This window comes from Falco cherrug, chromosome 9 (genome assembly GCF_023634085.1).
Source record: "Falco cherrug isolate bFalChe1 chromosome 9, bFalChe1.pri, whole genome shotgun sequence".
NCBI classification, from domain to species: domain Eukaryota; kingdom Metazoa; phylum Chordata; class Aves; order Falconiformes; family Falconidae; genus Falco; species Falco cherrug.
The window spans coordinates 34735131-35567681 of NC_073705.1; the positions used below are offsets into that span (position 1 = coordinate 34735131).

At 41.7% G+C, this 832551-nt stretch overlaps 5 protein-coding genes and 1 long non-coding RNA gene across 16 annotated transcripts; 4 read left to right on the forward strand and 2 right to left on the reverse strand.

Annotated features, from left to right (window-relative positions):
• Positions 1-10676: 10676 nt before the first annotated feature.
• Positions 10677-108996, forward strand: SGMS1 (sphingomyelin synthase 1). 7 transcript variants are annotated; one of them, XM_055720214.1, is made up of 7 exons: positions 10677-10814; positions 40131-40247; positions 94796-95638; positions 100765-100882; positions 103142-103295; positions 104030-104196; positions 106454-108996. In XM_055720214.1, exons 3-7 carry the CDS (start codon positions 95016-95018, stop codon positions 106631-106633), a joined length of 1242 nt encoding a protein of 413 aa, XP_055576189.1. In that variant the 5' UTR covers positions 10677-10814; positions 40131-40247; positions 94796-95015; the 3' UTR covers positions 106634-108996. The 7 variants fall into 7 exon arrangements, with proteins under 7 accessions (XP_055576189.1, XP_055576192.1, XP_027671123.1 ...); XM_055720217.1 differs by lacking the exon at positions 40131-40247 and having other exon boundaries at positions 10792-10814; XM_027815322.2 differs by lacking the exons at positions 10677-10814; positions 40131-40247 and adding an exon at positions 51995-52086.
• A 7879-nt stretch (positions 108997-116875) lies between these two features.
• Positions 116876-136700, forward strand: LOC102054876 (putative neutral ceramidase C). Of its 2 annotated transcripts, none has more exons than XM_027815344.2 (20): positions 116876-117044; positions 118119-118204; positions 118599-118748; positions 119323-119499; positions 119875-120002; positions 120649-120726; positions 121739-121859; positions 123267-123392; positions 123774-123860; positions 125290-125394; positions 125528-125609; positions 126117-126232; positions 128403-128497; positions 129163-129202; positions 129990-130085; positions 130963-131058; positions 131692-131841; positions 132614-132673; positions 133172-133260; positions 136024-136700. In XM_027815344.2, the coding sequence occupies exons 1-20, from the start codon at positions 116876-116878 to the stop codon at positions 136211-136213; spliced, it is 2241 nt and encodes a 746-aa protein (XP_027671145.1). In that variant the 3' UTR covers positions 136214-136700. The 2 variants fall into 2 exon arrangements, with proteins under 2 accessions (XP_027671145.1, XP_027671147.1); XM_027815346.2 differs by having other exon boundaries at positions 116876-117028; positions 118145-118204.
• Positions 136701-142048: 5348 nt separating this feature from the next.
• A1CF (APOBEC1 complementation factor) lies at positions 142049-172669 on the reverse strand. 3 transcript variants are annotated; one of them, XM_005446261.4, is made up of 12 exons: positions 172562-172669; positions 165982-166125; positions 161853-161987; positions 161535-161665; positions 159828-160066; positions 156432-156596; positions 152908-153005; positions 151724-151994; positions 150049-150233; positions 147600-147736; positions 146837-146970; positions 142049-144512 (listed from the first exon to the last, which is right to left on the reverse strand). In XM_005446261.4, the coding sequence occupies exons 2-12, from the start codon at positions 166078-166080 to the stop codon at positions 144361-144363; spliced, it is 1746 nt and encodes a 581-aa protein (XP_005446318.1). In that variant the 5' UTR covers positions 166081-166125; positions 172562-172669; the 3' UTR covers positions 142049-144360. The 3 variants fall into 3 exon arrangements, with proteins under 3 accessions (XP_005446318.1, XP_005446317.1, XP_027671120.1); XM_005446260.3 differs by having other exon boundaries at positions 150049-150257; XM_027815319.2 differs by lacking the exon at positions 165982-166125 and having other exon boundaries at positions 150049-150257; positions 172562-172668.
• Positions 172670-194925: 22256 nt separating this feature from the next.
• PRKG1 (protein kinase cGMP-dependent 1) lies at positions 194926-703860 on the forward strand. Of its 2 annotated transcripts, none has more exons than XM_055721117.1 (18): positions 194926-195293; positions 263665-263831; positions 396006-396119; positions 508676-508781; positions 543913-543976; positions 576175-576252; positions 580465-580559; positions 622898-622963; positions 633642-633716; positions 670238-670334; positions 683969-684108; positions 688179-688268; positions 690666-690807; positions 693007-693170; positions 694122-694244; positions 694339-694401; positions 695425-695491; positions 699691-703860. In XM_055721117.1, the coding sequence occupies exons 1-18, from the start codon at positions 195028-195030 to the stop codon at positions 699787-699789; spliced, it is 2016 nt and encodes a 671-aa protein (XP_055577092.1). In that variant the 5' UTR covers positions 194926-195027; the 3' UTR covers positions 699790-703860. The 2 variants fall into 2 exon arrangements, with proteins under 2 accessions (XP_055577092.1, XP_005446319.1); XM_005446262.4 differs by lacking the exon at positions 194926-195293 and adding an exon at positions 230686-231311.
• A 2376-nt stretch (positions 703861-706236) lies between these two features.
• DKK1 (dickkopf WNT signaling pathway inhibitor 1) lies at positions 706237-708113 on the forward strand. The gene is made up of 4 exons (XM_055720671.1): positions 706237-706485; positions 706583-706739; positions 706845-706955; positions 707082-708113. The coding sequence occupies exons 1-4, from the start codon at positions 706294-706296 to the stop codon at positions 707330-707332; spliced, it is 711 nt and encodes a 236-aa protein (XP_055576646.1). The 5' UTR covers positions 706237-706293; the 3' UTR covers positions 707333-708113.
• A 60192-nt stretch (positions 708114-768305) lies between these two features.
• LOC114017822 (uncharacterized) lies at positions 768306-811992 on the reverse strand. The gene is made up of 5 exons (XR_008733984.1): positions 811889-811992; positions 801021-801169; positions 771919-772033; positions 770477-770568; positions 768306-770368 (listed from the first exon to the last, which is right to left on the reverse strand). It is a non-coding gene; the product is annotated as an uncharacterized LOC114017822 (long non-coding RNA).
• Positions 811993-832551: the final 20559 nt, after the last annotated feature.

The following is an 832551-nucleotide window of genomic DNA, read 5'->3' on the forward strand; positions in this document are numbered from 1 at the left end:
CCAGCCAGGCTTCCTATCCAGGGCAAGGAAGAAACACAATTTTATTTGTACCTAGTTCAGAAAGAAATTTTTGCAGTGGTGAATTTGGTGCTCTGAATTACAGCCCTTTGCTGCTCTCAGCTAGATTTCTTGCAGAACAGCCTCCAGGGCATGGAGATAATAAAGCTTTTATCATCTCAGGATCAGTGGGTTTTTAAATAAGCCTTTATAAGGGAACAAATGCCGTGCACCATGTATAAGAGGAAAGACACAGTGTTTTACAATAGAAAGGGATGTGTTCATACCTTCACTTGCCTGTGCCAAGCAGGTCAGGCCCTGGAGCATCCAACCCACAAGGAGACAGAAGGTAACTCCTGCTGCATGTGGGAGGTGGAGTAGGGACCCTAAGAGGTCCAGCACCATGGTGACACCATGATCCTATGAAAGAGACCACTTAATGCATGATTGTGGTCCAAATCTTGTATAATCTAGAATGAACTGTTTGATCCTTGGATATTTTGCAGGGATATATATAAGCAATACTGCCCTGACTGCAGCATGTGGCCCAAAGCAATGTAACTTTGCAAAGGATAAACACCAATGATACTTTTGGAAATGCCATATCAAGAATAGACTGTGGTAACAGCTGCTCAAGAAGAACTTGCTGCAAATTTAAGCTTGTGACATTGTGGATTTGGGATGGAGAAGGTTAGCAGGGACAGCAGTGTCCCTGGTCTTAGTTACAACCCTAGGACTGCTCCCTCCCTTGCCCTTGTGGCTGGTTGCAGTTGCCCTACAAGATGTCACTATTTCTACAGGTTGGTAAAAGAAGATGTGCAGGTGTTAATCTAGGCTGTCCCTGTGGTTGGTCTTAACCCTGTAAGAGCAGGGCCAAGCCCTCCTATTTCCTCCACCCAGAGTTTTGTCACATCAGCCTGAAAAGCCGTGCATTTCCATCTGGGCCTTTAGCCTCTGGTCTCAGTGTAGGGATTGCTTGCACTTCATCAAGCTCCATTGATAGGAGCAGGAAGCTGGGCAAGTGCAAAGGGCAGCCTGTGTTCCTCCTCCTGTGAGGCAGAGGCAAAGATACACAGCTTGGGGCCAGCCTTACAGGAACCAAACCCACCTTTTCTCTCCTTGACATTGGGAGAAGGAGAAGGGTTTAGCAAACCAGAGGCAGCATTTGGCCCACTGATGTTTTTGCATATAGTAGGTAGCAGGTCTTAGGTGGAGAAAAATGTTCTTTAATCAGCATCTTTTACTTTATTGCAATTAACTCTGTTATGCTAATACAGTCTTACTGATTGAAGACCCTAAGCTTCACTCTAATAGTCCTGAATTACTGCTAGGATAATGAGATTTCCATTTCTAAGTGCCCTGTGCATGCCATCCAAATCACATCTGTATTCATGTACATAACCAACAGGAATTATTCTCGCAACATTTACATCAAACATACTTCCTGTATCAAAAATACTATGCCACACTCAGTTAAAAACAGCTTTCCCATGTTTTAGTGCTCAGCTTAATACTATTATTATTAGCCCTGGGTTATTACTGCTGCGTATTTAAGTGAGCGTCGAAGGACATTTGCAACACTTAAGTGTACAAGGCTGAGCTCTGAGGGACATGGACAGTGGGTGATGCTGGACGAGCTATTCGCTGGCACTTACTCATCGTGCCTAATATACCCTTATTGCACCAAGAGTGGATGTACAACAATGATATCACTCCCAGTGATGGTAAAGCCTGGAAATCAAATTAGTGCTGTGGAGATAATTGCTTCTAGCCCGTGACAGAGGCATGACTGGAGTGCGTCATGACAGCAGTGTCACCATAAAAGCAATTTCCAGGAGGTCTGACAGTGAAGCCACCTCACTGGTAGTGGTGTTTGGTACTGCCGGCTGACAGTCTCCAGCTACAAATCTGTCCCTCAGCCAGTGGTGCAGCACTGATGTGCACAGCCCATCTAACAAAAAACATTTAAGCCACTCACAGCTTGTTTTAGGATGAGGCTGATGTGTTGACTTGAGCTTGAAATGACCTCTCACAATGCCATCTCCATGATATGCATTTTTATCCAAAAATTCTGCACAGCCTCTCACTTTGCCAACTGCTGGATTACTGCATATTGCAGCACCTTCCAGGAGCAAGCCCATACCTTGGTCAACTCAAGGAGCTTCAGATATAATTTTGTTCCAGCTGTCTCATTCCAAATCAAAAGCAAAAATTTTTTTGCTATGATTTATGATGTATTAACTGCTAAAAAGAGTATGCCCATTATTAATGGAATTGAAGTCTTTCCTAGCTATAAGTTACCATAAAATTGGATCTGAGCTAATGTAATTTCAAGAAAACATGACATGCTGTGATCTTAGATACCATCAAGAGGCCAGACAGGTTACATATCCTCTTTTATGGCCTTCACAATATTAGTCCAACTTGCAGAACAAACACATTCAACCCTCAGCCCTTGTGCCATGACCCGTGAATAATACTGCTAATAGGATTGACAAGTCTGACCGGCTGTCTGGGACAAAACCCCTGTTGAATTTGATGGGAGCTGCTCCACTTCCCGCATTGTCCTGCAAAACGTCTGCCATCATCTCCTCTGAAAGGCACTCACAGCCCACGTGAAGGAGGTCCAAGCCACAATAATATTTGAGCCACCTATAGGACAAATGTGCTTTGAGGTTGCTGTTTCTTTCTTTAGCAGAGGTGTAAACAACATTTTTTACACTGATAAATTCTGTAGTCACCCCACAGGGGTTAGGCTCTCTCTCACACTAGGCAGTAGTGAGGAGAGTATACGATTCTGAGTGTTACGTGGTTTATACTATTTTCCAGTCCCACTCAAGTAAGGTACACTAGCTTCATTTGGATTTTGGTTTTAAATCAAAATGAGAATCTTAGCATTAGCTTCTGTCCTCACTTCCTTGTTTCTCCCTTGACTAAAGGCAGCATCAGATTATCATATCCAGAGGCTTTTACAGTGAAAACTGTATTAGCACCAAGGCTGGAATAATGTTTCATGCTTGTCCGCACGTGGAAGACCTGGCACCCTACAGATTTCTCTGATTTCATACATTTATCAAGTTGGTAAGAGGATCATCCATCTGTTTTATGAGAGGATCTGGTGTTTCCCTGAGAGGGTGAGGGGATCTGGACAGAGATTTATTCTGTTTTAAACATGTCCTTAATTTCCCAGCCTGCTGCGTAAGAACAGTGGTGCTGGGAAGGGAGCTCTGGAGTTCTCTAGTCAAGGGCAAGACTATTGCCTACTCGATCAGGACAATCATATTATTATTATTATTATTATTATTATTATTGTTGTTGTTGTTGTTGTTGTTGTTGTTATTATTATTATTACTGTTATTATTAATACTGTTATTATTATTATTATTATTGGCTTGATTTAGAGACCTTATTCTAATTTGACGAATAGAGCTCACATGGTGACAAGGACACAAATCACTAAGAGGCTTTAGGCAGTCAGTTGAACATTAAAAAGAAGTGATAACTATTAAATGCACTTAGTACAGGCTCATACTGACATTAGTCCTGTTATCAGAACTGCATTTACTAGGACAGGAATTGGTTTTTAAAGTACAGATCTTTTTGTTCTTTTAGACTGGCTTGAAAGGCAAGTGTTGCCCCTACAGGGAAAACATAAAATCCAGTTTGAGAAAGAAACTTGTGCTCTTCCTGAGTGCCAGCACCACAGGAGGACAAAATCCCCAAACCATTTGGAAATGGGAATTCCTAAAATCATGTGAGGCAAAGGATAAATACAGGGCATGACTAGAAAAGGCCTCCAGGACTGGATTCTGGGACTGAGCAGGACAGAGAGTTGTCACTATGTGACCACACCTCTGGGCTCAGCAGAAAACCACACAAGAGCTTGACTAGGAGCCTCCAGGTATCATTTTTCTCCTGCTTGCCAGATGCTGTGGAGGTGACATGGTCCAGACCTCAGCTGCCCAGCACAGGGGGACAGCCCTGTACCTGTACACAGTTTCACTCCACACAGGTTATTCTGGGTCTCCAAATGAGGTGACTTGAAGACAATTTAGAGGCATCATCCCATTTTTCAAATTGACAAAGGCTGGACAGCAGGTTAAGGCAGGGAGCATGCCCTTCTGCTCCACACTGGGGAGGCCACATCTGGGTAATGGGACCAGTTTGGGGATCTAAGGGATCTCCAAAGTAGAGTGAGCCTGGGGACACCCTGGCTGTGGTGGGTGGGGTCCAGGACGTATGAGGAGAGGCTGGAGGATCTGGGTTTGCTCAGCTGGAGACAAGGAGGCAAGGGGGGGTCCAACAGCATCTCCTCCTGCCCAAAGGGGTCCCAGAGACGCCAGGGCTGGACTCGGCTCAGAAAGGCACAGCAAGACCTCCAGCGGCACCAGCACAAGCTGTAACATGGGAAACCCCGGCCAGCCCCAAGGAAACAGACAGTTCCCTGTGCAAGATGTGGGGGATCCCCATCCCTGGGGATGCCCTCGACTCACTTGGACACAGACACCAGTGACCTGCTGCAGCTGCAGCATTGGCCCTGCTGGGAGCAGGGTTGGGCTGGAGACTGCCACCTCAGGGTACCTCCAGTTTGTGATGGCACATCTGACCCCAGGGTGGGACATTAGTGTTGAGATGACCATCTCCAGGACTTGCTGGAGAGTGTAGAGCTTTGTGCTGTCTGGGAACTACTCCTAGCAGACGGATCCAGGGAATTACTGAATGACTGTGGTAGCATGGAGCAGGGACTTCACCATTTTTGCATCTGTGAAGCACCCAGACGCTGTACATCTTCCTTCAATGTAACTGTTACACTGCTTTGCCCCAAGAAATCTGCTTCTTCTCAGCCTCTGCCATGCTGCAAATTCAGCCTTGAGCATTTGCAAAGCCATTTCCTCCTGTTCTCCCACCATTTTAGCATGCTGCTCTGAGAATAAACCTGCTGGCAAAGTGAATACAAGGAGCAGCCACAAGGTAATCCTCTCTTTTGAAAACTAATTGGGCCTCCCAAAGTCACTGCAAAGCTGTGCGACTGCCCCCGTGAAATCCTACTACTGCTGATTTTGCAGGGCAAGGGTTTCTCCTTGCGCACAGCCTGGTTGAGGTAACTGAGTGTTAACCATTCTGTAATTAACATCTCTTAGGCTGCTGTAGACCCCTGCCTTGCTGGACCTGCCCAAGCAAGCAGGCAGGCACTGTCTGCAGGGAGGAGGAGACGGTAGTGGCAGCCTGGAGCACGTTGGCTCTGGTTCTGTCTCAGCTGAGCCCTGTGTGTGTGTATGGAAAAACATAACTTACCCATTTGGAGATAAGCACTGGTTTTACAAGAAAATGGACAAGCAGAGACATGCAGCACAGCAATGATTCAAATCCACTTTTACGTTGATTTATTTACAGTTAATGTTAAGAGGAGTCCCCGGAAAAAAACCCTTTTTGAATGAGCAGCACTAGCATCGTGGGAAAAATCAAGGGCTGCAGCATGTGAGGTACACTTTTGATAAGAGTTTCAAAGCAAATCAGATCAAAACTCCCACCACAACCTGCAAGAGCACAGAGATAATGGCCCTGTCAAGCTCTTGTAATGCTGCCATATCTGTCTCCTTGTATTGCTTGCTACCCTCTGACATGGAGAGGGTAGTATGGTGCCCTCCATCAGCCACACTCCTCCTTTTCAACTCAACAAGAAGGACGAAAAGCACATGCCAGCACCGGCATTAAAATCCTCCTGGGAAAAGCACAGCTAACACAATCTGCTCCATAAACTGGTGCTGGGGACCATTCTGGTGAGGAGGGATACACAATGTGGGAAAGTCTTGCAAGTTTCAACAAGCCTTGTTGGGAGCAGGCACTTGCTCCTTGAAAGAGGAGGAAGCACAGAGCATCAGAGCCAAAGATGATAGAGAAAAGGGGATGAGAGAGATGAAAAGGCTAGGAGCTGCCATTCTCAAGAAACAACACTGCTGCCTGAAAAGAAAACATCTTTCTTCCCAAAAAGCAGCAAACCCCATTAGCAGTGACAGAAATAGGGAGGAGAATAACCTCCTGTGGTTGTTGTGTGCTGTGGCATGGGAGTCCCCTCGGGATGCCAGTGAGAAGGATATCACTGGCTGAAGGGGCTGGGAGTGGTGATATCTGCAGTGGGAGGCAAGACACCATTGGCTTTGTCCTGCTCCCACCCCAGAGCTACTAATCTCTCCTGCCTGCTTCTGCGTGGCGTCAAGTCTGAGCTGTAGCTTTTATTCCCCAGCCATTTGTACAGGATCCCCTATCACCTTTTTCTTCATCCAATGGAAAATGCCTAGCATGGCACTAAAGGAAATGTACAGATCTATGAAGGGATGAAATGGTGGTGCCATGGGCTCTCCTGTTTCTTGTCCTGAAGCCCACGGACACATCCAGTCACCAGGACCCCAGGGAGAGCTGTGGCCCAGTCCAGTTGGGACACCTTGCTTGCATTGGGATGTCGGGGCAAGTCCTGCTCCAAGCACAGCTGGCCTCTGGAAAACCCCGTGGATCCTCTCTTGATAACTGTTAGTTTGTTATCTCCTTTAAATTGTCTTTTCTTCCTTCTTTTACTGTCTTTCACGCCTTTTTTTAATTTTTCTTTCTTCTTCTATTTAAATGGGGAAATAGTTGCTATTGCCCGGCCTCTGTAAAGCATTTCTCCTTTTATTTCAACTTTTGATGTATTTCCCCCCAAAGACACATGCTGTTTTAATCAGCCATTAAAACCAGATTAATTAAAGCAATGGTTTACATATTTTTCTAAAGATCTGAAACAAACAGGAGGAAAATTCTACAATCTTGCATTTACAATGCTGTTTATCTGCAACAACAGGAATCTACTGCATCCTTTGGAAAGAGATATTTTGGTCTCTTTTACCATTTATATTGCAGTTAAGAGCCCTGCTCTGCAGTTTCTTAAAACCATGGCATGTGAATATAATGTGCCCTTTGCTTGACACCATTTGCAATGTATTTAATTCTTATTTTTCGCTCTGCTGCTGCTACTGTTGTCCTTAACACCACTTGCCACCACAAGAGGACAAGGACAAAGCCCTGTGAGACCGTGATGCACTGTAGAAATTTGAAGCAACAACCACTCCTGCTGTTTCCATTTCTAAGGCTTTTAAAAATGTCATGGTCAGTGCAACCCCATCTAACTTGAGGGTTAGTGTAAAGTCACTGAATAAATGTCATATGGTGTCAAAATGATATCATGAAGGCACTGAGTTGATGATACCATTTAATGTTAAATGGTATCATGGATAAAGCCACTAAATAAATTATGCAACTTATGTAAATCATGCAACCTGCATGAATGATGCCACCCAATATGTTGTCATAAATACCATCAGTGAGTAAATGACATCATATGGTATCAAATGATGTCATACATGAAGTGACTGGGTAAACGGTCATTGTTGTACTGAATATGTACCTATAGTGAGTGTGGTAAGATGAAGAAGGTTATTGAAATTTTATTTAAGTTAAATATTAGTTCATTAACAAAGTATTAGTGTGCTAATAGTAAATGTATTACATCTAAATAAAAATATCTCTTCAAATTGAATATAATTAATTTATTATTGATCAATGCCTAATGATTATTAATGATTGTGATCTATTAGCATTTTACTATTGATTCATCCATATGTACATTGATTTTGATTAATCAATTTAATCAAAGCACCAGCAGGAGAAACTCCCAGCTGAGCAGAGCCAAGGGTTGTCTGCTCATGCTCCCGCAAGGGCACCTACATCCTGCAGGGAGCCCCCCAAAATGATAACATCCAGTGCCAGTACACTCGGTGTCTTCCCCGCCCTCGGTACTTAGGGTCTGTTTGTAGCCTGGCAGGAAGGTTGTTTTCAGGAACACAAGTGGCTCAGCAGGATTAAGCCCAGGCAGCAGCCCAGGACAGCTATTTCTAAGCCTCTTGGACGGCCCTTTGTCATTCCCAACAGGGAGGTCAGGCTCCCTAGGAATCAATTTGCACAGCCTTCAGGTTCATATTATTTGTTGGGAAATGCCCACACTGGGGAACAACCCCAGAAAGGGGGAATTTATTATACAATTACCCTAGGGGAATTGTCAGCGACATTAATCCTATTATAGCATTAGTAGGACGTGGTCGCAAGAAATGACAATCAGGGAGAAAATGTGCCCTGCTGAAAAGCAGGAACACCCATTAGGAACACTCCTGTCTTGGTAGCATTGCACAAAGGGAGAAAATAGAAGATGTAATGTGACAGGGATTGCCAAATCCCCCATAGGCTCTGCTGCCCCAGGGTGGATGCACCAGCACTCCCGAAAAGCCTTTTTGTTCATGGCTGTGGCTGGGTGGGTGCTTGGCACTTGCAGTGATGGTGAAGCCTTGCATTGCTTCTAGCCAGTCCCCTCCACCTTTGCCATCAGCTTTCCTGTTTTCCAAGGAGAAATGAGGCAGGGAGCGGTGAGCTGGCTCAGTTCCCTCTTCCTAAATCCTTCCTGGCACAATCACGCTCATGCAAGCCAGCCTTGCAGAGCTTTGGTAAGAATCACATTTTAAGCCTGGTCAACTTGGGAAACACAGAACCACGAAGACAGTATTAAATGTACTCATAAATCCCTCCCTCCTCAGAGATGAGACAATTGAAGCCTTTGACACCTGGGTTGTCTTCAGTGACAAACCCCAAAAAAGATAAAGTAACTGAATTAAAAACAAGGTTGTTGCAGCAAGAGCAAAGAGGGGGAAAGGATCTGCCTGGAAGGAAGCAGGAGGGGAGAGTAATTTGAAAGCTTCATGGGTGATATACGTGGGATTTGTCCTCTCTGAAAACTCCTTGTTTAGGCAGAATTTTGTTAACTCAGAGGGTTTACAAGGTGCTTTCTTGCTCTATGGGATAAAAGCAAGGAGTTCTGGCTCAGCTTTGGAGGACTCTGGTCCTGTCCATTCACCTGGAGAAAATCTCCTTTGCCTACATGATTGGTCAGCACTGCCAAAAAGTTGGATGGCCCAAAATGGCACCTGCATTTCTCGCTTGTTTACATGATGACTTCCAGGAGATGTCAAGAACAGTAAAATTGTGGCCAATACTCAATGCTCAGACTCTGTTTTCCTCTTCAGATGAAAAAGCTGGATTTATATTTGGCCCATGAGTGGTGCATATAAACAGGTAAAAAAATGGATTGCAAATTACCTGCCTGGGAGAAAAGTCAAGTGAAATATTGCGCTGGATTTCCCCAGCACCTTCTCCCAAGCCATACTTTTCCATCTAAGTGGTTTGCACAGGGTGAAAGCTGTTCCCTGGATCCTGAGGTCAAAAAAACCCATTCCTTCTTCATCAGCACTGATAAAAAAGCGTTAAGAGCTGCAAGTCATAGCAGATCTCAAAATGTGACTTTCATGCTGGCTGGCTCTAAATTTGAGTTTTAAAGAATTTGGTAGTTCTTTACAAAGGACAAGGACACCATTGTGTTTCATGTGTCCCACTCCATAAATTACTATATATCCAAGCAAAATTTTGATTTTGCTTAGGTAAAGGCTGCATTTGTTGATTAGAATAAGTCATGAGAGGTTTGGTTTTTTAATTTCCATGTGTTTACATGTCAAGATCAGCAAAAACTCGCTTGCTTGATGTTACTGTGACATACTGGCACATCTAGTGCCTCCCATGTGTGTTTTCATCCTTCTGCTGCCTGGGAGAGGTGCAGCTGGTTGTGGTGTGGCTCTGTTAACTCCACGATGTGCTGGCTAGCAACCACCTTGCAGAGATAACAAATGCCTGAAATACAGGAAAAGTTTTAATCAGACCTTGCACATCTTCCCACACTGGGGAACAGACCTGCAGAAAACCAGACTCAGTGTATGTGGGTATCCCCACTGCCTCTGCACGCACCACAAAATGCTTTTGACTTTTTTGGATAGAGCCTACCTCCCCCCTCCCCCACCCCCCAGCTTTTTTGTATTAACGAGGCACAATTTGTGAAGTGCAAGGTTTGAAATAGGATGTGAGGCATTACTGTTTATGAAACTAAATTTTACCCGCTTTCTGCCTGGAGAAGATGGCATCCAGTGGTCTCTCCTAAGCTAAATGGTCCTGTGACTTTATTTTAACTAAGAATTTATTAAAAACAGCTGACTTCTTGTGTGTCCATAGATCTTCATGTTATAAAAAAGGTGACCAGAAGCCCAACAGCTAGGAACAGCCTTTGGAAATAAAATAAAAGCAGATGTCAAGAGTTTGCTCCAGTCACACACCCTCTGTTCTTGCGGCTCAGGGACACCCTTGCCTCAGCCCTGGATAGCGTTTTCCTGGTGGAAAGGGAATGGTTCCCCATGCTGGCAGAGTGCAGCCTCACCTCCTGAGGGACAAGGCCACATCTGCCCCAGCTCTGTCAGGATGCCAACCAGATTTAGCGTGAGAACTTCACCTCAGCTGCTCGGAGTAAATCATACTGATGCCGGATTTTTTTTTTTTTTTGGCTACATGTGCTCAGAAAGCTCAAAGGTGGCTTGTTTACAGGCGAAATAGTGGTTTTCGCAACGAGGAGTGGCCTGCTCCGCAGTTCCAGGGCTTAACGAGCAACGTGGGGGATAAATCCCCCTGGAAATAGGGTTTTTGACAGCAGCGTCCCCTGACAGCGAGCCGGCCCCAACCCGCCGCGCACAAGATGGCGGCGCGGCATGACACGGCGGTCACGTGACGCGCGGAGCCGCCCGCCCCGCCCGCCGCCGTCGCCGCACGGGATACGGGGCCGCCGCCGCCGCCCAGGGGATCCGCCCGCCCGGCGGCCGCTCCGACCCGACCCGACCTGCCGCGGGGCTCCGCGCCGTACGGTGAGCAGCGAGCCGTGCCGCCTGTGCCGCCTCATCGCGGGGCCGGGCGGTGGGGCCGGACGCAGGCCCGGGGGTGGTGGTGGCGGGACGGGGCAGCGGGTGACAGCGGTGACGGGGCCGCCTCCGCCGCCCGCGGCGGGGCCGTGTAGCGGCGGGGCCAGTCCGGGCCGCGGCGCGGGGGTCTCGGCCCTTCAGCTCGGTGGCGGACCCCGCAGCCCCGGGGGATCCGCGGGGGGTGTCCAGGCCCCCTCAGCCCTGGGGAGGGCTCGGTTCCCCTCAGCCCTGGGGGTTCTGGGGGGCTCCTCAACTCTGGAGACCTGAGGGAGCTCTGGGCCCAGCAGATCGGGGGCATGTGGGCCCCTCGGCCCCAGGGGGAATGGGGAAGCAGCAGTCCCCTCAACCTTGGGGAGCTCTGGTCCTGTCAGCTCGGGGGGCTGCAGTCCCCTTAGCCCTGGGACCCAGGAGTGGCTCAGGTCCCCTCAGCCATGGTGCCTGGTTGGATCTGTACCCCTCCTCCCCAGGGTGTCTGAGTAGGGGATCCAGACCCCCGTGACCCACAGGGCCTGGGGAGCATGTGGTCTCCTCATTTCAGGTGGGACCGTGGGAGTGAGGCCAGGGGCTGCGGTCGCCTTAGCCTGGGTGGGGCCTTAGGTCCCCCCTCAGGCCAGGCCTGGGCTCCATGCAGCCCAGGGGTTGCCTCATCCCCTCAGCTTGCTGGGGTGCGAAGGCAGACTGCGTCCCACTCCAAAAGAAGCTGGAGGTATCTGCTGCCAGCAGGGAGGAGATTCATCCTGTCCCAATGACTTAAGAGGGCTGTAGTGGTGGCCTTAGGGCTGTGCCACCTTCCTGGGTCTGAGGTTTGCTGGATAACAATGGCCTGAGGGACTTGGGGGTGAAGAGGCTGGAAAGCAGAAGAGGGGTGTGGAGAGGTCTCACCACCATCAGCACCCTGGCACGTGGGTGTGCTCCCTGTTTGCTTGTGAAATACCTTGCTGATTGATGGGCTGCAGTATTTGGATTTTTTTGGGTGTATAACGCATGTGGCTGTGTTTTTGCTGTGTTCCTCCTGGAGGCTCTGTTTTGATCAGGGTTTCTGTTTTTTTATGTCCTGTGTGAAAACCTCATTAAAGAAGAAGGCCTTGGTGCCTTCAGGCACCATAAATATGCAAGACAAGGATGGAAAGCAAAAGAGTGTTATTTGTAAAAAATGGGAGCTGTGCCATATTGACATGGTGGTGATGAAGCTTGCTGATGCAGGCAGCCTCTCTTAGCGGAACTGGAAATGAGATGTTGATGAATGTCCTCGTGTCGCTTTGGTTGATGGCAGCATCAACGGATCATGTTGTGATGACAGGTTTTGTAGCGATTCCTTCAGATGCTGTTCTGTCGCTTCAGGTCTCCGTGGATGAAAATGGTTTCTTTTGGCTTTCATGCCCGTTTGCCAACCGGTATAAAATACAGATGTGATGCCTGACAGCTAAAGTCAGTGGAAGCTCTGCTGTTGATCTTGGTGGGTTTGGGCTTGGCTACATTTATTTGTTTGGGGAGTGGATGTTGCATTGGAGTCATGTGCACTTCTGTCTTAATTCATACAGTATTTTGGTGGGCATTGGAATTGCTTCAGCTTTGTGAAGTTGTTTAGAGTTTGGAAAGACAATACAATCAACCCAACTCTGGTTGGTGGCAGACAAAAGATAAAGGCTACTTTTACAGTAAAGGTAGTAAACCCCCTTTAAATCCAGAGAGATTTCCTTGATTTTCCAGGTTTGTGCATGTGGAGCAAAATTAAATTTAGCTCAGACGCCTTTAAACTATGCTTGTGATCTGTGCAACAAACTGATTCCCAAATCATTTATCATTCTTCTTTTGTCTTTCAGTTGCCAACCTAGAGACAACATGGCTCCACATTTAGTTAGCTTTTAATGAAAACTTGCAACACTTAATTTAATAAATTGAAGTACGTGGATCATTTTCAGGATTTGGAGGTATTAATGAATACTATTTGACTATGCAGAGTTAATGGTATCCTTAAAAGGCAGTGACTTGTTAATAGCACCTGCTGTATACCTGTTCTCCATTGCTTTTCTCAACACTCAAGCTTGAATAGGTGCTGCTTTTAATTAAATAATTGTTGAGTTCTCTTCAACTGAACATGTGGAAGAATGCCGTGTGTGCTGTAGGTGATGGCAACTTAAAAATTCTTCCAGTCTTTTGGTTGCTGCCACTCTGCATTGTTCAGTGTTGGTTAATTGATGCACTAAAAATGGATGGCCTGGGACTTATTCAGATTTAATAGCAATTTCAGCCTGACTGTAAGGAATGGTTGCTGAATTAAAGGTTTTTTTAATTGGGGCAACAGGACATCCTGTAAAAAATGCTTAGACAAAAATAATCCAGACCCTTGTTCTCCAGTATGTCAGGAAGGGCCTGTTTGAAGTAAAATAAAATAAAATAAAAAAAATCTGTATAGCTCCATCAAAAAATAAACTAGGAAACTTGTATGTGGCCACAAACGCTAGTTTTGTTGAATGTGACATGAGATCCTTGTCTCATGGTGTGGTTCACAGAGAACTGTGTTATGCAGGAAGAATTTTTAAGGCTTCACAGTGAGGTAGGTCCAAATTGTTCTTTGCTGAAATAGAGCAGAGCACCTAAATGCTATTTCAGTCGTAATTCAAGTGCAACACATCAAAAACTATGTGGAAAAAAATGCTCTGAAGTAAAGGTAGGCTTAAAATGAGCTCAAAAACCTAAGTTTTGAGAGATGGGTTGGGTTTTTTTTTTTTTTTTAGAATCTGAGGGTCATGAAGTGAGCTCCTGTGTACTTTAAGTGGTTTCTGAAGGATTTTGGTGACATTGGAGGCTTTTTGCACCCAGGAGACCAACAGGTAGATAGGGGCAGGCAGCCCTCCAAAGGCTGATGTTCTGCGTGACTCCTGTGCTGTGGATTGGAAACTCCAGCTTTTAATACAGCTTGAATTCCTGAAGTGTGTGGCATCATTCAAGTTAATAATAGAGTCCTGTTGTGTGTCATCTGCCCCCCCAACCCCCACCCCTGCAAAAAGCTAAGGGAAATGCAGACCACTGAAGAAAGTATGAAACCTAACCTACTGGCTTTTTGTGATGCTTTCATCCCAAATACATTTTATGCTTTTGAAGAGCTACTTAGCAGAGGCAGTGGTTGGTGCAGGTAACTTGGGCTTGGCTTTTGTTGATAAAAAGATCATCCTAATAAGCTATTAAGTGTAGCTGGCTTCCCTGTGCTGTGTATAGTTCATTAACGTAACTGAATGTTTAAACATCTTTAAAATATTGGTCTATATCGTTTCTGGTCTTATCAAATGCATTAATGTAGTTGCAGGGGTGGGGTGGGTGTGAAATCCTTGAAAGTACTCCCCACGCTCTGTTCTGATGGCTCTTGACCAAGAGCTGTTAAGGTAAAAGAAAGTCTAATTTAGGAAACTATTAACGTGTCTCTTAAAGAAATGCAGTTTTTAAAATGTAGTTATTGCTGTTACTGGTCTTTACAGTTCACTCATCCAAATCAGAGCAGCAAGACTTGTGTGGAGCAGAACATATCCTATTGATGTTTCCTTCATGGGCTTGTGCGGTGCTGCTCTATAGATACCCATCTGCAAATCTTTATTGTGAAAGTATCTTCACTAACCATAGGTTTTGCTTGTGCTAATTTGATTAGATTTAAACAACAACAAAAAAATAGCTCCCTCTGCTTAACTGTGACTCTAAAGCTTTTTTCTCTCTCAGGTTTCCCAGTGTGGTCTGCCTTCTGTCTCCCTGATTTTGAAGCTCTTTGGAAGTAGCTGGCTTTGCTGATTATATGGAGTTAAGGCAAAGCATATTGCAACTTGGAAAACAGACTTAAAGGAGTCCATGAAGTTCAGTAGCTTTGGGTTTTTTGAATGCAAGAAGCATAGCTGTGTGAAAACTGGCAGCTTTCTTATCAGGTTGTGTGAGGTGCAGGTGTGTAGTGGGGAGGCAGAGTAGCAGAATTCCTCAGGTGTGCTCACTGGGCTGGCTTCTTGGGGATGCAGTGTTGCTTCCTTATTAGCCAGCTGGGACAGGGCTTGGAAAATTTAGTGGTCCTGTGGGTATCAGTTGGTGTGGGTCTGGGAAATGGTGGTGAGTGGGGCTGTGTAGCCTAAGCCTTTGTCAGAAAAAGAGATAGCAGGAAACAGAAGTAAAAACTGCAGAAGAGGTTGTTAATTCCTGTCTTAAGAACTGAAAGAGCCTTACATTAGGTATATTGCCCCCAAAACCCAGCAGTTTAGAAGGAGATCTTGCTGAATAGAGCAGCTGCTTTTCTCCTTTGCTCTCAATGGTATGTGCAGCCATAGCTGTCTGGTGTATCTGGAAAGGAGAGCTTGTGAGCCTTGGTTTAAGAAGGATTTTGAATAATTGCAATCTCTTCCTGTCCAGCGCAGCCTGTACCTTTAATTTCCTTGACTAAAAAAGAGCTTAGTGTTTTGGAGTGCCTTAAATTTTCCTTGCTGGTCCATTAGTGTGTTAGCTTAGCTTTGTGTGTGTGTTGAATGCCATTAAATGTCACTTGCAAATTTAATGTTGGGAGCGCTGAGATTTGTGCTAATTGAATTTAAAGTCTTATGCTTGAATTTGTTAAAATGGCAGATTCAGACAGTTGAAATGCTTTACTTGGGAGAGCATATAAACGTTTGCAAATTTGCTATTGTAGGCGAATCTAATAATGCATTTGTGTAGATGCAAGGGGAGACCTGAGCAGACAGATCAGGTTTCGATGGGGCTTTTTCTTTTTTTTATTATTATTATTATTACAGTGTGGTGACAACTGGCAAAATCCAGTATGTTGAAAGTCTTCACGCTTGACATCTGTTCAGGGTCATTGTTGACACTACCTTAATCTTATATTCTCCTATAAAAATGGTAGAAATTATAGAGTCTTTCTTTCAGTTCAAATTAAATTTCTCCTTCTCCTGCAGCCATAGTTTTATAGTTCTAGGTACTAATGGAGGCAGGGTAATCATCTAGGCTGTTGATCTTTAAACTCTGTTGCACTTTCATGAGTTGTCCATGGGTCTGACTTTTGTGTTTTTTGTATGTTTGTTTTCTGGTTTTGGGGGATTTTTTTTTTTATTTTTTTTTTTTAGAGGACAGTGCACAAAAACTGTGGCATTTAATGCTTCTTTATTAACTTCAGAAAAATAATGAAGAATTAAATAGACACAAAAACAGCTCTCACTGCCTACATGAGACCCTAGTGCTGTGCTTTTCACAAGGTAGAATGTTAAAGGTAGTACTTTTGATTGGAAAGGAGTCATAAAGATTGTTGCTAGACTTTCCTAGCAGTATAAATCTGTGCCTCCCTAGATAGCACAATGCTTTTAAGAAGTTTGTCTTGAAACACTTCCATAAAATCTCTTGATACCTCGCTTTGACCTTCTGCCACTGAGCTGGCACTCCATATGGGCTTCTGGCATGAGCTCTCCTGCCACTTTCCAAGTAAAAATTTACCAGGCATTGAAAAGTTTGACTCCGCAGTTGAGCACTGTGCCAAGCTATAAAAGCCCTATTTGTACACAGAATGGATTTGTGCTTGCTAGGAAGGCTTGGGTAGCGCTTCAATAACTGCATAGGAATGGCTTTGAATCTACATACTAATGAAACAGCTCCATCTAAATGAGCTATAGTGTCTCTTCCGCTCTGAAGTCTGTACTTTGTCTTCCTTGTGTCCCTGCTCTTCTGCATAGAGTTTTATATAGTCAGATCATATTGCTCTTCAAAACTTTGTCAGGGAAGTTAATTTAAAACTATTTGAAAGGCTTAAAAATTACTCCTGCTGTTATGGTGATGAAAAAGACCTTGAAAATGCCTTGAGGGCAATTGCTGCAAAAATACCTGCTTGGCTATGCGAATGGCATACAGTTCCCAGAGCAAGCTCACCATTCACTGATGAAGTAACTCCAAGGTAGCCACCTTCATTGCAAGTGCTCTTAGCCAGCTTGGCTAGTGATGGCGCATGAGGGCTCAAGGTCCGCTTGCTTTAAGTGGGAGTGAAAATCCAGCACCAGCTGGTGAGTCAGGCAGCAGGGAGCTTGGGCTGAGCTTTGCTGCTTACAGAGGGTGTGTGAAAAATACAAAGTGCCAGTGGCCTGTGGATTTTGAGTGTCTGGGGAATACATTTTTAGTCTAGTATTTAAGTGAACAAGACTTAGAGGAAGGAAGAGAAACATACATGTTTTCAATGTTGAAGTTGGGCATTTGGGGGGCAGGGTGCTGAGCAGAGGCAGTGTGGGAATAAGTGATGTCAAAGCATCACTATGAACAAAGCAAGAACAGACAGAAAAGGGTGAATGCTTGCATGTGAAGGTCCTTACTAAATGTCTTGACAGAACATGTTGTTCTGTTTCCACCAGTACTTTCGGGGTGCCAGGATATTATGCGTTTAATGGAAACATGATTTTATGGAGACTTGCTGTGCTAGGAGAAGCTTGCGTTTGCCAAAAGTGATAGTAATGCGCTAGGGTTTCTTACCTCTTCTTCATGAAACAGTGCAAAAGCCTTATTTCGCAGTGATGAGCAATTATCTGTAAATTAACAAAATGACTTGTCAGATACTGCCTTTGGTTTTGTGCATGTGCAATTTCCTATTTCAGCTTTTCCTCCTTTCAAAATGCAAATAGGTGCTTTATGAAAGGACATTTTAAGAGCAAAAAGAGTCCTAAGCACGTTTATCAGAAGTGGATTATTTGCTTTCTGATACTTTGTTCAGAATTTCTTTGGGAATACTTGCAAGAAAACTATCTATGCTGAGAAGACGCAAACCCCTATAGCTAGCTGTGTGTTGTCTTTAAGCATCTATACTGTTTTTGAGAAGGAATGCCGTGCTTCAGCTGAGGGTTCAGTAAGTGTAAGTGGCTATGGGAACATCTGTAGAGATGACAATCACAGAGAAATCTGTGTTGCCTCCTGCTCAGAGCAAGACTAACCTCAAAGGTATGTCAGGTTTTTCAGGGTCCAGTTGAGTTTTGAAAGTCCCCAAGGAAGGAGATATGTTGCTATAAGAACTTAATGTGGGCTTTAGGGAGAGGAGTTCCCACCCTGTGTGTAGAGAGTCTGTCCTGCAGGCTTCATTCACTGTTTCATAGTGCCAAAGTGAGATGGGAGTGAAGTACCTGAGATACAGATGATAAACTTAAGACAGAGGTGCACCAGATTTATGCAATAGAAAAGGCTGTTAGCTGTTTTCTTCTCTGTGCCTGTCAAGCTGAGCTGATGTTCTCAATGAACTGCCAGTTACTCCTTAAAGATCCTAACTTCTGAATGGCACTGCTTAACTCACAGTTCATCACGGCATGAGTGAATTGACCGGAATAATTTTATAATTGCCTATAGGGAACTTGGCCATTTTATTGAGTGGCTGCCAATCTTTAAAATCCTTTTATGATTCTTCCCATTAGACTACTTCTTTGCAAATATTGCATAAACTACTTAGTACAAACAATCTGCTTGTAACCTAACTTTGTAATCCCTCTCACACTCGTGAGAGTGCTTTAATAGTGTCCGTTTGGATATGAGCAAATATTTAAAATAATTGTCCACTCCTCAAAAATTATTGTTGGCTTCATAGACTTTGTGTTTTATTTGTTAATGATCTAAGAATCTTGTTTCTATGTTCAGGACTTCCTTTTTGGTCTTCTCATGGTTGTAGCCTGAAAGCAGACTATGTATTAGAAATCATAGGGAATTGCTCTATTCCTTCAAGTGGTTCTAGTGCAGTAGCTATGTGTTGAAATTCATCCAGCAAAATGCGATGCCATGCTACTGAATTATTTGTGTTCATTTGCAGATTGGGTAATAACCCAGTCAGTGTTTGGCCCTTCTACTATAAACTTTGCAAAAATTGTGAAGTGGGTAATGCTTTTCCTGCCTCCATCTAGCTGCATTGTTACTGTGTATGATCTTTGTATTCATGTAAAGCTATCCTGACACCATTGAGAATGGGATTCTGTTTGTGTTCCTGTTACATGCAGCTATGTGGACACTGAAGCTCCAGCCTTGTCATGGTGAAGGTGTCAGAGTCTGATCTCACTGCATGTCCAAAACTCATAATAGCAAATTAAAAAGCCAAACCAGCTTGATAATTAACCAAATCCAAGTTTCATTTGAGTTTGTTTACCTGATTTCAAGATAAATGTGTTTATAGTTTGTCTAGACTGCTTAATAAATACAATTAATAAACTATATCTGAACACTTTAAAGCACAAATAGGTTTGGAAAGACAATTTTTACACTGTGTGAGGACGATTCATTTTTCTTGTGACCTGTGTCAAGGTGAAGCCTTTATCTTTCATAGGTAAGGCACTACTGCTTGTAATTGCCTTGTGTTTCCAGCTGTGTTGTGCATAGTTGGACCTTACAGGGTGAAGGGATTTCAAAGTAGCTGGATATACAAATGTACAATCCAAGAAATACACCTTACCTCTTTTTGAACATCAGAAAAAGTAACTCCACCTCATAGTCTTGGTTACTCATAAGTAGTTGGGGCACATGGTTCAGTCCCATCTCCTGTGTAAGTTCATGCATAAATGTTATCATTAAGACTTTGACTAATTGCGTGGCATTTAATGTGTATGCAAATAGTAATAGAGATGGCATGCTTCTTTCTAAAGGCTCCTAACTGATTCATTATGAGTTTTAGTTTAAGTAGCAGTGGAAGTCTTTTTGATGTGTTGAGTGTGTAGACCAACTGGAGATGAACTGCTTGCATTTCCTAGAGTGAGGGAGACTGGTTTTCACTGGTGTATTGCTCTCTGAGCTGGTGGTTGTGGTGGTAGGGTGGCTTGTGGCAGGCAGGGTTCCCATCCTGGGACTCAGGTGAGGTGTGCATGCCTTGGAGCTGTAAATTCTGATCCCTATCACTAAATCCCTGCTTTTAGGTTGAGAGGCTGCAGATTCAATTCCCAGAGAAACCAAAAGGTTCAGTTACATCTGTTCAAAGTGAACTTTGTGGGCTGAAGTAATTCATGGCTGTCATAGAGCTGATTCCCCACCCCTGGCCCTGCCCCCAGCTTAGTCTCCCTAGTTTCCAGTGTTAAAGGGTGTCCCAGGAGGTTTTGGAGAAATGCTTGTGGTTTACCTAGAGGATTAGGACATTATCCAGAGGCAAATAGCAACACAATGAACGTCAGCAGGTGGGATTGTGCCCGCATTTTCTGCCCTGGCTAGTGCTGTAGAACTTCAGTTTAGTAGTTTCTTCAGGTGTGTGTCACAAAATATTAGTGGCAATCTCTGTGCCACTCAAGTGCACTAACTTCTGTGGTGACTCTGTCAACTGTGCCTAAAACCTTCATTTGTGACTGATTTGGTGTTGATTTTTTTTTTTTTAAACACACCATGAGAGGTAATTGTGGGTCTGTAGTAAACTGAAGTGAGTATTGTTTTTGTAAGAGGTGGCAACTAAAGCGGTTGCTGACAGTGAATAGCCAGTGTAGTGACAGGACCTGTGAAGACAGCTGGAAATGCTCACATTTGCTTGTTTCCCAGTACTTTCCTGAATTAGGATGGTTGGGATAGCACCCAATGCAGCCTTAAATGCTTGCAGGTTGTATTTGAATGTAACTCTTGTATAATAGACTATGCCATGTTAATTTAGTCCTTCTCACTGCTATCAGAAAGAAGTACTCAAGTGCCATTGTGTCTCCTTGTCTGGGCTTGGTCAGTTTTGGGGTGCTGGAGCAATGCTTTATTACAGTATAGCGTGGGACTCTGAGATCTTCTCCCTCTGGGATGAGAGTCCCTTTGCCCAGTGCAGTCCTGTTCCTTGCTACCCCAGCAGATACCCAGTGATTTCTCTGAGATGAGGCACAGCCCTGGTGTTCTGGCACTGGAGAAGGTGAGGGGCTGGCAGAACACCATGTTCTTCCTCCAGCAGAAGGGGTTGAAGTGAGCAGAGATGTCACAAATGGGAAGTCTCTGGGAGAGGATCTGATGGCAGGGGAAGAAGCAGAGGAGCAATGGCAGAGAGCACAGGCAGGATTGTAGAATCATAGAATGGTTTGAGTTGGAAGGGACCTTAAAGATAATCTCATTTCAACCCCCTGCCATGGGCAGGAACACTTTCCAGTAGCAGGCTGCTCAAAGCCCCATCCAACCTGCAGGGCCTTAAACACTTCCAGGGATGGGGCATCCACAACTTCTTTTGGACAACCTGTTCTGTGTCTCACCACTTTCATGGTGAAAAGTTTCTTCCTAATATCTAATTTAAATCTATCCTCTTTCAGGTTAAAGCCATAACCCCTTGTCCTACCACTACATGCCCTTGTAAGAAGGTAAAAAGATGCCACTGGGGTATTTATGGTGCTCGATCTTAGTAAGATACAGTTAAGATACTGATGCTGCTGCACTGGTGCTGTAGCAGCCTTGACTAGTCCATCCTCTAGGAAGGGATGTCAGAATTTATAAAGCCATTTCTCAGTATTCTAGGTAAATGTGTGTGTGAATGTATGCTTGTCTTTGGTGTTTATCCTAGACAGACATATTAAATTGTAAGTAGGATTTTAGGATAAAAGCTCACAGGCACAAAGAGTTCAGTTGTGCAGCTGTATAGAGTTCTTTCATCCTCTTGTCTTTGCTCTTAATGTTGCCAATAGTCACTAAAAGAGGCAACACAAACTTCAGCTAGAATGAAAGAAAAGTCCATTTATTTCCACAGGCACTGCAAAGTGAAATGTACGAAATATTTGAAGAGCTGAACATGCTGATTTTTCTGTATTTATAGCTTTAAAAATGGGGGAAGAATTAAAATAAATAAACAGAGAAACAGTCACCATGTTGGCTTCTCTGGATGCAGTATTAGCCTCTTCTGAATTTAAGGATTTGTTTCCTTTCAAGGACTGCTTCAAAAACTTCACTTTTCTGCAAAGCAGACGTGAATTACTCTATGGTCATTTATGTGAAGTGACTTGCTGTATCCTTAATAATAACCTACATATTTTATTTGTATGTACTTTTTTTATTTTAAATGAAGTTCTCAAGTCAGTTCTTAGAAGACGGATTGTCTTGTACAGGGCATGTTAGATTGTCTTGAACAAAGTGCCTTTTTTTTTAATTGGTATTTTTATTGCTATGATTTGCATTCACAGGGTGAGGGCAGCACTGTTCCTCCAGTGACTTAGATGAGTGTTAACTTGCAGGGTGGAGGAGAGCTATTCCCTTACCTGGAGACTTTCTTAGGTACTTACAAAGCTGCATAGTTAACTTATTCCTCAGATGTAAGAATTGATATGCAGTATATCTACAGTAAAGCGACACGTTTGTAAGCACAGCATTTAATAGAAGTATTCTCAGCATGACTTTGCAAGTATTCCCAAATTAAACTTACCAGTTGTGGTATTTCTTGTCTTAAAAGCGAGCACTGGTTTGTACAGGGCTCAGGAATGCAGCTAAAATAATACACTCTCAAATCACCTTTTAGAGCGGTCCTCCTGGCCTTCCTGGACTGATCTTCTGACCCTTCTTCTGTGTCTTCCAGCATCTTGTGTCCATTCCCACTTTCTCAAGACCCTGTCATGTCCTGTGAGACCTCTGTTGTTAACACCTTCCCCCTGGGTTCATAGAGGTGGCTGTTAACTGAAGGGTAGAAGGAAGGAAACAGAAACCAGATCTGTCCAGCTGCATGTCGTTAGAAAGAGCAGGGACAGAAGTAGGATGTGAGGGAGCCCCAGATGAGTGCATGGGGGAAATGGCACCCCACCATCGAGTCTGCTGTTGTGGAAGGAGAGTGCCTTGGCTCCTCCTTGGAAAGCGTGAGTCTTGGCCCCAGCTGGAGCACATGGTGTAGGTAACAGAGTCCTGCCTTGCTGCCAGGGTCCCTGTGGAGCTTCTGATAAGGTAGGAGGGGAGCTCGAGACTTAAACAACAGCCTTTGCTAGATCAGGCACTAGGTTTCTATGTGTTGATTATATACTCAAAATGTAGGAATATTGTTCTGGCAAGTGTTGTCAAACTTGGATTCCCTTTTCATGTTCAAATGCAATTTCCTAAAAATTTCAGGGAGGGGATGAAAATACTGTTGTAGATTGTAGCAGCTGGTAGTATGTGCAGCTGATCAAGCATAAACTGAGGGCCGTTTTTTGAATGTGCTAAAGCAGCATACAGCCTGACTTGTTAAGGCCCTCATCACAAATGTAGGGTCTGTGTTGATTTTTCTTTTGTATTATAGCTTATAGAGAATGTTTATTTCCTTAATGAAACTGCATTTGCAACATGTGTCAATCCATCTTTAATCTTACGTAGAAAGATTCATGGCTGTACCTGATGCAAACAGAATCTGCTTGGGCTTTCGGGACTTCAGATACTTGTTTTGCAGCTACCAGCTCAGCCGTTAAGCCTATTAGAGTAAACCCCTTAGCTGTGCCATCCAGGTTGTTTCTCATCCTTCCCCCAGTCTGGCTGTTTGCTAAACACCCCTTCAAGTGCAGGGTTGTGGGGGACATGGGAGGATGCTTTGCCACAGTTACTGCCCCTTCCTTTAACAACCAAAAAACAGTGTGCAGAGCTGTGAGGAGGTGGGATCCTCATCCTGCTTGTTGCAAGGGTGCACGTTTGGATTTTCACCAAGCTGTCTGCGATTAGCCAGAATAAAACTAATAGGTGGAGGTATCCCAGTTATGCTCCCACCCAGGTCATATGTGCCACTGTATCATGCTTGCTCTGCAAAAGATCAGCCTGCATGTTTACATCCAGAAGTGCAACCAGGATCACAATTTATGGGTTTCAAGTAGATCTGCTGCTTTTCCCAGCAAATGGATGTGTGAGGCAGGAGTCAGGGATAAGTATCCCTCGAGGGCAGGGCAGGAGAGGGAGAGCTGGCTGCAATTTCTGGCTGTGCAGGGCTGCCTCCCCTCCCTCCCTGTGGAAGGGATGGTCCGGTTCCAGTAATTAAAGGGAATTAGCAGTTGCTTGGCGAGCCTCAAGTCTTTGCAGATGGCTTTTAGAGGGGTGGAACAGATTACTGCTCCTGACCCTGAAGTGCTGTTTAGTTTTGGGGCTTGTGGCTGGGGGGAGGTGGATCCAAAACCCATGCTTTTGCTAGATCCAAGGCCAATCAGCTTGCCAAGTCTACAGTATCACGGTTTCCTTTGCTGAAAAGTGGAGTATGTTGTACTAATATTTCTAAGGACCTGGGTACTGATGGCACATAAATGACTTGCTTGCTTTGGGAACTGAAAATAGGCAATTGCAAAACTAAATCCTGTACAGCAGGAATGGTGGGTTAATGTCGTGTTGGGCTACTCAACAGAAATGGGGAGAAATAGCCATTTACAAGTGGGTTTGTTTAATGTGGTTTCCATGTTTTTATGATACCAGTGCTCCTTTTGGTGTTATCTCTGTTTTTATTGTTATTCCTGTTGAACAAGGCATTGTGGAGTCTTTTGTGCATATAGGGGAATGTCCTTTCTACTGACAGTGATTCCTTGCTCCCAAGCACAAGATTTCTCTGTTGCTCCAGCAGCACCTTTGAGGAAGATGTAGTTCAAGTTTCCTCCCTCTTTTCCATTAGGTTTTAGAGAAAATGTTTTGTTCAGGTCAAATTTGCAAACACATTGCTGGAGCTTGTTTTTTCTCTTTCTTGCCAATTTAGTGTTCTTGCACCTTTAATAAATAATTTGATTAACTGTTAAAACTGGAAGAGGCTGTTTGGAGTTTATAAAGCTAATGGAAAACTTGAGTAACAGATGCATTATAGGAGATGGCCTCTCAAGAAGAGAAGTAGTGCAAACGTCAGTAATGTTTTCCTTATTGACAGATTTGTTTGGGAGACATCATTAATCCTGCACATCTGTGCAGATGCAGCTTTCAGACTTCTGGCAATCGGTATTTTAAACAGGAGCAGACCACAGCAGGGAATTCTTTCCTCCCTCTCCAATCCAGTCCTTTGGTTTCTTCAGGGAACTTGCTTGTCTTTCAGAAACCATGGTTTGGTGGATATTACTGAATGTGATATCCAGGGTTACCACAGAAAATGTCAGAAGGAGAAAGGAATGCAGCTTTTGCTGAAGTGCTAAACCCACAGCAAAACTCTTCAAAGCAAAGTGTAAAAACATTGAGGTTGCATAGGGAAAATGGGAAGATGATGAGGACTAACTGATGAGCAACTCACTCTCCCTAGTGTCTCATGCGGGTCAAAATTAGGCTGGTCGTACTTCTGGCTTTGGGGCCTGAGGGTTTTCAAATAGTGTTGGTGATGGTGAGACACTGATACTGCAGTCTCTCCATCCAGAAGAGCTGTGCCTGTCAGCCCCACCTGTGCCTTGGTTTGTGCAGTAGAAGGATTGTTGGATCTCTTATTGTGTGGCTCTGACATCAAATTATTAAGGGATTGATTAATAAAATCAAGTATATTGTTAGGGGTTTGACTTTAAGACAATTAGAACAAATGTGTTGTTAATGGTTAATTTAAGGTATAAGCATTTTTATATGTCCTACCAAGTCCTTCGTTAAGCACCAACAAGTTCTTTGTTTAAGCGAGGAAGGTACCACCACAAGATGTATTAGCTGACTGGAAGTCTACCACAAGAAGCACTAACTAGGGGAAAGGTAATTCTGGCAGGGGGCGATCACAACTACCTACTCAAGAAAGCCCCCGGCCCCAAGAATTAGTTGAGACCGAGCATTCTAACTAATTAACATGAGAAGCGAGTTATTTGACAAATAGGAAACTGAGTAATTAAGTAATGGATGAATTATGTAACTTGTAACCAATGAAGGCTGCTGTTAAGTTTTGACAATCGGAGAGTGAGGCATTTGTGGGTGACCACCTAGCTCCCTACTGTGCACAGACTAGAATAAAGGAATAGAAATATCTCGACTTGATGTGACGGTGCTGGGTGACGAACCTGCCTATGGAACAACAGCTCCTCTTTGGAAGTGGTCAAAGTTAAACCAGGATCTTTATAGATTTAAATTCAAAGTGTATTTGTTAGTTGTATTGGTGGCAATTCTCAGTATTGAACTGTTGCTTTTGGGAAAGACAGCCTGCTGCAGTATAGCCGACTTTGCGAGGTGATGTAGCCTACTTAGGAGTCTAAGAGTCATAAAAGCACGTTATCTCGCAGTTGCTTTTGTAGTGCCCGACCAGGTTTGCTTGTCCTAAAGGGCTTTGCTCTGCCTTGAAGGCAGAGGCTTAGCAAACAGCGTTCTCAAAAGCAAACTCTGAAAGTGTCTTTTTTAATAAGGAATTTCTAAATGAATACCGATCGTCTTTTCCCTGAAGCCTGGGAGGTAACCACCTCTTACTATTTATTTGATTGCATCGGAGGGATGTTGCAGCAATGCACAAAGGTTTTTCAATGCCCAGAAGAGACAAGATTAAAACCCAATTACTGTAGCCTGGCGGGGGCGTGGTCCAGAAAAGCTATCAACTTCGAAAAGGAATTTTAGGTCAAGACAGAAGGCAGAAAACTGAACTATGTGAAACAAATTTCTACTGCGAACTATGGGAACCTTTGAAACTTGTATAGTGGCTGGAAGTTTCAAAACTTTTTTTTTTTTTGTTAGGGCTCAGCTGTACTTCATTGCAGGCGAACTTTTATTACTTTATGGACACATTGGTCTGCCCTCCAACAGAGATGACCCCCCCAACTCCCCCCTGCCCCCTAGCAAGTCTTTGTTAATGTGCGTTAAGACCACTTCAAAAGCACTCTTGCTGAGACTTGGGTATCATTTGCATCAGACTAGGGATGCATTGATTTTTAACACAGGGTAATTGTTGCCCATCGGCCACTCCTATACACGGCGTTGTAGACTAATTAAAGCACCCCTGTCATTCTCCCAAGTATCATCTTGTAACTTTGCTTTTTACTTGCAGTGAATTAGTCAAGTGTAAATCCAGCTTGAATTCATTGCTCTCTGCATAGGTGTGCAGGTGTCTCTGCTGGCCCCTGCAACAAAGAATAAATGAATCTCTCTTCCTAGGAGACTCAAGTCAGTGTCACAGGAGAAAAAAGTTCTTCTGATTTTGGTGTATGTGGCAGATGACAGCAAAGCCTCACTGGGAGTTTAAGATCGGTGGCTCCTATGAGCACAGCACATAGTCAGAAGGGTTGCTGCTGAGCTGCTGTGTTTTAAAACTGTGAGGGAATAAACCACTTCCAGCACACTGATAGCAGAACCTCAGCTTGCTTGACCTCTGGAGACCCGAGGAACAGGATGGTTTGTGAAACTTGGGAGCAGGCTGCACCTCAGCTGGGTCACTGAGCTCCTCTGCAGACCTAGCTGTGGAATTTAATACTACCAGAGGGCAAATAAGTATTAACTTACTGTGCCATTACCTGTATCATGCTGCTTTGGTGAAATCTGCCTTCCAGCTTCTTCCTACTTCCTGTTGATCATAAAATCATTTAGGTTGGAAAAGGCCTGTGAGAACATCAAGTCCAACCATTAACCCAGCTCTGCCAAGTCCATCATTAAACCATGTCCCTGAGCACCACATGTACTTGTGTTTTTAAACACCTCCAGGGATGGTGATTCCACCAAGTCCCTGGACAGCCTGTTACAATGCTTTACCACTCTTTCAATGAACAAATTTTTCCTAATATCTAATCTAAACCTTCCTTGGTGCAAATTGAGGCTGTTTCCTCTTGTCCTGTCTCGTTATCTGGGAGATGGACCCCCACCTGCCTACAGCCTCCTGTGAGGCAGCTGTAGAGAGCAATAATGTCCCCACCAAGTCTCCTCTCCAGGCTAAACAGCCCCAGTTCCCTCAGCTGCTTCTCATCAGACTTGTGTCCCAGACCCTTCACCAGCTTTGCTGCCCTTCTCTGGACACGCTCCAGCACCCCTACATCCCTCCTGAAGTGAGGGGCCCAAACCTGAACACAGTATTAAAGGTGCAGCCTCACCAGTGTGGGAAGGGAGCAGGCCACTGCTGAAGGATCACTTCTGTCCATGTATCTAAACATTTTGTGAGCTTAGAATGGAGATCTGTTCTGTGTTGCATGTGTCTGTACCTTTCTTTCTGATTTTGGATTCTCCTCAGAACTAAGTTTTGTTACTGCTTTTGGCTCATATAACTTGTAGTTACAAAAGAGATTCACTAACTTTGAAATTCTCATACCGGAGATATCCTTGCTGAACTACCACTCAAGAGTCACCTGCCTGATATCCTGTGTCTTGCTTTTCCATACCTGACCCAGCTCGTTCAACTGTATTGTTTCCCTATTAAGCAAGAGGCAAAAAAGCAGCATTTGATATAGTTTGTGAGGATGGTGACAGGCTCTTTGTAAGCAGCTTGTGACTGCAGGGAAACCACATGTGAAGGTGACATCGGTGTGACAGTATAAATCTTGCCACTGTGACTCTAGAAATGCTGATTGTGAGTTGAAGGTGTAGCTAATGTAACTAAACGTGAAATGGAAATGGCTTATTCTTGGTGTTTCCAAGTTTGTTTTCAGCTGTTGTGCCTGTGCGTATCCTTTCTTTCCCTCCTGCATCAGATGTTATAAAAATGAAATACATTGTGCAGAGGAATGGGAAATGAGATAGCATGACAGATTGCAGCTTCAGTACCGTTGCAGTGGTGTTTGCACTGTGCTGAGAGGCTTTCTTCTTTCTGGTCACTGAAATCCGTCTAGGTCAGAGTGATGCAGACTGTTCATCCCACAACTGAGACTGAGCCTAATGCTCATCTGCTCTCTGGCCTGTAATTAATTCAGTCTCCAAATAAATAAAAAAAGGTGATTGGAGAAGGCAAAAGGTTGTTTTCTCTGAGATGAGCATAACCCTTGTAAATCTCTGAAAGTCAACAGATTTATTTTCTATGCTGCCATCTTCTGCAGGGACTTGAAAAGGTGTCTGGGTGAGGCGGTCATGAACTGTTAATGGCACTAATTTAAACCACTGGTAGGGGCTATGGCAATGTTTGTTTAGTCTGTCTGTGGTAGACCCATGACTTAACTGGACTAGCTGGGATAGCTGTGCCATTTTATGTGTTTGGATAAGAATTTGAGTGGACTGGGAGGCTGCAGGTCACTTATAATCCAGCATCTTTGTCTACTTTAGTATTGACATGTAAATTCAACGAGACAACTGTGTCTATTGCTCTTTGTACTGACAGGCAGCAAAGACTAAAACCTCCATGGCTTTTAGTTTGACATACTTGAAAGTTGCTACAGCACAGGTGCCATTCACATGCCTACGTACATGTGTTTCAGAATTAGGCTTTCTCTCCCAGCGGGTTCTTAAAGCATGTGTCTTTGGAGAAAGGAAAAGAGAGATCTAATTTTTAGAGATGCAGGGGTCTTGTGAAACCTAGAGGTGCTGTGTGATCCTTTCAGTGTACGAGAAGCCACCTTTCTGCCTTCCTGTGCTTTCAAAGGTGAAGTACACTTCTTTTCCTTTTTTTACCCCCCCCCTCCCCCTTAAACTAAGGCTTGAAAATCTTGTGTGACTTGCTGCTTCTGTTGTTCATACGTCAGGAAGTTCTGCAGATGGTTTTGTATGTTGCATTTAAGCAAACCAGTTAATTTTGGCACTTAATATGCCTGGTGTTAATTACTTTTCCCCCTGATGTAAGAAAAAACTGGAAAATGAAGTCTGTTTGGTTTTACTGTTACATGGCGGTTGTGATGTGTTCTTGGTCTTGCAACTTGTTCAATATTAAGCGATAACACTCTTTGGCTTATTAGAGCAAGACTGAAATTATCTGTGTTCTCACATAAAAGCTGTGATTATTTCTGCAGGCTAGTGCCAAGGGTCTCTTCAGGAAGCTGTAATAAACTCACTAGCTTTTGCTTAAACTCTTGAGCCTCATCTAGTATTCTTATATATGTTTTGCACAAGACTAGTCTTGAAAAACAATCTTACAGAGCTGAAGTTAACCTCATGGAGGGTAAGCACCAAGTTGACCCAAGTTTATTTCAACTTGCCTTCTTTGGGTTTGTTTTTTTTTTTTTGGTGTATTGGATTGTCTGGGTTTCACTACTTGCAGTTCCTGCTTGTCTGAGGTCTCTGACCACACCAGGCAAAGTCCAACTTGTAAGGCAGTATGACTAAGACCTATATGTAAGGCAGTATGAATAAGGAGTATGAAGCTCCATGCAGTTTTTAGTACCTTACAAGTAAACGGCTTATCAAACTGAAGGGTTTATTTTTCTGCGCATACATGTTTAGTAATGTCAAAACTTGCTGTTCCATTGCCCTAGTGCTATATAGGATCTCCTAGTATTTTTTAACATTAATATAAAAAGTATGTAGTATGACCTTGCTGTAAACCTGCATATAGTGACGTTAACAGAGCAGGAAAAATTTCCTTACCTGCCAGATAACTGTTTTAAAAGGTTTACTTTTTTTTTCCTGTTTATATTTTGTTAATTCTACATTTGTAATGTAACTTGAGATAAGTCCATTGATGGATTAGGCAGTTTATGGAAGTGAGGAACTGGTGCAGAACCAGCTTGTGGTTGAGAATTTCCTGGCAAGGGCAAACAATGAAACCACAACCCAATAAAAGTATGTGCCGAGAGCTCTGGGATGGGGAGCCTGCACAGCTAAGAAAGGAGACTGTACAGAAAAATGCACTAATCAGTAACTACCTCAGAACCAGTATAGCGGGGCTGGAGGTAACTGTGTGTCATAGCCTGCTCCTTGCTAGGCTAGGTATCCTGGCCTTATTAAGAGGGTACAGCACATCTGCTTTAGCCTTTGCTGCTCTACTAAAACAGGGATCAGGAATCAAATGGTGTTGAGAGCGTGTCTTTAAATGAGAAGAGCTTTGAGCTGGAAAAGGAGATGATTCTTTGCTGCTTTTGAACAGTAACATTCTTAATACTCTGGTCTTCCAGTTCTGTACCCCTGGGTTAATTGAGTTGTTCTGAATTGTGATTTTTGTTTGAAAATCTCCTGTCAACTGTCATGCTTTTGTCTCTTGTGACTGATACGTTAAATTTGTATTGTCTTAAGTAACAGCCTAACTAAGGTGCTTTGGACAAAGTTGTATTTTTAAGGTGGGTATGATGTAAGACTTAAGTGTACTAGATAATCTGCTGGCTAGCTGAATTTCCCTACTGCAAGTGAAATTGCAGACAAGGCTGCAGGGGAACCCTCTTTACTTCTATAGGGGTTTTCCAGATCCCATTCACTGGGGAAGACCCTTAAGTTTTGGTTTACCCTGCTGGACTCTCAAGTTTTTCCTACTGATTTATACAATTATCTACTCTGAAAAAAGTGAGCTATAGTGAAATGGCACCCTTGCTTTGTCCTCTGCTTGTTCTCAATCTTGCTATAACAACCCTTTTTAGCATATTATTAAGAGCATTACACTGCTTTTTGTTTGTAGTTCTGCTTTAGCAAAATATTCTTTTATAGCTGTAAAGCCTTAAGGAAGAAAGTTTCTGGCAATATCTGTAGGAGTTGCAGTTCTTTACTGTGCAAATGCTGAAATCTATGTCTTGGTTTAATGTTACTGGGAGTTAAAATATTTTTGGATATACAAAGCATTTCACATGCTATATAAACTGCTAACGTGCAGCCTTTACCCTCAGAGTGGAATGTAGCCATCTTGAACATTGCAGTGTGAACAAGGACCTCTAATGTAGTTGAGGGCCAGGAGTGGGATGTAGTGGGGCAATGTGTCATATCTAAATGTGAATTTTGATTGTCACATCACATTCCAAGCCATTTTTTGTATGAAAAATTACTGGCATTCATAACCAGATTATTTTTTATTTATGGAAGAGTTTAAAGTATTTTTTTCCCCAAAAAATGCCACTGAATATTGCTGTGTAGTGAGCAGGAGCAGCTAGACGTGTACTTGAGGAGTGCTGATTTACACCAGCCCAATCAGGTTCCACTGTAGAAAACAAGACCACAGATGATGGCAGAAATGCATTGGTAAGTGCATCTGGTAGGTGTGGTTTAGCACTGACACTAGCAGATGTGCATTCTCCTGCTGTTTGCCAGCGGCATTGTCACTTAGGCAGTGCCATGCTCAGCTGTCATCTGTTGAGGTGGTTGCTGCTCAGTCCTTTTATTCTGTAGGCTGTTTAAATCCTAAAGGAAACATGAAGTATGTTGTTGACATTTGTTGAATGTTGCTAGCAGCATTAGAGGCCAAAGTGATCTGGTTTTTGGGATATTGAGATACTGCTGCCTTGTCAGAGGTGATGCCTCATGAAAGAATGTAAATAATCAGTTGTTCTGCCCCTTTTAGTGCTTGAAAATCTTAGTATGGCATCTTAGGAATCATGGAGGAACCTAGTAGGATAAAGTCTATTTCTGTGTAATTTTTCTTGCAGAAGAAAAGCATATTTTCTGGTGTTTGTTATTTTACAGTAAAGGTTTTCTACAGTATCTCCCACATGTTATTACAGAGGGGAAGAGGGTTCTCAACTTGTGGGTTGTAACCTCACTGCTGTTTACAAGAGAGAGCTGAGGAAGGAAACCTGACAGCTTGTGACATCTTAAAAGTTAGGTAGTAATGTAAACGTACCTGCTTGAACCTGTACGTAGCCTGGAAGCCAGAAACAAGGATTTCTTTCCACCCCATTTGTGTGGGAGATAGGATGCAGAAGTAACTGGAAGCCCAAGGAGTGGGCAGCAGCACGAAGACTGCTGTCTCTGAACGGCAAAGGATGTGTTGGACTCCTTGCCAGTTAATGTTATGGACACAAAGAGTTTAAATGGGATCAAGTTGCGGCTGGGGCGGGGGTGGGGGAGTGGAACGCTGAATAAGTATTTGGATGAGAGATTCCCTGAGGGTTACTAAATACAGGCTCAGGAAACTCCTGGAGCTGAAAGTCGTCAAAGCCCCAGACAGAGCCTTGTCTGATACAAGGAACGCTGTTTAGCTGCTGTTACGTGTTGGTTCAACTGATGCAGCAGAACAGCTTTGAGGTGTTCTTTTTGGTTTGTTTGTTTTGTGGGTTTTTTTGTGTTGTTTTTGTTGCACGGGGATATCATAAAAATAAGAGCACTGAAGCTTGGGGTGGCTGAATTTGAGGGTTGTAATAGTGGAGTCAAATGCCAAACTTACATGGCAGCACCGAAGGGAATCTCTGCAAAAAGTAATTACTGATCTTGGGTGTGCTGGCTTCAGCCCAGAGGTGCTGCAGAAACAGCACCTTCCGTTTTTCCACATAACAGACTTTCTTTGATTAAGTTTTCCTGGGCAGTAATGTGAATTAAGAAGGAGGTTAAAATGGGATAGCTGCCCAAGCATTGTGTATATGGCAGTTTGGTGTTCTGAGATCAATATAATTATCTTGTAGAGCTTTTGTTTAGAAGAGACCCGCATACAAAGTATTGAATGATATTTTAGAGCTTAAAGAGGCTTAAAGAAGCCTCCTTTATAAATTTCAGTGTTGCTAACATCACATTTTTGTATACTCAAAAGATCTTTAACTGCTGCAGCAACACAGGGAAAGCTGCTTGGGCACATTTTAAGTGTATTTTGACAGATGAGCATGGAATATGTTTAGTTGGTTGGGGTTTTTTTGTTGTTTTTTTTTTTTTTTTTTCTACTTCAGTGGAGGTCTTGGTGTGCTTCATGAAGGAGGTTGTTTTTAGCTTACTTGTGAAGGTTGAGCAGTGACCACAAAACTTGTCAGCACATCCCTCCAGCTGTCCTGCTAAGTATCCTCTGACCTCCCTGCCCAGTAGAGCCTTCGACGTCCACTGGTACTTCTGGAATTTGATGCACTCTAAGCAATGCACTGAGAAGCAGCAAGGGCAGTGAGCTGCTGTGTGCCTGTGATGCAGGGTGGCTGACAAAGGAGACATTCAGTCACCAGTAGAGGATCCTGTTCTAGAAGTGAATCTAAACTAATGCTCCTAAACCTGCTGGAGCTGAAAAAAAGACACAACGTATCTGGATTTGTGCCCTGATTATTTGTCTTAATCCCTCCAGACTGCAGAGTCTGTAAATGACTCTTTCTGTTCTGCCTGTCCTCCCTTTGAGATCTGCATGTAAACGTGCCAGCATCTGTCCTGGTCTCCTCTTCTTCCCATGCCATCATCAACACTACTCTGCAGGAACCATATTCCAACTGGTAAAGTCTCATACTTGTAGTAATTGTTCTTATGTTAAAAGCGGAAAAACCCTTAAGTATGAGAAATAAAATTTCTCAACTCTCTGGTCAATGAAGGATGCGCTTCCTTTTGCCAAACCAGTTACTGTGACTTCTGTCTTTGTAATAGCTTTGTATCAGTTATTACTTCTTCAAGATGCTTGCAAAGGTGGAATATATCTAAGGATTGTTTCAAAGGACATGCAAAATGGGAAGAGCTAAGTTTAAACTGCTGTGGTTTGTTTCCAAGTCAGTAGATAACTTGACATGAAGGCTTTTGGGTGAGAAGTCATGCATTTAAATACAGTGTGAATTCTGACACGTGATGTTGCTTGCAGGTTGAGGTGAACTATTTCTGTCTCCATCCTCTTAGTAGATGCATGTAGACTGTGCTTGTTATGGAGTCCTCGGCTTTCATCCCATTCTTCTCCAGTTCCTTTAAAGCTGCTATAGGTACCAATTGATGGAAAATGATCCATGAGATTTCAAACACCCATTTGATTGGTAAAAATAAGCAGTATAATAAGCAATTTGAAGTAGTCCTATTGGTGGCAGAAGATGGGAAACTTCAGTCATGTTACTCTCTGTTCAAAGAGCAGTAGTGAGATCTGTAACTCTCCTTATCACTAACATGTTTGCTTAACGAACTCACAAGATATGTTGTACGAAAGGTCACAGGCGGAAGGGAAGGCTTGTTTCCTTGTCGCTTTTTGGGAAGAGGCATGTGTGACCTTTTATGAGTAGGTTTACTGATCGCAAGTTAAGGGAGCCCTTGGTGGGTTTGCCAGTAAGCAAGGACCATGTGTTTTGGAAGCGAGTGTTGCAGCAGACAGCTTTGCATTCAAGCAGTTGTTGTAACAGTAGGCCTCAAGATGATCAGCAAAGCTGGGGCTTTCAAGAAAGTCCTTCTAATAGATACACATGAGTATGTAAGTGTGCACCAAGTGGACTGCTAGTGGGAGTTATATATATAGTGGAAACTTCCTTCCAAAGAACAGTCCAGAAAATAGCTGTTTAGATAATCAGAGCTTGGGTTTTTATAACCTGGGGAAATTATCTAGGTAGGTCTGACTGAGAATATTCTGAAAATGACCTAACTATGAGTTAGTTGCAGTGTGTTTCATTTTATTAATATTTTCTAACCAAGTAATAACTTGATTTTTTAGAATTAACTAATCTGAGCTTTTTATTGTCAAAGTATTTTCAGGTAAATCTGGGAAATCTTGAGCATCTCACCTTACAGGGACAGTTGAAAATATCAGCATGTACCAAGTCACTTCTCAGTGTCCTGACATCCATCTCATGTAAAGATTGCCAAGTGTCCCTGGGGCAGTTGGCACCCTACGGAGACACATGGCAACATTGGGGCCAGATTTGTGGAGAGGAGTGTGTCCTTTAAGGTGTTTTTTGGAAGGCTGAACAACAAGAAGGTGGGAAGGTCTGGGAAGGGAAATGATCATTGTGGAAACAGGGAAAGAGACCACCTGCTGTTAATGGGTTTGCTAGTTGTTGTGTAGTTGTGTGTTAGACCTGCTGTAACATGACCTTGAAATGAATCCAGGCAACAGGCAAAGGGAGTTTTGGAGCTGGTTGTTTCTTACTGGAGGTGGATTCCCCTGTTGTTATATCTGCTCCTCTCTCTGGAATAGTTATTTAGTAAGAGACCTCAAAGATTTGTCATCTTAACTAGTGCTCATGCAGTCTTTTTTTCCCCCCACACTTGCAAAGATTCTACCTCACCTGATTTACAGCATAAAATGGAAATCGAGATTTGGTGGTGTATCAACTGGCTTTGTACAGGCTAGTGCAGAAAGTACGTACACATCTTAGATATGAGACTGGGCACAGTAGTGTATTTATGTGCTAAAAGTGCAAATTTTAATAATGAAGAAAGCATTCTTTCTGCAAACAGTATCTTTCATTTGGCACCAAAGTCTTTTGAGCTTCCTCTTCTCAGTTTTGTTCCCAGTCCGATGTCACTGGGACACTGGAAGAACTAAAGAAGGTAATTCCATGAACAATTCAAGCTAATTTACATCCTTATGTTGCCATTGGTCATGATAACAACAGTTTTGTCCAGGCTTTGGGACACTAGGAATGAGTTTGCAGTATGCTAGCTATTTTGCTACCATCTTTCTATGCAAGAAAGATGAAGGGGATGTTTCTGGGCTGCCTCCTCTAGTGCTTCACCAAGCACTGATTAAAAATATGGTGTGTCTGACAGGCAAATTATTTCTAAATTGTCCTAAAATGGAAATGGGACCTAAAAATATTCTGCCTTTTTTTATAGTTAAAGACAAAAATATAAAATGGAAGTTACCCTAAAATATAACAGCAAAAGCTTGGGGGGAAGGGGGGGGGGGGGAAGTGGTATTTAGGTAATTCCCTAGGTTTTTTTTTCTTACATACCCTTTCATTGGGAGTGAGTGCTACATTCCAATTAGCTGTATGATTTTATTGTCTCTGCAATAAGAGTGCAGAGGCAAACAACTGTAGATTAGGAGCAATTTGCAAAATAGTTCAGTGATCAGCATGCCCTTGGAGATGTTTTCTGTGTAAGAACTGCATCAGAAATTTACTGGCTTCCTATGTTCAAAGGATTAACTATGAGGAGGATTAAAATGACACCTTAGACATCAGCCAAGAATTCTCTCAAAATCCCTTATGTTGTCTTTAAATCAATTAATTTGCCTTCTTTAATCTGCAAGCATACTGGGCTGGCGAACTTGTGCAATTGATCTATTTAGGCTGAATTTCTCCAGTGTATTTGAAGGAATACTTTAGTGCATCTGGCAAATGAGAAGCAAACATGCCTGTGAAATGTGGAAGTATAGCTGCCTTCCTGTGCTAGGGTGTAAAATGAAAATGCTGCTGTAATCATTGAGGTGCCTTTTGTAAGCAGCAGCCTGTAACCAGTTAATCCAGCCTTTGCAGATGTTCCTGATCCTTGTGTTTATGTTTGATAAGAAAGTAAGACAACAGCCCACTCTTGCTCCTTTTGTAACAGTGCTGCTTGCATGTATGTGTTAAGTGGGAAGGAAAAGAGGAAGAGGAGAATTCTCAACTCCAAAGCTTCATGACTGTGCTTTGCAGGCACAGCTGATGTGCAGCACAAGGAGACGTTTTTACTTCTGAGAAGTCTTGAAAAGCAGCCCTCAGTACTTAAATGTGGACACTTAGTCTCCTAAATCACGTGTGGTTGGTTCGCTTACAATTCTGCATTCAGGTGGTAGCATTCATCTGAATAACACTTGAATATTAGTAAAAGAAATTATGTGCTCTTTCTGGAAATCCTACAGGTTTCCGCAAGCTGTAATCTATTTAAATGCATTAGTCAGAGGCACAGCTTCAACTCTAAGGCTGTCCTAAGCTTGAGGCTGTGCTGGTTACAATTTATTAGATCAGGTGTTGTCAAACGAATAAGCTAGCAATGCTCCTAGGGAGTGTTTGGGTGCTATTGACAATGACTGACAATTCTTAGCCATCTTGTGATACGGAGAGCAAGACTGGCAACTAACTTCAGACATTAATCTTCATAGCATCAAAACCATCAGAATTGCTTCCTAGAGTTCTTCTGCGTTAAAGAAATGCTGCGGATGTTGGAGCAAGTGGTATTGCAGACAGAGCTGAACGTTGTCACATTGTATGCTAAAATGGACACAGGCTTCTCTCATGCCGTTATGGCTAGCTATCACTTAGCAACTCCAGAAACTGAACTAATTCCATAAAGATATTAACATACAGTTTAAGGAAACTGGGCTCTGAACTTAGCAGCCGGTACCCTGCACCTAGCAGGGCAAAAGCCACCGCTGTGCAAACAGGAGGGTCTTCCTCTGGGGGAAGGAGTAGAGGGTGGAAGAGTTTGGCATACAGGCTAATTGGTTTAGGTAAGATAGACCTTTTATTTTCTGGAAAGTATACAACAAATGTTAGAGTTTTTAAAAAAATACAGTGAAGTGCCATGTGTGCCTCAAGAAAGACAGGAATGAACTCTAATCAAACCTTGCCATACTGTTCCGCTGTATGCAGTGTAACTTTGGTAGTAAACAAGCTAACATTCAGTGGGAATTGCTTCTACTTTCTTCTAACTGGCTCAGAAATAACTCTGTGTGGCAGAAAACACATTCTTACAGGGTCTGTATGGCTTAATATCAGAGAGTAAGAGGCTACAACTGACATCGAACATCTTGGGAGTGCTTGTGGTGCTCAACAACACATCCAGATTCATGACTTGCTCATAGAAAATGTGTGTTTATGTTTGAGCACCAGTTTATGCTCCATTGTCTCTTGGATCAGGGAGGGAACTGTCCTTCCTAGAAGAGTAGGAAGAGTTTGGAGCTTTCCCTCCAGGTGCAGGGAGGGGTATGACAGGTTGGTTTTCTCGTGGTTCGCAGTGATGCTACTCTCAGCAGATGGGTGGCTTTTGGGGCTTCAAAAAACTTGGTAGATGAGTGAGTGCCTGTGAGCAGAGAGTATGATATGTTTGGGAGGGTGGCTGTTGTTACAAGATAAGAGTGTGGTTACTCATGGAAACAGGGCCTTCCTCCTTACTGAAGATGGGCTGGTGGGTGTTGATGGGGTGGATAACTCCTCTTACGTTTTGTAAACATTATCTCTTATTACTACAATCCTACAGCAAACAGGCAGGATAGCATGGCTTTTACTGAGCAGCTCTGCTGCTGGCAGTGCACCACGGCTCTGTCTAGATGGACAAAACCTATTTAACTTCCAGCTTGTTGCAGAAAGGAGTCTTCTGGCTGCTGGAAGCTGGACCAGTGTGTGCTCAGGGTGGGTGTTTGGAGGGGAGGGGTGCCTGATGGCACTCTCCCTGAAGCACTTTGATAGGTTAATCTTGAAGATAAGGCAAGAATGCAATGTAAACCCAAAAGCAAATTTCCAAGTAATCCTAAACAGCTAAAAAGGAGTCCAAGAAAGCAGAATTGCCATGCCGCAGGCTGCTTGCTTCACAGCAGTCTGTTATTTGGATTTGGTTCTGCTTCAGCAAGCAGAATTTATTTCCAGCCTCCCTAACTAGTATTTCAATGGAAATGTATGGATTGCAGTTTCCTACTAAATGTGAATGGAACAGGGAGACCATCTGTTTTTCCCTTATCTGAAAGTTCAATTGAAATAGCCCTGCAGAGCCCCATGCAAAAGGGGGCTGGTTCTCTTCCGAGTCTCCCCCCTGGTTTTGTCTTCCTTGAAAGTGGGTGTGTGTGTGGTGGGGTGAGTGTTGGATGAAGGGTATATTTGCTTCCCAGCCACAGGGCTGAGTGGTTTGTCTACTGCTGCTGGCTCTAACCTTTGGCTGTGCAAAATGTGGGTAACAGGGATGGAGAGAAGCCTGTTACCTGGGTGCTGCCACTGGAGGATTTTAGTCCCATGCATTTCAATTTTTACATTTTGGGTTTGCTTTGGTGCAAGTTCTTCCTCTCTTTTGTAAATGATCTTGGTTATCTTGAAGACTAGCAGAAAAGACTTGCAGCTTTCATCCTTTGCACCCCTGCATGAGTTTATTTGTCAGCAAAGCCTGTTATCTTGTGTGATGCCTGGTTCAGAGCCTGGGTAACTTTACCAGCTCCCTTCAAAGAACATTTTGAGACTTATTTCTTTAGTTTGTGCTCCAAGTGGCAATGTGTATCCCAAGAGTTGTTCTGCCTGATTACTCTTTCAGTTAAATAAAAGGTGCTCTGGGTATTGCTTTAACTGGGTATGGCTTTCAAGAGCGAAACTGTGAGATTCCCGTGACATTAGGAGTAGACAGCTTCTGGTCTATGGTGCCCCAAGATCAAATCCAGTGGTCAGTGGCCCATTTCTGGCAGCTCCATTCTCCATGTTGTTCGGAGGGTGGCAGTCTCATCCAAACCACTTGTTCCTAGTGCAGGCTCGGAGGAAGATGAACCTATGTCCAAGGTAAACACCTGCAGGAAGGCTGATGCATGTGGGGAGTAGCAGACCTGCTCTCTGTGGGATGCCACAAAGCAGATGAAGAAGCATTCCAGGCCTTCTTCAGATCCAATGAAAGCTGCGTATGGGCCTTATTTGGACACAGGAATCCTCTCTTTTCTGTGTTCTTTAGGAATTACTATTTTTAAAATGCAGCTGTCCATGTTAGCATGGTCTTTCCTGTATATCCCAGGTGCTGGTAGACCTTGAGGCCATCTTCACATTGTAATAACTCCTAATATTTTAATAGAAGGCTTGCTGTATAGCTTTGCTGCTTAATATGTAAATTTTTATTATTTTTTTTTAATAGTGACTCATGACTATGTGAGAAGCAGCTAGCAGCAGGTCTTCTGAATTTTGACTCTCATGTTCATCAAGAACTTCTAACCCAATGAGTCGAGTGCTCTGGGTAGAAAAGCAATTTCAGGTAAGTAAATGATTTTTGCGTTTTCAAGCCCGTGTGTTTTGGAGTGTTGTGTTTTTTCAATACTTTGTTTAGTGTAAACTGATACTAAATGTGACTTGAATTTGGGTAAGTTTTAGTTTGGACTTGCACAGGCAGATACCCATTTTGCTTTGGATTAATCACTTCTTATGTTTGTGCCAATGGCAGCTGTTCAGCACCCACAACAATCAATATTCCTCACTTGTGTATTTCCATTGTCTGACTTACTGTCCTACAGCTGTATGGCAGTGTTTCTTTTGGCACCTGTACTGGCTAGTTTCTTTAACTGAGCATGGCTTAGTAGGGAATATGATGATTCCCTCTATTTTCTGTAGCTTAGGCATTGCTTGTGCCTGCCTGGTGCTCTTTTTGTTCAGCAAAAAAAAATTTACATAGTCTAACTCCAGTACTAAATTGTATGATCTTGGGAAAAGACAACTGAAAGATCACGTAGATCAGCTCTTTTTTCCTGCTTCCAGGTAAGGATAACTAAGAGCAAAACTTGTGAAGATGTAGGCTGCATATAAATGCTCCAAACTCCCTACTTGTAAGGCAATCTGCGCCCTTCTGGCTGTTGAAACTGGAGTGATAATTGGGTAGACAGCTAGACTGGTGGCTGGAATACCTGGTTTCTGTTCCCAGTTCTGGCTTTGACATAGATGAATGACCCACAAAGAGAAAATAAATGGGTCATACGCTCTTTCTTGCTGCTTGTAGTTATGTTTTTGTCTTTTAATAATCCTTTGAAGCTCATCAGGATTTGCTGAAAGGCATCTTTTAAGGTTTTCATGGGTTTCATGGGTTTGATCTGTGCTGGAAAGCTCCATGACTGATTTAAGAGCTAGAGGGGGAGGTGTTGTAAGAATCGGAAAATAAAAGTTGAGCTATTGGGCACAGAGATTTTGAGAAAGAGTGTGTTTTTAAAACTGTTATTTGTGTGTAACCTGAGTGACTAGCACATTGAATGAACCAAGTCTTTTGTACCTTCCATTCTTAGCTGGGAAAGCTGCTGCCTTTTTCTCAAAATGTTCTTGGATATTGGTGAAGACTGAACTGTCTGATTCTGAGAGGCTGTGATGAGGGACAGCAGAAAAGCAGCTTTCAGTTGTGATTCTGTGATGATCTTAATGCAGTTGTAATTCTTCCTGTGGGTGCCCTGAGCAAAATTGGTTTTGGGACAGTTGGTTTTAGTCCCTCTCCTACAGATGTCACAGTACTGCATGCCTTCAAATCTTGACTGTTGTGCAATTAAGATGTTTAGTAGGACTTCCACAGATACTGTAAGAAAGACTATTAGTAATAGAAATAATGAGAAAAATGCTGTGACTAAACACCAATGCTGCTGAAATTGAGGGAACTGATTTTTTTTGTGTTTGTGTTGCACATCAGGTGAATTGTTATGAGCAGTTTTTTGCAGTTGCTGCTTTCTGAATGGTGGCATCTATGTCATAGTTGTACTGGACAAACTGTAATACCTAGTCTTGTTTTCATCAGTCACAAAAAATTCCTACTCCCCACCCTCCTTCAACTATATAAATATTAAGAGTGGAAAATGCTTTTACCAGAAGCTCATGTCACTCTGTTGATTCAACTTGTGTTTCCCCTGGGTCTAATACACAGACTTTATGAATAATGTAGTAATCTATTACTTAAAGTTTAATGTGGATTTAATAGGGGTTGAACGTCAACAGGCACAGTGCAAGAAGTGCAAGCTAAATGAAACCGGTTCAAATCAAATACTGTTGGGTATGTGGCATACCTTATAATTTATGTGAAGATATTTGTTGCAGGTGCTTTGGTATCTGGGACCTCTGGATTTTTTGTGTATTTGTCTCAGTATATAGCAACAGATGTTCCAAATCTGTGGGATCACAAAGCACACGGATGACTTGTTGCTGAAATCTAGGAATCTAATACCGTGAAATGTTAAGATACTGCTGTCTCTTCAATGGCACTCTTTTTCTTCTTTTTTTTTTTTTTTTCTTTCTTCTTGGTACGAGTATTACTTTTTTAAACAAAGGGAAAACATCCCTTTCTTCAGTTGTTAGGTTTGCAGAACTTGAGCCTTAAAATAATCCAGGAAGCCTTTTGTTATATAAATATACTCATCCTCCAGCTTGGCACTGTATGTGCTTTATATAGCTGCTATATAAAAGAATTCTCTTTTAAATTTAAACTTCAGTGGCTTTGAAGGAGAAATGTGATGTTACTTTTATATAGCACTTAATGGTTCTGACCATGGCAGCTCTTCAGATGCAGAGAGCAAAGCAAACACATTGCTGTACAATGTCAGTGTAACAGTGACTATTTAAAGCAGACAATGCAGTGTAAAGCAGTGGTTTATGGCTGGAACTCAATTTCTTTATCTCTTAATTACTTTTTATTTAAGCTTGTTATTGTCAGGTGTGCTTATACCTACCAAATTTAACTCCATGGGATCAGAGCCTCAGTATACGTGATACCTTTTGAATGTATTTTTGCATAAGTTGCTTGTTTAGAAATAAAAATATGTATGAATACAGCAAGGGCTTGGAATGGTTAAAATTAAATTACAGTGCAAACTACTCAGTAGTTCAGCGGGCACTGAGATTTTCAGCCATGAGATGTGCCAATTAAGTGGGCAGCAGTTGGCTAGAGCAGATGTTTAAAAAAAACCCAAAACCAACCAACAAAAAGTCACCACCCTGTGAAATGCCAAAAACGTGGGAGATAATCTCCATTAAAAGCAGTGACTGGTTTATGGGTCTTGTACATGTAAAAAAATACCTTAATAGTATATGTAACTGAATGTGAATTTAGGGTTTTTCTGTATCCTCTGTAAGACTTGAGTTCATAGTGACACTGACTTTTTAAGTAATACCTTTGCTGCTAGCAATGCCTGAGCTTGTAGGTGCTGATGACTGAAGAGGTGAGGTGGCAGGCTAAAGCCTGGCATCTGCTGTATAAGCACTGCCTTTATTCACTTTCTGCACACAATAGGCAGGACTTTTTACAGAACCACTCGGCTGACCTGCTGCTGGTTTTACCCTTACTCTCTGAAAAAGCATGGGTATCCTCCTCAGTTCCTGTTTGACTCCGCTACTAACCTTTCTTGCAACTTTTTCAAAATGCATGTGTCTGCACGCATCAAAACTATCTCACGGAAGTGACAATGGCAAGTGGATGTTGCAGGATCTGCCTAGGTGGTTTTGATACAAACACTAAGTCCACAGGTTGTGTTTTAAAAGTGAGGAGGGTGAAGAGTGCCAGAATCCAGTCTGTGGTCTGATGTGCTGCTGCTGCCTCCTCCCGTGTTAATGGAGCAGTGATATGTCGAGAGAGGAGTGAGGAGTCCAAGGAGAGAAGTGATGGCTTTAACATCTTGGGCACTTATCCAAAAGTGAAGATTTAATTGAAATTTGTAGCAGATTTTATGTTCCCTATGCTCAGTTTGTTCATATCCATCAGATTTGACTTTGGTAGATTTCCTAGCCGTTGCTGCTTACTAAATAGCTTGGCTAGTTCTTGGTAAGCTAGTAGCATAAAGCAAGTTGCCGTTGATAGTTTCACTCTTGTCTCCTAATTCATTTGCCCTCAGACACGTAGCTGCTCCCCTGTTTCTTGGAAAAGGCAAAGGGTGTGCTGGCAGGAAATGACTGCAGTTAATGAAAATAGGCCATACCTGCTGATGATTAATCCTTAATATGAGGAAGGATTCCTCCTTCTCCAGATTTGTTTGTCAGCTGAATTAGCAAATGGCTGTTCCTTTGTCCTGAGGCTGTTCTGACTTACTGAGATTGATTCACAGTTTATGGGCTCAAGTGATCGGATTTCCTGTAAGGGTGTGCTCACCAGTTCTCTCGTGTTCAAAGGGAAAATGCGTTTTCCATCTTACTTTGCATCCTCTTTGCTTGCGCACCTTTTTGCTTTGACTTAATTTTTACTACTTGGGTCTCGTGTACATAAGGTTTCAGTTGGGTCTTGATGGGTAATGCTGTCACTACTCACTTCAAGTGTCACATCATCTGTCTGAGGCACTGGGGGTGGGACAGGGCACCTAGCAAATTCTGAAACAACCGGTGTGCTCTACTTGGGTTCAGGTGCTTGAGGAGTGAGTGTAAATAAATTTAGTCTTTATCTGAAAGGCAGTTGCTGCTTTGAAGTACAGCACGACTCTTTTGCAACTCTTTTTGCTTCCTCTGAAGGCTGAGCAGCTGATGTTAAACTTGGGACTCCTGTGTGTGTGTGTGACTGTTCCCATAGCTGTTAGCATGCAGTTAAAACATCAACTATTATGTTGAAGTGCAAATGTTATTTTGTGCTGAAGTCATGCTGGAAATAGTTCAGAATGTCTTGTTTATTTGGATTCATGAGGGGAATGCCATCTTGCTGATCTCTAATCTTGTTTTGCTCTCTGGTTTCTTAGCATTCAGCAAACCTGTATTCAAATGGTGCTGAAGTGTTTAATGAATCTCAGCATCCTCTTAATCTGCAACCCAGGAGACACATACTCTGATGGTGATACTTCTGGGTTTTGTGCCTTTTGGGAAGCTGTATTATTAATTGGTTGGTTTCCCCCAACTTCAGTCATTGGGCAGATCCAACAGGCTATGTTCCCATGTTGAATTAGACCCTGTTAAATAGCACTTTCTTATTGGATAATTATTGACTAGTTTATTCATTATTCTAATGACAGATAGAGTTTAGAATTACTCCATGGTTTTGCAGTTTTATTATTCCACAAATGATAATGATTATTTGGGTTCTTGCACAAGATGCTTTGTTTCAGTTCATTCATTAAATATTTTTCTCTCTTCTCATAGTTTTATTTTCAAGATGCATTAAAACATTTTTTTTTCCTGGCCTGTGTTCCCCCTTCCTCTGCTGTCCCCATTTCCTACTAAGGAAGACAAAATGTTATATCTAACATATTTTGTTCCATGGTGATAAATTCCTAGCAAAGAATGGGAAGAATATTTGTTATTAAAATGCTGAGGGATTTTGTAGTTCCAATGGAGGATGTTTGCTCTGTCGTCAGAGTCCTCTGTGACTGTCCCAAATTGTGTGTGTGTCCAAGCTACATCTAGGCAGACTTAAATATCATCTTGTCTAGAGCATGCTCTTACCTTTAGGTTCCTCCCTGCCCTCTTCTGCATCGTTGAACTTCATTGCAGCCATCTCCAGACTGATGCATTGCTAAGTTCCCCAAGCTTTACTGGTGCTTTCTTGGAAAGCTTGTGTAAATACAGTGTTGGTAGCTCCCTGAACTATACAGCACATCTTGAAAGGCAAGTGGCAGCAAAGGTAGGAACATTCTTTTCACAAATGCTGGTTTTGTTATTAGGATATGTTAACTGTGCTTACAAGGTTGCTTTGGATGTTTCACAAATGCTGTTGCCTACCTAAATTTACTGATACCCTCTTCAGCATGAAGCTGTTACTTTTGTCTGCCCCCTGCCAAAAGTATAGATGGGCTACATCTGACAGCATAACCATCCTGCCATAGTACTGGTTCATCAAACTCCTATCTGCTCCAAAACTAATAATCATGCATGAAAAACATTTAAATGAAGCCAGCAGGAGATGCAAAGTCAAGCACCGTAGATAAAGCAGACTGACAGGTCTGGGCATAGCAGTCAACACAGACAACATGCAACTTTCCTGAAATGAGTTGTAGCACTCAGCTTGCTCTTCCTCTTGATGTTTTGTTCTCCCCTCCCGGCTTGTGTTTTAGTCTTTTGTGAAGTTTCTCAGGGAAGGCAGCTGAATACCAAGAATGCAAAGGCACTGACTCCAGTTTTGCAATGCTCTACAGTTTTTGCTGACCCTATTTGAAATCCCCAGGCAGTTGATTTGGCAAACCAGCGGCTAAATGGATGATCTAACTCCCGGTGAATGCTGTGATCGTTAACATTACTGTACATCACAGAAATCATTTGAAAACTGGTATGTGTTCACTAAGCAGTCAGTTGTCTTTCAGCATCCTTGTTGTGCTCTTTCATCTTCAAATGCTTGTGCTGAAGCTCAAATAAACTTACCTGTCAGCAGTTACTAGGATGTCTCTTCTAATCTCGAGCTGCTCCTTAATCATAGCTGTACCTGGCAGTTTAAAAGCTGTTTACAAAGGAGATAAGACAACTAGCTATGTTGTAGCTGCCATTTCTCTAAATGATCTTTCTCATACTCCAGTAATACTCAGCACGAGGTTCTGTTTGTGCTTTGTGAGGGTGTCATCTTGCTCAAAGCCAACATGTGAGCTCTGCTTATAACCCCTAAGGACTAATGCTATGGGTGAGTCTGTTGGAGCATGTCAGCTCTGTTCTTAAATCACTGCTAGCTCTGAAGCATCACCTACCAGTTAGATTTCAGATTTGTTATCAAGATGGTAATGTTACGGAGCTGAGGATGGGTTCTTTTAAGTGCATTGACTTGCTCTCGTTTTAGAGAAATAGTTGAACAGGTAAATTGCATGCAGTAGCCTAAGATACTTAATCACAAATATTGTAATCACAAAATTGCAGGTGATGCATGAAAAATACACTTGATTTCATGCCCAACCCCCATCAAGATTTTCCTAAAGCATTCTGTTGAGAAAGGTTTTATAATTAATAGACTACTTCCTTGTCAAATATTAATAATGTTATCTACAGTGAATGCTATGCTAATACTATGATATAAAGGAGTATAGTACAAGGATAAAGAGTTTAAAAATTTTGTGACTCTTACTTGGCTACATTCTGTAGGATTTAGTTTTACAGAATATATATAAAGCAGTACTTTAGCCCCTATTTACACAGCTGAAGCAGCTGGTATGAAAGTGAGCTAGTTTCTGTGTGTAGGAAATATGTTGTGTACTCAGCTTCACAACTCCAATGCACCCTTGTTTGCACACACTGCCTAGCCAAAAGGCAGGGGGGGCAGCAGCAGATAGTCATTATTTGTACTCCTCCACTGTAAAGCAGTACCTTAGTGAGGAAACTTTATTCTGAACCTCTTTCCCCTGTGCAGTGAGCATTACTAGCTACTAGTCCAGACCCAAATCAAAACTTGATCTCTTAAATTGATGATTTCTGGGGTTGTCATCTTAATACTTTCAAACACAGATCATTTGGCTTGCTGTTGTTAATTCAAGAGCTCTGGTGTTGATCGTCTTATGATATGATAGCTGCAGCACTGTGCATTGAGTCTTTTGAAACTGTGTCTTAAATTGGTGTAGTTTGGGTGCCGTGTAGTTTGGCATGCTGTATGCTCATCATAAAAATGGTGTTTCATGGGGAGTGCCTCTGCCTGAGCATGGTGTAAGGTACCACTGCTGGCCTGTGACCGAAGCCATCAGCTTGTTGCTCTTGTAACATTATGGACTGCATGTGTTGCAGTTAAGTAAGGAAAGAGAACTCCTCTCTACAATTTCTAGCACAGTGGTCAGTTTTCTGCAAATTTGTCTCCTCTGGAGGGGAAATACAAGCATGGTATAGTTTTACTGAATTTTCAGTTGTTGTCTTGAGTCTCTGCAGTGGCAGTAGGGAGGCCCAGAGGATGAGATGAAAGTGTGAATTGAGCTGAGCTTGGAGAAGAAAGAGTGCACAGGAGGGATTCAGGATAAGGGAGAGTTTCAAGGGGGAGGGTGATGGTGCAGTAACACACTGCTGTCCACAGCTTTTTTGTCTGTTGCTTTGGGGAACCATTGCACATCATTAATACCTGCCTTGGTAAACTGTCTTAATACTCTTTTCCTGTCCCTCACCCTCATTTGGCTTGATTTGACCTGGATGAGAAGCAAGCATTGGAGAAGGATGACGCTGACAGCCAAAATCTTACTGTTTGGAAAGAAGCAGCACAAACACTTGCACTGAAAGATACATGTTAGGTATCAGTGAAACAGCTGAGACCTTCCAGGATGGCGAGCTACTTGGTGAACAGTTGGACAAGGTTACTCAGGTATTGCAGCAATTGATACCTTCTTGTAAAGAGATCTATGTGTCAAAATCTCATGTCAGTGAGCATGTGTGTCTCTGTTCAGGAGGGCATATTGGGTGGGCAGGAGGGTGTCCCTGTACGTTGTGAAAACTGGATAGAGTAATGCTCTAGAAAGGAGTGGCTCGCTGGAGAAAGAAGGGAACTGAGCATCTAGAAAGATGAATGCCTGAGAGTAGTAGCCTCCAGCAAAGGAGTGCTGTTTCACAGGCTACATTAGTTTAATTTGTTTTTTACAAGCGAGAACTCTTTTGAAACCTTAAATTCCAGGTGGAGTATCCAAGAAAGTCTGTTCCTGGACCTGTTGATGCTCTTTCTTCTCAAGGTGGAGTGCTAGACGCTCACTTGAGTTAAAGCACAGTTATCCCAAGCAAAATTAATCCATCCTTCCTGTCTATTCCAGCCAGCATCCTAAACTGTGCAGTAGGTGTACCTGGCAGGTTGTCCCCAGGAAGAGCTGTATTTTTACCCCACAGCCTTGCAAGGGTTAAGTTTAAAGACTTAGCAGGTGTTTCTTTAAGTTAACTTACATGAACAGCATCCTGCTGCTTCCTGCTTGTGCAAGATATGTGTTGTCCCTGCAAAAGTCAGGTTAAATCTGAAGTTCTTTCTCTGTGCATTTATAATCCCATTGTTTGTCAGTAAAATGCCCATTTTAGGATTATTTTTTAAGAAATGTTTCTGTACTGATTCTTTTGTTTTAGCTGGAAAATTCTTATATTCAATCAGTATCTACTTCTCTGTGGCAATTTGGGGTGGAGTGAAAATGAACACTTTGAAGCAAATCTATATTGTCAACCTGTGTGGGGAAGAGGGTGAGGTGCTGAAAACTGAAAAAAAACCCTGCATACCAGGGAGGAGTTTCAGAATACAGCTCTGGCCCTTGGTTTACTGGGATTATTACTGACACAAAAAGTGCTGGATACTCTGTTTCCACATGAAAAGAGGAAATGGGCATGTGTTGAGCGTAGGTGAGGTAAGTAATCTGGTATGTGGTACAAGGTCAATGAAGCTGTAAAGCGGCAATTGGTTACTATTAAAAAAGCATATTTTTCTTTGTGTGCCTCACAGAGGTCACTTTGCTCGTCTGTATCAGGAAATAATAAATAACAGGCGACCAATACATGTGGGGGTTTTTGTTTGTTTTTCTAAGAAAGCACAAGCAGCTTGAGGTGCATGTTCTGCTTGTTTTATATAGAGCCTGTGGGTCTGAATTCAGGCTTGCCAGCTCTGAACATGAGATCCATGCTCCCTTCTGCTTCCTGCCACCTTCCTCCTTGCTCTTTTGGCTTCTGCACTTGCAAAGCACTGATGTTTTTGCTCCTTCTCCTGGGCTTGCTTGAGCTCCCAGCAGACCTGTTGCAGGCCTGCAAGCTTGAGTAGCGGTACATAGGAGGGGTCAACAATATGTGTGAGGCAGGGGGAATGCTAGTATGATTCTCTGAGCAGGTAAGAGGGGCTGGGGTGCCCATTGGGCTGGGGCACTTTGCAAAAACTTGGAGGACCCTAGGTTGGGACATGTAAAAAATCAGTGGTTCCAGACCTGTACCTGAGTGGCAGAGGATGAGTACTTTAGCAGAGGGAAGTGAGAGGATGGAGGAAGGCTTCTTCATGCAGACAGGGATGTGATTAATGCCTTGCTCTGCTACTCTGGTTGAAATGAAGTTTTGGAAACGGCCATTGTGAGAGATTAAGAGATTACTGCACTTTCCAGGTCCTTCCCTGTCTCTAAAACATGATGTTAGTTTTGGGGTTTGTACTACTCTTGGGAGGCTTTTTTTCTGAATTTGGAGATCCGTGCGCTGAAAATAGCTGTAAAGTCAAAGTAGTAAATGAATTAATGTTATTAGTGAAGGGGTAGAGAATAAAATAACAAGCTACTGGTAAAAAAAATAAAAAAATAAAAATCTCCTTGATTCCCTGTGTCTTGAATGCCATCTGGTCCTCCATGTCCAAAAAGAAAAAGGTTCAGCAAAGGATGATGAAGGTAATCAAGGGCACAGAGCAGCTGTTGTGTAAAAGGATAAAAGGAGGTAAATACACTTTGGCTGTTCAGCCTGGAGAAGAAAAACGATTGTGAGTGGAGGAAGTGAGACGACAAAGTGTGAGCAGAGGATGACTGTACCCAGGCCGCCCTCATTCAAAAAAATAGTGTCAAATTAAACAGGGAAGCAACAAGATTATAACAAGGGAAGGTTTTTCTTTTGGTAATGTTTTTCTTTTGGTGGTGCAAAGTTATGCCATGGCAATCCCTGCTGCAGGACATTGCTGAAAGATTAGAAGTTCAAATGAGGCTGAATAAAACCTAACCATGGCTATTAGAGACATTGTCTACTGGCTTAGGGAACAGTTATTAAAGCGATGTTTTGAAGAAGGTAACACCATCTGTGTTAATCTGGCTACAGAAATGTGAAACTTCATTTTTTAAGTAGGTAGTAAGTAATGCTTAGCCGTTCTCAAATGTCATGTTATATAGATGTGTGCAAACGCAAGGGCTACCAGTTAGAGTAATAAATTAAATGTGGGGTGTCTTGACTTCGGTATTATGTCATGGTTTTGGTAGTTAATGGGAAACTAGCATAGCACCAAGTGATTTGGGTGATAAAAAGGTGTTTAAGAGCAGGTTATTACAGCAGCAGTCTTGGATAATTTACTGTGTTACTTTACCAAAGTTTTGCAATCTGGAGCTAATAGGAGAATGCTAATAGTTGGGTAGGTTGGAGTGGCAGATTGCCAGCTGGTGCCTGAAGTAACAAACAGGTTACTGTGATGCATTGGAGACAAATGAGCTTCACTGTTTCCCTGTAAGCTCTATTTTCAGCATGTCGTAATGTTTGGGTAGAGCTGAAACTCAGGGATTGCACCATGAAAGTCACCAAGATGCCTTGGAAGGTGAAGGGTATGCTACGTTGCTTTTTACTACAGAGAGGTGGTTTGCTTGTCTGGCCTATGAAAGGACCAAATTGCCCTGGAGGTTTTGGTGCAGCAGTGTGTGGGTGTTAGGAGGCTTTGGGAGGTGGAGGAGGATGGAGGTGGAATAATGTCGTTTGAATCAGAGCTGTTTTGACATGCTAGAAAGAAATTGGCAGCTGTAAAAGGAGGAGGAAGAAATCAAACATTGAAGCACTCTACAGTTTTGTGTAGAGAAGGAGGACTCGGAGCAAGAGATGTTTAAAAATTTATACTGGACTGAGTGGGGTGAAAATGAAAGTATAAGTGAGCATGTGGTAGGGTCAGCTTGCACACTGCACATGCACACGGCAGCTTTGCAGTGGCACGCTGCTGAACAGTGATACCTTGAAAATTAAGAGTCTTGGTTCAGTGGACTCCCATCTCAAGGCATGGATTTGGTGACCTGTGTGATAACTTTGAGAGTAAATTGGAAGTGATTCATTCTTCTTCTGATCTTTCTTGAACTCTGCTCGTGTCTCTTGTTGTGACGTGCCTGCTTCTGTATTTACGAGCAAGGTGGAAACTAATGACCTGCTTTGCTTCCTTTGAAAGGCAAGGGATAGTTCTTACTGAAGATGGCAAGAGCAGTATTTCTGAACGTGCTTGGACTAAATTTACTGTATTTAAATGAACTGAAAAGTGTATATGATGACTATTGGAAGGGAAAGCATGTATTTATTGCACAGTGGCAATATATTTATAGACAGATAGTTCGGTTTATAGATAAATATTGTTTGCCTGTACTTCTGTAGCTATAAGAAGTTAGCAAATTTGATGTAAAAGCCTAAACTTTGCTATAATCTAGAGACCTTTTTAATTTTTTTTTCTATCCCATCTGCTGAGTTCTTCACTCACGGCTGAGATGTCACGTGGTGCCAAGAGAGCCAAGAGAAGTGACGCATCTTGGTATCCCATGGTAACTCTCCCTTTCCTTCTTTTTTAGCTCATTTGCTTTGCTACCAGATAGAACAACCTGACTGTGGGATTAGATTAGCTTTGCTCATAAATAGGTGAAGGTTAGGTTGTAGTGTTTTCAGTCTCTAAAATTATATGCACGTGGTAATCCAAACTGTCTTTTTAAAAACACCAAGCACACACCACAACAAAACACAAGCAAAAAGCAAACAACTCCCACTGGAAAACAAAACCAACACCCCCACTGAACCCAAAAACCTGGAAGTTCCCCACCCTAACTTCTCCACATGCAGGGAGAGGGAGTGTTGGTTGGGACTTTTATTCTTTGTTTGTCATTCAGAATATTAAAGCTCATCTGAGAAGTTTTTGCAAACCACAAGTAGATACCCTGCAAGCATCTGCTGGGCTCAGAGGTAAAGTTCTCACGAAAGCTAAATTTGCAATTCAGGTCTTACAGTTCACACAAGCTTTGCTGCTGGAAACTTGTTAGGTGCTGCTTTTTTCCTTGCTTCTCTCCCTCTGCACCCCCCCCCCCCCCCCTTGTTTTTTAACCTCCAGTTGGTTACATGCAGTTACTGGCTGTATCTTAGAAATATGACATATCTCCCAAGAAAAGCCCTTGGTGTTGCATTCAGATATGCTAATATTCTTCAGATTTCTGATTATTTTTAAAAAATGTGTTAATTAAACCCATTTTTTCCCTTCTGTGCCTAAACATCCACTGCTAAATTTGTTGCATTAAAACAGCAGTGGTATGATTTGGTCAGCCTGAAACTCAAGGCTGCAAATACAGTAGCTGCTCAGCTAATTTAAACAGTGAGTGTAGTCTTTGCAGTTGTACATGAGAAATCTTGAACCTCTTCTTGCACAGTTTCCAAACTCTTCTGAGCCCATTTCTAAGTGCCTTAAAGCACAGCTAGTACAAATCCTGCTAAAGCAATGTAAGCCTGGCTAAACTTTGCCCAGCCTATTTGATTTTTGCTTTAGGAGAGGGAGCAGCTTTCAGAAACCCAATTTATTCTTGGTGTGGGGGGGTGGTTTTGCTGGCATGTAGTTCACATGTGCTGGAGGAGACTGTGGTGAAGTTTTGCAGTGTGGCAGGATTTGCATTTGCTGTTGCCACAGCTACGAGTGAGCTTATGGCATTTCAGTTCCCTTAGCAGAGGAACAGAGCAGGAGTTTTCAGAGTTAAGGCAGCAGTGCACAGAGATGACTCATTTTAGTGTGTCCAACCGGTTTTGAATCAGTTTTTGAATGAGAGAAGATGCAGCCATGGTGTTTCTGTGCAGGGAGGCATAGAGGTGTAGTCTTGAGCAATTTTTGGTTTCCTGGATTTGGGGTAGTTGATCTGCATGATGTTTGATAGTAACAGGCTGCTAAGCTATCATCTGATATACAACATTCATACAGGCACCTGTGTATTTGGAAGTATTGCAAGATTTCTCTGGTATGCACCAGCACTGTCATCTCTAGCTGATCCAGAGCAGGGTACGTATCTCTTGTTTGCTCCAAACAGGTATTTAGCACAAAGCACTGTTATTGTAATGGGACTGAATTGCCTTCTGTTCGATTTTTAGTTACGTGCAGTCTGTTGTGCTAACATGAGCTGTGGGTTTGCATCAGGAGTGCTGCATGGCTAAATCCAAACAATAGGCTGCTTGTGACAACTGAAAGTGGTGGGGGGAAAAATCCCTCTTCTGTAATTGCAGGAAAAAAGCAAGCCTGTTTGCAACAGGAATCAGTGAGAGTTTATCAAGTCATACTTTACTACACCACCCCCCCCCCCCCCCATTTTCTTTATAGATTATGATGATTTAAGCATGAATTGCTTAGACAGAAAAAGCACTTGGCCTGTCTTTCAGTTACTGATCGCAGAAGCTTTGACTTAGTGGTATAAAGAAATGCTGTACCTTTCTGAGTGTGACAGTGTGTGCAAGAACTATTTTGAGAGTGTTATTTGTGCATGTCGAGCATATCTCCTAGCAAACTCTTGCATTGACAAAGGGCATAACAAAAAAGGTAAAATTAAGGATTCATTCAGCAGAACCTGGTGGTAGGTTTTTAGCCCAGTCTACCAAAAAATAGTCTGTATGCTTTTTGGTGTGTTTTTTTGTACTCTCATTTGAATAACAGTGTTGACCTTGCAAATGCTAGTTGGAAGCAGAGAGAGTTTAGGAGCCCTTCCCAAACAGGCCAGGCTTTCATAGAGGTAGCAGAGAAGGAGTCATGCTAAAGAAAAAGATGTGAACTTGCTGAAGAAATAAAGAGCAGTGTAATAAAAGTATGATGTGGCAAGCTGCTGTAATGCAAATATTAATTAAACATATGCAACTGGTGATTGTGCTGGAAACAAAAACAAGTGTCAGAAGAAAGGTGAGGAGTTTGAAGTCACAACTAAAGATTATTAAAATTAGTAGTAGCAAGTTTGCCTTTGAGGCAGAAAATTGCACCTATGTTCAGAGGCAGGTGGGTTTACATCCTTTGAAGATGGGAATATTCGTATGGACATCGGTTCAGTGTTAGAGGATGGCTACCCTGTAATCAGATTTTTGCTATTTTAATAATTTTAAATGTGGAATATTTAATAGGTAGATACCTGGATTATACCTCCGTTTAGATAAGAATAAAAACTGTCAGCTACCTTGCAGGTCAAAGCTGCTGCTTTTTCCCAACAAAAGCCTGACTTGTCTGTGCCTTTCACCTCCAGTATTTCCTGCTGCTCACGCTTGTCAACAGTGTTTCCTGCAGCTTGTCAGCTGTGTGACCTAAGTTGCCTGTGACTGCTTTTACATGCTAAACTGCTGACTCTTAGTCTTGAAATGGTTAACAATAAGCTATTTCCTCTGTATTATCTTATGCAAAATACTGCTACTGCCACTGCTAAAGAGTCTTTGACCTGTTATACAGAAACAGGGTGTTCACCTGAGGAAACTGGAGATTGCAGTGATAGTTAGAAAAGTTGGAATTGGAGAGAGGACAACTGTGGTATGTGGGAAATTCAGTTAATACAGGGATCTTAAATTTTAAGACAGGAACTAAATCTGAAATATTGTGAGCAGGTGGTACTTTTTCCCTCCCAAATAGCTGTAACTTGTCATGTAGGTAATTTTAAACTGGTGTTGCATCTAACAACCTAGGCTCATGTAAAGATTTTATTATTGCTCTTCATTGGTACTGTTGAGGTTTTTAATTACTATGTGAGAAAGTGCTTTTGAATTGATGTACTTAAGATTTTGCCATGTCGTGAAGGTCTTTGTCTACTGTAGCTTTTTATTTTTGGAGCTATGGTTTTTAAAAAAAGCAAGGGAGGGGGAGAACCCTCAAACCAAACCAAACCTTGTCCTCGGTAACCAAACGACAGCTCTGATACAGAGGGAAGACCAGGTCTTACACCAGTACAGATGAGAAATTAAGTCTGTTAGGTGCTGTGCTCAGCTTGTGCTAACATCCTCTCTCTGGAAAGAATTGCCATGGTCTCTTCCCTTGTTTAGGGATTCCTGTGTCAGAGGGAAACCCCCAGAGCAGAGGGGTCAGCTCTGTCAGCCCAAACATTAGCATCTTGTTAGGTGGTTTGCTATCGTAGTGTCACTGTGGGTGCTGGGAGCGGTTGTGAAATTGGGAATAGTGCATGGTGCCTTTGGGTTTTGAGATGTCCCAGGTCATGGTACCACTGTATCCTATTGTCTGGTGCTGTAGAACTGCCTCTGTGTCTGTGCTGTTGCTGTAGTTGAGTCCAGCTACAAAATGGCTGTGTAGAGATCCCATAAGGATCTGTTGGTTCCCATACTACTTATACTGTCCCTGTGCTCGGTTCAAGGCCTTGAAAGTATCCAGGGAAGAGATGATGTAGGATGCCTTGATTAGAAAAGCAGAGGGCTGCTGGTCACCTCTTGTATTGAGGTGAGAAGAGGACTTCTTTGGACCCAGGCAGGGAGGGATGATTTCCCCAGAGAGCAGTGCCTTTTCTGAGCTGTAGGTCAAGGGGAAAGGCATCATCTGCTATGGTTTTGCCTTCAGACTTACAGACTTGCAATAGGGGAATTTAGCTTTTATTTTACAAGGGAATGCTTGTTCACGTCACAGGTAGAACAAAACAAGTAGCAGCTAGTATAACAGGCAGCATATCTGGCTCAAATTGAAGAGTCTGTTGAATTCAGAAAGTATAGAAAGACGACTCATTCAGCTCGTGGGACTCCCATCAATCTCTGATGAGCTTGTAGGGTGGAGAGGGAAGCTAAATCAAGAATTGACAATAATTTGGAAGAACAGAAGACTGTAGGCTACAGTACAGACAAGAGTGCCGGAGTACTGAGACCCAGGAATGCTGCTTCTCACTGGTTTTTTTTGACACAGTTGGCCAAGGAATAAAGGTAGGTGCTGACATGCTAAGAATTACTGGGGGAAGCCTTTTGGCAACAGCACAGTACTACCTGCAAGTGAAGTTTATCCTCGCAGGCAACTATTTGCCCCAGGGACTAACCAATTTGTTGGGCTTTTTTTTTTTTTTTTTTTTTGCCTTGTAACTATCCAAAACACAACTCTGGAGCATCTGGGTTGCACCTAAGGCATTAACTTTATGGGAAGGAAAAGAAGAAAATATCTACTGTCCAACAGATCTGCATCTGTGCTTCTGATTGGAGATCTTGGACTAGTTCTGGTCCATGGTGTGACCTCTTGTGTCAGTATGATGAGCGTCTGCAGGTAATAAGTAGCTGCACAGAGTCTGTGCAGAAGCTGCTGCTATGAACATTGGACAGTCTGGTGTGCACAGGGTAGGGCTTGAGCAGTTACCTCTGTTAAGGTTTTTATGGTCTTTTGTGCTGGAGGAAGGAGTGGGCCTGGGCAGGAAAGTTATGTTGAACCGCAGTAGTGGTTTTGATGCACAAAGATGCAATTAAGGCTTGAGGAGAAGTTTTTTGAATAGTTCTGGAGAGTTCAGTTGCATGAAACAGCTCTGCAGGGACTGATAGAACCCTTATCAGCCAGGAGAAAAGCTTATACAGAGTGTATTGGCATGGCATTCTGTATTCCTAGAGTCCCACACCCTTCAACATGGGAAGGGAAAGAAATAGGGTTTTCTGCTCCCAGCATGGATTATAACACTGGTGAAGTATTTGAAACTGTTATTTCCCATAAGAATCCATGTCTCCTTCCTTTCTAAGAGGCTTGCTTTTTGTAATTGGCTCTAAGAATGTCCAGAGGTTAAAATTAGAATGGCAACTGCTAATAAACATTTACCAGTGCATTTTCTGCAGTCAGCTTTCATTTAGCCCTGAAAACCCTGGTCCATTTTTGGCTGCTGGAGGCAAGCCAAGTAAGCACAGCTCCTCAGCACAGCGCTGGGGAGCACAGCAGAACTTGTTAAGTTTTTGCTCTTTTTTGTTTGTTTGTTCGTTTGAGAGATGCATGATGGCTGTGGAAACTTGAATTTTCCTTTACTTAGTGGTGTAGCAAATATGGTCTTCCACTGTATTAACAAATAGTCACAAGGTGCTCTTAACAAGAGCACCTAAGCAGCACAGTGACTTACAGAGGCTTATGGTGAACATCTTGATATTTGCAAGCAATTAATAAATAATGTAGGTCTTTTCTGAGTTTACATAAATATTAATACACATAAATATTAATGAGTGTACAACATTACTGACCACAGAAAGTCCTGTAGCCTTTCATACCAGGAGAAAAAGTTACTGTGTCCATCTTAGTCATGCTGTCCTGTTGCATGGTGTATTTAAGGAAGTAACACAGTTATTTTGTCACCTAGGCAAACAATCCAAAACTATAGCAAGGTTCCTGTTGGGGGAGTCTATAATGAAAAGGCTGGCAGTGCTATATTGGTTTTATGTTGTTCATCATTCATGCACTCAGTATTGGTATAAGGGTGTTCTCTGGGCATGAGTTTATGCTTTTCTGGTTCAGGATCACTCATAAAATATATTGGGGGCAGGGGGCAGGCAGGGGAGCAGGTTGTAGCTGCTTCAGCTGGAGCCTGGGTATCTTGTACCTGCTGCTTTGGGGCAAGGTGGTGTCCTGGCTCCCTCTTGACTGCTACACTGTTTCCGTATATACCTCTGTCTACCTGCGTGTGCCTATGGTTTTGGGTTTTTTTTTTTTTCTCCAATACCCCTGAAACTTCAGCAAAATGTTCATTTTCTGCTAGCAGCAGCAGTACAGACTGCTCTGATGGGCGGATCTAACAAATCGGTATGTACTGGACATCCTTGTATTCCTGTTTGTTTTTCAGAGCAGCTGCTGTGTCTGAATGCCTGATGCAGTTTGCTGGCGTCTTATGGCTTGAATGTGACTCTTGTAGAGGAGCTGCTCCATTACTATGGAAGGCAATTGGCTTTGCAAGCAGGTTAGCATGTACAAAACCTTTCTGTCTGGATCCAAGTGTCTGCTTTAATAAGTAAATAGTCCTGAAACCTGCTGCACGATACTCCTTTAGAAATAATCTGAGCTACTCTTCACCTAAATGGAGTGGCAAGAATATCAAAAAGATGAAACACAAATGTAGCGGCTCAGTGTTATTAGCCTTCAGGCAAGAAAATCTGCTTCTGCTCTTTAAAGCAGTTCATGGCAGTATTACATATAAATAGCAGTCCCTCTCTGAGGCTTCTCCCATTGCCTGCAGCCTAAATTGGATGACTTCCTAGTGGTGGTGGCCGCTAATGGTGAGATTAAGTGGCAGATTAATTGACTGGGAGTTACTGAGAGCGGTGTGGTTATGGAGAGCAACCTATCTTCACTCTTTTGCAGGGGAAATGGAGTTTGGGGGTGCTGCCAGTCGAGCTTCTTTCATGAGAACCAAAATGCCCAATTTAACAAAACGCCAGTGCCGGTGCGCATTATAAAGACAGAGTTGCATGTCTTTTATGGCAGTGAGGAGATGAGTTAGGCTGTAATTGGTGGCCTCTCTTTTCCCTTGCAAGTCCAGAGAGGATTTTGTAGTTATTCCTGTGTTTAGTTGTTCTGCTTTATTGGTTTTAATTCAGTATGGAACAGGTATTTTATACCGCCTAAGAGAAAAGTACCATATAAACGGGGTTTCTTGTATGCTAAGAGTGCTGCAAATGTAAAGAAACGTAACTCCTTAGCCTCACTAGGACGACTTGCTTTGATGTTTTGAGATGCTGGTCTAATTTTCAAGTTCAGAGCTGCAGGATTTTTAAAGACAAAACTGTAGGTAAGCGGAGCATTTGAGCTACCGTTAAGACCAGGAGATCTGTGCAGTGAATTTATATTGTTTCAGGACTGTCTCTTTCTGAATCTATTGTATTATGCTAAACTCTAGCTTGGCAGCTACAAATGGAATAGTCCCTTAAACCTTCCATAGCTCCAGTATGAAGCATGCTTAGAGCTCTAGACCCTACCAGAAAATGAACGTTTGACCTAGCTTCAGACCTGGCCCAGCTTGCAGCAGAGGCCAGGCTAGCTGACCCCCAGAAGTCCCTTGCATCTTGGGGCTCTCTGTGGGTCTTGACACTGGACTTGATGACACAAGACAAATGTTGAAAAACACCTATGGTTAGAAGCCATAGTTGTGGATGGCCTTTAAATCCCTGTGAATAAACACATGCAGCAAGTGAGTTTAAAATTGTAGTGTTGTCTGTTTTTTGCTAGGTGAAGAGACTGCCAGTGCTCTGGCCAAAAATGTGACAGCTGTCATGGTAGGTCTCAGCTGTGCTCTCCTTCTCCCTGTTCAGCCCCCAGCATGCTCAATGTATTTGCAACGAGAGGAAAAGGAGGAGGAGGTGTGCTAAACTGAGAACCAGTCAAGACAAATGCGCTAACAGTTGGATAGAAACATGTTTTATCTTGAGCTTTTGTACAAAACCCTGAATTCCACACAGAAACTTCCCTGGTCCTGAACTTCTTTTTAGGGTGAAATCTTAGTAGATACGGTCAGTTTTGTACTTCTGTCCATTACTGATGACCCCCACTGTCCTCTTTTTGCCAGACCACCTCCAGCTGTGGGAACAAGAAGTGTGGGAGATTTAAAGAAATTACAACTTTAATTTAATTCTTGGCCTTAAAATCAAAATCTTTAGGACTTCTGTTCTCTTACAGCAGCAAGAAGTAGTTACTGCCAAGTAAATGAAATCTTTTTTTCTAGTAAACTTAGAAGGTATCTTATGTCTGACTCTTCTTGCTTTGTTATAAAAGAGGAGAATCATTCTCTGTTTTTTAGAGGTGATACAGAGCATTTGTGGAGCTGAGGGTTTTTTGAAGCATTCATTCAAAAAGGTGATGTTAAAGAAAGGGGGGGGGGGGGGGCAAAACTTGAGGGAGGTGGAGACTGTAAGAGATATTAGAGTCTGATTATACCAGACAATCTGACGAAACACCTCCTGACTGGTCTGTTACCATTCCCAGTCTCTGATCCCAGTGTCGCATTGAGAAAGCAGAATTTGAGCCAAACCATAGCAAAGGCAAGCTAGCAAGTACTGGAAACTGAATCCTAGTCTCTAGTGAGATACAGCACGTGTTCGTTGTCTCCTGCTGAGCTGATGTGTGATATGTCAACATGGTGACATTGTGGGTTTCTGCTGTGGATGGTATCTTAGACAGGACAGAGATGCTTCTTCTGAATGCTTGTGGTTATCACAAATGATACCTTGAATGTGCAAATGAACTGGAAAAATGATCACAGAATCACAGGCTGGTTGAGTGTGGCAGGGGACCTTTGGATGTCATCTTGTCCAGCCTGCCCTTGTCAAGCAGGGCTACCTAGATCTGATTGCCCGGGACCGTGCCCAGCTGGGTTTTAAGTATCTCCAAGGATGGAGGCTCCAAAACTTCTCTGGGCAGCCTAGTGCTGTGTTCAACCACCCTCACAGTAAAACAGTTTTTCTTACGGTCTGATGTGTTTCAGTTTGTGCCATCTTGTCCTGTCACTGGGCACCACTGAGGAGAGCCTGGCTTCTTCCTCTTTGTACTCTCTCTTCAGGCATCTGTATACACTGATCGAAATCCCCCCTGAGCCTTCTCTTCTACCAGTTGAATAGTCCCAGCTCTCTCAGCCGTTTCTCATAAGAGACGCTCCAGTCCCCTTGTCATCTTGGTGGCCCTTTGCTGGACTCTCTCCAGTATAGGCATGTCTCTTTTGCACTGAGCACAGAACTGGACCCACCTAACTAACACTGTATTAGGAAAATGTCATTGTCAGTGCGCTGCAGAAACCTCCTCAATTGCTTCTACCATGCTGTGTTGTCCTTCCAGCAGGTATCAAGGTGGTGAAAATCCCCCATGAACACCTGTCCTGTCCTTCCTAAAAAGCCTGTGTGCATCCAGATGCTCATCCAGTTGTATAATTTATCTGACCATATCTCTGTGATCACAGACAGAGGTTGTAGCCCTGGCAAGTGCAGGCAGACCACCTGCCCGTTCCCTGTGCTGCATGCAGTGGTGTAAGGGCACTAAAGAGAGGCACCCAAGGGTGCATAGTTCCCAGAAATGGTATGAGAGCTTTCCCAGTAATGCCCTGCAGGTACCTCCATATCTGCATACACGCCTTCAGGTCTGTGAGTGAAGGTGGCTTTTCTGAAGTTGCATTGGACGTGCAAAAATGTGTGTGAGCTGCCAGGATGGCAGTGTTTGCCGAGCAGAATCAGCACATCTTCTGGCAAAAGCAAGCAATATGTGAGAAACTCCCTATTACTGGTTGGATGCAATATTTATCTTCAGCCTGGCTTTAGTGTCTGAGTCAACGTTGTGCACGTAGCTTTAGAAAAATAAAGACTTTATTTCTGTCTCATATTCTCCTCTACTTAGATTTTTCCTAACGTAACTGAATATCTACAGAAGGGCTGTATTTCTGCTCTGGTGTGTATCTATATATATACCCTGTGACGTTGCAAGAGTGTTTGCTTTGGAAGAAATCTCTTCATCTGAGCCAAATGGAAACATGCAACATAAAGCCTTCTTTTCTTCTCTGAGTAAGAAGAGGGGCCTGAAGAGAAAGTAAGTTATCACTTGGGAAGGACAGGAAGCCTGTGAAGTTAAATGGCCTTATTCTGTTTTAACTAATCCAGTAACAAACACTCCACAAACCTGAACTTTTAATTATGAGGTAGAATTGGAGGGTGGAGGTGTTAAACACTGGGGCAGTATTTTGGAAAGGACCTGTGAAACAAATTGATGAAAGCCTTTAAGTTTGTCTCCTGGACTGCTTGCATGCACAGCATCAGTGTGCAGGGATTGCTTGTGTGCCCTCGCACTCATTTGAGAAGTCCTGCAGCAAACTTAAAATTGCAGCGATTTGCATAGGTGATGCAGAAAGTCTTTTTCTTCTCCCCAAATATTGTTATTACACTATGGTGGTAGTGACTGACTTCTTTATAGCACAACTGACTTTCAACTCATTTTTGGCTTTCTAAGCAATTCAGACCTCTGGCTTCTCAAAAACTTCCCAAGACTTTACATTTTTATTGTGCTTAGTCTAAATCTAAAGCAATGAATTTGGATGAAATTTTTATAAAGGTGTAGGCCAAATAGTCTGTATTTAGCTTGTAGGACAGTTTGCAAAGTAAGACACTTTACTTTGGTTTAAGTGCGGTTTGCAGAGGTCTGAAACTGCATTTGCTACTTTTTGCTACTTGTGAGCTGTAGAAGACACAGAAAGTAGCACTTCTTGGCTTGAGGTTTTTCTAAATGCACAGTGTGAAGCTGAGCATGTTTGAACACTATTTTTGCAGAAATGCTAGTCATCAAACAAATCTAACATTACTGCATAAACAGGGCAAGGAAGCAAGTCCACCTCTTTAGAAAGCTCAAGTATGTATGTACCTTTACCCTTTTGTACTCCCTATTAGATATCTTAAACTTGTTACATCATTGCATTTTTGTGAACTGTAATTGAAGGGGCAAAACCTCTGACAGTGGTTTTTACTGATACAATGTTTACCAGTCAACAGAAGGTCTGCAGAAATACTGTTCTTGATTAGTGCTTTTTGTTGTGGATGGGGAAGAAACTAATCTCTCCTTTCTCTAGGAAATGATGGCACACAACACAATAATACCCAAGTAATATCACTCTTTGGGAGTACTTAAGAAAGGTCTTTAAAAAGAAATGGTCAGTTTCTTTGCCTCAAGATTCTGAGAGCATGGGAACAATGGTGGTGTCCACAGTTTGATACACCCGTCTACCCCACCCAGTTTGCACAGTATCAACTTCAGTTATTTCTGAGTTTGGATAATCCACTGGGAATAACGAAGAAGCATTGGGGTATCGTATCAAGCAGAATTATTCCCCTCGTCTGTGCTTAGACCATACAGGGACTTGCAGGATCAATAATGAGTTCAGAGTGGTGCGATGGTCTCCTGTGTGGGTTTTGAAAAGATGTACATAGTCTTTCTGTTTTGTGACTAGTGTCAGGAACAGAAATGCAAGTGTGAACACGGTAAATGCCAACAAAAACATATTTCATGAATGCCAGGGGAAGAGTATTTGGCTGTGGCTTGATTTAGAAATTGCTGCTCTGTGTGTGCTATCGCATAGTATATGTACGGTGTAAATATACTTTTAGGGTTTTTTAGTATTCGGAGAACTCCTAGTAGTTTCTCTGCTAAGGATATGTATAGGCTGTGGACACATCCTTGGTCATTAAAACTAACCATATTGGTAGGAATTGAGTTGAAATGAAATATGCTACTTACTTGCAAACCAAATCTATGTGCGTTCATCCTTCTAAAGTATCCTGAAGAGATTTAGAAATTGATATACATCAAGCCTCATCTGATGTGAATGCATGCTGCACTGAAGTAGAACTCAAAATGTGCCAGAAAATACAGACTTCAGCTTCTGCCCGAGGTGCACAATGCCTTTTGTGGTCAAAGCTGCTGATACTTGGCTTCACTGTTGCTTAGGTTGCTGTTCAAGTTAGTGCTTGGTATTGTAGTCAAAGACACAAATTCACATGCCTGTAGGAAAGTGTACATGTAAGAAATGTCATGAATTGGGATTTCAGTAAATGCTGAATTTGGGGGGGGGGGGGGGGAGGATGATGTGTGTGGTAGGAAGCAGATTTTTAATGGTCCTGGTGGAAGGACCAGGCTGTCACTTTTAATGTTTATACAGAACTGATGGTTGTGCTTCCTATAGGAATAAATTGGACTAGAGGAAACAATTGCCCCATCTGTAAATGTGTTAATCAGAGGGAAAACCCATAAATTAATTAAAGGCCCCATCTTTAAATAAGCAGATGGATGTAGAAGGTAGTACTGGCGTTTTATAATTTTGATGTAACAGAATCTAATGCTTTCTGTATTTGTACTTTGCTGTATTTTGTGTCCTGTGATCATAACCTTTGCTTCAGCGGCACAAGTGATGCTTCCCGTAGGAAGTGTTACACACTTGCCTTGTGGGACAGCCAAGCCTCCTGGGCCTGGAGCACAAAGCCTGTGCTAAAAGCAGCGAGCACTTTGGTCTTCTTCCTTTCTTGTTTCTCATACACATCACAGAGGTCAAGGTTATGAAAACAAGGTCGAACAGGCCACCACCTGAAAATAGGATCTGGGAACATTTTTATCACACTTAGATCATTGGTAGAGATACAACTACAATTAGATTTTGAGTTACACCAAAACCAGCCTGTCCCTGTGGTGACATTGCTGTATTTACCCTCTTTTTTGGGAGGAGCATAAGGGAGCATATAAACACACTTCCTTAATAAGCCGTTTGAACCTCTGGTGATTAATGGCTCAGGCTTCCTGAGCATCTTTTGCTTTCCTTTACTGCTCTGAACTCATCTAGTTATCCTTTGAACCCAGATAAACTCGTGGCACTTGCTGTGTGCTGAGGGTGGAAGTTGCAAGAAGAGGATATGTGTTATGATAATGGGATCGTGCAGCTCACCCATGTATAAAGTGGCGATAATGCTGGCTGCACCAACACAGGATATTGGAAATACAACACGCTGTGGTCCTCACAAATAGTCCTTACTGCTTCTGTTGTGTTGTTCCCTTTCCCTTGGGATGGAGGAAGTGGATGTTTGAAGCCCTAATTTGCAGTATTAATCCACATAATGCTTATTACTGAGTAAGGTGTTGAATAGGTGGGTATGTCAGAGTCAGTGCTGTTTAACCTGTGAATATTTACTTTCAGTTACATAAGAAAAAAAGGGGAGCTGGAGGCAGTGATTAATTGATAACTGGCTTGTGTTTCATCTTTAGAGTCTTAAGAGTGGGGTATACGTTGCTCTGGGTCTGCTACTTGAATATGAGAGAGAAGATGCTCATTGCATGAACAGCAGGTGTAGGTCTTGTGTTTGGGATAACCATCCTGCTGAGGTGCTGCAAAAATGCATTGCAAAATTAATAGTTGGATTTCTCTCTGGTTTCTATTCTGTGTGACTCCTGTGTGTGCAAAAAAATACTCAGGATGTGGAGAATAGGTTAGTTTATTTTTAACAGGAAAAAGCCCCCTCCACACCCAGGAGCCCTGTTGTTGACCTCTAGCATGAAACATGATCATATCTTAATGCTTGCTTTGGTTTTGGCTGGGTTGGTTTGGGGTTTGGTTTTGTTTTGGGTTTTGTTTGTGGTTTTTTTAAGATGCTAATTTTGCTTTTATTGGAAAGCTTGGCTCCTTTTAGGTCTCTTGGGTTAATAAGAAACTCCTTTGAAGAGCAAGATAGAGCGTCAGCAGAGCATGAAGTTGGTATTTGCAGAAGAGTGCAGTGCCGCTGCTGCGGAACAGAGGAAACTGGAGGAAACAGCCAAGTCTCTCATGTGTCTGCCCCTCCTTAGTGCAAAGATCATCATTAGTACAATTTCAAACATCACTTTTAACATAGGGATTGCTGGGCAGGCCTACAAGAAGGCAGTACTGTGTGTTAATGTGCATTCAGTATGAACTTTCTTTTCTGAAAGGAGAAGCATTTGCTTAGTAGTGCTCTGCACAAGCCCAAGTATGAACATTTTGGCTCCATTTATGCGTAACAAATTAGTGACTTGCTATATGCAGCCAGCCATACTTAAAACAAGCAAAGGTATTTTCCTGAAAGATTCTTGACTGCTCCTTGGATAATGGCAGCAGCTGGCATCCATCATTACATGCCATGTTTCTGGATAAGGCCAACTTGATTTGTCAAAAGCTTTAAAGAAGCCAGAGCACCGGATATGTGCCAAATTACTGGTATAGGAAACCAGGAGCATTGTAGCAAGATGTGGGGCAAATAACAAAGGAATTAGCACACAGATCTCTCCATCAAAGAGTTACCAGTCTGTGTCCCATTACAGCATTTAGTGAGGAAACAGTCTGTTGCCTGCCTGTAAACCAAAGGACTTTGGATTGAAATTTTGGGTTTGGAACAAGTACAGTAAAATTAATGTTCTGAGGCGATGTCTTCTTTAGCCAGTAGATTTTGACACACCTGGGTAATGAGACTTCTCAGAGTTAAAAATAAGTGGATCAGAGCACAGGAGTGGCACTTCACAAGCTGGAGTGCTGTAGCTGGATGTGGGATGCAGTCACATGTGAACAACGCCCTGCCATGTGAAAAATGTCCTTCTGGTTGAGACTGTGCATTTGTAAAGGCTGTCTTGTTTCTGTTTTTCTATTTTATGGAAAGCTTCATTCTTCTAGGTTAAAATGTGACTGCAGTGATATTAAACACTTGCTTTGAACTGGATATCTGATTGCACATCTGCTGTATGAAAGTGAATTGCAGTAACACAGTGTGCCACCTTGTTTTTCTCTACTCTTGCCTCTGGAGAGGTGCTGGGGGTTCAATTTCACAGAGCAACCTCAGCTTCTAATGGTAGAGCCACCACTGAGAAAATCTGGGTTTCTCTGATGATCTGAAGGGCAACTGTGGCATTTAATCAAGAACAGCAGAAGGATGTACACACCCTACAGCCCAGGGAAGCACACATGATAAGCGAAATGACTGATTTTGTCCATTTACAAAGATGATGCCAGTTAGATGAGAACCTCAGAGGTTTAAGCTGCTTACATGGCTTGGACGGTGCGAGTGGCATGGAGGCTCACTTCATCAGCAGCAAAAGGTCCAATGTCCTGGCAGACGTCCAGGGAGTGTGGGGATCAGACTGGTGTCTCTGCCATCCTTTTACAGGTTTCAGTCACAGGAGGGATGCATGTGTGTGTGTGCATGTGTCTGTGTGATCCCTCAGAGCTGTTGCTACGTGGTAGAGTCCTATGACTGTGCACGGGGTCACATGCAGAAGGAGAATGAACTGGGAGCTGCCCAGGAACAAGATCAGCCAGCCAAAGCATCAGGAGGTTGCAAAACTGATGTGAGGTCAAAGTACAAACACGTGTTCAAATACAACACCACAGTGTATTTCTTAATTAGCTTTTGAAGGAAGAGCAGGGGCTATTTTCAGCTGAGTTTCCAGAATACACTGGTTTTCTACCAGCTTGTGTGAGCATCCTCTTTGCAAGTGATTTTAAATACACCTTTGTTCTTGAAGGCACACATGCTTAAGCAAGTAGTTTTGAAATTAGCTGCTTTGTTGGAGGAAAGATTTTTGTTGGTAACTTAATTCAGCTTAAAAGCAGGTTGACCTTTTTATAGGCAAAGAGAAGTGTGGTTTCCTCTGGACATTACTTGGTGAGTCACACATTACATGACACAGCATTCCTCTATGGAAACTTAATTGCTGGAGCTGATGAGTACATCAGTACTCTGGAACCACCTTTTGTGTTTGATACACCTAAACAACCTCGCATTTCTGGAAATTATTTTAATAAATACTTAATAGATTTTAAACTCAACCTTTAGGTGGTTTCTGGTATATCTCGGAGCCCCATTAAAGTAAATATATTTTTTTCACATTCAAAAGCAACTGTCTGTTCTTAACAGCCTTGCACATAAGTTGTAATGGCTTAGTGCTGTAATCAGATGTAAAAGTAATAAATACTATTATTGTATTATATATGTAAGAATAAAGTTTCAGGTTATTTCTTAATAGGAAAGATGATAGACTGGGGGTGCTGTCCACTGCAGGGTTTTTTTTCAGTTTGTTTTTTTAAACGTACTGGCCTGTTCAAAATCATGTGTTATATCAAACAGGAACATACACATTTGCTAGTTGAAAACCCTCAGAAGACCGGGTGAAGCAGTGGTGGCCAGAACAGGCTTGTTTTAGCGATGAGCATTTTTGCATGTTTAATAAAAAGTACTTCATCTTTGGATCATAAAGCAGATGTGCTGAAAGGTCTCTGCCACAGCTGTTCAAAACTTAACAATGTCCTCAATTTTGTGTTTTCTTTACAAGGATATTTCAGCTTAAGAGAAGTGGTTAAAAAAAACCAGCATGGAGCTGGAAGAAAATATAAGCTTGATATAAATAATAAGCAACAGGGTTTGTTGCATTCACAGCATCTCTGGAGAGATCTGCATTACAGATTGCACAATGAGTTTGCTATAAACTAGGTCACTTGTTTGGGGGGGTTGAAAGTGCTGAAAGACTAATAAGCAGCAATTTTAGAGTGGTATGGGTTGTTCAGCATGTTCTGATACTAAATGCGAAGTAGAGGGTTTGATGCTTATAGCAAACAGTCATACACTGCAATAGCTAATGCTTCCTTTCAAATGAGCAGGTAGTCACGTTGTAGTTAAGACCCCAGATAGCTTTCCTCTGAAGAGAATGAGCTGTATATTCCAAATAGTGTATTTCAAATAACTTTTAAAAATTTGTCCTTGAGCTGTTGTTGAATGCGGTGTTTTAAAGTGTTTTGAGGCAAATGAAGATCAGAGTAACTTAACGCTCCTGTAGCACATTGGTCACTGATATATCACAAAAAAAGAATCAGGTTACTTGAAGTAAAACGATAAAAAAAAGTGCTTGAAAGGTTTTGGGGCATTTGTGGTGGATGTGTGGATTTATATCGCACATGTGAAGCGACATGAACATAACCACTCTGGTAGGTGTTGATCCTAGAAATCAGTAATCAGTCTTTGAACTTGTACCCCCTTTTGTGTTGGTAATGGTTCTTGGTAGCCAGTAAGCCATGTGCCTCCCTGCTGGATCCTGTAAAAATGCTTCCTTTACATCTTTATGCTTTTTGTTTCTCAGCCATGCCCACAGCTCTGTTGGAGGTAGCATCACTGCTGTTTTCCTTCAGCTCTGTTGCAGTGCTTGGGACTTGGGGTTGAGTTTGTTTGGTGGTGTGAATGAGTATGGTTTTTTTTCACTTGCACGAAGACTTTACTTTTCACCTTCACTGTTGGATTTCATCTGCTGATGTACAGTTTCTTTACCAATGGGCAAGGAAAAAGGTGACTCAATATAGCCTGGTTACTCTGATTTTTTTTTTTTATATTTAAGCTGTCAAGGCAAGGAAGACCTTTCACCAGCAAGGCTTTTAGGAGGTGCTTCCTCTCTTGTCATGTATGTATGGTGCTTGAATTACCAAGAAACATTAGTGCTGAAGCGCAGTAGTGGCTATTTCTTTTACGTGCTAGCAATCAACCTGAAATCTACTCTTGGGTCACATAACTCATGTCCTGATCAGGAAAGAAGCAAACAGGTCAACGCTCAGTGTCTGTCTCTCTTCTTCAGGCATTGTTACAGTCATCCTCATATTGAAGCGCGATGTGAGAAGGTGGAGTTGAAGCAGACTAACAGCCACTTAACTGAGAGCAGTACTCCCAGATGTTCAGTCCTATAGGAAGAAAATGATGTAATCACTTCAAGTATCCTCTGTTTTAGCCCTTAGGCTAAATACGCCCTGGCTGAATTATGTAGGAGAAAAAAAAAAAACAACCACCAAACCACTTTTGCACATACTTTGGCAGAATTCATTATGTTTATTTGTTCAGGACTTTATAGGGTATTAAGTTGTATCTGTCTGTACCCATGAAATATTTAAATACACAATGATTAAATATGTTGAAAAGGTGTTCCCAAAGCTCACTTCTAATTACCTGTAATACTCGTCAAATTGTTGTCTCTTCTCCATTCTGGCCCCACCTCACTTGTGGGAAAACAGGGCTGGTTTTGTTATGTGCCTTGAGGTCACTGAACCCAAACAGTCGTGGATCACTGGGGAAAAAAATGCAAAGATAATATCTACTGGAGTAATAGAAGAGCATTTTTGTAAAATATGAATGCATTTATTGTCAGAAGCGAGTTATTAAGTTGGCCTATATCCCCACCAGGTGACTTCTGCTGTCCCATGAGTTGTGTAATGGCCCAAAGTAGACAGGAGCATCATCTACATGACAAGGAATCCATGTCCTGTAGTGTGCCTTCTAATTATTCCTTTGATTTCTCATATATGTGCTCAATAGGAGGAATTTACAGAATTGGTACCGATTGAAGTGCATCTAAAAAATATTTGGATAATGAGTAAATACCAGTTCTACCCCAGAATCCCTCCTAGGAAGCAGGATGAGGTTGGGCAGATGGATTTATTGAGTGTTAGGAGCTCAGTTACTAAAAGACTACTGGGAAAAAGGCACAAGGAGCTCACTAGTGGCTCATCCACACTCTCTGTCTCTTCCCAGATTTTTAAAAAATAAATTTAAATTTGAAATTTAATATTAACTCTATTTGAAATTTAATTTTAATTGTAAATAAAATGGGCTGAGTTGGACATGACTCTCTGGCCTGCTGGAGGTGCAACTTAATTTACCTGTTAAAATCCTTCCTAAAAGAGCTATGAAAAAGGAAATCTAATGGCTAGTTCACTTGAGCTGGAGTGTGCCAGCTCCCATGTTAATGATGATCTGCAGAAAAAGAAGAATGAGCCTATGTGGTTTTTAATTCATAAATTAGGGGAAAAGCTGTTTGAGAAAGGGACAAGTTGGACCATTGAAGCAAAGTGATTTTTTTTTTTTGTGTTGACATTTAAAACAAAAGACTTCTAAATTAATTAAAGGCAGGGGAATTGGCTGGGCTCACCAGCAAAACACAGTGCTTGCTGTGTTCTCCTTGAATTGGTGCTTGAAGACATACAATTTGATGTTCAGTGTCCTTCATCAAAACCTCCTCCCCACCCCTCTCCACACCAGTATTTGAAGGTTACTGACAGACCTGTGGTCTTTGGCTTCTCAGCTTTGTGGAGGAGCTGGTCATGAACGTGTCATTGCATTTGATACCTGGCTGTCTACGTGTGTTAGGAGTAAAGGACTGGTGGGCTGTGCTCAGGGGCATGTATCTATTAAAAAACCCAAACCAGCTACTCCTTAAAAATACTTCTTTTATGCATGACAAGATTAATATGGAAGGATTTCTGTGTGCGGCTTCTGGAAAAACTTTTTCCACCCTGTATTTCTTCGATGTGGCTCTGCAGATTCCTTGGTATTACTGGCAACAGGCTCCCTCTCTTGGGATGGGGTTCAGAAAACCTGATGATGCTATTTGTTAATGCTGGTGTCGTCTTTTTTCCCTACATTATTTCATCTGTGGAGTGGAAGCAGGTGACTTCATACGCCTCTGACTTCACTCCTGGACAGTATCTCTCTTGTGTACAGCAGCCAGTGGACTGTGTAGAGTCCTTGCTCTTGTATAAACTGTTGGAACACACTCTGCTGGCACTGATCATGACATCGGTCTTTGCAACATGTGGCTTCCGGCCGCTTTGTACTGTGGTTTTGTACTCAATTACACAGACCTCCCGTTGTCCGGAGGCGAGTGACCAGTAGACATCCTCCACTCCCTCTCGTGCTTACCAGGAATGCTTCACGCCTTCCTTTCGTGCTCATCTGTGCCACCCTCTGTATTTGTGTGTAGGAGGTGCAAGCTTCCTTGATCCTGTATGTTTCCAGTCCTTGGTGTGTCTTTTGGGATAAAGGCTGGATGCGTGCCCTTCGTGGCTGGCGATGCTGCCTACCTGGGGACTCTGCTGCTGGTGGCAGCAGTGGGATGTAGCCAAAAACTTCATTGAAAGGTTGGGGAATTTGTTGTTTTGCTTTTAGTGTTGTGAAATAAGACTTTTTTGTCGTGGGTTTTGGTTTTGTGGGGTTTTTTGTTGTTGGTGTGGGTTTTTTTGTTGTTTTTTTCCCCAGAGTGGGCCTCAACATCTGGTATTTATATACATTGGAAAAATGAATCCTTCTTCCTAGCACTGACTCTTTCTGCTTCACAGTGTCATCTTGAGTCTCTCAAAAGTAATACTAATGCAAGGTCAACAGATCCGAATGTCGTGTTAACTGTTACTTGGCTGGTAACGCCCGGAGCTGCGGCGAGGCGTTACAGCGGCTGCTGTAGGAAGCTGCAGCCCTCGGGCCGGGCCGCGCTGCCCGGCCGCCGCCGCCGCCGCCTCCTCTCGGCCGTTGCTGACGCACCCGGCGGGGTGAGACGGCGTGGCCGGGCGCAGCGGGGGCGGTCGGTGGCCGCCGGTGGCCGGCTCACCTCTCGCGCGGTCCCTTCCAGCCGCCTCCGGGCCGGGGCGGGGAGCGGCGCTGCGAAGTTGAAAGGCAACTTTTAATTTGAAGGAAGTTCGGCTCGCGGGGGGGACGCCGGCGAGATCCTCGGCCCCGGCAGCCGCTCCGCCGGAGCGGGGGAGGAGGGATCCTGAAAGGCTTCGGCTTGCGGGGCCTTGCCGCTCTGCCTTCCCGCTTGCGGTAAGCACCGCGTTTGCCTGGCAGCAGGGACGAGGAGCTGGCTGCTGTTACCTGCCACCTGATTTCCGTGAGTGAGTAGCTCTCTGGCTCTGGCTGATCCTGTTTTAGTTAGAAGGCGTGTTCGACTGCTGTGAAGGGCTAGGGGCTGTGATTTGGAAGCAAGCAGAGGACTTGGATACGTTAAGATCTAAAATGCAGCTTTGGGGGATATTTTTTTTTTTTTAAGGTGGCACTCAAGCTTATGGTTAGTCTTGTGTTTGTTGGTTGGTTTTTTTTCTGTGTGTGTTTGTTTGTTTTTGGCTTGTTTTCCTAAATGAAAGCCAGCCAGGCTTCCAGCAACTGGGGGAGCAGCTATCCGGCCGTCAGGTACTCCAGTCTTGTCCCCCCAGATTGTGTCCTGGGTCTGGCATGTTTCCATCAAACGGGTTCCTCTCTCACCGCAGCCAGACATTAAGGCACAGTGGAGTTTCTCCGTGGTTTCTACGTTTGGAGGTTTTGTTTGCAGCACACTGGTACCAGGTGATTGGAGTTACAAGGTGTGGCAGTGACGCTTGCATAAACTGAAGTCAGGGACAAGCTGCTGTCCCTTTTGCCATCTTGGGCACCTCTCCCCACCCTAAATCCTCTCCTTAATTGCTGCCAGATATCCCCAGGGCAGTTACAGTGAGTGTTTATGTGAAACGGCAAGTATTTTAGACTTTTTAGATTTTTTAGCAGCTGTCCGTAGGAAGAGTCAGTACCATGCAACTGTGCTGCTCTGCGTGTGTCACGGTGTCACACGCCACCCAAAAACGTGAATGCTTCTGTTGTAGAAGAGGGTGGCCCTGGGTGTGTAGAGGAATACAGTGAGTCACGAGGAAACCGTGGAAATCTTCTTGGTGAGCTGAACGTGTTTCAGAAAGAGGAATATAACTTTATCCATAAGCTCTGTTTTAGATAGATGTGTAGCTCCATGGTATGTGTTCCTATTTGTGCATTTCTGGCGTAGCTGCCTTTTCTTCTCATTATAAACCTCCTTTGAACTGAATACTTTAATCTGGAAGCTCTCTAATGGATCTATAGTGAGGAGTTGAACAATTTTTTTTTACTTGACCACTGTAGCTCATCTGTGTGTGTGTGTATTTTAATAAATAAGTTTGTATACATACACAGGAGAGCATCTCCAGGCATTGGTTTTTAGTCTGTGTGTGTGTGTATGTGCATAGCTATAAAAATATTTTTTTTAAATCAGCATGGAGTAAGCAAGCTTAGAGGAGCATTAATTTCTTCCTGTTCTGTCAAGTATTACCATGCCCACTTCATTTTTGAGTTGATTTGGTTATGCAGATGAAAGCAGGAAAGCAGACTATAGCAAAACACAACCTTATCATACCTGCTTACAGACTGTCAGGTAAATCATTAACGTATGCTCCCAATGCTTGTAAAAGCTGCTAAAGACGTTTCTCACCCCTGGAACTCCCTTTTTCCAGGAGGTGAGAAGTGAAGTTACTTGCAGACCCTGGTTTTGCGAGTGAGTGTTTGCTGCTGTTGTGGTTTCTGTACTGGTTAATAAAGTGATACAGTCTAGTGGATTAAGGATTGCAGAGACCTCCTCCCCATGCGCAAAGAATAAATCGTTTTCGTAAGAGAGCAGTTCCAAGTTTCTCCAAGGCAGAGGGGAAAAACACAGCATGCCAGGCTGTGGGATCACCTCATGCATTGCTGTTGTGCTGGAGGAACCGTAGGCCGATGATGCTTTTATTTCATGTGAGCAAGAAACTTGAAATCTGAAGCAGTTGGGTGGTGGTGGTAGATAATAAGTGTTCAACTCTTCATGGAAGTAACTTGAGACCAGAAGAGTTTTGCAGAAGCTGGTGATTAAGACACATAGTTATCCACAAACCAACAAGAGCAGTGTGCTCTCAAGTGCTGTATTGAATGGTAATGCTGCCTTACAGGAGTGGTCCCTCCATCTCTGTCCTGGGAGAGCCGGCCTGGGCAGCTAAGTGCAGATGCAGGTAAGCTTCTCGCCTTTGAGGTTTTAGGGTTGAGAGGTGCTGATTAGGATCTGGGCCAGTTTACATGAGCCAGGAGGCCAGGAGAGCAGCAGTCCTTTGGACAACCAGGTTGCCATGATCTGTGTTTGGTAAGAGCTGTTGTGGTAGTGGGGAACAGGTTCTCAGGTCTACCTGCCTCCTGTGCTGCCTGTGGATATGGGCCTGTTATGTTCATGGTGAGTTTTTTTTCTTCCTTTGCCACAGCAGCAGCATGACAATTGCTGAATCACATCAGTTTCTGCTGCTTGCCTATCTGTAAATACTGTAACTTATTAATGAAGCTTAATTTTAAATGGGTTCGTGGTGATGGGCTGTTTTCCTCAGCAGCTTTGTTTCCTAGGATCCTGTGATTCAAATTTGTTTGAGCTGGGAAGATTTGCTGTGGGTCTTGCTGTGCTTAATTTCACACCAGATGTCTGTTTTGCCTTTTGTTTCTGTAGGCATGTAAGAAATGGATTTGTCTGAGGCATTTGGTACTTATAATCTGTACAATCCTGTCTGCATTTGCTTTAAGTTTTAATTGATTGCATTTGCAGTAAGCTTACTTTGTGCAAGAAACTTGGAAGTATAGAAAATTTATAGCACATGAAAACATGTTATATGAGAACAGCAAAAGTAGCCTCATTTGCAATGTTTCCAGCCGTTGCTTGAGGAAAAGAAAAAGGGCTTAGCTTAAGCAGGACTTAAGCTATTCTAGTTGCCACATCCAAGAGCATGACTCAAAACTTCCAGCTAAACTCATAAGCTCCCTGAATGGACACTGGAGTTGTACCTTGGCCTACCCAGGCTGTGTTCCTTTTAGGTGCCAGGCTCTCAGCCCAGCTGTCTTATCCCAGAGGTCTGCCTCGTCCTACAAGGACACTCTCAGTTTTCTTCCTGGAGATGCCTGGGCCTAACAAGACCTTTGAGGGTATAGCTCAGATACCTGGACCTCACTCCAAAAGAAACCTCCAAACCCAAAAGCCTGCTTTGTGCTGTTTCGTGTGGCTCAGTGCCTTGCACAGCCTTCGCTCTTCAACCCTGAGTTTCTATCTGCCTGTGAAAGCTCAAAACTGCTCTTGCTGCTCAGGAAAGTGCCCTTTTTGCTTGGCTAACTTTACAGGGCGTCTGCACGTTATCTTTTTAAAGCTGAGCTTTGTAAAGCTGTTCTACCACAGGAGGAGAGAATTCAGGGTTTGCTGTGTGTCTTACACCTAATACCAAGTGCCTGAAGGAGGAGATACCCAAGCCTGGAGAGCACGAATCAAAACCATTCCCCAAGACCTGAGGTCTCTGTACTGGGGACATCCTAGCCAGTGCTCTCAAGTGCTGTATTGAATGGTAATGCTGCCTTACAGGAGTGGTCCCTCCATCTCTGTCCTGGGAGAGCCGGCCTGGGCAGCTAAGTGCAGATGCAGGTAAGCTTCTCGCCTTTGAGGTTTTAGGGTTGAGAGGTGCTGATTAGGATCTTGGCCAGTTTACATGAGCCAGGAGGCCAGGAGAGCAGCAGTCCTTTGGACAACCAGGTTGCCATGATCTGTGTTCGGTAAGAGCTGTTGTGGCCACGGGGGACACGGAAAAATAAGACTGCTCTGTTCCCTCTTGCCTACCTTGAGCTGTGGGCTCAAGGTTAATGTTTGAGTGTCTCTGCTGCCCCTTGTGCACTTGCCACTGGCCTGTGGATGATTTTTTGCCAGGGAAACTTGCCTGATGGAACACTCTGTTGTCTCCAGCTGCTTTCTGCAGCTGTCTACATGGCAAAGAAGGTGGGGAAAATGGTTAAAAATAGAAGGGCATATTAGGAAACTTGAGGTATGGTTTTAACATACGAGTTGCTCTGACAACTCACTGCTGCCACCAAAAGGGGAAGGACTTGCTTGTGTTTGTGTGACTGTGCAACCAGCGGGTTCAACTGCCCAGCCCAGCTGAAAAACAGAAAAAGAGCAGTTTTGCCGCCATGCAGTCACCGAAGCACAAGAGTGGAGGGTGGTAACACAAGGCAGGAGGGAGGGGTTGCCCCTGAGAAAAGGCTTGTTGAACTCTGTTGGCACAGGTAACCTGAGTTCAGGAGCGCAGCAACTGGAGCTGAATTCAGATGAGTGGCTCGAATGCTTCATGTCGGTAACATCGGCTCTCCTGCACGCTCAGTTCAGGTTTAAAATCAGAACTACAGTATGCGTGCTGCTGTTTCTAGAAGGGCTGAGCTAATTCAGGTTAGTCTACTCAAGAGCAAAGCCTTAAGAAGACTGACGCTGTTTCAATCGTTTATGTTCTGATAGTTTATGGGGATAGTTTGAGTAGTTGGAAAAAACCACAGAAAATACTGGGGCCATAATTTTGCTACTAAATGTAAATTTTCTTGCTTGGTTGTATTACTGCACTCTTACAAGGCATTTTATTTTGCAATAAGCATGTGGAGTATCAGGAGAAAAGTAGTCGACAGCCAAGCAAAGGGGAAATACATTGCATGCTTTGTAAGCAGCAGGCTTTTTAAGCATTGCTTTTAGGAAGCGGCCATTATGCAGTGTTTTGTCAGCAACTCTTCACCCAGTGTTTATCGCTGTTCCTTGTGGTTATCACTGGTCCTTGTAACTTTGTCTGGATATGTTTTCTGCTGCCTTTCCTAAAATAAGGGCAAAAGCCAGTTAAAGGAAACCATATTTTCTTTGCTGAAAAGTTTGTTTCCTGAAGCTTTTTTTGTCTTTGGTTTTAGGGGGATGGGTTTATTTCTGTTTGCTTTCTTTTTTTAACTCTTTGTCAGTCTTGAAAACAGTGTGATTTCTCTAGCTGCCCTTTGGTTCAGACGAGCTCCTGTTGTAGCACCCCCAGCCACACATCAATAACCAGTGAACCATCCTTTTCAGTGCTAAATGAAGAAGGAAATATCCAGGGGTATTTCAGATAGCCTGGATATCCATCCTAGATGGATCCTGAAAACCAGCAAGCATGCTGTGCCAAGTAGTCTGTGCTCAGGACATGGTGGAGGGAAAATAGCAGTTAGGTCAACAGAGTGAAATAATGTTTAGGTATATAATATTTAGTTCAGAAAAACTTGTAACGTTAACACCTTCCCAGGGCAAATGACTTGAAGGCAGTCAGCTTGATTCTTTGCAAGGGGCTGTAGATAAAAGCATATCCAGAGCTTGGTGGAATTCAATGTCAAGTTAAATTTTACCTCCTGATTTGTGAATCTGGAAATTCTCTCTTTTAAAAATGAATTTAAGTTACTCTTTCAGCCTCTGGACAAGAATCCTGAAGACAAGCAGCTAGTTTTACTCAGTTAAGTTTCAAAATGCTTCAGTATTCTTTATCCCTTGTTACTGGGCTGCTTTTCATAACTAGGTGTAAAAGTTCATTGCTCCCAGTGACAGAAAAAGATCAGTGTAGCAGTCAAGCGGATTTTTCATCAGTAAGAAAGCTAACACTGTTATACTTTATTAATTTTTAAAAATTGTGAAGTTGTACCCAGTTACATTCAACTTATATTGGGGAATCTGATGCTTTGGGATTGCTGAGTATTAAGCATCAAGAATGAGGAGGATTTAGAAGGAGGACCACTGGCTAGTTAGTTTTGGTGCGCCTTTGATTTCAGTTTCTTCATCTTCCCAGCTCTCTGGCTTGCTTCTTTATTATTTCTAACTCCTTTTGTGTTTTGAAATTTTCTCTTCTAATCTCAGCCACGTGCTTTTCTTTGGGGACATTGGTTTGTCTGTTCTAAACTAGTCACACCCTACCCAAATCCGCAGTGAAATCCTGGCATTGTTCAGCACTCAGAATTGTGTTTGCATGTTGTACTTAAGTTAGAACAGCAAAGATACGGCCTGGGCAAGCCTCAAGAAACTATTTTGTGTTAGTACAGTTGCAGAGAGAGAATGGAGAGACACTTCAGGTGGCAAGCATATCTGTAGTCCTGTTAAACTTGAAGCAATGAAAAGCAAATAATATATTGCAAAAGCAAAATGAGAAATGAGAGTAACTTTCTGCTGTGTTGGAGTTTGTTTGTCTTCATGGTTCTCCTTGCAGTTTCAGAAAAAGTTGTGCAACTGTTTGCTAGGGACTGAATTTTAGAGAAATGAAGAAGTTCTTGTAGGGAGGTTCATAACCTAGTAGAACAGTTTGCCCTTGATTTGATTTCTGAGCTACTAAATCTACATAAACAACCCTCTTCCAGACCCTGTATATTTTTAAAGGATAAAAATATCTTCCCCGTATATTAAAAATGTAACTGTCTAGCAAAGGGCTATCTGCAAACATTTTCCCTGTATGTGGTGGCCTGGCTTTTGCAACTTGTGAGAGAAAGGTGACAAAAAAAAATTGATCCAATGATTCAGGGTTACTTAAGCTAAAAGCACTCAGTTACTGAATTAGGTTTATCTGGGAGAAAAGTAACGCAGCCTCAGACTTTTGTTAATGTTTAATGTTCTGTAACGGTCTTCCCAGGCATAATTGAGCCATCAGCACAGGAGCGATCCTGTCAGAGGAGTTTATTTTGAGTGATTACAGAGCCTGCTGTAGCTTTCATTTCAGTGCAGCCTGAGCTAATTGATGAACAGGCCCATAATTTATTTACAGTCCTCGGGCATTACAGTTCTCTTTTTGAGACTGATTCTCCTTCTTTTAAAATCCTTTGGAAGGGGAGGAGGAGGCTGCCAGGGCTCATTGGGCTGCCGGCGCTGCTGCCCGTCTGTCGCAAAGTTACCTGAAATATTCTGCGCTCTGTTTTGGGTGATGGTTTCGCACTGCCCTGGTGTTAGCAGCCTATCCATTTTCCCCTAAGCCTGTTGACCTTTAATCTGGAGCGTGTGCTGCTCGGCTGGGGAGGGTCTGATGCATGGGGCTGACACAAGCTGCAGAGCACAGGGGAAAGGAGGGAGGAAAGGGCAGATGCTACTGCGATGAAAAGAAAAATAAGGAAGAAAAAAGCTTGAGGGCATGAACACTCACAGTTTTTTGTCTAGGTTTCGGTTTGAGATGAATGCTCCCGATTCCCCTCCCCGCCCCCCCCCCCCCCCCCCCCCGATGTTGCTAGATTCCAGCATAATACAGTTTGTCTCCTACAGCCTGCTCTACTGATGAATCATAGGTCTGCATCGATAAATCCAGCTTTATGCAGAGCTTTGAAATAGGGAGGAACTTCTGTCTGTAATTTCCTCTCAAAATAGGTAAGCAGAAGTGATTTTATACTCAGAAATCACTTTGGGTATGAAGATGACTTCCAGTTCTGTCGAACCTCTGAATAATCGGGGGAGGAGGCAGCCATGAGCTGATGTATGGCTTCAGATTTTCCCCGTGTTTGGGGCAGACCTGCTATTTCTGGATCTTCAGTGGGTTCTTACAACCTTTATAGTCCTGTGTGGTGGGAAAGAGTAGTGTGTGGTCCTTTCAAGACCTGAGCACAACTGTCTTGGAACTTTGTAGGTTCTGTCCTATGCTAGAGAAGTTGCTTGTACAGCTAAGCACAGTGTGAGTCCTGAACTTGGTCAGCTCAAGTCCACTTCGTAAATACAGAGTAGTAAAAAGATAGTCTGAAAATATCTTAGACCACATACCTGATTTTCAAGGGGAAATGTCGTTTTCAGCTGGATTCACAGTTAGTTTTCTTGACTGAACTTTGAGGTGCCAGCTGCCAGTTATTTGGAAGCTGCTGTGCCTTTTGAATCAGGTTTTGCAAATATGAGAAAGGAAACATGCACTGTCAACATGGGCACTGTAACAATATTATTTGTCAGTCAACTGCCTGAAATAATAAAAACAGTAAGAAAAAGGAGATGGCAGTGATAAGGGGCAAGTCTTCCATGGGTAGCTATTATTCTTTCCCAGGGGAATTTGCCAAAGCAATACTTCTGACTGCTAACGCTTGACATTGTAAAGACATTGTGTTTGCACTCAGGTGTGTGTCCAAGTGCTTGGATTGTTTCAGCCATTCTGGCTTAACTACTGAACTGGTGAGTGTCCTGCCCATCTCATTGCAAGTGTTGTATTTGGTGGAGATCCACACCAAAATCATCTGATGTTTGTCTTGAGGTTTGATTTTTGCCTTTCACCTCTGGCCTGACTAAATAATACAGGAACCAAAGCAGTTTCTGCTATTTCTAGGCAGCGTGGATCACAAAGGTGAATATAAATACAGCATTTGTTAATGTAAAACTTCCTTGCCTACTACTTGACCCTGAATTCTGTGCCCTCCATTATGGGACATAAATCACTGAGAACAACAGGATATGTGCAGCATCTACCATAACAGGGCCTGTTGCTTATGGAAGCGTATGCATTTATATTTTACGTCACTGCCTGTCCTTCATATTTTATTTAATGAAGAACGTAGGGAAATTGGTTACTTGGCAAAAACTGGCTTTTTGTGAACTAAGGAAATAGAAGTTTCCTGATTTTTGTGTGTGTGATGTTCCCCTCCCTGCTGGGTGTACCGTTTTTTCTCAGGGTCTTTCTAAATACTGATTCTTCCTCATTACTCCTCAGAAAGTGAGGAAAGTTTTCAGCCCTGCTGTCAACAACCCATATCCTGGAGATCACGTTGTGCCTTCCATCGAGGGCAAGAAATCCCCATAATGTAAAGGAGCGCAGTATCCTTGTGCTGTCTCCACTGTTTTTTCTAGTCTGAGTTCATTGTTTTTCTCCTTAAATGTTAAATCACATGGTACTGTGCATGGCATGTCTTGCATTTCAGCAGGGATGAGGCGGGCTGTGTTAATTGCATGCGTGTGCTGCGGCTGGACTGGGCTGGTTCATGTGCCAGTCATTGCATTTGCCGTTTGCCTGTGCTTGATGGGAGATGCTGTTTTATTCCTGGGCTGTTGCTGTGAGGTCAGGCTTTAGTAATCTGGCTGCCGAAGACTGATTCAAACCAGCACAAGTCTCAGGATCAAATTAAGTCAAGTCCCTACATTGTTTCACTAATGATGTGAGATAAAACCTGTAAGTCACTTTTTTTTTCAGTGCTGTTGTGGTGTCACATAGGGTGAGCTGCTGAAATCATCAGTATTTTTGCCACAGTACTTTTAGCCCCTCACCCACATTAAATATTTGTGAATTTAGGTATTTTCAGACCCAGTGAAAAAGCTTTGGAGTGCCTGAGGACAGATAAGAATATATTTGCTGTTAAAAGCAAGTTTCATGTGTATTTATGTTCTGTGCAATCTCTGATAATGCAGCCCCACCCTCACCCCCCCAAAAAGCACCCAAACAACAAAAAAAACCCCCTGTAAACCCCACATGCAAATTACTGTGACTGTTTAATAACTTGGTGTGAATACGTTACAGTAGTTGATTTTGTAATTTCCAAAATAGTGCAGTTTTTTTTCCCCCATCAGTAGTCATTTCAACAGCTCTGTATTGCTTGGAGGAGAAGCACTAGCATTGCTGGAGGACTGATGGTGAATTTTCCTGATCTTTCTATACAGAATTTTTCTTTTATAAGCTTTTATTGAAATGCCATGTTTTATCAAGTTTGGAAGATCTTGGAGTTGTTCTTAGGATTTACCTAAGGTTTGCCTTTCACCTGTTTGGCCTGACTAAATAATACATGAACCAATGCATGTCAGAGCACAGTTCAAGTATAGTCCTGTAGAGCAAGTCTGACCATGGGATGCGTAGGTAAAGCAACAGCTATGTCAGGTTGGCCCTATTTTTTTTTTCTCTTAAAATATTCTGTTTACTAATGTATTAAGGAGGCATATATACATTTCCCAGGCCTTGAGGGAGTGCTGGGTAGTCATGGAGCCTGTCATGAGGTGGTGGAAGGGGGTTTTACTGGTGTCTCACTTTCAAGGGCTCCTCTTCAGGTGAGTTTCTGTAGTATCATAACATCCTAACCCCTCCACTGCTCAGATGAGCCCCTGCACGTTAGAAACATCAGTGTAATTGTTACTCCCTTGTTTTGTTTGCTTACTTGGGTATGCATCAGGGATATTGCATCCTGTTGGACATCTCTAGAGGGTGTGACTTCTGAGTGTTTGCGTACGGGAAGGGCTTATTCCCAGTGAGCCTTTTGCACCTTGCTGTTGAAGGTTGATTGAAAGGAGTATTACACTCTCCTGAGTGGCTGCTGCTTTGTTATCTACTTTGCCGTTCATCTTTTAGCTGCAGCCTCAGCAGCTTTTTCCAACCATGCTCTGCTTCTCTTGTGATCTCCCATCCTTCCCCACCAGTCAGCAGAGCTTTGACTTCATGGTCGACACTAATGTGTCTGGGAGAGGAGGACTTTGCTCTGCTCGGTGAGGCAGGTCAGAGTTCAGCTATTTTTGAGCTGCACTTCATCAGCATTACTGACTTGCTTTCATTAATACCTTGCTAATCTGGGCTTCGCCCATCTGCTTGCAGGCAGCTATGGCATCTGCATGACCACAGATTTAAATCCTCCCTCCTCTCCCTCCCTCTCATCTCCTTCCTTGTAATTTATTTTGGTTCCTGGAGAATAGTGCCACTGGGTTTCTGTAGTTCTCTTGCTGCTTATTGTCTTCCTTATTGTATGTTAACCTATGTGTGTAGCAGAAAAGTCCTCTTTTCTCAGGCAAGCAGCTCAGTGATCCTTTTGGGGTGACAGGCATCCTTCAATTGATTATTAAATGGTTAACTCACATGCCTATTTTCTGGGAAGGAATGCTGATTTTTATTTCCATATACACTTCCCCCCCCCCCCCCCCGGGGTGGACGTGACTCTTCAGTTTCTAAACCAAATGAAATTAACTGAGCAATTTGATTTTTTTGCTGTGAGTAGCATGTGGATGGATCATCTACAGTTGTTACTTGCTTGATAAAACGTGTATGCTGTGATGTAGTCCATGGAGCTTATGTTGGGGTGGATCGTAGAAATGACATTATGTCTAGCACTGTGCTACAAGTCATTAACTCCTCCCACCTAATGTGCCGTTCAATGGAAGAAAATACAGATTTTGAGGAGCGCATCATATAGTTCATAGTGTACAGCTCCGCTTGCCTTGTTTTAGTTGAAAGAAAATGTTTAGACTAGTAAGCAAAGTTTGCAAGGGGCTGTGCACTCATGCTAGCAGCTGGACAATCATGTGCTGATGGTAGCAGGCTGGGTCTGATCCCTCCATCCCTTCTGTGGCAGAAGAGGTATTGTGTGAGCAGCCATCTCCAGAGGCATCTGATTTAAGTATTTTTAACTATTTCTGGTTGTGAAGTATGAATGAACTGCTGACTGAGCTTTGCACTCTTGTTTTGAGTTGCTTTGCAGCAGTTTTACAGGCTGTGGGTAGGCAGTGGAAGTTCGCTTTCCTCGGGTGGGGAAGTTTGCAAGCTGAAATACTGTTTTTGTTAAATACTATTTATAAATGTAGCTTAATTTCCATGACATGAATGCAAGCTAGTTGTACTTACCCAGTACCTCAAGCTGAGATGCTCTTGTTTGGCTGGAATTATGGGTTACTTTTGAACCGATATCACTGACCTGTTCAAAACCTACCAGTTCAGCATGTGAATCTGTTACACAGTCATCCAGTCTCTCATGTTTGGTGTGCCAGAGGGTGGAGTCACTACTTGAAGAAGAAAGGATGGCCAAGAGCCACCCTGCCTGATATACTCCCTGGGATCAGAACTGGAATTGCCAGGTGGCTAATGGACGTCTCCATAACAATGTTAGGACAACATGACACAGGTACATCTCCTATGCCTCAAGTGTGTCACTAGAAAAAAGATTTAGAGGTCATTGGATGTCTGTAGGAGGAACTTTTGAGCTTTCAGTTGGTTATTGAAATATTCATGATTTCCAGAACAGTTAGATAGCAAGATACAAGCTTCTTATGTTTCCTTAGCTCTCCTTATTTGTAAACATAGTTGATCATAACCTTGAGCTGAGAAGAATGTTTAAACCAAAGTATTTTGCAGACTTTGAACACACTGTCATGATTTTAAGTGACTCTGCTTGTCGTCTTGGAAATTGTTTGACTGATACCTGGTAGTACACACAGTTGCCATCACTGTCGGTGTGGAAGCAAGCATGTTTTCAATGCTGTTTTGTGCTCTTAAGGTATCTGGCAATTTAAAATGTTAGGAATACTTAATGTTTTTGGGTGGACATTTGTGCATACCTGTTCTTTGGGTTCAGTGCCAGATTGTTGTCAGAAGCAAGATTTAAGTAGGGTTTGGTGGTGTCACAGGATAATGGGGGGTGGGTGTGTGTGTGTAATGGGGGATGGGATGTCTGATGTAGACTGGGAGCAGCTGAGTATGATTATGGCATTAAGATCTGGAGTCTGATACAGAGATAAAACTACTGTTCAGCACTGGGGGAGGAGTATCTTGGGTTTCTGAAGTCCAAACTCTGAAATTTGGAACTTGTTGCAGCATCAAAATGTCACATTCAGTGGCAGCAGCAGCAGTCCTGAAACGCCAAGCAACAATCATGAAATTATCTATAAAAGGCAAAAAAATAGGGACCCTTAGAGCAGGGAACAGAGCTGGTCTGAATTGCCATCCCTTTCTGGCACTCTTGCTTTCAAAGAAGGAGATGCTGGATAGCTGGACTGGGAGGGGAGAGGATTGGTCCCTCCAGCCTCACTGGATTTTGCTGAATGAATGCAAGTGTGGTTTTACCATCAAGCTGAATGCCGACAGTGGCAGATCTCCACTGTAAACAGCGAGGTTTGGCATCCATGTATTTGGTGGCAAAGAGTGGAGAAGGTGACTGAAATTTGGCAAGCGAACTGAGAGATAGTTTTCTTGCTTGTAGCGTTAACTGCTAAAGAAAGATGCTGGGGCAGTTAATCTGAATTTTCAGTAGATCTGGCTTGTGTAAGACAAGTTCCTGTTGTGCAGATGTACACCTGTAACTCACTGGCGATCAAAAATGCTTTTTTTCCTTCTTTCTTTCTTTAGCCTTTCCTGGGTTTCTGGTTGTTCTAGACCAACTATGCAATAAGAGTCTTCCTCTCCTTCGTAAAGATAATTGTTTTCCAGATCTAAAAGCTTGATTTATGGTACAACTCTGCACAGGTATTGCTCGAAAGAGGAGGAATATGTGTTCCAAAACTGGATTAGAACTATTTATACCAGAAATAATCTTGACTAATTGTGTGTTCTGTCTTTCAGACCAGGTATCAGTATGTGTTATGTAAAACTAAACTAATAAGGACAAATCCAGGAATTGTTTTGCTTTACAAGGGTAATAGCATTGAAGAGTAATAATGTTAGTGTGCCTTTTGGGTGGGTTTATGAATAGTAACAGCTGAAATGTAGAGAGCAGCGTCTTGCATGAAAGACATATAGGTATTTATATTTCAGCTCTCAAGGCTTGGAGTGTTTTTGATATGGGTCTGATGTGCTGGACTTAAAAAGAAGGGTATTTGAAATAAAATCCTTAAAATGAAATATGGAAACATTATTCTAGGCTGGATTCTGAGCATGTAAAGTTAGTTTTCTTTTGCTTCAGTTGTAGCTCTGGGAAAGGCTGTTTGGAGGAGGCAACTGTTGTGGTCTGGATGCTAATACATGCTCACTAAAAAACCCAAATACCAAAAAAATATGATAATTAATTGATTTAAGCCTTGAGTGAGGCTCTGTTTTCACTGCAGTTTCTGCCAGCTTTCTTTTTCCTAATCTGCATGGCTGATTTGGCAGAATACACAGGAGCATGCATTTTAGAGCTGCATTGCCATCAGTCACAAAACTGTCCTCAGTTTCCTTAGGCAAAACATCTTTTTGTGTTTTGGTATTTTTTTTTATTATTTTTTTTTTTTTTAAGTCTTGCTACTACTTAGGTTCCCAGAGGCTCACAAATCTGACTTTATAACAATAAATGACTTTTAGGTATTCAGTGTAGGTAAAAAAAACAAACCCACCCCAAACCCCTAAAGCACCTGCATGTGATTAACAGAGTTAAAATATGGAACCTCCTGCAAACATTTAGTCTCTCTTTATTTTCTTGTTTCCATCCTCCTGCTCTACCCCATCCTTTCCCCATTTCTATGCCTTATAGGGGAAACCCCCCCACTTTTTCTGCTTTTTTCAGTGTTTCATCTGTTTTCCTTTGGAAATCTTCTGGTGTGTGCATATAAATATAAGGAGGTTTGGATAGTTTCAAGAGGAAGGCAAGTATCATTTTGTGCTCTTTAGTAACAGAGTTAGCTCAGAGGTTGCATGAGGACACAAGGCTCTATTTCCAGTTCTGCCCTATCTCTGGGTGACCCAGATCCTGAGGTGTAACACAGACGTGTGTTTAGCTGTGTTAGAGACGATGGCCAGAACTTGCTGCCACCCAAGCACAGAGTCTGGAAACACTTAGGGTTGCCTCCATCCAGAAACCACATGTGCAGAGTTTGAGTGCAGCGCGTGTGTCATGGTGTCCATGGTGATTTTTGTTTGTATATAGCAAAGAAGTGACTGATGTGGTGGATGCATTGAGTCTTGCTGTAGAATTCTGCTGAAGAATTAAAGATCCTGGTGTCAAAGCAGATTACCCACGTATAAGGATTTGTGATGCTCCATTAGTATTTTCATGCACCCCTTTGTGGGTGAAGGGGTGAAAGAGTACAAACCCACTTTCTCTCAAAGGTATTATTCTTAGGAGATTAATATAGCTGTGGATTGTTGTTCTCCCTCTGCCCCTTTGCAAATTAACTTTGTGGTGTTATTTGTGTCTTCCTTGCACAGAACTAAAAACATTTGCAGCAAGGAGTTGGAAGCTGAGTTTCCTATTACAGCCGTTCAGAAATAAGCTAATACTCATTCCACTTCTGCTGCAGGCATTGCATGTTACTTTAGGATTTAGACATCAGGATTGTGGTATGCACTACAAAATGAGAAGTGTGCTTGTGTTGTCTCCGCCGTAGGCGGAAAGTCCATAGTTGTTCCTGCAGGTGCCAGCTGGGGCTCTGGTCCTGGCTTCTGGCTCTCTTGTTTGTGTTTGAGGAGACTTTCCAGTCTGAAATAGTTGTTTGTAACTGAAACCAAAGGCAGGACCTGCCCTCCCCACCCTGTCCTTTCCAACCCCGGATCACTCGAAGCAGGATTTCCATAGTGTCAAAACAAAACCCCTACTTAACAACTGCTTCTGTCATGAGATTGCTGGTCAGGTGAAGTCTTCTCGTGAGTGTTTGCTGGTTTCCATAACTACTTCCAAGGCCAAGGAAGAAGCAGGGGGAGGAAGAAAGTTGAGTAAAGAGGTGTAGGGCTATGAAGAAGCAGAGGGGTGAGCCTTCATCAGGTTTGGAGGGAAAAGGTATCTATCACCTAGCCCAGAGCATCTGCATGTATATACCTATACACATACACACACACAGTATAGGTGATGCATTTTTGTAGCAGAGATATTCACTAGCAGTTTTCCTATCTGAAGGTGGGCTGCTTGGTTATTCAGATTTGATAAAGTACTTCCATTTTGAAATCCTTGCCACTGAACTGTCGGCTTGGGTTCAGAGATGTTATACTGAGATGTCTGCCTGCGAGTGGATTTTCATTTCTGATTTTTGTGTTGATTTAGGATAGGAAATATGCAGTGGGGTGGTTTTTTCTTCTTCCTATAGAGTAATTTGTAAAAAATGAGCTGCTCGTGGATTTATGTAGTAGTATGCCGGCATCTTTTTTTCTCTCTCTGAAGCTGCATAAGGAGCTGTTCAGGGTACGTGGGCGTTGCTTCGCATATTGATCCCAGCCTCTTTTTTCGTAGTAGTAATTCTGCTTGCTCTGACTTTGTGTCCACAGGATGTTTTCCATCTGGGACTGACCTTGGAAACCTATCTTGGAGCTCCTTGAAACTTGTGAGCCCACTTGTGCCTCAATTTTATATTTACAGATATTTTGTATTTGCACATATTCATAGTTGCAACACAAAAATGGCTTTTTTTGTTATGTTTTAAAATGCCAACAGTCTCTTGCTTGCTAGTGGTGGAGCCTCTTGCAAGGGGCAGACTCTGGTTTGGAGGCATGGCTATCCTGAAGGGAGGGAAGCAATTTGGTATGTTGCTTGAGAACTCATTAGTGATAACCCAGCACATAATTTGTGACAGGAATTGCCCTTTTGTTGCAAATTGGCATGCAGAGGTGCTTTGCAAGTACAGGACATCCAGTTATTGAGGTGTCAGAGCGTTATTGTTAGTGGTGATATAATGCCTGTAGAGGAGGTGACTGTAACAGTGACTCAGATCTTGCTGTTACAAACTGTTTGTTTCGTGGTGTAAAAATGAAGAATAAGAGCTCCCAGCTTTTATCCAGAGTATTTGGTCTCCATGTAACTTATGGTAACCAGTGGGGTTGGGGAATTCACTTGTGGGTTGGTTTCTAAAGCATTAAAACTTCCTTCCTTAACAGCAGTTGATTTTTTTCCTGCTTATGTGTGCACACATTATCAGTCTGCATATCAGCATTTGTTTTCCAAGGAAGAAAATGTCACTCTTTTATCTTGAAACTGTTCTTATCCCCTTAACCCTGTTTTTTACTAATGGTTTTATCTCTACTTTTCTGGGGTGGTTGGGAAGGATGCTCAGTGTTGCAGCTGAAACACACCCACTGTCTCTGAAAATCTTGGCTCCTGATGAGGAGCTCATTGCAGTTACTGAAATGGCTGGTTATTTTACTGATTTCTATAGTGACTGTTGCCTTGGCAGCAAAGGTCCTCCCTTAGAGAATAAAAGCACTGTACAAACGTGAGGAAAGTATGATTTGATTTGGGAAGACTTAGTCACATTTCATAGTGTTATAGGAGGAGATTGGAGATGAACAAACTGGTTTTGGGGGTCATCTTTTGCTATTGTAGGTGGATGTGGTTTGTTTCAGTGTTAGTTGCGAGATGTAATGCTTTCAGCTTGTAAGTTTAGAGGTAATAGTGAACAGCATGTTAACCTGTAAGCCAGCTGTGGGGTTGTGAAGGGAGGTTACTCCTCTGTGGACCCTGCAGCCATCCCAGACAAAGTCTGCTGCCACCTGGCCAGGGGATGTCACTTGTTCAGCAGTGAGTCCACAAACTTTGAAACAAAATCTGCAAGAGTGACATCCAACATGAATGCTTAGTTACCCTCCAAGCAGACTTATAGGACAGAAAAGTGCAGTTTTCTGCACCTTGGCCACCAAGTCAAGTGTGGAGGTGTAGCCAGCTGATGATTTTATTGCTGATTATCTTGTCCTTTAACTGAAGAGATGGATGCTCCCACATTTGGTCCTTATGCCCAACTGCATCTCCGCAAAGCGATGCAAAAGAGAACAAATTTTGATATGCAAGGTTGTGTAGTGTGCTCTCAAATACTTGTTTAACCTACTGGGGTGCCTGTGGTCATGGTATTACAACCCTCATATGGGCAGATTGAAGTGGTGGTGGGAAATACTTTGTTGGGCAAGTGGAAAATGATCTGAAAGTTTGGAGTTAACACTTTAATGTTTGCTGAGCACAGGGGAAGAGGGTTGTGTAAACATGAGGAGGTGGGGACTGCAGCCCTTGGTGACGTTACTTCATCCTGCTCAGTCTTGTGATTTGGGTGTTTTGAGATACTGGTTTTACACAGCATTATTATCATAGTGCAGTTGGTATTATTGTAATAATGGCATTGATACTTATAATTCATTGTCACATACAGGCTCCTTAATGAAGCAGATCTGCTGCGGATGGAGGGAGTGTTTCTAGTTCCCTGACCCAGGCTAACAAGCTGTATCGGAGCCAGGGAGGCTTGGGTGTGCGCCTGTCCCTGTGCCTTGCTGGGGCAGTAGGCTAAGCTGGTGGATGTGGCCCAACAGCAGCCGGTGCCTATCCCCACCTTCTGTTTTCAGTTTTTGTGGACAGAAGACCTTTTGTGGAAGCAAGGGGGCCTGCAAGGGCTGTCAGTCCCGTATTGTTTCTCTGAACCTCTCCCAGTCAAGCTTTCACAAATGCACAATAGAAAACAAAGTACTTTTTAATGTGACAAGCTGGAAGGTGTCAGTGTTTTGCTGATTGACTGGATGTCAAGCAAAAATGAATTCCAAATCAAGTATAAGAACAAATTCAATTTATTATATTACACTACAAAGGAAAAAATAGCATGCAATATGATAAAAGGAAAAATAGTTATTATGCACAATATGATAAAAAAGCAATAGGAGTGAAGCTTTGGATCATTACTGCAAAGCGTTATAGAGACTAAGAAAAGGATATATCACCAATTACCAACTTAGCATCATCCAGGCCCACACTTTGCCTGGGAAGCCCTGCTGCAGCCAGCACCAGGAGTCGCCCAGTCACTGGGAAAATTCCTGTGTGTTGCGTCCACGCGTAGGTGAGGCTTCTGGCCCAGTCCCGGAGCTTGCCCACCTTTATGCTCAGTGAAAAACAAAAATAGTTTACACACCTAGTTTATGCAAACTATTAAGTTTAGGCTAAGTGCAGATGTGCACTTCTCATGATTTGTAAGGTTCATACACGCCAGGGACGTTGGCCAGATGCCCGAGTGTGGTGGAGTTACTGTCATGCCATAGCTGCACACGACACTTACAGTCTGGATGTTCCTGCTCACATCTTGCCTGTTCAGGGGGGCTCTAGACAAACACCACCTGCTCATTAAGGTTGTCCTTGAGCTCCCAAAGCGATCTCGTTAATAGTGATTGCTATTAAGTGATCTCTAAATAAAGACAAAGGCTTTTTCATAGGCAGTAATCAATTTGATAAACTTTTACCACAGTTAGTAAAGAAGATTTTTTGCCTATTCCTCTCCCACTAGACAGCCTATGAAATGGAGGTTTAAATGATAGGTGCTCATTTGACATTTCAGATGTTTTTCCTCATTTAAGCTTTCAAGGAAAATGACTCCATGGCCTGTGTCCTTGGCAGAGTATTATCTTTCCTCCTGTGAGTATCAGTTACTCTGCTTTTACAAAAGGTGCTTGGTAGTGATTTACATGCTGGTGGTGTGATAGCAGTGGGCTGGGATTGCACCTGGCCAGTGCTGTCCTCGTGCTCCCAGAAACTGCATCCATGAGGACTGAAGCTGTCTGCTCAGTAGCTTGTTCCTTGGTGAACCCCATGCTATCGTTGTCCATCCATGCGCAGAGGACAAGATGGGGTAAAAGTGTATGCCTTTGTGTAAGATGGGATTTCTCATTTTAAAAACCAACAAAGACTCTTAGCAAATATATTTTATATGGCATAAAGACACAAAAATTGAAGTCAAGCAATCTTTATTCTTCTGTATGGTACCTTTAATAGCATTACTGATGGTTAGTTTAAAGCCTGAGCAAGTTTCTGAATTGATTGTAGTTTTTAGCAATATTGCCAAACCCTGCAAGACGCACGTCTTCTGTTTCTTGTAACACTGCAGGGCCAGGTGTCATGGGGTTACACCAGCATATTATGGCGCTTGTAACCAGTATCAGAGTAATATTCACAGCTGGCAACAGATTTTTGTTCTTTTAGGCTCCACACAGAGCTCATCTTAAAACCGACTAGCTTAGCCATGGCTGGAGGAGATGTATGTGGATGGTAGGTGAGGAGATGTAATTTGAAGGTTGGCTACAGGCTCCTGAAGAGTGATGAATGCAGCCCTTTTGTCTTTGGGATCTGGAATCCTTAAGCATGCTGGAGGCTTGCAGTATGTTGTCAGGGGCTGGACAGAAAGACTGGTATGTTGGGAGGATAATAGTTAAAGGTCCACTTTTCTCCTGAGTGGTTTTGGGAAACTGTGATTCAGTCGCCCCAGTGTCTAAAATTGAAAAAGTCTAATATTGTCCCACCTCGTGGTGTACACAGAGTGCTCCGACAACCCCAATTCCTAGCTGAATCTGTAAAGCAAAACTTGGAGAGGCAGCCAGCGTAGCTGTTAAATGGCATGGGAAAATGAGGTCCTGCTGCAGACTAAGAGCCCAAGTAGTGTAACCAGGTTAAAAAATACATAATTTATGCTTTATCAGGATTGTAAGGCACTACCCTTGGAAACAGCAAGCCCATAGAGGGGTCTATTAGTATTCGTTGTGAATTTGATGCTGTGCAGCTTCTGGTGCTACACCTCATGGATTTCAGCCCAAGTTTCAACCCTAGGACAAGTATGTGTGTTGTGTTTTCCTTCACATAGACACTGTTTCCTTGAGTTGTGAATTACTGGTGCATCCCTTGAGTCTGAAACATTGTGGATATCAAAAAGGTGATGGTGTTTCAATCTCCTTTGCCTGCAGTGAGTGAGTCAAGCCGCAGGCATTAGTAAGTGCGTAGCTCAAAGCTGAAATTGCTCTTAGTGCAAACACTGAGGCCAAACAGGGAGCTGGAGGCAAAATACCTTCCCCTAAGTGCTGGTGACACCAACTCTCCCTGGCATGGAGTATGGATGCAGGGGTTGTGCTTGGAGCTTTGTGCTGCAGCTGGTGCCAGACCAGGATTTCAGGTGTCCTGTGATAATGTGACTGCATTGAGTACAGTGGAGGCCAGTGTGGTGGAGAGCCAAGCTGCTCTCCTTTGGTCGAAGTCTTGTAGGAGTTTCTAATGTGTATTAACGTGCATAATTCGATCCATCCTTCTTTTTTTCCATGTTCAGAGCTGTGTAACTAAATACTGATTTGCTAAACACAACTTGAATAATGAAGCAGTCTGTGGCTAAAAGCCTTCTTCAGTACATACACTGGAAAAAAAAAAAAAGTAAATAGAGCTGTATCCTCTCTTCTGCTGTTTTAAAACAGCACAGATATTTTCAAGGGGGAGTATTCACACCTGTTTGCTCCATGGATTTAAGTACGTGTGTGTGAATGGTGTGCCCAGCAAGTGAGAGGTGGCATACACAAAGTACTTTGTGCGCAAGTCCTTTGTCCAAAACTTTGTTTTCTCAGTCATCAGACCTGGTTCATTCCATGGAGAAGCAGACTGAAACCTGCACCTTGTGTTTCTTGTCAGTTTGGAGGTAACAGGACAAAAAAATAGATTTATGTGCAACATGGTCTCGTTTTGCATAGGAATATAACTCTGTATGTGTTTTGTACCACTTCTACCCAAATCTTGCCAGTAGTGTAGATTATTTTCCTCAGTGGCAACATTGCTCCCTGTGAGGAAACACAAATATCTGGCAGCTTGTAAGAGGCTGAAAATATTCTTTAAGCTGATAAAGGCATGATAGGACTTTTGAAAATATGAAGTGTTTTTTCCCCCATACTGTTACTTTCCTTAGGTCACTTTGTGTTTACAATGCTGCAGCCTTCTGCAAAAAGAACTTGGTCCATGGGATGGCAGGCTGGAGACAGAGGTTCTCACTGTTTTCCTCTCCTTGCTCTGTGGAGGGCCATTGTTTGTTTGTTCATTGAACAAACCTCTCAAACCTGGGAATTTGGTGGTTGCGTTCGCTGCCCCATGATCACTGCTTCTTGCTAAGGATTTTGCCACTTGTGTCTCAAAAATGCACAGAGGTTCCAGCAAGTAACATCTGTTTTCCTGTAACTTTTGTATTGGAAGTGATCAGCTTTTCTAAGCTTTCAAAGTTATTTTTGTAACTAATTAGGTGTAGAAGTTGGCTACCTAGTTCCTTTTTTGTTGTTGTTTACATTTTCTACTGGTTCCTTTTTTAGCTGATGACAAACATTTATTTGAATTGTAGCATTTTACCACGGAAATGATAAAATTTACTTTGAAGAGCTGCTAAACATCTGCTAGTCCTGCGTATCTAAATGCTTTGGTTTATTTTCAGGGTAACCTGTTCGGGCATTGATTGTCCTGCAGGTGCTTTGGCCCAGAAAGTACAAACTTGCTTATCTGTGTTGTTTTCTTTGTGTTGCTGACCTGTAGAAAAGCATTCTTTGTAGTACAGTGGATATTTTTGCCTTGCAGACCCAAAATCAGGCTTCCTATTCAATAACTAGGTGTAACACATAGCATTAATGCACTAGTCTGTAAGGGGGAGAAAAGGTTTCTGACATGAATAATGCTAAACATTTGCATTGTAGATACTTAAATCCATTAGTGCAATGATTTTAAGAGGAGTTTGGGTACTGGTTATGGACCAGAGCTGCACAGTAATAGAAAATTTAACAAATACAGAGCAGAACCTAATCCTTCCCACAGTTTCAAAGTTGTGTTTATAGTACAAAACTATTAAAGCTCTTGAGAAATCAATAGCAAGCTCAGAAAGGACAGTGCTTGGTCTTTTCCATGCCAGAGTCTAACGATCTTATTTATATTTAAACATGAATTGCAAACAATGGGTAAATGCTGTCCTAATGACTGATTTGGGGTTTTTCTTCTCCTCAGGAAGAAGAATGACAACATGAATATGAAGTGAACCATTTCCTATGCTTGCCACAGCGCCTGGATGCTCATATTGCATGGTTAGAGACAGGGACTTGCCTCTCACCAAACTGCTTCCTCGGACAAGATGAAGCCAAGGAGGAGCTTTCCGACGCACTGGAGTTGCAGTGACTGCTGCCCCATTTAAAATTGATGTTAGACTGTGCCCTGGCTGCCTGGCGAGATGAAAGAAGTGGTGTTGTGGTCACCTGAAGAGGTGACAAATTGGTTAACAGAAAATGCTGTGCCGGAGTATTGTGAGCCATTGAAGAGCTTCACTGGGCAGGATTTGATCAACCTCACAGAGGAGGATTTTAAGAAGACACCTCTCTGCCGGGTGTCTTCTGACAGCGGACAGCGGCTATTGCACATGATTGAAACTTTAAAAATGTCTCACCACATCGAGGCTCACAAAAATGGGCATATCAATGGGCACATCCGTGTCAGTGTGAGCAACACCACGCGTGAGAATGGCTTCGGCAGTAAAATGAAGCTGAACGGGATGCCAAATGGCTATAAGAAGGAGATGATAAAGATCCCCATGCCAGAGCCAGAGCGCTCACAGTATCCTATGGAATGGGGCAAGACTTTCCTGGCTTTTATTTATGCACTTTCTTGTTTCATCTTTACCACAGTGACTATCTCAGTTGTTCATGAACGAGTGCCTCCCAAGGAGGTGCAGCCTCCCCTACCAGATGCATTTTTTGATCGCTTTGATCGGGTGCAATGGGCTTTTTCTATTTGTGAAATCAATGGCATGATCCTTGTAGGACTGTGGCTTGTTCAGTGGCTGCTCTTAAAATACAAGTAAGTAAAACCTTTTGAAAAGCAAGTGCGAGGGGATACTTCTGACAGCTCTTGGAGGTCAGATACTGGTTTACATCCAAATAAAATGAAGCTTCTTGTTGTCTTTCTGGTTTTGGTCTCCCAAACTGAAACAGAGATCATGCCATAGGCAAACTGCCGTTTGTGTGGGCTGCCTGTGCAAAAGGGAGAAGTTCAGTCCAACTGCTACCTAAGAAACTAAGAAACAGCCCTGATCTTTTTTGCCTGCATGATTAACTTCAACCCTTCTCATGTGTGAAAAGCCGTGAATTGGTTGTAATGACGTTCTTTACTCAGTTGACTGTTCTGTCTATTTAGAGGAAGCACAGCTCACAACTGTTGTGAACACAGCTGCAAACCAAGTTGAGATGGATGTAGTGTCTCTGTGGTTTGCCAAATATAAAGACCTACGCTAAGATTATCATAACTCTTTGTCAAAACCAACAGGCAGTGGTTTAGTCCATGCACTTAAACAGTGCTGTGTGGAAAATTGTTGAAGTATGTTTCCTGCTTAACATTAGATGGAACAGGTAATGTCAAACACAAAGTATGTCAAAAGGTAATCATAAAATACGCAAAAGCATAGATATGCAATGAATTTGCAAGGTCTTAGTGGTTGTCTGCTTCTTTGCTCATACTGGTCAGAATTGCAAGGGTGAATTTGCCTGCCAGTGGGAGTAACCTACTGTTTGCCCTCTACAGAGTCTGTGTGGATCTTAATTTAGGGTATTTATACTGCCATAAATCTACACCTTAGGCAGTTGTGGTAAGGCAGCTTGATATAAACCCTTGTGCTGCCATAGCTGTGAATGAAGTATTCAAAGGCAAGTGGCATTAAGCAGTGTGAGGTGGCATATCACCATTCCTTTCAAAAACCAGGCACAAGCAAGTCCCCAGAGCTGCCCAGCCCAAAGAGAAACTCCTCTGCTCTACTAGTAAAACAGCTTGTTCTCTACCTGTTCACTGAACTTTTTTTTTTTTTAACTCCTATGTAGGAAATTGAGGAAGGAATGTAATTTGGGCCCCACCATGGGAAATACAGGATTCTTCAGTTCACGAGACTTTGTAATAACCTTAGAATTACAGATTTTCCTTTTTAAAAGAAAGAAAACCAGAGGCCAATGGATCACTTGCCCTTATAATGGAGAAAAACATTAAAACTTAAACATAAGCTTGTGGTTCACCAGCTTCTTAAGGTACAGGCAGCTTGGAATGAGAGAATTGCTAAACTGGGGCAGCTTAGCAACCTTGTGCAACACAGTTGTGGATTTCTGTTGGAATGTGACAAATGTTTATGTAATCCACAAGACTGAGATAATGGTTTGTTCATCTTTTCTTCTGCTTTATACTACTTAATGTGTTTTATCAGGTGAAATTTTAAAACTGTTGTACAGTTTTACAGAGGTGATGTTCCTTAAAGGAAAGTTTCTAGAAAGGTTAATTTATTGTTATTATAGGATTGCTAAAAAAAAAAACTGTGGAATTGCTTTTTTCCTTTCTTTTTTCCTTTTATTTTTTTTTAAATATGCATGTATGTACAGGAGGAAGGATTTAGCCTGGCTTGGCCTCTTGTTTTGTTTATGGCTGTAAGCTTCAGTATCACTCTTAAGTTGGTAGCTGCAGCACTAGCAACTGCATTCCAGCTCCTCTCCCCACTGCTCTAGCTGCCTGTGGTGAACATGGGGGATCATTAACTTTTTGGGGGTCTCTGAGCATAAATGTTGTTCAAAACCAAGGGAAGCACTTGGAGAACATGACACAAGATTCCTCTCAAGAATGGGGTGTCAGGTTAACAGGGCAATATGAGGGATCAAACACCCTGTGATGGAGCTGAGCAGAGGCTTTAGATTAAGAATAGCAGTACCCATAAGGTCCTTGGAGATTTTGAAGGAGTGAGACATAGGTTAACTTATGACAAGCTATGTTGGTAGTGTTGGCAGATGCAAAGATTCCCCCTCATTCTGTCTCCCCCCGCAACCATCCCCATTTGCTTTGATTGTTGGTTTTTCCTTGCTTTAGAAAGGCTCTTTCTGGTATTAGGGGAAGATATCAGGGAAGCACAGAGCTTTCCATTACCAGTATCAGCCCTGGAATAGGTCCTGGTCAGTGTGGGTACTAGTCATATAATGGAGACCAAAAGTCATCTTCTGTGCCAATGAGTAGAGGTATTGAGGTCTGAGAGGCCCAAGCAGTCAGTAAGCAGCAAAATGGAAGAACAGGAGAGGAGCTTACAGGAACAGGAGCCCAGTGAGGCGTCAGGGATAGCCATTCTCACATTACATTTGAGGTCTGAAGATAAGATGTGAAGCCAGGTAATTGCTGGGCAGGATGAGACCTGGTTCCTCGCCTGCTCAGATGATAGAGATACCGTGTCTCCAGGTGCAAGCTCAGGATCACCGGTGAACCAGCAGGATTGTTACCCATGAGCCAGTGGCTGGGTTGAACATTTGACTGAAGGAGGCAACTTCATACTTTCAGAATTTCTGAAACATTTTTCTTTGCCAAGCAGTGGAATTCCTATTGCTTATCCTACCAGATCCATTATTTGCCAATAACCTGATTTCATTCAAGCTGAGCTGGCTTCTTGCGAGCAATGGAGGATGACAGAGATGTATCATTCATGACACCGATCACTCAGGTCTTCCTTGTTCAGTCCAGGGATGGCATGGTGATGTTGAATAGAATACATGTGTCATCTTTGTTGCACTGCAAAGTTGAGGCCAAAGTGGAAGAGAATGTTGGGTGTGTCTGTCCAGCTAACCACAGTGCAGGGTTTCACTTGGCCCTGTTACTGCTTTCTTGCCTGAAAAATAATTTTACCTTCAGGTAGAAATTGAAGGTTTTGGCTGACTTGGGGCAAGGCACTAGTTTTGGTGCAAGGAAGTCAGTGACAACTTCCTTCGAACATCCATAAGGCATTGGGTTGGTTGGTTTCTCACCAGAAAGCAGGAACAGGGTGGGTGTGCAGGTCTTGGCGGAGGATTCCAGGCTGTCCAAGACACTGCAGGGAGCTTGAAGAGTCCAGGCAAGCGGATGAGGCAGAATTAACTTCTTTGGGAAGCATTCCCAGATGTTTTGGAAGAAGTACAATGCTGGTTTTTGGCCATGCTTGACATTTGATTCAGGCTGCATGCTCATGGGATTGAAAAACCCATTCACTAGCTGTGTTAGGTGAGGTCTGGATAGTTGTAATAAAAGTTGTCTTGGCCAGTAATAAGCTTAGAAGTTGTACTTACTAGCTGACTCGTAGTCATACATGCAAACACAGACAAATCCTTCTGAGAAAGGAAAATACAAGGCTTTTTATGTATTTTTTTAATACTACAGTACAGAGCACTTTCAGACTTTCCTTAGCAAAAACATGCTAAATCCAGCTAAACCAAGTGAGTTTGTGGGTAATTTTAATTTTTTAAAAAAAGTTCACTGCTCAATAAAACACAGCTGCTTCTTTGGTCTCTCAAAATACAGTACTGCTCAGTCTTTAATCCCCAACCCCCCTGTTTGTCTTTATACCGGGTTATAAAGAAAAGCAAGTTTGTGTCTGATTATAAAAGCCAGACACAAGAGTGAGATCTTTATTGGATCATCCTTCCAAGAGAAAAATTCCCCATAATGAGACCCAGAGGAAGATCCTAAATTTCAGTCTGTGGAGCTACATTAATAAAGTATATCAGATTCTTAACTCCCAGTTTTGCCTGTGTTTACACCAGGAGAGGGAAGAAGAAACATGAAATACTGTGTTTCAATAGCAGTGAGCACTCAAGTGCAAAATGCGTGTGCACTGTAATAGTTGAGGCTTTTCTGATAAATTGACACTTAAGCTGTTATTGATCTGGCACTGCAAATTCATACTCCTCAGAGTGGAGCACTACAGTTTAATAACTGCCAAAAGCTATTAAAAACAAAAAAGATGGCCAATTTTGATCTTTGAAAGAGCTCAGCTTGATAGAAATACTGTTTTTTAAAAAGTGAATGCTTCAAAATAGCAGGAAACGAATGCTAGAACTTGCAGCTTGTATTGTAACCCTTGTATTTCCCAAATGATCATAATGGTAAATAATAACAATTTAAAATCAACTTAAACCAACAGGGTCTGTAACTGGCAGGATGCAAAGGGTTGATGTGGTTGAGGTCACGAACTGCTGTAACTGGATTTGCTCGTGATTTTTGTAACACCAACAGCATTTTCTTTTTGCTGAACTCTATGCAAGCTCAGATGGAGATTACTCCTGTCCTGATGTATGTGCCAGAAGGGGTTTAATTGGCATAGCTCTTTCCTTATGATGTTATTAGCTGGTACATAGCACTGAAACTTCACAGGCCCATTATAGGGCTGTCACTCCTGAGTCGAAGCTGCAGCTCTTTACCCCGTGTGCTCTTAATGGTTTTGCAGAACTGCATCACGGTACCCCAAAATTGCATCTGCCCTCTCTGTGTATGTTGGTGACTCACTGGCAGCCCTTAATGAATATATCTCTTCACAGCTACGGCTGCTTGCCTTGATAGGTGGCTTCCTGTGAAAACACCGTCCTGTCGCCAATGTAACTCTAAATTTGGGTTTCAGAGGTTTTGTTGCTGGTGTGAATTGCTTCCTGTTTAACACTGCTCAGGAAAGATGTGTTCTCACTTGTTTGGGGTCATACAAGCTATTTCTTCTCAGGCAGCCCTTTGTAATTACTAAATGTGTATGTCACCTGAAATAAACCTAGAGCATTTTATCCTTTAATGAAAATACTGTAACTATCCCCTGCCTTGAGCAGAAAATTAGTGACCGCTCAATGCTAATGGAGAGGTATGGGGCATGAAATCCCTTTTAATGTCTTCAACACTATATCTGCCTAGGCTTTTGTATTCTAATCCTTGTATTTCCTGTAATCACCTTCATGGACTACAGTAGTTGAGTTGCTTTTGTGTTTCTGACCTGTAAAGCACGGGAGTATTTGTAAAGTAATTCAATGTTCTGAGGTGTAAGCTGATACTGTCGCAAGTTTCAGAAGCACAGAGAAAAGAACAGTTGGTAGTTTATTTACCTTCGTATATCTTGTTTACATTGAATGACCTCCTTATTTTTTCCCTTTTTTTTCTTTTTTTTTTTTCTTTTCTCTTAGGTCTATAATTAGCAGAAGATTTTTCTGTATAGTTGGCACACTATACCTGTATCGGTGTATTACAATGTATGTGACTACACTCCCAGTACCTGGCATGCATTTCAAGTGTTCTCCAAAGGTAAACTTCTGGCTGCCTTTCCATATTTTGATCTGTATGTTTTCCCCTTGTCCTGCTGTTACCAAAACTGAGCAGTACTTACTCAATAATTGTTACTAGTTTGAAAATAACAGTTTGGCATGATGGGAACGTTCTTCTGCAGATCATCCGCTTCCCTCTCAGCGAAGGTGTTGACGGTTGCTTTGAGGCAGTGCAGGCATTCCCACCCTTTTCAAAGTGCTAACCTATGCAATTTCTGTAGCATTTTCAACTAATTTGCATGATCAGCATTTTCCTGTCCCTGCAGGACAATGCAGTTAAAGGTGTGCAACCTGAGGAGTTTCCTCGTGTGACTCATTTATTTCTAGATGCTTCAGCGTGTTAAATACGAATCCAAGTATGATTTATATTTGAAAATGGCCCAAAGAGACTTTTCCAAGGCTGGTGAAACTCTTCTCCCCTTTGCAGCTGTTTGTCCCTGCATATATTTTTGCAGTTGTGTTAGCACAAGGACTTGCCACCTCCTCCCCCATCTAGCACTGACTCCTGACGGTTGTGTCAAGGAATAAAATGGGCTTGCAAAAGCTGTGGCTGAAGCCAAGCTGCTGAGAGAGACAGGTGCTTAGGCAAGCCCCGTGTAGTCAGGGGGGACACATCATGGGACAGGTGCTGTGCATACATCTCATACCACACAAGCGCTGGTGTAAGTGTGGCCCTTACTGCAGCGTGCTATTTGTGGTAGAAATGCAGTTAAATACAGACTGGACTGCTGCAGTAGGGAACAAGGTGGATGAATTAGACACAAGTGCTCTTTCTCCATAGCGGTTCATCTCCATGCCCCTCCTGGGGTTGTTTGTGCTATAGCTTGATTTAAGCTGGAGAAAAGGGAAAAAAAAGTAATTTCTGTGAAATATCTACTGTTCATGCAGTACAATGGCTTTGTGTGCACAGCCGTGTTAGGTGACGGCAGTAAAATCACTGATTATAGGTAGTAAAATCCTGAGCTGACTAGGTGCATATGCTGTTACATACAAAACCATTATGTTTTGGTGAGGATTGCTGGTATGTACAAACAAAGCTGAAATGCTTTGGTTCCTCAGGGAGATAAAGCCAATGAATGTCCTATGCTCCTTGTTTGACAAGGCACATCGTTTGCCAAAACACGTGTGGCTTTTTGAGGGACCAAGGTCTTTTGTAAAGAGAAGCAAGTGGGAGGGGAGTCAACATTGTATTTGATCAGTCAGCTGTTATGAAATTAAAAAAGAAAGAACATAGGTATTTATGGGCTGAAGTGAGTAAATCTGCCATTTTGGGAAATTTACAGTGTTGGCAAGCCTGTTTCTTTACTCAAGTGAAAACAAACCTACGTTGTGCTCTTCTGTTGCCCCAATAAGACTAAGGATTACCTTTCTTGAAAGCTATAAATATACCGATGGGGAAAGAATAACCTCTCAACACCTTACTGAGTTGTAGAGGATTGTGAAGAGTGGGCTTTGGGGAGCATTTCAATGTTTTATAACGAACTGTTAGCAGGAAATGTTTAATTGCTGCAAAGACCCTGTTTAAATCTGTCAGCAATTAATAATTATTTCCAATTCTTAAAGCAAGCCTAGGCTCTAAAATAAAAGAAAAGCATGCAGGTAATGGCCAGCCAGAGGGATCTGTGTTTCCTTCTGAGTGTTACATGGTTACTACGGATTTAAAAACTTCATAAAATGAGGTAAGGATGCAGCACATGTGTAGTTGCGTGCACTGATCTGTTAGTCCTGCTCCTTTGAGTTCCTGCTTCCCGTTGGATCTGGAGGTGCTCAGTATGTCCTGGTTTTGCTTCTTCCATGGCATACATTTTCTTTCTGGGTTTTTTTTAACATTTGAGCTTGTTTTAGACCTGGGAGCAGCAAAAGCAAAGTCCTGGGACAGTACCAGCTGCCCTTTAGTCACCTGGCAGGAGGGAGAGGGGCATTCTCTCCAGCAGGACTTGGTTTGCTTCAGGTTTGGCTTTCCTAAGGTAGATAGAAGTTTTTTTCAGAAATACCCTCTGAGCCAGCATCATGGATTGGAGGTGGTTCCAAAATAAACTCGTGTCTCATTTCCAGTCTTTTTCCCTCTAGAAACGTGCTGCTAGCTTTTGGGGGAAGCTGTGGATTTACTGATTGATCTTGTGTATCAAAGCACAAAGAATAACTGAAAGGCAAAGTTGCTGGCTAACGCCATTGCCTTAGTCTCTGAAAGGTTAGCACTGATATTCTGCTGTGCTTTTGTGTTTTGCTCTTCCGCCAGCTTTTTGGAGACTGGGAATCTCACCTGCGAAGGATAATGAAACTGATTGCTGGCGGAGGATTGTCCATCACAGGATCCCACAACATGTGCGGCGACTATCTGTACAGCGGTCACACAGTCATATTAACTCTTACATACTTATTTATCAAAGAGTGTAAGTTTGTTACTGTTCATGTGGCATTTCCTGTTGTATAAATCCTTGATAATTGAAGAATTATAGTTGTGCTGATCAGTAAATAAAATTAAAGTAAAAATGCATGCTTTTCCAATTAAATAAAAATAATAGGACTTCAAAGAAATAGGGCTTACTGAAAAAGAAAATTGAGGAGACAAAATAAACACTTTACCATCTAGATATCTGAATTAAGCATTTTATTAATTAAAAAAAATTGTTTAGAATGTAATTGAAACCTTCATTGCACCCTGCCTGGTGCAACTATGTGTCTCCTAGTTTAGAGAGAGATGAATGCCGTGCTAAATGCAAGGTTGCTCATTTTTCAAGAATCGGGCTTTAATGTATGCATTTATCTTTTATGAAAGGCAAGAGGGATCAATTGCCATCTGTTGAGAATCAATATTGGAAAAACAAATCCGTTAATTTTACTGACCAGGTTATAATATATTGTTATGTATTGGGCCTCTTTCTCAAAGGTTTCATAACCTTTCTGTTTTCCAAGGGTCTTACTACCCCAGAGTACAATTTTAAGTTACACCTTAAGAGAATGATACTTATTTTGTGATCTCAGCATTCCTGCTCTTAATCTTAATGCAGGCGTTGCACTACCCGCTTAGGATTGCAGTCCGCGTCCTCTGCTAATGACAGCAATAGTCTTGCATATGCTGATAACACTATGCATTGAGATAATCACTACTTTTGCTTCTTTCCAGATTCCCCACGGCGACTCTGGTGGTATCACTGGCTTTGCTGGGCACTCAGTATGGTTGGGATGTTCTGCATCCTCCTTGCTCATGACCACTACACTGTGGACGTGGTGGTGGCTTACTACATCACTACAAGACTTTTCTGGTGGTATCACACAATGGCCAACCAGCAAGTGAGTTTCTCCCGGTCTTTGGATCTGTGTGGTTCTGCTTGCTGTAACGTGGTGGTGGGTGAATATCCACACTTGGCCTTGAGCCTTTCTGCAGGAGTAGGAGTGGACTCGCCTGTGTCTTGTGGAACATCCGTCTCTTCCCCCCGACACTGTTTACGGAATGGAAAGAGGCGTCATCAGCTGGGTTCATTTTGCATCTGGACTGCAAAAATGTTTGAAGTTGTTCTGAATTTTGGCCAGTTGGCCATTTTTGTCATAGCAGAGCGAACCATTTGGATGTGGTGGTGGTTTTTGCCTTGGGTTTTTTCTTTGTTGAAGCCAGCTGCATTTTCCTTGTATTCTGTGTAGTTAGATGACAGGTCTGTTGAAGAATAGTATTGAGACCTCACTAAAAATGAACCATTTTTTCAGAGTGTTTCCAAGTGGTGCTAAGTTCCCCTGACCAAGGGAAGTAGTTTCTGTTTGGAGGATAGCGCAGCAGAGAACAGGCTGCTCCTGTCCTGAGGCCTGTGTCTGGGAAGGCATGAAAAATAGGGCCGTGAGGGAAATGCTGAGAACGAGGAGCTGCTTAGCTGGGGGCACAGTACTTGGTGGAAGAGAGCAAAGGTTTGTAATACTCAACCAGGGAGCAGTCGTAAATGATTCAAAGGTTGAATGAAGCAGTCTAAATGAGGTCTCATGTCATTCTTGTTCTAACTTTCCTGCCAGTGAACTAGATCAATAAGTGATGAGCTTACAGTGCTGAGAAATGAGAGAGAAAACGCACAAGACTGTTGTTATCCATGGGAAAGACCTAATGAGTTAGGAGAAACTAACTCTTAGGTCTGTAACGGCAAATTGGTGTCCACATATTTTCTGTGCAACATGGAGAAAGATATTGTGCTTATCAGCATATGACTTCAGTTAATTACATTTAAGAAAAGACCTAGGATGATGATAGGACATCAGTTAATATTCTGATGGTACAGATTTTTAGATTATATCAAGGTCTTACAGCTACTGTGCCATATTATTGCAGTGGTTTTGCTGCTGCTTGAAGCAATACACCACAGTCCAGCCCTGTGGTATGTTCTTACTACCAAATGCCTAATTGCAAAGAATGCACTTTGATGTTCAGTCTGTTTCGAACCACTGTGATAGCAATCTGTGCCCAGACTTAGTAACTCTTGTCATACAGCACCAGACCAACTTCCACACTTTGAATTTGCTCCTGGGCTCTGTCAGAACGGTGGTGCTGAGTGGCCATGCTTCCAGGCTGGAAGCTGCTGAAGTCAGGGTTGCCTTGAGTACTAATGAGGACTTGCTTCAGAAAAGCCCTTTGCCTTACTGTGTGGAAATGTCCCTGCCCCGCTGAATGATGTGACTCAGAAGATGGTACAATATTGCTTCCCTAAACTGCTGAGGTGTTGGGAAATGCTGGTCCCTGGATCCTTACCTGAGCGCACATTTGTGTGCTAGTTCCTCTTTCCTCCTGCTGCTCTATGTGCCGAGGGCTGTGGCTTGTGTCTGCCTTAAAATGAAAAGCAAAAGCCCACTTAGGGCTATAGTGGATTTATTTTACGTGTGAGTTTACCACATGGAAAGAAAGGTTAGCATACAAGCCCCGTTGCTTGCACTTTCTGGTGGGCTGATACAATGCTTCCCTGCTCTGGTGTCTAAAATGTGCGACAGGGTAGTTCAGTAACTTCCTTGGTGCCTGCCCACTCCTTGTGTCTCAGCTGTGGCTTGCTCATGGCTAGGAGAAGCAAACGGGCGGATGGGGGCAGGTTAAGAGCATGTGGAGGACAGGGCAGGGTTCATTACCTCCTCCGGATGGGTTGAGGCATGCCTTGCTCATTGCTCTGTAAGCATGCAGCGAGGCTCCAAAGTGATTCTTGAGCTACATATAATTCCAGAGCTACTTACATGCTTTGGGTTGGTTGTGTTTCATTCCCAAAGGAGAGGAGAGACTATCTCTTGGGCCATTCATTCTTCTCCTATGGGACCATAGAACAGCAGAGGTCTTAGAAACTAGGGTGAACCTCATTTGGGAGCAGCATTTGGTGTGTGCAGGTAGACTGTGGAAAAATAGCTTGGCTCTTTTTGACTCTGTCCATGCAGATCTGTTTGGCGGTTGTTTCTAGATATTGAGAGATTTTTGGAAGCAACTGTAGGCAAGATGCCACTGCTGAACGGTAGCAAGCGACGTGTGATGAAGTCATGCGAGTAAGTGCTGTGCTCTTTTGTAATGCTCTTTCTTCTGATTATCTTTGTGCAGGTGCTAAAAGAAGCTTCCCAAACTAACCTCCTTGCAAGGGTCTGGTGGTACAAGCCCTTCCAGTACTTTGAAAAGAATGTCCAAGGAATTGTACCTCGCTCCTACCACTGGCCCTGCCCCTGGCCAGTGCTGCACCGGGGCAGGCAGGTGAAATACAGCCGCCTGGTGAATGACACATAACAGCGTGTCGACGGACAAAACGGGGGGGAAAGGACCTGTCCCAAGTGCTAAGAACTCTGTACGAGAAGATGCCATAAAAAAATCAACCGCTCCCTAACCCTTTCTTTAAACAGTTCCCTTGACTTAATCTATTCAGTTACCTGGTAAGCACTGTGATCTTTTTTTCTCTCCAAAGGATCTGCGTTGGACAACAATAAAGAAAATCTAACTTATCATGCACTGTTATACATTTCTTGTTAATAGATTTGGGATTTACATTTACCCATCACCATGTTCCTTTGTATATGATGCGACAGCATAAATGAAAGCTTTTATATCATAAGTTCTGGTCTTTCCAGTCACGTCTGGGAATAAAGCATATTATTTTCTTGGGAAAACATACTTTTCATATCTCTTGCCCCAAAGATTGGGCTGTAAGCCATTTTCTAGCAAATTACTATATGAAGGTTTCTAAATACCTGCCTTGGGTAAAATCGAGAAATCTTTCTACCTGTTGCGTCACGCTACGAATAAGATGATAGACACAGGAAGGTTTGGTAATCTTGATTTTTGTAGAATCTGCGGTGACTGTGTCAAAAAGTGCAAAAAAAAAAAAAAGGAAAAAAGAAGAAAGTTGTAAAGTGATTTTCTAAGTATTTCCTAACTTTATTTTTCAAAATGTGTATGAAAATTAAATTTAAAAAGATTTTTACATGTCAGAGAATAGAGAGTTAAAATTTAAAGAAAATGCTTCTTGGGAGAGAGAGATTTGTCTATGTTTCTAGTGCCTTTCTTGTCTTGATTGTATGGTCAGTAGGCAGTCTTAAATGTTTTTATTTAAAATAAAGTATTCCATGAAAGCAGAATTATATATACTGTATAATTACTAATTTTTGCATTTATAGCTAAATTAAACTGGAAATTTGCTTATAATGTTGAAATTGCCATGTGTAGGGGGAAAAGAACACAAATATAAAGGGTCCGATCTTGCTCACACATTGTGGGCAGGTCAAACTAAAAGGTATCACTTTATTGTCTACTTGGTAGCTGTATTTTAAAAATAAAAACAGCCATGAAATCCTGTTTTTTAAGAATTTTACAAATGATCACTGAGTGAACTACGAATGGTTTCTCCATCCCGTATTGAAATGTTGTTGAAAAACAACAAAAATAATCTATTTCTTTAAAATATTTGTGCAGAAACTGCATGTAATTAATTATAAGTTTCACTCCTACCATACATACTGTATGTTTGGGGAAGTACTCTATCCTAAACTTGCCAATGTGCAGAACAAAATAGTTTTTTTAAAGAATGAAGAAGAGAAAATATATATATAAATATATATATATCCATTCTGTATTTTACGTGAAGCAGAGTTATCTTCTGTAGGGTTTTTGTGTATTCACAAGGTGATATTTGTATTGTAAAACAACAATGGTGAAGGAAAATAAAAAGGCTTTTGAAAAATGTAGTTTCCTTTATCTTTTTAATATTAAGTTTAAATTTAAAGCTGGGTTTATTCTTCCAAACCTTGCCTTTAATTTTATGTGTTATTGCACTGTAGGCCATCAAATTTGGACTGTATGGAAACTGCATTGATTTCGAATTGCTGTTCACGTTGGGCAAAACAGTGCCTTATCTGAAATAAATGCTATGCAATAGATTCTGATAGTGTGGGAGACAGGGGTGGATGGGAGAAGCCTTCCTGGGAGCCATCACCAGGGCTTGAAAAATCTACCCCCAAACTGCTGGGACGGAGCTCGTTGCAGGGTGCCCATCTGTGACCCGGGGCTGTATCAGTCCTGTCACTTAAACAACAACAAAAAACAAACAAAAAAAACCAAACAAAAGAGTGAAATTTCTATGAGTACATGGTGGTGAAAGTAATTTATTTCTTCTTTTTTCTGGGTGGTGTGGTTTATCTCTACTTCTCTGCCCTGTTCCTCAGCCTTGGCCAAAAACTTCCTTGAAGAATTGCTGGTTGTTACTTCTGCTGCTTTGCCTTGCTGTTGCTTGGGATGCTAGACAAGACTAAGCCATCTCTTACCAGTTCTTTTTCTCCCTGGGAGGGATGGCATCTCTTCACGCCCCATGCTTTTTGGCAAAATCCTTTGCAACAGCACTTGCAGAGCTGTCTGAGAATTTTAGGGTCAGCTCTGCGTGCTTTGCCTTCAATCCATGTATTATCTTTGCAACTGTGTGGTTGAGAGCTGATGTTTAAAAAAAAGCAAATCCACCCCAAGATGATTGTTCGAGAGAATTCACGCTCCCAGATGTAAATGAATGAGTAGATTTTTCAAGACCTGGCATCACGCACATCAAAACCATTGACATAAGTAAATGTATGGATATATGCACATGACATTAAATGGAATCTGCTGAATTCTGCATTGTAGTGTTTGACTTACTGCATGGATCTTGCTAAAATGGTTTCGTTTTCTTCACAGCAGAGCTGTGCTTTGGTAAAGCGTGCTGTCTTGAGAATTAAGTCTGGGCAAGCAGGGACATGGAGCTCAGCAGTGTGGCGTTGCTCTGGGTGCTGCCTAGTCTGGAGGAGGGGCCCCAGGGAATGTGTGCGGGACAAAATTGTGCATCAGTGTTAACTCCAGACTGTGGCGCTTGTGCTGCCTTGTTCTCCTTCCCTGTGAGTATCTGCTCGGCAGCACCAGCTTTTTAAGATGGGTAATGGCTTGTGATGATGCTAACGCTGCTAGGCTCAGTGCGTGGAGTGCAGCCACTCATTGTTTAGCATATGCTAAGGATTTGGGATCCCAAATTTCCCACCGTCGAGCACTTCAGCTGCATATACCCCGAACCACTTGGGTATGGTACATCTACAGCAACTCTTGGCCCTTGCTCTCTGGAGAAGTGTAGCCAGGGGATGATGGTGGTCTTCTGGAGACTTTGTACATGGCGTGCTTGCCTTTTGAACTTTGTATTTCTGGGGTGAGGTCCTTGGGGAAACTTCCTGGGGCAGTCTTGGTCCCAATTAGAGGCTGAACCACCAAGTGCACTGTCCCCTTGCCCTGGGGCGCTGGTGCATGGGTGCATTGTGCGTGTGCATTTGGGAAGCTTGGGTAGGGAAGCTGATGCTGCTTGGGTGCACGTGGACCTTTACCATTGATGTCCGTCAGGCTTGGGCCAGTGTGGAGCAAGAAGCCAGTAAAGGAGCTGAAATCCAGAGGTGTGCTGCCTTTATCAAAGCAAGCAGAGCTAATGGCTCTTCCCACATTGTGCCAGTAAAACCATCTTCTCTTGGCTTGTAATTGGACATGGAGTTGTTTGGTTTGAGGCCATCTGTAGGAGGGTAGACTGGAGCCTGGTTTGTGTGCGGTGGGGTAAGCCTTACCATGTTGTCCAGTGCAGATTACAGGAGGCTGAAATTTGAAAGGGGTGTCCACCAGAAAAGGCTGGAGAAATACAGCGTAAGGTGGAGAAGAACCTGGCAATTGTCTTGAGTCCTGGACAAACAGAAACAGAATTCTCTGCCAGGAGGCTGGACTTTGGTGTTGCTGAGATCCATCTCGATGAGGCTTTTAGTCCTTCCAGGTGGGGGAAGTTTTAAGACCTTAAAATACAGGAATGGGAGGGTTTTTGAGGAGCACAAGCTGAGCAAGGGCAATGATCCCTTTGGTTTTCTGTATGCTGAAAAGAGCAATTAACCCCCATCAGCCTCCCCCCCCACCCCCACCCCCCCGCCTGCTTTTATTCAGAGGGCAGCTCAGTGTACTGCCTGATGGCTTTATCCTTCTGGTGCCAGGGTGTCTGTGTTCCCCAAAGACAAGCCACCATGAGTTCCTGTTTTGCCAACTTTTCCCATCCAATCCAGTAGATGCTGGCAGCGAATACTTGCAGGAAGGATTTATGGCTTCTTTTTGACCATTTGATAAGGACTCCTTCCACAGCCAGGCGACCAAAATAGGGGTTAACCCTTTGTGTTATGCAGCATGCTGTCACCATGCATCTTCTCTGTAACCTGGCAGGAATACACATCTTGTAGAAAATTAATACTGGTTTTCCAGCGCATTATCTCAATGTCATTTCTGCCACTGGTTGTCTGCGGCTTGGCAGGGAATGCTGGTGAGCAGCAGGGTTTGGGTGTGACACCTTCTGCACGTCCATTCTGCAACCTTTCTTAAATAAATAACCACATCTCTAGCGAGGTTTGGGAGCAGGCCAGTATCCCCCAGCTTGACTGCAGATGGTTTTCAGCAGCGGCATGTTGGCCCTGGACGTTACTTTTGCCGGCACAGTTTGCATGTAGGCATGGGTGGGCACAGAGCAGCCTACCTTGTTCATTTTCTGCCCGATTTTTGCCCAGAAGAAGCCAGCGGGAGGTAGCTTGGGAAGAATTTGCCCAGTTCTGCATTGCTGTTTTTCAGTCTCCAGGCCCAGGGGGTAAGAGGGTTTTCCCAGCCTTGTGCCGGAGCTCTCCTGCTTTGCATGTGCTGCTTGGCTCTTCCCCGAGAGCGATGCTTGCCCCCTGCTCCCCCCGCATCACAGGTAAGTGCTGTGCCCTTGGGGCTGCTGCTGTGTGTTTGAGCAAGACATCGATCCAGAGCCCGGGAACAGCTCCGATAAATGCTGTTTTGTGTGCAAATGAAGGTGATGTCACCGAAGTGTTCCTTTTGCAACCAGTGCTTCCAAAGGCATCCAGCCGCCTTGTGGTCTCGTTGCAGGTTGGTAAAGGGGGAAAGGGGGAGTGGGTTAGCCTGGGGGAATGTGCTTCAGCCAGGAGATGATAGGCTGAAGCCAAAGTTGGCTGCTGAAGGGTTTCTTGTGATGTCTCCTACACTCCTAAGCACTCAAAGTGCAGCCAGCTTAGACTTAGAAATCTCTTAACCGATTTTGCTCTCAGAAGACCTCTGTCAAAATAAGGATTTCTCCTTTGATCACCCCTCTCTGATGACTGGGACAATCCCCTAGGTAGTGCCATGGGGTCCAGCCACTTTGGAGTTGGTCCCATCCCCTTTAACACAATGGGGACAACTTGCTGCAAGAGCTTTCGCGCAGAGTACCTTCACCCCTTGGGAAGGTCAAAGCAATTCATCCAAGCCCCACTCTTGCCCATGTAATGCTTTAATGCATCTCCCTCCTTGGGCTTTGCAAAGCAGCCACGGAGGTGAAGGGTTCTCTTCTTTGGACCTATTTATGACGTTCTGGGTGACCTTTAGCCGACGTACTCCCTACCTTGGCTAATAATCGCTTCTGCTTGGGCTTCACTGCTGGTTGCCTGTGGCCACAACACACCCCAGTCACAGCATGATGTTGCCATAACCACAGATTTTCATTTTTCCTGTCAAAAAGATATAAGTTATTTGAGCAATCCTTTGTTCTGGGTTAATTTTGGTTCATCTCAGCTTCTTGCAGGCAGAGCAGATTGGGCGCATGAGTCTGCGCTGCAAAGCTGGGTGCAGAACAGGGGGGTTTATTGCTGCCCAGCAGGGTGCCTTGGCTCGGGCAGCCTGCTGCTGGGTGAGCGAGCCTTGGCTCTCTTTCCAAGGTGATTTTTTTTTTCTCTTTTCCACTTAATATTTTATAGGCTTAAAGGAAAGTGGAGTGGGCAAGGAGCTCAGGATGTTATCTGTTTCTCTGCACTGATGTCTCCCTCTTGGCTAGAAGATGCAGCTCTACCTTCCAGCAGCGAGGGATACTCGCATTTATTATTTTTTAGCCCTTCAGTGTACTGCCATGCATTGCTTGTGTTTTGGCACAGTGGTTGAAACATACATTTCCATTTCATCTGGCACCCAGGTTACTTTTTTGTTGTTAAATCCACAATTACCTTTTTGGCAGAGGTTTTGATACTTGCTCCAATGCCCTCTGTGTCGTTCAGTTTGTGCTGCTGTTCAGGGAAGTGAAAATGGCACTTTTCCATGGCTGTTCGCTTCTACCCCTGTCCATCCCATGGAAGGGGCGACCTGTCCATGCCTTGTCACACGACCTCTGCATGATGCCATTCTGCATTTTAACTCGTAGGAAACCTCAGCCGGGCTATGGGGGCAGTAAGGGGGATGCTTCAGCTTTGAAAGCAGTAACTTTATGTACGAGACAGGGAATGCATGTCTGGCCTTTTGCTGCTGCTTCTAATGATTGACACCAAAACATTTTCCATTTGTGGTGAAGCTTTAATCCATTTGCATTTAATTTGTGAATAGATTTAAGGCACATGATCTGGGGAATTTTTGAGTGTTCCCATGTCCGAACATCAATGGAGTATTAGCAGAAAAAAAACGCCCGGACTTGGTTGTCCAGAAGGGCAGGAGGGTCCTTGCTCATACCGCATCGCGGGATGACATTTCAATAATGGTCGGTAAATATGCCTTCAGTTCAGCTATCGCTCAGTGATCTGCGCATGACCCTCAAGTTCAGAAACTGGAATCATTCCAGTTCAACCTGCCCTTCTAAACTTTCCATGCCTGCTCCTAGCCAAGTTGTCCAGTAGGAATGTCACCATTTACCACCACAAAGAGGTCTGGTCCTATGACCAGGCGCAGCTCTGAGCTACACTATGGACGCATGGCATTTCCACACCACAGCGTGCTGTCTCCCCATAAGCTGCAAGTACCCAAATGCTGCATCCCACAGAGCTGTTGGTGTCTGTCCTGGAAAATATCTCCGCCAACCGGCTATTTAGCACATGTGCAAGGACAGGTGCTTGAGGCCCCCAAGGGATGCCGAGTAGCCCAGTGCTGGCACTGCAGCAGGTTTTTGTTGTGCAGCTCTTTATGGGCCTCCTCTTCTGGATTTACGTCCATTTGGCATCACTTTTGTCCTCCTCTTGCTTCCCCATTGCAATTTTAGGTTTCACCTGTACCCACAGAAAGGGGTCCTGAGCTTAAGTGATATATTTAGAGCTGGCTTTAGCTGTGTTTCCTTGTGTCACTCTAGCCCAAGCTCCGACAGCTCCTGTGAGCAGGCAAGAGGCATGTCCATGACCAAAGCTCCTGTTGAACCCAACGGGATGAACTCTCCTAGATTGGAGGTGGCAGCTTTAACTTTACCAGAAGAACCAGAGGTTTCATGAAGCAATTTGCCCTGCTTTCAGCTGGCATAGAGTTGATTTTCTTCTTACTAGCTGGTGCAGTGCTGTGTTTTGGATTTGGTGTGAGTGGTGTTGATGGCACAGGGATGGGTTTGGTTGTTGCTGGGTAATGTTTGTACCAAGTCAAGGACTTTTCCGTTTCTCAGGCCCTGCCAGCGAGAAGGGTGGAGGGGCACAAGGAATGGGGAGGGGACACAGCCAGGACAGCTGGCCTGAACCGGCCAAAGGGATATTCCATACCATGGGACATCACGCTCGGCATATAAAGCTGGGGGAAGAAGGAGGGGGACACACATTCGGTGTTATGGTGCTTGTCTTCCCAAGTAACGGTTACGTGTGATGGAGCCCGGCTTTCCTGGGGATGACTGAGCACCTGCCTGCCCATGGGAAGTGCTGGATGAATTCCTTGTTTTGCTTCGCTTGCATGTGTGGCTTTTGCTTTATCTGTTAAAGTGTCCTTAGTCAAACCACAAGTTTTCTCACTTTTACTCTGCTGATACTCTCCCCTATCCCACTGTGGGGGGAGTGAGCAAGCGGCCGCATGGTGCTTGGTTGCTGGCCGGGGTTAAACCATGACGCAACTGAAGGCAGCTGCACTAATACCCACCTCGTCTGGCAACCTGTTCACCATCCTCAAGATTTCCAAAGAAATATTTGAGGAGCCTTAAGCCCAGCTCAGATCGTGGTGAAACACCTCAGTTGCTGCATTGGCCAGTGGAGGCAGAAGGTGTTCCAGAAGGAAATCACTGCACATCCCAGGTGTTGGGCAACCAACTGAAGAGCTCAAGAGATCTTGTGCTACTGCTTGGTGCTTCTGGGTCAGTCTGTGTGGCAGGCCGGGCATGGGGCTGTACTCAAGCATGGCCATCACGTCCTTGACTTCAACCTTTCACCCAGTGGAGCTACCTGTTGCTGCTTGGAGTAGACACGTGAGCATTTTGACCAGGAAAGGTGGGGAAGAAAATCTACATGGTGCTGCTTGGATCACTCTCCGGTATGTCCCTGCCAACACCTGAGCAGCTGTTTGCTGACAGCTCCATGCAGAAACATTATCTCATGCCATCAGGATCCTTCTGCGTCCACGTAAAAAAGGACTTTGGCCATTCTTTATTAAATAAACAACATTATCTAAGAGGCCTCATAATTGCTTTCCCCTCCTCACATCTGGGACTCAAAAAGGAAAACAGATGCAAAAAGCTGGTTTTCAATCAATAACATTTTTAACAAATGAAAATACACTTAAAATATAATCCTGTGTTCAAATTCTTCTTCTAGTAGAGTTTGGAAACCCTGGGGACTGTTCTTCCATGAGGATTAGGAGTCATAGCCAGATGGGAAGCAGCAGCCATTGCTGGTTTTATAGATTGATTGCTTCTTATCTTGCGCGTGCTTGACTCACAGGGCTATAAAAGCAATAACTTTCAAGCTGAACTTTTCAGCTTGAAACAGGTCTCAAACTGGGAGACATTCCTCTAGACATAGGGACACGCGAGGGATCTTAGGTAAGTTTGCATGAGATTTCACTGGGATTTCATAGGACTGATGTTTGCTTCTTTTAGCATTACTTTTGCAGTTTAATCAGTTGGAAAAAGAAAAGTGTAATTGTGTATTGTGCAGATGTGTTCGTGGCTGGTGATGTGATACTGGTTATCGGGACAGGTTGCGGTGCTGTGCAGCTGGCTGCCACTGCCGCACTTGGAGAAAGAACGGGGAGGAAGGAAGCCTGTAATATTAGATTTGTTGTCACTAGAAAATTTGCTGGGTGAAATTCAGCAATGATCATGACTGCTGTAGCTTGCCATAGCAAAAGAAGCTAGTAAGTAAGGTCACCTATAGCAAATCTGGATGACGACTTGGCTCTCTGCTAACAATGTTTCTTGTTACAACCTTTCCAAGACCACGTTCATGTCAGCAATTATTTTCTGCAGGTTCATTGTTTCCAGGAATATCACCTCCCGGGCATATCCTGCAGGCATGAGCTTTACCAAGCTCCATGCCAGACCCACCATAAGACAGCTGTTACCTCCAGGAAAATTAGAGGCTTTTTCTCACTCTTCCTTTTCTAAATCACATGTCCATCCTACCCCATCTCCACCCCTGCGACAGCTGGGCCGCAGCAGGGCCAACACTGCAGCTGCAGCAGGCTGCCTGGGGCCGTGTCCAGGCGGGTCAGGGCCATCCCCGAGGATGGAGACCGCCCACTGCTCTGAACAAGGAACCAGTCCTTTGGGGTAGATATGTGGTTTGGTCACCGGCAGAGAAATGGGATCTGCAGTAGGTTTTATTTACTAACACATCTAAGGACACATGGAAATGTCCAAATCTATTTTAAAGGCTTATTTCTGCCTTATGCAGATGCTTACAGGAAGGGTAAAAGGCCTTTTGCTACAGGTGCCAGTTCCCACTGGGCAAGACTGAAGCCCTTGATGTGAATCTCAGGTGCCAGAGCAGGATGAATCAGAGGTCATCAGAGGTTGTATCGGAAGTGGAAATAGAATATTTTCCCATAGCTGTATTTTGAATAATTTTTCTTGTTAATCTTTAATCCAAAATAAACCTCTGTCCAAAGAGGAAGAACAGTATTTAAAAAGCAAACGCAAAGAGCTCCGCAAATGATGAAGAAAGCCAGCATCTATACAGAGTCTTATCTTGGAAAACTGTCACAACCATTTTTTCTAGTCAGGAGAGATCAGCACTTGGACATGCAATGGGGTGCACTTTCCTCTCACTGAGTTTCCGAAATTGACCTTCATTATGATGATGATACTGTTTTCTGACGTGCTTTGAAGCATGAGCAGCAGAAAAGCTGCAAGGTTCCAGGCTGCAGCATTTCTCTTAGCCACTCAGTGAACATAGGATCTGGTGGAAGATTGTGGGGTTTATTTAAAAGACTTTGTCAAAAAAGCAAGCAAAGTGTCCTGGGAAATGTAGGATCGGTATGTTCAGCCATTCACCCTGTCCTATCAGCCTCATGATGGGGAGTGATTGCTGCTCACAGGAGATGTATTTTTTCTGCTTTTAAGCAAATTGAAAAATAAATCTTCACTTCCCATCCTTATTGCTGCCACTGCCTGCTCTGACACTGGGACAGGGGCCACAAACCATCACCAGCTCTTTGGGGGTATGATGTGCTGCTCTGGGTGGGATGTGCCTGACACTGGGGCTGTCCCGTTTGCCTTCCCCACAGGCTCCTTTCTGCTTTCACAGTGCCCCCACCATGTGTGGGAAGAGGTCCAAGTGCTCCTTCTCCCGCCTGGAGGTGATCCTCATCGTTTGCCTGACGTTGATGATCGTTGTGACTGTGGTGCTCCTCACCCTCCACTTTCTCACCAAAGAGAGCAACGGCAAGTTGAGCTATTTCAGTCCTGCCATCACATCTTGCTTGAGTGTCTGTCCAGTGCAGTAATTTAAATTAAAGGGATACAGGTAGAAGGTCACTGGGCCACTGATGAGCTTTCATAATCTTCTCTGTATATGGTCGTCCCACCCAGCCATGGCACGGGGCTGTTACTGGCCTCTGCGGCAGGAGCACGGTGGCCAAAGCCAGCATGAGCATCTCTCAGGGCTCGGACGCACAGCCTTGGGGTGGGAGGTGAGGCTGGCTGCAGGGATCCAGACAATCTCCATTCCCTCTGTCTGCCATTTCTCTTCTTTCATTTTTAAAATCATTTTTCTTCATCTCTTCTTTCAGTTTTAAAAAACTTAATAGCATGCGGTAGCTTTTCTTCCATGAGTTTGCCCAAGCACTTTGTACATTCTGTACAGGGAATTCTGCACCTTCGTGGTGGCTGGGAGGAGACATGATCTCCTTCAGGAGTCCTTTTCCTCACTGCTTGCCTGGACGTCATGCCCAGAGCTGCTTTTCCCCTCTCTGAGCTTCGGCTGGCTCTGCTGTGATTTTTTTGAGACCAGGGCACCAGCACTGGACACAGGACATGTTGGAGGCACCAGGGTGATATATGGATGTGCCCTCTTCCTTCTCTAGTGCCTTTCCAGTAGATCTGACATGCCATCCCCTTCTTCTCACTGCTGCTGAGCTGAAGTTTTTGTGTGAAAACAGCTCTTACACCCTCAGCTCTGTTTCCTGCACAGTAGTGATGGGCTTGGAGAGCTTAACTGGCAAAGCTAGGCTGCTTCCCCTTGCTGTGAATCATGACACGTTTTACACAGTCTGGTGATCCCATCTTGTGAGCTTCCTCTGCAGTTCTTCATGCCTGGTTCACCCTTTACCTCCCCAAATGCCTTGACAGCCCCAGCACACTTTGGCCACACTGACAGCCCATCAGAAACCCAAGCAGACAGTACCAGCTGGATCCCCTTGTCCATAGGTCTGCTGAGTCCTCTGGGGATCTTGAGCAGGTTTCAGGCCTGCAATCTTTTTAAAAAGGCTGGGTTGCATCCTCCGTCCCCGATTCTGCTTGCTCATGTCTCCACTAATCTACTATTTATTCTTATTACAGAATCCAGTGAACCACCAGCAGCGAACCAATACTTACTGGGTGTAGGTCGAGCTGACTGCACGGGACCTGTGGCAGAAATTCCTCTGGCAAGTTGAGGGGACTGAACACGGGGTTGACAAAATACTGATTTTCATCTTATCTGAGTATTTTTTGCAGGACTTCTGGTTTAGAGGCTCTGCCTTGCCAAATGGTTGTTGTCTTCAAATAGGTGAAATTTCTTTGAGGCTTTGAGCAACCTGACCTAGTAGAAGGTGTCCCTGCCCATGGCAGGGGGCTGGAACTAGTTCATCTTTAAGGTCCCTTCAAACCCAAACCATTCTGTGATTCTTACAATCACAGGGCAAGATAGTTGCAGCTGAGTGTTCATACATTGAATGAGTCCTCTGACCCTCTGGCAAATCTACTTAGAAAAATACATGCAAATGAATACATCACTCAATATTTTGGCCGTGTGGGCTTGATGGAGCTCTTCTCTTCCAGATGGGATATGCCAACCCAGACCAGGTGGGTGGCGGGCTACTCTCGCGCCTCTACAGCCGAGCCTTCATCGTGGCAGACCTTGATGACTCCAGGAGAGTCGTGTTTGTTAGCGCTGACATAGGAATGGTGTCTCAGAGACTGAGGCTGGAGGTACATGGCTGGAATTGGATGGTTGGCACAATCTGGGTTGTTGCTGGTATTAGCATTAAGGTTGTGGTCATGACTAAATAATACTGAGCATCCCAGAACATTGGCTGTTTGCTTTGAGATTTCCTTACAGCACAATCTTGGAGAGACATTGTTTCTGTCCTGAAGAAGAACTTTTGATTCCTCAGCAAATGAGGCTGGACTTTGACAATGTTTTTCTTAGAGGAAAAACTATCACAAATACTTGCAGGTCCTGAATACATTATCATGGTGACTGTGCAGTGCTGGGTCTCCAGCACCACAGAGGAGAGAGGGAGATGCCAGAGAGCTGGGGAGTCCTTGGGTGATCTGGGCTTCACTGCAAGTTGGCCGTAGAGGTCTGCACTTATCAGATTTTACTATTTTAAGGCTGTTGCCAAGTCAACAGCTATAATCTGTCGTGACACCATTATGGGGGTATAAGGCAGAAAGAGAAGACTGAGGAGAAAGATGAATGGCTGGGGTTTTGGTGAGGGCTGATACAAGCCTCCATAGCCTTTGGGTGTGAAAAAGGGCTTTTAGGGCCACCTCCTCTTAGGTGCTGAAGGAACTGAAGAGTAAGTACGGCGAGCTGTACCGACAGGACAACGTCATCCTCAGTGGCACCCACACACACTCGGGTCCTGGTGGCTACTTCCAGTACACACTCTTCAGGATCACTAGCAAAGGGCTAATCAGACCATCCCTCAACGCGATCGTGAATGGCATCGTAAAGGTCAGTGGCATACAGCCTGTTGACATGAAAGCCCATAAACGCAGGACATTTGTAACTAATGGAGATATTGCTGTGATGTTCGTGGTAGCACCTCCAAATGTCACAGTCTATAAACACACTTGGAGGTGGGTTTATGCTTACCAGTGAAATCAGATTAAAAAAAAAGTAGCCTTGAAGTCATTCTTTAGAAAGAGGCAGATGTGGGTGGTTTCAAAGTATTATCATAATTTTCTATGATTTTAGACCACTTAAGAAAAAAGCCCCCAAATTCCCAAGAAGGGCTGGGGACAGGCAGGGAGGAAAAGAGTTTTTCTAGATAATCTCACGTACACCTTACATGCATGGACTGATATTCCCTGTCCTCCTGCTTTTCAGAGCATTGATATAGCGCATCAGAACATGAAGAGAGGAAAGCTTTTTGTAAACAGAGGCACTGTAGAAAACAGCCAGATCAACCGAAGCCCTTTCTCCTATCTTAAGAATCCAGCATCCGAACGAAGGAGGTAAAAGCTCCTTGAGCAGGAGAGAAACAGAGCCCTGAAGAGGATCCTTCAGTTGGGACCATGGCCTAGCCTTCTTGCAGCTGGTGTTTCTAGTCATTCATGGGATGGTTGAAACCCAGGAGCTAAGACGATGGCAGAATGACACTGTTGCCATCCTGGGTGATTGGATGTGTGCATCCCCAAAAACTAGTTGCAAGAGTAGGCTTCAAAGCTGTGGTTGCCCACTCCAAGCATGCGAGGCATTGTCAAGGATGTGACCTTATACTTTGTGTAAAACAAAACAAAACAAAACCTCAAAAAAAAAAAAGAAAAGAAAAAGAAAAAAAGAAAGTCTTTAGTAGAAGTTGGCATTTGAGTCAGGTGACATTGAAGTGCCATCGTTGGTGCATGAATTTGTGCTTGCAGAGAGCTCTTCTCACCATCCCCTGGAGAAGTAGCGCCTGAGGTCAGCAACAACCATAACTCTTCCCTTACCTTCACAGCCACTTCCAGATACTTCTTTAAGGTCTCACTGTGCTCTGGTAATATCTGTAACAACCTCTTCATTTCCTTGCTCAACCTAGTGGAGATTTAGTGTGTCTGAGAAATGCAGAGCGTGACTACAGCTCTGGCACTAATAGCATTTCCCGGCTTTGTTTTCATCCAGGTATTCATCTGACACAGATAAAGAAATGGTGTTGCTGAAGATGGTAGACGAGGGTGGACAGGACATAGGCCTTATCAGGTACTGACCACTGAAGTAACATGTTTTTCTCGAAATCCTCATAAACCACAGTTCCGTAGCAGTTCTCTTTCTGCACAAGCTGTCCTTCCCAACGCTGCTCCTGGCCCACCAGGCGCTGCTCCCAGCTAGTCACCAGAGGGGCTCTGAGGGAAGAGCCAGTGAGAGTCCATGAGTGCATAAGCCAGGTCAGTGCCCCTCATCTGCTCTGGGAGATGTAGTAGTACCTGGCCCACCTACAGCTGGGCACATCTCCTGCCATGGCCCAAAGGCATCTGGGAAAGATGGCCATAGCTGGTCTTCCATTGTAGGGGCACAGAAGAGTCCCCTCTGGGGCTCTCTCCATGCCCCCAAAACAGATCCCAGCTCCAGCATCCCTAGGACCCTTTGAGTTCCTCTTCTCTTGGTTATTTCCTTTAACACCCCCTGTTCTGTGGGAAGTGTGCCATTCCTACAGGCAGCATTTATGATGCCCGTCCCATCAACTGATCTGTGGGGCAGGGTTCAGCCACGTGAAGTTCAGAACTCAAGGCCAGGGAAATGAAGTGACGTGCAGTAACAAAGCCATACTTGCGTTTTCCTCATTTAGAAGTCCAAGCGAGAGTCTGACTCTGTTAAGAGGAAGAGAAGGATTTTCCTTTTTGTAAGAATGAAAGTGTTCCCTTTTTGACATTATTGACTCCTCCTTGTTTCTTTGAAGCAAGAAAATAAAAATCCCTCCAAAATATAATTCTTTGGACTCAGAAAAAGCTCTCGGTGGCCCTGATAATTATGGTGCCAAATTCTTATGGCCTCAAGACCTGGACCGTCACAGCCACGAGCCCTCCTGGTCAGGAAGGGAGAAGATGGGAATAACTCTGCCCTTGTTAATACATCCCTAGGTACCAACAGTCTCCATTTATATTCTCCCAAAGAAAATTCCCATAAGTCAATTGCAAATACGTAGATTGAACAAATCAGTTGCCAATATGTAGAATGAATGATGCATTTCCTATGTCTTCTGACTCCTCTTCAGCTGGTTTGCCGTGCACCCGGTCAGCATGAACAACACAAACCATCTTGTGAACAGCGACAACGTGGGCTATGCTTCTTACTTGTTTGAACAGGAGAAGAACAAGGGGATGCTTCCCGGAGAGGTGGGAGTGGTTTCAAATTACTGAAAATGATGGGAGGAAAGTGTTGCAACAGGGAGGGGATGACTGGTGCTTTCTATGGGCCAAAGCAGGTTTTTTCAAACAGTGAAATAGGACAATAGAGTAAACACAGAAAGAGGAAAAAGATGAACATTTTGATTTATTTACTTTCTTCCTCTAAAGAAGAGAAATTGCAAGGTGTATTCTTGACTTTCCAAACTAGTAATAAGTGGTATTTATTTAGACTTTAGGAATCAATCAAATATATTTTGATTCAACTATTGGAAATGCCTAGAAAGGCATGTGTGGGATACTCAATCCAAAGGGATCAATATAGTGCATCTGTGGTGTGACATGAAGTCTGTGGTCAGCTCCAGTTCCTTCTTATGGCTTCCAGCCAGCTCTGCCTGTTCTGCTTGTGAGAGAGCCAGTTCATTTATCCAGAAGTTTTGCCATCCACAGAGGGCAAACACAGCTCCTTTAAAAACCATTATTTCCCCAGAAATGTAAATATGGTCATGAACCCATCTCACAGATGCTTTGAGTCATGAGTTGATTAAGAGGGTGTCCTGTGTGTATCTCCAGCATGTACCTTGAAGCAGTTGCCCAATTCCTATTTAATACTCTGGGCAGAGGAACACCTGTAGTTCATACCAAAGATGGAAACTAAAGGAAGTCTGCCTAATTCCTGCTCTAGTGCATAGCTATGGGTGCAAGCTGGTGCAAGGTGACATGCATGCAAGGGTACAAAGTGTTTGCAGGATTCAGTATTTAGCTGTATGTTTTGCTGGGCACGTTGTGTCTAGCAGTCTTACAAGAAAATGGCTCACTGATCAAAATATCCGGTGTTGACGCATCCCAGCTCTAAAAGAGGGGAAAAAAATGAGAGTGTCTGTGCGAGCTGAATTCAGCTGACGTTGAGTGTGTAACCAGTCAAGTACTGCTTGATGTTAACTCCTGCAGTCAAACCCAATAGCTCTAACCCTGTAAATCAGTCATGGTGAAAGCGTGGCAGGAAAAAAATCCTGTGCAAGGTACTACCATGACCCACTAACATCAGATCAGTAACATGAGGAACTGGGGATGTGGGGGGAAGAACTGCTGCTGAGATGGAAGAGGTAGATGAAGAAATGCTGTCTGGATACCAAAGCAGGTATGCAGTGTGGAGGTCCCCCTGAAATGGCAGTTGAAACATGTGCACCCCATTCTCCCTTGCTCTTCCTGTCCCTAAGCCCTGGGACACTCCTAAATCCCCGTTCCGGTCATCTCGGTCATTTCAGAAATGTTTACCAGCATCACACGTGTATCAGCTAGCTGTAAAGCCAGCTGTGACCGCAGGGAAAGCTGCAGGTGATGTTTGCAATCACTGCAAGGCACTAAAATCCATCTGACCGCACCTGGTTTTGGCAGGGCTCTTTTGTGGCTGCCTTCGCATCCTCCAACTTGGGAGATGTGTCGCCCAACACTAAAGGCCCGTTCTGCGTAAACACAGGGGAGTCGTGCAACAACCCACAGAGCACCTGTCCCGTGGGGGGGGTAAGTAACTCGTACCTGATCTACATTAACTGCCGAGGAGGAGAAAACTCGGGGTGGAGCAGCAAATACAGAGCCATGTGCTGGACCATTGTGCATGAAGAGGACATTAAACAAAAATCACCTCTTTTTGGATATTCTGGAGAGCTCTTTCAGGCACTTACTGTGTCTTGTCCTCATACACACTTTCCAGTCATTCAGCTCAAACTTGCATCTACCTTGCTGCAAAGGTTAGTGCAGTAACCTGGTGCCCAAATTTGAGATGGCTGGCAAGAAGCAATTAGTTCTCACAGTATGACAACAGCTTGGGAACTCATCCACTTTGCAGTGCCACACATTCTCCATATTAAGTGATCAGTAGCATTTAAACAAATTTCTTAACAGGCAACGATGTGCATGGCCATGGGTCCCGGTAAAGACATGTTTGACAGTACGAGAATTATAGGACAGAATATCTACTTGAAAGCAAGGGTAAGTGATACTTTGTTTTACAACTGTGCATGAATGCTGTTATTACAGGAGTGCATGTTTGTTTAAGGAACTTTCTTGCACTACTTTTTGTGAATGTAGATTTAAATTACTCAAAAGTCCGTATCTATACACTTAAGGAAAAGTTCCCCGATTTTTCAGAAGGCATGCACTTTTATTTAGGTACGTCATTGTAGGTGTCACAATTTGAAATGTTGGTTTGGGCTTTTAATATCAATATTCCTTATTGGTATATAATGTGGATATTGCCCCTTATGATCTTCCCCTCCCTCCCAAGCATGCATCTCAGAGGTGTCATAATGGGAAAAACCGCTGGTGTTGAAGACTCCCAGAAGAGCTCAGAGACACCACCACATACCACTTGTTGGCCAGCTTTGGCACCACTCTGCCAAACTAACCCAAATGTGAGTTAAAATGTGCCAGCTTAAACATCCACGAAAGATACTTATCTTGCCCTGCTTGACTTTGCATTTACAGTGTCTTCCACCCGACTGGGTTCCCTTATGTTGCCTGTGTCCTTGGGCTCAAAAGTCACCTGAATTTACTGGTTCCCCTTCTGCGGGTTCGTGTAATGTGAGAGTGGTCAGTAAGAGGGACAGCACCTCGTAGGAGCTGGAAGGGGCCCAGCAGAGGAGTAGGAGCAGAAGGCTTGATGGTGGCGGTTTCCCTTTAATTGCCATTTCAGATGCTTGCCCTCAAGTCACTCGAGGCTGATCGTGACTTGCAAGTGAAAGGTTGTCCCAGTCGGCGTGGCCCGGCATGTGTATCAAATGGCAAGGGAAAACATCGCTGTCAATTTTACCACTGCAGACTCTTGGCCTTCGAAGGCTGTCCCCTCTATTCTTTCCTGCAGTTACAGGATTGTTACTAAATCTGTGTAACTTCTGGCAACACTTTCTACGAACCGAGTTGAGGCATGTGTGCCAGAAAATCATTCACTGAAGAGCTGAACGGCTTATCCATCAGCTGTATAGTAAATGCATGGTAATGTCCATGTGTTTTGAACCAATGAATGCAATGAAGTGAACCTTTCTCATAGAAAATATTTCTCCAGGTTGGCCTAAGATGTGAGAAATGCCAGAAGGTTGTAACTAGGAAGAAGAAGTTGCCATCTTCATGGAATAGGTGCCCATTTCAGCTGTAAAAAAAAGGCGTGCACAAAACTGACCACAGAGCATCCTCCCCGTGTTACTTGAGCCAGGGGGAGCCTGCAGGACTTGGGGCATGCAGGATGTGGGGGCCAGGTGATAGAAACAAAGGAGTTTGGGAAATACACTCTTGCTTTAACGCCTGGAAGAGGCCACTGGAAAGGGTCAACAGAATGAAGAAATAATTCATATAGTTGAATCTCAGAAAAGTTACGTTCCTGATTTCTTCTTCCTCAAGAATTTCCACCTTTTGTGTCCCCTAGGATCTGTATGAAAAAGCTTCCCAAGAGGTCACAGGACCCCTCAGCTCAGCCCACCAGTGGGTGAACATGAGTGATGTCTCGGTGGAGCTCAATGCTACACACATGGTAAGAGCAGTCGCTCCCAGGACACAGGCATAAGGAAGGAAGAAATGTTGTATTCTCACAGCAGGACATGGCATGCTGAGGGGAACCGGTTTTAAAATATTTCTTTTTCATTCTTTTCTCCCTTCTGATTCAGGTTAAAACATGTAAACCAGCCTTAGGACACAGCTTTGCTGCGGGGACTATTGATGGAGTGGGGGCTTTCAACTTCACACAAGGTAATTTAGGGAGCAGATGTCAGTACAGCTTCGTACAAATGGGGAGGACATGGGGCATCTCCCAAATAAATTCAAACCACCAGGGTCATTTAAGAACATCAACAGCTGGTTGAACCACAGTCTTGAAAGGGATATTTTTAAGGAAGGTGTGATCTTACAGCCACAGCCCGCTTGCAAGTTTGTCTGCATTCATTGGAAAGCTTCTGGAGAAGGATACAATCATGCTCTGAAGGAAGGAGAGCGCTGGGTGGGCAGTGGGGAGAAGAAAAAGCTGGCTTTGGGGCAATCTTTTTAATTTGTTCTCATTAACCTGAAGGCTGCCAAGATGAAGCTCAGCTGGGCTAAAGCTTGGCTTTTCAAACCACCCCAGAAAAGGGACATAGTCAGAATCCACTGAGAAATTATCCTACCCCACTCAAGCAGGGAGCGGGTAATAAGTGAGTTTTCGGTCCACTAGCTGCTGGAGCAGCTGAAGGAACAGCATCTAAAAGATCTTTCCCTCTCAAGGCTCAGTAGAAGGGAATCCATTTTGGGATGAAATCCGGGACCAGCTGCTGGGGGAGCCATCCAATGAAACGAAAGCCTGCCACAAACCCAAGCCGATCCTCTTCAGCACCGGAGAGGTAAGGATACACCAGTGCGTGGCCTGGGAAGCACAGAGGTTGCTGATCTGGGCTAGGTTTTGGTAGGGTGCTACAGATGATGTCTGTGCCAGCCCATATGGGGAAGAACAAGGAGGGAGAGCAAGCTGCATGGGCTTTGAAGACATGAATATAGAAAGCAAGAATGAGTGTTGCCATTAGTTTGCACCAGAATGAGAGAGATGGAAGTTTTCCTCTTGCAGAGCATCTTTTCCATACATCCCAGGAGGAGGGACCAGACCTGCTGCTCTCATTAGGGTCAAAAAGCCCAACTGAAGATCCACCCTGGCCTAATTCTCTGTCTGTGGAACAGTCCTGAGCAGGATGCACAGGAAAAATACGCAAGGTCAGGGAAAGCCAACAGCATGTGGAGCTCAGCGTTGCCCCCCAGCAGTCTCTGGTTTCAGGACTTCGTCTGCCGGTGCTCATATCTGGGTGGATTTTTCTTCCATCCTACCATTGGCTTCCTCTTTAATCCGTGAGAAGACCTTTCTTTTTTGTCATGTGACAGACTGGTCCATGCAAAATTAAGTAGCTTGTCACGGTGCCTTGTGGAAACTCTGGGGACTGTATCAACTTACCCACCCTCTCGGTGTCATCTTCAAAGGTTTCTACCAGGCTTTGACTTCCTCTGGAAATGTTCTGTTGACTTCTCTGATTTTCTGTCATGTTTATGCAAGTGTCTGATAGTTCTGAGAGCTATAACATCGATGCCAGACTTACTCTTACAGACTTACATGGGTAGAATCGTACCAGGCTCTGGCTGGAGGTACCCTGGGGAGGGATTCTCCAGCACAACCCCAATCCCAGCAGGACCAACACTGCAGCTACTCCACATTGCTCAGGGCCCTGTCCAGAAGAGGCAGGGTATTCAGCAAGGAATGAGATGCCCCATTGCTTGAGTCTCCATCCCAGGGATGCCCCACTTACACAAGGAAGGGCTATTTCTTAGGGTTGGCCTCTGCAGAGCTGTTGCCCTGTGGGTCCCAGCCCATCTCCATGCTTGGGGCTGCTCTGTTCTAGGCAGGACTTGGTGATAGTTCTTGCTGAACTTTGCCAAAATTGTACTTAAAACTTTAAAAACATTTGATGGCCCATTTTCCACCTGCTGTTTCCTTGGCATTAAAGCAAATGCACTGTAGTGGAGTGGGATTGTGTCCAAGATCCTTTAGAGCACTTAGATGATGCCATCTGGATGAGGTGATTCATTGTTATTCCTTTCATCAGCCTCTTGAAGACCTTTCCTTGTGTTGCTTTGTGTTCAATCAGCTCCTCACGTCATCTCCCATAAAAAGAGGTCCCAGCACGGAGCCTCCTCCCACCCCACCTCCTCAGTCCAGGGTGGTACTACTAAGAGTAAATGACACTTTGTTCTTATGACTTTAACACATTTTGAGTATCCTTTTATGGATGCTTTGGCAGGCCTCTTGCTTCTGATGTGCTTCACAAGGTATTGTCATTCATGTTTTGCCCTCAGTAAATTGCTTTTCAAAAATCTTTTTGGCTTGCTGAAGCATTTCATTCCCTGGAGCCATGCCACCCTTGAATTCTTGTTGTTCTTAATTTCCTTTTAACAGGCTTCTTCATTTTTATCTAGCTATTTAGGACAAAATGCTGCTGTGGCGTTTGTTCTCGCTGCTGCCAAATGGTGCGGAGTCTGAGTATGGTGTGGTCCCTGCTAGGGAGCAGTTTGAATTCAGGGCTAGGCTGAGGGTCCCTCTGGGTGAAATTCTGCTTCACAACAGACTGTGCATTTGCTCAGCTAAGGAAGAGGTAACTCATTTCCCACCACCACCAGGCTCTCTGATTTCACTCATTCACTTTTGCTTTCCTGGTTGGATGATCACCCTTATTGATCCTAACACTATCCTTTTCCCAAGCAGGTGAGGAATTTCTAGGTGCTGCCCTGACCTTATTTACACACTTTGGTTTAAGCTGCCCCTCTGGCAACACTCTTTTTTTGCCTTACCCATAGTATTTACATGTGCCTTATCTGTCTGTTAGAGTCAGACAACTTGCTGTACATGTGGAGGTAGAATGCCTACAAAGTAAATTTATTTGCCTAATTTATGACTGTAGGAAGGAAAACACTTCAGCTATCTTTTTTTTGCTGCTATCCTACGATAGTCATATCTACTTTTTTTCACCTCAGATGACTCGGCCTCACCCATGGCACCCAGACATTGTGGATGTTCAGATTGTTGCCATTGGATCACTGGCAATCATTGCTGTTCCTGGAGAATTCACGTATGTATTTCTTTGGTCTGGCTCTATGTAACGCAGCTGGCAGCGTGTCATTCAAACTATCTGTGATACTTCTGCATGCAAGTGGAAAGGGGGCGTAAGCTCAAAATTGTGCCAAGTATATGAGAGCTGTGCAGGCACTGCACATATATGTCCACTGCGTGTACTTACTCGTGTACTGTCTCCTCTGATTATCTGGGGTTTCCCGTTTTCTTCTCTGTTTCATAAACTAGCCATGGGAATGAATGGTATGCAAACAAGCTTCCTAAATAATTTTAACTGTTCATTACAAAATGCAGTTTCAATGAAATGAAAGGAAGTTGTTAACTTTGATTTTTTTTCATGTCACAAACACTGTAATGATGAAGTGCACCGACTGTTGATAATACATGGTGAAAATCTTAATAGGATAATGATTTATTTCTAGCACCTTATCTTCTACCCCACCCTGTCCTGGGGTGCCTCCAGCCTCACCCTGGCTGTGATGATGTATGTGAAAAGTTTTGAGGTGTTTTGGTTGAGCTCATCGAAGAGAAGCCTTAAGGGATGCTGAACAGCTCTGCAAGTACTGTGTGTATTTCTGGTGGTGTGCTGCATGTCCAGCCAGTGATTCCTGCTTTAGCCCTCTGCATTTCTGGAGACTGACGTTGTTCCCTTAATGCCCCTAGGACCATGTCTGGACGCAGGCTACGGGAAGCTGTCAAAAGAGTAAGTTGCTGAGGAAGAGGTTTCTCCAGAGCACAGCGTATCTGGAACTTCATATTTCTTGATCCTTCTGTTTTTTCCCTTGTATCCCCCCAGCTTGGGTAATGGGTCTCGTGTCATAGATGTTTCCTCCTCACAGTTGCTTCAGACACATTTTGCATGTGCTTATTGACATGCAGGGTAAATTAATATCCTCCCCAAAAGTAGCAAACCGATCGAGTTTCAATCTATTAAGCTAACAAAAGCTAATTCAGCTGGGATCCAGGCATAACTGATGCTAGCAGGAGTTTTGTCTCTGGGATGCAGGGTTTTAGCTCCTTAATCCTCACTGGGATTTTGCAATACAAGAACAATTGTTAAAAATGGCAAATGTATTTTTCTTGTTTCCCTGATTGATATGTCCTGCCTGCAGCTTCAGACCATCTTAATCTCAAATGCTGTCTCCACAACTCACTGAGCCTGTCTCACATAGTTATATCACCAGTTTTTCTAGGAGTATAGAGACATCAGCTTCAAAAAACCCCCTAAATTTACTGAATTTATTGGAATATGAGGTAATTTCTCCTCTTTTTCTTTGGGAAGTGAATATGAGACATTAATAAAGGCAAATTGCACTTTTAGGGTTGCATTCCTGATCATCCGGCCCCCTTCCCAACATGACTTTGTGATAAAGAAAAACCATGAACAAACAAACAAAAACCAAACCCAAACCAATAACAATTACAACAACAACAATATAATTGTGCATTAAGCAGCTGTTAGAAGATAAGTGATTTATTTCCTTTCTTAGGAATTTGATTCTCATGGTGGACCAAGAATGGATGTCGTAATTGCAGGTCTGTGCAATGTCTACACCCATTACATTACCACCTATGAAGAATACCAGGTAAATGGTAAAACTGTAGATTGAACATGTTTAATTGAATTCAGTTTTTGTCCATATGGGATGATAATTCATGTGAAATTATGTATGTTTAGAGTACTTATTATTTGCCACAAAGATCAGAAGAATCTGTGGCAGAAGGAGACGACCTTGTTTATTCTGGTCTAGACAACAGGGTCCAAGGGCCAATGTGGTTTCCTGACCATAGCTAGAGAGTACATATGGATGCTTTAATGTGGAAATTGTCAGATGTAGGGAAGACATCTATCTGAAGGGAGAGGCTGTGAATTCAGATCTGTTTTAGTAATCTCCTGATGACTTGGATGAATTAGAATTTACCTTCATAAGGTGGCAAAATTGCCAGAAGAAAGATTTGGAACTGCAGGGTTGTAAGGTGAACATGAATTGCAGTGCCATGTTGCTGTGGGAAAGACCACAATACGGCTTGCAGGACCCTGTTTTAAGGTTCCCCAGAGGGCCTGGTAGATGCTGTGCTTTGAGATGTGGACCACTGGATGGACTCCCTGGTTTTAGAAACCCTAAACTTGGAGGGAAAGTTGGAAGAACTGGGGTTGTCCAACCCAAAAAGTTGGAGAGGAGACAACCTATACCATAAGCCTTTAAAAGAGTAAAAGAGCTGTGATAATTAGAAGAGTGACAACCAGTCCTCCCTGTTTGTGGTGGATTGGAGAATGAACAGTAACCTGAAATTCCAGCAGAAATACTTAGGCAGGTTGCTGGTCTCTCTCCCTAGCAATAAGGGAGTAAACAAATCCCTGCACGTATTATGTTAATCTTGTCTTGGCACAGTAAGATGAGCTGTATAAACTGCTCAAAAGAGTCCTTCAAACCCTCCTTTTCCAAATTTGTCCTTTGCTAGGTTCAACGATATGAGGCTGCATCGACTATTTATGGACCACACACCCTTGCTGCTTATATTCAGCTGTACAGAGGACTTGCAAAGGCTATTGCTACGGTACTCAAAATTTTCTATATACCACATGCAGATATTTCAGTCCTGTAAATGGTGATGGTTATATTTGTTCCTCAATGAGGTTGCATGATTGCTACCCTCTCTTTTCTTATAAGAAACACCTTTGAGAAATTCTCATGTGATATGAAAATAATTCCTGTAATGGGGGTCTCATACCACTTGAGAAATTCTGGGTTTTCTTTGTTCAAAGTTTAGAAAATAGGTACCTCCAACCTTTCAGCACAGCTTGAAGTTGCTACTTTTCTACCCAGAGGAAAAAAAAATCTGCTGCATTTCTGCTGTACATGGCAATGTTCATTACCTTTGTATCTCCGGGCAATGTAAATGTGCAGGACCAGTGGGAGGGCTCTGCCTCCTGAAGTTATGGGATATTCTGGCAGGTGGATTTGAAGGACCTCAGCAACAGGGCAGCAGGTGTCCTGCAGGGATTGCTCCTGCATACAGAGTACAGATGAATTGCCTGTTGTTTGTTTTTATGCTTAATTTATTGCCCTTCTTTTTAAAAATCTATCTAAGCAATGGACTTAGACAAAGAGTCAAGGCATTGATATGATTCATCAGGCAGATACTGGTCTTCTATACGTATGTATAACGAGCACCTCTTCCCTCTCCCAGAATACAGTTCAGGATTTGCCACATGGTCCAGAGCCCCCATTTTTCAATATAGGTAATGTGACCTTGGTGCCTCCTCTCATGGTCGATCGCGTGCCAGTGAATAAGACATTTGGGGATGTGCTACAAGAAGTGATACAACAGTATCGAGCGGTGAGAGTTTCAAGGATTTGCTAAAACCTGTTTAGGAAATAATCTTTAACTTCTTATCCCTTATCTGAAAAAAATCTATGTTTTCTAAATGATTGTGGTGCTCTCAGACCAAAAAGGTCTCGTTGCTTTTATTGGGCTTGGTTGAAAAGACAGAGACAGAGCATTTTCATGCCAATGTAATTGCACTGAATGGGATTAAAATGGGTGAATGAAGGGGAAAATAAAAGCTCTTTGTTCAACATGAAGATTTCCCCTTCTGCTTGAATATAAAATAACATTTGATGATTAAATAGGCAAATATTGTACAGCAATTTCTTTACAAGCAGAAATCAGGTCACCTTTGATGTCTCTGGTATGTAAATGAAATAAAAGTGTCAGAAAGGGTTCTATTTTCATTGCTCAAAATTTAGATAAGGTGTTCAGTTTTACTGTCTCCAGCAGTAAGGTAGGAAGAAGGCAGGGAGGCATTCTTAAATATCTCACCACTTAAATATCACTCCATCTTTCACACAGAAATCTTACATGCTATGGTGGAATTCACCCAGCAAGCAGGACAAGTGGAATGGCAAGGCACAATACACCAGTGCACAGTATAAATTGCCCATTGCTATTGCAACAAGTGAAATTATAAAGAATTTAAACCAAAAGAAAACAAAACCCCCCACAAAAATCCAACGAAACCACTGGAAAACTTGTATGGTAGCTTCAAAGAATGTTCTTAGTGTGCAATATGCTGCTCGGTCTTTAATACAAATCTCAATTTTCCCCACAGACAGAAGTTGCTGAAGTAACTTTTGTAGGCGCAAACCCCAGGAACAGTGCAGAGAACGCGGTAAATATGGTGCAATGACACTGGAATTGGGGATGTTCAGGATCAGTGAATATTTAGTTACTGCCTCTCCCTGATACATGGAACCCACGCCATGTGTTAGGCCACGCATTTTTTTCTCAGCCAGTATCCAGTGCCATCCAGTTGTAGCAAGCATGGTCTCTAGTCTCCATCCTATCAGCCCGGTGCATTATTTTAATAAAACAAAGAAAATTAGAGAAGTACTTAATTCATCTCATCACTCATCTTGCATAGGCATTGATAGCAAATACCTCACCTGTCCATTCTCTTTTTAATGATCAATTTATTTACTTGTTCTTTGCATCATTTATTAGCTTAAATTTGTGCTTTGGCAATGAAAAGAAAGCATTTTTCCCAGTAATTACCACCTTTGCCAGTAAAGGACACAGAAGCAGAGGCCATTCTCCAGTTTAAAGTGAGACAGATTAGTAGGGATGCCTGTACCTTCAGCATCTGGCTAACTCTGTTATTTTATTCCAGACGAAACACAACTTCCTGACGGTAGAGAGATACACTAATACTTCAGACAGCTGGCACGTAGTACAGAATGATGCCTCCTGGGACACCAGGTGGGTGCTCTGACCAGATTTCAGTGTTCCACAGATTCCATAGAGTAATTAGAGTTTAACATGAAGGGTTTTATTTCAAAGCTCCCAAATGTAGGTTGGTCTTGTCCCTGCAGATTATGCTCTCTGGGGACAGATTGGTCCATATTTAGGTGGCTGACTTGTCAAGACCACAACGTTTGGTCTTCCCCTTGGGTCTAGCTTCTGCAATGAAGGCTTGTAAGTTTGGGAAAGGTAGAAGGAAGAGCAAGGTTCATGGTCCAACTTGTTCATAGACCACATCCATCCAGCCGCCGTACTGTGCTGATAAATAGGGTACCAAACAGAAAATATGAGAGGTTCACCAGAGCAGGGTTTTCGTAGGGTCACCTTTGCTGTGATTCATAAAGTAAAAACAGTCACCTGCCTGCACTCATAGCTCTGCATTTCTTAGCACTTACCCTCTGTTTACCTTGTTGCTCTCAGTGATGTCACCTTTTCCTGTCAAGTTCCCTACTTGAGTATGGGAAATGATGGCATTTTATCACCCATATATGTAGCCCTGCCTTCTACCCTCCTCTTCCAAAAACCCAACAGATTTCCCAAAATCTTGGCCAGGAACACTGAAAATGTTTAATAACATGTCACTCAAGAATATGAAAAACATAAAAGTGCAAAACTTCAAGAATGTGCTGCCATAATGCTGGAGAGATGGGAATCTAGGCATCCTATTTCCCTTATTGAGAAAGGTCAGACTTCAGATCTCTGGATGATGCTTAAATACTTCTGCTGATAAGGGAGAGGAGCTGTTTGGCCTCCTCCTGCCTAAAGGGGTGTCCAGAAGGCAAAGGCAGACAGTAATGCCTCCCTTCCTGGTGCCCCAGGCAAGTCCCAAACAGCGCAAGAAATGGGAAACGGTTCTGTTAAGATGAAAACAAGTCACTTTTTACAATGTCAGTGTGTTACATGTCAGTAATTAATGCGATGGGGACAAGAAGCATCAAACTTTCTTACTAGATATTAGCAAAGTCAGATGCTGTTTAGTGCAGGAAAAGCTAGCATTTAATGCCATTTAATGTGATGACATTGCAATAGGAGAGTAGCACAAGTGAACACATTATGTGTTAGCTTAGAGTTGCAAAGTGTTAAATAGCTTATAACTGAATTTGTAAAATGCATATTTTTAGGAATCAAAATATATGAAGGTTTACTCAAAGGAGGTGCAGCTTTCAGGGAAGGGGATAGATGTTATCTGCGCTTTGTCCTGCACTCACCGTTGCAGGAGGGACAAACAGTGCAGACTTGCCCTTTTGCTGGGTGCTGTCTTGGTGTTTGCAGTAGAGAAGTGTTTGGCCCCACCTGCATTTGCCGTGGGGGAAGTAATTGCTTTCCTGGGACTGTTTAGGAGGAGGGGCTGAGTTACAGGCAGGAATTTGCCTGGCCCTGCCTTTAGCAAACAGCCAACAGAGATAAGTCATGGTTAAATCCCCATGAGCTCATCTGGGAGAAGCCTCTTCCCTGGAGGGATATGAGCTATGTTCCAGTTCTGGAGTCCCAGACTTGGTGGTCCTGGTTCACTGAGCCTGGAGGGCAGGATGGGGAGGAGGCTGGATGGTGGGACAGATCTATCACAGCAGCATTTTTAGGTCACAGCGTTACAGCCAGGCTCAGGCTGCAGGTCTCTGTTTCAACCCAGCTCCCACCAGGACCAATGTTGCAGCTATAGCAGGTTGCTTGGGGCCATGTGCATGTGAGTCGAGGTGGTCCCCAAGGATGGAGATCCCCCACCACTTTAGCCTTGTGCTGTCACCTCACTGTCATCTCCAAAGACAACATTGTCTTTGTCCCAAGACAGGCCAGTGCAATCCACAGCTAAGACCTTGGACAAGAGCAACCAGGTGGAAACATGGGCCCTGTGACAGCCTGTGGCCCCTGTGTACCAAACCAAATTTCCCCCACCATTCACTGCTTTTCACCGGTCATGTCTGTAAATATTTGTTTCAGTCTTTTCAGTAAGACTGGTATGGGAAAACTTTTTATTACCATTGCTGATGAATCAACATATTTTGTTCATCTGCTTCTGATCTGCCCTGAAATGGGGGTGCTGCCTCAGTAGGACTCGACAACTCTCATGTCTGGCATGGATACAATTAGGGGGATATTCAGAAGTGCCTCTCACTGGCAGTAGCAAAAGAAGAGCAGGTTAATCTTCTTCACCTGCCCAAGAAGTTCTCCACCGTGGCCAGCTGAAAAATCCCTCACCCCTAGGTGTTTAGAGTTTTGAGGTTGAGCAGAAGCGGTTTTACACAAGGAGTCTGCAAAAGGCAATGAGAGTCTGTTATGAAAATGGGTGCCAGAAGCCCTGAGCTTGATTGTGATAGATTTTGCTTGTGACCTTCAATAAATACTCATCCTCTTGGTCAGCATTCCTCCTGCACAGGGAAGACTTAGGCTGATGAATATTTCTCACAGAGGTCATGTTGTATGAGGTTATGATATGGAGTTGGGAATGTAAGAACATGAGGGTAGAAATATTCTTTATCTGCAAAAAGGACCACTGACTTGTTTTTCCACGTTTCCAGATGTTTTTCAGCCCTGCCAGGTTTTGGAATGGTTTTTTTTGTTGCTGCTCTGATAACTTAAATATATGAGGAAAGGTTAAAAGAAGGTCTTAAAATACGCTTTACTGGAGTGCCTTCGTCTCATTCTACTTAGTGACTCTTGGGATATTAAAACAAATGAAAAGTGGATTTTCTTACTGACTGCAGTTTTTGGTTTGCCTGCTAGGTTTTACTGGACCAAAGGATTTCTTGGTCGGAGCACCGTGTCTATTGAATGGCACATCCCTCTTGGCACAGAGCCAGGCATCTACAGGATACGGTACTTTGGGCACTACAGGAAAAAACTGTCTCAAAGTCATAGTGTCTCTATTCCATTTGAAGGCACATCTTCAGCATTTGAAATCACAGCTCTGTAGGTGATCTTATTCCTTGAAGGGATTGTTTCCTTTGAGCTGTAGATTTAATATCTGTGATGTTCACAATGCATGCCTGGGAGGTTTTTTGTGGCATACGTGACTCTATACATCATCGCTGTCCCTCAAGCGCTGCTGGTCGTCCTTTGCCGTGCAAAGCTCAACTTCCTGCAAAGTTTTGACTTTTACCTGCAGTTCAGTCTCACCAGCCCAATGTATTCTCATTTAGGCAGTTCCCATCCTGTCCAGATCTCGTTGCAGTTGATTCTTATTGTAGTAAAAGATGTAACCGTTTTTCTTTAGTCATTAAACAAGTGCTTATTGATTGTGAATAGGCTCCCTCTGAGAGAATCAGTGCATATTGGGAGCTAATCCAGACCATAAATCAGTCCATAAATTTGAGCCCAGTCCATAAAACTTGAAAGAGCTGGTGAATTCACAAGGCATCAGAAGAGAAGACTCCTCAATAGTGCTTGAAGTGCAAAGCTGACCTCTTACCATGGTAAAGGGATAAATAATATAGATACTCCTCTGAAAGTTCTGAATATTATTTCATTTTATCATTCAGGTTTAGGGTGTTTAGGGGATTCATGCTTTGAATTAAAAGACACCATGGACTATGGGTGGCGGTGGGACAACAGTGTCATTTGAAGTGAATTGCACATAGTTCTCCATAAATCAGTGGTCTTGGTTCACAGGTGCCTGATGAGAGTGGCTGTGTAGGGTCCTACCTCAGAGGATAAGGAAAGGAAGGTCAGTCACTCACACAATGAAATATTGAAACAATTAGCAGGTTTTTTCCTGCTAGATTGCATTGCTCTTCTTCACAAATGTCTCTTTTGAACTGACCCAGTGTGCCAGGTGGGCTCAGTGCTGCCTACCACCTGTAAGTTTGTGTCATTTCAAGGGGGTGCTGGGCAAGTTTTTGGAAGAGAAGCCCTCTGAAAGCTCTCAGGTAATTACAAGTGACCCAGCTGGGTTGAAGACCGCCAGGTCCCTGTAATGACTACATATGTTTGCTCTGATTGTATGAACTGAAGACATCATGCATCTGTGGCATGGTCCAGACGCAGGATGCTGGATGAGAAAGACTTTGGGGCTGACTGTACACTCTTCTTGTCCTTGTGTTAAGCTCCTGACCAGCACTCCTACCACAACAAAGGGCAGCAGATGGCAATTTGTCCTCTAAATATCACTTTGGAACACATCAAAAAGATCAAAAATAAAGATGCTTACATGTGCCAGATGTTGTTTCAATAGGAGGGTGTCATGGGAGGGCACTGGGGTTACACTAGGGGCCATATGCAGGATGGGGGTTTTGGGAGGGACCTGTTAGTGAGGGAGAACCTGCAGCTGCTGGCAAAAGGTGACTGATGTCCAGCCAGAGCAGGGTTGGAATTTATTGCAGTAAGTTTGTATTTCAGGAATTGTAGATGGAAATCAGTAAGAACTGAACTTACGAATTGAAGCCATGGGTGAGGCAGCTCTGAGCAGACCTCAGCCTGCTTCATTTTAGCATCAGGAAGGACACAAGGTAAGCAGGCTCTGGCTGGATGAAGGGCTGCCCAGAGCCAATGGCCAAAGCCTGAATCACCTACAGATACATCCCCAGAAAAGCTTGTGGTGCCCCTCCAATCCATGTGAAAGATCAATGGAAGGTTTCATCAAAGCACAGAATGAAGACACCATTGAATGGGCAGGACCGTCTCAGAACCTGTTGGCTGAAAGGGTTTCAACACAGAAAGGTCCCCAGGAAGGTAGAGATCTTCTCCTGGGGGTTTCAGGAGCTGGCTGGACAAAGCTATGACCACCTTGACCCAGCGCTGGTGGCAAATCACTTCTGAGGTGCCTCCCACCAGTGCTGCAATGGGGTGCTGTAAACAGGAATGGCTCTGCAGTCCCCAAGTCTCTTCTGGCCTCTGTGAGTGGTTGATCTGGGGGCCATAGGGAGAAGAAAATGTGCCTTTCAGATCTGGATTTAGGATTCATGTAGTATCTTACAGCTAAACAGTTGTAAATGTTTAATAAGCTCCAACAATGTGTAAGGAATTTGTATGCAATCTCTTTAATTCTTCAGAGAATCATCAATCAGATAATTTTGCCACTCTTTAAAAACAGTCAGAGAGAATGAATTATTCATTTGAAATCAGCTGCAATCAGTCTCAGAGATCCCCATCTGGAGGAGCTCAAAGCAATCGCAATATTGAGTCAGTAAAGAGAGCGCTTTGGAAGAACGACATTGGGAATCAAATCACTGAAGATGCTTTTAATGTCGTTTCCTAATAACTCACCCAGCCAGCCCGTCCACCTTGCTCTCATCAGCAAAATCGCTGTGATGCCACAGTGGCATCTGTGGGATACAGGCAGCAGCAGAGGATGCTCCTCCAGCATCCCACTGTGCCGTGGGACAGGCTAGGTCAGTGCAGCAATGCTCAAGTTGCCAAATGATCCAGAAATTTTTTTGCAAAGTTTTTTCCACTTTGCTCATGTTTTCATGCAAGACCGTGCATAGTGAAACACATCACAGCCCTTTAAAACAGAGACAGGTCATCTTTATGAAACACAGCAGCTGCTTTCATGTCTGGAAATGGTGCTGTCTAATGAATCCCAGTGTAATAATCACTGTCTCTCTACTTGCCGTTTTTCTTACACTGTGTAAACTAGAATAAATTGCAGGGATTGCTCCTGTTTTTCTTAAATAAATACATTAGGGAAAGAATTTTTTTCTCAGGCAACACCAAGATGTTTCATCTGATTATTTTTAGTAGTGCTCATATTGAACATGTTTATGCAAGCAAAATTGAACTGCACAGTTAAAATGCTTATGGATAAAATTTATCCTCTAAAATGTGAGTATCTGACCCCAAAAGAGTTTTTAGGAAGCTGGTGTTTCTCATGGGAGAAGAGGTATTGAGAGCCAGAATCAGGTTATCTGGAGAGTCCCAGCAGTGCCCCAGAGCAGGTCTCCTTGTGAAACACCTCATAGCAGGCTTATTTATTTTTTTGTCACCAGTGGGCACAAGCTTCTTGAAGTTTTGGGGGAGTTTTTTGGGAACTTTGCATGATTTTTTGCATCTAGAAAATCCAGCAGTTCGAAGCACCACAGTGTGAGAAAGGCTATTGAGAGAAGTCCTTCGTTTTATTTGTTCTTTAATAGCATTGGGATGTCATCTACAGTTAGCTTACGGTGACAAACAGCCCTTGCCTCCTACCTGCAGTTTCAGGGTGCTGTGCTTGAATCCAGCAGCCACTAGGTGCCAGTGCCGTTTTACATGAGAACAACATCACTGCTGAACAGAGCCAAAGCCTAGAAAAAATTTTCAGGAATTTGGGCAACTTGCCAAGTTGTTAAATATAGCCTTACTCATCACAGTTGCTCTTCCCTCTCTCGGGCTGCCCTCCTTCAGTGTATAGCTATTTGTGTCTTGCATACGTGCTCAAAAGGCAAGCAAAACACCACTTTTTTTTTTTCTTTTTTTTTTTTTTTTTTATGTGGGACACAGACTAGTATGAACTTGAGAAATTTGCTTGTGTCCACAGGCTGAGCTGCCTTGCAGAGCTCCTTTGCAAAACTCGACTTTGCTGCAGCTTTCCTCCTGCACATCTTATCCCTCCCAAATTTACTTTTTGAAGCTGCAGAAGAGATGCTAAATTAAGATCTGACCTAAGGTGCTGTGGGGAAAGGGAAAAATCCCTCTGCTGCCTCTGGGCTTTGATGAAGGCTTTTAGGATCTGTCTGATTGTGGTTATCTGGTGCTGTTTACATGCATCCCACAGAGGTTATTTATGTGCAACTTATCTACAGGTCCACCAGCAGCTATCTGCCTTTTAACGTCTTCACAACTGGGGCTGCATATGCATGAGGTTGGTCTGGGGACCAAGGAACATCACTCTTCCAGTGTTTCCCTTAACCAGCGCCAAATCTGTACATGCACAGTTCCCATCCCCTGCAGCAGCTGGAGCCAGACCAGGACAAGTCTCTGGGCATGGAGAGGAGTTCAGGGTGGAAGGGCATCTCCAGGGAGAGAGCGGCCCATCCCAAGCACCCCTGAAGGAGAGGGGTTGGTGGGTAAGGGCTAACTAAGTCCCGTACCAGCACTTAACAAAGGGCAGCTGAGAACGGCAACCTCAGCTGAGGCCGAAGTTTTTTTGGGAAACAATAGTTTCCAGCCCTTGAAAGAAAGAAGCATCCCATGAGAGTATCATGAGCAGCACCCAGGGTGAGGCTGACCCCCAGTCAGCTAGTGAACAACAGTGATTTGTGGTCCCTGATGGGAAAGTCACCCTTCGTTCTCCTCCCCCACCCCCCAAAAAAGGGAAATCCAGGTAGGTATGTGATGGGGAAATGAGATGGTCTGTGGGAGATTTAGCTGGACTAGTGGGAAAAGGGAGCCATGCAATCTCAAAGATAAAGCAATTCCCCTTGGAAGTCACTGAAGAGCTTGTGCCATGGACTTCTAGAGGGGGTTTCAGTGTGACATGGGAGAGTTTCCAGGTGGGATGTGTCAGGTGCATCCATCTCCAAAGGCAGAGCTGTGTAATCCTCAGTCACGTTTTATTCTTGCTTTGCACCTCAAATGTGATGCCCTGGGCTATAGAGACTTCCAGAAAAGGGCTGGCTGGAAGAAGGGAGAATAAAAATGCAGGTTTCTTCCCTGCAAGCAGCCAAATGTGTGGCCATCTGCTGATTTTTCTGGGCCATTGATCTTCTCATCACTTACAGCTCAAACGTGTCTTAGACTTTTTTGTGGAGGATGGATATGGGTTTTGGCTTTGTCTTGCTATCCCCTGGGAACTCACGTCTTTACAGATGGGAAATAACTTTTTAAGTTGGGTTGTGGGTTTGAGATTTCTTGAAAAATCATTCTTGCACTACAAAAATCAATCAGCCAGCTGCTGCTGAGTGAAGAGAGAATCTCAGTTCTCTGAGAGGGGAAACATTAAACACAAAAGCAAATTCTGCCATTGCCCTGATTTCAAAGAAAATGAAAGCAGGACATGAGGAAAAGCTAATGAGGTAAAATAATAGAGCTGGCAGAGCTGCTGTTTTTACTAAAGCCCAGAATACAGCTGACCTCTTTGTGAGTCTGTAAGAACAATGTCAAGCTATTTTGGCAAAATCTCTTCTGGGTTGGTAGGGAGCCCTTTGGTTGCGTGCTGTGTGCTATCAGTAGTAAGGTACTAGATCTTCCTCCCATTGCTTGGGCCCAGGATCTCTCTAGAAAGGTGCAAAACCAGAAACCCTTGTACTGAGTACGGAAGCAGGCATTGCTATTGATCAGTCATTTAACTATGATGGTCTTTCAAGTAGCAGGCCCTCATCTTCTTAAAATGAGCAGGGCTGTAGCCAATTTACTTATTGGTGACCAGGCAACAGGCTCTTCCCAAGGTGGGACCAATCCCTCACAGCCCTGATCATTTATAACCTCATGTAACCCTTCTTTTTGTATGTTGCTGCCTTGCTATCAATATCACTCCTGAGGCATCTCTATTGGGATCGGGTAAGGAGCAAAGGTATTACCATTATAATAGGTCTGTAGCATGGACAGATAGATATTGGCTAAAGAGGTTGTGGGGGAAAAAAAAAAAAAAAAAAAAAGTCCTTGATTTTTTACTTAAAAGTGCAGAAGTATAACACTGCTGATTTTCTGCTGTGTGTGCACGCCAAGTGGCTCCAAAGCGCATGTTGAAAACACTCTCAGCATTGCCAAGCAGCTTGTGACCTTGCCTGTCTGACCTTAAATCGATCCCTGCAGAGCAAAGTATGCTCTTATTTACTATGTACAGGATGACCCTTTCAGATGACACTTGCAGTATAAAAAGACTGAGGCATGAATGTTGGTTTAAAAAGTTTTAATGATATTTCAAAGTCCAGTTAATATCCTTGGATTACTCTAGAATTACAGACTTGCTTCACAGAATTCAATCCCGGTTATAATTTCCTTGTAACGGATGATTGACATGCCATTTTCACTTCATTCTGTTTTAACATACGTGATTGTTCTCCAGTAAATGGATAGTGTGATTTTTCACTACACTTCATAGTGTTAAAACTCTATACAAATATTGTACTATGTGTACAAAAATAAGTGCTTCATGCACACACTTTTTAATACTGCTTCTTGCCCTTTTATTTGACGTCTTTCTGAACTTATATAAATAAGCTGAAAAAGCAGACTAAAGTTACTGAACACGAAAAAGTGAGAAACTCTGCCAATGGTAGTCTTTCAGAGAGAGATAGAGATGTATGGATTTGTTACTCATTGGCAGTCAAACACAACTTAAAAGACATAGACATAAGAGAAAATAAAGCCACAATACCAATAACACTCTTGGTTATTTCGCCCTCTGTGTACATGTTTGTTGTTTTCTACAAATCCAAACGTGCTGAACAGCAACCACAGAGAGCTTGTAATACCTTTAGGATCACCCTAATGAGCTACTTTATAAATAAAAAGGGTCTAATAGGACCGCAGACTATGTAGCTTATGTGTTTTTGTTCCATTCGTAGTGAAATCAAGTGAGCCAAAGCATGAGGATGGCGAACAATTAACTCCTGGTAGTCAATATCCTTGTCACAGACCATCATGCTCTGTACAGCTTTGGGGATGCACGGGAAAAGCTCCACTTGAAATGGCTTGTACAGTGCCATGTTACATCATCTAGACCACATGAAAAATCTGGGGCCAATTCTGTTGGAATCGATAGGCATCATTGACCTAGTTGTAAATTCTCCCCTAAAAAGGTGTTGGTTTTTTTTTTTTTGTCCTAGACTAAGCAGATTCAAGTTTTCTAAGTGTACATTACTGTATAAGATATGTTATATAGGATTAACATGTCTGCTGTAGTTATCTAACACTGGGTTTCTCCTGTATCTCTGGAGCGTCATTACTTCTGCCTCAATCCAATGGCAAAAATGAATGGATAATGCCCTCCTGCTGTAAACCAAGGGACGCTCTCAGCATCCCCAAAGTATTCAAACACAAACACCCACACCAGTGCTCTCCAAAACAAGAGGCGCCTTTACTGTTGATGTGAATCCTCTTCCACTAAACTAATTTTTGCGAGAATCACAGCAGCCAGCAGCCTTGCTTTAACGTGTAAAGCAATGCTGATAGCCAGGCAGCGTTCTTTCCATCCTATTGAAAATATTCCTTGGATATAATTGTATTCCTGTAGATGTGCCTGTTATTACTAGGCCATGGCTGTGAGTTCTTGTGCTCTAATTAAGTAGAGAATTGGCCCTAATGAATAGCACTTTTCTGGTTATCAATCTTAATAGTCCTAAAAGTTCACCTATCTTTCACTGAATGTGTCCTTTGATGGGAGGTGGAAAAAATGCACCATTGTTTTCTGGTTTGTTACTTGTAGGTATGGCTGGGAAGCAGCAAAGTAAGAGGGAAAACTCTGCTGAATGCTTGCTACCTGCTTTAAAAATCAAACTAGCATTCAAGAGTGTGAAAACTAGCTTGTTATGTGGGGCAGACAAATTTATGATAAAATGTCTGTTTTCCATGGCTGTGCCAAAATGAATGTAAAAGATGCTCGAGGTGCCTGAGCACGTCCTCACTGCGCTGGTAGCACAGGATGCTTGGAGGCATTAAGAGGCAAACTGGACGCCTCTGCATGGCCAGAGGGCAGCCTTTTGTGTCACCCCATGCTCTGCCTGGCTTGAGAAATTTTGGGGGGAATGATGGGCAACCCCTGATACGCAGAGGGGCTTGCTGTAGACACCCCATCCTTCCCTGCTCCCACATCACAGTGTCCATGGGACCAACCGTTTTCAGCACAGGTTGTTGCTTGTAAACACACACCCACCATGGTCTGTATGTATATACACACAGATATGTATGTATGTATACACACACAGATATGTATGTATGTATATACACATGCCTCAGAACCACTCATTTTCTGGGCTGAGATTTTTCTAGTGTGAAAATCTGATTTTGAGCAATTTTTTTTTCAATTTCTCCTTTTCCCCTCCTAATATCCTGTTATGAAACTAAAGAACTACAAAAATGAAACTCTGACTAAAATCTAACTTTAGGTGACAGATTAGTTTAAAATCATGAGGGATGTAAGAGTTACTAGACTGGATTTTTTTTTCTGCCTGTGCTTGATTAAAGGGAACTCAATTAAAGAAAGAATTAAAATGCTCCGTAGCCATCACTGCGTGCAGCAACTGCAAAGGCGGGGTAGGCTTCGTAGGCTGTGTAGGTCGCTAAATCTTGTCCCATAGTTACCGCTTGTTTGAGCTGAGTGGCTGTGACTGTGGCAGCTGCATTAGCAATAGTATATCCTGCAGGGGAAAGGAGGGGAAAAATGCAGATTGTAAAAAGATGTTCAAAACTCACCATTGCCTGACAGTTTTTTATGGGAAGATTTTGGTGTTGACGGGAATGACCTAGGGAGCAATGAGTTTGTTAATGGGAATAACCTAATTAAATGATATAGTCGTTTCTGGCATGTTTTTTCTCCACTTCAAGGTAATTTAAAAAAGCTGGGAAAGTAATGCATTTTCTCACCCATTATTTGTTAAACATGCTGCTTGAAAAATGCCCTTCTGTTGAATATTTTTTCCTTAGACTTCAGCTGTTTCTGAGCTAGAGGATGTTAATGGTGCTCTGTGTGCATCCTCCCATGCATGGCATGAGAAGGGCAAGAAAATGAAGTAATACAGGTGAAATTTGGGCAGGTTTCATTCAGAAAATGTGGCTGTGATACCCCTCACAGTCAAAATACTTGCAATTCAGAATAGCCATGTTAGAGAGGAGGGAAACTCCCTCTGTGCAATATCAGGGAAAAAATATTTAGTAAACTGGATTTTTTTCCCATCAGTTTCTAATGGAAAATGTGGTTTCAACACTTCAAAATTTTCCATGGGAAAATGTTAGCTTTGCCGATTTAAAATGAATCACTGGGAAAAGAAACATCATTTGGGTCTGGTTTGCCTGAATGCAGGGTATAGCAGTTTGTTGACCAGACCGCAATATTTCGTTATGAAAGAATCAAGAATTAAGACAAAGCCCAAATTTGGGAAGAGCAGCTGGGGTACCCATCGTCTCTGCTGGACCAGGCTCTGTGGCCAAACTACATCTCCCAGGGTCCAAAATCTCTGACCGGCCAGCTGGGCAATGGATCAACTCAAGGTCAGTCACAGTTGGAGTCAGTGGGGGGAACGGAGGTATTGGGCAACACTGAGAGCACGTTGCCTCATTGAAGGTGCTACCTTAGAGGAAAACATCCAAAATTCACTGTAATTTGAGTATTGTGGCCGCTCAAAGTTTCTTCTTTGCATCAGCAAAGCGAGGTGCAAGAGTTTGACTAGAAGTTGAGAAATCTGTCATTTAAAGTGTATCTGCCACCACCATAAGAGAAATGAGCTGCTACCTGGGCATGGACTGAGCTGGGCTGGGCTTCAGCCACTATTGTGTATTGCAAGGAGAAACTTCGATGTGTGTCAGCTTGTTGAGTTTCCAAGACAAATAAATGAGGGTGGATGAAAGAAAAAGGAGAGATTATAATTAACCAGTAAGTGGAGACTGGATTCAATAAAGAGCCCATTTGGTTTCCATACTGCGGAAGCCTGCACAAACCCAGACAAATTGATTTTTCTGTGGCTTTTGTGGACTCCTGTGGCAGGAAGCCGGATAGATTTTTTTCTTTTCTTTTTTTTTTTTTTTTTTAAACCCATCCTTGAGAGACTCCAAATAACTCAGTAGTACTGACTAATGCATTCCTCATGTGCAGTTTGGCATGCATTGCTCCCACTACATTAGAATAACCGTCATGCTGGAAAGCACAGCAAATGTAATGCCTGTGAGCTGGATTCCTGCTCCCAGCCTGTGTTTTCCATGACTTCCCAAGCTGTTTTGGGTAGTCACAAGAGCTGTTGTGTATGAATTCCCAAACTGGAAAAAACCCCCTTCCAGTAGGGTTTGAGAGCTGGGATCAAATCATGGTTGCATCAATTCTTTGGCAGATGAAATTAAAAGTGTTAGTCCAAAAGGAGCTGGGGGTGCTGGGGCAGGATGGATGGACTGTGAATTAATCAGCTGTGCGCTTTTATAGTGAGGAAGGTCTACTCCGTCCTGGGTGGTGCTGGCCACACTGCAGCCAGAAGGTCTAGGGAGGGGACTCATCCCAGATGTGGCACTGGAGACACCAGTTCTGGATCCTGCATCCTGTCTGGGGCTCCTCATTGAAGGGAGGCATCCACAAACTGGAAAGAGTGGAGGGGAGGTGTGTACCTGGGATGGGGCCCTGAGCAGTGTGGGATCCCCATCCTTGGTCACTGCCCCAGTTCACCTGGACACAGCTCCAAGCAGCCTGCTATATCTGCAGCACTGATATGCAGGGTCAAGGTTGGACCAGAGACCTCCCACTGCAGTGCCTGCAGCCTGAGTTGCTCTATGGTACGTGCGCCATAATTTGGGTAGTTCCGATATGGAGGTAAATTACTATATAGGCAACAAAGATGTCAAAAATATAGGTAATATGAGTCAAAGTAGAGGTGTGTGTAGGAGCACAACCAGTTCTGTCCTCAATGGCCAGGGTTCATTCCTGACATCTGCAATGAAACAGCAAGAAAAATAGTTCTTTGCTGTACAGATCTTCCCATACCTGGAAAAGCTGGTGCTGCAGGAGGCACTTCTGCTCCCTCTGTGGGAATCCCCAGCGTCTGAAGGGTGTATTCCGCTGCATAGGTTTTGGCTTCATCAATATAGGCACTGAGCTTGGGTGGTGTGAAGGGATGTCTGTGAGTACAGCAAAATGTTAGCTTGTTTGGTTTTTTTTTCTCTAGGATGTTCCTGCAAGATGTTTTGATCCACTCATAGATGGCATCATCCCACATATCAAATGGAAACATTATTTTACTGTGCTGATGCATTAACAAAAGCACTCTCCCGTAGCAGTCCAGTTTCTTTGCTGAGTTTATTAGCCCTGTGTCTTGTTTTGGACACAATATCCTTTCAGAGGATGTTGTGCATTTTCAGTCCAAAAGAAAGCCTACTGCAGTCTGGGGTTTTCTTTAAAATACACAGCAAACAATGGTTTAGGTCAGAAATGTTTAGAATCATACTCGGAGCTGAATTATCAGTGTGTTCCTTTAGGCTGTTTTCTTTTTCCCACAAGAGCTATCATCTGCTTTGGTTTTGTACTAAGAAGCACCCTTTTGCCTGATTTTTTCTGACTGTCTGTAATCTTTGCGCCACCAGAGAGAGAGAGCACCAAGCATGGCAGACATCGCTGTCAGTCTGTTTTAGTTTGTGGATTTTTTTCTCACTAATATATGTATTAAAAAAAGCCATAGAGACCTATGCAATTGTCTTTTAAGGACAGATGCTAGGGAAAAAAACCCAGAAAACCTCAGATAGTTACATACATGGTGGGGTTCTGGCTGGCAAGGGCAGGGATAGTGATTTTGTAGAGGAAGAGCTGTCTTTGGTCTTGGCCAATTGCAGAGTGGAGCTGGTAAACAGGCTGTCCCCAGTTGTTTTTCTGGCAGATTTCTTCTAAGATCTAGAAGGGATAAAAGGGATTTTTACTTGGGTTAATTGCTGCACAGTAGCCTTCTTATCCAGATCCAGCCCCTGCACTGGTCAGCTTCCTTCCCTCCAAAGGGCTTTCAGGGGTGTTGTGGCAGCTTTCCCAAGGCTTAGCAAAAAACCAAACCAAAACAAAACAAAAAACCCCAAGGCAGACAGGATACTACATTCACCTTGCAGTATAAGAATCATCTAAATGTTTTATACTTTGAAAATCTGTCTGATTCCTGAACTTAATTATCATTAAATTGAATGTCTTTGTCCTTTTGCTGATTAGCTGTTTTATTCTGTTATCGGTGTGGTTTTCTTTGCATTCTCCCCAGAAACTCTGTTTAACAGTGCTAAAACACTAGGGTTGCATTCATCTCCACTACTCTGTTACCTCCCTGGCTTAGTGGGTTATAGTGCATGAAAAGTCCAAATAGCAGTCTTTTAAAAAAGAAAGAAAAGAAAAATTAAAAAGAAAAAAGGCTGTGTTTCCATCCAATTAATTATACAGGGTTCAATAGGCGATTTCTGCTTCTAGTTTGAAAGAGAAATGCTGAACCATGTTGCTCCCAGCCTTAGCACAGCTTATTCCATGGTAATTGGGAATTGCTGCCTGGAAACACTCTTGCTTTGGCTTGGTATTTCTTTTTTTTAACCTGCTGGGTATGTGCTGTCCCGAATGGGTTTGAACACAGCATGGTTCCCCTGCCTTCCCATGAGTCGTGTTTGGACCAGTTATTTTTTTCAGGTAGCTCCACCAGACCTGACGCTTAGCTGAGAAGATGCTGGGTCTTGGGACTTTGCGACATTGGCCATGCTGCCAGCTGGCCAGACTGGAGACCCCAGGTGCCTCCAACCTGTGTCTTTCTGTGGTCTACCTTATTTAAAATTTACACTTAGTGTTATTTAAAATTACAATCTAAAATTTGAATGTCAGTGCTACTTTTAATTTTGTAATCATAGCTCCAGCTGAAGTTTAGCACTTTGTAGTGTAAATAAACCAGTTTATTGCATTTCTTGACTGTGTCAACACTTGTTCCCTGCTGTCCCAACACCTTTATACAGATGTCAGTTTTATAATGTTACATCGACACTTAAATCCTTGATAAGGCAGATCTACTTATTAACACCGAGCATCCCAGCTAGGTAGTGGGAACAAAATCCATCATTCAAAGATGCTGTTAAAACAGTCTTAGGGTAGTGATTGGGAGAGGCTGACCAAGTTGACAGGTATTAATGAGGCTGTCTTATTAATGAAGCTGTTGTGAAGCAAGTTGCAGCTGTTTAAGACCTGCTGTTGTGAAATAGTAGCAGTGGGGGCATTAGAGAGCTCAGCTGCTTGGAAAATGTGCCCCAAACCCCTGATGTTGCAAGTGCCCCATGTCATTACTGCACCATATGAAATATGTGCAGTGGGGGGCTGACATAGCTGGGAAGAGGGAAAAATGAATTTCACCTGTTCTAAGGCAGTGCAGCACCACTCAGGCTATTTCAGCCATCTTACATGCTGATAAAACAGAGTGAGAGAACTGTGAAATTTTGCAGGGAGGGTGGAAAAAAACCACTTTCCAGTTTTCTAAGAGAGAAAAGGATGTTTTCATAGACTTTGGCAAACCAGATGTTAATTAACAGAAGTGTTAATAGGCAACAAGGTGCTTCAAAAGTCAGGGTGAAGTTAGTTTCTCATGTTGCTTTGGATGATGTAAGGGGAAAGGAGTTGCTGTAAGAGCCAGACCCTCAGAAACTCAGGGAATTTGTTCTGGGTTTGTTCTCCTCAGTCCTCATCCACCTGTCTGCATCCCAGTCCCTCACGCACAACCACATCAAAAGCCTCCTTGAGCAATCAGAGTTTCTGTGCTGGGCTGAGTTGGGCAGTCAGTCAACACCTCTTCCCCCATAAATTATTTAAAATATACATTGTTTTTCTATATATGTGCATTCATTCTTTGGTGAAGCCCCAAACTTTCCTTCTTGTTTATCATATCTATTTTGGGTGAGAATTTCTTTACTCTCAGTGCTCTTATGGAGCGGCAGCCATAGGTGGATTTCATTTTACACCCATGGGTGTTTATGAAAATTCTCTTCTGAGGGAGAGCAGATGCTGTTCTCCAGGGAGGCAGGTGGGTATTGCAAGATGCAACTAGTGGTGTTTGATTTTTCTAATGTCTTTTGAGATGCAAGAACAGATTTAGTCATCAGTCCCCAGTGCAGTTTCAAGCAGGGAACTGTTTTATCAAAAACATTTTGGGCAGCGACAGCCTCTGGCCAGGATATTTACTCTCTTTTTTGCACACCTACCTGAGGAGCGAGTTTGATCCCCTGGGGCTTTAGTGTGATGTGGTTCATCGGTGTGAGCTCCATTCCTGGCAAGAGGTCGTAGAGTTTATCCTCTCCCCTCTTTTCTCCTTTGGGCTGGTATCCACGCCCCAGGCCCGTGTACGCCAGGTAGCCGCGACCTCCCAGTCCTCTAACTCCCGCAGCCCCTACAGGTACATTCATGTAAATTTCTAGGAATGTAAGAAGGCATTAAACTGAATCAAATCGCCGGAAAAATTACCCTGATTCTTGCTGAAATGGAAAAGTTAGCCCCACTCACCAAGTTTGGGAAGAAGATGGGCAGGAGCTCCCCCCTAGCCTGCTGCTGGGATAACCCAGGCTCAGCATTGACACCCTCTGGGTTTGGGCTCATATGCTTGGACAGGTGAGGGGGTTTGGGCAGCTCCCTGCTTCTTTCTGACAGTTTCCATCTTGTCTAGTCGGTTTTGATTTCATGACATTGTTCTACCCAGATTTGTAGTCGAAAGGCAGACAAGGGACAACTGATGCCACTTGCTACCCACCAGTGTAATTTCACTTATATTAAGAATTCAGTTTATACAATCCCTTGCTTGTGTGAATCAAAATCCTTTTTTGTTTTCCCCCATTACACTTCCATTTTTCCTCAGGGAGCCCTATTTGGGAGTCTGGGGGGACTTTAAGGCAGGAGAGGGCTGGTGGGTTATCACACCTGCACCTTTCCCAATGCAACCTTCACAGAATCTGGCTTCACCCATGTGGGCAAAAACATGGGGGGCAGCAAGGGAAATTCCTACCTCCTTGTCATCTTCCTTGGGAAGGAGGAAAAACTGGCACAGTCCTTGCCAGCCCTGCTGGGGTGCTACGTGGGATCCTAGTCTGCTGTGGGACCTGCCCGTAGGCTTGGGGACACAAGCTGACTGGCACAGGCATCTTCTTTGGAGGGAAGATCAAATGGGCAGATTTTTTTTTTTGCTAGCCCCCAAGCTTACTTCTGCACTTACCAAATGACACCTGCAATGATATTTAATTTGGGGGAACCTGAGCATGGGGATTTGATTTGGTCCCCAGTGTAGTCACCTGAGATCAAAGGCAGAGCCCCAGCAGCTTTCAGAAATACCCTCTGTTCTCGTAGACTGCTTATTATTAGGTTAATTTTTCCCCCCCAAAAAAGGAGTCTCTCTCCCATAGCACACAATTAATGGCTTTCTTGATTTCAGCACTGGTTCCCTACCCTGCATCAGCAATGTGACCTCCTTGGGAAACTGTGGCTTTGGGTCAGAAAACACCAGGACTGGCAAAACTTTCTCTGTGACCTTCAAAGCAAAGAGGAAACACAGCAGACAGCTGTGCTGGTGGCTGGTTGAGGGACTTGCTCTGAAGGGGGGAAAGCCAGGAGGATTCATGGTTTATTTACACTGGAGCGAGGGCAATTTGGAAACTTTTCCAGGCTTGCTCCAGGAAAATGATCATTTTTTTCATGCCCTGCTTAGTCTGCTGTAAGATTGCTACACCTTTGTGAAGGACAGAGCCTAAACCTTGTGTTCTCCATCCCTCTTTGAAAGGGGTCCAGCTCACAGGACAAAGTCAACACCATCAACACAAGCCTAGGGAGCAGCCCCCCAAGCCTCAGAGGAGGTATTTTGCTAGAGCAGAGCATTGGTGTGATGGGAGTTACCTCGGATGGATGGAGGCCGGATGATGCTCCTGTTGCTGAGCCCCTTGGTGGCAGGGAAGTGGAGGTTGGGGATAGCTGTGTAAGCCTGGGGTGCATAGAATACCGGGGCACCCAGATAGGCAGTGGCAGGGTCATACACGTGTCCAAAGGCGTAGGTGTATTCTCCTTGCAGCATGGTACCTCTGCCGCCTGTGCCCCGGGTGTATCTGACGTAGCTGTCTTTGTCAACAGGTTTGGCTAATGTCACCTCGATCGGGGACCCATCCAGCACCTTCACACCAAGGTGGTGGGGAGAGAGCACGGGAGAACCATAAGTGTAAGTCTTCAAAATACATGGAGATTATCCTGCCTAGGGAGGTGTTTTACCCCCATGGTTTGCTAACAGGGTAGGAACATGGAGAAAACTACCCAAAACCCCCGAAATTTCCCTCCCATGGGTGAAAGAAAGCACTGGCTGTGTGAAGGCTTAATGCATTGAGAGCACCCAGCCCTGACCACAGCCAGGAGAGGCTCCTTAACCAAATCAGTACATTTGTGAAGCCTTCCTAAGGTTTTGCTTCCCTGCAAAGTAGCATGTAAATCAGTGAGGTTATATGTACTCCTATGGAGAATACCAGTAGCGCTAAAAATAGGAGCGAGGTTAACACCTCTTTGGGAACAGCTCTTGCATTACAGTGCCGTGAATTACATGCAGTGCAAGAAATACTAAACACAGCAACCTCCTTGCAAATCCACATCTAAATTTGAAGCAGATGTTTTGGGTTGACCTTGTTTGTCCCAGTTTGCCATTCACACGCTGCCCTGCGAGTGTTTTTGTTGGCAGACATGGAACAAGGATATGAGTGTGAGCCAAGGGAATTTGTAACCCCTCATTTCTTAGTCCTTGTTTCAGCTTTGCTCTGCCTTTTTTTTTTTTTTTTTTTCCTTTTTCTGGGCGGTGAAATACAGTCTGAGCTGGGCAAACATTTAGCACAACTGCAAGGAGCAAGAAGCCAAAATGAACAGTTTGTGTACATCAGAGGTGCTGAAAAATGAATCCAGGAGTATAAAAGTAGCCTGCAAAGAGAAATAGGGCTAACACCTTCAGGATGTTTTTGTAGCTAATAAACTAGGCAGCCTTGTTTCATCTGTGTAACGATTTACTGCTCATAAGCCCCACAAACTAGCATTTATAGCAGCTTTACCTTTCCATTCAAGGCTTTCATAGCTTCCACTGCATATTCTCTTTTATTAAAGTGCACAAAGGCGTAGTCTCTAATTTTCTTTACTCTCTCTACCGCACCTGCAGAAAACATTTGAATATTAGTTGGAAATGGGTATTAGTTGGAAAATGCAGACTTGAAAGAGCAGCTATGTTAGGTTATGAGCTCTTGGAGAGCAAAGGCTGACCAAGGGTATAAGAACAAGGGGACAGTGTCTTCTTACCTCTTAGGATATATATGCCATGTTAAAGTAAATATATAATGGCTGCAGTATTTCAAGGCAAGCTAGAGGTATTTGGGGTCAGACACCAGTAAATTTCCCATTAAACTGGAATGGTTTTCTCCTGCCCAAAATGCTCTGTTGGATGCTACTTTTGGTGTTGTCTCCCTTCTGTGACCACCCAAGGCCAGATGGCTGAGCAGAAAGTGCAACAGCCCAGGATTTGGTTACACTCCTTGGTAATGTCACCATGTGATTGCCACCTCCATGGTTTCGTATGTGCGTTGTACATGTTACTCAGAAGCAGCTTCAGGAAAGCTGGTGCTTCTGCCATAAAACAAGGAGGCTCTTCTCTTAGCCATCGACTCAGGATGTTCAGCAAGAACGAGCACCCAGCCCTGCCTGGGACACAGCAGCCCTGAGCATGGCGATGGGCTGAGACTGATGGGGCAGCAGGTCTGGCCCTAAGAAACAGGCTTTCCTGTGCAAGTGGGGCATCTCTTGGATGGGGCCCCACTTGGTGAAGGATCCCCATTGCCAGGGATGCTTCGATTCGCCTGGACGCAGCCCCGATCAGCCTGCTGTAGCTGCAGTGTTGGCCCTGCCAGGCGTGGAGTTGGGCTGGAGACCCCCACCCTGGTACCTGCTGCCTGAATCTTTCTTATGCCTCTGTGATTACCCAAAATAATTCGAATGTAAATGGTTTATTGTTCTTCTCTTCTGCATCTACCCTCTACAGCTTTCACTTTCCCTTGTCAGCTGCTCTGCTGCTGGGAACTTCTCAGCACTGAGATACTCGGCACTAACAAGTTTTTCTCTAAAATAACCACACTAAGCCTATTCCCTGTGGTTACAAAATTTAGACATCTGCCTTTTCTTCTTTAATTGTTCATCTTCCCTGCTTCTGTGGCTTGGGAAGCACATTGTCAACCGGCCCAGCTACCGTAACACCCCCAAACACATCCTTTAGAAATACAGCTAAGGGATGCTGAACTACTCTTCTGTTGGCTTCATACCCTTTAAAGCTGAACAGGTGCACAGGGAAATGTCATATTGCCACAAAAAGCACTTATTTAAATAACTGCAAGAGAAAATATATTTCTTTGGGGTTTATGGGGAGTCATTAGGAGCTCCAGTGGACTAAATGAAGTTTCTCCCAGCCTAAAACCTGAGCAGCCTGCACGTCTGCAAAATGACACCGGAATGGTAAGTGGCACTTCATGTCCTTCTGGGATCGAAAGATGATTTTCTAAGCCTGAAGTTATGGGTGTTATATGCTGATGCCTTGTTTACAAGTCAAGGCTTTAATGAACTCTCTGTGTTTTGAAAATCCCCCTTCTGCCTCCTTGAGAGCGCTCTGTGTTACTGATCCTAAAACTCTTGTTCTTCCCTGCTTCTGCCTCTGCTGGGGCAAAGCAACGCAATACCCAACCTCAGGTCATCTCCACAGAGAGACTGTCTATGTAATGGTACAGGGGGAATATTGTCCCCTTTGGTACACTTGGAGAGAATGACCTTCCTGCTGGAAACTTTGCCAGGGATGAGGATTTTTGCCAAAATCTCTAGCGAGCAAAGGCAGGGCTTTTCAGTGAGACGAGAGGTGCATACCTCTATAGAAGTCATCAGGCAATGATTGTGGCACAGATTTAAGGGGTGATACTTGTATTATGTTATAACTTGAGATGTGTCTACAGAGCCTGTAGTAATTGCTCTGTCATGGGGACCACTGAATTGCAACTCCTTTTGCTAGGATCATTTTTTATTGCATGACTTGGTTTTGTCAAAACAGCTTCTTAATTCCCTGGATCAAATGTACACTTCAGGCCAGCGGTACTGAAATACAGCACGATGAATAAGGCGGATAACCAAGGGTGGGAAGTGAATAATTTCAGATCCTTGTTGACTTTTTTGATTGTAATCTCACTATAACTTAAACTGCATTTGCTCTCCCCAGAGCTCAGGTTTTACTACTCTGGTGCACATGTCTCTTTAAAGCATGGCACAGCTTTAGAAGAGGCATTCCTGATTTATCCACAATAAATAAAGCTGTCCATTTAAAAAATAAAAAGAATTTCCATCATGAGAAGTAAAATAGTAAAGTGAAAATTAAAGATGATACAGATCTTCTGTTGTTGTACCAGAAAACTTGTCTCAGGAGCAAAGCAGACGACAGTCACCAAAGTGTCAAAGGTGCATAAATGTGTTTCTGGGGAGTGCAAGCAGTTCAGTGTTCAGGAGCAAAACCGGGTAAGTAAAAGAAGGAAAGAGTTGAATGGGATGATACATATTTAACTTGGGTAAAATGGAATGTCTAACAGCTTGATGGTGGCTAAAAGTGTCAGCCAGAAACATTAGAAGGACAGAAAGGGCTCATAAGGAAACCTTTTAAAGACCTTTGCATTGCGGCCTAGTGCAGAAAAAGAAAGGTATGGAGCAGATAAAAAGTTAGTGAAGGAAAAATGAAGCTCTGTAGTGTATTTTTAAAAATCAATGGAAGGAAGTTAACAGGAATGAGATGAAAGGCTATTTCACATTGACAAGCTTAAGTTACTAATGCCTAGCGGACTGTGTGGCTTGGAGAGCTGCAGAAATGGGTTATTTTTACTTTGTTGTTTTTGGGAGGAATTCCCTAAATCTAGAGCAACTCAGAAGTAAAATCTCCTTTGAAAGTGAGCAGGATTTTTATTCCCAATGAATCTACTTGCATTTTGAAAAATCTCACCTTAAGTGCATGTAATGTATGCCGTGAAAGAATACCGTCATATTCTGTGTTAAATGATAATCACTGATTATTCACAAATTTACAGGAGAATGTGGGGATTTCTGTATGAAAATGATAGCATTCAGAATTTAGATAGACTGGATAAAAGCATTTGTATTAAATCACTCTATTTCTATCACCATCCCTTGCCACAGAAGAATGCTGAGACCACCCAGCTGTTTCACCGAGTCTCTCTTTTTAAGAAAGACTGAAATTATTCAAAATCATTGTTAAGGCACAGGCATCCCCATGCAGCATTTTGGATCTCTTCCAGTTGCCAATCACTCTAAAAAGGTTAGTAGTGTTGTTAGCTGGAAATTAAGCAGCTCTTAACAGTATGTCATGATGTGCATGTTGGGTGGGAGCCTTCAGCCTTATAATAATTTTTGTGGCATTACACATGAACGTTTTACAGTGGAAAACTGGTCATTTTTATATCTTTCTTTGGCATTTTATGAATGGAGACATATTTCCGTTTGCAGTGGCAGTACTTATTGAGGAGCTACCATGTCAATGAGTTCATACCTGGTTTGATGCTGTTGAACTCCTTTTCTATGGTCTCTTCAGTGGTTGAGAGCATGAGGTTCCTCACGTAGAGAATTTTTACTGATGACATGGTGTCTTCATCCACCTCCACTTCTGGTTCTGCCCAGTCAACGGCGATAGGGTGTCCCCACAACTGGATCCTTCCTTTAAAGGAATTGGCACTGTCAGTGTCAGACAGGCTTTTATTCCTCTCACTTCTGCTCAGAGACTATTTCACGTGCAGTATGAGCAGCAGAGTAGGTCAGCTCTGCAAATGTGACCAAAATAAGCCTTTCTAGATCAAAGCATGTCTGTTTCGCTAACTCATTTCTAAAAGCAGATGGTCACACTTAGAGCATGCTCCCACTAATACCTTACGTGCCTGCAGAAATGCAGTGTCCAGAACCAAATTCACCAATGTCCACTTTCCCTGGAGTGCTCTCTAAATGGAAATATTTTAATGAACTTAAAAAAATCCCTCTTGGCTGCAAAAGTTTAATTCCCTAGATAATAAGAAAGGGATCTAGAAGTCCCAGATGGATGAAATTAAATAGTAAAAGCAAGGATGTATCTATGTGCAAGTATTTGAAGTTGTATGGTTCCCACTGGGTGAAGTTGCAGCAGAAATAGTAGAAAGGAGGCAGAAATAGTGGAAAGGAGGGACATGAAAAGTTATCGAGGCATAATACAGGGTGTGGGTGCGGAGAAGCCCGTGGGCTCTGCACATACTAGATCAAGCTGCTGAGGGGCAGGGAATAAAAACAGCAAATAAAGAGGCAAAGACAATGTCACCATGTGATTATGCTGGGGTCCACAATCATTTACATTGAGTCACCAAACCTGTTAAGTAATTGATTAGTCAATTAGTGATGTTTAATATGTAATGAAAACTGACTGCCACAGCCTTGTCTCAAAGCTGTGGGAATCGCAGTGATGAGCAGCAGGACACGAAGTAAAGCAGAAGGACCTCTACACTGTGATGGTTTCTTCATCTCCTGTCTTCTATAGATGGCAATGATACCTCTTTCCTCCCTTCCCTGCCCCTTCTGCATATCTTGCAGGGAGATCTTTTCTGTTCAGGAGTGATTGAGATCTGGCCACCCACTAAGAACCAGAGCCCCACATTTCTTGTGCTCTGTCTGTGGCTCACTTTTTCTTCAGCAGCTTTATTTGGCCCAACAGCTGGTTCTTTGGTTGTACAGTACAAAATTTCTGTGGGATAATTTTCCACCTTAGCACACAGAAGTAGTGCTAGATAGTTCTTCCAAATAATGAAATAAAATGTCTGCCTTTTCTGCAAATGTCCCCCAAAGTGTAAATGGGTCTTTCTGTGTTTTTTCTTTCTTTCTTTCTCTCTGATCTTTATGACATGAAGTTGAAGTCCTCTGAGGCCTTAATTATGCTAAAACCTGAAAGAAACCCAGGGATGCTTATGCCAGCAGAGGGAAAATGAGAATCCTGCAAAACATTTTTTGAGAGATCTGAAAAAGGCATCCTGTCTTGTATCTCTGCTTGGATAACCCATCTAAGATTGAATTTGAGCTTAAAACCAGAGAAAATCAGAGGGCAAATGTAGAAACTGGAGACCTGTTTTTCTATATTGGAAGTGAAAATTAGCAAACTAAATGGAAAGAGGCTGCTCTCTGCTAGGAAAGCTCATGAATGAGCTGGGATTTGTGGAGCAAGGTTGGGCTGATGTTCAGCTTTCAGCACTGTCCAGTCTGACTCAGGCTGTTAGCGACCAGAAGTAAAGAGATGGCTGCTAATGGCAGCCAGCTGAAATAAGAGGCTGTGTGCCCCTTTCTGAATTGCCATTTTCTGTTCAATAGCAGAAATAATGACCTGGTTGACTTGTGGCAAGGAGCTAAGCTTTGTGACTGCACTAGCCTTTTGCTAAAACCCAGTCTTCCTCCACCCTCTTGTTTAACCAGGAGACAGGACAAAGTTTTCATAAAAAGCATCTTCTGTTTTGAGCATTTCTGTCTCTTCTACAAAGCTCCCACAAAGAGCAGCAAGGTTCAGAGAAAAGGAAGTGTCTTGGTAATGATATTCAATCTCACATTCATCCAGTGCATCAGCTGGAGACACGTTCATTTCTGGCTTGAAACTTTTTTCAAGTTCGTCCAGTATGTTTCAACATCAGAAGACTCTGGCTCCTGCTCAGGCCTTTGAAATTCCCCAAACTGTTTACCAAGATGTTCCTAAATTGGAAATCACTAGTGCATTGCACATGCCTGTTCTGAGCTACGTGCTTGTTCCATCTGTCTCACTGTCTTTGCTCAGGATTTCAAGTGCTCTGCTCCCTCAAGGCTGCCATCGGCAGCTGTGGCTGTTGCCTACTCCTTCCTTAGTTCTTGATATAGAAATCATGGAGAAGTTTTGCTGAAGCACAGACCAGCTGAACATGCTCCCACAATCAGAGAGATGCTAAACTGATGCAGAAAGTGTAGAACAGAGGGAAGAATAGTCAGTGTGAGATATCCCACGATAGCTAAGCATATTCTGCGCTTGAAATCGTGCCCGTGTTTTTACAACAAGAAAAAAAGATTGAAATTACTTGGGATGTTTCGTGAACTTTCATGCCATATAAGAAGGGGTGAAAGAAGGCTTGTGGGTTATGAACAAGTCTCAAAACAGAAGGTTTATTGGATTCTTCCACCAGCAAGTGAGCTGGGTTTGACAAAGCAATACAGGAGCTGCTGAGCATAAGAAAGCATGAAAAATTTGTTGAAATCACTGGAAATGCACTTAATGTTAAGTGACTTCTTCATCTAACACCTGCCAAACCTCTCTCTGCTTCACAATGGTCTTTGAATATCCCCCAGCACTAAATTGCATAACTTGTTCTTCATATTGTTTAAATCCTAAAGCAATTCCTCATTTCAAGTTTTCCTCCCATATGGAAAATATCCATTTTCAGGAACATCCTCAATACATTCTGAAGACTGGACATGTTCTTGGATGCTTTCCTGACTGATTTTCTCTGAGAGGCCATAATTGAGGCTATATTTTATACATAACCCAAGATAATCACAGGATAATACATATGCTACAACAGAGCTGTATAGATACACACAGCTAAATCAACCTAGCTGTATTTTTAGTAAATTCAAGCTCCTAAATGAAGACCATGGATAACGAGCATGGTCCTACATTGGGATCTGTAGTGAATTGTTCACTCTGCACCCCAGAGCCAGGGTGACTTCATCAGCCAGCCATGGTGCATTGGGGTCCCTCCTTGCTCTGAGTGTTTCTAGCAGCTGAGAGGAGAAAACCCAGCAGCTTTTGCTTCCATGGGTACTTGGTTCCTCTGGAGACTTTGGTCTCACCGCAGCACATGTACATAGGTGACCCTTGAGACTTAGCCACCCCTACCCACTCCCCATCTGTACTAACCTGGGAGCAATTTTCTCCTGGCCATAGCTGCTGCCCGATGGCTTTCATATTCCACAAAAGCAAAACCCCGGTTTTTTGTTTTATCAGCTGCACTAGGGTAGACAATGACGTCCACGACTCCATCTGTGACTTTCTTCATCTCTGCTAAAATTTCCTCCCTCTTCTTTGTTTTGGGAATCCCTCCCACAAACAGGCGGCAGTTGTCCACACTGGCACAGACTCCGAGGAGACGCCCATTCCTGAATATAGACAACATTGCTAGTTTGTTAGAAGTCAGTTCTCAAAGAGAAAAAAATTCAAATAAACCCCTCTCTTGTCCCAAAACAGAAGGTCAAACACAAGGTCTCCTGCTTCGGTGGCGTATGTTTTTGGGGATATCCAAGTGGTCTTGCTCAATGAAAAGCTAAAGTAAAGGCTGCCACTGTACTACATTTGACATCAAAGTAAGGCAGCACAGTGGATATCAAGGATTTGAGATCAGGGAGAAACTGAAGACAAATTTTTCTTCCTGGGATTCTCCCTTTTGCTATGGGCAAAAATGGCTGCCACCAGGCAACTGTACCTACCACCCATGGTCACAGCATTGACTCTTGTGTTGCCACCAGTATAAGCCAGGATTTGTTGTTTTCACCAGTGACTTCTAGCTTCCCAGTCATCATCTGGCCTCATGGCTGAGGGTTTAGGGAAAGAAAACCCCTTGTCATGGAGAGACACCATTTGGGGCTTTCTGATGCCAACTGTTGTGCAGACCTCAAAGTAAAAATTCCCTTACATGCACCTTGCTCATCTTTTCATGGTCCAAGTATCTCTTGCAGGTCTTGAGAAGTTAAAAACTTCTTTAGAGCAGTCTTTGGATCAAGGGAAGTAAGCAGAGGAGGAGGTGGAGGTGGATGAAGCCTGATCTTTAAGACCTTCTAACCTCTGATACAAATGATGTTTCCAAGCCCTCTGTGTGCCTTGTGACCTGCTCATCCTTAGGGTTGCTAGTAAAGCAATTCACAACTCCTATTTTTTTTACAAGAAATGAAAGCAAAAGCCATAAAATTGTCAAAATGTCTTATCTCTAAATGCTTTTAAGCAAAGGCATCTACTCATCCCACTTTGAACTGGAAAAACCCATTAAAAGTAGTTGAAATCAAAGCAAAGCATATTGCCTCTATGTTGTTGATTTCTGGGTGTGGTGTTCCCCGTTTTTAGTCACAAACATGAGGGCTTTTTCTGTTTCTATCTATTAGGAATTGTCACTGTTTTCCCAATTGTTTTCCATCTTATTTCACCATTTTTTGCAATCGCTCTGTCTCCCAGAACATATCTGCAGTATAGGTCATGAGAGTGACTGTGAGTAGGAATAAATTAATAAAAAACAGCCCAGAGGGGAACATGAAATAAACAGCGATAGTCAGGTGAAAGTTAATTTGATCCAAGGCAAGTTATGTTTTCCGATGTTCTGATAGATTTTTTAATATTTTTTTTTGTAAGGAAGAAATTTCCTGCAAAAAAATTTGACTCTGATGAGTCCTACATACTGCTTTTGTAGTACAGCATAAAACAGTGACTGCACAGGGATACAAGAGGTGACCTTTTAAAGTTTATCTAGTGTATCTAAATATCCTTCCCCTGAGCTGCAAATAAAAATATGCTTTACATAAAAAAACCAGATTAATATATATAATTTAAAGTTGATGTGAAGATGTTTGCCACACTCACCTGATTTCATAATTATTGAGTTGTTTTATTGCATTCTTTGCCTCCTGTTTATTTGAGAAGGTCACAAAGGCATAGCCCCTGTTGTTGCCATTAAAGTCCATCATCATTCTCATTTCGTAGATTTTGCCAATCTACAAATAGGGAGAAAAAGTTTTGTCAGCAAGAGGGAGGTACTTAGGTAAGACTGGGTGCTTCCTTGACTATATCATGTCAGACCTCCGCCAGTAGTCTGGGCCAAATCATCTCCAGTTCAGTCTTGACATGCAGCTTTCATCATCGCTAACCTCTGCAATACAGCTACCCACCATAAAGTCTTACTTTTTCACACAGTGGTATAAGTTCATCTTCAAAGAGGTCTCGGGGCAGCTTCCCAACAAAGATCTCACACCCCCTCTCCGGCGGAGGGCCATCCCAGCCAGGTGGTGGGCCTCCATATTTCCTCTGCCCATTTTCCTGCCATGGAGGAAAGTAAAAGAACGGTTTAGATACAGATTTTAAATGTGGATGTAACCAACCCTTTCTCAGGGAATGATGCTTTAGACATGCTCTGTTACCAGTGGGCTGGAGGCAGACACCCTCATTCCCTTCAAGGAGCAACTCTTTACAGGCTCATCAGAGATAACACAGTATGCATTGGCTGCCCCACTGCCAGATCTGTACGGAAAGGCTTTGCTAACCCAGTTAGTATGCTGGTGAAGTGCTGGTGAAGTACTGGAGAAGGGTCTGGTTTGTACTAGCTGAGTTTTGTAAGAAGCATACACTGGTCTACAACTGAATCTGCAACTCAACTGCTACTTCAGATGTCCAAGATGAAGACAATCCAATACCTCCTTGGAAAACGTAGGTCTTCTTGGCTATGGGAGCTGAATCTCTGTGGACGGTGTGTTAGTTGTGGACTGCGTAATATAACACTGAAAACTTTATAAATTGTCATGATTGTTCATCCAATCATAAACATTTATAAGCAGTGACATTGCTTTTTATTTTAGTAACTGATGGAGAGCTTCCTGCTCTACAGACCAAAGGAAAAATGTGGGAAGTATCATGTCTCAAAGCAGAAGGACTTTCAAAATCAGAAGGCATTTGGACCTCAGAAAGTGCTAATATAGGGAGACAACTGAGGATGAAGGTAGAAATTTGGAGACATCCGGACAGAGTGGTGAGGTGAGGGAAGCCCAAATCATCATTGGCAGTAGGTGATGCTGGAGCTGCTCAACGCCCTTGAAAAAAGAAGTTTGTGTCAGCAGTTGGGCTTAGGGAAGAGGTAGTGATACTTGGCGCAAGGTGTGGTAAGGACCTGGGCCTGGAGAAACGGTGCATCCCAACACCCACCCCTTCCTGCACCCAGGAGCTGTGAGACCCTTTCTACAGCTGTGCCCCTAGCCCTCAATAACAGTCAAAGGTGTGAAGACCTGCCAATATTTTCTCTTTTTGCTATGTTTTTGCTAGGCTCCTCTCCTATTTTTAATCAACTTTCCTGTAGTTCTTGTTTTCCTTCTTTCCTTAATTCTCATCCTTTCCTTCCTTTCTTTCTTTCTTTCTTTCTTTTTCTTTTTCTTTCTTTTTCTTTTTCTTTTTTCTTTTTCTTTCTTTCTTTTTCTTTCTTTCTTTTTCTTTCTTTCTTTCTTTCTTTTTCTTTCTTTCTTTCTTTTTCTTCCTTTCTTTCTTTTTCTTCCTTTCTTTCTTTTTCTTCCTTTCTTTCTTTTTCTTCCTTTCTTTCTTTTTCTTCCTTTCTTTCTTTTTCTTCCTTTCTTTCTTTTTCTTCCTTTCTTTCTTTTTCTTCCTTTCTTTCTTTCTTTTTCTTCCTTTCTTTCTTTTTCTTTCTTTCTTTCTTTCTTTTTCTTTCTTTCTTTTCCTTCCTTCGTTCCGTCCTTCCTTCCTTCCACCTCCTTCCCTCTTCTCCTTCTCCTGTCCTGTAGCAATATCCTGCTCCGCTGGAATTCTGGTCATTCTTCTATTTTTGGATCCCTGATCATTTCTGTAGTCATTTCCCACTCTGGGATTATTCCAGGCAAGTGAATGCCTGTACAACTAGCTGAAGAGGAAGGCCTAAAGCACATAAGCAAACAGGGATCCTTGCAGGAAAATAAGAATATAGCACAAGCTCCTTCAGTTTTCCTAAGCCTGTAACAGGTCCTGAATTATCTATGCTCATTCCTGTTTTGCACATGTTTTCAGCATAGTGATGGAGTCACAGAGACATTTGAATTTATGAACGAATTTTTACAGCAGATCTAACAGGAAGACCATGATGTTTCAGGCTATTTTTTTGCTCCCAGTTTGGCTGAACAGAGCATGTTGCTGGCATGGGATTTTTCTGTCTCTCAAGCCATTAGTTAGGTGAAGACAAAAAGTGATGTTTGTGTTTTGTGTTGTTGCAGTGATCTGCAATCTTCACTGGCGTGTCAGCTGAAGGAATGCTGAGCTCATCAGTAATGGTCTGAAAACTGCCAAGGAAGTCTTACTGTCCCACTTTAAGCCAAGTGAGAGACAATCATAGAATCATTTAGGTTGGAAAAGACCTTTGAGATCATCAAGTCCAACCATTAACCCAGCTCTGCCAAGGCCATCACTAAACAATGTCCCTGAGCACCGCATCTACCCATTATTTAAACACCTCCAGGGATGGTCATTCCACCACCTCCCCGGGCAGCCTGGTCCAATGCTTCACCACCCTTCCAGTGAAGAAAGTTTTCCTAATATCCAATCTAAACATCCCCCGGCACAACTTGAGACCATTTCCTTTCATCCTGTCTCTTGTTACCTGGGAGAAGAGACTGACCACACCTGCCTACAGCCCCTTTCAACAAGGTCCCCCCTGAGCCTCCTCCTCTCCAGGCTAAAAAGCCCCAGTTCCCTCAGCTGCTCCTCATAAGACTTGTGTCCCAGACCCTTCACCAGCTTTGCTGCCCTTCTCTGGACACGCTCCAGGACCTCTGTGTCCTTCTCGAAGTGAGGGGCCCAAACCTGAGCACAGTATTCGAGGTGCAGCCTCAGCAGTGCTGAGTACAGGGGGACAGTCACTGCCCTTGTCCTGCTGGCCACACTGTTTCAGACACAAGCCAGGATGCTCTTGGCCTTCTTGGCTACCTAAGCACACAATCAAACTATTCTTGTTTTTTTATTTTGTCAGTGTCTGTGTGAGCTGATATGCAAGGAGGTACAGCAAGAAATAAAGTCTTCCCTGTCTGCAGTGGCTTGCTTTGGGCTTGAATGCAGCATCTCAACAAACTCATCTGGACAAAGTGTCTGGAGGGAAGGAGGACTTCATCATTCACTTCACAAAGATGAGTGATCCTGATGTGCACGGTGGAAGAAGTTGTTTGGCTGGACAAAGAGGTAGGTTGGAAGAAAAGCCCAAAGAGACATGGGAAAGGAATTTAGGAGAGGGGGAAAAAAGTAAGCTTGGAATGGAAAAGGTAGGGAGATAGAAGATGTTGCGGGGCGTGTGGGAGCTGAGGGCTGAAATCTGTGGTTTAGGAATAAGCTATAGCCAGATGTGGTAATAGGAAACACTTAGGACCAGGATAAAGAAAGCCACAGTAAATATAAGGGAGAGAAACTATTTATCTTCTGGGTCAGGTACAGCAGGAAACTCCCGCAAGGGCAACAAACGCAGCTGCTGGCCTGGTCCTGGGGCACACAGATTAAGTGCTATAGGAAAATGCTTTCCCAGGAGTCTCAGTTTTTGCTTTGGGCTGTTGTGCCCTCTAGTGCTGCACAAAGCAAGGCAAAGTTCAAGGCAGCCACCTGCCTCAATTTCAGTGCTTTCAGTTACTTCTTCCAGGATGCAAGGTCAGTCTTGTTAGTGTTCAATGGTTTTGAAAAATTAGCTTGTTTTGGTCATGCTAACTTAGAAAGACTTCTTCGGACAGCATTTGAAGGACATGCCGAGTCTCCACCTGCCCAAAACAGAGGAAGCTTTGCCCTTGGAGACCTTGCTCCTAAACTGGGAGCAAATTTTTGGTGTTTGAGCAGGTGAGGCGCCTGCCTCACATGCACTTGCATGTGTGCAAGGACCTGTACAAAAGGCAGATCTGGTGATGACATGTTGGACTTCCTATAGCCAAATCTGGACCTATGCTCTTCTGAAACTTTGTTTAGTCGGTTTTCTTTGCTATACTAACAACCACCACAGTCATGGCTTTCAGGCAGCAGTCCCAAACTTTCCCAACATTTATCAGTGCTCAAGGGTTTTTTTCTACCTTTACCATACTTTGGCATAGGGCAAATAATTTCTGGATAAATAATATCCTGCTATATAAGAGACAGCATCTATTACATGTAGTTATATGCAGCATATATGTTAGAGAAAAGCAGAGAGGAGAAGAAGAATGAGCAAGGAGTGCTTCATGCGTACAGATTCGCTGCTCAAGCCCCCAGTGCAATACATCGCCTCAGGATGAAGCCAGACACTGCACAAAAGGACGTGACCATGAGTTCCTACCTGGATCAAATTATATCCCGTTCGCTGAATTAATGCACGGAGGGCGGCTTCTTTCTGTATGCCGGTCAATCCATCCCCGGATTTGTGATTTGATTCCATTGTGAGTGATTATCAGCAAAAAAGCAGGTTAATTAAGGGTGCTCACTGCAATCAAATTTAAGATAAATTAAATAAATTAATATGGCTAGGAGGAGAAAGTCCACCCTCCTGAGAAAGTTAACAGGATTGTTCTTCCTAAATCAGTTATTTTGAAATAAAAACAAACCAAAACACCACAGACTGTGGAAAAGCAAAAGTATCCCCCTCATTGCATGAAAATAAATAGCATATAAACCCACAGTCAGATTTTGGACAGTACTCCAGTGAGATGCAGAGGGGTATTGTAACGTATTGGTGCACATGTCTTAGGTGGGATACACATTGCCTAATCCTGCACTGAAGACATGATGATGAGTCCTTCATGCCATTGCATTCCATTCATGCTGGGAAGATAACCTTGTACAAGCCATGACTATAGCACTTTATGAGAAACAATGCCTAGGTCCAGATTTGGCCAATTTTTAAAAATCAAGGAAGTGGGAGAACTTATTTAGGTTCAGGACTAGAACAACCTTTGGTTCAGATGTTTTGATTCAGAGCTGTAATTTTATTTAACAATATCTAATTAAAGATTTTTTAAAGTATTGTTTTTGGGTTGAAAACACCATAAAGCTGAAACGTGAATAGGGCTACACACTGGCAAATGGATATTTATAAGATGGACTTGCTACGTATAATTTCCAGCTGTCCTGTTTTTCCTGTGTGCAGAGCTTTGAGCTTGTGCAAAAACCATTTGACAGAGCCAGGCACAGAAACAGGGCATGCAGGTGCAATGTTGAGCTTGAGGACTCGTGATGATGGGTTGATGCTGAACACCAGCAAGAGCAAACCAATTGCCTCCTTGGGTCCTCATAGGCAGGATATGTGCTGTTGGCTGGTAGGACCAAGAACTTCATATTAGAAATCACTAAACTGTGTAATCCAAAATGATTGTTACAGCCTTAAATTGCTTTCAGTTGTACAAAGGTGGAGGCAATGAAAGGTGATGATAACTCCCAGATTTTCTTGGAAAGCAAACAGTGCCAAAAGGGGCCAGGGTGGGTATAATGGGGCTGAGGGGGACAGGGGGTCCCATGGCAGAGGGGTGGGGAAGGGCATGGGATGGTGGTGGGGATGCTGAGTAGGGGAGAAGGGAAATCTGGAGGAGCAGAGGTGGGGTGACAGAAACATGCAAGAAGGATGGATTGGTGTGGCTACACCCTGAGCTAATTCCAAATTTTGGGGAGAGGACCCTAAACAATTCCCCTGTACCGCAGGTCTCTTGGCACATGAGGATTGCAAGTAAAGAAATGCAGATAAAGAAGTGCAACCTATCCAGCTACAGCAGACTTTCTGGGTATGATATGATGCTCTGGAAATAACTGACTGTTTAGCACCAAAACCTTTTATTAGCACTTGTCATTTTGGGGGTTTATTGATGGAAGAGCTAAGGTTTGAGGCTGGCCATTCTGTCTGTGGGCATTACTTGCTCTATGCTCCTACATCTTTGTATCCTGGAAGACATAAACAGGTGCTTCTAATTTAAATAGATGGGTTATTCTCAGTGCCAAAAATGGGGCATGAGCCCAGGTGTTTGGAGGATCTCAGCTTTGTGTCACTCAGGCTCTCCCACACTGAGCTCCAGAGACCACAGCTTACATACTTGAGAATAGAGACATCCCTGTAATGCCGCATTTTGCAGCTATTTATTGTTGAGGTTTGTGAGACTTTTCTGATTTTGACGGTTGTTTGTTTTTTCTCCTGAGCTCCCTGGTTCTCCAGGGTTTTAATTACTACCAACGTACAGGGGCTGGGAGATGGACTGTCCAATATGATAGCTCTCTTCTGTCTCTTAATTCCAAAATTAATGTTTTCTGCCCAATTATTGTTTTGTTTTGCCCTTGCTAGAGGGTGGCAGCAAATCCTTATTGATGCTTGTGGTTCCTGTGCTCACCAACTCTTCCGGAGCTGGGGTTCAGCACGGCATGGGGCAGGATTAGCACACTACTTTGCAAATATGAGGTGGATGCTTAACAAGGAAAAAACAGTCATTCAAAAAACCCAATTAAAATCCAAATTGGTTTTGCATCCTCACCTTCCTGGGCAGAGACAGCCTATACACACCCTATAAAGGAAAGCTCTGCCGTACTGCAAATTTGGCCCCTTGTATTTTGCTTTTGCTGCATCCTGGTTTCATCAGGGGTTTGAGCAATCAAATTGGAATACTTAGCACACATCTGCACAGTGCTCCATGAGTCTCTGTTAGCCCTTATATCTGGACTTGAGCCCATCCTTATGTGCCTGAAGGCTGGGGCAAGTGTGGGTACAAAAAGGGATGGCTGTACTATGCAGATATCTCTAATATTCACTGCCTTGGATTTCGTAATTTTTTTTCTTCTCTATCAGGTATCTCAGTGCTGCAGTGACCTGCTTCCCAACAGGGAGACTGCCCTGGGTGTTGGAGCACAGAGACAGGCAACAGGCTGCCTGCAGCCAGCAGACACGTCGTCCTGTGCCAGCAGCGTCTCCTCTCCATGCCGGGAAAGCAGCTGGACTGCAGCCAGACAAACCTCGGCAGATTTCCATAGTGACTGAGGTTTCCAGTCTGTCCCCAGCCACAACCTAGACAGATGAGTAGTGTAAGAACCTTATTTTATACTACCCCTGCCCCAAGTAGTACTATTTCATTCTGTACCTCTCTACGGCCTGGGTGTCTCAGTGACTGCTGCTTGGAATGCATTTGCACACAAAGCTTTAAATGCCATATGTCTCTGTACCTCTTAGCCAGGGAGGAGTAATTTCCAGTAACATCTCGCTCCAGGTGATGGTTTCACACTGAGCAGCAAGCACAAGCTGCAGGGCTGGGGCTGGATGGGAATAGAACATCTCCCTGGCTGAGATGCATTTACAGGAGGAGCAATATCCCTCTTTGGCTTCTGCCTTATTAGATAAGGCAAGCTCTTCTGTGCTCTTCTTGTGAAGAATTCTGCAAATTTTTTAGGCTCTAGACCAGTATGTCTAGGTATTGGTGTACTCCACGATATGCTCAAGCAATCCGCTAGGAATGAGGGAGCAAGAGCATTCAGAGCCACGCAAGGTATTAATCACAGGGCACTACAAAATCTGGCACTGGGAACTTCCATAAGCTTTTTGAAAATGCCAGAAAAATTGGTTGCTGTGCTTTTGGAGTGTGTTAATGATGATCTGGCCTTAATCTGCACCCAGAACTTCCACACTACCACCTTCAAAGAAAGCTCAGCCAGCCCCAAGGGAACAGCCCTCCCCCATGTGAGCAGAAGAGAATCCCCATTCCCAGGGGTGCCCTGACATGCCTGGAGCATGGCCCTCAGCAGCCTGCTGCAGCAGTGGTGTTGGTCCTGCTGGAAGCAAGTTCCAGCTGGAGACCCCCACCTAGGGTACCTCCAGCCTGAGTACTCCACAAGTCTCCACTCCTGATTCAGGAGGAGCATTGGAGGCTGGGGCTGGACAATGCTGCACACTTCAGGCTTGGATGCACACGTGGGTGACCCAATGCACCACCTGGGTCTAGTTTTGTAGCACGACCCTTAGAAATTAGGTTCCTCCTACTAATTACCAGCCCAAAGTCATTCACAGCTACTGATTTATAAGCCTTGTTGCTAGAGAGCTTTCCTCCATCAGTCGGGTTTCCCTGGGATGAAAACAGAAATCATACCTCTCTTTTTAAAGAGGTATAAATCACAACACAACAAATCCTAAAAACAGTAAAACAAGCTTTCTAGCCCTCAATTTTCCAAGTACGTCTTCTCTACTCACTTCTCCCCTACCTTCCTTGGCCTGAGGACTTCTATACACCTTTTTGGACAGAATACTTCTCACCCCTGCTACCCAGGAGTCCATATCCATCAGTGCATCCAGACTATTTCCAGGATAAGATTCAAGGTAGGATGTTTTGTTTCTGAAACCGGTGGGATTTCACCACTTTCCTCTCATTCCAGGCATCAGCCTCAGTCCTTGTAGCAGTGCCTGTGTGCTGGGCTATATTATTTTATCATTAAGTGTAGGGGAGGAGAGCTGCTGCCACAGGACCTGGCAAAACTTGATTACTTTCTCTCTTTCTTTGTTGCCTGGGCCATTAGTCAATTAGCAAATCCACCCTCACAGGGGGAAAACTCCCCTTCCATCGCTGCTGTTTGAAAGTGTGAATGACTACAGCAAATTAAGGCAGCATTTTTAGTATTAAAAAAAAAGAAACAACCACACTTAATAGAAATAATTGTTCTGGATTTTAATCCTTTTTAGGGTTTTGACCCTCAGATGACTTGCTGTTAATAATGACCGTTAGGCTAAAAAGAAAAAGCAGAGGGGGAGCTGCATTTTATGCAGATACTTATAGTGAAATTAGGACTTACAGAGGTGCAAACTGCCCAGGTACATTTCCTATTTCATCCTTATCTTTGATCAATTTTTAAATAATACTACGAAGTTATCATGGTCACAGAATCAAGAACCTTGCACCATTAGAAAAGGTAGGTACTGCTTTTATCTTAAATAAGAGCATTTCTTCATTTGATCTTCCTCTCTCCATTGAATACTCTCATTTATTTTTGGTTTCTATTAAAGCTCTAAACCGTCAAGGCAAGAAAAGGTACTTTTATGCCTAGCAAACCCCATATCAACAAAGCAACAAACTTCTTATAAGACTGCTTAACCTCTCCATAACTACTTCTACATGTGGTTTCCTTGCCAGCTACTGCAGGCAGATCTTATGGTTTTGCTCCATCCAGCCAAGAGCAAGATGAATCCAGATGCTTTTAACCAAAACACATGGATTTTACTTTGCTTTTGGGTTAACTGCTTGGAAAAGGGAGAATTGGTTTCCTTATTCAAGGGATGTCTACTGTGCTGGGATTTTGTTGAGAGAAGGAAAGGTGGTATTTGTGGCCAGACCCTGTTCTTTTCCCCCACTGCTTTTGCACCCTAAGCCTGCCCCTTTCCAGCCCTTTAGGGGAAACCTGGTTACTGTTTCCATGAATGAGATAACGAAACCATGTTTATCCTGCACGGATCAATACACCTTCACGTTTGAATGTGTTGAGCCACTTGGACATATTTAATGAGGCTGTTTTGCACCGGTAGCCCCCCAGTGCAACCGCTCCTTCAGAAGAATAACAGCTTTTGAAAAGACTGGATAAGTATACTCACTCTCTACCCTTACTAACCCAAATAGGTGGTTCCTAGAGAAATTCTTATCTTTCAGTTACCAGCTTGCTTTTCAAGATTTTGGGGTTTTTTTTCTCCCTCCAGGCTCCAAGCAATGTATATTAGTCTCTCTCTCTCACACACACACACAAAGCATTCTTCATATTCTTCCTAAAAACAGACACTTTAAGCTTCATGAGCTGCCACCAGCTCTTTGCTGGGGTGGGACACACTGCAGGACAGAGTCCGATTGAGCAACGCAGCATGAGGTTTTAGTCACTTTGCTTTCCAGAACATAGGGTGTTTTTCCAGCTCAGGTAGTCCCACAAAAAGTAGGAACTCATAGGCATTTGCAGGAAAGTGGGATAAATCTGAAGTAATGGAAAAGCGCTGCACATTTTGTAGCACATGAGCCTTGGGAAAATATTTCATGTATAAAGCGTCAAATTTTTTGCTCAGCCTCTTTTGCTCAGGAAGTGGCTCCCCTCTTTGAAATACCTTTCCTCTCACGTGACTTTTGCAGCTGTGTTACTAAATGCACACAACACGCCCCCAAAAGCCCTTTCTTCAGGGGCACCTGATGCTGAGCCCAGCCTCCTTCCCCCTGTTCTTTTGCAGCATCATGTGCCAGATGCTTTGAAGCCAGCCTTCCTCCCATGCCCGCTCCCACCTGAGCCTCCTATTTCACCCAGAGAAAATAGCTTAAGGGAAGCATTATGTCTTGGGCAGAAAGCCTGCTAGTTTGAAGAGATTAGGGGAAATTGAGACTTTTTTAGGAGCAGCAATTGCCTTGGATATGGAGACCAACCTTTTGCAAAGAGAAGGAGGAATAAGAAGGTGGCTGGAAAGGTCTCTAATGATTAGCCCTAGAAAGTTGTGCTTTAACAAATTGAGACCGAATTATCACAGGGAAAAGCCCTCCTCCTCCCTCCACCTTGTCTGTCTTCACTATTCTGGCAACCACCGGCAATCAGTGGTGGGAAAGCAGTAGAAAAGGCTTCTTGCCACTGCACAGAAACTATGCTGAGGCCCCCTAGGAGCCCTTCTCTCCTACTTTGCTCTTCAAAAAACCAAGACAAGCAGAGCAGGGCTGTGCCTGTGCATGGGTCCAGCCGCAAGGTGTTCCCAGCCCCACCGTCTGGCCCCACTGATGTCAGGCAGAACCCAAAGCATGAACCTGATGGTAGGGCACGGGGGGGGGGGGGGGGGGGGGGAAGGCATGTGATGGAGCTGCTCCTTCCCCATCCCGGCCAAAACCCCATTTTGCAGGGGACCTTGTCCCCGCACCCCAAACCTCGGGGTAGGATGAGTGGGCACATACCTGAGCAATTTTGGAGATCACCGCCTGGGAAAAAGGTCTCCTTGATTATGGAGAGTTTGCGACGTGTCACTCCGGTTATTCCCTAATCATCATATCAAACTCCAAAGGTTCAGCAGCCCCGGGGCTAGTTTACAGTCCCTGTGGGTTAAACGTTAACTTGCTCTATCTCCCGGCTCCCTGCAGGCCTTTGACCAGATAGCTGGGTCACCACCACTCCAACGGCACCTACTCAGGCCCATTTTTTTGTAAATAAATGCAGAGGACTGAAGTCAGATTGCAGTTTAAGGGCTGGCCCTGTGCTACCATTTTGATGTCAGTGCATTTGCTCTGCACAGAAGGCAAAGCCTTTCCCAGCTGATCCACCCCTGTTGCTGCTGCTGCCCCCAGCAGAGATGCTGGTAGAAGGGACACAGCTTTGTGCCAGTCCTGGCTTCAACAGGAGCTTTGGTTTGCTGCAGGGAGATGGCAGGAGTGAGAAATCCCTCTTGCAGCCAGCCTAAGTCCACGTAGCCTGAAAACTGTGGGTTTGCAGGAATTGCTATGAAAACATTATCTGAGCAAAGACTAAATTTACTTGCAGTGATGAAAACCAATGCAAGTTTTGGGAAGGGTTTGTTGCACCCAAGAAAGGCTGCAAATAAGTTCAGCAGCCAGGAATCTCTGCAATGGGTGACTTCCAGGTGTGGCAACCCCTGAGCATCCAGATATTGTAGTCCTCGGGGTATCACACCGTGTCTGTTGATGCAACAACCGAATTGATTGTTTGTCTCTGCTAAAATCCTTCTGGACACTACCAGTAATGAAATGGGTACCGCGGTGGTTTGGCAGGGTAATTTCTCATATGATGTGCAAGTTTAGTATCCCAGCATAAGGATCCATCCCTGCAATTGCATCCTGCTGTGTCTCTCACCTCAATGCTGAATCATGACCATACTACAGCCTGCAGGTTTGCCAATCCTAAAGCTGACCCCCACTAGCAGCCTTCACCTACACTGATGCTGAACTGCATTTAAGGCAGTCTCAGGCTTCATTTTCAGGCATGTTGAATGAAATGTTTACCATTAGGTGTTGCTGACACTTCAGGTTTGGAAGTGTGCCATACCGGTGTTTGCTCAGCTTTAGAAGCATTAGATACTCCTGCGCGGTGGCTAGATAACGGGGGCCTTGCTCCCTCAGTGTGAGCAGCATCTCACACTCCTCGCTCAGCTCAACCGCTGCCTCACCAAGGCGCTGCGGCGTTCACTCATTTCTTGGCCAAAACCTGTGATTGCTCACGAGGGAGCGTCTGCCCTCCAGTATCCACCTTTCTGCTGAATTCAGAGGTTTAAATGCAGATTTTGGAACATATTTAAAAAACAAACAAACAAACCCCAGCTGCGACCGCCTACCTCTGAGCACAGCACCCAAAGAGAATTTAGGGTCTGCTGCTTCTCCTGAACGTCTGGTTAGAGCTTGGGAGTGCCAGGCAGATATAACATTGGATTTTTTCCCTATCAAAGAGATTTTTTTCTCTCTTTAGTGTGCCATCCTATCTCATCTATCATAAAGAATTGACAATATTTGATCATTGGTGACATTAGATTTCAGACTGAACACCAGCATCCCACCAATCACCTTAGACTCCACACAGAAATGATGTGAAATAATTCAGCAATCAGATAAATGCTGCTGCCCTGAAATTGTAAGAGTGGGAGGAGAAAATTGGCTCCAAAAAGTGAAGTGTATTGCATCTTCATGTGATCATTGCTAAAAAGGAATAATGAAAAAGTGGAAATTAGAGCAACATGAGATATTACCTGAGTGCCAGTAACAGAGGAATCTGGTGATAATGTGAGCAAGACTGGGAAGTCTTGCTGTGGAGGAAAAGCCATTTGCTCCTTCAATCAAATGCAGGTGGCCAGTGGGGTTAGATGTGTAAATAGAAGTTTGGGATAGAAAGCCAGTCTCCAAGCTCGAGTCTGAGGTAGAAACTAGCTATGCTTCCACTGGATTGACCCATGGGCATGAGGGAAGCATGACAACACACATGGGCATGGGGGACCCACAGAAAACCATTCAGATGCCAAAGGAGTTGGCATCTGTTGGGTTGTGCAGGAATGGCAGCTGTGATGCTTTTCTTCTCTGTCTTCCACTCTGCGGGGCAGATTTTGCTCAGAAAAGTGATCAAAAGAGGAGAAGTGATCTGTGTTTATGTTTCCTTGAAAGCTCTTGAGAGGCATAGTCAAGAAGCCCCAAGAGCAGTAAGACATAATTGTTTCCTTTTCTATAATCACACCAGCAGTGGGTTGCTTGTTCAAGGTTGCCCTTAGCTTGCCAGGTGGGATTAGGGAAAAACACTTCCAGCTCAAGTAAAATGATACTTGAGAGCACGTCACCGCTTCACGTTGATTACTTACTGCCACAAAAAACCTACAGTGGGCCCAATCCTCCGGCTTCCCCTGGAAGTGCTACAAGAAATTTCCCAGGATGACCAGTGAAGCATTAATGGCAAATCTCCATCTCAGTTATGAAAAGTCCTGTTGGCTGTGGACAGGGATCAGTAGCTGTCCATTAGCATAGTAATGAAGCTATTAAAAACACCTTTGATTTCAGAAGGAGCAGGGTGCCCTGCCCAGGATCTCTTGGGGGGGAGGGGGTGTCATTTCTCAGTCTCCGCTCACTCAGGTTTTGAAGTAGGGAAGATTTTAATTTAACATTGGGCTGTCCTTGAGCATTGCTGGGGAGGCTAAGGGGAGAGGGGGTAGGAACTCAGGAGGACGTGGTTTTGGAAACCACCAATGCTAGGGGCATTGTCCACATCCATTAGAAATGGCTTAACATGCCACGGTGGGCAGATGTTTTTAGGCTCTATGTTGGCCCAAAGTCACGTGAGTTTCAGTGGGTTACTTGTCTTGGGCAGCTTATATAGTACACAAAGAGACTTTGCAAGAAGGACAAACCAGCTTAAAAAGTATAAAACAGGTGTTTAATGGTCAATACACATACTGATTAGCTGAGACTTGGGAGCTTCTAGGTCAGGCAGTAGGGTGTTCACCACCTGCAGCTGGATACCTGAGGGGAGTCTCTGGCTGGTCACTGGCCAGATGGGGAAGGTTTACCTCCACCTCGTATACCTATGATATAAAATCTGCCTTGTCGAGCCTTGCAAAAGCATTAAAATGATGATGAGGTTGAGTGTTAATAACTCAGCTCTAATGTAGATGTGTCTGTGATGTCAACTTCCTTGCCGAGTAGTGTTGAAAGCATCTCCTGAGTCCTCTGTCTGCTCTGCGTGGTGGGGACACCCGGGTTAGGCTGACTGTCCTGTGCTCCAGGTGTGCAGGCATCTGGGGGCAGGGGCCCTCTGGTTAGTGGCATGCCCACTGCAGGGGGATGGTTGGCTGGAAAGGGAGGAAGAAATGGGCTACTGCTAAAAGGACTTTGAATTTTCCCAAGTGGGCTATAGATTCAGTAGGGCATGTATACGTTACTAAGGAGGGTTATGTATGTGTGTGTGTACTAAAAGCCATGAGTTGCAGATTGTGTTAAACACTGTTAAAACTCATTATAGCTATACAAACCTCATTATGCTCCCTTTCCCGAGAATAAATCTGCATACTGTAATGCTATTGTGGTCTATAATTACGAAAAATTCAATTCAAGTCTTAATGGTTTCAAAAAACAATCCCATGTTTCAGCAGCCTGCAGCATATCTACATAAGATATGTAAGCTACAGAATTGCTTTTAGGCTGCAAAGGAATTTATATTGGAGCAAATAGCCTGTGTATATGTATATTTATATACACACACACACATATATAAAAACCATTTGGTCCCAATTCCAACACTGAGATCAGGTGAAAACTGAACTATTTCTAGAAATTGGCATGAGTCGGGTTTCTGCATCCCCATCCCTTGGGCTGGGAAGTCTTTAACCTCTTTGCATTGCCACTTCTCTCTTGTTGTGGCTGAGACATTTAGAGTTTAATCTTGCCACGGAGAAGTGGCAGTGGTTTGCCACCAGTACGTGCTGTGCCTGGAGGGCATTGGATCCTGCTGCTGGCAAAGAAAACAGAATAAATTATAAAAGTTGTATTTGTCTGTGGCTTCAAGATAAATCTGTGGTCATAAGTATTCCTTTCATTTACAATATTTTGGGTACGACCTGTGTTTGTGTAAGGCTAATGTTTGGATATTGATCAAATATTAACACTATGCTGGTCCATAAATGTTCTCCTATTCCTCTGCTTGCAAGCCCCAGTGTGTGAGCCTGCTGTGATTACGACTTCCACAGACTCTGAGGTTTTTAGCAAGTGCTACTGATGGGGATCACAAGGGGAAAAGTATAAATAGTAGTTTTGTAATTCCATCCTTGTTCCCTTGTGTAATGTCAGCCTGAATAATCGTAACGTAGAAGCTGAATCCTGTGCGGGAGTGAGGTAACTGTGTACCACCAAGCACATGAAACATGCTCATTCCTAATTTGTCTGCTCAATAGTGGTTTCTAAAATCCATGACAAAAAGTAATTGCAAGAAAGTGATTTAAAACAGAAGCTGGTGGCAATGCTGGTTATGAAAATGTTTTTTGCCTCCATGTTATGAGAAGTGCGTTTTAACCCCGTACCTGCTGGCATGTCTTTCCCTTTGGTAAATCATTCTTCAGACACTGTCATTAGACCCAAATGCTTGGGAAGTTAATGGAAAGTTACGTTCAGCTATTCTTGTTATACTGGAAATTTCCCAACCTGCTTCCTGATCCTTCCCCCCTCCCCTTTCTGTTCATGCAGTTTCTTGATACCAATAGTATGACCTCTACTCGGTCTTGGAAAAAGATAGGTTTGTCATGGGCCTAATACCATATACTTTATAAGTAAGTGATAAAAAGCAATGATTTTTTTTTTAAATAAAGCAAAGCCTTCCTCCGTAAGTAGGAGGATATGAAGGCAAACCTTGAAGTCATAGGTTTCAAAGTTTATACAATGTAGGTTAAAAAATTAAATTCCTTTCTGCAAAATGTAAGTTGTTAGTTGTCCATAAAAAAATAAAGAAGGTGGCTAGCTCATCATTTTCAGTGGTCATGGCTCTCCCAAAAGCAATATTTATTTGAAAAGAGAACTTCCGAATATATGCTTCACAGGCAAAAGAGAAGAGCTGGGACAATGAAAGTGAAGGTCTGGGCAAATATTTCCACATCATAGGAGCATAAATAGAGTTAAAACCTGGTTTATACTTTTTGGTTATTTCCCCCCTGTTCTTCCCGCAGTAAGGTGACATTAAATTATTTGATGTGGAAATGGCTTTCTCTAAGCTTCGACTTCCCAATCAGCTTTTGTTTCACCTTTAGGTACATTATATAGTAATAGGATGTTCTAATAGTAATGGTTTATGTTAAACATAAGTGAAAAGTAATAATTGGATTTACTGTATATATCACTGACAGTAAGTCCTCTAATGCTGTCAGGACTTGATAAAATAATATACTTAAAACTCTCTCCCATCTGAAACCAAAGCTCACAGAACAAATAATTAAACTCAAAGGCCAGATGCTGTTATTTTGCAGCAACTTTTTGTGGCTTATGTGTGTGCAGGAGAAAAGTCCTTTTTTTGTTTGGTTTTTTTTGGTTTGTTTTGGGACAAATAAGAAATGAGATGGAAAAGTCAGGATTTGCACAGTTACTTGTCTATTTGTTTTGGAAGAACACCCTGCACAAGGTTGCATGAACTCCATGTGCCGCAGCCTACTGGGTACCTACAGCCTATAACCTATTTTTAATCCGGAAGAGGTTTTTTTGCAACTGTGGAGAGATCCTGAAGCATGGGTGGAGATAAAGCTGTTCAACAGCACGTGGACCTCGGTGCTCAGGCTCTAATACAGGTGCAACTTCAGGATCCTGGTATTCTTTGAACAGGAGTGCTGTGTTTCTTGGGGTGGATGCTTGGTACACATTACCTATAAGACTGCTCAAGTAACTCTTTAACCAGATTGTGGGTGGAAATGTAAAACGTGTGCGGTGATGCTCTGTTCAACAGTAAAATTTTTTAACCTGAAACTATCAACAGTAACTGATGCATAGTCATACACGTGAGTATTAGCTTGAAGTTTAGGAATACCCATTTGTAAGAGAGATTTTGGAGAAGAAACTTTATTCTATGAAACAAAAGAAAAATATAAAGTGCTGGGAGAATAAGAATTTTTCTTTCTAGAAAAAGAGGAGGGGTAGTCCAAGACTTCAAATCCCCCAAATACATAGGGAGTAGCAAAATGTCCTATACCTGGTTGATGATGATGATGGGGAAAATAAGTCTTTTGTTGTCTTATCTCAACCTCTTTACTGTAGATTACCCTATTTCTCCTGCATAGATGATTAAGTGCTGGGATGGATTGCTGAAAACAGTTGTGGAGTCTCAGTCACTGCCATGTCCCTTGGACACCTACTGACATCAGACAGGGTAGACCAGGGATAAATCGTTCCCACTTTCCACTGAGGCAGTGAGTGTGGCTGTGGGGATCAGCCTTGAGACCCTGCAAGAAAGAGGGTACCTGGACCACCTCTGTCAAGGTCTGAGCTCTACTGAGGCTCTTCATGAATAGACAGAGTGAAATCTAGGCCTTTCACAAGGTTGGGAAGGCCTGGAGACCACTTCTGGACCTACACTTTGATTTCCAACAGAGTTACCAAAAAGCTAGTTAATCTAAACAGACCTAGACTAGCCCATAAATTGTTCGACCCTTTCTGGGTCAGCAGTCAGAAATATTCACTCTAACACTGAATAATTTCCAGTACAATTCTGCTTCAAAGCAGTTGCCAAACAGGGTCTTGAGCACTCGTGCTACAGCCCCTTGCTGCAATAAGCAGAATAACTTTACATTTAAAGTATGGTTGGGGCTAACTCCACTGATTTCATCCCAAAGTGTACTAGGATTTGCTGCTGCTCTGGGTGACTCAAGCAGGTATTTATAAGGTGTTAGCGTGGAGTTAAGGCAGCCAGCAGCATGCTAGCCACTCGTCTGCTTTACTCATCATCAAAAGAATTCAGCTCGCTTCCACTTGCAAAATCTTGCCCTTGAGGACAGAGCTGGGTGGAAAACTGCTTTCTGGTTCAGCCAGCAAAAAAAAAAATGTGTGCTTTTGGTCAACTGGAATAATTGTATGTGGGGGTTTTGTTGGTAGTTGTTTTATTTTTTTCTTTCCACCTCCGCTTGTGGAATGAAGAAACCTGAAATTCCTTCTGAGTTGACTCAACTGTTGGGACTGTTTCAAGATAAAACATTGAATTTTTAAAAATATATTTTTGAAAAAAGGTTGATCAATTTTAGTCAATACTAGATGATTATATTTTTCTCTTTTTCCCTTTTTCCCCCTTCTTGCCAAGAAGGTCTTCATGGCATGTTGTGGTGAACTAATTTAATTTTTTTTGATGGAATGTTTCTGTATGTCAAGCAGGAAACCTTACTAAGGTTTTTTTGAAGGGGGGGGGAAACCTGATTTCTAACAAATTAATACTATCTTTAAAGATTTCACCGCTCAGTAAGTGTACCACCACACATCCGGGAAGAACCACAAACTGACTTGTGGATCTTGAAGGAGACCATGAACTCTCAGCTGAAAGTGGCCATGAAGTCAGAGTGCAGGTGCTGTGGTTTCATTTTTGTCAAGTTCTTGGAATCAAATGAGTTTGGTTTTGTTGGTTCTCTGTCTTTTCTTGTTAGCATCACTCACCTCTCGCAGGTGAGAAATGACACAAGTCACTGTAACAGGGTAAACATCTTCTGCTGTGCTCCTTGTGATGGACAGGTGGCCTGACCCGAATGTATGCTCTGTGAATAAATTCACCGGCATTTTCCTATGGATTAACCTCTTAGCAGTATGAATTAGCTTGTCTAGGTGTTACCACCAGCAGTAACAGGCAGGGGTGGGCAGCACACTTTCTATCCAGGAGAGAACTGAAGACTCTCTGTTGTTTACCATTAACTTTTCTACAGGCCATCATGCACTGACCTTGTAACTACCCCACTATTACTGAAACCTTCTAGAAAAAGAAGCTGGCAGAAAAATCCTACTAGAATATTAAAAATCAATGCTATTAGAAAACTACATTTAACACAGTTGCGAGAACAAGTTTCAATATTTTTATTCATCTAGTAGTTGTAAAAGTCATGGGGAAGGATAAGATCTTCCTTTTTTCATAGCATACATGATAACTTTTGAAGACTTTCCCAGTGTAAATGGAAGTATAGTGTGTACATTTATTGTAACCTTAGATCAATGTAATGTGTCAAAAATGTCAATGTTTTAATTTTTTTTAGAAGTACCAATCTTGTAAGAATTTAGTGGAGTCCTTGGGATGTGGCTCCTTGCAAGTCCTCAAACTGCCAGTTATCTGGGGTGCAGCACTGCCTCACATTAGACCACTATTTTTTCCACTAGTGTTTTTTTTCCTCTGGGCATTTTGGGCTTTGCAGACCTAGCTCCCCTTGCAAAGGGAAGGTATTTCCCTTGGGGTTTGGCTCTCCACTTCTCTTGCTGAACAAACCCTTTTTTTATTACTTCTTCTGGAATCAACAAGTAATTATATTCCAGAAATAGCTCAGATTTGTTAAAATATGTAAGCAGGCTCATTCAGTTTATATCAGATAAAACTTTTATGCTGTTGAATATGAAGTGTATATATAAGACAGAGCACAGAAAATAAATGTGTTTATCTTGAAATTGCAGAATGTTCCCTGGGTTTCTAAAAGTGGTCTTGTAGGAATGTCCTAAATAATAAACCAGAAAAAACATTCAAGGCATTAAGTAACTCTACCTGTTATTTACCAGTATTGAAACTGCTTCAGTTCTCAGTCTTGACTGAATAGTTGGGCCACGCTCCATTTACCAAAGGTTGGCTCCTCTCAGGTCTTACGGAGATGCAACCAGACTTTCATCCAGGGGAAGAAAGTCATTGCATTGATTATGGAAATAGGAAATGCACACAGCAAAGCATCGCTGGTTACCAGTGGGCTATGCTAGGTAAGGCTACTGCTCACTCTTCTGAAATGATCCACTTACAGCTGCCTATACACTCACCAGACTTCAGCTGCCTGTTTTCCAGTTAGCCTTAGATGGAGTTATTCTCTGGAAGGATTTGATTTGAGAGGGGCTGGAAAAAAGCTGGAGAGAAGCAATCTTGTCCGCCATGCTTATCACACTTCGATCCAGGAACTGTGCAGCATCTCTTGGCTTTGAAACAAGCTGGACATGGCTCACTCTTTAAAGCTTAAGGCTGCACCACCAAATCTCCCAGGATGCTGTGATCTGACTGACTTCTTAATGTCTGATGTATTCAGCAATTTGTGTACCTCACTCTCTTGTCCCCTAGGCACCTCTCAAGTTTTATAAGTTTTGCTGGGTCAGAGATATAAGACATGCTCAGTGTCCTACTGTTGGATGAGGATGAACAAGCTGGTTTTAAGATGCTGCTGTAGATAGTGGAAGAATATGAACCTGTCTGGAAAGAGTGAAGCTTTGTGATGTTTCTCATTTGCAGAGAAACCAAGAAGGCAGGAAAGCTCCTGGGAAAGACACAAAGGCTTTGAGTTTGTTTCTTTTTTTTTTTTAAGACGGTTTGGTGGTGTCTTCTGATTAAGTACTCCAAACCAAAGCTGAGAATGCTGAAATATGGAAGAAGCTGTAAAAATTTGCCAAATTGAAGGACTAGGTGGGGATATTTGAATATTTCAGCCTGCCTTCTGCACAGAAAATTGCAATTCCCTTCTCAGAGTGAATCTGGGAGAAACAGGCCCCTAGTAACTTGCAAGGGCAGAACAAAAGCAAAACCTACAAGGGTCTGGCTGCAAGGCACAGAGGTGTGTTTGCAGGAGGCAGAACCAGTGGTGCATCGAGCAGGAGCAAGCTGAGATAGAAGCAATGTCTGACTTTAGGTGGAGTTGCCACATCTGCAAGGATCTAAAGCCAGAGTGCACATGCAGGACAGTGTATCTCCGTAAAGAAACCAGGACTATATACTGTGCATATAGTAGAATAATTAGTAGCCTGCCACGGAGAGGATACATAGCAATAGTTGATCCTCTTGAGACTTGCTCTAGGGCAGCATCCTGGCAGGACACACCTGCACAGTGAATAGGACCTTCATGACTTGGACATAGGGTGCTGATGGTCACGTTCTTCTCAAATCCGAAGTTACAGTAATGGGTTTAGAGTAGGAGTGCATGAGTTGAATGCATTATATGCATCGCATAGTGCAAGTCAGCTGTGATACAAAATCCTGCAAAGATCATGTTTTTTCAGAGATACAGCAAAGAGCATGTTGGACACTACATCTCATTAAAATGTGAGTGCAGAGGTGCTGGTAAGACTGATTGCATTAACTGTTTGGCACTATGCAAATGCACTTTGATTTTTCACTAAAACTAGGGCATCTTAGATGGAAGATTTTCAGCTGCATGTCAATTACTTCTGAAAAGCATGAGGCTGTACTAGACGTCTAAAATGCAGCACTTCAGGTGATTCAGATCTGGAAATTCTTCTGCAGAAAGATATTATACGCATCAATACAAAAATCCTGACTAAGCTGAGGACCTCTCAGACTTTAATGCAGGTACCATTTAGAGTAGCAGACCCCTTCCTTGTGTGACCACAGTGTAAGTAGAATTAATGTAGTGGAGATCTTGTATGTGGGCGACAAGTCCCTTCTGCCAAACACGGCTAGTGGGAAAGCGAATTTCATAGTGTAGATGCAGAATATAGCACAGCACATGCATCATCAAGTATGGGTTCACTCAGTATTGTTTCCCATGCTTCAAACTGATATAAGATAGAACCTGTTATGATGTAAGGAAAAAAAATATGCTTTAAGTGGCAAGAGTTACAATAGGAAAAATGTCTGCCAGAGACCTGCAGTTGGTTTGAAGTCTGCTTTGTGGATCTCGGAAATCATTTCTAATGTGTTCTGACTTCAGTGGAGAGGGGGATGAAGAGGATTTATACACAGCCTTGAGCAGTCATTGAAGGCTGGCTGTAAAACGCCTTCCCAGGTGAGTTGTCACAAGCTTTTCTGGTGAGTGCAGGGCTGGTTTCAGCTGGGTGCACCAAGCTTTGGTACCAGCAAGAGTCTGTTTTGCTTGTGGGACTGAGACTTGAAAGAAGGGAAGATAAGATTTCTAAAATACAGCTGGTTCCATCACCTTGGTATTTTTTTCTTAATTTATGCATAAACACAACTTTATCTGGCTGGTAAACAGTGACTCTGAATAGCAATTCTCCCCTGTCCTTTTACTTTGAAAAATGGACAGCATTGTCTCTTTACCTGATGAATAAGGTGGTTCATGGGAGCAAAGCGTGCTTATCTAGCTGTTTTCAGGCTCTAATATGGGAAGCAGGTGATGCATAAAATGCTCAAATGAAGAACAAATTGACCAGAGGAAAAATATTAATTTATACTTTAAAAAAGGCATCTGGTTTTGTTGGTTTTGCTCACTGCACTGAGCTGGTCTGTACTACAGATGCTCCCTTGGTATTAGATATCATTTGCTGAACTTGTGTTTTCATCTTTAACAGAAAGTATGAAAAAGGTCATAAATATAACTTTGGACTTCAGGTTAAAAAAAAAACAAAAGAAGCAAACAAACAATAAGCCACCACCCCACCCCACCCTGAAAAGCACCAGACAGCATCCCTTCTAAAGACAGTTTGTGATGATATACTCTCACCATATGCAAGATGTTTTAGTAGCATCAGTAACTCTTCTCATTTTTCACTGCAAAAATTTGCTAGATTTAAAAAAATAAAAAAATATCAGTTCCCAACTGTAGTGTATCTCTGATCCATTTGTACCTCATGGATGAACCTTCATTAACTTGTTTGACCTGCTCTACCTGAAATACATAAGATTTAGCTGTTAAAGTCAGCATTGACTGGACTTCTAGGTTGTACACTTCATAGTGCCTTTGCAAGTTTGTGGGGGTTTAAATTATTTCCCCCCCCCCCCCAAGACAGTAGGAACATTTGTGGGAGGTGGTGCATGGTGTTATTTATTAGTAGAAAAAATATTTAATCATAAAAAAGCCTGTTTCTAAGGAAGATTTGGTGAAAACTTGTGCTGGGAGAGTTTGCAGGCAGGTAAGGATCTTTCTTCTTTGAATGTTTTCTCTGGTCAGTAGCTTCCAAAAGCAAAGGGCATAGAAGCTGGATGTACAGTTGCTTGGGACTTTAAAACGACATTGTATTTAGAAAGCACAGAGTCCTTAAGGGAAACAAGGTAAAGATTGCTGCAAAGCACGGCAAAACTGAAGTGGGAAGGAACATTGATATTCAGTATATTAATTTCTTACAGTCAGAGATTGACGTTAACAGCTCTGCTGGGAAATTACATGATGATTGTTAATATGCTGTGGAAATCCAAATAAAGACTAGGAAGCGACAGGATGTTCTCTGAGAATGCAAGCCTTGCTGAAAGAAAATAAAATAAACAGTTAATCTCAGACCCCTAAATATTGATATAAAGATGTAAAAGTTAAAATGCTTCACAAAACAGCATGTGATGGGGATGTCACAGGGTGCTAGCCAGTCTCAACGTCAAATGTTCTCAGTGTGTCTGTAAAGTAGTTGAAACTCACATGGTGTCCTAGAAAAGCAAGTTGCAAGCCAAGTAATAAAATAATAACAACAATAATAAATAATGGAGTTAATGACTGCACTGTCCAGGAGCTGGGCTATAGTAGTGAAGTGAGGGCTGCTTCTGCAGTCTAAAAATAGGATGATGGATGAAGAGTCCCCTGGAAGAACATCCCTGGGATAGGTCCCAAGCAGTGGGGGATCCCCATCCTTGGGGACTGCCCTGATGCACCCAGACACTGCCCTGAGCAACCTGCTGTAGCTGTGGCAGTGGCCCTGCTGGGAGCAGGGTCAGGCTGGAAACCCCCACCCCAGCGCCTCCAGCTGGAGTTGGTGGGATTGCTTGGTGATGTGGGTGATGCCAAGCCAGAGCGGCTGCACATGTTGCCACTTCATGAAAGCAACTCTTGATGTTTCTTCAAGTCAGAATAGCACAACATAAGTAATTTGTGGGAAAATAAACACGGACTTCAAGGCTATGTTTGGAGGTCATTGCTTCCCCTACAGTCATCACTTGACATTTATATACAGATCCCACAGACCCATTTTTGGCACAGGATCAGCTCACATTTGGTGTTATTGCTACTGAATGCTCCCTTTATAGCAAAACAGGCAATGGTCATTTTCCAGCTGCTTTGTCACCTTCCTAATTTTAAAAAGCCATTTCTGACACCTCAAGTGAGTTTCTTCTTGCTGTTTACATTTGAGTAGTCATCTCTAGTGCTATGTTCAAAGACAAGAGATTAGCAGACCTCAGGAAGGAAAAGATGGATTATACCACAAAGCAGACATCCACAAATACCCCCAGCCATAGCACAGCCTGTTTTCAGAGCTGATCAAATATAAACCTGGAGGGTGCTCAGGAAGAGCAGCCCCTTGCTGTCAGGCCTGGTGTCATCTTCCCAAGATAACTGTCAGTTGTCAAGCTAAGCACACTGGTTTTATTTTGGCACTTGAACGTGATTCTAAGGAGCAGAAAGCTTTTTAGATTTGTCATGGATGAGATGCTGAGCATTTTACAGAAATGTCTTTTGTCTCCAAATAGACCGTCTGTGGCTGAATGTATTTGTGGCTGGCCATGTGGCTGTCAGCAGCTGTGTTGTGCTGCTGGACGTTGCCCTCTGACACTGATGTTATTAGGCATGATACAGCATGCGGAGCAGAAGGGATGAAGGTGCTTTGTTCCATGACTGCTGATGGTCTGCAGCATATTGGGACATGTTAAACCTGGGCTTAGTGCTTTGGAAAATGAAGCTGTTGATGTGAGGGCTATGAAGCACCTTGCCAACCCTCAGGAATAACAGGTGACTTGGGAGCAGAGCTCTGCTCTATGTCCTGTGGGCTCGAGTTGGGAAACCTCTTCTGTGCTTCTTGCATTGCAGCCCGCGGCATGACCACCTCATGCTAAAAGGCACTGAAAATATTTAGTTAATTCATTGAGCTGCTTCTCTTGCTGTTTATCAAATGTAGGCAACATTAGCAGTATCAGCACTGCCATTAGGTAGTGACAAATTTGGCCATGTGAGGAGACATTCTTGCATCCTCTTCCAGATCTCCAATCACTTTCCCCACTTCAGGGTAGTTGTTCTTAGGTCCTGATCTGATTTCTCCCAGTCCAATGTGGCAATAAATATGATAATTTTTTCTCCCCACAAAAAAGCAATGAGCTGTATCCATTCTTGAGACGGAGGTGTCCTGACTTGCCAGGACACAACCATGTGCAACCTGCTGTAGCTGCAACATTGACCCTCCTGGGAGTGGGGTTGGGCAGGGGCCAGCAACCTTGGTGCCTCCAGCCCAAGTCTGCTGTGGTTGTGAGACTGAGCGCCTGTACCAATTTCCTTGAAAAGACCCTAAAACTTTCAGGGGAGTCCATGTCTCTTGGGTGACATATTAGTGGAAACAACAAAATGTTCTAGAAACGATAGGTAGACCCTCAGGCAATCTTTGGTCATCTGCATGGTGGCAAACAAAGAAGCCTCTGACTGCTGTAATTTATGACCTGTTTTCTTGACCTCATAGATTTTGCTTTTAAGAGTCCCAAGCACATTGAACTGGAATATATTTCTAGCCTGTATCAACAGTACTTCAGAAAGGGCACAAAATAAAAATTAGTGAATCTTTCCATGGCAATGGTTGGGCAGTGAAGGGATCTTACCTGAAAGCACATACAAGTATTTTGCTTATCTTGGGAGCAAACAAAAAAGGAGCAACAAAAGGAGATGGAAAGATTTAAGATCTGGAACTGTATTTTTGTTCTGCAAAAGCATGGCACATGGCTTAGCGTGCTCGTCTGGGAACCACCTGGTTGGTTCAGGAGAAATGAAGGACGTAGTCATTGTTCAACATGGTAACATGTTGCAGGAAGTCAGAAGACTTGGGTCATCTGTGTCGTTTCCCATCAGAAGCCTTGGAACAGCCATTTTATCAATGTTCTTATTAATCAGTAAGAACTTAACTCTTCCTATTGTGTGTCTTTTCCTCAGTGTCTCAGAAGAAAGAGGCATTGGGATTTAGTATTTGGGATTAAATATTTTCCACGTGTCAGAACCCCATTTCACAGCAATAATGCCATTTGCAGGCTGTGTTGCTCATGCTGGGAAAATGTAATTACCAATTATGGCAGCTCATTTTTTGAGAGGATTACAGGGTTTTTTTTCCTTGTGGACAGAGAAGCAAGTGATTGTGAATGCCCTTTCATTCCTGTGGTTTTGAAAGAACGAGAAAGTGCTGTGATGTGTCTCATAGCAGAAAAATGTATATTCTTATGCTTGAAATCCTACAACTCCTGAAGCTGTTCTTCAGTCCCTACGTGGTAACCCCCCTTGTGTGTGCTGGCTCTGGATTTGGCAAGATTTGAGTTATAAATGTGCTGTTTTGCATGTGTCTTGGACAACATTCCTCAACAAGCTTTGTTCTTCCTCCTATGCATGGCCTCTTAGTGTTTTTCTGAGACGTACTGGTCCAATTCCTTCCTCCTGCCTTTGAAGGAATTGGGAGATGTTTCAGATATATCTACTGCCGTTCCAGGAGAGGGCTGCAGAAGAGCTGAAATGCTCTGGAGGATGAATTTACTTGAAAGGTGACAGGATTTTTATTATCAACTGACAACTCTTTTTTAACTTTTGAATTATATCTTTTTAAAAATCTTTACAGAAAAGACAGTTCAGAAAAGCCTGTGCCTAAATTTGTAATACGATCAAGCTATGAAAGATGATAATAAAGGAAGTTATTACATGGCAGTCTTCTATTTAAAATGCAGGGGAAGAACACCAGTCTGGCAGAAAGTGATTTTTTTTTTTATTGAGTTATGACAAAGCTCTCAATTTTTCTGCGTGTTCAACATTTTACAAAAATCACCACATGCAAAATGAGAGTGGGGATACAGCCTTGAGAACCACATATTCAGAGAGGGAAACTCTCCTGGGATAATATAGAGGGAGAAAAACCCACAAAAAACCAGCAGGAATTCAGGCATAGATATTCAGGGCATCTAAATTTGGATGCCAGATTTTTGTAGCTCCAACAGGTCTCGCTTGTGCAGTTTAATTTTTTTTCCCTCTCAATATTAAGGAGAAAAGTGCTCCTTGCATCTATATGCTTGCAAAAATGTACTGGGTTGCAGTGGGATGGTGAAGGAGGGGGAAATGAGACAGCCGTAGGTCACGGCTGCCTGCAGAATGAAAAGGAGTGTGTCTGAGAGCATGTGCAGTTGTGCAAATGCCTACAGAGGGGAGAGTTAATATTATTTACATAATAACATGCCAAAACCCGCACAGGGCCTGGGGGATCGGACTGGATAAAACTAGAATGAAATCCCCGCTATCCTTGGAGTTGCTGGAGATATTTTTTCCCACTAGCCTCTAATGCTGTTCGGCAGTTGTGGTGAGAGCTCAGCAGTAAAAGCACATATGTTATGATACTGATGTATCCAAAGTTAAGGAAAATGACATCCTGCTTGTGACATACTGATGATGATTTTGATTTATATTTACACGAGAAGAAATTAAACTTTTGGGACTGTATAGAAAGCAATAACTCACAAGCAACAGTGAGAAAATGTCCCAAAAAGCAAGAGGAAAAGAATACAAGGCAATATTGCCAGCTTATAACTGCAAGAAAAATATTTAATGTGGGACATCACTATATTTCTGTGAGCTAATGAAATTTTGTAAGCCAAAAAAATCCTAGATATCAATGATCAGAATAGTTTTCCCCAGCTCATGGTGCGTGTAACGTCATTTTGCTGGAAGTTTTGATGGGTTATAATTAACAGCAGGGGGGTAAATTTAATCCAGTTCTGTGGAAATGCTTGAGCAGTATTGCTGGATGCTTTCTGTGATCCAAAAGAGCCATGTATTTCTTGCATGCTTTCATAGCTGCAGGGCTTATCGCTGTGAGACATGCAGCAAATGCATCCTTACACACTGCTCTCTGCCCAAAGCCAACTCAAAGGTGCTTTCTGAAGGTGTCAGGCAGCAAGAAAGACTGTAAGGAGCTCAGCACACAGGCTGCTCTATAGCCTTAGCTGCTAGGGGATTGGGAAGGATGATTTTTTTAATATAAACCTCTTTGGCATTTCCCCATGCAAAGAAAACTATGCTTGGATGCTTTCTACTTCCCATTTGGGGAGTTAGGAGTTATTGTGTGGTGAAAAAGGCCTCATATCTGTTAGTAAATTAGACGCTGAGGAGGTGACACAGTTTATTAAATTACCTGGTGAAATAGGGACCAAAATCATGTTCACTGAAGATGGAACCAGCACAAAATTAATCCTTCCTCTTTGTAATCTTAAAGTGCCCTCCCATAACATATTATCTTGCATATAATAAGAAAAATGATTAAAAAGAAACACCTGGAAGAAGAAAAAGAGTGCCTGGGCTCCATCCAAATTTAATTAGCAGTTGATCTGGTACCACCCTGCTTTTGGCATCCCACCTGTTCCCAAGGAGTGATTTACCAAATAAAGCTGAAAGGTGAAGGGGGGAGAATAGGGCTGCATGAACAAGCTGGAGCTGGGAGATGCTGTGATAATGTGACCAGTGGCTAGTGAGGGCCCACCAGCACCACACCTGGGACTTGGGACACTGTGACCCCTAGGACATGTGGCCACATCTTCTCTTGCATACACCCATGTGTTTGAAGAGAGACGCACTTGACAGACGTACGTGAAATAGCTGCTGCCTTTAAATAAAAAATACCTTTGATGGATTCTTTAACTGCAACCTTTATTAATACTCTCTGCGAGTGTAAAGCTCTCTTGATGTCGTAAAGTCCTACCTAGTGCTCCACCTGTGTCATCCAGCCAGAAGACAGCTGCATCCCTTAGGAAGCTGACACAAAACTTTAGCTGATGCTAGGGAGTGGGGGATATGATTAGATTCTTTTCTCTATTGAAATAGATCATAAATACTGATTTTTAATTTTTAATTTTTTTTAGATGGGGTTGATACTGACTTTATATAGCTCCTCCAAAACACACAGTGCTGTGACCTCAAGTCCACTCTGTTGCTGCAGAGACTCTTTGCTTGCAAAAGTGAGTTTAAAAGAAAAATGGTGGGGGCTGTACAGGCAGAATAAAAGCAAGGGTATTGATTTTATAAAAATCCAGCATCACCTTTGATACTCTGTTAAAGTTACACTAAGGGATAGCTGGCATGGCTTCCAGCGGGATAATTACAGCCCCGGTCTGAGTAATGTCTGCATGCTTCAGGCTTGCAAAGTGATCTGCCTTTATTAGAAGGAGCTTGAATGAGAAATGAAGGCACTGATCCTTCCTGGGTTCGATAGCTGGCATATTTTACATATCTACTTTCTGTAAACTGCCTTCTATAGTGCTTCATAACAGAAAAGCCACTGAGAGACAAGAAAATAAGCTCTGGCAGTGCTGGCCAAAGCCAACAGGGTTACTTTCAGCAGCATATTGCATTTTGCCTCCTTCGTACATGAAAAGTTGTCGCTGTGGGTGGGAGTTAGTCTTGGGAATGAAAGGACTCACTCCTTTTGGAATGCTCTGGGACTGGCATATCTGGCAAAACATTGCCCTTTCCTATAGATGGTATCATGCTCTTTCCTTGGAAAAACTATAATCCCTCAGGCTATCACTGTGCAGACTTAAAAGCTGCATTTTAAGAAAGTGCTAATAAAAGGCACCAATAATTAGGCCACTGAAAAACTCTTTGCCAGCTCTTGTAGGAGTTACCTGGGTTACAACCAGTTTCCCCCCCGTCCTTACCACTAGCAATAGCTGCAACTGTCACTATCTTAAAAGCAAAATATTAATATCGGGGGCTATCCAGGATAAATGGGATTGGCTGTGTTATTTTCTGCAGCTGCCTGGTGAATTTGCAGGAAATGTGGGGCAGGTACGTAATCTTTTTCCCCCAGGAAGAAGATGGGATAATGCTGAATCCTCTTGCTGCTGCAAGGTCACTGGCTGTGTTGCTTCAAAGCCCCTTGCCCTGAAGGGTTTCCAGTTAGGAGCTGCCTTGCTCCCTGCCTGGTTTTTCATATATATCGGATGTCTGGAGGACTTAAAAGGGTTGAAGCCAATTAAGATGTCTGGCCCTACTCAGCGCCTTAATTCTTCTTGCTGTTGCTTCATTGTAGGCTGTGTTTTATCTCTGCACTTTTTGAAAGATGCTCATCTTTAGATAAAGCCACAATTGCTTTAGGCTAAATCCAGACGTGGCACCAGGTGTGTTCTTGGAAGGGCTGATGGATGCTGGGGATGACTTTGGCTTGATGTAGAAACCAAGGGGAGACTGCAATTTTACAGGCTTCGTGTACCACTTGCTCTGCACGTAACTCTTCTTTGGGCTTCCCCAGGACTTGACCTTGAAGCTGCAGCAGTTGCTGGTTGTAAAATTGGTAACACTCCTTAGTGACTTGCTGTGGCTGCCACTAAGCTCACAGGTTCAATTCAATGTCTGTTCTTAGTGGCATGTACATATTATATATATATAAATTTATATATATATCCCTTAATCTAGATCCAAAGTAGTTGACTGTGTTTTCCCACCTGTGACTCCCAAGCAACCAAAGCCAGATTGGGATATTAATAATGATGACATGCTGGACTGCCCATATACTTAAAACTGAGTTTGTATGGGTGAGAAGGCAGGTAAGGACCTGCTTCTGCTGTCCGACTGTCCTCTGCTCCAGAGATTTTATCCCTTTTAAGTAAAAAGTCTCTCAAAAGAGAAAGAGAGTCATAGGCAGTGTTTGTTCTTGGGGTCCAGTAACGTAGTGGTGAAGACTGGAGGGCCTGTCAGTGCATGGTGGCAATGACAAGATCTTAGCTGTTGTTTTAATTCACAGCAAATATATAATTATACTTAATTCATAGTGTGCTTGGAGTTTTTCTCTTTGCACTGCTGGTCCCTAGGACTGTGAAACGACTCAAACTTGAGCCAAGTATACTTGGGGTTTGTTTTTTTTACATGTATTCTGCTGGTTTTCTGGTGGGGCTTCCAGGTTGCTCTTGGCAATTATCGGAGTGAGAAGTTACTTTTGAAATTTGTGGATGCTGAAATTCTCCAGGACTCGTGTACCTTGGGGAATGGGGCTTTCAGCAACACTGGGGAGCCCCAGGGCCATGGGAGGGACCACCCCCCTCCTCCCACAGGCAGAGGAGCATTCCGCACCCTGTGTCCTGCTGTTGGTGTTCCCAGGGACTGAAGACTACCCCCCACCTCAAACTAAAACAATATCATGACTGTACACTAATCTGGTATGGAGTACTTGTGTGTTCCTTGGTCAGCATCTCTCTTTAAATTGTGTTTATTTCAGTATTTATCCTGTTTTTCGTGTGGAGGCCAAAGCTTATAGGCAGTCCTTGAATATGAATAAGCAGTGAGTTTAAAACATAACCCTGAAAAGCCTGGTTCGATATTGGTGAAATCTGGCTGCTTGATTATGTGTTTTATGAGGAAATTATGTATTTTCTAGTACGTTTCTTTCTCTAGTTCCCTGGAAGCAATTACTTTGACAAAGGCATTGAGGAGTGCAGGGAGGGTGCTCCTGTTTTCCTAAATGAAGCTTTATTTTAAGAAACAAGATTTTAACAGGGAAATATATCGTGAAGATGCTGAGCCATCAGTGTGTGGCCAGACTCTGGGCTGCACCATCCCCAGCGTCGCTTCTTCCCTTCTGGAGCAGGGTGTGGAGGGTTGGTCTGGCTGCGAATCTTTGCCCCGAGCTACACGGTCGTTTCCTACACGAGATGGCGCTCTTTGCCTTTTAATAAAGCAAAATGTAGTTATTAATATTTTTTTAATTATCCCTCCCCAGCTCTTGCTCCCCCCTCAACTCTGCCTGACCCCTTGGCCCTAGAGATGCTTCTGGGCTGAGGATGGGAACCAGAAGCAGCTCTGACCCTGGAGGTTTCCAGCTACACATGAAAGGCTGGAGGAACAGATACAAGTGTGCAAAAACACCCCACCACCTCTAACTCATTAAAAGAGAGGCTGCTAAGTGATTTTTCTACCTTAATTTAAGACTGCATTGAAACTGCCTTGACCTCCAAGCCCAGCTCAGGTGCTTTGCCCTGTCCCTGCCCTGCCGCAGCAGGCTTGTAAGCCCCAGACTCAGACTACAAGAGCTCACGGCTGCCCCAGGTAGGGGTGTTGACCCGGCGAGGGGTGTGGGGTGTTCCTGGGCTCCTTTGGGGTCCAAGGCTTGGCTGTGGGGCTGGCCCAGGCCCCACTTTTTGCCTGCAGTAAGGGGCTGCTGCCCTCCTTCCTGGAAGCAAGGGTGCTTTGGGAGGGAAATGTGATAGGGGAGCCGTCAGTGCCCTTGGCCAGCCGATATTAAAAATTCATGTGCATGATGGGCTTTTCCAAATAAGTCCAGGAAGGGTGAGCTCCTGCCTCCTCAGAGCTGCTGGCAAACGCTCAGGCTGCCTGCCCTCCCCAGCCCCCAGTCAGCATCCCCCCAGGGGACCAGGTGCCACCAGGGCCCCAGTGTCTGTGTGCCTGGTGATGGGCTCTGCTTCCTCATGGCACGGGGTGCAGACTGCCCATGCAGGCTGGAGTCAGGGATACCTGAAGTGTGGGAAGTTGGGTGCCCCACAGGATGATGGGGGTGGCTGGCATGTGGGATGTGGAGCACCTGGGGGAGGGTGGGGAACAGGGAGTCCTGGTTGGGAGGGATGCAGGTGCCCAAGAGGGATGGGAGAATGGGAAGGATGCTGGCTCCCAGCGGGGAGGTTCATGGGGTGTCCTAGCAGGGAAGGATTTAGGGTGGCATGTAGAGTGCCCCGGCAAGGACAGAGGTCTGGTACTCCAGGGATGAAGGATGGGATACTGAGGAGGGCATGATGAGGGGTAAGGCAGCAGCATGGGATGCGGGGTGACCCGAGGGGTGGGATGCTGAGCTCCCGGGAGGGAGGGCAGGGGCGGGGCGGGGGACGGCTCCACGTAGCTCATTAGCAGCAGGCAATTTAATATTTATGAACTGCTCTTGTTTGAATCCCAAGTCTTCGGCTCCAGTTACAAGGAGCTGCGTCACCCTCCGATCACATGGTAATTGTTGCTATTTCCAGGATCCCAGCCTCGCAGAGTGCCACAAAAGCTCTTTCCCTTTTTCTTGTCTTTTTTTTTTTTTTCTTCCCCCTTTTCTTTTCTTTCTCTATTTTGTATTCCCCCCCGCCTTCTCCCAGTTTCCCGGCTGGCCGGCCGCTGGCGGAGCGCAGGGCAGCGTCGGGGATGCCGGGGCCGCTGCCCTGACCCGAGGCGGGCAGGAGCCGCCCCCCCCCCCCTCCCCCCCCCCGCCCCTCTCCCGGGGAGCGGATCCGGCCGCCGCTCTCCATGAGAGCTGCCCGCCCCGACCCGGGACCGGCTCGGCGCTAGCGCCGGGGGGGCACCCCCAAAATGACGGAGCTGGAAGGGGACTTCACTAAGCTGCTGCTGCTGAAGGAGGAGCGGATCAAGGAGCTGGAGCGGCGCCTGGGGGAGAAGGACGAGGAGATCCAGGAGCTGCGCCGGCGGCTGCACAAATGCCAGTCGGTGCTGCCGGCCCCCAGCCCGCACATCGGGCCCCGCACCACCCGGGCGCAGGGCATCTCGGCCGAGCCGCAGACCTACCGCTCCTTCCACGACCTCCGCCAGGCTTTCCGCAAGTTCACCAAGGCCGAGAGGTAGGCACGGGCACCCCCCACGCAAAAGCCCTTCCCGAGTGGGGTGGCCGGAAGGGAGGGAGGGAGGGGGGTCAATCGCACGCCCCCCCCAGCATCGGGTCCCCGGAGAAGTGGCATCGATCGCGCCCGGGGGGGCTGGCGGAAGCGCCGGGCGCATTAGGGGCTTTCAGCCGCCGGGAAGGAGCCCTGCGGGGGATCGGATAACCCATTACCGGCGGCCCGGCCCCCTTCCCCGCCGCGGCTCCGCTCCGGCTCCCCGGGGGGATGCTCGGCCGGCGGGGGCTGGGAGGACCCTGCGGGGCGGGCGCTGGCGGTGCTGCTCCGGCGCCGGGAAAAGTTTGCAGCGGGGCCGGGAAGTTGTTCGCCCGCTGCCCGAGAGCCAGCCCGCCCGCCCCATCCCCGGGGCAGGTGCTGCCCACCCTTCCGACCCCCCTTTCCTGACCCTGTCCTCCCAAAATGCAAAGCCCACGCCTCTCCACTCGTGCGCTTTGCACCAGCGCTTTGTCTCCAGTTATCCCCCTGCGCCGGTGCGGGCACCCACGGAGGAGTTATTCGGGGAGGGAGGGGGCGTGGGGTCCGCTTCACTCAGCCTGGGATCTCGGGGGATTTCAGGTGCGTGACTCCCTTGCCTTAATACACCGTGTGAAAACGGGGGAGCGCGGTGCTGCTCCGCTCCCGGGGGGGCTGAGTGTGAGTGACGGGGAACTCGCCGTGCGAGCGCGGAAGTTCTGTGCGACTGCATCGCACGGGACCGGCCGTCACCCTCCCTCCAGCAGGAGCTGGCGCTGGCCAAGTAAGAGACCGTCTCGCTTCTTCTGTGCGTAGCGATTTATTCCAGCGAAATCACTCCTGACAATATTTCTTGCAGCCGAGTGTATTTGGGTGCGGATCCACATTGCTCCGGTCAGTTCAGTCTTCTCGTAACATGTATCTTGCCATCACCTGGACCAAAGCCCTGCCCTTTGTTAACGAGGCCATTACTCATTTAAAGATAAACGAGAAGCACTTGGCTTTAGGCACTTTTTAAAAATTATTCTTTTTCCTGGCTGTATGGGGTGATATAATAAAACAAACCACTGTGCCCAGGTATGTGTGCAACTGCCAGCCGCGCAAGCAGAGGGTGTCAGTTCGTCCCTTGCCGAGTTAGTGCATCACTTCCCAACCCCTGCCTGAAGCAGAGGCCACGTATTATGGCCAGAGAAGAAATCCAGGTCCAACTTTTTCCTATGCTGTTATTTTCTTTTGAAGGCTGGGATTGTCCTGAGCCTTGATTATCACAGGGGGAGGTGACAGCAACCAGGCACCTGTGGTAATGGCAGGGACCCCATGTGTAATAACTCATTTAGAAGTTATTAAACCTGCTCATGGCTCTAGCAAGGTTTAGTCCTCACCTGAGACTTTCCCTGCTGTTCCCAGCTTGGGCTGGCAGGCCAGCACCAGAAAATGCTACGTCCATGTGATGTTGTGAAGGTTGCCCCATCCTGCATCATTCCCATCACCTAGAGATGTTGTTCCAGTGTGCAGGAAAAACTCTCAGTGCGGTCTGTGGGCATTTCCCATCACCCTCTGGGCTGGCACTTCGTCCATACCTCGGCCTCGCTCATGGTAGCCATGACAATGGTAACCAAGCCTGTTTGGGATTGCTTTCAAGTTTTAATTACGGTCCACTTAATTCTTATCCCGTCTTGTTGCTGGAAGAGTGATGGGCAGCTGCACGGTGTACCGAACATCCTGCACCCGCAACCTGCCTTTTTTTTCCCCCCTTTTTTCCCCCAAATTAGTACCCACCGGTGGGTTAAATAAATGTGTATTTTCATGGCGGTGTCTCACGCGTTGATCCGTTCCAGGTTGCTGCTACAGTGTCCTGGGTGCTGGGGTTAAAGGGCTTCGCTGTAGTCAGCCTCTGCCAAGAGGATGACGATGTTTCCCAGTTTTCCATGCCAACCAGAGGCATAAGTGGGTCTGTCTGGTGCCAACTCCCTTTAGTGTCTCTGTTGGTTTCTCTGGCTTTTGCATCTAAAAACTGCTGACAGCATTTTGGCTAATTAATTTATGGGCTTAACTTTATATGTATGACAGTGTCCTGCCTGTGTTTTAGTGACAGCAGCTGATAGCATTGTCTAAACTGTTCATCCTACAAGACTTCAGGTCCCCGAGAGGTTGGAGAGGTACTAACCTCTTTTCTAAAATCCAGAGATAACTTGCATATCATGAAAACCCCTAAATGATGTTTAGATCTGTCTCTTTTGTGCGTTGATTTCAAATTAATGCCGATAGAAACCTTTTTATCCAGGTCTGGGATCAACCTTCAAGTGTTCTCATCTCTGGAGATAAACATATAGCTATTGACAATGTAATTAATTGTATTTAGGGCAAGCTTGTCTGTAATATATACTGACATTTAAAATCCTCAAGAAGTTGAAACTAATAAACAGGATGATAGAAACTCAAAAAGGGGTTAAATCCGTTCTGAAAGCAGAAAATAGTTTGTCTCTGGCAAAGTGTTGTGCCTCTTGTAATCCATCCCTGCAATGTGTAGCAGGGTCAAAGTTGTTAACACTTGCAAAGATCCAAAGGAAGGAGCTGTGAAAACAGAAAGGTATGGAAAGATGTGTTATCTTTTGTCTGGAAGTACATTTTTATGCTGTATTCCTTCTGATAAATTAATTGTATAGATTTTAATGGACGAAAGCATTGCTGTGTAGACACTCAGGTGTATAGAGTTATTCTGATATAAATCAGATTTTTTCTTTCAAAATAGTCAGGATGCTGCCACTTTCTGTCTGTTTTTCAAAATGTAATTCTTGTTTGTTGTTTCCTTGAGCTGTTCTTGCTAGTGGAGATTTGTGCTGAGGAAAGTGACATGCTTCTTGTAAATGATTCCTTAATTTATGTTTGTTCAGTGTTTTTAGTCACTTGTACCTAAACCTGATAAGTGTTTTGGATCATACACAGATTCAGTGCTGTCTGATACAGCATCTGGCAGTTGCTTATTGCAATTTAAAGAAGGAAAAAAAATTGGTTTTTTTCTAGTGCGGTAAGAGCTGTCCGCAGCGTGACTGGATGATACAGCAAGTGAGGCACTTTGCTAATGCCTCGGAAAGCAGTTCCTAGGAAGTGATCCCCAGTTGCTAAGCAAAGGCTCTACCATGGCATGAGCACTGTAAATGATAAATGATGCAAAAAGTAAATGCCGAGGTGTACTCTAAGCACTTGGCTAGGACTAACCGTCAGATAAGGACCAGGGAGATTTTTAAAACTGACCCATTCCTGTGGCAAGGTTCTTTTTGAAAAACTGAGGAGTGCTAATCTGTGGGTTTTCAGCATCCAAAGATGCTTCGTGCCACATGAATGATAGACATGAGCAATAATCTCCATCTTTTAAATCATCCTCTTGGTAAATTCCAGCAACTGTGCTCTTTAATTCAGAGGTGCAATATCTAATTCCAGCTTAATCCTGCTTATTGGGGCGCTGACAAGCTTTATTCAAAACAGGGTGTTGCTAAATTACTTTGAAAGCTGTTAAATGTTTTGAAGTAGCGACTAAGTCCTTGCTGGTATTAATGTGCCAGAGCCGCAACTAGAAGGCAATCACAGCCATACAATCAATTATGCTTTATATGTGTGATTATATCCTCAACTTTGCAAATCTGGTTTGGACCATCCTGTCCTTGTGTTTTTCCACATCAGCTTGTATCTGGCACAGTGCTATAGAGTCAGTATCAGCATCATTTCAGAGAAGTGTTTAAGTTTCCCCACCCGGTTCCCAATAACGTACCCATCCTTCCTCACTGCACCAGCTAACTTTGCCTGCAACTTTTTAATGGGTTTTCCCCAATTCTTACTTTATTTTGGGAAGTGTTTGCCACAAGATGGCAGTGGGGTCTAACATTTAAGATGAGGTATTGGGGTGTATTGTGGTTTCAGCTTCACAGCCATAGTCTAGTCCTCCTGCAGGAGGTTTTGCAATGAAATCCTGATGTGGATCTACCATTTTCCCCCCTTCCACCTTCTCTGAGGTGTTGGGGGATGCTTTGCTGAGATCGTGTGTTCATCCATAGTGTTTAAACTCAGTGTAAAGGGCTTTGGGTGGTCTATGTGGTACTGTGGATGGAGGATTAGAGCAGATACTCTCAACTTTCTATGGGTCCTGGCTCCAATGCTTGCAATAAGCTGGTGTTTGATGATGCCTGTGGCAGAATCAACCTGTCTTGTGACTGCTGAAGTTATGTTTCAGGTACCACTCAGGCCGACACAGACCACACAAGTAGTGAAACCTGGGCAATCTGGGAGGTCTGTAGTCCAAAACTGAAGGCAAGGTCATCTTCAAAGCTAGACTGGGCTGTTTGGGTTGCTCCAGCCTAAAGCAAAGGGATGTCCTTGCACAACTCTGTGTTTCTCCATCACTTCTCCCGCCCCCCCAACACAGTTTTGGCTTACAGCTTGCCCATTGTGGCCATCTCTACCAACCCTGGAGCTAGTCTGTTGATGGCTTCGCCCATCCTCCAGCCACCCTGAGCACGGCAAGAGAGAGTTTCTCCCTCTCTGGGGTGGCTGGGGCTATGTTCTTCCTCCTCCAGCCCTCTTTCTGGGAACTCTGCTCCCAGCCGGGCAGCTGAGTTGTGTTAATTTAGACATGATCTCATCATCTGCCAGCCGCTAAAGCAATATCGATCCTGCATTCAGCCTCCATGTGAAAAACAACCCAACTGCTTCCCCAGTACCTGTAACCACCATCCCTTGAGGCCCTCAGAGGCTGGAAAATGCTCATTTGCCTTACTTTTTGACTACTGGGGAGCAAATGTGTAACCTGCTGCAAATGTGTAACGCTTCAGTTCTGTTAAGGACAGTCTTTAAGCTAAGGATAGGACAGTTTGGGACCACAGCTTATATTTGATATCACTAAGCAGCTATGGCTTAAATAGTTTAAACAGGCAGATTTTGCTGTCTCTTGAGTCTTCCGTGTGTCTGCTATTTCTCTTTAGCAGTATCTTTGTAAGAATTGGCATCACTTTTTCCAAAACTCAGAGGAAGGGTGTGGGGGACAGCAGTAATTTTAATGTTAATTACTAACATAAAAAATGCCTTTCTTCCCTCATTTAGCCATCACCAATCCACTCCCATCTGCTCCCAGCATGCTGTGACAGTGCATTCCTTGGATGCTTCATCCCTGGGTGATTGACACTGAAGATCACAAGGATTTTATTAGATTCAGTTATATCAGCATAGGAAGAATTAATTCTGCTCTCGTTGCTGGTAGTGTCGGTAGTGTGTCACTGGCCCAGAGAGGAAAACATGAAGGAGGGGAGATTGACCGGGTGTTATTTAACTTCGGGGAGAGCTGGAAAATCTTGCAAAGGGAGCAATTGAAATGGGAGCCAGACTTTTTGCTTGGTCAATCTCTTCTCTAATTATTTGGATGGTGCAACTTGTCTGTGGCATGGAGCAGTGAAGGATATTGAGCGAAGTCTGGAGACAAGCAGATTGTTGCACACCGTAGGAAGAGGTATGGCAAAGGTCATCGGGTCCCTCGGGAGTTCTGAGGTCAGTAAAATAAGTGGAAGGATTTTAGAGAGAGAGAGAGAGAAACAAATGTTTATGGTTAATCAATTGAAACCATTTCCCTTCTTTTAATTTTTAATGGGTTGTAGTTACTGCTCCCCCCCTCCCTGGGCATTGCTTGCTTTTCGCTCACGGGAAACTTGAAAAGTGAGATGCAATGCAGGGAAATCACATTCCCAAAGGGCATCAGATGGCACCTCTCTGCTGGGTATGGCTGGGCGTCCGTCTGTCCGTCACCGGCAGCCCTGGTGACTGATACCACCTTTTCTATTATATCCGTTCGGCACTTCCTCATGGGTAGAATGGCACCATCGCTACAGCGGCACATCAAAAGCAGTTAAATTCCACCTCCTGCAAAAAGAATATGAAACATATTTATTTATACATAAATACATGAAATTTTAAAAACTTAGATTATTTGATATGGTCCCTGGCCCTTATGAAAAGGGATGAGCAAGAAGGCAGAACTAAAAATTTTCCAGGTGGTTTTTAATGAAAACTTGAAATATTTGGCTTCACTATTTATTGCTTGGTTTTGCACTGTGGAAAGCCTACACCCCTGTGACACAACATCCCAAACCTGACTGTCACCATCATGGCTGGCAGCTCGTGCATCACCTGCAGGGTCTCAGCACCCTCATATTGACACTGCGCTGTGCTGGGGGTGACTACGTTATCTCCAGGGGCAGGATCAGGCTCAGGATGGGCAGGGGATGAGCTGCTGCTGGCCATCCCTGCCTGACGCAGAGTTGTTCCCAGTGGCGTCATTGCAAATTCTTCCTTCTGCCTATTTTTAAATGCCTCAAGTCATGAGGCTTTTGGTGCCTCCCTTGGGGGACTAAACCACAGGCAGACAGATTTTCAGGCAGCTGCCAGATTACTGTATAACCCACCTTCCGCTTGCCCAGAGCTTGCCTGCTTTGGTTATGAATCCCTGACAGTGTGATTACATATAAGCTTTAAACTTATAGCTGCACTCCCAGGCAACATCATGATAAACTGCTTTTTTCTCTCAGATCTTTTATATGAGTTCATTTTAAAAACGTACAAAAGGGGGACGGGATCTAGCAAACACATTGTGTTATTTTTCTGTGGCAGCTTGTCGACGTCACTTGGTTTGGAAAAGAAGAAGGGTCCTGTGTCTCACTTGCTGTTGCATTTTTAACAGCAGCACATAGATATAGGCATATAAGGTATTATAAGCTGCTTGGCCACAGTTGCTCTTTATTTGGCATTTTTTTAGTCACACAAGTGTCATTTCTGTCAGAACTGTACCAGGGAAAAGGTAATTCTCTAGCAAAAATCCCCCAGATGGTGAAGTGTATCAAAGTAAAATGAGATAGAAAGGACTAAAATAAGACTGCGAGTCCCTCTTTGCAACTTTACTAATGAGAAACTTCAGAGGAAAAAGCCTTCCCAAGATATCCACTTGGTTGCCTGCAGATTTGATGCAGGTCCTGGAAAACATCTAACAGAGCTTGGCAAGGGGCTTGTTAAAGAGCTTTACCCTCTGCCGTGACCTCCTGGCTGGAAAAGATGAGGACTGCTTTTTTTTATAGGGTTTTTCTACATTTTGCCAGGGATGTTCTTTGAGCATATTTGTTCCATTGGTAATAAAACCCTGTAGTCACAAATGAAGCATGTGTGCATGAAGGAGAGGCTAAAAAAGCTGGAGGGAGGGAGGCTGACCTCAGGACTATGAGTGTGGTAGTAGGAACTAGGATGCTCCGGACCGAACCGTGGGGATCTGCAAACACAAATGGTGATGCTTATCTATTCCGATCAAATTTGCATTTCGGGCAAAGCCCAAGCTTTGAGCAAATCGCTACAAGTGAGGGGGAACAACCTCTACAGTAGCGAAATCAAGTATCTTGGCTGTGTCCAGTGGGGTCTTGAGAGGTGGAAGGGTCAGGTGGTGATCATGTACCTGAGTGAGAAAGGGACTTTCTGAGTCAGCACCCAACTCTGTCCTGCCAATGCCATGGCTTGTGGGCGCTCTGTCCTCAGGGACTGCCCAGCTCACCTGGACATGGCGGCCCTGAGCAACCAGCTGTAGCTGCAATGCTGGCTGTGCTGGGAACAGGCCAGAGACCCTCCACACTAAATCTTCCAGGGCTTTCTGAGATGCCGGTGGCTTAGTGCTCCCAAGTGACGAGCTCTTTGAAGTCAAATCTGCCAGCAAGGTGGCTGTGGTTGTACCCAGACCTCATGGCAAGAAGATCAACCAAAGCTCTGGTAGTTTAGGAGAGCAGAGATGCCATGAAGCGAGGGAGGGACAATCCTGGATTCGGTGCAGGTTCAAGTGACAACCTGGCAAGTCTATGACCAGAGCTACATCTGCTCTCCCCCAGTAACCTCCCACTCTGCTGCCTCCACCAGCTTCAGTTTTGATTGCTGCTTGATGCTTAGATTAATGAGATCTGCTTTGTTATCAAATGGCTTCCTCTCAGGTAGAAATTTGAATAAAAACCCTAAAAACTTGTGTCAATGGAAAATGTTTCACTGTAGCATGAAGAAACTGATTTAAGCAATGTCAGGCTAAATAAAACTGCTCATTTGAATCCTCTCTGCTGTTGAGCCTAGCTGATACCCATTTGTTTGGGGGTGGGGGGGAACTTTTGCAATGCATTCCAGTGCATTTGATTGCAGTGTAATGGAGCAGGTATAGCTTTTCATTTAGCTTAAATGTCAATTAGAACAGGAAATTACATGTAGTCCTAAAATACAGCTGATGGCTTTCCTGAAAGACTATGAGCTGTGAAGGACACACTGAAGCAGCTTCATGTTGTGTTTCTCCTCCCAAGAGATGCTGCTGTATCTCTGAAGAGTGAGGGTCCATTAAAATTGTCCATTAAAGATGTGAGGAGCATTGTATACTGTTACATACGCTGGAGAAGGACTGCCTGCTCTCTCTAGGGCTTGGAAGCCTTTCTGTGTTTTACAGGGAGAATATATCAGGTGGAGCTTTATAGAGGCATGTTATGGATAGCACATACAGGTACAGCAGCAGGTGCATGTGATGTTAAAGTCTTCCTGACCTGCAGTGATGTTCAATTTGGGTTAAAGATGGTAGAAAAATAAAAGGTGAAGATATAACTAAGCATAAAGAAAGTCTTGTCTCCTGTTTGACTTGAATTGGTTTCATTTTGTGCTCCTTTGACTTTCTTGGTGCATTCGTGATTTGGAGATTTTTTGTTATGTAGAATGGGGTAAAAACATAAACCTGTGATGTCCTTATAGCAGTAAATTAATTACAAGCTGATTGTGTGACTTTAAGATTCAAACAGCATACAGACCCATTGGTAGAAAACAAAGTATTAATTAACATAAAAGGCCCAGAAGGCAACTATACAAGTGGGAAACAGGTTCAGGACATCAGTATCTTAATATTTGGGTTTTCTGGCATATGGTTTGCAGGAATGGAGTACGGGGTGAGGCTGTGATTGATTCCAGTGAGTGCAACAGGATGGGAATTTTGAGTTATTTTTATTTTCATTTTGCTTTTTGTTGGAAGTTTCTATAAAATCCTCCAAGATAAAAATCACCACCAGGATTTTTAATACCAGTCAATGTATAAAATCTGTTTAAATAAAATAAAATTCTGTTGAGTTTTTTGTAATAAGGAATCAGGTCCTGAATCTTGTAATGCTACTTTATACATTTGCATGCAATATTGTCAGTGTTTAATTTCTTTAAACTCTTTGAATGCTTCATATGCTGAGGATTGGCCCAAGAGCCATGCTTTGTATTATTTATCCTGTGATGTATGAAAGTGGAAAGGATAACTGGGGATAATTTCTTGAGAAGCTAATGTGCTGAGATCCCAAAATATTCCCAAATTCTCTGAGTGGCTTAACACATGTGCCAAAATTTGGGTGTATGGTGGATGTCTTTGGTGTAATCGTTATGCCAAAACATGACCTTAAGAACTGGAATAGGTGGGTGCAGCAGGAAGGATCCCTTAAGAAATGCATCCTGAAGGGTGGCTGCCAGCTGGGCTGCTTTTAATGGTTTGAAGGAGTGTCAGAAGTGACAGTGGTGCAGAGAAAGATGTGAGGAGAGATAATTGCTTTGAGTAAGGCTGGTGGGGAGCTGCTAGACTTACTTAAACATTTATCTAAAAAAACCCCAAAACCTAGAAGGTAAACACATCAAATGTCCCCTCTTTCAAAAGTCCATGGTTTTCTTGAAAGTCAAAAGAAAATAAATCTGTGTGCTGGAAAGGCTCTTGTGGAAATACAGCAAGCACAGAAAAGTTAGATTTGAAGTAGTTTGGAAAGGTGGCACTGTGAAAAGCTGTGATGGAGCAAACAGCTCTTGAGAGGCTTGGGTGGGTAACTGCTTTATAAAATTGCTCTGCAATTACTAGGGGGCAGTTTTTTCCAATGTCTATAGGAACATGCCCAGGACTTTGGGGCTGTGATGGACTTGGTGGTAAGAAAACCTTTTATTTTTTCATTCGGAGGGAAGCAGCTCCCAGCTGGGCTGGGATCCTTACTGCAGTCGCCAGCAGAAGGAAATGCAGGCTGCAGTGTGGAAAAGAGTAGTTTTGGTAAAATAACTGGAAAGTTGCTTTAGTCTGGCAGACACGGGGGAAATGCGGGCAGTAACAAGGCTGTGTCTCCAACAGTACTCCAAGGCATTTTCGCTTTTATCTCCCAGCACTTATCACTGGAGGGCAGTGGTGTCTGAGAAGATGACTGAAAGAAGAAAACTGCAGATAAAGAATAGAATATGGCATAGCTCCTGGGTGACACTGAGCATCTAATTGAGAATTAGAGTGAGAATTTTTCCTTGTCTTGCATTACCTTAAAGTCACGTCTCATAGCTGGGTGATGTTGTGTATGTTGTTCCTGTCCCTGTCACAACAGCACCATGCAACGCAGTGCTGACCGCATCAACGATGCCATGAAGGATGGGTAGCAGCACACCCCTCTGCCTCTGTTTCCCTGCCTGCACACCCAAGAGGGCTCATGTGGCCCATCCACGTGAAAATAAGAGCAAATGATTTGTTAAACATGTGTAACTTGGGTGGAAAGCGGTAAGTGTGGGCAAGTGGGATGAGCTCACCTTGAACCATATTTTGGCATCCAGAAATGAGGGATGTCTCCAACTCACCTACATCCGTTTACTGAAAGTTTCTGGGTGCAGCCTTGAAGTTGTCCAGACCAGGGGCCATCCAGGTATGAAGAAAGTAGAGACAACCGGGATATTGCAGTTCAGCAGCTTCATCTCTGTATGTAAAATCTGGGCTTGTTCACTGCAATCAAGGGAGAAGATGCTATTTTGGGGTAATTTGGGGTGCATTCAGCATGGATTCTATTTACAGGCTTCATCTCTCCAGTGTGCAGCAGGCACTGGGATGCTTTGTGTTGCTGCAGGCTCTTTTAAACCTTACAGTGCAGGTGAAATAAGCTGGGATAACTGCAACCTTGACATTCAGAAATGCAGGGGCAGAGGGAGCATGGAAATCATGTGCTGCACAGCCCTGGCTTGTTTCCGTTGTCTCCCTGCACAACGGTTTCCCCCCTTCTTTCTGCAAATCCTCTCCTATTCTGCTCACATGGAGGTGGTCCCTGGAGAGCTACAAGATGATGGAGTCTCCACCACTGACAGCTCCACCAGTGTCATAGAGAAGGTCCCATAAGATGCATGAAGAGCAGTATTCGTGTGCTGTCGCAGACAACAGCTTGACCATTTTTAGATGAGCATCAGAGGGCAATGAGTGGGGTTTTTTTATTAACAGAGAACAGAATTAGAGCTGAGGCAAGAGTGATGGTTTGGCTTTCGCTGTAGGGGGCTGAGCTCTGGACAGCTGAGCACAGCAAACTTGATACACCTGTACTTTGGGCATGCTGCTTGCTGGGTGTGGCTTAGCCTCTGCTTGGAAAAATAATGAGCTATCTCAGCAAGGCAGAACGAAAATCAGTCTCACTTTTGGCTAGAGTCAAAACTCAAAAGGCTTGCTTTGCTGATTCAAGTGAAATCTATGGGGAGACAAGCATCACGATACTTGAACAAGAACTTATGTGCAGATGGCTGTTCTTAAAATGTGTATTTGAAAACAACTTAACGGTAGTGTATTTTCCTCCCCTCCCCCCTTTTGTTATTCTCCCATTGTCTTTTATTAAGAAAGTAGAAATCATCTTATAATTATCCAAAGACAATTTTAGATTTGCCTTAAAAAAAAAAAAAAGACTGTTTTCATATTCTTCAAACGTCACATTACTTTGGAAGACCAAGAAAAAAAATCTTGGACTTTCAGGGGAAAAAAAAAAGAAAAAGTTGACTTTAATTTGATTTTTCTGTAAAAATAATACTGGGCAAGATTTAACTAGAGGAGCGCATTCTGTAGACACAAGCAGTTTCCAGCATGCTTGTCTCAATTCATGTACCTTTCAAGACCAGAACTGGGCATCAAGTAGTAGTGTGAGATCTTTCCTTTGCCAATGTGTATTGGTTTCTTTTGCAATTTGATCACTGACAGAATTAAGTTGTTTAAAGATAACTGGATAGTTATCACCTCAAAATAAGTATCTCCTGTTTTAAGTGTCTTACCTGGGTCTTAGTATTTACCTGGCAGAAATGCCTTTTCCTCTGCTGTGGCATTCAGCTACTAGCGAGGAGCCGCAGCTGTGCAGAGCAGGAGAGCCCTTCTTTGCAACGTGATATTTGATCCCAGCTGCTGTAACCTACAATTAAGGAATTTTATTCCCAAGTCCGTACTGGAGCTCCTGAAAAAGCCCACAGGAATAATGAGCTTTCTGCTGGGTTTGACTTGCCCACTTACTTACCTGTTACCTTTCATGCAGCTTGAATAGCCCTTAAGTTGTCAAAATCAATTCTCCAGCAATGGGTTTTCTCTGCGTAGGTTGTGTATTTACTGTGTAGCTGGGGGCAAATGGTGTAAAAAATATCTTTTTTTTTTTTTTAATTCAGCGTAACAGTATTAATATTGTGATGCTAAATGCAGGCAGTCTTGGTGGTGATACACATTTTGTTCTATTGGAGACAAGGGACAAACCTTGAGCTTGAAGAAATGAGAAGTCTGAGCATGGCAGATAGCAACTAACCAGGACTCAATGTGGTGTAGAAAAGAAGACTTAAGCTCAGTGAAAGTGGGGAAAAAACACACTTTATGATGCTGGGGTAATTATGTTTGCTTAACCAGGTATGATTTATGTGAATGTTTCCACCGCAATGAGGAACAGGATGAAAGATGCTACAGTCCTGGAGAAAATTGCTTATTCTTTTTTGCTGCAACTACTTTTAGACCATTTAATTTAGCTTTGCAAACAGCAAAAACTCTGGTAAGTGCAATAGTACCAGATTACAGCAGATCTCCAAATCCATAAAAAGGACTTCCCAAGAGGATGGGTGTAAAGACAGAGCTGTAGAGCTTGTTCAGAGGGAAAGCAGCAGCGCTAGTGGAGCACAGCAGCAATGCACGTGGGTAATGGAAGAGAATGGGGAATAAATGCATGTAGAGTGATTGGATTCATTATGGTGAGTATAAATAATGGTATATTCATATGGGGAGGGGCTTGATGACAGTAAATAGGTAAGATTACTTGTTTCTTTTAGTGAATGGGAAAGCATCAGCTTATTAAAAAATAACTTGTTAGTGTCAGCAAAGGAATTGAAACAAGGATGAGGCCCAGGGCGTAAATATGGACAAATAGTGGCTGTTGATGCAGCACAAGACGACACCATTTCCATTTCAGATGAAATCTTCCATTTCACTTGGTGATATGATGGATGGATGGGTAAGCGGCACTCAGCTGGAGGCTGGTATTTAGCTGGGGGCACAGTGAGGTTTAGATTTACCCTTTTCACAAAGTCTTGTCGGGGGTTCTGATGCCATTTCAGCCTGAATGAAGGGGAAAAAAAATCCCAAGATCAGCTCGTATAGGGAAAATTTTCATAGAACAATGCTAAAGGTTTGAGGGTGTTTTTTTATCAGTAGGTTTGAAAGTGCTTTCCTTTGGCAGCGAGACTCTTTGCCCCCATTTTGCAGATGGGGAACATGAATAACTTACTCAGGGTGAGTGTACTGGCTAGTAGCAGGGTCAGGAGAAGACCTAAGGTATCAACCACATTTATGGCCATTGCTTAAAAATGGAGCATTCCCCCCATCTGGGAAAGTGGCATTTGCTGCATCTTGCCTCTTTTTTGTGTTTCCTTCTGCTAGTGACAGTGCAGTGAGTGGGCTTGCACAGTAACCTTAAAATCACCATCTGTTTCAGATCTTTCAAAGTAATTTCTGATGCTCTGTTCTTCTTGGGTTTGGGCACCCATGAAGCAACATCTATTCATGTATAAGCCCAGGAGAAAGGCTCCAGCTTGCTGTCTGGGCTCTGCGGAGGCGAGATGCATAGCCTGTCACAGCTTACACCCCGGCACAGCAAGGAGTCGCTGCTTCGGGGAGCAGGTTGTGTGAACACTTGGGTAGACGATACACTGTCCGCCTTCTCAGCAACTTTATTTCTGTCTTAAGCTGCCTCTGTACTCAAATAAGGACTATTGGAAAAAAAAATATCAAAGCAGCATAAAAGTTTTGTTTCCCGCTTCCCTCCCACAACTGATTTTTCATGCTACTTTACGAAATCTGTGTCAAGGTAAAGGGTAAAATCTGTATGTTCCCTTTCATTGCATAATATATGGCTGAGGCTTTAACATGGTGATTTGGCACTCAGGCTCTCCTTGCCAATAGCATGTTTCTTGCTTTGATTGCAGTTTTATTATCAGATGCCTGATTGAGGGAAAGGACTGGATTGCCTTTTTGGAAACACAGACCAGAGCAATCGGTCTCCCTTGCAGAAACCCTGACATTTTGCATATTCCCTTCACTGCATAACTCAGCACTGCTGGAGCAGAGAGAGCTGAAGCAAAATTGAAATTTACCACTCCCCTCCATGGCATTAAAATAATCATTAAAAAAAAATGAATTCAAAGGGAATGTTTTATCTTTTGATGGGAGATTGCTCATGGCAACTTCAACCAGAAGCTCATTCCTCTGGGGGAACATGCTGCAAAAAAAGAGTTGAGCTGGTGTGGGTATTATGGATGTGACATTTCTTCAGAAATCCATATGTTTGGGGCCAGAGAAGCAAAAATATGTAGGAAAGGGAAATGGAATTGGTGTTGTGGAGCAACTGAAGGCCAGCTTTACAGAAATTTTGGTGCCTGATTAATCTTTTCTGAATCTGTTGAGCTAAATCTGTGTACTGATCCTAAAGCATCAGTGAAGATAATCAGCTCATTGCAGAGACTGTTTGCATCCAGATGTTGAAACACTTGTGTCTTGCCCATTCAGTTCCTTCTGCTGCATCTTATTATCAGCTCTTGCACCTTTTTGACTGGGTTGACCTGTAACTTGTAGTTCCTACTCTGATACCAGAGAGCAGGTACAACTGATTTCCATCTTTCATGATGGGCTGGTCACATTCTGTATCAGTGAGGGTTTTTTTTCCTTCTTTTTCATTCTGTTGCTAAATATTAAGTAGCTAAAAATCAACTCTCTTTCAAAAGGCTTTAAATAAAATGTGAAGATATGGGGAAAAATTCACATGAATATATTGGTTAGTTGTCCGCTAAAATTATGCCATGTATGTCCCCAGCTAGTGTTTGATTGCTCTTGCCTCAGCAAGCATGTGAAACAGTCCATCTGAGCTGCTGGTTTTTTTTTCCCACAATGACTATTCTTCTGACCCCGTTCTGGTCTGTGATTCATTAGGAACTGGAAGCAGCAGTTATTTGTGTGGGTGTTGGATTTACTCGTCATGCAATCGTTTTCGCATTGTGAGGCATAATACGGAGCTGATAAAGTCTGTACATCTGTATTCTGTACGCATTTCCGGACTGAACTCTGCAGGATGTTGGGCTGACAGCATCTGTAAATTCAGTGTATAACCTTGGTTTAGAGAAAAAGACTTTACAATTACATTTATATCCACTTCTGAGCCCTTTTAGAATGCCCAAAAGATGTTGGATGGCAGAAAAATGAATGAAAATTACTTTAGTTTTCATAAGTGGGTATCTTATAAGGTCAGCAAGGCTGGCTGTGCTCATCTAGCCTGATTTGCAGGAGATGGGCCATTAGCCTTTTCAGAGGTTTTGTTTTCACTAGTGTATTGCTGTCTTAAAAAAACGAAAGAAAAAAAAAAAAAGATCTTCTGGTCATGGTTTAAAAATTTGCTGGTGACTGAGAAAGTACCACAGTCCCTTGTAAACTATTGAAAAGATTAATTGCCCTAATTGCTCTGCCTTAAATATTTGTTCCACTTTTCAAGCCTGAATTATCTGACTTCACGGTCCTGCTGTTAAATCCTGCCCTCGCTGTTTGCTGGATTAGCTGTCCGTTCTCACGCTTCTCCTGAGCACTTTTCTGACAGTAGCTTGTTGCTTTGAACCTCCACTCCGCTGCGATAAAAACCCCTGGAGCTGGAGACATGCTCAACGAGCTCAGGTTCGTAAGTCAGTCAGTTTACAGCAGCCTAATTACCTTACATCGCTGCGAATGCTTTTTCAACCCAATTTGCAGGCGGTTTAATAAAACTTGCTAAGATCATTTCATGAGATCTGTTTTCCATAGAGCCATATAGATTGACATTCATTATATTGCCTTAATTTCTTCAGCAATTAAATTGAGAATCGCACATTGGAAAGGATGTCCAGGATCGATGTCAAGCTGACACAATTATCTGTGCAATTCCATTACCTGCCAAAAATCTTCACGGAGCACTTCTTTCTTCTGGCTCTCCAAAATGTTTCTCTTGGTATTTCAAAACTCACTGAAGGTCACCAGCAGAGAAAACTTAATGACCCTTTGACCCACGTTTTCTTAAAAATTTGAAAAGCCAGTGTATAAAGACCTGATCCACTCTGTTTTCCAATATTTTGGCTGCCCATAAGACGTATCCCACTTGCTGTTTTATCTGTTAAGATGCTGCCCCATAAGATCATTTTTTTCACTCCAGGGACGTGCCTGATAATGGTATTTTGCCTTCCTAAGGACTATGACCATTGAGTTTACTGTCCCAATCATGCGACTCTTCCTGCCCCCTTCAATTAATGTGAATTAAGTGGAATTTTGGCAATTTTAGTGTTTATAGCTAGGCTGTGCCATTGATGGGCAGGAGACTTTTCTGTCCAGCCCACAGTGTCTTGGCAAAGCTGTGCTCCATTTTTATCATCGAGGCCCTTCCTTCTTTCTCCTTTTATTTTAACACGTTTCTTCATAGTCTAAGGTGCCTGGTCCCAAAACAGAGGTGGTCTTTCACCTGGAGACCATCAGGATTGCTACAGCTGTCTTGCAATATATGGACTTGTGTTGGCTGAAGGCATCTTTATTGCTCTAGAGATGGGGCTACTGCTGGTATATCCTATATAGCTCCTGACATGCTAATCCATATATGTGTGTATACATAGCTCATATATATATATATATATATATATATATATATATACACTAGCACATGCTGTTTAGGTATGTTATTTACAGCTGCCATGCTGACAACGTAACAATGGCTTTGAGTTTGTGTTATTTCTTCTGCTCCTTTTCTCTCTGGTAGTCCCATCACAAGTGTTTCTCTCCCCAGCCTGTATTCTAAGAGGCAGTTTTAAGTAAAAGGATTTGAGGCAACAGCTGAGATGCTGTTTCTGATGCCTGAGTGTGTGTTCACAGCAGAAGCTGCTTGAGCCTAATATTCTACTAATGAAACTATTGAAGCAATGATTTCCCAGTGTGGAGCAAACATTTTCCTCTGACATGATCTTGATCTAGCCTTCAGACCCACGCAACGATAATGGGATAATTATGACCCAGTTTTATGTGCTTAGACATTGCTTTCATTATGGACAAATGTTTCTAAAGAAGTGAGATGTCATCCTATTAATGGCTGATCTTTAAAAGCTTTAGGTGGTCTTTTATTTTTGCCTTTGCCTTTATATAGATAGTTTCCACTTGTATACATTCAAGGATGTATTCAGCATAAAGTAATTACTGTGTTTATCAGCATGATAAAGCAGGCCTAGCATGCTAAAATAAATGCTAGTTTACTGATCTTTAACCAACAGAAGTGTCCAGGAGGTTAAACAGATTTTGCTTTTTGAGTGTCCTTCTCCTTCAAGAGCACTGAAGGAAAATTCAGGTTCGAAATGAGAAATGATGCAGGTTCATTTGGGACTTGCATCATTGACACCTCTGAAATAAGATCAAGTGCTGTACCACTTGATCAAGTGGTACAGCAATATGATCAGTGAAATAAGAAATATATACAGTGAAATAAGATCAAGAGGATGTACCACTGGTTCCAGCTCAGGGGCTTTGGTGGATTTGCCTTTTGAGGAGCAGCAAGACGAGAAGAAGAAATTCAGGACAGCTTATATGACATGCTATTTGATGGAGGTGAATGCTGGCCATGTTTCCTATGGACCTGTCTTGCCTTCCCCAGCAGAGAGGAGGTTTAGCTGGAGAACAATGGTGTATGGAACTGCAGGAAAGGACCCAGCAGCCCAGAACTGATGGGAGATGTTAAATGAAAGGGGCATGTTTGCAGACTGCAAAGTATATGTCCTTTATAACAGGTAATTAAATGGCATGTGTTCTCATGGATGTTATTTATAGGCTTGGAGATGCGCAGCTACTGGCCTCATGAAATTGTAACACCCCTTTCAAGTCACTGCCTGGCCACAGTTGACAGGAAGTGGAGAGCCAGACCCGTAAGTTAAAAAATCCTGGTGACCAGAACTGTATGTGGAAAAAGGACAGTATTTCAGATTGTGAAGAGCTTCAGAAGCATACCTCTAGTTGTAATAATACCAAGTCTGAGCTGAAACAAGTAGCTAAGCAGGAGCTTTCATATTTGAACTGCAATATGCCCCAGTATAATAAGGATCTGGCTTTGAAAGCAAATGAGAATGCTGATTTTGTGTTTGACTAGTGGTACTGTTTAGTGCCAGGAGATGGATGGGAGAGCCTTAAATGATGGGGCAGTGGGAAGGAAATGGTTACTGTGTGCTTCTCCATATTGATGGCTTTCCTGGGTGCACAGGAATGCACCTTGAAATAGGTCTGAGCCGTGAAATCCCTGGCCTGACAGTGAAAAGAATCATTGAATCATAGAATCATTTAGGTTGGGAAAGACCTTTGAGATCATCAAGTCCAACCATTAACCCAGCTCTGCCAAGTCCATCACTAAACAATGTCCCTGAGCACCACATCTCTGCATTTTTTAAACACCTCCAGGGATGGTGATTCTACCACATCCATGGGCAGCCTGGTCCAATGCTTCACCACCTTTTCAGTGAAGAAAGTTTTCCTTATATCCAATCTAAACCTCCCCCGGCACAACTTGAGGCCATTTCCTTTCGTCCTGTCTCTTGTTATCTGGGAGAAGAGACCGACCCCCACCTGCCTACAGCCCCTTTCAGGTAGTTGTACAGAGCAATTAGGTCGCCCCTGAGCCCCCTCCTCTCCAGGCTAAACAGCCCCAGGTCCCTCAGCTGCTCCTCATCAGACTTGTGCTCCAGACCCTTCACCAGCTTTGTTGCCCTTCTCTGGACATGCTCCAGCACCTCTATGTCCCCTTTTGAGGTGAGGGGCCCAAACCTGAGCACAGTATTCGAGGTGAGGCCTCACCAGTGCCGAGTACAGGGGGACAGTCACTGCCCTGGTCCTGCTGGCCACACTGTTTTGGATACAAGCCAGGATGCTCTTGGCCTCCTTGGCCACCTGGGCACGCTGCTGGCCCATGCCCAGCCGGCCGTCAGCCAGCACCCCCAGGGCCTTCCCCGCCAGGCAGCTTCCCAGCCGCTCTGCCCCAGCCTGTGGGGCTGTGTGGGGTTGCTGTGACCCACGGGCAGGACCCGGCACTGAGCCTGGTTGAACCTCATACAGCTGGCCTGGGCCCATCGGCCCAGCCTGTCCAGACCCCTCTGCAGAGCCTGCCTGCCCTCCAGCACATCAACACTCCCCCCCAGATTGGTGTTGTCTGCAAACTTACTGAGGGTGCGCTCAATCTCCTTGTTCAGATCGTCAATAAAGACATTAAATAGAACCGGCCCCAGTACGGAGCCCTGGGGGACACCACGTGTGTGACCGGCCGCCAGCTGGATGTAACTCCAATCGCCACCACTCTTTGGGCTCAGCTGTTCAACCAGCTTTTTACCCAGTGCAGAGCACACCCGTCCACACCATGAGCAGCCAGTTTCTCCAGGAGAATGCTGTGGGAGATGGTGTCAAAGGCTTTACAAAGGTCCAGGTAGACAGCATCCACAGCCTTTCCCTCATCCACTAGGCAGGACATCTTGTTGTGGAAGGAGATCAGGTTCATCAAGCAGGACCTGCCTTTCACAAACCCATGCTGGCAGGGCCTGATCCTCTGGTGGTGCTGCGTGTGCCATGTGATGATGCTCAGAACAATCTGCTCCATCACCTTCCCTAGCACCGAGGTCAGGCTGACAGGCCTGTAGTTCCCTGGATCCTCCTTCCTGCCCTTTCTGTAGATGGGTGTCACATTGGCTAATGTCCAGTCTTCTGGGACCTCCCCAGTTAGCCAGGACTGTTGATAAATGATAGAGAGTGGCTTGGAGAGCTCCTCCATCAGCTTCCCCATTGCCCTTGGGTGGATCCCATCTGGCCCTACAGACCTGTGTGTGTCTAAGTGGAGCAGCAGGTCACTGACCGTTTCCTCCTGGACTGTGGGGACTTCATTGTGCTCGTCCTCATCCCCATCTTCCAGCTCAGGGGCCTGAGTACCCTGAGGGTTATTTGCCTTACTATTAACGTCTGAGGCAAAGAAAGCATTTTCCCTCACCCTCATCCTTTGTGGCACTGTTCCCTGCTGCATACAATAAAAGGTGCAGATTCCCCTTGGCCCTTCTTTTGTTTCTAATGTGTTTGTAAAAATTTTTTTTTTGTTATCTGTTATGGCAGTGGCCGGCCTGAGTTCTAGCTGGGCTTTCGCCTCTCTAGTCTGTGCCCTGCATAAACTTGTGACATCCTTGTAGTCCTCCAGATTTGCCAGGACTGGTAAAGTCCAGTAAAAAAGACTGGTGAACCTGGGCTATTTGTCCTGGTTTTTTGCACAGCCAATCTCCCTAATTTTTTACTGCTTTTTATCTCAGATGAACTTGGCTGAGTAGTTGGTAGTGCAAGGAAAAAAGGGCTTGTTACACTGTGTGGGAGAACCAGGGATGGATTTGGTCTGGACAGAGCACTAATTTAAATCAGGTTTAAGGCTGGATTGAATAGATGGATACTATGCCATCTCCTTCCTGGTCACAAAATCTTACAGGAGGGAAAGGAGACATGGGAGAAAAGAGCAGGTACAAGCATATGATATATAGCAATACTCATAAGCACGAGGCATGAAGTATAGCAGCATTATCCACGGTCTTTGGTCGCTGTGGAGGATGAAGGCATTGCGTACATTGGGCTGCCAGACTGGATTGTATTCTTAGCACTGGCTTAACACCTTCGATAAGGGATGTAACACTGCTGAACAGGATCAACCTAGGGTAACACAGAATATTAAAACCATAATGTGTTATCTCCCTTTAGTCATAAACCACATCACAAGGTTGATGGCGGTCCTGAAACTCCTGGTTTTCCAGCATGTCCGCTGCTGCTGTGCTTATTTAATCCAGTGGAGAGGGAGTGACGCTTGTACTGTGGTGGAGAGGGGCGGTGGGATGCAAGTGCTGTGACTGACCCCACTCTCCATGCGTATGCAGAAGGGATGACCACTGGGGAGAGGCTGCACCAGGCTCTTGAGTACTCACCATGCAGCGGTACTGGAGGATGGGAGGATTTTGAAACACCAGCTGAGGTTATCAGGCAGTCCTTTATTGCTGGAGATTTGACACGTGGATTATTTAAGCGTTATCTTCTACATGAAGGGAAATGTTTGATGATTGAGGCAATGACAGACCCATGTCCTGTAGCTTTGACTTCAGGTTACACATCCCTCGAGACCCTGGTGAAGGAGGTGAAATGCAGAGGACAACCCTTAGCTTAATGCCGGGAAGTGGTTAAAAATGATGAAAAAATATGATGCTTCAGGTGCTGGGGAACGGAGGAAGGTTATTGCAGAGGGAAAAGCTGGAGGGCTGCACAGACCCCAAGCATTCCTGGGAATGAAAAAATGCTTTCAGGTCTGCCTCCCCACCCTCTGCGCTCATAAAAGGACTCATAGACCAGAAATCTTTAAACAGATGGTTTGAATAAGGTAAAGTACATAGCCAGTGGTGCCCTCAGATACATTTGGGTAACCACACCACCCTCTGAGGAGCTCCGCAATGCAACCAGAGGTTGCACTGGCCCGGCGGGACCAGGGGAGGTTGAAAGGCTGCACTGTTTGGACACTGGTATTTTTATCTATTAACCCCTGGGGAAGGATTCCTGGGCGAAAGTTGTCAAACCCCCAAAAACAACTGTTAGGTGGGCAGAGGCGTCTCCTGTATGCTGGCACACATGGCTTGGCAGTGCAAAATATTTTTTCTGTCGGCATGGGTCTTTGCAGCAGCTGTAAATGGAGGGGATGCTGGATGGCTGCAGTGTCCTCCACACCAGTAATGGCAGCGAGCAGCCATTACAAAGAGTGGAAGGGAAGATTTGTGAATAGATATGTTTGGGCAGGAAAAAGCTGGCTCGTTTTGGGATTTTACAACATAAATCTGCTCAGCTGGGGTAGTGATAGGCACCTCAGACCTAACTGGTGGAGTAGGGGAGGTGGCGGCTGAGGTGGCACTGCTAACCTTGAGTTGCAGGTGGAGATGTATGTGATCTACAGCTTTGCTAGGGAGTTTGTTCTCGTGGTTGTTTGCCCTTCATGTACAAAATAGGTGCCTCATTTTTCATTTGAATTTACCTGTCTTCCAGTTCTTATAAAGCCTTTTCCTGCTACTCCAAAAATGGAATTTAATGCTGAACACTTCATCTACATTATAGTGTCCATATAACATAATTAAGTTTTCTCTTAATCTTTTTATTTTCCATAAGCTAAAAAATGTCAAGCCCTTTCTGTGCTTGATGAAGATTTTTTTTTCAGCTCTCTGGTATTTGCTTGCCTTCTTCAACACCATCTCCAGCTGCTCTGTGTCCTTTTCTGCAGTGGGGATCATAGTGCTTTTTTTGCAGCTTGCAGAGGGCAGTCAGTGGGATGGGTGCAGATAAAGCTGTGGGTGGGTGATGTTCAATGTACCCCCCTTTTTTGGGTGTTCTGATGACCATTCTGTGGCTGTATGGTCTTTCCCTAGCTAGAAACCAGTGCTGTGATTACTGGAAGAGAGAATTATTGCAAAGATTATGGGGGAAGAATGTCTGCTGACTTACAGTCTTGCCCTTTTAAATGCATTATATTGACTAGCCAAAAGAAAAAGGTGCTTAGCAGGGAGATGTGTTTTTTCAGTTTCCTTTGAACTCTCTGGCATCATCTATAAATCAAGTGCTGGACATAGGGAGATTTAATGCATGATGCTTTTTGGTGGCTAAATGCAACCCTTCCTAGTTCCCTCCTGTAATCCCCAGGATAAAGCAGACATGACAGTGGAGCTGGCCCTCATGGGGCAGAACTTGGCTTTGTCTGCCAAGTCTAATAACTGGCATTGACTCTGAACAACTCCTCTGGAAGAGCTATAGGGTATACATAATTAATACCTGGTAAATTATTCAGGCTGGAAATACAGTACATGAATTCAGCAAGCTGACCAGGATACGAATGAGTAATTATGTTAATTAACCCATGCAGCTAGCAGAGGCTGCAATTAGTTCTCATTTTAGGCTACTCTATGTGTTTTAGGAACAGAAATGAGCTAAACATAAATAGAAATAAACTAAAGCCACAATTAAAAAATATGGGTTAAATGATGTGGTTTGAGTGACCAACAGACAAATGTATTCAAATTCAATTTGCTTTATGATCAAATGGCCCTTCTTTCCTTCGGGGGGAAACAGGTACAGTTTTTAAACCTTGAATCACTGCTCTTTGCAAGAACTTGAAGATGTTCAAAACTGTTAGTAGCACAATGCAAGAAGTTACTCTCCAGACGAAATGCTCCAGTCTCTGCACATTTCTGCTGTTTCTTCCCTATGTGTTGTTGAAGAGGTAGAGGGATGGGGGGAAATATCAATTAAAGTCTATATATATTTAAAACCCATTAGCCTAATGGAAGAAGTCCTAATAATGATGTACAAATTAAAGGTGTAGTTTTATAAACACGTAACTTACCATTCAGAAGGCAGTAAAACCTGAACATATGGTAAAAGTTTTTTCTAACAAAAAGAAAAAAGCATTTAGTAGTTACAAAGGAAAAATACTGCATTAATTCAAAGCTTTGAGTTCAACTAATCAGCACTAACTCTGAGATTTTAGGACTGCAAATGGTCATTGTCCAAATGCTCTGTCTGAATTACTCTCTTGTGTGGATGAATAACACCTAGACTCAAGAAAATAGGACTTTTTGCCAAAAAGTTGGAACTGGTTGCATTGTAGACATATAATTGATTTGCACTATAGGCCTTCATATGGAAATACACATTCTCTGATTTTTTCCTACTTATTTATGTAAGTGTTTATATTCAGATTTGGTTATCTTTTTTTTGTGGTTTTTATTTTCCCTAAAGACTTTATGCTGAAAATGTGTATAAGACTCCTTATTTGAATGAGGAAGCATCTGCCATCCTGATTCCTCGAAGGACGTTTCAATAAGTCTGTTGTGGTCTAAAGGAAAATCTCTCGGAGGATTCCTGTTTTCCTTTTGCCCTTGTTTTGTTAATAAGCATTGCTTTTTGCTGTAAAGGTAATTCTTAGTATTGAACTTAAACAGATGCACTATGTTATAGAATTGGAAGAACCCTGTTAAAATGGGTTAATGAGAGAGAAACTTAAGAAATACTTGGGATTTTCCAAGATGAAATGGAAAGGCTTGGCATTTGCCTCTGCTCTGAGCTTTCCCTCTCATCAAGGAATTACTCAGGTGAAGTGAATTCTCCACTGAAAATCTCAAAACCTGCTTCAGCTCTAACGGTTTTGGTGAAACTTTTGAATAGGTTGCATCTATATGCAGATGTTAGTTGCATATTTGGAGGAATTGCATATAGTGCCTCTTTATAAAAAAGCAAGAGAAGAAGCCACAGGTGAGAAATTACTCGTTTCCATTGATGAATGTGTAAGAACATTATTCAAGAACAGGGTTGTGTTGCAAATCGGAGATGTTTGATGCAGTTCTTGTCCACGCAGGTTGATAGAGATGCTTTAATACTCCCTAAGATTTCAAATCCAGCTCAGGCTTTTTAGCAGCCTGTGAACAAGAAATGATTATGGCATATGATTATCAGTTGTTACTTATGCATTCAAAAGAGCACAGATTGAAGAATTTGCTAGGCTGGATATCAGATTCAGGGTTCGCATCTCCAGTTTCATCTCCTGGTTGATATTGTGTTGCTCATTTCATATAGATATCACTGTGGCTTAGCTTCAAAAAAATACCTCTTTCTTCCAGCATCATTACCTGGGCTAATAAAAGGTTTTACCTCTCTCCACAGTGTAAGCTGGGACATGTTTTAACTTATTCTCAGCCAGACTCTGGGCTGACCTTGTTTTGCCACCAAAGAATTGGGTACTGCAGCATTTCAGCCTGAGAATAAATTTATTTCCCTGAATCTCCTAATCTGTTTAGGTTTGATTTGCCTTTTAAAAACATTATTTACCCCGTCTACTGAGTAACTCCTACAAAAATATATAGAAGCTTGAGGGGAAAAAAAACATCTATTTAAATCTTCCATTCTAGTGGGGCTCCTGTATTGATTCTTTCCCCACAATGTAGACCTCTGTGCTCAGCATTTGCTGTTCTGCTGTCCAATCAATACCAATTCCATCTGAAAATCACATTAATGTTTTTTAAATAAGAGTCTGCTTGCAAACTTGAACTTTATCTGTACATCTGAAGAGTTTGGGAAGCCTTTTTTTTTTTTTTTTTTTTTAGGTGATGGTTTAATTGCAATTACAGTGATATATGTGTGTATGTATGGTGGTATTAGCATAAATTATTTTATTTTAATTTAATTGACTTTTCTGAGAATTTATGGAGGAGTATAAATGGAAAATGAAAAGATCCAGACTCCTGAGAATGGAATCATTTAAAATCTAAAGAAATGAGACTAAATACAGAATTGTGGTATATAGTGAAAATGAAATGTCTTCCTTTTCCAGATTGGCCATTCAATTGTTCATAATACTAAAAGACAGGATTTTTAGGTTTATGTGTCCTGACTTTTATGTGCATGCTGAGTTGTTGCATGTTATTGTAGTGGCAGCATTTTCCATGTGTTGAGCCAAGAGCCAGGAACTGGTGCTAATCAATGATTTAATGTCTATTACTGAATTGAATCATTGATTCAAACTTCCAGCAAATCATTCTATCTGTTGCATCTCTTCAGGGGAAACACATAGAGGTGTGGTAAAAAAAACCAAACCCACCTAAAATGTGATGTCTGGTCTGCTGGGATTTGCAGGTAGAATTATTACACCTCTGAAATATTTTGCTTGTCAAGTAAACTGGTTATTAAGAAGAGAGAATGCTGTGAGATTTGACTACTGTATGGGACATACAGGGAGACAGTCCTGTGGTTTTATAAATGCCCACTTTTATATAAATATGCTCCTTAATATGCCACGTACTCACTTCTTTAGAGTTGTAGTAGCTAACTCGAGAAAAACTTGTGATATGAATCCTACCTCCTACCCTCTTGCTGAGAAATAGAATATATTAATAGATCAGTGGGAACTTAAAGCTGTGCTTGAGCAGTATGCTGGGCACCCATGGGCTCTTTGATTTTAAATGAACGCGTATTTTTTTTTTCATATTACATTTTGATTGAGTGTTTTTTTGTTGGTTTTTTTTTCTTTTCTGTTTTTTTTTTTTTTAATGTTTTCTTGGGTTTGTTTTTTTTTTTGTGGTGGTGACGATTCAACAAGTGCACCTTAAGCTAGGAGAGCAGGGCAGTAGAGGGCGGCATTACTCCTTGGGTTTCCTGTTTTCTCCTCCCGAAAGAAATGGAATTAAAAAACGGGGGGAAAGGAAGAATGTGGAGAATGCTACGGCTGCCAGAGCTGCAGGCCATGTAAGGGAACGGAGCGGGGCCAAACACCCACCATGCAGGGAGGTGGCACACATGCTATGCAACGTCATGCCCAAATCATGAGCTGAAAACCGTTGTTTTGCTGATAGTCATGGCTTTTAAGCAAAAAAAGAAAAAGAGCAGGTTTAAAAAAAAAATCCACCACAAATTGATGTTTGTGTATCTGTAAAGGAGCAGGGGGATTTTTTAAGCAGGTTGTGAATCTGCACTCTTTTTCTAGGGAGCAGAAATATAAAATGTGTTGCTTTTTTGTCTGCCACAATGCAGATTTTCATGCTGCATACCAGTATCGATCCTTCCTATTCTAACAACACAAGACCCTTTCACAGCATGTCAGATGCTTTGAAGGTGAGTTTGTACACTGAGCTTTGTGTATACAGATAGCATAAATAAGGGTATGAAGAAATTGCCCTGTTGGTTGGCCCAAGCCGTTCAAGTAAAATATAGACAATAAAGCTTCCACAGAAAGGGTTCTTGCAGAGAAGTAGCCTGTAGCAGGTTGATACCAACCTAGAAATCTTTCTTTCTAGAGCACAGAGAAGTAGACCCAAAGTGCATGTTGCCTTTGCAGCATCATCACTTCCAAAGGATTTTTCCTTCCAGGTTTGAGGAAGCTCCAATGAGTTTGTTTCATAATTCCCCAGCAGTGAAGTGTGCTGTTCTCCACCCAGATCAAAGATTAGGAGGTGGTGGGGAAGATGTGCCTGTTTTATGGTGGAGAAGAGTTGTACAGGTGAACTTTCCCAGCATGTTTCAATGCACGTTTTAATACTATGCAATGGAGAGGAGTCAGAGTCAGAGCAAAACCATCTGAGATGGAGCTGGAGCAGAAAAGGCACTGCAGCCCCAGGCTCACACAGCCTGACTTGCCTGTGGCTGGTGAGAAGAGGTGGTTGCACGTCTTCCTCCAGGATGGGGTAGTGGCCATGCAGTGAGCCAGGAGGGAGCCGTGCACCCCAGGGGTGTAGCTCCTGACTCGAGGCAGAAATCGCGCAAAGGTGAGAATGAAAGTGCTGCTCATCTCCTGATTCACCAGCGCAGCAGGGCAGTCAAAAGCTGTTGGCAATGCTTAGGAAATCAGATGAACACCGGCCTCTGATACTCTTGTGAGTAGAACAATCAGTTCAAGCAACCACTGACAAAGAGAACTGTGAGCATAAACATTTTTACACACACAGAGAGCCCAACGATGATGTCTCCTCAAGCATAAATAAGAAATAGCTGTAGAACTTAGTGGAGTGTGGTAAAACCTTTGTGAAACCCAATGTGAGTCCCTGTTTGCAGGCTGTGCCTCGATGATTCATGGAGATTTCTTGGTACCTTAATGAGCCGGGTCCTCTGTGGGATGCAGCCGTTTATTCTGACCCTTAAATGATCACAGGGATCAAGTCTTGAGTACAAACCTTTTCTGGAAATGCTTTCTGCAAGGAAGTGCTTAGTGTTGCTAGAATTGTGGACATTAACACTTCTAGATACTTAAATGAAAGTTTGGTACTTCAGTAAAGTATCTGTAGTTGCTTAGGGCATGTAGATGTCAGACAAAGACTTCTGAATAAATTCTAGCACAAATATTTTTCTAAAAAGGGGGGCAACTTTCAGTGTGTGCAACTTAAAATTTATCTTTAAAAAACACCAGTCTGTTGTCCAGGCATGTAAAACAGAGATTTAAAATCCATGGTTCGTGCTTATTGTTATAAATACCTGAAACATTCAAATAATAATTTTTAATAAGCAGGGGAATTAATTTGATTACATAAAGAGACAGTGCACTTGTTCTCAATGCATTCATCATAAAATAATGGTAACGCACTGGTTATTTTCATATCAGGGGTAACGGAATACGTGTTTATTTCTAATCCGATTTCAAATATAAATGAATTGTTTTGAAGGTTGGATAAATCAGCCCAACAGACCAAGGCAATTATGGTAGGTGAGTGGTGCATTACTGGCAAGGAGAGATAAGAAACACTATGGGGTCCAAAAGGGCGATGCAAGGGAGCACGTGGAATTGCAAACACTTGGAGCTGGCAAGTGTTTTGCCACCGTTAAACCCAGGAAGTTAAGAAATGGCATCAAGCAGCTTCAAAATGAAGCTGCAGAGATGAGCTGCTATCAATTAAAATAACTTGAGGGGAAAACAAGTCTCTTGCTGTTCATACCTTCCTTGAGTATTTTGCCTTCTACCTCTTGCAACCACAGAACCATGACTAAAAATACCAGCACGCTGCAGAAGGCAACAGAGGTTGGAGAAAGAAAAAGTAACTGCGTGGTAACAGCTTATGAATTTACCTGTGTTTGTGTAGTGTTTTAAAAGTATACCATGAAGAACTGCAGGCTAGCTCACAAAACAAACATCACTTCTGATCAGTGCAAGTTTTTACCAGCATAATGCTGAATACTGATGCAAGAATTGCTATTCCAAAATGTGCCCCTAGAAGCTGTTGTTGCAAGTCCAACACAAAGACAAATGAAGAGATGATCTCACACGGAAAAGGTTAGTGTCAGTGGCTTTGTAAGGGTCTTGCCTCTGAAAAGTGAGGTTCAGGAAAATTCTAGTAGCCTGTGCATGTTGATCGTTCAATGGTGAATGACATTGCAGAGCTCTGTCAGCATTAGGATGTTGTCCCTGTTGTGTGTTTTCGTCCTCGGGCAGTAACCCCACACTGTTTGGTGCGTGGGCTGGATGACAGATGAGCTGCCAAGCTCTCCCACCCCTTCACCATGACACTGAGATATCATACAGCAGGAGGAGGAATGTATGTTGAATAATGAAGATAAAAGGGTCACTGAGCATGGGCTGTTCTGAGTGGTTAAACTCTGGTTGATGAGAAGTGCAAAGAAGCTGGTCTGGCTATCCCAGCCATCTCTCTGTGAAAATCAGATCCAACATGTGGCTTCCACCTTCCTTCAAACATTTCAGCTTTCCCCAGTCTCACAGATATGTGCGTGAGAGCACGAATGAATCTGTTTTTCCAACTACGTCAACTGAATTGATGTTTTCTACAAACTTCACGTCCATTATATCCTGTATCTCAGGGCTGCAAGACTAGATCTGCTTCCTTACATTTAGTTTAATTGGTCCCTGGGTTCATTTGCCAGTAGCTTAAGGCTGAAAGCAAAAGAAAACTGCATTTCCAGGGCTCTCGTCGTCTAAATGCTACTTTTGCTCTACATAGTCAGTGCCCTGGGACTGCTGAGAAAAGAAGAGGCATAGTCAATGTCTCATTGTAGTAGCTGCAAAATAGCACTACGTATTTATGCTGGCAGTTTTCAGAATAAGTTGCTGCTTAACATGAGCCTAAAGAAAATTCTTAAGGTAGCTGAATAATTCTGAAGCTGCTTCTGCCTTGATCCAGCCCATGGGAAAATATGTCTAAGCTCTATTTATGTCTGACCTTGCTGGGCAGTCCAGCCCTTTCTGGCAGGTGGGAAAAAATCAACCAGTCACTTGAGGTGTGCATGGACAGGCGGGATCGGGATCAGGGATGGTGGTTCCCACGCCTGATCTGCCTGGAGATCTGCTGGTATTTGCAGCTCCTATCTAGGGGTGCACAGAAAATGTTTTTACTCTTTCCTGGAGAAATCCCAGCCCCAAAGATTTAATTTGGGCTGAGGATATGAGAAGGTGCTACCAGGAAGCCTGTAGCATCCCTTCCTACCCTGTAGGGGCTCCTGAGCAGCTGAACCAGCCCTGAAGCAAAGGGATGCAGAGACCCACTGCCACTGCATGCAACCATCTGATGGGGTGAGCTGTTGAAAATCCAACTTTCCATGCGATCACGGGGGAAAAGTCCTGGCTTAGGAAGACATCTGTCAGCTGAAGTGTCAGATGCTTTTTGAAGGGCAGAGGATCTGTGGTTTCTATAGACACATACGCAGGGCTAGTGTGAACAGAGTCTTGTTAGTGGGGCAAAGAAGTCAGAGGAACTGTTTTGGTTGCTCTAATGGAAGGAAAAAGCTTTGAAGGGCTTGTTGAATGTGTATTCAGCTTTTGGATATTAAGAATAATCTGTTGTGCAATTTTTATGTAAAACTTATGTTCCTCCCATAAAGATGGCTGATACTCTTCTACTGTTTCAGCTGCGCAGCCCATCTGGCAGGAACCACAGGTACAGGCATTCCTCCAGCCTGGAAAAACAATGAGGGGAGGGTTATCTCTTACCTTGTCAGTGCGATAGGTCCTTCATGCCATCTATTTTTTTCTGGGAAAAAGGCCCATGAAGGAGAACAGTAAACCTGAATCTTAAATCTGAGTCTGGCACATGTGTCTGTGCACATGAGGGGAGAAGGGCTTGAAACCACCATGTTACATGGATAATACACCCATAATGTCTCATCGTTTTGCCCTCATGACACAAACATCAATTTTTGTGTTATGATGCCCCTAATGTGATATTAAAAAGCTAAGCATATTACCAATTGCAGTACAGCACACATTTATTTTTCTCTTCTGCAGTGAGCATTTGTTTGTACTGTTAATTCATCTTGGGGTATTTTTTTTTCTCTTCTTGTGCACTATTACTCCAAGTGATCCTTGTCCTGGGAGGATTTTGTAGGGCAGGCTGGAGGGGTTCCGTGCTTGGCTACTTCTCAATGTTTCTTGCTGCTAATGGAAAGAATCTACCTACTAAAGGAAAATCGAGATAATCCAGTTGAGATGTTGATGACTTCCAGCACTCAGGAATCAATGGGGTTTAAAAGACAGCGCTCACTGCAAGAATGCCCAGCACTGGGTATCTCCATCCCTTTGGTGGGGAGGAACAAATGGGTTTCAGGTCTCATTTTTAGAGGCTCTGAAAAGGACAAAAATAAGGAGGAATGCCCAATGTAACAAGAAAATAGGGCTTATTTTCAGAGAGAAATGGGGCTGAAGCACTCCACAAATACTGCCAGTTCCTGCTCCTTGTTCTTGGTGAGGCTGCTTTGGCACAGTAGTTCCAGCCTCATCCCTGTCCTTGGGGACTGAATTATTTTCCAGCTGCCCCATGCAAATCTGTAGGGCATCATGGCCCCAGAAGGAGCTACCAGAGGCACTCTGGGGCAAAAGGCAAAAAGAACGGCTAAATGTGCCCTAGGGAGGAGTTAAATGGGCTCATGTTTCAGTAGGTGGCACTCCTTCCTCTGCCTCAGGTACTGGCATGCATTTCATGTGCATGGTGGAATAGCAGGTAGGGTCTCACAGATGAGATGAGGTGACTCTCAGGGGTGAACTGCAACTTGAGTTGGTTATAGCATGCTTTTGCAAGAGTTCAGCTCATGTACATGCTGTTTTCCTTCTAGATCCCTGTATTTTTAGTCTTTCCTTCGTCATATCATAAAGGTGTTGCTGTGAGTATATATGTAGGGAACACATTCTGCTTTGCAAGTGGCTGTGTCCCAGCAGCAGGTAGAGTCCCATAGGTCACGCACCTTCCCAAATCTACACAAAGCCACAGTCAGCAGAGAAATACATGGCAAAATCCAAGCGGTTCAACTTTCTACCACAGGCTGATCTCCCGTAGGTATTTTGGGAAAAGAGTAACAAGTGGATTTGAGTGGATTAGGCAGAGGGAACAAAAAAATCCTTCCAGGAGGAAGAAAATGTTTATGTATGTACTCAGTGATGCATCTCCAGCTTCTCCATCCCTGCTATCCTGGCTGGCTGTAGCAGGGTGACATTTACTTGTCAGTGATCCCACTTGCTACCTGAGCTTTGACTGGCGAGCCCAGGGAGATGTCTGCAGAATAGAGAACTTTCAAATATGTTTTTAGCTTGGAAGATGGCAGCTGAGTGGGTGCATTTGGTGACAGATGATCCTTGAAAGGTTTAGAAGCAAAGCTATTAAAACCTCAGAGCTGTGCAGAAAGGAAATATTGTGAGTACCTCAGAGCCTGTTCGAACAAACATCCCTGTTTCATGTGATTCCCATCGGCAAGCCCTGGCACACAGTGTTTTGGGGCAGAGAGGACACTGTCTGCAGATGCTCTTTTTTTGCTTCCTGCTTACTTGACATCCAGACACAGAATCCCAGTGGCCAGATCAGAAAAAGGCTTTGGGGCAACCATAGCCAAAGGCTCCCTTAACAAAATGCAAGCAGCTTTGCCCTGTCCTCCTGAAACCAAGCCAGTTGGTGCATTCCTGCCATTCTTCTCCCTAAAGCTGTTTCTTTCCATTCACTGGATCGGGAAGACAAAGCAGCTGCTCTCGAGTCTTGAGATTTTTTTATTGGGAACTTTAAGTTGAAGGGAATGGGATCAGAGGTTTTATTTTTATTGGAGTGGGGCAGTACCCTGCGATCCCTGAGATTACACACCAGTCAGTAACAGGAAAGCCTGAAGTATGAACCACAGAGAGAAGATCTGCACTCTCCCAATGATTTCTTTGGGAGAGCAGTAAGCAGCCAAAAATAGGCAACTACCCGCTGCCTTCCTGCGGCAGAACTTGGCTGTCAGGTTGTGAAGCCCTTTAGGCTGCTTTGGCCTCATGCTTAAATCATGCTTGGACTTGACAGCTGCTGGTTATAGTCCCAAATCAAAAACTGAGCCATGAAAATCTCTCTTTAGACCTCATAGGTCCTATGAAAATCTGCTTCCCACCTGTAAATAAGTTATTTTCTTTAGATATACTCAGCTAAATTCCTTGCCAGTTTTATTTCCCAGAATTTCTCATGGTTTCTTCTGGATCCTTTCAGGTCTAGGTACTGTTGTCTCAGTTTCAAGCTGTGTACCTCTACTAGAAACCAGGTAATGTGACTTCACCACTTGCCATTGAGAAATTATGCACAAATTTCCTCTCAGGGCTGTTACTCTTTAGAAGCCTGGCAGGCTTCAGTTAATTGTATCACCATCTTCCTTGCCCAGAAGTTGGTATCACTTCTCTAGGGACAAAAGCAATAAAACTTTAAGTATGTCAGCTAAATGCTATTAAAATATTTTATTTATTATTGATGTCTAGTTTGTAGGCAGCAGGAATGCATCTATTTAATGCCAGTCTTCTTTAAAATGGAAATGTTCAGAAGATATTTGGTACTTTTGTTCCTAGTGAGTTATACAAGATTGAAATGGAGGGAATATGTAGTAAAAAATGCTGTCTGAACTTAAAGCATGTTGGTAACCCATGAAAACAACCAGGGTACTTTGCTTTTGTGCCTGGCACATATGTATCAAGGGGAAGGAAAACTGAAGCGTTTTGCATAACCCATTTTTTTTTTAACATGCATCTCAAAAATACATTGAAGAACCTGCAAAGCCTCATGTTTATGCACAAAGGCCAGGCCCTTTCAAACAAGTGATGAGCAGGGAGCAGTTGTAATTTCTCATCCGTTCTTTTTTTTATATATATAATTGATTTTAGAAAGACCATCTGCAGGTTGAAAGCTGGAACTTTGGATTCAGCCAAGCACTAGTATGTAACAATTAAAAAAAAAAAACAAACCCACAAACAAAAAACAACCGAAAAAGCTCAATCTCATAAACAGTCTCTGTCTGGATGCTTCATTTCCAGCTAATGCCGGAATGGGAGGTCTGGACACACTGCTAACGGCAGCTACAAACGCAGAGGTACCACCCACCTCCAAAAAATGTATCCATGGCTGCATCCTACCTCTCTCCTCCCAAAATCAAACTCCCAAAGAGCGAACTGAAGCAGCTGCTTCTGCTGCCCTGAAAACATGAGCATGAAACTGTGCCCGTGCCCCAGCGCTGTGGAAGCTTGCACAGGGCACCTGGGCCTAACTAGTCGTGGGGTTTTTTTTACCCCTGACTCCTCCAGACTGTGCAGTCTTATTGGGAAAGCCCCAAACCAGCTATTTTCTTGCCTACAAATCCCTCTTTCTGCCCTGGAGGGCCAAGCCCAGGAGCTGGGTGTCACGGCATACATTGCTGTCCTTTCTACGCTTGGCAAGCACAGGGAAGACAAAGGAAAACAGCCATTTGGCATTGAGGGCTCAGCCGATACGGCTCATTTAGTTTATTTTTGGGTTTTTTGAGCTGCAGACCTGTAGACTGTATCACATAGGTACCCGCGTGTGTAGCTGTTTGTTGGCATGCAGAAAATCCTAGTGCATGAGCCGTTGTGCTCACACCCTGGGAAAATCCTATTGTGTTTGGTATTGCAGAAACTAGCTTATGCATTCTCGTGGGTATTGGGGCTACACAGAAAGTCTATTTCCCATTTTTAATTGAGGGTTTTTTTTAGTGCTCTGAAACCCATATGCCCTACCTCCAGGCTTTTCCAGTGCAGAGCTACTTGACTGACACTCATGTTAAAATCTGGGTTTTTGGAGCCCAAACGTTGCTGAGACTGAGGAGGGGCCATGCCAGGCACTGGCTTTACCTTCAGTCAGAGAAGACAACAAAAATCGGCGCTTTTTTTTACAAGAAAAAAACTAAACGGGAGATAAACGGGGAAAGTTGCATAGGAGGAAAGTAGCACCCTTGATGGGAGCGGAGGATGGGAAGGGAGAGGACCAGGGGACACCCTGAAAGCGGGACGGGGAGGGCAGGTTTGTGCAGCCATCTCCCAGGGTTCGGACCTGTTTGATGGCCTCCTCCTCCCTCCTCGCTCCCGCCGCCCCGGAGGGAGCCGCCGGCCGCCCCCTCCCTGCATCCCCCGCCGGGCGACCCCGCGGGCCGGCGGCGGGGGGCGTGGGCGGCGCGGGGAGCCGGCGGGGCCGGGAAGGAGGTAGCGGGGAGTGCATGTGCATCCTCGCAAGCGCCCCTGCCTCCCTCCCTGCCGCCTTCCCTCCTTCCCTCCCCCTCCGCGTGTGTGTGTGTCTCCCGCTCCCTCTCCAGCCTCGCCTGACGCAGGCGGATTGAAATCGCCCCTAACAACCCGGCTCCGGAGCGCGGTGCCGGCGGCGGGGGTCCGGCTGCGGCGGGGCCCCGGCGGGCAGCGGGGCCGCGCCGGGCCGGGCCGGAGGGGGCGGCGGAGGCGAAGTTGGCCCAAGTGCGGGGAGGCGGCGGGCGGCCCGGGTGGGAAAGTTGCCGGGAGAGGCGAGGGGCGAGCGAGGCGCCAGGACCATGGGCACTTTGCGGGATTTACAGTACGCGCTGCAGGAGAAGATCGAGGAGCTGCGGCAGCGGGATGCGCTCATCGACGAGCTGGAGCTGGAGTTGGACCAGAAGGACGAACTGATCCAGAAGCTGCAGAACGAGCTGGACAAGTACCGCTCCGTGATCCGGCCCGCCACCCAGCAGGCGCAGCAGCAGAGTGCCGGCACCTTGCAGGGAGAGCAGAGGACCAAGCGGCAGGCGATCTCGGCCGAGCCCACCGCCTTTGACATCCAGGATCTCAGCCACGTCACCCTCCCCTTCTACCCCAAGAGCCCACAGTAAGCAGGGGGTTCACCCCGGGTATCCACCGCCCGCGGGGAGCGGAACGTTCAGTGCCTCGCCTCTCCCCTCGCCTCGCCCCCTTCTCCCTTCGCTGCTGTGGGGCAGCCGGCGGACGCCGCTCCCCCTGCATCCCCCGTCCTCGCTGCTGCCGCCCGCCGGGGGGAGCCGGGGGAGGCGCGGAGCGGAGCCCCGAAGCGCGGCTGCCCCGGGTGCCGCCCGCCCCCGTAGCCTCCCGGGTGGCCTCGCGGTCCGCGGGGTGGGAAAGTTGCGAGCTGCGGGCTCGGGGGGGAACGTGCGCCAGGAGTGAGCCCCCCGGTATGGGGAGAGCCGCTCCCCCGGCCCGGCCGCGCCCCCAGCCCGCCGGGGGGGCACGGGGGCGAGCCCAGGCAGGGGCGGGCGGTCACCGGGGGAGTTTCTGCCACCGGCGGGTTGAGCCGGAGCGCACCGCGGTCTCGGGGGCTTTACTGCAGCGGGAGGGGACGGGAGGAACTCGGGGGTCTCTCCCCTCCGGGGAGGAGCGGCGTCCTGCAGGGAGCGACTCGCAGCGGGGCGGGCGGGGAACTTAGGTGCCCGGCGGGGTGCGGTGCCCGGGTCTCCAGCAGCCTCCTCGCCGCCCTGCCTGGCCTCCTTCGCCCGCTGGGTGCTGGTGTGTTGCGGGGGAGGAAGGCTGTGGCAGGGACTCGTTGCAGCATCCTGGTGCGGAGCAGCGTGTGCGGGGGGCGGCGGGAAAGTTGTGGGGAACCTTGGCTCCCAGCTCCCTGCACGCCTGGGAGATGCGCTGCCCTGGTTTCACACTTGCGGGAGACGAGGTAAATCATAGCGAATTAATGGAGAAAATGAAGACCTCCCAGGAACGGGATCACCTCCCCCCACTCAGTATCTTTTCCTAGCCAATAAATCGCAATGCATTTGGTTCAGCACTCCTTAAGGGGGGGGTGGGGAAGAGGAAAAACCGAGATTATTTGCTGCTGAAGCGCCTGGCTTCATGTGCAAGCACAGCGGAGAGGGCTGCCCGGGGCTCGCCTCCCCCTGCCCGCTGCTGCCGTGCCGTGCCGTGCCATCCGCTGGCAGCAGCCGGGGCTCGACCTCCCCGTCGCCGCTGCCGGTCGGTGGCCAAATCCGCCTCTCCCTTGAGGTCGGCATCTTCCTTGATGAATTAAACGGGGCGCTGGGGTCGTGGAGGATCATTTGAGGCATTCTGATAGTTGAGGTTGTTCTTGTTTTGGGTGGGCTTTGGGATGCAGGCCCCCTCAGCCGCTCGTTAAGGCATATGGCGGATGGGGCCCTCGGCCTCTCAACGCTGTATTGCTCCAGCGAGGCCCCTCCGGAGCCCCAGGCGGGACATCACCAGCTCCACCTGGGTGCGGGCTCGCTCCCGGGCCGAGGCGATGGCGGGGCGGGCGGCGCAGGTGCTGCAGGCGGGGCGGGGCAGGGCAGCTGCGCGGGACGATGCCCAGGTGCTCCCCATTGCCCCAGCGGGGGATGCTGGGGCAGGGGTTGCACTGCCTGTCTGCCTGCTGCTGCTGGGACTCGGTCCTTTCCCCCGGTAGGTTACGGGTCGGGGGTCCTGCCCGCGCCGCCTGGGCCCTTCCCGCTGTCATGGCGGGGCCCCACCGTATCCTGGCAACCGCCGCGCCGGGGCCGCCCGCCCAGGGAGGGCGGCCGCCATGGGCCGGCCCTGCCGCCGCCCCGGGACCCTCCGGTGGGCCCGGCCGCCGTGTGGCAGGGCGGCGGCTGCCGGCTGTCCGTCCTGCCCGCCCACTCCCCCCCCATTCCTGCCGCCGTTTCTCCACAGATATTTTGCCCTTTTAAGGCGAACGGCCGCGGCTCCGGATTCAGAAGGGCGGCTGCAGTGGAGCGAAAAACCCCAACAACCGACACCAGCCCCCCAAAGCGAACAAAATCCCCCCGTTGGGCGGGGGCCGGGCCCTGTCAGGCGAGGGACGCCTTCCCCCGCGATCGGGTGGCGGCTGAGGTGTGGGCGGGCAGGTGGGTCTGTGCAGGCCCTGGTGTAGCTGGTAAACCTTTGAGGTGGGATAAGGCAGCCCAGAGGCATTAATTTCCTTGGTTAAGCTGTAGGACAGCATATTGTATCCAAAAACGCTTATTTTTCTGTCAGGGACATGTGTGCTTTTGCCCCTTGGCGCCCTCAAAGTGTGAACCGAGCTTTCCGGAGCTTGGGGAAGCGCTTCAGGTTTCAGCAGAACAAGCCTGGAGCCTCTGCCGTGTACGGTGAAATATGTAGGATGCCTGACAAAGCCTTGAATTAATGTTTTCCACTTGAATTTTAATTGCTTGTTGCGTAAATGCCTTGCTGTAGCGTCATGTGGAGTGTAATGCACGGCACCCACCTGAGGGAGTATTTCATATTGACCTTCTGTGGTCAATGCTCTAATACTATTTATAATATTTAAGTCAGCTTGCAGCTTCAGACCTTATCGCTGAGGTGGAAGAGATGTTAATGGCTTCAGGAGTACACGTTACTCTGGGAAGCGTTCACTGTTCTGCTTCAGCTGTCATGTTGAGTTGGCGGGAAGCCCTCAAAGCCTGACACCCAGGGACGGGCACCTGCTGAGGTGGTGTGATGTCTTCTGGATTTAGATGGTCATCTCAGGTGCTTACCTAAATATGTAGCTGCACTGATGAGCACTTCTAATCTGAGCATCCCAATGGAAAGGTGGATACGGGTACATAAAAGAAAACGTGAGCTGTACGTTTTGCTTACCTGTGGTTCTCGTGATTAAAATACAATCCATATGACCTGCTCTGCTCATGGTAGATATACCCGGGAGACTGAGTGAGAAAGTGCGAGCAGTCTAGTTTATTTGGGATCATTCTAAATTTTGATATTTTTTCTTATACTTTTCTACATATGACCACAAACATGGCTTACATAGTGCTCATAAGTGGTTGAGGAAGATTGTTGTCTTGATTAAATGAATGTGACATGATCTTGAATGAAGTTCTGATGTTCAAGATAATTATTTGTGGTGGTACTGGGGGTTAAGGTGGAGAGGACCTGAAAGCAGAGCAGGAACTACCAAACCATGCAGACAAGGGTTGACTTTTTTTGTCCCGTTCATGCCAAACCTCAGTGACTCTTGGAGTAGTGGCATCCAACCTTTGGTTTTGACAAGCCATCAAAGTATCAGCCTGTTTTCCAGCATTATAGAACAGTAGGAGCACCAAGAAGACACACAGGAAATCTGCAGTTGCTTGGTAGCCTGTGTTTATTTTTGCCAAAAAAAAAAAAAAAGTGGTGCTGGGTCTGCTCTCCTGATGAGCACGTAAGGCAGCTGGAGATTGGTAGGAGCAGAAGTAGTAGAAAGTCAGTTAGATGTGAGGAGGGGTGATCACCAAGGCTGTGGTAGACTTGGGATACCTGTGGGTCTGACTCTGTGGTGAAGCATCTATGTAAGCTACTGTGATGTCACGTAGAAGATTCTGGGTTATAAAAATAAACTCTGAATTCCTTTCAAGTGTGGAAGTAAATTGTCTCATTCAGAAAAATGCCTTAAATTTCCTGCAAGGTCTTCCTTTGCACACAAAGGCCACCATTTTAGATGCCTATAGTTTGTTTTTTTTTTTTTTTTAAAGTAAACACAAACCTGTCTTTTTTTAAGAGGATTAAGAGTTTTAGTTGCTGTTGCAGGGTTGGGCTTATTTTGCCTCTAAAGTTTTTTAAATATGTGAAATGTGACTTTGTGGGTTCACATAAGGGGTTTATAGCTAAAATCCATAGAGGGATGCATCCTGCCATTTTCTTCCAAGTTACGAGACCAGTGAGAGAAGTCAGGCATTGGCATCGTTATCAGTTTTCCTATTCAAGTAACTGGAAGCCAGTTGTCTAAAATAAGTGTCTCTTTCTTTCTCCCACCAAAGGAAATAACTTGCAAGAAATGACTGGAGTAAGTGGGCACAGACTGTGGAGAAAGCTGGGTGGTTTTCCATGGTAGAAAAATGCCATGACAAATCCTTATCTCCTCTTCATCTTCTAAAATTGCTGCTCTGTTTGTTTTTGCACACCTTTGACCTCTCGCAGGATATATCCTGGCTGCTAACAGCCTGTCAGCATGAAAAGAATAGTGTGAGACAGAGTTTGTACCAACTGTTACTCCAATTATGATTTTACAGAGTTGCAAACCAAAGAATAGCCTTTTTAACTAGGAAGCTTTAACTCTTGTCTCTTCTCTTTTGTTGTTTTGTACTTGCCATGGGAAAACACCCAGGACTTTAATGTTAAAATGCTGTTTCATTTGGTGATTGGCAACAGCTGTATGCTTTTTTTGAAGTGTATAATCAGTGTATTTTGTTTTCCAGAAGGGAAAAAAAAAATTGTAGAAGCAGAGTATAAAACAAAGTGGAGATTCGTGAGTGTAAAGAAATGTATAGGGCCTGATCTTCTTTTGTCAGAGGTGGTGTATGCCCTGTCGTAAACTGAGATACTGGCAAAGTGCTATGTCATTTATAGAAAATGTTGAGTAAGATGAAAAATTACTTGATTTTGTGAGTTAACAGACTTAGGAATGCTTTGAATTTAAAGATGGAGAATCTGCCAAAATCCCGGCGATTTGTTTTTTGGGGGAGGAGCAGCCTGTGAGTTGTATTTAAGAGTTCTGGTTTAAATAAAATACAATACTTGGTTGCATAGCCTTAGGGAAAGTACAACATACATACAAGAGATTTAACAAAATCCCTTCAACAGCCAGATTGGTTCTTTGAAGGTGAATGTGCACATCTTCTGTGGACTAGAGGCATATTTTAAAGTGATCATAAAAGTAATAAACCCCTCAGAAATATTTGAAAAACACTTCATATTTAGAGTGTTTGCATAAAATTATCTGCTGGAATTTATGAACGGTATGTGTGCTGCCAGGAGCTGTTCATTAATTAATGCTCTCAAACTATAGTTATAAAAAAAAAACCCCAAATCAACCAAAATTCAAACCTTTGTTCTTAAACCCTGTGTCTTTCTGTTTCTAAAATAATTTGGAGGATGGTTGCAACGTAATTTAACCACTAAAACTGATGGTGGAGATGATTGGAGGGACCTGTGATCAGGAACCGAGACATGCTCCTGCAGTGATTGCTTCCTGAAATATGGGACAGGAGTTGTGAAATCAGATGAGGGGTGGTGGCCTGTTTTAGTCCTGTTACTTTCTGGTTTTAGTGTCATGCTGCAGAAAACATCCTATCAAAAGCAGTCAGTAGCGGTGGATGTAGTGGTGCATGCAATGTTATTTTTTTTTCCACTATCAAGATGTAATTCAGTATGATGTGTCCAGTGGTCAATTTTAAATGCATTTATCATTTGTTTGAGAGTAATTGACCACTGTGGTTGTTTTTCTGTGCCATGTGATAGAACGGTGAATCCATCTGAATGAAGTTTAACAATGTTCTGAGAGAGAATTTATGTGCCTGGAAAGATCTGCTAATTCTTGATTAAATGCTGACATCCATTAATGTCAGTAGGTTTTTTTTTCGGTATGCAGGATTTAAGGGGTTAGGTTGTTAGGGTTAGGACTTTACTGATATATGTTGAGTGGTGATGGGGCAGCATCTCTCCTCGGATAGGAGGTCTGTGAGAAAGGATGGTGTGCCCACCAACAATATATGTGGCCAAGAGCATTGCCTTGGGGAATGCTTTCCCTTAGGCCCCTGCTTACTAGATTTCCATTCATCTTGGCAGCTGTCAAGGGGACGTATCAACTCTTCTCTTGCTGCTCCATCAGTGTGGTGCCATTCAAACCTTACTGCAGTTTTTGTGTTTGGCTTCAGCTGGCTGATTTGCATGGACAAGCTCTCAGATACTGTGGATGGCTTCTCCTGTAGCAAGTGCTGCAGAGTCTGGGTACTTGGGACTTGTTGCCTACTGAGCAGTCCAGTCCTAAACTTATCTGTATGGCTGGCCAAGGCAGCTTGACAGAGTTGCCTTGTGAGCTGTCTCCTCTCTTGGCTCCCCAAACACCCAACTTGCTCCACATCTGTTCACACAGCAGGACTGAGAGCAGAGCCTCTGTGCTTGGCAAGGATGATGTTTTATTGTAAAGGATGATATGCTTCCTGATGGAAGTTTTAACTTGCAGTGTGTCAAGTATGGTGGTGAATGCAAGTCAGTCAAATGTTACTTTACTCTGTTTTGACAGGTCTGGCTTGACGATGATGGTAGTGGATGGGGCTTTCCTCTACAAAAGAGGCACACGTGTGACTCACCTTGGAGTTGGTGCTGCTTAATGCCCTGTGAAGTGGCAAGTGTGAGATTGCTGATAGTATGGCTTTTTGGATGATTTAGCCTTCTGAGGTTTTGGTTACTAGTGTTGATAAGGAATAACTATATTGTAGTTGGTTATTATGCAGAGGACAAAGAATTTTCTCTATTGGCAAGTAGTGTTTTGGCTCATCTCTGAACTACACTTGTTGAGTCAGGTAATGTTTGTGCTGAATGTAAACTCTAAGGTCCAGAGGTGTTCTATTCAAAAGAAGGTAAAAAAACAATTCACCAGACAAAGCTATTAAAGTCATCTATTTGTTTTGTTATTTGTTGTCTTATTCTTGCGTTGATGAGGGATGGCAAGATTAAATGTTGCTGCAATTTCAGTTATTTTTAGTTTTGCTAAGTAGCAGTAAGCAAGACATACTTCTCTGAATTTCTGCTGCTTTGGGATATTAATTTTAGCAGTGTAGTGTAAATACACTGTTTTAAAGAAAATTGGTTCTGTTCAGAAACTATATTGAAGTCTCTATGGTGGTTATATGCAAAACAAAACTATTCAACAAGTACGTTAGATTTAAGGAAGCTAATAGGACTTAAATGAAGGGGGTTACTGACATAGAAACTATTTTAAAAATTGTAGTACATCTCCATAAATTCTACAGAATTAACTTCGTTTCTCTTATCTGTATTACTGGGTGAATGCTGTAGTTAGTTTTTTAAATTATAGTTTTTAAAATACATCAACAGAAAATGTGGTCCCAGACCATGGACATGAACACAGCATGCATCTTACATGTTTGAAATGAATTGAAAAACCCCACAATGCATATCAGAATGCTAATACTGAGCAAAAATGTACGTAGCAGCACAAAATTTAGACTAGCCAGCTTTCTCTCAGCAACCTGTTTTGCAGACTTGGTGGGAAGGCAGGTGTACCCTGTGCCTTACTAAGCACTGTCTCACTGGTCGCCAGGTGCAAAATATGAGTGAAGGGGAAAAAATTGCTCCTTTAGAGTTAAAAAGGACACAGTGACTTAATATGTACCTGCTTCTTTGGTAATCCTGCTTGGGATAGATACTGTGGGATGCTAAGATTTCAGAAGAATATGAACTTTATCTTAATGGAAGGGGTCCTGGAAAGCCATGCGTTTTGAACTGGAGATGGCAGTGGTTTAAATGCCACTTACTGTCATAAATGATACTTACTCCTGCCTGTGCTGCTGGTATTTTTTCTCTTTTGGCTTTTCATAGTGCCAAAATGCTTGCATTTGTAGCAGGCTAAAGGATAAATATTTGTCTAAATGTTTTTCATCTGCTGTTTGCAGTTTCTAGGGGGTATGTGTAGGCAGAGAAGTCCCTGACATTCATGTTTTGTGTAGCTTGTCTTTGTGTTGAAGGGCTGATAGAACAGGAAAAAACAAAGTATTTGTTATTTGGAGCCTAAACCAAAACAAATAATTCCTTTCTTCTACTCTCAGCATCTACTGAAAGTGGTTTGGTTGCAAGTGTGCACGTTGCTTGGATATGTGCTGTACATACTGACATCCTAAATCTCTGAAATTGTATTAAGGCCTTTCAGAAACAGGGGTAAAGCACCTACCTGGAAGGGTTTGTCATGGAGATAGCTACAGTGTACTTGCAAAACAGTGAGGACAGGACTTGCATTTTGCAATGCTCATGCAGTCACTGGTTTCCTTGGAAACTAGTGCCTGAGCACGTATAGCCAAACTTGAGCACTGGTGCTTCGTTTCAAAGTAGAAAATGGGCTCCCAGACTTCAAGAAGTAGGATTGGGATAGTTGGACTGTACTTGGTGCTTGTTTGTTAGGAGCAGTCTTGAAGTAGGATGTCACTGAAAAAAAGCCCCTCATCATACTGCAACACTTTTCCTGCCCAGAGCTGTGTGTGTCTCTCCAAAATTCCCTTTTTGGTTTGGTTTGTAAGCATATTTATTGAAGGTGTTTCCTGTTAAACACACAAACTGTGTCAGGACAGGAAAGCTGTGGACTGGCTCTGCGACGTGGGCTTGAAGTGGATTTGGAGACTACCTGGTCAGGCCAGCTCATTTTGTTCACTTACTTAATAGTGTGTGAGGGGTGATCGTAGATGATCTGAACAAATAGAAGAAATTGTAGTGTAGCTGTCTGGGATGACTGAAAATGAAGCTGGGGGCTTGTAAATGTATGCATAGTTTGTGTTAAATGTGATATCCTAGGCTCAAAAGAAATACATAAAATGGCAATTGCTTATGTGCACAGATGTATGTACACAGATGTACTTATCCACATGTATGGGTGTATTGCATTAACAGAAATATACTACAAGACAGACTTTTATTAGGCTGGAAAACAATCATGCTTTAGAATTGGTGGAGTTATGGAATGTTTTCCAGTATCAGTTGAGCTCTTGATATGTCGAAATGCTGTTGGCTTTGTGGCTTAGCAGCCACAGAGTATCACTCGGATTCAGGAGCAAAAGAGTAAATAACTGGTGATATGGATGTGATGAAAATCTAAAGCCATTCCTCCCTGTCCCCAGTGTAAGTAGGTCCCTGGGATCTGTCAGTGCTTGTTACTATTTAAACTGCCTATTTGATGTCAATTGTGTGCAAAGATCCACTGGGTGAGGAGAATTCATTAGTGCTCTTGTAGTCCACAGGCTAAATGAGGAAAATTACTTTCTTGGTGGGTAAGGTTTCTGATGAATAGAAGAAATCAATTGCCTTATGACTCAGGCAACAGCACATCAAAGCAATACCCGAGCACTTAATGGAGGTGTAGATAAACCAAATGTGATGCAAATAATGCCATTCAGCTATACATTTGTGCTTGCTGGGAACAACAGCTATCTTAGTAGCTATAGGGATGCTTTGTAAATCAACCAGAGAAATTCCTTTAGGTAGAATGAAAGATCAGGCAGCCACCTTTCTAAGTTGGAAATACATACGCAGTGGAGTTGGTGTCTACCTCTTTGCCTTGGAAGTTTTAGTATTGCTTAAATTGGTGAAAGTCTATAAGAGGTTACGTGTGAGTTTTAATGGTGGCTGAACTTGGTCACATGAAGGAGATACACATCTTTTGGCAACTACTATGTTTTGCACTTTGATATATATATATTTAGTGAACAAACCAAATGATTTTGACACTTGATAGTTGACACATAGTCTTCAGCAGGGCTGTTTGACATAGCTGTCATTGAGACCACAGCTGTGGTAACAGCAGCTCCCTTCTACTGTCTTTGGCTAGGCAGCTGGATCCTTGCTCCTGAGGCTGCAGAGAGGTGTGGACCAAACAGCAGCAAGGACTCAGGGAAGAGGCTGGAAGAAGTAAACGAGGCACTAGGGTTTCTCCTCTCACCCTGCTTTAAGAAGTGAGGGGGGAAAACTGAGCCTTCAGGTGTTGTGGAAGAGGGGGCTATGGAGGGGAAAGGAAGTGATACTTCCTTTCTAGTTTTCTGCAGTGACCTGCCGCTGGACATGAGTCTGCAGGTTGGGATTCTACAATGTGGGAATATTGCAATTTGCAGTTTGTATGAGCTGAATTCATTGCATCTGTTCCCTTTGTCTCTTCCAGGTTCCCACCTGCATCCCCCATGGGTCTTCTGTGTCCCTTTCATGGCATGTGCTCTGTCATTGTGTTCCCTCTGCTTTCAGGCCACTGTCCTTCCTGCCCACCATGGCAGGGCAGACTGCTCCTCCCAGGAAGGGCGTCATCATCTGCTTCTCCCTTCTCTTCTGAGCCCTCAGTTACTTCCCTGGTTCTTGTTTTGCTCCTCCTTCTTGTGCCCGACATTTTTGTTTCTTCCTATAAATGCTTGTCCTTCTTTTCCCTCTCAACCCCAAAGCTCTTCCTTCTACAAAGCTGTCCCATCTGATAGGGTCCAGACTTCACATCTCCATAAAAAAACTGCCTTGCTTCCTCTATACATCAGGAGGCAGAGAGCCTCCAGTGGCTGTAGCACAAGATACCGCAGGAGGCTTGATTTTCCTGACAATCCAGCTTTTCTAGTGTGCCAGTTTGTACAAAATCAGTTGACTTGTGGCTGATCAGATGTGTCGTCCAGTGGGGCCTCCTGTTACGGGCAAACAGCAATACTGTCACATTGGCTGCCTGCACCTTGCTTGGCTCAGCCAAAAGGCAGATAATGAACATCCCCTGCCCTAAAGAATTGGCACCAAAAAGGACACAAAGCAAGAGAGCACCTGGCTTGCTCTGCACTGGGGCATTGTGCTGCTTTTGGCTGGTGTAGAGTTAATTTTCTTCATAGTAGTTACTATGGGGCTGTGTTTTGGATTTGTGCTGGAAACAGTGTTGATAACACAGGGATGTTTTTATTGCTGCTGAGCAGTGCTTACACAGAGTCAAGACCTTTTCTGCCTCTTGCACCACCCCACCAGCTGAGGTGTAGGTAGAGTAGGCTGGGGGTGCACAAGAAGTTGGGAGCCTGACAAAAGGGATATTCTGTACCGTGTGATGTCATGTTCAGCATATAAAGCTGGCGTAAGAAGGAGGAAGGGAGAACGCACATTCAGAGGGATGGTGTTTGTCTTCCCAAGTAACCATTATGTGTGATGGAGCCCTGCTTTCCTGGAGATGGCTGAATACCTGCCTGCTGATGGGAAGTGGTGAATAAATTCCTTTGCTTGTGTGTGTGGCTTTTGCTTTACCTATTAAACAGTTGTCTTTATCTCAACATACAAGTTTTCTCTCTCTTCCGATTCTCTCCCCCATCCCACTGGAGGGGGAGTGAGTGAACAGCTGTGTGGCGCTGGGGCTAAAGCAGTTGCTGGCTGGGGTTGAACCATGACAGAACTTTTTGGTGCCCAATGTGGTGCTCAAAGGGGTTGAGATAATGACAGATTTAATTGGAATGTGCTAGATTGAATTTATAGCTGTTATTGCTGTTTAGCTATTAATTGGCAGGCTTCTGTGTTTGCTGTGGGGCTTGCTTGCCTCACTGTGTGTTGAGTCTAGTGCTTGTTATGACTGCTTTTCGCTTTAGCTACTTGCTGTACTGCTTATGATCTTACTGTGCTGTGCCCAGAAATGTTTTGATAACAGGAATGGTGATGTGCCTGGGCTGGCAGATGGCCAGAGCACTGCTGCTGTTCCTGTACTGGACAGTCAGGCTGGAACAGACAGTGTGAACTTGAGTCAAAGGGAGTGTGACCTGCGGATGACTCCACATGGGAGCAAGACACCCCAAGGCATCTGTGGCTTTGGATAAGTTCATGTCAGAGCAGGTATATCTCAAAGCATCTGTGGCTGTGTCCATGCCGCAGCAGGTATATTCTGAATGGATTGTGGCCCAAGGATGAAGCATCAGTGATTGTGCACAGGGTCATGATGGAGCAGCTCAAAGCATGTGGCCATGGATAAGCCCATGACAGAGCAGGTACACCCCTGGAGGGACTGCAGCCATGGGTAAGGCCATGTTGGAGCAGGTTTACTCCTGAAGGGACTGTGGCTGTGGGTAAGGCCACACTGAAGCAGGCCTGTCTCTCAAGGCATTGTGGCCTGTGGATAAGGCCAGGTTGGAACAGGTGTACCACAAAGTGACTGTGGCAATAGAGAAGTCTGTGCTGCAGCAGTTATACCCCTGGAGAGACTGTGGCACACAGGTAAGGCTCCACTTGGAGCAGATACAACCCTAAGGGACTGCAGTTTGTGGATGTCCAAGGCGGAGCAGAGGCAAGAGGAGTTCACTGCAATGTTAAACCCTATGGTCTGGTCCAGAGGGACCAGGGGTGAAGATTGTAATGGATATACCTTTAAATTGTTGTAACCTGTGATTCGAGTTGCATATTATGGTAATTACTACAGCAGGAACCCCTTGTTGCTAGCCAGGCTAGGAGCAAGGGGAGGAGTTCGTTGCAATGTTAAACTTTTGTGGTAATGACTTTGAGTTGTATTGACAAAACATCATGATGCATGCTGCGCGATGGCTGGATGTCACCCTGCACTGACTTGATATGTCCTTGTGCACTGCTTGAGAAAGTGCTGCTCCAGCTTTGAGAGGCTGCATTTTAGCATTTATCGCTACTTGTCCGTATTACAGACCTGCCTATGGGTTAAATAACAGCAGCGTCTTGCTGGTGGGGAGCGTACAGACAACAGAGTGGGCTAAATCTCTGTTAGAAATGTGTGTGTATACCTTTGTGCATAACTGGTGTCTGAGTGCTGAAATGGTGCTATTTATCTAAACTCGCTAGATATTTAAAAAAGTAGTTAGAGTGTGTGTATATATATAAAAATGTAAGGGTTTTTTCCTGACACATCTTTGGATGTTTAAATCCTGCTAACAGAGCAGTTGCATAATGGGGAGAACACATCTCCTACTCATCAGATACTTAATTGCTTTGTTTTCCCAGTAGAAGCCTAGCTCTGTGAGGCACACGAGAGAAGTGTGGAGAGGCGATGGCTTTTCTCTGTTAGCAGTATACCCAAATACAGATGTACTCAGATACCGTGGTAATGACTACGTTGGGAGAGCTTAAGTCAGGCAGATGCTCTGGTTTTTACTCGATATTACCTTGTCTCAGGGTATTGCTGAAAGGAAGACATAGCTTTTGATTTGCCACTTGAAGTTAGACTTGTTGCTGCAGGAAGATAATTGAAGTTTTGTGACACTTCTGCTTGGAGAAGGGACTCAGGTGGTGCAACTCTCCTGTTTTGCTGCTTCTTAACTGACTCTGACAGGGTATCTCGGAGTTGGAGCTTGCCTTGGCGGGAGGAGCTCCTGGCCTTTTTTTGGCAGTGGTGCAGTGAGTGATCTGTTGTGGGGTGGATATTGTATTGCAGCCCAGCAGTCTTTCATTAGAGAAGCCCCAAGGGAATGCTAACTACCCATCTTTATTTCCCTCCATTCATTTGCTATATTTATTGATGTGCCTGCAGGAGGGCATGCACTATCAAGGAGTGCTTTCTGCAAGCATGGCAAGCCTGAATACCAGAGCACGTTAGCCAGTAATTGTGAATGCAGGTATGTTGTGTGTACAACCTTAGGGATTAGGCACTGGGGAAAATGGTATTTGGCTCTGTATGGTGGCAGACCAGACCTCTCCTCCTGTCATGCAGGAAGCAGCTGCTCTCCCTTCTGCTTTGCAAGTGGTGTTATTTCCTCATCAGCTATTGTTGCAGGTACTACAAGATCGTGTATTGGCCATGACTAGGAACAAATTATCACTTCCCTCTTAAATCCCCAACTTTTTTTTCCCCTTCAAACTTTGTACAAGGATGACTGTTACCATTATTTAGGTAGGCAAAGCAAGTCCAAAAGGGACATCGTCAAGCAAATCTCAGCTTTAGGATTTTTGTGCCATTACTCTTGCTCAGACACAACAGGTGGGGTTTTTATTTATTTATTTATTTATTTGAAAGCTGGAAAGAGCTCAAATAGGAAACCAGTAGCCTGATATTTAGAGCATCACTTGGGATGTGTAAACCCTGATTAAGGCATTATCCCAGTATTTGCAGGTACAAATGGAAAAGCTTCCATAAAGAGTGAGGCTGCCCCATCAGCATAGTGAGGACAACTGCATGGGAGACCTGATCAAAACTGGGTGGAGCTAGGGGCATGAATCCATGTCACTCAGATTTTGCCTCCAGAGCACAGTGGCTCTTTTATCTTTCCTTGTTTTGACTGGAAATTCCATCTGTGAGCTATAGAGGACTCTTTCAATTGCAAGTTTAATCAAAATGAATTCTACTTGGTTTTTTCAACTGTTTCCACCACAAAAGATTCTTGATGTAGTCTGTGATGGGCAAATTTTATAAATTGGAGCCTCATTACTTGATTAAGCTCACTGAATTTAGTGGCCACAAAAATTTTGGCTGCAGGGCTAGTGCTGAAGAAGGCTACTGTTTAAGTACAGCCAAACGATCTTCTAGAGCATTGTGGCAGAGGTGTTAAAACAATATAAAAATTTATGCATATGTAGCAAACAAAATGAAAAGGTTCATGAACTTGTACCCTGTTTGCATGGTATAGGATCTGGAAGTGTAAGTTAGGACAACCTGACTTAGGCACGGAAGTAAAACAGATGTCTTTAGGATGGTCAAGACAACTATGTAAAATGTGGATGCTTATGTAATATGCCAAGAAGGTAGAATCTTTACAGGTATTTGAAGTTTTAAGGTATGCTGGAGGAGCCTTATGAGGCTTAGATGCTAGTTCCTGAATAGGGCCTGAAATTTAAGAAAATTACATGTTGTGCTTGCATAGTTGGAAGCCTTCAGCTCCATTACCTATTCTGATTTCATTGGTTAGCAGCTGAAATATTATTTGACTTTGTACTGAAGAAATTTTATATCATGGGGAGATAATACTCCCTGCTTTTTCCAAACTTCTTAATGGAAATTTTGTCAATTCAAGTGAATAATATGATGCACAAAAAAGCTAACTATGTCAGGTTGTTTGCTCTGTAGTTGTTTCAGAGTTTCCTTAGCTCTCCATTTGACTTCCTGGTACAAAATGTGAGAGGCACCATCACAGCCTAAATCACAAGTTGTCTGCAGCCTGACACCAAATCACTCAGGTCGCCAAGAGACAGGCAAGGCAGAACTAAAGGCTACCAGGTCCTGAGCATGGACCCTGAACATCACGCATTGATGCTTTAGATCCATCCCTGGGAGAAGAGCAGTGCTACACCTATCTCTCTTACAGTTTTTCTTCCTTCCACTAACATCTGCTTGTTTTAAATCTTTCTTGTGCTCTGCACATTTTCAGAAGGCTTAGAAGTCTGGGGGTTTTATCTGCTTGTGTTGGCAATCTTGAGATTGCTCAGACACAACCAGTCAGTGCCTTGATACCGTTTTCTCTGGATTGCTTTGTAGACTCAAGTGCACTTTCCTGTAGTACATACCTCAAGAGTAAAAGACAGCTACCTCAGCAAATTAGCGTGAAAGCATTGGAGAAAATTGTAGAATATGTTTGGGTTTTTTTTTTTTTTTTTGAGTTAAAAGCTATCCTTTTGTTGCCCATGGACTATGCTTTTAAAAAAGTGCCTTTCGCAGGGAGGGATTTTGAGAAGTTAAATCAGTTGCCTATTTGTGCACTCATCTAAAGAGGCAAATCAGATGCCACTTTGACAGATCTGTATGATAAAACTTCAGCAAGCAAAGTTTGATTTTTAAGTGATTATGGAAAAAGAAAATAATTTTATGTAGCTTTAATCCTAACGTGCTACAGTTGTCTACGTATGCAATCCTATTACAAAAAAAAGAAAAGGCAAAAATACTCTGGAGGGTAAGAATGAGTTTTAAACAAGAATCTCAAAATGCCGAAACTAATTTTTGTTTACTATCCAGAAAGGTTTTTCTTAGAAGCAGCCTCCATTCTGAATGCAGTTGGTTGAAACCTGTCTTTTACTGGCACTGTGTCCTGTTGAATGCAATAACTAATCAACCTGTGGCTGATCTTGAATAGCAGCCTCTGGATATGTGCTCTTTGCTTATTAGAGGCTTGGATCACAGCTAGCCATAGCTGAGCAAAGCTCCTTCATGTAAAGCTAAGGTTAAGAGCTCATCCTTACTGCTGCTGCTTCAGCTGAAAACTTAATTTTTATACCCAAGACTCAGGTGAGTGGTCATGGTCACCTAACAACAGAGATTTGTTCTGGGAACAAAAGCAAATTCCCAATCAGAGAATGTAATAAAATGGTGATGCTACAGCTGGTTCCTTTCACCCTCTAAATATAGACAAAATAGCATGTAGTAGAGAAAAAATGTTTGCTGAGTTAACTGGGCTATATTTAGGTGCCAAATAAACAGATTTCTGCTTTTGACCCTCCCCCTCACACCCTCAAAACCACTTTTTATACCGTCTGCAAATGTCTTAGCTGTTCGTGGCTTCTGTTCTTCGCAAAAAGAGTAATTCTGAGTAGGGAAAAGACATCTGTCACAGCTGAAAATAAAAAAAGGCAAGCTCTTAGGCACACAGTCACTGTGTCCAGACTTGTTCTCTCTCCTTGGCCTGTTGTTAGTACTACATCCACAGACTGTTTTAGGTACAAAACAGATAGTGCTTTAAAAAGCCAAACCCCTAATCCCTCCAAAAATCTTCTCTGTGACCAAAGCTTTATTGATCCATATAAGCAGTATGAGCTAAAAAATAAGCATCTTCCCTTATATGATACTTTTTACATCACATCTTTATCTTGCAGCAGGCTCTTTTCCTGGCACTACTGTTGGTACTGATTGTATGGTTAGCCCTTTATTCATGTATGCTTTTTTTTTTTTTTTTTTTTTTAAGGAAGCAAATAGTGTGGTCATCTTGCTAGAACAGATTAGGAGAGGGAGCCTGCAGGTCTGGAACGATCCTCTTCAGCTTTTGATGAGGAGGATTTCATCAGCCCCCATAAAGTGCTTCTTACAACCTCAGGGGTGGCCAGAGTGCAGTATAAAGTTAGTTTATTCCTTTATTTTTGCCTTTTCAGACATACTTGTGCTGTTGATATGTTTTTGCTTCCTAATTTACAAGAAGTTGGGCAGCTTGGGGCATCTGGTCAGCACAAGCTTTGGTTTGCTCCCAACATTGCAGGCTTTGATCTATCTGGCTTTTGATGCTGATTATCCAGCATTTGTGAAGTCTTAATTTTTATGTGCCAGAGAATATGTTAACTATGACTCCTTCATGAGCACTCCGTGATGATAAATTAGGTGTCATTCCTAATTAAATAGCAAACTACAAGGCATAGTCTTTAACAAAAACAGGACACTTAAAATTCCAGTGCTGTCATTTAAGGGGCATTGATTTTCACAGGCAGAGAAGCTTTCCCTGTGTTTCCACCTAAATAACACAACTTAATACAGGTACAGGTTAATGAAAAATTTATTTAAGGTTTTCTTTTCCTGTTAACCTGAGAGTAAATCACACAACCATCTTTAAAATTTGGTTTATGTCTATTAGAGATACGCCAAGAGTGTGATGAACTGACAGTTTTGAAGAGTTAAATTTCAGACTAGAAACTTTCTGTATGGTGTGTGTGTGGTTCCCCCCCCGGCCCCCCCCCCCCCCCCCGCCTTCCCTGTCTGAAAGCTACATGGAGCCCAGCTCGTGCTGGGCATTTCTGTTAAAAAAAAAATAAAATTAGAGCACCTGCAAGTAGTAATTCTGCTTGGCACTTCTTTGTTCTCCTTGACCTCTCTTGCCTCTACAGGCTTCTCTGAACTGCCTGGGGGACAAATATGACAACTGTAAAACTGAAATTTGGGGAGATATCTTGCTCAGCTGCATTTTTTGAGTGCACACATGTACTTTGTTGTTGGCTTGATGGCACAGGACAGCCCTCAGCTATCAGGCATTCACTGGACCTTAGAGGCTGTGGTAGGAAAGTATCAAAGAGGAGATGTCATCAGGAATTCAATTTCCTAACCAGATTCAGTTGAGGACTTTCTTATGTAATGTGGTTTCAATGCAAGTCACAGCATTTAATTGTAAATGCTGTAATTTGGATTGCTTTAGATGGGATTTCTATGTTTGCTCATTCATTTGCTGCCTTCCTCAGAGCCCTGGATGGGCTTTTTGCAGTGCTAGCATCTCCATAGGTACTATCAGTCATGTAATTTAAGCAGTCTTACACACAGGCCTGTCTGCATTTTACTGTGGCATAATCATCAGTATGATCGTAAAACCTGTTTATTTTGAAATTGTTGTTCACTGGATAAAGATTAAAAAGCGTCTAGCTGGTTCTAACAGAACTAAGGAAGATTTGAGCATTGTCAGCATCCCATGTTGTTGAATCCTTGTCTGACCTCCTCAATAATTTGTGTGAAAGTATCAATCATTCCAATACAGGAAGATGGCAAAGGTATGGCTGAAGGCAATGATTTTGTTCTGGGCACCCAGGTTAAGTGTGTTAAACACTGTTTAACCCCCTTCTCACTCCTACCCCCCTTTGCTGCTGTTGACAGTTTATTTCCACAAGATAATGCAAAGCTTTCCCCTTGCTTGACAGAGCAGCAGGATTTATAGCTGTGTCTTATCCAAACAACCTGTAAAAATGTTAAGAGTATTTAAAAAGTAATGTAAAAAAATAGTTTAAGTGAAGAACAAGTCAACATTTGCATTCCTGTTCTCCTTAGTGTACACAAAATTGTGTACATACCTTAACTTAAATTGGAAAGAGGAATACAGTATTCTGAGATTTTTTTTTTTTAGACTCTGAAAGGGGCTGTCTACTGTTTTAATAATACAGTGATGTTAGGGCTTTGCAGATGTCATACAATATACTTGACCTTTATAAATAAAACTGCATTGCATCTGTATTGCAAAAAATATCCTGACAGTAGCATGCAGATTTATTAACCACCATATATAGGAATTGTTAGATTTTATTCCTTGAGCAGAAAGGCAGATTGCCCAAGTAGGATTTGGACAGAATAGCACCATATATACTGGGGCTCTTTGATCACAGCCAAAAAAAATGCAGGTACATATACATAAAACTGGCAGATGAAAACTGACTGTTGTGTTCCTAAGGAAAGTCTCTTGCATTGAATTTGGGCAAGAGTATTCATACGAGTTACGGTATGGGAGGAAAGAAATGCTGTGGTTTGTTGGGCACCTTGTGACATTAATGCTACCAACTACTGAAATTCTAGGCTGTAGAGAACAATATGGGAAGCCAAATCTTAATGTTGCATTTAGCATCTGTTTAGGAACATTACACCTAATATTCTGGAGAGCTTTTGTCCTAAGGGACACCAGGTTAAAGATTATTAAATTGATGATAGTTTTATTTTAATAGAAGGGGAAAATTGACACAGGTAGGCAAAACTAAATAGTTACTTTAGCTGGAAGAGATGAATACCTGTTTTCAGTGTTTCATAATGGAGAAACTTCTAAGTTTTCATGTTCAGAGTGAATCTCTTTCATAGAGACAGAGGTAAAATTAAAGTGCATTTCCAAAGATCTGTGTGTGTATCATAGATAGCTAAAAACACTTTGTTAGATGAGCAGCAGTATTTCACTTGAGAGGTGAATCTTGCATGACCCAGTGGGTGTGTGTGTGAGGGTAAATAAACTGAAGTCCATTGAAAATAAAGCATGTTTCAGACTTGCTGTAAAGGCAGATGTGAAAGTTCAGGTCCCTACACGAACAGTGAAGTGCGCGGAGGTCGTCTGCTGTTTCTTGGTGTAGTCACAGAGTTTTCTTTTAGCTCTGGCTGCTGTTGTTAGCTTGCCAAGAGGAGATAATAGGCTGAATTTAGATATTTTTTTTTAAAACAAACTGAAAGTTCTGCTCTGTGTTCACTGACTTCAAAGGTTTGTATGTTTTTGTTCCATAAACTCACTGAATGGAGGTGTTTTTTCAGGAGCTTCAGTGCTAGTTAGTTTCATTGCACACTCATTTATCACACACCTGGGCTGATTTTTCTAACCATGTTCTACTCGTGAATATACAATATATTAACATATGTGCAAAGAACTTGCATCTGCTTTTGACTTTGAAGCAATGAAGTGTCTGATCATCATTAAAATGCACTTAAATGTCTTTCAAGTAACTCTCTTTAGGTCTGTTGTGGTTAAACTGGATCTGAATTTGTTCGAGCTCACTTCAGTAGTTCCTGTTTCCTGTACCAAAATAACTCTGCTCCTTGGCATGTATGTTTTCTCCATCTCTTGTTAGCTCTTTCTATGTATCCCTTCAAGTAAATATTTCCTAAACGCAACTTGTGGAACATGGAACAAACTCAAAGTGTGGAAGAGTTGCAGTGGTATTTTTCAGAAAGTGAAAAAACTTGCATTCCTAGTTCCTGTAAAATATATGGGACAGAGGAAACAAACTGTTTCCCTAGAGAGCCATGTATGCTGTATCGAAAGGACCACTGCTTCCACCTTGTTGGGATGCGCTGATTTACTGTTCTGCTTTTGTGTGTGTGTTTTTTCCCCGCCTTTCCACCAAATCTGATGCAAGTACCTATGCTGCTTCCTTCTTCCTTTCCTGTTCTTCCATATTAAACCCTCAGGGTCCTTCTGGCTCCTTGCAGCCTTATTTCCAAGCCAGCTGTGTCTTCCTTCAGACCTTTGCCTCTGGGCCTGGGGCTCAGCTTTCTGCTCCTCTCCTGTTGCAGGCTGCACTTTCTGCTTTGCTTTGGCTGCTGTTTGCTTGCTTGACTGCCTGGTTGAAGCAGCAAAATACTAAGGGGTAGGAACTTGCAGAGGGAGCAGGAGGGGAGAAATGATTTGTGGAGATGGTGGAAGGAAAGAGAAAAGGAAATGATTGTGCGATGCAGTAGGAATTTCAAGTAAGGCAGTCAGATGAAAGAGGAAGATGATCCTTAGTTGTAATGGGAACAAGCATTTCTGAGTTTGAAGATGGTGTGGGAAGGTGATGAGACATAAGGGTGGTGTGAAATTGGAGAGTAAGTACAGGGTAGTAATGCAAGGAAAAGAAAATAATCATAAAAGTACATCAGGTATTTGAGAAAACTTATTTTTGTGCTTATATGATGCAGATAAAGGTAACTTAATTCTTTGCTGACTCCTGGCTTGTCTTTTCTGTCACAGTTCTCAACCTCAAGACCTATTTCTTCTCTCCAATGCCCCCATTTAGAGCCTTCCTATGAACAAAAAGTTTTCTGTTAAGGACCTGGGCAGCATGTTTTTATTCTGATTTATGGGAAGCAGGGGCATTGATAACTGCCCATAAGCTATAGCTTATGTTGTAGTAGTTACTCTTAAATTGGTACACAGCAGTTTTATCTGCCACACATTACACATTAAAAGTATTTTGGGAGAAACATCTATGACCGAGTTCCTGTTAGCACTCTTGCAGCAGTGTTGAAGTGTGGGATACCAATGGCCAAGTGGTGTCTTCATTTGGATTTCAGGTGACACAACAAATCCTAGATCTAGGGTATCATCTGCAATATTGGGTTTATTTTCCAGGCCCTGCCATTTGAAGTTGTGTAAGATGACCATCCCAGAGGCTTGAGGATTAAGGATACAGTCCTTCCTAAAGCTTTTAAAGCTGACTTGCATTTCTGTCAGTAGAATTTGAGCAATCTTGATCTTTTCTCCAACATGTAATTCCTTGCGCTTTCAAATCCTCATTGCTGTGTGCATTCATGGATTTACGTACTGGCAAATCAGTATGTGTCTGTCTCCTTTTCCATTATGCTTGTATAATCCCATCCCATGTTCACCCATAGTCTTTGCTCTTGTCATGGTTGAAAGGGAATTCCCTCCCATGCCCTGATGCAGCAGCAACAAGCTACAGGTACATTTCATGCACCCTGTCTCTGAGAGTGGAGCCTTGTTTGCTGTCTGCAGAGCCCATCCTGTGATGGTGAATATGTATGCTTCCCATCACTTGTGTCTCAGCAGAATGAATCTTGAGTATTCCTGTCTTATTAAAGGAATGGCTTTCTTGGCTTGCTAAAGGAAGTAGAACAGCAATATCCTTAATGCACATTGCTGTCTATCCTCAAGAAACAAGCAGTGCTCTTGTTTCTCATTGTCCTGTTTGTAAAGTGGAGAGTTTTCCCTTGGGAATACCTCAGCATCTCCCACACTGGGATTATGGCTTGCTAGGCCATGACACCAGTAGGTTACAACTGCTCGTAGGGGCAGGTTGCCTGACTGAGCGATCTCCAAAACTTGCTCAACGGGATCATTTCCCCAGTAAGCATGCCATTCCTTAGCTTCACCTGAGCAGGACACGTTTGTGTTGCTGCATCCTTCTTTTACCATCTTATGTCCATTCCTGTTAGTATTCCCTGAAGAAGACAAGTGATGCCATGAAATGTGAGGTTACTGGTATGCAGCTTGTGCAAAATATCCTCCCATTTGCAAGAAATATGATGTTTCCCTTTCAATATCCTTTCAGGCTGAAATTCCTGGGGAGCATTCAGCTCCTCTGGAGGCCACTTATTTTAATCGAAGAAGGGCAGTTTCCTGAAGTCCTTAAAAGCTCTTCATCTTTTCCTTGACTTCCATCTGAATTTGGTGCCCTTCTTTCTGAATGTCATATTTGTCACTGTTATTCTTCAAAACAGTTCTTTCTGACTTGTGTTTATACGTGGCTGGATGGGATGGAATAGGTTGCGTATGTCCATAGAGTGTGTCTCATATATTCATGGCAATTAGGGAAATTTCTCTGAATCCCCTGCACATCTCTCGCCTCCTGTAGATTGACTAGGTAGTCTGAGACTTTATGAACATTTTGTCCTGAGACTGCAACTTTCCAAGCTTGGGATCGTGTTGGCTTTTTTTGTGAGAAGTCTGCTTCTCTGGAGGTGCTCACCTCATGCTGCTCTCACACCTGCTTTGTAGCTGAGTATCCTTGCTGTGGCCCTTGGACTGCAGTCCCACCTGCAGCGTCTCTACATGGGGACAGTGCCGAAGTCTGCATCCTTCTGCTTCAGGGTTTCAGTACCTTTTTTTTGATTCAGCCAAAGGCAGCATCACAAGCCTGAATTCTTAGTAGGCTTCCTAAAGCAAGATTAGCAAGAGCATTTCTGATCAAAAAAGCATCTTACATGAGGCAGTTGCTGTTGGGATGTTCTTAAAAATTCAGCCGATAGTGACAGTCAATGCTTATGCAGTAGAAATACAAGCTAGAAGATAATATTTTGAAAGTGGCAATCTCGCCCCAATCTGACTTTTTAAAGGGAAAGAAGCTGTCAGTGGTACTGCTCTGCTAAGAGTCCCAGCCTCCCCACTTTTCCACAGATACCTTATGAGCTTCCTGCTGCTGTTCGTTCTCCATTTAAACGTTATCAGGTTGTATGGTTGTTTAGTGTTCATATGGTCCACTAAATAGTTCTTGCCTGTTGTGATCTACTGTATTAGCAGCCTAGACAGAGCCTGCGTGGTGGTGCTCCCACAGCTCTGCTCAGTATTGCTGTATCCCAAAGTGAGCTTTCTGTAAAGTAGGAACATTGGCATTACTTACCTTCAAATCCCTGTGCATTGCTCCTTGGCGCTGGATGGAGTGTGTCTTATTTAGATAACGTACACATCTTTCAAATATTTATGTCTCAAAGCATGGCTGCTAACATCAGTCCTTTTACTGACTCTTAAAGAAGGAAGAAATACTTCTTCCTAAAATCGCTAAGAATGTTTATTGAAAGACTAAGGCTTCAAGGGCTTGTCTGCATTCTGCTGTTGTACACCTATGGCATTTAAACTGGGGACTTCTCCAGGTGACTGAAAAGCAAGAGCTGAAGCAGCTTTCCTAGTGACAGTAACATCTGTCAAAAGTGTTAAGTGAATCAGAGTATATGCCGTTAAATCTCTGTCACTTTCCTCCCCCTCCCCCATACATCCCATTTTCTGTGAAACCCCTTCCTAAATTTACACTGGAATCAGCTATATATTTATGCTGTCATGACAATGTTCATTTTTGATTTTCTTATGCTGAGGAGGAGCAAAGTGCTTTTGCAGAGCACAATCATTTCACCTGGACAACACTGCATTTAGAAAAGTTTGCAATGTGTTAGTAGCCTCTAATACAAGAGACAAGAATGAGCTGTGTTTGCTCAGAGGATCTCTTAATTGGATTTCTGCATCTATTTAAATTAGGTTATCATCCACTTGGCAGATTTCCTGCTTATTCCACCAAGGTGAAGGCCATCTCCATAGTGGCTATCGGTCACTTTCTTCTCCAGGGCATCTGAATGTAGTTCTCTGTCTGCATGCTCATTTATCACTATGAAGCCAGGCAGACCTCAAAATATGCTAATAAACTTTGGGGAACTTTTTCTAGTTGCCATTTAGCTAGACTCCTCATACCAGTTTCCAGTCAGAGTTCACTGTGTGGAGCTGCCAAGAGTGGAAGCATACATGGATAATTGTTTGGTTGATGGAGCCACTCTTGCCTTTTAGAGTAGGTGGTTCTCTTCAAGATACATTGTCGTGACCTTCAGGATGTGTTGTCTGGATCTCTGTGACTCAATTTTGGTAACTGAAATGTTCCTGGAGGGGTTAGATTGTTTCTGGATCCCTTGATGTTGTGACATATGGGTACATATGTTTTCTTTGCTATTTTTGTTGGTGCAAAAAGTCCAGCTCAGTTGCACTGGATGTGAACACCAAAACTGTGATATGCATTGGGATAACACCCTTCAAAAAACCACTTTTTTGGCCAGGCATCTCTGAGAGACAGCCCATTCCTCCATCATGACTTTGCGATGTGTTTTCACCTATAATTAGCTGCCGAAATCTTCTACTGTTTGCTTCAGGTAATAAGTAGCTGCTTGATCCTGTTTGGAGGAATTGATAGTGGCTTCTCAAAATGAAGCTCGTGTGGGAGTTCCTTGGGGGTGTCAGATATTTCAGAAGTAGGCAAATTGTGTTGGCAAGAGCTGACTTTTTTTTTTTTTTTTTTTTACTGAGCTTGCCAACGTTTCCAGTATCTAAACCTGGGGTTTTGTAGGATGCAAAATACTAGCCTAGAAAAGGGTGGTAAGATCTGTGGGGTGAGACATATTAAAATGCAAGAGTTAACCAACTCTTGCCTACAGTATTTTTATACTAACAACAGTTTTCAGCATAGTTGAAAGGAGACGTTAGGTTTTTTTTTTTTTCTTAAATTATTTTGCTTTTTAAATGTCAAATGCCAAAATATGACATAATGAACAGCAGTGTAAATTTTTTACTGATATATTTAGAAATCCTAAGTGGAGCATTTGATCAACACGGTCTCTACAGAGCAACTCGATTCTGCAACTGGAAGTTGTAGTTAAGTACAAGAAATATGAAAATGAGGAGGTGGTTTTTCTTTTTCACAGGTTTAGATCAGGGCATAGTTACTTTCCCTGTTGCTTGTCTCTTTAATCAAAGTCTCAGTTTAAAAGAATTTTAGTGTACTCTTCTGAAGAACATTCTTCTATCCAACTATGTACTAACAGTCTTGGCTGAAGATTCTTACTCGGAAATTTCCTTTTGCAACTTGAAGTTGATGCTGTGGGTTGTATGTTGTGGAAAGGCAAGCAACGTAAAGAAAATCCACAAGTACATTTAAGGGCCTTCATGTTATTCAGTCCCGGACTTGAATCTTACTCTTATTCCCAGTTAATGAGACAAGAATAGCTCACTGGAGTTATATTTAAAATTCCCTTTAAGAAACATTCAAGGCAGTCATTATCCATAGCCAAAACAAACAGCTAATGTAGAGTTATCAACTATTAATGGCATTACAGTCCAAACAAGACCCAGATTTTACTGAAAGGTCTGTGCTATTCTGTACTGTCCTGCTTCTGGTTGTAAGTTGCAAAAGAAGATCCATTTGTGTGCTTGCAGTCTTTAGTATTGAAAGACATTATCCAGTATTACGCACTTCAGAAAACAACAGTTCCTACTGCATTGCTGTCATGCAAAAAGTATATACTGCCTTACGCTGCAGGTGTTTCTTACTGCCTTTAATTCAAAACCTTCTAGAGCAGTTGGGGGGGACCTCCACCTTTCTGTGATGGACTTGGCACAAATAATTTATCTAACAACATAAACACTTTGGTTGCAAAACCAGCTTTCCTGAGGACTGTGGACTTCAAATTGGTGGTTGAGGGATAATCATCTTGGAAGGTTCTACTTTCTCCCTCTATTTCTCACATAGGAACCTAAGCGATAACTACAATATGTAATACAACCTGTTGAGAAGGGATGAGTGCAACGAAGAGATTTCAACTGTTGTCTCTTGTTGACAGTCATTTTGATATCACTGAGGCTTTATGACTTTTGGTGGTTGTTTTTGAACCTCTGTATGTTTGGCCATGCCACAGTATTCATAAACAGCCAAGAAAGTTAAGTATGCAGATGAATAAACGTTGGATCTGTGGCCCCTTGGTGCGTTGAGTATTTCTATAGGAAGCAATAGCAATTTTTAGTAAGGTTTCTGTATCTATATATTCACTACTTTTTAGAAGGTGGGGCCTATTCTTTGTGGAAGGGAGCATCTCTGTGGAGATTTTAAAAAATATTTTAAAATTATTTAACTTGTCCATTCTCGATGTCACTGTCCTCAGTGATTAAACATAACAGCCTTCCATCAGAGATGTACTTTAGTTTTGTTGGTTAAAGTGACAAAAAGGTTCATAATTGGTAACTCCAGTGTTTTGTTGTTAACTAGACTGGGAACACAAACACTGAGGTCCTATTCTGGAGCAGCATGCAAGTGTATGTTCTCATCTTACATACTCTTTTAAGTACACAAGGACTTAAAAACATCACTGAAAGCTCTGTGAATGTGGACTTGGAGTGGAGAGCTTCCCCAGACCTGCTAGAAACTTGCAGCCTTTGCTTTTTGTGTTACTTGGATACTAGATAACACCTTATGAAATGGAGGTATGTCTTGATATAACTTAAAAAACCCTCTGTTTAGCACTTTTTGCAGTGTATTCCTATCCTGGTGAGTAGTTTCTGGAAATCAGGAGCAGTTGTAATACTTGGCCATGTTTTCTCTTTGTAAAGAAGTACTTACCACCCCCCCACCCCCCCACCCCCATTTTGCAGAAGTAAACACTTCTAAACATTTCACGGTATGGATTTTGAAACAGATGGTTGTTGTAAGGATTGTCTTGACTCTTGCATTGCTGCTCATTCTGGGTCAGAGGCTGCAGATTTTTTTCCCTGTTTCTTATCTACTGAAATCAGCTTAATTAATTGTGGAGGGTTATGGATATGGAAGCTCCCAAAAAAGCAGTGCTTGGGTATGAATTTCTACAAATATGCTTGATAGGTGTAGTTGGTGGATAGATCTAAAGGATGTACCCATATACTCTAATTGGATTTTTACAGCACTGATGAAACATCACAAAAAAGATGCCATGGGTTGTAGTAATTTTGAGCAAGGTTTATCATATGAATAAATTGTGTTGGACTTGATACTGTTAATCTTTTCAAACCTAAATGATTCTATGATTCTAAATAAGGAGTTCTAATCTCCCAGGAAGCTGCACTTTTACTGCTTTAAACTTCAGTTCTGGCAGTGAGCTCTGTGTCTCTGCTTGGTCAAATTCCTGTAGATATTTCCTTCCTAAATATGGGGGTTTAGGTCTTTAGTAGTAGTTGGCAGACTCTTGATGGGGGAGGCTGTAGAAAAAACATTCTTCCTCCCCCCCATTAGCTTTGGCATAAAAGTTCATATTGAAAAGTTTTATTTAAAGTTGGGAGAGAGGAGCAGCTAAAGAAAAGGTCTTGCGTATTTTTTTCTTCTTGACTATTAATACAAAATGTACTTTTTCTTTCCCTTTTTTGAGACCTCTTCCAGCCTGTCTGCCCAGTACCTTGCTTTTCATTTTTCTTGCTGGCAGTTTAGAATTGTTTTTGTACATAGCTGTGGTGGTATACTTGTGAACACCATAAATTTCAGATCTGCTTCCAGCTGTTCTGTGTCAGTGTTGTCCAAATTGAACGTTTATTGTCTCCTATTCTTGATCCACCTCTTTTTAGTTAACTCTTTTCAGCAGTAGATTACATGGAGAATGATACCTGTGTTGCTACCACTGTGCCCTTTGAACTGCAGGTTCCTGCAGACTCCATTACAAACTGGTGCTGTACCAGCACCCTACGTGCCAAGGAGGGCTTTGTGTTTCTGTAAGCATCTCTAGGTGTATATGGCAGTAGTCTTTCCACCTATAATTAAATTATTCCTTTCCTTAAACTCAGCAAGCAGCTTTTCCAATATTGAAATAAGACCTTTTGGGATAAGATTAACTTTTTGTTCTAATATTTATTGTATGTGCTGGAAGATATGGATGTAGCATTGAGGAATTTTTTTTTTTTTCCTTGCTGTGGATGAAGAGCCTGAAATGCCTGTTCATCCTGCTCTTTGTAAAATGTAAATTACTGTCAGGATAACAACAGGCTGTAATACAGGCTTTGGTATTTTATTATGTACACTGCAAACATTAACTTTGCTTCTTATCCAGGGCTGCATAACATCTCAGGCTTTTTTTCGCATCTGTTAGAAACCCAGATTTTTATCTTCTGCCTTCATGCTTGATGAGTAGCCAATGGATGTTAGTAGCAGGAATCTGGGCGAAACACTTATCCAAATCCTGCATTTTATGGCCACTGCAATACAGCACACTTTTAATATGAGCCTTTTCCAGCACAGCTGAAACACGGCTTCTGTGCAGAGCCCCTGCCTGCCGAGACAGAAAATGTGGCTGATTATTTTCCCAGGCATCTTGCTGCTCCTGAGCTGTCATGTTGGTGGGATTGGTGGCTGGATCTGATCTGGCTGGTGGACTGAAGCAGCCCCCAGTACAGGACTGGGTGGTCTGTGAATTAATGCACGTTTATATGCTTTTTTTCTGAGAGGCATTCATAACCAGACATACAGGTTTTTAAGTGTGTTGTATGAAACTTCTTAAGGTGCTTTTCACATGACTTCTGCAAATTAGAATGAAATTAGCTTGTTCCTACTGTTGCCTTATTAATTACCGTGATGGACTTAAACTGATTTGGGAAAGGATGTGTTGCAGAGGACTGTGCCCACATGTTTTCTGTGTGGTGTTTTTTTTTTTTTTAAATTGTTCCTCAAGTCTCCATCCCATTTGATCATTAATTTTTTTTTTTTTAAAAATATATATATATAGTGATGGCTTTGTGTCAGGTTCCTACCTCTGCAGAGATGACAACTACTTTCTACTCTAAATGACCCTCTGCATTAGGAGCTGTTCGACAGTGCTAGAGTAAATAGTCTTGAAAATGCCCCTTCTTAAAAGAGGATCATCTGGGAATAGACCCAGTCCCTTATAAATACTGTAGTTGATTTTGTTTGCAGATAGTTTCTATTAGAATCTTGACTCAGAAAATACAGAATAAACACTATTTTAAAATAAAAGGTAATGAAACAGCTGTATCTTGTGTAAACCACTTGCAGTGGCAGGAGTGTGTTTATGACCATTTTAAATAGCTTTTAGTATCGATTCAGATATAGATATATTAAGTGGATATGTGGTACATTTGTGTATTCAACATCTGGGGCATATGCTGTTTTAAAATAATAACAATGATTAAGAAATGGTGTAGTTTAGAAAAGCATTTGTTATGGCATAGTTGTGAACTGTGAGTTAATTTATATGCTTTGAGTTTCATTTCATATAAAAAAATACAAAAGAAAAAAATATTGTCTACCTGATATTTCACTTGTGAATTATATTGAAAGAAAATGGCTTAATAAAATAATGTAGAAGTCGCTGAAAGCCTGGCATGTGCAAATATGTGAGAATGGCAATTTTACATTGCATGAATAATTTTTTTGGAATTATTGGAGTGACGAATATTTTCTTGCAGGGGACAATAGAGTAACTCTTATTTGTAGCTATGACAATGTATTTTTAGAATCAACTAATTTTTAAATATGTCAAACTGAGCTTTTAGAATCAACTAATTTTCAAATATGTCAAACTGAGCTTTTTATTTATTTTTAAAGATGGATGGAATATTTCCTGATGAGGTTTGTAGCTTACAAACTGTGAAGTGTGGTTTAGTCTCATGCGAATACACTCATAAATACGCAGTTAGAGCGCAAAGTGCTTGCTCCTACAGTCGGTACTGCTTACGGGCAGCTGGAGGTGCTTTTTTGTTATACTGTGTTCTTTGTATTTGAAGTCTCATTTTAACTAATTATCCTTAACTAATAATATCTATTTTGATTAGTCAAGCGTGACTGAGTTATTATCCAGACCATTCTATGGAGATACTTAATTTTAAGATGCTAGGATGTGGCAGAGATGAAACTCTGTTATTAATGTCCTAGCCAGTGTGTTTTTCTTCTTAATAGATTTATTTTTTATTGTTGTTAAAAGGGTTTGAATGACTTGGTGGGTCTTTGAGCTTTAATTTCTGTGATATTTCCATGTGGAAGAGCAGAAGCTGTGAGTCAGTTGGTTCAGATGTAGTCTTAGACTGCGACAATAGCTCATGAATTTCCTAAGTTTGTTCATGTTGTGTATGTTTTGGGGCTTTTCCCCAAAATAGACTTCTAATGGATTTTCCTAGCTGTGTGCGGTTCCTTCACTGTTGTTTAGACCGAATTTCCTAGATCCCTTTCAAATCCTTCTACTTGATTCCAACAAGAGCAGCATTGTTTTTTGCTGAGGGCCTCTAAATTAACAGGAGAGGTCTGACTTGAACCGTATCTGAATTCCCTTCAGTCTCTTGAGGATATTCTTGCAAACACTCCATTTGAAAGGCTGACTTTATCAAGGAGAAAAGCCTCATTTTGAGCCTTGGAATGAAATAAATGGCTGAAATTGTAATGCTAGTTGATATGACTAATGTGAAAGCTTTTATTATGCTTTCTTCTTCAGCAGGCAGTTTGAGTAATGCTAATAATTAGTGCCTTTGTTAGAAGGATTTGGGGGATCTGTGGGGGTGGCTAAGACCAAAAGAACAGTACTGAGTCAGGGCAGAGCATAGGAGGCATAGTCTTGCCCTAGCACAGGAGGAGGGAATAAGGAAATAGGTTTATCTGTCATCTGGTCAACCTCACAAATTACCAGCTTCTTGCATTACTGAAAGCAAGGAGTAATATAGATGTAGGTTTTTCTGGTGTTTTTTATTTTCATGCATAAGGAATTGGAGTGACAGTATGTGATGTCAAATTAAATTTCTCAAGAGCCAAACAGTTGTAGCAGTCTGAGTCTGTGTTGTCTTGCAGACAGGACTTGAAAAGTCTGGTCTGCTTTCCATCCTGTGCTTTGCCTGGGTCAGTGATGATGGACTCTGATGTAAAGTAGCATGGTTTTTTGAAATAACCTCAAAACTACTGAAAGCATAAAAAACTTCTCTAAACGTTAATGAATTGAATCTGTGCTACATATAACCTTGAGGTATACTTTAAAAGGACTGTAGCATAGGCATAGTATCTCCAAGGCTGTCTGGCTGGTTTTGGGCTTCTGAAGTCTCAATTTGGCTCTTTTCCAAGAAGACATGATCTATTAATCTATTTTTCTTTGAAAACCTTGTTTCATATTCATATTTTAAAAGGATAAAACTTCTGAATGTGTAAGCTCTGCTCTGCAGGTAGCTGTCATCTGCCTGGGCTATGTTCACATTAGCAAATAGTTCAGCCCACAGAATTGGAGTTTCGGAGTGAGAAATAAAGGGCTGAGGACCTGGTGTCATAGATCTAGATTTAGCATTCTCATTTGTTCATTTGTGCAAGTTGCTTTACGAATTTTTTGCAAAATGTCATAACATGGTGGTTATGCTGCATTAGCAGGTGGGTAAGTTGAACTTGACAGTCTGAAGGGAAGATTGGAGAGCTCACCTGAGCATGACTCACCACGTTGCGAGTACTTTAGTTGTAGACATTGAAAGAATCTCAGGAAAATCAGGAAAAAGTGGTGGTGTTGCACGTTTTCTGTCATAACATGATGCTGGCAGAGACACTTCTAGAGGTAACGGGTTGTATTACATACCCATTTGGGTAGTCTCCCAGAGAATGTGTGAACTTTGAATTCTGAAGTTGGTATGCTCACAAACAACTCCTTCCCTACTCAACTTTGTGAAGTGGCTACTAAGAACTCCAAACTTCCAACCTGACCACATACCAAACTAAAACTGCAGGCATAATTCTGTGCACACAGAATATACAATGTAACTTCAGAATTTTCCTTTTAGTCACAAAGAAATGATTTAATGGTGGTGTTACTCCTGTAGCAGTGGTGCCTCCTCTGGTGAATATAATGGCCTTTGCTGTTCGAGTAATACTGAAAGACAGTGCGGTATCATGCTTTTGTGTGCTTCAGTTTGTATAATTTAATAGAAAATATAATAAACTAAGTCATAAGTTCTTTAACTTCTTGTTTGTATTTCCTTTCAGTTTTGTATATGGAAGATACTTCAAGTAGCCATGTTATTCTTTGGTGTTATTATAGATGAGAAACTTGTAGCTAAAAGAGGATCTTGCAATCACATGAAATCTATTTTTATTTCAATTGTCGATGTATCTAAACCTTATTTACAAAAAATAATTTCAAGTTAACATTTCTGTAATTATTTTTTTACTACTTTGCACATAGACTTCATCATTTTTTTAGGAAAATACTGAAATTCTGGATTTTTTTTTCCAAGAAAATACTCATTGGAGCACCATGTGGTTGTGCTGAAGTTCCCATGCTATTAATCAGCTCAGCTGTTGGCCACGTGGATAAATCTTGTCTTTTTTTGCCACAGGTCCAAGGAGCTAATAAAGGAAGCGATCCTTGACAATGACTTCATGAAGAATCTGGAATTGTCTCAGATCCAGGAGATTGTGGATTGTATGTATCCCGTGGAGTATGGCAAAGACAGCTGCATCATCAAGGAAGGAGATGTGGGTTCCCTGGTGTATGTCATGGAAGGTATGATTTTAAAAGCTGATACTTATTTCCTTTTTTCAACACATATAGAGACAAAAATGTTATCTAAATATGGTTGTTGAAAAATTGTGTGGACTAATTTTACCTGGAAAATTTTTTACTAGATTTGTGTGCCTCCCTATATAAAGAAATAGGTTAACCTTGCACTGAGATCTGTTGGAATAAACTACTAAATCCACTGAATATAGTTCTTTGGCTTTGAGGCAATATCAATGGTTTGTTATATAAATTAGGGACTTAACAGAAATAATGGTGTTATGGAAGAGGAAATGACTGTAAAACAAGGAGAATGTGGTCATGGCTTGCTGCCTTATTGTGGGGACAAACTTAGAAATGTTGATAAAGCACATGGGGCACTCTGCAGAAGCAATGCATTGTGTAATAGAAAGTGTTATTTTTCTGTCTTGTGCACAAAGTAAGTGTAGCATCTGCAGTTTGGCACATCTGATTTGTCACAGTATGTGTTGTAGCAGAGTTTTGTTTTCTTGGTGGAACATGAGAGCAATGGATATTCTGCTGTTCTTGGCAGCCATCAGGTTTCTGAAAATCTTATAATGGAATTGGTGTTGCCAGTGACCTGCTTCTCCAAAATGTCAGCTATTTGCATGTTATATCTTATTCTTTCCAAGTTCTCTAACTCTTCACGTGTCAAATTGAGCATATTTTATATGGTTTTTTTTTTTAAAGGAAGTGCATGTTCATCTGTAGGAGTTACTAAGCTTGATCAAACCTCGTGTCCGTCTACTACAGCATCCCTCTTCTGAGAGTAACTGATAAGGAGTTTTGAGTCAAATGTCACTGTTTGAATTAAGAAAATGCAGTGAGCAAATTCTGTTTGATTTGGTACAATGCAAATGGATAAATGCTTATAAAATTCTTCTTGCTGCTTACCAGAGCCATCTCATAGGCTTGCAAGCATTTTGGCCAGATAAGACCTGAGGGGAATGGAGGTTTCTTGCTTGCCTGTATCTTTTGAGCAAATACATGAAAACTACAGGTTATGTATAACTTGCGTGTTTGTATGTATGTGTACATGTGTAAATTCATTTCTTAAATTGTTCTTTTAAACAAAAATATTTTCAAGGCAGTAAGCCACCTTTTAAATACGGTTTTTTTGCCAAACTCTTAATGTTGTATAGTTGCAAATGCTTTTTGCTAGTTTCCCAAAACAGCTTTAATGTTCTGTCCTTTTAAGGTGAAGTTCTTTCTCAAGTCACAGGTTTAATTCCTTTGGCTTCTCATATTTTCCAATTTTGCACATTCAGATGGCATTTTGCATTATGAAGTAGGCTATGGGGGATGCCAAAGCAAATTATGTATTTCCACCCCCAGCATTACATGGAAAGATTTAGGTTTTTCAGGCCTCCATTTAAATACAGAGACGACTTGGATGAGGTGCAGAATCTGTTCTATCAACAACTGCTTTAAAATTATATTTGAATAATATTGTTTTTATAGTAAAAATGTGGAGGTTTTTCACTGCACAGCTCTATGCTTGCTTCCCAAACAATGCCACATCAGAGGCATGCTTACAGTATATTTGCTTCATGACTGGTTTTGGGTGTTTCCTTTAATGTTGTCCCTTGAAAAAGCCCGTAACAACAGCACACTGTCAAAAGTGTATACTCATCTCCTGCTCAGCCTCTTCATATTCTATGGAGAGGATTTTGGAGGGGAGTTCTGGGCAGAGCGGTTTCCACCATGGTTGGGAGTATTGAACACTGTTTGGTACTCCGATGACCCTTTGTTTGACAATCTGATGATGATGTACTAGTAGTGTCAATTCCTTGAATTTACCAGATGTTTCTAATTGTTGGTCCAAACTCTGTGACTGAATTCTTGATTCTTGTTTTCTAAATGAAATGTGTGTCAAAGACAACTTTTGTGTCTTTTGGGCACTTCAGCTTATTCTTGCTTTTCTGGCAATCCAGCCCTCTATGTATGAGGGCATGACTTGGCTCTCCCCCAGCTTTCGGTTGGTCTTGTAACTTAATTTAAGATTATTTAGATAGCTCCGTAAATATGCATAATGCTTTACAAACAAAATTATGAAGAGTTTATAGTCTATGTTTAGACATAATGCAATGAGTGATGATGAAGTAATGGAAATGGAAGAAGATGTTATCAAATGGGTTGGATTATAATTATGAGAACAGGCTCACTCATCATTTTGGCTCATCATTCTGTGTCCTGTCGGTTATTAACATGCCCCACCGCCCCCCAACTACACTACAAGCATTATTCTTTACAAAACTATACTGAAGATACCCATACTTGTGAGTATGAGAGGTATATTCTTTTCTAAAAAATCTAAATGCTGCGTTTCCTCCATTAATTACTCTCTTTCCTTACTTGTACTTATAGCCATGTTTAATATAAATAAAAATTGCTCATGTAGAGCATTTGATAACCAATACTCTTATGCTTGTTCATAATTTATGATTCACTGTTTAAATAGAGCCTCTTACCAGAAGATTTATATATAGTCTGTTATATATTGGTGATGCTTCCTTAGACATATTTTAAATAATAATTTTAAGTAAGATAGATTTGAAAACATCTATCATTTTCACTGTTACTTTCTGCATTCTCTTTTATTGTGGTGAATCTGCAGTAGCGTCTTAGTTTTCCCCTCTAGACATGAGGACTCTGCTAGTCCTGGTGAGACCTTTGTAACTACAATCCTTGAGTATTTTGGTTCTTTACCATGGATGTTAAAATTCATACATATGTGACACTCACTGAGCTTGGTGAACCTTAAAAGGCTGGATAATAGTAAGTGTTGACCTCCAGGCTCTTTCTTCTTCATTGTGGCTTGATGATGCTTTCTGAATGTAATCGCAGGTTTGCTACATTCCTTGGGTGGGAATGGCTGTAGCATTGTACCTCAGCAAAGAGTCAGGAAAAGGCTTGATTCCACTTGTCCATGTTGTCTTTGGTTCTAGCAGCAAGGTAATTTCATGCTGTCCAGTACTGGCTCTATGTATGCAGTCATTTTTTATTTGTGTATTTGCCCAACACTACCCATGCTAGTGGGCTTGACTTTTTCCCCTCCAGTCACATGCTCCCATGCATGTGATGACAGGGTTAAAACTTTGTATTCTTTGTCCTATTATTCCATATCATACCTCACATTTCCTGCCCTCCCTGTTGTGGTTTTTTTTGTTGTTTGTTTGTTTTTGTTATCAGGAGTGAGAACAGTACCGGTACAAACAGGCTGGACTCTAGAAATGAAAATTTGGCTAATACAGTGAAGCTTGAGAAAAGATAGGTTATCAAAAACACAAGAACATCTTTCATACATCCTATTATTCAACCTATTATGTGTCAAACTGTAGAGCTGGGCAGGGAGAGGTGCATCACAGTACAGGATGATAGGAGGGTGCTGTAAATTGTGATTTAGATGGGGAGAGGAGGAAGCTGAAGGAAATGTTCTTGGGAGTAGAAATGGTGAGGTGGTATTAGTGGGAAGTCAGAATGAGGCACTGACTTCTCTGCAGCATGCTGGATAGAGACAAGTGTTGAGTTTGACAGGTAGGAGTGTGCCTTTGACATGTGCCATGCTTCAGCTGGTTTGGATTTTGTTCATTGGTCCCAAAAGGAGGGAAACACCCATCGAACTGAGGAGCTGTCAATCTAAACACCCTCTGGCCTGGACATGTGCTAATCTGGGAGCTTGTTTTTAAGGGTGTTTGTGTAGAATAGCTCCTAAATTGTGCAAGGCTAAGGGAGATGTGTGGTTAGTCTAATCCTCTAAACCCAGTAACTGCTAATACACTCAATCACCTCTAAAAGAGGAGACTGCCTCAGTCCTGGTAGACTTCGCTCTCCTGGGTGTGCATCTGTACTTTCTGGACTGCCTCTGCATTTCTTGAATCTGAGAAGTTTGATGCAAGGAATTTAGTTGGGTTTTTTGTGATCATCGTCATCCCTGTCCCCGTCCCCCAACCCTATTTTTTTTTATGGTTTGGATTTTTTTTTTTTAAGTCATTGGAATACAGGTAAGATTTAACTGGAAACTTGCCTAGTTTTCTCGTGGGCTCCTGCCTGGGCTTTTATAAGATACAGCCTTGAGGAACTATAGAATGAGAGTTGTGCTTGTTGGAGAGTCATTCTGGGTCCTTCTGTCCAAGACAGCCTGGCAGCACTGAGGCAGATAGGATCCTAGGTATGAAAGCCCAAGGACTGCTGTTTTTACCAGGTCTGAAGCCTTGGAAATACTGGTTTGTCCTGAATTTGGGCTCTTGTTTAGCTTTGGGTTGGTAGCAAGAAAAGAAAGTTGTAGGTCAGGAGCTGAAACTGAAATTTCTCAGCAAGCAGAATCCCAAATTTAGGGTTACTTCGCTTTTAGTAAGTTTAATAAGCTTTTTTTGTTGTTGTTCTGGGCTGACTCTAGCCATAGTCTGTGTCTTGCTGGTCAGGTTTCCACCTCTAGGAAAATAAAGGCCCCCAGTTCACCTGCTTTAGACTTTCAGGACTACTGTTGGCTCCACTGTATCCCAGTCTTTGAAACACTTTATTTCTCTAGCTTCATCCTGCGTGCACTGTTACTTAGTTTAGTCCTTTGGGGTAAGTGGGTCTGAGGGACTTGCGGCACACACCACTTTAGAGACGCCTTACGTATTAAATGCAGATAGCCAGGGATACATTTGTCCAGTTAACAGAATTCTTTAGGTTGATGCCAACATATTTCTTCCATAGAGGAGGGAAACTTTCAGGAGGTACCTACAGTGAGGCACAGCAACCTGAGGGGCTCCGTAAAAGGCACTATTAGATAGGTGCCAGGGTGGAGAGAAGGTATCATCGCAATCGGAGCCCCGTGAAAAGAGATCTCCTTATGGCTTTATACCTTACCTGACCTCAGGCAGGGTTTTTGCTGTTTACAGACTGTTCTTTGCATTTTAAGTATTTCTGTTCCTTAGCAGCAGTGCTGTCATCAGGTATCTGCATGATCATTAAATAGTAACACAAACTAGGTCCTGTGGCTGTGAAAGACTTCTTAGAACAGAGACCTTGATTAAGATGTGCAGAGCTTTTGCATTTGGGTGGTCGTAGCAACGTGTGTTTCCTGAGTAGTGTTTTGTACAAGTTGAGTATTTCTCTTCCCCTCCAAAGTTTTCCCTATAGCTGTACAGGAAGGAAGCTGTATATTGGACATTTGAGGCAAATGGCACATGTCTGTTTGTCTTGGGTGGATCTTATGAACTACGAAAGAAGGATCTATATGAAGTAGTAAGGTAGGAACTGGTATTTCATCAGGTTCTGAAATGATCTGGGGCAGGGAACACCCCTGAATTCTCCTATGTTCACTAAGCAGCAAGAAAACCCTGTCGCGACGGAGGGAAGACACAGTCACTCAATATGAGTGATCAGCAGACTTCCTTTATTGTACCTTACAGTCACCTTTTATGCTTTGTTACAATCAGCTCATACATATTACAAAAGTTAAGCTCATTATTGGTTAGTTGCCTAAATATCAAGCCCGCCCCTAGTTTCTCTTCTGTAGTTATCTGTTCCCACCTGTAACATTCTTTTCCCACCGCGATCTTCCTGTTATTGTGTAACAAGAACTGCCAAGGATAGTGTATTTTTGCTTTACTTCAGATAAGCTGAGAGCGATGTGCATTTTTGTCCAGCCAGCTGGACTATGTCTATGTGAACTTTTTCAGCTAGCCAGTTATCCACAAACCCCCACAACTTCTGTGTATTAAATTAATTGGGTGAAGAGATGCCCTTATTCTCTAGCAACACCAAAAAAATTCCCTTGTAGCTGTGCTCTGATGGTGGAATTTAACTTATTTGTTATATAAGCAAGTATTCCTTAGGGGCTGGAATTGCTGTGAGCGTTAAACATACGTGCTTTGACCGCCTACAGCAACAGTTTTCCTCCAGGCTGATAAGACTGGTAGTGAAAAGGGGGACGAGTCTTGTACGTTTGAACTGGTCTATACTGGCTCTCTTCAGTCTGCAAATAAAACAATTTTGAGAATAAAATAAACTTATTAGAAATATTACCTTATGAGAATGTATATTGCTGTAAGAGTGGTTCAACACATTGTTTGCGTGAAAACCAAAGTTTCTTTTTGAGCCAAAAAAGGTTCTTACTGGTTTAACATATTCTGCCTCTAAAATTAATCCACCATCTCTAGTTTTCTTTAAGCAAAAAAACCCGAACATTTTCCAAGTTCCAGTTTTGCAGTTTTGCACTTGTTGGCTTCTTTGTTGTTATGCTTTCTTTGGGCATGATATTTCTAAAATTTTCTGAAAGCACTTAAAAATATGAAAACCTGGAAAGGTCTCTTTCAGAGACATACATCTAGATCTGTACTGTGTTGACAGGTTTGAGTTATGTGTGGGTGTTACCTCACACTAATGAGGATAAATGTGATATCCCACATCTGAAACCAAATGTTTCCTCTTGTGCTCCCTCTCTGTCTGAACCTGTCAACTGCAGTATGTCAAATTTGATGGTTGCATTATGAAAGGAAAATACATCAGCAGAGCTGTTGATAAATCAGGTGGCAAGATACAAGTTTTAGGCTCTCATGTGAATAACAGTCATGCTGTTATAAACAGATGTCTTAATTTTTTTAGAAACTATATTAATAGGTGTGAAGAGTCCTCTTTTTATATTTGTTGCTATTCCCATAAAGTGTGGAAGACATAATACAGTGAGCCGGGGGAAAAAGGAAGGTTAAAATACTTGGATTAACTGTTTCGTTGCTTGTGATTTTTGTATTGGCACTGGGTGCTGTAACATCCTCTTTGACTGACTGTCCTGCAAATTACTATTGAGGTTGCACCTCTGTACCACAGCTTGAGAACTTGAGCAAAGAGAAATAGCTCCACCAGTACCCTGTGGGCTCCTACTTCTGTAGGCATGAAAAGGGAAGAACCATTTTTTTTAAGAACCCATGTTGAAAAACAGCCTGCACTTCCCCCAGTCCTTGTTTTAGTAGTTTTCCTCTATTAAATTTAGTTTTCTTTTTGTTTTCAGTTATGGAGATTTGCCTTTAAAAGAATACTTTGTTTCTTGCTTCATTCTTGGTGGCTTCTCCAAAGCAACGTATTGTCTAATTGTGACCTTCCATGGGAAGGTGTTTTTTTGGGAAGTCAGAGATGTCTTGGGAAGGAACATTCCTAGAAACTGCAGGATTTGCCAGGATGGTAAGCTTGGTGTTGATAAGGGGAGACAAAGTCTCATTAGCCATTTGACCTACAGAGAAGAATGCGAGAGCCTGTAGAAGACCTCCTATCAGAGGCTGCAGAACTCTCTGGTCTCAGATGGGTGAAATATTCAATGCAACTCTTCAGTCTCTGGGGATTTTTGCTGTTGAATCAAAACCAAAACAGGCATCTAGATACTGTGTTTCTCCATCTCCTTGCTGCCTCCTGCGTGTTATCATTACAGGCTTTGCCAAGGTCTTGTGGTGCTATAATTAATATTTTATGACCAATCTGTTGGCCAGTGCACTTATATTTGTTCTCACTTCTGAAGGTATGCTGGAGTGCATCACCTTTTTTGCTCCTGTTTCTTGCTCCGAACTGTGCAGTTACATTTCCCCCTCCCCCCCCCCCAACTGGACAATGAGCACTGCAGACTCTTGGATGCTACCTGCAGTCATCCACAAACGCGGCATTCAATCTGTCTTTGTGTCATTCTCCCTCTGACCCCTCTTTTGTCTCTTTTTATGGACTGCTCTCATAAGGATCTGATTTAATAGGATGTAATTGCTCTTTTAGCCCTGGGGTCTTCTGAGTCAGTTTCTTCTCAGAAAAAGGATTTGGTAGTATTGATTCTTCTAAATGAAGGAAAAACAGAGAACGGAGACCCAGTTTGGATTTAAGTAGGCTAAATTACTTTGTTCCCAAGTGTAAGTCCAGAATAGCAAAATGGGGGCAGTAGTATTGCTGCCTCAGTGGAGAGTGTGCATCATGTCTCTTGGCCTGTACCACATTAATTTTTATATTGCTGTACACTGTACTAGCAAGAGGTCCCTTACTTTATTATGGCCTGCTGTTATTGCCATTGTAAAGTCCAGATGCATGAGCTGCTTCTTGTTGGTATTCACCAACACTGATGGTGGTCATCATTCCTCTCAAAGAACCATACTGAGGGGTTTGTTGTTTCCCCCCTCCCCCCAGCTCTGGCAAAAGGACTTCCTGGAACAAACTTTATAAACTCTTCAGTCTGTTTTTAATTTATTTAGTCTCTGGGGCTAAGAGTGAATATGCAGTTTCCAGTTCAGTCAATTAAATCTAGAGACGCTGGCTGAACTCTGTGTCTGTTGGGGCATTTCAGGTCAATCTCATGCTCTGAGATCATACCTGGAGAGATGGAGTTGAGCTGGTGCAGGCAGGGAATTGCCTGGCTGCATAGTGTGTTTTGTCATGTATGCCCAAAGAGTATCCTTGCTAGACTTCCTTCGGATTGGTGGTCCTTCAGACCACCCTGAAGTTCCAAACTTTTTGGTGTAGGACCAGTTGGTTTTGAGTACTCTTTTGAAATATATTCCTGATAATGTAGCTAGGTCCTCTGATGTATGTTCCCACCTTTCTGCATCTCCTAAGGACACTCAGAAAGGTTGTAATAGCAGCATCCATTGCAATTAGGGCTCTTCTAACACAATTGAGGCAGATCTGCTTCTAAGACTTATGCTGCCTTTCAGTACAAGTGTTTTGGGCCCTACCTGAGTCTCCAAACCTCTCCTTGAGGGGTTTGGATCTGCCTTCCCAAGCAAATGTCAAAAAATAACATCTCATTGCACAGGTGTTAGATAGCTCTTGAGATTGGAGAGCTTTTACTCAGTGTCCACAAGGAGCACCATGTAGGAAGGAATCAATTAGGCATTTATGGCAAAGTGGGATTTTCTGCACAGCATGCCAACAAATCACTATCCTCTGAAGAAGCTGCCTTTCACAGGACTTTCCATTAGTTTTGTGAAAATGTACTGTGGCAGCAATTTCTTCTTTGCACTCCTGTGTTTAATGTTTAATGTTGTCAGCTGTTTTTTTGCCTTTTTTTTTTTTTTTTTCCCCTTCTCCTTCTTCATCCTGCTAATGTAGTTGGGCAGGAGTCTGATCAGGGTTTTTCCTGTGGTCAGAGATACTGCTCTTTGCTGGAATCCTGAAGCCTTCCTGGGTTTCCCATTTGATTTTGTTTTCTGGTGGATAACTGGTTTAGTGGTCATTGTTCCTCTGGGAAATTTTCGATCACTTATCAATAATCCCTCCCCCTATGTCTAGTGCTGAGACCGTTACACACCAGGGCAAGAGTATTTTCTCAGGCTCTGGGTTTAAGAGATTCTTTAGGATTGATGTCTTCATTCCAAAGTTTACCCTACTGCAGAGCAGACTTTATGAGGAAGTGCTGGAGAAGGCAAGGGCAGAACTATTGGGTGTCATTCCAGTTGTGCAAGACGTGTCAGTTGGAAATGGGCCTCTCCTGGAGCAAGTGTTTTTGTAGGGCTTGAAGACCATCCCTTGGCCAGTGCACTGGCACTAAAGGAGTATTCCTGGAGCACCTTCTGCTACAAGCGTGCATGTGGGCCAAAGGAGCAAGGGAGGTTATCAACCATGTTCCTTAAAATGTTTTGTGTTTTCATATCAGCACTGCAATCCCTCCATCTCACAAGTCCTGGGGAAGAGTGCATAAACAGAGGGGTGAAGGGTTGAGATGTTCAAAATATTTCTGGTTGTTTCTCTTTTGGTTGGTATATTTCTTGAAGATTTCAGTGAAGTTTAGCCCACTTCCTTTGGAGAAGATCAGGTTTGCTTCTAACCCTTAGTTGATGTTTTCAGACTGTTTTATGTCTAGCCTGAATATTTGCAAGAAACCTGGTAATGTTACTTTGAGACCTGCTTATCTTTAAGGTAAAAGTTTTTATTATTTTAGGCATTGTTTAGTAACTACTTTTGTATCATTTGCTCATAATTCCAGTCATGCCCCTGTCTAGTCAGGTGATGAAAAAGACAATGTAATTGCATATGTTTATATCAACTGTGTCTTGATCTAATTGGAAATACTTAGAGCATCTCACTGTAATTTCTTAAGTGGTGTTAATATCCTGAGAGTGTACCTAGGAACTGACAGCAAAAGAACAATAAAAAGGCTTCCATGACTTGACAGTCGCATGCTTTTTATGGATGCAGCATGAAAACTTGGAGTGCTTGAAAAATCACCACAACTTACGCACTGGATCAAAGAAGCAACTGTACATTTGCTGCATCAGTCTTGGCTTCCATCTAAATATCCTTCAGCATTTAACCCAAGGTTTCGTTGAACTCTAATGGTTTTTTGTGAACTGTCGAAGTTACAGAAATCTGTTAGTAGAAAGTTGGAGCAGAAACCTGTTTGTTAATCTTTGGGGATTTCTTAACTACCACAGAAATTGGGCACTACTCCATCTGCTTCCTTTTGGAGTTACAACAATTCATGCTAAAATTTGCTTCCCCCACCCATTTTTTTTTTTTTTTTTTTTTTACCTTTGGGAAGTAAAAACTGTGATTATTTATTGGTTATAAAAGTCCATAAATATTTCTTGCTAATATTTTTACATAAATAGGTAAAGTGTGGACTTCTTTGTGTGGCTGCAGTATTGAGGAAGGCTTGGGTTTGTGACACTGGGGCCCAGCCTGTGTGAGCGCTGTTACAAGTGTTTGTTTCTATATTTTTACAGACTTCAAACCAGTTTATAGCAGCCTTCCAGCATATGATATGTTCAGGTACTGTGTTCATTTACTGTATTGGTGTTAGAGAACCTTGTGTATGTCTTGTCTCTTAGAGAAATTGAGTTGCACGCTGTTGTTTTCATATACAGGACAACAGAATGTGAATCTGTCACTGTTACCTTAATTTTTAATCTAATTATTTTTATTTTATAGTGTCTTAATAATTAACTTTTCTAAGAGTAGTTATTTACTCATACTACTGATGGAGATGTAAATATTCCTTGGACTTATTTCATGAAATGTTCAATGAAATGTCACTGCTTTATAGGCAGTGATTATGCTCTTGATGGATATAGTTGATATTTCTTCTGTATTAATTAGGTATTTTTAAAGCTGTAGAACTAAGTCTTAGCACTTTAAATGCAGTAAGAGCACTAGAGGTATATAAACATAGTACAGCAGTACAATAATACTGCTGCAACATGTTGAGGGAGATATTTTTACTTACCCTTTCTCCTAAGAATAACTCCAGCCAAACTGCAAATTGGTATATATTTTTTGTAATAACTCATATGAACCTAACAGACTTTATTAGCAAGATTTCTGAATACAAGCAAAACGGAGTTTACAGAAGGAAAGATTATAGTGTTTTGCACAAGCAGTGGGAACACTCATTGTCACCTGAGCTGGAGATTTAATAAAACTAGCTTGTATAAATCTCACAGGTATTAGAATAGGAGCTTGCAAAGCAGAAATCCAGTCAAGCAGTGTTCCAAAAGGAGTGATGTGATGCTGTTTGTGACCACTGTTCTGTGACCTGCCCCTCTCCTGGGCTGAGGTGCTGTGTAGGGTGAGCATTACCTGTAGCCTACCTGTACTGATCTTACACACTGATCTCTTCCCAAAAAACAAACAAAGACCCAAGTCCCATATAATTTATGTTAAGGAATAGCAAGATGATGTATGTATATTCTAAGGATATTCTTTGATTAAATAATTCCTTTTCAGTAATGAAGATTTAACCTCTGGTTAGTCTAAGCCAGTATTTGGTAGGTGGAGCGGAGAAAATGCAATCAAAGCTGTGAGCTAATGACTTCAGACCTAAAAAATACATTTTTTTTTTTTTTGTAGCTATCTAAATCATCATCAACCAATGTAAAGTTTCTCAAGGTATTGCCAAACTCTGATGAGCAGAGAGGAGAGGACTATACATTATATAATGCCTTTATACAAATGCTGCTGAGCACCTGAATAGCAGAGTCTCCTATCTCTGTCCTCATTCAAGTTCCTCTGTCAGCAAAACCTTGCCTGTCGCATGTGGATGAGAGGGGACTGCTGGCAAGTTCTTAAGCAATGCTGTACAAGTTTTAGTGTCAAGATGACCTCAATATATTTTCATTTTCAAAATGAATGTCCAGCTTCCTTTGGGATCTGCTAATATTCACAGTGATTTACTACTCTTGCCATTTCATTCATCATTATCTTAGCTTCTCTGAATCTAAACTTCCTGGTAGCTTTGCAGTGTAGTATTGAACAACCCCGAAGCAGATTTAGCAAAAGCTCTAGTCTTCATTGCTAGGGAGGAGTATTCAGAGTTTATCAAGTAGATACATTGTTCTGTAAATGCATTCATGCAACCTGGCTCATCTGCAGGCAGCCAAATACTCATCTTCGTCTCTTCAGGGAAGAAAATGCATAGGTGTAACCTCTTCAAAATGATTCCCACTGTATGTGAAACATAATGAATGCGTATTTTTTTCCTCCCGCATAAGCTCATAGTTGATGTGCTATTTAAGTTTGTATTTCTCAGCAGTTATGCAAAGACTGCTTTGTTGTTACGGGTATTTTATTTACAAAATAAATTGGTGAGATAAAGCCTCATTCATTTTATTAATAGCAGCTGAAAAGGGAAATACAAATGTCTGTTGTCTCCCCTGCCGTTCTATGACTCCCTTTTATTGAAACTCCCACAACTGAAATGAAAAATAAAAGAACTTTTCATTATAATAGCATACATGAAAGTGCCTGGATTTTGACCTTTGTTTCTGCCTATTAAAATACATGGCTATATAATTTAGTCTGTGTATGCAGATAGAAAGATGTTAGTGTTATCAATCCAAACTATTATTAAAGGAACATTAGAGGCGGTGCGTTCCCTTTTGTTAGGCTTGGTTCGCTTTGGATTGCTTGTTTACTTTGAAAGCTGATCTACAAAAAAAATAATCAAACCATGGGAGCCCTATGCCCTTTCTTACTGCTCTAGTTGTACAGAGAGCTCAAAATAAACAGTTTGAGGAAAGGAAAGGAGAGAAATGCTTCCTACTTCTTGTTTAAACTGAAAAGTCAGGTCATTTCTACCTTGTGAGATTTTTTTTTTTTCTTATCTGTAGTGGAAAATGAGAGGGTGAAAACAGGAAGATTGAGAAAGGAAGGGACTTCTAGGCCATAGACATCCAAGGTCTGTAGTACTCCAATTGGAAAGTGCACCATACAAATCAGTTGAAAAGGAGATGGAGTTGTTTTAAGCAGTCTTGGTGACCCTCCGCATGATGGGGTGCCGACTCAGCCTCTCAAACCCAATCTCCATTTTATATTCAGCATGTACAATATGATCCAGGAGCGCTCAAAACCACTTCTTGGAAGGGTAAAGCATTGCAAACACCACCACTTTTAGCTTTCTGGTGATGCCAGTTGTTCTGGGTTTGATTCAAGTGGTGACTTAGTCATGGCTATTTCATGCAGGAATGGGTGAAGGGGGAAATCCAGTAGCAGTTCCTCTGGGTAAGACACATAGGCAACATTTCTGTATATATCCGTGTTCCTTAAACACTTCATCTTGGTTGAACGTCTCTTTGCTCCAGGGAAAATTCAGGTGAGATTTCATCTCACTCCTCTTATCAGTGGGGAAAAACTCCCATGGTTTTGTGGACCAGAAGTTTGATGGGGAAAAATCTGAAAATAAATTTAAAAGAAGGGAATAAAGCCTGGGAGGTCAGAAGATTTTTTTGGTTGTATTCGTTGGCAAAGTTTTCTTATTTTTCTTTCAGTTTAATATGTTGGTCCTGATATCAAACTTCTGTGTAGCCCTGGCTGATAAGTTTTGGGGAAAAAGGAGAATCTTGCTCTTAGGAAAAAAATCTTTAAGATATCAAAATGTCAGATCAATGTTTCCACTATATTCTTCTAAAATAATGGAAATTACAACATATCCCAGCAGCTGCTATTCCTAGCACATCCAGGCACAGATAATTAAATGCAATCTGAATGCATATGAATTTAAGATTGAAAAACTGATAAAAGTAAGATGTTTGCCATCCTTGTGCTAAATATTTTTATAACCTCTCAGTTCTGCCTGGAAACAGCTATTTTGTGAAACAACTAGAACATGAAATAACACTGGGTAGTCTTTCTCATATTACAAATGAAAGCAGCAGCTGAGGTCTGAGATGATGCAGATCTCAAAAAGCAATAATCCCGTTGTAGTTATGCAGTTGCATCCTTCCAGTAGAGACTGTTTATTGCTGCTGAAACAATATTAACTCTTATCTTGAATTAGGAGTAAACTTGAAGTTATTTTCTGGCTGGATTGTGGATTTTTTTTTTTTTTCTGGTAATGATGTGTAACTTCACAGGTTTCTTAATTAATCGAATTTTGTGTTGCCTGTTGTTCTTCATCTGCTTCCACCTCTTTTCTGTCATTGCTTTTGGGGGAGGATGGAGAGGTCTGGGAGCCTGTAAAAGAACTTTGTTCATAACTAGGTGAAATCTTACTGAAATTAAATTTTTCAGGGTTTTCAGCCCAAAACATTTTGTTCTTTTGCTATGTCCTCTTGTGGTAGTTGTTTCCATTGGAAAAGTAAAGTCAAGTTACATTACTGATAAAAGACCTTCAGTGGGAAGTAAAGATCTCTCTGTGGCAAAGCTCTCCTAATTTCACTAGTTTGAAATGGTGAGTAACATGAATTTTAGTGCAGACATCCCTGGAGAAATACTCCTAAGGATTATAGGGTGAATTTTGCCCCTAAACCTGGTAGTTTTCCAATGATCCGTTGAGTTTTTTAGTATTCCATGAGGTAGGTGCTCCACAGTGGCTGAGAAACTGTTAGGTCCCAATTTAGACTTTTATTACAGCCAAGTGGTCAACATGCCCTAAAATGACAACGATCTCCAGAGATCTTCTTTAAACAATGGTTTCCTGTGTTAACGATCGGGCTGAACCAAATCCACGGAAGATCATTTAAGCAAGGAATGTGTTTGTTCTCAGTCGGTACAAGAGAAGAAGAGAAGTTGGTGTCCTTGGTAATGTTCATCTGGAGGGAACAACTGGACCTCATGCATGATGAATGAAAAGAAAGGAAGTTTATTTTCTGCTTTTCATCAGCAGCTCCTGCTTGTTATAATTTGTCAGCTCTCTCCAGTATGTTGTTCTCCTTCTTGGAAAAAACAAGCCTTTTTCATAGACCCTATTTAGTTGAAAATATTTAACACTGCAGAACTAACCTTGGTTGTACCTGCTGTTTGGATGATAAATTATTTCCTAGTCTTGTGCATTGTTGGCTGATTAGATCATGATTGACAGGGAATTGAAGCATTTGGGTTTCCTTAGGTGCTTTTGGTGGTGGTTGACAAGACCAAATTGCTGGGGAGCACTGAGGTGCCCCAGAAGCTTCCTGTGCTGCTTTGCCCCTTTAAATTTTAATGGTAAGTTCAGTTTTCCATCTTACTTTTGCAAAATAAATGTGTCTTACTTAACTGTCAAAATAAGCAGGGCTGTGTTTTCTTGGTGGAGGCATGCTGGGGAGAAGGTTGGGGGAATCCAAGAGCAAAGTATGTATCCTCCGTCACTTCTGGTTGTTTTTTTTCCAGATGTCTGGAGAATTTGAGACCTCAAAACACATACTTGGCAGTGTTTATTCCTGATATTGGGGACACTTGTAGCATCTGTCTTTTCTGGTTTGTAATTGTGTGTGCCAGACCAGTGGGATCAGGACAGATGATGGGTCAGAGCCCAAGCTTGGTGCAAGGTAAATAAGGCTTCTGCCATGGTGGCAGGGTTTGGGGGGATTTTCCCTAGGGCTGTCTTTCCTCTGCAGGTGGTGACAGTTGTCACCAGAAGGTTTTTTTGCTAGATCTTTTTGGAAGTTTGCCACTGATCTTCTTGGAGTCTGATTCTTAACAGTCTCTGTCAGTGGATCATCTGTGAGAAAAACCTGAAAAAACCTGTCTTGCTTCACATTACCTTCAGAAAGATTAGCTACTTAACACTCTTGCTTCTCACTAGATTTGTTTCTCAGTACTGTAGTCAAGCGATTATTGTGTGTTGGCATTCAGAGCCAGGTCCTCGGGTGACATAAACCAGCACAGTCCCATCTGTCAGTGAGCTGCCATCTCCATGCTCTAGGAATCTGGTCCCATTCTTTTCATCTTGTTATTTACCATAATAAGATGATCAGTAAGTTCAACCTTTCTTTAATTTTTGTCCTCAAATAATGCAGCTTAAAAAGAGAGTGAAAGAATATGCAAAAGAAAAAAACCAAACCATGCTCATAGTAAATGAAAGCTAATGGGAGTACATGTACTGTAGAATAGTATATTTATATGTGGACTTTCACAGATGATTTTTTGGTACTAATCAGGCTAAATCAGTAAGAAGTAGAAAAGGTTTATTGAGTTAAGCAACAAGATAAATGACATTCCTTAGGGTGACCAATGTTTAGACAGGTTAAGGGTTAAAAAGTCTTGCTGGGCTTTTGTTGGCACTAACTGACAAGAATCATGTTTTATAATGTAGTTTTAATTTTCCAGTACCTACAGGTTAGAATTGGCACTCAGCAGGCATTTTCCATAAGTCTTGCATTGTATTGCAGTGCACAGAAAAGACATGTACTGAAGGATTATTTCACTGTCTTGAGATTTGTTATATGCTGTATTTGCAATGTTATGCAGATCAGCTGTCAACTGTGGGATACTGGAGTTAAAGGTTGCTCTTATCTGAGAATAGAAATCAGCAAATACTCTAATATTACAAGTTAGTGATTTTTAAAAGCTCTATAAGAGTAGAAAGAATCACCATTAGAAAAGCTTACATAAACAATTCTGTTTCAGTGCCGTGGTTGTCATTAACATCAATGCTGGGCTTTCTTATAGTCGCGTCAGAGACTTATTTAGATTGTCCTGTGTTTATTCAGGATATTATTCCTCATAACCTCATTTTACAGAGCTATTAGTGTGAGGAGACCCCACTGGTGACCAGCAAGAAGCCTTGCAAATTTGGTCTTTGTTAAGTGTAATGTGCTTTAGCCTCAAGGCTTTCCCATAAACCTCAAATAGTTTCCTTAACCTGAAGAAATCCGCCTTCAAAGCACATAGAAAAGTTCCGCTTCCATCCTTAGGTAGGGGACTTTTTTCCCCGCTGACCCATTTGTGTAGCTTGCAGGTGGGGTAACTGGGATGTTCAAAATGTGTGTCCATCTGTACCTGTAAGGAAGGGCAGGAAATCTTTCTTGAGAATAAATTCCTGGAGTTGTTTATAAAGATTGAAAGACTTGGTTATGCAGAAAGCAAAAAAAAAAATAAAATGTGAATGTGCCATTGTAAATCCATCAAAATAATCCCATCAGTACAATGTGTATCTGATTAAAAAAAAAGTATATAGAATTTGTATTTCTCATATGAATTCACCTCTAGGAAAAATTAGCAAATAAATTTAATCTGGCAGTCTAAGGACAGAACTGTTCCAAGGTGCACTGCAGCAAATTGAATTAAACCCATACTATTATTCAATTAGCAAATGACTATTCCTAAATTACCACCCTCCCTTCCCTCTTGGAAGCAGCAACATCTACAGCAGTGAATGTTGGTGGGCAGAGAGGTGTTATCTGCTCTGAATGGCAGTGGAGATAGTGGCAGTGTTGGCTCTTTAGTTTGTAGTTTCTTCTCGGATATGTTGCCAGGGGGTGGGGGGGGGGAACTTGCAGTTGGGTTTCAGTAGTGGGTTATTATGCTTCTAATTTTGCTGTTAAAAATTGGTAAATGGATTATATTTCAGTTCTGCTGTCAATTGATGAAGAGCTATGTAGATAAAGATCAATGATTTCTTACAAGAAATCCCTCACTTCTGCAAAGAGAATCAAGAAGGGAAAGAAAACAACTATGCAAAGCTGTGATAGTGACTTAAAAATGAAGAGAAAAATTAATTACATAAACCAGGGCAGGCTGAAAAAGGCACAGTAGTAGTTCACTTGTCACTGCTTCTGAAATTTGTTGCTAATACAAGTGAATGCTGAATGTGTTGACTTTGTACCTCCCATACTGATGGAAGAGTTCTGTGCTAGCTGGCTAATAGTAGTGAGCGCTGGGATACAATAGCAGTTTTTACTAAGTTTTCTGGGGCAACTGTTTGCTTTACCAACAAAAATAAGCTTTGTTTGCTCAGCAGTTTTGTGAACAAAGAAGCAGCTTGGTTCCACCCTGTCTTACGCAGCGCAGCAAGTCATCAGCTGGTGTCCACTGAAAGCTGAGTATTACCAGTGATGATCTCAAAGCTGGAGAAAATGCAGTAGGTTTTGGTGTGGTTTTTTTGTTTTGTTTTGTTTTTAAGATCCTGGATAAAGTTTTACTGAATTTGGCATTAAAGAAGATAGTTTTCGGATGTGTCAGCTGAACACGTTTTCTATATAATGTGACCAGCAGCCTGAGGGAGGTGATTCTGCCCCTCTGCTCTGGTGAGACCACACTTGGAGTACTGTGTCCAGCTGTGTGACCCCCAACATAAGGAGGGCATGGACCTGTTGGAGCGAGTCCAGAGGAGGCCACAAGGATAATCAGAGGACTGGAGCACCTCTTTTATGAAGACAGGCTGAGAGAGTTGGGGTGGTTCAGCTTGGAGAAGCTAGGCTCTGGAAAGACTTTATAGCAGCCTTCCAGTACCTAAGTGGGCCTACAGGAAAGCTGGAGAGGGACTTTGTACAAGGGCAGGTAGTGACAGGACAAGGGGCAATGGCTTTGTACTGAAAGAAGATAGATTTAGATTAGATATAAGGGGGGTGGTGAGACCACTACCCATGAGGCTGGTAAGGCACTGGAACAGGTTGCCCAGAGAAGCTGTGGATGCCCCATCCCTGGAAGCGTTCAAGGCCAGGCTGGATGGGGCTTTGAGCACCTTGGTCTAATGGAAGGTGTCCCTGCCTGTGGCAGGGGGTTTGGAATTAGATGAGCTTTTAAGGTCCCTTCCAACCCAAACCATTCTATGATTCTGTGACATATGAGTTCTCAGGAATAAATCTGGGAAAGCTTGTGCTTCACGATATAACACTTAAAACAGTGCCCTAGGCAAAATGGGATGTTTGTTTTTCTGAGCACCTGTTTGTATAAATTATGCTTTTATATGTACAAGGAATGTCCTACACAAAATACATATGTAGGAAGTGATTGGATGATTGAAAAGGTCAAGCTTGATGTCAGTAAAGGCAAAGCAGCAGCTCTAGTGGATACACACAGTGATGTGATTTAAATTAGCTGCTGCACTCAGGAAAGAAAGTTTGGAGTTTTCATTCCTGTGTGTCCTGGCTGTGCCTCCTGCCTCCTTGTGTCCAGCGATGAGCAACCACACAGCCGCCCCCCCGCGCGCCCCCCCCCCCCCCCCCCCCCAGTAAACAGTGTATTGGGTTTTACTGAGGAAGGAGTTGAAAGCAGACTGAAAAGCATCAGCACAGAATGCTGTAAGATCTTGGTTTGTTCGCACATTAAGGGCTCTGTGCAATACTGATCACATATCAAAAAAGCACAGTGAAGGCTCAAAATGTAGAGAACGGGATGCTTGGAGATATAGAATAGTTTCATAAAATGCTTGGAAAGAGGCAGTGAAAGAACAAGGAAATTATAAAGATTAAAAATATTATGGAGAAGGTGAATAGGGAATGAAAATATGCTGGGGTGAGGGAGGTTTCCACCATCCAAGAATTAGGAGGCACCAACAGACCTGAACAGGCAACAAGCTTCAACAGCAAAAATGCATTTTTTGGTGGTGAAAGTCATGCTAACAGGATATATAAAGCCAGAAACATAAACTGGCTACAAAGGGGATTAGGTATATCTAAGCAGAGCACTTCCACTCTTCTGTTGCAAGCCATTGTCTTTGTTCCGTAGCAGAACAGAATCCCTTAGGGAGCCAGATGCCTTCACTGAAAGGAGGCAGTGCAGTAACAAAACAGCTGACAGGAACTGGGGTGCGATTCAGGTAGAAAGTATTTGGTGCTAGGTGTGCAATGGAAACATTTAACACTACCTGCTGTTCAAACCTAATAATAAGAGAGAAATGAAAGTTTGCTCTAGAAGTTGTAGCAGTTCTGGGTGTTTTATGCTTAAGAAAGCATCAGTCAAACTCCGTACACAAATTTCACATAAGTAATTCTTTACCAAGTGTAGAAACACTTTCAAATTTCAAGTATGAATATATTCCTAAGGGAATACGCATTCTGGACAGTTGTAATTTTATTAATTTGACTTAGCTATTTCCTTCTATGACATTTGTTTTGCTGTCTTTGCTGTGTGCAGACTGTCATTGAATGGCTTCTGAGAATATATCATTGATGGCTTCTGAGACTGCGTTGTTGCTTCTCAATGGATGTCCTTCTTGATCCCTTGAAAATTTTCAAGTGTAGGCTTCTGAAATAAGGCAACACTTTTAAGAACCAGAAGGGCAATACATTTGATCTGCTCTTGGTGTGGATTAATAGCTACTATGTTTCTTTTGAAATGAGCGTTTTGCCAACATTTCCCCTGACTCTGGTTAAGTCTAGTGACATAAACTTGACCAGAACAGGTTGGGATCAGGTGTGAACTTAACTGTTCAACATCATAGCTTCATATCAGACTGTAATGAGAAAAAAATTAGCTTTCCCAATGGCAGATGATTGCTAATGTGCTAAAATACTACTGATGATCTCTCCAGACTGCTTTGAATTCTAACATCATTCTGTCATACAGTCAGGACTGAAAACTATGAAAAAGCCTTGGTTTTCCTAGTAGTGATGAAGTTCTTGATGTCATGAAAGTCAAACAGACCAGAGTGAAGAGGACTGAACCAATTTTTCTGAAATTACTCATTGCTACTATGTGTCACAGCTTCAGTAGTTTAATTGGCAGTTGTCTCACCCTGGTAAAGGGAATGCTGCTTGCCAGAAGACCATGACTTTGATCTTCTTTACAGGTCAACCTAAATTAAATTCATTCGGTGCTTAACATGCATCAGCTCTGTGAATTGCACCTTCCCTGTTTCCAGATGGTGAGTTTTGCATAAAGTTTTGCTGGGATGCTGACTTCACGCAGCATATCTTGGTGCTACCTGGAGGAATGGACGCAACCCAGCTGCTATTCAGGGCTTTCTTTACATCTCAAAAATAGTGTGGAGAAAACCACTCCTAAACTTACAATCTGGTGAAGAACTTAAACTTTGTCTGCTGGGTTGTTAGTGAAAGAGCATGATGGTTTAAGTAACATGCCTCAGCTTTCTTGTTGCTTATTCTGCAGTGGGAAAGGACATACAGGTGAGGCATCTATGAAAGCGTTAAGTCGTCTAACATTTCCTGGTGTGATGGAGATTTCTGGCAGGAGCTTGTAAAGGACTTTTCTATACAATAACCAAAGTATTGCATGTAGAAATGAATTTTTTTTTTAGCTGATAAAATTATTTTCTGAAAGATACTGATTTATATGCCAAGCAATACCAGTGTTCAACCTGATGTTCCACTGGGTGTTTTATTAGTGTTCTTCATATTAAAGGGTGTGCTAGCAGCACTGTAAGGGCCAGACCCTCCAGGCTTCTTCCGTCAGTGCCTGTGCTGCAGGTGTTAAACTCAACAGGTATCTTGAGGAGCAGTTTGCAGAACCCACAAATCCCCCAAAGCTGCATTTGTTGTGGGCTAAAAATTCTGCTCTGTAGCCTTGCTCTGCCCATGCTTTCTCTGCAAAAAATAACCCAGGCTTTTAGGCAGGGTACTCTGCCTATGAATTGGACCCACTGCATTGAATTGCACTTTCTGTGAGCGGTATTTGTACTACTGGTGCAGATATAAGGTTTCTTTCACCCCAGAAGATGTAGGTATTTTGTAGTAATAATACTTTTTTAGTTTACTTTATGTATAAACTTTGGGCCATAGTTTTCAAACCTCAATGCCTGAACTGAAGTGCTTGAATGTCTGCATAAGCATTTTAGAGTTCCTGATGCTTCTTTATAGCCTTACTCCCCACCACTATCCCTGCTACCCAGCTTAGAGCAAGGACTTCCTGCGTCACCCCTTCTTGTAATCTTGGCAATACACATCTTCCTCTGTACCCAGAGCCTCAAAAACACAATGTGTCCTAAACTACTGTTATTTTGAAGCCAGCTGGAGAGAGAGGAAAAGGGACTTCAGGATCCATGACACAGCACTAAAACAGCATCTTGAACTTCTGAGTCCTACCCAATTTTCCTGCCATTGCCCAGTAGTATTTACCAAATTTAAACCAAGTTCTTTCAGCGCAAGAGCAGCCAGATAATGTTGTTGACAAGTTTTAACAAAGATCTCACAGGAGATTTTTTTAAATCCTTTCTATTTTTTTTCCTTCTGTAGTTTTAATAGTTCCCCCCTTAGCTGTTGTTGCTAAGCTGCCCTAAGAATTTGCATTTCAAGGCAATCTGAAACTGTCTTAATTCAAAGAACAACTTCAGCAAAAGCAATTCCATAACCTATAACAGGAACAGAGCTGAAAGAATCACCAGTACGTTCAGTGTATTAATCCTGCCAATGAACAACTATTTAGGCTGCTATGTGAACCAGAGGAATCCATTTTATAAGATGTGCAAAATTCTCCCATCAGCTATCCAGTGCAGGTTATTAACCTCAAAAATGATTTTGTTTTGCAGCCAACACAGCTAAGGCATGCAGGGAGGGGAGGGGAAGGTAATGCTGGCTTCAGAAAAAGGCAATTTAAGTGTGTCTTTCAAAAGATATTGATTCTTGCACTGTGGGAACCTGGAGAATGGTGTAATACCATGTAGGACATGTCTTCTCAATGAATGGGGAAAAACAAGATCAGTAAACAGATAAAGCAATTGATGAAAAAATGGCAAAGACGTACAGAAAGGGTCTTATTGAATAGTGTAATTGAATGGCAGAATGGTATTGGTAATAAAGTAATTTTACCTGCTTTAGTCTAAAGGGAAGGCAAGGCTTGTAGGAGAATAAATTCCTTGTTAGCTCTGCTGATACAGTTTGAAAGAGGAGCTTGGGGTGTGGTGTCTCTGGACAATGTAGATGCCCAGCCTTGGGATGAACAGAAAATAAAATAAATATGCACAAAACCATGCAAGTGAGTAAAAAGTAAGCAGCGTGAAGGAGGTAGGACTAAGTGGCATGAGCAAGCCAACACTGCCTTGTTGTAAGTTGCAAGCAAGTTGAAACTAAGTCTCCAAGGCCAAATCCAACATGATTCAGCAGAATGACTAGGGTGCTGTAAATCAGAGGTTTATGTGCTGTAAATCTGGGGTCTCACCAGCACCCACAGACTGGTGTGCCCAGAAAGCACAGCACTTTCCTCAAGAGCCAAGGGGTTTATATTTAATCTTAAAAGGAACAAACCAAAACCCAATTGTCATGGTTGAAAAAAGGTGTTTATTTTTAGAAGCAAACAGGTTTCATGCAGTCAGTTGACTTAATATGCTTAGGTTGTAAGTATTTAAAGCATCTGTTCCGAGTGATCTACAGACCAAGAATTAGTCAATGGCACCTTTTGTGAAGAATCCTGAGTGAATGCATATTTGGCAATTTCACAATCTTTTTGATCAGTAAACCAGGTAAAAATCACCCATTTTGTTTTGGTATGTATTATTGACTGAACCCTACAGAAGGACTGTGTGGATGAAGATTTTATTGTACTTTCAAGTTTCTTCTGCTCGAGAAGAAATCACATTTTTTTCTTGCGGACTTGCACTCTATTATCTTGGCTTCCATTTATGTGTGACAGACCATATGCCAAGTCTTGTTTATAGTACATTTGTGTGCTGGTACACCCATCTGACAGTGTAATCAGCTCTTCTCTAGAATGGGTGTTGCAGGGAATGTCTGCCTTGAAACAGCAAGGTCTGTATCAGTGTGCCTGCACACTCTGCAGGAGTGACATAAAAGCCATATACAGAAATAAGCCTCAGACTTGTTATTCACCTCTATTCACCTCTTTTTATTCCTTAGCCTAATCTGCTGTGGCTGTAGGGTTGTGGTAGCTCTCAGTGCTCGATTTGCAGGTGAATGGCACCAAAGATGATGAGGCTGGCAGGACCTTGTGGTACTGAGAAGCCTTTCATATCCCATTCCTTCGACCATCCCTTTATATGAGACGTCTTGTCTTCTTCAGTTTAGCCTGAGGTGTGGGAAGGTGCTCCCAGCTTGGTGACCCTTTCACGCCTCGCACCTGCCCTGCTGTGCAGTGTGATGATGCTCTACCACCTTGGGTTGTGCAGTGCTGCTAAGGGGACCCTCAAGGGTACCTCTTGTGCATCTGTAACTTGGAAATTTGGCTGAAAGGTGGCTGTGATCAGCATGCTCCTCTCCTCCCATGTAAAGCACAGTGTGTGTGCTTGCATGCAAGGAAACTAAGGCAGCTTCCTAGTTTAATGTATTTCTCCTTCATTGTTCCTTCCTGTTTCGCTCCTGCCTTGTGGGTTTCCACCTGCTGGGTCTCAGTGGCAGAGTAACTCCAGAGGAGACGCAGATCCCAGTTTTTGATGGCAACCAAGCCGATGACAACATCTACTTCCCTTTTTGGATATACTAATATATCTCATAACTGCAGTTTCAAGAACGGGTGGGATCATTTACCACCCCATTTATTTGTGATCCAGTCTTCCATACCCAAATCAGATGTATTACATTCGCCCATGGGTCTGAAAACACTTTTGTTTCTGTCCTTCGTTATCTGATTCATACTTTTCAGTGGGTCAGGAAACAACCACTTCATTTAGAGGGAGAAAAAAAGCAGATACAGAAAGGCATTTTCTTTTCATCCAGCTATTTGACTGTGATACAGGAGACTGGCTTTGAAAATATTGGTAGGCTTAAAAATGCCTCCATCTTTCATGTGTAAGAAAGAAAACCTCTCTCTGACCTTTTAAGTACTTCTGTTTACTTTTTGGAGCGTACTTTACAGAAAAAGATACCATGATTTAAGAGGCATTTGCTACTTAATGGGTAGATAAAGTAGCTGATGGGATGAGAATGTTGCTTTCTCAGCCAAAAATAAATTGCATTACACAACAGCCTTACACCTGAAAAGCTCTAAAAGAATATGTATTGGTGGGTGGTTGTTCTGGGACCTCTGATAATGTCACCTAATCATGACTGTGTCTTTTCAACCACAACAGCAACGTCAGTGCTGTGATTCATCCCACATTCTCTAACGTTTCTGGCTAGCTTGGGAGGGTTTGTTTTCTTCAGACATCAAGGTAATTTGTAGCGGTGTATAATAGCTGATTCAGATTTGAGTTGGCAGCAATTTCATCCTTTCAGAAGATGTTCAAAATTGCTTGGTTTGTGCCCTTTCCGAAAAAAAACCCAAACAAGAACAACCCCCCAAAACTTGTACAAGTTGTAGCCATATGTTTATGAGTTGATGTTTTGAAGTGGATTTGTGTATTGAACATGATCTAGCAGAAGATCTGTGCTTTGCTTATGTGTGATGGAGATAAAGTATGCGGGCATTATTAGGCTGTTTGTTATGATTTTGTTTTTCTGGAAGGTGCTCACTTTCAGTTTTTCAGAAAGCATGGGCTTCTGTCTTGCATATTAAGAAGTATATTGTTTTTTTCCTGCAAAGAGACTTGCTGCTGCGCTGTCTGCAGTCTGGGGGTAGTGATAGCAAATGGCTGTACAGCATCCTGAAGATCACTTTCACTTGTAGGTCCTTCATGAAGGACAGAGGAAGCTGAGATAATGTTGGCATAGTGAAACATGCCCCCTCTGTTCTGAATTGCTCTTAAATAGTTGTGACTTTCAAAATGTCATTTTTGATAAATACCTGGCTGCTGAATATGACATGAGGAAACAAGGTCAACATGCCTGCCAAACAGAGCTTCCCAGAATCCCCCAAAAGGGAAGGGGATCAGATTTCCTAAATCACTTTAATATGTGTCCTCTATGGGGTACTTCCTGCCTGGTGTGCTAACAGCATCACTGAGCATCTCTGACCTCAAAGGAAGGTCTCTGTGTAAGCACAATCAGACTTGTAAAACTCGCACTGTCTCCTGGTTGTGCTTTGTGATGTGTATATTATGATGGCTTGTATAATTTTTTACTGTACTGATAGGGGATTCATGGAATTTGGAAGGAGGGGCGGCAGGATTGTATTTGGGGAAAACAGACTACAGTCTGAAGTCATCAGAGAGGATATACTGGGTTCATCAGCAGTTGTTGGTCAGCTGAAAAACATCTGCTTTGCCAGGAATGAAATTCAAGTCTTTGTGCGAGAGTGAAGCAAGGATCTCTGTCATCTTTCTGATTATGCCAACTTTTATTTTAACCTCTCTCCTACTTCTCTGAGTTATCAGAAGTCTTGAAGGAGCCTGGCATTACTTTGTCACCTGAAATTGTTCTGGGACACTTTCGCCAAGTGTTTTTGATGAACTGAAGGACAAGTGTGGATTTTGGATCATCTTCACACTCCTCTGAATATCACCTTCTGTGTTAAAGTCATCTTATATTTCATGCTGTATTTGTGAAACCTGGAAGTTTCCAAACTTTGAGGACAAGAGGTATGAGGGGAGCTATCTATCCTTCCTTCCTCCAATCCCCACCAGCTCTTTTGGACGCAAGCTAATGCAGCTGCTAAACTAGTCAGCCATTGGCTGATGTTAGTATACAAGTGCAGCAGTCATGGCTGGAAATTGATATGTTCTTCACTTGGAGCACTCAAGACAATGACCTCGTCAAGCTTTGGGGGATGAACAAGGCATCGTGAAGAGAGATGGGAGCTGCTAGTCCAAAGTTGCATCTTTGCTCCTGAAGCACGCTCAGCAATGGTACGGATAACCCTGAAACAGGGAAGAACAGAAAACCAACCAGATGGAGAACTCCTGCAATGTAGAGGCATTATGGTAATGCAGATCTCACCAATTCAGACTTACTTTGTTTGAGAAAAATGATAGCTCGCCTTGCTAATTGTCTGAAATGTTTACAGTGAGACTGGGTTTGTGCAGAGGTGCACAGAAAATCTCTGTATAGTGCACAGAAAGAGTTTTCTAACTCATAAACTTCAAGAGAGTGAATGCATGACCTGTCTTACATTTCACCTTCATGCCATGTTTCTGATGAAGCTTTATATTAAATGTTCAGTTGCTGATTATTTTGTAAAGCAAACTTACTGAAATTTCTGACATCAAGTTTTGGACCAGGTTGTTCAGTTATTTGTCTGTTTTGACACCTCTTTCAATGATTTTTTTTGTTGTTGTAATTTGGTGTCCATGTGTTGAATTTCATTGTCTTTGCACCAAGCTGCTGGTATTTGCATTTGAATTGCTTTCCTGGGTCTGTCCACACTTTAATTTTCACTTTCACAATTCTTTTGCAGTTAGAGATAGTCAAATGAATAAAAGATGAAAAATTTGCTGGCTATGTTTTTACCCTTAGAAATACTGCATTTCTAAAAACTTTCAGAAGAAAGGTTAGTTGTGTTTGTGCACCTTTATTCGTGCTCTTCAAATAATTCGAGTCCAGAAATGACAGTACAAGGCAGAAAGTAATGGCCACTACTGAGGACAGCTGGGAGTACGTAAGATAGATGATGAATTTCAGGGCAAAGATCATTTTTCTGTCTGCATATCGCCTGTTGTGCTGAAGCTGGAGTATTGTGTTGCATAAAGGTCTGAGTCAAACAGTCTGTGTTTCTCTAGGATGTTTTAGAGGGTTTGAATGACAAACCTTTTTTTTCATTCAATAATGATGCTGTCAAACTTGGAGGAAGAAAGCAAAGGGAAGATTTTGGTAGTGCTGAGTACTAGCACACGCTGCAGACTGCTCCGGTCCTTAGAGCTTCATTCAGTCACTGAATGCACAAAGTAGATATTTTAGTAATCTATAGGAGACCTGTTTGTTTAATTAGAGGAAATGGGATTACTGGACATCAGGTAAGAAAGCCGCAGTGAAAAAAAGAGGCTGTCTATTGCCATCTGTATGTATTGCGTTTGTGCCCAGGCTTTGCCAGCTGCACAGCACTGGGAATTTACGGGAAACCAAGTTCAATGCATCAGTGAAAATTCAGCACATGAGTCAGTAATTCAGGCTGGTTAAGTAATGGTAATACAGTCTCAAGTGACCAGAGTGGCTGTTTGGTGAGTTAGCTTTATTGATATGTCTCACTGAATGCTCCCCTTACTACTTGCATTTTTTTCCTTCATTCAAAATAACTTGCCATTTGACTTCCTTAAGTAAATGTGTGCACTGATTAAATAACCTCCTACTTAAGCACATCTTTTGCAGAAACTGGGGTTACCAATGTACCTGTTACAGTCTTACTCTTTTAAGTTAAGCTTTTTAGAGGCTGCATCTTCTCCCACCCTTTCATTCTGCTGAGGCAATACTTGGCAATTCACAGCAGCCCCTGCTACTTTAACAGGGGGGCATGACTAAATATCTAATAGCAACAGCTTCTGACAGAGTGACACTGGAGATAATACTGTCTCTTCTCTTTTCTCTTGGTGTCTCAGTTTACATAGGATGGATCTGTTGACCAGCAGAAGGCACAGCAAGGAACAGAGAGAGACTGTGTGTCCTGACTTGGATTTTTAAAAAAGTTTTTAGATCCTCAGGTTCTGGTTTTCCCATTGCTATATGGTTTTGCATTTTTTTTTTTCATTGGTTTCATATTTTTTGTTTATTTTCCCAAAGGATTAACTTTTTATAGGCTCTGGACTTTTTGAAAGGTGTGCTTGTGTGCAGTATAGATGGAATGTATTCTTTTCACATGGTATTTATCCACAGCACGTGCTGCTGGTTCATCTACCAGGCACCAGCATCACCCCAGGCCCCTTCCTTCAGGGTGGCTTCCCAGCCTGGGTTATTGCTCTGAGGGAGCACGTAATTTAAAAGCACAGATTTCTTCCCTTTTTACCTCTCCATTTACCTTGTCCTCAAGAATTGGAGAGAACTTTGATCCACATCGAATGGCAGTTGCACTTTTGGTTTTCATCTTCAAGGTTTTTATTTTGCTCAGAAATAAAATGAATGCCCTTTGCACTGCAAATAGTTTTCTGTCTGAAATGAAAGCAGGCTCATTTTCCACAGGACCTAAAATCATTTCCCCACTAGTTCTAATTAAGCAGTGTTTGCACTTGAAATCAGGACTGTTTATACAAAATTAATGCTTTCAAATATGATTAAAAAGCAAATAGTTGAATATAATCTCTGCAAACTACCGAAAAAGAATAAAGTGGAACAGTTTAAACCAGCTTTGTTTACACTCCAGAGTTACTGTGTATGCATATTCACTGCTGGCTACACTTTTCCAAATCTAATTGCTCCTTTTCTGCTGAAGTAGCTGATAATCAGATTTACATGTTTGGTTTAAAGAAACAAAATGTTTATAAAAAAAAAAAGTGCTCACCCCAACCCTGTTTTTTACTTTCTGTCCTTCCAAGTTGGAGCCTGAGCCAAGGGGGTGAGGGTTGTGTTAGTAGTAACAGTTTGCAAAACCCTGCTTTCTCATCATGATACTGTCTTGCTGTCTGTTTTAAGGACAGCTAAATGATTCCAGCTTTTACTGAAATGCAGCCAGCTCCATGTGTCTCCAGCCCGAGAGAAGGCAAAGTGTGGTAGTTGTTTTACTGGGGTTAATATTACTAGACTTTGCAAAGAAACTGTGCTAATTCACTGACATCTTTTTTTTTTTTTTTCCTTCCTGGAAAAGAAAGAGCAACAGTTTGGCCTCTTGAAGGGTAAAAACCAGAGACATGCTGCTGTCCTGCAGTGTATGTTTTTTTTTGGCTAGGGAGCAGCAGAGAAGGGTTCACAGACCCTGAGTGTTTGTTGCATTCCTTTTGCCTTTGGTTTTTCAGCTCAGAAGAGCCTTTTGGCAGAGCACCGCCAGCATCCCAAGCCCCAAATATGTGAATGGGTTTTCAGTGTTTTCTCAGAGGTAGATGAGCTCAATGGTTATGTTAGATTTGGGGTGGGATACTGAGGCACATAATTACACATATATTATCTTAGATTTATTTATTAGTGTGTGCACTGTGCTCTGTCCTTGGGAATGAGGGTCATTGTTAGTGGAGGAGACAAGGACAATCAGTTTGCTGATACTTGAACTACTTGAGTGATATTGGTTATACCAGGGTTTTCTTGCTGAGAGTTCATTTTCATGGTAATCTGCATGAAAAGGGCTGCTTAATTCTCTCTGTGAAATCAGTCTGCACTTGATGCTTTTATTGCAAAAAGGAGAGCAGCCAGTAGTGGGAAGAGGGGTATTGTTGCAGTGATAATATGAAGAGGATGGACTTTTTGGGGAATTAGCAGATACTTGTATTTTCTTCTTGAATTGAATAAAACAGAAGAGGACCCTGCAAGATGCTGCAGGTTCCCTGGCAATTACAACAACAGTGACCATCTGGGAACCGTAATGTTTCATAACAATAAATGATTAACTCCAGCAAATTAACTTAAAGTCTCATTCATCAGAACAACAGGGAAGAAAAGTGTTATTGAATAATCCTGAAATCAAAATTTTCAGCATCATTCCTCCAGGGGCACTTCCTGAATTTATTCCCTGCTTTGTTAAGCACAGAGAGTCCTTAGTTTCCAGGCACTAAAGGAAAAATTGTTTTCTTCTCTTGCTCACCTGTTATATGTGCCAGTGCCTGAGGTCATCAGTCACTCCTCTTCTTGTCATGCCGTTGAGACAAGCCTTTTTAAAAAAGATTTCCTTGCACTGAATTTTGACTGGACTGATTTGCTCCTCCTCAGGATGTCTCATGCCATCCCTTCTGACTGCTGAGCAAAATAAATTGCATGCGAGTGACTATAGTTTACTGTGATACGCAGGCAGCAACTAGAGACCTCAAAATCCTGTGAGCCTGTGTGGGAAGTACAGATACAGCAGGGAGGTGCCTGGTTTTTTTTATGTCCTTGTGAAAGGTCTACCAACCACCAATGGTACAGTTCTGCTTCTTTTTTAAAATAACTACTTGGGATTTACAAGTGGGGTGGCTTTATTTATTCTAATATTACATTATGTCTAGAAGTAATGTAGAAGTAAGGAAGCATTAGTCTTGCAATGGTGGTATTGTCATGTGGAAAGTGCTGGCACCCTGATCCGGAGAGGCATCCAAAGCGCAAGAGAAATTAAATTGTTACTTAAGCCCTATCCTTTTCAGAAGCAAAACTAGGGAGAAGGGGAGGAAAATACCATTAAACTTCGGAGTTTTATGGGTGATATATATGTATGGGTTATATATTATAACTTTAGGGTTATATGTGCTAACATGATCACTGTCAGCACGCAAACACCAATACAAAAAAGATGACACAGCACTTGGGTTGCAAGTATCAGTTTATCTTAACTGACAGAAGAACCTGTTTACACAAATACATCTATAGACCTGTAGCCAGCAGTACTTTTGTAATTACTTGCTTTTGCCTTTCAGTTTTCTATGAACCTTTGGCTTCCTATTATATTTTCTCTCCATTTTTATTGTCTGCCCTCATCTTCTCCTTGCCTTGGTCCCCCTCAGTAGATGGCTGCTAGGAAAGCCCCTTTTTGTCAGCAGCTGTCCTACAGAAGACATTTGATATGGGAGAAGGGCATATGTCAAACCCTAAACTTGCCATCAGTTGCATGGCACCCCAGGTAGCAGCAGAAATAGTGGTTTTTACAATCTCTATGGCATTTTTGTGTTTTTTAGGGTTGGTCTGTTTGTTTTAGCAGTCAGGATTGTTACTCATGCGTGTTCATCACTCAGCTGTAACCTGGGAGTGTTGGGGCGTTGCCTTGGCTAAGGCAACTTCTGAATGAAGCCCACATGGTTAGGAAGCCTCAAATTGCAGGTGAAAAAAAGAAAAAGATAAAAAAAAGTGTACATCTTCATAGAGCCACTTTCTTCCAAATTTATGGAAGGGTTGTGATGTGGACTGCAGGCAAAAGAGCAACAGGCAGGATCAGGTTGGGGCAGGAGGGCAAAGAAGACTTGAAAAGGCAGTGTGCGGGAAAGATTACTGCTGCCCACAAAGGAGAGGGCAGCGATGGGGAGGTGTCTTTCGGGCAGGCAATTCTGAACTTGGGCAGCTGCTCTGCAATTACTGTGACCTCCTGGACTAAAGCAGCTGAAGTGCCTGCCAAACTGCTCTTTCTCAGAGCCTTGAAATTTGTTTGAGCAGGGAAGAAGTATTTATTATGGGATTGATCTGGGAGTGCTCAGGTGGGAAAGGGTCTGCACTGGTTGCAGATTTGCAATCTATTTATTAGTTTATATGAGAAAAATGAGGAAATGGACCTGGTGAAAAGGAGACTGCTCTCGTACTTCTTCTGTACGTTGCAATTCCATTCCATAGCCCAGGCATCATTTTTGCAGCATGGCTTCTTATTACCCTCCTATTAATCTGGATAATAAATTGCTAACAGGTAGAATAATACTGGGAAAAATGAGTCAGCTCTTCTATTAAAAGAATCACAGGGTTTGAGCTACTTATTGCTTTAAGAAATGTTAGAGGAATTTGAAACACACTAAAAAATTGTGGCAGTTAAGGTTATGATTATGGCTGGATTGTACCAAATGGAGGTTTTAATTTTATTTGATTTCTACTTACCTCTGAGTATTAAATTGCACAAGAATTATGAGATTTGCAAGTGGTGTTTTACTTTGCAATTTTTTTTAATGTGTGGGGTTGTTTTTTTTCCTGTTTTGGAGGTCTGTTAATCCTTTTTTAAATTTTTTTTTTTGGGGGTGGGGAGGGCAAAGCTTTGAATGCAAGGCCTGGAAATTGTGTGTGCTTTCTGCAGGGAGCAAGACAGCTGCAGAAAAGAGGGTGTCAGCTTTGTACAGTGCCTTCCTCCCACCTCCTTCTGCATAAGGAGTGTTATGTGTGCTGTCAGAATAAAAGATCACTTTTATAGTTGGTGGAGTTGTTTACTCTTGGTTTGTTGTACTTCTAGGAATAAACATTAAAATTCCACCCCCCATGCTCAGTACTAGGAAATCCATGAACTGTATGTTTCTGAGTGTCATCTTCTGGAGAAAACTAATCTGCAGCTGTAAAATAATAAAAGGCTGCTAAGATGTTGCTTTTGGGGAAAAAATGGATCCTGCCCTGGGCTTTATGCTTGTATCTTCCTGTGGGACGGTGACTTCTTTTTACAGCTGCATACATTTGCAGCCTGTGTTAGCACAAGAGTGATTATAAAGGGCACTTGAGTCGGTCTGTAATGATTTTGAAAATCAGAATTGATTTTGTATTACAAAAAAAAGGGATGTGTGTGCTGCTGATATCATAAATGAAGAAACCATCACAGTATTTGTATTAGCTCTGAATTGCACTGTGAGAAAAACACTGATGTTTTAAGTGATGATCATCTTTTCCAAATTAAGCTGTGGGACCTCTTTCCTAGCAATGTATATGGCAGTCGCAGAAGTTACTTTACCACGATGTACGGTTTCCAAACTGTAGGGGATGGATGTGACTCCTCTAGATGAGAGATGCTCAGGCTGTGACCACAGAGGTTAAGAAAGCAAAGGGTAAAAGGAGAGAGTATCTCTGTTCCCTTCCTCTCCCCCTCGGCCCTCTATGGAGGGCTTTGCAGTGACAAGTCTGGCTAGTTCATTCAATAAGTATGTATTGCTGTTATGATAAATTTTAGCCTTCATTACTGCTTGGCTCGGGGAACTTGCCTGTTTGTGGTGAGCTAGAGGGTTACACAAAATGTTTGAAACACGGTAGGAAATGCTTAATAGTCTCAAAAGCAGAAGTTTTTGTTCTTCCTTGCCCTCTTCAACCACAAAGCAAGGTTTTGTCATCTCAAGGTCTGCAAAAGAGCAGCCACCAATAAACTGGTGAGCTGCAGGTAGTCTGGAGGTCTGTAGACCTTGAACTTGAGGATATACAAGAGGGAGAGGACCACCTGCAAGATGTCTCACTGCTTCCAAGATAAGCTGGGACAAGTTTGGTTGCTCAGCAGTGTTTTCACCTGTCTGTAGAGGGCAGACTTAAAAGCTGTGATTTGTATTCTGTAACGGTGTTGCATATGTGTGGTGGTGGTGCCAGGGTTAAGTATTGCACCTCGCTTCAATCATATGGCACGTGTTCACACATCAGTGAGGGTAAGCTTGGGCTTTTCTAGCTATAAACAATTCATCTCACTTCCCATGCATGAGTTGGTGCAGCTCTTTTAGTTCTCAGTACATTTGAAGTGCTGATGTTGTCTGGTTTGGTTTTTTTCTGGTTTGGGTTTAGCATGGGCACTCTACTTCTAGTTTTAGCCCCATTATTAATCTCATCTTTCTAATTGTTTAAATTGCTGAGTTATTACTAGACTTTGGGACCTGGACTTCATTTTATTGACCTGACTTAGGATAAGCCAGGCCTGAATCCCCAGAGGATACATTAAATATCAAACTTGGGGTCGTTCAGGAGCAAGCCTGTCTTTGCCTTCTGTTTGGATGGTCTGGCACAGCCTGTCCTAAATCTGTTCCAGTTTGTATAAATATTTGTTATTGCTGTGGAGGAGCGAGATAGACGTCCCCTTCCACCCACTAAAATCCTCTGCCTTGCTAATACGTGTCACCTTCGACTCATTACTGTTGCTGTTGAACCCTCTTGTTTTTTCTGCTATTTAAAAGCTAAGCCTGTGCAGAGTGACCTTCAGCCAGCAGCATGCTGTGGCCCAGTCCTGCCCCTGCACACTCAGTATCACTGATGTATGACTTTCCTTATACTTTGCTTTCTACTTGCATTGAAAATAAGTCTGTAATTTTAATTTTATTTTTCAAGTGATCCTTTCCAGGAAGAATTCTGCAAATTACAATTATAAAAATTAGATGATCAGTTTTTTTAACATCAAAGAATTACCTTTAAATCTGTAAGCTGATAAAATGTATGGCCTCTGCTATGGCCCTCATTTTCAGTAGGAAACACACATATCCACTGCTTTGCAGCGCTTGTGCAAGTGGTATATTTGCAGTACCTCTGCTTTGGGTTGTCCCAGGCTTGTTTAAAGGATTGTAAAGAAACGTTTCATAGTTTTGTGTTGCTAAACATCATGCTTTCAGTGAGAAACTACTGGTTAAGGAAAAAACCCAATCTTTATCATTATTGTGAAATATTTTGAAAATGGTGGAAAAAGCTTAACTCAAGATCAATGCATGTATGTTTTTCTTAGTGCAGTTGACATTTTTAGCACTAAGTGATGTTAAAAATGACTTTTGGAAATAAGGAGCAGTGTTCCTATTGGGTCAGACAACAATGCTCATTAAACATGATGAAGCTGTGATGCTGTACTTTACATGCTGAATTATAAGAAGGTCAAAGAAAACGTCAACACCAAAATTCTCTTTTTTTATGCCTGATGTTCTCTTATCTAAAGAAAAGATACTGTAAGTACAGTGTGCTAAAGCACATAGCCAGTTCTTTTGTATGTTGTTCTTGTTTAGGTCTCATTTCCAGCTAAATGTTTATTCCAAGATGCTAAGTCAGAGGTCCTCAAACTTTTTAAACAGGGGGCCGGCGCACAGATGAAGTGGCAGGCAGTCATCTGCGGCTGCTTGGTTTCCCCACCCCCAACCCCTGGTGGGTAGGTGGGGGGCAGCGGCGGGGGGGGTTCTGTAAATACCGGGGGCCGGATTGAGGACCCTGGGGGGCCGTATTTTGAGGACCCCTGCGCGCTAAGTATTCCCCAAGTGACTCTCATTCTTAAAATACACTAAAGGTCAGTTTAGCCCCTCATAGCACCATTTTAAAGGATAACATGACCATGCATTTTTCAGTTTGTCTTCTAAAATAAATTTGGAAGCCTCTCCAAGCAGATCATCAGCTTAACATGTGAAAATATGTCCCAAGGTTCCCTGAGGATTTTGACTAATGCGTTTTCACTGAAACGGAGAGAAATTTTTGGCTGGGGCCACAGCTGATATAAATCAGCATAACTTCATTGGCTCCGGTGGAGTCTCTTGAATTTATACTACTTGAGGAACCAGGCTATATGGAAAAAATTGTTTCACTGAATTGACTACTTTGTCAAAAAGATTAACCTGAAACATTTCTGCCATTTCAGAGCGAATATATGTTTATGGCAATGAAAAGGGTTTCATTCTTCAGGACATGATTAATGAGGGTTGGCAGCTTTTGACAGGAACCAGTATTTTTTTGTTATACATCTGATAGAATTTTAAGTTTTGCTGTGGTATTTTATACACACATTTTGGTAGCTGAAAACACTTAGAGTAACTAATTCCTTCAATTGTAGATTTCCTCTTTGAATTTATGAACAGGGAGATTTAACTTCGACATTTTTATTTATCGCGCTGCAGAATAAATAAAAACAAGGTAATAAATTTAAAAAGCAGTGGAGCTACAGAACTGGTGAGGGAGCACTGTGAATACAAGTAACCTGGTGATGTTTGCATAGGTGTGTAGTGCAGATTTAGGTGCCCTTTTAAAACATTGTTTTAAATAAATGCCATGCTGCACAATTTAACAGCGGTGCTGTTGTGCTAAGTCTTCCAGAAGATGCATAGCCCCGAGTCTAAAGTCTTTGAACCAAATACAATATTGGTATGTCCATGTAAAAGAGTATATGTTAAGAGAATGTGAATATCATTGAAATAAAAAACATTACAGTACAAGAAATACATAATTTGAGTTAAACGAGCAAATCTCCTTTTTAGTTTTTAGGGGCATTTTTCCCCCCTGTAACGCTTAATGCTTTTGGATGGTTTTCGTTCAATAGTAAGTGGAGGGTCATTTGATTTCACCTTCATTTATGTACCAGTAGCTATTCATATGATTATTTCATGTGTTTCTGGCATACCGTATGTATTGGTGGAAGTCAACAATAAATGTACTTAGCAGTGTAAAAAAACTTTGAAGAAATCTCAGCTATATCTCAGCCCATATAAAGGAGTCATTTAAATTTACCTTGAATGTACATGTTAGAAATGTGTATTTTCTTCTGTAATTGAATTTCTCTCAACTACCTGTATTTACTAGCTGAAGTACGGCATTTTTATTCCTGTTAGCATGGGTCAGTCTAGGGCTGATGCTGTCTTTGTCAAGCAGTAAGTGGGAGGGTAACGGACACTTAGTTTGTAAAATGTCACCCTAGTGTAAACACATTGTTCTGATCCTTATGCAGAACAGCTGACATATGTGTTTTCTTTATGCAAGGGGAGGCTGTCATATACTTCTAAGAGTCAAAATTAGTCAAGGGGAGTTTTCAGTCCAGAGGAGTCCAAAACATACAACAATATTTTCTCTGATTTCTAGGTAGTTCTTGTTTCTCTTGAACAGTTGGCCAAAAATTGACCAACGAGTCCTTCTGAATGTGATGCTATTGATTTCTGACCCATCGCTGAACGCTTAATAGTCAATTGTTTCTTTTGTTGGCTTCTTAAATCTTGGCCTGTTTTACTTCTTTCCTTACTCCTATTTTAAACTTCTGAAACCGCCAGGCCACTTAAGATTGGTTGCAAGCTCAGAGTATGCCATTGTGTTAAATGAGGCTGCTCTGGTTGGTTTATGAAGATACATTATGAAGGGAAGAGCCTCTGGATATTTGTTTTTCCTATAGGCAAACAAAATGCAGGTGAAATCCTTAGTGGTCTTAGTGCTGACAGCTGTAAACTACTCAGCATTTTACAAGCAAAGACCTTCATCGAGGAGCTGATCTGATCTAGTTTCACTGTATAATAAACTTGGAAAGCACAGAGGGTGAAGCATCGGAAGTTTGAGATTCATGTCCCAAAAAAGGCACCAAACAAATTTCAGCACTAGAGTTTTGATTTGTTAAAGATTGTGTGAGGCTCTGGGCATTGTCCCTGCTTTGAACATTTAATATTCCTCTCAGTATCATGGCAATGAAATCGGTAAAGTGCCTGTGTCAAGGCTACTTTTCTTCAGAAGGTCTAAACAAAAGTCACCATCTGCTACTAAATTACTGAAGAAAACCAAGCCTCTCTCTAATCTTGATTCCTCTCTAAGCCTTGAGGTCATTCTCGTAATTGCTGACATTTCCTGAGCTTGTGTGTAAATTTTATATGACCATAATTTCAGCAGAAGTTGTCCAAAATCCCTTGTCATTGGGAATTTGGAAGGTGGCTGAGGGGGAGTTTTTGGAGCTTCATCTTCCAGTGCGCTTAACAGTGAAGTCACAAAGTCTTTTTAAAGAAGGAATTCAGTTAAAAAACTTAAGTAGGGAATAAACTGTCCGCCTGGGAACATGACTACTCAGGCAGTTGTACAGCTGGGCCATCGTCTGTGTCCAGGTGTTGGTGATGAATTTTATTGTCATTTCTGTGAAGTTCCTCTGCAGTGCCTGGACAAGGACACTTTATTTAGAACTTGGTGATGTTAATCTGCTCAGCCACTGCTTCTGCTTGTGAATATGGGCCTCCCAGCATGTTCAAACCCATATTGGCGTGGATATTTACATTATTTTTCAATATTTCTTTTTTCCTGCTGACCTTTTCAGGGCTGCTTTGAATGAAAAGTCAATCATCTCCCTCTCTGCAAGAAAATTAAATGATTGTTTGCCTTAACTGGCAGAGGTTCATAGCTGACATTGAAAGCCTGCCCAACTCTGTTACCCACTGCATGCGTATTATTTTTGCTGCTTCTGTGCTGGAAAGCAACTGTGTAGCTGTCATCTAGTTACGCATTTATGTGCTTTTGTGAACTGCTGTGCCAACTGCCAAACCCTGACTAGTAATTTTGATTGAATACTCTTTATTTGGCATCTGAATTGATACAGAAATAGGGCAGCAACTGAAGCCTGTAAAGCACAGGAACGATTTCCAAGGAGAGTTGTATGTAGAAGCCAGATGCATGAAAGGAAAGCTTTGTCCAGTGAGCAGACTGCAGAAGGTAAAATCAGCAGGGTTTACTATACAAAAAATTTTTTTGAGTCTTTAAACTGTTTTATGAGCGAAACCCAGTGCATGCTTCTGTAAGTCATCATAGTTGCATATTCATAGAAAACACAGCAGAGCAAATGTGATAAATCTCCGGTTGTAAGGGAGAAAAAGAAATAACTGTATATGAGACAGCTGTATACTACATGTGTTATGTCACTGTCTGAAAAACTGTGCGATGAATGCAGGTGGTGTGCTAGGTGTGATGAATGTGACACATGGTTTGCTCTTTCATAATGATGTTTATTAGTGCTGGAGAAAGGGTAGAGACAATCCATAGGAATCTTTGAGCAGTCTGTGTCTTGGGTGCAAATGCTCTGTTTCACCAGATATAGGAGAGGAAATAAACAGCCATTTGGAGTAATGATAAATTGCCTGCTAAGCTCTGCTCACAGAAGAAAATCCACAGTAATGTAGAGGTTTTCCTTTTTAAAAAAAAATTTAGATTCTGCATGCTTATTTCCTGTCTTGAGTTTTCTTTTCTTATGTGTCACTTGACAGAACTCAGAGCGATTCAAAATAACTGGCGAGTTTAGACTGAATTAAGCTTTAGATAGACAGCAGTGATGGATTTTTTTTTTTTCCCCCACTATGAGATGTCTGTTGTACAAAACTACTGGGATAGCCTGAGAAAAGGCTATGACTTCTAATATCTCCAGGCTCTGACTGGCTGTGACTTCTAATATGACCATCATCTACTCATTCTGGACAAGGGAAAAAGAAAAATGTCTTCTCCTTTATTCCTGTTCCCTAGCGCTTTTCTGGTCACCATGAATACACTAATTAGTTGAAAGCAAAATGAGGATTAGCCAAGTAGAAACAAGGTAAACTTCTGCAACACACTTCCAGCTCCCTGGGTTCTTGCTCCGGGCACAGCCAAAGCACTGATGATTGTAGAGGCTGTGGACTCTCCATGCTAGTTTTCCAGGATGAGGCTGCTCAAAGCCAACCAAAGAGAGGTTGGACCAGGGACCAGTTGAAGTCTATGAACATGCTGATGGTACTGCGATGGTGGTCATTTCCATAGTGCATCTGGTATCAGTGCCCTGTGGAGAGCGCAACTCCTTCCAGTGAGACTTCATGTTTTTTTATGTATATGGTCCATCCAGAAACCTGTGTCTATAGCTTCTTTTTAGCTTTTAATTCTCAAAAGCTTTAAAAAGTATTACATGTTATTTCATATTTCTCCTTAGAGGCCCCAGACAAAAATGGTCTTGCAGAGAAATTGTTTTTACTAAATTATCCTGGGAGACACTCTTAAGAGGCTTTTCCCAAGAGACCCACCAACCAACCATCTCCATTTTTACGTTAATGTCAGTTCAGATTCAGAACATGGTTGGTGTTCATTCTGCGCACAGTGACGTGTTTGTAGTAAAGTTCTGTGCTATCTTGGTCAGAGAGGGACAGGAAAATGTCTGGCTTCCAAACCCACTACTTTTATAGAATCAGCAGTATGCTTCGCAAAGCTGTTCTCAAGAGAAACGATATTCATCCTTGAGAAGAGCAAGCCCTTGTCAAGTATCACCTTGTGTGAACAGGAGGAGAGTTTTGGAGATATGAACAATTTTTTGGGGTTGGAAAAACCCCTGGACTACTGTCTTGGGAAACACCTGGGAGACGAAGGTCTGCATTTTCTGCTTCCTGCCCAAAATATTGCAGATAAGGTCTCCTTTACAAGCCAAGTACAGTGATCCAGGCAAGGACTGGGATAAAGCATGATACCCATCTCTGGTAAGGTATCACGTATGGATCTATTATATTTCAAGGTTTCTTGGGAACGTATTATGTGATATAGGAAAAAATTATGTTTAGCAGGGTAGAAGTTTTTTCCATGTCTCATCTGTTGATATTTCTTCCAAAGTTTGGGTACTGTTAATATCGGCTGTTTCCTATGGGAAAAAATAGAAACAAAAAACGTCTATTACATAAGAAAGAAAAATAAAGCACCCCTCAGAACAACCTTTTTTTTTTTTAACTGAATGTCTATGAAAATGATTAGTGAGTACAAATCTCCAGAAAATAAGTTTTCTGAAGCCTCAAAAACATAATTTACTGCAAAATGATTTACTAATTCAACATAGTAGTTTTTATGCCAGAAATAAAATATTCTACAGAAGTCTTGTCCCTGAATTGGATTTACTGAGCACAATGTATTAAAAAGCTCTAGTCCAAGCATTATCTCACCCTTGGAGAAAAAAGCCGCCTATTCTGACTCCATGCCTCCAAGGACCCCTTGCTTCAGTTCATTTTTAAGGTCACTGATATTGTTTCATTTGCATTCACAGTCAGAAATGCCATAAATTGTTTGATCAAAACTTTTCTTTTTCAGTCTTTCCACTTACTTAATATAATCTTATTTTGGTATTTTTGAAAAGCATGCCTGGCCTGCTGTGTCTTGCACTAAAAGCGTCTCACTATGGAAGTCTACAGAGATTCTGCGTCTCAAAAACCTGAACAGATACACCCAGTGCCTCTAGAGAAACAAGTAGAGTTTTGTGTATGGCATGTGCCTTTTTACCCAAAGGTTATGAATTTTGATGCTAATTTTGTGTTGGTGTTTGAGAAAGGCATTTATGAATGTTTCTTGTTGATCTTCCTGTAAGCATTAATTTCACAGAAAAATGTATGCTTTTGGGCAAACCTCGGAGACTAGGATTTAAAAATAATTATTCAAATAAATTGCTTTGCTGAACACTGTCTGAAATAATTATTTTTAAAAAATTGTTAGGAAGAAACTTCTCAGAGATAGGTACTTTGAACATAATTGCTAATCGAAAAGATTCCCTTTCTTCACTTTGTTTTGTAGCCAAAAAGCCTCATCCTGAGACAAATCAATCACCAGGAACTCCAGTCTAGAAAAGAACAGAAATGCAATTTGCATAGCACTGCAACCAGCCAACAGAAACAAAAAATAATAGGAATCACAAAAGAAAATCAAACCCCTCCTTTCCAGAAAGCTGTCATTGGCAGAAATACGGAACTGAACTCAGGTTTCTTGCTTGTGCAGGAATGGAATGGCTGTAGAGCTGGATTACAAACCCATGGATTGCAATACGTTTAGGTACTTCTGGTGTTGCTTTTCTCCACGTATATCTGAAAAGTGTGTCTTTGATGTTGCAGTTGGGAAGCAATGGTTCATTTTCTCGTTTTTGATGATTGAAGACTTTTCCTCAGTGGGAGGTGATAGAGAATGGGCATTGCTTTTCCCCTGTCATCTCTCTCTGTTTGCTGTGTTCTTTCATTAGCTGTTACTCCTAGCAGAGTGAAAAATCACAATGGCTTTTTCACTGACAATAAAGGCTTGTCTGTGTATTCCAGAAGTGACAGCAATGGAAAAGATCCATAACAAAAGCTTACACCCAAACTTAAAATCCTGTTAAGGAATGACTTTGAGCCAATGATTTCTGGAAGCACTCACAACTTTTACATTCAAAATATCAGGGTTGTTCCACAACTTGTATGTGGTGCTTGGTTACCTTAGGCCATCCTTTCACCATGTGGTGTCACAGGAAATAGGACTGATCTGATAGTTAGAATTGAAACACCTCTTGTTTTTTCTAGATTTAATACTAGTGTTATTTAAACTGGATTTCAGGATGGGTGTCTCAGGTTTCCATCCCTCTGATTTTATGTAGAAATTTTTTCTGCTTGTCAAGGGGGAGAATACTTTGTCTGCAGTGTGAATCAAGAAAAATTTTGGAAGACAAATCCACAAAAAGGGTTTTTTAAAATCTGATTTAGTGGAAGTCTTTAAGTATGCAGCTGCTTAAAGTGATAGAATAGGTTGAATAAAAACTTCTATTTGCAAATTTCTTGGCTTAAAAAAAATACAGCTTTTGTAGGCTGCTTTGTAGACAATATTTCATTCTTGATTTAATTTTTTTTAAAGGGTAGATTTTATTGTGTGGTGCTTTTATTGTTTTATTGTGAAAGTGCTTGTGCCTTCACATTTATATTGTCGAATACTTTTGTTCTTAGTTCTTAAAGCTGTTTGGTAGGCTGCATATTTCTAAATCTTGCCTTCCTTCTTATATTACATATGCAAGGATTCTCAGTTTAGGAGGAGGACTATATATGGAATATACTTACCAAAAGGAAAATAAACCCAAACTGAAAATCCTTGTATCGCGTCTGGCTCCCAATCATACTTTTAAACTATGTTAGAAAATTTTAAGGTCTGGATCCAAGTTAAACACAGCAGTTACTCTGCGAAATGACTTCTATACTGTGAATAATATACACATCCTGGGGTCACCTGGAGGACTATCCTTTGGTTTGCTGCTGTGGAGGAAAATTAATGACAGACAGATGTTTTTCCCAAAATACTTTTATATCTGGTTCAAAAGCTAAATTTCCATTGTTGCTTCTAGTTCCTTGGACCAACAAAAATGTGTTTATTGGTGCCAAACTGGTTTCAAAGGCGCCAGGCAGCTCAACTCTCAGAAATCAGATCACATATTGTTCATTGCCTTTGGCAATAACCTATAGACTTGCCACAATATTTTTGATTACAATGAAAGGATTTTCAGCATTTTTTATATAATCCACTTATAGCCATCCCTTTATGGGTGTATGTAATGGTATTTTTTAAATAAATGTACTGTGTGGGTTTTTTTGTTCACCAGAGGTACAAATGATGTCAGGGTTTTTCAGACTTGAGCTAAGGGCATGAAGAGAGAGAACTTGCTTGTTTGTAAAGTCCATGTGTCTTACACTGTTGAAACAAATGTAGAAAAAAAATGTGATGACTAAAATCCTAGTCCAGCACCTAACGTAGCACCATCAGTGGTAAGTCTTTGACCTGGGATTAACTTGCTGGGGGAAGAAAATACAAAAGATATAAACTAGCTGTTTTTGTAGCAGTGATTTTGAGGCTGCTAATGCAATCTTAAAACTTCAGTACAAAATCAATTATGAAGAAATGAAACAGGCACTGAGCAAGCAAAACATTATTACGTTAAACTTACTTCATTATGTATTGATTGTGCAGAGTCTCTACTGTCATGATTTTCTTCCTGTTACCTGTTCAGATAAGTATGGAGAAATCCAGGAAGATTTCTTCTGCCTAATTACTCTGATCCTGTAGACAAGGTGAAATTTGCTGGATTAAACGAAGTATCATATTTAGTACTGCAATGTAATTAAAGTACGTGATTTTCAGTTGAGTATTGTTATATATTGTAGTATTTCCTCTTGTTTGGTTAAATAACCAAAGTACCATTACACCTTTATGTAGCTCTTCCTATGTTTTTGGCTAAACAATTGTCTCATTTGCAAACAATACTGAATTTTGGGCTGTGATGAGCTGGGCAGTATGTTACATTACCCTCACTCAGCATAGCAGCAGCTCCTTTTCATGCCCTGTGATGCGAAAAGTGCAACCACATGTTTATACCGATGGTGATGGGGCTATGTTCTTTGTGGCACAAATCTTAAGAAGACCAAGGCCAGTTTTTTGATGGCCCTTGAGGAGAGCTCAACAGAAGAGTTTTGTGTCCCACATCTGCATGTCTTATGTTAATTTGCTTTAATTTTCCTGAATGTCCCCATGACTGTAATGTTTTTTTGACAGTGAGAGGAAGATCTAAGCAAGTATAACTGTATTTCCATCAAAGCATATCTGAGGATAGGGGAATTGATATCATTCACTTAGGAGGTTGTATAGACTACCTGTTGCCTGGAAGTCTCCAAGTACAGGACAAGTATTTCGGCATGTTATGTTCAGAGTTTGGCTTTGAGATAGCCTGCTCGCATTTGGATTTGGCTTTTATTTCATTGGGAATCTCTAAAAAACAAGGATTTTACTAAGAAGCTTAAAGCTGTGTGACACAGGCTCAGTTTTCGGAAATGTCTGTTGATCTTTTAGATGTCTGAAAAGGGAATTGATTATCAAAGGCTCCATAGCAATCCTTTGAATATTGTTTGGTTTTATGAAGTCTCCTCCTGGCGTTTTCTGAAGGTGACTTACTGAAGATCAGATGTTAATTTGGAGAGTCTTGGCTAGGTCCTGGCAGAAGCGGAGCATGGCTAACCCAGTCTAGTGGGATAGCAGAGTACTTTGGGGCTTGCATGTTTTTTTCTGATGCTTGATGGTTTTGAAGGCTTTTGGTATTTTATTCTGAATTCTAATACAATCACTCTCTTCTAGCTTGCTTTTTTTTTTTTTTTTTTTTCAATTTCATGCCATGCTGAAATGTCTTGTTGGTTTACTAAATTGCCTAAATGCAAAAGAAAGCCCTGTTTGGATATTTATGTTATCATTTATCTATGCTTGAGCAAACACTTGCTTCAGTCCAAAAATATGTGGTAATTGGCAAATACACTGAGGAATGTTATAGAAAAACAGTGCATGTTTATTTGTGTGATAGATATGAATGTTTTCTACAGTTTGCTGGTTCCTCATCATGTGCTTGTGTTGGTAGGAAATTATATCCTCTCATCTTATTAAAATAATTAAATACGGTTTGCAAAAGGAACTGCTGGTTGAGTCTATACTGTGTACCGATTTATATTTTTAATGTGCTTTGCTGGTCCTAAGAATGATGCGTTGAAAGTTAACAGGTAGAAATATCATCTCTTTAGTGTCCTTTGTATTACATATAGGTCATTTAAAGCATTTGAAAACTCTGGGTTTCATTAGAAGGAGAAGAAATTACAATTTATTGAATCATTTTTTGTTTGCATGTTATGAAATAGCTTATTTGTTCAACCAAGTACCAAAAGACATCTACAGTCCTGGTAACCCAAGATGTTAACTCTGCTTAGATGTTATTTTTGCTTACAGTCAGGAGAATAGAAGTTTGACAGGGAAATAATGTGCTTTAATGAAGTATTCATCACGTCTCCCCATTTTTCATCATTAAAACATCCATTTCAATTTAGAAATGGACCTGAAAAGTCATGAAATCTGCCATGCAGAACAGATGGTTTTCACTGCAGATGGAAAAAATTCAAGCTATTCCTCAACAGCAGTCTACATATTTTAAGCAATTAACTGCTTTTCTGGAGGTGTAATAGGTCAATTTCTTATTTTTTTAGATGGCAGAGGTTAGTTGCCCATAGAGATTAACTTCAAAGTCTGTTTTTAAACCAGCTAAATGAAGTTCATATTTAAAATACTACATTTGATTAAACACAAGGCATACCTTTTCAGTAGAGCTTGGGGTAGGTAAGACGACTGACTGTCTTCATATTTTGTGGTTTTACCCAGATACTTTCTGCTTTCTAAACGAAGAAAAGACACTTTTTAAAATTAAAAAATAGATCCTTTTCTTCCAACTAACTGGATTTCAATAGGGGATTTGTAGTCTCTAATGTTCTTGGCTGCTTGCAGCCATTTTTTTTGAGCCGGCTGGGGTGTGAATGTGCATGATGCCTTCAACGTGTAATGCAGATTCTCTGGGATATGGTCCATTGCTGGTTCCTTCCTGATGCCTGACCTGTCGATCTGAAAAGATCTTTGGCAGCTCTGGCAACAGGCAGTTTTGTTTGGTCTTTCTCACCTTTTTGGATAAAATGTTGGTTGTTTTGTCATCTGAAGGTTTCTCCGAACTAAGGAGGGCTTCTTGAGACTCCTGTTCTCTTGTTGGTCGCAGTCATTGTTGAGTTTTCTGTCCCAAGTCCCGTTTGTCTGGATGAGATTCTCCTGATAGTTTCCTACTGCTTCTTTCGGAGGTGGGAGGACTGGTTGTGATTACTCAGTGTTTCTGTAAGACAAGCTTTAATTAGTATGTCATTACTTGTTGTGATGCTCATTGCGGTTGCACCTACCATATGGTTGTATTTATCAGGAGCATGACCTGTAGGAGATGGTATCTATATTGCTTTTCTTTTTATCTATCTCTTCTGACAAAGCATTTGAGGATCATTGCTGAGATTTCAGAACATCAAATTCAGCAAGACAGATTGTAGAAAATGGTTGGGCTGATCTGAACTGATGAATGGGTCTGAGCGGTGGAGGCACGAAGGGAACCTATTACTCATGCTTGGGGTCTGTTCCTTTGGTAAGGTTTGTTCAGGCAGGACTGATCCATACTACACGATGTAGGAAGTCTGAAGTTTGCAATGTCAACATCTGCATAGCTCTCAGAGCAAGGACTGCTTACACAAAGTTTATTTTTCCTTGAATTGTAGAGTTTTGGTAGAAACATAGCCAGTGTCAGCCGTTTGCTTTGCTGCAGATGGGAGCTTTTGGAAGTGGAGATTCCCTGTTCTGTTTGTGTGCTTGCTGTGACACAACGCGCATGACAGGAAACACTTTGCATTGCATTTTATTCTCCAAGATAATCCTCGCAGGAGAGTTCCCAAACTTTTCTGTGAGACTTTAGAGCTTCCTAATAACACGCCTGGGATCTGTTGTGGATCTTCTAAATTTGTGAGATCTGGGGGCATACTCTTGTCACGCTGCAACATTAGTTAACTGGATGTGTCAGTGAGACTGCATCACCACAACCAACATGTGGTTTGCCCCAAGATGGTTTTATGCAAGACAAAATCCTTTGTTTTGTGAGAGCTACAGATCAGCATCTAGCTCAGAAAGATTTAAGCTGTGGATGCTGCGGCCAGAGTGATTTAAAAGGTTCCAACTCTTGGGGTTTTTTTAATTGAAAATCTACAGAGGCACTTTATATTCCATGTTCATCAGCTCCCAGAAGATTAAATATGCTTTTGTAGCGTTCCAGACAGCGTGACCCCACTGGATTGTTAAATCCAGCTAGGGTGTGGTATTTAACACAGCGATGCCTTCATTGTGGGCCAAGCACATTTTTTGATTCATAAATACTGGTGTTCTGTTCTCCCATTGTTTCTGCAGTATCAGCCGTGCTCCAGCCACATTTGGGGAGCAGACACACAGCAGTAGCTAGTAAAGAAGGTTGACTTGACATCTAACTCTTTTCAATACAGCTGAAGCAGCTCTCTGTGAAATCTGAGACACGTTTCATTTCCATTTTTAGGCAAGTTTGGCATCTATTTAACCTATTAAAGCCAGCTTTTCAAATGGTTTATCAGACTTCTGTTTTTTTCCAGCAGCACTCCTGTCTTATAGGCTACAAATCCAAGAGACTTCAAAGGAGTTTTGCACAGCTCTGCCACCTCCTCCTGTAGCAGTGCCTCCCTGGCACAGTTACACTCATGAAAGCCCATGGTGGGGTGAGGATGAGGGGCTTCACAGGAGGCTGCTCTCTGTGCTGCCCTTCTTGCTCCTGAAGACCCAAAACATTTCCATTGCTGCTTTTAGGATGGAGGTTTTAGGGGCAGAAGGAAGGATATGGTAATGTTGTTCGGAGGAGGTCTGTGAAGGCTGTTTGGGACAAAAGCGCTGGTTTGCCTTGGACCTCATACTTGGTGCACATCTACCATTTGACTAATGAAACTACAGACAGAGAAAAGTGAGATTTGAGCATCCATGCTCAGAGTCGGATAAGCCAGTGCTACCACTGCGGTCTTCTGCCCTCACCACGTGCTTGCAGAGACAGGAAAAGTTAATCTGATCTGTAAAGGAGAAATGATTTTTTTTGTCGAGCATAGAACTTTTCCATTCAAAACATGCAATTTAATTCCAGTAGAATTCCTACTAAAAATATAAGAATAAACAGTTTAATAGGATAGTAAATCTGAAAGTGCAGATTAGATGAGGTTTTGGGTGTGGTCCAGAGCTCTGGTAGCTGTACTGAATTAAAGTTAAAACCAGTAAGGTGCTCTAACTATTACGGAGTGTCTTATGGCGGTATTTGGTATCCCAGAGAACAAAACTGCAATCTAGATTTTTTTTTCCTATTGTACACAGAGAAATGCGAGTATCAGGTATTCCCATTTTGCTGTCAGTAGTAAGGAGCCCTTGAATTACTACAGACTTCACTTCTGATAGAAACAGTAGATCAGTAGCCAGTAAAAACCTGTGAAAATGAAATTCAGCTTCCCCTTGCATTTCCAACTTCCTGAATGCTAGTGAGGCTTATAAGCAAGAAAATGATAGATCAGTTCTCCAGTCTGTGTTGCTGCGATTATTTCAGGTGATTTGCTTGGAAGGTGACATTTCTTTGTTGTGCTTTGAGCATTTTGCTGCGTTCCTGGACTGCAAATTGCAGCCTATACAAGAAGAGCTACAGTTGTGTCATGGTTTAACTCCAGCTGGCAACCAAGCACCATGGAGCTGCTCACTCACTACCCCCACAGTGGGATGTGGGAGAGGATTGCAAGAGTAAAAGTGAGAAAACTTGTGGGTTGAGATAAAGACAATTTAATAGGTTAAGCAAAAGCTGCACATGCAAGCAAAGCAAAACAAGGAATGCGTTTGCTGCTTCCCATGGGCAGGTGGGTGATCAGCCATCCCCCGGAAAGCCGTGCTCCATCAAGTGTAACAGTTATTTGGGAAGACGAATGCCATAATGCTGAAAGTCATCCCCCTTGCCCCCTCCTCCTTCCCCCAGCTTATATTCAGCATGACATTATATGGTATGGAATATCCCTTTGGCCAGTTCAGGCCAGCTCTCCTGGCTGTGTCCCCTCCCAATTTCTTGTGCCCTTCCAGCCTCCTCTCTGGCAGGGCCTGAGAAACTGAAAAGTCCTTCACTTAGTGTGAAACATTCCCCAGCAACAACCAAAAACATCAGTGTGCTATCAACATTGTTCTCACTCCAGATCCAAAACACAGCACTGCACCAGCTACTGAGGAGAAAATTAACTCTATCCCAGCTGAAACCAGGACAAGTTGTAGGAAGAGTTGAAAATATATCCCTTTTATCGAGGGACAAAAAATACCATGCTTGCCTAATGCTGGAAAGCTTTAGACTTTCCAAGTTTTTCTCTTCACTTTTGGGAGGTGCGTGTCAGTGTGAGGTGGATGCTGTTCCTGAGACACGTCTCTACAGACAGTTCTAGAGAGTGTTGTCAGACTGCGGTGGGTAAATATATTACTTTTGTGCAGGGAGTTTCCATTTCTGCATTTTCCCACAGGCTCTTCTATAGTACTAGTTGCTGTGTCCACAAACATTTAACTTTTTTTGTCTATCAACTTAAAGTGATAATAAACTGCATGCAGCTCCTGCAACATGGTGCTGTGGAGTGACCAAGTATGTGAGTTTTCCTCCTTACTGTACACACAAATTGGACATGCTGGCATAACATTTTATCAATTATTCACAACTCAGAATGAAACAAATACCAAATCCAAAACACCTATAAAGGGGCACCAGGTAAATGCTACATTCAAATTAAGTTTATGTTTTTAAAATTCTTACGAGAGGATTAACAAAATCCTGTGAACATGAGACATAATGGCCATAATGAGGCAGGAATCTCACATAATTTCTGGATTTTTCTTCTTACACTAATAAGGCAATAGCCTTCATAACTGAAATATTATTCTGGTATGTCAAATATCCATTGTCAAGCTAATGAAACAAAATTCATCTGCACCTCTTGACTGCTGTAACCTTGCAAGTTCTGATAAACAGATGTAGAATAAATGCCACTGAACAAAGCACATGTACTAAACGTCCTTCTCAACTTAATACACTCACTCAGAATTTCCTAATTTATTGCAGTTACATAAACAATATTAAATAAATCAATTAGGTGGGTATATTTATTCTCCTAGTAGCTTCTTTGCGGTTTTCAATATTTTCACCCGTAAACCTAAAGCGTTTCCACATTTTTATTGCAAACTTACAAAAACTAACCAGGAATTCAGAAATCGCTGCACTTGCAAAAAACAGTTACTTTTTTTAAGTTTAAAGCTTACTCAATTTTTCCCATAAGTGCATTTTGTGAGCATAGGGCCCATATTTAATACAGAGGCAGTGAGCCTTGCTGGAGGCAGAGCAGTCCTCCATCTCTTCTCCACAAGTTTCTGGGTTGTAACTCAAGGGGTTGGATGTTTCTCCAAGGACTGGATTTTGCACTGCCCCTCTTTACCTCAAGATCTTAATGCCAAACTGCATTGTTTAATGACAGACATGAGCGTTAAATCTCAAAACATCAAAAACAGTCACAGAACAGTTTGTTTTGCTGCTGCAATGGAGGACACAAACCCCTTTAGGTGGGAGAAGGTCCATCCTGGTCAGTGTCACGGTTTTGTGGGCTCCTGGAGGTTATTGCCATAGCTTTCTGCTCCTTTCTGATTAACGTTCTGGCTGGCCAAAAATATTTCTAGACCCGCTGAAGTGTGTCAAGCTTAAGGGAACTTGGGACAACAGGAGCTTTCATCTGTGAATAAGATTTGAAATAAGAGCTTGAAATTTAGGGAGAAAATGGTTCTCTGCTTCTCTGAGTACCAATGCCAGTGAGCAGCCTCAGACATACCAACACTGACAGAAAATATGATGAATTAGGTTTTTTGTTTGGTTGGTGTTTTTTTTTTTTTTCTTCCAGCCTGAACCTGGGACACAGTTCAGAGTTCAACAAAGATGAGGTAAAAATCCAGCCTTCCCTGTGGAATGAAAAGGCTATTTCAAAGCAATCAGGGGTTTACTAAATCACTGACCTTCTGAAGGAACAGTGTTCATACATCCGCTATGAAATAATTCTGTCTAAATAATTATTAGAAAACCCCTTCGGGCCTCTGCAGGAGGCCTCCCAAATGCTCACTTTAGAGCTTAGTGCCGCCTGCCCTACCCTGCTCCCAGCCCCCTGGCCGCCATCTTGTGGGGTGGGCGGCCATTAGCCCCTGAGGAGCTGGTCACATACCAGCTCCTTCTTTAAAGGGGCTGTCCCCGGGCGGGTGAATGCCTCGGCCACCTGCTGTCTCCTCAGAGGGCCGGGTGCGTTTTGCGAGTGCACATTGAGCTGGAGTTAGGGTTAGTGTGTTGGAATGAAAGGGCTGCTCAATGAGAGACACCAAAATGAACATTTCGGGTTGTAGGAGGTCACTGCTAAGAATGCAGGTTTTTTTCTCACAACCATACATTGGTTCAGTGTTTCCTTGAACTGTGCGTTTCTATGATTTGAAACAGAGAGTGGCGTTTGCTGGGTAGCACCACAGTGCAAAGTTGAAGAGTCATTACTTGAGATGCATCTAAGTGTCCTTGCCATAAACATCTTCCTAATTAAAACATAGTCCTGGGAAGCCTAAAAGAAGGGCAGTGCTCTTCCACTGTAGAAAACCAACAGTGATAGTAGTTTATTGGCAAGAAGGTTGGGTGCCTGACTTGGTGAGGAAGCAGTTTTCCCAGGTAGGCTCACCCTGGAGTCCCCTTTGCTGGAGGGCACTAAGTAGCACCCACCACCTGAGGCTTCTTCCATTTCCCATGCGTGAACCCACAGTGAGTGTGTAATAATAGAAAAGTAGAAAATGATATCAAGTGTGTTTTATATATACCTGAAATTAGTTCTTTCCTCTATGTTGTCATTTTATATTCCTCCAAGACAGCACTTAGCCTGAGAAAGGTTCTTTTCTTTTCTGGCAGGGTCAGGTTTTGGTTTTCTCATTCAAGATACACCTGATGATTATTCCATCTTCTGTGTGCAAATGAAAGTCAAAAGCAGGGCCCAAGTCCCACACCCTCCCTTCCCTGTTGCTAATAACTGAAGTGAAAGAACATTGTTTGAGCTGTGTGGGGTGTACCTGAGCATGCAAATGAAGCAGGGCCCAAGTTTGGCTAGTGTCTGATATCCTCAGCTGTCCAGATACGCTGATTGCTCATACAAAGCTCATCCTCCTGTCTGGAGAGATAATTGGATTGCTTTCCCTCTCCCTTCCCAGAGAACAGAAGTTGTGATACAAATTTCCTCCATGCTTTGCACCAGTTTGGAGCTTTTCCATTGTTAAAAAAAACCTGCAGAAGTTACTGGTGCAGTATTGCAGACAGTCCTTGCAACTCAAAGCATGTTTCTGGCCTTCTGAGACCATAGCTGATGTTAATAAAACACATCTTGGCATTTAGGTCCCTGTTTTCCCCTATCATTCGTTTCAGTGGCTTGGCTGCTGCAGTGTTTCGCTGGAGAATCAATGGGTCATTTTGCACTCTTGCTCGTTACTGTGAGCCCTTCATTAAGGTTGTGCATGTTGGGATGGGGTGATGGAAGCCTGGCAGTAGACCTTGTGCTTCAAAGAGAGCATCAGAGAAGATTTCTCTGATTTTCAATCACTTTTCTGCAAGGTATATAGGAAAACAGACTGACACAAAATCTTGGCTTAACCCACTGTGGCAGTAGGCTCCTAGGCTTTAGCATCCAGGGTTGAATGATCGGAGGTTGCTTTGAGCTTGATATAAAATATTTGGTTATCACTCCTGTTTGATCTGCAGATGTGAGCATCTGCAAGATCACAGTCTTCTGTTTGGGCTGAGAAAATCTGTGTGCTGTTGGATCCTTTAACTTGGGAGGCTAATCTGTATATTTTGCCAGCTTTCCCTGTAAGATAGAACACTCCAATGCAAAGAATAGCCATGTTGTTCAATGCCCACCACCTCAAATTTTTAATGAGCCAATACCTCTTTTTAACTCGGAGAAGCTCTCGTAAGTTTCAGTCCTCCCAAGAGATTTTTCTTCGTACTCACGTATGTGCAAACTGATCTCTTTGTTGGATTGCTTCCTTTAAATTGTTCATGTCTCTTGTTTGCAGCTAAGCTGGAAATAAAAACATTGAACTGCTTTGAAAAAGGAATAAGCTTTTTCTACCTTTGCAGATTTAGGGATACAGGAAATCTTGCAAGAAACCTTTTTCTCCTAGGATTTCCAGTCTGATGTGTAGATCAAAGGAGCCTTGATACACACTTGAACTCTTGGATTTGTACAACCTCTAAATATGTTGAGATTTTCAGAGCACTCTTTCACAGGAAATACTTATTGTTGTAAGGGGGTAAAAAAATCCCCTAGAGTTTACCTATGACTGTTTTTCAGTTGTGGAACACTTCTTTTCCAAAAGTGGGCCATGAAAATGACTTCCACAGTAGTGCATGATTTTCTTGGCTTTTCCCATTTTCTTTTTAACACCACAGAGACCTTACAAGCCAATTACATGCATATTTTTCCTTTAAAAGCTTTATTAAAACCCAGAATAAGGTAGAGCTGGGTAAGAGAACTGCATGTGGAGTTGGCTACTGATTGTGAAAATGTGGCCACTTTTACTTGTTACCTTTGAAAATGCACCAATAGCAGCAAATAGTAAGTTGACTCTTGCCCTCCTGTGTTCCATGTAAGTGCATGATAGTCATAAACATCACCGTGCAGTGGCTGACTTTAGGGTTAGGGGACACAACATATTTATATGTTCTTACGCATATATGCTCTTGGAAGCATCATGAGTTCTAGATACTAACTGACATAGCAGAGTAGATACAGTACAGGTTTCAGATGTCCTTCGGTCTGTACTCCCAGGATTACAGCGCAAATTCTTGTGGACTTCTCAGTATTGACTGGGGAGCTGCAATATGATCGCTGTACTCAGCTGTGGTCTGAAACGCTGAATAAGCTATAAACTTGTGGAGGCAGGAAACTTAAAGGTGTTTAGATCTGATTTAGATTTCCCCTCGTGAATTCTCTGCCCCTATGGGAAATCTGGTAGCCTTTATGTGGCATCGTTCAAGAGAAGTGGCTGTCTCCTCATGTACATCTGCAGAGCAGTGTTTGCTGCCCAGCTACCACCTTTGATCCAAGCCATCCGTAGGAACTGTGCACATGAAATAATTCATTTCCCTTCTGCTCTCCAAAAAACAAGAACCAGCAGCAAAGACCAGGTCTCAGACTGCTTAGGCATTAAATGGGATATGGATTTCATGCAGGCAGTTTGCTGGAAGCTAGTCGAAAGTGAAACAACAGTATTAAATACTGTAGCTCAGCCCCTTCTCTGTTTGGTGAACTCTGCTTCATATTTAAAGTTAGTCCCTGTTTGTGTATGTATGTAGGAGTATATATATACACGTTTGTATTTGTATATAGGAGGTGAAGACTTGATGTCAATGTTTTAAAAATGTACAAATGGTTTGGGACCGCAAGAAACTTTCTAAAAGTGATTGTGTGTGCCAGTTCATCTTCCAAGGGTGTTTAGGTTGTGCTGTGGTTTAACCCCAGGTGGCAACTAAATAGCATGCAGCTGCTCGCTCACTCCCCCTGCTCTGGTGGGATGGGGAAGAGAATCAGAAAAAGGTAAAACCTGTGGGTTTAGGTAAGAACAGTTTAACGATTGAAATAAAGTAAAATGTAATAATAATAATAACAACAGTAATGATAATAAAACATTATTAAATAATATCTAATTGTCAATTATAGAATAACATACAAATAGACAAAATAATAAACTATTATATCAATTAATAAATTAATATGTTGATAAGATATAATAGTATTAATAAAACAAGTGATGCAGTACAGTTGCTCACCACCTGCTAACTGATGCCTAGCCACTCCCCGAGCAGCAATTGGTGGCTCCCAGCCAACTCCCCCTAGCTTGTATACTGAGCATGACGTTCTATGGTATGGAATATCTTTTGGCTAGTTTGGGTCAGCTGCCCTGGCTCTGATCTCTCCCAGCTTCTTGTGCACCTCCTTACCAGCAGAGCATGGGAAACTGAGAAGTCCTTGGTTTAGTGTAAACACTACTTAGCAACAACTACATCGGTGTATTATCAACATTATTCTTATACTAAATCCAAAACACAGACCTTTACCAGCTACTAGGAAGAAAACTAGTTACATCCCGGTTGAAACCAGGACAAGTTGGTGAGTGACAGCCGCTTCCAGGGTTTGTTTCATCTGTTAATGCCCACAAAACATGCAGACCTTTTATTGTTAGAGGATGGTGGTTTGCTTTTACTGGTAGTGCTGGCTCACTGTTTTTTTTTTTTTAATGTGATCAAGACTTCTCGACAGCCAGCAAAATACAAGCTGATTTGTTTTGAAATGTTTGAAGTTGGCTGCCTTGTGACCTTGCGGGATCTTGGATTACAGTCCTGGGATGACTGAAGTCTTGAAGGCTTTTTGGTACCCTGACCTAACGCGTATGATTAGGTTGTGTTTCTCTTTCAAGATAGGGCTAGCAGGACTGGATACTATGAGTTATTGGTGAAACTTGTTCAGGCTCAAACCAGCTGTTGGACTAACCTCACTATTGACATGAGCAGTAAGTCCATCCAAAATTTTGGCCTTAGAGCATAGTATGTTTTATGATTATTGATCCTTCTGCTGCTTAAAAGCTGTGTGAGGTAATGCTAAGCAGAGAACTAGTGTAGTTTTTTTATAGTAGAGCAATAGGATTTTAATCCGGCTTAGCTGCATGGATGTGTGTGGTCTGTTTTAAAGAAGGGTGCTTTAGGTTGACCTAGACAGCTCTGACTCCTATTTGTTTGTAGAGAAACAACAGAGATGATCTCAAATAAGCATATATAAGAAATATCTGGAAACGTTGCAAGAATGATAGGGCATGAAACGAGCAAAGACTGTTGAAGCAACCTTTCTTTTGAATAAGCTTTAACCCAAAGCTAATGGCAAATAGCTTAAACATAAGCATGTGTAATTGAATAAATATGTGAAAGCTACATAGGGAGGATCCCTTGGAACAGATCTGGCTTTCTTGTGATAAACTTTTGAAGATTTATTAATGCACACTGGGTTCAGGCGTCCCAGGAGGAGCCTGTTTATGCAGATTCAGCTTTCTGTTGCCATGAATATGTATTGTCATGAAGTCAGCTCTGTCGTGAGGTCTGCCTTTAGGCAGCTCCCCAGAGATCATGGTTGATTGGTCTGCTTGAATTATGCCTTTCTGTCTGTGCTCCATGGTGCTGCCGAGTAGAGGAGTACTTCCTTGCCCAGGTCTTGGTGTGAGAAAGAAAATGGAGTAGGTAGCTGTTGAAAGGGTAAAGAGTTTTTCTGTGCCATTGTGTTTCCATTGTTAATTTTTGCCATGACTTTACTGTGGTGTTGCCACTGGGCTAGTTTGTAGGAGTGAAATCTAGACATAGTATTCCTTTGCACATCAGGAGTTTGGCTGGTTTGAAGTAAAGGTTTGCTGTGCTATAACTGCCTAGATTCAGTTCACTTGTCCAAAATATGCGTGAAGATGTGCACCGCAAATTGCATGACAGCTTCCTAATTTGCCACGTCATCACTTCCCAAGCTCGTTAAAGCAATTTTCTTAACTTAGCTTGAAATCTACCCAAATATATAATTTTGGGTAGTATCAAAAATACTAGCAACTGGTAACCGCAATAACAACCTGTGCAGGTGTGGCTGGCTGCCACACAGCGATGGCAGCTCTAGAGGTGCTCCAGCTCGGCACTGGACACAGTCTCATCATTGCCAGGTTACAGGTTTCCTGGAAAGGTGTACTGACTTTTTAGTTTTATGTGCCTTTATTTTTTTATTATAAAAAGTAGAGCCAAATGTCTCTTGACATCTAAATACTTGAAAGAACTGTAGCAAGGCGGGGCAGTTTTCTCTCTCTGATGTATGACCATACATCAGTGGCTGCTGAGACTCCGCCAGCCAGTTGCAAGAGAACGATTGGTGCGGGTATAGTTTCCAGTTATGTGGATGTGTTATTTCTGAGTTCAGCAAAGTAGAATCATAATTATATCTGTAGCTGTTACGCATCTCTGAAGAAGCCAGGTCACCAGCAGTGCTCTCTAAGCATCAGATAGTAGCATTGTATCAACTGACTTGTGTTGCTGTCGATCAGAGCAAAATACTCCTGCAATACAACCCTTGCTATGCATAGGAGATGACAACATGAATTTTAATCATGCTTCTGTTATCATCTATGTGGAAATGCATGTATGTGCACAGATAGGCTCTGTAATAGTGATAGCCGGGAATTGTATTTCATATTTCTCCGAGCTGTTCTCTTTCTCCACAGGAAATAGTTTATTGCAATGCAAATTGTCTTTCAATTGATTCTCAGCCAAATCAATTTCTGAAGGGAATTTTGTTATTCTAACAGTCTGAAATACATATTCAGTATTACAAGTTAAGAACTTGAGAAGAACCTACCAAAATTGAGACCAGAGCCCCATTACCAGCGTGTGCACCTTCTTACTGTGCATTAAAAGTGCAAGTCCTGATGGCTTTCGTTAAGGAGCTGTTTATGTGCATTTGTGATTTCCAGTAGATTGGATTGCAATTAGATCAGTTTTCTATTAATGTGTTTTAAGTGTTAAGAAAAGTTAATTAGTAAGCTTTTTTCATGTGTCAGACAATGTAGTTACCTCCCTTTTGGTATACAAACCTGTATCACTGAGCATTCAAGGTTTACTATAGATGATGATGTTATAATTAGCATGTAATCCAGCTTTAAGATGTATTAAAGTATTCATTTTGGAAAAAAGAACAAACAACAAAACCCTGAAAAACATTTTCCAGTGTTTAAAACAATATTTTTTCCCAGAGAGGGAAGCATTTGTGTCTGGAGGAAAAGGACTTATGCAGAAAAAAAGCCAAAAAACAAACACAAGAACCCCCACATAACCTGTTTGAATATAAGGAATTGTATGTCTTATCTTTCATTTCCAATTCAGATAACCTATCGAGAGGCTTCACTTCCATTACAAGAAGTGTAGGATGTGCCAAACACCATTCTTAATTTTTTTCTGCCAGTGAGGGCAGGAATGAGTAAAGCCAAAACAGCTTTGGTACAGAAAACAGGGCATCTCTCCCTCTGAAGGCTGATAAAGCAAGGTAGTTCAAGATACTATGAAACCTTTCCTTAGCGTGCGTTTTGCTTTCTGACAGAATTTTTGAAGATGCCTCAATTTTGGGGCACTGTATAGAGAGATGTTGTCAACTGTAAGAAGTATTTAAGTGAGCTCCCCAGCCATGTTTCTAATGTGAGACCTGCCAAAGTTTATCCGCCCAAACGAGGCTCATGATAATTTTTGGCTAATGGCAAGACCATGTGTGACTGGCTGTATCAGTGAGGCTCCTCAAGAGTGTGATGTGGGACTCTTGAGCTGTACACTGGGATTTAAAAACAGTCATTTCTGAAATACTACCTTTCTTTAAAGTGTTGGTGTATAGAAATTTTGCATGAAAAGGTATTTGTGTTACAAAACACAGATGTACATGCTTGGGTGCTGTTCTCCTTGCATTATGCGTTAATCCAGTTGCTGGATTTTCACACATGGGACTGAAGAATTTGGGTCAGATAAAGTATTGCAGAACAGTGGCATTTAAGAATGAACACAAGATGGATTTCCAGGGATGTATTGTCCTCCTTTTATTTTTTCTTCTCTTCTAGTCGTGATTTTTCTGTGTTCTTCAGTACAGCTCTGAATTCAGAGAGTTTTCTTGGTAGTGGTTGATTTTAGAGTGTTACGTGTGTTGGTTTGCTCTGGGTTTTTGGACTAAAGCTGATTTTAAAAAATGTTAAACATCCAGTCTCAAAGAAATTTAAGAGAAGAGATATATGCGAAGTTCATGTGAACCTAGAATTGTAAAGCAGTAGAATTGTAAAAATAAATACTTAGCATTTGATTTTGGCCTAGTTTAGTAGATTTTGGTAATGTTCAGATATAAATCTGCAGGTTGAAAGTAGCCAGTGCCTGGCTGAGGAGTGGGTTGAGCTGCAGCGGGAGCTTTGGGGCAGGAGGACAGGGAGGATGGAGCTCTTTCTCTGGAAAAGCTAGGGGAGATAAGCCACACATGAAACGAGGAAGAGGAATCAGATGGGGCTGCTGAAATGGTGATGAGGGTGGAGCACTGCCCAGGGAGGCCAGGGCTCTCGGCTAGCAAAGCAGCGATGCATTCAAGGTTTATGAAACGTAAATTAAAGCTGTGGATAAGGTGGAGCATATCAGCGCAGGAAGATTGCCAGCAACAGGTAAATGGGGATTTTAGGCAGAGTTTTGGTCAGGCTGTGGAAGGAGGATCCTCAGCTGATTAAAATTAGAGGTAACAAACCAGGAGATCATCTTTTCATCTCTTCTTCCTCACAAAGTGCTCTCCACTGTTGGAATTTATTCGGGAGTTTCAAATTAGAAAAGGGGCAGATGAACTGTTAGTGCATATTCATTAGAAATGAAGTCACTAAGAACTCTTTATTCAGGGAAAAAAAAAAAAGGATGGGATAGGGCAGAAGTTAATAAATTTCAAATAAGGAAATGCAAAAGAGCAATTTCAACAAGTACAGTCTCATTTAAGCAGGGCAGCCAGGCAGCCAAGGGAGAATCAAAGCTCAATGTGTCTCTGCAGATCTGCCAGAAACCCAAAGAATAAGGCAGTTGAACAGACGTGCCTGGTTTTCACTGAGGACCTTGATGTATAAAAGGCCTCTCCAAGCCTGGTGACAGGTTTGGGCTAATAGGAGAGCTGGTGTTACACAGGACTGATGGAGTTCATTGCGTTGGGGCAGAGTGGCACAATAAAGGTACATGAATTCCCTGTATCAGCAACTCTTACTGACTCGTAGATTTAAAAAAAAAAAAAAAAGTATTGGGACTCTCCAGTGAACCATTCAACCATTGCATGTTACAGTGGCTGTGATATGCTGAGTCAGACAGGAACGGTCATTAAGGGCAGAGAACAAAATAATAGCAGGAGGTTTTAATTATTCTCTGTGTACTCTGGGTAAATGTCGCATTAGTGACTAATCACAGTGGAATAGAATAATATAGGTTGAAAAGGGACCTTTGGAGCTCTCTAGGCTGGAGACTGCTGCTCAAAGCAGGGACAATGTCTGTATGAGGTCAGGTTAGTCCTGGCTGTGTTGAATTTTGTTCCCTGAGGGATGGACCTTCCCTACTGTCTCCGTGTGGTCAGTGATGCCCTTCATGAGATTTCTGCTCAACCATGTGCTCTTCAGTGTGTTTGTAAATGAACTAGAAAAAAAGGTGGGCAGGAGGCTAAGTTTGGTCAGATGGTGTAGCATAAATGGAAGTCTGCAAGAGTCATGGTAGGATACTTAGGAATTTGGCAACTGGAATTTGATGTCAATCATCACCAAATAGTATACATGGAGCAAGCAAACGTAACTGTAGATGTACAATAGGCTCTATATTAGCTTTGCTCAAAGAAGGTTTTTGGCATCACTGTGGATGAATTTGCAGAAAACCATTTAGTGTCCTCTTCCCTCCATATCAAAGCTAGACACAGTTTGTGGTAGAGGAGAGGATGCTGCAGGATGCCTGCCTTGCCTGCGTGCAGGATGTGCCACTGCTGCAGCCTTTGGGCTTCGTGTATGCTCTGAAAGGCCAAGGCGCCAAGAGGGGAGAAGGTGGCACGGTGCAAGCTGCGAAGCATTGGGTCAGGGCATGCCGAGAGCTCAGTGGTGCAGCTGAAGCGATGTAAATGTGATTTATGACAGCATTGCTGAAGCACCCAGGGCTTTGAATACCAAACCTGGAACTGCATGAACGTTTGCAACAGCCTAGCGGTTGTGATCACAAGTCCCTGCAGGCATTAAGCATTCAAAGAAATGGCTTTTCTCAGGCAGTGTGCTCTCTCTTCGATGTTTTGTATTTACTAATAAGGGGCAAATTTTATACGTGCTTACTGAAGCTTTTGCAATGGATTTCCTTGTTTTCTATTTTACTGAAAACCTGCTATTTTATAACAGAATCTGTAGGACCATTTTTTTTAAACTACTAAATGAGGACTAATGTAAACCTAGTTGTTTTTCCTTCAAATTAATGCATTGTGTGAGTTTTATGTGGTATGAAAGTGAACAACCTTTTGCAGCCTGAAAAATGGTAACCTGTCACCCAAACAATGTGTTTTGGAATTTCCTTTTTTAAAAACAGACACTTTGTGGGACCTAAAACATCAGTATGTCCTTTTATATGCCCTGCTGTAGTTCTGTAGGCTGTTCTGACTTTCAAAGCCCAGCTCTGAAACGTGTGTAGGGTAGATGGGAGTGCAGTTTGGGTTTTTTTGGACTTGAAAAGTAGTTTTTCTTGCAGTTTTGAGGGCTGGGCTTTATAACACAAGTTGTGCCTGCTGGTCTTCAGTCTATATAGGAATAGTGATTTTAGAGAGTGCTTTTTTCTCCTTGTTGGAGGTACCTGAGCTCAGTTCCCAAGTTTGCCAATCAAGGCAGTTGCAGCAGTTTTTCAGTTCATTAAATTAAATTCATTTTGCTGCTGCTGACTCAGGTCCTGTATTTCCACAGACTGCACTGCAGGAATCCAACTCTGCAACCACCAATTAAGAGGGACAGTGGAAAGCACAGTAATTACATGAATACTGTAAAAAATGTTTGGCTTGGCTATTTCCAACTTGCAGGCTTGTTGCTGTCTCCTGTACCCTGCAGACAAATACTGCATGGTGGCTATTTAGAAGTCAGCAAGCAGAAGTGCAACAGGTGTTTTGTGTTAACAGCTCATTAAAATGGAGAATAGTTTACCTGTTCCATGTACTCCTGTTTTGCCATCTGCAGGCTCCATTTCCCCTTCACCTTCCCCTGCAGCAGCCCTCACCTCTCTGTTCTTCTGTGCTTTCCTGTGAAGGCTCACTTTAAAAAACAAACACACACACACTCCCTAGTACAGGATTTTTGCACTGTAACTAACATTTTTGCCCAGAGTCTAGCAGCTTCATTTTTACTTTATCCCCATGACTCAGGGTTTGCAGAATCAGGATGTGTTTGACTGGGCTTGTTAGGGATTTGGCTCAGTGCTATAGTCTCCTGACTCTTAATTTCCAGCACTGCAGAGTTGAGGAGCAAAGATCAGCAGCTTTGGATTTCTTTTTCAGGAGTATTTGAGATCTGTGGACATCCTTTGCCCCATCTTTCTTGTCATTAACAGCAGAAGTTGTAATGAGTCTTATCTGTATGTTAGGTATACAAACATATTTGAAATGCTGCTGAGTATCCTCCTGAGATACTCTGGTGAAAGAGATCTTAAAGCACAGCTTTATCTGCTGCTGAACCGCAAAGGCTTGTTGATTTGGGAACATTTTGTGTGACTACGTTCAGTAAGAACTATTTTTAGCATTGAAATAATAATGACAGTTACATTAAATAACACTTAAAATCTTCCAAATTCACAAAACTTACAAGTTTAATTATATATTCTGATGATGTTCAGTAATTTTCATGGAGTTGGTGGTCAAATACTCTTGTCAGAAGGATGCAACCTGAACTCTTTCCGGTGCTGCATGAAAAACTTCATTCTGAAAAGCTGCTGTTGTGGCTGCCATAGAGCACTTCCTGAGTGCTTTGTTTGCATGCAGTTAGCACCTACAGACAACTATTAAAGCAATAAAAAGTACTTGCTAGTATTTAATACTTATAATATTAAAAGAGATACAGAAGAAAAGGCTACCATGATCTGTAGAGCTCTCAGTCTTTTTCGGTGTGGTTTCAAAGTCTCATATTGTATCTTAAATAAGATGCAAGGTAGAACCATCACCAACGTATTGTGGAGACATGTATAGGCCTTTTTTCATTCAGGTAGCTTAAAAGAAAGGATACTGCGAATAAAATGTCAGGTTAATTGCCATGCATAATTGTATTATAGTAGAGAAAAGAATTGTAACAAGCCCATGAATTAAAGCTAACCATTTAACTGGAGGAAGGTCTGATTTCTGTGATTTGTTGAATTAATTTAATTTAGTGTAAAATTTTTTTCAGCTTGTAAGAGTTCTCATATTCAGAAAACGTTCTTTGGTGGGGAATGTAAGAAAGACAGATATTTCCAGCTTAAACAATGGAGATGGTGGTTTGTGTGCTGTTCAAGGAGAGCAGTTTGACAGCTTTTTAGCTGCAATGAAAGTAGATAAGATCCAGCTGCTACAGCTAATAATAGCAATATTTTTTTTTAAGGAAGCCAACTCTATCTCTTTGTTTCGCTAATGATCTATGCTACTTAAATACAGCGTGGGGAACGACCAAAAGGGCACGTGCTGCGTATCTTTCCCATCTGTAGTCTTAGGCTGCGGTTCCCCAGCTGCTGAAGCTGGTCTGCTGGCTGCTGCACCACTACACTCCTTGATTACCCACAAGTGGTCCTGTTTTCCTTCTTATGCCACCTCTTCGTTCCTGAGATCCTTTATGGGATCGTAGGAAAACTGAGACATAACAGGAAAAAAACCCTGAAACAACCAAACCAGAATATATATTGACAAAACCAGAAATTATTCCAGACTCGAAATAAAAGAAGTGTTTCAGGTCAAGTAAAGTTGTACTTTTTCTGATGGTTTTCACATGCACAAATGTTTTGGTTATTGTACCAAACGCCATAATATGTTATGACATGGTTCTATATAATGTTTCTTCTCCCCCTGCTCTCCCCGCCCTGCCCCACCATGATTAGGGCTATGTTGTGTAAAAAGGAGTAATGGGGGTGGGAAAGGAGTGCCGTGCAGGGCTCATGGGCTTGTCCAGCTATGTTGGTTCCTGTCAGTGGTAGGAGCTGCTGTGGATCATGAGCTTTCTTGTTGTTTTTCCTGAGCTCTGGCTCTTGCAAGGTTTTACAGGTGCTGCTGGCCCAGATGAGGAGGAGCAGCTGTTAAACAGAAAAGCTGATTTTCATGTAGAAGAGCACAGGAATACTTTACAGTAACCAAAACTGAAGAGTAAGGCATAGAAAACAGTACCTTTTTATGGTGTTACCAGAACGATCATATCCTCTGGGATTCTCAAGTAGTTGGGAGAGTTTTATTTTCCAGGATTATGGGTTTCAGATGACAGTTGTCGCTTCCTTAACTCGCTTGAAGTTATCTTGCAGAGAGCTTTCCAAAAAGCCCCTAATTGTGTTGCTCTCTGTCTATCCCATGCTGTCAATGCTGTTCATAGAAGACACGGCTCTCTGTCACACACTGCCATTTCCATATGCCCTGTCGTGTTGAGACTGATGTCTCTTTACTCTGTAAGGCCTTTCTAAAGGTTTCTCTTGGGTATTCTCTGTTCCTGGTTGCCTGACAGGGTGGTGCGTGTATTGACATGAAGGGCATGTGCTCTGACTGTGTCCTGCAGGCACCAACAATGACCAGATTCTAGAAAATCTCAAGTGGTGGTGAAGTCTTTCCATTTGACATCCCATATCTTTGGCAAATGTGCAGTCAGCATACCTAAGGCCATAGCAGAGCTCTCTTAAAGCCAGGTGGCTGGCAGCAAAGCTGGATTTGTTTTGGAAATGCTTTTGTTCCACTCCAAATTTGGATACTCTTTGATTTAGGAAATGCAGAGGCAGCGCCTTCTCTTCTTGCTGTGACTTCCCACCTTGCCACTGCTTCAGGGTTGCATGGCTTGGGACAGGAGCCCGTCTGCTTTCTTGATGTGATCGTACCACTTGACAGCCAGGTTTCAGAGACAGTCATTTTGCTACAGTGGACTTGGAAGGCTACTGAGCTTTTATTATTTTGGGGACAGTCTGGCAGAGGAGATGGGGAGTGGGGCCTCTCTCTCCTTGTCATGGAGATGGGTTTAGCTCAGCTATGAAGTTCATCTTCCCTCTCTTTGGCATGGTATAATCAGCCCAAACAAAGCCTTTATGACTTTGCTATCTGTTTATGCTAGGACAAGATTTATGCTAGCCGTAAACTTCATCAGACCACAGCAGAACTAAACAGTGGAGAGAATCAGCTCTGTTTCATACCAGCAATCATCACGAAACACTGTTTTGTTGTGAGGAGATCCCATAATACCTACACTTGAAATTGCTTCTGCCTTGTGCCTTATACTTTTCCCCTCTCAAATAGCTTTGGTATGTTTGCATTTTATGTGGTTTTGAATATGTTAGAGTAACAGAAGCATCATTCACTTCCTGATCTGTTTCTCTCCTTGTCCCTGTGAAATGACGAAGGAAGTATTTTATATTTGCAGTAACATTTGCTCCCTGTTGCTGCATTTGTGACAGTATCTTTCAAGGACCTGGTATTTTCACTTGATGAATTCCTTCTTTCTTGGTTTCAGTTCTTCTACTGTGTAATCTCTTTCTCCTTTTTCTGATGTCCTGTAGAAGTCACATCTCTCTTTAATCATTCATTATCTTTGCTTAAAAGCAACAACATAATGTCTTCCAACTTGTTTTTTTATTACATTTCCCTTTTTCCTTCTTAGTTAAACAACCTTTTTCCTTGGTTCTTTTCTGTTTGTCCTTGACATTTGATTTCCTTTTGGTACTTTGCTTGTTTGTACTTGGTGGTGGTCAGCAACTCTTGGAACAGTACTGGAATATTTTGGGATAGTAAACAGATTTTTGCACCATGGCCATGAAAGTTATACATCTTCTCTGTGTCCTGAGACTGTAAGAAATATGGTTCAAGTTTGTTTTCAACCCCACTGACTCCTTAAGTGTGAAGTTGTAGCGCAGTATGCTGCCCCTTGTATTTAGTGTACATGATCCCAGATAATGTGTTGCTGTTTCAAGACAAATACATGTAGGTGCATCTACCATATAATTTCACTTCCAAATGTCTTTGGTTGCATGTGTCTGATACACGGGAAGCCTTGCTGTCCTTTGCTATGTTTTAATTTTAATGTTGAACACCTTGTTCATCAGCTTGGCTGGGTAAAACTCACCAGGCTGTGATGGCCTGCATTTTGTGTTTGAAAGCATGATGAGGATACTTTGACATCTGAGCGAATTATATTGCTGTGTTGGTTCTGCAGTTTAGTTAAAGCACATCGTGATCAGTATCTCTGTAGACTATTTTAATTTTTTTCATAATGAAAATAATGGAGCAGTTCTGCTAGTCTGGGACCAGAGCACGGGGGGATGAATCTGTTGGTATTTTGGCCTTGGCTATGCAAAAGTTTGACTAAAGAACATTGCACTGTTAAAAATGTCATCATGTTTATATGGACTTGAATGCTAATGAGGAAACAGTAAATGACAAGATGTTAAAAGATAATGTTACTGCCTAGTAACACTAATTTGCTTTAGGGAAGAAGACAAACAGCATAGAAAATTGCACACTGCCTTTCAGCAGTGAAGGTTCCATGTGTTGAGAATTCTTCACACTGTGCTTGACACATGCTGAACACTTATTTTATGAGTGTTACATGCCTTTAGCCTCGATTTTGATGTAGAAACAAACCTTGCTTTGGAAATAACCATTAAAAGGCATTTCCCCCCTGCTGTTTTGTTTTACAGAAGGACCTAACTATTTTCAGAATAGTAAGGAAAAATAATAATTCTGAAAGGAGATCATGCAAGAAAGGGCAAACAGAAAATTACAGGACTTGTGAAGGAGAGCTGTTCCCTTTTTACAGTGGCAATACCCAGTTTCCCCATTGGTCAGCAAAAGCAATGTGTTTGAACAAGTTTTATAGGTAGGGCTACCTGTGTCTTGGTACACCTATTTCAAGTTTACTTAACTGAAGACTAAACAAATGAGTTTGAATAAGATTTACCCATGCTGGTATGTTTATTCCCTTCGTATTTAATGTGTATTGTCTAAAGGCAAAGTCCTTCTTCTGGCCTTGTTCTGCTCTTCTGCCCTCCCTTTGGTGAAGGAATAGGTGCCTGGCACTAACTTTTGCTCCTTGCCCTCTCTTTTTCCCAAATGCAAGGGGAGGACAGTGCTGACTTAACCCTACTAAAACTGTAGTGGCTGGGGTAAAAATCCCTTTTTCCTTGCATTCCATCCATAATAACATTTCTGCCCTTACCACTTTGCTGAGACAGAGCTGACGGGATGATTTTAAGTCCAGAGTGGAAAACTTCTAGCTAAGCTATCACATGACACTTGGTGAGGACAAAATACAGAAGCTGATATAATTTTAAATTTCACAAGTGTTGTTTCAGATGACGTGATCAAATGACACTCTAAATGTTATGCGACACTGGGCACAGAGTCCCAAGCTGCACATGTGCTATGTGAGAGTATCCAAGAGGGCTAATCCCTGCAGAAAGGGAGCGAATGATGAGTTACACCCCTGCAGGGGTATTCTTCTCTGGATTTAAAGTCTCCCTGGCTCAGTTTAGTGTGACTCACCTGCAGTGAAGCAAACCACATGAAAGCCATGCTGTTCTAATGGAAGTGGATGAGGAGATGCTTGAGGATAAATAACTATTCAATAGTAATCTGGATTAATTTTTCTGTGCGTACTCCTGTAGGAAACTTTAGCTGGGGGTTGAGGCAAAGCATTTAAATCCCTGAAGTCTGTGTACTTCTGTAGTGTGATTCTTGAGATAAGAGGATACTAGGAAAAAACCCAAAACTCTTCAGCTGCATCAGTGATGTGATTTTTTTTTTTTTTGCCCTTTAACTTGTCTGTCTCATTCAACCAGAACTTGCTTTACTTTATCAAGCAAAGTATTTCAGGCTGTAATAGCTGTGTAGGGATCAGAAGCAGGGGAGATTTTTCTGGAGTCAGGGCAGCTGAAATGAGTGGAGGAGCTTTTATATTCCTAGGGAGGCTGTGGCTTCTGAGCTCATCAGACTTCAGCTGTGGACTAGTATCAGCAGGCTTTATACTATGCTGCAGGTTGTATTTTCTGAACGGCTCTTCGTGCATCAAAGCCGATGCCGTGGGATGTGAGGGGTGTGTGTGTTGACCATGGTCCTTCAAAAGCGGGCAGATGTTTTTTGCTTCTTGGGTATGCTGTTTCATGTAAGTCCTCCATAGCAGTATTCTGGCACAGATGTTACATGAATTGTAGCGACATTGCATTGTATTTAATCTGGAGCTGTACTGAAAACTACTGTATGGTATATAGAGATGAACCAGTGAAGAAAAGTTTTGACCTTGGCCTCAGATCTTCTGAATGATTAGCGCAAATATATATATATATATATATATAGTGTGTGTGTGTGTATGAATGTATGTATGTACGCACACACACACAAATATGTACACACCCACACCCAAAAGAAATTCTTCAATGCTTTTACCTGGGCAGAAATGAGTTTGCTCTGTTTTCAGTTCGCTGCTCAAGGGGTGTGTTTTGGCTGCTCCATCAGGTGGATGGGCTGATGGCATGGCTCAAAGCTGTGCTGTTATTTTTGGGTGGCACTTGCAAATGAGAGCATGCTGCTTTCACTGGAAATTGTAACAGCAGTATTTTTCCCTGTGATGCTACTGTTGGTAGTGTGACATATTTTTTATTCCAGTCTGGGTCTAGCTAGATGCCTCTTGCTCCAACTGTTAAGATGCCATCTGTTAGTATGTTCTTCAGCACCCTTTTCTCTGCGTGTTCTTGGCCCCTCCATGGCATGATGAAGATGTTATCATCTGTCATCGTGCCAGCTACCCTGTCACTCATCATGTTGCTTTGCTGGTGGAGGAAACAGCTTGCCTATATCATGGGAAATCCACTTTCAGCTATAGGAGGAAGGAAAAGCTCATCTAAAAGATGTGCTCTACTATTGCCTGGTTTTGTGTTTGTTTTTTGGTTGTGGTTTTTTTTTTTCTCCCATGGGATGGCAAAATAAAAAAAATGTAGCAGTAACGATAGTGACTGCTGTTATAAAGCTTATTTTCATCTTTTGCTTCATGTGGCTTCATCTTCAAAGAGAAACAAGCTAGATTCCTCTTGTCCCTTTGTCATTATGTTACGGTGTGGCTTTCTCTTTCAGACTATCTGGCTGCTCATCTGCTCTTCATATACCAAATGTGTTAGCTCAGGCACTTAAATTTTGGGAAGATTTACAGCAATTCAGACTAGCTGTTGGATGCAAAGTCCATACACAGTAATTGCAAACAGTCAAGTGTTTAACTTGTAACCATAAAGCATTAAGCATTGTGTGGGTATGTGGAGGGAACATAACTTGTCATCTTGTGTAACTTTGCACCCACCCACCCACTTCAAAGCAGAGAAGATGAGGGATGTCAGGTCTCTTGTCTAGAGTCTCTCTCACTTTTTCCAAAAATACTTCTTGCTTTGGCCTCTGCATGGTGCAGTTCCATCTTCTCTGGTGGCTAATTTATGTACATACACAAGCTATATACTACAGTGATTGTGTGCACCCATATGCTAATTTAGCTTAAAATCTCCTTGTCTGTTCCTTCTTGCAGAAATTGTGTTGTTTATAAATCTTGTTGATTGATATTATTTGGTGTAACTCATGGGGGTATGATATGTGGGAGGTGAGTATTAGCCCCCCCTGCAATCCTTACATCACACTGAACATAGGATATATGCTGAAAGTCTCCTTTTTCCTGAAGAACTACTGCTCTTTTCCAGTATTTATACAATGATGCAGGTGAAAAATACCATATGACACTACCATGTAAAAATTCAGAGATGTTCCAAGGAAAACATGCTTTAATCTGCCATTTTAGTGCTGCAAATCCACACACAGGTGGTATGTTTTTTCTTTTTCTGTGAGCTGCTTGTCCACCATAAAGTAGCGTTGTTGTGCTGTGTGAATATGTCTGGGGACAGACCTTTATCAGGGAAGTCTGTCAATAAATTGGACTATACCAGTAGGTTTGGTAATGAGGATAGTCCTAGTTTGGTATTTGGCTGTAGTCTGTGTATAGGTTTAGATGTGTATGTGCATTGGCATACATCTGTTCCTCCAGAAACCCAGAGGAGGCTCCTATAGCTCTTGCCCTCTCCCCTTGCTCTGCGAGGCCCTGGGGAAGGGCAAGAAGCTTCACCTGCCTGGGCTTTGCTCTAATGAGGGGTATATATAACACAGTTGTTGATATAAGGGGGTTTGTTTCCTCCTTCTAGGACCAAAGCCTCCTAACAATGTCCCCATGCGGTGGCCTGTCAGTGCCCACTGCCAGGCTTCTCCTTATCCATGCAAATGCCTTTCTTCAACCTTCTCTTCTGGAAGCACCTATTGGGCAGGCTCTGGCATGAAATATTAATACTGTAATGCATTTTTATTAGCTCTGCTGCTGTGGAGTTGCCTGAAAACTGCTTTAGAGAAATGAAGAAACTGTGTAAAACATATTCTGGATCCTGGATAGTGTTGTTTACATGAAATGTCAGTTTTGGAGGCCGCCTGCTTGATTTTTCAATAAGTAAAAATGACTTAATGAAGTTTACCTTTGCTGATACTTTCCCATTCATTTTCTAGCAGAGATTCATGTAGTCCTCCATCCTTTTCCACGTTTCCCAAGGGAAGTCTGTGGGCGAGTACCCCTGTGCATGTATATCCACATTGGGCAGATAACACCAGGGCTCTGGGTTTGTGATGTTTACTTCCACCTGTATTAAATACATTTATTCACCAAGAAAATTAAATAAGCCAATCCTTAGCCATAGAAAGGTATCTAAATATACAGTGCATCCTCAGGGAGAAAGTAATCACATCTCCTGCCTGTACAATAATCAAGAGTTTGCACAGAAATATATCACTTTAGCAAGTCTGTTTGTTTGCGTTGTGCCAAGCAGTAGCACAGTAATGTACATTTGAGGCAGATTAAAAAAGAAAAAAAAATAATCTCTTTATGTGAACCAGATGAAGTGCTTATTCCATGGAAATCTAGAGAAAGCCTTCAGAAATGTTGATCTTAACTTTGGCACCAATTTTTCTGGTTTTGAATAGAAACAATAGCTTTTCTGTTACTTAAGAAAACAAAACAAACCCCTTCAGTAAAAAGTTTGTTCGTTTTTTTTTGTTTTTAATAATAGAAACTACTAATCATTTCTGCAGCTTTGTATGAGCTGTCATGTGATGCTTTTTTTTGGTAAAAATGAAAACTAAGGTAATGTCTTCATGACTTTGTTGGCTTACCAGGCAAAGACCCTTCTGTGGTTCATGTATGATTAGCTACACTTGTATTCACACCAGCTCCTTGTGGAAGGGCAAAGTTTGTGTCCTTTGGTCCATTGAAATGACTGATTAAATGACATGAGAAGCATGAGTTTTTCAAAAGCACGTAGAAAACAGAGCTTGCAAAACTAGTTGCTGAAGGAACAGCTGAGGCAAGAGTTTAGGTGCTCTATTTGCCATTGGTGAGTATTGCTGGGTCTGCAGAGTGAGCACTGTGCCTTCAGGTTCTCCTAACATCACATTTTCAGAGGTGTTAAGTGGTTTATGGTAGTAGACGGCTTCTAGTTGCCCATCTCAGAGGACCTAGGAGCCTTTTTCCCACTAGGGTTTTTTTAATCATTTGGATTTCTAGTTCAGGATTGTTTTGCAGCTCAAAGCATCTCAGCTTCTAGTATACTTGAGGAAGGTGCCTACAAGGGATTAGACATGAAGGTCAAATATATATTAATTTTCCCCAAGTTCTGGAGATAAAAGAATATTTTGCTTCCCTTTTCTCTCTGGAGGCAGGTGGTAACTAAATTGCATCATGCAGAAGCTGGTTGCTTTTCTCTGTCACTCAAAGGGTGAAGGGACAGTGTTTTTCTTGTCTATGAGCTGTTGGGTTGAGGCTGTAGGGAGACTGTGGTCTCCTCCTGTCGAGGCTTCCATCCAATGTGTCCCTACAATGCACAGTCACTCAGTCTTCATTTTCCTCCTCCAAAAGTGGTCCAGGCTAGCGGGGGGTGGGGGGGCGCAGAAAACTTGCTATTTCAAGTGAAATACATGATATTTCCTAGTACTCCTCATAACATCTACATGTGTCTGTCTTCTTCCTTCTGGTTTTTGCAGTATTTAGTGACTGACCTCTGATTTCCTCCCCAGACTTGCCATCCCCTTTTAGATCTGTCAACTTGATCTTTTTTAATTCAGGGCAATTGAAGGCATCAGGCTTTGCTCCATCCTTACTGTCAAAAAGAGGCTATCAGAGAGATTTCCTCGTCATGTTTAATCTGCATGAGTACACTTACATTTAATTAATCTGTTTTATTTTCACTAATGTCTTTATGCTACTGTGCCTACACTTGAGGAAGCTGCTGTCATCTCAGTGTGTCTGTCCTACCAGTGTCAACAATGCTCCTGTTGGTTTGCATGCAGGATATTTTTGCAGTCATCCTGGTCCTTGAACATAAGGCAATGAGCTAGCTAGAATGACACACTTCATTAGCAGCTGGTATTTGTTAATCCCTCTGAAACTGTTACCTAAAGAGTCTTTTCACTGTTTTGTTGTTATCGGCAAAAAAGCACAAGGAGAAAAATCTTTTACTTTGCTAGTTCCCACTGGTTTGTCTCTGTTCTGTTTAATTAGTTGAGCAAGTGTGCAGGTTTTGGAAAATGACCTTTAAAGCAGAATATGGTTCATTTTTGGCCAGTCTGAGCCCCCTGAGAAGATGTACTGTCAACCTGAGGCAGGGTTTGCATTGGATGTGTAAGAGTCCTTCAGATGATTTGAACATCATCTTTACTTGATAGGATCTCACAATATGTTACGGAGGACTAGGGATGTCCTCCTGGCTGTAAACTTTTCTGTATGTATCTTGCCTCTCTTGACGTCTCCCCCTTCCCTTAGAAGACTGAGTGTTGTCGAAAGAGGGTGACCAAAATGTCCAGTGTTTTCCCCTTGCCTCTCTCCAGCCCCTGTGGTTACAGGGACATACTGAGAGGGTGCCTGCTTTCAGGTGTGTGAATTCAGCATAAAACAAGCTACAAAAAGGACAAATTTCTGTTGCATAGTTGTATAAAGTGCAGTTTCTGTATCAAGAATTACAGCTTTTACTTTAACTGCCTTCCTTTTCAAGTAGTCCTGAGCACATGGGTAGCAAGAGTGGCAGAAATCTGTTGTTCCATCACTCCTTCTGATCACCTAGATTCAGTATAAAAAAATATTTTCCCATTCATTTTAAATTTCCAATTTCCATTGCTTTTATTTTTAAATATTTTATATGGCAATATAGCACCCTTAACCTCTGTCTGAAGGGAAGAAAAATAACACTGAAGAGGGGTGGGAGGACAATACAGTTTTTATGCTGTAAAATATTTTCATAGTTCTGCCATGGCCTTTTTGAGAACTGAATAGGTGACACATCTAGGGCTGATACAGGCAATTAAGACAAAGCCTGCGGCTGAAGCAGGAGAAATCATTGCTTTTGTCCAGGGGATGCAGGAGCCAAGCATCTGCTGAAGGTGTGCAAGATCCTGAGCCAGTTCCTGAGAGCAGTCATTTGCCACAGATCCCCTGAAATCTGAGGAATTGTCCCCATTTATATCAGGCACAGACAATGCCAACATCGCTGTGAACTAGCAGAAAGGAAAGGCTGCCTGCTTTTTGAGTGTTGCTGTTTCACATACCTAAGACTGATGTTTTTCAAAGCAAACAAAATCAGGTGAGATGTAGGAGAGCTGAGCTTGAAGTATCCTGAATAAGTAGTCTTGAAGTTAAGGGTTGCATGCTATTTTTCTTGCTACCTCTATTCACATTTAGTTTGATAGATTATTTCTGTACTCGATGTTCAGATTTCTTTATTTAAAATATACTCCTGTTTTAAACTTCAAATGTACATATATACAAATTTGCCAGACAGGTGTTGGCATGTGTTTTTACAAGAAGTAGGCTATAGATTAATTCAAATTTAATATGCTTAAAAAGAAATGACAGGCTGGGTTAAAAATGAATCAGGAATCTATAATATATTAATGAGCTGAATCAGCAATGCCTGTATGCAATATACTCTTTTAAGTAGTATTTTGGCTATGGATTTGTGTAAAACCATATATAGTTTTGTAATATACCCAGGGAAAGCATTCGCAATGTGAAATTATTGTAGTTGTTTATACATTAACTACGTAATGTAGCCATACAGTTATTTGACAAAGGAAAATATTATTTGTGAAATCATCTGGAGATGGAAACATGTCATTTTCTATTTGAGATAAATGGATCATACTTTTATTTCTACATGAGCTTTTGTCATATGTGCTATGTAGCCTGGAAAAAACCAAACCAAGTCGGCTCAGATCCTTTCATTGTATGCAGCTGATTTCCTGAAGTGTCAGTGCAAAAGCTTTTTTGTTTTCTTCTTTTCATCTGTTCACTTGAAAAACTGTGGTAGCTAAACCTTTGTTGTCTTTCCTGTTTGCAAATGAGAGTAACACTGTTTATCTGAAACTGTCTGAATTTATTTTCCTGCACTTGTACATAAAGAGCCAAGGAAAGGCCAGAACTCTGCAAGAATTCAATCCAAAAAATATGTACAATACATGAATTGTTCCAAGATCAAAACCTCCCCATATCTATAAATAATAAACAACCAGAAAAGAAAGCAATGTTTCTGTAGGATCCTTAAGTATCTCTAGGAGAGTTCCTGTAATATATTGCATTTTTTTTCTAGTTTGTTTTTGGTTTGTTGTGGGTTTTTTTAAATTAAAATCTTAATTAAAAAACAAAGTAATTTTAATTAATTGCTTGCATATTAGCAAATTCTGTGTGTGAAAACTTTATAAAAATGTGAAGAGAAACATGATCACAGCTTTCAGTTTGTTGTAGGTTCTTAATTCACATGACGTGAAGTGACAGATTCCATTGAATGCGTGTCACTAGTAAAGACTTCAAAAGTAACTCCTGGTTTTGATTCAATTAATATACAGTAAAGGCTGTTAAAAGCTTTTCTAATTACATATATTGCTAAAAATACACAAATACCCACCTTACCTTTGACTGTGTAATTGTAACATAACTAGGCGAAGTTGAAAAATTTGAGATGTTTTCAGTGTTTACTCTCAAATTAAGAGTGAAACATCTCTTTTCCATGAGCATGAGCTGCATGAAATAGTAACAACCAGAGGGACAGAAATATTATCCAGATGCCTTGGGAAGGAAGCTGATCCAATTTGTATCCAGAGGAAGAAGACACTAGACAGATGGTAGTTGGCTATCGATAGCTAGAGGTGCTGCTCATGTGGCTGCTTTTGTCAGACTTCCCAGATGTTCTCCAGGTGAACATTTTCACTGTGTAATATTTTCATCCTAATAAATTTTGTGGCCTTATTCCAAGGTTGGTCCATGTTCTGCAGAGGAGGGTGTGCAGATAAATACTTCTTGAACCCTGAAACCATGTCTGGGTTGTATGGGTTCAAATAACTGGTGGCCATCCGGTTTTTCTGCCAAAGCTTTCAAATCCTTATGGCTCTGGTGCAGAAGTGGGTTGGCATTTAACAAGAGTACTTGACACGGATCACCGTGGGATTTTAAGCCTTTCACTGTATGTGGGCTCTCCCAGAGATTGCAGTGATGACTGAGTGATGTGCATGCCTTGAGAACCATCAGCCCAACAGTATCATTTTACTGTTTTTTGCAGGTTTATTTGGGTTGGCTTTGGTTTTTTTTATTCTGACATTTATAGTGACTACTAGAAAAATGTCCAATTAATACAAAAAATAGCTTCTGCTGAATATTCTGTATAAGCCAGATATGTCCTGATATAGCTAGCTGTGTCCAGATCACATAGATCCCATTTACCCTTTGGTGATACTGGAGAGAAAGAGTCACTGGAGTGAATTTGCTGCCCACAGAAACCAGCTTTCAATATTGTGGGTTTTGTCAGCTTGATTAGTTGTCTTAAAATTATGCTATTTAATAGAGTTGTGTTATTTTGGTCTTAATAAACAAATGACATAATTTCCCAGTCAAGGCACAAGGATGATTTTGCAAGTGCCTTCAGTCTTGCAAAGACCTCAAACCTATTCTTCCCACATGTGGCTGTGGTGTCTTCATCATTAAGGGTTTGCATACAAGTCAAGCACCCCAAATGCATTTAAAGGCACCACAAATCTTTTAATATTCCTATATTTTTTTAAAATTACTTTTTAAATGCCTTGGTACAAATATGTGCATACACGTGCATCCCTGTTAGCACCTCTAGCATTTGAAGTTGTTGTTGAGTCATTTCTGTCCACTGATGCAAGAAGCTACTTGGTGCATCCAGTGGGCAGTTAAATGTGATCAGAAAATGTGGCTTCTGTATGGTTTTCAGAGACTTTTTGTTGGTTTTTTGTGTGTCTTGTTTTGTTTGCTTTATTCCCTCTGTTTTCACTCAGGATAATATGAAAACTTCACTAGAAAGTGCATTGGCACTTGTGATAAACGTGGTGTAGAAATTTGTGGTGGATTGCTATGGCCCTTGGAAAATTCTCCATTTTTCATAAATCAATGGTGTTTTGTGAGTTAAAAAAGAAATAAAATTAGTTTTAAAAGAAATTAAATCCTAACATGCCAACAAATCAATCTGTTTCTAACAGAAAGGATCAATTTTGGTGAAATCTCATTTCCCATACTCTCTCTGAGAGGGTACCGAGTATGTACTTCCCAAAAGTTTCCTTCCTGCCACAGCAGAGTTAGGGAGCTTTATTTTTGGTGGTGCTTGAAGTGTCTTTCCTCAGACAGCTTTGCGTTTCCTCTCTTCCGTAGGGTGTAGTATTTAATGTGGTGTTTTGGTAAATTATTTGAAACTGCTCCTACTAGCAAGAACATCTCCTATCAGTATCTGATGGGTTTTACCAGGTAGCCAGTGGATGCGGGAAGTCACTGCTGCACTTAGTTGTAGACCTGAGTCCCAGGCAAAGCAAGGTGATGCAATCTTGTTGGGACACTGAGCATTTGTAGACTGTAAGAAGCTTAATCCCCACCCCCCCCACCCCCCGTGATATTTACTAGACACAGATGGAAAATTGTCTTATTACATGAGTTATTGCTGCATTCATTTCAAAACCATCAACCCTGGATATAATAAATACTTTGGAGTAATCAGTAGTTTTCACTGGAAGAAGATAGTTGGGATACGTATTTTAATGAATTTTGGAATGGGAAGATTCCAAGTGATTTGAAATAACTTGTTGTTGACTTGCTATTGGTTTTGCAAGGTAAACAGCATTAACATTTGGATTCTTCGTTTTGACTCTCTTTGCTTCAATGGTATAGTATATTCAAAAGCAAATCCCAAACTTTTATGATAGAATACTAGTTTGCTATTAAAGATGAATTAAAATTATCAAATTAAAGCACTTCTTGAAAGGAAGCATACTGACTTTATTATTAAAGTAAAAGCTCTAATGTATTTTCCTGACAGAAAATGTGAAGCTTTCACGTCTTTCTTTTGATCTGGAATTAATTTTCTCTCAAAATTTTTCCAGCTAATTACCTTTCTTTCTCCCCACATAACTGTTCATGAAAACCCAAGTCTGCCTTACTGTCCTGGGGGAGAAATCTTGAAGTTTGGAAATAAGCTTTCCATTTTACCTGGGAAAGATGTAATCTTCTGGTGGCTGTGGGGAGGGTGGAAGCAGAAGGCCCCAAGAAGGGTCTTGCCTGTTGCTGGAAATGTCTAAGAGTTTTTAAGGTCAGGGAGATGTCAGCGTCATTGCAAGAAGATTTTGGTTTAGTAGAATGAAGTGAAGATGTAGGTGAGCTGGCTGCATGCAGGCTTTTTTTTTTGGTTGAATTGTGTGTTTTCTGCAAGTTTCAGGGAGCGATGCTATATTTTGAATAGCTCTTCACGTGTTTGCTAGGAATTAAACAGATACTAATGGTAGTATGTTTCAAAACAGAAGTCATCCACACCTTACTCAGATCGTGAGGAGCCTAATTCTTCTATCAGTTGCTTTTTTATTATTAATTTTTTTACAGCATTCATTAAACTGTCATTTTTTTGAAAGTGGCATAGTGGTATAAACTGAATGATCTAAATATGTGTATGAAATGGTGCCTATAGTGAAAGGTTTGTGGAAGCACAGAAGCTAGAATTTGATAGGAAATACTATGTTTGGTAGAGTTTTTGCTATGTATTTTAGAATTTAATGTAGAAGTTTCTGAAGGAAACTCATTTTAACTTTCAGATCAACCCTGACAGTGTGAATAACCAGTTTTTCAAGGAGAAAATGAGAGCATTATTTTGGAACAATTGGTACACATGACCATGAAAAAGTATTTTTCTTTCCAGTTTTGTAAATAATAGGTACCAAAACTCGAGTTTCCTTAGTTTTTTGTGGCTGTATCTTGGCAATCAATACTCTCTAGATGCTTTTTAGCTGGACCGTTTGAAGATCAATATATCTGAGTATTCTGTGAAATGAGAGAGAAATAAAATGAATTTTCAATGGTGCTTTGTAACCGTTACCAAAACTTCCATCACTCTTGAATGCTGTTTGTATTATTCTGGGTGATCTATTGCAATTAGATGTTTTATTTCAGCATAAAGCGCTATACTTGAGTTGCTGTTCATAATTAGCAGATAATCCAGGTGTTAAAAGAGAAAGGTGCTGTAAACTGTCAGGAGGGGATTGGCATCTCCCCTTCCTGCCTCCTCCTGTGGTTAAGTAGAGCATAGTTTCACATTATGTTGAATCCAAAGTATGTCAAACCTGCGGTGAGTCCAAGCATGCCAGATTATCACAACATCATTTCTTAATAAAACATAGCATCAGAGCAAGAACCGCAATTAATACTTCTTTTTAAACAAAACTGTTCTGTATCTCCCATGTTCTTCAAAGCTGGCATTTTTGGAATGTTATGGGAAGTTGTCTGTTGCCAGTGTATATCATTTGCCATCTGCACAAACAAAAAGAAAACCCATATTTGCCTCTCTGCATGAGAGGTGAAATCTTGTTGCAAGCAACAGATTCTGCGGTTTCACTTGTTCTTTTTTTTTTTTTCTTTCTTTTTTCCTTTGCTGAAAGAGGACATTTAGGAATTAATTGGAAGTCAACATTTTTGCTGAGAGCTAAAAGATGATTGGGTTCTTAATTATGATTTTTTTTCTACCCTTTGTTTTGTTGTTTAACAGCCCTCACTGCTTTTACCCATTACTGTTAAGTGGGTTTGAAAGACATCTTTTCCACCTTCATTTGCAGGTGAATGAAGATCATTTTGCTTGACTCATAAGGTGTCTGTGATTTGTTTTTAACAGCCTGTAATTTTGTGGGTATGAATTGGGTTACCACTGTGTTTTTCTAACATAATTCTTGCTGGTTATTTTGTCGTCATTATGTGATGGAAACCAGGCATAAAATAGAAATATTCTCCTCTATTCATTTTCTTAAATCATTTGAGGGTTTTGCAGAGAGCAGGGGGCAGATCTGCCTTGGAAGTGAAATATTACTTTTAGCTGGCTAGTGGTGTATCAAAGCAGAAACTATGGTCTCAACTTCTGTCTCTGCTTTTTTTGTTTATTGTAGCCCTGTAAGAGTATAGTCTCTGACAACTCAGATTTGTTCTGTTTGCGCTGAACATATTAGCAGGAGGGCTAATACAGTGAAGCAAGAGTCGCAGGTGAGTGGAGGTGGTGTGCTAATGGAGGGAAGAAAGCTCAAATGTTCTGCTGCTTCTGGGGTTCATTTTCACTATCCAGTGAAAATGCATGTCCAGCCTTTCCTGCCCTTGGCAAAAGCCAAGTCAGTAGCATGCTCAACCCAAAATCTGATTCTTAACCATAATTTTGAAGCATTTCGTGTTTCACTGGGCTTTCCAAACCTTTCACTTATGCTTAGATATTGTTTCCTGCCCTACTCCTTCTCATTTTCTTTTATCTCAGTCTTAATGCTAGCACTTGATATAAGAGAAAGGATTACAGCTTTGTAAGTAGTAACACATAGCAACTGTTTCCAGATTGTTTTGATTCCACCAAAGCACTGCTGTTAATTTTAGTCCAAGTATGTTCTTTGTTAAACACCTCCTTTCTTCCACTGAAGAGCATAGAAATAGTTAGTTTATTGCAAAATAAGAATTTTACATTGCTTCTCAAAGGTAATGCGAGGGAACAAAATCACATCCTACTTTTGCATACTGGGGTTATTCTGATTTACACTGCGGTGATTGAAATGGTTTCCAACATTCTAAGTTCAAACATTTTAAGTTCAGGGAGTGGAGCTGAAAATTTGATGTCAGCTCCTACTGTAGCATTTTTTCAGTTGGTCAAATGCAGGGGGAAGTTATTAATCCCACCGAGTCCTGAAAATACACTAAAATACTCACATGCTTTTGGGCTATGTATTCACAGGAGTGTGATAGCCCATAAGAATATTTCTGATTTTTACCTTTAAAATGTCCCTTGTACATCCAATACTGTGGTGTTCCACTAAATAAAACTGATATAGAGGTTTGCATTAACACCTCAGAGCTTTGCACTGTGACAAGCTGTTCTCATTACAACAAAGTTTCAATCCAGATGCCACTGCAAGCTTGAAATTTGGTTGCAGTTTGCTTTGCAGAATTAAGTATTAATGAAGACACATTATTCCTTTTAAAACCAGGTAAATTCAGCTCTTTGAGGTGACCATTTAATTACTATCCAAGTCTTGAATCCTCTGAGTGCTAGTGTGCTCAGTCCTGCTGGTTGGCCACAGCTTTGCCTTGTTTGTACAAGAGCACTGAAGGCTTTTGCTGCCAGTTCCTGTTAATATATTTCTTTATCAACACACATAAGGAAAATAAATCAGATAGTTTTCTCTTCCTGCTTTCTTGGCAACTGTTGAGGCAAGCCGTGTATCCCTTCTGTGGTCAGGAATTGCTGGAGCAACTATTTTGCTTCCTTTGCCGTGGGAATACTTATTTTTCCCAAAGATGACTGGTGTGTTTTGGGCTTATGCCACATGGATGTCCATCTGTAGGAGGTCCTGCTCATTTTCACTTTATGCAATAGCTACAGCACCCAGGGACGTGAAAGGGGTTTTGATTGCAAAGTACTACAAGAACTGCAGTGTTAAAATATGTTTTTGGCTGCTGAATTGGTTGGCCCAACCCTTGCTTAGGAAAGGTTGCAGCAGCCTTCTGGAGAACCTGAATAAAAGCCTTATTGATTTCCTGTAAAATAAACAAAGCAAATTTCAGAAATGCCCTTTAGTCCTATTTATTTTTATTATAAAGCTTATTTAGGTATATACATAGCAGAGCTTTATGCAATTCATTTGCTAAAAAAACCCACAACACAAACCTCTTGGAAAGCTTTAATGTTTATGTGACTGTCTCAGTGTAGGTGGGAGAAAGTCTGAACTTAAATATGTAATTAGTTAAAGAAGAATAAATTATTATTTCTGGCAAAAGGTGTACAGTGGGCTTGTTATTTCAAGGTATTTTTCTTTGAGAAAGCAACAATGCTATTTTTAGTTGCTTTGGAGTAAATGCAATGGTGAATTTTGTTGGAAATATTTGTGGTTTTTTTTTTTTTTTTCCAGTTGCTCTTTCAAAGACAGCAGGCATAGACTGAGGCAGAGACATTTCAGCATTAGTGGTGGGGTTGGTTTGTAACAGCCACTTCTAATCTTAGCATTTTTCCTGGGTTTGTTGTAGCATAAATGTCTTGTAGAAAATGGGGATGTTAGGTAGATGCTTCTTTATTTCCCTTTCTGTGAGAGGCCGCATGATGCTTGAAAGCACTTTGCCTTTGCTGTGAAGAAAGCTAATGGTTTATGACTGTGTGTGTGTCTCACCAAGAAAGGCTTGGAAGCCATGCTGCTGGTAGAAGTGAGTGTTAGGCGTCTGTTTCCCAAAAGTGTGAGCTTAGTTTGCTTGGAGTCTCCTTTTTTCCACCTCCTATAACTTCTTTCTGTTATAGTTGGTACTGGAAATCATTGCTATCTCTGTGCAATATAACCTCTCGGAGGTATTATATAATACAGTGGTTTTGCTTTTCTCTGTATGTATGTATTTTATGTCTATGCATACGCTTAAAGACACCATTTTGATGTGGCTGAGAGTTCTGCTGTGAATTTTTTGCAGACCATACCTGATTAAAATCCAGTTTAGACTTACTAATCAGGATGATAGGGTGAATAGTCCTGAGAGCAGGATATCCCTTTTCCTTCTTTTCTGCAGGCAGTAGTATGTGGTTTCTGCATTTTTCCAGTATGTGGAAATCTGTGGGACACTGCAAGTTTCTTGGGCGTCTCTTGGGATTGATTAATCTGTGTGGGTGCTATTGATGCTCCTGGGAGCCATGGAGCTAAATCATACACAGCTCTACAAAAGGAGAACCCCCCCCCCCCCCCCCCCCACCTGTTAAGTCTTCTCAGCTGCACAGAGAGTTTTTTCTTTTCTGTTTTAGAAATAAAAAGGTGGTAACACAGTAGCGAGAAAAGGGCTTTGATCTTCCTTTCCCCTCTCCCTGTTTGTACCGGCAGGATGCAATTGTTGCAGAGCAATGGCGACTCCACAGCTCTTGCGCTACTTCAGTTTCACAGGTGCACTTCTGAACCATGGGCTTCACAACTGTCAACTTAAATTCAGCTGAAACTTGTGATGCTCACTGCCTCTTGTGGACCTCCTTGACCTTAGAGAAGACCAACTCCCAAAGATTAAATTTAGGAATCTGCTTCCAAGTTCTTGGGCATGAGCCATGTAGCAGTAATGTAGTAAACATGTCTGAGACACCTGAGCTGAACAGGGCTGGCTTTAAAACGCGTGAGAGATGCACAGATCGAAACCCAAGAATTTGCAGGTTTTGACCCCAGTTTGGGCTCTATAGAGCTACAGACATTATAGACCTGTAAGACTGTTAGTTTGGCGGTTTTTTTGTAAGCTGTAGTAGGTTAGCATGTGGTGTAGGAGAATAAAGACACATAATGACATCTCAAGGCAATGTCTTTACTTCATGGTCTGAAATATGATATCCTGGGAAGGCAAGACAGTATTTTGAGACAGTTTTTAAAATGTTCATTATCAGAAAGATAACAGTATGTTTGTTTCTATGAGAAGAGGGATAACTGTAGCAAGTAAAAAGCATTTGATGGCAAATAGTCAGCTTGAAGCACAGGAGAATAGTCCATAAAAACAATTGACAGGATAGACATTTTTAGACTATTTTGTTTTCTTTGTTCTAAAACCCATTGGACAGTGAAACTTCCCTTTCCAAAAGATTCCCCTTTCCTTCTCTTTCAGCTTGTTAGGACCCTAGTGAGGACAAACGCACATCGCTTTTCCTGGTTTGAACATATGTGGCACATTGCTGGTTAAGCATACAATAACACTAGTAGCAGATGCAATTTACCCCATGGCTGGGATGGTGGACTTCTTTGCAGTGTTGAAGGCTTTTGGTGCAGTGTGCTCTGGCAGGTCCATCATTAAAATTACCAAATAAATAGGTCTTCTTTACAAGCCAGTGTTTTGGGGAAATTCAGTTGTTCCAGCGTTCCTGGCTATGGAGAAGTGCAATATTCCTGTGCATGGATGTCTAGGAGTCGAGGTAAATAGCTGTCTGCAATCTGCAACTTCAGTTACACAAGCTTTAATTAGCACTGCTGCTCCCGGAGGTCTTTGTTTCCTGTGTAGATCTTCTGAAGAAAACTGAGAGTTTTAATTTCTGTACAAAACTTCATCCCACTTTCTTGGGCATCTGTGGCCAAACAGGACAATTCTACAGACAATAACTGCTGCTGGGGACAGTATTTAGTCCCTAACAGCCACTAGCAGAAATGGAATAGGAAATGCTGAACAGCTTTAGCAATTACCAGTTCTGTATCGGTCAAGAAATGAGAGTTAACACCATCTATTTTTCAAAAAATACCAAGGGACCTTTAATGAGACATTAGACTCTTCTCTAATCCTGCAAACAGCTCTTCCCAGCAGTGCTGCTGGTTCCCAGCTGCTGCTGGGGCAAATTCAAAGGGAGAAATCCAATTTGCTGATTTACAAATACCATGCCCTGCGAAACACAAGATGTTTGGACAGCACCATCTCCTTAGCTTGTGTGATGAATTATATTTGTCAGATCTTCGGTTCACAGAAGCTAGTATACATAATAGATAAATCAGCAGTGAGAAATACCAGTAGTTCCTCCACAAAAAGCATAATATTGGGCTGTCTGCATTATTTGTTGTGTTACCAGAACATTTTGTAGGTAACCCATTTCAGCATAAAAAGCTGTGCTATTGAGCCTGATGGGTTTCAGGTGCAGAATAAGTTTTGCAGCAGCCTGAAGTTTCTATATACCTCTCCGCCTCTCATTCTTTCAAGCAGTGCTTGATGTGAAAGTTAGGCAGGCTTGTTTGTTCTTGCAGGCATTAGTATTAGCTGAAGGCTTTTAAAGTAATGTCCAGCCTTCTCACTGTCTGTTTATCTAAAAGCTGGTCTAAAATCGCAAGGGAGAGAGTTCCTGTTTCTTACGCATGGGAGTGGATTCAGATATCTTCAGTTCCCAAGCCTCCAGTATGGCTGATTTAATGTCTTTCCAGCACTGCTGTGGGATGTCAGGAGAGATACAAGGGAAGAATGAATTTTTAATGGTACTTATGCTCTGGGAGATACATTGCAGGTGCCATCATTCTTTTCTCCTTTTCTGTCACTCTTTGCCTTCATAATAATTTTCTTTGTTGGTGAATGGGGCATAACAGATGAGATATTTTCCCTCTGACCTGTACAGCTGAGGAGTTTGTCACAGACCAAGTGCAATCTTTGGTGTGCTTGGCACATGCTGCAGGATTAAAGTATCATGGAGGAAATCCAGGATTTGATAGCACAACTTCTAAAAGAATAAAAATATAAAAGATGATAAGCTTCTGTTGTTTGTGTGATATCTGTCAGTCGATATCTTTCTTTCTTTGTGGAGGTACTTTGTCACTGAGTGCAGGGCATAGAAAAGCCCAGGACTGACTTGATAACCAAACCCAAAGGTATTATAGGCAGGTTTTCCCCCTTAATGTGATTTTTAATTTTTTTACCGCCTTTTCGAAGAGCAAATAGCTTCAGGCATAATCAATTTCATTTTAGATCAGAATTAAAGTAGAACAATACAAAGGTTTCTGATGAAGCCTGGAGCATTTGCTTCCTCTGGCTGCCTGAGAGTTAGACATTACAATAAAATAGAGGCTGAAAACTGGTAAAAACTCCCAGATGCAATAGAAAAAACCATGATACCTAGTCTTTTGATCTACCTTCTCTTGTATACCTGTGTTACAAGTCAAAGTCCTTTGTGTTTGCAGTCAATTCCAACAGTGATACAGAAATTTTGGAAGAAACCTGGCTAATTATAAGTGTTTTGAAGAAAATTTGACTGCAGTATGGTTCTCACAGGATTAATTTGGGTGAATTCTCAAGCCTTTAAATTTAGTGGACTGTCCAGGATTATTATATGGTTTGCATGAACCAGTCTCTCTAGTTTGTTTCTTCATTGAATCAAAATCCACCGACAGATGTTCTTGCAAAAAGTGAAGGAGCAAGAAAGCATGAAGGAAGCATCATTTTGATCCTGTGAACATGAGACATTTGGATAGGCAGTGGGGTTTGGGGGGGTGTAAATTGTTGTGTCTAGGCTGTTGTGTTTTGGGGAGGGGGGATCAAGAGGGCTTGTCCTACATGAGGTAGGGGAGGAAGGAGGCAGGGGGAGAGCTGCCTGTGGCTTGAGCACCCAAATGCAAGACAAGGCTGAAGTTTCCTTTTAAGGATATCACTGCACGAGTAATGGCTGAAAATTTATGGGGATGCTGTACCCTTAAAATATATCAAATACATAAGGATAATTGCCTGGCACCTCTTAAAAAAAAAAAAAAAGGGGTAGTTGAAGGCTCCTTCAAGAGCCCCTCGAAAAAGCACTGAACAAAATAATTATCTCTGTGTTGTAGGCGTTACTGTGTAAAATTGAAGGAAGAAGCTTTTTTCCAAGTACTGAATAGTCTACATAGCTTGTGAAGGCTGTATATATCCATGGGGAGGACAGGTAAAAGTTCTGTTTAATGATCTGACAGCGTAAATTAAAGGGAAGGTGCTAGAAGAGATCTGAAAAGGAGAGACGTGGCTTGGGCGATGCTGAACTTCTATGCAGGTATCTAGAGCATTGGAAAAGTAGATAACTAGTATTAAAATAATCACATGAAGAGCTATTTTTTCAACAAACTTGATGATAGTTTTTCCTTTTAACTTCTGAAAGCTTTTCCATGGAGGTTATCTGCAGCAGAATGACAGCTCCTGTTGTGATTTACTGTTTAGTCCATGCTTAAATTAATAATAGCCCATTGACACAAGTTAATTAGGTTTTAAATGGCTATTAACATCCGCTAAAGAGAAACCTCTCTTCTGCATTAAAGTTGCCTTAAATTCCTGCTGCTAGGCTACTGGGTGCTTGGTAGAGATGAGCTCCTTCATGAAGTCTAGATATGGTTTCGTTATACTTCAAAATGTGAAAATATGTGTGCTTGTTATTTTGTTGTTTCCTGTTGTTTTTCTTATATTTTTATATATATATATGTATATGTAGTACACATATGTAATATTAACATACAGTAGGTGTTCTAATCACTTCGGTTTCAGCAGTTGAGTAATTTTTGCCATAACCTGCTGGGACACTGTTTTGTTCAAATTTTAATCACTACATTTCTTTTTAAAAACAGTTTGTTACCACCATGTGATAAATAACATAAGGAAGAATCTGACAGGTTTTAGTATCTTCTCCATTTTCTGCTCAGAGGTGACTGATAGACTTTCCTTATTTTTCCCCTTTTCTCCACTTTCCCTTGGTAAATTAACTATAATCCAATTTTTGGCTTTATTGAATCATAGCCTTTTAAGGAACTAGGTAAGCCAGATGTGGAGAGGTATACATTGAGTTGCACTATAAAGCTTATAAATATCTGGGGAAAAAAGATTGCTGAGTTTCAGTGAATAATGTTTTTGATTGCTTTAACAGAGTAAAATTGCATGGAAAATCTTTTGGACACAAGGGAATGCATGGTTCTTAGGTAAAGATCCTGTCTAGAGTTCTTCCTCATCTGTTTTGATTGCAGTATAAAACAGGATTCCTTGGTCCTCATGAAACATCTCAAACTTCTCTGCTCTCTGGAGTGTAATGGCTCTAACAGATGAATCTCATGAATTTCGTTGCTGATGCAGTGTGTTCTTCACCTCTGGGTTTTAATATCTGCCATCTGTCCCTATGTTTTGCTTCGATTTATCTTAAAAAAGAAAAAGGCAAAAAAAAAAAAAAAAAGTGGCATTTGTTATTTATCACATATATTAAGTCAAAAACAACAGAGAAGATGCCCTATTGTTTACCAGCAGGCAGTCCTACACTGAGCACCTTGCAGCAAGAGAGCAGTCAGGCGAGAGAGTGAATATAGGACTTGTTTGCTCTGTTAAGTTTTGGCATAAAATGCTACCTAAAGACTACAGATTTTATTATTGCTGGCCAGACCTACTCTGTTGGAAGGAGAATAGCACAAATAGGGGCAATGTATGGAGTCAACCCAACTCTTAACGGCAATGGGCAATGTTGTTTACATCATCTTACATGTGTGCACGCATACAATGGTGTCTTAATATTCTGGCACATTAAGTAGGGTGAGGATAGGATATTTTGCTCCATTGCAAACTCCAGCCAATGTAGCTGATGTAATTCCCCCCTCTGCCATTTCCCAGGCAACCAGCACATGGCTACAGTGATAAATGGCTAAATACCTGCACGCTGTCCCTCCTTTAAATGCTAAAAATACTCTAAGACACAAATGTATGTGAGAAATACTATCACATAAATGGTTTATTAAGCAGATGGTTTCCTCTGACTTGTCCAGCAGGGAGGAATTGCAACTCTTGTGCAGCCAACGTCCCTCTGCCACTTGTATGAGTGGAATGTCAGCCCTGCAAGTGATAGTGCACTGATCTTTGTCATTGTCTGTATGTTTGTGTTTTGCTGACTTGTTTTTCACCAGGAAAGGAGAGAGTGTTTGTGTGTGTTCATATATATTTCAGGTAAAGAAAAAAAAAAAGCCTTAAACAGTGTTGAAGTTGGAGGTACAACAGACAGCAGTATCTTCCTTTTTAGGTCTTATTTCATGGCTCTTGCAAAATGACTAATATAAACCCTTGTCAGCAGCTTATACTGAGAGGATTTTCATGTAAGAGTGGTGTTGCCATGCCCACAACTCAGAAGGAGACGCTTCTCCTTAGTCTTCTTCCTCTGGCACTCATTGCCAAGCTGGCTGCGTGAGTTTGGGATGTCAAGTGTGGGCCCAATGGTGGCATCTCTAGCTTTGGTCCATCAGGGTCTTATTACTATTACGGGTAAGAAAGACAGCTCTTGTATTCATGCTCGCTTTTGTATTTTATTTCTGTGATAGCCGTGGATGTTGGAAATAACCTCCTTCTTTTGAAGGTAACATTTCCTCCATAAGCAAATTAAGCCTCATCTCATGGGCTCTTTATCTTTGTCACAAGGCAAGGTCCTGTCTTGATGACCTGCTCAGTAAGGCTGATGAATGATTTCAGTTCAAGCAGCATCAAAGGGATGTTAGTGCATGTCCGCTGAACCCCACTGCTTCTGCTCTACTGAATATAAGTAATTTATCTGCAGCCTCTGACAGCTGGAAACCTGTGTGCCCCCCTACTCCTGCGTGGTTTTTGCAGGCCACCATGTAGCTAATGAAGTGACAAGAAAGGAGGACAGCGTGGCGGTAGCAGAAAATGTACTGCAGGTCAGATTGATTACAGCATGGGGAATTTATATGTGCCAGACCTGCGTGTGTGACAGAGACAAAACCCAGCATTTCTTCTTGTGCTGTGGCTCAGGAGAAGACACCACCAGTAGAAGAGTTTGGGGTGATGGGTATCTGATGAAATCCAGCCTCTCAGGACTGTTGGCTTTTCTCATTGCCAACTTTTTTGTTTCCCTGGAGAAAAGGCTTGGTCACATCCACCTGGGAGGAGAAATACTCTAGAAGAGGTCTCAGAGGAGGTGGCTCATGTGAGGGCTTGTACCAAGAATGATTTTTAGCAGGATTTCCTCATGGAGAGAATCAACAATATCTGCTGAGGATAATGCTTACCCAAAGCATTAGTGAAGGCAATCAGTGAGACTCTGGGCTTTGTAACTGCTACTTTTTTTGTATTTCCGAGCTTTCTGCTTGGCAGCAGGGGGTGGATTGCCTTTAAACAGATGATCAGTCAACTTAAGTAGCCTCCATTATTATCAGCTTAAGTACCTTCATTATTTTTTGCCAGTCAAATCATATTCTGTTATTAAAAAGAAGAGTAGCAAGTTTTTTTGGGAAACCTTTACTCATAACTCCTGTTTTTAAGAACTTCTTGTACATTTTCTGCTTTAAACAGCAAATAATAATGATTCCTATAGTTTGTTGGTTGATGGTGGTTTAATACCTGTATTAGCTCTGTGATACTTATTAGCCTGCTCTCCTATTTTAATGAATAGTTAGTTTTCCCCAGATTTCCTATTAGCACACTTAAGAGGGTCATAAAGTTATTGCCTATAGCTATGTGCTTATGGGTTTGTCAGTGTGGGTGAGAAGGAGGAGGAGGATGGAAATTCCTGCCTATGAGGTGCTGTCCGTCTGGGAAGAGGGCAGGGATAAATGCAGTTGGAAGTGTTACCGAAAATTATAACCAGGAAGATTCTCCAAATGATGAGTTTAGGAAGCCGATGTTGGTTTATTGCAGTGCTGGGTGCATGGGGAATTTTTCTTTCTAACCAAGCTACTTGAGGGTATACATTATATACAGTAGAGTATTTGCATATTCACAGTACATTACATAGTCATTTTCATTCTTGTATAGGATTGGTTACAAGTTTTTCGCTTCTAATGCAAGTTAGTACCCATCCTCTCTGATAGCGTTGTTAAAGCTTCTTAGTAACTGTGCATGCTCCACAAGCAGGGTTTTGCCCTGTTTGGGGGGGGGCATTTGAGTTGGAGGTTGAGATCTCCCACTGCTACAGTTACCTTTCCCCTAGCTTTTGCTGAGCTCATTCCTCATGGTGAACTTCCAGTCAGCTCATTTATCTTGTGGGGTGCTTCCTTTTGAAGTTAGTCTTTTGGACAAAGGATTTATTGATGCTTGAAGAAGCTCTTAGCAGGTTATACAAAATACTTGTATCTTGAATTAACTGTTAAACAACTAATTTCTTAAACATTTAACAATACATTTGATTTTCTTAATCATTCCCTTAATAATTTGATGTTATTTCCCCTCTTTGAGGCTATGTGATTTGGCAATTCGGGAGTTTAGACAACAGGAGGGCTGTGGACATCAGAGCTCCTTTCCTTCAGACAGTGTCCTGTCAAGAGTGGAAGAATTTGGTTTATTTTCAGGGAAGGATGTGGATTGGAGGGCAAGACTCAATTTTGATTCCTGCCCCTGCGCCGCACCCCCCCACCCCCCCCGGACTGCGGAGTAATGTGTACCTATTTGCTGTAGATATTGATATAAAACTTCAGAGGCTGTTCTCCCCAAGTGTGAATGTCTGCATTAGGTCATATCTATAGTCTTGTGTTTCTTGTCCCCAGCAGGGAAGATGCCATCTTAGAGTGATGGTATTCTGAGGTGAAGCTTATTGCTGTTCAGGTGTCTCCATCCATCTCTGTGGTTTCCCCAAATGCAGGAGGAGGATCCTGCAGCCTTCTTGCAGTGGGGGAGCTGTGCGCGCAACCTCCCTGGCAAACAGAGGCCAGGGATGTGGGGGAGGATTAGTCATGCAGGGACGCTCTATAGAAATTTGCCATTTCATTGAGCCTCACCCAGTGGTAAATTAGCCTTAGGACAGGTTTAAGTAGTAGGTATGTGATTTGGGGGACAGAATCAGGAAGAAAAATACTGGAAGAACTCAAGAACCAAAATTAAAGTGCTCTTCTATTGAAGCAAGGAGGGGAATGCAGGCACCAGCATTTTTGTTTTCTAAGTGTAACTTTTTAATTTCTAATTTCACTTTACAGATTTATTGGCATTTTTCTCAAGCTTTGCTGGCCTTCGGTTTCAGTTGCACAAATCTCTGGCTGGTTTTTGCCATCTTTTCCTGCACTGTGGCAGGTGGTTGGACAGGCTTTCCTTTGGAAAGCTGAAGTCAGTGTCCTGCCAAACCCTGTGCCTACCTCGAAGCATGAGGTTTTTTCTTCCTTACATCCTTGAAAGCTTGGTTTGGCTTAATGGCAAGGATTGGCATGTTTATTTTCTTGAAGCTGAAGGGTAGCTATTGTGTTTTAAGAATGCTTTTTATAAATGCAGAGGGCCCTGGTGCCAGCTAAAGAACACAAACGTCAGTTTCTAGGTAAATTATTTCTGCTCCCTAAGTCCTCACAGTGGCCATTTGGCAGGTAATTAACCTTACAGTAGAATATATGAGATAACTGGCATAGTGAGTGAGAATTGAAAATTGTAAAGATTTTTAAATTGCTTTTTGAATGAACGTCATCTGTACCTTCCCTGTTACTGCCTTCTGCAATGGCTCCTCAGCTGTTGTCATACAGTGGCCGGTAAATGGGATGACACCCCCACCCCCCCAAAAAAAGACTTTGAGGTATGTGTCTCCTTTTTAAGCCCCACACATCCAGGTAAAGAGGATCTTGCACTGTATCAAAGCGTGTAATGTGCCAGCTGTCACAGCTCAGCTGAAGAGACCTTTCTGCTGCAAGCAATGCTGGGGATTTTGGATTTCTTCCAATTTGAGAGTGAGAAATGGTTGGTTTGAAACAGTGGGTAATTTTTCACGTACTTACCTACTGTTATTACATGCTGCAGAATACTTTTGGAGCAATTAGCTCCATTATCATTTGTAGAGATGAGTCATTCATGTAAAACACTGCTAGGAAAGAGCATGGGCTTTGTACGCTGGAACACGCTCTGTTTGTTGCTGTACCAGCGATCACCAGAGATCAGGATAAGAGTCAGGTAGCACTATGTAGATCTGATCTCTTCATTTTTGTCCCAATTATTCCAAGTTTTGAGTTTGTCCTCTTCGCTCTATAGCATCCTTGTAAATTAGTGGGATTAGAAGAGAGGGATTTGTGTGCGCCACATGCTCATAGCATCTTCAGTTGCTGCTGCCTTGATTAGATATTGTGGTGGGGTGTTGTGTTATTTTGTTTTGTTGTTTTTAAATTGAGAAGCTGACGTAGGCAGATTTGGGACTGGAAAGCCTCTAATCTTGTTCTTGCATCCAGTCAAAAACTGGAGAGGCAACTTAACCGTAGGGATTTGGTTTGAGTTTGAATTCTTTCATTCTGAGCCTTGCAAAAATCAAAGGTTTTAGAAAAGAGAGTCTGGTTCAAGCCCAATTAAAGTTCAAAGCAATGGGTGGGAGCTGTGCATACTGTACAGTCCTGTGAATGTAGGATGCATGCATTTCATGAGGGAGTGCTTTGACAACTTATTCCATATGTTCTAAAGGAATGTCACCTGACTCGGACTAACCTTTCTTGCCTAGGTTGTAAGTCTGTGGAGTGCAACACCTGTAGTATATATGACACTAGAAGAAAGTGTTGTAATACCAAATTAGACACTTAGGTATTAAAGATACAAATGGCTTATTGATGTGGTGACTTGAGAGACCTTGTCAAAAGGGCAAGAAACTTTCTAACATAGGGTTGGGTAAAGCTTAGGATTTGGAAGAGAAGATGGTCAATATATTGCATTTCCATTGCTCTTGCTGCTGCTTCTCTAGTTTAACCTGTCTGCTGCTGCTGGCCCATGGCCCCGTGTAACTCCTGGGTACACTCTGTGTCCATTAAAAGCCGGCATTAGGTCTAGCCACAGAGTAAATGCATCGTGCTGGAGTGCTCTGGGTTTGCTTTCATTAGGGGTCCCTGCAGGACAGTGTTTTAGTGTTCAGTTCTTGTTGATCTAAATGTCATATTTTCCCAAAGAGGTATTAAACAGAAGATGAGTAAGTCATGAAAACAATAATGGAAGAGCAGTGCACTGAATGAAAAGGTTTTCCCCAGCTACCTTGGAGGTTCAAAAGTGATTGGCACCGGATTACTGAACTGATGAAGCCCAAGACATGAGAGAAGCTGCTGGTCTACTGCTAGGCTTAAGGTTGGATGAAGCTTTGCTGAAGTTGGCAGTGGTGACACCAGCTGGCATTGGGATGGGATGGGGGTTGTCTGCAGCAAGATACCTGGAGTAGTAGCATCCAAACCAGATTTGTTGGGAGTCATGTCTGAGGGGGTTTCACTGGGGTCTGGATCACAGTGCAAGGGGTGAGATTTTAAATTAGAGCTGGGAATTGTGAAAGGCAGCAAAAAAAATGGGGTGACCTGGAGATAAAAAGGGAAGAGAACCGAGCCTGTCCAAGGAAAATGCTGTGAGAGCTTTTAGTTAAAATTGTGGTGGAAGGGGCTTTTAAAAACATGAGTGAAGCAACCTTCCAGTGCAAGAGAACAGGCATTGCTCCCATGCCATTCTGCCTGTATCCCTGGAAACAGCAGATTATTCTTTGTGAACAAGCAGGATAATCAAAAGACCACCTGATCGTTTATTATCAATATTTGAATGATATGCAGAAAGGCAATGATTCAAAAATACAGGCTAACAACGACTGATAGTTATTGATTACTGGAAGAGGACTTCCCAAACAGAAGTAAAACTGTCATCTGAACAGACAGCAACACTAACCAGGAGCCCGAGTCATAAATAAGGGGCTAATTTTTATATGGTATTTTGCCTTTTCAAAACATTGAACCAATGAACACATTTGGGGAAGGGAGCTAACATCAGCTTTTTGTAAACTAGTTGGCATGGCTGCTGGAAAGAGGGCATATTGTTCTTTATTTGCAGAGTTGTGTGGCAGTGTTACATGGTGTGGTATCTGTTTTTACGGTATTAGTGACGGTAAAATTCAGTTTTGAAGTCAAGAGTTTGTTTTCTGGCTCCATTTCCCTAAGTTCTAGTACAGAAAATATAATTTTATCTTTTTCTTCTAAATGTGTAGTCTCTCTTTAGTCCATGACCTCGTTCAACTGTGTGAAGCCTATCTGTGTTTTGAGTAAAGCTAGTCTTTCTAATGTGGCCTGTTTGAAATCCAAAGGTCATTAAGACATACTGAACATCACTTAAAACATTTTCTTTGATGTTTTGCTGTAGTCAGGCTTTAGTTCTACAGGGGAAAAAAAAAAGTGAAAGATGTTGCTCCTTACAGCTTTGGCTGAATCTGTTGGTTTTAAGGACATTGGGTCATAAGTATTGTTGTGTAGTAATGGGAACGTGTGAAATAGCCAGTGTTTGCTCTACAATAATAGAAGAAGCTGGGGAGGAATCACTCCAGTCAGAGAGAGAATGAATAATTTCCAGGAAATTTGAAGACTTCAGTTTTCTTTTTCCGTTACTTTGTGTTTTGAGGTTGGAGTACCCATCCATTCCTGTTCATGTTCAGAGTGCTAGGTATCACGAACACAGCTTTGATGTGAAGTGTCAGGCAGCCACTGTCCATTCTAAAATGCAGGAGTAATGTGATGGTGGGATGATTTATCAGTAACAAACAAACAACAACAAAAAAGTTGCTTTTGGCTCATTGTGCCTGTTGCTTTCTAAGGCACATGTCTTCACAGGCACTGCAGTGTTAATACTGGTTTTAAGCACAGAATAGAAGATTGGTAGTTAAAAGTCTTCAAATATGAATGTTTTAAATCTAAAGACCCACCAAAGCATCATCTTGTCATTGGAACCGTGTGTTACATGTCATAAAGCACAAAGTGGTTGTATGAGCTCATTATTGTGGAATTCCCTTTTAGCCTTGTTTGAAGTGTGTTGAGGTGGCAGTGTTTTCATAACCTTGATGGTCCACGGAATGCACAAGTGAAAGATTCTATAAAGAAAGACGGAACAGTGTGAGATCAGAGGATATGTCTTGAAAAATCCAGTGACCTTCTGTTAATGTGGTGGATGTAACTTTTCGGTGCAGAGGAGTTCATGCCATCTCTAGCAGGGAGCCACTGCAGTTTGCTTACCATGTTTCAGATATCTGTACTGAGGCCATTATTGTCAAATATATTTATTCATCTGTTTAGATTGCTCCTGATTTTACTTTGAAAATTACTCCCTTTTGTCTTCTGTTTGAGTCTTCTGGAAAGATATCAGTCATCACCACCAGCAGCAGTAAGAATCTTTGTTGAAGATGAAGAAAGTAAATCAAGGAATTGCTAATGATGTGCTGAGTTAAAGCAGCTTTTATTACAAAAAGAGCTTATCCTGTTTGATCAGCACATCAGTATATCCATCAAATTAAATCCATTTGAAAGTTTAACATTTTTATTTTCCACTTCTCTTCAAAGAACAAGGAAAGGAGGTAGGGTTGCTCTGAATGAAGCCCTTGCTGTATAGCAGGTTGCTCCAAGTTGGCTTTACTGCTTATTTTAATAAAACCCCAATATGGCTGCTTAAAAAATAGACCATTGTAACAATGCAAGCACAGTGCAAAAAGATAAGTTTGAGAAATGCATTTAAAAGGATATTCTAAGAAATAAACCCCTTTGTTACTCTTTTCAGCATCCGGGTTAGCTTCTGCCACTTAACTGAAGCTGGGCTTTCCTTTTATGTCATTTAGTCTAGAGAGAGTGTCACTGACCAAAAATGGATCTTTCCTATTCTGGGCTCCTTCAGTCCGCACTCACCTGCTCTTCCTTACTCTGTGAAAAAAGTTCTGTGTGGTATGACTGTTTTTTCTGACAGCAAGCCCAGGCAAGTCAGGAGTGACCAATTTTCTTTCTTTTTTTTTTTTTTTTTTTTCCTGTTCCCTCTCTTCTTTAAGGTTTGTTAGAATTTATTCTGTGCTTCTGTGTGTGCACTCTTACATTCAGCCTGTGCATCTCCTCTGTAGTCCTCTTAAAAGTGCATTGCTAGGACCTTACACATCTCATCAAGAGAAGTATTATGTGGGCTTCTTCCTTCTAGCTTCATAACCAGTCTAATTTTGTGAGTTTTGTCCAAGTATCAAGCAAGTTACTGCGGCTGAAGTTCAGACCAAGCTATTGAATTTGACTGATGCCACCTCCATCCCCTGGACAGAGCTGTGATTTTCCAGACTCCTTCCTCTGGGCTCTGTGTGCCCTTGCCTTTACACGAATGCCTCACAAGGTACCAGCAAATATGAATTTCATGACATGAAAACTTGCAGATTTTGGCAGGCACATGCACAGCAGACCTGGAGCTAGGCTATCCACAGTTGCTGCTTTACAGCTTTTTTTGATGTGCAGACACCTAAGCATTTTCTCTTAGGGTTACAGACCTTTTTATTCTGACCTTAGCCTGCTGACAGCAGGCTTGCTTTTCTTGGTCACCTTCCAGAGAGTGATTTCCTGAGGAGCAGTGAACTGTGGAGCTACAAAATTGTGTTCATTTCTGTGCTGTTCTACTGTCACAGTAAACTTTTATCTGTCCCTTTATTTATGGCACCTGCCTCATACACTGAGCTTTCTCTCTTTAGAAGTCTCATCAATCTTTGGAAGTATGATCATCCATTTTATCTCAGAGGACATAACCTCCCTCTTTAAAATTTTAAAATTATTTATTTTCCTCAGGAAGGGATATAGGGCATCGGTATGTTTTTGACACAAATGACCATGTTTGTTTCCCACCCACTTCCACGGGGTCCTTCACCATAGCCATTAAGTCTGGGTAGTTGTACGGAGACCAATGACAAACTGTATAAGAGACAGTATGGAAACAACTCACTGTAGAGAGAGCCTAGTGTGGCAAAGACGCGGTGGTTAGTAGAAAAACTTGTTTCAACAAGAAAAACTTTTTATCACCTGTGATCCTGTCTTCTTCCTTGCCGTCTGAGGGAGAGGTGTCTCCCACTGACTTCTCTGCAAAACTGCAAATTAGGGGCAGGAAACACCAACCTCGAACAAATTTCTCAGACTTCTTAGATGGTAAATCTGCCTTTTCTCATATCGTACTTCTAGTGTCTGGCAGGTGTTGTGGTTTAATCCCAGCTGGCAACTAATCCCCACACAGCTACTTGCTCACTCTTCTCGGTGGCATGAGGGAGAGAATTGAAAGAGTAAAAGTGAGAAAACTCATGGGTTGAGATAAAGACAGTTTAACAGGTAAAGCAAAAGCTGCACGTGCAAACAAAGCAAACCAAGGAGTTCATTCACCACTTCCCGTTGGCAGGCAGGTGTTCTGCCATTTCCAGGAAAGCAGCACAGCCGTTACTTCGGAAGATAAACACCATCGCTCCAGATTTCCCCCCCCACCTTCCTTCTTCCTCCCCCAGCTGAGCATGATGTAATATGGTACGTAATAACCCTTTGGTCAGTTGGGCTCAGCTGTCATGGCTGTGTCCCCTCCCAGCTTCTTGTTGGGGTGGAGTGAGAGGCAGAAAAGGTCTTGACTCTGTGTAACCCCTGCTCAGCAATAACAAAAACATCCCTGTGTTCTCAGTACTGTTTCCAGCATAAATCTAAAACATAGCCCCATACTAGCTACTATGAAGAAAATTAACTCTACCCTAGTCAAAACCAGCACAACAGGGCAGTGCATGGCAGGCTGGTGGGAACACTGGTCTTCAGCAGAAGGAGCTGTGCTCTACCGGCACCTGTCTGCTGAAACCATTAAAAAAATAGGGAGCTGCAATTTAAGATACTTCCTCTTATACTGGTTCTGTTTAAGAGGGGAAAAGAGAAAGACTTCTCAGGTTTGCATTTGCAAGTGCTGTATGCTTGTAGTGGAGTATGCTTGGATCAACCAAATTAGCCATTTTTATCATGTAACTTGAGCTTACTAATAAGTTTCGTGAATGTGCTAAAAAGTGACAAAATAACCTTACAAAAAGAAAAGCTGGCTAGGTTTTCTTGACAGATACTTTGTGGGGCTGTTTGTCCCCAGCCAGAAGAAGAAATGTTAGGATTTGGTTTGTGGGCATGTCCTTACCTGAATTCCCACTGGTTTCATTACCACAGAAAAGTGAGAGAGTGGGGAGGCATGTGAAAATATTGTATGGTGCCGTGATCATCTAACTTAGCAAGCCTGAGGCAATTATAATGCTCATATATTTCTCCAGGAAGATGAAAGAATTACTGCTCATGCCCAGAGTCCTGGCTTGGGGTCTGAGAAAGAACAACATGGAAATTTTCTGCTAGTCTCTCACCTATGTTGCGTGAATTGATGTTAAAATTTAGCAAACACAATCTGTGCCCCATCCAGTTTAGTCATTTGAAGACAAAAGCAAAATGATGAACTGGATGGGTCCAGCTGGGGAAAACCACAAGCATGGCTATGCTGGGATCCTACGTAGCCTCTGAAATTCTGGTTCCAGGTGTGTCTGTTACTGAAATCTGGGCTTTCCCCTTAGCATGTGGCTGCCATGCCAGTACCATCTACCCTTTAGTAGGTAATGTTGCTTTATTTTGTCATGGTGTTTTTAAAAAGGACTAGTGAGAACTTTCCTCTGAAACCAAAACAGTCACAAGACTGATCCTGGTGGTGTGATTGAGAGACCTCAGATCAGTTCTCCCTCATGCTGTTTCATCATAAGCTTTATTTTTGCTCGCAGTCAGTGTGGCTTCTCAATAAGACTTGGAAAATCTTTGCCATGATGTTAGTGGTGAACAGTGAGGTGCTTGGGAGGATTTTTGAGTTCCTTCTTTCTAATGGGATTAGAAGTAATAGAGAACAGTTCAGAGGAGGTTTTCTCTGCGAGCACAGATACCAAACCGAGGACCACATTGTTCCAGTATCTTGATTTTAAATTTTTTTTCCCCTCCCATTGAGAACATGCCTGTCAATAATATGCCAAGTAGGATGCTGGAGTTTTGTTCATATCTGTTCTTTTCTCTTGTGCTGGCAGATAAGTCAGCTTTTGAAGTACCTTAGAAGTGGGCCTCCAAGTGCCACTGCAGTGAGAGTTGGTGTTAACTTAGGAATAAAGACAAGAACTCAGTGAAAAGAGGGAGAGAAAGAAGTAAGGCTCAAATTCAGAGCAGGCTCAAAACAGGTATCTTTCTGTTGTTTCTCACAAATGCCCATCATGATTTTATTTAGGAGAAACCAACGCAGGGGCGGTTTGCCTTGGCAAGTAATACTGTTTAACAAGTCAGTGCAAGAACATAAGCCATTCCTACTTTACGAGTATGCAGTTTGTGTGTGAGATTTTTAAACATCACAAATGCTTCCATCTGAGCCACTTTGGGAGGTTTGGTCAAGGTTTAGGTCTGGTGCTGTGTGCAGTTCCTTCCTGCTCTTGGTAGGAGATCTGTGTGAGGATTTTCAGAATATTTTAATACACCGTTTTTAAAACTGCAGTTATTTCTGTGAATTACAGGGAACAGTCAGTCTTATCACATAGGGTAATTAATTGGAGAATTGGGATGTGTAAATTATTGTGTAAAACATAGTCTGCTTTACAAAACTAAGCACAAATGTGGATACTAAGGTTATTTTATCAAAACTTCTTTCTTGTAATCATATTTTGCCAGACTTACGCAAAATATCCATACTTGGTTAGGAAACCAGCTGGGGTGCTCTGGAGTGGTATCTATTGCACCCTTCTGCACTCTAAAATGGCACCCAAAACCTTTGACCACTGGAGAAGTTTTGACATTACAGTAGATGAGATACCACTTCAGGCAGCAAAATAACCAGCTATTAATGTCAGCTCTTCTTTAAAGTTTATTTTGTTTTTTATCTATTGCAACATATGCTCTGAACATGAAATATTTACGTAACTGGCAGTTTCTCCAAATTGGTCTGTGGAAAATTCTCCAAATGAGAAAACAACAAAAATGAAAAATACCTTTTAGCTTTTGTGTTGACTAAAATACACTTGATTGGCAAGTAGAAGTAGTATTTGCCAGGGAAAAACATCCCAATCTATAAAGGTTATTGCTTTCTGCCAGTGTAAGTGCTCGGTTTTGTACAGCATGCAGTTTAATTTTAGTAACACAAACTTCTCAGGGGGAAAATCTCTCTTAATTTTCAGAAAGAGTTTAAATTAATCTCAGCAAGTGATAGGAGACCTGTTGCCTTGTCACACCTGACACTGGTGTATACCCAGAGTAATTCAGTGTGTATGTATCCACTGTGGCAGTAGCTTTGGCTGTTAACCAGCTCATCCCCTTAATTATTGTTCCTCTCTGGGTCTTGGTTTACTTCACTAAAAAGCATAGTGAGACTTGTACCCGAAAGATCTGGTGACGTATATGGAGTATTACATTGTTGGTGAAACCTCTAATTGGAGTAGGCTGCAAACTGGAGAGGCTAGCCCTGGGTCCTCATCCACATAGGCTCTCACTGCAAAGTGGTAACTTACTCAGTCCAGTAATTACTCTGCTTCACACTGGCATACCCAACAAGAATTTTAGCAATGGAAAAATACAGTAAAATAACTAAAATGTGAGGCTTTAGAATTCTTTTGTATATAATGGTGCACCACCACCTCCTACCCCCCACCCACCAAAGTTAAGGGCTGCATGAACGGTACTTCTTAATTTTGCTTCTATGAAGATTGTTGCCGTGCAGCTTGAGCTGTGATTTTTAAGAATCTGGACTTGCAAACTGGAAAAGATGAACTAGTAATTGTGGTTGTTTAATGTGGCATCTAGATGTTGAGCAATCGCATAATTCCTGTGTCCCTGTCCTGTCTGCCCCCATCCACGCTCCCCGCCCCCCCCCCTTTTTTTTGTGTGTGTGTGTTGTCAACAAGAGCTGATAGAGGCTTCAGGTCTGTTATGGACACACATTTTCCATCTTTGTGTTTCAGTAGTAAGAATTATGTATATATAAACCTGGCTCTTTCTTTCTAAAGCAGAGGAAAACCTGGGCACCTCTAACACTTGTAGTTCATGCCTATTCCTCTTGGAAAATTGAGAGCTGATGTTTGCCACTGGCAGCTACTTATGAGTAGCAGTGGAAGGTAAAAGGAAACAAGATCTCAGATGCAGTCATAGCCCTTTGTCTATTAATTAATTGATTATTAATAGCCCTTTGTCAATTAATTGATTATTAATATTAATCAATTTGTCTATTGATTAAGCGTTGCCCATGGGCAGAGTTCAAACATGGGAGAAAGGTCTGAATCTTTCCAATACCTTAGTGCTACAGTGAACGTAGCTGCCATGTCAATGAATTGTGGTTCCAGTTCTGCTGGTGTCAGCCACAGTGGTGACATAGCCTCCTTCAGTGTGTAATCTGCTTTCAAAAGTCTTATGCGGTAAAGTATGAAGGTCCAAACCGATAAGGTTTCACAGTGATCATCTGTCATCTGCAAGGATTACAGGCTGCCTGGGCTCCGAATCACAGCTCCTCTGGATCCTTGAGTGGCAGTCGGTGCTCTGTCACAGGTTGTGCTGCAGAGCCGTCACCTGCAGCTCTTCTGACAGCTCAGCCATTCTGCTTCTCCTACCTCATCAGGTGCCCATGTCTCAGCAGCCCATTTGTTACAAATGCTTTCAGACAGGAGAATGTTTGCAAAGAGATCAATCTGCAAGCTAAACTTCATTTTCCCCCCGGTGTTTCCTAAATAAGGAAATGCAAAGTCTGTAGGAATCCTTTTCTAAAGAACAGCTTTTAACCAGAAAACCCCCAAACTATGCATGAATTACACTTCGATTTTCACACCACCACTAACAACTGCTAAAAGCAGTGTTGGTCTTGCAGGTCTGTAGCAAGCGTTAGCATTGGGGATCAGTTAACTTTATGTCAGCTAAATCATGTCAAATTAGAGTATGTGCCTTAACAGCTACATGATATCAACACTAATAAGGGGCTACCTCAGAGCAGGCTATTATAAAGTGCTGCATTAACCTGCTGCCTTGTGAGTGATTTATAGTAGTCCATGAAAGTACGTACCTATATAGCCACATGCTCTTTTCTGGTTTCCTTAATTCCCCTTTACCTCTTCTGGTTTCCTTAATTCCCCTTTACCTCACATTGATTCTGAGAGTTCCGAACAGATCTCGGGATAAACAAGGAAATAGAGAGCTTGTCTTTGAATGGGAGTTTAATAGTTTGGCACTTGGAACCTTAAAAAAATGAGAGGTTATGTGATTAGGCCCATCATGTTAAGAGTAAGATGCAAAAGAAACTAAATAAGCAAAAGGGTGATACTGACTCAGGAATCGCCATCAGTTTGAAGTGGATACTCAAACAGATGTCTCATTACCAGAACATGGTGGCTCTGGAAGAGTTGCCAATAAGATGCAGAAGAAAAAAAATTCAGTCTCAGAATGGCACTTGGTCAGGGCATAGGCAGGACGAGATGCAATGTGATAGCACAGTGTGGACTCTGTGTGCCTGAGCGACTCTGTCCTGGGCCTGGGGCAGCATGGCTGCTGACTCTGAAGCTGTAGATTGGATCTGGAGCTCCAAAATGCATGCTGCTGGCTGTATTTCTCCCAAACTTTGTCTTCAGTTAGAAAGATGGCATTGCTGGTCTCAGTTTTTGCTGTTGCCTTGTCCAGGCGTGCTATTGAAGATTCCTATGGAGATGATTTAAGATATAATGCTACTTTAGGATGAGCCAAAGGGTTTACTCACAATATTGGATTGTATGAGAAATTATAGCTGTGTAACATGCTATGGGGGCTGTCCAGTGTTCTCTTGTACACTTTTGAGCAAGGAGACTGCCTGTACTTTCTGGATGGTGGAATAGCAGTGTATGATTTGTAGTTGTTCCCGTTAAACCATGGTTGGCTGGTTGGTTGTACTTGTATCTTCTGAGTTTGTGTGAATATAGGACAGAGTTTTACTTTCTGAATTGCCTGTGAACAGTATTAAGTCCTTGTGCTCAATTAAATTAGCGTAGCAGATAGCTAAAAAAGCACTACTGAAATTGTAAAGTCAAGCATACGAATACAAATATTAGTGGCTCTTAGTTCTGGGTATCCTGACCTTCAGCACAAACGTCCTCTACCATGTTGCTGCCTCTGGCCAGTGCTGAGTTCCAGAATCACTGTGTCTGATTTTGACGCAAAAGGTACAGGTTTCAAGTTGGGTTATGGGTTAGGATGCAAGTCTCATGGCTTCTCAACAGGACCGTTCCCCACCACACCACCAACCAGGGTGGGGGATACATGGCCTGAGACAGATCTGGCAAGTCTGTCTAACTCCCAGCTTTATGTTTCAAATCTCCCTGTTGATTGCTGCCTACCCAGTCCCAGTCCACTGGGGCTTATTGCTTACATCTACAACTTTCCACCCTGTCCCATGGCAGGAAGGAGAGATATTTTCAGCAGGGCTGAACAGTGCTTAACTCCTACCTGTCTCTGACAAGATCCATCACCCCGCTTTCCTTGTGGATCTGACCTTCCTGAACATGGAACTCAGTTTCTAGTGGTTCCTCAGCTTCTGTGAACTGTATTGTTCTGGTCCTTCCTAGGCCTTTCTTGTAGGAGCTGTGCCCAAAACCACAATGTCCTTGATACTGAGATAATACATACTTATGGGTTATATGTCCGATCTGTGAGTTATACATCTTAGATGAACTGTCTAGCTACTGAGAAGTGAACTAAAAAAACTTGTTCTGAGTCTCAGGAGAAAAAGCAGGTATGTTTTCCAAGGCAACTATTCCAATAAGAAATGGGTTAAGTAAAAAAAACCAATTGTAGGTTAAAATTGTGCAGCATGTTGTTCCAGCAAATTCAGGTGAATATTATATTAGCTGAGTAGCTACTTTTAGAGAATATATACAGGGACAAACTGTAAATAGTATGCAAATACAGCTCCTACATTAATTTGCTATCCTGTCAGCAGCTTTGTGGCAATCCCCAGAAATTATTCTTAATAAATTGCTCATAATTGGTTCCTAAATGTAAGGAAATCATCAGCCCTCACTTGATGAATATTTTAAGTCATAAATTAGGAGTGCAGTGGTGATACAGATCTTGATTCTGTAACCCATACGTGCCCATGGAGTTACATGTTCAACACCAGTAAAAGGTAGAAAAATTAGTGATTAAATTGAGCTCATTTAAATGCACTGATATTAAAAAATATTGGCTGAGCAACTCTATGATCAAGAGCTAAGCTTTCAAGAGAAATAAACTGTACTGCAAACTGTGCCTACTTGTCTGAAAATATTTGCAGTTTTTCACCATCAATGAAGTACATGCTCCTGATGGTGAACATGAGTTTGTAGGTCTTGTTTTGTCATAAAGTTTTAATTATCTTCTGAATTGTCATGCTGCACTTTTTCTGTGTGTGTGTGTGTAAGATAAGATTTGATGAAGTAAGAGTGGTAATTCTTCCATGACTTTCTTTCGCTACCAGATTGGTCTGAAAAAGTGGAAATAGGAGGACTTGTAACAAAATCTTCCAGTGTTTGGTAAGCAAACCAAAACAAAACCAAACAAAACAAACCAAAACCAAAAAAAAAAATGTTTAAAATTTTAATGCAAACTTACTTTTATTATTAAACCTTTTGGACAACTTCTTGCTTTGCCTTTTGCTTGCTTATTTTTGTCTATTCTTCCTGTAAATGGAATTGGATATAAACATGTGTGGCCATTTGGATGTAATTACATGAAGTAAACAGCAGTTGATTGTGGGAACAATGGAGCCTGTACCATTGAAATCCTTTTAGCAGTGCAGCATGGGGGAGGCCTTTCCTCTTTTCTCCTCTGTGAGAAGCAGGTATGAAACAGGTGCATGAAAGTAAGCATATACCATATGCCTTTATAACCCAACTTGCTGATAAACACGATTATCCAAGTAAGGAAAATGTAAATAATGATAATACAATTTAATTTAGGTAAGCATATAATGACTGCTTAAAGGTTTTGCCTTTCATTATCATGCTCTAAGCCCGTAAAGGAAAACCTGAAATTCAATATGTGGAATGAGGAAATGATTTTTCAGGTAAAAAGAGGTGATTTTAGTGTGAAGTAACTGTAGTTGTTCCAAGTTAGTTATCTGCAAACCAGTGACGTTTATCATCAGAATATGCCTAAGATTGAGTGTTGGATTTCAATTTCCACATTTCCTGAGACCAGCTGTACTTCACTGTGTATCCCTGCTTTTTTCCAGTTTCACCTGTCCAATGCTTTAGGTACATCAAACACTTAAAATGCAAAACAGAGAACAGAGAAAATTACAGAGCCTCAGATCTCCTGAGGGAGTAAAGATCCTTCAGCTCACAGTGAAGTTTCTCCCATTACTTTTGCCTCCTAAATTGTGCCTCTAAAGAGAGGGAAAAGGAGGTTAGAGACAGAAAGATGAATTTCTTTGCTACCCAAACTTAACCAAATAAGGAAGATATAAAGGAATAATTCTGTTTCTTTTCCCCCTCTGAACTGCAGGGATCCATTTATCATCTTATTTGGGTTAATTGGACATTTGAGCAGTGGTTTGCATCTTACTTTCTGTTAATGTATCCAATACAGTTTGCCAGGACCTGGGGTTAACTGGACACCAGCTTGGGATACAAGCATGAGTGCACTGGTATTACTGTCATTTGTCTTGACGAAAGAAGCCAGGAGTTAATGAATTAATTGATGACAATGCTAACTCACTACTGTCTGCCGTCCAAGGTTTGCTTTTAGAGCTGCAGGGTTGCATGGGCGAGAGACCTGAACACAGCCTTCCTTGGCTAGACTGGCTGTACATACGACAGCAGGAATAAATTAATGGCTCTCCATATATAGCAGCTCTTGCAGGCGGTTATCTTTCTGATGAAATGTCTTCTGGATCCCTTGGGATTTAATGAATCCCTTTCTCCCATTGTAAAGTCCCCAAAATAAACCGCCTTGCAGGAACAGGCAGAGATTGAAGGAGAAGGGTCACATCTTACCACCCAATTTCTGAGGGGTGCAGGGAAGGAAAATCTTCCGTATTTCATTGCGAAGAGCCTCGTTCCCTGCAAACACCTGAAAAGCAGGCAGCAGGAGCAGCTGGCAGCTGTGTAAAGCCATGTGGGTCCTCTGGTCTTTCCTCCCACAGGAAGCCTAAGGCCAGGCCTGCCTGCTGCTTTCAGGAATTTGGCTGCTTGCCTTTTTTTTTTTTTTTTTTTTTTTGGTGTGTGAGTGTGGAAGGGGTTATTTACTGGTTGGAGGGCTCTGGCTGCAGAGGTGACTTGCAGAAGCAACAATATTGCCAGGCATGACTTCTTGGAATGTGTATTTGGTGCAAGTTGTTTCAAACGGTGCTATGTGTGGTTCTGGAGCTAGGTTGGGTGGTGAGATGGCAGAAGGGTGCAACACATCGTGTTTGATGTTAAAAATTAGTAACTGCGCTGGTTTGATCTTGGGCAGTGAAATTCAGAATTGTCACTAGCTATTGTTTGCTCTGTTTTCCAATCTTAAGAACATTTCTTCCCCTGTTGCTTCTCTGTCTCAGCCTACTCCAGAAATTGCTCTGATGACAAAGCAAAGCTGTGCCACCTTCTCCTCCATGCTTTTCCTCTACTTCTAAACTGGCACACAAACCCAGTTCATAAAGCACAGCAAACATGTCTCTGCTACTGAAAAAGGGAGCAGGCACTGAAAAATACATTTAAGATTGTGTCCATGTAAATTGTTAGATGGTATTTAATGTGCCAGCATACGTAGACTGGTATTTCTGTGAGTGTGTTTGACGTTTGTATACCCCTTCCTCCTGAGACATATGTTAGGTGGACCATTTATATATATTTATTTTATCTTTTTTCCTGGTGTTTTTATGTCATTTTTTAATCCTGCCGTCTCAAGGTACCCAGAGTAATGTTTCCTCTCATATTAGTGTGCTTCAGTATCATCCAGTCACAAATGTGGAAAAGCATTCTGCTGAAAATGTTAATTTGGGATTTAAAGTGTGCTAACTCTTTGCTTCTGGTTTGTATAGGAAATCCTTATTTCCTTGTGTTTGCAGAGATTCATTAAAAAAAAAAAGCAGCAATGCCACAGATAAATATAAAACTAGAAGGCAAACTGGCAAGCAAAGTGCTGGCAGAAAGGACAAGTATCTTCCCATTCTTAAATGTGTAGTCCTCAAATATGTAAGGCTCTGCCTAACTTTTGAATTCCCAAAGATGCCTTGAAGTGTCTGATGGATGAAATGCTGTCTCCAGAACATCAGCTCTCCCTCCCTCAAAAGGGGGTCTGGCTTGCAAGGCAAGATCCTGAAGCTGCACACAGTGTTACTGGGATGGGAAGCATATCCCAGACTTGGCCCTGAGCTGGGTACCTCCAGATGATGGTATTTATTTTTTTTTTCCTGTCCGCCAATGAAAGCCAGGCTGCTGCTGCCCTTGCATTCCTAACATGCAGCAAGTGAGCAGCCCTATGCCCCCACACTGTCCATCTGTGCTCTGTGGAGAGAGAGCCAGGACCGGCAGCAAAAATGCTTGCAAATTTCAAGGTTATATCCGCTATATCCACATTCTCCAACAGCATTGCAAAAACTAAGTGTGCTTTGGTATCTCTTGCTTTTAAAAGACCAGGATGAAGGCTTGAACAGTATGGAGGGAAAAAGAAGGGGGAAGGGGATCAGGAATGCTAGAAAATAGTTTGCCTTCTGGATAGGCCAAGATTTGGACCTAAACTTTTGACATTTAATCCCAGACCTTTGGTACATTCATGGGGCATTATATGTCTGTTACCATAGCCATCATTCCCAGGCTTTTGGTAAGGGATGAGGGAGGAGAATCCTAGTGCTTTCTACTGTTGCCAAAGTGGCTGTTGAACAACATAATTAATGCGTTCTCCCTGCCCTGCACCACGGGCGCTCAGATTGACAGGCTGTGCGAGCTGCATGTTGTGAGAGGGTTCTCCAGATGACTTTTGCGTTAATCCTAATCACTAAGATGGATGACATAGTGAGGAATAATTAACCAGCCTTCAACCTAGGTGGTATTAGAGTTTCTTCAGTAGGAGGTGGGCATCCAGAATCCTTCAAAGTAATGTTTTAGGCTCAGGTAGTTGGTGGACCTTCAGGTAGTTACCAGCATATTTAGGTCATCTGAAAAGTGGCAGTCTTGCAGGTGGGATTAAATAGTTTATTTAAAATGTATAAATCCCTCCTAAATCTCTGAACTGCTTGTGTCTTGTATTTCCCAGTCATGGCTGTGTTGCTCTTGGCAGTAGGGAAGACAGAGGGGCTGTCTTTAAGAGTAGCTGTAAGTGGTTTTGCTTTTGTCAAACAGCTTTCCTTATTAATGGCTCAGCATGACATCGCTTACTCGGTTTCAGACCTCACGTTTCAGCTGGCAGCACAAAGAATTACCTCCCTGCAATTCAGCTGGCGGTGATCCTGTCCTTGTTGACAGCCGGGAAGTGTGAGTAAGAGCCATTTAGGCTCATACGCTGCACTGGGTGCAGAATCATTCTTGTCGTTTCCCTGTAGAAAACTTCAAAAAGATATGTAATACACCCCTTCACCTCTCCTGCACAGGGACGGGAACATTTCAGGATGGTTTGGCAGAGAAGACAAATGTCAACATGGTCTGCTGGTGTGCAGCCTTGTGGTCATCAGTGAGCATCAGCTTCAGCTTGGTGCTGCCATTTGGCTTTGCTCTGCTTTTCGTACTCTGGTGTGTCATCGTCCGCACATTTTTGGCAATGGGCTACCTTACCAGTTGTGTGTAACTTCACATGCTCACTGAAGATTTCACATCTTATTTCTCCATCTTGTTGCCCACTTCGAGGGCTTCTCCTGTGGTTGGAATTCTAATGTCTGTGGCCATGTTTTCTGAAGAGGCACATCAGTATAAACTGGTGTGATTTGATTGGGTCTTCTGGATACTAAGTGTCATTCAGAGTTTGCAGCAGGTGGCTTTGGTACTGTACTGCCTACATCAGTGTCCTCTCCTCCCTTTAGCCTGTCCTTTCTGGACTTCGATAGCCGCCAGTGGTGTGGTGGTGTGGATGGTTAATACTGCCGTGTCAAGCGATATGCTCTTCTTGGAGGATGTGGAGCAGGGGAGAATTTCTTGGTTTTAGGAGGCAGTGGCCTCTGCATTAGAAATGAATCCTTTGCTAATCAAAAAGGATTCTACCTTCAGTAGAAGGTGAGTAGGGTTTCTAATTACTGTTCGTTACAAGTTGTTTTACCCAGCAGAAGTTCTCAGCTGTAGTTGCTTTGAGGCAGTTTTATATGCTTTATTTTATACAATCAAATTTGCAAAAGCTGAAGCTCAGAGATGGGTCAACAATTTATCAAGAATGGTACAGTTTTCTATTTCCAAAGAGTAAATCATGTTAGCAGAGGTGATGTTCAGTCATGAGATCATAAATTAGAAAGGGCTTGCCCATCCAGAGCTTAATAAATACATTTTTAGGAAACGCAGCTTCCTTCCACGTGTGAGCTGGGAGTATCCTCACTGTTTCTCTATGAGATAGTTTGCACTACTTTGATGACAAATACAGTGCACTAGAGAAATCCATAATCGTCATCTGTATTGATGGCTCTGAAGTGTTGTGCAGGGTACACTTTTCTGTTCACTAGTGTTCAATAAAACATTATATACTTGTTATTAAAAACCTGAAGATGTGTCAGGGCAATTATAGGTTGTAGGAGGAAGTCAGCCACTTGGAAAGGTAGAAAACGGCGTTATTCAAACTGCTCAGTAGAAAAGAAATAAATATATCTTCCTGGGAAATAGATGGGAGTTAGTTCCTGAAAACACCATGATAAATAGGAGTAAATAACCTCCCTCAGAGGAAAAAAATCTATGTAAAAGTTCAGCATTGCGATCCTCTTCGGCTTTTTCTCCTCCTTCTCTCATCTCCCTCTGCACTCAGTGAAATAAATCAAATGAGATTTGTGGGTGGTTCTGTTTCTTTTGCTTTTTTTGAGAAGCTCTTGTGCATAACCTTTCCAGCTATTTTGTGTATGTTCTTCCTTAAATAATGTGCCCTTCTGCAATTTTAATCTCCAGCTACAGACTTCAGTCTAGTGTGAACTTTCCCTGATTTATACAATCATGTGTGTTCACTGAGAGCTCTTGGCACTGGTTTGTCTGCTATATATGAGTTAGGGCTTGATTCTTCCAGGTCTTCTGAATTTCATACCCAAAGCGTTCTCTGAGCTCTTTTCATTATGTCCTTGTTCTTCGCCAGGAAGAGATCTGGGGAACAAATAGCCCTTGCAGCACGAGGGGCTGAGAGGCACTTAAACTCTTCAGCAAACTGATGTGCACAAGCAAATGTGCTGCTTCGTGGTGAAACCTGGGCTGATAAAAGCTGCTGCTTTGCTTGCACCAGACAGAAGCAGTTTTGGAAGTAAGTAGAAGGCGTTCCATCAGCTGCTGTCTGAGTGTAGATGCTTTAAGGTGCCATTTCACATGGCTATATGGGAAAACAACTCTCCTTTTCAGGTAATGCCTTCTAACAAATGCATCACCTGACTTGGCTGAGATTTGTGAGAAGTTTTGAATGGGGAGTGGAAAAAAAGCCTAGGTAAGAGTATGTGCATCTATGCTGGGGAGAAAAGTCTGCAGCCTTTTAGCCTGCACAAATGGGAACAAAAATACTTGCTGCTGGTGATTACCCTGCAGAGTTCCTGGGTTTTGCTCGAGGAGCAACCCAGGAGAAGGGGCTTTTGTCCATGCAGAGGGCATCATGGGGAAATAAATGGTGCATCATTTTGCATTTTAGTGAGATAGAGGACAACTCTTTAGTATATGTTCTTAGAGTAAATGCTGCAGCATTCCTAACAAGCATACAGCTTCTTGATGTGACATGGGTAAGCATTGAATGTAGATATGTAGGAGTTAGGAAATTTCCAGGCAGGAAGAAGTGTGAGACCAAGCAGAGTGAAAGGATTAAAATTGCCATCCCAGTGGCGGTACTGAAAGAAAAGTGAATTGCCAATGTTTAGCATCAGGTGTTCAGACTTGGGGCTTCTGCATATTGAAATACCTGTTGGCATCTGCAGGCTGTTGCCCTGGGGTGTGGCCATGATAGCAAGCATTTGCCGTGTGAAAAGAATTTTAAATATGTTAAGCTTGTTTCCTATCCAAAATCAAAACTCCTAGTCAGATTTTGTTGGCCTGTGTGCTAGTACTTGATAAATTCAGCTTTAATGTTTGGCCTTTATGCTTTCCATGTAGTATTCATTTGAGTAGCAATACTAAAACTTTCTTCTGGTTTGCTGAGGAAAACTTGCTTCGTCGCACTGTGTAGCTCAAAGCTGCTGACTGTGAGCTGAAAAATTTTTGTAGGCAGATGATCAGATCTGTCTGCTTTGTTTTCTGAAATTGGTTGTCCAGAGAGAGCAATATCAGTTATCCCCCTGCCTCTTCCACAGTCAAGAGACTGGCAACATTAATGCAGAAGCAAAATGGGACTTGCCAGTCTATATTACCTCCATCAGTTAATGTCAGTGTGCTGATTCTTGCTTCTCTCTGATGTCTACAGCCAGTAATAAATCACATTTGACCGAGCCGAGTCAACATGCTGATTTGCAAACATGAAGTAGCATCTAATAAAAGTATGCATTTCAGATTTTTAAAGAGTAGACATTGGATTAACCTGGAGTAGTGTAAATTGCAGCTGCAGTGAGTGAACTGAAGCTTTGCTACTTGAAAGTTCAGCATATACTTTAGGTATGCAAAACTAATTAAAACTGAATTTTCTCATGTTTTCAGAAGAGACTTCAAATACATTTTACTGAGAAATCACATCCCTTTATATTACAAAGTATTTCCAATCTTATAATTTTCCCATTTGTCAACTTTGATTGTAAACAAGAGCTCATACCACAAGCAATCTTTTTCTCTAGCAGTGATCACCCAGCAAGCCTTGTAAGAATAAATAATTATTCTTACTTTATTTCACGTGTATGGTGCCCAATACTGTATAAAATGTCTCCAAACATCTTCACAGCCCTTTTAGGTTGTGTTGTCTATGGAGGAGGGGGAATGTTACCATGTTTGTACAACATGGGCAGCCCCTATTAGTCTGATCTCCAGCCCCAAGGATATCTATATCCAGAAATGATACTAACCCTTACCCTAAGCTTTCTTTTCCAAAGTTTGGTGTAGTTTTTATGTATACACATTTCATCCCATTCCTTGGTGTGGTTCAGAAATCCTCAGGCACTCCGTGAGCTGATACGTCTTCGATAACTGCAGAGGGGCATTCTACAGGGCAGGCTTTTCTGGTGCATGTTTTCCATAGTGGTGTGGGTCAAGATTGTTGCATTTTCTACAGAAAGACAAAAGTATGACTGGTAAAAATAAGATTGAAAGAAGGGTTTCTAAGTGCTTACAACTGGCCCAGTGTGTCTGCTGAAAAAAGGTCCACTCTGTTGGACCTTCCCATGACAACAGACAAGCAGGCTGGCCCTTCTTTTAAGAAAAGAATGAGTTTGAGTTAGTTCTAGTCTTATTCTAGGAAGAAGAGGCTACGCTGCACAAAAGCTAAGCTAGACATGCTTGTGCTCTAGTTTCTGTGTATGGAAAGTGTCTTTTTGGACGGACACACATGCTGCTCTCACCTGAGCCTACCAAACACCTAACTGCAATTTTACAACTTTCTTGACACCCTTTAGCAGTGTGTCTGTCTTTGCTGCTGTAGGAACAAATGCTATATAATGTAGAAATGCAAGTCCGCAAGAGGAGGGAAGAAGAATGAAACATTTAGTTTAGATTAAGCCCTGGTTTCTTGCCTCAGACCTGTCACCTTGATTCTTAGGTGATGACATTTGATCATCTAAACAATTAGCTCCTGGATGATAAATTCTTCTTTGTCGCGGAATAATTACTGTTCCTATATATTTAGTTGCTCTCTCTTTCTTCATGCTTTTTAATCTTTGAACCAAATGACCTCCAAGGGTTCGTAGTGCATGCATTTTTTCCAAATTGTTAACTTCTTCATGTTCTCCAAAACAACTCCCTTGTTCCTTTTTTCAGGTGTTAGCTGCAATCTGGGGCAAGTTGTCCATACGTGGCCTTCAGAGAATCACAGCCCCCATACTCTAGCTGATATTTTTAGGTTCATAGTCCTTGTACTGGCAGTGAGACTTCCTGATCTGCAGCAAGGAAATGCAGTTGGTCCTTTCTGGTTGGCAGAGGATACATTCAGCTCAACCTTCGTTTTAGTTCGAGTTGTATGCAAACTATTTCTGCTTGTTGCTCTCTCTTTTGATTTTCCTGTAGTAATTTCATATCCTCTCGGAGAAATCAGGGACAGGATCAAATTTATTTGAGAATGGAAGAAAGTATAGCCTAAACCATCAATACTTTCCCAAAGCATCTGTGTTTTGCTTGCTACCATGTCTTTTGAGGCACAGGCAAGGCAGAATGACTTTGTTTAATCCAACCTTGCATGTGTTCCCTGTTTCTCAGTGAACTCTTGATTTTTATAGCTGTGCTTGTATACTGCAGAAGGAAACAGCCTGTGTCAGCTGAAATGCTCTGGACAGCCATGGAGATTTGAGAGCTGCGCTTACTTGCAGTATGGAGAGTGGATTTGTGAAGTGGTGCTGGGCAATACAAGAGCAAAATCTGTTAAACAAATGGAAGTCATTATTAGGTACGTGCCCTCCACAAGTTTATTTTGAAACCTGAATCCTTGAGGCATGTGAGGGTTTCTGAGGAGTCACCGGTTTGGTTGCTGCTAACAGGTTTTTTTTTGTATTACTGCTTCTCTTGATTGTTCTGGATGGTTTATGACACACTTGCCATTTTTTTAATAAAAATTGTGCTGAGGCAGTGATGCTATTTCCCCCTCTCTTCCTAGCAGAATAAAGCTATAAACTGTCCTGTCTTCACCCATAGGGTGCTTTTGACATGTTAAATCAGAGTTGGGAGTCTTCTAGGTGCAAAGTAGACTAAACAACAGGCTAAAGTAACTAAATGATAGGCATTCATCTCCCTGTGAGGCTGCAGTATAGAACCTGGAAGGAGGGCAGCTCCCAAGTCCCCTTGCTGCACATCCCTTGCTGCACATTTCTTTCCCTGCTTACAGAGCTGTGAGGTGTCCAGGCTTATAGCAAAAAACCCCTCTGCCATCTCGATTTGCTCTGACAGTGTATTTCCCTGTGTTGCATTACCAGTGATAGACTTTTCTTGGATGTGTGACTGGCTGCATCGCTTTCCTCCTGCTAACCTTGCTCTGTTCAGTGAATCAGATGGGTTTGTTTTCAGCAGATGTTTCTGCCTCAGATCAGTGGAGAGTCTCTAGATGATTTCATTCCTTTCTATAAAGTGATTGAATACCAACTGGAGGTGTAGCAGGAATATTCTTACCTGCCAAGATCTAAAACAGCTCCATTCATTACCGTATTCACTCATAGTCCTGGTAGAGAAGCTTTATGCATAAAGCTTGAAGAGAACAGCATTACTGCTGTACGTGCCTCTCCCAGAGGCTGACGCTGATGTGGCATAGGGAGAAGTCACATTGTGGTACCTGAAAGGATCTCTTCGGTTTGACAGGAGGCCACCATGATGCCAGCATGGTGTGCCCTGGCAGATTAAAACAGATAAGTCTGTGCTATTAACCACCTGATCTCCTTGTCTCAAGGGTCCTGCTGCAGAGCATGACTTGGGGGAAAGCTGAGCATGTATCCGATAATTGGGAAGGGCTGGCAACTGAGTAAAAAGAGGAATGACTGCGGTGTGTTGGTTAGCTGATTTTTTCCCCAGTTTAGAAGCCTAAAGAAGCTGATGACAGTTCTTCAGTTTGTTTTGAAGGTGGCTGGGAATCTAGCAGTGTCCGTCTTGGTGGAGAGTTTAGTTAAATGGAAAAGGATTTGTTTTCAGAATAAATTGTTCACGTTTTGCAGCACTGCTAAGTTTTATTGACCAACTATTCAAAACCTTTTGTGTCTGGACAAGAAATGAAAACACAAACATGCTACTGGTTCTCTGTAACTCGGAAACCTGGGCTCATTGCAGATGTCAGCTGAAAACATTGATTTACTCAAGACCTTCTCTTACTTCTTCAAAGTCACTCGACTGAGAACTTTGCCTGTTGGCTCAGGCTGTGGTCCAAGCTTTTCTTCCAGCTGCCAGGTCCATGAAGGGGACCATAGTTCAATCTCATCCCAGGTATTTATTTACCAGTAATATATGGAAAATAGGGAAAGAGAGCAGCTGCACTTTTTGAACATGAGATGTGTAGTCGTATATGTAGACTTGCTGTTACTTGGCACCCAGAGCACAGTGTGGTAAGGTGCCACATTTCCAAAGACAGTAGCAATGGCAAGAGTACTTTTTTCCCTTCAAATGTGCATTTTATAATGGTAATACAATTGTACAGCCCTTTTAGCCCCTCTTCTTTTTATAGATAGAGGAAGAAGATAGGATTGTAGGATGCCACAGGTCAGAAGGGACCTCAGGAGCTCTCAAGTGCAGCTTCCTGCTCAAGCAAGCTCTGTGTCAGACCAGGCTGCTTGGGGCTTTAATCAGTCTGGTTGTAAAAACCTCCAGAGATGGAACCTGCACAAACATCACATGTTCAGGCTGGAGTCCTTTACGTTATTTGCCACCAGTGACCATCAGAGAGCCGCAGAAGTGAAGACAGAGGGCCCAGCCTGTCTCCTTTGCCAAGCAGTATGAGTTCGAAGGAGCAAATAAGTCTTCATCTCCAGCTGCCCCCCAGGTGGATTATCCATACAGTTCTCTTTGCATTATTTAACATCCATAGTAAGGTGTTAGGAGAGGTAGCGAAGCAGCACGTACCACATCACTGTTGATGCAATGCCCTTTAAAAGCATTATAGCATCATAGTACTTGAATGAATCCAGCTAAAATTGAGCTTTTCTGGTACTGCATGAAAGAGGTAAAGACTTCTCTGGTTATTGCAAGATCTCTACCTTGAAACTTGGCTCAGTTTTTAAGTATTTTTGAACTTGTTCATGCTTAGTCTTCCGCTAGCTGTAGGTGAAGAGTACACACATCAGCTGTCTGGCACAGACCTCAGTCCTCTGATCTGCATCTTTATATGGGGCTCAGAGGTTTGGATGCTTCCCAGCCTTTAACTACCTCTTTGTTAGGCCAGAAAACTTATAATCTGGGGACACTTTTTGTTTACCTAACCCTGTGATCAGAATTGACCAGGACACTTACATTGTCTGGCTGATGAGCCCAATGGGCCTTTTAACTTACTGCATGGGTTTTAGTCCCATAAAGTGTCTTTAAAGGATGTGACCAGTATCAGAAGCTGGAAGAGCTATTCAGTATTTCCCTTGAACCATTTTTGTCTTTGCAAAGTGTCATTTCCATTCAGAGCTATAGGTGTTTGTCAGTCAACTGAATTATATGTTCTAAACAGTATTCAGAGTGTATTTATATGTGGGTGTACACATGTATAATAGAGTGCAAAATATTATCCGTATGTAAATTTTTATCGATTTTAGTCTTTCATTTTTGTGGATTTGCAGTTTCCATATGAAGTAGCTGTCTCAGGTTTTCGAAAATGTGTCTTTTTTTTATTGTTGCCTTTCAAGCACATGATTACCGTGAGTAAAAAGGGAGAGAAGGGAATGATGCTTTTGCTGTTCAAAGGGGATCTCAACCTCTGGTTTTGTTCTGTTGTGTTTAATAAGAGATTGCAAGGACTGCATGTCCCGATATCACTTATCACATTTCATACCAAGTCTGGTTTTCATTTTAATTCGAATAAAAAATTAAAATTGACTGGTCAGTTCCACTGTTTTAAATGTTTATAGCTTCAACCTTTTTTATTTGGGTTTTTTTGCTAACATTTTGAAATACTTCCAAAATATTTTGAAAAGCCAGGAAATGAAAGCCAGAGCTCTAAAGGGGGGGTGGGGACGGGGACGGACTGCAACTAGAAAATAAGTTTGGGTAGCGTCATTTAACAGCTCTTCAGAGCAGGTGACAAAAAAGGCGTTTTCTCAGTGTATTCACCAGAAAGCATCTCAGTATTTTAAGAGAGATGAAGTTAACCAAGTGTCTTAGAAGGCCTGAGAAAAACCCAAAAAATCAGGGTTTCTCAGCATTTGAAATACATCAGTAACAAAAATGTTGTTATGGAAACCCTGAAGACGAGCGTAACATTTCTTGTCTGTTGCTTTGTTTTTTGAAGAACTAAGTCTGTGCAGTTTGGAGACCATCAAAAACCAGAGATGCTTGTACCACTGGGAGCAGAGCTGACCTTCGGGTCAGCAGTCTCCATCTGTCTCCTTCATCCAACTTCCAGCCTAGGTGCCATGGTACAGACCTGCCTCTTCATTCCTCTTCTCTTTATAAATCATAAAACTAGTTTCTTCCTATTTTGAATGGTAATGTGTCATTTTTCAGAGTTCCAAAATACAGCTGGAGCCTGTTCACACTTCCCACCCTAACACCAGGTTGCCTGAGGGGCTGCTGTGGCCCATTTTACTAAAGACTGAAACAAGATATCATATAGAAATATTCAAGTGTGGATTTATCCAAAGGAATCTCTGAATACCCTGATGTGAAAGCACCCATACCCGAGGCAAGCTGGCTTGCAATGTGTTCTGTCATTGTATGGGTTTGCTGTGAGCCAGGGTAATGAGTTGTTCATGGGGTAAATTTATTTTTAAAGCGCAGTCTAGTTCCTGCAGCCTCCCATCGCAGCAGTCCTGGCCGTTATATCCATCAGTGTACAGATACATTGGTGGGTGGTGTTCACGAGAGGCTTTGAGTACCAAAAAGGGGCAGGTTGCACTTGTGGCATTGCAGTTGCAATTCCAGGTTAAGAGCTGCTCAGCCAAAATGGGAATTTGAGTCAAACATTGCAGCTTGGCTGGGTGGACTGACTGCATTCTTCTACAGAATCATTTGCTTGTGGGAAAAGCAATTTGTATTTGAGGTTGCTGAGTTTGTTTGTTTTTGAGATTCTTTATCAAGGTAAGACTGAGTCGAATTAGAGAAGCAAACACAATTTCCCTGAAAAGTGTTCAGGCTTTTCAACATTTTATGTAGGATAAATATGAAACTCACTTAGATCACTTTTTTTTCTTATATAGGTCTCAGAAGCAGTGGGGTAACTGTGTATGAGGACGAACCGACATGACCTGTGTGCATCTCCCACTGGCCGCAGGAAAGCGTGTTCTCTTGAATTTCACCTTAACTGTTTTAGTTCCCCAAAAATCAAATTCTAACTGAGCACCCCCCCAACATGTAAATCACAGTTGGGATTTTTTTTTTGGCATGCTGTGCTATCTACTTGAAAATTGAGAAAGTGTGGAATTAGCAGCTACAAACCCTCTTATGCTGGAGTTGTTTCTGTGTGGGTGCCCCACAGCAGGTACAGTGGGGGATGGTGAACAATTTTTTAGTGTTTAAGGGAGGACTACTATGTTATATTTATGTGTGTGTGTATACCTTAAATATGCCTCTTTGCACCCAACTCCTCTCCCTGCCTCCCTTTGTGCTGTTCAGCTGTGCCTTGGCCCTTGCCTTGCAGCTCCATGGCTGCTCTTATTCCTGAAACCTGCCTGGCTGGGGCTTGTGCTGGGGCTGCTGCTCTGCAACTGAAGCAATGGGTCTCACTGCATCCCATGCCATACCTTGTGTATCAGCCTAAACAGTCATGGGCTTTGACAGCAGGGATAAAGAGTTGTGCAAACCAAATTTAACGTTGTTTTCCTGAATTATCTGAGACTGAATCAAGTGGTTTTTTTTTGTAATCCTTCAGCTGATCCGCTGGGTAGTAAGGTTTGTGTAGTCATGCAATGAATGTGGTCTGCTCTTGCCATTGTTACATGAGTAAAAGCATAGTCTGCCATGTTGAATCCTACTCAGGAGCCTGCCTATCTCTCCATCTGCACACTAGTCCATCATTTTTTGAGCATCTTCAGTGAATCAGGCAGACTTGTTAATTTTTTGGGAGGCTCTCTAGTTGAAGGGGAGAAACTAAAATCAGTGCAGTGCAGACAAATTCACGCTGATCTTAAACAGTGCTGTAACAAGCAAGATGTATCTGGTAAGGAATTGCAGTCAAGGGAAGAGGTTTATGGCCTTGCAAGGCACCTGTGTGACTCCATTAGTACTCACTTGCACTGCCTGTAACAAATCTGTCCCAGACAAACATCATTTCCTGTCTGTACTGACGGGCTTTTTGTTTTTTCCTTGTGGGATATATTGCATTTTGTTTTTCTTCTTGGTTGGTTGGTTTCGTTTGGTTTGGTTTTGTGTTTGTTTTTTTTTTTTTTTTAATTATTTTTTTTTAAAGACCTGAATAATCTTCAGGAATGTTGTACTTAAGACAAAATGTGATTTGACTTTAATTGCTTTTTTTTTTTTTTTTTGGTATTCTCTGTCTGCTCAATAGCTAATGATCTCCTTGAGTCCTTGTTACTTTTGTTTGCCAACTTACACCCTATTTTAAGAGGTTCTCTAGCAGCTTTTTTCACCATCTTACAGATTTTAACATGGTCTTACAGCCTCATTGCAAACAAACTAATTATATGGTGCTTGTCAATGCAAGTTGCACAATCCTACATGTACATCTTTAGGCTGAAACAAACCTTATATCAGAAGCAATTTATAGAGTCACAAAATAACAGATGTTGGAAGGGAGTTCTGAACGTCACGTATCCATAACCCTGAACACATATATTACAGTTGTAAATATATTGGAATTTAAGCATGGAAAGAGGATATGTGTATGTGTCTGTATTTGAATGTTTTATATGGTGTTTGAGGATGTGCACCTCCACTTGGGACTGGTTCCTCTAGGTTCCACCATTAGCAAAATCCTTATAATAATAAAAATCATACTAACAACGCGCGCCCCCCCCCCAAGTTTTAGATCCTCCCAGCCGTAAGCCACCTGGCTGGAAGTGGAAGATACCCATTTAATATACTTTAGCATCAGAGTTTACTTGTGAAGTTCACAAGAGAAGATAGTTGAGAATTAACATCTCTGCAGAGGCAGAGTATTTCTTTTGGGATCATTAGCACGCCAGACAGTATCTATTTGCTTCTCACTTCAAGAGTGATGTTAGCAGAGTGCTTTGCAAGAGGTTTGTTTCAGACGGGGAGGTTTGACCATAACCTGTAGAGGCCTTTGAACTAAATCTGAGCTGTTAAAACAGCATCAGTCCATCCCTTCTACTTCTCTGAGGGTGAAATCTTGCTTTGAGTTGGTTTGGGCAGATCTTTCGTTCTGTTAGGTATGACTTTTTCAGCATGACTTTTCTGTCCAACAGTCTTGTTTGCCACTTTATTTGTGCATGCCCACAGGCTATATTGCCATGTGGTGTTGTCCAAGATGTGCTGACATTTGGGACAGCTTTCATTGTTCCCTTCCACCAGCCAACCCAATATGTGTTTACCTGGGTTATTTTCTCTCTGTGCTGCCACATTTTTTACGTCCCATTGCTCTTCATGCTTATTCCCTGCTCTGCTGGGTACGTCTTGTGTTCTTTATGCTTTAGTTAACATTCCTGCCTTCCTCTTATCTAGATTTTAGTTCCTACCTTGAAAGCCCAGAGGAAGTTTCTTTATCCTTTTTTCAGATGATCTCAATCCTCCGAGCTTCTCTCTGCCTCTAGGCTGCTGTTACAGATTTTGACGATCACCTTCTTTGTTTCCATTCCCTATTTTTTAAAATGTTTCTGCAGACAGGGTAGAAATTTGGATGCAGATCTGCTCCTATCTCCAGTAATCATTTCTTTAGAGTTAAGTCTTGACATGAAATCTGAAAAGTGTTACTGTTAGTGCTTTGGGCTGCCAAGATTGTACATGCTGATTCATGGTTTCAAGCCCAGTTGCAAAACCATTTCTTAAAAGCAAGCGTTAAAAATAGTTATATCATTTTTGAAAAGGCACAACAAAACGCCTCCTATGTTGCTACCAGGTCCCAACCAGTGAGGAGAGGTGGGGCAACATTGGTTGGTAGATACTTACTGGTTTGTAGACACCTCAGCATGGGTTTCCGCTGATGTCAGAGAGGCTGGTGCACGTCCTATCTGCTTAAGTCTCCTAAATAAACTTTGGCACTGGAAAATCCCCCCCAGCAAGGTTATTGGGTCAGGGAGCCCACCGACTCCCTCTTCCCCACTGCTCCAGGGTAATTGGCAGTGTGCAGTCTTAGGGGAGACTGTCCCAATGGTCAATCAAATTCAGACTGTCTCTCCAAGAGTGTTTTATAGGGGGTAAAATAAGTTTGTTCAGCTAAAAAAAGGGTATACTGGAGCATATAAACAGACTTCTCATAGTTTCACCAGTTATGCCAGCAGGTTGTAGAGTTGTAAACTCTTCAGGTCTTGCTTGATTTACTGGTATTCCTCTCATCAGATTTTATCAAATAAGCAAAAAGCTTACTCTAGAGCTTTTTATAAGTATGTTAGAGATGAGACTCTGCAGTATTATTGATCTCAAGACTGACCAGGTGCTGAGCATTGTCAAGCCCCACTTTTAGTTCCCTGTCATTTGCAAAACTTTAAAAGGTTGAGTTTTACACTTCTGCTGCAGATGACAGCTTAAAATGAAATCATTCTGGAAAATGTTGTCAGAAGTTCTTTAGTATTTTCCAGGGAGTCGTCTAAGGAAAGATGCTATTTTTCACCATATTCAAAATACTCTTGCAGCAATTCGCATTGTTGCCATATTTTGGAACATGACAAAAATTAACACAATGCATTATTTATTTGTTTCCTCCTTCTTACTACAGTTGGTCTGCCAAAAGTTACCCAAATTTGGGTAATGGATAAACATGTCAGGGCTTACAGTTTCCATATGCGCATGGTCTGAGAAGCAGCATGCGCTCAGTGTGAGTTCTGGCTTGGCGAAGGCAGGGGATGCTGGGGAAATAATGCTGAGGTGGGGTGAGACAAGGGCCAAAGGGTCTAAAACTGTCAGTGCAGTCTGCTGGGAAAGTGATGGAACCTGGGACAGGGAAAGGAAGTAGCCTGCTTCTGGTAAGAGCCACTGGGTTAGCTCAGCTGGCAAGGTTTGGATATAAAAAGCCTACTGTTTCTCATGACTAGCTCTAATGCTGCATTGCCTTTTTGTAACTTGAGGACTATTGACCTGGTGGTATGTTATGGATTAACCGTAGCTGGCAACTAAGCCCCACACAGCTGCTTGCTCACTCCCTCACAGTGGGATGTGGGAGAGAATCAGTAAAGTGAGAAAACTTGTGGGTTGAGATAAAGACAATTTTAATAGTTAAAGCAAAAGCCACGTGTGCAAGCAAAGCAAAACAAGGAATTCATTCGCTGCTTCCCATGGGCAGGCAAGTGCTCAGCCATCTCCAGGAAAGCCGGGCTCCATCAAGTGTAACGGTTATTTGGGAAGACAAATGCCATAATGCTGAAAGCCCCTCCCCTTCCTTCTTCCCCCACTTTACATACTCAACATGATGTCTTATGGTATGGAATATCCCTTTGATTAGTTCAGGTCATCTGTCCTGGCTGTGTCCCCTCCCAATTTCTTGTGCCACTCCAGCCTCCTCGCTGGCAGGGCCTGAGAAACTGAGAAGTCCTTCACATAGTATAGACATTACCTAGCAACAACCAAAAACATCAGTGTGCTATCAACACTGTTCTCACTCCAGATCCAAAACACAGCACTGCACCAGCTACTAAGGAGAAAATTAACTCTATCCCAGCTGAAACCAGGGCATGGTATTAATGACATCCCATTAAAGCAGATTACAGGTGGCATCTCCTGACTTCAAAACAGCAGACAGGAAATCCCCTAGATAGCCCCAGAGCAAGCAGGGAGTGTAAGAGTATCGCTTCATGTTTAACCCTGAGTTATCTTATTTCTTCTCTTTCCCCAACCTGAAAATGTATTACTTTGTTTGCATGTCCTGTGTTTGTGAGTAATTCATGGAGCTGTGAATAAAGAGGCACTCTGTTATCGCTAAAACCCTGGAAAAAATAAGTTTTCCAGAGAAGGAGACGTTGGATAACAGGGAAAGCCAAAGCAAGACACTGCTTAAATCTGCTGGCTGATTTCTGGGACAACCCATTTCCATTTTGCATGTGCCATAGGTGAACACCAGTAAGGATGAGACCCACTGGTTGTAAAAGGTTGGGTAATAAAGTTCCCCATTTTCTGAGCTAAAACTTGCCAACATGCTGACTATTTGAAAGCTATATTTGAAATTGGTGGAGTTGAGCTTTCAGAATACAACATATATGTAATAACTATAGTTAAAATAAATTAAATTAAACTCAAAAAGGAGTCTTTTGTCTTGCACAGTCCTAAGTAGGTTCTTCTGACCTAAATGTCCTTGTTGCTGTGTGGTGGAGTAACTCATGCTTCATCCCAGGTGCAACTTTTGAAAGACATTTAAAGTTGTTCAGGAAAATCTCCAGGTCCTTAGTGATACTTCCTAAAGAAAACTAATTACAAAAAATTATTATTCTGTTTTCAGAGCAGAGCTTGAATAGCATCCAATAAATAAGGCTGCAATCCAAGTGTGGAACAGCATGGACGAAATAAAATATTGAATAGTCATTCATGAATTCTGCACTGAATTGTGGGAATCCTCCCATCCCTCCTGTCATTTTGGAGTTGCATGATGAAATCTATATCCTAATGAATGTATGAGCTCATGCTGAACCCTACTTTGTTATTTTCCTAACTTCTGCAATGTAAAGTGTTTTTATGTTTAAACCTTACATGGAAGTGTAATGAATAATTAGTGTCCTGAACATGTAAGCTCACACTGAACCCCACTTCGTTATTTTTCTTATTTCTGCAATGTAAGATGTTTTTATTTTTAAACATTGCATGGAGTTGCAATGAATAATTACTGTCCTCCCAGGAGAACCTGTTACACACCCCCCCACCCCAAGGTCTAGGATGTGAAAAGGGACCAATAATATAAAACCGATTACTGTTATCCATATCTCAAAGGCATTGCTAGAACATACAATTGAAAACAAACAATTAGGGCTTCCAGATGTCTCTTGTTTATACACAGGAGCAGAAATAGAGGAATATGAGGTAGAAATGTCACTGCCCCATTCCTGATGTTAAAGGCTTTACTGAATGGCAGAAGAAGGTGTATTATACTGAAACTTCATGCTGTATAGAAACACATTTTTGATTCTTAGGTATCATCTCAGATATTCTTATATCTTTAAAATTAAAAAACTAAGGGGCTGGTTTGGGCTTGTTCGTTATGGAAGACTTTGACTTGAAATAGAAAGTGGCTTTCCACCCATGCCTCTAAGCTGGTAGGAGAAAGGGAGAGCTAGTAGAATTTTTCCCATTGTATAAATTACATGCAGGCTGACAAATTCCTGAAGCCAACCTAATCTGTTTTCTTCTGCATCTGGGAAAAGAAATTAACCATTTAATTATTGGGAGAAAAAATTATCCTACTGAGTCACATCACTGCAATTTATTGTTCAGTTTAGTTGAGGAACATGGATGCAGTTTAGCCAAAGATGTTATTTAATGTGTAATTGGATGGACTCAAAGTGACAAAGCACCAAATGGCCATATCAAAACAAAAATGGCTTCTGTGCTTTGCTGGTGTTGTTATACAGGACAAAATTGATCCTGCTTTGTTTGTATGTCCTTCAATCATTTGTATTTTTACTTTTCTATGCTTAGAACGACCCATATTTAACTTTGCATCCTGGGGAAGGTATACAGTAACTTGTAAGAGCAATGAACTTGTAAGAGCAAATGCCTATAAGAGTGTTTTCCATGTAGAGAACATTTCCCTGAACTATTTCCATTATTCCTGAAATGCAGCCTCAAGGTGTGAACCATGACCACTGACACCTATGGTCTTATTTTCACTGTTCCCTGAGCACAGGTTAATGATGCTGCAGTCTGGGCTGCCACCACAAATGTGGGCCTAGGGAAGGAGACGACCTGGGAGAAATTCAGTGCCAGCTTATTTTAATCGTAGAATTATAGAATCATAGAATCATTTAGATTAGAAAAGATTTTTGAGATTATAAGAGTCCAACTGTTAACTTAGGACTGCCAAGTCCACCACTAAACCATGTCCCTTAGCGCCACATCTCTGTATTTTTTAAACACCTCCAGGGATAGTGATACCACCGCCTCCCTGGGCAGCCTGGTCCAATGCTTCACCACCCTTCCAGTGAAGAAAGTTTTCCTAATATCCAATCTAAACCTTCCCCGGCACAACTTGAGTATGTTTCCTCTCATCCTGTCTTTTGTTATCTGGGAGAAGACACCAACTCCCACCTGCCTACAGCCCCTTTTCAGGCAGCTGTAGAGAGCAATGAAGTCCCCCCGAGTCTCCTCCAGACTAAGCAACCCCAATTCCCTCAGCTGCTCCTCATAAGACTTGTAAAGGCCTGTAAAAGACTTTAAGATGGGCTTTAAGAAAAAAACCCATTAATTTATTTTTAATATTGTTAATATTCATCTCTATGAAATGCAGCACTCTACAGCCACCACAGTTAAGACATACAGGGGCTTAGGCACAACCCCATGAATAATGCAGACCATTATTAGTCTGTGTTTTGAAACAAACAAAAATGCTAACAAATCTTAATTGGACTGGCTTTGATGTCAACTAGCCGCTTAGTAATTAAAGTTTTAATTGCTAGACAATTAAATTTGCAACTACAATGTAGTTAGCATGCAAAGTTTAATTTGGAAAAGCATAGCTCTGGCTGAGAGTCCCAGGACTTGGGGAATTAGTGGTGGGGACCAAGGCAGCAAGGGAAGCCATCGACTCTTGGATTTCATAGGAAAAATTTCATTTCCCTAAGTCTTGGTGTATGTCCCTGAAATCTTGAAAACTGACTTTGGTTTTCAACCTGTCTTGAGTTACAACCAAAAGCTGTATGTGTAAAACTGCAAAGCTGTCTGTTTCAGAGCTTTTATGGAGCTGCCCTCAGTGGTGGGGTGCAAGTTGGTGATTTGAGGCTGCTATTTTTTAAACACTTTTTACAAAGCAGTGCTTTACTGGTAGCAGCCTGGACTTTACTTCCAGCTGCCTGAGGAACGCTTGCTTACTGCTACACTTCTGTTCATTGTTCGGAGGAGTTGCATGTGTTGGAGTTGAACAGTGCATTTAAACACGAGTACTAGTGTAATAGTGCAGACAGCATTCCACAAATGTATTAGGAGGCAGCAAGCATGGGTGATTTTATATTTAGCTGCACCTACCACAAATAATTTCCCATTTCCTTAGCTAGTTTACAAGCTACTAAGAAAGGTTGTGAGTGCTGGTTGACAGGTAAAAAGGTGGGTGGGAAAGAGGGCAAAGTGTTTGGCAATGCAGAAATTTTATGCCTAGGAGAATGGCATTTACATAAAAATCTGCATGAAGGAATCGAGAATAAGGCTTTAGCTTTTATCATGCAGGAGGATCACAGGGGAAAAAATAAACAAGGATAAAAGAGGGAGGTTACTGGTGTTTGAATCCAAAGAATGAGGGTAGAAAATTTCCAACATAAAGATTTATTTTGCCAAAGATGGGATGTGATTTAAGTAAGAGAGCCTGGAAAAAGAACAAAAGTCTCCCATATAAATGAGGCTTCTGAGCATCTGTGAAACTCAAAATATTTTGAGTTATGCATAGTTAAACTGATTTCTGACAGCTGTTTCTGTTGGGAGCAGGCTGGTGGCTTCTGGAGGTATCGTTCTCCTTTGTATCCTCAACTCTGGTCACCTTCTGATGTTTGTTGTGAGAAAGCCAAATGGATGGCACCGTTTGAGCTAGAAAATTGATTTATAAAACCTGCCTTGCTGAAAGCGTGTGTCAAAAACACAAATGTGATATAGCAAAGGCCCATTTCACTGTGTGCAGGACCATTAATGAAGTGACTTACTGGTCAGATGATACTGGGGCATATTTTGGCCATGTGAGAATTGAGAGGAATAGGGACTTGAGGGGAATCCAAAGTACAGCCACCAAAATACAGCTGCCAGCAGTCAGTTTTGGTAAGTCCTCCATGCTAGTGAAGACACAGAAATTTTTATATGCGGTGTCTATATGAAAAATAATTTGCATTGTCCTCCATCTATATGTGAGAGTTTCTTCGAGCTGACATAAAAAAGCATACTTTGAATGTAAGCTAAAGCTCCACAAAATCAGCTCGGCTGTAAATTCAGTATCGAAGTTAAATTCAATAATGATCAATATTTTGACAGAAACACAGCATTTTCCAATTTTTTCTTCTTGCCTCAAGTAAAGCATCACTTGTATTATTTAATATTTGTCTGCTGGAGATGTCTACAGAAGTTGGAAATTTATCGCCATTAATTGATCAATGTTGTATTGCATTTCTTTTGGCGTCTTTATGTGGATGATACATCAAAAAGTGCAAGGTATTTCCTACACAGAAAACTGCACTGCATGGGCTGCCAGTGAGGAGAAGAAAATGGGTAAAATTCCCTCTGTTTATAGCTGTGGTAGACCCTTTATTTCCACGAGAGGTGAATTTAGCTCACGGTCTGGGGAATTTATTGTTAGATGTTTAATGTTCCAGATAGCTTAATTACACAACAGGAGAATGGGAGACTTTCTTCAGTACATTAAATTGTAAGTAAACAATACATTTATTACTAAACCATACTGGAAGTAGCAGCCTGCCTGTATCTCTTACTGTCGTGTCAAAGATCGAATACGTTTGCCTTTCAATTCCAGCCTTCCTCAGGCTACTGTCCCGTTCAACCTTTCTCTTTTGTACTTGGAAAAAAATAGGTCTATTTTCTCTTGCGGCAGCAGAGTTTGTCTAATAAAGTCTCTTGCAGACTGTTTTGTGGCTTGGTAGAAGAATACAGCTGTCTGAGGAGGACTGGGGAGCTGCTTTGCTCTGGCATCAGAAGCATCACAGAGGAAAAGGAGAGAAGGAGCAGCAGAGGTGGGCTTGGAGCCATAAAACACTGTCAGCCTTTAGCTGGGAGGGCGGACCAGGGCAAAGGTTGCTCAAATGTCATCTTGTGCTCTGACCACCTCTTGAACTGGTCCATTTGTTCTCTTAGAGACTGTGTTCAGCTGTATCCAGAGGTTACAAAGCTTGAAAGCAAGGAACAGGTTGTCCTTGCAGGTAACACCATGAGGACAACCTTATGGCACCCTGTTAAAAATCAGGAGGGGTGGTGAGGACAGGCAGGATACTTTAACCTGGTTACTTTAACTGGCATTATTTGTGGTGCTGCAGAGGTGGACCAGGCTGTGGTGTGTTTTGTACCCTGGACTTAGTGTGGGGTAGAAATGGTGTCATTGTGAGCTGTTGTTTACAATACTAATGCATCTCCAGTGCCGAGGCACTGCCTTTCGGTAGCGAGGAGGCCACTTGGGACTAACAGAGAGCTGGTTTGCAACCTGAGCAGAGAGCTGCCACTCGGTTGTGAGGTGGGAATATAAAATACAGCCCTGCTAAGGCATTGCTTGTGTTCTTATGAGTGAAACCTTTCCTTTGGAGAATGCCATGGGTCTAGAGGAGGATGCAGGAACAGAAGTTGCCTTCATGTTCAGACTGATTTAGGGAGGCTTTTCTGGACGAATGTAATTTCCATCATCATCACATTCTTGCGTTCCTTCTGATTGTTTCAGGTAGAAACAGGAGACATTTTATATAGCCATTTCATCTGTGTGTAGCACTTTATACTCAAATTTGCAGAGGAAGAAACAGGCACTGGAATCAAACCACCACTTAATTAGTCGAATTAGTAGAAAATGGTTTTAAATGACTGCATATGAAATTTATTAGCTTTCAAAAAAGCATGGTTTTGTTTGGTTTTGACAAACGAGGCCTGTGCATCATGTCGTGTTACATACTTCTGAAAGAATCAAGTTTTGTAGCAATGAAATGCACCCACAGTCTTGTGTGTCTTCTCCGCAATCTATGCTTCAATCAACTTTATTAGGAATAAAACTAGTTTGAATGCAAATGTTGAATGAGCATTTCAGTCATGCTTGTTTTTTTATAAACAAAGCACTTTTAAATTGCTAAGCAGTTAAGAGTAGTTATTGGTAACCACCACCAAATTTGAGCAGTTCTTATATAGAAAATCCTTATTGAATTAAAAAAAAAATGCTTGTTGTCTTTTTTCCTGACTAATATCCAAACCCTACATCATTTGGGTCATGAGAAATTTTAACTATAATCTTTTTCTTAACAGGTATGGCTCTTTGGGTTCGTATTAAACAGAAACTATACTGAATTTGAGCAATTTGTGCTTGGCCAAGGGTTTCCTGTAACTTAGTTTTCTGCTCAACTCCATAGCTGCTGTTTGAAATTCAAGGGTGGTGATGGCTGGGATAACTGTACAAATCTAAATAACTTTTGCCTCTTGGAAGTCGACCACCTCTTCCGTAACTGAAATTAGTTTGCTTTCATTTTGTTTTTGTAGAAAGTTTTCTTACATATTCTTGCCTGTATCCAAATACTGTGCTGGGAAACTTTCTCTGTATTTTTAAATTAGTATTTTAATTTCATCACCAATATGCTTTTTGTGTACTGGGGGAAATGGTTGATGCAGTAAAACTGTCATGAAGACTGTGGTAAAAATAATTTGTGTAATATTGTGCTTTTCATTTTGAATCTCAAAGTCCTTTGCCATAATCAGGCAGGAATTTGTCGTCGAGGTATGGCAGTGAGAGCTCAATTTTCTACATGTGAAAAATAGGCTATAAATTGATGGGAACTGAACTAGTGTATTACTCCAGTGAGCTCTTACCAACCCCAAAGTGGTCATTCTCAGCATCGTTACTCCCTTGTGGCGATTTTCATCTCCTCTTCCTCTCAACCTTTGAAGAACATCTGTGGATGATGAAGCATTGACTTGTAATCATGCATTATCACGAGTGAACCGCTTAATTTTTTAACACAGTGAGAAATGCTCCCTCCAAAAAAAATCCCTACTGAGCTGTAAGAATCGGAACCCAGCTTCTTATTTTTAAGTCCTTATAAGAAAATAAATGGGATATGGGAATATATGTAGCTTTATTACAAAGGTGAATGAACACTATGGATTAGTTTGGGAAGCAACAGATGACATCCAAGCAGTGGGACAGATTGCAAAATGCTTGTGAATAATGTGATCTGTTTGTGCATTACTGCTCATATTTGGCTGTCTTTTCTCTGGAACCAGTTATGACTCGATGAGCTAAAAGTGAGGCAAACTCATTCCCTTTGCGAATATTTGTTGTAGAGCTTTCTGCAGAAATACCACCATTTCAGCTCTGCTGAAACTCATTTCTATTAAAAAAAAATAAATGTCTTTTTCAAAATAATTTAGGAGTCTCTGAAGTGTGTGAGGCACCATTACAGGTTGATTTTGCTCATTCTTGAGACAAATATCTATTTTTGTGCTTCATAATAGATCAATATTTAATATGAAGAAATGAATCAAACATTTATAAAAATAATGATAAAAATAAATTTACTTTTAAAGGGAAGTTAGCCTACACAAGAAATGAATTTGAACACTATTTGAAGCTAACAATAAATCAGCAACCTCAGAATTTAGTTTTCAAGGTTATTTATAGCCCTGAAGTATTACTGTTGTGTATTTTAGTATTTCTGTGATTGCTTTACTGTGTGAATATAGGTGAGTGCATTCTTTGCAGACTTTTAATAGGTGCTAACGGTGCAGCGTCAATGGCTTGTGTTAATACTCAACAGATTCCATGTCTTTATACTTTGCCTGTACACATTGCCATCCTATGTATTTCTCTCTGCCATGATGGGAGCTGCAGAACTGTGCACACCATGACTGCCAGCCCACTGGATGCTGGCCAGCATCTCCCAAAGGAAATGGCATTTTTTCCTCCTTATGTGTTAGTGTGAATGTGTGTATAGAGGTAGATATAGGTATGATATGTGTAAGTATACACACACACACACAAATTTATGTAAGTAATCAGTTGTTGTGTTGTTTTGGTAGAGTAGTATGGCTAGGCTGGAGTCGTTGCTGTGAGGGATGTTGTGGGTATAGCGGTGCAGATTTACGCACAGATAATGTAGGGCTGACAGGGCTGTATTTTACAGCATATATATATCATGTAGGAGAAGTTTCTTTTTGTGAGGGTGGTCTTTCTTTGTGGTGAGTACCTCTGGATTCCCTCTGCAGGAGGTAGCGTTGTATAATCTCTTATCAAATTAACTGGAGTTATCTAGTTTTGCAAGGATTTAAGGCTCAGTTTGATATTTGTGTATCAAATTTCAAATATCAAACTATCATTTTTCAAATTGTTATATTAATATATTGGTATTCAAATCAATATATCAAAAATATATCAAATATCAGTTTGATATACAAATGCAAATACTGTAAGGTGAGTAAGAGCCAGTAAAATGATGACCTGCAGTCTTGCCACATATAGACTCACAGAGGGCAAGTCAGTGATGTACTGGGGGCTGGTATAGCAGGATCCCTCAACAATCTGCTTCCTAATTTGGGGTAAGAGGAGGCTATGTAGTGACTGATAACATTTGAAATTCTCACTTTTCTGTCTTTCACTGTGTTACAACCTAAGTGGTGGTCATAGGCACAATAACCCAATGTTTCCTCCATGCGTATACTCTGCTTCTCATCATGGCATTACTTGTGTGTGCATAAGGTGGTGGGACCATCTTCAGTTCCTTCTCTCTTCCTGGCTCTTGTTCCTCAGATGTCCTTTCAAACCCCCAGACTGGCCCTCGGTTGCTTTCTTTCCATTCAACCTTTGCTTTTAAATTGCCTTCAAATGTCTCCTCTTGGCGTGGTATTGGTAAGCAGATAAAGCAGACTTGCTCTTGTAAGATGAAATATTTAGAAAGGAAAGGTACGGTGAGATGGGAGTTAAGTAGTGGCCACGGGTCAAAGTAATTTTCCTTTTGACAATAGCTGTGTTATTCATGGATGAGTGTTCTCGTGAATTGGTTTCTCAGTGAAAATTAGCAGATTTACTCCATGGTTTTCATGTGTGCTGTTAAAGACCTAAATATTTTCTTTTTTTAACATGAAAGTTGGAGAAAATTTCACCTTGAAGTATAATATGTGAAACAAATTTCATATTGAGCTTAGTATGTAAACATAGAATGTACAGATAGTCCACTAAAGAAACTCAAGTGTTAAAAGCTTATATATGTGGCAGTTGTTTTTAATGTTTTTCTGAGTTTATGTACTCTCATTCATAATGCATTTAATTGGTTTTCAAGTTGTGGGGCTCTGGTGTTTTTATTTACAGTATAATGAGATACATTTTAAAACTTCTGTGTGAAGGAATTTAATTTCAGTTTTAATTTTTTTTTCTCCCCCCCCCCCCCCCCCTTCCAGATGGGAAGGTTGAAGTGACAAAAGAAGGCGTGAAGCTGTGCACCATGGGACCTGGCAAAGTTTTTGGGGAGTTAGCCATCCTCTACAATTGCACCCGAACAGCAACTGTCAAAAGTAAGATCATTTTTAAACTTTGATGTTGAATGACTTGGGATTTCATTAGGAAGGAGGGTTCTTCTCATCTGTTCTTTGGAGTTGCAGCCTCTGTTAGATGTTTTCCACTTTCTTAATTAAACTCTTTAGGGTATGGATTATAGTGTTGAATTTAGCCACTGTGAGTGGGAAGAAGATGCAAAAGTTCTTCACTGGATTCTTTTGCTCAGATTTGTTCACGTACGGAACCTCCTACGTTAATACAGCGTGGTTGATGCTACCTTATGCAGAGGAGCCTCTAGCTAATACCACAGCTTTCCTTATGATTCCTGCAGAATCTCATGGTATATACAGCTCTTACTTAGAAGAACATGTCTGACCCTCTGTACTTGACACTGATGAGGCTGCACCTCAAATACTGTATTCAGTTTTGGGACCCTCACTTCAAGAAGGACGTAGAGGTACTGGAGCATGTCCAGAGAAGGGCAACAGAGCTGGGGAAGGGTCTGGAGCACAAGTCCTGTGAGGAGCAGCTGAGGGAACTGGGACGGTTTAGTCTGGAGAAGAGAAGACTCAGGGATGACCTTGTTGTTCTCTACTGCTACCTGAAAGGGAGCTGTAGGCAAGTGGGGTCGGTCTCTTCTCCCAGATAACAAGCAACAGGACGAAAGAAAATGGCCTCAAGTTGTGCTGGGGGAGGTTTAGATTGGATATTAGGAAAACTTTCTTCACTGGAAGGGTGGTGAAGCATTGGACCAGGCTGCCCAGGGAGGCGGTGGTATCACTAACCCAGGAGGTGTTTAAAAAATACAGAGATGTGGTGCTCAGGGACATTGTTTAGTGATGGACTTGGCAGTGCTGGGTTAATGGTTGGACTTGATGATCTCAAAGGTCTTTTCCAACCTAAATGATTCTATGATTCTGTTCTGTGACCTTTGTAAGTGTAAGTCTTCAAGGGAAACTCCGTAAATTAAGCTTATGTAATTTTCCAGGACAACTCATTTTTTTTCCCCCTAAACTGACTGAACAAAATGAGGAAAAAAACCTGGATGGCATAGATCCTCCGCTCTGTCTTCAGTGCTTCTCCTATAATCTGATTTCTTTTATGAACGTTCTGGGCGAAAGCCTGCATTGCATAATAAGTAGAGGGAAAATCACATTGCTATGTGCAACATAAATATGTTTTAATTTTAATCCAGCTTAATAATTGAGATAGGTGATATTGCAGTCCTTGATCTTAAGGATAAGACTTAATGGTGACACCTTAAGCAGGGAAGTTTTATAGGAGATGATCAATAGTTCTGTGGTTTAAAAATGCCGTAGGGCAGAAGTTGGGATACAGATGGGATAGAGTAATACAAAGTAATGAGGCAAGTAATGAACTTGGCCTTGTTGAACTTCATGGGGTTCACATGGGCCCACCTCTCAAGCCTGGCAAGGTCCCTCTGGACAGCATCCATTCCCTCCAGCACGTCAACTGCACCACACAGCTTGGTGTCATCGGCAAACTTGCTGAGGGTGCACTCGATCCCACTGTCCATATCACCAACAAAGACGTTAAACAGCGCCGGTCCCTATACCGGCCCCTGAGGAGCACCATTTGTCTGATCTCCACTTGGACATTGAGCCCTTGACCGCAACTTTTTGAGTGCAGCCATCCAGGCAATTCCTTATCCGCTGAGTGATCCATCCATCAAATCCATATGTCTCTGGTTTAGAGACAAGGATGTCGTGTGGGGCAGTGTCGAATGCTTTGCACAAGTCCATGTAGATGACGTCAGTTGCTCTTCCCATATCTGCCAGTGCTGTAATGCCATCGTAGAAGGCCACCAGATTTCTCCGGTACAATTTGCCCGTAGTGAAGACATGTTGGCTGCCACCATTCACCTCCTTATTTTCCATGTGCCATAGCATAGTTTCCAGGAAGATCTGCTGCACGATCTTGCTGGTCACCAAGGCAAGAGTTGCCAGCCTGTAGTTTCCCAGGTCTTCCTTTTTTCCCTTTTTAAAAACTGGTGTTTATGTTTCCCCTTTCCCAGTCAGTGGGAACTTCACTGGACTGCCATGACTTCTCAAGTGTGATGGATAGTGGCTTAGCCACTTCTTCATCAGCCAGTTCCTTTAGGGCCTGTGGATGCATCTCATCAGGTCCCATGGACTCGTGCACCTTCAGGTTCCTTGGACGGTCTCAAACCTGATCTTCTCCTACAGGGGGTGGTTCATTCTCCTAGTCCCTGCTTTTGCCTTCTGTGACTTGGACAGTATGGCTGGAGCACTTGCTGGTGAAACTAAGGCAAAAAAGTAATTGAATACCTCAGCCTTTTGCATTTGCTGAGTAACAAGATCTCCTCTTTCCATCTAGAGAGGGACCGCATTTTCCCTAGTCTTCCTTTTATCACTAATGTACTTATAGAAGTTTTCTTTGTTGCACTTGATGCCCCTGGATGGTTTTAATTCTATCAGGGCTTTAGCTTTCCTCAGCTGATCCATGGCTGCTCGGACAATTTATCTGTATTCCTCCCAGGCTACTTGTCAAGGACCTGTCAGAGGCTTCCATCCTCTGCAGGCTTTCTTTCTGTGTTTGAGTTTGTCCAGGAGCTCCTTGTTCATCTGTGCGGGTCTCCTGGTATTTCTGCCCAATTTCCTCTTTGTTGGAACACATCACTCCTGAATTTGGGATGTGTGATACTTCAGTATCCTTGAATATCAACCAGCTTTCTTGTGCGCCTCTTCCCTCCAGGGCTTTATCCCATGGTACTTTATCAAGTAGGTTCCTGAAGAGGCCAAAATCTGCTCTCCTGAAGTCAAGGGTAGTGAGCTTACTGTGCGCCCTCCTCAAATAAGGATCTTGAACTCCACCGTTTCATGGTCACTGCAACCAGGGCTTTCCTTGAGCTTCACATTCCCCACCAGCCCCTCCTTGTTGGTGAGAACAAGGTGAGCGTAGCACCTCTCCTGTCACTTGGAGAAGGAAGTTGTAAATTAGTTCCAGGAACCTCCTGGATTGCTTATGTCCAGCTGTGTTTACCCTCCAACATATACAGAGGTGGTTGAAGTCCTCCTTGAGGACTGGGGCTTGTGAACATGAGGCAGCTCCTATCTGTCTGTAGAGGGCCTCATCTGCTCTGTCTTCCTGGTCAGTTGGCCTGTAGCAGACCCCCACTATGATGTTGCCTGTCCCTACCCACCCTTTGATCCTGATCTATAAGCTCATCCATCCCTAGACAAAGCTCCATGCATTCCAGCTGGCCATTGACATAGAGGGTGCCTCCTCTTTTCCCTTGGCTGTCCTTCCTAAAGCGCCTGTATCTTTCAGTTTCAACACTCCAGTCATAGGAGCCATCCCATGATGTCTCAGTGATGCCAATAAAATCATAAGCCCTGCAGGCACGTGCACATCTCTTAACTCCTATTGTTTATTCCCCATGCTATGTGTCTTTGCATAGAGGCATTTAAGTTGGGCCCCTGATGAAGATGGCTTAGTGGCTGGAGTGCCTGGAATTCCTTTGTGCTGCTCTTCAGGTGCTCTCCTGGTGACCTGTGATCCCTCTCCAGGCTGTAAGCATCTCTTGCTGGCACTGGCATCAAACTGGTAGGAGTGGGATGGATTGAAGTTCCCTTTCCCTGCCAACTCTCAAATTGTTATTGTTGTCTTTTTAAGGCTGCTAGTTGAGTGTCTTAAAATAGTGAAGACGATAAGCTGTGTTTTCACATTGCTCAGAAATAACGTTGACTCAGCGTGCAATCTGAATAATAAAAATAATGCTGGGTCTTGATGTTTTTGTTCACTTCTGCTCTGCTGGCTACTTTCTCCCTGTAACTCACCCTCACCTTCACCTTACATAGGTTAATAACAGGCTGAATCCTGGCGTGCCTGCAATATCTGCCTTGGTCACCTGTTAGCACCCAGGCAAACGTTAGCATGCATTAGGAGCCTGCTGTCCTTCTCTTCCCATCCATGGGTACAGCATTGGTGCGGGAGTCCAGCGATGGTAAAGGAGGCTGGACAAGAGATGTGCAGATGCACCTTGGCTCTACCCAAGCCACCCATTAATAAGGAATCTTTCCTGTACACCAAGAAAGGGTTTTGCCTTGCTCATTGCCAATCAAACAGGATTTCCAAGTGTGTTACCTCAAGAGTCTGAAAGAATGAAAAGTGTATTAAAATTCAGATGTGATTTTGTTTATTAGTAACATGGCTGGTAGAAGGAAATATGAGATGTCAGACCCCCTGCCCCCCCAAAAAAACCCAACCAAACACGACCAAACAGCTGAATTCAGGTTGCATATAAAACTTTGTAATTCTTCATTTGATAACACAGATCATCTTAGTAAGAGGAAATTTATGTGCTGTTAATATTGTGCAGTAGTTCTTATTCCTCTTAAACAACAATCTAATGAGCAGACTTTAGTGGTATTTTTACAGGCAGTTTTGGGGAGCACTGATTTTGTGAAAGTGGATTCTTCATGTGCTAAGGATATTATATTTATTTGAGAGGTGGCCTTAGCATCTGTAATTTTATTCTCTTGGAGTAGAATTTGAATAAAACTTCCTACAAAAACTTCTTGATGCAAAGGCTTCCAGTTTCAGTGGAGTTATACTCAACACCAGTCCATGCTTTTAGGAAAACAAGAGTAGTGGAAAAAAAGAAAGTGCAAGGTGAAGCTGTTAAACTGTAAATAATGTATATCTTTTTTCTGGTGAAATTAGGGTGTCTCCCTAAAAGCCAGCACAGGAGTTTTTCAAGGTTTTCTGCTTAGCAGCAGTGCTAGTTGTACAAAACTCAGTGCTGCACTGTGTGATTAAAGCACATTTTACCAGTTTGTTGCCAAGCTTAGATTAATTGTATTTTTCGCTGCTGTTCTTTTTAATGGAGTCCCATGGAAATACTTCCTCAAATTGCTAGCCCTGGAAAGTACCCTAACTTTACAAGAAACTTGGTAACATAGATAATTTGCAAGGAAAAATAATGCAACAGTCAGTTGCCAATTAAAATTGTAGAGACTCATTAAAAGCCTTTGAGAAGGGTGTTGCCTTCATATGTTCTCTTCTAACAATTACGGAGCTAGTGTAAAATTTGCTCAGATTTTCTTAAAGCAATCATGTATGTTGGAAAGAAGTTGACTTTAGATACTCAGTCATTTGATTTCTGATATGCTAAATATGAAACCCAGATTGGCCAAGCCAGAGATGATCAGATCACAGATCAGTCTGGTGTGCCTGGTGGGAGATAATGGATGTATCCTTGGAGAAAGTAATTTAAACCCTCCCTTGCCACTGCCTGTATTTTTCTCTGACCTTTACGGTTTTTGCCAGGTAATGTGACAGTGGAATTGGATTATTCCTCTAGGGGAAAGACAAGAGAAAATGATGTTGAAGACAACAGACAAGATATAGCAGAACTTGTTTCCCCCTCTTCTTGTTCAGTACTCATGAACATTTTCAGTATGGCATCTCCATGGCTCAGGAGATGCAAACGTAGGGATGGATGGTTCTGAGCACTCAGCGCAGGGCAGTGAAATTTTAACCAAGAGACAGTGTAATCGAAGAAAGAATAGTCTGAGATAGGAGGAGCAAACCAGAAAATTTATACAATACCTGGGTTTGTTGTGTACCTGAAACATGACAGGCTTGTTGAAGTCAGAGGTAAAAATAAGAGCTGGTTAAGGAAGCAGGACAAAAAACAGGAGGTATGGAGTGATTGATCTTGGGGATGTCTTGATACTTACTGGATTATTAGTTACGTTTAAATAGTAAAGAGAACAGTGGCGTGGTGTTGGCAGGAATGACCAGCCATGAGAATTTCCAGTCCAAGGTGGGGCATGCTGCTGTTCCCTGCCTGGTGGCATGCAGCTATCATCCACCTGATACAACCCTGTCATGATACAGTATATTGTCATTCTCCTCTGACTGTGCACCTTTTCTGAATGAAAATAAGAAGGTCCAGAAGCCAGGCTATGTACTTGATGGAAAAATTCTGGTACAGTTCCAGGGCATTTCAGGTGCTGTAGAAACTAGCTAAAGCAGCTTGTTCCTTTAACTGTGCTTTTATATTGGAAACGGAAATAAAATGATGGAGCAAAAGACAATTAATTTGGATTTGGTTGTGGTTAAGTATCAAGTCAGTGCTTTTTTTTAAAAAAAATAAAAAATAAAAAAAAATTGATGCAGTTCTAGTGCCTCAAGATTCAAGTCATCACATCAATTATGAGAGCTGTGGCAGCGCTGACATTTCCAAAGTGTAGCAGCTGAGAGTGTATGAAAGCTTTAGGGTTATTGCTTATCCTGACCTTTGTTTTGACTTACTGTTTTCAGTCATGAACTTCAGCCGCTTTCTAGCAGTGCAGCAAAGCTGCAAAATACTGCGAGCAAGGTACCATCAAAAATAATTGGCAGGGGAAACAGCCATGTTTCTAATGATGAGTGAGAATGATGCTGATGGTCTTTTATGGAGAAAGCCAATTCAGGGAGTGATGAGTCTGTGGAGGAGCAGTTACTACAGGGATACTTGTTGATGGTCTGTTTGTAAGCAGCACTTTGCTGCTTTGCATTTTCAGGAGGCTATGAGCTTGCTGAACTGTGTTGCATATACTTTGTTCCTCCCGTTTCTGCATGTGACCATTTTCTTCCCCTGAACTGTGTGCATACTGACTTTTGGTTATTATTTCAGAATTCTTTGGACAGGAGGGTTTGATCCTTACTGCTTCAGGAGTTTGAGGAACAGTGTCCATTGAAATGTCTCTTTGACTGAGGCTTTCGCCACTGAAAAGTCTTCAGTATAGAAAGCTTCCAATCCTGTCTGGGAAATAGATGCTCTCTGCTATACATTTTCTACCCCAGGTAACACAGAAGGAAAGGTAGTGTCTTATTCTGACTTAAACACTATGACCCAGAGCATTCTTTGTTCTTTTTTTTTTCAACCCGACTTCCAGTGTTTCTAACGTAAAAGGTCTGAAAGTAAACGAAGTTCCATATATCCAGTTCCTAAGAATCATGAGACAAATAAAAAAATGACTTATAAATAAGGAAGGTGCAAGCTCTGGCAAGATTTTGTTTGGTTCTTTCAAGAAATGCTTTATCTTCCCTGTTTTATTCGATCAACCTATTAATTTGAAGGCTGCTGTGTCTCAGTTTCTGGTTTAGGAGTGACAGCAGTTGGAGCTGAACAAGAATGAAAGATGGGTGCTGCTGCTACGTGACTTTGCTGGGTTATAAAGCACCAGCCCTGCCTTCAGGAATTGTCAGTGTGGATTTTCCTTTCTTTGATTTAAGCTGTTATTAAAAAAAAAAATAATCTGTAGTGCTTGCTTGCTGCTGCTTTAAGTGCTCTTGTAGTTGGGTATTTGTGTTGGCTTTGTTCTTGAGAAAATCTGCCTTTTCTCTCAGAGTCTTTAATTAAACATTTTTCTTTTTTCTTTTCTTTGGGTTTTGTTTGTTTTGTTATTAACAATATGATTTGTTTTGCTTGCCTGCCTTTAGCATCTTCAGTATTTTGCTAGTCTTTTCAGGATGGAAAGTGTTGCAGTTTAGGGGCTCAGTTTTCTGTGACTCATTTGACTGGAATTGTTTTTTTTTTAAACCGAATGTTTATCTCCCCTCCCCTATTAAACTTATTCTAGATTAGCTTTGTGACAGTGATTACCCAGTACCCAGAGTTTTCCCCTTGATCGTTGTAGTTGGTTTAATATTGCTGTTATCTTTATTGGCTTACCTGCAGATGCTTCAGAGGAGAGGAATTGATGTCAGTTGTCTTTTCTAGCAGTGCTCATTAAATCAGAGAGACAGAAAGCACTAATGACTGTTGGAGCCACTTGAGTGGTTTTGCTCCATGAAGACACTACAAGCTGTGTTGGAGGCAGGAATGGAAGAAAGATGCTGAAGTGTGTTTGATGGCTTATGACACTATTGGGGTCTATGAAATGTAACATTTCTGCAAAATCAAGGAGACACTTACTCAGTACTGTATATTGGTGTGCATGCCAGTGTGTTGGAAAGAGGGCAACAAACAAATGCAGCGGCGTTCCATGAATATCTTAATCTAAATAAGGAGCGGGAAACTGTTTCCTAGTTAATTGTAGAATAGCTCAAAGGTTTTAATCTTGGATTACTCATTTTCTGTAAGTCTTCCTTTAGCACCTACTTCAAGGATTTAGAAAAGGTAAAACTTGTGAATAATTTTGAGACACCCTTAGGAATGCGACTTGAAAACTTGTTGCAGCTAAATTTGCAAATGGAGCATGCAGAAATCTTGAATGCTAGTTTTATTTTGTGATAAGGCTGAACACCTAGAGAAATAAAAGTCTGTAAAACTCTTTAGCCCACTAACATTGTTGAAGAGTGTTCATAAAACGCACTGGCAAGAGCAGCTCCCGTAACACGTGGAGGTTTAGGCATCACATGGAATTTGAAGACTGACCTGCTACGTGGTAAAGCTGGAGCAGAGAGCGATTTAGCCCAAGCATGGGTGTGTGCTGCCAGGTACCCTGGCTGCCCTCTGCCAAGCTGTGTAGATCCTGCTCATGCCCGGATGATGTCTGCTTTCATGTTCCTGTTGCAGAGAATAATTTCCTTCTGCTTCAGCTACATGATGTTATTTACAACTCAATATTATGAAATCATGGTATTATAGGCAAAAGCTTTCAGTGTAAGTCCGGTGTTTGCCAGAGTTTGGGATAAAACATTTGTTGTGTCTGATACAAAGTATGATCATTATGCAAGGGAAATGAAGCACTTGAGTTGTTTTTAAATTACTCCAGAAAATAATTTTGTTCATATTTTTCATGTTGCTTTAATTGCAGAGCTGGATAATCTGCAAAACCATCACAGTTAAACACTTTTATAAGTAGATTATGACTTTCTCCATGCAACCCTTGAAGAAGTCGTTAATATTAACATCAGCTGTAAAATAAGTTTCCCATATATCCCCTTTTATTCATGTCTCAGAAAATGTTACTAATGCATGAAATATGGCTAGAACAATTTCGATAAATGAGATGACTGAACTTTGCTAACAGTAGTAAACCTTCACTTTGAGCAGAGTTCACAAAACAAGCGAATGCAGTATTTGCCATTTATATTAATTTTTGGGCTCAACAATACATGGCCTTTTCTCAGGTTAAAATGCAACAGACTGCACAGGGTCTTGTTTTGACTCACCAATATGTAAAAGTTTCTTTTTCTAGACTATTTCCTGGTACTAATTGGGGAACAAAAAGCTGTCTGATACTAAGACAGATGCAGAACTGATCAATTATATTTCAGAACCCAAGCAACCATCCTTTTTGTTCTCTAAAGCCACATTAGAAGGTGCTTGATGAAATGAAATCACTGCATGGTGCCTTTCCTGATGCCCGTAAAAACATAGTTTTAAAAGATATTCTTACCCTTCATAAATTAAGGTTTTATTCTGAGTTACAATGGATTGATTTTAAAGATTTGATTATACCTTTCAGTATGGGAGGAGCTGTGCTTCCCTATATTTGAAGTTCATCACTTTCAATAAACTTCCATTAAGCTAATCTTAAAACAAAATCTCCCAATGATAAACTCAAATATGTAACTAGTCAGTAAATGTTACTGCAATTTATGTTGCTTTCAGCCAAGCTTTAGCATCATCATCTCCACTGACTGATGTGTTCAATCCCTTTGGATTGTACTAGTCCTGCTGCCTTTGCCATCTCTGGTAGCAATGGGCTTCAGATCTTCCCAGCCCACAGGGAAGAGTAGCATCTTTTTTTCAATGTTAAACTACAGGTTTCATTGTTTATTTAAATTATTATGCCTCTCCCCCCCCCACCCATTTGTAATATTGTGGGGTTTGGTGGAAACAATTCTGCATTCATTTTATTCGCTGCCTTGATGACACCAAGCCTTAGCCTTATCAGCCTTCTCCTCTCCAGACTGCAGACTGCCAACCTGCTCAGTCTCTCCTTGCAAGGCAGCTGCTTCACCCCAGTAAAATGTTGTAACCTTCTGTGGACTTTCTGAAGCCTCACTGGGTCCTCATTGAGTCAGATTGGCTCATGGCAGGGGGGAACTGGGAGTGCCAAGTGGTTATTTAGCAGCAGATGATATCCTCCATCTTGTTTGTGTACGATGTTAAATTTTTGCATCAGATTTTGGTGTGTTATTAAAAGCCTAGCTGTGGAAATAAATGGGGAGGTTTTCCTTTCTAGACTGTTGAAGGACTGGATGAAAACTGTGCTGTGGGCTGTGTCAGTGGGAGCTGTGCAGCAGGGAGGGGACGGGGACAGGGATGAACCTGGTGGTGGGGCACACGCCAGGGGACTGTGCTTCTATGGTGTCAACAGCTGACAAGGCTACAGCCCCTGGTTCCAGCGGAGGATTTGTGCCCTGAGTGCAGCGTATCTGTTCCTACCAGCATGCTTTTTTGTTGGGATGGGACTATATGTACAAGTCAGACTTCCAGCATCTAACGAACATATATATATAGTGCCATCATTTATAAGCTTGCCCTTACAAACAGGGATTCCAAAATTTATTAGCATATAACACTTTATAAAAATTTTACATTGTAGTTCTGTGAACTTGTGTTCAGACTTACTAGCTGTTAGTTCCTCTAAAAAAAAAAATAATTAATCTCACTATTCCCATTTTGCCTCCCAAATATTAGCAAGAAAAAAGGAAGGCTTGGAAGGATTTTTTGTTTTTTCTTACAACAGAAGACTTTCTTTCTTTCTTGACAAGTAAGAGATCAACAAAGAGTAATTGTATCTGCTGTGTTTTGATGTCTTTTAAATTATGAACTTTTTCCCCCTTAGTCTTTAAAATTTGCCCCTGAAAGGTTTATGATAAATTCTTCAGATTCTATAGGATTTCTTATTCTTTAATTAAAGTAACTGTAAAAGCGTACACAGTTTCCTATATTTTGCCCATGTTAAAAGATAAGGAAATATTTCAGTGTCAGGCTGCCTCAGGGTGGGCTATCTATTTGTATAGCTTATACCAGAAAAATTGCAAATAAAAATATGGAAGGTTCTAGGGCCTTTATAAAGGTGAGCAATGCCTCGTGTACAGCGTTTGCTCCTTGGGTAATGATGCCCTCAAGCTTCTGGATGCGAACAGTCCTATTTACCTGGGTGTTTGCAGGAAAGCAGTTTGTCTCCATAGAAAATTAGCTTGAAATTAGCTTGAAACCTACTTTCATGCTTCTCTGGAAAGCTATTTAGCAGTAAGTTTTTCTTCTTCCTTCCCCTTGCTCATCATACTCTCTCACTAGCTCTGCTTTTGAATCTCAGACTGAGGTACTCCATGCCTTTGCAAAGGATACTCTCCTTCCTGGGACACTGCAGAATTAGCATGCAGCACAACATAAGCAGTAAGATTTATTCTCTGCATGGTTAAAGGTCATCAGTAGATCTCCACAGATGTTTAAAGAGTGTGTAAGGGATGCCCAAAGTGCTTTTGTTGACAGGCCGGCCCTATTTATTGTCCTATGTTGTTTTACAGTGAACAAAATAGAGACCGTGAGCGTTCAGTCTGGAGATCCAGAGCAGCACTCCTGCTTTTAGTGCCTGTGCAGTGAAGAAATATCTGTGCGAACACTGAAACCTAAAGTATTGTTCTCTTCAATACTCCCCAAGTATAATGCTAATTATTGTTTCCGTACCTTATATGCTTTTTTAGCTATTGCATGGCTCAAAAAAAGGCAGGGCACCCGTATAACAGTGTTGGATCAGTGGAGGGCATCTTCCTGTTGTATTTGTGGGCATCTCTGGAGGAACGGAGCTCTTTGTAGCAGGAGAGGGAGCAGTGGGGAAATGGGTGAGAAGAGCAGACAGCATGTGTGGGATTACACAGGAGGGGTGGAGAGTGGCATTTGTGGGAAATTAGGGGGGACTGGAGTTTGTTGTGACTGACAAAGCTGCTGGAAGTTGCTGATGGGAAGTAGGTGGCTCTTTCTGAACGCGGTCTTCACTCTCATTTTTGTGGCATGGGTATTTTCAGAGTAAGAGGTGTTGGTGTAGCAGATGGATATGCCATGTGCTGTATTACACAGTGTTTGAGGTTATATTTAATATATGGAAAAACAAAACAGAGATGGAAGAAAACATGTCTGTCTACTACACTGCTGACTTTGCTAGTAGTTCTTTCCTCACTTTGCACTATCTGTGATCGCTGATCTACCTTTAGGAATTTTGAATTCCTTTGAGCAGAGTTTGTGTCCTCCTGTACATTACCATGCTTGTTTTGGAGGCTGACACCATAGCCCAGCTTCTCGGCATTTGCCAAAATAATCAGCTGAGCCAGCAACATGCAAATTATTTGTCACCTCCTATTCAGGGAGTATAAACCCCTCAAAATTGAATTCTTTGAGGTAGCATGAAGGAACAGGTATGAACAGCTGCAACATTTTTCTCTTTTTCCTTTCAAGCTTTGATAAATTCTCAGCTGGCTCATAGTAGTGGGGCAGTAGTTTATCAGAGAGGACTAAGAGGAAAGTGTTATGGAGAAGGCACCTGATGGTGCATTGGAAAAAATGACAACCCCTGGGTATTTCTCCTGGGATCTTGTGATCAGCTCAGTCAGGGGTCTGATACCAGAGTCTTCAGGTTTCCTCTTGGCTCACGTGGGCTGTATTCTCTGTATCCTTTTAATGCCTGTGATTAAACATGCAGTTAAAAAAGCTGTTCAATGAGAAGAGACAATACGGCTCTGTATCATTGTGGGTCCTTTTGCCAGGAAGCAGTCTCTAAAACAAACGTGTAGCTGTCATGGAGGGTGGTTCTCCAAGCAGACCTTCCTCTAATTGCCCTGGTGATGTATTCTGCAGGCACGTAAGTCTCTCTAAGTTTTTTAAGGGCACAGATGTGATTGAGCATGTGAGGGCTTCATCTCCCCCATCTGTTGTCAGGGATGAAACTCAAGTCTAAGGGAGCAAGCAGCAGCCCTTCAGTTGTGGGTGTTTTGCAGACAATTTGTGCACTGGTAAAAGGAAATATGTTCATTATTTAGTGTTCAGTGCACCATATTTATTCTTGATACATTTGCATTGCTTTGCACTTTCATAGCAGAGCTGTTTAGTGTCTTGATTTCATGGACGTTGTTTGAAGTGGGATTTTTTTACATAGGCCAAGCATTGTGGGAAAATGTTTAAAGTTAAGAAATTGCTGTGTAGGGCAGCCAGAGCTGTGTATTAGCAAGCCTTTGTTTGTCATAGCTTTGCATTACTGCTGTGATATGTCGATTTAAAGTAGAGATTAATGCTACACATCAATTATAGTTCCTAAAAGAAGCAAAATTCTCAAAAGGAGCTGAAAAATGCTACTGTATTTTTGGATTGTATACTGTCTCATCAAACTTACTGGCCTTTTTCATCTGCAGATAATCAGTGACAAAACAACTCACATCTTCTCTGTTATGTAAATCTTCTAACCATACATTCACTAGTGGCAACTCAGTTAAGCGAGGGAAAAAATTATAAGCTTGGAGTGTGTTGTGATACCTTAGATGCAGTCTATAATGACCAATATTTACTCAAGTTTGTGATGCTGTAAAGGCTGTAATTTACTTGCACTTATTTGCTCTAAAGATTTCTGGCAAAGATGGATTTTGTATTATTTACGTCCCAGTGTTTAAAAGTACTTGGGTACCAAATAAATCAACAAAATGGCAAATAGGCTTTTTAATTAAAATAAAGAAACCAAACAAGTTCTCTCAGTATTGCAGCTCTGAAGAACTCATTACATTTCATGAATAGCATCTTCTCTCTGAACGTACTCAGAATGGGAGCACTTTTATTTGTATTTAGACTGCAATAAAACCCATCCACATGACAGACTCTTAACAACAGGATTCACTCTTCCTAAGTTATTTGCAAAAACCTTTACTTCTGAATTCAAAAGTAATCAGTGTTTGAAATGGGTTTGGTGAAGGTTACTCTTTTCAGCTTCTGCCTAATGCCCACTACGAGGAAATGCGGTTTAAATAGTGTATGGTTTTTAATTAACCAGGGGAAAAAGGAGTATATGAAGAGACTCAGCTGTATTTTGTTAGTTCTTTGTTTTTTCAGGCTAGTCTGCAGCCACTCTCAATAATATAAGGTGCAGATGCCACTCTAAAGCTGTCTTGTACTTTCCTATGACATTTCCTGGACACCCTAAATTGTTGTTTTGATGGGAACTGAGTTGAACTCAAGACATTTGAAGCCAGCTGAGCAGCTCAGATTGCATTGAAAACTAAATGCAGAGAACTGAATAAGGAAAAATCCTTGCTAGCTTTGAAGAAGTAGAATTGTCTTTACTTCTTGTGTTTGTTTTTCAGCTCTTAGGTTACTTTGCCTTCCTTACCTGTAGTAGAGGGCAGGAGTAATGGTTGATAAAATTCACACACAGCTCAGAGCCTGTCTTTTTAAACTTAGATTTTCTTTCTTGAACAGGGCAAAGGGAAGAATTTATTTTTGCAGAGTATCAGTGTTGAAGGCGGCAGCATTTGGGAATTTACCAAAATTTGAGGTTAAGTGGTTATGGCATGCCAGGTCATCAAGCTGCTTAGTAACACTGTCAGGCATGGAGCCACTTCAACCGAAACATTATTTCCTTGAAGAGTTCTCCTAGGCAAAGCTCTCTAGAAATCACAATCCCAGTGTGTAAGCATGAGGATAACACTTGTGAAACCACGTGCTCTGTCAGGAGTAGTTTCGGCACTGCCAAAAAAGTCATGTGGAGTTACTAGGGGGCTTTGTGTAAATGTGTCTATGACAGTTGCCAGGAGAGGACCATGTTTCTAACAGCTTATACCTGAAGATGAAAAGAAAATGTAGTGAGGTCAGAGCAAATGGCAGTGAGTTCTCAAAGGACTCAATGCTGGGAACTCAGTAGGATGCCCAAAGCTTTGTGGTTGGGCTCATCCTTAGAGGAGACGGAAGCAAGCTGGAGGGAGGAGCACTTGTGGGATGGGGAGTCAGAGCTGGGATAGGAGCTACCTAGGAAGTAGCTAAATTGGCTGAGTTCATCATCCTCGGATGTGCGCCAATGTTACTGCCCCTGTTTCAGAAAGGCTAGGCACTTGCCCAGATAAACCTCCGAGTGTTGGCAGCAGAGACTGTGATGGGATGTGGCTCTCCTGCCTTCCTGGCCCATTGCCTCCTTGGTAAGATACATTGTCCACTTAAAAACTGTTAAATATCTGTGATTAGATCCCATATTCTCTGTTTGATGAGTCTCCTGAACCACTTCAGAGTCCTTTTTTTTTTTTTTTTCCCTCCCTTTGAATTTCTTCTCTGCATTTTCCTTTGTGCTTTTATGGTCCTTCATTATTTTCACACACTTCTGTGATTCTTTTCACAGTGATTGCATGAGATCCCAAATACAGATTTATTGTTGTTAGATGCACTCAGCAAAAAAGCAAAGTTTGCTTTGTTCTGTATTTTTATAACATCCCTGCTCACAGATACCAAACACGAGTTGTTATCAAAGCCTGTCACGTCTCTTCATGCCCTGGCAGAAATATAAACATTGATAGTTTTATACGTGTTGAGCGGGAGCTGCAGTGGTTCAGTTTGGTGCTGCTGGAGCTGCTGGTGATTGCGCTGCCTGAGGATATGTAGCTTCGCTCACAGACCATACACCATGCTCCCTGCACCATAACCTGACATGGTAATTAGGGTCCACTTGGAACTGCATAAAGACACTTCTTGGTGGAAGGGAATAATGGCCCCACTTCTTTCTCTGCTTTGCTTCAGAGTGGTTTGTTGCTCACTAAATCATATGTTTCTTACTTCTGTGATGACAGCGGAGCTGTGTGATCTGTCTCCATCCCTGTGCCCACAGCCACCTTCCAGCATGTGTGTTTGTGTGTAGGTATTTAGAACATGTTCAGAGTAGCCAGTGTTCAGCAGTTTGTAGGAGGGACTGTCCTTGGTTGTGAAGCCAAGATGGGAGTATCAAACTGCTGGAGCAGAGATTCAGATCTGGAAAGGAATACGAATAGTGGGAAACTCCATGCCTTGGAGGTAACCTGTTTTCAGGTTTTCTTTCTAGTTACTTCTTTTTACGGCTAACTGTGCTGATCTTTATTTGGCTATTCAGGTGAGGGATGAGTATTGTTTTGCCTTTTGCTGCCTCTCCAACCACTGATCTGAATTCAGAATATTGTTACCTCTCTCATTTATGCCTCTGTGCCCACTCAGGCATTTTAAAGCCTCCATCTATTTTCTCAGCCCTCCTAAGTGGAAAGAAAATTTTGCCTAAAATGTATTGATCTTATGTTGTATGTATGTGCACACGTGTATATACATAGAGATATATATATAAAACAGATGCGCACACAAATGCTGACCATTTTAGCCAGGAGTCTCAGACAGCACCATAATGCAAAATAAGAAAATCCATGTCATGCTCAAAAGAGGGAGCTGATTATCCTCCCTTTGTTGAGAGAGGAGATAAACAAGTGGGACATTTTATAACCTCGGTGTCTATGTGACATATTTGGTCCATAGGCTCATAAAACGCTACCAACTGCTCAAAAACATCAAACGATCTGGCAACGTCCATAGACAGGGTGACTCACAGGCATCCAGAAAAGTGCATAGCACTAAGAAAGAGGATAATAAATCAGAACATAAAGGTGTTTTAAAAGGATAAAGATATTCAAGTGATAGTTCTAAAAAAGTTTGTTATAATCCCTTGCTCTAAGCAGCTTGCACAGCAAACATTTAGTGCCCTGTTTTCATTGCATCTTTGCAATGAAATTTTGAGGCCTCATTTGATGCGCAGAGATCAATGCGCCATTACAAGCCATTAACTCAGCCTTTATGCTATCCTAAAGCGAACTTTATTTCTGCTTCCCCCCCCGCCCCCATCACACAGACACATGTCATTTTGACTACAGTCACTAATGTTTCTGATGCTGCCTGTGGCACATGCTGAGGTTGATGCTCTGTTGGCTAAAATAGGAAGTATTCACGTGGGGACGTTGCCTTCTGCTTTGCCCTTTGTGATGGGCAGTTCTAACTTTCCACTTTTAAAAGCGCAATGCAGGAAATGATTGCATAGTTTTATCTGTTCCTGGCAGGAGTGAGTTTACTTGTATGCTAGATACTGAAACATACTGAAAGTGATGCATGCTTTTAACATGTACTATGTGTAAGGCCACCTTTTTTTTTTATACTGTAGGTAATGAATCCCATTTCCTTTCCTGTGTCCAATGAATTGTATTGGGAAGTAATTGGGGTTAAATATTAACTCTCCCCAGCATGCAAAAAATACAACACTTATTATAAAAGGTTATTTTTAAGCTAAATGTGCACTTTCACTGCAGCTGGATAAACAGATTGCTGGGTGGAGGAAGGGGACGTTGGTGGGAATGGGGAGTGTGGGAGAGGAGTGGTGCAGTTGGGACTGCTTCATATAGCAGTGAAAAAAAAGTTAAAATTGCATAAATCCTCTTTGTTCTGTGTTATGTTTGGGTAAGATTTAACAGGCTTTAAAGTGCTCTCTTGCTTCAGACTATGAGCTGTTTGAACATATCCTGAGCCCACCCAGTTTATATGGGGAAAAGGTGAGGTCATGGGGGGACCTACAGAGCTTATACACAGTTGTATCATGTTTCATGTAGGATTGTGTTTTATTTGAGAGTAAATAAGTATACCTGGGCTGAAGCACAGAGTCTGAGAATGAGTTGAGATTTCTGCTTTATCCCAGAAACATAATGTGATTTTGGATGAGCCCTCCTGTCCTTCAGTGTGGGTGTACCTAAGACTGGGATAATATGACTTGCAGGGATCTGCCTCGTTACCTGAGATTGTAAGCTTTCTGGGACAGGGCTGGTTTCTACAATATAGCCAGCACTAATCTTGTATGGAGTTTCTAGGCTGTATTCTTATGCAAGTAATAATTATTTGTATGGTACTGCTGATGACAGCATATTATTGAACAAAAATTTTACATAGCCTTGTGTTGTGACATAGAATCTCATTAGTATATTCTTTTTGTACACAGGACAATTATAATTGCATTATATAATTTAGTTACTGACAAATTTAGATCTTTCATTAGCTATTGTCATCTTAATTTACTAAGAGATGGGTTTTTTAACCTGCCATTAACTTTCCCTGGAAACTGTGGATGCTGAAACATTTACAAATTTTACTGGCAGTAATATGTAATCTGATTAGAATGTAATTACGTAGTTATACCTGTCCAATAGTGTTTGCACTTCCACATAATTCATTATAAGGAAATGTATACAGCCCATTAAATGGAGTTTATAAAATACATTTACAAAATGGAGCATTTTGACTCTTTAGAGGAACAAATAACATGCAAAATTGATTTGGGATATTTTTGCTGCTGTTCTGCACCGTGCAAATATTCAACTGCTTCAAGTTAATTACAAAAGGCTTATGATACTTGCTTAAGCATTGTTACATTTTTAATTGTTGCTTGACAAACATCATAACATCAAAAAAGACCTGCTAATACTCGAGCATTATGAAGCAGTGGGAAACAAACAAATCTAGTTGGATGCTGCTACTCTAAACTTTTTTGTGGTTTAAAAGAAATTCTTCCTTCCCTTCCAAGTAGAGGAATATGATGGTGGTTGCATTCAACAGCTAGTATTCAGCTTCTGCTTTGGTGTTACAATAATCTCCCCTCAATTACAGGCAAATAAAAGGCTACATCAGTACATCAGCTACAGTAAGTGATGTTATCAAGAAACTGGGAGACTCCCAGTCTTTGCTGTACTCTTGTAGCTTTCTGGCTATCAACAGAAGGATGGAAAGATGTCAGTGAAAGCATATTTTTCTCTAATTTGCCCTATATGAATGTATTTGTTTCCAGGATTCCCATAAATATTAGTTTGGAATTAGCTTGCAGGCAGGTCTGGGGTGAGATACGCTACTCAGAGTGCATTACTATCACCACTTCTCCCAGGTAATGAGAATCTGTACACCCAGGAGCAACTGCAGCCATGCTTGTGGGTCAGGCTGTGCTTCACCTGCTTTTGGAGCATAGTGTTTTGGCTGGAGAAAAGCATGGATGTGCTGCACCGTCTCCATAATGGGAGTATGTAAAAATACGTGTAAAACTAAGCATCAAATCAAGAAGACACATTACCACATTGCCCCTTGTTGTTTTAGTACTTCTTTTAAAGACTTTGACATTAGCATCTAGAAGATAGTTGTTCCATCCTTGCTGGGTTAGTGGTGGGTGCTACTGAACCCCATACCTCTGTCCCATTCTCCTTTCCAAAATCCCAAATACATTGATTTATTTTTGTCATGGTGATGTGTATGTCATGGTGATGCTGTTGTGTCAGCATATTGGCCAGTAGTATACTACGCTTCAGTTGGTTTTGCGATGGCTGTGGCTTTTTTTTCCTTTTTGAAGTCTGTGAAACGGTTGAAAGGTTTTCAGACTCTCTTTGACTTGCTGTAGTGATACAGAGTGTGAAGGCAGTAAGGACAATCCTGAATTTAAGGGTGAGAATTACAGATCTGCTTCAATGCCGGACCAGAGCTGAGTATATAAATCGATTAAAAGATTAAGGCTCCAAATCTGTTAAACACTGCAAGATTTTCTTTCACTTCATAGGACTTAAGAGTTACCTTGAGTAATTTTTTGGCCATATTTACTCATCTTTTTAAATAAATTTGTAGAGATTTTGTAAGGAACATTATAATGAAAATCAGCGTGCCAAGAATCTTTGTTAATTCTACTGGGCTTGAAAGAAAAGTCCTGAAAACAGATCAGTTTTGCAGTGCTGGCAGCCCCGCTCATAACAACAACTAGATAGGATTCATAAGACTTTTTTCTGTCTCAAAGCATTCTTAGGTTTTATTAATAAAATAGAGCAAAAGCAGCCAAAAGTGCTGATTCCTTTTCAGTAAATCAAAATACAAATAGCAACATATTTATAGTTATAGATGTGCAAACAAGTATTGCTGTGTGTGAGCATGGCTCTTGATTTGACTGTTGCCCTGGGTTTACACAGCGCATTAGCATTAACCTCAGTTTCCAGGGGAACTGCAGCATCATAAACATTGGGCAAGATTCGCCTCCAACCTTGTGCCATCGGTATATAATGCTCATTGCAGATTACAGTCTCACGGCAGAGCATTTGACAAGCTAAGTGGTTTTCCTGAACTACCCTAACTGCTAAAGCAGACCATTTCCATTCGTAGTAATTTGCAGCTTTATGTAGAATTATTTTGTGAATGAAGTGGGTATGATTTAATTTTAAACTCCACTCTGTGGTTTCTGTAGGGTTGGATAAAGATTTAACAAATTTATGGTGTTTGGAATTCTTTGTCATCACATCTTCTGTTATCCTACCCTGTTTCAATAGAAATCAGTAGGCTCAAGTCTCTCCGTCTCTGAGATTGCATTTTAAAGTCTGTTGGGTTTTAAGGTGAGAAGGCATTTTCATCCAGTTGTTGTATGACTCTCTATGAGAGCTACATCTTCCCTCTATAGAGAAAAGGGATTATATTCAAAACAGTCCTCAGCTGGGAAAGGGCTGGCCCCAGTCCTCTGTCACAAGCCACCATGTGCCTACATGTCCTATGCTCCAGCACTGGAAATGACTGATCCTTCTGTGCTGGGCAATTTGCCCCAAAATCCCTGAAAAACCTCCCTGAAGGAAGCTCCCTTGGCTGCAGCTGACCTGACAGCATCATGGCTTTATTGAGAGGACGATCAGGACCATCCAGCAGTGATCTGAAGGTCCTGCCCAAAAGTGTCTTCCTGGTCAGAAACCAGAGAGGTGGTAGAGATGTAGAAAATGTGCACTTTTAAATTCCTGTGTTGTCAGATTTTGTAACCAGACAATCTGGACATGGTTTTGTTTAACAGTCTGCACGTAGTCTTGAAGAAGCAGAATGTACACATTATTTCAACCTAGGGTGTCCCACGCAAAGAACTATCAAGGATGATTAACTTAAGTAATTGCTGCTTTAGGACAAGGCAACTTTGAAGAACAATTACATCCTGGAAAGGTGGCAACACAAGACTCTTGCGATCAAGATATATCTGATACTTGTTGGCCTTAAGCGAACTACCTTCTCATTATAATACTAAAAATCACACCCCTTACACCAGATACCCTGGACCACAAAGAGACCCTTCCTCAATGAGCATGTGTAGTTAACCAGTAAGATTGTGTAACCATTATGTAGATTACTATCCAGTCAGTGTTAGAAGGTTGGAAGTTAACAAATTAGTATTCATGTAATCATTTATAAATCTGATTGTGGAAACTACCGAGGTGTGCTAGTCCGCCTAGCACCCAAACTTGCACAACTTTGTATTAAAGGCAATCTCATATTCTTACTTTTTTTTTTTTAAATTTTATTTTGCATACTAGGTAATGAACTCATTTTTGAGATGACACCTGTAGAGAAGGTTTATGGCTGAGATCATCTAGAAAGATGATGAGCAGTTTCCCAAACATTGAGATTTTTTTTGAGAGTAAGAAGTTTGGAGGAATTTATCTTACTTTTCCAACTTATTTAGCAAATTAAATCTTTTCTCAATGCATTTGTTACAAATGCTGTTCTGTTAAAGAAATATTATGAAACCGTGTTTTAAAAGTCATCATTTGGTTTTAGTCAGACAAAGGGAAAGTATTACCAGCTTTGTCCTCTAATACCAGTTTATCCTTGACCAGTAGGTGCAGAACCTGTTAAAGAAATGATTCTTCATGGAAATAAATACTTACTTCCATGTTGCTTCTTTTTTACATTATAGTCCTAGTTAATTAACTGCAATGGATTTGTATGGATGATTAACACACGGAGTCTGAATTCACCATGTGTCTGATCTCATCCATCACATTAGAAGTGGAACAACATAAATGTCTTTTAATGACTATTGTAATTTTTACAGCAATGGAGTGTTACAGCTCTCTGGTGTGTTTGAACTGAAAATCTGGTCCAGAGTAGTGCGAAGCATTCCAAACCAAAATGTTCGAGGCTGTTTGAGGAGATGTGACTTTCCACAAACCACCTTTTGCAAACAATGTTTTCTGGCTTCGATGAACATGAGCCAAATACAAACCAGCTGTTATTTTTACTTACAAAGGAAGCGACGCAAATACTACACATCCACATACGTATCCTTTACCTCGTGTCCAGCTTTAGTATGACTTCAGGCAGAGCACATTGCAGAGTAGAGAAGGTCACTGCCTTTCCACAAGGCTTTTTTGGAGCTCACTGTTAGGCACAAATAATACTCTGGTAAAATTTCCTTCTTTCTCTAATTCTTGAGTCCCCCAGTGCTTTAAAGCTGGGACAGAAGCAGATGATGTTTGTAGCTCAGGTAGTTTGTATTTTTATTGCCAACCTGGGAGTGCTGTGAGGTCCTCTGTTGGAAACGCTTCTGAGTTTCCCCTCCATCTAAAAAGAGAAGGGAAGAAAAACACCCAAAAAAGGCCCATCTGTGGTTATCTACGAGATTCTGAGCCTGGGGACAATGGCCCAGTATTGGTCTTTTAATCTTATGCCTGCTTTTGTTGCCTATAGTTTACTCTCTCCACTCCTGACAGCCTCCTTTGGTGAAGGTCTGTCCTCTTGCAGGGAGTAATGCTGAATGGTTCATGCTCTGTTGGCAGGGTACAATGCATGTGATCCTTCTTTCTCTATAGCTCTTACATGACTGACCAACTCATTGTAAGCCTGTCATTGTAAGGTTTCAGGGAGAGCTCCCAACAACTCACTGTGAGTGTGCTATTTGTTACTCAAACACCATCAGTCCACTTGCAAATTATACGCTGGCTTTAAAGAGCTTCTTCATCCACTCAGAAAATTGCTGCAATCCGAGGTAGTACCGAAGACACCTGATGGAGAAGGGAAGTAAGTCCTTTCCCTGCACTGTAAAATCCAGATGTACTTGTGTGCATCAACTGATGTAGCAGAACTGCATGAAGACTATTTGAACTGTTTCTTGGCTATGCAGTACCGGTAATGGTGCAGCCAGAGCTGTCCGAGACTACAGGTATATTCCTGTCTGGTAAGTCTTCCTTCAGGTTTGAAATCAAGCAGCAAATCTTGAAACTAAGTCAGGGTTGAAAAAGAAAAAATGCCTTTAGTGTGATTGGTTATATATATTACACTGCTGAGTCCAATAAAAGATTCTGTATGTATGTACAAACCTGGTCCACATGGAATTTAATTCTTTATAAAACCTTAATTTTTCTCTGCAAGCTGCTTAGGTTTGAGGCTGAGATTGTATCCACAGTATGTGCAGCCTGCCTTAGGTGAACCTGATTTAGCAGAGGGTTGGACTAGATGTTCTGTAGAGGTCCCCTCCAACCCTGACCATTCTGTGGTATGTCCAAGGGATGTTGGCATGTTGCAGGAGGCAGTGAGGGACTAGCATGGATGCACGTTTCCATGCCAGCGAGGGCAATGGCAGGTGCAAGAGCAGCCACTTCTGCCTGCAGTGAAAGTTCAGGAGATGCTGCCGCCACCTTCTTGGCTTACCAGAGATGCCTGTATCATTGGGACTTCTGTCTTCGCAAGGTTTACTTAACACTCTGTAAAGAGGGGGAAATATTTCTAATCCTGAATGGTTCTGCCGTGGTTTTAAGAGTTAAAGAACGTGCTGGCCACATTATAAACTCACTTCAGCTGCCTAATGCCGTTTAGCAGTTCCAGATTCTTCTTACGCATTATATATTCCACAGTCTGTTAGAAACACTGCAGAAAACCTGAAGACTCGGGCTGGGGCTGAAGTTAGAATTTGCTTCACTGAGTATTTTCTAAAATTTTGAATATTATAACAAAAAGGTTAACAACGTGAAAAGTCAGCCACTCTGAGCCCTCATGAGGAAAATGGCCTGTCTAGAAGACCTTTTTGCTGGATTAATTTTGTTACAATGTGGAGTTGTTTCTCAGCTCTTCTAACTTACTTTCCACCAAATATTTGTCAAGTTGCATATAATATTTCTCCAATAGTAGAGGCATTAACCTTTATTAACCACTGCAGAGACTGTAACTGCTTAAAGACTAAAGTGATAATTAAGACCACATCCTGGGTTAAATTCACACCTACTCAAAGTCCATTAATTTTTATCACAATGATGAATTTCAATGAAGTAGTAATTAGGTTTTCTCACTGTATGGAAAAACATTATTATGTGAAACACTGCTGTAAATTCAATCTTTCTGAGTCCAAAGGGCTAGAAGACATCCATACTCATGAATAATAGTGCAGTTGGTTTAGCAGAAGTATCATAGTCTGACTATGGCTTTCTAACAACGCTATTATTTTCATGTTGTAAGATACACATTTAGTGGAAAAACACAAGACACCACAAGCTGGGAAAAGGAGCACAACTGGATATACTAACAACTATAGTTACACCAACATTGTAATTCTGAATTGCAGCACTGAGCAAAGTGGCTTGGGATAGATCATTCTTCCCTTTTTGTGTTTATATGCTGCTGAAGTTAATCTTGGCCACTTAAATATTTGTGCCTTGAATAACAGGGGTGCAGTTTCCAGGTGAAGCTGTAGGAAAAGACTCATTGGGAAAGGCTTGTTCAGGTTCTGTTTGCTCTCTTTGTGAAGCCTATTCTGAGTGGCATTAAAAGCTGGATCAAAATGTGCACGCAATATAATCATCTCAGAGTGATGGATAATTGCTGAATACCATTTGGTTTTGCATCTGGTTTCAAGCAACACTTCTTACCATTTCTTTCTACTACACTTTACAAGCCTGTGTAAAGTTTACATTGTAAAAAGAAGTGATGCATGATGGGGGAAAAAAGTATTTTGAAATATCTGGTAAGATACACTCTGTGGGCAGGCCATGGAAGAGCCTCAAGGCTTGCCACAGGCTTTAGCTCACACCAACAAACATTTTTTGCCTGAACAGATACGATTTACATGGTCACCTCCTCTTCTGATTTGTGCATCCTGCTGGCATGGGAATATTTCCTCTCCTCTGAAGTCAATTCATATTGATGTGAGATGCTGAGGATGGCAGACAGCTGTCTGATCTTCTTCTGCAGCTCACCAAAGAGATTTTTGGCCAGGACTTGCCAGGGGTGACTTTTTTTTCTCCCTAGTTGTTGCATTTCCTATCACCTGCCTACAGCCTCATCCTTGTGTAACAGCTGGGGTGTGCTCTGCAGACTGGGGAACTTGGAAATGTAACTAGAGTGTATAGATTGGAGAGTTATCCCGTATTCTTTAATAGTACTTCCTGATCGCTGAGGTGTGGAGAGCTCTGTGTTTATCAGGTCATGGGGAGTGAGCTTCATGGGCAACATTCAATGTTAAAAGAGTATGTTTCTGCAAAGACTTTGTTCAGACAGAGGTTGAACCAGGTAGATGTGAAATAATGAAATAAGATTGTCACTGTAAGGTGGTACAATGCAATTTCAGATTATACTGATCAGGGGAAATAATCCTTTCCACTTTGAATGTCTCAAGCATCTCACTGTGCTATCTCCACCCCAGGCCAGCTGGTGAATCCTTTCCTGCTGTTGTGAGGGGGAAGCAGCCGTTCCCTTCCACATCTGCTTTGCAGGAAGGGAGAAATGAGAGGGGAAACAAGGCAAACAGCTCTGTGCATTGCCGTCAAGCCCCCCATCAGCTGGCGTCCCGTGGTTTCTGGTTTGCATAGAAGAGTTGTCCCACCGTTGAGAGAAAGAGATGGGATTCCGAGCCACTGCATGGTATAGCAGAAATCCTTGTCTTTGCCCATAGAGAAGTCTGGATTAATTTGCACACTGTTGCCTTCTTAACCTGCCATGCTCCAATATGGAAGAATGCAGATAAAATCTTATAGATTGTATATCTTGGCAAATGATGAGCTGATGGTCCCTTTGTACAACTTGTGCATTAATCTTACTGTACAAAGAGTCTGCTTTCTATCAAGTAAAAGGCAAAGCTGTAGGAATAAGGAGCTTAAATTAGTGTCTGCCCATAGCTGTGGTGGTGCTAGGTCCCTCCTGGAGACTCCGTCACAGAGCATCTTCTCCCAGTGCCTGTTTTGTGTTTTCCTGGTTATCTTGGCCTTACGCTGGGGTCAGAGCATGCTCAATTAGGAGAGAGAATCTAAATATGCATCCAGGTATGACTGTTTTGTTTTGATGAGTCTATATTTTATGCAATTTTATCGTTTTTGTTGATACGTATGCATGTACATGTATGTATATACATAGATTTATACAGGCTATAATGTAAGACTATACCTTTTTTTGCCAATGCAGATCATCTTCTTTATTTTTTCTGTTCCATTCTCAATTGTTTTTCCTAACTTTCTGAGAATACTGTGTTGATAAAATCGATACTTCAATGGTCTGAAAATTCTCTGATCACAAAGTCAACACTCAGTTCCCACGGAAATATTTTCTTCTCTAAAGTGTTACTTACACACACTGGTCTGTGAATGTTTATACGTAATAGAAATGCACTGTAATACTGAGAAAAGAATTGTAATCTGAGGTTTTGCATACAACAGCATGGTGGAGATTTTACAGTAGATTTGGTTAAAACCATTTTTTCCATTCAGTTTGTTACTAAACACTCCTTTCACTAATTACTTTCTTGTTTTGAATAGCTGCTTGAAACTGCTCTACAAAAGCAAATTTGTTGTGTTCATAACACAAAATATACCACGACCAATTACACTGCATGAGTGTCATACATTTAAATATAATCAATCATCAGAATACAGATCAGAATTTGTTTATATGACTGCACATAGTAATTAATGCACAATTTTCTTTAGATTATTTTACAGGTATGCCAACTTCCTGTGCTATAGCAGCATTTACTGGGGATTAGTACACAAATTTATAATGAGTAACATATAATAAATAATAAATAATTTCAATTATGGTATAGTTAGTATATAATAAGTTTTTATCAAGGAAGCGTGCTGAAATATAGACCTCATTGAAGTCTGGTAATAACATTTCCCAGTTAGAGTTACTTTGTTGTAGGGTCTAAATGCATGGTGAACAGTAATAACCGATTGAAGCTTGAAATGAAGAGTTAGAAATGGCAAATGGCACCATCAGATATGAGAGCGGGATCAGATAAAGCGAAGGAAGAGTATTACAGTAACAGAAACTGTATAGAAAGCAAATGAAATAGCACTGACGGAAGATTAAATGTGTTAAGTGTTTTGGTATGCTACCACACAAAAACGTTTTGCATATCCCTTACAGTGAATGAAGTGCTTTTCAGGGTGAAGATGATTTTATCCTACTTAACTACACAAGCAGAGTTAAACAGCCAGAAAAACTGTATTTTGCACCTTTCAAAGTTTTTCAGTCTTTCTAGATTTTTGACTAATTTTTGCTGCAGTTTATCTGACTCAAGCGGTAATGGATTTTGGCTTGAATTCACTGAAACCTTATGGACTTTTGAAGACAAAACATTCTTTGGATTTATGTTACTGTGCCTTTATCCTTCCACCTTCTCTTGCTAGTGACTATGTTAGATGTGTGTGTATATGATAAAGAGCGGTGCTTTGCTTGCACAGGGCTCGGAGAGGTGGTGGGATCTCCATCATTGGAGACAGTAAAAACTGGACTGGCCAAAGCCCTGAGCAACATGGACTTGCTTTGGAGGGTGCTTGCCCAGGGACCACCAGAGGTCCATTCCAGACTACATGGATTAAATAAATTGAAAACATCTTTTAGTTTGTTTTCCATGTGCATATGCATTGGCAAACTTGTTTTCTCATTCTGAAATGTAGGTGAATTAATTCAAAAGAAAATACGTTGAAGTACAAGCACAGTTGGTTACTATTTTGTAAATGCTTTTGTGCCATACATTTGCAGCAGTAGAAATGGTATACTGTGAGAAAACTAAGAGAATTGAAGATGTGCGACCAAAAAAAGGAATGGAGATGGTCATGTAAATTATTCCATTAGTGTGAGAATTAATTTTCTCCATGCTTTATATTAAGGTTGAAAATGTGCTTTCTTAATAGGTCAGCTTTCTCTGCATACATGCAAACTTGTGTGCTTGCCTAAATTTTTAGTGTTTTGTTTAGTATCTTTAAATATTATTGAAGTGATTCATTTTTGGGATGACAAACTAGATATTTTTAGCAACTGCTGGAATAACTGCTGTGAGCCGAATAGACTGCAGACAATGAGCAAGAATCCAGCCTGACTTTCAAGCCCCAGAGTGATTTTGATGATTTTATGTTGCTGACAGATAAGCTGTAAAATGAGACCAGTGAAACAGGGCTAACTTGGGACCTCATGATACTAGTACAACAGATACTCTAGGGTTTGAGAGCTTCCCTGCCTTTATTTACTTATATCTTTCACAGTTCGTTTTAGCATACTCTTTATTTGCCAGAGCATCTGGAGGCCTATGGCTGATCTTTCACATGGTGGACGAGCTGGTTATTTTCTTGACTTTTATTACTAGTTTTATCTGTCCTCCTTTTAGAGATATATGTATGTGAATGAAGGAATGATAACTGGACTACCTAGACCTGTAGTCACATAACGTGGCTCCTTCCTAAGAGACCAAGGAATTAGGATAAGAAGCAGTTACTTCTGAAGCAGTCCTGAAGCATGTGCCTTTTTGGAACTTATCAGAAAAGAAACTCAAATCCTGAATAGGAGTGTGGCTCTAAAACCCCTTGGGAGATGGGCATTCCCCCAGTGAATTCTTGCAGTGGGACATGTGGACTCAGAGGGTCCACCACTGCCTGTTGCGGTCCCCAGTGCACTTACTGGCGTGTATGGAAATGCCATTTGTCAGCCACAGATAAGTATTTCCAGTGGGATGTTACAGTAAAATTACCATAAACAGAAGATGGAATGGAGCAGAATTCTTGTTTGGAGTTCCTGTTGTCCTTGTGTCCCATCTGAACGTTGCAGCTCTTCGCTCCCTGATGATCCATGAGTTTTGACTCAGCTGCTACCTTGTGTTCTGCAGTTTCAGCTCTGTGCAGCAATTTCAGCTTCATGTCTCATGAAGTTTACTTAGCCAAAGACAGTGGTGCGTGCTTGGGTCTCTGTCGTAGTTTAACCCTAGCTGGTAATTAACTACCATGCAGCCGCTCGCTCACTCCGCCCTCACCCAGAGGGATGGGGAGGAGAATTGGAAAGGAATGTAAAACTCGAGGGCTGAGATAAGAACAATTTAGTAATTGAAAAAAATAATAATGAAAGAACAGTAATAATAATGATTACAATAACAGTTATAATTAAAAGGAGGAAAGAAAGAATAAAATCCAGAGGGAAAGGAAGAAAGAAACACGTGGTGCACAATGCAATGGCTTATCACCCGCCCAGCCAGTCAGTCCCTGAGCAACAATCTGCACACCCTGGCCAACCTCCCAGGTATATGTACCAGGCGTGATGTCCCTTGGTATGGAATACCTCTTTGGCTAGTTTGTGTCAGCTGTCCTGGCTGTGTCCCCTCGCTATTCCTTGTGCCCCTCCAGCCCTCTCACTGGCAGCTGTAAAGAAACTGTAAAGTCTTTGACTTAGCATAAACATTACCTGGCAGCAACTAAAACATCAGTGTGTTGTCAACGTTGTTCTCACATCAAAGCTAAAAAACAGCACGTGCTAGCTCTTAAGAAGATAATTAACTCCATCTTAGCTGAAACCAAGAAAGTCTTGCACTCAGCTCCAGTGATGATGTGGCCATGTTATGGTCCTGGGCATCAGGACTGAAGATCCACCATGGGGCACACTGGACTTGCAGTGGAGAATCAGCCACTTGGTGAGTCATTGGGCTATATCCTGCTCATGCTCTGGTGAAACCTGTTAATGTCAATGATCCATGCCAGTTCAAACCATGGTGGGCTTTGGAAACCTTGATCTTCCCGTCAAAGGTATGTAGCAGGGGAATGAGATTTTTGGGAGACCTACCAGTAGATCTGGCATCTCACCTGTTGAAAAAGCCCAGCACACTCTGTCCACCTACACATGGTCACTTCAGTCCACGAATGAAAAGCCACTGGGAAGATAAGCCAAAATTTATATTCTTGTTCAGTACATCTCCAGTGGCCTTAGTTCACCTGACTTTTGCTTTTAATGGAATCTGTCATTTTGTACCTCAGCGTTCTTAAATCCTGCTTGTTAAGTAGTTCATTAGATGCACAGATGCCTTGGTTAATGTGCTACTAAAAAAAAAGTTAGTGAATTTAACTTAACTTCACAACCCACCTATAGATAGCTAAAACTCCATGGTAATGTCTTGTTTTGGTCTGTTATTTTTAAATATTTTTTTAATAATTAGACTAAGAATGTTCTTCCATTTAAATGAGATTTAATATATTACTAACCCAAGCAAAATATTTTCAAATAGTGCAAATACAGACAGTGGTAGAAAACAGAACGTTTTTAAAATAAGATGCTTTTGTTTTGTTTGGGTGTCTGCAGGCAACTTGGGAAGATAAAGTGTATATGGAATGTTGATGTTCCATCCTTATTTTGCTGAGAAATACACTTGTATTTAGAGCTGTTCAAAACTTGGAAGGTATATGCAGGGGTTGTTAAACAGAACAAAACAAACAAAAAACATCCAAACAAGTTTCACTTGGAAAATACTTTCAAATTTTCATCTTACTAATGAGGTTTTCTCAATTTTAAAGATCTGTATACTCTTTTTGTTCTGTATGATGAAAATAAAATCCAAACAGATTCTTACAGCCAACCATCACTGTAACATATTACAGTGTATAATCTGCAGCCATGGGAGATGGAAGTTAAAGAAAAATCTTCATAACAAGAAGAGAATTCAGAAAAAAATTGTTTCCAGCAATAATAGGCTTTGGAAATGCAATAAGCCTTTGGTCAGGAGACTTCGTATTGCTGAAACTATTTTCACTGCAGACAGATAACGAGTATGTGAATTTCTGATGTGTTACTGTGTGTTAGAAGATGCTGATAAATGAATGGATGTACTAAGAGTTAATGAACAGCTTTAACTTCTTATTTATCTTCTAATTGGGGAGCCATTTTATTTGGGGGCAGAAGGCAAGAGAGGAGGAGAGCTTTCTGCCATGGCATGTTTTAGGATACTGCTGCTTTGATTTTATTGTGTTGTGCAAAGTTGTTTCACTAAGAACAACTATTAAAGTCACCTTCAAGCTGAATATTTGCAAATAATTGCAGGTTTAATAGCAGCTGGCTATTCAAATGCCTTATGAAACTTCAGAAATCTCATTTAGAATTTTTAGCGTGTTATCACATAAAATCATAGTGGAGTTTCACATAGTAGAAAATGAAATGTTGTATAATCTCCTTCTACTGTGATGAGTACCAAAACCTAAAGCCTAAAACAGTCAAAATACAGATATGTATTCCTTTTGCTATCTGACATCAAATAACAGAAGTAATCTGTGTTTAATTTTGTAAAGGAGATGTATGAGAGGGTGGAAAGCCCCATAAAGCTTTTGTTACTTAATACAGGTTTCAAAAACTGCTCTCAACTCGCTTTCCTTCTTCCACGGTTTTCATATTGCAGGTATATCCTCCTGGGACCAGCTTTCATTTATGTGCAGTACTCCAGGGAACAGAAACCACTTGCAGTCCTGAAGTTGGTGGTTCTGCTTCATCTGCATATAAAGAGAACTGATGATTTCTGCAGAAAAACCATAGTGTGGGGATTTCCCAGCTTTTCTGAATTTGACTCTCAAGTTCACTGTTCTGAAAGAAAGTCTTGGGAAAGACTTACAATCATGATACTTATATTTAGGGAAAAATGCCTTGTATCCTGTTGAAAGGTAGAGGTGAGGATGGCTCTTTGATTTCTTATTTTCAATGAAGCAGTTGGGTAAGATATTTCCTATACATGAAAGATAAACATTTTTTAAACCAAAGAAGTACAATAGGAAAACTGATGCATACATTTTTGAGCAAATGTCTCCTGGGTGGCATTCACTCAGATCCTGCGGACAGATGTGGATGAGTCAATCCCTTATGTCAAAGATGAGCTTTAAAATGGAAAGGCAACTTTTCCACAGGAATATTACCCTCAAAGGAAACATTAGTTTTTTTCCTGAAAGGAAATAATTCCAAAAGAAAAAATGCATTAATGCAGTCAGCAAACTAAACGTACCACTGATTTACTATCGTTATGTCATTCTAGTAGTTATTTTGAAGAGCAGTATTATTGATAAATCAAGATTTGCAGCAGGAAATAACAAGCAGTTTTATTTTTTATTTGCAGTCATGTGTTTGTTCCAGAGAAGTAGTATTTGTAAAGAATTTGGACTCTTGTCATTGAACTGGCACATCACATTTCATTTGTGGTGCTGGCAATATTAGACTCTACTGGCAACAAGTGGCACCTTTTCTCCCCTTTTTTACAGTATGAGCAGCAAGTGGTGGTCTTTTGCTGAGTGATATTATTATGACCATAACATTAAATAAAAACATAAATTATGGAAATTGTGGGATGGAAGAATTAGAGTGAGAAAAGCCTGATGGGAAGGTTTTTTAGTGGTGCTTTCATGAAGGCAGCTCTTGTCCATTTCAGTCTGTTTCAGTTACTGCTTGTGGTGAATGTAATAACTGTGCTTTTCCCAATGAAAATGGAAGTAATGCATGGGGTGGTCTGGAGACTATTTTATTAGAGAGTGTGTGAATAGGGCAATGGGGAGTGGAAGGACATCTCTATTTATATTATTCACTGTTTTCTTTGATCATTAAATGCTTTGTAACTCCATTTCCAAACTTCTCAACTGGTGTAAAAATTAATTGGTTGCCTCTCTGAAAAAAGTCAGTGTTCATACTTCAGGGGTTTGACAGCTGTGATCACAAATGCAAAGTGAATGCAAAAGTAATTTTGTTTTACATCATGAGGCAGTCTCTGAAAGCATAAGATAGATGATGGATGTCAGAAATATCAGCAGTATCTGATTGCTATTAGGTTACATTTTTCTAAATATAACTGTCATTTAGCAACTTCTACAGTGACACGTCCTGTGTCTTCACATCAGCCTTTCCCATTCCTGGCTGATTGCTGTTGTCGAATAAAACCTGCGACTGGCTGACATGCATTTCCCTTTAGCCCACAAATTATTTCTACATCAGAGGAGAGCGGGTGGCTCATGACATGGCATCCCCGTGGTTCTTCTCTCCCTTCTGCAGCAGGTGGTTGGCAGTAGGTATCTTTGCTTTTCCCCCATGTGTTTCTATACCTGCAATCCCTGCAAGCTCGTTTTTGTGTATGGATAAAGAGCAGTTAGGGTGGTGGGTATGTTACTCCTTAATGCAGAGCCACCTTTCTTGTCAGCCTGGAGCCTGTAAACTGTAGTTGTTCTGCCTTTGACTTGATTTAATTAGCTCTTGGATTGTTTTCAGTGTGATTTTGTTGAGTAGTCAAAGCTGTAGTATAACATATCTCAGAAATGCATTGCTGCTGGGAGAGGTAAACCTGCTAATCTGGGTTTTCACACCCTTGGGTTGGTTTATCAAGGAAGGAAGGTGCTGGTTGGTTGATGAGCCTGATCCACAACTGAGTGTTGTGTTGAGAGCGATTGCTAGAGGAAAAAGAAATTAAGGTATCTGTGTGTTAAGCAGCATGACAAAACAACTGTTGTTTTTCCCCCCCTTAGTGCTGGAACAGGGTGCATTACAGCAAATAAACAGCATGTCTGTGCAGAGGGTGAGGTTTGGAGTTGGGTACCACTTTTCTGGTGGCAAATTGCTTTGATTAGGTGACCTACACTGCAGTGAATATGGCATCAGCCTTCTTGGTATTGAAGTCGTACTGCATTTTAGATAGCCTAAGATCAATGGGAGCCAGGGGGAAAGGGATAGAGTAGCTTTTACCAAACTCAAGGGTTTTCACATGTCTTTAATATGAAATAGAAGGTGAAAGATGTGAATGCTTGGTAGGGGAAATTAATGGTAAGTGATATGTCTGGACTGTAAAAAGGGGAAATTAAAACCCGCTGAGATTATTTGCATAAAGTTAACATCAGTATACTGTTAACAGACAACACTTAGAACACATTGATTAATTGTATTGAATGCCATGGGGCAAGGGAGATTATTCACAATGAAGTTTCTTGGAGAAGGCTCTGCAGAACAAACCAGCAATGGACGGGGACCATCACAAGCAAACTAGAGATTAAAAAGCTAATAGACCAGGTCATGAAGTCCTTAAAGATGGTGCCTATTTGCTTAAAGCACTTGGAAGTCATACAAATGGTGATTTGCTAACAGTGAAAAATGTCCCAGTAACAGGACCTTCTCCCAGTAGGCTAAAAACTGATGCAGGGCCCTACATCTCCAATTGCATTGCTTGTAAGAGCATTTATGCCACATTGTGAAATACCCAGCATTGCTTGTGAAAAGTTTGTCCTCTGGTGATAGCTTTCGCTATAAATTGCAGCTGTTTTTACTGCTACACAGTGAGTTTCTCAGAGTCACGTGGCAGCAGCTGTGGCAGTGTGTCTGGGGACACATGGCAGGCATGCATGGAGGTGGCTTCTGCTGTGCCTTCTCAAGTGGTGGCTTTGCATCACAGCTCTGTCTTTGTCTTCATTGACTGTGGCCTATACTGATATTCAAGGAGTGGGTGTGAGGAGCACACCATTACTTCCAGCCCAACCAGGGATGTGGGACTTTCACCCTCCAAAATCTCTTCTGCCTGGTTTTCAGAGCATCACCAGGGAAAATGTGTGTGATTTCCAGTTTGTCATAGCAGTCAAATAATTTTTGGCAGTGCTGTGGAGGTATTTGGCCTATCTTTCTCCACCGGAGCTTGCTGAGATGTCTAAGTTTGCTGCAGTTATGTTCCCACCAACTCTATAGGAGGATTAACATCCTCGGCCACCCCAGTCTTGGCCTCACGGACAAGAGCCAATGTCGAACCTTCAAAATAGCAAAAAAAATCTTTTATCTTCAGGTTTTGAAGGTGCTTAAGTGTTGGCTGGGCTGTAGATCATGTTGTTAGTAACCCAACCTGCAGGTGACAACACCTGGTGACCAGGGAGCCTGGGGAAACACTGACCGTTTCCATTTTCCACTCCCTCACCCCTCTGTGGAGCAAGGGTGAGCCCTGGGCTGGCCTGAGGGCAGGCACACTACAGTGTGCTTTTTGTCCTTCCGCCATGAGCTGAGAGGCAAAGTCTGGCCTGTACCCTGTAATTAATACCTTTTGAAGAGGAGAGGATACGCTGCTGAGAGATGGCTCTCAAAGAAGTTGTAAAAATAGGTAGTACACAAATGATAATTACTGTTAATGCAGGTCAAAAGGAAGAACTGCATCAGGTCTCCGTTAGCTTTGGCTCCAGAGTAATATTTCACAGTTGCTGTGGCTCATTGAGAATGGCCAAGTGCCATGAAAATGGGCTTTTTACATTATCACATGCCTCTGGGACATGTTTGGAGGGTCCTGGTGCACACTCAGGTCAAAGCTTGGGTGTCATTTGGGGGGATGGAAATAGATTCTCTCCCGGCTCGTTCTGGCCAAGGATGCAAAATGCTACCACTAGGAGAGAGAAAGGGGATCTAAGTAAGGAGTTAAACAAAACTAAGGGAAGTAAACCAGAGAATCATGTCTGTAGACATCTACTCTCAATTACCAGTGCCTTTCCCTCCAAGTGATTCATAAGGATCTCACACTGAATTTATTAAAAGAATACAGCCTTGATCTAAATATGCAATTTCCAGAGATTAACTAACACCTAGGAAATTATTTGCTGGGTGGTTCTTAAGTTGAATGAGTATGTTATTATTAAATCAAACCACTTAATTAACTGATCAGATACAATGTGTTACTCTTTCCAGTAATGCCACGGAAGTAGGTGGTAGGTCTGTTGCCCAAAAAAGAGTAAAGAACCCTCTTGTTGACTATGGAAAACCTGTCAGTAAACTATTCCTGAATGTTTTGGGTTTTTTCTTAAAAAAATAAAAAAAACCCCTCTCATTATTATCTGGCAGTGCCTCTTGTTTTCTAGGGGTGATTCCTCTTGTGCTTACATTAACAAATTAATTAGAGAGGAGAACTGTAAGACCCAGTGATGCAGCTTGTCGTAATCATGCTGAGGAACTTAAAACATGCAAACCTCCCCAAATTAATTGCAAAGCTATTTCATATATGAGTAGCCAGAATTAATCATTAGCGTAATCATTCCCTTTCCAACATTATTTCTTTGTTAAAAATGAGTAATTTTAATTGGATAATGAGGTGCCAATACGACTCATGAATTGTACATTACCCAAGCTAATGGAAAAAAAGGGAGCTTATGCAAGTAGCATTACAGATGCCGTTACAAATGCCTCCACAGCGAACATTTTATTCTGATAAATTCTTAATTTATTTCCAGATGGCTTTTGAATTTCTAGAACATTTACTGTATGCTGTCATTTTCCCGTTTGATATGCTTGTTATCTAATTCTTGTGAGCTGTATGGGTGAGGCTCAAACCCTTGGTCAATACCCAGTCTCTGATTCCAGGTTTTGCAGGCCTCCTCTGGCAGCAAAAGAATATGAGCAGTGGGTGCATGGGAGATTACTGGATTAGCAGATTAGCACCAAATACTGAGGTTATGCGAGGAGAGGAATAATTTATTTTTTCCAGAAGAAAGGAGAGCTCTAGCCACAGAAACCTAGAAGATATTATTAGGATAGTCCAAAAAAGTACATGAGATTATTCTTTAAATAGAGTTTTCAGATATTTCATTTTTTAAAAGCCTACTTTTTCCAGAAAAAAAAAAAAAATGTTTTCTTTTTCTTTAAAGAAATGATTGCAATATGAAAAATACTGAGTATATGTCCTGCTCTGAAGGAGAGTAATTCATAGAATTAGTGTAACATATTGAAAATACATTTTATTTGCAATTGGAACTGTACTGTACTGCCTGAAATGAGCACTTTCTTACCCTTCTGTCATTGCTAAGGGATTGCTGGATAACATACAGCAGACCTACAGTGATGCGTTGCCATTTGAACAGCTTTCTCTGAGCTACAGTATGATGAAGGCAAAATAATAGGGTAGGTAGGTCTCCTCCTTATCAGAGAGGGGGAGTGGAGGCTTTGTGTATGAGCTGACCCTGAAGTCCCTCTCCTGTGCTGCTTTTCCCCAGCCCTCCATGCTCAACAGAGCTCCCCTTTCCGTCCAGCTTTCCTGAAAGCAAATCTTTCAGTGCAACATCTGAGATCAGTGAAGTCCGGGGCTACTGCTCTTGCCCAGACCTAACCCAAAATCTTCTCATGCACTGACAACAGCCACCGTGGTTCCTCCTCTGCTGCCCTGTGCTAGTGTCGCTTCATCTGAGTACCTGCTCCTGCACCAGCCCTTACCATGTCTCCTGTGCAGCTGCTCTCATCCACTGTTCCTGGCCTTGCCTCCTCTCCTAACTCATGATTACAGTAATTGTCCTCTTTGAAGCTAGTTAGAAATGGGTAAGTTAAGTGGATAATTATTTTCCTGCATCACAGTGCATGTAGCTTAAATGGGTGAGTGCACTCTGCAAGGAAATTCCTTGCATACTGATAATTGAAGAGGGGTGTCGATTCGTAATACATTTCTGAATTGCTTTGTATGATTTCTTTTTTCAGTATGAATTAATTTTTATACAAGAACAGCTACAATCCATAGGATATCAGAAGAGTTTGTGAGATTTAGGAGCAGGAATCTCATGGACTTTATTAGGAATTGAAGGGTTAAATGCATCCATAGGACTTCAAAACCAAACAGTATGATATTGTAGTTAATACCTGGTTTGGATACTCTCACTAAGCATAGTAAATAGATGCTTTTATAACTGTAGTTCTTAACACACTGTTCTTGCTTTTAAGGAAGGAAAGGAATATAGGCGGGAAACCTAGCTTGTCGCTTCATCTGCTAAAAATCATGGCTAATGAAATTGGTTTTTAACTGAAGGGGCTGTATCACTGACGTATTTGTGGGATTTGCTATAAAAATTTTGGCGTGATTAATCTGAAAATATTATATTTTTTTTTTAGTTGAAAAAGATTTTCCAGGGCTGCTTTTGGGTTTCTTAGATGTTGTGGCTATGCAATCATTCACACTCCTATTAACTGGAGCAGCAATGGTGATTGTGCATAATTTTTGTGCATTTAAAGATGAAATTTTCTTTGTGTGTTTTTATTTTTTTCTCTCACACCCTCAGTGGTGTAGGCCTCACAGTCATGTGCGCTTTGTAAGAGCCTCACATGCATTATGTTTTATGCCCTGTGACATCGGGGTTCAGATGTGTGGCACTGTGGCAGACACTGGTATGTGATATTGCGTCATTGACCACCTTCAGTGGGCAGAACAAATCAACTAAACGGTGACCCCTGTTTTGTGTAAAATAGACATAACTAATGTGTCATGTGTTTTGTTATTTTATTTGCTTAATTTGATGTGATATCAAAACAGCTCTAAACCCAAAAGTTGTATGTGATCTGCTAGCACTGCATTGGGGCTCTGCCCTGGTGCCAAGGCTATTGATTCACCACTTCTGTAGCAGGAAGTTTGGTGACTTTTCACTTGGACTATTGACTGCCTTCGTGTCATCTTCAGTCCTAATTAGAAACAGAGTCTGTTAATTAAACATTTCCTCAGTGTTTTAATTAAATATTTGTCTGCTGCCTCTGAGCAAACTGTGAACCTGCTATGAGATAACACCCTTTTTTTCACCCAGTAAGACAGTGGTTGCATCTCAATGGGAAACCTTTCGGTATTTGGAACCTCCTGTTTTATTTCTACATATAAAATGTCTGTATTTTGCACAAGCATATAAACATGGTTGGTAAGTGCAGACCAATACTATCTCTTGACTAAGGTCCGCTGATTACGCTGGAAGGAAACCAGATAGGAGGGGAGCCTGTATCCTTTCTGACAGTGGTAGGCACAGTGACAGTATCTATGAGACCTCTCACTCCTAGAATAATACTGCTTATTTTCAGTTTGAAGATTAATAGATAAAAGCAAGTGGGAATGGTGAAGTCTGATGTTGACTCAGTGTCATCTCTTGCATATGTTTGTCTCCATCTTTGGTATACCCTGCAATTCCCTCCAGTGTTACTGCTTTGCAGTTCTCAGGAGCTTTGGGTTTGTTTTTTTGGGGATCAGGTCTCCCAGAGGAAACAGGGACTTACAAATCCAGGCATTTCTTTCCCCAAGTGACAAGCTGACTGCTAGGTAGGCTGGTGCTCCCCCAAAACCCCAAACCCTACACATTTACTGTTTCAAACCCCTACATATTTACTGCTTTCATATTGTGCAACTTGGCTTTCCAGGTTTTCCTGTCTTAGTGAAATTATTGAATTATAACCACTACTTTGCACACTTGTGTTGTAATACCAGATGGCTTATTTTTTGATTAATTTCAGTAATTTTGCTCTTGTTGCTCCTCACTGCTCTATTGCTACTGTTTGAAGCTTTTCTGTTGTTATTAGTTTTGCAGAAAGAACAGTGGGGAGTTAATCTACAGCTTAGGAAGTTCAAAATAAAACAAAAAAAACCAATAAAAGCGAAAAAATTAAGTCACTGAAACTCTATGATAGAATCTTTTCTTTTTCATTAAAGGTCCATTTTCTAAATGTAGTGCAGAAAATGCTTCCTTTTCTGTTTCCACTCTGTCACTTATTACTTGCTGTACAACTGATTTGTGATTTGTGTGCTTTTAAAAGGAACACGAGAAATAATAGATCATATAAATTGTGAGAGATGGAATGAAGGTAAACTAACTTAATTTGTATGTTAATTCTTTAGGATGAGGGGACAGTGTAAGGCAGCATAACCTCCAAGCTCAGCTGGTTTTATTTATGAATATGCATGGAGAAAGCTGTAGTTGACGTTTCCATGTATTTTGCACCCATTTTACTACCTTCCAGCTCAGCTGAGGTTTTAATTGAGAAGTCATGACAGGCACTGAAAGGCAGCACATGTCTGGATGGAGAGGCATCGCTGTATGAACTCACAGATGTCCACTCTTAGCTGGGGGGGGTATGTGGGGGGGTATTTTTGAGTGTGGGAGAAGACTCCTTGACCCCGATTGCTCTTTTTTGGTTTGTTTGTTTGTTTGTTTTGGGGGTGGCTCACAGGACTTGGGAGTAGAGGCAGCTGGGAGTTTTGTCTGGGTTCATTTCATGCTACATCAGGCTGAAGTTTCCAAGTGTTGAGGTGCAACATCCTTCAACATGAATGTGGCAATAATGTTTTTTCAGGTAGGAAAAAGCTTGCGCTTCATGGTGCAGGGTTTTGAAAGGGATCTTTGTGTTTTGCACATACTATTCCACTTTCTAATTATAAAGGCTAATTGATTCTGTAGGGGCCAGGTCCCTGATATCATTGCTGATCACTGAAGTGTTTGAAAAAGAAGGTCAAGATGTAAAAGACCAACGGCATCTCCACTTGTTTGCCTGCAGTGGTCTTTGCAGGCAGTCATGGCAAGTGTGTTGCTTTGTGTACCAGCTCAGCACCAGTCTGGAAATCACTTTTGAAGTCCCTAGACAACAACACCAGAAAGACTGAGAGATCAGTCATTCTCAGTGGTATATAGTTCTTCCAAGCTTTGTGAAAACAGATTGGCAAAGGGAAGGCAGAAACCCCCTAAGCCCCACACCAGAGAGAGAAGTAGTAATGTACATTGCCATGTATTAAGCACTTGAGAATCCACATCTAGAGGTGGTAGGAATGACCCAGAGGTGAGGAAAGCTTGGGAGGGGATCATGTGCTTTACCACACATCACAGATGTCACCAGATCAAGCTTTCTGTTGGCTGGGAAGGCAGCCTCAGTGCAATGCAGACAAACAGCCCATCACTCACAGCTCACAGGATAGAGAGTTGGGAAGCCAACCTTCATTATTATGAAGCTGAACTTAATTTGCTTCTAAGATGTATGGGTTTAAGCTTCTCAGTATCATGCAGAGTAAATGGAATAGAAATGAATTATTGTGGGTTTATTATTCCAAAATAGAACAGGAGAACACAATTTCAACAGAAACTCTAGGAGCTACTCTAAGGAAAAAAAGAGAGAATTTTTTTAAGTGAAAGATGCACCAGGTAAGCAATCTTACTCTTTGTGTGATGGACTGAGCTATCTCACATTGTAGGTGGGGTTTATGATGGGCATACTGCACGAACGAAAGGGCCTTTGCTTGTACATGGTAAATTTTCTAGCAAGACACAGAGACCAGCTCTTTTCTCCTGCATTGCTAAATTAATTCCCTAACTATTCCTGTTTTCTCTCTCAAATTTTAACTGCTTATCACTTTAGGAAAAAAAAATGCCCTATTTCTGAACATTTCCAAACAGCTCAAGGGTGTAGTGACAACAAGCTGTTGCTTCCCATCTTGCTGAAGTTAGCTGTTGGTGAGAAAATACAGAGCCAAATCTAGAAAAATTGTTTGCGTTATAAGAAACACTTGAAAATAGATGGAGAGAACCTAGATACCGAAAGTCTTAGGAAATTTATTTTCATTACATCATTTCCTAATGGATTTTTCTAAAGAAAGGCTAAACATCCTGAAGTGGATAGAAGTTTTCAGATGAATTTGTGATGTGAAATGCAGTCCTGAAATGTGTTAAAAGGTGGATAATTTTTTAAAGCTCATCTACTGATTTCTTTATGATAGTATGATTAGCATTTTTATTTCCCAGATCTAATAAAAAGTACTGCTAAAAGCCACAGTACATCCTGTCAGTTAGAAATTAATGTTCATTTAATATTTGCCTTTTGGAATAGCACGCTGAAACCTCATCTATTTGCAAGGTAAGTTGGTTACGCAAAACAAATGGCCTGCAATAGAAAGAACATTATCCTAGATATAAAAACAAAAATCCATGTTAATCAGCTACTGCTTTAATGTCTTTTGGAGCTGCTTCGTTTTTCATAAAATGCCTGGAGAGTACGTGGAAGGTTTCCTACTGTTACTGAGGGTAAGGGCCAATTTTGTCTACCATGGTTTAAGAAAAATGCAAACTAATTTTGGAGATTGACTCGCTATCCTTGATTTTATATGATTTTAATGTGATATTTTAAGCTTTATCATTTTCTTACCAAATTTCCTAAGTCACAGAATTAAAATTAGTTAGGGTTTTACATCTTTAAATCAGAATGGCTTAGATAACCCCCATATGACAACAGCTGGCTTTGAGGCAATACGGACCAGAACAAAATGATCTTGGAAGAGCCAGGCATTGGTCAGTGGCAGCCACTGACTCGTTTCTTCAGGTGTAAGATTTTTTTACACCTGAAGTCCGTGTGGACCCCTGTTTTCATGGGTGGTTTTGCCATCTTTTTATTAGCCAGCCAAGTGAGATGCCAGGTAGTTGGCATCAGCTGCTGCTTCTGTAAATGCTGACTGCTGTTAGAGTGGGACCATGTTTTGTAGTATTACTTTTGCTGAAGGAGTCAGGGGGTCATGACTTGGTGCCTAACATTTACACAGATCAAAAATCCTGATGAGCTTGGATAATTTCAGTGTTTTTTATTCATCTCAAGAGGAGCTATTTCAAAAGGTGATTTATGATTTATCCAAATGTGAACATATCATCAGCGGCATATTACTCCTCTATTTATATATATTGTAAGAGAACAATGTGCTTAATGTTACTCTTGCAGTAGCACAGCTGCAAGAAATTGTTTCTGCAGACTCCCTGGTGTGGTCTTCTGGTGAAATTTGCAGTGGTTTTTGTTTATGTGTTGACCTGAAAATAGTATCCTTGGCTTTGACTTGGCCTCTCTCCTCTCCTCTTGTCTCTGTTGCAGTAGTGGGAGGTCGTAAATAAGAGGGTAGGTGTCATCAAGAGCATTCCTGTTCCTTGGAACAATGTTTTCTCCAAATTACTTCTCACTGCTCTCATTTTTTTCCCATTCTGATAGGCACAGCTGGAATCAAGTAGCAGGTTTTGGTCTTTAGCTTTGCAGTATTTTCAGTGCCATCACCATTTTTTTTTTTTTTTTTTTGATCACCAGCCATTGATCAAATTTATTATTTCCTTTGTACCTCAGTAAGAGCTATTTTGGTATCTCCAAAGTTTTTTGTGTAGGGGATTGTTCGCTGGTAAAAGGAATAGACACACTGCGTGATTGCCACCATGCTACCTCTTCATGTAGCTTTCCATATTACAGCAATACTTTATCTCTGACAGCAATTAAGTGATACAATGTATGTGTAGACATGATAGAGGATATCATTCAACTTCAGCCTCCCTGTACAGTCACTGGAGAGGTGGAGGTGGCTAAAAAGGATGCATAAATCACCTCCTGGAGAAGCCTACCTCTGTACTTCTGGATAAGTTATCCTAATGAGATGTCTTCAGCACCTATGGTCCAGAATTGAATAGGTCTGATAGTGCCCTAGCTGCTGAGCAGGCTTCAGAGGTTGAGCTCAAAATGTCTGTTACTTTAACTGGAAACCAACACAGTATAGCACAGACTCCTTACATGCTAGCTCTGTGTCCAGCTACCACAATGGTGATGAGCAATGCTAGAATCTGTCGTTGTGAAGAGATCTCAGAGTAGTTCCTGTGGCTGTGTGCGAGTTCATCCTCTAAGTTTAGCTTTAGAAATTCAGAATATCAGGCTCTACCATTACTCCTTTGTTCTCTATGAATTTTGGTATCAAACTGCAGACTTGGATGTATTTGTACTGAGCACATTGCAGGTTTTAACCAGAAATGTAGTAGCCTTTATTAGATCTCTTCATTTATGTATGTGGGTTTGTAAAGACTGCTGGCAGGAAGATTTTGCATGATTTTGTTTTAGTTGGGAACAGCTTTCCAAGCAGTGATTCCTTGCAGAGTGATAAAGGATGATCTTCTAGACTGAATATGAATCTCTTAAGCTCTTCTCCTGGCTCTGTGCTCACGGTTGGTTTTGGCCAGCCCCCTCTTTCTGTGTTGTTTGGTTTTGATAAAGATGAGATAATTTGTTAGTGTTTGTACAGTACTTTAGTGACTTTAATTTTCATGCTTCCTAACTTCAGTAAAATGTGGGTTTATGTTAGTAGTATTAAACTAAATCTGTCTCATTGAGTCCAGCTTTTCTCTTGTTTTCCGAAAAAATGATGCTGGTAACTGTAGCTTTACTTAATCACTGACAATGGACAATAATTGCTTCTGAAATTATACTTTTCCTCTTTTCAGTACCATTTTCTTCATGGTTTCTGGAAAAAATCCTTCCACTTCTCCATGTAATACCCTTCTCTGATTTGTTTTGGGTATGTTGTTTTTTTGTTTGTTTGTTTTGTTTTAATTTGGAGGGACCTGAAAATAACTTTCACCTGAGCGCACACACAGACAAATACTCAATAGCCAGGATATAACATAGTTTAAAAAATTTCTGTATTGCAAATAAAAATTGGGAGTACAAAAATGCAATTGGAATTGTAAAACCAGAGACCTCAAGAAGTTTGAGAATACCTATTTATTGTACCTTTGGCACTTGCTTTTGATTTAGTGTTTACTTAAATTGTTACATGTACTGGTTTTGTTGAGACCTCTGGAGTAAGGTGGGAGATGCGGGAGAGGTCTTATGCACTCTTAAGTGTAGTACTGTGGTATGTATTCACCAAGGAGTTAATGATGCGTGTACATTTTTCCTTAAAGTAGCCCTCTGATTTTGCAGTACTGTGTTTCTTACTGTAGGTTTTCTCTCACTACCCAAGTTTTGTAGCAAGTCAAATCAGAATCAAAGCAGAAATGCCATCATATGGCATCAAATGAGCTTCAGGAGCAGGTGGTCCATCAGACTGGCTTTTGAATGGGTAGTGAATAATGTTTGGTGTTATCCCAGTAGCAAAAAGAGAAGATACATTTACAGGGCCTCTTGTAATACTTCCTGAGAGCAAAAAGGTGAGGGACTTGGAAACTTTCTGATGGAGTGTAGGTTCTAGTGCATACAGATAATCCCATTCTACCCACTTTTGGGCCAGTCCACACATCTTTCCCGACTGCTTTTGTCATGGAGAATCCTTCTTTCTTCCAGCCAAAGCAGATGAAATAGTTGTATTTTTTAGATGTCAAATTTCTAAGCCTCTACAAGAGGGTATCCCTGTTTTTCAAAGCTTACTACTATAATTTGGGCAGACTTTTGATGACAGAGGTATCTCAGAGAGAAAGCCTGCCTCTTGAAGATACCACATCCTTGTGATACGAGTGTGAGCATACCAAAACATTTTAAATAATCCATCTCTAGAATATGAGATGACAAATTAACTTCCCTTTAATGATGGGAGTCCCATTGGCTGAAACCTTCCTAAAAAAGATGACAGTGACCTGACATGAGGGAAAGCAAAGGAATTTTAACACAGGGAAAAGCTGCGAAGTCCACAGCTCTTTTTTGCTCATCTTGACATATTCACTCTAGCCACCCCCACATTTAGAGAGGAAATACTGTTGTCTTTGTATAATACTATTCACCCACGTTTCTCCTGGCAAGGGCATGAGCTGTGTTGCAGAGCTCTCTTGTTCCTTGTCTTGATGTAGATGGCACAGTGAGCATTACTTAGGTCTCTGGCTGCCTCTTTGAAAAACTCTGTGTTGATAGTGACAAAGTGATAGCTCTGGAGCACAGATTGCATGGGGAAGAAATGGGACAAGTGTCTTTCTGGGAGATTTTTTTTTATTAAATGCCCATTAAAGTCAAAGGCAAAGTTTCCTATTGACTTTTATGAGCCCTGGTTCAGTCACTGTAGTCAGGATTGAGAGACATTATCAGAAGAGCTCTGCTGTTAAGACACGGTGTTGAGGTTGTGCAGGAGATAATAAAAAATGTTCCTTGCGATTAGAGAGAAGCAGGGAGAATTGAGTCCCCCAACAAAGTAATCATCTTTATGGAGTGGGAATGGTTTGTGCAGCTCCTGGGATCTTTACACGCTGCTGAACAAGGAAGAGCATCCCTATGTTGCTGTATTCCATTTGTTCCACGCCACCTGAGAAGTAATTTGTTTGCCATGGGCAAAGTTTGAAAAGGCATTTTTTACTGTTCACAGCAGTTTTTTCCAGTGATACCACTTTGCCTGTGCTACTGTGGAAGGGCATGATGGCTGCACACCCCCAAAGCTGATGGCTCTTCTGCTTTAGCAGAGGTGCACTGTCTTCACCCCTTGCTTTTCTGTTGTAGATGCAGCTGCTGACTGAAAAGGTGCTTGAGGCTGGCCAGCTGTAATAAAGCAATTTCCAGTATCACCTCTTCTCATTCTTCATGTTCCGGTGGACACAGAAAAAAGGCTGCAAAATCAGTCTGGTCCGATACGCTCCCAGACTGGTTTTGTTTTTCAAGGCCTGCTCCTGGAAGCCACAAAATTTGTAGAGCACTGTTTTCATGTGTGCATCAGGCAGTAGCATGTAGCTCTAGTGGGAGAAAGGTGGTTTTTCATAAATGGGGCAAAATGTACCTTTAAAGTGTGATGGTTTTTTGTTTGTTTGTTTGTTTGTTGTGGTTGGTTGGTTGGTTTGGTTTTTTTGTTTGTTTGCTTTTAAATCCATTAACTGTTTTTCAAAATTTGAGCCAAATTATCTATTATAAATAGTTTTAAAGCACCTACCTTTGTTTTGTTCCCAGTTGCTCCTATTTTGAAATGCTTGTGGCCATACATAAATGGCCCATGAGGATAATAAAAGGGACTACCTATAAGAAAAGTGGTTATTTTAAGTATTAACAATTATGGTATCATCACAGCCTTTTCACACTTGAGCAAACGTTAAGAGAAGGTATATGCACAAAGCTTGTTAGTTTTCCAGTCATGTTCTGTATTGGTTGTTATTATTTCTCTTACAGCAGGTATCTCAGCCCTCATCTCTGATTCTTCTATTATCACCGTCTACAATAAAGTTATAATCTTGCAACTCTGCAGTTGAAGTCTGTGGTTGAGCATAGGAAAATGGTGTTGCTAGCTCTGTACACGTACAGAATTAGAGGCAAAAAGGTATAGATTTATGGGGCTAAGGAGCATCTTAAATCATTCCCATTTGTGACTGTGGACAAAAAGGATGATGCATGCATTTCTGCAAGGTGAGGAGGGAATATTGGAGTCTGATCTGTTACTTTTGGTGTTTGGAGGCATATTTAAAGGGTTTAGAGCTTTTCAGAAGAGTTTGTGTGATTATTTTTTTTGGAAGGGATTGGGCAGTAGACTCAATCTAGAAATACATCGGTCTGATAGCTGCTATTATCACAGACTCCCCATTTAATTAAGTGCATAGTTCAGCTTTCCTGTTTCTTAGATCTCTGTATAAAACTGACACAAAGATCTCCCATCTCAGTCATGTAAAAGCAGCAGATGTGGTGTGAACACAGAGCAGGGCTCTGTCTGGTAGTAACGTGTCAGAGCCTGGCACATAGCTACATGGATGCCATTGGGGGTTATTGTTTTGGGGGGCTGCCAAAGCCTGGGGACACATGGAAGCAAAATAAAGAGTGATGTTTTTCTGAGGAGGTGTCAAGGTGAGGGCACTTCTCTGATCTCAGCATCTCCCCTGATGTATGTCTTCTTCAAAGGCTTGAAGAAAATACTGGGAACATTATGGTTCCTTAAAAACATACCGCAATAAGATTTTTTCTTCAGTGAATTTATATACTTTGATCACAGTTGCCCATATAATCACTTAGAGAACAGAGTAGGTAAGAAATCTTTATTAAATTTATAGAGGAGTGAGGTGATTTTCAGCTCCCCAGTTTTCAGTTCCCGGGGATTCTGCTAAGTGCCTCTATGCTTCATTCTAACATAAAAATTTGTAGGTTTTAGCATTTAGCACTGCAGTACAGGCTCTTTTGTAACAACATGATTTTTACTTCCTCCTAAATGAAAGTAGCAATTTATTCTTCATGATAAGGGGAAAAAGCAAACAAACCAGAAACAAAATAACAGAGTAAAGACTGAAAATAGTCTCTTTATGAATAACAAACAGCCTTAAGTAGATGGACTTACCATGACCAGGTATAATGCTTCACAGGCATTTTTTTCCTGCAACTTTAGCGGTATCAGTTTGGACAGCAGTTGATTCAGCATCTGAAAGCCAAACTGGAAGGCTTCTCAAAGGAAAAAGAAAAGGGGGGTGGGGATGTGGAGAAGAAGCTTAACACAATTATTTTATTATTATCAATCCTTCAAACCCCTGTTTTAAAGTTCAGCCATATGGTTAGATTTGAAAGGCAGAAATAACTATACCATCCTCTCTAAGTAACAAGAAATCCTCACTTTACGTTCATTCCAACATCCTTCCGTAAATGTGTATTTTTTTATGTCACCCATACAGATGGTTATTTAAGCAGATGTAGTTTCATGCTGCCTTCATTTGAAACCTATGCTAAGTATTAGGTTTGGGGAACATTAGATTATGGTGGCCCTCCTGGGTCTCTTCCAACAGCAATAGCTGTTGGAAAGCAGAAGGTCAGAAATTAAAGTCCTGGTGATATCACAGTGCTACGCTTCAGTAATCCACTGCATTTCATGGACCCAAGCTTGAGCACATGAGAAAGTCCAGAACTGATTTCTCAGCAGTCATTTTTAGACATTGATTGTTGATGGTCAAGTTAGCGTATGTGATTATTGTTGCTATTTATTTTTCCATCTTTAAAATCAAACCAGGATGTAAGATGTCAGGGCAGCTTCCACCCACCGAATAGGGAAAAGGAAGAGAAAATCCCTGCCAAGAAGAGTATTCATCACATTGCTGTTACATGTAATATCAGGTGAAGTCTGTCCCAGATTATTTCTACCTAGAACAAGGATTTCATCCAATTCTTACTCAAATGATAGGTCTTGTTACAAGGTAAATGATTTCTCTCAGGCATGGTAGGCAACCACAGCTGATTCCTTGCAGTTAGGTACCTAAGAGATTTGGTTACTGTTCTGTTACGAAAAAAGTAAGTGTCATATGAGTGTATTATTAGCAGTTTTCAAAATCTGTGAATAATGGGATTTTGTTTAAGAAATTATGTCTGAAAATACGTTGCATCTAAAGCAGTAAATTTCTAACCCGCACACTTGCCATAAACCTTAAAAGCCACCATTTCCTCTATGGTGTAAGCAAGTGGGTTTGTATATCATTAGAGAAGACTGCGTTAGCATTACCATTGATTGCTGATGTGGTCCATGAAAATGTCCTTCTGGTTTCCCCAGTGGAGAAACCTAATTATCCCTATTCTCTGATTATATCAACACAATTTCACATATCCTCGGGAACCAGTGTTACAAATTCATAGCATCAACAAGTCTATTAGTTCTTTTGAGTCTTTTACTCTCCTGATGGTAAAGTTAATTCCAGGAGATTTTTCACCGTGGACAACTGGAGGTGCTTAGACAAGCTAGCCAACATAAAAAACAAATACATAGAAAAATCAGCTGCCACGTTTATTTATCCTAGTTAAGCAGGTTGTGATGTCTGTGCTTGAGAGTCATGTCTGGCCATAAGAGCTCATAAACCTTCCTGCAAAATGGAAATGCCTGAAATGCTAGTGTACCAGCAAACACTGGCCATCTTTATCTCCATATCCTCAAAGTCATACCTTCTAAAAAATAATAAAAAATGACTAGGCAAGCAGTTAGCTTATGATGCTCTTCTACTGATTTTTATTTTGATTCTTTAAAAATTTTTAGGTGTTGTCCTTAAGGATTGGTTTCCTTCAAGTACTGAACCAGGAGTTTGATTTACATTTGAAAGTCTCTGATTCCTTGTATTTATGTGGTGTGGTGTTTTGTTTAGTTTTGGGTTGGGTTTTTTTGTTGTTGTTGTTGTTTGTTTGTTTGTTTTGTTGTTAAGTAAGTTTCAAAGTCAATCCAATATTCCTACTGCTGCAAAGGGAGCGAAAGAAGGTGAGGTGTATGGGGTACTTACTTCAGACAGGGTCTTCTTGCAAAATGACAAGGCATAGTCGAAAACTCATCAAACTTAACAGGTCTCCTAATGTATCTTACCTGTTAGAGAGCTTGTCACTTTGCTGAGAATATCCATAGGAATTTTTCAAATTGGCGTATCCTACCTCACACCATGGTACTGTGGGACACTAACCTGTGTAAGAGAAGATGTTGGCACGAACAAGTCTCTGTTTTCGTCTGACACCAGAAATGTTGATATACAAGAGGAGCCAGTTCACACAGAATTTTTCCTTCTGCTTTCTCTCATCTCCTAAATTCCCACCTTTCATTCCTCCCCTGTTCCCACCACACAGAAGGATCAAGGTGGTGCCTTGTGTCAAGCTGGGGGCAGGTATCTCTCTGAGGGTTTTTTTGTGTGTGTTCATCTTGATCAACTGCATCCTCAAAACAGCTTTTACCAGATGAACACCATTTGGCCAACTAGAAAGGTGTGTCATTTGGAGTTGTCTGGCAATTAGGGATTTGCAGACAGCTCCTCTGGGGCTATGGACTGCCCTGGGGAAAGGAGCAAATGCAACAGCAGTTGCGTAGCAGCTGTAGCAGCCATGTGGATACATTTGGTCCTGTATCATTTCATGCTCAAAGCACCTTTGTGGTAGTATATGAACAATATTAATGTATATTCATGTGAAGCTTTAAGAAGACATAACTTTACACGGAGACATGTACTTTTGCCTGCTTTGTCAGGGCAGTAGGACTCTGAAACCACTTGAGAAAGATTGTTTTCATGAGTGTCGCCTAGAATAAATCACCTATCTTTAGAAAACCATCTATAACTGTTATCAGTGTCAAACCTTCTTTTTAATAAAAACCCCAACAGTCATTGATTTGATGATTTTCCAAGCTAGTAAAGGATTTTGCTTTCTTTCACTGTAAATTAAAAGCACCCATTGGTGATTACGTCTCTGCTGCTGGCTAACCCTGTTTTAAAATCTCACCTCACTTTGATGTGTGTGTCAAAATATAACAAAGAACAGAGGGAATGCACCAGGCATGAAAATTGATTTCTGAAATGGAAATGAGGTGTCAGGTGAAGTCACCATGGTCTGGTAATATTATCCAGCACACAGTTAACGATCTGTCAGCATTTTCTTAATGATTTTGTAATTTTAGGGAATTAACTGGTTTGCAAAGTGAAGAACGGCTTCAGGTGAAAGTAGCTGTTTGAAATTCAGACGAATATGGAACAAATATGCAAATAAGTTGCAACAGCTGGCAAGACCTTTGTGGGGACAGTTTAATGATGCTCAGAAATTCTTAAGCGTCAGGAAGAGGAGGCTTGGCAGATGGTATTGTATAAGGCTTTGGGAAGTAGACCTCTAAAATAGTGATTTTTAATTTTTTTTTTCCAACTGAACCTAGTGTGAAACATTATGTCTGATTAACAGACCATAGTAAATTAACAAAAGGATTCTGGAATGAAGAAATACTGAATCCAGTTAGTCTAGGAAGTGAATATTGTATCCAAATAGGGAGTGTAAGAAGAGTTTTAAATTTGAGCCACAGTACTTGGTTAAATTCCTGCAAAGCAAGCCCTTGTCTTAGGGAGGTACCATATTTGAAGTTTAACAATCAGATTTAGTTAGAAATTCCAGTTTTCGTGGTCTATTGTTTAACACTTGCTGATCATGTAACACTGATCCTGGTGATGTGATGGTGAGGAATTTAAGTACATAGCCAAAGAAAAAATGGTATTATGGAGTCACCAAATTTTCTTGTATCACCTGCACCCCCAAAGACCTTCCATTTCCATATTAATTCATCTGATTCTGATTAAGCATGAGCTCTGAGAGCATTAGAAAACAAGGTGATGAACTATTTTAATTTATAAATGAGTACTCTGTTAAGTCGTTAACATTATTTCACCATTTTAATTCCTGGAAAATGGTATTTCAAAGTTACCCTGCTTCTTAGAGCTAGTAACAATAAAACAGCATTCACTCTGAAATACTGAAGATTACTTGCCATTTATAGGGAAAAAAGTATGTTCCAGTTTTCCTGTGTTGTTACCAAACTTCATCTCTTATTTGCTGGTTTTGGATTTCCCAGGGTTTTGGTAAAATGTACCATTTCTGAGAACTGGGTGCAGTTTTTTAACTGAGCACCGTGTGAGTTTTAATGATCCATTTATTAAAGGAGTGTAATGCACGTGAATGCATATTTGAAAATTTATGACCCTTTTGTGATAGAATTACAAATAATACGGTCCAGCCTTGTAGCTCCCAGTTATATGAGAGACTAAAGGATATTAATTTTAAAAATAGGTAAAAGAGTATCTTCTTCCTGTAAATACCTTATTCTTATAAAAGAAGAATATCTTCACCCGATTCAGTGGTAGTACTTATAACTTAACTAGTAGTGGAGTATAATATAAAAATAATTTGAAATAAATGCTAAAATTGTAAATACACATGTTTATGGTAATATTGCTGTTACATTTCAGATTGTCCGTCTTTTCTCCCTGTGGCACAGTTTTTCCCCATTATTCTTTCCTTTCTCTTTTTGGAAAATACAGGTGGTTTTAACCTTCTGGTTTTTTAATATAAAGCTTCCTCTTTGAGTGCCTTATCAGGCCATACCATCCCTGCTTTCCAGAGATGGGTCCAGCTACTCTAAATCCTGTGTAACAGTCTGGGCTACGTTTCAGGTCAGTATTTTTATTTTTCAGAGAAGAAAGCAAGGATTAAATGAAAGAAAAGTGTGTGAATCCTTTTAACTGTGGGAAAATGCGTGGGTTTAGGACAGAAGTGAAATAACCAAGCAATGAGTTTTTCCCATTATCTCTGCAATAGCCTGTAGCTAAACAGTAGGATCCTTTCTCCTGCTATCTCTTCCTCACCACTCAGGAGACAACAGCCATGGACAAAAAAAACACATTGCAGACAGACCTCTGCCAGGGTCTGGAGCTCCTGTTTATATCCTTAAGGGTCCTGTGCTTTGGTCCTGGAAAGTATATTTTAAGACTGACTTAGAAAAAAGCAGATAAATAATAGCCTTAATGCAATTTCTTCTCACCTGTGCAAGTTGGGAATGGGAGCTGGTGGAAATACTGCTTCTGTTGGCCAGCTGTAAATCTTTTTTCTCATCCCCACTCCCTAGTGTTTTAACAAAAATTACTGACAGTCCTCTTCAAATACTGCTGTGAATGGGCAGTCACTGCACATGAGCTGCCTTGCTGCAATTTTTTGTGATGTTGGAGTATGAACGGGCTAAAACTTAAATTTTCAACCTTGATGTATCTGTGCATGCCCCCATCACTACTAGGCTGTGTTGCTCGTCTGCTTTCTGATTTCCAGCACTGGAGTGCTTCTGCTCTGGCTTTGCTTTTCCCTCACCCTCACCAGAAGTTCAAGCACCACTAGAGCTCGGTGTCAGGAATGAAGCTGCCTTAATCCTGAAGAGGATTAAGTTACAGTGTGCCTAAAGCAATTTAACTCCTGGGTAAGAGCTGCCACAGATGGATGTAGCAGTGCTTTAATTTATGTCCCTTGGCATAGCTGATGGATGAGTCTCAATGTGCCTGAGTGCTTGGAGTACCCCCCTGCTCCTTGCAGTCTTTGCACATAGACCCTTCTTATCTGATTTTTGACATCTTGGTTTGGTACAAGTTTCTCTGACAAAGAGGCGTTCTCCCTAGGGCTGTCTGCATAGAGGTTTCCCCTCTCTCAAATCCACCAATTAAGCCCTAAACTTTGAAGTGCGATTTTCAGGTGGCAGATACAAGCAACGGAAAGATGAGAGAGCACTTGGTCTGCTTGGAGAAAGACCCTTACAGTAAGCCTTAGGGACAGAGGTGGCCTTTCATGCCATGGACTGTGCCACAGTCATTTTGCTGTATTGGGAGCGTGAAATTTGAGATCAGAGGGTGCAGTCCCAGATGTGATCAAATCAGAGCTTGAACAGTTAGGAAAGAAAAACCCACCTCTTCTTTATAAATCAGATAGATTTGGATATATATTTTTTTTTAATCATTGGACAATACTATTTTATTTTCTTGAACAGCATTTGAAACTGCAAAGAAACCCACACCAAACCACTACTTTGAGATAATTTTGCTAAGAAGGAACAACCACTCATGTCAACATAAACTTAATGTAGACCTCAAGAAATTACAGGATTAATTTCTTAAATTTAATTTGTCAAAAGCTGAATTGATTGTAACATTGGAAATGGTCACCTTAAATCCATACACCAAACCTCAGTGTATGTTACTTACAGTTGGGAGTTAGTAGATATGTTGTGTCGCATGCGGGTGGGCTTTCATCACCTTCCCCAGTTCATGCAACTGCCTTCTGGACACCACGCTCGAGCACTGTGCACAAATCAATCCAGCTTTTTACCTTTTCCCAATTTAAACTTTTCATAGAGAAAACAAATTAGCAGCAGGAAATATTTGTCATTGCAGGATGACGCAAAGATGAGATGATCTGTCAAGTCAGTTGACTTAATACATGAGCACCGTCAACCTGCTCTGAGTGACGGAGCATTTACAAACAATGCTGCCAAGGGAACATCATAACTATCTAGTTTTGCATTAGGACATCATTTACATTCAAAATGACACTGAATGCTGCTGTGGTCCGAGGGGCCAGGGAGAGCAAATGGGATGATGTGAATTCATTAAAAAAGAGGCTCTAGCTAGAGCTGCAAGTGATTGATGAGCAATTAAGTGGCAGGGCTCCTGCGGTAGCCCACAGCCTGCCGTGAATACTCAAGAGGACATCTATTTTGGGTTTCTCTGCTTGTGGTGATAGAAATAGGTTATTTATCCTTCTGATGGTGTTTATCCAGAAGTAGTGATAAATAAGGATTGCTTCTTTCAAGAAGCTGGTTAGGATGAGTTTGAGCAAGAAAATCTGTTGTTGCTGTTGAAGTCATCGTAGCAATTATTAATGCATTTCAGTCTGGATATAAGCTTTATCCCCGTTTCTTCTTGGCGCTCTTTAGTGCTGCAAGTAACTGTTTAAAGTGGCATTGCATAACTTCTGTGTCACTTGAATCTGCTGCTTTTTGTCCATTGAAACAGCTGAGTGCACTTGAACGCAGTGGGAAGACTGCACCAGGGGAAACCAGTGCCTTTCCCTGCAGTTTGAATTGGGAGGGACTGACACCGAAGTTAAATGTTCCTTATGGCTGTGCCGCAGGCAGCAGCATGCTGCTACTTGGAGAAGATCGATAGCATGAATGTGGCACTTGTGAACATGCAAGAGAATAAATTTGAGAGCTAAATCCTCGGTTAATCCATCCCAATGACTGACCCACCTGCATGCTTCCTCCAACTGTTGTGCCAAAATTATTTATCTGTCATCCTTCACGTGAATAGTTCTTAGTGCACTTCTGTCTTTTGGGACTGCTGACAGTGATGAAAATAAGCATTGTGCAGGAGAGTTAATAGTAGTCAAAGCTCCCTGAACTTGAATCCAGGAGCCGACCAAATTTGTGTAACCCACTAAACTAGTATCACTAGTTACAAGTAGCAAATTGGGCTAGCTGAGATTCCACATCCTAAAGCTCAGGCTGGAATGATGGCAACATGCTGTCTTGCATTGTTTCCTGTATTTTTTTTACAGTTTTAGAATGTTTTGACAATAGTTGCAGTAAACTGGAGCTTTAAATTATTTGGACCATGAGGCAAATTTAAGTTCGGGGTCTTTTTCCGAGTTGCTTTAACAAGTTTTTCTAGCAGTACATTAATAATGTTTTTCATTTACATGATGCTTTTCTGTTTCACCAAGTGCATTACTACCACTCTGATAATGGCTGCACCTCTCCTTGTGTTTGATATGTGCTAGTATTTCTGTTTTAATCGAAGTTATGATAAGCAGAGAAACAAAGTGACTTCTGTAGGACACAGATTAAGGCAGCAGCAAAGCTGTATGTATGGCACTGGTACCTACTGGCATGCTAAAAGATTTGGGACCACCTGAATATGCTCTATGCTCTCATGTACATGTGTTGATTTTGACCCCCTATTCCTGGAGGTTCCTGTGCCTTTTTAGTTCACATCTGTCCCAAAATTGTTCTCAAAAGTAATTGTATAAATACCCTGCTCAGCTCAAGCTCATTGCGAAGCCAGCAATAAGCCAGGATAATGATTTGATACTTGGTGTAGTGTAATGGTTAAATAGCTGATCCTTTGATGTGTATGAAAAACTCAGCATGCAGCTTCCCAGAAGAAAATTTGCCATTCTAATTAATTATGGAAAAATCCTTTCCCTTGCCTAAAGTGAACCCACTGGCATGGATGGGTTCCCGTTTGCCCTGTAACTCAGATGGATATTTTCTACAGGCATGTATGAAAGTTCCGCAGATTTCCCCCCAAATATACATTTGTTTTATCAGCTTTGTAATGTTTTCAGGAAAATAGCAGGAGCACTTCATTTTTTTACCTATTAAATGTACTTCAAAATAGCAGCTATGGAGGATGGTCTTTTGTGATGCTGAGGGAGAACCTGGAGTTAAAGGGCAGCGATGATGGCTTAGCTCTCTGGATTGCAAAAAAGATGGAGAAGAGAGTGGTTTATGTTTATTTTAGGCAGAGTGTGAGTGGGCAGCCTCTGCTGGACATGCATGCACAAAGCTTCACAAACTTCAAGAAGACTATGGGATGGGGAGGATAGGATGGGCTGACACAAGGCATATGGGTTATGTGGGACATATAACAGCTCCTACTGCTGGCACAACCTCCTCCCTTCCCTCCCATCTCTCTTTAGATCCACCCAGCAAAACACAAACCTCTCCCAGCCCCTTGTTAGCTAATCTATTAAAAATAATTAGTGGGGTAATGGTCATGTAGAAATAAAAAATGTGGCTTCATAGGAGAGGCAGGTATGGAAAGCCCCTGCGTCCCTCTCCATTACATCTTACAAATAATGAGCCACCAAGAGCTGGTCAGTGGTGGGGTAAGTGGCTTGAGTGCATTCGGAAATAGCACTTAGTGCCCTATTCTAACATCCAGATCTGTCCAGCGCAGCTTGGCAGCACCAGTTGATCCAGTTGTTTGATGGGATACAACAGGCAGACTCGTCCTTCTCTTGGCTTCTACAATAGCTGCTTTGTGTCATGAGTGCTATCTATAGCAAAATCCTTTTGTGGAATCTAAATGGATTTTAAAATAGAGATTGAAATGCAAGATTTACTTTTTGGCTTGCACAAAATGCAAAGGAAAGCATTTTGATAAATGATCCCCAGTAATTTCTATGGCATCCTAATTTTCACTTCAGGTTCACTGTGTTGAAAGAAAACCAGAATGTGGACTAAAAAGAGGCTGGGAATCCGTAATCTACAGGGAACATTTTTCTTAAACAGCAAAGAAATTTTCTAAATGATTGAGATTTCCTTCAGAGTTCAGGATAAAACATCACAAGATAAAACGAGCAGAAATTTTCTTGAACCCAAATCAGTTTTGTCTTTTTATTTCTCAAGTAGTCACTAGGTCATTTCAAAGCAAAATTTCCCCCTAATTATTTCTTAGCTGTCCTGTTGTACATGGGACCACCTCCTTTGAGAATATTTTTTTGGACATCTAATGCTTCATACTTTTTTTTGAAATCCTTTTGTGTAACACAGTCTTCTGTTGAACTGCTCTTCTAGCAAATCACCATGAGTATTGCCAGCATTTTATTTGATGTTCTTGTTCACCTTGTGCTCCTGAATGTTTAATTCATTCACAAGTATTTCAGAAACGTTGATCCTGGCACAAAAAAGCAACTAAACTGTTCTTCCATCTTTCTGTAGTTCAGACCTAACAGATTTCTGTTCTCAGACTGGTAAAGCACCTCTTCAGTTTTTGTTTGTCTCCCAGCTCCAGATCTTCTAGCAAGGTGCACAAGAACGGGCTTTTGCTTTGTCTCACCGGTCCCTCGGTATTTCTTCTGGCTTCATTTTACCCTGTTTCTCTTAGGCTCTTCCTTGCTTTGGACATCTCTTAAATCCACAAAACTCAACTTCTACCTGTTAGCATTTTATTTTTATTTTGCATAGCTCAAATGCTCTTTATTGAACCAGCAGCCTGTTGAGTTTGTTTTTTGATTTACTGTAGCAGGTCTACTTCTCTTTTCTTTCCAAAACAGGGATCAGCATCATCAGAGTGGTTCCCTAAAGTGTCCTACTCTCCTGCTTTATTCCCTTTTTCTCTGGAATCGGTAAATACATGATTCACTTGTTGTTATCCAGCTCTAGCACTCTCCTGCGCTTATGAGTTTTCTGGTGATGTTTAGTGCTATTCATGATCATATTGTTAAATGTGGAAGGTTTTCCTGATTTCATCACTTATGTGCCTTCCTTCAAGCAATTTTGAGACTTATTTAAGAAGTAACTGGTCTTTCAGTGGGCTGTAGAAGCCAGCCTGCGTCCTTCCCACTGTATGGCAGGCTAGTGCATTGCTCTTTGCACTTTCTTCCCTCATCCTTTTGACTTCCTGGCCACAAAGTCTTTATTACTGGTAAAATTATTGCTGTGACAAACCTAGCATCATGAGAGTACTACATTCAGCTTTCTTTATACCAAGGGCATTCAGCCCCTCTTGAGTGGGAGGCAACCAAATTATGCAATGAGCTACTTCCTAATGATGATTGCTGTTCTTACAATATAGAGTGATCAAGGTGGTAGGTAATATTTATAGACATTTCTGTAGGGTACTTTGAAGCAGAATTTATTTTTTTCAAGGGGTGAAGAGCCTTTTCAAAAACAACAAAGAGGAAGGCCTTTCAATAGAATATGTCTTTTCTCTATCTGCTATTCCTAGCATTTCTTTAATGTTGGGAAAGAAAGTTCATTTCTTTACACCAAGATTATCTTGGTATCAGCCTGATGGCTTGGATGCAGTTTGCGACCTCTCAGACCCAAGTGCTACTTGTGACCTTTTTTTCTTATTGTTAATTCTGACAATACATACCCACATTCCTTAATAAGTTTCCACAAAGCTCCTTGAGGTTTATCATTTAGTAAAAGGATTTAGAATTTTCTTGCATTTTCCTTAATGGCATAATGATTGTTTCTGTAGTTGCTCATTTTACTGTTCTATAAGCATGATGCCTCTGACAGCTTAATATCTATAATACCAAAATGCAGTGGAGGCAAAGGCAGCTTTTTAACGCCTCAGTATCATCAGAAGAATTGTCGCTATTCACTATTTTAAATCAACATTTAAGCATATTCCCTTACAGAGCAACAGCTTGCTAAGCATGTTTTATGGTATAAATGGATGTCATTGTTGTTAATGATCAGCAGCATTGGTTGCATCCGTGTAATTAAAAATACCATTGACTATAGCAATACGTGCAGTTGCTTGAACGTTTGCATCATTGTTGTTCAACCTTGAAGGTCTGAGCAGCCAATTAGTCATTGAGGAGATGTGGAGAAAACAGAAAATAATCACAGCAACATCCTGACATTGCATCAATTAACTTGTCAGCGTAACTCAAAGCAGCAATACAAATATTGCAGAACAGTGTCAAGACAGTGATTATTTTGTGTTCATCTGCAGTAGCAAATGACATCCAGTTTTCCTGCATTATCCAAAAATGTACTTTTCATAGCATTCCTTGGGAAAACTGGAGGAGATGGAGAGCTCTGGTTATTCTTCATGGTATATTCTGATCACCTTTATAGGTATTATGTCATATAAATTTAGACAGTGCTTTTGAGCTGGATTTATAGTGTCTATTTTTCTGTAGTGATGAAAACTGTAGATTCACCACATCGCCAAACAGAGTCACGGAGCGTAAGGTGAGGCTGGGCAGCTCCTGATCTCATTTAGATTTCTTGAAATCACAGCAAATTAGGCCAGTCCTAATCATGTTTCTTCTACTACATAAAAGAAAAAATAGATTTGTGAATGGGATAAGGGGACAGCATCTGAAGGACAAGAAAGTCCAGTAGAGTAGGCGGTTTTGCCTTTGGACAAGGAGGGTGTCCACTTTTGAAGTGTATTAGTAAATCAGTATAAGTATAGCATGGACTGTATTCAGATATGGTATATATTTATTTGGGGGGGGAAAAAAAAAGTGGATTTGGGGTTTTAATTTTGTTTTTAAGGATGAAGTCATGTCCTTGATAAATGCTAAACCCTGTGTCATTCTCCCTGCTTCTCTGAAAACTATATGACTGTAGTGGTGAAAGGAGCACAGAGAGTTTGGTGTTTGTTTTATTCAATGAATTATTTTAGTGTTTATAAGATATTAGGCAGCACCAAATGTCTGTAGAAAATATTTTAGAGGAGGAAGGTCTGCGTCCTCCTCCTTCAGTGATCAGTCTTGCAAGTTAGTGTCAGTGAGGTAAGGATAGAGGGAATTGTGTTATGGAATCATATCAGGTTATTTCACCATTTCCTTCTCCATCAAGTCAAAAGTTGGTTCTCCTTTGTGTAAAATAAACCTGCTACCAGGGGATTGCAGTATGTTGCCAAGGGTATCCTACATGCACCTCTCCAACATGCTTTTGTCCTGGACTTCTTTCAGGTAACCAGATGAGGTGATGGTCAATAAGGCTAGAGACCTGCTTCCACCTGATTCACCCAAGACATACTGAGCACCCAGGGATGCTTTTGGTTGCTGTGTCATTAAGCCAGCTGAGCTAATTCTGTTTACTCAGTTTACTAGGATCTGCCAAAAGTAATTTAGTACAAAATGTGATCATATATACTCCACTTGATCTTTACCTGTAAGTAGGATCATGGAGTTGGTTTCTGAAATAAGTTTAAAAAAAACAGTGTGATGTATCTTTTACCCATATGTAATACTAATTTCATAGCAAATGACAGAAAACTCATTTCTTACAGTATTTAGGCTCTGCTTCTATAAGCATTTCAGTAAACTACTGTGATTTTACTCAGTGTAAAGCGCCGTCTTTGGGTACTCTTGAACAGCATCCAGCGCGGCTTAGACTTGGCCATTGGGTTACAATCTGCTATAAGGACCTATAGCCACATTTCCCCACTCTGGCACACTAAGGTCCTTGTTTTCCCTTTCCCATCCAGCAATACTTTCTAGTATTTTCTAGTGTACCTGAAGTGTTTGAAAATCCTCTGCTTTCTACAGCAGCCGAGAATACACAAATCTTCCAGGAGATGGCCCAGTCCAAAATTGAACATAGTAAATAATAATTCAACCCCAATAAAATCTCTTACTGCTGTAGCTTTCAAGTTAAGCCTCAGGAAGAGCTTCCCTTCTGCCACTTCATTTGATGATCTAATGCAAGTGTTCTTCATTTCTTTAAAATATTTGTTAAGTGCTTTTAATGTGAATGGCCTCCTTTTTTGTATGTGGTGAATTTTTTTACTTTGGAGGAGTAAAGAGAAAATTATATGCCTAAATAGTAAAATCAACATGGATTTGCCTCTGAGCCTTTTATGAACACTTTTGATATTGCAAAATAACCTTACATTTTTAAAAAGGTCCCACATCAAGGAGTTCTTGAAATTTTGGGGCTTAAACTTGTGTGGGGTAATTTTGCTGGAAGGAATGCCTTAGCAGTAAGTCATCAGGAGGGCAGTACTGATCTCCTGGATTTTCTCAAACCTTTAAAATTAAAGGCCAGTGAATGCTGCAGCACTTGTAACCTGTAAAAGCAGATTCAGTGATGCTTTTTGAGGTGAGTAACAGTTTGCTTTGTTGGTTGTGTTAGTTTTTAATGTAGTTTCATAATGAAGAAGCAAATCTGTCAGTAGCAGTTCACATCAGCTGAACGTAACCAGCTGCAATAGAAATGGGGTGGCTCTTGTGGATAGTTCATGGGGCACGTGGAGAGATGTGATGGAGAAGAGGGGATCCTCTGCTGATATAAAAATAATCCTTATTAGCTTTGCATCGATGTGTTCAGCATGTGTCAGATGGAGTTGGCTGGGAATGGGTAGAAAAGCAAGAGAGATGCATGTGAAAGACTTCAGGGTCATCATCTCTAAGTCTTCTCTCTTAGGAGGGGTTTTTTGATGTGTAGTAAATGCCTGTTAACATGCCCCCAAGGCAGAGCAAGCCAGCTGAAGTGTGTGTAATTACAAAGATGTTTGTAGTTGCCTGTTCAATGCTACTTCCTGGTTGGTGTCCAGGCCAGTGCCTCCTGCCCTCCCATTCAGCATCCAAATGAGTGCAGGTAGCCATGTGCAGTGACAAAACAGCTTTCTCCAACAGACATCTCCACTTAAAGCCAAGGTCCCCGTCCACTGGAGGACCATACAGACCTCTCTGCAGTTTCAGTGTCTGCTTTGGCAGAGGCTTCATGCTCAGGGCTAGCTCCAGTATGAATACCACAGGTTTGTTCATTAGGTAGTATTGCACAATCCCCAGTTTATTGCTTGGAAGAGACAACGCAGTTGCTAGGAAAACTGGGTAGAAAATCAAATATCGTTTAATTCATATTTAGGATGAAAGTGCTTGCCTGATCATCAGGATTAATATCTGTCCTGTAACTTTTCCCCAACGTGGGTATTCTTGTTTTACACTTAGGGGAAGCAAAGTCCATGTGGCTTTTGTCCCTGCTGCCACTTAACAGAGTAGCTTTTCTTTAGAGCATCACAAAAGTTAGTATGATATTTTTGCAAGCCCAATGCCATGCTGCCTGATTTTCCTCTGATTGTACTAGGAAAACATACGTCTGGGAAAACATATATTTAGACTGAAGTTTTTCTCCTATTTGGGGCATTTAGGGGCTTTCACAGAGTCTCTAATAAAGTTAGAGCTATTTTCAGGCGCTCACAATATCATGCGAACTCTTCAAACTCAGTCACCTATTGGCAGAAGGCTTGTGTGATTAATTTCTTTTAATTGCTTAATTATACCCCCTTCATATCTGAACAAAATGGGCTAAAAGGTCATCTGGGTATTGGGGGGGGGGGGCGGGATGGAGGCAGGCCATGTGCCTGCATGGCTGGGATTCCTTTGAAAAAGAGACCAAAAAGAGAATTTACATTTCAAATGGCTAGAGGCAGTTGTGCTAATTTTAAAATATCCATCAGTTCATGAAATTAAATGGCCTTTTTTTGCTCTCACATAGAGTCAGTCACACTGGCAGTTTTTTGGAGTATGCTGATGCTTAGATACATGAAGACATGAAAATGCATTAGAAGAAATATATTGGGGACGGATGGGACTATATCTGAAACCTACCTTATTTCAGAACCATCCATACATTAAAACCACAAAGCAAGCAGCATGCCGAGATCCACATCCTGGAAACTTTTTTAGTTAAGACTAAACGTTTAATATTGATTGAGGTGAATTTTGGGGAAGGAAAAAGTGATGTTACAAAGATATTAGAAGTGTTGGGGGCTGGTCCTCAGCAGGCATCATTAGCAGTGTGCTCTCATTTGGGATAGTAAATGCTTCATTTGTACGAATTACCCAGTTCCAGTGATAAATCTCTTTTTTCTTACTCATTTGTATCATTTGGACTGCCATGTTCATTTGTATTTCTGATTATTCTATAACCTTGGATTAAAAAGTAATTGTTATTTGACAGGATTATGCTGCCAAATGAGGAAAGGTTATTTTCTGCACTTTTAAAAACTGGAATATGTAGGACTTTGGGGATACTATTATATTCTTCATGATGCAGTATTTCAGTGGTTTGGAGACTATCTTTTAGGGCTCTGTGTTTTTACAAAATGACTACATTTTAATGTTATCTTCACATACAAAACAGACAAAATGTATTTGCTGGCCTAATTTTACCATAAATAAATGTTGTGTGTTATCAGTCTGTACAACACACCACTGCTATGTGCTGGCATAAAGTTTTCTGCTTCCAGTACTGAATTATATTTATGCAGTATGCTGTGTCAAGATTTAATTGTGATTGAGAAGTACCTTTGTCATCAGCAGTTAAAGCTCAACAAATCTTTTCAATACCTAGAGAAAGTATGTTGCTTCATCCATTACCTCTGGCTCTTAAAAATATTTGTCATTTACTTCTTTCCTGATTGTAAAAACCTGGCAAAACCTGCTATTTCTAAACACTGCATGAAAATTAATGATATTATACAAATTGCATGGTGCATCTTGGATTAAGGCTGTATTTTCTAAAGCAAAATACTTATTATGACTAATTGTTCATCAAAAATGTTGCTCCTGGCATCAAACGTTTTAGTCTCAGTACCGTAATTAGTTATGAGTCTTACAGCAGTGGTTTGGAGATGACACAACAAACATCCTTGTGATCCACAGTTAACAGTCTAGCCCACAAATAAGTACCAAAAGTAATTGCTTCATTAAATAACTATGAATCTTGCTTGTTTTGCAAAAAGGCAAAATATTCCATCCTTTTAATAAGAGCATATTATTATATTGGGGTGTTTATAAAAATGCAAAGGAAAGAGAAAAATCTTTAAAGACAATTACTTTGAACATTTTTGTTGCTATAACAATGAGATGCATCTCTTGATGAGCTATCATTTCCATAATGTTAAAAAGTTTCATTGCCGTAACAACAGAATATAGTTTTATTTTCAATAACTGATACTTGTGCTTTTTACCCTGTGCTTGTAGATGCAACCTGTATTGCTTTCTTTGCGTATGAAATATTTAACATATATAAATATGCAACAGGAAACTGTTAGTGTTGTGCTACTGCACTGGAGTACATAGGAATACACCCGTTTGTATCTTCCTTTATATGTTAAATTTGGCTTTTAGTAACTACTAGGAACACAGAAACTTCTTGGGGTCTTGGAGAAGAAAGTTTTATTCTTACAGATACTCAGTGTTACCTGATTGAACCTGTATGTGCAGGGCTGGCAGTGCTGTGGAACACGAGTGGAGATGTAAGGCTGGAGGGCAACAGAGCAGGTGTGGTTATTGCACTTGAGCATTTTGTTCTTAGTGCTTTCCTGTTCTCACAAAATGAGGACTGCTGGCACCGTGGCGTTGTATCAGAGATTGCTAAATGGTCATTGTTGAGCTTTTATAGAAAATAAACCAGTTTTCAGCTCAGTTTCCTGAATGTGTATATACTATCTTTCAGATGATTTCCACCTAAAGAATTTGGTTGCTATTCAAGATGTAGAATTGTAAATTGTAGAATATTAATATATTTTCAAACCTACTTCTATTATTAGGTGTGTTAGCTCTGTGTTTTATATACAGAAGAGGACACGTTTTGATACCACTCTTTTTTCCATACTAAATTGATTCTGGCTATAAGGCCATCTTTTTGCTGAGTTTTCCTATTCTGAAGTGATATCAATAGATGCTACATTTGCAAGAAATTATTTGCAAGGGGTAAAACACCAGGTTGGTAAATACTGCACTTTAAAGGCCCATGTTTTCCTTTGGGGATTTACTTGCATGTAGGCTAAGTGCTGAAAAGAGTTAGATCAATCACAGGCTAGTTCAGAATGAGAAAAGGGAAAAAGCAGATCCTGGGGAAGCTCTCAGTGCTGCAGAAAAACTGTGTCCATGTCAATGTGTGACAGCTCTTTCCAGGCTATCCAGAGAAACTTGCAGCAAATAAATAAGACCAAGTAAATTATCTTTTCTAATTGCTTTTGTGTAACTCCCTGATACGATGCTGCAGCATCCTTGGCTTGGCTGGATTTTATCATCAGGTTTGCACCCCCTCCCCTCTCTCTGTCATTTCTCGTTTTCAGGACATCGGATCAATCCAGGCTTCAGGATTGCTGTAGCACACAGGGAAGGATACTCAGGCTTTCAGATTTATGTGTGGTCGTATTTCATTCCTGTTAGCTAGGAAGTAGAAGAAGAGTATGGGACGGGTGTTGGGACTGAGAGTTTTTTCCCAGTGAGTGGTTAGTGTAGGTGTCTTCACTCACCCTGGAATTTCAGCCATTTCTTGAAACCTCATGTTGAGTGGAAACCCAGCTGGAATTTGGAATGAATTACTGAGAAAATGAGAGTCATCCCCAAAAATTGTTTAAAGATATATATATATATATATATATATAAAAAAATATATATATAAAAATATAAATTTATATGGATGTATATGGATAGTCCTGCTGTAAAAATTGAAGCTAATGCAGAGCACAGATAAGTGAGATATGTTGCATGGACATTGTGGGATTAAGCCTCTGTGGGAGAGCCTGGGAGGAAATTTGGGCTGAACAGGGTGGAAATACCCTGTGTGTTTTCCCATGGACATAGTACCTTTTCTGTTGCATTTTTTTTCCCTTCAGAATAGTAGAGGGAGGAGAATGACATAATCACCAAAGGTCCTGGCTTTATTCCTTTCTATTCCTCCTTATCCATTTTCATCTTGGACTAGAAGGATAAGTTTGATTGCATCTGTGCATGCCTAAAGAAGAAGAAGAAGAAAAAAAGTGAAGGTCTAAACACATCCCTTCAGCACCCAGGACTTACAGAAACCCTTTGGAAGTCAGATAATGCAGTTTGGTTATCAATAAACCCCCTAAAAATCTTTCAAAAATGCCTCTCTCCTCAAATTGAGATGCACGATGGTACTGCGTGCAATCTAAACATGCTGCCCAGAGCTTTCACTGGGGATTAGGAGGTAAAGATTGGTTAGGTCTGCCCTCATAATTTTAGTTAAAGAACAAAAATCCTTTAATGTAGATCTCTCTTTGTGGCAGAATGGGGCAAACCTCCATAGCCTGCAGTTGTGTTTAGGAAGTGCATGTTCGGGAGAGTTGGTACTGTTTTATTAAGTTTTCAGATTAAAGGAGAGGCAGGTACAGGATTGAGGAGGTAGATTTAGTTTTGCTGCCCAGGGTCATATGTATAAAGTCTAGTTTTTGGGAGTGACAGCAAAAAATAACTGTCCTTATGCTCTGGTTTTAAAGAAGGTGTTTATACCAATAATCTAGTATTAGATTTCAGTCCTGATTTACCTTCCTAAAGTGAGTGTGCACATCTGCAAAATGTTGTGCTTTTGGAATAAAGGCATGTAATTAGTTGAGAGAGATTAGGGAATTACCCTTTCCCCAGTGTCTGTGTTAAAAAAAAAAAACAAAACACCACCCTGTACTGTTGGTGATGTTACTAATTGTCACTAATTTGCAGAGAGCCCCTGTCTCTGCTTGTCTGTGCTTCCCCCTGCCAGGCTTCCTCCCCCAGCAAAAGCAAACGTCAAATGGCATAACACAGAAGCAAAAAAGAGAATATTTTGGATCTGCATATATGACCAAGAGCAACAGGGGGTTAAAAACAGCTTTCTGCAGCAAGGATGCAGGGGTCTCACCAAGTCCAGCCCTATTTTTACCTAGTGGGGAGCATTTTAAAGAGAGATTTCAAGGAAGACAAGGAGGTGGCATCTTTATTCTGTATAAGTCTGGGTAGCCTGGAAGAGAGAGCCTGCAGGATTTAGATAACGTGGTCTTTGATATTTCCGTGCATTTCCAGCACGTGTAGAAATGTCTGGTTATTGAGCATGAAGAATATCGCTATCTCTTATTACAAGCATGATTATTTTTGATACATTCAGGGAGAGCGAGGTGTGTCAAACCCTCCAAGGGTATAGTGATAGATGCCAGGAGGAGTAGTCCATACCCCTCTTCATTCTCTCCTACAGCATAGAAGTATGAAAAGCTGGGAAATGAGACATGATGTAAGCATTTTTAAATAAGCATCTTTAATTATAAGGTGCAATTTAATAACAGTGTGCTCATTAGCTTAGTGTTTATGATTAGTGCTTATTACCTACACTTAATTTCCTCAACCTCCTCCATCTTTTTTCCTCTTTCCGTTTTATTTCCTGGTAGCTTAGTGTATTGTTATGTTTTATTAAAGCAGTGATGGGATCTGAGAGAAAGAGAAGGCAGGGCAAGTTATCCAAAACCAAACCAGAATTTATCCTGAAACTGAATCCCAAAATCCCAGCCCAATCTTTACCAAAATGTAACACTACCTCTTTAGAGCAATGAGGAGTGAGGTGTGCAAGCACTTTCATTGTATCTCTTCTCCCTCTCAGGTACGAGTTTTTAGATAGTGTTTTCTGCTATAAATGATACGTAAAACAGCAGAGCTCTCTCTATAGCTGGATGTGTTATGGGCTTCAGAAATTTTTATTTGGCTCCATAAAGTTATCTTTAGCTGTATTGCAATTATGTTGCAGAGCCTGTTTTGGAGATTTACTGCATATCACAAATTTTTTTAGGCTTTCCTTTTTTTGGTATGTGCTCTCCAGCTAACTGTAAGAGCTGTTTACAAAACAGTATTCCCCATGTAAATACTGCTACATTTTCTTGACGGTAACATATTTTACCAATATAAGGGGATTTTGTTGAATTGCAACCTGGCTGGTTCCCTGGTTTAAAGAACATTTCCTGGAGGAAGGAAGTTCATTTGCAACAACTTTTTGCTGTAATTTCTTTTAATCAGTGACATAAAGAATTATTATGAAGGACATAAACCTGTTGGAGCAAGTCCAGAGGAGGCCACCAAGATGATCAAGAGGGCTGGAGCACCTCTCCTTTGGAGACTGGCTGAGAGAGCTGGGGTTGTTCAGCCTGGAGAAGAGAAGGCTCCAGGGACACCTTACGGCAATCTTCTAGTACCTAAAGGGGGCTACAGGAAAGCTGGGGAAGGACTCTGTGCAAGGGCATGTAGTGATAGGACAAGGGGCAATAGCTTTAAACTGAAAGAGGATGCATTAGATATAAGTAATTCATTTTTCACTTCAAGGGTGATGAGGCACTGGCACAGGTTGCCCAGAGAAGCTGTGGATGCCCCATCCGTGAAAGTGTTCAAGGCCAGGTTGGATGGGGCTCTGAGCAACCTGGTCTAGTGGAAGGTGTCCCTGCCCATGACAAGGGGATGTAATGTCCCTTCCAACCCAAACCATTATTTGATTCTCTTATTATTTTCATCCAGCTCCCAACCAACAAGCCCCCTGTCCTTGCTCTGTTTTCATTGTATCAGTTCACAATATAGGCATAACCAAGTCATCCCATACTTACAATTGTCATTTTCTCTCCCCTTTGTCATGATCCTAAAAGCAGTTGTATTCATTGCTAATGTCTTTCATAGGAGTAGAGCCACATAAGATAGTCACACTTGGTTGGGATATTATAGCATTTTTAATGGGAGAATGTTAAAGATCTGGAATAAATGGCACAGATATATAATTGAAGTCTTCAGGATCTAGAGTTTCAGCAAGAAAAGTGAGCCAAGCACTGTTTCCCTGCAGTTGTTGCATTCTGGCCCACAGGGCATTGCAGATGAGTAATGAGAAATTATTCATGTTGTGGGTTTGAATAAATACAGAGTTATTTAGCACAGGTGTTTCTGCAGTTGTGATGTATTGATGAAACATGCTGCTCAGCACACCCGAACGTTGCATTTCTACTTGTCTGGAGCAAGGCTGGGGTACAACGCAGGGAACCTTAATGCCAGCCAGGACTGCATAATCAGTGTTCACAAGGGTGGGTGGGTTACTCTGGCCATGTTGAATACAAGGTCGTCTTTAAGTCTGTATTAGTTCCATACATTTATAGGAATATAGCACATTTCCACTTGAAATTTTACATGGAACAAATGAATGCATAGCTATCTCTACCGTTTTGGTGCAAGCACAGATGGGAATATTGTTTTTGGAGAGCAGATTGGTTTGATTCCTGGCCTGAAAGTATGTTTTCCTGGAAAAATGTTTAGATCTCTTTCACCAGGTATCGCAGGATTCTCTGCATAGATACAAATGCATTACTAATAAAGAGGGCTTGTTTTTCTGAGTTAGAGTTTTGGGTACTTTTACCATTTTCTAGGTATTTGTATTGGATGTGTGCGTGTTGGAACAAGAAATTCCTTCTTAGCCCTAGCTATTCAGAAAACAACTTTTCTCACTGAAATATGTTTTCTAATAAAATACCTGTGCTCTGTCATGGATAACTAATGTAAAAAATTGTATATATCTAAAACAGGATACTATCTATGATTTGCAAGGGGATTAGAGGAGGAGGAAGACGTTGCAGTGTGACATGCTGTAAAAGTGCTGCTAGTGAGGATATGGGGAACATCTTACAAAGTCTGCTCTGATTTCCCAGGTAACTTTGTCCAGGATTCAGGTACCAAAGCTTTTAAGGTTGCCTGAGGGGAAGGGTTGACGGATCTCATTACCTAGCCCACATGTAACCCGCTTCAGTCCCTGAACTGCTTTACTCTCTCCTTTCCCATCTGCCACATTGACTTTTCCCTGCACATCCAGTGCAGTCCTCCCATGGTAAAGATTAAACAGGCAGTAACCTTGCAATTTATTTTGAATTAAAAAAAAATAAATTCATCCAAATGAAATGGCAAAGATGATCACCCATAACAATACAGGTCATAAGGGACTTCAGGAGGTCTCTGGTCCAAGCTGTTAAAAGCAGGGCAGCTCTGGGGTCAGACCAGGATACTCAGGGCTTCATGCAGCCCTGGGTCCTGGGAACCTCTGAGGATGGAATACAGCTTCTCTGGCAACCTGCTGCACTTTTATCCACCCAGAAAGGCTTTATTTCCTCACATAGAAGATAGTCTGGCTGTACCTCTGTAAACTCTTTTTGGGTTGTTGATAGAACTGGGACATTATAGGAGAGACAGTGGATCTGAGGGGACTGACCAGCAGCTTTCTTATAAGGGCAGCTTTAAAAAGTGCCGTGGGAATCTCTCAACACACTCTACATGCTTATATAATTGTCTTGCTGCACTTCAGTACTCAAATTCAGATCTAAAAGCAAACACCATGTCAGCACATGAGTATTTATGACCACTTAAGGAGATGGAGAATAGGGATGCAGAAAAGGAGGGTGTGATGGACAGAGTTGGGTTTATGTTTTTCTTTTTGACAGCAGCAGTTTTGTCCTGAGATATAGTTCATTCCTCCTGCAGATGAGAAGATATGCTTTTTTATATGCGTAAAGGTCAGTCCTCCAAGGAACGGTTTTCCATGATACATGGTTGCTAACCTTTTGCTGCTGTTGATTGTAGATCTGTACCAAAAATTGAAATAGTACTGATGTGTGTAAACCTCTGGACCTGCAGTTGCTCTTTAATGTAGGGAAGTTTTAACTTTCTGAACAGAAAGAGGTCAGTCTGAATGAAATGCCTTCTCCATTGGGTTGTTTCATTAAGTTTGTGTGGTGCTTCCTATGGAATGGGTGGAAGTGCAAAATAGTAAATTTTCTTTGCAGTATGAAAAACTTACATGGACATTTACCAATGCATTGAAATGCTGAACAGATAGTTTTGTAATTGATATCACAGAAGCTATTTCTACTTTGTTTCATTCATTTCAGGCAAAGATACTTAAAACGTGCTGCTGTTCTGCATGTTCAAGATACTTTACAACTCTTTTAAAGCTCCAGGTGGAGCTTGAGACGTCTTTCTATTTTAAACCAAACTGCATTTAATATGAGTGTGTTGGCATGAATGTAAATAAGGGACAAGAAAAACATAACCTGTTTCTCGCCTTCTGGCAGTACAGCTGTGTATTCCTCTTACAAGCTCTCAAGCTTGAGGCTGAAGCTGTGTGGCTTTACATTACTCTGCATCTTCCATGGTTGAAGAAAGCAAAGGGAAGGTGTTCTCAGAAGCGAGTAATGTGCCCAGACCACAAAGTAAAAAATAAATGAATCCATGCAGAATTTAGGGCAATTAAGATAAAATGCATATAAGCTGATTTTTTCCCTGCCAGAGCAGATGAGATCATGTTGCTGTTGACCAGAAATTACTACTTTTCATGGAAATATTAGCAATGAAACTTTAAGCTTAGGCTTTACTGTTTCATTACATACCTTTTTAATTATTATTTTTTTTATATTCAGCTAGAAGTCATGAACAGCATGGTGAATATATTCTGTAAGATGTTATTTAAAATGTATCATAAAGCATTGCTTTACTGGTAACCTCAGGGTAATAAAGTCCAGAGTGTTGAGGTGGTGCAGAGCTCTTGCTGCTGGTTGGCCACAGGTGAGATTAGTTCCTGTGCTAATACATAAAAGTGATAATTTGTGGTGTTCAAAGGGAGTCTGAATAGCTTTGGCCTCAGATCTTAGATAAAACAGTATCCAGACACTTGGAAACATCTTATGTTATGAAGTTTATTTTTATATTTGTGTCATTTAAAGACTTCTTGATCAGCCATCTTCAGAAGCGACTTCTGAATCATCTTACAAAAATACAGTGTGAGGAAAGAGAGTGGCAGTAAGGTTATAACAGATAATATTGCTTCCTGTAGCAAGGACGCAGGCAGGCATAGGTAAAGAAGTGAACCAGCATCTGCTAATGGTGTCATTACAAGGAATGTACTGGAACACTTAATTTCAAAAAAAACCCCAAACTTCCCTCTATGTCACGGGAGGCAATGAGCTGCAGAGGGGTGGAACGAAGGAGCATCAACATGTTCATTTATTTTCCACCGTAAGGAACAGTAATGCTAAACTGCACTTCAGTGGGGATGTTTGCAGATGTTCTACCTGGATATTCTTTTTTTCCCCAAAAATAATTATTTTGAAGTGGGAAGTAAAAATAAACTTTTATTTAATGGAGGTTGAGGATGTACACCTCCAGGATGCATATGAATATTCTACGTAACTGCTACTTACTGCAAGCTGGTCCAGACGCAATACTGAGTGTATATGAGTCCCTGATGTATTTATTCTGTTATGGGTAATTACTGGGAAATTACTGGTCAAGGGCCTCCTAGAGAATTGAACATACCAAACATGAGGTTTATTCTTTGCAGAATTATAAACCAGTGGAACAAGAATAGCAAGAAGAGGGTCAGTAGAAGTTTTCTAGTGTAGAGGGATGTGTATGATAAAATAATGTTTTTGATGCCTTCATATAAGAAGGGATATCTCTGTGACAGGGGTCTTGGAGAACTGATACTTGAAATGTTAAACATGGCTCTCCCTCATCAAAGATTGCACCCTGTAATCAAAGAACAGCAAACATAGTATCTTGAATTAAGGAAGATTTACCCCAAAAATGATGTAGTAGTCTGAGATCAAAGGCATGCAAAGCTTTAGAAGAAATTTTAGTGGAAATACTTCTTGAAGACAGAGTTAAATACAGCTGAGCAGCATGGCAGCTGCCTTGGAGAAGGTTTCCCATTGTGCCATTGAAGGGAGGTGGTAAATCTCACCTGCCTCATCTGTAAGGTGTGGATCATTTGTAACTATGAATTTCTTATAGAAAACCAAAAGCCCTTCCCAGGCTGATGGAAACAGATGCTTGTCAACAGCTGTGCTTTCTGCTAGTGGGTTGTCAGCAGATGTTAATTTTCCTCCCCCAATGATTAATTTTAAACAATATAAAAACTCAAATGTAAAGCATAGCTAGGTACCATTAATTATTTAAAATAATTTCAGATGTCAGATTTCCAGTTACTGTTAGTTGCAACTCCCTGGTGATTCTGGAGTCATCATTCTTGAAAAATAACCCATATTACATTTAATAATTCAAAACTCTCTCCTTTGGTACTTTTATATCAACTGTTAGAGTGACATTTAACACTCATTAGAAGGTTATTTGGTTTCTTTAATGCTATAGTATGTCAAGACTGCTGTGCAGGAACATGTTGATTTTAATTGCATTTAGCTTTGGTTACCAAAAAAAGCAAATAAATCTCTAAGAAAGGGTCAGATTGTTCCATTTGGCCTCAAGCTGGTTTTCTTTTAACAACAGGTATTTTATTTGAAAACTGCATCCTATGTATTAGTTATAAAACGGAAATAATATAAGTTCAGAAATGAAGGCAAATTTGAACAGTCTTTGATGGATAAAATATATTTTCAGAGCAAATTTCAGTATTAAACTTTTTTAGGCGGGGTTTTTTTTTTTTTCCCCCCTAGTATTAGAATTTACTGTGAAGAAATGAAAGCAAGTCTTCCCCATCTGTATTGCAGTGGTATTATGGTGTTATTGTATATTCCTTGAGTGAATGAAACCCTGGTGAAGGAAGATTCCTTAAATATTCCAGAAATAGTGACAGCACCTTATATTTCTGATCTCATGTTAAAATAGCTGGGTTTTTCTTTAATGACATAACAAGAATCTTACAGAGCTCTATTCTGGTGCCAAAAAGCTAAAAAAATCCCATACAGTATGTACAGAAAATAATTCCTGTGGTCTTCTGTATGACTTTCTTCCATTCCCCTTCTCCCCCTCTCTGTTTGAAAGAGCAGTTTGGATTTGGCCATGTTGTTCCCATGCTAATTAATCTCCTGGCCACCATAGAAGTCTTGAAAGCCTGTTGACAACTCTTCCTAAATTAAAAAGTGAAGAGACTGCCCTGATCCACTTGAGGGTTGAGAAGCTGTAAAAGGGGAATCCTTTGTCCGTCGCTTTCAGATATGCCAGAGCATTACTTGAACCCCAAAGACAGCTGTTATTAATCTGAGCACTCAGCTGGGGAGCTCCTTGCCAGCCACCCCTATTAGGTTTTTTCCTTATCAATCAATTGATTCCAGTTCTGTCAAGTGTTTTGTTTCCAAAATACAAAAATCTCTGGTGAGAGCAGTTTTTTGTGAGGTCTCCTAAATGAGCAAGCTGCTCCCTGATGCTTAATGTTGTGGTTGTATATAACAAATGTATGGAAGAGTTGGGCATATCCCAGGCTTAATCTGCTTTAAATTGATTGTGCTTGCAATCCTTTTATTCATTAGGGACTTGTTAACATGTAACACTTCATATTTCTGTTAATTTGAGCTAGAATCTCAAATTCTCCGTATTTTTTGTGGAAGATGATGACCTCTAGAGAACCTAAATTACCCTGTTGTTAGTGAGTGGGATAAATCTGCCACCTTTATGAAGTCCCTTTTTTACCTGAGTGGCTTGCGGTGAAGATGCAGAGTACACTGAAGTCCGCGGACTTGTGAGTTAGGTGGTTTTGGACCAGATTAGTTCATTCTTGTTCCAACCTTGCTATTCTGGCCACGTTGGAGTATTGCTGTGGTGTCAGCTGTGCAGTGACCACATGGCCATCTCAGGTGTTTGGAAATGAACAGCCAAGAAGCGTTTGAAGGGTCTTTCCCAAGCACAAAAGCCCCATCTTAGAAGTCTTGTAGTACCACTGCCTTTCCTGACAGAGGTGTAAAGCTTCCACATCATGGCCTTTTCCCTAAATCCAAGGCAAAGATTCCCTGAGAACTCTGAATGTATTAACATCAAATGAAGTATCTTGAAATTTTATTTCTCAGTATATTAATAGTGTTAGGACACAGATTAGCAATGTGGGAATGGCATAATTCCATAAATTATTTTACCTCCAGCGGAATTGTTTCTACTTCAGAATTTATTGCATAAAATGTTTTCCTTTAGATTCTTCAACTAAGAGAATCACTGTTTGCAATAAACGTATTTCCAGGTAGCAAACACCAGTGTCAGAGGAGGGTAGTGTAACTGGGAAATGCTCTTTAGAATTGAGAATACTGACTCCCAGCCACCCTCTGCAAACTCAGTCCTTCTGCAGAGGGAGATCCAGGAGGGGTCTCTGATCTGGTAGCTGCTGGGAATCTGCCTAGAAAAAGCGAAGATGGTTAAACAACAGTAAAGACTTGGCTGAAGGTTTACAGAGGAGAGATAAGGGGAGAATTATAGTTTTGTAAGCAGAATGGATTAATATTTTCCGAAGGGAATAAAAGAAATAAAGTACATTTTCCACTGCCTGCCGCAGTTTCCCACTCCTAGGGTGTGCACTGAGCTGGATGCTCGTGGTGTGTTTTCATAGTGCAGCATAAATAAGGGATCCCTTTGCACCCCTTCTTCCAGCACCCCTTTGAGCTAGACCATGACACAGGACATCATCTGCTTCCTAACCCCAGCTACAGGGCTCTATGAATCTCTTGGATCTGCCAAAAAGCCACCAAACATGAGGCTTCAGTTCCTGTAAATACACCCCAGCAAATGGTAGATATGCTGGGGCAGCACTGGCTCCTCTGGGACTGGGAAGAAACTTCAAATAAATATAACTTAGGCTGTGCAGCAGTTGTACATCTGATTTATTTCTGGTTTTAGGTATGTTGTTAGCAGACAGGCAGAAGTGCTGTGCAAAAATTAAGAAGTCAGAATGGTTTTATTCTTTTACTTTCCTTAGAAAAGATTGTGTGTACTTCTGTATATCGGTATATGCATACCCTGTTTGGGGTTTAATGAATTATTTCATCCCATATGGTCTTGAAATTCCATATTAGTTTAAATGCTTTTGGATAGGAAGATGCTTACTTGACCGAAAACTGAAAATAAGGAAGTAAGACAACAGAGTAACGGATTGAAATTGGTGTAGTACAAATACAGCCAAATTATATTTACCGTTAGTCTTTCCATGGCTTAATGTATGTTTTACAAGAAAGATTTTGACTAAACTTGAATCTTTAGAATTTTTGGTTTTCTCAGTGCAGGTTTTTAATGAGTCAGGTTTGTGCAGAAAGTTTCTAAAGCCTTAATAACTGCAGCCTTGCCAACCAGTTAATACTTGTTTAATATTTTCCATGTTTCTATGCTTTTTTTTGGTGGTTCGTGCCACCTCCAGACGACCTGATGCTGTTCTGTCCAGAGGGATGCTGCTCTGCAGAGCCTGCACTGTGGAACAAAAGCCAGGACAGGGATTACAGACCGAAGTGGAGGTTACACACAGTATATGCCTTTTGCATTACTGTTGCATTAGCATAATCACTTCAATCTCTTTTACCTCCACATCTAACTGAGCATTAGTAATGCAGAATCTCTGCTTCACTGCTTCCCCCCTTGCTGCTCTGCAAGTAAAGCAGTGCTGTTGTCTTTTAGAGGATGATAATGGAGCTCATTAGATGGCAAATAGAAGTAATTTGAGCAGATACTGTCCTAGGGCTGCATATGAAAATGTGCAAAATAAAAATCTCTTTTTCTGATTCCTGCTATTGTGGGTTTACTCTTCTGTAGTCCATGTTATTTTCATTCGACATTTGTTAAAATGATAGAATAAGCCTGGGCTGTATTTTCTTATCTTGATTCTTATGCAGTCTTCTGTCTCTCTGTATAAATACACACTTTAAAAAATTCCAGCGTATAAACATTTTTACATCAGTAACTATATCCAGACCATTTTCTCTCAGGAACAAAAAAAAAAATAGAGTGAATATTTGTTTTCTCAAACTCCCATGTTTTCAGATGTTGGCACCAGGGAATTCTATTATTTTCACAGAGCTGCTATCTTCACATAAGAAAATCATCAGATATACTTCATAATCAAAGTTGATTAATGCATTTTTGTCTTAAAACAATGTTATAATGAAACTGTGCTAGATACAGCCTCAGCCTTGTAATTACTTCTAAATTATTGATCTAAAATGGGGTTTCAGTAAGATAATGCAGACTAAAATTATAAACTTTGCACATTTGAAAGTAGAAGCTGTCAGGATTATTGCCAGGCAATTTCCCTTTAGCAAATCATGCTTCCAGGTGTGTTGAGCCCAGTAGTACAGTTTTGTCCTCTGTGTGGGAATGGTTGCTACTGCAGCCTAAACAGTGTATTCAGCTCAACAGGGTGAGATGCTTTAATGCTGAAAGAAGTAGAACGTCTCAGCAACTCTACAATAAATCAGACCTCTAGGGAAGGGAATCCAGTCCCCACTGGGGAATCCAATGGCCACACATCTGAGGTGTTTTTAGAAGACAGCAAATCCTTCAGGCTCCTGTTGAAGATCAAAATACCATCATTCCCTGAAATAGTTTCCTATAAAAGGCTGAATAGTGATATCTTTATTTCAGATATTCTCGCCATTAATTAATTAGTTACATTGGTTTGGTATAAAACTTCTATTCAAACAACATTTCATAGATCTTACTATTGATTTTTTGAAACCCTGTAACCCAGCTTTTGAGCATCCCGCTGGCTTTATGCTTCTGGCCCCCCAAATACTCTTAAGATGGGGAGCAGATATTTTGCATGGATTGTAAGACTTTTAATGCGTGTATACATTTTGGAGAAATGCCTGGGTTTATTAGTTATTTTTCTCTGTGGCTCTTGCAGATTTGCATAGTTTCCTGGACAACTTTGTCACGCCTTGAATAATAGGAGAATTCATTAAAGAAAAGCAGTATACGCTGAAGTCATCCTTTAGAAATGCTTATCTGAAAAACAGAGTAATAAAAGGTATCTTGAGGAGCAGAAAGGGAAACTTAAGATTCACTTACATAGTGCTGCTCTCCAGTAATAAATTTCACTGTGATTTTTCCTGAAAGAAGCTATCTAAAACTGCAGAACAGATATATCTGATGTTTGTTTAATAAGGTGATGATCAGAGCTGCTCTGCTTAAAAAAGATTGAATGGAGTCCTCAACTGCTGCCCTTTGCTGATGGGACTAGTATCTTTATAATAAAAATTAAGCTATTGATCTTGTGGGGAGAGGTGCCAAATAGTATGCAAAGGCATCAGGCTGCAGCCTATAACAAGTAACATTTCCTGCCAGCATTCAGGATTTTGTTCTGCTCTGTTAAGAAGACTTCTTATTTCAATTAGTGTTGTCTTTTGATTTAGAAAGAAAAATATGCTTTTGGCTAAACCTGAAATATAAAACTAAATTCTCAAATTCTGCTTCTAGATCATGTTGATTTTCTTCTCGAAAGACCCAAAGTCTGTGAAGTCAGTGATTGTGGTTGGATTTGTGGTTTGGGTATGCTGCTGTTCTCAGCAATTCCCCTCCAAAATAGGCTAAGCCAACCCACCAGTTTAGCAGTGCACTGCTGGATTCTGCAGGAAAGGGTGGAAAATCTATTTCTTCTAAACTTAGGGGGATAACATATATGTATTTTAAAAAGAGGGAAGGTATGGCAAAGAAGCAGCAAATTTATATGCAAAAACTATGTGTGTCGTCAAATAACAGAGTAATAGAACAGTCCAGTGTGGAAAGGACCTCGAAAGATTATCTGGTCCAACCTTTTGTGGGATAAGAAGCCTGAATGAGGTTATGTCATACCCTGTCCAGTTGCGTCTTGAAAATTTCCAGTGTTGGGGACTCCACCACATCCCTGGGGAGCTTGTTCCAGTGAATGGTTGTTCTCTCAGTAAAAAATACCATTCTTAGGTCTCCATGAAACCTCTTTTGGTGCAACTTGTACCATTGTTCCTTGTGTTCTCCATGTGACTCCTTGGGAAGAGAGAGCCTCTGTTGTTTTTATAGGCACCATTTAAGTCCTCTAATACTGAGGTCCCCTTGAGCCTTCTCCAGGGAGAAGAGACCTAACTCCTTCAGTCTTTCCTCACAGGGAAGACTCCAACCTTCTGATCACCTTTGTGGTCCTGCTTTGGACCTTCTCCAGTCTGTCCATGTCTTTCTTGAATTGTGGGCACCAGAACTGGACACAGTACCCCAGGGGTGGCCTGACAAGCACTAAATAGAACGGTATGATCCCATCTTGTGTCTCTGCTAGTAATGTCCCTGGAGATGCAGCCCAGGATCCCATTTGCCTTTCATTGCTGCAGCAGCACACTGCCAACTCGTGTTCAGCCCTCTGTCCACCAGGCCCCCTCTGTCCCTCTCAGCAGGGCTGCCCCCCAGCCACACAGATCCCAGCCTGTACTGGGCCCGTGTTATGTTGTCCCAGGTGCAGGACTTTGCACTTTGTTAAACTTGATACAGTTCTTGCTGCCCCATATTCCTAGCCTGTGTGGGTCTCTCTGTAAGGTGGCCTGCCTTCTGATGTATCCACCTCACCACCCAGTTCAGTATCATCAACAAACTCGGTGAGGTGCTTTCAGTCCCATCATCCAGGTCATTTATGAAGATATTGAACAGAGTGGGGCTCAGTATCGATCCCTGGGGGACCGTGAAGATGACTAAAGGCCAAATGCCACTGTAACGAGCTTCTCATGGCCGTGGATTGACTCTTACTGCTGCAGGTTTGGTGTTGGGCTGCCATGTTTCCATGGCTTGTTTTTGCCTACTTTGGGAAAAGTCCACAAAAGAGCCAGTAAAGTATGGACCTTCATCAAGTTTTCCTCAAATGCATTTTTTGGAAGAAAGAAATGCCCTAAAGACAAGGTTTTGGATTCCGTGGGGCAGGGAAACATGAGCACAGTGTTAAATGAATGGCAGAATTGAGCTTAAGTGAGACAGAGTCCTCTGCATTGCCTCAGGGTGGGGAAATGCCTCTCCGATAACTTCTGTGCCCTAAATATTATGCCTCTTCTGCTACCCGTGAGGCAGATCTGGTTGCTTTCTATTTCACATCAGGAGGAGATACGGATTTGATGTGTCAAACTGCATTTGACTTCCATCAGAGGATCCCTGTGAAAGTCTCAAGGCAACTTGGTGCACGCTGTTAGCAGTGTTTTCTTTTAAAACACTTTGGGAACTGTGAACTCAAAAGACACACAGAGAAACACCAGTGAGCAAAACACTAATGTTGGACAGCTAAGCCAAAGCTTTGAGAAATTGAATTGTTGACCTGGAAAACAGGCTCAGATCACGAATGACAAGTTGGTATGTTGTCCTAAAAGCAAAGGGATAAGAAAATTGAGATACCCGGTGGTATCACAAACAGAATAGAAATGGATTAGTTTAGACTCCTTTTGATGTGTGCTGTCGGTGCAATATCGGGAGATACGGGACAGGCGTTGCTCGGATGGGATGCAGGGTGAAGCGCAGACATTTTTTGAGTTCATAGATGGCTACAGACAAAGCATTCCCCTTATACAGCCTCTCAACCCTGAATTGATACACAGAAGGGTGCTCAAAAGTCCTTTAATGATCTTACAAGTCACAGGAAGGGGTCAGCGATGGACAAAATCATGTATTATCTTGAGTCAGGAAAATAGGAGTCATGAAATTTTGTATGGATGAAGTTTTTAGTTACTCCTGCAGGATTATACAGCTCAGTGTAACATTCTTTTACACTGTGGCGAATGAGACATTCAATATTAATCAGGTCATTGGAAATGGAGGAGGGAAACAATTTTGCATACTCTGTATGCATTCATTTTAAAAATTCTTAAACAGAATTGAAATATATACACAGGACTAGAGAAAAGGATGATACAAAATGAGAAATAAAATCTATTTAACAAGGTGTAAAAATTCATTCATACAGTTTGTTCATACCTTCAAATGCATAATAAGGGGAAATGTAAAATATTTAATTACATTGTATTTTCCAATTTATTTGGCTATTAAACACATATCTTCTTTAAAAAGAAGACAAAGAATCTTATCTATTTTATTTTAATTATTATTTTGATATTATTATTCTATAATATTTTTTTCTGGTGATATGATGTTATCTACAGTTTTTAATTAATCCCTGTGCATATTATATAATATTACATTATGTTACATTTTATTATATCATATTATATCATATCATATTATATCATATCATATTATATCATATCATATTATATCATATCATATTATATCATATTATATCATATCATATTATATCATATCATATTATATCATATCATATTATATCATATTATATCATATCACATCATATCATATATCATATTATATCATATCACATCATATCATATTATATCATATTATATCATATCATGTCATGTCATATCATATCATATTCAGAAATTATCCCTTGGATAGTTCGCAATCAAGGACTTAGTACATTATGGGCCAATTTCAGAAAGAAGACACAAAGTTTAATAGTCATAGCTCTTCTTTTCTTCTTTTTTTTTCAATACTGGTAATGTAGCCTTGCCCAGAGATTAGAGGCTTCTTGGTCGTGGCTAAAAAAGTCATTTTTCACCAACAGGAGGTAATATCTTGGCTGGATTTGCTCTAGATGCCAAAGCACAAAGCTGGACCTGGACCTGCCTTCAGTCTTTAATTTTTTTATAAGCCACAAAGTGATGATTTGACAGAGCCTGTATTTGTTTCAGTCTTTGCAGTTGCCTTTTATTTGGAAAATATGCCAGGACTGGGTAGACAGTTTTGAGGTTTGAATGGGCTGATTTGAGTGAGTGGGTACAACATGAAGTTGTCATGTGTGTTTTAGGCTATAGGCAGAGAGTGTGGTCTGCTCAAAAGAGCCTGTGATACAATTGGATTACCAGTCCCATTTAAGCTAGTAAGATCAGAAAAATACAGAATTAAGGTGATTATTGAAATTGGTGGGTTTGCTACCGGGAAAAGCAGAATTTAGAGGAGGATATTAGCCCTGAGCTGCTTTACTTTGGGGAGTTTGTCAAAATCCCAATATTGCAGCGCACACACACACGGGCGCACACACACACACACGCTCTGAATATATTTTAGACTTACATATAAATATATACATGTTTATATTTATATAAATATATGTGTATAGATACATAGACTACATCTACATATCCATCTATATAAAATGTATTTTAATAGATATACTATATATATTTTTATATAGCATATATATTTCAGCATACATATATAAAACATATATTTAATTCTGTTGAGTGATGCTTGTGAAAATCTGCTGGTTCTGCCAGTTTTGTAATAGTATGAAGACATCTGTCTAGCCTGGAGTACAGCTCCTAGTACTGCAAACATTGGCAAATACTTGAGTAAAATGAACCTCAAAAGGTAACTGAAATTCTTAGTTGGAAAGGTACTCTCAATGTGTCAAGAAGTGTCTTTCTGACATAACTGCAATCCCTTCAGACATGCATCAGTTTATCTCACCTGTTGATAACAAAAGTAAGTTCCTTTTTTTCTTACTCTTTTTTCCCCCAAAAATAGACATTTTAATACAGAATCTACCCTCTCACTTAGCAAGTGTTAATTGAGAGTAAGTCTACTGCAGGAAAGTTTGAGCTGTAAGAAACTATAAACCAGTGAAATTAAGTCAGATGAACTGCTCCACAAATACCATAGAATTTAATTCTGTTTCTATACATGTGAAATGAGAATTTCTCTAGATATGAATGGAGAGAAAATGCGTTGTACCAATTATTAATAAAAATTGGGATATCATGGATATTTTATGACTGAAAACAAAGTAGTTATGTGGATACCAAAGGAGAATATTGTTAGAATAAGGTACTTGTATTGTGGTGCTGATCACCAGCTTAAGCTTATGCGTTCTTTAGTATGCCAATGATACATTCTTAGCCATTCTCCAGTCTTTGCTGGTTTTAATTTCCTAATAAGGCACGTTTTGGCATTGATTGCCTTTTATGTAAGTTGTAATATTCTCAATTTATCTTGCATCATAGCAGATGAAACCTAAGATACTACTCCTGGAAATACACTGAAATCTAAAATACTGTTTGTGTAACCAGCCACCTCTCCTCATTGATTAATGATTTTTTCAAGACCTAAATCTTTATTAAAACAAAAAAACCCACCCAAAGTCCAGTGTAATCAAGAACGGTCAGCATCAGTTTTGTAATAGTCTACAGTTTTAACTCCCATCATGAGAACCATGATTATCTTTAACACCATCCATCTGAGAATAGAAAAATTGTTCTGGTTTAAATGGAAGTAGATCTTTGTCCAGCATTTTGGGAATCCCTCACTTCATAGATGAGGGTGGATGGTTTTGCTTGCTTTTCACCACTGCATAGTCCCAGTGGTATGTTGTATTTCCTAGACGTGCTGCATCCTCATGGCCTGTTAACCTGATCTCACGGTTCAGTGAAAATACACTCAAGCAGAAAAAGAACTGGATCTATACATCAAAAATGTGAAGGGGAATTCCTTTAATACTTCATAAATCAAGGATGCTGGAATTCAATACTTCTTATGAGGTTGCAAATGTCAGGTATCTATCCCCATGATTAAAATGGATGCATGTTACATATGAGACACCAGGAAATAGTATCATTAAAAATCATACGTTACATAAGACCCGAATGGGGCCTTACATCCAGAAGGGAAGAGATTATTTACTTTGTTCAATGCTTCCACCTTAATCCTGTACCACGCAAACAAAATTCTGAGCTCTTGCAAACAATTTAAATGGAAGCTAATTTAAAGCCTCTAAAATGAAGCAATATAGTGTCTTGATAGGCAAACATGGCTAATTACTTTGCAATAAATACAAGCACAATCATCATCTCCAGTGCAGAGATAATTTTAGTCACAGCATGTTGACAGCATCCTTGAAACCCCATTAACATTGATAGTGAAGGCTTCTGCAATGTCGCGTCCTTTCCTACCTGGGAGACCTCCTGCCCACACTCAGGGGACTTATTGCAAGGCAGGGCAAAGAGAAAGCAGGACTAAATGTAAATTAATTTCCTGATTATTACCTTAATTTCATGTAATGAAGTATGAATATATGTTTTTGGAAGGAGAGGTGAGCTTTTGAAGGTTGATCTACAGTGTAAAACATGTGCTATGCTGAGCGAACTTAGAATTTTTTTGAAGTTTTTATTAAGTTTGTTAAGTATTACCTAATTCCAACCACTGAAATATTTTACCTAAATTACTTGCCATTTTAAACGTCAGGTTCTTTGGAGTTTCTCTATCTGAAATTATCTAGAGCTGAAAATCAAGAACTGATACCGAATGATAAGTTTAGGGTTCCCTCATGAGACCTGGAACTTTTGCCTTTAAAAAAGAGCTGAACACTAGCATATTTCATCATAAAATAAATCCTGTGCATGTGCCCAACAAATGATATTGATAATATTAACCATTCATATTACAACGTATTAAAACCTTCTGTATTAGTTTGAAGTTTTGTTTGTTTTTGCTCCAGGTAGCATTTCTGTCATGAAAAATTGCATCAGCCTGTTGGATAGACTCTAGATCTTGGTAATCCAGGAATGCTTGTGATTTTGTGTGTGTGTGTGTGTACACATATACCATCCATGGATACATATATACACATACACAGTCATAGTAAGACTTCTAATAACTTATCATCACATCAAGAGCTCCATATAGTGGCTGAGATCATTGGGGTTGAGGCTGGTCATCCTTTACCTTAGCTGTCTTCAGAAAGTGTTAAGAGATGTTCAGAACACCACCGATTTTACCTTTGAACCTTTTAAAATCTTATGTGGTTTTTTGGGGGTGGTTTTTTATTTGTTTGTTTGTTATTTCTATTCAAACATATTATAGTTTGGTGGTTGGGTTGTTTTTTTTTTTACTTTTTAGACCACCATTGCAGAATTTCTTCAGCTGTAAGGCAAGTGCAGGATAAGTTGGGTTTTGATGAATAGTGAATAGTCATCAGTGCTTTCTGCAAATGTACAGACCGACATGCTTCTTTTTCAGTTTAGAACTACTTCAGATGTGCCTGTATTTTGCCTTGAAATAAGAATAACCTCAAAAAGTTGCTAGGCAGTAATTGAGTATCTTGGATATTTGTATGCTAATAATGAATAAACAAGATACTGGAAGGCTGAGTGTGTAATCAACTTTATGACTTGATATCTCAGGCTGGCTGAGATAATTTACATTCCTGGAAAACTGATAGAGAAGGATGCAGCTTGTTGAGGACAGACAGCTGAGGAAGAGCTGCCTTGTGAATTACAGAGGTGCAGACTTCCCAAATATGAGAGCACATGATATCTGGATAATGATAAAAAGATGCTGTCTGCCACAGACTATTCAGAAAAGCAAGAGAAGGGAGTTTTCTTGCTAGTAGTCAGTAAAGGTCACAGAATTTGTGGGTCACGTCTCAAGAAATCAAAGCAAGGTAGAGACATGAAAAAACCCTGACTTGGTCTTTCCCAAATTTACTTCACTTACAAAGAGGAAGACCACACTGAGAAAGAGCCCAAGAGGATGAGATTACGGAGTCTCTAGTATCCTGTACTTTAGCAAGAAGTCATATCAAATGCAGAAACAACCTTTTAAGTTTTACTGATGAAGATGAGCACCTTGGAATAAATTATGAGACTTTCTGATGGTATCCTGGAGGTTTTGGAGAAGAAACCTGTGCCAGAACCCTCAGTAATTGGTCTAGTTGTAGCTGAGTTGTCTCTAAAAAGCAGTCATGTCCCATGGCTGTTTTCCTATGATTTCAGGGTTTTGCAAATTCTTTTCCTTTGTTGAGGGAAGGCAGAAAGTAACAGTAATGCAGTTTGCACCATCCATTAAACGCTTAAGATGTGGGATTGACTGAAGTGCTGGGCTCCCATTTTCAGAAGCACCAGACATTTAGGAACCAAAGCACCATTTAAAAAAATCAATACGACTTTGGCTTCTTCTTTTGTAATGAGCACTGGAAAATGAGTCTTTGGTGTCTAAGTCAATTAGATGGATTTTAACATTTTCTTACACGCTTTCAGAAATACTCAGCAAAGTTTTGAAAATTGATTTAAATGCTTTAGGCAGAGCTTACCAGTTTGATGATTGCTTCTGCTTGTAATCAGTGTCATTCAGTAGGTAGGAGTCCTGTTTCGAATACAAACCACTATTGCTGAGTAGCTTTTGGAGTGCAGGAGAAGGTGTTTTCATGTAAACCTGGCAACAAATCAGAAGAAAGCTAAAGAAGCCCCACAGCTCTATCTTCTCCTTCCATTCCGCTGCTCCCTTGGGTACTGGCATGTCTGAAAGAAGTGTTTTAAATGCTTTCCAAAGAAAGGAATGACAAAAAAATGCAAATCGTATGTTTTAAGCTAAAATCCAGGTTGCAGTTGCCTTCAAACTTTGTCATCTCCAGTGGTTCATAAATGCTATGTGAATATTACTCATATTCAACACATCATTTTTACCTTGCTCTTTTGATGGAAGCATAAATTAATAAGTTTAACTTGGATCAATGAGTAATAAAACAGAGTCTTACAAGTAGCAAAGCAGTTCTACTCTGACATTTCCATCATTGTTATCATCTTAAGAGTCGTATTTGTTGTCAACATTCATGAAAGACCTTTTAGCCTGTGCTGAGCCTTGGGGTCTTGGTACTAACCATGCAAATGAAGGATTTCTGTGGGAGAAACTGCCAGGATATATTTGTTATTCTGGGATTAAGTACTGTAGGCCTTTGGGATTTCAGGCTAGATTACAGCTGACAGTTTGATGTCACTCAAAACATATAATCAGTTCCTGGTGAAAAATAAGAAATTTAAGGCCTTGCAGTAACTGAATGATTTTTTTTATTGATTCCCAGATTAGATCATGAAAGTAATGCTATGGTCTCAGGGTCCGTGTCCTATGTACTTTTAATAAGACTTGCATATTTGGCTGAATGAAAATTAGCTCAGGAAGAAATAGTTCAACTGCTAACAACAGGGCCTACAGGTAAATTTCTACAGAGTTTTTTGTTTTAGATAATGTACCACTTGTAGTATCTTCATGACCCACAGCCTGTATAACTGCATTTTTTTTTAATCTCCTTTGCACTGACAAAGGGAGATGAGACATGCTGATGTTTGACAGCTTTTGAGTGTGAAGGTGCTTGTTATTCTTACGTGACACTGCAACTATCGGCTATCAAAATCCCTTTCCTTACACATCCATCAGTGTTGGATCTTGCTTTGATTTTTCATGGAAATTTTGACATCCTGCTTAGCTGAATGAATAATAATTCAGAAAACAACCTCTAGCTTTACAGACATGTTTTTTTACATTTTAAATGTGTGCATGTATGTATATACCTATATATATACACACACAGAGAGACATTACATTCATAGATACCTAGGTAAGTCTATATGTAGATATGTGTATCTCTATAGAATGAGTGTTTATGTCCATATGTGATATGTCTATATATTGATGTAGTTGTATCTGAAGCAATACATGGACTTGTGTCCTTTCTATCCACATTGACTTTAGGAGTTAATAGATTGAAATATTTCTCATCTCTGCATGGAAATAATGCTTCAAAAGACATAAATGTTTCATTGTACCATTGTTTTGGGTTTTCCATGCAGTATTTGAAGGAAATGTGATGAAGCCATCATTCACACAATTTATGTTACTTAAATTTAAGAAGAATATTAAATGTCAGCAGTAAAGTTTTTATCTATTTTTAGTATGCCACTGAAGTATGTAAAAAGCCTTAGCATGCCACTGAAGTATGTAAAAAGCCTTGAATTTTTCAAAACTTCAAAGTTGTAGTTTATTTTTATCTAAATTATTGCTGAACATGAACCAACTTTCACTTTGATTGTTATTTTATAAAATCAGATAAGATCAAATACAAAACATTTTTAGTAACTCTCAGAAAAAAAGCAAAACACAAGAAACCACGAAAGCTGCCCTAAGAAGGTGGCTGTTTCCTTCTCAGGGCCAATGTCTGGTGTTGCAGCCAAAAACCTATTGCTGGGTTAAGGCTCGTTTTACCTTTACACTTGATTGCAACCGGGCCCCAGAAAAACCAAAACAAAAACCCCAACCCAACAAACTAACAGCAAAGCAACACACACAAAAGGTAATTATGAATTGCAGCAGCACTGAGGGCTGAAGTGGGTTTCTAGTAGAAAGTGTTTGGGTCTAGAGCTGGTTTTTAGGTAGACCTTGATCAGCTGGGGGAATGGTTTGATAGCACATAACTGCACGGGGCTGGTTTGGGACTGGAGAGGTTCCCTATGTTTGCACTCAAACCTCTGCTCTATTAAATTGTGAACCTGTGGTTAGTTAAAATTGAGCTCAACTCCTCCAATCCATAAAAATTGTTTCCGTTGGTTGGTCAAGATGCTGTATTTCATCAGTAAGGTTGGGGTGGCTTTTCAGTTGTTCTCTGATGAGATGGTTTCCCAGGGTTCAGGATTAATGCTCTTTTCTTTTTCTCATGGTATAAATGGCAGTTTCTTTATGGTTGCCCAGAATTTCTCATCAACATTCAAAGGTTAATTGGCAAACCCTCAGGGCATTCAGCTCCCTCAGAGTTGGGGAAAAAATCAGCTGAGCGGCTTGGGTTTGCTAGCCATAGCTCATCTGCACAGCAATTACCATACCAGAAAGAGAAAATAAAGGTACGGAAATACATACCACAGAGGGTGCTGCTGTATTTTGGGTATCAGGCAGACCCTGGTTTGCTCTGCAGTCCAAGTGCAGTTGGGAAAAACTATACAAAACTGCCTCAAGCTTGTGCTTTACCCAGGAGTCTGGACTACACTACAGAAGGAGCAGGTCAGTGAGCCAGGGAACGAGATGCCACTGAGTCTGGGTGCCCTTCCAGCAAAGAAACACAGCGTTCTAGCTCTGGGTCTCACTGTTAACTACCTGTAATAGTCTTACTGGGAATAGCTGAAAAGAAATATTAGCGAGTTAGCAGCTTTTATTTATTTATTCCTTGGTACCTCTTCTGATCCTTTTTTTTTTTTTTTTAAGTAGTTCCTTGATGTTAGAGTAGCACACAGGGAAGAATAAATGCTTTAATTGGCATTTGTGATGGTCTTGATGTTCCTTCTGTCAAGAAGAAAGCTGCAGTTTCTTGTAGTTTAGGAAAGGAAATAGCAGAATGACTCTATTTTTCTGTTCTAGGTAAATTCCAGTGAGTCGAGATCTCTAGTGAAGATATATTTGTGTCACCTACCTTGACAAAAATGGCTCATTTTCAAGGAAGGACTCATTTCCTTCTGTACAAGAACTAGGGGTTAAAAATCTGAATGCATTTAGCTGGCACAGACAGATTTCTACAGTTGACAGTGTCGTGGCTATTCTGGCCTGAGCTGAATATAATTGAAATTATATAAAAATAATGTTCATTTACTGCACTTGTAACTGGCTGGAATATGACAAGCACTAAAAAAGGTTTTTTAAAAATACTTTTTCTTGATACTCATAATGTCTTTATGCTGTATTATGAAGTAGAGACACCTTGAAAGGTTGAATGGAGACACTAAACTCCCATGGCAAGGAAGAGGAGCAGCAGCACATGCCAAACACAATGGGACCCAGTTTGCAAAAGGTAGATCCCATAGAGTATTCCTCTGGCATTTTTTTCCAAAGCTATATAAACAGTTAAAATGTGGAAATTTGAGGATTGCAGAAGAGCGAGACCGTTAACACCAACAAGAACCAGTATTTGAGCAGCTGGTACGTTGACCTTTATGTTGGGTGGGGCCATTGGTGCATCCTGGACGTGACTTTGCCTAGTAATGGAGGTTGTGGTGAAAACAGTGTTGTTCTTTTTATAGAATGAAGGAGCCACAACGATTTCAAATATGACCATTGAATTTTTTTCAGTGGTCTCCCAAAACTGAATTTTAGGGAGTAGGGTCAGTGCTGTGTAACATGAACACCCACAGGAACCTGTCCACTGCCCCATGTCACCCACACATGCAGGACTGGTTTTCATGGACTTTTTTATGTACAGCAGCTCAGCCATTCCAGTGGACATGTCCATCATGTGGCATTTCTGACCTGCTCTGAAATGTTCAGAAAGCAGAAATATTTAACTGCATGCAAGTTTTGTTACTCTTTGCTTGTATTTTGAATTTGGAGAGGTTCCAAGGAAAATATGTATCTTTTATAGAGTTTCTAAACTTTGTTCCATGTCTCCTGTTTGCATAGCCTGGTTAAAGAAATGTAGGGTAGAGAATAAATATGATAACTAAATATCTAAAGTGTGATTGAGGTTGATGAATTTAATACTAAGGCTCTGGCCTGTGGCCAGTGTACAGGCAAAAATGTTTCCAAAAGCAGCATTGTCAGGGAATAGGTGGTAAAAGCAAAGCCCAGTTGATTTTTGGGGGGGCTTCTGGTTTTAGTGTTGAATCCATCACTAAAAGTCTTGTTTGCATTTCTATGAATGGCAGTTTATATCCACATAAAAATTACGGAAAAGGGAGAATAAGAATAGTATGTCCTTATGCTGAAGGAAAAACAAGTGTGTCACAGTTCATCTCCCCATCTTCCATAAAAATTTCCAGTTATTCTAATCAGGTTTGGTTTTTTTTTTCTAAATTTTTTTTTTTAATCAGCTCAGAAATGACTGAAGAAGCTGACATATTCCCCTGCAAAATTTTGGAGGATAATTTTAGATAAATTTAGAGGAAAAGTCTTCAAAAGTCCAGCTATCTTAATCTGCTTAACATGAGCTAATGCCCTGTGTACTGTTTGCATGCTCAAAATCAGTCATTCCCTCATCAGCAAAATTGCTTATCCATATTTTTTAAGCTGTTTTCCCTATTTGTGAAATCTTTTGATAAGCATTTCATATCAACTAAAACTTTACATCTGTATTGTGTGAATTAGCTTCTTCATATGCTGCCCTTAATAAGTGCAATGGCATTTTGGACTCCTGTTGATCTCCATGAGAACTTTCTTGCTGCTGAACTTAATAACAGTAACTCCAGAGCTCTGCACTTCTCCTTCAAGCTTCAGGAAAAAAAAAGATGAAAAACAACTAAAAAAATCCACAAGAAACAGAGGCTTGATACTGTAGATCCTTGATGAGTTGCCTAAAGGTGAGAATCCCCACTGTCTGTCTGAGCAAAGGCAATTGGTCTGCAGAGGGGATGCATCGTTCAGCAAATAGATGTTTGGAACATGGTTTCTTGCTTTGATAGCAGGCAGGGGGAACTATTTCTGGTCATTGATAAAAGAGCTTAGAAGAGAGGATCTATTAACTCCAGATAGATCCAGTGCAATATAAAGTGCACTTTTGGGGCTAAAAGAGCCTGGAATGAAGACTTAATGAATATATTTTTTTTTCCTTGCATTGTGTGAAAGTCTTCCATCAGTAGAGATTTTGTAGGGTGTGAAAGCTCTACATGTCCTGTCTGTTGTGAGCTGGTGGATAGCACAGCTGAAGGTGGAGTGGTAAGAAGTGTGACAATTTTCTCCTTTTTTGTTGCCATATAAGGCAACATATAAGAGGTTTCCTGGAAGTTTTAAATACTTGAAATGGGATGCTTTTTATAGCTTCCCTTAAATCTGAGCTAGGAGCAATGTGGCAGGCTTCACCTGGATCTGCTTATTAGTCATGAGTAAAAAGGGAAGCTTTCCTCAGGTACTTTACATGTCTTCATTCATTCTCAGAGTCGCATTCGAGTACACGTGAATTGAGTAATCTATTTTGACTGCAAGCAAACATTTTTCTGCCTTTTTCAAGAAAAACACTAGCCCATGTAATTCCATGCAGCAAACCAGAAGAAAATGAGCAGTACCTTTGGCGTCTTCGACTCTGTTAGAGTTTAGTGTGTCCTTCATCTTGGTTTTTGCAACCAAAAATCAGGGTTTTTTTAGTTGAGGGATGCTGCTCTGGTGTCACAGCATCAAGAGGCACTGGCTGTTTTTGGGAGACCTCCACTAGCTCTTTCACCTACACTGTTCATCCCTTTGTTATTTCTTGTCCATGATGTGGGCAATATTAATTTAATTTGACAGAATTACCTGTTGTCCATGGCACAAGGTTGCATACGTTTTAAATCTAGTGCAGGGGAAGACTGCATGAGTGCATCTCAAATGAAATTATTTTCCCCCAAAGACACTGATTTTCAAAGCTTGGATATTTTATGCAATTAAGCCACTCATGCCTAGGGAATGTGTGGTTCGAAATGAATATTTTTTTCACTCCTGGAAGCTGTCTTTTATCTTTGTTGTAGAAAACTTTCCAATGAAATCTTACTTTTTGGGGCACTGTGGACACTCTTTCTGGGAAGGAGACCTGATCTGCCAGTTAAAAGTCCACAGAGAGAAATGGCTAGAGTAGGAGCACAGGTGCAGTCTATCTTCTTGAGGGTTACTTTTTATAGCTTTTGGTCAGCATAATTGCAGCAAATTGGCAAGCTGAGAGGCTTGAGGAAAATATTTGGCTTTTTTCTTGGCAGAGGAATGACTGAGGGTGCGTTGGGTATATGTTGCCATTATCTGCTTTGTTTCCTGTCAGTCAAATAATGCTTTAAGCCATTTTTTTCAGAAGGATCACGGAAGACAAAGTGGGGGAGAAAAATTCAAGATCCAAATTTAAAAGCAACTGCCTTCCACTCTGCTATTAAAGCTCTGTTTCTGTTAAAAACAGCCCTTTCTAAATCCCCATTTGAACATGTATTGAAGAACCATGTTTAATAAACCTGCAAGTTCATCTCTGAACAACACAAAAATACATGTCTTGCAAAGATTCAAAGTGATAAAAATAAGCTTAAGGATTAAACTCTCCCTGGCCAAAATCAAAGGCCAGTAATGTGTGTACCTTATTTTGTCAACAGAAGCATGGTAAGGAATAACTGTGGAAAAAACGTCGGAATTGCAGTTATTGTTGCAGCTTTCGCTGTGTCTCATCTCAGTCTGATTTCTTTCTTCATTTCAGAGCTTGCAGATTTACAGATAACAATTTCTTTCTCATTAAAGGCCTAATTTAGTCAATTATTGGTGCTTTTGATAGTTGGATCTGCCTTACAGGCCAGATGAATTGAATATGTGGAATCACAGGGAGCTGTAAGCACGTAAATAATGCTGCTGAAGTCTAGTTACTTTCTCTCTTAATGTATATATGCATGTATGTGCTGTTTTGGATCCTGTTTATCATGTTCCATGTCTTGTAGAGTTAGAATCTTAGGGCTTAAATATATTGCAGTTCGCTGAATCAGAAGTATGTGCTGCAAAGTTATTTGAAACATGGCTATTGTGTGTGAGAGGTTGAACGTGTAACAGTAGGCATCATTTAATGTTAGTATAGAAAAACATACAGTAACAAATTTCAGGGTACAGGCAGAAGAAATTACTGTTTCAATAAGGTTTGGCCGTTTGTTGGATCTGGTTCTTGGAGCACTTAAAGGAGCTGTAATGCCCTCTCTCTGTTTAATAAGAAGTTCACGCTCCTGTATATAAGGAGAGAAACGGATACCTGGAATTGCTGTAGTGTACTTGGCTGTATAGGCTGAAATGCTTGAACTGTTGGAAATGAGCTGTAAAATGCTTAATACTTCCCCTGTGGATCAGGAGAGTAGGTTCTTCAGTGTCCACCTCCTCCTGCTTTTGTCTTTCATCTCAAAATATGGGCAGATGCAGAAGCATCACTGCTGTGCACTGAGGCTCGCAGGCTTATCTGCATCATGTTTGCAGCAGTCTCTCCTAACTCTACCTGTCTCAAGGTTGATCTTAGGATAACATCTGGTTTCCCCTGTGATGGCCACTTTCTTTTTTGCCCTTACTCCTTTGTACCCTGTCCTTACCAACTGCAAAGAACCAAGTCCATGTTTTATACCTCTGCGCTTGTTAGCTAAGTCTTTTATATCTTTTCCTAACAGCTGAACTCACTGCTGGCTTTCAAAACTAAAAAATAAAAGGAATCCTGAACAGCAGCAATGACATTTAGTTAGCTGCAAAGTAGATGAACAAACTTTTCAGGGTAGGCAGCCTTCAGTGCATTTTAACCTCATTTACTGCTTGCCTTTGGGATGCAACGTCAAGTGTTATGTGAATTATGAAAAATTGCAGCTAGCTGGGGACTGAGGAAATTTTTAAAAATTAATAAATATTATTATAGGAAGAAAAAAGGCTCTTTAATGTTCAGTTTTAAACATGATTTCTGATCAATAAAGTGCTTCAGTACAGCTAAGATGCCTGCTACCACAGTTAGTTTTAAGTTAGCAACATTTTTCATCAAAGTCTAAATGATCTGTAATGAGGGAATGATGCTTCTGCCTATCAGCAAGGGGGTTTTATTTGATGTATGTATTAATCAACAGCCATTGTAGCTGTATGCCCCTTTATGACTTTGATAAATGCATTCAAAACTTTTTTATTCCAAACTGTCCCTTGCAGCATGTATTGAAAACCCACAAGTTTATCTAATAAAATACACAGTGTTATTTTCTTTCTGTATTATGTATTTAACAGCTTGGAAAATAGCTTCTCATGAATCACATTAAAAATGCTGTCATCCAAAGAAAGCAAACGTCTACCTCTGCTCAAGCAAAATGTTCTTGCCACCTAGATCGGTTAGAGGAGCAATATTTGAAGGCTCAGGACAAGTGTTAATAATTTTTCCATACACTGATGTGCTGCTACCTTTGAGTGAAGAATTGGGGTCCTCTCTTCCAGACAGGCTGTGGGTTTCCCAAGGGTTCAGGGTGGAAAGGGAGCCATCAGCATAGTGAGATGACAGTAGTGCCTTTTGATGTATTGCAGAAATAAAGCTGCAAAAGTCCATGTGCTGCTGCAGAAAGGGGAGTTAGCCTGCCCTGTCATTTTTGGGGGGTTAAACTTCCAGAGGAAACAAATTAAGCAAAGAGAGAAATTGCAGCTTCTTTACACGTGCACCTTTGGCCATGCACTCGGAGGCTGGTCCTTTTTTCCCGGCCTTGTGTGCAGGTGACTAGTGCAAGGCAGAAAAACCACTGCAACAGTTGTTGCCTTAGTTTCTTTATATTCCTCTTATTTTCTGCATAAAAATAAAAAAAAAAGCTTTTTTTGTTCTTTCTGCCAATAACCAGCTGTACTTAAGCAGGTTTTATATCCTTTATGTTGCCAGTGTCCCTGTCTACCTCCAAGTTTGGTTCAGAGCAGTACTCTGGTATTGGAGGGAGTCCCCTGCTTGTCGCCACTGGCTGTGTGTTGCTTTGGTATGCAAAGCAGTTTTGGCACATGCCAGCTGGCTTTGTTTTGGTGGAGACTAACCTCCCAGAGCTCCCACCCATGTGTGATCCAAGTGCTGGTGACTCCAGACCTGCTCCTCCAACTCTACAAGGTACTCCCATGTTGACTTACAAAGTAGACATCCCAGGAAGGCTCTCAAGTGATGGGGGGTGTCTGGACCACCCTGAAGTGACTCTTGTGCTATCAGAAAGGTGCCCTACTTGCTTTCTGCTCCTCCTTCCCATGTTTTTCTCCTGGTGTGACATCCATTCCCTTCCTCCACTCATATTCACCTCCCCAGCCCTTCCTGTAAACCTTCTTTTGTCTGTTACCCGTTTTTTGTTTTTCGTACCGTTCTCTCCTGCTGTGCCACCATCTACCTTTCAGCCCTTGGGCGGGCAGGTGAAGGGTTTGGCCTCTCAGGGCAGCAAGGGGGATGGAGGTGAACTGGCTGTGGACCATGGGCTCTGGAGGGACCACACATAGCTCTCAGCTGTCTCACACCAAGTTTTCTACTGTTTGACTTGAGTGTTTGAACCACTGCCGTGGTGCAGAGCAGGAGGAGGGTTTCTCCCCAGAAAGGAAGGTGGGGACAGGCTAGATGCTGTCGTGTCACTTGGGGAAGATTTCTCTCTGGTCTCATGTTAAATACTATATGGAGAGGCCAGCCATTGCTGTCTGTGCTTAGGAAAGTATCAAGACTGTAATGTTTTTGGAAGTTCTCAGGGTGCTTTAAGATGATGTTATATCCTCTGCCTCCTGCTTTCTCATCAGATGATTAACAAAACCTTGTTTTCAAAAGGCATAATGCTCAGTCCTTTGTTTTTTAAGTGATATTTTGAAATAGCTCCTTTCCATTTCCCTGCCAATGCTCTTCAGTATCTGATGTTATTGCTGCTGTTTGACTGTTGCTTTATTCAGACTGTGGTTGTCCACTGATTTCTAAACAGAGAAGCAAGAAAAGACCTTTCCCAGAGATCAGGTCATTTCAGGAAGACGTAGACACAGAGACTGGAAAAACAAAGCAAACTGCCTAAATCATGACCAAATTTCAAATCTTACACAACATTAAGTCTATGTAGGAGACGAAATATCATTAAATTATATATGATGTGTGGCAAAGGCTGGGGAGGGAAGGGTGGCAGGCAGGAGAAGCTTTTGACAAGTCTCAGAGCCAGTTTACTCATCACATGGATAGCAAAAACCCTTCCCCTGGAGGATCCATCAGTTGTACAGGCTATTTTTGATGATTTGATCTATGGGCTTTTTTTGCTATGATCAGCATACTGTGGAAAGGGATAAAAGATTTATTGGAGAGGAAGCTGCCTGCTAATTGCTTGCATAGTTATCTTCATGCAGCTGGACATGAAGCTACCATCTCTTTTTACTTGAGCCAGCAAACAGCCAGCACATGGTGCTAATTTTTGATCCCCTTTGACCTATTTGGATTTCAAGCTGTGCACCAAGGGGAAAAAGCTTTACAGTCTGTTCCTGATTTCTCCACCAGTGCATTGGGTTGCACTCCCAGCACTGCTTTACTTAGAAGAGATGCTGGAAATGCCTCCCTACCATCCCCTCAGTCTCAGAGGCAGCTGGTCACATTGGGGGAGCATAGGGTAATCTGGGTTGTATAAACGGCATTAGATGAAGAAAGATCAGCAGTAGGACCTGATCGCAGTTACCTGCACACTGACTGGGAACTCTGTGTATGGGGAGGAAATAATCCCCCAGAAAGTCATTTTAAATCTGATTAATAGGTATCGGGTGCTATTTTCTTGTTTTAATAGGCTATGTTTTGGGTAATAAAAGTGTGGATACTCGAGGCTGGACTATAATTTCTTCCAAACCCATTATTTCTCAAGGAAGGATGAGCCTGCGATACCTGCCTTGGCTAGAATTACGTGTTTATCAAGGAGGCAATGATTTCTTCAATAATTATATTCCAAAATATTAACTCTGGTACTGAATAAAATTTAATATAGACTCCTGAATGTGATTGCTTGTTAAAGTAAATGTGCTGTCAAAACAGACAAATGGTGAAGCAGCTCAAGCAAGGCAATTTTCTGACTCTTGCTAGAAACAACAGAGCATTTCAACAGACGTACCCAGCTTGCAGCAAAAATGTCCAGTGTTTTGGTTTAGATGTTTTTTAAGTGACTGGTTCTATGTTTTACTTTGCCAGCTATTCCACTCTGTAGAGGTAAACTTGGTCAAGAACTAAGCAGAAATGTGACTTTCTTTTTGCCAGCAGAAGCAAAGCTGCATCTTATATTTCTCCTTCTCGTAAGCATTGCACTAGCAAGTGCCAGTGTTTGCTATTGAATTAATGGAGCTATTAGCAGCTTACCAATATTTTAGGCTATGCAACGATGTGTGAGCCAAGAGAAAAAGCTTTAGCATCCCAGGATTTTCTCCCTGATATTAGGGTTGATCACAGCTTTTACCAATGATGCTCTGCTGTTGGCACAAATGAGAATGGCCAGCCCAGGTGCCCTACATTATCCAGGTATCACCAGCAGCAGATCCCTAATGTAAAGATGATGACCAGGGCAAACATACAACCCCTCTGTAATAATCTAATAATTAAAATTTAGGGGGGAAAATGTAGGAGCAGACTGAATTACCTGGTTTGCACATCTCTGAAGGCACAGTCCCTTCTCTTTGAAAGCAGAAGCATTCTCACACAGCCCTTGTTGAGTGTTTTATGGGTCTATGGATATGGAGGCTATCGGTAGCTACTTTGCATTAGCTCGTAGTGTTGCTCTATTTTTTTTCCCTCAGTCAAATACTGTAGTCGGTGTATTCTTCCCATGGCTCAGCACTCAACAGCTTGAAGGAGTCAGAATTAATGAGGGGGAGAAAGAAGTTGCAGCAACTGGAAGGATGGCAAAGAAGATGTAAGAAAAGAGAAGATGAGCTTTTGAGTCATAGCTTGAACCTCAGGTGAAGTGTTAGAACAATATTACCTTGTTACATACTTTAATAACTTTACAGCATGACCAGACCCTTCTTTATCTCTAAATGTTACCTGCATTATGTATGTGTCTGTTTTTGGGTCTTCTGCACTTTTCATGGAGGTATCTCAGATATATCTTTTTACCTCAGATACCCACATCTGGAGAGATGGGGTCTTGCTTGTGTTTTGATTTTGTTCAATAGATGAAGTCCCCCAAAATGCAACTTTTCCTGAGGGCAGAGACACATAACCCTGGGGAGTGGATGTGTCACACAGGGGCGTTGATCCAGCCTGCTCTGTGCTATTTAAGCGTAGCTAAACCATTAGGACAGATCATTTAATACTTCATGTGTAACATGACAGGTTTATATATGGCTTAGATTCTCTAAAAGCAATATTGAGAGGGCAAAAAAAAGTGTCATAACAAAAACAGTTGTTTTTCCAGGTAGGTCTGCAGCTTGCCCCGTGGAGCTGGAGGTGGTTTTTAGGCAGGAGTATCTCCAAACTGGGGAAGCTCCTGGGTCATGGGGAAGAGTGTGCAGATGTGGACACCCTCTCTGCTAACATGGGAATTTACAAGGAAGTGGAAAGAATTATGGCTGGGATTACTTTTATAGATAATGAGAGGCAATAGAACAGCAGGAACAGACAGCTCTAAGCCTGTCAGTGCTCTCATGGCATCCATAAGATACCCTTTAAAAAGTGAATACAATTCACTCTTTTTTTCTTAATTCAGTACATAGAAGTGATCATGATGGGGCAAATTTGTATAAAGGGTGCTTGCTGCAAATTGTTAATGCTCAAGAGAGCAAAATCTTGAGCTTTTGCACAGTGGAGTTCAAGTTTGTGTGAGATCCAGGAACTCACATACTTTGACGTAGCAAAGCAAAAGCATTTAATCCTCATTACCTGAGCTGAGATGGTAGGGGGCAGGTTGCGGATTGGTTATTTGACTGTTGTGTTGGAAGTGCTGCTGTTGGGAAATAAGGAAATAGTTTAAAAATGTGGAATTATTGTGAAGTTCAGTTAGCAAACTATGTCTTTTTAATCACAGAGAGGGAAGCTTTTGTAGTGTTGAGGTTTCTAGTTGCTTAATGTGCCTAGTGCACCACCAAGATGCAGTTTTAACTTTTCTGGATTTCTCAAAATAGTGTTATTCAAGCTCACATCTGAAAGTTTAGCATTATTTGCAGATAGCAGCAATGGAGTAATTTTGTACTACATTAAATTTCAGAATCTGTACCGTATTTTGCAGAAAATACGTAGCTGAATATGGTGCAAGGTAACACAATCTTCACTTCTGCTGCTGTACTTGGTTGGGTTTGTGCTGACTAGGGGTTAGAAACTCAGGTGGATTTTAATTTAAATGAGGAAAACACAGGGTTTTTTCTGCTAACAACATCACAGAGTAATTAAAGGTGTGGTACAAAATAACATTTCAGGCCTGTAGTGAAAACAGAGAGAGAAGGTCAAGGAGAAGGTGGCAAGGAGAATTCAAATAGGTTCAAAACATGTCATGGCTTTGTCGTGAGGATGGTATTTTCCTTACAGCCTCTGAAAGGTCAATATCGTGTCCCTCCACCCCTTCTTCTCGGTGTCTTTTTCACGATGAAACAAATATTCCAGCTGGAGCAGGGGAGCACCAGCCCTGGAGCCATGCACTTCTTGGGCAAGGGTTGTGTCATGGCTCTGCCTTTCTCTTAGTTAGGAATGTACAAATACATCAGTAATGCGATTATTTCCATTTTATAGTGTCCCACCAGAGTCATTGCTGCAGTGGATTATAGGCTCAGCCACAATCAGTTTTACACTATTCACAGAATAATGTATTCCATTGCTTTGCTTAATATTATACAGTTTAAAAAGCCTTCATTTATGTACATGTCCTTTTGCTTAGCAGAAGTTTGCTACTAATTCTACTAATAACATCAGGTAAAAAATAAAATCTTTTACATTGGTGTACATATGGACAGCTGCATTTTTGCTTTTCTTTTGTATTTATATTTTTTGTGCCATCATTTCAGAGTACATTTTAAGTTCTCATATCAAAAGCCTCAGTGAGCAGCTACGAACTTCAGTAGCAAAATAAATTCATGAGACACACTTGAACTGACTTGTATGTAAAAGAAGTAAAAATGTATGACAAAGCCCCTTCCGTAAAAAGCTCCAAAACAGCTCTAAAACCCAGTGGTGTCATCCTCCTTTCAGAAGCTCCGGAGCCAAGCATACGGAGTTGCTGCTCTACTGATCTGACCCTGTGATGTGGCCCAGGGGCAGCTGCATTAGAAGGGAAGATCCAGGAAAAGTGAATGGGACCCTGGGGATCCCATTAGCTCCTCCAGCAAACTCTGTCCTCTGGAGTTGTTATGACTTTTCATGCATAGTAGGGCTGAGAAAGTTAGCACAGGGATATTTTGGTACTAGTTACATGAAAGAAAAACACTCATCTATTCTATACTATGTGCTGCTTTAATTGGGCTTTTCAATCAATAAAAAGCATCTTGCCAGAAAGGTGTCCCTGGTCAGTTAGATACACATAGCACAGGCATATATGGCACTTTTATCATTCTTATAGTTGTTATTCATGAAGTAAAGCACCTCACGGTGCAGAACTGTGAGAGTGTCTGTCTATGGAAGTAGATTTCTACATGGCTTCGTGCTGATCTATCTGGTCGAATATGCTTTATGGGTAGTTGGCTGTAGGTGCTACTTTTGTAGCTAAATAGTTAAGTAGCACCTAAAGCTGGGGAGAAAAAAAAGGCAGTAAAATAATGGTTTGATACTTTTTAGAAAGTATCATTAATTTTGCTATATGTAAACAGTTCTCTGAAAAAATGGTCTTCCTCACAAAACCATTCTTGATAACTCAGAGTAGAAAGCAGATTTCTTGGACCTGTGTGGTGTCCTTTAGAAAAAAAATCAGTCAAAGAAGCTGAACCTCCTGCTCATTTTAGGTCTTTTAATATCAAGATCTGTTGCAGAGCTCAGTAAGAGACCCTGGAGTAAGGATGGGGGAAAGAACCCTTCTCACTTGGTGGCTTGCTGGGAAGATACATATTTAAACCATCCTTTTCCCCTTTTTCCATGACTGCTGGAGGTCTGGTGATGACTTTGCAGCAGGGAGAGGATAACTTCCACCTGGCTTTAGGTATTAGCACTACCTTGGGTGGTAATGGAGCAATGAAGGAGCCAATGCTTATTTTTGAGGTGAAAAGATGGGCATGTCTACCAGAGAACTGGTGAATTCAGGAGAACTGAAGTCATAGCAAAGCTTTCTAGCAGCAACGGAGAGACACTTTAGTCTCTTCTTTTCCAGTGGTACCAGTAATATATATAGTGCTTTATAGCTTTCACAAATGTTGTGAGGCATAGTTAGTGCTTATAAAGTGCTTCAGCTTTCCTTTTAGAAGAGGCGTTATATGTGTGCATCTTTTTATTATTTTAACAAGTAGACATCATCTGGTAGCCCTGTATCCTTAAAGAAATATTTTCTTTCAAATAGATTATAAAATATCTTTTGCATTTTCCAGTCATTCCTAAAATACTCAGCCCCATTACAGTTTTCAAGCATAGGATGTCTCTTTAGGATACCGATCGCTGGCTTTAATCATTCATTTAAATCTTTACCCTTTATGAATAATCAAACTAGTTCTAAACTTGTGCAGATCATCTTAAAACCTAACCACAAGTTCTGTCCTGTAGGTTTGTGTTTTCTTGCCTGCTCGCTGTATTTATTTGTTTTTTTACTGACTAGCCAAGCCGCTGTACTTCCCAAGATCATTTTTTAATGTGAACACGAAAACATGTGTATTTTTCAAATGAGAAGTATGAAGGAGGCTCTTTCATCAGAAGGACCATCAAAGAGATGCTTTTCCAGCCTTAATGGCTTCAAGAAATGGAACAACTTGTGGGATGTATTTATACTGTCCTTATAGATTCTTCCATAAGGCTCTTGGCAGTGCTCCTGGTCAGACCCCAGGAGCCACAGATATTGCTGCCTGGCGTTTTCCTCTGCTTTTAGGACCTTTTCGCTTTTTGCCTTCATACTACAAAGTCCCATGCAATTCTTCTGGCCTATTTTTATTTGCTAGCAGCAGAGCAGTTCCTCCCTTCCCAAAATACAGACTGCTGGTGCTGCTCCACCTGTGTTGCAGGAGACTGGTTTCCACACTGGGGAGACTCTCTGAGATGCCGCATATCTATATTATTATTATTTTTCCATTGCTTTTTTAATACTCCCCCACACTGGCTTCTTCATTTATCAATGTCTTCCCTTCTAAATTAGGGCAGTATTAAGATACCGCCTTTAATTGGGTATATTCAATTTCCTCACTTTGCTCTTGGGGCTCCTTTAGGCAGCGAGCTGGAACTGATTCGTTGGTCTCTCTAAAATGTGAATATGTTACTTTGCTCATTACTCTTAGACACAAGGTTTCATGGTAATGCTTTTATGATCTTGGCATGCCAATGAGGTAATGCATCCCAAGCTAATGCTCACACCCCCATGAGAGATTTGGGTTGTTTTCTCCTTTTCCTTTTGCAGATAATTGGAGACATTTTACTTCAACGCCTCTTGTGTTTGTTGCATTGAATTAGTTCTTTGAGCAACTAAATTTTAGGCTTCTGACCTGCATTAGGTTGGTTTTCCATTAATCTCACCTAACACACATCGCTCTCCATCAAACTCAAAATAGTGCCTCAAAATACAAAAAGTATTTTTTGTGGCTTTCAAATTACTCTGAATACATTCTTCCTAAACTACTTTAAAGAACTATTTCAGCTTTCATCTTTTATATGGACATTGAATACTATAATTAATACAATTTCTTCAGTAGTTTGTGAACTCTTTCTTATACAAAGTAAGTTTAATTAAAAACCTGGAAAAACTTCTGTATCGTAGGAATGTAAGAAGAGTAGAAGTACACGTGTACAGAAAGGATGAATACGAGATGACATAGTAAAGGTTATGTAAAATAGCAGTTAGCTTGAAAATAGCGTATTAGGACATCTAATTAGCAGGTGTTATAGTACAGATGATGTGGATGTTTTGAAATTCCAAGGAAAAATACCTGATACAATTAAAGACTTTCATAATGCTTAATTAGTCCTTGTCGTGACTTCTCATTCAGGCCAAAAAATTACGACTCCTCAGAAGAGGACTGAGATATTTTTGAGAGGCAATAGGAAGATTGGGAATTAGGTTAGATAAAAAAAAAATTACAACATATACCCTCAGCCAAATATTATGGGCCTTAAATTAATAAATACACCCAGGCTGGGGTTATTCCTGAGTAATTCATTAGGAGAAAGTAGTTTTCTTTGATTTGCTGGATGAAGGTGGTTGTTAGGGCAGAAGATGGGATTACTCAGCTCACTCTTCTGGGAAGAAGAGTCCTGGGACCCTATGTAGTATCTGATGTAGATTATTGTACATAGCACTGGCTGATAGATGTCAGATCTTAATTGTAAGGGTATTTTAGGTTGTAAGCCGTACGATGGAGGAGGAGGGATGAAATCCTCTTCATTGAAGTCAACCAACATTTGGCTTGAAACTTTAAAAGGGCCTCAGGGGTTGCACGAGTTGGCTAAACTCCCAGCTGCCATTTCTTTATACATATTCATTACTCTCCTGCTGCGATACAGATTTTCACAAGGGGGATCGCCCACAGCAAAAAAAAAATCAAAGAGACAAGGCCTCCCTGGGGTAGACATGCAGGGAGCTTCTGTTAGGACCAGCTCATCCTCTGAATTGTGCATGTGAATGACAGGGACAGCCAGACCACAGCACAAATGGGAAAGGTCTCCCCTCGCTGTCCTTCAGCCACCAAGTGCATCCCTTCCTTCAAAGAATAATAACAACATAACATGGGCAATGGGATTAATTGATCCTTTTTACATTTTTGTTTTAAATAGACCATTTTGTTGGCCCCACAGAGCCCAGTCACTTCAGTGAAAGGAGGAGTCTGCCCATGTTCTCCAGCACAACATACCAAACCCACAGTAGAACCAACCGTGCATTATGTTAATTATAAGTAAATACTAATGGTGTTATTCTGTTTACTAGTTTCTTACTAAAGATGAACAGAAAGTGTGGTCGTAATTTCCACTGAGTCATTTCTACAGTACACTTGCAGCGTTTCATTTTGTTTGCCCCAGTTTTTCTCAGCTGTCTTCATCACTAATGTTATTTCCCGTAAAATTCTATTCACTGACATTTTAATACTAGAGGTGATTTTGTTCTGGTGGAAAAGAGCAGTTTGTTAATTTCCATCAGTTTATTTTCTTAGTCATATCTGATCTTATCCAGGCATGCTTCATTCCTGTGCAAAGTGTATACAGTTCCTTCGGATGTCCGGGGTCTTCATAGTTTATTGTAGTGAAAGCAAAGCTATCTGGAGAACTTTCACTGAGTCATGTCCTTCCTGCTTTGTTTCTTCCTCACATAACCTTAATATGTTATTAGTCACCGCTGAGACCAGTGCTTAAACAGCAGCCAAAACCAGTCATTTAGAAAGTAATATAATTCACAGACTTGCCCATTAATCTGTTTTTACATGGTTCATCCTTTTAGTATGAAATAATGCCCATTTTTTTAAAGTCTGCAGTGGTCTTGATTCCAAAATGTGATTCAGGATGGGCTTGTACTTTAGGTACTATGAAAGTGCAAACAGTGTGTGTGGTTTTCAAAAGAAAAAGTACTTGTCTCTTGTGCAAAATGGAAGTTACTTTATGTGTATCTACACCGCATGTAGGTGAGTATCAAGCAGCACCTGCCAGGAGGCTTGGGACATGAATTAGAGGTAACATGCATGGGTACAGCATCCTCCTGTGAGGTGTCTCATGATTGCTAGCTCATTCTAATGACAGATAGTCCCAGCTACACATGCAAGAGCATCTCTTGCTGTAAACGTGGGTGTAGTCGCGCTGAAGTGTTGAGGATTTCCTTGCCTTCGTTCCTCAGCGATAGGCACTGAGGTGGGGTCTGGTGCCAAGGGGGAGAGGCTGGGATACGTTGTGCACGGTGCTAAGTGCACCTTTCCATGGTAAAGCAGAGGCTTTTTTTTTTTTTTTTTTTATTGAAAGGTCAGGCAAATCCAAATTAAAAAAAAATATTGATGGCCTGAAAAGAGCTCAACTATTCAAGCAGTTGTTGCCTTTGAAACAGCAGTTACCGTCTGTCCTCTACATGAGCAATACAGCTCAGGAACTTCTGCACAATGGGGTTTTGTAATGCATATAATAGAGATGTTTTTGTCATCAAAATTCAAGTTAATCTCAGGGAGGGATACAGGAATAAAAAATTTAAAAGATCACAGTAAAGATGAAATCTGCCTCTACGTAATTCAGGACATAGCAGTATGATCGTTGTTTCAGGCACTCATAGAAGTGCATTTTTGACCTCTGCTTTGAAGACCATTACCAAATGGGCACTCCACAAAGAGGCAGATGGAAATGATACAGGCTCATCCTGCACCTATGCTGCAGTGCAGAATTGCCACTGTGCAGGCAAAAAAACCCCATTTTTAGCCCAGCACCATGAGGAGGACTGTGGTTGTAGTGCCCTGCTGCCATTCTGACACTGCACCCTAAAAATTCACTACGTGGTATGAAACACTGCTGTAACGCCAGCATTGAGCATCCTTCTGCACTAAGCCCTGGGCAACCAAAATCATCCCGATCCTGTTCTCCACCATTAGAATTAGGTTTAGGCCCACAGGAAGCCTTTTGCCATTTTTTTTCTTTTCTTTTTTTTTTCCTTTTTTTTTTTTTTTTTTTTCTTCTTCTTAGTTCTCCTCAGTTATGGTTCCATGCTCTGTGTGCCAGGAGCAGCCACAGCTCTGGCCTGGGAATGCAATAAAATTCTAGTATTTTCTCCTGCTTCTCTAGGAATGTTTTCATTTTTTATTATGAAACACTGTTTTTAACAAACTGTCCCAGTTTAGGAGCACACGGATAAAATCCATGCTGGGAGAAAAAGTATATTTAAATGTTTATCTTTCTCTGCTTGAATGATGCATCTTTTCTTTACCAAATTTAAAATTGTCCCTTGGTTTGCACGGTATGAGGTGACAAAATCCCCTGGAGAGTTACAGAAAAGGACCTATTGGGAAAACGGATAGCATCGGGATAAAGTTGTCATTGTACCAGTGCCATAGTTGTGAGAAACTTCAAACAGAAACATCTGAGAATAGAAAAATTTACTGTTGCTCCAGCTGTTAAATACATCCCCTGTGCGTCGCACCATGCTGTATCCTGAAATGGAGTCTGCTGGGGTCTTTTTCGTGATCCACAGTGTGTTTGGTGGGGTGAAATAATTCAGTGTGCTCCTTCTGTTTAGTTAAATGTGCTTTTCGTCATCATTTGATATGATACACATGATGAAACACAAGTAACTGGAAATGACTCTCTTCTCCCCAACAGTAATTTGCGCAATAATCCCTGCAAAGTCAAACCTGGGGGGAGGATGCTTAAGTTTGAGTGGAAATTTCCTGTACCATGGCTACTGGAAAGGCCTTAAGGACATGAAGATGCTGCTGTTTCTTGGCCTGAGGCTTTCCTGGGTGGAGAAACGAACAAGTTATTTGAATAAAATAGCCTAAAAGCAAAAGTGAGGTGATGAATTCTGGCTTACAGTACAAGGCATTAAAAAGTTTGGGGTCTGATAACGCCATGAGCGAGCACCTGAGCTGAGGATGGTTCACTCAGTGATCCTTGAAAAACTTGCGAAGGCTTCACTGAGCATGTAGAAACTTGGGAAGGGAATGCTAAAGGATTGCAGGGCCATATTAGTATTGTGTTCCGCTTTGAAATAATACACCTGCCTGGGCACTGCTCTCACGTTTGTTCTGATTTTAAGGATTTAAAGCACATTTTAATGTTTTACTGATGAATCTTTGCTGCACTGCTGTGGTTAAAAGGACATTTTGTGATTAACCTGGCTTTGCAGGAAAGCGACCTGTGCTTAAAATCCATATTGGGGAGATAGTTTTCCGATAATGCTGTGCAAATTTATGCTTTGTTTTGCAGGTGCATCTTAGCAAATGCACCTGAAGGACTTCCCCAGCTATATTAGCATGTAATATATAATATTATATAACAAATACAACATAAGTAATGCTCATGTTGCTCTTTTGTAAATTCTTTTTTCACATAAAACTTCGCAGTTGTTTCCCCCCCCCCCCCCCTTTCACTGCCTTTGTGTGTGGTGCAGAGAAAAGGAGTAGCTCGGATCTGAGCCTGAAGTTCATGATTTTCAGCTGCTGGGTCCACAAGAAGAAAAGAAGCAAAAGAGCAAAAACTTTGTCCTTCAGCAGGCCTGGGGCATGACAGCGGTATTAAAAATCAAGAGAATTAAGCCTCGGAGAGGATCAATAATGAATAGACCCTATTATTTAGTGCAATAGATGGAGAAAATCTGAATATTTTCTCTAATTTTTTTGGAAGTATGTATTATTATGCCACTATTGACACCAATATATATATATATACTGTATATACAGTAAAGACCAGATAAAAATTGCAGTGTAAAACACAGTGCTGTGGTTTCAGAAGGAGGCATATCAAAGCCAAAATATTGCAAACATCTTTTAAGAGTGCAAAGCCAAGCAGGAGAAAGGCGACCTTCTGGCTTTCCTTGGTGCCATGTCCTGTGCCTGTCTGCCCTCCCCAGCGTCCCTCCATCTCTGACCCAGCAGTGCCAGGCGCTGGGGTGGCCCTGCGGGGACTGTGGCTGTGTATGGGCCGGTGGTGAAATCCCACTGGGAGGTGGGAAGATGTGCAGGTTCAGCTTGAGACTGGCTGCAACCTAATCTGCTTTTAGTTTTCCTCATTTGCATCACCCTGAAACTGTGCCCTGCCTTGGGCCCTGAGAAAACACTCAGAGAGGGTCTGAGCTGCTGAATCCATCGGGTTTGTGCTGCATCATGAAAGATACGCACATGTGATCCTTCAAAACCAGGGAAAATACCTTTATCTTGCCTTGGTTTATGTTCAAAGGCCTCCCAGCACACAAACAAGCCAGTGGACACAACCAGCCAGAATGAAGCCCAAGGTTTGGGTTGTGTTGGGGACTCTGTATCCCTGGGGGTGTATTTTCACCTGTTTAAAACAGGATATATTTTCATAGGTTTCCCAGGTAAATGAATAGGAAGAAAACTTAGAAGTTTGAAATTGTTTATTGAAATTTTTTATTTGTTTAGATCAGCGATTTTGGCATAGAGAGGGGTGCAGCTCATACACTGAAATTATTATTTCAAATAATTTCAGTCAATTTCTTATCACAAATTAAATATTGACCACAATGAACACTTCAAATTTAAACTTTAGTGATAGAATCTCCACCCCTGTCCCTTTTTGACCCATGAAATCTTGATTATTTTGCTTCAGCTCTCACTGCTCTTTGCTGTTTATCTAGGGGCATTTTGTTTTGATTTCAGCCCTTGCACTGCATCACTTTCACCTGGAGTTTTAGATTCAGATGCATCTGTTTCTCAAAGGAAATCTTTCTGGAAAGCAGAAGTAGTTGTGCCTTTGATGAGGTTAATTTAGCTACTCAGTGCTTTAACTGTGTTTTTCTAATTATCTAGTGCCTTTGTTAGGAGCTCACGCCAAATCCTTGATTTGATGGGATTGCTCACCTCTGACACAGAATTAAAATATTCTGCATTGACTGCAGACTGCCCAGCATCATCTGATACCCTCACCTGGGGAGCTGTAGCTCCTAAAAATGCAATGGTGGTACTATATAAACAATCATTTAGAGGTCCCAATCGTGAGCATCCCTGTTTTTATCTGTGCCTCCAAGTGAAGGAGGTGTGTTTATGAAAAATGCATATTTTATAATATACCTTAGTTTGTGAGCATGCATATTGCTGCCTTACAATGTTGCTGCTTTTTTTGTGTGCCAGCCAAAATCTTGGTGGCTTCTTGGATCATCAATGATCATGTTATGCTTTGTTACAAAGGTAAAACGAAACCCCAGCTATAACTATCATATGAAAAAGTGTAGAAGAGGCAAAAAACTTTGATTTTAGTATAATTCCAGTTTAGCTGCTTTGATTGAGGTATTGTGGTTTATATTATTGACTAGTCTCAGGAAAGTCCCATTACAGATAAATGGGCACACATCTATTTTCATGTTGTCATATTCCTTTACGATTGTAGTTCTTGCAATCAGAGAATAAGATATTCTCCTGAAATCATGCTTCATAGATAATTTTACCTTTACATCCATCACGTTCTTTGCAGAGGGACAGAAAAGAAAATCTCTGCATCGCCTGTGTGTGTATCTGTTACAACTCAGTTATTCAGGGCAGAATTGACTTTGTGGTATACGTCCCATATACATATTTTGCATTTCAGGGCACTCATAAATATATCTCTTTGAAGTTGTTAATATCGTCAAATCTTACAGAATTCATACTGTTCCTTCAATAACCCTCTAACATGTTTACAGAGGATTTTAAGCATAACAGGAGATTATGCTCATACCTGATTAGAAGGGTCTTATTGACATTTAAAGCTCTGCTGTGATTATCCATTATTAAAACATCTGTTTATCATTAGGCAGGATAAATGTGAATATAAAGTATGAGTAGTAATTATAATTAGCAGTACAGAAGTGCATTGTCTGCACTTAACTTTTCCTGAGCTGCGTGGTCTTTGTGAGTGGGCTGGTACACTGCTGTATGTATAATGAGGAGATATACATATGGATACATTGAAATCTACATTTTATAGTATATAATAATGTACAATTATAAAATATCACATACATTTTATATATAAATGTGTGTATGTAGTTTTGTATATATAGTCTTATATAAATATGGTTGTATCTATATCTATAACTTGGGTTACTAGAGGGTACTTTCAGGGGAATGTGACTCGTAAGCCTCTGGTCCTGTGCTTCCATGAAGATTGCCAGCTACAGAGATTTGTTTTAACAGAACAATTTCTAGCAGGAATAAATGGATCTTCATTTTACTCGAGAGGTGCTAAATTATATTTGCCATTTACCTAAGTGCATTAAGAGACCATGTGAGAACATACTGGGCACGGGCCATGTAGCAGTGACTGGTTCTGGTCTTTGGGGATTGATATCAAATAGGATGCTGTGCTTTGTAAAGCATGTGGGAATCAGAGGAGAGTAAGTGTCCACCGCTTATCTGGCTTAGTGGTACCCCTGTGGACCTCAGAGACAGGTGGTATCTTTGCAGCTATATCTGAACCCACTGCAGGAAGGAAGATCCACTGAGTACCTTCGCTATCCACTGTGCACATGAAAAATAAGAGTTAGCTGGTTGCCATCTGTCACAGATTTAAGGCATAATGACATACAGCCTATAAATGCATCTGACAAGCCAAGGATGGGGACTCTGCCCTTTGGAGGCCATGCTCTTAAACACTCTGATGGACTCCGACACAAGTCTGGTCCCAGGTGCCAATCGGATGTGTCTGTTATGGACCAGCTGGCCTGGATTGAGACCGGGATGAAACCTTTTCATTTTTCAGAGCTACTTGTTTACCTAAGATGATGAATCTATTAAAACACATTGGGAAGCAGCAGCAGACAGAATTATTTAAAGGAAGGTCTTTCATAATTACATGACACAATAGAAAAAAAGAAGGTGAATTTATGTATTTGCTATCTTCCAAGCTTACTCAGCTAATGGTGTCAGCTTAGCAGTCATGCCTTCGCTATAAAGACTGTATGAAAGAAATATAGGTGAAAACTTTCATTGTACTCTAGAAGTTGGCTGTACTTTGGAGAAAGTGCTTTTAAGGAACAAGTAAGATGTGTTTATGGTACATGTTCATGATAGGACACTGCAATGCTGTTGGATATTTTGCTCCAAACAAAAGGATGTATAAACTCTTTATTTGTTTGTTATTTGTACATTCACTACATCTTTTTTTAAAAATACTTACTTATCAGTGTTTTTGCCAGTCATGACCAAGTTGCCTTTTCGCTTTGTGTGGTAATCATACATTACACTGAATGCAAACCATCCCGAAACAGCCAGGCAGGCTGAAATCCCCTACATTTTTTCACCTAGATAGAAGGCACCTACTTTACAAGGTATCTTTTCCTTCTTTCAGTTAATTTACTGGGATTTTGCTGAGATTTAGTGACTTCATATCAACCCTCATCATCCTTAGCCAGTACAGCAAGAGACCATCCTTTTCAGTGAATCCCCCAACATACCCTGTACAATGATACTAATTTTTTCTTAAGATAGAGCTCATCTAATAATCAATTAAACCCCCTATTTTGCAGAAGACAGTAAAACTCCAGAAAAATAGGAATGCCATTCATGTTAATTGTCTCTTCCACTTTGAAGAGAGTGAAAGACTAATTTTTTTTACAGAAATCCCTCATACTATAGTCATGTCTTTTTTTCCCATCAGTTTTATTATAATGCTAAAAATGCTTCTCAAAAATGAGTTTCTGTCTTGAAAATGAGAACAGGTTTTAAATTTTGTGGTGCATTCACTTAACTCTGCAGTGCAATTTGAGAAGAAAAATTTGAATTTGCACTTTGAGGGTTTTTCATCCTGCAGATGCAGTTAGGGATAAATACTTATTGAATGGGGTGTTTGTGAAGTAAAGGACCAGGAAATAAAAGCAAAGTAATTTCTTGGATTTTTATTGGTGGGAATATTGGTAAATATTTTGCTGAAAGTCATTTTGCTCATTTCTGTTTCCTGTAGTGAAATGGGATATGGGGTTGAAATATATTGCCATTACTCCATGAAAAAAATATCAGTACAAGTGCAGAGGTCTTTAGAGTAGTTTTGTTTAATTAAACTGTTTCTCTAAGGAGAAGCTCTATTATAAACTCCAAGCCACATCTGAGATGAAAACATGGACCACTTGGGGTTCTGCGCATCCAACTCACATGATCCTGGTTTCTTTGAGTATCTGTACTTTATGCAATGGTAATCTGTTATACCTGTCTTTACAATGGGACTTCACTTCTGAAGTATATGATGTAGCATATGGTGTGTAACATTGAAGTCTTGGAATATATCAGAGACCTGAAAACTAAAATTGGAAAAAAAAATTACTCAGACTTTCCAGAATTGGGAGTTGTTCAATTGTTAGGATATAACAGGAATTGGTTCTGGCAAATCTCTCAAGGTCAAGGAGAAATTTGTTATCTGCTTTGGGAGTTGGATGAAACCTTAATGAATTTTGCTGTCTCAGAAACAGGATAATGCACTAAAAAATCTCCCCAGATCACTCAGTGTCACAGGCAATCATATGTCCCAGGTTTCGATGAACTGACCCCCTATTTTTTGCTTGCTTTCAGCCTGCATTGATTTCTTCTCATCTCGCAGTTGCTTTTAGGTGATCTTTCCAAAAGCCCATGCACTACAGCTAAACCTGAGGATATTTCAGATCATTTCAGTGCATGCTTAGTCCATTTCCGGTGAATGAGTTTTATGTTACTATTTTGCAGTGTGTACCCATTTTCGTGCTTTCTCATGAATGAATTCATTCCTCTGCAGTTCACAAAAGGTTTTTCAAATTTTGACATTTTGCTAATTACATTTTCCCCTTGTCTTGTTTTTTCCAGCTCTCGTAAATGTGAAACTTTGGGCTATTGATCGGCAATGTTTTCAAACAATAATGATGAGGACAGGCCTCATCAAGCATACTGAGTATATGGAATTTTTAAAAAGGTATGACACTTGTTTACTTTATGAAAAAATACAGTGAAACTGCCGTCCTCATCTTTTGACTTTTTTTGTGAGTGCAGTATTTGATTTGTTTCCTTCTCATATCTTTTTTTTTTTTTTTTTTTTTTTTTTAATTTGCTGTTTAACCATCCGTAAGCTGTATCCTCCACTTGAAAGGAAGGCGAGCCCCAGGGGGAGTCCTGCTGCAGCTTAGTTTCATTGCCGCTGTGAGTTACTCATTGGCAAAGAGTAACAAAGCCAGGTGTAAGAGAAGAAGCTTTAATATGAGTCATACTAAGTGTACCTTATTTAAAAAAACCCTACACCCTCCCCTGGGAAAAATCTGGTTTGTAAATTGTTGTAGAAAGAAGCAAGTCCATTCAAAGTGTGTTCTTGTGCTTCTAGAAGTAAAAGGCAAGTTTCTAGACAAGCAAAAACTTTAGGCTGCTGTAAAATGAAGGTTAAATGAGTAACAAGAAAGGCATAAAGCCAAGTCTCTTCACTCCTTAAATTTGACTCTCTCAAACTTTCCTTCAGTTTGCGCTGCCAGATGCCATCTCAAACTTGAACATACCCTCCATTACCAAACCAGTGTCTAATTTCTCAGTGTGCCATAGCAGTGAGGACTGCGCTGTGTTTCATGTCAGCAAAATAATCCCAAATAGAAGCATAATGTCATGGAATTCCAGAGAAAAAAAATCACCCAGGTCAATGTGATGCTGTAAGTAATCCCATCGTTACTAAAATGTTACTACACCAGGCTTGTCCCAGATCAAAACATTCCCCGCTGCATCATTCCCCCCCGGGAACTGACAATGTTTTGCTGTGCAGAAGCAGTGCGAGGGGTAAAATCATATCCAAGAGAAGATTTCTTTTGATAGTGAGTGGGGATGTGATCAAAATCCTTCAGATTTGGCCTCCTTTTCACCTTTCTCTAGGGAAAAGCTTTACTCATTTTCTTTTTTATTTAGGGTGCAGCTGATTTTCAACATAGGGGAATGTTTTAGCAATTAATTGCTTAATTTCCAGAAGCTGCATCTTTTTTTCCAGAGAGAGGTTTTGGGGGAAAAGTGCTGTTGTCAGATCTAGAAGGTCTTAGTTTGCAAACTAATGACTTGAGTAATGATATACCTTCTTAAAAGCATGTTTTGGATGAAAAACTAATCCCATACAGCCATATCAGATGACAGGTGACGAGTCTCCCTAAAGCAGGCATACTAACTTTAGCCCTGCCATGTCATGTGCTTGATCTGCTTTTGTTTCTGACTTGCTTTTTTATGTGTTTTCAAACATAAGATTTCTGAAATTGGAAAAACATGTGCAGTACATTCACTTGGACATGTAGTAACATAAAATCAAGAAGTAGCTTGTATTCCTTCAACTTTAAATTAGTTTTTCTCCAGTTAGTATTGGAAGAGAAAAGGACTTAGAAAAACAATAAAAATTAATAATTATAATAATTACCATCATAATATAACTATTCTTTAATATATAATATATAAAAATATCTAGAGAAAGAATACAAGTCACAGAATCATAGAATTGTTTAGATTGGAAAAACATTTAAGATCATTGAGTCCAACCATTAACCCAGCACTGCCAAGTCCACCACTAAACCATGTCCCTAAGTGCCACATCTACACATCTTTTAAAAACGTCCAGGGATGGTGATTCCATCGCCTCCCTGGGCAGCCTGTTCCAGTGCTTGAAAACTTTTTTGGTGAAGAAATGTTTCCTAATACCCAACCTAAACCTCTCTGGCGCAACTTGAGGCTGTTTTCTCTTGTCCTGTCGCTTGTTAGCTGGGAGGAGAGACTGACCCCCACCTCGCTACAACCTCCTTTTTGTGTGTGTATATATGTAAACACACATGTATATATGTAAACACACACACACAAACTAAATCTCGGTGATGATGTTGGGGAGTCACAAAATTGGGCTGTCTCACAGGGTGTCCAGGCAAGGCTTTAGGGATAGGGCAGGGCACATGGAGCCAGGAAGGTGATCCCGTAGGACCGATACCCAGGGCACAAGTGCAGCTGTACCACAGCTCAGCCAGGATGACAGGTGAGGAATGAATCGAAGCTGGGGCACCATTAGCCACTTAGATCAGAGAGCAGAGACCTGCCCAACTCACTACACTTGTTCTTGACTGGGTTGACATCCCTCCTCCTCACTTCTCCTTGTGGCCTGGAGTTTCACCTGTGATGGTTTTCAGTCATGAATAAAAATAAAATAATGAAACAAATAATTGGCCAGGAAGCATGGCCTCTGATGTGACAAGATGTTTCTCTAGAGAGGACCAGGAGCTCCATGGAGATGTTCTGCTACTCAGAGATGACATGAAAGTGTAGGCATCAAAGTCTAGCTTTTTCCAGGTGTCTTAGTTTATGGTTATTAACAAGCAAACTCAGAAGAGGAAACAAAACCTGTTTCCATACTGAAAGGGTTTAAAAAATCATAAATTCACATGCTAACAAGCACTGGCCTTTCTTGTATGCTAGTGAATGAAACAAAAAAATAAAAGATCAGTTCTGGAGGCTGGAGCTTCTGGCTCTCTTTCAAAGCGGAAACTGTGCACACATTAAGCTCTTAAGCTGTGAGCTTTAATAGAGATTCTGTAGAAGATTGTCAAGATTAATATGGATGCAGGTTTCACAGAGCCTGCCCACCTTTAATTTTAAAGCAAAGTGTGAGGAAGAAACAGAGAAGTGTTTTCTCACACTGTGTCTGAGCTTCTTGGACACAGCCTATTACAGTGTATCGAGCCACATATTAATGCTCATTACAAAGGTCTAAGGCAAGCAAATGTTTTTCTTCTTTGAATCTTACAGTTTGAATTTAGGAAGAGATTTTTTTCCTATGCAGTGATTGTAGCATGGGGCAGAATAGCTATAGGAAGGTCATTACAAAATGGTATCTGCCCCATTGTGTCTCCCAGTTAGCTGGACTCTGTTCATGAATAGCTAGCTCAAGCTCAAATAAATTCGATTTATTACATTAAATGTTCATTTTTAAGGATGTTTTCATTCTAAATCTTTTTAAGGAAAAAAAGTTAAATCTTGAAAACAAGGAGTATATAAATTGTTAACCTTATTCTTTGGGTTTTTTTTCCCATTTTCTTTCATACATTAAGAAGTTAATAAAAATGATCTTGTTAAGAAATCAAATGGAATAGAATAAAAAAAGGTTTAAACAGTACTTGTTCAAAGAAAAGTCAGTGGGATTGGACAGCATTACCTTCTGCTGAAATTGGTCTAAAACCCTTTCTGTTCTTGTCATTAGTCACAATAACAAAATGGTCATCATCTTCAGTAACATATTTTCATGTATGAGCAAAATACAGTAGACATTAAGGTTTTGGGGGTGAAATAAGACTATTCATGTATTCTTGTTTATCTTGCTGAAAATAAGTGCAGTCTCATCACTGGTATTATTAGGGGGGCTCTTGCAGTCATTGTATGAAATACTACCCCACAACCAGTGTTGTGTTTTGTTGTTTTTCCACAGAAGGAACATACACACGTCAGCTACTTTCTCTTAGTTTCACCCATTTATGTCCAGAGTATGTATAGTCCAGTGCTTTCTTCTGAATGCCGTAAGGAAACCCTAAAAAGTACGTCCTGGTTAAGAAATCCAGGTCTGCCATCCCAATGGGTCCTGGGCCAGAAGGCTGTCTCCTGGTTTTCTCTAAGGAATAGTAGTGCATAGTTTTCTTGGGTTACAAAACTTGAGATAACTCTTTGGATTTACAGAAATCAACTGCAATAGACTGGAGCAGGGGTCCTCAAACTACAGCCCATGGGCTGGGTACGGCCTCCCAGGGTCCTCAATCCGGCCCCCAGTATTTACAGAACCCCCGCGCCAGGGGTTGGGGGGGAAACCAAGCAGCCGCAGATGACTGCCTGCCACTTCATCCGCGCGCCCGACCCCTGGTTAAAGAGTGTGAGGACCCCTGGACTGGGGTAAGGAGCAAGTGAACATCCTCTTTTTCATAGTATTTAGGAGGAACTGGTATGTATATCCCTTTCTGCTGCTTGTAAAGTCAGCAGCTGATCCTTGAAGTGATCAAAAGATGGCCTAATTCCCTAGCAGCACTTGCTTCAAGTAAGGGATCGAAAATCCAGACTATTTTTTGATCCCTGTGTATATACTGAATGAAAAATCATAGCAATGATTCCCTTTGAAACGCAGATTTTCAGTAGCTCGTTATGGGTTTAAATCAGTGCTCGATCAAGCTAGATTGTAGTGTAGCTAACAGTAAAACGTTAAAATATAACATTGTGCCGTACATTCAGTAACTCTTAATGGTATAGGGGTTTTTTTAGCATTTAGTTTTTACACAGCATTGTGCTTTCTGTATATCATGGAATATATTTGCCCTTATGCAAGCAAGAAAGAGCAACAGTGGAGGTTACAGCTATGCCAGAATCAACTGTACATCTCACTGTAATTTTCACTGTAACAACATTAGAATGATTTCCTTCTCAAGCCTGTACTAAAATAATTCCATTTAAGCAAGTCAGAATATTTCAGTTAAGGAAACAGCTATTTATAAAATAAATTTGTCCAGGAAATAAAAGATGGAAAAAAGCCTTTGGCAAGTATTATAATTACCTGCTAAATCCTAAAAGTTTAAAGACAAGAATGCCTTGGAAAAGTAAATATTGTATTTATTTACACCATCTTCCTAGATGTTCCAAAAGGAGAGACCTCATATTCTGGTCCACCATATAATCTCTGCTTCATCCAAGACCCTGGAACAGATCAGGATAACAAAAGATGAATACTTTGTGTCACCTCAGAGGCAGGATCTAGCTTTAGAAGTGGAAACTTAAAGGAAGTTCGCACATACACACAATCTTGAATCTTATAAATATTCAGTGGTGCTAATAGAAACAAAATTAAAGGATCTTGTTAGCCCAAGCTTTTGACTTAATGTTAATGTCAAAAACTTTCATCTGGCTGAGGAAATGCCCTACCGTTTTGTCATAGTGCTTTGGCTTGATCTTGAGTCTCATTGACAGGTTTATCCTACTCCAAATTGGCTTAACTGGGAAGTTGTGATCTGGGCAGACATGGCAGAAGTGAGCTGGTTACGTCTAAGAAATGGGAGTTTATGCACTCTCTGCTTTTCTGCATAGGGAACTAGGCTGGTAAAGTTTTTTGTCTGTAGCCGTGTATTTAATTGTGCCAAAAGGTACTGAAACTGGTCACTGTGAGTACCATGATGATTTTAGAGAGAAGGTTTTGCGTTTTCTGCAAGTTGTTTGTCAGTGAGAGGAAAGCAGATACAAAAATGTGTGAAACTTCATTAAATGACTGTGTCTTTGAAAGATTGCTTGCGTTTCTGCATTAAAACTTTCCCAAAGTGCATCTTAGGGTGAAATTGTACTGGATAGAAGTGGGAGAGAAATAAGGAGAGTGAGGCAAAGGGAGGAGGGACTTTGGAAAAAAGAGTTAGAGATGGATGATGAGTTGGTGAAGTATGTATGTTAAGATTGTTTCAGCTGACTAAATCTGCAAAACAGGTTTTGGCTTAAAACAACTTTTGTGGAGCACTGGAATGTAGACAAAGTGAACAGAGGGGATAGCAGAGTAAGAGGAAAAGGGAAATTAGGAGGCAAATAAATGCATCCATTCTTAATACAAAGCTAAATATAAGAACAGATCTACTAGTTCAGACCAGGAGCCCATCTAAACTGACATCCTTTTCATCCCAAGATGTTCCTCAAAGCCAAAACAGAGAGGTCCATCCCCACTAGGATGAGTGTCCAGTCCAACACTTTGAAAGCCAAGAGCATCATCTTGAAGGGTGTTCACAGCCACAAGATCTGGTCATTACTCACCTTTTAGGCTGTCCGAAGTTTTAAAGGCAGTCCAAGGAGTGTCCCCGGGGGTGAGCAAGCTGGGCTGTTATGTCCTGATCAGGTTCTGTCTTACCTCAGAGGCACCCAAGAATTTTGCCAAGTTACCCTGCTTTTGCGTTCACTGTTGCTGTCCAAGCTGAGGAGCACCAGACCAAGCATGCAGTCCACAAACCCTGCGATTGATACGGTGACAAAAAGGCTTATGTCCAGATTATGATCTTCTGTATGGAGCCAGGAAGGCTGGAAACATTGAAATAGCATCTCCCAAGAGCTGTAGATGAGATAAGGCTATAAAGAAATCAGGAGTTAAGCCCAGGAAGAAGGGAGGGGTACGGAGAAGGTGTTTTTTTCTGATTTGAACGGTAATAGATTAATTTCCCCAAGTCAAGTCTGTTTTGTCTGTGATGGTAGTTGCTGAGTGATCTCCCTGTCCTTGTCTCAACCCACAAGCCTTTCGTTGTATTTTCTCTCCTCTGTCCAGTTGAGGAGGGGAGTGATAGAGCAGCTTTGGTTGGGCATCTAGCAGTCAGCCAGGATCAAACAACCACACCTGGAAACAATGGGGACTCTTTCAGGGCAGATGTCCACCTAGTTCAGGGGTCCTCAAACTTTTTAAACAGGGGGCTGGTGTGCGGATGCAGTGGCAGGCAGCCATCTGCGGCTGCTTGGTTTCCCCCCCAACCCCTGGCGGGGGGTTCTGTAAATACCAGGGGCCGGATTGAGGACCCTGGGAGGCCGTACCCGGCCCGCGGGCCGTAGTTTGAGGACCCCTGACCTAGTTCATTCTTAGCTGAGGTCTACAGCTACCTTGAGTCCACATCGAGGATTAAAATTATCCTTTTTTCATAATAGTGAACAAAAGGATAGGCAAGACGCACTATGAAGCAGGCAGAAAATCAGCTCAATTAGTGTAGGAGGGTTTGATGGTGTTGCAGGACTCCTCTCTGATCCTCAAAATGAAGAATGAATTCATAATTATATGCAATAAATAAATTTAAAAAAATCCATATGCTGTCCCTTTCAATTGTTCTGTTGGGTTTTCTTAAGATGTGGTGGAAGTACAGCTTAGCCCATGAATCTCTGAAGGTCATGTTAAACTCACTGTGCCGTGAGGGGCTACACCGAGTTACACCTGGAGCTTTAGTGGGGAAGGCTGAGGTGATTTGAGAGGGTTTGCAAGACTGAAAGTTTAGTCTTCTAAAGTCTGGTTAGATAAATCATGTGTCAATTCTTCTACATTTTGCTTAGATAACGTGTTACAACTAGCGTTGGGGAAAAATGACATTTTAGAAAGCCATTCATTACAGCTACTAGTTTTGTGTTTCTCACCTTGGATTTCTCACTGTTAATGACAAACAGGAGTGCACAGAGAGCTATGTCCTGGTCTGTAATTCATGCAAACTGGTGCAAATTTGTGCGTGTGTCAACAGGGTGCAGCTAATGGGCTGCTAAGGATCACCGAGCTCCCCCAGGTAAAAGCAAGAGGGAGCAACAGCAGGTTGGAGATGGGCTGTCAGCTGAGGTGGATGCACTGGGAAAGAGTGTTAGTGAGTTACCACAGCAGGGGAGGTTGGCAGCAGCCTCTGGGATGTAAACTGGAGAGTAAATAAGATGTCAGGAAGCAAACTAGGAGTAGCCTAAAGGTAGAAAGAAGGGAAATGCTGTTTGTGTTTCCTTGGGCAGGTGTGGGAATGTTTCAGGGGTGGCTTTATGTGAGAAGCTGAGCCTGAGGCTGCAGACGGTGAAGATACCCAGGGCGCCCACAGGAGCTCTCAGGAGGTCCTTGCACCTCCCAGGTTCATGCATAAAGTATGAAGACAGCCTGCAATGCAGGTTGTGTGGTATTTGAGTAATTTTAGTAGCTCTGCGTGGAAAAAAAACTGTTTCAGCTTTGGAAATTGCACAAAATCTTGTCTGTCTGGTCTGTTTGGGTTTTACCACGTTGTTTTAAATTCAGTTTGTGCTGGGGACACTGGAGGATATCTGGAAGGAAGTTTCTGTTTGCAGGCGGCTGAGCGTGAGGAGGTGTTTTCACCGTGCCATGGAGCACAGGCAGGCACTGAAGCAGAACTGAGATGATGCACTATGGTATCAAACTGTCAATTTTCTTCTGTCATGTAACAAGAAAAATAGTCTTTCTCATCTTCCAGTGGAGAGAAGGCCGGGTTAAGAATTTTTTTGAAGTACGTTTTGTAATGAATTGTTTCAGTAGCCACTATCTGGCCTCTGTAATCCCTTGTGAATGCTATTAATGCATAAGAAGGGGCTGGGGCAGATATTTTTTAAGTAATAGAGGTTTACTATTGACCAAGCTTATTTTAATCTGAGAAGAATCTTTATTGGAGGCAGTGCACCACAAGGAAAAAGGAGAAGTGAAAAGCAGGCAAAAGGCTCATGTTCCTGTTGATTCAGACCATGAGGAAGGGAGAAGAATAATTGCTTTTTGTTTGGTTGAGTTTTTGGTGGTTTTTTGGTTTTTTCACACGGGAGCATTTCAATCAAGACAGTTGCAGTAACCCGATTAAGTGCATCAAGGGAGTTGAAGACAGCAGCCCCCTGGACTGCCTTGAAGATAGCATTGGTCTTGGTGTCAGCTGTATTTGAAATGCGGATTAATACAAATGGGAATAAGTCTGTATCTCATTTTAATGTCATTGAATCTTGGACTCGTAAAATGGTTTGGGTTGGAAGGGACCTTAAAGATCGTTTAGTTCAATGGGCAGGGACACCTTCCACTAAACCAGGTTGCTCAGAGCCCCATCCAGCCTGGCCTTGAACGCTTCCAGGGATGGGGCATCCACAGCTTCTCTGGGCAACCTGTGCCAGTGTCACATCACCCTCACAGTGAAGAAATTCTTCTGCCTAATTCTACCCTCTTTGCACAGACATATTCCTTTGTACACGGAAGGGGGAATCTCAGTGAGTCTCGATGGGGCGTGCTGTGATTTTGCTTTTGCTACTGCTGCTGATCTGAAATTTGACAGTAAATAATTTAACCATGGCAGGTGACAGACACTGACTTTGCTCCTAATGTCCATCTGTGGGGCAATTTAGGGCTTTGCAGAAACGATTGATTGATACATCTAGTGGGAAACAGCCAGTTGCTGGGACCAGAGGGTGCAGAAATGGAAACCACAGTCTGTGTGATGGAGGCCACAGGTGGTAGCAGTAATAAGACATCTGCAGATGGTGAGGTTTGTGAGGCATTTGACTTCTCCCCCCCTTTTTTTTTTTCCTTCAACTCAGAGTTTTCTTGGTGAGGTAAAATCTAATTTTCTGGTAAGATTACTGTGCTACTTTAGATAATGTCTTTACATTTCAAAGGAGAACAAAGCTACATATGTCCTTTTTGCCCCCATAGTGAGTCTGTCAGTAAGGAAAAACACCTTCAAAGGTGCACTCATGATCTCAATAGGCACAAGCTCTTACTTTGGTTTAAATCACTGCCTTCTCCTCTTAGGTTACTCTATTGTAGCGGTTCCAAGTCAACATTGTCCAAGTAAAACATGTTCTCCAGATCCTTGCATGGCCATTTGGGCTCTTCAGGCTAATTTTCATAGCAAAGAAAGAGAATTCTTTCATAGCTACAGGTTAAAAGGTAAAACAATGAAGCTTTGTAACCTTGCATAGAAAGGAGGAAGGAAGGAACATGCATAAAGACTTACTGCCACAAGGGTAAAACACAGCAAAAGAATTCAGCTTTCCTGCCGTCTAAGTTGGAAGAGAGAATTTTATTATTCTTTTTAATAAGCAGGAAAACCCAAGAAGCAGCTGAAAACTAAAGAAATTCCATGATTCAGATTAGTCAAAATACCCTTATCTGTTATATGGCGAGCCTCACAAAGCAGATGCTCACAGGAAGACCGCAGTATGGCCTGTCTCATTCTTTAGTTTAAGAAAAAAAATAATTCAAAACACTGTCCAACAGCAGCTCCAACATGGTTTTATTGTGGTTTTCCCAGAGGTAAATGCAAGGATGGGCTATGCTTCTCTTTTGTAAAACTTGCTGAAGATAACCAGCCTAGAGTCCCCTGGAGGCAAAGGGTGTCAGTGTCTGCGGTGAAGGCAAAAACCCAAAGTCAAGCCAGAATAAGGCCACAACTATCAATGAATTAATCTGTTCTGTGCTGTTAGTTAGCAGAAGATCTTTTCTTGGTGATGCTTTGCACATGTTCTTGCAGGGTTTTGTGAAGGCTAGAGCTCTAGGGAGTCTTGTGTTTCTGGAGTGGTTTAGCTCCCTGCTTCAGTATAGCTGCTGATTAATGGAGAAGGCAAGGTGCTGTCAAGAATTAAATCTTGGACTTTTTCTCTTGGTTGTTAGCCTTTAAAAATAATGGTGTTTGGTTTTACATTTCATTTTTAATTTCCAGATCTCCCCCCCCTCCCCCCTTTTTTAGGGTCAATGCTGTCTTCTTCATTTGTCATCAGTTATTCTTCCCTTGATGAGAATCACATTTTGCTTTTCAATACCTGTAGAATGTGTCCTCAGGCACAGATCAATCAACAGGGTGTAATTACTGGTAAACCAATTGTTAGCGTGGCTTTGTACTGATACAAATGGGACCCGAATCTGATCCTCTGTTGTTGCAGTCATGCTTTAGAGCCATCAGGGAAGGTTATATCCAACATCCTCCCTGTTTGGAGAAAGAAAACTCTTGTTGGTAATATTGCATCAGGTCAAAACCAATCCTGGCTCACTGCATGCCTGTTAGCTGCTGTCATGATTGAAGGACTTTCTGAGCTGCAGAGAAACCAGGCTGAGAAACACCTTACATGTTTCTGATTTCTGTAGCAGCAAAGAAATCAAGTTCTTCACAGCTCGATGCAGAACATTAGGCACAACTGGAGATCTGTTAATGTGTGCAGGCTTGTTTGAAATAATTCATCCTTACCAAATTAACATTTGGTATTGTAATATTATGTGGATGTTTGTGGCTGTATATACCAAGAAGATTGTTTTGCATTGCGTGCTAAAATGTAGTGAGGAGCAGACTGATTAAGATTAGGGTTTTATACTGCAAATATTAAAGTAGATGAAATTATTAAAAATTATGATTATTTTATTCTGATCACATTATAGCCTAACTTTAAAATTTAGGACTCTGGAAAGGTAGCATGATCTCTGAGTCAAGATCTGTGGCAGGTGGCTTCATTGGGGTTTCCCTTACAAGAGATGAGCTGAGGAGGCAGCCCAGAATAACCAGGAAAGACTTGTTAGGTTTTTATTTTGCAGAAGCTATATGGCAGGGGTCCTCAAACTACGGGTACAGCCCCCCAGGGTCCTCAATCCGGCCCCTGGTATTTACAGAACCTCCCGCACCCCCCCTGCCGCTGGGGGCTGGGGGGGGAACCAAGCAGCCGCAGATGGCTGCCTGCCACTTCATCCACACGCCGGCCCCCAGTTTAAAAAGTCTGAGGACCGCTGCTATATGGTGATAATCTCTCGGCCTTTGATCTATCAACTATTTAAAATGCCTAGGTTAGTCATTCACACACTAGCTGTGGCAAAATAGAGTTGAACAGTGATGCCTGGTGTTAAAATATTAAAGATGGATAGATTGCAATGAATTACAGAAGATGAGACATTTTGGAGGGTTTTCAGAGTGTGGTTTATGCTTTGTGATTATGTTTTCTTTCAAGATGACCAATGATGAGCAGCAACTGTGACTTGTAGTGGATGAATTGAGTAGAGAGACATTCTGCAGAGCTGTAGAGAGATTGGAATAGGCATTCTCTGATCTTGTAAAATAGAAGATATCCCTGATAGCATCGTGGGAACTAGAAGGTAGCCCTGATACCTGACCAGTTCAGTAGCATGCAGGTGAAGCAGCGTAGGGTGGCAGTTCAGCCCAGCCTGAACCAAAACCTCTTGTGGGCTCCCAGAGATACTCAGCTGTCCAAGGAAGCCTTTATCCAGGCAGAATACAATAGTCTTTACTCTTTCATTTATAAAACAATACCAACACAGTTTACTGGCAAGGTAGAAGATAGGAAGGGGTGTGATGCTTGTCCCTTTTATGGTCACAGATGTTCTCGATTCGTTATGCTGCCTGTGTGCCCACACATGACATCACTCATTGTTTGACCAGGGTGGCTGAATTGGTGGGCCAAGTGTCCAGAGCTCTCATCTGAAGAGGTCAAAGCCCTTCAGCTCCTTTTAAGTGTTCACTGTCAGATTATTAATCTGTTAATCGATGGGTTGGAATCAAGTGAAAGCACAAACACATCAGATTTAGGAGAAGGTATTGCATCTGGCTGGATGTCTCAGCAAGGTAGAGTCACCTTGATGGGTGAAAAACAAAGACAATATCATAGGTTTGAAGATCGAGGTCTATTTCTTAACGTTCTTTTTCAAGGGTGTTTCCCATGACCCATTTAACTCTCTTCCCTCATGGGCCCACAAGCCAGTTTTAGAGTCTTTGTTTAGTGTGCAGCCATTTGATAGTCACAGACATTTCAGAGCTCATCCTTGTGTCTGACATTTCTCATAAAAAAACATTTATCCACCTATCCAACATGTTATCGCACCAGACAGTCCCTACTCTTGTGTCTATTTTCATGCTCAAATTACAAATAGATACCTACCAAAGCATCTGACACTCTCCTGTCCTGAAAGGAATCATTCAGTGATGCACAGGAGGATTTTGGCAGTGTCAGGTGTCTGCTTTAAAACATTTTGCTTTTTGACCAGGTAAAGTGAGACTGGCATTCTCAGTGGCAGCCACTTCAAAACTTTTTATACACTGGTACAAATGCAGTTGTAGGCTTCCAAACTTCACTTCCTTTTGCTCAGCCAGTAATCACAGACTAACACGTCAGCTCCTATACGAAAGGAGGATTGTTACCTTTATTATTATTATTTTTCAAATGAGTGAGTAACCTGAGCATTTCTACCACAGGCTACAGGCTGTTAGCTTCTGTACCTTTTTTTCCCCCTCTAAGAAGAAATGTCTGAATTTCACTGCAATGTGTTTGACCACATATAGAAACCCTCTGCTTCTTAGAAGACTTGGGAGTAAATAATATTTTTGCGTGCCTTAAATTGTTTAACAAATTTTCAATTACAATTAATTAAGCATGTTCATCTACAAAGAGGAGTACATGTATTTGCCCAAATGAGGCAGCTTTGTAGGTTCTTGCATGGGGCTGAACCGTCTATCAACCTGCACCCTAAAATTGGGCTGTAAGTAGCACCCTTGATGTTCTTTGTTAGTTATTCTGCCTGCAACGTGGCTTCCAGAAATCAGTATCCCTTTTATTTCTTTTTCTCTTTTGGTCCAAAGTGATAGTTACATAGACAGTGGGCCAATCATGTTAAATGTGTTTTTCACCAATGGTGTTTTATTAACTGTGAAAGTCCATGGCAGAGAAACACTCTTGCCAGTGCTGGTATGCAAGTGTTGGGTCTGACCGGGGTCAATCATGCCTTTGGGTTATGTTTGCAGGTACTTTTTCTCCTTACAAAACTGGAAAGCTATCTGAGGTCTCTGGTGAAAACAAAACTTTTAGAGAGTTAGTAATGGAGTTCAATTTGCTTATCCATGTGCAAATTGAAATGCTTAAAATACGTGCAGTGTTAGGGAGAGAAAGTAGTAGAAAAAGTGCTTTTTTTTCCACAGCTGGTGGAAAAGTTTGAGTACAGACTAATTGCTAGAAAGATATCTTAGGCTTCATGTTTGAAAACTCTGTATCCAAACTGTCTTTTGATCCTAATGAAAAATCTGAGTTTGCCTGCTCATACACAATGCTAAGCAAAGCATTTCGGCAAACCATTTATTTGGTGAAAAATGCAGCTTTAGGGCTGAATAATTTGTTGATGGAGTATTTCAGAAATAATGAAAGAATTTTCTGCTCTCTCAGTGGTGGATTCCTTGTGTGATGAAATGACTATTAGGACAAGGGGATGTCATTTGTTGTGGGTTTAGAAAGGCTTTTTACACTTTGCCTGCAGCATTGTCATTTGAAAGCTGAGGACTAATGGGCTGGATGCATGGAACGGTTAGATGGGTTGAAAGTTGGCAGGACTGTCAGGCTTGGAGAGAGGTAATTAATGGCTTTGATATTTAGCTGGTGCTGGTGAAAAGCAGAGTATGGTGGGGGTATACTGGGGCAGATACTCCATGTCTCCATTGACAGCCGTGATGGTGGGACAGTCATCTTCAGCAAATGTGCATCCAGAGAAAAATTAGGGGAAAGGGGCTGTCGATGCCAAGACAAAGAGTGCACCTTCATTTGAAAGGGACCTTGAGAAATTTGTCTGTTGGGTCAAAATCAACCTTATGAAACTCAACAGGGAGAACAGGGTAGAGGTTTTGTTCCTGAGGTGGAATAGCTCCGTGCATCGACAGAGGCTGGCAACTGCCTGCCTGTACTGAAGGTCTATAGAAAAGGACCTGGACCATAAAGTGGGGGCCAAGTTGAGTAGGAGCACAACATACTGCCATCATGAACAGTCCTTTAGGAAGAGCATGGCTGGCAGGTCATCAAGGTAAGCATTTAGTCCCTCTATTCAGTGCTGGAGAGGCCAACCTGGAGCAATGTTTCCCACTACTGCAGGGGCAGTTTCAAAGGTATGGAATCAAACTCTTCTTGGTACTGGCAAGTAAACCAAGGGGCAGCGGCCATGAGTTGAGGTTTGGGAGGCTTGGGCTGGACAAGAAAGCAAAATCCTTTCCTGGAAAGGTAGTGCAGGTCAGGACAGGTCACCGAAGAGGTGGGAGGGATCTCTGTCCTCAAGAGGAGTGCACATCAAAGTGTGTGTTTTGAGGGTACTGTTGTGGAAGGTTTCAGGAAGAATCTCATGGGCCAGTTTTGGATTTGTGGTACATCTCTGTGTTTTGGTGTCATGGTTGGACAAGCAGTAGGCACTAGGCAGAGTGGAATTAAATGCAGTTGGGCAGCAACTGAACAGTGAACCAACGTGGAGCTGGTACAGGATGAGGGGGAAAGCCACAGAGGAGAGTGATGGCAGACGACCAACATGTGTATGCTGGTTACTCAGACCTCTTAAATAAAAACTGCCACTTTCTTAACAGGAATTGTACCCATCACCTTTTTTTTGCTCTCTAGTAGACTCTTGGTGTATAGTGTTTTTGCATCACCTTGCTGTCTTTCTTTTTCAATCTCATTTTTTTATTGCAATGAGCATTTCTAAATACCTTTGGCTTCAAAGTAGTGGCATGTGTTTCCTATGGCTTCACATTTCAAATAAAGTCTGTAAATATGAACTGTACTTTAAGAATTGACTGTTAAATAAATATAGCTGGGACTTTGCAATCAGTAGCCTTGATGGGGAAAAAATGGGGACTTGTATGTGCCTGAGAGGTTAAAAACTTGATTTTTTTTATTTCAAGTTTACCTATTTATCAAGGCAAAATACCACAGCAAGAACTAATACTTCACATGATGACCACCACATATAAGAAAAATAGGTCAGGGAGGATCAGCTTCATTTCCATGGCAACTGCTTAATCCCTAGTGGAAAAGACTAACTTGATGCCTAAGTGCTGTTTCTGTACATTAGTTTCATTCCTGGGTCTTAAATAGGCTTATTTTTACAATGACCTGATGGGCATTGAAATTACAATAAACAGCAGTTACTTTTCCAATAGCCTGTGTATACTTTGACATCGTATTTTAGACTCTCTTACATATTTCTGCGCACTCAAGGTTGTGGTTTGTCAACGCACAAGCATTCAGCTGGAGGGTGCATGGGGACTTCCTCCTCCTGGCTATGGTGACACCACTGCAGCTTGGTGGGAATGTTGAGCTCTAGATATTTGTAGCCATCCTGACTTAAGGACTGTGAGATTTGTTGGGTGGTTTTTTCCCTATTCAGAAGTCCAGCTCCAATGTTAAAACTACATGACAAGATGGGAAACATTGAAGTCTTAACTGATGCACCTGTGAAGGTCACATTGGCAACAGGGCAGATAGTAAATATTTACTGTTTGATGGCTGTGTCTCAGCCGACTGTGTCCCTTGTAGCTGGTCCCTGAATTCATGCCCATGCTTACACCATTCCCAAACCCTCAAAGTCCTGCCTCAGGTTTGAGTGGAGATGGAAGGCTGCTGATGACATCGAGATTTGGTTTGAAATGTTCAGGCAGGAGTTACAATGTCAGTAAGTAGTCAGCAGTGCAGAGTCCACTTTCTTATGAAGGATTCATTGTTTAAATTTGCCGTGAAGCTGTTTAGTATTTACTAAGTGGTTTTGCAGTGCAAAGACCCAGCATTTTGCACAAGGCTTTAGACATGATGAAAACAGCCTCTGTCATTGCTGCTTTCTCCTGGCATCAGTTTTAGTACTGTTTAGTAACGTGGTGCTGGTTAAAATCATGCTTCAGGCTCCATTATAAAGGATGCTTTAGAAACACAGATCTAAAACAGATTGTCTGGTCTGAAAGCTGTGTGGCCTGAATCAGAGCACTGGAAGTTAAATTGTCGAGGCTGAGGAAGAGAGGAAAACTTGGGATAACTGGAGCTAACGCCTCATAAATTGGTGCTTAGCTGGTGCCAGTTCTTTTAAGAAATAAGTGGTCAAGGGAGAGCTGGAATATCAGCAACACCTTTCTCTGCTAGCCACAACCTCCCTCTGATGGGGTCAGTGGCAAAAGTAAAAGAAAAGTTTTCTTCTTCACATTATCTAATTGGCATTTATTTTCTGTAAGTGGGGAAGATCCAATACAGATTCATAAGTGGAGGCATTTTTGGTAACTGTTACTTAAATACATGTAGACAGATTATGAAAAACTGGTTTTTCTCTCTGCTGGAACAGGCTGGCTCGTACTTTGGAAGAGAACCATGATGAAAAAAAAAACCATATGGTTTTGTAAGCAAACTTGCATATCAAAGGCTTTAGCCTTCATTTCACTTTTCCTTGTATGTCTGACAATCATCGCATTGCCCAGCTAACTCAGCTGTGGATGAGAAACAGACTGATGGAAAAGTGGAAATTGATGTGCAACTTGCCCCTGGTACATTTTTTTTCCCCCCAGGCAATTTGGTAAACCTTTGCAAAAGTGTATTTCAACAAGAACAGAGATTTCTTCAAGATTCTGATTAGCTGTCACTTCAGTTAACTCTTAATAAACACAACCCCCTTCAGATGTACATGTTTGAATGAAGATCATGTAATCATGTTTTGCTGATTGGAAATCCTGTGGGGATTAATACGTGTTGAAGTCTATGTTTGTTCAAACAAAAAAGAAATAGCATGCACTGGCTCTTAGGAGCTTTGAAATGAAATGTATTATTAGTTCCTCTGTAAATTGGAACCATACATATGGGAGCATAAAACACATGAAATGGTCTAGATATTTCTAAAAGGATGATTTTAATCTTCATTAGTAATCTGGATGAAACAGCTGCTGACTGCAAATAAACTGTGTTGGTGAATACTAAACAAATCGTATTGAGATGAAGAATAGGGACAGGGTCTTCGAATTCGTCTTGTCACAATGCATAACTTGGGAGCACATCTTGTACACTGAACTGTATTACAAGAGTTTAAAGGCCAGATTAAGTAAAGAACTGGGCACACTTCCAGACGAATAGCTCATTAAACTCCAGCCCTCTGCTGGGTTGTCTGCTTGGAAGCGTGCAATGAGGCACCCTTTGATACTCTTTGACAAGGAATAGCACATGTCATTTTGGCCTTGACACTACAAAAAGATGCTGTAGCTTCTGCTAGAGATGGGAAAGCATGCTATGTTGGAGGTGAAGCCTCAGCGTAGGAAGAGGCTGCTGGTTTGCTATTTGGGTGCAATCAGAGGTGTGAGTGAAATATTGTGATAATATTGTGTTATATTCATGGCATAATAACAGCGATTTGTAAGGAAGAGTTATCTTTCTGTGTTTAGATTGTACCTCTACAAAATGTGCAGGATGAAGGATGCTTAAATGTGGTAGACTAATGCAAACCATTTGTGTCTAGCCACTTCTATATATTGCAATACTGTACTTACTTGTCTTGCATGCCTACAGCTTGGCAAGTTCATCAATAGCTAATTTGGCAGGTAAAAGAAGAACATTGGCTTTAACAAATATTTGAAATAAATCTTAAGAAGGTGGTTTAGGGAGCGTTTACTTTTTTTTCGCTCATTATGGTAGGTTCTGCTCCTCCTCTTGATACCCAGACAAAACCCCTATAACCACCCATGAACGCTGATGGACCTAGGAGTGAAGGGAGTATGTCAGAAACTTCCTGAATTAATTTTTTCTATCACTGAGTTTAACTTCCACTGCTTTTAGTTATGTAGTACCTCTTAATTTGTTATCACTGGGGATATTGCTGTGCTGCAATAGCAGTGGATTTCTGAGTTTCACCCAGCAGACTGAGAGCAGTGTGAGATTACCATGGTGGTCTGGACAAAGGTTGTAGAGCATCGTGATGGTGGTGGCTCATAACACTTGTCCTGCTACCTGGCCAGCTGCTGGGGATATTTACTGTATCTCTTAGTGATTTACATGGTTCCAGACATTGCACCTGTCCTCTGCATGCATCTCTCTCTCTGTCCTGTAACTTGGAACAAGGTGAGAAATATAATGAGGTGATGGGTTTTATTCTTCTCTTTAAATAACCACGGTATGAAATTGGACATTGATCTTCAAAGACATGGAAGAAGTGTTTGCGATGTCTTTTGGCATGAACCAGTAGCCTTTACAAGGAAGAAGCTCGCTCCAAGGGGAATGTTTTGAAGGTGGCATTCATGTCTCTACTATTGTTTCTGCCCAAGTTTGCACTGTTCTGAGTATTTGAGTTATTTTTAGTTTATGATCGTCAAGTGGAGCTTTTTGGATGGGCAGTCGCATACAGGCATGCAGAAGTCTGCAGTCTTGGATGCAGACTACATCCACTGGTGTCCAAAACCTGCTGAAGAAGCATGGGGAGCTGAGAAGTCAAACAGATTAGACAGCAGTGGGCTCTGATGTGCCAGAAGTGTTCACAGTTGCAAGAGAAACACCATGTTGGTGTTGGTTTGAACATTGTGGTCCGTTGTTATGGGGGTGGTATATTGTGATTATGTGAGAATAGGAAGGTTATTTGCACATTCAAATGTGAAGATGCTTTTCCAACAGGAAAACACTTTGAATAGGATAAGTTCTTGGTTTTGTTGTGGCATGCTTGAAGGTTAGAAAAGGCTCTGTGCGTGCCGTTCTCCAAGCACATCTTCATTCATCTCTCTGAGTCAAGTGCATAAATTTTTACCTGGTAATTGTTGTGTTTTGTATTAGCAAAGTAAAAGAAAGATTAAGTACAAAGCTTTTAATGTGATTAGAAATAGCTGTTTAGATGTGTATCTCATTATTTGTAATTGTCTTGAGACTTGGCAATCTGCCTTATACATACAAATAGTCATTTCCCTTCAGAATGGTTTAACAAGCTGAAGTATGAAGATGTAGAAAGTATCGATCTAAAGATAGTCAGGTATAATTAGCAGACAATAAATTGTTACAGAAAGTAGCCACTGGCATTTACAACAGTATACCTCATTCAGAAGCTTTTGTTCAGTGTGAAATCCTGCCAAATAAAATTAACTTATTTGATCACTAAATTCCCACATATTATAGGTTTGGTAAATCGATTGTTTTGTCTTCCTTGCCCCTAATTCACAGTGTCTCTCTTTGTGTCACGGTATGTGTGAAATTATTCTCTAAGTGATGTGAGCCATTTTTCTGATAAATTGCTCTATACGTTTGCAAGGCTGGGCATGCCTGAGGTTAGGGGATTTTGGTTCATGAGCTCAACAGAAAAAAGAAGTCTTTTAATGAACTACATTTTCTCTTTTACTGAATTGAAAGTGTTAAATTAATGTTGATTTGAAGAAAACAAAAGAATCTGGCTCCTATTTGAGAGCTTCCAACGGAAGTAAAACTGAGAATGAGTGTAGGAGCTTTCATCAAACTGGAGAGCAGCAGAGGACTGCTCTTCCTTTGATCTGCTTTGAGCCAAAAAATACAGACTTATATCTGGTAGTTCAAGACCAGGTTCTTTTCTCATTCTTGAACTGACTTAAACCTGCTGCTCAGGATAATGTCCTAACCATGGTGTCAGATACTTGGGGTGGCCCATTCTCAATCTCTGCCAGTGAAGAGACTCCAAAAGAAGTGCAGATGTTCACCGGTGCTTGACCTTGTCTTAGGAGACTGTTGCTTCCATGAGAAGTTTTTTTGGCTGGACAATTAAGGCATTTTTCCATGCCAGACAGAGCAATTTCCCCAGGAAAAGCTCCTTGGTACACTCGGTGTTTCCATGGTGCAAGTATTCTCTGAGATCTTCCAGGCAAAACCATACAGCAAACTGTGGTAGCACGTAAGAGTAGGTTTTGAACGGCCAAAACTGCAGGGCGCCATTTCAATAAATATTGCATTTGGAGAAGCAAGTATTCTTGGCTTTCCTGAGCAATTACTGATAAGTTTTAAGTAAAATAATGGTTTGGTTTTGGTTTTGAAATTACAGCTTTTGTTTGTTGTGTGTACTTTGAGGATCTGGGGAGAAGATTCCTGCTCTGAGGGTTATTCCACTTTTTTAGAAGGTATCAGCTGCATCTTGATGCTGATACTAAAAAGATAAATCCCCTGTTAGTGTAGATTTTGGTCAGAAAATAATTATTCAGAGTGAGAAGATGAAAGCAGAGCAGTGTCAGGCCAGGTATACAAACCACCTCCAGCAAACCTGCCTGCTGCTAGAGCGTGAACCGAGATACTCTGCTAGGTTAAATTATTTCAAACTACTGTATTTAAATAACTCTACAAAATGTCTTAGGAATAACAAGCTATCAGCATCACAACATGGAGCATAGCAAATCCTCAGCACTGAATTCCTGGAGGCATTTGCATTTGACTTTGAGGAGGAAAATTCATCAGTCCGTGCATACTTTATGGTGCTGCTGATGCCAGGTTCTCAGTAAGGCTGCCAGACACAATCGGGTGGAACGACTGGGCTTGACCCCAGGGCTTGCAATAACCAGAATCAGTCAATTGATGTGGGAAAAGGAGGTCATATGTAATATTTAATGCTTATGAAAAACAATCCATGTGAGCAAAAGATGGATTTAATGTCTACTTCCAGACCAAATTTTAAGAATTCTGTGAATCTTGAGAGGAGTTAATGACTCACAATGTGCTTAATTAACTGTTAATGTTACTTTGTGCCGAGCAGACCAAAAATAAAGACTTGAGCAGATCACCCTGAAAGGCTTATTGCCTCTTTAGCTAAGATGAAAAATAAAGAGGGGGATACACCCCCATTGTGATACAAGAGCCAGTTGCTTGAGAAAGAGTGCTCAAGTCAAGAAAAATTGTTGGATTTTCTGAATGTTATTTCCGTGTCCTGTCCACAGGGGCAGTCCGGCTTGAATCTTCTGGTGATTTTAATACAAATTCAGATGTGAAAAAAAATATCTAAATAGAGAGATGGGAACCTGTAAGGTGCATATGGGCAACATTTTAGAATAGAAAAGACAAATGACAGTAGCCCCGTTCACTCATTTTCACCAAGACAGCTGTCCACAGCAAACTCAGGGTTGAGTTTCTGAACCTTAAATAAGAGTTGAAGTTCTGTTCTGGGTGGGAATAGATTTAAAATGCTAATATTCTCTCCTTTAGCACGTATGTTCATCAGAAAAGTAGTCACATAGGTAATTTAACTGTCTGGATAGAATCACCTAACATGAAATGGTATATTTTGGGGTTTTATATCAGGGAACTAATTCTAATTTCACACAGGATCCACATTCTTGTTAATAATGGTACAAATTACATTTTTGAAGCAAGCTAAAGTGGACTTAGTCACTTTACTAATGGGAGCATTTTTTCTTCGGTGACTTCAGAAAAGTTCAATAAATACTGCCATTTGAGTGCAGATCTGTTAAATGTTTTTATGTCCAGTCAGAGACTGGTCTCGTTTTCCTGCATCTAGTAGATTTGCACATCATAATGATCATTTTATGCATTTGTCCTCTACTTGCATGGGATGAATTTTTAATGTGCAGGCAGAAGGTGACATTTTTATTGCTTTTATGAGCATCAGGAATGCATTTTAAATTCAATTATGTACTGTCTCTGGAAATATCACACAAGTGACTTTCCAATAAATACAACTCATAGATTACCAAAAACTAAGGAGTACAGTAATCACCAAGTGATTTAAACTGTGGAGAATTGAGCAGCATATTATTTGTGATTTCAAAAAATACAAGGTAATGCGTATTAGGAAAATTCAAATACTTCATATAGACACCAATAAACCCATATTTCTGGAAGAAGATTTGAAAAGGGTTTCTACAGGTCAATGAAGACAAACTCACCATGTGCCCCAGCAGTTAGCACTGTAATTAGAAATATGTATTTTAAAGTGTAGACAAAATAGAAAGGGCATTACATACAATGAAAATTATCTCAAAGAACATCCTAGCAGGAATTATGCTGTTGAATTGAACTACAGATGAAGACAAATGAGGCTTAAGCTAAAGTGTTCTCAGAGGGACAGCAAAAATCCTTAACTTCTTATTAATTCAGAAAATGACAGCTGACCTGCAGGGAATTAGTATTCTGTTAAGCTGCTAACAAGGAGGCTAAGGAGGACCAGCTGGCCGAAGGACACTACAAATCAGTAAGATACTGATTTTAACAAGAAAATATAGAAGATAACTTGAAGATAACTAACTTTCAAAGCAAATTGGAATATGCATGTACATACATCCATATACACATGATTTTTAATGTTTTGCACTAAGGTAGAAAGATAAAAGGTGTTGTTTAAAAAAAGTAATTTGTCTTGATATTCAGAACAACTAGTTAAAGCATAAGCCCTTATTTAGGGTAGGTAAATACAGAAGTAATAAGCATTTTCTTTTGGAGCGTAGAAGAACAGAGTAGCTCATATTTGAAGGGTCCCTGCGGTCACCTGGGCCAAATCCTCCTTGAAAACTGGAGATGAGGTAGAGCTAATCAAACCAGCATAGAGAAGTTAGAGGAGAGCAGATGTCCTGTCCAACACAGCCTCTACTCCAGTTACAGGGGAGGGAGATGCTCAGCGTCTCCTGGATCCTCTGTTGGAGGAAATTAGGGTTGCAATCCATGACCTAGATTTACAAGTCCAGGCTAATGAGATGTACACTTCCAAATGGCACCAAAATCTGGGAGCATTTGTTCCTCTGTGTTTTCAGATGACAGGTTAAACTCATGTTTCAGTAGTTTTCCACCCTTCATAAACCAACTGTTCCCAGTGCTGTCTTCATGAGGTCTTGAGCAAGGGACAAATGAAAAGTGCAGTCTCCCTAAGCCACTAAATTCCATTACAACCTCCATAGGCATATGCCACCGAATTTTTATTAGAGAAAGGAAAAAGCATGTCTTTTTAAGAAAATATCCAACCTTGTCTTACAGGCTTCCAAATGAAGACAGCCTTGACCCAGATACTGCTGTTCTAGTACTTGCCTTATTGCTAGAAATTGTGAAAGGAGATAAAAACCTCAGTTTATCTGATTTCTAATTCCACGGGACCTTGCCTTTCTTCACCTGTAGAGTGATCTTCATCATCTGATCTTTCTCCCCTCTAGGTAATAATTACTCTGAATTTATGTTCAATGACAAATTCACTATTCCAACAAATGTTAATGGAGCTTTTGTGAAGGAGGTTATGGAGGAGGACCGGGCTACCTTATTTTAAGTCAGTGCTTACTCTGATGCTCTGGCTGTGATCTGCATGCCTGTTCCAAAAATGAGTTATTGAATACTTAGACTATTAAAGGGCATTTTGCTCGATGTTGATCACCTGAGAGGAGTAAATTGCCTCATCTGCAAACCTGAGGAATGATCATCCAGAAAATAGAAATGACAGTTAACTAGAAATGGAACTAGAAATAGAAATAGATTTATGGGAAGTGTTTTGAACACCCATTGCTCACTTCTTTTAACTGTATTTTGATATCTGTCAATGAGTCAGATTTTAATCTAAAGTGTTCCTTCTAAACATACATAATGGCATTTTTAATCAAGTTGCCATGTGGCCTTGAATAAATCAATGTGCAGTTAATAAACACACTTGCCTTTGTCAGGCAGCCATAATCTGATCATGGCAACCTTCTTTGTATTAAAAAAAAAAAAAACCTGAGTGGCATAAATTATATTTTAAAAATAATTTTTGATAGTATGCTAGATTCACTGTTTCATGAGGGCAGGCTCTGTGCATAGTCAGACTCATGGGATGCTGTCATGGGCAAAAAGGGGCAGCACAGCGCATCCTAGGTTACAGGGCTCAGAGCAAAGATTGAGCACCACAAATTAGTATGCCAATTTCATTCCTTTTAGCTCCATCTCCTGTCTCCTTCACTCACATACCTGTGGGCTAATTTCAGGTTTCCATCTTGCTTGCTCCATGTATGCAACAGAAGTCCTGAAATTGAGTCCTTTCTTCCCTGTGTATTATTTCTCTATCTAAATATTAATGATGTTGGCTCAGGGAGAATCCACTAAAATTCCCAAACACTCAAGTTTCAATATTGTCTTTTATCACTCTTGAAACAGGACAAGTGGAAAAAGTTTAGAGGTTCAAAAACAAGCCTTGAGTACCGGTGATCTCAGTCCCCTCTCAGCTCAGAAGAATACACATAGCAGTGTGCCTGCAGAGATTCCTTCTTGGGATACAGAGGCATTTGTGTCATGTGCTGATCTTTTATAATCTGTTGATTAGCAATTAATTAAATTGATAGAAGTTAGTTGAAGCTTTCATGTTGCAGCAGAAAAAAATAGTGGAAAAGTAGGATGTGCTGGATAGAGTGAAGTTAAACATCTGTTGCAATTCAAGTGGGGACAGATCCAATGCGTGTTGGATCCAGTGCAAAATTTCCCAAGAGTTTCCCCTCAGCCACGAGAGCGGCCGTTACACGGATCAGCTGACCCATGTCTGGTCGGTCTTGCTGTGTATGGCTGGCCAGAAAGTTTCCTGCCTTCTCCAAACCACTTTGTATTTGGAGTGCATTGCACACTGCAGTGCATCTGCATGGCTGGATCTGTGCTCACACTGCGCTCATCCAAACCCGAGATGCTTCAGTTTGAAGATTATGTGGGTTGGGTGCCATGCTCCCAGCAGGGCCTTTGGAATGAGCCTGGGCATAGGGTTGCACCTGGTCTTAACAGAGATGTCTTCTAATCAAGAATGTGGGAGCCCGTTTTAGGGCTGCAACGCTTTGAGCAAAGGCAGAGGAAGCGATCAGCAAAGATTGTTTGACAGCAGCTGAGCAGAGTTGTATTGAATAATTGAAATTGTCTTCCCAGCATGTTTTTTTTCTTTCAGTTTGTGTTTTTTGTTGCCCATTATGTTGCTTGCCTGTCTGTAATATTCCCAAGATTATGTTTTCTTAAACAATTGAGTTTTCAAACCATATTTCAAATCTGTCAAGCTTATTTGGTTATTTCTCCGATACAATCCAAGCCACTTGAAAATCTCAACATTTAATTCATTTTTCAGCTGCATTTTATTTTCAGTGAAAAAGAAAATGCTGCAGCGGATTACTGTGCATAGCCAATTTTGGACTCCTGAGATGTAAGGGTTTTACTGAGGGGAGAAGAAAATCAACAGCATTGTAAACTCAAAGATGTAATTGTTATTCTCTTTTTCATTTACTCGGTAAGGGGTCTAAGGTGTGTCCTGGAGAAAGTGTACCAGTTATGGTTTTAGAGGCATTTCAAAGGTTTTTGGTATGCTGAGCCTCCTAAAACATGTAGCATTACACGTTTCAAGTAGATCCAAACTCAGCTCAGGCAGAGGTCCCTGTAACATCTATAAAAAGGCATTCAGAGATAACAGAGCGCTTCCATGAAAAGACAAAGAGCAACAGCAGCAGCATTCCCAAGAGTATGAATAAAAGCCATCAGAAATCAGGAATTAAGGCGAGCCGCCATCTGTTAGCCTTCAAAGCTTCGCAGAGGATAAATGTCCTGAATTACACCCCCAAATCAATAACGCATGTGCCATCCTTTCTGCTGCAACTGGCAAATGAGCACGCTGCCGAGAGAATGACTGCTTAAAATAGAAAGGGATTTGCTGGCCGTGTATTTTTGCCTCAGGCAAATCTCAAAGTCAGTGTTCCTCTTGTGTCTCTGACTGAATAGTAATTATTCATCGCTGCCCCAGGGGTGTGCAGGTAGGGGTTTTTGCCCATCAGTGTGTTGGGATATAATCACTGAACTAGGCTGAGTAGGATGCCTTGGATATATTTCAGTCCTTGTTGGTGTTACCTGTGGTTTGCACCAACACTACTTGTCTGTAGGAAGGTCTTCAAATACCTCTGTCAGCCACTCTGAGATGAATTTACATGGGGCCACTCTCATACTTTCATGCAAATGCAGTTGCCCTAGGTTTCTACCGTGAAGAGGAACAAACTGTTCTAGACTCTGATGCCTTTTTTGTAACTTATCTGTGGAGGAGGTAACTAAGTCAATACTTGGAAGACTATTCTTAGTGATGACCTACTGATCAAAAGTGCTTTTGTTTGGACTTGTTCCTCAGTAAATCATCTCAGATGCATCAATACAGAGTGAGTAGCTCAAGATTGTCCCCAGAGCCAGTTCTTCAGCTTTTTTTGCTGCATCTGGCAGTTGATGACATTGCCAGACACAGTCACCCCTGCCAGCTCACTATGTAGGAATGTCTCAGGCAGGATTTCCATGTTTGGATTTCTATATTTTTTTATCTTATATTATTCGTTTGCTATAGTGCAAAAAGTCCTCTGACTCTTCTTGTAGTAATTAACAATAACAAAACCCTAAAATATTTAGATATTTTAACGCTTGCTTTCTGAATTGTGTAGATCTGTGGTTGGGGGTAACTTACTTTGGAAGTTTCCGTAATGAGGGTCCCACTGCTCAGGTCTTTTTGGTTTGGTGGGTGCTGACAGAAGTTGCCTGGGAGAATGTGAAATGCTTGTGATTCAGATGACCTTAAAAACATTTACAGCTTATTTTACTTTTGTATACATGTAATTATGAAGACAGAAAACTGTGGTAATCTTTTTTAATACGTTTATGTGATGGTTTAAAGGAAGGAGGCGGGAAGCAGCGTTAACAACAGCAGCGAACATTGCAAAACAGAGTCCGTGCTTTGGAAATAGTTTTGTCAATGTCTTCATGAAAAAGATATTATTACAACAATTTGCTGTCAAGTGCAGTAGACATCTATTAGAGACAAAATACCTGGCTTCAACTGGTTTTGAAGATGTAAATACCCAGTTTGGAGGAATAGGACAAAACAGACTGTGCATGCAAATGCAATTTGTCACTTCTTTTAACTCTACTGTGTCTTCAAAATATTGATTGGTATTTAAGGATCTCTTTTGAGAAACACAATGAGAGTCAGTCACAAGTGTCTTTCATTTTCTAGGTGCAGTACTAGCATCTTGTATGAGATAATGCTTTTCATTTGACTTTATTCTGGTGCTGCAGTGATGCATATGTAGGTTCAGTCAAGATGCAGAAGCAGAAATTGGGCTCAGTGCACCCACTCTGGGATTCCCCACAGAGGCTGAAGGGTGAGGGTTCATTTCCCACGAAATCTCCCAGAGAAGGAAAAAAAGCTGAGTAAACTGTTTTGAACAGGTAATAATTAGATTGCAAGCCAAGGACTGTTTAGTTTGGGCTGTGCAGCAGATGCAGGATCATAGAAACAAAACACACAGGGTACAGGGGTGGGAGGCTTCTTGCGACAGGTGGTATCTTTAATAACCTATATAATAATTATGGAAAAGATGGGTGAGTTGGAAGGTACAGAGGCTTTTCTTTAGGACTATAGGTATAATTTGATTTGTGAATATGAAGAAGTACCAACTGATACAGCCGAAAAAATCCCATAACACACTCAAATGGTAATAGCAAGTACAGGTTTCCTCCACAGGCTGGCACAAAAGCAGCACTGTTTGGCAGCATGAATCCTCTGTCTTGAGATGAGTAACCAAAACTGTGCCTGCTTAAAGTTTAGTGATGTTTCCAAAGCAGCTGCTGCTGTTGAGCATTTGTAGCTCTTTGGGAGCAATTGTCCGTTTCAAGATGAATAATTGTGAGTCAATGCATGTAAAATGGGTGAAGTAGTTTACATACCTGCTAATTTCTCTCCCTTCCCTCTCATCATGACAGCAACAATTTAATATTATTATTTTTTTTAAAATTGTACAATCTCCCCAGTGACTGCAAAATGAGATGCAGTAGGAGGGCTGTCTCTGATAAAGAACGCCTGTCAAGGAAAGACAGGGATTGACAGAAGCAAGGGAAAATAATACTCCAGAGTACCTGAGCAGCCTATTGAACATAAACTGAGCCTCGACCAAAATAGGGTGTGCAACCACGTCATTTTGTGATTGTTTCATATGCCCCGTGTGTGCTTCCTGCAGCAAAATCAGAGTTTTGGCCTCATGATGTCAGCAGACCACTTCATCTATTAGCATCGTTATTATCCTTTCACCACAAGACGGAAAAAAATGCAGCCCTTCACACTTGCTTTACTTTAGTCTTTTGCTCATAAGGAAAAAAATAAGTTCATTTGCTTTCTGCATCTCTCCCATTTTCACATGTAACATCTTAACTGGAAGTCTGGAAGAGAAAAATTTCCTGCAAACCCCTTTCAGTTTATTTACCAGCATAAGGTCTGTGTTATGAGTGGCAGAGCTTTAAAACTGTAGCTGTAACATTTTCACCCTCTCTGAGATTAACAATTGCAAATCATTTTAATGCTTTTGTAGCTTTAGCACAGCGGAGAAGTCATCTGCAGCACCTGCAGAGTGATTCTATTCTTTCTTCCTAAGAGTTGCATTGTATAAGCTGCTTTAAAGGCCAGACGTTAAGTGTAATTAATGCGAGCGTGAGTGACTTGCTTTCCATCTCCCTTTCTCCTTTTTCTCTAATATTCTTTAAGCAAAATGCGCAGGAAATTGCTTCAGGAAAACTAGCCTTGACTTACCAATTACATTTATAACAGGGTAAGGATTGAGTTTCTGGAGAACTAAATATGCCTTTTTGAACTTATTTTCTGCTACTTCTATTGCGGTGGGTGCTACGTATGAAAAAACAGTTTATCCTCTAAATAATACCTGTTAATCTGATGGAAAAGAGGATGACGCAGTGGTTTGCAACACAAAATGAATATACAACTCTCTCAGCTCCGCACACTTGCCTGTCTTGCACGCTGGCTCTTGTACAGAGGCATCCAGCAGCTGTGTTGGCCTCAGGCGCTACCTGCAGTTGTTCTCACCATTCGAAAGAGACTCCTTGTCCTACCACCTCCTCAAAAATGTTTGCATTTTCTCCCCAGCAAGCTGATACACTGTCCAGTCACTGGATGATCTCAGCCCTCTGGCATTGTCGGACACTGCTAGCACTGGATAATCCCCATGGCATCTCTGAGCACCCTGGGAGATGGTTTTGTTGATGATCTGAAACTCAGCATGCAACTTGCTTACCAGGATGGAAATGCGTTTTTAAAGTACTGGAATGAAATCCCGCATACGGGACAATGCAAAACATAAAGGCAGGCTTTGCTTTGCAATTCTGCTCTCTGCCTTCCTGGCTTGGTTTAGGGTTTGTTCTATGATTACAACATTTTTTTCTCCGTATGGCTGTATTAACATACATTACAGGGATAAGATCTGTCCCCTAAGCTATAAATGTGGCATAGGAGCAATGGAGACTTTTTAAAATCTTTTTCTTCTGAAACTATCTTCTACAAGATCCCACTTCAACCAGTACTAACCAGATCTCAGGACAGATGTCAGCAAAGGAAAGGTGGGACTTCATGGGATTCTCTGGTGCAATATATCCCAGCTTAAAAAGGGAAAGAGAAGATGACATGAAAGATTGCACAGTAAATTTTGGTAAACTTTCACATGTAAGGCTGCAAACATGTTTTGTAGTTCTTTTTTTTTTTTTTTTTAAGGCCATGATCCTGACAGAGCCAGCAGTCCCTACCTGATATAACGATAGCCAGTGGGCAGCTGCCTGTACGTAGCATTTCCAGCTTGAGTTGTTTAAAACATCAGGTTTTTTGAGTATCCTAAATCAAGTGTTGGCTTCTGCTAGGTAAGATTTAGCCTCAGTTCTTCTGGAGCAGAGAGACAGTGCTGTAGGGGCATCCCAAATGTGGTAAAGCAAGGACATTAGGATTTTTCAACCCATCATTTGAGTTGGGTGCAAAAAAAAGAGTTTCAGGGAATGCAGGCAGAATTAATTTCCTTTTACTGATCTGTTTTGATTTTTAAACTATGGTTACCCATCTGGCCCAGGGCAGAGAACAGTGACAACTGCATTTGCTACGGTGCCAACCAATAATAAAAGATAGAGGGTTTGTTTTGGCATTAACCCACAAGGATGGTCTGCCACCGACTGCAAAGCTGGATGAGCACTTTCAATTAACACCCTTCAAAAGTTTGGGGAATGCATCCTAAAATGCATTTAGAAAGTGAATAGCTGCTTTTGTGTTGGGCTGAAAAAAGAAGACAGCCAAGGACCTTGTACAGTTTTCATGTGTGTCAGAAGATAAATGTCCTGTCGGAATGCTGGCATCTCTGCCACTGAGTATTCTTTAAGGTAAAATCAACCCCTTGGGTTACAGCCAGGATTATTTGGAAGTCCTTGCTGGTTTAGTACAAGAGTAATCCCATGGGATGAACCAGAGTGTTGCCAATGGAGGATGTTGCTTCTGTCTAAAATGTGGGAGCAGCTCAGTGACTGCAGATCACCAGGGAGAAACCTGACCTTTCACGCCTCCTTTCACCACCTTCAGCTTGGGCACATCTTTGCCTTTGTATCAGGATGGAGATTCAACGCGGACATTTTGGCGCAGCTGTTTTCCCCTGTTTTGGCAGCTTCTGTTCAGCGTGTTGAGCCTTCTGTGAAAATGTGTTGCTTTCAGAGCAAATGGAATAGCTGCTGTGCCATTCCTGCAGACAGCAAGCAATTCCCCATGGTGCCCTCACCGGGTATATGGACCGTCATCCCCTACAAAATATTCCGTGGCTGAATAGCATGGAATATAGCCAGCAAAAAGTCACCTCTCCTTGCCAGTGTGAGCAGCTCCTCCACCAGTGCAGCTACTTTTCCTTTTCATGCTCAAAAGAAAGCCTAATGAGACTTGGCAGGGAGACTAGAGAAGGTCAAAGGTTGCTCCTCATCCTGTGATGGCAGTCACTCATCTTTTGTGATAAAGCTTTGTGATGTTGTGGATTGATTAAAAAAAATATTGGGTTTATTGGTATTTGCTGTTAAAATTTGATTTCCTTGAGTTAGGGATCTGGTTTGCCTTCTTATGTGCTACCTTTGTAGGGTGGCCTGGATCTTGGTGTGGATCTTGGACTGTACTTCTGCAAAGTGGGCATGTAAAATAGGCATAAATAGTTTGGCAAAAATACTTTTTAACATCCATATCACGATAAATAACTTTGAGGAGCTAGGAGGGCTGCAGGTGAGTAGAATGTCAGTTGTGAAAGCATCTCTATTCCATATCCAGCTTTATTCCATAACCTCATTACATAGGGATGGGAAATTTTTTTGACTAGTCACTGTGAGATGCATTAGGTGGTGTAGCGCTGATCACTTTTCAGCTGTTACTTCATGGGGGTAACTGTAGCAGAGCTGGAGCCTCTTCTGCCATTAAGTGCTTTACCAGTTTCTCTCAAAATATGTTTAAAGGATTAGGCAGCAGAGAAAGCCCTGGTCATCTTTTCTCTGGCCCAGGAGTGATTAAGGAATTCTCTTGGGGCGAGCAAGATGGGGTTTTGATTCCTACCTTAGCATGGTTGTGTTGGAGTGCAGGCAACTTCTCAATAGTATATTCAGTGCAGGTGGAGGAATGGCTCCTCATTATATGGCATAAGAAGCAGCTGGAGAAAGTCCCCGGGAGGGCTGGCTAACCAGACTCGCAGGAACCACAGCTTGCTTGGAAGGGCTGAGCATGCTGCTAGTGCTTAGTCTGTAACAGGCATAGTCCCTGGGCGAGGTGTGAGATGGTTGTGGAGAAGAGTGAAGTATTTCACGTGTGCTGTCAGTAGGAAGAGGAGTCATGAGTTTTAAACTTTGCTGAGGGACTTCAACGTTGGACACCAGACTATCTTTTTTTCTAGCTGTAGCAATTGTTACTATCTATAAGTAGATGACATGGATGTTTAAAGTCTTTGTTATTGATGGGGTTTAAGAAGTGGTTGGAAAAGAATTTGTCAGAGAAAGCCTGGGTTTATTTACTTCTGCTTTGTTAGGCACAGAGCGCGGCACTTCTTTTTGAGAGAGAGCAAGCTGCATTTGCTGTGATTTCTTCTATCATAAATAATGAGTACATCTGAATCCAAGTGCTGAATGCTCATTTTTGTACATTTTCAGACTTTTTCACAAATTCCACAAAATTATAGAAAATTGAATGTATTTTTGTTTACCTCTTGCTGTGCTGCAACATCTTCAAAGATTTTCTTTGAGTCTTCTGCTCCTGTTTGTCATCCTAGCGTGTGTTTTCCCACTTGCAGCAACTTGCAGCTCAGCTGTTTTCCTCCTAAGCTCTTCCTTTATTGCTGAGGCTCAGTTTTCCTTTGAGTGCAAGTATCCACGTGGAAATAATTTCCAAAACCTTGATTTTTGTATGCAAATCTTTAAGCCAGTAAAAGGAGGTAAGCAAGAATCAGTTTTATGAATCTGTTGAATGTTGTCATGGAGAGAATGGGAGCATATTTTTATTGACCTGGAGAGTCAAACCACACATTCAATTCTATCTTATACACTTGAGCATCTTTTCAAATCTTTTTCTTCTATCGGTGTTATCATCAGCTCTGTGGGGCTGAATTTGTAGTATCTTTTAACAAGTCAACAAATGTTTTCTTTCTGTTATTTTATAAAGGTGTTTGTTCAGTGGAGGTTTTTTGGTACTGAAGTGATAGGCAGTCCTGTAAGACCTTTTCTTAATCAGACTCAAATATCATTCAGCTGTATTGTCACTTCTACCTGTTTAGATGGCTACTGGCCCATCATAAACCACCATAATCTGTGAGGCTGTGTAATTCTGTGATGTAGTTGGAGTCTGTTTTGTCAAAAAGTTGATTTTCCTATTATCTGCTCTATTGCTGTCTTAAAGTTGTATGCACTTCTCTTAGGAAATTTTCCTAGTTTGCTTAATGTCTTTAAGTTTTCAATAGTAAGATTTGTGGTTTGTTCAGATCTCATATGCTATTTCCCCGTTTCTCATGCTTTTGGTCTATAGTAGATGTCTTCCGCTACCCTCCATTGGATTGCACAGACATAATTACCTGTAAAAAAATTAAAATAGTGCTGTGATGTGTTGTCCCCCAATCTGGGAGTGTAATGGTGCAACCACAGTATAGTTTTCCAGATGTCTGGGAGCATTATCTTCTCCAGTAAGTTTGTTCTTCATTTAGGAATGCTACAGTTGTTATAGTGGACTTTCTTTTTATAATTAGTCCCAGCATCATATAATACTTATAAACATAGTTGTTTCTGTTCACTCTTGTTACATTGTGAACCCATGTGTTTCCATTGATAAACAGTGATTCCTATGAAAAAACAAAAGATATTGTTAACAGCATGAATAATGATATTTTTCTGCACTTAGTCGGCCAGTTCTGTCTTGTTGTTTTTTATATACATTCAACTGACTTTTATTTAAACAAATAGTGAAGGCTTCCAAACATTGTAATTCCACTGCAGCATAGCATATGTTTAAGCTAACAAAATCAAATTCTGCTTTAATTGTGCTCACTAATTAAGTTCACCAGATACTTCATGCTTGGCCCCAGACAAAAGCTATCTTCTTAGCTCCCCAAAACGTGGAGAACAACTTCTGTGCCGTTACGTGTTCCCAAGTAAAAAGTGAAGACTTGTGTGAAAGGAAAAACATAATTTATTTTGGGTTATAGTTCCCTTTTGGCAGGAAACTCCTCCCAACAGCTCCCTCCCTCCTCACTTTGCACTCGATCATTAGTGTTCCTGAAATCTGAGCAACACATTGGGGATCTCAGTTTAATATTAGGAGCATAGGGCTATGTTTACACCATGTAATGGAGCATGATAAAGCAGCTCTTGAGTGAACTGTTCTTGGAAATAGCCTTGGTAGAGCTGTATCAGCTCAGTGCTAGGTGTGGGCTAATATTTCATGTAGATGCATTGCTAATTAGTCTACTGATGACAAGTGTTTTTAATTAAAGCAGGTACAGCACTGCTTTTCTATCTCTAGAATGTACATTGTGTCTATGTGTTTTGTTCAGCATCATTTGGGAATACTGATGGACATCAAGGTTTTATGGAAAATAAAGAATGAGAGACTAAGGTATTGCAGAATCACAGCCTGGTTGAGGTTGGCAGGGACCTCTGGAGGTTGTCTGGTCCAACCCCAGTGTTCAAGCAGGGCCACCTGGAGCTGGACCAGGTTGCCCAAGGCCATGTCCAGATGGCTTCCAAATATCTGCAAGGAGGGAGACTCCACAACCTTGCTGGGCAGGCTATAAGGTAGTGAACATACAGTTTCAAGGTCAGGGGACTTGGAGACCCAGGTTCATATCCTTCATCCTGCTCCAGACTGAATTAAATCTCAGTCCTGTGGATACTGGGCCAGTGGGCTTTTTGTTGCTGCATTGCCCTCTCACCTCGACCAGCAGGTCCAGCCTGCTCTGGGAGACCTTTGTTGAGGGAAATGCTGTCAAACAAGTGGGAAAATTGCCTTTTTGGAAAAAGAAAACAAACAAACTTGGATGTAAAACTCCCAATGAAGTCTTCAATAATTCTTACAGTGGTTTGATGCTGGTTTATTGCTGACCCCATACCCTTAGTGGCTTCGTGCTCTGCATTTTTTATGTCTGTGTGGTTTCAGTCAATCTTTTATTGCTGGTTAAGGCTGCTCCTTTTTGCCTTTTTTATTTATTATTATTAATGTCTGGTGGGATGGAAGCAGACCAGGAAAAAATATGCATTTATACATATGACTGAGCAGGTTTGTGGTGCAGATTAATTCCAGTAAATTGTTAACTGATTCTTAGTTATTACCAGCTTTACAAGTGGTTCTCCAGATAACTTACTGCAAGTGGTCTCCCATCATCACAAAAGACATCTTGGCTTCTAAAAGAAGATCAGATATTCATTATATATGCTGCTTTTCTGGTGAATGTTTGTTCAGCCCTGGATGATGAGGGCAAAATCTCTTTGGAAGATAGATGAGAGAAATGCAGCTAGATGTATGACCTAAATAAAGGGATCCATTAATCGAGCTTTCTCTTGTATTGCAGTGTTCCGACATTCCAGAGCCTTCCTGAGGAGATACTTAGTAAGCTTGCAGATGTCCTTGAAGAGGTAAGTGCTTTTAATTTTGAAAGCTAATGAGTTCAGAGTCTGCAGGTCTTCTGGTGGCAACATCCAGGCTCTTCTTTTCCAAAAGAACAGCTTCACAATTTTGCTCCCAGTTATGGTTGACTGTTCCAGCATATGGAGAAGAAGAGAGGAGCTGTGTGAAAAGTGAATCCAGTTTTGAACAGGGCTTACGTATTTTTAATTGGCTTTCTATCCAGTTGTTCATCAGTCATTTCCTGTGGCGTGCAGAAGGGAAACCTTCTTCTCCAGCCCCTGGTTCAGTGGTGAAGTGGGGTGTGAAAATACCATCCCCTTCTAAATTTGATGGGATGCATCTGTTAGAAGGCAATATCAGGCCTCAAAGTGTATGTCATGGAAAAGCTGCTCCTGTGAGAGTTGCAGCAGAGAGAGGCAGTGTAATATATGTTGAGATATTTGACAGTCCAGGTGGAGTTGTGCTTTGCCTACTTGGCTATAACTAGTGTCTTATTAGTGTCAGGCTTTTAATGAGCCTTTATTTAAAAAAACCACCAGACAACACCTCCCCTTCCCCCCCAAAAAACACCAAAGCCCAATATAAACCACAAAAAAACCCAAACAAACAAAAAACCCTACACCCTACCTGACTTCCCCCCCCCCCCCCCCCCAAAAAAAAAAAAAAGAAAGAAACCACCACCCTCCAAAACAGACCAAAAACCTCAACCTTGCCCTGTAAGTGAATGTGTAAAATGGATGTAAAGTATTTGAGTTGCATTGCAGGCAGTTTGTCCCTGTAGTTTATTCACATAGTGCTCTGTTCTGGGCCTGCAGAATTGCATGTGGTTAACAGAAACTATTAATAAAACCTTTCAAAGTGTAGCCCTTTATAATTAAACTGCAGGAAATCTCTGTGTAAAACAATATTTTATTTCATTCCTTGTTTTTTCTCACACATGCCTTGCCATCATGAGCAACCCTAATAACTATGTTTATAGAAAAATGTTCACGTGTACCACCTCTGCATTGATTTTAAGATACGATGCTGCTGACATTTTAAGTTTATTTTTATTTCTTCAGAGCATTGATAGGACATTGTTACTTCTTTTGCCTTTTTATTTAGTCTACAGATAAATTTGTAATCCAAACAAATCAGCTGTTTGTCATACAGAATAATTGCATATCCATAGATAAGCTTTATTTCCTTTACTGCCAGGGAAGTTTCAGATTTAGAGTGAAAAGGCAACAGATAGTTTAATTTACTTGGATCACATAAGCAGCATTAAGCTCCTTATCAAGAGTTAAAGAAAAGAATAAAGTCAATAAAACTTGTCTAGGGACACTTAAAGTTTCAGGGGTGCGTGTCAGATTCATGACAAACATCAATGAAGAAATGAGGCACAAAAGCAGCATCTGTGGGGATAACTCTGTAGCCCTAGGGTGGATGCTATGGAGAGAGAGGCTGGTTGTCCCCGTTTGTACTGGGATATGGCTCCCAATTTCCTTCTTGAAATCACTCTTGTTATTCCCTTTGGGTTTGTCTTTGATTTAACAGGCAGTGTTTTACATAAACTAAAAAAAAAATCACTCTACTGTGATACAAGACATTTTGTATTTAACAGTATCTAACCTACTGAAACTAAGTAGCAATAACTTTATTTTATCCTCTCTGTTGCTGTAACAAGGATTGGATAAAAGTGACTGATTTGGCACTGCTTGAGGCCCCGGGGTTGGGGGGTGGGGGATCTCTTTCTTAATGTCAAGATTTCGTGCGGTTTTTCTTTTGATATGGTGCTGTGAATAATGCAACACTTCTGCCCTACATTCTTTAAATAATTTCTAAATACTGTTAACTAAAATCAGAAGCAAGAAAAAAAGCTGGTTTAATTGCCTGTTATCCAAATCAAACTTGGAAATGGCATTGTAGAGATGGGGGGGGGGGGAAAGGATCAATGTTTTGGTAACGTAATTTCATTTCTAGAATTGATGGAAATACTGCAACAAGTTCCTTGGGTAACTTGGCTATTAAGAAAACCCAGGGCAATTTCCTTTTCTCTTGCAGTGGCTTCTGACTTGTGCGAGATCACTCCTATCAGTGAAATTGTTCATAACTTATACACATGAGAGAAGAAACAAGTCTACTGGATTCAGTTTTAGCACATTCAAAGCTAGACTACCTATATACTGTGTTTTTTGCCAAGAAATCTCGCAGGAATCTCAAAGCAGCTTTAGGTTACACCCATAGCCCCAATCCGGGATCTGGCAATCACTGCTGGAGCCTGGCACTGCTTTTTCCCAGCACCCAAACCTGGCCCTTATGGTCTTCTTCCTTTTCATATTTTAAATTCTATTAATATTTCTCAATGTTATATATTGACAAGCATCAGTGTAATGTATAGCTGACTTTATTAACATCTGTCAAACTGTTGGGTAATGCTGCAGTGATTTTCACCACCATGGGAAGCTGAGCATCCCTTCCAGCACAGAGGTTGATTTAGTTTGATTGTAATGCCATCTCTGCTGAAACAGCACTGCCTGGCCCCTGATTTTATTGCGTTGTTTATCCTCATGCTTGCCAAACATAATGCATGAGGCAAACAAGTAGCATGGTTCTGCAATTCAAGATAATTTTAGTTTTACTTGGGTTTTGGTAGCTCAGTGTCTTAAGGACACGAGGTTTAGATCTGCCCGTAGGACAGTCCTCTCAATGCATTTGCAGTCACTTGCCCAAAACCCAGTTGATGCAAAGTTCCTGTGAGATTCATCCAAATTATGGGGTAGGATGAGAAGAAAGGTTTTAATTAGTGGATGTTGAGTCAAAATAAATGCACAGATTTGTGGTCAGTTCAGCCTCCGCTTTGCATAAATTAAGGTATTGGCAATAGGTAGCTGTTTGGGAGAGGCAGCGAAGTAAGGGTTAATGGTGCTCATGCTGTGCAAGGGGTGAAGGACCCAGATTGATCAGTAATTTTTTATGGGGAAAATTTTTAACTTTATTTTTTAGTAGAGCAGTGTGTATCATCCCACCTTTGCTGTTTGTCTGGAATGCAAGAGGGAACACATAGCACTAGAGTCCAGTAGAAGTTTAATACTTAAATTTTCAGACTCAAATTAGTATTCTCCCTGATGGTTTACTATTTTTTTTTATTTCTTAGCGCCTGCTTTATTGTATCTGTCTTCAGTTGAAAAAGCCTTTCTTGACCTGTCTCCGACTTCTCAAGCATCATGCCTTGCGCTGCTCCTTCCTAAAAATCCCTGTTGCTCAACACCTCTGGCACATGTGCTCACAGCTCCCTTGCTTAACAGTGTTGAAACAGTGCCAAAATAGTTTCACAGTACTGTATTTTGGTAAAGAAAATCAACATATTTATGTTTAAATATTGGAGGATTAATGTAGTTGAAGAAGATAACAGCTGCCAGGACGCTGCTTAAACACAGCTGTGTGCCTTACCCCCGTCTGAGTGCTGTGTAGGGATAAATACCTGAACTAGTATTTTATCTTTACTCTGGATGAATGCAAATCTCCTTTGGAAAATAGTGAAAGTGCCTTCTTACACATTTTTATTCATGAAACATCTGAATAATTTTTGTTTGCTTGGGTGAAAGAGGGGAATTTGTTTGCAAATGGAAAGACTCAAGGTATATGATTAATAGCCAGGCTTAAAAATCCTTTTTTGTTTGCATTTTATGAATGTGAAAAACTTTGTGAAAATGCAAAAGCTTTGACCTTTCTTTCCCCACTTTTGAAGGTTTTTGAAACGGTTTATGGTTGTTTCCTGATTTTTCTTAGGGTTTAAAAAAAAAAAAAAAAGAAAAAAGTAAAAAAGTCTTTCTTTCTCCATGAGGCAGCTCTAATATATATCGGCTATATATCACAAAAAATAAATGCATTTTTGGTAACAAACAGGGGTTTTTTTTCTGAGAATATGTAGCCTTAGCGTTATGGCACTTCATTATAATGTGGGCAGTTTATAACAGAAGGAAATTTATAACAGAAGGAAAGTATTGATTATTTATTTTTTTAAAGGAAGCTCAAATTCATTGGAACCCCCATAGAAAAACTTAGAGCAACCGAGGTGCTGTCCACATACTTGGCACTAGTGCCAACATTTAGGGCCCTGTCCCCTGTGCCAGCCCCTGAACTGGAAGGTAGCGCAGTAGCATAGCTGCCCTGATGGAAATTTGAGAGGAGAGGGGAGAGCATCTTCCCCAGCTTTAGGTCTCAGGTTTTCCTCCTCTTTTTCTCATGGGAATGGAGAAACTAGTATCTATAAGGACTCCGAGGTATTGTAAAAAGCCCTTCTGGGTTTTGGCACTATTAGTATTACATGGACAGCATGCATCCAGTGTCTCACCCAGTGATTATCTCAAAGGTGCTAGTGTTGCCAGTAGTTCTAGTCTTTATGGGTTAACTCCATTTGTTAAAATGAAATTAAATCATATTGGAAGGAGGATGGCAAGTCTGTAAGAAGTAGATCAACTTGCCAGGAACTGCACTGCAGGCAAGAGAATAAAAAAGGGAATTTATGGTCATGGAGGAGAAAAACCAAATAAAAATTGCCAAGCACCCAGCCTCTGGTATAGTTTCTCAAGATGTGACTCCTCATGGTAAGCACCTATATGTGCTTTGTCTCCCTATAGAGTAGCAGGGTGCCTATAGACCATACATTTGCCCAGTATTAAGCACATCTGCTTTGTCGTGGTGATTGGGATGGGGGGGAAATCAGACGAGTGGCACTTGGCTGATGGAGCAAAAGTGGCATTTTTCCCCGCTGTGCTCCCAGTTAAAGCCTGGCTCCTGTTTTTGTGAGGTTGTACATACGAGAACAAGTAGGAACTGCAGCAGTTGCATGCAGTGTGGCAGTGGACGAACCTTCTCTTTTATCAGTGGCCTTCAGCTCTGGCCATGCATTTGGAGGAACTTCCCAGGAGCTCACCAGGAGGAAACTAGTACTTCAGGCAGGAGGCAGGAGAATAGATGCTGAGAAGAGGGAAACCAGTGGGCAGGCAGAAGGACAGCTGAGCTTGAGAAGGTGTTTGAAACCTCAGGAGGAAGAGGAAGGTCAGTCCAGGGTCTTTGTTCCTGGTGTGACTGAGGACTGAGCTAGTAGTGGGCATGGGCAGTGCTCAGAGACTGCTCTGGGCTGGCATCTTTTTCTTTTTTTTTCTTCTTCATTTTTTTTTTTTACTCTCTTTGGGGCAAAACCTAGTGATTACTTTTCCATCCTGAAGTTAGTTAATTTTGTGGTGGTGTTTTTTCTTCTTTCAAGAGTATTCTCTGTGTTATTCAAATGTAAAGCTTATATCCTTGAAAGATTTGTATCTCAGTAGTTCAGGTAACAATAAGTATAATTAAGGTTGCTTGACCTTGTCTTTTCTGAAACCATTTGCAGCTGCTTGTAAGTTTGAGGACTTATCCATTTGATCTAAAATTATTCACTGTGACTGGTGGCCTACAGGTGTTTTTCCTTTTTTCTTTTTTTTTTTTCCCCCAACTCAAACTACTAGTCCTCTTTCAAAGGAGGAGATTGCTGTGCCTGTACATCAGTGATGGACTTATTACCAACCTGAATATTTGTTCCAGTTCCATTGAGTTATGTAGAGCTTTCAGGGCAGGGGTAAGGGGCAGAAATTCAGAGAGCCTAGGGGAGCTGGAGAAAATAATCTGTGATCTGAAAGTTTTGTAGTTATAAATACACAGGAGGGGGTTGAATTAAGATTTCATTGGCTTTTTCAACTCTAGCATTTTCTAAATCCTGTGTACTTCATGTTCCTTCACTGTTTGGGATTTAGCGTTATTAATCCATATGAGATGTTGTATATATGAATCTGACCAGTTTGAGCAAGAGAAAGCAACAAATGCAGTTTCAGTTTGGTTTCCAAAATACTGGACATTCTTTATGCATAGATAATGTCAAATCTAGCGTACGTCAAATGGATTATTCTTGTATATTGTGTATCCAGAACCCTAGACAGCTTTTTCATATATATTATTGCTGTATGTATATAAAGTTATATATATAATGTTTTATGATATGTTGCAAATATGAAATATATATAAATATAAAATAGATACTTAATGTGACTTAATTGCCCAAATCAAGTATGCAGACCACTTCATTAACTAGCCCTAGGTTTTCCTTGCTGTAACTGTGCAGTTTGGCTTGGGAGCGTGTTAGGGCTGTGAGACTGCCATTCTCCATGTCTCCCAGCATTCATTTTAGAAATTATTTCACTCAAAGCATTGATACTTCAAAATTTCAATTTAATTTAATGCGTTACAGAGGTCCAAGTGCCAGTAATATGCTTCCTCCAAACCCAGGCAGCTATGATTTGGCTACCTCGCTGATCCCCATGCGTATATGGTCATAGACAAATGGCACTGCCAAGCTATTTGAGTAGTACAAGTGAAGAGAAGTGTGTTAAATGCTGCAGGCGGATGATGCCAAGCCTGAAAACTCTGTTCTTGCAGCTCACTGGCTGCATGCAGAGCACATCTTGTGAGTGTGATCTCAAAGTGCTGAAAGCATGGATCACAGCGCCTGTCTGCAGCCATTTCGTTAGTGGCACTGTAAATTTATGTGATGAGTGTTGCTTGCCACTCTTCCCCCCCCCCCCCCCCCCAGTAATTAATTTAATAACATTCAAATGGTAAAAGAAAAACAAAATTCATCTCTGTTGCTAGTGGTGCTCCTTCCATCTCAGCTCATGAAGAGCAGCGGCGATCTTGGAGAAAATTTCATTACATCATACAGCTTCACAAGCTGGCTTGGGCAGACTTTTTTTTTTTTGCCAGCCTTCATGAGAAGATGCTAACTATCCTTCTTGCTCCATCTTGTGAAGTTAGTATGGATCAGAAATTCTTAGGATGCCTCCATTTAATTAACGAGTCTGAATACAATCCTCCTTTTATGCAGAATTGCATGGCAACAGTGAATAGAACAGGAAAAATATGTGAAATTAATTAGCATTTTTTTTTCTGCCTAAGTAAGACTGAGGATCACTCTTAGTTGAAAGAAACCAGGTCTATGTAGTCCGTTACTCATCCATCGTGCAGGTAACGGTACATTCTGTCTAGACCAAAGCTGATCAGCAGCATGTATTGACCTGATTTAGAGGCACAAACTAGATTTGAGAGGGAATTAGAATTACACTGGGAAGAGTAAAATGTTTTTGTTAGGAAAAAACTTATTATTTATCTTTTTTTATTAAAGGTAACACTCTGAGGTATATTTGCCAAAGGAGCTATGGGATATAGTTAGAGAAGTACTGCCTGTGGAGGCAACAAAACAGATTCAGTCACAATTGATTTAATCATATATGGACAAAATTTTAACTTAATTTGTACTTATAGTGATTTTTAAAATTACGGTCATGAAAACATAGCTTTGTTTTTACAAGTGCTCCAGGAAAAAAGATTTTGGGATCTACTGCAAAAACAAAAAAAAGTATTAGAAAATAAAATGCTGTTGGAAAAAATTATGTGCAATCATGTACTGATTGCATGTACTGGATTGCAAAGTCTGCAGCAGTGGAGTAGAATAGTATCCTTACGTCACTGACAAACTTCTTCTGGCCTTTAAACCTATGGAATATGGGTGTACTTATAGTGCACATATGCTGTATTTTCCACCACAAATGGCAGCTGTTCAGAGGTTGAAAAACAATTTCTTCCAGTGTGAAAAACAAGGAGTGCTGATCAAATTGGAAGATACCGCTTCCTCTTTCAGTTTTTTTATCACAGTACAAAATACAGATGAATTACCTCAATCTAATTTTAAAAGATATTAGGGAGAAGAAGAGAGAAGCATGATTATTTCTGTGTAGATGATAACATGACTGTGTAGTGATGCTTTAGAAGCTGCTCTAGCACTTGCATTGGGATTAAAGGTGTCAATTTGATATGTTTTCTTTTTGATTTTCTTCATTGTGGGCACTGACCATTTAAAGGCAATTACAAGCTCACGCTTAAGTTATCACAGCAGAGGAAAGAGGTTAAATACTCCCGGGTCCCAGCAAGGTACTTGTCAGGAACATTGTCATCCATGTGCATGTTATAATGACCATCCTGATTGTTCTGTTCTTCTGCAGTGGCAGAAATGAAGGAGGTGTTTCTTCACACAGCAGTTAATCAATCTGCAAAACTTATTGTTAAAGGGTGATGCAGATGAAGAAAGGCTTTGTGGGTTGAAGAGGATACTTGGATCCTCTTGGATACATTATCCGCTGAGATAGCTAAATTGAGAATCTCAGTGCACAAGTTGTGAGGTTCTGCTCAATCTTCAAGCTCATGGGCTCAGAGCAAGACTGACAAGGATCTAGTAAGCTCTTCATACGAGTAACAAAGAAATCATTAAGAAGTTATTGCCCGATGAAGTAGCTTGCAATCAAACACAAAATTTCATCAGGTGAATGGTTCAGTCTAACTAGAGCATAATCTTTTATTTGGATTTGAGGCTGTTACTTCGTTTGAAAGTGAGTTGAAGGACAACAGGACAAGTTGTCTGTTAAAATCAAAATTTGCGACCAAACTGAAGAAGCCATCTAACTCTCCCATCCTGCTAAAAAATGCATGTGATTATTTTGATGGTTTCCATGGTCACTCCATCCTGGCGGAAATGAAACCCTAGAAAAACTAAATGAGATGATGCTGATACAGGGTACAATTACAGACACACACACACGCCCCTTACTTGTTCGAGATCTGGTACCCACAGTGCATCCCACTGCACTTTTTCTTCAGTGAGAGTGGGGCAGAAAGCTGCCTTTCGGGCAGGCAGCACTGGATCTCTGCAAACAAAAATCAATCAAGTCTTCTATGAATAACGGCTATGGAGAAACAGAGTGAGAGGGAAAAATGTGGCTAAATATTTATCTGGGTAATATGACCATGGCTGAGGAAAACAGATGCTGCTGGCTAGAATAAAGGCACTGGCAAGTCAAGATTTAATCAAGTCCTTGACTGATTGGCTCCTTATTCTCAATTTTATTCCTTTTCTGGAAGAGTATCATGCAGGAAATGCTGGAACTATAGCAAAAGAGCATATAGACTTCTTTAGAAAAATAACATAGGAGTGTTTGTAAATAGGGAAAACATTCTAAAAAATATGGATATAGGCTTTAGTATAAAGATGAGTTTAGTAGGCATGTATGAGGAGATAGCAATTTCTCTGTTCTTTTCAAAATGTAGATGTCATAATGAACATAGGGAAGAGGTTCAGCATCCGTATGGCTGGAAATTTGAATGACTTATATATTATCTGTCTTGGGGGGAAAAAAAAACGAAAAGGAAAAAAACCCCAACCAACCAACAACAAAAAAAATCCCCCAGAAAACCCAACAACAAAACAAAACAACAACAAAAAAACAAACCCAAAAAACCCACCAAACCCTCACCTGTTCAAGGGTTGCTGAGTTTGGATCCCTGCAGACCTTTGCTGAGACTTGGTTGGATCTAACGGGCAAAAAATAAGACTTTGATTAAAACCAGCAGGATCTGTGCCATGAAGCTCCTCTGAATGCTAGTTTTCCTTTCTAGTTTACTGGGGCTCCTTGCTGGCAGTAGGTAAGCTCTGGTTTGAACCGTTGGCATCAGTGGGAACTAGGGGTGGATTCACCCTTCAGCAAACCGCTGAAGCAAGGGGTTACTTCTGCCTCGTGGCAGAGGCAAGTGAAGGGGAGAGGTGGTGGGCCAGGACCTCTCCCTTTGGCTTGGGCCGGCTGACATGGATCGCAGCCCCTGCTCAGTATGAAGAACAGAGACTAATGGCACTGATGGAACAATGATTAAAACCATTGTATACAGAAAAGTACCTTAGACCCTGGCTGTGAATATTTTTGTCTACAGCTAGGGTGATCCTTTAGTGCTGCAAGTAATTATGTTTTGTTTCTTCATGTGTATCTCTAAAATAAATTACACTTGTGTTCTGCTTATCACAGGAAAGTTTTCTTTAGAAATAGCTTAATATTTTTACCTTGACAAGCCTTGGCTAAGTGTGTTGAAGGTTAGTTTTGAAATTCTTTAAGGCTTGTTCATCTTTCTTGGGCTCCCTTTCTGTTTCATGCTACAGGGGACCTACAGGGTCTCACGGGCGTTGGCATTGCAGGGTTTGCTGTGCCTCCAGTTTAGGAAGAAATACTCTCTTGTTCCTGATGCACCCCATTCCCTACCAAGGTCTCAGTAAGTCCACCCCGGCTTTTAAAACCTTAGCTGCTGCCCTTGCAGCTTTGCTGAGACATGTCTTGTTTCATCCGCTGGACCCTATGGGTCAGCTGGGTCTTTCTCTTGCCCTTTCTCCACAAAGTCTTTACTGCCTTTTCTTCCCAGTCCTCTCTTTCTCATCATTTACCATCAAACCCCTCTTTTCTCCGATAAAACCCCTGTAATGAACACATGTGAAGCCATTTCCATGACTTCCACCTGCTCAGCACAGGTAACAGCCTCAGGTCTTGCCACAGTGGGACCTGTTGGGTGTTGGCAGTGGACACAGCTGATGAGCAACGTGAACGCGGTGGTCACAGAGGCATCTGTCAGATATGCTTTCTAGTCAGGGAATTATGTTCTCCTTTTAACTGATTTTTATGAAATTAATTTTAACATCTCTCAAGAAGTAGCTTGCATTTACACTGAAAATCCCAGTGGCTTCAGACGGATCTCTTTCCAGAGGTTTTCCACGGGGAGCCAGATTACTCTGGAGGCAGTAGAAGTTTATTGTTATTTAATTTACTGTCAGAAGTACTGCTGCCCTTTTCTCTGGGCTTATTTCCTAAACCACAAACATAGGATCTGGGTTGGTTTTTTTCCAGTGTAAATTGTAAAATCCACTGAAGTTAGGTCAAAGCACCCCAGCTGGAGAGTTAAATCTCCTACAGCCATTCAAAGCGCGTGGATATATGTATTAATGTAAATCTCTATAAGAATCCCAAAGGGCACTCAGAAGGGTAGGAGTCTGGCATTGTAAAGAAAGATTTTCTCAGCTGCTAACGCAGCACAGTAGTTTGCCATGCTTTTGCGGAGCCACCTGGAGAAGCTGTAGCCTGCTCATTAGCATCAAATATTGGCTATCCTGTCTGTTGAACAGCACCCACCAATGAAGATGCAAAAGCCGAGACTGGAGCCTGAATTTTCAAGTGTGGTGTTTGTACTGTGAAAACTTTTCTTACGTATCTTCCAAAGAGTTTTATAGTTCCCTGTTTTTCAGCTGCCTTTCAGGTGGCATCATCTTTCCAGTTTATTACACTGTCCCCCTACATTAGCCATCTTTCATTAATAAAGACCTTTTGGTCAGATCAGTGCATAGAAAAAGCCACTACAGCAATGATGTGCATGTGGTGAAGACAGTATCACGGAACAGTTTTCAGCAGAATAGACGAAAAATTACTGAAATCCTGCTTTGAGCTCCAGTATTTTATTTTTATTATTTTTGGTAACAGTGGGTTGAGTGGATGGTAAAGCTTTCTGTAGTAAGTTGCTGATAAAATGCTAATTTATAAAGCTGCCACACTTTCCATTGCTGCTCTCGGGTTATGCAGGTTTTGGGGCATAAATGTTTGTTTGCTCTTTGACAGGTTGGATTAAACCCAGCTCTGGCCTATCTGAAATATATTTTTATGCTCTCTGTAAGTGGATTCTTCAGGCAGTCTGTCACAGCTATAAAAGAAAAGGGAAAAAAACCACCAAAACAACAAACAAACCCAAAGAATACATGAAATTGTTTTATGTTGGTAATCTTAGATATTTTCCAGGGTTTCACAGATACGAAGTAAAGGAGTTAAGTCATATCATTTGCACTGGCCGGTTTGCAGGCTCTCTTCAGAAACACACAAGATGGATGTGAATTTTTTATATTCACATATAGTAATTAATTAATTAATTAATGACCCCTGACAGCAGGGAGGTCACAGGGTGCAGTTCAGGAGATCCAAGTAAACATCTCCTCTGTGATCTAGCCATGTGCTTGATTGAGGCTTTGCAGCATACATTTGGGCAAAAGCACGTGGATTCTGTTTTTCTATGCATTTTATTTGCTGCCTTTGCCTGCGGACAGGTCAGGGCCAATGGATTGGTGGTTGCCCTTCACTTCTTGTGTTGAGCAATTACAATATACTCAATTCAAACTGGAATATAAATCAGATTTGTGGATATGTGGTGGTTTCATTTGCAGCCGGTGTGGCTCAGCTTGAGACCCTCTCCCCAGCAGCACCCAGAGCCGAGGCTGCCAATGTCCTTGGGATATGGGCAATGCCTGTGGGCCAGAAATGCTGTTGGGATTTTTCCCTTTCCATCTGAGTAAGTTTAGAATTGAACTAGAAAATCTAGATCAGACATTAGAAAAGAAATAGTCTTCTAAAAGTCCATGTTCTTCTAGAGCTATATCAGCAGCAAGGTATGGCACTGCCTTGCTCCGATGTGATGGGCAGGGTACAAATTCATATAGCAAACAATCAATTTTTAAAATAGTAGTGATAATCCTTTGTCTACTGATTTTAAGATAAAGCTGTGCAATGTTAAAGAACTAATATCTATAAAAAAAACCCCAACCACAAAACCCACATGAACATCTGCAACAGTCTTGGTTCCTCCTGCACCAGGCACCTAAGCTCAGGGCTAGCAGCCTGGTTTGTATGGGGTGTCTCTGGTGCCTGATACCAGGATTAAAACCAAGCTTTTCTGACAACCTGAGTTCTCTCAGCCACCTAATGATTTATGGGATGGATCTCCCCATTGATGAGGTACCTTGCTTAGTGCCATGGCTTTTGTGCAGGCATGGGGGAGAAGGAGGCTTAGGGTTTTGGTGTGGTGGCTTCATGGGAAGCCTTGAGGGAGGGTGGGCATGTTTCTGGTCTGCTGAACATCTCCCGTGAGTTTATTTTAATAGCAGTTTCCAAAAATCTCTAAATTTAGCCCACATATCACTAGTTACATACACACATAGGCTAATTTAGGTGTCAGTGAAACAAAGAAACAAAATCCAGCCTTGCGCTTACTTGAAAATAGTCTGATTTCCAGTCTAACCCTGAATGGTCTGAAGCAGAAGTGAATTGTTTCTAATAAAGCTCCTTTTATCTGTGAGGTGCAGACAATGCACTTTTATCTGTAAAGGCAGAAAAATAGAATTAGCAGTTATATTAAAAAACAAATATTAATTAAGCTGATGAGTGTTTTCCCTTTGATTCAAACTTCATTCCACTGGTTTCTCCTATACCATTGCCCACAGTGACACCTACTGGCATTTGGAATAGGGCTGGCTTGCAGGCTGTGGTCTGGTGAGTAAGTCATGCCAGGGATTAATTAGGAAAAATGAAGACAACAGCGAATGTGGTCGTGGAGACAACTGTGGCTATCCAGGGAATGTCCACCAAGCTTTGAACCCTGGTGCTCTGCTCTGCACCGGGACATCAAGCTTTGAGTCTTCATGCAGCAGCTGAAGAAGACCCACTAGCAACGGAGCTGGTCATTAAATTCCAGCTTTGTGCTTGGCAAAAGATCGAGAATTAAAATGTGGGCGTCCTCCTCCCTTCCCCAGACCTTTATGGCTTCTCAAAACACACCCCGGCTAGCAAGTGTTTCTTTTTTCAGGGAGTTTATTTTCATTGGGAAATGAACTTGCTCACACTCACTTGAGTAGATTTCATTTTTGTGCCTGTACATTATTAAACATTCAATTAAGGTCTTGGGGATATATTTGAACTAACTTCTTATTTCCCACTATTGGTGCAGTATTTGCAGTATCTCTGAGTTGTAGTAATAGTAATTGAAAAGTGTCTTTATGATAGCAGAAAGCAATTTCATCCTTAATCCATGAAATAGTAGGCACTGGATATCTTAATAGATAACCACAAGACTAAGCTACTGAAGGAAGGGAGAAAGACATTAGAAATGGAGTTACTGATGTGGTAAAACTGAAATGGCCTTATTTCTATACAGCACAGAATGCAGCAAAACACCATTTGAGATAAGGTTTCTTATTTACATTCTTAATACTTTGTGGCTTTCTGTTCTGATTAATAGGGTATTTCCTGTGAATCTTCCTGGAGTGGAATTTCTTACCACCGTAGGGGTCAGTTCCTGTCTGCCATATCGGACTTGGGAGGGACACAAGGCCAGAAGCAGTGACTGGTGATTGCAGGGCTATGTGCTGATGCAGTAAGTTTATCAGTCACCACGATAGACTGCTTGGTAATGGCCGAGTCCTCCTCCCACGCTGCCTTTTGGTGGGAATGGGATGCCTTTCTGGAGGAGAAGCTGTTTGGTTTGACTGGGTATGAGTTCTCAGGTTACATGAAGGGGATTTTGGTTTTGGCTTTATGTGTTTCTGAGGATTAGCTGATTCGGGTGGTTCCTTCTGACCCTAAAATGTATGAAATTCAAAATGTGTTTCTTGAGAGTTCCTAAAGAGAAATCTTTAGAGTTTCCAGGGAGATGAGCACTGGTTGGAACTTCTGCCTCTCGTTTCAAGTCTTAGGGGATTATGGAAACAAGAGCATGGGACTGTATTTGGTGGTCATACACAAGGTTTTGGATATATGGCTTCAGACGCTGTAGTAGTAGAACTGAGATGAAACTCATCATCTCAAAACATTGTCACGAGAGGCTACTGAAAATGATATAATTTAAGCTTGGAGGTGAACCTTTTTGTAGAGCATTCCTGTAACAGATCTTCTTCCTTGCCTTTTCTGGAGCATCCCCATAACAGATCTTTTTTTTACCTTGAAGGAAGGGTTTGACTGGGATGGGCTCCCTAACCTTTTGGTTCCTGGCAAATCCTTGGCTGTATTGTGGAGCTGAAGGTAGCACCAGGGCCGTGCCAATTGACATTGATAACTGATATCTGGAATGAAATCAAGGTGTGGGCTTTCATAAAATAAAAATAGATCTTATGATCAAAATGTACAGAAATTAAGTATGATAGCAGAGGAAATTATCCTTTAAAATGCATACTTGGATCAGAAAATGTGTATTTCTCCAAGAATTTAAAAGAAAATGTAAAAGAAATAGAGATACCTATTGTTTTGGGCTGTACATAATGCAATATTGCAGTAGTATACAGCAAAGTATATTTAACCTGATCTTTCTGACATTGGAGTGGAGTCCAGGTTCGTATATGCTCTGGCACAATTTTAAGCAGCCTATTAAATACCTATTTAGGCAACCTGAATTGCTGGTATAGCCCATAACCTAAGCATGATACAGCATAATGAATTGGGGCTGACATAGTTTAATCCCGTGATGTCCTCTCCTTGGTTGCTTTGCCTCCCTCACTGGTGAGGGGTTTGGAAAGGTAAAGGCAAAGCCTGGCCCTGTAGTATATGCACACCAAGAACTCCAGGTGGAATTTACAGGTTTCCTTCATATCCTTGAAAGCCGGCTCAGATTACTCCTTCATTGCTTTCTGTCAAGTGGAAATACTCAAAATACTCAGACCTAACTTGCCAGCATGGCAAGAAGACTAATACTATTCTATATTTTTTTTAAAAAAAGGAGAGTTTTGCAAACCTGATGAATAGTGAGGAAGTTGGCCATCTTTTTCTGAGACAGGTTTTTTTACATAAGGTTACTTGTGGCCAGATCTCAGAGTTACATTGTGGACAAGAAGAAGACCCATCTTTGCAATGGGTAAATGCTCATTGTCCTTGGTATTACACACCAGATGTGAGGTGAAGGGTCAGAGCGCCCTGGGTTAAGTTAGCATCTCCCCAGAGCCTCCTGCTAGATGCACTAAAGAGCACTTTGATCCCCTTCTCGAGTCATTTGATTCTCCATCATCAACAGACAGCTTTGGGAACAGATGCCTGGCATCAGAAATGAAATATTAGCTGCTGTCATGCTGCTGTATGCTCAGGGACTGTAGCATGGAGAGGCTGCTTCAGTGTTCATCCTTTAATTTCCCCTGCCTGGGTCCCACTGAACAGCTGGGCTGTCAGGAGGTCGCCTGACCTGAGCACAGCTCATGCATGTTTGGATATCCTCAAAAGGGGCATAAAAATCCTTGCTGAAGGCCAGCTATGTGTTGGGAAGGACTGAAACTCAGCTTCCCGTTCAACTGCAGGTTTCTTGGGATCAACCAAGTCTGTCTGGTTCTTCCCCTGAAAGTCGTGTAAAACAGGCAAGAAGGGATCTCTTGCTGGAGATGTGTGTCCTTCAGATGCTCTTCCTCTACTCAACATTACACTTGTGCTGAAAAATAAGACTCTTAAGTATCTCATAATTAATATAAAATCAAAATAACTGACTGTTAGTTCAGAGAGAAAAGTGCAAAAAATAGCTCATTGCTGGGAAAACTTGCGATACCACTGCAGTGGAAAATGCTGATGTCCTAAATCAGGGCATCAGTGGAACAGATGTGCTTTCCTCCTCCTGTCCCTCCTGATTTCTGTCCACCCCAAGGACTAGGAAATGTAAACAACATGGCTGTTACCACCACAGAGTTTTGTGTTTTACCAGGGTGAAGGTTTTCCCTGGCTGTGTAGGAGTGGGGTTTATTAACTGTGAGGATGGGCGGTTGCCATAAGACTCAGTACTGTCCTTGTCCACTTGTAGACCCAAATAGTAATTTTCCAAGTTCCTTGCAGAGAAAGCCACAAAAGATATAATTCTCGTTTAAAAAAAAAAAAACAAAAAAAACCCAAACCAAACCAAAACAAAACAAAAAAACCAAAAACCCCCAACATAGTGAAGTAATCTCTGGATTGATGTGCTTTCCTTGCCCAGTAAGGAAATAGTCAGCTCTCCGTTAGCAGTGTTGTGTCTTGTGCCAAAAATCTGACCTAGATTACATTTTCATAGTGTTGGTCTGTTTTTCTTTTCAGTGCTAATATTAAGATATACACCAGAAAAAAAAGCTGCTTTAAAGCACAAAATAGATCTAGTCAGTCCAAAATTTATATGTCTGGTCATTGTATGAGAGATTGATGAAGATGTTATTGTTGAGGGGTTAATTCTTGATCCACTTTGTCTCTTAGTAATCTAAACTTTTATCCTGTTCTGAATTTTTAATGTCATTATTGATTTCTTACAGCTTCATGTTTCTTTACTGTTGCACAAAAGCCTGGAATAAGTTGTAGGCAGTGGAAAGGTCCAGTAAAATTTTCTTTGTAACAACTTCATAGCAAAGTTCAAATTGACGTGGCTGGAGGTGTGTGAGCATATTTTGCCAGTAATAAGTCTATTCTAACTGTAATAAATAATGAGTTCTGTGCTTAGGGGTGGATATTTTGCATTTCTATATTAAAATACAGGTTTTATCGGAATTTAGCAAGTTCTATTATCAATAAGACAGTTGCAACCCAGGTTAGGGTGCACGGCTCAAGGCAGTTTGTTTCCATTGAGAGAAGTTGTTACTGCTATTGAAAATAATAGAGCTTTTGGGGTTTCCCATTTCATTGCACACTCAGAGTAGAAGTTCACTTGCTGCTTTAATAAATGTATTTCAGGCAAACATTTTATCTTGGTTACTCCAGTTTAATTCACTTCCAAAAATCCTTGTACTCCAGAGTGCTTTTTGGCAGACTGGGAGTGGAGTCTGAGTTTGTATGCATGCAGGCTGATAAAACTGTGCTGCTTTTTTCTTTCATTTGAACAGTTGATGAGAGAAATCAAGGGAAAAGGAGAATATTTTCTAGCAACAGCTGAAATCTGCAGAGGTATAAAAGGGAGTATATGGTGTGATAGTGTTTAATTCATCTGGTGCTGCAGGGCTCACATTTTAAGTCAGAACGGGTTGTCACCTACACAAACCCCTAAAGAAGTTGCCAAACTGGAAACAACTGATGAATTCAGGTGTTTGAATTGGGCAAATTACCTGTTTCAGTTATACTCTGTAGAGACTGGATAAATAAAATGTTTTTCACAATTTTGCTTCCAGTAAAGTTGGTTTCTAGTGACAAGTTAAAGAAGTGCATTAGCATATGGAAAGGTAACGTTTCCTCTTTGGATCAGACCACAGAAAGAAAACATATTTCATCGCAGGTTACTTGAAGAGTGGCTGAATATATTCAATTAATATGCTTTTTTATTCCTCATGACAGATTAGAAAATTAGTTTGGATCCTCATGGCAATGCAAATAACTTGTCTGAATAAGCATACCAAATTTGGAGCAAATTAAGAGAAATATAAGAAACAAATATGTTGATTTACATTGTTTACTTCCAATTTCATTTTTGCAAGGAATTGATTACCATTTTAATAGTTGTGGAACCAGCCTTTAGATTTACGGAGGCAAATTGGTGTTCCACACACATTCTTTGATTATAGAGAGAAAAACAAGTCAGACCTATTCAGGAAAGAAAGAGAGAAGAGCTACTTTTCTTGCATTTTAATGAAATTTAATTAAACCCCCACATGTTTAAGTTGCTTGAGATTGGAGAGATGGTTTATGGTGCAGTGATGTAGAGTGGTATTGTTTCTTGATGTATTTCCTCAAAAACAAAGCTGTCAAAGTTGATGTGCTGTCATATTGCTGAGGGAGACCTTTCACTCTCTATTTAAAAAACAAAGCACCTTTCACTTCCCAGTCTGTTGAACTGAAGCAAATTGAGTCACAGCAACATGTTAATGTTCAAAGTAGGCTGGGAATGTTATGGGACAGGGGTTGTTCAGGTAGAGATTTCAATCCTACAGAAGCTTATTCTCAAAGTTAAATGTGTGCAACTGGTCATGGGCATGCAAACTCTTTTTTTCATGTTAATATTTCCAATTTCCAATTGGCAGTTTGATTTTATTATTTTTTTCCCCCAGGGTCAGCATCAACCCCATGCAACTTGCTGTACAATTTTTATTTTACTTTTTTTTTCTTAATATTACTTGATTTTACTGTTCACTAATTTTTAGTCAGGGTAACTGATTAATTAACTCCTCTGTCTAATTATTTATCACTCATTTAATTCTCCACATTTCACATTGATTATCTGTGAATCAGTTGTTATTTTAACTAGCAAGCAGTGTCGTTTTTTCTACCCCAATTCATTGATGGCTTGATCTGTGGGCTAATACCAATGTCAGCTTTCACCCAACTAATTTGCTGTCTCTCGTTACCACAATCATTTCTTGTGGGAATAAATCCTATTTTTTCCATATTGGTTCCTCTCTTGTCTTCTTGAGCCACGCTCTTTGCTAAAGCTCTTCTCCCAATTCTCCTTAGCCTATCCCAGTGTGCTACTTTCACCCACCTGTATCATCTTCATGCTCTCTTAATCCTTGAACTACCTGTCCTTGAGTTCTCGCTCTTCATCTTTGAGGTTTGTCTTGACTTTTTACCCTCTTCACCCCCATCTGTATCTCTTTGAACTTTCCAGCTTTTTCAGCATCCTCTCCTTCCTCCATTTCTCATCCTTCTGGAAGTCCTTTTTCTTCTCAGAAGATTGTCCCACCCACTAACCTACTTTTATTTCTTTTTTCCTGTTTCTTTGCACTTAAGTAAATGAAGCTGTCCCCCACTTGACAGCACTTCTGCAGCTTCTCGTGGCTTCTCGCAATACCAAATAGATGTGTGGTGGCAGGGCTGAGCTCCCTGCTCTGATCCCCTCATCCTTCCTTTTGCCTTTTCACATCCTTCAAGCATCTCTACCTGTGGTCTTTCTGCAAGAGCATCAGGATTTCCAGTCATCCTTTTCACCGGTTGCCACCTACTTTGTCTCCTCTTTCTCCTTGTATGTTTTCACATCAATCTTTGCTCTGTGTGTATGTGGATAGATAACCAGCTTTCAGTGGCTACACCTCCAAAAATTAGCACTTGTGAGCTTCTGCTGATTTCCTTTATAAATGGATTGTGGCCTGCAGGCAACAGTTTGGACACCTCTTGAACTTTTGCCCTATGTGCTCCCACTCAAGAAGGTTGTCATTGACCAGGGCAGTAACAGGGACAGTGTCAGGCTCGGGGGTAAGGAAGGTGGTGGCCCCTGCACCTGCTGGTGACAGTGTTTTGCAATTCCATCTGTTTTCCAGGCAGAAATGCAGAAACAGATGTTTGCCTCAGTACCATGAAGAAAAAGTAGCTGAGAGGTTGTTGCCTCCCAGTCTGTTTGCAACTTAGGAAGCCTGATTGCTCTCCAAAAACGGTTGTCAGACTGCATTACAGTAACAGTGGGGATGGAACGAGAGTTATAATGTGGTTTCTAATGTGCCTTGTGTCTACTTTTAGAGCAAATTAAGACAGGAAATTTCTTCAGCTATAATGCATTAAAAAAATAATGCTTTTTTTGATATTATCTTTTCTCCTCTTTATCTCTTAAAAGTGCACGCTGCATTTAGGAATCAAAACTGTATCTCAGGTCTTCATTACAAACCTTAATGGACACATCCAGTCCAAATCATCCTGGCTCACAGTCCTGTATTAGGTCTGGCTGAGCCCCACAGCAGCCCCCATAGTGCTGTGGTTTGTACTGGTAGCTAGAAAAGTGGTGACACACACCAGCGTTCTGGCTACTGCTGAGCAGCGCTCGCACAGCATCAAGGCTGTCTCTCCAACATTCCCCATCCTCACCACTAGGCTGGGGGTGGGCAAGACCTTGGAAGTGGACATGGCCAGGACAGCTGACCCAAAGTGACCAATGGGATATTCCATACCATATGACATCTGCTCAGATGTAAAAGCTAAGAGAAAGGAGTAAGAAGGGGGGCATTCATTATATATGACATTTGCCTTCCAGACCTTCCAAGGAAGTGGCCAAACATTGCCTGCTGACGGGAAGTAGAGAATAACAACTTTAGTTTTCCTTTGCTTCTGCGTGCGTGACTTTTGCTATTGCTTTATTAAACTGCCTTTATCTTGACCCACAAGTATTTTTTTCCATGATATTTTCTCCCCCTTCTCCCTTTTCTGCTGAGTAGGCAAGTGGTAGAGAGCTTGGTGGGCACCTGGTGCCCAGCCAGGGTCAACCCACCACAAGTCTGTAGAATGTCATGTCATCTGCTTGATATTCTGCAACATCCTTTAGTCTTAGAGGTGGCTGTATAAAAATCTTCGAAGCTCAACAAACCTTTATCTACACAGGACAGCTTCTACTATTCATCCAGTCACGTGAGCGTTCAAGAGTCCCTGAAGATGCTCAGGTTTGCTCAGAACTCTTGGTTTTGAAAGTGGCTGGGAAGGAAACTTGAAGGTGACAGCAGGACTTGCCTTTTGCCTGAGAAATTTTTAGTCACATCAGATCTGAAGGTTCTGGTAAAGGAAGAGTTGAGCAAACATTCTGTTTATATGGGAGGGGATAGAGGAGCCTCCTTTCACCACAGGACTCTTTGCTGACTTTCAAGGAGTACAAAAGAGAAAAATTCATCTGAAAAAGCCATGGGGAGCACAGAGAAGGCATTTCCTCCTGTAACAGTGCTGCCCACTGCCTTGGATGGTGAGGAGGATGCTCAGGAGTGGGAAAAGGAAGGGGCCAAAAGCTCCTTCCATCTCGTGCATGTGTCCTCCCTTTTGAATGCAGGAACGTGGGCCAACATTTGCCAGATATGGTCCCTTACACATTGTGTTGCCTTTTATGTATCCCTGAAAATTGGACTTGATGAACACTGGGTTGTAGTCCAGTGGAATCTAGGAGAAGGGTATTAAAATGAGAGCAGAAAAGCCAATGTTGTGTTTTTCATGATTGGAAAATGATACCACTGAAGTTTATCCCTACTTCATGCCCTTTTTCGTAGTATTGCATGGTTTAGGGGACTTATTTGATGAGACATGTTTGTTCAGTGTCAAACCTAATAAATCCTGTTTGAGTATGTATCTCGTAAAAGTTACAAGTGGTCCTATTTATCCACTATTTATTACCATGAGGAGAGTTGTGTTAAGGTTTGATGTACTGGTGGTAAGACCTTAACTTTTATGGTGTAAAACAAAACTGAACTGATCAGCTGTGTGCACTGGGTTGTGGAAGTGCCAGAGATGTGGCACTGCTACTTCTTTCTGTGTGAGAAGTCAACCTTCAGGAAGCTCCTGAATGATCACAACTGTAATGCGGTATTGACAGGTCAATGCAAAAGTCTTGAATTCATGGTGAAAATTCTGCCTGTGTTTCAGGACCAGCAGCTTCACCTAAGGAGTCATCAGAGCTCTGGTCAGAGTTGGAAAAATCACAGTTTGGAGACTGTCTTTTGCTCTGAACTGAGTACGCTGAGTTTCTCTCTTCCACAGCTTCCATTTTTATAACCTCATTTCCATTGCCTATCCTGCCTTGTCCCCAGCAGATTTTGGCAGGTACCACCTAGCAGCTCATAGGGGAGAGGACTGGTTCCAGTTCAATTTATGGATGTCTTGTATGTCTGTGGGATGCTGAAGTTAGAGGTGGTTTTAAGAAAAAGGGAGGGAAAGAAGGTACCAGCCCCAGCTCCATCCCTACCCATGTCGCATGCTCCCTCCTCACCATGTCTCTGCACAGCACAGTGAAATTCAGATTCATGGAACAGTAGTGCTAAACCCTAAAAGAAACAAGGAAATTAAAGAAATCATTTAACCAAAGAACTTCAAATTAGGAACATTTATTGCATTGTTACATTTCAGAAACAGCAGGGGACTGTTGGAGGACTGTTGTTTTATTCATTTTGTTTTGTACCCGGTGGAGTAGGTGTAGGCTGTACTTGCCTTTGCTTCAGTGAAGAAATGGTTGAATATACCTCTCTGACTGTTCCTGTGCAGTCTGTTATATTCCTTTCACCTGGTGAAATCAGTGTGACCAAGTTCTGAGAACCACGTTATATCTTGATATTAGGAGGTGTGCCGCCAACTTTTTTTTTTTTTTGGTCTAAGTAAAAGGCACTTCATAGCATACCAGTTGCTCCTTGTTTGGTTTGTAGCTTGTTTTGTTGCCATATCCTCACCTCCTGTCTCATGAGGATGCACAGACAACCTCAGTCAAGGACACCCAAACCCACCATTCAGAGTGATTTGTATTATTCTGTATGCTGGACTTGAGTGTCCACATGCAAAGAGTCCCTTTAGGTGCACTGAGATTATTGCAGTTCAGGGGATGGTTTTGTGGGAATCAGAAGCAACCTGTAAACTGCAGAAGACACCACAATTGGAGGAGACACCCAGACTGTCCAAAATGTGCCCAGGAGCATGTTGTTCTCTTATTGCTGTTACAGTCCATTAAGAAGCCACAGTGAATCAGTGCAGAACAGATAAAATGTTTACTACAAGGCTTTAGCAAGGCAACAGTCTTCTGTAACTATTACAAAACAGCTTTGACTTTAAAATATATATTCAAATACCTAGTTTTAATTCGAATAGCTTGACTTTTAAGAAGGAGGAGTTTGTGATCCATTAGTGAGAAAAATAAAAAATTCCTGCAGAAGGTTGCCAGCTCAGTTAGGGCCAGCTGCATCTGAAAATAGGCACTGGCAACCCCAGGTTGCTGTAGGGTCATCCACATGTTTCCAGCTCGGGTTCACAACCATTTGGGATGGTGGAGGTGTGCTAATAACATACTAATTCCTGCTGCAAAACCCCACCATGGGCCAGCCTGCATTTCCTTGTCCCCCAGTGTATGGTGGCAGGTGGACGTGGGACAAGCTGCTCATCAGCATCCCCTGTCTGCTGGGTTTATCCTTCTTCATCTGCTTTCCCAATCCTGTGCATGAATGATGTTTAATTAAAAGGTATGGTTTAACCCTCACTTCCCATCAACCGTGGATCTTTTCCATATTTTAATTTCCCTCTTGCTTAACTTCAGTTAAGGTGCTGTTTAGAGGGGTACTGAAGACATCTTAAGTGTCAAAAATCAGACCCACCTGCTATGCTTTGATTCACAGGATGAATAAGAAGAGGACCACAATATGATAATCCTGCCCATCAGGTATTTCAAGGAGCAGTATTTTGAGATAATTCATGGGAATAAGACACATAGGAAAACCAGAGAAACAAAGTTTTATAATTCCTAAGGAATTCAGTACAGAAGACCAATATTAACCTGCTTGTTTTGCAGCATTTTTTAGCAAATAAACATTTTTTATAAATCCTATTTTGTTAGCAGTGCTGTTGTCATTCCAGACTTGAAAAAAATGTTTAAGGCAGAAAGGCCAGAACAGAAACAAAAGTATTTTGAAAGCTGCTTATGTTTGGAGTTTTGGTGATGGTTCTATGAACACTTTTTTTAAATCACCAACAAAGTAATTTAGATTAATGTTTTTTTAAAAAAATGCACCTTGGGTAAGATGGATTATGCATTGGGCGCTGTCATCAAACCCATGTTACCCTCACTGGTCTGTGTGGTGCAAACCTGGCTGCAGGGAGTGAAACTCCTCGTTTCAAAGCCACCTTTCTGTTTCTGCTGCCCTGACATGACCTTTGGCAGGGTTTTGGCCTTTTGATGCCACAGCTGACGTGGGTTACGTAGCTCTCCAAACAAACATTCTATTTTCCACGTTTTTCCAAAATTTCTCAGTATAAACACAGCAGTCAAAGATATCCAGCTGGAGGGAAAAATGAGGTTTTCTGAAGTTTAACCATTGGGTTGGTCTCCAGCATCAAGGTTTCTCCATCAAGCCTGTGTCAACACTTGGCTGGCCTTTAAATGTGTCTCACTTTTTGATGGCGGTTGGGAACACAAGCTCCCATTGAAGTTGGCGACTGACAAAGTAAGGTCAGTGGGCCAAAACCTTCACCCAAGCATCAGCGTCTGAAGTTGCCAAGCACATGTTTTCTCTGTGTGGTGGGTGAGGTGTCCCCTAGTCTTGTGGAGGAGGGTGTTGTTGCAATGTGGTAGCACATGAGAAGTGCCAAAAGCAGGGCAAAGCATCTGAAGCTCTTGTAGTGGGCACAGATGGTGGTGGCACAAGTCTGGGTCCTGCATGGTGCCCAGATGTTGTGCGTGCATCTGGCTGCCCTTGGAGGGGTATCCATCTGAGCTGCTCTGCCTTGGCTGTTCCCATCAAACAAAGTTTTGGCTCTGGGTGTAGTCTTGTGAAAGAAGAAAGCTGATTTTTCCTCCAAGTATTGGCATACCGTGAGTTTATGAGCTGTGAGTTGTTTCTGTGCACATTGAAGGGCTGTGATAGAAACACTTCCTCTCTGGGAAGAATGAGGTGCAGAAATTCACATTTCAGACACTCGCGTCTTGTTCCAGCTATGATGTCACCATGGCAAACAAAGAAGAAAAGGAGGAGGTAAATGCAGTATGTGATGCTACACTTATGTAATGACTAGTGGAGTAAATTAATTGCAGAAATATCTTTTTTGAGAGGGATGGTATAAGATGATTGCTGAGGCCACCTGATATGTGCTCAGACAAGCCCATTCATGTGGGTTTTGTTTCAGTGGGAGGTTTTCGTTGGTGAGGACATGTGGTTTTGGTTTCAGGGAGCACAGTGACTGAAAAAAGCAGTTATTGTCAAAATTCGTTGCTATTTTTTGTTGAAGCTGATGCCTCACTGTTTCTAATTTTGTCAGTATTCAATGCAAGGTTGGTCTCATAAATATCCAATTGATTCTCAAAAAAGCTTTAATTACATGGGGTGTTTCTCCACTCAAGGCTGGGGCAGCTTGTTGGCATTCTGCATGGGATGAAGGTTTTTGTAAAGCAGGATGTTTACTCCTTTTAGAGCATAATCTGACTCCATCATGAGATGCTCTGTACCTCTACTAGTTCTTCTGTGGGGTACACTGAGCATATCAGGGAGACTTATCAATGTCTCACCCTATCAAACCCACTAAGTAAATGTGTTATCTTTTCCCCTTGGTGCTAGGATATTTTCTTGCCTTTAAGTAAAATTGATAATAGAAGAAAGTTGGGAGGAAAGATTTTTATAGAAGCTGCTATTACTGGACGAACTGGAGATCACCAGGAGAGAGGCACTTGTGCTGATGGGCCACATAGGAGGACTTTGAGGACGAGATTCCAGGACTTGTGTTAATCTAAGAGGGAAAAGATATTTTGTGAAAGACTCAAGCTTGTCTGTATGCTGAGGTTGATTTTAACCTAGCTCTAACCATGTGAAGGCTGTTTAGACACGGAGTAGTACATGCATCGGATTAAAATCTGGCTCTGCTGTTGCATAGAAACTGGCCTTGTTTAGGGTTTGGCTTGGTTTCTTTAAACAACTTTATTTAAATGTTATCTTTTTTTCTAAGGGGAAGTGATAAGTTTGGAGTGACGGTAACAGTTAATATGGGGCTCTGACTGTTTGATACCTAGATTTCAGTATGTTTGATGTACATTGTATATTCACTATGTCTACATCTAGCTGGGACCTGCCAAACAGCTTTCATTTATACTTGAGTAATGTTCTTCTAAGTAATCTGATTTCTGTTGTTTCACTCTGGTAGTGTAAATTTAGTATGTCTTTCCACTTTCAGCTGTATTCGAGACATGCTTGGGCTTTCACCCTAAGTAATAAAACGTGAAGTTGTTGAAGATGATGGTAATGTTGATGACGATGGAGAGCTTAAGGATAGGTGCAAGATGACTGGTTCAGATGGTGAAATTCTTGCTCTTCCTACATCAAGATAAACAGTCTACTTTTCTGTGTGCATTATCCAAATTGCTTTTAACCCAGGGTGTTGCTTTATATGGGGCTGTGGGGAGAGTATTTATCAATCCATAGTGATATAAATTATATATTTTACCTTACATTTGAAAGTGGCTGAGAGATCATGTGGGTCTCCCATGCTTTGGGAGAAATAATTCATTTTCTGCTGATCTACCTAGCCAGCAACGCAGGGAAGCGGAGGCAGCAAGCTATTCTTTTTAGGAGACCACATATCCTAAGTGGCTCATTGTGAAGATCTGGGGTTTGAGGTAGGTCAGAAATGAGATCTGAAAGCCTCTTCCTGTTGCTGCTTCCTAAAACAGGAGCACAGACAAGTCACTGGTATCACTGGGATGTTGTTGGTGACCAACAAGATGGACCAGCCAGAAACCTTCATTACGGGTCTAGCCTAGAAATTGTTTTAAATTTCTGTTGAGTTCCAGTTCAAAAGCCATTAATTGATCCCCTAATCCATCAAAAAAGCTGTTTAAACCCATCCTTTCAGGCTTCCTAATGTTACACAACGTTACATGATATAGAAGCGTGAAGGGAAGGAGTTGCCCAGATGGGCTTTAGCTCCCGCAGGTGAGCTCTAGCATTTGCCAATGTTATTTAGTTGAACTCAATGATCCCAATAAGTTCTTACTGAGAAAATGAGGACTATAAAGGAAAACAGATGATTACACAGTTTGTCTTGTTGCAAAGGTTTTCTAGCATGCTGTATTAGCTTGTGATAAAACAGATTAAAAAAACCCAAAACCAAAACCCAACAAACAAAACAATTATTAGCTCAGCTCCTTAATTTAGTGTTAAATCACAAAAGGTGTTATCACAGGTTAAAAATAAGGTGCTCCTGAAAATTCTTGTTTAATGCTGTACAAGAGACCAGAAGCTGGCAGTGGTCTGAGGCAAGGATCAAGAGTTAACAAGTTGGCATTATGTGGAATTCTTAAGGCGGGGGGGGGAAGGAGTTAATAGAGAAATAAAAAGTTCAGAGTTCAGAGGGTGGGCTGGTCTGAGGTGCTGGAAGTGCTCTGCTGCCATTGTGCTGGCTTACGGCAGTTGAGAAATGCTCCAGGAACTTTGAAATACTAATTGGGCTGGCTCTCTAATTTCATTTTTTTTTATTTTCCCTCCTCCTGTCAGGCTTGCCTCAGTGTTGATGAAGTAAATCTAAAGGCAGTTTGAGTTTCTGTAATACGTACATGACTTTCTCTTGCTTAAACATGTTTCAGGTTTGTTTCCTGTTAAAACATTTTGGTTAAAGACCTGTTCTTCTTTCCCTGAGAAAGCTAATTAGGGCTTTCTGTTTTTTTGGGGTTTTTTTCCTGCCTGACATTCTTTCTGTAAATACAGTGCCGTGGCTTTGAGCTCAGAGTTGGGCCTCACTGGGAAGACTTGAAACCTTTATTTTACAAGTATTTAAATGCTTATAGGAGTTAAACCATGTATAGGACAGATACTGGAATCAAGGCCATGGATATTAATGGAAGAATTTCTTTTAAGGAAACTTTCAATCTTTAATTTCAGATTTCTTGCATGTGCCAAAAAAGGAGAAAAACAGAGATACTTTTTTTATCACTTCTTTTTATTTTATCACTTACTTTCTTAAGAAGAAACCTCTTACTGGAGCATTTAACTATCCTCTGATAAACACATGAGCATTTAGGTCTCAAGCTTAGCTTGCACTCGGCATCCCCATGGATATCCCTGCATTTTTAAGGGTACAACCCCTTACTGGTATAGACTGGAAAAAATGTTATTATCTAGGAAAATGGGTTACTAGGAGGCCAGTGGTTTATTCAAGAGGTGGTAAGGCAGTTCTCACTCTATGGAGAGGTACCTTAAGGGGCCGGTGATGCTTTATAAAACAGCAGTGTAGTTAGCATGACAAATGCTCTAAATTTTGCAGCATTTATAATTCATTGAACCCGAGTCTTTATCCCCATTTGCCAAATCTTATAAAAGAGACATATGTGGCTTGCTGGTGTATGAGTGTTCCCAGCAGTAGTTTCTCAGCCTAGCATTGCTGTTTTCTGGAGTGCAGACTTTCTCAGCCTTTGATGCCAAACTGGAACCTCGATGCCTTAACTTTAACCCTTTCTTTCCCCCTGCAAACACAAGACCCTCGTAATTGTTAGCTTTGCTGCCTGGTTATCTTAATCTTGGCAGGTCATACAGCTGTATTTCTACAGCTCGCATTTCTGTTTGGGTTTTCTCCATTACATTTTTATGTTGGATTTCAGCTCTGGTATTCTGCTGGAGAGAAGAAGATGTAGGAAGAGTTAATATAGTCTGGTCAGGTCTTCCAGCTAGGAATTAATTTCTGTATTTTGCTTTAATTTTTTGTGGCCTGGAGGAGCTATGTCTTAGAAATATGTTCAAAAACTTACATCATGCTTAGGTTTCAGTGAAATCTACTAAATTAGCCTTAATCGTTGGGTATTGCCTTTCAAAATACAGAATTCTGTCCAGAGTCCCTTTCTCTTGGGAGAAAATCTGAAAAAAAAAAGAAGCTAAAATTTGTAAGCCTAAGCCCAAATCTGGGCTATTACACTAGTCGCTTAACCTTTTTTGTTCATATGCAACTACAAAGGTGGGATAGAAATATTTATTACTTATTTTAAAGACATTCTGGAAATTCTTTGACCAGTATATGCAGAGCTTTGAAGCTATAATTTATGAAGATGGCGACAAATTGTTTTTCTCTCCATCAGAAGGATCCCCTTCTGATCTGAAGCAACAGAGTCTTGCTTCCAACAGCTTGCTAGAGCTCAGCCATTGAATTTAATCTTCCAGAAGAAGCAGTGGGGTCAGTCTAAAGCTAGTAAAGACACATTGAACCTGCTTGCTTTACTGCTTTTCTTTTTTGTAATTTTAATCCAAATATTATTCCTTTGCATGTGCTACCACACCATTGTAAAGCTGTAGGAATTGTTGATTTTCCTCATGTTGTTCTTGGACTGGTTTTCTCTGATGAAATGGAGTTGCTAAAATGCGTTGATAAAATACAAATCAGCTATACCACGATTATGTACAACATTTGACAAAGTGCTTTGTCAGGGGGCTTTGTCTAATGGTACCGATGAACCTGGGAATGTATTGCTACCTTATACATGGCTGGCTAAAAGCAGGAGGCTTGTAATTATTTGGTTTTTTCGCATGTGTCATAAGTGAGCACTTATGCACTTTGCCTGCTTTGTGCAGTGCTTTCAATCTAAACAGACAGAAATAATTCAAAGGGCAAAGCACACGGATGAGTTGATTTGTGTTAAAGAGGAGAATTTGAGAGGAAGAGCATTGTTAGAGGACGGGGAAGGACAGGTTGATTGAAGCAAGAAGAATTGTGGTAAGGCCAGGTGGAATTAGCTGTGAAGGAAATGGGCTGAAATACATAAAGACAAAGATGTGGACCGTGGGAAGGGTGTGGAGAGAGGTGCCAATGAAGAGGAGGTCAAGCAAAATGAAAGCTCTGCATGACTGGGCACTCAAGGAAGGACTAAAGAAATATGATTTGAATGTTGGAAAAAGGACTTGCAATATTTTGAATGAGATTAGAGACGAAGGAAAAAAAAATACACAGTAGGCAAGAGATGCTAAAGTAAGAGGCAGCTTCACATCCTTCAAAGCTCTGATTTGTTCTCCTTCCCCATATTGTGTGGAAGCCTGCGTGGGAATGGTTGTGCAGACTCACAAGTGGAAATCAGGTATGACAGCAGGGCCGAGCCTCAGCACTGAGTGGTTGGTGCAGTTGTAACTGGTGACTAAGACCAAGAAATGGCCTCGTAGGAAGAAAGTTTTGCCATATTGAATGTGTTATTGGCCAGAAGTTGAGAGTCAGCTCTAAGGCAGTGTCAGCTGAAAATTATACAAAAGTCATATAAGCAGTAGCAGTTTAATATGTCTAATGAATATAAGTTGCCTGTGCTAAAATTGGAAACCTTTTGACCAGTATTTTCAATCATTCGATTTTTGGGTGCCTACAAGATTCCACTTGAGAGATTATAATCGCAACACCTTATAAAATCAGGCCCTTCCAAGGAGTCTCAATCTGGATGCTCAAAAATGTGCATCCTCAAAATCTTCTCACCAGAAACACCCCACATAAGAAGTAAAATTACGAGTTTGTGTCCATGGTCTCCTCCAGGCTTTTTTTCTCCTCTTCCCATTCTGACACATGGAAATAGGAAAAATGCTGCACTTCTTAGATCCCGTTCAGGATCAGGACAAACCCACAAGTTAGTCTACCTGACCCACTTTCACCGGTCCCTTTTCTGAAGACTGACATGATAACATTCAGTACTAGTTATTCTGACGGAGAACTTTTTTTTAAAATTCCTTAATCCTAGAGAGTCTGAAGAGTATTAATTACTAACATCCTGCTTTGACTTTCTGATTTTATTTACCCAGATATTTTTTAGGAAGGTATAAGTACCCACAGCCTAACTATATGTATTTTAAAGAACTAATCTAATTAATTCTTTATTATAATTCACTTGGATATCTTTTCTTTTTCCTAGGACAGTTACTTTTCATTAATAACCCCATATATCCAGTGCTCCCAAACCAAGTTATTGTTTTTCTCAGATGCATTTACGTGACTATATATTTTCATGTTGAAACCTGATATCAGGCTGCAAGTAGCACCAAAAAGGAGTATAAAAATCAATAAATAAACACAGGTCAATAAAAGACCCTTGAAAAAAAAATATCTCAAGCTTACCCAAATTCTAGGATTCTGATTAATTCCTTTGTCTTAGCTCAGATCCATCCTTGTTTATACATACTTTGGGATTAAAAGATCTGGTGGTCTTTTCAGGCATTGTGCTTTAATGTAGCTTCAAACAACACCCCAGCCAGAACATGGGGGATTTGGGGGGAGGTTTTGTTACAGATCGGTGCTGGGGCACAACAGACCTGATGCCTGCAGCTCTCTGCCAGGGCTTGATTAAAAAAAAACCAGCAGTCGTGTTCAGTGGAAGATGTAGGTAGAGATGTTTGGTGGGAAGCCCTTAGCACTCCCCTGCCTCTGCTTCCTGTTGCAGTGAAGTTTGTTGAATTTGCAGGGGGCAGAGCATCTCAGAAGAAAATGCCAGAGTCGGGGGGGGCTACATAGGAATGTAGAGTCTTCATTTAGAAAACATTGACTTTTTTTTTTTTTGGTGATGTATACACGCATATTGATTTTGATGGGGTAATACAAGGGATGAAGCTATCCTGTTAAGTTTAGATGCAAGCACTGATAAGCTGTGACATAAATTTAGCAAGGAATATTCCACAAAATAAGGCAAAAAAAGACGGATTAAACTACTATAATAACAGGAGAAGCGAAAAAAATATTTGTTGAATAAAGCCTTTGCTAGCAAAGCTGGGAAAATACCAAAACCAACCGAAAAAACAGGAAAAGAACTGTTTTTACAACAGGCGTATTATTGCAGTATGGTTCATGTACCGTATTCTCTGTTGAAAATTCCTCTGTCTGGTTTACTTAGTATAAATGGATTTAGGCTGTGAGGATAATTCATCTGGGCAAAAGCTGGCACTAGCACAATAAGAAGAAAAATGGGCAAGCCATAAACGGTTCCATTTTAATTATTATATCCCTTGACACAGGACAATTTTTAAATCGTGGCCAATGTCAGGCTGGGATAAAATTGTATCAGGGTTATGTTTCCATAAGTGTTAACTTGCAAAACTGCCAATCTATCTGCTGAATAACAGTCTCTGATGCTGTTTGTCTTTTTTTTTTTCCTTTTTTTCTTACAGACGCACTATGAAAATGGAGAGTATATTATACGACAAGGTGCTCGAGGGGACACTTTCTTTATAATCAGCAAAGGAAAGGTCAGTTGACACTCTTTGAAGGCAAATGAGATGATGACAACAATGGTGATGATATGCTCCCGAAATGCAGTGCCAGCCAGCGCTTTCTCTCTCCCCTCCCTGAGGCACAAATGCTGCAAGACTTGATGTTAATTAAACTTCTGGGTGCTGTATCGGTAGGGAAGAGTGGCCTGAAGGGGAAAAAATAGATCTCGTGCTGTTTTACACGTGTGCTCACAGTGAATACTTTGGGGTTGAAAACAGTTGTTGAGTCTTTGAGTAAATGACCAAAAAGCTCTTTTTTTTTTTTTTTTTTGTTAACAGTATATCCTACAATACTTAATGTTTTCTATGCTAAGTACCCCTCTTATGAGGCTGATGTCCAGTCTTCATTCTCATAGCTATCACTTCTCAGCTTCTCCAAATTAAATAATAGGAAACTGGAGAAGTCTGAGCTCTCTACTTGGGGAGGAAAAAAGGTCTAAGTTTCTGTTCCACTGCTCACAGGGAAAATATGCTTTTTGACCTCTTTTCTCATAGATTCCTGTTGGGATTTTATAGAACAAGTTTTTTCCTTCCATCAACTTTTTTTTTAATTATTTTTTTAGCTGGCCTAGTACTATGACACTTGAGAAATATTTGGCTTCTTTCCACGTAGCAGGATGGAGATACTCAAGGGAATACGCAGTGATTTCCCACTGCAGATGAGATGTGATACACGGAAAATAAACCACAAATGGATAAATATGCTTGAAAGTAGGCCAGCACCAGTCTCCTGGCTCGTGGGTCTGATGTTTACACCCAGGCACATATTAACATTGGCCTTGCATAATTAAAGGTAGCAAAAACCCCATGGCGCCCATAGAGGAAGAGTGTGGGTGTTGTACACTCCATTGGGTTGTCTCCCAAGGCAGCTGTTAGCTTTTGGGTACTAAAACTAGATTTTCACAGTCATCTTTCACTCTCTGTCTCTGGGAGTTAGATCTTCATCAGAAATAAAAATGGTCTTTTTCAGATGAATAAGACAGTTACGGACAAGTTTCTGAAACAAAGAGAATCATGGACTGCAGAAATCCCAGTTTGATGGTATTCCCTCATGCCCCTTTGCTTTCCTCAATTCAGAAGTAGTATTTCCTCTTCTCCCAGAATAAGGACAACCATGATACACACTTCAAATTTATTTTTTTTCTAATGAGCAGAAATAATGGGAGGGTGTGCCTCCCCCATTGAGTGTTTGAAGCCCTCCTTGCCATGTTGGCCAGCCTGTTGGCAAATGATGCTTTTTCCCGACTTGGTCAGGTGGATCCCATCCCTTCCCAGCACTCCTCAGTCTCCAGAGAGAGTCCCTTGGTTGTAAAAACTAAATCCCTGTTGACACCAGCTGGGCAAACAGTTGTTGACCTGCCCTCACACCTTGCCTGCAGGATGCAGGATGAAACCACCCATGCCCATGGCCTCTAGTCCTGCTTGAGATGCTCCCTGGCTTTATCTCTGGCCGTTGCTACTTTATCTTACTATGACAGCTGATGGCCAGAAAAAGGGAGCCAAAATAAAACAATGCACATAGGCTTGCTGAAAAATTCCCAGACCGTCAGCTGGATCCTGGTGGCTTGACAGAAATTTCCACAGGGGCAGTTAAATTCTGCCCAGTTTTCTCTTCCAAGTGTACTGATTTGCAAAAGAGGTATCAGTGACTGATAGAAGACAGATGGAATTGGAGAGTGTTTAATTTTAATGCCTATATTGGGGCATAATTGCTACACAGCAAATGTAATAACTAACCCATGCTAAGGATACAGCCCAGTATAGGAGGAATAGAACCTCAGCAGTGAAACATGGAATAAATGGATATGAAATATAGGATAAACATATCAATGTATGCTGCCTGAGACTTTCTGAAGCAGGGGCACGTAATGTCCCATGTGCCATGCTAAAACCCAACCCAGGCAGCTTAATAAGCCAGAAAAAATGCTGGCTGCAGCTCATGTACCTGAGATCTCCCATGTACTTTCTGCATTCAGCAGCATCACATGAGTATTTGCAACAAGAGCTACTTACTAAAACTCTGCCTTGCCTTTTATGTCAGAGTGGCTGTAGTGACAGTCATGGGAACAGAGAAGACTTTTTTTACATTTCTGAGCCCAGCACTTCTCTCAGAAATGCTTAGAAAGACTTCTGGTCTGTTTTCTTTCAGCCCTTGCTCCATGAATAGTTCTTTTAGGAGCAAAATCCTTTTCTTTTTCTCCATGAACTCCATTCTCTGCACTTGATCCCACTCCTGAGCTTGTTTATTATTTTAGCATGTTTTCTCAAGTCCAAGTGAATAGAAATCAAAAGTGTATTTAAAACACCCTGCCTCTAGAAATCTGTTGAATAATACATCAGATGAAAACAGCTCAGTCCCTTCTGCTTGCTAAGTGCTTCTGCTCCATGCCTTTACCTGGAGACAATGTGTGCCATGCTGTGCCACTGTACACCATTTTCTCTTTAAAACGAATGGCCTGGCACCAATTTAATGCCAGATCATGTGGGTTCTTAATTGGTGCCGTGGCTGTTCAGATGGCTCATCACTTTGAACCACACAGAAATCACATTCCTGCAATCCCTTAGCACTCGCTCCTTAGGATCAGTGGACGTCACCAAGAAAGAGCTTAAATCTGCATTAACTTTGTCTGAGGGGTTTTTTCATCAGCTACAAATGTTCCAGGCTTATTCATTACACATTTCTTTACCCTCTGATCTTTGATGAGTCACTGCAGATGTTAAATGTAGTGTGATGTAGATGGAGCACTCATTAATGACTCAAACCCACTGGTTTTACTATCCATGAAAGAGATGGGAGAAGGTGCAGACCACAGTTGTAAATTTAATAGTGCAATTAAACTGGAATGTCTCTAAATCCAAAAGGATGTGTCTGATGTCCCAGATTTTGGCTTTGTGAATTTGCATATAGAAAAGCTCTGCTAAAAGCCAAATATCCTGAAAAGGAGAAGCAGATGAGAGATTTTCCCATGTATGTGAGGTAACTCCAGAGAGTTGTTCATCCAAATTAAATTTTGGGCAACTCGGGCTTTGGAAATGCCTGTCCCTCTCCACTGACCATAGGCAGAGACTGGACAACTAGATTTATAGATGGTTAACATTGGGAGAGGTGATCCCTACCATGCACTGATAGCAGGAGGTTGTAGTTCACCTGCCTTCTCATACTGTAAGAGGTATGAGTTACCTCTGATAACAGCTGAAATGGAAGAAATGTTTCTTGTAGAGGGCCGTTACATCAAGAGCATTCATCTTTCATGGAGCCCTTTGCATCCTTGGTATGTCTATGTCATGCCATCCTCAGCACCCGGCAGAGGCTTTGTCATTACATGGCAGCTGAGATTTATACCCTGTACCAGCACGGGAAATCAGAGCCAAGGGTGTTCTGATGATCAGTTACTATTTTTCTTCTGAATTCATTACGGAAAATAAAAAAGACCCCCCTGCAATAGGAAATCATTGCTCATAGATGCGAAGTCATCTTCCTATTCTTGCAGTGCCAGCTTCTTCAGCTTGGCTTGCGCTGGGTTGTACTACCAATGCTTTTACAAGTGGGTAGAAAGTCTGCTCTCCATCAGCAGTAATTGCTTTTCTCTTTCACTGCAAAATTAAGGTGGTATTTTCCTTTTAACTTGAATGAAAATACATGATTTTTGCTCCAGCTGCAGTTATCCCTTCACTGAATCTGACAGAGAGTAAAAAGGAGAGGAGGCATCTTTCATTTTGTAATGCTCCAAGCTGTTTCAATTATGTCTAAATGCAGATTATTTTTGTTATTCCTTTCCTTACGTGAACTTAGCAACACAGGAAAGAAGCTAACAGAAGCATTGCCATGTCTGAAACACAGACAATATTTAGAACCTCTTTCTGCTGCTGACTCCATATGGGCAATGACTGTGCTTGTGCAGCCAGCTCCCTGTTTAGAGTTAAAAACCTTCAAAAAACCACAAGTATTGCATTTTTGCAAGAGTAGTAGGTACCTTAGTGGAAAGTAACTGCTCATTTTCCTGCACAGTTGGTTGGTGATGCTGAGGGAAGAGTGCAAGACTCTGGAGAATTACATGGTTCCCAGAGGATATAGGGACTGGAGCTTCTCCTGAGAGATCTGGGAGATGACAAACCCCTCTCTGAACAAACACGTTTTATTTGTTAATGAAAGTTTCTAAATACTGGGCGGAATTGGCTTTTCAACAGGTGAATGTTACCCGTGAAGACTCCCCCAGTGAAGATCCGGTCTTTCTCCGTACTCTAGAGAAGGGAGATTGGTTTGGAGAAAAAGCCCTTCAAGGGTAAGTGCTCCTGATGATGTAGCTCTTACGTTGAGATAAGTTTTCAAGGACTTTTGCAGCCTTCAGAGGGCTCTTGCATTTTGGAAAGTGATTGGGAGTGGGTTTATGCTTTTGCAGTCAGGTATTGTCACTTGGTCTTGCGTGTTACAAGGAGGCTTAATGGGGAAACAATGTTTGTTCTGCAGTTGAGTGGTCAAATGCAGATCTTCCCATGTTTGTAGACTTCATAAAATAGTTTGTCTTTGCACCATCTTCCCTGACCATGCATTTGAAGGTCAAAAGGGCATAATCATGGTCTTGATGGGGTACATTGCTGGGGGCAGGGCGATGGTGGTGGTTTTAAAATTGTCTTATTGTGTAGATATGATTTTGGTGGAGGTGGGACTTGTATGTGAGTGGCCTGTTACATATAAAAATTTTCCTTTGGGGATGAACTAGAAGAGAGAGAAGCTGTAAATCCATATTCAACAGATGATTATTATAAAACTATGCTTTATTTCCAAAGGGAGGATAAGAGTAGGAATAGTAAAACATGTGCTTCAGGCAGGAATTTGGAGTGCCCATTCATCTTAATGGACAGACAGTCATCCCATCCTGGGTGCTTTTCTGTGCATAATAGCTATTAGGCTGCTTTTTCAGCTATTAATTAATTAATTGATATTTGATGCTGTGATAACACGCTCAATCCTTGCTAAATCATCCTTCTTCCAAAAAGAAGGCAGCAGAACATTGGAAGGCCAAATTTCTTGTTAGTTCTTGACAGACAGGGAGATGTATCCAGCACAAAGCTTGAGTCTTGCCCCATCACATCTATACCTCTTAATATAAATAATATGGTTATTAAATAAAGATCCATATTTTGGTTACATTTTAAATACTACGATGGAGATAAATCTATAGCTATAAATCTAAATCTATAATTTTAGATTTCCCCCCACAAACACATAAGGTAGAAACATATTTTTTTTCTTATTGTTTAGAGCCTCACAGAAACTTAACTCTCGGAGTTGGTATGTTTTTAAAATAGCACCGACTATATGGTGGCAGCCACTCTAATAGTGAGAGCAGGCAATAGCATGCCAAACAAAATCTTCTTTTGAAGAAGACTCGATACAGGAAATAAAAGCAATTTCCTACCTTGCATCCCTAAAGAGTTCTAGTGACATGCAACACCACCATGATGAGAATTTCTCAGCACTTCAAACACAGTATTTTGGCTAACTGGCTTAGTCTGAGATTAGTTAATTTACAGTAAACACTTGTCTACATATATTTAAATATTCAATCCATAATAACTTGGATCTTCTGAAACTAAACAGAAACTTAATAATTGAGAGTATGTTCTCAACATGCGAGGAAAGCATAATATCAATACTTTTTTTTGCTAGGGTGATGGCATATCTGGAGTACCATACCTCCAGTTTGCTAATAATCTCAGTAGTTCTGTAGCTAGATTTAATTACATAGTCTGAAAATATTGTAATGTAAAGCATCCAGCAGGTCAATAAATTTCTAATAAATTAGTATCTTTCAGGACTGTGTAGGGCATCACTGTTCAGCAGCTTGGGAAGCCTTTAGGGTGTTACTGCTGTAAAATACAGTTATGGCTGAGAGCTCAAGATAAAATAAGATTTTGTGTATTTTCTTTACTTTTTTATCTTTGACCAATTTTTCAAAACAGGTTCTTGCTTAGCAATACTTAATTACATGCTGTTAAATCATGTTGTGATTTCATATGTATAAGACGTAGTAACAACTAAGACATTTCTTTCTGACAATATAAAATAATAGTTGCAGCATCCGTTCACTGTAGTGCTGCACAGCAGAAGGACAGATAAAAAAATCTCTTCTAGTCTCTCACAGAAGTATGTATGCTTATGTAGGCATTGGGTGATGATATACAATATTCTGTTTCTAATGCTCACACCAGATGGCACACATTATTTCGCCATATCCCATTGCACACCAGCAGGAACAAAACAAGTCGTGAAATGATCAGCCACGTCATCTTACAGTAATACTTTTACCTTCCTGGCTAATTGGCGCAGAGATCGCAGATGTATAATTTACAGTATAGCAATACAAAATTTACAGTGTACTAACAATCCGTTATTTTTTGGTAATGTTTTCTTAATTGGAAATAAACATTTTATAAGGTTGTTACAATAATCATTTCTATCAACAGGGAAATAATGCATTCAAATAAGCAAAGGAAAATTACTGAATGCAACTTTGTGGCTCATGTACAAAAACTAAATAATTACAGTATGCTTCCTTGGTGGCATTACACAGCCGAATCCTTGCACAAGAGCATCTGTCTGAACCACACTCCATCCTCTTCAAGAAATGATGGTTTTGGAGCAGCCATCCGTCCTTCTCATTGGATGGAAAACATGGTTTAGTTCGCGGTGGACAGTCTTTACAGAAAACAATGGGGGAAGAAAAGAGGACAGAAAAGCCTATCTTTAGCAATGTAAGAGAAGGCTCTTTCTCCTTCACAAATTGTTTCCCATAGGCCTACTCAAAAGAGGAACGGTCTGAACCGTTGCCTCCTTCACTGTTACATTACACATTACATCACATACTGCATTGAGACAGAGCTGTCGTTTTGAGTGCTGTGAGTTTTACCTGGTTTGGGGATCCAGGAGGTGCTACAGACCATAGGGAAAAGGAGGGGCAGCACAATGCAGAGGGCTGATGTTTTGGAGAGGCAGCGATGGAGACCACCTGGGTGAGAAGGAGAAGGATTTTGAAAGAAATATTCATAGCGTGGGCCATAACACTTTGACCAAACTGGCCAGCTCTTGAGGTTCCGTAGCCAGGATTCTCTGGCATGTCTGCTGGCTTTTAGAAGAGGGGATCCCTAAACACTCAGCAGCCTCAGGTCTCCTGAGTTGTAGCAAGAGAGGCAGAATTTGGGAGAGAATTTAGGCCAGGCTAAAGCTGAGACAGGGCTTGCCCTGGCCTCCACAATGCATGTATGTCTATTTTATGTATCGATGTATAAATATAAATGCTGGGAGTATGTTGTACTGAAAGAAAGTAATGGAAATATGGATGCCATGCTTTGATTTAAACTTACACAAATTATCAAATGGTCTTAGCAAAGATGTTTTCCATGCAGTAAGATGAAAATGGCACTTTGTCTTTGAGAGGAGCATTTTTAACGCAGTTACCAGAAGAGCTAATTCAGTGTGGCTGGGGTGGACGCTGGCAAAGCAAAACAGGATTATGGAAACACAGTTTTATTTTGAAAGGAGCTTAGTTTGCTCATTTGTCCATGTGAGCTGTCTTTCAAAATAATGAAATTACTTGGTTTTCACTTAGAGTTTATCATCTTCAATTGTGTTGATTTATAAATCCACGTGGGCATATGTTTGCGATGTAATTAAGCCAAAGCGAAACACACATTCACTTGACTGCCAGCAAAACCATAGCAGGGGGAGAGCCAGTTTGAGGAGACAAGGCTTCTTGGCAATTGGTATGAATTATTTTGGGACACTGTGTATGGAAAAGGTTTGGGAATTTGGGAGGCCTTCCTGCCTTTGGTGTCATGGCGGGCTGGGTTGTGGATGAAATCGCTGGAGGAAGCTCCTGCTTGGCACAGAAAGCCCCAGTCAAAGGGTGTCCTCCCTTTGTCCTTCTCATTTGTAAAGAATAAAATACCAATATATTCATTTATTTATTTTATTATTTTTTCAAAATGTGTTTGTGATGCATAAGGTGAAGAAGAAATTGTGGTCTTTGGGTCATGCAGGAGGTTCTCTGACATAGTGAGAATTATAGAGATACTTGAGATACTGTAACAGATTTATATATAAATCTTTTTGTTACTTTCATGATGATTTGAAAATGAGGGTGGTAGAACCTGCTCTCGTGGGTAAGAACACATCTTCCTTCCAAGAAATTTTGTACTATTTCCCTTTCATATCTCTGCCTCTGGAGGCTCCCGTGCAGTTATTTTCTCCATGTTACAGAAACTCTCTCTCCTCTAACTCCCCAAAATGTCTGAGGTATGTTTTGTGCACTGAAAATTTGCAGGAGCAGTAGAACAGTATATATCTGTATGGATAGGAGTGTCAAAAGATAATTGCCTTGCTGACCATCCAAAAACTTTATACTGTATTTCCAGCTTAAAATAGTATGAATTGCTGTGATAGATGTCATCAGACATCAGAAAAAAGTAGTAATGCACGGGGAAGTATTAGAGCCTCTTTAAATCGTAATTGAGATAGCAATGTCAGAGCGTTATTTATTCATAAATTAATGTAGGAACTGAATATAATCCCGAAAACATTTTTAAAAGTCCAGTAGCTGATGGCTGAGATGAGAATGAGACATCAATAAAAAGGACATTAGAGTACTGGCAATTCTATCAATTTGTTTCTTTTTCTAATATGTGGTTGTTTTCTCTTGCTGCAGCCAGGGTTATGAGTCAGACTCCAGGATTAATAGGATTTATTAAATATCTATAAATGCTGCAAGAGGTGCTGGGATCCCGTTTATGCTGCTCTTCTCCCTCCTTTAATTCAGAGTTTGCTTCTGTGCAGTTGCAGTGACACTACTGTTAAACTCAGCTTTACATTACTCCTTTTCCCTACAAAAATAAAAATCCAGTTTTTCATTAAAAACCTAATTGTCAAAACCTGGAAACCTGTTTGAGTGCCCCACCTTGCTGCCCTGCTATTTTCTTTCTTGCCCTTTCTATCTTATTTCTTACCTGTTTCATTTCTTTTTCCCCAGAAATTCTTTTCCCCTGTTGCTCACTAATAACTTTTGAAGGACTACAGGGATTTATTTGCTTGGTTCAAATGCTGGGGGAATAAGACCAGTTCTCAGCAGTTAGAAAATAGCTATTTCGGTAAATGGTAAAATGGATTTGCATGCTGGCATCTTCAAATATTTTTGGTTTTGCAAGACCCACACACAGTGCCCTATACACTTCACAGCCACCTTGACTGTCCTGGAAAGGAAAAGTGCAAGCTGGAGTGGCGTTTATTTTATTCTATTTAAAATTTATTTTATTTTGTAAAATGGATACTCCTGTTCAGACTGATCTGCAGTAAAACAAGGTATTTTTCACACTCCCTTACTATCAAACATTGCCCATTCTTCCTTTTTTTTTTACATGTACAAATTTCTGCTTATTGCAAATCACCTTTTGGGAGGTATCAAACATGTTTTAAATTCCTAAATGCCCTGTCATTTCTCTCAGCCCTTACTATGCAGGAATGGTTTGTATCTAGAAAAACTTTTTCAGTGTCCTTGACTGAAATTCTCAGGAAACATAAGAGTTGTATTTCATCTTCATCGGACACCTTCCTCACAATACCATGCTTCCAATAAAACCTTACCATCTGCTGACCTAATTAACCTAATTGTCTTGAATTTTCTTGGGAAAAGGGAGTGGGATGGAAGATTTGAAAAGTTTATTACTGTATGACTTAGAGGTGGTCATATAAGTATGTATGTGGCAGACATCTCTGGGTGGCTTTGTAAGATATATTTGTTTAAAATATATTAAATAAATATGTAAAAGATACGTATATCTTCTAGGATAATATAGTTTAATTTCTGTTTCTGCAGGGAGAAGTACTAGTCTGTCTGTTGCAATCAGTGTGCTTGGGCAAGAGGCATCCAGCCACCGAAGAGTGTTGGGAAAGAGTCTGGGGAGCAGCAAAATAACAGTATAAGAAAGCAAATGGGATCTGTGATAGAGAAGGGATGGGAAAATAAGCTATGTGCTCCTAGCTGGGAGAATTCTGGATGTTTCCCACCTACAGCAATTTCTCTTGCTCACAGCCTTGGCACAAAACTGTTCCTTGCTCACCTGTTGGGCTGGGGTCACAGTACAAAGAGATTCACTGTTCCTATTTCAGCCCAGTTAGGAACAGGGGAAAGAATTAAAAGAAGGAAAAAGAGCCATAGGGTAGAAATTCAGTTCAGGATGATGTAGTTTTTGGGCCAGGAGCCCTGTGGAGATGAAGAGGTACAGGTAGTGGTGGTGGTGATTGTAACGTTGAATGTTTCCCTGTCCTGGCCAGGCTGGCTTCTGGTGCTTGGGTGCCCTGGTCTCAAAGCCCTTAGACAGGGTGTCACTCTAGCACAGATTAAGATATTTTACCATACTGCTGTTGCAAAGTAAGCTACGAAACCTTCATAAGGGCTTCTGCAATTTGTTTAATTACATTATTGCAAGCATATATTGATTGCTGATGTAGTCGCTTCACTTTCTCCAACTACACATTCTTCATTCTTTATTTCTTCATAAAACACTGGCCAGTATTAGGTTGGCTTGCACAGAAGCTTGTGACAGGCATCTTCAGTGGGTTATCAAAGGCTCTTGATGTTATGGGAAGTTCCCGACTGAGCAACTCATCCAAAGCCTTTTATAATGAACTGGCAGGTTCCCTCCTGGTTTTGGGTGTGCTGTAACTCACAAAAACATAGCTATGCATTTGTCACCTAGCAAAAATAAATGTGGGGGTTTTTGAAGCTGTGTCAACTTCAGCCACCCCATATATCAAGAAATGAGGGGGAAAGGACCCAGAGGGACAGAGAAAGATGTGTTAGCTCTCACAGAATCCTGCGTAGGAGCACTGCATTGTAACTACTGAGATGAAGGTTACCTTACGCTTTTCCAACAGGAATGAGTTTATATTATTGAGTCTTCCTGTCTTAAACAAGCATACAGAATGGATCACAAGGTGAAACCAAAGATCCATCTAGCCTGGCATCCCATCTTTTACAGCAACCAGAATCAATTGCTGAGGAACATCCTGAACCAGAGCTTGGTGGCTTTAATAATTTATAATCTTTGGTGTGTTTATATTTACTTTTTCAAACATGTGCAAGCAGTTTTAAAATCCACAACCTTCTGTGGCAATTAATTCCATAGTTGAAATGTGCTGGATGAGAAGAAATGCTGGTTTTAATGTGGGTTTGGTTTTTTTTTGGATGGGCCATCTGCTCCTCTTACAAGTTGCCTTCAAGTTCTAAGATGTGCAGTTGACTTCTTGGTTTGCAGAGAGCTCAAGAGTCTGTTGTCTGAGACTATAGACATGGCAACAAGCTATAGATTCTAGCATCTTAAAAGACTTGGTAAGATCTCTAGAACTCAGTCCTACTTTTTCTTTAAGAGGAACCACGTTTTGTATGTAAAAAGATATTTGGAGCTAGAGCTAATCATTCTGCATTTTGACAAAAAGCTGTTAAGGTCAATAATTTGAGGGTTTTTTACTAATTTGTGTGCTGGTGATGAAGAAAGCTGGTAACATCTTAGTCCAGCAGGTGTTGGTGAACCTTTCCAAAAAGCCACGCAGCTTTTTGTATTTGCTCTGCCTGGCAGAGTTACACCAGAACTACTCTTCCAGGCTTGAATAGGCAAAGGGTTTCCTTAGGACCAAAGTAATACAGCAAGGAAAGTAATTGCAAAAAATCATACCCACAAAGGCTCTTTCAACGTCTGTGTTTAGATGATCACTTAAAAAGCTGGATTAGGGCTGGAGTTAAGCCGTGAGATGATGAATCAGGGGTTTTCAGCTGCTTGATTTTTCCTATTGTTATGTATCTTGCTTCCAAATTTCTTGAATTTCAGGGCAATGTACTTGGAAATGAGATGCAGCTTTATTTTATAGTAATGCTGAACAAAAACTGCTTTAGTCAAGCAACAGTAAACATCACGTTAAGAAGGAAAAACAAATGATTATGTACTTAAGCAAGATCAGTGAACACCAGAATTGGAGTCTTTTGTGACTTATCAATTGCCTGCCTTGTGCTGCATTTTGAGCAGCCACTTTGCATTTCAGAAGCCTGTTTACATAAAATACATAATCATGAAAATACATCAGTTACTGAAGGAATATAGAAAATCATATTAATAGAAGGCTTGTGCACAAAATAGGCCTTAAGACAATGTGCCTTATTGTCTAAGAGAAAAAGAAAACAAATATCTGGCTTTTTATTTAGTCATATCAAACAGAAAACTCCTTTTGGGAAAAATAGCCATTAGGAGACAATTAGCAATAAGTTCAAAATTTTACTACTTTTTTGACAAAAAGTACATAAATAAAGTTGCCCCAGTTTCTACAGGGAAGTTATGCTTAGAGCCAACTTTGTGATTCAAATGTAGTTAATAAATAATCAGGTTGTTTTGAATCTTAAAGATAATAATTCTTAGTTTATAAAAGCACAGTTTATTAATAGCTCTGGCTTTTTTACAATTGAATCATAGCCTGGGAACTAAAACTGTATATTTGCTTTCCTCTGAGGAGGTAGTCCTACAGAGCAAGCACAATATTCCTCCCACTGAGTTTAAAATAGATATAACATTGGGCAATAAAACTGTGCCAGATGGAGGAAAGTAGAAATACAGGGGGTTTATGGTTATGAATATATTTGCTTACACTTGCTGCAATAAATTTCTCCAAGATTTTTTTTTTTTATGTCTTTTTGCCTTAGCATTATTCCATAGCCTGAAAAAAACACTATTGCTGAAACAGGTGATGCAGGGGAAATACCATGGAGGTATTATATTGTAGGTTTTTACTAGATATGAAAGCTGCTTGAGCGCTATTCATATAAAAGTATATATTCTTATAAAATTCTTAAAATAGCACAATTCGGGACATATATCTTCTATGAACCAGGATGAGTGAAACTGGTTAGTGACAGAAATGATTACGGGGATCAGATCTGGTGGTTCTTGCTTACTTAAAGGAGCATAAACCTGAGGCTGCGGTTTGCTTTTCTCATTTGGAGGGTGTGAAATAGCCTTAAGAGCTGAAGGCTTCTTCTGGTGCTGGCTGAATCTTCCAAGCTCTTCCCCTTAGCATCTTCTTGTGTGTTTTTGCAGTCAATACCTGTACTATGCAAAAGAAAAAATAAAACAAAACAGAAAAAACCCACCTTATTTCTGTCCTGCAGCAACTTGTAAGCAACTTGCAACAACAATAAGACTTTTCTGTCAACATGTCACTGTCAACAATAAATGTTGATGATTGAATCAAAACATTTTATCCTAAAATCTCAAAATTGTGATGCTTTTGTCAAAGTGCTGAAGCGCTGGTTTATGATAGATGTTTTCAGTTGGAAAAAAAATTATCCATAATCCAAACTAAATGTGTTAATAGGGAGAGGAGAAAAAAATATCCTATAGAAGACCTTCAGAGGAAATCACACATTTTCTGGGGAAAATGCTTCCATCAAAATACTCCTGCTAGCTCTGTTCAGGTTTGTAAGCATTAAGTGGAACTCGAAAATACAGCACTGAATTATAATTCTTTTGACTTGCTTAGAAAAAAAAAAAAGTAAAGATGCCTAGGGTGGATGCAGAGGCAGAAGTACAAACTACTGCAAGGGACGCTGCGTGCGAACTTGCAGCCTGCCAGCTGCTTTGCGTAACTAGCCGTGATGTAGACAAGATAATTCGTATTAGCTAACCCTCAGAGCAGGTTTACAACAGTATGTAATCATAGGGGGAAAAAAAGAGTAAAAAATGTTCTACATTTGTTGAGGTTTCTTTGCCTAACTCCTATAACATTTGCACACCTATGCATGCATTTAAACATACATCCTTGAGTGTCATCACATTTAATGGCATTAAAAAGCCAGTGCCTGCTTATGGCATCTCCTGGTATGGCTGCTTTTATTTTTAGACAAACTTACTACAGCATCATGTGATGTGGCTCCTTTACAAATCTCCTCCTTTTTTTTATACCAGGGATGGATTTGGTCTTGTGTGTCAGGCTTGTAATTCCATATAAAGTAACTATCATTTATAAATTTTTCATGCATAGAAAATTGAGGGGGTGTTCTGCAAGGATGCATAGTAACCCAGTATTGGGATGCAGTACCTAGTGGCTATAAGGGACATCATAATATGGAATACTTTAATATTAAAGCTTTGTGATTTAAAAATAGTAGAAGTTAAAATTCCTTATAGAAGCATATTAAAATAAGTACCCCTCTAAATATACAGAATAATATATTTTCATGGCTTTCATTTTGCATGCTGAATAATTTAAATACAAAGGAAGGGTAGGCCATTTAAATTAGCCAGTGATTTTAACACAATCATGATTTGGCCATGATGTAGTAAATTAGGCTCCCATCCTTAGAAGAAGAAGTTGGTGCAAGTTTGTATTTAGTACACATTTCTAATAACCTGTTACTTTCTTAATCGTGTTTTCAGATTCAGTGTTAACAAAGAGGACATAATGACTTTTTGATTTAATTTATGTCATCCAGGTTATTCAGCAGCAAAAAAAGGTGTTCACCATTATAGACTTGCTGGTTTTAGGATGACTTTGCTCTAATATGTTGTCCTTCAATGACCTGATTCCCTTTCTGAGCTCTCCTGCCCATCAGGATCCCAACCCTGATGTTCTCCAGCATTGGCCACTGGCTACGGGTTGTCTCCTACATGTAGCAAACCCAGAGTCCTGATGACTTTAGTTTTGCTCATACTAATGCAGCAGGTTATGAGTTAAGAGGAATATTGTGTAGCAACACTAAAACTGGATAAATTAGCACTTAAAAGTTGAATTGTATAGTCCTGTAAGACCATGAAATAATCAATGTCCCTTCTTATTTATAGACATTTCTTTCAAGAGCTGCATATCCCACCTAATTTTGCTTTGAGGTCAGTAGTCTATAGGTTTACAGGAACACAGTGACCCTTCAAGGGGTGATTCATCCTATGCTGAAACTCCTTTGCTGTCTGTCCCCTCCAGCGCTGCCTGCAACATGCAGACAGCTGGGCTCCCAGCCTCATGGAGGGCAGCTGAATCCTACCTTGAGGCAACGATGACTGTATTTCCTTTGGGACTAAAAAATGAAAGCACCGAGTGGCTGCATATAATGAGTATTACCAGTGGGAAGCCTAGTGATGAACATTTAGCCTCCACATTTTTTGTTATGACTGCCCAACCATTAAGTAACACAGTTAACTACCACAGGCACGCTCAAAATTAAGGATGAGATATGTATAGGACTGGAGCTGGCTATTTGTCTCTATGAATGCCTAATTAATTCTATTTTTTTAGGAGCTCTACAGTATTAAAAGACCATTTTAAGGTCACCCTTTTCAGGTAATAGTCATTTAAATTGACAGGAAGACATCAAAAAAACAGTGTCCTTTTTTATAGCATTTAGTTTACGAATCTGTTTGAGCCTGGTGTGTTCAATTTTTTTTTGGGGGGGGGGAGGTTGGTTTGCTTTCTTATTGTCTGAGGAATGTGGGTGATGGGCTAAAGTCTGTCTCTGTGGCCAAAGCTATAACATCAGTTGTACCCAAAAGACTTCACAGTTGCATTTCCAAAGTCTGGAGCAAAGAACCTGAGGCCCTTCTGCAAAGGTACAGTGCCTGCGTGGTGGACTGCCTTGAGGAGCGCTTCTGCAAGTAATTGAACTTCTCATAACCCAGAACCTTTGCTTTCAGTGCCATCCCTTTCCCAGCCAAAAAAAAAATGGAGCAAAATTTCAGGCTCTGTGCCTGCCATCTCACTGGAAACTGGGGGCAGAAGCAATGGCTTAACTGCCCCACTGTAATGCTGGGCAAAAATATTGATGCAATGAGAAATCCTCTTTTCTTTGTTGCTTTTTTTGGTTAAAGTAATGGCCCCTATTCTTGAGCCTCTCAGGCACTAGCAGTTTTACATTGTGGAGATATTTTCTGTTGAAGAGCAAACCTAGTGCCGTTTGCTGTATGGGGTGGTGGTGTGGGAAGCAGCTGAAGGTGGCTGTGGAAAACCTAGTGTGTGATTATTACTATTATTATTGTGTCCTGTGGTGGAAAAAAACATTCAGACTACATGGACCAAGCTGGTTAATATACTGCAGAAAGAAATCATGTCCACGCAGGCATTTAATAATATCTCACTGGACTAACTACCTTCATAGCTCACACTGTGTCACCCTGAAACAGACTGAGTTGTCATCTGCAAAACATCATTCAACGAGTAATACCAGCCCAGCAGCAACACAGGAATAAGGCAGATTTTTTTTTTTTTTTCATCCACCTTTTTAGCTGGCTTTTGGATTTTTTTGTAGCTTTGTTACAGGATAGGAAGCTTGTCACTTTGCATGGGTCTAACCATCAGGGACAGTGACAGGTACTGGCTGCACTAGCAGTGGGAGATGTACTTGTGTGCCCTGTAACCTGGTGATAACAAATTAATTCATAATCCAGGTGTGAGCACAGCATGAGAAAGGTTACCTGGGCTGGCAGTCTGGTAATCTCTCCTACAAGGTGAGAAGTAGTGCCTACCCTTTGTGTAAATGGCTTTATTGTCAGAGCAGAGGCTCATTGGGGTTGGGTGATGGGTGCAGGACCTCTAGACCTAGTCTCTTAAAGGTTTGCTTTTCTTCTCTTCTTTCTTTCATAAGCACAAGGACTTTTGTTGACTGTATGCTCTTCCTATACTGTATATTTTTCTATTTCAGTCTGCCAGACCCCTGCTTTGAATTTTATTTTATTATTAACATCAATTTTAAGTCTTAGAACAGATCATTTCCCCATTTCAAGTCTTGGCAGAGGGGCTGTTTATGTTGGTGATGGCAAATGGGGCTCTGATGGCTCTGTTTTCAGTTACAGCCTCTGAACACAAAGTAAGTTGCATTGATTGTTGATGCAAGTGATACAGTCAAAATTCTAACTACTCGGCATGTTAAAGCAAAAATATGTTGTCCCGGCCTATCCCTGTCCCCATGGGGTGTTGCTGGGGCTCTGAACGGGGAGCTGGAGCCAGCCTCGCCACTGAGATCTTGGAGAGCAACTAGGCTGACTGGAAGTAATCACCCTGAACGTTATAACATTTAAAAATAAATAGATTGTGTTATCACTAAACAAAGTCAGGTCTTATTTTAGGCAAAGCTGCAATCTGAGCATAGCTTTTGCAAGACGCAGCAGTGCTCCTGTTACAGCAATGGGACTTCATGTGCAAAGCTCGTATTACCTTTATGTTTGGCTCCCCTAACAAAAGTCTGAAAGCTGGTTTTTTGAAACAGCATTCCCATTAGAAGTTATGTATTTGTAACGTTGATGTCGATGTTCACTTAAGGTATCTGTTCACTTAACACAAAAGATTCAGGTTGTTACATGCAGCATTGTTTAGCGTGCTCCTTATAGGTGCTTTATGACCTACTAACGTTTTGCTAGGCTGAACCATGTTATCACTGACCCTCAGAAACTTTGTCTGGGGCTCGAGCTTTCCATTTTTAGGTCAAATTTAATCAGGGAATAAACTACAGCTGTCCCAATTGTGTGGGACAATGTGTGAAGCAGTCTGACCTCATGGCTGGAATGGCTTTCTTCAATGCATCAGGCTACTGGTGGACAAAGGTAGCCTTTTTCAAGGCTTCTCTTCTTTTGAGGAGGCCCACCCTCAGTGCTGGGGTTAACCTTTTGTTTCTAGGGTTTTATAGGACAGACTGGACCATGCTACCTTTTCCATGACTGAGTTATCTGCTAATTGCTTCGGCACTATTGATAGGCATCTGGCTGGCTGAGAGCCCATCCAGCCCCTCTCGTGGTCACCAGGAACTCTCTTTACCTCCCTGAGGCCTCATCTTCCTGCACCCAGCCCTGCAGCAGTTGATTCTCTGAAGGTTTAAGGCTCCAAACCCTCTCTCTTTTTTTGTCCTTCTCTAAACACAAGGTCCTTATCCCCAAATTCATTTGCTCATGCTGCCAGACTGTACTGGCAGAAACCCTGCAGCAGGCTGATTTCCTTAATTATGATTATTTTCTTCCCTGTTCTGCTATACCTCTAACTAAACAACAGTCACCTGGCTGTCTTTTCATTTCCTGACCACTATTCATCAAGCTTGTGTCTCCTTTCTCTGCACAATAGCTTGCTGCTTTTCTCTTTTCAAAGAGAAAATGGACAAGATACAGTTCTCCTGACTTGCTGTCCCATGTCCCACTGCAGCTCATCCTCCTTCGCTGCTGCAGATGCAAAAAAAAATCTCACCTAGTCTCTTCTTGGAGTCATCTTCATGGCCCTTGTTAACATATATCTTGTCCATAATCTGTGTCTTCCTTCACTCTTTCCCTTCATTTCTTGCTCTCTCTTAGATCTTGCATCTCTCCAGATGAGCACATTTTGATCTCCTCAGTCACAGAGATATAAGCTGCTGCCCTGTTCTCCTCTGTTCTCACTACTGATACTATTTATTGTATTGAAAGCTGTTGGGATTTCTTGTCTTCCAGTATTACAGCATCATCAACTCATGATTTAAGCTGGAAGGGGATTGTAGTGGGTATCTGGTACAACTCCATGCTCAAAAGGAGTCTAAATAGAGCAGGTCACTCAGGGCCACATCGAAATGCATGTCCACACATTACCCTAAATGCGGGGATTATATTTTTTTTCTTTTTCCCTTCATTTCTTCAGCTTTTGGTCTATCAACTCAACTGTTGATCTTTCAGTAAAGCCACTCTTAAGTGTTCATTAAAAAAAAAAAACAAAACCCAAACAGAACCAGCAATCCTTTTTTTGTCCTTTTAGAGTTGCCATTGAAATTCAGAGCTGCCAGCTATGGCCTTCTCTTGACATCTCTGATTTAGTTCTTACTGTACATGGTGGAGAAACCATGTCTGTTCTTTAGCCACTGTGTAGGGATTTGCAGGAGTTGTTTCCTCCTTTGTGCCTTTTTTCTCTCTTTACAGGAACTTCAGCTCATTAACTCTGTCCTGATGTCTCACAGCTCATTTCTGGACTTGCCTCCCTCCAAACGAATCTTGGACACATCCTAGAGAGAACTGGCTGCCAGTGTGCTTCCAATAAGTTATGCAGACTTCCTTCTTGTTTCTTCCTTTGTGCACAGCAGTGCCATCCCTTCTGTCCTTCATGTCTCCAAGGCACGTGTCATCTGCATGTTTCTCAGAAACCTCACCTCCAGGCTAGGTCGGATCTGTCAAGTTCTCTGTATAGAAAGTCTCCAAGATGGTTTCATAAAGCAAAAACCTCCAGAGGTTTTATGGACTTCTGTTACTCCAAAGATGTAAGACTGGTGCTGCCATTACTGTTACCCCTGAATGATTTGGGTCCTGACTCCTGTTTTCTTGCCTCAAACACCAACTTTTCATCTTTGCTTTCATGACTTATCCCCATCCAGCCTTTCCCTGTAGTTGCTGGTGATTTTGGCATCTACTGCCCATTTATTACAATTGTCAAAAAAGTATCTTTTTGCTTCCTCCTGATGCCCCCTACCCTGGGAGAAGACCCACAAAGCTGGCGGCTTCAGTCCCCCCTTGAACTCATCTTTACTACCCTGCCTGTGACAGCAGCAGAGTACTAGTGATGTGCTAAGTCTTATGTCTTGCCAGTCTGAGCTGTAGTATACAGTTTTCTACTACATATTTTATTTTGTTCCTCACCAGCCAGCCACTTTCTCTTGGCCTTGATATGGAGTGTAGATTTTGCTGCCCACATTATTGTTCCTGCCGTACTTAAGATACATGTAGGTCTTCACCATTAGACCCTTTAGAAAATGCTAATTTGCTGATGATGAATATATTTCCTATATTTATTTCAGCAAATATATATGTTTGTTACCAAGGTCTCTGCAGGCTTTTGCTGTTTGAAGTACACAGTGATTGGGGGCAGTTTGCAGATGTAAATGATGCTCTCAGGAGTTATGCCATCAGCGAACACAAATCATCCCAAGTCCAACAGTATTGGAGAGGAAATGTTGAGCTGCATGCGTTGGATTGAACACAGCTGTTTTCAGACGTTTAATTGTGTTTATATTCAGTAAAAAGAGAAGAAGCTCATTTATAAGTACTAAGGCTGTGGCCAACCTTCATCTCAATTTAATCTTATGTTTGTTCAGGCTGAAACAAGTGTTACAGGTTTATATGGCAGAACTTCCTTAATGAAGCAATTTCACTCTGACTGCTAAAGAGGCTGGCAGAGATTTAAATTCATATAAGTTTTATATTACCATCAAATTCAATTCTTTTCCCCCAGCCTCTGGGCTATGTAAAATCAAGTTCTTGTTTCCTGAAGTCTAAAGCTCTAAACCACACATCTTTAAGGCACTTGCTAAATTCCATTATTTTCTCAATCATGTTATAATTAAATGAAAAGTGTTTTCAATTATAGAATTGAGAAGAAGCTGGAACATTTTAGAATAATTTTTGCCATGATCTTAAAGAGATGATAATAGCTGTTAAAGCAGGTTAATCATCATTTGTCCTAGGTGCTATTTTATTTTCCCATTCCATAGTGTAATTTTAGATATAAGACATTTGGGAACTTTACAAAGAAGTTATCTTAAACTGTGCAATAATGTGAGTCTTGCGCTTTTTTTCCCTTTCAAACAGAGACCACAGATTAGTGAAAAGGAAATAAACTTAGCAAGAGGAGCTGAGCATTAAGTAAGGAGAGAGAGACAATGGTTTTCTTGGCTTGGTTTTACTCTCTTGGGTCCAAATACACTTTATATTTTCCTAATATGTCATTTTTGAAAAATAATTCCTGTGCTGGTGTCACAAAGAAATTTTTTATATTTCTTCCAAATGAAGCCATCTAGTCTTTTAGGTAACTTTAATGTTGAGATGACCAGCCCAAGTCAACTCCTGAGTGAAGAATTAGTAACATTGGGAAAAGCCAGATGGTAATCTAGCTAAAAATCTACAAAAAGCATTACTGTGAGGATACCCTTATTTTTAATTCTTATATGTCTTCTGCAATGCCTAAGTGACTTTTGCACCATGCTGTGGCAGAGATGGTGATGTGAAATGTGTAGATGAGCTGCTTCTGGTCCTGGTTTGTAATCCTCAAAATAATTTTTAGTCTTACACAGTTGAGTAGGTGGGATCACATTTAACCCAGGGGAAAAAAAAAAGCCCAAACTGAAATTAAGTCAGGAAGAGGGAAACCTGTGAAATTCCTTGCCAAAGAATTGCTTTTAATGACAGAAGACATAGAGCTCCTTCATGCCAAGTTGGTGTGCAACTCCAGTCTAGAGCCAGCTCCTCTACACACATGATTGCAGAAGCGGTCAGGAGCATCTTCTCACCTCCGTGCTGAAAGGAGAGAAATTAAGCAAGGTAAAACTTGATGTAAATATTTGGAAGTTAAAAGGCAGTGTATGCGTCAGTCCATAAATAACCTGGAAAGGCTTTGCAAAAATTACTCACAAGCTTTTATGCAAGAGCTGTAGGGTAAATCTTTCCTCCATCAAATACCTGGGAGGTAATATGTGTTACCCACTGCATCTGCTGGTGAAGGCTTCCCTATGATTTTAATACCTTAACCTTGGACATTTTACATTTCTTCCAGTAATGGGCTGAAACTTTGCAAAAGGGGATGGAATGAATTTTAAACTCAATATTATTCTGTTCTGAAGCCAGGTATTTCCAACATCTTACATTACCATTGGTTAATGTAGTGCTTTTAAAGTAGAGATAACACTAGTTGTGATTTTCTCTCTGATCGTGCATCTGAAATCCACATCTAAAATTCTCTTAGTACTTTCTTCAAGCTTTCTCTGAATATAGCTGCCTTAAAGAAAACTGAGAGGTGGCATAAAAAGGCATTTGGTTCTTGTTATTCAAGTGACCTGGAGTTTGTGCCATGTTTTTAGCAGTTCTTAGTGAAATTGTGTTTTAGTCTAGAAAGTGACCCTTATTTTACACAATTCTTAAAAATTAGTTGAATGTACTGGGGAGAGAGGGGGAATCTTGTACAGAAAATAGACAAAAATCAGATGAATGTTGGCTGAAAGGGAGCTCTGACTTCCTGCTTGAAGCATGGCTGTCACAGATGCTGGAGCAAATTCATCGTTGCCTTGTCCAGCCTAATCTTGAAAATCTCCAAGGACAGAGCATCAGTTACCAGTCAACCTATTGCCCTGCTGGAAGTTTTTCTTAAGTTTTCAATTATGTCCAACCTGGACTTCCTAAATGAGAACTTGTGGCTGCTGCTTTAAAAAAATTCCTAGGGAAAAAAATACCAGAGAAGTAATTTTAAACTGTTTGGCATTTAAAAGGGATTATTGCAGCTATTTGCTTCAAAAAGCTATTGAGCCCAGTCTTTTATTGTAATGAAAACAGGAATATATCTAATCTGCATGGATTTTGCGGGGGTCCAGAAGAGCAAAGGAGGTAATCCATATGCATCACAGTGTATTTTTTAATCTTGCATCATGTGTCCTTTCTGGACAGATTCCTAGAGGTTTGGAGAAAGACAAATAATTTGGCAGTTTTTGACAAATCCCTCTGCCTAGGAGAGCTGAAAATCTTTGGAACACTGGAAAGGTCTGAGCCTTTTGTGCTGTTGGTTTATTGCCCTGATACAAAGAATTTAGGGAAGTTTTAGATTTTAAACTAAGCCCCAGCATGTGTCCTTGAGCAACATTTGATGTCTTACAGATATCACCTCTCTAAGCAGAGCATCTCAGAGGAATGCAAGCTCATTTAGAAAATGTTTCATCATTTTAAGACTGTTCACAAAAGGCTTGTAATAAAGTACTTTAGTTAACCTTATAGCCTTATTTTTCCTTTTTTTTTTTCCTTTTATGGCTGTAGAAGATATTTTTCCCATGTGGAGATTCCATCTTAAGGATAGTGAGAGAGTGGAAGTGACAATTTTAATTGTCAGGAGCTTTGATTTAGTAATGAGACAGTGACACTTTGTGCCTCCCAGTGTTCAGGAGAGGCATTGGGCTGCTTCATAATTTGTGCATCTTCATTTTCCGTTGAGGCTCAAGATGTTATCAGTAACCAAGCCTTGAAGATAGATGAGTCAGTCATAGGAAAAGGGACTTTATTTCAGACCCCTAAGCCCAGCAGTTTTCGCAAATTGTATTGCAGATACTCCCCAACAGCTGCAGAAGTCCTCAGTTTACCTGCGATTTTGGTGATAGTTTTGTTGGCAATATTTGCTTATTCAAAAGGCTACCATGTTTCCAAATTATTTGCACTTTGTTGCCATACTTTCTAGTATTAGTTCATCTCCTTTGCTTTTCTAACCAAGAGAATACTTGAATATATATGATTAAGTTCACTGTCATTTCTAAAAACACAAGGGGAAGGCCGTCATGTTTACTTGAAAAATGTTGCTTGTGCAAAAAAAAGCAAGCCACCATGTTTAGGGAATTAGTTGGCATATGTGCCAGTAACCACACGGGAATCCAGCCGGCTGGATGTGTGTCCTTAAGAGCCCTGTGCCAACAGAGCGAGACTTGCCAGTCCCTAAACTCATTTAGGATGTTCAAAGTCATCTGGGTTATCTCTGTGCAGCACTGCTCTGCTACGTAGGCAAACCTTTACATTTCAGATTTAGCTGGGATAAAAAATACATGCTTTTCTCAGAGGCTGTTTTTCCTGAGCAGCAAATCTAACCATGCAAAATGTTAAAACTGTACCAAAGGATGGTATTTATTTACCTCAGTAGGCATAGTTTAGTGGATAATGTTACACAAAATCAAATCCACTATACTGGATTTCATCATGATCATGGGCATGTATTTTCTCTCTTTCCTTTGTTGTGAGTATGTGATGAGATTTATGAGATTATGAGAATAATATGGTTTCTTGTGTTCAGAGAGAGGAGCGGGAGCATGGTCTCATCCAATACTCTGACCACAAAATGAGCAGCCCAGCTGATAGGAAGCACATTATTGGCACACAGTTTAAAATGAAGGTGGCATGTTTGATGGCAGGCTTTGATAAGGCTTTGCTAGAATTCATTTGCCAGTAGCATTGCAGGCTTTTGCTGATTACTGCCCTGACTCTTTGCAGGTGTTCCCTCCTGACGTAATCTGTGGTGGTTTATGGCCTTTATATGGCACCATCTGCAGTGAGTCAGGACTTGCTGGGGAGGCATACACTCTAAGAGACATGGTTTAATTAGGGCATGCTTTCATTAGTTTACTCATCTGCAGTCGGGCAATAACTCACCGCTTGCAGGTCATGTCATCTTTTTTCAGTCTCCTTGCTGGTTCTAGTCCTAAGTGTCTCTTGCAGGAGCTGTAGGGGCTAGCAAGAGGCAGGTCTTGGATATGGGTTTCTCAGATAATCAGAGAGTGTGAGTGGGCTTCACTGAGAATGTGTACATGGTGTAGATATGCTTAACGAACGCTAAAGGACCTCAGTTTTCTCTGTGTGCTTCCTTGCCCAAGGATATGCTGCTTATCCAATTTAGCTGTCCTTTCCTACCGCCCTGTTTCCCTTCTCCATTCACTGGTAAGTTGTAAGCCTTCATGCCACCTTTCTCCAGTTTTCAAAGAAAAAATTTAAGGTATAAGTAGGTTCCTACACTCATTCCTAGAACAAAATACACAAATGCATTGGAAACTTTGTTGCTTTTGCATATCATGAAGCAGCATATTTTCTTCCTGAGGTCCAGAAGAGCATACAGAGATGGTCACTGATGCCTTCAGTTTTGAGCTGTAGAGGCATCATGTGGCTTCTGTATAGGTTACTGTCTGTCTCAGTCATCTTTTGGTAATACAGAACCAGAGAAGTAGCTTTTGCTTGCTTTTCCGATTTTAATTTGAAAACTTAAAGGCTATGTTGGGCATGTATTTTTCATGTCGTAGCCAGAACAAGAGAGGTACAAGAGTTTGGTTTCTTCCTTGCTTCAGTGGGTCCTGTCTTTGTAAGCAATAGGTCTCCTCTCTTGGCAGTTTGGCCTGAATAAGCTGTAAAGAATCAGACACATAACAGATTCCTGTGATTTTATTCCAATAAAATATTATACTTGATTTAAATAGCTTGAACAAGTAAAAACTAAACAGGAACCCCAAGTTCTTAATCTGTTTAGTTCTGTAGAAGTTACTCAGAAGAGCATCTGTTTTCATTAGCTAGACTTTGATCTCAGGTTTTATTCATGCTATTTAGCAGGATGATACTCTGCTTATTAACATGTTTTGAAAATTAATTGGTTTACTAATAATAGGACTTTGTTTCCTCCAAACTCTTTGATTTATTTAACAAGGTTAAAATATCAATATAACCCGAAGTGAAGTAATTATTTGAGAGAGTGAGTTTTTTTCTATTCCCTGTTTGTGTTTCTCTCTAGTGACTTACTAAATAATATGCTAAAGTGCAGCTGTCAAGTCTTTCATGAAGAAAACAGGTCAAAGACCATTTCTTGTGGCTCAGTATGCCAAATTCTGTTGCTGCTGCTCTGCAAATCACTTTTCTGCAAGTAATCTTGGCAAAATTTTGTGGTTTGCTACTTTTTATTTCCTTTTCAAAATACTTTCATAAGAGCTTCTTAGTGTTACCAATTTTTTTCAAAAAGTAAAAATACTTAGAAAAGCAACAATAATATGCCTGTGTAGATACATAAACATCATCATCTTAGTACATATGAAAAAGTTTTTACTCTTCAGAACTTAGTAAAATGTGACACATGCTCTGTTCAGCTGTAACACTGGTTTCCTCTCACTTGTGCAAGTTTCTTGGTCTTTTGGCTTTGTCTAGCTTTGTATGCAGAGTAGGTCTGCAAGGCTCTAGTTTCTAGAACTCTTCTGATTTGCCCAATATTTAATTAAATTGTCCTGGAATGTGATAATTAACGTTTAATAGATCTTGAAGACACTCTTGTCACCCACTGGCTGATTAAAGTGATAATGTACAGTGTGTGGTAGGATACTAGTGCACTTTTCTTTTAATGAAAAAATCGGTCATTTCATACCTCTGGGTTGTTTCACATAGGGAATATTATTAATTACTTGCTAGTGAGACACTAGTTCATTACAATAATTCAGAATAAATTACAAGAATAATTGGTTTAAATCATTAATAGATTTGGCAAGCAAATAGGTACTAACATCCTAGCATCAGCAGTACATGACTGATTCTGCTTTAGTCTTTCATTTCATCCATACTAAACTTAAACCACATTTTGCCTACAAAAATAATCGGTATTAATTCCTATAGAGAAATGCGTTTGCTCTTCCCTGTCTGTCTGGTCTTCTGAAAACAGTATACTAAATCATATAAATATTATTGAGTGATTTCTATGGGAGGCACTGGGCATGCTCCTGATGGAGTAGATTCACTGGAAATGTTTTTTTATCAGCAGAGGCTGATTTCTGAGTGTTGTTGCCACCTCAGTAATGGGAAACATGCACCTAGATGCTTGTCAACAGCACTGACGGCTGACGATGGACCCTGCTGCATCATGTGTGGTGGAATACAGTGAAATCTGGCATCTTTGTCTAATGCTTTACCAGCTGCAAGACTGACAACCGTTGCATGATGAATATGGGTCATTTAAGAAAAAACAATACAGCCCAGAAATGTTAATACATTTGTATAGGCTGCTGCTTTGGTTCCCTCGTGTCCTTTGTATTTTGCCTTTTAGTGCAAAATATGCCTTTTTTCCCCCCACACTGGCTCTGTGTGTTATTGGAAGAGCATAAAAAAGTGCAATAAAGTGAAATTAAAACTGTGAAGATTTGAAAGGGGAAAAAAAGGATAGAATGAGTGGAAAGAGGATGGGAAAAGATAACTGTTGCAAGCACAAGTAGGGGTAGTCTTTATAACAGTTGCTATACAAAAGGACACTGCAGTCACGCCTGCAAATGCAAAACACCCCAGCAGTGTCATTTGCAGGACTTTTAAGACTTGGTAGTTGTAAATTTGCAAGTAAATTCTGTTGTAGAAGCTGCTTAGAAGGCAGAGAGCTCCACTTTCACACCACTGACTCCAGTTGCCTACATGGGCCAAACTGGGACATGACTCCTACAGTAACTGCTTCCAAGCAAACACAAAAAAAAGGCTCCTAAATGTAAGTTTTTTCTGATACTTTTATTAGTTTTACCCATAAACAATTTGTGTGTAATTAGCTCCAGAAGAAATTTGGTTTTATTTGCTTCAACAGAGGATTTTCACTTTCATCTGTCATGGTCAACGTATTGCACAAGGTCTTTGTGGTTGTGTTAAGAATTAAATACTGAAGCAGGAGGCAGCAACAGTGGTTTCAGTAAAAAAATGCTGGAGTAATGCGGCTTAGTAAGCATGCAAAAGCCTGCTAGCATACAAATCTTTCTAAAACATGTTAAAATGAGCATTTCTAGGAGGGAAATTAAAAGATTTTCAATGAGTAAGGTTTTGTTCATTAGTCTTGCAAGGCAGAAAAACATACAGATTAATATTTCTGAAATCCTTGGGAAATATTTGTTCCATATTTCTAAATAGGGAATATTTATACTTATTCTGAAACAAGATGATCTAGTATAACTTGCATCCTTGTTGCATAAGCTGATAATATGAAGAGCCTGTTTCTGGCATTGATCTGTAGGATCAGTCTTACAGTCATGATGCACACAGATCAGTACTACAAGTAAATGCAAGAAAGTCATAAATCCCTGGATCTAGCACAGACTCATGCAGTCCTGATGGGGCTCAGTATGTAAAAATTACACCAGTTGATAAAAATCTTGAAGGCAGTGAATAGAAATGAAAAAGCTTGGGAGGGAAGGAACCAACTGTCTCCATGACCTGATGTTTCCATAACAAAACACCTGTTAAGGTTGAAGTACTGCCATTTCAATTTATTGTTGCAATTCAGTTCATAATTGCAAATTAAACTGAGCTGGAAATGAAGCTTCGCTTACACCTTCCTGTGGTTCAGATAGGCTGTTTAAGACCTCAGAGATCATTTATTTGGTTGGACTGTCAGTAGAAGACTTGCTGTGGCCCATCGGCCACTTACATCTCCTTACGCCTTGTGTTCAACTCACTCTTCAGAGTGAATTAGTGAAGGAATAGTCCTTGCCATGTACCAAAGAATCCACAAATCCAGCCGTGACAAGATGGGTGCAATTACACCATTTTAAAACCAGGTAAGTTTGCACACGTGACTCAGTAGCCAAGGGTAAGGGAGGAGATACCCATCTCTTTTTTCTTCTTCCCCCTTAAAAGACTGAAAAGAGAAGGATTTCAGCTGAACATGTGAATATCTGCAGTGTATATTCTTAGTGCATTCTTGGCAGCTGTTGTGTTTTATTGGATTTCCCTTCCCAAGCAGATGGGTTCCCCAAGGGACAGCACAAAGCTGAGTTTCTCTGCCTAGTAAAAGGCAGAGCAGACCCTGTGTCACATAACAGCCTATAAGTACCTGACTTGCAAGTGTTCACACCCCAGTGCTGCCAATAATCCCTGTTTCCCTGAAGCAGTAAGAAAAGCTGATTAAAATTAATAAAGAGGGTTGCGTTTTTTTGCAAAATATCTCATCTGGCTGCAGGTGCCAATGCTTTAGTAATGAGTGTTTTCCACTTTCAAGTGTTAACACCTGGTGAACAGCTGAGGTGAGGATGCTGCTTCTCATGGGTGTATAGGCAGACTTCCCAATTTCATCTGCCACCTTTCCCAGCAGTACTGGCTTTTGGAAATGTTAGACTTTGGCTTGTATCTCATTCACCATCAAAGACAACTACAAGGGCCAAAGAAAACTGTGGTCACATGAGTTTTGTTAGCTGTGGTGAATCTTGGTAAGTTTTTATCAGTGAATAATGTGGTATTATTATCTTTATATATATATATCAGAAAATAATGCAGTATCACGCATATTTGGCATGTTATTCCTGCTAATATTTAGCTTTCTTATGTGCTTAGTGAACATGTGGTTTTAATATGTGTCATAAAATGATACTGAAAGACTCAGATATTATCTTTATATATATATATCAGAAAATAATGCAGTATCACGCATATTTGGCATGTTATTCCTGCTAATATTTAGCTTTCTTATGTGCTTAGTGAACATGTGGTTTTAATATGTGTCATAAAATGATACTGAAAGACTCAGATCAAGTCTCTTAATAAAATAGCAATGGTACAGATAAAAGTTTGTTGAAAATCGCACTGTTTAGTTAATATGATTTTTTTTTTTCAGAAACTGGAAAATGTACTTACTTACATTTAGTACTAAAAGGTGAAGTGTTACTTACCTTTAGTCTTTTTCTTAGTGAGACCTAAGAATTCTTATCAACTGGTTTTCTTCATCACTGTCTATGTGGTTTTGCTACAGGACAAGTTAAATAGGGCTTAGCCTGTGAAACTCAGTTTAGAGTATGGCACAGGGACCCAAAATATCCCCAGCCCCCAGACTGAACGCACTGTCACATGCAGATGTGTGCAAAGAATGATGAATAAAACCCATTAATAAATATTTTAAGTTTAACGTGTTGGTTCTAAAGCTAAAACAATATAATGTTTTTTCATGGATCTTTCTCAAAAAAAAAAAAAAAAACCAACCTACATATTTTTTTAAAAATGTCTTTGAATCAAAAAGTTTGACAAGTGTTGACCTAGGCATGCCTTTATTTTGCCTGTATAAAGCTAATAGGAATCCTTCCTTTAAATATGCATGTGAGACGTTAATAATCTGAGAAGACAGTAACCTTTATCTAAAACTTCACTATGTCGTGAATGCACCAGAATTTCACATCTTTAGAAGATTAATTGAGCAGAAATTGCATTCCCATAGATAGATACATTGACATCCCAAGAACACCTAGTGGTACTATTACTACCAAGAAGAAAGGTCCATGTTGTGAATACTAATATAAGAACACTTATAAAAAATGTAATCCTTGATTTCCAGATAACTTTTGCAGACTACTTAAGATTACTGTTTTCAAAAGATGTCTGTATAATTCAGTCACGGACCTCATTTCTATAGATAAGATTTCTGGGCTTCCCACTGCTGTGATTGCTGCAGGTAAGGTGAAAGATAGTTATAGGTAGATTTTTTTAAAAAAAAAGCAACGCAATTTCCCGTCCTTGATCATTGATGCAGATTTTGTATTTTGTGGTTATAGAAGATGACATAGGCCATAATATAGTAAAACAGTACAAAATAATCCTTGTCATACTTTATGTGAGGTATGAAAAGTGATACCCATAAATTACAAGTATAGCCTATTTAAAATTCTGCTGTGGTTTGCTGGCATTTGAGCTAAATAATGATTGTAAGGAAGATAGCCCATAATCTTTCTGTTACTGTTGAGAGATATAAAAAGGTTTCTTTTTTCTTGTTCTGTAGATGTTATTATTAAACTAGTGGGTTTTAAGCAACTGGATACAACAACAAACCATAAGCAAAACCCCAGTGCTTTGTTTTAAATAACGTAAGTTTTCTTTTTAATGGGATTTATGCCCAAAGTCTGATCCTACTTGAACTTTCTCCCTTTCCAGCTCTGAATAGATTGGTTTTCTTTATATATAATTGAGGTAAAATGCAGTTCAATGTCAAGTCGATTAGAAATGGTGGAAACACACACAGGTCTGTGGGGCCAGACAGGATCCACCCAAGGGTACTGAGGGAGCTGGCAGAGGAGCTCGCCAAGCTGCTCTCCATCATTTATCAACAGTCCTGGCTGACTGAGGAGATCTCAGGAGGCTGAATGCTAGCCATTGCAATACCTACCTACAAGAAGGGCAGGAAGGGAGATCTGGAGAACTACAGGCCTGTCAGCCTGACCTCAGTGCTGGGGAAGGTTGTGGAGCAGGTCGTCCTGAGCACAACCAGGGGATCAGGCCCAGCCAGGATGGGTTTATGAAAGGCAGGTCCTGCTTGACGAGCCTGATGTCCTTCTATGACAAGATGACCTGCCTAATGGATGAGGGAAAGGCTGTGGATGTTGTCTACCTGGACCTTTGTAAAGCCTTTGACACCATCTCCCACAGCATTCTCCTGGAGAAACTGGCTGCTCATGGTGTGGACGGGTGTGCTCTGCACTGGGTGTAAAGCTGGCTGGACAGTTGGGCCCAAAGAGTGGTGGTGAATGGAGTTACACCCAGCTGGCGGCCAGTCACACCTGGTGTTCCCCAGGGCTCCGTACTGGGGGCAGACCTGTTTAATGTCTTTATTGACTGTCTGGATGTGGAGATTGAGCGCACCCTCAGTAAGTTTGCAGATGGCACCAAGCTGAGGGGAGTGTTGACCTGCTGGAGGGCAGGCAGGCTCTGCAGAGGGGCCTGGACAGGCTGGACCCATGGGCCGAGGCCAGCTGTATGAGGTTCAACCAGGCTCAGTGCCGGGTCCTGCCCGTGGGTCACAGCAACCCCACACAGCCCCACAGGCTGGGGCAGAGCGGCTGGGAAGCTGCCTGGCGGGGAAGGCCCTGGGGGTGCTGGCTGACGGCCGGCTGGGCATGGGCCAGCAGTGTGCCCAGGTGGCCAAGGAGGCCAAGAGCATCCTGGCTTGTGTCCGAAACAGCGTGGCCAGCAGGACCAGGGCAGTGACTGTCCCCCTGTACCCGGCACTGGTGAGGCCGCACCTCGAATACTGTGCTCAGGTTTGGGCCCCTCACTGCGGGAGGGACGTAGGGGTTCTGGAGCATGTCCAGGGAAGGGCAACAAAGCTGGTGAAGGGTCTGGAGCACAAGTCTGATGAGGAGCAGCTGAGGGAACTGGGGTTTTTGAGCCTGGAGAGGAGGAGACTTGGTGGGAACATTATTGCTCTCTACAGCTGCCTGACAGGAGACTGTAGGCTGGTGGGGGTTGGTCTCTTCTCTGATATAACAAGAGGTGAGAGGAAATGGCCTCAAGTTACACCAGGGGAGATTTGCGCTGGACATTAGGAAAACGTTTCTTCACTGGAAGGGTGGTGAAGCATTGGTCCAGGCTGTCCAGGGAGGTGGTGGAATCACCATCCCTGGAGGTGTTTAAAAAACAGAGATGCGGTGCTCAGGGACATTGTTTAGTGATGGCCTTGGCAGAACTGGGTTAATGGTTGGACTTGATGATCTCATAGGTCTTTTCCAACCTAAATGATTCAATGATTCTATGAAACCAACCTCCTTCAATGTTCTCAATCATTTTATTTAAGTGTTGACATTTTTTTAAAAGCCTTTTAAGCCCTTAGCAAATTTCAAGAAGAGATTGCCCATTTTAACACTTGAAGTAATTTAGTGCAGACCCGGAGAGGCACTTCACCCCCTCAGAGGAGGAGCTTGGACTCAGAGAGGCTGCTTCTCTGGGGCACGTCACTCAGCTATCAGTGTGGTTATAAGTTATGATTTCATTTCAGGTCCATCTATCATTTAAACTTCAGGTTTGAATTAGAAATACAATACATGGCAGAGCGTTATCTGCCTCACAAAAAGAGATACGGTCTTAACTTGACTGATTTGGAGCCATTTAATGTGCTAGGGCTGTTGCATGGGACTGCGGTGTATGCAGGGGTTTGCTCCAGATGAAGCTGATAATGCTCCAATAAATTGTACGTGGACTGAAGTTCTGGGAAGCTGGAGAACAGCTGCAGTCCTGCCATGCAATACCTTTGCATAGTGGATTTGTGAAGTAAGGGGAGAACAAATTTGCACCAGCTCATACTTACTGATGCAAGTTGTTCTGCCGCTTCCCATGTTAAATGTCCTCATATTCAAACACAATGTTGGGATTCATCACAATTTGTTCTTAAATATCTGCTTGGATGATACAAATGATAAAAGAAGCAGAAAGTTTCTTTGAAGGGTCAAAATGGTTTTTAATTATGGCTATAATAATTGCTCAGATTTTTATTGTGTGTTTCCCGGTGCTGGCTGCTGAATCTTCCACTTGGATATTCAAGTATTCATCAGCGTGTGTCATATAAAACTCATATAAAGTCACATAAAACCAGCCCTCAAAGAAATAAAATCCATCGTGGCAGGGTGGTATATGTCAACCCAGAAGACTGGCCACTCCGTAGCACAAAAGAGCTGGTACAACATCATGCTGTCAAGGCCAGTGCCTGTCACTGTGATAAAATACCTCTTCTTGGGGTTGTTCAAAGCAGTAGCAATATTCATCAACACACCACCATCAGTAGGAGATGAGTCCAGGAATAAGGATCCATCACTTTTCTCCTGGGAATATGCTAGGTGACAACCCTAATTGCTCTTTTAACACTTCTATCATACTCTCAGCAGCAGTTTCCTGTAGGTCAGAGAAGTGTCACCCCCACCGGTGCTAGAAACTAATTAATTTCTTGCCACATCAGTTTGATTTGTTGGGTAGGAGTCTCACAGCGACAGAGAAGAGCTGGTCATAGGTGCTGTTTGTAATTCTCTTAGACATGTCAGTTGTAAAACTTAATGTAAAGGGGGCTTTTTACTGAAAAAAAAAAAAAAAAAAAGAAGAAGAAGAAAAAGAAAGAGTCCTTTTTATCAGCATAATGTACTTCCAGCAGTTGCAACATTCTCGGATAATAAATACAAGGGATTATTCCTTTTATGATGATGTGTTTATCAGAGTTCATTTTGGTGCTTTTCTGCAGCTGGTGGGTAGAGAATGCTCATGAAGAGTCAAACATTATATCTTAGCTGCTTGCTCTGTGATTTCTTGCTTTTATTTGGCTTTACTAAGTTATTACATTCTTGAAAATGAGATCTGCAAAATCCTGTGGTAGGGATGTGGCGCATCCTATGTGTGCAGTGCGTTGTTTAAGACCGGTAAGCTGTATTGGTCGAAGATACGGCTCTTTTTCAAGTTTAAGCTCTATTTTCAGTAGTGTTATTCATTACTTTGGTACTTGTAATTTTGTCTTTTCTAATCTAATTAATTTTGTTTTTAAAGACTGTAAACCAGATGTTTGGTGTAATGCTTAAGCTCATGTTTTCCAAAGTACTGTATGTCTTGTGCTCGTCAAGGAGCACAATTATGCTTGGGTCAGAAGGGACCTCTAGAGCTCCTCTGGTTCACTCTGCTCCTCCAAACAGAGCCAGCTTTTGTTTTCTTCATTAAACTGTCATGTAACTGAAGTGGGATCAGACCTAGTATTGACAAGATTTTTGTTTGGTCTTAACAAGTAAAACCTTGGGGTTTTGCTGGGGGTTTTTTTGCTAAATCAAGAGTAGACACTGGAGGAGAAGTGGTTGTTATAGCTGGCCATTCTGTGACTGCAGGCCAAGGTGAAGATGAAGTAGAAATTATTACAAATAAAAGGTAACCAAAGCTTTAAGAAAAAAGTAGATTCTGACACATGGGGGCACCTCATTATCTCCATTCTCAAGCTTAGATCAGTCTAGTTTCTGAAACTGGACATGTGAACCTTATCAAGTCACAAATGCCATCATAAATGGGAAGAATGAGGGTTATCAGCAGCAGTGGGGCCATTCAGGCAGCTGCAAGCTGGAAAACAGCGGTTATACAAGCTTTAACTATCCTTTCCTTCCAAATTTGTTGCAAAGTCTTGAAGGAAAACGCTACACATTGTGTCTGTGCAGGAGAACTCTATTTTTGGACAAAGGAACCACAACAGATATCATTTGTCTGGACTTGAACACAAAGTTATATGTGGCAGAACATGCAGATGCAGAAATTAAACAGCGTGAGATGGAGTTCTAGGAGACGTTGAGAGGTGTATTCAGTGGGAGCAGGACAGTATTTGTAGCATTGTACAATCCTCGGTGAGATCTAATTTGGAGTATTCCAAACCACTGAGAACACTTATGTTCACAGAGGATGAATTCACACTGATCCAGGTACAAAGAAGCCAAGAGAGCTTGAAACAAAAAGTTAGGAGACCTTGATTCGTTTGACTCTGTGAAATAAAATCTGAGAAGGTTTTGGAGTTTTTATTATATCAAGGGGAAGAAAATAATTATTTTAACTTGAGAATGGTTTTAGTCCAGGAATAATTGGATTTAATCTTGCTATAGGTAATTTAGACTGGGAAACAGAAAAAGGTGCCTAACTATATGAGAAGGGAGTTCTGGAAGCATCTTCAATGACTCTACTGACAAAATTGATTTTAATTTGAATCTGTAAATTCATGAAAGATATTATATGGCATACCTGAAATAGCAGGAAAATGGACTCTGTCATCCATGAAATTCAGAAAATTTCCACCAGCTCCAGGTGATGCCCAGAACCAGAGGGTCGCAGACCCAGAAATCAAAACTTGTTTAGAGCCTGAGTTCAAGGTCCAGTTCTGTATACTAATGAGGACCAAAAATATGGATATATCTGCTTTTCTTGACAGTGAAGTCAGTATATCATCCCTCAATATAGCAAAAAGGGAGAAAGTAATCCCAAAGTTAAAGTTTTTACCTTTGAAAATCATGAAACTTTTCCACCAGAAGATTGCAAGATTTAAAAAAATAAATAAATCCTGATATGCCATACAAAACCTTTAGCATGAAGAAGAATGGTAAAAGGGACTATTTTAAAGGCAGTGGCCCAGTTTCTCTCACCTCAACTAAGTGACTGTGAAGATTAGAATGTACGTTAATTTATAGCTGTTATAATATAGAAGTACAGGTTCCTACAAACACCAAAAAAGAACTGAAACCAGCTGGAGTTCAGGATATTTCCTGAAGGCAAAGGCAGCCACATGTGAGTTAGTATAAGATGTAAGAAAGCCAAAACCACTATTGTTTCTGTGCATCGAGGAGTGCTTAGGTGTTACATCCTCTGCTTTTCTAGGATGTGAGCATGAATTCACTAGGACGAGTGGAGAGTGGTACTAGCCACGAAGCAGCACAGGTATGTCTAGTGCAGTTCCGCTTTCAGACATGGCCAGTCATTTCCTACTGAAATAGATTGAGAAAAATAAATACATCCACCTCTGCAGTAATTAGCATTAAACACACAAATATAAAATACCATGCAAATGAAGATGTGTGCTGCATAGCTGCTTTGTTGTTAGAAAAGCGATGGAATACTCTGCATCGCCATGCAGAGCAACAGCACATTTTTCCACAAACTCAATTCTGGAGTGATTTTTCAATCTGCAGAGAAGTTACAGTTATGAGTTGGATAGGACTACCTGGATGGAATATCAGCATCTTTGGGGTTGTATTTGCTTTAAGTTGTGATTTATTTTGTATTGTGGTTACTGAATGAAGACTGTAAATTCTGCCTTGAAAGGACCTTCCCCTTCTCATCTAGGCTCAGCGTAGGTGGAGTGTGAAATCTCTTTTGGCTTTTTCAGTGCTTCTCCAAAGTTTTTAGCTTCTCCTCAGGCTGCAGCAAATTGATTTTTCCAATTTTTCACTTTATTTTCTAAGACTGTATTACGTTGCTCTCCAGACACTACGTAACTGGGTTTGGCGTGTTTCTTAGTAAATATATTAGTGGTGATACAGCATAATCAAGGGGGTTTTTAGCAATACTTCTTAAAATATACTGTATCCTTCCTTTTTTACTAGTGAGATTGTTCATTAAGGTCTATGAATACTTTCGAATGGATAAAAGTTAGGTTTCTTGTGACAGTGTCTTCCACAGACAAAACCTCTTTCGGTTTTTCACTTTGATGCATGTTTTAAGCAGTTGTATTGTGCTGGTTTATATTAGAAATGCAGCCTTTAATAGCTTGGCAGGTTTTGTGATTAGTCAGTGGTTGCTTAAATGGTGAAATCATGAGGGACTGCAAACTGAGCATCTGAAAGAGTGGGGATTTCTAGTCCCACCTTCACACCTTTAATAGACAAGACAGTGATGAAGATATGGTGATGCATATCCTCTACGCAAGCACAGATCAGTTAGGATGAGTCTCCTTAAGTCAGTGTATGGCTGTGTTTGTGCCAGAGACTGGTCCTGAACTTCCCTGTTCCCTCTCGGCCACATGTTCCCACTGCGTCCTTTCCACTGGTGCCCTTACCAGTGCTTTCCCTAGTACCAATGATTACTAGCTGAGGGCTGAGTTGCACTGGTCTACCAGAAAACTAAGCCTGCTGAAGATCTGACTTATCCACATCGTTTTAAGTGATCACAGAGCCAAAGTATAAAATCTGTTCCATCACTTTATGCATAGAAAGGAGAAAGTAAGACAAAAGAAAATGAGCAGTTTTAAATCTTTATTGATGATAAATTTTTCCCGTATTTTTCCTTTCTGTCCTATTCCCACCATAAAATAACACACAGAATAAGAAATTGAATATTCAGACTAAATACTGCCCCATGGGCATGTCAGTGCCGCAGACCATGATGTTGCAGAGGATGCTCTGTTTGGCTTTACAAGAGTTAACCTATCAGAGGAGCCGAGCATGGCGGTGGGCAGCCCAGGATGGGCTGACTGAGTCTCCGCAGCTCTTCTGCATGCTGCTAGTACCACTCCAGCCAGCTGAAAGTTGGGTCGTCTCTGCATGCTGGCGTATAGAGCAGTGCCCACATGAAAGCCTAAGCTGGGTGGGAAGCACAGGCTTGCAGAGCCTCAGAAGAGATAATTGCATCAGTAGGAGGCTTTGAGAAGTCTGTGGAGGACACTGATTTCTCGCAGGAGCCCTGCTAGCTAGTCTGGAAGCTATCTGTGAAACCTCGCTTAACGAGATGCGAGAAGGCTGCTGAAGAAAGTAGCAGCAAGCATTTCCAGCTACCTTGCTGCACTCGCATCAGCAGGCACCAGTGTGCTCTTTCACATCATTAAGTGCTGGTGTCCAGGATATTAATGTTGTTGTTCTAGTCCAAAATGGAGGGTTTGGGCACTTTCTGCTCTTGCTTGTGGTGCTTTTGTTCCCATTATTGCCATGGTCTCTCATGCAGCAAATACAAGAAAGGGTTTGCTGTAATAAGCCAAGTGAAATCTATTCAGAGTGAAACATGGGTCCTGAGGTGGGTGCTGGAAACAGGGTGCTCCTACACTCCCAGGTACAAAGAGAGGATGACCTAGGTCCTGGTTCCACCCAGGGAGTCCTGCCAGGAGCAGCAGGAGATGGGCAGAGGCAGGGCTAGACAAAAGGCTACAGCATCAGGTGTGGTCCATCCAGGAAATGGGACACAAGCTACCTACATTATAGATACAAGGTCCATCCAAGAAAGGGCTAGAGACAAGAGACAGATCTGTACCTACAATTGAAGGTCCCTGGCTGAAGTGAAATGGGGCTTCTGGACCATGGTCAGAAGACGTTGGGTGAAGATCCCAGTGAGGCTGCTCAGGGCAATTAAATCCTATTGGCACACTCAGGGCAATGACAAAGTCTTTGTTTTATGAATATAAACTTAAGTCCTTGACATCAGTGACAGCAGTTGGGTAGTATGGAAGAAAGTCAAAGGATCTGTAGGGTAACAGAAGGATGCAGTGCATTTGGCCTGCAGAAGTGAAGAAGAGATGAGTGGACCCGGAATAGTCAGTAACATGGGGAGGAAGGTAAGATGGGCACAGTCACCAGGGTGGGGGCAATCGGAACCACTGGCACGGGCAGAACATTGCCATGGGAAGAGTTAGATAAGAGTATGGTGCAAATGACATGCCTTAGGTGGGATTGCAGTGACCTGAAGTATAGGAGATGGGAATTTGGTACCCAGGAAGCTTGGTGGTATAGGCTGGTAGTGTCAGCCAAGGACAAGTGGTAGTGAAAAAATAGCTCCCAGTGCTTGTTCTCTAGATCCTGTTACTGGCATCCATAAAGGAGAAGCCATAAGCTCGTTGCAACTCCCCTTCCCTTCTTTGCAGTGCTTAGGAATTTAACAAGAGCATTGTTTAAACTATAGTTCTTCTTTAAAAAAAATAATCATGAATTCACAATAAAACCTTAAAAAATGTTCTCAACCAAAAAAGCCTCTTACCATTTGCAGATAGGTCAGACATCCTTGCGATGAAATATGGTTTCATAGATAAATACATTGCTCATCGCTTCAGCATGACAAAGGCTGTTTGTCCCAGTGCTCTTATGCACAAAGAAGCCAAGCAAGAAAAAGAAAATAACATTCAGAAATACCTGAAGGAAGAAGAGAGAAAAAAAAATAATCTGGCTATGTACAGACGTCAGCCTGTAAGAAGTTGCTTTGGGTGCAATTGTTTCCAATAATCTGACTGAAGACTATTCTGTGTTAATGTAGAGTCTGGGATATAAATATAGTGGTTAAAGCTAGTAAGGCTGGCACAGCATCCGAGTGGCACGGTTAAGGGATAACCTGATCCTGCCTCTGCAGCGATCACATGCATGCAACTTTACAAGCACGCCAACACAGTGAAGACATTAAGCCAAATGGATGTGGCCTCCCTCGTTAATTATTGAAGAGAAGCCAGCTGCCAGTTCTGGTAGCACTGAGGCTAATTGCTGCCTGCGTAATCTAATGCATCTTGCTCAAGCTCTTTGTGCATTGGTTTACTCACCTATAAAATATGTTTGCAGATATTATCGTGTACCCTAGCTGCTTCTGAGATTTAACTGTGACCATGTGAACCTCTTGCACATGGTTTAAAATGACATTGCGTAAGCACAGTGTTGATATTGTTCATGAGTAATAGATGTATTGTGTTACTTTAACTCTCAGATCACAGTTTGATTTGATTTTCATATAGCTGTTTTCATAAATAATGGAAAATTAGTAACTTACTGCTCAGGAAAAGTGCTTGTGGGTTAAATTAGTTGTAGCAGAGGTCATATATTACTTCCTGAATAGTTTGCAATTATCAATTATGGATTAAATATGGTGAGAATATACTGAAAGTGTATAATAATGAGGAGTTATCTCTTTATTAACACTGTGACCCGTGTAGTTCATAACCCTTTCATGTTGTTGCAGCCATGATTACCTTGCAGCCAGGAGTTAGCAGAACAACCTGATTATGCCTCACAGCAAGGGGAAAATCCTTGTGCTGACTCTTGAAAGAGTAGGTTCCATCAGATTTATGCCAGCTTCGTGGTAATCAAGTGGTAGCAAGACCTTTTTTCTCTGCTTTCAGATCATGAGGGGCACATACCCTTCTCAGAATAGTTTTCAGCTGACACAGCCCCCTCTAGGTTTCCTGAATTGCTGGCAGCTTGTGGTCATGTATATAAATGTGAAGGTGGCTGGCAGGGGCTGATTTTACACCAGCTTTTAAAAATGCAGCAGAAGGTCTCTGTGTTATCAGTACTTCTTGCCCTCTGAATCTCCCCATTCACTTCCAAGTGGCAGGCATGGGTTGAATATTATCATACTATACATGATAGTGCCTGTCATAGTGCTTCTGCTTTAATTAATAATGGGTTTTGGCAATATTTATCTACATTACATCTATTAATGTCAGCATAGGTAGTCTGATAATGTAACACTTGTTAATTCAGCAGCATCACTATGTCAGATCTATAATCTAACAAAAATAAAAACAGCTGTCTCTTGCATAGTATCTTCTGTCTGTAGACCCAGGGGATCACACAGTACATTAAAGCATTTTTGTCATAGTAGTGTCAGAATCAGATAATGGAATATAGCAATATAGTGAAATACAGGAAATATTCCTATACATAGAAGTATATTCCTACATAGGGGAATATAGGGATACAGGAATCAGATAGTGAAACGGCTTGTTCAAGGCTGGGCTGAAGGCAGGGTCAAGGCAGACAAGGGAGCAGTTGCAGTCCAGTGCATTATTTTTAACAGCAGTTGTTTCCCCAAATGCATATGATGATTACAAAAATTATATGTATATTTTTAAAATTAGGACATTTGTATTAATACCAAAATAACAAAATAAATTGTATCAACTGGGCTTGATTTTCCATCATTCATTAAACTGAAAAGGAAAAGCCGTCCAGGCATTTCCCTTTTCATGAAATTACATCCATCATTAATATGAAACAGAAAATAATTGTCAGACTTCGCACAGCACCCTGGAATGATCCCAGTACATCTTGACTTGTTGGGAGAATTTTGAGTTAAAATTTGTTGTAATCTTAGCAGCAGTTGTTGAATGTTTCATTTGCTTGTAGAAGTGTCAGTACACAGTAAGGACAGAGCAGAATTTTTTTGACCAACAGAGTCTTGGAAGACCTTGTGACCATCTTTGAGTCCTTAGCGTCCTAAATACTGGGTTTTTTTAATCCTTGTCAGGGCTTAAACCTTTCTTTCAGCAGGAGCCACTGGGACTAAATATATTTTAGAAACAGTAAGTGCGTGCTAATGATGTGCTCATGAGACGTAAATTATTAGAAGGGGTTGGTACATTTTCTAGCCTGTTTGGAGAGCTCTACAATTTGCTTATATTGAACAAAGCCCCTGTAAAATAGTATTTTTAAATAATTTTGTTTGAATGAACTGAAATGTTCTTTAAAAGTGGTTCCTTTTCCCAGTAGCTATAGAGCCTAAATTGCACAAGAATACAGGTGGCTGTCTGTGCATTTTGATATGTGCGTTCAAACTGGGGTACCTTGAAGCAAAATCTGTTTCCTGTTGTGTTTTATTCCCTTTATAGATGGTGTGATTTTAATGCCTATGGGGATTTTCAGGAGTTTTCTTAAACAGCATAATTATTTTCAAGTGAAGCTTTTTCAAATTGCACATTTTATTAGGTTTGCATTAAAATGTTTAGAGTTTAGTAGACCACATTTTATTTATTATTCCAGTAATGTATTTTTATAGTCAAAACCAATGGTAAATGGATGTTCTGTTCTCAGAAAGCTGAAGTGTTGGGAAACCAAACGTCAGTTTACAAGGGGTGTTTTTCCCTATGGAAATCAATCAATAGATCGAGGTAACTGATACACACCATGGCTCACACTATCAACCATGGTGGACCACATCACCATTCTATAGGTCTGCACTGACTTGGTGGCACAAACTGTACCATTTGAGAGTACCATAAAATCAGCCAACAATTATGTTTCCATATGTGTTAGGTGATCACATCATTTACAGGATAGTCCTAATGTTTCAGGTCAAACTTCCTAGAGGTGAAACCTGTCTGATCAGGCACTGTTTCCTGGGAAGAGTGATTACCGTCCTAATAGGTTTGTGGACTGCCAAAGGGCTGTTGGCTGCAGCAGTATCCTGAAATAGATATTTAGGATTATTGATGTTTTTTTCTTTAAAAAAAAAAAAAATATGATGACAACCCATTTTTCTTTGACCAAGTAACTGAAAAAACTTGACCAGCCACCAAGAGTAGATGGGTCAGTGTCTGGTCCTTGGTGGTTGTTCTTCAGAAGCTGCTGCTGCCTGAGAGCTCTCTGGTGGAAAGTTCAAGTCCTGTGGGCTTTTCATTCTGGAAATGAGTGTTTAGATCATTTAAACTTGATAATGGTGTTAATGAGGGTTTTCACATAAAAGATGGAAAGAGAAAATTAGGTCTTCCCTAGTGGGCTTTAAAAATTTGCCACAGGAAGGCTATCCAGAGGTTCATAATTTGCTGATATCCAAGTTCTTTAATGCATTTTACCACTTTCTGGCACCGTACGCTTGACCTTGTTACAGTATTTTTAATAAGGTTGATTTAAAGTATGTAGGACAAGGCGTGCTGGCAGTAAGTAAAAGGAAAGAAAAATGAGAGAAATCAGTTATTAATTTGAACTTAGTAACAATAGCTCAAAACCCAGCATCTCTATCTTCCCTTATTATTTTGTTGGGTATTTTCTGACTACACCATGACTTTCACATGGGAGATAAAAGTTGGGTATTCTGAGGAGTGGTACCCAGATTTGGCAATCTTCTGAGAAAACAGCCTTAGCTCTGTCCGTTAAAGAGAGGGTTTTGCCTGCCTACAGATGCAAAAATATCTTTACGATATTTTAGCTTTAAATCAATTTTGACTGACAAAATGCCAGTCAGGAGACAAGCAGAAGAGGCTCGTCTTCCTGTAGATTTTTCCTGTAGCAGGGTACTTGCACCTCATAAAAATGCTATTTTGTGCTGGGAGGCTGCATCTAGGGGGGACTGATCCCAAAAGCTGGGCAGACATCATGCCAGGGTTGCACCAATTGTGTCCATCTTCTGGAAAGAGCACAGAGCGGTGTTTGCCAATGGTGTAACAACAAGTTTCAAGCAAATAGAATGGTATATTGTTAAATCGTTCAAATGTAGTTTCCATTTATCTGAAGAATTGTATTAGGTGTGGTAGGAGCTGTGAGAGCCAATGTTGGAGCAGCACTTCGATGAGTTAGGGGATATAGGAAGATATAAAGCAAAAAGATGGGAACCATCTCAAAGATTTTTAAATCTAAGAAATTTTTGCAGCCTAAGGTAAAATCAGGGAACAGACTTTATCTCTGATTAAAGCTGTTTGTATCTTTCATATTTGCATTTTCCAGAACACCTTTTTAAGTGTAATGGCAGAAAAGTTCCTGGAAATGGTTGAAAACTTCATCGTTCTTAAATTTAGTTGTTAGGAGCTTATCCAAACAAAAATCATTGAAAATTCCTGAGTTATATGTGGTGAACTGGGCTACAGATTATGATTTATATATATATATATGTGCATTTAATTTCTTAAATAATGTACTCATGTTTCTAGTGATGTGATAATGCACTTTGGAAGAGCTTTAAGAACGTGGATAACATTGTCATCTAATTCCACTGTGGGTTTAAAGAGCTGAAGCATGGTGGTACAAGGTCTCCTGCCACAGTTTTTGGCATGTGCCCGGGGCAAAGGCTGTGTCCACTTGTGTACATCCGTGTACCTCTTTGTGTTTCCAAAATACCCTCTGCTTGTATTTCTCGATGATGCACACTAGAAACCCCCTGCAGCAGCTGTGACCTTTCTCCAAGTTCTGAAGTTTGAAGCTGGAGGGGCTGTAAAATACCAGAGCTCGCCCAGAGGACAAAATATAGTAACGGGCTGGAAGGAAGCAGGCATTTTCCCGGGGGAAATGGTGGAGGCAAACAGTAGCAATGGAGTATTTGGAAAGCGAAGGCGATTCCTCTGATGAAGAATGCTGTTTTTCGGGGAGCAGTGATGAGTACTCCTGTGATGAAGTCCAGAAAGTGTCTGAGTCAGTGCTCACAAGCCAGGCTTTTACATAATTACTTGTGGCATTTGGTGGTGTGCACTCCTAATAATTACTTGTTGCATTTAATGCCCTGAACTTCTAATAGCTACTTTTGCATTTAGTGCCGTGCACTTAGAATAATTACTTGTTGCATTTAATGCCATACATTTCTAGTATTTACTTTTGCATTTAATGCTGTGCACTTCTAGTCATTACTTGTCGCATGTAATGCCATGCACTTCAAATAATTACTTTTGAATTTAATGCTGTGTACTTATGTACTTCTAATAATTATTTGTTACATTTAATGCCATGTACTGTAGCTGGTGGCAGCCTATCAAAGCATTACCTTTTAAATATACCTTTTAAAACATGGACTGACAATTTGTTTTGCTTGAAGGTGATTGAGGTTAAGTTGTAGATTGGTGGCATGACCCTAGGTGCGTTTGTCACTTTTAAGCCTATGTGAGGTGTTGGCAGTGTTTGGAAGTCTGAGTGTGTCTTGTATTTCACAGCTGATGTACATAAAGGTTTAATGTTCATATAGAACTGGAAATATGTTAATTTTTTCCTTCTGATTTAGAAAATTGGTGAGATTTTTAATCCTGCTTGCAGCCTGATTGGTAAACATCCCATAACACAAAAGCATGCAAGGTTTATAAACCCACTTACAATCGATGCAGACTGTGGAAACAGAAAACTGCTTTCCCCTGTCAGTCCCTTCGTTCAGTATTTGTGGGACAAGGGTCCTGCAGCAGAGGGGAGGTTTTAGGCAAGGATGTGCAAGATGGCTTTGGAGAATACCCAAAGATAGCAGTTTCTTAACTTAACACTTCATATGTGAGCCACTTCATCATTCATTAAAAACCCCTGTTTTTTCCTACTTATCCGTTATTTCTGCTTGTGCAGAACAGAAGGAAACCTCAGAATTGCATGACTTTCTGATTTACAAAAACCTTGTCAACCCTCTGGCTCTTGGGTGTTTGTGCAAAGCGAAATGCCCTTTGGGAAAGTACCTTCGTTCTACATTAATTTCATGCTGATTAAAAGGGTGTATTAAGTACAAGATAGTGGAAATCATAACAGTTACTTGTGCGTTTTAATCTCTAATGTTGTTTATTTAATATGTTTCAACTGAAGCCACCAATAGCTGTATTTTACTTGCCTGTAATCATGTAACTATTATACAGTAACTATAGCCATGTCTGTAATCTATAACTCTAAGGGTATAAACTGTCTTGTTGTGGCAGAAAGGCATCTGAGATAACAGGACAAGTATGTGAAGTTTTAACTGGAATTAATGAAAAACCAAAAAATTTGCTTACTCATTCTAATATATTAATATACCAGCAAAAGTTGGCTACAGCAACTTAATGGGATATTAAATAGTATTGTCCCTTATTTTCTTTGTATTTACCAATTTTTTAGAATTTAATAGAGATAATTGCCTACTACTATTTGGCTACTTCTTTCTACTTGCTTTAAGGTACCATAATTTTGTTTATCAGTATGGATAAATTAGCACGGATACTTAATTTCATTGAAAGTAGACTCAACAATGGCATTCGAATGTAGGCTTGAACATTAATGTTTCTTTCGTTTGTATTTCTACTTGCTTTGTTTTAAATATATTGAAGTAAAATTAGCTCAATTAAAGTAATTAAAGTTAATTAATGATTACCTCTAAAGGGAGAGTGCATATTTCTGTATGAGTGCATATGTACCACCCTTTTTTTTTTTTTTTACTATATTACTGTTTTAATACCTCCAGTCTTTAAACAGGGGAACTGCTATTTGTAACAACATTTTTAAATCCATTTTCTATTTCAGTGGAAATGTACAGTGGTTTTCCAGTCTAAATGAATTAGGTGTGTTTAAAAGAGGTGGGTCTCTTTTGCCTGTAATCCACTTACCCTTCATACTTGGGAAGTGTTGGAGTGAATTTGACTCTGAATCCTGTACATTTGTTTGACCAACACAGAAAATGCAACAGCATCTCTTAATCTCTGATGAAACACTGAATCAGTCTGATTAAAATGAATTAACTTCGTATTTTGTAGCATGAGCTGGCAGTGGCCCGGTGGGGCAGGGAAAGGGAGAACACAAACTATTTGGTAATGAAGATACAGAAAAAATTCTAAATGCAGTATTTTTTCTGGTGAAAAGTGCCAGCACAGCGCTTTAATGCAGAGACCTTTCAAAGGCTCCATCCTAACCAGGCCCCTTTTATATGCCTGATAGTCCCAGCCTCCTCCATGCTCAGATAGCAAATACATAGCGAGTCCTATAGTCTGCTGCATATGTTGTACCTGCTCTGAGTAGCAGAGCTGATGTCTTGCTTAACTAGATGTTTCATGTTCCAACACTGAGATATTATGTAGGTTTTGGGGTAGAAGGACAAAAGACGTCTAAGTGTTCATAAATAAATCTATGCAAATATCTAATTTTTTGATAGATTCATAGTGAGAAATGAGACTTTGCCTAAAATAGATGGAAAGCATGGGCTGATGTGTGTCTGGATGTCTTATTTATAAGGGGAACCAGGAGGTTTTTTCTGCTCGTGCAGGGTTTTTAGCTTTTCTGTGTTTGAAGCCTGTATGGATGATGAACATCAAATCAGTATAGGGGAAAAGCTATGAAACCCAGAGATTTATTCTTGAAGTACGTTAAGAGTGCAATATGTTTGGAAATAAAAAAGATTGTCATGAAAATAATACAGCTTACTTAAGTAATACTTTATTTTCTTTCAGGGAGGATGTCAGAACAGCCAACGTCATTGCAGCTGAGGCAGTAACTTGTCTGGTCATAGACAGAGAGTAAGTACAACATTTTCCTGCTGTGGGGTGAGGTGTATCTCAAGTTTGCACCTTTTACAGTTTTTAACTAGAGCCTTTGATCATTTTCTGCAGAAAGGTCATTTGATTTTGAGTAATACAGTCATAGTATATATGGGTCCTTGATGAAGTAGAGGGAAGGTCCCTCTAAATCAATAAGGCAAAACTCAGTAGTGACAAGTACAGACAATTAAGAAGTGCAGAAAGACAAAATGGAAGTAGATGGGGAGATAGCATTACTGTGGAAATGGATCCAGGCATTACGATGGAACACAGATTGCGTTCTTGTCGATAAAATGTTATGAAAGGCATTGAGCTTCTGGCAGATTTTAGAGCAAGATGTTGTTATTCTAGTCCATGTGGGGATGGAGAGCCCTCATCCAAAGGACGTAGACCTGCCTGAAGCTCTGTGGCTCGAATAAGATAGAGAAGATCAGAAGAGGAAAATGATGTCTTATATAGGGAGCTTGAAGGAATTAGGGGGCTTTAATCTAGAAGAGAAATGTCTGGGCTAGGGACTTTTGCAGAGGTGTAGGAGAGCACAGAGGCAAATATATCAGTGGTTTCTCTGTCCTTGAATACTTTCCTGGGCATAGTCTTGATGCAAGACACCGTCAAAGGTCAGATGCTGGGTTAGGAGTGACCTCTGAAACCCTTATATTCTGATGATGTACATGATTCTATACTCAAGTGTCTTGTAGGTATGATCTACATACACTCAGTCCTGGTTTGACACAAGTTTTGTATTCAGTTATCTTACAGTCTTTCATTTCTAGAACTCTAGTGTTCTGTAATGGATGAACTGGGGAACAATAATTCAAAAATCCTAGGTCTTCTGATACAGGTTTTTTATGATCAATTAAAAAAAATGGTCTGTCCATTGAAAACAGATGATGAACTTCAGGACTGTCATCTGAGCGGCTTGCTTTCACATACACAAGCAAGGTAGCCTTGTAGATAAAAGACACACTATGCCTTAGTGTTCTGTGGGACAAAGAGAAGAATTGACATAATTACATAATTTAGCAAGCATTAATTCAGAGAAATACAAAGCAAGAAGTCATTTATGCTTTTTTTCTGAACACTTCTGTAAGGGTTATTTGGTTTGCACTGTAAGCTTTTTAAAAAAACCAAGTAACTAGTAACTGCAGAGTCAGTCGTTCCTGGTCATTTTACAGACTGTTTCTATGCTTGTCTCTTGTTACTTTTTCTCAGTATATAATGCCCTTGAAATAGTAAGGAAGTACAAGTTAAATTTAAACTGATGAAGCTGTAGTTAATCTATACCAGAGATCCTAGTAATGCTCTGCAATTAGTAGCAGAGCAACACTATTTATAAGAATCCTATTTATAGTGCAAGAAAAGTAATGCTATTTATAGCACTATTTATAGTTCAAGGAAGGTTGTCCTGGTCCTGACTAGTTCTAACTTTCTTGTCATAGCTCTTCTCTTACATTGTTATTTTATAGGCATGTGAATAACTATCGAAGCATATTTTAATATGAAGAAAATCTACTAAGACTTCTGTAAATTTGGAAAATTATGCAGATGCCATTCTGTTAATGAGGGGAAATAGCATTACTTTATATCCAGATACACAGAATATTACAACATTTTGTTTGTTATGGTGGCCATGGTAGGTGTTCACGTTGAGTCACCAGATGCAAGAAAGCAATGGAAACTGGAAGCCAGCTTTACCTACAGTCTGAGCTGTTCTGTGCAGAAGGAGGAGTGATGCACGTCATTAAGGTTGCCTAATAACTTTCTATTACAAGACAAGCTCTTTGTTTAATAAACTGTAATTATTGAAGCAGAAATTTTCGTGCTCTGTATGTGTCTCTATCTGAAACATGTCAGCAAAATTGATGTTGCAATTTCAAAGAACAAGTTAAGGAAAATATCATTTCCTTAATGGTCAATCCATTTCTTTGAGAAACTGGAGAAATTTAGTCTTGGTGACAGTAGGGGTTAGTATTACCCATTGGCATTATCTTGTCAACAGGGTAACTCTTCCAGCTTCCTTGCACAAGTCTTCCGAAGACATCCAAAAATTGTTCCACAGAACACCTGACAGCCACGCTGCTAATACCGCTGCTGTACTCCCATCTAGTTAACACCTGAACTATAGAAGTCACACCTTGGTATCACAGCAGATTCTTCCTAAGGGAGATGGAAGATTGTTTCTCTGGATTTGTAAATATTATGAACAATTGCAGGGCTGTTGTAGTTGCTGGAAGATTTTGAAGTTAGTAATACAGGAAGCTTTTTTTATAGGGATGAGCCAGGCCACCAAGCAAGCTCTGGGAGAGCTGGGTTTGAAATGGGACATTGCTTAAGCATGACAGAATGAAATGGTTTGCCTAGAATATTTTCTGAAATTAAAAAAAAATATACATTAAAATGCTACAGGGGTGAAGCAGTGGGAGTTGAAAATACCATGAGGAAAAGCCAAACAGTAATACGTGATGAGTCTTTAATCAGCAAATTCTCACGATGTCAGTGTTACCTTGCTTTTTAATTTCCTGGTGAAACAAGAAGGCCATTACAGTCACAAAAACACCCCAAAGATGCCCAAAAAGTAGTATAGCTATTTCTTGCAAATCTGTTTAGACAGGCTTTGCAACAATGGATTTTCAGCATCCTTTTCTGATGTAGAAATGATCAGAGGCATGATCTAACAAAATTAGCACTTGATGTGTCCCACAGACTTTAAGCCATTTTGTTCCCACTTATTCTTCTACTGAAAATATTTGTTATGAAGGAAACATTGACATTCTTTCTGTCTTGCAGTTGTCTCTGTAAGTCCCTTCCTTTACCAGAATAATGAATTTCAGTGGGATTTGGTCCTTCATGCTCTCTGGCTTCATCAACAGTCTCCACCATGCAGGAGGTGAGATGAAGCCAATCATCCAGCTCCAACCAAGCTGTAGGATAAATTTTGCTGACTTTGCTAAGGCTTAACATCAGATTATACTTAATTTCACTTCTATGTGAATGAATAAATATTGCTTGTGAGTAGCCTGCAAATTGAATCCTTTTCTGTAAACTGGAGAGATATGGATTTGATGGATGCACTGTTTGGTGGGTAAGGAATTGGCTGGATGCTTGCATCCAGAGAATAGTACTCAATGGCACAATGTCTGGATGGAGATCAGTGACAAGTGGTGTCCCTCAAGGGTCCATATTGGGACCAGTACTGTTTACTGTCTTCATCAGTTACATTGACAGTGGGATTGAGTGCACCCTCAGCAAGTTTACAGACAACACCAAGCTGAGTGGTGCGTTTGATACCCCTGAGGGACAGGATGCCATTCAGAGGGACCTGGACAAGCTTGAGAAGTGGGCCCCTGTGCACGTCCTGAGGTTCAAACAAGGCCAAGTGCAAGGTCCTGTGCATGGTTCAAGGCAACCCCTGGTATCAATACAGGCTGAGGGGTGAAGGGATTGAGAGCAGGCTTGGGGCTACTGGTGGATGAGAAGTTGGACATGTTCTGGCAAAGTGCACTTGCAGACCAGAAAGCCAACCATATCCTGGACTGCATCAAAAGCAGCATAGCCAGCAGGTTGAGGGAGGTGATTCTCCCCTGCACTCTGGTGAGACTCCACCTGGAGTACTGCATCCAGCTCTGAGGTCCGCAACACGGGAAAGACATGGACCTGTGGGAGCAGGTCCAGAGGAGGCCACAAAAATGATCAGAGGTATGGAACACCTCTGCTGCGAGAAAAGGCTAAAAGAGTTGGGGTTGTTCAGCCTGGAGAAGAGAAGGCTCTGGGGAGACCTTATAGCAGCCTTCCAGTACTTAAAGGGGGCTTATAAAAAGATGAGGACAGACATTTTTGTAGGGTCTGTAGTGGTAGGACAAGGGGCAATGATTTTAAACTAAAGGAAGGTGGACTCAGACTACATATAAGGAATATATTTTTTATGATGAGAGTGGTGAAACACTGGAACCCGTTGCCCAGAGAGGTGGTAGATGCCCCATCTCTGGAAATGTTCAAGGTCAGGTTGGACAGGGCTCTGAGCAACATGATCTAGTTGAAGGTGTCGCTGCCTAATGCAGGGGGATTGGACCAGATGACTTTTAAAGGTCCCTTCCAACACAAACTATTCTATGATTCTATGACTCTATGAACCTTTAGGAAGGTGTCCTTCAGCAATAATCTGAACCCAACAGTGAAGAAGACAAAGGCTCAGCACTGAACTTTTAATTTGGTTGTTCTTTTAAAATAAGTGAACTATTTCACATAGACTCTGTAACATATATTCTGAAATTAGCATGCGTAGCATAGAAGAAACATGAATGTGTGTGTTTATTTTGTCAACTGCTTTAGCTCGTTGGTTGATACAATTTTGACCTAGATGTAAGTGGTGGGAGTCTGCACACTTAGGGCAGAAAACAAGAAAGGTTTGGTGTGTTATTTTAAGGGAACGGGAAGGAAGAAAATGTAACGGCATGTTAAGTTAATAACAACAAGGGAAGTATATTTATTCAGGGAATGAAAGTTACTGAAGCTCAATGTGTGTGATTTTTGAGCTGGAAGCTATATGCAGACAATATATCATGTGCTATAGTTCATGGAAGAGAAAAAGTGAAAGTTTGGGTTGCAACTGGAAATTATTCTGGAGTTCGGATTTTGAAGGCATGGAGGAGGGGAGGCACAAAGAACTGAAGCATTACAGACACCACCTGAAGCATTGCAGATACCAGCTGAGACATCAGTGGATGGCAAATATCCCAATAAGGACTATGGCTCTTCGACGATAATGATGACAAACAGGGGGAAAGTGTGAGCTAGCACAGGGAAAATGCGAGCTGGCAGAGGGAAAAAAGACATCAAGTAATAGGTTTATTGTGCTGGGGAATGGGCATAAGCAGCAGACAGTTACAGAAGGTGAGAAAGCAAGGAGGAACACTTAGCTTTGGCCAAGAACTGGAACGGGTGAAGAAATCTAGGCTGTTATTGTATGAAGAAGGGAGATATTGCAGCCGTTACAGGGAATTTTGCAAGGAGCCAGAGAGGCAAACTGAGGCCTCCCAAGCAGAAGGAATCTTGGGCACAGAGATAACAGAAATATTATAGAGGAGCAGCTTTGTATGAAACACAGCTGGAGAAAAACATGATAAAGGTAGTAAGGATTAATTTCATAGGTAGTCAATAGATGGGACCCTAATAAGGAGATGTCCAGCAGGGATATCTGTTGTGGGTCAAAATCACTTTGAAGAAGATAGCAAAGGAGTAGCAGTGAAGGGACTCCTGGATGTGTCTGGATATGGATGCATTTAGACATAAATAATATAAATGTGAAAAGTTTTTGTGGAAAGCAAGTTTTCTGGACCTGTATCATTATAAATGACTGTAAATTTCCAAAGAGGGAAAAATAATTGCTACTAAAAATGGAAAGTCCCAGATACTCTGGAATATGGTGGTGTAACAAGTGTTCACTGAAACAGCAGAGCTGGTTGAAGCAAGTTTTGGCACATGATGAAGGCAATGTCATGGGTGGTTTCTTTGTAAGCAGTGATGAGCATACTATGGAAAATAACCTTGGATGAAGTTATAATTTGTTAATTTAGGTTAAATTAACTAGACGGCTTAAAAAGTAGGTCTGTAACACTGGTTCTCAATATTAAAAATGGAAAATTGAGACATTAAAAGGCCTCTTTGGGAAATTAGCTGGACAAGGGCACCTACAATTCCTTCATCTAATAGGCTTCGGTTCTTAGAAATATGCATCGTAGAAAGGTAACCCATTTAGGAAGTTATTTATAGGGATTTATAGAAGTTTGTGTTTGGAAATGACTGAGGAGAATTGATTAGTTTGAGATCCCTATAGTATTTAGAAAACCTATAGAAAATGAAGCAAGCTTCAGAGGTGGGGTTTCCAGGTGAGGCAGCTGCTGTAGTGCAGTCATAACAAGCTTTACAGTGACCACATTGGGAGTACCATTAATTCTGGTCACCCAAGGAAAAGGACAGTAGCAGCAAACAGACTATTTGCTATAACATTAAGAGTTACCATCTTGCTGGAAAAGAATAGTGTAGTCCTAGCTGGTCAGGTGTATTCCAAAGAAACAACTTAGTAATCAGTAGGAAAAAAAATTCCAGGGTATTTCATGTTATATTCAAAGTTTCAACATGCATGCTGTCGCTGAAGAGGAGATTCCACTAACCTGGTAGGGGAAATAAAATGAGATGGTGACAAGGCTGATCAAATGAGGATGACAGCTTTGCTAAGGGTTCTTAGCACCAGGCAGGCTGACGTCTTCTCCATGCTCAAGCTTAATGGTGAGACAGGGTTGATTTAGCCAGGCGGTCTAGAGGGAAGGAGACGTTGGAAAATCGGCTTGGAAGGTTCAGCAGAACCCACATATTGTTCATGGGAATTTTAAAAGTATACTTCTCACCATTTCAAGGAATTTGTAGAAACTATGGATACTTGGGAAGCCAGACAGCTCATTGCAAAAAATTTTTCAGTTTTCTTCCCATCAAACATATGATATAGGTAAACATATTAATACTTTATAACAGTTGCTACTTGTCAAATGTTTTTTATTAATTTTTAATCCCTAGAGCAGTTTTTTCTTTACAATCTGTAGGCTTTCTGTGTTTATGACTTGCTAAGACCTTATGTGAAATAAAATTGAGTCTGTTGCTAGTTAAGTATTTCCTATTGTGATACTGCGGTAATTCATCCTCTGGGAAGAAACTAATTGTGGGAGACGCACAATGTTGCCTTCAAAGTGTTTCAAGATTAGCCCTGTTGAAGCTCATGAATTTTCAGGCTCCCTGGAGGGGTTATTAGTTTTGTTGTAGAGGTACAGTTGGACTGTTTGGGGAAAAGTTAACAATTATGGTGTGCTGGATTGGATGGACTGGTCCTCTAGGAAATTTTCTGTAAAATATCTTCTGATAAAAATTATGTGGATGCTAGCAGGACAGCATTGACCGTCTGTTCTGTAAATCAATTTGAATAAAGATGTACAAACACACTTTATTTGCAGCTACTTTGTATGGTGATAAAACAGGAGGAAAAGGTTCGAAACTCAGTCCTAACATTTTCATCATCGTTGGCACCCTGTGAGAGAAGTTGTTGCAACTTCTTAATTTTTTTTTTCCACATGTGCCTCTTGAAACTGAAAAAGTGTTTGAAAATGTTCATAGATTTTCATGAACTGTAAGAATATTTACACTGAAGTTGATTCAGGTTCATCTTTTATTTATATGTGATATTTTTCCTCCATATAATTTATTTATGTTTATAACAATATTTTTCTGGAGTGCTGAGATTTACCAGGTATAAATGTGTGTGCTGGGCATATAAAATTGCATAATGCAAGTGTTAGAGAGAGGACCTGAAGGATAGGAGCCACTAAAACTAAAGGCACAGCTGCTGCTAACAGAGGTTGGTAGCGCTACAAAACTACACAGTATTTGCATCTATTGAGTGCTAAATGCTGTTTTTACTGCTTGTTGTCTACTTTGGTTACACATATCAAGATAATACAGGTTTTTTTTAAGGAAACATTTTAAATATTTCAGGTATTTTCAGATTTTTCACTTTGGATTTTACATTTGTGTCTGTATTTGAAAACCTGATATTGTTTTTTAATGGGGATAGCTATGAGGTTCAAGAAAGGTTACTGTATCAACCCTTTTGGCAATGGAAATTGGAGAGAAAAAGAAGTATTATTCTAGCATGACTGGCCCTATACAAACTGAGCTGAACTCTTTCATTGGAGATTTTAGGTTTTGCTGTTTTAGTGTTTTTCCCAGTTGGGGTGAAGTTTATCCATGGAGAAAATTGGTTATGAGGAGAGAATAGAAAAAATGAAGCGAGAAGGCTATGCAGTGAAAAAAACCTAAGCAATTTTCTGATGAAATTCTTGGGGAAGTTGTGACCAAGATGATACTTCAACGGCATTGAGATAGGCAATAAAAAAGTGACTTGAGTGAGCTTCAGTGTCTTGCTGAGTCCTAAGTCTTGCTTAAGACATTTTTAAAAAAAACTTAAGGATATTTGACAAACTGGTGTTACTCCTTTCAGTGACTTTTTCTTATTTGCCCATATAATGTTCCATTAGACAAAGACATATTTGCATTGCCAATAAATAATTGGATGCTTAACCCTGCCACATTTTCCTAACCACATGAAAGCAAACCAAGGCTAGTTATTTTAAGTTGTATTTTAAGCCTTAGGTCATGTCTCACAGCATTCCAGGAGGATTACAGTATTACTGTCTCTCACTTAGATCCATAAATACCTGTTTGTGCTGCAAGTGAGCATTAACATACACATCTTGCTTTGTTTTCATTGTCATCTTTGAAAGGTTTGGCTTCATCCTATGGAACATCTTCAGCACAAGAAAGATAAACCTTGATGTGTTGAATAAGCTGGATTCTTCATATTTTCACTGCTAAGGAATTTTGGCTTGGAAGGATATGCTGATAATCAACACATCCCTTAACACAATTTCCATGCAAGAGCAAGGCAGTCTTTGCCTTCTCTTCCTCATGAATGAGTTCTCATTGTTTTCCCTGTGCTAGGTAAATGATTTCATAGCCTGTATCATTTAAAATATTATGAATTAGAGTAAGTAGAAAACTTGAGGAATTTATGTGGGCAGAGGATATTTTCAGAGCAGGCGATAAACGTGTAATCATGTAAAAGGCCACACTGGAAAGGACAGCTCTAGATCCAGACCAGTATAAATACCTCTCCTGACTGTGATCTCTTACTTCATATTTATTACAAGATTGGATAAAATATGGCTTTTTCCAGCTGCTGTTCATAAAGCATAATAATTAAGCTTTCTTTAATTCTTCTGGTAGTCGTGTCCCCGCTTGCCATATGCACATGAGGTGCCTTGCTTAGGGTCAGGCACCTCCTGATGCAGCAGGACACTTAAGTACCCGCTTAATACCACATGGCATGTTTAAGCTGCTTGGGCAAAGTGCAGTCCATACAGTTCAATTGCACTCGGGGCCAAAGGCGGCGCAAAGTCACCTTGGTTTACCTCCTGCATCGCAGGATGTTGCATTTCCCACAGTTGCCCTTCGCTGAACCCAGATACATCAGGCTGGTGAATTCTGCTTGTTGCTGTATTTTTACAAACAGCTGGGGTTTGGGGAGTTTCGGTCAGTAGGTTTTTCAGCTGTGGCTGTTTAGCCTATATATTGTCATGTGACCTGAAACAAAGTGATTTAGGGGGAAAATGCAAACAATCTGCAAGCTGTTACCTTTATTAACCTGCCCTGTATTTTCCTCACCTGCTGAGCAGCATTAGTTCTCTTACATCCTAAAAGTCTTTGCTGAGAGAGGGCCATACTGAATATTTTGTTCTTACTCCTAAATTTGTAAATATTGTCCTAAATGGTATTTTTTTTTCAATTTTTTTAACTTTTCAAATTATTTTTTTTCAACTTCTTAATAGCCATTTCTGTTCTTCAGCTCTATGTTTAGTGCTGCAGGAGTGTCATGAACATATAGAAGCTGGAGGAACTACAGTGCTTTTGTTTTTGAAGCTGTGACCTTAAGGTAGAGATTAGTCAAGAGACTGCAGTTTGCAGCAGTTCATCCTTTCAGATTAGTCTAGCTCTATTCTTATTTTCGTGGTACATTCTTTCTTAGAGAAAAGAAAACCTGTGTGTGACAGACAGACTGGGAATAATAGAAATGTATTAGGGAACTATGGTTTTCACCTGGCATATTTTCAGTTATATTATTTATTTCAATTATTAAAATTACTAAAAATATTCAATTTCTTTTTTGTATTTAGTCTTTGACATTATAATGTCACTACCAAAGACATAACAGTTGCAGGTTTTAATTTTTTTCTCTGGAGTGTTGCTTGTTAGTTGATTAAATGGTTGTTGGGTCCATTTGTTTGAGTCAGTCATGATATAAAAAGATTTTCTAATTCTTTTTCCGATGTGTCTGTGCCCTTTCTATCTCCCCTGGGACAGAGGATGGTGTTAGGGGACTGCTCGAGCTACTCACAGCTTGTACAGAAGACAGCTCAGCACTGAGGGTATCTGGCATTCCTAATATTTCACCCCATCTTACTCAATTTAACCCAATTAAAGCCAGATTTTCTCTTAAATGTCATTAAACAATCTGGCCTACAACAATGTGCTTGCCTTCCTGCCCTCACTTTCTTTTCCCCCTCTTTTTTTTTTTTCTTTTTATTTCTGTTTGCTGTGGTTTTGGCTGCTGTCTGTAAAGATGAGAAAGCTAAGATACAGAAATAAAGATTATCCTTCTCTTTGAAAGCAGAGGGGTTTCTGGTTAGAGGACAGGGATATATGGTGGTGACACCTCACCATCATGGGACTTCGTAGCCATGTTGACAGATTTACTCTGAAACTTACACTGGGGGGAGGAAAAACTTCAGCGGTAATTTCAGTGGGTTCAATCCCCAAAAGAGCCGGATAATTAAGTTTGGACCTTCTTGGCATTGGTTTTTGTATTTCCATGCTTTCTCCAGCATGTCTGAGGCTGTGTTTCCCAGCAGATGCCCAGGCCCTGGCCCTGGTTTGGTCAGTCAAGGCCGCCCCCAGCATCGAGGTGTGGCCCCTGGTTGCTGCTGAAGATCCATCTTGTCCTGCTTGGCTACCACATGGAGGCTTTTCCTCTAAAAATGCCCTTTTGTTTTTACAGCTCCTTCAAACATCTGATCGGCGGCCTAGATGATGTTTCCAATAAAGCCTATGAAGATGCAGAAGCAAAGGCAAAGTAAGTGTATGCTTGTTGTGTTCAGTGTGAAGTAACCTCATTTTTATTGATTGTACATCACTGTAATTAAAAAAACCAACCAACAAAACAAAACTGCTTTTTCTAACACAACAGTATAAAACAGCTTACAAAGTAGTCACTTAGGTGCTTATTCTGAATTTTCCTCTGAGTGAGCTGCCTTCTGTCTCCCTGGCTCTCTCCATGAATATGGGGAGGACCAGAAGGAGATGGGTCTTGTCAGGCCAGTGCCCAGAGCTGGGTGATCACAAGGTCTGTCTTAATCACAATATTTGGATCCTCAGAAGTGTTGGATCTTCAAAAAATTCTCTTGAAATAGTTTAAGGTGAGAAATCACAGATCCTGGAAAGCTCTAGTAGTAAAGGAAATTGTTGCTGAATAAAATTTGTTTCTTTAGAGAACCCTGATCTTTCTCACACATTTTCACGAAGTCAAAATGCGTTCTGAGACAAAGAATGGGAAATTGCATTTGTCATTTTTGAATGAATACTAGAGCTACCTTGATATGAAGCAATATATTCAACTGAAGTCCTGCTATAAATATTCATTCCTTTAAGAAGTGAGCTGTAGTATACTGCAGTTTAAAATATTAAAAAAAAACCCAATTCATTCGTTCTTGATCTACAATTTGGTTTTCATAGGAAAGCTTTGTTATGTCTGTACTTTGATTCTATACCAACAATAAAGCTTTTGAAGAGGAACATGTTCTGATTGGAGGGATACTGAATATAAACCACTATGATTCAAAGGCAAACATTCTTCAGAGGAAAACTGAAGTTGCTCTGTACAGAATTACTTTACTTTTTCTCATACAAAATTATTTTATTTTTCCTCTTATAAAATAATTTTACTTTTTTCTGTCTTTTTTTATTACCCCGTTAAAGAAGCAGAAGGTGTTTTCTCAAAGTCAAATGCCCGTTAATCAGTGGTCTGCAGCCATCTAAATTTAAGATTGCTCTTAAGTTATACATAGTAACTTCTCATTAAACCAGAGGGGTTTGAAATAGTGTATAGCAAAGGTATTTGGCACTTCTGTGGAGAAAAATTGAGAAGCCCTAATTAGTTGATTAAAAATAACTTTTTGTTTGTTTGTGTCAGAAATTAAATATGCAACCCAAGAAGCTTAGTTTCTTGAGCAAGACTTGCTAATATTGCAAGATAAATTAAGATAGTATTTTCTTTTTTATCATCTTTGAGTTATATTTGAAATACATTTTTAATTATATTTAATTTATTTTAAGGTACTAGAAGGCACCCCAGGGTTGCATTTTAGTTTAGAATAATATTTCCCTGCCCCAAATCAAACACACGGGTGTTCTTCTTCAAATGCTTAAGTTCTCTAAAATTCTTTTTGACTTAATTAAATAGGCAGGAAGCTATCAGCTTCTTTTACTACCCCAGAAAACAGCTATTTTGGGCACAGAATGCAAAGTCAAATGGTCACAATACTATAGAAGCAGATAACTAGCTATTAGATATTATAAATATATATAAGCTATTAGTACCAGCTGGAAACACGGTATTTTAATGCTAGTAGCAGCTTGTGTAAAGCATTTTACAAAATGTTGGAAATTCACTTAAGTAGCTTCAGAGACATGGTCCTAAGTGTCCGAGGCATGTGCTATTATTATTTTAGGGAGAGATATATATATATATGATTACTATTTGGATTGCATTGATTTCCATCTAAACAAAAGGGAGGAAAACATTGGTAATGAAACTGATGATTTTTGGTTTCAGTAATAACATGATGTTACTATCACAGAAACTTCTAGAAAGTTACACCACAACCCATCAGCATCAAGCAGAATTTCCAAATAGGACTTGCCACCCCCCATATCACAGTCTGTCTTTTCGCATCTACAGTTTTAAGCTCTATTATTAATAGAGGATCACGTAGTAATTTATTATCACAGTAAGTGTTTCTGTATGCAGATTGTATCAGGGTATTTTCAGGATAGGTTTGTGTGTTTTAAGGAAGGGCTTTCAGGGTCCCTTGTGCACTTTATAACATGTCTTGAGGGGGACTGCAGGCTTGGACCTATTTTGAATAAAATCTTCATTTTGGCAACCAACGCGCTGATATTAACCTTAACATTATTGAGCTTTTATCTTCTTTATTCCTCTTCTTTTCTTCTAATGCCAAGTATTTCATCCCAATGGAAGGGCAAAGCAAAGGATTCCTGGTGGTGGAGGAATTGTTCCCCAAAAGGAGCAATTGATTAATTTTGATAGCAACTTTTTTACTTAAAGGTCAGAGGTCTGTGCTTGAGTCCTGTCTTTCAAGACTCTAAGTGACAGTGACATGATAGCCCTTCACATATTGACATCTTGACTTTGAAAAAGCAGAAGGGGTCAGTGCTGTCTGCTTAGAGAAACGTTAAAAAAAAAAAAAAAGGAATGCTTTTTCAAAAGATACAGCATTTATTAGTCAAATACCATATTCACATTTTCTCAGCTCCTTGAAAGCAAGCACATGCCTGCAAAAAGGTGAGTAGAAGAGTAAAAACCTGCAAAGTTACTTGAAGAGTAAAGTGAGATACATTGTAAGCTGTTTCAGAAAGTTTAGTTGCTCGAGAGTTATTGTTTCTATATCCTCAAGATAAAACTCCTCTGGGAGAAAAGTCTGCTTGGCACAAATTTTAACCTGGTTTACTTTTCAAGCAGCTATTAATTAGCTCCAGCTAATTGTCTTTCAAGGGCTTATCTTTTCCAAGGGGAAGTTTGTGAAAAGCAAGAACGTGGCACATAAAGCGCATTCAGGTTTGCTGAGGCTTTACACAAACCACATTAAAAAAAAAAATCCCCTCTTTTTGCATCCTTGTAGCTAGTATCTCATTTTCAGTGCTTGTATGGCAGGTGGCAAAAGGCCTTTGGATGGATAGAAATTTTCTGTATACCTGTGTCTCACTGTGAATCAAGCGGATCAGGATGACCCACACAAAGGTCAGATGTTCAGTGGGTGTAATGACACAGAGTAAATACAAAGGATATTGTGAGACGTCATTACAGAGTGTCAGAGCCTGCTTTTGAGTGGTGTGGTGGCCATGTTCAAGGCCAAAAAGTGAACAGTTTAATATTTTCTTATCAGTTCCTGTCAGTTGAGCAATATGAACTAAAACCATACATATAGAAATGTCTACAAATGGCAGCAGATGTATTTTCATATAAATCTACCAGATCAAGCTGTTTATTACATTCCTGCTAATTTGTAGGCTCTGATCAGCAAATGCACAAGTTTATACTACATCCAATGCAGGGTCCATGTTCCTAAAGCAGGACTTGGATCGCAGGCAGGAGTTCATCGCAGAAATGCCTACCAGATTGGTGACACTGGTGTGATTTTTTTATCTCCATGCTAGAGCGTGACCCTGGGGTCATGGAGCTGGTAGTCCCAGTGCAGGACATGACTGAGAGTATGGTAGGCAGAAGTTACAGGGTCAGAAGATCTTTCCATGTATTCAGCAGTTCTCTGGGTCTGAAAGGGCTGAACTTCTTTTTGAGTTTATTTCTTGGTGACATGGTGACAAGCTAAGCCTTGAGATATGGTTAGGGTTCTCCTAGTACCTGGGGAAATGTTCTAGCAATAAAACTGTTGTAGACATCTGAGCTACAACTTCCTACCCTTGGGCATGATTTGAAGGAAAGAGTAAACCGTGTTCAGCTCTTGAAGGCAAAGAAAACACATACAACCATTCAAAAATAGTTCAGCTGAGCAGAAGGGCTTCCTGCACCACTTAAAGGACGTGTCACTGGGGGACCATGGCTTTAGGTGTCTGCCTGCTGACCATGGTAGTTGTAGGTGTCTGTCTGTTCCACATGGGAAGCTTTGGATTGTGTCCTGAATGCCTGGCTCTTGGCCTGCATGAGCAGCCAGAGTGCCCGACACAAGGCTGTGTCAATGCTCCAGTGGGAAGGTGCCCAGGAGTCCCTGCCAAGCACACCAAGGGCTTTGGGCTTCTCTCAAGAATGACATCTCTGTCTAGGAAAGCAAGTGTGCACCTGGGCTGCTGAAGGCAGTGGAATTCAGCCAAGTTGTTCATGTGCCCAAGCCGAGTCATCTTTGATGCTGCTTTGTGAGTTTCCTTAAAGTCAGATGACTATAAAAATTGTGTCTTTCATCTAAATGGAAGAAGCCTTTTTTATCCTCATGATTGCAGAGATCATCTTTATAACATGAGCTTACTCCAGCATCAGAACGGATTTAATTCTTTACAACTAATATCTTACTACCCGACACTTTTCCCTGGTTTTTGCAGGCTTAGGACTGGCAGTTCTCCTTAATGTCCATTCTTTGTATTCAGTCTCTTAAATCAGAAATCATCGATGTATCATCTTGATGTGCTCAGATGAGTTCATAAGCTCATCACCTAATGCATATTATAGTTACATCCTTACCAGAGAAAAGGTGAAGAAGGAAAGAGGCAAACATTTAATTAACTTCACATTCTGAGAAAATGGGAGTTTCGGAAGAACAGCAGTCATGTCCCAGTGTTAGACCCAGGCACGCTGGTATTTAGGGCATGAAGGAGATACCTAAATAACCAGGAGACCCATCTAAGTGTAGATCACTTCCAGATGGAACCACTACTGCATCTCTCTCAAATCCAAGAGGAAACGGGTGGGTTCTGCTGCAGTGTTGGTGCCGAGTAAGGTGAGCGTTCAGTGAACATCGTTCCAGGCACACAAATCCCTTGTGCTGGTATCTTCCTCATCCAGAAACTCCTGAAGTTAATTGCTGCACACTACTTTAACGACTAACAAGGTCATCAGATGAGGTCCCCTCTAGCTTGGTCACACCTTTCCATGATATGACTGTAGCAAGATAGACCTCCTGTGGCACAGACAGGGATAAAAAAAAGGTTGCCTTCACCACCAAGCTGGGAAAGCTGGCAGCTGCCTGGGCTTTGCCCAGCCAAGCAGAGCCTATCTGGTTGAATGACCATGGTCCCTGTGCTCCTTTACTCCTGTCATATCCAGAGTTATCTGCTGATGTTGATCTCCTGTGGCAGTGGGGCTTGAAATTAATACCCTGTTGAAGTCCAGACACTGGTGCCTTCATGCTGTTGCTTCAGGCTCTCTGCAGATGTAGGCTATTTTGATTGCACTTTTTGCTTGCTTGCTTGCTTTTTTTTTTTTTTTTTTTTTTAAATTCCAGTTGCATTGCAGCCCTTGGGGAATACGTTTTGGTACTCACAGTCAAAATTGTCTCCTTTTCATAGGACCTGAGGGGGCAAGGACCTTTGTGTACAATGCCTTTCCCTTCCACAGAAGCTCTTGCCCCAGATGCCCTTTGTCTTTACCTGAGCTGTGTTTTAATAAAGAGCTCCATCCAAACCTTTTCTTTTACTGGCCAGAGTTGTCCCATTTTTCACATTACAACTTCTCTCTCACTACATTTATTGATAACAAAGCATCCTAGCAGCTCATTGACTTAGTTTTGGTGCAGAGGGTGGTTATTAATATTTTTCAATTTTATATGTATTCTTTGCAGGTAGTTTTCCCCTTCCACCCTGGCTTTAAAGGTAAAACGTACTTTTTTTCTAACAGGAAAGCTACAGATACAGCTTTATAGTTCAAGTAAGCAAGGTGATATGGTGCCCCAATTTTTTCCTTACATTTGCTGCTTGCAAAGTGGTACTATGTACTGCAATACATTTAGCACTAGCTTTTTTGAAGATGCCAGTTTAGGAAAAGTTTTGAACTACCAGCTATAAGCAAGTGCCTGTGTGCTGGGCTGGACAGAAGCCTGCTCCTGGTATCGCCTGGTGGCTGGTAGCTGGTGTGCAGGTGCCATCTGCTGTTAAAGGCTTCCCCCATGCTGTGTCCAAGTATCTTTTGCAAGATTAAATCCCTGTATCCCCCGGTCCATCTAGTTTCTCCTTTGCCAGCATGTTTACAAGAGAAAGTATTTTCAAGTGTAGTGTGTGGCTCCTCAGTGGTGTTTCTTGGAGGGTCACTGCTGGCTCTACATGTGTCTCCTTCCTACACAGCCTTTTCTTTTGCTTCATGAGCTTGTCTTTGAGTTATTTTAGTAGTTGAAATTGTCTCTGGGAGTTGTAAGCTTATTGCACGTGGATAGATCTAAGTATTAGTAAGTAGCACAGATCGAGAGGAATAGATGTGTACAGAAAAAATGTTGGTGACAAGGGCCTGCTGTACAGACTACTTGCATTTCATTGAGGTTTTCCTTTGGGCTACTTCAGATCTGGTTCCCTAGACTCAATGTTAAACAGTGCTTGGTGTAAATCGGCTTCTGAGCTATGTCTTCCAGTTTAGCGTCACCTGAGAGAGTGAGCCCTTGCTCACTTGTCCCACTCAGATGTGAAAGGGACCTGTCAGGGGACTTGCTTCAGAAACACACTCCTTGTCTGAGCTAAGAGATATTTTAATGCACCTTGCATATAAAGACTGTTCTTCATGGATAATCTGATCTCAGTCTTTATCTGAAGGTAGTTGGCAGTGACCTGGTTGCACATGGTGGTGTGCCTGTAGTGTAGATATCTGTTCCTTCATAATCTATAGGTACACAAGTTCTGGTCAACCTCTCCATAACATTATGACTGGTGTTGGCCCTTCAGCTCCAAAAAATGGGACATGGTACACAGAAGAATCCAGCTTATCTTCATGGAAACTCTTGTTTTGGTAAGATGGGAAAGCTTTGCACGTAGATGCTGTGTCTGCAAGCACACTGGTATTTGATGGTTTTGACATCTAGCCAGCCCATGGATTTTGTGTGGATAATAAACAACCCCATGTACTAGGAAAGGATGCTTTTCATTTCTTTATCTTGTTTTCATTTACAAATACAGATAAGATAAGCCAAGAAAGATTTTAACCCCTTGCCAAAAGGGAAATTTTCAGTGTTAAAAGTTGCAAAATGGGAGCTGCCAATTAAAGAGAATGATTTAATTAAGGTCTGACTTTCTGTTGGGCCACAGCTTTTGAAAACTTTGGCTGAAATAATTCACTGATGCACGGAGTATGATTTGATTAGGAATTTTTCTGCAAGAAAAAGTTTTTTCTGTTTTACAGCATTAGGAAGGTCTGGGCAGCCTGAAAGTTGAAATAATTGGCTCCCATCTCCTTCTGTGTCAGTTTTCTGAATTAGGGACTATATGGGAACTAGCTTTTGCCTTGGTTATCTGCGGTGCCAGGCTTGGGGGAAGACTTCTTGGGATGTGCAAAAAGGTGGGGAAAAGCTCATTAATGCTATAAAAAGCAGAGACTACAATCATTTATTTTAAGCAGTGTAAATAATTAAAATAATTCCTCTACTTGGTGAGTGCTGTGGAGAAATCCTAACAGGTCATTGATACCTGTTAAGTATGTGTGAATTTAAATATCTTGCTGTTTAGAAAAACTGAGACTTCAGATGGCATTATTTGGCCTCTGGTATGCAAGAGCATTTTTTCTGTCTGCTGGAGAATTTTGCTTATAACAGAGTTTAGCCTTAAATACTTCATGATTTCATCCTGAGGCCACTGGTGGTTTGTATCCAAGTCTGGCTATTGGATTTTCCCAACTGCTGTAATAAATAGGTGTTTATTTAGAAAATAAGATCTCAGAAATAATTTTAAAAGGCAAGGGCCCATCAAGATAACATACGAGGTAATATCCCTAAATGAAGGTAGTGGAGACTGCTAAATTGTGACTTTCTTTTTTGAAGGTGAATAGCTGCCTGCAGACTTGTGTTACTCATGCAGAGATCTGTGGAGGTAGACTTTATGGCGGCTTTCCTCTTGAGAAAATGCACTCTGTAATGCACTGTGTCGCTCACAAGGGATATATTAAATCAGCTTTTAAAAGCAGGTCGGGTTTTTTTTAGGTAATAATCCATATGCTTTCTTCTTGCTAACTTGACCTTTCGATATGATAATTGACTGTGTCAGACGTCAGGTGGAGGCACTAGTGAAAAAAAATCAGTGCCTTTAAAGCAGGCTGCTATTCTAATATTTTACTGCATTTTTTTATAGCATTAGGACCTGTACTGATGAAGTAAAAATGCAGCAGAAAGCTTTCTGATGATAATGAGTCTCATTCCAGAGGAAACAGAAAAATGTTGCAGCAATGCATCCATGTGCTTGGCATTTCCAGTTGTGTGTGGTAGCACTCGATGGAAATGGAGGTCTGTGCTAGAAATATTAACCATTCCTTTGGCATTTATCTAAATACTTTTTTCAGAAGCCACTGAGAATACTTCACTAATCCCAGTACAGTCACTTAGAGCTTCATGTAGCACAGTCTTGGTAGCTTTAAACAGAAACCCTGGCAAACCTTGGCATCCATGAGGGATGGAGAGGCAAAGGTGGCATAAAAACATATTTGCATAGTTTCTGGGTCTGTACATTTGTCATCCAGAACATTTCTGATCTGTTCTGAAGATTTATCTTAAATCGGATTATGCCACTGGAAGGTGGCCTATTTCTGTCCCACTTTCATCTTCTGACTTAAATAACAGAGGCACTTGAACGGAGTCAAATATATTATAAATAAAACCCAGTGATCCTTCTAGCTCCCTAGCTACTGATTTTTGGAACTGCTGGAAATAGTTGTAGGATCATTTGTGAATTTTCCAGTGCTGGAGTTGCCTGCTAGACCGGTTATCCTTGGTGGTACCTCACCAACTCCTACGAGATCCACCAGGAGTTGGGTCAGACCTCATTTCTATGTCCAAGCATTGGAAAGGAAAGAAGTAAACTTAGAGCCAGTGAGAGCTGAAGCACAGGTGTTTGGATGGTGTTGGCATCCGGGGAAGATTTGGGATTTGGGCTCCAGGAGGGAGGCATCAGGGGAGGAGGCAGGGGAGCACTGTCTCCCCACTGCTGAATTGTCTTAGCAAGTGTTGCCAGTTAAAGAAGTTTCTTCCTGTTCACCCAGGAAACTTCCTAGGCCTCAGTGTGATGGGAATAGCTCCAAAGTTTTGAAATGTTGGTGTATGCAGTTGTTTAAACAGCAGGGAGAGGGGGGAGAGTGGAAAATGGAGGTCCATATTTCAAAGATGAGTGGATATTGTTTCCCTTGTGAAAGTTAGTAAGTGTGGCACCCCAAAACAGCATAGCAAATTTATTTGACCCCTGAGCAGTATTTGTGTCAAATCCAAAGATCAAATTTGTTTACTGAACTGTGAAACGGAAGAAATGTGACCCCCTTCTAAGTGAAGAACTTAATGCAGCCTTAACTCTGAAATTACTGCAGAGACCTCCATCCCACCAGCAGCTGATAAACTGAAACAAACCTTTCTTCTTTCTCTTCTTCCCTTTAAAGAATACTTCAGTTTTCCTGAAAGCTGAAAATCATTTCCATGTATAGCTTACAGTCTAAATGTAGTCCACGTTAAACTCAGGACTTCTACCCAAATCTCATCCTTACCTAGTGAGCATGAGCAATATTGGACCACTGCAATGTTGGCAGTGTTGTGCCAACTATATTGCCAACAGTCAACTGGAAGACTCTGTTTTGATTTCTCTTAATTTTGCCAAATGTTCAGCACAAAATGAAAGGCAGTCCAAGAGGCACTGTAGAAGAACAACCAAGATGGGTCTGTTTCTGCCTTCACTGCTGCCAGCAGCCGGCTGCAGGACCCGTACAATGCAACACTACCCTCTTTGGGTGCAACAGGAAGGTGACAACCTGCCACTACAATAACTTACTCTGTAGCACCAAGTAAAGGAGGTTTATATTTAAAAAACCTGACGCTTCCAATATAATTGATGGCTCCTGAGAAACTGCTGCTATGTTATGTTAGTATTATTTTTTCCATTTGCTTGTTCGCAGCACTTCAGGCATCCCAAACCCCACAGCTGGGCAGCGCACTTATTTATCCTGACTATGCTGTGCGCCACTTACATTGATTTACCCTCAGCTGCATTTGCTGTATTTTCTCAGTGGCTGACTGAATACTCTGTTAAATGATTTGAGAAGTGCTGAGCTCTAAATCTTTAAATCATCTGAAAAAAAAAAAAGGAAAAACGGTTCTCATTATTTAAATGAACCCACAGTTTTTACATAGGTATAGCAAGATGAAACATAAAAAATAGAGATAATATGAAATTTTGAATATGTGAGAAGGCTTGGTGTCTGTAAACCTTTAAAGAGAAGATCAAAGTCAGATCTTCCCCATTATATTGGATGTTAATGTAAAACTACCTGGAGATTTATAATAGGGCTATTGTAATTAAATCTCTGATGTAAGTTAAAAGAACCTCATTCACAGCTGTATTTAAAATTAATTTTAGTAATGGGAATGAAGTGTTTCTAGCTTTGCCTGCTCAGCGTACTATCACATGCAAACTCTTTTGCACTCTGTCTTCAATATTTCTTAGGTTTTCTTACTTCATTTTCAGGTGTGATTGTTGGGTTGCTCTACAGAGGATGTCAAATAATATGATTTGTTGATAGCAAAGCAAGAGATTAGTCTGATACAGTGGGGCTCAAAAAGCATTTGTGGGATTGCAATTGCCATTTGCTTGGCTGTTGATCTAGTGTGAGTAAGTGCTGTACCTCCACTCAAACCCATCAGAGATACAGGTGAATGTTGAGATCCTTGTACCCATCTTCGTCTCAGATAAAATCACAGGTTCTACCAGACCAGAGCTTTTCCTTGTCCTTTATGCTTTAATAAGGTACTTTCTAATAAAGGTGTATTTCTCGCACACTGTGATTTTAATGGATAGCTATTCCTTATTTCATTTGGAGGCTGCTTCTGTGCAAAAGTGATATCATTCATCTTGAATGGCAAAATGTAATCCTTATTGCTTGAAATTCTTTTAGGAGCCAGTAATCAGAAATGGGCTGGCAGCTGGCCAGTAAGTGGCTGTGACTCTTTTTAACATGCAGGGAAATTGCCAGGGAGTCTCTGCAGGTGCTGGTTTTGCAAAATAAAAAGCTAAATACTTGGCTGCTTTGAAACGTAAACCAACTCCGTATATTCCTCCTAGCTTGCTTTCTGATTTTATACACTTAGGGAAATGAATGCTCTAAGTTTAGCTTTGGAAGATGTTTTATGATCCCATTATCAACCCCACTGCTTCCAAATAAGCTATTTTAATAACTATGCGATAGTTGAATTGTTATATTTTGCATCTGGGTCAGATTCGGATGTGAAAATGTTTGTTAAGAGTTGAGCATGTGTTTAGTGAAGGCATGACCTCCTGGTTGTGAAAAATAGCTATCAATGAGAAAGTACAGCTCTAAAGTTCACTTCTCAAGAGAGCAAGACCTGTTGTGGGATTACTGCTGCTTCAAATGCACCCTTGCTAAGTATCAAAGCTGACATTATTAAAAAAAAAAAAAAAAAAAAAAAAGGAATTACTTGTATACTTTATGGTTGCAGTCTTTGCAAAGGGTAACGTCCTGCAAGACTAAGTGCTGGGAAAGCTTTCCCCCAGTTGTGGACCATGCTCAGCACCTCACAAAGTCCTGAATCATCTAAAATGAAATATAGTCAAATGCTTTTGTTTCAATCAACTAAAACAAAACTCTAGTAATCTAAACTTCCTTTAACTGAACTTGTTAAATGCAGAAGCAAAGTTAAGAGTATTTTCTCTTGTTTCTGTATGTGGTCAACCTTTGTGGGTTTTTCGTAAGCAGGCAAATTTTTTATCATTTATCCAGGACAGCTACCATCTATTGCTCCTGAAAATGGAAAAAATACTCAGACTTCTCAGAGAGAAATAGAAGGTATAAAGGCTGGAAACAAGCAGTTCTGTACATTCCCTTTCCTAATGTGATGCATAAGGGTTGGGTGAGGGCTTTATGAGGGCATATACAGAAGCAGGAGTCTCTCCAGTGAAGGGTCCTTTTATAGCAAGTCTCTTTGAATGGCTTCAAGCATTTTGAAATATTGTTTTAAACACGGGTGGGGGAAAGAAATTCAAATGTTTGTTTGACCTGCAGCATCTCCTATGCCATTTAATGGAAGAGCCAAACATAAAACAGCTGAGCTTTAGGCGTGCCAGGGGCCATATCGCTCAAAAAGTCAACAGGAACTACTGATAATGAATTCCCCTTTCGAGTCAGTGAATTGGATAACACAGTTTGTCTTGGGGGAGGAATCATACTCACCTGAGCATTCTTAAAGTTTTCCTAATTTTCCACAAGTTTTAGTGAATGGAAGCGCTTGGAAGATGAAACTTTCAAGTAGAGGGCATCACTCCTACTGCTGGGACTCAGAAGAGTCTTATCTGTGTCATGCCTTTGGAGGTGGCACGATGAGGCTGCTCAGAGATAAACACTGATGGGATATATGTATATGGGTGCTTGAAAATGTCTTTAGAAAGATTACTACATTCACATATATTCAATCATATTTTATTATGGACTTTTAAAAACTATTCAGAGCTTGAATAATTTGTAGTCACATTAGTATCTCCCATATTCAGTGATCTTGTTATGATGTGAAGAATCCTATTATCGTGTTGGAAGTTCACTGGGGCAATCAAATTGGTAATTTTTCTGAAGTCTTCCATCTTTAATAGACCCCTTTTTGCTAGACTTTTAAAGCTAGTTCTGTTTAAAGAATAATCCAGGAATACGTTCAAAATACATCAACTTCTTCAAAAGCATGAAGAAGGCATCTGGACTGATCTTTACTCAGAAAACCATTTTTACAATGGAAGTAGTTTTTCAGAGAACTTCAATTGATATGCCAATATTAATTTAAAATTATGGAGTCCAGCTCACAAGGTCCTAAACCCCTGTGAAATTAGTGTTTGTTGCCCTATTCCCACAATGCAAAGCTCCAGTGTCAATAGATGAGAATTGCTAGTGATTTGGGGCGGTTGAGGGATTCACAATGAGACCTGCAGATGAGGAGAAGGTTATTTTGCTTGCTCTGAAAATGAATAATCTAGAGAATGACTTAATTCCAGAAAGCGGTATCAACCTATTAATAGTCAGCACTCGCTGACTCCAGTCTTTAAAATTTATATGCCCTCTATTTATTTGATAAGGTGTAGCGTTATCTGGCTTTTCCATTAGAAAGGAACCCATACCCAGCACCTCTTTGTCATATTTATACATCTAATAAAACATAACACTGCCAGCTTAGACCTGTTCATTTGTATTTTACACTTTCATTCTTTACTCTCAGTTTCTATGGGAACCTGGGCTGTTACAGCAATAGAGAATAAAGAGATAAAAAGAGGTCTTCAAAAACATAACTGTTTCTCTGCTGAATCGCCCACGTGATATACCAGGGACAAACACACTTACAGCTAAATAAACTGGGAAGGGAAAAATCAAGGCAAGTTAAAGGCGAGAAAGTTGATGGCCACTGAATTTCGTCCTTCCAGAAACAACTTGATCGGGGCTTTTATGCTTTTTGCTTTGAGTATCCATGTATGATGCTTAAAACTTCAGCAGTTTACGTTTTCTGAAAAGGAGATAATTTGCATTTCTTGCCTTCATGGCTGTTTCAGTGCAAAGTGCTCCACTGCAAATAAAAATAACAAACCCTCTCCTTTTGGTATAATGAATTATAGCTCATGAATTGGAAATGTGATGTTCATGTACAATTTCCATACGTTTTGCAGAGAAACATACTCTAGTTCATATATTACAGTATATCATCTAGTAGCTGCTGCTTCAGTATCTGTTGGTGATCCAAGGTAGATGAGCTGAAATAATTGGAAAAACCTCCTTAAGGACATTTCTTGTAATGCCATGGTGAGTCTATGAATTGCTTACGAGAGGTTTGCATTTCAGTCCAACTTTGAAGAATATGAATGTAATGCTTTGTCTAAGGCTATACTAAAAATGTAAAGATAGATTTTACATCTTTCAACAGGTCTGAGTTTAAAAAACAGTCGATTTGGCAAACTTTGTAAGGATATATATATAAAAAAAAAGGTTTTTGAAACAGTGGGCTTTGGTAGGGCTATTACCAGTAAGACTTATAAGCAGTTCCTGAAACATGTCATTCATTTGTTTTAATGTTCATATGCATCAACGTGGATTTTCACAGCTGTGTTCCTCATTATCCAGAAATGCCTATCAGCAGCGAGATAGTCTTCACAGAATCAGCTGAAACAAGGGCATCCGTTGTGATGCTAAGTAATAATATCTTTAGGCTGTTTTTTAGTCCCAAATGCTTGTTTTTGGACTATAGGCTTTCTCCAGAACCTGCATTTCTCTGCAGGTTGATGTGGCAATTACCTTGAGATAACCCTGCTCTTGACAGATGTTTTTTCTTCTTCCTTCTGCCTGCCTTGAAGTTGGTTTGAGTAGGTATTGCTGAGTTAGGTTTATTGAGTTGTAGTGTGAGATGAACATGTGTGGCTTCCCCTACTCCCACTGTTTGGGTCTGGAAAGGATCAGGGTAGTTAAAAACCTTTAACTTCCCAGTAGTGTCAATTACCATCATGAATAACTCTTTGACAAGTCGCTTTTCTCTGTCGTTCAGCTTCCTGATCTGCAAAACAGCATGTAAGATTGACTAATCCAAGGTACTACATCAGAAATTCATACTGTTATCTCTGTTGTCCCACATTACAACTTCAAGATATGTCTCCATATCTGTGCTTCCTGGTCACTTTGTTCTTGCAGTAAAGCGACTTTAAAATTATCTTTTAAAATAATGTTGAAAAGGGGAGTGGTAAGCACTTGACCTCTTAACACAGCATCTAGAAATCATTTTTTAACCATGCCAGGAAGTTAGTTTTGTTGGTCTTTTGTTGCTGCTTTTCAGGCATCTTTGTAGTTGGTGTTATCCCCATATATAGTGAGAGAGATACACACGTAGATAATACACGTATATATATGTAAGCTGTTAGCCATGAAATTGCCTTTCAAATCTTTATCAAAGATGGTAGCACCTGGACCAAACTCTTGTTCAAACTGATTTTTCTTTATTTTTAAAATTTTTTTTCTTTATTTTTTTCCCAATGAAATATACTTAATTCTCCCCTTCTTCTGAGCAAATCTATGTCATTTAATGCTGTTAATTTCCCAGATCATACAGTCATTACTTTGTCCTCAGTATTGAGGTGCTCTGCAGCCTTCTGAAACATTTGTGCTTTGGAGTATCTTTTAATTGTTCCAAAAGAAGAGAATAAATTAGCAACTACATTGACTTCCCTTCTCCTCCATAGGTAGTTTTATGGCTTTATGTTTTGTAGATGTTTGTCAGGGTAAGCAGTGACGTAGCAGCCTGGTCCTTCTGGTGCTGCACATCCCCATGGTTGGAGAGTACTGAGGCTCATGGCAGAACTCTGTGGTCTCCAGAAAGTGGTCTTTTCCCACCTTTCCTGAAGGCTTTGGACTTCTCCAGTGGCCTGCAGGTTGGAATGATATTGACAGCCTCATAAAGATTTACTAAAGATGTAGCCCATTCAATTAAAACAGCTGAGTTGGTTATGGAGTCTAGGTTCACCCTTCTCAAAACTGGCAGGGTGCCAGGTCAGCCTAAGAGGAACAGAAGGTGTTTTGTCTGGTGATGAGCTTATAGGGCTTGAGAGGTTGGGAAAGAGTAGCTTGCTGGTGTCTGCTGTGGGCTGGGATATTCTTGGGCAGGGGTCCTCAAACTACGGCCCACAGGCCAGATACGGCCCCCCAGGGTCCTCAATCCGGCCTCCAGTATTTACAGACACACACCCCCCGCCAGGGGTTGGGGGGGAAACCAAGCAGCCGCAGATGGCTGCCTGCCACTTCATCTGCGCGCTGGCCCCCTGTTTAAAAAGTTTGAGGACCCCTGTTCTTGGGGATCTCAGGGGGGCTCCACTGGCTGTAGGAGACTCAGCTGGTAAGGCTGACAAATCTGACCTGCCACGTCGTAGCATCATAGCTCAGGTCAGCAGGTGGCAGCAAAGAGATGGCTGATGGCACGAAGAGATTGTGTAAAAGTGCACTGAGGACCCGGGCAGCAGATGTAGCGCCATCGTTGTGAGAACTCCTGAAATGACATCTGGACTCCCTTCAGACGGTCATCAGCTTCTTGATCCCCTTAATAACCACAGGATCTCTGCTCCAGCCCCCGCAGGAAGAGCTGGAGGAGGAAAACTGCAGTGATCTCAAACCTCTCTGGCCTTGATTTCAGAGAGGTTGTCTGCTGTGCACTGCCTGATCGTTTGATCTACTGGACACCTGACCCTTCGGTTTATGGGGGAAACAGACTCCCTCTAGTTCATCGCTACTGACTCCCACATATATCCATGTATGGGATGCTGGAGCCTGGGGCTCCTTCACTCCTTCCCAAAGCTGGGCTGCAGCAGGCAGAGCTGCATCTCTCCTTGTCTCCTCAGGCTTTTGGTGTCCCCCGTATGACTTACATCTGGAGTTGTCTTAAGTAGGCACCCAACATCAATTAGTACTCATGGGGGAGTATCCAAAGCATATCAGGACACTTCCATGCACAGAAGGGAGGATGCTCCAAATTGCAGGTGTCTTCAGCAAGGCTCTTATCCCTTGATTCAGCCATAATGAGGAACTTCTGTAAAAACTAAGAATTAAATAAAAAATATCACAGAAAGGATGAGTTGATGTTGCTGCAGCCCAGTGTTGTCAACACCAATAAAGCTTGTCACCACACACATAAAGATGACATAGTACGAAACACGGAGCTGCTGGGACAGAGGCACAAAATTAATTTGTTCAAGAAGATGCAGCTACCAAAAAGGCCTCAATTTCTTTCACCTTGGAGACTGAAAAAACTGAATGGTACATAGAGCTGATGTTTGAGAGCCAATATTTTTTAGGTCATAAGTGTCCAGGATCACAAAGGAGCATCTCCAGCCAACATTTCACTGCTTTTCGGGAGGGCAACCTGCACTGCACCACAGAAAAATAGAAAAACTGCACAGTAGGTAGGTAAATGAAGATAAATATAGGGGTAATGTAGAGTATTAGAGCAGCTAAGCAGGAAACATAGCAAGGAAGGCAAATGCAGAGGCAGATAGGGCAGCATAATTCAATGTAGTTAATTTGCTCAGCACCAGCAGCTGCCACTGGGTTTGGAGACTCCAGGAGAAAAGCCTTTTTTCACAGCCTTTCAGCTGAAATAGGCTTATCCTTCCCTCTGTGAACCCACAGGAGGGGTTTGACCCATTGGAGCCCCAGCAGCTTTGGAAATACCATGACTGCTGTCAAATGGGCTATTGCAGGTCTTGTATAGCCCTGCGTAGAAAGCATTGAAACCCACTTGACTCGAAAATAAACAAACAAAACACGTACTTCTGTATCATGATAAGATAAAACACTGCTATCTATTTAAAAAAGAAATCTATATTTAGCCCTGCTGGATGCAGACATTCCTAATCCCCATATATCACTTACGAGTGAGTTCTGACCCTCCCTGGTTTGCCTGGTATTAATCAAGAGTCAGCAGCATTTGACACAGAAGTACTTGACAGTAAAATTTTACAGAATTATGTGTTTGATGTGTAGCTGAGTTTAGGTCTTTTCTAATTCATTTTCAGGCAAAGGGAAGCCAATTTGAAAACACTGCTGCTAATTCTGGGAAAAGAAGAAGATAATAAGTCTCTCTTGGGAGTTTCAAGTGACAGCATAGCCATTAGTGGAGGGGAAGTGCAGGAAGATGATCTTTATCAGAAACCGTGTGTTTGTCTATATAGTTCTTCCCCAGAAGTCATTACTTACCTTTGAGTTAAGTATTATTTCATTACATTAAAAAAATAAGTGTTGGTGGGTGAGCAGTTAGAATTTTGTTGTTTATTGATGATGGAGAAGAGAAGAAACCTTCTCTAAGAAGGAGGAGAAAAAACCTACTCATTAAAGGAAGTGTATGATCCTCTTTGAGAGCAGAAATGGACTTCTGGAAAGTTTATGTGTATAGACTGACCACCAGGTGGTAATGGAGAAGTGTTTACAGTGCAAGAAATCCTTGCTGTGATCTGAGATTTGTATCATATCATGGAGTAGAGGGGATCACCCTTTGTGATTGGTTATGTTTCTGTTGGAAAAAGCAGCATCCCTGTGCCAAAAAGATACTTACGAGTTTAATGAAAAATACTTGGAATTTATTACAGTAGTAAAGAGGGTGGCACAATCTTCCTCTTACGTGGGTCAGGGAGAATGCTAAGCTATGTTTCCTAGTCCTGAAGCACTTTTGTGGAGCCTCTCATGAGGTTTATGACCACCAGGATCGTGAGCAGGAGCAACTCTGCTCCTTCATGTAACACCTTTACAATAACTTCTGAAAACCCATCAAGCCTCCAGAGGCAGCAAGAGTATTCAGTGAAATATCACTGCCTGCTTGCCCTGCTTCTCCATGTGCTTCCTCACGCCTGTTCTCCAGAGGAGACACTGGGAAAAATGGACCTTTGACCTCATCCCAGACATCCCACATGTGATCTGTTCTTGAATAAGTCTCCTAGTGTATCTTCATTTTACAGATAAGGAAACAGATATGAAGAGATTAAGCAAATTAACCAGAAGTCAGAAAAAACCAAAGCAAAACTGGAGCTGCCACTGTCCTACTTTCTCCCATCTTCAGTCCTTAAATGTAAATGTAGCTGGCAGAGAAGGAGACCGAGAGAAAAAAGCTTCATCTGCAGAATAATTTCCCATTTAATGAGCTAACAGGGTCATTATAGCAAATGGAGGAATGGGAACAGGTGTCTGGTTGTGGCAGCAGGCGAATCCACGTCTGGCCTACTTCACCTTCCCCAGTACAACAGGCACACGGCTCTGGAATCTGAGGGCCAGGAGCATGATGGTGTGGACAAAAGCCCATCCATGTTGGAGGAGTTGTCCAGGGAGAGTTGGTCACCCCCACACATCATGGCCAGCTCTGCTAGGAAAGGAAGAAAGGTGGCTGTCATCAGCAGCTCCACTCTGACAGGAACAGAGGCCCGGTATGCCGACTAGAGCCAGCCCACAGGAAAGTCTGCTGCCTCCCTGGCGCCCAGGTAAGGGGTGCTACTAGAAAAATTCTCTTTTTTGGTATGGCCCCCAGATTATTACCCGTCACTGGTTTTCCAAGTGGGCAGTGATGAAGTCCAAACAACAAGTCTGAGGGCAGCCAAGAGAGACCTCGGGGCCCTGGGGCGCCTGGCTGAGGGATCAGGAGCCAGGCAGTGCTCTCTTCCATCCTGCCGGCTGCAGGGAGCGCTGGGGCCTGCAATGGGAAGGTCAGACGGATCAATACCTGGTCACCAGCTACGTTTTGGGGGTTTTGATCATGGGTCAGTTTACACAGCCCCAGGCCTGCTGGCAGCAGCAGAGGTTCACCTATCCCAAAGGGGAAAAGGATTCTAGCTCAGGAGTTAGCAGGGCTCGTTGAGAGAGATTTAAACTAGATTTGAAGGAGGAACAGAATAAAACCAAGCTTGTTAGAGATGAGCCTGGGGGCAGCACACCAGTGTTTGAGGTGAGATCCATAGCACAGCTGAAGTGCATCTGTGCCAGTGCCCAAAGCGTGGGCAGCAAACAGGAGGAGCTGGAAGCCGTCATGACATAGCTGCCATCATGGAAACATGGTGGGATGACTGGCATGACTGGAGTGCTGCGATGGATGGCTACAAACTCTTCAGAAGGGATGGGCAAGGAAGGAGAGGCAGTGGGGTAGCTCTGTGTGTCAGGGAGTGTTTCAGCTGCCTAGAGCTGAATGATGGTGACAGAGTTGCGTGTTTATGGGTAAGAATCAGGAGAAGGGCCAACAAGCCAGGTATCCTGGTGGGAGTCTGTTACAGACCACCCAGCCAGGATGAGGAGGCAGATGAAACATTCCACCAACAACTGGGAGAAGTCTCATGATCGCTGGCCCTTGTTCTCATGGGGGACTTCAACCTACAAATGTCTGCTGGAAATACAACACAGCGGAGAGGAAACAGCCTAGGAGGTTCCTGGAGCGTGTGGAAGATAACTTCCTGACACAGCTGGGCAGTGAGCCAGCAGGGGAGATGCCCCACTGGACCTGCTGTTAACAGACGGGGAAGGACTGGTGGGTGATGTGATGGATGGAGGACATCTTAGCCATAGCAATCATGAGATGACAGAGTTTTCAATTCTCAGAGAAGTAAGGAGGAAGGTCACCAGAACTGCTACCCTGGACTTCCAGAGGGCCAACTTTGGCCTGTTTAAGAGTCTTGATGACAGTGTCCTTTGGGAGATAGTTCTGAAGGGCCAAGAGGCCCAGGCAGGCTGAGCATTCTTCAAGAGGGAAGTCTTAAAGGTGCAGGAGCAGACTGTCCCCATGTGCAGAAAGATGGGCCGGCAGGGGAGAAGACCAGCCTGGCTGAACAGAGCTTTGGCTGCAACTCAGGGGAGAAAAGGAGAGTTTACCACTTTTGGAGGAAGGGGCAGGCACCTCTGGAGGACTATAAGGATGTTGTGAGGTTATGCAGGGTGAAGATTAGAGAGGCGAAAGCCCAGCTAGAGCTCAGGCTGGCCACTGCTGTAAAAGATAACAAAAATTGGTTTTACAAATACATTAGAAACAAAAGGAGGGCCAAGGAGAATCTGCATCCTTTATTGAATGGTGGGGGAGAACATTGTCACAAAGGACGAGGAAAAGGCTGAGGTCCTTAATGCTTTCTTTGCCTCAGCCCTTAATAGTAAGGCCAGCTTCACCCAGGGTAATAGGCCCCCTGAGCTGGAAGACGGGAATGAAGAAGAGCAGAATGAAGTCCCCACAGTCCAGGAGGAAAGGGTCAGTGACCTGCTGCTCCACTTAGATGTGCACAAGTGTATGGGGCTGGATGGGATCCACCTGAGGGTACTGAGGGATCTGGCAGAGGAGCTCACCAAGCCACTCTCCGTCATTTATCATCAGTCTTGGCTAACTGGGGAGGTCCCAGAAGACCCTGCCCATCTTACAAGAAGGGGGCAGGAGAGGGGATCCAGGGAGTTGCAGGCCTGTCAGCCTGACCTCGGTGTTACCTATAGGAAAAGTAGGTAGGGAAAACAGGGGAACTTGGAGTGCTGCACGTAATGGAGGGGACAGAGGCAAAGGTAGTAGCACTGGCGTAGGTGGTATTGATAAGGGGGTAAACTGGGAATATTGTAGTTGTTTTACGTAAATAATGATGTTTGGAAAAATGGAGCTACTCATAAAGGCAGGATAGGAGCAAAATTAGTCTGTAAGTGTACAAGAACATCTCCCGAAGGCAAGGCCTTGCTAAAGCTGTTTTAAGCATATGGATGTGTGGCAATGAGCTGAAGGGTGGCCTGTTAAAATACGTGATATTCCTGCCCTCCAGTGGAAGTATGGGAAAATGCCTTTCAGAAGTTGTCTTGGCTGGAAAATTGATGGGAGCCTACAAGCAGATGCTAAGGAACTTCCAGGAAACTCATTGCTTTTGATCCAATGTCTCTTGAATCCCCATTGGTGTTTTTCAGTAGAGCCCCTTGATCCTCTCTAGGTTGACCTGCCCACACATGCTGGTACACCCGTCGTTACCTTTACTTGATTAAATTTTCAAAGTCTGGGCCACTGAACCAAGTAGATGATGTGTAGCCAGTGACATTTCAGTGCTGTAGTATGGGAGCAGGGCTTGGAGGTGTGTTTTGGGGATCGCTCAATCGTGCAAGTCATGTTTATCTCCTGGGATGTCATGAGCCCTTCTCCCAAATGAGCTGAGTACCTGGGAGGTGTTTTAGGAAATACTTTTCTCCCATTTAGAACAGAGGCAAATGAGTTCTTGAACTGCTGCAGTGTGAGGGGTTTTGAGCCTTCCAGCTTGCTTGTAGTCCCAAAATGAGACAGCTTGTATCACTTTTCAAGCCAAGGAGTTATCTGTAGTAGAAAAAATCAGGGGTTAGGGTGGTTTGTTTGCTTCCTTTTTCTTTTTCCTGCTCTCTCATTAGCACATGATAATATTCAAATGTTGACAAAGTACTTGGTAGTTTTCTCATGTGGTGAATTTAGGATGAGCATCAGTGAATAAGTGAGAACTATGCTTTTCCCTTATGTTAGCCATCATGTGTTAAATGTCTGATAAAAACTTCCTTTTATCTAGTCAAGACAAGTCATAAGATTGAACAGCTCATCTCTCACCATGTAGAACACAAACAGGCTTCCAGATCAGGCACTGTGAAACACAACTCTCTGGTTTTTTTTAATGCTATTATACATTAGAAGTAGGGGCCTTGAGTTTCTCAGTTTATTCCAGTTATATACAGATACATTGGAAGTGCCAATATAGGAGTGGCCTCACTGCATGAAGATGTAGCTAACCCTGTATCCTGTGTCTGACTGTCCCCAGTAGCAGGTATCTAGGAAGGAGAACAAGAGCGGAGATGTGTATTGATTTGTGATCCACCAATGTCCAGTGATTTGGAACTCTGGGTCTTACTGCATGTAGGTGCTGTCAATATATTTAGTAGCCCTTGGTGGTTTTATTTTTTCCCTGAATCTGCTTAGCTGCTTTCCATGGCACACCCAAGTTTTTAGACCTTTGTCATCGCCTACCTCAGTTGTCTTTTCCCCAGGAAGAAGCCCCTAGCACAGTCACTCCTGCAACAGAAACCAATCCAGATGTGTGCTCCTTACCGTCACACTTACCAGTACCATTTCCAATTCTACTCTGTAGGTTTTGAGATGGGAGGGGGTAAAAGTGGATGAATGAACCCATTACGGCATGTATAAGGTCAGGATATTTTTTTTCCCTAATGTTCATCACTGCATTTCTAACAGGATTTCAAGTGAATGTATTATCTTGTAGTATCAGTATTATCAGTATGTTTAAGCCCTTGTGCAATTTTTCACCTTGGGCTTTTGTTTGCTAAGTTTGGCGATTTAATATCCTTAACCAATGTTGATATTTTATTTATTACCCCCTTTTACAGATCATCTGTAAAGATGTTGAGCAGGAAAGATCTGAGCACTGTTGGCCTCCATCCATTAGGAAAGCCATCCATATACTACTATCTGCCGTTTCCTACTTTTAACTTTTTTTTAATCAATGCAAAGACCTTTTCCTCTTATCTTACAGCAGCTTAGTTTCTCTAACAGCCTTTCAAACCTTGTCAAATGCCTTTTGGAAATCCAAGCCAACTATATTGACCAGATCTCTCCTGTCCATGTGCCTGTCGACTCCTTCAAAGAACTCCAGTAGACTTGTGAAGTATGTTGGCTCTTCCCCAAAGTCAGATTTATCCATGTGTCAACTAATTCTATTAGGACAGATGTTGGGCTTAGTCGAGTACAGCGCTCTGGATCACATCAAAAAGCCACTTCCATTCCTCAGCAAGCAGGGCTGGTTACAAACCACAGTTAGTAGTTCACCTTGAGTTCATGCAGAAGTGCCGGGTGAACACCATCTGGGCTTGGAGATGGGTTAATGATCCTTTGGTTGACTTGGGTCCCCTACTGACACTTCAATTGGAGGCGGTTACTCTGGTGATTCCCCTGGGAAGGAAGATTGTGGTGGGAGGATCTCCCCAGGATCTTCCATGTTGAACCCAGGGGTAAAAAGTGCACTGAGCTTTTCTCACATGGCTTTGTTCTTCTCAGTGTGCTTTTTGTAGAGCATGAGCTTCTGGAGACCCTACACCCTATGGTCAGGCTCCTTGCTGCTGCTGTGATTGAGAAGGCTTTATTACTCATTTTTAAGCCTTTTGAAGTTGTTAGTTACATTATTATTTTTTTGTCCTGCCTTATGGTGGTTTTCCTTTCAACCGGACAGGATTCCATTCTTCTTTTCTCTTTATTAATTTGTTTGAAACCACTTCATATTTGAAGGATGACTTCTTGCTTTTAATGTCTGTCTCATCCTGGTGTTCAGCCGTACCAACTTCCTTTTGACCTGTCCTAGGTCCACATTTTATATATGGTATGTTTGCTATATGCTTCCAGATGCCTACGTGCTGCTGCTAAGATCCAATTCTTCTAATCAACTCTTTTAGCTACTCTTTGAATTCTGTTTTTGAATTTTTGAGTGCGAGAGTGATTTTTTTTATTTTAAACCTATTTTTTCAGACCTCCAGCCACTTTGAATCTCAATACATCATGGTTTCTGTTACAGGGAGATTCTTCAATGGTAGTACTTTGAAATAGGTCTTGCATATCATTCAGCCTCAAGTCACAAGTTTTCGTTGTTCTTGGGCCACCAGATTAGCCACATCCTAAAATAATCATTAATTGTGCCTAAAAGTTTAGACTTGACAGATAGTGTATCTAGAGTTTGTTGTGTACTCATGCTGGATGTCTTTGCTGAAGTCTTGTCAGAAATCCTTCAGCAGATCACAGCCACTTTTGCCCATCCAATGGGTGGTCAGTAACATCCTAATACACTCCTTCCTTGCGTAGACTGGAATTTCCATCTACAGATTATCTGCATGACTTGATAATTTGATTTGTTAACTGATTTAACACAATAAATCACTCTTTCCTTAGGACAGGCTACTTGGTGTAGCCTTCATGTTTCCAGTGTCTTCTGTGGCTGCTAGTATGTCATCCCAGCAATGGTCATTTCATGCCTTCTATATGTTTGTTGTGCCATAGCCTTGTTGAAAGCTAGACCATGTAGTTCTCCCATTCTTCTTTCTTAGACCTTTCTTAGATGTTTGTGGGGTCGTGCATGAACAGTTGCTTTGTTTTTTCTATTTCTCTGGATTTTCTTTAAATTGGCCCTTCATTTTGATGCTCTTTCTTGACTTTTGCCAGATACCGGACTTTGTTGTTTGTGTAGAGTTGTTAAGTGCCAGGGGAAACTTTCTGCCTCTTGCAGAGTCTTTCCCATATGGAGCCAAAAGGACTTGCATGGCCCAAGACATTGGTTTTGCTTTCAAAAGTGATACTCACACAAGAAAGCAAAATCTTAGCAGATAAGTCAAATTAAAAGTGGGTCTGACACAGGGTGATACCAGGATGGGGTTGGTTATGTGGAACCCAGTATCACTGATCTCTTCCCACAGTTTCATCTGTCTGCCAGAATAAACCAGCAGAGCAAAAAAACTCGCTTTGTGTGCACACGTACTTGCTTTGTAAGGAAAAATCTACTTCCTGCTGGCTCCCACTTTTTCAGTAGGATTTTATGTAATATTCCCCTCCTCCCTGCCTTCCTCTTATATGTCACCTTACTTCTCAAAGTAAATTAGGATGAAACATGCTGGATGCAACAACTTCCACCGGCAATGCCGGCATGGCTGGAGCACTCCAACATTGGCCAAAGGAATGAAAGCTTGAGGGTTTTGCAGTAACGCTTCAGGAGATTTAGTCCGACCACCCCAATACAATAAGTAGCTCTCACTAATGATCTGTGGGCATTGTGGGGAAGCCACTGGATTAAGAGAACATTATTCATCCATCTGCTACAGCAACATCTCCAGGTCCTATCAAACATGGTCCTACTTGAGAATTTGGAAGAGGCTGTAGGAAACATTGCAGAAATGCCTCTGGGCAGCCCTTGGAGAAGGGACACAAGTTCACTCAAGGTAGACCTCTGCTTTAGCAGCCATCAAGTTAGAAACCATCTAGCAAGTTATTTTTTCCTAAAGGATTAGGGCCATTTGAAAAAAGAAATGAGGGAAGAACATAGCAGCATGCTGTTGTCTGGAACCCATGGAACTTAAACAAATACGCAATAAGTAGTGAACACAGTGAGTTGGAAAGATAAGTATGTCTAACATCAGCAATATATCAATCTGTTTTCCACATTCTTTAAATAATCTAAGAGAAGAAAACTGCAACCAAGTCTTCTTAATCTGATCATTGCTGTTGCTATGGTGACCCTTTACTTATGCAAGCAACAACTACATTAAGGCTGGAGGCAAAAGGGCCATTTAGTGTTTACTTGCTTAGATTAGCCAATTTGCAGTTCATGGGTTCTAATTAGCAGTTTGCAATTAGATTGTGAGATTTTGTAAAGTAGAAGAGCAACAAGCAGAACTAACTGTGATTTGAGCAATTTCAAGCCGTAATTAGACTGATTTTTTTCTTGAGATCACATCTTACTTTCCAAGGCTGTAACATGGCCACAGCTCTTCCCCAGTGACTCCCAACAAGTTGCCTTAAAATAAATGTAGTGTTCTTCTGTGGTATGTAGTGGTACCTTTGAAACAAGTTTGGTACCTGGGGTTTATTGACCCTACGGAGGTCATTTTGGGGGGTTTAAGGTGAAATGCTTCTTTTCCTGAGTACTTCTCATAAGCATGGGTTTTCCTTGGTGTTTTCCAAAGGAAAGTCAATCAGAAAGGTGAAAGGAAAAGCCCTTGATGCCTTATCTTGCAAATATATTTTCTCTCCACAGATTCAAACTGTTAAATTCAGAGCTAATGAGGAGAATAGACAGAAGGTTGTGAATTGTCTTCTTCCTCACCATAATACTTTTTTTTCCCCTTCTAAACTATTCAAGGGCAGTTAACGTCACCATGATAGGTTTATTTTTCACTGACTTTGTATTACTTTAAAAGTTAGGGTGTGAGTGCTACAACAGAATTCAGTATTGCCGAGTATATCTAAACTGTAGCTGATTCAGCTGGTGAATCTGGGGATTTAAACCCAGATTTTGTCTTGGTAGTGACCCATGATTTAGGAAGAGTTATACAGGAATTAACATGCTATAGGCAAAAAGTCTCTGGCAATCCTTCAATGAACTGCATTTGACTCTAGCCATGTCACCCTGCCATGGGATATTAGATGTTATGCTGCAACCCAACAACATAAATCTACTATTTTATTCTGAAAGGTTGCTTATTCATATTAGCGTAGGTATGTGAGGAGAGAAATGTGCCAAGAAGGCCATTAAGGCATAGATAGTATTGCAGGGTGCTGGCATTACAAAGATAAAAAATCCAGCTGAAGTGCATTGCGCTCTCAATTTATTCCCATTAGCCAGTCAGGAGAGCTTTCTCTTTGTAATGCATGTGTCTGAGAGTGTGATAAATGTTTCTTTGCAATTTGATCCTTACTCCACACTTCTCTTGTAATGGGCACAGCTGTAGGGGAGAGGAAAAGAAGACAAAAAAAGAAGAAAAAAAAAAAAAGAAAAACACCCCCCCCAAAAAAAAAAAACACCACCAAAACCCCCAAAAGCCTTCTTGGAAGTAGGGATGGGGTGATCAGAACATGAAACTCTCAGTGGACTATAGTAAGCTAAAGCGTATAATATCTATGTTTTAGCTAGTGGGTTAGTATTTTAGCTGAACGTCATTAAAAAACTCACCGTAAAACTCAAAAAACCCCCAGTACTGCATACCTGCTGGCATCAAAACATGATGATATTGGAATATGGGTAGAGCAGGGATAGTAAAACAGTATTTCTTCCACCCGGCAACTTTGACAATACCTATTGCTCAAGGAAAACTGGTAGGGATTTTTCTAATGAAAATTATCAATTGTCAAGGAAATGCTTTACAGAAATACATGATTTGAACATGAATTTATTTGAGGAAAAAAAGATGCTGATAAATAAAATTTTTAATGAACTTTCATTTTGTATTGATGTTATTTTCATTGAAATGAAATTAAGATGTCAAGGTCTGATTGCAGCGTTTGAGGTGCTGTGAATCATTTGCTTTTCCTCCAAACTTTGTTTAGCATGGAATTTCAGGTTGTGCTGTTGCTGCCTTTGTTGGAGTCAGAAAAAGTTATTAATGTTGTATTTTTCCACTGTCACCAATGAGTTTCCTACCCAAGTTAACCCAGCATACCGTACACAACAGTGTTATCAGCAACTATTTTGGATTCAATCCCTCACTGCTGAGCCAACATAGAGATGCAATACAATGGCAATGAGGCAGTGTCTTTGGTCTCCGGCTAGCAACATCCAGAGTTTAAAAAAAAGGAATAAAAAGAGGGGGTGGAGAAGAGACAAACCCCCTCCTTAAGCAATATCTTTTTATACTGTGCAGAACAGGAAGCACCACCAGAGGAAGGAATCCTCCACATCCTCCCTCTGCCCCTTTTAATTAAAATTCATTAAAGTCTTGTTTTTGTAAGTCAGTCAATTCTGTAGAGTATCTTGTTTGAACTATTTCAGGACATTCTTGGCATTAGGCGTATTACAAAAACACAAATGTTGTTTTAACCAAAGCTGAAACCAGGACTTCCCAAAGTACGACCTGGAGAGACAGTCCTGTTGGGAGCATCAGGCTGTTTCATTAAAAGTGAAGGAGAAACATATGCATCTAGAAAATAAAATACGCATTTCAGTGATGACCTCCTTTTGACTTTCAGTGAAAACCAGGGACCCTATTCCTAAAAATCCATCCTGATAACTTTGTGCTCTAGTAAAAGCACTCTGCTTCATACCTGTATGGCATTATCCCCCCCAGTCAGCTGGCATTTTATATCCCAGTTTGTTTGGTTCTTCCTCCAAAATTTTTGCTGGATTCTGTTACATGAGCATTGTGTGGATGTGTATAACAGGGTGTGGGCAGTCAAAATACATGGAAATTTACATAAAACCCTTATAATCTGCTTGGAGAATGGAGGGTTATTTTTTCTGAACAGTTTGGTTGTGAGCTTAAATACATGGGAGCAGTTGTGCATGTTACAAGAGGAGTGGATCCCACAGCAAACATCTGGGGAAAAAAAAGGTGAAATTTGGATTTTAAAGGGAGTTTTTCCTAATAAAGATGCTCCCTGCACATCCTGTGTTCAGATAAGGTCCCACTGCAGTGCCTCATACTGTTGCTAGACAGAGAAATAGAAGTTGTTTAATAAGGTGGCACATTTAGGAGTTCAACAATATTAGCTTTGAAGTTAAGACTTTTTAAAGACCCTGGATGATGAGAAGGTCTTTCTGAGCTATTTTAACTGACTGTATTTGAGTGATTTCTCGGTGAAATTAGTCTCCATGCAATAGCAAGTCTTCAAATCCCCATAATTCAAACAAATCTTCTATTTGTGTAACTGCTGAAACAACTTACGATGAGCACAGCTTATTATAACAGCATAATATGTTCACGTTGCCAAGTTCTAACTGAAAGTGATGTACTTTTAAAATGGGGGGGGGGGGGATTATTTATCTGTTAGTTTTTTAACTTTATGTTTTTAATTTCAGATCTCCTTCCCCTTCCAGAGGAAGTTAGAGATGCCATAGCTTTAATGTCTGTTTTAGCTGCCACTCAAATGTTCACTTTCTGTAAGAAAATCTAAACCAGGAGGTATGCTATTTCTCCTGATGTGAAAGTCACTGAAGGCAAGTACGCTGTGAGTTCAAGTGCTGGTTGGGTCCAAGAGAATTTCCCAGCCCTGATAACATGAACTTGAAAAGAAAGAAAGCCTTTCTTTTCAATGCAATGGTCCATGCAGCTGTAGCTTTCAATTGCATTATCACCACTAGCACACTGCTTTTAAAAATCCAAACAAAATCCCTCTTGATTTGGATTTTCATTTGAAGGTGTAAGACATAAAAGGAAGTGGTAGCAGCTAAATCGGGAGTTAAAGCCACTGCACTACTGACCTCAGAAGGATGGTCTGGAAGAAGGAGACCTGAAATAAGGAAAAGCTGGGTTATTAGTTATTGTACTTTCTCCCTCTATCTATCTACAGATACATGTAGGTAGATTCATATAGATCTTTTACTTTTTCAGTGCTGTTTGCAGCTATGAAAAATGGAAGAGTAGAAGACGAGTTTTATGTTCTTCTCCTTAGTCTTCCTTGATGCAGGGCAGCAAATCCTCATCCACAAGTAAATCCTCTCCAGCAAGTCAAGATCTGTGGGTAACACCATAGTACCCATCCCTCCCAGGAATGGGTTAGCATTAGGATAGCAAATACCAGGCAGGAATTGTTTATGGGCATACTAACATGCCATCAGTTCATTGTCTCTGTGAAAGGGCAGAAACCCCATTTGGATTTAGGGCAATGGCATATCAGTGCACCCTGGTTAATACAATTCGCGGCCAGGTGGGCAACAGTGACCTCACTGCCAATGGGAGATATCACAGATGGCTTGTGCTGGTACTTTTATCCAACAGCTCAGTGTCTTTCATTGGCATTCTCTTGCTTTCACTGCCAATAGAGATGTCCTGGAACAATTATGTGATCCTGTATTTGTGAACGAACTAATAAATTGCAATAAAGTGACAGAACTTGACATGAATTCAGCTTTAGTGTAACATTATAGGATTGATGGTAAAGTAGGTAAAGAGCTGGTCTTTTTCCTGATATTTTTGTTCTTACCGATAGCAGCATTTATCTGAAAGGGACATTTGGAAGTGAAAAGGTGCATTTGTTACATCATGAGAGAGATGCATATCTGGTGCCTGGAGGAAGAAACACACAACATAGGTATTTCCCATACAGAGGGATGGTATTTAGGAATTAGTTATTCTCTGCTGTCACTGCCTGTTCTGACTGTAACTTTGGGGTGAGCATCTCCTTTTCAGGTAATACAGGTTCATGGAGACTTGAGAGTGCTATTTACCTTGCAGAATCAGACTTTTCAGAGAAGTCTGATGAGCATGTTAAGAGTCTTCCCTAGGAGGGTTTTGGGTTGATACCTTGGTTATTTTTATTTTGCTGCAATGTTTTGTCAAGGGACATACCCACCACACACACCCCCAAAGTGTACTGATCCAAATGGATTGATATTTGGAGGAAATGCTAGATAAGAAGGGTTTTGCATGCAGGGTAGGACCTCTGAGAGGATGAGTGGCAATGCACCATAAAGAAATACAGATTTGCTCTCAGTGCCACTCAAGAATTTGCTTTCAGGCATTCCCAGGCTCTGGATCTTGCTGATTGTGTAAAATACACTGTCACTGTGCCATGCTTCTGTCTGTTGCGTGATTGTGGCTAAATCTTCTGAGTCCCACTCAAACAGGGCATAGTTGAAGGTAAGGATATTGTGTGGATGTACATGAGGTGCTTTTTATTTTGCTTTCACACATATGACCATTCATAGATTTTTCTCTTGTCCAAAATCACTCAGAAATACATGAACCTGAGGGTTTTGGAGTCATTTGAGCAGGCAGGGAAGAGGGCTGGCTGGCACAGAAGGGAAGGCATGGATGCCCTATCACCATTTGCTGCATCTGCTCTTCCTTACATTGCTTTCAGATAACAAAGCCTCCTTGTTACATGAATTCGATCCATGTCCTCTGCCACTTTTCATTTATGTTTGGAATTGCATCTCTCTTAAGTCAATAACATGAATCCAATCCAAAAAGCCTGCTGTGACTTCAGGATACCAGGCAGGCAAACAGCAGCCAGGTGCCATGAGTAGATTAGACCCAGGTGCATTATTTCACCAGGTCTAAAATATGTTTGTTCAGATGTATAGAAAAAATAGTGACAAAACTGAAAATTTGAGGGAATTTTGGCTTTCGTTTATCACAAAATATTTTTTTGAAGTGCTGCGTTGGTTGAAGCAGCATAATGAAAATAAATTATCTGTGTCTTAAGAATTTAGCTGTATCTTAAGAACCATAAGAAGATGGAATCTCTTTTTTAGTGGACACAAAAATACAGTTTCCTTTTGTGATGTATTTTTCCACCCACTTCACCTGTGGCTCTTAGGCTTATTTCACATATGTATTCTTGCAGGCTGGGTCTAATCATCACCATCCAAGTATTGCAACTCAAGTTTTTCTAGTCTTTGCAGAGATTCAGTATTTCTATCTGCAGAAGTGCATTGCCTCAACAATGGGTGATACAATAATAATCAGGCCATCCAACAAAACTGAATATAAGGCTGAAAAAATAGCTGTTAAACAAGCAGGTGTCTGTCACTGAGGAAGGCTCTGAAATTCTGCGTTTATCTACCCAAAATGGTTACATTCGCTTGTATCAGGGAGTTGGTGGTTGCTTCCCATTTGGTTGCAATTTACTACTAGCTGGCAGCATGCAGGTGGAAAGAAGCCAAGTTTTCTATCAAGATGACAGTTTGGTAACAGATTCTAATGTTTCCTAACCATTTAGCTCATGTGATAAGAATTGTGAGCTAGTTTAGTAAAGCTGAGCAGTTGGATAATAACTTTGCTCCTCATATTTTCTCATTTATCCTTTTTAGCTGCTTAGGTAAGATGATTTTTTAATTTATTTGATTTTATTTGATTTGTAGTTTTGGGAGGAAAAGCTTGAAATGTGTTTCAGAGTAATCATCATCCTGGGAGGCAATCACTCATTTAAATGGTTGGAAACCTCCAACAGTGCAAGAAGCCACATGTTTTCTTTTCCCATTCTGCATAACAGACATTGCCCAAATGCTTGGGCTGTGGCTTCTGCACTGCTGTTTCAAAGTAATGGGACATGTGGATGATGGTATTTACTCCTGATACCCCCTGATTACTCTGGTTTCTTGCATGTGATGCCTATCCGTGCTGAAGAGGCTGAATCAAGGCATTTTAATTAGCAGCTCCTTAGGAGTACATATTTTATTTGCAGGGAGATTAAAGACTGGTGCTTCCAAGTCCCAGCTTTTCCATACAAGGGCACTGATACTCGTTAGGGCAAGACTGTTGCAGAAAGCCAGTCATTTGAGTGAGATTTCAGTAGATATCTCTGTCATCCAGATTTGCAAGAAAGCTCTTGGAGAAGAGCATGGGCGATTCTGCAGGATGCTTGTGTTCAACCTAGATCTGAACGTCCCCCTCTGCTCTTTCCTGACATCCCCTACGGGGAAGATTCTTCTCTTGTTAGCTACAGGACTGTAAGCTCTGGCAGGGTTTGTTTGGTAGGGTAGGTGACAAAACCCAGTATCAATAAACAAAAAAGTCCCATTAAGAGTGCATTGAAAGTTGATACATGGCCTCCCACAAACTCTAGTTAAAATCTCAGCTTAATTTTAAATGTTATTTATTAAGGAACAGACTTTTCGTTGTTTCTTCCTATTTAGATCACACATGCATCTTTCCTTTTTGCACACTTCCAGCTATGATTTTCCAGGCATTTTGGCCTGTGATAGCTAGGGCAAGAAACACAATTAACAAAATACCTGGAGAAGGGCTCTTTTTTTAATTATGTATAATTCAACTGGAGTCAGAAAAACCCAGAAATCTCAGCAGAGAAAATTTGAGCCTTGCATCTGTGTAGCTCCAGAGTGTCACTGATTGTGGGTGTGATGCTGATCTGCATTCATGCCTCCAAGCTTGCCTGAGATGTCTTCCCAATACTACACCTCTTATATATTAATTTAAGAACTTAAATCACCCACTCTTCCAGGGGTCAAAAAATCATTTTCTTGTTTGAAAAGTCTCAGAGCACCAGCATATGGCTGCATATTTAGAATATAACTGCCTTTCTCATTAGACTGCCAAGTTACCAGATGGGAAGAGGCTGTGGCATCTGCGAAGTCGTACCCAGAAGAAATACACCCTGACCTGGCACACATGTGTTTTTCCCACAGAGTGCTGAGTTACTTCCACGTCATCTTGCACAAGTGTGGTCAAACTGTCTCTACCATTCATCCCATCTCTGTTATATACCCAAGGAATATCCCAAGCATCCCCCCACAGTGTCTGAGCACAGCAAATCTTTTCAACCAGGTCCAGAACCAAATATTTTCCTACAGACACACCAATATTAATTTTTAAATGTCTTCTGTATGTCTTTGCACTGCCCTCTCAATGTCTTGAAAGTGTCTCTGTTCTTTTGGAGGTGATAAATTAAAGACATCACGTATGTCTTTCACTATTACTTAGTCAAGCAAGGAGCACATGTTGCAAAACCTTGGGAATTTTTGTTTAGGGAGCGGCACACTCAAATTAAGGAAGTTGGAGGGCAGAAGCTGAATTCATATTCTAAATTTCAGGATGAGGATTATATCCCAATTTCTGATTTAGGAGATAGCTTGGGAATATTTGCATTTTGGTATTCTTATTTAGAATCATAGAATGGCTTGGGTTGGAAGGGACCTTAAAGATCAGCTAGTTCCAACCCCGCTGCCATGGGCAGGGACAGTGACTGAAGGTTTTTTTTTAAAATAATATTTAAGTGACTGAAGAGATTTATTCTTAAACTTTGCAGTGCTGAAGTGCATAACTCCTGTTAGTTCATAGGAATTTGATTTGAAAGTGGACTTGGACCTTTGTAGGTGGGAATAAAACAATTCAGATGTCACTATTGTAACTGAGCATGGGAAGGCCTTGCTTGCTTGATTTTACATGTGTTTTGGTTTCACTATATATTTTTGGAATTTCTTTTGGGTTTTGGATGCCTGTTGCACAGCATCTATAAAACTGCATCCGATTTACTTTATATGCCTCATTGCACTTGTCTGTACTAACTACACATAAGCAGTCTGTCAAAGAGAATTAGCCAAGAGATTTCAAAAAAACAATCACAATAATGCTGCAAATACATTTTCTAAGAAAAATAATAAATTGAGATTTTTTTTACTTTAAAAGCCATCAGCAGAGCTTTCAGCTTCTGTGACAACACACAAAACGATGAAGAAGTTGGGACTGTAGTGGAAGATCCCGTCTCCCATCGAACCGAGGGACTTTAGTGAGAAGTGGTGGAATTTGCAGGGGATGGGACTAGCATCCTGCTTGCTTTGCCAGCACCACGCTATGTCTTAGCTAGTTTTTGTCCTCTCACATCACCTGATGCGAACTATATGTCATTTTTGTAGGACTTGGCTGTCTTTCAGGATAAGAGGTATTACAGAGAAAAAAGCATTTCTCCTCTCTGTCCCATATGTTTTTGCAGACCCTAACCCTTCTGACATACTTCTGTTCAGCATCTCTCACCCGTGCTTGCTCAGCACTGAGAAATCCTCACTAGCTGCTCAGGGGAGAAGACAGAGTAGCTGGCCCCCTGCCTCCCTGGGAGCATGAGATGGCTTCCTTCCACTCCCAAGCCTGGGCAAAGTAATGCAGGGCTTCTTGACCTGAAACTTTGCTTCCGTTGTTTGACTGTTGAAGCAAAATTTTCCATGCTGGGATTTTATCTTCCTAGCAATTATAAATCATTAAGGGTATTTAATGGGTTTATACATTTGTCATGAAAATTAGACCCATCTCATTGCTCTGTCACCCCTAGAACAATGTGTCTGCTGTGATTTAGAAGTGAACATATAAATATGTCTTTCATTTAGGAGATTTTTTTAGTGACAGCTTTAGTATGCACCTCATGATGAGTATAAAGCAATCGATAAGCAGCTGTGTCATACAAGGTTATCCCAAGTTCAAAGCAGGCTTGGTAGTGATTGGTTTCCAAAGTCGGATGCATCAGGCTGCTGTGGCCACAGGAGCAAGGTCACTGAGAGGATCTGATGACAGTATAAATAATAAAGCAGAGCGTAAGTAATTTGTTGACAGCACCTCTGAGACAAAATTGCACTTTATTGCACTGGATTTGGGGCTTGATGATGTGACCTTTCACATTTCTTGAAACCTCTTTTTATTTTTCACTTTTAACTTTAATTTTTTTTTTTCTTTCTGTCGCAATGTCATTGTGGTTTTAAATAGACTAAAGAAGGTAGTTTGAAGGGAATAAGTCAGTTAATCACTTCCATTCCATTATTGAATTAGAGACGGGTGTGACGGATGAGGTACATTAAAAAGATAGACTGGTGGATATGTATGTATGATCCTGCTTAACACAATGATGTTTTATCTTTACACTAGTGTTATCATGCAGAAATGAAGCATCTAGGTGAAATAGTGGATTATAGTCTATGTTAATTGCAAGATACTATGGCTAAAATTGAGTACTGAAAACCAAGCCACCTCCCCTTTGGACCCTCCATGCCTCTCTCCATAATCCCGTCAATACTCTTTTCCCGTACAAGTCTGTGTCAGCAGCAGCCGAAGGTTGTACATGCACGGGGACTTCTCCAGCAGCTGAATGTCAAACTTTATTGAGTGGGTGGATCCTGTTCATCCATTTCCCCTCTGAGCCTTTCTAAAAATACTGTAAACCTTGACAAGGAGCTATTTTAGAGGAATCATATTCATGAGGATAGTCATGGGAAGCTTATTTTGGCAGGCTTGCATGTGTTCGATTTGCATGCTTCCTTAGTCAAGGGCTTGGTGAACTTGTGTTGTGAGCCAGTTGGACATGGGCTAAAGAAAGAGCATCTGGATTTTGGGACCTCCTGGGTTGGGACGTTTATTAGTGAATTTATTAGAAGGAAAAGAAGTGAAGATATTCTTATAGGAATGTTGATATGTGACTGAAGTCATTCATTCCAGGCATTTGCACACCAGCCTGCAGCTTATTGGATCTAATTTCATAAAACCTGGCTGTGATTTCTCTCCAGGGACCTTAATGATCTTGCCACTTTCAATAAACATTTATAGAAACTACTGCCAGCCTGTGGATAAGAGAAACTCCTATGAGAGACACTATCTTCCAAAAATACTTAAAGACACCAAAAAAAACACCCACCCACAAGAAGATCAATAGAAAATGGCAAAAGGTAGCATTTGCTGGGTAACTGGAGCTGAATTGCAGTACCAGACATTTGCATTGTAGGCATGCAGTAGGTATGTTTGCTTTTCTCACTTGGAAAACCGTGCACATCGGAGCAATACTATAATTGGGACCAGCAAAACGATGAGTGTGAATAAAAGCAAACTGTAAGAGATAAGATGGAAATTAAGCAGGTAAAAGCTGTTCCACAGTCATGCCATTTGGGTATGGTATTGCACAGTACTCATGTTTGCACCTCTAAGAGATTTCCATTTTTTCGCATAAAAAAATCCAGATATGAAGCCGAAGCTGCCTTCTTCGCCAACCTGAAACTGTCTGATTTCAACATCATTGACACCCTTGGAGTAGGAGGGTTTGGACGAGTTGAGCTGGTAGGTGAACTTTTTTTCTTTGAAATTTGTGTGATGTCCTAGAATAAATACTGTGTTACAAGTCTTTCAATTTTTCTTTGTTATTATCACCTGAATAATCACCTGTTATTATCACCTGGAAGAAAATTAGGTGATGGGATTACATGTTTTCTAATGGTTGAAGAAAGCTGAATTACATTTCCTGATAAATAAAAATATACAAATAAATGCTTTGCAGTTACCAGGAAGTATTTACGTACTAAGTTGAGAGATAAGCACACACCTCTCTCCAAGTGGTCCTGTGTTTATGGCATTGATTGCCTTTTAAAAACAACCTGAATAATTTTGTGGCTGGTGAGGGCTAAGACTGAAAGAGCAGCCTAAAATTTTACTTAACCAAAGCTGGATTAATAGTACAATGTCTCTTCTAAGTAGTTTCTAATTCAGGTCTAGAGATAGTTTTACTTGGTTGTCATGAAAGCTGTACATTCAATGTCTGAACTATGACACTTCACAGAAAACTACTTATTTTTTGCAGAATTTTAAAGAAAGGACAAGATCTGAGCTTGCTTTTTGTGCTGCTTGGATTTAGAGCTCTGCAGTCTTCATTAAAATAAAGTCCAAGCAGGAGGAGACTGAAATGGTAGCTGTTGCATGACCTGTTTGTAATATCACATAAAACTAAAAACTTAGAATAGAAAGAGGGAGCTTAGTTTTCATCACAGTGCTGACCACAGAGGAGCTTCTGATACTGGACACTTGTACAGTATGTTAGGAACTCCTGTAAATTAGGAACAGTAAAGGGAACAGTTACTGCTGCCATCACAGCATTTGGGGGAAATCCCCGCTCCATAACCCTGCGGGAGGGAAAAACATGTGTAGGGCTGGGAATTGGAAAACTAGCAAAATTAGTGTTTGGGTGATTATTTGTGACATAACAGGTAAATTCTGTGTTAAAAGTGCAACTCACTCCATGTGATTTGTGTCTGACTTTCCCTGTTTGGATGTATGTAAAATCATGCAGAAGAGAGCGTAGCGTGTATGTGAGAACACTGGTCCCTTCCTGGGGTTTGGGTTTGTATGTATTATTTATCTATTTATTTATTTATTTATTTGCTCTTAGCAACTGTTGTTTTGGAAGAGAGTCACAAGAGCTCCTCCATAGCCTGGGAAGGCTGTCCTTTCCCCACGCCTTCTATAGCTATCTGCTGCTGAGGGTGCTTTAGAGCAGGGGTTTAATTCGGGTTGCACTCAGCCTCTCTTCTGAAGGCCCTTCACCTTCTGTTTGACAATAGCATAAAGCTCAGGAGAATTGTCTCCTGAGTTAACAACCCCTCTAGCTTCTCTACCTGAGGTGACCTGTAGTGAGGGACCCACCAGTCTGGGGCTCGTTTTGAAGCTTATGAGATTTTTTTTTTCATATTTAAGACTTCTTTGATGCACGCTGTCAAGATGTTTGAAAACTCAAGATGTTCCTGGGAAGGTGCAGAAGTTTGTATTCATGAGGGGTTGCTTATGGGACCCTCAAACCACATAGATATGAAAGCAATTTGGACTGTTACTGATGGCCGTGGGCCAGTCCTCTACCTCTGGCTGCTCACAGAATTAATTTGGAAGCTTTAAGTTGTTGACACAAACTAAATCTTAGCAATGTGTGACACTTGGCTGGGTGTGCAGAGGTGGATGTGTTCTGTCACTTCAGTGTATCAGATCAGAATCAGGTAGAAATATTTAATTCTTAGGAGATGTCCAAGTCTCAGAAGCCTCCTTTAAGCCCTGGTGTCACCTATGCAGCCTGCCAAAGGCTACTGATGAGAAAAATATTTCCATCACCTTGTAGGGGTTTTCTTCAGGGGTGAGTGCCTCTCTCCTAAGCAGAAAAATACTGGTTAAAGTAATTTTCTGTAGTCCTTGACTAATACTGAATTGCACACAGAAGGATAAAAGATACTTAAACATTTAGCTTAACACTCCAGATCTTATTTTTTTTCTTTACCACTGAGGGAAATTCTGTTATTAAAACAAGAAATATATTTTTTTGTCAAAATCGAGCCTATAATTGCTACCTCTTGCTTCTGTCTTCTCCATGAAAAATATGTTTTGTGATTTAAGGCTAAAAAAATGAATTAATGCAAAATGTATTGGAGGGATTGACTCTTTTATTGCCTAAGTGTGTTAGTGTGCCTGCTAGTGTACAGCAGTATTGGAGTTTCTTCCTAGAAAACATTCACATCTTTGCACTTTTCAAGAGTAAAATTGATCAAATAAATAAAGCACATTGCAAGGAAGAGGATTTTCATAGCTTAATGTTGGCTGCTGTGGGTAAGCGCTGCCCAAGGCATCTCCATACCCTTTAAGAGGGCAACTGCTGGTGTCTGGTTGGAAAGTGGAATGTCTAGGACTTTGTATGAGTCTTGCTGGCCAAGAAAGAATAACGCTCCCATTGGTCTGCATTTTAATTTCCTAATTTTTGGGTGTGGTTTGTATAAATACATGCTGGTTTTCCAGGCACTTCTGTGAATGCTGGCTGTTTGGAGAGGTCACGCCTTCAATGCATTCATACACAAGTACATGACTTTTAGGCGAAACAGCCTAAAATTTCAATTGTTTTCAATTCTGTGGAGATTACAGGTGGAAATATCTTTTTGTCTTGCTTTTCTAAGTAGTTGTATTTTTTGTGTGTCAAGAGACATTTCCCACATATTTCCATTGGTGTTGAATGTCATTTGCTCAGTTTTTTTGATGGCTACCTGATGCCTCTTGAAACCTATCTTGTCATTGTGGATGCTGTTCTTCCTTTTCATCCACATCTGGACCAAGGAATCAACTTTTATCCAGGCTTCTCTCAAGGGGGGAAACCAGCTGAGTAGTGGCTGTGCTATTTTAGACAGGGATCAGCTCTGCCACTGGAACAAGAGCACATAAAGGCTTTTGTTCACTTATAGCAGGGCCTGTGTGATCCTCAGTGTTTGCAAAGCAAACAGGCAGGTTGCAGAGACCACAGACTGCCCAAGGCTGCCTGGTGCCACATTCCTAGGACAACCCTCCTGCATTTCAGGCGGCTGCCAAGTAGGTGCAAGCTGCTCTGGGACATGGCTTGCCCAGCTGGTGGGCACCTCTCCTAGGAGGGCAGAAAGAAAACAGTAGGAGCAGACTTTTTGGTTTTTAATAGCATGGATTAACAGATGCATCCACTATTTTTTGCAGCTCAGCTTCTCAGCACCATGTCAATTAAGCATCTTCTGTGTTGGGATCCAGGTGCCTCAATAATACATTGAAACAGGGAGTGTCATCTCAGGTTCATGTCCCACAAAGCACCACTTTGCAGAGGACAGGGATGTAGGTCAGGTATCCTCAGCCTTCATAAATCATCTCTCCTGAACTTAATTGTTCTTGTCTTTGTTCTATAATTTCCTTTTTATTTATGTTCTGTGCTTCTAATCATCTGCCCCAGGTCAGTTATTTTGGATTTAAATCAAGATTATTTTAGACAGCTCTGAAATAAATGTATTGTAGTATCTGAACATACAGGATAAGAGTCATTATTGCTGCGAAATCAATTCATGTCAGTGATGGCTGAGCACAGGTAGACTGAAAATCGGGTCCATGCCTGAACACATGCCTTTTAGTTACATTGATTTACACAGTTATCACTTCCAACAATCACTCGGTGATGGGGGAAAGAGATTTTAAATCACTCCTGTTGTTATAAAATCACAAAAATAATGCATTTTCTCCACACCCCATCACAAGCTTGATTGAGACTTGCTTTCAGCTACACCTTTCTTCACTTCTCAGGACAGATACGCCAGTGAAAACCTATAAACTTACCCACCGTCCCTGCACGTACAAGCTTGGAGGGAGCTGTGCCTTCTGCAGTCCTGTGGATAACATAAGGCTTGGGACATCCTGAAGGCAGCAGGCAATAGGCAGTATAAGGAAAGTCTCAGTTTTTAGCCCTGACTTGACAAAACATTTAATCATATTCTTTAACTTTCAGCAGTTTTGTGGAAGTTGGTGGCACTTAGAGCACACACTTCAACTATGTGGCCATTAAACCTTGGGCTGGAAGGGACCTGAAGAGATTATCATCCAGGCAGAGTCAAGTATACCTAACCACTTCTGAACAGTTTTCCTTAATTTCTTGTTAAAGTCTTCAGGGAAGGATGTTCCTAAGAAGGTTTTTCCTAATGTTTAACATCTCCCTGCTGTAGCCTGTAGTAGGCTTGAAATAAAAACGCATACAACCCTTGAGGCTGGGTTGTATGTGTTTGAAGACTGTTATCGCATGAACCTGAAGAACTCTTTTCTTTAAAAGAATGTGCCGCTTTTGAGCTTTACATCTAATTCGTGCTTTCTAGGCCTGTGATAGTTCTTGTTCCTCAGTCTCCAGCTGGCTCTCACCTCTTTAGAGCGATGCCCAAACCAGGCACATTAGTCCAACCTGGACCTTCCTCTGATCAGATAGAGCTGGACAGCTAGGGGCAGCACTTTGCCACTGCTAAGTGGTGTCCATTTTATTTCAAGTCATTGCTTCAATTTGTAAAAATTAGTTTAATTCCCTTGCTTTTCTCAAAAGTGCTCCCAGACCTCTCTGGCTTGATTTTAATAGTTGCAAAGTTAATAACATTCTTCTTATTTCATAATCCAAGCCATTAATGAAAATGTTTTATGGTGTCATATACTAGACGAGACCCCCTTGAAGTCATTTTGGCTTGATGGTGGCTACTGAAAGCTAAACTCCTTTACAATATGGATATTAATGAAGACATACACATAAAACCGAAGCCTTTGTTGCAGCCACATTTTACTGGAGCTATACAAGGCCTTCATATAATGGACAGTACAGCATTTTTCATTTTTATTCATGTTTTAAGAGAAATCTGGCCACAGATTATGAAGTGCAATCAAATTTATTATAGCCTCTAGCCTGTTTGGTAAACAAATCCATTAGTGAATTAATTAGATGGCGAGAAAAAAACCCAACATAATTGTCTTCCAATAGAATGACAGATGCATAATTCAGATATTTATTAGTGAAATTTTCCAATTGCATAGCTACCGGTTTTTTCCAGCTATTACGAAGCTTTTTATTAGAAAGATCTGTCTTCTCTGTGAAACATCTTGATTATTTTTTTGTCAGAAATCCTTTCGCCTCCTTCCTTTTGAAAGAATGGGAATTTTGAGTGCTGTCAAGGTGAAGAAACTGAGATTTAAGTAAGGGATTTGAAGATCAGGTGCCTGAGTAAACGCCACATTCATCTGACAATGAAACTGCTGCTACTGAGCTGAGTAAACTGAGTAAAATGAGGATTTGGCCTTTTTTCTTCCTTCCCTTCTTAACTATATTCAGGACACATAATTTTAATGATGCTGTGAGATGGAGCTGGACCACTGCAGAGCTTTTTTAATGGTTTTCCTTAGGTTTTTAATTGCTAATGGAATTAAATACATCCTTTGTAGATGGAAACATATTCTCAGAGGTTGTGTGTTCATCGAAAGGGTGTTGTCAAAGTTTGGAAAGATGAGAAGCCATTTGTGGCCCACCAAATATTGTCAGAGGCCAAATCAGGTTATGAGCTGGTCAAGCCGGAGGCTTCAGCTCTGGTTGGAGGCAGGAATAGGACATAAAAATAGGTGCTTTATTGTGAGCAAAGCCAAACTGAAGAGCAGGGCAGGATCATGTATGGTTGGAGAATTGAGATCCATCTGATGTTTTCAAGAAACCACAGTAGTGAGTTTTTCCATTTGGTTTTGCATATTTTAGTTATATAACCCTTCTTCTGCTATTTACTTTTTATTGGAATGATTTTATGCATGAAACAGTTTACATTCCTCACTGCTTTTTAGCCTTTACCTTCTAGACATTTTTGAAAAATAGTATTTATCTCTGGGCTTCACAGAAAGACACAAATTTAAATATAATTTCCAATGTCTTTGCTTATAAAATCTTAGTTGTGCCTGTTTTCAAGCACTGAATATCAATTTTCAGTACAAGGATCAGAACACAGGATTACAGGTTTTTAGCACAGTTGAGTATTTGATGAAGCAACTTTAATTGTTAAATAGCTGAGGGTTTCTAAGGACTGTGCATTTTTTGGTGTGTACTTAGGTGTATTCACAGAGTAATTTTGCAGTTTATTTTCCTGTAGAGTCCCACAGCACTCAGATTGTGATGTGACATTTAGTGCTTTCCCAACCAATTGAATTCAGACATTTTCAAAGAAAATGAGGTCACTGTCATGGACAGTTTTGACCCTGCTGCCCACTTGTTATTAATTCTTGATTCATCCTTCAAAATTTCAGCCTACAGTATATCTTAAAGACTTAATTTTTACTCCATGGTTTTTCTTGTCATCTTAGATCTTTTCTTTTAGTCTTGACTTACTTGCCAACCTAACCCAGTCCAATCACCATGCCTGTTCACACAGCATACAGCTAACCCAAAACTAACGTGATGTTGAATATGAGGTGGAAAGGCTATAATGAGAAGCACCATGTAGCCTATTTATAATCTGGATATGCAAACTACAATTTCTCCCTGAGCCTTAGCTCAGGAGAGCAGGCTGAATATGGCCTTAAGGAGACGTGTAAATACCTTTAAAACCCTAACAGAGAACTGCAGTACCAGAGCAGGCTTTGAGGCATAAATATGAGCAAGGTACTTCCTCGCTTGCCCAAATAGAAAGAAATGCTGGCAAGAATGCTAGTTGTAAGGCAAAGAATATTATTATGGGGTAATCTGTTTCATCCTGAAAGAACATAAATATATTTAGTACTAAAAGCATGCTGTACTCTTTTGCTGGGAGAGAGAAGTCACCACTTTGTTCATGCAGCAGTTCAGCTGTTAGGAGTAGGAGAGCTCAGCTTGCAAGTGCTGTGCTCAGCAACAGCTGCTGCTATTTTTGTTTGTTCGAATGCATCTAGCTGGGAAGCGGCAGAAAATAAAGGACCTTGGACATACCAAGCAAGCAAAAGCATTTGCACTTCAGTTCCCAAGCGCTGCAGTTGAGTTGATTGTTACTTAACATGATACAAAGATATTCATGTTTCATGACAGCACAGATTTCTGGCTCCATTATATCCGAATAATTTAGCAAAACACACAGCTAGCAGAAGGCCTTTGGAAAAGCATCTTTGTCGGGTATCGGTGCACCCACACAGGTAGTTCAATGGGAGACATGAGCAACAAGAAACCTGTCTGTGAGTCATGGACACAAGAGTTCAAGAAAAGCTTCTGTCCAGCTCCTGACAGCTCACCATTACTGTGTATTTAGGAAAAAGCCACATCTCCAGAGTAAACGAAATATTTTTTACTTGCACAAACTCTCCTCCCTGTGTGTTCCCATTTAGTTGGGAGCATGGCCAGCTCCCTTGAAGATGAGCAGAATAGGCTTCTGAGCAAGTTTTTTGTGAGTGTGGTGTCCAGATGCTGTGAAAGTTCATGTTCAAATACCTCCATTATATCAGTGAGAAGAAATCTGGAGATTTTTGAATGGCAAACACCATTCCTGATGTAACCTCTATGTAGCTGCCAAAATGAAGGAAGGATAAACTACAAATATAAATATGTGTTCAGCTTTGCTTTCATGCCCTTGGGTCTGTTGCTCTTCCATGGCTTCAGGGGTCTGCACAGGGTACCATAGTGGCAAATACTGTGTGTTGCAGCTCCTGGGAGAAAGAACCACAATCATAGGGCTTCTTGGAAAACCCACAGCCATGCAAGAGCTGCAACTCACAGGCACAACATCTGTGGTAAACAGGAATTCAGAAAATCAGAAGTTCTTTGCTGTCTTCTCCTAGAAGAAGGTCATGCAGGAATAGGAGACTGGGCATGAATGAGATAGATGCACTTAAAATAGCATATCCTCAGGCTAGGTATGGCAAAGTTCAGGCACCTCACAAGTCTTCACTGAAAAAAAAACCTTCTTTGGGGGATTTTTCTACTTTCTGGTAAATATTTATTAGTGTTTACAGTTTGTCAAGGTCACTTTGCATTGTATCAGTTCAGCTCTCACTGGAGTAGCATGGAAATTGCTCACCTTGCAGACTAGATATATAATATACATATATGATTTATATTAAATAAAGGCAGAGCAAGAGAAAGGATAAGAAACAGATACACCCATTTTTTCTTTTTTCCATTGAGGTCTGGATTTTGTCTCATCAATATCCATTTTCCCAGAAAGTCTGAAAAAGCACTAAGGTGTAAAACCATATTTATTTGTACATGAATTATAGCTGTGTTAAAAGAACACCACTGTATGTTTGGGAAGTTGCAGAAGTTGATACACCATAAAGCAACGCTTTTGGAACAGTTCCAACATTTTCATATAAGCAGAGAGAGCCCAGGAGGAGCTAGCTGAGACCTAATGAAACAAGGACTTGGAAAAGCAAGAGAGGTTGGATCTTTTCTTTTCTCCTTCTCCTCCTCTCCTTCTCCTCTTCTTTTCTTTTCCTCTTCTCCCCTGTGCTTTCATCTTGTCCCAGTCTTGTAGCATTCCTCTTCTGCTCAACTCGCTACCAAGACATCTTCACCCCATTCCTAATGGCCTTTTTAGTTTCTTTACTGAAGCAGCATTATTTTCTCAATGCTGAAAAGATAGTCCTGTGAATTCAGCTTATTAGCAGCAGAATGAAGGCTGTTTCCCTGCTGTGTCCTCTTCGAGGGAACTTCTCCTTAAGTGTATTTTCAGATAGTGACCCATCTGTTTGGGTTCGCTCAGGGGCAGCTTTGTAATGATGACTCAGGCTGCCAAAAAACCACCTGGTCACATGGGAATGGGGCACAACACTGAAGCACAGCCAAAGGCCATGACACTGGGTGGACAATGCTTCCCACATGACCACAAGGGACAGAGGGAGAAGGCAGCTGTGGGGCTAGCACAGAAGAAAGCTGCTTTCTTCAACTCCCGTCCACCCCGATAGCATGGGGTTTCCTTGCTTCAGAGGTCTGGGCGGGTGTCACACGTGAAGGACAGGAATAGCTGGGTCTTCATGAGGCTGGCAATTGCTGTGAGTTCATGTGATAGGAGGGAGATAAAAGATGGAGGTATGACTTCTCATGTAGCCCTGTCCAGTTAATATCTGGTGGTTGAAGATGTAGCCACAGCTCCAAATGTGTGGTATCCCATCACCACAGTGCTTGGACCAGAATATTGTGCAAAAATATTTCTGGGTTTATATTTATAGTAGATATTCATATAAACATATATGCAATGTATTTTATATCACTATGCAAATACATACGTATGCAAAATAAAACCAACTGTTTCTTATTCTGTTTTGCTTCTACAGTTGGTTCATTTAGTGATAAACAGCATTTCTGCTGTTATTTTTGTCACTGGGGTACAGTTCATTTCCTGGATCAGAGTCCTGCAGAATGACCTAATTATTTAATTTTACCTCTTCTCTCTCTGGCTTCGTACATCACCTCTTTAAGGTGGTGTTTGGAATTTATTTAACTACATTCCCTATTGTATTTTCTTGTGTTTTGGGGGAGAAAATATATTCCTGTTCCACAACTGGAAGGGCTTATATCCTCCTCCAGAGGTTCATTTGTAACAGAGAGGGCAAGATCTCAAGCAGATTCACCAGGAGGGATCTGACCAGGAGAGTATCAGTAGTAACTACAGCTTTACCAGGGTTCACTATTTTGGGGATTATTGCACTAGAAAGGATAGTATGGGTCTGCTCTTGGTGGAGGTTTGCTGTTCAGCCTGCTTTGCGTTTTGCAATTAAGTCCATGCAAGGTGGAGGCAGAATTGCAGCCATGGACCATGTGCCAGAGTGCAATGATGAGACGGACATAAATGGAAAGCTGAAATGTGTGTATGAAGGTGGAGAGAAAAAGGAGTATACTCAGTGCTATAAATTTTATTTCTAATTTTTCCCTGCCACTGGGCCTTTCAGCAGATAGGCAGGTTTAATATTATTGTTGAATCTGGACGTTTTCAGTGACTTTGATGTTTGCTCTTACTGCCAGTGTGCGGAATCTCCAAGAGAGATAATTTTGGAGATTTTTGTGCTGGTGAAAGGGCAGTGACTGAGTGAGGTCAATGTGAGGAGAGGAGTGAAAAAAGGGGACAAAGGACCAGAAATTCTTTTAACTTGCAAAAAGAGATTGAGAGATATGGAAGCTGGTGATTACCCTTTGTCGATCTTCTTAGTGGTTCAGCTACACTCAGAGTGATTGAAACCCAGGACACCAGGAGATCTCCACTGAATCAATTGTCCTGGGGCCTTTGAAATAGTAAGATGTTGCTTCCCATTGAGTGAGAGCTGATCTCATGATTTGTGTAGCAAGGGTGGCTTCATTGCAAACTGCCTTCCATGGAAAACTGCATACTTTTCCCTTTTCTGAAGCATTTGGAAGATTTTTGTGGTGGGTGTCTTTGGGAGGCTAAGCTTCCTGCCTAATGTATCCCCCTTCTTCTGAGCTGCGAGTCAAAATCCTTGTGGCTTCTGTGGCTCTGTGAGTTATTTTTCTCATTATACTTGAAGGACAAAGTGTTCTTCTCAGCAGCCGATTCTCAATGGTGATCCTTCTTTTTATTATTATTACATAAAAAGAAGTCCGAGTGACTTGTGGATGGGATTTTTTTTCTACTTTTGAAATGATATTGAGCTTAATATTAAAAATTACTGTTTGTAAGAATTATAGAAATCACCTGGAGCTCCCCAGATTTACATCATAAAAATAGTCATCTTCATTACCACATTTGGCAGAAACACCAAAGCATGGAGAGGACTCAGCCATATTGAAGAAGGAGAAGTTGCAGGTTTTATTTTACAGATGGACCACCAGTTGATCCAAAATTTAAGCCTTAGATTTTGTGCCTTTACAGCTTGTTTTGGAGCATCAGCACATTTAATGCAAATTTATACCCCCACACTATCAAAACTCTTGCAAATCCTCTGCCTTATGAAGCACAAGAGTAGTGGGAATGGAAAATGGATCTAAATTCTCCTGTGGCATTAGGTCAAAGTCTTGCATTAGCTGATTGTAGCCACCTGATTGTTCTATATTTAAACATTTGTGGCATTGATAACATTATGAAACACCAAATAAAACTACTGCCTTCTGCTTCCTCTTAGTAATTTCCTTCCTGTACAAGTGCAAGTATGTATAGGAAAGCAGGTTACTTCCCCTCCATTGTGTGCACAGGCATTCCTGAAAAAAAACCAGTAATTAATAAAAGAAATGTCTTATTAATGAAAGAGAAAAATCAGGTAGTCAGAATCCATGGTATTAAAATCATAATACCTGAAGTGGACATGCTGGGAATTATTTGTAGTACCCTTTATTCTGTAATATTGGAATTTATTCATACAGGTCTCCATCAGTTAGTTGTGGTTTTTTTTTAATACTAATGTCTAGTACAGATTAAAATTAGGAAAATAGGAAATTATGTTTCAAGTAGGTTTAGAGTGCTAAATATTACTTTTTTTAAAAGTTCCATGTCCAAATTGACCAAGAAGTGTTCAAGTTTGCTACTGGAGCTACTCTCTTGGTTCCATTGTTCATTATTATTTGTCTGTGAACAACCTAACCTTAAAAAAATACAGGCTGAAAGAAAACGAATCTGACCCATAATATCTAATAGGGATTTGCACAGGCTTTTGTTTGAAATAATTTGTGTTGCAGCTGATTGTGCTTGTCCATCACCAGATGGACAGGTCTGATGGGAAACCAAGCAATCTGGATTACTATCAAAAGCAAGAGGCATAATTTCTCCAGAAGTATATGCTCTAGTCATAATAAACCTTAATGGGTTTTTTTGCAAGTTTTGATAAGTTCTGCTCAGCCCAGATTTTACCTTAGCTTTCATCATGTCTTCATTACCTGCATGTCACCTCACTCCTTTCCCTGCTATCCTGAAACAGCCTGGTTTGATTTAGATGCAATGATATCAAATGATTTATTTGAAACAGTTGAGCTGAAGTTCATATGCCATTTATTCAAAATGAAACAAAAAAACCCCAAAGCCTAACCCCAAACCAAAATGCTTTTATCACTTTCAGTCTGCCATAAAGGCAGAATTTCTTTCTGCTTTGAGCTGTGGTCAAACCACAGAGCGAAGGCAGCACTGTGTAGCACCAGTTCAAAAAATAACTGAGCAGCTCTACTGCATAGATGAGGAAAAATGTTTTTCTTTATTTTATGTGGATTGTTTAGGTCTTTGTACCCTGTTTTCCTGAAGATTAAATGGCAAACAGGCTTCATGCAAAGATAATAGTTATGAGTCTCAGCGTAAAATACAGAATAGTCCCTTTGGAAAAAGAAAAGTTTCATGTGGTCTTGGAAATACTTGCAGCCATGGAGAAAATAAGAAGCCACAAATCTGGAGGCTGAAACCCTGAGTGGTTTTAAAACAGATAAAGGAATGCATGCATATATACATACTGAAGAACTTAGTGATGAAGACTTTGGCCGTAAATGGGTGGACTCTCATTTATTAGGGTTTATTTCTGAGTTACTTGTGGTGGTGGTGGAAATCTCTTTGCCAGCTGACAATTGCCCTTTTGGGTTTGATTTTCTTAAGCTGTATGTGTCTTTGTGGACATCAGAGTACCAGTTTGATTTTTGACAAAGATGGAATGCTGAGGATACCATCCCTCCTTGATTTTCTGTGCAACTTGAACCTTTACATAAACAAAGCAGATGCAGAGGAAACTGTTCAAGGTTAGGGTATGCAGCCTGGGAAGAGTGTGGAAGGTGCCATGTCGCATATCAGCCCACATATCTGTTACCAAGAAAATATAAAAATAGGTATTATACTAAATAAATGGAGATTGCATAAGTGTTGTCTTCTAACGTAAAAGACAAGCTATATTTCTGATGGGGCTTGATGACAGTCAAGCTGCTTGTCTGCTGCCGGAAGCCAAATTCCAAAAAGAAAACCAAAATAGAAGTCGCCAAATGGCACCTCTTACTGTAAAGGGCAAAAAGCATTCAACTGGCAATACTATTGTGAGCAGCTGCTGGGGGAATTTAGCAAACTAAGAGGCCTGGTAGGTCAGTGATGAGGTTCCTTTCTTGTTTGGTGGTGACCAAGAGGGGATGTCCAAGGTGGAAAGAATGGCTGCCTTCCAGCTGTCTTTGGGATGGGTACTGGTCCCTCAGAGCAGGCTGGGGATGGCTTAGGGTTCAGAAGTTACCAGGGTTACACCGGCGAGCAAGCAAACAGCTCCCTTTAACCTCATCTCAGGAAATCAGGCTAAAAATAGGTTGCTGAGGCTTAAGGTTAAAAGTAAAGACGTGACCAAGCAGTGCCTTTGAAAAGCCAGCTCTGCTCATCCTCTACAAACATCCAAGGACTGCATTTCCCTGCCAGAGCCAGTGCATTTGTTGCTAGCTATAGAAAAAGGCTTTGTGAAAGTTGTGCGTTAGCTAGCAACATCTGACCTAAGTAATGCTGATAGTTGGGTTTTCCCTAAAACGCATTTTTAGAAATGGCTTTTCCATTTAACAATAGGTCAAGCATTTAGAAATACAGTTTATACCAACATGAAGCTGATAACTGAAGAGATGAAAAGAATTATTTGAAGGTAGGGTAGTGGGATAACTGTGTCTCCATGCAGTTGGACTGTCACAACTTGGCAGGGCATTTGCATCCTGCTTCTAACCATTGTGTTTGCCTTCTCTACCCAAGGTCCAGTTGAAAAGCGAAGAATCAAAAACGTTTGCCATGAAAATACTGAAGAAACGTCACATCGTGGACACAAGGCAGCAGGAGCACATCCGCTCGGAGAAGCAGATCATGCAGAGCGCGCACTCAGATTTCATCGTGAGGTACTGTCCCTTTGCCTTGTGCGCTGCCGTGGGGGAGCAAAGCACAGCTGATCTCGGCATTTCATAAAACCACATCACATAGCAGTAATCCATCTGTCACCAGAAACACCCTTTAGCCATAGCTTCCCTGCAAGGAACTGTGGGTGAATGGACTAAGGTCTTTCCCAGGTAAACGTGAGATTACTCTGCCCATGGGGGACAACCACCCAAGCCTAAACTTAACTCAAGTCTTAACTGGTTTGCCTTGGCCCTGTGCTGTGCTCACATGGCTTTGTGGCTTCTGGAGCAGGCACACCCCCAGCCTGCAGCCTTGGCAGAGCTTGATGAGGCTGGCAGGTGATGCTCCCAGGAGATGTATGCACCATTACTTGGCATTGTCCCTGCTCAAGGTTAATTTTCCTTGTTCTTCTGAGTTTCTGAGTTTTCCTTCCCACAAAGGGAAGCTGGAAGGCAGGGTTTAATCTTTTGAGATCATGCGCTGCCATGTGAATAGAGAGTTGTATCCAGTGCTTCTCTTTAGGGTATATTACATACATTCAGTTCAGCATCCCTTGACTCATCATGGATAAATGCACTAAAGCCATATCCCTCCCCCAGACCTAAGCAGATGCTGTTCTTCAGTGAATAAAATCAGGTGCCAGGCATTTTCTTTGTTTTAACCCTAATAAGCAAAGTTCTCTGACTCTTCAGGGATTGTGAGTATCTGTTCAGCAGGAAACAGAGGTGGTTCCTTGTATGTTTTAGGTCAGGGTAAGATCAGTGGGTTGTGAAGATCTCTGGCAGGGAAATGCATTTCACTGAGCTGGAGGCATCTAAAAGGGCAGCCTCTGATCTAAGCCAAGGGCGCTTCATCCCACCCTCAAAGAGATGCCTGAAGTACTTGCCTTTTGCCAAAGGAGATCAACCCTGCTCCCAAAAATTGCTCCAGAGAGACATACTAACCCAGGGGTGAAACCAAACCCCTGTGATAAATACAAAGGCAAGTGCATGGCTGGGATGGACACCCATCAGTCACTAAGAGGGTGTTTCCTTCCTGGGTTGATCCCTGGGATTCCCCCAGAGCCCACGGCTTCGCCTCTGATTCATGGGTGACAACTGCAGCTCAACATCCTATCCAGCTGCTGTTTCCTTCACGCCACAATATTCAATTCACAAACATGTCCCCGTTACCTAGGCTAGAGCCAAATACACCTTGCGGGCTATTTCAGCCTATAGATTCATTTTCTGAAGCCTGAGTTGTCTTGGAATGGGGTTGTAAAGAGAGGTGAAGTGCAGGGCCAGCCAAGCAGAGGCTTGGCATTTTGACACCATTTCCAGAAATACCCCCTCTTAAGTAAAAAGCCCGAGCCTGCAAACATTTCCTAATGGAGCCCCTGATATTCATAGCTAATAAAATAAATACTTCTTCATTCCCACTTTTTATTCTTCAGCAGGCAAGTGAGAAAAAGATGTGTTTGCCATAGCTCTTTTCCTTCCGTATCATGCAATAATTCCCATCCTTCACAGTAACCAGCCTCTCAACTATTTTTATACCCTGTGAGAATCCTACACTGGTAAGGGACTTTATAAGTCATAAAGTCCAACCTTTCACTGTTGCATGTCCCACAGCTAAAAAAATACCTGGTTTACCAAACTCTGTGTCTGCTTTTCCCCCTCACTTCTACTGCACATGCACAAGGATTTGAAGTTGTCTTATAGTTTCTATCCAAAAATTATTCATATACCCTTTCCTAGGCCAGGTGAGATAACACTTTTCTGGGTGCTAGGGTAGAAAAATTACCACTTTGGTAGATTAATTGTGTTTTGAAGTGTTGGGTGAAAAGTGGGTTTAAAATGATCTTGGAATTAGAACACAATCTCTGGGATGTGAGAACTGGCAAGACAAAATTCCCAAAGAACTCGATTATTTTCTTAATCCATCATGAAAATGTTTGTTAAAAATCTTTGAAGAATAGTTCAGTCTGGTTATTAAAATGCATTAAACCAGGCAAAAGAAGCAGAAGACGCCAAGTACCACTAAATAAAATTTACTCATAGCTAAACTAAAAATCTCACAGAACAAAATGCTCAGGGTTTGGTAGAGCAAGTGTTGAGCAGTGGATGTCTGCACTGGATGTCCAAATATTTAGATGATTAAGAAAATAAATAAAAAATGAATTTAAATATTATGACATCTCAAACATAAGACTGATCTACTGAAATAGTGCGGTTTCATCATGTGTAAATTGTTACAGTTAATAAACAATGTTTGATTTTTTTGCATGTTTTAGGCCAGATTTGATGCCCATAAAATTTTCTGGAAAGCAATTTTTCAGCAGTACTACCTTAACTAGAGAAAGTACTTCCTTATTTCAGTAGCATTTTAATTACTGAGCAATTAAAAATATTTAATTATTCATATTTTGGTTTCTTGAATATGTTAAGTTTTATGTAAACCTTAATGTAAATGAAATGTTTATTAAGATAGATTTTGTCTAACTTGCAAGAAATGGGGTATATTTTTTGTTAAACCTAGAGATTTTAACCATATGAAATGGTCAGCAAGTTTGTTCCAACTTTTTTGAAGAAACATGTTATAACTGGTGTTTTAAATGTCAGCATAGGTAATGCTAGAATAAGGAAAGATCTGAAACACTGGTTTATTTTTTTTTTTTCCTTTGCATTTTGTTGTGGCTGCAAATAGTACCTTTTAGGTATAGAATACTTCCCAGGTAGATAAGCTCTGAGCATATTCAGTACCCAAACTCCTGCTTACATCACATCTGAGCTACTGGAATCTTTTTCTGTTAAACATTCCAAAAAATAGAGTGGGTTAGTGCTGCTAAACTGTATGCTGGATGCTACACAAACACAGACAGGAGACAAATGTTGTCTAGCATCATGATGTGAAAGGAGTATCGAAGCCAAGCTGTAGCTGCCAGGATGTTTTGCCACGGACCTTAAGTTAATATTTAACTGAATGCCTTTGAAAGGAGCCAACTCCTGTTGTGTTTTCCCCCTGGTCCATCACACAGCTCTGTAAAAGATATTAATAACTGGATTTATCACTGGCTGGGAAGAGCTAGGATCTGCAAAATGACCTATTTTAATTTATATTGTGTTGCATCAGCCCTTTAATTTTTAACTCTTGGAAACTCTCATGAATGCAGCAATTACCCCATAACAGAATATCCTTCAGCATCCCTTTCTGCTGCAGAGCTCAGAATTTTAAAATTTATTTCTAAACAGTGCAGCTGCAAAGAAACCTTTCCAGCATCTACATGCAGTGGGCTCATTCCTGCAGGCAACCTGCACTGATATAACCACATGTGTAGCAAGAAATACAGAAGTACTTCAACAATAAAATTAAGTAAAACAGCTAATACTGAATATCCTATTTTTATTTCCATAGTTTTATAGTTGCATTTATTTAATATGTCATATAAAACACAGAGCATGGATTTTACCACACAATTTAGATATCATTTGAGAAGAAGGACAAGTTCATAAAGCCTGGCCTATCTATCCCTTTAGGCAATTCTTCTACATTCAGTCCCTGGGAGGAAGAGGAAGAGCACTTTCAGACAACTACATGTCAGTGGATTCTCTTTAAACTCTACCAAATCAGTGAGTTTAAGTTCTGAAATGAATCACAAATCAGGCAGTACTCCTTTGAAATAATTCAAACGGAAGGAAGACTGCCAATCAGCAGCTGGACTCTAGTGAGAATAAGATGATATGGATGTTATAAAAAATGGTAGGAGAAGTCTTTTTCAAGCACATCTGAAATGCCGGATGTCAGGTTATGCCGTTAGAAATGGCAGATTTTATATATAGCACGTAGAGGAGCGATGACCTCTTCTTCTGGGGTCCACGATATGCTTCACCACCCATCCTTTTCTGCAGAAATATTTCCCACCCAAGAAGAGACGTTGAAGTGATCTCCTTAAATGTAGCACTAGCTCTGAAAGATACCCTTAGTCTTGTGGTGTGTCCTGGGATGAAGTGCACAGTCTGTGAGAAGTGGGAACGCTTGGTGCCTTCGCTTGTATGGTGGATGTATTTATGATTTTCTTGTTTAACAATGACAGGCTCTACAGGACGTTCAAGGACAGCAAGTACCTGTACATGCTGATGGAAGCCTGTCTAGGTGGAGAGCTCTGGACAATTCTCAGGGACAGGTGAGTTGTAAGAAACTCTTGTCCTACAAAGTAAAATATTTTCTAATATGCCTCTGTATAATCAAAGGTCTTTATCCTTCGTGGAAAAAATCTGGATCTTACATGCTACATTTGATTTAAGAATGCAGACACATGAGGAGCTGTTTTTATTCCTATGCAGTTGACTAAAACCAAAGTGAATCCCATTATACCTGAGAATAAGGACTGATTCAGGTTGTATCTAACATGTACAAGGATTTATGTAAGTGGAGACTTATTCAGAGCTACTTTGTCATGGCCTCTGAAAAAATATAGAAGGTAAAAGTGGCAGTCATGTGATGAATTGCATCTATGACAAGACTTTGACTGCCCTTCCCCTGTGTCTTCATCTCTAAGGGGTATCCCTAAATAGCCAGCAGCATATTTTAATTGTAATCACCTAGAACAGGGGTCCTCAAACTACGGCCCACAGGCCAGACACAGCCCCCCAGGGTCCTCAATCCAGCCCTCGGTATTTACAGAACCCCCCAGCCGGGGGTTGGTGGGGAAACCAAGCAGCCGCAGATGGCTGCCTGCCACTTCATCCGCGCGCTGGCCCCCTGTTTAAAAAGTTTGAGGACCCCTGACCTAGAACAACAACCTTTTGCAACCATAGAAAGTATAGCTCTGTCCTTGGTGTCCCCAGTACCATTTCTCACATTTGTGAGCCTGCCTGGAGGCACAGGCACCTGATAGGGAAATGTGAGACTCTCTTAAGGGTAAAAAAATACTTTGGGCACCCTGTATGATAGCAGAGAATGGCAGCCACGCATTGCAGGAGGTGCAATATCAAGGCCAGTTTCACTGTGTTCCTGAAAGACACGCTCCAGAAGTAGGGTCCTTCTAGTGTGGCACCTTTAGACATTGCTGTCGTGGCCAGTTTAGTCTGGACCAAGGCCCTAAGGCAGCAGTGGCATTACTGAGAGTTCACAGTTGCGAATGAAATCTATGGGAAAGTGCATTTTCAAGGTAAAAGATGCAGATTTCTTCAAAGTCATCTGAAAAATCTATTTCCCATCCCAGGGAAAGACCTATTTTTTTCATTTCAGTGTTTGCTCTGCTGTGAATAGCAACATCCACCTGTTTCATGGAGGCACTCTGATAAATAATATCTATTAATATTTCTTAATATTTATGACACAGTCAGGTATGATAGCAATGAGGAGGAGGAAATCAATAGTTCTGCATGGACTTTTAGACTAGATAACACGTATTATATGAGGGCCACTCATCAAAGTGGGAAACAGGATAATGCATCAAATACCCTGCAAGAAGGACTATGCTGTTGGGACACAGAAGTGCCATGGAAAATATAATTAGGAAAGCATGTAATTACATACCGCACCGTAATGCACAAGCAAATGCGGCCGTGGTATTTCCTGCCTTGGGAGGGTTTGACCTTACAGTGTTTGGGTTTGGTTGTGGGCGGGTAGGTGGCAGGTGGGTTGCACAGGTGTATGTGGGATGTGCACATAATACACCCACAAGGCAGGAGAAGATGAGGTAAATTATGTGTAACTATGTAATAGGCTCATTATTGGAACATAAATTTAATTAGGTTTGGAAAGTGAAAGAAATGTATTGGAAAGATTGATCGGAAAGCAAAGATTAGATTCTTTTTTAATTACTAAGAACAAATTTTCTGCAATTCTTCCTTTTCCTAGGACATGCCTTCTTGGGACCATTAAAGTAAGAACCATTGCAAAGTTAGCTGTGCCAGGTTGTATTTTTCATAGTCTTTGTCAGAGCCTGATAATTTTATTTTTAATTCCCTGAGCTTTAAATTGTGGTTCTGCTGCCACCTAGCTTAGACGCGCTTCAGAGCACAGGCAGCTCCCACAGCCAGCTCTCAGCAGGGAGGGGCATATGGTTGGTTTTGGAAAACTGGTTGCAAACTGGTGCTGAAACAAGGATCCAAAAGTGCAGGTTACGCTGAATTTGCAAATAACACTTCAGCTTCCAGAAACTGTAATTTTTCTGTCTGTTGTCTCCATTACGAACATTAGTACAGGAGTTTTGATCTCCACATCTCAAAATAGCCTTAGCACCCACAAATCAAAGATTGTAATAAAAAAAATCACCTTTTGCTTACAAGATAATGATTTCTAAGTTTTAATTCTATGAGATGAAATTATAAAATAAAACCTAAAATGTTTTAGATATTAATGTTTGATATTAAGGTGGATTGAAGACAAAGATGCTAACTCCAAAAACGGATATGCAATTACATTTATATATAAAGGCGACTTTAGCAACAGGCACTTTCCAGGTATTAGCATGATTCTACTGAACTGTATAGATATTTTAACAGCAGAGTGAAGTCAGGTAAGGGAAGAGATCTAACCACTTTATCCTTTTTCCCTCTCCTGTTTTACACAGAGGTTCATTTGAAGATTCAACGACCAGGTTTTACACAGCATGTGTGGTCGAAGCTTTTGCCTATTTGCATTCCAAAGGGATCATTTATAGGGACCTCAAGCCAGAAAACCTCATTCTGGATCATCGAGGTTATGCCAAACTGGTGAGTGTCTGCAACATCTGGTTTGCCAAAAAAAGACACTGCTACTACCAGAAAACTGATATTAGGGGTAGAGGAGAACACACAATTAGCCATAGAGGCTCAGAAGCAAAGTCCACACAGCCCAGGGCCCTGTCTCTGATGGTGGCCATCAGTAGATGCTGAGATGAGATCGACACAAGGGTGTTGTCATCCACTACTGCGATGTTTTCCCAACCTCCAACAGACTGAGGCTCAGAGTACGGTTGAGCTGGAAAACATTAATTCTGGCTTGAAATTCAGATCTGTGGTCCTGAAGTGGAAATGTTTAGAAAAGACCATTGGGAGAAATCCACCCAGCTGTTTTGGAGCTACTGAAAGACTAAAAGATAACTTAAAAATAGTTGTCTTTAAATATTGGTGGGAGATGGGGAGGACTTGCATCTGTAGGCTTTAGAGGCAACTGGTGAAACAAAGTTTGCACACTGCTGTTCCTGAGTTGGGTCTTTTCTGTAAGCAATGATGTCATTCTTAATGGAAATATTAATCGTGATCCTGTCATGTCAAGAAATTATTATCAATTGCTCTGGTCTGTGTTGGCGAACTGTGGCGGATACAGCTTCTTGGTTTAGGAAGGCCACTTACGTTTTAGCACCGATAACACAGTGCCTGGTCTGTGCAAGCTGCTCTGGGACAACAACTGCATAAGGCTCTGCCTGAAACTGTTCCTCCCAGAAGGTCGTGCTTCTTCTCAGTGCTGTCCCCTGCAAGATCTACCTCCTCAAACCAGGACAGCAGTGTGTGTAAGACCTCCACCCTCCAAATTAGGGAGTTTCTGATAGGTTTCACTGTATTGCATTATTCACTCAAATTACTTTTTTGCCTCAAAAATCAACACAGAGCTGCCCTGCATGTAAGGTATACCCCAAATAGCCAGGTGAGAGGGGGAGAAGAAAAGAAAGACTTCCCATGGTGGGAGGTGCTGGAGGATGTGGGTAATTGAGAAGCCATCAGTTAGAGACAGGGCAATGCACTCCTAAAAAGAGCTTCATCCAAGAGGAGCTGATTCCCTTCCTGAGAGTCGCAGAGGGCCAAGGGCTCTGCCTCTTGGTTTGGGGACTCTCCCCTGCCTTTGGGAAGGAAAACTCAGGAGCAATGTCAGCAGCCAGGAGCAGTAAGTCAGACCATCACCATCATGGACCTTCATGACCCAGTGGCAGCCACCATGTGTCACTGTGACACTAACCCTAATGAACGATATCAGGGTTTATCCTCTACAGCATTTTGCTAAGGACTGGGAGTCCAGCAAGATGTCAGATGATAGAGGACAATTTGGTGCTGGAGTGCCCTTCTCCCCAGCCCAGGAAGATCTGGATCTGGGTCTCTGCTGACCTCATCACCAGCCCCCAGCTCCTTAGACATTTTGATCTCCTGAACACATCCATGATAGCACAAGAAGTGTCTGAGGTCCCTTGTGGGACTGTGACCTTGTAGGTCATTTTGCTCCTGACCAGTGCAAAGTGTAGGAGCATCTCACAGCCAACAAGGGACAGCAGAGTGTGCTACAGGCCACAGTGCCAGGCCAGCACAGTGCCAAGGCAGGGGAGGGCAGGAGGGGTAGAGCTGGAAATACTGTAAGCCTATTAACCAGAGCTCTGCCTGGGCCCCAAAGGTGGCTTCGGTTCCCAGTATAATCTGATTTCCCACTATGGCTGGTGCCACAGGGGCACTGCTATAGGGGCATGCTGAGGTTTGTGAGCCCACCAACACGTTCCGACAACTTTAAGAAAACTGGGAGGACAGTTGTACTGCCTTGCTCTTTATACTGGGAGAGAAATAACTTTTCACTAGATGCCAGAATGGTCCATATTTAACCTAAATAGTTGCTTGCTCAGGTTGAGGCTAGGAGTTTAAAAAATAAAACAAAAAAACCCCCAAAAATAAATTAACCTGAGTTGTGAATGATATGAAGTTACATCTCCCAAGAAACCCTCGGTGCTGGCATTTGTTCTTCCCTGACACGAATCTTCCTTTTAAATTACGAAGGATAAATCGATGGAAAGGTCACTGTGGTTGCCTGGTCCTGGAATGACCCACGATGCTTTAGCTAGGAGAATATTCCCATGAGGAAACCTTTCTGCTTTGCTTCACTTCAAGAGGAGTGGAGCACATGGCTGACATTCCCTCTCGTGCTCTGCCCTGATGGTACTCTCCTTTCTACAGGTCGATTTTGGCTTTGCAAAGAAAATAGGATTTGGAAAGAAAACATGGACTTTCTGTGGAACCCCGGAGTACGTAGCCCCCGAGATCATCCTGAATAAAGGTCATGACATTTCGGCAGACTACTGGTCACTGGGAATCTTAATGTATGAACTCCTGACTGGCAGGTATGGGCATTGGAGCCGGCGCCACTGCTGAAAATAGATCCAAATATTTCTGCTGTTGTCACCCTGATTAGGCAAGGGGAAGGTTCAGAGCTGGCATGTGCTGTCCGGCACAGCAGTGTGCTGCTGAACCTAATAATTAGTTTTTCCACTTTAAATCACAGCTTCCATGCAGACCTCTCAAAGGGCAAGACATGAGCAGGCTTTTTAGGAAATGCTGTGAAATGATACCAAAAAATCATTTTGTGCCCTGAATGAGCTGAACTGGTGGGGAAAGGGAAAGGGTTTGTAGTTCACCTGGGGAGGTGCAGCGATGGGCTGCCGCACGTCTGAAAAGGAGGAGGTAGACCTGACACCACAGGGACTTGAGTCCATATATCCATCCCTTTATTTAGGTTTGGATGTATATATTACTGCTGATGGTGGTAGTAGTGGCTTCCTGGCACTTCCTCACCTCATCCCCTATTGCTCACTCCCAGGATACAGGAGCTGGAAAAGATCGATCACCTCAGCCTCCTTATCCTTTGGGGCTGGACCCAAGCCCCTGTTCTGTTAAACAGATGGAAACCTAACGAGTCCCCACTGAAAGCTTGTCACATCAAACAGAGAGTAAGCCAGCGAGCGTTGCTCAGACCCTTTTTACTCAGGCTGTTGGGATATGGATATTGGGATATGATGTCCGTCATGGAAAGAAGAGGTCTAGCATGTGCTGCTCTGGGGAAGTTCACTCTTGTACTTCCCTGCAGTCAGCATCACTGAAATCCAGACAGTATCAGAACTCCTTGGCTGAGAAATATTTAAGATCACAGGAAGTAAAACATTGCTAGTTGTCATCTACCTTTCCTCATTTCAGTAGGATACTATGTTTTGCTCTGGATTTTTTTTTTAATCAATCTTCAATGCTATTTTAAAGACAAGCTTTCAATCTTCTTCATTTTCCTCTCCCCTCTGAAGTCCCCCTTTCTCAGGCCCAGACCCCATGAAGACCTATAACATCATACTAAGGGGAATAGACATGATTGAATTTCCAAAGAAGATTGCCAAAAATGCTGCTAATTTAATCAAAAAACTATGCAGGTAAGCACACGAAATATAATTGCCTTGATCTTGTTTGCAAATAAACGAGTTCAGAAGGATTAAGAAAGTAACCAATTTGTTACTCATTTTATAGGGACAATCCATCAGAAAGATTAGGGAACTTGAAAAATGGAGTGAAAGATATCCAAAAGCACAAGTAAGTGTCTTCTCCACCATCCATCAGCCCCCAGAAAAATGCACTTCAAATAGTTCCATTTTCTGCAAAAAATACTTTCCTTAAACTCCTTTGGTTTTTCCCTTCTAGTGTGCTTTAGACTTTAATTTAATTTTCATTAGGCTTTTTTTTTCCCCAGTGTTTTTTGGTGTAGATACTAGCTTTGCCTATAAGCTAAACACATGGGACATTGACCATTACACTTTAATTACTCTAATGCAGAAGAGGATTTGGAAGCAATCCGACTCAGCCACTGCTTGCTTGGAATTTTTGGTTTGCAGAATCACTTTCCAAGGTTCTTCTGATTTCCCTTCTCCCCTAACCCAGCACACTTTCCCTCTACCTGTAATGCCAATTCATTGTCCCTTTTGGTCTAATGGGACAGAGTTGTTAAGTGATGTCTTTTAAGTTTTCACACTGGTGGAGGGGGATAAGAACAAATTAGAGACCCATCGCAGAAGCAAGTTATCTCATCCATCTGTGCTGGTCCTTCTCTTGTCCCATCGCCAAAGCAACAGAAATGGGTTGGAAGGGCATTTTTTGTGGACAGGTTGAAGGCTTAGCTCAGGGGCTCATCTACCCACCTGAGCTGCTGGAGGTTGAGCACACCTGAGGTGCCCAAACCAGGAGAAGGACATCCCTGTGCATGCCCTTAGCTCCCAATCTCATACAAAGAAGGGACATATGGGAGGGATCAACGCTATAGAACGGAAAGAGCAGCTGCCAGGACATCTGCAGTAAGGAATGTTTTTCTTCTGAGCATTGGTAATTTGTACTTGCCATGGTATCACCACTGGGTTGCTACACATGCTTCATTTTCAGTCCCCAAAAACATATATAAAGATGACAGGAAAAATTATTAAGGCTGATCGGACAATTTGAAGAAGACAACTGCAGGAGATGAAACCCAGTATTTAAGCAATTTAAGCAATTTAAGCAATTGATTTTTTGCATAGAGAGATTTTCACCACATGTCTAATTGTTTCACTGTTCCTTCCCTTCTAGATGGTTTGAAGGCTTTAACTGGGAAGGGTTACGAAAAGGGACACTGACACCTCCTATAATACCAAGTGTAAGTTTTCCTACTTATTTTCTGCTTCATGGAAAATAAGTTTCTTCTGAATGAATGTTGTGAGCTTCAGGCAGTAGTGAGCTGTAGTTGAGTGGCAACAGCATGTGCTTTATTTCTTCTGGAGATGTTTGAAGAGACTTTTCCAGCTATACTTGGTTTCTGGGCAGTCTCTTCCAAGAGAAGGGAGTTTGGGGAGGGCATGGCTGCTATGAAATGCCCTTTGCAGCAGGAGATCAGGGCAGGATCACTCACTACTATGCATTTTTCTCTTTCTCACCTGCTCCACTTGTTTCTTCATCTACTTTTCACATTTCAGTGGAGAGCTGCCACTTTCACCTCTTCTCTCAGATGTGTCCTCTTTCCTTCTCTTTTATTTTTTTTGGTGAGGCAAGCAGGATTTGTATGCCCTCTCCCTTTTCTTTTGCATTAACCTTCCCTTCTGTCTTTTCTTTTGTGCTTTTCACCCTTTTTTTCCTGCGTCTATGTCCTACATGAAAAGCTCTGTTACCATCTAGTTTATGTTTAACTGGGAGCAGACACAGAGGGACAGCTCAATTCATTTTCCTTTAGAGCAAAGCTCTTCCTTTGATGTCTTTGTGAGCTCTTTACCCACAAAGCCTGCTGCAAAGGGAAACCAAACAGGATTAGCTGATAGAAATTACCTTGGCCCCTTCTGTTCTGCAGCCTCCCCTCCTTGTTTCAGCTTAATCCCTTTCTCTCCATTCCTCTCCAGCAGGATCACGGAGAGAATGACATTAGCAATTGTGTTTAATTGCACCCCATTGCTCTGTCCGCCCATGGTCCTGCACCTCCTGCAGCAAGAGCAGGCACAGCTCCGGGGCTAAATCTGCCATCCCAAAGTTACCTTAGCAGCTATGAAAGAGCAAGAAGGTTTTACTGCCTCCCTTTTGCCCTATGGGCTGCAGAAGTTACTGGCAGTCAGTGGGCAAAAGCAGGACTTTGCCAATACCTGCCTAAAGCAGGATGCCCAAAGAGCATATGAATGTTTTATAAATCAAAACTGTGCGTTTTTTCTGTTTAGCCTATTTTTAGTGATTATGAATTTGTCAGCAGTACTGTTCACCACATCTCAAGTCAGACAATAAAATAAAGCTTGCTCCTTTGCATCCAGTTACAATTTCTGGTTTCCATGTGCAGGATGTCAGTGTAGCCTGAAAATGCCCCAGTATGTTTTTCTGATCATTTTTAGTGGATTTTTAGTTTAATAAGAGCATTTCCAATACTGCTTTTACCCAATATACATGTGGACCCTGCATGTCTAACCCTCAAACAGCACAACTGGCAGCAGTGACTTCAGCAGTATCTGCTCCCCGTGGGCATGAATTACTCCCTGATGTCACCAAGCTGGGAGTGTGCTCCACCACCAGAAATGGTCTCTGCTCCTTTGGCATTGCCTAGAGGAAAGCCACTCTCCAACCTGCTGTGCAGGAAATCACACATTCTTTGCTTTTTCAGTTAGGTCCAATGCAGTAGGAGAAAAAGATTGTGTGAGCACCCAGTTCACTTCTTTGGCGTTATTTCTTGATATCATCAAGGCTGTATGTTCGTGGGACTGGTGACATCCTACCAAGGAACACATCTGTGATTGCTCCCAAGAGACTGATCTGCTGTCGCTCTTTTTGGCCAGCACACCACCGTCAAGGCTGTCTGAAATAGATGGGAGCATTCCCTCTTCAGATGACTCCCGCTTCCAGGACAGCTCAATGCTGACAGCCTCACAATGCCCTCATCCCCATTCAACAGAGCTCGTTCTTTTAGAGCTCTTAGGAGTAATATCTTCCCTAGACATACACCAGAGATCCTCTCCAAAACCTGCCTCTGTTAACTAGTGAATCTTGTCAACCCCAAAGCTGTCAGTCCTGCTCAGCCTTGTTTTCCACAAGTTTTTCAGTTGCTTTGGCAAAAGTCCCAACTGCCAGTAAGAGCCATATCTGAAGAGGGACCCAAAATACATAGCTCTGGGGGAAGACATCCATTTTTCCTTCAATCACAGCACCTTTCCTTCTTATCTGTAAAGGACCCAGCAGGGCTAAACATAAAGACTAGTGGGGTTTTTTTAAGTGAAAAGCCCTTCCCCAGCACTTTAACCCTCATTAGCAGTTACATGGTACTACCAGTGAGGCAATCAAAAGCTGCTTCTTAGCTCTTACTCTCTGGGATTTTAGGAAAGGTCTCAATTTACAAACTGCTGCTAGGACACTACTTCAAGAAGCAGCTGAGCATCGATACCACAGCTGAAATCTGTTAGAGTAACTGTCTTTACAAGCTTTTCACTCTTCCAAAGATGCCCTTGTCTTGCATCACAGCTCTTGCATTTGAGAAAGACCTGCAGATCTCTGAACCATAATTCATCTCAAGCCCTTATGTTGGTAAGCAACCAGAAAGCTGATGTTTGCACTTTATCTTCATGGATGGACAGGAAGTAAATACAGAGTGTCTGGAGAGGGCATTGAAAGAGATGTTGGTTCCCATGTCTCTGACATTGAAGAACTGCAGGCCATGTAGGTGACCTGGGCCTCAGAGCTGTGGGGAATCGCACACAACAGCATTAGCATCACATAATGTCAGTCAGCAGAGTAACAAGTCATCTAACCCAAATCATATTTCTTCTAAGAAAAAGAAAACCCTCTACATTTGAGGTGTTGGATGTACTCACCCTTTCTGTTTTGTCAGATGAAAAGGCAATCTATTTCCCAAAGCAGGACTTATTTCCCTTCAAGCCTCATCTAACCAGAGCTCCAAATGTGCCTGCCCTGCGAGGTGCTCCCAGAGTGGACACCTGCAAAGGAACCCTGAGGAACTCCACAGATGCTTTCACCCAGTGCAGTCCGCTTATGCACTATCACTGCTGAAAGGCTTTCGCAAGAATCTGCAGCTTGTGCACATCCTCAGTGAATGGACACACCAGCTGCATCTCATACACTTTGGTAGCTTGTATCTTGTACGCACATCCCCAGAAATTCTGCTCCCAGAGGGAGAGCTCACAGGGGGTGGGCTGAGAGAAAGAGAGATATGTGGTCCAGCCCATGGCACTATGGAGGAGAGTGAGTGTGGAGCACTCCAAGGGTGAGGACCCGAAGGGTGAAGGAACACCAACAAAGTAAACAGATCCAGATAACTCAAAAGAAATTAAATTCCAGTATTCAGTACACGGTGAAGCATCTCATCACTCTGTAGTACTCCAGTAATCTTTTACAGATTGTTGGTTTTTTCAAAATTAGTTGGGTATTCAAGAATCTTAATTTTCCCCAAGATGTTTTCAGCAGCAGGAAAATGCTGATGCAGCTGGGCAGCAAATTAAATTTAGAGCTGACGTTGGAGCACTCATTGATCATATAGTCTTTTCCCAAGGCTTATAGCAGCATCCAGTATTGAGTATATCTCCTGTACTGTAGGTTAGCCTCTGGCTGCGGCCTTCCCACCAGCTACACACATGAAACAGCTAAAAAATACAGCAAGTGTTTCCTGCCCAGCACTGCTATGGCAAGTGCAGTGCCCTCCAGCCTGCGCTGGCTACTTGGGATACAGCTTAAAGTACTGATTTTCTCAAGTAAGACACTGATTATTTTGGTCTGGAGAGCTCCTGGTCTGTTTGTGTGTTGTTTCATTTTTTTAAATTGCATTGAGTGTGTCAGGGTCTCATTGTAAGAAAGCTTCAGTCACCATTGTAAAGCAAAAAATAAAAAGAAAAAAAAACGGGGAATTATCTAGCTATGGTACATTTTAAATTATATTATTTCCAAATAAGAAGCATACTTGGCCTTCATCCTAGAAAGATGCATTTCTCTGGTAAGCTTCCTAGACTGAGCCATACTTGTCATGAAACTCGAAGCTGGCAGGGCCCAACTCACAGCCTCAAATTCAGGATCCTGGAGCCATAAATTGGAAATCCTGGGCTTTGAGGAGGCCCAGGGCTTTTCCAAGTCTTTTCTGATGACCTTGTACCAATGGGTAGGACAGTTGCTCTTGAGACCCTAGAGGGCCTGGATCATTAGAGTAGGGGAGCTATGGGAAGTCCTCCTGGGATTCAGCAAAAGAGTTGTGGAATGCAGAACTTGTCTTGCTTGCTGCAGTTAGCAACAAATGCTCTTGAATGATTACAGTTGTGAGATGAAGAGATGTCTGAGGGGGTCCACTTTGATGACCAACCCCTTCTTGTCACTCTCTTCTTTCTGCAGGTTGCATCTCCAACAGACACAAGCAATTTTGACAGCTTCCCAGAGGACAGTGATGAACCACCCCCTGATGACAACTCAGGATGGGACATAGATTTTTAATGTATTTCTCTTACCTGCTTCTGCCTTGCTGAAGACAGCTTCCTGGGACATGGCTGCCAGCGAAACCGAAAGAATTGGGGAGGATTAGTGCTCGGGATCACCATGATGCCTTGATTGATGCTGCTACAGTAACTACAGTGGCATTAGGACTTCTTGCTTAGATGACAATAGTGCTCTTCATGTTTTATGTTCAAACTTAAAATAGCAGTTGACATGGTGGTCCTGATGCAAAGCCTTTCACCAGTAAAGAAATATGTTTTCTATCACTGCAATGATCTTGCTACATTCTTAATATAAAAGTCTAGAGATATGTAATGTAAGACGCACTTAATTCTAGCTGCAAGGTACTGGCTTTATCGGTAGGATCAATAGTAATTTATTAAGTGCTGTAGCTAAATACAGTGCAGGATTTGGGCTACTCCCACCCTCCAAACTCTGCAGGGCCTCTACTGTGGGCCAGCATAGGAGCAAAGGGAGGACCACAACGGTACTGGTCAAAGAGTTCATGTCAAAGCAGTGGTAAAATTTGTCCTTTTTCTTTCTGAGCAGTATTCATGACAAGACTGAATGTTACCTTTCCTTTTTATTTTTGCGATATTTTTATTTAGCCTGGTAAAACAAAAGCACAACTGCTCTAGATCCTGTTAAGGCGGATATGGGTCACTTCCCTCATATGGCTGAAAACATACTGTAACATGACATTTGTTTGGGTTTTTTTTTCCCCTTTCCCTTGATACAAATACATAATTGCATGAAAAAATCATAAAATTAATCCGTTTTACATATAAAATAGTGCTTCATTAATGGTCCTGTAATAAAGTGACAGCAGCCCACTGGTCTTATTGATTAGCTATTAGGCATAAAACTAAGCTTAACTTTTACCTTTTTAGAACCCAAAGGGAAAACATAAGACCCGTAATGTACTTTATAGGTGCTATGTACGTCCCTCATCTGTGAATATACCTATTTAGTCAACCACCATTTCAGAAATATGTAGCAAGAGGCATCATTCTCCATCACGCTCTTAGGTGATTTTATGTCTCCATGTCTGCTTCTCTTCCATGTCTAGTACAAAGCTAATTAAAATAAAAGGTGGTACTGGGCCACTTTGCTGGCTGTGTTTGTAACATTGCCCATAAAAATGTAATCCTAATGCCTCACCAGACTAAGGAGCTCCACAGGAAAGTCAGTGGAATTAAATGGAAAACTGATATTGGATATGTTTGTGCGGAGTCTCCATGCCTCTGGCATACCGGGTCCCCAGTGACCCTGTTGAAGGCATGGGGATGGCTAGAGCCGGGTTGGCTCCTATAGAAAAAAGATCTGGGGAAAACACTGGTTTTGTGTGTACAGTTTTCCCTCACTTCCACTGCCTTTCCTTTGCTTGAGTACAGTCTCTTCTGATTTATAGGGCATAACTGAGGAATCCTGTCCTGGATGCCTGTCGCATATACATGGGACTAAAAGTTTATGGCATCACACCAAAAAGAAACATCAGCTTTCAGTCTCTATAGCAGACCCTCCTGCAAAAAATTAGCAGATGCTGCCCCGTTTCATCTCAGAGCTGCCAAGAGCTGTTGTATACACTGGAAGTCGAAAGATCAAGTTCTGCTGAAAAGTCATTCATATGACTTTTGCCTACATAGTATGTGGAAAATGTATGTTTTAACAGTAAAAAATTATTTCCCTGATGATAAATCCCAACTCTTTCCTGTATTCCTAATGAAAGTGATTTAATAGAGTGTATTAAAAGGTATTTTCTCCCCTTCTTTGACAGCATTGACAATGTCTGCTGTTGGCCAGCAAACTAAAGAGCTCGGTCATCGTGATGCCTTTGAAACCAGTCGGTGCCGCTGAATTTCCTTCCTAATTTTCTGAAGGGTGAGGCAACACCATCGGTACAGTAACTTTAGGTTATTTCCACTATTCATTAATCATTAAAACTTTGTTTGCCTTCAAAACCATAGGGAAAAGACAGTAACTACATCCTCTGGGAGTTACTCATGTAGGGCGAATACACACTTTTCAGCCTTTATCTGAGCAATGGAAGACACTGAAAGCCAATGCTGAGTACTAGGGCTAAAATAATCACTAGACATCTTAGCAAGCAGGCAGCTGCCTGAAAGCTGAATTCTTCACTTGCATCCCCCAGGTTTTCCACTCAACAGTGCAGCGACATTGGAGGAGAAAACTTGTTAGGTTTGGTAATTTTCTATCGAAGAATGTAGAGAGGAGCTTGTCCCATAGTGACAATAGTCAGTAGCTGAGATGCAGTTGTCAGTCAAAGGATTGCCAGAAGGAAAAAGCATCACAATGAGTTTGGGGGGCAACATGAAAACATTACAGGAAGAAGGTTTTAAAATGGGCTGATGAGTTTTGGGGGTTTTTTCCTGTCCTTTTTTCTTTGTGCCAGGCACGGTGATTAATACCTGCAACGTGCAGCATGCACTGTACTGAATATAAGTTTATTTTGATATCAAACACCTCACTCGACTTTCATCACCTTTCCTAAAGCATACTTTGAACAACATACTTAGCATATGTATATGATAAACGCCTTCATTTATAAGTAATATATTTGAGTTGCATTTTATATATATATATATATATTCACAAAAACAGATTGTCTCTGTGTTTCCACTTACTGTCCTTTCTTCTTTGTTTCCTTGTTTAATATATGGGACGACAGCGTATTACATAAGGGGAAATCAGCTCCTGTATTTAAAATGAGTGTATTAAGATTGGTGTCATTAAGACACAGACAATCCATAGCTTCTCACAGTGCTGCGTTATCCATAGCAAACTCTTATTTAACAACAGGACCACAAGCGAATATTTATGTAAATAGGTATTTTCGTGTTGATATTTTGTGGTACACATGTAACTTTTTCTTTTAGAGTTCCATGGCATTATTACTTCATTTTCTTATTTGTAATGTAATGTTTTTAGATCAAGGTAGACTTGAATTAATGTCATAATTGTCAGTATTATTAAACTTTATGTCAACTGTACTGTTAACTCATCTGTCCCATAGTTTTAGAACATGACTAGCTATCTGGCATTGTTGCAAGTGCCTTAAATCCATGGCATCCTATTAAAAAAAAAATTACAGATTTGGTGTTATGCTGCATGAGAAAGACAAACACACCTCAAAATGTCGTCCTTTCTTAGCTTGCTGCGTTTTACAGTTCTTTCTGCTACCAATTTCTAAGCCTTTATTATATAATATTGATGAATTACAGAAATGATGAAGTCGTTCTCTTATTTCTGTTCAATGTACCAGAGCTGTGTATCTGTTAATGAGATACAGAGTCATTTCTGTGAAATGTATAAATGTTATGTGCGGGTCAAATTAATATATGACATCCTATCAGTCCGTATACAGGTATTCCTGTTTTGCTAAGCCGTGCAGATTCAACCCATTGTGCTGTCCAGCGCCAACCTCCCGTCTTATACAACCCCTTTAGAAATCTCCCACCTGGAAAGAACAACGAGCAACTCAGTGTGCAACCCAGCCTGCGTTATTTGACCTGAAGCCCCGATGCAAAAGCATAGCTCGTTTGCACCACTCAACAAAACAGGATCCGTTTCCCACCTCCACCCCCCCGACTCCTTCTATATGCAACCCACCGCGGAGGTGAGCCTTCAGCACTCTTGCAGAGCTGAGGTGGAAGGCTGGAAGCTCCTCATTCTCTGCAGCTCCCTGGCTGCGTAAAGCAGCCGTAACACTGAGACTTGGGTGGTTTTAGGGCTTTACTGGCAAAAGGGGAAATTTTCGTTTGGAGTTGCCTATCATCCCAAGTCCCAGTTTACGCTGTTTTTACACTAGCTCTTTGTTTTCTATTCTTATTTTCTCCAGTTTTCTTCTTACCTGAAAGAGGTTTTGTTTGTCAGACAAATGTCGGTCATCCACCGGTCATCAGCCGGTTGCACTCTTTTGATGTAGATTTAAGAACTTTTTTTCATAAACTTTAACTGCTTTTGTTTTGCTCTGTACTTTCCCTGCAGCTGTAATTGCTGAGTGCCTGTTGTATACTTTATAGAGTTGAAATAAAAACAATTACTTTTGAACAGCGTGTCGACTTTCTTCCATGGCAAAACCCAAGTTTGGGGGAGTTCTTCTGGTTAGTGATTAAATTGGGGGGGTTATTCTCATTTATTAAAACATGCAGTAAGAGGTAACGGATCAAAATGTATGGTATTTGGAGATTAGTACTGGGGTCCAAATTTCCTGCAGGATGTAAAGGCAGATGGCCGCAGTTACTTTTTTTTTGCTTATTTGAGCACCTGCATCACTGCAAGTAGCCCGGCCAAAGGGGTCTAAGGGTGATGGGGGTCCAGCTTTGAGCAGGCTTGGCACAGTGACCCCCACAGCTCACTTCCAACCCAGAGTACTCTGTGAACGTACTGAGCAGTAAGCATATTTGCAGCATGTTTACCCTTCAGGGATGAAGAATGCACTTTATATTTTGATTGCTGCCAATATAAGCAAGTCTGGGGCATGCAGCTGGGAAAGGACCATGTTTCCAACATGAGTTACGTCATTGCTAGATGGGATGTGGCTGCAAACAACACCGGTATCAAAAAAAAAAAAAAAAAAAAAGATGTCCTTGTCATCACTATTCCTTATGGGAAATGCTAAGCGGTGGTGATGAAGGCATAGCCATTAATGGCAGCGCAGCCACGGGATGTCAGTGAAGATCTCACCTCTGTGCACAGGATGATGCAGCATTCAGGATGCTGAGACTCTGTCCAACCCAATGGATTTAAATACATCCTTGGGAAACTGCTCAGCCCCTGTGCGATGCAACTTGTCTTTAAATCTCAGCAAGGTCAAAGTTATGTGCGTACTTCAGTGCTATGTGGACACAAAGCCTGGTAAAAACTGGAGAAAGGAGCAAGAAAACATCTTCCCAGGAGGAAAAGAAATTTGGTAATTGCCTAAGCAGCAGCTGGGAAACATCATGGAATGATTGTGCAGGATGCAGCAATCACAGATACAAGTTAGTAATACAATAAAAAGCCCAGGGTGACGTGGCCCTCACCTGAAACTGCAAGGGGAATACAGGGATTTCGGGCAAGGTGCCGCCCTCATTCTTGCAGGATAAAAATAGCAAGGCACTGGTTCGCCCGAGTGTGGCGGGGATGTCCGCTGGCCGCTGACTCAGCAGCACCACTTCTGCCAGCACCTGCATTAGGTGCTTGCCGAAACTTTCCCAGGCAATTATTAGCCTGGCTTGAGCCTCTTGGGCCTGAAATACCTGATAGCAGCTCCCTGCAGAGGGACAGCGATACCCGTTGTGCTGGAGGTGGGTGAGCGCTGCTGGGGTTTTAATTGCAGGGCTGCACCGTCTGGAATTGCCCACCCTCAGAGGAATAAACGTGTATGGTGGGCTGGGGCAGCGCTGCGGTGTTTAGGCTTTTTGCCCGTATTTTCTTTTAAACCCGTCCTGAAGAAAATAAATAAATAAATAAAAGGACCATTATGCCGTCATCGTGAAAACCCGATTTAATCAGTTGGGGTTTGCCGCTGCACTTGCACAACCTCCCGGGGGCGGGCGGGCGGCGCTGCCCCGGCCTGGCCGCCAGGGGGCGCCGTGGTGCCGGCCGCACAGCGCTGCCCCGGCGGGGCGGGGCTGGGGGCTCGCGGCGCCCCGAGGGCGCCGGTGCGGGGACGGCGGGGAGGGGTGGGGGGGCGACCCCTTTGATCTCCCCGCATCAAAGGCCCCGGGAGCGCCCCCCGGCAGCGTGCCCCCCGTCCCGGCGGCGGCGCTGCCCAGGCTGGGGTCAGGCGAGTGCGAGGGCAGGAGCTGGGAGTGGGGGGACACCAACGGGGGGACGCGGGCCAGGGCTCAGCCCCCGCCGTGTCCCGTCCCCCACACACACACACTGGGCCGGGGGGGCGCCGAGCGGCCCCCTCCCTTCCTGCAAAGCTGCGCTGGCGCCAGGAAGGGCGCGGGGGGCGGGTGGGCGCAGACATATAGGACACCAAAGGCCCGATTCTGCCGCCGGGCGGGAGGGGCTCGCTGCACCCCACCGCGGCTCCCAGCTACTGGGGGGGCTGCATGGCGAGCCCCTCTTCCCCCTTTCCCAGCTCCCCCCGTCGGGCGAGGCGGCGCACCCGGCTGGAGACAGCGGCGGCGTCGGGGCGTGCAGAGCATCTGTCCGGGGACCGGGGGAGCTGTCACTGGGGGGGTGTGGTGTGTGCGTGTCTGTGTGTCTGTGTCTGTCTGTCCTCGCCGTTGCGAAACCCCCTCCCGGGCGGCGGCCAATGACGGAGCCCTCGGGGCGGGGGTGGGGGGGGTTGGGGGCTCATCGGCACAACCCCCCGGGGGCCCTTTGAAATCCCATCCGCCGTGCCCTCCTCCCCGAGGGGGCGGGCGCAGGAGGCAGCCCCCGGGGGTATAAAGGCGGCTGCGGGCAGCGCAGGTAGCTGCTGCTCGGGGACCGCGGGAGCTGCTGCAGCGGCGGGACACACCGGGGACGGGAGGGGACGGGACGAGGATGCGGGGGCTGGTGGCGCTGCTGGCGGCGCTGAGCTGCGCGGCCCCGGGCGGGCGGGCGGCGGCGCCCGGCGGTGCCCTCAGCTCCAACGCCATCAAGGGACCCCCCCTGGGGGGGGCGGCCGAGGCCAGCGCCGCTCCCGCCTCGCCCTTCGACGGCAGCAACAAGCCGCCGCCGGCTGCCACCCGGCAGGTAGGAGCGGGGACGCACCGGGGATGGAGCTGGGGGGACGCACCGGGGACGGAGGGGGGTGGCGGCCCGGCTGACCCCCTCCTCTCTGCCCTCCCAGCCTTTCCCCTGCGCCGAGGACGAGGACTGCGGCCCCGAGGAGTTTTGCGGGGGGGCGGCCCGCGGGGGGGGCGCCCCGCTTTGCCTCGCCTGCCGGAGACGCCGCAAGCGCTGCCTGCGCGACGCCATGTGCTGCCCCGGCACCACCTGCAGCAACGGTGAGGGGCGGCGGGGCCAGGGGAGGGGGTCACACCCTGGGGGTGCCGCGGAGGGGGTCTCGGGGTCCCACCCGTGGCTGACAGCCGCCCCTCTGCCTCCCGCAGGGCTCTGCACCCCCCCGGAGCCTCCCCACGGGGCCGCCGAGCTGGATGAGATCGGCACTGAGGCTCTGCCCCGACGGACGCCGGCTCCTGCCTGGCTCCCCCCTGCCAAAGGTAAGTGCTGTGACCCCGCTGCCCCTCGCTGGGCCCCACTGCCCTCGGGGGGGGGATGCCCGCCCTGCCCCACCACCCCCGCAGGAGCATCCTGGGCTGAGCACATGCCACACTGTCCCCACACAGGTGAGGAGGGGGACTTCTGCCTGCGCTCGTCGGACTGCGTGGCTGGGCTGTGCTGTGCCCGTCACTTCTGGTCCAAAATCTGCAAGCCAGTGCTGCGGGAAGGGCAGGTGTGTACCCGGCACCGGCGAAAAGGCACCCACAGCCTGGAGATCTTCCAGCGGTGCCAGTGCGCCGAGGGGCTGGCGTGCCGCCTGCAGCGAGAGCACGGCCCGGCTGATGCCTCCCGCCTGCACACCTGCCAGCGGCACTGAGCATCGCTGGATGGACGGGACGGGACAGACTCCGGCCCCGCCGGAACAAAAGCTTGTTTCTCAAAGGAACTACTTCTAAGCGACTAATTGCAGTATGTTACTGTGTTGTGAATACTCGAGCTGGCACTTAGCTGTACATAACGCCGGGACTTTTAATGACTTTTTTTTTTTTTTCTTTTTCCTGAGGGTGCTGCCTTGCGCTCTTCCAAGCCGTGACTGTGACTTTGTACACACTGGGTTTTTAAATCTAGGTCAAAGGAATGCGACCATATGTTTGTGAGCGAATAAACCGTTCATTAAAATCGGTCAGAGCTGCCTGCACGTCCCTGCCTGTGTGTGGCCACCGTGGTCCCTTCCCCACCCCACGGGAGTGGAGATGTGCCCTGGAGCGGGAATGCCCATAGAGGGGGGGGAGGGGGGGAGTGAGCCAGCTCATTGCCGGCTCCCCATGGGAAAGGCTGTTTGGGTTATTGCTATTTATTCAGCTGCTTTTTAGGAATTCTGGTGTGCCACTGCAGCCACCAATACTCTCAGGCCACCAGATGCTGGGCCAAGGATGGGCACTACGGCCGGGGCTCCAGGAAGGGCAGGCAGCAGCAAAACACCCTCCTGCACAATTTTGTCATGGGGTAAGGAGGGAAGCAAAGGATCAGTGGCGGGGCTGTGCTGGACTGCAGTGTGTGGCTGACCACGGGATGGGTGCTGAGGAGCACAGTGATCTCAACCGCTCCATCAGCGCAACGTTTGCTCTGTCTACAATAAAGACTCATTTTTCAATTCACTTTGCAGCCTGTCGCTATCAGTTTTCTCCCTTCTGGTGGCTTGGAGGGAGGGAAAGCAGTGAGCATGCATTTTGTTCCCTACTCCCTTTAGCTTCTAGTACTGTCCACCTATTGCAAGTGGTTTGTAAATGTGCATTGAGCAAGAGTGGGGGCTGTGTCATGCAGCATGGGGCTGGTGGGCAGCAAGTGCAGTACTGGCAACTATGTCCTGTGCCTGCCTGGCAGGCTGCCTGTGGCCTCCCTGCAGTCTGGGGACAGTGTTAGGGATGCAAAACCATGCTGGAGTCCTCCCTGTTCAACTCAAATGGGCTTTGTACTCAAAGTCCAAACCTGACTGCAATGCAGCACATCCCTGGGTGGCTCTGAGGGCACTGTGTCCCATTTACAGGGATGCTCCAACTGTGCCACGTCTTGTTTTAAAATGCAGCATGCTCGTTGGTGTTTGGTGCCTCTTTAGGGACCTTGGGGACTACACTGGTATGTGGGTTACTGAATACAAACCCAAACCACCGCGTTTGCAGGAGTCTGCAAGTACCAGCTGGTGCTGAACCAAGCCCACAGCTACAGAAAACACGAAGGAGGGCGCACCCAGCCCCATGTAGAGGCAAACACTTAAAAACGAGCCTTCCTCTTGCATGGGTGAGGGATCATTCTCAGCTTCGCTCTGGCTCTTTTCGAGGCTGGGTAGTATCTGGGCAGGCTGAGAACAGCCAGAGCTGCCCCAAACCAGAAGGTAAAGCACTGATGCTTCTTAAACCACCTAAATGCACAGGGATGTTTGTGCCCATGGAACTATTTGCAGCAACCAAGGAAGGCTGCTATGGCTAGAGCGACTGTGACCCAAGCTGTGCATGCCATAAGCTAAATGGCGATCTGCAGGTTGCAGCGATGTTGCTGGACAGCACATTTAAGTCTCACCCTCTGGGTCTGCGCTCGGGAACAGCTTTCACTGGAGCTGCAGCAAGAGCTGGGGTTTGAAGCAGCCCCCTGAAAGAGTTCATGACTCAAAGGCTTGAGTTTAATGCTTTAATCATTGTGCAAAGCTTAAAAAAAATTTTAGAAATACACATTTTAAAATACTTTTTATTAATAGATACATCTAAAAAATTACTATCTCATAACATATTTAATAATTATGATGATTATGCTCAGTAATAGTCAATGGCACTAGAGCAATGAAGGTACCTGGCTATGAATAAAAGCATCAGTAACTACTTAGAGAAGTTCAGGTCTGACATAAACAGTGGCATATTTTATCCCCAGTACATATAAAATAGTGTCATTAGGTTTAGGTTTTTTCTTCATACAGTTATAGTACTCTCTCCTTCCCAGACAGACCAACACAGCTTTGACATCTTTCAAGGCAGTGAAAAATACACTTATAGGGCATTAAATATCAATTACATACCTTTTTTGTTCAGAATCATGTTATATCAAATCTTGCCCACTTGCAAGGGTGCTCAGGTGGACATCTTGTCATCATCATGCCCAACTTCATCCTTGCAGGCATTTCAGCACCAGGATGGCCTTGCAGTGATACCCAGCATTTGTCAGCACTTCAGACACCTTAATAAGGAGATTATTTCTGTCAGGAAAACCTCGGGTACTATTTCTTGTCATTGTTAGTACCGTCTTCGCTGTCCCCTTTTATACTGGGCAGTTTGGCCATCTCTGTATTTGTACATGCATTAGCCAAAAATGACTATCCTTCACATGCCTTGATATTCTTCAGTTTTTCAGTCTGGAAAAAAAGGAGCGTTTTTATCAGCCCATCTTAGGTGAGAGAAGCATGCTTTGATCCAAAGACAGAAGATACAGAGAAACATTATTTCAGCACACAAGGTGCACTTCAGTAACACCTATAATAAAAGGCATCTCAATGTACAGTTCCCCCACCTCTCTCTAATGAAATTATTGCCCCCCCCCCCCAAAAAAAAAAAAAGACAGAACAAATCCTTTATTCTAAGCAAAGAGCTAATAAAGGAAGCAGGGTTTGGTGGATGAGGTGGTTTAGCACCTCTTGTTTACTTGCTGTTCCTCATTATAGGGCTGGAAGAGCTAACAAAAAAGCTCTATGAAATTAAATTTTGTTATTTATAATTTGAAAAGGAAGCATTGTAAAGCAGCCTCCCCTAATGACTGGTTGCTAGCAGCACAGCTTTACAGCCAGCCTTCTGCAAGTATAGCCCTTCCCCTTCATTTCTCCAAATTAAATACCAAATACACACAGCTGGTAGAAGGGTGGCTTCAGCCTTGGCAGAGTATAAATGAGCATGATCACATCATCATGGCTGTAAGAGCAGTACAGCCCTATGCAGGGTGTAGTGCTTACCCTGCCCATCTCTTAAACTGGGGGCCTTGGCCTGGTAAGTGGGGGTGGTATAGGAAAGCAGCTGGTGATATCCCCTCCAAAGTTTTAGTTGTTAAAGGGTTTAAAGGAAGGCAGAATAGAAAAGCAGTGTGTAACCTGGGTTTGAGTCTCTGTGGTGGTAAAATACATTGTTTAAGGGAGTCTGTATGGGCTGGATTGGTGCCTGCAGTTCACTTGATGTGCTCCTTCCAACAACTACAATTGTACTATTATAAGTTTTAAAGGTCCTATTCCCTTTGATATTCATTTAGAGACCAATTTGCTATTAACTTGTCCAGTTGCCGAATCTCTTCTTAAGTCTTCTGTGGGCTTTTAAGCACTGGGTTGTTATGCACCTTGCATCTCTGTAGCACTTGGCTAAAACTAATAAAGCAGCACCCCAGAACCCTGTAGTCCTACCCCAGCCCTAAGTTTACATGGGCTGTATGAATTCAGATGGCTTTAATGATTTGTATGAGAAAATTGAATCACTCTTCCAATTACACTATGGTTTTCCTGAGATGATTTTTCTGTGCTGTGAATATAGTTTTCTAGGAGATGCTTTCACAGTGCACCTGGTGACAATATTGGCATAAAGGCATTAATCTTATAAGGGAAGAAGTGGTGGAAATGGGACACGGTGCAGTTTTTACTGTAATTTGTGGAGAAATGAGTTTTTTGGGAGGCAAACACTATTTTCTTCCCAAGTTCCTTCAAAAACTAGTTGCACCTGAAGTTGTAGCATGAGAAATATCCCCCCTCTTTTTTTTAAAGCAAAGCTCACGCTTTTTTAAAGGATGTTCACACTCCTCTTGCTTCCACCAATCTTCACCTCACATTTAAAATTGAACTCCCATGACACTAAAGCCACTTGTCTGAGGAGCAAAACTGTCCTCTATACTCATGCAGTGCAGGAAAGGGTTACGAAAGTCCTTAAATCCACCCACAGCCATTAAGACAAGAGAAGTTCCTTTTTTTTTTTTATATTTGCCTCTAATAACACCGAGCAGAAAACTGCATGTATTAGCTCAGAAAGATGAAAGCCCTGAACAGAGAGTGCAGGTGAAAACCTTTGTGGATGTAACAATACAGAAAGCTTTTGTGGTTTGTTGGTTTGTTTTCCCTTATATTTGGGGCTAGGTTTTTCTGGTGGGGAGTTAGCCCACCTGCTGGAGCTGCTCTTTATCATAAGTCTTTCAGCTGAGGGCTTGGTGAAGCAAACCTTGATCTCACTTGGGGTGGGAAGCAGAGCATCCAGGTGGCCCAGCTCCTCACCACCCCTTGCAGAGCATTAAAGGTATGGTTTCCTCTGTCCCTTGCCTCCTTCAAACAAATATACTACATCCCTGCTAATCCCAAGTGATGTTTATTACTGGGTTGTTTTTTTAAGTAGCTTTTTTCTTCTCTCCTGCCTCCAATGCCTGACTTGTGTCCCTAATTAACACCTTAAGAGGGGGGTGAGGATAACTGAGATACTTAAGGAGGGTGCTTCTGGGCAGAGCTTCTAATCTACCTCTCAGTGAGGGAGGGGACCCATTAGCAGGTGATTTAAGTGAGTAATAAGTCCATCAGCATGCAAATGCCCGTAGCCCGATGAAAGAGTTGGCCGGGAGGGTAAGAGGCACAGCTGGGCTACAATGGGATGTTAAGCCTCCCCCCTCTGAGCATCTGGCAGCGGTGTCCCCCACCTCCCCAAATCCCAGCTCTGAATGGTTGGGTGAGTGAGGAGAAGCAGCTGTAGGTGAATGGATGGATATTGTGGAGTGGGCAAAGAGTCAGTGTGAGTTTTGCATGAGAAAGTGGTGCTTTGCCAGTCTAGGAGAAGTGGTTAAAGGAATCAACGAGGAGATAGAGGAAGGTGATCCAGCTGATTGCAAAGACCTTGGTGAGGAGCCTTACCAAAGGGATGAAGCTGCTGCTGGAGAAAACAAAGGCCTTCCCATCTTTTGAAATAACTGGAGGACAAGTCGTGGGAACGAATAGTTGTTGCTTTTGGTGGAAGGAGGTGATAATATCCTAGAAGGGTGGATGCTGGGACTTGTGCTTTACAGCTCTACTTATCTTTTTTTTTTTTAAGATTTGTTCTAATATTAAGTCTGTAGGTGATACAATCAGGATAGGTAAATCTGGGGGAAAAAAAATCCCAGTAGCAAACTAGGAAAATATTTCAGGACAACATGGCAATACCAAGGGACTCCAGAAGCATATTGTGTAGTAGAACTATAGAAAGTAAAGGGTAAGGTGGTGAGAGCATGCTCCCATACAAGGAAAGGTTTGGTAGCTCATCTCAGCTGGAAAAGAGATGACTAAGGGAGGATAGGAGAGGTCTGTAAAGCTGTAAACAATGCTGAGGAGGTGACTGAGTGGTTATTTTTGTTTCTTACAATGCAAGAAGGAGATGGACTGTTCAGTCAGCCAGTTTAAAACAAACGTAGCACGCAGCCAAGTTCTGTAACTGGTGGCCACAAAATGAAAACTCATAAATTAAGTCACACTGGGACAAAGCTAATTCATAGAAAACAGAGGCTTGGATGTGACCACTGGCTGAGGAAATCTCTAAATGCTGATTATTGGCAGTGGGAAGGATGATACCGTAAGTGTCTAGGGGGTGGGTTTTCTTTAATTATTACTTTTGGTTTGGTTTTCTTGAACGTTGGCTCCTTAAGGCCCTTCATCTCTGAGGCTATGTCTTAAACCTGAGCTGTCAGACCCACAGGGAAGTGTTGGTCTATTTTTATTTATTTACCTTTAATCTTAAACTAAACCTCCTCTAACACATAATTGGTTCAAGATGCTGATTTTGAGAACAAGTGAATGCACAAAAGCTCCATCACTGGAAGAACAATCCCAGCAAGCCAGCAGTGACTCTGAGCCTCATCTCACCCTCTGTCCTGATGTCCTTGTTAAACAACCTCCTGAAACTCCTGGCTGATGTGGGTGGCACATCCTTCATATGTATTTGTTGTGCCCAGTGAGGACTTCCTGTAGATAGTTGGGTTGTCTAACGACTTTTGCTCCAAGGTGTATCCACTTTGGAAAAAAACCAATATGAAATATTTAATTTTACTGTGTGCTACTTAATATTCCTGGGTTTTCAGATTGACTTAAAAATACATCAATACCATCATAAATCACTAATGAACAGAAGGCCAAAGTGTGGAAGAACATGTTCCAAAACTGGTTCACTTGCTCTTCCCAACCCCCCTTCCCCCAATCCTGAGAGCCAGTTTACCACAGATGGAAGTATTCTATATAGTTTTGATCTTGCACCCTAATACTAATTCTCTATTATTGATTCCCAGGGAGTTTGTAGCTTCATAGCCAGTCTTGTGGTGTACAACACAGGTAGCACGTCAAAATGACAACTTCACAATGGTAAGAAGTCGGTTAATCCTGGTCAGGTAAGATGTGGACTTCATACTTCTTTTTCAGAATAATTGGTTCCACACAAGGAACAGTAAATCAAAACGATAATTAATAGTTTGGTTTGCACATTCAAAGAGCACCTCTCCATTGATGTGTAGCAGAATGAAAAAGGAGGGTAGCAAAGGTCCTGCCATGGTCTGGGTTTTTTTTGTTTGTTTGTTTGTTTTTTAGAATTGTGGAGAGCCTCCCTTGAATCCTCCTCTAACGAAAAGCAGGGGGTTTTGTACCCACTGCCAAGCTGAGGTTATCTTATCTCCAGGAGGAGCTTGGGAACATCCACACAAATGGCAGCTCTTTTTAGCTTGTGAGAGCAGGCTCTGGTCCATGGGGTGTGGGTAGGGAAGTGAAGAAGTGAAATGCTAATGCAGCTGATTTCAGTCGCAAATGTCTACTAGGGGTCTCTGCTCTGCTCTTCCCTCTTGAACTTGTATATGAGCAGGTCTTTGCTGGTTTTAGGTGGCCCCAGACTGCCCATCCTCCCAAAGGACTGGCCTGTGCTGATCCTTCCCTAACATAGTGGCTTTGCCGTCCCAGACATCTCACATGAGGGAGGCTTTAGCTGCCTTAGCCAGGAGGAATGCCTGACCATAAATGATCATCCAAGAAACGTAATTTCTTTTGGCTGCAGCCCAGCCTGTATAGGGGGATGAGTGATGGCCATGATAGCAACGAGCCTAGATCTTTCCCCTATTTGGAGAGTTGCTTCTTACATACCACAATCCATGGGTTACACTCAGAAAGGAAGAAGGGAAGAGCCTGGAGCTGCTTTCAGACAGTACTTTATTCCACTCCCATCCACAAGGACCACTTAATCTTATAGGCTCTTGAGCTTTCAGCCTAAAGTACAAATCCGTTGTGCAGGAATCTGCTTCTACGTGTAGCTTTTCAATTTAGGACTGTCAGGGTTAGGGGATGTACACTGCTTTTGTTCAGGCATCTTTGCTGAAGAAACAGCCCAGCCTCGCTGTCCCCAGGCTGGTTGGGGCCAACACCCTCATTCATGGGCAATTCTCCTACTCAGACTCGGTGTTCCCCCAGAGTATTTATATGAATTTTAGAGAAGGCTTATTCATGCAAGATGTTGTCTTGGCTTCCTCTTGTCAAGACAAAGCACCATTATGAGCAATATTGAAGTATGTTGTCCTATCATGTATTGGGGAGAGCTTCCAACTCCTCCTTGGCAACGAGTCCCTTTGGAGGCAGATGAGGACTTTCTAGTTCACAAAACCTGGCCATGTGCCAGTTATCTACTCCTAGCAGAGTGATAAAAGGCTAGTCCTGTTCCTGAGCTGGATGCCCTTTGCCTGAGCAGTCTAATATTTCCATCAGAAGGCCATCACTGCTTGTTGATAGCAGCTGTTGTCAGCCTATTTGTCTGATCAACTCAAAAGCAGTAGGAATGCAAAAGGGAAGCCCTTGTGACCCAAATTATTGATGTATTTTAATCCTTGTTGTAAGGTTTTATATTCTCCTGGGAGCTCAGAAGCTGAGGACAGCACAAGATCAATGCTGTTGAAAGTTGGCAGTGGCTGCAATGGTCCTACCACACAAGTGGAGGCACTGGCAAGGAGAGGTGTGACGGGTTCCTGGAGAAACCAACTTAGTATTTTCCAGGCTGTATTTTGATGCCGCTGCAAGCCAGAGGGATCAGCAGGGAGTAGAAGACTCTTCCTTCTGTTCATGTCACATGTATTGAAAATCTCTAAATACGAGGGCTTTCCAGAGTTGTAAATAACTTATTTTGGTTTAGCAATCATGCTCTTAAAAAAATATCACTTAATTGTTGGCCAAAGCATTGTATTGGGAAGAGAGGCCTCCAGCTTCCATCCGACCTGTAAAGCTCACTTAGATCCCTTTTAAAGACCATCAGGGTTTGGGGTTTTTTTCTTTCAAAACTTGGGACAAGGAATCATCACAGCACACAGTTCTGCTCATATCATTATCAAGCAAAATATCCTGTTCTGCCTCTGTGGACTGATTTGTATTACGTAGGTTATAAATGGCCATTGCATTTATAGTGGAGTCTTCATGGTACCATAGCATTTTAAAATGCCACAACAGCAGCCAGCTGACAGAAGAATATTGGTTTTCTCCCTTCCAGATCTTCCAGGTTTCATTGCTCTGTGAAAGATTACCGACACGTTGAATATTGAGTTGTGTGCTACCCTGTAGGTTGCTGTTTGACCTTTTGTTATTAAAGTTCATACAGTAATTTTTAGCAAACTAGTGGTGAACGCTTCTAACACTGGGAAGCTGTCTGGTGCCTGATTTTTGTTGTGGTGTTGAGTAACCTCAGGTATTAGCCGCAGCCCTTGTGTCTGCATTTTTCCCATACTCATCTGCTACTCAGCAGATCATCTGTCCGCTTTGCTGAACTTTGGTTCTGGGATTGGGAAAAGGCCAGGTTCTGTCCCATGAAGTTTCTGATGTTGCACAGGGTCTTGTTTGAATGTCCTATGGCTGGTGCTGTGTACTGCAAGCTCGTGACATGTGCCCACCATGCTGATGTGAATGTGGCTGTGCAACAGAAGCATCATCCTTATACTGGGGGAACCAGCTTTAAGGAGTATTTAAACACCCCCTGGAGATGAGGCTAGACCTGGTGTCATGTTCCAGATAGTGTTTTTCAGCTTTTGTTTTTAGTCAACTCTTCGTTGTGTCAGAAATGCAATGACCTAGAGAGACCGAGCCTTCTTATTTGGGCATCTTGATCCTTTCTTAGAACTGTCTCTGTCTTAAGCTGTGGATGTAATTACATAAATAATTAGTAAAGCAAGAGCCTTTCAAAAGCTGATGTTTTCTTTGTTGTCATAACACCTTAGTCCTCAATGCTTCTTACTAGCAAGTAGCCTACTGCTATTAAAAACCTTCACTGTCAATAAAATTTGAAGACCATTGCCTGCATCTTCCTGTTACAAAGATAAAAGTTTTCTGTTGGAGTGTTTGGGTAACTCAACAACCTCACTTTCTTAGTTTATCCCTTAAATATTGCTCAGCCTCAGACCATTAGTTAGCATATATTTTAGTTTTTATTTTCTTCTTTTCAATATATTTTTAATAACTTTCAAATTTATTCCATCTGAGGATTTCACATCTAATGCTGTGAAACAAGATAAGGAGTAAAGGCATGTGCTTCTTGATTTAGGATGAAGTTCTGAGGCTTATCATTCCAGTCCTGTATTTTAGGAAGGGTGCTACTGGGTTTTGTTTACTGCTGGCTTTGTATTTTGCAGAGGCACTGAGATGAGATGAAATCAGTGTGGGAATTTTTTGAATAAAATTTATGGCTTCTCACTGAAGCAAACTCAAATCCCTTCTGTGGTGAGAAAGAGGAATGCATGTAAAATTCCTGAAAAAACCCACTATTTTCCTCCCAATGTGACTTGGCATGCATGCAAGCTATTTACGTCGTATATAAAATAGAGAAAGTTAAAGAAAAACAAAGCTAGGGCTTTGTTTTTGTTTACTTTCTTGGGGCCTGTTAAAGAAACAAACTGATTAGTTCACAACAAGCAGTCATGGTATAGACAGAACTTTTTGAGGCACAAATTTGCTTCCTATCTCTCGTGTTATCTTTACTAAAGCCAAGATGACTGATGCAGTATTTTGGCAGAGCCAGAGCTTCTGTTGCAACCTCTGGCTAAAACACTGCTTAAAGCTCTTAAGCTCTCCCTCGCTCATCCTTCAGGCTGTGCTTCATGTTATGAACTTGCTCATCTCTGCTCTGGTTCCCAACATGTCCCGCATGGCTGTGTCATTATCCCCTGCTCTTCACCTCTTATAGCGCTGACCTGATGGTCTCTTTTGCAATCCAACATCAGGTGTTGTGTGGCTGTCTGTTGTCTGACTTACCTTGACTCTCTTATGTCCACTTGTCAAGTTGCTGGAAAAGTCCTTTTCTCCTGTTTTTGATGGGATTTGGTTCCCTTGTCCTGCTTTCTCTTTCCACCCTTTCCTGGCCCTTTACTCATCTGTCAAGCATACACAAAAATGTCTTTTCTTTCAAGACATCCAACCTGACGTTGAAGTTGTCCCATCCCAGTCCCACTGGTCCCCTGACCATTTAGAGCCCAGACATTGAAAACTGCCAGCAAATAACCATCTTCTATGCCTCCCCTTGCTGGAAGCTACCCAGAAATTCCAATACAATCACTTTGCTGTTGGCCTTCAAATCACTCCTTAAACACCCAAGAGTGTACCCCAAAACCCCCAAACTCCCCTAGGAAAGGAGAGGATGCTCACTCATGGCACCTTCTTCAGCTTTTAACCTTCTAAGTTATAAGTGGGTTAGCCAATCTGTTTGCTTCAGCACAACCAGAGTCTCCTGTCACTGCTCTGGTGTATGTAGAAGAGGATTGGGAAATTACGATAATGTGACAGGCAATAAATGACAATAGAACAGTGAAAATGCCCTTTGTATTAAAGCATGTGCATGAACATATTGCAGGCATTGTCCTGAAGCAAAAAGGAGGCATGTCTGGTGGGAGATAGCGTACAAGAGAGACAGAGCAGTCTAGACTTAAAGCATACCACCCACCCATGTATATTTGGTAAAAAAACAGCTCTGCCTGCTGGATCTTATTTTTCTCACTGAGGTACATGTTGCTCCTAAATAAACATGATTATACCTTATGTGGAGCTGCAGCTCAGTCCAAACACTAAAAATAGCAGGCAGAAAGTAGAGACTTCAATTAGATGCATACTGCTCAACAATTTAACTTCTAATTGGCTTGTGGTTATTCCCCAACTAGGAACCAACCCTGTTGTGTTTAAAGGATTCACAGTCTAGCAAAACAGGGACCCAAAATGATTTTTTTAAAGTGGATTGACCAAAAAAAGAGACCTAAGTGTTGCATGTCGAGGAACTTGCGTGTTTGTGTGCAACTTACCTTTAACTTAGAGCTATGCTGCGGCTAGTCTCACCATCATGGGTTTGACAGCTAAGTTCAGCTCCGCATCCTCTCCTCAACCCCATTTCTGGTGGCAAAAAGATTTTTGGGTTAGATTTGGCTCCTGATTCTGCTTGTGGTGGCAGTACTGCAGAACCAGTGGCCAGGGCCATTCCAAGAACATCTTGATTTCTGCCCTCTGCCACTGCAGTCCAAAACCTATTTTCCTTTCAGTTAGCAGCACCAAAGCCTCTATAGTCTTTGGCCCCTTAATTTTTATCTGTATTTAATTCTTGTTGACTCATCCTGAAAGCAGTAGCGCTCAGTGTGTGGTTTGTCATGGCATCAAGAAGTGCCTAAGCAGAAGTCGTGCTGTTTCAGCTGGTTGCACACACATGTAACACCAAGTGGCCTTCAACATCACTGGAGTCATTTGTCAGACACTGGCATGACCTGCTGTTTCTCAAAGCACATGAAGCCAGGTGCAGAATGGGAGGAGAATGGCAAAAGGGCTTGATTTTTGGCAGAATGGCAAAACTGCACCACTGCCTACATGCCACTTTACCCAGGCTTCAAATATAATTCTGCCCTGGTATATGGTGGCTTCAGCAGACAAAGCTTCTCCAAAGCTCTGTTGGGATAGAGAAGTGGATTTCAAGGATACACCAACACAAGTTTATAGAGCTGGCCATGTGCCTAGCAAGAATACAGGAGCCTTTGCCTTTGCCCATAAGCAAGACATCACTCCTTTCTTTTCCAGGATACAGGAATAGTCCTTTACTGCCCTTATTTCCAAGTCACGTATTCCTCCAACTCAACACCCACAGAAAATGTCTACTATAGTCCCATGATCATCAAGCGACTTGTATGTATGACTGAGACTGAACTGGAGGAAAGCATGACGGGTTAGGGGGGGGAACCCCATAATCTCTAAGTAGCATGTGCATTACAATATACTCTGTACATGGTTGGAAGGTAAATTCTGGGTGTCTTTCTCCAGTGCTGCGCTCCAGAGGATGTCTAAGAAAGAATTTACACCTCTGTACTGGGGAAGAGAGCACACAGATAGTACCATGTTTGGTCTGGTTAAGTTCAAATTAAATTCAGCCCTTCTTCCCAAAACCATGTCCCAGCAGCCCATCCTTCCTCTTGTGAGTAGGTTTCACTCCAGCAAGAAGCATCCCAGAAACCACCGTGGCCTGAATGCTTTCAATTTTTCTGTTCAGTGGAGTTCAGTCCTATAATTACCTGACTCCTTGCTAGTGATGTCCACTTACCCAAGGCTCTTGCATGGGGCAGGGTAACAATGACAGTGATGGGGGTTTGGCCATGTTCTTTCACTGAAACTATGCCATGTGTCACAGTGGTTGATAGAAAGAAAAGGCAAGTGTTGACCTGCCCTTGAACTGCTCATAAATTAAGTAGTAATTAAGCTATTGGAAGAAGAATAATACAGGTTTGGGAGAATAATCATGTATAATATAGCTAACACCATGAGACAGCTCTGTGTAAAGAGCAGGACAATAGGTGATTCAAGCCAGCATTGGATTCTCCATAAACAAACTATTTGTCTAACATAGGACTTAGCTTTTTTTTCACTCATAGGCTTGGTATCTCTTAATTTACTACATCAATGTTTCATTATAATTAAGAAAAAAATCATACCTCGAAATTGTAAGGGTTTTTTTGTGAAATATGTTTTATTATGCTCTACAAGCAGTTAACTGAATTAAAGCACAGAAATGAAATAATGATTACATTAAATAGAGTTTGATGATTAGCAAAGGGATGTTTTTAGTCCTAAAAGGCAAGACCGTAGCATCATCATGCAGCAGTGACGCTCCTGATATGTGGCCAAAACCTGGGAAGGGTCCCATTTGAAATTGCTTTCTTGACAATTGCTACATGTCTGGGCTTGTTGGTTTTTCTTTAATTCCCGTAATTTAAAAAAACAAAAAAACAAAACAAAAAACAAAACAAAAACAAAAAAACCACAAAACTGATTAAATGCAAAACTTCATGAGGGTCCATTCTCTGACTGGTTATAGCATCTGCATGAGCTCCTTATGAAGACAGATACTGCACTGCCACTTACTCAGTTGTCATGTAACTCTATGAATAGAGGTCATTCTGCAGAGCAAGGTCCAGAGGGCTCCACTGCTATAGCTGTCTTGTTGCACAAATCCATCTCTTCATCACCATGTTTGTTGGCAAGTATCTCTAGGCAAGCTGGAAAAAAAACAACAAACCACCTTATTTCATTGCACACAATAGCACCAAGATTAATGTCAAGAATTGTAGATGAACATGCATTATTTCCTTTTAGGGCCAAAATCATGGAAAGCAAAGTTTTGCCTTGTAATACAGATTGTTTGCCAGAGGTACAAACTGGGGAGCCCATGTCCTGGTCTTGGCTACCACCACAAGCCCATTGTCCTTCTGGCCTTTCAAGCAGCAGCACACCTGGTGGTCCCAGTTCACAGTTTGTTGCCCTGCTCTCTTACACACTTTCCAGCCTAAAAAGAGGAAATGTCTTCTGCTAAAAGCCTACCGCATTAATTCCTGTGACAATTGTAAAAGGAGCTAAATAACAGCAACAGGAAATAACTACCCAAGGTTTGCCATCTGCCAGCCAAACTCTAACCTGCTCAAATAATTTTTGAGGCCAATTTACTAAAAACTGTGATCTGGAGTTAAACATAGCAAGATGCAAATAACACAGAGCGAGAGCTGTCTGGGGTTGGATCCTTGCTTTGGTTTGCAGGCCTTGGAATAACTCTCCCTGTTTGTTTGGCACTGGGAAGTGCAGAGGGATTTCTGGGGGTTGTGGATGCTCAGCACCTCCCAGGAATTGCTCCATGTTTTGCAGTATCAGACCCTTGATAGTAGGTTACCAGTTCTGCAGGGCACACACAATATACTTAGGGATGTATTGAAATGAGAGACTGCAGATGAACAGATTTTGCCTAGGATCCTTTCATTAAAGCCTGGACAGACACGCATGCAAACTGAATCCCATTGACTGTGGAGCACAAGGTAGCTGTTTCCAAGCCCTATTACTGGGGATCCTGGAAAGTGTGGAAAGACTCGGTGACCACACTGAAACACCATCACCATCTAAGTCCCTTCAGGTGACTTTTGGTCATGGTCAGTAGTGTGGAGCCCCACAAAACCTCACCCTGTGCTGTCTCTGTCCCTTGCTAGGTGAGTTTGGAGGTGCAAGGAGGAGACCTGGGCCTTTCCATAATGAAATGGTTGGGTTTTCAGCCGTGAAGTGCTCTGGATTTAGGCTTATTGCCTTTTTTTTTTTTCTTCCCAAATATAGAGTCCATGCTCCCTTTCAGTTGCACCACTACCTGGCAGTTAACTTTTCTTCAAGAGAGACCATGCAAGCTCATTTCAGTTTGGGACCCATGGAGGTGGGGAGAGGGGAGGCCGCGTCCAGGGTAGGGTTTGGGATACCTGGCCATGCCCATGGATCTGTGGTGTTCATGCAATTCTAAATTAGGGATGGGGAGAAAGGAATTTTAAAGAGGATTATACAGAAGAAGAGGGTGCCAGTAGGGCATGGGCATCCCAAGTGTCCTTGAGCAGTTAACCCTATGGCTTTTAGCAAACCCCCATCTTGAAATGCTAGGTTCGGGGGTATTGAACAGTGAAGGTGGAATGTTGCCTCAGGTACAGAAAAATCCAGGACCTGCTGCCTTAGAAATACAAATTGAATTTCTGAGCCCAGGAAGGTATTAAACCCTCAGATTAGTCCAAAGTTCCCATTATTTATAGATAGGAACTTAACTGCTGCACTGAAAGCCACATTGTCCACAGGACACACAGTTTTGCTGGACTGTGGTGGTGTCTCTAGAAGACATCAGTCACTGCCACCACCGGTCTGGTTTCCTCCATACAAGACAAATCCAGCCGGGCAAGCCAGGCGGTCCCAATGGTGTGACACTTTCAATATCAAAACTGTTTTGTCCAAACAGTTTTCTTTCAGTTTTAACAGGGCAAGCCAGCAACTTGTTAGTTAGGAATATATTTATAAATGCTGTGAGTGATTCACCAGCAGGACTGTGACTGCCAGCAGCTGCTGGGATGCTGTGCTCAGGCACTCAGGGCCCCACAGATTCTTGTGAGAGGCAGACAATTTGTTCATTGGACCCTTTTATTTACTTGTTTGTTTATTACAAAAGATTTTGTTTTGTGCGTGTGTTTTATTTGGCATGAGATGTCACTGCCTTCTTATATTTCAGGTGGCAATTTTTTCAGACCACTCAAGGATTTTTACGGCGACCCAAGAGTCAGCGAAATATTTTGGGGTTTTTTTTGTTCTGAGCCATAAATAACGTCTGTACTTGGCTTGTGATATATTGAAGTGATCGGTTTGCTTAAGTGAATTTTGTTGGCATTTTTAAAGTCCTACTCCAGATTCTTGTTTGACTCCAAACAGGTAGTGGTGATAAGCTGAAGTCTTCTCTTGAGCTGCATGTCCAAATCTTATTTATAAATTTGTCATCAGTTTATAAAATGTTGACCAAATTAAAACAGCAAAAATCATTTGGGAATGGTGGGGTGCAGCAGAGTGGGTGGTGTAGCTGGCCGAAGGGTGCTTGGCAAGACACTGCAAGTGCTGGGCACTGCTGGAGGGCTCAGACAGTGATGGACAACTTTGAGAAGGGCAACAAGAGAAGCCAATCCAGGGCTATTAAGTGCCCAAATTTGTATTGCAGCTGCTCCAATTTGTTTATTCCCAGTGCACTTAGTAATATAAGTTGTATGCACCTGGAAATATGCTGTATACAGCTTGTAAGATGAAAAAAAGATATGCATACAATCTGATCGCTATAATGTAGGCATACACCAATGATGAGCAAAAATAAAAGTTATATTACAGTAAATGAAACTGTAGCATGGCAGCCATGGAGTAACCCCTTCAAGTGCTGGATCAAGTGGATCAGAATGATACTGTGTGCTGTATATATAAAAGAAGTGATACTGGTAATAGTAAATGGCCCCACTGCTCTTTTAAAAGACATATTCCTTCGACACATGCAGAAAGTTAAAGTTACAACTCTGTGAAATTTCTGTTTGCTCCCTCATCTGTTTATCATTTACTCTTTGGATGCTTGTGCTAAGAATTTAGGCTTTCAGAATAATGTTTATGGTAGGTGGTCCCTTCAAAGCTGGTTTCTTTTACTGAACCATTTTGATTTGCTGCACAAGACTCATGCAAACTTTTCCTTTAACTGTGTCCAACACCATGATGAACTCGTGCAAGAAAAACTACTGTTGCAATATTTCCCCTTTCAATAGTCAGATACTTTGAAGTATAATTTTTCATTGAATTTCAGGGACAGAGAACTTGTTTGGGTATCCCCCCCACCCTCCTTCATTCCCAAGTGAAAAAGAAAATGTTCATAAGCATGAGGGTAAGCTATGTATATATCAACATATAATCTAAATATAGATATAAATAATTTTTATAACATGGTATGATAAACACACTGGTGTATACCTACATTATAGCGATCAGATTGTATGCATTTCTTTTCCATCTTACATGCTCTATACGGCATATCTCCAGGTGCATACAACTTATATTACTAAGTGCACTGGGAATAAACAAATTGGAGCAGCTGCAATACAAATTTGGGCACTTAATAGCCCTGGGTTTGCTTCTCTATTTGCCTTCCTCAAAGCTGTCCTTCACACAAACATGTGCCCACATTAACTTAATGACAACTTCCCTTTGTGGTTAACCCAGCCATAAAATAAGTATACTTTCCCCTTTAGAAAAGTACTCTTTCAAAAAAATTTACAATTATTATGGCGAGGACATGGGATATCAACCCAAAAATTGAAATGCTTTCCTTCTGTGTGTCACCTAAAGAAGGTAGCATTACATTCTCTTTAATAAACCATGGGAGCACTTTCCAGCAGGAAAATATAAAAGAAAAAAAGACTGCAAATGAAGAATTTAATTTTTCTCCATAAAGGTTAATATCATAAATCAGCACAAACCATTGGGGCATGTAACAGGTCTCCCCTCTCATATGGAGCAGATGTTGATGTGAGGTGTAGCTGAGCACAGGCTGAATGTATATTTTCTGTGGAAGAGATGTGTGTAAGCACAAAAATCAGCCAAAAAAGTTTTGAAAAATTTAGTAGGTCAGTATGAGGATCCTTTTCCCTAATAGTAAAATACAAAGAAAAAGATACCAGGTTTGTTTGGATTAATGTTACACTGCTCCCTAGACAATAAATGCTCGCTCACAAGTAAAATACCCACTTAGACACATGCAGGGACTACTGCATTTATTTAGCTTTTACTGAATTCTAAAAATCTATGAGATTTCAGGCAGCAAATGATCAAACTGAAGCAAAAAAAAAATTGCAAGACATCTGCTAGTGACCTCAACTCAGCTCTCACCCCTTTCACACAGACTATTGCAACCTGTGTCTGGCTCAGGCACAGGGATGGTACTTACCTGCCCGTGCAGAGCTGGAAACCCAGTGGGGCAAAACAGATGGGGAAAGGTGAGGACTGAAACTGATGGGCAGCAAAAGCACAAGGGGAGCACCCAGCTTAAAAAAATGGACTTGGGTTTATCTTGAGGTGCATTGCTCCCAAAGCAATAATGCATCACTGAAAAGCGGCACCAACCCTTTAAATAAGAATCATCAAAAGATAAATAAGATCATTCAAAAAAGTATCACATTTTTTAATATTGATTTTTAAAACCCATTGTTTTACAATGATTTTTTTTTTTAAATTTTTTTTTTCTTCTCTATCTTTGATTAAGAAAACAAAAGCAAGCAGCCTGTTTCCGTCAGGCAGGCGCGCTCCCTGCGGCACTGTGCTGCCAGTGCGGCGGCCTCATCTGGGCGGCAGCTCCTCATGGCAGCCCCGCGCTGCCCGACTTGCAGGCCTTGAAAGGCGCTGGCAGGAGAGCTCCGACTTCCTCCGAAAGCCTTTGTGCACTCTGGTGAGCCCATAAATCAGCCTGCTCATGCTGCGCGACCTTCTGACATGACCAGCAGACAGGAAGATGGGGAGTGCGAACGACAGCGCCGCTCAGCAGGTGACCGCCGACGATGGAGCTATAATTTAAGCACCTGAAAAAAACCTCGACATGTCAAGACATTGCACACAGAAAATGAGATGCTGCCCTTTGCGGTGTCCTTGCCAAAGAGGTGAGAAAGCATGGGGTATTATTATTTTATTTTTATTATAAAGGTTTAATTTGAGGTAAGACCATATGCACCACTCCTGGCAGCATGAGACCAGATGTAATTCATGTTGGTTTTCTTGTCCTGTGGCTGGCAGCAGATGGGGAATTCATTGAGAGCAACACCTAAAGATTTGCAAAGCTGAGAGAAATGTTGGAGTGTGTTGCTATTCCAAATATTTGGAATTTTTACCTCTCTTCCTTTTAAAACCATATTGCTTTCACCCCTGGTGCAGCCCCCTCCATTTCTCTACCTGGGCACCTGGGCTCATGAGCTTTTTCTCAGCAATTTTGGAGTGGAAGGAAGGCAGAAGAATAAGAAGAAGGTAACAAATTCTTCTTTAAAGAACAATTGCCTATGGAGAAACTGCTCTATGTCCTGCAGCATCTTGGTGGGATCGCCTTCAGCTGAACCACATGCCGAAATTACAATGTTCAAATTGTTCAGAAAGGCAATAGAAAAACAAACCTCAGTTTCTTGGTGGCTCTGTTTACACTTTGGCTCTACTTGCACTGAGCAACCATGGGTAAAAAAGAAAACCTTTGTTTTTCAAATGGGAAAAAGTCCTGTATTTAAAACTAGTATAGCCCTACCTGTGGACAGACAGTCACTGCTGGTAGCTCAGGTGCACGTGGGAGTGTGCGTGTATATGTTCAGCTCCTATTTCCAGCAAAACCCCTCCGGGAGGATTAATTTTATCTATTGGAGATGGTTTATCAAGGCCAGGCATCCACCTCTGAGTTTTCCCAGTAAATTTGTACTTCAGCAGCTGCAGTTCAGCCCATACCATGGGCAGCATCCTTATCCCATAAGGAGCAGGACCTGAGCAGCACAGGACTTTCCTTGGGGTATGGGGAATATGTACCATTTGGGGGTGGCTGTCCCCCATAGCCAGCTCTCAGCAGTGCTTGCAGACGTCAGCAACACAGAGGCTTGTCCCCACACTGGTGCCTGTTGCTTACCTTTCTCACTTCGACGTTAATGGGATAATGCTAGCCCAGTGCTTTGAAGATGAAGAAGAGAGACTAGACAAACACAGACAGATAAACAGAGTACTTCATCTTCTGAGTGGCGCTGGGCAAAGAGTCCTTCCAATTATTTTCCCCAGTGTCTCCACATACTGGAGAAGACACAGGTCACAACTGAGCTCTCCTTCTCCCCCAACCCAAAACACACCATTTGATCCGTCCCTGCAGGATGCTGCTGCGAGGCACGCACCGTTGCATCGCCCAAGCTGCCAGCTAATTCAACATCCATTAACCTAAGTAAAACTATAACCTGCTGAGTAAACACTTCCCTATTGTTTCTAGAGATTACTGTGCTGGGAAGTCATTAATAACCTGGAAGTACATTCAATTTATCTTTGTTTATTAGCTGCTTTTGTGAGACGCAAGGATCGTCCTCCCGCTATTGAAGTATCATGCTATGACATTAGCCCCAACCACAGCCTCTGTAAAGTCAACAATCTGATATGGTCATTAATCTCACACTTCAAAAGGGAAGGCAGGAGACTAAGGAGAAAGATCTCACATCTGCTCTTCCACTTGCCGATTGCCATGGCCTGACTTCAGATAATGGTTCATCCTCCCTGCCTGCTAGAGCCCACCAGGAGCCCCAAAAACTCTTTATGAAAACTTACTTGTTTTCATGTCCAGTCAAAGGTGACCAGCAGATGCAACACAGGACCTGCAGGAGACCTATACACTGAAGAACAAGAGCTGGAGATGTTCCACATACCCACCATAGCACCTCAAATAACTACATTTAGGTGCTCAAATCCCATTCCTAGTCTCTAAGTATAAAGCTGCATGAGTACTCCCATGGATATCACTAGCTCATTGTTGAGGTAAAGCCAATGCACCTTGCCCCAGATTCCAGTTTGGTGCAACGTGTCCTGGTGGGGCGAGCCCAGAGCCCACCACTGTGCCTGTAGTTGAGGAAGCTACGGCTCACTGCAGACCTCCCAGGAGCTGGGGGCAAGGTTGGACCTCAGCAGTGAAGGTCTATCCCCACAAAGGCTGATGAGAAGCATCGCCTACTCTAGCTTAGTATGGAGCCATTCCTTCATCCACTATCCATTCTTTTGAACAAAACAGAGTTCAAAAATCCACTGGACTTGCTGTAGAAACATTTTGGTCTGTTGGAAACAGCTCAATGAAATGCTTAACCACCTTATTATTCTGGAAGGGATTAAAATAATATATTCTTTACTAATAGCATTTTTTTTTTCATGTACTTTCACTACTGCTAATGCTGCCACGCATCCAGGACAGGAATTATTGTAATGAATGGGGCAGGAGAAGCCCATGTGTAAACTATCCTCTGTGGTTAAAGGAGTAGCGCATTCAAGCTGTTGCAGCCAAACTAAACCTAGCATAATTTTTTCTGAGCCGTGTTTTTTTAATGTGTTACAAGCATTTGCTTTCTGAATAATGTCTTTTCCCACCCAAGGAATTGGCTTATAGCACCAGACCACGGCTGATAAAGTTTTGCCCTCCATGTACAGAAACCACCCTTCACTCATGCTGGGAAAGCCACTGGCAGCTCTTTCATGGACAGGAGGAGTTATTTAATAGCATAGAAGAACTTAATTAAAAATGAAAACTTTATTAAACTTTATTAAAACTTCATGAAACGTCATTTAAATCCTGGTTTGACCAGGATTTCATTTTTTCTTAGTTACCTTTGTGGGTAAAAAGGAAGATGCCAACTATCTTATTTGAAAGTATGGTATGTATGACCTATAGGAACATTTCTCTTTTAATTTTAAAGATAGGATTTATTTCTTTTTTTTATGCTACACAGCCCTCCAGGAGCTGTGATGTGTGTCTGGGAGGAGGGGAGGGTGGGGGGAGACCTCTCCTCCAGCTCATGCACTTGCCCAGCTGGCTGGCTGGTCTCCTGATGTTGGCGATTAGGTCCAAACCCCCCCCAGGCAAGGAGGAACTTCAGTGTGCATCTTCCACATCCTAAACGGATGCTTTAATCACTAAGATATTGCATAAGGAGAGGGAGGAGGATGCCTTTGGGAAGAAAGGACCTTTTTTGGTTTCTTGAAAAAAGGTTTTAGGGCAAAACCCAGCAGCAGTTTCAAGACCTCCTGAGACCTTCAGAGTGATGAACCCTGTCTGAAAAGGCATACTGATTTCTTTGAGGCTTAGCTATACTTGTCTTTTCACCATTTTCTACCAGCTGGCTTACATGAGTCTTCATCTTCTCCTCTCTAGATGCCCCTGTTTCAGATCTGGATGCCTGTTGAGGTGGCCAGTTGATGCAGATCCAACTCTTCTAACACCCTCATCATAATATTGGTATTGTTCATTTATTTTAAACATTCTGACACTTTTTTAATAATGGGCACATTACATAAAATACGTTACATACTATGCATAACTTAAATACTGCAAGCTGCAGCATGGCTGATGCCAGTATTCACTCTTACTGCACACTTTATACTTATGCTAAAGATGTTGTGTATAAGGCGTACTTATCCATAGCTACTGCTCATGCAGAAGTGTGGTTCTCCACAGCATGTCAAAGCAGAAATTAAAATAGTCTTTTGACAAAAAGTATCTTATCTCCTTTTGTAAGATGCTCCGTGTGTGTGCATCACATGTTTCAGACCTGCCCACAGAGGACCCTGTTTTCACAGCACTGTGTTCTGGGCTTGCTCAGTTGTGCAGGACAAGACCAGTCAATGGCTTCACAGGCCATTTTCAGAAAAAACCAAGCATTATCCCTTCCGTCATGTTAGATAATACAGTTTAGTAAAATTATGATTACACACAATGCAGTATATGTCTAATCATAAGCCCTGGGAGGATTCTACTGCTTTTATTATAAACTTGCATGGGCAATGAAAAAAAAAAAATAATTGCTATAAGTCCTCTCCACCTTGGAAGAGAAATCTTTTCCTCTCCCAGCCCTCTTCTAGATTATTTCTTTGGGGAAATGACCACAGACAGGCACTCAGACCTTCATGTGAGGGTAATTTAACCATTTGCTCTGTAACTTGGGGAAAACACACTCAAGTTGGAGAGGGCTCCGTGCCTAAACCCTGGCAGTAGGTAACTGCAGAAAGAAAGGAAAGCGAAATCTTTGATCTTGCTGAGGTGCTAATTTGTAAGATGTGGAGGTTGTTAGGGCCTTAGGAAGCAAGGGCCAGCACATACACCAGGGTGCTTATCTGGCAGGGGATTAATGATGCATTACTATCTCCACACTGAGCCATTTACCCAGTGTTTGAAGACAAGCCTACGTGTCAACGAAGGCATTAGAGCAGACACCTTGAGCACATCGGGTTTATCTGGCTGCTGCTGACAGGAACAGTAGGTGACACTGAGTCAGGGAGGAAACTTCAAAGTTTCATGGGCTGAAGTCTTGCACTGAAGACAAACAACCTTTGCTGCTGGGGCTGGGACAAACAGCCGGGCGGGTAGGGCAGCTGGGAGATGAAAGGCTCGTCCCCTCGGTGCGCTGGCAGCCGCACCACCCGAGCTGGCCTGCATTCCGGGGGGGGGGACAGACTTGTTTTAATGGAAACTTTCATCTCGGCCTTCCTGAAAGCAACGGTGTTTTAAAAGGAGGAACGAGAAGATTTGAAGTGAAGTGGATGAAGACTGGAGAAGTCACCTGCTGCTTGGGCAAACACAACACCCAGGAGCCCCTTGATGGGATGGTCCCTTGATGTTGGGGGATAAAATACAGCATTTATTTCCAAAGGGTGGGATGCTTTGTACAGTGTGGTCATGGGGAGGGAACAAGGGAAGGAAAAGAAAATTATGAGAAGGAGAGGCAATGTGCCCAGCACTTCTCTGTTTTCCCAATTCTCAGTTTCTCTGGTAGATGCTGTTGCCTTTCCTACTAATCTCAGCCCATCTACCACTCCAGACCTCTGCAGTTACAAGCACCACTACTACATCTTGCAACCAGCTTGAAAATGCCCCTGAACCTAAAAACTGTATAATAGCTTGCAAAATTTTCAGTTCCAAATAAATGAGATGTTTATTTTAAAGGTAGTGATCCTTGGGGCTAGGATTAATGTTCAAATCAGTGAGCGTAACACCTTATGGTTTGTCTCCCTTGTGATTTTAACTAATAGGCATTTTAACGAAAAAGATTACATGAAAGTTCTTTAAAAATAAGTATAACCCTTATTTCACCTTTATCTGTATTGTGCACTATTGAAGACAAATGCACAAGGACCAACAGAGTTGCTCTTGGTTGCATATTTTAAATCTGTGAACAATATCAGTCTGAATAAATCTCTCTATAACATTCCCAGACATGGGACTATTTTTAGGAAGTCACCATTAAAGATCTGACATCAAAATTTATTAGCTCATGAAAATACAGAGCCACGCAGTTAACCCGTGTGCTTGCAACCCAAAGATTTCTCCAGCTAAACCAGTGTCAGTCATTTTAATAACAGCCCGTGCTGTTTGATTGCGGTATGCTGGAGCAGTGACATGATGAGTGTCACACTTGCCAAAGGCATCAGCTAAGGTGCTGTGAAGGCTGCAGAACTGGCAGTAGGTACTGGTGGGTCCTGAAGCCACCTCAATGCCAAATTGGGTTGGAAGGAGCACCTCTGCCCTCTTCTGGGGCAGCCACAGCCTAACTTGACCTACACAAGAATTTAAAACCCCTTGGATAGAACATCACTTGTGATGGTTTAAGGAGGACAGCAGCTATGAAGATGCGTACAGCAGAGTTTGCAGGTTCTGCACAAAATCTGTGCATTTAAATCTCATCTGGGCTCTGGGACTTGGCACCTTTATTGGGAGACTTGAAGTGAATGCAGAGAAGGGGCACAGTGCAATTTGGAAGTCCCTCTAAAGCAAGCACATCCTTCCCTTTGGCGATCGGTGGACACAAAACTCATCCACACTTCAGTGTGCATCTTGATCTCGCTCCCTTGTGGTCTGGGCTTGCTGCTTTTTTTTTTTTTTTTTTTTGGCTGCCTTTAATTTGTGGCCATTCAGTAACCACTAGTTGCAGGCCTGCTGGGCTCAGCCCCCTTTACAGAAGCTGTTCTTTGCAACCACAACCATTTTAGAAAAATCAGGATGTGATGGAATATTTACTCTTTGATTGTTTAACAGCATCTGAGAATTCGAGCAATTCCCATAAGACCCCAAGGAATGCAGAGCCAGAGGAGAAAAGTCACACTAGAACCAGCTCCTTTTAATTTCTTTTGGACTGTGGAAACTGGAGCCAAAGAAAAGCTGGGATAACAAAGTGTACGGTGGTTTTAATTAGCTGCAAGCCAGCGCATTTCTGGAATGTGGTGGCTGATTGTATTTGTTTAATGATGAATAAATATGGAATGGTGAGGGTGGGTGCATAAGATAATACATAACACTACAATGCATAAGGAATATAAAGAATGTCAAGGCAATATCTGTGTGGTCACATCACGGATGGAGCAACACTGCTGTGCTCTTCCCAAGGGAAATCTCTTTATGGAGGATTTGGGGTAGGCTCTTTGAGTTTGTTTGAAACGTGCCATGGAAGGAGTTTTTTTGGAAGACAGTATTGCACATTGCTGTGCACTTGCAGAAGAGAGGTGCACAGGGCTGGATGTCACACCTGGAGCATTAAGCAAGTAATTTGCCTGGTGAGATGCTGCACAAAGCTCCTGGGATTCCATGTGGTGTTTACCCCCTTTGTGTTTTTCCCTGTGTGTTTTACAGCACACAGCTGGGAGTGCATCTCTTCTAGGGCTGAAGCAGAAGTAATCACCAGCACATTTAAAGAAGAAGAGGACCATCAGCACAGGACAACCAATCTTTGTGGCCAAAAGCCACCAAGCAAAGACATTGGTTCAGAAAAAGCCCACCCTCCATACCTGAAACACTCTCGGCTGCTCAGTACAATGCTTATAGTACAAAAGACCAAAAGTTATGAGAATTTGATGGCATTTTGACCCCAAAACTAGGATGAGCAGGAAAGATTCATTCAGCTAAGCCAACAGCCCAAATCTCGCTGTTACTACAGAGGATGGCAAAACCCCAAGCAACCAAGACGCAAAGGATCGGAAAAACTCCTGGTCTCTGCCGACAGTGTTTGACATCTGAGGTTAATACAGTGCACACACACACATATTTACATATATATATGGCGTAATAAAAAATAATCAAAACTTCTTTGGACTGTACTGTGGGATGTTCCAAGCCACACACACCAAGGGACAAGCTTTAATATCTATCTGCCAACTCGCTGTCCCTCTTGTATCAAGCACAGGTTGGGAACAGGTTCCATTCTTTGTTCCCAGAGCCATTGCAGAAGACCACCATGAAGATTTCGTAATTGCTTTCTTTAATGACATTTTACAGTTATGATTATGCTGTAGTGTATTTCTAGGGTATGTTGGTAACGCTAGCTGCCTTCTGTATGTTTGCAAGTCATCTAATACGCAATTTAGTCAAGAGGCAAATACAACCTGAGATTGAATTCTGCACCCAGGGATTTCAGCAGGAGCAGCAACAGGCACTTTGCAGGTCACACTGTCCTCTCTGCCCCACTGCTTTTGCCTTGACAGGCCTGCCTGAGTCATCCTGAAATCCATCAGACACATCCGTAAGGAGGGATGATTTTGCATGCTTTGCTTGCAAGCCACCTCTGAAGCATTCCTGGTACAGTAATTACAACTCCAAAGCACTCAGCTGTGAAAGCGAATCATGAAAATATGGTTGAAAATGTGTTATGTTGAAACCAAAATGAAAAGCACTTTGACTGTAATAAAATGTCTTTCAGACACAAAGGCACACCAGATTTAAGGCAGATTTCTAAAGCTTGGTTACTGATGCGATATTATTTTATTCTCCATAGGACACAACTAGTTGGCATAAAATAGATTAGACCTGAAATCTTGACCTCCCTCTTCCCGTCCCAGCCTGTTTTATCCCAAAACCCATGGCAAAGACCATCTCCAGCAGTGTGTTTGAGCAGAGAACCTGTCACTTATGTGAACAGGAATGGTACGCACTCCCTGCTAGTGCTTGCTGCTGTCATCAGCACATGAGATTGTAGACTGGAACACTAGACAGACCCTGTAAACTGCAAACCACCACCCTGCCTCAGACTTGCAATGAGGTAACTCCACAGATTTCAGTCATCATTGCAGCTCAGGAGGTCAGAGAAGCTGAAGGTCCCATCTTGCTTGAAGATTCAACAACTGGCCTAGTACCTTCAGTGTCGTTTCCTTGTCTCGCTGTATCGCTTTCAAATTATATAAAGAAACTCCCAGCTTGCAGCCCCTGCCGTGGTGAGCTGGTCCTTTATTATCCTCTTCCTTTCTGGCACAGCAGCTAAGAACAAGACAGAGTTGAGTCCACCATTATCAGTCTCTCTGGAAACTCAAGCATCTGGTGTTGCATCTTGTGGCATCCTTTCAAAAGATCAGCCAGGCAGCTGCCGAGCACATGTGCAAAGGGAAAGCTCTGCCTGTTAGTTGAAGCTATGCTATAATAAGAGCATTCACTCTCAGCAGCACCGTCGTTGCTGGGGGCAGCTTCCTGGACCGTCTGAGCTCTGCCATTTCAGTGTGATATAAAGCAGCTCTTACACAATTGGTGAACGTGAGGCTGAGTACAGGGGGATCATTTCATTCCCCCTACAGCATAACTCTTTAGAAAGTCACTGAGAGGTGGAGATGCTCAGATTTATGGATTGTGCTCCCAAGCATTCGAGCATCAGAGGTCGCATTGCCAGCCCATAGGTCTCCAGTTTTGGGCAGAACAGACAGAAGGGTATGGGGGAGTTTCAGTTTGGCACTACCTTTATAAAAAAGGATGCCTTTGAAGCACCGGAGTTGCACTGATGTCTGGGGAAAATGGTTATTTCAAGGGTGTGGGCAATGTCTGGCATAGCAAGTCCACACAGGAGCGTGGTGGGAAGCACAGCACTGTGGGCATTGCCTCCTGCCAGCTGCAGAAGGACCCTTCCCATTCCTCTCACTGGGCACAGCACTAAATGCTGGGAAATGCCCCCAGAATGTCAGGACTGAGCCGCTGTAGCAGAGGTGCCACCCTGAGCCTCCTAGGAAGTCATTTAATGGCTGCTAATGTTAGGCTGCAAGTTGGGAGATTTGGGCCAGTGAAGCCCCCATTTGCTAGGTGGGTGCAACAGCTTTATTTACTCACGCCCTGCATTTTCTCCTTATGTCTTGGGACATTTTTTTGGCACATGAATATCCAGTTTTGCTCCCCAGAGAAACGTCAAGATCTTCCTAGAGGTGAAATTACGATACTGCATAAAAATTATCTCCTTTTATCACTGCTGCTGTGGGCTGATTTAGGGCAGGAGTGGGAGATCATCCCTGCCCCTCGAAACAGCCCAGAGCATCAGAGGTCTGTTACACCCTCCACCCACTTCCTCCCACACCTGTGGCTGGGTCCGAGATGACCGCACACCAACAGCGTCCCCACTCCTGTATTTCTGTGAGTGGGCTGATGCTGGGACACACAGTATTGCCAACACAGAGTTGTTGTGTTCGGGGGAAAGCTAAGTAATACAGTGTGGAAGCCAAGTTAGGTATCAAAGTGCTTTCAGACAGGAACAGCCTAAATGTGCAGGAAGATTTTGGGTATACAAGGGCAGAATACATCTGTAATAATCCCAGGCTTGATTGTTCTGCTGACAGTTCTGAATTCAGTTCTTTTTCTTGGAGAAGCACTGGTTAGGGAATGCTTGTGATAAGGCAAAGTATACTTCAGGGAGAGGCTTACATCTGCTGAGAGCCTGAGCTTTGCATGTCTACCGGGGCTGCGAATACGTCAATGTGCATCTTGCTCCCTTTCCTTGGTCACTTTTCCCTATTGACTGCTTTCCCTATTCCCCAGCCCTGGAAGGACAGAGCATACCCAGCGCATACAGCAGCTGGGCAGGAGGTGAAGCATGCAGGAGGCAAACAGCTGCCTGCAAGGAGAAGGCCGTTCCTGCTTTCCCTCCCACACATGCCCACATGCATTGGTCGCTCAGAGGAGTTTATATCTGACTTCCAGCTCTGCAGAAGGGCGGGGTGGCCCAGCTTTCTCCAGGGTGATGGAGAAAGCATTGCCTTTGGCTCTCCATCCTGCACAGTGTTAGCTGGGGGCAAACCCATGTCTTCCCTGGGGGCAGCGGTGCAATTTGCGGAGTACACAGTTAAGCGTGTGCTTCAGCTGCTGCAGGATGTGGCGTTTGCATTGCCAAAATAAATAGGAAGAGAGAAAGCCTGAAGTCTGCTCTCACTTTCACTGACTTAATTCTAGTGGCACTAATTTCAGCGACACCAGCCCTGCTTTGCACAGCAGGGCATGCTTCTGCCTTCCACAAGTTATTCCCCCAAACCCAGTATCTTACTGATGGGCAGACAACACACAGTCCTCCTGTCCTTTCAGCTTTCTTCGGGAGGGGAAAAAATGCTACCAATTTGCAAATGCTTAGCACCCCGACCCAGTGGAGTTTAGGATAAGTGCTAGAACTAATGTAAACAGAGAATTACACTATTACAGCTGCATGTGGTGTTATAATTACACAAGAATGCAGCTCAGCCGCTGGTGCATCATATGCGCCACACTGTCGCCAAATTTGCAGATGTTCAGTCTTACTTTTATTAAGCATGACAATGCCCAGCAGGATCTATTTTCTCTGATTATACTCAAATGGAGAGGAATATTAAAAGGCAGGATAATTAAAAATATATGCCTAAACAAAGGATGTGTCTACAATTCTTTTTCCTAGCGCTTTGAAATAGTTCAAATTTCTCGGCTGGCTCATATATACAGAGAACCAAAAGGATGTCTTAAATTCAGACATATGTCTTCATTCTGTTTAATGTGCCAGAACAAAAACATAGCTTGAGACCACCATGAATTGGTTTTCAAGCGACGGCTCCTTGTTCCACTCTGCCAGACTCCAGGGCAGATTTTGCAGCTAGGATATAATAGTTTCCTACAAGAAAAAAAAAGAGCGCCTATCTACTGAATTTTATTATAGGGATGTTGCATGGGGAGTGTGACCTCAGTTCAGGTATTAACTCTGTATTATTAAGCGTTATTTTTTAAACCAGACACTCAGAGGAGCACATGTGCAGGGATGCTTTGCAGAAAGTCTTTGTGAGCGGCATTTCATTAAATTGTCTCCGACACTTATGGCAGGCCCCAAAATAATCATCGTGCTTCGAGGTTTTTTGGAGGATGAGGATTTGAGGAAAGCAAACTATATGATTCAGAGGAGAGCCAGCCAGTCGGTCACAGGCCAGGGGATGGGATAAGCAAAGGCAGTAGTGTAGCACAACTGGGAGTAGGAGAATTCTGAAATGGTGAGTTAGACATGGAAAAAGGGAAATTCCATCCAGGAAATATGTATTATGCAAGTGCACAAAAAAAAAAAGGGCACAAGTTAAACTTTCCAAGTGTGTACACTTTCAGGATGCACTTGAGAGGCACAGAGAGTGAAAGGGCTGGGAGCAACCCGCTGGTGGGCAAAAGCAGTGCTTCTGCCTTCAGACCAGGAGACGGTGGCAAGGATGGCTGGAAGGATGAAGGCTGAGGCACTAGATGATGGGATTTCAGATAGCTGTGGCTCAGTGGATGGTGCTGGATGCTGCTGCAGGGGGAGGGGCAAGGCTCTGACCAGTGCTTGAGGACTGTTTCATTGGTGTGATTGAATCTGGAATAATGCAGCAGCTTTCTGTGGCTGCCCTATATTAATGGGGTTGCTCCATCCCATGGAAGGCCCTGTATTAATTTAAGTTTGTGGTTTCTGACATTTTCAATAGAGTCCTACAAGCATCCCAGTAGTGATACTCAACTTAATGACTACGCTGACTGGGAATGTCTACACTCCTGCAGACCCTTTGGGCCATGGATGCCCAGAACTGGATTTACAAATGCCATCCACTGTTTGTTTTCTTGCTTCTTCCCATATAGCAATAGCTATTGCTCAGCATTACCGATGCTTCAGGGGAAGACTGTACACTATGCAACCGGAGGATCCAGTAAGAGCAGCAGGGGTGGCTTGGGGAGCTGTGAAATGGCTGGGAAGGTGAGGCTGCCCTGGCTCCTGAGAGGAGCGGGAAGGCAATCTGATCTCCAGCAGCAACAGCTGGAGCTGCTCTTGCCTCCCTGATGGCAGAGCTGTGTAGGATGCTGAGGGCTCCCCCCACCCGAGGAACAAAGGAAGCGAGGAGAACAACAGCGAGCAAAAAATAGGTTATGCCAGGAGGAAGTCTGGATTAAGCAACCAGATTTCCTCTACACAAATCTTACTGTGAAATGACTCATTAAAACACAAGCTCTTTCCCCTGACTTCCAAACACATCTCGCACTCAGAGCAGTTCCCTGGGAACATAATGAACTTCTCTGAAATGTTCAGTGGTACTTCAGGATGGAGCTCTTGGGGTTTGGGGAAGCATTCCTGCCCTCTCCTGTGCCTGGCTGCCCAGCAGGCTTGCTCACCTCAACCTGGTGGTCAAGCCCGGGACTGAAGTGGTGGGTCCACGCTTTCAATTTGCAGCAATCCTCGACCTTCTGGGATACTTCCATTTCAAAGGCAGGACTCATACCCTGAAGGACCAGGCAAGCATGCAGCACCATCGCAAAGCCCCGGTCGAAGCCGTAAGGCTTCATCTGGTTCCTGCTCCTCACTTTTCAAATCTCCCTTTAGGACCTTTGGCACCAAGGTTTGGGGGATGGTTTGCCCACCACTGCTTGGGCTTCTTGCAACCAGTCTGGAATTAAATGAGGTAAGATGGGTTCATTGCAACCATCCCAAAGTGAAGTACAGTCATGTCTCCTGGCCTCACAGAGTTCACTTCCCACAGGGTCATCCTTCTACCTCCATCCTTGCAGGACTCGGCTGTTATCACAGGCCCGTAACTATCTTGGCACACATACATACATACATATACGTGGATTTCCTATACTTTTTTTAGACTGTATCTGTTTGTACACACTCAATGTATGAGATCAAGGAGAGAAAAAAAAAAACGCAAACCAAACCAAACACAGCCCTTCATGCTTTGTTTTCTCCCACAATCGTTAAGTGTTACACCAACATCTGGATGCTCTATAAATGTGTTATTTAAGGAGAGAGAGTTCCCCAGAAGTGTTTATTTGCAATGTCTTCGTCCCTGTGGCAGAGTGGCTTTTTGACGTGAGGCTCATTGGCAGCTCATTGCATTGAAGTGACTCTTTTGTAGTCTTGGTGTCTGTACAATTGCCAGAGCCAGAGGATTACCACATTAAAAATACACGTCAGTCTCATTAAGGAGTGGTGTCTAGCAACATCCGGCGGGAGTTTGCTGGTGGAAGCCTTGATTTAAAGGCAGGATTCACTCGCTCAGACGGGGAGGGAGCTTGTGGGATCTCTAGCACAGTTATCCCTCTCCCTTTTTCTTCGGTATGGGTTTGCTCAGTGAGGAGGGAGGGATGCTTAAAGCATATTTTACTCTGCCACTTGCTCTGGTCCCAGGCTCTGACACAACTTGCTCTGCACCAACTCCCTTCTCCTGCGAGGTGACAGGGATGAAATGCTGTGGCTGCTTCAAAAGCAGTCAGCACACTGCAGGTTTTGGCTTCACTCTCTTTGTCGCACTGAAAAAGTAACCCTGGTGGCATCTCTTTTGGGAGAGATGGGTACCACCATGACTCACCACACTCATGACACTGAAGGGGGTGGATGTGTGGTGAGGAGATGTAGGGCATGGCCCCACAGGAGGGATGCAGGTAGGTTTTAGCTGCTCATGTCCAGTAAAAAGATCTGGAAAAACCTGTGGAATAGCTGTGGTTGGTGCCTAGTACAAGTCAGATCCCTCCTGCATGTATGTCCATTCCCACAGCAGCCTTGAATGGTCTTGAAAGACCTCCAAGCCTAAAGCTGAGTGATAGGCTTCAGCTGAGGCACTATATAAATTGTAGTTAGATGGCACAAAAAGGAGCCTGTCCTTCCACATCCTCCTCCATGTCACCATTTTATGGAAGAGGAGAAGAGCAATGACGTGCTCCACAAACCTGGAAAATGGTTTTGGGGTGCATAACCTGTCATGAGCATGGCCAGAATTTAGACATGAAGTATCAGTGACTTGCAGGGCAATAATTCTCCTGGCAGTTACATAAAACAAATCAACAAGCTAAAGAAAATAGTCTAAAAACATTGCACTTCTCCTGGCATGTCAGAGCAATGTTGGGCTTCAAGGAACAGCAGGGCAGACTGCTGGGGAAAAGGGAAATGAGTTGCGTGGAAGAAACCAAACCCAATCACATTGCTGTGAACATGATTCCAGCTTGAATTTTACATGTAACTTGAAGTATATGGTTATATTTTCTAATGTGGAGTTTAAAACTAATTGAAAACACATCAGCTTCATTAAACTGAAGCTGGGTGGCAAGGGAAAATGTGACATGCTGGATGGAAATGCTGCTGTTAAGCGTGGCTGCTTATAGGAGATGAGATGCTGCTGTCCTTGGTCAGTGATATTTTGTTGAAAACTCTATGTGGAGAGGAAGCAAAGCAATTAGCAAACTGCAAATCTTAATAAAAGAGTTTTAAATAAGTTCCAGTGTCCTGTTTCCCCCAGCACTCAGATGCTGCATGTTCTTGCTGTGTGCCAGGATGGGGAGAGAGTGCTCTGGGCTTGTGGCATTGCAGGAAGATCTGCTCTCTGCCGTTCAGTGCTGCCAATACAAGAGGAGGAAACAGCTTGTCAGCCCACCCTGGCTTTTCAGGAAAAGGTGCTGTTTGTACAATAGGCGTGGTTTGTCCTGTAAATAACAGTAATAAGAAGAAATAACCCCTCCTTAATTATTCTTGGGCCAAGGGTAGAAGTTGCACAGCACCAGGGCTCATGCAAAACATGCTTTTAATTATTTCCCACGCAGACCATCTCCATCCTCTGGGGAGAAATTAAGAAAGGAAGGAATTTTGTGTGATTGGATTTTATTTTGATTGCCTTCCCACCCCCTCCCCCCCCCCCCCCCCCCCCCCAGCATATGGGAAAGCACATCATTTTGCAATACCACTATCATATATTATAAAGTGGTCTAGCTACAACCAGATGTGCTGCAGAGAAAGGGTTTCTGTCATCTTCTTTCTTGGCATTGACTCTAGAGGAACCTGAGAAAGTCGGTTTCATAGAGGGAGTGCCAGGCTTTCTGAGTACCCATCACTCTCCTGATGAACCTCCTTCATAAAGTGGCTTTCCCACAGCCTTTCAAGTGTATTTGGTAGAAACACACTCACCATGTATTGCATTAGCTATGCTGCATGTAGTGCCCAGACCATAGAGGCTCTATATAAAAAAATGTTGAGTGTTTGAGACCACACATACCCCATATCAAAGCTCAGGATGCAAAGCTTTCCTTCCTTTTCTTCTTTTCTATTCCTAGTAGTGCCTTTGAAAAACACTTGACTGTCATACCAGGTCATACCAGGCTGGCAATAGGCAGTCCCAGCCATAGCTTTGGTGGCACTCTTCACAGATTTAATATGATTTTAACTGTACTGTTATGTTATGTCACTGTATGTTATATGTACTGTTCTTACAGCAGCAAAATTCTGTCCTTTCCATGAAAAAGCTGCAAGCAAGCTGAAATCTTCCTATTTGATCAACATCTTTCTTCTGTTTTAAGACTTAAGCAAAAACAAATGAGAATTAATAATATGCTTCTCCACTTTTTTGTTGTTTTTAAATGCAATGGCATATAAGTTGTGTTTGTGCGATTCTGAAAGGAAAGCTCTCAGCAAAATTCTGCAAAAGTGTGTTTTTTTACTGGGGGATATTACTTTCCTTCAAGATTTCTGACCGTTCTAATAATCCCGTTTAAGTACAGGAAGGAGAACTTCATTCTCCTAATGACTTACCACACTAAAACATTTCTAGCATAGTCAGCTATCCCAGACCCCCTAGATACCCTGGCATTTATTAAAACTGCATCCAGCTGTAAATGGAAAATCAGTCCACTCTCTACCTCTCCTGCAAAGCCATCTGATAAATTTCCTGATGTCTTCCCCATTTTGCTTTCTTACTTAACATTTCAACAGGATAATATATGCATGTCAAAACTGCAGTAAACAACTTGGAAAAAATAATGCATTCCCTTGCTCTTGGTATGCTACTTACATTAAATACACTATTTAATTCCCCAAAACAGCATGTTTCTTTTTTTTTCCTGGAAACAGCAATGCAAAAAAAAAAATATTCAGCTAAGGCAGTTGCTTTTTCTTTATTGCTGGTGATAAGAGAAGTCAATGAGCTTGTAACTGTGGAGTATTTATTTCACTGCTGCAAGAAATAACTTGCCAAAAAATGAAGTCACATATATTAAAATTCTCCTGTGCTCATCCACATAGACTGTTCTATCACACTTATTTTCCCTCTGCCATAGAAGCAGTATTCAACAAAGATGTGAGCTGTCATACTGCTAATTTACTCCCCAAAGTGTCAAGTTACACTAATTTATGTCTCTTTGCACTCAGAAGGGAGAGCTGGAGGGACAGTGCTTCAGATTGTCCCTGATCCTCCGTCCTTTAGTGCTGTAGCATCATTTAAATTGTCCCACATCTTTGAAGACTCTTTCTTCTATGCACATCCTACATACCATTTTGCATTACTGGCATAAGGATAAGCACGGCCGGGGTTCCAAGTGCTGGGATGTTGCAGCTCAGCAGTCAGATAGCTTAAATGGGGACAACAAAATCCAGCTACAGATAACCATCTGAAAAACACATGATGTGTGAGAGGGGACAAAACACACAATGCTGTCTTTTTTGCTTTGACTTATTTTCCATTACGTATCATTATTAAACCGTTATTTAAGTGAAGTGTACATTTTCTTAACATTAACATTAGAACAAATTTTTAACTATCCACGGTCCACCACATTTTGGAAAGAATTTGAAAGCAAACAGCTTTTTGGTAAAATTATATTTATATGCATGATGAGTGGTTTAAGAAACTTTAAGAAAGACTGCCTCAGCCCTTGCAGCTCTTTGGGTCACCATCTCTTGAGTTTCATGGCTTCACTGCAGAAATTTATTTATTCTAAATTGTATCTCTGGTCAAGTTTTAAATGATGACCACAGATTAGCTACTGCCAAACTCTCAGACCTCTTCTACCTGCAAACTTGTGCTGCCAAAGGCTTGGTCTCTTGTCCAGTGAATATGTAGTGACTTTGTGAGGACATTAAAAAGAGCACACTGAAATAGCAAGCCCTGGGCTAGACTTCACGGTGACAGTCAACATGTTTTCAAACAACCCAAAAGCAGCCTCTCTCATTTCTTCCAAACAGTCAGATTCAGCTCCTCTTGGCCCTGTAAATTAAGACCTGTAGGGGAATTGGTCTGTGATTAACAACTTTCCCCAGTCCTTTTTGATATTCCTCCAGTGAAATAACGGGAGAAATAAAGTCTCTGTTGACTTCCACCAATGAATTCAAAGAATATTGACAAATGTATCACTGTCTCATGTAAAAGCAAGAAAGTCTATGGGCAACACGCCTTCTAAAAGGGGTACACCACATCCAGCTTGCAGTTGTGCCTACAAAAGCACACAGCGGCTGTGTGCACCAGGCTGCACTTGTTTGCTCTCAGGGTGAAAGTGTGATTTTGCTCTCTCTTGCATCAAGTGTGACTGTACCGTTGTCAAAGACAGGAGGCAGTAACTTTGTAGCTGTAACTATTTGCAGTGTCTTTGGTTTTCTATCAGCTTGGTTCATGGCTTCCTGGATTTTACAGATGTACTGCTAAGGTTGTGATTTCCTTAAGCCTGAGCTAGCTGTTTTATAGTACTAAACTTAAACTCTGTTACTAAGGGGCTTCTAGGATTTTCAGGCTTTAGGAGCCTGCAAACTCAGCCAAATCTCTGTTGACAGGCCAATACTCAAAACAGCAATTCTTCTGCTGTTCTTATTCATAGCTAATGGAGGATACTGAAAGTTTCCACTGATAATCTCTCTCTTATATATTCAGAAAATATTCATCTTTCTAATACCCTCCCCAGATCTCAGGCTTACTCTGCACCATTCCACGAGCCCCTTCACATGATCTTGGAGCTCCAGTTAGAGGTGGGCAAACTTTGTGGTGGTTGAGGTTTTGTGAATTTGGCGAAGTCTGTTTCAGGTTCACAGAGTTTGCTTGCTAATTTCACGTAGAAAAGTGTATTGCACCACCATTTCAAATCATACTGTTTTTGTCCAAGGTTTACAAAACAGTTTACAAAAAACCCAAATGTTTTTCTACCTCGAGGGGAGCAGAACACCTCTCAAAGTGCACAGCAGCACAAATGGGCGCTCTATTTATTGACCTATGTATATATGGTTCTCCCCCACACTTTAGAAAGTGCATGGGTTTACTTCACCCATTCTCTACTTCCCTGCCCTCTTGTTTTTCAGAATTTAAGTGAGGCACAAAGTGAACTGCATTTGGATTTCAGTGACTAGGTAAGACTGAGCAGATTGTAGTTATGAGGTACATCCACTGTCCCATTTCATCCCCCCGATATTCCAACTAAATTAAATGAAGATGAGCTCAAATACATGGGAGTTGCATCTCACAAAGAAAAAATGAATAAAATAAATACGCACGATAAGCTTGTAGGGATATATTTTTTTACTCAATGTATTCACTGAAAAACTAAAGCACATTAGGTTTCCCTGGTTAGTACAGTCAGAACTAGCTCAATTAACCTCATGGTTTTTCCTTCAGGTGTTTCTTCTGGTGTGACAGCCTGCACCACAAGCCCTGAAGGCAACCGGAGTGACTCTAAAACCTATCCCTAGCCACACCACCAGCACCACTCATATTCAGTGTCGACCATTAATCAAGGTAAATGTCACATGCCTTTTTTTTCTGCTTAGAAAATTATTAGTAATTTCAGGGTCTGGAAGGCATCTGAACCGGACCAAAAATCAAGATTTTTTTCACTTCAATTTGATGGTGGAGATGGTCCCATCCTGCACCGCTGCAAGGGAGCAGCCACCCCAGTGGGGTTGTGGGGACACATATGCACTTACCTACAGTCTGTCCAAAGAGTTGCCTGGACTGACATATTTATTTGCAGTGTTTGCTATCAAAGGATTTGCCACATTTTTTCAGGAGTGAAACTACTCCAGTGGAAGTGGTGTGAGACAGGGGGATGATTCACAGCTTTATTTAGGCGCCGTTGTTTTCACAGTCAGCTCTGCAAGCAATATATCATCTCCTGGCTTAGATGGGGCTACGTCCTCCTCTCACATGAAGCGTCTCCATTTGCCTCGGTTCGTGTTTTGCCTGCCAAACCCCAGCCTGCCGATGGGAGCAGAAAGCAATTAAGCCAGAGGGTTGGAGCATTGCATTCGTTTTCCTCTTCAAGGCAATTTGTCTTTCTGAACTGACCAGTTACATCATGCGCTGTGATCTCAGTGCTGATACGAGCTCAAGTTGCTTGCAGAAACCTGTGCCCTTTCTTCAGAAGATAATAAGTACCAGACCTCTGAGTGTCTGCTGAAAAGAGGAGAAAAGCTGCTGTCTGCTCCCCGTCCCCTTGGGTGCCTGTGCAGTCGTTGGAGAGCAGACAGACCATTTGCACCAGTCCGTGCTGCATGATGGCACATGCTGTCTTGAGACATGCAACATCACAGCGGCTCCCGAATGGCTGAAATATCTGATAGAGCAAGGCACTGCTGCTCGAGTGGTAAGGGGAGAACAAGTAAATGCTTCAATTTTGCCATTTGGGTCATTAGTTAAACTAAGCATAGCTGTACTCTTTAATAATTTTAATTTCTTTTTTAGTGGGTACGGATATAACAGGCTTATATGTAGACCTTCCCAACACTTTACCTAATGGCTTATGTTCCCAACCATTTCAGCGCTGGCTCTGCAGATGAGCGAAGAGGTGCTGTTAGGAATGAGGGGCAATGCTTGCTAGTCAAGATTATGACTTGCTCTTGGAGCTGGCATCAGGCAGAAAAGTCCTTTTGGAACAAAAAGAGATGTATTAAAAATAAAAAAGGTGGATAAACACCCCCCCACACCCCCACCCCCATTTCCCTGGCTTTTTCAATTACCATAAATTATTCAGATAAACTCAAGAATACATTTTGGATGGAAAAAAAGGTTCTGACTGCAGTATTATTTTTTTTTTTAGGTTTATAATGATGCTTTCACCAACACTTTACCACCCCAGCTTTTGTGAATGTTTCCAATGGAGCCATCCTCTCTGAAAATGCAGAGTTCTTTTTCCCATGTTCAGAATGAGCAGATCAGGATACAGCTGGCAAAGGAAAGAAAAGCAAAGGAATAACGTATTGTAGAAAGCATGATGAACCTACTGCTTGAAGAAAATGTGATGAGTCTGTTGCTTAATGCCTCCACACTTCTTCCTGCATGCTGACTTGCATCCTGCTCAGCCCTTCTTGCATGCATGCAGCAGAGCGCATCATTTTGGCCTGTGGACATGGTGTCTTTCCTAAGTCAGCCTTCAAGTATGCTGTCAGTGGTGATGTTGTACTATTCTTTCAGATCATTGGGGGGATGTTTACAAGTAATTAAAAAACCAACCAAACATATATATTCCTGGTTCCAAAATAATTACACCTACAGGAAAAGGGAATCATCATTGTTTCATCGAAATAATATCTATTTTAGCTTTGTGATATGAAAATGTGTTTTCTTCTTAGAAATGTGCTGTGTATCTGCCACTATTAAAGAAAAAATTCTCAGGAGAAAGAGATGAAAGGTTTGGTGAGACTTTCTCAGCTACTCTAAACAAAAACTGAATTTTCTGCTATTTTTCACTAGTAACTTTCTCCTTCAGTGATCCCCTTACATCTGCGTTGGAGACTGGGGCCTCTCAACAGGACACTCGTTTGCTATGTCTCAAAAATGTTTCTGAACTTTTTGTCTTCCAGTGATGCCTCTTCAGACCACAATGTTCAATCAATTGGTACTGTGGTAAATGTCTGCTGGAGAAGATGGGAAGAACAAGCCCTCCAGTTGAAGGCACACAAAATACTAACTGACTTTAACAGGAATAAAACCAGACGTTGATTTTGCTGCTCTAGTACAATTTGAAGTTTGTCTTATAATCCAAGGCTCCCTCTCCTGCAGCTATAATTACTTGAGTCGTGGTTCATTAATATCTCTGCCTGATACATGATGCAAGCAACATAATTACAGCTTGAGACCTCATCCTGTATCATTATCAGGAGCTTTTGCATATAATGCTGAGAATGATTCAAGTGAAGAATGGCTTTCGATGACCTGTCATAAATAAGGGACCATTATAATCAAAACCCCAGCCTTGATTTATACAGGCTGTTTGCTTAGCCTGCCAGGATTGAGCCTCTTAATACCTATTGTTGCTGAGGGATTTTTGTGGAAGTTGAATTAGTTTAATCAAAGACTTGCTGCTTCTAATAAGCTTTAGAAAAACAGCAAGAAACAAAAACAATCCTGTCTGAATGGATTGCTCCTACCCTTCATGTTTGCTCCAGTCTTGGATTATTAATTGCTATGACTGTGATATGCTTTGATTTATTTAAATCAAAGCATGCTTCTTTGGCTTCGGTTGCTCTCAGTTTAACTTTAAATAGACATTGATACAAGACATAGTGATATAAAGAACATCTGTTTTTGATAAATTACATCCGGAGATGCATGGGACTACTGAACGCAGAAATTCCCAAAATATATGCAGGTTACTTTGCATCATAATACACACATTTATTTTGTTTACAATACTAATAGCAATACAAAATAATTTATTAAAATTTCCACATAAGCACCTGGATATCCTAAGAAACAAAAAAGTTTGCTTGTAAAAGTTTGTTAAACAAAGACTGGGAGGCTGAGTCTCACATATATGAAGTCCCCAGATACTCTGACCCTGCAAATGACATTAACGTAGATATAATTATGGCTACATTGAAAAGGAACATAATTGTTGATACTTTCTACTCAATTGGCTACAGTGAAATGCAAATTCCAAACCCACAAAACTACTTAAAATACATGGAAAAATTACTCTTCAAGCAGGAACTCTGGGCAGTGTTTTCCTTTGCTGGCTCTGCAGGCCTGGTGCAGCTCTAGAGGCAGGACATATTCCCCATAACATCTGCTAAGCATAGCAAATTGGGCTGCTTCAACTCACTGAGAGGACACATTTTTTTATCTTCTAAGTATCAAAGAACAGCACCCCACTATTAAAATGGCTACAGAGACAGAGGGCTCATGGCCAGGTATCTCCCACACTTCCGTGATCCCTCACGTAGTATAACGTGCCTTTGGCTTCCCCAGCACACACTGCAGCGCTGCACTGTTGAGCTAAGCCAAAAGGGGCTCAGGATATTTCTTCAGCTCCAGAGCTATGGCCAAATTTCCAGGGGCGTGAACTGTGACAGCCAGTGGGAGGTAGGATGAGCCTGGAGTGGGTGGTTTCAAGGCAGAACTAGGGGCAAGGTTAAACAAAACTATGGCAGCTGTATTTCCACTGTGAAAATTCAATTATGGCACTGCTAGAACAAAATAGGCTGTGAAAGGTGGACCTTAACAGAGATAGTATTTTGATTCTACATTTTATTTGATCTTTCTCTTGCTTTCCTTTTAGCCTGACATTTTTCTAGGAGCTTTTTTTTTTTTTTTTTTTTTTTTCCCCCTACTGAACTTTAAGGCTTTTGTCTATCACTTCAAACAGGTGTCAAACAGGTGCTGTTCAGCTTCACAACAGGTTTGCAGTCCTGACACACTACAGCTCAAACTTAGCACAGTACATATAGCTTATATAAATACATACAGTTCACAGACAAGGAAATTCAGGAAAAAGGTGGGGACTAGCACCTGCGTCTGTATTGATTAGCCTAAGGCATTGTATATCGTCAAGCAAGTGTCTGAAAGATACTAAGCAAGCTGAGAGTTTGACAGCTTCTGTAGTCTCAGCTGCTCAAGACTATGTGATGGAAGAGGAATCTATGTCAGAGAAGACAGGCACGTGTATAAGACAACTCTGTCTACCCTTTCTTTTCAGCAATGGGAGCCTCAATGGCTTGGAGGTGCAATGTGTACATGGGCACCATAAAATTAATGGTCACTTCTTCAGCCTGTGATGCAAACCCAACATCACAGAGGCATTGATGTGAAACTCTTGTTTGGCTGTACATTTATCAGAAGATGTTAATATATATATATATATATTTGCTCATCATATGGCATCATCCATCTGGGGCAGCTATTAGGATCCCACAGATGTCAGGTGAATTTGACAGTTGGTGGATCATGATGCCGTCTGCCTGAAGTCTGTCTTTGTAGCAGTCCTTGTGGCTCACCAGCAGCTGCTGATAAAATACTGACTGGAATGATGTGCAGGGCATGAACGAGGATGCTAGTGCCCCACCACGACTGCCGGTGCGGGCTGTGCCTGCTCACGTACCACATGCAGCAGTCAGAGAAAGGAAAACGCACAATATTGGAGCCCCAATGTTTGAAATGGAAGACATTTTCATAGATCAAATTCACAAAGAACATGACTGCAGTGGCTTTTACCCTGGACAGGCCGACAGATGCACTGTGGAATGAATATCTAAGGGTAAAACAAGGGTCAACAAAGACAGGGTGTCGGCAAATGAGTCCAGGTGACACAGTTCTGCTCAGGAAAGGCAGGCAAGGGAGGAGGGCTGGCTCCTTCAGGTGAGTCATGATGGGAATGTGGGGCCTGCATGTGTGATCAGAGGGGGTGGCTGTGGCTATAGAGCCAGGTGAGCATGTGGGACTTTGCAAGGACCACCTGAATTTGCTGATTATTTAATTAGGGAGCGGTGGCTGGAGGCTGTGTCATGTGATGCCTTAATCCTGCCAAGGGAGCGGGACTTCCTCCAACCCAGGAGAGGATAAAAGGGTGGTATCTCTCTTACCTGAGCCTTTTTGCATCAGTTTGGTTTGAAGGGCTCTGCTGGTAAGTATATACACCTTGCAGGACAGCTATGTGGGCTTCAGGTCAGCTGTTTCTTCCCATGTATTTGCTTATGGGTTTGTTTCAGTGAAACCAAATCTTGTTTTGTTGCTAGTGTAATAAGGCTAGAGCAATGGCCAGCTGATGCCTTAAACCCTTTCTTAAAGGGGAAACTGAATTAATCTGAAATGTAAACTTTGTTTTTACTCTGAAACTTAAAACCTTTAACAAGCAAAAATTACCAGAGCTCAGAACAGTTATCAGTCCAGCAATAGAGTGGGCAGCCCCTGGGTTCTTGCACGGAGCTCAGTGTGGCCGGTTACCAGTTGAGGCTTGTGGGGTGAGGTGCTCTGGGCCTCAAGGATGGGGTTGCTCCCTTGGGACTAGGGTGCTTAGGCAGCTGCAGGCCAGATAGTCTCTGAGCTCCCTCACTGTGGTTTTGGTGGCTGGTGTGGCATAGCCCTGGCTCCCCTGAGGAGGGGGAGCCTAGGGCTAGGCAGTGGCTGTGCTGGTGAGGAGGGGTGAACTTGAAAACAAGGGTTTCCCTTGAAAACATTTCCTGGTGGGACCTTTGGGGTCAGGATGGGGCATGAGTGATGTGGGAGTGCTGGCTGCTGGCCCCGTGGTGGCCAGTGAGCAGGTGGTAATGCTTGCCAAAACAAATGTACTGACACAGCAGACGGTTGGGTTTGGGGGAGCTGGGGACCTGGTGGATACTGATGGTGTGGTGGAGAGCAGGGATGTGCTGGTGGTTCACCACTGGCTGCCAGGCAGGGAGCCCGGGGGCTGGCACCATCCCTTAATCGCTGTCTGCCCCTGCTATGGAGGCCAAAGGAGCAGCAAGCGCTGGAGCTCAGTGCTTGGCTAAGGAGTGGGGCAGGGAGGAGGGCTGAGGGCCTTTGAGGTGGGGGGACGCTCTGCGTGGGGTGCAGGCTGCTCAGTAACTGCCTCAGGACTGGGTGCTGGCACTGGTGGTGGCTGTGGAGAAGTAGCTTGGGGAGAAGCCAGGGAAAAGCTGGCATGCTCAGGGGAGCTCCGCTTCTGGGCTGTCAAGGGAGATGTGTCTGATGTTCAGCATTCCCCAGAAAGGCTGGGGCAGGTATGAGCAGCACAACTGTAATAAACAGGGATGGCAAATCAGACTGCCTGCGGTGCCAGGGGAGAAGGCCACGCAGCATTAATGGAAGGGCTGAAGGCAGACTTTACCAGTGCCAAGAGCCTGACAGGTAAGACAGGAGAACTGCAATACCTGATGTGAGATAACCCTAGTACAGCCAGACTCTTGAACTTGGTGGAGGAAGGATAATCGGTTGGAAAAGCTGTTGTCAGGCTGCTGAGTGTACAGGTGTGCTAGGGGCATGCTGTATAGAAAAGCGTGTGGCCATGGGTCTGAAGGGTGCAAGGAGGCCCACGAGCAAACTGGAAGCTGCTCAAAACTTACTGTGCTACAAACTCGGGCAAAGCCTATACTGCAACTAAAGAAAAGTGGTCTAAGAAGCCCCTGTATGGTTTAGCAAAGAAGCAAAGGAAATGCTATAGGGAAAGCAGAACAAGGATTTCCAAGTGGGGCAGGCCAGGTGATAGCAAAACATGGGGAGGGCTGGAACAGTTTGCAGACTGCCTTGGGAAAGGGTGATCAAGCTGACGGTAAACACCCTTGTGTTCCTCAAAAGCAGAAAGGCAGCCTAGGAGTCACAGGACCACTCTGTGACCAAGGTGTGAAAGGGACATTCAGGCATAATAAGGTTGTGCCAGGCAAAACAGTAACAGCATCACGCTCTCCTCCTTAAAGTATTTGAGACATCACATGTGTGCTCTGCAGCAGAGACTGGTCAGAGCAGCGAGGTCAGTTTGAGTTATACTAGACAGATATGATTAAACCCTGGGATTGAATGGCATCACTTGAAAGTCCTGAAGGAATTTAGCTATGAGACTGCAAAACTCCTAGCCGGGGTGTGTAACCTGTCACTAGGGAGAAGGGCTGAGTGGGTTCCTTGAAGCTGTGGCATAAAGCCAATCCTATTGATGACTGGGGAGGGAAGCGAGCAGTGAAATATCCAGGCTTATGGATGACACTGGGCATTTCTAGGTAGTCAGATGCTTTGCTGACAGTGAGAAACTCCATAAGGATCTCTCATCCCAGAGTGAAAGGGTAAAAAGGAGGTAGAGAAGCATCAGTGTAGATAAACATAAGTGATGTATTTAAGGACAAAACTAACCAGAACATAGGTACCCACCTAATGCTGAGCTCTGGACTGGCAGTTACAGTCAGAAAACATCCCCGAGTTAACACTGATGGCTTTCTGAAACCACAGCTCAATTTACAGTGCCAGCCAGCTAACAAACTTGTGGGACTTGTTGCCACTGGATGCAGCACCAGCAGGTTCAAAAAGGGTTAGATGAATTTGCGATCAAGTGCATCTCTCCAGATACTGTGGATGGACCTTAAAAGTGGCCAGGCTCATGTGCTTGCCATAAAGAGGATTTCCAGTGACAGCACCCTGATGGGCTGCTGATGTGAGCACAGCACTTTCTTATGTCTCAAATGGCACTCCTAAAGGCCCCCTTGGCTTTAATGAGGGAATCAGCAAAGCGTAGTGTGCTTGAGCCCAGTTACCCCTGTACCTCATCAGGTTAAAGCAAAGCCCTGTCTGCATTAGTAGTAATTTCTGACAGCAGTTGACAGCAGACACTGTTTTGGTTTTGGCAAACTCCTTCCAGTAAGTTTATGCATGACAAGTGTGATATTTGAACTCTGACTTGGGAACCCTGCTGTACTTGTGATGAATTGCTGGGAGTATGCCATCTTAGATCATTTAGAGCTATGTATTGTACTGGGAGCCTGCAAAAGCACATGACAACTCAATGGAACTGAACACAGATGATCTGCATATAGTGAAATATAAGTTATTGCATAAACTGATGCTGCTAGATGGTTTCTGCAGACGCTAATAAAACCATATAAATCCAGTTCTGGTATTACAAGAACTGTATTGCTGTACCAAGAATTAATTTCAAATGCATTAGCAGGCTTAGAGAAAGGTGCCTGTATGAGCATATAGAAATACATCAGCAGTACTGGCTTGAATTTTTCTCTAAAAATGAGAAGTGGTGTCATAACCAGTTTGTTCCCTGGGATATAACATTTGCAGTGACCCTAAATAATTTTTTTCTGACCAGAGAAAAGATAACTAGGTAATACTCCCTAACAAACATGGGTAGTTTTCTTGTGTGTTGTAAATTACCCCTGTTCTGGGGAAAGGTTTCCTTAAATTCTTTAGTTCTTTTTTGCTTATTCATAATATGTGCATAACAACATGACAACCATAATGTGGCATAGCAGTTTAACACAAAGCAAGATGTAAGTCCCTTATCAGCTACTTGGTTATATTATATAATAAAATTTATGGCATGTATAATACCTATAATAGCTGTGAATTAGCTTATGAACTATAATTATCAATTCTCAGGACAGCCTTGGGGAGCACAGAAATAAAACGTGCAGCATAGGAAACAGCTGAACATGTCTCAGCAGTTCCTTGCAGATGTTATGGAATCTATATGTTTCTTCAATGTTAATTTGCATAAACACAACAAATAGTTTGTTTAGTAGGAAGAAAGCTCCTTTAGCTTCAACTGAGTCAGATTTTTACCTTGTTTCTTGTGTGAGGTATATTCAGTGGAGCCTACAACATATACAGGGATATCATTATATAAACTGTCACTTGCCATTTTTTGGGGATTGATCTGACAGTTCATTATACAAGTGTTTTCCAAGCACAAAAGCCATGCCTTCCCTTCCTGCTGATGCCCCCACCCCTCCCTAGCTCGGCTGGTGTGGAGTAGCATACAGGTTGATGTGCTGCCAAAGTTCCTGTGGAATGTATGTAATACTCTGTAGGACTGCTGAACTAGTTACAGCTCATTTTGCACTGGTACCTTGCCCTGAATGTTTGTGGAGTTGCAATGAACCCGTTCTTTTTTCATTATTTTTGGGTCCATTTCTAAACAAGACTTCTGGAGCTAGAGAGATGACACCTTTAATCTAGGTGACACCTAGGGACATACTGATACTCTCCAGTGACAATTCCTCTGAAATGTCATGCTATCTTTATTGTTTAAAGTAGCTTAATTTTCACAGTAAATTAAACTACAAACTGTAAAGCAGATGTAGCAGCAAGTAAAGGGAGATAATGTCTGAATAAAAGCACAAAAAATTCTTAGTACTCTTCCTGTCTGCTTTTGCATATTGCTAAACTATACTACTTGTAATACACTTTTTCATAATAAGTCCACAAACTAAATAGACTGAAAGGTTATTTTTTACAGGATTATTGCAACAATGGTGGACTGCTAGACAAGACATGTATCATTTATTTGCAGGATCCAAACCCTTTAAAAGGACAAAGCTGCATACAACAGCAGTATCAGTTTCTTATTGTACATGGCTCTTAAACATGTACAGCACAAGATACAGCCTAGGGCTTGGAGGATGTTCTAACTTGCAAAAAACAAGTGAGGAATAATACAGAAAACATGCTAGTATCGGAGTCAAATTATCATGCAATGCTCTGTATACTTGTGTATATATAAATAGATGAGCAAGTCACTCACTTTGAGAGTAAAGTTTCTCAAACTTTTTGGCTTTAGATTTCTATGCTTACAAATACTAAGTAAAAATCAAATGCTTGGCACAGGAAGAATCTGTGCTTTTACTCAGTAGCTGATAAACAGTGTATCATGCAGCTTAATCAACAAAATCAATTATCACTTCAAATACAAGTAAGGACTCATTTCTGCTTCCATTTCCATTGGGAGCAAAGTTTCTTCCAGCTTCAATGGAAAGTGACATTGGTTACTCAATCTCTTAAATTACACCCAGGCAGCAAGGCTGTGTCTTGCATACTTTCTGGTGCTGGCGTCAATGGCAGTTGAATCAACTTGAGAGTGGCCAGTTCTTTCAGTGCAGCATGCAGTGGTAGTCAAAAAGACCTCTGGGAGGGGATGAGCAGAGCTGCCAGAAAAGAATAGCATAGCAGTGGAAGATGTGCGTTGTTTGCTTTATCAGATGGGACACACACCACACCACACACACACAGACCCACATACTTTCTAGACTTACTGACCTGTAAGTCTCATTGTACTAGGACAAATGTATTGGAACTGTAAGAAATAAACCTGCTGGTTTTGTTTCTCAGTGTTGTGTATCTCCTACCCAGAGGCTGTCCAGCAGTAAGCAGGAGGGCTGGCCAGTAAGTGCCAGTTAGACTGTGTGCAGGGACTTGGCATCTCTGGTGGCAGAAGGTGTGCTGTGCCCTTGCTGCAGCCTTGTCTGGAGCACTGAGGCCACCCTTCACCATCTATGTCTTCTACCAGCAACAGTACATGTGAACAGCACCTTCCTCGCTACCCAGGCTAAATAATTTTCTCTACCACTGTACCAGATTCCTGCAGTATTGATAGGGAAAAATCTTAGCATAAGCCCTCCAATGGGGGGAAAAAAATCTTGGCTACAAGTTACATTTTTGGGGGTGGGTGTCTACAGTATTTCTCCTTCCCAAAGCTGCTTTTCTACTCCAGAACCCTAATGCTGTTAGGGTGAGAGACATGATACTGGGGAGAGCAAGGGAGGATTTTCTACAAGTAACACTTGAGATTCTGTGTATGGAAATGAATATTAGAGAAGGAGATTAGATCCATGAAATACCATGATTTTCCTAGGGCTACTATTGTTAGTGCTTTCTTTTCTTGTAGCCTGCAGTGCAGACACAGTGAGCAATCAGAGAGACTGACTGGCAGTGAGAATCATTGGGATGAGAGGCAAAGGAGACAAGGAGCGTTTAATGCTCCAACCCTCCTCCCCACCTCCAAGTTAATTCAGTGTGGGCTTTTCTCGATCAAAGTTCCTACCCCACAATATATTGTAATTTATGTGTGTTGGAGGCATACAATAATGCTGAGCTAATGTGGTTTTGTACTTAAGTAAACATGTTTTCAGAGTTACTAATGCATGACAGAAAGTACTGGGTTGAAGTCTCTCCTGAAGTAGATGAAGGAAGAAAAACAGCTACATAAAAGGAGCAATGCATCTCACTAATGTATCAAAGTCTGCAAATCAGTATCTCAGTCTTTGATAAGGAACTACTTTTTGTAATTATGGGACTGAGGACCAAGCATCCCATTATACCTGGGTGGTTCTACAGAGCACACAGCTTACTGCCTTTGAAATTTTTATCCTGTTTCTTAGAGCAGTAAAAGGCATACTCCGTCTCCGGTCTTAGGACTGTAAGATGCAAAACATCCCAATGGCCTTTAAATGAGGAAAAAATACATCAAAAAGTTTACCTTAGCTGACTGTGAAAGAATAAACAGTGACATATACTGCCATGGGTAGGATGTAAATTAAATACTACTACTTATTTTTCTATCTAGTGGAGTCTCAGCATTTTAAAAATCTGACTATGCAACTAATACATCATTAAACTCAAATGACATGTTATTTCTCATTTTAAAAGATCTTTTAATAAGATTTATTTGGAGACCTATTTGGGTAGGAGAGTTTATCTGATTACTTGGCAACACAGACACAAAGTCCAAATCCTTATCACCGATGGTGCTTTCCTACCATTCTCTTAAAAAGAGATAGTGAAGTATAATAATAATTTTGTTTGATGTATTTTTAATGTATGTTCTAAAGGATCTCATCTGATTAAACTATCATGAGAAATGGACCTTCCACAGCACTTCCTAATACAGCACATGATTTTGATCTATAAAGTAAACCACAATAAGAAAACCACGTGTTAACAGCGTGGGAACACCAAAAAGAGAGACCTTTCTTACTGTGTTTTGAACATGATGAGATTTCTAGATAGTTTTGCACTGCTGATGTCTCTTTCATCAGTGAGATGGATCCCAGAGCTTGGTCAGAATAATAAAAGCAACTTGAATCAGGAAAATTAGAAAATGGAGGCAGGAGGGGGATAGAGTGGTGGTGGTGAACTGGCATAAGCTGGTAAGCTTTACAGATACTTTGTCTATGTGAGAGGATACTACCATGATGGAGCAGTTGAAACTGAAATGCATATGTATTCCACATATCTCAGAGAAGAAACCCAAGTGGCAGGAGCTCTACTTCCGCAGAACTATGACAGGCACTGGATTACATTAAGGATCCAGACGTGCAGATGCAGGCAGTGATGCTCACTACAGACAAGTACCCACAATACCTAAATGCAGCACTGCTCTCTTGGTCTTGAGTAATGCTGTGATCCTGCCAGCACTCAGTGCACCTTTATTGGTGCCAACAGAACTGCCTACTCAAGTGAGAGTTTCCTGAACAAAGGAGGACTCTTAATAAGGAAAATAAAAGCCTGAGAGGCCAGGAGATGACAGGGCGCTCTGTGACTGGTTGGGCGGCACCAGGAAGAGGAAAGACAACCTCTAATCTGGTGTTTCATGCCACAAAAGCCAGGCAGTATCAGAGAACCAGGAGAAGCAAGTTCAAAACAAGCCAAGGAGATGCTTGGTGATACTGCATCCCATTAAACTGTGAAACTGCTTGCTGTAAGAGTGGATGCTTGAGCTCTGCGTGTATTCAAAAGTATTAGACTGTTTCAAATAAAAGTCCACCTAGTGCAAAAATAACATTGCTGGCTTAAGAAGTCCAACCTCCAAATCAGCAGGGAAAAGGGAAGAGTATTTTGGAGAACCATGACTGTATGCTCAGTCTGATTTTCTAGTCTTCCATAGGCACCCACTGCCGAAGGCAGGAGAAATGGACTTGGCAGACCTAAACGACTTGGTAGGCTTGGTTTTATCTTTTCTTTTAAATGTAATTATGAAAACAAGTTACAGCTCAATTTGCTGACAAGGAAGAAAGGGGTGTAAAGAAAATATAGTTTGTGATGGCCAAGGCAGTGTCAGCTAGAACTTCCTCCTCCACTGTAATTCTGATGCCAGCTGTGACAGGTAATAATTTTGTGACAACACAAAACGGTACAGTCAGAGAAAAGGTAAAAGTACTTCCTAAACATACACAAAATATAATCAAATTATGTTATACATGGACCACAATATTTTCCACTGCTACTGAGGTGAATGAATTCAACATGTCTCACAATAAATGAAAGTAGCTCAATGTAAGCACATGCTTACCTTTATTAAGGCACTTAAAATTAGCTGTATGCTCAAGAGCTGTTTCTTGTCCTGAGAAGTGGGCTTAAAGCACTTCCCTGAGCTGGAACTTTGCTGCATTGATACTCAGCTATGCAACTAGAGAAAAGAGGAGTAAAACCTAAAATAGATGCATGTGCACACAAAAATGCAGAAAGAGCGTTTCTTTTTATGTCTGTCTGCTAAGCCTAGTGGGCTTTCTTGGCTAAGTCTGAGCTAAATATTACTGAAAATAGCATAGTACTGTAGTTATTTCAAAGCACTGTCTGTATTTGTTCTGTGCACTGGGTGGGCAGGAAGCTTCATTTCATAAATCACTTTCAACGAGACAGTAGGCTATAAAAAGGGAGGGTTTTTTTCCCTTTAGTGTTTTTAGTTCTGAAAGTTCTGAAGTGGCACAGCCTACATACTGGGAAAAGTTAAAAAAATATGTTTCACACTGCTCTGCAGACCTTCTCTTGCACACAAGAGACCTGGGGAGACGCCAGGCAGGCACCCCTATGCTCATAGGTCACCCAGCTCATGCTGCTTTGACTGTGCTAAAACATTTGTAAGCAAAACTGCTAAAGCATCTTCTTGCTCCCAGTCCCATGCAAGGCCCTCTGCAAGCAGTTTCACAGAGCACTGCCAGCCTAGGGAACCTTTCTGATGCCCAGAAAAGAAAACTTGTTAGTTTTCAGGGGAGTCTCCTGGTATACTTTTGAGTACAGTTGGGCAAGGATGTGCTGCAGGATGCAACAGTAGGAGGCAAGGGTGTGAGGGTGATGGGGGAGGAGCAATCAGGTAGAAAAGCCTATGTAATCCAGTGGTTCTGCTTAGAAGATACTTGTTAAAAATTGGTTAGACTGAGCTTTACACTCAAAAAGGAACCAAATGCATATTAGGTTGCTCCCTGTGGTAGATATTAAGAACAACAGGATAGGAGAGGTACAGAGTCATCTACCCTCAGCAAGGAAAAAACCTGCTGTTTGGTTCAACTTACTGAATCATGACTTTTCCCCAGTTACATTACAAAAACTGGACTTCTGCACACCAGTATCGAAAACGTGCCCTGCAATTTTGGCACTGGCTGGACCTGGGCTTCCAAAATACTGCAGAGGATTAAATGTCACTGGGTGAGTAGTCTTTGTCTGGGTTAGCTGTTTCTCCCCAGTGTCGGTGAAACTTGAGCAAACAGGGTTTAGGAAGCATGGGAAGTATACACCTGCTAAATGTACTACACTGAACATAATATAAAACATCTATACTGAGACAGCCCTCCCAGATCAACTGTTCCAGCCTCCGTTTCAGGCTGTCTCCAGTACTGAAGGCCTCAATAAAACACAACCAGCAACTTTAGCACCAATCTTTCCCTGGGCTGCCCTCCCAACTTTTGGCACACCACAACTTACTAGCTTTCTGAGCTAACACAGCTGGCTTGCTCCCTTGTAACCTAGCTCACACCTTCTACATTTGCAATGAGCCCCTGAGCCAGGTCAGCCTGATACACCATCTGATGCGGGAGAGCCACTGCAGCCCTACTCTTCATTTGAAGTCACTGGGCTTGGAAATTTTTTCCTCAGCTACAGCTTCAGTCTCTGCTCTTGCAATTCTGGGGTACAAATGGTTGCAAAGGAAGAAAAAAAAAAAAGACAAAAAGTTGCCTCTGATCAGGGTTAACCCAATTATTTCTTTTTTTTTATAAAAGAACAGATTGTTCTGGTTTTGGTAGAAAAAGGTGTGCAAAGGGCTCTGGGAAAAACAGCAGCAAACATGTAACGATTTGTTTTAAAAGCAAGAGTCACCATTCTTTTTACACTACAAACCCAGCCTATGAAGGCATGAATAGTTTGCTATTTCATATATATATATGAAATATATATGTTTGCTTAAAATAGTTGAAAACGCTCCTCCAGCAGGAATCAACCTGATGGACTGAATACATATGTAGAGTGTTAGTTATGCTACCCTTATATTTGGAAGGAAAACTAATTAAAATTTGTATCTGAGGCTACATCCAATTGACTTTGTAAATTACATGTAGGATTGCCTTTTAAAATCACTGCAAGATTGAAAGATTTGTTTTAATCCAAATACCAATTTTTAGCACAGTTTTTGGATCTGGCAAGCAAGACAATCTAAAACATCGCCTATTGAAAAAAACACGTCCCTCTTGCACTTGGGAACACTGAATTTGTAGGCAGCCATTTGTATATAGGAATTTGTAAACATCAGAACAGAAGGGGTTCTAAAAGCCAAACTTTAACCCAAATTCTTTTTGGTTGTGCTGATGCAAGTATGCGTTCTGCTCTTGCTGGTTGACGCTGTTCCAGCATGTAAGATAACTTGCGGAGTTTATGATGGTGGAGTTCATGGCAGATTATGGCCCTTCAAGTTTAGATTAGTGTTCCACATTATGCATCAGAGCAGTAATTCTTAAAAAAAAAACACCCTCCAACCAATACTAGCAACTCCAAAGCTTTTCCTAACACATGGTGGTACTCCCTGACCAGAGCCAGTGTTTCAGTGGTTCTCCACTGTGGTTCAGATTTCACTCCATTGCATTAATTGGTATTGCCTTAGAAGAGAACATCAAATACTGGGAAGGTGTCTTTTATAGGTGGATTAGATCTCTTAATTCTCCATGGTCATTATTAAGATGAATCATTAAACTAAGACTGTCATCTGTGCTCTGTTAGGCTGCAGTCTCCCATGCTCAACATTCTTTAGCTACTTTTAGCTCAGTAAGTTTGTCATTGGATTTCCACAAATTTGCTGAGTGTTTTTAAATTCTCTTGCAATCATGCAAACCGCACAATAAGACTAACAATTGTAATTTGATTTACAGAAAATGAGCTATCTAGAAACTAGTTTTAGTGGTGCTATATTGGCTAAGTTCATTGTGGATCATTTTTTATCACTTTGAGCAGAAATAAAATAAAATCCTTGAAAACTGAACCCAGAAAAAGTTTGCCCCAAATGAAGACCCTGAAATGTAAAAGTATTTGTTCAGGCTGATAAATGGTAGTTCTCTGTATTCCACAATGGTTAGTTCAAGAGTTAGTTGCTATTGGTACACATTTACAGCTGAAATTTGCTATTTATAGATCACATTTCAAAAAAAGAACTCTGCATGTTAGACAACATTTCAGCTCTTCTATCTTTTAGACGTGGATTTCAGGCCCCAAGGAAAATACATAAGACTGTAGATAAATAATACTTTGCATAGTAAGTGTATGCCATAATCTCATTGAATGGGGGGTATAGCTATTTTTTCATTACACTCCCCAACATGCTAAATTAATGGATTTACAGTCTGAATTTCCATGCATCTGTGAAGTCAGGCATTTGTTGTACCCCACAAAGCTGTCATGTTTAAAGATGTAGATATGCTACGCTATATTCTGTTTGAATTCAGGTTGGCTGTAACCCTTCTCTTAAAACCACCACTACATGAAAAATGTTGCAGTCTGGAAAACCTGCATGTTTTGCCTTTGACGTGTTACATGGGACTTCATAAGAATTAGTGTAAATAGCATAAACGCTACTAAAGACTTTTAAAACAGTACCAGTGAGAGTTGTCTGCTGAGCCAGTGTCTCAAGGCACATCAGTCTGAGATGGTGTTTCTCAAATGTTCTTGACAGCAGCTTTTGGCTAACGCCAAATTACCTGCATTAAAATAATAAATCTAAGAGCTGATGCTAAGGGAGCTGTGAATTCCCCTCCCATCCCTGGCTCACCAGCAGCGAGAGTGCCTGTAAGACAGGTATTTTTGGTAAAAGAGCCTCTAGGTCAGGATGCTGTTGAGAGTTACTGCAGTGTATCCTATGTTCAGCTAAACAGGAACAGGCTGTAAGGGCTTAGTCCAGACACTCACGGGAGGCTGGAAGACTGCAGACAGATACAAACCAAGCAAGTGAAGAAACCTGGTGACTGGAAACTTGGCCAAAGTCTTGCAAAGAACTAGTGTGTGAAGTGAAGCTGGGGACCCCAACTGAAGGATGATGTGGGATTGCAGGGCAAGGTGGCAGGAAGGACCTGCTCTGAACACTGAAGTGCGTGGCGTAGGCAAGTTCCAGCCAGGAAATGTGATTTGAGTCCCTCAACAGGATAAAAAATTTTCTGGCAGGAAAAGGTCAAAAGGATCACAGCTTCTCTCACACATTGTTTGCCCAGGAAGGCCGTAAGGAAGCCATCTTCTTTTTTTATGAGGAACTATGAAATGATGCTACGGAAGCAATTTAAAGAGAGAAGTTCCTGGGATGTGGCTTCAGGAAAAACACCACCTCTCCCATGCAGACTCCAAAGGAATTGTGTTTACAAGCTGTGCACTGAGTTCCCTTCTGGCTTAGCTGGGTGGAAGAAGGTGACCACCCTGAACACACAGTAAAAGAAGATTCAATGTGTTACAGTTTGCAGCTGTCTTAGGCAAGATAGATTAGATGAGGTAGAGAGAAAGGTGACACAGCTGGCTGGAGTGGCTTGGTCATCTGTAAATCTGTTATTTTAGGCTAGTTTTTCCAGTACCTCAGAATTTTTTGAACTCTTTCTATGCTTGATATGATTTTCCCATAGAAAATGCTCAGAACCTAAAAAGGTAAGAGAAAATGCCTCTTAAATCATCTACATAATTCATTCTGTAAATGCAGAGCTGGTCTATAAACCTGCACCGTTCAAGTCCATTGCCCATTTTCCTTGTTTTAGAACTGAGCTGGTATCCTGCTTTTGATGCTTAGCCTAGTATTTCATACATCTCAGGAAGAGCTATACACTCCAGAACATTTTCATTTTAATTTCAACCCAGTGTAAGTTACTGAGTAGTTAGCTATAATTTATGAAATAATACCTCTTTCTGTAAAAAGATGACATCACCCGCATCTTCCTAAAAAATGGATCCTATTTCAAGATAAACGTTTACGCATTAATACATATTTCTGCTGATAATACAGCTTACACTAAACAAAATTTTCAAAACCACCTCTGGGGCTTGAAGCTTACTTCTAGTGGGACTTGGGGGCCAAATCCTTCGGAGAGCTTAAAACAAAATCTTCATCTGAGTAAGCGTTTATTGCCTTTATTTTACTGAACTGAATGACCAACAAGCTTTAATGAGTCTCACAACTTAGCTTGGTCATACTGTTCATTTTCTGACAAGTTAGAGGATCACAATTTCTTTCTTCTGCAGCATAGCAGTATTTTAAGTTGAGCTAAGTGCTCATTAGGATGAGTAGATGATAACCTAGCTGCCAGCTTACATTTTCTTACCACACAAACCAACACAGTAGCAACTTATCTGTTGTATTTCCTGCTAAAAGACACGGAGCTGTTTTGGAAAGAGTTAAAGTGAACCTTAAAGTTGCTGGTGCTCTTGGAAGGTGCTGATTCTGCTCTGGGCTACAACAGCTTATGAAATGAGGACTACAGAGACCAGAGCAGAAAAGAAAGGAAAAGGAGGTGATGGAGAGATGGAAGAGCTGTGAGGCAACACATTCTGTAAACTGTTTCCTTCTGCAACTTGCTGGAAGGTATAATCAGTCATCTGCTGCTCGTTTTTGTGTGTATGGTGCATGTGTTTTTTTTAACTTCCATTGCAATCCCCAAAGACTACCCTCCTGGTTTTACTTTTTTTGGTGGTGAATAGTGTATGTTTGTGTAAGGGGTGTCAGGGGACTGAAATTGTGATACCAACTAGCAATTTGGGTGTGTGGGTGAAAATTAACTGTTGTAGTTGGTTATTTTATGGGCCCAAAATATGGCTGTTAAAAACCCCAACATTCACCATATGAGCTTTCTGTATCCAGACCATAAAATGTCTGGGATACATAGACGGGATCCAAGCCGACTTCCTGCCATGAAATTGTGCTTCACTAATGATCACTCCAGCCTGTTTTCTAAACTTGGAGTCCTCTTGTTTTCCCCAGAGGATATTATATTGTTTGTCTTTGGGAAAAAGTGTTTGTGTGCTACAATTATGAAGTTTATAGAACTTAAAAATTCACCTGAAATGGGACTACTACTTTACACACAGCTCATCTGGGGTGCAAAAAGAAAAAAACCTACATTTGCAAGCTGCAAGGAAGCACAAAGGTAAGGGATCATTTCAAAAGCTAGTTGTCTATCAAAAACTATATTTAAACTCAGTGCTGGAAGTTCTTTTTATGCTGCGGTTCTCTCTCCTCCCCCCCACTGACCCCGATTCTTTTCTCAAGTGCAGCATTTCCCTAGAATTCCCAAATACTGCTTTTCTAATCACATTTTAAATAGAATATATACTATTTTTTATATTAGAACAGGTTTTGATACTGCTCTGAACTGTTCAGTCAGTGTCTGCACAGAGGCTTCTGAAACTGTATCTCCACTGTCTGATGCCGTGCAACATGAAGATCCCAGTTCAGAGCTCATGCTGTATGTAAAAAGACTTTATGGGGCGGGGCGGAAAGATTAAACTGAGATGTGATGGAAAGAATGTGCATTTACAAAGTTCACTGAGAAATGGGGTTTTATGTTTCATCTTCAGTAGTTTCTCTGAGCTGCCTTTGAAGAAGAGAGTCATTTTTAGGTGCATATGCCCGGGTGACTGGAAGGCTGATACAGATGGATTTGAAAGAGGACAGATTAGTCTCATCATCAGGGAAATACCCAGGTACCTCAAAGATGTCATTACTGGTGTTTTAGGTGCTACCCAAAAGCTAACCAATCCTTGTGATTAGTCAGAATATCTTTCTTGAAGGAGAAGAAACTATGACTTGTATTTGGACCAGCACAGGGAGGGTTTTGAGGATCAAAGCTAGGATTTTTTGATTTCTTTTGAACGGAAAGGCAGTGTGATTAGTGTCATGCATGGCTGTGATGTACTGAATATTGCAATGCAGAGCAGTAAACATGGATGACAGCAGCCACAATGCATGAACTGCAGAAAGAAAAAACTCTTCTTAAACCTGTTCACATATTTAAATGTCACTGAATTGCATTGGCTCACATGTGGGAGTGTGACTGTCAGCCTCATGCATGAGGCTCTGTAAGACAGTCATGTTTAAGATGCTTCCCAGGGCACATACACTGGAGGAGTGAAAATGTTTACTGGCAATTTATAATTCAGAAGCTGTTTAGATGGGATTTTTAATTTGGTCACTCCCTCTACTGGAGGCTCTTTGCCTAGGTCTTATTCAAATGGTGATCACGTTACCAATTATTAATCAATCCTCCTAGGGCTGTCTTTTTTAAAAAAAAATATTTTCTTTTTAGAAGACAAAACTATATTTAATTTTTTTATTATTATTTTTAGCTTCCAGAGTGCAAGCTGTGCAGGGCTGGCAGAGCTGTACCTGCATGAAACACAGTGTAATTGCCGTGCAGCCTGTCATGACTACCACAATACATAGCCACACAGTGAGGCAGTGAAAGATGGTCCATGTGAGTTGAGAGAAGTTTGAGGGCATGCTTTCTCCACAAGAGTCTTTAAAACAGCACCTTATTTTTAGATTCCCAGTGTCTGCTTCAGAGCCATACATTGTGAGGATGATAATCCAGTTTACTAATGGGATTTTTAAAGCTAATGCCCACATCCTTTTAAGTATTGTTTCATAAGAATCTGAAAATTCAGAAAAGGGTATTGTAGGATATATCCCAACAGGTTTTAGCTTAAGGAGCAGAGGTGATGGAATCACTATGGATTTCAGTAACCTATTCAACTTTCATTGCACAAACCCAACAGATTAAGAGTATTGCCTTGAAGGCTTTATAGTATATGCGTATTTAGTGTAGATGGGTCTGTGTAAATAGTAAAAGCCTAGACAAAGGGTAAGCAAATGTAATTTTGTTGAGGAAGATTAAAAAAATGCAGCAATAACAAAAAGCTCAATGAATGGACAGGATGTATCTTGGCAAATATAATTAATTCCTAGCTTCACTAAGCATAATCTCAGTAGTAGTGTGAGACTGATGCAAGAACTTTTTCCTGCCTTAACCTGCTATCAACATGGAAAGACTAGGGTAATTCATGAAAAGTTTTGATGTAAAATTATTTATTTCCTTTAGTTCAAATCATTGTGAACAGCAAAGCTATCCAAACAAAACACAGCATTTCTTCTGTTTTGATGCATTTAAATTTTTATTTCTTTGGTGGCTCTCACTACAACGCTAACTATGCTCAGAAATTGCATGTCTCTAGCACCGCAAGCTTTTCTTAGCTAAGTTTGGTTAAGCAAGGACTATGTTTAAGACAGGGGCCAGCCTCTTTAACACAGGCATGCATTCCAAAGTCTCTTGTTTTCAGGTTGCTGGTGGAAATTTTCATCTCCCCTGTCTGGGTTTTCTTCTGAGCTGCCCGTCACAGTTCTTCAAACATGGAATAGTTTCCAAGTGGCTGGTGAAAGTAAGTCTCTTTGTTTTCCCTCTCTCTCCATTTCTACTGCTGCTACACTGCCACTTACTCTTTCATCTAGTGGCTTCGTTATTTGGGAAAGGTTTTACCAAAATCCTGGGTCATCTAGTGGGGCAGCAAATTCTCAGGCTCTAACTTCTAGGAATGGGCTCCATGTGTGAAGAGAACTTCTCTTGGTGAAGACACCATGGGATCAACCACTCGGCTCAGTCTCATCATGAATTTAGCATCATTTTGGAATTCCACCTTCTTGGAGGGACTCAAGTCTTGTATTAAACCAGCCCTTTATATGCTAGGATGTTAAATTTAATGCAGGTAGTCTGAAGTTTGAAATTAGCAATAATTCAAGTGAAAAACCCAGGCCTTGTCATTCAATAACATCAGGGGTTGCTACAGAAACCTGTAATCTGTTAAGTTTATACTGTGTGTTACAGGCTTGTATCTTGCCTGGGTCAGAGGACACTGCAAATATTAGAGTTTCACAGAAGAAACAGGGGATTCTCACGTTCTTATTTAATGCAGTGTGTAACCTGGCATGGAAAATCTGGGAAGAAAAGGTAAATCTGTGCCTGTCTATGCTTCCACTACCTTCGGTTGAGAAAAGAAAATTAGAAGTATAGGACAAGCATTTCTATCAACTAAGCAAGAATGATTAGACATCTGAAGCTAAAATGCAAACTCTCAAGCCCAGCGTTGAGGTTTTCAGAACATCATTAAGAGATGGCTAGGGAAGACTGAAAATGCTGAAAAATAGGAAACATTAAGGCAGCACCACTATTTTAAATGATGTCTAGCAAAAAGGTGATGGTATTTTTAAAAGCTGTTGAATTGGTATTTTTGGTTGTAGCATCCAATAACCCAAAAGTTCTGAAACTTTCTGAGAAAAAATTGGAACCCACTTAATTCTTCTTCATAGCCGTGGGAAACCACATCCCTGGCATGCTGTCCCTTGAAGATATTTGCTCATATATAGATATGGGAGTAGGTGGCTGAAGGTGATTGAATAGCATAAGATTTTCCAATTACATCACGATTATAGCAACATCCCAGATAACTTTCTGATGAATCAGTGTGAAAAATCACAAGGTCAAGCCCAGACCTGCTGTGCAGGTGGAGCCCTGGTGTGTGCTGACATCAAGCAGAAATTTGGCTGCTTAACAGGCGGGTTTGTTGCATATTTAGTAGCTGCAAAACATACACAGGTTTTACATTATGATACTTGAAAACACCACCTGTACTACTTCATGCTGACTACCATAGCTTAAAACAAAAAACAAACATGCAAGCTTTAGAAGAACAGAAGAAAAGCCCTAAGTAAAACATGACACAAAGCATAGTAGCCATCAGACTGCCTCAAGATGATGTGCTAAGTCAGAAAGACAAATAGCAGCAGGTGATACTCTCAGGTAGCTGTCAGTTAAATTGGCTAAGGTAATCTATAGAAGTGTCATTTGAAGTCTCCAAATTTCTCTTGGAAGTCAGAAGTTTATTTCTCTACCAACAAGGGTATAAAATGCTGCACACTGTTTTGCTGTCTAGGTTGAAGAAAATTACCTGAGAGTACCTGGTGTGTTCAAACATAATTCTTCCTTCTTTGTCCCTGAAATCGTACTTTCTTACATATGATGCAAAGCAGCAAACCATGGGTTCTGCCATATAAACAAAACGTCAAGAGGAAAACTTTCAAGGTTCCCTCAGCTTTTATATGATCTAGGTCTACCTGTTGATAATAAAAAAATAAATAATCAAAGTATAATGAAAACATGAAGACAACATTATTAAGACGTTTCTGCCTCCTGGTTATCTGCATCCATGCTACAGCCTCCCACTCCCCCCAAGCTCACAGCATCCAGATGAGACATGGACATAAAGCTCAGCTAACATATGAGCCGATATTGCCTATCATACACAGCCTTTCACCTTCCAAAAAGTTACAGGTTTGGGGTTTTTGTTTGCTCCTCATCCCCCTGCTCCTAAATTGTTGAGAGCTCCCAAACTGAAAAAGCACCAAAGAGGAGTTGTGAACTATCAGGCCTAAACTTGTCTAAATCCTAGTAAAATTAATTATGTAGACTTTCTTTTGTGATTCCAGTGAAATGAACTCTCTAGACTGCTGGGGATTTTTATATGTACTTCCTCAGTTATAAGAGTTTTCAGGCTCCCTCATCTGTTCCCAGCTACATCCTGTAATTTCCAGTGCTGGTTGCTGCACTAAATCTGGTCAGCACAATTTACATGTACTTATCAGTGACTCATCCACATATTTGAAGATCTTAAGAATGAATCACATCTACATGTTTGCTGAATTCCTTCTGCTGCTTGTGAAGGAAGGCTCGCACTGATGGACTGTAGAACAGAGCTCAAGACAAGAGAGACTTTGATGTTTAGGGGCTTTATGTGAGTGTGCACTCTCTGAAGAGAGGATTTACATCAGTTTATTAAATCATGCTGACTTTGTTGTCAAGCTCAGGCAGTGACACCTTAACAAAACGCATCCTTCAATTTTTCAGGCAGTAACTGAACGTGAGGTATAATTAAAATGTTTGGGTTTGAATTTGGCATTTAAAATATGTTGTTGCTGCTGTTAGAATAGCTCTGTGTCAAATTGGATCAGAGGAGGAAGTGTCACTCAGCACAACAGGCCACAGTCTGCACATATAAATTGTCTCAAATCTTCCCTTTCAAATGTCAGCTGACAAATCAAAATGAGAATAGGCTATGCAGCATAAATACCAGTTATACATTAAAGACTTAACACAGGGCTCCTGTCTACTAACGTCTGAGAGCTCCAAATGCAGAGAAACCACACAGAGTTAATGATAATTGATATCATATGGTCTTTATCAAAGCTTCTCAAGAAAAGCAGCTTAAGGGAAAATCTGTAAATGTGTGTCTTGACCACAGTCTACCAATCTTCTTCCGCATTGGAGCCTTTAACTAATTTGTTGGTTTAATTACTGAGGCACAGGAAAGTTTGCAAGAGTGATAATTGCATATTCTTTGATTGCTGATCATTACATCAAGTGATCTTTACGAATTAAAAATAAACCCTGAGTGTAATATGTGAACCTAGGAAATCAGCTTGTGCCTGAATCTGGAAGTATAAGCCTACTACTCCTGGCTGACAGCACAATGTAATAAAGCAAAGCAACAGCAAAGTTCCAAAAACCTGATAGATATTGCTGTGACAGACAGTTAACTGCAACCTACAAAAATCTGGGATTCAAAGTGGGTCAAGCAAGATCAATGAGACTGCGGGCTTTCATTTGAGGGGGGTTTAGAGCCTTGTTAGGTAACTTCTAATGTGCAACATACTTATATCTTTAATTGGAGGGGGTAGTATAGCCTACTGCACCGTTCTGAACTAGCGCCGGAGGAATTACCAGAAGGTCAAACGGAAGAGAGAGGCAGGGGGAGGAGGAAGTGGTAATTGAAGAGACAAGAGATGATTGTGAAAGTACTTGGAGGAGTCTGTGTGTCTGGCAAGATGCAACCGGACAAGCTACAAACAGGAGGCAAGGCACTTACTGCAACAACCTTTTTCCTCACTTCCCTCCCAGCCTAAAGCAATGCCATCACTAACTGTCCTCAGCAGCTGCTGAAGCAACAAAGCACAATAGTGACTAATTAACTGCAGTATCTATCCCAGTCTAATGACAGAAATATTTGCCATACATACACTCATGAAGCGATCAAGCGTATAACTACAGACACTTATGCTGAAACACCTTAGTTTTCCAGAGATTAACTGAAACGAGAAGTTGACAGCAAAAACATGTAGTCAATAGTTGAACGGCCTTCCTCCTGTTCTGACTCTGTTTACAGCAGTTCTTCTCTGTCCTTTCCACTGTTTATAAAACGCAGTGTCTTATAAACGTTTGCATCATTCGGCAGCAAAACTTGGTCAGAGCTTACCTAGGAAACAGGCCAGGCCTTCAGTCATCAGCATAGCTTTTCACACCCATTAAAAACTAAACACAGTTTGAAAGATAAATTCAGAGGAAATGTTTTAAACAAACTGACCTACTTTTTTTCTTTTTAAAGTATCCCATCATGGAGAAGGTGACAAGCAGTCCTGGATGGCACTGTGAACATAACGGAATTCAGAGTAGAGCCTGAAACACATGGGAAAGAGGGACCAGGAGTGCGTGAGTTAGGCCTTGTGTTACAGACAGGTCAAAGTGCAAAAACCTCAAAGGCTAAAAAAGTTTGTACTAGAAAACAGGGGTGAAAGAATTTGGGCAGCAACTTCACAGATGGAAGTACGTGTTTGAGGTACAGAGTGGTAAAATAGTCCAAGGGACATGAAGAGAGAAAATGGCAGCATTTACAATGCTGTAGGGTAACACAAGAAACAGCAATCAAAATAAGAGAAATCAAGAGTCTGATGATTACAATTCATCAGAGCAAAGAATAATGAAGCCAGAGTAACACAGATCAAGGAAAGGGTTTGAGTAAGGATAAGCCTCATGACTGAACACGTGACACGTGACTCAATTACATGGAGAGACAGAGTAAGTCAGGTACTGCTGGTGGCTTCTGAAGACACTTTTTATTTCAGATGCTGAATATCCAGTCTGCCTGACTGGGAACAAAACGTTTGCCTAAGAGGAAATCTGGCATGTTCTCACCCCACTTTTACAGCAACCCTTATTATACATTTCTTGGATTTCAAAGGATTCTCTTGTAGATTAAATGGACTCAATATTTTCAACAGTTCTGCTAACCATTGTTTACTAGTGTTACCTTATACCTGAAAAAAGTTCTTTATAACCCCCCAAGACATATTTTTGAATTATCACAACCTCCAGACTGTAAAGTTAAAACACTTAATCTACTCTTCAGAATTTCTCCTCAGATCTCCATGCACCACCTTGTTCTTATATATACACACACTCTCCTCTGACATGCAATAATAAATTTGAGATGCAAAAGCTGTACATAGAGAAAGAATGCAGGGTTCCCTACGCAGCACACCGAAATTTGATTTGCAACATTTAGTTATTTGAAAGTTTCAAGAAAACAGCAACAGCATGATAAGCAAAAAAGGGGGTTGTTACTTGAACTTTTTTTTGATAGGTGCTTTAAGAACAATTTCAGTTTTCAAAAAGAAGATCCATTTATGATTAATATATAATCTGGTTTTAATGAGGATTTTTTGGGTGTAACATGTACCTTCAATACAGCTACACTATATCTTTATAATGCACACCATTTGCCAAGAGAGACATTACAAACATAAGACATACAATCTTAAAGTGTTTCTGTAGTATTTTTAGAGTTGTATTGTAAAATGCAAAGCCACAACAGTATATCATTATAATTCAAATTTAAAGGCAAGAAAATTCAATATTAAGTAATTTCTTCTGCAACTGCTCCAAGATTGATATTCTGCTGCATAAAAGTATAGACAGTATTTCAGCTAAAGGGTTTTTAAATTATGCACCAAACCTTAAAACACTTACAGATGTACCAGCTTTTTGCTTGTGATCCATTCCACTCTGCAGCACCATCACTCATAGGCAAAAGATATTAGCAGACTAAGACCAACATTTGAGATCTTAATCAGAACTTGGAAACCTGGTTACAAAGGGAAAAGAAAGTATTTATACTGGCATTGAACAGTTCGTCTGCAGTCACCCTCTTCGTGACACTACTTATTTCATATAATTCTATCACATCCTTCTGAGTGTTTTTCTAGGCTGATGAGTCCTCCTATTTGGTCATTGCTCATACAGAAGTCACACCAGACCTCTGATTATCCCATCAGCCTCCTCTGGGCTTTTCCTTTCAGGAACTGAGGGGACCAGAATTGCATAGACTGCTCTACACTGACCTACGACAGATTCATAGTGTTACAGTCAACTCCTGACATTTTATATCCTCCTTCAACTGCTACTGCACTCAGCCAGTGCTTTCATAGCACTATTAATTTAACCGGGGTGGAAAGAATCAGCATAGAGCTGTAAGTGCACTTCCCCCACCCTCTCGTGTACCACCACTTTCGCTGCTTTGTATGTCTTCTCACATTAGTCATTTAGTCCCAATGTCTGTTTGCAGCCCATCATAGTTGGTCCTCAACCCTGTTCCTGGAAAAGCTTGGTATCATCAACAAACTTTGTCACCATATGGTTCTCCCACTCATTTCTCTGTATGCTGAATATTGAACAAATACTTGCACAACCTGCTGATGATCTGTCTCCTTTCTGAAGGCTGGTTACATACTCCTGCTCAATTTTTCCTGTCTTTTAACTAATCACTCACCATGTTGATACTTTCCCTCTCATCCCACAGTGCTTTTAATTGCCAAACACTTTTTCAAAATTTGTATTAACTGGAAACGAGGGGACACACAGCAACGGGGTTCCCTCAAAGAACTCAAAATCTGTGAGACTTACCTTGATTTTGCCTACACACCACTGGCCCCTCTGAGATACATGATGTTTATTAAAGCATCAGGTAAGCCTGATCTAGAGCACAGTTCTTCCTTATCTACCCAGTTCTTATGCCAGGCTTCCCAGTCTGTGGTTCCCTATAGCCCTGCTTTCCCTATTCTCAAGATTAGGTGCCCTCACCTAATCCTGTCTTTGGAGCTGGTAGAAAGACAAAGCTATTTTTAAATGACAATTTTGTCAAAAAAATGTAGTTCCACTTTTGAAACTCAGTGCAATAACACCAGATCAGGTGACATTTGCTGTTTATACAAGAAAACTGAAATAAACTACGTTATAGTTGCTGCTGAATGGTTTGGTAGCCCCTGATATCATTCAAGGTTCCTAATACTGGAAGGGCTTCAAAATTTTGTGACCAGTTCCATTCCTCTCCTTGCACTCTACTACCATTTGTGGGTCTCCAATAGGATGAATTCTTTTTCTTGCTGGCCCCAGGTCTTGTACAATTATAAAACTTTAAGCATTATCTTTTCCCTTTCTTTCCTTTCTGTTCAAAGGCATCATCTTTCTTCTTCCTTTATCCTGCCTCCTGTCCTCCCCACTAGCAATTTGTTAAAGATCCTGGTTAGACCTTTGTTGTTTTACTGTGGAACAGCCTATCAATACCATCTGTTGATAACAGGACACAGGGGCTGGAAGTATTTTGTTTTGGTATTTTTGATGTTCAAGTTGAGCCTCATCGGCTCCTGGCAAACAACGATCTGGATGTTGGCTTCACATCTTGTCTATACACAGCCCAGAAATCCATTGGAGGCAGACAATGTGACTGCTTCGCCCAAATCCACTCAAATCTGTTTGAGAGCAACAGGATCACAGCTGGAGGAGAGACTTCTTAGGGCCTCACAAGTTCCATACTGGGTCCAAATAACTCCTACAAATGTAACGGTGGGTAACAATCCAAGTAACATTAAGGGAGCCAAACAGTACTTACACCCAATGTAAGAACCGTCTCACGAATAGTTTATGTGCGAACTGACTTGCCCTGACTATATCTGAATGGTTAACTTTATCCAACACACTAACAAAATGATCTGAGCAGAGAGATGATAAAGTCTGCTAATGACACTCAGCAATTTAAGACAATAAGGGCTGATAAGAATTGTTAAAGGATCATATCAGACTGAAAAGCTGGGCAATAAAATATACCAATGTAAATTGATCTGATATGTAAAACAATGCATAAGGGGGGGAAAAAATAATTTCTAACTGCATGCATGGAAATAGTGACAGCTGAGTCGACCATTACCAAAACTTGATGATATAGTCAGGCAGTACACAAAACCAACATCTCAACGTTCAATAGAGGTCAAAAAGTTATTCAAACATTAGGAACTATTAGAAGGAAACAGCAGATGAAGACAATCATTACACTGTCAAATCCATGGTTTACCCACAAGCTGAATGCTCTGGTCTGCTCATCTCAGAAAAGGCTATAACAGATAGTGCTGGGGGGGGGGTAAGTCAGAGCAGTCTTATAAAAAATACAGAATAGTTCCTGGACAAGGAACAACAGTCTAGACTGAGACTCTTCAGTTTGGAAAAGAAACTGCCAGTCATCCTGCAAGAGCCTACCGAGAGCACTGAACCTAGAGGAAGCTGCGCTTGAAACCATGCGCTAGGAAGCAAATATAGAACGCGAGTATTAATCTAACCGCAGTAAAAGACACTCCATTATACATTGGTTTAAGCCACCTAACGCTTCCACATTTGGTGGGCTTTTTTAATTCGCTGCATATTTGCTTAGCAATTTGGGTCATATTTGTTCTTTTGCAGAAACGGGAAAACCGGCTCACGATTCTCACACAAGTAGTTTCTTTCTTTTTAGCTTCTATTGTACAATGTATAAATTCTTCCCCACAGTAATTCTCCAGCAGGACACAGCCATACTTGGATGCCTTGAACCTCAGCAGAGCAAGAGGTAAGAAATGTGGAGGTAAGATGGGGACCAGCTCAAGCTCTCTTAGTACAGGTCTCTTATAGCTTGGATAAGAAAATGCAGAGCAGATTACATTTTATAGAAGCACTCAGCTTCTCCTCGTTTCTTTGGCTTTAAATAGCTCTGCCACCTGCCTGCTCATCTAAGACAGCCCGTCTGAAGCAGCAAGATAGACCACCTCAGCCTGCTCTGCATGAATGGCCCCACTGCAGCGCTACTTCTGCCACTGAATTTCCATAGCCCATAATCTCTACTGGGGCAGACATACCTAATCATGGCCCTGATGGTTTAGGAGGCTCTACAAACTTAGCTATGAAGACAGCCCTCCACTACTCCTTTAACGCAGAGTCTGATCTCCCTGGCACTGCCAACATAGCACAGACGCTGCCTCATAAGAGGCAGAATTTGAGCAGAAGCATTTTCCATTTGTTTCAAGCTTTTTCATCAGCAGTAGGCACAGGTCTATGTTCCTCTCCAACCAAACCACTAGTTGCATGCAAAGCACACTTCTGACACTCTGCAGTGGGTGTGCATAAAGACTTTTCCCCCTGTATTACCACAAACTTGTTTACCTCATCCTTAAACGAATTTGGTTACGTAAGCCCGTTAAGGAGGTCTGAGTCTGAGGACTTGCATGCAACGTTCTAAATGGACCTGATTTAAATTGATAATCAATGGAAGAAGTTAAATCAATCACAATATCCCTACATCTAAAATTGAACACAGACTGATAGGCTCCCTATTTCAACAAGCTTATGCCATCATGAGATGACAAACAGGGCTGTAAGAGGGTATAAAAGTAAGTAAAAAATGAAAAAAAGAATTATATGGCTTATGTACCTACTGAGGCAAAGTTGAAATGCTTTTCATGCTGTCTAGCCTGCTCTGTGGAGATTAACATCCTCATCCCTCATATAAAATACTCTCTTGATACAACATATAATGGGGTCCTAAACATACACAGAAGATCAGCTGAACATATAGTCTCCCCTGCCCTGTATTGCCGCAGATTAAGAAACAGCCTAGAATTCTGATGACCTACTACCATAATCAAAGAGCAAACATTTTCCCCAACATCTCCCACTGTTTTCTGCAAGTGACATGTGCCCTCTATCACAGACAGGATAAATTCAGTGGGCTGGATGCCAAGCACATGCAGCAAGATAAAGAATTAGCTCAGGCATAGCCAGCACTTGAACCTCCAAAGGTGTTTAAACTGAGACAGTATGTAGCAGGAGTCAGGTTTTATTTATCTTATTTATCTCTAGCATTTTAAAAAAAACAAACAGCACCCAACCAAACCAAACCCCACAGCAAATACATGCCTGTTTGATTTTTATCTTGCTGCCCCTCGCAAAACTGCCATAAAAATTCAGCCTTCCCCCCACCAAGCCATTTTATATCAAACCAAATACACTATAAATGAACTCCTGCTTCCTGTTTGCACCCAAATGCTGATATGACATTGCTTCTGGAAACAAACAGTCCCATCCGTCTTTTATATTAAATTGATTAATTGTTTTTCCATTTGTACTCTTTGTGATGTTCCTCCAAACACTCTGCAAATTATCTAGCCCTTAGAAAGCCAGAAGTTGTTTGGCTCCCCCCACCCCCCTTCCCGCCTTTAAACTTGAATGTAGCTTGAGAGACTTAAGATCTAACATTAGTTTTAACTGCTTCACTGTAGACCTGCTGGCACCATTGACAAAAAGGGAGGGCTCCGAGACATGCCGCGAAGATGCGCTCATTTCAGTGGCCAACAAAGAGCCAAAGGCAACCCCTATTATTAGTGCTAGTGAGACTAGATTTACCGTATTATTAATCATTAAAGTCTGACTAAAAATTCAGACTGGCTTGTACTTACTCCATGGGTCAGGGAGCTTTACCAGAGCTCATTAACTGTGCTGGGCTACTCATTTACTCTTTCTGCCACAACCGTTTTCCTAATGCATGAGGGGGAAAATGAAATACAGGTGATTTTTCTGTTTGAGGGGTGTCTGCTGCTTGATCTTAACAAATAGAAGCAGCAGGAGTATTTTGCTTGTCAAGAGGACAGTAATTCTTCAAATCCCTCTAAAGAGATAATGAGTGGCAGCATAATGCTTTTGATCTGTCATAATTATAAAATAAAAGAGAACGGATGCAAAGCTCGTGTGCCATGGGAAGGTCACCCACTTTTAAACATCTAGGATTCCCTCTGTGTCTAATCCCAGCATGTCCCAAATGCGGCCTATTTTTAGGCACAATAGTGGGTCCGTTATATATCCTGTCCCTATAAAATGAGTGCCTTACTGGTGATTCTCCTGTAGGGCAGCTAATAAGTAGGGAGGAAAATGATGTCTCTGTACTTTTGACTTGCATGCTATGGCAAGGAAGGACAGCAGGAACGTCTCCGCTGTGGCGTCAAACAGTCCCCCTGCAGCATACATGCAATTTAAATTATTACAAGGCAATGTTACAAGTATGAACCCTGGCACAAAATAAAGTAATTACATTTAATTAGGCAGCCAAAAAAAGTGATGGCCTGAGACTCACTGCCTTAGATGTAGCCTTTTGTTGACTTAACACAGGACAGGTAATGAATGAAACTTCAAAGTGTAAGCAACTAAATTGCTACTTAATTAGTGGAGCCCTAGTCAAAAACATAGCAAAACAAAACAAAAAAACCCAAAAAACCCAAACCCTCAATTTTCTTGTGTCAAAGGAATTCAGACAAAGAACCCACATCTCAGAGAGGCCCTGAAATCAAGGATTATTCTATTAAGTACATGTTTGTGTTCAAAAGTGAATTTCTGTATTTGTTAATGTAGAGCTCCCAAGAGGTGCTAGATTGGAAATCCTGGAACCTGACTTTGCCCAAAAGGGAACTTGGTGCAAACAAGTTACAAGCTCACAAATCCCACTTGCCTGCTAAGCATCAGGTACAGATATTTAATCCTTTTAGTACTCTGATCTGCTGGTACACCCATACCAAGCAACCTACCACAGTGAGACAGCTTTCAGAACTCAGAAATGATGTAAGACACAGAAAAAAGAAAGTAGGTATCATAACACTAGATTTTTTACAACCCCTCTCAGTTTTGCTGTTTCATATCCAGGATTGCACAGTCTGCCAGAGCCCTCTCTGGAAGCCCCTTACGCTTCCATAAGCATTCTGCTGCTTTATCATACAATTAAAAGTGAAAAACAAAAGTGGGTCTGAATAGCATAATGAGTTACGCTGGCCTGTGATCTCTGGGCCAGCATTTTATTCTATCAGAGATGAAAACAAGCTGTTTATTGCTCTCATCCCATTCCTCACATGCTTACGTCAGACTCTTAAGTCTCCGCTCCCAAGAGATGCTCAGGATGGATTGGCAGGAGCCTCAGCAGCCAATGGAACCTTTATTTCATCTGTCTTCCTGCAACCGTGTATTTACTGGTGAGAACAGCTGGAAGGTAAAATAACATCTATTATAAAGATTTCTACCTGGCTCATATTTTTTCTTCTCAGCCTTCTTCAGTGCAACACACCCTTCAGCTCCTGACAATTTTAACCATTTTTAACTCTACTTCCCACCCCCAGTTGCCCACCTCTCACATCTTTTCCTTTTATTTCTTCCCTCACTCTCATCCTCCCCTCTTGCTTGTTCATCTCTCTAGAGTCTTTTCATCCCCGTCTGATGTGCTGCTTCACACCCTCCGCTGCAGAGTTTGTGGCTGAGTTTTGGTAGCGCTTTTTTTTTTTTAGGAGAAGTTTTCCTTTTCCTCACCTGTCCCCTGGATGAAACACAGGATTATTCCCCCCCCCCCCCCCCCCCCCCGTTCTTCCCCTTTTTTGATATAAGATGTGGAAAAAAACCAAGCATATGAGCTGGTAGCTCATAGTTTATAGGCGTATGCGCCTATTCTTTGCAATTACTTGAGAGCAGCAATGCGCTGCTGTGCAGGACACATCACAAAGTAAGAGGCTTCATACATTGACATTTTGAGGTTTTATCTAGTCAGTGAAAGTGTCTTCTCAAGAGCCTGTATAATTCAGGAGTCTGAATAACATTTTGAAAAGTGACTCAATGGGAGGGTCTCCCTTACCCTTTTGCATCTTCTGTCTCCATGTAAATCATACTAGCTTGATTCTAACAATTTTCCTTTATATGTTTCATCCACATAATAAGTAATAAAGGGAACCCTGCCATTGAACTTCGTTGTCATCTTTTTTCCATATCTTATATCAAAAAAGGGGAAGAACAGGGGGAAATGTGAACTTCCACAAATTCATATTAAGCCTACTTTTGCTAATACCTTTGATGGTGATTCCTTATAAGTGACTTAAACAAGTCATTTGTGGTGTTGACCAAAATTACCTTGCACTGCCTCCCTCCCGAATACCAACCACACCAATCGCTTTTGCTGTGGGCTGCATATCAGTGCAGCGTGATGCTGACCCCTTCTCCACTGTTCTCTACACCAGTATCCATTGAGACAACAGCATTTTTGTCCAAAACCATATCATACCACCCACCAGTTTGCCTTTTAGCTGGAGATAAGAAACTTTTGAAGGAGTTACCTTCTTTCTGCGCCTCTCACCAGAACACTGAATGTGAAGACTGCTCTCTGCAGGGGTGATGTAAAGATCAAAACCATGCGCTGGACAGTCACATACGGTTTTCAGTAGAAAGTGCAGCAGCACAGAATCTGCTCTACAAAGATATAAAATGTGTATCTACAGAAAGCAATACGGTATGTTCAGTGGCCTTTTCCCCGTCACCAGGCACAGCACTATGGAATACATTAGACTCTCAGCTTTATCTATTAGCATAGCCTTCTGCCAACAAAAGCTGCAGTTCTGAGATAAGTCAAGTGTTTCACTGAAATCAATAGGACTATCTTGTGGTCCTCTGCACTGTTCCTTTTTAGGACAGTGTCAGAAAAGTGTAAAACAGAGAGAGGGTAAGGAAAGAAGAAATTAACAGAATTTCACCAACTTTTGGAACAGATAATCAATCACCAGAAGAACACTAACAGCAAGCATGGGCCAGTTGAAAATTGGATTTAAATTAGATTCCTCATACCTTTCAACAATACATAGAAATGATGCTTCTAATTATTCAAGAAAGATTGTGAAGTGCTATTTGAAGTTTTGTTTTCCAGATACGATTAAAATACAAATTGAAGGACAGCGCATGTACATTTCTACTGCTACAAATCTGTGTTCACTGAGGAGCATGCTGCTTGCAAAAAGAGATAAGAGATTGGAGCAGTTCGGCCCTTTTTCTCCAGAAAAAAGTTGCTATTGCTGGGACAGCAATAGAAATACACCTGCTTGCACAGTGCACATTAATGCACAGGCAGAGTTGTGATGTACTAAAGATTAAGGAAAAATCAGAGAATGCAACAAAGAATATTTCTGACGACTAGTGCTTTTTAGTATCTAGCTAGTGTCAAAACCTGTATGTCTCAAGGAAATCGGTATGTCACCACCTCACTGTCTAGGCTCTACTCTAAGCTGTTGATTGTCTGCATTTACTGTTGCATTTACAAATAATTGACCAGCTGCCTTGCTATACCATCGGTTTGTCTAAAAATAGACCGAAGTATCAATGGTAACATCCCAGAATTCTTTAGTGAAAGAAATCATACATGCACAAATCAGAAATTCTCTTTCAAATCCATTTTATGTACATAAATACGTACATAAAACTATATAAGCATTTCATGTATCTTATCTCTTCAGGCTACTGCTACATCAAAGTATTCCTGACTGTGCACTTGTATTTCCATCACCTTTCTTGATACAAAATCTTGTTTTGCAAGGCAATACTTTCTAGAGCTAAATACATACAAATGTCAAGTTCCTAGGCTGGTCTCCTGAAGACTCAGAGAGTTTGAAGAGGTCTGCTGTCTCCCAGAACAGTCATCATATCTGGTTAGTGACAGATAAATCTGAAGGTCTTTCAGCAGAACCAGTCTTGAGGTTTCCAACACGTGAGACAAAACTGACTTTTACTGCTTTGGGGAAGAGGGCGCAGGGACATTGTTCCTGCCCTGGGAAGGGCAACAGTGGGACAGAAATTTAAGCGAGGACTGAAGAGGCAGACACCCTTCACTACAGGACTTTCATGACCCTGGTTTAGAGCCATTAGATTTATTTCATATTAACAAATTTTATCCTCCCTCAGTCAGCCCCTGTGGCTGTGACATTTACCTGCTTGAAGGCATCTAGCAGATTAAAGAAAACAGAGATGTTAATTGCTCCTCACTGAATAACCTGAAGAACACTAATCCCAAGGCAAGACACAACAAACCACCCCCCCCCCACCCCCCCCCCTCATACTTCCCCGCTTCCGCTTCCTCCTCTCCCCAGGGCATTCATCATGCAGAGGAGCCTTGCCCCCATAGAAGTCCAGCCTTTGCTGCACAGCCCATGGCTCATTTTCTAAGCAACAGCAATTTTACAGCTCCATTTCCCCTTTTCCTAACCTTGCTTAGGCTGCTCATAATTTTCCATTTATCACCCAAGGCTTTCTGGCACTTGTCTCAACTTTCCATGCAGCTCCCAGTTTGACACCAGCCTTGTGACCTTCTCCCCTCTCAGAGGTGCCACTGCACATTACTTCTTCCCCATCAACACACCTGGCCAGGCTCACTTACACACATTTCTGCTAGTCCACTGCCTCAAGTGGTTTACTCTTTGACAGCCTCCACTACCAGCCTCTCCTCCTGGTACATGCGCAGCATTAAAAAAAAAATCAATTTTTTTAATGCACAAAAAGTGCACAAAGAAACAGCAGTTTTGTGATTAGGATATGGCATGCAGAGGTCATTTGCAAACAGATTCCAAATGCAAACAGAATCATCTCCAAATCTTGTCCTATATATTTTTAAATCAAAGGCTATCTTCCTTTTGTAATATCATGCCTTTGGCTTAAAAGAAGCTATGGCTTGTCAGAAAAATATTCTAATATAATTGAAGTTGTCGTTCCTGAAGGTCACCATAAACACAGTTATTCTAAAACACTGCAAGATATTCCATTCAGCGTCCTGTGAATTTCTTTATTAAGTTGAGCAATTACACATACATTTTTACAAGCATTCAGCTGAGTCATTCGTACGCATGCACACTCCCAGCAGCTAGACAGTAAAAGTTTCCACCTTACTGCTTATAGATATTTTGATGAAAGCTTCTAACTTGCTTTAGTTCTTATGCTTTAGCAGAGGTAATAACGTTGCTGGTTGTTGTAAAGAAACATTAACATTTTTTCTCTAAGTATTTATAAAAGCACTAGAAGATGGGGGAAACTACTCTTTGAGTGCCACCATTATAAATGGGCATACAAATACAGTGTCTTATTTAATCACACATGGTACAGCTAAAGAAAAAAACCTATTTTTGATGTTTACTGAAAATGTCTGGGTGGGGAATACAGTTCAACAGGCTTCTTAGAAGCACGCAGAAGATGGGACCATCAGCAAGAGGTGGTTTTTGAGCAATATGTAAGCATTTCAGGATAACAGCAATAATAAAGTTTTGGTCATTCATAGTATTGTAGTGCCTCTGTGACACTGAGCCTTGTTGGTACAGTTGAAGTGAAGCATTTTGCAAGTCCAAGAATAGATGTGTGGCCCTTCTTATTAGGTCATTACGAACATGAAGAACATTGTACAACATGGAAGACCATAGGAAAATTGCATTCTTTCAAAAAATTCCACCAGTGTTGCCTTTTGCATCTCTTTCAGGACTGTAACTGCCTCCTCAAACACAGTTTAACTGTACCTGCCCTTCCCCTAAGAGGGCTAAGGTAGATTCAAGGCAAGATTCATGGAATCAGCTGCAAACGCCACCAGCGTTCCTTTGCTTTGCTCCTACCTAATCTACATGCAGGCTAGAGGAACACATAGTCCCACAGCAAGGTTTAACTTCCAGCACAGCCTGACAATTGTAAACCAAGGAATTACTCTGATGCTAAACAATAAGCACAATATAAAACATTAGGGGAAAAAGAACAAGAAGGAATGGAAAAGAAATCAAAGCAGAAGTTTGCACAGAAATAGTGTTTTCCTTGTGTATGATAAATTTTGTGCTGTTATGGTTAAACAGAAGGCTCCATTCTGAGCAAGAAAGGCACTGTGATCCTATATGCAGCTTTGATGAACAGATTTACAATTTAAGTTAGGGGGATTTCAGTTTATTGAAATTCACTGCTCAGCACTTCAGAGTGGCAGTAAGAGAACTGCTTTGCTCACATTCATTACAGCATTATAAAGAGGATTTTTGTCTTCTACTAGAAGATTTTTGTGTGGGAAGATGATGTTTGCAGCCAGAGAAGAGTTCAACTACGTAACAGCAACACCCGTTAAAGCCTACGCATAAGATACAAACAAAAACTAATTCCTTTCACAGCTGTCAGCAAGTGCTAAGCCTGCCTTGTGCTTTGGGGAGAAGAAAGGCTTAGATCACATCAAGGGCAGGAGCACCCCTCCTTGAAGCACCTCAAGGAGACATCCTGCCAGCAACAGAGGCATTGCAGTGCCTGACTCATTTGCCAACGTATCCACACTGCTGAAGGCACATCAGTGCCATGAGGGATGAACCCCTGGATCCCGTGTCTGTCAGGAGGAGAAAAAAAGACTTCATGCAAAGCTGTCTTAAAAAAAAATGACAATAATCTGTCTCCTTTTTGTCTCAAGCATTTCTTCTAACTACTTCTTAAAAAAAATTAAAAATAGCCGTTTTCTCTCTTCTCCCTTGAGCCAAACAGCTTTACTTTCAGCTAGAGAAGGTTACATTCTACCATGTTCTTTCATGCTGTATCAGGGAGGTCTCTGCCAGAGCCCAGTATCCGGCATTGCACAACAGCCTTCCTGGAAGGTAAGAACCAGCTGAAGCAATTCCAGAGTTTGTCCTGTGGCACCTACCTGGAATAACCAGGCTCATCCATTCCAGGGTACTTGGAGAAGAGCTAGAAAGAGGAGACACACAATAACCATCTTCAAAACTGATAAAAAGCCACTGCAGGCCACAAGGAAGCAGATCACCCATTCTCTGGATCTGCGGTGGATAGGGTAAGAAGTAACAGAGAGATTAACAGAGGTAAATGTGCAGAGGGTGTCCAGGAAGGTTACAAGTCTTCTGCAACTGAGATGATGCAAGAATCTCGCAGGAATGGCTTAGCTGCAATCATTCCCGACTTTGGGCAAGAGGCTGGACTTACCTAACGCTGGAGGTCCCTCCCAGCTCTTTCTTCCATAATACTATATTCCCAGTGTTTAAAATTTCCCAGAACACAGGGAAATACCTCTGCCCATGCAGAGTCACACCCCAAACAGAGGCTATTAAGTGGGACAGTGTCCTTGACAGACAAGGGAGACTTCAGCACTTGAGGCATCTCAGTCCCAGAGGCAAGATCCAATTTTGCTTCTGCAGCAGCAGAATGTATCCTGGAGGATGCAGAACAGGTGAGGAGGAGGCACTGAGATTAAAAACATTAGGGAGGAGGAAAGCCCCCTTCCCATCACTTGCTTTCATCGTCTGCCTTTGAGGACCACACCAGCAGGCCTCCATAAGTCCCAAACCTACTCCTTCTACAAAGGCCAATCTACCCCACCCCAGCTGCCTTAGGAGGAAGGGACAGGTCAGAAAAATGATAACAGAGTCCTCCTCCTCCCCCACATATAAAAGATGAAGGATAGGGCTGGGATGAAAAGCCAGCAGAGAACTTGGATAGAAGGGCATTCTGCTGCTGCCCCTAGGGTAAGATGCAGCAGCTGCTGCTGTGGGGAAAGCAGCAGGCGCTGCCACCCTTCACACCTGAGCTCTTGTTATACAGGTAGGACAGACAGTCTTATGCAGGGGTGGACCAGGCGACAGAGCCTCCCACCATACCCTGAGCTGGCTCAAGAGCGGGTGGCCTCGCCTCAGGCTTGGATTTCCAAGCTGGGGGCGTTTGCACTCAGCTTCCTTCTTGTAGGCTGCAAAGAGAAGCTGGGCTGCATGTTGTCAGGAGGTACATAGTGGCAGATATCTTTCACTTCACGCTTGCTGACATTTTAGTGCATTCATGCTACTACCACATTTTAAAGACAATTTATAACCTTGAAAAGGTTATAAAGGTTGAACCTTGAAAAGGTTATAACAATTTATAACCTTCAAAAGATTTGGAAACATCAGAGAAGGACAAATGTACAGAACTACAGGTGACCCTCAGTTGTTTTTCCTCCCTGATGCTCCATCACCCTGCTTCATGTGTGCATGTCAGCAGTCAAGCACACACAATAGGAGCAGCCCTTCCTATACTTTGAGAGTTTGATTTGCGCCCCCCCCCCCCCCCGAGTATTACCACATGTATAAAAAGTATACAAACTCTCTCACTGAAGTAGTGAGTCTCTGTAGATTAGCAAAACCAACGCTACATCAGAGATGAGCAGATGTTTCCAAAATGATCTGGACATGTGCCAGGAGAGGTGCAACCAGGGCACAGTCAAAGAAGCAGGGAGGTGGGGTGAGCAGCTTCCATAACAGGTACCGAGCAGGGGATGCTGTGAAGTTACGCTAAAAAATACATCATCACAGAAAAATGTGTCCCCTGCACCATGTCCAGCTATGACTCTGGGAAGGTTATTCTCTGATTTTCCAGTCCACCATAACACTGCTTGTTTAACATTCCTTTACTCCGTTGTAATCTAAATTTCTGAATGTGGGTCACACTACAAGGTATGGTCGCTTGGAAAGCAAGAACATGGGAGCAGACGTTGTCAGTGATTCAGTCCTCCTCCAAAGCCAGCCCAAAGGCATCTTAGTATAGGCCCGTACAAGCAAGAGGGAAGGATTAGCAGCTCAGCCTACCCTCAGAGCAGCCAGCTCATCTCTTCAGCTGTAAGCAAATACCACAGTTTACCTCTCTACCCTTCTTTGCTAAAGCCAACTATGAGCCTACTATCAATAATTACAATTTTCTCTTGCAAAGAACACAAAAGCATACTTAGCTTGAAGTGCAGCAAGTCAGGTTTGCTAGGAAGAAGTGCAGGGGTACAGCGAAGTGTGGAGGTAAAAGCGTGCAGATGGGCAGCTTAACATTCCCATGTAAATAGCGATTATTTCCTTCTTCCCAAGCAGGCTGCAGAGAACATGCAGCAAGGAGCCTTTGAGGGATGATTTCAAAAGGTGTTTTCCAAAGCTGCTTGTTTAATCACACAGGTATCCTTCCAATCACACTTGCTACAGTGAAGAGTTTGTTTTGAATCACTGACAGTTTTAAGATCTTACCACGTTGCACTTTCGGGAAGAAATTCACTTCTGCCAGAATCTGACTGGCATTTACAGCTGTGATAACAGAACCAAGGTACCAGTAATTCCTTCAGTGATACTTACTGACAGTAGTATTGCAAGGCGATACAGTCTGAACCGTGCCCTCTTAAAATAGCTTATTGCACCTTTGAACCACCAAATGATAGCATTTCTCTAAAAGCAGAAAACAGAAAACTGCATAAGGTCTCAAAGTAGTACAGGAGACAAGTGAGCCATTAAGTGGAAAAGCAGACACCACAAACTCATTTGCATTGCAGACAGGGTATGACAATCACTTAAATACAATCCATGATGTCATAAGAAGGTACGGGAACAGACAAAGATAAAGAGGAGAGGGAGGTTTTTTTTCAAGCCACAAAATCTAGAATAGCTCCTGTTCTCCACCATAAGATTTAGAGAGGGGCATAAAACTTAGAGAGGCTTTTTAGGTTGAAGACAATGAGATCTTTGCTGTAAATCAGGAAGCTTCTTCTTAATTTAATATTTGGATTAATTAATTGTGTCCTATCAAGCATTTCTGTGGACTATGTGGTTTCATAGGCTTAAAAAAAGAGATCTGTTAAATTCTGAGTATTTCATAGCTGTTGTTGTACAACTGTGAGCAAGCATATTTTTAAGTAATTAGTCTGAAACACCTGGGACTTGCACAAGAGTTGCTATTGAGAAAGATTTAGCTATACTTTCCCACTCTTAACCTTGGCTTAAAAATTTAGGCACACACATTTGTTCTTTGAAACATGCATAGTTTTATGGCCACTCAATATTCCTGTTACTATACAGTTTCCCATTGCTACAATAAAAATGCAAATAAACCAGATGCCGGTGGCATAGCACAGGAAAGGGAGCTTGCTCCTTACTGACCAGAATTACCCAAGCAAATATTCTCCACTGAGTTAAGACTTTAACCAGGCTGCCACATTATTATCCTAAACAATTATCCATCAAGCAGAAAAGGTGATCAGTTGCATCAAGGAGCACTCCTGAGATCTATCAAAACAGGCTGTCTCAGTTGTCCACAGAGGCATTAAAACACTTGTAGAGACCAGAACACATCAGCTGGCAGTGTCTTCTCGGCAAGATACAACAGTGGAAAGAAACCGTAACAAGAAACGAAACACATATACATCTATGCTTTTTTTCCCCTATATGGACACTGCCTCAGAAACTTCTGAAGTGCAGATTTGGCTTTTGCAAGCCAGCATTGTGCCTGCACACACTCACGTTAAATATTCATTCTGATTTGTCTTATCTGAGTTTAAAATGCCACACTGAGGAAACACTACGAACCAAAACCCTAAGGTCAAAATTAATCTTGTCCAGCCAATATTTGCACGCTGTGAGCCACCACTCACTGAGCTACACAGTATTGGGTGCCTGCTGCTTCCATCCATTTTAACAGTATCATCCTTCAGACCCAGCAATTTTTACCCAATCCATTTTTCCTGCTCTCTTCATCAGATAAAGGGTGACCTTCCAGATTAAATGCAGGTGTTCTTGCCTCACAGTCATTTGGTCAACCCAGGTGACTAATTTGTGCTCCTATAAGTCCCCAAAAGCTCACTAATGCCCACAGAAAAGGGATAGCTGAATATCAGTTAACTAACATCCACAGGCCACTGGTCAGAGCTAGGCTGCAATTGAACAAGAGATGCTGCAGCTGCCTCCAGCTCTAACAAAGCAATGTCAGGGGCTGAGATGCAGCACCGTGTACCCTTGGGGGTATTTCAAGGGCCTGTTCAGACTTACCAGCAAAGCTTGGAGCAGTGCCAGCGTCCAGGTGCACCAACAGCCCTGGCTCTGGCTCCACCGTGCCAGCACGGCAGCATCATCACTGCAGGCAGGCTGTGAGGGAGCTTTATGATGTTTCGTCCTTCACTTACCATCTTACAGTGCATGTGAAACTTTATGCTGCTACAGGGATTTGAACAGGACTGACATTTTCACTCCGTGGGTTCTTTGCTACAGTCTCAGCTGACCTAACCCCCCCTCTCAGACTGAAGGTCGTGGCTAGAGCAGCCTGCCGCCCTTTCTAATGGAACCTCAGACCAGTGTCTGCATCCAAGATGTGATCAGTCGCATTCTGAGTGCTGGGTTGCAGCTTTTGCGCTATCAATTGGGCACAGCTCCCACAGAGCTAGGGTTCAGTCTTGGTATCACAGCTTTTAGTGATCTTATGCCATAGAGCATGCAGTCCAGACAGAAGACATGGCCTCCTCCCTGGCAGATGGGACCACATCAATGTTTTAGCTGTCTTCAGTCAAATCTGCATGAGACTGAGGGCTCTCACTTGTTATATGTCCTGAAGTCCAGGCTAACAGCAGCATCCTCTCTATGTTTGACTAACGTATTTAATGGATACCCACCCAAACCATAGCAGCTTGGGAAAATCCCAGGTGACCTCAGAGCCCCATTACAGTCACGTATGCTCCACAGCAATGGGCAGGAGGTTATGCATTCCCACAGAGGATCTGAAAATTATGATGGAGCTGCTATTATCTTTAGTAACAAGTAGTTGTGCAACACCATTTTTTATGCACCAATAGAAAAAAAACAGCCCTGGATGACTGAGGCACAGAGCTAGAGACTAGGAACCACAGGAGTGTGCAAGCCATAAAAGGAGCACAGAAATGCAACTGAGGTGACATTGGTCAGCAAGGTAAATTGCTTTACAGTGACTGCCAAACCACTTGTTTTGCTGTTTGCATATTACATCAACAGCATTCATCACCTCCACAAGCTTTACAGAAACACCTCAATTTTCTTTTCCCGTACTTAATCTATTTTTCTTCTCTCTCTGTCACTTACACACTTCCCCTCATACTCATATGACAGGAATAAATTATTACATGGGACCTTCATGCACATCTTTACACATCACGGGAACAGAGACACTATTGACAGCCTTAGTGATGGATGCAGTTGTATTTGAATTAGCTCCTAAACAGAAAAACACACAGAAGTCTTATCTGAGAAGCTGCAGTACCTCTGGAAATAATGAACTGATTCCACACAGCAGAAGGGGGTTCTGATTCCACACAGCAGGAGAGAATTAACCTTCTTGCTTTCTTAGAAGCATTAATATTTGGGCCTTGTTCCTCCCTGAAACATTTGGAAAGCCTCATCAAAAGTTGTTGGACAATTTGGGCTCCACAATGTCTGTTTGGAAATCCAGCTGTTACAGCACTTGAAAAAAGGCACATCAGGCAGAAATGTAAAATCTACTTCAAAAGGAACAAATAAATTTTTCACCACCACCCTACTCCCAAACTGAATCAGCAAGCACATGATGCGCCATGATTTTCTTGCAAAAAATGAGGACCAAGCCATGGCACCAATTAACAGTGCTGAAGAAGCAGCACAGAGCATTTGTGCTAAGCTGACATGTAGCTTCAAGGCCTGCAGTTTAAAAAGTATTGGTGAAAGGATGTGTTATAGATTGCAGGGGTTGTAGAACACAGTGGTAGTTCAGTCTACCTTAATAATGAACCTTATTCAGAGCAGCATTTTTGGCCTCATCACTGCACCATAACAGCCACAAAGACACTTCTCAAAGGCTGATGTCTCACTATGATATATCACTAAGCATTAAAATGGTGATTTATACTAAATTGGATCACCAAACCACAGAGCTTTTACTATGGCAGCCAGTCAGTAAGAACATACACACACCTCTGGATCCTATTTCAACCACAGCATCTTAAGTAGTTGTTGAAACCTACAGTTCATCTGACAAATGGGGAGGGGGGAAATGCCTGATTGGAGGTTTATATTTAGAGTGGGTCATCAGAACCAGGAAAAGAGCTTCTTCATCAACAAGAGACCCATTGCCATTGGTAATTTACTTATATTTCACCCACTGAAACAGCTGCCTCTTTGGCTCATCACTCTTCTCTATGGAAAGCAAAACACACACCAGTGTGCATAGTAAAACCTCAAAGATGTTTTTCTTCCCTTCAGTACCTGGGTCAAGCATAAAGCAAACACGTTGCTCGTCTCCGAGCTCCTCTCCCTGTGTTATGCAGGAGGAACCCACCAGGATGGCCATACTGGGCTTGGTGAGGTCCACATACCTCAGCACCCTTCATCTGCCCACAAGGCAGAGTGACCATGTAACGAAGAGGAAACAGCAAACCTATGTACATCAGTAGAGCAACATCCACTGGGGTATTATTGTAGTGAAGGAAAGTTCTGCCTTGTGATAAGCACAAGCTGTATAAACACACACATATTTTGGTCATGCTCCTGTCAGCTCTATCACCTCCCCTGCATGTCAAGTGTTGTCCAAACACTACTTGAATGGAGACCGATTTCTTACAGAATGTGGCTTCCACAAGTGAAGTAAGGTCCTTGGGTAAATGTGGAAACCACTGAGGTCCATCTCATGTGTCTACAGCAGCCAAACAATTGTTTCTTTCCAATTTAGTGCTCTGACAAGTTTCTTCATTTAAAAGATTTTTGGTACAAAGTAAAACTCAGCTGAAGTGAAGCAATGGGATGCTTTATCTGTCATTTCATTTTCTGAAATATCAGTCCTACACAACGGACTAAGTCTAAGCAAAGAAATCTTCTCTCAAAACCTTAATGTGACTGTGGCAATGCTTCCCAAACTACCAGCAACTGAGTCCAAATTTAGGAAAGTGTCATTGTATCGTAAAGTTCCCACCCAACTGCAAGTTTACATGTCTCTGATTGTCTGTCTTCATCGTCATGCCCAATGAACTCTGCTTTGGGCAACACTAGTTGGAAATCTTCTGAGTTGTATTTCTATTCAGAAGATGCCAAAGAGATCACAGAACTGGCACATGAATCCCAGCTAATTTCTGGGACCTGGTGTTACCTTCTTCACAGATTCAGATATCTGAGCTGGCTGCATTTACCTTACGTTTTTCCAGATAGCTTTGGACCAAAGATTTTTTTCCAAAGGAATGAGAAAGAGAGAAAACCGACCCTCTGGAGAGCAACACAGATTTGTGAGGCCTGTGAACAAACCCTGGACTCCTATTTATCCTCCCTGCAGGAGGTCATCTCTATCTTGAGGGACCACTGACCTACGTAATGTCTACAGAAGACTAATTAGGAGGAAATTAAGAAAGTGGTTTGCATTTAAAATGGATCCCATTTAAGAATAATTCAGTGGCAAAGCCAGCCATCAAGATGTAGGAAGAATTACTTTGCAAATAGGTGGTATTTGTTTTGTGTGGTAGCAACAAGATCACAGTCCGTATTTTCTATTGGAAAAGTACAGTTCTGTTGCTCCATTTCGAGTAAGTTCACGATAGGATGACAGGGCATGTGGTTGGGGGTTGGTTGGTTGGTTTTAGTGAACCAGAAGCACCTTATTGCATAGCTTTCCAGTAAGGGTCAAGGGACTTTGCTGAAGACCAGTGAGAATAATTGTGAAGACCACCAATTCATACAGCCTCACCACTCCTCTCCTGTAGTTGGTAAGCTAACAGCAGACATCCAGTCTGACAAGAGGTCAGTATTTTTCCTGGGGTATGACTGCAAGCACTATATCAGATACATCTCCAACATCCCTTCCTGGAAAAGCCTTGCTGTTAACAGCTGTAATATCATGTATGATGTTCCAACCACATCCTGCTATTATGATTTTACAAAGAATATGCAGTTGGAGACAAACAGACAAATTCTTGTTGGGAACACAACCTAAAAGAACCTTGGTGTCTCAGCATTAGATAAAATAGGTAGGTGCTAATGACTCCATTCATCAGTTAGACTGATGATTAAATTATTAAGTGGTTAATTTCATATCAAGTATTTACATGAAAACTGACCAGTAGTTATCTACATGGGTTTTCAGAGGCTGACTACTCATCTCGTACCATAAAACTGTTTTTATCAAGTCTATTAAAATTTATATTCTTTTTCTTGCCAGCTAAGACAGTTGAAATTTCCTGATGCCTTGAATAAAGTTGCAATTTTAGCTTCCTATTTTATAAAAGCTGGACTACACCAGTCAAAAAGCCTCACTGTCTTCTTTGAATGGTAGTTGAGTGCTACAGCAAACTACTTCATTGCAGAACTGACTATTCATGATCAAATTTAACTTCAGGATAACTGAAGTATACAATTCAAGTCAGGCAACATCATAGGCCTGCTACTTGCATGTTTCCTTCTGTTTTCTTGTGCTCCTTTACTGCTATAGTTTCCCCTAAAAAAATGTAGTTTTTATTTCTGAAAATATTGTCTTCACAGATAAACTTTTAAAATGTTTCTGCAGATTGTTTGCAAGCAAAACAAGTATTTATTAAGACACCCAACTATCAGAATTCTAACCTATAATTTTGCCCTTTATGAGTTCTTAATTTTTATTTGTATGCTTGTTATAAGGGGCTTCCTAAATTTGCCATTCGCCTTGTGATTCATGTATCAAGGACAAGCAGCATGTGGGAATATTTTGGAACTTTTAAACAAGAAATATGTAGCTAATTCACTGACAAAGCACAAATGCCTGCATATGATGAAAGTATGCATCTAGCTGCTCGAGCAACTTTTTAACCAGAAGTAAACACAACAGTCCGCCTAGAATAATCAAACTCAAACATATAAACCTACTTATCAGCTAGAAAACTCCCCAAACCCAACACTACTATTGCCAGCTGGATGACAATCAAATAGCTGAAGTCTTCCTTGTCTCTGTCTGGTCTCTACAGCTGCACAGTCAGACAAACCACTGCAGAAGCAATTCAGAGGTGTGGGCACAAAACCAAACAAAATGGGAGGCTAAACTTTACCTCTCATTTAATTGTAAATGAAAATAATCTCAGCAGTTCTGCAAAGGAGAGCCTCATGGCTGAGAAACTTTACACTAAAGTTCAGAATCACAGAAACTCATTAGGCAGCAATCCTTTAAAGCACAGGGGTATTCTGTCCTGGTCTGAAGTAAATCAAGAAAAATCATCCCCTGAAAATACAAAGACAGTGAAGAAGTAACGCTGCAGATACTGAGTCAGACTAGTTTGCAGAGATGGCAGACTCCAGCAACCAAGGTTCCTAACCTCTAGAAAGACAAATAAAAAGACACAGTTGGTGCTTAGAGTCTTGCATCCATGAACGTGAGGTCAGTTGCAGCCACACGCTGCTTCTGCCCCTGCAGCCCTCCAGCTGACAGTCAGGTACCAGCAATAGCCAGAAGCGTGACTTCCAAGTGCTGGTGTCTGCTGTGTGTTTTGCACTGTTTAAGATGGTATTTTCTGCCTATCCTTGCAATACTTCTCCAGCCTTCTCAGCTACATTGTACCTGCTCCAAATCATCATACCACACTTACTCAGCATCCTAGATATCTGACTTACCCAACCTAACCACTTGGCTGCAGTCACAGCTTTTTGATCACTACAAGACTGATTTGTTTCAAAATGCTCTTGAAATTCCCATCCTGACATTTAACCGCACGAGTCCACGTGTTAGCTGCACAGCAATTTGGACAGCATGCTCTGCCACCCAAACTGCAATTAGCGCTCTTAAAAGCAGGTTTGTGGCTGTACATAGCTATTGTTTCTGTTACCAAAGCTCGCTTGGGTACCTCTATGTATGCTTTATATATGCAGTCCAGCCATATTCAGTGTATGCACAGGACCCTGGGGAAGAAAAGGGGAATTTGTTGCAGGTCAAAGCTGGGATTGAGACCAAGCCACTGTTAACATTTCTCAGCATAAAACAGCTGCACCAGGGACTTCCACACACACATGGGTTGCTGTTAACCTCATTGAGACTGTTTGTGTTAGTGAAGTCTCATTAACATCAGGGTAGGCTCCAGCATCTGGCCACAAGAACATCAATTAGTTGCCTACCAAGTTATCTAGCAGAAAACAAAGGCAGACTTCCAATGTTCAAACGAAATTGGTTTGTAAAAGAAATAAGCTACAAGTTCATGCATTTGATGCCAAGTCTACTCTATGTTCACCAGGTTTGCTATCAGTTACAAGAAATAGAGGAAATGGAGGTTTGGCTTTCTAACAAAGAAACATCCTTTGGGACCTAAAGAAAGAAAAAGCATTTCCTGTCTGCCAGTTAAACTGAGAATACAGAGCTGCTCTTGAGAAACCTATATCCTTTCTCTTGGAAAAAAAAAAAAAGACACTGCGATACTTACTCTTCCTTGAAATATTACATCTTTTTGTATTCAATTTCCATAGTTTCTGACTGTAGACAGCTCTGTTGAAATTACTGCAATTGAAAACAATACAAAAGGAAACATGGAAGAATTACATGAAAGTGGTGTTGTCAATCAAAAGCACTTCAGCAGCTGTGAGTACCTCAGAGATGTTTGCAAGCCTTGTGGAACCCTTGTGAGTTAGATGCATCGAGACTGATTTTTCTTAACAACAGGGTAACTACCCAAGACAAAGAGCAATTGCAGAAGAGAAATGAGCTGAACCTACTGCTACAGCCAGTGAATTCAATGATTTTAGTCATTCCTCTTCCCTGTCAGCAGAACGGAAACTCAGCACTGCAAGAATTAAAATATATGGCCAAGGTCCTGACTCCAGACAAGTCACTGACACAACTGCCATGATTTACACAGGCACTGATTTCAGTGCATGTTGCCCTTCCCTACTGTCCAATTCCTCTCATACGTACTGGCAGTAGGATTTTTGGTGAAAGCGGAAAGGGATTCCAGTGACAGCTTTGGTAGGAATGAGTGTGATTTTTGGCCCTGGCTTCAATGGAAGAGAGATTAGGCCCAAACGTCGACATGCACCAGAAATGTAGCCATAGCAGCTATTAAAAACTCTTTATTAAGCATATCCTGCATGATCTAGATTCCTTGGGACACATCACCTTTTTCGAAGGGCGTTTTGTCCATATACATACAGGTTATGGGCTCGAGACACTCAGATGACCAAGGTGATCAGCAAAGCCCCCAGAACAGCCCACTGCACAGTTGTCCCCACAGGACATTTGCACGATGCATGCCCAGCACTGACCAGCCGTACAACATCTGCTGCCCAGGTGCTGCACAGACGGCCTACGCATGCAGAGCATACCCAGGGCACTCAGGATGCATCAGCTCTGGGTGCCAACTCCTGCACATGGGAAGACCCAGCTGTGCAGCACATGGGCAGTACAGCCCCCTCAGCCCAAGGCACTCTGGAGCCAGCCCTGACCCTGACCAACTGTTGCACAGTTTCCGTGTGTGTGAGCATCTCTCTGCCTAAGGGATGTCAGACAAATGTTGCAGAACTACCTCTGCTTATGACAAAAAATAGCAGCACAGCGTGTTCTTTAGGTTCTTTCCTTGAAAACCCACTACTAGCCATTTCTGGGGATGAAATACTGGGCTGGAAAGACTTTTGCTCAGTTTCGTAGCTTTCTACCTTACGAATACCAATGCAGAATCAAACCTCCTTCTGGCTTGGTTTTTTTTTTATTAATGACTGATATTCTTCCAATGAAATTGAAGGAATTAGATTAGTTTTTTAAATTAACTTGTATCGGTGATGTTTGGTTTCTGTAAGGTATCTGTGTATTTCACAGAGAAAATATTAACAAAAACCTATTTTGTATTTCACAGAAAACTGTTTCTAAGCAGAATTATATGGGCAATATCAGTGAAATTTTGCTTAATCATACATAAGCCTGAAGTGATAAAAGTAAGCCAGGTCTAGGCTGGCTGGGCAAGCAAATGGTGGCAGAAACATGCCAAACGCTGAGCCGAAGCTTACCCAAGCAGGTCCACAGTAATTCATTCAGGACTGATTGAAAACCATGGAGACTGAAGTAGGAGAATTAGTAAAAAACAAAGCAAGCAGAAGCCAGCGGTCAGCAGCTCTCTGCCAAGAAGCAGAGACAAGTTTCCTGTGTATGCACTACCTGGAAAGGTAGAATTGCAGGTTATGAGCAAGGGAACAAACTGCAGACTATCTGAGGGGATCCTGCAACAGCAGCCCCAGTCTCGCTGCTGTGGGTAAAACAGTGGACCTGAGCTAATGGGTGTAAAGTCCAAAATCAACAGTAATGACCTAGCAAACACACTCGCATCACAGTCCCATGTTTAAATCTGAATCAGTTCCATCATTCTTCAGCAACTACAGTTTTTCTGCCTCAAAACAACCAATGCATTTGGCTGCTTGGTGATAACCACTAGTCACACTGCAGCATATGTGGAAAGCTATTCACAAACAACATGGAAAAGGGGATAAATAGTCACTCACAAAGTCTAGTAATTTTGTTATTTAAGTTAGTAAAGAGAAAAGCAGATTGTGAAGAACTGCAGGAGAACCTACAGGACTAAGTAACAGAGTGTTAGAAAGACACATCAGCTCTGATGTAAAGTGACGTAAGTGGAACACCAGCCCAAACTTCACTGACACAATGATGGGGAACATCCTGCCTATTTTGATTCGAGAGCTAGATTTTAGGGTTAGACAAGAAAACATATCAGCTCAGTACACCGTCATCAAAACTCTGAAATAATTCAGCATTATTAAAAAAGCAGAGAACTTTGCAATTCTGCTGTCTAAATCCACATTTCATCCAGAGCTTGGATAATTATTGCAATTCTGGTCCTTCTCACCCATCCTCAACAACACCTGACTGATACTGGAAAAAGTTCAAGGAGGGACAAGGATGGCCAGTGGTCTGAAGAGCCAATGCCTTCATATAAAGAATGACTGCATAAACCAGGACTTTCTCATCTAGAAAAGATGATAGAGAAGAGCAAAAGATATCTGTAAAATCATAAGTGGCAAGAAGAGGGTGAATAGGGGCTAGCTACTGCCTGCCTCTTCCCGCACAAGACCTGGGGTTTGTGAAACGATACTAGCAGGTGGCAGGTTCAAGAACACACAAGAACCTATTTTTTCCATGGCGTACTTAGTTAAACTGTATAATTCCTTGCCACAAGATGTCCTGGATGTGAACAATTCACATGCAGTCAGGCAGGGGATGCACAGAAACATGGGAAAAAAGTTCACCAAGATACTCGGTACTGAGAAACTATATGAAGCTTAGGAGGTTCCTTGAACTGAAAATGACTGGAAGCTGGGAGACTTTTTTTCTCAGTATTGCCCTTCTTATATTATGTTCTTACAAAACAAGCATCATGACAAACATACACAAACCTGTATGAAAGCACCAGCATCCACGATGCATAACTGAAGTGATTTCTTTTTAGAGCACTTTGTTAGGCACTGCAAGTTCTATGCCCTTCAACAGATAACAGCCCCAAATCATGCTTTTAATTAATGCCACAAAATCTTGAAAGTCTGTATTGGAAACAGTATTTTACTTCTGCTCTCCTCAGGGACCACCAAAATTAAGATACTATTTTTCTCCTTCCACCTAGAAAATTATTTTATGTGAGATCACAGCATATTTCCAGCCACTAAATAATTAGTTCAGAATTTAAGACATTATATCAGGAGAAAAAAAAAAAAGTCTTTTGATAGATTCTAGTCTTCTAGCTTGTACTTTGAAGGTGTTAATATGAGCAAAAGTCCTCTCAGCATAAATCATTAAGCAAGCCACTATTCTGGAAAATTACACCAAAATAGGAACTCAGACCTATTTTGAAGTGCCACTGTTTGGCAAGAGAATAACATTGTAATCTAATCTTTATATTGTATGAAGGTACTAAACTGCTCCAGCAAGTCAAATGTATAAGATTTACTAAAATAATAATTGAATCGCTCTTGGAGCTGGACTGCTTCACCTTGTTCATAAGGTTTTAAGCTGCTCATGGAACTGGACTTAACAAGGTCCCACATACTACTTTACCAGGGTCCCTTTTTATTTCTAATACTGGCAAGTAAATGCAGCTGCATGGGGTCTGGCTGAGCCCCACAGCAGCCCCCATAGTGCTGTGGTTTGTACTGGTAGCTAGAAAAGTGGTGACACACACCAGCGTTCTGGCTACTGCTGAGCAGGGCTCGCACAGCATCAAGGCTGTCTCTCCAACATTCCCCATCCTCACCACTAGGCTGGGGGTGGGCAAGACCTTGGGAGCGGGGGACATGGCCAGGACAGCTGACCCAAAGTGACCAAAGAGATATTCCATACCATATGACATCTGCTTAGATATAAAAGCTAAGAGAGAGGAGGAGGAAGTGGGGGCATTTGTTATTTACATTTGTCTTCCGGAGCAACCACTACGCATACTGAGCCCTGCTTCTCAGGAAGTGGCTGAACATTGCCTGCTGATGGGAAGTAGAGAATAACATCTTTTGTTTTCCTTTGCTTCCACACATGTTTCATTAAACTATTGCTTCCTTAAACTACCTTTACCTTGACCCACAAGCTTTTTTGACAGCTTATTTTCACCCCTCACCCCATTCTTTGGAGGAGGGGAGTGATAGAACAGCTTGGTGGGCACCTGGTTCCAGCCAAGGTAAATCCACTACATCAGCTTATTTAAAAGTTCTCGACAGCTTCACAGAAGATCAAGTGTTGCAAAACCCAGCACTAGCAAAAAAATCCCAAGTCTACCACCAGAAAATAAGTAGCCTCACAGGTTCTGTTACTAACTACTACACATATATAAAGGGCAACTTAATAATTGCCATAGGGGCAATTTGTTTCATCATCCAGGCTGTTGATGAAGTTATTGAACAATAACAGCTCCCAAATCAATCCCCGGGGTACTTTACTCTTAACCAGCTGCTAGCTGGACATCTGGCCCATCATTACTACCCTCCAAGACTGGCAGCTCAGGCAACTTTAAGCATATTTGGCCATCTGTTCTTCAAGCCCATACCACAGCTTCCAAACAAGAATGCTGTGATAGATCCTGTCAAAAGCTTTTCTAAACACCAAGGTAGTTTGTGTCCATTGCTCTCCCCTGAACCATACAATCAGCCATTTCATTGGAGAAAGCAATCCAGCTGGTCAAGCACAATTTGCTCTCAACAAATGCATCCTTGATTATCCCCCTGCTCTTAAAATATTTGGAAATGGAATCCAACAGGACGTGCTTTTCTACAGACCAATGTGAGGCTGAGCAATCAAACAGACCGTCTAGGCTTGTTACTCCACCACTGGCTGCCCCACCTTCCCAAGAACGTGGAGGTCTACGCTCACATGAACCATATTACTCGAATGGGCAGGCAGCTTTTAAACACATCCAGTTCTTATTTTGTTAACACAGCTAACTCTGTGCTGCATGGAAAGTAACAGGAAACCATTGCTCAGAAAGTTATCAATAGAATATGTTGAACTTCACATTTTTGTATATACAGTTAGTGGCTTATGGATTATGTAGTTTCAACCCCAAGTACAAAACTAGTTGCTTGTGAAGCAGTGTCACTGCTGACTTCCTGCTCATTCCTTGACCCAATTTCTGTTCTGCTGTACATAGAGAAGCCAACCTACCATATTAGTATGGGCTCCAATTTTTATCTTAGTAACAGCATATACCACTGGAAATGCACATTTACTACGTTCGAAATGATGGCATAGACCACTAGGACATCAGACTTCTGAGGGAACTTCTGTGTGGATTTGACTGGATGCTTCTCTTCAGTTAGCTTTCTAGTCTTGCAAGAAACTCTCAAAGTTCAGGGATCTGTGGGAAAAAGACTTGCGTGTGTTTGGGTTGCATATTTGCATTGCTTTCATGCTCCTGTTTTTCCTCTGGCATGAAGGAATCAGAGTTTCTAAGACCAGCCCACATATATCACACCCTGTATCACGGGATGAGAACATGGACTACAGTTCAGCTTTAACAAAGACAAGTGCTGGCAGAACAGGGTTTCATGAGCCATCTATTAGAAGCCTGTCACCCATTTGGCTTTGGGCTGCCCTGAAGATGCACATCTAGAAGTATGTTTTGCAGCTGATAAGCCATTTTGATTAATGTTATCTAAGGACATTTACATAGTGGATAACATGTAACATTTGCTGTCTTCACAGAAAAAAGAAAGCATTTGCATTCCAACATCTGAGTGTAGACCAGACAGCTAGAATATTAACATATTATTTACACATTGAAGTTTATGTGCCTGTTCCTTGCAGAGTTGTTTGATAAATCTAGGTGCTTTACTAGTAACAATGCAAGCAGCTCTCACGTCATTCTTGGAAAATGAGCTATTCACATGCATGGAGATTAATTTCTACATAATTACATACAGGGGACAGATGCCAAGGACTTAGAAGGATATTGCTGTGCATAAGCCAACAAAGATGAGCAGCTCTTGAGGGAATTTGATGATGCAAAAGATGCACCATTAATGACCCATTTAACTGAAAGTACCTCAACATGAAAGACTTATGTCAAGGACTGCAGGAGACATGTCACTCAGTGATTCATGTGAGTGCTCCATGCAGTATAGACCTCTGTTGGAATAAACCCACTTGTACCCTGCTCATTAACCCAGCTCCAGCTTGTCCAAAGACTCAGCTGCTTCCAGTAAAGATGAGTTTGGCAAGACTTGGGCCTGTGGTTTGGGGTTCTTTTTCATCTCCATAGAAAAAAGAAGGGAGGGATTTTTTCCTTCTCATTACAAATATCCAGTTCAGTTCCTTTTTCTTAGCTCTCCCTAAAAATCATATTGATTTGGGGTAGAAAGGGACTTCCATTCAGATACTGAGTCATTTAATCAGGTGAGACATATAAGTTGGCAGTATCTATTGCCCAACTAAAACTAGAGTTATATAGTCTTAAGAAGAGGCGTTTGCTATCATCTCCTTCAGTGTCTGCTTGGACCTGAAATAGTACACCCAAAAGCTTAATTTTGCTGTGGTTATAAAAATCTGGGCTGGCCAGTTTGATTTCTAATAGAGGCCATGTGGTGGACATGCTTCAGAGTAGTGTTCTGTATTTATGGGGGAGCAGGTGGGTGGGTGTGCACGGGGGAAGAGGAAAAATTACAATAAAACAAAACCACACAGATAAAAACATAATTCAAGATCTATGGCAACAATGGAGCACAGCTCACCTTTTCAGCTATAGTTACTTTCCTCACCCACTGTTTCTTTAGATGTAATCAACTCTAGACTGATCCCTGGTCCTGCAGGTAGCATCTGTGGCTTGCAGCAGGCTGAAGACAGAAAGATTTGTGCTGACACTGGTCCTCAAATAAAATACCTGGCATAAGGAAAAAAACTAGTTTAGTATAAAAATACATCAGTTTGTAAAGTTGCTGCAACAAATGCTGAAGTAATTAAATTTATTTTGCTCCAAGCTTCCTCTGTGTGGCAAAGTGTACAGTTTGTCATTAATACTTCTGCCTTTCCTATTCAGTCCACTTAAGAAATAGCACAGCATACTTTTACTGTATTTCTTGCTTCCCCATTCCTCAAAGCAAGAGAATTTGTAACTCCTCTGTGCTTGACTCAGACGACAAAAGTGACAGGGTTAAGCATTAGAGTTTGGGTTGGATCCTTTTCAGTAGGAAGTGACTTAATAATTGATTGCTTCTTAAAAAAATAGAGAGAAAGGGAAGGTTTTGATGGTTTCTATTCTTCCTCTGATTGGTATTTAAGATCTCAGAAGTCCAGAGAACTTGAAGTTTTCTACAGTTCAGGATCACATGTCAGATTAGGCAGCTCTGCTCTAGTCCTGACCTTGCTTAGCCAGCTCCCAGAGGATTTTTGCTGCCTGTAAAACACCTCCTCCTAGCCCAACTACTCCACTTTTCAACATAGGCCACAGGATCAAAGTATGAGGAACAAATGGAACAACTTCATTACGACTTCAAGGTAAAAAAGCAATGAAAAGCTGTACGGTTGGTTTCTGCACCAGACGCAGCTCAGGAAATGCAAGGATATTCTGTCACACGTGCATGACTGCACAGAGCAATACGGGCTGAGATGAGCTGTGAAGCAGTACAGCACCTTTCTACCAAACCTTGTGTATTATATTCTGCAATAAAAAAGCTCTCATTACAACAAAATCTTTCTGACAAAGATTTGTGAACAACATCTGTATTGCACAGCACTTGGTCTGTGAAGAATTTGCGTGTGTGTGGGGGGGTGTGTGTGTGTGTGTGTGCACACTCTTTATACCTACCCAGTATTTTACTGACAAAGTACTTCAGAGAAAACATGTATTCAGAATGAGATACTTTTACTAACTGGCCTGTTACGGGTTTTGATACATTTTCAGAGTCCCCAGGACATATTACTCTGCATCAGGCACACATACACAGAACACAACTGTAGTCCTTTGCATGGAAAAAATCACCCTGTTTGGCTGCTTTACTGGGAGGGTTTTGTTTTCAGGTAACATCTAAGCACCATTAACAATGAACATTTGTAATGTACTTCGCAGGACATAACATTTCAGCAAAAGCTCTGGTCTGTAAAGGTCCACTTTCATTGCCTAGCTTTCAGGGGATTTTTCAGCACCTTGTTCTTGTGGTTTCCTACAGGACATGAGGCCAAAATCCATGTGAATTCAATTACCTGGAAAAAAACGCAACACACAACACTATAGTTCCAGCAGTGCGTTGGTTATGTCAATGTTATTATGAAAGGGAAATATGGAACTAAACACACCACACACCACTTATGACCATGTCTCTGCAAGGGAGTATTGACCAAGGTTCAATACATGTCACGGACAGCAAATTGAAGGTCATTCCTGTCAACAGTTAAGTCACGTCAGAACGCAGCATGTTGAATGGCAAATGTGTTTCAGTGAGAAAAACCTCAAAAAGAAATCTGTTCAACTTTCTAATCTGTTCAACAGCACAGTAAACATTAAGAGAACAGTCAAGCACATATCCAATCGATGTTGTATTATGTCCTACTGTTTGCAGTACTGTTCTGAGTCAATAGTGTATTTGTTCTGTTAACAAGTAATGTGCTAATTGTGCGCTGGTTTAGTGTCCCAGGCATGCTGGCAGACAGGGCACTGGAACAGTGCAACTGGTAGCTTTTAGAGCACTTCTTTTTAGATGCTTAAAACATAGAAGAAAAAGAACAAAATGCTGTCATATATGTAACATTTAGAACAATGCTGGTTTACTACAGCAGGACTGGATTTCTGTTCCGAGTGTTTGTGATACTTCGGCTTATCAACATGCTGACACATTAAGGACAAAAAACCCATGAAGAAACAGCCCTGAAACACAGGAAAACATATAAGATTTTATTAACTAAGAAAACCTATCAATCAAATCGCTTATGTGTGTGTATATCTTTGTATCATGACATATACTACTAACTGGGTTATTTTACCCATATAGCTCTTGTTCATTGTTGACTCACCTTTTCCACCCCTTCCACATTTATGTTGCATTTAAGATTGTGTTATTACAGTGGGAAATCTAGTGTTTGATTATATCTCTGCACAAAGGGATGTTGTCACAATTTGTGATTATTTGAAAATGGAATGAATTTTTGCCAAAATGATTAAAATATGAAAAGTATTTTAAAAAGCTTATTCTGTTGAATCTAGGACCGCAAACTACACAGTGAAGGAAGTGAGGTCACTCCATGCTCCATATATATTCCACACATTAAAACCAAAAATCAAACGTAACCCTAAGTTAACTTCCTCAGGTGCCTTAGGCTTTTTCCATTGTAGATCTCACTTGGCATTCTCTCAAAATTATCCTCAGCTTCCAGTCTACAGTGGTGGTGTGCTGGCTGCCTGAAAAACAATTTCAGCACCTTCTTCCACCCCCAGCAGCAGAAAAATGAAGAAATTTATTTTGCTGCAGAAAGTAACAAAGCATGTGTATTTCACGAGCCCCCTCTACTGTCTTTTTCTGGAAATACACTATGGTTAAAATGGAGCTTTTGCAGAAACATTGCCAGATCCTGTAAACTTATTCCTCTTTCACTAGTCTTTTAAAGAAATGGGCTTTACAGGAAAAAAAAAAAATTCAAAAGCAAACTGAAATTATTTTCAATGCCTGGCTCTATACTGGGAGAGAAAGAATTCCAGACCAACCCCTTAGTACCACTGCTGTTACATCAAGTGTGAGTCCATACTTAAAAGCAGGTTTACCAAAAAGGTTCACCAAAACCAGCAAACTAGCATAAAAGAGAGGTCGGCTCCCTCACAGGACGAGCTACCAAACTGCCGTGTAACTTTGCATGCATTTTGTCTCATTTAACCGTCCTGGAAATTTAAATGGAGTGATAAAGACCGAGTTTGTCTGTTTCTTGGTTGGCATAGTGACTATATCCAGCTTTTTGCATGCAAACAACCGCTGGTGTTTTCCAGCCATCATTTCCCAGGTCTCTTATAGTTTATGAACTAGAATAAGCATTCTCAAAAATAACCTAAACCAAACTAAGCTGGGATGATAGGATACCTGCCCCAAAACTAAACCCACTTTTGAAGGGAAGCTGATCTTCACCCAGCAGCTATCTAAAATACTTGAAAGCAGTAGGACTGCTAGCTACTATTCTTGAGGAGTCAAATATGAACCTGAACTGTACAAATCACTGTTGGGTAGGTCCTAGATAGGTCTATGCATTTTGTCTTTCCTGCATCCTAGGAAAGAGATACAGAAGTGGAAGGTTCTCTACTGCCGGTTAAGAGAAGCTCATCCTAGAGTAAGTTTTACACATCAGCAGTTTGATCCTGAATTCCTATTACCTTCCTTGTCTCTTAACACATTTCTCCTTGGCCTTTACAACTCACCTTGTGGGCTTATGCAATTCAATGACACACTTAGCCTGCCCTAACTTCTCATGTAGCCATTAATCTTCTCTTCCTGGGGGAAGGAGGAGCCTGTTTGAGCAAACCAGCATGAGAAGGTGTGAAACTTCAAGCTCTGGATGTACTCAGGACAGAAAGCTTTACCCACTAGTCTTCACAGATATGCTAGTTTTGCATCCAGACTCCAAAACTAGTCTTAGCATGTGTGAATTTGGATATAAACCTCAACACAGTCCAAATCACAGTCAGTATCACACTGTTTCGGATAATAATTTTATTCTATTCTTTCTGCATAAATTTTTCTCAGGCTTTATATTTACTAGGTTGCTTTAAGCCTACCAACCACCTCAGTTTTACTGAAGATGTCAAAATTCCACAAACAGAAATGTGTATTAACAAGTGCTAGTGCAAGAAAGGCAAAGGATAGTATTTTCACAAGCAGAAACAACCAAAGGTCTAGAAAAGCATAATTCCTCCATATTAGAAAGTGCTTATGCGCATTTTACAGAGGTGGTACCTAAGAACATTCCCAACTCCACACCAAGAAATTTAACAGTTGCATTCAAATCACCATCAATCAAATTCTCACTGCAGAATTAAATTTTTCTTAAAAGCTAATATACTGCTTAGGTTATCCTGGTATCCAGGTCTAACTAAATAAAATCCCCAAGATTTCCAAAATACAGTATACAATTACAGTAGAATGCAGCAGCCATTGCTTGCAATAATTTGCATAATGTTGTAGGTTAACTGACTTTTCCAAGGCATGTCCTCTTGGAGCCCTGTCTTTTCTGACCTTGCTAATTCCAGTTTAAATTCCTTGGATCCGCTGCTGAATTTGAGTGCTGCTGCACTTGACTTTTGGCCCCAAAGCACACTCTCCAGGTTTCTACTTTGCAATGCGAATTTTCTGTTCGTTTTTGAGAGTCAGAAGTTATCAGCATACCAGCTTGCCTACACAACAAAAAGATGTCGTGACACTCACAATATTTAGGCTGTAATAAAGAAATCAGAGCTCACAGTAAGCATTTCTAGTGATGTCACCAAAGAAGGCCATGTGGGATACATCATACTAGTACCTCTTTTGTAGAGGGATATTATGCATAACAAGCAATTCCACACAAAGGATGTGCTTTTACCTAGTACACTGTGAGTCCATAGAATAACAGCACTTAGTTTGCTGCTTTATGTTGCACTCAATACATGCAGTAACAGGGAACCCTTGAAATACTTTTCACAGAGAGCTGAAACATCTGAAAACATGGCCTTTCCTACCCTTTTGGCTTTGTATAGAATTGAAATTTCACGACCCCCCGTTTTAGTTTCACCACATTGTCCCAGTACAAAATGGTGCAACACACAGCCTTTTTGACCTTTCAGTACAGCTTTTAAAACCCGCAACTTTCTATACATCAGCCACAAGCCAGAAATTACTCTCAGCTCTAACAGTATATGGCAAAGCAAACCTCATGGTTTTATGTCCAATAACAGAAGCACAATGCAAGGTATGGTTACTTAAATGTAAGTCTCTTACTAAAATACATTCACTTGATGTATAGGCTTTCTGCTACTTTTTGGGTGTTGAACTGCAGTATAGAAAGGGTGTCTGATCTTGCATCCTGAGCTCTGTCCATGCCAGATTTATAACTTGTAGATTCAGCATTGCAGTGGAGCCTGATCTGAACTCAGCAGTGATACCAATAACACGCAGAGAGTTGTCAACCAATAATCTGCACACTTTTACGTCTATTAATGTAATTTTGAAAACATATCAAGACCTCTACTTGCAACCTGTATCTGGAATATTGTCTAAATCTGAGTGAAACCAAACATAACACTTTTACAATAGTCAGCAAAGTCCAGAAGAACTTGCACTTAAATTGAGCTTCAGAACAAAAGCACCACCAAAAAACCAATTTGCTACTTTCTTACACACAGGTTCCTTCATTACATGCCCTTGTACATCAGCATCCAACCACCCACACACATCAATACTGCCATCCTCTAATGCAACTTTTCCCCCTACATCTTCAAATAAGGAGATGAAATTGCAGCACCAGCTCCAGAAACAAAACTCCATGCTATCTGAACTTCATGACAGAGGTGAATCAAAATCAGCAGTATTTCTGGCTGCCAACAGCTCTCACTCTAAAGTCTTCCCCACAGAAGTTCGTGACTCCCTGATAGCATCTGGATGCAGCCTAGGTGCCCCACAGTTACGTCTAAAGCTTTATGGCCAACACTTACATTTTGAACATCACAGGAAATAAACCTGCAGACTGCTGAGGAACAGCAGCATATGTTCCCAAACCTCCATGCAAACAGCAGCATAGTGGACAAATTGTTGGCACTGTTAGACAAAGATAGACCTAATTTTTATTTGTTTCATGCATAATAGTGCAGACTGAGAACTGATGCTCACTGGGACCAAGAAATGCCAAAAATCTGTATTTATATGGGGACCTATACAATATTAAGACATACTGGGTAGGACAATCAACAAAGTAAGTTTTACTCTGTCATCTTTCAGGTGAACTGTTCCCTCCATTTCCCCACAAATCCAAACGTTTCCATACTTTCCTCTGTCAACATCTGTCTATCCACAAAGCTGAAATTGCAGGAGCACGCATAGAGATTTTTCAGCCAATACATGCATCCCCTGCCATACAAGCAATCTGGAAATTGCAAATGTCACCGAAATCTCGGAATGAAGACGTATCGACACCAATGTGATGCAGATAAGCAGACACTTCTTTATTGACAGCCGGGTGCGTGAGTGAGTCCTCTCACGATCAACGCACACGAAGTTTCAAAATCATACACCATATATAGAACTTATTAATACATATTCATTAAGTATTCATGCATAATCATAGTATTCTCCAGAAATCATTAACATACTCTCCTCCCATATCCGATTCTGCGCAGTAAAGGTTAGAAAGGTCCAGAAATGGGTCTGGAGTATGATTTGGGTAGGTGGTATATAAGTCGGTGGTTGCAATCTCCCCCTGCTGGAATTACCTTTTACTAAAGTTCACAGTTTCTTGGCAGGTAACTACCAGTTGTTCCAGTCGACTCTCCCCAGTTGCCATTAATTCTATATTCTGACATTTCAATACACTTTCTACATACAGAAGACTAGTCAAATACAAAGAAATATGTAAAATCCCAAATTTGTTACCTAAGTTTTAAACAATGATTCTAGCCCATTCTTCTGGCCTTGGTACAGGACTGTACAAAGGATTTCACAGCAGCTTTTACTGTGCAACTACAAGTTTCATTAAAATATATTTCTTATCCCTCTATATTTCTATTAAAATGATTTAATAAAATCTAATAAAGTCAATTAATTCTAACTTATTAGCAGATCTGTAACACGAAGGCATCCAAAAGTTTGGCAAGTGGAATCGAAGTAATCTGTTCTTTGATAACCGCACTGACCAGCACTGAAGGTGCACGGAATACAGCTCCAAGAGTGAACAGCATGCCACTTACCTAAGCAGCCAACAGCATGTAACTGACTCTTTTGCAAGCAAATTTCCATAACTCCTCCCATAAACCAAGCCTTTCCAGTGGCAGGCTGAACCTGTTACCTTACTTAAAGCACATGACCAGCCTCAGGATTAGTATTCTAACTTTGGGAACATGACCCATCTGTTCAGAGGTAGAAGACTCTGCAGATAATGTGAATTTTACAAATTCATTCACTTCTGAGTAAGCAGAACAGAGGCAAAAGCAACCGGAGCTGCAGGTTTAACGTGTTAGGAGCTCTGCAGACTCCTGTCCAGCCAGACACGAGCTTTAAGAGCACGATGCCGGTTACTATTTCAACACTTTGTCATTCCAGCTGCACAGACCGCCTCTCTGGGGGAAGAACAGCGTGCACTGCTGCGTTAGCTCGTCAAGAAGCGATGGAAGGGGCCGTCGAGGTGTCGCCACGTCTCTGAAGCCAGGTTACGACCAGAGAAACACAAGGCTTCACACGCTGCCCCCACAGCGGCCTCAGCGGGCGGCGCTTCCCCCGCAGGCCGCCCTGACCCGGGCCGCCCCCCGGCACGGCCCCTCTCGCGGGCTGCGGCTGCCCTGCCGCGCGCTGGGCCCAACGGTCGCCCGCCGTTTCCCGCCAGCCACGCGCGCCTCGCCCTCATTCCCTCCACGGCCCGGCCCGGCCCCCTCTGGGCGCCGCGTCTCACCACACTTGGGCTGCCACAAAGGCAGGAGGCGGCGCCAAGCCCGGCTCCTACGGCAGCTTTTGACACCCGAGGACTCACGAGGAACGCGGTGAGAGGGGAGCAAAGGTTTCCCGCCCAAACACTGGTGGTGCCGGCTCTGTGCTGCAGCTGGGTGCTCCATTTTGGGACCGAACTGCGGCAAAAGCACCTGAGAGGTGCGTGGCTTTCTTGTAAGGCTAAAGTGATGCTAAAGCTGTCAGGCAGCTGGCTGCGAAACCCAGCACTTTGTGAGGGAAACGCATGCGTGGAGGGGGGCAAGGAGTGGTATTTGGTATTTTCATTCTCAAAACATGCCATCTCTGGCACTGAAACAGCCCCCAAAAGCACGTCCTTCAGAGAAAAAGGCATGAGGAAAAGCTGCCAATACCCATTCAGTTACTCAACAGCCGTGCTTTTGCCCAGCAGCTTCTTGGAAAATTAGAAGTGAGATAAAGCAAAAGAGAGGAACAGGGACAACATAATGGGAAAGAAGCAGAAATAACTTTTTTAAAAAATATTAAAAACATTTTTCTCTTCAAGCCAAGCAGTCCTTCATGATCCCCCACTGGCTGCACCTCAGTGTAAACCATTTTCACCTGCTCTGCCACCAGAAACTAATTAAATCTCTGCAGAGAGGGGTGGGGGAGGTTTGCTGAAGCCTCCAGTCTGTTTTCCAAACACTTTTCTACTACCCACCTTTGCATGGCTATGGTTTTATCCTGTGCAAATTGTTCCTCTTTGGTCTTTGCTAGTGCTTACAGACCTAAATTTTCCCTCTCTACTTTAACTTTCACTCTGCCTTTGTAACAGATTTATTCTAGTTCCTTGGCATGACATGGAAACAAGCTATCTATCACTCATGCCAGTTCAACACCTTTTGGGGCACTCTGATGCTGGCTGTTCTGCAAAATCTTAATTAGACCTGCTTTCACTAAATCTGGCACAAAGTGCACTCATTTTGGACAGACTAAATTTATTCAATAACAGTCCTGCAATCTACTTGGCTCTCACTAAACCCTTTCTTCCCCATCACTGAAATCATTGTCTTTTATAAATGATCAATTCCATCTAAGCGATTTTGCATAGAGGTTTTCAGAGAAAAAAAATACTGATTTCAGTAAGTTCACCGGGGAAATGATTGAGTGACTATGGGAAGAAAAAGCGATTCTGGCTTGACTGTGTTAGTTCCTTCAAAATGTGTTTCAGTGCTAATTTACTAGTTGGTTTGTATAATTTATCCCTGTCATTCCATTTTTAAAATGGTATTAAGTATAACAGAATCCCTCAATTTATTATAGGATTACTGCAATTTCAAAATAATCAAATCATTCATTATATAAATTAGCACTAAAACCTAGAACATCCAGAGAAACAACCACCTACGAAATAGTTAGTCCATTGAATGTCTTTGATGATTCCATATAAAATTACTTCAAATTCCTCCTCATCCATTCCTTGCAAAGGAAACCAACATGCTGCTGACCTGCACATCTGATAATAAAAGATTAATTTAGGAGAGTTATCCTAAAACAAGTTATTAAAAAAGGTCAAACACTGTCTTGCACCAGATACGCAAGAACACAATGAATAAAACCGAACCCATGGTTTAATGCCACAACAGAGGCCCTAGAAAGGGGAATAAACGTTTAACTTCTCCCTCATACTGAAGTTCTAGGATGATTTCCAAATTGTAACAGCTGCCTTGCTATACCTTATATTATCTGGAGTTAACTCTTTTAAATTACTTTTTCAGTGATTCACATCAGTACCTTTGTGATCAAGCCACATAGAGGGTGTGTTATTGCCAGGTAAATAGGCATAAAGTGGCATTTAGCCCAGGATTAAAGAACGTTATTGTTTCTTAAAGCTGTGAATTTAATTCTAACTGTAGGAAGGAGAAACTACCTCTCTGGGAACCTGTAAGGACTCTCAAGAGGCCTAAAGCATTGCGCTTGATCAAGGGCTGATCACATTTACAACACTGATAAGGAGCTGCAGTTATCAGCGAGTAGTTGCCACATTTTGTCTAAGATCAAGACTTATTCTGGCTTTTGTGAAGGTACTGTGAAAAGGATGCCATTTTACGAATGAGTAAGCCTGACACCATTTTCCCAACAGGACAAACAGCGTCATGCGAGAATGTGCTGCATCACCACACACTTTGAGGTTGGGCGTTTTACACAATTCACAGCCCAGAGGTGTAGCTGACTACAGTTAACAGTGAGGCAGGTTCTCCTGAGCAAACCTTGATAATAAGTTTCCTACAGAGCCCTGCTGCCAAGTCAGATCCTGCTGTTTATCTCCAGTGCAATCTGACCTGTGGGTTAGTATGACTGACTGAAAGCCTCTCCTGACCTGTCCTGGGATTCCTGTACAGAGGGTTTCTTCTTTACTCCTTATCCACAGTGAAGCTATAAGAGAAAGGTTATCTTCTCCTTTATGCATTGCCTAGTTAGGATCCTCGGTTTGGTCTCCAGATCTGGCTTCTCCAGATGTATGCTGTTCTGAAAACAGGACCAAACAATTTAGTGTCTGTATTTCTAACTCTGTATATTTTCTATATATTTTTTATCATTAATGTACACATTAATAACTATACTTACAGTGCAGTGCAATTATACTGAATAATGTATACATTCATGGTAAAAAGTATAAAGAGCCTCCATATTTGACAGAAAATATTTGTTTTAGTGCTGCCAACCCTCATGATTTTCTTGGGCCTAGAGTTAATGAGGTAAATAACAATGGTGTTAGATTTTTCACTCTTTATTATAAAACAAAAAGTAAACATCAGCCTTGTGAGTAGAGACCGAAAAAAACCCCCAACAAATCATGCCAGTATCACTGCAACCTCAAAGCATCCCAAACAGGCTGTTAACAGCCTATCATCTACAGTTACTGGGGTTGGCAATGCTTTTCATTTTGAGTGTCTACATTAATATCTAAAGGAGCTTTAGAGGAACTCTGTCCAACTCACCTCTGAGATTTGAAGGGCAGAACAGACTGTGGCTCACCAAGGCTGGCTGCCGCAGGACTACACTCACCATCAGTGTCTGACTCCTGTTTGAACTGTAGTGTTCGCTTTCTTAAATGGTCTAGTTTTGATTTAATACCACATGATATGCTCTTTCCTGTGGCTTTAATTAAGTGCTGCAAATGATTTCACAGCCCTACTATGGAAAGTTAATTTTATTGATTACATTTCTGACCTCATCACAGAATAGATGTCCTATTTGCTTCACAATAATTATTTTTCACAAAATGCCCTTGACTGGTGTTAATTACATTGTTGTAAATCTTCCACTGATTGCATCTGGCCATCTCTTTCCAATATCCAGCCTCAGACTCACTAGTAAGCCAACCAGCCTATACTAGCCTGTTCACCTTTTCAAATACTAACTTTTCTTTACTCTTCCCAAACTTGTGCAGCATGATAAAATTTAACAGAAATCAGTTCTAGTGATTTAAATTTCCTTTAAATTTGCAGGCAACTTTATAACCCTAGGAGATACAGTTTAAATCTGTCACTTCTTTGGAATATTTTCTCTAAAGAATACCAATATCTTCCTCCCAAAAATCTATTTATGGATAAAATTTTGCATATGGAAAACAAATGGATAATTTTAAAGTATATAAAGATGCTATGTAAACAGGGAAAGCTAAAAAATATCTAGCCAGACTAGGTATAGCCAAGAGGTAAGAACAGGTCAGATTGTATGGTAAACATTTACATGGTAAACATAACTCTGTTTGTATAGCTCCCAGTTCTATATATGACTTTTTGAATCCCCACATTAAGTGTAAGAAATGCTCTTAAGTAAGAAAATACAGTGTAATATATTGGCAGCAGAGAGTTCATGTGGAAGATTTGGGGCTGGTCTATAATTCCTTCAAGTCAATAGCAAAAGTTCCACTGAATAAACATTGAAACATTGTCATGATCTTGGAAAAAAAAAAAAAAAAAAAGGCAAGATTTAGCAATAAAGCCTACTTTTCTGAGACACTGTATTTCCCAAACAAATGTCTAATTTCAAATGAATTTTAAAACAAAAATATTTAGATTTGGGTAGATAGCAGCGTACAACATCAGAAATCTTGTTTTTACTGTGATGAAAGGAGTAGAAAGCCAGCAACATAGTACAAGATGCTCATTTCAGTAAGGAAAAGTTAAGTATATGAAAACACAATGAACTAATTTCTGAAAAGTGTATTTTTTAAATACACAGCAGTGTGAGGCCTCCTTGCATACACTTGCTTACCTTTGCAAAAGGCAGCTTGGCTCAGCAGCAGAGCCCCACTGAGTTGGGTCCTTATCGGCAGCCAGCACAGCTGCATGCACTAAAGCCAGACAAGCAGACACAGTTGCCCTTAATGAATAAATAAACCCCTGAGCTTGGCACCTAGGTCTTGCAACCACCAAGCTTCTCCAGCTTTTCTTGTGAAAGGTCATTGCCATTTTACACAACTGCTAGGGAATACAGCACTTGGGAGATGGTCTGTTCAGCATTTGGATGGCAGATAAGGCAATTAACCAAGAGGCAGACACGTATTCTGCAGTTTGTACCTACTGCAAACATTCATATTAAACTGAGGTCACACAGGGTAAGCTGTTTGGTTTATAAAAGCTGGGTCTCTGTAGCCCACCAGAAGACAGAACCAGAGTAGCAAGCACTGGCATTTGCCAGGACCCACTTAGGCAAGTACAAACAGGTCACCCGCACTTATGGAGCTGCTTTGGTCTTGCTTAGAGGGCTTTGGCCTTTTAAACCAAGGCCACCTGCAGAAAGGAAGATTCCCCCATTGGTCTTGTGGGGTACTGACTCTGCTATCCCTCTTCCCAGTTCCAGCACTCAGTAATGTCTTGCAGCAAGAGTGGCCAAGAGAGGCTTTCCCAGTGAGCACCAGCTGATAGCTCCAGCTCCAAGTGCTCCAAAGTTGATTTTCTGTGAGGGAAGTGAAAGCAGCCAGAAGCTACAGTGCTGGAAAAAACAAGGCATCACAGGGAGAATGTGCTCAAAAATTTCTTCAGGATAAAGCCTGAGAGTGGCATATGAAACTTCTGCACTGGGCTGAACTGTAGACAGGGAAAATGTTTTTAAGCTTTACCTAAATCCAAACTGTGGGGTAATATAATAAGTACATGTGATTGTGTACACATCTATGTATTTAAACATGTGTATGTACACTTATAAATATATACGTGTCTGTACATCTGTATATGTGTACAAAAACACAAGGGCAGGTTAACATTTTGATCCTTTTTCCACTGAAAGCAGCACATTGAAAATACACGTTTCCAACCAAATTTCACTTCCATGATATTGCTGCCCCTAAAGACTCAACTATGCAAGTCATCTGTAGAGTTCTAACAGATAAAAGGTTTTTCCCTGCCTTTCTTTTTCCTAAAATATTAATTTCTGGATTTACAGCTATGTGATTCAGTTAAAGAAAATGAAGGATGAAGCAAGAGAGAAAGCACACAACCAAGACAAGGTTTGAAGGAGAATTATGGAAACAACATGCTGAAAGGAAGTTATATCCACTGCAGTATTAGACATCCACATGCAGTTTTTAAGGTACGGCTTTCCTTCATTTTTCTGACACCAATAATGTTCAAAATGTAACCAGCCCTGAGAATAATAGGTGTGCTGTCCTCACACAGATTTCACCTATACACCTTAGCAAGTTCTTTTATGTAAGGCACTGTCACCATATTTTTTTGACCTTGATTTCCTTAGCCAATATAATATTCTTTTTTTAAATAAGAGGGGGTGAAATAACTCAGTTTCTCTGCAGAACTTGATGTTCAAGTCTAACTTCTCTGTGGACATCATTGCCATCCAATATAATATTCTTTTTTTAAATAAGAGGGGGTGAAATAACTCAGTTTCTCTGCAGAACTTGATGTTCAAGTCTAACTTCTCTGTGGACATCATTGCCATCTAGTGTGATGATGTTGTGACTGGACTATTTCATGTACAGAAAAAAGGGTAGGAAGACGGTCATTAGTTTCACTATAAGTTGGTAATGATGCTGAGAACATAGAATGAAATCGCAGTATTGAAACGTGAGGGTTAGAATTACAATGAAGCTAAACTGAACTGCATAGCCGCAGTTATCAGAGAACTATTTTGAAAGCCAAGTAGTTAAAACAACTGATTTTGCAATCCAGCACAGAAGACAGCTTGCAACTATGTGACTGATTTATCATACTTTTCACCCGCTACGTTCAGCTTCTAATTAAAAAAAAATGTTAAGTTCATCTCTTTAGGACTCTCTGTGTTCTTACCATTTTTTTTTCCTTCAAATTATACTAGCTAGGTAAAAAAATCTAAAAAAAATACCCTCAAAAAGAAAAAAAAAAAAAGACAAGCATTTGAAAAGATACAATAGTTCACTTACAGTGAAAAGGAAAAAAGAAAATTGACTTTATTTAAAGAAAATTAATCCTACAGGAAAAAATTCAAATATAATGCAACACATCACTTTTTTATAAAATACAGACTTTACAATACAAACCAAAATGATTATTCTGCATGAAAAGCTCGGTTTAGGAATGTCAGTTCTCAGGATTCTTTGTCGAAGTGTCTAGAACAGTATGGAAAGGAAAACCATCTAGAACTACAGATAGATTCATCCCATTCTTCAACTTCTGGCTGTGTTTCTTTTTGGCTCAATTGTGTATTGGTCAGCACTACCTACAGGCCCGGGAAGGCAGAGACTCCTCCCTGCCTGCCTGCAGTGGGCAGCAGCATCAGTTTGGAAGCTCATTAGATACCTTGCCTTTAATATCCCATCCTGACTGCCAAACGCAGGTGTGCTAGGGTGGCCACAAATTTCCAGAGGGAGGGCATGCAGGCACTGAGAGATGGTCTTCACAGCAACGTGGTGAGATCAGAAAGTTGAGTCTGAAATTTTCCTCTGCTGTTTCACAGTAAAGACCTCACCCATTAGGGTATGAGACAGTAAATACTTCTACCTAATCAGCAGCATATAGAAAAGGGGAGATAATCCCCCCGAGTTGGCTATTTATATTCTTGCTGGTAACCAGACAAGGAGAAGAATTATTTCATCAAGTTTTGAGATGCTGCAAATATTTTCAGTGCATGAGAAAAGACTGGCTTGATTTCCTGTGCACTGGTACATAGTTAACAGAAGAAAATGGTGCCATAATGACTGCACTATGATGCATGTGAACAATTATGGTTGATCAGATGACTTCAGTTCTGAAGCTGAATCCTTAGCTTTGCAGCCCAGCCGCTTCTTTTAACCTGAGGTTTTTCAGTTTGGCTTGTCCTCCATAATGATTTTAAGCAGGGGCATCTATTTTGGGGTTTATATTTGAATGAAACTTTACTTTGCTGCACAAAAGTTCTTTTGCTGATGTCCCTTAAGCATTAGTTAGCTATAGAAAGAATTGTCAGGGCTGTATATATGGAGTCAATCTGAAGCTATAGATACCATTGGGGAAAGATTTTATTTGTTAGTTATTTTTAGCTTTTATTCACATCTTGGCCTTTTTATGTGCTGAAAATTTGTGGACTGGTGTACAAGCCTGGTGAATTATGGCATCAGTACCAATGAATGTAGGCGATGTACCCATGAAATGCCTCTACCAGAAGCTGTATCTATCTGTCAGTTTCTGCCAGAGAGGGTTTCTCTGCTGGTACCTGTGAATTTATTTGCACAGCTGCAATATACCCTTGAAGACCTGCTGCTTGGACAGTGCTCGGGGTCCTGACTTTTCTATAAAGGCTGTGCACAGCCCCAGGCCAGCACAGTGGCTCATAATAATGTCTGCTTGCAACACTGGCTTAATTTTGATTTAGAATGACCACAGTGAGTTGTTACTTTGGTGGTCTTTCAAAACTCAGCTGACAATACAAGCCACAAGATAGTAAGATTTATATGTCAACACTATGAGTCTCAGGCCAAAAGACAGTCCATTGGGATTCTCTCTCTGCTGTATTGCTAGAAACAAATGTGACTTAGCTATGTCTTAAAAGTAAATAAAAAAATAGATAAAGAACTTAAAAAAACTGATCCTAAAGAAAAGCTCACAACTTTGTCCATTTACAAAGCGTATGTTATTAAAGAACTGTCGCCATACCTCACGTGTGTGACTTGAAACCTAGGGGACAATCTGCTTGGTGTTGGCAAGTTTTGCAACTGCCTGAAAAGTAATTTGTTTTAGAGCTGTCCCATACTGAGCAGCTTCTCTTCAGATATATTTTTATTCATATAGCACCAGTGAAGGTACCACATTTCAGAAATCAGGCCATGTTACAACGTGACCCAAAGGTTGATGGTGACCCAGAGGACTGAGGTGGAGAACCCAACTCATCCAGCATAAAGGCAGATTGCTTTTCTTATGGCCTGCAAAGTGGTGGTATGATGTGTTGAAGGCATCCAAGGGACCACAGCATGGCTAGATCTAAGTTTTTTCTACCATAACTGAAGCGTTGTGACAGTTTTGATATGCAAACTGAAAAAAGGGGAGTCACAAGTGTAGCATTAGGAACAATGTTCAATATACTCCTTTCTTATAGCATGTAACGTAGCATAAATATCTCTTCCATTACTATGTTAAAATTCTTCTTATTCCTGGCAAATAGGAAATCTAATTAATTGGGATATATTGTAGAGATGGGGATTTTCTACAAAAACAAGTGGGTGAAGCTGCTTGAAGCTCCTCTGTATAGTCTTGCCAACTTTTGCAAGGCTCTGGATGAGTTTTACACTGGGATCTCCTGGTGAACTAGACTGGAGACTCAAGAGTTAAGTAAGTGCAAGCAACTAAAATACATCTGAGCATACAGCTGCAGATTTCATAAAGCTTTTGTGGATGCCTGTGTCAGTCCCAGGTGGATTGCTTTGACACATATGTATACTTGTTTGCATAATTTTTTCTATGATGACTTTGCAAAAGAAAAAGTTGCTTTATTTATTTGTACATCATTGCTATGTTTAAAAAATGACCCTTTAGCTTTCTATTAAGAATGAGAAACTTGTTAAACTTATGTCAGGGAAAAGGAAATGAGAGGAACAACTCCAGACTAATGCAAAAACAAGAGCAGGATGCTGCTTATTTTTAATAAACCCACTCATTTGACCATCTGACCATTCCTTTTATAGATAAAAATGAGATTTTTCCCATGACTGCTTTTCTGACTGTTCAAAAATAGCCTTCAGTTTTGTCTTGGAAGTTGCTTATAAATATCTATTTCAGAATGCAAATCTTTTACAAAAAAATCCTCCCCAGAAAAGCGTTGCAACTATTACCACATTTTTGGCTTTTCTCTTACCATAATTCTGTTATTGTTCATTTGATAATTAGGAAAAAGAAAGCAAAACCACAACAGTTTTCTACGTATAAATCCAACAACGGAAACCCTGGAGTTTGCCTGGGCTGGTTATTGCATACATCGAGCACTCAGTGTTTTTAAGAGGGCTCTTGCCTGCTTTCCTACTGTCCTGCGGTGACATCTTCTGGGCCCTATTCAGACTGCACAAAACCACATCCAGCGACACTGGTGGAGGACAGCTTAGAAACCCTTCAATTTCTTGCCATTAGTAGACTTCTAAACTAGGCCAAAAAATCTCACTCTTCTGCGTTCCCACAAGGATTATTCTCCTTTGAAAAACCCCAACCCTGTTCCCAGGAACTGATTCACTTTACTGTTTTCATTTTGCACCACTGTTAAGATGTAGCAAAGGAGGGCTCAGAGGTAGGGCGTGGGGTGTAAATCACCCCTCAGCTTTCCCAGTACAATGCATTTTGAACCTTGCTGCTTTGTCCAAAGGATATTTCAACTTCCAAAACTGGTTATTTCCCCAGACAAAAAAATCAGATGAGCTGATCCACCCAGCTCTCATCTGCTGCAGCCTCACGGATAATGAACTGGAACAATGCACACACAGAATGAGGAGTCCAGTATATTTAACAAGTGAATACACACAACCCTCTCAGCACCTTCACATTCAATTAAATAAACCTATAGCACGAGAGACAGACTTGATGGTACATAGAGAAGTCAATGATAATTTTTAAAGTGGTTCTAAGTGCTGCTGGCTTGAAAACAAGATTTGTCACACAAAAATGATGTCATGTAACCAAATGCCAAATTAGCTATTTCCTGCAGAAGGGAGCATTAGCACAGATGGTTTGGTATTGAGTTCTGTCACAGGGCAGTCATTTTATCCCTTTTCCCCCATACAAAGTCTAATAGCTTGGGCTGGAAGAAAGGCTGTTGGTCATCTGGAGGTTGTATCATGTGTGTCCTTCCACAGAGACCAGGAGAGTCTGAGCTACTGCTCTGTGCTAACCTGCAGTAAGTATGGGATAGTGGAAACAGATGAAAAAGGCCCCATCCATTTTGCATCTCAGATGGTCAATTGGTTGAGCACAAAATCACCTCTTCAGTGCAAGCATACTTAAAATTAGGAGCTTTCTATAGCATCACTGTCCAGTGTCTCCTCTCTGTCTCCCCTCTCTTCGCACTTCTAAAAAGTTTTGACAATTTTGCATCTCAGATGGTCAGTTGGTTGAGCACAAAATCACCTCTCCAGTGCAAGCATACTTAAAATTAGGAGCTTTCTACAGCATCACTGTCCAGTGTCTCCTCTCTGTCTCCCCTCTCTTCCCACTTCTAAAACATTTTGACAATTTTGCATCCGAGAAGATGCAAAATTTTTTGCACCCTTCAGATAAATGAGCAAAGATTTTGGTTGGTTTTTGAGTGCAGCCCAACAAACACTTTTTTTATTAGTTTGTTTGCCTTCTTTTTTTTTTTTTTCCTTTGGTTTTTGAAATGGGAGGTAGGCAAGATGGAGAGAGCAAAAAATGTTAGTTGGGTAGTTCTTGTGGTATCCAAACCTGGGAGGCAGATAGGAAAAAGTTATGGGACCATTACCTGCCAACCTGAGCCACCCATGAAAGGACTTTTCCCATAAAGAGGAAAATATTACTTGTTACAGACTTCCCTCTTTTAGCTGGTCCAGGCACGTCATGTCTTATGACCCTGCTGTTCCCACAGGGAGATTAGGCTGGGCATCCATAAGCTCTCCAGCGCCCCTGGGTACACCCAGTCCACTAGAAATCATCCAAACTGTGGCTTTCTCCTGGGTAGCAGAGCACATCAGACAGGATATTCTCCCCACCCCATCCCACATGATAAATTGTCCTTGGTCCCAGGTGAGGGGAGGGACCAGGGACTGTTGCAGGGTTAAGTATGAGGGGAAGCCTCACAAGCAACTGTGTATTTGGTCAGTTGGGTAAACAATTAAGAACCCGTAAATACTTCCAGAGGGTCTGTGTGGCTAACCCTCGGGGTGGGGTGGCTGACTGTCCTTGGTTTAATGGAAAAGACATCCCTTTTAAAGACCACCCTAGTTAAAGGGGCAGAATTCTTGCATCGTTCGGGCCTCATTTTTTGTTTTCTCTCCACACTACACAAACAGTTACAGTCAAATGAGGCTTTAACCATAAATGCTGCTGCATCAGAGTTGCAGGGTGTAGAGCCTTTAAGCTATAATTCCTCCTTTGCTGTGCAGAAATAACAAATGGACACAGGAGCAGTAGCTGCTGCAACTTAAAAAAAAGAAAAAAAAAAAGTATGGCATGAGCCCTCAAAGGAGAGGGGAATTCTTTTCATCAGCAGGTAAGACAGCCTAAACACTATTTCAGCCTTAAAAACATGCCACAAAAACTACAGTTCCTTCTCCCTACCATCTGGAGCTGAATGGAATCAGACTTGTGCTGGGACAGAGTGATCTGGCAGAGTTGGAACCAGATGTATTGCCAAAAAAATCAGTGTACTTGAGAAAGCCCTCTGCTTAGCGAGGGAGATGGCGTGGCCCACAAAGCACAACTGCCCTGAACAGCTTACTAGTGGATGAAGTTACTGACACATCCACAGTGGAGGATTAAAGCAGAAATAAGATAACAAACATGCAATGATAATTTGCAGCTCTACAAGCCATCCCATGCAGCCCTTAGACCTCTATACACTTCAATAAACCCACATTTGAATACATCACAGAGGAGAAGGAAATGACAGCAGCCAGAAGAAGAGATGCTGCATCTTCTTGCAGAAGACCAAGGGGTGAGTTCAGTGCTGACAGCTACACTGAATGGCTCTGATCTTTCCTAGCACCACTGGAATTTCTAGAAGCACAGACCCACTGACTTGTTTCCTCTCTCCCACTTAAGCTTTTAAGACTTGAGGAAAATCCTGCAAAATGCCACCTTTGTAGCTTTCCCATCCTCCGCACTCACCCCTCCAGTACTGTTTTGCAGAAGCTGTGATGAAGCCCCCAGCTGACAAACTGTGAATTTAGAGCTCTGATAAGTGGAAGAAAATCATTCTTCATGTCTTGACTTTTTGGTGTTCTAATACCAGTTGCAAAACTCCCCGAGAAAAATTCAGGGCACACTTTGATTTGTTAATGCTTCTAATCCGATAGAGAGCTATACATTTAACTTGTAGACCAGAGGAGAAAAACCAGATAAAATCAGTCTCCTGCCTGTTGCTTTTATGGCCTGTACCACAAGGGGGACTCTCCTACAACTTTACACAGCAAAAATAATTTCAAAGGGAAGAGAAAGCATGAATAAATCATTTCTGCAGCTGAATGTGCAGACTATTTTAGGCTTTAAGTTTTTAAGCTTGCAGGAGCTTTTAATTTGCAAAAATCATTAACAGGTATCAGTTTATGTTCATGTCCAACTGCTGTTCTCGCTTCTTTCAGCTCCTGGTTTTATACTGCATGTTGCACATTGCAAATATCCTATTAATTTTTCTTTAGAGAGGGGAATTTAAGAGACTTTGTTGAACCACTACCCAGAGCAACCTCTGATTATATTCCAGGGCTGGGAGAATCTGCTCAGCTGCCAAGGCATGTCCGCAGTGGTGCATGTGGTGCAGAAGACAGACAGCAGCATAGGTGGGGGATGCGGAGAAGTCATGAGACAGGTAGGGGGTGCGGGCTGCAGGCTGTGGTTTGGGCAGCAGAGCAGAAGGGGAATACGACATAGAAGAGTGCCAGGAGGGAGGGAGGAGATGTGTGGCCCAGTGCTAATGAACTTGAGCCATCCATGGAGTCGTGCCTGTCTTAGGGTAACACATTATAAACTGCCAGAAGAACAAAAGCATAAGTTAAGGTTTCTGCTAATGTGCACATATTTAACTGTGGTTTGTTGTACTACTTACTACTCAGCTACCATGAGAGCTTGACATTGCACAGCTGCATACATCACTTTCTAGCTCAGATACAGCACACATTGTAGGGTTTATCAATATTTAAAGTTCACTTGAGATGATAAACTGAAAATCAAGATTTAAAAACACAAGCTCTGTTCCCTTTAATTTTTAGGAAATGAATATAACTGGGTCAATAAATATCACCCTGAATTGTCTGTATGGTGCCTTTCTTTGGTAAAACGCAAAAGAAAACTTGTGTAGCCATCTAACTAAAACTCTGTTATTGTAGAACTACATTTAGTGGGAGGCTGTGGGTTTATGGTGAAAGTTACAGAAGATAGTGACTGAAATGAAACTGAGAATTAACTGCCTATTCAAACAAAGTTGTAGGTGACCTCACAATTACTTCAAAAGCTTCCCCAAAGAAGAGACCTTATCATTCTAATTAGAATTTCATTTTAGTGGGAAAAAACCCTTGTATTACACAGCTGCCATAATTCTTATTATAAGTGAGCAAATAATTATTCCTACTCAACATACTAAATTCCTATTATATCTTCAAAACATTAAAACCAAAAGTCAGAGATTTTTAAGTCTATGCTGAAGGACAGTGCTTGAAATGTTCTGCCAGTCAAAGTGTGGTGACGAGCACATTCACATGGTATGGCAGAGGTACATATCATATGTACATATCATTATCACAATGATGACTGGCTCTTTAATGGTTTTTAGTATCTCAGCTGTGTATGACAATAGGAAAAGAAAGTAACTTGCACCATGAGCAAAGAAAGTGTTTTGATTTTCCTCATCTGTTCCTCTGCCACGCACACCACAGTCATATCAGGTGTCCCAAGGCCACCAGGACACCCTCAGTGGTCATGGAAGAACACGGTGTGTCCTGGCTGGCCATCTGCTTGTGGCCAATTGAATGAGTAACAGCTGAATTCTTGTCTTCCTCTGGGGGCACAGAAGCATTAATTTGCTTCTCGCTTACCTCTACCCAGCTGTCAATTTTCCTGAAGCCTGTGGAAACTTAGTTAATTTGGAGACTGCTAACCCTCCTTCAAATTTGGATGAAATCGGTCATTTGGTTCAGAAATTATTCAGTGTCAGGGACAAGTGGGTGGACACTTCAGTCAAAAAAGCATTGCTTCCCTAGGAAAAAAACCCTGAAAACAAGAGAGTAACAAGAACATTAGAAGAAAAGGAATCCCAAATCTTAGGAGAGCTAATTAGTATCTCACAACTGTTGGAGAACTGAATGAGTGGGCAAAAAAAGGGAGGGAGGTGACTTTCAGTAGTGATAAATGCAAAGAAATGCATATAGGCAAAAATGATCCAAACACTACCTGCAAGATGCTGAACTCTGAACTGATAAGAACAACTACAAGAAGAGCTTCTGGAGGTATCACTGACAGTTCTTGGAAATCAGGGCACAGCCCAACATTTGTCATTAACCAGAAATAGTCAAAATAATTGGGCATCATCAGATAGATCATGGCAGAGATGGCATTTTTCTGCTGCATAGTTGCATGAAATGCATGCTTCTCTCTGAAGCTAGGAAAGGACAAAAACTCCTTCCATGCAAATCCTGCTGCAGAAGTTGCAAAAAAGAGACGACTGCCTTGGATGGTGATCCTTCCTTGGAAAGACACCTTTCATTGAAAAGTCAGCTTGTTATTCTAACATGCACTGTAGCCAGGCTGCTTTACTAGCACTAACCAGTATTTTTGTGTCCTGGTTCAACATGGATGGTCTGCTTTTAAATCCACTTTTTATAGAAACAGTACTGAATCAATGCCCATAAACCAACCTGCCAAAAGGAAAATGAGAAAACAGGAGTGGGACCTGCAGTGGGAATGGAGTCTAAGGAGTTACATATTTACACTTAAAAGGAATATGGCCTTAAGCCCTGAACTGTGCAATACAGGACTGACATGGCTCAAATCTAACTATGCATGAAAAAGACCAGTTGTGAATAGCTTCAATAATAAGCTTACTATGAAAAAAGCACTTCAAGTCCATGCTAGTGTTTCTTGGAGTTTTCTCAGTACATTCATATAGATAGTCATAAATCCGTGTAGCATTTTGCTGCATGAATAAAAGGAAGGTTCCATATTCCAATAGTTATAAACTCCTTCATTTATTATTAAAGCTTCTAAAATATGTATCAGTAATAAGAGCTGAGGCCACATTCTCATATGAAATGACCCCACAGAAGTCCCCTTTGCTAAGGCTAAGTAAGAATTGGTTTGCTCCTGTATGGTCTGTTCTGTGCTTTATTCGGGAGACTCATTCCCCCGTTTTTTAAATGCAACTTGAAACGTGCATTTCATCAGCAACAACAACAACAAGCATTGGAGGAATTTTTTTCATTAGTTCCTAAAACATCTCTCTTATCGGATGATATATGTCCCTGTAACATGCTTGCCATCATATGGAATTCATGTTACTGCAGTGCAGAGGGTCTTCCTATATGGAGGCGAAGGTCAGTGTACGTGTCCACTGAGCATCCTTTGATTTTAACATCAGTCATGCTCAGAAACTGCAGTGCTATGGCAGCTACTGCATTTCAAAGATTTTATCATTTTAACAGTCTGCCCCTAATTGACTTAGCCAGAAGAGATCAAACCTATAGTATTGGTGTTTACTTGTTAACCTCCAATAGCTAATTACTGCTTAAACCAGTCTTCATTTTCCTATACATCCATACATAGGTGTATAATGCAAAAAATGCAGCTGCTCAAAAGCTATCAGGGATCTCCTGAACAATGGAGAAAAAAATCCCAACAAAACCCCCCAGTTAGCAAGAGAAAGTGGGTATGATGTTTGGAGAAGAAGATATGAAGGATGGAAATCAAGGGTGGAAACATCCTGGTAACCTATACCCGCCCCTCCAAAAAGAATCACTACATTCCTAGTGATCTGCAGTAAAACAAAGACTAAGGCTCAGCAGGAAAGTTGTACTTGGGTGCTTACCCTAGCTAGATGCATGCAACAAGCCTTCGCCCTCAACTATTACAGTACACTACCAACACAATAATCCAGCACATGCTAAACGTACTCGACGCAATTTTATGTCATTCTGGGAGATGGTTCGATTTTTATCAGCAAATGAACACCAGGTGGTTTTTTTTGGCCAAAGCAGGAAGCTTCTTCAGGAAGGACGTAAGGTTGGTATTATTCCTTCAGAACCTATTTGCAACATTATATTTGCAACTACCCCAGGCCTTAAGTATCAAGACCACACTCCCTCTGCCCTCTTTTTGAAAACATTTTTTATAAACGGTCTACAGATCAGCAAAGAAGGGCTAGAATTTGGAAAAGGTACAGCTGTCCAGCTGTAGCAGCCACAGTTTTGCACTTAAGTATGCTGAAGGTAATGCCAACAACAGGGTGGTGTGCTTACATACTGGCAAAGTCTCTGCTCTTAAGTGGACCTTAGGAGGACTGTACTTCCAGCTGCTGTATCCCATGATTTATTAGATTTTATTGCCCCAAAATGATAGCAACAGAGTATATTTTCTACGGAGGCTAAACTAGCAGCACTCAGATGAACGTATGTCACAGCCTAGAATTAATTCATTTCTACACTTCAACAACAAAGCCACCCCCAATTCCTAAAAAGCAAATCTTGCCCTCACCTGATTTCTCATGCAACTTGCCAGGTGAATGGATGTTGGGAAGAAAGCACAAGAAATCAAGGAGACACATCCTGCAGTAGCAGCAAGTGTGACATTTCATTGTACTTGCAGTCTGTTACCTTGTTTTTCAACCTCAGAAGCTTTGCTGTCTTTTCTTCTTACACTTTTTTTGCTTTAGCAACTACATTCTCATTAGTTTGAGGACATGGAGGTTATCAGGAAGGCTGGAAAGCTGTGTCATAAACAGAGCAGCTGCTGAAGTCAATGTGACTTTTCTGCTTGCCTTTGCAGAGACTACAGCTGAGCACTTTGCCTCCTGCTAACCCAAACTCATTTGGCACAGAAGCTATTCAGCTGTGTTACCGTCACAGTGGCACAAGAAGTGTGCTCTGGCTTCAATGGGAGCTACACCTCACGCCTGCGGGCACGGGGCAGCATGCAGGCAGCTCTGTGTCTGTGTTTCGGTCACAGCCATGGCACGCATCCAGCACGTGGGACCAGGAGGGAGAGGTGCTGCACAGCCACGCAGTGCCTGCTGCTGCACAGTCCTCCCAGTGCGCAGGGCAGTACTGCAGCCACGGGGCCCCACTTTGTGAGCTGCCAGGGTCTGGTGGTCATGGCATTGCATAGTGAGAATGAGTGCTGCATGCTTCATCATTTCTCTTTCTCCCTCCTCCTGCCCCCTTGAAGATATATTTAATTTTTACATCAGAATTTCCATCTTTCATTTTCGGTAGTCTCTTCTTAGCTTGTTGTAACAGGAAGATCTATTTTATCTAATAGTCTGTGTCACAGCTATACATTTATAGATGGAGAAGGATGATGGACAGGTAGGTGCATGTGTGTATACAGATACACATGCATTTGTGCACAGACAGCAAATCCCCTCCAAGTAAACAAGGGCATGGCTATTCTGTAAGAAAAACGGACTGTAATTTGTCATCTTGGCAGGATAATTAGCCTGGGCAGTACAATGCCCAGCGCGGCTGTACTTTGGCACCCGTGCTAGACTGAGTATCTCTCCATGCACTGTGCAGTCCTGTCTCTACTGCCCTTGCTCATCTTTTTTAAGGAAATGAAGGAGCAGGTGGCTGAGCCAAGTATAGCTTCTGAATGTGAAGTCTGGGAGCAGCACTACTGTTCCCTTCCTGTGCTTCTAACTTACTTGGCCTTAACAATCCTATCCACCACCAGTGTTTCACTACATTGTGAAGGTCTTTCAAGGTGCCTACAGACCACTTTATGCCCTGATGTCTACTCAGATTTTGCATCCTCATACTTCATTTATTTATCCATAGTGATAGTGTAACTATTCAGGTTATTTTCAGTCTGCGATAGAAAAAACATGTATCAGTAAATTAAACTGATGGAAGAAACAAATATTTACTATTCTTACTTGGCTTGATGATGGCATTAGTTTTTGTAGTTTACTGCATTCTTACACTTTGTGTTTTCATTTGAACAGTGGTGATCAGAGTTCGCCATTTTGTTTACCCTCTTTTCCTAGGACTAGCATGCTATGTTAGCTTTTTGTAACACTAAATCAGAGCAGACCCTGCTTAATATTTTATATATTTAAAAATTGCACTTTCCGTTTTCATTAAAACAGCCTCTTACCAGCATTTTCGAGATAACAAGTTAGAATAAAATAGCCCTTTGTGAATGCTGTTAGAGACATGCTGTCTAGGTCTAATTTCTAAAATGTAATACATTAAAAAATAATAAACTTTCTACCTGTGAAAAATTAATCAGATTAAATAATGACCTTAATACAGTTTCCCTTGGTTGACCTTTATCGAGGAAATAAATTCTTTCTTAGATACTAAAAATAATCATGGCAAAGTACAGACCTCTCTCCTGTTGGCCTTCAATACACTCATTAAGGAGAATCTAAAATACTACCTCACTGAGTAGCAGCTAAACCACGGCAGTGCTGAACACTGTGGTTTTGCCACTTTTTCCTCACAAAAAGTGACACACTGCTAAGTTGCCATGGGGTGTAGCTGAGAAGCACTAACTATATCACATAGCACATAATTTGCTAGTAGCTCCACAGGAACGGCTCAGTCTGCCAAACAGGAGCGTGTTACACCATGCAGTACCTCTGAGGAGTTGGGGATGACTCTTGCACGAATGAAGTACCATCAGCTGCAACCCGCTTAAGCGGTGGCAAATTACTGCGCTTCTATGGGACCCCTGGCTGCAGGGTGCCAAACTCTTAGAAGATCACTGCACTCTGAAATGGAAACTTGCCTCATTTGTATGCTTCAAAAGACAACAGATACTTTATGGGCAGCCAGAGAGATGATGTACATGCATATTGCAACTCTAACTGCTGAGGAGAACCAACCATGGATTTCACCAATGAGCCATTAACTATCAATCTCTGCAACACAGCTTTGTGGTGTATCAATATAAAGGCTTATATTCTTCCTAAACTCTTGAGGCAAAACTAAACCTGCCTCCAGCATAACACAACATTCAGCTCTGCACCAAAGCTGCCCTTTTCTATAAGCATCCTGTCTCCTGCTCCCCCCAAACCTCCAACTGGACTTGGGTAGCCCTCACAGGCTGTGAGGAACACCTCCTCTAGGAACAGGCACTTGCAAAGTTTCTGAGAACTGCTTCAATTAGAAGCATTGAACTCACATTCGACTTTGGCAGGTACCATGGGCTGAATGGGATTTACCCGAGGGCACTGAGGGAGCTGGCAGAATTGCTCGCCAAGCTGCTCTCCATCAACAGTCCTGGCTCACCAGGGAGGTCCCGGAAGACTGGACGTTAGCAAATGTGATGCCCATTTACAAGAAGGGCAGGAAGGAGGATCTGGGGAACTACAGGCCTGTCAGCCTGACCTTGGTGCTGGGGAAGGTGATGGAGTAAGTCATCCTGAGCACCATCGTGTAACACATGCAAGATGGGTTGCAGGAAAGGCTGTGGATGTCATCTACTTAGACTTTAGTAAAGCCTTTGACACTGTTGCCCACAGTATTCTCCTAGGGAAACATGGCTTGGACAGGTGTAGTCTTCACTGGGTAAAAAGCTGGCTGGGTGGCCGAGCCCAAAGAGTGGTGGTGAATGGAGTTACACCCAGCTGTCGGCCGGTCACAAGTGGTGTTCCCCAGGACTCAGTGCTGGGGCCAGTTCTGTTTATCTTTATTGACAATCTGGATGAGGGGATTGAGTGCACCCTCATTAAGTTTGGAGACAGCACCAAGTTGAGCGTGAGCGTTGGTCTGTTGGAGGGTAGGAAGGCTCTAAAGCTGCCTGGCAGAAAATGACCTGGGTGCTTTGGTCAACAGCAGCCTGAACATGAGCCAGCAGTGTGCCCAGGTGGGCCAAGAGCATTCTGGCTTTTATCAGAAGTAGTAGGCCAGCAGGACCAGGGCAGTGACTGTCCCCCTGTACCCGGCACTGGTGAGGCCGCACCTCGAATCCTGTGTTTGGTTTTGGGCCCCTCACTGCGGGAGGGACGTAGGGGTGCTGGAGCGTGTCCAGGGAAGGGCAACGGAGCTGGGGAAGGGGCTGGAGCACAAGTCTGATGAGGAGCAGCTGAGGGACCTGGGGCTGTTTAGCCTGGAGAGGAGGGGGCTCAGGGGGGACCTTGTTGCTCTCTCCAGCTGCCTGACAGGGGCTGTGGGCAGGTGGGGGTCGGTCTCTTCTCCCAGGTAACAAGAGACGGGATGAGAGGAAATAGCCTCAAGTTGTGCCAGAGGAGGTTTAGATTGGATATTAGGAAAACTTCCTTCACTGAAAAGGTGGTGAAGCATTGCATCAGGCTGCCCAGGGATGTGGTGAGGTGTTTAAAAAATGTGTCGATGTTGGTGCTTAGGGACACAGTTTAGTGGTGGACTTGGCAGTGCTGCGTTAATGGTTGGACTCAATCTTAAAGGCCTTTTCCAACCTAAACAGTTCTATGATTCTGTCTACAGTCTTCTTTGAACAGAGAATGAAGACTTGAGAGCGGTATGCACTCAAAAAGGCTAATTTTACTTGGTGATGATGTTTTCTATTTTCTAAGCATTTCAGCAGTGCTTTGCGGGTGAAGAGGAAGATTTTTAATGGTTTGACACGGGATCTTATCCTTGATCTTTCAAGAACTGCAAAAGAGCCACTGTACAGACACTGTCCCTTCTCCAAACACACTTTTGAATACAGCGCAAATGACTTAACAGCTATTACCCACTCCAAGCAAGGTCAGACTGTACAGAGCTAGTTTTACTGGGACATCCCAAAAGCCAAATACTGGTTTAAACCTACAGGCCCATACAAAGCGTGATTACACTGAGGGCCCCCCATGTTTCTGCCCACAGTGCCCTGGTGAATCTGCTGCCTGAGCAGTTCTGTGTGGTTCCCCCATCCCTCTGTGGAAACTACTGCTCCTTGCCAGGTTGAAAACATATAAATTACACCTCCCCAGGCTAGAACCACTTACTATTTCCATGCAGCCCTCTCCATACAGCCAGGACTGGGAGCCTGCATCCCCTTCTGCTGAACTTCAGCATGGGCTCCCCATGCCTGCTTACCCCATGCTGGCTGCTTAGATAGAGCCAAATTGCAGCAATCCCTGAACACCACAGCCACCTGTATATTTCTATAGCATCCACATGGGGACAGGCAAACACTCCTCAGAATGCTGCAACTCATTATGGGTAACAACAGCATCGTGGAAGCCTGTCGCTTGACAATGTGCAAACAGTTTGCAGGGTTGGTGTTGCTCATGTTGGGTGACTTGCGAATGGAAAAATATACTTCTATTGTGTATTGGTAAAGAGCAACAATCAGTGCCAGAAAGATAAACCGCATTCCAGCCATCCAGGCTGGTGCAATCCTGAAAACTGTTTTTTTATGCTATGAGTGAATTACCTGATTCTGCTCATGTTGTTGCTACATTATTGATCCAGGTCTGTGCTACAGCTTTATCATTTGATCAGCTGGGCTTAGTGCTCTTAGTCCAAACAGTGAAATTAATAAATTCTCTTCTTGCAATAATAAAGACAAAAGGTAATATTCCTCAGTACTTATCTAATGGGTTTTGAGAACCAGCTGCCTGCAACATTCATTTGATAAACTGCACCATTCTTCGGCTTTATGAAACCTTGTGGTTTATCAATACTTTATAATAAATGCAAGTCTTTCTCAGACTTTAAACAATGAGACAGTCAGTGGTAACTTAAAGTTACCATTTCTGCATGCAGCATTTGAAGGGTCGACAAGCAAGCGCATGCTGTGCAGGAGAAAGCTGCTGCCCTTTCTGTTTCTGGCTAGCTGTGTGTCTTTACACAGCCACAAACCACAGCTTGATGAGAAAGCATTCAAATGTATACCAGCACAACTATAAATCTTACAAGGTAAGAAGCATTAATCACCATCCACCAGCTCTGAAGTATACTTAATTGTAAAGTTTTGAGTTACAACTGACATTTGCTAGAAGCAAACAGGTGTAAAAACTAGAAGCTACTTACCAGCCACTGAGATCATTACATGGAAGGAACCTGGAGACAACCACCATGAGAAACCAGAACCACCATGGCTGTGATCCATTAGAGACTTTTTAAAATACCAAGCTGTATTCCCTTAAGAGTGTGAGACACTTTCCAGAAAGCACTTTCATGGTTGTGACTGGCCCAAAATATCCCGTTCCCACTATGCATTTTCCCACCATGTAAGCTGAAATTTGTGTCTAAGATTGGTGCTATTCTCCTGTTGCTAAAAACTCAGAATTTTTTTTCAATCTCTTTTCCATTTTGATGACTGTGCAAGTTTTCCAGCTATATAACCAGGTTCTGGAAGGTTTCAACCAGGGGTGGGGGGATGCTGAGTGATCACCCTGTGACATCACTCTGCCAGTAGCAAGCACCATGACAGACACACACATCACACATCACAACCGCACTGTCCTTTTCCCCCAAACCATTTCAGGCAAATCTTGGTTGTAAGAACTGCCTAGTCTTAAGGTATATGTATTTTAAGCATCCTAACAGGTCCCTGATAGATCTGCAGGGCTTTCTTTACAGTCTGCTCACAGTAAGGAGAAGCAAAGGAGGGAAAAGAAGTTTCTAATTTTCTCCTGACATTCCTTGTTCTGCCTCACAGTGGTACACCGCCCTTCTACAGCCACAGGGTCGGTCATTTGAATCTTGCTTATTCTGAAAACAGCAGATGCTATACTAAACCACAAAACTATCAGTGCCTGCTTGAAGGAGTGTACAAATTAAATCAATGTCAGGAGCAATGATTATCACCTTGATCAGTCGGCCAGTGAGTAGTTCTGCCACCCAGGGGAAAATGCTCATGCCTTGCATCAGCTTCACAGATTTCAGTGGTTAAAGAGCTGTAAATTATATCCCAAGACCCAGATATGTTATTCTACTTACTGTATCCACCAAAGCCACGCTAATACTTCTCTTCCCAAATAAAAAGTAGAAGTGACCTTTTTTTACTTGAACAGTCTGTACTGTTATTGCTGTTGGTTCTGGCATCCACTGCCTGCTCACAGTCTAAAGTCTGTATTAATTTACATTATGGCATCCCCGGAAAATAAAAAAGAAAAACTACCCCCAGAAATTTTCTGCATCTGTGAAAGGTTTCACGAAGACCTCTGCCAACAGTATTCAAGATTTTGTAAGTAACACAAGTTTAGCTAAAATTGAGATTTTAGATAAACCCACCCATTGCTGAAGAAGTTCTGAGTGTTTGGACAGCACAAAGGAGACAGTATTGACAGGTCTTGCCTTTGATAAGCAGCCACAGCACTACTGACCACTAGACTAGTGTTAGGCCTGACAATCCTT

Excerpts from the sequence above, each read along its gene's own strand:
- SGMS1 (XM_055720214.1), top strand. The coding sequence starts at position 95,016 with ATGAAAGAAGTGGTGTTGTGGTCACCTGAAGAGGTGACAAATTGGTTA. Across the intron at positions 103,296-104,029 it reads ATACTTATTTATCAAAGAGT|ATTCCCCACGGCGACTCTGG; the intron begins GTAAGTTTGTTA and ends GCTTCTTTCCAG. Across the intron at positions 104,197-106,453 it reads ACACAATGGCCAACCAGCAA|GTGCTAAAAGAAGCTTCCCA; the intron begins GTGAGTTTCTCC and ends ATCTTTGTGCAG.
- LOC102054876 (XM_027815344.2), top strand. The coding sequence starts at position 116,876 with ATGTGTGGGAAGAGGTCCAAGTGCTCCTTCTCCCGCCTGGAGGTGATC. Across the intron at positions 117,045-118,118 it reads TGCCATCACATCTTGCTTGA|AATCCAGTGAACCACCAGCA; the intron begins GTGTCTGTCCAG and ends TTCTTATTACAG. Across the intron at positions 126,233-128,402 it reads TCCTCTTCAGCACCGGAGAG|ATGACTCGGCCTCACCCATG; the intron begins GTAAGGATACAC and ends TTTTCACCTCAG.
- A1CF (XM_005446260.3), bottom strand. The coding sequence starts at position 166,080 with ATGGAATCAAATCACAAATCCGGGGATGGATTGACCGGCATACAGAAA. Across the intron at positions 161,666-161,852 it reads TTATACCACTGTGTGAAAAA|ATTGGCAAAATCTACGAAAT; the intron begins GTAAGACTTTAT and ends CCCTATTTGTAG. Across the intron at positions 156,597-159,827 it reads CAGGAGAAAATTGCTCCCAG|GAAGGATCCAGTTGTGGGGA; the intron begins GTTAGTACAGAT and ends ATTCCTTTAAAG.
- PRKG1 (XM_005446262.4), top strand. The coding sequence starts at position 231,001 with ATGGGCACTTTGCGGGATTTACAGTACGCGCTGCAGGAGAAGATCGAG. Across the intron at positions 633,717-670,237 it reads GATGCAGAAGCAAAGGCAAA|ATATGAAGCCGAAGCTGCCT; the intron begins GTAAGTGTATGC and ends AAAAAAATCCAG. Across the intron at positions 694,245-694,338 it reads TTAATCAAAAAACTATGCAG|GGACAATCCATCAGAAAGAT; the intron begins GTAAGCACACGA and ends CTCATTTTATAG.
- DKK1 (XM_055720671.1), top strand. The coding sequence starts at position 706,294 with ATGCGGGGGCTGGTGGCGCTGCTGGCGGCGCTGAGCTGCGCGGCCCCG. Across the intron at positions 706,486-706,582 it reads CGCCGGCTGCCACCCGGCAG|CCTTTCCCCTGCGCCGAGGA; the intron begins GTAGGAGCGGGG and ends CTGCCCTCCCAG. Across the intron at positions 706,740-706,844 it reads CGGCACCACCTGCAGCAACG|GGCTCTGCACCCCCCCGGAG; the intron begins GTGAGGGGCGGC and ends TGCCTCCCGCAG.